Source organism: Osmia lignaria, unplaced genomic scaffold, assembly GCF_051020975.1.
Source record: "Osmia lignaria lignaria isolate PbOS001 unplaced genomic scaffold, iyOsmLign1 scaffold0013, whole genome shotgun sequence".
NCBI lineage: Eukaryota > Metazoa > Arthropoda > Insecta > Hymenoptera > Megachilidae > Osmia > Osmia lignaria.
Window position 1 is genome coordinate 1,777,273 of NW_027478167.1, and position 1,153,433 is coordinate 2,930,705.

Sequence of the window (1,153,433 nt, forward strand, 5' to 3'; positions counted from 1 at the left end):
AAAGGGGCCACGGTGTTTCTGTATCTCTATTATGTTGGTGCGGCTTCGGAACTTTTAAATATCTTGATATATCTCGAGAACTACGCATCTGATCAAAAAATATCATAGAACATAAAAAGCAGGAAACTTAATTCTCTACAAAAAAGGTCTCTTAACATTTTGCCATAGATCGCTTCGTTTCCGAGATATTTGCAGATTTATCTCAAGGGAAGGGGCCTGACGGACATATTTCGAGATATTTCTTCTTCTTGTTGTTCTTCTTCTGCACAGCTAAGCTGGAAGTGGCATTTGCGGCTCGCACTAGTGCAGAGTTATCTCAAAGAAAGGGGCCACGGTGTTTCTGTATCCCTATTATGTTGGTGCGGCTTCGGAACTTTTAAATATCTCGATATATATCGAAAACTACGCTTCTGATCAAAAAATATCATAGAACATAAATTGTAGGAAACATAATTCTCTACAAAAAACGTCTCTTAACATTTTGCCATAGCTCGCTTCGTTTCCGAGATATTTGCAGATTCAGCTCAAAGGAACTGGCCTGACGGACATATTTCGAGATATTTCTTCTTCTTGTTGTTCTTCCTCTGCACAGCTAAGCTGGAAGTGGCATTTGCAGCTCGCAATAGTGCAGAGTTATCTCAAAGAAAGGGGCCACGGTGTTTCTGTATCTCTATTATGTTGGTGCGGCTTCGGAACTTTTAAATATCTTGATATATCTCGAGAACTACGCATCTGATCAAAAAATATCATAGAACATAAAAAGTAGGAAACTTAATTCTCTACAAAAAAGGTCTCTTAACATTTTGCCATAGCTCGCTTCGTTTCCGAGATATTTGCAGATTTATCTCAAGGGAAGGGGCCTGACGGACATATTTCGAGATATTTCTTCTTCTTGTTGTTCTTCTTCTGCACAGCTAAACTGGAAGTGGCATTTCCAGCTCGCAATAGTGCAGAGTTATCTCAAAGAGAGGGGCCACGGTGTTTCTGTATCTCTATTATGTTGGTGCGGCTTCGGAACTTTTAAATATCTTGATATATCTCGAGAACTACGCATCTGATCAAAAAATATCATAGAACATAAAAAGTAGGAAACTTAATTCTCTACAAAAAAGGTCTCTTAACATTTTGCCATAGCTCGCTTCGTTTCCGAGATATTTGCAGATTTATCTCAAGGGAAGGGGCCTGACGGACATATTTCGAGATATTTCTTCTTCTTGTTGTTCTTCTTCTGCACAGCTAAACTGGAAGTGGCATTTCCAGCTCGCAATAGTGCAGAGTTATCTCAAAGAGAGGGGCCACGGTGTTTCTGTATCTCTATTATGTTGGTGCGGCTTCGGAACTTTTAAATATCTTGATGTATCTCGAGAACTACGCATCTGATCAAAAAATATCATAGAACATAAAAAGTAGGAAACTTAATTCTCTACAAAAAAGGTCTCTTAACATTTCGCCATAGCTCGCTTCGTTTCCGAGATATTTGCAGATTTATCTCAAGGGAAGGGGCCTGACGGACATATTTCGAGATATTTCTTCTTCTTGTTGTTCTTCTTCTGCACAGCTAAACTGGAAGTGGCATTTCCAGCTCGCAATAGTGCAGAGTTATCTCAAAGAGAGGGGCCACGGTGTTTCTGTATCTCTATTATGTTGGTGCGGCTTCGGAACTTTTAAATATCTTGATATATCTCGAGAACTACGCATCTGATCAAAAAATATCATAGAACATAAAAAGTAGGAAACTTAATTCTCTACAAAAAAGGTCTCTCAACATTTTGCCATAGCTCGCTTCGTTTCCGAGATATTTGCAGATTTATCTCAAGGGAAGGGTCCTGACGGACATATTTCGAGATATTTCTTCTTCTTGTTGTTCTTCTTCTGCACAGCTAAGCTGGAAGTGGCATTTGCGGCTCGCACTAGTGCAGAGTTATCTCAAAGAAAGGGGCCACGGTGTTTCTGTATCCCTATTATGTTGGTGCGGCTTCGGAACTTTTAAATATCTGGATATATCTCGAAAACTACGCTTCTGATCAAAAAATATCATAGAACATAAATTGTAGGAAACATAATTCTCTACAAAAAACGTCTCTTAACATTTTGCCATAGCTCGCTTCGTTTCCGAGATATTTGCAGATTCAGCTCAAAGGAACTGGCCTGACGGACATATTTCGAGATATTTCTTCTTCTTGTTGTTCTTCCTCTGCACAGCTAAGCTGGAAGTGGCATTTGCAGCTCGCAATAGTGCAGAGTTATCTCAAAGAAAGGGGCCACGGTGTTTCTGTATCTCTATTATGTTGGTGCGGCTTCGGAACTTTTAAATATCTTGATATATCTCGAGAACTACGCATCTGATCAAAAAATATCATAGAACATAAAAAGTAGGGAACTTAATTCTCTACAAAAAAGGTCTCTTAACATTTTGCCATAGCTCGCTTCGTTTCCGAGATATTTGCAGATTTATCTCAAGGGAAGGGGCCTGACGGACATATTTCGAGATATTTCTTCTTCTTGTTGTTCTTCTTCTGCACAGCTAAACTGGAAGTGGCATTTCCAGCTCGCAATGGTGCAGAGTTATCTCAAAGAGAGGGGCCACGGTGTTTCTGTATCCCTATTATGTTGGTGCGGCTTCGGAACTTTTAAATATCTCGATATATCTCGAAAACTACGCTTCTGATCAAAAAATATCATAGAACATAAATTGTAGGAAACATAATTCTCTACAAAAAACGTCTCTTAACATTTTGCCATAGCTCGCTTCGTTTCCGAGATATTTGCAGATTCAGCTCAAAGGAACTGGCCTGACGGACATATTTCGAGATATTTCTTCTTCTTGTTGTTCTTCCTCTGCACAGCTAAGCTGGAAGTGGCATTTGCAGCTCGCAATAGTGCAGAGTTATCTCAAAGAAAGGGGCCACGGTGTTTCTGTATCTCTATTATGTTGGTGCGGCTTCGGAACTTTTAAATATCTTGATATATCTCGAGAACTACGCATCTGATCAAAAAATATCATAGAACATAAAAAGTAGGGAACTTAATTCTCTACAAAAAAGGTCTCTTAACATTTTGCCATAGCTCGCTTCGTTTCCGAGATATTTGCAGATTTATCTCAAGGGAAGGGGCCTGACGGACATATTTCGAGATATTTCTTCTTCTTGTTGTTCTTCTTCTGCACAGCTAAACTGGAAGTGGCATTTCCAGCTCGCAATAGTGCAGAGTTATCTCAAAGAGAGGGGCCACGGTGTTTCTGTATCTCTATTATGTTGGTGCGGCTTTGGAACTTTTAAATATCTCGATATATCTCGAAAACTACGCTTCTGATCAAAAAATATCATAGAACATAAATTGTAGGAAACATAATTCTCTACAAAAAAGGTCTCTTAACATTTTGCCATAGCTCGCTTCGTTTCCGAGATATTTGCAGATTTATCTCAAGGGAAGGGGCCTGACGGACATATTTCGAGATATTTCTTCTTCTTGTTGTTCTTCTTCTGCACAGCTAAGCTGGAAGTGGCACTTGCGGCTCGCACTAGTGCAGAGTTATCTCAAAGAAAGGGGCCACGGTGTTTCTGTATCTCTATTATGTTGGTGCGGCTTTGGAACTTTTAAATATCTCGATATATCTCGAAAACTACGCTTCTGATCAAAAAATATCATAGAACATAAATTGTAGGAAACATAATTGTCTACAAAAAAGGTCTCTTAACATTTTGCCATGGCTCGCTTCGTTTCCGAGATATTTGCAGATATATCTCAAGGGAAGGGGCCTGACGGACATATTTCGAGATATGTCTTCTTCTTGTTGTTCTTCTTCTGCACAGCTAAGCTGGAAGTGGCATTTCCAGCTCGCAATAGTGCAGAGTTATCTCAAAGAGAGGGGCCACGGTGTTTCTGTATCTCTATTATGTTGGTGCGGCTTCGGAACTTTTAAATATCTTGATATATCTCGAGAACTACGCATCTGATCAAAAAATATCAGAGAACATAAAAAGTAGGAAACTTAATTCTCTACAAAAAAGGTCTCTTAACATTTTGCCATAGCTCGCTTCGTTTCCGAGATATTTGCAGATTTATCTCAAGGGAAGGGGCCTGACGGACATATTTCGAGATATTTCTTCTTCTTGTTGTACTTCTTCTGCACAGCTAAGCTGGAAGTGGCATTTGCGGCTCGCACTAGTGCAGAGTTATCTCAAAGAAAGGGGCCACGGTGTTTCTGTATCCATATTATGTTGGTGCGGCTTCGGAACTTTTAAATATCTCGATATATCTCGAAAACTACGCTTCTGATCAAAAAATATCATAGAACATAAATTGTAGGAAACATAATTCTCTACAAAAAACGTCTCTTAACATTTTGCCATAGATCGCTTCGTTTCCGAGATATTTGCAGATTCAGCTCAAAGGAACTGGCCTGACGGACATATTTCGAGATATTTCTTCTTCTTGTTGTTCTTCCTCTGCACAGCTAAGCTGGAAGTGGCATTTGCAGCTCGCAATAGTTCAGAGTTATCTCAAAGAGAGGGGCCACGGTGTTTCTGTATCTCTATTATGTTGGTGCGGCTTCGGAACTTTTAAATATCTTGATATATCTCGAGAACTACGCGTCTGATCAAAAAATATCATAGAACATAAAAAGTAGGAAACATAATTCCATACAAAAAAGGTCTCTTAACATTTTGCCATAGCTCTCTTCGTTTCCGAGATATTTGCAGATTTATCTCAAGGGAAGGGGCCTGACGGACACATTTCGAGATATTTCTTCTTCTTGTTGTTCTTCTTCTGCACGCTAAGCTGGAAGTGGCATTTGCGGCTCGCACTAGTGCAGAGTTATCTCAAAGAAAGGGGCCACGGTGTTTCTGTATCTCTATTATGTTGGTGCGGCGTCGGAACTTTTAAATATCTTGATATATCTCGAGAACTACGCATCTGATCCAAAAATATCATAGAACATAAATAGTAGGAAACTTAATTCTCTACAAAAAAGGTCTCTCAACATTTTGCCATAGCTCGCTTCGTTTCCGAGATATTTGCAGATTTATCTCAAGGGAAGGGGCTTAACGGACATATTTCCAGATATTTCTTCTTCTTGTTGTTCTTTTTCTGCACAGCTAAGCTGGAAGTGGCATTTGCGGCTCGCACTAGTGCAGAGTTATCTCAAAGAAAGGGGCCACGGTGTTTCTGTATCTCTATTATGTTGGTGCAGCTTCAGAACTTTTAAATATCTTGATATATCTCGAGAACTACGCATCTGATCAAAAAATATCATGGAACATAAAAAGTAGAAAACTTAATTCTCTACAGGAAAGGTCTCTTAACATTTTGCCATAGCTCGCTTCGTTTCCGAGATATTTGCAGATTTATCTCAAGGGAAGGGGCCTGACGGACATATTTCGAGATATTTCTTCTTCTTGTTGTTCTTCTTCTGCACAGCTAAGCTGGAAGTGGCATTTGCAGCTCGCAATAGTGCAGAGTTATCTCAAAGAAAGGGGCCACGGTGTTTCTGTATCTCTATTATGTTGGTGCGGCTTCGGAACTTTTAAATATCTTGATATATCTCGAGATCTACGCATCTGATCAAAAAATATCATAGAACATAAAAAGTAGGAAACTTAATTCTCTACAAAAAAGGTCTCTCAACATTTTGCCATAGCTCGCTTCGTTTCCGAGATACTTGCCGATTTATCTCAAGGGAAGGGGCCTGACGGACATATTTCGAGATATTTCTTCTTCTTGTTGTTCTTTTTCTGCACAGCTAAGCTGGAAGTGGCATTTGCAGCTCGCATTTGTGCAGAGTTATCTCAAAGAGAGGGGCCACGGTGTTTCTGTATCTCTATTATGTTGGTGCGGCTTCGGAACTTTTAAATATCTTGATATATCTCGAGAACTACGAATCTGATCAGAAAATATCATAGAAGGTAAAAAGTAGGAAACTTAATTCTCTACAAAAAAGGTCTCTTAACATTTTGCCATAGCTCGCTTCGTTTCCGAGATATTTGCAGATTTATCTCAAGGGAAGGGGCCTGACGGACATATTTCGAGATATTTCTTCTTCTTGTTGTTCTTCTTCTGCACAGCTAAGCTGGAAGTGGCATTTGCGGCTCGCACTAGTGCAGAGTTATCTCAAAGAAAGGGGCCACGGTGTTTCTGTATCTCTATTATGTTGGTGCGGCTTCGGAACTTTTAAATATCTTGATATATCTCGAGAACTACGCATCTGATCAAAAAATATCATAGAACATAAAAAGTAGGAAACTTAATTCGCTACAAAAAGGTCTGTTAACATTTTGCCATAGCTCGCTTCGTTTCCGAGATATTTGCAGATTTATCTCAAGGGAAGGGGCCTAACGGACATATTTCGTGATATTTCTTCTTCTTGTTGTTCTTCTTCTGCACAGCTAAGCTGGAAGTGGCATTCGCAGCTCGCATTAGTGCAGAGTTATCTCAAAGAAAGGGGCCACGGTGTTTCTGTATCTCTATCATGTTGGTGCGGCTTCTTAACTTTTAAATATCTTGATATATCTCGAGAACTACGCATCTGATCAAAAAATATCATAGAACATAGAAAGTAGGAAACTCAATCCTCTACAAAAAAGGTCTCTTAACATTTTGCAATAGCTCGCTTCGTTTCCGAGATATTTGCAGATTTATCTCAAGGGAAGGGGCCTGACGGACATATTTCGAGATATTTCTTCTTCTTGTTGTTCTTCTTCTGCACAGCTAAGCTGGAAGTGGCATTTGCAGCTCGCAATTGTGCAGAGTTATCTCAAAGAGAGGGGCCACGGTGTTTCTGTATCTCTATTATGTTGGTGCGGCTTCGGAACTTTTAAATATCTTGATATATCTCGAGAACTACGCATCTGATCAGAAAATATCATAGAACATAAAAAGTAGGAAACATAATTCTCTACAAAAAAGGTCTCTCAACATTTTGCCATAGCTCGCTTCGTTTCCGAGATATTTGCAGATTTATCTCAAGGGAAGGGGCCTGACGGACATATTTCGAGATATTTCTTCTTCTTGTTGTTCTTCTTCTGCACAGCTAAACTGGAAGTGGCATTTCCAGCTCGCAATAGTGCAGAGTTATCTCAAAGAGAGGGGCCACGGTGTTTCTGTATCCCTATTATGTTGGTGCGGCTTCGGAACTTTTAAATATCTCGATATATCTCGAAAACTACGCTTCTGATCAAAAAATATTATAGAACATAAATTGTAGGAAACATAATTCGCTACAAAAAAGGTCTCTTAACATTTTGCCATAGCTCGCTTCGTTTCCGAGATATTTGCAGATTTATCTCAAGGGAAGGGGCCTGACGGACATATTTCGAGATATTTCTTCTTCTTGTTGTTCTTCTTCTGCACAGCTAAGCTGGAAGTGGCATTTGCAGCTCGCAATAGTGCAGAGTTATCTCAAAGAAAGGGGCCACGGTGTTTCTGTATCTCTATTATGTTGGTGCGGCTTCGGAACTTTTAAATATCTTGATATATCTCGAGATCTACGCATCTGATCAAAAAATATCATAGAACATAAAAAGTAGGAAACTTAATTCTCTACAAAAAAGGTCTCTCAACATTTTGCCATAGCTCGCTTCGTTTCCGAGATACTTGCCGATTTATCTCAAGGGAAGGGGCCTGACGGACATATTTCGAGATATTTCTTCTTCTTGTTGTTCTTTTTCTGCACAGCTAAGCTGGAAGTGACATTTGCAGCTCGCATTTGTGCAGAGTTATCTCAAAGAGAGGGGCCACGGTGTTTCTGTATCTCTATTATGTTGGTGCGGCTTCGGAACTTTTAAATATCTTGATATATCTCGAGAACTACGAATCTGATCAGAAAATATCATAGAAGGTAAAAAGTAGGAAACTTAATTCTCTACAAAAAAGGTCTCTTAACATTTTGCCATAGCTCGCTTCGTTTCCGAGATATTTGCAGATTTATCTCAAGGGAAGGGGCCTGACGGACATATTTCGAGATATTTCTTCTTCTTGTTGTTCTTCTTCTGCACAGCTAAGCTGGAAGTGGCATTTGCGGCTCGCACTAGTGCAGAGTTATCTCAAAGAAAGGGGCCACGGTGTTTCTGTATCTCTATTATGTTGGTGCGGCTTCGGAACTTTTAAATATCTTGATATATCTCGAGAACTACGCATCTGATCAAAAAATATCATAGAACATAAAAAGTAGGAAACTTAATTCGCTACAAAAAGGTCTGTTAACATTTTGCCATAGCTCGCTTCGTTTCCGAGATATTTGCAGATTTATCTCAAGGGAAGGGGCCTAACGGACATATTTCGTGATATTTCTTCTTCTTGTTGTTCTTCTTCTGCACAGCTAAGCTGGAAGTGGCATTCGCAGCTCGCATTAGTGCAGAGTTATCTCAAAGAAAGGGGCCACGGTGTTTCTGTATCTCTATCATGTTGGTGCGGCTTCTTAACTTTTAAATATCTTGATATATCTCGAGAACTACGCATCTGATCAAAAAATATCATAGAACATAGAAAGTAGGAAACTCAATGCTCTACAAAAAAGGTCTCTTAACATTTTGCAATAGCTCGCTTCGTTTCCGAGATATTTGCAGATTTATCTCAAGGGAAGGGGCCTGACGGACATATTTCGAGATATTTCTTCTTCTTGTTGTTCTTCTTCTGCACAGCTAAGCTGGAAGTGGCATTTGCAGCTCGCAATTGTGCAGAGTTATCTCAAAGAGAGGGGCCACGGTGTTTCTGTATCTCTATTATGTTGGTGCGGCTTCGGAACTTTTAAATATCTTGATATATCTCGAGAACTACGCATCTGAGCAGAAAATATCATAGAACATAAAAAGTAGGAAACATAATTCTCTACAAAAAAGGTCTCTCAACATTTTGCCATAGCTCGCTTCGTTTCCGAGATATTTGCAGATGTATCTCAAGGGAAGGGGCCTGACGGACATATTTCGAGATATTTCTTCTTCTTGTTGTTCTTCTTCTGCACAGCTAAGCTGGAAGTGGCATTTGCGGCTCGCACTAGTGCAGAGTTATCTCAAAGAAAGGGGCCACGGTGTTTCTGTATCCCTATTATGTTGGTGCGGTTTCGGAACTTTTAAATATCTGGATATATCTCGAAAACTACGCTTCTGATCAAAAAATATCATAGAACATAAATTGTAGGAAACATAATTCTCTACGAAAAACGTCTCTTAACATTTTGCCATAGCTCGCTTCGTTTCCGAGATATTTGCAGATTCAGCTCAAAGGAACTGGCCTGACGGACATATTTCGAGATATTTCTTCTTCTTGTTGTTCTTCCTCTGCACAGCTAAGCTGGAAGTGGCATTTGCAGCTCGCAATAGTGCAGAGTTATCTCAAAGAAAGGGGCCACGGTGTTTCTGTATCTCTATTATGTTGGTGCGGCTTCGGAACTTTTAAATATCTTGATATATCTCGAGAACTACGCATCTGATCAAAAAATATCATAGAACATAAAAAGTAGGGAACTTAATTCTCTACAAAAAAGGTCTCTTAACATTTTGCCATAGCTCGCTTCGTTTCCGAGATATTTGCAGATTTATCTCAAGGGAAGGGGCCTGACGGACATATTTCGAGATATTTCTTCTTCTTGTTGTTCTTCTTCTGCACAGCTAAACTGGAAGTGGCATTTCCAGCTCGCAATAGTGCAGAGTTATCTCAAAGAGAGGGGCCACGGTGTTTCTGTATCCCTATTATGTTGGTGCGGCTTCGGAACTTTTAAATATCTCGATATATCTCGAAAACTACGCTTCTGATCAAAAAATATCATAGAACATAAATTGTAGGAAACATAATTCTCTACAAAAAAGGTCTCTTAACATTTTGCCATAGCTCGCTTCGTTTCCGAGATATTTGCAGATTTATCTCAAGGGAAGGGGCCTGACGGACATATTTCGAGATATTTCTTCTTCTTGTTGTTCTTCTTCTGCACAGCTAAGCTGGAAGTGGCACTTGCGGCTCGCACTAGTGCAGAGTTATCTCAAAGAAAGGGGCCACGGTGTTTCTGTGTCTCTATTATGTTGGTGCGGCTTTGGAACTTTTAAATATCTCGATATATCTCGAAAACTACGCTTCTGATCAAAAAATATCATAGAACATAAATTGTAGGAAACATAATTCTCTACAAAAAAGGTCTCTTAACATTTTGCCATAGCTCGCTTCGTTTCCGAGATATTTGCAGATATATCTCAAGGGAAGGGGCCTGACGGACATATTTCGAGATATGTCTTCTTCTTGTTGTTCTTCTTCTGCACAGCTAAGCGGGAAGTGGCATTTCCAGCTCGCAATAGTGCAGAGTTATCTCAAAGAGAGGGGCCACGGTGTTTCTGTATCTCTATTATGTTGGTGCGGCTTCGGAACTTTTAAATATCTTGATATATCTCGAGAACTACGCATCTGATCAAAAAATATCAGAGAACATAAAAAGTAGGAAACTTAATTCTCTACAAAAAAGGTCTCTTAACATTTTGCCATAGCTCGCTTCGTTTCCGAGATATTTGCAGATTTATCTCAAGGGAAGGGGCCTGACGGACATATTTCGAGATATTTCTTCTTCTTGTTGTACTCCTTCTGCACAGCTAAGCTGGAAGTGGCATTTGCGGCTCGCACTAGTGCAGAGTTATCTCAAAGAAAGGGGCCACGGTGTTTCTGTATCCCTATTATGTTGGTGCGGCTTCGGAACTTTTAAATATCTCGATATATCTCGAAAACTACGCTTCTGATCAAAAAATATCATAGAACATAAATTGTAGGAAACATAATTCTCTACAAAAAACGTCTCTTAACATTTTGCCATAGATCGCTTCGTTTCCGAGATATTTGCAGATTCAGCTCAAAGGAACTGGCCTGACGGACATATTTCGAGATATTTCTTCTTCTTGTTGTTCTTCCTCTGCACAGCTAAGCTGGAAGTGGCATTTGCAGCTCGCAATAGTGCAGAGTTATCTCAAAGAGAGGGGCCACGGTGTTTCTGTATCTCTATTATGTTGGTGCGGCTTCGGAACTTTTAAATATCTTGATATATCTCGAGAGCTACGCGTCTGATCAAAAAATATCATAGAACATAAAAAGTAGGAAACATAATTCTCTACAAAAAAGGTCTCTTAACATTTTGCCATAGCTCGCTTCGTTTCCGAGATATTTGCAGATTTATCTCAAGGGAAGGGGCCTAACGGACATATTTCGAGATATTTCTTCTTCTTGTTGTTCTTCTTCTGCAAAGCTAAACTGGAAGTGGCATTTCCAGCTCGCAATAGTGCAGAGTTATCTCAAAGAGAGGGGCCACGGTGTTTCTGTATCTCTATTATGTTGGTGCTGCTTCGGAACTTTTAAATATCTCGATATATCTCGAAAACTACGCTTCTGATCAAAAAATATCATAGAACATAAAAAGTAGGAAACTTAATTCGCTACAAAAAAGGTCTCTTAACATTTTGCCATAGCTCGCTTCGTTTCCGAGATATTTGCAGATTTATCTCAAGGGAAGGGGCCTAACGGACATATTTCGTGATATTTCTTCTTCTTGTTGTTCTTCTTCTGCACAGCTAAATTGGAAGTGGCATTTCCAGGTCGCAATAGTGCAGAGTTATCTAAAAGAAAGGAGCCACGGTGTTTCTGTATCTCTATTATGTTGGTGCGGCTTCGGAACTTTTAAATATCTTGATATATCTCGAGAGCTACGCATCCGATCAAAAAATATCATAGAACATAAAAAGTAGGAAACTTAATTCGCTACAAAAAAGGTCTCTTAACATTTTGCCATAGCTCGCTTCGTTTCCGAGATATTTGCAGATTTATCTCAAGGGAAGGGGCCTAACGGACATATTTCGTGATATTTCTTCTTCTTGTTGTTCTTCTTCTGCACAGCTAAATTGGAAGTGGCATTTCCAGGTCGCAATAGTGCAGAGTTATCTAAAAGAAAGGAGCCACGGTGTTTCTGTATCTCTATTATGTTGGTGCGGCTTCGGAACTTTTAAATATCTTGATATATCTCGAGAGCTACGCATCCGATCAAAAAATATCATAGAACATAAAAAGTAGGAAACTTAATTCTCTACAAAAAAGGTCTCTTAACATTTTGCCATAGCTCGCTTCGTTTCCGAGATATTTGCAGATTTATCTCGAGGGAAGGGGCCTGACGGACATATTTCGAGATATTTCTTCTTCTTGTTGTTCTTCTTCTGCACAGCTAAGCTGGACGTGGCATTTACAGCTCGCAATAGTGCAGAGTTATCTCAAAGAAAGGGGCCACGGTGTTTCTGTATCTCTATTATGTTGGTGCGGCTTCGGAACTTTTAAGTATCTTGATATATCTCGAGAACTACGCATCTGATCAAAAAATATCATAGAACATAAAAAGTAGGAAACTTAATTCTCTACAAATAAGGTCTCTTAACATTTTGCCATAGCTCGCTTCGTTTCCGAGATATTTGCAGATTTATCTCAAGGGAAGGGGCCTGACGGACATATTTCGAGATATTTCTTCTTCTTGTTGGTCTTCTTCTGCACAGCTAAGCTGGAAGTGGCATTTGCAGCTCGCAATAGTGCAGAGTTATCTCGAAGAAAGGGGCCACGGTGTTTCTGTATCTCTATTATGTTGGTGCGGCTTCGGAACTTTTAAATATCTTGATATATCTCGAGAACTACGCATCTGATCAAAAAATATCATAGAACATAAAAAGTAGGAAACTTAATTCTCTACAAAAAAGGTCTCTTAACATTTTGCCATAGCTCGCTTCGTTTCCAAGATACTTGCAGATTTATCTCAAGGGAAGGGGCCTGACGGACATATTTCGAGATATTTCTTCTTCTTGTTGTTCTTCTTCTGCACAGCTAAACTGGAAGTGGCATTTCCAGCTCGCAGTAGTGCCGAGTTATCTCAAAGAAAGGGGCCACGGTGTTTCTGTATCTCTATTATGTTGGTGCGGCTTCGGAACTTTTAAATATCTTGATATATCTCGAGAACTACGCATCTGATCAAAAAATATCATAGAACATAAAAAGTAGAAAACTTAATTCTCTACAGAAAAGGTCTCTCAACATTTTGCCATAGCTCGCTTCGTTTCCGAGATATATGCAGATTTATCTCAAGGGAAGGGGCCTGACGGACATATTTCGAGATATTTCTTCTTCTTGTTGTTCTTCTTCTGCACAGCTAAACTGGAAGTGGCATTTCCAGCTCGCAATAGTGCAGAGTTATCTGAAAGAAAGGGGCCACGGTGTTTCTGTATCTCTATTATGTTGGTGCGGCTTCGGATCTTTTAAATATCTTGATATATCTCGAGAACTACGCATCTGATCAAATAATATCATAGAACATAAAAAGTAGGAAACTTAATTCTCCACAAATAAGGTCTCTTAACATTTTGCCATAGCTCGCTTCGTTTCCGAGATATTTGCAGATTTATCTCAAGGGAAGGGGCCTGACGGACATATTTCGAGATATTTCTTCTTCTTGTTGGTCTTCTTCTGCACAGCTAAGCTGGACGTGGCATTTACAGCTCGCAATAGTGCAGAGTTATCTCAAAGAAAGGGGCCACGGTGTTTCTGTATCTCTATTATGTTGGTGCGGCTTCGGAACTTTTAAGTATCTTGATATATCTCGAGAACTACGCATCTGATCAAAAAATATCATAGAACATAAAAAGTAGGAAACTTAATTCTCTACAAATAAGGTCTCTTAACATTTTGCCATAGCTCGCTTCGTTTCCGAGATATTTGCAGATTTATCTCAAGGGAAGGGGCCTGACGGACATATTTCGAGATATTTCTTCTTCTTGTTGGTCTTCTTCTGCACAGCTAAGCTGGAAGTGGCATTTGCAGCTCGCAATAGTGCAGAGTTATCTCGAAGAAAGGGGCCACGGTGTTTCTGTATCTCTATTATGTTGGTGCGGCTTCGGAACTTTTAAATATCTTGATATATCTCGAGAACTACGCATCTGATCAAAAAATATCATAGAACATAAAAAGTAGGAAACTTAATTCTCTACAAAAAAGGTCTCTTAACATTTTGCCATAGCTCGCTTCGTTTCCAAGATACTTGCAGATTTATCTCAAGGGAAGGGGCCTGACGGACATATTTCGAGATATTTCTTCTTCTTGTTGTTCTTCTTCTGCACAGCTAAACTGGAAGTGGCATTTCCAGCTCGCAGTAGTGCCGAGTTATCTCAAAGAAAGGGGCCACGGTGTTTCTGTATCTCTATTATGTTGGTGCGGCTTCGGAACTTTTAAATATCTTGATATATCTCGAGAACTACGCATCTGATCAAAAAATATCATAGAACATAAAAAGTAGAAAACTTAATTCTCTACAGAAAAGGTCTCTCAACATTTTGCCATAGCTCGCTTCGTTTCCGAGATATATGCAGATTTATCTCAAGGGAAGGGGCCTGACGGACATATTTCGAGATATTTCTTCTTCCTGTTGTTCTTCTTCTGCACAGCTAAACTGGAAGTGGCATTTCCAGCTCGCAATAGTGCAGAGTTATCTGAAAGAAAGGGGCCACGGTGTTTCTGTATCTCTATTATGTTGGTGCGGCTTCGGAACTTTTAAATATCTTGATATATCTCGAAAACTACGCTTCTGATCAAAAAATATCATAGAACATAAATTGTAGGAAACATAATTCTCTACAAAAAAGGTCTCTCAACATTTTGCCATAGCTCGCTTCGCTTCCGAGATATATGCAGATTTATCTCAAGGGAAGGGGCCTGACGGACATATTTCGAGATATTTCTTCTTCTTGTTGGTCTTCTTCTGCACAGCTAAGCTGGAAGTGGCATTTGCAGCTCGCAATAGTGCAGAGTTATCTCAAAGAAAGGGGCCACGGTGTTTCTGTATCTCTATTATGTTGGTGCGGCTTCGGATCTTTTAAATATCTTGATATATCTCGAGAACTACGCATCTGATCAAAAAATATCATAGAACATAAAAAGTAGGAAACTTAATTCTCTACAAATAAGGTCTCTTAACATTTTGCCATAGCTCGCTTCGTTTCCGAGATATTTGCAGATTTATCTCAAGGGAAGGGGCCTGACGGACATATTTCGAGATATTTCTTCTTCTTGTTGGTCTTCTTCTGCACAGCTAAGCTGGAAGTGGCATTTGCAGCTCGCAATAGTGCAGAGTTATCTCGAAGAAAGGGGCCACGGTGTTTCTGTATCTCTATTATGTTGGTGCGGCTTCGGAACTTTTAAATATCTTGATATATCTCGAGAACTACGCATCTGATCAAAAAATATCATAGAACATAAAAAGTAGGAAACTTAATTCTCTACAAAAAAGGTCTCTTAACATTTTGCCATAGCTCGCTTCGTTTCCAAGATACTTGCAGATTTATCTCAAGGGAAGGGGCCTGACGGACATATTTCGAGATATTTCTTCTTCTTGTTGTTCTTCTTCTGCACAGCTAAACTGGAAGTGGCATTTCCAGCTCGCAGTAGTGCCGAGTTATCTCAAAGAAAGGGGCCACGGTGTTTCTGTATCTGTATTATGTTGGTGCGGCTTCGGAACTTTTAAATATCTTGATATATCTCGAGAACTACGCATCTGATCAAAAAATATCATAGAACATAAAAAGTAGAAAACTTAATTCTCTACAGAAAAGGTCTCTCAACATTTTGCCATAGCTCGCTTCGTTTCCGAGATATATGCAGATTTATCTCAAGGGAAGGGGCCTGACGGACATATTTCGAGATATTTCTTCTTCTTGTTGTTCTTCTTCTGCACAGCTAAACTGGAAGTGGCATTTCCAGCTCGCAATAGTGCAGAGTTATCTGAAAGAAAGGGGCCACGGTGTTTCTGTATCTCTATTATGTTGGTGCGGCTTCGGATCTTTTAAATATCTTGATATGTCTCGAGAACTACGCATCTGATCAAATAATATCATAGAACATAAAAAGTAGGAAACTTAATTCTCCACAAATAAGGTCTCTTAACATTTTGCCATAGCTCGCTTCGTTTCCGAGATATTTGCAGATTTATCTCAAGGGAAGGGGCCTGACGGACATATTTCGAGATATTTCTTCTTCTTGTTGGTCTTCTTCTGCACAGCTAAGCTGGAAGTGGCATTGGCAGCTCGCAATAGTGCAGAGTTATCTCAAAGAAAGGGGCCACGGTGTTTCTGTATCTCTATTATGTTGGTGCGGCTTCGGAACTTTTAAATATCTTGATATATCTCGAGAGCTACGCATCCGATCAAAAAATATCATAGAACATAAAAAGTAGGAAACTTAATTCTCTACAGAAAAGGTCTCTCAACATTTTGCCATAGCTCGCTTCGTTTCCGAGATATATGCAGATTTATCTCAAGGGAAGGGGCCTGACGGACATATTTCGAGATATTTCTTCTTCTTGTTGTTCTTCTTCTGCACAGCTAAACTGGAAGTGGCATTTCCAGCTCGCAATAGTGCAGAGTTATCTGAAAGAAAGGGGCCACGGTGTTTCTGTATCTCTATTATGTTGGTGCGGCTTCGGATCTTTTAAATATCTTGATATATCTCGAGAACTACGCATCTGATCAAATAATATCATAGAACATAAAAAGTAGGAAACTTAATTCTCCACAAATAAGGTCTCTTAACATTTTGCCATAGCTCGCTTCGTTTCCGAGATATTTGCAGATTTATCTCAAGGGAAGGGGCCTGACGGACATATTTCGAGATATTTCTTCTTCTTGTTGGTCTTCTTCTGCACAGCTAAGCTGGAAGTGGCATTGGCAGCTCGCAATAGTGCAGAGTTATCTCAAAGAAAGGGGCCACGGTGTTTCTGTATCTCTATTATGTTGGTGCGGCTTCGGAACTTTTAAATATCTTGATATATCTCGAGAACTACGCATCTGATCAAAAAATATCATAGAACATAAAAAGTAGGAAACTTAATTCTCTACAAATAAGGTCTCTTAACATTTTGCCATAGCTCGCTTCGTTTCCGAGATATTTGCAGATTTATCTCAAGGGAAGGGGCCTGACGGACATATTTCGAGATATTTCTTCTTCTTGTTGGTCTTCTTCTGCACAGCTAAGCTGGAAGTGGCATTTGCAGCTCGCAATAGTGCAGAGTTATCTCGAAGAAAGGGGCCACGGTGTTTCTGTATCTCTATTATGTTGGTGCGGCTTCGGAACTTTTAAATATCTTGATATATCTCGAGAACTACGCATCTGATCAAAAAATATCATACAACATAAAAAGTAGGAAACTTAATTCTCTACAAAAAAGGTCTCTTAACATTTTGCCATAGCTCGCTTCGTTTCCAAGATACTTGCAGATTTATCTCAAGGGAAGGGGCCTGACGGACATATTTCGAGATATTTCTTCTTCTTGTTGTTCTTCTTCTGCACAGCTAAACTGGAAGTGGCATTTCCAGCTCGCAGTAGTGCCGAGTTATCTCAAAGAAAGGGGCCACGGTGTTTCTGTATCTCTATTATGTTGGTGCGGCTTCGGAACTTTTAAATATCTTGATATATCTCGAGAACTACGCATCTGATCAAAAAATATCATAGAACATAAAAAGTAGAAAACTTAATTCTCTACAGAAAAGGTCTCTCAACATTTTGCCATAGCTCGCTTCGTTTCCGAGATATATGCAGATTTATCTCAAGGGAAGGGGCCTGACGGACATATTTCGAGATATTTCTTCTTCCTGTTGTTCTTCTTCTGCACAGCTAAACTGGAAGTGGCATTTCCAGCTCGCAATAGTGCAGAGTTATCTGAAAGAAAGGGGCCACGGTGTTTCTGTATCTCTATTATGTTGGTGCGGCTTCGGAACTTTTAAATATCTTGATATATCTCGAAAACTACGCTTCTGATCAAAAAATATCATAGAACATAAATTGTAGGAAACATAATTCTCTACAAAAAAGGTCTCTTAACATTTTGCCATAGCTCGCTTCGCTTCCGAGATATATGCAGATTTATCTCAAGGGAAGGGGCCTGACGGACATATTTCGAGATATTTCTTCTTCTTGTTGGTCTTCTTCTGCACAGCTAAGCTGGAAGTGGCATTTGCAGCTCGCAATAGTGCAGAGTTATCTCAAAGAAAGGGGCCACGGTGTTTCTGTATCTCTATTATGTTGGTGCGGCTTCGGATCTTTTAAATATCTCGATATATCTCGAAAACTACGCTTCTGATCAAAAAATATCATAGAACGTAAATTGTGGGAAACATAATTCTCTACAAAAAAGGTCTCTTAACATTTTGCCATAGCTCGCTTCGTTTCCGAGATATTTGCAGATTTATCTCAAGGGAAGGGGTCTGACGGACATATTTCGAGATATTTCTTCTTCTTGTTGTTCTTCTTCTTCACAGCTAAGCTGGAAGTGGCATTTGCAGCTCGCAATAGTGCAGAGTTATCTCAAAGAAAGGGGCCACGGTGTTTCTGTATCTCTATTATGTTGGTGCGGCTTCGGAACTTTTAAATATCTTGATATATCTCGAGAACTACGCATCCGATCAAAAAATATCATAGAACATAAAAAGTAGGAAACCTAATTCTCTACAAAAAAGGTCTCTTAACATTTTGCCATAGCTCGCTTCGTTTCCGAGATATTTGCAGATTTATCTCGAGGGAAGGGGCCTGACGGACATATTTCGAGATATTTCTTCTTCTTGTTGTTCTTCTTCTGCACAGCTAAGCTGGACGTGGTATTTACAGCTCGCAATAGTGCAGAGTTATCTCAAAGAAAGGGGCCACGGTGTTTCTGTATCTCTATTATGTTGGTGCGGCTTCGGAACTTTTAAATATCTTGATATATCTCGAGAACTACGCATCTGATCAAAAAATATCATGGAACATAAAAAGTAGGAAACTTAATTCTCAACAAAAAAGGTCTCTTAACATTTTGCCATAGCTCGCTTCGTTTCCGAGATATTTGCAGATTTATCTCAAGGGAAGGGGCCTGACGGACATATTTCGAGATATTTCTTCTTCTTGTTGTTCTTCTTCTGCACAGCTAAACTGGAAGTGGCATTTCCAGCTCGCAGTAGTGCAGAGTTATCTCAAAGAAAGGGGCCACGGTGTTTCTGTATCTCTATTATGTTGGTGCGGCTTCGGAACTTTAAAATATCTTGATATATTTCGAGAACTACGCATCTGATCAAAAAATATCATAGAACGTAAAAAGTAGGAAACTTAATTCTCTACAAATAAAGTCGCTTAACATTTTGCCATAGCTCGCTTCGTTTCCGAGATATTTGCAGATTTGTCTCAAGGGAAGGGGCCTGACGGACATATTTCGAGATATTTCTTCTTCTTGTTGTTCTTCTTCTGCACAGCTAAGCTGGAAGTGGCATTTGCAGCTCGCAATAGTGCAGAGTTATCTCAAAGAAAGGGGCGACGGTGTTTCTGTATCTCTATTATGTTGGTGCGGCTTCGGAACTTTTAAATATCTTGATATATCTCGAGAACTACGCATCTGATCAAAAAATATCATAGAACATAAAAAGTAGGAAACGTCATTCTCTACCAAAAAGGTCTCTTAACACTTTGCCATAGCTCGCTTCGTTTCCGAGATATATGCAGATTTATCTCAAGGGAAGGGGCCTGACGGACATATTTCGGGATATTTCTTCTTCTTGTTGTTCTTCTTCTGCACAGCTAAACAGGAAGTGGCATTTCCAGCTCGCAATAGTGCAGAGTTATCTGAAAGAAACGGGCCACGGTGTTTCTGTATCTCTATTATGTTGGTGCGGCTTCGGAACTTTTAAATATCTTGATATATCTCGAGAACTACGCATCTGATCAAATAATATCATAGAACATAAAAAGTAGGAAACTTAATTCTCTACAAATAAGGTCTCTTAACATTTTGCCATAGCTCGCTTCGTTTCCGAGATATTTGCAGATTTATCTCAAGGGAAGGGGCCTGACGGCCATATTTCGAGATATTTCTTCTTCTTGTTGGTCTTCTTCTGCACAGCTAAGCTGCAAGTGGCATTTGCGGCTCGCAATGGTGCAGAGTTATCTCAAAGAAAGGGGCCACGGTGTTTCTGTATCTCTATTATGTTGGTGCGGCTTCGGATCTTTTAAATATCTCGATATATCTCGAAAACTACGCTTCTGATCAAAAAATATCATAGAACCTAAATTGTGGGAAATATAATTCTCTACAAAAAAGGTCTCTTAACATTTTGCCATAGCTCGCTTCGTTTCCAAGATACTTGCAGATTTATCTCAAGGGAAGGGGCCTGACGGACATATTTCGAGATATTTCTTCTTCTTGTTGTTCTTCTTCTGCACAGCTAAACTGGAAGTGGCATTTCCAGCTCGCAGTAGTGCCGAGTTATCTCAAAGAAAGGGGCCACGGTGTTTCTGTATCTCTATTATGTTGGTGCGGCTTCGGAACTTTTAAATATCTTGATATATCTCGAGAACTACGCATCTGATCAAAAAATATCATAGAACATAAAAAGTAGAAAACTTAATTCTCTACAGAAAAGGTCTCTCAACATTTTGCCATAGCTCGCTTCGTTTCCGAGATATATGCAGATTTATCTCAAGGGAAGGGGCCTGACGGACATATTTCGAGATATTTCTTCTTCTTGTTGTTCTTCTTCTGCACAGCTAAACTGGAAGTGGCATTTCCAGCTCGCAATAGTGCAGAGTTATCTGAAAGAAAGGGGCCACGGTGTTTCTGTATCTCTATTATGTTGGTGCGGCTTCGGATCTTTTAAATATCTTGATATATCTCGAGAACTACGCATCTGATCAAATAATATCATAGAACATAAAAAGTAGGAAACTTAATTCTCCACAAATAAGGTCTCTAAACATTTTGCCATAGCTCGCTTCGTTTCCGAGATATTTGCAGATTTATCTCAAGGGAAGGGGCCTGACGGACATATTTCGAGATATTTCTTCTTCTTGTTGGTCTTCTTCTGCACAGCTAAGCTGGAAGTGGCATTGGCAGCTCGCAATAGTGCAGAGTTATCTCAAAGAAAGGGGCCACGGTGTTTCTGTATCTCTATTATGTTGGTGCGGCTTCGGAACTGTTAAATATCTTGATATATCTCGAGAGCTACGCATCCGATCAAAAAATATCATAGAACATAAAAAGTAGGAAACTTAATTCTCTACAAAAAAGGTCTCTTAACATTTTGCCATAGCTCGCTTCGTTTCCGAGATATTTGCAGATTTATCTCGAGGGAAGGGGCCTGACGGACATATTTCGAGATATTTCTTCTTCTTGTTGTTCTTCTTCTGCACAGCTAAGCTGGACGTGGCATTTACAGCTCGCAATAGTGCAGAGTTATCTCAAAGAAAGGGGCCACGGTGTTTCTGTATCTCTATTATGTTGGTGCGGCTTCGGAACTTTTAAATATCTTGATATATCTCGAGAACTACGCATCTGATCAAAAAATATCATAGAACATAAAAAGTAGAAAACTTAATTCTCTACAGAAAAGGTCTCTCAACATTTTGCCATAGCCCGCTTCGTTTCCGAGATATATGCAGATTTATCTCAAGGCAAGGGGCCTGACGGACATATTTCGAGATATTTCTTCTTCTTGTTGTTCTTCTTCTGCACAGCTAAACTGGAAGTGGCATTTCCAGCTCGCAATAGTGCAGAGTTATCTGAAAGAAAGGGGCCACGGTGTTTCTGTATCTCTATTATGTTGGTGCGGCTTCGGAACTTTTAAATATCTTGATATATCTCGAAAACTACGCTTCTGATCAAAAAATATCATAGAACATAAATTGTAGGAAACATAATTCTCTACAAAAAAGGTCTCTTAACATTTTGCCATAGCTCGCTTCGCTTCCGAGATATATGCAGATTTATCTCAAGGGAAGGGGCCTGACGGACATATTTCGAGATATTTCTTCTTCTTGTTGGTCTTCTTCTGCACAGCTAAGCTGGAAGTGGCATTTGCAGCTCGCAATAGTGCAGAGTTATCTCAAAGAAAGGGGCCACGGTGTTTCTGTATCTCTATTATGTTGGTGCGGCTTCGGATCTTTTAAATATCTCGATATATCTCGAAAACTACGCTTCTGATCAAAAAATATCATAGAACGTAAATTGTGGGAAACATAATTCTCTACAAAAAAGGTCTCTTAACATTTTGCCATAGCTCGCTTCGTTTCCGAGATATTTGCAGATTTATCTCAAGGGAAGGGGTCTGACGGACATATTTCGAGATATTTCTTCTTCTTGTTGTTCTTCTTCTTCACAGCTAAGCTGGAAGTGGCATTTGCAGCTCGCAATAGTGCAGAGTTATCTCAAAGAAAGGGGCCACGGTGTTTCTGTATCTCTATTATGTTGGTGCGGCTTCGGAACTTTTAAATATCTTGATATATCTCGAGAACTACGCATCCGATCAAAAAATATCATAGAACATAAAAAGTAGGAAACCTAATTCTCTACAAAAAAGGTCTCTTAACATTTTGCCATAGCTCGCTTCGTTTCCGAGATATTTGCAGATTTATCTCGAGGGAAGGGGCCTGACGGACATATTTCGAGATATTTCTTCTTCTTGTTGTTCTTCTTCTGCACAGCTAAGCTGGACGTGGCATTTACAGCTCGCAATAGTGCAGAGTTATCTCAAAGAAAGGGGCCACGGTGTTTCTGTATCTCTATTATGTTGGTGCGGCTTCGGAACTTTTAAATATCTTGATATATCTCGAGAACTACGCATCTGATCAAAAAATATCATGGAACATAAAAAGTAGGAAACTTAATTCTCAACAAAAAAGGTCTCTTAACATTTTGCCATAGCTCGCTTCGTTTCCGAGATATTTGCAGATTTATCTCAAGGGAAGGGGCCTGACGGACATATTTCGAGATATTTCTTCTTCTTGTTGTTCTTCTTCTGCACAGCTAAACTGGTAGTGGCATTTCCAGCTCGCAGTAGTGCAGAGTTATCTCAAAGAAAGGGGCCACGGTGTTTCTGTATCTCTATTATGTTGGTGCGGCTTTGGAACTTTAAAATATCTTGATATATTTCGAGAACTACGCATCTGATCAAAAAATATCATAGAACGTAAAAAGTAGGAAACTTAATTCTCTACAAATAAAGTCGCTTAACATTTTGCCATAGCTCGCTTCGTTTCCGAGATATTTGCAGATTTATCTCAAGGGAAGGGGCCTGACGGACATATTTCGAGATATTTCTTCTTCTTGTTGTTCTTCTTCTGCACAGCTAAGCTGGAAGTGGCATTTGCAGCTCGCAATAGTGCAGAGTTATCTCAAAGAAAGGGGCGACGGTGTTTCTGTATCTCTATTATGTTGGTGCGGCTTCGGAACTTTTAAATATCTTGATATATCTCGAGAACTACGCATCTGATCAAAAAATATCATAGAACATTAAAAGTAGGAAACTTCATTCTCTACCAAAAAGGCCTCTTAACACTTTGCCATAGCTCGCTTCGTTTCCGAGATATATGCAGATTTATCTCAAGGGAAGGGGCCTGACGGACATATTTCGGGATATTTCTTCTTCTTGTTGTTCTTCTTCTGCACAGCGAAACAGGAAGTGGCATTTCCAGCTCGCAATAGTGCAGAGTTATCTGAAAGAAAGGGGCCACGGTGTTTCTGTATCTCTATTATGTTGGTGCGGCTTCGGAACTTTTAAATATCTTGATATATCTCGAGAACTACGCATCTGATCAAATAATATCATAGAACATAAAAAGTAGGAAACTTAATTCTCTACAAATAAGGTCTCTTAACATTTTGCCATAGCTCGCTTCGTTTCCGAGATATTTGCAGATTTATCTCAAGGGAAGGGGCCTGACGGACATATTTCGAGATATTTCTTCTTCTTGTTGGTCTTCTTCTGCACAGCTAAGCTGCAAGTGGCATTTGCGGCTCGCAATAGCGCAGAGTTATCTCAAAGAAAGGGGCCACGGTGTTTCTGTATCTCTATTATGTTGGTGCGGCTTCGGAACTTTTAAATATCTCGATATATCTCGAAAACTACGCTTCTGATCAAAAAAAATCATAGAACATAAATTGTAGGAAACATAATTCTCTACAAAAAAGGTCTCTTAACATTTTGCCATAGCTCGCTTCGTTTCCGAGATATTTGCAGATTCAGCTCAAAGGAACTGGCCTGACGGACATATTTCGAGATATTTCTTCTTCTTGTTGTTCTTCCTCTGCACAGCTAAGCTGGAAGTGGCATTTGCAGCTCGCAACAGTGCAGAGTTATCTCAAAGAAAGGGGCCACGGTGTTTCTGTATCTCTATTATGTTGGTGCGGCTTCGGAACTTTTAAATATCTCGATATATCTCGAAAACTACGCTTCTGATCAAAAAATATCATAGAACCTAAATTGTAGGAAACATAATTCTCTACAAAAAAGGTCTCTTAACATTTTGCCATAGCTCGCTTCGTTTCCGAGATATTTGCAGATATATCTCAAGGGAAGGGGCCTGACGGACATATTTCGAGATATTTCTTCTTCTTGATGTTCTTCTTCTGCACAGCTAAGCGGGAAGTGGCATTTGCAGCTCGCAATAGTGCAGAGTTATCTCAAAGAAAGGGGCCACGGTGTTTCTGTATCTCTATTATGTTGGTGCGGCTTCGGAACTTTTAAATATCTTGATATATCTCGAGAACTACGCATCTGATCGAAAAATATCATAGAACATAAAAAGTAGGAAACTTAATTCTCTACAAAAAAGGTCTCTTAACATTTTGCCATAGCTCGCTTCGTTTCCGAGATATTTGCAGATTTATCTCAAGGGAAGGGGCCTGACGGACATATTTCGAGATATTTCTTCTTCTTGTTGTTCTTCTTCTGCACAGCTTAGCTGGAAGTGGCATTTGCAGCTCGCAATAGTGCAGAGTTATCTCAAAGAAAGGGGCCACGGTGTTTCTGTATCTCTATTATGTTGGTGCGGCTTCGGAACTTTTAAATATCTTGATATATCTCGAGAACTACGCGTCTGATCAAAAAATATCATAGAACATAAAAAGTAGGAAACTTAATTCTCTACAAAAACGGTCTCTTAACATTTTGCCATGGCTCGCTTCGTTTCCGAGATATTTGCAGATATATCTCAAGGGAAGGGGCCTGACGGACATATTTCGAGATATTTCTTCTTCTTGTTGCTCTTCTTCTGCACAGCTAAGCTGGAAGTGGCATTTGCGGCTCGCACTAGTGCACAGTTATCTCAAAGAAAGGGGCCACGGTGTTTCTGTATCTCTATTATGTTGGTGCGTCTTCGGAACTTTTAAATATCTTGATATATCTCGAGAACTACGCTTCTGATCGAAAAATATCATAGAACGTAAATTGTAGGAAACATTATTCTCTACAAAAAAGGTCTCTTAACATTTTGCCATAGCTCGCTTCGTTTCCGAGATATTTGCAGATTCAACTCAAAGGAACTGGCCTGACGGACATATTTCGAGATATTTCTTCTTCTTGTTGTTCTTCTTCTGCACAGCTAAGCTGGAAGTGGCATTTGCAGCTCGCAATAGTGCAGAGTTATCTCAAAGAAAGGGGCCACGGTGTTTCTGTATCTCTATTATGTTGGTGCGGCTTCGGAACTTTTAAATATCTTGATATATCTCGAGAACTACGCATCTGATCGAAAAATATCATAGAACATAAAAAGTAGGAAACTTAATTCTCTACAAAAAAGGTCTCTTAACATTTTGCCATAGCTCGCTTCGTTTCCGAGATATTTGCAGATTTATCTCAAGGGAAGGGGCCTGACGGACATATTTCGAGATATTTCTTCTTCTTCTTGTTCTTCTTCTGCACAGTTAAGCTGGAAGTGGCATTTGCAGCGCGCAATAGTGCAGAGTTATCTCAAAGAAAGGGGCCACGGTGTTTCTGTATCTCTATTATGTTGGTGCGACTTCGGAACTTTTAAATATCTTGATATATCTCGAGAACTACGCATCTGATCAAAAAATATCATAGAACATAAAAAGTAGGAAACTTAATTCTCTACAAAAGAGGTCTCTTAACATTTTGCCATAGCTCGCTTCGTTTCCGAGATATTTGCAGATTTATCTCACGGGAAGGGGCCTAACGGACATATTTCGAGATATTTCTTCTTCTTGTTGTTCTTCTTCTGCACAGCTAAACTGGAAGTGGCATTTCCAGCTCGCAATAGTGCAGAGTTATCTCAAAGAGAGGGGCCACGGTCTTTCTGTATCTCTATTATGTTGGTGCGGCTTCGGAACTTTTAAATATCTTGATATATCTCGAGAACTACGCATCTGATCAAAAAATATCATAGAACATAAAAAGTAGGAAACTTAATTCTCTACAAAAGAGGTCTCTTAACATTTTGCCATAGCTCGCTTCGTTTCCGAGATATTTGCAGATTTATCTCACGGGAAGGGGCCTAACGGACATATTTCGAGATATTTCTTCTTCTTGTTGTTCTTCTTCTGCACAGCTAAGCTGGAAGTGGCATTTGCGGCTCGCACTAGTGCACAGTTATCTCAAAGAAAGCGGCCACGGTGTTTCTGTATCTCTATTATGTTGGTGCGGCTTCGGAACTTTTAAATATCTCGATATATCTCGAAAACTACGCTTCTGATCAAAAAATATCATAGAACATAAATTGTAGGAAACATAAGTCTCTACAAAAAAGGTCTCTTAACATTTTGCCATAGCTCGCTTCGTTTCCGAGATATTTGCAGATTCATCTCAAGGGAAGGGGCCTGACGGACATATTTCGAGATATTTCTTCTTCTTGTTGTTCTTCTTCTGCACAGCTAAGCTGGAAGTGGCATTTGCGGCTCGCACTAGTGCAGAGTTATCTCAAAGAAAGGGTCCACGGTGTTTCTGTATCTCTATTATGTTGGTGCGGCTTCGGAACTTTTAAATATCTCGATATATCTCGAAAACTACGCTTCTGATCAAAAAATATCATAGAACATAAATTGTAGGAAACATAATTCTCTACAAAAAAGGTCTCTTAACATTTTGCCATAGCTCGCTTCGTTTCCGAGATATTTGCAGATTCAACTCAAAGGAACTGGCCTGACGGACATATTTCGAGATATTTCTTCTTCTTGTTGTTCTTCTTCTGCACAGCTAAGCTGGAAGTGGCATTTGCAGCTCGCAATAGTGCAGAGTTATCTCAAAGAAAGGGGCCACGGTGTTTCTGTATCTCTATTATGTTGGTGCGGCTTCGGAACTTTTAAATATCTTGATATATCTCGAGAACTACGCATCTGATCGAAAAATATCATAGAACATAAAAAGTAGGAAACTTAATTCTCTACAAAAAAGGTCTCTTAACATTTTGCCATAGCTCGCTTCGTTTCCGAGATATTTGCAGATTTATCTCAAGGGAAGGGGCCTGACGGACATATTTCGAGATATTTCTTCTTCTTCTTGTTCTTCTTCTGCACAGTTAAGCTGGAAGTGGCATTTGCAGCGCGCAATAGTGCAGAGTTATCTCAAAGAAAGGGGCCACGGTGTTTCTGTATCTCTATTATGTTGGTGCGACTTCGGAACTTTTAAATATCTTGATATATCTCGAGAACTACGCATCTGATCAAAAAATATCATAGAACATAAAAAGTAGGAAACTTAATTCTCTACAAAAGAGGTCTCTTAACATTTTGCCATAGCTCGCTTCGTTTCCGAGATATTTGCAGATTCAGCTCAAAGGAACTGGCCTAACGGACATATTTCGAGATATTTCTTCTTCTTGTTGTTCTTCTTCTGCACAGCTAAACTGGAAGTGGCATTTCCAGCTCGCAATAGTGCAGAGTTATCTCAAAGAAAGGGGCCACGGTGTTTCTGTATCTCTATTATGTTGGTGCGGCTTCGGAACTTTTAAATATCTTGATATATCTCGAGAACTACGCATCTGATCGAAAAATATCATAGAACATAAAAAGTAGGAAACTTAATTCTCTACAAAAAAGGTCTCTTAACATTTTGCCATAGCTCGCTTCGTTTCCGAGATATTTGCAGATTTATCTCAAGGGAAGGGGCCTGACGGACATATTTCGAGATATTTCTTCTTCTTCTTGTTCTTCTTCTGCACAGTTAAGCTGGAAGTGGCATTTGCAGCGCGCAATAGTGCAGAGTTATCTCAAAGAAAGGGGCCACGGTGTTTCTGTATCTCTATTATGTTGGTGCGACTTCGGAACTTTTAAATATCTTGATATATTTCGAAAACTACGCTTCTGATCAAAAAATATCATAGAACATAAATTGTAGGAAACATAATTCTCTATAAAAAACGTCTCTTAACATTTTGCCATAGCTCGCTTCGTTTCCGAGATATTTGCAGATTCAGCTCAAAGGAACTGGCCTAACGGACATATTTCGAGATATTTCTTCTTCTTGTTGTTCTTCTTCTGCACAGCTAAACTGGAAGTGGCATTTCCAGCTCGCAATAGTGCAGAGTTATCTCAAAGAGAGGGGCCACGGTCTTTCTGTATCTCTATTATGTTGGTGCGGCTTCGGAACTTTTAAATATCTTGATATATCTCGAGAACTACGCATCTGATCAAAAAATATCATAGAAGATAAAAAGTAGGAAACTTAATTCTCTACACAAAAGGTCTCTTCACATTTTGCCATAGCTCGCTTCGTTTCCGAGATATGTGCAGATTTATCTCAAGGGAAGGGGCCTGACGGACATATTTCGAGATATTTCTTCTTCTTGTTGTTCTTCTTCTGCACAGCTAAGCTGGAAGTGGCATTTGCGGCTCGCACTAGTGCACAGTTATCTCAAAGAAAGCGGCCACGGTGTTTCTGTATCTCTATTATGTTGGTGCGGCTTCGGAACTTTTAAATATCTCGATATATCTCGAAAACTACGCTTCTGATCAAAAAATATCATAGAACATAAATTGTAGGAAACATAAGTCTCTACAAAAAAGGTCTCTTAACATTTTGCCATAGCTCGCTTCGTTTCCGAGATATTTGCAGATTCAACTCAAAGGAACTGGCCTGACGGACATATTTCGAGATATTTCTTCTTCTTGTTGTTCTTCCTCTGCACAGCTAAGCTGGAAGTGGCATTTGCAGCTCGCAATAGTGCAGAGTTATCTCAAAGAAAGGGGCCACGGTGTTTCTGTATCTCTATTATGTTGGTGCGGCTTCGGAACTTTTAAATATCTTGATATATCTCGAGAACTACGCATCTGATCAAAAAATATCATAGAACATAAAAAGTAGGAAACTTAATTCTCTACAAAAAAGGTCTCTTAACATTTTGCCATAGCTCGCTTCGTTTCCGAGATATTTGCAGATTCATCTCAAGGGAAGGGGTCTGACGGACATATTTCGAGATATTTCTTCTTCTTGTTGTTCTTCTTCTGCACAGCTAAGCTCGAAGTGGCATTTGCAGCTCGCAATAGTGCAGAGTTATCTCAAAGAAAGAGGCCACGGTGTTTCTGTACCTCTATTATGTTGGTGCAGCTTCGGAACTTTTAAATATCTTGATATATCTCGAGAACTACGCATCTGATCAAAAAATATCATAGAAGATAAAAAGTAGGAAACTTAATTCTCTACACAAAAGGTGTCTTGACATTTTGCCATAGCTCGCTTCGTTTCCGAGATATGTGCAGATTTATCTCAAGGGAAGGGGCCTGACGGACATATTTCGAGATATTTCTTCTTCTTGTTGTTCTTCTTCTGCACAGCTAAGCTGGAAGTGGCATTTGCAGCTCGCAATAGTGCAGAGTTATCTCAAAGAAAGGGGCCACGGTGTTTCTGTATCTCTATTATGTTGGTGCGGCTTCGGAACTCTTAAATATCTTGATATATCTCGAGAACTACGCATCTGATCAAAAAATATCATAGAACATAAAAAGTAGGAAACTTAATTCTCTACAAAAGAGGTCTCTTAACATTTTGCCATAGCTCGCTTCGTTTCCGAGATATTTGCAGATTTATCTCACGGGAAGGGGCCTAACGGACATATTTCGAGATATTTCTTCTTCTTGTTGTTCTTCTTCTGCACAGCTAAACTGGAAGTGGCATTTCCAGCTCGCAATAGTGCAGAGTTATCTCAAAGAAAGGGGCCACGGTGTTTCTGTATCCCTATTATGTTGGTGCGGCTTCGGAACTTTTAAATATCTCGATATATCTCGAAAACTACGCTTCTGATCAAAAAATATCATAGAACATAAATTGTAGGAAACATAATTCTCTATAAAAAACGTCTCTTAACATTTTGCCATAGCTCGCTTCGTTTCCGAGATATTTGCAGATTCAGCTCAAAGGAACTGGCCTAACGGACATATTTCGAGATATTTCTTCTTCTTGTTGTTCTTCTTCTGCACAGCTAAACTGGAAGTGGCATTTCCAGCTCGCAATAGTGCAGAGTTATCTCAAAGAGAGGGGCCACGGTGTTTCTGTATCTCTATTATGTTGGTGCGGCTTCGGAACTTTTAAATATCTTGATATATCTCGAGAACTACGCATCTGATCAAAAAATATCATAGAAGATAAAAAGTAGGAAACTTAATTCTCTACACAAAAGGTCTCTTCACATTTTGCCATAGCTCGCTTCGTTTCCGAGATATGTGCAGATTTATCTCAAGGGAAGGGGCCTGACGGACATATTTCGAGATATTTCTTCTTCTTGTTGTTCTTCTTCTGCACAGCTAAGCTGGAAGTGGCATTTGCGGCTCGCACTAGTGCAGAGTTATCTCAAAGAAAGGGGCCACGGTGTTTCTGTATCTCTATTATGTTGGTGCGGCTTCGGAACTTTTAAATATCTCGATATATCTCGAAAACTACGCTTCTGATCAAAAAATATCATAGAACATAAATTGTAGGAAACATAATTCTCTACAAAAAAGGTCTCTTAACATTTTGCCATAGCTCGCTTCGTTTCCGAGATATTTGCAGATTTATCTCAAGGGAAGGGGCCTGACGGACATATTTCGAGATATTTCTTCTTCTCGTTGTTCTTCTTCTGCACAGCTAAGCTGTAAGTGGCATTTGCGGCTCGCACTAGTGCAGAGTTATCTCAAAGAAAGGGGCCACGGTGTTTCTGTATCTCTATTATGTTGGTGCGGCTTCGGAACCTTTAAATATCTCGATATATCTCGAAAACTACGCTTCTGATCAAAAAATATCATAAAACATAAATTGTAGGAAACATAATTCTCTACAAAAAAGGTCTCTTAACATTTTGCCATAGCTCTCTTCGTTTCCGAGATATTTGCAGATTTATCTCAAGGGAAGGGGCCTGACGGACATATTTCGAGATACTTCTTCTTCTTGTTGTTCTTCTTCTGCACAGCTGACCTGGAAGTGGCATTTGCAGGTCGCAATAGTGCAGAGTTATCTCAAAGAAAGGGGCCACGGTGTTTCTGTATCTCTATTATGTTGGTGCGGCTTCGGAACTTTTAAATATCTCGATATATCTCGAGAACGACGCATCTGATCAAAAAATATCATAGAACATAAAAAGTAGGAAACTTAATTCTCTACAAAAAAGGTCTCTTAACATTTTGCCATAGCTCGCTTCGTTTCCGAGATATTTGCAGATTCAGCTCAAAGGAACTGGCCTGACGGACATATTTCGAGATATTTCTTCTTCTTGTTGTTCTTCCTCTGCACAGCTAAGCTGGAAGTGGCATTTGCAGCTCGCAATAGTGCAGAGTTATCTCAAAGAAAGGGGCCACGGTGTTTCTGTATCTCTATTATGTTGGTGCGGCTTCGGAACTTTTAAATATCTTGATATATCTCGAGAACTACGCCTCTGATCAAAAAATATCATAGAACGTAAATCGTAGGAAACATTATTCTCTACAAAAAAGGTCTCTTAACATTTTGCCATAGCTCGCTTCGTTTCCGAGATATTTGCAGATTTATCACAAGGGAAGGGTCCTGATGGACATATTTCGAGATATTTCTTCTTCTTGTTGTTCTTCTTCTGCACAGCTAAACTGGAAGTGGCATTTCCAGCTCGCAATCGTGCAGAGTTATCTCAAAGAACGGGGCCACGGTGTTTCTGTATCTCTATTATGTTGGTGCGGCTTCGGAACTTTTAAATATCTTGATATATCTCGCGAACTACGCCTCTGATCGAAAAATATCATAGAACGTAAAAAGTAGGAAACTTAATTCTCTACAAAAAAGGTCTCTTAACATTTTGCCATAGCTCGCTTCGTTTCCGAGATATTTGCAGATTTATCTCAAGGGAAGGGGCCTGACGGACATATTTCGAGATATTTCTTCTTCTTGTTGTTCTTCTTCTGCACAGCTAAGCTGGAAGTGGCATTTGCAGCGCGCAATAGTGCAGAGTTATCTCAAAGAAAGGGGCCACGGTGTTTCTGTATCTCTATTATGTTGGTGCGGCTTCGGAACTTTTAAATATCTTGATACATCTCGAGAACTACGCATCTGATCAAAAAATATCATAGAAGATAAAAAGTAGGAAACTTAATTCTCTACAAAAAAGGTCTCTTAACATTTCGCCATAGCTCGCTTCGTTTCCGAGATATTTGCAGATTTATCTCAAGGGAAGGGGCCTGTCGGACATATTTCGAGATATTTCTTCTTCTTGTTGTTCTTCTTCTGCACAGCTAAGCTGGAAGTGGCATTTGCGGCTCGCACTAGTGCAGAGTTATCTCAAAGAAAGGGGCCACGGTGTTTCTGTATCTCTATTATGTTGGTGCGGCTTCGGAACTTTTAAATATCTCGATATATCTCGAAAACTACGCTTCTGATCAAAAAATATCATAGAACATAAATTGTAGGAAACATAATTCTCTACAAAAAAGGTATCTTAACATTTTGCCATAGCTCGCTTCGTTTCCGAGATATTTGCAGATATATCTCAAGGGAAGGGGCCTGCCGGATATATTTCGAGATATTTCTTCTTCTTGTTGTTCTTCTTCTGCACAGCTAAGCTGGAAGTGGCATTTACGGCTCGCAATAGTGCAGAGTTATCTCAAAGAAAGGGGCCACGGTGTTTCTGTATCTCTATTATGTTGGTGCTGCTTCGGAACTTTTAAATATCTTGATATATCTCGAGAACTACGCATTTGATCAAAAAATATCGTAGAACATGGAAAGTAGGAAACTTAATTCTCTACAAAAAAGGTCTCTTAACATTTTGCCATAGCTCTCTTCGTTTCCGAGATATTTGCAGATTTATCTCAAGGGAAGGGGCCTGACGGACATATTTCGAGATACTTCTTCTTCTTGTTGTTCTTCCTCTGCACAGCTAAGCTGGAAGTGGCATTTGCAGCTCGCAATAGTGCAGAGTTATCTCAAAGAAAGGGGCCACGGTGTTTCTGTATCTCTATTATGTTGGTGCGGCTTCGGAACTTTTAAATATCTTGATATATCTCGAGAATTACGCATCTGATCAAAAAATATCATAGAACATAAAAAGTAGGAAACTTAATTCTCTACAAAAAAGGTCTCTTAACATTTTGCCATTGCTCGCTTCGTTCCCGAGATATTTGCAGATTTATCTCAAGGGAAGAGGCCTGACGGACATATTTCGAGATATTTCTTCTTCTTGTTGTTCTTCTTCTGCACAGCTAAGCTGGAAGTGGCATTTGCGGCTCGCACTAGTGCAGAGTTATCTCAAAGAAAGGAGCCACGGTGTTTCTGTATCTCTATTATCTTGGTGCGGCTTCGGAACTTTTAAATATCTCGATATATCTCGAAAACTACGCTTCTGATCGAAAAATATCATAGAACATAAATTGTAGGAAACATAATTCTCTACAAAAAACGTCTCTTAACATTTTGCCATAGCTCGCTTCGTTTCCGAGATATTTGCAGATTCAGCTCAAAGGAACGGGCCTGACGGACATATTTCGAGATACTTCTTCTTCTTGTTGTTCTTCCTCTGCACAGCTAAGCTGGAAGTGGCATTTGCAGCTCGCAATAGTGCAGAGTTATCTCAAAGGAAGGGGCCACGGTGTTTCTGTATCTCTATTATGTTGGTGCGGCTTCGGAACTTTTAAATATCTTGATATATCTCGAGAACTACGCATCTGATCAAAAAATATCATAGAACATAAAAAGTAGGAAACTTAATTCTCTACAAAAAAGGTCTCTTAACATTTTGCCATAGCTCGCTTCGTTTCCGAGATATTTGCAGATTTATCTCAAGGGAAGGGGCCTGACGGACATATTTCGAGATATTTCTTCTTCTTGTTGTTCTTCTTCTGCACAGCTAAGCTGGAAGTGGCATTTGCAGCTCGCACTAGTGCAGAGTTATCTCAAAGAAAGGGGCCACGGTGTTTCTGTATCTCTATTATGTTGGTGCGGCTTCGGAACTTTTAAATATCTCGATATATCTCGAAAACTACGCTTCTGATCAAAAAATATCATAGAACATAAATTGTAGGAAACATAATTCTCTACAAAAAAGGTCTCTTAACATTTTGCCATAGCTCGCTTCGTTTCCGAGATATTTGCAGATATATCTCAAGGGAAGGGGCCTGCCGGACATATTTCGAGATATTTCTTCTTCTTGTTGTTCTTCTTCTGCACAGCTAAGCTGGAAGTGGCATTTACGGCTCGCAATAGTGTAGAGTTATCTCAAAGAAAGGGGCCACGGTGTTTCGGTATCTCTATTATGTTGGTGCTGCTTCGGAACTTTTAAATATCTTGATATATCTCGAGAACTACGCATCTGATCAAAAAATATCGTAGAACATGAAAAGTAGGAAACTTAATTCTCTACAAAAAAGGTCTCTTAACATTTTGCCATAGCTCTCTTCGTTTCCGAGATATTTGCAGATTTATCTCAACGGAAGGGGCCTGACGGACATATTTCGAGATACTTCTTCTTCTTGTTGTTCTTCCTCTGCACAGCTAAGCTGGAAGTGGCATTTGCAGCTCGCAATAGTGCAGAGTTATCTCAAAGAAAGGGGCCACGGTGTTTCTGTATCTCTATTATGTTGGTGCGGCTTCGGAACTTTTAAATATCTTGATATATCTCGAGAACTACGCATCTGATCAAAAAATATCATAGAACATAAAAAGTAGGAAACTTAATTCTCTACAAAAAAGGTCTCTTAACATTTTGCCATAGCTCGCTTCGTTTCCGAGATATTTGCAGATTTATCTCAAGGGAAGGGGCCTGACGGACATATTTCGAGATATTTCTTCTTCTTGTTGTTCTTCTTCTGCACAGCTGAGCTGGAAGTGGCATTTGCAGGTCGCAATAGTGCAGGGTTATCTCAAAGAAAGGGGCCACGGTGTTTCTGTATCTCTATTATGTTGATGCGGCTTCGGAACTTTTAAATATCTCGATATATCTCGAAAACTACGCTTCTGATCAAAGAATATCATAGAACATAAATTGTAGGAAACATAATTCTCTACAAAAAACGTCGCTTAACATTTTGCCATAGCTCGCTTCGTTTCCGAGATATTTGCAGATTCAGCTCAAAGGAACTGGCCTGACAGACATATTTCGACATATTTCTTCTTCTTGTTGTTCTTCCTCTGCACAGCTAAGCTGGAAGTGGCATTTGCAGCTCGCACTAGTGCAGCGTTATCTCAAAGAAAGGGGCCACGGTGTTTCTGTATCTCTATTATGTTGGTGCGGCTTCGGAACTTTTAAATATCTTGATATATCTCGAGAACTACGCATCTGATCAAAAAATATCATAGAACATAAAAAGTAGGAAACTTAATTCTCTACAAAAAGGGTCTCTTAACATTTTGCCATAGCTCGCTTCGTTTCCGAGATATTTGCAGATTTATCTCAAGGGTAGGGGCATGACGGACATATTTCGAGATATTTCTTCTTCTTGTTGTTCTTCTTCTGCACAGCTAAGCTGGAAGTGGCATTTGCGGCTCGCACTAGTGCAGAGTTATCTCAAAGAAAGGGGCCACGGTGTTTCTGTATCTCTATTATGTTGGTGCGGCTTCGGAACTTTTAAATATCTCGATATATCTCGAAAACTACGCTTCTGATCAAAAAATATCATAGAACATAAATTGTAGGAAACATAATTCTCTACAAAAAAGGTCTCTTAAGATTTTGCCATAGCTCGCTTCGTTTCCGAGATATTTGCAGATATATCTCAAGGGAAGGGGCCTGACGGACATATTTCGAGATATTTCTTCTTCTTGTTGTTCTTCTTCTGCACAGCTAAGCTGAAAGTGGTATTTACAGCTCGCAATAGTGCAAAGTTATCTCAAAGAAAGGGGCCACGGTGTTTCTGTATCTCTATTATGTTGGTGCGGCTTCGGAACTTTTAAATATCTCGATATATCTCGAAAACTACGCTTCTGATCAAAAAATATCATAGAACATAAATTGTAGGAGACTTAATTCTCTACAAAAAAGGTCTCTTAACATTTTGCCATAGCTCTCTTCGTTTCCGAGATATTTGCAGATTTATCTCAAGGGAAGGGGCCTGACGGACATATTTCGAGATATTTCTCCTTCTTGTTGTTCTTCTTCTGCACAGCTAAGCTGGAAGTGGCATTTGCAGCTCGCAATAGTGCAGAGTTATCTCAAAGAAAGGGGCCACGGTGTTTCTGTATCTCTATTATGTTGGTGCGGCTTCGGAACTTTTAAATATCTTGATATATCTCGAGAACTACGCATCTGATCAAAAAATATGATAGAACATAAAAAGTAGGAAACTTAATTCTCTACAAAAAAGGTCTCTTAACATTTTGCCATAGCTCGCTTCGTTTCCGAGATATTTGCAGATTTATCTCAAGGGAAGGGGCATGACGGACATATTTCGAGATATTTCTTCTTCTTGTTGTTCTTCTTCTGCACAGCTAAGCTGGAAGTGGCATTTGCGGCTCGCACTAGTGCAGAGTTATCTCAAAGAAAGGGGCCACGGTGTTTCTGTATCTCTATTATGTTGGTGCGGCTTCGGAACTTTTAAATATCTCGATATATCTCGAAAACTACGCTTCTGATCAAAAAATATCATAGAACATAAAAAGTAGGAAACTTAATTCTCTACAAAAAAGGTCTCTTAACATTTTGCCATAGCTCGCTTCGTTTCCGAGATATTTGCAGGTTTATCTCAAGGGAAGGGGCCTAACGGACATATTTCGAGATATTTCTTCTTCTTGTTGTTCTTCTTCTGCACAGCTAAGCTGGAAGTGGCATTTGCGGCTCGCACTAGTGCAGAGTTATCTCAAAGAAAGGGGCCACGGTGTTTCTGTATCTCTATTATGTTGGTGCGGCTTCGGAACTTTTAAATATCTTGATATATCTCGAGAACTACGCATCTGATCAAAAAATATCATAGAACATAAAAAGTAGGAAACTTAATTCTCTACTAAAAAGGTCTCTTAACATTTTGCCATAGCTCGCTTCGTTTCCGAGATATTTGCAGATTTATCTCAAGGGAAGGGGCCTGACGGACTTATTTCGAGATATTTCTTCTTCTTGTTGTTCTTCTTCTGCACAGCTAAGCTGGAAGTGGCATTTGCGGCTCGCACTAGTGCAGCGTTATCTCAAAGAAAGGGGCCACGGTGTTTCTGTATCTCTATTATGTTGGTGCGGCTTCGGAACTTTTAAATATCTTGATATATCTCGAAAACTACGCATCTGATCAAAAAATATGATAGAACATAAAAAGTAGGAAACTTAATTCTCTACAAAAAAGGTCTCTTAACATTTTGCCATAGCTCTCTTCGTTTCCGAGATATTTGCAGATTTATCTCAAGGGAAGGGGCATGACGGACATATTTCGAGATATTTCTTCTTCTTGTTGTTCTTCTTCTGCACAGCTAAGCTGGAAGTGGCATTTGCGGCTCGCACTAGTGCAGAGTTATCTCAAAGAAAGGGGCCACGGTGTTTCTGTATCTCTATTATGTTGGTGCGGCTTCGGAACTTTTAAATATCTCGATATATCTCGAAAACTACGCTTCTGATCAAAAAATATCATAGAACATAAATTGTAGGAGGCATAATTCTCTACAAAAAAGGTCTCTTAACATTTTGCCATAGCTCGCTTCGTGTCCGAGATATTTGCAGATTTATCTCAAGGGAAGGGGTCTAACGGACATATTTCGAGATATTTCTTCTTCTTGTTGTTCTTCTTCTGCACAGCTAAACTGGAAGTGGCATTTCCAGCTCGCAATAGTGCAGAGTTATCTCAAAGAAAGGGGCCACGGTGTTTCTGTATCTCTATTATGTTGGTGCGGCTTCGGAACTTTTAAATATCTTGATATATCTCGAGAACTACGCATCTGATCAAAAAATATCATAGAGCATAAAAAGTAGGAAACTTAATTCTCTACAAAAAAGGTCTCTTAACATTTTGCCATAGCTCGCTTCGTTTCCGAGATATTTGCAGATTTATCTCAAGGGAAGGGGCCTGACGGACATATTTCGAGATATTTCATCTTCTTGTTGTTCTTCTTCTGCACAGCTGAGCTGGAAGTGGCATTTGCAGGTCGCAATAGTGCAGAGTTATCTCAAAGAAAGGGGCCACGGTGTTTCTGTATCTCTATTATGTTGGTGCGGCTTCGGAACTTTTAAATATCTCGATATATCTCGAAAACTACGCTTCTGATCAAAAAATATCATAGAACGTAAATTGTAGGAAACATTATTCTCTACAAAAAAGGTCTCTTAACATTTTGCCATAGCTCGCTTCGTTTCCGAGATATTTGCAGATTCATCTCAAGGGAAGGGGTCTGACGGACATATTTCGAGATATTTCTTCTTCTTGTTGTTCTTCTTCTGCACAGCTAAGCTCGAAGCGGCATTTGCAGCTCGCAATAGTGCAGAGTTATCTCAAAGAAAGAGGCCGCGGTGTTTCTGTACCTCTATTATGTTGGTGCAGCTTCGGAACTTTTAAATATCTTGATATATCTCGAGAACTACGCATCTGATCAAAAAATATCATCGAACATAAAAAGTAGGAAACTTAATTCTCTACAAAAAAGGTCTCTTAACATTTTGCCATAGCTCGCTTCGTTTCCGAGATATTTGCAGATTTATCTCAAGGGAAGTGGCCTGACGGACATATTTCGAGATATTTCTTCTTCTTGTTGTTCTTCTTCTGCACAGCTAAGCTGGAAGTGGCATTTCCAGCTGGCAATAGTGCAGAGTTATCTCAATGAAAGGGGCCACGGTGTTTCTGTATCTCTATTATGTTGGTGCGGCTTCGGAACTTTTAAATATCTTGATATATCTCGAGAACTACGCATCTGATCAAAAAATATCATAGAACATAAAAAGTAGGAAACTTAATTCTCTACAAAAAAGGTCTCTTAACATTTTGCCATAGCTCGCTTCGTTTCCGAGATATTTGCATATTTATCTCAAGGGAAGGGGCCTGACGGACATATTTCGAGATATTTCTTCTTCTTGTTGTTCTTCTTCTGCACAGCTAAGCTGGAAGTGGCATTTGCGGCTCTCACTAGTGCAGATTTATCTCAAAGAAAGGGGCCACGGTGTTTCTGTATCTCTATTATGTTGGTGCGGCTTCGGAACTTTTAAATATCTCGATATATCTCGAGAACTACGCTTCTGATCAAAAAATATCATAGAACATAAATTGTAGGAACCACAATTCTCTACAAAAAAGGTCTCTTAACATTTTGCCATAGCTCGCTTCCTTTCCGAGATATTTGCAGATTTATCTCAAGGGAAGGGGCCTGACGGACATATTTCGAGATATTTCTTCTTCTTGTTGTTCTTCTTCTGCACAGCTAAGCTGGAAGTGGCATTTGCGGCTCGCACTAGTGCAGAGTTATCTCAAAGAAAGGGGCCACGGTGTTTCTGTATCTCTATTATGTTGGTGCGGCTTCGGAACTTTTAAATATCTCGATATATCTCGAAAACTACGCTTCTGATCAAAAAATATCATAGAGCATAAATTGTAGGACACATAATTCTCTACAAAAAACGTATCTTAATATTTTGCCATAGCTCGCTTCGTTTCCGAGATATTTGCAGATTCAGCTCAAAGGAACGGGCTTGACGGACATATTTCGAGATACTTCTTCTTCTTGTTGTTCTTCCTCTGCACAGCTAAGCTGGAAGTGGCATTTGCAGCTCGCAATAGTGCAGAGTTATCTCAAAGAAAGGGGCCACGGTGTTTCTGTATCTCTATTATGTTGGTGCGGCTTCGGAACTTTTAAATATCTTGATATATCTCGAGAACTACGCATCTGATCAAAAAATATCATAGAGCATAAAAAGTAGGAAACTTAATTCTCTACAAAAAAGGTCTCTTAACATTTTGCCATAGCTCGCTTCGTTTCCGAGATATTTGCAGATTTATCTCAAGGGAAGGGGCCTGACGGACATATTTCGAGATATTTCATCTTCTTGTTGTTCTTCTTCTGCACAGCTGAGCTGGAAGTGGCATTTGCAGGTCGCAATAGTGCAGAGTTATCTCAAAGAAAGGGGCCACGGTGTTTCTGTATCTCTATTATGTTGGTGCGGCTTCGGAACTTTTAAATATCTCGATATATCTCGAAAACTACGCTTCTGATCAAAAAATATCATAGAACGTAAATTGTAGGAAACATTATTCTCTACAAAAAAGGTCTCTTAACATTTTGCCATAGCTCGCTTCGTTTCCGAGATATTTGCAGATTCATCTCAAGGGAAGGGGTCTGACGGACATATTTCGAGATATTTCTTCTTCTTGTTGTTCTTCTTCTGCACAGCTAAGCTCGAAGCGGCATTTGCAGCTCGCAATAGTGCAGAGTTATCTCAAAGAAAGAGGCCGCGGTGTTTCTGTACCTCTATTATGTTGGTGCAGCTTCGGAACTTTTAAATATCTTGATATATCTCGAGAACTACGCATCTGATCAAAAAATATCATCGAACATAAAAAGTAGGAAACTTAATTCTCTACAAAAAAGGTCTCTTAACATTTTGCCATAGCTCGCTTCGTTTCCGAGATATTTGCAGATTTATCTCAAGGGAAGTGGCCTGACGGACATATTTCGAGATATTTCTTCTTCTTGTTGTTCTTCTTCTGCACAGCTAAGCTGGAAGTGGCATTTCCAGCTGGCAATAGTGCAGAGTTATCTCAATGAAAGGGGCCACGGTGTTTCTGTATCTCTATTATGTTGGTGCGGCTTCGGAACTTTTAAATATCTTGATATATCTCGAGAACTACGCATCTGATCAAAAAATATCATAGAACATAAAAAGTAGGAAACTTAATTCTCTACAAAAAAGGTCTCTTAACATTTTGCCATAGCTCGCTTCGTTTCCGAGATATTTGCATATTTATCTCAAGGGAAGGGGCCTGACGGACATATTTCGAGATATTTCTTCTTCTTGTTGTTCTTCTTCTGCACAGCTAAGCTGGAAGTGGCATTTGCGGCTCTCACTAGTGCAGATTTATCTCAAAGAAAGGGGCCACGGTGTTTCTGTATCTCTATTATGTTGGTGCGGCTTCGGAACTTTTAAATATCTCGATATATCTCGAGAACTACGCTTCTGATCAAAAAATATCATAGAACATAAATTGTAGGAACCACAATTCTCTACAAAAAAGGTCTCTTAACATTTTGCCATAGCTCGCTTCCTTTCCGAGATATTTGCAGATTTATCTCAAGGGAAGGGGCCTGACGGACATATTTCGAGATATTTCTTCTTCTTGTTGTTCTTCTTCTGCACAGCTAAGCTGGAAGTGGCATTTGCGGCTCGCACTAGTGCAGAGTTATCTCAAAGAAAGGGGCCACGGTGTTTCTGTATCTCTATTATGTTGGTGCGGCTTCGGAACTTTTAAATATCTCGATATATCTCGAAAACTACGCTTCTGATCAAAAAATATCATAGAGCATAAATTGTAGGACACATAATTCTCTACAAAAAACGTATCTTAATATTTTGCCATAGCTCGCTTCGTTTCCGAGATATTTGCAGATTCAGCTCAAAGGAACGGGCTTGACGGACATATTTCGAGATACTTCTTCTTCTTGTTGTTCTTCCTCTGCACAGCTAAGCTGGAAGTGGCATTTGCAGCTCGCAATAGTGCAGAGTTATCTCAAAGAAAGGGGCCACGGTGTTTCTGTATCTCTATTATGTTGGTGCGGCTTCGGAACTTTTAAATATCTTGATATATCTCGAGAACTACGCATCTGATCAAAAAATATCATAGAACATAAAAAGTAGAAAACTTAATTCTCTACAAAAAAGGTCTCTTAACATTTTGCCATAGCTCGCTTCGTTTCCGAGATATTTGCAGATTTATCTCAAGGGAAGGGGCCTGACGGACATATTTCGAGATATTTCTTCTTCTTGTTGTTCTTCTTCTGCACAGCTAAGCTGGAAGTGGCATTTGCAGCTCGCACTAGTGCAGAGTTATCTCAAAGAAAGGGGCTACGGTGTTTGTGTATCTCTATTATGTTGGTGCGGCTTCGGAACTTTTAAATATCTCGATATATCTCGAAAACTACGCTTCTGATCAAAAAATATCATAGAACATAAAAAGTAGGAAACTTAATTCTCTACAAAAAAGGGCTCTTAACATTTTGCCATAGCTCGCTTCGTTTCCGAGATATTTGCAGATTTATCTCAAGGGAAGGGCCCTGACGGACATATTTCGAGATATTTCTTCTTCTTGTTGTTCTTCTTCTGCACAGCTAAGCTGGAAGTGGCATTTACAGCTCGCAATAGTGCAGAGTTATCTCAAAGAAAGGGGCCACGGTGTTTCTGTATCCCTATTATGTTGGTGCGGCTTCGGAACTTTTAAATATCTCGATATATCTCGAAAACTACGCTTCTGATCAAAAAATATCATAGAACATAAATTGTAGGAAACATAATTCTCTACAAAAAACGTCTCTTAACATTTTGCCATAGATCGCTTCGTTTCCGAGATATTTGCAGATTCAGCTCAAAGGAACTGGCCTGACGGACATATTTCGAGATATTTCTTCTTCTTGTTGTTCTTCCTCTGCACAGCTAAGCTGGAAGTGGCATTTGCAGCTCGCAATAGTGCAGAGTTATCTCAAAGAAAGGGGCCACGGTGTTTCTGTATCTCTATTATGTTGGTGCGGCTTCGGAACTTTTAAATATCTTGATATGTCTCGAGAACTATGCATCTGATCAAAAAATATCATAGAACATAAAAAGTAGGAAACTTAATTCTCTACAAAAAAGGTCTCTTAACATTTTGCCATAGCTCGCTTCGTTTCCGAGATATTTGCAGATTTATCTCAAGGGAAGGGGCCTGACGGACATATTTCGAGATATTTCTCCTTCTGCACAGCTAAGCTCGAAGTGGCATTTGCAGCTCGCAATAGTGCAGAGTTATCTCAAAGAAAGAGGCCACGGTGTTTCTGTACCTCTATTATGTTGGTGCAGCTTCGGAACTTTTAAATATCTTGATATATCTCGAGAACTACGCATCTGATCAAAAAATATCATCGAACATAAAAAGTAGGAAACTTAATTCTCTACAAAAAAGGTCTCTTAACATTTTGCCATAGCTCGCTTCGTGTCCGAGATATTTGCAGATTTATCTCAAGGGAAGTGGCCTGACGGACATATTTCGAGATATTTCTTCTTCTTGTTGTTCTTCTTCTGCACAGCTAAGCTGGAAGTGGCATTTGCAGCTCGCAATAGTGCAGAGTTATCCCAAAGAAAGGGGCCACGGTGTTTCTGTATCTCTATTATGTTGGTGCGGCTTCGGAACTTTTAAATATCTCGATATATCTCGAAAATTACGCTTCTGATCAAAAAATATCATAGAACATAAATTGTAGGAAACATAATTCTCTACAAAAAAGGTCTCTTAACATTTTGCCATAGCTCGCTTTGTTAAATATCTTGATATATCTCGAGAACTACGCATCTGATCAAAAAATATCATCGAACATAAAAAGTAGGAAACTTGATTCTCTACAAAAAAGGTCTCTTAACATTTTGCCATAGTTCGCTTCGTTTCCGAGCTATTTGCAGATTCATCTCAAGGGAAGGGGTCTGACGGACATATTTCGAGATATTTCTTCTTCTTGTTGTTCTTCTTCTGCACAGCTAAGCTCGAAGTGGCATTTGCAGCTCGCAATAGTGCAGAGTTATCCCAAAGAAAGGGGCCACGATGTTTCTGTATCTCTATTATGTTGGTGCGGCTTCGGAACTTTTAAATATCTCGATATATCTCGAAAACTACGCTTCTGATCAAAAAATATCATAGAAGATAAATTGTAGGAAACATAATTCTCTACAAAAAAGGTCTCTTAACATCTTGCCATAGCTCGCTTCGTTTCCGAGATATTTGCAGATTTATCTCAAGGGAAGGGGCCTGACGGACATATTTCGAGATATTTCTTCTTCTTGTTGTTCTTCTTCTGCACAGCTAAGCTGGAAGTGGCATTTGCAGCGCGCAATAGTGCAGAGTTATCTCAAAGAAAGGGGCCACGGTGTTTCTGTATCTCTATTATGTTGGTGCGGCTTCGGAACTTTTAAATATCTTGATATATCTCGAGAACTACGCATCTGATCAAAAAATATCATACCACATAAAAAGTAGGAAACTTAATTCTCTACAAGAAAGGTCTCTAAACATTTTGCCATAGCTCGCTTCGTTTCCGAGATATTTGCAGATTTATCTCAAGGGAAGGGGCCTGACGGACATATTTCGAGATATTTCTTCTTCTTGTTGTTCTTCTTCTGCACAGCTAAGCTGGAAGTGGCATTTGCAGCTCGCAATAGTGCAGAGTTATGTCAAAGAGAGGGGCCACGGTGTTTCTGTATCTCTATTATGTTGGTGCGGCTTCGGAACTTTTAAGTATCTTGATCTATCTCGAGAACTACGCATCTGATCAAAAAATATCATAGAAGGTAAAAAGTAGGAAACTTAATTCTCTACAAAAAAGGTCTCTTAACATTTCGCCATAGCTCGCTTCGTTTCCGAGATATTTGCAGATTTATCTCAAGGGAAGGGGCCTGTCGGACATATTTCGAGATATTTCTTCTTCTTGTTGCTCTTCTTCTGCACAGCTAAGCTGGAAGTGGCATTTGCGGCTCGCACTAGTGCAGAGTTATCTCAAAGAAAGGGGCCACGGTGTTTCTGTATCTCTATTATGTTGGTGCGGCTTCGGAACTTTTAAATATCTCGATATATCTCGAAAACTACGCTTCTGATCAAAAAATATCATAGAACATAAATTGTAGGAAACATAATTCTCTACAAAAAACGTCTCTTAACATTTTGCCATAGCTCGCTTCGTTTCCGAGATATTTGCAGATTTATCTCAAGGGAAGTGGCCTGACGGACATATTTCGAGATATTTCTTCTTCTTGTTGTTCTTCTTCTGCACAGCTAAGCTGGAAGTGGCATTTGCGGCTCGCACTAGTGCAGAGTTATCTCAAAGAAAGGGGCCACGGTGTTTCTGTATCCCTATTATGTTGGTGCGGCTTCGGAACTTTTAAATATCTCGATATATCTCGAAAACTACGCTTCTGATCAAAAAATATCATACAACATAAATTGTAGGAAACATAATTCTCTACAAAAAACGTCTCTTAACATTTTGCCATAGCTCGCTTCGTTTCCGAGATATTTGCAGATATATGTCAAGGGAAGGGGCCTGACGGACATATTTCGAGATATTTCTTCTTCTTGTTGTTCTTCTTCTGCACAGCTAAGCTGGAAGTGGCATTTACAGCTCGCAATAGTGCAGAGTTATCTCAAAGAAAGGGGCCACGGTGTTTCTGTATCTCTATTATGTTGGTGCGGCTTCGGAACTTTTAAATATCTTGATATATCTCGAGAACTACGCATCTGATCAAAAAATATCATAGAACATGAAAAGTAGGAAACTTAATTCTCTACAAAAAAGGTCTCTTAACATTTTGCCATAGCTCTCTTCGTTTCCGAGATATTTGCAGATTTATCTCAAGGGAAGGGGCCTGACGGACATATTTCGAGATATTTCTTCTTCTTGTTGTTCTTCTTCTGCACAGCTAAGCTGGAAGTGGCATTTGCAGCTCGCAATAGTGCAGAGTTATCTCAAAGAAAGGGGCCACGGTGTTTCTGTATCTCTATTATGTTGGTGCGGCTTCGGAACTTTTAAATATCTTGATATATCTCGAGAACTACGCGTCTGATCAAAAAATATCATAGAACATAAAAAGTAGGAAACATAATTCTCTACAAAAACGGTCTCTTAACATTTTGCCATAGCTCGCTTCGTTTCCGAGATATTTGCAGATATATCTCAAGGGAAGGGGCCTGACGGACATATTTCGAGATATTTCTTCTTCTTGTTGTTCTTCTTCTGCACAGCTAAGCTGGAAGTGGCATTTGCGGCTCGCACTGGTGCACAGTTGTCTCAAAGAAAGGGGCCACGGTGTTTCTGTATCTCTATTATGTTGGTGCGGCTTCGGAACTTTTAAATATCTCGATATATCTCGAAAACTACGCTTCTGATCAAAAAATATCATAGAACGTAAATTGTAGGAAATATTATTCTCTACAAAAAAGGTCTCTTAACATTTTGCCATAGCTCGCTTCGTTTCCGAGATATTTGCAGATTCATCTCAAGGGAAGGGGTCTGACGGACATATTTCGAGATATTCCTTCTTCTTGTTGTTCTTCCTCTGCACAGCTAAGCTGGAAGTGGCATTTGCAGCTCGCAATAGTGCAGAGTTATCTCAAAGAAAGGGGCCACGGTGTTTCTGTATCTCTATTATGTTGGTGCGGCTTCGGAACTTTTAAATATCTTGGTATATCTCGAGAACTACGCATCTGATCAAAAAATATCATAGAACACAAATTGTAGGAAACTTAATTCTCTACAAAAAAGGTCTCTTAACATTTTGCCATAGCTCTCTTCGTTTCCGAGATATTTGCAGATTTATCTCAAGGGAAGGGGCCTGACGGACATATTTCGAGATATTTCTTCTTCTTGTTGTTCTTCTTCTGCACAGCTAAGCTGGAAGTGGCATTTGCAGCTCGCAATAGTGCAGAGTTATCTCAAAGAAAGGGGCCACGGTGTTTCTGTATCTCTATTATGTTGGTGCGGCTTCGGAACTTTTAAATATCTTGATATATCTCGAGAACTACGCGTCTGATCAAAAAATATCATAGAACATAAAAAGTAGGAAACATAATTCTCTACAAAAACAGTCTCTTAACATTTTGCCATAGCTCGCTTCGTTTCCGAGATATTTGCAGATATATCTCAAGGGAAGGGGCCTGACGGACATATTTCGAGATATTTCTTCTTCTTGTTGTTCTTCTTCTGCACAGCTAAGCTGGAAGTGGCATTTGCGGCTCGCACTGGTGCACAGTTATCTCAAAGAAAGGGGCCACGGTGTTTCTGTATCTCTATTATGTTGGTGCGGCTTCGGAACTTTTAAATATCTCGATATATCTCGAAAACTACGCTTCTGATCAAAAAATATCATAGAACATAAATTGTAGGAAACATAATTCTCTACAAAAAAGGTCTCTTAACATTTTGCCATAGCTCGCTTCGTTTCCGAGATATTTGCAGATTTATCTCAAGGGAAGGGGCCTGACGGACATATTTCGAGATATTTCTTCTTCTTGTTGTTCTTCTTCTGCACAGCTAAGCTGGAAGTGGCATTTGCAGCGCGCAATAGTGCAGAGTTATCTCAAAGAAAGGGGCCACGGTGTTTCTGTATCTCTATTATGTTGGTGCGGCTTCGGAACTTTTAAATATCTTGATATATCTCGAGAACTACGCATCTGATCAAGAAATATCATACTACATAAAAAGTAGGAAACTTAATTCTCTACAAGAAAGGTCTCTAAACATTTTGCCATAGCTCGCTTCGTTTCCGAGATATTTGCAGATTTATCTCAAGGGAAGGGGCCTGACGGACATATTTCGAGATATTTCTTCTTCTTGTTGTTCTTCTTCTGCACAGCTAAGCTGGAAGTGGCATTTGCAGCTCGCAATGGTGCAGAGTTATCTCAAAGAGAGGGGCCACGGTGTTTCTGTATCTCTATTATGTTGGTGCGGCTTCGGAACTTTTAAGTATCTTGATCTATCTCGAGAACTACGCATCTGATCAAAAAATATCATAGAAGATAAAAAGTAGGAAACTTAATTCTCTACAAAAAAGGTCTCCTAACATTTCGCCATAGCTCGCTTCGTTTCCGAGATATTTGCAGATTTATCTCAAGGGAAGGGGCCTGTCGGACATATTTCGAGATATTTCTTCTTCTTGTTGCTCTTCTTCTGCACAGCTAAGCTGGAAGTGGCATTTGCGGCTCGCACTAGTGCAGAGTTATCTCAAAGAAAGGGGCCACGGTGTTTCTGTATCTCTATTATGTTGGTGCGGCTTCGGAACTTTTAAATATCTCGATATATCTCGAAAACTACGCTTCTGATCAAAAAATATCATAGAACATAAATTGTAGGAAACATAATTCTCTACAAAAAACGTCTCTTAACATTTTGCCATAGCTCGCTTCGTTTCCGAGATATTTGCAGATTTATCTCAAGGGAAGTGGCCCGACGGACATATTTCGAGATATTTCTTCTTCTTGTTGTTCTTCTTCTGCACAGCTAAGCTGGAAGTGGCATTTGCGGCTCGCACTAGTGCAGAGTTATCTCAAAGAAAGGGGCCACGGTGTTTCTGTATCTCTATTATGTTGGTGCGGCTTCGGAACTTTTAAATATCTTGATATATCTCGAGAACTACGCATCTGATCAAAAAATATCATAGAACATAAAAAGTAGGAAACCTAATTCTCTACAAAAAAGGTCTCTTAACATTTTGCCTAGGCTCGCTTCGTTTCCGAGATATTTGCAGATTTATCTCAAGGGAAGGTGCCTGACGGACATATTTCGAGATATTTCTTCTTCTTGTTGTTCTTCTTCTGCGCAGCTAAGCTGGAAGTGGCATTTGCAGCTCGCAATAGTGCTGAGATATCTCAAAGAAAGGGGCCACGGTGTTTCGGTATCTCTATTATGTTGGTGCGGCTTCGGAACTTTTAAATATCTTGATATATCTCGAGAACTACGCGTCTGATCAAAAAATATCATAGAACATACAAAGTAGGAAACTTAATTCTCTACAAAAAAGATCTCTTAACATTTTGCCATAGCTCGCTTCGTTTCCGAGATATTTGCAGATTTATCTCAAGGGAAGGGGCCTGACGGACCTATTTCGAGATATTTCTTCTTCTTGTTGTTCTTCTTCTGCACAGCTAAGCTGGAAGTGGCATTTGCGGCTCGCACTAGTGCAGAGTTATCTCAATGAAAGGGGCCACGGTGTTTCTGTATCTCTATTATGTTGGTGCGGCTTCGGAGCTTTTAAATATCTCGATATATCTCGAGAACTACGCATCTGATCAGAAAATATCATAGAAGATAAAAAGTAGGAAACTTAATTCTCTACAAAAAAGGTCTCTTAACATTTTGCCATAGCTCGCTTCGTTTCCGAGATATTTGCAGATTTATCTCAAGGGAAGGGGCCTAACGGTCATATTTCGAGATATTTCTTCTTCTTGTTGTTCTTCTTCTGCACAGCTAAACTGGAAGTGGCATTTCCAGGTCGCAATAGTGCAGAGTTATCTCAAAGAATGGAGCCACGGTGTTTCTGTATCTCTATTATGTTGGTGCGGTTTCGGAACTTTTAAATATCTTGATATATCTCGAGAACTACGCGTCTGATCAAAAAATATCATAGAACATAAAAAGTAGGAAACATAATTCTCTACAAAAAAGGTCTCTTAACATTTTGCCATAGCTCGCTTCGTCTCCGAGATATTTGCAGATATATCTCAAGGGAAGGGGCCTGACGGACATATTTCGAGATATTTCTTCTTCTTGTTGTTCTTCTTCTGAACAGCTAAGCTGGAAGTGGCATTTACAGCTCGCAATAGTGCAGAGTTATCTCAAAGAAAGGGGCCACGGTGTTTCTGTATCTCTATTATGTTTGTGCGGCTTCGGAACTTTTAAATATCTTGATATATCTCGAGAACTACGCATCTGATCAAAAAATATCATAGAACATAAAAAGTAGGAAACCTAATTCTCTACAAAAAAGGTCTCTTAACATTTTGCCATAGCTCTCTTCGTTTCCGAGATATTTGCAGATTTATCTCAAGGGAAGGGGCCTGACGGACATATTTCGAGATATTTCTTCTTCTTGTTGTTCTTCTTCTGCACAGCTAAGCTGAAAGTGGAATTTGCAGCTCGCAATAGTGCAGAGTTATCTCAAAGAAAGGGGCCACGGTGTTTCTGTATCTCTATTATGTTGGTGCGGCTTCGGAACTTTTAAATATCGTGATATATCTCCAGAACTACGCTTCTGAACAAAAAATATCATAGAACATAAATTGTAGGAAACATAATTCTCTACAAAAAAGGTCTCTTAACATTTTGCCATAGCTCGCTTCGTTTCCGAGATATTTGCAGATATATCTCAAGGGAAGGGGCCTGACGGACATATTTCGAGATATTTCTTCTTCTTGTTGTTCTTCTTCTGCACAGCTAAGCTGGAAGTGGCATTTGCAGCTAGCAATAGTGCAGAGTTATCTCAAAGAGAGGGGCACGGTGTTTCTGTATCCCTATTATGTTGGTGCGGCTTCGGAACTTTTAAATATCTTGATATATCTCGAGAACTACGCATCTGATCAAAAAATATCATAGTACATAAAAAGTAGGAAACCTAATTCTCTACAAAAAAGGTCTCTTAACATTTTGCCATAGCTCTCTTCGTTTCCGAGATATTTGCAGATTTATCTCAAGGGAAGGGGCCTGACGGACATATTTCGAGATATTTCTTCTTCTTGTTGTTCTTCTTCTGCACAGCTAAGCTGAAAGTGGCATTTGCAGCTCGCAATAGTGCAGAGTTATCTCAAAGAAAGGGGCCACGGTGTTTCTGTATCTCTATTATGTTGGTGCGGCTTCGGAACTTTTAAATATCTTGATATATCTCGAGAACTACGCATCTGATCAAAAAATATCATAGAACATAAAAAGTAGGAAACTTAATTCTCTACAAAAAAGGTCGCTTAACATTTTGCCATAGCTCGCTTCGTTTCCGAGATATTTGCATATTTATCTCAAGGGAAGGGGCCTGACGGACATATTTCGAGATATTTCTTCTTCTTGTTGTTCTTCTTCTGCACAGCTAAGCTGGAAGTGGCATTTGCGGCTCGCACTAGTGCAGAGTTATCTCAAAGAACGGGGCCACGGTGTTTCTGTATCCCTATTATGTTGGTGCGGCTTCGGAACTTTTAAATATCTTGATATATCTCGAGAACTACGCTTCTGATCAAAAAATATCATAGAACATAAATTGTAGGAAACATAATTCTCTACAAAAAAGGTCTCTTAACATTTTGCCATAGCTCGCTTCGTTTCCGAGATATTTGCAGATATATCTCAAGGGAAGGGGCCTGACGGACATATTTCGAGATATTTCTTCTTCTTGTTGTTCTTCTTCTGCGCAGCTAAGCTGGAAGTGGCATTTGCAGCTCGCAATAGTGCAGAGATATCTCAAAGAATGGGGCCACGGTGTTTCTGTATCTCTATTATGTTGGTGCGGCTTCGGAACTTTTAAATATCTTGATATATCTCGAGAACTACTCATCTGATCAGAAAATATCATAGAAGATAAAAAGTAGGAAACTTAATTCTCTACAAAAAAGGTCTCTTAACATTTTGCCATAGCTCGCTTCGTTTCCGAGATATTTGCAGATTTATCTCAAGGTAAGGGGCCTGGCGGACATATTTCGAGATATTTCTTCTTCTTGTTGTTCTTCTTCTGCACAGCTAAGCTGGAAGTGGCATTTGCAGCTCGCAATAGTGCAGAGTTATCTCAAAGAGAGGGGCACGGTGTTTCTGTATCCCTATTATGTTGGTGCGGCTTCGGAACTTCTAAATATCTTGATATATCTCGAGAACTACGCATCTGATCAAAAAATATCATAGAACATAAAACGTAGGAAACTTAATTCTCTACAAAAAAGGTCTCTTAACATTTTGCCATAGCTCGCTTCGTTTCCGAGATATTTGCAGATTTATCTCAAGGGAAGGGGCCTAACGGTCATATTTCGAGATATTTCTTCTTCTTGTTGTTCTTCTTCTGCACAGCTAAACTGGAAGTGGCATTTCCAGCTCGCAATAGTGCAGAGTTATCTCAAAGAAAGGAGCCACGGTGTTTCTGTATCTCTATTATGTTGGTGCGGCTTCGGAACTTTTAAATATCTTGATATATCTCGAGAACTACGCGTCTGATCAAAAAATATCATAGAACATAAAACGTAGGAAACTTAATTCTCTACAAAAAAGGTCTCTTAACATTTTGCCATAGCTCGCTTCGTTTCCGAGATATTTGCAGATTTATCTCAAGGGAAGGGGCCTAACGGTCATATTTCGAGATATTTCTTCTTCTTGTTGTTCTTCTTCTGCACAGCTAAACTGGAAGTGGCATTTCCAGCTCGCAATAGTGCAGAGTTATCTCAAAGAAAGGAGCCACGGTGTTTCTGTATCTCTATTATGTTGGTGCGGCTTCGGAACTTTTAAATATCTTGATATATCTCGAGAACTACGCGTCTGATCAAAAAATATCATAGAACATAAAAAGTAGGAAACATAATTCTCTACAAAAAAGCTGTCTTAACATTTTGCCATAGTTCGCTTCGTCTCCGAGATATTTGCAGATATATCTCAAGGGAAGGGGCCTGACGGACATATTTCGAGATATTTCTTCTTCTTGTTGTTCTTCTTCTGCACAGCTAAGCTGGAAGTGGCATTTACAGCTCGCAATAGTGCAGAGTTATCTCAAAGAAAGGGGCCACGGTGTTTCTGTATCTCTATTATGTTGGTGCGGCTTCGGAACTTTTAAATATCTTGATATATCTCGAGAACTACGCGTCTGATCAAAAAATATCATAGAACATAAAAAGTAGGAAACATAATTCTCTACAAAAAAGGTCTCTTAACATTTTGCCATAGCTCGCTTCGTCTCCGAGATATTTGCAGATATATCTCAAGGGAAGGGGCCTGACGGACATATTTCGAGATATTTCTTCTTCTTGTTGTTCTTCTTCTGCACAGCTAAGCTGGAAGTGGCATTTGCAGCTCGCAATAGTGCAGAGTTATCTCAAAGAGAGGGGCACGGTGTTTCTGTATCCCTATTATGTTGGTGCGGCTTCGGAACTTTTAAATATCTTGATATATCTCGAGAACTACGCATCTGATCAAAAAATATGATAGAACATAAAACGTAGGAAACTTAATTCTCTACAAAAAAGGTCTCTTAACATTTTGCCGTAGCTCTCTTCGTTTCCGAGATATTTGCAGATTTATCTCAAGGGAAGGGGCCTGACGGACATATTTCGAGATATTTCTTCTTCTTGTTGTTCTTCTTCTGCACAGCTAAGCTGAAAGTGGCATTTGCAGCTCGCAATAGTGCAGAGTTATCTCAAAGAAAGGGGCCACGGTGTTTCTGTATCTCTATTATGTTGGTGCGGCTTCGGAGCTTTTAAATATCTTGATATATCTCGAGAACTACGCATCTGATCAGAAAATATCATAGAAGATAAAAAGTAGGAAACTTAATTCTCTACAAAAAAGGTCTCTTAACATTTTGCCATAGCTCGCTTCGTTTCCGAGATATTTGCAGATTTATCTCAAGGGAAGGGGCCTAACGGTCATATTTCGAGATATTTCTTCTTCTTGTTGTTCTTCTTCTGCACAGCTAAACTGGAAGTGGCATTTCCAGGTCGCAATAGTGCAGAGTTATCTCAAAGAGAGGAGCCACGGTGTTTCTGTATCTCTATTATGTTGGTGCGGCTTCGGAACTTTTAAATATCATGATATATCTCGAGAACTACGCGTCTGATCAAAAAATATCATAGAACATAAAAAGTAGGAAACATAATTCTCTACAAAAAAGGTCTCTTAACATTTTGCCATAGCTCGCTTCGTTTCCGAGATATTTGCAGATTTATCTCAAGGTAAGGGGCCTAACGGACATATTTCGTGATATTTCTTCTTCTTGTTGTTCTTCTTCTGCACAGCTAAGCTGGAAGTGGCATTTCCAGCTCGCAATAGTGCAGAGTTATCTCGAAGAGAGGGGCCACGGTGTTTCTGTATCTCTATTATGTTGGTGGGGCTTCGGAACTTTTAAATATCTTGATATATCTCGAGAACTACGCGTCTGATCAAAAAATATCATAGAACATAAATTGTAGGAAACATAATTGTCTACAAAAAAGGTCTCTTAACATTTTGCCATAGCTCGCTTCGTTTCCGAGATATTTGCAGATTTATCTCATGGTAAGGGGCCTGACGGACATATTTCGAGATATTTCTTCTTCTGGTTGTTCTTCTTCTGCACAGCTAAGCTGGAAGTGGCATTTGCAGCTCGCAATAGTGCATAGTTATCTGAAAGAAAGGGGCCACGGTGTTTCTGTATCTCTATTATGTTGGTGCGGCTTCGGAACTTTTAAATATCTCGATATATCTCGAAAACTACGCTTCTGATCAAAAAATATCATAGAACATAAATTGTAGGAAACATAATTCTCTACAAAAAAGGTCTCTTAACATTTTGCCATAGCTCGCTTCGTTTCCGAGATATTTGCAGATATATCTCAAGGGAAGGGGCCTGACGGACATATTTCGAGATATTTCTTCTTCTTGTTGTTCTTCTTCTGCACAGCTAAGCTGGAAGTGGCATTTACAGCTCGCAATAGTGCAGAGTTATCTCAAAGAAAGGGGCCACGGTGTTTCTGTATCTCTATTATGTTGGTGCGGCTTCGGAACTTTTAAATATCTTGATATATCTCGAGAACTACGCATCTGATCAGAAAATATCATAGAAGATAAAAAGTCGGAAACTTAATTCTCTACAAAAAAGGTCTCTTAACATTTTCCCATAGCTGGCATCGTTTCCGAGATATTTGCAGATTTATCTCAAGGGAAGGGGCCTGACGGACATATTCCGAGATATTTCTTCTTCTTGTTGTTCCTCTTCTGCACAGGTAAGCTGGAAGTGGCATTTGCAGCTCGCAATAGTGCAGAGTTATCTCAAAGAAAGAGGCCACGGTGTTTCTGCACCTCTATTATGTTGTTGCAGCTTCGGAACTTTTAAATATCTTGATATATCTCGAGAACTACGCACCTGATCAAAAAATATCATAGCACATAAAAAGTAGGAAACTTAATTCTCTACAAAAAAGGTCTCTTAACATTTTGCCATAGCTCGCTTCGTTTCCGACATATTTGCAGATTTATCTCAAGGGAAGGGGCCTAACGGACATATTTCGAGATATTTCTTCTTCTTGTTGTTCTTCTTCTGCACAGCTAAACTGGAAGTGGCATTTCCAGGTCGCAATTGTGCAGAGTTATCTCAAAGAGAGGGGCCACGGTGTTTCTGTATCTCTATTATGTTGGTGCGGCTTCGGAACTTTTAAATATCTTGATATATCTCGAGAACTACGCATCTGATCAGAAAATATCATAAAAGATAAAAAGTAGGAAACTTAATTCTCTACAAATAAGGTCTCTTAACATTTTGCCATAGCTCGCTTCGTTTCCGAGATATTTGCAGATTTATCTCAAGGTAAGGGGCCTGACGGACATATTTCGAGATATTTCTTCTTCTTGTTGTTCTTCTTCTGCACAGCTAAGCTGGAAGTGGCATTTGCAGCTCGCAATAGTGCATAGCTATCTGAAAGAAAGGGGCCACGGTGTTTCTGTATCTCTATTATGTTGGTGCGGCTTCGGAACTTTTAAATATCTTGATATATCTCGAGAACTACGCATCTGATCAAAAAATATCATAGAACATAAAAAGTAGGAAACTTAATTCGCTACAAAAAAGGTCTCTTAACATTTTGCCATAGCTCGCTTGGTTTCCGAGATATTTGCAGATTTATTTCAAGGGAAGGGGCCTAACGGACATATTTCGTGATATTTCTTCTTCTTGTTGTTCTTCTTCTGCACAGCTAAGCTGGAAGTGGCATTTGCAGCTCGCACTAGTGCAGAGTTATCTCAAAGAAAGGGGCCACGGTGTTTCTGTATCTCTATTATGTTGGTGCGGCTTCGGAACTTTTAAATATCTCGATATATCTCGAAAACTACGCTTCTGATCAAAAAATATCATAGAACATAAATTGTAGGAAACATAATTCTCTACAAAAAACGTCTCTTAACATTTTGCCATAGCTCGCTTCGTTTCCGAGATATTTGCAGATTCAGCTCAAAGGAACTGGCCTGACGGTCATATTTCGAGATATTTCTTCTTCTTGTTGTTCTTCCTCTGCACAGCTAAGCTGGAAGTGGCATTTGCAGCTCGCAATAGTGCAGAGTTATCTCAAAGAAAGGGGCCACGGTGTTTCTGTATCTCTATTATGTTGGTGCGGCTTCGGAACTTTTAAATATCTTGATATATCTCGAGAACTACGCGTCTGATCAAAAAATATCATAGAGGATAAAAAGTAGGAAACTTAATTCTCTACAAAAAAGGTCTCTTAACATTTTGCCATAGCTCTCTTCGTTTCCGAGATATTTGCAGATTTATCTCAAGGGAAGGGGCCTGACGGACATATTTCGAGATATTTCTTCTTCTTGTTGTTCTTCTTCTGCACAGCTAAGCTGGAAGTGGCATTTGCAGCTCGCAATAGTGCAGAGTTATCTCAAAGAAAGGGGCCACGGTGTTTCTGTATCTCTATTATGTTGGTGCGGCTTCGGAACTTTTAAATATCTTGATATATCTCGAGAACTACGCATCTGATCAAAAAATATCATAGAACATAAAACGTAGGAAACTTAATTCTCTACAAAAAAGGTCTCTTAACATTTTGCCATAGCTCGCTTCGTTTCCGAGATATTTGCAGATGTATCTCAAGGGAAGGGGCCTAACGGACATATTTCGAGATATTTCTTCTTCTTGTTGTTCTTCTTCTGCACAGCTAAACTGGAAGTGGCATTTCCAGGTCGCAATAGTGCAGAGTTATCTCAAAGAAAGGAGCCACGGTGTTTCTGTATCTCTATTATGTTGGTGCGGCTTCGGAACTTTTAAATATCTTGATATATCTCGAGAACTACGCGTCTGATCAAAAAATATCATAGAAGATAAAAAGTAGGAAACTTAATTCTCTACAAAAAAGGTCTCTTAACATTTTGCCATAGCTCGCTTCGTTTCCGAGATATTTGCAGATTTATCTCAAGGTAAGGGGCCTGACGGACATATTTCGAGATATTTCTTCTTCTTGTTGTTCTTCTTCTGCACAGCTAAGCTGGAAGTGGCATTTGCAGCTCGCAATAGTGCATAGCTATCTGAAAGAAAGGGGCCACGGTGTTTCTGTATCTCTATTATGTTGGTGCGGCTTCGGAACTTTTAAATATCTTGATATATCTCGAGAACTACGCGTCTGATCAAAAAATATCATAGAACATAAAAAGTAGGAAACTTAATTCTCTACAAAAAAGTCTATTAACATTTTGCCATAGCTCGCTTCGTTTCCGAGATATTTGCAGATTTATCTCAAGGGAATGGGCCGAACGGACATATTTCGAGATATTTCTTCTTCTTGTTGTTCTTCTTCTGCACAGCTCAACTGGAAGTGGCATTTCCAGCTCGCAATAGTGCAGAGTTATCTCAAAGAGAGGGGCCACGGTGTTTCTGTATCTCTATTATGTTGGTGCGGCTTCTTAACTTTTAAATATCCTGATATATCTCGAGAACTACGCATCTGATCAAAAAATATCATAGAACATAAAAAGTAGGAAACTCAATTCTCTACAAAAAAGGTCTCTTAACATTTTGCAATAGCTCGCTTCGTTTCCGAGATATTTGCAGATTTATCTCAAGGGAAGGGGCCTGACGGACATATTTCGAGATATTTCTTCTTCTTGTTGTTCTTCTTCTGCACAGCTAAGCTGGAAGTGGCATTTGCAGCTCGCAATAGTGCAGAGTTATCTCAAAGAAAGGGGCCACGGTGTTTCTGTATCTCTATTATGTTGGTGCGGCTTCGGAACTTTTAAATATCTTGATATCTCTCGAGAACTACGCGTCTGATCAAAAAATATCATAGAACATAAAAAGTAGGAAACTCAATTCTCTACAAAAAAGGTCTCCTAACATTTTGCAATAGCTCGCTTCGTTTCCGAGATATTTGCAGATTTATCTCAAGGGAAGGGGCCTGACGGACATATTTCGAGATATTTCTTCTTCTTGTTGTTCTTCTTCTGCACAGCTAAGCTGGAAGTGGCATTTGCGGCTCGCACTAGTGCAGAGTTATCTCAAAGAAAGGGGCCACGGTGTTTCTGTATCTCTATTATGTTGGTGCGGCTTCGGAACTTTTAAATATCTCGATATATCTCGAAAACTACGCTTCTGATCAAAAAATATCATAGAACATAAATTGTAGGAAACGTAATTCTCTACAAAAAACGTCTCTTAACATTTTGCCATAGCTCTCTTCGTTTCCGAGATATTTGCAGATTCAGCTCAAAGGAACTGGCCTGACGGACATATTTCGAGATATTTCTTCTTCTTGTTGTTCTTCCTCTGCACAGCTAAGCTGGAAGTGGCATTTGCAGCTCGCAATAGTGCAGAGTTATCTCAAAGAAAGGGGCCACGGTGTTTCTGTATCTCTATTATGTTGGTGCGGCTTCGGAACTTTTAAATATCTTGATATATCTCGAGAACTACGCGTCTGATCAAAAAATATTATAGAACATAAAAAGTAGGAAACTTAATTCTCTACAAAAAAGTCTGTTAACATTTTCCCATAGCTGGCACCGTTCCCGAGATATTTGCAGATATATCTCAAGGGAAGGGGCCTGACGGACATATTTCGAGATATTTCTTCTTCTTGTTGTTCTTCTTCTGCACAGCTAAGCTGGAAGTGGCATTTGCGGCTCGCACTAGTGCAGAGTTATCTCAAAGAAAGGGGCCACGGTGTTTCTGTATCTCTATTATGTTGGTGCGGCTTCGGAACTTTTAAATATCTCGATATATCTCGAAAACTACGCTTCTGATCAAAAAATATCATAGAACATAAATTGTAGGAAACATAATTCTCTACAAAAAACGTCTCTTAACATTTTGCCATAGCTCGCTTCGTTTCCGAGATATTTGCAGATTCAGCTCAAAGGAACTGGCCTGACGGACATATTTCGAGATATTTCTTCTTCTTGTTGTTCTTCCTCTGCACAGCTAAGCTGGAAGTGGCATTTGCAGCTCGCAATAGTGCAGAGTTATCTCAAAGAAAGGGGCCACGGTGTTTCTGTATCTCTATTATGTTGGTGCGGCTTCGGAACTTTTAAATATCTTGATATCTCTCGAGAACTACGCGTCTGATCAAAAAATATCATAGAACATAAAAAGTAGGAAACTCAATTCTCTACAAAAAAGGTCTCTTAACATTTTGCAATAGCTCGCTTCGTTTCCGAGATATTTGCAGATTTATCTCAAGGGAAGGGGCCTGACGGACATATTTCGAGATATTTCTTCTTCTTGTTGTTCTTCTTCTGCACAGCTAAGCTGGAAGTGGCATTTGCGGCTCGCACTAGTGCAGAGTTATCTCAAAGAAAGGGGCCACGGTGTTTCTGTATCTCTATTATGTTGGTGCGGCTTCGGAACTTTTAAATATCTCGATATATCTCGAAAACTACGCTTCTGATCAAAAAATATCATAGAACATAAATTGTAGGAAACGTAATTCTCTACAAAAAACGTCTCTTAACATTTTGCCATAGCTCGCTTCGTTTCCGAGATATTTGCAGATTCAGCTCAAAGGAACTGGCCTGACGGACATATTTCGAGATATTTCTTCTTCTTGTTGTTCTTCCTCTGCACAGCTAAGCTGGAAGTGGCATTTGCAGCTCGCAATAGTGCAGAGTTATCTCAAAGAAAGGGGCCACGGTGTTTCTGTATCTCTATTATGTTGGTGCGGCTTCGGAACTTTTAAATATCTTGATATATCTCGAGAACTACGCATCTGATCAAAAAATATCATAGAACATAAAAAGTAGGCAACTTATTTCTCTACAAAAAAGGCCTCTTATCATTTTGCCATAGCTCTCTTCGTTTCCGAGATATTTGCAGATTTATCTCAAGGGAAGGGGCCTGACGGACATATTTCGAGATATTTCTTCTTCTTGTTGTTCTTCTTCTGCACAGCTAAACTGGAAGTGGCATTTCCAGCTCGCAATAGTGCAGAGTTATCCCAAAGAAAGGGGCCACGGTGTTTCTGTATCTCTATTATGTTGGTGCGGCTTCGGAACTTTTAAATATCTCGATATATCTCGAAAACTACGCTTCTGATCAAAAAATATCATAGAACATAAATTGTAGGAAACATAATTCTCTACAAAAAAGGTCTCTTAACAGTTTGCCATAGCTCGCTTCGTTTCCGAGATATTTGCAGATATATCTCAAGGGAAGGGGCCTGACGGACATATTTCGAGATATTTCTTCTTCTTGTTGTTCTTCTTCTGCACAGCTAAGCTGGAAGTGGCATTTACAGCTCGCAATAGTGCATAGTTATCTGAAAGAAAGGGGCCACGGTGTTTCTGTATCTCTATTATGTTGATGCGGCTTCGGAACTTTTAAATATCTCGATATATCTCGAAAACTACGCTTCTGATCAAAAAATATCATACAACATAAATTGTAGGAAACATAATTCTCTACAAAAAAGGTCTCTTAACATTTTGCCATAGCTCGCTTCGTTTCCGAGATATTTGCAGATTTATCTCAAGGGAAGGGTCCTGATGGACATATTTCGAGATATTTCTTCTTCTTGTTGTTCTTCTTCTGCACAGCTAAACTGGAAGTGGCATTTCCAGCTCGCAATAGTGCAGAGTTATCTCAAAGAGAGGGGCCACGGTGTTTCTGTATCTCTATTATGTTGGTGCGGCTTCGGAACTTTTAAATATCTTGATATATCTCGAGAACTACGCATCTGATCAAAAAATATCATAGAACATAAATTGTAGGAAACATAATTCTCTACAAAAAAGGTCTGTTAACATTTTGCCATAGCTCGCTTCGTTTCCGAGATACTTGCCGATTTATCTCAAGGGAAGGGGCCTGACGGACATATTTCGAGATATTTCTTCTTCTTGTTGTTCTTCTTCTGCACAGCTAAGCTGGAAGTGGCATTTGCAGCTCGCAATTGTGCAGAGTTATCTCAAAGAGAGGGGCCACGGTGTTTCTGTATCTCTATTATGTTGGTGCGGCTTCGGAACATTTAAATATCTTGATATATCTCGAGAACTACGAATCTGGTCAGAAAATATCATAGAAGATAAAAAGTAGGAAACTTAATTCTCTACAAAAAAGGTCTCTTAACATTTTGCCATAGCTCGCTTCGTTTCCGAGATATTTGCAGATTTATCTCAAGGTAAGGGGCCTGACGGACATATTTCGAGATATTTCTTCTTCTTGTTGTTCTTCTTCTGCACAGCTAAGCTGGAAGTGGCATTTGCAGCTCGCAATAGTGCATAGTTATCTGAAAGAAAGGGGCCACGGTGTTTCTGCATCTCTATTATGTTGGTGCGGCTTCGGAACTTTTAAATATCTCGATATATCTCGAAAACTACGCTTCTGATCAAAAAATATCATAGAACATAAATTGTAGGAAACATAATTATCTACAAAAAAGGTCTCTTAACATTTTGCCATAGCTCGCTTTGTTTCCGAGATATTTGCAGATATATCTCAAGGGAAGGGGCCTGACGGACATATTTCGAGATATTTCTTCTTCTTGTTGTTCTTCTTCTGCACAGCTAAGCTGGAAGTGGCATTTACAGCTCGCAATAGTGCAGAGTTATCTCAAAGAAAGGGGCCACGGTGTTTCTGTATCTCTATTATGTTGGTGCGGCTTCGGAACTTTTAAATATCTTGATATATCTCGAGAACTACGCATCTGATCAAAAAATATCATACAAGATAAAAAGTAGGAAACTTAATTCTCTACAAAAAAGGTTTCTTAACATTTTCCCATAGCTGGCATCGTTTCCGAGATATTTGCAGATTTATCTCAAGGTAAGGGGCCTGACGGACATATTTCGAGATATTTCTTCTTCTTGTTGTTCTTCTTCTGCACAGCTAAGCTGGAAGTGGCATTTGCAGCTCGCAATAGTGCATAGTTATCTGAAAGAAAGGGGCCACGGTGTTTCTGTATCTCTATTATGTTGGTGCGGCTTCGGAACTTTTAAATATCTCGATATATCTCGAAAACTACGCTTCTGATCAAAAAATATCATAGAACATAAATTGTAGGAAACATAATTCTCTACAAAAAAGGTCTTTTAACATTTTGCCATAGCTCGCTTTGTTTCCGAGATATTTGCAGATATATCTCAAGGGAAGGGGCCTGACGGACATATTTCGAGATATTTCTTCTTCTTGTTGTTCTTCTTCTGCACAGCTAAGCTGGAAGTGGCATTTACAGCTCGCAATAGTGCAGAGTTATCTCAAAGAAAGGGGCCACGGTGTTTCTGTATCTCTATTATGTTGGTGCGGCTTCGGAAATTTTAAATATCTTGATATATCTCGAGAACTACGCATCTGATCAAAAAATATCATAGAACATAAATTGTAGGGAACATAATTCTCTACAAAAAAGGTCTCTTAGCATTTTGCGATAGCTCGCTTCGTTTCCGAGATATTTGCAGATTTATCTCAAGGGAAGGGTCCTGATGGACATATTTCGAGATATTTCTTCTTCTTGTTGTTCTTCTTCTGCACAGCTAAACTGGAAGTGGCATTTCCAGCTCGCAATCGTGCAGAGTTATCTCAAAGAAAGGGGCCACGGTGTTTCTGTATATCTATTATATTGGTGCGGCTTCGGAACTTTTAAATATCTTGATATATCTCGAGAACTACGCGTCTGATCGAAAAATATCATAGAACATAAAAAGTAGGAAACTTAATTCTCTACAAAAAAGGTCTCTTAACATTTTGCCATAGCTCGCTTGGTTTCCGAGGTATTTGCAGATTTATCTCAAGGGAAGGGGCCTGACGGACATATTTCGAGATATTTCTTCTTCTTGTTGTTCTTCTTCTGCACAGCTAAACTGGAAGTGGCATTTCCAACTCGCAATAGTGCAGAGTTATCCCAAAGAAAGGGGCCACGATGTTTCTGTATCTCTATTATGTTGGTGCGGCTTCGGAACTTTTAAATATCTCGATATGTCTCGAAAACTACGCATCTGATCAAAAAATATCATAGAACATAAAAAGTAGGAAACATAATTCTCTACAAAAAAGGTCTCTTAACATTTTCCCATAGCTGGCATCATTTCCGAGATATTTGCAGATTTAGCTCAAGGGAAGGGGCCTGACGACATATTCCGAGATATTTCTTCTTCTTGTTGTTCCTCTTCTGCACAGCTAAGCTGGAAGTGGCATTTGCAGGTCGCAATAGTGCAGAGTTATCTCAAAGGAAGGGGCCACGGTGTTTCTGTATCTCTATTATGTTGGTGCGGCTTCGGAACTTTTAAATATCTCGATATATCTCGAAAACTACGCTTCTGATCAAAAAATATCAGAGAACGTAAATTGTAGGAAACATAATTCTCTACAAAAAAGGTCTCTTAACATTTTGCCATAGCTCGCTTCGTTTCCGAGATATTTGCAGATTTATCTCAAGGGAAGGGGCCTGACGGACATATTTCGAGATATTTCTTCTTCTTGTTGTTCTTGTTCTGCACAGCTAAGCTGGAAGTGGCATTTGCAGCTCGCAATAGTGCAGAGTTACCTCAAAGAAAGGGGCCACGGTGTTTCTGTATCTCTATTATGTTGGTGCCGCTTCGGAACTTTTAAATATCTGGATATATCTCGAGAACTACGCATCTGATCAAAAAATATCATAGAACATAAAAAGTAGGAAACTTAATTCTCTACAAAAAAGGTCTCTTAACATTTTGCCATAGCTCGCTTCGTTTCCGAGATATTTGCAGATTTATCTCAAGGGAAGGGGCCTGACGGACATATTTCGAGATATTTCTTCTTCTTGTTGTTCTTCTTCTGCACAGCTAAACTGGAAGTGGCATTTCCAACTCGCAATAGTGCAGAGTTATCCCAAAGAAAGGGGTCACGATGTTTCTGTATCTCTATTATGTTGGTGCGGCTTCGGAACTTTTAAATATCTCGATATATCTCGAAAACTACGCATCTGATCAAAAAATATCATAGAACATAAAAAGTAGGAAACATAATTCTCTACAAAAAAGGTCTCTTAACATTTTCCCATAGCTGGCATCGTTTCCGAGATATTTGCAGATTTAGCTCAAGGGAAGGGGCCTGACGACATATTCCGAGATATTTCTTCTTCTTGTTGTTCCTCTTCTGCACAGCTAAGCTGGAAGTGGCATTTGCAGGTCGCAATAGTGCAGAGTTATCTCAAAGGAAGGGGCCACGGTGTTTCTGTATCTCTATTATGTTGGTGCGGCTTCGGAACTTTTAAATATCTCGATATATCTCGAAAACTACGCTTCTGATCAAAAAATATCAGAGAACGTAAATTGTATGAAACATAATTCTCTACAAAAAAGGTCTCTTAACATTTTGCCATAGCTCGCTTCGTTTCCGAGATATTTGCAGATTTATCTCAAGGGAAGGGGCCTGACGGACATATTTCGAGATATTTCTTCTTCTTGTTGTTCTTCTTCTGCACAGCTAAGCTGGAAGTGGCATTTGCAGCTCGCAATAGTGCAGAGTTACCTCAAAGAAAGGGGCCACGGTGTTTCTGTATCTCTATTATGTTGGTGCCGCTTCGGATCTTTTAAATATCTGGATATATCTCGAGAACTACGCATCTGATCAAAAAATATCATAGAACATAAAAAGTAGGAAACTTAATTCTCTACAAAAAAGGTCTCTTAACATTTTGCCATAGCTCGCTTCGTTTCCGAGATATTTGCAGATTTATCTCAAGGGAAGGGGCCTGACGGACATATTTCGAGATATTTCTTCTTCTTGTTGTTCTTCTTCTGCACAGCTAAGCTGGAAGTGGCATTTGCAGCTCGCAGTAGTGCAGAGTTATCTCAAAGAAAGGGGCCACGGTGTTTCTGTATCTCTATTATGTTGGTGCGGCTTCGGAACTTTTAAATATCTTGCTATATCTCGAGAACTACGCATCTGATCAAAAAATATCATAGAACATAAAAAGTAGGAAACTTAATTCTCTACAAAAAAGGTCTCTTAACATTTTGCCATAGCTCGCTTCGTTTCCGAGATATTTGCAGATTTATCTCAAGGGAAGGGGCCTGACGGACATATTTCGAGATATTTCTTCTTCTTGTTGTTCTTCTTCTGCACAGCTAAGCTGGAAGTGGCATTTGCAGCGCGCAATAGTGCAGAGTTATCTCAAAGAAAGGGGCCACGGTGTTTCTGTATCTCTATTATGTTGGTGCGGCTTCGGAACTTTTAAATATCTTGATATATCTCGAGAACTACGCATCTGATCAAAAAATATCGTAGAACATAAAAAGTAGGAAACTTAATTCTCTACAAATAAGGTCTCTTAACATTTTGCCATAGCTCGCTTGGTTTCCGAGATATTTGCAGATTTATCTCAAGGGAAGGGGCCTGACGGACATATTTCGAGATATTTCTTCTTCTTGTTGTTCTTCTTCTGCACAGCTAAGCTGGAAGTGGCATTTGCAGCGCGCAATAGTGCAGAGTTATCTCAAAGAAAGGGGCCACGGTGTTTCTGTATCTCTATTATGTTAGTGCGGCTTCGGAACTTTTAAATATCTTGATATATCTCGAGAACTACGCATCTGTTCAAAAAATATCATAGAACATAAAAAGTAGGAATCCTAATTTTCTACAAAAAAGGTCTCTTAACATTTTGCCGTAGCTCGCTTCGTTTCCGAGATATTTGCAGATTTATCTCAAGGGAAGGGGCCTGACGGATATATTTCCAGATATTTCTTCTTCTTGTTGTTCTTCTTCTGCACAGCTAAGCTGGAAGTGGCATTTGCAGCTCGCAATAGTGCAGAGTTATCTCAAAGAAAGGGGCCACGGTGTTTCTGTATCTCTATTATGTTGGTGCGGCTTCGGAACTTTTAAATATCTTGATATATCTCGAGAACTACGCCTCCGATCGAAAAATATCATAGAACATAAAAAGTAGGAAACTTAATTCTCTACAAAAAAGGTCTCTTAACATTTTGCCATAGCTCGCTTCGTTTCCGAGATATTTGCAGATTTATCTCAAGGGAAGGGGCCTGACGGACATATTTCGAGATATTTCTTCTTCTTGTTGTTCTTCTTCTGCACAGCTAAGCTGGAAGTGGCATTTGCAGCGCGCAATAGTGCAGAGTTATCTCAAAGAAAGGGGCCACGGTGTTTCTGTATCTCTATTATGTTGGTGCGGCTTCGGAACTTTTAAATATCTTGATATATCTCGAGAACTACGCCTCTGATCGAAAAATATCATAGAACATAAAAAGTAGGAAACTTAATTCTCTACAAAAAAGGTCTCTTAACATTTTGCCATAGCTCGCTTCCTTTCCGAGATATTTGCAGATTTATCTCAAGGGAAGGGGCCTGACGGACATATTTCGAGATATTTCTTCTTCTTGTTGTTCTTCTTCTGCACAGCTAAGCTGGAAGTGGCATTTGCAGCGCGCAATAGTGCAGAGTTATCTCAAAGAAAGGGGCCACGGTGTTTCTGTATCTCTATTATGTTGGTGCGGCTTCGGAACTTTTAAATATCTTGCTATATCTCGAGAACTACGCATCTGATCAAAAAATATCATAGAACATAAAAAGTAGGAAACTTAATTCTCTACAAAAAAGGTCTCTTAACATTTTGCCATAGCTCGCTTCGTTTCCGAGATATTTGCAGATTTATCTCAAGGGAAGGGGCCTGACGGACATATTTCGAGATATTTCTTCTTCTTGTTGTTCTTCTTCTGCACAGCTAAGCTGGAAGTGGCATTTGCAGCGCGCAATAGTGCAGAGTTATCTCAAAGAAAGGGGCCACGGTGTTTCTGTATCTCTATTATGTTGGTGCGGCTTCGGAACTTTTAAATATCTTGATATATCTCGAGAACTACGCATCTGATCAAAAAATATCGTAGAACATAAAAAGTAGGAAACTTAATTCTCTACAAATAAGGTCTCTTAACATTTTGCCATAGCTCGCTTGGTTTCCGAGATATTTGCAGATTTATCTCAAGGGAAGGGGCCTGACGGACATATTTCGAGATATTTCTTCTTCTTGTTGTTCTTCTTCTGCACAGCTAAGCTGGAAGTGGCATTTGCAGCGCGCAATAGTGCAGAGTTATCTCAAAGAAAGGGGCCACGGTGTTTCTGTATCTCTATTATGTTAGTGCGGCTTCGGAACTTTTAAATATCTTGATATATCTCGAGAACTACGAATCTGGTCAGAAAACATCATAGAAGATAAAAAGTAGGAAACTTAATTCTCTACAAAAAAGGTCTCTTAACATTTTGCCATAGCTCGCTTCGTTTCCGAGATATTTGCAGATTTATCTCAAGGTAAGGGGCCTGACGGACATATTTCGAGATATTTCTTCTTCTTGTTGTTCTTCTTCTGCACAGCTAAGCTGGAAGTGGCATTTGCAGCTCGCAATAGTGCATAGTTATCTGAAAGAAAGGGGCCACGGTGTTTCTGTATCTCTATTATGTTGGTGCGGCTTCGGAACTTTTAAATATCTCGATATATCTCGAAAACTACGCTTCTGATCAAAAAATATCATAGAACATAAATTGTAGGAAACATAATTCTCTACAAAAAAGGTCTCTTAACATTTTGCCATAGCTCGCTTCGTTTCCGAGATATTTGCAGATTTATCTCAAGGGAAGGGGCCTGACGGACATATTTCGAGATATTTCTTCTTCTTGTTGTTCTTCTTCTGCACAGCTAAACTGGAAGTGGCATTTCCAACTCGCAATAGTGCAGAGTTATCCCAAAGAAAGGGGCCACGATGTTTCTGTATCTCTATTATGTTGGTGCGGCTTCGGAACTTTTAAATATCTCGATATATCTCGAAAACTACGCATCTGATCAAAAAATATCATAGAACATAAAAAGTAGGAAACATAATTCTCTACAAAAAAGGTCTCTTAACATTTTCCCATAGCTGGCATCGTTTCCGAGATATTTGCAGATTTAGCTCAAGGGAAGGGGCCTGACGACATATTCCGAGATATTTCTTCTTCTTGTTGTTCCTCTTCTGCACAGCTAAGCTGGAAGTGGCATTTGCAGGTCGCAATAGTGCAGAGTTATCTCAAAGGAAGGGGCCACGGTGTTTCTGTATCTCTATTATGTTGGTGCGGCTTCGGAACTTTTAAATATCTCGATATATCTCGAAAACTACGCTTCTGATCAAAAAATATCAGAGAACGTAAATTGTAGGAAACATAATTCTCTACAAAAAAGGTCTCTTAACATTTTGCCATAGCTCGCTTCGTTTCCGAGATATTTGCAGATTTATCTCAAGGGAAGGGGCCTGACGGACATATTTCGAGATATTTCTTCTTCTTGTTGTTCTTCTTCTGCACAGCTAAGCTGGAAGTGGCATTTGCAGCTCGCAATAGTGCAGAGTTACCTCAAAGAAAGGGGCCACGGTGTTTCTGTATCTCTATTATGTTGGTGCCGCTTCGGAACTTTTAAATATCTGGATATATCTCGAGAACTACGCATCTGATCAAAAAATATCATAGAACATAAAAAGTAGGAAACTTAATTCTCTACAAAAAAGGTCTCTTAACATTTTGCCATAGCTCGCTTCGTTTCCGAGATATTTGCAGATTTATCTCAAGGGAAGGGGCCTGACGGACATATTTCGAGATATTTCTTCTTCTTGTTGTTCTTCTTCTGCACAGCTAAACTGGAAGTGGCATTTCCAACTCGCAATAGTGCAGAGTTATCCCAAAGAAAGGGGCCACGATGTTTCTGTATCTCTATTATGTTGGTGCGGCTTCGGAACTTTTAAATATCTCGATATATCTCGAAAACTACGCATCTGATCAAAAAATATCATAGAACATAAAAAGTAGGAAACATAATTCTCTACAAAAAAGGTCTCTTAACATTTTCCCATAGCTGGCATCGTTTCCGAGATATTTGCAGATTTAGCTCAAGGGAAGGGGCCTGACGACATATTCCGAAATATTTCTTCTTCTTGTTGTTCCTCTTCTGCACAGCTAAGCTGGAAGTGGCATTTGCAGGTCGCAATAGTGCAGAGTTATCTCAAAGGAAGGGGCCACGGTGTTTCTGTATCTCTATTATGTTGGTGCGGCTTCGGAACTTTTAAATATCTCGATATATCTCGAAAACTACGCTTCTGATCAAAAAATATCAGAGAACGTAAATTGTATGAAACATAATTCTCTACAAAAAAGGTCTCTTAACATTTTGCCATAGCTCGCTTCGTTTCCGAGATATTTGCAGATTTATCTCAAGGGAAGGGGCCTGACGGACATATTTCGAGATATTTCTTCTTCTTGTTGTTCTTCTTCTGCACAGCTAAGCTGGAAGTGGCATTTGCAGCTCGCAATAGTGCAGAGTTACCTCAAAGAAAGGGGCCACGGTGTTTCTGTATCTCTATTATGTTGGTGCCGCTTCGGATCTTTTAAATATCTGGATATATCTCGAGAACTACGCATCTGATCAAAAAATATCATAGAACATAAAAAGTAGGAAACTTAATTCTCTACAAAAAAGGTCTCTTAACATTTTGCCATAGCTCGCTTCGTTTCCGAGATATTTGCAGATTTATCTCAAGGTAAGGGGCCTGACGGACATATTTCGAGATATTTCTTCTTCTTGTTGTTCTTCTTCTGCACAGCTAAGCTGGAAGTGGCATTTGCAGCTCGCAATAGTGCATAGTTATCTGAAAGAAAGGGGCCACGGTGTTTCTGTATCTCTATTATGTTGGTGCGGCTTCGGAACTTTTAAATATCTCGATATATCTCGAAAACTACGCTTCTGATCAAAAAATATCATAGAACATAAATTGTAGGAAACATAATTCTCTACAAAAAAGGTCTCTTAACATTTTGCCATAGCTCGCTTCGTTTCCGAGATATTTGCAGATTTATCTCAAGGGAAGGGGCCTGACGGACATATTTCGAGATATTTCTTCTTCTTGTTGTTCTTCTTCTGCACAGCTAAACTGGAAGTGGCATTTCCAACTCGCAATAGTGCAGAGTTATCCCAAAGAAAGGGGCCACGATGTTTCTGTATCTCTATTATGTTGGTGCGGCTTCGGAACTTTTAAATATCTCGATATATCTCGAAAACTACGCATCTGATCAAAAAATATCATAGAACATAAAAAGTAGGAAACATAATTCTCTACAAAAAAGGTCTCTTAACATTTTCCCATAGCTGGCATCGTTTCCGAGATATTTGCAGATTTAGCTCAAGGGAAGGGGCCTGACGACATATTCCGAGATATTTCTTCTTCTTGTTGTTCCTCTTCTGCACAGCTAAGCTGGAAGTGGCATTTGCAGGTCGCAATAGTGCAGAGTTATCTCAAAGGAAGGGGCCACGGTGTTTCTGTATCTCTATTATGTTGGTGCGGCTTCGGAACTTTTAAATATCTCGATATATCTCGAAAACTACGCTTCTGATCAAAAAATATCAGAGAACGTAAATTGTAGGAAACATAATTCTCTACAAAAAAGGTCTCTTAACATTTTGCCATAGCTCGCTTCGTTTCCGAGATATTTGCAGATTTATCTCAAGGGAAGGGGCCTGACGGACATATTTCGAGATATTTCTTCTTCTTGTTGTTCTTCTTCTGCACAGCTAAGCTGGAAGTGGCATTTGCAGCTCGCAATAGTGCAGAGTTACCTCAAAGAAAGGGGCCACGGTGTTTCTGTATCTCTATTATGTTGGTGCCGCTTCGGAACTTTTAAATATCTGGATATATCTCGAGAACTACGCATCTGATCAAAAAATATCATAGAACATAAAAAGTAGGAAACTTAATTCTCTACAAAAAAGGTCTCTTAACATTTTGCCATAGCTCGCTTCGTTTCCGAGATATTTGCAGATTTATCTCAAGGGAAGGGGCCTGACGGACATATTTCGAGATATTTCTTCTTCTTGTTGTTCTTCTTCTGCACAGCTAAACTGGAAGTGGCATTTCCAACTCGCAATAGTGCAGAGTTATCCCAAAGAAAGGGGCCACGATGTTTCTGTATCTCTATTATGTTGGTGCGGCTTCGGAACTTTTAAATATCTCGATATATCTCGAAAACTACGCATCTGATCAAAAAATATCATAGAACATAAAAAGTAGGAAACATAATTCACTACAAAAAACGTCTCTTAACATTTTGCCATAGCTCGCTTCGTTTCCGAGATATTTGCAGATTCAGCTCAAAGGAACGGGCCTGACGGACATATTTCGAGATACTTCTTCTTCTTGTTGTTCTTCCTCTGCACAGCTAAGCTGGAAGTGGCATTTGCAGCGCGCAATAGTGCAGAGTTATCTCAAAGAAAGGGGCCACGGTGTTTCTGTATCTCTATTATGTTGGTGCGGCTTCGGAACTTTTAAATATCTTGATATATCTCGAGAACTACGCATCTGATCAAAAAATATCGTAGAACATAAAAAGTAGGAAACTTAATTCTCTACAAATAAGGTCTCTTAACATTTTGCCATAGCTCGCTTGGTTTCCGAGATATTTGCAGATTTATCTCAAGGGAAGGGGCCTGACGGACATATTTCGAGATATTTCTTCTTCTTGTTGTTCTTCTTCTGCACAGCTAAGCTGGAAGTGGCATTTGCAGCGCGCAATAGTGCAGAGTTATCTCAAAGAAAGGGGCCACGGTGTTTCTGTATCTCTATTATGTTAGTGCGGCTTCGGAACTTTTAAATATCTTGATATATCTCGAGAACTACGCATCTGTTCAAAAAATATCATAGAACATAAAAAGTAGGAATCCTAATTTTCTACAAAAAAGGTCTCTTAACATTTTGCCGTAGCTCGCTTCGTTTCCGAGATATTTGCAGATTTATCTCAAGGGAAGGGGCCTGACGGATATATTTCCAGATATTTCTTCTTCTTGTTGTTCTTCTTCTGCACAGCTAAGCTGGAAGTGGCATTTGCAGCTCGCAATAGTGCAGAGTTATCTCAAAGAAAGGGGCCACGGTGTTTCTGTATCTCTATTATGTTGGTGCGGCTTCGGAACTTTTAAATATCTTGATATATCTCGAGAACTACGCCTCTGATCGAAAAATATCATAGAACATAAAAAGTAGGAAACTTAATTCTCTACAAAAAAGGTCTCTTAACATTTTGCCATAGCTCGCTTCGTTTCCGAGATATTTGCAGATTTATCTCAAGGGAAGGGGCCTGACGGACATATTTCGAGATATTTCTTCTTCTTGTTGTACTTCTTCTGCACAGCTAAGCTGGAAGTGGCATTTGCAGCTCGCAGTAGTGCAGAGTTATCTCAAAGAAAGGGGCCACGGTGTTTCTGTATCTCTATTATGTTGGTGCGGCTTCGGAACTTTTAAATATCTTGATATATCTCGAGAACTACGCATCTGATCAAAAAATATCATAGAACATAAAAAGTAGGAAACCTAATTTTCTACAAAAAAGGTCGCTTAACATTTTGCCGTAGCTCGCTTCGTTTCCGAGATATTTGCAGATTTATCTCAAGGGAAGGGACCTGACGGACATATTTCGAAATATTTCTTATTCTTGTTGTTCTTCTTCTGCACAGCTAAGCTGGAAGTGGCATTTGCAGCTCGCAATCCTGCAGAGTTATCTCAAAGAAAGGGGCCACCGTGTTTCTGTATCTCTATTATGTTGGTGCGGCTTCGGAACTTTTAAATATCTTGATATATCTCGAGAACTACGCCTCTGATCGAAAAATATCATAGAACATAAAAAGTAGGAAACTTAATTCTCTACAAAAAAGGTCTCTTAACATTTTGCCATAGCTCGCTTCGTTTCCGAGATATTTGCAGATTTATCTCAAGGGAAGGGGCCTGACGGACATATTTCGAGATATTTCTTCTTCTTGTTGTTCTTCTTCTGCACAGCTAAGCTGGAAGTGGCATTTGCAGCGCGCAATAGTGCAGAGTTATCTCAAAGAAAGGTGCCACGGTGTTTCTGTATCTCTATTATGTTAGTGCGGCTTCGGAACTTTTAAATATCTTGATATATCTCGAGAACTACGCATCTGTTCAAAAAATATCATAGAACATAAAAAGTAGGAATCCTAATTTTCTACAAAAAAGGTCTCTTAACATTTTGCCGTAGCTCGCTTGGTTTCCGAGATATTTGCAGATTTATCTCAAGGGAAGGGGCCTGACGGACATATTTCCAGATATTTCTTCTTCTTGTTGTTCTTCTTCTGCACAGCTAAGCTGGAAGTGGCATTTGCAGCTCGCAATAGTGCAGGGTTATCTCAAAGAAAGGGGCCACGGTGTTTCTGTATCTCTATTATGTTGGTGCGGCTTCGGAACTTTTAAATATCTTGATATATCTCGAGAACTGCGCATCTGATCAAAAAATATCATAGAACATAAAAAGTAGGAAACATAATTGTGTACAAAAAAGGTCTCTTAACATTTTGCCATAGCTCGCTTCGTTTCCGAGATATTTGCAGATTTATCTCAAGGGAAGGGGCCTGACGGACATATTTCGAGATATTTCTTCTTCTTGTTGTTCTTCTCCTGCACAGCTAAGCTGGAAGTGGCATTTACAGCTCGCAATAGTGCAGAGTTATCTCAAAGAAAGGGGCCACGGTGTTTCTGTATCTCTATTATGTTGGTGCGGCTTCGGAACCTTTAAATATCTTGATATATCTCGAGAACTACGCATCTGATCAAAAAATATCATAGAACATAAAAAGTAGGAAACTTAATTCTCTACAAAAAAGGTCTCTTAACATTTTGCCATAGCTCGCTTCGTTTCCGAGATATTTGCAGATTTATCTCAAGGGAAGGGGCCTGACGGACATATTTCGAGATATTTCTTCTTCTTGTTGTTCTTCTTCTGCACAGCTAAGCTGGAAGTGGCATTTGCGGCTCGCACTAGTGCACAGTTATCTCAAAGAAAGGGGCCACGGTGTTTCTGTATCTCTATTATGTTGGTGCGGCTTCGGAACCTTTAAATATCTCGATATATCTCGAAAACTACGCTTCTGATCAAAAAATATCATAGAACATAAAAAGTGGGAAACTTAATTCTCTACAAAAAAAGTCTCTTAACATTTTGCCATAGCTCGCGTCGTTTCCGAGATATTTGCAGATTTATCTCAAGGGAAGGGGCCTAACGGACATATTTCGAGATATTTCTTCTTCTTGTTGTTCTTCTTCTGCACAGCTAAGCTGGAAGTGGCATTTGCGGCTCGCACTAGTGCAGAGTTATCTCAAAGAAAGGGGCCACGGTGTTTCTGTATCTCTATTATGTTGGTGCGGCTTCGGAACTTTTAGGTATCTCGATATATCTCGAAAACTACGCTTCTGATCAAAAAATATCATAGAACATAAATTGTAGGAAACATAATTCTCTACAAAAAACGTCTCTTAACATTTTGCCATAGCTCGCTTCGTTTCCGAGATATTTGCAGATTCAGCTCAAAGGAACTGGCCTGACGGACATATTTCGAGATATTTCTTCTTCTTGTTGTTCTTCCTCTGCACAGCTAAGCTGGAAGTGGCATTTGCAGCTCGCAATAGTGCAGAGTTATCTCAAAGAAAGGGGCCACGGTGTTTCTGTATCTCTATTATGTTGGTGGTGCTTCGGAACTTTTAAATATCTTGATATATCTCGAGAACTACGCATCTGATCAAAAAATACCATAGAACATAAAAAGTAGGAAACTTAATTCTCTACAAAAAAGGTCGCTTAACATTTTGCCATAGCTCGCTTCGTTTCCGAGATATTTGCATATTTATCTCAAGGGAAGGGGCCTGACGGACATATTTCGAGATATTTCTTCTTCTCGTTGTTCTTCTTCTGCACAGCTAAGCTGTAAGTGGCATTTGCGGCTCGCGCTAGTGCAGAGTTATCTCAAAGAAAGGGGCCACGGTGTTTCTGTATCTCTATTATGTTGGTGCGGCTTCGGAACTTTTAAATATCTTGATATATCTCGAGAACTACGCATCTGATCAAAAAATATCATAGAACATAAAAAGTAGGAAACTTAATTCTCTACAAAAAAGGTCTCTTAACATTTTGCCATAGCTCGCTTCGATTCCGAGATATTTGCAGATTTATCTCAAGGGAAGGGGCCTCACGGACATATTTCGAGATATTTCTTCTTCTTGTTGTTCTTCTTCTGCACAGCTAAGCTGGAAGTGGCATTTGCAGCTCGCAATAGTGCAGAGATATCTCAAAGAAAGGGGCCACGGTGTTTCTGTATCTCTATTATGTTGGTGCGGCTTCGGAACTTTTAAATATCTTGATATATCTCGAGAACTACGCGTCTGATCAAAAAATATCATAGAACATAAAAAGTAGGAAACATAATTCTGTACAAAAAAGGTCTCTTAACATTTTGCCATAGCTCGCTTCGTTTCCGAGATATTTGCAGATTTATCTCAAGGGAAGGGGCCTGACGGACATATTTCCAGATATTTCTTCTTCTTGTTGTTCTTCTTCTGCACAGCTAAGCTGGAAGTGGCATTTGCAGCTCGCAATAGTGCAGAGTTATCTCAAAGAAAGGGGCCACGGTGTTTCTGTATCTCTATTATGTTGGTGCGGCTTCGGAACTTTTAAATATCTTGATATATCTCGAGAACTGCGCATCTGATCAAAAAATATCATAGAACATAAAAAGTAGGAAACATAATTGTGTACAAAAAAGGTCTCTTAACATTTTGCCATAGCTCGCTTCGTTTCCGAGATATTTGCAGATTTATCTCAAGGGAAGGGGCCTGACGGACATATTTCGAGATATTTCTTCTTCTTGTTGTTCTTCTCCTGCACAGCTAAGCTGGAAGTGGCATTTACAGCTCGCAATAGTGCAGAGTTATCTCAAAGAAAGGGGCCACGGTGTTTCTGTATCTCTATTATGTTGGTGCGGCTTCGGAACCTTTAAATATCTTGATATATCTCGAGAACTACGCATCTGATCAAAAAATATCATAGAACATAAAAAGTAGGAAACTTAATTCTCTACAAAAAAGGTCTCTTAACATTTTGCCATAGCTCGCTTCGTTTCCGAGATATTTGCAGATTTATCTCAAGGGAAGGGGCCTGACGGACATATTTCGAGATATTTCTTCTTCTTGTTGTTCTTCTTCTGCACAGCTAAGCTGGAAGTGGCATTTGCGGCTCGCACTAGTGCACAGTTATCTCAAAGAAAGGGGCCACGGTGTTTCTGTATCTCTATTATGTTGGTGCGGCTTCAGAACCTTTAAATATCTCGATATATCTCGAAAACTACGCTTCTGATCAAAAAATATCATAGAACATAAAAAGTGGGAAACTTAATTCTCTACAAAAAAAGTCTCTTAACATTTTGCCATAGCTCGCTTCGTTTCCGAGATATTTGCAGATTTATCTCAAGGGAAGGGGCCTAACGGACATATTTCGAGATATTTCTTCTTCTTGTTGTTCTTCTTCTGCACAGCTAAGCTGGAAGTGGCATTTGCGGCTCGCACTAGTGCAGAGTTATCTCAAAGAAAGGGGCCACGGTGTTTCTGTATCTCTATTATGTTGGTGCGGCTTCGGAACTTTTAGGTATCTCGATATATCTCGAAAACTACGCTTCTGATCAAAAAATATCATAGAACATAAATTGTAGGAAACATAATTCTCTACAAAAAACGTCTCTTAACATTTTGCCATAGCTCGCTTCGTTTCCGAGATATTTGCAGATTCAGCTCAAAGGAACTGGCCTGACGGACATATTTCGAGATATTTCTTCTTCTTGTTGTTCTTCCTCTGCACAGCTAAGCTGGAAGTGGCATTTGCAGCTCGCAATAGTGCAGAGTTATCTCAAAGAAAGGGGCCACGGTGTTTCTGTATCTCTATTATGTTGGTGGGGCTTCGGAACTTTTAAATATCTTGATATATCTCGAGAACTACGCATCTGATCAAAAAATACCATAGAACATAAAAAGTAGGAAACTTAATTCTCTACAAAAAAGGTCGCTTAACATTTTGCCATAGCTCGCTTCGTTTCCGAGATATTTGCATATTTATCTCAAGGGAAGGGGCCTGACGGACATATTTCGAGATATTTCTTCTTCTCGTTGTTCTTCTTCTGCACAGCTAAGCTGTAAGTGGCATTTGCGGCTCGCGCTAGTGCAGAGTTATCTCAAAGAAAGGGGCCACGGTGTTTCTGTATCTCTATTATGTTGGTGCGGCTTCGGAACTTTTAAATATCTTGATATATCTCGAGAACTACGCATCTGATCAAAAAATATCATAGAACATAAAAAGTAGGAAACTTAATTCTCTACAAAAAAGGTCTCTTAACATTTTGCCATAGCTCGCTTCGATTCCGAGATATTTGCAGATTTATCTCAAGGGAAGGGGCCTCACGGACATATTTCGAGATATTTCTTCTTCTTGTTGTTCTTCTTCTGCACAGCTAAGCTGGAAGTGGCATTTGCAGCTCGCAATAGTGCAGAGATATCTCAAAGAAAGGGGCCACGGTGTTTCTGTATCTCTATTATGTTGGTGCGGCTTCGGAACTTTTAAATATCTTGATATATCTCGAGAACTACGCGTCTGATCAAAAAATATCATAGAACATAAAAAGTAGGAAACATAATTCTGTACAAAAAAGGTCTCTTAACATTTTGCCATAGCTCGCTTCGTTTCCGAGATATTTGCAGATTTATCTCAAGGGAAGTGGCCTGACGGACATATTTCGAGATATTTCTTCTTCTTGTTGTTCTTCTTCTGCACAGCTAAGCTGGAAGTGGCATTTGCGGCTCGCTCTAGTGCAGAGTTATCTCAAAGAAAGGGGCCACGGTGTTTCTGTATCTCTATTATGTTGGTGCGGCTTCGGAACTTTTAAATATCTTGATATATCTCGAGAACTACGCATCTGATCCAAAAATATCATGGAACATAAATAGTAGGAAACTTAATTCTCTACAAAAAAGGTCTCTCAACATTTTGCCATAGCTCGCTTCGTTTCCAGATATTTGCAGATTTATCTCAAGGGAAGGGGCCTGACGGACATATTTCGAGATATTTCTTCTTCTTGTTGTTCTTCTTCTGCACAGCTAAGCTGGAAGTGGCATTTGCGGCTCGCACTAGTGCACAGTTATCTCAAAGAAAGGGGCCACGGTGTTTCTGTATCTCTATTATGTTGGTGCGGCTTCGGAACCTTTAAATATCTCGATATATCTCGAAAACTACGCTTCTGATCAAAAAATATCATAGAACATAAAAAGTAGGAAACTTAATTCTCTACAAAAAAGGTCTCTTAACATTTTGCCATAGCTCGCTTCGTTTCCGAGATATTTGCAGATTTATCTCAAGGAAAGGGGCCTAACGGACATATTTCGAGATATTTCTTCTTCTTGTTGTTCTTCTTCTGCACAGCTAAGCTGGAAGTGGCATTTGCGGCTCGCACTAGTGCAGAGTTATCTCAAAGAAAGGGGCCACGGTGTTTCTGTATCTCTATTATGTTGGTGCGGCTTCGGAACTTTTAGGTATCTCGATATATCTCGAAAACTACGCTTCTGATCAAAAAATATCAGAGAACATAAATTGTAGGAAACATAATTCTCTACAAAAAACGTCTCTTAACATTTTGCCATAGCTCGCTTCGTTTCCGAGATATTTGCAGATTCAGCTCAAAGGAACTGGCCTCACGGACATATTTCGAGATATTTCTTATTCTTGTTGTTCTTCTTCTGCACAGCTAAGCTGGAAGTGGCATTTGCAGCTCGCAATAGTGCAGAGATATCTCAAAGAAAGGGGCCACGGTGTTTCTGTATCTCTATTATGTTGGTGCGGCTTCGGAACTTTTAAATATCTTGATATATCTCGAGAACTACGCGTCTGATCAAAAAATATCATAGAACATAAAAAGTAGGAAACATAATTCTGTACAAAAAAGGTTTCTTAACATTTTGCCATAGCTCGCTTCGTTTCCGAGATATTTGCAGATTTATCTCAAGGGAAGGGGCCTGACGGACATATTTCGAGATATTTCTTCTTCTTGTTGTTCTTCTTCTGCACAGCTAAGCTGGAAGTGGCATTTGCGGCTCGCACTAGTGCACAGTTATCTCAAAGAAAGGGGCCACGGTGTTTCTGTATCTCTATTATGTTGGTGCGGCTTCGGAACCTTTAAATATCTCGATATATCTCGAAAACTACGCTTCTGATCAAAAAATATCATAGAACATAAAAAGTAGGAAACTTAATTCTCTACAAAAAAGGTCTCTTAACATTTTGCCATAGCTCGCTTCGTTTCCGAGATATTTGCAGATTTATCTCAAGGGAAGGGGCCTAACGGACATATTTCGAGATATTTCTTCTTCTTGTTGTTCTTCTTCTGCACAGCTAAGCTGGAAGTGGCATTTGCGGCTCGCACTAGTGCAGAGTTATCTCAAAGAAAGGGGCCACGGTGTTTCTGTATCTCTATTATGTTGGTGCGGCTTCGGAACTTTTAGGTATCTCGATATATCTCGAAAACTACGCTTCTGATCAAAAAATATCATAGAACATAAATTGTAGGAAACATAATTCTCTACAAAAAACGTCTCTTAACATTTTGCCATAGCTCGCTTCGTTTCCGAGATATTTGCAGATTCAGCTCAAAGGAACTGGCCTGACGGACATATTTCGAGATATTTCTTCTTCTTGTTGTTCTTCCTCTGCACAGCTAAGCTGGAAGTGGCATTTGCAGCTCGCAATAGTGCAGAGTTATCTCAAAGAAAGGGGCCACGGTGTTTCTGTATCTCTATTATGTTGGTGGGGCTTCGGAACTTTTAAATATCTTGATATATCTCGAGAACTACGCATCTGATCAAAAAATACCATAGAACATAAAAAGTAGGAAACTTAATTCTCTACAAAAAAGGTCGCTTAACATTTTGCCATAGCTCGCTTCGTTTCCGAGATATTTGCATATTTATCTCAAGGGAAGGGGCCTGACGGACATATTTCGAGATATTTCTTCTTCTCGTTGTTCTTCTTCTGCACAGCTAAGCTGGAAGTGGCATTTGCAGCTCGCAATAGTGCAGAGATATCTCAAAGAAAGGGGCCACGGTGTTTCTGTATCTCTATTATGTTGGTGCGGCTTCGGAACTTTTAAATATCTTGATATATCTCGAGAACTACGCGTCTGATCAAAAAATATCATAGAACATAAAAAGTAGGAAACATAATTCTGTACAAAAAAGGTCTCTTAACATTTTCCCATAGCTCGCTTCGTTTCCGAGATATTTGCAGATTTATCTCAAGGGAAGTGGCCTGACGGACATATTTCGAGATATTTCTTCTTCTTGTTGTTCTTCTTCTGCACAGCTAAGCTGGAAGTGGCATTTGCGGCTCGCTCTAGTGCAGAGTTATCTCAAAGAAAGGGGCCACGGTGTTTCTGTATCTCTATTATGTTGGTGCGGCTTCGGAACTTTTAAATATCTTGATATATCTCGAGAACTACGCATCTGATCCAAAAATATCATGGAACATAAATAGTAGGAAACTTAATTCTCTACAAAAAAGGTCTCTCAACATTTTGCCATAGCTCGCTTCGTTTCCGAGATATTTGCAGATTTATCTCAAGGGAAGGGGCCTGACGGACATATTTCGAGATATTTCTTCTTCTTGTTGTTCTTCTTCTGCACAGCTAAGCTGGAAGTGGCATTTGCGGCTCGCACTAGTGCACAGTTATCTCAAAGAAAGGGGCCACGGTGTTTCTGTATCTCTATTATGTTGGTGCGGCTTCGGAACCTTTAAATATCTCGATATATCTCGAAAACTACGCTTCTCATCAAAAAATATCATAGAACATAAAAAGTAGGAAACTTAATTCTCTACAAAAAAGGTCTCTTAACATTTTGCCATAGCTCGCTTCGTTTCCGAGATATTTGCAGATTTATCTCAAGGGAAGGGGCCTAACGGACATATTTCGAGATATTTCTTTTTCTTGTTGTTCTTCTTCTGCACAGCTAAGCTGGAAGTGGCATTTGCGGCTCGCACTAGTGCAGAGTTATCTCAAAGAAAGGGGCCACGGTGTTTCTGTATCTCTATTATGTTGGTGCGGCTTCGGAACTTTTAGGTATCTCGATATATCTCGAAAACTACGCTTCTGATCAAAAAATATCATAGAACATAAATTGTAGGAAACAGAATTCTCTACAAAAAACGTCTCTTAACATTTCGCCATAGCTCGCTTCGTTTCCGAGATATTTGCAGATTCAGCTCAAAGGAACTGGCCTGACGGACATATTTCGAGATATTTCTTCTTCTTGTTGTTCTTCCTCTGCACAGCTAAGCTGGAAGTGGCATTTGCAGCTCGCAATAGTGCAGAGTTATCTCAAAGAAAGGGGCCACGGTGTTTCTGTATCTCTATTATGTTGGTGGGGCTTCGGAACTTTTAAATATCTTGATATATCTCGAGAACTACGCATCTGATCAAAAAATACCATAGAACATAAAAAGTAGGAAACTTAATTCTCTACAAAAAAGGTCGCTTAACATTTTGCCATAGCTCGCTTCGTTTCCGAGATATTTGCATATTTATCTCAAGGGAAGGGGCCTGACGGACATATTTCGAGATATTTCTTCTTCTCGTTGTTCTTCTTCTGCACAGCTAAGCTGTAAGTGGCATTTGCGGCTCGCGCTAGTGCAGAGTTATCTCAAAGAAAGGGGCCACGGTGTTTCTGTATCTCTATTATGTTGGTGCGGCTTCGGAACTTTTAAATATCTTGATATATCTCGAGAACTACGCATCTGATCAAAAAATATCATAGAACATAAAAAGTAGGAAACTTAATTCTCTACAAAAAAGGTCTCTTAACATTTTGCCATAGCTCGCTTCGATTCCGAGATATTTGCAGATTTATCTCAAGGGAAGGGGCCTCACGGACATATTTCGAGATATTTCTTCTTCTTGTTGTTCTTCTTCTGCACAGCTAAGCTGGAAGTGGCATTTGCAGCTCGCAATAGTGCAGAGATATCTCAAAGAAAGGGGCCACGGTGTTTCTGTATCTCTATTATGTTGGTGCGGCTTCGGAACTTTTAAATATCTTGATATATCTCGAGAACTACGCGTCTGATCAAAAAATATCATAGAACATAAAAAGTAGGAAACATAATTCTGTACAAAAAAGGTCTCTTAACATTTTGCCATAGCTCGCTTCGTTTCCGAGATATTTGCAGATTTATCTCAAGGGAAGTGGCCTGACGGACATATTTCGAGATATTTCTTCTTCTTGTTGTTCTTCTTCTGCACAGCTAAGCTGGAAGTGGCATTTGCGGCTCGCTCTTGTGCAGAGTTATCTCAAAGAAAGGGGCCACGGTGTTTCTGTATCTCTATTATGTTGGTGCGGCTTCGGAACTTTTAAATATCTTGATATATCTCGAGAACTACGCATCTGATCCAAAAATATCATGGAACATAAATAGTAGGAAACTTAATTCTCTACAAAAAAGGTCTCTCAACATTTTGCCATAGCTCGCTTCGTTTCCGAGATATTTGCAGATTTATCTCAAGGGAAGGGGCCTGACGGACATATTTCGAGATATTTCTTCTTCTTGTTGTTCTTCTTCTGCACAGCTAAGCTGGAAGTGGCATTTACAGCTCGCAATAGTGCAGCGTTATCTCAAAGAAAGGGGCCACGGTGTTTCTGTATCTCTATTATGTTGGTGCGGCTTCGGAACTTTTAAATATCTTGATATATCTCGAGAACTACGCATCTAATCAAAAAATATCATAGAACATAAAAAGTAGGAAACTTAATTCTCTACAAAAAAGGTCTCTTAACATTTTGCCATAGCTAGCTTCGTTTCCGAGATATTTGCATATTTATCTCAAGGGAAGGGGCCTGACGGACATATTTCGAGATATTTCTTCTTCTCGTTGTTCTTCTTCTGCACAGCTAAGCTGTAAGTGGCATTTGCGGCTCGCGCTAGTGCAGAGTTATCTCAAAGAAAGGGGCCACGGTGTTTCTGTATCTCTATTATGTTGGTGCGGCTTCGGAACTTTTAAATATCTTGATATATCTCGAGAACTACGCATCTGATCAAAAAATATCATAGAACATAAAAAGTAGGAAACTTAATTCTCTACAAAAAAGGTCTCTTAACATTTTGCCATAGCTCGCTTCGATTCCGAGATATTTGCAGATTTATCTCAAGGGAAGGGGCCTCACGGACATATTTCGAGATATTTCTTCTTCTTGTTGTTCTTCTTCTGCACAGCTAAGCTGGAAGTGGCATTTGCAGCTCGCAATAGTGCAGAGATATCTCAAAGAAAGGGGCCACGGTGTTTCTGTATCTCTATTATGTTGGTGCGGCTTCGGAACTTTTAAATATCTTGATATATCTCGAGAACTACGCGTCTGATCAAAAAATATCATAGAACATAAAAAGTAGGAAACATAATTCTGTACAAAAAAGGTCTCTTAACATTTTGCCATAGCTCGCTTCGTTTCCGAGATATTTGCAGATTTATCTCAAGGGAAGGGGCCTGACGGACATATTTCGAGATATTTCTTCTTCTTCTTGTTCTTCTTCTGCACAGCTAAGCTGGAAGTGGCATTTGCGGCTCGCACTAGTGCACAGTTATCTCAAAGAAAGGGGCCACGCTGTTTCTGTATCTCTATTATGTTGGTGCGGCTTCGGAACTTTTAAGTATCTCGATATATCTCGAGAACTACGCATCTGATCAAAAAATATCATAGAACATAAAATGTAGGAAACTTAATTCTCTACAAAAAAGGTCTCTTAACATTTTGCCATAGCTCGCTTCGTTTCCGAGATATTTGCAGATTTATCTCAAGGGAAGGGGCCTGACGGACATATTTGGAGATATTTCTTTTTCTTGTTGTTCTTCCTCTGCACAGCTAAGCTGGAAGTGGCATTTGCAGCTCGCAATAGTGCAGAGTTATCTCAAAGAAAGGGGCCACGGTGTTTCTGTATCTCTATTATGTTGGTGGGGCTTCGGAACTTTTAAATATCTTGATATATCTCGAGAACTACGCATCTGATCAAAAAATATCATAGAACATAAAAAGTAGGAAACTTAATTCTCTACAAAAAAGGTCGCTTAACATTTTGCCATAGCTCGCTTCGTTTCCGAGATATTTGCAGATTTATCTCAAGGGAAGGGGCCTGAGGGACATATTTCGAGATATTTCTTCTTCTTGTTGTTCTTCTTCTGCACAGCTAAGCTGGAAGTGGCATTTGCAGGTCGCAATAGTGCAGAGTTATCTCAAAGAAAGGGGCCACGGTGTTTCTGTATCTCTATTATGTTGGTGCGGCTTCGGAACTTTTAAATATCTCGATATATCTCGAAAACTACGCTTCTGATCAAAAAATATCGTAGAACATAAATTGTAGGAAACATAATTCTCTACAAAAAAGGTCTCTTAACATTTTGCCATAGCTCGCTTCGTTTCCGAGATATTTGCAGATATATCTCAAGGGCAGGGGCCTGACGGACATATTTCGAGATATTCCTTCTTCTTGTTGTTCTTCTTCTGCACAGCTAAACTGGAAGTGGCATTTCCAGCTCGCAATAGTGCAGAGTTATCTCAAAGAAAGGGGCCACGGTGTTTCTGTATCTCTATTATGTTGGTGCGGCTTCGGAACTTTTAAATATCTTGATATATCTCGAGAGCTACGCGTCTGATCAAAAAATATCATAGAACATAAAAAGTAGGAAACATAATTCTCTACAAAAAAGGTCTCTTAACATTTTGCCATAGCTCGCTTCGTTTCCGAGATATTTGCAGATTTATCTCAAGGGAAGTGGCCTGACGGACATATTTCGAGATATTTCTTCTTCTTGTTGTTCTTCTTCTGCACAGCTAAGCTGGAAGTGGCATTTGCGGCTCGCTCTAGTGCAGAGTTATCTCAAAGAAAGGGGGGGCCACGGTGTTTCTGTATCTCTATTATGTTGGTGCGGCTTCGGAACTTTTAAATATCTTGATATATCTCGAGAACTACGCATCTGATCCAAAAATATCATAGAACATAAATAGTAGGAAACTTAATTCTCTACAAAAAAGGTCTCTCAGCATTTTGCCATAGCTCGCTTCGTTTCCGAGATATTTGCAGATTTATCTCAAGGGAAGGGGCCTGACGGACATATTTCGAGATATTTCTTCTTCTTGTTGTTCTTCTTCTGCACAGCTAAGCTGGAAGTGGCATTTACAGCTCGCAATAGTGCAGCGTTATCTCAAAGGAAGGTGCCACGGTGTTTCTGTATCTCTATTATGTTGGTGCGGCTTCGGAACTTTTAAATATCTTGATATATCTCGAGAACTACGCATCAGATCAAAAAATATCATAGAACATAAAAAGTAGGAAACTTAATTCTCTACAAAAAAGGTCTCTTAACATTTTGCCATAGCTCTCTTCGTTTCCGAGATATTTGCAGATTTATCTCAAGGGAAGGGGCCTGACGGACATATTTGGAGATATTTCTTTTTCTTGTTGTTCTTCCTCTGCACAGCTAAGCTGGAAGTGGCATTTGCAGCTCGCAATAGTGCAGAGTTATCTCAAAGAAAGGGGCCACGGTGTTTCTGTATCTCTATTATGTTGGTGGGGCTTCGGAACTTTTAAATATCTTGATATATCTCGAGAACTACGCATCTGATCAAAAAATATCATAGAACATAAAAAGTAGGAAACTTAATTCTCTACAAAAAAGGTCGCTTAACATTTTGCCATAGCTCGCTTCGTTTCCGAGATATTTGCAGATTTATCTCAAGGGAAGGGGCCTGAGGGACATATTTCGAGATATTTCTTCTTCTTGTTGTTCTTCTTCTGCACAGCTAAGCTGGAAGTGGCATTTGCAGGTCGCAATAGTGCAGAGTTATCTCAAAGAAAGGGGCCACGGTGTTTCTGTATCTCTATTATGTTGGTGCGGCTTCGGAACTTTTAAATATCTCGATATATCTCGAAAACTACGCTTCTGATCAAAAAATATCGTAGAACATAAATTGTGGGAAACATAATTCTCTACAAAAAAGGTCTCTTAACATTTTGCCATAGCTCGCTTCGTTTCCGAGATATTTGCAGATTTATCTCAAGGGAAGGGGCCTGACGGACATATTTCGAGATATTTCTTCTTCTTCTTGTTCTTCTTCTGCACAGCTAAGCTGGAAGTGGCATTTGCGGCTCGCACTAGTGCACAGTTATCTCAAAGAAAGGGGCCACGCTGTTTCTGTATCTCTATTATGTTGGTGCGGCTTCGGAACTTTTAAGTATCTCGATATATCTCGAGAACTACGCATCTGATCAAAAAATATCATAGAACATAAAATGTAGGAAACTTAATTCTCTACAAAAAAGGTCTCTTAACATTTTGCCATAGCTCGCTTCGTTTCCGAGATATTTGCAGATTTATCTCAAGGGAAGGGGCCTGACGGACATATTTGGAGATATTTCTTTTTCTTGTTGTTCTTCCTCTGCACAGCTAAGCTGGAAGTGGCATTTGCAGCTCGCAATAGTGCAGAGTTATCTCAAAGAAAGGGGCCACGGTGTTTCTGTATCTCTATTATGTTGGTGGGGCTTCGGAACTTTTAAATATCTTGATATATCTCGAGAACTACGCATCTGATCAAAAAATATCATAGAACATAAAAAGTAGGAAACTTAATTCTCTACAAAAAAGGTCGCTTAACATTTTGCCATAGCTCGCTTCGTTTCCGAGATATTTGCAGATTTATCTCAAGGGAAGGGGCCTGAGGGACATATTTCGAGATATTTCTTCTTCTTGTTGTTCTTCTTCTGCACAGCTAAGCTGGAAGTGGCATTTGCAGGTCGCAATAGTGCAGAGTTATCTCAAAGAAAGGGGCCACGGTGTTTCTGTATCTCTATTATGTTGGTGCGGCTTCGGAACTTTTAAATATCTCGATATATCTCGAAAACTACGCTTCTGATCAAAAAATATCGTAGAACATAAATTGTAGGAAACATAATTCTCTACAAAAAAGGTCTCTTAACATTTTGCCATAGCTCGCTTCGTTTCCGAGATATTTGCAGATATATCTCAAGGGCAGGGGCCTGACGGACATATTTCGAGATATTCCTTCTTCTTGTTGTTCTTCTTCTGCACAGCTAAACTGGAAGTGGCATTTCCAGCTCGCAATAGTGCAGAGTTATCTCAAAGAAAGGGGCCACGGTGTTTCTGTATCTCTATTATGTTGGTGCGGCTTCGGAACTTTTAAATATCTTGATATATCTCGAGAGCTACGCGTCTGATCAAAAAATATCATAGAACATAAAAAGTAGGAAACATAATTCTCTACAAAAAAGGTCTCTTAACATTTTGCCATAGCTCGCTTCGTTTCCGAGATATTTGCAGATTTATCTCAAGGGAAGTGGCCTGACGGACATATTTCGAGATATTTCTTCTTCTTGTTGTTCTTCTTCTGCACAGCTAAGCTGGAAGTGGCATTTGCGGCTCGCTCTAGTGCAGAGTTATCTCAAAGAAAGGGGGGGCCACGGTGTTTCTGTATCTCTATTATGTTGGTGCGGCTTCGGAACTTTTAAATATCTTGATATATCTCGAGAACTACGCATCTGATCCAAAAATATCATAGAACATAAATAGTAGGAAACTTAATTCTCTACAAAAAAGGTCTCTCAGCATTTTGCCATAGCTCGCTTCGTTTCCGAGATATTTGCAGATTTATCTCAAGGGAAGGGGCCTGACGGACATATTTCGAGATATTTCTTCTTCTTGTTGTTCTTCTTCTGCACAGCTAAGCTGGAAGTGGCATTTACAGCTCGCAATAGTGCAGCGTTATCTCAAAGAAAGGTGCCACGGTGTTTCTGTATCTCTATTATGTTGGTGCGGCTTCGGAACTTTTAAATATCTTGATATATCTCGAGAACTACGCATCAGATCAAAAAATATCATAGAACATAAAAAGTAGGAAACTTAATTCTCTACAAAAAAGGTCTCTTAACATTTTGCCATAGCTCTCTTCGTTTCCGAGATATTTGCAGATTTATCTCAAGGGAAGGGGCCTGACGGACATATTTGGAGATATTTCTTTTTCTTGTTGTTCTTCCTCTGCACAGCTAAGCTGGAAGTGGCATTTGCAGCTCGCAATAGTGCAGAGTTATCTCAAAGAAAGGGGCCACGGTGTTTCTGTATCTCTATTATGTTGGTGGGGCTTCGGAACTTTTAAATATCTTGATATATCTCGAGAACTACGCATCTGATCAAAAAATATCATAGAACATAAAAAGTAGGAAACTTAATTCTCTACAAAAAAGGTCGCTTAACATTTTGCCATAGCTCGCTTCGTTTCCGAGATATTTGCAGATTTATCTCAAGGGAAGGGGCCTGAGGGACATATTTCGAGATATTTCTTCTTCTTGTTGTTCTTCTTCTGCACAGCTAAGCTGGAAGTGGCATTTGCGGCTCGCTCTAGTGCAGAGTTATCTCAAAGAAAGGGGGGGCCACGGTGTTTCTGTATCTCTATTATGTTGGTGCGGCTTCGGAACTTTTAAATATCTTGATATATCTCGAGAACTACGCATCTGATCCAAAAATATCATAGAACATAAATAGTAGGAAACTTAATTCTCTACAAAAAAGGTCTCTCAGCATTTTGCCATAGCTCGCTTCGTTTCCGAGATATTTGCAGATTTATCTCAAGGGAAGGGGCCTGACGGACATATTTGGAGATATTTCTTTTTCTTGTTGTTCTTCCTCTGCACAGCTAAGCTGGAAGTGGCATTTGCAGCTCGCAATAGTGCAGAGTTATCTCAAAGAAAGGGGCCACGGTGTTTCTGTATCTCTATTATGTTGGTGGGGCTTCGGAACTTTTAAATATCTTGATATATCTCGAGAACTACGCATCTGATCAAAAAATATCATAGAACATAAAAAGTAGGAAACTTAATTCTCTACAAAAAAGGTCGCTTAACATTTTGCCATAGCTCGCTTCGTTTCCGAGATATTTGCATATTTATCTCAAGGGAAGGGGCCTGACGGACATATTTCGAGATATTTCTTCTTCTCGTTGTTCTTCTTCTGCACAGCTAAGCTGTAAGTGGCATTTGCGGCTCGCGCTAGTGCAGAGTTATCTCAAAGAAAGGGGCCACGGTGTTTCTGTATCTCTATTATGTTGGTGCGGCTTCGGAACTTTTAAATATCTTGATATATCTCGAGAACTACGCATCTGATCAAAAAATATCATAGAACATAAAAAGTAGGAAACTTAATTCTCTACAAAAAAGGTCTCTTAACATTTTGCCATAGCTCGCTTCGATTCCGAGATATTTGCAGATTTATCTCAAGGGAAGGGGCCTCACGGACATATTTCGAGATATTTCTTCTTCTTGTTGTTCTTCTTCTGCACAGCTAAGCTGGAAGTGGCATTTGCAGCTCGCAATAGTGCAGAGATATCTCAAAGAAAGGGGCCACGGTGTTTCTGTATCTCTATTATGTTGGTGCGGCTTCGGAACTTTTAAATATCTTGATATATCTCGAGAACTACGCGTCTGATCAAAAAATATCATAGAAGATAAAAAGTAGGAAACATAATTCTGTACAAAAAAGGTCTCTTAACATTTTGCCATAGCTCGCTTCGTTTCCGAGATATTTGCAGATTTATCTCAAGGGAAGTGGCCTGACGGACATATTTCGAGATATTTCTTCTTCTTGTTGTTCTTCTTCTGCACAGCTAAGCTGGAAGTGGCATTTGCGGCTCGCTCTAGTGCAGAGTTATCTCAAAGAAAGGGGGGGCCACGGTGTTTCTGTATCTCTATTATGTTGGTGCGGCTTCGGAACTTTTAAATATCTTGATATATCTCGAGAACTACGCATCTGATCCAAAAATATCATAGAACATAAATAGTAGGAAACTTAATTCTCTACAAAAAAGGTCTCTCAGCATTTTGCCATAGCTCGCTTCGTTTCCGAGATATTTGCAGATTTATCTCAAGGGAAGGGGCCTGACGGACATATTTCGAGATATTTCTTCTTCTTGTTGTTCTTCTTCTGCACAGCTAAGCTGGAAGTGGCATTTACAGCTCGCAATAGTGCAGCGTTATCTCAAAGAAAGGTGCCACGGTGTTTCTGTATCTCTATTATGTTGGTGCGGCTTCGGAACTTTTAAATATCTTGATATATCTCGAGAACTACGCATCAGATCAAAAAATATCATAGAACATAAAAAGTAGGAAACTTAATTCTCTACAAAAAAGGTCTCTTAACATTTTGCCATAGCTCTCTTCGTTTCCGAGATATTTGCAGATTTATCTCAAGGGAAGGGGCCTGACGGACATATTTCGAAATATTGCTTCTTCTTGTTGTTCTTCTGCACAGCTAAGCTGGAAGTGGCATTTGCAGCTCGCAATAGTGCATAGTTATCTGAAAGAAAGGGGCCACGGTGTTTCTGTATCTCTATTATGTTGGTGCGGCTTCGGAACTTTTAAATATCTTGATATATCTCGAGAACTACGCATCTAATCAAAAAATATCATAGAACATAAAAAGTAGGAAACTTAATTCTCTACAAAAAAGGTCTCTTAACATTTTGCCATAGCTAGCTTCGTTTCCGAGATATTTGCAGATATATCTCAAGGGAAGGGGCCTGACGGACATATTTCGAGATATTTCTTCTTCTTGTTGTTCTTCTTCTGCACAGCTAAGCTGGAAGTGGCATTTGCGGCTCGCACTAGTGCAGAGTTATCTCAAAGAAAGGGGCCACGGTGTTTCTGTATCCCTATTATGTTGGTGCGGCTTCGGAACTTTTAAATATCTCGATATATCTCGAGAACTACGCATCTGATCAAAAAATATCATAGAACATAAAAAGTAGGAAACTTAATTCTCTACAAAAAAGGTCTCTTAACAATTGGCCATAGCTCGCTTCGTATCCGAGATATTTGCAGATTTATCTCAAGGGAAGGGGCCTGACGGACATATTTCGAGATATTTCTTCTTCTTGTTGTTCTTCTTCTGCACAGCTAAGCTGGAAGTGGCATTTGCGGCTCGCACTAGTGCAGAGTTATCTCAAAGAAAGGGGCCACGGTGTTTCTGTATCCCTATTATGTTGGTGCGGCTTCGGAACTTTTAAATATCTCGATATATCTCGAAAACTACGCTTCTGATCAAAAAATATCATAGAACATAAATTGTAGGAAACATAATTGTCTACAAAAAACGTCTCTTAACATTTTGCCATAGCTCGCTTCGTTTCCGAGATATTTGCAGATTTATCTCAAGGGAAGGGGCCTGACGGACATATTTCGAGATATTTCTTCTTCTTGTCGTTCTTCTTCTGCACAGCTAAGCTGGAAGTGGCATTTGCGGCTCGCACTAGTGCAGAGTTATCTCAACGAAAGGGGCCACGGTGTTTCTGTATCTCTATTATGTTGGTGCGGCTTCGGAACTTTTAAATATCTCGATATATCTCGAAAACTACGCTTCTGATCAAAAAATATCATAGAACATAAATTGTAGGAAACATAATTCTCTACAAAAAAGGTCTCTTAACATTTTGCCATAGCTCGCTTCGTTTCCGAGATATTTGCAGATATATCTCAAGGGAAGGGGCCTGACGGACATATTTCGAGATATTTCTTCTTCTTGTTGTTCTTCTTCTGCACAGCTAAGCTGGAAGTGGCATTTACAGCCCGCAATAGTGCAGAGTTATCTCAAAGAAAGGGGCCACGGTATTTCTGTATCTCTATTATGTTGGTGCGGCTTCGGAACTTTTAAATATCTTGATATATCTCGAGAACTACGCATCAGATCAAAAAATATCATAGAACATAAAAAGTAGGAAACTTAATTCTCTACAAAAAAGGTCTCTTAACATTTTGCCATAGCTCTCTTCGTTTCCAAGATATTTGCAGATTTATCTCAAGGGAAGGGGCCTGACGGACATATTTCGAGATATTTCTTCTTCTTGATGTTCTTCTTCTGCACAGCTAAGCTGGAAGTGGCATTTACAGCTCGCAATAGTGCAGAGTTATCTCAAAGAAAGGGGCCACGGTGTTTCTGTATCTCTATTATGTTGGTGCGGCTTCGGAACTTTTAAATATCTTGATATATCTCGAGAACTACGCATCTGATCAAAAAATATCATAGAACATAAAACGTAGGAAACTTAATTCTCTACAAAAAAGGTCTCTCAACATTTTGCCATAGCTCGCTTCGTTTCCGAGATATTTGCAGATATATCTCAAGGGAAGGGGCCTGACGGACATATTTCGAGATATTTCTTCTTCTTGTTGTTCTTCTTCTGCACAGCTAAGCTGGAAGTGGCATTTGCGGCTCGCACTAGTGCAGAGTTATCTCAAAGAAAGGGGCCACGGTGTTTCTGTATCTCTATTATGTTGGTGCGGCTTTGGAACTTTTAAATATCTCGATATATCTCGAAAACTACGCTTCTGACCAAAAAATATCATAGAACATAAATTGTACGAAACATAATTCTCTACAAAAAAGGTCTCTTAACATTTTGCCATAGCTCGCTTCGTTTCCGAGATATTTGCAGATTCAACTCAAAGGAACTGGCCTGACGGACATATTTCGAGATATTTCTTCTTCTTGATGTTCTTCTTCTGCACAGCTAAGCTGGAAGTGGCATTTACAGCTCGCAATAGTGCAGAGTTATCTCAAAGAAAGGGGCCACGGTGTTTCTGTATCTCTATTATGTTGGTGCGGCTTCGGAACTTTTAAATATCTTGATATATCTCGAGAACTACGCATCTGATCAAAAAATATCATAGAACATAAAAAGTAGGAAACTTAATTCTCTACAAAAAAGGTCTCTTAACAATTGGCCATAGCTCTCTTCGTTTCCGAGATATTTGCAGATTTATCTCAAGGGAAGGGGCCTGACGGACATATTTCGAGATATTTCTTCTTCTTGTTGTTCTTCTTCTGCACAGCTAAGCTGGAAGTGGCATTTGCGGCTCGCACTAGTGCAGAGTTATCTCAAAGAAAGGGGCCACGGTGTTTCTGTATCCCTATTATGTTGGTGCGGCTTCGGAACTTTTAAATATCTCGATATATCTCGAAAACTACGCTTCTGATCAAAAAATATCGTAGGACATAAATTGTAGGAAACATAATTCTCTACAAAAAACGTCTCTTAACATTTTGCCATAGCTCGCTTCGTTTCCGAGATATTTGCAGATTTATCTCAAGGGAAGGGGCCTGACGGACATATTTCGAGATATTTCTTCTTCTTGTTGTTCTTCTTCTGCACAGCTAAGCTGGAAGTGGCATTTACAGCTCGCAACAGTGCAGAGTTATCTCAAAGAAAGGGGCCACGGTGTTTCTGTATCCCTATTATGTTGGTGCGGCTTCGGAACTTTTAAATATCTCGATATATCTCGAAAACTACGCTTCTGATCAAAAAATATCATAGAACATAAATTGTAGGAAACATAATTCTCTACAAAAAAGGTCTCTTAACATTTTGCCATAGCTCGCTTCGTTTCCGAGATATTTGCAGATATATCTCAAGGGAAGGGGCCTGACGGACATATTTCGAGATACTTCTTCTTCTTGTTGTTCTTCTTCTGCACAGCTAAGCTGGAAGTGGCATTTGCGGCTCGCACTAGTGCAGAGTTATCTCAAAGAAAGGGGCCACGGTGTTTCTGTATCCCTATTATGTTGGTGCGGCTTCGGAACTTTTAAATATCTCGATATATCTCGAGAACTACGCATCTGCTCAAAAAATATCATAGAACATAAAAAGTAGGAAACTTAATTCTCTACAAAAAAGGTCTCTTAACATTTTGCCATAGCTCGCTTCGTTTCCGAGATATTTGCAGATTTATCTCAAGAGAAGGGGCCTGACGGACATATTTCGAGATATTTCTTCTTCTTGTTGTTCTTCTTCTGCACAGCTAAGCTGGAAGTGGCATTTGCGGCTCGCACTAGTGCAGAGTTATCTCAAAGAAAATGGCCACGGTGTTTCTGTATCTCTATTATGTTGGTGCGGCTTCGGAACTTTTAAATATCTCGATATATCTCGAAAACTACGCTTCTGATCAAAAAATATCATAGAACATAAATTGTAGGAAACATAATTCTCTACAAAAAAGGTCTCTTAACATTTTGCCATAGCTCGCTTCGTTTCCGAGATATTTGCAGATATATCTCAAGGGAAGGGGCCTGACGGACATATTTCGAGATATTTCTTCTTCTTGTTGTTCTTCTTCTGCACAGCTAAGCTGGAAGTGGCATTTACAGCCCGCAATAGTGCAGAGTTATCTCAAAGAAAGGGGCCACGGTATTTCTGTATCTCTATTATGTTGGTGCGGCTTCGGAACTTTTAAATATCTTGATATATCTCGAGAACTACGCATCAGATCAAAAAATATCATAGAACATAAAAAGTAGGAAACTTAATTCTCTACAAAAAAGGTCTCTTAACATTTTGCCATAGCTCTCTTCGTTTCCAAGATATTTGCAGATTTATCTCAAGGGAAGGGGCCTGACGGACATATTTCGAGATATTTCTTCTTCTTGATGTTCTTCTTCTGCACAGCTAAGCTGGAAGTGGCATTTACAGCTCGCAATAGTGCAGAGTTATCTCAAAGAAAGGGGCCACGGTGTTTCTGTATCTCTATTATGTTGGTGCGGCTTCGGAACTTTTAAATATCTTGATATATCTCGAGAACTACGCATCTGATCAAAAAATATCATAGAACATAAAACGTAGGAAACTTAATTCTCTACAAAAAAGGTCTCTCAACATTTTGCCATAGCTCGCTTCGTTTCCGAGATATTTGCAGATATATCTCAAGGGAAGGGGCCTGACGGACATATTTCGAGATATTTCTTCTTCTTGTTGTTCTTCTTCTGCACAGCTAAGCTGGAAGTGGCATTTGCGGCTCGCACTAGTGCAGAGTTATCTCAAAGAAAGGGGCCACGGTGTTTCTGTATCTCTATTATGTTGGTGCGGCTTTGGAACTTTTAAATATCTCGATATATCTCGAAAACTACGCTTCTGACCAAAAAATATCATAGAACATAAATTGTACGAAACATAATTCTCTACAAAAAAGGTCTCTTAACATTTTGCCATAGCTCGCTTCGTTTCCGAGATATTTGCAGATTCAACTCAAAGGAACTGGCCTGACGGACATATTTCGAGATATTTCTTCTTCTTGATGTTCTTCTTCTGCACAGCTAAGCTGGAAGTGGCATTTACAGCTCGCAATAGTGCAGAGTTATCTCAAAGAAAGGGGCCACGGTGTTTCTGTATCTCTATTATGTTGGTGCGGCTTCGGAACTTTTAAATATCTTGATATATCTCGAGAACTACGCATCTGATCAAAAAATATCATAGAACATAAAAAGTAGGAAACTTAATTCTCTACAAAAAAGGTCTCTTAACAATTGGCCATAGCTCTCTTCGTTTCCGAGATATTTGCAGATTTATCTCAAGGGAAGGGGCCTGACGGACATATTTCGAGATATTTCTTCTTCTTGTTGTTCTTCTTCTGCACAGCTAAGCTGGAAGTGGCATTTGCGGCTCGCACTAGTGCAGAGTTATCTCAAAGAAAGGGGCCACGGTGTTTCTGTATCCCTATTATGTTGGTGCGGCTTCGGAACTTTTAAATATCTCGATATATCTCGAAAACTACGCTTCTGATCAAAAAATATCGTAGAACATAAATTGTAGGAAACATAATTCTCTACAAAAAACGTCTCTTAACATTTTGCCATAGCTCGCTTCGTTTCCGAGATATTTGCAGATTTATCTCAAGGGAAGGGGCCTGACGGACATATTTCGAGATATTTCTTCTTCTTGTTGTTCTTCTTCTGCACAGCTAAGCTGGAAGTGGCATTTACAGCTCGCAACAGTGCAGAGTTATCTCAAAGAAAGGGGCCACGGTGTTTCTGTATCCCTATTATGTTGGTGCGGCTTCGGAACTTTTAAATATCTCGATATATCTCGAAAACTACGCTTCTGATCAAAAAATATCATAGAACATAAATTGTAGGAAACATAATTCTCTACAAAAAAGGTCTCTTAACATTTTGCCATAGCTCGCTTCGTTTCCGAGATATTTGCAGATATATCTCAAGGGAAGGGGCCTGACGGACATATTTCGAGATACTTCTTCTTCTTGTTGTTCTTCTTCTGCACAGCTAAGCTGGAAGTGGCATTTGCGGCTCGCACTAGTGCAGAGTTATCTCAAAGAAAGGGGCCACGGTGTTTCTGTATCCCTATTATGTTGGTGCGGCTTCGGAACTTTTAAATATCTCGATATATCTCGAGAACTACGCATCTGCTCAAAAAATATCATAGAACATAAAAAGTAGGAAACTTAATTCTCTACAAAAAAGGTCTCTTAACATTTTGCCATAGCTCGCTTCGTTTCCGAGATATTTGCAGATTTATCTCAAGAGAAGGGGCCTGACGGACATATTTCGAGATATTTCTTCTTCTTGTTGTTCTTCTTCTGCACAGCTAAGCTGGAAGTGGCATTTGCGGCTCGCACTAGTGCAGAGTTATCTCAAAGAAAATGGCCACGGTGTTCCTGTATCTCTATTATGTTGGTGCGGCTTCGGAACTTTTAAATATCTCGATATATCTCGAAAACTACGCTTCTGATCAAAAAATATCATAGAACATAAATTGTAGGAAACATAATTCGCTACAAAAAACGTCTCTCAACATTTTGCCATAGCTCGCTTCGTTTCCGAGATATTTACAGATTTATCTCAAGGGAAGGGGCCTAACGGACATATTTCGAGATATTTCTTCTTCTTGTTGTTCTTCTTCTGCAGAGCTAAACTGGAAGTGGCATTTCCAGCTCGCAATAGTACAGAGTTATCTCAAAGAAAGGGGCCACGGTGTTTCTGTATCTCTATTATGTTGGTGCGGCTTCGGAACTTTTAAATATCTTGATATATCTCGAGAACTACGCATCTGATCAAAAAATATCATAGAACATAAAAAGTAGGAAACTTAATTCTCTACAAAAAAGGTCTCTTAACATTTTGCCATAGCTCTCTTCGTTTCCGAGATATTTGCAGATTTATCTCAAGGGAAGGGGCCTGACGGACACATTTCGAGATATTTCTCCTTCTTGTTGTTCTTCTTCTGCACAGCTAAGCTGGAAGTGGCATTTGCAGCTCGCAATAGTGCAGAGTTATCTCAAAGAAAGGGGCCACGGTGTTTCTGTATCTCTATTATGTTGGTGCGGCTTCGGAACTTTTAAATATCTTGATATATCTCGAGAACTACGCATCTGATCAAAAAATATCATAGAACATAAAAAGTAGGAAACTTAATTCTCTACAAAATAGTCTGTTAAGATTTTGCCATAGCTCGCTTCGTTTCCGAGATATTTGCAGATTTATCTCAAGGGAAGGGGCCTAACGGACATATTGCGAGATATTTCTTCTTCTTGTTGTTCTTCTTCTGCACAGCTAAACTGGAAGTGGCATTTCCAGCTCGCAATAGTGCAGAGTTATCTCAAAGAGAGGGGCCACGGTGTTTCTGTATCTCTATTATGTTGGTGCGGCTTCGGAACTTTTAAATATCTTGATATATCTCGAGAACTACGCATCTGATCAAAAAATATCATACAACATAAAACGTAGGAAACTTAATTCTCTACAAAAAAGGTCTCTTAACATTTTGCCATAGCTCGCTTCGTTTCCGAGATATTTGCAGATTTATCTCAAGGGAAGGGGCCTAACGGACATATTTCGAGATATTTCTTCTTCTTGTTGTTCTTCTTCTGCACAGCTAAACTGGAAGTGGCATTTCCAGCTCGCAATAGTGCAGAGTTATCTCAAAGAAAGGGGCCACGGTGTTTCTGTATCTCTATTATGTTGGTGCGGCTTCTTAACTTTTAAATATCTTGATATATCTCGAGAACTACGCATCGGATCAAAAAATATCATAGAACATACAAAGTAGGAAACTCAATTCTCTACAAAAAAGGTCTCTTAACATTTTGCAATAGCTCGCTTCGTTTCCGAGATATTTGCAGATTTATCCCAAGGGAAGGGGCCTGACGGACATATTTCGAGATATTTCTTCTTCTTGTTGTTCTTCTTCTGCACAGCTAAACTGGAAGTGGCATTTCCAGCTCGCAATAGTGCAGAGTTATCTCAAAGAGAGGGGCCACGGTGTTTCTGTATCTCTATTATGTTGGTGCTGCTTCGGAACTTTTAAATATCTCGATATATCTCGAAAACTACGCTTCTGATCAAAAAATATCATAGAACATAAATTGTAGGAAACATAATTCTCTACAAAAAACGTCTCTTAACATTTTGCCATAGCTCGCTTCGTTTCCGAGATATTTGCAGATTTATCTCAAGGGAAGGGGCCTAACGGACATATTTCGAGATATTTCTTCTTCTTGTTGTTCTTGTTCTGCACAGCTAAACTGGAAGTGGCATTTCCAGCTCGCAATAGTACAGAGTTATCTCAAAGAAAGGGGCCACGGTGTTTCTGTATCTCTATTATGTTGGTGCGGCTTCGGAACTTTTAAATATCTTGATATATCTCGAGAACTACGCATCTGATCAAAAAATATCATAGAACATAAAAAGTAGGAAACTTAATTCTCTACAAAAAAGGTCTCTTAACAATTGGCCATAGCTCTCTTCGTTTCCGAGATATTTGCAGATTTATCTCAAGGGAAGGGGCCTGACGGACATATTTCGAGATATTTCTTCTTCTTGTTGTTCTTCTTCTGCACAGCTAAGCTGGAAGTGGCATTTGCGGCTCGCACTAGTGCAGAGTTATCTCAAAGAAAGGGGCCACGGTGTTTCTGTATCCCTATTATGTTGGTGCGGCTTCGGAACTTTTAAATATCTCGATATATCTCGAAAACTACGCTTCTGATCAAAAAATATCGTAGAACATAAATTGTAGGAAACATAATTCTCTACAAAAAACGTCTCTTAACATTTTGCCATAGCTCGCTTCGTTTCCGAGATATTTGCAGATTTATCTCAAGGGAAGGGGCCTGACGGACATATTTCGAGATATTTCTTCTTCTTGTTGTTCTTCTTCTGCACAGCTAAGCTGGAAGTGGCATTTACAGCTCGCAACAGTGCAGAGTTATCTCAAAGAAAGGGGCCACGGTGTTTCTGTATCCCTATTATGTTGGTGCGGCTTCGGAACTTTTAAATATCTCGATATATCTCGAAAACTACGCTTCTGATCAAAAAATATCATAGAACATAAATTGTAGGAAACATAATTCTCTACAAAAAAGGTCTCTTAACATTTTGCCATAGCTCGCTTCGTTTCCGAGATATTTGCAGATTTATCTCAAGGGAAGGGGCCTGACGGACATATTTCGAGATATTTCTTCTTCTTGTTGTTCTTCTTCTGCACAGCTAAACTGGAAGTGGCATTTCCAGCTCGCAATAGTGCAGAGTTATCTGAAAGAAAGGGGCCACGGTGTTTCTGTATCTCTATTATGTTGGTGCGGCTTCGGAACTTTTAAATATCTTGATATATCTCGAGAACTACGCATCTGATCAAAAAATATCATAGAACATAAAAAGTAGGAAACTTAATTCTCTACAAAAAAGGTCTCTCAACATTTTGCCATAGCTCGCTTCGTTTCCGAGATATTTGCAGATTTATCTCAAGGGAAGGGGCCTGACGGACATATTTCGAGATATTTCTTCTTCTTGTTGTTCTTCTTCTGCACAGCTAAGCTGGAAGTGGCATTTGCGGCTCGCACTAGTGCAGAGTTATCTCAAAGAAAGGGGCCACGGTGTTTCTGTATCTCTATTATGTTGGTGCTGCTTCGGAACTTTTAAATATCTCGATATATCTCGAAAACTACGCTTCTGATCAAAAAATATCATAGAACATAAATTGTAGGAAACATAATTCGCTACAAAAAACGTCTCTCAACATTTTGCCATAGCTCGCTTCGTTTCCGAGATATTTGCAGATTTATCTCAAGGGAAGGGGCCTGACGGACATATTTCGAGATATTTCTTCTTCTTGTTGTTCTTCTTCTGCACAGCTAAACTGGAAGTGGCATTTCCAGCTCGCAATAGTGCAGAGTTATCTCAAAGAGAGGGGCCACGGTGTTTCTGTATCTCTATTATGTTGGTGCTGCTTCGGAACTTTTAAATATCTTGATATATCTCGAGAACTACGCATCTGATCAAAAAATATCATACAACATAAAACGTAGGAAACTTAATTCTCTACAAAAAAGGTCTCTTAACATTTTGCCATAGCTCGCTTCGTTTCCGAGATATTTGCAGATTTATCTCAAGGGAAGGGGCCTAACGGACATATTTCGAGATATTTCTTCTTCTTGTTGTTCTTCTTCGGCACAGCTAAACTGGAAGTGGCATTTCCAGCTCGCAATAGTGCAGAGTTATCTCAAAGAAAGGGGCCACGGTGTTTCTGTATCTCTATTACGTTGGTGCGGCTTCTTAACTTTTAAATATCTTGATATATCTCGAGAACTACGCATCGGATCAAAAAATATCATAGAACATAAAAAGTAGGAAACTCAATTCTCTACAAAAAAGGTCTCTTAACATTTTGCAATAGCTCGCTTCGTTTCCGAGATATTTGCAGATTTATCTCAAGGGAAGGGGCCTGACGGACATATTTCGAGATATTTCTTCTTCTTGTTGTTCTTCTTCTGCACAGCTAAACTGGAAGTGGCATTTCCAGCTCGCAATAGTGCAGAGTTATCTCAAAGAGAGGGGCCACGGTGTTTCTGTATCTCTATTATGTTGGTGCTGCTTCGGAACTTTTAAATATCTCGATATATCTCGAAAACTACGCTTCTGATCAAAAAATATCATAGAACATAAATTGTAGGAAACATAATTCTCTACAAAAAACGTATCTTAACATTTTGCCATAGCTCGCTTCGTTTCCGAGATATTTGCAGATTTATCTCAAGGGAAGGGGCCTAACGGACATATTTCGAGATATTTCTTCTTCTTGTTGTTCTTCTTCTGCACAGCTAAACTGGAAGTGGCATTTCCAGCTCGCAATAGTACAGAGTTATCTCAAAGAAAGGGGCCACGGTGTTTCTGTATCTCTATTATGTTGGTGCGGCTTCGGAACTTTTAAATATCTTGATATATCTCGAGAACTACGCATCTGATCAAAAAATATCATAGAACATAAAAAGTAGGAAACTTAATTCTCTACAAAAAAGGTCTCTTAACATTTTGCCATAGCTCTCTTCGTTTCCGAGATATTTGCAGATTTATCTCAAGGGAAGGGGCCTGACGGACACATTTCGAGATATTTCTTCTTCTTGTTGTTCTTCTTCTGCACAGCTAAGCTGGAAGTGGCATTTGCAGCTCGCATTAGTGCAGAGTTATCTCAAAGAAAGGGGCCACGGTGTTTCTGTATCTCTATTATGTTGGTGCGGCTTCTTAACTTTTAAATATCTTGATATATCTCGAGAACTGCGCATCTGATCAAAAAATATCATAGAACATAAAAAGTAGGAAACTCAATTCTCTACAAAAAAGGTCTCTTAACATTTTGCAATAGCTCGCTTCGTTTCCGAGATATTTGCAGATTTATCTCAAGGGAAGGGGCCTGACGGACATATTTCGAGATATTTCTTCTTCTTGTTGTTCTTCTTCTGCACAGCTGAGCTGGAAGTGGCATTTGCAGCTCGCAGTTGTGCAGAGTTATCTCAAAGAGAGGGGCCACGGTGTTTCTGTATCTCTATTATGTTGGTGCGGCTTCGGAACTTTTAAATATCTTGATATATCTCGAGAACTACGCATCTGATCAAAAAATATCATAAAACATAAAAAGTAGGAAACTTAATTCGCTACAAAAAAGGTCTCTTACCATTTTGCCATAGCTCGCTTCGTTTCCGAGATATTTGCAGATTTATCTCAAGGGAAGGGGCCTAACGGACATATTTCGTGATATTTCTTCTTCTTGTTGTTCTTCTTCTGCACAGCTAAGCTGGAAGTGGCATTTGCGGCTCGCACTAGTACAGAGTTATCTCAAAGAAAGGGGCCACGGTGTTTCTGTATCTCTATTATGTTGGTGCGGCTTCGGAACTTTTAAATATCTTGATATATCTCGAGAACTACGCATCTGATCAAAAAATATCATACAACATAAAACGTAGGAAACTTAATTCTCTACAGAAAAGGTCTCTTAACATTTTGCCATAGCTCGCTTCGTTTCCGAGATATTTGCAGATTTATCTCAAGGGAAGGGGCCTGACGGACATATTTCGAGATATTTCTTCTTCTTGTTGTTCTTCTTCTGCACAGCTAAGCTGGAAGTGGCATTTACAGCTCGCAACAGTGCAGAGTTATCTCAAAGAAAGGGGCCACGGTGTTTCTGTATCCCTATTATGTTGGTGCGGCTTCGGAACTTTTAAATATCTCGATATATCTCGAAAACTACGCTTCTGATCAAAAAATATCATAGAACATAAATTGTAGGAAACATAATTCTCTACAAAAAAGGTCTCTTAACATTTTGCCATAGCTCGCTTCGTTTCCGAGATATTTGCAGATTTATCTCAAGGGAAGGGGCCTGACGGACATATTTCGAGATATTTCTTCTTCTTGTTGTTCTTCTTCTGCACAGCTAAACTGGAAGTGGCATTTCCAGCTCGCAATAGTGCAGAGTTATCTGAAAGAAAGGGGCCACGGTGTTTCTGTATCTCTATTATGTTGGTGCGGCTTCGGAACTTTTAAATATCTTGATATATCTCGAGAACTACGCATCTGATCAAAAAATATCATAGAACATAAAAAGTAGGAAACTTAATTCTCTACAAAAAAGGTCTCTCAACATTTTGCCATAGCTCGCTTCGTTTCCGAGATATTTGCAGATTTATCTCAAGGGAAGGGGCCTGACGGACATATTTCGAGATATTTCTTCTTCTTGTTGTTCTTCTTCTGCACAGCTAAGCTGGAAGTGGCATTTGCGGCTCGCACTAGTGCAGAGTTATCTCAAAGAAAGGGGCCACGGTGTTTCTGTATCTCTATTATGTTGGTGCTGCTTCGGAACTTTTAAATATCTCGATATATCTCGAAAACTACGCTTCTGATCAAAAAATATCATAGAACATAAATTGTAGGAAACATAATTCGCTACAAAAAACGTCTCTCAACATTTTGCCATAGCTCGCTTCGTTTCCGAGATATTTGCAGATTTATCTCAAGGGAAGGGGCCTGACGGACATATTTCGAGATATTTCTTCTTCTTGTTGTTCTTCTTCTGCACAGCTAAACTGGAAGTGGCATTTCCAGCTCGCAATAGTGCAGAGTTATCTCAAAGAGAGGGGCCACGGTGTTTCTGTATCTCTATTATGTTGGTGCTGCTTCGGAACTTTTAAATATCTTGATATATCTCGAGAACTACGCATCTGATCAAAAAATATCATACAACATAAAACGTAGGAAACTTAATTCTCTACAAAAAAGGTCTCTTAACATTTTGCCATAGCTCGCTTCGTTTCCGAGATATTTGCAGATTTATCTCAAGGGAAGGGGCCTAACGGACATATTTCGAGATATTTCTTCTTCTTGTTGTTCTTCTTCGGCACAGCTAAACTGGAAGTGGCATTTCCAGCTCGCAATAGTGCAGAGTTATCTCAAAGAAAGGGGCCACGGTGTTTCTGTATCTCTATTACGTTGGTGCGGCTTCTTAACTTTTAAATATCTTGATATATCTCGAGAACTACGCATCGGATCAAAAAATATCATAGAACATAAAAAGTAGGAAACTCAATTCTCTACAAAAAAGGTCTCTTAACATTTTGCAATAGCTCGCTTCGTTTCCGAGATATTTGCAGATTTATCTCAAGGGAAGGGGCCTGACGGACATATTTCGAGATATTTCTTCTTCTTGTTGTTCTTCTTCTGCACAGCTAAACTGGAAGTGGCATTTCCAGCTCGCAATAGTGCAGAGTTATCTCAAAGAGAGGGGCCACGGTGTTTCTGTATCTCTATTATGTTGGTGCTGCTTCGGAACTTTTAAATATCTCGATATATCTCGAAAACTACGCTTCTGATCAAAAAATATCATAGAACATAAATTGTAGGAAACATAATTCTCTACAAAAAACGTATCTTAACATTTTGCCATAGCTCGCTTCGTTTCCGAGATATTTGCAGATTTATCTCAAGGGAAGGGGCCTAACGGACATATTTCGAGATATTTCTTCTTCTTGTTGTTCTTCTTCTGCACAGCTAAACTGGAAGTGGCATTTCCAGCTCGCAATAGTACAGAGTTATCTCAAAGAAAGGGGCCACGGTGTTTCTGTATCTCTATTATGTTGGTGCGGCTTCGGAACTTTTAAATATCTTGATATATCTCGAGAACTACGCATCTGATCAAAAAATATCATAGAACATAAAAAGTAGGAAACTTAATTCTCTACAAAAAAGGTCTCTTAACATTTTGCCATAGCTCTCTTCGTTTCCGAGATATTTGCAGATTTATCTCAAGGGAAGGGGCCTGACGGACACATTTCGAGATATTTCTTCTTCTTGTTGTTCTTCTTCTGCACAGCTAAGCTGGAAGTGGCATTTGCAGCTCGCATTAGTGCAGAGTTATCTCAAAGAAAGGGGCCACGGTGTTTCTGTATCTCTATTATGTTGGTGCGGCTTCTTAACTTTTAAATATCTTGATATATCTCGAGAACTGCGCATCTGATCAAAAAATATCATAGAACATAAAAAGTAGGAAACTCAATTCTCTACAAAAAAGGTCTCTTAACATTTTGCAATAGCTCGCTTCGTTTCCGAGATATTTGCAGATTTATCTCAAGGGAAGGGGCCTGACGGACATATTTCGAGATATTTCTTCTTCTTGTTGTTCTTCTTCTGCACAGCTGAGCTGGAAGTGGCATTTGCAGCTCGCAGTTGTGCAGAGTTATCTCAAAGAGAGGGGCCACGGTGTTTCTGTATCTCTATTATGTTGGTGCGGCTTCGGAACTTTTAAATATCTTGATATATCTCGAGAACTACGCATCTGATCAAAAAATATCATAAAACATAAAAAGTAGGAAACTTAATTCGCTACAAAAAAGGTCTCTTACCATTTTGCCATAGCTCGCTTCGTTTCCGAGATATTTGCAGATTTATCTCAAGGGAAGGGGCCTAACGGACATATTTCGTGATATTTCTTCTTCTTGTTGTTCTTCTTCTGCACAGCTAAGCTGGAAGTGGCATTTGCGGCTCGCACTAGTACAGAGTTATCTCAAAGAAAGGGGCCACGGTGTTTCTGTATCTCTATTATGTTGGTGCGGCTTCGGAACTTTTAAATATCTTGATATATCTCGAGAACTACGCATCTGATCAAAAAATATCATACAACATAAAACGTAGGAAACTTAATTCTCTACAGAAAAGGTCTCTTAACATTTTGCCATAGCTCGCTTCGTTTCCGAGATATTTGCAGATTTATCTCAAGGGAAGGGGCCTAACGGACTTATTTCGAGATATTTCTTCTTCTTGTTGTTCTTCTTCCGCACAGCTAAACTGGAAGTGGCATTTCCAGGTCGCAATAGTGCAGAGTTATCTAAAAGAAAGGAGCCACGGTGTTTCTGTATCTCTATTATGTTGGTGCGGCTTCGGAACTTTTAAATATCTTGATATATCTCGAGAACTACGCGTCTGATCAAAAAATATCATAGAACATAAAAAGTAGGAAACATAATTCCATACAAAAAAGGTCTCTTAACATTTTGCCATAGCTCGCTTCGTTTCCGAGATATTTGCAGATTTATCTCAAGGGAAGGGGCCTGACGGACATATTTCGAGATATTTCTTCTTCTTGTTGTTCTTCTTCTGCACAGCTAAGCTGGAAGTGGCATTTGCAGCTCGCAATAGTGCAGAGTTATCTCAAAGAAAGGGGCCACGGTGTTTCTGTATCTCTATTATGTTGGTGCGGCTTCGGAACTTTTAAATATCTTGATATATCTCGAGATCTACGCATCTGATCAAAAAATATCATAGAACATAAAAAGTAGGAAACTTAATTCTCTACAAAAAAGGTCTCTCAACATTTTGCCATAGCTCGCTTCGTTTCCGAGATACTTGCCGATTTATCTCAAGGGAAGGGGCCTAACGGACATATTTCGAGATATTTCTTCTTCTTGTTGTTCTTCTTCTGCACAGCTAAACTGGAAGTGGCATTTGCAGCACGCAATAGTGCAGAGTTATCTCAAAGAGAGGGGCCACGGTGTTTCTGTATCTCTATTATGTTGGTGCGGCTTCGGAACTTTTAAATATCTTGATATATCTCGAGAACTACGCGTCTGATCAAAAAATATCATACAACATAAAAAGTAGGAAACATAATTCCATACAAAAAAGGTCTCTTAACATTTTGCCATAGCTCGCTTCGTTTCCGAGATATTTGCAGATTTATCTCAAGGGAAGGGGCCTGACGGACATATTTCGAGATATTTCTTCTTCTTGTTGTTCTTCTTCTGCACAGCTAAGCTGGAAGTGGCATTTGCAGCTCGCAATAGTGCAGAGTTATCTCAAAGAAAGGGGCCACGGTGTTTCTGTATCTCTATTATGTTGGTGCGGCTTCGGAACTTTTAAATATCTTGATATATCTCGAGATCTACGCATCTGATCAAAAAATATCATAGAACATAAAAAGTAGGAAACTTAATTCTCTACAAAAAAGGTCTCTCAACATTTTGCCATAGCTCGCTTCGTTTCCGAGATACTTGCCGACTTATCTCAAGGGAAGGGGCCTGACGGACATATTTCGAGATATTTCTTCTTCTTGTTGTTCTTCTTCTGCACAGCTAAGCTGGAAGTGGCATTTGCAGCTCGCAATAGTGCAGAGTTATCTCAAAGAAAGGGGCCACGGTGTTTCTGTATCTCTATTATGTTGGTGCGGCTTCGGAACTTTTAAATATCTTGATATATCTCGAGATCTACGCATCTGATCAAAAAATATCATAGAACATAAAAAGTAGGAAACTTAATTCTCTACAAAAAAGGTCTCTCAACATTTTGCCATAGCTCGCTTCGTTTCCGAGATACTTGCCGATTTATCTCAAGGGAAGGGGCCTAACGGACATATTTCGAGATATTTCTTCTTCTTGTTGTTCTTCTTCTGCACAGCTAAACTGGAAGTGGCATTTGCAGCTCGCAATAGTGCAGAGTTATCTCAAAGAGAGGGGCCACGGTGTTTCTGTATCTCTATTATGTTGGTGCGGCTTCGGAACTTTTAAATATCTTGATATATCTCGAGAACTACGCATCTGATCAAAAAATATCATACAACCTAAAACGTAGGAAACTTAATTCTCTACAAAAAAGGTCTCTTAACATTTTGCCATAGCTCGCTTCGTTTCCAAGATACTTGCAGATTTATCTCAAGGGAAGGGGCCTGACGGACATATTTCGAGATATTTCTTCTTCTTGTTGTTCTTCTTCTGCACAGCTAAACTGGAAGTGGCATTTCCAGCTCGCAATAGTGCAGAGTTATCTCAAAGAGAGGGGCCACGGTGTTTCTGTATCTCTATTATGTTGGTGCTGCTTCGGAACTTTTAAATATCTCGATATATCTCGAAAACTACGCTTCTGATCAAAAAATATCATAGAACATAAATTGTAGGAAACATAATTCTCTACAAAAAACGTATCTTAACATTTTGCCATAGCTCGCTTCGTTTCCGAGATATTTGCAGATTTATCTCAAGGGAAGGGGCCTAACGGACATATTTCGAGATATTTCTTCTTCTTGTTGTTCTTCTTCTGCACAGCTAAACTGGAAGTGGCATTTCCAGCTCGCAATAGTACAGAGTTATCTCAAAGAAAGGGGCCACGGTGTTTCTGTATCTCTATTATGTTGGTGCGGCTTCGGAACTTTTAAATATCTTGATATATCTCGAGAACTACGCATCTGATCAAAAAATATCATAGAACATAAAAAGTAGGAAACTTAATTCTCTACAAAAAAGGTCTCTTAACATTTTGCCATAGCTCTCTTCGTTTCCGAGATATTTGCAGATTTATCTCAAGGGAAGGGGCCTGACGGACACATTTCGAGATATTTCTTCTTCTTGTTGTTCTTCTTCTGCACAGCTAAGCTGGAAGTGGCATTTGCAGCTCGCATTAGTGCAGAGTTATCTCAAAGAAAGGGGCCACGGTGTTTCTGTATCTCTATTATGTTGGTGCGGCTTCTTAACTTTTAAATATCTTGATATATCTCGAGAACTGCGCATCTGATCAAAAAATATCATAGAACATAAAAAGTAGGAAACTCAATTCTCTACAAAAAAGGTCTCTTAACATTTTGCAATAGCTCGCTTCGTTTCCGAGATATTTGCAGATTTATCTCAAGGGAAGGGGCCTGACGGACATATTTCGAGATATTTCTTCTTCTTGTTGTTCTTCTTCTGCACAGCTGAGCTGGAAGTGGCATTTGCAGCTCGCAGTTGTGCAGAGTTATCTCAAAGAGAGGGGCCACGGTGTTTCTGTATCTCTATTATGTTGGTGCGGCTTCGGAACTTTTAAATATCTTGATATATCTCGAGAACTACGCATCTGATCAAAAAATATCATACAACCTAAAACGTAGGAAACTTAATTCTCTACAAAAAAGGTCTCTTAACATTTTGCCATAGCTCGCTTCGTTTCCAAGATACTTGCAGATTTATCTCAAGGGAAGGGGCCTGACGGACATATTTCGAGATATTTCTTCTTCTTGTTGTTCTTCTTCTGCACAGCTAAACTGGAAGTGGCATTTCCAGCTCGCAATAGTGCAGAGTTATCTCAAAGAGAGGGGCCACGGTGTTTCTGTATCTCTATTATGTTGGTGCTGCTTCGGAACTTTTAAATATCTCGATATATCTCGAAAACTACGCTTCTGATCAAAAAATATCATAGAACATAAATTGTAGGAAACATAATTCTCTACAAAAAACGTATCTTAACATTTTGCCATAGCTCGCTTCGTTTCCGAGATATTTGCAGATTTATCTCAAGGGAAGGGGCCTAACGGACATATTTCGAGATATTTCTTCTTCTTGTTGTTCTTCTTCTGCACAGCTAAACTGGAAGTGGCATTTCCAGCTCGCAATAGTACAGAGTTATCTCAAAGAAAGGGGCCACGGTGTTTCTGTATCTCTATTATGTTGGTGCGGCTTCGGAACTTTTAAATATCTTGATATATCTCGAGAACTACGCATCTGATCAAAAAATATCATAGAACATAAAAAGTAGGAAACTTAATTCTCTACAAAAAAGGTCTCTTAACATTTTGCCATAGCTCTCTTCGTTTCCGAGATATTTGCAGATTTATCTCAAGGGAAGGGGCCTGACGGACACATTTCGAGATATTTCTTCTTCTTGTTGTTCTTCTTCTGCACAGCTAAGCTGGAAGTGGCATTTGCAGCTCGCATTAGTGCAGAGTTATCTCAAAGAAAGGGGCCACGGTGTTTCTGTATCTCTATTATGTTGGTGCGGCTTCTTAACTTTTAAATATCTTGATATATCTCGAGAACTGCGCATCTGATCAAAAAATATCATAGAACATAAAAAGTAGGAAACTCAATTCTCTACAAAAAAGGTCTCTTAACATTTTGCAATAGCTCGCTTCGTTTCCGAGATATTTGCAGATTTATCTCAAGGGAAGGGGCCTGACGGACATATTTCGAGATATTTCTTCTTCTTGTTGTTCTTCTTCTGCACAGCTGAGCTGGAAGTGGCATTTGCAGCTCGCAGTTGTGCAGAGTTATCTCAAAGAGAGGGGCCACGGTGTTTCTGTATCTCTATTATGTTGGTGCGGCTTCGGAACTTTTAAATATCTTGATATATCTCGAGAACTACGCATCTGATCAAAAAATATCATAAAACATAAAAAGTAGGAAACTTAATTCGCTACAAAAAAGGTCTCTTACCATTTTGCCATAGCTCGCTTCGTTTCCGAGATATTTGCAGATTTATCTCAAGGGAAGGGGCCTAACGGACATATTTCGTGATATTTCTTCTTCTTGTTGTTCTTCTTCTGCACAGCTAAGCTGGAAGTGGCATTTGCGGCTCGCACTAGTACAGAGTTATCTCAAAGAAAGGGGCCACGGTGTTTCTGTATCTCTATTATGTTGGTGCGGCTTCGGAACTTTTAAATATCTTGATATATCTCGAGAACTACGCATCTGATCAAAAAATATCATACAACATAAAACGTAGGAAACTTAATTCTCTACAGAAAAGGTCTCTTAACATTTTGCCATAGCTCGCTTCGTTTCCGAGATATTTGCAGATTTATCTCAAGGGAAGGGGCCTAACGGACTTATTTCGAGATATTTCTTCTTCTTGTTGTTCTTCTTCCGCACAGCTAAACTGGAAGTGGCATTTCCAGGTCGCAATAGTGCAGAGTTATCTAAAAGAAAGGAGCCACGGTGTTTCTGTATCTCTATTATGTTGGTGCGGCTTCGGAACTTTTAAATATCTTGATATATCTCGAGAACTACGCGTCTGATCAAAAAATATCATAGAACATAAAAAGTAGGAAACATAATTCCATACAAAAAAGGTCTCTTAACATTTTGCCATAGCTCGCTTCGTTTCCGAGATATTTGCAGATTTATCTCAAGGGAAGGGGCCTGACGGACATATTTCGAGATATTTCTTCTTCTTGTTGTTCTTCTTCTGCACAGCTAAGCTGGAAGTGGCATTTGCAGCTCGCAATAGTGCAGAGTTATCTCAAAGAAAGGGGCCACGGTGTTTCTGTATCTCTATTATGTTGGTGCGGCTTCGGAACTTTTAAATATCTTGATATATCTCGAGATCTACGCATCTGATCAAAAAATATCATAGAACATAAAAAGTAGGAAACTTAATTCTCTACAAAAAAGGTCTCTCAACATTTTGCCATAGCTCGCTTCGTTTCCGAGATACTTGCCGATTTATCTCAAGGGAAGGGGCCTAACGGACATATTTCGAGATATTTCTTCTTCTTGTTGTTTTTCTTCTGCACAGCTAAACTGGAAGTGGCATTTGCAGCACGCAATAGTGCAGAGTTATCTCAAAGAGAGGGGCCACGGTGTTTCTGTATCTCTATTATGTTGGTGCGGCTTCGGAACTTTTAAATATCTTGATATATCTCGAGAACTACGCGTCTGATCAAAAAATATCATACAACATAAAAAGTAGGAAACATAATTCCATACAAAAAAGGTCTCTTAACATTTTGCCATAGCTCGCTTCGTTTCCGAGATATTTGCAGATTTATCTCAAGGGAAGGGGCCTGACGGACATATTTCGAGATATTTCTTCTTCTTGTTGTTCTTCTTCTGCACAGCTAAGCTGGAAGTGGCATTTGCAGCTCGCAATAGTGCAGAGTTATCTCAAAGAAAGGGGCCACGGTGTTTCTGTATCTCTATTATGTTGGTGCGGCTTCGGAACTTTTAAATATCTTGATATATCTCGAGATCTACGCATCTGATCAAAAAATATCATAGAACATAAAAAGTAGGAAACTTAATTCTCTACAAAAAAGGTCTCTCAACATTTTGCCATAGCTCGCTTCGTTTCCGAGATACTTGCCGATTTATCTCAAGGGAAGGGGCCTGACGGACATATTTCGAGATATTTCTTCTTCTTGTTGTTCTTCTTCTGCACAGCTAAGCTGGAAGTGGCATTTGCAGCTCGCAATAGTGCAGAGTTATCTCAAAGAAAGGGGCCACGGTGTTTCTGTATCTCTATTATGTTGGTGCGGCTTCGGAACTTTTAAATATCTTGATATATCTCGAGATCTACGCATCTGATCAAAAAATATCATAGAACATAAAAAGTAGGAAACTTAATTCTCTACAAAAAAGGTCTCTCAACATTTTGCCATAGCTCGCTTCGTTTCCGAGATACTTGCCGATTTATCTCAAGGGAAGGGGCCTAACGGACATATTTCGAGATATTTCTTCTTCTTGTTGTTCTTCTTCTGCACAGCTAAACTGGAAGTGGCATTTGCAGCTCGCAATAGTGCAGAGTTATCTCAAAGAGAGGGGCCACGGTGTTTCTGTATCTCTATTATGTTGGTGCGGCTTCGGAACTTTTAAATATCTTGATATATCTCGAGAACTACGCATCTGATCAAAAAATATCATACAACCTAAAACGTAGGAAACTTAATTCTCTACAAAAAAGGTCTCTTAACATTTTGCCATAGCTCGCTTCGTTTCCGAGATATTTGCAGATTTATCTCAAGGGAAGGGGCCTAACGGACTTATTTCGAGATATTTCTTCTTCTTGTTGTTCTTCTTCTGCACAGCTAAACTGGAAGTGGCATTTCCAGGTCGCAATAGGGCAGAGTTATCTAAAAGAAAGGAGCCACGGTGTTTCTGTATCTCTATTATGTTGGTGCGGCTTCGGAACTTTTAAATATCTTGATATATCTCGAGAACTACGCATCTGATCAAAAAATATCATAGAACATAAAAAGTAGGAAACTTAATTCTCTACAAATAAGGTCTCTTAACATTTTGCCATAGCTCGCTTCGTTTCCGAGATATTTGCAGATTTATCTCAAGGGAAGGGGCCTGACGGACATTTTTCGAGATATTTCTTCTTCTTGTTGTTCTTCTTCTGCACAGCTAAGCTGGAAGTGGCATTTGCAGCTCGCAATAGTGCAGAGTTATCTCGAAGAAAGGGGCCACGGTGTTTCTGTATCTCTATTATGTTGGTGCGGCTTCGGAACTTTTAAATATCTTGATATATCTCGAGAACTACGCATCTGATCAAAAAATATCATAGAACACAAAAAGTAGGAAACTTAATTCTCTACAAAAAAGGTCTCTTAACATTTTGCCATAGCTCGCTTCGTTTCCAAGATACTTGCAGATTTATCTCAAGGGAAGGGGCCTGACGGACATATTTCGAGATATTTCTTCTTCTTGTTGTTCTTCTTCTGCACAGCTAAACTGGAAGTGGCATTTCCAGCTCGCAATAGTGCAGAGTTGTCTGAAAGAAAGGGGCCACGGTGTTTCTGTATCTCTATTATGTTGGTGCGGCTTCGGAACTTTTAAATATCTTGATATATCTCGAAAACTACGCTTCTGATCAAAAAATATCATAGAACATAAATTGTAGGAAACATAATTCTCTACAAAAAAGGTTTCTTAACATTTTGCCATAGCTCGCTTCGCTTCCGAGATATATGCAGATTTATCTCAAGGGAAGGGGCCTGACGGACATATTTCGAGATATTTCTTCTTCTTGTTGTTCTTCTTCTGCACAGCTAAGCTGGAAGTGGCATTTGCAGCTCGCAATAGTGCAGAGTTATCTCAAAGAAAGGGGCCACGGTGTTTCTGTATCTCTATTATGTTGGTGCGGCTTCGGAACTTTTAAATATCTTGATATATCTCGAGAGCTACGCATCCGATCAAAAAATATCATAGAACATAAAAAGTAGGAAACTTAATTCTCTACAAAAAAGGTCTCTTAACATTTTGCCATAGCTCGCTTCGTTTCCGAGATATTTGCAGATTTATCTCGAGGGAAGGGGCCTGACGGACATATTTCGAGATATTTCTTCTTCTTGTTGTTCTTCAATCTGCACAGCTAAGCTGGACGTGGCATTTACAGCTCGCAATAGTGCAGAGTTATCTCAAAGAAAGGGGCCACGGTGTTTCTGTATCTCTATTATGTTGGTGCGGCTTCGGAACTTTTAAATATCTTGATATATCTCGAGAACTACGCATCTGATCAAAAAATATCATAGAACATAAAAAGTAGGAAACTTAATTCTCTACAAATAAGGTCTCTTAACATTTTGCCATAGCTCGCTCCGTTTCCGAGATATTTGCAGATTTATCTCAAGGGAAGGGGCCTGACGGACATATTTCGAGATATTTCTTCTTCTTGTTGGTCTTCTTCTGCACAGCTAAGCTGGAAGTGGCAGTTGCAGCTCGCAATAGTGCAGAGTTATCTCGAAGAAAGGGGCCACGGTGTTTCTGTATCTCTATTATGTTGGTGCGGCTTCGGATCATTTAAATATCTCGATATATCTCGAAAACTACGCTTCTGATCAAAAAATATCATAGAACGTAAATTGTGGGAAACATAATTCTCTACAAAAAAGGTCTCTCAACATTTTGCCATAGCTCGCTTCGTTTCCGAGATATTTGCAGATTTATCTCAAGGGAAGGGGTCTGACGGACATATTTCGAGATATTTCTTCTTCTTGTTGTTCTTCTTCTGCACAGCTAAGCTGGAAGTGGCATTTGCAGCTCGCAATAGTGCAGAGTTATCTCAAAGAATGGGGCCACGGTGTTTCTGTATCTCTATTATGTTGGTGCGGCTTCGGAACTTTTAAATATCTTGATATATCTCGAGAGCTACGCATCCGATCAAAAAATATCATAGAACATAAAAAGTAGGAAACTTAATTCTCTACAAAAAAGGTCTCTTAACATTTTGCCATAGCTCGCTTCGTTTCCGAGATATTTGCAGATTTATCTCGAGGGAAGGGGCCTGACGGACATATTTCGAGATATTTCTTCTTCTTGTTGTTCTTCAATCTGCACAGCTAAGCTGGACGTGGCATTTACAGCTCGCAATAGTGCAGAGTTATCTCAAAGAAAGGGGCCACGGTGTTTCTGTATCTCTATTATGTTGGTGCGGCTTCGGAACTTTTAAATATTTTGATATATCTCGAGAACTACGCATCTGATCAAAAAATATCATAGAACATAAAAAGTAGGAAACTTAATTCTCTACAAATAAGGTCTCTTAACATTTTGCCATAGCTCGCTTCGTTTCCGAGATATTTGCAGATTTATCTCAAGGGAAGGGGCCTGACGGACATATTTCGAGATATTTCTTCTTCTTGTTGGTCTTCTTCTGCACAGCTAAGCTGGAAGTGGCAGTTGCAGCTCGCAATAGTGCAGAGTTATCTCGAAGAAAGGGGCCACGGTGTTTCTGTATCTCTATTATGTTGGTGCGGCTTCGGAACTTTTAAATATCTTGATATATCTCGAGAACTACGCATCTGATCAAAAAATATCATAGAACATAAAAAGTAGGAAACGTAATTCTCTACAAATAAGGTCTCTTAACATTTTGCCATAGCTCGCTTCGTTTCCGAGATATTTGCAGATTTATCTCAAGGGAAGGGGCCTGACGGACATTTTTCGAGATATTTCTTCTTCTTGTTGTTCTTCTTCTGCACAGCTAAGCTGGAAGTGGCATTTGCAGCTCGCAATAGTGCAGAGTTATCTCGAAGAAAGGGGCCACGGTGTTTCTGTATCTCTATTATGTTGGTGCGGCTTCGGAACTTTTAAATATCTTGATATATCTCGAGAACTACGCATCTGATCAAAAAATATCATAGAACATAAAAAGTAGGAAACTTAATTCTCTACAAAAAAGGTCTCTTAACATTTTGCCATAGCTCGCTTCGTTTCCAAGATACTTGCAGATTTATCTCAAGGGAAGGGGCCTGACGGACATATTTCGAGATATTTCTTCTTCTTGTTGTTCTTCTTCTGCACAGCTAAACTGGAAGTGGCATTTCCAGCTCGCAGTAGTGCCGAGTTATCACAAAGAAAGGGGCCACGGTGTTTCTGTATCTCTATTATGTTGGTGCGGCTTCGGAACTTTTAAATATCTTGATATATCTCGAGAACTACGCATCTGATCAAAAAATATCATAGAACATAAATTGTAGGAAACATAATTCTCTACGAAAAAGGTCTCTTAACATTTTGCCATAGCTCGTTTCGTTTCCGAGATATTTGCAGATATATCTCAAGGGAAGGGGCCTGACGGACATATTTCGAGATATTTCCTCTTTTTGTTGTTCTTCTTCTGCACAGCTAAACTGGAAGTGGCATTTCCAGCTCGCAATAGCGCAGAGCTATCTCAAAGAAAGGGGCCACGGTGTTTCTGTATCTCTATTATGTTGGTGCGGCTTCGGAACTTTTAAATATCTTGATATATCTCGAGAACTACGCATCTGATCAAAAAATATCATAGAACGTAAAAAGTAGGAAACTTAATTCTCTACAAATAAGGTCTCTTAACATTTTGCCATAGCTCGCTTCGTTTCCGAGATATTTGCAGATTTATCTCAAGGGAAGGGGCCTGACGGACATTTTTCGAGATATTTCTTCTTCTTGTTGTTCTTCTTCTGCACAGCTAAGCTGGAAGTGGCATTTGCAGCTCGCAATAGTGCAGAGTTATCTCGAAGAAAGGGGCCACGGTGTTTCGGTATCTCTATTATGTTGGTGCGGCTTCGGAACTTTTAAATATCTTGATATATCTCGAGAACTACGCATCTGATCAAAAAATATCATAGAACATAAAAAGTAGGAAACTTAATTCTCTACAAAAAAGGTCTCTTAACATTTTGCCATAGCTCGCTTCGTTTCCAAGATACTTGCAGATTTATCTCAAGGGAAGGGGCCTGACGGACATATTTCGAGATATTTCTTCTTCTTGTTGTTCTTCTTCTGCACAGCTAAACTGGAAGTGGCATTTCCAGCTCGCAGTAGTGCCGAGTTATCACAAAGAAAGGGGCCACGGTGTTTCTGTATCTCTATTATGTTGGTGCGGCTTCGGAACTTTTAAATATCTTGATATATCTCGAAAACTACGCTTCTGATCAAAAAATATCATAGAACATAAATTGTAGGAAACATAATTCTCTATCAAAAAGGTCTCTTAACATTTTGCCATAGCTCGCTTCGCTTCCGAGATATATGCAGATTTATCTCAAGGGAAGGGGCCTGACGGACATATTTCGAGATATTTCTTCTTCTTGTTGTTCTTCTTCTGCACAGCTAAGCTGGAAGTGGCATTTGCAGCTCGCAATAGTGCAGAGTTATCTCAAAGAAAGGGGCCACGGTGTTTCTGTATCTCTATTATGTTGGTGCGGATTCGGAACTTTTAAATATCTTGATATATCTCGAGAGCTACGCATCCGATCAAAAAATATCATAGAACATAAAAAGTAGGAAACCTAATTCTCTACAAAAAAGGTCTCTTAACATTTTGCCATAGCTCCCTTCGTTTCCGAGATATTTGCAGATATATCTCAAGGGAAGGGGCCTGACGGACATATTTCGAGATATTTCTTCTTCTTGTTGTTCTTCTTCTGCACAGCTAAGCTGGAAGTGGCATTTGCAGCTCGCAATAGTGCAGAGTTATCTCAAAGAAAGGGGCCACGGTGTTTCTGTATCTCTATTATGTTGGTGCGGCTTCGGAACTTTTAAATATCTTGATATATCTCGAGAACTACGCATCTGATCAAATAATATCATAGAACATAAAAAGTAGGAAACTTAATTCTCCACAAATAAGGTCTCTTAACATTTTGCCATAGCTCGCTTCGTTTCCGAGATATTTGCAGATTTATCTCAAGGGAAGGGGCCTGACGGACATATTTCGAGATATTTCTTCTTCTTGTTGGTCTTCTTCTGCACAGCTAAGCTGGAAGTGGCAGTTGCAGCTCGCAATAGTGCAGAGTTATCTCGAAGAAAGGGGCCACGGTGTTTCTGTATCTCTATTATGTTGGTGCGGCTTCGGATCTTTTAAATATCTCGATATATCTCGAAAACTACGCTTCTGATCAAAAAATATCATAGAAAGTAAATTGTGGGAAACATAATTCTCTACAAAAAAGGTCTCTCAACATTTTGCCATAGCTCGCTTCGTTTCCGAGATATTTGCAGATTTATCTCAAGGGAAGGGGTCTGACGGACATATTTCGAGATATTTCTTCTTCTTGTTGTTCTTCTTCTGCACAGCTAAGCTGGAAGTGGCATTTGCAGCTCGCAATAGTGCAGAGTTATCTCAAAGAAAGGGGCCACGGTGTTTCTGTATCTCTATTATGTTGGTGCGGCTTCGGAACTTTTAAATATCTTGATATATCTCGAGAGCTACGCATCCGATCAAAAAATATCATAGAACATAAAAAGTAGGAAACTTAATTCTCTACAAAAAAGGTCTCTTAACATTTTGCCATAGCTCCCTTCGTTTCCGAGATATTTGCAGATTTATCTCGAGGGAAGGGGCCTGACGGACATATTTCGAGATATTTCTTCTTCTTGTTGTTCTTCAATCTGCACAGCTAAGCTGGACGTGGCATTTACAGCTCGCAATAGTGCAGAGTTATCTCAAAGAAAGGGGCCACGGTGTTTCTGTATCTCTATTATGTTGGTGCGGCTTCGGATTTTTTAAATATCTTGATATATCTCGAGAACTACGCATCCGATCAAAAAATATCATAGAACATAAAAAGTAGGAAACTTTATTCTCTACAAAAAAGGTCTCTTAACATTTTGCCATAGCTCCCTTCGTTTCCGAGATATTTGCAGATTTATCTCGAGGGAAGGGGCCTGACGGACATATTTCGAGATATTTCTTCTTCTTGTTGTTCTTCAATCTGCACAGCTAAGCTGGACGTGGCATTTACAGCTCGCAATAGTGCAGAGTTATCTCAAAGAAAGGGGCCACGGTGTTTCTGTATCTCTATTATGTTGGTGCCGCTTCGGATTTTTTAAATATCTTGATATATCTCGAGAACTACGCATCCGATCAAAAAATATCGTAGAGCATAAAAAGTAGGAAACTTAATTCTCTACAAAAAAGGTCTCTTAACATTTTGCCATAGCTCGCTTCGTTTCCGAGATATTTGCAGATTTATCTCGAGGGAAGGGGCCTGACGGACATATTTCGAGATATTTCTTCTTCTTGTTGTTCTTCTTCTGCACAGCTAAGCTGGAAGTGGCATTTGCAGCTCGCAATAGTGCAGAGTTATCTCAAAGAAAGGGGCCACGTGTTTCCGTATCTCTATTATGTTGGTGCGGCTTCGGAACTTTTAAATATCTCTATATATCTCGAAAACTACGCTTCTGATCAAAAAATACCATAGAACATAGCGTGTAGGAAACATAATTCTCTACAAAAAAGGTCTCTTAACATTTTGCCATAGCTCGCTTCGTTTCCGAGATAGTTGCAGATTTATCTCAAGGGAAGGGGCCTGACGGACATATTTCGAGATATTCCTTCTTCTTGTTGTTCTTCTTCTGCACAGCTAAGCTGGAAGTGGCATTTGCAGCTCGCAATAGTGCAGAGTTGTCTCAAAGAAAGGGGCCACGGTGTTTCTGTATCTCTATTATGTTGGTGCGGCTTCGGAACTTTTAAATATCTCGATATATCTCGAGAACAACGCACCTGATCAAAAAATATCATAGAACATAAAAAGTAGGAAACTTAATTCTCTACAAATAAGGTCTCTTAACATTTTGCCATAGCTCGCTTCGTTTCCGAGATATTTGCAGATTTATCTCAAGGGAAGGGGCCTGACGGACATATTTCGAGATATTTCTTCTTCTTGTTGTTCTTCTTCTGCACAGCTAAGCTGGAAGTGGCATTTGCAGCTCGCAATAGTGCAGAGTTATCTCAAAGAAAGGGGCCACGGTGTTTCTGTACCTCTATTATGTTGGTGCAGCTTCGGAGCTTTTAAATATCTTGATATATCTCGAGAACTACGCATCTGATCAAAAAATATCATAGAACATAAAAAGTAGGAAACTTAATTCTCTACAAATAAGGTCTCTTAACATTTTGCCATAGCTCGCTTCGTTTCCGAGATATTTGCAGATTTATCTCAAGGGAAGGGGCCTGACGGACATATTTCGAGATATTTCTTCTTCTTGTTGTTCTTCTTCTGCACAGCTAAGCTGGAAGTGGCAGTTGCAGCTCGCAATAGTGCAGAGTTATCTCGAAGAAAGGGGCCACGGTGTTTCTGTATCTCTATTATGTTGGTGCGGCTTCGGAACTTTTAAATATCTTGATATATCTCGAGAACTACGCCTCTGATCGAAAAATATCATAGAACATAAAAAGTAGGAAACGTAATTCTGTACAAGAAAAGGGCTCTTAACATTTTGCCATAGCTCGCTTCGCTTCCGAGATATTTGCAGATTTATCTCAAGGGAAGGGGCCTGACGGACATATTTCGAGATATTTCTTCTTCTTGTTGTTCTTCTTCTGCACAGCTAAGCTGGAAGTGGCATTTGCAGCTCGCAATAGTGCAGAGTTATCGCAAAGAAAGGGGCCACGGTGTTTCTGTATCTCTATTATGTTGGTGCGGCTTCGGAACTTTTAAATATCTTGATATATCTCGAGAACTACGCATCTGATCAAAAAATATCATAGAACATAAAAAGTAGGAAACTTAATTCTCTACAAATAAGGTCTCTTAACATTTTGCCATAGCTCGCTTCGTTTCCGAGATATTTGCAGATTTATCTCAAGGGAAGGGGCCTGACGGACATTTTTCGAGATATTTCTTCTTCTTGTTGTTCTTCTTCTGCACAGCTAAACTGGAAGTGGCATTTCCAGCTCGCAGTAGTGCCGAGTTATCACAAAGAAAGGGGCCACGGTGTTTCTGTATCTCTATTATGTTGGTGCGGCTTCGGAACTTTTAAATATCTTGATATATCTCGAGAACTACGCATCTGATCAAAAAATATCATAGAACATAAATTGTAGGAAACATAATTCTCTACGAAAAAGGTCTCTTAACATTTTGCCATAGCTCGTTTCGTTTCCGAGATATTTGCAGATATATCTCAAGGGAAGGGGCCTGACGGACATATTTCGAGATATTTCCTCTTTTTGTTGTTCTTCTTCTGCACAGCTAAACTGGAAGTGGCATTTCCAGCTCGCAATAGCGCAGAGCTATCTCAAAGAAAGGGGCCACGGTGTTTCTGTATCTCTATTATGTTGGGGCGGCTTCGGAACTTTTAAATATCTTGATATATCTCGAGAACTACGCATCTGATCAAAAAATATCATAGAACATAAAAAGTAGGAAACTTAATTCTCTACAAATAAGGTCTCTTAACATTTTGCCATAGCTCGCTTCGTTTCCGAGATATTTGCAGATTTATCTCAAGGGAAGGGGCCTGACGGACATTTTTCGAGATATTTCTTCTTCTTGTTGTTCTTCTTCTGCACAGCTAAGCTGGAAGTGGCATTTGCAGCTCGCAATAGCGCAGAGTTATCTCGAAGAAAGGGGCCACGGTGTTTCGGTATCTCTATTATGTTGGTGCGGCTTCGGAACTTTTAAATATCTTGATATATCTCGAGAACTACGCATCTGATCAAAAAATATCATAGAACATAAAAAGTAGGAAACATAATTTTCTACCAAAAAGGTCTCTTAACATTTTGCCATAGCTCGCTTCGCTTCCGAGATATATGCAGATTTATCTCAAGGGAAGGGGCCTGACGGACATATTTCGAGATATTTCTTCTTCTTGTTGTTCTTCTTCTGCACAGCTAAGCTGGAAGTGGAATTTGCAGCTCGCAATAGTGCAGAGTTATCTCAAAGAAAGGGGCCACGGTGTTTCTGTATCTCTATTATGTTGGTGCGGCTTCGGAACTTTTAAATATCTCGATATATCTCGAAAACTACGCTTCTGATCAAAAAATACCATAGAACATAGCGTGTAGGAAACATAATTCTCTACAAAAAAGGTCTCTTAACATTTTGCCATAGCTCGCTTCGTTTCCGAGATAGTTGCAGATTTATCTCAAGGGAAGGGGCCTGACGGACATATTTCGAGATATTCCTTCTTCTTGTTGTTCTTCTTCTGCACAGCTAAGCTGGAAGTGGCATTTGCAGCTCGCAATAGTGCAGAGTTGTCTCAAAGAAAGGGGCCACGGTGTTTCTGTATCTCTATTATGTTGGTGCGGCTTCGGAACTTTTAAATATCTCGATATATCTCGAGAACAACGCACCTGATCAAAAAATATCATAGAACATAAAAAGTAGGAAACTTAATTCTCTACAAATAAGGTCTCTTAACATTTTGCCATAGCTCGCTTCGTTTCCGAGATATTTGCAGATTTATCTCAAGGGAAGGGGCCTGACGGACATATTTCGAGATATTTCTTCTTCTTGTTGTTCTTCTTCTGCACAGCTAAGCTGGAAGTGGCATTTGCAGCTCGCAATAGTGCAGAGTTATCTCAAAGAAAGGGGCCACGGTGTTTCTGTACCTCTATTATGTTGGTGCAGCTTCGGAGCTTTTAAATATCTTGATATATCTCGAGAACTACGCATCTGATCAAAAAATATCATAGAACATAAAAAGTAGGAAACTTAATTCTCTACAAATAAGGTCTCTTAACATTTTGCCATAGCTCGCTTCGTTTCCGAGATATTTGCAGATTTATCTCAAGGGAAGGGGCCTGACGGACATTTTTCGAGATATTTCTTCTTCTTGTTGTTCTTCTTCTGCACAGCTAAGCTGGAAGTGGCATTTGCAGCTCGCAATAGTGCAGAGTTATCTCGAAGAAAGGGGCCACTGTGTTTCTGTATCTCTATTATGTTGGTGCGGCTTCGGAACTTTTAAATATCTTGATATATCTCGAGAACTACGCCTCTGATCGAAAAATATCATAGAACATAAAAAGTAGGAAACGTAATTCTCTACAAAAAAGGGCTCTTAACATTTTGCCATAGCTCGCTTCGCTTCCGAGATATTTGCAGATTTATCTCAAGGGAAGGGGCCTGACGGACATATTTCGAGATATTTCTTCTTCTTGTTGTTCTTCTTCTGCACAGCTAAGCTGGAAGTGGCATTTGCAGCTCGCAATAGTGCAGAGTTATCGCAAAGAAAGGGGCCACGGTGTTTCTGTATCTCTATTATGTTGGTGCGGCTTCGGAACTTTTAAATATTTTGATATATCTCGAGAACTACGCATCTGATCAAAAAATATCATAGAACATAAAAAGTAGGAAACTTAATTCTCTACAAATAAGGTCTCTTAACATTTTGCCATAGCTCGCTTCGTTTCCGAGATATTTGCAGATTTATCTCAAGGGAAGGGGCCTGACGGACATATTTCGAGATATTTCTTCTTCTTGTTGTTCTTCTTCTGCACAGCTAAGCTGGAAGTGGCAGTTGCAGCTCGCAATAGTGCAGAGTTATCTCGAAGAAAGGGGCCACGGTGTTTCTGTATCTCTATTATGTTGGTGCGGCTTCGGAACTTTTAAATATCTTGATATATCTCGAGAACTACGCCTCTGATCGAGAAATATCATAGAACATAAAAAGTAGGAAACGTAATTCTGTACAAGAAAAGGGCTCTTAACATTTTGCCATAGCTCGCTTCGCTTCCGAGATATTTGCAGATTTATCTCAAGGGAAGGGGCCTGACGGACATATTTCGAGATATTTCTTCTTCTTGTTGTTCTTCTTCTGCACAGCTAAGCTGGAAGTGGCATTTGCAGCTCGCAATAGTGCAGAGTTATCGCAAAGAAAGGGGCCACGGTGTTTCTGTATCTCTATTATGTTGGTGCGGCTTCGGAACTTTTAAATATCTTAATATATCTCGAGAACTACGCATCTGATCAAAAAATATCATAGAACATAAATTGTAGGAAACATAATTCTCTACGAAAAAGGTCTCTTAACATTTTGCCATAGCTCGTTTCGTTTCCGAGATATTTGCAGATATATCTCAAGGGAAGGGGCCTGACGGACATATTTCGAGATATTTCCTCTTTTTGTTGTTCTTCTTCTGCACAGCTAAACTGGAAGTGGCATTTCCAGCTCGCAATAGCGCAGAGCTATCTCAAAGAAAGGGGCCACGGTGTTTCTGTATCTCTATTATGTTGGGGCGGCTTCGGAACTTTTAAATATCTTGATATATCTCGAGAACTACGCATCTGATCAAAAAATATCATAGAACATAAAAAGTAGGAAACTTAATTCTCTACAAATAAGGTCTCTTAACATTTTGCCATAGCTCGCTTCGTTTCCGAGATATTTGCAGATTTATCTCAAGGGAAGGGGCCTGACGGACATTTTTCGAGATATTTCTTCTTCTTGTTGTTCTTCTTCTGCACAGCTAAGCTGGAAGTGGCATTTGCAGCTCGCAATAGCGCAGAGTTATCTCGAAGAAAGGGGCCACGGTGTTTCGGTATCTCTATTATGTTGGTGCGGCTTCGGAACTTTTAAATATCTTGATATATCTCGAGAACTACGCATCTGATCAAAAAATATCATAGAACATAAAAAGTAGGAAACATAATTCTCTACCAAAAAGGTCTCTTAACATTTTGCCATAGCTCGCTTCGCTTCCGAGATATATGCAGATTTATCTCAAGGGAAGGGGCCTGACGAACATATTTCGAGATATTTCTTCTTCTTGTTGTTCTTCTTCTGCACAGCTAAGCTGGAAGTGGAATTTGCAGCTCGCAATAGTGCAGAGTTATCTCAAAGAAAGGGGCCACGGTGTTTCTGTATCTCTATTATGTTGGTGCGGCTTCGGAACTTTTAAATATCTTGATATATCTCGAGAACTACGCATCTGATCAAATAATATCATAGAACATAAAAAGTAGGAAACTTAATTCTCCACAAATAAGGTCTCTTAACATTTTGCCATAGCTCGCTTCGTTTCCGAGATATTTGCAGATTTATCTCAAGGGAAGGGGCCTGACGGACATATTTCGAGATATTTCTTCTTCTTGTGGGTCTTCTTCTGCACAGCTAAGCTGGAAGTGGCAGTTGCAGCTCGCAATAGTGCAGAGTTATCTCGAAGAAAGGGGCCACGGTGTTTCTGTATCTCTATTATGTTGGTGCGGCTTCGGATCTTTTAAATATCTCGATATATCTCGAAAACTACGCTTCTGATCAAAAAATATCATAGAACGTAAATTGTGGGAAACATAATTCTCTACAAAAAAGGTCTCTCAACATTTTGCCATAGCTCGCTTCGTTTCCGAGATATTTGCAGATTCATCTCACGGGAAGGGGTCTGACGGACATATTTCGAGATATTTCTTCTTCTTGTTGTTCTTCTTCTGCACAGCTAAGCTGGAAGTGGCATTTGCAGCTCGCAATAGTGCAGAGTTATCTCAAAGAAAGGGGCCACGGTGTTTCTGTATCTCTATTATGTTGGTGCGGCTTCGGAACTTTTAAATATCTTGATATATCTCGAGAGCTACGCATCCGATCAAAAAATATCATAGAACATAAAAAGTAGGAAACTTAATTCTCTACAAAAAAGGTCTCTTAACATTTTGCCATAGCTCCCTTCGTTTCCGAGATATTTGCAGATTTATCTCGAGGGAAGGGGCCTGACGGACATATTTCGAGATATTTCTTCTTCTTGTTGTTCTTCAATCTGCACAGCTAAGCTGGACGTGGCATTTACAGCTCGCAATAGTGCAGAGTTATCTCAAAGAAAGGGGCCACGGTGTTTCTGTATCTCTATTATGTTGGTGCGGCTTCGGATTTTTTAAATATCTTGATATATCTCGAGAACTACGCATCCGATCAAAAAATATCATAGAACATAAAAAGTAGGAAACTTAATTCTCTACAAAAAAGGTCTCTTAACATTTTGCCATAGCTCCCTTCGTTTCCGAGATATTTGCAGATTTATCTCGAGGGAAGGGGCCTGACGGACATATTTCGAGATATTTCTTCTTCTTGTTGTTCTTCAATCTGCACAGCTAAGCTGGACGTGGCATTTACAGCTCGCAATTGTGCAGAGTTATCTCAAAGAAAGGGGCCACGGTGTTTCTGTATCTCTATTATGTTGGGGCGGCTTCGGAACTTTTAAATATCTTGATATATCTCGAGAACTACGCATCTGATCAAAAAATATCATAGAACATAAAAAGTAGGAAACTTAATTCTCTACAAATAAGGTCTCTTAACATTTTGCCATAGCTCGCTTCGTTTCCGAGATATTTGCAGATTTATCTCAAGGGAAGGGGCCTGACGGACATTTTTCGAGATATTTCTTCTTCTTGTTGTTCTTCTTCTGCACAGCTAAGCTGGAAGTGGCATTTGCAGCTCGCAATAGCGCAGAGTTATCTCGAAGAAAGGGGCCACGGTGTTTCGGTATCTCTATTATGTTGGTGCGGCTTCGGAACTTTTAAATATCTTGATATATCTCGAGAACTACGCATCTGATCAAAAAATATCATAGAACATAAAAAGTAGGAAACATAATTCTCTACCAAAAAGGTCTCTTAACATTTTGCCATAGCTCGCTTCGCTTCCGAGATATATGCAGATTTATCTCAAGGGAAGGGGCCTGACGGACATATTTCGAGATATTTCTTCTTCTTGTTGTTCTTCTTCTGCACAGCTAAGCTGGAAGTGGAATTTGCAGCTCGCAATAGTGCAGAGTTATCTCAAAGAAAGGGGCCACGGTGTTTCTGTATCTCTATTATGTTGGTGCGGCTTCGGAACTTTTAAATATCTTGATATATCTCGAGAACTACGCATCTGATCAAATAATATCATAGAACATAAAAAGTAGGAAACTTAATTCTCCACAAATAAGGTCTCTTAACATTTTGCCATAGCTCGCTTCGTTTCCGAGATATTTGCAGATTTATCTCAAGGGAAGGGGCCTGACGGACATATTTCGAGATATTTCTTCTTCTTGTGGGTCTTCTTCTGCACAGCTAAGCTGGAAGTGGCAGTTGCAGCTCGCAATAGTGCAGAGTTATCTCGAAGAAAGGGGCCACGGTGTTTCTGTATCTCTATTATGTTGGTGCGGCTTCGGATCTTTTAAATATCTCGATATATCTCGAAAACTACGCTTCTGATCAAAAAATATCATAGAACGTAAATTGTGGGAAACATAATTCTCTACAAAAAAGGTCTCTCAACATTTTGCCATAGCTCGCTTCGTTTCCGAGATATTTGCAGATTCATCTCACGGGAAGGGGTCTGACGGACATATTTCGAGATATTTCTTCTTCTTGTTGTTCTTCTTCTGCACAGCTAAGCTGGAAGTGGCATTTGCAGCTCGCAATAGTGCAGAGTTATCTCAAAGAAAGGGGCCACGGTGTTTCTGTATCTCTATTATGTTGGTGCGGCTTCGGAACTTTTAAATATCTTGATATATCTCGAGAGCTACGCATCCGATCAAAAAATATCATAGAACATAAAAAGTAGGAAACTTAATTCTCTACAAAAAAGGTCTCTTAACATTTTGCCATAGCTCCCTTCGTTTCCGAGATATTTGCAGATTTATCTCGAGGGAAGGGGCCTGACGGACATATTTCGAGATATTTCTTCTTCTTGTTGTTCTTCAATCTGCACAGCTAAGCTGGACGTGGCATTTACAGCTCGCAATAGTGCAGAGTTATCTCAAAGAAAGGGGCCACGGTGTTTCTGTATCTCTATTATGTTGGTGCGGCTTCGGATTTTTTAAATATCTTGATATATCTCGAGAACTACGCATCCGATCAAAAAATATCATAGAACATAAAAAGTAGGAAACTTAATTCTCTACAAAAAAGGTCTCTTAACATTTTGCCATAGCTCCCTTCGTTTCCGAGATATTTGCAGATTTATCTCGAGGGAAGGGGCCTGACGGACATATTTCGAGATATTTCTTCTTCTTGTTGTTCTTCAATCTGCACAGCTAAGCTGGACGTGGCATTTACAGCTCGCAATTGTGCAGAGTTATCTCAAAGAAAGGGGCCACGGTGTTTCTGTATCTCTATTATGTTGGTGCGGCTTCGGAACTTTTAAATATCTTGATATATCTCGAGAACTACGCATCTGATCAAAAAATATCATAGAACATAAAAAGTAGGAAACTTAATTCTCTACAAATAAGGTCTCTTAACATTTTGCCATAGCTCGCTTCGTTTCCGAGATATTTGCAGATTTATCTCAAGGGAAGGGGCCTGACGGACATTTTTCGAGATATTTCTTCTTCTTGTTGTTCTTCTTCTGCACAGCTAAGCTGGAAGTGGCATTTGCAGCTCGCAATAGTGCAGAGTTATCTCGAAGAAAGGGGCCACGGTGTTTCTGTATCTCTATTATGTTGGTGCGGCTTCGGAACTTTTAAATATCTTGATATATCTCGAGAACTACGCATCTGATCAAAAAATATCATAGAACATAAAAAGTAGGAAACTTCATTCTCTACAAAAAAGGTCTCTTAACATTTTGCCATAGCTCGCTTCGTTTCCAAGATACTTGCAGATTTATCTCAAGGGAAGGGGCCTGACGGACATATTTCGAGATATTTCTTCTTCTTGTTGTTCTTCTTCTGCACAGCTAAACTGGAAGTGGCATCTCCAGCTCGCAGTAGTGCCGAGTTATCACAAAGAAAGGGGCCACGGTGTTTCTGTATCTCTATTATGTTGGTGCGGCTTCGGAACTTTTAAATATCTTGATATATCTCGAGAACTACGCATCTGATCAAAAAATATCATAGAACATAAATTGTAGGAAACATAATTCTCTACGAAAAAGGTCTCTTAACATTTTGCCATAGCTCGTTTCGTTTCCGAGATATTTGCAGATATATCTCAAGGGAAGGGGCCTGACGGACATATTTCGAGATATTTCCTCTTTTTGTTGTTCTTCTTCTGCACAGCTAAACTGGAAGTGGCATTTCCAGCTCGCAATAGCGCAGAGCTATCTCAAAGAAAGGGGCCACGGTGTTTCTGTATCTCTATTATGTTGGTGCGGCTTCGGAACTTTTAAATATCTTGATATATCTCGAGAACTACGCATCTGATCAAAAAATATCATAGAACATAAAAAGTAGGAAACTTAATTCTCTACAAAAAAGGTCTCTTAACATTTTGCCATAGCTCCCTTCGTTTCCGAGATATTTGCAGATTTATCTCGAGGGAAGGGGCCTGACGGACATATTTCGAGATATTTCTTCTTCTTGTTGTTCTTCAATCTGCACAGCTAAGCTGGACGTGGCATTTACAGCTCGCAATAGTGCAGAGTTATCTCAAAGAAAGGGGCCACGGTGTTTCTGTATCTCTATTATGTTGGTGCGGCTTCGGATTTTTTAAATATCTTGATATATCTCGAGAACTACGCATCCGATCAAAAAATATCGTAGAGCATAAAAAGTAGGAAACTTAATTCTCTACAAAAAAGGTCTCTTAACATTTTCCCATAGCTCGCTTCGTTTCCGAGATATTTGCAGATTTATCTCGAGGGAAGGGGCCTGACGGACATATTTCGAGATATTTCTTCTTCTTGTTGTTCTTCTTCTGCACAGCTAAGCTGGAAGTGGCATTTGCAGCTCGCAATAGTGCAGAGTTATCTCAAAGAAAGGGGCCACGTGTTTCCGTATCTCTATTATGTTGGTGCGGCTTCGGAACTTTTAAATATCTCGATATATCTCGAAAACTACGCTTCTGATCAAAAAATACCATAGAACATAGCTTGTAGGAAACATAATTCTCTACAAAAAAGGTCTCTAAACATTTTGCCATAGCTCGCTTCGTTTCCGAGATAGTTGCAGATTTATCTCAAGGGAAGGGGCCTGACGGACATATTTCGAGATATTTCTTCTTCTTGTTGTTCTTCTTCTGCACAGCTAAGCTGGAAGTGGCATTTGCAGCTCGCAATAGTGCAGAGTTGTCTCAAAGAAAGGGGCCACGGTGTTTCTGTATCTCTATTATGTTGGTGCGGCTTCGGAACTTTTAAATATCTCGATATATCTCGAGAACTACGCACCTGATCAAAAAATATCATAGAACATAAAAAGTAGGAAACTTAATTCTCTACAAACAAGGTCTCTTAACATTTTGCCATAGCTCGCTTCGTTTCCGAGATATTTGCAGATTTATATCAAGGGAAGGGGCCTGACGGACATATTTCGAGATATTTCTTCTTCTTGTTGTTCTTCTTCTGCACAGCTAAGCTGGAAGTGGCATTTGCAGCTCGCAATAGTGCAGAGTTATCGCAAAGAAAGGGGCCACCGTGTTTCTGTATCTCTATTATGTTGGTGCGGCTTCGGAACTTTTAAATATCTTGATATATCTCGAGAACTACGCATCTGATCAAAAAATATCATAGAACATAAATAGTAGGAAACTTAATTTCCTACAAAAAAGATCTCTTACTATTTGGCCATAGCTCGCATTGTTTCCGAGATATTTGCAGATTTAGCTCAAGGGAAGGGGCCTGACGGACATATTTCGAGATATTTCTTCTTCTTGTTGTTCTTCTTCTGCACAGCTAAGCTGGAAGTGGCATTTGCAGCTCGCAATAGTGCAGAGTTATCTCAAAGAAAAGGGCCACGTGTTTCTGTATCTCTATTATGTTTGTGCGGCTTCGGAACTTTTAAATATCTTGATATATCTCGAGAACTGCGCATCTGATCAAAAAATATCATAGAACATAAAAAGTAGGAAACTTAATTCTCTACAAAAAAGGTCTCTTAACATTTTGCCATAGCTCGCTTCGTTTCCGAGATATTTGCAGATTTATCTCAAGGGAAGGGGCCTGACGGACATATTTCGAGATATTTCTTCTTCTTGTTGTTCTTCCTCTGCACAGCTAAGCTGGAAGTGGCATTTGCAGCTCGCAATAGTGCAGAGTTATCTCAAAGAAAGGGGCCACGGTGTTTCTGTATCTCTATTATGTTGGCGCGGCTTCGGAACTTTTAAATATCTTGATATATCTCGAGAACTACCCATCTGATCAAAAAATATCATAGAACATAAAAAGTAGGAAACTTAATTCTCTACAAAAAAGGTCTCTTAACATTTTGCCATAGCTCGCTTCGTTTCCGAGATATTTGCAGATTTATCTCAAGGGAAGGGTCCTGATGGACATATTTCGAGATATTTCTTCTTCTTGTTGTTCTTCTTCTGCACAGCTAAACTGGAAGTGGCATTTCCAGCTCGCAATCGTGCAGAGTTATCTCCAAAAAAGGGGCCACGGTGTTTCTGTATCTCTATTATGTTGGTGCGGCTTCGGAACTTTTAAATATCTTGATATATCTCGAGAACTGCGCATCTGATCAAAAAATATCATAGAACATAAAAAGTAGGAAACTTAATTCTCTACAAAAAAGGTCTCTTAACATTTTGCCATAGCTCTCTTCGTTTCCGAGATATTTGCAGATTTATCTCAAGGGAAGGGTCCTGACGGACATATTTCGAGATATTTCTTCTTCTTGTTGTTCTTCTTCTGCACAGCTAAACTGGAAGTGGCATTTCCAGCTCGCAATAGTGCAGAGTTATCCCAAAGAAAGGGGCCACGGTGTTTCTGTATCTCTAGTATGTTGGTGCGGCTTCGCAACTTTTAAATATCTCGATATATCTCGAAAACTACGCTTCTGATCAAAAAATATCATAGAACATAAAAAGTAGGAAACTTAATTCTCTACAAAAAAGGTCTCTTAACATTTTGCCATAGCTCGCTTCGTTTCCGAGATATTTGCAGATTTATCTCAAGGGATAGGTCCTGATGGACATATTTCGAGATATTTCTTCTTCTTGTTGTTCTTCTTCTGCACAGCTAAACCGGAAGTGGCATTTCCAGCTCGCAATCGTGCAGAGTTATCTCAAAGAAAGGGGCCACGGTGTTTCTGTATCTCTATTATGTTGGTGCGGCTTCGGAACTTTTAAATATCTTGATATATCTCGAGAACTACGCATCTGATCAAAAAATATCATAGACCATAAAAAGTAGGAAACTTAATTCTCTACAAAAAAGGTCTCTTAACATTTTGCCATAGCTCGCTTCGTTTCCGAGATATTTGCAGATTTATCTCAAGGGAAGGGGCCTTACGGACATATTTAGAGATATTTCTTCTTCTTGTTGTTCTTCTTCTGCACAGCTAAGCTGGAAGTGGCATTTGCAGTTCGCAATAGTGCAGAGTTATCTCAAAGAAAAGGGCCACGGTGTTTCTGTACCTCTATTATGTTGGTGCAGCTTCGAAGCTTTTAAATATCTTGATATATCTCGAGAACTACGCATCTGATCAAAAAATATCATAGAACATAAAAAGTAGGAAACTTAATTCTCTACAACTAAGGTCTCTTAACATTTTGCCATAGCTCGCTTCGTTTCCGAGATATTTGCAGATTTATCTCAAGGGAAGGGGCCTGACGGACATATTTCGAAATACTTCTTCTTCTTGTTGTTCTTCTTCTGCACAGCTAAGCTGGAAGTGGCATTTCCAGCTCGCAATAGTGCAGAGTTATCTCAAAGAAAGGGGCCACGGTGTTTCTGTACCTCTATTATGTTCGTGCAGCTTCGAAGCTTTTAAATATCTTGATATATTTCGAGAACTACGCATCTGATCAAAAAATATCATAGAACATAAATTGTAGGAAACATAATTCTCTACAAAAAAGGTCTTTCAACGTTTTGCCATAGCTCGCTTCGTTTCCGAGATATTTGCAGATTTATCTCAAGGGAAGGGTCCTGACGGACATATTTCGAGATATTTCTTCTTCTTGTTGTTCTTGTTCTGCACAGCTAAACTGGAAGTGGCATTTCCAGCTCGCAATAGTGCAGAGTTATCCCAAAGAAAGGGGCCACGGTGTTTCTGTATCTCTATTATGTTGGTGCGGCTTCGGAACTTTTAAATATCTTGATATATCTCGAAAACTACGCTTCTGATCAAAAAATATCATAGAACATAAATTGTAGGAAACATAATTCTCTACAAAAAAGGTCTCTTAACATTTTGCCATAGCTCGCTTCGTTTCCGAGATATTTGCAGATATATCTCAAGGGAAGGGGCCTGACGGACATATTTCGAGATATTTCTTCTTCTTGTTGTTCTTCTTCTGCACAGCTAAGCTGGAAGTGGCATTTGCAGCTCGCAATAGTGCAGAGTTATCTCAAAGAAAAGGGCCACGGTGTTTCTGTACCTCTATTATGTTGGTGCAGCTTCGAAGCTTTTAAATATCTTGATATATCTCGAGAACTACGCATCTGATCAAAAAATATCATAGAACATAAAAAGTAGGAAACTTAATTCTCTACAAATAAGGTCTCTTAACATTTTGCCATAGCTCGCTTCGTTTCCGAGATATTTGCAGATTTATCTCAAGGGAAGGGGCCTGACGGACATATTTCGAAATATTTCTTCTTCTTGTTGTTCTTCTTCTGCACAGCTAAGCTGGAAGTGGCATTTGCAGCTCGCAATAGTGCAGAGTTATCTCAAAGAAAGGGGCCACGGTGTTTCTGTACCTCTATTATGTTCGTGCAGCTTCGAAGCTTTTAAATATCTTGATATATTTCGAGAACTACGCATCTGATCAAAAAATATCATAGAACATAAATTGTAGGAAACGTAATTCTCTACAAAAAAGGTCTTTCAACGTTTTGCCATAGCTCGCTTCGTTTCCGAGATATTTGCAGATTTATCTCAAGGGAAGGGTCCTGACGGACATATTTCGAGATATTTCTTCTTCTTGTTGTTCTTGTTCTGCACAGCTAAACTGGAAGTGGCATTTCCAGCTCGCAATAGTGCAGAGTTATCCCAAAGAAAGGGGCCACGGTGTTTCTGTATCTCTATTATGTTGGTGCGGCTTCGGAACTTTTAAATATCTTGATATATCTCGAAAACTACGCTTCTGATCAAAAAATATCATAGAACATAAATTGTAGGAAACATTATTCTCTACAAAAAACGTCTCTTAACATTTTGCCATAGCTTGCTTCGTTTCCGAGATATTTGCAGATATATCTCAAGGGACGGGGCCTGACGGACATATTTCGAGATATTTCTTCTTCTTGTTGTTCTTCTTCTGCACAGCTAAACTGGAAGTGGCATTTCCAGCTCGCAATAGTGCAGAGTTATCCCAAAGAAAGGGGCCACGGTGTTTCTGTATCTCTATTATGTTGGTGCGGCTTCGCAACTTTTAAATATCTCGATATATCTCGAAAACTACGCTTCTGATCAAAAAATATCGTAGAACATAAATTGTAGGAAACATAATTCTCTACAAAAAAGGTCTCTTAACATTTTGCCATAGCTCGCTTCGTTTCCGAGATATTTGCAGATTTATCTCAAGGGAAGGGTCCTGATGGACATATTTCGAGATATTTCTTCTTCTTGTTGTTCTTCTTCTGCACAGCTAAACTGGAAGTGGCATTTCCAGCTCGCAATCGTGCAGAGTTATCTCAAAGAAAGGGGCGACGGTGTTTCTGTATCTCTATTATGTTGGTGCAGCTTCGAAGCTTTTAAATATCTTGATATATCTCGAGAACTAGGCATCTGATCAAAAAATATCATAGAACATAAAAAGTAGGAAACTTAATTCTCTACAAATAAGGTCTCCTAACATTTTGCCATAGCTCGCTTCGTTTCCGAGATATTTGCAGATTTATCTCAAGGGAAGGGGCCTGACGGACATATTTCGAAATATTTCTTCTTCTTGTTGTTCTTCTTCTGCACAGCTAAGCTGGAAGTGGCATTTGCAGCTCGCAATAGTGCAGAGTTATCTCAAAGAAAGGGGCCACGGTGTTTCTGTACCTCTATTATGTTGGTGAAGCTTCGAAGCTTTTAAATATCTTGATATGTCTCGAGAACTACGCATCTGATCAAAAAATATCATAGAACATAAATTGTAGGAAACATAATTCTCTACAAAAAAGGTCTCTCAACGTTTTGCCATAGCTCGCTTCGTTTCCGAGATATTTGCAGATTTATCCCAAGGGAAGGGTCCTGACGGACATATTTCGAGATATTTCTTCTTCTTGTTGTTCTTGTTCTGCACAGCTAAACTGGAAGTGGCATTTCCAGCTCGCAATAGTGCAGAGTTATCCCAAAGAAAGGGGCCACGGTGTTTCTGTATCTCTATTATGTTGGTGCGGCTTCGGAACTTTTAAATATCTTGATATATCTCGAAAACTACGCTTCTGATCAAAAAATATCATAGAACATAAATTGTAGGAAACATAATTCTCTACAAAAAAGGTCTCTTAACATTTTGCCATAGCTCGCTTCGTTTCCGAGATATTTGCAGATATATCTCAAGGGAAGGGGCCTGACGGACATATTTCGAAATATTTCTTCTTCTTGTTGTTCTTCTTCTGCACAGCTAAGCTGGAAGTGGCATTTGCAGCTCGCAATAGTGCAGAGTTATCTCAAAGAAAGTGGCCACGGTGTTTCTGTATCTCTATTATGTTGCTGCGGCTTCGGAACTTTTAAATATCTTGATATATTTCGAGAACTGCGCATCTGATCAAAAAATATCATAGAACATAATAAGTAGGAAACTTAATTCTCTACAAAAAAGGTCTCTTAACATTTTGCCATAGCTCGCTTCGTTTCCGAGATATTTGCAGATTTATCTCAAGGGAAGGGGCCTGACGGACATATTTCGAGATATTTCTTCTTCTTGTTGTTCTTCCTCTGCACAGCTAAGCTGGAAGTGGCATTTGCAGCTCGCAATAGTGCAGAGTTATCTCAAAGAAAGGGGCCACGGTGTTTCTGTATCTCTATTATGTTGGTGCGGCTTCGGAACTTTTAAATATCTTGATATATCTCGAGAACTGCGCATCTTATCAAAAAATATCATAGAACATAAAAAGTAGGAAACTTAATTCTCTACAAAAAAGGTCTCTTAACATTTTGCCGTAGCTCTCTTCGTTTCCGAGATATTTGCAGATTTATCTCAAGGGAAGGGGCCTGACGGACATATTTCGAGATATTTCTTCTTCTTGTTGTTCCTCTTTTGCACAGCTAAGCTGGAAGTGGCATTTGCAGCTCGCAATAGTGCAGAGTTATCTCAAAGAAAGGGGCCACGGTGTTTCTGTATCTCTATTATGTTGGTGCGGCTTCGGAACTTTTAAATATCTTGATATATCTAGAGAACTGCGCATCTGATCAAAAAATATCATAGAACATAAAAAGTAGGAAACTTAATTCTCTACAAAAAAGGTCTCTTAACATTTTGCCATAGCTCGCTTCGTTTCCGAGATATTTGCAGATATATCTCAAGGGAAGGGGCCTGACGGACATATTTCGAGATATTTCTTCTTCTTGTTGTTCTTCTTCTGCACAGCTAAGCTGGAAGTGGCATTTGCAGCTCGCAATAGTGCAGAGTTATCTCAAAGAAAAGGGCCACGGTGTTTCTGTACCTCTATTATGTTGGTGCAGCTTCGAAGCTTTTAAATATCTTGATATATCTCGAGAACTACGCATCTGATCAAAAAATATCATAGAACATAAAAAGTAGGAAACTTAATTCTCTACAAATAAGGTCTCTTAACATTTTGCCATAGCTCGCTTCGTTTCCGAGATATTTGCAGATTTATCTCAAGGGAAGGGGCCTGACGGACATATTTCGAAATATTTCTTCTTCCTGTTGTTCTTCTTCTGCACAGCTAAGCTGGAAGTGGCATTTGCAGCTCGCAATAGTGCAGAGTTATCTCAAAGAAAAGGGCCACGGTGTTTCTGTACCTCTATTATGTTGGTGCAGCTTCGAAGCTTTTAAATATCTTGATATATCTCGAGAACTACGCATCTGATCAAAAAATATCATAGAACATAAAAAGTAGGAAACTTAATTCTCTACAACTAAGGTCTCTTAACATTTTGCCATAGCTCGCTTCGTTTCCGAGATATTTGCAGATTTATCTCAAGGGAAGGGGCCTGACGGACATATTTCGAAATACTTCTTCTTCTTGTTGTTCTTCTTCTGCACAGCTAAGCTGGAAGTGGCATTTCCAGCTCGCAATCGTGCAGAGTTATCTCAAAGAAAGGGGCGACGGTGTTTCTGTATCTCTATTATGTTGGTGCAGCTTCGAAGCTTTTAAATATCTTGATATATCTCGAGAACTAGGCATCTGATCAAAAAATATCATAGAACATAAAAAGTAGGAAACTTAATTCTCTACAAATAAGGTCTCCTAACATTTTGCCATAGCTCGCTTCGTTTCCGAGATATTTGCAGATTTATCTCAAGGGAAGGGGCCTGACGGACATATTTCGAAATATTTCTTCTTCTTGTTGTTCTTCTTCTGCACAGCTAAGCTGGAAGTGGCATTTGCAGCTCGCAATAGTGCAGAGTTATCTCAAAGAAAGGGGCCACGGTGTTTCTGTACCTCTATTATGTTGGTGAAGCTTCGAAGCTTTTAAATATCTTGATATGTCTCGAGAACTACGCATCTGCTCAAAAAATATCATAGAACATAAATTGTAGGAAACATAATTCTCTACAAAAAAGGTCTCTCAACGTTTTGCCATAGCTCGCTTCGTTTCCGAGATATTTGCAGATTTATCCCAAGGGAAGGGTCCTGACGGACATATTTCGAGATATTTCTTCTTCTTGTTGTTCTTGTTCTGCACAGCTAAACTGGAAGTGGCATTTCCAGCTCGCAATAGTGCAGAGTTATCCCAAAGAAAGGGGCCACGGTGTTTCTGTATCTCTATTATGTTGGTGCGGCTTCGGAACTTTTAAATATCTTGATATATCTCGAAAACTACGCTTCTGATCAAAAAATATCATAGAACATAAATTGTAGGAAACATAATTCTCTACAAAAAAGGTCTCTTAACATTTTGCCATAGCTCGCTTCGTTTCCGAGATATTTGCAGATATATCTCAAGGGAAGGGGCCTAACGGACATATTTCGAAATATTTCTTCTTCTTGTTGTTCTTCTTCTGCACAGCTAAGCTGGAAGTGGCATTTGCAGCTCGCAATAGTGCAGAGTTATCTCAAAGAAAGTGGCCACGGTGTTTCTGTATCTCTATTATGTTGCTGCGGCTTCGGAACTTTTAAATATCTTGATATATTTCGAGAACTGCGCATCTGATCAAAAAATATCATAGAACATAATAAGTAGGAAACTTAATTCTCTACAAAAAAGGTCTCTTAACATTTTGCCATAGCTCGCTTCGTTTCCGAGATATTTGCAGATTTATCTCAAGGGAAGGGGCCTGACGGACATATTTCGAGATATTTCTTCTTCTTGTTGTTCTTCCTCTGCACAGCTAAGCTGGAAGTGGCATTTGCAGCTCGCAATAGTGCAGAGTTATCTCAAAGAAAGTGGCCACGGTGTTTCTGTATCTCTATTATGTTGCTGCGGCTTCGGAACTTTTAAATATCTTGATATATTTCGAGAACTGCGCATCTGATCAAAAAATATCATAGAACATAATAAGTAGGAAACTTAATTCTCTACAAAAAAGGTCTCTTAACATTTTGCCATAGCTCGCTTCGTTTCCGAGATATTTGCAGATTTATCTCAAGGGAAGGGGCCTGACGGACATATTTCGAGATATTTCTTCTTCTTGTTGTTCTTCCTCTGCACAGCTAAGCTGGAAGTGGCATTTGCAGCTCGCAATAGTGCAGAGTTAACTCAAAGAAAGGGGCCACGGTGTTTCTGTATCTCTATTATGTTGGTGCGGCTTCGGAACTTTTAAATATCTTGATATATCTCGAGAACTACGCATCTGATCAAAAAATATCATAGAACATAAATTGTAGGAAACATAATTCTCTACAAAAAAGGTCTCTGAACGTTTTGCCGTAGCTCGCTTCGTTTCCGAGATATTTGCAGATTTATCTCAAGGGAAGGGTCCTGACGGACATATTTCGACATATTTCTTCTTCTTGTTGTTCTTCTTCTGCACAGCTAAACTGGAAGTGGCATTTCCAGCTCGCAATAGTGCAGAGTTATCCCAAAGAAAGGGGCCACGGTGTTTCTGTATCTCTATTATGTTGGTGCGGCTTCGCAACTTTTAAATATCTCGATATATCTCGAAAACTACGCTTCTGATAAAAAAATATCATAGAACATAAATTGTAGGAAACATAATTCTCTACAAAAAAGGTCTCTTAACATTTTGCCATAGCTCGCTTCGTTTCCGAGATATTTGCAGATTTATCTCAAGGGAAGGGTCCTGATGGACATATTTCGAGATATTTCTTCTTCTTGTTGTTCTTGTTCTGCACAGCTAAACTGGAAGTGGCATTTCCAGCTCGCAATAGTGCAGAGTTATCCCAAAGAAAGGGGCCACGGTGTTTCTGTATCTCTATTATGTTGGTGCGGCTTCGGAACTTTTAAATATCTTGATATATCTCGAAAACTACGCTTCTGATCAAAAAATATCATAGAACATAAATTGTAGCAAACATAATTCTCTACAAAAAAGGTCTCTTAACATTTTGCCATAGCTCGCTTCGTTTCCGAGATATTTGCAGATATATCTCAAGGGAAGGGGCCTGACGGACATATTTCGAGATATTTCTTCTTCTTGTTGTTCTTGTTCTGCACAGCTAAACTGGAAGTGGCATTTCCAGCTCGCAATAGTGCAGAGTTATCCCAAAGAAAGGGGCCACGGTGTTTCTGTATCTCTATTATGTTGGTGGGGCTTCGGAACTTTTAAATATCTTGATATATCTCGAAAACTACGCTTCTGATCAAAAAATATCATAGAACATAAATTGTAGGAAACATTATTCTCTACAAAAAAGGTCTCTTAACATTTTGCCATAGCTTGCTTCGTTTCCGAGATATTTGCAGATATATCTCAAGGGACGGGGCCTGACGGACATATTTCGAGATATTTCTTCTTCTTGTTGTTCTTCTTCTGCACAGCTAAACTGGAAGTGGCATTTCCAGCTCGCAATCGTGCAGAGTTATCTCAAAGAAAGGGGCGACGGTGTTTCTGTATCTCTATTATGTTGGTGCAGCTTCGAAGCTTTTAAATATCTTGATATATCTCCAGAACTAGGCATCTGATCAAAAAATATCATAGAACATAAAAAGTAGGAAACTTAATTCTCTACAAATAAGGTCTCCTAACATTTTGCCATAGCTCGCTTCGTTTCCGAGATATTTGCAGATTTATCTCAAGGGAAGGGGCCTGACGGACATATTTCGAAATATTTCTTCTTCTTGTTGTTCTTCTTCTGCACAGCTAAGCTGGAAGTGGCATTTGCAGCTCGCAATAGTGCAGAGTTATCTCAAAGAAAGGGGCCACGGTGTTTCTGTACCTCTATTATGTTGGTGAAGCTTCGAAGCTTTTAAATATCTTGATATGTCTCGAGAACTACGCATCTGATCAAAAAATATCATAGAACATAAATTGTAGGAAACATAATTCTCTACAAAAAAGGTCTCTCAACGTTTTGCCATAGCTCGCTTCGTTTCCGAGATATTTGCAGATTTATCCCAAGGGAAGGGTCCTGACGGACATATTTCGAGATATTTCTTCTTCTTGTTGTTCTTGTTCTGCACAGCTAAACTGGAAGTGGCATTTCCAGCTCGCAATAGTGCAGAGTTATCCCAAAGAAAGGGGCCACGGTGTTTCTGTATCTCTATTATGTTGGTGCGGCTTCGGAACTTTTAAATATCTTGATATATCTCGAAAACTACGCTTCTGATCAAAAAATATCATAGAACATAAATTGTAGGAAACATAATTCTCTACAAAAAAGGTCTCTTAACATTTTGCCATAGCTCGCTTCGTTTCCGAGATATTTGCAGATATATCTCAAGGGAAGGGGCCTGACGGACATATTTCGAAATATTTCTTCTTCTTGTTGTTCTTCTTCTGCACAGCTAAGCTGGAAGTGGCATTTGCAGCTCGCAATAGTGCAGAGTTATCTCAAAGAAAGTGGCCACGGTGTTTCTGTATCTCTATTATGTTGCTGCGGCTTCGGAACTTTTAAATATCTTGATATATTTCGAGAACTGCGCATCTGATCAAAAAATATCATAGAACATAATAAGTAGGAAACTTAATTCTCTACAAAAAAGGTCTCTTAACATTTTGCCATAGCTCGCTTCGTTTCCGAGATATTTGCAGATTTATCTCAAGGGAAGGGGCCTGACGGACATATTTCGAGATATTTCTTCTTCTTGTTGTTCTTCCTCTGCACAGCTAAGCTGGAAGTGGCATTTGCAGCTCGCAATAGTGCAGAGTTATCTCAAAGAAAGGGGCCACGGTGTTTCTGTATCTCTATTATGTTGGTGCGGCTTCGGAACTTTTAAATATCTTGATATATCTCGAGAACTGCGCATCTTATCAAAAAATATCATAGAACATAAAAAGTAGGAAACTTAATTCTCTACAAAAAAGGTCTCTTAACATTTTGCCGTAGCTCTCTTCGTTTCCGAGATATTTGCAGATTTATCTCAAGGGAAGGGGCCTGACGGACATATTTCGAGATATTTCTTCTTCTTGTTGTTCCTCTTTTGCACAGCTAAGCTGGAAGTGGCATTTGCAGCTCGCAATAGTGCAGAGTTATCTCAAAGAAAGGGGCCACGGTGTTTCTGTATCTCTATTATGTTGGTGCGGCTTCGGAACTTTTAAATATCTTGATATATCTAGAGAACTGCGCATCTGATCAAAAAATATCATAGAACATAAAAAGTAGGAAACTTAATTCTCTACAAAAAAGGTCTCTTAACATTTTGCCATAGCTCGCTTCGTTTCCGAGATATTTGCAGATTTATCTCAAGGGAAGGGGCCTGACGGACATATTTCGAGATATTTCTTCTTCTTGTTGTTCTTCCTCTGCACAGCTAAGCTGGAAGAGGCATTTGCAGCTCGCAATAGTGCAGAGTTAACTCAAAGAAAGGGGCCACGGTGTTTCTGTATCTCTATTATGTTGGTGCGGCTTCGGAACTTTTAAATATCTTGATATATCTCGAGAACTACGCATCTGATCAAAAAATATCATAGAACATAAATTGTAGGAAACATAATTCTCTACAAAAAAGGTCTCTGAACGTTTTGCCGTAGCTCGCTTCGTTTCCGAGATATTTGCAGATTTATCTCAAGGGAAGGGTCCTGACGGACATATTTCGACATATTTCTTCTTCTTGTTGTTCTTCTTCTGCACAGCTAAACTGGAAGTGGCATTTCCAGCTCGCAATAGTGCAGAGTTATCCCAAAGAAAGGGGCCACGGTGTTTCTGTATCTCTATTATGTTGGTGCGGCTTCGCAACTTTTAAATATCTCGATATATCTCGAAAACTACGCTTCTGATAAAAAAATATCATAGAACATAAATTGTAGGAAACATAATTCTCTACAAAAAAGGTCTCTTAACATTTTGCCATAGCTCGCTTCGTTTCCGAGATATTTGCAGATTTATCTCAAGGGAAGGGTCCTGATGGACATATTTCGAGATATTTCTTCTTCTTGTTGTTCTTGTTCTGCACAGCTAAACTGGAAGTGGCATTTCCAGCTCGCAATAGTGCAGAGTTATCCCAAAGAAAGGGGCCACGGTGTTTCTGTATCTCTATTATGTTGGTGCGGCTTCGGAACTTTTAAATATCTTGATATATCTCGAAAACTACGCTTCTGATCAAAAAATATCATAGAACATAAATTGTAGGAAACATAATTCTCTACAAAAAAGGTCTCTTAACATTTTGCCATAGCTCGCTTCGTTTCCGAGATATTTGCAGATATATCTCAAGGGAAGGGGCCTGACGGACATATTTCGAGATATTTCTTCTTCTTGTTGTTCTTCTTCTGCACAGCTAAACTGGAAGTGGCATTTCCAGCTCGCAATCGTGCAGAGTTATCTCAAAGAAAGGGGCGACGGTGTTTCTGTATCTCTATTATGTTGGTGCAGCTTCGAAGCTTTTAAATATCTTGATATATCTCCAGAACTAGGCATCTGATCAAAAAATATCATAGAACATAAAAAGTAGGAAACTTAATTCTCTACAAATAAGGTCTCCTAACATTTTGCCATAGCTCGCTTCGTTTCCGAGATATTTGCAGATTTATCTCAAGGGAAGGGGCCTGACGGACATATTTCGAAATATTTCTTCTTCTTGTTGTTCTTCTTCTGCACAGCTAAGCTGGAAGTGGCATTTGCAGCTCGCAATAGTGCAGAGTTATCTCAAAGAAAGGGGCCACGGTGTTTCTGTACCTCTATTATGTTGGTGCAGCTTCGAAGCTTTTAAATATCTTGATATATCTCGAGAACTACGCATCTGATCAAAAAATATCATAGAACATAAAAAGTAGGAAACATAATTCTCTACAAAAAAGGTCTCTCAACGTTTTGCCATAGCTCGCTTCGTTTCCGAGATATTTGCAGATTTATCCCAAGGGAAGGGTCCTGACGGACATATTTCGAGATATTTCTTCTTCTTGTTGTTCTTCCTCTGCACAGCTAAGCTGGAAGTGGCATTTGCAGCTCGCAATAGTGCAGAGTTATCTCAAAGAAAGGGGCAAGGGTGTTTCTGTATCTCTATTATGTTGGTGCGGCTTCGGAACTTTTAAATATCTTGATATATCTCGAGAACTGCGCATCTGATCAAAAAATATCATAGAACATAAAAAGTAGGAATCTTAATTCTCTACAAAAAAGGTCTCTTAACATTTTGCCATAGCTCTCTTCGTTTCCGAGATATTTGCAGATTTACCTCAAGGGAAGGGTCCTGACGGACATATTTCGAGATATTTCTTCTTCTTGTTGTTCTTCTTCTGCACAGCTAAACTGGAAGTGGCATTTCCAGCTCGCAATAGTGCAGAGTTATCCCAAAGAAAGGGGCCACGGTGTTTCTGTATCTCTATTATGTTGGTGCGGCTTCGCAACTTTTAAATATCTCGATATATCTCGAAAACTACGCTTCTGATCAAAAAATATCATAGAACATAAATTGTAGGAAACATAATTCTCTACAAAAAAGGTCTCTTAACATTTTGCCATAGCTCGCTTGGTTTCCGAGATATTTGCAGATTTATCTCAAGGGAAGGGTCCTGATGGACATATTTCGAGATATTTCTTCTTCTTGTTGTTCTTCTTCTGCACAGCTAAACTGGAAGTGGCATTTCCAGCTCGCAATCGTGCAGAGTTATCTCAAAGAAAGGGGCCACGGTGTTTCTGTATCTCTATTATGTTGGTGCGGCTTCGGAACTTTTAAATATCTTGATATATCTCGAGAACTACGCATCTGATCAAAAAATATCATAGAACATAAAAAGTAGGAAACTTAATTCTCTACAAAAAAGGTCTCTTAACATTTTGCCATAGCTCGCTTCGTTTCCGAGATATTTGCAGATTTATCTCAAGGGAAGGGGCCTTACGGACATATTTAGAGATATTTCTTCTTCTTGTTGTTCTTCTTCTGCACAGCTAAGCTGGAAGTGGCATTTGCAGCTCGCAATAGTGCAGAGTTATCTCAAAGAAAGGGGCCACGGTGTTTCTGTACCTCTATTATGTTGGTGCAGCTTCGAAGCTTTTAAATATCTTGATATATCTCGAGAACTACGCATCTGATCAAAAAATATCATAGAACATAAATTGTAGGAAACATAATTCTCTACAAAAAAGGTCTCTCAACGTTTTGCCATAGCTCGCTTCGTTTCCGAGATATTTGCAGATTTATCCCAAGGGAAGGGTCCTGACGGACATATTTCGAGATATTTCTTCTTCTTGTTGTTCTTGTTCTGCACAGCTAAACTGGAAGTGGCATTTCCAGCTCGCAATAGTGCAGAGTTATCTCAAAGAAAGTGGCCACGGTGTTTCTGTATCTCTATTATGTTGCTGCGGCTTCGGAACTTTTAAATATCTTGATATATTTCGAGAACTGCGCATCTGATCAAAAAATATCATAGAACATAATAAGTAGGAAACTTAATTCTCTACAAAAAAGGTCTCTTAACATTTTGCCATAGCTCGCTTCGTTTCCGAGATATTTGCAGATTTATCTCAAGGGAAGGGGCCTGACGGACATATTTCGAGATATTTCTTCTTCCTGTTGTTCTTCCTCTGCACAGCTAAGCTGGAAGTGGCATTTGCAGCTCGCAATAGTGCAGAGTTATCTCAAAGAAAGGGGCCACGGTGTTTCTGTATCTCTATTATGTTGGTGCGGCTTCGGAACTTTTAAATATCTTGATATATCTCGAGAACTGCGCATCTTATCAAAAAATATCATAGAACATGAAAAGTAGGAAACTTAATTCTCTACAAAAAAGGTCTCTTAACATTTTGCCGTAGCTCGCTTCGTTTCCGAGATATTTGCAGATTTATCTCAAGGGAAGGGGCCTGACGGACATATTTCGAGATATTTCTTCTTCTTGTTGTTCTTCCTCTGCACAGCTAAGCTGGAAGTGGCATTTGCAGCTCGCAATAGTGCAGAGTTAACTCAAAGAAAGGGGCCACGGTGTTTCTGTATCTCTATTATGTTGGTGCGGCTTCGGAACTTTTAAATATCTTGATATATCTCGAGAACTACGCATCTGATCAAAAAATATCATAGAACATAAATTGTAGGAAACATAATTCTCTACAAAAAAGGTCTCTGAACGTTTTGCCGTAGCTCGCTTCGTTTCCGAGATATTTGCAGATTTATCTCAAGGGAAGGGTCCTGACGGACATATTTCGAGATATTTCTTCTTCTTGTTGTTCTTCTTCTGCACAGCTAAACTGGAAGTGGCATTTCCAGCTCGCAATAGTGCAGAGTTATCCCAAAGAAAGGGGCCACGGTGTTTCTGTATCTCTATTATGTTGGTGCGGCTTCGCAACTTTTAAATATCTCGATATATCTCGAAAACTACGCTTCTGATCAAAAAATATCATAGAACATAAATTGTAGGAAACATAATTCTCTACAAAAAAGGTCTCTTAACATTTTGCCATAGCTCGCTTCGTTTCCGAGATATTTGCAGATTTATCTCAAGGGAAGGGTCCTGACGGACATATTTCGAGATATTTCTTCTTCTTGTTGTTCTTCCTCTGCACAGCTAAGCTGGAAGTGGCATTTGCAGCTCGCAATAGTGCAGAGTTATCCCAAAGAAAGGGGCCACGGTGTTTCTGTATCTCTATTATGTTGGTGCGGCTTCGCAACTTTTAAATATCTCGATATATCTCGAAAACTACGCTTCTGATCAAAAAATATCATAGAACATAAATTGTAGGAAACATAATTCTCTACAAAAAAGGTCTCTTAACATTTTGCCATAGCTCGCTTCGTTTCCGAGATATTTGCAGATTTATCTCAAGGGAAGGGTCCTGATGGACATATTTCGAGATATTTCTTCTTCTTGTTGTTCTTCTTCTGCACAGCTAAACTGGAAGTGGCATTTCCAGCTCGCAATCGTGCAGAGTTATCTCAAAGAAAGTGGCCACGGTGTTTCTGTATCTCTATTATGTTGCTGCGGCTTCGGAACTTTTAAATATCTTGATATATTTCGAGAACTGCGCATCTGATCAAAAAATATCATAGAACATAATAAGTAGGAAACTTAATTCTCTACAAAAAAGGTCTCTTAACATTTTGCCATAGCTCGCTTCGTTTCCGAGATATTTGCAGATTTATCTCAAGGGAAGGGGCCTGACGGACATATTTCGAGATATTTCTTCTTCCTGTTGTTCTTCCTCTGCACAGCTAAGCTGGAAGTGGCATTTGCAGCTCGCAATAGTGCAGAGTTATCTCAAAGAAAGGGGCCACGGTGTTTCTGTATCTCTATTATGTTGGTGCGGCTTCGGAACTTTTAAATATCTTGATATATCTCGAGAACTGCGCATCTTATCAAAAAATATCATAGAACATAAAAAGTAGGAAACTTAATTCTCTACAAAAAAGGTCTCTTAACATTTTGCCATAGCTCGCTTCGTTTCCGAGATATTTGCAGATTTATCTCAAGGGAAGGGGCCTGACGGACATATTTCGAGATATTTCTTCTTCTTGTTGTTCTTCTTCTGCACAGCTAAACTGGAAGTGGCATTTCCAGCTCGCAATCGTGCAGAGTTATCTCAAAGAAAGGGGCCACGGTGTTTCTGTATCTCTATTATGTTGGTGCAGCTTCGAAGCTTTTAAATATCTTGATATATCTCGAGAACTACGCATCTCATCAAAAAATATCATAGAACATAAAAAGTAGGAAACTTAATTCTCTACAAATAAGGTCTCTTAACATTTTGACATAGCTCGCTTCGTTTCCGAGATATTTGCAGATTTATCTCAAGGGAAGGGGCCTGACGGACATATTTCGAAATATTTCTTCTTCTGCACAGCTAAGCTGGAAGTGGCATTTGCAGCTCGCAATAGTGCAGAGTTATCTCAAAGAAAGGGGCCACGGTGTTTCTGTACCTCTATTATGTTGGTGCAGCTTCGAAGCTTTTAAATATCATGATATATCTCGAGAACTACGCATCTGATCAAAAAATATCATAGAACATAAAAAGTAGGAAACATAATTCTCTACAAAAAAGGTCTCTTAACGTTTTGCCATAGCTCGCTTCGTTTCCGAGATATTTGCAGATTTATCCCAAGGGAAGGGTCCTGACGGACATATTTCGAGATATTTCTTCTTCTTGTTGTTCTTGTTCTGCACAGCTAAACTGGAAGTGGCATTTCCAGCTCGCAATAGTGCAGAGTTATCTCAAAGAAAGGGGCCACGGTGTTTCTGTATCTCTATTATGTTAGTGCGGCTTCGGAACTTTTAAATATCTTGATATATCTCGAGAACTACGCATCTGATCAAAAAATATCATAGAACATAAAAAGTAGGAAACTTAATTCTCTACAAAAAAGGTCTCTTAACGTTTTGCCATAGCTCGCTTCGTTTCCGAGATATTTGCAGATTTATCCCAAGGGAAGGGTCCTGACGGACATATTTCGAGATATTTCTTCTTCTTGTTGTTCTTGTTCTGCACAGCTAAACTGGAAGTGGCATTTCCAGCTCGCAATAGTGCAGAGTTATCCCAAAGAAAGGGGCCACGGTGTTTCTGTATCTCTATTATGTTGGTGCGGCTTCGGAACTTTTAAATATCTTGATATATCTCGAAAACTACGCTTCTGATCAAAAAATATCATAGAACATAAATTGTAGGAAACATAATTCTCTACAAAAAAGGTCTCTTAACATTTTGCCATAGCTCGCTTCGTTTCCGAGATATTTGCAGATTTATCTCAAGGGAAGGGTCCTGATGGACATATTTCGAGATATTTCTTCTTCTTGTTGTTCTTCTTCTGCACAGCTAAACTGGAAGTGGCATTTCCAGCTCGCAATCGTGCAGAGTTATCTCAAAGAAAGGGGCCACGGTGTTTCTGTATCTCTATTATGTTGGTGCGGCTTCGGAACTTTTAAATATCTTGATATATCTCGAGAACTACGCATCTGATCAAAAAATATCATAGAACATAAAAAGTAGGAAACTTAATTCTCTACAAAAAAGGTCTCTTAACGTTTTGCCATAGCTCGCTTCGTTTCCGAGATATTTGCAGATTTATCCCAAGGGAAGGGTCCTGACGGACATATTTCGAGATATTTCTTCTTCTTGTTGTTCTTGTTCTGCACAGCTAAACTGGAAGTGGCATTTCCAGCTCGCAATAGTGCAGAGTTATCCCAAAGAAAGGGGCCACGGTGTTTCTGTATCTCTATTATGTTGGTGCGGCTTCGGAACTTTTAAATATCTTGATATATCTCGAAAACTACGCTTCTGATCAAAAAATATCATAGAACATAAATTGTAGGAAACATAATTCTCTACAAAAAAGGTCTCTTAACATTTTGCCATAGCTCGCTTCGTTTCCGAGATATTTGCAGATATATCTCAAGGGAAGGGGCCTGACGGACATATTTCGAAATATTTCTTCTTCTTGTTGTTCTTCTTCTGCACAGCTAAGCTGGAAGTGGCATTTGCAGCTCGCAATAGTGCAGAGTTATCTCAAAGAAAGGGGCCACGGTGTTTCTGTATCTCTATTATGTTGGTGCGGCTTCGGAACTTTTAAATATCTTGATATATCTCGAGAACTGCGCATCTGATCAAAAAATATCATAGAACATAAAAAGTAGGAAACTTAATTCTCTACAAAAAAGGTCTCTTAACATTTTGCCATAGCTCGCTTCGTTTCCGAGATATTTGCAGATTTATCTCAAGGGAAGGGGCCTGACGGACATATTTCGAGATATTTCTTCTTCTTGTTGTTCTTCCTCTGCACAGCTAAGCTGGAAGTGGCATTTGCAGCTCGCAATAGTGCAGAGTTAACTCAAAGAAAGGGGCCACGGTGTTTCTGTATCTCTATTATGTTGGTGCGGCTTCGGAACTCTTAAATATCTTGATATATCTCGAGAACTACGCATCTGATCAAAAAATATCATAGAACATAAATTGTAGGAAACATAATTCTCTACAAAAAAGGTCTCTGAACGTTTTGCCGTAGCTCGCTTCGTTTCCGAGATATTTGCAGATTTATCTCAAGGGAAGGGTCCTGACGGACATATTTCGAGATATTTCTTCTTCTTGTTGTTCTTCCTCTGCACAGCTAAGCTGGAAGTGGCATTTGCAGCTCGCAATAGTGCAGAGTTATCTCAAAGAAAGGGGCCAGGGTGTTTCTGTATCTCTATTATGTTGGTGCGGCTTCGGAACTTTTAAATATCTTGATATATCTCGAGAACTGCGCATCTGATCAAAAAATATCATAGAACATAAAAAGTAGGAAACATAATTCTGTACAAAAAAGGTCTCTTAACATTTTGCCATAGCTCGCTTCGTTTCCGAGATATTTGCATATTTATCTCAAGGGAAGGGGCCTGACGGACATATTTCGAGATATTTCTTCTTCTTGTTGTTCTTCTTCTGTACAGCTAAGCTGGAAGTGGCATTTGCGGCTCGCACTAGTGCAGAGTTATCTCAAAGAAAGGGGCCACGGTGTTTCTGTATCTCTATTATGTTGGTGCGGCTTCGGAACTTTTAAATATCTTGATATATCTCGAGAACTACGCATCTGATCAAAAAATATCATAGAACATAAAAAGTAGGAAACCTAATTTTCTACAAAAAAGGTCTCTTAACATTTTGCCATTGCTCGCTTCGTTTCCGAGATATTTGCAGATTCATCTCAAGGGAAGGCGCCTGACGGACATATTGCGAGATATTTCTTCTTCTTGTTGTTCTTTTTCTGCACAGCTAAGCTGGAAGTGGCATTTGCGGCTCGCACTAGTGCAGAGTTATCTCAAAGAAAGGGGCCACGGTGTTTCTGTATCTCTATTATGTTGGTGCGGCTTCGGAACTTTTAAATATCTTGATATATCTCGAGAACTACGCATCTGATCAAAAAATATCATAGAACATAAAAAGTAGGAAACCTAATTTTCTACAAAAAAGGTCTCTTAACATTTTGCCATAGCTCGCTTCGTTTCCGAGATATTTGCAGATTTATCTCAAGGGAAGGGGCCTGACGGACATATTTCGAGATATTTCTTCTTCTTGTTGTTCATCTTCTGCACAGCTAAGCTGGAAGTGGCATTTGCAGCTCGCAATAGTGCAGAGTTATCTCAAAGAAAGGGGCCACGGTGTTTTTGTATCTCTATTATGTTGGTGCGGCTTCGGAACTTTTAAATATCTTGATATATCTCGAGAACTGCACATCTGATCAAAAAATATCATAGAACATAAAAAGTAGGAAACTTAATTCTCTACAAAAAAAGGTCTCTTAACATTTTGCCATAGCTCGCTTCGTTTCCGAGATATTTGCAGATTTATCTCAAGGGAAGGGGCCTGACGGACATATTTCGAGATATTTCTTCTTCTTGTTGTTCTTCCTCTGCACAGCTAAACTGGAAGTGGCATTTCCAGCTCGCAATAGTGCAGAGTTATCCCAAAGAAAGGGGCCATGGTGTTTCTGTATCTCTATTATGTTGGTGCGGCTTCGCAACTTTTAAATATCTCGATATATCTCGAAAACTACGCTTCTGATCAAAAAATATCATAGAACATAAATTGTAGGAAACATAATTCTCTACAAAAAAGGTCTCTTAACATTTTGCCATAGCTCGCTTCGTTTCCGAGATATTTGCAGATTTATCTCAAGGGAAGGGTCCTGATGGACATATTTCGAGATATTTCTTCTTCTTGTTGTTCTTCTTCTGCACAGCTAAACTGGAAGTGGCATTTCCAGCTCGCAATCGTGCAGAGTTATCTCAAAGAAAGGGGCCACGGTGTTTCTGTATCTCTATTATGTTGGTGCAGCTTCGAAGCTTTTAAATATCTTGATATATCTCGAGAACTACGCATCTGATCAAAAAATATCATAGAACATAAAAAGTAGGAAACTTAATTCTCTACAAATAAGGTCTCTTAACATTTTGACATAGCTCGCTTCGTTTCCGAGATATTTGCAGATTTATCCCAAGGGAAGGGTCCTGACGGACATATTTCGAGATATTTCTTCTTCTTGTTGTTCTTGTTCTGCACAGCTAAACTGGAAGTGGCATTTCCAGCTCGCAATAGTGCAGAGTTATCTCAAAGAAAGGGGCCACGGTGTTTCTGTATCTCTATTATGTTGGTGCGGCTTCGGAACTTTTAAATATCTTGATATATCTCGAGAACTACGCATCTGATCAAAAAATATCATAGAACATAAATTGTAGGAAACATAATTCTCTACAAAAACGGTCTCTGAACGTTTTGCCGTAGCTCGCTTCGTTTCCGAGATATTTGCACATTTATCTCAAGGGAAGGGTCCTGACGGACATATTTCGAGATATTTCTTCTTCTTGTTGTTCTTCTTCTGCACAGCTAAACTGGAAGTGGCATTTCCAGCTCGCAATAGTGCAGAGTTATCCCAAAGAAAGGGGCCACGGTGTTTCTGTATCTCTATTATGTTGGTGCGGCTTCGGAACTTTTAAATATCTTGATATATCTCGAGAACTACGCATCTGATCAAAAAATATCATAGAACATAAATTGTAGGAAACATAATTCTCTACAAAAACGGTCTCTTAACATTTTGCCGTAGCTCGCTTCGTTTCCGAGATATTTGCAGATTTATCTCAAGGGAAGGGTCCTGACGGACATATTTCGAGATATTTCTTCTTCTTGTTGTTCTTCTTCTGCACAGCTAAACTGGAAGTGGCATTTCCAGCTCGCAATAGTGCAGAGTTATCCCAAAGAAAGGGGCCACGGTGTTTCTGTATCTCTATTATGTTGGTGCGGCTTCGCAACTTTTAAATATCTCGATATATCTCGAAAACTACGCTTCTGATCAAAAAATATCATAGAACATAAATTGTAGGAAACATAATTCTCTACAAAAAAGGTCTCTTAACATTTTGCCATAGCTCGCTTCGTTTCCGAGATATTTGCAGATTTATCTCAAGGGAAGGGTCCTGATGGACATATTTCGAGATATTTCTTCTTCTTGTTGTTCTTCTTCTGCACAGCTAAACTGGAAGTGGCATTTCCAGCTCGCAATCGTGCAGAGTTATCTCAAAGAAAGGGGCCACGGTGTTTCTGTATCTCTATTATGTTGGTGCAGCTTCGAAGCTTTTAAATATCTTGATATATCTCGAGAACTACGCATCTGATCAAAAAATATCATAGAACATAAATTGTAGGAAACATAATTCTCTACAAAAACGGTCTCTGAACGTTTTGCCGTAGCTCGCTTCGTTTCCGAGATATTTGCAGATTTATCTCAAGGGAAGGGTCCTGACGGACATATTTCGAGATATTTCTTCTTCTTGTTGTTCTTCTTCTGCACAGCTAAACTGGAAGTGGCATTTCCAGCTCGCAATAGTGCAGAGTTATCCCAAAGAAAGGGGCCACGGTGTTTCTGTATCTCTATTATGTTGGTGCGGCTTCGCAACTTTTAAATATCTCGATATATCTCGAAAACTACGCTTCTGATCAAAAAATATCATAGAACATAAATTGTAGGAAACATAATTCTCTACAAAAAAGGTCTCTTAACATTTTGCCATAGCTCGCTTCGTTTCCGAGATATTTGCAGATTTATCTCAAGGGAAGGGTCCTGATGGACATATTTCGAGATATTTCTTCTTCTTGTTGTTCTTCTTCTGCACAGCTAAACTGGAAGTGGCATTTCCAGCTCGCAATCGTGCAGAGTTATCTCAAAGAAAGGGGCCACGGTGTTTCTGTATCTCTATTATGTTGGTGCAGCTTCGAAGCTTTTAAATATCTTGATATATCTCGAGAACTACGCATCTGATCAAAAAATATCATAGAACATAAAAAGTAGGAAACTTAATTCTCTACAAATAAGGTCTCTTAACATTTTGACATAGCTCGCTTCGTTTCCGAGATATTTGCAGATTTATCCCAAGGGAAGGGTCCTGACGGACATATTTCGAGATATTTCTTCTTCTTGTTGTTCTTGTTCTGCACAGCTAAACTGGAAGTGGCATTTCCAGCTCGCAATAGTGCAGAGTTATCTCAAAGAAAGGGGCCACGGTGTTTCTGTATCTCTATTATGTTGGTGCGGCTTCGGAACTTTTAAATATCTTGATATATCTCGAGAACTACGCATCTGATCAAAAAATATCATAGAACATAAAAAGTAGGAAACTTAATTCTCTACAAAAAAGGTCTCTTAACATTTTGCCATAGCTCGCTTCGTTTCCGAGATATTTGCAGATTTATCTCAAGGGAAGGGGCCTTACGGACATATTTAGAGATATTTCTTCTTCTTGTTGTTCTTCTTCTGCACAGCTAAGCTGGAGGTGGCATTTACAGCTCGCAATAGTGCAGAGTTATCTCAAAGAAAGGGGCCACGATGTTTCTGTATCTCTATTATGTTGGTGCGGCTTCGGAACTTTTAAATATCTTGATATATCTCGAGAACTACGCATCTGATCAAAAAATATCATAGAACATAAAAAGTAGGAAACCTAATTTTCTACAAAAAAGGTCTCTTAACATTTTGCCATAGCTCGCTTCGTTTCCGAGATATTTGCAGATTTATCTCAAGGGAAGGTGCCTGACGGACATATTTCGAGATATTTCTTCTTCTTGTGGTTCTTCTTCTGCACAGCTAAGCTGGAAGTGGCATTTGCGGCTCGCACTAGTGCAGAGTTATCTCAAAGAAAGGGGCCACGGTGTTTCTGTATCCCTATTATGTTGGTGCGGCTTCGGAACTTTTAAATATCTCGATATATCTCGAAAACTACGCTTCTGATCAAAAAATATCATAGAACATAAATTGTAGGAAACGTAATTCTCTACAAAAAACGTCTCTTAACATTTTGCTATAGCTCGCTTCGTTTCCGAGATATTTGCAGATTCAGCTCAAAGGAACTGGCCTGACGGACATATTTCGAGATATTTCTTCTTCTTGTTGTTCTTCTTCTGCACAGCTAAACTGGAAGTGGCATTTCCAGCTCGCAATCGTGCAGAGTTATCTCAAAGAAAGGGGCCACGGTGTTTCTGTATCTCTATTATGTTGGTGCGGCTTCGGAACTTTTAAATATCTTGATATATCTCGAGAACTACGCCTCTGATCGAAAAATATCATAGAACATAAAAAGTAGGAAACTTAATTCTCTACAAAAAACGTCTCTTAACATTTTGCCATAGCTCGCTTCGTTTCCGAGATATTTGCAGATTCAGCTCAAAGGAACGGGCCTGACGGACATATTTCGAGATACTTCTTCTTCTTGTTGTTCTTCCTCTGCACAGCTAAGCTGGAAGTGGCATTTGCAGCTCGCAATAGTGCAGAGTTATCTCAAAGAAAGGGGCCACGGTGTTTCTGTATCTCTATTATGTTGGTGCGGCTTCGGAACTTTTAAATATCTTGATATATCTCGAGAACTACGCATCTGATCAAAAAATATCATAGAACATAAAAAGTAGGAAACTTAATTCTCTACAAAAAAGGTCTCTTAACATTTTGCCATAGCTCGCTTCGTTTCCGAGATATTTGCAGATTTATCTCAAGGGAAGGGGCCTGACGGACATATTTCGAGATATTTCTCCTTCTTGTTGTTCTTCTTCTGCACAGCTAAGCTGGAAGTGGCATTTGCAGCTCGCAATAGTGCAGAGTTATCTCAAAGAAAGGGGCCACGGTGTTTCTGTATCTCTATTATGTTGGTGCGGCTTCGGAACTTTTAAATATCTTGATATATCTCGAGAACTACGCATCTGATCAAAAAATATCATAGAACATAAAAAGTAGGAAACTTAATTCTCTACAAAAAAGGTCTCTTAACATTTTGCCATAGCTCGCTTCGTTTCCGTGATATTTGCAGATTTATCTCAAGGGAAGGGGCCTGACGGACATATTTCGAGATATTTCTCCTTCTTGTTGTTCTTCTTCTGCACAGCTAAGCTGGAAGCGGCATTTGCGGCTCGCACTAGTGCAGAGTTATCTCAAAGAAAGGGGCCACGGTGTTTCTGTATCTCTGTTATGCTGGTGCGGTTTCGGAACTTTTAAATATCTTGATATATCTCGAGAACTACGCATCTGATCAAAAAATATCATAGAACATAAATTGTAGGAAACATAATTCTCTACAAAAAAGGTCTCTTAACATTTTGCCATAGCTCGCTTCGTTTCCGAGATATTTGCAGATATATCTCAAGGGCAGGGGCCTGACGGACATATTTCGAGATATTTCTTCTTCTTGTTGTTCTTCTTCTGCACAGCTAAGCTGGAGGTGGCATTTACAGCTCGCAATAGTGCAGAGTTATCTCAAAGAAAGGGGCCACGGTGTTTCTGTATCTCTATTATGTTGGTGCGGCTTCGGAACTTTTAAATATCTTAATATATCTCGAGAACTACGCATCTGATCAAAAAATATCATAGAACATAAAAAGTAGGAAACATAATTCTGTACAAAAAAGGTCTCTTAACATTTTGCCATAGCTCGCTTCGTTTCCGAGATATTTGCATATTTATCTCAAGGGAAGGGGCCTGACGGACATATTTCGAGATATTTCTTCTTCTTGTTGTTCTTCTTCTGTAAAGCTAAGCTGGAAGTGGCATTTGCGGCTCGCACTAGTGCAGAGTTATCTCAAAGAAAGGGGCCACGGTGTTTCTGTATCTCTATTATGTTGGTGCGGCTTCGGAACTTTTAAATATCTTGATATATCTCGAGAACTACGCTTCTGATCAAAAAATATCATAGAACATAAATTGTAGGAAACATAATTCTCTACAAAAAAGGTCTCTTAACATTTTGCCATAGCTCGCTTCGTTTCCGAGATATTTGCAGATATATCTCAGGGGAAGGGGCCTGACGGACATATTTCGAGATATTTCTTCTTCTTGTTGTTCTTCCTCTGCACAGCTAAGCTGGAAGTGGCATTTGCAGCTCGCAATAGTGCAGAGTTATCTCAAAGAAAGGGGCCACGGTGTTTCTGTATCTCTATTATGTTGGTGCGGCTTCGGAACTTTTAAATATCTTGATATATCTCGAGAACTACGCATCTGATCAAAAAATATCATAGAACATAAAAAGTAGGAAACCTAATTTTCTACAAAAAAGGTCTCCTAACATTTTGCCATAGCTCGCTTCGTTTCCGAGATATTTGCAGATTTATCTCAAGGGAAGGCGCCTGACGGACATATTTCGAGATATTTCTTCTTCTTGTTGTTCTTCTTCTGCACAGCTAAGCTGGAAGTGGCATTTGCGGCTCGCACTAGTGCAGAGTTATCTCAAAGAAAGGGGCCACGGTGTTTCTGTATCCCTATTATGTTGGTGCGGCTTCGGAACTTTTAAATATCTCGATATATCTCGAAAACTACGCTTCTGATCAAAAAATATCATAGAACATAAATTGTAGGAAACATAATTCTCTACAAAAAACGTCTCTTAACATTTTGCCATAGCTCGCTTCGTTTCCGAGATATTTGCAGATTCAGCTCAAAGGAACTGGCCTGACGGACATATTTCGAGATATTTCTTCTTCTTGTTGTTCTTCTTCTGCACAGCTAAACTGGAAGTGGCATTTCCAGCTCGCAATCGTGCAGAGTTATCTCAAAGAAAGGGGCCACGGTGTTTCTGTATCTCTATTATGTTGGTGCGGCTTCGGAACTTTTAAATATCTTGATATATCTCGAGAACTACGCCTCTGATCGAAAAATATCATAGAACATAAAAAGTAGGAAACTTAATTCTCTACAAAAAAGGTCTCTTAACATTTTGCCATAGCTCGCTTCGTTTCCGAGATATTTGCAGATTTATCTCAAGGGAAGGGGCCTGACGGACATATTTCGAGATATTTCTTCTTCTTGTTGTTCTTCTTCTGCACAGCTAAGCTGGAAGTGGCATTTGCGGCTCGCACTAGTGCAGACTTATCTCAAAGAAAGGAGCCACGGTGTTTCTGTATCTCTATTATGTTGGTGCGGCTTCGGAACTTTTAAATATCTTGATATATCTCGAGAACTACGCATCTGATCAAAAAATATCATAGAACATAAAAAGTAGGAAACTTAATTCTCTACAAAAACGGTCTCTTAACATTTTGCCATAGCTCGCTTCGTTTCCGAGATATTTGCAGATTTATCTCAAGGGAAGGGGCCTGACGGACATATTTCGAGATATTTCTTCTTCTTGTTGTTCTTCTTCTGCACAGCTAAGCTGGAAGTGGCATCTGCGGCTCGCACTAGTGCAGAGTTATCTCAAAGAAAGGGGCCACGGTGTTTCTGTATCTCTATTATGTTGGTGCGGCTACGGAACTTTTAAATATCTCGATATATCTCGAAAACTACGCTTCTGATCAAAAAATATCATAGAACATAAATTGTAGGAAACATAATTCTCTACAAAAAACGTCTCTTAACATTTTGCCATAGCTCGCTTCGTTTCCGAGATATTTGCAGATTCAGCTCAAAGGAACGGGTCTGAAGGACATATTTCGAGATACTTCTTCTTGTTGTTCTTCCTCTGCACAGCTAAGCTGGAAGTGGCATTTGCAGCTCGCAATAGTGCAGAGTTATCTCAAAGAAAGGGGCCACGGAGTTTCTGTATCTCTATTATGTTGGTGCGGCTTCGGAACTTTTAAATATCTTGATATATCTCGAGAACTACGCATCTGATCAAAAAATATCATAGAACATAAAAAGTAGGAAACTTAATTCTCTACAAAAACGGTCTCTTAACATTTTGCCATAGCTCGCTTCGTTTCCGAGATATTTGCAGATTCAGCTCAAAGGAACGGGTCTGAAGGACATATTTCGAGATACTTCTTCTTGTTGTTCTTCCTCTGCACAGCTAAGCTGGAAGTGGCATTTGCAGCTCGCAATAGTGCAGAGTTATCTCAAAGAAAGGGGCCACGGAGTTTCTGTATCTCTATTATGTTGGTGCGGCTTCGGAACTTTTAAATATCTTGATATATCTCGAGAACTACGCATCTGATCAAAAAATATCATAGAACATAAAAAGTAGGAAACTTAATTCTCTACAAAAAAGGTCTCTTAACATTTTGCCATAGCTCGCTTCGTTTCCGAGATATTTGCAGATTTATCTCAAGGGAAGGGGCCTGACGGACATATTTCGAGATATTTCTTCTTCTTGTTGTTCTTCTTCTGCACAGCTGAGGTGGAAGTGGCATTTGCAGGTCGCAATAGTGCAGAGTTATCTCAAAGAAAGGGGCCACGGTGTTTCTGTATCTCTATTATGTTGGTGCGGCTTCGGAACTTTTAAATATCTCGATATATCTCGAAAACTACGCTTCTGATCAAAAAATATCATAGAACATAAATTGTAGGAAACATAATTCTCTACAAAAAACGTCTCTTAACATTTTGCCATAGCTCGCTTCGTTTCCGAGATATTTGCAGATTCAGCTCAAAGGAACTGGCCTGACGGACATATTTCGAGATATTTCTTCTTCTTGTTGTTCTTCTTCTGCACAGCTAAACTGGAAGTGGCATTTCCAGCTCGCAATCGTGCAGAGTTATCTCAAAGAAAGGGGCCACGGTGTTTCTGTATCTCTATTATGTTGGTGCGGCTTCGGAACTTTTAAATATCTTGATATATCTCGAGAACTACGCCTCTGATCGAAAAATATCATAGAACATAAAAAGTAGGAAACCTAATTCTCTACAAAAAAGGTCTCTTAACATTTTGCCATAGCTCGCTTCGTTTCCGAGATATTTGCAGATTTATCTCAAGGGAAGGGTCCTGATGGACATATTTCGAGATATTTCTTCTTCTTGTTGTTCTTCTTCTGCACAGCTAAACTGGAAGTGGCATTTCCAGCTCGCAATCGTGCAGAGTTATCTCAAAGAAAGGGGCCACGGTGTTTCTGTATCTCTATTATGTTGGTGCGGCTTCGGAACTTTTAAATATCTTGATATATCTCGAGAACTACGCCTCTGATCGAAAAATATCATAGAACATAAAAAGTAGGAAACCTAATTCTCTACAAAAAAGGTCTCTTAACATTTTGCCATAGCTCGCTTCGTTTCCGAGATATTTGCAGATTTATCTCAAGGGAAGGGTCCTGATGGACATATTTCGAGATATTTCTTCTTCTTGTTGTTCTTCTTCTGCACAGCTAAACTGGAAGTGGCATTTCCAGCTCGCAATCGTGCAGAGTTATCTCAAAGAAAGGGGCCACGGTGTTTCTGTATCTCTATTATGTTGGTGCGGCTTCGGAACTTTTAAATATCTTGATATATCTCGAGAACTACGCCTCTGATCGAAAAATATCATAGAACATAAAAAGTAGGAAACCTAATTCTCTACAAAAAAGGTCTCTCAACATTTTGCCATAGCTCGCTTCGTTTCCGAGATATTTGCAGATTTATCTCAAGGGAAGGGTCCTGATGGACATATTTCGAGATATTTCTTCTTCTTGTTGTTCTTCTTCTGCACAGCTAAACTGGAAGTGGCATTTCCAGCTCGCAATCGTGCAGAGTTATCTCAAAGAAAGGGGCCACGGTGTTTCTGTATCTCTATTATGTTGGTGCGGCTTCGGTACTTTTAAATATCTTGATATATCTCGAGAACTACGCCTCTGATCGAAAAATATCATAGAACATAAAAAGTAGGAAACTTAATTCTCTACAAAAAAGGTCTCTTAACATTTTGCCATAGCTCGCTTCGTTTCCGAGATATTTGCAGATTTATCTCAAGGGAAGGGGCCTGACGGACATATTTCGAGATATTTCTTCTTCTTGTTGTTCTTCTTCTGCACAGCTAAGCTGGAAGTGGCATTTGCGGCTCGCACTAGTGCAGAGTTATCTCAAAGAAAGGAGCCACGGTGTTTCTGTATCTCTATTATGTTGGTGCGGCTTCGGAACTTTTAAATATCTCGATATATCTCGAAAACTACGCTTCTGATCAAAAAATATCATAGAACATAAATTGTAGGAAACATAATTCACTACCAAAAACGTCTCTTAACATTTTGCCATAGCTCGCTTCGTTTCCGAGATATTTGCAGATTCAGCTCAAAGGAACGGGCCTGACGGACATATTTCGAGATACTTCTTCTTCTTGTTGTTCTTCCTCTGCACAGCTAAGCTGGAAGTGGCATTTGCAGCTCGCAATAGTGCAGAGTTATCTCAAAGAAAGGGGCCACGGTGTTTCTGTATCTCTATTATGTTGGTGCGGCTTCGGAACCTTTAAATATCTCGATATATCTCGAAAACTACGCTTCTGATCAAAAAATATCATAGAACATAAATTGTAGGAAACATAATTCTCTACAAAAAAGGTCTCTTAACATTTTGCCATAGCTCGCTTCGTTTCCGAGATATTTGCAGATATATCTCAAGGGCAGGGGCCTGACGGACATATTTCGAGATATTTCTTCTTCTTGTTGTTCTTCTTCTGCACAGCTAAGCTGGAAGTGGCATTTACAGCTCGCAATAGTGCAGAGTTATCTCAAAGAAAGGGGCCACGGTGTTTCTGTATCTCTATTATGTTGGTGCGGCTTCGGAACTTTTAAATATCTTGATATATCTCGAGAACTACGCATCTGATCAAAAAATATCATAGAACATAAAAAGTAGGAAACTTAATTCTCTACAAAAAAGGTCTCTTAACATTTTGCCATAGCTCTCTTCGTTTCCGAGATATTTGCAGATTTATCTCAAGGGAGGGGGCCTGACGGACATATTTCGAGATACTTCTTCTTCTTGTTGTTCTTCTTCTGCACAGCTAAGCTGGAAGTGGCATTTGCAGCTCGCAATAGTGCAGAGTTATCTCAAAGAAAGGGGCCACGGTGTTTCTGTATCTCTATTATGTTGGTGCGGCTTCGGAACTTTTAAATATCTTAATATATCTCGAGAACTACGCATCTGATCAAAAAATATCATAGAACATAAAAAGTAGGAAACTTAATTCTCTACAAAAAAGGTCTCTTAACATTTTGCCATAGCTCGCTTCGTTTCCGAGATATTTGCAGATTTATCTCAAGGGAAGGGGCCTGACGGACATATTTCGAGATACTTCTTCTTCTTGTTGTTCTTCTTCTGCACAGCTAAGCTGGAAGTGGCATTTGCAGCTCGCAATAGTGCAGAGTTATCTCAAAGAAAGGGGCCACGGTGTTTCTGTATCTCTATTATGTTGGTGCGGCTTCGGAACTTTTAAATATCTTAATATATCTCGAGAACTACGCATCTGATCAAAAAATATCATAGAACATAAAATGTAGGAAACTTAATTCTCTACAAAAAAGGTCTCTTAACATTTTGCCATAGCTCGCTTCGTTTCCGAGATATTTGCAGATTTATCTCAAGGGAAGGCGCCTGACGGACATATTTCGAGATATTTCTTCTTCTTGTTGTTCTTCTTCTGCACAGCTAAGCTGGAAGTGGCATTTGCAGCTCGCAATAGTGCAGAGTTATCTCAAAGAAAGGGGCCACGGTGTTTCTGTATCTCTATTATGTTGGTGCGGCTTCGGAACTTTTAAATATCTTAATATATCTCGAGAACTACGCATCTGATCAAAAAAGATCATAGAACATAAAAAGTAGGAAACTTAATTCTCTACAAAAAAGGTCTCTTAACATTTTGCCATAGCTCGCTTCGTTTCCGAGATATTTGCAGATTTATCTCAAGGGAAGGGGCCTGACGGACATATTTCGAGATACTTCTTCTTCTTGTTGTTCTTCTTCTGCACAGCTAAGCTGGAAGTGGCATTTGCGGCTCGCACTAGTGCAGAGTTATCTCAAAGAAAGGGGCCACGGTGTTTCTGTATCTCTATTATGTTGGTGCGGCTTCGGAACTTTTAAATATCTTGATATATCTCGAGAACTACGCCTCTGATCGAAAAATATCATAGAACATAAAAAGTAGGAAACTTAATTCTCTACAAAAAACGTCTCTTAACATTTTGCCATAGCTCGCTTCGTTTCCGAGATATTTGCAGATTCAGCTCAAAGGAACGGGCCTGACGGACATATTTCGAGATACTTCTTCTTCTTGTTGTTCTTCCTCTGCACAGCTAAGCTGGAAGTGGCATTTGCAGCTCGCAATAGTGCAGAGTTATCTCAAAGAAAGGGGCCACGGTGTTTCTGTATCTCTATTATGTTGGTGCGGCTTCGGAACTTTTAAATATCTTGATATATCTCGAGAACTACGCATCTGATCAAAAAATATCATAGAACATAAAAAGTAGGAAACTTAATTCTCTACAAAAAAGGTCTCTTAACATTTTGCCATAGCTCGCTTCGTTTCCGAGATATTTGCAGATTTATCTCAAGGGAAGGGGCCTGACGGACATATTTCGAGATATTTCTCCTTCTTGTTGTTCTTCTTCTGCACAGCTAAGCTGGAAGCGGCATTTGCGGCTCGCACTAGTGCAGAGTTATCTCAAAGAAAGGGGCCACGGTGTTTCTGTATCTCTGTTATGCTGGTGCGGTTTCGGAACTTTTAAATATCTTGATATATCTCGAGAACTACGCATCTGATCAAAAAATATCATAGAACATAAATTGTAGGAAACATAATTCTCTACAAAAAAGGTCTCTTAACATTTTGCCATAGCTCGCTTCGTTTCCGAGATATTTGCAGATATATCTCAAGGGCAGGGGCCTGACGGACATATTTCGAGATATTTCTTCTTCTTGTTGTTCTTCTTCTGCACAGCTAAGCTGGAGGTGGCATTTACAGCTCGCAATAGTGCAGAGTTATCTCAAAGAAAGGGGCCACGGTGTTTCTGTATCTCTATTATGTTGGTGCGGCTTCGGAACTCTTAAATATCTTAATATATCTCGAGAACTACGCATCTGATCAAAAAATATCATAGAACATAAAAAGTAGGAAACATAATTCTGTACAAAAAAGGTCTCTTAACATTTTGCCATAGCTCGCTTCGTTTCCGAGATATTTGCATATTTATCTCAAGGGAAGGGGCCTGACGGACATATTTCGAGATATTTCTTCTTCTTGTTGTTCTTCTTCTGTACAGCTAAGCTGGAAGTGGCATTTGCGGCTCGCACTAGTGCAGAGTTATCTCAAAGAAAGGGGCCACGGTGTTTCTGTATCTCTATTATGTTGGTGCGGCTTCGGAACTTTTAAATATCTTGATATATCTCGAGAACTACGCTTCTGATCAAAAAATATCATAGAAAATAAATTGTAGGAAACATAATTCTCTACAAAAAAGGTCTCTTAACATTTTGCCATAGCTCGCTTCGTTTCCGAGATATTTGCAGATATATCTCAGGGGAAGGGGCCTGACGGACATATTTCGAGATATTTCTTCTTCTTGTTGTTCTTCCTCTGCACAGCTAAGCTGGAAGTGGCATTTGCAGCTCGCAATAGTGCAGAGTTATCTCAAAGAAAGGGGCCACGGTGTTTCTGTATCTCTATTATGTTGGTGCGGCTTCGGAACTTTTAAATATCTTGATATATCTCGAGAACTACGCATCTGATCAAAAAATATGATAGAACATAAAAAGTAGGAAACCTAATTTTCTACAAAAAAGGTCTCTTAACATTTTGCCATAGCTCGCTTCGTTTCCGAGATATTTGCAGATTTATCTCAAGGGAAGGCGCCTGACGGACATATTTCGAGATATTTCTTCTTCTTGTTGTTCTTCTTCTGCACAGCTAAGCTGGAAGTGGCATTTGCGGCTCGCACTAGTGCAGAGATATCTCAAAGAAAGGGGCCACGGTGTTTCTGTATCCCTATTATGTTGGTGCGGCTTCGGAACTTTTAAATATCTCGATATATCTCGAAAACTACGCTTCTGATCAAAAAATATCATAGAACATAAATTGTAGGAAACATAATTCTCTACAAAAAACGTCTCTTAACATTTTGCCATAGCTCGCTTCGTTTCCGAGATATTTGCAGATTCAGCTCAAAGGAACTGGCCTGACGGACATATTTCGAGATATTTCTTCTTCTTGTTGTTCTTCTTCTGCACAGCTAAGCTGGAGGTGGCATTTACAGCTCGCAATAGTGCAGAGTTATCTCAAAGAAAGGGGCCACGGTGTTTCTGTATCTCTATTATGTTGGTGCGGCTTCGGAACTTTTAAATATCTTAATATATCTCGAGAACTACGCATCTGATCAAAAAATATCATAGAACATAAAAAGTAGGAAACATAATTCTGTACAAAAAAGGTCTCTTAACATTTTGCCATAGCTCGCTTCGTTTCCGAGATATTTGCATATTTATCTCAAGGGAAGGGGCCTGACGGACATATTTCGAGATATTTCTTCTTCTTGTTGTTCTTCTTCTGTACAGCTAAGCTGGAAGTGGCATTTGCGGCTCGCACTAGTGCAGAGTTATCTCAAAGAAAGGGGCCACGGTGTTTCTGTATCTCTATTATGTTGGTGCGGCTTCGGAACTTTTAAATATCTTGATATATCTCGAGAACTACGCTTCTGATCAAAAAATATCATAGAACATAAATTGTAGGAAACATAATTCTCTACAAAAAAGGTCTCTTAACATTTTGCCATAGCTCGCTTCGTTTCCGAGATATTTGCAGATATATCTCAAGGGAAGGGGCCTGACGGACATATTTCGAGATATTTCTTCTTCTTGTTGTTCTTCCTCTGCACAGCTAAGCTGGAAGTGGCATTTGCAGCTCGCAATAGTGCAGAGTTATCTCAAAGAAAGGGGCCGCGGTGTTTCTGTATCTCTATTATGTTGGTGCGGCTTCGGAACTTTTAAATATCTTGATATATCTCGAGAACTACGCATCTGATCAAAAAATATCATAGAACATAAAAAGTAGGAAACCTAATTTTCTACAAAAAAGGTCTCTTAACATTTTGCCATAGCTCGCTTCGTTTCCGAGATATTTGCAGATTTATCTCAAGGGAAGGCGCCTGACGGACATATTTCGAGATATTTCTTCTTCTTGTTGTTCTTCTTCTGCACAGCTAAGCTGGAAGTGGCATTTGCGGCTCGCACTAGTGCAGAGTTATCTCAAAGAAAGGGGCCACGGTGTTTCTGTATCCCTATTATGTTGGTGCGGCTTCGGAACTTTTAAATATCTCGATATATCTCGAAAACTACGCTTCTGATCAAAAAATATCATAGAACATAAATTGTAGGAAACATAATTCTCTACAAAAAACGTCTCTTAACATTTTGCCATAGCTCGCTTCGTTTCCGAGATATTTGCAGATTCAGCTCAAAGGAACTGGCCTGACGGACATATTTCGAGATATTTCTTCTTATTGTTGTTCTTCTTCTGCACAGCTAAGCTGGAGGTGGCATTTACAGCTCGCAATAGTGCAGAGTTATCTCAAAGAAAGGGGCCACGGTGTTTCTGTATCTCTATTATGTTGGTGCGGCTTCGGAACTTTTAAATATCTTAATATATCTCGAGAACTACGCATCTGATCAAAAAATATCATAGAACATAAAAAGTAGGAAACATAATTCTGTACAAAAAAGGTCTCTTAACATTTTGCCATAGCTCGCTTCGTTTCCGAGATATTTGCATATTTATCTCAAGGGAAGGGGCCTGACGGACATATTTCGAGATATTTCTTCTTCTTGTTGTTCTTCTTCTGTACAGCTAAGCTGGAAGTGGCATTTGCGGCTCGCACTAGTGCAGAGTTATCTCAAAGGAAGGGGCCACGGTGTTTCTGTATCTCTATTATGTTGGTGCGGCTTCGGAACTTTTAAATATCTTGATATATCTCGAGAACTACGCCTCTGATCGAAAAATATCATAGAACATAAAAAGTAGGAAACCTAATTCTCTACAGAAAAGGTCTCTTAACATTTTGCCATAGCTCGCTTCGTTTCCGAGATATTTGCAGATTTATCTCAAGGGAAGGGTCCTGATGGACATATTTCGAGATATTTCTTCTTCTTGTTGTTCTTCTTCTGCACAGCTAAACTGGAAGTGGCATTTCCAGCTCGCAATCGTGCAGAGTTATCTCAAAGAAAGGGGCCACGGTGTTTCTGTATCTCTATTATGTTGGTGCGGCTTCGGAACTTTTAAATATCTTGATATATCTCGAGAACTACGCCTCTGATCGAAAAATATCATAGAACATAAAAAGTAGGAAACTTAATTCTCTACAAAAAAGGCCTCTTAACATTTTGCCATAGCTCGCTTCGTTTCCGAGATATTTGCAGATTTATCTCAAGGGAAGGGGCCTGACGGACATATTTCGAGATATTTCTTCTTCTTGTTGTTCTTCTTCTGCACAGCTAAGCTGGAAGTGGCATTTGCGGCTCGCACTAGTGCAGAGTTATCTCAAAGAAAGGAGCCACGGTGTTTCTGTATCTCTATTATGTTGGTGCGGCTTCGGAACTTTTAAATATCTCGATATATCTCGAAAACTACGCTTCTGATCAAAAAATATCATAGAACATAAATTGTAGGAAACATAATTCACTACAAAAAACGTCTCTTAACATTTTGCCATAGCTCGCTTCGTTTCCGAGATATTTGCAGATTCAGCTCAAAGCAACGGGCCTGACGGACATATTTCGAGATACTTCTTCTTCTTGTTGTTCTTCCTCTGCACAGCTAAGCTGGAAGTGGCATTTGCAGCTCGCAATAGTGCAGAGTTATCTCAAAGAAAGGGGCCACGGTGTTTCTGTATCTCTATTATGTTGGTGCGGCTTCGGAACCTTTAAATATCTCGATATATCTCGAAAACTACGCTTCTGATCAAAAAATATCATAGAACATAAATTGTAGGAAACATAATTCTCTACAAAAAAGGTCTCTTAACATTTTGCCATAGCTCGCTTCGTTTCCGAGATATTTGCAGATATATCTCAAGGGCAGGGGCCTGACGGACATATTTCGAGATATTTCTTCTTCTTGTTGTTCTTCTTCTGCACAGCTAAGCTGGAAGTGGCATTTACAGCTCGCAATAGTGCAGAGTTATCTCAAAGAAAGGGGCCACGGTGTTTCTGTATCTCTATTATGTTGGTGCGGCATCGGAACTTTTAAATATCTTGATATATCTCGAGAACTACGCATCTGATCAAAAAATATCATAGAACATAAAAAGTAGGAAACTTAATTCTCTACAAAAAAGGTCTCTTAACATTTTGCCATAGCTCTCTTCGTTTCCGAGATATTTGCAGATTTATCTCAAGGGAAGGGGCCTGACGGACATATTTCGAGATATTTCTTCTTCTTGTTGTTCTTCTTCTGCACAGCTAAGCTGGAAGTGGCATTTGCAGCTCGCAATAGTGCAGAGTTATCTCAAAGAAAGGGGCCACGGTGTTTCTGTATCTCTATTATGTTGGTGCGGCTTCGGAACTTTTAAATATCTTGATATATCTCGAGAACTACGCATCTGATCAAAAAATATCATAGAACATAAAAAGTAGGAAACTTAATTCTCTACAAAAAAGGTCTCTTAACATTTTGCCATAGCTCGCTTCGTTTCCGAGATATTTGCAGATTTATCTCAAGGGAAGGCGCCTGACGGACATATTTCGAGATATTTCTTCTTCTTGTTGTTCTTCCTCTGCACAGCTAAGCTGGAAGTGGCATTTGCAGCTCGCAATAGTGCAGAGTTATCTCAAAGAAAGGGGCCACGGTGTTTCTGTATCTCTATTATGTTGGTGCGGCTTCGGAACTTTTAAATATCTTGATATATCTCGAGAACTACGCATCTGATCAAAAAATATCATAGAACATGAAAAGTAGGAAACTTAATTCTCTACAAAAAAGGTCTCTTAACATTTTGCCATAGCTCTCTTCGTTTCCGAGATATTTGCAGATTTATCTCAAGGGAAGGGGCCTGACGGACATATTTCGAGATATTTCTTCTTCTTGTTGTTCTTCCTCTGCACAGCTAAGCTGGAAGTGGCATTTGCAGCTCGCAATAGTGCAGAGTTATCTCAAAGAAAGGGGCCACGGTGTTTCTGTATCTCTATTATGTTGGTGCGGCTTCGGAACTTTTAAATATCTTGATATATCTCGAGAACTACGCATCTGATCAAAAAATATCATAGAACATGAAAAGTAGGAAACTTAATTCTCTACAAAAAAGGTCTCTTAACATTTTGCCATAGCTCTCTTCGTTTCCGAGATATTTGCAGATTTATCTCAAGGGAAGGGGCCTGACGGACATATTTCGAGATATTTCTTCTTCTTGTTGTTCTTCTTCTGCACAGCTAAGCTGGAAGTGGCATTTGCAGCTCGCAATAGTGCAGAGTTATCTCAAAGAAAGGGGCCACGGTGTTTCTGTATCTCTATTATGTTGGTGCGGCTTCGGAACTTTTAAATATCTTGATATATCTCGAGAACTACGCATCTGATCAAAAAATATCATAGAACATAAAACGTAGAAAACTTAATTCTCTACAAAAAAGGTCTCTCAACATTTTGCCATAGCTCGCTTCGTTTCCGAGATATTTGCAGATTTATCTCAAGGGAAGGGGCCTGACGGACATATTTCGAGATATTTCTTCTTCTTGTTGTTCTTCTTCTGCACAGCTAAGCTGGAAGTGGCATTTGCGGCTCGCAATAGTGCAGAGTTATCTCAAAGAAAGGGGCCACGGTGTTTCTGTATCTCTATTATGTTGGTGCGGCTTTGGAACTTTTAAATATCTCGATATATCTCGAAAACTACGCTTCTGACCAAAAAATATCATAGAACATAAATTGTACGAAACATAATTCTCTACAAAAAAGGTCTCTTAACATTTTGCCATAGCTCGCTTCGTTTCCGAGATATTTGCAGATATATCTCAAGGGAAGGGGCCTGACGGACATATTTCGAGATATTTCTTCTTCTTGTTGTTCTTCTTCTGCACAGCTAAGCTGGAAGTGGCATTTACAGCTCGCAATAGTGCAGAGTTATCTCAAAGAAAGGGACCACGGTGTTTCTGTATCTCTATTATGTTGGTGCGGCTTCGGAACTTTTAAATATCTCGATATATCTCGAAAACTACGCCTCTGATCAAAAAATATCATAGAACATAAATTGTAGGAAACATAATTCTCTACAAAAAAGGTCTCTTAACATTTTGCCATAGCTCGCTTCGTTTCCGAGATATTTGCAGATATATCTCGAGGGAAGGGGCCTGACGGACATAATTCGAGATATGTCTTCTTCTTGTTGTTCTTCTTCTGCACAGCTAAGCTGGAAGTGGCATTTACAGCTCGCAATAGTGCAGAGTTATCTCAAAGAAAGGGGCCACGGTGTTTCTGTATCTCTATTATGTTGGTGCGGCTTCGGAACTTTTAAATATCTTGATATATCTCGAGAACTACGCATCAGATCAAAAAATATCATAGAACATAAAAAGTAGGAAACTTAATTCTCTACAAAAAAGGTCGCTTAACATTTTGCCATAGCTCTCTTCGTTTCCGAGATATTTGCAGATTTACCTCAAGGGAAGGGGCCTGACGGACATATTTCGAGATATTTCTTCTTCTTGATGTTCTTCTTCTGCACAGCTAAGCTGGAAGTGGCATTTGCAGCTCGCAATAGTGCAGAGTTATCTCAAAGAAAGGGGCCACGGTGTTTCTGTATCTCTATTATGTTGGTGCGGCTTCGGAACTTTTAAATATCTTGATATATCTCGAGAACTACGCATCTGATCAAAAAATATCATAGAACATAAAACGTAGGAAACTTAATTCTCTACAAAAAAGGTCTCTCAACATTTTGCCATAGCTCGCTTCGTTTCCGATATATTTGCAGATTTATCTCAAGGGAAGGGGCCTGACGGACATATTTCGAGATATTTCTTCTTCTTGTTGTTCTTCTTCTGCACAGCTAAGCTGGAAGTGGCATTTGCGGCTCGCAATAGTGCAGAGTTATCTCAAAGAAAGGGGCCACGGTGTTTCTGTATCTCTATTATGTTGGTGCGGCTTCGGAACTTTTACATATCTCGATATATCTCGAAAACTACGCTTCTGATCAAAAAATATCATAGAACATAAATTGTAGGAAACATAATTCTCTACAAAACGGGTCTCTTAACATTTTGCCATAGCTCGCTTCGTTTCCGAGATATTTGCAGATATATCTCAAGGGAAGGGGCCTGACGGACATATTTCGAGATATTTCTTCTTCTTGTTGTTCTTCTTCTGCACAGCTAAGCTGGAAGTGGCATTTACAGCTCGCAATAGTGCAGAGTTATCTCAAAGAAAGGGGCCACGGTGTTTCTGTATCCCTATTATGTTGGTGCGGCTTCGGAACTTTTAAATATCTCGATATATCTCGAAAACTACGCTTCTGATCAAAAAATATCATAGAACATAAATTGTAGGAAACATAATTCTCTACAAAAAACGTCTCTTAACATTTTGCCATAGCTCGCTTCGTTTCCGAGATATTTGCAGATTCAGCTCAAAGGAACTGGCCTGACGGACATATTTCGAGATATTTCTTCTTCTTGTTGTTCTTCCTCTGCACAGCTAAGCTGGAAGTGGCATTTGCAGCTCGCAATAGTGCAGAGTTATCTCAAAGAAAGGGGCCACGGTGTTTCTGTATCTCTATTATGTTGGTGCGGCTTTGGAACTTTTAAATATCTCGATATATCTCGAAAACTACGCTTCTGATCAAAAAATATCATAGAACATAAATTGTACGAAATATAATTCTCTACAAAAAAGGTCTCTTAACATTTTGCCATAGCTCGCTTCGTTTCCGAGATATTTGCAGATATATCTCAAGGGAAGGGGCCTGACGGACATATTTCGAGATATTTCTTCTTCTTGTTGTTCTTCTTCTGCACAGCTAAGCTGGAAGTGGCATTTACAGCTCGCAATAGTGCAGAGTTATCTCAAAGAAAGGGGCCACGGTGTTTCTGTATCTCTATTATGTTGGTGCGGCTTCGGAACTTTTAAATATCTTGATATATCTCGAGAACTACGCATCTGATCAAAAAATATCATAGAACATAAAACGTAGGAAACTTAATTCTCTACAAAAAAGGTCTCTCAACATTTTGCCATAGCTCGCTTCGTTTCCGATATATTTGCAGATTTATCTCAAGGGAAGGGGCCTGACGGACATATTTCGAGATATTTCTTCTTCTTGTTGTTCTTCTTCTGCACAGCTAAGCTGGAAGTGGCATTTGCGGCTCGCAATAGTGCAGAGTTATCTCAAAGAAAGGGGCCACGGTGTTTCTGTATCTCTATTATGTTGGTGCGGCTTCGGAACTTTTACATATCTCGATATATCTCGAAAACTACGCTTCTGATCAAAAAATATCATAGAACATAAATTGTAGGAAACATAATTCTCTACAAAAAGGGTCTCTTAACATTTTGCCATAGCTCGCTTCGTTTCCGAGATATTTGCAGATATATCTCAAGGGAAGGGGCCTGACGGACATATTTCGAGATATTTCTTCTTCTTGTTGTTCTTCTTCTGCACAGCTAAGCTGGAAGTGGCATTTACAGCTCGCAATAGTGCAGAGTTATCTCAAAGAAAGGGGCCACGGTGTTTCTGTATCCCTATTATGTTGGTGCGGCTTCGGAACTTTTAAATATCTCGATATATCTCGAAAACTACGCTTCTGATCAAAAAATATCATAGAACATAAATTGTAGGAAACATAATTCTCTACAAAAAACGTCTCTTAACATTTTGCCATAGCTCGCTTCGTTTCCGAGATATTTGCAGATTCAGCTCAAAGGAACTGGCCTGACGGACATATTTCGAGATATTTCTTCTTCTTGTTGTTCTTCCTCTGCACAGCTAAGCTGGAAGTGGCATTTGCAGCTCGCAATAGTGCAGAGTTATCTCAAAGAAAGGGGCCACGGTGTTTCTGTATCTCTATTATGTTGGTGCGGCTTCGGAACTTTTAAATATCTTGATATATCTCGAGAACTACGCATCTGATCAAAAAATATCATAGAACATAAAACGTAGGAAACTTAATTCTCTACAAAAAAGGTCTCTCAACATTTTGCCATAGCTCGCTTCGTTTCCGATATATTTGCAGATTTATCTCAAGGGAAGGGGCCTGACGGACATATTTCGAGATATTTCTTCTTCTTGTTGTTCTTCTTCTGCACAGCTAAGCTGGAAGTGGCATTTGCGGCTCGCAATAGTGCAGAGTTATCTCAAAGAAAGGGGCCACGGTGTTTCTGTATCTCTATTATGTTGGTGCGGCTTCGGAACTTTTACATATCTCGATATATCTCGAAAACTACGCTTCTGATCAAAAAATATCATAGAACATAAATTGTAGGAAACATAATTCTCTACAAAAAGCGTCTCTTAACATTTTGCCATAGCTCGCTTCGTTTCCGAGATATTTGCAGATATATCTCAAGGGAAGGGGCCTGACGGACATATTTCGAGATATTTCTTCTTCTTGTTGTTCTTCTTCTGCACAGCTAAGCTGGAAGTGGCATTTACAGCTCGCAATAGTGCAGAGTTATCTCAAAGAAAGGGGCCACGGTGTTTCTGTATCCCTATTATGTTGGTGCGGCTTCGGAACTTTTAAATATCTCGATATATCTCGAAAACTACGCTTCTGATCAAAAAATATCATAGAACATAAAAAGTAGGAAACTTAATTCTCTACACAAAAGGTCTCTCAACATTTTGCCATAGCTCGCTTCGTTTCCGAGATATTTGCAGATTTATCTCAAGGGAAGGGGCCTGACGGACATATTTCGAGATATTTCTTCTTCTTGTTGTTCTTCTTCTGCACAGCTAAGCTGGAAGTGGCATTTACAGCTCGCAATAGTGCAGAGTTATCTCAAAGAAAGGGGCCACGGTGTTTCTGTATCTCTATTATGTTGGTGCGGCTTCGGAACTTTTAAATATCTTGATATATCTGGAGAACTACGCATCTGATCAAAAAATATCATAGAACATAAATTGTACGAAACATAATTCTCTACAAAAAAGGTCTCTTAACATTTTGCCATAGCTCGCTTCGTTTCCGAGATATTTGCAGATATATCTCAAGGGAAGGGGCCTGACGGACATATTTCGAGATATTTCTTCTTCTTGTTGATCTTCTTCTGCACAGCTAAGCTGGAAGTGGCATTTACAGCTCGCAATAGTGCAGAGTTATCTCAAAGAAAGGGGCCACGGTGTTTCTGTATCTCTATTATGTTGGTGCGGCTTTGGAACTTTTAAATATCTCGATATATCTCGAAAACTACGCTTCTGACCAAAAAATATCATAGAACATAAATTGTACGAAACATAATTCTCTACAAAAAAGGTCTCTTAAGATTTTGCCATAGCTCGCTTCGTTTCCGAGATATTTGCAGATATATCTCAAGGGAAGGGGCCTGACGGACATATTTCGAGATATTTCTTCTTCTTGTTGTTCTTCTTCTGCACAGCTAAGCTGGAAGTGGCATTTACAGCTCGCAATAGTGCAGAGTTATCTCAAAGAAAGGGGCCACGGTGTTTCTGTATCTCTATTATGTTGGTGCGGCTTCGGAACTTTTAAATATCTTGATATATCTCGAGAACTACGCATCTGATCAAAAAATATCATAGAACATAAAAAGTAGGAAACTTAATTCTCTACAAAAAAGGTCTCTTAACATTTTGCCATAGCTCGCTTCGTTTCCGAGATATTTGCAGATATATCTCAAGGGAAGGGGCCTGACGGACATATTTCGAGATATTTCTTCTTCTTGTTGTTCTTCTTCTGCACAGCTAAGCTGGAAGTGGCATTTGCGGCTCGCACTAGTGCAGAGTTATCTCAACGAAAGGGGCCACGGTGTTTCTGTATCTCTATTATGTTGGTGCGGCTTCGGAACTTTTAAATATCTCGATATATCTCGAAAACTACGCTTCTGATCAAAAAATATCATAGAACATAAATTGTAGGAAACATAATTCTCTACGAAAAAGGTCTCTTAACATTTTGCCATAGCTCGCTTCGTTTCCGAGATATTTGCAGATATATCTCAAGGGAAGGGGCCTGACGGACATATTTCGAGATATTTCTTCTTCTTGTTGTTCTTCTTCTGCACAGCTAAGCTGGAAGTGGCATTTGCAGCTCGCAATAGTGCAGAGTTATCTCAAAGAAAGGGGCCACGGTGTTTCTGTATCTCTATTATGTTGGTGCGGCTTCGGAACTTTTAAATATCTTGATATATCTCGAGAACTACGCATCAGATCAAAAAATATCATAGAACATAAAAAGTAGGAAACTTAATTCTCTACACAAAAGGTCTCTTGACATTTTGCCATAGCTCTCTTCGTTTCCGAGATATTTGCAGATTTATCTCAAGGGAAGGGGCCTGACGGACATATTTCGAGATATTTCTTCTTCTTGTTGTTCTTCTTCTGCACAGCTAAGCTGGAAGTGGCATTTACAGCTCTTAATAGTGCAGAGTTATCTCAAAGAAAGGGGCCACGGTGTTTCTGTATCTCTATTATGTTGGTGCGGCTTCGGAACTTTTAAATATCTTGATATATCTCGAGAACTACGCATCTGATCAAAAAATATCATAGAACATAAAAAGTAGGAAACTTAATTCTCTACAAAACAGGTCTCTTAACAATTGGCCATAGCTCGCTTCGTTTCCGAGATATTTGCAGATTTATCTCAAGGGAAGGGGCCTGACGGACATATTTCGAGATATTTCTTCTTCTTGTTGTTCTTCTTCTGCACAGCTAAGCTGGAAGTGGCATTTGCGGCTCGCACTAGTGCAGAGTTATCTCAACGAAAGGGGCCACGGTGTTTCTGTATCTCTATTATGTTGGTGCGGCTTCGGAACTTTTAAATATCTCGATATATCTCGAAAACTACGCTTCTGATCAAAAAATATCATAGAACATAAATTGTAGGAAACATAATTCTCTACAAAAAAGGTCTCTTAACATTTTGCCATAGCTCGCTTCGTTTCCGAGATATTTGCAGATATATCTCAAGGGAAGGGGCCTGACGGACATATTTCGAGATATTTCTTCTTCTTGTTGTTCTTCTTCTGCACAGCTAAGCTGGAAGTCGCATTTACAGCTCGCAATAGTGCAGAGTTATCTCAAAGAAAGGGGCCACGGTGTTTCTGTATCTCTATTATGTTGGTGCGGCTTCGGAACTTTTAAATATCTTGATATATCTCGAGAACTACGCATCAGATCAAAAAATATCATAGAACATAAAAAGTAGGAAACTTAATTCTCTACACAAAAGGTCTCTTAACATTTTGCCATAGCTCTCTTCGTTTCCGAGATATTTGCAGATTTATCTCAAGGGAAGGGGCCTGACGGACATATTTCGAGATATTTCTTCTTCTTGTTGTTCTTCTTCTGCACAGCTAAGCTGGAAGTGGCATTTACAGCTCGCAATAGTGCAGAGTTATCTCAAAGAAAGGGGCCACGGTGTTTCTGTATCTCTATTATGTTGGTGCGGCTTCGGAACTTTTAAATATCTTGATATATCTGGAGAACTACGCATCTGATCAAAAAATATCATAGAACATAAAACGTAGGAAACTTAATTCTCTACAAAAAAGGTCTCTCAACATTTTGCCATAGCTCGCTTCGTTTCCGAGATATTTGCAGATTTATCTCAAGGGAAGGGGCCTGACGGACATATTTCGAGATATTTCTTCTTCTTGTTGTTCTTCTTCTGCACAGCTAAGCTGGAAGTGGCATTTGCGGCTCGCACTAGTGCAGAGTTATCTCAAAGAAAGGGGCCACGGTGTTTCTGTATCTCTATTATGTTGGTGCGGCTTTGGAACTTTTAAATATCTCGATATATCTCGAAAACTACGCTTCTGACCAAAAAATATCATAGAACATAAATTGTACGAAACATAATTCTCTACAAAAAAGGTCTCTTAACATTTTGCCATAGCTCGCTTCGTTTCCGAGATATTTGCAGATATATCTCAAGGGAAGGGGCCTGACGGACATATTTCGAGATATTTCTTCTTCTTGTTGATCTTCTTCTGCACAGCTAAGCTGGAAGTGGCATTTACAGCTCGCAATAGTGCAGAGTTATCTCAAAGAAAGGGGCCACGGTGTTTCTGTATCTCTATTATGTTGGTGCGGCTTTGGAACTTTTAAATATCTCGATATATCTCGAAAACTACGCTTCTGACCAAAAAATATCATAGAACATAAATTGTACGAAACATAATTCTCTACAAAAAAGGTCTCTTAAGATTTTGCCATAGCTCGCTTCGTTTCCGAGATATTTGCAGATATATCTCAAGGGAAGGGGCCTGACGGACATATTTCGAGATATTTCTTCTTCTTGTTGTTCTTCTTCTGCACAGCTAAGCTGGAAGTGGCATTTACAGCTCGCAATAGTGCAGAGTTATCTCAAAGAAAGGGGCCACGGTGTTTCTGTATCTCTATTATGTTGGTGCGGCTTCGGAACTTTTAAATATCTTGATATATCTCGAGAACTACGCATCTGATCAAAAAATATCATAGAACATAAAAAGTAGGAAACTTAATTCTCTACAAAAAAGGTCTCTTAACATTTTGCCATAGCTCGCTTCGTTTCCGAGATATTTGCAGATATATCTCAAGGGAAGGGGCCTGACGGACATATTTCGAGATATTTCTTCTTCTTGTTGTTCTTCTTCTGCACAGCTAAGCTGGAAGTGGCATTTGCGGCTCGCACTAGTGCAGAGTTATCTCAACGAAAGGGGCCACGGTGTTTCTGTATCTCTATTATGTTGGTGCGGCTTCGGAACTTTTAAATATCTCGATATATCTCGAAAACTACGCTTCTGATCAAAAAATATCATAGAACATAAATTGTAGGAAACATAATTCTCTACGAAAAAGGTCTCTTAACATTTTGCCATAGCTCGCTTCGTTTCCGAGATATTTGCAGATATATCTCAAGGGAAGGGGCCTGACGGACATATTTCGAGATATTTCTTCTTCTTGTTGTTCTTCTTCTGCACAGCTAAGCTGGAAGTGGCATTTGCAGCTCGCAATAGTGCAGAGTTATCTCAAAGAAAGGGGCCACGGTGTTTCTGTATCTCTATTATGTTGGTGCGGCTTCGGAACTTTTAAATATCTTGATATATCTCGAGAACTACGCATCAGATCAAAAAATATCATAGAACGTAAAAAGTAGGAAACTTAATTCTCTACACAAAAGGTCTCTTGACATTTTGCCATAGCTCTCTTCGTTTCCGAGATATTTGCAGATTTATCTCAAGGGAAGGGGCCTGACGGACATATTTCGAGATATTTCTTCTTCTTGTTGTTCTTCTTCTGCACAGCTAAGCTGGAAGTGGCATTTACAGCTCGCAATAGTGCAGAGTTATCTCAAAGAAAGGGGCCACGGTGTTTCTGTATCTCTATTATGTTGGTGCGGCTTCGGAACTATTAAATATCTTGATATATCTCGAGAACTACGCATCTGATCAAAAAATATCATAGAACATAAAAAGTAGGAAACTTAATTCTCTACAAAACAGGTCTCTTAACAATTGGCCATAGCTCGCTTCGTTTCCGAGATATTTGCAGATTTATCTCAAGGGAAGGGGCCTGACGGACATATTTCGAGATATTTCTTCTTCTTGTTGTTCTTCTTCTGCACAGCTAAGCTGGAAGTGGCATTTGCGGCTCGCACTAGTGCAGAGTTATCTCAAAGAAAGGGGCCACGGTGTTTCTGTATCCCTATTATGTTGGTGCGGCTTCGGAACTTTTAAATATCTCGATATATCTCGAAAACTACGCTTCTGATCAAAAAATATCATAGAACATAAATTGTAGGAAACATAATTCTCTACAAAAAACGTCTCCTAACATTTTGCCATAGCTCGCTTCGTTTCCGAGATATTTGCAGATTCAGCTCAAAGGAACTGGCCTGACGGACATATTTCGAGATATTTCTTCTTCTTGTTGTTCTTCCCCTGCACAGCTAAGCTGGAAGTGGCATTTGCAGCTCGCAATAGTGCAGAGTTATCTCAAAGAAAGGGGCCACGGTGTTTCTGTATCTCTATTATGTTGGTGCGGCTTCGGAACTTTTAAATATCTTGATATATCTCGAGAACTACGCATCTGATCAAAAAATATCATAGAACATAAAAAGTAGGAAACTTAATTCTCTACAAAAAAGGTCTCTTAACATTTTGCCATAGCTCGCTTCGTTTCCGAGATATTTGCAGATTTATCTCAATGGAAGGGGCCTGACGGACATATTTCGAGATATTTCTTCTTCTTGTTGTTCTTCTTCTGCACAGCTAAGCTGGAAGCGGCATTTGCGGCTCGCACTAGTGCAGAGTTATCTCAAAGAAAGGGGCCACGGTGTTTCTGTATCTCTATTATGTTGGTGCGGCTTCGGAACTTTTAAATATCTCGATATATCTCGAAAACTACGCTTCTGATCAAAAAATATCATAGAACATAAATTGTAGGAAACATAATTCTCTACAAAAAAGGTCTCTTAACATTTTGCCATAGCTCGCTTCGTTTCCGAGATATTTGCAGATTTATCTCAAGGGAAGGGGCCTGACGGACATATTTCGAGATATTTCTTCTTCTTGTTGTTCTTCTTCTGCACAGCTAAGCTGGAAGTGGCATTTGCAGCTCGCACTAGTGCAGAGTTATCTCAAAGAAAGGGGCCACGGTGTTTCTGTATCTCTATTATGTTGGTGCGGCTTCGGAACTTTTAAATATCTTGATATATCTCGAGAACTACGCATCTGATCAAAAAATATCATAGAACATAAAAAGTAGGAAACTTAATTCTCTACAAAAAAGGTCTCTTAACATTTTGCCATAGCTCTCTTCGTTTCCGAGATATTTGCAGATTTATCTCAAGGGAAGGGGCCTGACGGACATATTTCGAGATATTTCTTCTTCTTGTTGTTCTTCTTCTGCACAGCTAAGCTGGAAGTGGCATTTGCAGCTCGCAATAGTGCAGAGTTATCTCAAAGAAAGGGGCCACGGTGTTTCTGTATCTCTATTATGTTGGTGCGGCTTCGGAACTTTTAAATATCTTGATATATCTCGAGAACTACGCATCTGATCAAAAAATATCATAGAACATAAAAAGTAGGAAACTTAATTCTCTACAAAAAAGGTCTCTTAACATTTTGCCATAGCTCGCTTCGTTTCCGAGATATTTGCAGATTTATCTCAAGGGAAGGGGCCTGACGGACATATTTCGAGATATTTCTTCTTATTGTTGTTCTTCTTCTGCACAGCTAAGCTGGAAGTGGCATTTGCGGCTCGCACTAGTGCAGAGTTATCTCAAAGAAAGGGGCCACGGTGTTTCTGTATCCCTATTATGTTGGTGCGGCTTCGGAACTTTTAAATATCTCGATATATCTCGAAAACTACGCTTCTGATCAAAAAATATCATAGAACATAAATTGTAGGAAACATAATTCTCTACAAAAAACGTCTCTTAACATTTTGCCATAGCTCGCTTCGTTTCCGAGATATTTGCAGATTCAGCTCAAAGGAACTGGCCTGACGGACATATTTCGAGATATTTCTTCTTCTTGTTGTTCTTCCTCTGCACAGCTAAGCTGGAAGTGGCATTTGCAGCTCGCAATAGTGCAGAGTTATCTCAAAGAAAGGGGCCACGGTGTTTCTGTATCTCTATTATGTTGGTGCGGCTTCGGAACTTTTAAATATCTTGATATATCTCGAGAACTACGCATCTGATCAAAAAATATCATAGAACATAAAAAGTAGGAAACTTAATTCTCTACAAAAAAGGTCTCTTAACATTTTGCCATAGCTCGCTTCGTTTCCGAGATATTTGCAGATTTATCTCAAGGGAAGGGGCCTGACGGACATATTTCGAGATATTTCTTCTTCTTGTTGTTCTTCTTCTGCACAGCTAAGCTGGAAGCGGCATTTGCGGCTCGCACTAGTGCAGAGTTATCTCAAAGAAAGGGGCCACGGTGTTTCTGTATCTCTATTATGTTGGTGCGGCTTCGGAACTTTTAAATATCTCGATATATCTCGAAAACTACGCTTCTGATCAAAAAATATCATAGAACATAAATTGTAGGAAACATAATTCTCTACAAAAAAGGTCTCTTAACATTTTGCCATAGCTCGCTTCGTTTCCGAGATATTTGCAGATTTATCTCAAGGGAAGGGGCCTGACGGACATATTTCGAGATATTTCTTCTTCTTGTTGTTCTTCTTCTGCACAGCTAAGCTGGAAGTGGCATTTGCAGCTCGCACTAGTGCAGAGTTATCTCAAAGAAAGGGGCCACGGTGTTTCTGTATCTCTATTATGTTGGTGCGGCTTCGGAACTTTTAAATATCTTGATATATCTCGAGAACTACGCATCTGATCAAAAAATATCATAGAACATAAAAAGTAGGAAACTTAATTCTCTACAAAAAAGGTCTCTTAACATTTTGCCATAGCTCGCTTCGTTTCCGAGATATTTGCAGATTTATCTCAAGGGAAGGGGCCTGACGGACACATTTCGAGATATTTCTTCTTCTTGTTGTTCTTCTTCTGCACGCTAAGCTGGAAGTGGCATTTGCAGCTCGCAATAGTGCAGAGTTATCTCAAAGAAAGGGGCCACGGTGTTTCTGTATCTCTATTATGTTGGTGCGGCTTCTTAACTTTTAAATATCTTGATATATCTCGAGAACTACGCATCTGATCAAAAAATATCATAGAACATAAAAAGTAGGAAACTCAATTCTCTACAAAAAAGGTCTCTTAACATTTTGCAATAGCTCGCTTCGTTTCCGAGATATTTGCAGATTTATCTCAAGGGAAGTGGCCTGACGGACATATTTCGAGATATTTCTTCTTCTTGTTGTTCTTCTTCTGCACGGCTAAGCTGGAAGTGGCATTTGCGGCTCGCACTAGTGCAGAGTTATCTCAAAGAAAGGGGCCACGGTGTTTCTGTATCTCTATTATGTTGGTGCGGCTTCGGAACTTTTAAATATCTTGATATATCTCGAGAACTACGCATCTGATCCAAAAATATCATAGAACATAAATAGTAGGAAACTTAATTCTCTACAAAAAAGGTCTCTCAACATTTTGCCATAGCTCGCTTCGTTTCCGAGATATTTGCAGATTTATCTCAAGGGAAGGGGCCTAACGGACATATTTCCAGATATTTCTTCTTCTTGTTGTTCTTCTTCTGCACAGCTAAGCTGGAAGTGGCATTTGCGGCTCGCACTAGTGCAGAGTTATCTCAAAGAAAGGGGCCACGGTGTTTCTGTATCTCTATTATGTTGGTGCAGCATCAGAACTTTTAAATATCTTGATATATCTCGAGAACTACGCATCTGATCAAAAAATATCATGGAACATAAAAAGTAGGAAACTTAATTCTCTACAAAAAAGGTCTCTCAACATTTTGCCATAGCTCGCTTCGTTTCCGAGGTACTTGCCGATTTATCTCAAGGGAAGGGGCCTGACGGACATATTTCGAGATATTTCTTCTTCTTGTTGTTCTTCTTCTGCACAGCTAAACTGGAAGTGGCATTTCCAGCTCGCAATAGTGCAGAGTTATCTCAAAGAGAGGGGCCACGGTGTTTCTGTATCTCCATTATGTTGGTGCGGCTTCGGAACTTTTAAATATCTTGATATATCTCGAGAACTACGCATCTGATCAGAAAATATCATACAACATAAGACGTAGGAAACTTAATTCTCTACAAAAAAGGTCTCTTAACATTTTGCCATAGCTCGCTTCGTTTCCGAGATATTTGCAGATTTATCTCAAGGGAAGGGGCCTGACGGACATATTTCGAGATATTTCTTCTTCTTGTTGTTCTTCTTCTGCACAGCTAAGCTGGAAGTGGCATTTACAGCTCGCAATAGTGCATAGTTATCTGAAAGAAAGGGGCCACGGTGTTTCTGTATCTCTATTATGTTGGTGCGGCTTCGGAACTTTTAAATATCTTGATATATCTCGAGAACTACGCATCTGATCAAAAAATATCATAGAACATAGAAAGTAGGAAACTCAATTCTCTACAAAAAAGGTCTCTTAGCATTTTGCAATAGCTCGCTTCGTTTCCGAGATATTTGCAGATTTATCTCAAGGGAAGGGGCCTGACGGACGTATTTCGAGATATTTCTTCTTCTTGTTGTTCTTCTTCTGCGCAGCTAAGCTGGAAGTGGCATTTGCGGCTCGCACTAGTGCAGAGTTATCTCAAAGAAAGGGGCCACGGTGTTTCTGTATCTCTATTATGTTGGTGCTGCTTCGGAACTTTTAAATATCTCGATATATCTCGAGAACTACGAATCTGATCAGAAAATATCATAGAACATAAAAAGTAGGAAACTTAATTCTCTACAAAAAAGTCTGGTAAGATTTTGCCATAGCTCGCTTCGTTTCCGAGATATTTGCAGATTTATCTCAAGGGAAGGGGCCTAACGGACATATTTCGAGATATTTCTTCTTCTTGTTGTTCTTCTTCTGCACAGCTAAACTGGAAGTGGCATTTCCAGCTCGCAATAGTGCAGAGTTATCTCAAAGAGAGGGGCCACGGTGTTTCTGTATCTCTATTATGTTGGTGCGGCTTCGGAACTTTTAAATATCTTGATATATCTCGAGAACTACGCATCTGATCAGAAAATATCATACAACATAAGACGTAGGAAACTTAATTCTCTACAAAAAAGGTCTCTTAACATTTTGCCATAGCTCGCTTCGTTACCGAGATATTTGCAGATTTATCTCAAGGTAAGGGGCCTGACGGACATATTTCGAGATATTTCTTCTTCTTGTTGTTCTTCTTCTGCACAGCTAAGCTGGAAGTGGCATTTACAGCTCGCAATAGTGCATAGTTATCTGAAAGAAAGGGGCCACGGTGTTTCTGTATCTCTATTATGTTGGTGCGGCTTCGGAACTTTTAAATATCTTGATATATCTCGAGAACTACGCATCTGATCAAAAAATATCATAGAACATAAAAAGTAGGAAACTCAATTCTCTACAAAAAAGGTCTCTTAACATTTTGCAATAGCTCGCTTCGTTTCCGAGATATTTGCAGATTTATCTCAAGGGAAGGGGCCTGACGGACATATTTCGAGATATTTCTTCTTCTTGTTGTTCTTCTTCTGCACAGCTAAGCTGGAAGTGGCATTTGCGGCTCGCACTAGTGCAGAGTTATCTCAAAGAAAGGGGCCACGGTGTTTCTGTATCTCTATTATGTTGGTGCTGCTTCGGAACTTTTAAATATCTCGATATATCTCGAAAACTACGCTTCTGATCAAAAAATATCATAGAACATAAATTGTAGGAAACATAATTCTCTACAAAAAACGTCTCTTAACATTTTGCCATAGCTCGCTTCGTTTCCGAGATATTTGCAGATTTATCTCAAGGTAAGGGGCCTAACGCACATATTTCGAGATATTTCTTCTTCTTGTTGTTCTTCTTCTGCACAGCTAAACTGGAAGTGGCATTTCCAGCTCGCAATAGTACAGAGTTATCTCAAAGAAAGGGGCCACGGTGTTTCTGTATCACTATTATGTTGGTGCGGCTTCGGAACTTTTAAATATCTTGATATATCTCGAGAACTACGCATCTGATCAAAAAATATCATAGAACATAAAAAGTAGGAAACTTAATTCTCTACAAAAAAGGTGTCTTAACATTTTGCCATAGCTCTCTTCTTTTCCGAGATATTTGCAGATTTATCTCAAGGGAAGGGGCCTGACGGACATATTTCGAGATATTTCTTCTTCTTGTTGTTCTTCTTCTGCACAGCTAAGCTGGAAGTGGCATTTGCAGCTCGCATTAGTGCAGAGTTATCTCAAAGAAAGGGGCCACGGTGTTTCTGTATCTCTATTATGTTGGTGCGGCTTCTTAACTTTTAAATATCTTGATATATCTCGAGAACTACGCATCTGATCAAAAAATATCATAGAACATAAAAAGTAGGAAACTCAATTCTCTACAAAAAAGGTCTCTTAACATTTTGCAATAGCTCGCTTCGTTTCCGAGATATTTGCAGATTTATCTCAAGGGAAGGGGCCTGACGGACATATTTCGAGATATTTCTTCTTCTTGTTGTTCTTCTTCTGCACAGCTAAGCTGGAAGTGGCATTTGCAGCTCGCAATTGTGCAGAGTTATCTCAAAGAGAGGGGCCACGGTGTTTCTGTATCTCTATTATGTTGGTGCGGCTTCGGAACTTTTAAATATCTTGATATATCTCGAGAACTACGCATCTGATCAAAAAATATCATAGAACATAAAAAGTAGGAAACATAATTCCATACAAAAAAGGTCTCTTAACATTTTGCCATAGCTCTCTTCGTTTCCGAGATATTTGCAGATTTATCTCAAGGGAAGGGGCCTGACGGACACATTTCGAGATATTTCTTCTTCTTGTTGTTCTTCTTCTGCACGCTAAGCTGGAAGTGGCATTTGCAGCTCGCAATAGTGCAGAGTTATCTCAAAGAAAGGGGCCACGGTGTTTCTGTATCTCTATTATGTTGGTGCGGCTTCTTAACTTTTAAATATCTTGATATATCTCGAGAACTATGCATCTGATCAAAAAATATCATAGAACATAAAAAGTAGGAAACATAATTCCATACGAAAAAGGTCTCTTAACATTTTGCCATAGCTCTCTTCGTTTCCGAGATATTTGCAGATTTATCTCAAGGGAAGGGGCCTGACGGACACATTTCGAGATATTTCTTCTTGTTGTTGTTCTTCTTCTGCACGCTAAGCTGGAAGTGGCATTTGCAGCTCGCAATAGTGCAGAGTTATCTCAAAGAAAGGGGCCACGGTGTTTCTGTATCTCTATTATGTTGGTGCGGCTTCGGAACTTTTAAATATCTTGATATATCTCGAGAACTACGCATCTGATCAAAAAATATCATAGAACATAAAAAGTAGGAAACATAATTCCATACAAAAAAGGTCTCTTAACATTTTGCCATAGCTCGCTTCGTTTCCGAGATATTTGCAGATTTATCTCAAGGGAAGTGGCCTGACGGACATATTTCGAGATATTTCTTCTTCTTGTTGTTCTTCTTCTGCACACCTAAGCTGGAAGTGGCATTTGCAGCTCGCAATTGTGCAGAGTTATCTCAAAGAGAGGGGCCACGGTGTTTCTGTATCTCTATTATGTTGGTGCGGCTTCGGAACTTTTAAATATCTTGATATATCTCGAGAACTACGCATCTGATCAAAAAATATCATAGAACATAAAAAGTAGGAAACATAATTCCATACAAAAAAGGTCTCTTAACATTTTGCCGTAGCTCGCTTCGTTTCCGAGATATTTGCAGATTTATCTCAAGGGAAGGGGCCTGACGGACATATTTCGAAATATTTCTTATTCTTGTTGTTCTTCTTCTCCACAGCTAAGCTGGAAGTGGCATTTGCAGCTCGCAATAGTGCAGAGTTATCTCAAAGAAAGGGGCCACGGTGTTTCTGTACCTCTGTTATGTTGGTGCAGCTTCGGAGCTTTTAAATATCTTGATATATCTCGAGAACTACGCATCTGATCAAAAAATATCATAGAACATAAAAAGTAGGAAACTTAATTCTCTACAAAAAAGGTCTGTTAACGTTTTGCAATAGCTCGCTTCGTTTCCGAGATATTTGCAGATTTATCTCAAGGGAAGGGTCCTGATGGACATATTTCGAGATATATCTTCTTCTTGTTGTTCTTCTTCTGCACAGCTAAGCTGGAAGTGGCATTTGCAGCTCGCAATAGTGCAGAGTTATCTCGAAGAAAGGGGCCACGGTGTTTCTGTATCTCTATTATGTTGGTGCGGCTTCGGAACTTTAAAATATCTTTATATATCTCGAGAACTACGCATCTGATCAAAAAATACCATAGAACATAAAAAGTAGGAAGCTTAATTCTCTATAAAAAAGGTCTCTTAACATTTTGCCATAGCTCGCTTCGTTTCCAAGATACTTGCAGATTTATCTCAAGGGAAGGGGCCTAACGGACATATTTCGAGATATTTCTTCTTCTTGTTGTTCTTCTTCTGCACAGCTAAACTGGAAGTGGCATTTCCAGCTCGCAATAGTGCAGAGTTATCTCAAAGAAAGGGGCCACGGTGTTTCTGTATCTCTATTATGTTGGTGCGGCTTCGGAACTTTTAAATATCTTGATATATCTCGAGAACTACGCATCTGATCAAAAAATATCATAGAACGTAAAAAGTAGGAAACTTAATTCTCTACAAAAAAGGTCTCTCAACATTTTGCCATAGCTCGCTTCGTTTCCGAGATATTTGCAGATTTATCTCAAGGGAAGGGGCCTGACGGACATATTTCGAGATATTTCTTCTTCTTGTTGTTCTTCTTCTGCACAGCTAAGCTGGAAGTGGCATTTGCGGCTCGCACTAGTGCAGAGTTATCTCAAAGAAAGGGGCCACGGTGTTTCTGTATCCCTATTATGTTGGTGCGGCTTCGGAACTTTTAAATATCTCGATATATCTCGAGAACTACGCTTCTGATCAAAAAATATCATAGAACATAAATTGTAGGAAACATAATTCTCTACAAAAAACGTCTCTTAACATTTTGCCATAGCTCGCTTCGTTTCCGAGATATTTGCAGATTCAGCTCGAAGGAACTGGCCTGACGGACATATTTCGAGATATTTCTTCTTCTTTTTGTTCTTCCTCTGCACAGCTAAGCTGGAAGTGGCATTTGCAGCTCGCAATAGTGCAGAGTTATCTCAAAGAAAGGGGCCACGGTGTTTCTGTATCTCTATTATGTTGGTGCGGCTTCGGAACTTTTAAATATCTTGATATATCTCGAGAACTACGCATCTGATCAAAAAATATCACAGAACATAAAAAGTAGGAAACTTAATTCTCTACAAAAAAGGTCTCTTAACATTTTTCCATAGCTCGCTTCGTTTCCGAGATATTTGCAGATTCAGCTCAAAGGAACTGGCCTGACGGACATATTTCGAGATATTTCTTCTTCTTGTTGTTCTTCCTCTGCACAGCTAAGCTGGAAGTGGCATTTGCAGCTCGCAATAGTGCAGAGTTATCTCAAAGAAAGGGGCCACGGTGTTTCTGTATCTCTATTATGTTGGTGCGGCTTCGGAACTTTTAAATATCTTGATATATCTCGAGAACTACGCCTCTGATCGAAAAATATCACAGAACATAAAAAGTAGGAAACTTAATTCTCTACAAAAAAGGTCTCTTAACATTTTGCCATAGCTCGCTTCGTTTCCGAGCTATTTGCAGATTTATCTCAAGGGAAGGGGCCTGACGGACATATTTCGAGATATTTCTTCTTCTTGTTGTCCTTCTTCTGCACAGCTAAGGTGGAAGTGGCATTTGCGGCTCGCACTAGTGCACAGTTATCTCAAAGAAAGGGGCCACGGTGTTTCTGTATCTCTATTATGTTGGTGCGGCTTCGGAACTTTTAAATATCTCGATATATCTCGAAAACTACGCTTCTGATCAAAAAACATCATAGAACATAAATTGTAGGAAACATAATTCTCTACAAAAAACGTCTCTTAACATTTTGCCATAGCTCGCTTCGTTTCCGAGATATTTGCAGATTCAGCTCAAAGGAACTGGCCTGACGGACATATTTCGAGATATTTCTTCTTCTTGTTGTTCTTCCTCTGCACAGCTAAGCTGGAAGTGGCATTTGCAGCTCGCAATAGTGCAGAGTTATCTCAAAGAAAGGGGCCACGGTGTTTCTGTATCTCTATTATGTTGGTGCGGCTTCGGAACTTTTAAATATCTTGATATATCTCGAGAACTACGCATCTGATCAAAAAATATCATAGAACATAAAAAGTAGGAAACTTAATTCTCTACAAAAAAGGTCTCTTAACATTTTGCCATAGCTCGCTTCGTTTCCGAGATATTTGCAGATTTATCTCAAGGGAAGGGGCCTAACGGACATATTTCGAGATATTTCTTCTTCTTGTTGTTCTTCTTCTGCACAGCTAAACTGGAAGTGGCATTTCCAGCTCGCAATAGTGCAGAGTTATCTCAAAGAAAGGGGCCACGGTGTTTCTGTATCTCTATTATGTTGGTGCGGCTTCGGAACTTTTAAATATCTTGATATATCTCGAGAACTACGCATCTGATCAAAAAATATCATAGAACGTAAAAAGTAGGAAACTTAATTCTCTACAAAAAAGGTCTCTTAACATTTTGCCATAGCTCGCTTCGTTTCCGAGATATTTGCAGGTTTATCTCAAGGGAAGGGGCCTGACGGACATATTTCGAGATATTTCTTCTTCTTGTTGTTCTTCTTCTGCACAGCTGAGCTGGAAGTGGCATTTGCAGGTCGCAATAGTGCAGAGTTATCTCAAAGAAACGGGCCACGGTGTTTCTGTATCTCTATTATGTTGGTGCGGCTTCGGAACTTTTAAATATCTTGATATATCTCGAGAACTACGCATCTGATCAAAAAATATCATACTACATCAAAAGTAGGAAACTTAATTCTCTACAAGAAAGGTCTCTAAACATTTTGCCATAGCTCGCTTCGTTTCCGAGATATTTGCAGATTTATCTCAAGGGAAGGGGCCTGACGGACATATTTCGAGATATTTCTTCTTCTTGTTGTTCTTCTTCTGCACAGCTGAGCTGGAAGTGGCATTTGCAGGTCGCAATAGTGCAGAGTTATCTCAAAGAAAGGGGCCACGGTGTTTCTGTATCTCTATTATGTTGGTGCGGCTTCGGAACTTTTAAATATCTCGATATATCTCGAAAACTACGCTTCTGATCAAAAAATATCATAGAACGTAAATTGTAGGAAACATTATTCTCTACAAAAAAGGTCTCTTAACATTTTGCCATAGCTCGCTTCGTTTCCGAGATATTTGCAGATTTATCTCAAGGGAAGGGGCCTGACGGACATATTTCGAGATATTTCTTCTTCTTGTTGTTCTTCTTCTGCACAGCTAAGCTGGAAGTGGCATTTGCAGCTCGCAATAGTGCAGAGTTATCTCAAAGAGAGGGGCCACGGTGTTTCTGTATCTCTATTATGTTGGTGCGGCTTCGGAACTTTTAAATATCTTGATATATCTCGAGAACTACGCATCTGATCAAAAAATATCATAGAAGATAAAAAGTAGGAAACTTAATTCTCTACAAAAAAGGTCTCTTAACATTTCGCCATAGCTCGCTTCGTTTCCGAGATATTTGCAGATTTATCTCAAGGGAAGGGGCCTGTCGGACATATTTCGAGATATTTCTTCTTCTTGTTGTTCTTCTTCTGCACAGCTAAGCTGGAAGTGGCATTTGCAGCGCGCAATAGTGCAGAGTTATCTCAAAGAAAGGGGCCACGGTGTTTCTGTATCTCTATTATATTGGTGCGGCTTCGGAACTTTTAAATATCTTGATATATCTCGAGAACTACGCATCTGATCAAAAAATATCATACTGCATAAAAAGTAGGAAACGTAATTCTCTACAAGAAAGGTCTCTAAACATTTTGCCATAGCTCGCTTCGTTTCCGAGATATTTGCAGATTTATCTCAAGGGAAGGGGCCTGACGGACATATTTCGAGATATTTCTTCTTCTTGTTGTTCTTCTTCTGCACAGCTAAGCTGGAAGTGGCATTTGCAGCTCGCAATAGTGCAGAGTTATCTCAAAGAAAGGGGCCACGGTGTTTCTGTATCTCTATTATGTTGGTGCGGCTTCGGAACTTTTAAATATCTTGATATATCTCGAGAACTACGCATCTGATCAAAAAATATCATAGAACATAAATTGTAGGAAACATAATTCTCTATAAACAACGTCTCTTAACATTTTGCCATAGCTCGCTTCGTTTCCGAGATATTTGCAGATTCATCTCAAAGGAACTGGCCTGACGGACATATTTCGAGATATTTCTTCTTCTTGTTGTTCTTCCTCTGCACAGCTAAGCTGGAAGTGGCATTTGCAGCTCGCAATAGTGCAGAGTTATCTCAAAGAAAGGGGCCACGGTGTTTCTGTATCTCTATTATGTTGGTGCGGGTTCGGAACTTTTAAATATCTTGATATATCTCGAGAACTACGCATCTGATCAAAAAATATCATAGAACATAAAAAGTAGGAAACTTAATTCTCTACAAAAAAGGTCTCTTAACATTTTGCCATAGCTCGCTTCGTTTCCGAGATATTTGCAGATTTATCTCAAGGGAAGGGGCCTGACGGACATATTTCGAGATATTTCTTCTTCTTGTTGTTCTTCTTCTGCACAGCTAAGCTGGAAGTGGCATTTGCGGCTCGCAATCGTGCAGAGTTATCTCAAAGAAAGGCGCCACGGTGTTTCTGTATCTCTATTATGTTGGTGCGGCTTCGGAACTTTTAAATATCTCGATATATCTCGAAAACTACGCTTCTGATCAAAAAATATCATAGAACATAAATTGTAGGAAACATAATTCTCTACAAAAAAGGTCTCTTAACATTTTGCCATAGCTCTCTTCGTTTCCGAGATATTTGCAGATTTATCTCAAGGGAAGGGGCCTGACGGACATATTTCGAGATATTTCTTCTTCTTGTTGTTCTTCTTCTGCACAGCTAAGCTGGAAGTGGCATTTGCGGCTCGCACTAGTGCAGAGTTATCTCAAAGAAAGGGGCCACGGTGTTTCTGTATCCCTTTTATGTTGGTGCGGCTTCGGAACTTTTAAATATCTCGATATATCTCGAAAACTACGCTTCTGATCAAAAAATATCATAGAACATAAAAAGTAGGAAACTTAATTCTCTACAAAAAAGGTCTCTTAACATTTTGCCATAGCTCGCTTCGTTTCCGAGATATTAGCAGATTTATCTCAAGGGAAGGGGCCTGACGGACATATTTCGAGATATTTCTTCTTCTTGTTGTTCTTCTTCTGCACAGCTAAGCTGGAAGTGGCATTTGCGGCTCGCACTAGTGCAGAGTTATCTCAAAGAAAGGGGCCACGGTGTTTCTGTATCTCTATTATGTTGGTGCGGCTTCGGAACTTTTAAATATCTCGATACATCTCGAAAACTACGCTTCTGATCAAAAAATATCATAGAACCTAAATTGTAGGAAACATAATTCTCTACAAAAAAGGTCTCTTAACATTTTGCCATAGCTCGCTTCGTTTCCGAGATATTTGCAGATTTATCTCAAGGGAAGGGGCCTGACGGACATACTTCGAGATATTTCTTCTTCTTGTTGTTCTTCTTCTGCACAGCTAAGCTGGAAGTGGCATTTGCAGCTCGCAATAGTGCAGAGTTATCTCAAAGAAAGGGGCCACGGTGTTTCAGTATCTCTATTATGTTGGTGCGGCTTCGGAACTTTTAAATATCTTGATATATTTCGAGAACTACGCATCTGATCAAAAAATATCATAGAACATAAAAAGTAGGAAACTTAATTCTCTACAAAAAAGGTCTCTTAACATTTTGCCATAGCTCGCTTCGTTTCCGAGATATTTGCAGATTTATCTCAAGGGAAGGGGCCTGACGGACATATTTCGAGATATTTCTTCTTCTTGTTGTTCTTCTTCTGCACAGCTAAGCTGGAAGTGGCATTTGCGGCTCGCACTAGTGCAGAGTTATCTCAAAGAAAGGGGCCACGGTGTTTCTGTATCTCTATTATGTTGGTGCGGCTTCGGAACTTTTAAATATCTTGATATATCTCGAAAACTACGCTTCTGATCAAAAAATATCATAGAACATAAATTGTAGGAAACATAATTCTCTATAAAAAACGTCTCTTAACATTTTGCCATAGCTCGCTTCGTTTCCGAGATATTTGCAGATATATCTCAAGGGAAGGGGCCTGACGGACATATTTCGAGATATTTCTTCTTCTTGTTGTTCTTCTTCTGCACAGCTAAACTGGAAGTGGCATTCCCAGCTCGCAATCGTGCAGAGTTATCTCAAAGAAAGGGGCCACGGTGTTTCTGTATCTCTATTATGTTGGTGCGGCTTCGGAACTTTTAAATATCTCGATATATCTCGAAAACTACGCTTCTGATCAAAAAATATCATAGAACATAAAAAGTAGGAAACTTAATTCTCTACAAAAAAGGTCTCTTAATATTTTGCCATAGCTCGCTTCGTTTCCGAGATATTTGCAGATTTATCTCAAGGGAAGGGGCCTAACGGACATATTTCGAGATATTTCTTCTTCTTGTTGTTCTTCTTCTGCACAGCTAAACTGGAAGTGGCATTTCCAGCTCGCAATAGTGCAGAGTTATCTCAAAGAGAGGGGCCACGGTATTTCTGTATCTCTATTATGTTGGTGCGGCTTCGGAACTTTTAAATATCTTGATATATCTCGAGAACTACGCATCTGATCAAAAAATATCATAGAAGATAAAAAGTAGGAAACTTAATTCTCTACAAAAAAGGTCTCTTAACATTTTGCCATAGCTCGCTTCGTTTCCGAGATATTTGCAGATTTATCTCAAGGGAAGGGGCCTGACGGACATATTTCGAGATATTTCTTCTTCTTGTTGTTCTTCTTCTGCACAGCTAAGCTGGAAGTGGCATTTGCGGCTCGCACTAGTGCAGAGTTATCTCAAAGAAAGGGGCCACGGTGTTTCTGTATCTCTATTATGTTGTTGCGGCTTCGGAACTTTTAAATATCTTGATATATCTCGAAAACTACGCTTCTGATCAAAAAATATCATAGAACATAAATTGTAGGAAACATAATTCTCTATAAAAAACGTCTCTTAACATTTTGCCATAGCTCGCTTCGTTTCCGAGATATTTGCAGATTTATCTCAAGGGAAGGGGCCTGACGGACATATTTCGAGATATTTCTTCTTCTTGTTGTTCTTCTTCTGCACAGCTAAGCTGGAAGTGGCATTTGCAGCTCGCCGTAGTGCAGAGTTATCTGAAAGAAAGGGGCCACGGTGTTTCTGTATCTCTATTATGTTGGTGCGGCTTCGGAACTTTTAAATATCTTGATATATCTCGAGAACTACGCATCTGATCAAAAAATATCATAGAACATAAAAAGTAGGAAACTTAATTATCTACAAAAAAGGTCTCTTAACATTTTGCCATAGCTCGCTTCGTTTCCGAGATATTTGCAGATTTATCTCAAGGGAAGGGGCCTGACGGACATATTTCGAGATATTTCTTCTTCTTGTTGTTCTTCTTCTGCACAGCTAAGCTGGAAGTGGCATTTGCGGCTCGCACTAGTGCAGAGTTATCTCAAAGAAAGGGGCCACGGTGTTTCTGTATCCCTTTTATGTTGGTGCGGCTTCGGAACTTTTAAATATCTCGATATATCTCGAAAACTACGCTTCTGATCAAAAAATATCATAGAACATAAATTGTAGGAAACATAATTCTCTATAAACAACGTCTCTTAACATTTTGCCATAGCTCGCTTCGTTTCCGAGATATTCGCAGATTCAGCTCAAAGGAACTGGCCTGACGGACATATTTCGAGATATTTCTTCTTCTTGTTGTTCTTCCTCTGCACAGCTAAGCTGGAAGTGGCATTTGCAGCTCGCAATAGTGCAGAGTTATCTCAAAGAAAGGGGCCACGGTGTTTCTGTATCTCTATTATGTTGGTGCGGGTTCGGAACTTTTAAATATCTTGATATATCTCGAGAACTACGCATCTGATCAAAAAATATCATAGAACATAAAAAGTAGGAAACTTAATTCTCTACAAAAAAGGTCTCTTAACATTTTGCCATAGCTCGCTTCGTTTCCGAGATATTTGCAGATTTATCTCAAGGGAAGGGGCCTGACGGACATATTTCGAGATATTTCTTCTTCTTGTTGTTCTTCTTCTGCACAGCTAAGCTGGAAGTGGCATTTGCGGCTCGCAATCGTGCAGAGTTATCTCAAAGAAAGGGGCCACGGTGTTTCTGTATCTCTATTATGTTGGTGCGGCTTCGGAACTTTTAAATATCTTGATATATCTCGAGAACTACGCATCAGATCAAAAAATATCATAGAAGATAAAACGTAGGAAACTTAATTCTCTACAAAAAAGGTCTCTTAACATTTTGCCATAGCTCGCTTCGTTTCCGAGATATTTGCAGATTTATCTCAAGGGAAGGGGACTGACGGACATATTTCGAGATATTTCTTCTTCTTGTTGTTTTTCTTCTGCACAGCTAAGCTGGAAGTGGCATTTGCGGCTCGCACTAGTGCAGAGTTATCTCAAAGAAAGGGGCCACGGTGTTTCTGTATCCCTATTATGTTGGTGCGGCTTCGGAACTTTTAAATATCTCGATATAGCTCGAAAACTACGCTTCGGATCAAAAAATATCATAGAACATAAATTGTAGGAAACATAATTCTCTACAAAAAACGTCTCTTAACATTTTGCCATAGCTCGCTTCGTTTCCGCGATATTTGCAGATATATCTCAAGGGAAGGGGCCTGACGGACATATTTCGAGATATTTCTTCTTCTTGTTGTTCTTCTTCTGCACAGCTAAGCTGGAAGTGGCATTTGCGGCTCGCACTAGTGCAGAGTTATCTCAAAGAAAGGGGCCACGGTGTTTCTGTATCCCTATTATGTTGGTGCGGCTTCGGAACTTTTAAATATCTCGATATATCTCGAAAACTACGCTTCTGATCAAAAAATATCATAGAACATAAATTGTAGGAAACTTAATTCTCTACAAAAAAGGTCTCTTAACATTTTGCCATAGCTCGCTTCGTTTCCGAGATATTTGCAGATTTATCTCAAGGGAAGGGGCCTGACGGACATATTTCGAGATATTTCTTCTTCTTGTTGTTCTTCTTCTGCACAGCTAAGCTGGAAGTGGCATTTGCGGCTCGCACTAGTGCAGAGTTATCTCAAAGAAAGGGGCCACGGTGTTTCTGTATCTCTATTATGTTGGTGCGGCTTCGGAACTTTTAAATATCTCGATATATCTCGAAAACTACGCTTCTGATCAAAAAATATCATAGAACATAAATTGTAGGAAACATAATTCTCTACAAAAAAGGTCTCTTAACATTTTGCCATAGCTCGCTTCGTTTCCGAGATATTTGCAGATTTATCTCAAGGGAAGGGGCCTGACGGACATATTTCGAGATATTTCTTCTTCTTGTTGTTCTTCTTCTGCACAGCTGAGCTGGAAGTGGCATTTGCAGGTCGCAATAGTGCAGAGTTATCTCAAAGAAACGGGCCACGGTGTTTCTGTATCTCTATTATGTTGGTGCGGCTTCGGAACTTTTAAATATCTTGATATATCTCGAGAACTACGCATCTGATCAAAAAATATCATACTACATCAAAAGTAGGAAACTTAATTCTCTACAAGAAAGGTCTCTAAACATTTTGCCATAGCTCGCTTCGTTTCCGAGATATTTGCAGATTTATCTCAAGGGAAGGGGCCTGACGGACATATTTCGAGATATTTCTTCTTCTTGTTGTTCTTCTTCTGCACAGCTGAGCTGGAAGTGGCATTTGCAGGTCGCAATAGTGCAGAGTTATCTCAAAGAAAGGGGCCACGGTGTTTCTGTATCTCTATTATGTTGGTGCGGCTTCGGAACTTTTAAATATCTCGATATATCTCGAAAACTACGCTTCTGATCAAAAAATATCATAGAACGTAAATTGTAGGAAACATTATTCTCTACAAAAAAGGTCTCTTAACATTTTGCCATAGCTCGCTTCGTTTCCGAGATATTTGCAGATTTATCTCAAGGGAAGGGGCCTGACGGACATATTTCGAGATATTTCTTCTTCTTGTTGTTCTTCTTCTGCACAGCTAAGCTGGAAGTGGCATTTGCAGCTCGCAATAGTGCAGAGTTATCTCAAAGAGAGGGGCCACGGTGTTTCTGTATCTCTATTATGTTGGTGCGGCTTCGGAACTTTTAAATATCTTGATATATCTCGAGAACTACGCATCTGATCAAAAAATATCATAGAAGATAAAAAGTAGGAAACTTAATTCTCTACAAAAAAGGTCTCTTAACATTTCGCCATAGCTCGCTTCGTTTCCGAGATATTTGCAGATTTATCTCAAGGGAAGGGGCCTGTCGGACATATTTCGAGATATTTCTTCTTCTTGTTGTTCTTCTTCTGCACAGCTAAGCTGGAAGTGGCATTTGCAGCGCGCAATAGTGCAGAGTTATCTCAAAGAAAGGGGCCACGGTGTTTCTGTATCTCTATTATATTGGTGCGGCTTCGGAACTTTTAAATATCTTGATATATCTCGAGAACTACGCATCTGATCAAAAAATATCATACTGCATAAAAAGTAGGAAACGTAATTCTCTACAAGAAAGGTCTCTAAACATTTTGCCATAGCTCGCTTCGTTTCCGAGATATTTGCAGATTTATCTCAAGGGAAGGGGCCTGACGGACATATTTCGAGATATTTCTTCTTCTTGTTGTTCTTCTTCTGCACAGCTAAGCTGGAAGTGGCATTTGCAGCTCGCAATAGTGCAGAGTTATCTCAAAGAAAGGGGCCACGGTGTTTCTGTATCTCTATTATGTTGGTGCGGCTTCGGAACTTTTAAATATCTTGATATATCTCGAGAACTACGCATCTGATCAAAAAATATCATAGAACATAAATTGTAGGAAACATAATTCTCTATAAACAACGTCTCTTAACATTTTGCCATAGCTCGCTTCGTTTCCGAGATATTTGCAGATTCATCTCAAAGGAACTGGCCTGACGGACATATTTCGAGATATTTCTTCTTCTTGTTGTTCTTCCTCTGCACAGCTAAGCTGGAAGTGGCATTTGCAGCTCGCAATAGTGCAGAGTTATCTCAAAGAAAGGGGCCACGGTGTTTCTGTATCTCTATTATGTTGGTGCGGGTTCGGAACTTTTAAATATCTTGATATATCTCGAGAACTACGCATCTGATCAAAAAATATCATAGAACATAAAAAGTAGGAAACTTAATTCTCTACAAAAAAGGTCTCTTAACATTTTGCCATAGCTCGCTTCGTTTCCGAGATATTTGCAGATTTATCTCAAGGGAAGGGGCCTGACGGACATATTTCGAGATATTTCTTCTTCTTGTTGTTCTTCTTCTGCACAGCTAAGCTGGAAGTGGCATTTGCGGCTCGCAATCGTGCAGAGTTATCTCAAAGAAAGGCGCCACGGTGTTTCTGTATCTCTATTATGTTGGTGCGGCTTCGGAACTTTTAAATATCTCGATATATCTCGAAAACTACGCTTCTGATCAAAAAATATCATAGAACATAAATTGTAGGAAACATAATTCTCTACAAAAAAGGTCTCTTAACATTTTGCCATAGCTCTCTTCGTTTCCGAGATATTTGCAGATTTATCTCAAGGGAAGGGGCCTGACGGACATATTTCGAGATATTTCTTCTTCTTGTTGTTCTTCTTCTGCACAGCTAAGCTGGAAGTGGCATTTGCGGCTCGCACTAGTGCAGAGTTATCTCAAAGAAAGGGGCCACGGTGTTTCTGTATCCCTTTTATGTTGGTGCGGCTTCGGAACTTTTAAATATCTCGATATATCTCGAAAACTACGCTTCTGATCAAAAAATATCATAGAACATAAAAAGTAGGAAACTTAATTCTCTACAAAAAAGGTCTCTTAACATTTTGCCATAGCTCGCTTCGTTTCCGAGATATTAGCAGATTTATCTCAAGGGAAGGGGCCTGACGGACATATTTCGAGATATTTCTTCTTCTTGTTGTTCTTCTTCTGCACAGCTAAGCTGGAAGTGGCATTTGCGGCTCGCACTAGTGCAGAGTTATCTCAAAGAAAGGGGCCACGGTGTTTCTGTATCTCTATTATGTTGGTGCGGCTTCGGAACTTTTAAATATCTCGATACATCTCGAAAACTACGCTTCTGATCAAAAAATATCATAGAACCTAAATTGTAGGAAACATAATTCTCTACAAAAAAGGTCTCTTAACATTTTGCCATAGCTCGCTTCGTTTCCGAGATATTTGCAGATTTATCTCAAGGGAAGGGGCCTGACGGACATACTTCGAGATATTTCTTCTTCTTGTTGTTCTTCTTCTGCACAGCTAAGCTGGAAGTGGCATTTGCAGCTCGCAATAGTGCAGAGTTATCTCAAAGAAAGGGGCCACGGTGTTTCAGTATCTCTATTATGTTGGTGCGGCTTCGGAACTTTTAAATATCTTGATATATTTCGAGAACTACGCATCTGATCAAAAAATATCATAGAACATAAAAAGTAGGAAACTTAATTCTCTACAAAAAAGGTCTCTTAACATTTTGCCATAGCTCGCTTCGTTTCCGAGATATTTGCAGATTTATCTCAAGGGAAGGGGCCTGACGGACATATTTCGAGATATTTCTTCTTCTTGTTGTTCTTCTTCTGCACAGCTAAGCTGGAAGTGGCATTTGCGGCTCGCACTAGTGCAGAGTTATCTCAAAGAAAGGGGCCACGGTGTTTCTGTATCTCTATTATGTTGGTGCGGCTTCGGAACTTTTAAATATCTTGATATATCTCGAAAACTACGCTTCTGATCAAAAAATATCATAGAACATAAATTGTAGGAAACATAATTCTCTATAAAAAACGTCTCTTAACATTTTGCCATAGCTCGCTTCGTTTCCGAGATATTTGCAGATATATCTCAAGGGAAGGGGCCTGACGGACATATTTCGAGATATTTCTTCTTCTTGTTGTTCTTCTTCTGCACAGCTAAACTGGAAGTGGCATTCCCAGCTCGCAATCGTGCAGAGTTATCTCAAAGAAAGGGGCCACGGTGTTTCTGTATCTCTATTATGTTGGTGCGGCTTCGGAACTTTTAAATATCTCGATATATCTCGAAAACTACGCTTCTGATCAAAAAATATCATAGAACATAAAAAGTAGGAAACTTAATTCTCTACAAAAAAGGTCTCTTAATATTTTGCCATAGCTCGCTTCGTTTCCGAGATATTTGCAGATTTATCTCAAGGGAAGGGGCCTAACGGACATATTTCGAGATATTTCTTCTTCTTGTTGTTCTTCTTCTGCACAGCTAAACTGGAAGTGGCATTTCCAGCTCGCAATAGTGCAGAGTTATCTCAAAGAGAGGGGCCACGGTATTTCTGTATCTCTATTATGTTGGTGCGGCTTCGGAACTTTTAAATATCTTGATATATCTCGAGAACTACGCATCTGATCAAAAAATATCATAGAAGATAAAAAGTAGGAAACTTAATTCTCTACAAAAAAGGTCTCTTAACATTTTGCCATAGCTCGCTTCGTTTCCGAGATATTTGCAGATTTATCTCAAGGGAAGGGGCCTGACGGACATATTTCGAGATATTTCTTCTTCTTGTTGTTCTTCTTCTGCACAGCTAAGCTGGAAGTGGCATTTGCGGCTCGCACTAGTGCAGAGTTATCTCAAAGAAAGGGGCCACGGTGTTTCTGTATCTCTATTATGTTGTTGCGGCTTCGGAACTTTTAAATATCTTGATATATCTCGAAAACTACGCTTCTGATCAAAAAATATCATAGAACATAAATTGTAGGAAACATAATTCTCTATAAAAAACGTCTCTTAACATTTTGCCATAGCTCGCTTCGTTTCCGAGATATTTGCAGATTTATCTCAAGGGAAGGGGCCTGACGGACATATTTCGAGATATTTCTTCTTCTTGTTGTTCTTCTTCTGCACAGCTAAGCTGGAAGTGGCATTTGCAGCTCGCCGTAGTGCAGAGTTATCTGAAAGAAAGGGGCCACGGTGTTTCTGTATCTCTATTATGTTGGTGCGGCTTCGGAACTTTTAAATATCTTGATATATCTCGAGAACTACGCATCTGATCAAAAAATATCATAGAACATAAAAAGTAGGAAACTTAATTATCTACAAAAAAGGTCTCTTAACATTTTGCCATAGCTCGCTTCGTTTCCGAGATATTTGCAGATTTATCTCAAGGGAAGGGGCCTGACGGACATATTTCGAGATATTTCTTCTTCTTGTTGTTCTTCTTCTGCACAGCTAAGCTGGAAGTGGCATTTGCGGCTCGCACTAGTGCAGAGTTATCTCAAAGAAAGGGGCCACGGTGTTTCTGTATCCCTTTTATGTTGGTGCGGCTTCGGAACTTTTAAATATCTCGATATATCTCGAAAACTACGCTTCTGATCAAAAAATATCATAGAACATAAATTGTAGGAAACATAATTCTCTATAAACAACGTCTCTTAACATTTTGCCATAGCTCGCTTCGTTTCCGAGATATTCGCAGATTCAGCTCAAAGGAACTGGCCTGACGGACATATTTCGAGATATTTCTTCTTCTTGTTGTTCTTCCTCTGCACAGCTAAGCTGGAAGTGGCATTTGCAGCTCGCAATAGTGCAGAGTTATCTCAAAGAAAGGGGCCACGGTGTTTCTGTATCTCTATTATGTTGGTGCGGGTTCGGAACTTTTAAATATCTTGATATATCTCGAGAACTACGCATCTGATCAAAAAATATCATAGAACATAAAAAGTAGGAAACTTAATTCTCTACAAAAAAGGTCTCTTAACATTTTGCCATAGCTCGCTTCGTTTCCGAGATATTTGCAGATTTATCTCAAGGGAAGGGGCCTGACGGACATATTTCGAGATATTTCTTCTTCTTGTTGTTCTTCTTCTGCACAGCTAAGCTGGAAGTGGCATTTGCGGCTCGCAATCGTGCAGAGTTATCTCAAAGAAAGGGGCCACGGTGTTTCTGTATCTCTATTATGTTGGTGCGGCTTCGGAACTTTTAAATATCTTGATATATCTCGAGAACTACGCATCAGATCAAAAAATATCATAGAAGATAAAACGTAGGAAACTTAATTCTCTACAAAAAAGGTCTCTTAACATTTTGCCATAGCTCGCTTCGTTTCCGAGATATTTGCAGATTTATCTCAAGGGAAGGGGACTGACGGACATATTTCGAGATATTTCTTCTTCTTGTTGTTTTTCTTCTGCACAGCTAAGCTGGAAGTGGCATTTGCGGCTCGCACTAGTGCAGAGTTATCTCAAAGAAAGGGGCCACGGTGTTTCTGTATCCCTATTATGTTGGTGCGGCTTCGGAACTTTTAAATATCTCGATATAGCTCGAAAACTACGCTTCGGATCAAAAAATATCATAGAACATAAATTGTAGGAAACATAATTCTCTACAAAAAACGTCTCTTAACATTTTGCCATAGCTCGCTTCGTTTCCGCGATATTTGCAGATATATCTCAAGGGAAGGGGCCTGACGGACATATTTCGAGATATTTCTTCTTCTTGTTGTTCTTCTTCTGCACAGCTAAGCTGGAAGTGGCATTTGCGGCTCGCACTAGTGCAGAGTTATCTCAAAGAAAGGGGCCACGGTGTTTCTGTATCCCTATTATGTTGGTGCGGCTTCGGAACTTTTAAATATCTCGATATATCTCGAAAACTACGCTTCTGATCAAAAAATATCATAGAACATAAATTGTAGGAAACTTAATTCTCTACAAAAAAGGTCTCTTAACATTTTGCCATAGCTCGCTTCGTTTCCGAGATATTTGCAGATTTATCTCAAGGGAAGGGGCCTGACGGACATATTTCGAGATATTTCTTCTTCTTGTTGTTCTTCTTCTGCACAGCTAAGCTGGAAGTGGCATTTGCGGCTCGCACTAGTGCAGAGTTATCTCAAAGAAAGGGGCCACGGTGTTTCTGTATCTCTATTATGTTGGTGCGGCTTCGGAACTTTTAAATATCTCGATATATCTCGAAAACTACGCTTCTGATCAAAAAATATCATAGAACATAAATTGTAGGAAACATAATTCTCTACAAAAAAGGTCTCTTAACATTTTGCCATAGCTCGCTTCGTTTCCGAGATATTTGCAGATATATCTCAAGGGAAGGGGCCTGACGGACATATTTCGAGATATTTCTTCTTCTTGTTGTTCTTCTTCTGCACAGCTAAGCTGGAAGTGGCATTTGCGGCTCGCACTAGTGTAGAGTTATCTCAAAGAAAGGGGCCACGGTGTTTCTGTATCCTTATTATGTTGGTGCGGCTTCGGAACTTTTAAATATCTCGATATATCTCGAAAACTACGCTTCTGATCAAAAAATATCATAGAACATAAATTGTAGGAAACTTAATTCTCTACAAAAAAGGTCTCTTCACATTTTGCCATAGCTCTCTTCGTTTCCGAGATATTTGCAGATTTATCTCAAGGGAAGGGGCCTGACGGACATATTTCGAGATATTTCTTCTTCTTGTTGTTCTTCTTCTGCACAGCTAAGCTGGAAGTGGCATTTGCAGCTCGCCATAGTGCAGAGTTATCTCAAAGAAAGGGGCCACGGTGTTTCTGTATCTCTATTATGTTGGTGCGGCTTCGGAACTTTTAAATATCTTGATATATCTCGAGAACTACGCATCTGATCAAAAAATATCATAGGACATAAAAAGTAGGAAACTTAATTATCTACAAAAAAGGTCTCTTAACATTTTGCCATAGCTCGCTTCGTTTCCGAGATATTTGCAGATTTATCTCAAGGGAAGGGGCCTGACGGACATATTTCGAGATATTTCTTCTTCTTGTTGTTCTTCTTCTGCACAGCTAAGCTGGAAGCGGCATTTGCGGCTCGCACTAGTGCAGAGTTATCTCAAAGAAAGGGGCCACGGTGTTTCTGTATCTCTATTATGTTGGTGCGGCTTCGGAACTTTTAAATATCTCGATATATCTCGAGAACTACGCATCAGATCAAAAAATATCATAGAAGATAAAACGTAGGAAACTTAATTCTCTACAAAAAAGGTCTCTTAACATTTTGCCATAGCTCGCTTCGTTTCCGAGATATTTGCAGATTTATCTCAAGGGAAGGGGACTGACGGACATATTTCGAGATATTTCTTCTTCTTGTTGTTTTTCTTCTGCACAGCTAAGCTGGAAGTGGCATTTGCGGCTCGCACTAGTGCAGAGTTATCTCAAAGAAAGGGGCCACGGTGTTTCTGTATCCCTATTATGTTGGTGCGGCTTCGGAACTTTTAAATATCTCGATATAGCTCGAAAACTACGCTTCGGATCAAAAAATATCATAGAACATAAATTGTAGGAAACATAATTCTCTACAAAAAACGTCTCTTAACATTTTGCCATAGCTCGCTTCGTTTCCGCGATATTTGCAGATATATCTCAAGGGAAGGGGCCTGACGGACATATTTCGAGATATTTCTTCTTCTTGTTGTTCTTCTTCTGCACAGCTAAGCTGGAAGTGGCATTTGCGGCTCGCACTAGTGCAGAGTTATCTCAAAGAAAGGGGCCACGGTGTTTCTGTATCCCTATTATGTTGGTGCGGCTTCGGAACTTTTAAATATCTCGATATATCTCGAAAACTACGCTTCTGATCAAAAAATATCATAGAACATAAATTGTAGGAAACTTAATTCTCTACAAAAAAGGTCTCTTCACATTTTGCCATAGCTCTCTTCGTTTCCGAGATATTTGCAGATTTATCTCAAGGGAAGGGGCCTGACGGACATATTTCGAGATATTTCTTCTTCTTGTTGTTCTTCTTCTGCACAGCTAAGCTGGAAGTGGCATTTGCAGCTCGCCATAGTGCAGAGTTATCTCAAAGAAAGGGGCCACGGTGTTTCTGTATCTCTATTATGTTGGTGCGGCTTCGGAACTTTTAAATATCTTGATATATCTCGAGAACTACGCATCTGATCAAAAAATATCATAGGACATAAAAAGTAGGAAACTTAATTATCTACAAAAAAGGTCTCTTAACATTTTGCCATAGCTCGCTTCGTTTCCGAGATATTTGCAGATTTATCTCAAGGGAAGGGGCCTGACGGACATATTTCGAGATATTTCTTCTTCTTGTTGTTCTTCTTCTGCACAGCTAAGCTGGAAGCGGCATTTGCGGCTCGCACTAGTGCAGAGTTATCTCAAAGAAAGGGGCCACGGTGTTTCTGTATCTCTATTATGTTGGTGCGGCTTCGGAACTTTTAAATATCTCGATATATCTCGAAAACTACGCTTCTGATCAAAAAATATCATAGAACATAAATTGTAGGAAACATAATTCTCTACAAAAAAGGTCTCTTAACATTTTGCCATAGCTCGCTTCGTTTCCGAGATATTTGCAGATATATCTCAAGGGAAGGGGCCTGACGGACATATTTCGAGATATTTCTTCTTCTTGTTGTTCTTCTTCTGCACAGCTAAGCTGGAAGTGGCATTTGCGGCTCGCACTAGTGCAGAGTTATCTCGAAGAAAGGGGCCACGGTGTTTCTGTATCCCTATTATGTTGGTGCGGCTTCGGAACTTTTAAATATCTCGATATATCTCGAAAACTACGCTTCTGATCAAAAAATATCATAGAACATAAATTGTAGGAAACTTAATTCTCTACAAAAAAGGTCTCTTAACATTTTGCCATAGCTCTCTTCGTTTCCGAGATATTTGCAGATTTATCTCAAGGGAAGGGGCCTGACGGACATATTTCGAGATATTTCTTCTTCTTGTTGTTCTTCTTCTGCACAGCTAAGCTGGAAGTGGCATTTGCAGCTCGCAATAGTGCAGAGTTATCTCAAAGAAAGGGGCCACGGTGTTTCTGTATCTCTATTATGTTGGTGCGGCTTCGGAACTTTTAAATATCTTGATATATCTCGAGAACTACGCATCTGATCAAAAAATAACATAGAACATAAAAAGTAGGAAACTTAATTCTCTACAAAAAAGGTCTCTTAACATTTTGCCATAGCTCGCTTCGTTTCCGAGATATTTGCAGATTTATCTCAAGGGAAGGGGCCTGACGGACATATTTCGAGATATTTCTTCTTCTTGTTGTTCTTCTTCTGCACAGCTAAGCTGGAAGTGGCATTTGCGGCTCGCACTAGTGCAGAGTTATCTCAAAGAAAGGGGTCACGGTGTTTCTGTATCTCTATTATGTTGGTGCGGCTTCGGAACTTTTAAATATCTCGATATATCTCGAAAACTACGCTTCTGATCAAAAAATATCATAGAACATAAATTGTAGGAAACATAATTCTCTACAAAAAAGGTCTCTTAACATTTTGCCATAGCTCGCTTCGTTTCCGAGATATTTGCAGATATATCTCAAGGGAAGGGGCCTGACGGACATATTTCGAGATATTTCTTCTTCTTGTTGTTCTTCTTCTGCACAGCTAAGCTGGAAGTGGCATTTGCAGCTCGCAATAGTGCAGAGTTATCTCAAAGAAAGGGGCCACGGTGTTTCTGTATCTCTATTATGTTGGTGCGGCTTCGGAACTTTTAAATATCTTGATATATCTCGAGAACTACGCATCTGATCAAAAAATAACATAGAACATAAAAAGTAGGAAACTTAATTCTCTACAAAAAAGGTCTCTTAACATTTTGCCATAGCTCGCTTCGTTTCCGAGATATTTGCAGATTTATCTCAAGGGAAGGGGCCTGACGGACATATTTCGAGATATTTCTTCTTCTTGTTGTTCTTCTTCTGCACAGCTAAGCTGGAAGTGGCATTTGCGGCTCGCACTAGTGCAGAGTTATCTCAAAGAAAGGGGTCACTGTGTTTCTGTATCTCTATTATGTTGGTGCGGCTTCGGAACTTTTAAATATCTCGATATATCTCGAAAACTACGCTTCTGATCAAAAAATATCATAGAACATAAATTGTAGGAAACATAATTCTCTACAAAAAAGGTCTCTTAACATTTTGCCATAGCTCGCTTCGTTTCCGAGATATTTGCAGATATATCTCAAGGGAAGGGGCCTGACGGACATATTTCGAGATATTTCTTCTTCTTGTTGTTCTTCTTCTGCACAGCTAAGCTGGAAGTGGCATTTGCGGCTCGCACTAGTGCAGAGTTATCTCAAAGAAAGGGGCCACGGTGTTTCTGTATCCTTATTATGTTGGTGCGGCTTCGGAACTTTTAAATATCTCGATATATCTCGAAAACTACGCTTCTGATCAAAAAATATCATAGAACATAAATTGTAGGAAACTTAATTCTCTACAAAAAAGGTCTCTTAACATTTTGCCATAGCTCGCTTCGTTTCCGAGATATTTGCAGATTTATCTCAAGGGAAGGGGCCTGACGGACATATTTCGAGATATTTCTTCTTCTTGTTGTTCTTCTTCTGCACAGCTAAGCTGGAAGTGGCATTTGCGGCTCGCACTAGTGCAGAGTTATCTCAAAGAAAGGGGCCACGGTGTTTCTGTATCTCTATTATGTTGGTGCGGCTTCGGAACTTTTAAATATCTCGATATATCTCGAAAACTACGCTTCTGATCAAAAAATATCATAGAACATAAATTGTAGGAAACATAATTCTCTACAAAAAAGGTCTCTTAACATTTTGCCATAGCTCGCTTCGTTTCCGAGATATTTGCAGATTTATCTCAAGGGAAGGGGCCTGACGGACATATTTCGAGATATTTCTTCTTCTTGTTGTTCTTCTTCTGCACAGCTAAGCTGGAAGTGGCATTTGCGGCTCGCACTAGTGCAGAGTTATCTCAAAGAAAGGGGCCACGGTGTTTCTGTATCTCTATTATGTTGGTGCGGCTTCGGAACTTTTAAATATCTCGATATATCTCGAAAACTACGCTTCTGATCAAAAAATATCATAGAACATAAATTGTAGGAAACATAATTCTCTACAAAAAAGGTCTCTTAACATTTTGCCATAGCTCGCTTCGTTTCCGAGATATTTGCAGATATATCTCAAGGGAAGGGGCCTGACGGACATATTTCGAGATATTTCTTCTTCTTGTTGTTCTTCTTCTGCACAGCTAAGCTGGAAGTGGCATTTGCGGCTCGCACTAGTGCAGAGTTATCTCAAAGAAAGGGGCCACGGTGTTTCTGTATCTCTATTATGTTGCTGCGGCTTCGGAACTTTTAAATATCTCGATATATCTCGAAAACTACGCTTCTGATCAAAAAATATCATAGAACATAAATTGTAGGAAACATAATTCTCTACAAAAAAGGTCTCTTAACATTTTGCCATAGCTCGCTTCGTTTCCGAGATATTTGCAGATATATCTCAAGGGAAGGGGCCTGACGGACATATTTCGAGATATTTCTTCTTCTTGTTGTTCTTCTTCTGCACAGCTAAGCTGGAAGTGGCATTTGCGGCTCGCACTAGTGCAGAGTTATCTCAAAGAAAGGGGCCACGGTGTTTCTGTATCCTTATTATGTTGGTGCGGCTTCGGAACTTTTAAATATCTCGATATATCTGGAAAACTACGCTTCTGATCAAAAAATATCATAGAACATAAATTGTAGGAAACTTAATTCTCTACAAAAAAGGTCTCTTAACATTTTGCCATAGCTCGCTTCGTTTCCGAGATATTTGCAGATTTATCTCAAGGGAAGGGGCCTGACGGACATATTTCGAGATATTTCTTCTTCTTGTTGTTCTTCTTCTGCACAGCTAAGCTGGAAGTGGCATTTGCGGCTCGCACTAGTGCAGAGTTATCTCAAAGAAAGGGGCCACGGTGTTTCTGTATCTCTATTATGTTGGTGCGGCTTCGGAACTTTTAAATATCTCGATATATCTCGAAAACTACGCTTCTGATCAAAAAATATCATAGAACATAAATTGTAGGAAACATAATTCTCTACAAAAAAGGTCTCTTAACATTTTGCCATAGCTCGCTTCGTTTCCGAGATATTTGCAGATATATCTCAAGGGAAGGGGCCTGACGGACATATTTCGAGATATTTCTTCTTCTTGTTGTTCTTCTTCTGCACAGCTAAGCTGGAAGTGGCATTTGCGGCTCGCACTAGTGCAGAGTTATCTCAAAGAAAGGGGCCACGGTGTTTCTGTATCCCTATTATGTTGGTGCGGCTTCGGAACTTTTAAATATCTCGATATATCTCGAAAACTACGCTTCTGATCAAAAAATATCATAGAACATAAATTGTAGGAAACTTAATTCTCTACAAAAAAGGTCTCTTAGCATTTTGCCATAGCTCTCTTCGTTTCCGAGATATTTGCAGATTTATCTCAAGGGAAGGGGCCTGACGGACATATTTCGAGATATTTCTTCTTCTTGTTGTTCTTCTTCTGCACAGCTAAGCTGGAAGTGGCATTTGCGGCTCGCACTAGTGCAGAGTTATCTCAAAGAAAGGGGCCACGGTGTTTCTGTATCTCTATTATGTTGCTGCGGCTTCGGAACTTTTAAATATCTCGATATATCTCGAAAACTACGCTTCTGATCAAAAAATATCATAGAACATAAATTGTAGGAAACATAATTCTCTACAAAAAAGGTCTCTTAACATTTTGCCATAGCTCTCTTCGTTTCCGAGATATTTGCAGATTTATCTCAAGGGAAGGGGCCTGACGGACATATTTCGAGATATTTCTTCTTCTTGTTGTTCTTCTTCTGCACAGCTAAGCTGGAAGTGGCATTTGCAGCTCGCAATAGTGCAGAGTTATCTCAAAGAAAGGGGCCACGGTGTTTCTGTATCTCTATTATGTTGGTGCGGCTTCGGAACTTTTAAATATCTTGATATATCTCGAGAACTACGCATCTGATCAAAAAATATCATAGAACATAAATTGTAGGAAACTTAATTCTCTACAAAAAAGGTCTCTTAACATTTTGCCATAGCTCTCTTCGTTTCCGAGATATTTGCAGATTCAGCTCAAAGGAACTGGCCTGACGGACATATTTCGAGATATTTCTTCTTCTTGTTGTTCTTCCTCTGCACAGCTAAGCTGGAAGTGGCATTTGCAGCTCGCAATAGTGCAGAGTTATCCCAAAGAAAGGGGCCACGGTGTTTCTGTATCTCTATTATGTTGGTGCGGGTTCGGAACTTTTAAATATCTTGATATATCTCGAGAACTACGCATCTGATCAAAAAATATCATAGAACATAAAAAGTAGGAAACTTAATTCTCTACAAAAAAGGTCTCTTAACATTTTGCCATAGCTCGCTTCGTTTCCGAGATATTTGCAGATTTATCTCAAGGGAAGGGGCCTGACGGACATATTTCGAGATATTTCTTCTTCTTGTTGTTCTTCTTCTGCACAGCTAAACTGGAAGTGGCATTTCCAGCTCGCAATAGTGCAGAGTTATCTCAAAGAGAGGGGCCACGGTGTTTCTGTATCTCTATTATGTTGGTGCGGCTTCGGAACTTTTAAATATCTTGATATATCTCGAGAACTACGCATCTGATCAAAAAATATCATAGAAGATAAAAAGTAGGAAACTCAATTCTCTACAAAAAAGGTCTCTTAACATTTTGCCATAGCTCGCTTCGTTTCCGAGATATTTGCAGATTTATCTCAAGGGAAGGGGCCTGACGGACATATTTCGAGATATTTCTTCTTCTTGTTGTTCTTCTTCTGCACAGCTAAGCTGGAAGTGGCATTTGCGGCTCGCACTAGTGCAGAGTTATCTCAAAGAAAGGGGCCACGGTGTTTCTGTATCTCTATTATGTTGGTGCGGCTTCGGAACTTTTAAATATCTCGATACATCTCGAAAACTACGCTTCTGATCAAAAAATATCATAGAACCTAAATTGTAGGAAACATAATTCTCTACAAAAAAGGTCTCTTAACATTTTGCCATAGCTCGCTTCGTTTCCGAGATATTTGCAGATTTATCTCAAGGGAAGGGGCCTAACGGACATATTTCGAGATATTTCTTCTTCTTGTTGTTCTTCTTCTGCACAGCTGAGCTGGAAGTGGCATTTGCAGGTCGCAATAGTGCAGAGTTATCTCAAAGAAAGGGGTCACGGTGTTTCTGTATCTCTATTATGTTGGTGCGGCTTCGGAACTTTTAAATATCTTGATATATCTCGAGAACTACGCATCTGATCAAAAAATATCATAGAACATAAAAAGTAGGAAACTTAATTCTCTACAAAAAAGGTCTCTTAACATTTTGCCATAGCTCGCTTCGTTTCCGAGATATTTGCAGATTTATCTCAAGGGAAGGGGCCTGACGGACATATTTCGAGATATTTCTTCTTCTTGTTGTTCTTCTTCTGCACAGCTGAGCTGGAAGTGGCATTTGCAGGTCGCAATAGTGCAGAGTTATCTCAAAGGAAGGGGCCACGGTGTTTCTGTATCTCTATTATGTTGGTGCGGCTTCGGAACTTTTAAATATCTCGATATATCTCGAAAACTACGCTTCTGATCAAAAAATATCATAGAACATAAATTGTAGGAAACATAATTCTCTACAAAAAAGGTCTCTTAACATTTTGCCATAGCTCGCTTCGTTTCCGAGATATTTGCAGATATATCTCAAGGGAAGGGGCCTGACGGACATATTTCGAGATATTTCTTCTTCTTGTTGTTCTTCTTCTGCACAGCTAAGCTGGAAGTGGCATTAACAGCTCGCAATAGTGCAGAGTTATCTCAAAGAAAGGGGCCACGGTGTTTCTGTATCTCTATTATGTTGGTGCGGCTTCGGAACTTTTAAATATCTTGATATATCTCGAGAACTACGCATCTGATCAAAAAATATCATTGAACCTGAAAAGTAGGAAACTTAATTCTCTACAAAAAAGGTCTCTTAACATTTTGCCATAGCTCGCTTCATTTCCGAGATATTTGCAGATTTATCTGAAGGGAAGGGGCCTAACGGACATATTTCGAGATATTTCTTCTTCTTGTTGTTCTTCTTCTGCACAGCTAAACTGGAAGTGGCATTTCCAGCTCGCAATAGTGCAGAGTTATCTCAAAGGAAGGGGCCACGGTGTTTCTGTATCTCTATTATGTTGGTGCGGCTTCGGAACTTTTAAATATCTCGATACATCTCGAAAACTACGCTTCTGATCAAAAAATATCATAGAACCTAAATTGTAGGAAACATAATTCTCTACAAAAAAGGTCTCTTAACATTTTGCCATAGCTCGCTTCATTTCCGAGATATTTGCAGATTTATCTGAAGGAAAGGGGCCTAACGGACATATTTCGAGATATTTCTTCTTCTTGTTGTTCTTCTTCTGCACAGCTAAACTGGAAGTGGCATTTCCAGCTCGCAATAGTGCAGAGTTATCTCAAAGAAAGGGGCCACGGTGTTTCTGTATCTCTATTATGTTGGTGCGGCTTCGGAACTTTTAATTATCTTGATATATCTCGAGAACTACGCATCTGATTAAAAAATATCATAGAACATAAAAAGTAGGAAACTTAATTCTCTACAAAAAAGGTCTCTTAACATTTTGCCATAGCTCGCTTCGTTTCCGAGATATTTGCAGATTTATCTTAAGGGAAGGGGCCTGACGGACATATTTCGAGATATTTCTTCTTCTTGTTGTTCTTCTTCTGCACAGCTAAGCTGGAAGTGGCATTTGCGGCTCGCACTAGTGCAGAGTTATCTCAAAGAAAGGGGCCACGGTGTTTCTGTATCTCTATTATGTTGGTGCGGCTTCGGAACTTTTAAATATCTCGATACATCTCGAAAACTACGCTTCTGATCAAAAAATATCATAGAACCTAAATTGTAGGAAACATAATTCTCTACAAAAAAGGTCTCTTAACATTTTGCCATAGCTCGCTTCGTTTCCGAGATATTTGCAGATTTATCTCAAGGGAAGGGGCCTAACGGACATATTTCGAGATATTTCTTCTTCTTGTTGTTCTTCTTCTGCACAGCTAAACTGGAAGTGGCATTTCCAGCTCGCAATAGTGCAGAGTTATCTCAACGAAAGGGGCCACGGTGTTTCTGTATCTCTATAATGTTGGTGCGGCTTCGGAACTTTTAAATATCTTGATATATCTCGAGAACTACGCATCTGATCAAAAAATATCATAGAACATAAAAAGTAGGAAACTTAATTCACTACAAAAAAGGTCTCTTAACATTTTGCCATAGCTCGCTTCGTTTCCGAGATATTTGCAGATTTATCTCAAGGGAAGGGGCCTGACGGACATATTTCGAGATATTTCTTCTTCTTGTTGTTCTTCTTCTGCACAGCTGAGCTGGAAGTGGCATTTGCAGGTCGCAATAGTGCAGAGTTATCTCAAAGAAAGGTGTCACGGTGTTTCTGTATCTCTATTATGTTGGTGCGGCTTCGGAACTTTTAAATATCTTGATATATCTCGAGAACTACGCATCTGATCAAAAAATATCATAGAACATAAAAAGTAGGAAACTTAATTCTCTACAAAAAAGGTCTCTTAACATGTTGCCATAGCTCGCTTCGTTTCCGAGATATTTGCAGATTTATCTCAAGGGAAGGGGCCTGACGGACATATTTCGAGATATTTCTTCTTCTTGTTGTTCTTCTTCTGCACAGCTAAGCTGGAAGTGGCATTTGCAGGTCGCAATAGTGCAGAGTTATCTCAAAGAAAGGGGCCACGGTGTTTCTGTATCTCTATTATGTTGGTGCGGCTTCGGAACTTTTAAATATCTCGATATATCTCGAAAACTACGCTTCTGATCAAAAAATATCATAGAACATAAATTGTAGGAAACATAATTCTCTACAAAAAACGTCTCTTAACATTTTGCCATAGCTCGCTTCGTTTCCGAGATATTTGCAGATATATCTCAAGGGAAGGGGCCCGACGGACATATTTCGAGATATTTCTTCTTCTTGTTGTTCTTCTTCTGCACAGCTAAGCTGGAAGTGGCATTTACAGCTCGCAATAGTGCAGAGTTATCTCAAAGAAAGGGGCCACGGTGTTTCTGTATCTCTATTATGTTGGTGCGGCTTCGGAACTTTTAAATATCTTGATATATCTCGAGAACTACGCATCTGATCAAAAAATATCATAGAACCTGAAAAGTAGGAAACTTAATTCTCTACAAAAAAGGTCTCTTAACATTTTGCCATAGCTCGCTTCATTTCCGAGATATTTGCAGATTTATCTGAAGGGAAGGGGCCTAACGGACATATTTCGAGATATTTCTTCTTCTTGTTGTTCTTCTTCTGCACAGCTAAACTGGAAGTGGCATTTCCAGCTCGCAATAGTGCAGAGTTATCTCAAAGAAAGGGGCCACGGTGTTTCTGTATCTCTATTATGTTGGTGCGGCTTCGGAACTTTTAAATATCTTGATATATATCGAGAACTACGCATCTGATCAAAAAATATCATAGAACCTAAAAAGTAGGAAACTTAATTCTCTACAAAAAAGGTCTCTTAACATTTTGCCATAGCTCGCTTCGTTTCCGAGATATTTGCAGATTTATCTCAAGGGAAGGGGCCTGACGGACATATTTCGAGATATTTCTTCTTCTTGTTGTTCTTCTTCTGCACAGCTAAGCTGGAAGTGGCATTTGCGGCTCGCACTAGTGCAGAGTTATCTCAAAGAAAGGGGCCACGGTGTTTCTGTATCTCTATAATGTTGGTGCGGCTTCGGAACTTTTAAATATCTCGATACATCTCGAAAACTACGCTTCTGATCAAAAAATATCATAGAACCTAAATTGTAGGAAACATAATTCTCTACAAAAAAGGTCTCTTAACATTTTGCCATAGCTCGCTTCGTTTCCGAGATATTTGCAGATTTATCTCAAGGGAAGGGGCCCAACGGACATATTTCGAGATATTTCTTCTTCTTGTTGTTCTTCTTCTGCACAGCTAAACTGGAAGTGGCATTTCCAGCTCGCAATAGTGCAGAGTTATCTCAACGAAAGGGGCCACGGTGTTTCTGTATCTCTATAATGTTGGTGCGGCTTCGGAACTTTTAAATATCTTGATATATCTCGAGAACTACGCATCTGATCAAAAAATATCATAGAACATAAAAAGTAGGAAACTTAATTCACTACAAAAAAGGTCTCTTAACATTTTGCCATAGCTCGCTTCGTTTCCGAGATATTTGCAGATTTATCTCAAGGGAAGGGGCCTGACGGACATATTTCGAGATATTACTTCTTCTTGTTGTTCTTCTTCTGCACAGCTGAGCTGGAAGTGGCATTTGCAGGTCGCAATAGTGCAGAGTTATCTCAAAGAAAGGGGTCACGGTGTTTCTGTATCTCTATTATGTTGGTGCGGCTTCGGAACTTTTAAATATCTTGATATATCTCGAGAACTACGCATCTGATCAAAAAATATCATAGAACATAAAAAGTAGGAAACTTAATTCTCTACAAAAAAGGTCTCTTAACATGTTGCCATAGCTCGCTTCGTTTCCGAGATATTTGCAGATTTATCTCAAGGGAAGGGGCCTGACGGACATATTTCGAGATATTTCTTCTTCTTGTTGTTCTTCTTCTGCACAGCTGAGCTGGAAGTGGCATTTGCAGGTCGCAATAGTGCAGAGTTATCTCAAAGAAAGGGGCCACGGTGTTTCTGTATCTCTATTATGTTGGTGCGGCGTCGGAACTTTTAAATATCTCGATATATCTCGAAAACTACGCTTCTGATCAAAAAATATCATAGAACATAAATTGTAGGAAACATAATTCTCTACAAAAAAGGTCTCTTAACATTTTGCCATAGCTCGTTTCGTTTCCGAGATATTTGCAGATATATCTCAAGGGAAGGGGCCTGACGGACATATTTCGAGATATTTCTTCTTCTTGTTGTTCTTCTTCTGCACAGCTAAGCTAGAAGTGGCATTTACAGCTCGCAATAGTGCAGAGTTATCTCAAAGAAAGGGGCCACGGTGTTTCTGTATCTCTATTATGTTGGTGCGGCTTCGGAACTTTTAAATATCTTGATATATCTCGAGAACTACGCATCTGATCAAAAAATATCATACAACCTGAAAAGTAGGAAACTTAATTCTCTACAAAAAAGGTCTCTTAACATTTTGCCATAGCTCGCTTCATTTCCGAGATATTTGCAGATTTATCTGAAGGGAAGGGGCCTAACGGACATATTTCGAGATATTTCTTCTTCTTGTTGTTCTTCTTCTGCACAGCTAAACTGGAAGTGGCATTTCCAGCTCGCAATAGTGCAGAGTTATCTCAAAGAAAGGGGCCACGGTGTTTCTGTATCTCTATTATGTTGGTGCGGCTTCGGAACTTTTAAATATCTTGATATATCTCGAGAACTACGCATCTGATCAAAAAATATCATAGAACATAAAAAGTAGGAAACTTAATTCTCTACAAAAAAGGTCTCTTAACATTTTGCCATAGCTCGCTTCGTTTCCGAGATATTTGCAGATTTATCTCAAGGGAAGGGGCCTGACGGACATATTTCGAGATATTTCTTCTTCTTGTTGTTCTTCTTCTGCACAGCTGAGCTGGAAGTGGCATTTGCAGGTCGCAATAGTGCAGAGTTATCTCAAAGAAAGGGGCCACGGTGTTTCTGTATCTCTATTATGTTGGTGCGGCTTCGGAACTTTTAAACATCTCGATATATCTCGAAAACTACGCTTCTGATCAAAAAATATCATAGAACATAAATTGTAGGAAACATAATTCTCTACAAAAAAGGTCTCTTAACATTTTGCCATAGCTCGCTTCGTTTCCGAGATATTTGCAGATTCAGCTCAAAGGAACGGGCCTGACGGACATATTTCGAGATACTTCTTCTTCTTGTTGTTCTTCCTCTGCACAGCTAAGCTGGAAGTGGCATTTGCAGCTCGCAATAGTGCAGAGTTATCTCAAAGAAAGGGGCCACGGTGTTTCTGTATCTCTATTATGTTGGTGCGGCTTCGGAACTTTTAAATATCTCGATATATCTCGAAAACTACGCTTCTGATCAAAAAATATCATAGAACATAAATTGTAGGAAACATAATTCTCTACAAAAAACGTATCTTAACATTTTGCCATAGCTCGCTTCGTTTCCGAGATATTTGCAGATTCAGCTCAAAGGAACGGGCCTGACGGACATATTTCGAGATACTTCTTCTTCTTGTTGTTCTCCCTCTGCACAGCTAAGCTGGAAGTGGCATTTGCAGCTCGCAATAGTGCAGAGTTATCTCAAAGAAAGGGGCCACGGTGTTTCTGTATCTCTATTATGTTGGTGCGGCTTCGGAACTTTTAAATATCTTGATATATCTCGAGAACTAGGCATCTGATCAAAAAATATCATAGAACATAAAAAGTAGGAAACTTAATTCTCTACAAAAAAGGTCTCTTAACATTTTGCCATAGCTCGCTTCGTTTCCGAGATATTTGCAGATATATCTCAAGGGAAGGGGCCTGACGGACATATTTCGAGATATTTCTTCTTCTTGTTGTACTTCTTCTGCACAGCTAAGCTGGAAGTGGCATTTGCGGCTCGCACTAGTGCACAGTTATCTCAAAGAAAGGGGCCACGGTGTTTCTGTATCTCTATTATGTTGGTGCGTCTTCGGAACTATTAAATATCTCGATATATCTCGAAAACTCCGCTTCTGATCAAAAAATATCATAGAACATAAATTGTAGGAAACATAATTCTCTACAAAAAAGGTCTCTCAACATTTTGCGATAGCTCGCTTCGTTTCCGAGATATTTGCAGATTTATCTCAAGGGAAGGGGCCTGACGGACATATTTCGAGATATTTCTTCTTCTTGTTGTTCTTCTTCTGCACAGCTAAGCTGGAAGTGGCATTTGCGGCTCACACTAGTGCAGAGTTATCTCAAAGAAAGGGGCCACGGTGTTTCTGTATCCCTATTATGTTGGTGCGGCTTCGGAACTTTTAAATATCTTGATATATCTCGAGAACTACGCATCTGATCAAAAAATATCATAGAACATAAAAAGTAGGAAACTTAATTCTCTACAAAAAAGGTCTCTTAACATTTTGCCATAGCTCGCTTCGTTTCCGAGATATTTGCAGATTTATCTCAAGGGAAGGGGCCTGACGGACATATTTCGAGATATTTCTTCTTCTTGTTGTTCTTCTTCTGCACAGCTAAGCTGGAAGTGGCATTTGCGGCTCGCACTAGTGCAGAGTTATCTCAAAGAAAGGGGCCACGGTGTTTCTGTATCCCTATTATGTTGGTGCGGCTTCGGAACTTTTAAATATCTTGATATATCTCGAGAACTACGCTTCTGATCAAAAAATATCATAGAACATAAATTGTAGGAAACATAATTCTCTACAAAAAACGTCTCTTAACATTTTGCCATAGCTCGCTTCGTTTCCGAGATATTTGCAGATTCAGCTCAAAGGAACTGGCCTGACGGACATATTTCGAGATATTTCTTCTTCTTGTTGTTCTTCCACTGCACAGCTAAGCTGGAAGTGGCATTTGCAGCTCGCAATAGTGCAGAGTTATCTCAAAGAAAGGGGCCACGGTGTTTCTGTATCTCTATTATGTTGGTGCGGCTTCGGAACTTTTAAATATCTTGATATATCTCGAGAACTACGCATCTGATCAGAAAATATCATAGAAGATAAAAAGTAGGAAACTTAATTCTCTACAAAAAAGGTCTCTTAACATTTTGCCATAGCTCGCTTCGTTTCCGAGATATTTGCAGATTTATCTCAAGGTAAGGGGCCTGACGGACATATTTCGAGATATTTCTTCTTCTTGTTGTTCTTGTTCTGCACAGCTAAGCTGGAAGTGGCATTTGCGGCTCGCACTAGTGCAGAGTTATCTCAAAGAAAGGGGCCACGGTGTTTCTGTATCTCTATTATGTTGGTGCTGCTTCGGAACTTTTAAATATCTCGATATATCTCGAAAACTACGCTTCTGATCAAAAAATATCATAGAACATAAATTGTAGGAAACATAATTCTCTACAAAAAATGTCTCTTAACATTTTGCCATAGCTCGCTTCGTTTCCGAGATATTTGCAGATTCAGCTCAAAGGAACTGGCCTGACGGACATATTTCGAGATATTCCTTCTTCTTGTTGTTCTTCCTCTGCACAGCTAAGCTGGAAGTGGCATTTGCAGCTCGCAATAGTGCAGAGTTATCTCAAAGAAAGGGGCCACGGTGTTTCTGTATCTCTATTATGTTGGTGCGGCTTCGGAACTTTTGAATATCTTGATATATCTCGAGAACTACGCATCTGATCAAAAAATATCATAGAACATAAAAAGTAGGAAACTTAATTCTCTACAAAAAAGGTCTCTTAATATTTTGCCATAGCTCGCTTCGTTTCCGAGATATTTGCAGATTTATCTCAAGGGAAGGGGCCTGACGGACATATTTCGAGATATTTCTTCTTCTTGTTGTTCTTCTTCTGCACAGCTAAGCTGGAAGTGGCATTTGCGGCTCGCACTAGTGCAGCGTTATCTCAACGAAAGGGGCCACGGTGTTTCTGTATCTCTATTATGTTGGTGCGGCTTCGGAACTTTTAAATATCTCGATATATCTCGAAAACTACGCTTCTGATCAAAAAATATCATAGAACATAAATTGTAGGAAACATAATTCTCTACAAAAAAGGTCTCTTCACATTTTGCCATAGCTCGCTTCGTTTCCGAGATATTTGCAGATATATCTCAAGGGAAGGGGCCTGACGGACATATTTCGAGATATTTCTTCTTCTTGTTGTTCTTCTTCTGCACAGCTAAGCTGGAAGTGGCATTTACAGCTCGCAATAGTGCAGAGTTATCTCAAAGAAAGGGGCCACGGTGTTTCTGTATCTCTATTATGTTGGTGCGGCTTCGGAACTTTTAAATATCTTGATATATCTCGAGAACTACTCATCTGATCAAAAAATATCATAGAAGATAAAAAGTAGGGAACTTAATTCTCTACAAAAAAGGTCTCTTAACATTTTCCCATACCTGGCATCGTTTCCGAGATATTTGCAGATTTATCTCAAGGGAAGGGGCCTGACGGACATATTCCGAGATATTTCTTCTTCTTGTTGTTCCTCTTCTGCACAGCTAAGCTGGAAGTGGCATTTGCAGCTCGCAATAGTGCAGAGTTATCTCAAAGAGAGGGGCCACGGTGTTTCTGTATCTCTATTATGTTGGTGCGCCTTCGGAACTTTTGAATATCTTGATATATCTCGAGAACTACGCATCTGATCAAAAAATATCATAGAACATAAAAAGTAGGAAACTTAATTCTCTACAAAAAAGGTCTCTTAAGATTTTGCCATAGCTCGCTTCGTTTCCGAGATATTTGCAGATTTATCTCATGGTAAGGGGCCTGACGGACATATTTCGAGATATTTCTTCTTCTTGTTGTTCTTCTTCTGCACAGCTAAGCTGGAAGTGGCATTTGCGGCTCGCACTAGTGCAGAGTTATCTCAACGAAAGAGGCCAAGGTGTTTCTGTATCTCTATTATGTTGGTGCGGCTTCGGAACTTTTAAATATCTCGATATATCTCGAAAACTACGCTTCTGATCGAAAAATATCATAGAACATAAATTGTAGGAAACATAATTCTCTACAAAAAAGGTCTCTTAACATTTTGCCATAGCTCGCTTCGTTTCCGAGATATTTGCAGATTTATCTCAAGGGAAGGGGCCTGACGGACATATTTCGAGATATTTCTTCTTCTTGTTGTTCTTCTTCTGCACAGCTAAGCTGAAAGTGGCATTTGCAGCTCGCAATAGTGCAGAGTTATCTCAAAGAAAGGGGCCACGGTGTTTCTGTATCTCTATTATGTTGGTGCGGCTTCGGAACTTTTAAATATCTTGATATATCTCGAAAATTACGCTTCTGATCGAAAAATATCATAGAAGATAAAAAGTAGGAAACTTAATTCTCTACAAAAAAGGTCTCTTAACATTTTGCCATAGCTCGCTTCGTTTCCGAGATATTTGCAGATTTATCTCAAGGTAAGGGGCCTGACGGACATATTTCGAGATATTTCTTCTTCTTGTTGTTCTTCTTCTGCGCAGCTAAGCTGGAAGTGGCATTTGCAGCTCGCAATAGTGCAGAGATATCTCAAAGAAAGGGGCCACGGTGTTTCTGTATCTCTATTATGTTGGTGCGGCTTCGGAACTGTTAAATATCTTGATATATCTCGAGAACTACGCGTCTGATCATAAAATATCATAGAACATACAAAGTAGGAAACTTAATTCTCTACAAAAAAGGTCTCTTAACATTTTGCCATAGCTCGCTTCGTTTCCGAGATATTTGCAGATTTATCTCAAGGGAAGGGGCCTGACGGACATATTTCGAGATATTTCTTCCTCTTGTTGTTCTTCTTCTGCACAGCTTAACTGGAAGTGGCATTTACAGCTCGCAATAGTGCAGAGTTATCTCAAAGAAAGGGGCCGCGGTGTTTCTGTATCTCTATTATGTTGGTGCGGCTTCGGAACTTTTGAATATCTTGATATATCTCGAGAACTACGCATCTGATCAAAAAATATCATAGAACATAAAAAGTAGGAAACTTAATTCTCTACAAAAAAGGTCTCTTAACATTTTGCCATAGCTCGCTTCGTTTCCGAGATATTTGCAGATTTATCTCAAGGGAAGGGGCCTGACGGACATATTTCGAGATATTTCTTCTTCTTGTTGTTCTTCTTCTGCACAGCTAAGCTGGAAGTGGCATTTACAGCTCGCAATAGTGCAGAGTTATCTCAAAGAAAGGGGCCACGGTGTTTCTGTATCTCTATTATGTTGGTGCGGCTTCGGAACTTTTAAATATCTTGATATATCTCGAGAACTACGCATCTGATCAAAAAATATCATAGAAGACAAAAAGTAGGGAACTTAATTCTCTACAAAAAAGGTCTCTTAACATTTTCCCATACCTGGCATCGTTTCCGAGATATTTGCAGATTTATCTCAAGGGAAGGGGCCTGACGGACATATTCCGAGATATTTCTTCTTCTTGTTGTTCCTCTTCTGCACAGCTAAGCTGGAAGTGGCATTTGCAGCTCGCAATAGTGCAGAGTTATCTCAAAGAGAGGGGCCACGGTGTTTCTGTATCTCTATTATGTTGGTGCGGCTTCGGAACTTTTGAATATCTTGATATATCTCGAGAACTACGCATCTGATCAAAAAATATCATAGAACATAAAAAGTAGGAAACTTAATTCTCTACAAAAAAGGTCTCTTAACATTTTGCCATAGCTCGCTTCGTTTCCGAGATATTTGCAGATTTATCTCATGGTAAGGGGCCTGACGGACATATTTCGAGATATTTCTTCTTCTTGTTGTTCTTCTTCTGCACAGCTAAGCTGGAAGTGGCATTTGCGGCTCGCACTAGTGCAGAGTTATCTCAACGAAAGGGGCCACGGTGTTTCTGTATCTCTATTATGTTGGTGCGGCTTCGGAACTTTTAAATATCTTGATATATCTCGAAAACTACGCTTCTGATCGAAAAATATCATAGAAGATAAAAAGTAGGAAACTTAATTCTCTACAAAAAAGGTCTCTTAACATTTTGCCATAGCTCGCTTCGTTTCCGAGATATTTGCAGATTTATCTCAAGGTAAGGGGCCTGACGGACATATTTCGAGATATTTCTTCTTCTTGTTGTTCTTCTTCTGCGCAGCTAAGCTGGAAGTGGCATTTGCAGCTCGCAATAGTGCAGAGATATCTCAAAGAAAGGGGCCACGGTGTTTCTGTATCTCTATTATGTTGGTGCGGCTTCGGAACTGTTAAATATCTTGATATATCTCGAGAACTACGCGTCTGATCATAAAATATCATAGAACATACAAAGTAGGAAACTTAATTCTCTACAAAAAAGGTCTCTTAGCATTTTGCCATAGCTCGCTTCGTTTCCGAGATATTTGCAGATTTATCTCAAGGGAAGGGGCCTGACGGACATATTTCGAGATATTTCTTCTTCTTGTTGTTCTTCTTCTGCACAGCTTAACTGGAAGTGGCATTTACAGCTCGCAATAGTGCAGAGTTATCTCAAAGAAAGGGGCCACGGTGTTTCTGTATCTCTATTATGTTGGTGCGGCTTCGGAACTTTTAAATATCTTGATATATCTCGAGAACTACGCATCTGATCAAAAAATATCATAGAACATAAAAAGTAGGAAACCTAATTCTCTACAAAAAAGGTCTCTTAACATTTTGCCATAGCTCTCTTCGTTTCCGAGATATTTGCAGATTTATCTCAAGGGAAGGGGCCTGACGGACATATTTCGAGATATTTCTTCTTCTTGTTGTTCTTCTTCTGCACAGCTAAGCTGAAAGTGGCATTTGCAGCTCGCAATAGTGCAGAGTTATCTCAAAGAAAGGGGCCACGGTGTTTCTGTATCTCTATTCTGTTGGTGCGGCTTCGGAACTTTTAAATATCTTGATATATCTCGAGAACTACGCATCTGATCAAAAAATATCATAGAACATAAAAAGTAGGAAACTTAATTCTCTACAAAAAAGGTCGCTTAACATTTTGCCATAGCTCGCTTCGTTTCCGAGATATTTGCATATTTATCTCAAGGGAAGGGGCCTGACGGACATATTTCGAGATATTTCTTCTTCTTGTTGTTCTTCTTCTGCACAGCTAAGCTGGAAGTGGCATTTGCGGCTCGCACTAGTGCAGAGTTATCTCAAAGAACGGGGCCACGGTGTTTCTGTATCCCTATTATGTTGATGCGGCTTCGGAACTTTTAAATATCTTGATATATCTCGAGAACTACGCTTCTGATCAAAAAATGTCATAGAACATAAATTGTAGGAAATATAATTCTCTACAAAAAACGTCTCTTAACATTTTGCCATAGCTCTCTTCGTTTCCGCGATATTTGCAGATTCAGCTCAAAGGAACTGGCCTGACGGACATATTTCGAGATATTTCTTCTTCTTGTTGTTCTTCCTCTGCACAGCTAAGCTGGAAGTGGCATTTGCAGCTCGCAATAGTGCAGAGTTATCTCAAAGAAAGGGGCCACGGTGTTTCTGTATCTCTATTATGTTGGTGCGGCTTCGGAACTTTTGAATATCTTGATATATCTCGAGAACTACGCATCTGATCAAAAAATATCATAGAACATAAAAAGTAGGAAACTTAATTCTCTACAAAAAAGGTCTCTTAACATTTTGCCATAGCTCGCTTCGTTTCCGAGATATTTGCAGATTTATCTCAAGGGAAGGGGCCTGACGGACATATTTCGAGATATTTCTTCTTCTTGTTGTTCTTCTTCTGCACAGCTAAGCTGGAAGTGGCATTTGCGGCTCGCAATAGTGCAGAGTTATCTCAACGAAAGGGGCCACGGTGTTTCTGTATCTCTATTATGTTGGTGCGGCTTCGGAACTTTTAAATATCTCGATATATCTCGAAAACTATGCTTCTGATCAAAAAATATCATAGAACATAGATTGTAGGAAACATAATTCTCTACAAAAAAGGTCTCTTAACATTTTGCCATAGCTCGCTTCGTTTCCGAGATATATGCAGATATATCTCAAGGGAAGGGGCCTGACGGACATATTTCGAGATATTTCTTCTTCTTGTTGTTCTTCTTCTGCGCAGCTAAGCTGGAAGTGGCATTTGCAGCTCGCAATAGTGCAGAGATATCTCAAAGAAAGGGGCCACGGTGTTTCTGTATCTCTATTATGTTGGTGCGGCTTCGGAACTGTTAAATATCTTGATATATCTCGAGAACTACGCGTCTGATCATAAAATATCATAGAACATACAAAGTAGGAAACTTAATTCTCTACAAAAAAGGTCTCTTAGCATTTTGCCATAGCTCGCTTCGTTTCCGAGATATTTGCAGATTTATCTCAAGGGAAGGGGCCTGACGGACATATTTCGAGATATTTCTTCTTCTTGTTGTTCTTCTTCTGCACAGCTTAACTGGAAGTGGCATTTACAGCTCGCAATAGTGCAGAGTTATCTCAAAGAAAGGGGCCACGGTGTTTCTGTATCTCTATTATGTTGGTGCGGCTTCGGAACTTTTAAATATCTTGATATATCTCGAGAACTACGCATCTGATCAAAAAATATCATAGAACATAAAAAGTAGGAAACCTAATTCTCTACAAAAAAGGTCTCTTAACATTTTGCCATAGCTCTCTTCGTTTCCGAGATATTTGCAGATTTATCTCAAGGGAAGGGGCCTGACGGACATATTTCGAGATATTTCTTCTTCTTGTTGTTCTTCTTCTGCACAGCTAAGCTGAAAGTGGCATTTGCAGCTCGCAATAGTGCAGAGTTATCTCAAAGAAAGGGGCCACGGTGTTTCTGTATCTCTATTCTGTTGGTGCGGCTTCGGAACTTTTAAATATCTTGATATATCTCGAGAACTACGCATCTGATCAAAAAATATCATAGAACATAAAAAGTAGGAAACTTAATTCTCTACAAAAAAGGTCGCTTAACATTTTGCCATAGCTCGCTTCGTTTCCGAGATATTTGCATATTTATCTCAAGGGAAGGGGCCTGACGGACATATTTCGAGATATTTCTTCTTCTTGTTGTTCTTCTTCTGCACAGCTAAGCTGGAAGTGGCATTTGCGGCTCGCACTAGTGCAGAGTTATCTCAAAGAACGGGGCCACGGTGTTTCTGTATCCCTATTATGTTGATGCGGCTTCGGAACTTTTAAATATCTTGATATATCTCGAGAACTACGCTTCTGATCAAAAAATGTCATAGAACATAAATTGTAGGAAATATAATTCTCTACAAAAAACGTCTCTTAACATTTTGCCATAGCTCTCTTCGTTTCCGCGATATTTGCAGATTCAGCTCAAAGGAACTGGCCTGACGGACATATTTCGAGATATTTCTTCTTCTTGTTGTTCTTCCTCTGCACAGCTAAGCTGGAAGTGGCATTTGCAGCTCGCAATAGTGCAGAGTTATCTCAAAGAAAGGGGCCACGGTGTTTCTGTATCTCTATTATGTTGGTGCGGCTTCGGAACTTTTGAATATCTTGATATATCTCGAGAACTACGCATCTGATCAAAAAATATCATAGAACATAAAAAGTAGGAAACTTAATTCTCTACAAAAAAGGTCTCTTAACATTTTGCCATAGCTCGCTTCGTTTCCGAGATATTTGCAGATTTATCTCAAGGGAAGGGGCCTGACGGACATATTTCGAGATATTTCTTCTTCTTGTTGTTCTTCTTCTGCACAGCTAAGCTGGAAGTGGCATTTGCGGCTCGCAATAGTGCAGAGTTATCTCAACGAAAGGGGCCACGGTGTTTCTGTATCTCTATTATGTTGGTGCGGCTTCGGAACTTTTAAATATCTCGATATATCTCGAAAACTATGCTTCTGATCAAAAAATATCATAGAACATAGATTGTAGGAAACATAATTCTCTACAAAAAAGGTCTCTTAACATTTTGCCATAGCTCGCTTCGTTTCCGAGATATTTGCAGATTTATCTCAAGGGAAGGGGCCTGACGGACATATTTCGAGATATTTCTTCTTCTTGTTGTTTTTCTTCTGCACAGCTAAGCTGAAAGTGGCATTTGCAGCTCGCAATAGTGCAGAGTTATCTCAAAGAAAGGGGCCACGGTGTTTCTGTATCTCTATTATGTTGGTGCGGCTTCGGAACTTTTAAATATCTTGATATATCTCGAGAACTACGCATCTGATCAAAAAATATCATACAACATAAAAAGTAGGAAACTTAATTCGCTACCAAAAAGGTCTCTTAACATTTTGCCATAGCTCGCTTCGTTTCCGAGATATTTGCAGATTTATCTCAAGGTAAGGGGCCTGACGGACATATTTCGAGATATTTCTTCCTCTTGTTGTTCTTCTTCTGCACAGCTAAGCTGGAAGTGGCATTTGCAGCTCGCAATAGTGCATAGCTATCTGAAAGAAAGGGGCCACGGTGTTTCTGTATCTCTATTATGTTGGTGCGGCTTCGGAACTTTTAAATATCTTGATATATCTCGAGAACTACGCATCTGATCAAAAAATATCATAGAACATAAAAAGTAGGAAACTTAATTCTCTACAAAAAAGGTCTCTTAACATTTTGCCATAGCTCGCTTCGTTTCCGAGATATTTGCAGATTTATCTCAAGGGAAGGGGCCTGACGGACATATTTCGAGATATTTCTTCTTCTTGTTGTTCTTCTTCTGCACAGCTAAGCTGGAAGTGGCATTTGCGGCTCGCACTAGTGCAGAGTTATCTCAAAGAAAGGGGCCACGGTGTTTCTGTATCTCTATTATGTTGGTGCGGCTTCGGAACTTTTAAATATCTTGATATATCTCGAGAACTACGCATCTGATCAAAAAATATCATAGAACATAAAAAGTAGGAAACTTAATTCTCTACAAAAAAGGTCTCTTAACATTTTGCCATAGCTCGCTTCGTTTCCGAGATATTTGCAGATTCATTTCAAGGGAAGGGGTCTGACGGACATATTTCGAGATATTTCTTCTTCTTGTTGTTCTTCTTCTGCACAGCTAAGCTCGAAGTGGCATTTGCAGCTCGCAATAGTGCAGAGTTATCTCAAAGAAAGAGGCCACGGTGTTTCTGTACCTCTATTATGTTGATGCAGCTTCGGAACTTTTAAATATCTTGATATATCTCGAGAACTACGCATCTGATCAAAAAATATCATAGAACATAAAAAGTAGGAAACTTAATTCTCTACAAAAAAGGTCTCTTAACATTTTGCCACAGCTCGCTTCGTTTCCGAGATATTTGCAGATTCATCTCAAGGGAAGGGGTCTGACGGACATATTTCGAGATATTTCTTCTTCTTGTTGTTCTTCTTCTGCACAGCTAAGCTCGAAGTGGCATTTGCAGCTCGCAATAGTGCAGAGTTATCTCAAAGGAAGAGGCCACGGTGTTTCTGTACCTCTATTATGTTGGTGCAGCTTCGGAACTTTTAAATATCTTGATATATCTCGAGAACTACGCATCTGATCAAAAAATATCATCGAACATAAAAAGTAGGAAACTTAATTCTCTACAAAAAAGGTCTCTTAACATTTTGCCATAGCTCGCTTCGTTTCCGAGATATTTGCAGATTCATCTCAAGGGAAGGGGTCTGACGGACATATTTCGAGATATTTCTTCTTCTTGTTGTTCTTCTTCTGCACAGCTAAGCTCGAAGTGGCATTTGCAGCTCGCAATAGTGCAGAGTTATCTCAAAGAAAGAGGCCACGGTGTTTCTGTACCTCTATTATGTTGGTGCGGCTTCGGAACTTTTAAATATCTTGATATATCTCGAGAACTACGCATCTGATCAAAAAATATCATAGAACATAAAAAGTAGGAAAGTTAATTCTCTACAAAAAAGCTCTCTTAACATTTTGCCATAGCTCGCTTCGTTTCCGAGATATTTGCAGATTCATTTCAAGGGAAGGGGTCTGACGGACATATTTCGAGATATTTCTTCTTCTTGTTGTTCTTCTTCTGCACAGCTAAGCTCGAAGTGGCATTTGCAGCTCGCAATAGTGCAGAGTTATCTCAAAGAAAGAGGCCACGGTGTTTCTGTACCTCTATTATGTTGGTGCAGCTTCGGAACTTTTAAATATCTTGATATATCTCGAGAACTACGCATCTGATCAAAAAATATCATAGAACATAAAAAGTAGGAAACTTGATTCTCTACAAAAAAGGTCTCTTAAGATTTTGCCACAGCTCGCTTCGTTTCCGAGATATTTGCAGATTTATCTCAAGGGAAGGGGCCTGACGGACATATTTCGAGATATTTCTTCTTCTTGTTGTTCTTCTTCTGCACAGCTAAGCTGGAAGTTGCATTTGCGGCTCGCACTAGTGCAGAGTTATCTCAAAGAAAGGGGCCACGGTGTTTCTGTATCTCTATTATGTTGGTGCGGCTTCGGAACTTTTAAATATCTTGATATATCTCGAGAACTACGCATCTGATCAAAAAATATCATACAACATAAAAAGTAGGAAACTTAATTCTCTACAAAAAAGGTCTCTTAACATTTTGCCATAGCTCGCTTCGTTTCCGAGATATTTGCAGATTCATCTCAAGGGAAGGGGTCTGACGGACATATTTCGAGATATTTCTTCTTCTTGTTGTTCTTCTTCTGCACAGCTAAGCTCGAAGTGGCATTTGCAGCTCGCAATAGTGCAGAGTTATCTCAAAGAAAGAGGCCACGGTGTTTCTGTACCTCTATTATGTTGGTGCAGCTTCGGAACTTTTAAATATCTTGATATATCTCGAGAACTACGCATCTGATCAAAAAATATCATCGAACATAAAAAGTACGAAGCTTAATTCTCTACAAAAAAGGTCTCTTAACATTTTGCCATAGCTCGCTTCGTTTCCGAGATATTTGCAGATTCATCTCAAGGGAAGGGGTCTGACGGACATATTTCGAGATATTTCTTCTTCTTGTTGTTCTTCTTCTGCACAGCTAAGGTCGAAGTGGCATTTGCAGCTCGCAATAGTGCAGAGTTATCTCAAAGAAAGAGGCCACGGTGTTTCTGTACCTCTATTATGTTGGTGCAGCTTCGGAACTTTTAAATATCTTGATATATCTCGAGAACTACGCATCTGATCAAAAAATATCATCGAACATAAAAAGTAGGAAACTTAATTCTCTACAAAAAAGGTCTCTTAACATTTTGCCATAGCTCGCTTTGTTTCCGAGATATTTGCAGATTCATCTCAAGGGAAGGGGTCTGACGGACATATTTCGAGATATTTCTTCTTCTTGTTGTTCTTCTTCTGCACAGCTAAGCTCGAAGTGGCATTTGCAGCTCGCAATAGTGCAGAGTTATCTCAAAGAAAGAGGCCACGGTGTTTCTGTACCTCTATTATGTTGGTGCGGCTTCGGAACTTTTAAATATCTTGATATATCTCGAGAACTACGCATCTGATCAAAAAATATCATAGAACATAAATTGTAGGAAACATAATTCTCTACAAAAAAGGTCTCTTAACATTTTGCCATAGCTCGCTTCGTTTCCGAGATATTTGCAGATTTATCTCAAGGGAAGGGGCCTGACGGACATATTTCGAGATATTTCTTCTTCTTGTTGTTCTTCTTCTGCACAGCTAAGCTGGAAGTGGCATTTGCAGCGCGCAATAGTGCAGAGTTATCTCAAAGAAAGGGGCCACGGTGTTTCTGTATCTCTATTACGTTGGTGCGGCTTCGGAACTTTTAAATATCTTGATATATCTCGAGAACTACGCATCTGATCAAAAAATATCATACTACATAAAAAGTAGGAAACTTAATTCTCTACAAGAAAGGTCTCTAAACATTTTGCCATAGCTCGCTTCGTTTCCGAGATATTTGCAGATTTATCTCAAGGGAAGGGGCCTGACGGACATATTTCGAGATATTTCTTCTTCTTGTTGTTCTTCTTCTGCACAGCTAAGCTGGAAGTGGCATTTGCGGCTCGCACTAGTGCAGAGTTATCTCAAAGAAAGGGGCCACGGTGTTTCTGTATCCCTATTATGTTGGTGCGGCTTCGGAACTTTTAAATATCTTGATATATGTCGAACACTACGCATCTGATCAAAAAATATCATAGAACATAAAAAGTAGGAAACTTAATTCTCTACAAAAAAGGTCTCTTAACATTTTGCCATAGCTCGCTTCGTTTCCGAGATATTTGCAGATTCATTTCAAGGGAAGGGGTCTGACGGACATATTTCGAGATATTTCTTCTTCTTGTTGTTCTTCTTCTGCACAGCTAAGCTCGAAGTGGCATTTGCAGCTCGCAATAGTGCAGAGTTATCTCAAAGAAAGAGGCCACGGTGTTTCTGTACCTCTATTATGTTGGTGCAGCTTCGGAACTTTTAAATATCTTGATATATCTCGAGAACTACGCATCTGATCAAAAAATATCATAGAACATAAAAAGTAGGAAACTTGATTCTCTACAAAAAAGGTCTCTTAACATTTTGCCACAGCTCGCTTCGTTTCCGAGATATTTGCAGATTTATCTCAAGGGAAGGGGCCTGACGGACATATTTCGAGATATTTCTTCTTCTTGTTGTTCTTCTTCTGCACAGCTAAGCTGGAAGTGGCATTTGCGGCTCGCACTAGTGCAGAGTTATCTCAAAGAAAGGGGCCACGGTGTTTCTGTATCTCTATTATGTTGGTGCGGCTTCGGAACTTTTAAATATCTTGATATATCTCGAGAACTACGCATCTGATCAAAAAATATCATACAACATAAAAAGTAGGAAACTTAATTCTCTACAAAAAAGGTCTCTTAACATTTTGCCATAGCTCGCTTCGTTTCCGAGATATTTGCAGATTCATCTCAAGGGAAGGGGTCTGACGGACATATTTCGAGATATTTCTTCTTCTTGTTGTTCTTCTTCTGCACAGCTAAGCTCGAAGTGGCATTTGCAGCTCGCAATAGTGCAGAGTTATCTCAAAGAAAGAGGCCACGGTGTTTCTGTACCTCTATTATGTTGGTGCAGCTTCGGAACTTTTAAATATCTTGATATATCTCGAGAACTACGCATCTGATCAAAAAATATCATCGAACATAAAAAGTACGAAGCTTAATTCTCTACAAAAAAGGTCTCTTAACATTTTGCCATAGCTCGCTTCGTTTCCGAGATATTTGCAGATTCATCTCAAGGGAAGGGGTCTGACGGACATATTTCGAGATATTTCTTCTTCTTGTTGTTCTTCTTCTGCACAGCTAAGGTCGAAGTGGCATTTGCAGCTCACAATAGTGCAGAGTTATCTCAAAGAAAGAGGCCACGGTGTTTCTGTACCTCTATTATGTTGGTGCAGCTTCGGAACTTTTAAATATCTTGATATATCTCGAGAACTACGCATCTGATCAAAAAATATCATCGAACATAAAAAGTAGGAAACTTAATTCTCTACAAAAAAGGTCTCTTAACATTTTGCCATAGCTCGCTTCGTTTCCGAGATATTTGCAGATTCATCTCAAGGGAAGGGGTCTGACGGACATATTTCGAGATATTTCTTCTTCTTGTTGTTCTTCTTCTGCACAGCTAAGCTCGAAGTGGCATTTGCAGCTCGCAATAGTGCAGAGTTATCTCAAAGAAAGAGGCCACGGTGTTTCTGTACCTCTATTATGTTGGTGCGGCTTCGGAACTTTTAAATATCTTGATATATCTCGAGAACTACGCATCTGATCAAAAAATATCATAGAACATAAAAAGTAGGAAAGTTAATTCTCTACAAAAAAGGTCTCTTAACATTTTGCCATAGCTCGCTTCGTTTCCGAGATATTTGCAGATTCATCTCAAGGGAAGGGTCCTGACGGACATATTTCGAGATATTTCTTCTTCTTGTTGTTCTTCTTCTGCACAGCTAAACTGGAAGTGGCATTTCCAGCTCGCAATAGTGCAGAGTTATCCCAAAGAAAGGGGCCACGATGTTTCTGTATCTCTATTATGTTGGTGCGGCTTCGGAACTTTTAAATATCTCGATATATCTCGAAAACTACGCTTCTGATCAAAAAATATCATAGAACATAAATTGTAGGAAACATAATTCTCTACAAAAAAGGTCTCTTAACATTTTGCCATAGCTCGCTTCGTTTCCGAGATATTTGCAGATTTATCTCAAGGGAAGGGGCCTGACGGACATATTTCGAGATATTTCTTCTTCTTGTTGTTCTTCTTCTGCACAGCTAAGCTGGAAGTGGCATTTGCAGCGCGCAATAGTGCAGAGTTATCTCAAAGAAAGGGGCCACGGTGTTTCTGTATCTCTATTATGTTGGTGCGGCTTCGGAACTTTTAAATATCTTGATATATCTCGAGAACCACGCATCTGATCAAAAAATATCATACTACATAAAAAGTAGGAAACCTAATTCTCTACAAGAAAGGTCTCTAAACATTTTGCCATAGCTCGCTTCGTTTCCGAGATATTTGCAGATTCATCTCAAGGGAAGGGGTCTGACGGACATATTTCGAGATATTTCTTCTTCTTGTTGTTCTTCTTCTGCACAGCTAAGCTCGAAGTGGCATTTGCAGCTCGCAATAGTGCAGAGTTATCTCAAAGAAAGAGGCCACGGTGTTTCTGTACCTCTATTATGTTGGTGCGGCTTCGGAACTTTTAAATATCTTGATATATCTCGAGAACTACGCATCTGATCAAAAAATATCATAGAACATAAAAAGTAGGAAAGTTAATTCTCTACAAAAAAGGTCTCTTAACATTTTGCCATAGCTCGCTTCGTTTCCGAGATATTTGCAGATTCATCTCAAGGGAAGGGTCCTGACGGACATATTTCGAGATATTTCTTCTTCTTGTTGTTCTTCTTCTGCACAGCTAAACTGGAAGTGGCATTTCCAGCTCGCAATAGTGCAGAGTTATCCCAAAGAAAGGGGCCACGATGTTTCTGTATCTCTATTATGTTGGTGCGGCTTCGGAACTTTTAAATATCTCGATATATCTCGAAAACTACGCTTCTGATCAAAAAATATCATAGAACATAAATTGTAGGAAACATAATTCTCTACAAAAAAGGTCTCTTAACATTTTGCCATAGCTCGCTTCGTTTCCGAGATATTTGCAGATTTATCTCAAGGGAAGGGGCCTGACGGACATATTTCGAGATATTTCTTCTTCTTGTTGTTCTTCTTCTGCACAGCTAAGCTGGAAGTGGCATTTGCAGCGCGCAATAGTGCAGAGTTATCTCAAAGAAAGGGGCCACGGTGTTTCTGTATCTCTATTATGTTGGTGCGGCTTCGGAACTTTTAAATATCTTGATATATCTCGAGAACCACGCATCTGATCAAAAAATATCATACTACATAAAAAGTAGGAAACCTAATTCTCTACAAGAAAGGTCTCTAAACATTTTGCCATAGCTCGCTTCGTTTCCGAGATATTTGCAGATTTATCTCAAGGGAAGGGGCCTGACGGACATATTTCGAGATATTTCTTCTTCTTGTTGTTCTTCTTCTGCACAGCTAAGCTGGAAGTGGCATTTGCGGCTCGCACTAGTGCAGAGTTATCTCAAAGAAAGGGGCCACGGTGTTTCTGTATCCCTATTATGTTGGTGCGGCTTCGGAACTTTTAAATATCTTGATATATGTCGAAAACTACGCATCTGATCAAAAAATATCATAGAACATAAAAAGTAGGAAACCTAATTCTCTACAAAAAAGGTCTCTGAACATTTTGCCATAGCTCGCTTCGTTTCCGAGATATTTGCAGATTTATCTCAAGGGAAGGGGCCTGACGGACATATTTCGAGATATTTCTTCTTCTTGTTGTTCTTCTTCTGCACAGCTAAGCTGGAAGTGGCATTTGCGGCTCGCACTAGTGCAGAGTTATCTCAAAGAAAGGGGCCACGGTGTTTCTGTATCCCTATTATGTTGGTGCGGCTTCGGAACTTTTAAATATCTCGATATATCTCGAAAACTACGCTTCTGATCAAAAAATATCATAGAACATAAATTGTAGGAAACATAATTCTCTACAAAAAACGTCTCTTAACATTTTGCCATAGCTCGCTTCGTTTCCGAGATATTTGCAGATTCAGCTCAAAGGAACTGGCCTGACGGACATATTTCGAGATATTTCTTCTTCTTGTTGTTCTTCCTCTGCACAGCTAAGCTGGAAGTGGCATTTGCAGCTCGCAATAGTGCAGAGTTATCTCAAAGAAAGGGGCCACGGTGTTTCTGTATCTCTATTATGTTGGTGCGGCTTCGGAACTTTTAAATATCTTGATATATCTCGAGAACTACGCATCTGATCAAAAAATATCATAGAACATAAAAAGTAGGAAACTTAATTCTCTACAAAAAAGGTCTCTTAAGATTTTGCCATAGCTCGCTTCGTTTCCGAGATATTTGCAGATTTATCTCAAGGGAAGGGGCCTGACGGACATATTTCGAGATATTTCTTCTTCTTGTTGTTCTTCTTCTGCACAGCTAAGCTGGAAGTGGCATTTGCGGCTCGCACTAGTGCAGAGTTATCTCAAAGAAAGGGGCCACGGTGTTTCTGTATCCCTATTATGTTGGTGCGGTTTCGGAACTTTTAAATATCTCGATATATCTCGAAAACTACGCTTCTGATCAAAAAATATCATAGAACATAAATTGTAGGAAACATAATTCTCTACAAAAAACGTCTCTTTACATTTTGCCATAGCTCGCTTCGTTTCCGAGATATTTGCAGATTCAGCTCAAAGGAACTGGCCTGACGGACATATTTCGAGATATTTCTTCTTCTTGTTGTTCTTCCTCTGCACAGCTAAGCTGGAAGTGGCATTTGCAGCTCGCAATAGTGCAGAGTTATCTCAAAGAAAGGGGCCACGGTGTTTCTGTATCTCTATTATGTTGGTGCGGCTTCGGAACTTTTAAATATCTTGATATATCTCGAGAACTACGCATCTGATCAAAAAATATCATAGAACATAAAAAGTAGGAAACTTAATTCTCTACAAAAAAGGTCTCTCAACATTTTGCCATAGCTCGCTTCGTTTCGGAGATATTTGCAGATTTATCTCAAGGGAAGGGGCCTGACGGACATATTTCGAGATATTTCTTCTTCTTGTTGTTCTTCTTCTGCACAGCTAAGCTGGAAGTGGCATTTACAGCTCGCAATAGTGCAGAGTTATCTCAAAGAAAGGGGCCACGGTGTTTCTGTATCTCTATTATGTTGGTGCGGCTTCGGAACTTTTAAATATCTTGATATATCTCGAGAACTACGCCTCTGATCGAAAAATATCATACAACATAAAAAGTAGGAAACTTAATTCTCTACAAAAAAGGTCTCTAAACATTTTGCCATAGCTCGCTTCGTTTCCGAGATATTTGCAGATTTATCTCAAGGGAAGGGGCCTGACGGACATATTTCGAGATATTTCTTCTTCTTGTTGTTCTTCCTCTGCACAGCTAAGCTGGAAGTGGCATTTGCAGCTCGCAATAGTGCAGAGTTATCTCAAAGAAAGGGGCCACGGTGTTTCTGTATCTCTATTATGTTGGTGCGGCTTCGGAACTTTTAATTATCTTGATATATCTCGAGAACTACGCATCTGATCAAAAAATATCATAGAACACCAAAAGTAGGAAACTTAATTCTCTACAAAAAAGGTCTCTTAACATTTTGCCATAGCTCGCTTCGTTTCCGAGATATTTGCAGATATATCTCAAGGGAAGGGGCCTGACGGACATATTTCGAGATATTTCTTCTTCTTGTTGTTCTTCTTCTGCACAGCTAAGCTGGAAGTGGCATTTACAGCTCGCAATAGTGCAGAGTTATCTCAAAGAAAGGGGCCACGGTGTTTCTGTATCTCTATTATGTTGGTGCGGCTTCGGAACTTTTAAATATCTTGATATATCTCGAGAACTACGCATCTGATCAAAAAATATCATAGAACATAAAAAGTAGGAAACCTAATTCTCTACAAAAAAGGTCTCTTAACATTTTGCCATAGCTCTCTTCGTTTCCGAGATATTTGCAGATTTATCTCAAGGGAAGGGGCCTGACGGACATATTTCGAGATATTTCTTCTTCTTGTTGTTCTTCTTCTGTACAGCTAAGCTGAAAGTGGCATTTGCAGCTCGCAATAGTGCAGAGTTATCTCAAAGAAAGGGGCCACGGTGTTTCTGTATCCCTATTATGTTGGTGCGGCTTCGGAACTTTTAAATATCTTGATATATCTCGAGAACTACGCATCCGATCAAAAAATATCATAGAACATAAAAAGTAGGAAACTTAATTCTCTACAAAAAAGGTCGCTTAACATTTTGCCATAGCTCGCTTCGTTTCCGAGATATTTGCATATTTATCTCAAGGGAAGGGGCCTGACGGACATATTTCGAGATATTTCTTCTTCTTGTTGTTCTTCTTCTGCACAGCTAAGCTGGAAGTGGCATTTGCGGCTCGCACTAGTGCAGAGTTATCTCAAAGAACGGGGCCACGGTGTTTCTGTATCCCTATTATGTTGGTGCGGCTTCGGAACTTTTAAATATCTTGATATATCTCGAGAACTACGCTTCTGATCAAAAAATATCATAGAACATAAACTGTAGGAAACATAATTCTCTACAAAAAACGTCTCTTAACATTTTGCCATAGCTCGCTTCGTTTCCGAGATATTTGCAGATACAGCTCAAAGGAACTGGCCTGACGGACATATTTCGAGATATTTCTTCTTCTTGTTGTTCTTCCACTGCACAGCTAAGCTGGAAGTGGCATTTGTAGCTCGCAATAGTGCAGAGTTATCTCAAAGAACGGGGCCACGGTGTTTCTGTATCCCTATTATGTTGGTGCGGCTTCGGAACTTTTAAATATCTTGATATATCTCGAGAACTACGCTTCTGATCAAAAAATATCATAGAACATAAACTGTAGGAAACATAATTCTCTACAAAAAACGTCTCTTAACATTTTGCCATAGCTCGCTTCGTTTCCGAGATATTTGCAGATACAGCTCAAAGGAACTGGCCTGACGGACATATTTCGAGATATTTCTTCTTCTTGTTGTTCTTCCACTGCACAGCTAAGCTGGAAGTGGCATTTGTAGCTCGCAATAGTGCAGAGTTATCTCAAAGAAAGGGGCCACGGTGTTTCTGTATCTCTATTATGTTGGTGCGGCTTCGGAACTTTTGAATATCTTGATATATCTCGAGAACTACGCATCTGATCAAAAAATATCATAGAACATAAAAAGTAGGAAACTTAATTCTCTACAAAAAAGGTCTCTTAACATTTTGCCATAGCTCGCTTCGTTTCCGAGATATTTGCAGATTTATCTCAAGGTAAGGGGCCTGACGGACATATTTCGAGATATTTCTTCTTCTTGTTGTTCTTCTTCTGCACAGCTAAGCTGGAAGTGGCATTTGCAGCTCGCAATAGTGCATAGTTATCTGAAAGAAAGGGGCCACGGTGTTTCTGTATCTCTATTATGTTGGTGCGGCTTCGGAACTTTTAAATACCTTGATATATCTCGAGAACTACGCATCTGATCAAAAAATATCATAGAACATGAAAAGTAGGAAACTCAATTCTCTACAAAAAAGGTCTCTTAACATTTTGCACTAGCTCGCTTCGTTTCCGAGATATTTGCAGATTTATCTCAAGGGAAGGTGCCTGACGGACATATTTCGAGATATTTCTTCTTCTTGTTGTTCTTGTTCTGCACAGCTAAGCTGGAAGTGGCATTTGCGGCTCGCACTAGTGCAGAGTTATCTCAAAGAAAGGGGCCACGGTGTTTCTGTATCTCTATTATGTTGGTGCGGCTTCGGAACTTTTAAATATCTCGATATATCTCGAAAACTACGCTTCTGATCAAAAAATATCATAGAACATAAATTGTAGGAAACATAATTCTCTACAAAAAACGTCTCTTAACATTTTGCCATAGCTCGCTTCGTTTCCGAGATATTTGCAGATTCAGCTCAAAGGAACTGGCCTGACGGATATATTTCGAGATATTCCTTCTTCTTGTTGTTCTTCCTCTGCACAGCTAAGCTGGAAGTGGCATTTGCAGCTCGCAATAGTGCAGAGTTATCTCAAAGAAAGGGGCCACGGTGTTTCTGTATCTCTATTATGTTGGTGCGGCTTCGGAACTTTTGAATATCTTGATATATCTCGAGAACTACGCATCTGATCAAAAAATATCATAGCACATAAAAAGTAGGAAACTTAATTCTCTACAAAAAAGGTCTCTTAACATTTTGCCATAGCTCGCTTCGTTTCCGAGATATTTGCAGATTTATCTCAAGGGAAGGGGCCTGACGGACATATTTCGAGATATTTCTTCTTCTTGTTGTTCTTCTTCTGCGCAGCTAAGCTGGAAGTGGCATTTGCAGCTCGCAATAGTGCAGAGATATCTCAAAGAAAGGGGCCACGGTGTTTCTGTATCTCTATTATGTTGGTGCGGCTTCGGAACTTTTAAATATCTTGATATATCTCGAGAACTACGCATCTGATCAAAAAATATCATAGAACATAAAAAGTAGGAAACCTAATTCTCTACAAAAAAGGTCTCTTAACATTTTGCCATAGCTCTCTTCGTTTCCGAGATATTTGCAGATTTATCTCAAGGGAAGGGGCCTGACGGACATATTTCGAGATATTTCTTCTTCTTGTTGTTCTTCTTCTGCACAGCTAAGCTGAAAGTGGCATTTGCAGCTCGCAATAGTGCAGAGTTATCTCAAAGAAAGGGGCCACGGTGTTTCTGTATCTCTATTCTGTTGGTGCGGCTTCGGAACTTTTAAATATCTTGATATATCTCGAGAACTACGCATCTGATCAAAAAATATCATAGAACATAAAAAGTAGGAAACTTAATTCTCTACAAAAAAGGTCGCTTAACATTTTGCCATAGCTCGCTTCGTTTCCGAGATATTTGCATATTTATCTCAAGGGAAGGGGCCTGACGGACATATTTCGAGATATTTCTTCTTCTTGTTGTTCTTCTTCTGCACAGCTAAGCTGGAAGTGGCATTTGCGGCTCGCACTAGTGCAGAGTTATCTCAAAGAACGGGGCCACGGTGTTTCTGTATCCCTATTATGTTGGTGCGGCTTCGGAACTTTTAAATATCTTGATATATCTCGAGAACTACGCTTCTGATCAAAAAATATCATAGAACATAAATTGTAGGAAACATAATTCTCTACAAAAAACGTCTCTTAACATTTTGCCATAGCTCTCTTCGTTTCCGAGATATTTGCAGATTCAGCTCAAAGGAACTGGCCTGACGGACATATTTCGAGATATTTCTTCTTCTTGTTGTTCTTCCTCTGCACAGCTAAGCTGGAAGTGGCATTTGCAGCTCGCAATAGTGCAGAGTTATCTCAAAGAAAGGGGCCACGGTGTTTCTGTATCTCTATTATGTTGGTGCGGCTTCGGAACTTTTGAATATCTTGATATATCTCGAGAACTACGCATCTGATCAAAAAATATCATAGAACATAAAAAGTAGGAAACATAATGCTCTACAAAAAAGGTCTCTTAACATTTTCCCATACCTGGCATCGTTTCCGAGATATTTGCAGATTTATCTCAAGGGAAGGGGCCTGACGGACATATTCCGAGATATTTCTTCTTCTTGTTGTTCCTCTTCTGCACAGCTAAGCTGGAAGTGGCATTTGCAGCTCGCAATAGTGCAGAGTTATCTCAAAGAGAGGGGCCACGGTGTTTCTGTATCTCTATTATGTTGGTGCGGCTTCGGAACTTTTGAATATCTTGATATATCTCGAGAACTACGGATCTGATCAAAAAATATCATAGAACATAAAAAGTAGGAAACTTAATTCTCTACAAAAAAGGTCTCTTAACATTTTGCCATAGCTCGCTTCGTTTCCGAGATATTTGCAGATTTATCTCAAGGGAAGGTGCCTGACGGACATATTTCGAGATATTTCTTCTTCTTGTTGTTCTTGTTCTGCACAGCTAAGCTGGAAGTGGCATTTGCGGCTCGCACTAGTGCAGAGTTATCTCAAAGAAAGGGGCCACGGTGTTTCTGTATCTCTATTATGTTGGTGCGGCTTCGGAACTTTTAAATATCTCGATATATCTCGAAAACTACGCTTCTGATCAAAAAATATCATAGAACATAAATTGTAGGAAACATAATTCTCTACAAAAAATGTCTCTTAACATTTTGCCATAGCTCGCTTCGTTTCCGAGATATTTGCAGATTCAGCTCAAAGGAACTGGCCTGACGGACATATTTCGAGATATTCCTTCTTCTTGTTGTTCTTCCTCTGCACAGCTAAGCTGGAAGTGGCATTTGCGGCTCGCACTAGTGCAGAGATATCTCAAAGAAAGGGGCCACGGTGTTTCTGTATCTCTATTATGATGGTGCGGCTTCGGAACTGTTAAATATCTTGATATATCTCGAGAACTACGCGTCTGATCATAAAATATCATAGAACATACAAAGTAGGAAACTTAATTCTCTACAAAAAAGGTCTCTTAACATTTTGCCATAGCTCGCTTCGTTTCCGAGATATTTGCAGATTTATCTCAAGGGAAGGGGCCTGACGGACATATTTCGAGATATTTCTTCTTCTTGTTGTTCTTCTTCTGCGCAGCTAAGCTGGAAGTGGCATTTGCAGCTCGCAATAGTGCAGAGATATCTCAAAGAAAGGGGCCACGGTGTTTCTGTATCTCTATTATGATGGTGCGGCTTCGGAACTGTTAAATATCTTGATATATCTCGAGAACCACGCGTCTGATCATAAAATATCATAGAACATACAAAGTAGGAAACTTAATTCTCTACAAAAAAGGTCTCTTAACATTTTGCCATAGCTCGCTTCGTTTCCGAGATATTTGCAGATTTATCTCAAGGGAAGGGGCCTGACGGACATATTTCGAGATATTTCTTCTTCTTGTTGTTCTTCTTCTGCACAGCTTAACTGGAAGTGGCATTTACAGCTCGCAATAGTGCAGAGTTATCTCAAAGAAAGGGGCCACGGTGTTTCTGTATCTCTATTATGTTGGTGCGGCTTCGGAACTTTTAAATATCTTGATATATCTCGAGAACTACGCTTCTGATCAAAAAATATCATAGAACATAAATTGTAGGAAACATAATTCTCTACAAAAAACGTCTCTTAACATTTTGCCATAGCTCGCTTCGTTTCCGAGATATTTGCAGATTCAGCTCAAAGGAACTGGCCTGACGGACATATTTCGAGATATTCCTTCTTCTTGTTGTTCTTCCTCTGCACAGCTAAGCTGGAAGTGGCATTTGCAGCTCGCAATAGTGCAGAGTTATCTCAAAGAAAGGGGCCACGGTGTTTCTGTATCTCTATTATGTTGGTGCGGCTTCGGAACTTTTAAATATCTTGGTATATCTCGAGAACTACGCATCTGATCAAAAAATATCATAGAACATAGATTGTAGGAAACATAATTCTCTACAAAAAAGGTCTCTTAACATTTTGCCATAGCTCGCTTCGTTTCCGAGATATTTGCAGATATATCTCAAGGGAAGGGGCCTGACGGACATATTTCGAGATATTTCTTCTTCTTGTTGTTCTTCTTCTGCGCAGCTAAGCTGGAAGTGGCATTTGCAGCTCGCAATAGTGCAGAGATATCTCAAAGAAAGGGGCCACGGTGTTTCTGTATCTCTATTATGTTGGTGCGGCTTCGGAACTGTTAAATATCTTGATATATCTCGAGAACTACGCGTCTGATCATAAAATATCATAGAACATACAAAGTAGGAAACTTAATTCTCTACAAAAAAGGTCTCTTAACATTTTGCCATAGCTCGCTTCGTTTCCGAGATATTTGCAGATTTATCTCAAGGGAAGGGGCCTGACGGACATATTTCGAGATATTTCTTCTTCTTGTTGTTCTTCTTCTGCACAGCTTAACTGGAAGTGGCATTTACAGCTCGCAATAGTGCAGAGTTATCTCAAAGAAAGGGGCCACGGTGTTTCTGTATCTCTATTATGTTGGTGCGGCTTCGGAACTTTTAAATATCTTGATATATCTCGAGAACTACGCATCTGATCAAAAAATATCATAGAACATAAAAAGTAGGAAACCTAATTCTCTACAAAAAAGGTCTCTTAACATTTTGCCATAGCTCTCTTCGTTTCCGAGATATTTGCAGATTTATCTCAAGGGAAGGGGCCTGACGGACATATTTCGAGATATTTCTTCTTCTTGTTGTTCTTCTTCTGCACAGCTAAGCTGAAAGTGGCATTTGCAGCTCGCAATAGTGCAGAGTTATCTCAAAGAAAGGGGCCACGGTGTTTCTGTATCTCTATTCTGTTGGTGCGGCTTCGGAACTTTTAAATATCTTGATATATCTCGAGAACTACGCATCTGATCAAAAAATATCATACAACATAAAAAGTAGGAAACTTAATTCTCTACAAAAAAGGTCGCTTAACATTTTGCCATAGCTCGCTTCGTTTCCGAGATATTTGCATATTTATCTCAAGGGAAGGGGCCTGACGGACATATTTCGAGATATTTCTTCTTCTTGTTGTTCTTCTTCTGCACAGCTAAGCTGGAAGTGGCATTTGCGGCTCGCACTAGTGCAGAGTTATCTCAAAGAACGGGGCCACGGTGTTTCTGTATCTCTATTCTGTTGGTGCGGCTTCGGAACTTTTAAATATCTTGATATATCTCGAGAACTACGCATCTGATCAAAAAATATCATACAACATAAAAAGTAGGAAACTTAATTCTCTACAAAAAAGGTCGCTTAACATTTTGCCATAGCTCGCTTCGTTTCCGAGATATTTGCATATTTATCTCAAGGGAAGGGGCCTGACGGACATATTTCGAGATATTTCTTCTTCTTGTTGTTCTTCTTCTGCACAGCTAAGCTGGAAGTGGCATTTGCGGCTCGCACTAGTGCAGAGTTATCTCAAAGAACGGGGCCACGGTGTTTCTGTATCTCTATTCTGTTGGTGCGGCTTCGGAACTTTTAAATATCTTGATATATCTCGAGAACTACGCATCTGATCAAAAAATATCATACAACATAAAAAGTAGGAAACTTAATTCTCTACAAAAAAGGTCGCTTAACATTTTGCCATAGCTCGCTTCGTTTCCGAGATATTTGCAGATATATCTCAAGGGAAGGGGCCTGACGGACATATTTCGAGATATTTCTTCTTCTTGTTGTTCTTCTTCTGCGCAGCTAAGCTGGAAGTGGCATTTGCAGCTCGCAATAGTGCAGAGATATCTCAAAGAAAGGGGCCACGGTGTTTCTGTATCTCTATTATGTTGGTGCGGCTTCGGAACTGTTAAATATCTTGATATATCTCGAGAACTACGCGTCTGATCATAAAATATCATAGAACATACAAAGTAGGAAACTTAATTCTCTACAAAAAAGGTCTCTTAACATTTTGCCATAGCTCGCTTCGTTTCCGAGATATTTGCAGATTTATCTCAAGGGAAGGGGCCTGACGGACATATTTCGAGATATTTCTTCTTCTTGTTGTTCTTCTTCTGCACAGCTTAACTGGAAGTGGCATTTACAGCTCGCAATAGTGCAGAGTTATCTCAAAGAAAGGGGCCACGGTGTTTCTGTATCTCTATTATGTTGGTGCGGCTTCGGAACTTTTAAATATCTTGATATATCTCGAGAACTACGCATCTGACCAAAAAATATCATAGAACATAAAAAGTAGGAAACCTAATTCTCTACAAAAAAGGTCTCTTAACATTTTGCCATAGCTCTCTTCGTTTCCGAGATATTTGCAGATTTATCTCAAGGGAAGGGGCCTGACGGACATATTTCGAGATATTTCTTCTTCTTGTTGTTCTTCTTCTGCACAGCTAAGCTGAAAGTGGCATTTGCAGCTCGCAATAGTGCAGAGTTATCTCAAAGAAAGGGGCCACGGTGTTTCTGTATCTCTATTCTGTTGGTGCGGCTTCGGAACCTTTAAATATCTTGATATATCTCGAGAACTACGCATCTGATCAAAAAATATCATACAACATAAAAAGTAGGAAACTTAATTCTCTACAAAAAAGGTCGCTTAACATTTTGCCATAGCTCGCTTCGTTTCCGAGATATTTGCATATTTATCTCAAGGGAAGGGGCCTGACGGACATATTTCGAGATATTTCTTCTTCTTGTTGTTCTTCTTCTGCACAGCTAAGCTGGAAGTGGCATTTGCGGCTCGCACTAGTGCAGAGTTATCTCAAAGAACGGGGCCACTGTGTTTCTGTATCCCTATTATGTTGGTGCGGCTTCGGAACTTTTAAATATCTTGATATATCTCGAGAACTACGCTTCTGATCAAAAAATATCATAGAACATAAATTGTAGGAAACATAATTCTCTACAAAAAAGGTCTCTTAACATTTTGCCATAGCTCGCTTCGTTTCCGAGATATTTGCAGATATATCTCAAGGGAAGGGGCCTGACGGACATATTTCGAGATATTTCTTCTTCTTGTTGTTCTTCTTCTGCGCAGCTAAGCTGGAAGTGGCATTTGCAGCTCGCAATAGTGCAGAGATATCTCAAAGAAAGGGGCCACGGTGTTTCTGTATCTCTATTATGTTGGTGCGGCTTCGGAACTGTTAAATATCTTGATATATCTCGAGAACTACGCGTCTGATCAAAAAATATCATAGAACATAAAAAGTAGGAAACCTAATTCTCTACAAAAAAGGTCTCTTAACATTTTGCCATAGCTCTCTTCGTTTCCGAGATATTTGCAGATTTATCTCAAGGGAAGGGGCCTGACGGACATATTTCGAGATATTTCTTCTTCTTGTTGTTCTTCCTCTGCACAGCTAAGCTGGAAGTGGCATTTGCAGCTCGCAATAGTGCACAGTTATCTCAAAGAAAGGGGCCACGGTGTTTCTGTATCTCTATTATGTTGGTGCGGCTTCGGAACTTTTGAATATCTTGATATATCTCGAGAACTACGCATCTGATCAAAAAATATCATAGAACATAAAAAGTAGGAAACTTAATTCTCTACAAAAAAGGTCTCTTAACATTTTGCCATAGCTCGCTTCGTTTCCGAGATATTTGCAGATTTATCTCAAGGGAAGGGGCCTGACGGACATATTTCGAGATATTTCTTCTTCTTGTTGTTCTTCTTCTGCACAGCTAAGCTGGAAGTGGCATTTGCGGCTCGCAATAGTGCAGAGTTATCTCAACGAAAGGGGCCACGGTGTTTCTGTATCTCTATTATGTTGGTGCGGCTTCGGAACTTTTAAATATCTCGATATATCTCGAAAACTATGCTTCTGATCAAAAAATATCATAGAACATAAATTGTAGGAAACATAATTCTCTACAAAAAAGGTCTCTTAACATTTTGCCATAGCTCGCTTCGTTTCCGAGATATTTGCAGATTTATCTCAAGGTAAGGGGCCTGACGGACATATTTCGAGATATTTCTTCTTCTTGTTGTTCTTCTTCTGCACAGCTAAGCTGGAAGTGGCATTTGCAGCTCGCAATAGTGCATAGCTATCTGAAAGAAAGGGGCCACGGTGTTTCTGTATCTCTATTATGTTGGTGCGGCTTCGGAACTTTTAAATATCTTGATATATCTCGAGAAACTACGCATCTGATCAAAAAATATCATAGAACATAAAAAGTAGGAAACTTAATTCGCTACAAAAAAGGTCTCTTAACATTTTGCCATAGCTCGCTTCGTTTCCGAGATATTTGCAGATTTATCTCAAGGGAAGGGGCCTGACGGACATATTTCGAGATATTTCTTCTTCTTGTTGTTCTTCTTCTGCACAGCTAAGCTGGAAGTGGCATTTGCAGCTCGCAATAGTGCATAGTTATCTGAAAGAAAGGGGCCACGGTGTTTCTGTATCTCTATTATGTTGGTGCGGCTTCGGAACTTTTAAATATCTTGATATATCTCGAGAACTACGAATCTGATCAGAAAATATCATAGAAGATAAAAAGTAGGAAACTTAATTCTCTACAAAAAGGTCTCTTAACATTTTGCCATAGCTCGCTTCGTTTCCGAGATATTTGCAGATTTATCTCAAGGTAAGGGGCCTGACGGACATATTTCGAGATATTTCTTCTTCTTGTTGTTCTTCTTCTGCACAGCTAAGCTGGAAGTGGCATTTGCAGCTCGCAATAGTGCATAGCTATCTGAAAGAAAGGGGCCACGGTGTTTCTGTATCTCTATTATGTTGGTGCGGCTTCGGAACTTTTAAATATCTCGATATATCTCGAAAACTACGCTTCTGATCAAAAAATATCATAGAACATAGATTGTAGGAAACATAATTCTCTACAAAAAAGGTCTCTTAACATTTTGCCATAGCTCGCTTCGGTTCCGAGATATTTGCAGATTTATCTCAAGGGAAGGGGCCTGACGGACATATTTCGAGATATTTCTTCTTCTTGTTGTTTTTCTTCTGCACAGCTAAGCTGAAAGTGGCATTTGCAGCTCGCAATAGTGCAGAGTTATCTCAAAGAAAGGGGCCACGGTGTTTCTGTATCTCTATTATGTTGGTGCGGCTTCGGAACTTTTAAATATCTTGATATATCTCGAGAACTACGCGTCTGATCAAAAAATATCATAGAACATAAAAAGTAGGAAACTTAATTCTCTACAAAAAAGTCTGTTAACATTTTGCCATAGCTCGCTTCGTTTCCGAGATATTTGCAGATTTATCTCAAGGGAAGGGGCCTGACGGACATATTTCGAGATATTTCTTCTTCTTGTTGTTCTTCTTCTGCACAGCTAAGCTGGAAGTGGCATTTGCAGCTCGCAATAGTGCAGAGTTATCTCAAAGAAAGGGGCCACGGTGTTTCTGTATCTCTATTATGTTGGTGCGGCTTCGGAACTTTTAAATATCTTGATATGTCTCGAGAACTACGCGTCTGATCAAAAAATATCATAGAACATAAAAAGTAGGAAACATAATTCTCTACAAAAAAGGTCTCTTAACATTTTGCCATAGCTCGCTTCGTTTCCGAGATATTTGCAGATTTATCTCAAGGGAAGGGGCCTGACGGACATATTTCGAGATATTTCTTCTTCTTGTTGTTCTTCTTCTGCGCAGCTAAGCTGGAAGTGGCATTTGCAGCTCGCAATAGTGCATAGTTATCTGAAAGAAAGGGGCCACGGTGTTTCTGTATCTCTATTATGTTGGTGCGGCTTCGGAACTTTTAAATATCTCGATATATCTCGAAAACTACGCTTCTGATCAAAAAATATCATAGAACATAAATTGTAGGAAACATAATTCTCTACAAAAAAGGTCTCTTAACATTTTGCCATAGCTCGCTTCGTTTCCGAGATATTTGCAGATTTATCTCAAGGGAAGGGGCCTGACGGACATATTTCGAGATATTTCTTCTTCTTGTTGTTCTTCTTCTGCACAGCTAAGCTGAAAGTGGCATTTGCAGCTCGCAATAGTGCAGAGTTATCTCAAAGAAAGGGGCCACGGTGTTTCTGTATCTCTATTATGTTGGTGCGGCTTCGGAACTTTTAAATATCTTGATATATCTCGAGAAACTACGCATCTGATCAAAAAATATCATAGAACATAAAAAGTAGGAAACTTAATTCGCTACAAAAAAGGTCTCTTAACATTTTGCCATAGCTCGCTTCGTTTCCGAGATATTTGCAGATTTATCTCAAGGTAAGGGGCCTGACGGACATATTTCGAGATATTTCTTCTTCTTGTTGTTCTTCTTCTGCACAGCTAAGCTGGAAGTGGCATTTGCAGCTCGCAATAGTGCATAGCTATCTGAAAGAAAGGGGCCACGGTGTTTCTGTATCTCTATTATGTTGGTGCGGCTTCGGAACTTTTAAATATCTTGATATATCTCGAGAACTACGAATCTGATCAGAAAATATCATAGAAGGTAAAAAGTAGGAAACTTAATTCTCTACAAAAAAGGTCTCTTAACATTTTGCCATAGCTCGCTTCGTTTCCGAGATATTTGCAGATTTATCTCATGGTAAGGGGCCTGACGGACATATTTCGAGATATTTCTTCTTCTTGTTGTTCTTCTTCTGCACAGCTAAGCTGGAAGTGGCATTTGCAGCTCGCAATAGTGCATAGTTAACTGAAAGAAAGGGGCCACGGTGTTTCTGTATCTCTATTATGTTGGTGCGGCTTCGGAACTTTTAAATATCTCGATATATCTCGAAAACTACGCTTCTGATCAAAAAATATCATAGAACCTAAATTCTAGGAAACATAATTCTCTACAAAAAAGGTCTCTTAACATTTTGCCATAGCTCGCTTCGTTTCCGAGATATTTGCAGATTTATCTCAAGGGAAGGGGCCTGACGGACATATTTCGAGATATTTCTTCTTCTTGTTGTTCTTCTTCTGCACAGCTAAGCTGGAAGTGGCATTTGCGGCTCGCAATAGTGCAGAGTTATCTCAACGAAAGGGGCCACGGTGTTTCTGTATCTCTATTATGTTGGTGCGGCTTCGGAACTTTTAAATATCTCGATATATCTCGAAAACTATGCTTCTGATCAAAAAATATCATAGAACATAAATTGTAGGAAACATAATTCTCTACAAAAAAGGTCTCTTAACATTTTGCCATAGCTCGCTTGGTTTCCGAGATATTTGCAGATTTATCTCAAGGGAAGGGGCCTGACGGATATATTTCGAGATATTTCTTCTTCTTGTTGTTTTTCTTCTGCACAGCTAAGCTGAAAGTGGCATTTGCAGCTCGCAATAGTGCATAGCTATCTGAAAGAAAGGGGCCACGGTGTTTCTGTATCTCTATTATGTTGGTGCGGCTTCGGAACTTTTAAATATCTTGATATATCTCGAGAACTACGCATCTGATCAAAAAATATCATAGAACATAAAAAGTAGGAAACTTAATTCGCTACAAAAAAGGTCTCTTAACATTTTGCCATAGCTCGCTTCGTTTCCGAGATATTTGCAGATTTATCTCAAGGTAAGGGGCCTGACGGACATATTTCGAGATATTTCTTCTTCTTGTTGTTCTTCTTCTGCACAGCTAAGCTGGAAGTGGCATTTGCAGCTCGCAATAGTGCATAGCTATCTGAAAGAAAGGGGCCACGGTGTTTCTGTATCTCTATTATGTTGGTGCTGCTTCGGAACTTTTAAATATCTTGATATATCTCGAGAACTACGCATCTGATCAAAAAATATCATAGAACATAAAAAGTAGGAAACTTAATTCGCTACAAAAAAGGTCTCTCAACATTTTGCCATAGCTCGCTTCGTTTCCGAGATATTTGCAGATTTATCTCAAGGGAAGGGGCCTGATGGACATATTTCGAGATATTTCTTCTTCTTGTTGTTCTTCTTCTGCACAGCTAAGCTGGAAGTGGCATTTGCAGCTCGCAATAGTGCAGAGTTATCTCAAAGAAAGGGGCCACAGTGTTTCTGTATCTCTATTATGTTGGTGCGGCTTCGGAACTTTTAAATATCTTGATATATCTCGAGAACTACGAATCTGATCAGAAAATATCATAGAAGATAAAAAGTAGGAAACTTAATTCTCTACAAAAAAGGTCTCTTAACATTTTGCCATAGCTCGCTTCGTTTCCGAGATATTTGCAGATTTATCTCATGGTAAGGGGCCTGACGGACATATTTCGAGATATTTCTTCTTCTTGTTGTTCTTCTTCTGCACAGCTAAGCTGGAAGTGGCATTTGCGGCTCGCAATAGTGCATAGTTATCTGAAAGAAAGGGGCCACGGTGTTTCTGTATCTCTATTATGTTGGTGCGGCTTCGGAACTTTTAAATATCTCGATATATCTCCAAAACTACGGTTCTGATCAAAAAATATCATAGAACATAAATTGTAGGAAACATAATTCTCTACAAAAAAGGTCTCTTAACATTTTGCCATAGCTCGCTTCGTTTCCGAGATATTTGCAGATTTATCTCAAGGGAAGGGGCCTGACGGACATATTTCGAGATATTTCTTCTTCTTGTTGTTCTTCTTCTGCGCAGCTAAGCTGGAAGTGGCATTTGCAGCTCGCAATAGTGCAGAGATATCTCAAAGAAAGGGGCCACGGTGTTTCTGTATCTCTATTATGTTGGTGCGGCTTCGGAACTTTTAAATATCTTGATATATCTCGAGAACTACGCATCTGATCAAAAAATATCATGGAACATAAAAAGTAGCAAACTTAATTCTCTACAGAAAAGGTCTCTTAACATTTTGCCATAGCTCGCTTCGTTTCCGAGATATTTGCAGATTTATCTCAAGGGAAGGGGCCTGACGGACATATTTCGAGATATTTCTTCTTCTTGTTGTTCTTCTTCTGCACAGCTAAGCTGGAAGTGGCATTTGCAGCTCGCAATAGTGCATAGTTATCTGAAAGAAAGGGGCCACGGTGTTTCTGTATCTCTATTATGTTGGTGCGGCTTCGGAACTTTTAAATATCTCGATATATCTCGAAAACTACGCTTCTGATCAAAAAATATCATAGAAAATAAATTGTAGGAAACATAATTCTCTACAAGAAAGGTCTCTTAACATTTTGCCATAGCTCGCTTCGTTTCCGAGATATTTGCAGATTTATCTCAAGGGAAGGGGCCTGACGGACATATTTCGAGATATTTCTTCTTCTTGTTGTTCTTCTTCTGCACAGCTAAGCTGAAAGTGGCATTTGCAGCTCGCAATAGTGCAGAGTTATCTCAAAGAAAGGGGCCACGGTGTTTCTGTATCTCTATTATGTTGGTGCGGCTTCGGAACTTTTAAATATCTTGATATATCTCGAGAACTACGCATCTGATCAGAAAATATCATAGAAGATAAAAAGTAGGAAACTTAATTCTCTACAAAAAAGGTCTCTTAACATTTTGCCATAGCTCGCTTCGTTTCCGAGATATTTGCAGATTTATCTCAAGGGAAGGGGCCTGACGGACATATTTCGAGATATTTCTTCTTCTTGTTGTTCTTCTTCTGCGCAGCTAAGCTGGAAGTGGCATTTGCAGCTCGCAATAGTGCAGAGATATCTCAAAGAAAGGGGCCACGGTGTTTCTGTATCTCTATTATGTTGGTGCGGCTTCGGAACTTTTAAATATCTTGATATATCTCGAGAACTACGCATCTGATCCAAAAATATCATAGAACATAAATAGTAGGAAACTTAATTCTCTACAAAAAAGGTCTCTCAACATTTTGCCATAGCTCGCTTCGTTTCCGAGATATTTGCAGATTTATCTCAAGGGAAGGGGCCTAACGGACATATTTCCAGATATTTCTTCTTCTTGTTGTTCTTCTTCTGCACAGCTAAGCTGGAAGTGGCATTTGCGGCTCGCACTAGTGCAGAGTTATCTCAAAGAAAGGCGCCACGGTGTTTCTGTATCTCTATTATGTTGGTGCGGCTTCGGAACTTCTAAATATCTTGATATATCTCGAGAACTACGCATCTGATCAAAAAATATCATAGAACATAAAAAGTAGGAAACTTAATTCTCTACAAAAAAGGTCTCTTATCATTTTGCCATAGCTCTCTTCGTTTCCGAGATATTTGCAGATTTATCTCAAGGGAAGGGGCCTGACGGACATATTTCGAGATATTTCTTCTTCTTGTTGTTCTTCTTCTGCACAGCTAAGCTGAAAGTGGCATTTGCAGCTCGCAATAGTGCAGAGTTATCTCAAAGAAAGGGGCCACGGTGTTTCTGTATCTCTATTATGTTGGTGCGGCTTCGGAACTTTTAAATATCTTGATATATCTCGAGAACTACGAATCTGATCAGAAAATATCATAGAAGATAAAAAGTAGGAAACTTAATTCTCTACAAAAAAGGTCTCTTAACATTTTGCCATAGCTCGCTTCGTTTCCGAGATATTTGCAGATTTATCTCAAGGGAAGGGGCCTGACGGACATATTTCGAGATATTTCTTCTTCTTGTTGTTCTTCTTCTGCGCAGCTAAGCTGGAAGTGGCATTTGCAGCTCGCAATAGTGCAGAGATATCTCAAAGAAAGGGGCCACGGTGTTTCTGTATCTCTATTATGTTGGTGCGGCTTCGGAACTTTTAAATATCTTGATATATCTCGAGAACTACGCATCTGATCCAAAAATATCATAGAACATAAATAGTAGGAAACTTAATTCTCTACAAAAAAGGTCTCTCAACATTTTGCCATAGCTCGCTTCGTTTCCGAGATATTTGCAGATTCAGCTCAAAGGAACTGGCCTGACGGACATATTTCGAGATATTTCTTCTTCTTGTTGTTCTTCCTCTGCACAGCTAAGCTGGAAGTGGCATTTGCAGCTCGCAATAGTGCAGAGTTATCTCAAAGAAAGGGGCCACGGTGTTTCTGTATCTCTATTATGTTGGTGCGGCTTCGGAACTTTTAAATATCTTGATATATTTCGAGAACTACGCATCTGATCAAAAAATATCATAGAACATAAAAAGTAGGAAACTTAATTCTCTACAAAAAAGGTCTGTTATCATTTTGCCATAGCTCTCTTCGTTTCCGAGATATTTGCAGATTTATCTCAAGGGAAGGGGCCTGACGGACATATTTCGAGATATTTCTTCTTCTTGTTGTTCTTCTTCTGCACAGCTAAGCTGGAAGTGGCATTTGCAGCTCGCAATAGTGCAGAGATATCTCAAAGAAAGGGGCCACGGTGTTTCTGTATCTCTATTATGTTGGTGCGGCTTCGGAACTTTTAAATATCTTGATATATCTCGAGAACTACGCGTCTGATCAAAAAATATCATAGAACATAAAAAGTAGGAAACATAATTCTCTACAAAAAAGGTCTCTTAACATTTTGCCATAGCTCGCTCCGTTTCCGAGATATTTGCAGATTTATCTCAAGGGAAGGGGCCTGACGGGCATATTTCGAGATATTTCTTCTTCTTGTTGTTCTTCTTCTGCACAGCTAAGCTGGAAGTGGCATTTGCAGCTCGCAATAGTGCATAGCTATCTGAAAGGAAGGGGCCACGGTGTTTCTGTATCTCTATTATGTTGGTGCGGCTTCGGAACTTTTAAATATCTTGATATATCTCGAGAACTACGCATCTGATCAAAAAATATCATAGAACATAAAACGTAGGAAACTTAATTCGCTACAAAAAAGGTCTCTTAACATTTTGCCATAGCTCGCTTCGTTTCCGAGATATTTGCAGATTTATCTCAAGGGAAGGGGCCTAACGGACATATTTCGTGATATTTCTTCTTCTTGTTGTTCTTCTTCTGCACAGCTAAGCTGGAAGTGGCATTTGCAGCTCGCAATAGTGCAGAGTTATCTCAAAGAAAGGGGCCACGGTGTTTCTGTATCTCTATTATGTTGGTGCGGCTTCTTAACTTTTAAATATCTTGATATATCTCGAGAACTACGCATCTGATCAAAAAATATCATAGAACATAAAAAGTAGGAAACTCAATTCTCTACAAAAAAGGTCTCTTAACATTTTGCAATAGCTCGCTTCGTTTCCGAGATATTTGCAGATGTATCTCAAGGGAAGGGGCCTGACGGACATATTTCGAGATATTTCTTCTTCTTGTTGTTCTTCTTCTGCACAGCTAAGCTGGAAGTGGCATTTGCGGCTCGCACTAGTGCAGAGTTATCTCAAAGAAAGGGGCCACGGTGTTTCTGTATCTCTATTATGTTGGTGCGGCTTCGGAACTTTTAAATATCTCGATATATCTCGAAAACTACGCTTCTGATCAAAAAATATCATAGAACATAAATTGTACGAAACGTAATTCTCTACAAAAAACGTCTCTTAACATTTTGCCATAGCTCGCTTCGTTTCCGAGATATTTGCAGATTCAGCTCAAAGGAACTGGCCTGACGGACATATTTCGAGATATTTCTTCTTCTTGTTGTTCTTCCTCTGCACAGCTAAGCTGGAAGTGGCATTTGCAGCTCGCAATAGTGCAGAGTTATCTCAAAGAAAGGGGCCACGGTGTTTCTGTATCTCTATTATGTTGGTGCGGCTTCGGAACTTTTAAATATCTCGATATATCTCGAAAACTACGCTTCTGATCAAAAAATATCATAGAACATAAATTGTAGGAAACATAATTCTCTACAAAAAAGGTCTCTTAACATTTTGCCATAGCTCGCTTCGTTTCCGAGATATTTGCAGATTTATCTCAAGGGAAGGGGCCTGACGGACATATTTCGAGATATTTCTTCTTCTTGTTGTTCTTCTTCTGCACAGCTAAGCTGAAAGTGGCATTTGCAGCTCGCAATAGTGCAGAGTTATCTCAAAGAAAGGGGCCACGGTGTTTCTGTATCTCTATTATGTTGGTGCGGCTTCGGAACTTTTAAATATCTTGATATATCTCGAGAACTACGAATCTGATCAGAAAATATCATACAAGATAAAAAGTAGGAAACTTAATTCTCTACAAAAAAGGTCTCTTAACATTTTGCCATAGCTCGCTTCGTTTCCGAGATATTTGCAGATTTATCTCAAGGGAAGGGGCCTGACGGACATATTTCGAGATATTTCTTCTTCTTGTTGTTCTTCTTCTGCGCAGCTAAGCTGGAAGTGGCATTTGCAGCTCGCAATAGTGCAGAGATATCTCAAAGAAAGGGGCCACGGTGTTTCTGTATCTCTATTATGTTGGTGCGGCTTCGGAACTTTTAAATATCTTGATATATCTCGAGAACTACGCATCTGATCCAAAAATATCATAGAACATAAATAGTAGGAAACTTAATTCTCTACAAAAAAGGTCTCTCAACATTTTGCCATAGCTCGCTTCGTTTCCGAGATATTTGCAGATTCAGCTCAAAGGAACTGGCCTGACGGACATATTTCGAGATATTTCTTCTTCTTGTTGTTCTTCCTCTGCACAGCTAAGCTGGAAGTGGCATTTGCAGCTCGCAATAGTGCAGAGTTATCTCAAAGAAAGGGGCCACGGTGTTTCTGTATCTCTATTATGTTGGTGCGGCTTCGGAACTTTTAAATATCTTGATATATTTCGAGAACTACGCATCTGATCAAAAAATATCATAGAACATAAAAAGTAGGAAACTTAATTCTCTACAAAAAAGGTCTGTTATCATTTTGCCATAGCTCTCTTCGTTTCCGAGATATTTGCAGATTTATCTCAAGGGAAGGGGCCTGACGGACATATTTCGAGATATTTCTTCTTCTTGTTGTTCTTCTTCTGCACAGCTAAGCTGGAAGTGGCATTTGCAGCTCGCAATAGTGCAGAGTTATCTCAAAGAAAGGGGCCACGGTGTTTCTGTATCTCTATTATGTTGGTGCGGCTTCGGAACTTTTAAATATCTTGATATATCTCGAGAACTACGAATCTGATCAGAAAATATCATAGAAGATAAAAAGTAGGAAACTTAATTCTCTACAAAAAAGGTCTCTTAACATTTTGCCATAGCTCGCTTCGTTTCCGAGATATTTGCAGATTTATCTCAAGGGAAGGGGCCTGACGGACATATTTCGAGATATTTCTTCTTCTTGTTGTTCTTCTTCTGCGCAGCTAAGCTGGAAGTGGCATTTGCAGCTCGCAATAGTGCAGAGATATCTCAAAGAAAGGGGCCACGGTGTTTCTGTATCTCTATTATGTTGGTGCGGCTTCGGAACTTTTAAATATCTTGATATATTTCGAGAACTACGCATCTGATCAAAAAATATCATAGAACATAAAAAGTAGGAAACTTAATTCTCTACAAAAAAGGTCTGTTATCATTTTGCCATAGCTCTCTTCGTTTCCGAGATATTTGCAGATTTATCTCAAGGGAAGGGGCCTGACGGACATATTTCGAGATATTTCTTCTTCTTGTTGTTCTTCTTCTGCACAGCTAAGCTGGAAGTGGCACTTGCAGCTCGCAATAGTGCAGAGTTATCTCAAAGAAAGGGGCCACGGTGTTTCTGTATCTCTATTATGTTGGTGCGGCTTCGGAACTTTTAAATATCTTGATATATCTCGAGAACTACGCGTCTGATCAAAAAATATCATAGAACATAAAAAGTAGGAAACATAATTCTCTACAAAAAAGGTCTCTTAACATTTTGCCATAGCTCGCTCCGTTTCCGAGATATTTGCAGATTTATCTCAAGGGAAGGGGCCTGACGGGCATATTTCGACATATTTCTTCTTCTTGTTGTTCCTCTTCTGCACAGCTAAGCTGGAAGTGGCATTTGCAGCTCGCAATTGTGCAGAGTTATCTCAAAGAGAGGGGCCACGGTGTTTCTGTATCTCTATTATGTTGGTGCGGCTTCGGAACTTTTAAATATCTTGATATATCTCGAGAACTACGCATCTGATCAAAAAATATCATAGAAGGTAAAAAGTAGGAAACCTAATTCTCTACAAAAAAGGTCTCTTAACATTTTGCCATAGCTCGCTTCGTTTCCGAGATATTTGCAGATTTATCTCAAGGGAAGGGGCCTGACGGACATATTTCGAGATATTTCTTCTTCTTGTTGTTCTTCTTCTGCGCAGCTAAGCTGGAAGTGGCATTTGCAGCTCGCAATAGTGCAGAGATATCTCAAAGAAAGGGGCCACGGTGTTTCTGTATCTCTATTATGTTGGTGCGGCTTCGGAACTTTTAAATATCTTGATATATCTCGAGAACTACGCATCTGATCCAAAAATATCATAGAACATAAATAGTAGGAAACTTAATTCTCTACAAAAAAGGTCTCTCAACATTTTGCCATAGCTCGCTTCGTTTCCGAGATATTTGCAGATTCAGCTCAAAGGAACTGGCCTGACGGACATATTTCGAGATATTTCTTCTTCTTGTTGTTCTTCCTCTGCACAGCTAAGCTGGAAGTGGCATTTGCAGCTCGCAATAGTGCAGAGTTATCTCAAAGAAAGGGGCCACGGTGTTTCTGTATCTCTATTATGTTGGTGCGGCTTCGGAACTTTTAAATATCTTGATATATTTCGAGAACTACGCATCTGATCAAAAAATATCATAGAACATAAAAAGTAGGAAACTTAATTCTCTACAAAAAAGGTCTGTTATCATTTTGCCATAGCTCTCTTCGTTTCCGAGATATTTGCAGATTTATCTCAAGGGAAGGGGCCTGACGGACATATTTCGAGATATTTCTTCTTCTTGTTGTTCTTCTTCTGCACAGCTAAGCTGGAAGTGGCATTTGCAGCTCGCAATAGTGCAGAGTTATCTCAAAGAAAGGGGCCACGGTGTTTCTGTATCTCTATTATGTTGGTGCGGCTTCGGAACTTTTAAATATCTTGATATATCTCGAGAACTACGAATCTGATCAGAAAATATCATAGAAGATAAAAAGTAGGAAACTTAATTCTCTACAAAAAAGGTCTCTTAACATTTTGCCATAGCTCGCTTCGTTTCCGAGATATTTGCAGATTTATCTCAAGGGAAGGGGCCTGACGGACATATTTCGAGATATTTCTTCTTCTTGTTGTTCTTCTTCTGCGCAGCTAAGCTGGAAGTGGCATTTGCAGCTCGCAATAGTGCAGAGATATCTCAAAGAAAGGGGCCACGGTGTTTCTGTATCTCTATTATGTTGGTGCGGCTTCGGAACTTTTAAATATCTTGATATATTTCGAGAACTACGCATCTGATCAAAAAATATCATAGAACATAAAAAGTAGGAAACTTAATTCTCTACAAAAAAGGTCTGTTATCATTTTGCCATAGCTCTCTTCGTTTCCGAGATATTTGCAGATTTATCTCAAGGGAAGGGGCCTGACGGACATATTTCGAGATATTTCTTCTTCTTGTTGTTCTTCTTCTGCACAGCTAAGCTGGAAGTGGCACTTGCAGCTCGCAATAGTGCAGAGTTATCTCAAAGAAAGGGGCCACGGTGTTTCTGTATCTCTATTATGTTGGTGCGGCTTCGGAACTTTTAAATATCTTGATATATCTCGAGAACTACGCGTCTGATCAAAAAATATCATAGAACATAAAAAGTAGGAAACATAATTCTCTACAAAAAAGGTCTCTTAACATTTTGCCATAGCTCGCTTCGTTTCCGAGATATTTGCAGATTCAGCTCAAAGGAACTGGCCTGACGGACATATTTCGAGATATTTCTTCTTCTTGTTGTTCTTCCTCTGCACAGCTAAGCTGGAAGTGGCATTTGCAGCTCGCAATAGTGCAGAGTTATCTCAAAGAGAGGGGCCACGGTGTTTCTGTATCTCTATTATGTTGGTGCGGCTTCGGAACTTTTAAATATCTTGATATATTTCGAGAACTACGCATCTGATCAAAAAATATCATAGAACATAAAAAGTAGGAAACTTAATTCTCTACAAAAAAGGTCTGTTATCATTTTGCCATAGCTCTCTTCGTTTCCGAGATATTTGCAGATTTATCTCAAGGGAAGGGGCCTGACGGACATATTTCGAGATATTTCTTCTTCTTGTTGTTCTTCTTCTGCACAGCTAAGCTGGAAGTGGCATTTGCAGCTCGCAATAGTGCAGAGTTATCTCAAAGAAAGGGGCCACGGTGTTTCTGTATCTCTATTATGTTGGTGCGGCTTCGGAACTTTTAAATATCTTGATATATCTCGAGAACTACGCGTCTGATCAAAAAATATCATAGAACATAAAAAGTAGGAAACATAATTCTCTACAAAAAAGGTCTCTTAAGATTTTGCCATAGCTCGCTCCGTTTCCGAGATATTTGCAGATTTATCTCAAGGGAAGGGGCCTGACGGGCATATTTCGAGATATTTCTTCTTCTTGTTGTTCCTCTTCTGCACAGCTAAGCTGGAAGTGGCATTTGCAGCTCGCAATTGTGCAGAGTTATCTCAAAGAGAGGGGCCACGGTGTTTCTGTATCTCTATTATGTTGGTGCGGCTTCGGAACTTTTAAATATCTTGATATATCTCGAGAACTACGCATCTGATCAGAAAATATCATAGAAGATAAAAAGTAGGAAACTTAATTCTCTACAAAAAAGGTCTCTTAACATTTTGCCATAGCTCGCTTCGTTTCCGAGATATTTGCAGATTTATCTCAAGGTAAGGGGCCTGACGGACATATTTCGAGATATTTCTTCTTCTTGTTGTTCTTCTTCTGCACAGCTAAGCTGGAAGTGGCATTTGCAGCTCGCAATAGTGCATAGCTATCTGAAAGAAAGGGGCCACGGTGTTTCTGTATCTCTATTATGTTGGTGCGGCTTCGGAACTTTTAAATATCTTGATATATCTCGAGAACTACGCATCTGATCAAAAAATATCATAGAACATAAAACGTAGGAAACTTAATTCGCTACAAAAAAGGTCTCTTAACATTTTGCCATAGCTCGCTTCGTTTCCGAGATATTTGCAGATTTATCTCAAGGGAAGGGGCCTAACGGACATATTTCGTGATATTTCTTCTTCTTGTTGTTCTTCTTCTGCACAGCTAAGCTGGAAGTGGCATTTGCAGCTCGCAATAGTGCAGAGTTATCTCAAAGAAAGGGGCCACGGTGTTTCTGTATCTCTATTATGTTGGTGCGGCTTCTTAACTTTTAAATATCTTGATATATCTCGAGAACTACGCATCTGATCAAAAAATATCATAGAACATAAAAAGTAGGAAACTCAATTCTCTACAAAAAAGGTCTCTTAACATTTTGCAATAGCTCGCTTCGTTTCCGAGATATTTGCAGATTTATCTCAAGGGAAGGGGCCTGACGGACATATTTCGAGATATTTCTTCTTCTTGTTGTTCTTCTTCTGCACAGCTAAGCTGGAAGTGACATTTGCGGCTCGCACTAGTGCAGAGTTATCTCAAAGAAAGGGGCCACGGTGTTTCTGTATCTCTATTATGTTGGTGCGGCTTCGGAACTTTTAAATATCTCGATATATCTCGAAAACTACGCTTCTGATCAAAAAATATCATAGAACATAAATTGTACGAAACATAATTCTCTACAAAAAACGTCTCTTAACATTTTGCCATAGCTCGCTTCGTTTCCGAGATATTTGCAGATTCAGCTCAAAGGAACTGGCCTGACGGACATATTTCGAGATATTTCTTCTTCTTGTTGTTCTTCCTCTGCACAGCTAAGCTGGAAGTGGCATTTGCAGCTCGCAATAGTGCAGAGTTATCTCAAAGAAAGGGGCCACGGTGTTTCTGTATCTCTATTATGTTGGTGCGGCTTCGGAACTTCTAAATATCTTGATATATCTCGAGAACTACGCATCTGATCAAAAAATATTATAGAACATAAAAAGTAGGAAACTTAATTCTCTACAAAAAAGGTCTCTTATCATTTTGCCATAGCTCTCTTCGTTTCCGAGATATTTGCAGATTTATCTCAAGGGAAGGGGCCTGACGGACATATGTCGAGATATTTCTTCTTCTTGTTGTTCTTCTTCTGCACAGCTAAGCTGGAAGTGGCATTTGCAGCTCGCAATAGTGCAGAGTTATCTCAAAGAAAGGGGCCAAGGTGTTTCTGTATCTCTATTATGTTGGTGCGGCTTCGGAACTTTTAAATATCTTGATATATCTCGAGAACTACGCATCTGATCAAAAAATATCATAGAACATAAAACGTAGGAAACTTAATTCTCTACAAAAAAGGTCTCTTAACATTTTGCCATAGCTCGCTTCGTTTCCGAGATATTTGCAGATTTATCTCAAGGGAAGGGGCCTAACGGACATATTTCGAGATATTTCTTCTTCTTGTTGTTCTTCTTCTGCACAGCTAAACTGGAAGTGGCATTTCCAGGTCGCAATAGTGCAGAGTTATCTCAAAGAAAGGAGCCACGGTGTTTCTGTATCTCTATTATGTTGGTGCGGCTTCGGAACTTTTAAATATCTTGATATATCTCGAGAACTACGCGTCTGATCAAAAAATATCATAGAACATAAAAAGTAGGAAACATAATTCTCTACAAAAAAGGTCTCTTAACATTTTGCCATAGCTCGCTTCGTTTCCGAGATATTTGCAGATTTATCTCAAGGGAAGGGGCCTGACGGACATATTTCGAGATATTTCTTCTTCTTGTTGTTCTTCTTCTGCACAGCTAAACTGGACGTGGCATTTCCAGCTCGCAATAGTGCAGAGTTATCTCAAAGAGAGGGGCCACGGTGTTTCTGTATCTCTATTATGTTGGTGCGGCTTCGGAACTTTTAAATATCTTGATATATCTCGAGAACTACGCATCTGATCAAAAAATATCATAGAACATAAATTGTAGGAAACATAATTGTCTACAAAAAACGTCTCTTAACATTTTGCCATAGCTCGCTTCGTTTCCGAGATATTTGCAGATTCAGCTCAAAGGAACTGGCCTGACGGACATATTTCGAGATATTTCTTCTTCTTGTTGTTCTTCCTCTGCACAGCTAAGCTGGAAGTGGCATTTGCAGCTCGCAATAGTGCAGAGTTATCTCAAAGAAAGGGGCCACGGTGTTTCTGTATCTCTATTACGTTGGTGCGGCTTCGGAACTTTTAAATATCTTGATATATCTCGAGAACTACGCGTCTGATCAAAAAATATCATAGAACATAAAAAGTAGGAAACATAATTCTCTACAAAAAAGGTCTCTTAACATTTTGCCATAGCCCTCTTCGTTTCCGAGATATTTGCCGATTTATCTCAAGGGAAGGGGCGTGACGGACATATTTCGAGATATTTCTTCTTCTTGTTGTTCTTCTTCTGCACAGCTAAGCTGGAAGTGGCATTTACAGCTCGCAATAGTGCAGAGTTATCTCAAAGAAAGGGGCCACGGTGTTTCTGTATCTCTATTATGTTGGTGCGGCTTCGGAACTTTTAAATATCTTGATATATCTCGAGAACTACGCATCTGATCAAAAAATATCATAGAAGATAAAAAGTAGGAAACTCAATTCTCTACAAAAAACGTCTCTTAACATTTTGCCATAGCTCGCTTCGTTTCCGAGATATTTGCAGATTCAGCTCAAAGGAACTGGCCTGACGGACATATTTCGAGTTATTTCTTCTTCTTGTTGTTCTTCCTCTGCACAGCTAAGCTGGAAGTGGCATTTGCAGCTCGCAATAGTGCAGAGTTATCTCAAAGAAAGGGGCCACGGTGTTTCTGTATCTCTATTATGTTGGTGCGGCTTCGGAACTTTTAAATATCTTGATATATCTCGAGAACTACGCGTCTGATCAAAAAATATCATAGAACATAAAAAGTAGGAAACTTAATTCTCTACAAAAAAGGTCTCTTAACATTTTGCCATAGCTCGCTTCGTTTCCGAGATATTTGCAGATTTATCTCAAGGTAAGGGGCCTGACGGACATATTTCGAGATATTTCTTCTTCTTGTTGTTCTTCTTCTGCACAGCTAAGCTGGAAGTGGCATTTGCAGCTCGCAATAGTGCAGAGTTATCTCAAAGAAAGGGGCCACGGTGTTTCTGTATCTCTATTATGTTGGTGCGGCTTCTTAACTTTTAAATATCTTGATATATCTCGAGAACTACGCATCTGATCAAAAAATATCATAGAACATAAATTGTACGAAACATAATTCTCTACAAAAAACGTCTCTTAACATTTTGCCATAGCTCGCTTCGTTTCCGAGATATTTGCAGCTTCAGCTCAAAGGAACTGGCCTGACGGACATATTTCGAGATATTTCTTCTTCTTGTTGTTCTTCCTCTGCACAGCTAAGCTGGAAGTGGCATTTGCAGCTCGCAATAGTGCAGAGTTATCTCAAAGAAAGGGGCCACGGTGTTTCTGTATCTCTATTATGTTGGTGCGGCTTCGGAACTTCTAAATATCTTGATATATCTCGAGAACTACGCATCTGATCAAAAAATATCATAGAACATAAAAAGTAGGAAACTTAATTCTCTACAAAAAAGGTCTCTTATCATTTTGCCATAGCTCTCTTCGTTTCCGAGATATTTGCAGATTTATCTCAAGGGAAGGGGCCTAACGGACATATTTCGAGATATTTCTTCTTCTTGTTGTTCTTCTTCTGCACAGCTAAACTGGAAGTGGCATTTCCAGGTCGCAATAGTGCAGAGTTATCTCAAAGAAAGGAGCCACGGTGTTTCTGTATCTCTATTATGTTGGTGCGGCTTCGGAACTTTTAAATATCTTGATATATCTCGAGAACTACGCGTCTGATCAAAAAATATCATAGAACATAAAAAGTAGGAAACATAATTCTCTACAAAAAAGGTCTCTTAACATTTTGCCATAGCTCGCTTCGTTTCCGAGATATTTGCAGATATATCTCAAGGGAAGGGGCCTGACGGACATATTTCGAGATATTTCTTCTTCTTGTTGTTCTTCTTCTGCACAGCTAAACTGGACGTGGCATTTCCAGCTCGCAATAGTGCAGAGTTATCTCAAAGAGAGGGGCCACGGTGTTTCTGTATCTCTATTATGTTGGTGCGGCTTCGGAACTTTTAAATATCTTGATATATCTCGAGAACTACGCATCTGATCAAAAAATATCATAGAACATAAATTGTAGGAAACATAATTGTCTACAAAAAACGTCTCTTAACATTTTGCCATAGCTCGCTTCGTTTCCGAGATATTTGCAGATTCAGCTCAAAGGAACTGGCCTGACGGACATATTTCGAGATATTTCTTCTTCTTGTTGTTCTTCCTCTGCACAGCTAAGCTGGAAGTGGCATTTGCAGCTCGCAATAGTGCAGAGTTATCTCAAAGAAAGGGGCCACGGTGTTTCTGTATCTCTATTACGTTGGTGCGGCTTCGGAACTTTTAAATATCTTGATATATCTCGAGAACTACGCGTCTGATCAAAAAATATCATAGAACATAAAAAGTAGGAAACATAATTCTCTACAAAAAAGGTCTCTTAACATTTTGCCATAGCTCTCTTCGTTTCCGAGATATTTGCCGATTTATCTCAAGGGAAGGGGCGTGACGGACATATTTCGAGATATTTCTTCTTCTTGTTGTTCTTCTTCTGCACAGCTAAGCTGGAAGTGGCATTTGCAGCTCGCAATTGTGCAGAGTTATCTCAAAGAGAGGGGCCACGGTGTTTCTGTATCTCTATTATGTTGGTGCGGCTTCGGAACTTTTAAATATCTTGATATATCTCGAGAACTACGAATCTGGTCAGAAAATATCATAGAAGGTAAAAAGTAGGAAACTTAATTCTCTACAAAAAAGGTCTCTTAACATTTTGCCATAGCTCGCTTCGTTTCCGAGATATTTGCAGATTTATCTCAAGGTAAGGGGCCTGACGGACATATTTCGAGATATTTCTTCTTCTTGTTGTTCTTCTTCTGCACAGCTAAGCTGGAAGTGGCATTTGCAGCTCGCAATAGTGCATAGTTATCTGAAAGAAAGGGGCCACGGTGTTTCTGTATCTCTATTATGTTGGTGCGGCTTCGGAACTTTTAAATATCTCGATATATCTCGAAAACTACGCTTCTGATCAAAAAATATCATAGAACATAAATTGTAGGAAACATAATTCTCTACAAAAAAGGTCTCTTAACATTTTGCCATAGCTCGCTTTGTTTCCGAGATATTTGCAGATATATCTCAAGGGAAGGGGCCTGACGGACATATTTCGAGATATTTCTTCTTCTTGTTGTTCTTCTTCTGCACAGCTAAGCTGGAAGTGGCATTTACAGCTCGCAATAGTACAGAGTTATCTCAAAGAAAGGGGCCACGGTGTTTCTGTATCTCTATTATGTTGGTGCGGCTTCGGAACTTTTAAATATCTTGATATATCTCGAGAACTACGCATCTGATCAAAAAATATCATAGAAGATAAAAAGTAGGAAACTTAATTCTCTACAAAAAAGGTTTCTTAACATTTTCCCATAGCTGGCATCGTTTCCGAGATATTTGCAGATTTATCTCAAGGGAAGGGGCCTGACGGACATATTCCGAGATATTTCTTCTTCTTGTTGTTCCTCTTCTGCACAGCTAAGCTGGAAGTGGCATTTGCAGCTCGCAATAGTGCAGAGTTATCTCAAAGAAAGAGGCCACGGTGTTTCTGCACCTCTATTATGTTGGTGCAGCTTCGGAACTTTTAAATATCTTGATATATCTCGAGAACTACGCATCTGATCAAAAAATATCATAGAACATAAAAAGTAGGAAACTTAATTGTCTACAAATAAGGTCTCTTAACATTTTGGCATAGCTCGCTTCGTTTCCGAGATATTTGCAGATTTATCTCAAGGGAAGGGGCCTGACGGACATATTTCGAGATATTTCTTCTTCTTGTTGTTCTTCTTCTGCACAGCTAAGCTGGAAGTGGCATTTGCAGCTCGCAATAGTGCAGAGTTATCGCAAAGAAAGGGGCCACGGTGTTTCTGTATCTCTATTATGTTGGTGCGGCTTCGGAACTTTTAAATATCTTGATATATCTCGAGAACTACGCATCTGATCAAAAAATATCCTAGAACATAAAAAGTAGGAAACCTAATTTTCTACAAAAAAGGTCTCTTAACATTTTGCCGTAGCTCGCTTCGTTTCCGAGATATTTGCAGATTTATCTCAAGGGAAGGGGCCTGACGGACATATTTCGAAATATTTCTTATTCTTGTTGTTCTTCTTCTGCACAGCTAAGCTGGAAGTGGCATTTGCAGCTCGCAATAGTGCAGAGTTATCTCAAAGAAAGGGGCCACGGTGTTTCTGTACCTCTATTATGTTGGTGCAGCTTCGGAGCTTTTAAATATCTCGATATATCTCGAAAACTACGCTTCTGATCAAAAAATATCATAGAAGATAAATTGTAGGAAACATAATTCTCTACGAAAAAGGTCTCTTAACATTTTGCCATAGCTCGCTTCGTTTCCGAGATATTTGCAGATTTATCTCAAGGGAAGGGTCCTGATGGACATATTTCGAGATATTTCTTCTTCTTGTTGTTCTTCTTCTGCACAGCTAAACTGGAAGTGGCATTTCCAGCTCGCAATCGTGCAGAGTAATCTCAAAGAAAGGGGCCACGGTGTTTCTGTATCTCTATTATGTTGGTGCGGCTTCGGAACTTTTAAATATCTTGATATATCTCGAGAACTACGCCTCTGATCGAAAAATATCATAGAACATAAAAAGTAGGAAACTTAATTCTCTACAAAAAAGGTCTCTTAACATTTTGCCATAGCTCGCTTCGTTTCCGAGATATTTGCAGATTTATCTCAAGGGAAGGGGCCGACGGACATATTTCGAGATATTTCTTCTTCTTGTTGTTCTTCTTCTGCACAGCTAAGCTGGAAGTGGCATTTGCAGCTCGCAATAGTGCAGAGTTATCTCAAAGAAAGGGGCCACGGTGTTTCTGTACCTCTATTATGTTGGTGCAGCTTCGGAGCTTTTAAATATCTTGATATATCTCGAGAACTACGCATCTGATCAAAAAATATCATAGAACATAAAAAGTAGGAAACTTAATTCTCTACAAAAAAGGTCTCTTAACGTTTTGCAATAGCTCGCTTCGTTTCCGAGATATTTGCAGATTTATCTCAAGGGAAGGGTCCTGACGGACATATTTCGAGATATTTCTTCTTCTTGTTGTTCTTCTTCTGCACAGCTAAACTGGAAGTGGCATTTCCAGCTCGCAATAGTGCAGAGTTATCCCAAAGAAAGGGGCCACGGTGTTTCTGTATCTCTATTATGTTGGTGCGGCTTCGGAACTTTTAAATATTTCGATATATCTCGAAAACTACGCTTCTGATCAAAAAATGTCATAGAACATAAATTGTAGGAAACATAATTCTCTACAAAAAAGGTGTCTTAACATTTTGCCATAGCTCGCTTCGTTTCCGAGATATTTGCAGATTTATCTCAAGGGAAGGGTCCTGATGGACATATTTCGAGATGTTTCGTCTTCTTGTTGTTCTTCTTCTGCACAGCTAAACTGGAAGTGGCATTTCCAGCTCGCAGTAGTGCAGAGTTATCTCAAAGAAAGGGGCCACGGTGTTTCTGTATCTCTATTATGTTGGTGCGGCTTCGGAACTTTTAAATATCTCGATATATCTCGAAAACTACGCTTCTGATCAAAAAATATCAGAGAACGTAAATTGTAGGAAACATAATTCTCTACAAAAAAGGTCTCTTAAGATTTTGCCATAGCTCGCTTCGTTTCCGAGATAATTGCAGATTTATCTCAAGGGAAGGGGCCTGACGGACATATTTCGAGATATTTCTTCTTCTTGTTGTTCTTCTTCTGCACATCTAAGCTGGAAGTGGCATTTGCAGCTCGCAATAGTGCAGAGTTATCTCAAAGAAAGGGGCCACGGTGTTTCTGTATCTCTATTATGTTGGTGCGGCTTCGGAACTTTTAAATATCTCGATATATCTCGAGAACTACGCATCTGATCAAAAAATATCGTAGAACATAAAAAGTAGGAAACTTAATTCTCTACAAATAAGGTCTCTTAACATTTTGCCATAGCTCGCTTGATTTCCGAGATATTTGCAGATTTATCTCAAGGGAAGGGGCCTGAGGGACATATTTCGAGATATTTCTTCTTCTTGTTGTTCTTCTTCTGCACAGCTAAGCTGGAAGTGGCATTTGCAGGTCGCAATAGTGCAGAGTTATCTCAAAGAAAGGGGCCACGGTGTTTCTGTATCTCTATTATGTTGGTGCGGCTTCGGAACTTTTAAATATCTCGATATATCTCGAAAACTACGCTTCTGATCAAAAAATATCAGAGAACGTAAATTGTAGGAAACATAATTCTCTACAAAAAAGGTCTCTTAAGATTTTGCCATAGCTCGCTTCGTTTTCGAGATATTTGCAGATTTATCTCAAGGGAAGGGGCCTGACGGACATATTTCGAGATATTTCTTCTTTTTGTTGTTCTTCTTCTGCACAGCTAAGCTGGAAGTGGCATTTGCAGCTCGCAATAGTGCAGAGTTATCTCAAAGAAAGGGGCCACGGTGTTTCTGTATCTCTATTATGTTGGTGCGGCTTCGGAACTTTTAAATATCTTGATATATCTCGAGAACTACGCATCTGATCAAAAAATATCATAGAACATAAAAAGTAGGAAACTTAATTCTCTACAAAAAAGGTCTCTTAACGTTTTGCAATAGCTCGCTTCGTTTCCGAGATATTTGCAGATATATCTCAAGGGAAGGGTCCTGACGGACATATTTCGAGATATTTCTTCTTCTTGTTGTTCTTCTTCTGCACAGCTAAACTGGAAGTGGCATTTCCAGCTCGCAATAGTGCAGAGTTATCCCAAAGAAAGGGGCCACGATGTTTCTGTATCTCTATTATGTTGGTGCGGCTTCGGAACTTTTAAATATCTTGATATATCTCGAGAACTACGCATCTGTTCAAAAAATATCATAGAACATAAAAAGTAGGAATCCTAATTTTCTACAAAAAAGGTCTCTTAACATTTTGCCGTAGCTCGCTTCGTTTCCGAGATATTTGCAGATTTATCTCAAGGGAAGGGGCCTGACGGACATATTTCCAGATATTTCTTCTTCTTGTTGTTCTTCTTCTGCACAGCTAAGCTGGAAGTGGCATTTGCAGCTCGCAATAGTGCAGAGTTATCTCAAAGAAAGGGGCCACGGTGTTTCTGTATCTCTATTATGTTGGTGCGGCTTCGGAACTTTTAAATATCTCGATATATCTCGAAAACTACGCTTCTGATCAAAAAATATCAGAGAACGTAAATTGTAGGAAACATAATTCTCTACAAAAAAGGTCTCTTAAGATTTTGCCATAGCTCGCTTCGTTTCCGAGATATTTGCAGATTTATCTCAAGGGAAGGGGCCTGACGGACATATTCCGAGATATTTCTTCTTCTTGTTGTTCCTCTTCTGCACAGCTAAGCTGGAAGTGGCATTTGCAGGTCGCAATAGTGCAGAGTTATCTCAAAGAAAGGGGCCACGGTGTTTCTGTATCTCTATTATGTTGGTGCGGCTTCGGAACTTTTAAATATCTCGATATATCTCGAAAACTACGCTTCTGATCAAAAAATATCAGAGAACGTAAATTGTAGGGAACATAATTCTCTACAAAAAAGGTCTCTTAAGATTTTGCCATAGCTCGCTTCGTTTCCGAGATATTTGCAGATTTATCTCAAGGGAAGGGGCCTGACGGACATATTTCGAGATATTTCTTCTTCTTGTTGTTCTTCTTCTGCACAGCTAAGCTGGAAGTGGCATTTGCAGCTCGCAATAGTGCGGAGTTATCTCAAAGAAAGGGGCCACGGTGTTTCTGTATCTCTATTATGTTGGTGCGGCTTCGGAACTTTTAAATATCTTGATATATCTCGAGAACTACGCATCTGATCAAAAAATATCGTAGAACATAAAAAGTAGGAAACTTAATTCTCTACAAATAAGGTCTCTTAACATTTTGCCATAGCTCGCTTGGTTTCCGAGATATTTGCAGATTTATCTCAAGGGAAGGGGCCTGAGGGACATATTTCGAGATATTTCTTCTTCTTGTTGTTCTTCTTCTGCACAGCTAAGCTGGAAGTGGCATTTGCAGGTCGCAATAGTGCAGAGTTATCTCAAAGAAAGGGGCCACGGTGTTTCTGTATCTCTATTATGTTGGTGCGGCTTCGGAACTTTTAAATATCTCGATATATCTCGAAAACTACGCTTCTGATCAAAAAATATCAGAGAATGTAAATTGTAGGAAACATAATTCTCTACAAAAAAGGTCTCTTAACATTTTGCCATAGCTCGCTTCGTTTCCGAGATATTTGCAGATTTATCTCAAGGGAAGGGGCCTGACGGACATATTTCGAGATATTTCTTCTTCTTGTTGTTCTTCTTCTGCACAGCTAAGCTGGAAGTGGCATTTGCAGCTCGCAGTAGTGCAGAGTTATCTCAAAGAAAGGGGCCACGGTGTTTCTGTATCTCTATTATGTTGGTGCGGCTTCGGAACTTTTAAATATCTTGATATATCTCGAGAACTACGCATCTGATCAAAAAATATCATAGAACATAAAAAGTAGGAAAATTAATTCTCTACAAAAAAGGCCTCTAAACATTTTGCCATAGCTCGCTTCGTTTCCGAGATATTTGCAGATTTATCTCAAGGGAAGGGGCCTGACGGACATATTTCGAGATATTTCTTCTTCTTGTTGTTCTTCTTCTGCACAGCTAAGCTGGAAGTGGCATTTGCAGCTCGCAATAGTGCAGAGTTATCTCAAAGAAAGGGGCCACGGTGTTTCTGTATCTCTATTATGTTAGTGCGGCTTCGGAACTTTTAAATATCTTGATATATCTCGAGAACTACGCATCTGGTCAAAAAATATCATAGAACATAAAAAGTAGGAATCCTAATTTTCTGCAAAAAAGGTCTCTTAACATTTTGCCGTAGCTCGCTTCGTTTCCGAGATATTTGCAGATTTATCTCAAGGGAAGGGGCCTGACGGACACATTTCCAGATATTTCTTCTTCTTGTTGTTCTTGTTCTGCACAGCTAAGCTGGAAGTGGCATTTGCAGATCGCAATAGTGCAGAGTTATCTCAAAGAAAGGGGCCACGGTGTTTCTGTATCTCTATTATGTTGGTGCGGCTTCGGAACTTTTAAATATCTTGATATATCTCGAGAACTACGCATCTGATCAAAAAATATCATAGAACATAAAAAGTAGGAAACTTAATTCTCTACAAAAAAGGTTTCTTAACGTTTTGCAATAGCTCGCTTCGTTTCCGAGATATTTGCAGATTTATCTCAAGGGAAGGGTCCTGACGGACATATTTCGAGATATTTCTTATTCTTGTTGTTCTTCTTCTGCACAGCTAAACTGGAAGTGGCATTTCCAGCTCGCAATAGTGCAGAGTTATCCCAAAGAAAGGGGCCACGATGTTTCTGTATCTCTATTATGTTGTTGCGGCTTCGGAACTTTTAAATATCTCGATATATCTCGAAAACTACGCTTCTGATCAAAATATATCGTACAACATAAATTGTAGGAAACATAATTCTCTACAAAAAAGGTCTCTTAACATTTTGCCATAGCTCGCTTCGTTTCCGAGATATTTGCAGATTTATCTCAAGGGAAGGGGCCTGACGGACATATTTCGAGATATTTCTTCTTTTTGTTGTTCTTCTTCTGCACAGCTAAGCTGGAAGTGGCATTTGCAGCTCGCAATAGTGCAGAGTTATCTCAAAGAAAGGGGCCACGGTGTTTCTGTATCTCTATTATGTTGGTGCGGCTTCGGAACTTTTAAATATCTTGATATATCTCGAGAACTACGCATCTGATCAAAAAATACCATAGAACATGAAAAGTAGGAAACTTAATTCTCTACAAAAAAGGTCTCTTAACATTTTGCCATAGCTCTCTTCGTTTCCGAGATATTTGCAGATTTATCTCAAGGGAAGGGGCCTGACGGACATATTTCGAGATATTTCTTCTTCTTGTTGTTCTTCTTCTGCACAGCGAAACTGGAAGTGGCATTTCCAGCTCGCAATAGTGCATAGTCATCTCAAAGAAAGGGGCCACGGTGTTTCTGTATCTCTATTATGTTGGTGCGGCTTCGGAACTTTTAAATATCTCGATATATCTCGAAAACTACGCTTCTGATCAAAAAATATCCTAGAACATAAATTGTAGGAAACATAATTCTCGACAAAAAAGGTCTCTTAACATTTTGCCATAGCTCGCTTCGTTTCCGAGATATTTGCAGATTTATCTCAAGGGAAGGGGCCTGACGGACATATTTCGAGATATTTCTTCTTTTTGTTGTTCTTCTTCTGCACAGCTAAGCTGGAAGTGGCATTTGCAGCTCGCAATAGTGCAGAGTTATCTCAAAGAAAGGGGCCACGGTGTTTCTGTATCTCTATTATGTTGGTGCGGCTTCGGAACTTTTAAATATCTTGATATATCTCGAGAACTACGCATCCGATCAAAAAATATCATAGAACATAGAAAGTAGGAAACTTAATTCTCTACAAAAAAGGTCTCTTAACATTTTGCCATAGCTCGCTTCGTTTCCGAGATATTTGCAGATTTATCTCAAGGGAAGGGGCCTGACGGACATATTTCGAGATATTTCTTCTTCTTGTTGTTCTTCTTCTGCACAGCTAAGCTGGAAGCGGCATTTGCGGCTCGCACTAGTGCAGAGTTATATCAAAGAAAGGGGCCACGGTGTTTCTGTATCTCTATTATGTTGGTGCGGCTTCGGATCTTTTAAATATCTCGATATATATCGAAAACTACGCATCTGATCAAAAAATATCATAGAACATAAATTGTAGGAAACATAATTCTCTACAAAAAAGGTCTCTTAACATTTTGCCATAGCTCGCTTCGTTTCCGAGATATTTGCAGATTTATCTCAAGGGAAGGGGCCTGACGGACATATTTCGAGATATTTCTTCTTCTTGTTGTTCTTCTTCTGCACAGCTAAGCTGGAAGTGGCATTTGCAGCTCGCAATAGTGCAGAGTTATCTCAAAGAAAGGGGCCACGGTGTTTCAGTATCTCTATTATGTTGGTGCGGCTTCGGAACTTTTAAATATCTTGATATATCTCGAGAACTACGCATCTGTTCAAAAAATATCATAGAACATAAAAAGTAGGAATCCTAATTTTCTACAAAAAAGGTCTCTTAACATTTTGCGGTAGCTCGCTTCGTTTCCGAGATATTTGCAGATTTTTCTCAAGGGAAGGGGCCTCACGGACATATTTCGAGATATTTCTTCTTTTTGTTGTTCTTCTTCTGCACAGCTAAGCTGGAAGTGGCATTTGCAGCTCGCAATAGTGCAGAGTTATCTCAAAGAAAGGGGCCACGGTGTTTCTGTATCTCTATTATGTTGGTGCGGCTTCGGAACTTTTAAATATCTTGATATATCTCGAGAACTACGCATCTGATCAAAAAATATCATAGGAGATAAAAAGTAGGAAACTTAATTCTCTACAAAAAAGGTCTCTTAACATTTTGCCATAGCTCGCTTCGTTTCCGAGATATTTGCAGATTTATCTCAAGGGAAGGGGCCTGACGTACATATTTCGAGATATTTCTTCTTCTTGTTGTTCTTCTTCTGCACAGCTAAGCTGGAAGTGGCATTTGCAGCGCGCAATAGTGCAGAGTTATCTCAAAGAAAGGGGCCACGGTGTTTCTGTATCTCTATTATGTTGGTGCGGCTTCGGAACTTTTAAATATCTTGATATATCTCGAGAACTACGCATCTGATCAAAAAATATCATAGAACATAAAAAGTAGGAAACCTAATTTTCTACAAAAAAGGTCTCTTAACATTTTGCCGTAGCTCGCTTCGTTTCCGAGATATTTGCAGATTTATCTCAAGGGAAGGGGCCTGACGGACATATTTCGAAATATTTCTTATTCTTGTTGTTCTTCTTCTGCACAGCTAAGCTGGAAGTGGCATTTGCAGCTCGCAATAGTGCAGAGTTATCTCAAAGAAAGGGGCCACGGTGTTTCTGTACCTCTATTATGTTGGTGCAGCTTCGGAGCTTTTAAATATCTTGATATATCTCGAGAACTACGCATCTGATCAAAAAATATCATAGAAGATAAAAAGTAGGAAACTTAATTCTCTACAAAAAAGGTCTCTTAACATTTTGCCATAGCTCTCTTCGTTTCCGAGATATTTGCAGATTTATCTCGAGGGAAGGGGTCTGACGGACATATTTCGAGATATTTCTTCTTCTTGTTGTTCTTCTTCTGCACAGCGAAACTGGAAGTGGCATTTCCAGCTCGCAATAGTGCAGAGTCATCTCAAAGAAAGGGGCCACGGTGTTTCTGTATCTCTATTATGTTGGTGCGGCTTCGGAACTTTTAAATATCTCGATATATCTCGAAAACTACGCTTCTGATCAAAAAATATCCTAGAACATAAATTGTAGGAAACATAATTCTCGACAAAAAAGGTCTCTTAACATTTTGCCATAGCTCGCTTCGTTTCCGAGATATTTGCAGATTTATCTCAAGGGAAGGGGCCTGACGGACATATTTCGAGATATTTCTTCTTTTTGTTGTTCTTCTTCTGCACAGCTAAGCTGGAAGTGGCATTTGCAGCTCGCAATAGTGCAGAGTTATCTCAAAGAAAGGGGCCACGGTGTTTCTGTATCTCTATTATGTTGGTGCGGCTTCGGAACTTTTAAATATCTTGATATATCTCGAGAACTACGCATCCGATCAAAAAATATCATAGAACATAGAAAGTAGGAAACTTAATTCTCTACAAAAAAGGTCTCTTAACATTTTGCCATAGCTCGCTTCGTTTCCGAGATATTTGCAGATTTATCTCAAGGGAAGGGGCCTGACGGACATATTTCGAGATATTTCTTCTTCTTGTTGTTCTTCTTCTGCACAGCTAAGCTGGAAGCGGCATTTGCGGCTCGCACTAGTGCAGAGTTATATCAAAGAAAGGGGCCACGGTGTTTCTGTATCTCTATTATGTTGGTGCGGCTTCGGATCTTTTAAATATCTCGATATATCTCGAAAACTACGCATCTGATCAAAAAATATCATAGAACATAAATTGTAGGAAACATAATTCTCTACAAAAAAGGTCTCTTAACATTTTGCCATAGCTCGCTTCGTTTCCGAGATATTTGCAGATTTATCTCAAGGGAAGGGGCCTGACGGACATATTTCGAGATATTTCTTCTTCTTGTTGTTCTTCTTCTGCACAGCTAAGCTGGAAGTGGCATTTGCAGCTCGCAATAGTGCAGAGTTATCTCAAAGAAAGGGGCCACGGTGTTTCAGTATCTCTATTATGTTGGTGCGGCTTCGGAACTTTTAAATATCTTGATATATCTCGAGAACTACGCATCTGTTCAAAAAATATCATAGAACATAAAAAGTAGGAATCCTAATTTTCTACAAAAAAGGTCTCTTAACATTTTGCGGTAGCTCGCTTCGTTTCCGAGATATTTGCAGATTTATCTCAAGGGAAGGGGCCTCACGGACATATTTCGAGATATTTCTTCTTTTTGTTGTTCTTCTTCTGCACAGCTAAGCTGGAAGTGGCATTTGCAGCTCGCAATAGTGCAGAGTTATCTCAAAGAAAGGGGCCACGGTGTTTCTGTATCTCTATTATGTTGGTGCGGCTTCGGAACTTTTAAATATCTTGATATATCTCGAGAACTACGCATCCGATCAAAAAATATCATAGAACATAGAAAGTAGGAAACTTAATTCTCTACAAACAAGGTCTCTTAACATTTTGCCATAGCTCGCTTCGTTTCCGAGATATTTGCAGATTTATCTCGAGGGAAGGGGCCTGACGGACATATTTCGAGATATTTCTTCTTCTTGTTGTTCTTCTTCTGCACAGCTAAGGTGGAAGCGGCATTTGCGGCTCGCACTAGTGCAGAGTTATATCAAAGAAAGGGGCCACGGTGTTTCTGTATCTCTATTATGTTGGTGCGGCTTCGGATCTTTTAAATATCTCGATATATCTCGAAAACTACGCATCTGATCAAAAAATATCATAGAACATGAATTGTAGGAAACATAATTCTCTACAAAAAAGGTCTCTTAACATTTTGCCATAGCTCGCTTCGTTTCCGAGATATTTGCAGATATATCTCAAGGGAAGGGGCCTGACGGACATATTTCGAGATATTTCTTCTTCTTGTTGTTCTTCTTCTGCACAGCTAAGCTGGAAGTGGCATTTGCAGCTCGCAATAGTGCAGAGTTATCTCAAAGAAAGGGGCCACGGTGTTTCTGTATCTCTATTATGTTGGTGCGGCTTCGGAACTTCTAAATATCTTGATATATCTCGAGAACTACGCGTCTGATCAAAAAATATCATAAAACATAAAAAGTGGGAAACTTAATTCTCTACAAAAAAGGTCTCTTAACATTTTGCCATAGCTCTTTTCGTTTCCGAGATATTTGCAGATTTATCTCAAGGGAAGGGGCCTGACGGACATATTTCGAGATATTTCTTCTTCTTGTTGTTCTTCTTCTGCACAGCTAAGCTGGAAGTGGCATTTGCAGCTCGCAATAGTGCAGAGTTATCTCAAAGAAAGGGGCCACGGTGTTACTGTATCTCTATTATGTTGGTGCGGCTTCGGAACTTTTAAATATCTTGATATATCTCGAGAACTACGCATCTGATCAAAAAATATCATAGAACATGAAAAGTAGGAAACTTAATTCTCTACAAAAAAGGTCTCTTAACATTTTGCCATAGCTCTCTTCGTTTCCGAGATATTTGCAGATTTATCTCAAGGGAAGGGGCCTGACGGACATATTTCGAGATATTTCTTCTTCTTGTTGTTCTTCTTCTGCACAGCTAAGCTGGAAGTGGCATTTGCAGCTCGCAATAGTGCAGAGTTATCTCAAAGAAATGGGCAACGGTGTTTCTGTATCTCTATTATGTTGGTGCGGCTTCGGAACTTTTAAATATCTTGATATATCTCGAGAACTACGCATCTGATCAAAAAATATCATAGAACATAAAAAGTAGGAAACTTAATTCTCTACAAAAAAGGTCTCTTAACATTTTGCCATAGCTCGCTTGGTTTCCGAGATATTTGCAGATTTATCTCAAGGGAAGGGGCCTAACGGACATATTTCGAGATATTTCTTCTTGTTGTTCTTCTTCTGCACAGCTAAACTGGAAGTGGCATTTCCAGCTCGCAATAGTGCAGAGTCATCTCAAAGAAAGGGGCCACGGTGTTTCTGTATCTCTATTATGTTGGTGCGGCTTCGGAACTTTTAAATATCTCGATATATCTCGAAAACAACGCTTCTGATCAAAAAATATCATAGAACATAAATTGTAGGAAACATAATTCTCGACAAAAAAGGTCTCTTAACATTTTGCCATAGCTCGCTTCGTTTCCGAGATATTTGCAGATATATCTCAAGGGAAGGGGCCTGACGGACATATTTCGAGATATTTCTTCTTCTTGTTGTTCTTCTTCTGCACAGCTAAGCTGGAAGTGGCATTTGCAGCTTGCAATAGTGCAGAGTTATCTCAAAGAAAGGGGCCACGGTGTTTCTGTATCTCTATTATGTTGGTGCGGCTTCGGAACTTTTAAATATCTTGATATATCTCGAGAACTACGCATCTGATCAAAAAATATCATAGAACATGAAAAGTAGGAAACTTAATTCTCTACAAAAAAGGTCTCTTAACATTTTGCCATAGCTCTCTTCGTTTCCGAGATATTTGCAGATTTATCTCAAGGGAAGGGGCCTGACGGACATATTTCGAGATATTTCTTCTTCTTGTTGTTCTTCTTCTGCACAGCTAAGCTGGAAGTGGCATTTGCAGCTCGCAATAGTGCAGAGTTATCTCAAAGAAAGGGGCCACGGTGTTTCTGTATCTCTATTATGTTGGTGCGGCTTCGGAACTTTTAAATATCTTGATATATCTCGAGAACTACGCATCTGATCAAAAAATATCATAGAACATAAATTGTAGGAAACATAATTCTCGACAAAAAAGGTCTCTTAACATTTTGCCATAGCTCGCTTCGTTTCCGAGATATTTGCAGATATATCTCAAGGGAAGGGGCCTGACGGACATATTTCGAGATATTTCTTCTTCTTGTTGTTCTTCTTCTGCACAGCTAAGCTGGAAGTGGCATTTACAGCTCGCAATAGTGCAGAGTTATCTCAAAGAAAGGGGCCACGGTGTTTCTGTATCTCTATTATGTTGGTGCGGCTTCGGAACTTTTAAATATCTTGATATATCTCGAGAACTACGCATCTGATCAAAAAATGTCATAGAACGTAAAAAGTAGGAAACTTAATTCTCTACAAAAAAGGTCTCTTAACATTTTGCCATAGCTCTCTTCGTTTCCGAGATATTTGCAGATTTATCTCAAGGGAAGGGGCCTGACGGACATATTTCGAGATATTTCTTCTTCTTGTTGTTCTTCTTCTGCACAGCTAAGCTGGAAGTGGCATTTGCAGCTCGCAATAGTGCAGAGTTATCTCAAAGAAAGGGGCCACGGTGTTTCTGTATCTCTATTATGTTGGTGCGGCTTCGGAACTTTTAAATATCTTGATATATCTCGAGAACTACGCATCTGATCAAAAAATGTCATAGAACGTAAAAAGTAGGAAACTTAATTCTCTACAAAAAAGGTCTCTTAACATTTTGCCATAGCTCTCTTCGTTTCCGAGATATTTCCAGATTTATCTCAAGGGAAGGGGCCTGACGGACATATTTCGAGATATTTCTTCTTCTTGTTGTTCTTCTTCTGCACAGCTAAGCTGGAAGTGGCATTTGCAGCTCGCAATAGTGCAGAGTTATCTCAAAGAAAGGGGCCACGGTGTTTCTGTATCTCTATTATGTTGGTGCGGCTTCGGAACTTTTAAATATCTTGATATATCTCGAGAACGGCGCATCTGATCAAAAAATATCATAGAACATAAAAAGTAGGAAACTTAATTCTCTACAAAAAAGGTCTCTTAACATTTTGCCATAGCTCGCTTCGTTTCCGAGATATTAGCAGATTTATCTCAAGGGAAGGGGCCTGACGGACATATTTCGAGATATTTCTTCTTCTTGTTGTTCTTCTTCTGCACAGCTAAGCTGGAAGTGGCATTTGCGGCTCGCACTAGTGCAGAGTTAGCTCAAAGAAAGGGGCCACGGTGTTTCTGTATCTCTATTATGTTGGTGCGGCTTCGGAACTTTTAAATATCTTGATATATCTCGAGAACTGCGCATCTGATCAAAAAATATCATAGAACATAAAAAGTAGGAAACTTAATTCTCTACAAAAAAGGTCTCTTAACATTTTGCCATAGCTCGCTTCGTTTCCGAGATATTAGCAGATTTATCTCAAGGGAAGGGGCCTGACGGACATATTTCGAGATATTTCTTCTTCTTGTTGTTCTTCTTCTGCACAGCTAAGCTGGAAGTGGCATTTGCGGCTCGCACTAGTGCAGAGTTAGCTCAAAGAAAGGGGCCACGGTGTTTCTGTATCTCTATTATGTTGGTGCGGCTTCGGAACTTTTAAATATCTTGATATATCTCGAGAACTACGCATCTGATCAAAAAATGTCATAGAACGTAAAAAGTAGGAAACTTAATTCTCTACAAAAAAGGTCTCTTAACATTTTGCCATAGCTCTCTTCGTTTCCGAGATATTTCCAGATTTATCTCAAGGGAAGGGGCCTGACGGACATATTTCGAGATATTTCTTCTTCTTGTTGTTCTTCTTCTGCACAGCTAAGCTGGAAGTGGCATTTGCAGCTCGCAATAGTGCAGAGTTATCTCAAAGAAAGGGGCCACGGTGTTTCTGTATCTCTATTATGTTGGTGCGGCTTCGGAACTTTTAAATATCTTGATATATCTCGAGAACTACGCATCTGATCAAAAAATATCATAGAACATGAAAAGTAGGAAACATAATTCTCTACAAAAAAGGTCTCTTAACATTTTGCCATAGCTCTCTTCGTTTCCGAGATATTTGCAGATTTATCTCAAGGGAAGGGGCCTGACGGACATATTTCGAGATATTTCTTCTTCTTGTTGTTCTTCTTCTGCACAGCTAAGCTGGAAGTGGCATTTGCAGCTCGCAATAGTGCAGAGTTATCTCAAAGAAAGGGGCCACGGTGTTTCTGGATCTCTATTATGTTGGTGCGGCTTCGGAACTTTTAAATATCTCGATATATCTCGAAAACTACGCTTCTGATCAAAAAATATCATAGAAGGTAAATTGTAGGAAACATAATTCTCGACAAAAAAGGTCTCTTAACATTTTGCCATAGCTCGCTTCGTTTCCGAGATATTTGCAGATATATCTCAAGGGAAGGGGCCTGACGGACATATTTCAAGATATTTCTTCTTCTTGTTGTTCTTCTTCTGCACAGCTAAGCTGGAAGTGGCATTTACAGCTCGCAATAGTGCAGAGTTATCTCAAAGAAAGGGGCCACGGTGTTTCTGTATCTCTATTATGTTGGTGCGGCTTCGGAACTTTTAAATATCTTGATATATCTCGAGAACTACGCATCTGATCAAAAAATGTCATAGAACGTAAAAAGTAGGAAACTTAATTCTCTACAAAAAAGGTCTCTTAACATTTTGCCATAGCTCTCTTCGTTTCCGAGATATTTCCAGATTTATCTCAAGGGAAGGGGCCTGACGGACATATTTCGAGATATTTCTTCTTCTTGTTGTTCGTCTTCTGCACAGCTAAGCTGGAAGTGGCATTTGCAGCTCGCAATAGTGCAGAGTTATCTCAAAGAAAGGGGCCACGGTGTTTCTGTATCTCTATTATGTTGGTGCGGCTTCGGAACTTTTAAATATCTTGATATATCTCGAGAACTACGCATCTGATCAAAAAACATCATAGAACATAAAAAGTAGGAAACTTATTTCTCTACAAAAAAGGTCTCTTAACATTTTGCCATAGCTCGCTTCGTTTCCGAGATATTTGCAGATTTATCTCAAGGGAAGCGGCCTAACGGACATATTTCGAGATATTTCTTCTTGTTGTTCTTCTTCTGCACAGCTAAACTGGAAGGGGCATTTCCAGCTCGCAATAGTGCAGAGTCATCTCAAAGAAAGGGGCCACGGTGTTTCTGTATCTCTATTATGTTGGTGCGGCTTCGGAACTTTTAAATATCTCGATATATCTCGAAAACTACGCTTCTGATCAAAAAATATCATAGAACATAAATTGTAGGAAACACAATTCTCGACAAAAAAGGTCTCTTAACATTTTGCCATAGCTCGCTTCGTTTCCGAGATATTTGCAGATATATCTCAAGGGAAGGGGCCTGACGGACATATTTCGAGATATTTCTTCTTCTTGTTGTTCTTCTTCTGCACAGCTAAGCTGGAAGTGGCATTTGCAGGTCGCAATAGTGCAGAGTTATCTCAAAGAAAGGGGCCACGGTGTTTCTGTATCTCTATTATGTTGGTGCGGCTTCGGAACTTTTAAATATCTTGATATATCTCGAGAACTACGCATCTGATCAAAAAATATCGTAGAACATAAAAAGTAGGAAACTTAATTCTCTACAAATAAGGTCTCTTAACATTTTGCCATAGCTCGCTTGGTTTCCGAGATATTTGCAGATTTATCTCAAGGGAAGGGGCCTGAGGGACATATTTCGAGATATTTCTTCTTCTTGTTGTTCTTCTTCTGCACAGCTAAGCTGGAAGTGGCATTTGCAGGTCGCAATAGTGCAGAGTTATCTCAAAGAAAGGGGCCACGGTGTTTCTGTATCTCTATTATGTTGGTGCGGCTTCGGAACTTTTAAATATCTCGATATATCTCGAAAACTACGCTTCTGATCAAAAAATATCAGAGAATGTAAATTGTAGGAAACATAATTCTCTACAAAAAAGGTCTCTTAACATTTTGCCATAGCTCGCTTCGTTTCCGAGATATTTGCAGATTTATCTCAAGGGAAGGGGCCTGACGGACATATTTCGAGATATTTCTTCTTCTTGTTGTTCTTCTTCTGCACAGCTAAGCTGGAAGTGGCATTTGCAGCTCGCAGTAGTGCAGAGTTATCTCAAAGAAAGGGGCCACGGTGTTTCTGTATCTCTATTATGTTGGTGCGGCTTCGGAACTTTTAAATATCTTGATATATCTCGAGAACTACGCATCTGATCAAAAAATATCATAGAACATAAAAAGTAGGAAAATTAATTCTCTACAAAAAAGGCCTCTAAACATTTTGCCATAGCTCGCTTCGTTTCCGAGATATTTGCAGATTTATCTCAAGGGAAGGGGCCTGACGGACATATTCCGAGATATTTCTTCTTCTTGTTGTTCCTCTTCTGCACAGCTAAGCTGGAAGTGGCATTTGCAGGTCGCAATAGTGCAGAGTTATCTCAAAGAAAGGGGCCACGGTGTTTCTGTATCTCTATTATGTTGGTGCGGCTTCGGAACTTTTAAATATCTCGATATATCTCGACAACTACGCTTCTGATCAAAAAATATCACAGAACCTAAATTGTAGGAAACATAATTCTCTACAAAAAAGGTCTCTTAAGATTTTGCCATAGTTCGCTTCGTTTCCGAGATATTTGCAGATTTATCTCAAGGGAAGGGGCCTGACGGACATATTTCGAGATATTTCTTCTTCTTGTTGTTCTTCTTCTGCACAGCTAAGCTGGAAGTGGCATTTGCAGCTCGCAATAGTGCAGAGTTATCTCAAAGAAAGGGGCCACGGTGTTTCTGTATCTCTATTATGTTGGTGCGGCTTCGGAACTTTTAAATATCTTGATATATCTCGAGAACTACGCATCTGATCAAAAAATATCGTAGAACATAAAAAGTAGGAAACTTAATTCTCTACAAATAAGGTCTCTCAACATTTTGCCATAGCTCGCTTGGTTTCCGAGATATTTGCAGATTTATCTCAAGGGAAGGGGCCTGAGGGACATATTTCGAGATATTTCTTCTTCTTGTTGTTCTTCTTCTGCACAGCTAAGCTGGAAGTGGCATTTGCAGCTCGCAATAGTGCAGAGTTACCTCAAAGAAAGGGGCCACGGTGTTTCTGTATCTCTATTATGTTGGTGCCGCTTCGGAACTTTTAAATATCTGGATATATCTCGAGAACTACGCATCTGATCAAAAAATATCATAGAACATAAAAAGTAGGAAACTTAATTCTCTACAAAAAAGGTCGCTTAACATTTTGCCATAGCTCGCTTCGTTTCCGAGATATTTGCAGATTTATCTCAAGGGAAGGGGCCTGACGGACATATTTCGAGATATTTCTTCTTCTTGTTGTTCTTCTTCTGCACAGCTAAGCTGGAAGTGGCATTTGCAGCTCGCAGTAGTGCAGAGTTATCTCAAAGAAAGGGGCCACGGTGTTTCTGTATCTCTATTATGTTGGTGCGGCTTCGGAACTTTTAAATATCTTGATATATCTCGAGAACTACGCATCTGTTCAAAAAATATCATAGAACATAAAAAGTAGGAATCCTAATTTTCTACAAAAAAGGTCTCTTAACATTTTGCCGTAGCTCGCTTCGTTTCCGAGATATTTGCAGATTTATCTCAAGGGAAGGGGCCTGACGGACATATTTCCAGATATTTCTTCTTCTTGTTGTTCTTCTTCTGCACAGCTAAGCTGGAAGTGGCATCTGCAGCTCCCAATAGTGCAGAGTTATCTCAAAGAAAGGGGCCACGGTGTTTCTGTATCTCTATTATGTTGGTGCGGCTTCGGAACTTTTAAATATCTTGATATATCTCGAGAACTACGCATCTGATCAAAAAATATCATAGAATATAAAAAGTACGAAACTTAATTCTCTACAAAAAAGGTCTCTTAACGTTTTGCAATAGCTCGCTTCGTTTCCGAGATATTTGCAGATTTATCTCAAGGGAAGGGTCCTGACGGACATATTTCGAGATATTTCTTCTTCTTGTTGTTCTTCTTCTGCACAGCTAAACTGGAAGTGGCATTTCCAACTCGCAATAGTGCAGAGTTATCCCAAAGAAAGGGGCCACGATGTTTCTGTATCTCTATTATGTTGGTGCGGCTTCGGAACTTTTAAATATCTCGATATATCTCGAAAACTACGCATCTGATCAAAAAATATCATAGGAGATAAAAAGTAGGAAACTTAATTCTCTACAAAAAAGGTCTCTTAACATTTTGCCATAGCTCGCTTCGTTTCCGAGATATTTGCAGATTTATCTCAAGGGAAGGGGCCTGACGGACATATTTCGAGATATTTCTTCTTCTTGTTGTTCTTCTTCTGCACAGCTAAGCTGGAAGTGGCATTTGCAGCGCGCAATAGTGCAGAGTTATCTCAAAGAAAGGGGCCACGGTGTTTCTGTATCTCTATTATGTTGGTGCGGCTTCGGAACTTTTAAATATCTTGATATATCTCGAAAACTACGCTTCTGATCAAAAAATATCAGAGAACGTAAATTGTAGGAAACATAATTCTCTACAAAAAAGGTCTCTTAACATTTTGCCATAGCTCGCTTCGTTTCCGAGATATTTGCAGATTTATCTCAAGGGAAGGGGCCTGACGGACATATTTCGAGATATTTCTTCTTCTTGTTGTTCTTCTTCTGCACAGCTAAGCTGGAAGTGGCATTTGCAGCTCGCAATAGTGCAGAGTTATCTCAAAGAAAGGGGCCACGGTGTTTCTGTATCTCTATTATGTTGGTGCGGCTTCGGAACTTTTAAATATCTTGCTATATCTCGAGGACTACGCATCTGATCAAAAAATATCATAGAACATAAAAAGTAGGAAACTTAATTCTCTACAAAAAAGGTCTCTTAACATTTTGCCATAGCTCGCTTCGTTTCCGAGATATTTGCAGATTTATCTCAAGGGAAGGGGCCTGACGGACATATTTCGAGATATTTCTTCTTCTTGTTGTTCTTCTTCTGCACAGCTAAGCTGGAAGTGGCATTTGCAGCGCGCAATAGTGCAGAGTTATCTCAAAGAAAGGGGCCACGGTGTTTCTGTATCTCTATTATGTTGGTGCGGCTTCGGAACTTTTAAATATCTTGATATATCTCGAGAACTACGCATCTGATCAAAAAATATCATAGAACATAAAAAGTAGGAAACCTAATTTTCTACAAAAAAGGTCTCTTAACATTTTGCCGTAGCTCGCTTCGTTTCCGAGATATTTGCAGATTTATCTCAAGGGAAGGGGCCTGACGGACATATTTCGAAATATTTCTTATTCTTGTTGTTCTTCTTCTGCACAGCTAAGCTGGAAGTGGCATTTGCAGCTCGCAATAGTGCAGAGTTATCTCAAAGAAAGGGGCCACGGTGTTTCTGTACCTCTATTATGTTGGTGCAGCTTCGGAGCTTTTAAATATCTTGATATATCTCGAGAACTACGCATCTGATCAAAAAATATCATAGAAGATAAAAAGTAGGAAACTTAATTCTCTACAAAAAAGGTCTCTTAATATTTTGCCATAGCTCTCTTCGTTTCCGAGATATTTGCAGATTTATCTCGAGGGAAGGGGTCTGACGGACATATTTCGAGATATTTCTTCTTCTTGTTGTTCTTCTTCTGCACAGCTAAGCTGGAAGTGGCATTTGCAGCTCGCAATAGTGCAGAGTTATCTCAAAGAAAGGGGCCACGGTGTTTCTGTATCTCTATTATGTTGGTGCGGCTTCGGAACTTTTAAATATCTTGATATATCTCGAGAACTACGCATCTGATCAAAAAATACCATAGAACATGAAAAGTAGGAAACTTAATTCTCTACAAAAAAGGTCTCTTAACATTTTGCCATAGCTCTCTTCGTTTCCGAGATATTTGCAGATTTATCTCAAGGGAAGGGGCCTGACGGACATATTTCGAGATATTTCTTCTTCTTGTTGTTCTTCTTCTGCACAGCGAAACTGGAAGTGGCATTTCCAGCTCGCAATAGTGCAGAGTCATCTCAAAGAAAGGGGCCACGGTGTTTCTGTATCTCTATTATGTTGGTGCGGCTTCGGAACTTTTAAATATCTCGATATATCTCGAAAACTACGCTTCTGATCAAAAAATATCCTAGAACATAAATTGTAGGAAACATAATTCTCGACAAAAAAGGTCTCTTAACATTTTGCCATAGCTCGCTTCGTTTCCGAGATATTTGCAGATTTATCTCAAGGGAAGGGGCCTGACGGACATATTTCGAGATATTTCTTCTTTTTGTTGTTCTTCTTCTGCACAGCTAAGCTGGAAGTGGCATTTGCAGCTCGCAATAGTGCAGAGTTATCTCAAAGAAAGGGGCCACGGTGTTTCTGTATCTCTATTATGTTGGTGCGGCTTCGGAACTTTTAAATATCTTGATATATCTCGAGAACTACGCATCCGATCAAAAAATATCATAGAACATAGAAAGTAGGAAACTTAATTCTCTACAAAAAAGGTCTCTTAACATTTTGCCATAGCTCGCTTCGTTTCCGAGATATTTGCAGATTTATCTCAAGGGAAGGGGCCTGACGGACATATTTCGAGATATTTCTTCTTCTTGTTGTTCTTCTTCTGCACAGCTAAGCTGGAAGCGGCATTTGCGGCTCGCACTAGTGCAGAGTTATATCAAAGAAAGGGGCCACGGTGTTTCTGTATCTCTATTATGTTGGTGCGGCTTCGGATCTTTTAAATATCTCGATATATATCGAAAACTACGCATCTGATCAAAAAATATCATAGAACATAAATTGTAGGAAACATAATTCTCTACAAAAAAGGTCTCTTAACATTTTGCCATAGCTCGCTTCGTTTCCGAGATATTTGCAGATTTATCTCAAGGGAAGGGGCCTGACGGACATATTTCGAGATATTTCTTCTTCTTGTTGTTCTTCTTCTGCACAGCTAAGCTGGAAGTGGCATTTGCAGCTCGCAATAGTGCAGAGTTATCTCAAAGAAAGGGGCCACGGTGTTTCAGTATCTCTATTATGTTGGTGCGGCTTCGGAACTTTTAAATATCTTGATATATCTCGAGAACTACGCATCTGTTCAAAAAATATCATAGAACATAAAAAGTAGGAATCCTAATTTTCTACAAAAAAGGTCTCTTAACATTTTGCGGTAGCTCGCTTCGTTTCCGAGATATTTGCAGATTTATCTCAAGGGAAGGGGCCTCACGGACATATTTCGAGATATTTCTTCTTTTTGTTGTTCTTCTTCTGCACAGCTAAGCTGGAAGTGGCATTTGCAGCTCGCAATAGTGCAGAGTTATCTCAAAGAAAGGGGCCACGGTGTTTCTGTATCTCTATTATGTTGGTGCGGCTTCGGAACTTTTAAATATCTTGATATATCTCGAGAACTACGCATCTGATCAAAAAATATCATAGGAGATAAAAAGTAGGAAACTTAATTCTCTACAAAAAAGGTCTCTTAACATTTTGCCATAGCTCGCTTCGTTTCCGAGATATTTGCAGATTTATCTCAAGGGAAGGGGCCTGACGTACATATTTCGAGATATTTCTTCTTCTTGTTGTTCTTCTTCTGCACAGCTAAGCTGGAAGTGGCATTTGCAGCGCGCAATAGTGCAGAGTTATCTCAAAGAAAGGGGCCACGGTGTTTCTGTATCTCTATTATGTTGGTGCGGCTTCGGAACTTTTAAATATCTTGATATATCTCGAGAACTACGCATCTGATCAAAAAATATCATAGAACATAAAAAGTAGGAAACCTAATTTTCTACAAAAAAGGTCTCTTAACATTTTGCCGTAGCTCGCTTCGTTTCCGAGATATTTGCAGATTTATCTCAAGGGAAGGGGCCTGACGGACATATTTCGAAATATTTCTTATTCTTGTTGTTCTTCTTCTGCACAGCTAAGCTGGAAGTGGCATTTGCAGCTCGCAATAGTGCAGAGTTATCTCAAAGAAAGGGGCCACGGTGTTTCTGTACCTCTATTATGTTGGTGCAGCTTCGGAGCTTTTAAATATCTTGATATATCTCGAGAACTACGCATCTGATCAAAAAATATCATAGAAGATAAAAAGTAGGAAACTTAATTCTCTACAAAAAAGGTCTCTTAACATTTTGCCATAGCTCTCTTCGTTTCCGAGATATTTGCAGATTTATCTCGAGGGAAGGGGTCTGACGGACATATTTCGAGATATTTCTTCTTCTTGTTGTTCTTCTTCTGCACAGCGAAACTGGAAGTGGCATTTCCAGCTCGCAATAGTGCAGAGTCATCTCAAAGAAAGGGGCCACGGTGTTTCTGTATCTCTATTATGTTGGTGCGGCTTCGGAACTTTTAAATATCTCGATATATCTCGAAAACTACGCTTCTGATCAAAAAATATCCTAGAACATAAATTGTAGGAAACATAATTCTCGACAAAAAAGGTCTCTTAACATTTTGCCATAGCTCGCTTCGTTTCCGAGATATTTGCAGATTTATCTCAAGGGAAGGGGCCTGACGGACATATTTCGAGATATTTCTTCTTTTTGTTGTTCTTCTTCTGCACAGCTAAGCTGGAAGTGGCATTTGCAGCTCGCAATAGTGCAGAGTTATCTCAAAGAAAGGGGCCACGGTGTTTCTGTATCTCTATTATGTTGGTGCGGCTTCGGAACTTTTAAATATCTTGATATATCTCGAGAACTACGCATCCGATCAAAAAATATCATAGAACATAGAAAGTAGGAAACTTAATTCTCTACAAAAAAGGTCTCTTAACATTTTGCCATAGCTCTCTTCGTTTCCGAGATATTTGCAGATTTATCTCAAGGGAAGGGGCCTGACGGACATATTTCGAGATATTTCTTCTTCTTGTTGTTCTTCTTCTGCACAGCTAAGCTGGAAGTGGCATTTGCAGCTCGCAATAGTGCAGAGTTATCTCAAAGAAAGGGGCCACGGTGTTTCTGTATCTCTATTATGTTGGTGCGGCTTCGGAACTTTTAAATATCTTGATATATCTCGAGAACTACGCATCTGATCAAAAAATATCATAGAACATAAATTGTAGGAAACATAATTCTCGACAAAAAAGGTCTCTTAACATTTTGCCATAGCTCGCTTCGTTTCCGAGATATTTGCAGATATATCTCAAGGGAAGGGGCCTGACGGACATATTTCGAGATATTTCTTCTTCTTGTTGTTCTTCTTCTGCACAGCTAAGCTGGAAGTGGCATTTACAGCTCGCAATAGTGCAGAGTTATCTCAAAGAAAGGGGCCACGGTGTTTCTGTATCTCTATTATGTTGGTGCGGCTTCGGAACTTTTAAATATCTTGATATATCTCGAGAACTACGCATCTGATCAAAAAATGTCATAGAACGTAAAAAGTAGGAAACTTAATTCTCTACAAAAAAGGTCTCTTAACATTTTGCCATAGCTCTCTTCGTTTCCGAGATATTTGCAGATTTATCTCAAGGGAAGGGGCCTGACGGACATATTTCGAGATATTTCTTCTTCTTGTTGTTCTTCTTCTGCACAGCTAAGCTGGAAGTGGCATTTGCAGCTCGCAATAGTGCAGAGTTATCTCAAAGAAAGGGGCCACGGTGTTTCTGTATCTCTATTATGTTGGTGCGGCTTCGGAACTTTTAAATATCTTGATATATCTCGAGAACTACGCATCTGATCAAAAAATGTCATAGAACGTAAAAAGTAGGAAACTTAATTCTCTACAAAAAAGGTCTCTTAACATTTTGCCATAGCTCTCTTCGTTTCCGAGATATTTCCAGATTTATCTCAAGGGAAGGGGCCTGACGGACATATTTCGAGATATTTCTTCTTCTTGTTGTTCTTCTTCTGCACAGCTAAGCTGGAAGTGGCATTTGCAGCTCGCAATAGTGCAGAGTTATCTCAAAGAAAGGGGCCACGGTGTTTCTGTATCTCTATTATGTTGGTGCGGCTTCGGAACTTTTAAATATCTTGATATATCTCGAGAACGGCGCATCTGATCAAAAAATATCATAGAACATAAAAAGTAGGAAACTTAATTCTCTACAAAAAAGGTCTCTTAACATTTTGCCATAGCTCGCTTCGTTTCCGAGATATTAGCAGATTTATCTCAAGGGAAGGGGCCTGACGGACATATTTCGAGATATTTCTTCTTCTTGTTGTTCTTCTTCTGCACAGCTAAGCTGGAAGTGGCATTTGCGGCTCGCACTAGTGCAGAGTTAGCTCAAAGAAAGGGGCCACGGTGTTTCTGTATCTCTATTATGTTGGTGCGGCTTCGGAACTTTTAAATATCTTGATATATCTCGAGAACTGCGCATCTGATCAAAAAATATCATAGAACATAAAAAGTAGGAAACTTAATTCTCTACAAAAAAGGTCTCTTAACATTTTGCCATAGCTCGCTTCGTTTCCGAGATATTAGCAGATTTATCTCAAGGGAAGGGGCCTGACGGACATATTTCGAGATATTTCTTCTTCTTGTTGTTCTTCTTCTGCACAGCTAAGCTGGAAGTGGCATTTGCGGCTCGCACTAGTGCAGAGTTAGCTCAAAGAAAGGGGCCACGGTGTTTCTGTATCTCTATTATGTTGGTGCGGCTTCGGAACTTTTAAATATCTTGATATATCTCGAGAACTACGCATCTGATCAAAAAATGTCATAGAACGTAAAAAGTAGGAAACTTAATTCTCTACAAAAAAGGTCTCTTAACATTTTGCCATAGCTCTCTTCGTTTCCGAGATATTTCCAGATTTATCTCAAGGGAAGGGGCCTGACGGACATATTTCGAGATATTTCTTCTTCTTGTTGTTCTTCTTCTGCACAGCTAAGCTGGAAGTGGCATTTGCAGCTCGCAATAGTGCAGAGTTATCTCAAAGAAAGGGGCCACGGTGTTTCTGTATCTCTATTATGTTGGTGCGGCTTCGGAACTTTTAAATATCTTGATATATCTCGAGAACTACGCATCTGATCAAAAAATATCATAGAACATGAAAAGTAGGAAACATAATTCTCTACAAAAAAGGTCTCTTAACATTTTGCCATAGCTCTCTTCGTTTCCGAGATATTTGCAGATTTATCTCAAGGGAAGGGGCCTGACGGACATATTTCGAGATATTTCTTCTTCTTGTTGTTCTTCTTCTGCACAGCTAAGCTGGAAGTGGCATTTGCAGCTCGCAATAGTGCAGAGTTATCTCAAAGAAAGGGGCCACGGTGTTTCTGGATCTCTATTATGTTGGTGCGGCTTCGGAACTTTTAAATATCTCGATATATCTCGAAAACTACGCTTCTGATCAAAAAATATCATAGAAGGTAAATTGTAGGAAACATAATTCTCGACAAAAAAGGTCTCTTAACATTTTGCCATAGCTCGCTTCGTTTCCGAGATATTTGCAGATATATCTCAAGGGAAGGGGCCTGACGGACATATTTCAAGATATTTCTTCTTCTTGTTGTTCTTCTTCTGCACAGCTAAGCTGGAAGTGGCATTTACAGCTCGCAATAGTGCAGAGTTATCTCAAAGAAAGGGGCCACGGTGTTTCTGTATCTCTATTATGTTGGTGCGGCTTCGGAACTTTTAAATATCTTGATATATCTCGAGAACTACGCATCTGATCAAAAAATGTCATAGAACGTAAAAAGTAGGAAACTTAATTCTCTACAAAAAAGGTCTCTTAACATTTTGCCATAGCTCTCTTCGTTTCCGAGATATTTCCAGATTTATCTCAAGGGAAGGGGCCTGACGGACATATTTCGAGATATTTCTTCTTCTTGTTGTTCGTCTTCTGCACAGCTAAGCTGGAAGTGGCATTTGCAGCTCGCAATAGTGCAGAGTTATCTCAAAGAAAGGGGCCACGGTGTTTCTGTATCTCTATTATGTTGGTGCGGCTTCGGAACTTTTAAATATCTTGATATATCTCGAGAACTACGCATCTGATCAAAAAACATCATAGAACATAAAAAGTAGGAAACTTATTTCTCTACAAAAAAGGTCTCTTAACATTTTGCCATAGCTCGCTTCGTTTCCGAGATATTTGCAGATTTATCTCAAGGGAAGCGGCCTAACGGACATATTTCGAGATATTTCTTCTTGTTGTTCTTCTTCTGCACAGCTAAACTGGAAGGGGCATTTCCAGCTCGCAATAGTGCAGAGTCATCTCAAAGAAAGGGGCCACGGTGTTTCTGTATCTCTATTATGTTGGTGCGGCTTCGGAACTTTTAAATATCTCGATATATCTCGAAAACTACGCTTCTGATCAAAAAATATCATAGAACATAAATTGTAGGAAACACAATTCTCGACAAAAAAGGTCTCTTAACATTTTGCCATAGCTCGCTTCGTTTCCGAGATATTTGCAGATATATCTCAAGGGAAGGGGCCTGACGGACATATTTCGAGATATTTCTTCTTCTTGTTGTTCTTCTTCTGCACAGCTAAGCTGGAAGTGGCATTTACAGCTCGCAATAGTGCATAGTTATCTCAAAGAAAGGGGCCACGGTGTTTCTGTATCTCTATTATGTTGGTGCGTCTTCGGAACTTTTAAATATCTCGATATATCTCGAAAACTACGCTTCTGATCAAAAAATATCATAGAACGTAAATTGTAGGAAACATAATTCTCTACAAAAAACGTCTCTTAACATTTTGCCATAGCTCGCTTCGTTTCCGAGATATTTGCAGATTCAGCTCAAAGGAACTGGCCTGACGGACATATTTCGAGATATTTTTTCTTCTTGTTGTTCTTCCTCTGAACAGCTAAGCTGGAAGTGGCACCTGCAGCTCGCAATAGTGCAGAGTTATCTCAAAGAAAGGGGCCACGGTGTTTCTGTATCTCTATTATGTTGGGGCGGCTTCGGAACTTTTAAATATCTCGATATATTTCGAAAACTACGCTTCTGATCAAAAAATATCATAGAACATAAATTGTAGGAAACATAATTCTCTACAAAAAAGGTCTCTTAACATTTTGCCATAGCTCGCTTCGTTTCCGAGATATTTGCAGATTCAGCTCAAAGGAACGGGCCTGACGGACATATTTCGAGATACTTCTTCTTCTTGTTGTTCTTCTTCTGCACAGCTAAGCTGGAAGCGGCATTTGCGGCTCGCACTAGTGCAGGGTTATCTCAAAGAAAGGGGCCACGGTGTTTCTGTATCTCTATTATGTTGGTGCGGCTTCGGAACTTTTAAATATCTCGATATATCTCGAAAACTACGCTTCTGATCAAAAAATATCATAGAACATAAATTGTAGGAAACATAATTCTCTACAAAAAAGGTCTCTTAATATTTTGCCATAGCTCACTTCGTTTCCGAGATATTTGCAGATATATCTCAAGGGAAGGGGCCTGACGCACATATTTCGAGATATTTCTTCTTCTTGTTGTTCTACTTCTGCACAGCTAAGCTGGAAGTGGCATTTACAGCTCGCAATAGTGCAGAGTTATCTCAAAGAAAGGGGCCACGGTGTTTCCGTGTCTCTATTATGTTGGTGCGGCTTCGGAACTTTTAAATATCTTGATATATCTCGAGAACTACGCATCTGATCAAAAAATATCATAGAACGTGAAAAGTAGGAAACTTAATTCTCTACAAAAAAGGTCTCTTAACATTTTGCCATAGCTCTCTTCGTTTCCGAGATATTTGCAGATTTATCTCAAGGGAAGGGGCCTGACGGACATATTTCGAGATATTTCTTCTTCTTGTTGTTCTTCTTCTGCACAGCTAAACTGGAAGTGGCATTTCCAGCTCGCAATAGTGCAGAGTTATCTCAAAGAGAGGGGCCACGGTGTTTCTGTATCTCTATTATGTTGGTGCGGCTTCGGAACTTTTAAATATCTTGATATATCCCGAGAACTACGCATCTGATCAAAAAATATCATAGAAGATAAAAAGTAGGAAACTTAATTCTCTACACAAAAGGTCTCTTCACATTTTGCCATAGCTCGCTTCGTTTCCGAGATATGTGCAGATTTATCTCAAGGGAAGGGGCCTGACGGACATATTTCGAGATATTTCTTCTTCTCGTTGTTCTTCTTCTGCACAGCTAAGCTGGAAGTGGCATTTGCGGCTCGCACTAGTGCAGAGTTATCTCAAAGAAAGGGGTCACGGTGTTTCTGTATCTCTATTATGTTGGTGCGGCTTCGGAACTTTTAAATATCTCGATATATCTCGAAAACTACGCTTCTGATCAAAAAATATCATAGAACATAAATTGTAGGAAACATAATTCTCTACAAAAAAGGTCTCATAACATTTTGCCATAGCTCGCTTCGTTTCCGAGATATTTGCAGATTCAACTCAAAGGAACTGGCCTGACGGACATATTTCGAGATATTTCTTCTTCTTGTTGTTCTTCCTCTGCACAGCTAAGCTGGAAGTGGCATTTGCAGCTCGCAATAGTGCAGAGTTATCTCAAAGAAAGGGGCCACGGTGTTTCTGTATCTCTATTATGTTGGTGCGGCTTCGGAACTTTTAAATATCTTGATATATCTCGAGAACTACGCATCTGATCAAAAAATATCATAGAACATAAAAAGTAGGAAACTTAATTCTCTACAAAAAAGGTCTCTTAACATTTTGCCATAGCTCGCTTCGTTTCCGAGATATTTGCAGATTTATCTCAAGGGAAGGGGCCTGACGGACATTTTTCGAGATATTTCTTCTTCTTGTTGTTCTTCTTCTGCACAGCTAAGCTGGAAGTGGCATTTGCAGCTCGCAATAGTGCAGAGTTATCTCGAAGAAAGGGGCCACGGTGTTTCTGTATCTCTATTATGTTGGTGCGGCTTCGGAACTTTAAAATATCTTTATATATCTCGAGAACTACGCATCTGATTAAAAAATATCATAGAACGTAAAAAGTAGGAAACTTAATTCTCTACACAAAAGGTCTCTTCACATTTTGCCATAGCTCGCTTCGTTTCCGAGTTATGTGCAGATTTATCTCAAGGGAAGGGGCCTGACGGACATATTTCGGGATATTTCTTCTTCTTGTTGTTCTTCCTCTGCACAGCTAAGCTGGAAGTGGCATTTGCAGCTCGCAATAGTGCAGAGTTATCTCAAAGAAAGGGGCCACGGTGTTTCTGTATCTCTATTATGTTGGTGCGGCTTCGGAACTTTTAAATATCTCGATATATCTCGAAAACTACGCATCTGATCAAAAAATATCATAGAACCTAAAAAGTAGGAAACTTAATTCTCTACAAAAAAGGTCTCTTAACATTTTCCCATAGCTGGCATCGTTTCCGAGATATTTGCAGATTTAGCTCAAGGGAAGGGGCCTGATGACATATTCCGAGATATTTCTTCTTCTTGTTGTTCCTCTTCTGCACAGCTAAGCTGGAAGTGGCATTTGCAGGTCGCAATAGTGCAGAGTTATCTCAAAGAAAGGGGCCACGGTGTTTCTGTATCTCTATTATGTTGGTGCGGCTTCGGAACTTTTAAATATCTCGATATATCTCGAAAACTACGCTTCTGATCAAAAAATATCAGAGAACGTAAATTGTAGGAAACATAATTCTCTACAAAAAAGGTCTCTTAACATTTTGCCATAGCTCGCTTCGTTTCCGAGATATTTGCAGATTTATCTCAAGGGAAGGGGCCTGACGGACATATTTCGAGATATTTCTTCTTCTTGTTGTTCTTCTTCTGCACAGCTAAGCTGGAAGTGGCATTTGCAGCGCGCAATAGTGCAGAGTTGTCTCAAAGAAAGGGGCCACGGTGTTTCTGTATCTCTATTATGTTGGTGCGGCTTCGGAACTTTTAAATATCTTGATATATCTCGAGAACTACGCATCTGATCAAAAAATATCGTAGAACATAAAAAGTAGGAAACTTAATTCTCTACAAATAAGGTCTCTTAATATTTTGCCATAGCTCGCTTGGTTTCCGAGATATTTGCAGATTTATCTCAAGGGAAAGGGCCTGACGGACATATTTCCAGATATTTCTTCTTCTTGTTGTTCTTCTTCTGCACAGCTAAGCTGGAAGTGGCATTTGCAGCTCGCAATAGTGCAGAGTTATCTCAAAGAAAGGGGCCACGGTGTTTCTGTACCTCTATTATGTTGGTGCAGCTTCGGAGCTTTTAAATATCTTGATATATCTCGAGAACTACGCTTCTGATCAAAAAATATCATAGAACATAAAAAGTAGGAAACTTAATTCTCTACAAAAAAGGTCTCTTAACGTTTTGCAATAGCACGCTTCGTTTCCGAGATATTTGCAGATTTATCTCAAGGGAAGGGTCCTGACGGACATATTTCGAGATATTTCTTCTTCTTGTTGTTCTTCTTCTGCACAGCTAAACTGGAAGTGGCATTTCCAACTCGCAATAGTGCAGAGTTATCCCAAAGAAAGGGGCCACGATGTTTCTGTATCTCTATTATGTTGGTGCGGCTTCGGAACTTTTAAATATCTCGATATATCTCGAAAACTACGCATCTGATCAAAAAATATCATAGAACATAAAAAGTAGGAAACTTAATTCTCTACAAAAAAGGTCTCTTAACATTTTCCCATAGCTGGCATCGTTTCCGAGATATTTGCAGATTTAGCTCAAGGGAAGGGGCCTGACGACATATTCCGAGATATTTCTTCTTCTTGTTGTTCCTCTTCTGCACAGCTAAGCTGGAAGTGGCATTTGCAGGTCGCAATAGTGCAGAGTTATCTCAAAGAAAGGGGCCACGGTGTTTCTGTATCTCTATTATGTTGGTGCGGCTTCGGAACTTTTAAATATCTCGATATATCTCGAAAACTACGCTTCTGATCAAAAAATATCATAGAACATAAAAAGTAGGAAACTTAATTCTCTACAAAAAAGGTCTCTTAACATTTTGCCATAGCTCGCTTCGTTTCCGAGATATTTGCAGATTTATCTCAAGGGAAGGGGCCTAACGGACATATTTCGAGATATTTCTTCTTGTTGTTCTTCTTCTGCACAGCTAAACTGGAAGTGGCATTTCCAGCTCGCAATAGTGCAGAGTCATCTCAAAGAAAGGGGCCACGGTGTTTCTGTATCTCTATTATGTTGGTGCGGCTTCGGAACTTTTAAATATCTCGATATATCTCGAAAACTACGCTTCTGATCAAAAAATATCATAGAACATAAATTGTAGGAAACATAATTCTCGACAAAAAAGGTCTCTTAACATTTTGCCATAGCTCGCTTCGTTTCCGAGATATTTGCAGATATATCTCAAGGGAAGGGTCCTGACGGACATATTTCGAGATATTTCTTCTTCTTGTTGTTCTTCTTCTGCACAGCTAAACTGGAAGTGGCATTTCCAACTCGCAATAGTGCAGAGTTATCCCAAAGAAAGGGGCCACGATGTTTCTGTATCTCTATTATGTTGGTGCGGCTTCGGAACTTTTAAATATCTCGATATATCTCGAAAACTACGCATCTGATCAAAAAATATCATAGAACATAAAAAGTAGGAAACTTAATTCTCTACAAAAAAGGTCTCTTAACATTTTCCCATAGCTGGCATCGTTTCCGAGATATTTGCAGATTTAGCTCAAGGGAAGGGGCCTGACGACATATTCCGAGATATTTCTTCTTCTTGTTGTTCCTCTTCTGCACAGCTAAGCTGGAAGTGGCATTTGCAGGTCGCAATAGTGCAGAGTTATCTCAAAGAAAGGGGCCACGGTGTTTCTGTATCTCTATTATGTTGGTGCGGCTTCGGAACTTTTAAATATCTCGATATATCTCGAAAACTACGCTTCTGATCAAAAAATATCATAGAACATAAAAAGTAGGAAACTTAATTCTCTACAAAAAAGGTCTCTTAACATTTTGCCATAGCTCGCTTCGTTTCCGAGATATTTGCAGATATATCTCAAGGGAAGGGGCCTGACGGACATATTTCGAGATATTTCTTCTTCTTGTTGTTCTTCTTCTGCACAGCTAAGCTGGAAGTGGCATTTGCAGCTCGCAATAGTGCAGAGTTATCTCAAAGAAAGGGGCCACGGTGTTTCTGTATCTCTATTATGTTGGTGCGGCTTCGGAACTTTTAAATATCTTGATATATCTCGAGAACTACGCATCTGATCAAAAAATATCATAGAACATGAAAAGTAGGAAACTTAATTCTCTACAAAAAAGGTCTCTTAACATTTTGCCATAGCTCTCTTCGTTTCCGAGATATTTGCAGATTTATCTCACGGGAAGGGGCCTGACGGACATATTTCGAGATATTTCTTCTTCTTGTTGTTCTTCTTCTGCACAGCTAAGCTGGAAGTGGCATTTGCAGCTCGCAATAGTGCAGAGTTATCTCAAAGAAAGGGGCCACGGTGTTTCTGTATCTCTATTATGTTGGTGCGGCTTCGGAACTTTTAAATATCTTGATATATCTCGAGAACTACGCATCTGATCAAAAAATATCATAGAACATAAATTGTAGGAAACATAATTCTCGACAAAAAAGGTCTCTTAACATTTTGCCATAGCTCGCTTCGTTTCCGAGATATTTGCAGATATATCTCAAGGGAAGGGGCCTGACGGACATATTTCGAGATATTTCTTCTTCTTGTTGTTCTTCTTCTGCACAGCTAAGCTGGAAGTGGCATTTACAGCTCGCAATAGTGCAGAGTTATCTCAAAGAAAGGGGCCACGGTGTTTCTGTATCTCTATTATGTTGGTGCGGCTTCGGAACTTTTAAATATCTTGATATATCTCGAGAACTACGCATCTGATCAAAAAATGTCATAGAACGTAAAAAGTAGGAAACTTAATTCTCTACAAAAAAGGTCTCTTAACATTTTGCCATAGCTCTCTTCGTTTCCGAGATATTTGCAGATTTATCTCAAGGGAAGGGGCCTGACGGACATATTTCGAGATATTTCTTCTTCTTGTTGTTCTTCTTCTGCACAGCTAAGCTGGAAGTGGCATTTGCAGCTCGCAATAGTGCAGAGTTATCTCAAAGAAAGGGGCCACGGTGTTTCTGTATCTCTATTATGTTGGTGCGGCTTCGGAACTTTTAAATATCTTGATATATCTCGAGAACTGCGCATCTGATCAAAAAATATCATAGAACATAAAAAGTAGGAAACTTAATTCTCTACAAAAAAGGTCTCTTAACATTTTGCCATAGCTCGCTTCGTTTCCGAGATATTTGCAGATTTATCTCAAGGGAAGGGGCCTGACGGACATATTTCGAGATATTTCTTCTTCTTGTTGTTCTTCTTCTGCACAGCTAAGCTGGCAGTGTCATTTGCGGCTCGCACTAGTGCAGAGTTATCTCAAAGAAAGGGGCCACGGTGTTTCTGTATCTCTATTATGTTGGTGCGGCTTCGGAACCTTTAAATATCTCGATATATCTCGAAAACTACGCTTCTGATCAAAAAATATCATAGAACATAAATTGTAGGAAACATAATTCTCTACAAAAAAGGTCTCTTAACATTTTGCCATAGCTCGCTTCGTTTCCGAGATATTTGCAGATATATCTCAAGGGCAGGGGCCTGACGGACATATTTCGAGATATTTCTTCTTCTTGTTGTTCTTCTTCTGCACAGCTAAGCTGGAAGTGGCATTTACAGCTCGCAATAGTGCAGAGTTATCTCAAAGAAAGGGGCCACGGTGTTTCTGTATCTCTATTATGTTGGTGCGGCTTCGGAACTTTTAAATATCTTGATATATCTCGAGAACAACGCATCTGATCAAAAAATATCATAGAACATAAAAAGTAGGAAACTTAATTCTCTACAAAAAGGGTCCCTTAACATTTTGCCATAGCTCTCTTCGTTTCCGAGATATTTGCAGATTTATCTCAAGGGAAGGGGCGTGACGGACATATTTCGAGATACTTCTTCTTCTTGTTGTTCTTCTTCTGCACAGCTAAGCTGGAAGTGGCATTTGCAGCTCGCAATAGTGCAGAGTTATCTCAAAGAAAGGGGCCACGGTGTTTCTGTATCTCTATTATGTTGGTGCGGCTTCGGAACTTTTAAATATCTTGATATATCTCGAGAACTACGCATCTGATCAAAAAATATCATAGAACATGAAAAGTAGGAAACTTAATTCTCTACAAAAAAGGTCTCTTAACATTTTGCCATAGCTCTCTTCGTTTCCGAGATATTTGCAGATTTATCTCAAGGGAAGGGGCCTGACGGACATATTTCGAGATATTTCTTCTTCTTGTTGTTCTTCTTCTGCACAGCTAAGCTGGAAGTGGCATTTGCAGCTCGCAATAGTGCAGAGTTATCTCAAAGAAAGGGGCCACGGTGTTTCTGTATCTCTATTATGTTGGTGCGGCTTCGGAACTTTTAAATATCTTGATATATCTCGAGGACTACGCATCTGATCAAAAAATATCATAGAACATAAAAAGTAGGAAACTTAATTCTCTACAAAAAAGGTCTCTTAACATTTTGCCATAGCTCGCTTCGTTTCCGAGATATTTGCAGATTTATCTCAAGGGAAGGGGCCTAACGGACATATTTCGAGATATTTCTTCTTGTTGTTCTTCTTCTGCACAGCTAAACTGGAAGTGGCATTTCCAGCTCGCAATAGTGCAGAGTCATCTCAAAGAAAGGGGCCACGGTGTTTCTGTATCTCTATTATGTTGGTGCGGCTTCGGAACTTTTAAATATCTCGATATATCTCGAAAACTACGCTTCTGATCAAAAAATATCATAGAACATAAATTGTAGGAAACATAATTCTCGACAAAAAAGGTCTCTTAACATTTTGCCATAGCTCGCTTCGTTTCCGAGATATTTGCAGATATATCTCAAGGGAAGGGGCCTGACGGACATATTTCGAGATATTTCTTCTTCTTGTTGTTCTTCTTCTGCACAGCTAAGCTGGAAGTGGCATTTACAGCTCGCAATAGTGCAGAGTTATCTCAAAGAAAGGGGCCACGGTGTTTCTGTATCTCTATTATGTTGGTGCGGCTTCGGAACTTTTAAATATCTTGATATATCTCGAGAACTACGCATCTGATCAAAAAATGTCATAGAACGTAAAAAGTAGGAAACTTAATTCTCTACAAAAAAGGTCTCTTAACATTTTGCCATAGCTCTCTTCGTTTCCGAGATATTTCCAGATTTATCTCAAGGGAAGGGGCCTGACGGACATATTTCGAGATATTTCTTCTTCTTGTTGTTCTTCTTCTGCACAGCTAAGCTGGAAGTGGCATTTGCAGCTCGCAATAGTGCAGAGTTATCTCAAAGAAAGGGGCCACGGTGTTTCTGTATCTCTATTATGTTGGTGCGGCTTTGGAACTTTTAAATATCTTGATATATCTCGAGAACTACGCATCTGATCAAAAAATGTCATAGAACGTAAAAAGTAGGAAACTTAATTCTCTACAAAAAAGGTCTCTTAACATTTTGCCATAGCTCTCTTCGTTTCCGAGATATTTCCAGATTTATCTCAAGGGAAGGGGCCTGACGGACATATTTCGAGATATTTCTTCTTCTTGTTGTTCTTCTTCTGCACAGCTAAGCTGGAAGTGGCATTTGCAGCTCGCAATAGTGCAGAGTTATCTCAAAGAAAGGGGCCACGGTGTTTCTGTATCTCTATTATGTTGGTGCGGCTTCGGAACTTTTAAATATCTTGATATATCTCGAGAACGGCGCATCTGATCAAAAAATATCATAGAACATAAAAAGTAGGAAACTTAATTCTCTACAAAAAAGGTCTCTTAACATTTTGCCATAGCTCGCTTCGTTTCCGAGATATTAGCAGATTTATCTCAAGGGAAGGGGCCTGACGGACATATTTCGAGATATTTCTTCTTCTTGTTGTTCTTCTTCTGCACAGCTAAGCTGGAAGTGGCATTTGCGGCTCGCACTAGTGCAGAGTTAGCTCAAAGAAAGGGGCCACGGTGTTTCTGTATCTCTATTATGTTGGTGCGGCTTCGGAACTTTTAAATATCTTGATATATCTCGAGAACTGCGCATCTGATCAAAAAATATCATAGAACATAAAAAGTAGGAAACTTAATTCTCTACAAAAAAGGTCTCTTAACATTTTGCCATAGCTCGCTTCGTTTCCGAGATATTAGCAGATTTATCTCAAGGGAAGGGGCCTGACGGACATATTTCGAGATATTTCTTCTTCTTGTTGTTCTTCTTCTGCACAGCTAAGCTGGAAGTGGCATTTGCGGCTCGCACTAGTGCAGAGTTAGCTCAAAGAAAGGGGCCACGGTGTTTCTGTATCTCTATTATGTTGGTGCGGCTTCGGAACTTTTAAATATCTTGATATATCTCGAGAACTACGCATCTGATCAAAAAATATCATAGAACATAAAAAGTAGGAAACCTAATTCTCTACAAAAAAGGTCTCTTAACATTTTGCCATAGCTCGCTTCGTTTCCGAGATATTTGCAGATTTATCTCAAGGGAAGGGGCCTGACGGACATATTTCGAGATATTTCTTCTTCTTGTTGTTCTTCTTCTGCACAGCTAAGCTGGAAGTGTCATTTGCGGCTCGCACTAGTGCAGAGTTATCTCAAAGAAAGGGGCCACGGTGTTTCTGTATCTCTATTATGTTGGTGCGGCTTCGAAACCTTTAAATATCTCGATATATCTCGAAAACTACGCTTCTGATCAAAAAATATCATAGAACATAAATTGTAGGAAACATAATTCTCTACAAAAAAGGTCTCTTAACATTTTGCCATAGCTCGCTTCGTTTCCGAGATATTTGCCGATATATCTCAAGGGCAGGGGCCTGACGGACATATTTCGAGATATTTCTTCTTCTTGTTGTTCTTCTTCTGCACAGCTAAGCTGGAAGTGGCATTTGCAGCTCGCAATAGTGCAGAGTTATCTCAAAGAAAGGGGCCACGGTGTTTCTGTATCTCTATTATGTTGGTGCGGCTTCGGAACTTTTAAATATCTTGATATATCTCGAGAAGTACGCATCTGATCAAAAAATATCATAGAACATAAAAAGTAGGAAACTTAATTCTCTACAAAAAGGGTCTCTTAACATTTTGCCATAGCTCTCTTCGTTTCCGAGATATTTGCAGATTTATCTCAAGGGAAGGGGCGTGACGGACATATTTCGAGATACTTCTTCTTCTTGTTGTTCTTCTTCTGCACAGCTAAGCTGGAAGTGGCATTTGCAGCTCGCAATAGTGCAGGGTTATCTCAAAGAAAGGGGCCACGGTGTTTCTGTATCTCTATTATGTTGGTGCGGCTGCGGAACTTTTAAATATCTTGATATATCTCGAGAACTACGCATCTGATCAAAAAATATCATAGAACATAAAAAGTAGGAAACTTAATTCTCTACAAAAAAGGTCTCTTAACATTTTGCGATAGCTCGCTTCGTTTCCGAGATATTTGCAGATATATCTCAAGGGAAGGGGCCTGACGGACATATTTCAAGATATTTCTTCTTCTTGTTGTTCTTCTTCTGCACAGCTAAGCTGGAAGTGGCATTTGCAGCTCGCAATAGTGCAGAGTTATCTCAAAGAAAGGGGCCACGGTGTTTCTGTATCTCTATTATGTTGGTGCGGCTTCGGAACTTTTAAATATCTTGATATATCTCGAGAACGGCGCATCTGATCAAAAAATATCATAGAACATAAAAAGTAGGAAACTTAATTCTCTACAAAAAAGGTCTCTTAACATTTTGCCATAGCTCGCTTCGTTTCCGAGATATTAGCAGATTTATCTCAAGGGAAGGGGCCTGACGGACATATTTCGAGATATTTCTTCTTCTTGTTGTTCTTCTTCTGCACAGCTAAGCTGGAAGTGGCATTTGCGGCTCGCACTAGTGCAGAGTTAGCTCAAAGAAAGGGGCCACGGTGTTTCTGTATCTCTATTATGTTGGTGCGGCTTCGGAACTTTTAAATATCTTGATATATCTCGAGAACTGCGCATCTGATCAAAAAATATCATAGAACATAAAAAGTAGGAAACTTAATTCTCTACAAAAAAGGTCTCTTAACATTTTGCCATAGCTCGCTTCGTTTCCGAGATATTAGCAGATTTATCTCAAGGGAAGGGGCCTGACGGACATATTTCGAGATATTTCTTCTTCTTGTTGTTCTTCTTCTGCACAGCTAAGCTGGAAGTGGCATTTGCGGCTCGCACTAGTGCAGAGTTAGCTCAAAGAAAGGGGCCACGGTGTTTCTGTATCTCTATTATGTTGGTGCGGCTTCGGAACTTTTAAATATCTTGATATATCTCGAGAACTACGCATCTGATCAAAAAATATCATAGAACATAAAAAGTAGGAAACCTAATTCTCTACAAAAAAGGTCTCTTAACATTTTGCCATAGCTCGCTTCGTTTCCGAGATATTTGCAGATTTATCTCAAGGGAAGGGGCCTGACGGACATATTTCGAGATATTTCTTCTTCTTGTTGTTCTTCTTCTGCACAGCTAAGCTGGAAGTGTCATTTGCGGCTCGCACTAGTGCAGAGTTATCTCAAAGAAAGGGGCCACGGTGTTTCTGTATCTCTATTATGTTGGTGCGGCTTCGAAACCTTTAAATATCTCGATATATCTCGAAAACTACGCTTCTGATCAAAAAATATCATAGAACATAAATTGTGGGAAACATAATTCTCTACAAAAAAGGTCTCTTAACATTTTGCCATAGCTCGCTTCGTTTCCGAGATATTTGCCGATATATCTCAAGGGCAGGGGCCTGACGGACATATTTCGAGATATTTCTTCTTCTTGTTGTTCTTCTTCTGCACAGCTAAGCTGGAAGTGGCATTTGCAGCTCGCAATAGTGCAGAGTTATCTCAAAGAAAGGGGCCACGGTGTTTCTGTATCTCTATTATGTTGGTGCGGCTTCGGAACTTTTAAATATCTTGATATATCTCGAGAAGTACGCATCTGATCAAAAAATATCATAGAACATAAAAAGTAGGAAACTTAATTCTCTACAAAAAGGGTCTCTTAACATTTTGCCATAGCTCTCTTCGTTTCCGAGATATTTGCAGATTTATCTCAAGGGAAGGGGCGTGACGGACATATTTCGAGATACTTCTTCTTCTTGTTGTTCTTCTTCTGCACAGCTAAGCTGGAAGTGGCATTTGCAGCTCGCAATAGTGCAGGGTTATCTCAAAGAAAGGGGCCACGGTGTTTCTGTATCTCTATTATGTTGGTGCGGCTGCGGAACTTTTAAATATCTTGATATATCTCGAGAACTACGCATCTGATCAAAAAATATCATAGAACATAAAAAGTAGGAAACTTAATTCTCTACAAAAAAGGTCTCTTAACATTTTGCGATAGCTCGCTTCGTTTCCGAGATATTTGCAGATATATCTCAAGGGAAGGGGCCTGACGGACATATTTCAAGATATTTCTTCTTCTTGTTGTTCTTCTTCTGCACAGCTAAGCTGGAAGTGGCATTTACAGCTCGCAATAGTGCAGAGTTATCTCAAAGAAAGGGGCCACGGTGTTTCTGTATCTCTATTATGTTGGTGCGGCTTCGGAACTTTTAAATATCTTGATATATCTCGAGAACTACGCATCTGATCAAAAAATGTCATAGAACGTAAAAAGTAGGAAACTTCATTCTCTACAAAAAAGGTCTCTTAACATTTTGCCATAGCTCTCTTCGTTTCCGAGATATTTCCAGATTTATCTCAAGGGAAGGGGCCTGACGGACATATTTCGAGATATTTCTTCTTCTTGTTGTTCTTCTTCTGCACAGCTAAGCTGGAAGTGGCATTTGCAGCTCTCAATAGTGCAGAGTTATCTCAAACAAAGGGGCCACGGTGTTTCTGTATCTCTATTATGTTGGTGCGGCTTCGGAACTTTTAAATATCTTGATATATCTCGAGAACTGCGCATCTGATCAAAAAATATCATAGAACATAAAAAGTAGGAAACTTAATTCTCTACAAAAAAGGTCTCTTAACATTTTGCCATAGCTCGCTTCGTTTCCGAGATATTTGCAGATTTATCTCAAGGGAAGGGGCCTGACGGACATATTTCGAGATATTTCTTCTTCTTGTTGTTCTTCTTCTGCACAGCTAAGCTGGAAGTGGCATTTGCAGCTCGCAATAGTGCAGAGTTATCTCAAAGAAAGGGGCCACGGTGTTTCTGTATCTCTATTATGTTGGTGCGGCTTCGGATTTTTTAAATATCTTGATATATCTCGAGAACTACGCATCCGATCAAAAAATATCATAGAGCATAAAAAGTAGGAAACTTAATTCTCTACAAAAAAGGTCTCTTAACATTTTGCCATAGCTCGCTTCGTTTCCGAGATTTTGCAGATTTATCTCGAGGGAAGGGGCCTGACGGACATATTTCGAGATATTTCTTCTTCTTGTTGTTCTTCTTCTGCACAGCTAAGCTGGAAGCGGCATTTGCGGCTCGCACTAGTGCAGGGTTATCTCAAAGAAAGGGGCCACGGTGTTTCTGTATCTCTATTATGTTGGTGCGGCTTCGGATCTTTTAAATATCTCGATATATCTCGAAAACTACGCTTCTGATTAAAAAATATCATAGAACATAGATTGTAGGAAACATAATTCTCTACAAAAAAGGTCTCTTAACATTTTGCCATAGCTCGTTTCGTTTCCGAGATATTTGCAGATATATCTCGAGGGAAGGGGCCTGACGGACACATTTCGAGATATTTCCTCTTCTTGTTGTTCTTCTTCTGCACAGCTAAACTGGAAGTGGCATTTCCAGCTCGCAATAGCGCAGAGTTATCTCAAAGAAAGGGGCCACGGTGTTTCTGTATCTCTATTATGTTGGTGCGTCTTCGGAACTTTTAAATATCTCGATATATCTCGAAAACTACGCTTCTGATCAAAAAATATCATAGAACATAAATTGTAGGAAACATAATTCTCTACAAAAAACGTCTCTTAACATTTTGCCATAGCTCGCTTCGTTTCCGAGATATTTGCAGATTCAGCTCAAAGGAACTGGCCTGACGGACATATTTCGAGATATTTTTTCTTCTTGTTGTTCTTCCTCTGAACAGCTAAGCTGGAAGTGGCACCTGCAGCTCGCAATAGTGCAGAGTTATCTCAAAGAAAGGGGCCACGGTGTTTCTGTATCTCTATTATGTTGGGGCGGCTTCGGAACTTTTAAATATCTCGATATATTTCGAAAACTACGCTTCTGATCAAAAAATATCATAGAACATAAATTGTAGGAAACATAATTCTCTACAAAAAAGGTCTCTTAACATTTTGCCATAGCTCGCTTCGTTTCCGAGATATTTGCAGATTTATCTCGAGGGAAGGGGCCTGACGGACATATTTCGAGATATTTCTTCTTCTTGTTGTTCTTCTTCTGCACAGCTAAGCTGGAAGTGGCATTTGCAACTCGCAATAGTGTAGAGTTATCTCAAAGAAAGGGGCCACGGTGTTTCTGTATCTCTATTATGTTGGTGCGGCTTCGGAACTTTTAAATATCTTGATATATCTCGAGAACTACGCATCTGATCAAAAAATATCATAGAACATAAAAAGTAGGAAACTTAATTTTCTACAAAAAAGGTCTCTTAACATTTTGCCATAGCTCGCTTCGTTTCCGAGATATTTGCAGATTTATCTCAAGGGAAGGGGCCTGACGGACATATTTCGAGATATTTCTTCTTCTTGTTGTTCTTCTTCTGCACAGCTAAGCTGGAAGTGGCATTTGCGGCTCGCACTAGTGCAGAGTTATCTCAAAGAAAGGGGCCACGGTGTTTCTGTATCTCTATTATGTTGGTGCGGCTTCGGAACTTTTAAATATCTCGATGTATCTCGAAAACTACGCTTCTGATCAAAAAATATCATAGAACATAAATTGTAGGAAACATAATTCTCTACAAAAAAGGTCTCTTAACATTTTGCCATAGCTCGCTTCGTTTCCGAGATATTTGCAGATTCAGCTCAAAGGAACTGGCCTGACGGACGTATTTCGAGATATTTCTTCTTCTTCTTGTTCTTCCTCTGCACAGCTAAGCTGGAAGTGGCATTTGCAGCTCGCAATAGTGCAGAGTTATCTCAAAGAAAGGGGCCACGGTGTTTCTGTATCTCTATTATGTTGGTGCGGCTTCGGAACTTTTAAATATCTCGATGTATCTCGAAAACTACGCTTCTGATCAAAAAATATCATAGAACATAAATTGTAGGAAACATAATTCTCTACAAAAAAGGTCTCTTAACATTTTGCCATAGCTCGCTTCGTTTCCGAGATATTTGCAGATATATCTCAAGGGAAGGGGCCTGACGGACATATTTCGAGATATTTCTTCTTCTTGTTGTTCTTCTTCTGCACAGCTAAGCTGGAAGTGGCATTTACAGCTCGCAATAGTGCAGAGTTATCTCAAAGAAAGGGGCCACGGTGTTTCTGTATCTCTATTATGTTGGTGCGGCTTCGGAACTTTTAAATATCTTGATATACCTCGAGAACTATGCATCTGATCAAAAAATATCATAGAACATAAAAAGTAGGAAACTTAATTCTCTACAAAAAAGGTCTCTTAACATTTTGCCATAGCTCGCTTCGTTTCCGAGATATTTGCAGATTTATCTCAAGGGAAGGGGCCTGACGGACATATTTCGAGATATTTCTTCTTCTTGTTGTTCTTCTTCTGCACAGCTAAGCTGGAAGTGGCATTTGCGGCTCGCACTAGTGCAGAGTTATCTCAAAGAAAGGGGCCACGGTGTTTCTGTATCCCTATTATGTTGGTGCGGCTTCGGAACTTTTAAATATCTCGATATATCTCGAAAACTACGCTTCTGATCAAAAAATATCATAGAGCATAAATTGTAGGAAACATAATTCTCTATAAAAAACGTCTCTTAACATTTTGCCATAGCTCGCTTCGTTTCCGAGATATTTGCAGATTCAGCTCAAAGGAACTGGCCTGACGGACATATTTCGAGATATTTCTTCTTCTTGTTGTTCTTCTTCTGCACAGCTAAGCTGGAAGTGGCATTTGCAGCTCGCAATAGTGCAGAGTTATCTCAAAGAAAGGGGCCACGGTGTTTCTGTATCTCTATTATGTTGGTGCGGCTTCGGAACTTTTAAATATCTTGATATATCTCGAGAACTACGCATCTGATCAAAAAATATCATAGAACATAAAAAGTAGGAAACTTAATTCTCTACAAAAAAGGTCTCTTAACATTTTGCCATAGCTCGCTTCGTTTCCGAGATATTTGCAGATTTATCTCAAGGGAAGGGGCCTGACGGACATATTTCGAGATATTTCTTCTTCTTGTTGTTCTTCTTCTGCACAGCTAAGCTGGAAGTGGCATTTGCGGCTCGCACTAGTGCAGAGTTATCTCAAAGAAAGGGGCCACGGTGTTTCTGTATCTCTATTATGTTGGTGCGGCTTCGGAACTTTTAAATATCTCGATGTATCTCGAAAACTACGCTTCTGATCAAAAAATATCATAGAACATAAATTGTAGGAAACATAATTCTCTACAAAAAAGGTCTCTTAACATTTTGCCATAGCTCGCTTCGTTTCCGAGATATTTGCAGATATATTTCAAGGGAAGGGGCCTGACGGACATATTTCGAGATATTTCTTCTTCTTGTTGTTCTTCTTCTGCACAGCTAAGCTGGAAGTGGCATTTACAGCTCGCAATAGTGCAGAGTTATCTCAAAGAAAGGGGCCACGGTGTTTCTGTATCTCTATTATGTTGGTGCGGCTTCGGAACTTTTAAATATCTTGATATACCTCGAGAACTATGCATCTGATCAAAAAATATCATAGAACATAAAAAGTAGGAAACTTAATTCTCTACAAAAAAGGTCTCTTAACATTTTGCCATAGCTCGCGTCGTTTCCGAGATATTTGCAGATTTATCTCAAGGGAAGGGGCCTGACGGACATATTTCGAGATATTTCTTCTTCTTGTTGTTCTTCTTCTGCACAGCTAAGCTGGAAGTGGCATTTGCGGCTCGCACTAGTGCAGAGTTATCTCAAAGAAAGGGGCCACGGTGTTTCTGTATCCCTATTATGTTGGTGTGGCTTCGGAACTTTTAAATATCTCGATATATCTCGAAAACTACGCTTCTGATCAAAAAATATCATAGAACATAAATTGTAGGAAACATAATTCTCTATAAAAAACGTCTCTTAACATTTTGCCATAGCTCGCTTCGTTCCCGAGATATTTGCAGATTCAGCTCAAAGGAACTGGCCTGACGGACATATTTCGAGATATTTCTTCTTCTTGTTGTTCTTCTTCCGCACAGCTAAGCTGGAAGTGGCATTTGCAGCTCGCAATAGTGCAGAGTTATCTCAAAGAAAGGGGCCACGGTGTTTCTGTATCTCTATTATGTTGGTGCGGCTTCGGAACTTTTAAATATCTTGATATACCTCGAGAACTATGCATCTGATCAAAAAATATCATAGAACATAAAAAGTAGGAAACTTAATTCTCTACAAAAAAGGTCTCTTAACATTTTGCCATAGCTCGCTTCGTTTCCGAGATATTTGCAGATTTATCTCAAGGGAAGGGGCCTGACGGACATATTTCGAGATATTTCTTCTTCTTGTTGTTCTTCTTCTGCACAGCTAAGCTGGAAGTGGCATTTGCGGCTCGCACTAGTGCAGAGTTATCTCAAAGAAAGGGGCCACGGTGTTTCTGTATCCCTATTATGTTGGTGCGGCTTCGGAACTTTTAAATATCTCGATATATCTCGAAAACTACGCTTCTGATCAAAAAATATCATAGAACATAAATTGTAGGAAACATAATTCTCTATAAAAAACGTCTCTTAACATTTTGCCATAGCTCGCTTCGTTCCCGAGATATTTGCAGATTCAGCTCAAAGGAACTGGCCTGACGGACATATTTCGAGATATTTCTTCTTCTTGTTGTTCTTCCTCTGCACAGCTAAGCTGGAAGTGGCATTTGCAGCTCGCAATAGTGCAGAGTTATCTCAAAGAAAGGGGCCACGGTGTTTCTGTATCTCTATTATGTTGGTGCGGCTTCGGAACTTTTAAATATCTTGATATATCTCGAGAACTACGCATCTGATCAAAAAATATCATAGAACATAAAAAGTAGGAAACTTAATTCTCTACAAAAAAGGTCTCTTAACATTTTGCCATAGCTCGCTTCGTTTCCGAGATATTTGCAGATTTATCTCAAGGGAAGGGGCCTGACGGACATATTTCGAGATATTTCTTCTTCTTGTTGTTCTTCTTCTGCACAGCTAAGCTGGAAGTGGCATTTGCGGCTCGCACTAGTGCAGAGTTATCTCAAAGAAAGGGGCCACGGTGTTTCTGTATCTCTATTATGTTGGTGCGGCTTCGGAACTTTTAAATATCTCGATGTATCTCGAAAACTACGCTTCTGATCAAAAAATATCATAGAACATAAATTGTAGGAAACATAATTCTCTACAAAAAAGGTCTCTTAACATTTTGCCATAGCTCGCTTCGTTTCCGAGATATTTGCAGATATATTTCAAGGGAAGGGGCCTGACGGACATATTTCGAGATATTTCTTCTTCTTGTTGTTCTTCTTCTGCACAGCTAAGCTGGAAGTGGCATTTACAGCTCGCAATAGTGCAGAGTTATCTCAAAGAAAGGGGCCACGGTGTTTCTGTATCTCTATTATGTTGGTGCGGCTTCGGAACTTTTAAATATCTTGATATACCTCGAGAACTATGCATCTGATCAAAAAATATCATAGAACATAAAAAGTAGGAAACTTAATTCTCTACAAAAAAGGTCTCTTAACATTTTGCCATAGCTCGCTTCGTTTCCGAGATATTTGCAGATTTATCTCAAGGGAAGGGGCCTGACGGACATATTTCGAGATATTTCTTCTTCTTGTTGTTCTTCTTCTGCACAGCTAAGCTGGAAGTGGCATTTGCGGCTCGCACTAGTGCAGAGTTATCTCAAAGAAAGGGGCCACGGTGTTTCTGTATCCCTATTATGTTGGTGTGGCTTCGGAACTTTTAAATATCTCGATATATCTCGAAAACTACGCTTCTGATCAAAAAATATCATAGAACATAAATTGTAGGAAACATAATTCTCTATAAAAAACGTCTCTTAACATTTTGCCATAGCTCGCTTCGTTCCCGAGATATTTGCAGATTCAGCTCAAAGGAACTGGCCTGACGGACATATTTCGAGATATTTCTTCTTCTTGTTGTTCTTCTTCCGCACAGCTAAGCTGGAAGTGGCATTTGCAGCTCGCAATAGTGCAGAGTTATCTCAAAGAAAGGGGCCACGGTGTTTCTGTATCTCTATTATGTTGGTGCGGCTTCGGAACTTTTAAATATCTTGATATACCTCGAGAACTATGCATCTGATCAAAAAATATCATAGAACATAAAAAGTAGGAAACTTAATTCTCTACAAAAAAGGTCTCTTAACATTTTGCCATAGCTCGCTTCGTTTCCGAGATATTTGCAGATTTATCTCAAGGGAAGGGGCCTGACGGACATATTTCGAGATATTTCTTCTTCTTGTTGTTCTTCTTCTGCACAGCTAAGCTGGAAGTGGCATTTGCGGCTCGCACTAGTGCAGAGTTATCTCAAAGAAAGGGGCCACGGTGTTTCTGTATCCCTATTATGTTGGTGCGGCTTCGGAACTTTTAAATATCTCGATATATCTCGAAAACTACGCTTCTGATCAAAAAATATCATAGAACATAAATTGTAGGAAACATAATTCTCTATAAAAAACGTCTCTTAACATTTTGCCATAGCTCGCTTCGTTCCCGAGATATTTGCAGATTCAGCTCAAAGGAACTGGCCTGACGGACATATTTCGAGATATTTCTTCTTCTTGTTGTTCTTCCTCTGCACAGCTAAGCTGGAAGTGGCATTTGCAGCTCGCAATAGTGCAGAGTTATCTCAAAGAAAGGGGCCACGGTGTTTCTGTATCTCTATTATGTTGGTGCGGCTTCGGAACTTTTAAATATCTTTATATATCTCGAGAACTACGCATCTGATCAAAAAATATCATAGAACATAAAAAGTAGGAAACTTAATTCCCTACAAAAAAGGTCTCTTAACATTTTGCCATAGCTCGCTTCGTTTCCGAGATATTTGCAGATTTATCTCAAGGGAAGGGGCCTGACGGACATATTTCGAGATATTTCTTCTTCTTGTTGTTCTTCTTCTGCACAGCTAAGCTGGAAGTGGCATTTGCGGCTCGCACTAGTGCAGAGTTATCTCAAAGAAAGGGGCCACGGTGTTTCTGTATCTCTATTATGTTGGTGCGGCTTCGGAACTTTTAAATATCTCGATGTATCTCGAAAACTACGCTTCTGATCAAAAAATATCATAGAACATAAATTGTAGGAAACATAATTCTCTACAAAAAAGGTCTCTTAACATTTTGCCATAGCTCGCTTCGTTTCCGAGATATTAGCTGATATATCTCAAGGGAAGGGGCCTGACGGACATATTTCGAGATATTTCTTCTTCTTGTTGTTCTTCTTCTGCACAGCTAAGCTGGAAGTGGCATTTCCAGCTCGCAATAGTGCAGAGTTATCTCAAAGAAAGGGGCCACGGTGGTTCTGTATCTCTATTATGTTGGTGCGGCTTCGGAACTTTTAAATATCTTGATATATCTCGAGAACTACGCATCAGATCAAAAAATATCATAGAACATAAAAAGTAGGAAACTCAATTCTCTACAAAAAAAGTCTCTTAACATTTTGCCATAGCTCTCTTCGTTTCCGAGATATTTGCAGATTTATCTCAAGGGAAGGGGCCTGACGGACATATTTCGAGATATTTCTTCTTCTTGTTGTTCTTCTGCACAGCTAAGCTGGAAGTGGCATTTGCAGCTCGCAATAGTGCATAGTTACCTGAAGAAAGGGGCCACGGTGTTTCTGTATCTCTATTATGTTGGTGCGGCTTCGGAACTTTTAAATATCTTGATATATCTCGAGAACTACGCATCTGATCAAAAAATATCATAGAACATAAAAAGTAGGAAACTTAATTCTCTACAAAAAAGGTCTCTTAACATTTTGCCATAGCTCGCTTCGTTTCCGAGATATTTGCGGATTTATCTCAAGGGAAGGGGCCTGACGGACATATTTCGAGATATTTCTTCTTCTTGTTGTTCTTCTTCTGCACCGCTAAGCTGGAAGTGGCATTTACAGCTCGCAATAGTGCAGAGTTATCTCAAAGAAAGGGGCCACGGTGTTTCTGTATCTCTATTATGTTGGTGCGGCTTCGGAACTTTTAAATATCTTGATATATCTCGAGAACTACGCATCTGATCAAAAAATATCATAGAACGTAAAAGGTAGGAAACTTAATTCTCTACAAATAAGGTCTCTTAACATTTTGCCATAGCTCGCTTCGTTTCCGAGATATTTGCAGATTTATCTCAAGGGAAGGGGCCTAACGGACATATTTCGAGATATTTTTGCTTCTTGTTGTTCTTCTTCTGCACAGCTAAGCTGGAAGTGGCATTTGCGGCTCGCACTAGTGCACAGTTATCTCAAAGAAAGGGGCCACGGTGTTTCTGTATCTCTATTATGTTGGTGCGGCTTCGGAACTTCTAAATATCTTGATATATCTCGAGAACTACGAGTCTGATCAAAAAATATCATAGAACATAAAAAGTAGGAAACTTAATTCTCTACAAAAAAGGTCTCTTAACATTTTGCCATAGCTTGCTTCGTTTCCGAGATATTTGCATATTTATCTCAAGGGAAGGGGCCTGACGGACATATTTCGAGATATTTCTTCTTCTTGTTGTTCTTCTTCTGCACAGCTAAGCTGGAAGTGGCATTTGCGGCTCGCACTAGTGCAGAGTTATCTCAAAGAAAGGGGCCACGGTGTTTCTGTATCTCTATTATGTTGGTGCGGCTTCGGAACTTTTAAATATCTCGATATATCTCGAAAACTACGCTTCTGATCAAAAAATATCATAGAACATAAATTGTAGGAAACATAATTCTCTACAAAAAAGGTCTCTGAACATTTTGCCATAGCTCGCTTCGTTTCCGAGATATTTGCAGATATATCTCAAGGGAAGGGGCCTGACGGACATATTTCGAGATATTTCTTCTTCTTGTTGTTCTTCTTCTGCACCGCTAAGCTGGAAGTGGCATTTACAGCTCGCAATAGTGCAGAGTTATCTCAAACAAAGGGGCCACGGTGTTTCTGTATCTCTATTATGTTGGTGCGGCTTCGGAACTTTTAAATATCTTGATATATCTCGAGAACTACGCATCTGATCAAAAAATATCATAGAACGTAAAAAGTAGGAAACTTAATTCTCTACAAATAAGGTCTCTTAACATTTTGCCATAGCTCGCTTCGTTTCCGAGATATTTGCAGATTTATGTCAAGGGAAGGGGCCTGACGGATATATTTCGAGATATTTCTTCTTCTTGTTGTTCTTCTTCTGCACAGCTAAGCTGGAAGTGGCATTTGCAGCTCGCAATAGTGCAGAGATATCTCAAAGAAAGGGGCCACGGTGTTTCTGTATCTCTATTATGTTGGTGCGGCTTCGGAACTTTTAAATATCTCGATATATCTCGAAAACTACGCTTCTGATCAAAAAATATCATAGAACATAAATTGTAGGAAACATAATTCTCTACAAAAAACGTCTCTTAACATTTTGCCATAGCTCGCTTCGTTTCCGAGATATTTGCAGATTCAGCTCAAAGGAACTGGCCTGACGGACATATTTCGAGATATTTCTTCTTCTTGTTGTTCTTCCTCTGCACAGCTAAGCTGGAAGTGGCATTTGCAGCTCGCAATAGTGCAGAGTTATCTCAAAGAAAGGGGCCACGGTGTTTCTGTATCTCTATTATGTTGGTGCGGCTTCGGAACTTTTAAATATCTTGATATATCTCGAGAACTACGCATCTGATCAAAAAATATCATAGAACATAAAAAGTAGGAAACTTAATTCTCTACAAAAAAGGTCTCTTATCATTTTGCCATAGCTCGCTTCGTTTCCGAGATATTTGCAGATTTATCTCAAGGGAAGGGGCCTAACGGACATATTTCGAGATATTTCTTCTTCTTGTTGTTCTTCTTCTGCACAGCTAAGCTGGAAGTGGCATTTGCAGCTCGCAATAGTGCAGAGTTATCTCAAAGAAAGGGGCCACGGTGTTTCTGTATCTCTATTATGTTGGTGCGGCTTCGGAACTTTTAAATATCTTGATATATGTCGAGAACTACGCATCTGATCAAAAAATATCATAGAACGTAAAAGGTAGGAAACTTAATTCTCTACAAATAAGGTCTCTTAACATTTTGCCATAGCTCGCTTCGTTTCCGAGATATTTGCAGATTTATCTCAAGGGAAGGGGCCTAACGGACATATTTCGAGATATTTTTGCTTCTTGTTGTTCTTCTTCTGCACAGCTAAACTGGAAGTGGCATTTCCAGCTCGCAATAGTGCAGAGTTATCTCAAAGAGAGGGGCCACGGTGTTTCTGTATCTCTATTATGTTGGTGCGGCTTCGGAACTTTTAAATATCTTGATATATCTCGAGAACTACGCATCTGATCAAAAAATATCATAGAACATAAAAAGTAGGAAACTTAATTCTCTACAAAAAAGGTCTCTTAACATTTTGCCATAGCTCGCTTCGTTTCCGAGATATTTGCAGATTTATCTCAAGGGAAGGGGCCTGACGGACATATTTCGAGATATTTCTTCTTCTTGTTGTTCTTCTTCTGCACAGCTAAGCTGGAAGTGGCATTTGCAGCTCGCAATAGTGCAGAGTTATCTCAAAGAAAGGGGCCACGGTGTTTCTGTATCTCTATTATGTTGGTGCGGCTTCGGAACTTTTAAATATCTTGATATATCTCGAGAACTACGCATCTGATCAAAAAATATCATAGAACGTAAAAGGTAGGAAACTTAATTCTCTACAAATAAGGTCTCTTAACATTTTGCCATAGCTCGCTTCGTTTCCGAGATATTTGCAGATTTATCTCAAGGGAAGGGGCCTAACGGACATATTTCGAGATATTTTTGCTTCTTGTTGTTCTTCTTCTGCACAGCTAAACTGGAAGTGGCATTTCCAGCTCGCAATAGTGCAGAGTTATCTCAAAGAGAGGGGCCACGGTGTTTCTGTATCTCTATTATGTTGGTGCGGCTTCGGAACTTTTAAATATCTTGATATATCTCGAGAACTACGCATCTGATCAAAAAATATCATAGAACATAAAAAGTAGGAAACTTAATTCTCTACAAAAAAGGTCTCTTAACATTTTGCCATAGCTCGCTTCGTTTCCGAGATATTTGCAGATTTATCTCAAGGGAAGGGGCCTGACGGACATATTTCGAGATATTTCTTCTTCTTGTTGTTCTTCTTCTGCACAGCTAAGCTGGAAGTGGCATTTGCGGCTCGCACTAGTGCAGAGTTATCTCAAAGAAAGGGGCCACGGTGTTTCTGTATCTCTATTATGTTGGTGCGGCTTCGGAACTTTTAAATATCTTGATATATCTCGAGAACTACGCATCTGATCAAAAAATATCATAGAACATGAAAAGTAGGAAACTTAATTCTCTACAAAAAAGGTCTCTTAACATTTTGCCATAGCTCTCTTCGTTTCCGAGATATTTGCAGATTTATCTCAAGGGAAGGGGCCTGACGGACATATTTCGAGATATTTCTTCTTCTTGTTGTTCTTCTTCTGCACAGCTAAGCTGGAAGTGGCATTTGCAGCTCGCAATAGTGCAGAGTTATCTCAAAGAAAGGGGCCACGGTGTTTCTGTACCTCTATTATGTTGGTGCAGCTTCGGAGCTTTTAAATATCTTGATATATCTCGAGAACTACGCATCTGATCAAAAAATATCATACAACATAAAAAGTAGGAAACTTAATTCTCTACAAAAAAGGTCTCTTAACGTTTTGCAATAGCTCGCTTCGTTTCCGAGATATTTGCAGATTTATCTCAAGGGAAGGGGCCTGACGGACATATTTCGAGATATTTCTTCTTCTTGTTGTTCTTCTTCTGCACAGCTAAGCTGGAAGTGGCATTTGCGGCTCGCACTAGTGCACAGTTATCTCAAAGAAAGGGGCCACGGTGTTTCTGTATCTTTATTATGTTGGTGCGGCTTCGGAACTTTTAAATATCTCGATATATCTCGAAAACTACGCTTCTGATCAAAAAATATCATAGAACATAAATTGTAGGAAACATAATTCTCTACAAAAAACGTCTCTTAACATTTTGCCATAGCTCGCTTCGTTTCCGAGATATTTGCAGATTCAGCTCAAAGGAACTGGCCTGACGGACATATTTCGAGATATTTCTTCTTCTTGTTGTTCTTCCTCTGCACAGCTAAGCTGGAAGTGGCATTTGCAGCTCGCAATAGTGCAGAGTTATCTCAAAGAAAGGGGCCACGGTGTTTCTGTATCTCTATTATGTTGGTGCGGCTTCGGAACTTTTAAATATCTTGATATATCTCGAGAACTACGCATCTGATCAAAAAATATCATAGAACATAAAAAGTAGGAAACTTAATTCTCTACAAAAAAGGTCTCTTATCATTTTGCCATAGCTCGCTTCGTTTCCGAGATATTTGCAGATTTATCTCAAGGGAAGGGGCCTAACGGACATATTTCGAGATATTTCTTCTTCTTGTTGTTCTTCTTCTGCACAGCTAAGCTGGAAGTGGCATTTGCAGCTCGCAATAGTGCAGAGTTATCTCAAAGAAAGGGGCCACGGTGTTTCTGTATCTCTATTATGTTGGTGCGGCTTCGGAACTTTTAAATATCTTGATATATCTCGAGAACTACGCATCTGATCAAAAAATATCATAGAACGTAAAAGGTAGGAAACTTAATTCTCTACAAATAAGGTCTCTGAACATTTTGCCATAGCTCGCTTCGTTTCCGAGATATTTGCAGATTTATCTCAAGGGAAGGGGCCTAACGGACATATTTCGAGATATTTTTGCTTCTTGTTGTTCTTCTTCTGCACAGCTAAACTGGAAGTGGCATTTCCAGCTCGCAATAGTGCAGAGTTATCTCAAAGAGAGGGGCCACGGTGTTTCTGTATCTCTATTATGTTGGTGCGGCTTCGGAACTTTTAAATATCTTGATATATCTCGAGAACTACGCATCTGATCAAAAAATATCATACAACATAAAAAGTAGGAAACTTAATTCTCTACAAAAAAGGTCTCTTAACATTTTGCCATAGCTCGCTTCGTTTCCGAGATATTTGCAGATTTATCTCAAGGGAAGGGGCCTGACGGACATATTTCGAGATATTTCTTCTTCTTGTTGTTCTTCTTCTGCACAGCTAAGCTGGAAGTGGCATTTGCGGCTCGCACTAGTGCAGAGTTATCTCAAAGAAAGGGGCCACGGTGTTTCTGTATCTCTATTATGTTGGTGCGGCTTCGGAACTTTTAAATATCTTGATATATCTCGAGAACTACGCATCTGATCAAAAAATATCATAGAACATGAAAAGTAGGAAACTTAATTCTCTACAAAAAAGGTCTCTTAACATTTTGCCATAGCTCTCTTCGTTTCCGAGATATTTGCAGATTTATCTCAAGGGAAGGGGCCTGACGGACATATTTCGAGATATTTCTTCTTCTTGTTGTTCTTCTTCTGCACAGCTAAGCTCGAAGTGGCATTTGCAGCTCGCAATAGTGCAGAGTTATCTCAAAGAAAGGGGCCACGGTGTTTCTGTACCTCTATTATGTTGGTGCAGCTTCGGAGCTTTTAAATATCTTGATATATCTCGAGAACTACGCATCTGATCAAAAAATATCATACAACATAAAAAGTAGGAAACTTAATTCTCTACAAAAAAGGTCTCTTAACGTTTTGCAATAGCTCGCTTCGTTTCCGAGATATTTGCAGATTTATCTCAAGGGAATGGTCCTGACGGACATATTTCGAGATATTTCTTCTTCTTGTTGTTCTTCTTCTGCACAGCTAAACTGGAAGTGGCATTTCCAGCTCGCAATAGTGCAGAGTTATCCCAAAGAAAGGGGCCACGGTGTTTCTGTATCTCTATTATGTTGGTGCGGCTTCGGCACTTTTAAATATCTCGATATATCTCGAAAACTACGCTTCTGATCAAAAAATATCATAGAACATAAATTGTAGGAAACATAATTCCCTACAAAAAAGGTCTCTAAACGTTTTGCCATAGCTCGCTTCGTTTCCGAGATATTTGCAGATTTATCTCAAGGGAAGGGTCCTGACGGACATATTTCGAGATATTTCTTCTTCTTGTTGTTCTTCTTCTGCACAGCTAAGCTGGAAGTGGCATTTGCAGCTCGCAATAGTGCAGAGTTATCTCAAAGAAAGGGGCCACCGTGTTTCTGTATCTCTATTCTGTTGGTGCGGCTTCGGTACTTTTAAATATCTTGATATATCTCGAGAACTACGCATCTGATCGAAAAATATCATAGAACATAAAAAGTAGGAAACTTAATTCTCTACAAATAAGGTCTCTTAACATTTTGCCATAGCTCGGTTCGTTCCCGAGATATTTGCAGATTTATCTCAAGGGAAGGGGCCTGACGGACATATTTCGAGATATTTCTTCTTCTTGTTCTTCTTATTCTGCACAGCTAAGCTGGAAGTGGCATTTGCAGCTCGCAATAGTGCAGAGTTATCTCAAAGAAAGGGGCCACGGTGTTTCTGTATCTCTATTATGTTGGTGCGGCTTCGGAACTTTTAAATATCTTGATATATCTCGAGAACTACGCATCTGATCAAAAAATATCATAGAACATAAAAAGTAGGAAACTTAATTCTCTACAAAAAATGTCTCTTAACATTTTGCCATAGCTCGCTTCGTTTCCGAGATATTTGCAGATTTATCTCAAGGGAAGGGGCCTGACGGACATATTTCGAGATATTTCTTCTTCTTGTTGTTCTTCTTCAGCACAGCTAAGCTGGAAGTGGCATTTGCGGCTCGCACTAGTGCAGAGTTATCTCAAAGAAAGGGGCCACGGTGTTTCTGAATCTCTATTATGTTGGTGCGGCTTCGGAACTTTTAAATATCTCGATATATCTCGAAAACTACGCTTCTCATCAAAAAATATCATAGAACATAAATTGTAGGAAACTTAATTCTCTACAAATAAAGTCTCTTAACATTTTGCCATAGCTCGCTTCTTTTCCGAGATATTTGCAGATTTATCTCAAGGGAAGGGGCCTGACGGACATATTTCGAGATATTTCTTCTTCTTGTTGTTCTTCTTCTGCACAGCTAAGCTGGAAGTGGCATTTGCAGCACGCAATAGTGCAGAGTAATCTCAAAGAAAGGGGCCACGGTGTTTCTGTATCTCTATTATGTTGGTGCGGCTTCGGAACTTTTAAATATCTTGATATATCTCGAGAACTACGCATCTGATCAAAAAATATCATAGAACATAAAAAGTAGCAAACTTAATTCTCTACAAGAAAGGTCTCTAAACATTTTGCCATAGCTCGCTTCGTTTCCGAGATATTTGCAGATTTATCTCATGGGAAGGGGCCTGACGGACATATTTCGAGATACTTCTTCTTCTTGTTGTTCTTCTTCTGCACAGCTAAGCTGGAAGTGGCATTTGCAGCTCGCAATAGTGCAGAGTTATCTCAAAGAGAGGGGCCACGGTGTTTCTGTATCTCTATTATGTTGGTGTGGCTTCGGCACTTTTAAATATCTTGATATATCTCGAGAACTACGCATCTGATCAAAAAATATCATAGAACATAAAAAGTAGGAAACGTAATTCTCTACAAAAAAGGTCTCTTAACATTTTGCCATAGCTCGCTTCGTTTCCGAGATATTTGCAGATTTATCTCAAGGGAAGGGGCCTGACGGACATATTTCGAGATATTTCTTCTTCTTGGTGTTCTTCTTCTGCACAGCTAAACTGGAAGTGGCATTTCCAGCTCGCAATAGTGCAGAGTTATCTCAAAGAAAGGGGCCACGGTGTTTCTGTATCTCTATTATGTTGGTGCGGCTTTGGAACTTTTAAATATCTCGATATATCTCGAAAACTACGCTTCTGATCAAAAAATATCATAGAACATAAATTGTAGGAAACATAATTCCCTACAAAAAAGGTCTCTAAACGTTTTGCCATAGCTCGCTTCGTTTCCGAGATATTTGCAGATTTATCTCAAGGGAAGGGTCCTGACGGACATATTTCGAGATATTTCTTCTTCTTGTTGTTCTTCTTCTGCACAGCTAAGCTGGAAGTGGCATTTGCAGCTCGCAATAGTGCAGAGTTATCTCAAAGAAAGGGGCCACCGTGTTTCTGTATCTCTATTCTGTTGGTGCGGCTTCGGTACTTTTAAATATCTTGATATATCTCGAGAACTACGCATCTGATCGAAAAATATCATAGAACATAAAAAGTAGGAAACTTAATTCTCTACAAATAAGGTCTCTTAACATTTTGCCATAGCTCGGTTCGTTCCCGAGATATTTGCAGATTTATCTCAAGGGAAGGGGCCTGACGGACATATTTCGAGATATTTCTTCTTCTTGTTCTTCTTATTCTGCACAGCTAAGCTGGAAGTGGCATTTGCAGCTCGCAATAGTGCAGAGTTATCTCAAAGAAAGGGGCCACGGTGTTTCTGTATCTCTATTATGTTGGTGCGGCTTCGGAACTTTTAAATATCTTGATATATCTCGAGAACTACGCATCTGATCAAAAAATATCATAGAACATAAAAAGTAGGAAACTTAATTCTCTACAAAAAAGGTCTCTTAACATTTTGCCATAGCTCGCTTCGTTTCCGAGATATTTGCAGATTTATCTCAAGGGAAGGGGCCTGACGGACATATTTCGAGATATTTCTTCTTCTTGGTGTTCTTCTTCTGCACAGCTAAACTGGAAGTGGCATTTCCAGCTCGCAATAGTGCAGAGTTATCTCAAAGAAAGGGGCCACGGTGTTTCTGTATCTCTATTATGTTGGTGCGGCTTCGGAACTTTTAAATATCTTGATATATCTCGAGAACTACGCATCTGATCAAAAAATATCATAGAACATAAAAAGTAGGAAACTTAATTCTCTACAAAAAATGTCTCTTAACATTTTGCCATAGCTCGCTTCGTTTCCGAGATATTTGCAGATTTATCTCAAGGGAAGGGGCCTGACGGACATATTTCGAGATATTTCTTCTTCTTGTTGTTCTTCTTCAGCACAGCTAAGCTGGAAGTGGCATTTGCGGCTCGCAATAGTGCAGAGTTATCTCAAAGAGAGGGGCCACGGTGTTTCTGTATCTCTATTATGTTGGTGTGGCTTCGGCACTTTTAAATATCTTGATATATCTCGAGAACTACGCATCTGATCAAAAAATATCATAGAACATAAAAAGTAGGAAACGTAATTCTCTACAAAAAAGGTCTCTTAACATTTTGCCATAGCTCGCTTCGTTTCCGAAATATTTGCAGATTTATCTCAAGGGAAGGAGCCTGACGGACATATTTCGAGATATTTCTTCTTCGTGTTGTTCTTCTTCTGCACAGCTAAGCTGGAAGTGACGTTTACAGCTCGCAATAGTGCAGAGTTATCTCAAAGAAAGGGGCCACGGTGTTTCTGTATCTCTATTATGTTGGTGCGGCTTCGGAACTTTTAAATATCTTGATATATCTCGAGAACTACGCTTCTGATCAAAAAATATCATAGAACATAAAAAGTAGGAAACTTAATTCTCTACAAAAAAGGTCTCTTAACATTTTGCCATAGCTCGCTTCGTTTCCGAGATATTTGCAGATTTATCTCAAGGGAAGGGGCCTGACGGACATATTTCGAGATATTTCTTCTTCTTGGTGTTCTTCTTCTGCACAGCTAAACTGGAAGTGGCATTTCCAGCTCGCAATAGTGCAGAGTTATCTCAAAGAAAGGGGCCACGGTGTTTCTGTATCTCTATTATGTTGGTGCGGCTTTGGAACTTTTAAATATCTCGATATATCTCGAAAACTACGCTTCTGATCAAAAAATATCATAGAACATAAATTGTAGGAAACATAATTCCCTACAAAAAAGGTCTCTAAACGTTTTGCCATAGCTCGCTTCGTTTCCGAGATATTTGCAGATTTATCTCAAGGGAAGGGTCCTGACGGACATATTTCGAGATATTTCTTCTTCTTGTTGTTCTTCTTCTGCACAGCTAAGCTGGAAGTGGCATTTGCAGCTCGCAATAGTGCAGAGTTATCTCAAAGAAAGGGGCCACCGTGTTTCTGTATCTCTATTCTGTTGGTGCGGCTTCGGTACTTTTAAATATCTTGATATATCTCGAGAACTACGCATCTGATCGAAAAATATCATAGAACATAAAAAGTAGGAAACTTAATTCTCTACAAATAAGGTCTCTTAACATTTTGCCATAGCTTGGTTCGTTCCCGAGATATTTGCAGATTTATCTCAAGGGAAGGGGCCTGACGGACATATTTCGAGATATTTCTTCTTCTTGTTCTTCTTATTCTGCACAGCTAAGCTGGAAGTGGCATTTGCAGCTCGCAATAGTGCAGAGTTATCTCAAAGAAAGGGGCCACGGTGTTTCTGTATCTCTATTATGTTGGTGCGGCTTCGGAACTTTTAAATATCTTGATATATCTCGAGAACTACGCATCTGATCAAAAAATATCATAGAACATAAAAAGTAGGAAACTTAATTCTCTACAAAAAAGGTCTCTTAACATTTTGCCATAGCTCGCTTCGTTTCCGAGATATTTGCAGATTTATCTCAAGGGAAGGGGCCTGACGGACATATTTCGAGATATTTCTTCTTCTTGGTGTTCTTCTTCTGCACAGCTAAACTGGAAGTGGCATTTCCAGCTCGCAATAGTGCAGAGTTATCTCAAAGAAAGGGGCCACGGTGTTTCTGTATCTCTATTATGTTGGTGCGGCTTCGGAACTTTTAAATATCTTGATATATCTCGAGAACTACGCATCTGATCAAAAAATATCATAGAACATAAAAAGTAGGAAACTTAATTCTCTACAAAAAAGGTCTCTTAACATTTTGCCATAGCTCGCTTCGTTTCCGAGATATTTGCAGATTTATCTCAAGGGAAGGGGCCTGACGGACATATTTCGAGATATTTCTTCTTCTTGTTGTTCTTCTTCTGCACAGCTAAGCTGGAAGTGGCATTTGCGGCTCGCACGAGTGCAGAGTTATCTCAAAGAAAGGGGCCACGGTGTTTCTGAATCTCTATTATGTTGGTGCGGCTTCGGAACTTTTAAATATCTCGATATATCTCGAAAACTACGCTTCTGATCAAAAAATATCATAGAACGTAAATTATAGGAAACATAATTCTCTACAAAAAACGTCTCTTAACATTTTGCCATAGCTCGCTTCGTTTCCGAGATATATGCAGATTCAGCTCAATGGAACGGGCCTGACGGACATATTTCGAGATATTTCTTCTTCTTGTTGTTCTTCTTCTGCACAGCTAAGCTGGAAGTGGCATTTGCAGCTCGCAATAGTGCAGAGTTATCTCAAAGAAAGGGGCCACGGTGTTTCTGTATCGCTATTATGTTGGTGTGGCTTCGGAACTTTTAAATATCTTGATATATCTCGAGAACTACGCATCTGATCAAAAAATATCATAGAACATAAAAAGTAGGAAACTTAATTCTCTACAAAAAAGGTCTCTCAACATTTTGTCATAGCTCGCTTCGTTTCCGAGATATTTGCAGATTTATCTCAAGGGAAGGGCCCTGACGGACATATTTCGAGATATTTCTTCTTCTTGTTGTTCTTCTTCTGCACAGCTAAGCTGGAAGTGGCATTTGCAGCTCGCAATAGTGCAGAGTTATCTCAAAGAAAGGGGCCGCGGTGTTTCTGTATCTCTATTATGTTGGTGTGGCTTCGGAACTTTTAAATATCTCGATATATCTCGAAAACTACGCTTCTGATCAAAAAATATCATAGAACATAAATTGTAGGAAACATAATTCTCTACAAAAAAGGTCTCTTAACGTTTTGCCATAGCTCGCTTCGTTTCCGAGATATTTGCAGATTCAGCTCAAAGGAACGGGCCTGACGGACATATTTCGAGATATTTCTTCTTCTTGTTGTTCTTATTCTGCACAGCTAAGCTGGAAGTGGCATTTGCAGCTCGCAATAGTGCAGAGTTATCTCAAAGAAAGGGGCCACGGTGTTTCTGTATCTCTATTATGTTGGTGCGGCTTCGGAACTTTTAAATATCTTGATATATCTCGAGAACTACGCATCTGATCAAAAAATATCATAGAACATAAAAAGTAGGAAACTTAATTCTCTACAAAAAATGTCTCTGAACATTTTGCCATAGCTCGCTTCGTTTCCGAGATATTTGCAGATTTATCTCAAGGGAAGGGGCCTGACGGACATATTTCGAGATATTTCTTCTTCTTGTTGTTCTTCTTCAGCACAGCTAAGCTGGAAGTGGCATTTGCGGCTCGCACTAGTGCAGAGTTATCTCAAAGAAAGGGGCCACGGTGTTTCTGAATCTCTATTATGTTGGTGCGGCTTCGGAACTTTTAAATATCTCGATATATCTCGAAAACTACGCTTCTCATCAAAAAATATCATAGAACATAAATTGTAGGAAACTTAATTCTCTACAAATAAAGTCTCTTAACATTTTGCCATAGCTCGCTTCGTTTCCGAGATATTTGCAGATTTATCTCAAGGGAAGGGGCCTGACGGACATATTTCGAGATATTTCTTCTTCTTGTTGTTCTTCTTCTGCACAGCTAAGCTGGAAGTGGCATTTGCAGCTCGCAATAGTGCAGAGTTATCTCAAAGAAAGGGGCCACGGTGTTTCTGTATCTCTATTATGTTGGTGCGGCTTCGGAACTTTTAAATATCTTGATATATCTCGAGAACTACGCATCTGATCAAAAAATATCATAGAACATAAAAAGTAGGAAACTTAATTCTCTACAAAAAAGGTCTCTTAACATTTTGCCATAGCTCGCTTCGTTTCCGAGATATTTGCAGATTTATCTCAAGGGAAGGGGCCTGACGGACATATTTCGAGATATTTCTCCTTCTTGTTGTTCTTCTTCTGCACAGCTAAGCTGGAAGTGGCATTTGCAGCTCGCAATAGTGCAGAGTTATCTCAAAGAAAGGGGCCACGGTGTTTCTGTATCTCTATTATGTTGGTGTGGCTTCGGAACTTTTAAATATCTTGATATATCTCGAGAACTACGCATCTGATCAAAAAATATCATAGAACATAAAAAGTAGGAAACGTAATTCTCTACAAAAAACGTCTCTTAACATTTTGCCATAGCTCGCTTCGTTTCCGAGATATTTGCAGATTCAGCTCAATGGAACGGGCCTGACGGACATATTTCGAGATATTTCTTCTTCTTCTTGTTCTTCTTCTGCACAGCTAAGCTGGAAGTGGCATTTGCAGCTCGCAATAGTGCAGAGTTATCTCAAAGAAAGGGGCCACGGTGTTTCTGTATCTCTATTATGTTGGTGTGGCTTCGGAACTTTTAAATATCTTGATATATCTCGAGAACTACGCATCTGATCAAAAAATATCATAGAACATAAAAAGTAGGAAACTTAATTCTCTACAAAAAAGGTCTCTCAACATTTTGCCATAGCTCGCTTCGTTTCCGAGATATTTGCAGATTTATCTCAAGGGAAGGGGCCTGACGGACATATTTCGAGATATTTCTTCTTCTTGGTGTTCTTCTTCTGCACAGCTAAACTGGAAGTGGCATTTCCAGCTCGCAATAGTGCAGAGTTATCTCAAAGAAAGGGGCCACGGTGTTTCTGTATCTCTATTATGTTGGTGCGGCTTTGGAACTTTTAAATATCTCGATATATCTCGAAAACTACGCTTCTGATCAAAAAATATCATAGAACATAAATTGTAGGAAACATAATTCCCTACAAAAAAGGTCTCTAAACGTTTTGCCATAGCTCGCTTCGTTTCCGAGATATTTGCAGATTTATCTCAAGGGAAGGGTCCTGACGGACATATTTCGAGATATTTCTTCTTCTTGTTGTTCTTCTTCTGCACAGCTAAGCTGGAAGTGGCATTTGCAGCTCGCAATAGTGCAGAGTTATCTCAAAGAAAGGGGCCACCGTGTTTCTGTATCTCTATTCTGTTGGTGCGGCTTCGGTACTTTTAAATATCTTGATATATCTCGAGAACTACGCATCTGATCGAAAAATATCATAGAACATAAAAAGTAGGAAACTTAATTCTCTACAAATAAGGTCTCTTAACATTTTGCCATAGCTCGGTTCGTTCCCGAGATATTTGCAGATTTATCTCAAGGGAAGGGGCCTGACGGACATATTTCGAGATATTTCTTCTTCTTGTTCTTCTTATTCTGCACAGCTAAGCTGGAAGTGGCATTTGCAGCTCGCAATAGTGCAGAGTTATCTCAAAGAAAGGGGCCACGGTGTTTCTGTATCTCTATTATGTTGGTGCGGCTTCGGAACTTTTAAATATCTTGATATATCTCGAGAACTACGCATCTGATCAAAAAATATCATAGAACATAAAAAGTAGGAAACTTAATTCTCTACAAAAAAGGTCTCTTAACATTTTGCCATAGCTCGCTTCGTTTCCGAGATATTTGCAGATTTATCTCAAGGGAAGGGGCCTGACGGACATATTTCGAGATATTTCTCCTTCTTGTTGTTCTTCTTCTGCACAGCTAAGCTGGAAGTGGCATTTGCAGCTCGCAATAGTGCAGAGTTATCTCAAAGAAAGGGGCCACGGTGTTTCTGTATCTCTATTATGTTGGTGTGGCTTCGGAACTTTTAAATATCTTGATATATCTCGAGAACTACGCATCTGATCAAAAAATATCATAGAACATAAAAAGTAGGAAACTTAATTCTCTACAAAAAAGGTCTCTTAACATTTTGCCATAGCCCGCTTCGTTTCCGAGATATTTGCAGATTTATCTCAAGGGAAGGGGCCTGACGGACATATTTCGAGATATTTCTTCTTCTTGTTGTTCTTCTTCTGCACAGCTAAGCTGGAAGTGGCATTTGCGGCTCGCACGAGTGCAGAGTTATCTCAAAGAAAGGGGCCACGGTGTTTCTGAATCTCTATTATGTTGGTGCGGCTTCGGAACTTTTAAATATCTCGATATATCTCGAAAACTACGCTTCTGATCAAAAAATATCATAGAACGTAAATTATAGGAAACATAATTCTCTACAAAAAACGTCTCTTAACATTTTGCCATAGCTCGCTTCGTTTCCGAGATATATGCAGATTCAGCTCAATGGAACGGGCCTGACGGACATATTTCGAGATATTTCTTCTTCTTGTTGTTCTTCTTCTGCACAGCTAAGCTGGAAGTGGCATTTGCAGCTCGCAATAGTGCAGAGTTATCTCAAAGAAAGGGGCCACGGTGTTTCTGTATCGCTATTATGTTGGTGTGGCTTCGGAACTTTTAAATATCTTGATATATCTCGAGAACTACGCATCTGATCAAAAAATATCATAGAACATAAAAAGTAGGAAACTTAATTCTCTACAAAAAAGGTCTCTCAACATTTTGTCATAGCTCGCTTCGTTTCCGAGATATTTGCAGATTTATCTCAAGGGAAGGGCCCTGACGGACATATTTCGAGATATTTCTTCTTCTTGTTGTTCTTCTTCTGCACAGCTAAGCTGGAAGTGGCATTTGCAGCTCGCAATAGTGCAGAGTTATCTCAAAGAAAGGGGCCGCGGTGTTTCTGTATCTCTATTATGTTGGTGTGGCTTCGGAACTTTTAAATATCTCGATATATCTCGAAAACTACGCTTCTGATCAAAAAATATCATAGAACATAAATTGTAGGAAACATAATTCTCTACAAAAAAGGTCTCTTAACGTTTTGCCATAGCTCGCTTCGTTTCCGAGATATTTGCAGATTCAGCTCAAAGGAACGGGCCTGACGGACATATTTCGAGATATTTCTTCTTCTTGTTGTTCTTATTCTGCACAGCTAAGCTGGAAGTGGCATTTGCAGCTCGCAATAGTGCAGAGTTATCTCAAAGAAAGGGGCCACGGTGTTTCTGTATCTCTATTATGTTGGTGCGGCTTCGGAACTTTTAAATATCTTGATATATCTCGAGAACTACGCATCTGATCAAAAAATATCATAGAACATAAAAAGTAGGAAACTTAATTCTCTACAAAAAATGTCTCTGAACATTTTGCCATAGCTCGCTTCGTTTCCGAGATATTTGCAGATTTATCTCAAGGGAAGGGGCCTGACGGACATATTTCGAGATATTTCTTCTTCTTGTTGTTCTTCTTCAGCACAGCTAAGCTGGAAGTGGCATTTGCGGCTCGCACTAGTGCAGAGTTATCTCAAAGAAAGGGGCCACGGTGTTTCTGAATCTCTATTATGTTGGTGCGGCTTCGGAACTTTTAAATATCTCGATATATCTCGAAAACTACGCTTCTCATCAAAAAATATCATAGAACATAAATTGTAGGAAACTTAATTCTCTACAAATAAAGTCTCTTAACATTTTGCCATAGCTCGCTTCGTTTCCGAGATATTTGCAGATTTATCTCAAGGGAAGGGGCCTGACGGACATATTTCGAGATATCTCTTCTTCTTGTTGTTCTTCTTCTGCACAGCTAAGCTGGAAGTGGCATTTGCAGCTCGCAATAGTGCAGAGTTATCTCAAAGAAAGGGGCCACGGTGTTTCTGTATCTCTATTATGTTGGTGTGGCTTCGGAACTTTTAAATATCTTGATATATCTCGAGAACTACGCATCTGATCAAAAAATATCATAGAACATAAAAAGTAGGAAACATAATTCTCTACAAAAAACGTCTCTTAACATTTTGCCATAGCTCGCTTCGTTTCCGAGATATTTGCAGATTCAGCTCAATGGAACGGGCCTGACGGACATATTTCGAGATATTTCTTCTTCTTGTTGTTCTTCTTCTGCACAGCTAAGCTGGAAGTGGCATTTGCAGCTCGCAATAGTGCAGAGTTATCTCAAAGAAAGGGGCCACGGTGTTTCTGTATCTCTATTATGTTGGTGTGGCTTCGGAACTTTTAAATATCTTGATATATCTCGAGAACTACGCATCTGATCAAAAAATATCATAGAACATAAAAAGTAGGAAACTTAATTCTCTACAAAAAAGGTCTCTCAACATTTTGTCATAGCTCGCTTCGTTTCCGAGATATTTGCAGATTTATCTCAAGGGAAGGGGCCTGACGGACATATTTCGAGATATTTCTTCTTCTTGTTGTTCTTCTTCTGCACAGCTAAGCTGGAAGTGGCATTTGCAGCTCGCAATAGTGCAGAGTAATCTCAAAGAAAGGGGCCACGGTGTTTCTGTATCTCTATTATGTTGGTGCGGCTTCGGAACTTTTAAATATCTTGATATATCTCGAGAACTACGCATCTGATCAAAAAATATCATAGAACATAAAAAGTAGGAAACTTAATTCTCTACAAAAAAGGTCTCTTAACATTTTGCCATAGCTCGATTCGTTTCCGAGATATTTGCAGATTTATCTCAAGGGAAGGGGCCTGACGGACATATTTCGAGATATTTCTTCTTCTTGTTGTTCTTCTTCTGCACAGCTAAGCTGGACGTGGCATTTGCGGCTCGCACTAGTGCAGAGTTATCTCAAAGAAAGGGGCCACGGTGTTTCTGAATCTCTATTATGTTGGTGCGGCTTCGGAACTTTTAAATATCTCGATATATCTCGAAAACTACGCTTCTGATCAAATAATATCATAGAACATAAATTGTAGGAAACATAATTCTCTACAAAAAACGTCTCTTAACATTTTGCCATAGCTCGCTTCGTTTCCGAGATATTTGCAGATTCAGCTCAAAGGAACGGGCCTGACGGACATATTTCGAGATATTTCTTCTTCTTATTGTTCTTCTTCTGCACACCTAAGCTGGAAGTGGCATTTGCAGCTCGCAATAGTGCAGAGTTATCTCAAAGAAAGGGGCCACGGTGTTTCTGTATCTCTATTATGTTGGTGCGGCCACGGAACTTTTAAATATCTTGATATATCTCGAGAACTACGCATCTGATCAAAAAATATCATAGAACATAAAAAGTAGGAAACTTAATTCTCTACAAAAAATGTCTCTTAACATTTTGCCATAGCTCGCTTCGTTTCCGAGATATTTGCAGATTTATCTCAAGGGAAGGGGCCTGACGGACATATTTCGAGATATTTCTTCTTCTTGTTGTTCTTCTTCTGCACAGCTAAGCTCGAAGTGGCATTTGCAGCTCGCAATAGTGCAGAGTTATCTCAAAGAAAGGGGCCACGGTGTTTCTGTATCTCTATTATGTTGGTGCGGCTTCGGAACTTTTAGATATCTTGATATATCTCGAGAACTACGCATCTGATCAAAAAATGTCATAGAACATAAAAAGTAGGAAACTTAATTCTCTACAAAAAAGGTCTCTTAACATTTTGCCATAGCTCGCTTCGTTTCCGAGATATTTGCAGATTTGCATCAAGGGAAGGGGCCTGACGGACATATTTCGAGATATTTCTTCTTCTTGTTGTTCTTCTTCGGCACAGCTAAGCTGGAAGTGGCATTTGCAGGTCGCAATAGTGCAGAGTTATCTCAAAGAAAGGGGCCACGGTGTTTCTGTATCTCTATTATGTTGGTGCGGCTTCGGAACCTTTAAATATCTCGATATATCTCGAAAACTACGCTTCTGATCAAAAAATATCATAGAACATAAATTATAGGAAACATAATTCTCTACAAAAAAGGTCTCTTAACATTTTGCCATAGCTCGCTTCGTTTCCGAGATATTTGCAGATTTATCTCAAGGGAAGGGGCCTGACGGACATATTTCGAGATATTTCTTCTTCTTGTTGTCCTTCTTCTGCACAGCTAAGCTGGAAGCGGCATTTGCAGGTCGCAATAGTGCAGAGTTATCTCAAAGAAAGGGGCCACGGTGTTTCTGTATCTCTATTATGTTGGTGCGGCTTCGGAACTTTTAAATATCTCGATATATCTCGAAAACTACGCTTCTGATCAAAAAATATCATAGAAGGTAAATTGTAGGAAACATAATTCTCTACAAAAAAGGTCTCTGAACATTTTCCCATAGCTGGCATCGTTTCCGAGATATTTGCAGATTTAGCTCAAGGGAAGGGGCCTGACGGACATATTCCGAGATATTTCTTCTTCTTGTTGTTCCTCTTCTGCACAGCTAAGCTGGAAGTGGCATTTGCAGCTCGCAAAAGTGCAGAGTTATCTCAAAGAAAGAGGCCACGTTGTTTCTGTACCTCTATTATGTTGGTGCAGCTTCGGAACTTTTAAATATCTTGATATATCTCGAGAACTACGCATCTGATCAAAAAATATCATAGAACATAAAAAGTAGGAAACATAATTTTCTACAAAAAAGGTCTCGTAACATTTTGCCGTAGCTCGCTTCGTTTCCGAGATATTTGCAGATTTATCTCAAGGGAAGGGGCCTGACGGACATATTTCGAGATATTTCTTCTTCTTGTTGTTCTTCTTCTGCACAGCTAAGCTGGAAGTGGCATTTGCAGGTCGCAATAGTGCAGAGTTATCTCAAAGAAAGGGGCCACGGTGTTTCTGTATCTCTATTATGTTGGTGCGGCTTCGGAACTTTTAAATATCTTGATATATCTTGAGAACTACGCATCTGATCAAAAAATATCATAGAACATAAAAAGTAGGAAACTTAATTCTCTACAAAAAAGGTCTCTCAACATTTTGCCATAGCTCGCTTCGTTTCCGAGATATTTGCAGATTTATCTCCAGGGAAGGGGCCTGACGGACATATTTCGAGATATTTCTTCTTCTTGTTGTTCTTCTTCTGCACAGCTAAGCTGGAAGTGGCATTTACAGCTCGCAATAGTGCAGAGTTATCTCAAAGGAAGGGGCCACGGTGTTTCTGTATCTCTATTATGTTGGTGCGGCTTCGGAACTTTTAAATATCTTGATATATCTCGAGAACTACGCATCTGATCAAAAAATATCATAGAACATAAAAACTAGGAAACTTAATTCTCTACAAAAAAGGTCTCTTAACATTTTGCCATAGCTCGCTTCGTTTCCGAGATATTTGCAGATTTATCTCAAGGGAAGGGGCCTGACGGACATATTTCGAGATATTTCTTCTTCTTGTTGTACTTCTTCTGCACAGCTAAGCTGGAAGTGGCATTTGCAGCTCGCAATAGTGCAGAGTTATCTCAAAGAAAGGGGCCACGGTGTTTCTGTATCTCTATTATGTTGGTGCGGCTTCGGAACTTTTAAATATCTCGATATATCTCGAAAACTACGCTTCTGATCAAAAAATATCATAGAACATAAATTGTAGGAAACATAATTCTCTACAAAAAAGGTCTCTTAACATTTTGCCATAGCTCGCTTCGTTTCCGAGATATTTGCAGATTTATCTCAAGGGAAGGGGCCTGACGGACAAATTTCGAGATATTTCTTCTTCTTGTTGTTCTTCTTCTGCACAGCTAAGCTGGAAGTGGCATTTGCAGCTCGCAATAGTGCAGAGTTATCTCAAAGAAAGGGGCCACGGTGTTTCTGTATCTCTATTATGTTGGTGCGGCTTCGGAACTTTTAAATATCTCGATATATCTCGAAAACTACGCTTCTGATCAAAAAATATCATAGAACATAAATTGTAGGAAACATAATTCTCTACAAAAAAGGTCTCTTAACATTTTGCCATAGCTCGCTTCGTTTCCGAGATATTTGCAGATTTATCTCAAGGGAAGGGGCCTGACGGACAAATTTCGAGATATTTCTTCTTCTTGTTGTTCTTCTTCTGCACAGCTAAGCTGGAAGTGGCATTTGCAGCTCGCAATAGTGCAGAGTTATCTCAAAGAAAGGGGCCACGGTGTTTCTGTATCTCTATTATGTTGGTGCGGCTTCGGAACTTTTAAATATCTCGATATATCTCGAAAACTACGCTTCTGATCAAAAAATATCATAGAACATAAATTATAGGAAACATAATTCTCTACAAAAAAGGTCTCTTAACATTTTGCCATAGCTCGCTTCGTTTCCAAGATATTTGCAGATTTATCTCAAGGGAAGGGGCCTGACGGACATATTTCGAGATATTTCTTCTTCTTGTTGTTCTTCTTCTGCACAGCTAAGCTGGAAGTGGCATTTACAGCACGCAATAGTGCAGAGTTATCTCAAAGGAAGGGGCCACGGTGTTTCTGTATCTCTATTATGTTGGTGCGGCTTCGGAACCTTTAAATATCTTGATATATCTCGAGAACTACGCATCTGATCAAAAAATGTCATACGACGTAAAAAGTAGGAAACTTAATTCTCTACAAAAAAGGTCTCTTAACATTTTGCCATAGCTCGCTTCGTTTCCGAGATATTTGCAGATTTATCTCAAGGGAAGGGGCCTGACGGACATATTTCGAGATATTTCTTCTTCTTGTTGTTCTTCTTCTGCACAGCTAAGCTGGAAGTGGCATTTGCAGCTCGCAATAGTGCAGAGTTATCTCAAAGAAAGGGGCCACGGTGTTTCTGTATCTCTATTATGTTGGTGCGGCTTCGGAACTTTTAAATATCTCGATATATCTCGAAAACTACGCTTCTGATCAAAAAATATCATAGAACATAAATTATAGGAAACATAATTCTCTACAAAAAATGTCTCTTAACATTTTGCCATAGCTCGCTTCGTTTCCGAGATATTTGCAGATTTATCTCAAGGGAAGGGTCCTGACGGACATATTTCGGGATATTTCTTCTTCTTGTTGTTCTTGTTCTGCACAGCTAAACTGGAAGTGGCATTTCCAGCTCGCAATAGTGCAGAGTTATCTCAAAGAAAGGGGCTACGGTGTTTCTGTATCTCTATTATGTTGGTGCGGCTTCGGAACTTTTAAATATCTTGATATATCTCGAGAACTACGAATCTGATCGAAAAACATCTTACAACATAAAAAGTAGGAAACTTAATTCTCTACAAAAAAGGTCTCTTAACATTTTGCCATAGCTCGCTTCGTTTCCGAGATATTTGCAGATTTATCGCAAGGGAAGGGGACTGACGGACTAATTTCGAGATATTTCTTCTTCTTGTTGTTCTTCTTCTGCACAGCTAAGCTGGAAGTGGCATTTGCAGCTCGCAGTAGTGCAGAGTTATCTCAAAGAAAGGGGCCACGGTGTTTCTGTATCTCTATTATGTTGGTGCGGCTTCGGAACTTTTAAATATCTCGATATATCTCGAAAACTACGGTTCTGATCAAAAAATATCATAGAACATAAATTGTAGGAAACATAATTCTCTACAAAAAAGGTCACTTAACATTTTGCCATAGCTCGCTTCGTTTCCGAGATATTTGCAGATTTATCTCAAGGGAAGGGTCCTGACGGACATATTTCGGGATATTTCTTCTTCTTGTTATTCTTCTTCTGCACAGCTAAACTGGAAGTGGCATTTCCAGCTCGCAATAGCGCAGAGTTATCTCAAAGAAAGGGGCCACGGTGTTTCTGTATCTCTATTATGTTGGTGCGGCTTCGGAACTTTTAAATATCTTGATATGTCTCGAGAACTACGCATCTGATCAAAAAATATCATAGAACATAAAAAGTAGGAAACTTAATTCTCTACAAAAAAGGTCTCTTAACATTTTGCCATAGCTCGCTTCGTTTCCGAGATATTTGCAGATTTATTTCAAGGGAAGGGGCCTGACGGACATATTTCGAGATATTTCTTCTTCTTGTTGTTCTTCTTCTGCACAGCTAAGCTGGACGTGGCATTTACAGCTCGCAATAGTGCAGAGTTATCTCAAAGAAATGGGCCACGGTGTTTCTGTATCTCTATTATGTTGGTGCGGCTTCGGAACTTTTAAATATCTTCATATATCTCGAGAACTACGCATCTGATCAAAAAATATCATAGAACATAAAAAGTAGGAAACTTAATTCTCTACAAAAAAGGTCTCTTAACATTTTGCCATAGCTCGCTTCGTTTCCGAGATATTTGCAGATTTATCTCAAGGGAAGGGGCCTGACGGACATATTTCGAGATATTTCTTCTTCTTGTTGTTCTTCTTCTGCACAGCTAAGCTGGAAGTGGCATTTGCAGCTCGCAATAGTGCAGAGTTATCTCAAAGAAAGGGGCCACGGTGTTTCTGTATCTCTATTATGTTGGTGCGGCTTCGGAACTTTTAAATATCTTGATATATCTCGAGAACTACGCATCTGATCAAATAATATCATAGAACATAAAAAGTAGGAAACTTAATTCTCTACAAATAAGGTCTCTTAACATTTTGCCATAGCTCGCTTCGTTTCCGAGATATTTGCAGATTTATCTCAAGGGAAGGGGCCTGACGGACATATTTCGAGATATTTCTTCTTCTTGTTGTTCTTCTTCTGCACAGCTAAGCTGGAAGTGGCATTTGCAGCTCGCAATAGTGCAGAGTTATCTCAAAGAAAGGGGCCACGGTGTTTCTGTATCTCTATTATGTTGGTGCGGCTTCGGAACTTTTAAATATCCCGATATATCTCGAAAACTACGCGTCTGATCAAAAAATATCATAGAACATAAATTGTAGGAAACATAATTCTCTACAAAAATCGTCTCTTAACATTTTGCCATAGCTCGCTTCGTTTCCGAGATATTTGCAGATTCAGCTCAAAGGAACGGGCCTGACGGACATATTTCGAGATATTTCTTCTTCTTGTTATTCTTCTTCTGCACAGCTAAGCTGGAAGTGGCATTTGCGGCTCGCACTAGTGCAGAGTTATCTCAAAGAAAGGGGCCACGGTGTTTCTGTATCTCTATTATGTTGGTGCGGCTTCGGAACTTTTAAATATCTTGATATATCTCGAGAACTACGCATCTGATCAAAAAATATCATGGAACATAAAAAGTAGGAAACTTAATTCTCTACAAAAAAGGTCTCTTAACATTTTGCCATAGCTCGCTTCATTTCCGAGATATTTGCAGATTTATCTCAAGGGAAGGGGCCTGACGGACATATTTCCAGATATTTCTTCTTCTTGTTGTTCTTCTTCTGCACAGCTAAGCTGGAAGTGGCATTTGCAGCTCGCACTAGTGCAGAGTTATCTCAAAGAAAGGGGCCACGGTGTTTCTGTATCTCTATTATGTTGATGCGGCTTCGGAACTTTTAAATATCTTGATATATCTCGAGAACTACGCATCTGATCAAAAAATATCATAGAACATAAAAAGTAGGAAACTTAATTCTCTACAAAAAAGGTCTCTCAACATTTTGCCATAGCTCGCTTCGTTTCCGAGATATTTGCAGATTCATCTCAAGGGAAGGGGCCTGACGGACATATTTCGAGATATTTCTTCTTCTTGTTGTTCTTCTTCTGCACAGCTAAGCTGGAAGTGGCATTTGCAGCTCGCAATAGTGCAGAGTTATCTCAAAGAAAGGGGCCACGGTGTTTCTGTATCTCTATTATGTTGGTGCGGCTTCGGAACTTTTAAATATCTCGATATATCTCGAAAACTACGCTTCTGATCAAAAAATATCATAGAACATAAATTGTAGGAAACATAATTCTCTACAAAAAAGGTCTCTTAACGTTTTGCCATAGCTCGCTTCGTTTCCGAGATATTTGCAGATTTATCTCAAGGGAAGGGGCCTGACGGACATATTTCGAGATATTTCTTCTTCTTGTTGTTCTTCTCCTGCACAGCTAAGCTGGAAGTGGCATTTGCAGCTCGCACTAGTGCAGAGTTATCTCAAAGAAAGGGGCCACAGTGTTTCTGTATCTCTATTATGTTGGTGCGGCTTCGGAACTTTTAAATATCTTGATATATCTCGAGAACTACGCATCTGATCAAAAAATATCATAGAACATAAAAAGTAGGAAACTTAATTCTCTACAAAAAAGGTCTCTCAACATTTTGCCATAGCTCGCTTCGTTTCCGAGATATTTGCAGATTTATCTCAAGGGAAGGGGCCTGACGGACATATTTCGAGATATTTCTTCTTCTTGTTGTTCTTCTTCTGCACAGCTAAGCTGGAAGTGGCATTTGCAGCTCGCAATAGTGCAGAGTTATCTCAAAGAAAGGGGCCACGGTGTTTCTGTATCTCTATTATGTTGGTGCGGCTTCGGAACTTTTAAATATCTCGATATATCTCGAAAACTACGCTTCTGATCAAAAAATATCATAGAACATAAATTGTAGGAAACATAATTCTCTACAAAAAAGGTCTCTACACGTTTTGCCATAGCTCGCTTCGTTTCCGAGATATTTGCAGATTTATCTCAACGGAAGGGTCCTGACGGACATATTTCGAGATATTTCTTCTTCTTGTTGTTCTTCTTCTGCACAGCTAAACTGGAAGTGGCATTTCCAGCTCGCAATAGTGCAGAGTTATCCCAAAGAAAGGGGCCACGGTGTTTCTGTATCTCTATTATGTTGGTGCGGCTTCGGAACTTTTAAATATCTCGATATATCTCGAAAACTACGCGTCTGATCAAAAAATATCATAGAACATAAATTGTAGGAAACATAATTCTCTACAAAAAAGGTCTCTTAACATTTTGCCATAGCTCGCTTCGTTTCCGAAATATTTGCAGATTTATCTCAAGGGAAGGGTCCTGACGGACATATTTCGGGATATTTCTTCTTCTTGTTGTTCTTCTTCTGCACAGCTAAACTGGAAGTGGCATTTCCATCTCGCAATAGTGCAGAGTTATCTCAAAGAAAGGGGCCACGGTGTTTCTGTATCTCTATTATGTTGGTGCGGCTTCGGAACTTTTAAGTATCTGGATATATCTCGTGAACTACGCATCTGATCAAAAAATATCATAGAACATAAAAAGTAGGAAACTTAATTCTCTACAAAAAAGGTCTCTTAACATTTTGCCATAGCTCGCTTCGTTTCCGAGATATTTGCAGATTTATCTCAAGGGAAGGGGCCTGACGGACATATTTCGAGATATTTCTTCTTCTTGTTGTTCTTCTTCTGCACAGCTTAGCTGGAAAAGGCATTTGCTGCTCGCAATAGTGCAGAGTTATCTCAAAGAAAGGGGCCATAGTGTTTCTGTATCTCTATTATGTTGGTGCGGCTTCGGAACTTTTAAATATCTTGATATATCTCGAGAACTCCTCATCTGATCAAATAATATCATACAACATAAAAAGTAGGAAACTTAATTCTCTACAAATAAGGTCTCTTAACATTTTGCCATAGCTCGCCTCGTTTCCGAGATATTTGCAGATTTATCTCAAGGGAAGGGGCCTGACGGACATATTTCGAGATATTTCTTCTTCTTGTTGTTCTTCTTCTGCACAGCTAAGCTGGAAGTGGCATTTGCAGCTCGCAATAGTGCAGAGTTATCTCAAAGAAAGGGGCCACGGTGTTTCTGTATCTCTATTATGTTGGTGCGGCTTCGGAACTTTTAAATATCCCGATATATCTCGAAAACTACGCGTCTGATCAAAAAATATCATAGAACATAAATTGTAGGAAACATAATTCTCTACAAAACAGGTCTCTTAACATTTTGCCATAGCTCGCTTCGTTTCCGAAATATTTGCAGATTTATCTCAAGGGAAGGGTCCTGACGGACATATTTCGGGATATTTCTTCTTCTTGTTGTTCTTCTTCTGCACAGCAAAGCTGGAAGTGGCATTTGCGGCTCGCACTAGTGCAGAGTTATCTCAAAGAAAGGGGCCACGGTGTTTCTGTATCTCTATTATGTTGGTGCGGCTTGGGATCTTTTAAATATCTCGATATATCTCGAAAACTACGCTTCTGATCAAAAAATATCATAGAACATAAATTGTAGGAAACATAATTCTCTACAAAAATCGTCTCTTAACATTTTGCCATAGCTCGCTTCGTTTCCGAGATATTTGCAGATTTATCTCAAGGGAAGGGGCCTGACGGACATATTTCGAGATATTTCTTCTTCTTGTTGTTCTTCTTCTGCACAGCTTAGCTGGAAAAGGCATTTGCTGCTCGCAATAGTGCAGAGTTATCTCAAAGAAAGGGGCCATAGTGTTTCTGTATCTCTATTATGTTGGTGCGGCTTCGGAACTTTTAAATATCTTGATATATCTCGAGAACTCCTCATCTGATCAAATAATATCATACAACATAAAAAGTAGGAAACTTAATTCTCTACAAATAAGGTCTCTTAACATTTTGCCATAGCTCGCCTCGTTTCCGAGATATTTGCAGATTTATCTCAAGGGAAGGGGCCTGACGGACATATTTCGAGATATTTCTTCTTCTTGTTGTTCTTCTTCTGCACAGCTAAGCTGGAAGTGGCATTTGCAGCTCGCAATAGTGCAGAGTTATCTCAAAGAAAGGGGCCACGGTGTTTCTGTATCTCTATTATGTTGGTGCGGCTTCGGAACTTTTAAATATCTCGATATATCTCGAAAACTACGCTTCTGATCAAAAAATAACATAGAACATAAATTGTAGGAAACATAATTCTCTACAAAAAAGGTCTCTTAACGTTTTGCCATAGCTCGCTTCGTTTCCGAGATATTTGCAGATTTATCTCAACGGAAGGGTCCTGACGGACATATTTCGAGATATTTCTTCTTCTTGTTGTTCTTCTTCTGCACAGCTAAGCTGGAAGTGGCATTTACAGCTCGCAATAGTGCAGAGTTATCTCAAAGAAAGGGGCCACGGTGTTTCTGTATCTCTATTATGTTGGTGCGGCTTCGGAACTTTTAAATATCTCGATATATCTCGAAAACTACGCTTCTGATCAAAAAATATCATAGAACATAAATTATAGGAAACATAATTCTCTACAAAAAAGGTCTCTTAACATTTTGCCATAGCTCGCTTCATTTCCGAGATATTTGCAGATTTATCTCAAGGGAAGGGGCCTGACGGACATATTTCGAGATATTTCTTCTTCTTGTTGTTCTTCTTCTGCACAGCTAAGCTGGAAGTGGCATTTGCAGCTCGCAATAGTGCAGAGTTATCTCAAAGAAAGGGGCCACGGTGTTTCTGTATCTCTATTATGTTGGTGCGGCTTCGGAACTTTTAAATATCCCGATATATCTCGAAAACTACGCGTCTGATCAAAAAATATCATAGAACATAAATTGTAGGAAACATAATTCTCTACAAAAATCGTCTCTTAACATTTTGCCATAGCTCGCTTCGTTTCCGAGATATTTGCAGATTCAGCTCAAAGGAACGGGCCTGACGGACATATTTCGAGATATTTCTTCTTCTTGTTATTCTTCTTCTGCACAGCTAAGCTGGAAGTGGCATTTGCGGCTCGCACTAGTGCAGAGTTATCTCAAAGAAAGGGGCCACGGTGTTTCTGTATCTCTATTATGTTGGTGCGGCTTCGGAACTTTTAAATATCTTGATATATCTCGAGAACTACGCATCTGATCAAAAAATATCATGGAACATAAAAAGTAGGAAACTTAATTCTCTACAAAAAAGGTCTCTTAACATTTTGCCATAGCTCGCTTCATTTCCGAGATATTTGCAGATTTATCTCAAGGGAAGGGGCCTGACGGACATATTTCCAGATATTTCTTCTTCTTGTTGTTCTTCTTCTGCACAGCTAAGCTGGAAGTGGCATTTGCAGCTCGCACTAGTGCAGAGTTATCTCAAAGAAAGGGGCCACGGTGTTTCTGTATCTCTATTATGTTGATGCGGCTTCGGAACTTTTAAATATCTTGATATATCTCGAGAACTACGCATCTGATCAAAAAATATCATAGAACATAAAAAGTAGGAAACTTAATTCTCTACAAAAAAGGTCTCTCAACATTTTGCCATAGCTCGCTTCGTTTCCGAGATATTTGCAGATTCATCTCAAGGGAAGGGGCCTGACGGACATATTTCGAGATATTTCTTCTTCTTGTTGTTCTTCTTCTGCACAGCTAAGCTGGAAGTGGCATTTGCAGCTCGCAATAGTGCAGAGTTATCTCAAAGAAAGGGGCCACGGTGTTTCTGTATCTCTATTATGTTGGTGCGGCTTCGGAACTTTTAAATATCTCGATATATCTCGAAAACTACGCTTCTGATCAAAAAATATCATAGAACATAAATTGTAGGAAACATAATTCTCTACAAAAAAGGTCTCTTAACGTTTTGCCATAGCTCGCTTCGTTTCCGAGATATTTGCAGATTTATCTCAAGGGAAGGGGCCTGACGGACATATTTCGAGATATTTCTTCTTCTTGTTGTTCTTCTTCTGCACAGCTAAGCTGGAAGTGGCATTTGCAGCTCGCAATAGTGCAGAGTTATCTCAAAGAAAGGGGCCACGGTGTTTCTGTATCTCTATTATGTTGGTGCGGCTTCGGAACTTTTAAATATCTCGATATATCTCGAAAACTACGCTTCTGATCAAAAAATAACATAGAACATAAATTGTAGGAAACATAATTCTCTACAAAAAAGGTCTCTTAACGTTTTGCCATAGCTCGCTTCGTTTCCGAGATATTTGCAGATTTATCTCAAGGGAAGGGGCCTGACGGACATATTTCGAGATATTTCTTCTTCTTGTTGTTCTTCTTCTGCACAGCTAAGCTGGAAGTGGCATTTGCAGCTCGCAATAGTGCAGAGTTATCTCAAAGAAAGGGGCCACGGTGTTTCTGTATCTCTATTATGTTGGTGCGGCTTCGGAACTTTTAAATATCTCGATATATCTCGAAAACTACGCTTCTGATCAAAAAATATCATAGAACATAAATTGTAGGAAACATAATTCTCTACAAAAAAGGTCTCTTAACGTTTTGCCATAGCTCGCTTCGTTTCCGAGATATTTGCAGATTTATCTCAACGGAAGGGTCCTGACGGACATATTTCGAGATATTTCTTCTTCTTGTTGTTCTTCTTCTGCACAGCTAAACTGGAAGTGGCATTTCCAGCTCGCAATAGTGCAGAGTTATCCCAAAGAAAGGGGCCACGGTGTTTCTGTATCTCTATTATGTTGGTGCGGCTTCGGAACTTTTAAATATCTCGATATATCTCGAAAACTACGCGTCTGATCAAAAAATATCATAGAACATAAATTGTAGGAAACATAATTCTCTACAAAAAAGGTCTCTTAACATTTTGCCATAGCTCGCTTCGTTTCCGAAATATTTGCAGATTTATCTCAAGGGAAGGGTCCTGACGGACATATTTCGGGATATTTCTTCTTCTTGTTGTTCTTCTTCTGCACAGCTAAACTGGAAGTGGCATTTCCATCTCGCAATAGTGCAGAGTTATCTCAAAGAAAGGGGCCACGGTGTTTCTGTATCTCTATTATGTTGGTGCGGCTTCGGAACTTTTAAGTATCTGGATATATCTCGTGAACTACGCATCTGATCAAAAAATATCATAGAACATAAAAAGTAGGAAACTTAATTCTCTACAAAAAAGGTCTCTTAACATTTTGCCATAGCTCGCTTCGTTTCCGAGATATTTGCAGATTTATCTCAAGGGAAGGGGCCTGACGGACATATTTCGAGATATTTCTTCTTCTTGTTGTTCTTCTTCTGCACAGCTTAGCTGGAAAAGGCATTTGCTGCTCGCAATAGTGCAGAGTTATCTCAAAGAAAGGGGCCATAGTGTTTCTGTATCTCTATTATGTTGGTGCGGCTTCGGAACTTTTAAATATCTTGATATATCTCGAGAACTCCTCATCTGATCAAATAATATCATACAACATAAAAAGTAGGAAACTTAATTCTCTACAAATAAGGTCTCTTAACATTTTGCCATAGCTCGCCTCGTTTCCGAGATATTTGCAGATTTATCTCAAGGGAAGGGGCCTGACGGACATATTTCGAGATATTTCTTCTTCTTGTTGTTCTTCTTCTGCACAGCTAAGCTGGAAGTGGCATTTGCAGCTCGCAATAGTGCAGAGTTATCTCAAAGAAAGGGGCCACGGTGTTTCTGTATCTCTATTATGTTGGTGCGGCTTCGGAACTTTTAAATATCCCGATATATCTCGAAAACTACGCGTCTGATCAAAAAATATCATAGAACATAAATTGTAGGAAACATAATTCTCTACAAAACAGGTCTCTTAACATTTTGCCATAGCTCGCTTCGTTTCCGAAATATTTGCAGATTTATCTCAAGGGAAGGGTCCTGACGGACATATTTCGGGATATTTCTTCTTCTTGTTGTTCTTCTTCTGCACAGCAAAGCTGGAAGTGGCATTTGCGGCTCGCACTAGTGCAGAGTTATCTCAAAGAAAGGGGCCACGGTGTTTCTGTATCTCTATTATGTTGGTGCGGCTTGGGATCTTTTAAATATCTCGATATATCTCGAAAACTACGCTTCTGATCAAAAAATATCATAGAACATAAATTGTAGGAAACATAATTCTCTACAAAAATCGTCTCTTAACATTTTGCCATAGCTCGCTTCGTTTCCGAGATATTTGCAGATTTATCTCAAGGGAAGGGGCCTGACGGACATATTTCGAGATATTTCTTCTTCTTGTTGTTCTTCTTCTGCACAGCTTAGCTGGAAAAGGCATTTGCTGCTCGCAATAGTGCAGAGTTATCTCAAAGAAAGGGGCCATAGTGTTTCTGTATCTCTATTATGTTGGTGCGGCTTCGGAACTTTTAAATATCTTGATATATCTCGAGAACTCCTCATCTGATCAAATAATATCATACAACATAAAAAGTAGGAAACTTAATTCTCTACAAATAAGGTCTCTTAACATTTTGCCATAGCTCGCCTCGTTTCCGAGATATTTGCAGATTTATCTCAAGGGAAGGGGCCTGACGGACATATTTCGAGATATTTCTTCTTCTTGTTGTTCTTCTTCTGCACAGCTAAGCTGGAAGTGGCATTTGCAGCTCGCAATAGTGCAGAGTTATCTCAAAGAAAGGGGCCACGGTGTTTCTGTATCTCTATTATGTTGGTGCGGCTTCGGAACTTTTAAATATCTCGATATATCTCGAAAACTACGCTTCTGATCAAAAAATAACATAGAACATAAATTGTAGGAAACATAATTCTCTACAAAAAAGGTCTCTTAACGTTTTGCCATAGCTCGCTTCGTTTCCGAGATATTTGCAGATTTATCTCAACGGAAGGGTCCTGACGGACATATTTCGAGATATTTCTTCTTCTTGTTGTTCTTCTTCTGCACAGCTAAGCTGGAAGTGGCATTTACAGCTCGCAATAGTGCAGAGTTATCTCAAAGAAAGGGGCCACGGTGTTTCTGTATCTCTATTATGTTGGTGCGGCTTCGGAACTTTTAAATATCTCGATATATCTCGAAAACTACGCTTCTGATCAAAAAATATCATAGAACATAAATTATAGGAAACATAATTCTCTACAAAAAAGGTCTCTTAACATTTTGCCATAGCTCGCTTCATTTCCGAGATATTTGCAGATTTATCTCAAGGGAAGGGGCCTGACGGACATATTTCGAGATATTTCTTCTTCTTGTTGTTCTTCTTCTGCACAGCTAAGCTGGAAGTGGCATTTGCAGCTCGCAATAGTGCAGAGTTATCTCAAAGAAAGGGGCCACGGTGTTTCTGTATCTCTATTATGTTGGTGCGGCTTCGGAACTTTTAAATATCCCGATATATCTCGAAAACTACGCGTCTGATCAAAAAATATCATAGAACATAAATTGTAGGAAACATAATTCTCTACAAAACAGGTCTCTTAACATTTTGCCATAGCTCGCTTCGTTTCCGAAATATTTGCAGATTTATCTCAAGGGAAGGGTCCTGACGGACATATTTCGGGATATTTCTTCTTCTTGTTGTTCTTCTTCTGCACAGCAAAGCTGGAAGTGGCATTTGCGGCTCGCACTAGTGCAGAGTTATCTCAAAGAAAGGGGCCACGGTGTTTCTGTATCTCTATTATGTTGGTGCGGCTTGGGATCTTTTAAATATCTCGATATATCTCGAAAACTACGCTTCTGATCAAAAAATATCATAGAACATAAATTGTAGGAAACATAATTGTCTACAAAAATCGTCTCTTAACATTTTGCCATAGCTCGCTTCGTTTCCGAGATATTTGCAGATTCAGCTCAAAGGAACGGGCCTGACGGACATATTTCGAGATATTTCTTCTTCTTGTTGTTCTTCTTCTGCACAGCTAAGCTGGAAGTGGCATTTGCGGCTCGCACTAGTGCAGAGTTATCTCAAAGAAAGGGGCCACGGTGTTTCTGTATCTCTATTATGTTGGTGCGGCTTCGGAACTTTTAAATATCTTGATATATCTCGAGAACTACGCATCTGATCAAAAAATATCATGGAACATGAAAAGTAGGAAACTTAATTCTCTACAAAAAAGGTCTCTTAACATTTTGCCATAGCTCGCTTCATTTCCGAGATATTTGCAGATTTATCTCAAGGGAAGGGGCCTGACGGACATATTTCCAGATATTTCTTCTTCTTGTTGTTCTTCTTCTGCACAGCTAAGCTGGAAGTGGCATTTGCAGCTCGCACTAGTGCAGAGTTATCTCAAAGAAAGGGGCCACGGTGTTTCTGTATCTCTATTATGTTGGTGCGGCTTCGGAACTTTTAAATATCTTGATATATCTCGAGAACTACGCATCTGATCAAAAAATATCATAGAACATAAAAAGTAGGAAACTTAATTCTCTACAAAAAAGGTCTCTCAACATTTTGCCATAGCTCGCTTCGTTTCCGAGATATTTGCAGATTCATCTCAAGGGAAGGGGCCTGACGGACATATTTCGAGATATTTCTTCTTCTTGTTGTTCTTCTTCTGCACAGCTAAGCTGGAAGTGGCATTTGCGGCTCGCACTAGTGCAGAGTTATCTCAAAGAAAGGGGCCATGGTGTTTCTGTATCTCTATTATGTTGGTGCGGCTTCGGAACTTTTAAATATCTTGATATATCTCGAGAACTACGCATCTGATCAAAAAATATCATAGAACATAAAAAGTAGGAAACTTAATTCTCTACAAAAAAGGTCTCTTAACATTTTGCCATAGCTCGCTTCATTTCCGAGATATTTGCAGATTTATCTCAAGGGAAGGGGCCTGTCGGACATATTTCGAGATATTTCTTCTTCTTGTTGTTCTTCTTCTGCACAGCTAAGCTGGAAGTGGCATTTGCAGCTCGCACTAGTGCAGAGTTATCTCAAAGAAAGGGGCCACGGTGTTTCTGTATCTCTATTATGTTGGTGCGGCTTCGGAACTTTTAAATATCTCGATATATCTCGAAAACTACGCGTCTGATCAAAAAATATCATAGAACATAAACTGTAGGAAACATAATTCTCTACAAAAAAGGTCTCTTAACATTTTGCCATAGCTCGCTTCGTTTCCGAAATATTTGCAGATTTATCTCAAGGGAAGGGTCCTGACGGACATATTTCGGGATATTTCTTCTTCTTGTTGTTCTTCTTCTGCACAGCTAAACTGGAAGTGGCATTTCCATCTCGCAATAGTGCAGAGTTATCTCAAAGAAAGGGGCCACGGTGTTTCTGTATCTCTATTATGTTGGTGCGGCTTCGGAACTTTTAAATATCTTGATATATCTCGAGAACTACGCATCTGATCAAAAAATATCATACAACATAAAAAGTAGGAAACTTAATTCTCTACAAAAAAGGTCTCTCAACATGTTGCCATAGCTCGCTTCGTTTCCGAGATATTTGCAGATTTATCTCAAGGGAAGGGGCCTGACGGACATATTTCGAGATATTTCTTCTTCTTGTTGTTCTTCTTCTGCACAGCTAAGCTGGAAGTGGCATTTGCAGCTCGCAATAGTGCAGAGTTATCTCAAAGAAAGGGGCCACGGTGTTTCTGTATCTCTATTATGTTGGTGCGGCTTCGGAACTTTTAAATATCTCGATATATCTCGAAAACTACGCTTCTGATCAAAAAATATCATAGAACATAAATTGTAGGAAACATAATTCTCTACAAAAAAGGTCTCTTAACGTTTTGCCATAGCTCGCTTCGTTTCCGAGATATTTGCAGATTTATCTCAACGGAAGGGTCCTGACGGACATATTTCGAGATATTTCTTCTTCTTGTTGTTCTTCTTCTGCACAGCTAAACTGGAAGTGGCATTTCCAGCTCGCAATAGTGCAGAGTTATCCCAAAGAAAGGGGCCACGGTGTTTCTGTATCTCTATTATGTTGGTGCGGCTTCGGAACTTTTAAATATCTCGATATATCTCGAAAACTACGCGTCTGATCAAAAAATATCATAGAACATAAATTGTAGGAAACATAATTCTCTACAAAAAAGGTCTCTTAACATTTTGCCATAGCTCGCTTCGTTTCCGAAATATTTGCAGATTTATCTCAAGGGAAGGGTCCTGACGGACATATTTCGGGATATTTCTTCTTCTTGTTGTTCTTCTTCTGCACAGCTAAACTGGAAGTGGCATTTCCATCTCGCAATAGTGCAGAGTTATCTCAAAGAAAGGGGCCACGGTGTTTCTGTATCTCTATTATGTTGGTGCGGCTTCGGAACTTTTAAGTATCTGGATATATCTCGTGAACTACGCATCTGATCAAAAAATATCATAGAACATAAAAAGTAGGAAACTTAATTCTCTACAAAAAAGGTCTCTTAACATTTTGCCATAGCTCGCTTCGTTTCCGAAATATTTGCAGATTTATCTCAAGGGAAGGGTCCTGACGGACATATTTCGGGATATTTCTTCTTCTTGTTGTTCTTCTTCTGCACAGCTAAGCTGGAAGTGGCATTTGCAGCTCGCACTAGTGCAGAGTTATCTCAAAGAAAGGGGCCACGGTGTTTCTGTATCTCTATTATGTTGGTGCGGCTTCGGAACTTTTAAATATCTTGATATATCTCGAGAACTACGCATCTGATCAAAAAATATCATAGAACATAAAAAGTAGGAAACTTAATTCTCTACAAAAAAGGTCTCTCAACATTTTGCCATAGCTCGCTTCGTTTCCGAGATATTTGCAGATTCATCTCAAGGGAAGGGGCCTGACGGACATATTTCGAGATATTTCTTCTTCTTGTTGTTCTTCTTCTGCACAGCTAAGCTGGAAGTGGCATTTGCGGCTCGCACTAGTGCAGAGTTATCTCAAAGAAAGGGGCTACGGTGTTTCTGTATCTCTATTATGTTGGTGCGGCTTCGGAACTTTTAAATATCTTGATATATCTCGAGAACTACGCATCTGATCAAAAAATATCATAGAACATAAAAAGTAGGAAACTTAATTCTCTACAAAAAAGGTCTCTTAACGTTTTGCCATAGCTCGCTTCGTTTCCGAGATATTTGCAGATTTATCTCAACGGAAGGGTCCTGACGGACATATTTCGAGATATTTCTTCTTCTTGTTGTTCTTCTTCTGCACAGCTAAACTGGAAGTGGCATTTCCAGCTCGCAATAGTGCAGAGTTATCCCAAAGAAAGGGGCCACGGTGTTTCTGTATCTCTATTATGTTGGTGCGGCTTCGGAACTTTTAAATATCTCGATATATCTCGAAAACTACGCGTCTGATCAAAAAATATCATAGAACATAAATTGTAGGAAACATAATTCTCTACAAAAAAGGTCTCTTAACATTTTGCCATAGCTCGCTTCGTTTCCGAAATATTTGCAGATTTATCTCAAGGGAAGGGTCCTGACGGACATATTTCGGGATATTTCTTCTTCTTGTTGTTCTTCTTCTGCACAGCTAAACTGGAAGTGGCATTTCCATCTCGCAATAGTGCAGAGTTATCTCAAAGAAAGGGGCCACGGTGTTTCTGTATCTCTATTATGTTGGTGCGGCTTCGGAACTTTTAAATATCTTGATATATCTCGAGAACTACGCATCTGATCAAAAAATATCATACAACATAAAAAGTAGGAAACTTAATTCTCTACAAAAAAGGTCTCTCAACATGTTGCCATAGCTCGCTTCGTTTCCGAGATATTTGCAGATTTATCTCAAGGGAAGGGGCCTGACGGACATATTTCGAGATATTTCTTCTTCTTGTTGTTCTTCTTCTGCACAGCTAAGCTGGAAGTGGCATTTGCAGCTCGCAATAGTGCAGAGTTATCTCAAAGAAAGGGGCCACGGTGTTTCTGTATCTCTATTATGTTGGTGCGGCTTCGGAACTTTTAAATATCTCGATATATCTCGAAAACTACGCTTCTGATCAAAAAATATCATAGAACATAAATTGTAGGAAACATAATTCTCTACAAAAAAGGTCTCTTAACGTTTTGCCATAGCTCGCTTCGTTTCCGAGATATTTGCAGATTTATCTCAACGGAAGGGTCCTGACGGACATATTTCGAGATATTTCTTCTTCTTGTTGTTCTTCTTCTGCACAGCTAAACTGGAAGTGGCATTTCCAGCTCGCAATAGTGCAGAGTTATCCCAAAGAAAGGGGCCACGGTGTTTCTGTATCTCTATTATGTTGGTGCGGCTTCGGAACTTTTAAATATCTCGATATATCTCGAAAACTACGCGTCTGATCAAAAAATATCATAGAACATAAATTGTAGGAAACATAATTCTCTACAAAAAAGGTCTCTTAACATTTTGCCATAGCTCGCTTCGTTTCCGAAATATTTGCAGATTTATCTCAAGGGAAGGGTCCTGACGGACATATTTCGGGATATTTCTTCTTCTTGTTGTTCTTCTTCTGCACAGCTAAACTGGAAGTGGCATTTCCATCTCGCAATAGTGCAGAGTTATCTCAAAGAAAGGGGCCACGGTGTTTCTGTATCTCTATTATGTTGGTGCGGCTTCGGAACTTTTAAGTATCTGGATATATCTCGTGAACTACGCATCTGATCAAAAAATATCATAGAACATAAAAAGTAGGAAACTTAATTCTCTACAAAAAAGGTCTCTTAACATTTTGCCATAGCTCGCTTCGTTTCCGAAATATTTGCAGATTTATCTCAAGGGAAGGGTCCTGACGGACATATTTCGGGATATTTCTTCTTCTTGTTGTTCTTCTTCTGCACAGCTAAGCTGGAAGTGGCATTTGCAGCTCGCACTAGTGCAGAGTTATCTCAAAGAAAGGGGCCACGGTGTTTCTGTATCTCTATTATGTTGGTGCGGCTTCGGAACTTTTAAATATCTTGATATATCTCGAGAACTACGCATCTGATCAAAAAATATCATAGAACATAAAAAGTAGGAAACTTAATTCTCTACAAAAAAGGTCTCTCAACATTTTGCCATAGCTCGCTTCGTTTCCGAGATATTTGCAGATTCATCTCAAGGGAAGGGGCCTGACGGACATATTTCGAGATATTTCTTCTTCTTGTTGTTCTTCTTCTGCACAGCTAAGCTGGAAGTGGCATTTGCGGCTCGCACTAGTGCAGAGTTATCTCAAAGAAAGGGGCTACGGTGTTTCTGTATCTCTATTATGTTGGTGCGGCTTCGGAACTTTTAAATATCTTGATATATCTCGAGAACTACGCATCTGATCAAAAAATATCATAGAACATAAAAAGTAGGAAACTTAATTCTCTACAAAAAAGGTCTCTTAACATTTTGCCATAGCTCGCTTCATTTCCGAGATATTTGCAGATTTATCTCAAGGGAAGGGGCCTGTCGGACATATTTCGAGATATTTCTTCTTCTTGTTGTTCTTCTTCTGCACAGCTAAGCTGGAAGTGGCATTTGCAGCTCGCACTAGTGCAGAGTTATCTCAAAGAAAGGGGCCACGGTGTTTCTGTATCTCTATTATGTTGGTGCGGCTTCGGAACTTTTAAATATCTTGATATATCTCGAGAACTACGCATCTGATCAAAAAATATCATAGAACATAAAAAGTAGGAAACTTAATTCTCTACAAAAAAGGTCTCTCAACATTTTGCCATAGCTCGCTTCGTTTCCGAGATATTTGCAGATTTATCTCAAGGGAAGGGGCCTGACGGACATATTTCGAGATATTTCTTCTTCTTGTTGTTCTTCTTCTGCACAGCTAAGCTGGAAGTGGCATTTGCGGCTCGCACTAGTGCAGAGTTATCTCAAAGAAAGGGGCCACGGTGTTTCTGTATCTCTATTATGTTGGTGCGGCTTCGGAACTTTTAAATATCTTGATATATCTCGAGAAATACGCATCTGATCAAAAAATATCATAGAAGATAAAAAGTAGGAAACTTAATTCTCTACAAAAAAGGTCTCTTAACATTTTGCCATAGCTCTCTTCGTTTCCGAGATATTTGCAGATTTATCTCAAGAGAAGGGGCCTGACGGACATATTTCGAGATATTTCTTCTTCTTGTTGTTCTTCTTCTGCACAGCTAAGCTGGAAGTGGCATTTGGAGCTCGCAATAGTGCAGAGTTATCTCAAAGAAAGGGGCCACGGTGTTTCTGTATCTCTATTATGTTGGTGCGGCTTCGGAACTTTTAAATATCTCGATATATCTCGAAAACTACGCTTCTGATCAAAAAATATCATAGAACATAAATTGTAGGAAACATAATTCTCTACAAAAAAGGTCACTTAACATTTTGCCATAGCTCGCTTCGTTTCCGAGATATTTGCAGATTTATCTCAAGGGAAGGGTCCTGACGGACATATTTCGGGATATTTCTTCTTCTTGTTATTCTTCTTCTGCACAGCTAAACTGGAAGTGGCATTTCCAGCTCGCAATAGTGCAGAGTGATCTCAAAGAAAGGGGCCACGGTGTTTCTGTATCTCTATTATGTTGGTGCGGCTTCGGAACTTTTAAATATCTCGATATATCTCGAAAACTACGCTTCTGATCAAAAAATATCATAGAACATAAATTATAGGAAACATAATTCTCTACAAAAAAGGTCTCTTAACATTTTGCCATAGCTCGCTTCATTTCCGAGATATTTGCAGATTTATCTCAAGGGAAGGGGCCTGACGGACATATTTCCAGATATTTCTTCTTCTTGTTGTTCTTCTTCTGCACAGCTAAGCTGGAAGTGGCATTTGCAGCTCGCACTAGTGCAGAGTTATCTCAAAGAAAGGGGCCACGGTGTTTCTGTATCTCTATTATGTTGGTGCGGCTTCGGAACTTTTAAATATCTTGATATATCTCGAGAACTACGCATCTGATCAAAAAATATCATAGAACATAAAAAGTAGGAAACTTAATTCTCTACAAAAAAGGTCTCTCAACATTTTGCCATAGCTCGCTTCGTTTCCGAGATATTTGCAGATTCATCTCAAGGGAAGGGGCCTGACGGACATATTTCGAGATATTTCTTCTTCTTGTTGTTCTTCTTCTGCACAGCTAAGCTGGAAGTGGCATTTGCGGCTCGCACTAGTGCAGAGTTATCTCAAAGAAAGGGGCCACGGTGTTTCTGTATCTCTATTATGTTGGTGCGGCTTCGGAACTTTTAAATATCTTGATATATCTCGAGAACTACGCATCTGATCAAAAAATATCATAGAACATAAAAAGTAGGAAACTTAATTCTCTACAAAAAAGGTCTCTTAACATTTTGCCATAGCTCGCTTCATTTCCGAGATATTTGCAGATTTATCTCAAGGGAAGGGGCCTGTCGGACATATTTCGAGATATTTCTTCTTCTTGTTGTTCTTCTTCTGCACAGCTAAGCTGGAAGTGGCATTTGCAGCTCGCACTAGTGCAGAGTTATCTCAAAGAAAGGGGCCACGGTGTTTCTGTATCTCTATTATGTTGGTGCGGCTTCGGAACTTTTAAATATCTTGATATATCTCGAGAACTACGCATCTGATCAAAAAATATCATAGAACATAAAAAGTAGGAAACTTAATTCTCTACAAAAAAGGTCTCTTAACGTTTTGCCATAGCTCGCTTGGTTTCCGAGATATTTGCAGATTTATCTCAAGGGAAGGGGCCTGACGGACATATTTCGAGATATTTCTTCTTCTTGTTGTTCTTCTTCTGCACAGCTAAGCTGGAAGTGGCATTTACAGCTCGCAATAGTGCAGAGTTATCTCAAAGAAAGGGGCCACGGTGTTTCTGTATCTCTATTATGTTGGTGCGGCTTCGGAACTTTTAAATATCTCGATATATCTCGAAAACTACGCTTCTGATCAAAAAATATCATAGAACATAAATTGTAGGAAACATAATTCTCTACAAAAAAGGTCTCTTAACGTTTTGCCATAGCTCGCTTCGTTTCCGAGATATTTGCAGATTTATCTCAACGGAAGGGTCCTGACGGACATATTTCGAGATATTTCTTCTTCTTGTTGTTCTTCTTCTGCACAGCTAAACTGGAAGTGGCATTTCCAGCTCGCACTAGTGCAGAGTTATCTCAAAGAAAGGGGCCACGGTGTTTCTGTGTCTCTATTATGTTGGTGCGGCTTCGGAACTTTTAAATACCTTGATATATCTCGAGAACTCCTCATCTGATCAAATAATATCATAGAACATAAAAAGTAGGAAACATAATTCTCTACAAATAAGGTCTCTTAACATTTTGCCATAGCTCGCTTCGTTTCCGAGATATTTGCAGATTTATCTCAAGGGAAGGGGCCTGACGGACATATTTCGAGATATTTCTTCTTCTTGTTGTTCTTCTTCTGCACAGCTAAGCTGGAAGTGGCATTTGCAGCTCGCAATAGTGCAGAGTTATCTCAAAGAAAGGGGCCACGGTGTTTCTGTATCTCTATTATGTTGGTGCGGCTTCGGAACTTTTAAATATCCCGATATATCTCGAAAACTACGCGTCTGATCAAAAAATATCATAGAACATAAATTGTAGGAAACATAATTCTCTACAAAAAAGGTCTCTTAACATTTTGCCATAGCTCGCTTCGTTTCCGAAATATTTGCAGATTTATCTCAAGGGAAGGGTCCTGACGGACATATTTCGGGATATTTCTTCTTCTTGTTGTTCTTCTTCTGCACAGCAAAGCTGGAAGTGGCATTTGCGGCTCGCACTAGTGCAGAGTTATCTCAAAGAAAGGGGCCACGGTGTTTCTGTATCTCTATTATGTTGGTGCGGCTTCGGATCTTTTAAATATCTCGATATATCTCGAAAACTACGCTTCTGATCAAAAAATATCATAGAACATAAATTGTAGGAAACATAATTCTCTACAAAAATCGTCTCTTAACATTTTGCCATAGCTCGCTTCGTTTCCGAGATATTTGCAGATTCAGCTCAAAGGAACGGGCCTGACGGACATATTTCGAGATATTTCTTCTTCTTGTTGTTCTTCTTCTGCACAGCTAAGCTGGAAGTGGCATTTGCGGCTCGCACTAGTGCAGAGTTATCTCAAAGAAAGGGGCCACGGTGTTTCTGTATCTCTATTATGTTGGTGCGGCTTCGGAACTTTTAAATATCTTGATATATCTCGAGAACTACGCATCTGATCAAAAAATATCATGGAACATAAAAAGTAGGAAACTTAATTCTCTACAAAAAAGGTCTCTTAACATTTTGCCATAGCTCGCTTCATTTCCGAGATATTTGCAGATTTATCTCAAGGGAAGGGGCCTGACGGACATATTTCCAGATATTTCTTCTTCTTGTTGTTCTTCTTCTGCACAGCTAAGCTGGAATTGGCATTTGCAGCTCGCACTAGTGCAGAGTTATCTCAAAGAAAGGGGCCACGGTGTTTCTGTATCTCTATTATGTTGGTGCGGCTTCGGAACTTTTAAATATCTTGATATATCTCGAGAACTACGCATCTGATCAAAAAATATCATAGAACATAAAAAGTAGCAAACTTAATTCTCTACAAAAAAGGTCTCTCAACATTTTGCCATAGCTCGCTTCGTTTCCGAGATATTTGCAGATTCATCTCAAGGGAAGGGGCCTGACGGACATATTTCGAGATATTTCTTCTTCTTGTTGTTCTTCTTCTGCACAGCTAAGCTGGAAGTGGCATTTGCGGCTCGCACTAGTGCAGAGTTATCTCAAAGAAAGGGGCCACGGTGTTTCTGTATCTCTATTATGTTGGTGCGGCTTCGGAACTTTTAAATATCTTGATATATCTCGAGAACTACGCATCTGATCAAAAAATATCATAGAACATAAAAAGTAGGAAACTTAATTCTCTACAAAAAAGGTCTCTTAACATTTTGCCATAGCTCGCTTCATTTCCGAGATATTTGCAGATTTATCTCAAGGGAAGGGGCCTGTCGGACATATTTCGAGATATTTCTTCTTCTTGTTGTTCTTCTTCTGCACAGCTAAGCTGGAAGTGGCATTTGCAGCTCGCACTAGTGCAGAGTTATCTCAAAGAAAGGGGCCACGGTGTTTCTGTATCTCTATTATGTTGGTGCGGCTTCGGAACTTTTAAATATCTTGATATATCTCGAGAACTACGCATCTGATCAAAAAATATCATAGAACATAAAAAGTAGGAAACTTAATTCTCTACAAAAAAGGTCTCTTAACGTTTTGCCATAGCTCGCTTGGTTTCCGAGATATTTGCAGATTTATCTCAAGGGAAGGGGCCTGACGGACATATTTCGAGATATTTCTTCTTCTTGTTGTTCTTCTTCTGCACAGCTAAGCTGGAAGTGGCATTTACAGCTCGCAATAGTGCAGAGTTATCTCAAAGAAAGGGGCCACGGTGTTTCTGTATCTCTATTATGTTGGTGCGGCTTCGGAACTTTTAAATATCTCGATATATCTCGAAAACTACGCTTCTGATCAAAAAATATCATAGAACATAAATTGTAGGAAACATAATTCTCTACGAAAAAGGTCTCTTAACGTTTTGCCATAGCCCGCTTCGTTTCCGAGATATTTGCAGATTTATCTCAACGGAAGGGTCCTGACGGACATATTTCGAGATATTTCTTCTTCTTGTTGTTCCTCTTCTGCACAGCTAAACTGGAAGTGGCATTTCCAGCTCGCAATAGTGCAGAGTTATCCCAAAGAAAGGGGCCACGGTGTTTCTGTATCTCTATTATGTTGGTGCGGCTTCGGAACTTTTAAATATCTCGATATATCTCGAAAACTACGCGTCTGATCAAAAAATATCATAGAACATAAATTGTAGGAAACATAATTCTCTACAAAAAAGGTCTCTTAACATTTTGCCATAGCTCGCTTCGTTTCCGAAATATTTGCAGATTTATCTCAAGGGAAGGGTCCTGACGGACATATTTCGGGATATTTCTTCTTCTTGTTGTTCTTCTTCTGCACAGCTAAACTGGAAGTGGCATTTCCATCTCGCAATAGTGCAGAGTTATCTCAAAGAAAGGGGCCACGGTGTTTCTGTATCTCTATTATGTTGGTGCGGCTTCGGAACTTTTAAGTATCTGGATATATCTCGTGAACTACGCATCTGATCAAAAAATATCATAGAAGATAAAAAGTAGGAAACTTAATTCTCTACAAAAAAGGTCTCTTAACATTTTGCCATAGCTCGCTTCGTTTCCGAGATATTTGCAGATTTATCTCAAGGGAAGGGGCCTGACGGACATATTTCGAGATATTTCTTCTTCTTGTTGTTCTTCTTCTGCACAGCTAAGCTGGAAAAGGCATTTGCTGCTCGCAATAGTGCAGAGTTATCTCAAAGAAAGGGGCCATAGTGTTTCTGTATCTCTATTATGTTGGTGCGGCTTCGGAACTTTTAAATATCTTGATATATCTCGAGAGCTACGCATCCGATCAAAAAATATCATAGAACATAAAAAGTAGGAAACTTAATTCTCTACAGAAAAGGTCTCTCAACATTTTGCCATAGCTCGCTTCGTTTCCGAGATATATGCAGATTTATCTCAAGGGAAGGGGCCTGACGGACATATTTCGAGATATTTCTTCTTCTTGTTGTTCTTCTTCTGCACAGCTAAACTGGAAGTGGCATTTCCAGCTCGCAATAGTGCAGAGTTATCTGAAAGAAAGGGGCCACGGTGTTTCTGTATCTCTATTATGTTGGTGCGGCTTCGGATCTTTTAAATATCTTGATATATCTCGAGAACTACGCATCTGATCAAATAATATCATAGAACATAAAAAGTAGGAAACTTAATTCTCCACAAATAAGGTCTCTTAACATTTTGCCATAGCTCGCTTCGTTTCCGAGATATTTGCAGATTTATCTCAAGGGAAGGGGCCTGACGGACATATTTCGAGATATTTCTTCTTCTTGTTGGTCTTCTTCTGCACAGCTAAGCTGGAAGTGGCATTGGCAGCTCGCAATAGTGCAGAGTTATCTCAAAGAAAGGGGCCACGGTGTTTCTGTATCTCTATTATGTTGGTGCGGCTTCGGAACTTTTAAATATCTTGATATATCTCGAGAACTACGCATCTGATCAAAAAATATCATAGAACATAAAAAGTAGGAAACTTAATTCTCTACAAATAAGGTCTCTTAACATTTTGCCATAGCTCGCTTCGTTTCCGAGATATTTGCAGATTTATCTCAAGGGAAGGGGCCTGACGGACATATTTCGAGATATTTCTTCTTCTTGTTGGTCTTCTTCTGCACAGCTAAGCTGGAAGTGGCATTTGCAGCTCGCAATAGTGCAGAGTTATCTCGAAGAAAGGGGCCACGGTGTTTCTGTATCTCTATTATGTTGGTGCGGCTTCGGAACTTTTAAATATCTTGATATATCTCGAGAACTACGCATCTGATCAAAAAATATCATACAACATAAAAAGTAGGAAACTTAATTCTCTACAAAAAAGGTCTCTTAACATTTTGCCATAGCTCGCTTCGTTTCCAAGATACTTGCAGATTTATCTCAAGGGAAGGGGCCTGACGGACATATTTCGAGATATTTCTTCTTCTTGTTGTTCTTCTTCTGCACAGCTAAACTGGAAGTGGCATTTCCAGCTCGCAGTAGTGCCGAGTTATCTCAAAGAAAGGGGCCACGGTGTTTCTGTATCTCTATTATGTTGGTGCGGCTTCGGAACTTTTAAATATCTTGATATATCTCGAGAACTACGCATCTGATCAAAAAATATCATAGAACATAAAAAGTAGAAAACTTAATTCTCTACAGAAAAGGTCTCTCAACATTTTGCCATAGCTCGCTTCGTTTCCGAGATATATGCAGATTTATCTCAAGGGAAGGGGCCTGACGGACATATTTCGAGATATTTCTTCTTCCTGTTGTTCTTCTTCTGCACAGCTAAACTGGAAGTGGCATTTCCAGCTCGCAATAGTGCAGAGTTATCTGAAAGAAAGGGGCCACGGTGTTTCTGTATCTCTATTATGTTGGTGCGGCTTCGGAACTTTTAAATATCTTGATATATCTCGAAAACTACGCTTCTGATCAAAAAATATCATAGAACATAAATTGTAGGAAACATAATTCTCTACAAAAAAGGTCTCTTAACATTTTGCCATAGCTCGCTTCGCTTCCGAGATATATGCAGATTTATCTCAAGGGAAGGGGCCTGACGGACATATTTCGAGATATTTCTTCTTCTTGTTGGTCTTCTTCTGCACAGCTAAGCTGGAAGTGGCATTTGCAGCTCGCAATAGTGCAGAGTTATCTCAAAGAAAGGGGCCACGGTGTTTCTGTATCTCTATTATGTTGGTGCGGCTTCGGATCTTTTAAATATCTCGATATATCTCGAAAACTACGCTTCTGATCAAAAAATATCATAGAACGTAAATTGTGGGAAACATAATTCTCTACAAAAAAGGTCTCTTAACATTTTGCCATAGCTCGCTTCGTTTCCGAGATATTTGCAGATTTATCTCAAGGGAAGGGGTCTGACGGACATATTTCGAGATATTTCTTCTTCTTGTTGTTCTTCTTCTTCACAGCTAAGCTGGAAGTGGCATTTGCAGCTCGCAATAGTGCAGAGTTATCTCAAAGAAAGGGGCCACGGTGTTTCTGTATCTCTATTATGTTGGTGCGGCTTCGGAACTTTTAAATATCTTGATATATCTCGAGAACTACGCATCCGATCAAAAAATATCATAGAACATAAAAAGTAGGAAACCTAATTCTCTACAAAAAAGGTCTCTTAACATTTTGCCATAGCTCGCTTCGTTTCCGAGATATTTGCAGATTTATCTCGAGGGAAGGGGCCTGACGGACATATTTCGAGATATTTCTTCTTCTTGTTGTTCTTCTTCTGCACAGCTAAGCTGGACGTGGTATTTACAGCTCGCAATAGTGCAGAGTTATCTCAAAGAAAGGGGCCACGGTGTTTCTGTATCTCTATTATGTTGGTGCGGCTTCGGAACTTTTAAATATCTTGATATATCTCGAGAACTACGCATCTGATCAAAAAATATCATGGAACATAAAAAGTAGGAAACTTAATTCTCAACAAAAAAGGTCTCTTAACATTTTGCCATAGCTCGCTTCGTTTCCGAGATATTTGCAGATTTATCTCAAGGGAAGGGGCCTGACGGACATATTTCGAGATATTTCTTCTTCTTGTTGTTCTTCTTCTGCACAGCTAAACTGGAAGTGGCATTTCCAGCTCGCAGTAGTGCAGAGTTATCTCAAAGAAAGGGGCCACGGTGTTTCTGTATCTCTATTATGTTGGTGCGGCTTCGGAACTTTAAAATATCTTGATATATTTCGAGAACTACGCATCTGATCAAAAAATATCATAGAACGTAAAAAGTAGGAAACTTAATTCTCTACAAATAAAGTCGCTTAACATTTTGCCATAGCTCGCTTCGTTTCCGAGATATTTGCAGATTTGTCTCAAGGGAAGGGGCCTGACGGACATATTTCGAGATATTTCTTCTTCTTGTTGTTCTTCTTCTGCACAGCTAAGCTGGAAGTGGCATTTGCAGCTCGCAATAGTGCAGAGTTATCTCAAAGAAAGGGGCGACGGTGTTTCTGTATCTCTATTATGTTGGTGCGGCTTCGGAACTTTTAAATATCTTGATATATCTCGAGAACTACGCATCTGATCAAAAAATATCATAGAACATAAAAAGTAGGAAACGTCATTCTCTACCAAAAAGGTCTCTTAACACTTTGCCATAGCTCGCTTCGTTTCCGAGATATATGCAGATTTATCTCAAGGGAAGGGGCCTGACGGACATATTTCGGGATATTTCTTCTTCTTGTTGTTCTTCTTCTGCACAGCTAAACAGGAAGTGGCATTTCCAGCTCGCAATAGTGCAGAGTTATCTGAAAGAAACGGGCCACGGTGTTTCTGTATCTCTATTATGTTGGTGCGGCTTCGGAACTTTTAAATATCTTGATATATCTCGAGAACTACGCATCTGATCAAATAATATCATAGAACATAAAAAGTAGGAAACTTAATTCTCTACAAATAAGGTCTCTTAACATTTTGCCATAGCTCGCTTCGTTTCCGAGATATTTGCAGATTTATCTCAAGGGAAGGGGCCTGACGGCCATATTTCGAGATATTTCTTCTTCTTGTTGGTCTTCTTCTGCACAGCTAAGCTGCAAGTGGCATTTGCGGCTCGCAATGGTGCAGAGTTATCTCAAAGAAAGGGGCCACGGTGTTTCTGTATCTCTATTATGTTGGTGCGGCTTCGGATCTTTTAAATATCTCGATATATCTCGAAAACTACGCTTCTGATCAAAAAATATCATAGAACCTAAATTGTGGGAAATATAATTCTCTACAAAAAAGGTCTCTTAACATTTTGCCATAGCTCGCTTCGTTTCCAAGATACTTGCAGATTTATCTCAAGGGAAGGGGCCTGACGGACATATTTCGAGATATTTCTTCTTCTTGTTGTTCTTCTTCTGCACAGCTAAACTGGAAGTGGCATTTCCAGCTCGCAGTAGTGCCGAGTTATCTCAAAGAAAGGGGCCACGGTGTTTCTGTATCTCTATTATGTTGGTGCGGCTTCGGAACTTTTAAATATCTTGATATATCTCGAGAACTACGCATCTGATCAAAAAATATCATAGAACATAAAAAGTAGAAAACTTAATTCTCTACAGAAAAGGTCTCTCAACATTTTGCCATAGCTCGCTTCGTTTCCGAGATATATGCAGATTTATCTCAAGGGAAGGGGCCTGACGGACATATTTCGAGATATTTCTTCTTCTTGTTGTTCTTCTTCTGCACAGCTAAACTGGAAGTGGCATTTCCAGCTCGCAATAGTGCAGAGTTATCTGAAAGAAAGGGGCCACGGTGTTTCTGTATCTCTATTATGTTGGTGCGGCTTCGGATCTTTTAAATATCTTGATATATCTCGAGAACTACGCATCTGATCAAATAATATCATAGAACATAAAAAGTAGGAAACTTAATTCTCCACAAATAAGGTCTCTAAACATTTTGCCATAGCTCGCTTCGTTTCCGAGATATTTGCAGATTTATCTCAAGGGAAGGGGCCTGACGGACATATTTCGAGATATTTCTTCTTCTTGTTGGTCTTCTTCTGCACAGCTAAGCTGGAAGTGGCATTGGCAGCTCGCAATAGTGCAGAGTTATCTCAAAGAAAGGGGCCACGGTGTTTCTGTATCTCTATTATGTTGGTGCGGCTTCGGAACTGTTAAATATCTTGATATATCTCGAGAGCTACGCATCCGATCAAAAAATATCATAGAACATAAAAAGTAGGAAACTTAATTCTCTACAAAAAAGGTCTCTTAACATTTTGCCATAGCTCGCTTCGTTTCCGAGATATTTGCAGATTTATCTCGAGGGAAGGGGCCTGACGGACATATTTCGAGATATTTCTTCTTCTTGTTGTTCTTCTTCTGCACAGCTAAGCTGGACGTGGCATTTACAGCTCGCAATAGTGCAGAGTTATCTCAAAGAAAGGGGCCACGGTGTTTCTGTATCTCTATTATGTTGGTGCGGCTTCGGAACTTTTAAATATCTTGATATATCTCGAGAACTACGCATCTGATCAAAAAATATCATAGAACATAAAAAGTAGAAAACTTAATTCTCTACAGAAAAGGTCTCTCAACATTTTGCCATAGCCCGCTTCGTTTCCGAGATATATGCAGATTTATCTCAAGGCAAGGGGCCTGACGGACATATTTCGAGATATTTCTTCTTCTTGTTGTTCTTCTTCTGCACAGCTAAACTGGAAGTGGCATTTCCAGCTCGCAATAGTGCAGAGTTATCTGAAAGAAAGGGGCCACGGTGTTTCTGTATCTCTATTATGTTGGTGCGGCTTCGGAACTTTTAAATATCTTGATATATCTCGAAAACTACGCTTCTGATCAAAAAATATCATAGAACATAAATTGTAGGAAACATAATTCTCTACAAAAAAGGTCTCTTAACATTTTGCCATAGCTCGCTTCGCTTCCGAGATATATGCAGATTTATCTCAAGGGAAGGGGCCTGACGGACATATTTCGAGATATTTCTTCTTCTTGTTGGTCTTCTTCTGCACAGCTAAGCTGGAAGTGGCATTTGCAGCTCGCAATAGTGCAGAGTTATCTCAAAGAAAGGGGCCACGGTGTTTCTGTATCTCTATTATGTTGGTGCGGCTTCGGATCTTTTAAATATCTCGATATATCTCGAAAACTACGCTTCTGATCAAAAAATATCATAGAACGTAAATTGTGGGAAACATAATTCTCTACAAAAAAGGTCTCTTAACATTTTGCCATAGCTCGCTTCGTTTCCGAGATATTTGCAGATTTATCTCAAGGGAAGGGGTCTGACGGACATATTTCGAGATATTTCTTCTTCTTGTTGTTCTTCTTCTTCACAGCTAAGCTGGAAGTGGCATTTGCAGCTCGCAATAGTGCAGAGTTATCTCAAAGAAAGGGGCCACGGTGTTTCTGTATCTCTATTATGTTGGTGCGGCTTCGGAACTTTTAAATATCTTGATATATCTCGAGAACTACGCATCCGATCAAAAAATATCATAGAACATAAAAAGTAGGAAACCTAATTCTCTACAAAAAAGGTCTCTTAACATTTTGCCATAGCTCGCTTCGTTTCCGAGATATTTGCAGATTTATCTCGAGGGAAGGGGCCTGACGGACATATTTCGAGATATTTCTTCTTCTTGTTGTTCTTCTTCTGCACAGCTAAGCTGGACGTGGCATTTACAGCTCGCAATAGTGCAGAGTTATCTCAAAGAAAGGGGCCACGGTGTTTCTGTATCTCTATTATGTTGGTGCGGCTTCGGAACTTTTAAATATCTTGATATATCTCGAGAACTACGCATCTGATCAAAAAATATCATGGAACATAAAAAGTAGGAAACTTAATTCTCAACAAAAAAGGTCTCTTAACATTTTGCCATAGCTCGCTTCGTTTCCGAGATATTTGCAGATTTATCTCAAGGGAAGGGGCCTGACGGACATATTTCGAGATATTTCTTCTTCTTGTTGTTCTTCTTCTGCACAGCTAAACTGGAAGTGGCATTTCCAGCTCGCAGTAGTGCAGAGTTATCTCAAAGAAAGGGGCCACGGTGTTTCTGTATCTCTATTATGTTGGTGCGGCTTTGGAACTTTAAAATATCTTGATATATTTCGAGAACTACGCATCTGATCAAAAAATATCATAGAACGTAAAAAGTAGGAAACTTAATTCTCTACAAATAAAGTCGCTTAACATTTTGCCATAGCTCGCTTCGTTTCCGAGATATTTGCAGATTTATCTCAAGGGAAGGGGCCTGACGGACATATTTCGAGATATTTCTTCTTCTTGTTGTTCTTCTTCTGCACAGCTAAGCTGGAAGTGGCATTTGCAGCTCGCAATAGTGCAGAGTTATCTCAAAGAAAGGGGCGACGGTGTTTCTGTATCTCTATTATGTTGGTGCGGCTTCGGAACTTTTAAATATCTTGATATATCTCGAGAACTACGCATCTGATCAAAAAATATCATAGAACATTAAAAGTAGGAAACTTCATTCTCTACCAAAAAGGCCTCTTAACACTTTGCCATAGCTCGCTTCGTTTCCGAGATATATGCAGATTTATCTCAAGGGAAGGGGCCTGACGGACATATTTCGGGATATTTCTTCTTCTTGTTGTTCTTCTTCTGCACAGCTAAACAGGAAGTGGCATTTCCAGCTCGCAATAGTGCAGAGTTATCTGAAAGAAAGGGGCCACGGTGTTTCTGTATCTCTATTATGTTGGTGCGGCTTCGGAACTTTTAAATATCTTGATATATCTCGAGAACTACGCATCTGATCAAATAATATCATAGAACATAAAAAGTAGGAAACTTAATTCTCTACAAATAAGGTCTCTTAACATTTTGCCATAGCTCGCTTCGTTTCCGAGATATTTGCAGATTTATCTCAAGGGAAGGGGCCTGACGGACATATTTCGAGATATTTCTTCTTCTTGTTGGTCTTCTTCTGCACAGCTAAGCTGCAAGTGGCATTTGCGGCTCGCAATAGCGCAGAGTTATCTCAAAGAAAGGGGCCACGGTGTTTCTGTATCTCTATTATGTTGGTGCGGCTTCGGAACTTTTAAATATCTCGATATATCTCGAAAACTACGCTTCTGATCAAAAAAAATCATAGAACATAAATTGTAGGAAACATAATTCTCTACAAAAAAGGTCTCTTAACATTTTGCCATAGCTCGCTTCGTTTCCGAGATATTTGCAGATTCAGCTCAAAGGAACTGGCCTGACGGACATATTTCGAGATATTTCTTCTTCTTGTTGTTCTTCCTCTGCACAGCTAAGCTGGAAGTGGCATTTGCAGCTCGCAACAGTGCAGAGTTATCTCAAAGAAAGGGGCCACGGTGTTTCTGTATCTCTATTATGTTGGTGCGGCTTCGGAACTTTTAAATATCTCGATATATCTCGAAAACTACGCTTCTGATCAAAAAATATCATAGAACCTAAATTGTAGGAAACATAATTCTCTACAAAAAAGGTCTCTTAACATTTTGCCATAGCTCGCTTCGTTTCCGAGATATTTGCAGATATATCTCAAGGGAAGGGGCCTGACGGACATATTTCGAGATATTTCTTCTTCTTGATGTTCTTCTTCTGCACAGCTAAGCGGGAAGTGGCATTTGCAGCTCGCAATAGTGCAGAGTTATCTCAAAGAAAGGGGCCACGGTGTTTCTGTATCTCTATTATGTTGGTGCGGCTTCGGAACTTTTAAATATCTTGATATATCTCGAGAACTACGCATCTGATCGAAAAATATCATAGAACATAAAAAGTAGGAAACTTAATTCTCTACAAAAAAGGTCTCTTAACATTTTGCCATAGCTCGCTTCGTTTCCGAGATATTTGCAGATTTATCTCAAGGGAAGGGGCCTGACGGACATATTTCGAGATATTTCTTCTTCTTGTTGTTCTTCTTCTGCACAGCTTAGCTGGAAGTGGCATTTGCAGCTCGCAATAGTGCAGAGTTATCTCAAAGAAAGGGGCCACGGTGTTTCTGTATCTCTATTATGTTGGTGCGGCTTCGGAACTTTTAAATATCTTGATATATCTCGAGAAGTACGCGTCTGATCAAAAAATATCATAGAACATAAAAAGTAGGAAACTTAATTCTCTACAAAAACGGTCTCTTAACATTTTGCCATGGCTCGCTTCGTTTCCGAGATATTTGCAGATATATCTCAAGGGAAGGGGCCTGACGGACATATTTCGAGATATTTCTTCTTCTTGTTGCTCTTCTTCTGCACAGCTAAGCTGGAAGTGGCATTTGCGGCTCGCACTAGTGCACAGTTATCTCAAAGAAAGGGGCCACGGTGTTTCTGTATCTCTATTATGTTGGTGCGTCTTCGGAACTTTTAAATATCTTGATATATCTCGAGAACTACGCTTCTGATCGAAAAATATCATAGAACGTAAATTGTAGGAAACATTATTCTCTACAAAAAAGGTCTCTTAACATTTTGCCATAGCTCGCTTCGTTTCCGAGATATTTGCAGATTCAACTCAAAGGAACTGGCCTGACGGACATATTTCGAGATATTTCTTCTTCTTGTTGTTCTTCTTCTGCACAGCTAAGCTGGAAGTGGCATTTGCAGCTCGCAATAGTGCAGAGTTATCTCAAAGAAAGGGGCCACGGTGTTTCTGTATCTCTATTATGTTGGTGCGGCTTCGGAACTTTTAAATATCTTGATATATCTCGAGAACTACGCATCTGATCGAAAAATATCATAGAACATAAAAAGTAGGAAACTTAATTCTCTACAAAAAAGGTCTCTTAACATTTTGCCATAGCTCGCTTCGTTTCCGAGATATTTGCAGATTTATCTCAAGGGAAGGGGCCTGACGGACATATTTCGAGATATTTCTTCTTCTTCTTGTTCTTCTTCTGCACAGTTAAGCTGGAAGTGGCATTTGCAGCGCGCAATAGTGCAGAGTTATCTCAAAGAAAGGGGCCACGGTGTTTCTGTATCTCTATTATGTTGGTGCGACTTCGGAACTTTTAAATATCTTGATATATCTCGAGAACTACGCATCTGATCAAAAAATATCATAGAACATAAAAAGTAGGAAACTTAATTCTCTACAAAAGAGGTCTCTTAACATTTTGCCATAGCTCGCTTCGTTTCCGAGATATTTGCAGATTTATCTCACGGGAAGGGGCCTAACGGACATATTTCGAGATATTTCTTCTTCTTGTTGTTCTTCTTCTGCACAGCTAAACTGGAAGTGGCATTTCCAGCTCGCAATAGTGCAGAGTTATCTCAAAGAGAGGGGCCACGGTCTTTCTGTATCTCTATTATGTTGGTGCGGCTTCGGAACTTTTAAATATCTTGATATATCTCGAGAACTACGCATCTGATCAAAAAATATCATAGAACATAAAAAGTAGGAAACTTAATTCTCTACAAAAGAGGTCTCTTAACATTTTGCCATAGCTCGCTTCGTTTCCGAGATATTTGCAGATTTATCTCACGGGAAGGGGCCTAACGGACATATTTCGAGATATTTCTTCTTCTTGTTGTTCTTCTTCTGCACAGCTAAACTGGAAGTGGCATTTCCAGCTCGCAATAGTGCAGAGTTATCTCAAAGAGAGGGGCCACGGTCTTTCTGTATCTCTATTATGTTGGTGCGGCTTCGGAACTTTTAAATATCTTGATATATCTCGAGAACTACGCATCTGATCAAAAAATATCATAGAAGATAAAAAGTAGGAAACTTAATTCTCTACACAAAAGGTCTCTTCACATTTTGCCATAGCTCGCTTCGTTTCCGAGATATGTGCAGATTTATCTCAAGGGAAGGGGCCTGACGGACATATTTCGAGATATTTCTTCTTCTTGTTGTTCTTCTTCTGCACAGCTAAGCTGGAAGTGGCATTTGCGGCTCGCACTAGTGCACAGTTATCTCAAAGAAAGCGGCCACGGTGTTTCTGTATCTCTATTATGTTGGTGCGGCTTCGGAACTTTTAAATATCTCGATATATCTCGAAAACTACGCTTCTGATCAAAAAATATCATAGAACATAAATTGTAGGAAACATAAGTCTCTACAAAAAAGGTCTCTTAACATTTTGCCATAGCTCGCTTCGTTTCCGAGATATTTGCAGATTCATCTCAAGGGAAGGGGCCTGACGGACATATTTCGAGATATTTCTTCTTCTTGTTGTTCTTCTTCTGCACAGCTAAGCTGGAAGTGGCATTTGCGGCTCGCACTAGTGCAGAGTTATCTCAAAGAAAGGGGCCACGGTGTTTCTGTATCTCTATTATGTTGGTGCGGCTTCGGAACTTTTAAATATCTCGATATATCTCGAAAACTACGCTTCTGATCAAAAAATATCATAGAACATAAATTGTAGGAAACATAATTCTCTACAAAAAAGGTCTCTTAACATTTTGCCATAGCTCGCTTCGTTTCCGAGATATTTGCAGATTCAACTCAAAGGAACTGGCCTGACGGACATATTTCGAGATATTTCTTCTTCTTGTTGTTCTTCTTCTGCACAGCTAAGCTGGAAGTGGCATTTGCAGCTCGCAATAGTGCAGAGTTATCTCAAAGAAAGGGGCCACGGTGTTTCTGTATCTCTATTATGTTGGTGCGGCTTCGGAACTTTTAAATATCTTGATATATCTCGAGAACTACGCATCTGATCGAAAAATATCATAGAACATAAAAAGTAGGAAACTTAATTCTCTACAAAAAAGGTCTCTTAACATTTTGCCATAGCTCGCTTCGTTTCCGAGATATTTGCAGATTTATCTCAAGGGAAGGGGCCTGACGGACATATTTCGAGATATTTCTTCTTCTTCTTGTTCTTCTTCTGCACAGTTAAGCTGGAAGTGGCATTTGCAGCGCGCAATAGTGCAGAGTTATCTCAAAGAAAGGGGCCACGGTGTTTCTGTATCTCTATTATGTTGGTGCGACTTCGGAACTTTTAAATATCTTGATATATCTCGAGAACTACGCATCTGATCAAAAAATATCATAGAACATAAAAAGTAGGAAACTTAATTCTCTACAAAAGAGGTCTCTTAACATTTTGCCATAGCTCGCTTCGTTTCCGAGATATTTGCAGATTTATCTCACGGGAAGGGGCCTAACGGACATATTTCGAGATATTTCTTCTTCTTGTTGTTCTTCTTCTGCACAGCTAAACTGGAAGTGGCATTTCCAGCTCGCAATAGTGCAGAGTTATCTCAAAGAAAGGGGCCACGGTGTTTCTGTATCCCTATTATGTTGGTGCGGCTTCGGAACTTTTAAATATCTCGATATATTTCGAAAACTACGCTTCTGATCAAAAAATATCATAGAACATAAATTGTAGGAAACATAATTCTCTATAAAAAACGTCTCTTAACATTTTGCCATAGCTCGCTTCGTTTCCGAGATATTTGCAGATTCAGCTCAAAGGAACTGGCCTAACGGACATATTTCGAGATATTTCTTCTTCTTGTTGTTCTTCTTCTGCACAGCTAAACTGGAAGTGGCATTTCCAGCTCGCAATAGTGCAGAGTTATCTCAAAGAAAGGGGCCACGGTGTTTCTGTATCTCTATTATGTTGGTGCGGCTTCGGAACTTTTAAATATCTTGATATATCTCGAGAACTACGCATCTGATCGAAAAATATCATAGAACATAAAAAGTAGGAAACTTAATTCTCTACAAAAAAGGTCTCTTAACATTTTGCCATAGCTCGCTTCGTTTCCGAGATATTTGCAGATTTATCTCAAGGGAAGGGGCCTGACGGACATATTTCGAGATATTTCTTCTTCTTCTTGTTCTTCTTCTGCACAGTTAAGCTGGAAGTGGCATTTGCAGCGCGCAATGGTGCAGAGTTATCTCAAAGAAAGGGGCCACGGTGTTTCTGTATCTCTATTATGTTGGTGCGACTTCGGAACTTTTAAATATCTTGATATATTTCGAAAACTACGCTTCTGATCAAAAAATATCATAGAACATAAATTGTAGGAAACATAATTCTCTATAAAAAACGTCTCTTAACATTTTGCCATAGCTCGCTTCGTTTCCGAGATATTTGCAGATTCAGCTCAAAGGAACTGGCCTAACGGACATATTTCGAGATATTTCTTCTTCTTGTTGTTCTTCTTCTGCACAGCTAAACTGGAAGTGGCATTTCCAGCTCGCAATAGTGCAGAGTTATCTCAAAGAGAGGGGCCACGGTCTTTCTGTATCTCTATTATGTTGGTGCGGCTTCGGAACTTTTAAATATCTTGATATATCTCGAGAACTACGCATCTGATCAAAAAATATCATAGAAGATAAAAAGTAGGAAACTTAATTCTCTACACAAAAGGTCTCTTCACATTTTGCCATAGCTCGCTTCGTTTCCGAGATATGTGCAGATTTATCTCAAGGGAAGGGGCCTGACGGACATATTTCGAGATATTTCTTCTTCTTGTTGTTCTTCTTCTGCACAGCTAAGCTGGAAGTGGCATTTGCGGCTCGCACTAGTGCACAGTTATCTCAAAGAAAGCGGCCACGGTGTTTCTGTATCTCTATTATGTTGGTGCGGCTTCGGAACTTTTAAATATCTCGATATATCTCGAAAACTACGCTTCTGATCAAAAAATATCATAGAACATAAATTGTAGGAAACATAAGTCTCTACAAAAAAGGTCTCTTAACATTTTGCCATAGCTCGCTTCGTTTCCGAGATATTTGCAGATTCAACTCAAAGGAACTGGCCTGACGGACATATTTCGAGATATTTCTTCTTCTTGTTGTTCTTCCTCTGCACAGCTAAGCTGGAAGTGGCATTTGCAGCTCGCAATAGTGCAGAGTTATCTCAAAGAAAGGGGCCACGGTGTTTCTGTATCTCTATTATGTTGGTGCGGCTTCGGAACTTTTAAATATCTTGATATATCTCGAGAACTACGCATCTGATCAAAAAATATCATAGAACATAAAAAGTAGGAAACTTAATTCTCTACAAAAAAGGTCTCTTAACATTTTGCCATAGCTCGCTTCGTTTCCGAGATATTTGCAGATTCATCTCAAGGGAAGGGGTCTGACGGACATATTTCGAGATATTTCTTCTTCTTGTTGTTCTTCTTCTGCACAGCTAAGCTCGAAGTGGCATTTGCAGCTCGCAATAGTGCAGAGTTATCTCAAAGAAAGAGGCCACGGTGTTTCTGTACCTCTATTATGTTGGTGCAGCTTCGGAACTTTTAAATATCTTGATATATCTCGAGAACTACGCATCTGATCAAAAAATATCATAGAAGATAAAAAGTAGGAAACTTAATTCTCTACACAAAAGGTGTCTTGACATTTTGCCATAGCTCGCTTCGTTTCCGAGATATGTGCAGATTTATCTCAAGGGAAGGGGCCTGACGGACATATTTCGAGATATTTCTTCTTCTTGTTGTTCTTCTTCTGCACAGCTAAGCTGGAAGTGGCATTTGCAGCTCGCAATAGTGCAGAGTTATCTCAAAGAAAGGGGCCACGGTGTTTCTGTATCTCTATTATGTTGGTGCGGCTTCGGAACTCTTAAATATCTTGATATATCTCGAGAACTACGCATCTGATCAAAAAATATCATAGAACATAAAAAGTAGGAAACTTAATTCTCTACAAAAGAGGTCTCTTAACATTTTGCCATAGCTCGCTTCGTTTCCGAGATATTTGCAGATTTATCTCACGGGAAGGGGCCTAACGGACATATTTCGAGATATTTCTTCTTCTTGTTGTTCTTCTTCTGCACAGCTAAACTGGAAGTGGCATTTCCAGCTCGCAATAGTGCAGAGTTATCTCAAAGAAAGGGGCCACGGTGTTTCTGTATCCCTATTATGTTGGTGCGGCTTCGGAACTTTTAAATATCTCGATATATCTCGAAAACTACGCTTCTGATCAAAAAATATCATAGAACATAAATTGTAGGAAACATAATTCTCTATAAAAAACGTCTCTTAACATTTTGCCATAGCTCGCTTCGTTTCCGAGATATTTGCAGATTCAGCTCAAAGGAACTGGCCTAACGGACATATTTCGAGATATTTCTTCTTCTTGTTGTTCTTCTTCTGCACAGCTAAACTGGAAGTGGCATTTCCAGCTCGCAATAGTGCAGAGTTATCTCAAAGAGAGGGGCCACGGTGTTTCTGTATCTCTATTATGTTGGTGCGGCTTCGGAACTTTTAAATATCTTGATATATCTCGAGAACTACGCATCTGATCAAAAAATATCATAGAAGATAAAAAGTAGGAAACTTAATTCTCTACACAAAAGGTCTCTTCACATTTTGCCATAGCTCGCTTCGTTTCCGAGATATGTGCAGATTTATCTCAAGGGAAGGGGCCTGACGGACATATTTCGAGATATTTCTTCTTCTTGTTGTTCTTCTTCTGCACAGCTAAGCTGGAAGTGGCATTTGCGGCTCGCACTAGTGCAGAGTTATCTCAAAGAAAGGGGCCACGGTGTTTCTGTATCTCTATTATGTTGGTGCGGCTTCGGAACTTTTAAATATCTCGATATATCTCGAAAACTACGCTTCTGATCAAAAAATATCATAGAACATAAATTGTAGGAAACATAATTCTCTACAAAAAAGGTCTCTTAACATTTTGCCATAGCTCGCTTCGTTTCCGAGATATTTGCAGATTTATCTCAAGGGAAGGGGCCTGACGGACATATTTCGAGATATTTCTTCTTCTCGTTGTTCTTCTTCTGCACAGCTAAGCTGTAAGTGGCATTTGCGGCTCGCACTAGTGCAGAGTTATCTCAAAGAAAGGGGCCACGGTGTTTCTGTATCTCTATTATGTTGGTGCGGCTTCGGAACCTTTAAATATCTCGATATATCTCGAAAACTACGCTTCTGATCAAAAAATATCATAAAACATAAATTGTAGGAAACATAATTCTCTACAAAAAAGGTCTCTTAACATTTTGCCATAGCTCTCTTCGTTTCCGAGATATTTGCAGATTTATCTCAAGGGAAGGGGCCTGACGGACATATTTCGAGATACTTCTTCTTCTTGTTGTTCTTCTTCTGCACAGCTGACCTGGAAGTGGCATTTGCAGGTCGCAATAGTGCAGAGTTATCTCAAAGAAAGGGGCCACGGTGTTTCTGTATCTCTATTATGTTGGTGCGGCTTCGGAACTTTTAAATATCTCGATATATCTCGAGAACGACGCATCTGATCAAAAAATATCATAGAACATAAAAAGTAGGAAACTTAATTCTCTACAAAAAAGGTCTCTTAACATTTTGCCATAGCTCGCTTCGTTTCCGAGATATTTGCAGATTTATCTCAAGGGAAGGGGCCTGACGGACATATTTCGAGATATTTCTTCTTCTTGTTGTTCTTCTTCTGCACAGCTGAGCTGGAAGTGGCATTTGCAGGTCGCAATAGTGCAGAGTTATCTCAAAGAAAGGGGCCACGGTGTTTCTGTATCTCTATTATGTTGGTGCGGCTTCGGAACTTTTAAATATCTCGATATATCTCGAAAACTACGCTTCTGATCAAAAAATATCATAGAACATAAATTGTAGGAAACATAATTCTCTACAAAAAACGTCTCTTAACATTTTGCCATAGCTCGCTTCGTTTCCGAGATATTTGCAGATTCAGCTCAAAGGAACTGGCCTGACGGACATATTTCGAGATATTTCTTCTTCTTGTTGTTCTTCCTCTGCACAGCTAAGCTGGAAGTGGCATTTGCAGCTCGCAATAGTGCAGAGTTATCTCAAAGAAAGGGGCCACGGTGTTTCTGTATCTCTATTATGTTGGTGCGGCTTCGGAACTTTTAAATATCTTGATATATCTCGAGAACTACGCCTCTGATCAAAAAATATCATAGAACGTAAATCGTAGGAAACATTATTCTCTACAAAAAAGGTCTCTTAACATTTTGCCATAGCTCGCTTCGTTTCCGAGATATTTGCAGATTTATCACAAGGGAAGGGTCCTGATGGACATATTTCGAGATATTTCTTCTTCTTGTTGTTCTTCTTCTGCACAGCTAAACTGGAAGTGGCATTTCCAGCTCGCAATCGTGCAGAGTTATCTCAAAGAACGGGGCCACGGTGTTTCTGTATCTCTATTATGTTGGTGCGGCTTCGGAACTTTTAAATATCTTGATATATCTCGCGAACTACGCCTCTGATCGAAAAATATCATAGAACGTAAAAAGTAGGAAACTTAATTCTCTACAAAAAAGGTCTCTTAACATTTTGCCATAGCTCGCTTCGTTTCCGAGATATTTGCAGATTTATCTCAAGGGAAGGGGCCTGACGGACATATTTCGAGATATTTCTTCTTCTTGTTGTTCTTCTTCTGCACAGCTAAGCTGGAAGTGGCATTTGCAGCGCGCAATAGTGCAGAGTTATCTCAAAGAAAGGGGCCACGGTGTTTCTGTATCTCTATTATGTTGGTGCGGCTTCGGAACTTTTAAATATCTTGATACATCTCGAGAACTACGCATCTGATCAAAAAATATCATAGAAGATAAAAAGTAGGAAACTTAATTCTCTACAAAAAAGGTCTCTTAACATTTCGCCATAGCTCGCTTCGTTTCCGAGATATTTGCAGATTTATCTCAAGGGAAGGGGCCTGTCGGACATATTTCGAGATATTTCTTCTTCTTGTTGTTCTTCTTCTGCACAGCTAAGCTGGAAGTGGCATTTGCGGCTCGCACTAGTGCAGAGTTATCTCAAAGAAAGGGGCCACGGTGTTTCTGTATCTCTATTATGTTGGTGCGGCTTCGGAACTTTTAAATATCTCGATATATCTCGAAAACTACGCTTCTGATCAAAAAATATCATAGAACATAAATTGTAGGAAACATAATTCTCTACAAAAAAGGTATCTTAACATTTTGCCATAGCTCGCTTCGTTTCCGAGATATTTGCAGATATATCTCAAGGGAAGGGGCCTGCCGGATATATTTCGAGATATTTCTTCTTCTTGTTGTTCTTCTTCTGCACAGCTAAGCTGGAAGTGGCATTTACGGCTCGCAATAGTGCAGAGTTATCTCAAAGAAAGGGGCCACGGTGTTTCTGTATCTCTATTATGTTGGTGCTGCTTCGGAACTTTTAAATATCTTGATATATCTCGAGAACTACGCATTTGATCAAAAAATATCGTAGAACATGGAAAGTAGGAAACTTAATTCTCTACAAAAAAGGTCTCTTAACATTTTGCCATAGCTCTCTTCGTTTCCGAGATATTTGCAGATTTATCTCAAGGGAAGGGGCCTGACGGACATATTTCGAGATACTTCTTCTTCTTGTTGTTCTTCCTCTGCACAGCTAAGCTGGAAGTGGCATTTGCAGCTCGCAATAGTGCAGAGTTATCTCAAAGAAAGGGGCCACGGTGTTTCTGTATCTCTATTATGTTGGTGCGGCTTCGGAACTTTTAAATATCTTGATATATCTCGAGAATTACGCATCTGATCAAAAAATATCATAGAACATAAAAAGTAGGAAACTTAATTCTCTACAAAAAAGGTCTCTTAACATTTTGCCATTGCTCGCTTCGTTCCCGAGATATTTGCAGATTTATCTCAAGGGAAGAGGCCTGACGGACATATTTCGAGATATTTCTTCTTCTTGTTGTTCTTCTTCTGCACAGCTAAGCTGGAAGTGGCATTTGCGGCTCGCACTAGTGCAGAGTTATCTCAAAGAAAGGAGCCACGGTGTTTCTGTATCTCTATTATCTTGGTGCGGCTTCGGAACTTTTAAATATCTCGATATATCTCGAAAACTACGCTTCTGATCGAAAAATATCATAGAACATAAATTGTAGGAAACATAATTCTCTACAAAAAACGTCTCTTAACATTTTGCCATAGCTCGCTTCGTTTCCGAGATATTTGCAGATTCAGCTCAAAGGAACGGGCCTGACGGACATATTTCGAGATACTTCTTCTTCTTGTTGTTCTTCCTCTGCACAGCTAAGCTGGAAGTGGCATTTGCAGCTCGCAATAGTGCAGAGTTATCTCAAAGGAAGGGGCCACGGTGTTTCTGTATCTCTATTATGTTGGTGCGGCTTCGGAACTTTTAAATATCTTGATATATCTCGAGAACTACGCATCTGATCAAAAAATATCATAGAACATAAAAAGTAGGAAACTTAATTCTCTACAAAAAAGGTCTCTTAACATTTTGCCATAGCTCGCTTCGTTTCCGAGATATTTGCAGATCTATCTCAAGGGAAGGGGCCTGACGGACATATTTCGAGATATTTCTTCTTCTTGTTGTTCTTCTTCTGCACAGCTAAGCTGGAAGTGGCATTTGCAGCTCGCACTAGTGCAGAGTTATCTCAAAGAAAGGGGCCACGGTGTTTCTGTATCTCTATTATGTTGGTGCGGCTTCGGAACTTTTAAATATCTCGATATATCTCGAAAACTACGCTTCTGATCAAAAAATATCATAGAACATAAATTGTAGGAAACATAATTCTCTACAAAAAAGGTCTCTTAACATTTTGCCATAGCTCGCTTCGTTTCCGAGATATTTGCAGATATATCTCAAGGGAAGGGGCCTGCCGGACATATTTCGAGATATTTCTCCTTCTTGTTGTTCTTCTTCTGCACAGCTAAGCTGGAAGTGGCATTTGCAGCTCGCAATAGTGCAGAGTTATCTCAAAGAAAGGGGCCACGGTGTTTCTGTATCTCTATTATGTTGGTGCGGCTTCGGAACTTTTAAATATCTTGATATATCTCGAGAACTACGCATCTGATCAAAAAATATGATAGAACATAAAAAGTAGGAAACTTAATTCTCTACAAAAAAGGTCTCTTAACATTTTGCCATAGCTCGCTTCGTTTCCGAGATATTTGCAGATTTATCTCAAGGGAAGGGGCATGACGGACATATTTCGAGATATTTCTTCTTCTTGTTGTTCTTCTTCTGCACAGCTAAGCTGGAAGTGGCATTTGCGGCTCGCACTAGTGCAGAGTTATCTCAAAGAAAGGGGCCACGGTGTTTCTGTATCTCTATTATGTTGGTGCGGCTTCGGAACTTTTAAATATCTCGATATATCTCGAAAACTACGCTTCTGATCAAAAAATATCATAGAACATAAAAAGTAGGAAACTTAATTCTCTACAAAAAAGGTCTCTTAACATTTTGCCATAGCTCGCTTCGTTTCCGAGATATTTGCAGGTTTATCTCAAGGGAAGGGGCCTAACGGACATATTTCGAGATATTTCTTCTTCTTGTTGTTCTTCTTCTGCACAGCTAAGCTGGAAGTGGCATTTGCGGCTCGCACTAGTGCAGAGTTATCTCAAAGAAAGGGGCCACGGTGTTTCTGTATCTCTATTATGTTGGTGCGGCTTCGGAACTTTTAAATATCTTGATATATCTCGAGAACTACGCATCTGATCAAAAAATATCATAGAACATAAAAAGTAGGAAACTTAATTCTCTACTAAAAAGGTCTCTTAACATTTTGCCATAGCTCGCTTCGTTTCCGAGATATTTGCAGATTTATCTCAAGGGAAGGGGCCTGACGGACTTATTTCGAGATATTTCTTCTTCTTGTTGTTCTTCTTCTGCACAGCTAAGCTGGAAGTGGCATTTGCGGCTCGCACTAGTGCAGCGTTATCTCAAAGAAAGGGGCCACGGTGTTTCTGTATCTCTATTATGTTGGTGCGGCTTCGGAACTTTTAAATATCTTGATATATCTCGAAAACTACGCATCTGATCAAAAAATATGATAGAACATAAAAAGTAGGAAACTTAATTCTCTACAAAAAAGGTCTCTTAACATTTTGCCATAGCTCTCTTCGTTTCCGAGATATTTGCAGATTTATCTCAAGGGAAGGGGCATGACGGACATATTTCGAGATATTTCTTCTTCTTGTTGTTCTTCTTCTGCACAGCTAAGCTGGAAGTGGCATTTGCGGCTCGCACTAGTGCAGAGTTATCTCAAAGAAAGGGGCCACGGTGTTTCTGTATCTCTATTATGTTGGTGCGGCTTCGGAACTTTTAAATATCTCGATATATCTCGAAAACTACGCTTCTGATCAAAAAATATCATAGAACATAAATTGTAGGAGGCATAATTCTCTACAAAAAAGGTCTCTTAACATTTTGCCATAGCTCGCTTCGTTTCCGAGATATTTGCAGATATATCTCAAGGGAAGCGGCCTGACGGACATATTTCGAGATATTTCTTCTTCTTGTTGTTCTTCTTCTGCACAGCTAAGCTGGAAGTGGCATTTGCGGCTCGCACTAGTGCAGAGTTATCTCAAAGAAAGGGGCCACGGTGTTTCTGTATCTCTATTATGTTGGTGCGGCTTCGGAACTTTTAAATATCTCGATATATCTCGAAAACTACGCTTCTGATCAAAAAATATCATAGAACATAAATTGTAGGAAACATAATTCTCTACAAAAAAGGTCTCTTAACATTTTGCCATAGCTCGCTTCGTTTCCGAGATATTTGCAGATTTATCTCAAGGGAAGGGGCCTAACGGACATATTTCGAGATATTTCTTCTTCTTGTTGTTCTTCTTCTGCACAGCTAAACTGGAAGTGGCATTTCCAGCTCGCAATAGTGCAGAGTTATCTCAAAGAAAGAGGCCACGGTGTTTCTGTATCTCTATTATGTTGGTGCGGCTTCGGAACTTTTAAATATCTTGATATATCTCGAGAACTACGCATCTGATCAAAAAATATCATACTACATAAAAAGTAGGAAACTTAATTCTCTACAAGAAAGGTCTCTAAACATTTTGCCATAGCTCGCTTCGTTTCCGAGATATTTGCAGATTTATCTCAAGGGAAGGGGCCTGACGGACATATTTCGAGATATTTCTTCTTCTTGTTGTTCTTCCTCTGCACAGCTAAGCTGGAAGTGGCATTTGCAGCTCGCAATAGTGCAGAGTTATCTCAAAGAGAGGGGCCACGGTGTTTCTGTATCTCTATTATGTTGGTGCGGCTTCGGAACTTTTAAATATCTTGATATATCTCGAGAACTACGCATCTGATCAAAAAATATCATAGAAGATAAAAAGTAGGAAACTTAATTCTCTACAAAAAAGGTCTCTTAACATTTTGCCATAGCTGGCTTCGTTACCGAGATATTTGCATATTTATCTCAAGGGAAGGGGCCTGACGGACATATTTCGAGATATTTCTTCTTCTTGTTGTTCTTCTGCACAGCTAAGCTGGAAGTGGCATTTGCGGCTCGCACTGGTGCAGAGTTATCTCAAAGAAAGGGGCCACGGTGTTTCTGTATCTCTATTATGTTGGTGCGGCTTCGGAACTTTTAAATATCTCGATATATCTCGAAAACTACGCTTCTGATCAAAAAATATGATAGAACATAAAAAGTAGGAAACTTAATTCTCTACAAAAAAGGTCTCTTAACATTTTGCCATAGCTCGCTTCGTGTCCGAGATATTTGCAGATTTATCTCAAGGGAAGGGGTCTAACGGACATATTTCGAGATATTTCTTCTTCTTGTTGTTCTTCTTCTGCACAGCTAAACTGGAAGTGGCATTTCCAGCTCGCAATAGTGCAGAGTTATCTCAAAGAAAGGGGCCACGGTGTTTCTGTATCTCTATTATGTTGGTGCGGCTTCGGAACTTTTAAATATCTTGATATATCTCGAGAACTACGCATCTGATCAAAAAATATCATCGAACATAAAAAGTAGGAAACTTAATTCTCTACAAAAAAGGTCTCTTAACATTTTGCCATAGCTCGCTTCGTTTCCGAGATATTTGCAGATTTATCTCAAGGGAAGTGGCCTGACGGACATATTTCGAGATATTTCTTCTTCTTGTTGTTCTTCTTCTGCACAGCTAAGCTGGAAGTGGCATTTCCAGCTGGCAATAGTGCAGAGTTATCTCAATGAAAGGGGCCACGGTGTTTCTGTATCTCTATTATGTTGGTGCGGCTTCGGAACTTTTAAATATCTTGATATATCTCGAGAACTACGCATCTGATCAAAAAATATCATAGAACATAAAAAGTAGGAAACTTAATTCTCTACAAAAAAGGTCTCTTAACATTTTGCCATAGCTCGCTTCGTTTCCGAGATATTTGCATATTTATCTCAAGGGAAGGGGCCTGACGGACATATTTCGAGATATTTCTTCTTCTTGTTGTTCTTCTTCTGCACAGCTAAGCTGGAAGTGGCATTTGCGGCTCTCACTAGTGCAGATTTATCTCAAAGAAAGGGGCCACGGTGTTTCTGTATCTCTATTATGTTGGTGCGGCTTCGGAACTTTTAAATATCTCGATATATCTCGAAAACTACGCTTCTGATCAAAAAATATCATAGAACATAAATTGTAGGAAACATAATTCTCTACAAAAAACGTCTCTTAACATTTTGCCATAGCTCGCTTCGTTTCCGAGATATTTGCAGATTCAGCTCAAAGGAACTGGCCTGACGGACATATTTCGAGATATTTCTTCTTCTTGTTGTTCTTCCTCTGCACAGCTAAGCTGGAAGTGGCATTTGCAGCTCGCAATAGTGCAGAGTTATCTCAAAGAAAGGGGCCACGGTGTTTCTGTATCTCTATTATGTTGGTGCGGCTTCGGAACTTTTAAATATCTTGATATATCTCGAGAACTACGCCTCTGATCAAAAAATATCATAGAACGTAAATCGTAGGAAACATTATTCTCTACAAAAAAGGTCTCTTAACATTTTGCCATAGCTCGCTTCGTTTCCGAGATATTTGCAGATTTATCACAAGGGAAGGGTCCTGATGGACATATTTCGAGATATTTCTTCTTCTTGTTGTTCTTCTTCTGCACAGCTAAACTGGAAGTGGCATTTCCAGCTCGCAATCGTGCAGAGTTATCTCAAAGAACGGGGCCACGGTGTTTCTGTATCTCTATTATGTTGGTGCGGCTTCGGAACTTTTAAATATCTTGATATATCTCGCGAACTACGCCTCTGATCGAAAAATATCATAGAACGTAAAAAGTAGGAAACTTAATTCTCTACAAAAAAGGTCTCTTAACATTTTGCCATAGCTCGCTTCGTTTCCGAGATATTTGCAGATTTATCTCAAGGGAAGGGGCCTGACGGACATATTTCGAGATATTTCTTCTTCTTGTTGTTCTTCTTCTGCACAGCTAAGCTGGAAGTGGCATTTGCAGCGCGCAATAGTGCAGAGTTATCTCAAAGAAAGGGGCCACGGTGTTTCTGTATCTCTATTATGTTGGTGCGGCTTCGGAACTTTTAAATATCTTGATACATCTCGAGAACTACGCATCTGATCAAAAAATATCATAGAAGATAAAAAGTAGGAAACTTAATTCTCTACAAAAAAGGTCTCTTAACATTTCGCCATAGCTCGCTTCGTTTCCGAGATATTTGCAGATTTATCTCAAGGGAAGGGGCCTGTCGGACATATTTCGAGATATTTCTTCTTCTTGTTGTTCTTCTTCTGCACAGCTAAGCTGGAAGTGGCATTTGCGGCTCGCACTAGTGCAGAGTTATCTCAAAGAAAGGGGCCACGGTGTTTCTGTATCTCTATTATGTTGGTGCGGCTTCGGAACTTTTAAATATCTCGATATATCTCGAAAACTACGCTTCTGATCAAAAAATATCATAGAACATAAATTGTAGGAAACATAATTCTCTACAAAAAAGGTATCTTAACATTTTGCCATAGCTCGCTTCGTTTCCGAGATATTTGCAGATATATCTCAAGGGAAGGGGCCTGCCGGATATATTTCGAGATATTTCTTCTTCTTGTTGTTCTTCTTCTGCACAGCTAAGCTGGAAGTGGCATTTACGGCTCGCAATAGTGCAGAGTTATCTCAAAGAAAGGGGCCACGGTGTTTCTGTATCTCTATTATGTTGGTGCTGCTTCGGAACTTTTAAATATCTTGATATATCTCGAGAACTACGCATTTGATCAAAAAATATCGTAGAACATGGAAAGTAGGAAACTTAATTCTCTACAAAAAAGGTCTCTTAACATTTTGCCATAGCTCTCTTCGTTTCCGAGATATTTGCAGATTTATCTCAAGGGAAGGGGCCTGACGGACATATTTCGAGATACTTCTTCTTCTTGTTGTTCTTCCTCTGCACAGCTAAGCTGGAAGTGGCATTTGCAGCTCGCAATAGTGCAGAGTTATCTCAAAGAAAGGGGCCACGGTGTTTCTGTATCTCTATTATGTTGGTGCGGCTTCGGAACTTTTAAATATCTTGATATATCTCGAGAATTACGCATCTGATCAAAAAATATCATAGAACATAAAAAGTAGGAAACTTAATTCTCTACAAAAAAGGTCTCTTAACATTTTGCCATTGCTCGCTTCGTTCCCGAGATATTTGCAGATTTATCTCAAGGGAAGAGGCCTGACGGACATATTTCGAGATATTTCTTCTTCTTGTTGTTCTTCTTCTGCACAGCTAAGCTGGAAGTGGCATTTGCGGCTCGCACTAGTGCAGAGTTATCTCAAAGAAAGGAGCCACGGTGTTTCTGTATCTCTATTATCTTGGTGCGGCTTCGGAACTTTTAAATATCTCGATATATCTCGAAAACTACGCTTCTGATCGAAAAATATCATAGAACATAAATTGTAGGAAACATAATTCTCTACAAAAAACGTCTCTTAACATTTTGCCATAGCTCGCTTCGTTTCCGAGATATTTGCAGATTCAGCTCAAAGGAACGGGCCTGACGGACATATTTCGAGATACTTCTTCTTCTTGTTGTTCTTCCTCTGCACAGCTAAGCTGGAAGTGGCATTTGCAGCTCGCAATAGTGCAGAGTTATCTCAAAGGAAGGGGCCACGGTGTTTCTGTATCTCTATTATGTTGGTGCGGCTTCGGAACTTTTAAATATCTTGATATATCTCGAGAACTACGCATCTGATCAAAAAATATCATAGAACATAAAAAGTAGGAAACTTAATTCTCTACAAAAAAGGTCTCTTAACATTTTGCCATAGCTCGCTTCGTTTCCGAGATATTTGCAGATCTATCTCAAGGGAAGGGGCCTGACGGACATATTTCGAGATATTTCTTCTTCTTGTTGTTCTTCTTCTGCACAGCTAAGCTGGAAGTGGCATTTGCAGCTCGCACTAGTGCAGAGTTATCTCAAAGAAAGGGGCCACGGTGTTTCTGTATCTCTATTATGTTGGTGCGGCTTCGGAACTTTTAAATATCTCGATATATCTCGAAAACTACGCTTCTGATCAAAAAATATCATAGAACATAAATTGTAGGAAACATAATTCTCTACAAAAAAGGTCTCTTAACATTTTGCCATAGCTCGCTTCGTTTCCGAGATATTTGCAGATATATCTCAAGGGAAGGGGCCTGCCGGACATATTTCGAGATATTTCTCCTTCTTGTTGTTCTTCTTCTGCACAGCTAAGCTGGAAGTGGCATTTGCAGCTCGCAATAGTGCAGAGTTATCTCAAAGAAAGGGGCCACGGTGTTTCTGTATCTCTATTATGTTGGTGCGGCTTCGGAACTTTTAAATATCTTGATATATCTCGAGAACTACGCATCTGATCAAAAAATATGATAGAACATAAAAAGTAGGAAACTTAATTCTCTACAAAAAAGGTCTCTTAACATTTTGCCATAGCTCGCTTCGTTTCCGAGATATTTGCAGATTTATCTCAAGGGAAGGGGCATGACGGACATATTTCGAGATATTTCTTCTTCTTGTTGTTCTTCTTCTGCACAGCTAAGCTGGAAGTGGCATTTGCGGCTCGCACTAGTGCAGAGTTATCTCAAAGAAAGGGGCCACGGTGTTTCTGTATCTCTATTATGTTGGTGCGGCTTCGGAACTTTTAAATATCTCGATATATCTCGAAAACTACGCTTCTGATCAAAAAATATCATAGAACATAAAAAGTAGGAAACTTAATTCTCTACAAAAAAGGTCTCTTAACATTTTGCCATAGCTCGCTTCGTTTCCGAGATATTTGCAGGTTTATCTCAAGGGAAGGGGCCTAACGGACATATTTCGAGATATTTCTTCTTCTTGTTGTTCTTCTTCTGCACAGCTAAGCTGGAAGTGGCATTTGCGGCTCGCACTAGTGCAGAGTTATCTCAAAGAAAGGGGCCACGGTGTTTCTGTATCTCTATTATGTTGGTGCGGCTTCGGAACTTTTAAATATCTTGATATATCTCGAGAACTACGCATCTGATCAAAAAATATCATAGAACATAAAAAGTAGGAAACTTAATTCTCTACTAAAAAGGTCTCTTAACATTTTGCCATAGCTCGCTTCGTTTCCGAGATATTTGCAGATTTATCTCAAGGGAAGGGGCCTGACGGACTTATTTCGAGATATTTCTTCTTCTTGTTGTTCTTCTTCTGCACAGCTAAGCTGGAAGTGGCATTTGCGGCTCGCACTAGTGCAGCGTTATCTCAAAGAAAGGGGCCACGGTGTTTCTGTATCTCTATTATGTTGGTGCGGCTTCGGAACTTTTAAATATCTTGATATATCTCGAAAACTACGCATCTGATCAAAAAATATGATAGAACATAAAAAGTAGGAAACTTAATTCTCTACAAAAAAGGTCTCTTAACATTTTGCCATAGCTCTCTTCGTTTCCGAGATATTTGCAGATTTATCTCAAGGGAAGGGGCATGACGGACATATTTCGAGATATTTCTTCTTCTTGTTGTTCTTCTTCTGCACAGCTAAGCTGGAAGTGGCATTTGCGGCTCGCACTAGTGCAGAGTTATCTCAAAGAAAGGGGCCACGGTGTTTCTGTATCTCTATTATGTTGGTGCGGCTTCGGAACTTTTAAATATCTCGATATATCTCGAAAACTACGCTTCTGATCAAAAAATATCATAGAACATAAATTGTAGGAGGCATAATTCTCTACAAAAAAGGTCTCTTAACATTTTGCCATAGCTCGCTTCGTTTCCGAGATATTTGCAGATATATCTCAAGGGAAGCGGCCTGACGGACATATTTCGAGATATTTCTTCTTCTTGTTGTTCTTCTTCTGCACAGCTAAGCTGGAAGTGGCATTTGCGGCTCGCACTAGTGCAGAGTTATCTCAAAGAAAGGGGCCACGGTGTTTCTGTATCTCTATTATGTTGGTGCGGCTTCGGAACTTTTAAATATCTCGATATATCTCGAAAACTACGCTTCTGATCAAAAAATATCATAGAACATAAATTGTAGGAAACATAATTCTCTACAAAAAAGGTCTCTTAACATTTTGCCATAGCTCGCTTCGTTTCCGAGATATTTGCAGATTTATCTCAAGGGAAGGGGCCTAACGGACATATTTCGAGATATTTCTTCTTCTTGTTGTTCTTCTTCTGCACAGCTAAACTGGAAGTGGCATTTCCAGCTCGCAATAGTGCAGAGTTATCTCAAAGAAAGAGGCCACGGTGTTTCTGTATCTCTATTATGTTGGTGCGGCTTCGGAACTTTTAAATATCTTGATATATCTCGAGAACTACGCATCTGATCAAAAAATATCATACTACATAAAAAGTAGGAAACTTAATTCTCTACAAGAAAGGTCTCTAAACATTTTGCCATAGCTCGCTTCGTTTCCGAGATATTTGCAGATTTATCTCAAGGGAAGGGGCCTGACGGACATATTTCGAGATATTTCTTCTTCTTGTTGTTCTTCCTCTGCACAGCTAAGCTGGAAGTGGCATTTGCAGCTCGCAATAGTGCAGAGTTATCTCAAAGAGAGGGGCCACGGTGTTTCTGTATCTCTATTATGTTGGTGCGGCTTCGGAACTTTTAAATATCTTGATATATCTCGAGAACTACGCATCTGATCAAAAAATATCATAGAAGATAAAAAGTAGGAAACTTAATTCTCTACAAAAAAGGTCTCTTAACATTTTGCCATAGCTGGCTTCGTTACCGAGATATTTGCATATTTATCTCAAGGGAAGGGGCCTGACGGACATATTTCGAGATATTTCTTCTTCTTGTTGTTCTTCTGCACAGCTAAGCTGGAAGTGGCATTTGCGGCTCGCACTGGTGCAGAGTTATCTCAAAGAAAGGGGCCACGGTGTTTCTGTATCTCTATTATGTTGGTGCGGCTTCGGAACTTTTAAATATCTCGATATATCTCGAAAACTACGCTTCTGATCAAAAAATATGATAGAACATAAAAAGTAGGAAACTTAATTCTCTACAAAAAAGGTCTCTTAACATTTTGCCATAGCTCGCTTCGTGTCCGAGATATTTGCAGATTTATCTCAAGGGAAGGGGTCTAACGGACATATTTCGAGATATTTCTTCTTCTTGTTGTTCTTCTTCTGCACAGCTAAACTGGAAGTGGCATTTCCAGCTCGCAATAGTGCAGAGTTATCTCAAAGAAAGGGGCCACGGTGTTTCTGTATCTCTATTATGTTGGTGCGGCTTCGGAACTTTTAAATATCTTGATATATCTCGAGAACTACGCATCTGATCAAAAAATATCATCGAACATAAAAAGTAGGAAACTTAATTCTCTACAAAAAAGGTCTCTTAACATTTTGCCATAGCTCGCTTCGTTTCCGAGATATTTGCAGATTTATCTCAAGGGAAGTGGCCTGACGGACATATTTCGAGATATTTCTTCTTCTTGTTGTTCTTCTTCTGCACAGCTAAGCTGGAAGTGGCATTTCCAGCTGGCAATAGTGCAGAGTTATCTCAATGAAAGGGGCCACGGTGTTTCTGTATCTCTATTATGTTGGTGCGGCTTCGGAACTTTTAAATATCTTGATATATCTCGAGAACTACGCATCTGATCAAAAAATATCATAGAACATAAAAAGTAGGAAACTTAATTCTCTACAAAAAAGGTCTCTTAACATTTTGCCATAGCTCGCTTCGTTTCCGAGATATTTGCATATTTATCTCAAGGGAAGGGGCCTGACGGACATATTTCGAGATATTTCTTCTTCTTGTTGTTCTTCTTCTGCACAGCTAAGCTGGAAGTGGCATTTGCGGCTCTCACTAGTGCAGATTTATCTCAAAGAAAGGGGCCACGGTGTTTCTGTATCTCTATTATGTTGGTGCGGCTTCGGAACTTTTAAATATCTCGATATATCTCGAGAACTACGCTTCTGATCAAAAAATATCATAGAACATAAATTGTAGGAACCACAATTCTCTACAAAAAAGGTCTCTTAACATTTTGCCATAGCTCGCTTCCTTTCCGAGATATTTGCAGATTTATCTCAAGGGAAGGGGCCTGACGGACATATTTCGAGATATTTCTTCTTCTTGTTGTTCTTCTTCTGCACAGCTAAGCTGGAAGTGGCATTTGCGGCTCGCACTAGTGCAGAGTTATCTCAAAGAAAGGGGCCACGGTGTTTCTGTATCTCTATTATGTTGGTGCGGCTTCGGAACTTTTAAATATCTCGATATATCTCGAAAACTACGCTTCTGATCAAAAAATATCATAGAGCATAAATTGTAGGACACATAATTCTCTACAAAAAACGTATCTTAATATTTTGCCATAGCTCGCTTCGTTTCCGAGATATTTGCAGATTCAGCTCAAAGGAACGGGCTTGACGGACATATTTCGAGATACTTCTTCTTCTTGTTGTTCTTCCTCTGCACAGCTAAGCTGGAAGTGGCATTTGCAGCTCGCAATAGTGCAGAGTTATCTCAAAGAAAGGGGCCACGGTGTTTCTGTATCTCTATTATGTTGGTGCGGCTTCGGAACTTTTAAATATCTTGATATATCTCGAGAACTACGCATCTGATCAAAAAATATCATAGAACATAAAAAGTAGAAAACTTAATTCTCTACAAAAAAGGTCTCTTAACATTTTGCCATAGCTCGCTTCGTTTCCGAGATATTTGCAGATTTATCTCAAGGGAAGGGGCCTGACGGACATATTTCGAGATATTTCTTCTTCTTGTTGTTCTTCTTCTGCACAGCTAAGCTGGAAGTGGCATTTGCAGCTCGCACTAGTGCAGAGTTATCTCAAAGAAAGGGGCTACGGTGTTTGTGTATCTCTATTATGTTGGTGCGGCTTCGGAACTTTTAAATATCTCGATATATCTCGAAAACTACGCTTCTGATCAAAAAATATCATAGAACATAAAAAGTAGGAAACTTAATTCTCTACAAAAAAGGGCTCTTAACATTTTGCCATAGCTCGCTTCGTTTCCGAGATATTTGCAGATTTATCTCAAGGGAAGGGCCCTGACGGACATATTTCGAGATATTTCTTCTTCTTGTTGTTCTTCTTCTGCACAGCTAAGCTGGAAGTGGCATTTACAGCTCGCAATAGTGCAGAGTTATCTCAAAGAAAGGGGCCACGGTGTTTCTGTATCCCTATTATGTTGGTGCGGCTTCGGAACTTTTAAATATCTCGATATATCTCGAAAACTACGCTTCTGATCAAAAAATATCATAGAACATAAATTGTAGGAAACATAATTCTCTACAAAAAACGTCTCTTAACATTTTGCCATAGATCGCTTCGTTTCCGAGATATTTGCAGATTCAGCTCAAAGGAACTGGCCTGACGGACATATTTCGAGATATTTCTTCTTCTTGTTGTTCTTCCTCTGCACAGCTAAGCTGGAAGTGGCATTTGCAGCTCGCAATAGTGCAGAGTTATCTCAAAGAAAGGGGCCACGGTGTTTCTGTATCTCTATTATGTTGGTGCGGCTTCGGAACTTTTAAATATCTTGATATGTCTCGAGAACTATGCATCTGATCAAAAAATATCATAGAACATAAAAAGTAGGAAACTTAATTCTCTACAAAAAAGGTCTCTTAACATTTTGCCATAGCTCGCTTCGTTTCCGAGATATTTGCAGATTTATCTCAAGGGAAGGGGCCTGACGGACATATTTCGAGATATTTCTCCTTCTGCACAGCTAAGCTCGAAGTGGCATTTGCAGCTCGCAATAGTGCAGAGTTATCTCAAAGAAAGAGGCCACGGTGTTTCTGTACCTCTATTATGTTGGTGCAGCTTCGGAACTTTTAAATATCTTGATATATCTCGAGAACTACGCATCTGATCAAAAAATATCATCGAACATAAAAAGTAGGAAACTTAATTCTCTACAAAAAAGGTCTCTTAACATTTTGCCATAGCTCGCTTCGTTTCCGAGATATTTGCAGATTTATCTCAAGGGAAGTGGCCTGACGGACATATTTCGAGATATTTCTTCTTCTTGTTGTTCTTCTTCTGCACAGCTAAGCTGGAAGTGGCATTTGCAGCTCGCAATAGTGCAGAGTTATCCCAAAGAAAGGGGCCACGGTGTTTCTGTATCTCTATTATGTTGGTGCGGCTTCGGAACTTTTAAATATCTCGATATATCTCGAAAATTACGCTTCTGATCAAAAAATATCATAGAACATAAATTGTAGGAAACATAATTCTCTACAAAAAAGGTCTCTTAACATTTTGCCATAGCTCGCTTTGTTAAATATCTTGATATATCTCGAGAACTACGCATCTGATCAAAAAATATCATCGAACATAAAAAGTAGGAAACTTGATTCTCTACAAAAAAGGTCTCTTAACATTTTGCCATAGTTCGCTTCGTTTCCGAGCTATTTGCAGATTCATCTCAAGGGAAGGGGTCTGACGGACATATTTCGAGATATTTCTTCTTCTTGTTGTTCTTCTTCTGCACAGTTAAGCTCGAAGTGGCATTTGCAGCTCGCAATAGTGCAGAGTTATCCCAAAGAAAGGGGCCACGATGTTTCTGTATCTCTATTATGTTGGTGCGGCTTCGGAACTTTTAAATATCTCGATATATCTCGAAAACTACGCTTCTGATCAAAAAATATCATAGAAGATAAATTGTAGGAAACATAATTCTCTACAAAAAAGGTCTCTTAACATCTTGCCATAGCTCGCTTCGTTTCCGAGATATTTGCAGATTTATCTCAAGGGAAGGGGCCTGACGGACATATTTCGAGATATTTCTTCTTCTTGTTGTTCTTCTTCTGCACAGCTAAGCTGGAAGTGGCATTTGCAGCGCGCAATAGTGCAGAGTTATCTCAAAGAAAGGGGCCACGGTGTTTCTGTATCTCTATTATGTTGGTGCGGCGTCGGAACTTTTAAATATCTTGATATATCTCGAGAACTACGCATCTGATCAAAAAATATCATACCACATAAAAAGTAGGAAACTTAATTCTCTACAAGAAAGGTCTCTAAATATTTTGCCATAGCTCGCTTCGTTTCCGAGATATTTGCAGATTTATCTCAAGGGAAGGGGCCTGACGGACATATTTCGAGATATTTCTTCTTCTTGTTGTTCTTCTTCTGCACAGCTAAGCTGGAAGTGGCATTTGCAGCTCGCAATAGTGCAGAGTTATGTCAAAGAGAGGGGCCACGGTGTTTCTGTATCTCTATTATGTTGGTGCGGCTTCGGAACTTTTAAGTATCTTGATCTATCTCGAGAACTACGCATCTGATCAAAAAATATCATAGAAGATAAAAAGTAGGAAACTTAATTCTCTACAAAAAAGGTCTCTTAACATTTCGCCATAGCTCGCTTCGTTTCCGAGATATTTGCAGATTTATCTCAAGGGAAGGGGCCTGTCGGACATATTTCGAGATATTTCTTCTTCTTGTTGCTCTTCTTCTGCACAGCTAAGCTGGAAGTGGCATTTGCGGCTCGCACTAGTGCAGAGTTATCTCAAAGAAAGGGGCCACGGTGTTTCTGTATCTCTATTATGTTGGTGCGGCTTCGGAACTTTTAAATATCTCGATATATCTCGAAAACTACGCTTCTGATCAAAAAATATCATAGAACATAAATTGTAGGAAACATAATTCTCTACAAAAAACGTCTCTTAACATTTTGCCATAGCTCGCTTCGTTTCCGAGATATTTGCAGATTTATCTCAAGGGAAGTGGCCTGACGGACATATTTCGAGATATTTCTTCTTCTTGTTGTTCTTCTTCTGCACAGCTAAGCTGGAAGTGGCATTTGCGGCTCGCACTAGTGCAGAGTTATCTCAAAGAAAGGGGCCACGGTGTTTCTGTATCCCTATTATGTTGGTGCGGCTTCGGAACTTTTAAATATCTCGATATATCTCGAAAACTACGCTTCTGATCAAAAAATATCATACAACATAAATTGTAGGAAACATAATTCTCTACAAAAAACGTCTCTTAACATTTTGCCATAGCTCGCTTCGTTTCCGAGATATTTGCAGATATATGTCAAGGGAAGGGGCCTGACGGACATATTTCGAGATATTTCTTCTTCTTGTTGTTCTTCTTCTGCACAGCTAAGCTGGAAGTGGCATTTACAGCTCGCAATAGTGCAGAGTTATCTCAAAGAAAGGGGCCACGGTGTTTCTGTATCTCTATTATGTTGGTGCGGCTTCGGAACTTTTAAATATCTTGATATATCTCGAGAACTACGCATCTGATCAAAAAATATCATAGAACATGAAAAGTAGGAAACTTAATTCTCTACAAAAAAGGTCTCTTAACATTTTGCCATAGCTCTCTTCGTTTCCGAGATATTTGCAGATTTATCTCAAGGGAAGGGGCCTGACGGACATATTTCGAGATATTTCTTCTTCTTGTTGTTCTTCTTCTGCACAGCTAAGCTGGAAGTGGCATTTGCAGCTCGCAATAGTGCAGAGTTATCTCAAAGAAAGGGGCCACGGTGTTTCTGTATCTCTATTATGTTGGTGCGGCTTCGGAACTTTTAAATATCTTGATATATCTCGAGAACTACGCGTCTGATCAAAAAATATCATAGAACATAAAAAGTAGGAAACATAATTCTCTACAAAAACGGTCTCTTAACATTTTGCCATAGCTCGCTTCGTTTCCGAGATATTTGCAGATATATCTCAAGGGAAGGGGCCTGACGGACATATTTCGAGATATTTCTTCTTCTTGTTGTTCTTCTTCTGCACAGCTAAGCTGGAAGTGGCATTTGCGGCTCGCACTGGTGCACAGTTGTCTCAAAGAAAGGGGCCACGGTGTTTCTGTATCTCTATTATGTTGGTGCGGCTTCGGAACTTTTAAATATCTCGATATATCTCGAAAACTACGCTTCTGATCAAAAAATATCATAGAACGTAAATTGTAGGAAATATTATTCTCTACAAAAAAGGTCTCTTAACATTTTGCCATAGCTCGCTTCGTTTCCGAGATATTTGCAGATTCATCTCAAGGGAAGGGGTCTGACGGACATATTTCGAGATATTCCTTCTTCTTGTTGTTCTTCCTCTGCACAGCTAAGCTGGAAGTGGCATTTGCAGCTCGCAATAGTGCAGAGTTATCTCAAAGAAAGGGGCCACGGTGTTTCTGTATCTCTATTATGTTGGTGCGGCTTCGGAACTTTTAAATATCTTGGTATATCTCGAGAACTACGCATCTGATCAAAAAATATCATAGAACACAAATTGTAGGAAACTTAATTCTCTACAAAAAAGGTCTCTTAACATTTTGCCATAGCTCTCTTCGTTTCCGAGATATTTGCAGATTTATCTCAAGGGAAGGGGCCTGACGGACATATTTCGAGATATTTCTTCTTCTTGTTGTTCTTCTTCTGCACAGCTAAGCTGGAAGTGGCATTTGCAGCTCGCAATAGTGCAGAGTTATCTCAAAGAAAGGGGCCACGGTGTTTCTGTATCTCTATTATGTTGGTGCGGCTTCGGAACTTTTAAATATCTTGATATATCTCGAGAACTACGCGTCTGATCAAAAAATATCATAGAACATAAAAAGTAGGAAACATAATTCTCTACAAAAACAGTCTCTTAACATTTTGCCATAGCTCGCTTCGTTTCCGAGATATTTGCAGATATATCTCAAGGGAAGGGGCCTGACGGACATATTTCGAGATATTTCTTCTTCTTGTTGTTCTTCTTCTGCACAGCTAAGCTGGAAGTGGCATTTGCGGCTCGCACTGGTGCACAGTTATCTCAAAGAAAGGGGCCACGGTGTTTCTGTATCTCTATTATGTTGGTGCGGCTTCGGAACTTTTAAATATCTCGATATATCTCGAAAACTACGCTTCTGATCAAAAAATATCATAGAACATAAATTGTAGGAAACATAATTCTCTACAAAAAAGGTCTCTTAACATTTTGCCATAGCTCGCTTCGTTTCCGAGATATTTGCAGATTTATCTCAAGGGAAGGGGCCTGACGGACATATTTCGAGATATTTCTTCTTCTTGTTGTTCTTCTTCTGCACAGCTAAGCTGGAAGTGGCATTTGCAGCGCGCAATAGTGCAGAGTTATCTCAAAGAAAGGGGCCACGGTGTTTCTGTATCTCTATTATGTTGGTGCGGCTTCGGAACTTTTAAATATCTTGATATATCTCGAGAACTACGCATCTGATCAAGAAATATCATACTACATAAAAAGTAGGAAACTTAATTCTCTACAAGAAAGGTCTCTAAACATTTTGCCATAGCTCGCTTCGTTTCCGAGATATTTGCAGATTTATCTCAAGGGAAGGGGCCTGACGGACATATTTCGAGATATTTCTTCTTCTTGTTGTTCTTCTTCTGCACAGCTAAGCTGGAAGTGGCATTTGCAGCTCGCAATGGTGCAGAGTTATCTCAAAGAGAGGGGCCACGGTGTTTCTGTATCTCTATTATGTTGGTGCGGCTTCGGAACTTTTAAGTATCTTGATCTATCTCGAGAACTACGCATCTGATCAAAAAATATCATAGAAGATAAAAAGTAGGAAACTTAATTCTCTACAAAAAAGGTCTCCTAACATTTCGCCATAGCTCGCTTCGTTTCCGAGATATTTGCAGATTTATCTCAAGGGAAGGGGCCTGTCGGACATATTTCGAGATATTTCTTCTTCTTGTTGCTCTTCTTCTGCACAGCTAAGCTGGAAGTGGCATTTGCGGCTCGCACTAGTGCAGAGTTATCTCAAAGAAAGGGGCCACGGTGTTTCTGTATCTCTATTATGTTGGTGCGGCTTCGGAACTTTTAAATATCTCGATATATCTCGAAAACTACGCTTCTGATCAAAAAATATCATAGAACATAAATTGTAGGAAACATAATTCTCTACAAAAAACGTCTCTTAACATTTTGCCATAGCTCGCTTCGTTTCCGAGATATTTGCAGATTTATCTCAAGGGAAGTGGCCCGACGGACATATTTCGAGATATTTCTTCTTCTTGTTGTTCTTCTTCTGCACAGCTAAGCTGGAAGTGGCATTTGCGGCTCGCACTAGTGCAGAGTTATCTCAAAGAAAGGGGCCACGGTGTTTCTGTATCTCTATTATGTTGGTGCGGCTTCGGAACTTTTAAATATCTTGATATATCTCGAGAACTACGCATCTGATCAAAAAATATCATAGAACATAAAAAGTAGGAAACCTAATTCTCTACAAAAAAGGTCTCTTAACATTTTGCCTAGGCTCGCTTCGTTTCCGAGATATTTGCAGATTTATCTCAAGGGAAGGGGCCTGACGGACATATTTCGAGATATTTCTTCTTCTTGTTGTTCTTCTTCTGCGCAGCTAAGCTGGAAGTGGCATTTGCAGCTCGCAATAGTGCAGAGATATCTCAAAGAAAGGGGCCACGGTGTTTCGGTATCTCTATTATGTTGGTGCGGCTTCGGAACTTTTAAATATCTTGATATATCTCGAGAACTACGCGTCTGATCAAAAAATATCATAGAACATACAAAGTAGGAAACTTAATTCTCTACAAAAAAGATCTCTTAACATTTTGCCATAGCTCGCTTCGTTTCCGAGATATTTGCAGATTTATCTCAAGGGAAGGGGCCTGACGGACCTATTTCGAGATATTTCTTCTTCTTGTTGTTCTTCTTCTGCACAGCTAAGCTGGAAGTGGCATTTGCGGCTCGCACTAGTGCAGAGTTATCTCAATGAAAGGGGCCACGGTGTTTCTGTATCTCTATTATGTTGGTGCGGCTTCGGAGCTTTTAAATATCTCGATATATCTCGAGAACTACGCATCTGATCAGAAAATATCATAGAAGATAAAAAGTAGGAAACTTAATTCTCTACAAAAAAGGTCTCTTAACATTTTGCCATAGCTCGCTTCGTTTCCGAGATATTTGCAGATTTATCTCAAGGGAAGGGGCCTAACGGTCATATTTCGAGATATTTCTTCTTCTTGTTGTTCTTCTTCTGCACAGCTAAACTGGAAGTGGCATTTCCAGGTCGCAATAGTGCAGAGTTATCTCAAAGAATGGAGCCACGGTGTTTCTGTATCTCTATTATGTTGGTGCGGTTTCGGAACTTTTAAATATCTTGATATATCTCGAGAACTACGCGTCTGATCAAAAAATATCATAGAACATAAAAAGTAGGAAACATAATTCTCTACAAAAAAGGTCTCTTAACATTTTGCCATAGCTCGCTTCGTCTCCGAGATATTTGCAGATATATCTCAAGGGAAGGGGCCTGACGGACATATTTCGAGATATTTCTTCTTCTTGTTGTTCTTCTTCTGAACAGCTAAGCTGGAAGTGGCATTTACAGCTCGCAATAGTGCAGAGTTATCTCAAAGAAAGGGGCCACGGTGTTTCTGTATCTCTATTATGTTTGTGCGGCTTCGGAACTTTTAAATATCTTGATATATCTCGAGAACTACGCATCTGATCAAAAAATATCATAGAACATAAAAAGTAGGAAACCTAATTCTCTACAAAAAAGGTCTCTTAACATTTTGCCATAGCTCTCTTCGTTTCCGAGATATTTGCAGATTTATCTCAAGGGAAGGGGCCTGACGGACATATTTCGAGATATTTCTTCTTCTTGTTGTTCTTCTTCTGCACAGCTAAGCTGAAAGTGGAATTTGCAGCTCGCAATAGTGCAGAGTTATCTCAAAGAAAGGGGCCACGGTGTTTCTGTATCTCTATTATGTTGGTGCGGCTTCGGAACTTTTAAATATCGTGATATATCTCCAGAACTACGCTTCTGAACAAAAAATATCATAGAACATAAATTGTAGGAAACATAATTCTCTACAAAAAAGGTCTCTTAACATTTTGCCATAGCTCGCTTCGTTTCCGAGATATTTGCAGATATATCTCAAGGGAAGGGGCCTGACGGACATATTTCGAGATATTTCTTCTTCTTGTTGTTCTTCTTCTGCACAGCTAAGCTGGAAGTGGCATTTGCAGCTAGCAATAGTGCAGAGTTATCTCAAAGAGAGGGGCACGGTGTTTCTGTATCCCTATTATGTTGGTGCGGCTTCGGAACTTTTAAATATCTTGATATATCTCGAGAACTACGCATCTGATCAAAAAATATCATAGTACATAAAAAGTAGGAAACCTAATTCTCTACAAAAAAGGTCTCTTAACATTTTGCCATAGCTCTCTTCGTTTCCGAGATATTTGCAGATTTATCTCAAGGGAAGGGGCCTGACGGACATATTTCGAGATATTTCTTCTTCTTGTTGTTCTTCTTCTGCACAGCTAAGCTGGAAGTGGCATTTGCAGCTCGCAATAGTGCAGAGTTATCTCAAAGAAAGGGGCCACGGTGTTTCTGTATCTCTATTATGTTGGTGCGGCTTCGGAACTTTTAAATATCTTGATATATCTCGAGAACTACGCGTCTGATCAAAAAATATCATAGAACATAAAAAGTAGGAAACATAATTCTCTACAAAAACGGTCTCTTAACATTTTGCCATAGCTCGCTTCGTTTCCGAGATATTTGCAGATATATCTCAAGGGAAGGGGCCTGACGGACATATTTCGAGATATTTCTTCTTCTTGTTGTTCTTCTTCTGCACAGCTAAGCTGGAAGTGGCATTTGCGGCTCGCACTGGTGCACAGTTGTCTCAAAGAAAGGGGCCACGGTGTTTCTGTATCTCTATTATGTTGGTGCGGCTTCGGAACTTTTAAATATCTCGATATATCTCGAAAACTACGCTTCTGATCAAAAAATATCATAGAACGTAAATTGTAGGAAATATTATTCTCTACAAAAAAGGTCTCTTAACATTTTGCCATAGCTCGCTTCGTTTCCGAGATATTTGCAGATTCATCTCAAGGGAAGGGGTCTGACGGACATATTTCGAGATATTCCTTCTTCTTGTTGTTCTTCCTCTGCACAGCTAAGCTGGAAGTGGCATTTGCAGCTCGCAATAGTGCAGAGTTATCTCAAAGAAAGGGGCCACGGTGTTTCTGTATCTCTATTATGTTGGTGCGGCTTCGGAACTTTTAAATATCTTGGTATATCTCGAGAACTACGCATCTGATCAAAAAATATCATAGAACACAAATTGTAGGAAACTTAATTCTCTACAAAAAAGGTCTCTTAACATTTTGCCATAGCTCTCTTCGTTTCCGAGATATTTGCAGATTTATCTCAAGGGAAGGGGCCTGACGGACATATTTCGAGATATTTCTTCTTCTTGTTGTTCTTCTTCTGCACAGCTAAGCTGGAAGTGGCATTTGCAGCTCGCAATAGTGCAGAGTTATCTCAAAGAAAGGGGCCACGGTGTTTCTGTATCTCTATTATGTTGGTGCGGCTTCGGAACTTTTAAATATCTTGATATATCTCGAGAACTACGCGTCTGATCAAAAAATATCATAGAACATAAAAAGTAGGAAACATAATTCTCTACAAAAACAGTCTCTTAACATTTTGCCATAGCTCGCTTCGTTTCCGAGATATTTGCAGATATATCTCAAGGGAAGGGGCCTGACGGACATATTTCGAGATATTTCTTCTTCTTGTTGTTCTTCTTCTGCACAGCTAAGCTGGAAGTGGCATTTGCGGCTCGCACTGGTGCACAGTTATCTCAAAGAAAGGGGCCACGGTGTTTCTGTATCTCTATTATGTTGGTGCGGCTTCGGAACTTTTAAATATCTCGATATATCTCGAAAACTACGCTTCTGATCAAAAAATATCATAGAACATAAATTGTAGGAAACATAATTCTCTACAAAAAAGGTCTCTTAACATTTTGCCATAGCTCGCTTCGTTTCCGAGATATTTGCAGATTTATCTCAAGGGAAGGGGCCTGACGGACATATTTCGAGATATTTCTTCTTCTTGTTGTTCTTCTTCTGCACAGCTAAGCTGGAAGTGGCATTTGCAGCGCGCAATAGTGCAGAGTTATCTCAAAGAAAGGGGCCACGGTGTTTCTGTATCTCTATTATGTTGGTGCGGCTTCGGAACTTTTAAATATCTTGATATATCTCGAGAACTACGCATCTGATCAAGAAATATCATACTACATAAAAAGTAGGAAACTTAATTCTCTACAAGAAAGGTCTCTAAACATTTTGCCATAGCTCGCTTCGTTTCCGAGATATTTGCAGATTTATCTCAAGGGAAGGGGCCTGACGGACATATTTCGAGATATTTCTTCTTCTTGTTGTTCTTCTTCTGCACAGCTAAGCTGGAAGTGGCATTTGCAGCTCGCAATGGTGCAGAGTTATCTCAAAGAGAGGGGCCACGGTGTTTCTGTATCTCTATTATGTTGGTGCGGCTTCGGAACTTTTAAGTATCTTGATCTATCTCGAGAACTACGCATCTGATCAAAAAATATCATAGAAGATAAAAAGTAGGAAACTTAATTCTCTACAAAAAAGGTCTCCTAACATTTCGCCATAGCTCGCTTCGTTTCCGAGATATTTGCAGATTTATCTCAAGGGAAGGGGCCTGTCGGACATATTTCGAGATATTTCTTCTTCTTGTTGCTCTTCTTCTGCACAGCTAAGCTGGAAGTGGCATTTGCGGCTCGCACTAGTGCAGAGTTATCTCAAAGAAAGGGGCCACGGTGTTTCTGTATCTCTATTATGTTGGTGCGGCTTCGGAACTTTTAAATATCTCGATATATCTCGAAAACTACGCTTCTGATCAAAAAATATCATAGAACATAAATTGTAGGAAACATAATTCTCTACAAAAAACGTCTCTTAACATTTTGCCATAGCTCGCTTCGTTTCCGAGATATTTGCAGATTTATCTCAAGGGAAGTGGCCCGACGGACATATTTCGAGATATTTCTTCTTCTTGTTGTTCTTCTTCTGCACAGCTAAGCTGGAAGTGGCATTTGCGGCTCGCACTAGTGCAGAGTTATCTCAAAGAAAGGGGCCACGGTGTTTCTGTATCTCTATTATGTTGGTGCGGCTTCGGAACTTTTAAATATCTTGATATATCTCGAGAACTACGCATCTGATCAAAAAATATCATAGAACATAAAAAGTAGGAAACCTAATTCTCTACAAAAAAGGTCTCTTAACATTTTGCCTAGGCTCGCTTCGTTTCCGAGATATTTGCAGATTTATCTCAAGGGAAGGGGCCTGACGGACATATTTCGAGATATTTCTTCTTCTTGTTGTTCTTCTTCTGCGCAGCTAAGCTGGAAGTGGCATTTGCAGCTCGCAATAGTGCAGAGATATCTCAAAGAAAGGGGCCACGGTGTTTCGGTATCTCTATTATGTTGGTGCGGCTTCGGAACTTTTAAATATCTTGATATATCTCGAGAACTACGCGTCTGATCAAAAAATATCATAGAACATACAAAGTAGGAAACTTAATTCTCTACAAAAAAGATCTCTTAACATTTTGCCATAGCTCGCTTCGTTTCCGAGATATTTGCAGATTTATCTCAAGGGAAGGGGCCTGACGGACCTATTTCGAGATATTTCTTCTTCTTGTTGTTCTTCTTCTGCACAGCTAAGCTGGAAGTGGCATTTGCGGCTCGCACTAGTGCAGAGTTATCTCAATGAAAGGGGCCACGGTGTTTCTGTATCTCTATTATGTTGGTGCGGCTTCGGAGCTTTTAAATATCTCGATATATCTCGAGAACTACGCATCTGATCAGAAAATATCATAGAAGATAAAAAGTAGGAAACTTAATTCTCTACAAAAAAGGTCTCTTAACATTTTGCCATAGCTCGCTTCGTTTCCGAGATATTTGCAGATTTATCTCAAGGGAAGGGGCCTAACGGTCATATTTCGAGATATTTCTTCTTCTTGTTGTTCTTCTTCTGCACAGCTAAACTGGAAGTGGCATTTCCAGGTCGCAATAGTGCAGAGTTATCTCAAAGAATGGAGCCACGGTGTTTCTGTATCTCTATTATGTTGGTGCGGTTTCGGAACTTTTAAATATCTTGATATATCTCGAGAACTACGCGTCTGATCAAAAAATATCATAGAACATAAAAAGTAGGAAACATAATTCTCTACAAAAAAGGTCTCTTAACATTTTGCCATAGCTCGCTTCGTCTCCGAGATATTTGCAGATATATCTCAAGGGAAGGGGCCTGACGGACATATTTCGAGATATTTCTTCTTCTTGTTGTTCTTCTTCTGAACAGCTAAGCTGGAAGTGGCATTTACAGCTCGCAATAGTGCAGAGTTATCTCAAAGAAAGGGGCCACGGTGTTTCTGTATCTCTATTATGTTTGTGCGGCTTCGGAACTTTTAAATATCTTGATATATCTCGAGAACTACGCATCTGATCAAAAAATATCATAGAACATAAAAAGTAGGAAACCTAATTCTCTACAAAAAAGGTCTCTTAACATTTTGCCATAGCTCTCTTCGTTTCCGAGATATTTGCAGATTTATCTCAAGGGAAGGGGCCTGACGGACATATTTCGAGATATTTCTTCTTCTTGTTGTTCTTCTTCTGCACAGCTAAGCTGAAAGTGGAATTTGCAGCTCGCAATAGTGCAGAGTTATCTCAAAGAAAGGGGCCACGGTGTTTCTGTATCTCTATTATGTTGGTGCGGCTTCGGAACTTTTAAATATCGTGATATATCTCCAGAACTACGCTTCTGAACAAAAAATATCATAGAACATAAATTGTAGGAAACATAATTCTCTACAAAAAAGGTCTCTTAACATTTTGCCATAGCTCGCTTCGTTTCCGAGATATTTGCAGATATATCTCAAGGGAAGGGGCCTGACGGACATATTTCGAGATATTTCTTCTTCTTGTTGTTCTTCTTCTGCACAGCTAAGCTGGAAGTGGCATTTGCAGCTAGCAATAGTGCAGAGTTATCTCAAAGAGAGGGGCACGGTGTTTCTGTATCCCTATTATGTTGGTGCGGCTTCGGAACTTTTAAATATCTTGATATATCTCGAGAACTACGCATCTGATCAAAAAATATCATAGTACATAAAAAGTAGGAAACCTAATTCTCTACAAAAAAGGTCTCTTAACATTTTGCCATAGCTCTCTTCGTTTCCGAGATATTTGCAGATTTATCTCAAGGGAAGGGGCCTGACGGACATATTTCGAGATATTTCTTCTTCTTGTTGTTCTTCTTCTGCACAGCTAAGCTGAAAGTGGCATTTGCAGCTCGCAATAGTGCAGAGTTATCTCAAAGAAAGGGGCCACGGTGTTTCTGTATCTCTATTATGTTGGTGCGGCTTCGGAACTTTTAAATATCTTGATATATCTCGAGAACTACGCATCTGATCAAAAAATATCATAGAACATAAAAAGTAGGAAACTTAATTCTCTACAAAAAAGGTCTCTTAACATTTTGCCATAGCTCGCTTCGTTTCCGAGATATTTGCAGATTTATCTCAAGGTAAGGGGCCTGGCGGACATATTTCGAGATATTTCTTCTTCTTGTTGTTCTTCTTCTGCACAGCTAAGCTGGAAGTGGCATTTGCAGCTCGCAATAGTGCAGAGTTATCTCAAAGAGAGGGGCACGGTGTTTCTGTATCCCTATTATGTTGGTGCGGCTTCGGAACTTCTAAATATCTTGATATATCTCGAGAACTACGCATCTGATCAAAAAATATCATAGAACATAAAACGTAGGAAACTTAATTCTCTACAAAAAAGGTCTCTTAACATTTTGCCATAGCTCGCTTCGTTTCCGAGATATTTGCAGATTTATCTCAAGGGAAGGGGCCTAACGGTCATATTTCGAGATATTTCTTCTTCTTGTTGTTCTTCTTCTGCACAGCTAAACTGGAAGTGGCATTTCCAGCTCGCAATAGTGCAGAGTTATCTCAAAGAAAGGAGCCACGGTGTTTCTGTATCTCTATTATGTTGGTGCGGCTTCGGAACTTTTAAATATCTTGATATATCTCGAGAACTACGCGTCTGATCAAAAAATATCATAGAACATAAAACGTAGGAAACTTAATTCTCTACAAAAAAGGTCTCTTAACATTTTGCCATAGCTCGCTTCGTTTCCGAGATATTTGCAGATTTATCTCAAGGGAAGGGGCCTAACGGTCATATTTCGAGATATTTCTTCTTCTTGTTGTTCTTCTTCTGCACAGCTAAACTGGAAGTGGCATTTCCAGCTCGCAATAGTGCAGAGTTATCTCAAAGAAAGGAGCCACGGTGTTTCTGTATCTCTATTATGTTGGTGCGGCTTCGGAACTTTTAAATATCTTGATATATCTCGAGAACTACGCGTCTGATCAAAAAATATCATAGAACATAAAAAGTAGGAAACATAATTCTCTACAAAAAAGCTGTCTTAACATTTTGCCATAGTTCGCTTCGTCTCCGAGATATTTGCAGATATATCTCAAGGGAAGGGGCCTGACGGACATATTTCGAGATATTTCTTCTTCTTGTTGTTCTTCTTCTGCACAGCTAAGCTGGAAGTGGCATTTACAGCTCGCAATAGTGCAGAGTTATCTCAAAGAAAGGGGCCACGGTGTTTCTGTATCTCTATTATGTTGGTGCGGCTTCGGAACTTTTAAATATCTTGATATATCTCGAGAACTACGCGTCTGATCAAAAAATATCATAGAACATAAAAAGTAGGAAACATAATTCTCTACAAAAAAGGTCTCTTAACATTTTGCCATAGCTCGCTTCGTCTCCGAGATATTTGCAGATATATCTCAAGGGAAGGGGCCTGACGGACATATTTCGAGATATTTCTTCTTCTTGTTGTTCTTCTTCTGCACAGCTAAGCTGGAAGTGGCATTTGCAGCTCGCAATAGTGCAGAGTTATCTCAAAGAGAGGGGCACGGTGTTTCTGTATCCCTATTATGTTGGTGCGGCTTCGGAACTTTTAAATATCTTGATATATCTCGAGAACTACGCATCTGATCAAAAAATATGATAGAACATAAAACGTAGGAAACTTAATTCTCTACAAAAAAGGTCTCTTAACATTTTGCCGTAGCTCTCTTCGTTTCCGAGATATTTGCAGATTTATCTCAAGGGAAGGGGCCTGACGGACATATTTCGAGATATTTCTTCTTCTTGTTGTTCTTCTTCTGCACAGCTAAGCTGAAAGTGGCATTTGCAGCTCGCAATAGTGCAGAGTTATCTCAAAGAAAGGGGCCACGGTGTTTCTGTATCTCTATTATGTTGGTGCGGCTTCGGAGCTTTTAAATATCTTGATATATCTCGAGAACTACGCATCTGATCAGAAAATATCATAGAAGATAAAAAGTAGGAAACTTAATTCTCTACAAAAAAGGTCTCTTAACATTTTGCCATAGCTCGCTTCGTTTCCGAGATATTTGCAGATTTATCTCAAGGGAAGGGGCCTAACGGTCATATTTCGAGATATTTCTTCTTCTTGTTGTTCTTCTTCTGCACAGCTAAGCTGGAAGTGGCATTTCCAGCTCGCAATAGTGCAGAGTTATCTCGAAGAGAGGGGCCACGGTGTTTCTGTATCTCTATTATGTTGGTGGGGCTTCGGAACTTTTAAATATCTTGATATATCTCGAGAACTACGCGTCTGATCAAAAAATATCATAGAACATAAATTGTAGGAAACATAATTGTCTACAAAAAAGGTCTCTTAACATTTTGCCATAGCTCGCTTCGTTTCCGAGATATTTGCAGATTTATCTCATGGTAAGGGGCCTGACGGACATATTTCGAGATATTTCTTCTTCTGGTTGTTCTTCTTCTGCACAGCTAAGCTGGAAGTGGCATTTGCAGCTCGCAATAGTGCATAGTTATCTGAAAGAAAGGGGCCACGGTGTTTCTGTATCTCTATTATGTTGGTGCGGCTTCGGAACTTTTAAATATCTCGATATATCTCGAAAACTACGCTTCTGATCAAAAAATATCATAGAACATAAATTGTAGGAAACATAATTCTCTACAAAAAAGGTCTCTTAACATTTTGCCATAGCTCGCTTCGTTTCCGAGATATTTGCAGATATATCTCAAGGGAAGGGGCCTGACGGACATATTTCGAGATATTTCTTCTTCTTGTTGTTCTTCTTCTGCACAGCTAAGCTGGAAGTGGCATTTACAGCTCGCAATAGTGCAGAGTTATCTCAAAGAAAGGGGCCACGGTGTTTCTGTATCTCTATTATGTTGGTGCGGCTTCGGAACTTTTAAATATCTTGATATATCTCGAGAACTACGCATCTGATCAGAAAATATCATAGAAGATAAAAAGTCGGAAACTTAATTCTCTACAAAAAAGGTCTCTTAACATTTTCCCATAGCTGGCATCGTTTCCGAGATATTTGCAGATTTATCTCAAGGGAAGGGGCCTGACGGACATATTCCGAGATATTTCTTCTTCTTGTTGTTCCTCTTCTGCACAGGTAAGCTGGAAGTGGCATTTGCAGCTCGCAATAGTGCAGAGTTATCTCAAAGAAAGAGGCCACGGTGTTTCTGCACCTCTATTATGTTGTTGCAGCTTCGGAACTTTTAAATATCTTGATATATCTCGAGAACTACGCACCTGATCAAAAAATATCATAGCACATAAAAAGTAGGAAACTTAATTCTCTACAAAAAAGGTCTCTTAACATTTTGCCATAGCTCGCTTCGTTTCCGACATATTTGCAGATTTATCTCAAGGGAAGGGGCCTAACGGACATATTTCGAGATATTTCTTCTTCTTGTTGTTCTTCTTCTGCACAGCTAAACTGGAAGTGGCATTTCCAGGTCGCAATTGTGCAGAGTTATCTCAAAGAGAGGGGCCACGGTGTTTCTGTATCTCTATTATGTTGGTGCGGCTTCGGAACTTTTAAATATCTTGATATATCTCGAGAACTACGCATCTGATCAGAAAATATCATAAAAGATAAAAAGTAGGAAACTTAATTCTCTACAAATAAGGTCTCTTAACATTTTGCCATAGCTCGCTTCGTTTCCGAGATATTTGCAGATTTATCTCAAGGTAAGGGGCCTGACGGACATATTTCGAGATATTTCTTCTTCTTGTTGTTCTTCTTCTGCACAGCTAAGCTGGAAGTGGCATTTGCAGCTCGCAATAGTGCATAGCTATCTGAAAGAAAGGGGCCACGGTGTTTCTGTATCTCTATTATGTTGGTGCGGCTTCGGAACTTTTAAATATCTTGATATATCTCGAGAACTACGCATCTGATCAAAAAATATCATAGAACATAAAAAGTAGGAAACTTAATTCGCTACAAAAAAGGTCTCTTAACATTTTGCCATAGCTCGCTTGGTTTCCGAGATATTTGCAGATTTATTTCAAGGGAAGGGGCCTAACGGACATATTTCGTGATATTTCTTCTTCTTGTTGTTCTTCTTCTGCACAGCTAAGCTGGAAGTGGCATTTGCAGCTCGCACTAGTGCAGAGTTATCTCAAAGAAAGGGGCCACGGTGTTTCTGTATCTCTATTATGTTGGTGCGGCTTCGGAACTTTTAAATATCTCGATATATCTCGAAAACTACGCTTCTGATCAAAAAATATCATAGAACATAAATTGTAGGAAACATAATTCTCTACAAAAAACGTCTCTTAACATTTTGCCATAGCTCGCTTCGTTTCCGAGATATTTGCAGATTCAGCTCAAAGGAACTGGCCTGACGGTCATATTTCGAGATATTTCTTCTTCTTGTTGTTCTTCCTCTGCACAGCTAAGCTGGAAGTGGCATTTGCAGCTCGCAATAGTGCAGAGTTATCTCAAAGAAAGGGGCCACGGTGTTTCTGTATCTCTATTATGTTGGTGCGGCTTCGGAACTTTTAAATATCTTGATATATCTCGAGAACTACGCGTCTGATCAAAAAATATCATAGAGGATAAAAAGTAGGAAACTTAATTCTCTACAAAAAAGGTCTCTTAACATTTTGCCATAGCTCTCTTCGTTTCCGAGATATTTGCAGATTTATCTCAAGGGAAGGGGCCTGACGGACATATTTCGAGATATTTCTTCTTCTTGTTGTTCTTCTTCTGCACAGCTAAGCTGGAAGTGGCATTTGCAGCTCGCAATAGTGCAGAGTTATCTCAAAGAAAGGGGCCACGGTGTTTCTGTATCTCTATTATGTTGGTGCGGCTTCGGAACTTTTAAATATCTTGATATATCTCGAGAACTACGCATCTGATCAAAAAATATCATAGAACATAAAACGTAGGAAACTTAATTCTCTACAAAAAAGGTCTCTTAACATTTTGCCATAGCTCGCTTCGTTTCCGAGATATTTGCAGATGTATCTCAAGGGAAGGGGCCTAACGGACATATTTCGAGATATTTCTTCTTCTTGTTGTTCTTCTTCTGCACAGCTAAACTGGAAGTGGCATTTCCAGGTCGCAATAGTGCAGAGTTATCTCAAAGAAAGGAGCCACGGTGTTTCTGTATCTCTATTATGTTGGTGCGGCTTCGGAACTTTTAAATATCTTGATATATCTCGAGAACTACGCGTCTGATCAAAAAATATCATAGAAGATAAAAAGTAGGAAACTTAATTCTCTACAAAAAAGGTCTCTTAACATTTTGCCATAGCTCGCTTCGTTTCCGAGATATTTGCAGATTTATCTCAAGGTAAGGGGCCTGACGGACATATTTCGAGATATTTCTTCTTCTTGTTGTTCTTCTTCTGCACAGCTAAGCTGGAAGTGGCATTTGCAGCTCGCAATAGTGCATAGCTATCTGAAAGAAAGGGGCCACGGTGTTTCTGTATCTCTATTATGTTGGTGCGGCTTCGGAACTTTTAAATATCTTGATATATCTCGAGAACTACGCGTCTGATCAAAAAATATCATAGAACATAAAAAGTAGGAAACTTAATTCTCTACAAAAAAGTCTATTAACATTTTGCCATAGCTCGCTTCGTTTCCGAGATATTTGCAGATTTATCTCAAGGGAATGGGCCTAACGGACATATTTCGAGATATTTCTTCTTCTTGTTGTTCTTCTTCTGCACAGCTCAACTGGAAGTGGCATTTCCAGCTCGCAATAGTGCAGAGTTATCTCAAAGAGAGGGGCCACGGTGTTTCTGTATCTCTATTATGTTGGTGCGGCTTCTTAACTTTTAAATATCCTGATATATCTCGAGAACTACGCATCTGATCAAAAAATATCATAGAACATAAAAAGTAGGAAACTCAATTCTCTACAAAAAAGGTCTCTTAACATTTTGCAATAGCTCGCTTCGTTTCCGAGATATTTGCAGATTTATCTCAAGGGAAGGGGCCTGACGGACATATTTCGAGATATTTCTTCTTCTTGTTGTTCTTCTTCTGCACAGCTAAGCTGGAAGTGGCATTTGCAGCTCGCAATAGTGCAGAGTTATCTCAAAGAAAGGGGCCACGGTGTTTCTGTATCTCTATTATGTTGGTGCGGCTTCGGAACTTTTAAATATCTTGATATCTCTCGAGAACTACGCGTCTGATCAAAAAATATCATAGAACATAAAAAGTAGGAAACTCAATTCTCTACAAAAAAGGTCTCCTAACATTTTGCAATAGCTCGCTTCGTTTCCGAGATATTTGCAGATTTATCTCAAGGGAAGGGGCCTGACGGACATATTTCGAGATATTTCTTCTTCTTGTTGTTCTTCTTCTGCACAGCTAAGCTGGAAGTGGCATTTGCGGCTCGCACTAGTGCAGAGTTATCTCAAAGAAAGGGGCCACGGTGTTTCTGTATCTCTATTATGTTGGTGCGGCTTCGGAACTTTTAAATATCTCGATATATCTCGAAAACTACGCTTCTGATCAAAAAATATCATAGAACATAAATTGTAGGAAACGTAATTCTCTACAAAAAACGTCTCTTAACATTTTGCCATAGCTCTCTTCGTTTCCGAGATATTTGCAGATTCAGCTCAAAGGAACTGGCCTGACGGACATATTTCGAGATATTTCTTCTTCTTGTTGTTCTTCCTCTGCACAGCTAAGCTGGAAGTGGCATTTGCAGCTCGCAATAGTGCAGAGTTATCTCAAAGAAAGGGGCCACGGTGTTTCTGTATCTCTATTATGTTGGTGCGGCTTCGGAACTTTTAAATATCTTGATATATCTCGAGAACTACGCGTCTGATCAAAAAATATTATAGAACATAAAAAGTAGGAAACTTAATTCTCTACAAAAAAGTCTGTTAACATTTTCCCATAGCTGGCACCGTTCCCGAGATATTTGCAGATATATCTCAAGGGAAGGGGCCTGACGGACATATTTCGAGATATTTCTTCTTCTTGTTGTTCTTCTTCTGCACAGCTAAGCTGGAAGTGGCATTTGCGGCTCGCACTAGTGCAGAGTTATCTCAAAGAAAGGGGCCACGGTGTTTCTGTATCTCTATTATGTTGGTGCGGCTTCGGAACTTTTAAATATCTCGATATATCTCGAAAACTACGCTTCTGATCAAAAAATATCATAGAACATAAATTGTAGGAAACATAATTCTCTACAAAAAACGTCTCTTAACATTTTGCCATAGCTCGCTTCGTTTCCGAGATATTTGCAGATTCAGCTCAAAGGAACTGGCCTGACGGACATATTTCGAGATATTTCTTCTTCTTGTTGTTCTTCCTCTGCACAGCTAAGCTGGAAGTGGCATTTGCAGCTCGCAATAGTGCAGAGTTATCTCAAAGAAAGGGGCCACGGTGTTTCTGTATCTCTATTATGTTGGTGCGGCTTCGGAACTTTTAAATATCTTGATATCTCTCGAGAACTACGCGTCTGATCAAAAAATATCATAGAACATAAAAAGTAGGAAACTCAATTCTCTACAAAAAAGGTCTCTTAACATTTTGCAATAGCTCGCTTCGTTTCCGAGATATTTGCAGATTTATCTCAAGGGAAGGGGCCTGACGGACATATTTCGAGATATTTCTTCTTCTTGTTGTTCTTCTTCTGCACAGCTAAGCTGGAAGTGGCATTTGCGGCTCGCACTAGTGCAGAGTTATCTCAAAGAAAGGGGCCACGGTGTTTCTGTATCTCTATTATGTTGGTGCGGCTTCGGAACTTTTAAATATCTCGATATATCTCGAAAACTACGCTTCTGATCAAAAAATATCATAGAACATAAATTGTAGGAAACGTAATTCTCTACAAAAAACGTCTCTTAACATTTTGCCATAGCTCGCTTCGTTTCCGAGATATTTGCAGATTCAGCTCAAAGGAACTGGCCTGACGGACATATTTCGAGATATTTCTTCTTCTTGTTGTTCTTCCTCTGCACAGCTAAGCTGGAAGTGGCATTTGCAGCTCGCAATAGTGCAGAGTTATCTCAAAGAAAGGGGCCACGGTGTTTCTGTATCTCTATTATGTTGGTGCGGCTTCGGAACTTTTAAATATCTTGATATATCTCGAGAACTACGCATCTGATCAAAAAATATCATAGAACATAAAAAGTAGGCAACTTATTTCTCTACAAAAAAGGCCTCTTATCATTTTGCCATAGCTCTCTTCGTTTCCGAGATATTTGCAGATTTATCTCAAGGGAAGGGGCCTGACGGACATATTTCGAGATATTTCTTCTTCTTGTTGTTCTTCTTCTGCACAGCTAAACTGGAAGTGGCATTTCCAGCTCGCAATAGTGCAGAGTTATCCCAAAGAAAGGGGCCACGGTGTTTCTGTATCTCTATTATGTTGGTGCGGCTTCGGAACTTTTAAATATCTCGATATATCTCGAAAACTACGCTTCTGATCAAAAAATATCATAGAACATAAATTGTAGGAAACATAATTCTCTACAAAAAAGGTCTCTTAACAGTTTGCCATAGCTCGCTTCGTTTCCGAGATATTTGCAGATATATCTCAAGGGAAGGGGCCTGACGGACATATTTCGAGATATTTCTTCTTCTTGTTGTTCTTCTTCTGCACAGCTAAGCTGGAAGTGGCATTTACAGCTCGCAATAGTGCATAGTTATCTGAAAGAAAGGGGCCACGGTGTTTCTGTATCTCTATTATGTTGATGCGGCTTCGGAACTTTTAAATATCTCGATATATCTCGAAAACTACGCTTCTGATCAAAAAATATCATACAACATAAATTGTAGGAAACATAATTCTCTACAAAAAAGGTCTCTTAACATTTTGCCATAGCTCGTTTCGTTTCCGAGATATTTGCAGATTTATCTCAAGGGAAGGGTCCTGATGGACATATTTCGAGATATTTCTTCTTCTTGTTGTTCTTCTTCTGCACAGCTAAACTGGAAGTGGCATTTCCAGCTCGCAATAGTGCAGAGTTATCTCAAAGAGAGGGGCCACGGTGTTTCTGTATCTCTATTATGTTGGTGCGGCTTCGGAACTTTTAAATATCTTGATATATCTCGAGAACTACGCATCTGATCAAAAAATATCATAGAACATAAATTGTAGGAAACATAATTCTCTACAAAAAAGGTCTGTTAACATTTTGCCATAGCTCGCTTCGTTTCCGAGATACTTGCCGATTTATCTCAAGGGAAGGGGCCTGACGGACATATTTCGAGATATTTCTTCTTCTTGTTGTTCTTCTTCTGCACAGCTAAGCTGGAAGTGGCATTTGCAGCTCGCAATTGTGCAGAGTTATCTCAAAGAGAGGGGCCACGGTGTTTCTGTATCTCTATTATGTTGGTGCGGCTTCGGAACATTTAAATATCTTGATATATCTCGAGAACTACGAATCTGGTCAGAAAATATCATAGAAGATAAAAAGTAGGAAACTTAATTCTCTACAAAAAAGGTCTCTTAACATTTTGCCATAGCTCGCTTCGTTTCCGAGATATTTGCAGATTTATCTCAAGGTAAGGGGCCTGACGGACATATTTCGAGATATTTCTTCTTCTTGTTGTTCTTCTTCTGCACAGCTAAGCTGGAAGTGGCATTTGCAGCTCGCAATAGTGCATAGTTATCTGAAAGAAAGGGGCCACGGTGTTTCTGCATCTCTATTATGTTGGTGCGGCTTCGGAACTTTTAAATATCTCGATATATCTCGAAAACTACGCTTCTGATCAAAAAATATCATAGAACATAAATTGTAGGAAACATAATTATCTACAAAAAAGGTCTCTTAACATTTTGCCATAGCTCGCTTTGTTTCCGAGATATTTGCAGATATATCTCAAGGGAAGGGGCCTGACGGACATATTTCGAGATATTTCTTCTTCTTGTTGTTCTTCTTCTGCACAGCTAAGCTGGAAGTGGCATTTACAGCTCGCAATAGTGCAGAGTTATCTCAAAGAAAGGGGCCACGGTGTTTCTGTATCTCTATTATGTTGGTGCGGCTTCGGAACTTTTAAATATCTTGATATATCTCGAGAACTACGCATCTGATCAAAAAATATCATACAAGATAAAAAGTAGGAAACTTAATTCTCTACAAAAAAGGTTTCTTAACATTTTCCCATAGCTGGCATCGTTTCCGAGATATTTGCAGATTTATCTCAAGGTAAGGGGCCTGACGGACATATTTCGAGATATTTCTTCTTCTTGTTGTTCTTCTTCTGCACAGCTAAGCTGGAAGTGGCATTTGCAGCTCGCAATAGTGCATAGTTATCTGAAAGAAAGGGGCCACGGTGTTTCTGTATCTCTATTATGTTGGTGCGGCTTCGGAACTTTTAAATATCTCGATATATCTCGAAAACTACGCTTCTGATCAAAAAATATCATAGAACATAAATTGTAGGAAACATAATTCTCTACAAAAAAGGTCTTTTAACATTTTGCCATAGCTCGCTTTGTTTCCGAGATATTTGCAGATATATCTCAAGGGAAGGGGCCTGACGGACATATTTCGAGATATTTCTTCTTCTTGTTGTTCTTCTTCTGCACAGCTAAGCTGGAAGTGGCATTTACAGCTCGCAATAGTGCAGAGTTATCTCAAAGAAAGGGGCCACGGTGTTTCTGTATCTCTATTATGTTGGTGCGGCTTCGGAAATTTTAAATATCTTGATATATCTCGAGAACTACGCATCTGATCAAAAAATATCATAGAACATAAATTGTAGGGAACATAATTCTCTACAAAAAAGGTCTCTTAGCATTTTGCGATAGCTCGCTTCGTTTCCGAGATATTTGCAGATTTATCTCAAGGGAAGGGTCCTGATGGACATATTTCGAGATATTTCTTCTTCTTGTTGTTCTTCTTCTGCACAGCTAAACTGGAAGTGGCATTTCCAGCTCGCAATCGTGCAGAGTTATCTCAAAGAAAGGGGCCACGGTGTTTCTGTATCTCTATTATATTGGTGCGGCTTCGGAACTTTTAAATATCTTGATATATCTCGAGAACTACGCGTCTGATCGAAAAATATCATAGAACATAAAAAGTAGGAAACTTAATTCTCTACAAAAAAGGTCTCTTAACATTTTGCCATAGCTCGCTTGGTTTCCGAGGTATTTGCAGATTTATCTCAAGGGAAGGGGCCTGACGGACATATTTCGAGATATTTCTTCTTCTTGTTGTTCTTCTTCTGCACAGCTAAACTGGAAGTGGCATTTCCAACTCGCAATAGTGCAGAGTTATCCCAAAGAAAGGGGCCACGATGTTTCTGTATCTCTATTATGTTGGTGCGGCTTCGGAACTTTTAAATATCTCGATATGTCTCGAAAACTACGCATCTGATCAAAAAATATCATAGAACATAAAAAGTAGGAAACATAATTCTCTACAAAAAAGGTCTCTTAACATTTTCCCATAGCTGGCATCATTTCCGAGATATTTGCAGATTTAGCTCAAGGGAAGGGGCCTGACGACATATTCCGAGATATTTCTTCTTCTTGTTGTTCCTCTTCTGCACAGCTAAGCTGGAAGTGGCATTTGCAGGTCGCAATAGTGCAGAGTTATCTCAAAGGAAGGGGCCACGGTGTTTCTGTATCTCTATTATGTTGGTGCGGCTTCGGAACTTTTAAATATCTCGATATATCTCGAAAACTACGCTTCTGATCAAAAAATATCAGAGAACGTAAATTGTAGGAAACATAATTCTCTACAAAAAAGGTCTCTTAACATTTTGCCATAGCTCGCTTCGTTTCCGAGATATTTGCAGATTTATCTCAAGGGAAGGGGCCTGACGGACATATTTCGAGATATTTCTTCTTCTTGTTGTTCTTCTTCTGCACAGCTAAGCTGGAAGTGGCATTTGCAGCTCGCAAAAGTGCAGAGTTACCTCAAAGAAAGGGGCCACGGTGTTTCTGTATCTCTATTATGTTGGTGCCGCTTCGGAACTTTTAAATATCTGGATATATCTCGAGAACTACGCATCTGATCAAAAAATATCATAGAACATAAAAAGTAGGAAACTTAATTCTCTACAAAAAAGGTCTCTTAACATTTTGCCATAGCTCGCTTCGTTTCCGAGATATTTGCAGATTTATCTCAAGGGAAGGGGCCTGACGGACATATTTCGAGATATTTCTTCTTCTTGTTGTTCTTCTTCTGCACAGCTAAACTGGAAGTGGCATTTCCAACTCGCAATAGTGCAGAGTTATCCCAAAGAAAGGGGCCACGATGTTTCTGTATCTCTATTATGTTGGTGCGGCTTCGGAACTTTTAAATATCTCGATATATCTCGAAAACTACGCATCTGATCAAAAAATATCATAGAACATAAAAAGTAGGAAACATAATTCTCTACAAAAAAGGTCTCTTAACATTTTCCCATAGCTGGCATCGTTTCCGAGATATTTGCAGATTTAGCTCAAGGGAAGGGGCCTGACGACATATTCCGAGATATTTCTTCTTCTTGTTGTTCCTCTTCTGCACAGCTAAGCTGGAAGTGGCATTTGCAGGTCGCAATAGTGCAGAGTTATCTCAAAGAAAGGGGCCACGGTGTTTCTGTATCTCTATTATGTTGGTGCGGCTTCGGAACTTTTAAATATCTTGATATATCTCGAGAACTACGCATCTGATCAAAAAATATCATACAAGATAAAAAGTAGGAAACTTAATTCTCTACAAAAAAGGTTTCTTAACATTTTCCCATAGCTGGCATCGTTTCCGAGATATTTGCAGATTTATCTCAAGGTAAGGGGCCTGACGGACATATTTCGAGATATTTCTTCTTCTTGTTGTTCTTCTTCTGCACAGCTAAGCTGGAAGTGGCATTTGCAGCTCGCAATAGTGCATAGTTATCTGAAAGAAAGGGGCCACGGTGTTTCTGTATCTCTATTATGTTGGTGCGGCTTCGGAACTTTTAAATATCTCGATATATCTCGAAAACTACGCATCTGATCAAAAAATATCATAGAACATAAAAAGTAGGAAACATAATTCTCTACAAAAAAGGTCTCTTAACATTTTCCCATAGCTGGCATCGTTTCCGAGATATTTGCAGATTTAGCTCAAGGGAAGGGGCCTGACGACATATTCCGAGATATTTCTTCTTCTTGTTGTTCTTCTTCTGCACAGCTAAGCTGGAAGTGGCATTTGCAGCTCGCAAAAGTGCAGAGTTACCTCAAAGAAAGGGGCCACGGTGTTTCTGTATCTCTATTATGTTGGTGCCGCTTCGGAACTTTTAAATATCTGGATATATCTCGAGAACTACGCATCTGATCAAAAAATATCATAGAACATAAAAAGTAGGAAACTTAATTCTCTACAAAAAAGGTCTCTTAACATTTTGCCATAGCTCGCTTCGTTTCCGAGATATTTGCAGATTTATCTCAAGGTAAGGGGCCTGACGGACATATTTCGAGATATTTCTTCTTCTTGTTGTTCTTCTTCTGCACAGCTAAGCTGGAAGTGGCATTTGCAGCTCGCAATAGTGCATAGTTATCTGAAAGAAAGGGGCCACGGTGTTTCTGCATCTCTATTATGTTGGTGCGGCTTCGGAACTTTTAAATATCTCGATATATCTCGAAAACTACGCTTCTGATCAAAAAATATCATAGAACATAAATTGTAGGAAACATAATTATCTACAAAAAAGGTCTCTTAACATTTTGCCATAGCTCGCTTTGTTTCCGAGATATTTGCAGATATATCTCAAGGGAAGGGGCCTGACGGACATATTTCGAGATATTTCTTCTTCTTGTTGTTCTTCTTCTGCACAGCTAAGCTGGAAGTGGCATTTACAGCTCGCAATAGTGCAGAGTTATCTCAAAGAAAGGGGCCACGGTGTTTCTGTATCTCTATTATGTTGGTGCGGCTTCGGAACTTTTAAATATCTTGATATATCTCGAGAACTACGCATCTGATCAAAAAATATCATACAAGATAAAAAGTAGGAAACTTAATTCTCTACAAAAAAGGTTTCTTAACATTTTCCCATAGCTGGCATCGTTTCCGAGATATTTGCAGATTTATCTCAAGGTAAGGGGCCTGACGGACATATTTCGAGATATTTCTTCTTCTTGTTGTTCTTCTTCTGCACAGCTAAGCTGGAAGTGGCATTTGCAGCTCGCAATAGTGCATAGTTATCTGAAAGAAAGGGGCCACGGTGTTTCTGTATCTCTATTATGTTGGTGCGGCTTCGGAACTTTTAAATATCTCGATATATCTCGAAAACTACGCTTCTGATCAAAAAATATCATAGAACATAAATTGTAGGAAACATAATTCTCTACAAAAAAGGTCTTTTAACATTTTGCCATAGCTCGCTTTGTTTCCGAGATATTTGCAGATATATCTCAAGGGAAGGGGCCTGACGGACATATTTCGAGATATTTCTTCTTCTTGTTGTTCTTCTTCTGCACAGCTAAGCTGGAAGTGGCATTTACAGCTCGCAATAGTGCAGAGTTATCTCAAAGAAAGGGGCCACGGTGTTTCTGTATCTCTATTATGTTGGTGCGGCTTCGGAAATTTTAAATATCTTGATATATCTCGAGAACTACGCATCTGATCAAAAAATATCATAGAACATAAATTGTAGGGAACATAATTCTCTACAAAAAAGGTCTCTTAGCATTTTGCGATAGCTCGCTTCGTTTCCGAGATATTTGCAGATTTATCTCAAGGGAAGGGTCCTGATGGACATATTTCGAGATATTTCTTCTTCTTGTTGTTCTTCTTCTGCACAGCTAAACTGGAAGTGGCATTTCCAGCTCGCAATCGTGCAGAGTTATCTCAAAGAAAGGGGCCACGGTGTTTCTGTATCTCTATTATATTGGTGCGGCTTCGGAACTTTTAAATATCTTGATATATCTCGAGAACTACGCGTCTGATCGAAAAATATCATAGAACATAAAAAGTAGGAAACTTAATTCTCTACAAAAAAGGTCTCTTAACATTTTGCCATAGCTCGCTTGGTTTCCGAGGTATTTGCAGATTTATCTCAAGGGAAGGGGCCTGACGGACATATTTCGAGATATTTCTTCTTCTTGTTGTTCTTCTTCTGCACAGCTAAACTGGAAGTGGCATTTCCAACTCGCAATAGTGCAGAGTTATCCCAAAGAAAGGGGCCACGATGTTTCTGTATCTCTATTATGTTGGTGCGGCTTCGGAACTTTTAAATATCTCGATATGTCTCGAAAACTACGCATCTGATCAAAAAATATCATAGAACATAAAAAGTAGGAAACATAATTCTCTACAAAAAAGGTCTCTTAACATTTTCCCATAGCTGGCATCATTTCCGAGATATTTGCAGATTTAGCTCAAGGGAAGGGGCCTGACGACATATTCCGAGATATTTCTTCTTCTTGTTGTTCCTCTTCTGCACAGCTAAGCTGGAAGTGGCATTTGCAGGTCGCAATAGTGCAGAGTTATCTCAAAGGAAGGGGCCACGGTGTTTCTGTATCTCTATTATGTTGGTGCGGCTTCGGAACTTTTAAATATCTCGATATATCTCGAAAACTACGCTTCTGATCAAAAAATATCAGAGAACGTAAATTGTAGGAAACATAATTCTCTACAAAAAAGGTCTCTTAACATTTTGCCATAGCTCGCTTCGTTTCCGAGATATTTGCAGATTTATCTCAAGGGAAGGGGCCTGACGGACATATTTCGAGATATTTCTTCTTCTTGTTGTTCTTCTTCTGCACAGCTAAGCTGGAAGTGGCATTTGCAGCTCGCAAAAGTGCAGAGTTACCTCAAAGAAAGGGGCCACGGTGTTTCTGTATCTCTATTATGTTGGTGCCGCTTCGGAACTTTTAAATATCTGGATATATCTCGAGAACTACGCATCTGATCAAAAAATATCATAGAACATAAAAAGTAGGAAACTTAATTCTCTACAAAAAAGGTCTCTTAACATTTTGCCATAGCTCGCTTCGTTTCCGAGATATTTGCAGATTTATCTCAAGGGAAGGGGCCTGACGGACATATTTCGAGATATTTCTTCTTCTTGTTGTTCTTCTTCTGCACAGCTAAACTGGAAGTGGCATTTCCAACTCGCAATAGTGCAGAGTTATCCCAAAGAAAGGGGCCACGATGTTTCTGTATCTCTATTATGTTGGTGCGGCTTCGGAACTTTTAAATATCTCGATATATCTCGAAAACTACGCATCTGATCAAAAAATATCATAGAACATAAAAAGTAGGAAACATAATTCTCTACAAAAAAGGTCTCTTAACATTTTCCCATAGCTGGCATCGTTTCCGAGATATTTGCAGATTTAGCTCAAGGGAAGGGGCCTGACGACATATTCCGAGATATTTCTTCTTCTTGTTGTTCCTCTTCTGCACAGCTAAGCTGGAAGTGGCATTTGCAGGTCGCAATAGTGCAGAGTTATCTCAAAGGAAGGGGCCACGGTGTTTCTGTATCTCTATTATGTTGGTGCGGCTTCGGAACTTTTAAATATCTCGATATATCTCGAAAACTACGCTTCTGATCAAAAAATATCAGAGAACGTAAATTGTAGGAAACATAATTCTCTACAAAAAAGGTCTCTTAACATTTTGCCATAGCTCGCTTCGTTTCCGAGATATTTGCAGATTTATCTCAAGGGAAGGGGCCTGACGGACATATTTCGAGATATTTCTTCTTCTTGTTGTTCTTCTTCTGCACAGCTAAGCTGGAAGTGGCATTTGCAGCTCGCAGTAGTGCAGAGTTATCTCAAAGAAAGGGGCCACGGTGTTTCTGTATCTCTATTATGTTGGTGCGGCTTCGGAACTTTTAAATATCTTGCTATATCTCGAGAACTACGCATCTGATCAAAAAATATCATAGAACATAAAAAGTAGGAAACTTAATTCTCTACAAAAAAGGTCTCTTAACATTTTGCCATAGCTCGCTTCGTTTCCGAGATATTTGCAGATTTATCTCAAGGGAAGGGGCCTGACGGACATATTTCGAGATATTTCTTCTTCTTGTTGTTCTTCTTCTGCACAGCTAAGCTGGAAGTGGCATTTGCAGCGCGCAATAGTGCAGAGTTATCTCAAAGAAAGGGGCCACGGTGTTTCTGTATCTCTATTATGTTGGTGCGGCTTCGGAACTTTTAAATATCTTGATATATCTCGAGAACTACGCATCTGATCAAAAAATATCGTAGAACATAAAAAGTAGGAAACTTAATTCTCTACAAATAAGGTCTCTTAACATTTTGCCATAGCTCGCTTGGTTTCCGAGATATTTGCAGATTTATCTCAAGGGAAGGGGCCTGACGGACATATTTCGAGATATTTCTTCTTCTTGTTGTTCTTCTTCTGCACAGCTAAGCTGGAAGTGGCATTTGCAGCGCGCAATAGTGCAGAGTTATCTCAAAGAAAGGGGCCACGCTGTTTCTGTATCTCTATTATGTTAGTGCGGCTTCGGAACTTTTAAATATCTTGATATATCTCGAGAACTACGCATCGGTTCAAAAAATATCATAGAACATAAAAAGTAGGAATCCTAATTTTCTACAAAAAAGGTCTCTTAACATTTTGCCGTAGCTCGCTTCGTTTCCGAGATATTTGCAGATTTATCTCAAGGGAAGGGGCCTGACGGATATATTTCCAGATATTTCTTCTTCTTTTGTTCTTCTTCTGCACAGCTAAGCTGGAAGTGGCATTTGCAGCTCGCAATAGTGCAGAGTTATCGCAAAGAAAGGGGCCACGGTGTTTCTGTATCTCTATTATGTTGGTGCGGCTTCGGAAATTTTAAATATCTTGATATATCTCGAGAACTACGCATCTGATCAAAAAATATCATAGAACATAAATTGTAGGGAACATAATTGTCTACAAAAAAGGTCTCTTAGCATTTTGCCATAGCTCGCTTCGTTTCCGAGATATTTGCAGATTTATCTCAAGGGAAGGGTCCTGATGGACATATTTCGAGATATTTCTTCTTCTTGTTGTTCTTCTTCTGCACAGCTAAACTGGAAGTGGCATTTCCAGCTCGCAATCGTGCAGAGTTATCTCAAAGAAAGGGGCCACGGTGTTTCTGTATCTCTATTATATTGGTGCGGCTTCGGAACTTTTAAATATCTTGATATATCTCGAGAACTACGCGTCTGATCGAAAAATATCATAGAACATAAAAAGTAGGAAACTTAATTCTCTACAAAAAAGGTCTCTTAACATTTTGCCATAGCTCGCTTGGTTTCCGAGGTATTTGCAGATTTATCTCAAGGGAAGGGGCCTGACGGACATATTTCGAGATATTTCTTCTTCTTGTTGTTCTTCTTCTGCACAGCTAAACTGGAAGTGGCATTTCCAACTCGCAATAGTGCAGAGTTATCCCAAAGAAAGGGGCCACGATGTTTCTGTATCTCTATTATGTTGGTGCGGCTTCGGAACTTTTAAATATCTCGATATGTCTCGAAAACTACGCATCTGATCAAAAAATATCATAGAACATAAAAAGTAGGAAACATAATTCTCTACAAAAAAGGTCTCTTAACATTTTGCCATAGCTCGCTTGGTTTCCGAGGTATTTGCAGATTTATCTCAAGGGAAGGGGCCTGACGGACATATTTCGAGATATTTCTTCTTCTTGTTGTTCTTCTTCTGCACAGCTAAACTGGAAGTGACATTTCCAACTCGCAATAGTGCAGAGTTATCCCAAAGAAAGGGGCCACGATATTTCTGTATCTCTATTATGTTGGTGCGGCTTCGGAACTTTTAAATATCTCGATATATCTCGAAAACTACGCATCTGATCAAAAAATATCATAGAACATAAAAAGTAGGAAACATAATTCTCTACAAAAAAGGTCTCTTAACATTTTCCCATAGCTGGCATCATTTCCGAGATATTTGCAGATTTAGCTCAAGGGAAGGGGCCTGACGACATATTCCGAGATATTTCTTCTTCTTGTTGTTCCTCTTCTGCACAGCTAAGCTGGAAGTGGCATTTGCAGGTCGCAATAGTGCAGAGTTATCTCAAAGGAAGGGGCCACGGTGTTTCTGTATCTCTATTATGTTGGTGCGGCTTCGGAACTTTTAAATATCTCGATATATCTCGAAAACTACGCTTCTGATCAAAAAATATCAGAGAACGTAAATTGTAGGAAACATAATTCTCTACAAAAAAGGTCTCTTAACATTTTGCCATAGCTCGCTTCGTTTCCGAGATATTTGCAGATTTATCTCAAGGGAAGGGGCCTGACGGACATATTTCGAGATATTTCTTCTTCTTGTTGTTCTTGTTCTGCACAGCTAAGCTGGAAGTGGCATTTGCAGCTCGCAATAGTGCAGAGTTACCTCAAAGAAAGGGGCCACGGTGTTTCTGTATCTCTATTATGTTGGTGCCGCTTCGGAACTTTTAAATATCTGGATATATCTCGAGAACTACGCATCTGATCAAAAAATATCATAGAACATAAAAAGTAGGAAACTTAATTCTCTACAAAAAAGGTCTCTTAACATTTTGCCATAGCTCGCTTCGTTTCCGAGATATTTGCAGATTTATCTCAAGGGAAGGGGCCTGACGGACATATTTCGAGATATTTCTTCTTCTTGTTGTTCTTCTTCTGCACAGCTAAACTGGAAGTGGCATTTCCAACTCGCAATAGTGCAGAGTTATCCCAAAGAAAGGGGTCACGATGTTTCTGTATCTCTATTATGTTGGTGCGGCTTCGGAACTTTTAAATATCTCGATATATCTCGAAAACTACGCATCTGATCAAAAAATATCATAGAACATAAAAAGTAGGAAACATAATTCTCTACAAAAAAGGTCTCTTAACATTTTCCCATAGCTGGCATCGTTTCCGAGATATTTGCAGATTTAGCTCAAGGGAAGGGGCCTGACGACATATTCCGAGATATTTCTTCTTCTTGTTGTTCCTCTTCTGCACAGCTAAGCTGGAAGTGGCATTTGCAGGTCGCAATAGTGCAGAGTTATCTCAAAGGAAGGGGCCACGGTGTTTCTGTATCTCTATTATGTTGGTGCGGCTTCGGAACTTTTAAATATCTCGATATATCTCGAAAACTACGCTTCTGATCAAAAAATATCAGAGAACGTAAATTGTATGAAACATAATTCTCTACAAAAAAGGTCTCTTAACATTTTGCCATAGCTCGCTTCGTTTCCGAGATATTTGCAGATTTATCTCAAGGGAAGGGGCCTGACGGACATATTTCGAGATATTTCTTCTTCTTGTTGTTCTTCTTCTGCACAGCTAAGCTGGAAGTGGCATTTGCAGCTCGCAATAGTGCAGAGTTACCTCAAAGAAAGGGGCCACGGTGTTTCTGTATCTCTATTATGTTGGTGCCGCTTCGGATCTTTTAAATATCTGGATATATCTCGAGAACTACGCATCTGATCAAAAAATATCATAGAACATAAAAAGTAGGAAACTTAATTCTCTACAAAAAAGGTCTCTTAACATTTTGCCATAGCTCGCTTCGTTTCCGAGATATTTGCAGATTTATCTCAAGGGAAGGGGCCTGACGGACATATTTCGAGATATTTCTTCTTCTTGTTGTTCTTCTTCTGCACAGCTAAGCTGGAAGTGGCATTTGCAGCTCGCAGTAGTGCAGAGTTATCTCAAAGAAAGGGGCCACGGTGTTTCTGTATCTCTATTATGTTGGTGCGGCTTCGGAACTTTTAAATATCTTGCTATATCTCGAGAACTACGCATCTGATCAAAAAATATCATAGAACATAAAAAGTAGGAAACTTAATTCTCTACAAAAAAGGTCTCTTAACATTTTGCCATAGCTCGCTTCGTTTCCGAGATATTTGCAGATTTATCTCAAGGGAAGGGGCCTGACGGACATATTTCGAGATATTTCTTCTTCTTGTTGTTCTTCTTCTGCACAGCTAAGCTGGAAGTGGCATTTGCAGCGCGCAATAGTGCAGAGTTATCTCAAAGAAAGGGGCCACGGTGTTTCTGTATCTCTATTATGTTGGTGCGGCTTCGGAACTTTTAAATATCTTGATATATCTCGAGAACTACGCATCTGATCAAAAAATATCGTAGAACATAAAAAGTAGGAAACTTAATTCTCTACAAATAAGGTCTCTTAACATTTTGCCATAGCTCGCTTGGTTTCCGAGATATTTGCAGATTTATCTCAAGGGAAGGGGCCTGACGGACATATTTCGAGATATTTCTTCTTCTTGTTGTTCTTCTTCTGCACAGCTAAGCTGGAAGTGGCATTTGCAGCGCGCAATAGTGCAGAGTTATCTCAAAGAAAGGGGCCACGGTGTTTCTGTATCTCTATTATGTTAGTGCGGCTTCGGAACTTTTAAATATCTTGATATATCTCGAGAACTACGCATCTGTTCAAAAAATATCATAGAACATAAAAAGTAGGAATCCTAATTTTCTACAAAAAAGGTCTCTTAACATTTTGCCGTAGCTCGCTTCGTTTCCGAGATATTTGCAGATTTATCTCAAGGGAAGGGGCCTGACGGATATATTTCCAGATATTTCTTCTTCTTGTTGTTCTTCTTCTGCACAGCTAAGCTGGAAGTGGCATTTGCAGCTCGCAATAGTGCAGAGTTATCTCAAAGAAAGGGGCCACGGTGTTTCTGTATCTCTATTATGTTGGTGCGGCTTCGGAACTTTTAAATATCTTGATATATCTCGAGAACTACGCCTCCGATCGAAAAATATCATAGAACATAAAAAGTAGGAAACTTAATTCTCTACAAAAAAGGTCTCTTAACATTTTGCCATAGCTCGCTTCGTTTCCGAGATATTTGCAGATTTATCTCAAGGGAAGGGGCCTGACGGACATATTTCGAGATATTTCTTCTTCTTGTTGTTCTTCTTCTGCACAGCTAAGCTGGAAGTGGCATTTGCAGCGCGCAATAGTGCAGAGTTATCTCAAAGAAAGGGGCCACGGTGTTTCTGTATCTCTATTATGTTGGTGCGGCTTCGGAACTTTTAAATATCTTGATATATCTCGAGAACTACGCCTCTGATCGAAAAATATCATAGAACATAAAAAGTAGGAAACTTAATTCTCTACAAAAAAGGTCTCTTAACATTTTGCCATAGCTCGCTTCCTTTCCGAGATATTTGCAGATTTATCTCAAGGGAAGGGGCCTGACGGACATATTTCGAGATATTTCTTCTTCTTGTTGTTCTTCTTCTGCACAGCTAAGCTGGAAGTGGCATTTGCAGCGCGCAATAGTGCAGAGTTATCTCAAAGAAAGGGGCCACGGTGTTTCTGTATCTCTATTATGTTGGTGCGGCTTCGGAACTTTTAAATATCTTGCTATATCTCGAGAACTACGCATCTGATCAAAAAATATCATAGAACATAAAAAGTAGGAAACTTAATTCTCTACAAAAAAGGTCTCTTAACATTTTGCCATAGCTCGCTTCGTTTCCGAGATATTTGCAGATTTATCTCAAGGGAAGGGGCCTGACGGACATATTTCGAGATATTTCTTCTTCTTGTTGTTCTTCTTCTGCACAGCTAAGCTGGAAGTGGCATTTGCAGCTCGCAGTAGTGCAGAGTTATCTCAAAGAAAGGGGCCACGGTGTTTCTGTATCTCTATTATGTTGGTGCGGCTTCGGAACTTTTAAATATCTTGCTATATCTCGAGAACTACGCATCTGATCAAAAAATATCATAGAACATAAAAAGTAGGAAACTTAATTCTCTACAAAAAAGGTCTCTTAACATTTTGCCATAGCTCGCTTCGTTTCCGAGATATTTGCAGATTTATCTCAAGGGAAGGGGCCTGACGGACATATTTCGAGATATTTCTTCTTCTTGTTGTTCTTCTTCTGCACAGCTAAGCTGGAAGTGGCATTTGCAGCGCGCAATAGTGCAGAGTTATCTCAAAGAAAGGGGCCACGGTGTTTCTGTATCTCTATTATGTTGGTGCGGCTTCGGAACTTTTAAATATCTTGATATATCTCGAGAACTACGCCTCCGATCGAAAAATATCATAGAACATAAAAAGTAGGAAACTTAATTCTCTACAAAAAAGGTCTCTTAACATTTTGCCATAGCTCGCTTCGTTTCCGAGATATTTGCAGATTTATCTCAAGGGAAGGGGCCTGACGGACATATTTCGAGATATTTCTTCTTCTTGTTGTTCTTCTTCTGCACAGCTAAGCTGGAAGTGGCATTTGCAGCGCGCAATAGTGCAGAGTTATCTCAAAGAAAGGGGCCACGGTGTTTCTGTATCTCTATTATGTTGGTGCGGCTTCGGAACTTTTAAATATCTTGATATATCTCGAGAACTACGCCTCTGATCGAAAAATATCATAGAACATAAAAAGTAGGAAACTTAATTCTCTACAAAAAAGGTCTCTTAACATTTTGCCATAGCTCGCTTCCTTTCCGAGATATTTGCAGATTTATCTCAAGGGAAGGGGCCTGACGGACATATTTCGAGATATTTCTTCTTCTTGTTGTTCTTCTTCTGCACAGCTAAGCTGGAAGTGGCATTTGCAGCGCGCAATAGTGCAGAGTTATCTCAAAGAAAGGGGCCACGGTGTTTCTGTATCTCTATTATGTTGGTGCGGCTTCGGAACTTTTAAATATCTTGCTATATCTCGAGAACTACGCATCTGATCAAAAAATATCATAGAACATAAAAAGTAGGAAACTTAATTCTCTACAAAAAAGGTCTCTTAACATTTTGCCATAGCTCGCTTCGTTTCCGAGATATTTGCAGATTTATCTCAAGGGAAGGGGCCTGACGGACATATTTCGAGATATTTCTTCTTCTTGTTGTTCTTCTTCTGCACAGCTAAGCTGGAAGTGGCATTTGCAGCTCGCAGTAGTGCAGAGTTATCTCAAAGAAAGGGGCCACGGTGTTTCTGTATCTCTATTATGTTGGTGCGGCTTCGGAACTTTTAAATATCTTGCTATATCTCGAGAACTACGCATCTGATCAAAAAATATCATAGAACATAAAAAGTAGGAAACTTAATTCTCTACAAAAAAGGTCTCTTAACATTTTGCCATAGCTCGCTTCGTTTCCGAGATATTTGCAGATTTATCTCAAGGGAAGGGGCCTGACGGACATATTTCGAGATATTTCTTCTTCTTGTTGTTCTTCTTCTGCACAGCTAAGCTGGAAGTGGCATTTGCAGCGCGCAATAGTGCAGAGTTATCTCAAAGAAAGGGGCCACGGTGTTTCTGTATCTCTATTATGTTGGTGCGGCTTCGGAACTTTTAAATATCTTGATATATCTCGAGAACTACGCATCTGATCAAAAAATATCGTAGAACATAAAAAGTAGGAAACTTAATTCTCTACAAATAAGGTCTCTTAACATTTTGCCATAGCTCGCTTGGTTTCCGAGATATTTGCAGATTTATCTCAAGGGAAGGGGCCTGACGGACATATTTCGAGATATTTCTTCTTCTTGTTGTTCTTCTTCTGCACAGCTAAGCTGGAAGTGGCATTTGCAGCGCGCAATAGTGCAGAGTTATCTCAAAGAAAGGGGCCACGGTGTTTCTGTATCTCTATTATGTTAGTGCGGCTTCGGAACTTTTAAATATCTTGATATATCTCGAGAACTACGCATCTGTTCAAAAAATATCATAGAACATAAAAAGTAGGAATCCTAATTTTCTACAAAAAAGGTCTCTTAACATTTTGCCGTAGCTCGCTTCGTTTCCGAGATATTTGCAGATTTATCTCAAGGGAAGGGGCCTGACGGATATATTTCCAGATATTTCTTCTTCTTGTTGTTCTTCTTCTGCACAGCTAAGCTGGAAGTGGCATTTGCAGCTCGCAATAGTGCAGAGTTATCTCAAAGAAAGGGGCCACGGTGTTTCTGTATCTCTATTATGTTGGTGCGGCTTCGGAACTTTTAAATATCTTGATATATCTCGAGAACTACGCCTCCGATCGAAAAATATCATAGAACATAAAAAGTAGGAAACTTAATTCTCTACAAAAAAGGTCTCTTAACATTTTGCCATAGCTCGCTTCGTTTCCGAGATATTTGCAGATTTATCTCAAGGGAAGGGGCCTGACGGACATATTTCGAGATATTTCTTCTTCTTGTTGTTCTTCTTCTGCACAGCTAAGCTGGAAGTGGCATTTGCAGCGCGCAATAGTGCAGAGTTATCTCAAAGAAAGGGGCCACGGTGTTTCTGTATCTCTATTATGTTGGTGCGGCTTCGGAACTTTTAAATATCTTGATATATCTCGAGAACTACGCCTCTGATCGAAAAATATCATAGAACATAAAAAGTAGGAAACTTAATTCTCTACAAAAAAGGTCTCTTAACATTTTGCCATAGCTCGCTTCCTTTCCGAGATATTTGCAGATTTATCTCAAGGGAAGGGGCCTGACGGACATATTTCGAGATATTTCTTCTTCTTGTTGTTCTTCTTCTGCACAGCTAAGCTGGAAGTGGCATTTGCAGCGCGCAATAGTGCAGAGTTATCTCAAAGAAAGGGGCCACGGTGTTTCTGTATCTCTATTATGTTGGTGCGGCTTCGGAACTTTTAAATATCTTGCTATATCTCGAGAACTACGCATCTGATCAAAAAATATCATAGAACATAAAAAGTAGGAAACTTAATTCTCTACAAAAAAGGTCTCTTAACATTTTGCCATAGCTCGCTTCGTTTCCGAGATATTTGCAGATTTATCTCAAGGGAAGGGGCCTGACGGACATATTTCGAGATATTTCTTCTTCTTGTTGTTCTTCTTCTGCACAGCTAAGCTGGAAGTGGCATTTGCAGCGCGCAATAGTGCAGAGTTATCTCAAAGAAAGGGGCCACGGTGTTTCTGTATCTCTATTATGTTGGTGCGGCTTCGGAACTTTTAAATATCTTGATATATCTCGAGAACTACGCATCTGATCAAAAAATATCGTAGAACATAAAAAGTAGGAAACTTAATTCTCTACAAATAAGGTCTCTTAACATTTTGCCATAGCTCGCTTGGTTTCCGAGATATTTGCAGATTTATCTCAAGGGAAGGGGCCTGACGGACATATTTCGAGATATTTCTTCTTCTTGTTGTTCTTCTTCTGCACAGCTAAGCTGGAAGTGGCATTTGCAGCGCGCAATAGTGCAGAGTTATCTCAAAGAAAGGGGCCACGGTGTTTCTGTATCTCTATTATGTTAGTGCGGCTTCGGAACTTTTAAATATCTTGATATATCTCGAGAACTACGAATCTGGTCAGAAAACATCATAGAAGATAAAAAGTAGGAAACTTAATTCTCTACAAAAAAGGTCTCTTAACATTTTGCCATAGCTCGCTTCGTTTCCGAGATATTTGCAGATTTATCTCAAGGTAAGGGGCCTGACGGACATATTTCGAGATATTTCTTCTTCTTGTTGTTCTTCTTCTGCACAGCTAAGCTGGAAGTGGCATTTGCAGCTCGCAATAGTGCATAGTTATCTGAAAGAAAGGGGCCACGGTGTTTCTGTATCTCTATTATGTTGGTGCGGCTTCGGAACTTTTAAATATCTCGATATATCTCGAAAACTACGCTTCTGATCAAAAAATATCATAGAACATAAATTGTAGGAAACATAATTCTCTACAAAAAAGGTCTCTTAACATTTTGCCATAGCTCGCTTCGTTTCCGAGATATTTGCAGATTTATCTCAAGGGAAGGGGCCTGACGGACATATTTCGAGATATTTCTTCTTCTTGTTGTTCTTCTTCTGCACAGCTAAACTGGAAGTGGCATTTCCAACTCGCAATAGTGCAGAGTTATCCCAAAGAAAGGGGCCACGATGTTTCTGTATCTCTATTATGTTGGTGCGGCTTCGGAACTTTTAAATATCTCGATATATCTCGAAAACTACGCATCTGATCAAAAAATATCATAGAACATAAAAAGTAGGAAACATAATTCTCTACAAAAAAGGTCTCTTAACATTTTCCCATAGCTGGCATCGTTTCCGAGATATTTGCAGATTTAGCTCAAGGGAAGGGGCCTGACGACATATTCCGAGATATTTCTTCTTCTTGTTGTTCCTCTTCTGCACAGCTAAGCTGGAAGTGGCATTTGCAGGTCGCAATAGTGCAGAGTTATCTCAAAGGAAGGGGCCACGGTGTTTCTGTATCTCTATTATGTTGGTGCGGCTTCGGAACTTTTAAATATCTCGATATATCTCGAAAACTACGCTTCTGATCAAAAAATATCAGAGAACGTAAATTGTAGGAAACATAATTCTCTACAAGAAAGGTCTCTTAACATTTTGCCATAGCTCGCTTCGTTTCCGAGATATTTGCAGATTTATCTCAAGGGAAGGGGCCTGACGGACATATTTCGAGATATTTCTTCTTCTTGTTGTTCTTCTTCTGCACAGCTAAGCTGGAAGTGGCATTTGCAGCTCGCAATAGTGCAGAGTTACCTCAAAGAAAGGGGCCACGGTGTTTCTGTATCTCTATTATGTTGGTGCCGCTTCGGAACTTTTAAATATCTGGATATATCTCGAGAACTACGCATCTGATCAAAAAATATCATAGAACATAAAAAGTAGGAAACTTAATTCTCTACAAAAAAGGTCTCTTAACATTTTGCCATAGCTCGCTTCGTTTCCGAGATATTTGCAGATTTATCTCAAGGGAAGGGGCCTGACGGACATATTTCGAGATATTTCTTCTTCTTGTTGTTCTTCTTCTGCACAGCTAAACTGGAAGTGGCATTTCCAACTCGCAATAGTGCAGAGTTATCCCAAAGAAAGGGGCCACGATGTTTCTGTATCTCTATTATGTTGGTGCGGCTTCGGAACTTTTAAATATCTCGATATATCTCGAAAACTACGCATCTGATCAAAAAATATCATAGAACATAAAAAGTAGGAAACATAATTCTCTACAAAAAAGGTCTCTTAACATTTTCCCATAGCTGGCATCGTTTCCGAGATATTTGCAGATTTAGCTCAAGGGAAGGGGCCTGACGACATATTCCGAAATATTTCTTCTTCTTGTTGTTCCTCTTCTGCACAGCTAAGCTGGAAGTGGCATTTGCAGGTCGCAATAGTGCAGAGTTATCTCAAAGGAAGGGGCCACGGTGTTTCTGTATCTCTATTATGTTGGTGCGGCTTCGGAACTTTTAAATATCTCGATATATCTCGAAAACTACGCTTCTGATCAAAAAATATCAGAGAACGTAAATTGTATGAAACATAATTCTCTACAAAAAAGGTCTCTTAACATTTTGCCATAGCTCGCTTCGTTTCCGAGATATTTGCAGATTTATCTCAAGGGAAGGGGCCTGACGGACATATTTCGAGATATTTCTTCTTCTTGTTGTTCTTCTTCTGCACAGCTAAGCTGGAAGTGGCATTTGCAGCTCGCAATAGTGCAGAGTTACCTCAAAGAAAGGGGCCACGGTGTTTCTGTATCTCTATTATGTTGGTGCCGCTTCGGATCTTTTAAATATCTGGATATATCTCGAGAACTACGCATCTGATCAAAAAATATCATAGAACATAAAAAGTAGGAAACTTAATTCTCTACAAAAAAGGTCTCTTAACATTTTGCCATAGCTCGCTTCGTTTCCGAGATATTTGCAGATTTATCTCAAGGTAAGGGGCCTGACGGACATATTTCGAGATATTTCTTCTTCTTGTTGTTCTTCTTCTGCACAGCTAAGCTGGAAGTGGCATTTGCAGCTCGCAATAGTGCATAGTTATCTGAAAGAAAGGGGCCACGGTGTTTCTGTATCTCTATTATGTTGGTGCGGTTTCGGAACTTTTAAATATCTCGATATATCTCGAAAACTACGCTTCTGATCAAAAAATATCATAGAACATAAATTGTAGGAAACATAATTCTCTACAAAAAAGGTCTCTTAACATTTTGCCATAGCTCGCTTCGTTTCCGAGATATTTGCAGATTTATCTCAAGGGAAGGGGCCTGACGGACATATTTCGAGATATTTCTTCTTCTTGTTGTTCTTCTTCTGCACAGCTAAACTGGAAGTGGCATTTCCAACTCGCAATAGTGCAGAGTTATCCCAAAGAAAGGGGCCACGGTGTTTCTGTATCTCTATTATGTTGGTGCGGCTTCGGAACTTTTAAATATCTCGATATATCTCGAAAACTACGCTTCTGATCAAAAAATATCATAGAACATAAATTGTAGGAAACATAATTCTCTACAAAAAAGGTCTCTTAACATTTTCCCATAGCTGGCATCGTTTCCGAGATATTTGCAGATTTAGCTCAAGGGAAGGGGCCTGACGACATATTCCGAGATATTTCTTCTTCTTGTTGTTCCTCTTCTGCACAGCTAAGCTGGAAGTGGCATTTGCAGGTCGCAATAGTGCAGAGTTATCTCAAAGGAAGGGGCCACGGTGTTTCTGTATCTCTATTATGTTGGTGCGGCTTCGGAACTTTTAAATATCTCGATATATCTCGAAAACTACGCTTCTGATCAAAAAATATCAGAGAACGTAAATTGTAGGAAACATAATTCTCTACAAAAAAGGTCTCTTAACATTTTGCCATAGCTCGCTTCGTTTCCGAGATATTTGCAGATTTATCTCAAGGGAAGGGGCCTGACGGACATATTTCGAGATATTTCTTCTTCTTGTTGTTCTTCTTCTGCACAGCTAAGCTGGAAGTGGCATTTGCAGCTCGCAATAGTGCAGAGTTACCTCAAAGAAAGGGGCCACGGTGTTTCTGTATCTCTATTATGTTGGTGCCGCTTCGGAACTTTTAAATATCTGGATATATCTCGAGAACTACGCATCTGATCAAAAAATATCATAGAACATAAAAAGTAGGAAACTTAATTCTCTACAAAAAAGGTCTCTTAACATTTTGCCATAGCTCGCTTCGTTTCCGAGATATTTGCAGATTTATCTCAAGGGAAGGGGCCTGACGGACATATTTCGAGATATTTCTTCTTCTTGTTGTTCTTCTTCTGCACAGCTAAACTGGAAGTGGCATTTCCAACTCGCAATAGTGCAGAGTTATCCCAAAGAAAGGGGCCACGATGTTTCTGTATCTCTATTATGTTGGTGCGGCTTCGGAACTTTTAAATATCTCGATATATCTCGAAAACTACGCATCTGATCAAAAAATATCATAGAACATAAAAAGTAGGAAACATAATTCTCTACAAAAAAGGTCTCTTAACATTTTCCCATAGCTGGCATCGTTTCCGAGATATTTGCAGATTTAGCTCAAGGGAAGGGGCCTGACGACATATTCCGAGATATTTCTTCTTCTTGTTGTTCCTCTTCTGCACAGCTAAGCTGGAAGTGGCATTTGCAGGTCGCAATAGTGCAGAGTTATCTCAAAGGAAGGGGCCACGGTGTTTCTGTATCTCTATTATGTTGGTGCGGCTTCGGAACTTTTAAATATCTCGATATATCTCGAAAACTACGCTTCTGATCAAAAAATATCAGAGAACGTAAATTGTATGAAACATAATTCTCTACAAAAAAGGTCTCTTAACATTTTGCCATAGCTCGCTTCGTTTCCGAGATATTTGCAGATTTATCTCAAGGGAAGGGGCCTGACGGACATATTTCGAGATATTTCTTCTTCTTGTTGTTCTTCTTCTGCACAGCTAAGCTGGAAGTGGCATTTGCAGCTCGCAATAGTGCAGAGTTACCTCAAAGAAAGGGGCCACGGTGTTTCTGTATCTCTATTATGTTGGTGCCGCTTCGGATCTTTTAAATATCTGGATATATCTCGAGAACTACGCATCTGATCAAAAAATATCATAGAACATAAAAAGTAGGAAACTTAATTCTCTACAAAAAAGGTCTCTTAACATTTTGCCATAGCTCGCTTCGTTTCCGAGATATTTGCAGATTTATCTCAAGGGAAGGGGCCTGACGGACATATTTCGAGATATTTCTTCTTCTTGTTGTTCTTCTTCTGCACAGCTAAGCTGGAAGTGGCATTTGCAGCTCGCAGTAGTGCAGAGTTATCTCAAAGAAAGGGGCCACGGTGTTTCTGTATCTCTATTATGTTGGTGCGGCTTCGGAACTTTTAAATATCTTGCTATATCTCGAGAACTACGCATCTGATCAAAAAATATCATAGAACATAAAAAGTAGGAAACTTAATTCTCTACAAAAAAGGTCTCTTAACATTTTGCCATAGCTCGCTTCGTTTCCGAGATATTTGCAGATTTATCTCAAGGGAAGGGGCCTGACGGACATATTTCGAGATATTTCTTCTTCTTGTTGTTCTTCTTCTGCACAGCTAAGCTGGAAGTGGCATTTGCAGCGCGCAATAGTGCAGAGTTATCTCAAAGAAAGGGGCCACGGTGTTTCTGTATCTCTATTATGTTGGTGCGGCTTCGGAACTTTTAAATATCTTGATATATCTCGAGAACTACGCATCTGATCAAAAAATATCGTAGAACATAAAAAGTAGGAAACTTAATTCTCTACAAATAAGGTCTCTTAACATTTTGCCATAGCTCGCTTGGTTTCCGAGATATTTGCAGATTTATCTCAAGGGAAGGGGCCTGACGGACATATTTCGAGATATTTCTTCTTCTTGTTGTTCTTCTTCTGCACAGCTAAGCTGGAAGTGGCATTTGCAGCGCGCAATAGTGCAGAGTTATCTCAAAGAAAGGGGCCACGGTGTTTCTGTATCTCTATTATGTTAGTGCGGCTTCGGAACTTTTAAATATCTTGATATATCTCGAGAACTACGCATCTGTTCAAAAAATATCATAGAACATAAAAAGTAGGAATCCTAATTTTCTACAAAAAAGGTCTCTTAACATTTTGCCGTAGCTCGCTTCGTTTCCGAGATATTTGCAGATTTATCTCAAGGGAAGGGGCCTGACGGATATATTTCCAGATATTTCTTCTTCTTGTTGTTCTTCTTCTGCACAGCTAAGCTGGAAGTGGCATTTGCAGCTCGCAATAGTGCAGAGTTATCTCAAAGAAAGGGGCCACGGTGTTTCTGTATCTCTATTATGTTGGTGCGGCTTCGGAACTTTTAAATATCTTGATATATCTCGAGAACTACGCCTCCGATCGAAAAATATCATAGAACATAAAAAGTAGGAAACTTAATTCTCTACAAAAAAGGTCTCTTAACATTTTGCCATAGCTCGCTTCGTTTCCGAGATATTTGCAGATTTATCTCAAGGGAAGGGGCCTGACGGACATATTTCGAGATATTTCTTCTTCTTGTTGTTCTTCTTCTGCACAGCTAAGCTGGAAGTGGCATTTGCAGCGCGCAATAGTGCAGAGTTATCTCAAAGAAAGGGGCCACGGTGTTTCTGTATCTCTATTATGTTGGTGCGGCTTCGGAACTTTTAAATATCTTGATATATCTCGAGAACTACGCCTCTGATCGAAAAATATCATAGAACATAAAAAGTAGGAAACTTAATTCTCTACAAAAAAGGTCTCTTAACATTTTGCCATAGCTCGCTTCGTTTCCGAGATATTTGCAGATTTATCTCAAGGGAAGGGGCCTGACGGACATATTTCGAGATATTTCTTCTTCTTGTTGTTCTTCTTCTGCACAGCTAAGCTGGAAGTGGCATTTGCAGCGCGCAATAGTGCAGAGTTATCTCAAAGAAAGGGGCCACGGTGTTTCTGTATCTCTATTATGTTGGTGCGGCTTCGGAACTTTTAAATACCTTGATATATCTCGAGAACTACGCATCTGATCAAAAAATATCGTAGAACATAAAAAGTAGGAAACTTAATTCTCTACAAATAAGGTCTCTTAACATTTTGCCATAGCTCGCTTGGTTTCCGAGATATTTGCAGATTTATCTCAAGGGAAGGGGCCTGACGGACATATTTCGAGATATTTCTTCTTCTTGTTGTTCTTCTTCTGCACAGCTAAGCTGGAAGTGGCATTTGCAGCGCGCAATAGTGCAGAGTTATCTCAAAGAAAGGGGCCACGGTGTTTCTGTATCTCTATTATGTTAGTGCGGCTTCGGAACTTTTAAATATCTTGATATATCTCGAGAACTACGAATCTGGTCAGAAAACATCATAGAAGATAAAAAGTAGGAAACTTAATTCTCTACAAAAAAGGTCTCTTAACATTTTGCCATAGCTCGCTTCGTTTCCGAGATATTTGCAGATTTATCTCAAGGTAAGGGGCCTGACGGACATATTTCGAGATATTTCTTCTTCTTGTTGTTCTTCTTCTGCACAACTAAGCTGGAAGTGGCATTTGCAGCTCGCAATAGTGCATAGTTATCTGAAAGAAAGGGGCCACGGTGTTTCTGTATCTCTATTATGTTGGTGCGGCTTCGGAACTTTTAAATATCTCGATATATCTCGAAAACTACGCTTCTGATCAAAAAATATCATAGAACATAAATTGTAGGAAACATAATTCTCTACAAAAAAGGTCTCTTAACATTTTGCCATAGCTCGCTTCGTTTCCGAGATATTTGCAGATTTATCTCAAGGGAAGGGGCCTGACGGACATATTTCGAGATATTTCTTCTTCTTGTTGTTCTTCTTCTGCACAGCTAAGCTGGAAGTGGCATTTGCGGCTCGCACTAGTGCAGAGTTATCTCAAAGAAAGGAGCCACGGTGTTTCTGTATCTCTATTATGTTGGTGCGGCTTCGGAACTTTTAAATATCTCGATATATCTCGAAAACTACGCTTCTGATCAAAAAATATCATAGAACATAAATTGTAGGAAACATAATTCACTACAAAAAACGTCTCTTAACATTTTGCCATAGCTCGCTTCGTTTCCGAGATATTTGCAGATTCAGCTCAAAGGAACGGGCCTGACGGACATATTTCGAGATACTTCTTCTTCTTGTTGTTCTTCCTCTGCACAGCTAAGCTGGAAGTGGCATTTGCAGCGCGCAATAGTGCAGAGTTATCTCAAAGAAAGGGGCCACGGTGTTTCTGTATCTCTATTATGTTGGTGCGGCTTCGGAACTTTTAAATATCTTGATATATCTCGAGAACTACGCATCTGATCAAAAAATATCGTAGAACATAAAAAGTAGGAAACTTAATTCTCTACAAATAAGGTCTCTTAACATTTTGCCATAGCTCGCTTGGTTTCCGAGATATTTGCAGATTTATCTCAAGGGAAGGGGCCTGACGGACATATTTCGAGATATTTCTTCTTCTTGTTGTTCTTCTTCTGCACAGCTAAGCTGGAAGTGGCATTTGCAGCGCGCAATAGTGCAGAGTTATCTCAAAGAAAGGGGCCACGGTGTTTCTGTATCTCTATTATGTTAGTGCGGCTTCGGAACTTTTAAATATCTTGATATATCTCGAGAACTACGCATCTGTTCAAAAAATATCATAGAACATAAAAAGTAGGAATCCTAATTTTCTACAAAAAAGGTCTCTTAACATTTTGCCGTAGCTCGCTTCGTTTCCGAGATATTTGCAGATTTATCTCAAGGGAAGGGGCCTGACGGATATATTTCCAGATATTTCTTCTTCTTGTTGTTCTTCTTCTGCACAGCTAAGCTGGAAGTGGCATTTGCAGCTCGCAATAGTGCAGAGTTATCTCAAAGAAAGGGGCCACGGTGTTTCTGTATCTCTATTATGTTGGTGCGGCTTCGGAACTTTTAAATATCTTGATATATCTCGAGAACTACGCCTCTGATCGAAAAATATCATAGAACATAAAAAGTAGGAAACTTAATTCTCTACAAAAAAGGTCTCTTAACATTTTGCCATAGCTCGCTTCGTTTCCGAGATATTTGCAGATTTATCTCAAGGGAAGGAGCCTGACGGACATATTTCGAGATATTTCTTCTTCTTGTTGTTCTTCTTCTGCACAGCTAAGCTGGAAGTGGCATTTGCAGCGCGCAATAGTGCAGAGTTATCTCAAAGAAAGGGGCCACGGTGTTTCTGTATCTCTATTATGTTGGTGCGGCTTCGGAACTTTTAAATATCTTGATATATCTCGAGAACTACGCATCTGATCAAAAAATATCATAGAATATAAAAAGTAGGAAACCTAATTTTCTACAAAAAAGGTCGCTTAACATTTTGCCGTAGCTCGCTTCGTTTCCGAGATATTTGCAGATTTATCTCAAGGGAAGGGACCTGACGGACATATTTCGAAATATTTCTTATTCTTGTTGTTCTTCTTCTGCACAGCTAAGCTGGAAGTGGCATTTGCAGCTCGCAATCCTGCAGAGTTATCTCAAAGAAAGGGGCCACCGTGTTTCTGTATCTCTATTATGTTGGTGCGGCTTCGGAACTTTTAAATATCTTGATATATCTCGAGAACTACGCCTCTGATCGAAAAATATCATAGAACATAAAAAGTAGGAAACTTAATTCTCTACAAAAAAGGTCTCTTAACATTTTGCCATAGCTCGCTTCGTTTCCGAGATATTTGCAGATTTATCTCAAGGGAAGGGGCCTGACGGACATATTTCGAGATATTTCTTCTTCTTGTTGTTCTTCTTCTGCACAGCTAAGCTGGAAGTGGCATTTGCAGCGCGCAATAGTGCAGAGTTATCTCAAAGAAAGGTGCCACGGTGTTTCTGTATCTCTATTATGTTAGTGCGGCTTCGGAACTTTTAAATATCTTGATATATCTCGAGAACTACGCATCTGTTCAAAAAATATCATAGAACATAAAAAGTAGGAATCCTAATTTTCTACAAAAAAGGTCTCTTAACATTTTGCCGTAGCTCGCTTGGTTTCCGAGATATTTGCAGATTTATCTCAAGGGAAGGGGCCTGACGGACATATTTCCAGATATTTCTTCTTCTTGTTGTTCTTCTTCTGCACAGCTAAGCTGGAAGTGGCATTTGCAGCTCGCAATAGTGCAGAGTTATCTCAAAGAAAGGGGCCACGGTGTTTCTGTATCTCTATTATGTTGGTGCGGCTTCGGAACTTTTAAATATCTTGATATATCTCGAGAACTGCGCATCTGATCAAAAAATATCATAGAACATAAAAAGTAGGAAACATAATTGTGTACAAAAAAGGTCTCTTAACATTTTGCCATAGCTCGCTTCGTTTCCGAGATATTTGCAGATTTATCTCAAGGGAAGGGGCCTGACGGACATATTTCGAGATATTTCTTCTTCTTGTTGTTCTTCTCCTGCACAGCTAAGCTGGAAGTGGCATTTACAGCTCGCAATAGTGCAGAGTTATCTCAAAGAAAGGGGCCACGGTGTTTCTGTATCTCTATTATGTTGGTGCGGCTTCGGAACCTTTAAATATCTTGATATATCTCGAGAACTACGCATCTGATCAAAAAATATCATAGAACATAAAAAGTAGGAAACTTAATTCTCTACAAAAAAGGTCTCTTAACATTTTGCCATAGCTCGCTTCGTTTCCGAGATATTTGCAGATTTATCTCAAGGGAAGGGGCCTGACGGACATATTTCGAGATATTTCTTCTTCTTGTTGTTCTTCTTCTGCACAGCTAAGCTGGAAGTGGCATTTGCGGCTCGCACTAGTGCACAGTTATCTCAAAGAAAGGGGCCACGGTGTTTCTGTATCTCTATTATGTTGGTGCGGCTTCGGAACCTTTAAATATCTCGATATATCTCGAAAACTACGCTTCTGATCAAAAAATATCATAGAACATAAAAAGTGGGAAACTTAATTCTCTACAAAAAAAGTCTCTTAACATTTTGCCATAGCTCGCGTCGTTTCCGAGATATTTGCAGATTTATCTCAAGGGAAGGGGCCTAACGGACATATTTCGAGATATTTCTTCTTCTTGTTGTTCTTCTTCTGCACAGCTAAGCTGGAAGTGGCATTTGCGGCTCGCAATAGTGCAGAGTTATCTCAAAGAAAGGGGCCACGGTGTTTCTGTATCTCTATTATGTTGGTGCGGCTTCGGAACTTTTAAATATCTTGATATATCTCGAGAACTACGCGTCTGATCAAAAAATATCATAGAACATAAAAAGTAGGAAACATAATTCTGTACAAAAAAGGTCTCTTAACATTTTGCCATAGCTCGCTTCGTTTCCGAGATATTTGCAGATTTATCTCAAGGGAAGGGGCCTGACGGACATATTTCCAGATATTTCTTCTTCTTGTTGTTCTTCTTCTGCACAGCTAAGCTGGAAGTGGCATTTGCAGCTCGCAATAGTGCAGAGTTATCTCAAAGAAAGGGGCCACGGTGTTTCTGTATCTCTATTATGTTGGTGCGGCTTCGGAACTTTTAAATATCTTGATATATCTCGAGAACTGCGCATCTGATCAAAAAATATCATAGAACATAAAAAGTAGGAAACATAATTGTGTACAAAAAAGGTCTCTTAACATTTTGCCATAGCTCGCTTCGTTTCCGAGATATTTGCAGATTTATCTCATGGGAAGGGGCCTGACGGACATATTTCGAGATATTTCTTCTTCTTGTTGTTCTTCTCCTGCACAGCTAAGCTGGAAGTGGCATTTACAGCTCGCAATAGTGCAGAGTTATCTCAAAGAAAGGGGCCACGGTGTTTCTGTATCTCTATTATGTTGGTGCGGCTTCGGAACCTTTAAATATCTTGATATATCTCGAGAACTACGCATCTGATCAAAAAATATCATAGAACATAAAAAGTAGGAAACTTAATTCTCTACAAAAAAGGTCTCTTAACATTTTGCCATAGCTCGCTTCGTTTCCGAGATATTTGCAGATTTATCTCAAGGGAAGGGGCCTGACGGACATATTTCGAGATATTTCTTCTTCTTGTTGTTCTTCTTCTGCACAGCTAAGCTGGAAGTGGCATTTGCGGCTCGCACTAGTGCACAGTTATCTCAAAGAAAGGGGCCACGGTGTTTCTGTATCTCTATTATGTTGGTGCGGCTTCGGAACCTTTAAATATCTCGATATATCTCGAAAACTACGCTTCTGATCAAAAAATATCATAGAACATAAAAAGTGGGAAACTTAATTCTCTACAAAAAAAGTCTCTTAACATTTTGCCATAGCTCGCTTCGTTTCCGAGATATTTGCAGATTTATCTCAAGGGAAGGGGCCTAACGGACATATTTCGAGATATTTCTTCTTCTTGTTGTTCTTCTTCTGCACAGCTAAGCTGGAAGTGGCATTTGCGGCTCGCACTAGTGCAGAGTTATCTCAAAGAAAGGGGCCACGGTGTTTCTGTATCTCTATTATGTTGGTGCGGCTTCGGAACTTTTAGGTATCTCGATATATCTCGAAAACTACGCTTCTGATCAAAAAATATCATAGAACATAAATTGTAGGAAACATAATTCTCTACAAAAAACGTCTCTTAACATTTTGCCATAGCTCGCTTCGTTTCCGAGATATTTGCAGATTCAGCTCAAAGGAACTGGCCTGACGGACATATTTCGAGATATTTCTTCTTCTTGTTGTTCTTCCTCTGCACAGCTAAGCTGGAAGTGGCATTTGCAGCTCGCAATAGTGCAGAGTTATCTCAAAGAAAGGGGCCACGGTGTTTCTGTATCTCTATTATGTTGGTGGGGCTTCGGAACTTTTAAATATCTTGATATATCTCGAGAACTACGCATCTGATCAAAAAATACCATAGAACATAAAAAGTAGGAAACTTAATTCTCTACAAAAAAGGTCGCTTAACATTTTGCCATAGCTCGCTTCGTTTCCGAGATATTTGCATATTTATCTCAAGGGAAGGGGCCTGACGGACATATTTCGAGATATTTCTTCTTCTCGTTGTTCTTCTTCTGCACAGCTAAGCTGTAAGTGGCATTTGCGGCTCGCGCTAGTGCAGAGTTATCTCAAAGAAAGGGGCCACGGTGTTTCTGTATCTCTATTATGTTGGTGCGGCTTCGGAACTTTTAAATATCTTGATATATCTCGAGAACTACGCATCTGATCAAAAAATATCATAGAACATAAAAAGTAGGAAACTTAATTCTCTACAAAAAAGGTCTCTTAACATTTTGCCATAGCTCGCTTCGATTCCGAGATATTTGCAGATTTATCTCAAGGGAAGGGGCCTCACGGACATATTTCGAGATATTTCTTCTTCTTGTTGTTCTTCTTCTGCACAGCTAAGCTGGAAGTGGCATTTGCAGCTCGCAATAGTGCAGAGATATCTCAAAGAAAGGGGCCACGGTGTTTCTGTATCTCTATTATGTTGGTGCGGCTTCGGAACTTTTAAATATCTTGATATATCTCGAGAACTACGCGTCTGATCAAAAAATATCATAGAACATAAAAAGTAGGAAACATAATTCTGTACAAAAAAGGTCTCTTAACATTTTGCCATAGCTCGCTTCGTTTCCGAGATATTTGCAGATTTATCTCAAGGGAAGTGGCCTGACGGACATATTTCGAGATATTTCTTCTTCTTGTTGTTCTTCTTCTGCACAGCTAAGCTGGAAGTGGCATTTGCGGCTCGCTCTAGTGCAGAGTTATCTCAAAGAAAGGGGCCACGGTGTTTCTGTATCTCTATTATGTTGGTGCGGCTTCGGAACTTTTAAATATCTTGATATATCTCGAGAACTACGCATCTGATCCAAAAATATCATGGAACATAAATAGTAGGAAACTTAATTCTCTACAAAAAAGGTCTCTCAACATTTTGCCATAGCTCGCTTCGTTTCCAGATATTTGCAGATTTATCTCAAGGGAAGGGGCCTGACGGACATATTTCGAGATATTTCTTCTTCTTGTTGTTCTTCTTCTGCACAGCTAAGCTGGAAGTGGCATTTGCGGCTCGCACTAGTGCACAGTTATCTCAAAGAAAGGGGCCACGGTGTTTCTGTATCTCTATTATGTTGGTGCGGCTTCGGAACCTTTAAATATCTCGATATATCTCGAAAACTACGCTTCTGATCAAAAAATATCATAGAACATAAAAAGTAGGAAACTTAATTCTCTACAAAAAAGGTCTCTTAACATTTTGCCATAGCTCGCTTCGTTTCCGAGATATTTGCAGATTTATCTCAAGGAAAGGGGCCTAACGGACATATTTCGAGATATTTCTTCTTCTTGTTGTTCTTCTTCTGCACAGCTAAGCTGGAAGTGGCATTTGCGGCTCGCACTAGTGCAGAGTTATCTCAAAGAAAGGGGCCACGGTGTTTCTGTATCTCTATTATGTTGGTGCGGCTTCGGAACTTTTAGGTATCTCGATATATCTCGAAAACTACGCTTCTGATCAAAAAATATCAGAGAACATAAATTGTAGGAAACATAATTCTCTACAAAAAACGTCTCTTAACATTTTGCCATAGCTCGCTTCGTTTCCGAGATATTTGCAGATTCAGCTCAAAGGAACTGGCCTCACGGACATATTTCGAGATATTTCTTATTCTTGTTGTTCTTCTTCTGCACAGCTAAGCTGGAAGTGGCATTTGCAGCTCGCAATAGTGCAGAGATATCTCAAAGAAAGGGGCCACGGTGTTTCTGTATCTCTATTATGTTGGTGCGGCTTCGGAACTTTTAAATATCTTGATATATCTCGAGAACTACGCGTCTGATCAAAAAATATCATAGAACATGAAAAGTAGGAAACATAATTCTGTACAAAAAAGGTTTCTTAACATTTTGCCATAGCTCGCTTCGTTTCCGAGATATTTGCAGATTTATCTCAAGGGAAGGGGCCTGACGGACATATTTCGAGATATTTCTTCTTCTTGTTGTTCTTCTTCTGCACAGCTAAGCTGGAAGTGGCATTTGCGGCTCGCACTAGTGCACAGTTATCTCAAAGAAAGGGGCCACGGTGTTTCTGTATCTCTATTATGTTGGTGCGGCTTCGGAACCTTTAAATATCTCGATATATCTCGAAAACTACGCTTCTGATCAAAAAATATCATAGAACATAAAAAGTAGGAAACTTAATTCTCTACAAAAAAGGTCTCTTAACATTTTGCCATAGCTCGCTTCGTTTCCGAGATATTTGCAGATTTATCTCAAGGGAAGGGGCCTAACGGACATATTTCGAGATATTTCTTCTTCTTGTTGTTCTTCTTCTGCACAGCTAAGCTGGAAGTGGCATTTGCGGCTCGCACTAGTGCAGAGTTATCTCAAAGAAAGGGGCCACGGTGTTTCTGTATCTCTATTATGTTGGTGCGGCTTCGGAACTTTTAGGTATCTCGATATATCTCGAAAACTACGCTTCTGATCAAAAAATATCATAGAACATAAATTGTAGGAAACATAATTCTCTACAAAAAACGTCTCTTAACATTTTGCCATAGCTCGCTTCGTTTCCGAGATATTTGCAGATTCAGCTCAAAGGAACTGGCCTGACGGACATATTTCGAGATATTTCTTCTTCTTGTTGTTCTTCCTCTGCACAGCTAAGCTGGAAGTGGCATTTGCAGCTCGCAATAGTGCAGAGTTATCTCAAAGAAAGGGGCCACGGTGTTTCTGTATCTCTATTATGTTGGTGGGGCTTCGGAACTTTTAAATATCTTGATATATCTCGAGAACTACGCATCTGATCAAAAAATACCATAGAACATAAAAAGTAGGAAACTTAATTCTCTACAAAAAAGGTCGCTTAACATTTTGCCATAGCTCGCTTCGTTTCCGAGATATTTGCATATTTATCTCAAGGGAAGGGGCCTGACGGACATATTTCGAGATATTTCTTCTTCTCGTTGTTCTTCTTCTGCACAGCTAAGCTGGAAGTGGCATTTGCAGCTCGCAATAGTGCAGAGATATCTCAAAGAAAGGGGCCACGGTGTTTCTGTATCTCTATTATGTTGGTGCGGCTTCGGAACTTTTAAATATCTTGATATATCTCGAGAACTACGCGTCTGATCAAAAAATATCATAGAACATAAAAAGTAGGAAACATAATTCTGTACAAAAAAGGTCTCTTAACATTTTGCCATAGCTCGCTTCGTTTCCGAGATATTTGCAGATTTATCTCAAGGGAAGTGGCCTGACGGACATATTTCGAGATATTTCTTCTTCTTGTTGTTCTTCTTCTGCACAGCTAAGCTGGAAGTGGCATTTGCGGCTCGCTCTAGTGCAGAGTTATCTCAAAGAAAGGGGCCACGGTGTTTCTGTATCTCTATTATGTTGGTGCGGCTTCGGAACTTTTAAATATCTTGATATATCTCGAGAACTACGCATCTGATCCAAAAATATCATGGAACATAAATAGTAGGAAACTTAATTCTCTACAAAAAAGGTCTCTCAACATTTTGCCATAGCTCGCTTCGTTTCCGAGATATTTGCAGATTTATCTCAAGGGAAGGGGCCTGACGGACATATTTCGAGATATTTCTTCTTCTTGTTGTTCTTCTTCTGCACAGCTAAGCTGGAAGTGGCATTTGCGGCTCGCACTAGTGCACAGTTATCTCAAAGAAAGGGGCCACGGTGTTTCTGTATCTCTATTATGTTGGTGCGGCTTCGGAACCTTTAAATATCTCGATATATCTCGAAAACTACGCTTCTCATCAAAAAATATCATAGAACATAAAAAGTAGGAAACTTAATTCTCTACAAAAAAGGTCTCTTAACATTTTGCCATAGCTCGCTTCGTTTCCGAGATATTTGCAGATTTATCTCAAGGGAAGGGGCCTAACGGACATATTTCGAGATATTTCTTCTTCTTGTTGTTCTTCTTCTGCACAGCTAAGCTGGAAGTGGCATTTGCGGCTCGCACTAGTGCAGAGTTATCTCAAAGAAAGGGGCCACGGTGTTTCTGTATCTCTATTATGTTGGTGCGGCTTCGGAACTTTTAGGTATCTCGATATATCTCGAAAACTACGCTTCTGATCAAAAAATATCATAGAACATAAATTGTAGGAAACAGAATTCTCTACAAAAAACGTCTCTTAACATTTCGCCATAGCTCGCTTCGTTTCCGAGATATTTGCAGATTCAGCTCAAAGGAACTGGCCTGACGGACATATTTCGAGATATTTCTTCTTCTTGTTGTTCTTCCTCTGCACAGCTAAGCTGGAAGTGGCATTTGCAGCTCGCAATAGTGCAGAGTTATCTCAAAGAAAGGGGCCACGGTGTTTCTGTATCTCTATTATGTTGGTGGGGCTTCGGAACTTTTAAATATCTTGATATATCTCGAGAACTACGCATCTGATCAAAAAATACCATAGAACATAAAAAGTAGGAAACTTAATTCTCTACAAAAAAGGTCGCTTAACATTTTGCCATAGCTCGCTTCGTTTCCGAGATATTTGCATATTTATCTCAAGGGAAGGGGCCTGACGGACATATTTCGAGATATTTCTTCTTCTCGTTGTTCTTCTTCTGCACAGCTAAGCTGTAAGTGGCATTTGCGGCTCGCGCTAGTGCAGAGTTATCTCAAAGAAAGGGGCCACGGTGTTTCTGTATCTCTATTATGTTGGTGCGGCTTCGGAACTTTTAAATATCTTGATATATCTCGAGAACTACGCATCTGATCAAAAAATATCATAGAACATAAAAAGTAGGAAACTTAATTCTCTACAAAAAAGGTCTCTTAACATTTTGCCATAGCTCGCTTCGATTCCGAGATATTTGCAGATTTATCTCAAGGGAAGGGGCCTCACGGACATATTTCGAGATATTTCTTCTTCTTGTTGTTCTTCTTCTGCACAGCTAAGCTGGAAGTGGCATTTGCAGCTCGCAATAGTGCAGAGATATCTCAAAGAAAGGGGCCACGGTGTTTCTGTATCTCTATTATGTTGGTGCGGCTTCGGAACTTTTAAATATCTTGATATATCTCGAGAACTACGCGTCTGATCAAAAAATATCATAGAACATAAAAAGTAGGAAACATAATTCTGTACAAAAAAGGTCTCTTAACATTTTGCCATAGCTCGCTTCGTTTCCGAGATATTTGCAGATTTATCTCAAGGGAAGTGGCCTGACGGACATATTTCGAGATATTTCTTCTTCTTGTTGTTCTTCTTCTGCACAGCTAAGCTGGAAGTGGCATTTGCGGCTCGCTCTTGTGCAGAGTTATCTCAAAGAAAGGGGCCACGGTGTTTCTGTATCTCTATTATGTTGGTGCGGCTTCGGAACTTTTAAATATCTTGATATATCTCGAGAACTACGCATCTGATCCAAAAATATCATGGAACATAAATAGTAGGAAACTTAATTCTCTACAAAAAAGGTCTCTCAACATTTTGCCATAGCTCGCTTCGTTTCCGAGATATTTGCAGATTTATCTCAAGGGAAGGGGCCTGACGGACATATTTCGAGATATTTCTTCTTCTTGTTGTTCTTCTTCTGCACAGCTAAGCTGGAAGTGGCATTTACAGCTCGCAATAGTGCAGCGTTATCTCAAAGAAAGGGGCCACGGTGTTTCTGTATCTCTATTATGTTGGTGCGGCTTCGGAACTTTTAAATATCTTGATATATCTCGAGAACTACGCATCTGATCCAAAAATATCATAGAACATAAATAGTAGGAAACTTAATTCTCTACAAAAAAGGTCTCTCAGCATTTTGCCATAGCTCGCTTCGTTTCCGAGATATTTGCAGATTTATCTCAAGGGAAGGGGCCTGACGGACATATTTCGAGATATTTCTTCTTCTTGTTGTTCTTCTTCTGCACAGCTAAGCTGGAAGTGGCATTTACAGCTCGCAATAGTGCAGCGTTATCTCAAAGAAAGGTGCCACGGTGTTTCTGTATCTCTATTATGTTGGTGCGGCTTCGGAACTTTTAAATATCTTGATATATCTCGAGAACTACGCATCAGATCAAAAAATATCATAGAACATAAAAAGTAGGAAACTTAATTCTCTACAAAAAAGGTCTCTTAACATTTTGCCATAGCTCTCTTCGTTTCCGAGATATTTGCAGATTTATCTCAAGGGAAGGGGCCTGACGGACATATTTGGAGATATTTCTTTTTCTTGTTGTTCTTCCTCTGCACAGCTAAGCTGGAAGTGGCATTTGCAGCTCGCAATAGTGCAGAGTTATCTCAAAGAAAGGGGCCACGGTGTTTCTGTATCTCTATTATGTTGGTGGGGCTTCGGAACTTTTAAATATCTTGATATATCTCGAGAACTACGCATCTGATCAAAAAATATCATAGAACATAAAAAGTAGGAAACTTAATTCTCTACAAAAAAGGTCGCTTAACATTTTGCCATAGCTCGCTTCGTTTCCGAGATATTTGCAGATTTATCTCAAGGGAAGGGGCCTGAGGGACATATTTCGAGATATTTCTTCTTCTTGTTGTTCTTCTTCTGCACAGCTAAGCTGGAAGTGGCATTTGCAGGTCGCAATAGTGCAGAGTTATCTCAAAGAAAGGGGCCACGGTGTTTCTGTATCTCTATTATGTTGGTGCGGCTTCGGAACTTTTAAATATCTCGATATATCTCGAAAACTACGCTTCTGATCAAAAAATATCGTAGAACATAAATTGTGGGAAACATAATTCTCTACAAAAAAGGTCTCTTAACATTTTGCCATAGCTCGCTTCGTTTCCGAGATATTTGCAGATATATCTCAAGGGCAGGGGCCTGACGGACATATTTCGAGATATTCCTTCTTCTTGTTGTTCTTCTTCTGCACAGCTAAACTGGAAGTGGCATTTCCAGCTCGCAATAGTGCAGAGTTATCTCAAAGAAAGGGGCCACGGTGTTTCTGTATCTCTATTATGTTGGTGCGGCTTCGGAACTTTTAAATATCTTGATATATCTCGAGAGCTACGCGTCTGATCAAAAAATATCATAGAACATAAAAAGTAGGAAACATAATTCTCTACAAAAAAGGTCTCTTAACATTTTGCCATAGCTCGCTTCGTTTCCGAGATATTTGCAGATTTATCTCAAGGGAAGTGGCCTGACGGACATATTTCGAGATATTTCTTCTTCTTGTTGTTCTTCTTCTGCACAGCTAAGCTGGAAGTGGCATTTGCGGCTCGCTCTAGTGCAGAGTTATCTCAAAGAAAGGGGGGGCCACGGTGTTTCTGTATCTCTATTATGTTGGTGCGGCTTCGGAACTTTTAAATATCTTGATATATCTCGAGAACTACGCATCTGATCCAAAAATATCATAGAACATAAATAGTAGGAAACTTAATTCTCTACAAAAAAGGTCTCTCAGCATTTTGCCATAGCTCGCTTCGTTTCCGAGATATTTGCAGATTTATCTCAAGGGAAGGGGCCTGACGGACATATTTCGAGATATTTCTTCTTCTTGTTGTTCTTCTTCTGCACAGCTAAGCTGGAAGTGGCATTTACAGCTCGCAATAGTGCAGCGTTATCTCAAAGAAAGGTGCCACGGTGTTTCTGTATCTCTATTATGTTGGTGCGGCTTCGGAACTTTTAAATATCTTGATATATCTCGAGAACTACGCATCAGATCAAAAAATATCATAGAACATAAAAAGTAGGAAACTTAATTCTCTACAAAAAAGGTCTCTTAACATTTTGCCATAGCTCTCTTCGTTTCCGAGATATTTGCAGATTTATCTCAAGGGAAGGGGCCTGACGGACATATTTGGAGATATTTCTTTTTCTTGTTGTTCTTCCTCTGCACAGCTAAGCTGGAAGTGGCATTTGCAGCTCGCAATAGTGCAGAGTTATCTCAAAGAAAGGGGCCACGGTGTTTCTGTATCTCTATTATGTTGGTGGGGCTTCGGAACTTTTAAATATCTTGATATATCTCGAGAACTACGCATCTGATCAAAAAATATCATAGAACATAAAAAGTAGGAAACTTAATTCTCTACAAAAAAGGTCGCTTAACATTTTGCCATAGCTCGCTTCGTTTCCGAGATATTTGCATATTTATCTCAAGGGAAGGGGCCTGACGGACATATTTCGAGATATTTCTTCTTCTCGTTGTTCTTCTTCTGCACAGCTAAGCTGTAAGTGGCATTTGCGGCTCGCGCTAGTGCAGAGTTATCTCAAAGAAAGGGGCCACGGTGTTTCTGTATCTCTATTATGTTGGTGCGGCTTCGGAACTTTTAAATATCTTGATATATCTCGAGAACTACGCATCTGATCAAAAAATATCATAGAACATAAAAAGTAGGAAACTTAATTCTCTACAAAAAAGGTCTCTTAACATTTTGCCATAGCTCGCTTCGATTCCGAGATATTTGCAGATTTATCTCAAGGGAAGGGGCCTCACGGACATATTTCGAGATATTTCTTCTTCTTGTTGTTCTTCTTCTGCACAGCTAAGCTGGAAGTGGCATTTGCAGCTCGCAATAGTGCAGAGATATCTCAAAGAAAGGGGCCACGGTGTTTCTGTATCTCTATTATGTTGGTGCGGCTTCGGAACTTTTAAATATCTTGATATATCTCGAGAACTACGCGTCTGATCAAAAAATATCGTAGAACATAAAAAGTAGGAAACATAATTCTGTACAAAAAAGGTCTCTTAACATTTTGCCATAGCTCGCTTCGTTTCCGAGATATTTGCAGATTTATCTCAAGGGAAGGGGCCTGACGGACATATTTCGAGATATTTCTTCTTCTTCTTGTTCTTCTTCTGCACAGCTAAGCTGGAAGTGGCATTTGCGGCTCGCACTAGTGCACAGTTATCTCAAAGAAAGGGGCCACGCTGTTTCTGTATCTCTATTATGTTGGTGCGGCTTCGGAACTTTTAAGTATCTCGATATATCTCGAGAACTACGCATCTGATCAAAAAATATCATAGAACATAAAATGTAGGAAACTTAATTCTCTACAAAAAAGGTCCCTTAACATTTTGCCATAGCTCGCTTCGTTTCCGAGATATTTGCAGATTTATCTCAAGGGAAGGGGCCTGACGGACATATTTGGAGATATTTCTTTTTCTTGTTGTTCTTCCTCTGCACAGCTAAGCTGGAAGTGGCATTTGCAGCTCGCAATAGTGCAGAGTTATCTCAAAGAAAGGGGCCACGGTGTTTCTGTATCTCTATTATGTTGGTGGGGCTTCGGAACTTTTAAATATCTTGATATATCTCGAGAACTACGCATCTGATCAAAAAATATCATAGAACATAAAAAGTAGGAAACTTAATTCTCTACAAAAAAGGTCGCTTAACATTTTGCCATAGCTCGCTTCGTTTCCGAGATATTTGCAGATTTATCTCAAGGGAAGGGGCCTGAGGGACATATTTCGAGATATTTCTTCTTCTTGTTGTTCTTCTTTTGCACAGCTAAGCTGGAAGTGGCATTTGCAGGTCGCAATAGTGCAGAGTTATCTCAAAGAAAGGGGCCACGGTGTTTCTGTATCTCTATTATGTTGGTGCGGCTTCGGAACTTTTAAATATCTCGATATATCTCGAAAACTACGCTTCTGATCAAAAAATATCGTAGAACATAAATTGTAGGAAACATAATTCTCTACAAAAAAGGTCTCTTAACATTTTGCCATAGCTCGCTTCGTTTCCGAGATATTTGCAGATTTATCTCAAGGGAAGTGGCCTGACGGACATATTTCGAGATATTTCTTCTTCTTGTTGTTCTTCTTCTGCACAGCTAAGCTGGAAGTGGCATTTGCGGCTCGCTCTAGTGCAGAGTTATCTCAAAGAAAGGGGGGGCCACGGTGTTTCTGTATCTCTATTATGTTGGTGCGGCTTCGGAACTTTTAAATATCTTGATATATCTCGAGAACTACGCATCTGATCCAAAAATATCATAGAACATAAATAGTAGGAAACTTAATTCTCTACAAAAAAGGTCTCTCAGCATTTTGCCATAGCTCGCTTCGTTTCCGAGATATTTGCAGATTTATCTCAAGGGAAGGGGCCTGACGGACATATTTCGAGATATTTCTTCTTCTTGTTGTTCTTCTTCTGCACAGCTAAGCTGGAAGTGGCATTTACAGCTCGCAATAGTGCAGCGTTATCTCAAAGAAAGGTGCCACGGTGTTTCTGTATCTCTATTATGTTGGTGCGGCTTCGGAACTTTTAAATATCTTGATATATCTCGAGAACTACGCATCAGATCAAAAAATATCATAGAACATAAAAAGTAGGAAACTTAATTCTCTACAAAAAAGGTCTCTTAACATTTTGCCATAGCTCTCTTCGTTTCCGAGATATTTGCAGATTTATCTCAAGGGAAGGGGCCTGACGGACATATTTCGAAATATTGCTTCTTCTTGTTGTTCTTCTGCACAGCTAAGCTGGAAGTGGCATTTGCAGCTCGCAATAGTGCATAGTTATCTGAAAGAAAGGGGCCACGGTGTTTCTGTATCTCTATTATGTTGGTGCGGCTTCGGAACTTTTAAATATCTTGATATATCTCGAGAACTACGCATCTAATCAAAAAATATCATAGAACATAAAAAGTAGGAAACTTAATTCTCTACAAAAAAGGTCTCTTAACATTTTGCCATAGCTAGCTTCGTTTCCGAGATATTTGCAGATATATCTCAAGGGAAGGGGCCTGACGGACATATTTCGAGATATTTCTTCTTCTTGTTGTTCTTCTTCTGCACAGCTAAGCTGGAAGTGGCATTTGCGGCTCGCACTAGTGCAGAGTTATCTCAAAGAAAGGGGCCACGGTGTTTCTGTATCTCTATTATGTTGGTGCGGCTTCGGAACTTTTAAATATCTCGATATATCTCGAGAACTACGCATCTGATCAAAAAATATCATAGAACATAAAAAGTAGGAAACTTAATTCTCTACAAAAAAGGTCTCTCAACATTTTGCCATAGCTCGCTTCGTTTCCGAGATATTTGCAGATATATCTCAAGGGAAGGGGCCTGACGGACATATTTCGAGATATTTCTTCTTCTTGTTGTTCTTGTTCTGCACAGCTAAGCTGGAAGTGGCATTTGCGGCTCGCACTAGTGCAGAGTTATCTCAAAGAAAGGGGCCACGGTGTTTCTGTATCTCTATTATGTTGGTGCGGCTTTGGAACTTTTAAATATCTCGATATATCACGAAAACCACGCTTCTGACCAAAAAATATCATAGAACATAAATTGTACGAAACATAATTCTCTACAAAAAAGGTCTCTTAACATTTTGCCATAGCTCGCTTCGTTTCCGAGATATTTGCAGATTCAGCTCAAAGGAACTGGCCTGACGGACATATTTCGAGATATTTCTTCTTCTTGTTGTTCTTCTTCTGCACAGCTAAGCTGGAAGTGGCATTTACAGCTCGCAATAGTGCAGAGTTATCTCAAAGAAAGGGGCCACGGTGTTTCTGTATCTCTATTATGCTGGTGCGGCTTCGGAACTTTTAAATATCTTGATATATCTCGAGAACTACGCATCTGATCAAAAAATATCATAGAACATAAAAAGTGGGAAACTTAATTCTCTACAAAAAAGGTCTCTTAACATTTTGCCATACCTCGCTTCGTTTCCGAGATATTTGCAGATATATCTCAAGGGAAGGGGCCTGACGGACATATTTCGAGATATTTCTTCTTCTTGTTGTTCTTCTTCTGCACAGCTAAGCTGGAAGTGGCATTTGCGGCTCGCACTAGTGCAGAGTTATCTCAAAGAAAGGGGCCACGGTGTTTCTGTATCCCTATTATGTTGGTGCGGCTTCGGAACTTTTAAATATCTCGATATATCTCGAGAACTACGCATCTGATCAAAAAATATCATAGAACATAAAAAGTAGGAAACTTAATTCTCTACAAAAAAGGTCTCTTAACAATTGGCCATAGCTCGCTTCGTATCCGAGATATTTGCAGATTTATCTCAAGGGAAGGGGCCTGACGGACATATTTCGAGATATTTCTTCTTCTTGTTGTTCTTCTTCTGCACAGCTAAGCTGGAAGTGGCATTTGCGGCTCGCACTAGTGCAGAGTTATCTCAAAGAAAGGGGCCACGGTGTTTCTGTATCCCTATTATGTTGGTGCGGCTTCGGAACTTTTAAATATCTCGATATATCTCGAAAACTACGCTTCTGATCAAAAAATATCATAGAACATAAATTGTAGGAAACATAATTGTCTACAAAAAACGTCTCTTAACATTTTGCCATAGCTCGCTTCGTTTCCGAGATATTTGCAGATTTATCTCAAGGGAAGGGGCCTGACGGACATATTTCGAGATATTTCTTCTTCTTGTCGTTCTTCTTCTGCACAGCTAAGCTGGAAGTGGCATTTGCGGCTCGCACTAGTGCAGAGTTATCTCAACGAAAGGGGCCACGGTGTTTCTGTATCTCTATTATGTTGGTGCGGCTTCGGAACTTTTAAATATCTCGATATATCTCGAAAACTACGCTTCTGATCAAAAAATATCATAGAACATAAATTGTAGGAAACATAATTCTCTACAAAAAAGGTCTCTTAACATTTTGCCATAGCTCGCTTCGTTTCCGAGATATTTGCAGATATATCTCAAGGGAAGGGGCCTGACGGACATATTTCGAGATATTTCTTCTTCTTGTTGTTCTTCTTCTGCACAGCTAAGCTGGAAGTGGCATTTACAGCCCGCAATAGTGCAGAGTTATCTCAAAGAAAGGGGCCACGGTATTTCTGTATCTCTATTATGTTGGTGCGGCTTCGGAACTTTTAAATATCTTGATATATCTCGAGAACTACGCATCAGATCAAAAAATATCATAGAACATAAAAAGTAGGAAACTTAATTCTCTACAAAAAAGGTCTCTTAACATTTTGCCATAGCTCTCTTCGTTTCCAAGATATTTGCAGATTTATCTCAAGGGAAGGGGCCTGACGGACATATTTCGAGATATTTCTTCTTCTTGATGTTCTTCTTCTGCACAGCTAAGCTGGAAGTGGCATTTACAGCTCGCAATAGTGCAGAGTTATCTCAAAGAAAGGGGCCACGGTGTTTCTGTATCTCTATTATGTTGGTGCGGCTTCGGAACTTTTAAATATCTTGATATATCTCGAGAACTACGCATCTGATCAAAAAATATCATAGAACATAAAACGTAGGAAACTTAATTCTCTACAAAAAAGGTCTCTCAACATTTTGCCATAGCTCGCTTCGTTTCCGAGATATTTGCAGATATATCTCAAGGGAAGGGGCCTGACGGACATATTTCGAGATATTTCTTCTTCTTGTTGTTCTTCTTCTGCACAGCTAAGCTGGAAGTGGCATTTGCGGCTCGCACTAGTGCAGAGTTATCTCAAAGAAAGGGGCCACGGTGTTTCTGTATCTCTATTATGTTGGTGCGGCTTTGGAACTTTTAAATATCTCGATATATCTCGAAAACTACGCTTCTGACCAAAAAATATCATAGAACATAAATTGTACGAAACATAATTCTCTACAAAAAAGGTCTCTTAACATTTTGCCATAGCTCGCTTCGTTTCCGAGATATTTGCAGATTCAACTCAAAGGAACTGGCCTGACGGACATATTTCGAGATATTTCTTCTTCTTGATGTTCTTCTTCTGCACAGCTAAGCTGGAAGTGGCATTTACAGCTCGCAATAGTGCAGAGTTATCTCAAAGAAAGGGGCCACGGTGTTTCTGTATCTCTATTATGTTGGTGCGGCTTCGGAACTTTTAAATATCTTGATATATCTCGAGAACTACGCATCTGATCAAAAAATATCATAGAACATAAAAAGTAGGAAACTTAATTCTCTACAAAAAAGGTCTCTTAACAATTGGCCATAGCTCTCTTCGTTTCCGAGATATTTGCAGATTTATCTCAAGGGAAGGGGCCTGACGGACATATTTCGAGATATTTCTTCTTCTTGTTGTTCTTCTTCTGCACAGCTAAGCTGGAAGTGGCATTTGCGGCTCGCACTAGTGCAGAGTTATCTCAAAGAAAGGGGCCACGGTGTTTCTGTATCCCTATTATGTTGGTGCGGCTTCGGAACTTTTAAATATCTCGATATATCTCGAAAACTACGCTTCTGATCAAAAAATATCGTAGAACATAAATTGTAGGAAACATAATTCTCTACAAAAAACGTCTCTTAACATTTTGCCATAGCTCGCTTCGTTTCCGAGATATTTGCAGATTTATCTCAAGGGAAGGGGCCTGACGGACATATTTCGAGATATTTCTTCTTCTTGTTGTTCTTCTTCTGCACAGCTAAGCTGGAAGTGGCATTTACAGCTCGCAACAGTGCAGAGTTATCTCAAAGAAAGGGGCCACGGTGTTTCTGTATCCCTATTATGTTGGTGCGGCTTCGGAACTTTTAAATATCTCGATATATCTCGAAAACTACGCTTCTGATCAAAAAATATCATAGAACATAAATTGTAGGAAACATAATTCTCTACAAAAAAGGTCTCTTAACATTTTGCCATAGCTCGCTTCGTTTCCGAGATATTTGCAGATATATCTCAAGGGAAGGGGCCTGACGGACATATTTCGAGATACTTCTTCTTCTTGTTGTTCTTCTTCTGCACAGCTAAGCTGGAAGTGGCATTTGCGGCTCGCACTAGTGCAGAGTTATCTCAAAGAAAGGGGCCACGGTGTTTCTGTATCCCTATTATGTTGGTGCGGCTTCGGAACTTTTAAATATCTCGATATATCTCGAGAACTACGCATCTGCTCAAAAAATATCATAGAACATAAAAAGTAGGAAACTTAATTCTCTACAAAAAAGGTCTCTTAACATTTTGCCATAGCTCGCTTCGTTTCCGAGATATTTGCAGATTTATCTCAAGAGAAGGGGCCTGACGGACATATTTCGAGATATTTCTTCTTCTTGTTGTTCTTCTTCTGCACAGCTAAGCTGGAAGTGGCATTTGCGGCTCGCACTAGTGCAGAGTTATCTCAAAGAAAATGGCCACGGTGTTTCTGTATCTCTATTATGTTGGTGCGGCTTCGGAACTTTTAAATATCTCGATATATCTCGAAAACTACGCTTCTGATCAAAAAATATCATAGAACATAAATTGTAGGAAACATAATTCTCTACAAAAAAGGTCTCTTAACATTTTGCCATAGCTCGCTTCGTTTCCGAGATATTTGCAGATATATCTCAAGGGAAGGGGCCTGACGGACATATTTCGAGATATTTCTTCTTCTTGTTGTTCTTCTTCTGCACAGCTAAGCTGGAAGTGGCATTTACAGCCCGCAATAGTGCAGAGTTATCTCAAAGAAAGGGGCCACGGTATTTCTGTATCTCTATTATGTTGGTGCGGCTTCGGAACTTTTAAATATCTTGATATATCTCGAGAACTACGCATCAGATCAAAAAATATCATAGAACATAAAAAGTAGGAAACTTAATTCTCTACAAAAAAGGTCTCTTAACATTTTGCCATAGCTCTCTTCGTTTCCAAGATATTTGCAGATTTATCTCAAGGGAAGGGGCCTGACGGACATATTTCGAGATATTTCTTCTTCTTGATGTTCTTCTTCTGCACAGCTAAGCTGGAAGTGGCATTTACAGCTCGCAATAGTGCAGAGTTATCTCAAAGAAAGGGGCCACGGTGTTTCTGTATCTCTATTATGTTGGTGCGGCTTCGGAACTTTTAAATATCTTGATATATCTCGAGAACTACGCATCTGATCAAAAAATATCATAGAACATAAAACGTAGGAAACTTAATTCTCTACAAAAAAGGTCTCTCAACATTTTGCCATAGCTCGCTTCGTTTCCGAGATATTTGCAGATATATCTCAAGGGAAGGGGCCTGACGGACATATTTCGAGATATTTCTTCTTCTTGTTGTTCTTCTTCTGCACAGCTAAGCTGGAAGTGGCATTTGCGGCTCGCACTAGTGCAGAGTTATCTCAAAGAAAGGGGCCACGGTGTTTCTGTATCTCTATTATGTTGGTGCGGCTTTGGAACTTTTAAATATCTCGATATATCTCGAAAACTACGCTTCTGACCAAAAAATATCATAGAACATAAATTGTACGAAACATAATTCTCTACAAAAAAGGTCTCTTAACATTTTGCCATAGCTCGCTTCGTTTCCGAGATATTTGCAGATTCAACTCAAAGGAACTGGCCTGACGGACATATTTCGAGATATTTCTTCTTCTTGATGTTCTTCTTCTGCACAGCTAAGCTGGAAGTGGCATTTACAGCTCGCAATAGTGCAGAGTTATCTCAAAGAAAGGGGCCACGGTGTTTCTGTATCTCTATTATGTTGGTGCGGCTTCGGAACTTTTAAATATCTTGATATATCTCGAGAACTACGCATCTGATCAAAAAATATCATAGAACATAAAAAGTAGGAAACTTAATTCTCTACAAAAAAGGTCTCTTAACAATTGGCCATAGCTCTCTTCGTTTCCGAGATATTTGCAGATTTATCTCAAGGGAAGGGGCCTGACGGACATATTTCGAGATATTTCTTCTTCTTGTTGTTCTTCTTCTGCACAGCTAAGCTGGAAGTGGCATTTGCGGCTCGCACTAGTGCAGAGTTATCTCAAAGAAAGGGGCCACGGTGTTTCTGTATCCCTATTATGTTGGTGCGGCTTCGGAACTTTTAAATATCTCGATATATCTCGAAAACTACGCTTCTGATCAAAAAATATCGTAGAACATAAATTGTAGGAAACATAATTCTCTACAAAAAACGTCTCTTAACATTTTGCCATAGCTCGCTTCGTTTCCGAGATATTTGCAGATTTATCTCAAGGGAAGGGGCCTGACGGACATATTTCGAGATATTTCTTCTTCTTGTTGTTCTTCTTCTGCACAGCTAAGCTGGAAGTGGCATTTACAGCTCGCAACAGTGCAGAGTTATCTCAAAGAAAGGGGCCACGGTGTTTCTGTATCCCTATTATGTTGGTGCGGCTTCGGAACTTTTAAATATCTCGATATATCTCGAAAACTACGCTTCTGATCAAAAAATATCATAGAACATAAATTGTAGGAAACATAATTCTCTACAAAAAAGGTCTCTTAACATTTTGCCATAGCTCGCTTCGTTTCCGAGATATTTGCAGATATATCTGAAGGGAACGGGCCTGACGGACATATTTCGAGATACTTCTTCTTCTTGTTGTTCTTCTTCTGCACAGCTAAGCTGGAAGTGGCATTTGCGGCTCGCACTAGTGCAGAGTTATCTCAAAGAAAGGGGCCACGGTGTTTCTGTATCCCTATTATGTTGGTGCGGCTTCGGAACTTTTAAATATCTCGATATATCTCGAGAACTACGCATCTGCTCAAAAAATATCATAGAACATAAAAAGTAGGAAACTTAATTCTCTACAAAAAAGGTCTCTTAACATTTTGCCATAGCTCGCTTCGTTTCCGAGATATTTGCAGATTTATCTCAAGAGAAGGGGCCTGACGGACATATTTCGAGATATTTCTTCTTCTTGTTGTTCTTCTTCTGCACAGCTAAGCTGGAAGTGGCATTTGCGGCTCGCACTAGTGCAGAGTTATCTCAAAGAAAATGGCCACGGTGTTCCTGTATCTCTATTATGTTGGTGCGGCTTCGGAACTTTTAAATATCTCGATATATCTCGAAAACTACGCTTCTGATCAAAAAATATCATAGAACATAAATTGTAGGAAACATAATTCGCTACAAAAAACGTCTCTCAACATTTTGCCATAGCTCGCTTCGTTTCCGAGATATTTGCAGATTTATCTCAAGGGAAGGGGCCTAACGGACATATTTCGAGATATTTCTTCTTCTTGTTGTTCTTCTTCTGCAGAGCTAAACTGGAAGTGGCATTTCCAGCTCGCAATAGTACAGAGTTATCTCAAAGAAAGGGGCCACGGTGTTTCTGTATCTCTATTATGTTGGTGCGGCTTCGGAACTTTTAAATATCTTGATATATCTCGAGAACTACGCATCTGATCAAAAAATATCATAGAACATAAAAAGTAGGAAACTTAATTCTCTACAAAAAAGGTCTCTTAACATTTTGCCATAGCTCTCTTCGTTTCCGAGATATTTGCAGATTTATCTCAAGGGAAGGGGCCTGACGGACACATTTCGAGATATTTCTCCTTCTTGTTGTTCTTCTTCTGCACAGCTAAGCTGGAAGTGGCATTTGCAGCTCGCAATAGTGCAGAGTTATCTCAAAGAAAGGGGCCACGGTGTTTCTGTATCTCTATTATGTTGGTGCGGCTTCGGAACTTTTAAATATCTTGATATATCTCGAGAACTACGCATCTGATCAAAAAATATCATAGAACATAAAAAGTAGGAAACTTAATTCTCTACAAAATAGTCTGTTAAGATTTTGCCATAGCTCGCTTCGTTTCCGAGATATTTGCAGATTTATCTCAAGGGAAGGGGCCTAACGGACATATTGCGAGATATTTCTTCTTCTTGTTGTTCTTCTTCTGCACAGCTAAACTGGAAGTGGCATTTCCAGCTCGCAATAGTGCAGAGTTATCTCAAAGAGAGGGGCCACGGTGTTTCTGTATCTCTATTATGTTGGTGCGGCTTCGGAACTTTTAAATATCTTGATATATCTCGAGAACTACGCATCTGATCAAAAAATATCATACAACATAAAACGTAGGAAACTTAATTCTCTACAAAAAAGGTCTCTTAACATTTTGCCATAGCTCGCTTCGTTTCCGAGATATTTGCAGATTTATCTCAAGGGAAGGGGCCTAACGGACATATTTCGAGATATTTCTTCTTCTTGTTGTTCTTCTTCTGCACAGCTAAACTGGAAGTGGCATTTCCAGCTCGCAATAGTGCAGAGTTATCTCAAAGAAAGGGGCCACGGTGTTTCTGTATCTCTATTATGTTGGTGCGGCTTCTTAACTTTTAAATATCTTGATATATCTCGAGAACTACGCATCGGATCAAAAAATATCATAGAACATACAAAGTAGGAAACTCAATTCTCTACAAAAAAGGTCTCTTAACATTTTGCAATAGCTCGCTTCGTTTCCGAGATATTTGCAGATTTATCCCAAGGGAAGGGGCCTGACGGACATATTTCGAGATATTTCTTCTTCTTGTTGTTCTTCTTCTGCACAGCTAAACTGGAAGTGGCATTTCCAGCTCGCAATAGTGCAGAGTTATCTCAAAGAGAGGGGCCACGGTGTTTCTGTATCTCTATTATGTTGGTGCTGCTTCGGAACTTTTAAATATCTCGATATATCTCGAAAACTACGCTTCTGATCAAAAAATATCATAGAACATAAATTGTAGGAAACATAATTCTCTACAAAAAACGTCTCTTAACATTTTGCCATAGCTCGCTTCGTTTCCGAGATATTTGCAGATTTATCTCAAGGGAAGGGGCCTAACGGACATATTTCGAGATATTTCTTCTTCTTGTTGTTCTTCTTCTGCACAGCTAAACTGGAAGTGGCATTTCCAGCTCGCAATAGTACAGAGTTATCTCAAAGAAAGGGGCCACGGTGTTTCTGTATCTCTATTATGTTGGTGCGGCTTCGGAACTTTTAAATATCTTGATATATCTCGAGAACTACGCATCTGATCAAAAAATATCATAGAACATAAAAAGTAGGAAACTTAATTCTCTACAAAAAAGGTCTCTTAACAATTGGCCATAGCTCTCTTCGTTTCCGAGATATTTGCAGATTTATCTCAAGGGAAGGGGCCTGACGGACATATTTCGAGATATTTCTTCTTCTTGTTGTTCTTCTTCTGCACAGCTAAGCTGGAAGTGGCATTTGCGGCTCGCACTAGTGCAGAGTTATCTCAAAGAAAGGGGCCACGGTGTTTCTGTATCCCTATTATGTTGGTGCGGCTTCGGAACTTTTAAATATCTCGATATATCTCGAAAACTACGCTTCTGATCAAAAAATATCGTAGAACATAAATTGTAGGAAACATAATTCTCTACAAAAAACGTCTCTTAACATTTTGCCATAGCTCGCTTCGTTTCCGAGATATTTGCAGATTTATCTCAAGGGAAGGGGCCTGACGGACATATTTCGAGATATTTCTTCTTCTTGTTGTTCTTCTTCTGCACAGCTAAGCTGGAAGTGGCATTTACAGCTCGCAACAGTGCAGAGTTATCTCAAAGAAAGGGGCCACGGTGTTTCTGTATCCCTATTATGTTGGTGCGGCTTCGGAACTTTTAAATATCTCGATATATCTCGAAAACTACGCTTCTGATCAAAAAATATCATAGAACATAAATTGTAGGAAACATAATTCTCTACAAAAAAGGTCTCTTAACATTTTGCCATAGCTCGCTTCGTTTCCGAGATATTTGCAGATTTATCTCAAGGGAAGGGGCCTGACGGACATATTTCGAGATATTTCTTCTTCTTGTTGTTCTTCTTCTGCACAGCTAAACTGGAAGTGGCATTTCCAGCTCGCAATAGTGCAGAGTTATCTGAAAGAAAGGGGCCACGGTGTTTCTGTATCTCTATTATGTTGGTGCGGCTTCGGAACTTTTAAATATCTTGATATATCTCGAGAACTACGCATCTGATCAAAAAATATCATAGAACATAAAAAGTAGGAAACTTAATTCTCTACAAAAAAGGTCTCTCAACATTTTGCCATAGCTCGCTTCGTTTCCGAGATATTTGCAGATTTATCTCAAGGGAAGGGGCCTGACGGACATATTTCGAGATATTTCTTCTTCTTGTTGTTCTTCTTCTGCACAGCTAAGCTGGAAGTGGCATTTGCGGCTCGCACTAGTGCAGAGTTATCTCAAAGAAAGGGGCCACGGTGTTTCTGTATCTCTATTATGTTGGTGCTGCTTCGGAACTTTTAAATATCTCGATATATCTCGAAAACTACGCTTCTGATCAAAAAATATCATAGAACATAAATTGTAGGAAACATAATTCGCTACAAAAAACGTCTCTCAACATTTTGCCATAGCTCGCTTCGTTTCCGAGATATTTGCAGATTTATCTCAAGGGAAGGGGCCTGACGGACATATTTCGAGATATTTCTTCTTCTTGTTGTTCTTCTTCTGCACAGCTAAACTGGAAGTGGCATTTCCAGCTCGCAATAGTGCAGAGTTATCTCAAAGAGAGGGGCCACGGTGTTTCTGTATCTCTATTATGTTGGTGCTGCTTCGGAACTTTTAAATATCTTGATATATCTCGAGAACTACGCATCTGATCAAAAAATATCATACAACATAAAACGTAGGAAACTTAATTCTCTACAAAAAAGGTCTCTTAACATTTTGCCATAGCTCGCTTCGTTTCCGAGATATTTGCAGATTTATCTCAAGGGAAGGGGCCTAACGGACATATTTCGAGATATTTCTTCTTCTTGTTGTTCTTCTTCGGCACAGCTAAACTGGAAGTGGCATTTCCAGCTCGCAATAGTGCAGAGTTATCTCAAAGAAAGGGGCCACGGTGTTTCTGTATCTCTATTACGTTGGTGCGGCTTCTTAACTTTTAAATATCTTGATATATCTCGAGAACTACGCATCGGATCAAAAAATATCATAGAACATAAAAAGTAGGAAACTCAATTCTCTACAAAAAAGGTCTCTTAACATTTTGCAATAGCTCGCTTCGTTTCCGAGATATTTGCAGATTTATCTCAAGGGAAGGGGCCTGACGGACATATTTCGAGATATTTCTTCTTCTTGTTGTTCTTCTTCTGCACAGCTAAACTGGAAGTGGCATTTCCAGCTCGCAATAGTGCAGAGTTATCTCAAAGAGAGGGGCCACGGTGTTTCTGTATCTCTATTATGTTGGTGCTGCTTCGGAACTTTTAAATATCTCGATATATCTCGAAAACTACGCTTCTGATCAAAAAATATCATAGAACATAAATTGTAGGAAACATAATTCTCTACAAAAAACGTATCTTAACATTTTGCCATAGCTCGCTTCGTTTCCGAGATATTTGCAGATTTATCTCAAGGGAAGGGGCCTAACGGACATATTTCGAGATATTTCTTCTTCTTGTTGTTCTTCTTCTGCACAGCTAAACTGGAAGTGGCATTTCCAGCTCGCAATAGTACAGAGTTATCTCAAAGAAAGGGGCCACGGTGTTTCTGTATCTCTATTATGTTGGTGCGGCTTCGGAACTTTTAAATATCTTGATATATCTCGAGAACTACGCATCTGATCAAAAAATATCATAGAACATAAAAAGTAGGAAACTTAATTCTCTACAAAAAAGGTCTCTTAACATTTTGCCATAGCTCTCTTCGTTTCCGAGATATTTGCAGATTTATCTCAAGGGAAGGGGCCTGACGGACACATTTCGAGATATTTCTTCTTCTTGTTGTTCTTCTTCTGCACAGCTAAGCTGGAAGTGGCATTTGCAGCTCGCATTAGTGCAGAGTTATCTCAAAGAAAGGGGCCACGGTGTTTCTGTATCTCTATTATGTTGGTGCGGCTTCTTAACTTTTAAATATCTTGATATATCTCGAGAACTGCGCATCTGATCAAAAAATATCATAGAACATAAAAAGTAGGAAACTCAATTCTCTACAAAAAAGGTCTCTTAACATTTTGCAATAGCTCGCTTCGTTTCCGAGATATTTGCAGATTTATCTCAAGGGAAGGGGCCTGACGGACATATTTCGAGATATTTCTTCTTCTTGTTGTTCTTCTTCTGCACAGCTGAGCTGGAAGTGGCATTTGCAGCTCGCAGTTGTGCAGAGTTATCTCAAAGAGAGGGGCCACGGTGTTTCTGTATCTCTATTATGTTGGTGCGGCTTCGGAACTTTTAAATATCTTGATATATCTCGAGAACTACGCATCTGATCAAAAAATATCATAAAACATAAAAAGTAGGAAACTTAATTCGCTACAAAAAAGGTCTCTTACCATTTTGCCATAGCTCGCTTCGTTTCCGAGATATTTGCAGATTTATCTCAAGGGAAGGGGCCTAACGGACATATTTCGTGATATTTCTTCTTCTTGTTGTTCTTCTTCTGCACAGCTAAGCTGGAAGTGGCATTTGCGGCTCGCACTAGTACAGAGTTATCTCAAAGAAAGGGGCCACGGTGTTTCTGTATCTCTATTATGTTGGTGCGGCTTCGGAACTTTTAAATATCTTGATATATCTCGAGAACTACGCATCTGATCAAAAAATATCATACAACATAAAACGTAGGAAACTTAATTCTCTACAGAAAAGGTCTCTTAACATTTTGCCATAGCTCGCTTCGTTTCCGAGATATTTGCAGATTTATCTCAAGGGAAGGGGCCTAACGGACTTATTTCGAGATATTTCTTCTTCTTGTTGTTCTTCTTCCGCACAGCTAAACTGGAAGTGGCATTTCCAGGTCGCAATAGTGCAGAGTTATCTAAAAGAAAGGAGCCACGGTGTTTCTGTATCTCTATTATGTTGGTGCGGCTTCGGAACTTTTAAATATCTTGATATATCTCGAGAACTACGCGTCTGATCAAAAAATATCATAGAACATAAAAAGTAGGAAACATAATTCCATACAAAAAAGGTCTCTTAACATTTTGCCATAGCTCGCTTCGTTTCCGAGATATTTGCAGATTTATCTCAAGGGAAGGGGCCTGACGGACATATTTCGAGATATTTCTTCTTCTTGTTGTTCTTCTTCTGCACAGCTAAGCTGGAAGTGGCATTTGCAGCTCGCAATAGTGCAGAGTTATCTCAAAGAAAGGGGCCACGGTGTTTCTGTATCTCTATTATGTTGGTGCGGCTTCGGAACTTTTAAATATCTTGATATATCTCGAGATCTACGCATCTGATCAAAAAATATCATAGAACATAAAAAGTAGGAAACTTAATTCTCTACAAAAAAGGTCTCTCAACATTTTGCCATAGCTCGCTTCGTTTCCGAGATACTTGCCGATTTATCTCAAGGGAAGGGGCCTAACGGACATATTTCGAGATATTTCTTCTTCTTGTTGTTCTTCTTCTGCACAGCTAAACTGGAAGTGGCATTTGCAGCACGCAATAGTGCAGAGTTATCTCAAAGAGAGGGGCCACGGTGTTTCTGTATCTCTATTATGTTGGTGCGGCTTCGGAACTTTTAAATATCTTGATATATCTCGAGAACTACGCGTCTGATCAAAAAATATCATACAACATAAAAAGTAGGAAACATAATTCCATACAAAAAAGGTCTCTTAACATTTTGCCATAGCTCGCTTCGTTTCCGAGATATTTGCAGATTTATCTCAAGGGAAGGGGCCTGACGGACATATTTCGAGATATTTCTTCTTCTTGTTGTTCTTCTTCTGCACAGCTAAGCTGGAAGTGGCATTTGCAGCTCGCAATAGTGCAGAGTTATCTCAAAGAAAGGGGCCACGGTGTTTCTGTATCTCTATTATGTTGGTGCGGCTTCGGAACTTTTAAATATCTTGATATATCTCGAGATCTACGCATCTGATCAAAAAATATCATAGAACATAAAAAGTAGGAAACTTAATTCTCTACAAAAAAGGTCTCTCAACATTTTGCCATAGCTCGCTTCGTTTCCGAGATACTTGCCGACTTATCTCAAGGGAAGGGGCCTGACGGACATATTTCGAGATATTTCTTCTTCTTGTTGTTCTTCTTCTGCACAGCTAAGCTGGAAGTGGCATTTGCAGCTCGCAATAGTGCAGAGTTATCTCAAAGAAAGGGGCCACGGTGTTTCTGTATCTCTATTATGTTGGTGCGGCTTCGGAACTTTTAAATATCTTGATATATCTCGAGATCTACGCATCTGATCAAAAAATATCATAGAACATAAAAAGTAGGAAACTTAATTCTCTACAAAAAAGGTCTCTCAACATTTTGCCATAGCTCGCTTCGTTTCCGAGATACTTGCCGATTTATCTCAAGGGAAGGGGCCTAACGGACATATTTCGAGATATTTCTTCTTCTTGTTGTTCTTCTTCTGCACAGCTAAACTGGAAGTGGCATTTGCAGCTCGCAATAGTGCAGAGTTATCTCAAAGAGAGGGGCCACGGTGTTTCTGTATCTCTATTATGTTGGTGCGGCTTCGGAACTTTTAAATATCTTGATATATCTCGAGAACTACGCATCTGATCAAAAAATATCATACAACCTAAAACGTAGGAAACTTAATTCTCTACAAAAAAGGTCTCTTAACATTTTGCCATAGCTCGCTTCGTTTCCAAGATACTTGCAGATTTATCTCAAGGGAAGGGGCCTGACGGACATATTTCGAGATATTTCTTCTTCTTGTTGTTCTTCTTCTGCACAGCTAAACTGGAAGTGGCATTTCCAGCTCGCAATAGTGCAGAGTTATCTCAAAGAGAGGGGCCACGGTGTTTCTGTATCTCTATTATGTTGGTGCTGCTTCGGAACTTTTAAATATCTCGATATATCTCGAAAACTACGCTTCTGATCAAAAAATATCATAGAACATAAATTGTAGGAAACATAATTCTCTACAAAAAACGTATCTTAACATTTTGCCATAGCTCGCTTCGTTTCCGAGATATTTGCAGATTTATCTCAAGGGAAGGGGCCTAACGGACATATTTCGAGATATTTCTTCTTCTTGTTGTTCTTCTTCTGCACAGCTAAACTGGAAGTGGCATTTCCAGCTCGCAATAGTACAGAGTTATCTCAAAGAAAGGGGCCACGGTGTTTCTGTATCTCTATTATGTTGGTGCGGCTTCGGAACTTTTAAATATCTTGATATATCTCGAGAACTACGCATCTGATCAAAAAATATCATAGAACATAAAAAGTAGGAAACTTAATTCTCTACAAAAAAGGTCTCTTAACATTTTGCCATAGCTCTCTTCGTTTCCGAGATATTTGCAGATTTATCTCAAGGGAAGGGGCCTGACGGACACATTTCGAGATATTTCTTCTTCTTGTTGTTCTTCTTCTGCACAGCTAAGCTGGAAGTGGCATTTGCAGCTCGCATTAGTGCAGAGTTATCTCAAAGAAAGGGGCCACGGTGTTTCTGTATCTCTATTATGTTGGTGCGGCTTCTTAACTTTTAAATATCTTGATATATCTCGAGAACTGCGCATCTGATCAAAAAATATCATAGAACATAAAAAGTAGGAAACTCAATTCTCTACAAAAAAGGTCTCTTAACATTTTGCAATAGCTCGCTTCGTTTCCGAGATATTTGCAGATTTATCTCAAGGGAAGGGGCCTGACGGACATATTTCGAGATATTTCTTCTTCTTGTTGTTCTTCTTCTGCACAGCTGAGCTGGAAGTGGCATTTGCAGCTCGCAGTTGTGCAGAGTTATCTCAAAGAGAGGGGCCACGGTGTTTCTGTATCTCTATTATGTTGGTGCGGCTTCGGAACTTTTAAATATCTTGATATATCTCGAGAACTACGCATCTGATCAAAAAATATCATAAAACATAAAAAGTAGGAAACTTAATTCGCTACAAAAAAGGTCTCTTACCATTTTGCCATAGCTCGCTTCGTTTCCGAGATATTTGCAGATTTATCTCAAGGGAAGGGGCCTAACGGACATATTTCGTGATATTTCTTCTTCTTGTTGTTCTTCTTCTGCACAGCTAAGCTGGAAGTGGCATTTGCGGCTCGCACTAGTACAGAGTTATCTCAAAGAAAGGGGCCACGGTGTTTCTGTATCTCTATTATGTTGGTGCGGCTTCGGAACTTTTAAATATCTTGATATATCTCGAGAACTACGCATCTGATCAAAAAATATCATACAACATAAAACGTAGGAAACTTAATTCTCTACAGAAAAGGTCTCTTAACATTTTGCCATAGCTCGCTTCGTTTCCGAGATATTTGCAGATTTATCTCAAGGGAAGGGGCCTAACGGACTTATTTCGAGATATTTCTTCTTCTTGTTGTTCTTCTTCCGCACAGCTAAACTGGAAGTGGCATTTCCAGGTCGCAATAGTGCAGAGTTATCTAAAAGAAAGGAGCCACGGTGTTTCTGTATCTCTATTATGTTGGTGCGGCTTCGGAACTTTTAAATATCTTGATATATCTCGAGAACTACGCGTCTGATCAAAAAATATCATAGAACATAAAAAGTAGGAAACATAATTCCATACAAAAAAGGTCTCTTAACATTTTGCCATAGCTCGCTTCGTTTCCGAGATATTTGCAGATTTATCTCAAGGGAAGGGGCCTGACGGACATATTTCGAGATATTTCTTCTTCTTGTTGTTCTTCTTCTGCACAGCTAAGCTGGAAGTGGCATTTGCAGCTCGCAATAGTGCAGAGTTATCTCAAAGAAAGGGGCCACGGTGTTTCTGTATCTCTATTATGTTGGTGCGGCTTCGGAACTTTTAAATATCTTGATATATCTCGAGATCTACGCATCTGATCAAAAAATATCATAGAACATAAAAAGTAGGAAACTTAATTCTCTACAAAAAAGGTCTCTCAACATTTTGCCATAGCTCGCTTCGTTTCCGAGATACTTGCCGATTTATCTCAAGGGAAGGGGCCTGACGACATATTTCGAGATATTTCTTCTTCTTGTTGTTCTTCTTCTGCACAGCTAAGCTGGAAGTGGCATTTGCGGCTCGCACTAGTGCAGAGTTATCTCAAAGAAAGGGGCCACGGTGTTTCTGTATCCCTATTATGTTGGTGCGGCTTCGGAACTTTTAAATATCTCGATATATCTCGAAAACTACGCTTCTGATCAAAAAATATCGTAGAACATAAATTGTAGGAAACATAATTCTCTACAAAAAACGTCTCTTAACATTTTGCCATAGCTCGCTTCGTTTCCGAGATATTTGCAGATTTATCTCAAGGGAAGGGGCCTGACGGACATATTTCGAGATATTTCTTCTTCTTGTTGTTCTTCTTCTGCACAGCTAAGCTGGAAGTGGCATTTACAGCTCGCAACAGTGCAGAGTTATCTCAAAGAAAGGGGCCACGGTGTTTCTGTATCCCTATTATGTTGGTGCGGCTTCGGAACTTTTAAATATCTCGATATATCTCGAAAACTACGCTTCTGATCAAAAAATATCATAGAACATAAATTGTAGGAAACATAATTCTCTACAAAAAAGGTCTCTTAACATTTTGCCATAGCTCGCTTCGTTTCCGAGATATTTGCAGATTTATCTCAAGGGAAGGGGCCTGACGGACATATTTCGAGATATTTCTTCTTCTTGTTGTTCTTCTTCTGCACAGCTAAACTGGAAGTGGCATTTCCAGCTCGCAATAGTGCAGAGTTATCTGAAAGAAAGGGGCCACGGTGTTTCTGTATCTCTATTATGTTGGTGCGGCTTCGGAACTTTTAAATATCTTGATATATCTCGAGAACTACGCATCTGATCAAAAAATATCATAGAACATAAAAAGTAGGAAACTTAATTCTCTACAAAAAAGGTCTCTCAACATTTTGCCATAGCTCGCTTCGTTTCCGAGATATTTGCAGATTTATCTCAAGGGAAGGGGCCTGACGGACATATTTCGAGATATTTCTTCTTCTTGTTGTTCTTCTTCTGCACAGCTAAGCTGGAAGTGGCATTTGCGGCTCGCACTAGTGCAGAGTTATCTCAAAGAAAGGGGCCACGGTGTTTCTGTATCTCTATTATGTTGGTGCTGCTTCGGAACTTTTAAATATCTCGATATATCTCGAAAACTACGCTTCTGATCAAAAAATATCATAGAACATAAATTGTAGGAAACATAATTCGCTACAAAAAACGTCTCTCAACATTTTGCCATAGCTCGCTTCGTTTCCGAGATATTTGCAGATTTATCTCAAGGGAAGGGGCCTGACGGACATATTTCGAGATATTTCTTCTTCTTGTTGTTCTTCTTCTGCACAGCTAAACTGGAAGTGGCATTTCCAGCTCGCAATAGTGCAGAGTTATCTCAAAGAGAGGGGCCACGGTGTTTCTGTATCTCTATTATGTTGGTGCTGCTTCGGAACTTTTAAATATCTTGATATATCTCGAGAACTACGCATCTGATCAAAAAATATCATACAACCTAAAACGTAGGAAACTTAATTCTCTACAAAAAAGGTCTCTTAACATTTTGCCATAGCTCGCTTCGTTTCCAAGATACTTGCAGATTTATCTCAAGGGAAGGGGCCTGACGGACATATTTCGAGATATTTCTTCTTCTTGTTGTTCTTCTTCTGCACAGCTAAACTGGAAGTGGCATTTCCAGCTCGCAATAGTGCAGAGTTATCTCAAAGAGAGGGGCCACGGTGTTTCTGTATCTCTATTATGTTGGTGCTGCTTCGGAACTTTTAAATATCTCGATATATCTCGAAAACTACGCTTCTGATCAAAAAATATCATAGAACATAAATTGTAGGAAACATAATTCTCTACAAAAAACGTATCTTAACATTTTGCCATAGCTCGCTTCGTTTCCGAGATATTTGCAGATTTATCTCAAGGGAAGGGGCCTAACGGACATATTTCGAGATATTTCTTCTTCTTGTTGTTCTTCTTCTGCACAGCTAAACTGGAAGTGGCATTTCCAGCTCGCAATAGTACAGAGTTATCTCAAAGAAAGGGGCCACGGTGTTTCTGTATCTCTATTATGTTGGTGCGGCTTCGGAACTTTTAAATATCTTGATATATCTCGAGAACTACGCATCTGATCAAAAAATATCATAGAACATAAAAAGTAGGAAACTCAATTCTCTACAAAAAAGGTCTCTTAACATTTTGCAATAGCTCGCTTCGTTTCCGAGATATTTGCAGATTTATCTCAAGGGAAGGGGCCTGACGGACACATTTCGAGATATTTCTTCTTCTTGTTGTTCTTCTTCTGCACAGCTAAGCTGGAAGTGGCATTTGCAGCTCGCATTAGTGCAGAGTTATCTCAAAGAAAGGGGCCACGGTGTTTCTGTATCTCTATTATGTTGGTGCGGCTTCTTAACTTTTAAATATCTTGATATATCTCGAGAACTGCGCATCTGATCAAAAAATATCATAGAACATAAAAAGTAGGAAACTCAATTCTCTACAAAAAAGGTCTCTTAACATTTTGCAATAGCTCGCTTCGTTTCCGAGATATTTGCAGATTTATCTCAAGGGAAGGGGCCTGACGGACATATTTCGAGATATTTCTTCTTCTTGTTGTTCTTCTTCTGCACAGCTGAGCTGGAAGTGGCATTTGCAGCTCGCAGTTGTGCAGAGTTATCTCAAAGAGAGGGGCCACGGTGTTTCTGTATCTCTATTATGTTGGTGCGGCTTCGGAACTTTTAAATATCTTGATATATCTCGAGAACTACGCATCTGATCAAAAAATATCATAAAACATAAAAAGTAGGAAACTTAATTCGCTACAAAAAAGGTCTCTTACCATTTTGCCATAGCTCGCTTCGTTTCCGAGATATTTGCAGATTTATCTCAAGGGAAGGGGCCTAACGGACATATTTCGTGATATTTCTTCTTCTTGTTGTTCTTCTTCTGCACAGCTAAGCTGGAAGTGGCATTTGCGGCTCGCACTAGTACAGAGTTATCTCAAAGAAAGGGGCCACGGTGTTTCTGTATCTCTATTATGTTGGTGCGGCTTCGGAACTTTTAAATATCTTGATATATCTCGAGAACTACGCATCTGATCAAAAAATATCATACAACATAAAACGTAGGAAACTTAATTCTCTACAGAAAAGGTCTCTTAACATTTTGCCATAGCTCGCTTCGTTTCCGAGATATTTGCAGATTTATCTCAAGGGAAGGGGCCTAACGGACTTATTTCGAGATATTTCTTCTTCTTGTTGTTCTTCTTCCGCACAGCTAAACTGGAAGTGGCATTTCCAGGTCGCAATAGTGCAGAGTTATCTAAAAGAAAGGAGCCACGGTGTTTCTGTATCTCTATTATGTTGGTGCGGCTTCGGAACTTTTAAATATCTTGATATATCTCGAGAACTACGCGTCTGATCAAAAAATATCATAGAACATAAAAAGTAGGAAACATAATTCCATACAAAAAAGGTCTCTTAACATTTTGCCATAGCTCGCTTCGTTTCCGAGATATTTGCAGATTTATCTCAAGGGAAGGGGCCTGACGGACATATTTCGAGATATTTCTTCTTCTTGTTGTTCTTCTTCTGCACAGCTAAGCTGGAAGTGGCATTTGCAGCTCGCAATAGTGCAGAGTTATCTCAAAGAAAGGGGCCACGGTGTTTCTGTATCTCTATTATGTTGGTGCGGCTTCGGAACTTTTAAATATCTTGATATATCTCGAGATCTACGCATCTGATCAAAAAATATCATAGAACATAAAAAGTAGGAAACTTAATTCTCTACAAAAAAGGTCTCTCAACATTTTGCCATAGCTCGCTTCGTTTCCGAGATACTTGCCGATTTATCTCAAGGGAAGGGGCCTAACGGACATATTTCGAGATATTTCTTCTTCTTGTTGTTCTTCTTCTGCACAGCTAAACTGGAAGTGGCATTTGCAGCACGCAATAGTGCAGAGTTATCTCAAAGAGAGGGGCCACGGTGTTTCTGTATCTCTATTATGTTGGTGCGGCTTCGGAACTTTTAAATATCTTGATATATCTCGAGAACTACGCGTCTGATCAAAAAATATCATACAACATAAAAAGTAGGAAACATAATTCCATACAAAAAAGGTCTCTTAACATTTTGCCATAGCTCGCTTCGTTTCCGAGATATTTGCAGATTTATCTCAAGGGAAGGGGCCTGACGGACATATTTCGAGATATTTCTTCTTCTTGTTGTTCTTCTTCTGCACAGCTAAGCTGGAAGTGGCATTTGCAGCTCGCAATAGTGCAGAGTTATCTCAAAGAAAGGGGCCACGGTGTTTCTGTATCTCTATTATGTTGGTGCGGCTTCGGAACTTTTAAATATCTTGATATATCTCGAGATCTACGCATCTGATCAAAAAATATCATAGAACATAAAAAGTAGGAAACTTAATTCTCTACAAAAAAGGTCTCTCAACATTTTGCCATAGCTCGCTTCGTTTCCGAGATACTTGCCGACTTATCTCAAGGGAAGGGGCCTGACGGACATATTTCGAGATATTTCTTCTTCTTGTTGTTCTTCTTCTGCACAGCTAAGCTGGAAGTGGCATTTGCAGCTCGCAATAGTGCAGAGTTATCTCAAAGAAAGGGGCCACGGTGTTTCTGTATCTCTATTATGTTGGTGCGGCTTCGGAACTTTTAAATATCTTGATATATCTCGAGATCTACGCATCTGATCAAAAAATATCATAGAACATAAAAAGTAGGAAACTTAATTCTCTACAAAAAAGGTCTCTCAACATTTTGCCATAGCTCGCTTCGTTTCCGAGATACTTGCCGATTTATCTCAAGGGAAGGGGCCTAACGGACATATTTCGAGATATTTCTTCTTCTTGTTGTTCTTCTTCTGCACAGCTAAACTGGAAGTGGCATTTGCAGCTCGCAATAGTGCAGAGTTATCTCAAAGAGAGGGGCCACGGTGTTTCTGTATCTCTATTATGTTGGTGCGGCTTCGGAACTTTTAAATATCTTGATATATCTCGAGAACTACGCATCTGATCAAAAAATATCATACAACCTAAAACGTAGGAAACTTAATTCTCTACAAAAAAGGTCTCTTAACATTTTGCCATAGCTCGCTTCGTTTCCAAGATACTTGCAGATTTATCTCAAGGGAAGGGGCCTGACGGACATATTTCGAGATATTTCTTCTTCTTGTTGTTCTTCTTCTGCACAGCTAAACTGGAAGTGGCATTTCCAGCTCGCAATAGTGCAGAGTTATCTCAAAGAGAGGGGCCACGGTGTTTCTGTATCTCTATTATGTTGGTGCTGCTTCGGAACTTTTAAATATCTCGATATATCTCGAAAACTACGCTTCTGATCAAAAAATATCATAGAACATAAATTGTAGGAAACATAATTCTCTACAAAAAACGTATCTTAACATTTTGCCATAGCTCGCTTCGTTTCCGAGATATTTGCAGATTTATCTCAAGGGAAGGGGCCTAACGGACATATTTCGAGATATTTCTTCTTCTTGTTGTTCTTCTTCTGCACAGCTAAACTGGAAGTGGCATTTCCAGCTCGCAATAGTACAGAGTTATCTCAAAGAAAGGGGCCACGGTGTTTCTGTATCTCTATTATGTTGGTGCGGCTTCGGAACTTTTAAATATCTTGATATATCTCGAGAACTACGCATCTGATCAAAAAATATCATAGAACATAAAAAGTAGGAAACTTAATTCTCTACAAAAAAGGTCTCTTAACATTTTGCCATAGCTCTCTTCGTTTCCGAGATATTTGCAGATTTATCTCAAGGGAAGGGGCCTGACGGACACATTTCGAGATATTTCTTCTTCTTGTTGTTCTTCTTCTGCACAGCTAAGCTGGAAGTGGCATTTGCAGCTCGCATTAGTGCAGAGTTATCTCAAAGAAAGGGGCCACGGTGTTTCTGTATCTCTATTATGTTGGTGCGGCTTCTTAACTTTTAAATATCTTGATATATCTCGAGAACTGCGCATCTGATCAAAAAATATCATAGAACATAAAAAGTAGGAAACTCAATTCTCTACAAAAAAGGTCTCTTAACATTTTGCAATAGCTCGCTTCGTTTCCGAGATATTTGCAGATTTATCTCAAGGGAAGGGGCCTGACGGACATATTTCGAGATATTTCTTCTTCTTGTTGTTCTTCTTCTGCACAGCTGAGCTGGAAGTGGCATTTGCAGCTCGCAGTTGTGCAGAGTTATCTCAAAGAGAGGGGCCACGGTGTTTCTGTATCTCTATTATGTTGGTGCGGCTTCGGAACTTTTAAATATCTTGATATATCTCGAGAACTACGCATCTGATCAAAAAATATCATAAAACATAAAAAGTAGGAAACTTAATTCGCTACAAAAAAGGTCTCTTACCATTTTGCCATAGCTCGCTTCGTTTCCGAGATATTTGCAGATTTATCTCAAGGGAAGGGGCCTAACGGACATATTTCGTGATATTTCTTCTTCTTGTTGTTCTTCTTCTGCACAGCTAAGCTGGAAGTGGCATTTGCGGCTCGCACTAGTACAGAGTTATCTCAAAGAAAGGGGCCACGGTGTTTCTGTATCTCTATTATGTTGGTGCGGCTTCGGAACTTTTAAATATCTTGATATATCTCGAGAACTACGCATCTGATCAAAAAATATCATACAACATAAAACGTAGGAAACTTAATTCTCTACAGAAAAGGTCTCTTAACATTTTGCCATAGCTCGCTTCGTTTCCGAGATATTTGCAGATTTATCTCAAGGGAAGGGGCCTAACGGACTTATTTCGAGATATTTCTTCTTCTTGTTGTTCTTCTTCCGCACAGCTAAACTGGAAGTGGCATTTCCAGGTCGCAATAGTGCAGAGTTATCTAAAAGAAAGGAGCCACGGTGTTTCTGTATCTCTATTATGTTGGTGCGGCTTCGGAACTTTTAAATATCTTGATATATCTCGAGAACTACGCGTCTGATCAAAAAATATCATAGAACATAAAAAGTAGGAAACATAATTCCATACAAAAAAGGTCTCTTAACATTTTGCCATAGCTCGCTTCGTTTCCGAGATATTTGCAGATTTATCTCAAGGGAAGGGGCCTGACGGACATATTTCGAGATATTTCTTCTTCTTGTTGTTCTTCTTCTGCACAGCTAAGCTGGAAGTGGCATTTGCAGCTCGCAATAGTGCAGAGTTATCTCAAAGAAAGGGGCCACGGTGTTTCTGTATCTCTATTATGTTGGTGCGGCTTCGGAACTTTTAAATATCTTGATATATCTCGAGATCTACGCATCTGATCAAAAAATATCATAGAACATAAAAAGTAGGAAACTTAATTCTCTACAAAAAAGGTCTCTCAACATTTTGCCATAGCTCGCTTCGTTTCCGAGATACTTGCCGATTTATCTCAAGGGAAGGGGCCTGACGGACATATTTCGAGATATTTCTTCTTCTTGTTGTTCTTCTTCTGCACAGCTAAGCTGGAAGTGGCATTTGCAGCTCGCAATAGTGCAGAGTTATCTCAAAGAAAGGGGCCACGGTGTTTCTGTATCTCTATTATGTTGGTGCGGCTTCGGAACTTTTAAATATCTTGATATATCTCGAGATCTACGCATCTGATCAAAAAATATCATAGAACATAAAAAGTAGGAAACTTAATTCTCTACAAAAAAGGTCTCTCAACATTTTGCCATAGCTCGCTTCGTTTCCGAGATACTTGCCGATTTATCTCAAGGGAAGGGGCCTAACGGACATATTTCGAGATATTTCTTCTTCTTGTTGTTCTTCTTCTGCACAGCTAAACTGGAAGTGGCATTTGCAGCTCGCAATAGTGCAGAGTTATCTCAAAGAGAGGGGCCACGGTGTTTCTGTATCTCTATTATGTTGGTGCGGCTTCGGAACTTTTAAATATCTTGATATATCTCGAGAACTACGCATCTGATCAAAAAATATCATACAACCTAAAACGTAGGAAACTTAATTCTCTACAAAAAAGGTCTCTTAACATTTTGCCATAGCTCGCTTCGTTTCCGAGATATTTGCAGATTTATCTCAAGGGAAGGGGCCTAACGGACTTATTTCGAGATATTTCTTCTTCTTGTTGTTCTTCTTCTGCACAGCTAAACTGGAAGTGGCATTTCCAGGTCGCAATAGGGCAGAGTTATCTAAAAGAAAGGAGCCACGGTGTTTCTGTATCTCTATTATGTTGGTGCGGCTTCGGAACTTTTAAATATCTTGATATATCTCGAGAACTACGCATCTGATCAAAAAATATCATAGAACATAAAAAGTAGGAAACTTAATTCTCTACAAATAAGGTCTCTTAACATTTTGCCATAGCTCGCTTCGTTTCCGAGATATTTGCAGATTTATCTCAAGGGAAGGGGCCTGACGGACATTTTTCGAGATATTTCTTCTTCTTGTTGTTCTTCTTCTGCACAGCTAAGCTGGAAGTGGCATTTGCAGCTCGCAATAGTGCAGAGTTATCTCGAAGAAAGGGGCCACGGTGTTTCTGTATCTCTATTATGTTGGTGCGGCTTCGGAACTTTTAAATATCTTGATATATCTCGAGAACTACGCATCTGATCAAAAAATATCATAGAACACAAAAAGTAGGAAACTTAATTCTCTACAAAAAAGGTCTCTTAACATTTTGCCATAGCTCGCTTCGTTTCCAAGATACTTGCAGATTTATCTCAAGGGAAGGGGCCTGACGGACATATTTCGAGATATTTCTTCTTCTTGTTGTTCTTCTTCTGCACAGCTAAACTGGAAGTGGCATTTCCAGCTCGCAATAGTGCAGAGTTGTCTGAAAGAAAGGGGCCACGGTGTTTCTGTATCTCTATTATGTTGGTGCGGCTTCGGAACTTTTAAATATCTTGATATATCTCGAAAACTACGCTTCTGATCAAAAAATATCATAGAACATAAATTGTAGGAAACATAATTCTCTACAAAAAAGGTTTCTTAACATTTTGCCATAGCTCGCTTCGCTTCCGAGATATATGCAGATTTATCTCAAGGGAAGGGGCCTGACGGACATATTTCGAGATATTTCTTCTTCTTGTTGTTCTTCTTCTGCACAGCTAAGCTGGAAGTGGCATTTGCAGCTCGCAATAGTGCAGAGTTATCTCAAAGAAAGGGGCCACGGTGTTTCTGTATCTCTATTATGTTGGTGCGGCTTCGGAACTTTTAAATATCTTGATATATCTCGAGAGCTACGCATCCGATCAAAAAATATCATAGAACATAAAAAGTAGGAAACTTAATTCTCTACAAAAAAGGTCTCTTAACATTTTGCCATAGCTCGCTTCGTTTCCGAGATATTTGCAGATTTATCTCGAGGGAAGGGGCCTGACGGACATATTTCGAGATATTTCTTCTTCTTGTTGTTCTTCAATCTGCACAGCTAAGCTGGACGTGGCATTTACAGCTCGCAATAGTGCAGAGTTATCTCAAAGAAAGGGGCCACGGTGTTTCTGTATCTCTATTATGTTGGTGCGGCTTCGGAACTTTTAAATATCTTGATATATCTCGAGAACTACGCATCTGATCAAAAAATATCATAGAACATAAAAAGTAGGAAACTTAATTCTCTACAAATAAGGTCTCTTAACATTTTGCCATAGCTCGCTCCGTTTCCGAGATATTTGCAGATTTATCTCAAGGGAAGGGGCCTGACGGACATATTTCGAGATATTTCTTCTTCTTGTTGGTCTTCTTCTGCACAGCTAAGCTGGAAGTGGCAGTTGCAGCTCGCAATAGTGCAGAGTTATCTCGAAGAAAGGGGCCACGGTGTTTCTGTATCTCTATTATGTTGGTGCGGCTTCGGATCATTTAAATATCTCGATATATCTCGAAAACTACGCTTCTGATCAAAAAATATCATAGAACGTAAATTGTGGGAAACATAATTCTCTACAAAAAAGGTCTCTCAACATTTTGCCATAGCTCGCTTCGTTTCCGAGATATTTGCAGATTTATCTCAAGGGAAGGGGTCTGACGGACATATTTCGAGATATTTCTTCTTCTTGTTGTTCTTCTTCTGCACAGCTAAGCTGGAAGTGGCATTTGCAGCTCGCAATAGTGCAGAGTTATCTCAAAGAATGGGGCCACGGTGTTTCTGTATCTCTATTATGTTGGTGCGGCTTCGGAACTTTTAAATATCTTGATATATCTCGAGAGCTACGCATCCGATCAAAAAATATCATAGAACATAAAAAGTAGGAAACTTAATTCTCTACAAAAAAGGTCTCTTAACATTTTGCCATAGCTCGCTTCGTTTCCGAGATATTTGCAGATTTATCTCGAGGGAAGGGGCCTGACGGACATATTTCGAGATATTTCTTCTTCTTGTTGTTCTTCAATCTGCACAGCTAAGCTGGACGTGGCATTTACAGCTCGCAATAGTGCAGAGTTATCTCAAAGAAAGGGGCCACGGTGTTTCTGTATCTCTATTATGTTGGTGCGGCTTCGGAACTTTTAAATATTTTGATATATCTCGAGAACTACGCATCTGATCAAAAAATATCATAGAACATAAAAAGTAGGAAACTTAATTCTCTACAAATAAGGTCTCTTAACATTTTGCCATAGCTCGCTTCGTTTCCGAGATATTTGCAGATTTATCTCAAGGGAAGGGGCCTGACGGACATATTTCGAGATATTTCTTCTTCTTGTTGGTCTTCTTCTGCACAGCTAAGCTGGAAGTGGCAGTTGCAGCTCGCAATAGTGCAGAGTTATCTCGAAGAAAGGGGCCACGGTGTTTCTGTATCTCTATTATGTTGGTGCGGCTTCGGAACTTTTAAATATCTTGATATATCTCGAGAACTACGCATCTGATCAAAAAATATCATAGAACATAAAAAGTAGGAAACGTAATTCTCTACAAATAAGGTCTCTTAACATTTTGCCATAGCTCGCTTCGTTTCCGAGATATTTGCAGATTTATCTCAAGGGAAGGGGCCTGACGGACATTTTTCGAGATATTTCTTCTTCTTGTTGTTCTTCTTCTGCACAGCTAAGCTGGAAGTGGCATTTGCAGCTCGCAATAGTGCAGAGTTATCTCGAAGAAAGGGGCCACGGTGTTTCTGTATCTCTATTATGTTGGTGCGGCTTCGGAACTTTTAAATATCTTGATATATCTCGAGAACTACGCATCTGATCAAAAAATATCATAGAACATAAAAAGTAGGAAACTTAATTCTCTACAAAAAAGGTCTCTTAACATTTTGCCATAGCTCGCTTCGTTTCCAAGATACTTGCAGATTTATCTCAAGGGAAGGGGCCTGACGGACATATTTCGAGATATTTCTTCTTCTTGTTGTTCTTCTTCTGCACAGCTAAACTGGAAGTGGCATTTCCAGCTCGCAGTAGTGCCGAGTTATCACAAAGAAAGGGGCCACGGTGTTTCTGTATCTCTATTATGTTGGTGCGGCTTCGGAACTTTTAAATATCTTGATATATCTCGAGAACTACGCATCTGATCAAAAAATATCATAGAACATAAATTGTAGGAAACATAATTCTCTACGAAAAAGGTCTCTTAACATTTTGCCATAGCTCGTTTCGTTTCCGAGATATTTGCAGATATATCTCAAGGGAAGGGGCCTGACGGACATATTTCGAGATATTTCCTCTTTTTGTTGTTCTTCTTCTGCACAGCTAAACTGGAAGTGGCATTTCCAGCTCGCAATAGCGCAGAGCTATCTCAAAGAAAGGGGCCACGGTGTTTCTGTATCTCTATTATGTTGGTGCGGCTTCGGAACTTTTAAATATCTTGATATATCTCGAGAACTACGCATCTGATCAAAAAATATCATAGAACGTAAAAAGTAGGAAACTTAATTCTCTACAAATAAGGTCTCTTAACATTTTGCCATAGCTCGCTTCGTTTCCGAGATATTTGCAGATTTATCTCAAGGGAAGGGGCCTGACGGACATTTTTCGAGATATTTCTTCTTCTTGTTGTTCTTCTTCTGCACAGCTAAGCTGGAAGTGGCATTTGCAGCTCGCAATAGTGCAGAGTTATCTCGAAGAAAGGGGCCACGGTGTTTCGGTATCTCTATTATGTTGGTGCGGCTTCGGAACTTTTAAATATCTTGATATATCTCGAGAACTACGCATCTGATCAAAAAATATCATAGAACATAAAAAGTAGGAAACTTAATTCTCTACAAAAAAGGTCTCTTAACATTTTGCCATAGCTCGCTTCGTTTCCAAGATACTTGCAGATTTATCTCAAGGGAAGGGGCCTGACGGACATATTTCGAGATATTTCTTCTTCTTGTTGTTCTTCTTCTGCACAGCTAAACTGGAAGTGGCATTTCCAGCTCGCAGTAGTGCCGAGTTATCACAAAGAAAGGGGCCACGGTGTTTCTGTATCTCTATTATGTTGGTGCGGCTTCGGAACTTTTAAATATCTTGATATATCTCGAAAACTACGCTTCTGATCAAAAAATATCATAGAACATAAATTGTAGGAAACATAATTCTCTATCAAAAAGGTCTCTTAACATTTTGCCATAGCTCGCTTCGCTTCCGAGATATATGCAGATTTATCTCAAGGGAAGGGGCCTGACGGACATATTTCGAGATATTTCTTCTTCTTGTTGTTCTTCTTCTGCACAGCTAAGCTGGAAGTGGCATTTGCAGCTCGCAATAGTGCAGAGTTATCTCAAAGAAAGGGGCCACGGTGTTTCTGTATCTCTATTATGTTGGTGCGGATTCGGAACTTTTAAATATCTTGATATATCTCGAGAGCTACGCATCCGATCAAAAAATATCATAGAACATAAAAAGTAGGAAACCTAATTCTCTACAAAAAAGGTCTCTTAACATTTTGCCATAGCTCCCTTCGTTTCCGAGATATTTGCAGATATATCTCAAGGGAAGGGGCCTGACGGACATATTTCGAGATATTTCTTCTTCTTGTTGTTCTTCTTCTGCACAGCTAAGCTGGAAGTGGCATTTGCAGCTCGCAATAGTGCAGAGTTATCTCAAAGAAAGGGGCCACGGTGTTTCTGTATCTCTATTATGTTGGTGCGGCTTCGGAACTTTTAAATATCTTGATATATCTCGAGAACTACGCATCTGATCAAATAATATCATAGAACATAAAAAGTAGGAAACTTAATTCTCCACAAATAAGGTCTCTTAACATTTTGCCATAGCTCGCTTCGTTTCCGAGATATTTGCAGATTTATCTCAAGGGAAGGGGCCTGACGGACATATTTCGAGATATTTCTTCTTCTTGTTGGTCTTCTTCTGCACAGCTAAGCTGGAAGTGGCAGTTGCAGCTCGCAATAGTGCAGAGTTATCTCGAAGAAAGGGGCCACGGTGTTTCTGTATCTCTATTATGTTGGTGCGGCTTCGGATCTTTTAAATATCTCGATATATCTCGAAAACTACGCTTCTGATCAAAAAATATCATAGAAAGTAAATTGTGGGAAACATAATTCTCTACAAAAAAGGTCTCTCAACATTTTGCCATAGCTCGCTTCGTTTCCGAGATATTTGCAGATTTATCTCAAGGGAAGGGGTCTGACGGACATATTTCGAGATATTTCTTCTTCTTGTTGTTCTTCTTCTGCACAGCTAAGCTGGAAGTGGCATTTGCAGCTCGCAATAGTGCAGAGTTATCTCAAAGAAAGGGGCCACGGTGTTTCTGTATCTCTATTATGTTGGTGCGGCTTCGGAACTTTTAAATATCTTGATATATCTCGAGAGCTACGCATCCGATCAAAAAATATCATAGAACATAAAAAGTAGGAAACTTAATTCTCTACAAAAAAGGTCTCTTAACATTTTGCCATAGCTCCCTTCGTTTCCGAGATATTTGCAGATTTATCTCGAGGGAAGGGGCCTGACGGACATATTTCGAGATATTTCTTCTTCTTGTTGTTCTTCAATCTGCACAGCTAAGCTGGACGTGGCATTTACAGCTCGCAATAGTGCAGAGTTATCTCAAAGAAAGGGGCCACGGTGTTTCTGTATCTCTATTATGTTGGTGCGGCTTCGGATTTTTTAAATATCTTGATATATCTCGAGAACTACGCATCCGATCAAAAAATATCATAGAACATAAAAAGTAGGAAACTTTATTCTCTACAAAAAAGGTCTCTTAACATTTTGCCATAGGTCCCTTCGTTTCCGAGATATTTGCAGATTTATCTCGAGGGAAGGGGCCTGACGGACATATTTCGAGATATTTCTTCTTCTTGTTGTTCTTCAATCTGCACAGCTAAGCTGGACGTGGCATTTACAGCTCGCAATAGTGCAGAGTTATCTCAAAGAAAGGGGCCACGGTGTTTCTGTATCTCTATTATGTTGGTGCCGCTTCGGATTTTTTAAATATCTTGATATATCTCGAGAACTACGCATCCGATCAAAAAATATCGTAGAGCATAAAAAGTAGGAAACTTAATTCTCTACAAAAAAGGTCTCTTAACATTTTGCCATAGCTCGCTTCGTTTCCGAGATATTTGCAGATTTATCTCGAGGGAAGGGGCCTGACGGACATATTTCGAGATATTTCTTCTTCTTGTTGTTCTTCTTCTGCACAGCTAAGCTGGAAGTGGCATTTGCAGCTCGCAATAGTGCAGAGTTATCTCAAAGAAAGGGGCCACGTGTTTCCGTATCTCTATTATGTTGGTGCGGCTTCGGAACTTTTAAATATCTCTATATATCTCGAAAACTACGCTTCTGATCAAAAAATACCATAGAACATAGCGTGTAGGAAACATAATTCTCTACAAAAAAGGTCTCTTAACATTTTGCCATAGCTCGCTTCGTTTCCGAGATAGTTGCAGATTTATCTCAAGGGAAGGGGCCTGACGGACATATTTCGAGATATTCCTTCTTCTTGTTGTTCTTCTTCTGCACAGCTAAGCTGGAAGTGGCATTTGCAGCTCGCAATAGTGCAGAGTTGTCTCAAAGAAAGGGGCCACGGTGTTTCTGTATCTCTATTATGTTGGTGCGGCTTCGGAACTTTTAAATATCTCGATATATCTCGAGAACAACGCACCTGATCAAAAAATATCATAGAACATAAAAAGTAGGAAACTTAATTCTCTACAAATAAGGTCTCTTAACATTTTGCCATAGCTCGCTTCGTTTCCGAGATATTTGCAGATTTATCTCAAGGGAAGGGGCCTGACGGACATATTTCGAGATATTTCTTCTTCTTGTTGTTCTTCTTCTGCACAGCTAAGCTGGAAGTGGCATTTGCAGCTCGCAATAGTGCAGAGTTATCTCAAAGAAAGGGGCCACGGTGTTTCTGTACCTCTATTATGTTGGCGCAGCTTCGGAGCTTTTAAATATCTTGATATATCTCGAGAACTACGCATCTGATCAAAAAATATCATAGAACATAAAAAGTAGGAAACTTAATTCTCTACAAATAAGGTCTCTTAACATTTTGCCATAGCTCGCTTCGTTTCCGAGATATTTGCAGATTTATCTCAAGGGAAGGGGCCTGACGGACATATTTCGAGATATTTCTTCTTCTTGTTGTTCTTCTTCTGCACAGCTAAGCTGGAAGTGGCAGTTGCAGCTCGCAATAGTGCAGAGTTATCTCGAAGAAAGGGGCCACGGTGTTTCTGTATCTCTATTATGTTGGTGCGGCTTCGGAACTTTTAAATATCTTGATATATCTCGAGAACTACGCCTCTGATCGAAAAATATCATAGAACATAAAAAGTAGGAAACGTAATTCTGTACAAGAAAAGGGCTCTTAACATTTTGCCATAGCTCGCTTCGCTTCCGAGATATTTGCAGATTTATCTCAAGGGAAGGGGCCTGACGGACATATTTCGAGATATTTCTTCTTCTTGTTGTTCTTCTTCTGCACAGCTAAGCTGGAAGTGGCATTTGCAGCTCGCAATAGTGCAGAGTTATCGCAAAGAAAGGGGCCACGGTGTTTCTGTATCTCTATTATGTTGGTGCGGCTTCGGAACTTTTAAATATCTTGATATATCTCGAGAACTACGCATCTGATCAAAAAATATCATAGAACATAAAAAGTAGGAAACTTAATTCTCTACAAATAAGGTCTCTTAACATTTTGCCATAGCTCGCTTCGTTTCCGAGATATTTGCAGATTTATCTCAAGGGAAGGGGCCTGACGGACATTTTTCGAGATATTTCTTCTTCTTGTTGTTCTTCTTCTGCACAGCTAAACTGGAAGTGGCATTTCCAGCTCGCAGTAGTGCCGAGTTATCACAAAGAAAGGGGCCACGGTGTTTCTGTATCTCTATTATGTTGGTGCGGCTTCGGAACTTTTAAATATCTTGATATATCTCGAGAACTACGCATCTGATCAAAAAATATCATAGAACATAAATTGTAGGAAACATAATTCTCTACGAAAAAGGTCTCTTAACATTTTGCCATAGCTCGTTTCGTTTCCGAGATATTTGCAGATATATCTCAAGGGAAGGGGCCTGACGGACATATTTCGAGATATTTCCTCTTTTTGTTGTTCTTCTTCTGCACAGCTAAACTGGAAGTGGCATTTCCAGCTCGCAATAGCGCAGAGCTATCTCAAAGAAAGGGGCCACGGTGTTTCTGTATCTCTATTATGTTGGGGCGGCTTCGGAACTTTTAAATATCTTGATATATCTCGAGAACTACGCATCTGATCAAAAAATATCATAGAACATAAAAAGTAGGAAACTTAATTCTCTACAAATAAGGTCTCTTAACATTTTGCCATAGCTCGCTTCGTTTCCGAGATATTTGCAGATTTATCTCAAGGGAAGGGGCCTGACGGACATTTTTCGAGATATTTCTTCTTCTTGTTGTTCTTCTTCTGCACAGCTAAGCTGGAAGTGGCATTTGCAGCTCGCAATAGCGCAGAGTTATCTCGAAGAAAGGGGCCACGGTGTTTCGGTATCTCTATTATGTTGGTGCGGCTTCGGAACTTTTAAATATCTTGATATATCTCGAGAACTACGCATCTGATCAAAAAATATCATAGAACATAAAAAGTAGGAAACATAATTTTCTACCAAAAAGGTCTCTTAACATTTTGCCATAGCTCGCTTCGCTTCCGAGATATATGCAGATTTATCTCAAGGGAAGGGGCCTGACGGACATATTTCGAGATATTTCTTCTTCTTGTTGTTCTTCTTCTGCACAGCTAAGCTGGAAGTGGAATTTGCAGCTCGCAATAGTGCAGAGTTATCTCAAAGAAAGGGGCCACGGTGTTTCTGTATCTCTATTATGTTGGTGCGGCTTCGGAACTTTTAAATATCTTGATATATCTCGAGAACTACGCATCTGATCAAAAAATATCATAGAACATAAAAAGTAGGAAACTTAATTCTCTACAAATAAGGTCTCTTAACATTTTGCCATAGCTCGCTTCGTTTCCGAGATATTTGCAGATTTATCTCAAGGGAAGGGGCCTGACGGACATTTTTCGAGATATTTCTTCTTCTTGTTGTTCTTCTTCTGCACAGCTAAACTGGAAGTGGCATTTCCAGCTCGCAGTAGTGCCGAGTTATAACAAAGAAAGGGGCCACGGTGTTTCTGTATCTCTATTATGTTGGTGCGGCTTCGGAACTTTTAAATATCTTGATATATCTCGAGAACTACGCATCTGATCAAAAAATATCATAGAACATAAATTGTAGGAAACATAATTCTCTACGAAAAAGGTCTCTTAACATTTTGCCATAGCTCGTTTCGTTTCCGAGATATTTGCAGATATATCTCAAGGGAAGGGGCCTGACGGACATATTTCGAGATATTTCCTCTTTTTGTTGTTCTTCTTCTGCACAGCTAAACTGGAAGTGGCATTTCCAGCTCGCAATAGCGCAGAGCTATCTCAAAGAAAGGGGCCACGGTGTTTCTGTATCTCTATTATGTTGGGGCGGCTTCGGAACTTTTAAATATCTTGATATATCTCGAGAACTACGCATCTGATCAAAAAATATCATAGAACATAAAAAGTAGGAAACTTAATTCTCTACAAATAAGGTCTCTTAACATTTTGCCATAGCTCGCTTCGTTTCCGAGATATTTGCAGATTTATCTCAAGGGAAGGGGCCTGACGGACATTTTTCGAGATATTTCTTCTTCTTGTTGTTCTTCTTCTGCACAGCTAAGCTGGAAGTGGCATTTGCAGCTCGCAATAGCGCAGAGTTATCTCGAAGAAAGGGGCCACGGTGTTTCGGTATCTCTATTATGTTGGTGCGGCTTCGGAACTTTTAAATATCTTGATATATCTCGAGAACTACGCATCTGATCAAAAAATATCATAGAACATAAAAAGTAGGAAACATAATTCTCTACCAAAAAGGTCTCTTAACATTTTGCCATAGCTCGCTTCGCTTCCGAGATATATGCAGATTTATCTCAAGGGAAGGGGCCTGACGGACATATTTCGAGATATTTCTTCTTCTTGTTGTTCTTCTTCTGCACAGCTAAGCTGGAAGTGGAATTTGCAGCTCGCAATAGTGCAGAGTTATCTCAAAGAAAGGGGCCACGGTGTTTCTGTATCTCTATTATGTTGGTGCGGCTTCGGAACTTTTAAATATCTTGATATATCTCGAGAACTACGCATCTGATCAAATAATATCATAGAACATAAAAAGTAGGAAACTTAATTCTCCACAAATAAGGTCTCTTAACATTTTGCCATAGCTCGCTTCGTTTCCGAGATATTTGCAGATTTATCTCAAGGGAAGGGGCCTGACGGACATATTTCGAGATATTTCTTCTTCTTGTGGGTCTTCTTCTGCACAGCTAAGCTGGAAGTGGCAGTTGCAGCTCGCAATAGTGCAGAGTTATCTCGAAGAAAGGGGCCACGGTGTTTCTGTATCTCTATTATGTTGGTGCGGCTTCGGATCTTTTAAATATCTCGATATATCTCGAAAACTACGCTTCTGATCAAAAAATATCATAGAACGTAAATTGTGGGAAACATAATTCTCTACAAAAAAGGTCTCTCAACATTTTGCCATAGCTCGCTTCGTTTCCGAGATATTTGCAGATTCATCTCACGGGAAGGGGTCTGACGGACATATTTCGAGATATTTCTTCTTCTTGTTGTTCTTCTTCTGCACAGCTAAGCTGGAAGTGGCATTTGCAGCTCGCAATAGTGCAGAGTTATCTCAAAGAAAGGGGCCACGGTGTTTCTGTATCTCTATTATGTTGGTGCGGCTTCGGAACTTTTAAATATCTTGATATATCTCGAGAGCTACGCATCCGATCAAAAAATATCATAGAACATAAAAAGTAGGAAACTTAATTCTCTACAAAAAAGGTCTCTTAACATTTTGCCATAGCTCCCTTCGTTTCCGAGATATTTGCAGATTTATCTCGAGGGAAGGGGCCTGACGGACATATTTCGAGATATTTCTTCTTCTTGTTGTTCTTCAATCTGCACAGCTAAGCTGGACGTGGCATTTACAGCTCGCAATAGTGCAGAGTTATCTCAAAGAAAGGGGCCACGGTGTTTCTGTATCTCTATTATGTTGGTGCGGCTTCGGATTTTTTAAATATCTTGATATATCTCGAGAACTACGCATCCGATCAAAAAATATCATAGAACATAAAAAGTAGGAAACTTAATTCTCTACAAAAAAGGTCTCTTAACATTTTGCCATAGCTCCCTTCGTTTCCGAGATATTTGCAGATTTATCTCGAGGGAAGGGGCCTGACGGACATATTTCGAGATATTTCTTCTTCTTGTTGTTCTTCAATCTGCACAGCTAAGCTGGACGTGGCATTTACAGCTCGCAATTGTGCAGAGTTATCTCAAAGAAAGGGGCCACGGTGTTTCTGTATCTCTATTATGTTGGGGCGGCTTCGGAACTTTTAAATATCTTGATATATCTCGAGAACTACGCATCTGATCAAAAAATATCATAGAACATAAAAAGTAGGAAACTTAATTCTCTACAAATAAGGTCTCTTAACATTTTGCCATAGCTCGCTTCGTTTCCGAGATATTTGCAGATTTATCTCAAGGGAAGGGGCCTGACGGACATTTTTCGAGATATTTCTTCTTCTTGTTGTTCTTCTTCTGCACAGCTAAGCTGGAAGTGGCATTTGCAGCTCGCAATAGCGCAGAGTTATCTCGAAGAAATTGGCCACGGTGTTTCGGTATCTCTATTATGTTGGTGCGGCTTCGGAACTTTTAAATATCTTGATATATCTCGAGAACTACGCATCTGATCAAAAAATATCATAGAACATAAAAAGTAGGAAACATAATTCTCTACCAAAAAGGTCTCTTAACATTTTGCCATAGCTCGCTTCGCTTCCGAGATATATGCAGATTTATCTCAAGGGAAGGGGCCTGACGGACATATTTCGAGATATTTCTTCTTCTTGTTGTTCTTCTTCTGCACAGCTAAGCTGGAAGTGGAATTTGCAGCTCGCAATAGTGCAGAGTTATCTCAAAGAAAGGGGCCACGGTGTTTCTGTATCTCTATTATGTTGGTGCGGCTTCGGAACTTTTAAATATCTTGATATATCTCGAGAACTACGCATCTGATCAAATAATATCATAGAACATAAAAAGTAGGAAACTTAATTCTCCACAAATAAGGTCTCTTAACATTTTGCCATAGCTCGCTTCGTTTCCGAGATATTTGCAGATTTATCTCAAGGGAAGGGGCCTGACGGACATATTTCGAGATATTTCTTCTTCTTGTGGGTCTTCTTCTGCACAGCTAAGCTGGAAGTGGCAGTTGCAGCTCGCAATAGTGCAGAGTTATCTCGAAGAAAGGGGCCACGGTGTTTCTGTATCTCTATTATGTTGGTGCGGCTTCGGATCTTTTAAATATCTCGATATATCTCGAAAACTACGCTTCTGATCAAAAAATATCATAGAACGTAAATTGTGGGAAACATAATTCTCTACAAAAAAGGTCTCTCAACATTTTGCCATAGCTCGCTTCGTTTCCGAGATATTTGCAGATTCATCTCACGGGAAGGGGTCTGACGGACATATTTCGAGATATTTCTTCTTCTTGTTGTTCTTCTTCTGCACAGCTAAGCTGGAAGTGGCATTTGCAGCTCGCAATAGTGCAGAGTTATCTCAAAGAAAAGGGCCACGTGTTTCTGTATCTCTATTATGTTGGTGCGGCTTCGGAACTTTTAAATATCTCGATATATCTCGAAAACTACGCTTCTGATCAAAAAATACCATAGAACATAGCTTGTAGGAAACATAATTCTCTACAAAAAAGATCTCTTAACATTTTGCCATAGCTCGCTTCGTTTCCGAGATAGTTGCAGATTTATCTCAAGGGAAGGGGCCTGACGGACATATTTCCAGATATTTCTTCTTCTTGTTGTTCTTCTTCTGCACAGCTAAGCTGGAAGTGGCATTTGCAGCTCGCAATAGTGCAGAGCTATTTCAAAGAAAGGGGCCACGGTGTTTCTGTATCTCTATTATGTTGGTGCGGCTTCGGAACTTTTAAATATCTCGATATATCTCGAGAACTACGCATCTGATCAAAAAATATCATAGAACATAAAAAGTAGGAAACTTAATTCTCTACAAACAAGGTCTCTTAACATTTTGCCATAGCTCGCTTCGTTTCCGAGATATTTGCAGATTTATATCAAGGGAAGGGGCCTGACGGACATATTTCGAGATATTTCTTCTTCTTGTTGTTCTTCTTCTGCACAGCTAAGCTGGAAGTGGCATTTGCAGCTCGCAATAGTGCAGAGTTATCGCAAAGAAAGGGGCCACCGTGTTTCTGTATCTCTATTATGTTGGTGCGGCTTCGGAACTTTTAAATATCTTGATATATCTCGAGAACTACGCATCTGATCAAAAAATATCATAGAACATAAATAGTAGGAAACTTAATTTCCTACAAAAAAGATCTCTTACTATTTGGCCATAGCTCGCATTGTTTCCGAGATATTTGCAGATTTAGCTCAAGGGAAGGGGCCTGACGGACATATTTCGAGATATTTCTTCTTCTTGTTGTTCTTCTTCTGCACAGCTAAGCTGGAAGTGGCATTTGCAGCTCGCAATAGTGCAGAGTTATCTCAAAGAAAAGGGCCACGTGTTTCTGTATCTCTATTATGTTTGTGCGGCTTCGGAACTTTTAAATATCTTGATATATCTCGAGAACTGCGCATCTGATCAAAAAATATCATAGAACATAAAAAGTAGGAAACTTAATTCTCTACAAAAAAGGTCTCTTAACATTTTGCCATAGCTCGCTTCGTTTCCGAGATATTTGCAGATTTATCTCAAGGGAAGGGGCCTGACGGACATATTTCGAGATATTTCTTCTTCTTGTTGTTCTTCCTCTGCACAGCTAAGCTGGAAGTGGCATTTGCAGCTCGCAATAGTGCAGAGTTATCTCAAAGAAAGGGGCCACGGTGTTTCTGTATCTCTATTATGTTGGCGCGGCTTCGGAACTTTTAAATATCTTGATATATCTCGAGAACTACCCATCTGATCAAAAAATATCATAGAACATAAAAAGTAGGAAACTTAATTCTCTACAAAAAAGGTCTCTTAACATTTTGCCATAGCTCGCTTCGTTTCCGAGATATTTGCAGATTTATCTCAAGGGAAGGGTCCTGATGGACATATTTCGAGATATTTCTTCTTCTTGTTGTTCTTCTTCTGCACAGCTAAACTGGAAGTGGCATTTCCAGCTCGCAATCGTGCAGAGTTATCTCCAAAAAAGGGGCCACGGTGTTTCTGTATCTCTATTATGTTGGTGCGGCTTCGGAACTTTTAAATATCTTGATATATCTCGAGAACTGCGCATCTGATCAAAAAATATCATAGAACATAAAAAGTAGGAAACTTAATTCTCTACAAAAAAGGTCTCTTAACATTTTGCCATAGCTCTCTTCGTTTCCGAGATATTTGCAGATTTATCTCAAGGGAAGGGTCCTGACGGACATATTTCGAGATATTTCTTCTTCTTGTTGTTCTTCTTCTGCACAGCTAAACTGGAAGTGGCATTTCCAGCTCGCAATAGTGCAGAGTTATCCCAAAGAAAGGGGCCACGGTGTTTCTGTATCTCTAGTATGTTGGTGCGGCTTCGCAACTTTTAAATATCTCGATATATCTCGAAAACTACGCTTCTGATCAAAAAATATCATAGAACATAAAAAGTAGGAAACTTAATTCTCTACAAAAAAGGTCTCTTAACATTTTGCCATAGCTCGCTTCGTTTCCGAGATATTTGCAGATTTATCTCAAGGGATAGGTCCTGATGGACATATTTCGAGATATTTCTTCTTCTTGTTGTTCTTCTTCTGCACAGCTAAACCGGAAGTGGCATTTCCAGCTCGCAATCGTGCAGAGTTATCTCAAAGAAAGGGGCCACGGTGTTTCTGTATCTCTATTATGTTGGTGCGGCTTCGGAACTTTTAAATATCTTGATATATCTCGAGAACTACGCATCTGATCAAAAAATATCATAGACCATAAAAAGTAGGAAACTTAATTCTCTACAAAAAAGGTCTCTTAACATTTTGCCATAGCTCGCTTCGTTTCCGAGATATTTGCAGATTTATCTCAAGGGAAGGGGCCTTACGGACATATTTAGAGATATTTCTTCTTCTTGTTGTTCTTCTTCTGCACAGCTAAGCTGGAAGTGGCATTTGCAGTTCGCAATAGTGCAGAGTTATCTCAAAGAAAAGGGCCACGGTGTTTCTGTACCTCTATTATGTTGGTGCAGCTTCGAAGCTTTTAAATATCTTGATATATCTCGAGAACTACGCATCTGATCAAAAAATATCATAGAACATAAAAAGTAGGAAACTTAATTCTCTACAACTAAGGTCTCTTAACATTTTGCCATAGCTCGCTTCGTTTCCGAGATATTTGCAGATTTATCTCAAGGGAAGGGGCCTGACGGACATATTTCGAAATACTTCTTCTTCTTGTTGTTCTTCTTCTGCACAGCTAAGCTGGAAGTGGCATTTCCAGCTCGCAATAGTGCAGAGTTATCTCAAAGAAAGGGGCCACGGTGTTTCTGTACCTCTATTATGTTCGTGCAGCTTCGAAGCTTTTAAATATCTTGATATATTTCGAGAACTACGCATCTGATCAAAAAATATCATAGAACATAAATTGTAGGAAACATAATTCTCTACAAAAAAGGTCTTTCAACGTTTTGCCATAGCTCGCTTCGTTTCCGAGATATTTGCAGATTTATCTCAAGGGAAGGGTCCTGACGGACATATTTCGAGATATTTCTTCTTCTTGTTGTTCTTGTTCTGCACAGCTAAACTGGAAGTGGCATTTCCAGCTCGCAATAGTGCAGAGTTATCCCAAAGAAAGGGGCCACGGTGTTTCTGTATCTCTATTATGTTGGTGCGGCTTCGGAACTTTTAAATATCTTGATATATCTCGAAAACTACGCTTCTGATCAAAAAATATCATAGAACATAAATTGTAGGAAACATAATTCTCTACAAAAAAGGTCTCTTAACATTTTGCCATAGCTCGCTTCGTTTCCGAGATATTTGCAGATATATCTCAAGGGAAGGGGCCTGACGGACATATTTCGAGATATTTCTTCTTCTTGTTGTTCTTCTTCTGCACAGCTAAGCTGGAAGTGGCATTTGCAGCTCGCAATAGTGCAGAGTTATCTCAAAGAAAAGGGCCACGGTGTTTCTGTACCTCTATTATGTTGGTGCAGCTTCGAAGCTTTTAAATATCTTGATATATCTCGAGAACTACGCATCTGATCAAAAAATATCATAGAACATAAAAAGTAGGAAAGTTAATTCTCTACAAATAAGGTCTCTTAACATTTTGCCATAGCTCGCTTCGTTTCCGAGATATTTGCAGATTTATCTCAAGGGAAGGGGCCTGACGGACATATTTCGAAATATTTCTTCTTCTTGTTGTTCTTCTTCTCCACAGCTAAGCTGGAAGTGGCATTTGCAGCTCGCAATAGTGCAGAGTTATCTCAAAGAAAAGGGCCACGGTGTTTCTGTACCTCTATTATGTTGGTGCAGCTTCGAAGCTTTTAAATATCTTGATATATCTCGAGAACTACGCATCTGATCAAAAAATATCATAGAACATAAAAAGTAGGAAACTTAATTCTCTACAAATAAGGTCTCTTAACATTTTGCCATAGCTCGCTTCGTTTCCGAGATATTTGCAGATTTATCTCAAGGGAAGGGGCCTGACGGACATATTTCGAAATATTTCTTCTTCTTGTTGTTCTTCTTCTGCACAGCTAAGCTGGAAGTGGCATTTGCAGCTCGCAATAGTGCAGAGTTATCTCAAAGAAAGGGGCCACGGTGTTTCTGTACCTCTATTATGTTCGTGCAGCTTCGAAGCTTTTAAATATCTTGATATATTTCGAGAACTACGCATCTGATCAAAAAATATCATAGAACATAAATTGTAGGAAACGTAATTCTCTACAAAAAAGGTCTTTCAACGTTTTGCCATAGCTCGCTTCGTTTCCGAGATATTTGCAGATTTATCTCAAGGGAAGGGTCCTGACGGACATATTTCGAGATATTTCTTCTTCTTGTTGTTCTTGTTCTGCACAGCTAAACTGGAAGTGGCATTTCCAGCTCGCAATAGTGCAGAGTTATCCCAAAGAAAGGGGCCACGGTGTTTCTGTATCTCTATTATGTTGGTGCGGCTTCGGAACTTTTAAATATCTTGATATATCTCGAAAACTACGCTTCTGATCAAAAAATATCATAGAACATAAATTGTAGGAAACATTATTCTCTACAAAAAACGTCTCTTAACATTTTGCCATAGCTTGCTTCGTTTCCGAGATATTTGCAGATATATCTCAAGGGACGGGGCCTGACGGACATATTTCGAGATATTTCTTCTTCTTGTTGTTCTTCTTCTGCACAGCTAAACTGGAAGTGGCATTTCCAGCTCGCAATAGTGCAGAGTTATCCCAAAGAAAGGGGCCACGGTGTTTCTGTATCTCTATTATGTTGGTGCGGCTTCGCAACTTTTAAATATCTCGATATATCTCGAAAACTACGCTTCTGATCAAAAAATATCGTAGAACATAAATTGTAGGAAACATAATTCTCTACAAAAAAGGTCTCTTAACATTTTGCCATAGCTCGCTTCGTTTCCGAGATATTTGCAGATTTATCTCAAGGGAAGGGTCCTGATGGACATATTTCGAGATATTTCTTCTTCTTGTTGTTCTTCTTCTGCACAGCTAAACTGGAAGTGGCATTTCCAGCTCGCAATCGTGCAGAGTTATCTCAAAGAAAGGGGCGACGGTGTTTCTGTATCTCTATTATGTTGGTGCAGCTTCGAAGCTTTTAAATATCTTGATATATCTCGAGAACTAGGCATCTGATCAAAAAATATCATAGAACATAAAAAGTAGGAAACTTAATTCTCTACAAATAAGGTCTCCTAACATTTTGCCATAGCTCGCTTCGTTTCCGAGATATTTGCAGATTTATCTCAAGGGAAGGGGCCTGACGGACATATTTCGAAATATTTCTTCTTCTTGTTGTTCTTCTTCTGCACAGCTAAGCTGGAAGTGGCATTTGCAGCTCGCAATAGTGCAGAGTTATCTCAAAGAAAGGGGCCACGGTGTTTCTGTACCTCTATTATGTTGGTGAAGCTTCGAAGCTTTTAAATATCTTGATATGTCTCGAGAACTACGCATCTGATCAAAAAATATCATAGAACATAAATTGTAGGAAACATAATTCTCTACAAAAAAGGTCTCTCAACGTTTTGCCATAGCTCGCTTCGTTTCCGAGATATTTGCAGATTTATCCCAAGGGAAGGGTCCTGACGGACATATTTCGAGATATTTCTTCTTCTTGTTGTTCTTGTTCTGCACAGCTAAACTGGAAGTGGCATTTCCAGCTCGCAATAGTGCAGAGTTATCCCAAAGAAAGGGGCCACGGTGTTTCTGTATCTCTATTATGTTGGTGCGGCTTCGGAACTTTTAAATATCTTGATATATCTCGAAAACTACGCTTCTGATCAAAAAATATCATAGAACATAAATTGTAGGAAACATAATTCTCTACAAAAAAGGTCTCTTAACATTTTGCCATAGCTCGCTTCGTTTCCGAGATATTTGCAGATATATCTCAAGGGAAGGGGCCTGACGGACATATTTCGAAATATTTCTTCTTCTTGTTGTTCTTCTTCTGCACAGCTAAGCTGGAAGTGGCATTTGCAGCTCGCAATAGTGCAGAGTTATCTCAAAGAAAGTGGCCACGGTGTTTCTGTATCTCTATTATGTTGCTGCGGCTTCGGAACTTTTAAATATCTTGATATATTTCGAGAACTGCGCATCTGATCAAAAAATATCATAGAACATAATAAGTAGGAAACTTAATTCTCTACAAAAAAGGTCTCTTAACATTTTGCCATAGCTCGCTTCGTTTCCGAGATATTTGCAGATTTATCTCAAGGGAAGGGGCCTGACGGACATATTTCGAGATATTTCTTCTTCTTGTTGTTCTTCCTCTGCACAGCTAAGCTGGAAGTGGCATTTGCAGCTCGCAATAGTGCAGAGTTATCTCAAAGAAAGGGGCCACGGTGTTTCTGTATCTCTATTATGTTGGTGCGGCTTCGGAACTTTTAAATATCTTGATATATCTCGAGAACTGCGCATCTTATCAAAAAATATCATAGAACATAAAAAGTAGGAAACTTAATTCTCTACAAAAAAGGTCTCTTAACATTTTGCCGTAGCTCTCTTCGTTTCCGAGATATTTGCAGATTTATCTCAAGGGAAGGGGCCTGACGGACATATTTCGAGATATTTCTTCTTCTTGTTGTTCCTCTTTTGCACAGCTAAGCTGGAAGTGGCATTTGCAGCTCGCAATAGTGCAGAGTTATCTCAAAGAAAGGGGCCACGGTGTTTCTGTATCTCTATTATGTTGGTGCGGCTTCGGAACTTTTAAATATCTTGATATATCTAGAGAACTGCGCATCTGATCAAAAAATATCATAGAACATAAAAAGTAGGAAACTTAATTCTCTACAAAAAAGGTCTCTTAACATTTTGCCATAGCTCGCTTCGTTTCCGAGATATTTGCAGATATATCTCAAGGGAAGGGGCCTGACGGACATATTTCGAGATATTTCTTCTTCTTGTTGTTCTTCTTCTGCACAGCTAAGCTGGAAGTGGCATTTGCAGCTCGCAATAGTGCAGAGTTATCTCAAAGAAAAGGGCCACGGTGTTTCTGTACCTCTATTATGTTGGTGCAGCTTCGAAGCTTTTAAATATCTTGATATATCTCGAGAACTACGCATCTGATCAAAAAATATCATAGAACATAAAAAGTAGGAAACTTAATTCTCTACAAATAAGGTCTCTTAACATTTTGCCATAGCTCGCTTCGTTTCCGAGATATTTGCAGATTTATCTCAAGGGAAGGGGCCTGACGGACATATTTCGAAATATTTCTTCTTCCTGTTGTTCTTCTTCTGCACAGCTAAGCTGGAAGTGGCATTTGCAGCTCGCAATAGTGCAGAGTTATCTCAAAGAAAAGGGCCACGGTGTTTCTGTACCTCTATTATGTTGGTGCAGCTTCGAAGCTTTTAAATATCTTGATATATCTCGAGAACTACGCATCTGATCAAAAAATATCATAGAACATAAAAAGTAGGAAACTTAATTCTCTACAACTAAGGTCTCTTAACATTTTGCCATAGCTCGCTTCGTTTCCGAGATATTTGCAGATTTATCTCAAGGGAAGGGGCCTGACGGACATATTTCGAAATACTTCTTCTTCTTGTTGTTCTTCTTCTGCACAGCTAAGCTGGAAGTGGCATTTCCAGCTCGCAATCGTGCAGAGTTATCTCAAAGAAAGGGGCGACGGTGTTTCTGTATCTCTATTATGTTGGTGCAGCTTCGAAGCTTTTAAATATCTTGATATATCTCGAGAACTAGGCATCTGATCAAAAAATATCATAGAACATAAAAAGTAGGAAACTTAATTCTCTACAAATAAGGTCTCCTAACATTTTGCCATAGCTCGCTTCGTTTCCGAGATATTTGCAGATTTATCTCAAGGGAAGGGGCCTGACGGACATATTTCGAAATATTTCTTCTTCTTGTTGTTCTTCTTCTGCACAGCTAAGCTGGAAGTGGCATTTGCAGCTCGCAATAGTGCAGAGTTATCTCAAAGAAAGGGGCCACGGTGTTTCTGCACCTCTATTATGTTGGTGAAGCTTCGAAGCTTTTAAATATCTTGATATGTCTCGAGAACTACGCATCTGCTCAAAAAATATCATAGAACATAAATTGTAGGAAACATAATTCTCTACAAAAAAGGTCTCTCAACGTTTTGCCATAGCTCGCTTCGTTTCCGAGATATTTGCAGATTTATCCCAAGGGAAGGGTCCTGACGGACATATTTCGAGATATTTCTTCTTCTTGTTGTTCTTGTTCTGCACAGCTAAACTGGAAGTGGCATTTCCAGCTCGCAATAGTGCAGAGTTATCCCAAAGAAAGGGGCCACGGTGTTTCTGTATCTCTATTATGTTGGTGCGGCTTCGGAACTTTTAAATATCTTGATATATCTCGAAAACTACGCTTCTGATCAAAAAATATCATAGAACATAAATTGTAGGAAACATAATTCTCTACAAAAAAGGTCTCTTAACATTTTGCCATAGCTCGCTTCGTTTCCGAGATATTTGCAGATATATCTCAAGGGAAGGGGCCTAACGGACATATTTCGAAATATTTCTTCTTCTTGTTGTTCTTCTTCTGCACAGCTAAGCTGGAAGTGGCATTTGCAGCTCGCAATAGTGCAGAGTTATCTCAAAGAAAGTGGCCACGGTGTTTCTGTATCTCTATTATGTTGCTGCGGCTTCGGAACTTTTAAATATCTTGATATATTTCGAGAACTGCGCATCTGATCAAAAAATATCATAGAACATAATAAGTAGGAAACTTAATTCTCTACAAAAAAGGTCTCTTAACATTTTGCCATAGCTCGCTTCGTTTCCGAGATATTTGCAGATTTATCTCAAGGGAAGGGGCCTGACGGACATATTTCGAGATATTTCTTCTTCTTGTTGTTCTTCCTCTGCACAGCTAAGCTGGAAGTGGCATTTGCAGCTCGCAATAGTGCAGAGTTATCTCAAAGAAAGTGGCCACGGTGTTTCTGTATCTCTATTATGTTGCTGCGGCTTCGGAACTTTTAAATATCTTGATATATTTCGAGAACTGCGCATCTGATCAAAAAATATCATAGAACATAATAAGTAGGAAACTTAATTCTCTACAAAAAAGGTCTCTTAACATTTTGCCATAGCTCGCTTCGTTTCCGAGATATTTGCAGATTTATCTCAAGGGAAGGGGCCTGACGGACATATTTCGAGATATTTCTTCTTCTTGTTGTTCTTCCTCTGCACAGCTAAGCTGGAAGTGGCATTTGCAGCTCGCAATAGTGCAGAGTTAACTCAAAGAAAGGGGCCACGGTGTTTCTGTATCTCTATTATGTTGGTGCGGCTTCGGAACTTTTAAATATCTTGATATATCTCGAGAACTACGCATCTGATCAAAAAATATCATAGAACATAAATTGTAGGAAACATAATTCTCTACAAAAAAGGTCTCTGAACGTTTTGCCGTAGCTCGCTTCGTTTCCGAGATATTTGCAGATATATCTCAAGGGAAGGGTCCTGACGGACATATTTCGACATATTTCTTCTTCTTGTTGTTCTTCTTCTGCACAGCTAAACTGGAAGTGGCATTTCCAGCTCGCAATAGTGCAGAGTTATCCCAAAGAAAGGGGCCACGGTGTTTCTGTATCTCTATTATGTTGGTGCGGCTTCGCAACTTTTAAATATCTCGATATATCTCGAAAACTACGCTTCTGATAAAAAAATATCATAGAACATAAATTGTAGGAAACATAATTCTCTACAAAAAAGGTCTCTTAACATTTTGCCATAGCTCGCTTCGTTTCCGAGATATTTGCAGATTTATCTCAAGGGAAGGGTCCTGATGGACATATTTCGAGATATTTCTTCTTCTTGTTGTTCTTGTTCTGCACAGCTAAACTGGAAGTGGCATTTCCAGCTCGCAATAGTGCAGAGTTATCCCAAAGAAAGGGGCCACGGTGTTTCTGTATCTCTATTATGTTGGTGCGGCTTCGGAACTTTTAAATATCTTGATATATCTCGAAAACTACGCTTCTGATCAAAAAATATCATAGAACATAAATTGTAGCAAACATAATTCTCTACAAAAAAGGTCTCTTAACATTTTGCCATAGCTCGCTTCGTTTCCGAGATATTTGCAGATATATCTCAAGGGAAGGGGCCTGACGGACATATTTCGAGATATTTCTTCTTCTTGTTGTTCTTGTTCTGCACAGCTAAACTGGAAGTGGCATTTCCAGCTCGCAATAGTGCAGAGTTATCCCAAAGAAAGGGGCCACGGTGTTTCTGTATCTCTATTATGTTGGTGGGGCTTCGGAACTTTTAAATATCTTGATATATCTCGAAAACTACGCTTCTGATCAAAAAATATCATAGAACATAAATTGTAGGAAACATTATTCTCTACAAAAAAGGTCTCTTAACATTTTGCCATAGCTTGCTTCGTTTCCGAGATATTTGCAGATATATCTCAAGGGACGGGGCCTGACGGACATATTTCGAGATATTTCTTCTTCTTGTTGTTCTTCTTCTGCACAGCTAAACTGGAAGTGGCATTTCCAGCTCGCAATCGTGCAGAGTTATCTCAAAGAAAGGGGCGACGGTGTTTCTGTATCTCTATTATGTTGGTGCAGCTTCGAAGCTTTTAAATATCTTGATATATCTCCAGAACTAGGCATCTGATCAAAAAATATCATAGAACATAAAAAGTAGGAAACTTAATTCTCTACAAATAAGGTCTCCTAACATTTTGCCATAGCTCGCTTCGTTTCCGAGATATTTGCAGATTTATCTCAAGGGAAGGGGCCTGACGGACATATTTCGAAATATTTCTTCTTCTTGTTGTTCTTCTTCTGCACAGCTAAGCTGGAAGTGGCATTTGCAGCTCGCAATAGTGCAGAGTTATCTCAAAGAAAGGGGCCACGGTGTTTCTGTACCTCTATTATGTTGGTGAAGCTTCGAAGCTTTTAAATATCTTGATATGTCTCGAGAACTACGCATCTGATCAAAAAATATCATAGAACATAAATTGTAGGAAACATAATTCTCTACAAAAAAGGTCTCTCAACGTTTTGCCATAGCTCGCTTCGTTTCCGAGATATTTGCAGATTTATCCCAAGGGAAGGGTCCTGACGGACATATTTCGAGATATTTCTTCTTCTTGTTGTTCTTGTTCTGCACAGCTAAACTGGAAGTGGCATTTCCAGCTCGCAATAGTGCAGAGTTATCCCAAAGAAAGGGGCCACGGTGTTTCTGTATCTCTATTATGTTGGTGCGGCTTCGGAACTTTTAAATATCTTGATATATCTCGAAAACTACGCTTCTGATCAAAAAATATCATAGAACATAAATTGTAGGAAACATAATTCTCTACAAAAAAGGTCTCTTAACATTTTGCCATAGCTCGCTTCGTTTCCGAGATATTTGCAGATATATCTCAAGGGAAGGGGCCTAACGGACATATTTCGAAATATTTCTTCTTCTTGTTGTTCTTCTTCTGCACAGCTAAGCTGGAAGTGGCATTTGCAGCTCGCAATAGTGCAGAGTTATCTCAAAGAAAGTGGCCACGGTGTTTCTGTATCTCTATTATGTTGCTGCGGCTTCGGAACTTTTAAATATCTTGATATATTTCGAGAACTGCGCATCTGATCAAAAAATATCATAGAACATAATAAGTAGGAAACTTAATTCTCTACAAAAAAGGTCTCTTAACATTTTGCCATAGCTCGCTTCGTTTCCGAGATATTTGCAGATTTATCTCAAGGGAAGGGGCCTGACGGACATATTTCGAGATATTTCTTCTTCTTGTTGTTCTTCCTCTGCACAGCTAAGCTGGAAGTGGCATTTGCAGCTCGCAATAGTGCAGAGTTATCTCAAAGAAAGTGGCCACGGTGTTTCTGTATCTCTATTATGTTGCTGCGGCTTCGGAACTTTTAAATATCTTGATATATTTCGAGAACTGCGCATCTGATCAAAAAATATCATAGAACATAATAAGTAGGAAACTTAATTCTCTACAAAAAAGGTCTCTTAACATTTTGCCATAGCTCGCTTCGTTTCCGAGATATTTGCAGATTTATCTCAAGGGAAGGGGCCTGACGGACATATTTCGAGATATTTCTTCTTCTTGTTGTTCTTCCTCTGCACAGCTAAGCTGGAAGTGGCATTTGCAGCTCGCAATAGTGCAGAGTTAACTCAAAGAAAGGGGCCACGGTGTTTCTGTATCTCTATTATGTTGGTGCGGCTTCGGAACTTTTAAATATCTTGATATATCTCGAGAACTACGCATCTGATCAAAAAATATCATAGAACATAAATTGTAGGAAACATAATTCTCTACAAAAAAGGTCTCTGAACGTTTTGCCGTAGCTCGCTTCGTTTCCGAGATATTTGCAGATTTATCTCAAGGGAAGGGTCCTGACGGACATATTTCGACATATTTCTTCTTCTTGTTGTTCTTCTTCTGCACAGCTAAACTGGAAGTGGCATTTCCAGCTCGCAATAGTGCAGAGTTATCCCAAAGAAAGGGGCCACGGTGTTTCTGTATCTCTATTATGTTGGTGCGGCTTCGCAACTTTTAAATATCTCGATATATCTCGAAAACTACGCTTCTGATAAAAAAATATCATAGAACATAAATTGTAGGAAACATAATTCTCTACAAAAAAGGTCTCTTAACATTTTGCCATAGCTCGCTTCGTTTCCGAGATATTTGCAGATTTATCTCAAGGGAAGGGTCCTGATGGACATATTTCGAGATATTTCTTCTTCTTGTTGTTCTTGTTCTGCACAGCTAAACTGGAAGTGGCATTTCCAGCTCGCAATAGTGCAGAGTTATCCCAAAGAAAGGGGCCACGGTGTTTCTGTATCTCTATTATGTTGGTGCGGCTTCGGAACTTTTAAATATCTTGATATATCTCGAAAACTACGCTTCTGATCAAAAAATATCATAGAACATAAATTGTAGCAAACATAATTCTCTACAAAAAAGGTCTCTTAACATTTTGCCATAGCTCGCTTCGTTTCCGAGATATTTGCAGATATATCTCAAGGGAAGGGGCCTGACGGACATATTTCGAGATATTTCTTCTTCTTGTTGTTCTTGTTCTGCACAGCTAAACTGGAAGTGGCATTTCCAGCTCGCAATAGTGCAGAGTTATCCCAAAGAAAGGGGCCACGGTGTTTCTGTATCTCTATTATGTTGGTGGGGCTTCGGAACTTTTAAATATCTTGATATATCTCGAAAACTACGCTTCTGATCAAAAAATATCATAGAACATAAATTGTAGGAAACATTATTCTCTACAAAAAAGGTCTCTTAACATTTTGCCATAGCTTGCTTCGTTTCCGAGATATTTGCAGATATATCTCAAGGGACGGGGCCTGACGGACATATTTCGAGATATTTCTTCTTCTTGTTGTTCTTCTTCTGCACAGCTAAACTGGAAGTGGCATTTCCAGCTCGCAATCGTGCAGAGTTATCTCAAAGAAAGGGGCGACGGTGTTTCTGTATCTCTATTATGTTGGTGCAGCTTCGAAGCTTTTAAATATCTTGATATATCTCCAGAACTAGGCATCTGATCAAAAAATATCATAGAACATAAAAAGTAGGAAACTTAATTCTCTACAAATAAGGTCTCCTAACATTTTGCCATAGCTCGCTTCGTTTCCGAGATATTTGCAGATTTATCTCAAGGGAAGGGGCCTGACGGACATATTTCGAAATATTTCTTCTTCTTGTTGTTCTTCTTCTGCACAGCTAAGCTGGAAGTGGCATTTGCAGCTCGCAATAGTGCAGAGTTATCTCAAAGAAAGGGGCCACGGTGTTTCTGTACCTCTATTATGTTGGTGAAGCTTCGAAGCTTTTAAATATCTTGATATGTCTCGAGAACTACGCATCTGATCAAAAAATATCATAGAACATAAATTGTAGGAAACATAATTCTCTACAAAAAAGGTCTCTCAACGTTTTGCCATAGCTCGCTTCGTTTCCGAGATATTTGCAGATTTATCCCAAGGGAAGGGTCCTGACGGACATATTTCGAGATATTTCTTCTTCTTGTTGTTCTTGTTCTGCACAGCTAAACTGGAAGTGGCATTTCCAGCTCGCAATAGTGCAGAGTTATCCCAAAGAAAGGGGCCACGGTGTTTCTGTATCTCTATTATGTTGGTGCGGCTTCGGAACTTTTAAATATCTTGATATATCTCGAAAACTACGCTTCTGATCAAAAAATATCATAGAACATAAATTGTAGGAAACATAATTCTCTACAAAAAAGGTCTCTTAACATTTTGCCATAGCTCGCTTCGTTTCCGAGATATTTGCAGATATATCTCAAGGGAAGGGGCCTGACGGACATATTTCGAAATATTTCTTCTTCTTGTTGTTCTTCTTCTGCACAGCTAAGCTGGAAGTGGCATTTGCAGCTCGCAATAGTGCAGAGTTATCTCAAAGAAAGTGGCCACGGTGTTTCTGTATCTCTATTATGTTGCTGCGGCTTCGGAACTTTTAAATATCTTGATATATTTCGAGAACTGCGCATCTGATCAAAAAATATCATAGAACATAATAAGTAGGAAACTTAATTCTCTACAAAAAAGGTCTCTTAACATTTTGCCATAGCTCGCTTCGTTTCCGAGATATTTGCAGATTTATCTCAAGGGAAGGGGCCTGACGGACATATTTCGAGATATTTCTTCTTCTTGTTGTTCTTCCTCTGCACAGCTAAGCTGGAAGTGGCATTTGCAGCTCGCAATAGTGCAGAGTTATCTCAAAGAAAGGGGCCACGGTGTTTCTGTATCTCTATTATGTTGGTGCGGCTTCGGAACTTTTAAATATCTTGATATATCTCGAGAACTGCGCATCTTATCAAAAAATATCATAGAACATAAAAAGTAGGAAACTTAATTCTCTACAAAAAAGGTCTCTTAACATTTTGCCGTAGCTCTCTTCGTTTCCGAGATATTTGCAGATTTATCTCAAGGGAAGGGGCCTGACGGACATATTTCGAGATATTTCTTCTTCTTGTTGTTCCTCTTTTGCACAGCTAAGCTGGAAGTGGCATTTGCAGCTCGCAATAGTGCAGAGTTATCTCAAAGAAAGGGGCCACGGTGTTTCTGTATCTCTATTATGTTGGTGCGGCTTCGGAACTTTTAAATATCTTGATATATCTAGAGAACTGCGCATCTGATCAAAAAATATCATAGAACATAAAAAGTAGGAAACTTAATTCTCTACAAAAAAGGTCTCTTAACATTTTGCCATAGCTCGCTTCGTTTCCGAGATATTTGCAGATTTATCTCAAGGGAAGGGGCCTGACGGACATATTTCGAGATATTTCTTCTTCTTGTTGTTCTTCCTCTGCACAGCTAAGCTGGAAGAGGCATTTGCAGCTCGCAATAGTGCAGAGTTAACTCAAAGAAAGGGGCCACGGTGTTTCTGTATCTCTATTATGTTGGTGCGGCTTCGGAACTTTTAAATATCTTGATATATCTCGAGAACTACGCATCTGATCAAAAAATATCATAGAACATAAATTGTAGGAAACATAATTCTCTACAAAAAAGGTCTCTGAACGTTTTGCCGTAGCTCGCTTCGTTTCCGAGATATTTGCAGATTTATCTCAAGGGAAGGGTCCTGACGGACATATTTCGACATATTTCTTCTTCTTGTTGTTCTTCTTCTGCACAGCTAAACTGGAAGTGGCATTTCCAGCTCGCAATAGTGCAGAGTTATCCCAAAGAAAGGGGCCACGGTGTTTCTGTATCTCTATTATGTTGGTGCGGCTTCGCAACTTTTAAATATCTCGATATATCTCGAAAACTACGCTTCTGATAAAAAAATATCATAGAACATAAATTGTAGGAAACATAATTCTCTACAAAAAAGGTCTCTTAACATTTTGCCATAGCTCGCTTCGTTTCCGAGATATTTGCAGATTTATCTCAAGGGAAGGGTCCTGATGGACATATTTCGAGATATTTCTTCTTCTTGTTGTTCTTGTTCTGCACAGCTAAACTGGAAGTGGCATTTCCAGCTCGCAATAGTGCAGAGTTATCCCAAAGAAAGGGGCCACGGTGTTTCTGTATCTCTATTATGTTGGTGCGGCTTCGGAACTTTTAAATATCTTGATATATCTCGAAAACTACGCTTCTGATCAAAAAATATCATAGAACATAAATTGTAGGAAACATAATTCTCTACAAAAAAGGTCTCTTAACATTTTGCCATAGCTCGCTTCGTTTCCGAGATATTTGCAGATATATCTCAAGGGAAGGGGCCTGACGGACATATTTCGAGATATTTCTTCTTCTTGTTGTTCTTGTTCTGCACAGCTAAACTGGAAGTGGCATTTCCAGCTCGCAATAGTGCAGAGTTATCCCAAAGAAAGGGGCCACGGTGTTTCTGTATCTCTATTATGTTGGTGCGGCTTCGGAACTTTTAAATATCTTGATATATCTCGAAAACTACGCTTCTGATCAAAAAATATCATAGAACATAAATTGTAGGAAACATTATTCTCTACAAAAAAGGTCTCTTAACATTTTGCCATAGCTTGCTTCGTTTCCGAGATATTTGCAGATATATCTCAAGGGACGGGGCCTGACGGACATATTTCGAGATATTTCTTCTTCTTGTTGTTCTTCTTCTGCACAGCTAAACTGGAAGTGGCATTTCCAGCTCGCAATCGTGCAGAGTTATCTCAAAGAAAGGGGCGACGGTGTTTCTGTATCTCTATTATGTTGGTGCAGCTTCGAAGCTTTTAAATATCTTGATATATCTCCAGAACTAGGCATCTGATCAAAAAATATCATAGAACATAAAAAGTAGGAAACTTAATTCTCTACAAATAAGGTCTCCTAACATTTTGCCATAGCTCGCTTCGTTTCCGAGATATTTGCAGATTTATCTCAAGGGAAGGGGCCTGACGGACATATTTCGAAATATTTCTTCTTCTTGTTGTTCTTCTTCTGCACAGCTAAGCTGGAAGTGGCATTTGCAGCTCGCAATAGTGCAGAGTTATCTCAAAGAAAGGGGCCACGGTGTTTCTGTACCTCTATTATGTTGGTGCAGCTTCGAAGCTTTTAAATATCTTGATATATCTCGAGAACTACGCATCTGATCAAAAAATATCATAGAACATAAAAAGTAGGAAACATAATTCTCTACAAAAAAGGTCTCTCAACGTTTTGCCATAGCTCGCTTCGTTTCCGAGATATTTGCAGATTTATCCCAAGGGAAGGGTCCTGACGGACATATTTCGAGATATTTCTTCTTCTTGTTGTTCTTCCTCTGCACAGCTAAGCTGGAAGTGGCATTTGCAGCTCGCAATAGTGCAGAGTTATCTCAAAGAAAGGGGCAAGGGTGTTTCTGTATCTCTATTATGTTGGTGCGGCTTCGGAACTTTTAAATATCTTGATATATCTCGAGAACTGCGCATCTGATCAAAAAATATCATAGAACATAAAAAGTAGGAATCTTAATTCTCTACAAAAAAGGTCTCTTAACATTTTGCCATAGCTCTCTTCGTTTCCGAGATATTTGCAGATTTACCTCAAGGGAAGGGTCCTGACGGACATATTTCGAGATATTTCTTCTTCTTGTTGTTCTTCTTCTGCACAGCTAAACTGGAAGTGGCATTTCCAGCTCGCAATAGTGCAGAGTTATCCCAAAGAAAGGGGCCACGGTGTTTCTGTATCTCTATTATGTTGGTGCGGCTTCGCAACTTTTAAATATCTCGATATATCTCGAAAACTACGCTTCTGATCAAAAAATATCATAGAACATAAATTGTAGGAAACATAATTCTCTACAAAAAAGGTCTCTTAACATTTTGCCATAGCTCGCTTGGTTTCCGAGATATTTGCAGATTTATCTCAAGGGAAGGGTCCTGATGGACATATTTCGAGATATTTCTTCTTCTTGTTGTTCTTCTTCTGCACAGCTAAACTGGAAGTGGCATTTCCAGCTCGCAATCGTGCAGAGTTATCTCAAAGAAAGGGGCCACGGTGTTTCTGTATCTCTATTATGTTGGTGCGGCTTCGGAACTTTTAAATATCTTGATATATCTCGAGAACTACGCATCTGATCAAAAAATATCATAGAACATAAAAAGTAGGAAACTTAATTCTCTACAAAAAAGGTCTCTTAACATTTTGCCATAGCTCGCTTCGTTTCCGAGATATTTGCAGATTTATCTCAAGGGAAGGGGCCTTACGGACATATTTAGAGATATTTCTTCTTCTTGTTGTTCTTCTTCTGCACAGCTAAGCTGGAAGTGGCATTTGCAGCTCGCAATAGTGCAGAGTTATCTCAAAGAAAGGGGCCACGGTGTTTCTGTACCTCTATTATGTTGGTGCAGCTTCGAAGCTTTTAAATATCTTGATATATCTCGAGAACTACGCATCTGATCAAAAAATATCATAGAACATAAATTGTAGGAAACATAATTCTCTACAAAAAAGGTCTCTCAACGTTTTGCCATAGCTCGCTTCGTTTCCGAGATATTTGCAGATATATCTCAGGGGAAGGGGCCTGACGGACATATTTCGAGATATTTCTTCTTCTTGTTGTTCTTCCTCTGCACAGCTAAGCTGGAAGTGGCATTTGCAGCTCGCAATAGTGCAGAGTTATCTCAAAGAAAGGGGCCACGGTGTTTCTGTATCCCTATTATGTTGGTGCGGCTTCGGAACTTTTAAATATCTCGATATATCTCGAAAACTACGCTTCTGATCAAAAAATATCATAGAACATAAATTGTAGGAAACATAATTCTCTACAAAAAACGTCTCTTAACATTTTGCCATAGCTCGCTTCGTTTCCGAGATATTTGCAGATTCAGCTCAAAGGAACGGGCCTGACGGACATATTTCGAGATACTTCTTCTTCTTGTTGTTCTTCCTCTGCACAGCTAAGCTGGAAGTGGCATTTGCAGCTCGCAATAGTGCAGAGTTATCTCAAAGAAAGGGGCCACGGTGTTTCTGTATCTCTATTATGTTGGTGCGGCTTCGGAACCTTTAAATATCTCGATATATCTCGAAAACTACGCTTCTGATCAAAAAATATCATAGAACATAAATTGTAGGAAACATGATTCTCTACAAAAAAGGTCTCTTAACATTTTGCCATAGCTCGCTTCGTTTCCGAGATATTTGCAGATATATCTCAAGGGCAGGGGCCTGACGGACATATTTCGAGATATTTCTTCTTCTTGTTGTTCTTCTTCTGCACAGCTAAGCTGGAAGTGGCATTTACAGCTCGCAATAGTGCAGAGTTATCTCAAAGAAAGGGGCCACGGTGTTTCTGTATCTCTATTATGTTGGTGCGGCTTCGGAACTTTTAAATATCTTGATATATCTCGAGAACTACGCATCTGATCAAAAAATATCATAGAACATAAAAAGTAGGAAACTTAATTCTCTACAAAAAAGGTCTCTTAACATTTTGCCATAGCTCGCTTCGTTTCCGAGATATTTGCAGATTTATCTCAAGGGAAGGGGCCTGACGGACATATTTCGAGATATTTCTCCTTCTTGTTGTTCTTCTTCTGCACAGCTAAGCTGGAAGCGGCATTTGCGGCTCGCACTAGTGCAGAGTTATCTCAAAGAAAGGGGCCACGGTGTTTCTGTATCTCTGTTATGCTGGTGCGGTTTCGGAACTTTTAAATATCTTGATATATCTCGAGAACTACGCATCTGATCAAAAAATATCATAGAACATAAATTGTAGGAAACATAATTCTCTACAAAAAAGGTCTCTTAACATTTTGCCATAGCTCGCTTCGTTTCCGAGATATTTGCAGATATATCTCAAGGGCAGGGGCCTGACGGACATATTTCGAGATATTTCTTCTTCTTGTTGTTCTTCTTCTGCACAGCTAAGCTGGAGGTGGCATTTACAGCTCGCAATAGTGCAGAGTTATCTCAAAGAAAGGGGCCACGGTGTTTCTGTATCTCTATTATGTTGGTGCGGCTTCGGAACTCTTAAATATCTTAATATATCTCGAGAACTACGCATCTGATCAAAAAATATCATAGAACATAAAAAGTAGGAAACATAATTCTGTACAAAAAAGGTCTCTTAACATTTTGCCATAGCTCGCTTCGTTTCCGAGATATTTGCATATTTATCTCAAGGGAAGGGGCCTGACGGACATATTTCGAGATATTTCTTCTTCTTGTTGTTCTTCTTCTGTACAGCTAAGCTGGAAGTGGCATTTGCGGCTCGCACTAGTGCAGAGTTATCTCAAAGAAAGGGGCCACGGTGTTTCTGTATCTCTATTATGTTGGTGCGGCTTCGGAACTTTTAAATATCTTGATATATCTCGAGAACTACGCTTCTGATCAAAAAATATCATAGAAAATAAATTGTAGGAAACATAATTCTCTACAAAAAAGGTCTCTTAACATTTTGCCATAGCTCGCTTCGTTTCCGAGATATTTGCAGATATATCTCAGGGGAAGGGGCCTGACGGACATATTTCGAGATATTTCTTCTTCTTGTTGTTCTTCCTCTGCACAGCTAAGCTGGAAGTGGCATTTGCAGCTCGCAATAGTGCAGAGTTATCTCAAAGAAAGGGGCCACGGTGTTTCTGTATCTCTATTATGTTGGTGCGGCTTCGGAACTTTTAAATATCTTGATATATCTCGAGAACTACGCATCTGATCAAAAAATATGATAGAACATAAAAAGTAGGAAACCTAATTTTCTACAAAAAAGGTCTCTTAACATTTTGCCATAGCTCGCTTCGTTTCCGAGATATTTGCAGATTTATCTCAAGGGAAGGCGCCTGACGGACATATTTCGAGATATTTCTTCTTCTTGTTGTTCTTCTTCTGCACAGCTAAGCTGGAAGTGGCATTTGCGGCTCGCACTAGTGCAGAGATATCTCAAAGAAAGGGGCCACGGTGTTTCTGTATCCCTATTATGTTGGTGCGGCTTCGGAACTTTTAAATATCTCGATATATCTCGAAAACTACGCTTCTGATCAAAAAATATCATAGAACATAAATTGTAGGAAACATAATTCTCTACAAAAAACGTCTCTTAATATTTTGCCATAGCTCGCTTCGTTTCCGAGATATTTGCAGATTCAGCTCAAAGGAACTGGCCTGACGGACATATTTCGAGATATTTCTTCTTCTTGTTGTTCTTCTTCTGCACAGCTAAGCTGGAGGTGGCATTTACAGCTCGCAATAGTGCAGAGTTATCTCAAAGAAAGGGGCCACGGTGTTTCTGTATCTCTATTATGTTGGTGCGGCTTCGGAACTTTTAAATATCTTAATATATCTCGAGAACTACGCATCTGATCAAAAAATATCATAGAACATAAAAAGTAGGAAACATAATTCTGTACAAAAAAGGTCTCTTAACATTTTGCCATAGCTCGCTTCGTTTCCGAGATATTTGCATATTTATCTCAAGGGAAGGGGCCTGACGGACATATTTCGAGATATTTCTTCTTCTTGTTGTTCTTCTTCTGTACAGCTAAGCTGGAAGTGGCATTTGCGGCTCGCACTAGTGCAGAGTTATCTCAAAGAAAGGGGCCACGGTGTTTCTGTATCTCTATTATGTTGGTGCGGCTTCGGAACTTTTAAATATCTTGATATATCTCGAGAACTACGCTTCTGATCAAAAAATATCATAGAACATAAATTGTAGGAAACATAATTCTCTACAAAAAAGGTCTCTTAACATTTTGCCATAGCTCGCTTCGTTTCCGAGATATTTGCAGATATATCTCAAGGGAAGGGGCCTGACGGACATATTTCGAGATATTTCTTCTTCTTGTTGTTCTTCCTCTGCACAGCTAAGCTGGAAGTGGCATTTGCAGCTCGCAATAGTGCAGAGTTATCTCAAAGAAAGGGGCCGCGGTGTTTCTGTATCTCTATTATGTTGGTGCGGCTTCGGAACTTTTAAATATCTTGATATATCTCGAGAACTACGCATCTGATCAAAAAATATCATAGAACATAAAAAGTAGGAAACCTAATTTTCTACAAAAAAGGTCTCTTAACATTTTGCCATAGCTCGCTTCGTTTCCGAGATATTTGCAGATTTATCTCAAGGGAAGGCGCCTGACGGACATATTTCGAGATATTTCTTCTTCTTGTTGTTCTTCTTCTGCACAGCTAAGCTGGAAGTGGCATTTGCGGCTCGCACTAGTGCAGAGTTATCTCAAAGAAAGGGGCCACGGTGTTTCTGTATCCCTATTATGTTGGTGCGGCTTCGGAACTTTTAAATATCTCGATATATCTCGAAAACTACGCTTCTGATCAAAAAATATCATAGAACATAAATTGTAGGAAACATAATTCTCTACAAAAAACGTCTCTTAACATTTTGCCATAGCTCGCTTCGTTTCCGAGATATTTGCAGATTCAGCTCAAAGGAACTGGCCTGACGGACATATTTCGAGATATTTCTTCTTCTTGTTGTTCTTCTTCTGCACAGCTAAGCTGGAGGTGGCATTTACAGCTCGCAATAGTGCAGAGTTATCTCAAAGAAAGGGGCCACGGTGTTTCTGTATCTCTATTATGTTGGTGCGGCTTCGGAACTTTTAAATATCTTAATATATCTCGAGAACTACGCATCTGATCAAAAAATATCATAGAACATAAAAAGTAGGAAACATAATTCTGTACAAAAAAGGTCTCTTAACATTTTGCCATAGCTCGCTTCGTTTCCGAGATATTTGCATATTTATCTCAAGGGAAGGGGCCTGACGGACATATTTCGAGATATTTCTTCTTCTTGTTGTTCTTCTTCTGTACAGCTAAGCTGGAAGTGGCATTTGCGGCTCGCACTAGTGCAGAGTTATCTCAAAGGAAGGGGCCACGGTGTTTCTGTATCTCTATTATGTTGGTGCGGCTTCGGAACTTTTAAATATCTTGATATATCTCGAGAACTACGCCTCTGATCGAAAAATATCATAGAACATAAAAAGTAGGAAACCTAATTCTCTACAGAAAAGGTCTCTTAACATTTTGCCATAGCTCGCTTCGTTTCCGAGATATTTGCAGATTTATCTCAAGGGAAGGGTCCTGATGGACATATTTCGAGATATTTCTTCTTCTTGTTGTTCTTCTTCTGCACAGCTAAACTGGAAGTGGCATTTCCAGCTCGCAATCGTGCAGAGTTATCTCAAAGAAAGGGGCCACGGTGTTTCTGTATCTCTATTATGTTGGTGCGGCTTCGGAACTTTTAAATATCTTGATATATCTCGAGAACTACGCCTCTGATCGAAAAATATCATAGAACATAAAAAGTAGGAAACTTAATTCTCTACAAAAAAGGCCTCTTAACATTTTGCCATAGCTCGCTTCGTTTCCGAGATATTTGCAGATTTATCTCAAGGGAAGGGGCCTGACGGACATATTTCGAGATATTTCTTCTTCTTGTTGTTCTTCTTCTGCACAGCTAAGCTGGAAGTGGCATTTGCGGCTCGCACTAGTGCAGAGTTATCTCAAAGAAAGGAGCCACAGTGTTTCTGTATCTCTATTATGTTGGTGCGGCTTCGGAACTTTTAAATATCTCGATATATCTCGAAAACTACGCTTCTGATCAAAAAATATCATAGAACATAAATTGTAGGAAACATAATTCACTACAAAAAACGTCTCTTAACATTTTGCCATAGCTCGCTTCGTTTCCGAGATATTTGCAGATTCAGCTCAAAGCAACGGGCCTGACGGACATATTTCGAGATACTTCTTCTTCTTGTTGTTCTTCCTCTGCACAGCTAAGCTGGAAGTGGCATTTGCAGCTCGCAATAGTGCAGAGTTATCTCAAAGAAAGGGGCCACGGTGTTTCTGTATCTCTATTATGTTGGTGCGGCTTCGGAACCTTTAAATATCTCGATATATCTCGAAAACTACGCTTCTGATCAAAAAATATCATAGAACATAAATTGTAGGAAACATAATTCTCTACAAAAAAGGTCTCTTAACATTTTGCCATAGCTCGCTTCGTTTCCGAGATATTTGCAGATATATCTCAAGGGCAGGGGCCTGACGGACATATTTCGAGATATTTCTTCTTCTTGTTGTTCTTCTTCTGCACAGCTAAGCTGGAAGTGGCATTTACAGCTCGCAATAGTGCAGAGTTATCTCAAAGAAAGGGGCCACGGTGTTTCTGTATCTCTATTATGTTGGTGCGGCATCGGAACTTTTAAATATCTTGATATATCTCGAGAACTACGCATCTGATCAAAAAATATCATAGAACATAAAAAGTAGGAAACTTAATTCTCTACAAAAAAGGTCTCTTAACATTTTGCCATAGCTCTCTTCGTTTCCGAGATATTTGCAGATTTATCTCAAGGGAAGGGGCCTGACGGACATATTTCGAGATATTTCTTCTTCTTGTTGTTCTTCTTCTGCACAGCTAAGCTGGAAGTGGCATTTGCAGCTCGCAATAGTGCAGAGTTATCTCAAAGAAAGGGGCCACGGTGTTTCTGTATCTCTATTATGTTGGTGCGGCTTCGGAACTTTTAAATATCTTGATATATCTCGAGAACTACGCATCTGATCAAAAAATATCATAGAACATAAAAAGTAGGAAACTTAATTCTCTACAAAAAAGGTCTCTTAACATTTTGCCATAGCTCGCTTCGTTTCCGAGATATTTGCAGATTTATCTCAAGGGAAGGCGCCTGACGGACATATTTCGAGATATTTCTTCTTCTTGTTGTTCTTCCTCTGCACAGCTAAGCTGGAAGTGGCATTTGCAGCTCGCAATAGTGCAGAGTTATCTCAAAGAAAGGGGCCACGGTGTTTCTGTATCTCTATTATGTTGGTGCGGCTTCGGAACTTTTAAATATCTTGATATATCTCGAGAACTACGCATCTGATCAAAAAATATCATAGAACATGAAAAGTAGGAAACTTAATTCTCTACAAAAAAGGTCTCTTAACATTTTGCCATAGCTCTCTTCGTTTCCGAGATATTTGCAGATTTATCTCAAGGGAAGGGGCCTGACGGACATATTTCGAGATATTTCTTCTTCTTGTTGTTCTTCCTCTGCACAGCTAAGCTGGAAGTGGCATTTGCAGCTCGCAATAGTGCAGAGTTATCTCAAAGAAAGGGGCCACGGTGTTTCTGTATCTCTATTATGTTGGTGCGGCTTCGGAACTTTTAAATATCTTGATATATCTCGAGAACTACGCATCTGATCAAAAAATATCATAGAACATGAAAAGTAGGAAACTTAATTCTCTACAAAAAAGGTCTCTTAACATTTTGCCATAGCTCTCTTCGTTTCCGAGATATTTGCAGATTTATCTCAAGGGAAGGGGCCTGACGGACATATTTCGAGATATTTCTTCTTCTTGTTGTTCTTCTTCTGCACAGCTAAGCTGGAAGTGGCATTTGCAGCTCGCAATAGTGCAGAGTTATCTCAAAGAAAGGGGCCACGGTGTTTCTGTATCTCTATTATGTTGGTGCGGCTTCGGAACTTTTAAATATCTTGATATATCTCGAGAACTACGCATCTGATCAAAAAATATCATAGAACATAAAACGTAGAAAACTTAATTCTCTACAAAAAAGGTCTCTCAACATTTTGCCATAGCTCGCTTCGTTTCCGAGATATTTGCAGATTTATCTCAAGGGAAGGGGCCTGACGGACATATTTCGAGATATTTCTTCTTCTTGTTGTTCTTCTTCTGCACAGCTAAGCTGGAAGTGGCATTTGCGGCTCGCAATAGTGCAGAGTTATCTCAAAGAAAGGGGCCACGGTGTTTCTGTATCTCTATTATGTTGGTGCGGCTTTGGAACTTTTAAATATCTCGATATATCTCGAAAACTACGCTTCTGACCAAAAAATATCATAGAACATAAATTGTACGAAACATAATTCTCTACAAAAAAGGTCTCTTAACATTTTGCCATAGCTCGCTTCGTTTCCGAGATATTTGCAGATATATCTCAAGGGAAGGGGCCTGACGGACATATTTCGAGATATTTCTTCTTCTTGTTGTTCTTCTTCTGCACAGCTAAGCTGGAAGTGGCATTTACAGCTCGCAATAGTGCAGAGTTATCTCAAAGAAAGGGGCCACGGTGTTTCTGTATCTCTATTATGTTGGTGCGGCTTCGGAACTTTTAAATATCTCGATATATCTCGAAAACTACGCCTCTGATCAAAAAATATCATAGAACATAAATTGTAGGAAACATAATTCTCTACAAAAAAGGTCTCTTAACATTTTGCCATAGCTCGCTTCGTTTCCGAGATATTTGCAGATATATCTCGAGGGAAGGGGCCTGACGGACATAATTCGAGATATGTCTTCTTCTTGTTGTTCTTCTTCTGCACAGCTAAGCTGGAAGTGGCATTTACAGCTCGCAATAGTGCAGAGTTATCTCAAAGAAAGGGGCCACGGTGTTTCTGTATCTCTATTATGTTGGTGCGGCTTCGGAACTTTTAAATATCTTGATATATCTCGAGAACTACGCATCAGATCAAAAAATATCATAGAACATAAAAAGTAGGAAACTTAATTCTCTACAAAAAAGGTCGCTTAACATTTTGCCATAGCTCTCTTCGTTTCCGAGATATTTGCAGATTTACCTCAAGGGAAGGGGCCTGACGGACATATTTCGAGATATTTCTTCTTCTTGATGTTCTTCTTCTGCACAGCTAAGCTGGAAGTGGCATTTGCAGCTCGCAATAGTGCAGAGTTATCTCAAAGAAAGGGGCCACGGTGTTTCTGTATCTCTATTATGTTGGTGCGGCTTCGGAACTTTTAAATATCTTGATATATCTCGAGAACTACGCATCTGATCAAAAAATATCATAGAACATAAAACGTAGGAAACTTAATTCTCTACAAAAAAGGTCTCTCAACATTTTGCCATAGCTCGCTTCGTTTCCGATATATTTGCAGATTTATCTCAAGGGAAGGGGCCTGACGGACATATTTCGAGATATTTCTTCTTCTTGTTGTTCTTCTTCTGCACAGCTAAGCTGGAAGTGGCATTTGCGGCTCGCAATAGTGCAGAGTTATCTCAAAGAAAGGGGCCACGGTGTTTCTGTATCTCTATTATGTTGGTGCGGCTTCGGAACTTTTACATATCTCGATATATCTCGAAAACTACGCTTCTGATCAAAAAATATCATAGAACATAAATTGTAGGAAACATAATTCTCTACAAAAAGGGTCTCTTAACATTTTGCCATAGCTCGCTTCGTTTCCGAGATATTTGCAGATATATCTCAAGGGAAGGGGCCTGACGGACATATTTCGAGATATTTCTTCTTCTTGTTGTTCTTCTTCTGCACAGCTAAGCTGGAAGTGGCATTTACAGCTCGCAATAGTGCAGAGTTATCTCAAAGAAAGGGGCCACGGTGTTTCTGTATCCCTATTATGTTGGTGCGGCTTCGGAACTTTTAAATATCTCGATATATCTCGAAAACTACGCTTCTGATCAAAAAATATCATAGAACATAAATTGTAGGAAACATAATTCTCTACAAAAAACGTCTCTTAACATTTTGCCATAGCTCGCTTCGTTTCCGAGATATTTGCAGATTCAGCTCAAAGGAACTGGCCTGACGGACATATTTCGAGATATTTCTTCTTCTTGTTGTTCTTCCTCTGCACAGCTAAGCTGGAAGTGGCATTTGCAGCTCGCAATAGTGCAGAGTTATCTCAAAGAAAGGGGCCACGGTGTTTCTGTATCTCTATTATGTTGGTGCGGCTTTGGAACTTTTAAATATCTCGATATATCTCGAAAACTACGCTTCTGATCAAAAAATATCATAGAACATAAATTGTACGAAATATAATTCTCTACAAAAAAGGTCTCTTAACATTTTGCCATAGCTCGCTTCGTTTCCGAGATATTTGCAGATATATCTCAAGGGAAGGGGCCTGACGGACATATTTCGAGATATTTCTTCTTCTTGTTGTTCTTCTTCTGCACAGCTAAGCTGGAAGTGGCATTTACAGCTCGCAATAGTGCAGAGTTATCTCAAAGAAAGGGGCCACGGTGTTTCTGTATCTCTATTATGTTGGTGCGGCTTCGGAACTTTTAAATATCTTGATATATCTCGAGAACTACGCATCAGATCAAAAAATATCATAGAACATAAAAAGTAGGAAACTTAATTCTCTACACAAAAGGTCTCTCAACATTTTGCCATAGCTCGCTTCGTTTCCGAGATATTTGCAGATTTATCTCAAGGGAAGGGGCCTGACGGACATATTTCGAGATATTTCTTCTTCTTGTTGTTCTTCTTCTGCACAGCTAAGCTGGAAGTGGCATTTACAGCTCGCAATAGTGCAGAGTTATCTCAAAGAAAGGGGCCACGGTGTTTCTGTATCTCTATTATGTTGGTGCGGCTTCGGAACTTTTAAATATCTTGATATATCTGGAGAACTACGCATCTGATCAAAAAATATCATAGAACATAAATTGTACGAAACATAATTCTCTACAAAAAAGGTCTCTTAACATTTTGCCATAGCTCGCTTCGTTTCCGAGATATTTGCAGATATATCTCAAGGGAAGGGGCCTGACGGACATATTTCGAGATATTTCTTCTTCTTGTTGATCTTCTTCTGCACAGCTAAGCTGGAAGTGGCATTTACAGCTCGCAATAGTGCAGAGTTATCTCAAAGAAAGGGGCCACGGTGTTTCTGTATCTCTATTATGTTGGTGCGGCTTTGGAACTTTTAAATATCTCGATATATCTCGAAAACTACGCTTCTGACCAAAAAATATCATAGAACATAAATTGTACGAAACATAATTCTCTACAAAAAAGGTCTCTTAAGATTTTGCCATAGCTCGCTTCGTTTCCGAGATATTTGCAGATATATCTCAAGGGAAGGGGCCTGACGGACATATTTCGAGATATTTCTTCTTCTTGTTGTTCTTCTTCTGCACAGCTAAGCTGGAAGTGGCATTTACAGCTCGCAATAGTGCAGAGTTATCTCAAAGAAAGGGGCCACGGTGTTTCTGTATCTCTATTATGTTGGTGCGGCTTCGGAACTTTTAAATATCTTGATATATCTCGAGAACTACGCATCTGATCAAAAAATATCATAGAACATAAAAAGTAGGAAACTTAATTCTCTACAAAAAAGGTCTCTTAACATTTTGCCATAGCTCGCTTCGTTTCCGAGATATTTGCAGATATATCTCAAGGGAAGGGGCCTGACGGACATATTTCGAGATATTTCTTCTTCTTGTTGTTCTTCTTCTGCACAGCTAAGCTGGAAGTGGCATTTGCGGCTCGCACTAGTGCAGAGTTATCTCAACGAAAGGGGCCACGGTGTTTCTGTATCTCTATTATGTTGGTGCGGCTTCGGAACTTTTAAATATCTCGATATATCTCGAAAACTACGCTTCTGATCAAAAAATATCATAGAACATAAATTGTAGGAAACATAATTCTCTACGAAAAAGGTCTCTTAACATTTTGCCATAGCTCGCTTCGTTTCCGAGATATTTGCAGATATATCTCAAGGGAAGGGGCCTGACGGACATATTTCGAGATATTTCTTCTTCTTGTTGTTCTTCTTCTGCACAGCTAAGCTGGAAGTGGCATTTGCAGCTCGCAATAGTGCAGAGTTATCTCAAAGAAAGGGGCCACGGTGTTTCTGTATCTCTATTATGTTGGTGCGGCTTCGGAACTTTTAAATATCTTGATATATCTCGAGAACTACGCATCAGATCAAAAAATATCATAGAACATAAAAAGTAGGAAACTTAATTCTCTACACAAAAGGTCTCTTGACATTTTGCCATAGCTCTCTTCGTTTCCGAGATATTTGCAGATTTATCTCAAGGGAAGGGGCCTGACGGACATATTTCGAGATATTTCTTCTTCTTGTTGTTCTTCTTCTGCACAGCTAAGCTGGAAGTGGCATTTACAGCTCTTAATAGTGCAGAGTTATCTCAAAGAAAGGGGCCACGGTGTTTCTGTATCTCTATTATGTTGGTGCGGCTTCGGAACTTTTAAATATCTTGATATATCTCGAGAACTACGCATCTGATCAAAAAATATCATAGAACATAAAAAGTAGGAAACTTAATTCTCTACAAAACAGGTCTCTTAACAATTGGCCATAGCTCGCTTCGTTTCCGAGATATTTGCAGATTTATCTCAAGGGAAGGGGCCTGACGGACATATTTCGAGATATTTCTTCTTCTTGTTGTTCTTCTTCTGCACAGCTAAGCTGGAAGTGGCATTTGCGGCTCGCACTAGTGCAGAGTTATCTCAAAGAAAGGGGCCACGGTGTTTCTGTATCTCTATTATGTTGGTGCGGCTTTGGAACTTTTAAATATCTCGATATATCTCGAAAACTACGCTTCTGACCAAAAAATATCATAGAACATAAATTGTACGAAACATAATTCTCTACAAAAAAGGTCTCTTAACATTTTGCCATAGCTCGCTTCGTTTCCGAGATATTTGCAGATATATCTCAAGGGAAGGGGCCTGACGGACATATTTCGAGATATTTCTTCTTCTTGTTGATCTTCTTCTGCACAGCTAAGCTGGAAGTGGCATTTACAGCTCGCAATAGTGCAGAGTTATCTCAAAGAAAGGGGCCACGGTGTTTCTGTATCTCTATTATGTTGGTGCGGCTTTGGAACTTTTAAATATCTCGATATATCTCGAAAACTACGCTTCTGACCAAAAAATATCATAGAACATAAATTGTACGAAACATAATTCTCTACAAAAAAGGTCTCTTAAGATTTTGCCATAGCTCGCTTCGTTTCCGAGATATTTGCAGATATATCTCAAGGGAAGGGGCCTGACGGACATATTTCGAGATATTTCTTCTTCTTGTTGTTCTTCTTCTGCACAGCTAAGCTGGAAGTGGCATTTACAGCTCGCAATAGTGCAGAGTTATCTCAAAGAAAGGGGCCACGGTGTTTCTGTATCTCTATTATGTTGGTGCGGCTTCGGAACTTTTAAATATCTTGATATATCTCGAGAACTACGCATCTGATCAAAAAATATCATAGAACATAAAAAGTAGGAAACTTAATTCTCTACAAAAAAGGTCTCTTAACATTTTGCCATAGCTCGCTTCGTTTCCGAGATATTTGCAGATATATCTCAAGGGAAGGGGCCTGACGGACATATTTCGAGATATTTCTTCTTCTTGTTGTTCTTCTTCTGCACAGCTAAGCTGGAAGTGGCATTTGCGGCTCGCACTAGTGCAGAGTTATCTCAACGAAAGGGGCCACGGTGTTTCTGTATCTCTATTATGTTGGTGCGGCTTCGGAACTTTTAAATATCTCGATATATCTCGAAAACTACGCTTCTGATCAAAAAATATCATAGAACATAAATTGTAGGAAACATAATTCTCTACGAAAAAGGTCTCTTAACATTTTGCCATAGCTCGCTTCGTTTCCGAGATATTTGCAGATATATCTCAAGGGAAGGGGCCTGACGGACATATTTCGAGATATTTCTTCTTCTTGTTGTTCTTCTTCTGCACAGCTAAGCTGGAAGTGGCATTTGCAGCTCGCAATAGTGCAGAGTTATCTCAAAGAAAGGGGCCACGGTGTTTCTGTATCTCTATTATGTTGGTGCGGCTTCGGAACTTTTAAATATCTTGATATATCTCGAGAACTACGCATCAGATCAAAAAATATCATAGAACGTAAAAAGTAGGAAACTTAATTCTCTACACAAAAGGTCTCTTGACATTTTGCCATAGCTCTCTTCGTTTCCGAGATATTTGCAGATTTATCTCAAGGGAAGGGGCCTGACGGACATATTTCGAGATATTTCTTCTTCTTGTTGTTCTTCTTCTGCACAGCTAAGCTGGAAGTGGCATTTACAGCTCGCAATAGTGCAGAGTTATCTCAAAGAAAGGGGCCACGGTGTTTCTGTATCTCTATTATGTTGGTGCGGCTTCGGAACTTTTAAATATCTTGATATATCTCGAGAACTACGCATCTGATCAAAAAATATCATAGAACATAAAAAGTAGGAAACTTAATTCTCTACAAAACAGGTCTCTTAACAATTGGCCATAGCTCGCTTCGTTTCCGAGATATTTGCAGATTTATCTCAAGGGAAGGGGCCTGACGGACATATTTCGAGATATTTCTTCTTCTTGTTGTTCTTCTTCTGCACAGCTAAGCTGGAAGTGGCATTTGCGGCTCGCACTAGTGCAGAGTTATCTCAACGAAAGGGGCCACGGTGTTTCTGTATCTCTATTATGTTGGTGCGGCTTCGGAACTTTTAAATATCTCGATATATCTCGAAAACTACGCTTCTGATCAAAAAATATCATAGAACATAAATTGTAGGAAACATAATTCTCTACAAAAAAGGTCTCTTAACATTTTGCCATAGCTCGCTTCGTTTCCGAGATATTTGCAGATATATCTCAAGGGAAGGGGCCTGACGGACATATTTCGAGATATTTCTTCTTCTTGTTGTTCTTCTTCTGCACAGCTAAGCTGGAAGTGGCATTTACAGCTCGCAATAGTGCAGAGTTATCTCAAAGAAAGGGGCCACGGTGTTTCTGTATCTCTATTATGTTGGTGCGGCTTCGGAACTTTTAAATATCTTGATATATCTCGAGAACTACGCATCAGATCAAAAAATATCATAGAACATAAAAAGTAGGAAACTTAATTCTCTACAAAAAAGGTCTCTTAACATTTTGCCATAGCTCTCTTCGTTTCCGAGATATTTGCAGATTTATCTCAAGGGAAGGGGCCTGACGGACATATTTCGAGATATTTCTTCTTCTTGTTGTTCTTCTTCTGCACAGCTAAGCTGGAAGTGGCATTTGCGGCTCGCACTAGTGCAGAGTTATCTCAAAGAAAGGGGCCACGGTGTTTCTGTATCCCTATTATGTTGGTGCGGCTTCGGAACTTTTAAATATCTCGATATATCTCGAAAACTACGCTTCTGATCAAAAAATATCATAGAACATAAATTGTAGGAAACATAATTCTCTACAAAAAACGTCTCCTAACATTTTGCCATAGCTCGCTTCGTTTCCGAGATATTTGCAGATTCAGCTCAAAGGAACTGGCCTGACGGACATATTTCGAGATATTTCTTCTTCTTGTTGTTCTTCCCCTGCACAGCTAAGCTGGAAGTGGCATTTGCAGCTCGCAATAGTGCAGAGTTATCTCAAAGAAAGGGGCCACGGTGTTTCTGTATCTCTATTATGTTGGTGCGGCTTCGGAACTTTTAAATATCTTGATATATCTCGAGAACTACGCATCTGATCAAAAAATATCATAGAACATAAAAAGTAGGAAACTTAATTCTCTACAAAAAAGGTCTCTTAACATTTTGCCATAGCTCGCTTCGTTTCCGAGATATTTGCAGATTTATCTCAATGGAAGGGGCCTGACGGACATATTTCGAGATATTTCTTCTTCTTGTTGTTCTTCTTCTGCACAGCTAAGCTGGAAGCGGCATTTGCGGCTCGCACTAGTGCAGAGTTATCTCAAAGAAAGGGGCCACGGTGTTTCTGTATCTCTATTATGTTGGTGCGGCTTCGGAACTTTTAAATATCTCGATATATCTCGAAAACTACGCTTCTGATCAAAAAATATCATAGAACATAAATTGTAGGAAACATAATTCTCTACAAAAAAGGTCTCTTAACATTTTGCCATAGCTCGCTTCGTTTCCGAGATATTTGCAGATTTATCTCAAGGGAAGGGGCCTGACGGACATATTTCGAGATATTTCTTCTTCTTGTTGTTCTTCTTCTGCACAGCTAAGCTGGAAGTGGCATTTGCAGCTCGCACTAGTGCAGAGTTATCTCAAAGAAAGGGGCCACGGTGTTTCTGTATCTCTATTATGTTGGTGCGGCTTCGGAACTTTTAAATATCTTGATATATCTCGAGAACTACGCATCTGATCAAAAAATATCATAGAACATAAAAAGTAGGAAACTTAATTCTCTACAAAAAAGGTCTCTTAACATTTTGCCATAGCTCTCTTCGTTTCCGAGATATTTGCAGATTTATCTCAAGGGAAGGGGCCTGACGGACATATTTCGAGATATTTCTTCTTCTTGTTGTTCTTCTTCTGCACAGCTAAGCTGGAAGTGGCATTTGCAGCTCGCAATAGTGCAGAGTTATCTCAAAGAAAGGGGCCACGGTGTTTCTGTATCTCTATTATGTTGGTGCGGCTTCGGAACTTTTAAATATCTTGATATATCTCGAGAACTACGCATCTGATCAAAAAATATCATAGAACATAAAAAGTAGGAAACTTAATTCTCTACAAAAAAGGTCTCTTAACATTTTGCCATAGCTCGCTTCGTTTCCGAGATATTTGCAGATTTATCTCAAGGGAAGGGGCCTGACGGACATATTTCGAGATATTTCTTCTTATTGTTGTTCTTCTTCTGCACAGCTAAGCTGGAAGTGGCATTTGCGGCTCGCACTAGTGCAGAGTTATCTCAAAGAAAGGGGCCACGGTGTTTCTGTATCCCTATTATGTTGGTGCGGCTTCGGAACTTTTAAATATCTCGATATATCTCGAAAACTACGCTTCTGATCAAAAAATATCATAGAACATAAATTGTAGGAAACATAATTCTCTACAAAAAACGTCTCTTAACATTTTGCCATAGCTCGCTTCGTTTCCGAGATATTTGCAGATTCAGCTCAAAGGAACTGGCCTGACGGACATATTTCGAGATATTTCTTCTTCTTGTTGTTCTTCCTCTGCACAGCTAAGCTGGAAGTGGCATTTGCAGCTCGCAATAGTGCAGAGTTATCTCAAAGAAAGGGGCCACGGTGTTTCTGTATCTCTATTATGTTGGTGCGGCTTCGGAACTTTTAAATATCTTGATATATCTCGAGAACTACGCATCTGATCAAAAAATATCATAGAACATAAAAAGTAGGAAACTTAATTCTCTACAAAAAAGGTCTCTTAACATTTTGCCATAGCTCGCTTCGTTTCCGAGATATTTGCAGATTTATCTCAAGGGAAGGGGCCTGACGGACATATTTCGAGATATTTCTTCTTCTTGTTGTTCTTCTTCTGCACAGCTAAGCTGGAAGCGGCATTTGCGGCTCGCACTAGTGCAGAGTTATCTCAAAGAAAGGGGCCACGGTGTTTCTGTATCTCTATTATGTTGGTGCGGCTTCGGAACTTTTAAATATCTCGATATATCTCGAAAACTACGCTTCTGATCAAAAAATATCATAGAACATAAATTGTAGGAAACATAATTCTCTACAAAAAAGGTCTCTTAACATTTTGCCATAGCTCGCTTCGTTTCCGAGATATTTGCAGATTTATCTCAAGGGAAGGGGCCTGACGGACATATTTCGAGATATTTCTTCTTCTTGTTGTTCTTCTTCTGCACAGCTAAACTGGAAGTGGCATTTCCAGCTCGCAATAGTGCAGAGTTATCTCAAAGAAAGGGGCCACGGTGTTTCTGTATCTCTATTATGTTGGTGCGGCTTCGGAACTTTTAAATATCTTGATATATCTCGAGAACTACGCATCTGATCAAAAAATATCATAGAACATAAAAAGTAGGTAACTTAATTCTCTACAAAAAAGGTCTCTTAACATTTTGCCATAGCTCGCTTCGTTTCCGAGATATGTGCAGATTTATCTCAAGGGAAGGGGCCTGACGGACATATTTCGAGATATTTCTTCTTCTTGTTGTTCTTCTTCTGCACAGCTAAGCTGGAAGTGGCATTTGCAGCTCGCAATAGTGCAGAGTTATCTCAAAGAATGGGGCCACGGTGTTTCTGTATCTCTATTACATTGGTGCGGCTTCGGAACTTTTAAATATCTTGATATATCTCGAGAACTACGCTTCTGATCAAAAAATATCATAGAACATAAATTGTAGGAAACATAATTCTCTACAAAAAACGTCTCTTAACATTTTGCCGTAGCTCGCTTCGTTTCCGAGATATTTGCAGATTCAGCTCAAAGGAACTGGCCTGACGGACATATTTCGAGATATTTCTTCTTCTTGTTGTTCTTCCTCTGCACAGCAAAGCTGGAATGGGCATTTACAGCTCGCAATAGTGCAGAGTTATCTCAAAGAAAGGGGCCACGGTGTTTCTGTATCTCTATGATGTTGGTGCGGCTTCGGAACTTTTAAATATCTCGATATATCTCGAAAACTACGGTTCTGATCAAAAAATATCATAGAACATAAATTGTAGGAAACATAATTCTCTACAAAAAACGTCTCTTAACATTTTGCCATAGCTCGCTTCGTTTCCGAGATATTTGCAGATTTATCTCAAGGGAAGGGGCCTGACGGACATATTTCGAGATATTTCTTCTTCTTGTTGTTCTTCTTCTGCACAGCTATGCTGGAAGTGGCATTTGCAGCTCGCAATAGTGCAGAGTTATCTCAAAGAAAGGGGCCACGGTGTTTCTGTATCTCTATTATGTTGGTGCGGCTTCGGAACTTTTAAATATCTTGATATATCTCGAGAACTACGCATGTGATTAAAAAATATCATAGAACATAAATAGTAGGAAACTTAATTCTCTACAAAAAAGGTCTCTCAACATTTTGCCATACCTCGCTTCGTTTCCGAGATATTTGCACATTTATCTCAAGGGAAGGGGCCTAACGGACATATTTCGAGATATTTCTTCTTCTTGTTGTTCTTCTTCTGCACAGCGAAGCTGGAAGTGGCATTTGCAGCTCGCAATAGTGCAGAGTTATCTCAAAGGAAGGGGCCACGGTGTTTCTGTATCTCTATTATGTTGGTGCGGCTTCGGAACTTTTAAATATCTTGATATATCTCGAGAACTACGCATCTGATCAAAAAATATCATAGAAGATAAATAGTAGGAAACTTAATTCTCTACAAAAAAGGTCTCCCAACATTTTGCCATAGCTCGCTTCGTTTCCGAGATATTTGCACATTTATCTCAAGGGAAGGGGCCCGACGGACATATTTCGAGATATTTCTTCTTCTTGTTGTTCTTCTTCTGCACAGCTAAGCTGGAAGTGGCATTTGCAGCTCGCAATAGTGCAGAGTTATCTCAAAGAGAGGGGCCACGGTGTTTCTGTATCTCTATTATGTTGGTGCAGCTTCGGAACTTTTAAATATCTTGATATATCTCGAGAACTACGCATCTGATCAAAAAATATCATGGAACATAAAAAGTAGAAAACTTAATTCTCTACAAAAAAGGTCTCTTAACATTTTGCCATAGCTCGCTTCGTTTCCGAGATATTTGCAGATTTATCTCAAGGGAAGGGGCCTGACGGACATATTTCGAGATATTTCTTCTTCTTGTTGTTCTTCTTCTGCACAGCGAAGCTAGAAGTGGCATTTGCAGCTCGCAAGAGTGCAGAGTTATTTCAAAGAAAGGGGCCACGGTGTTTCTGTATCTCTATTATGTTGGTGCGGCTTCGGAACTTTTAAATATCTTGATATATCTCGAGAACTACGCATCTGATCAAAAGATATCATAGAACATAAATAGTAGGAAACTTAATTCTTTACAAAAAAGGTCTCTCAACATTTTGCCGTAGCTCGCTTCGTTTCCGAGATATTTGCACATTTATCTCAACGGAAGGGGCCTAACGGACATATTTCGAGATATTTCTTCTTCTTGTTGTTCTTCTTCTGCACAGCTAAGCTGGAAGTGGCATTTGCAGCTCGCAATAGTGCAGAGTTATCTCAAAGAAAGGGGCCACGGTGTTTCTGTATCTCTATTATGTTGGCGCGGCTTCGGAACTTTTAAATGTCTTGATATATCTCGAGAACTACGCATCTGATCAAAAAATATCATAGAACATAAAAAGTAGGAAACTTAATTCTCTACAAAAAAGGTCTCTTAACATTTTGCCATAGCTCGCTTCGTTTCCGAGATATTTGCAGATTTATCTCAAGGGAAGGGGCCTGACGGACATATTTCGAGATATTTCTTCTTCTTGTTGTTCTTCTTCTGCACAGCGAAGCTGGAAGTGGCATTTGCAGCTCGCAAGAGTGCAGAGTTATTTCAAAGAAAGGGGCCACGGTGTTTCTGTATCTCTATTATGTTGGTGCGGCTTCGGAACTTTTAAATATCTTGATATATCTCGAGAACTACGCATCTGATCAAAAGATATCATAGAACATAAATAGTAGGAAACATAATTCTTTACAAAAAAGGTCTCTCAACATTTTGCCATAGCTCGCTTCGTTTCCGAGATATTTGCAGATTTATCTCAAGGGAAGGGGCCTAACGGACATATTTCGAGATATTTCTTCTTCTTGTTGTTCTTCTTCTGCACAGCTAAACTGGAAGTGGCATTTCCAGCTCGCAATAGTGCAGAGTTATCTCAAAGAAAGGGGCCACGGTGTTTCTGTATCTGTATTATGTTGGTGCGGCTTCGGAACTTTTAAATATCTTGATATATCTCGAGAACTACGCGTCTGATCAAAAAATATCATAGAACATAAAAAGTAGGAAACTTAATTCTCTACAAAAAAGTCTGTTAACATTTTGCCATAGCTCGCTTCGTTTCCGAGATATTTGCAGATTTATCTCAAGGGAAGGGGCCTAACGGACATATTTCGAGATATTTCTTCTTCTTGTTGTTCTTCTTCTGCACAGCTAAACTGGACGTGGCATTTCCAGCTCGCAATAGTGCAGAGTTATCTCAAAGAGAGGGGCCACGGTGTTTCTGTATCTCTATTATGTTGGTGCGGCTGCGGAACTTTTAAATATCTTGATATATCTCGAGAACTACGCATCTGATCAAAAAATATCATAGAACATAAATTGTAGGAAACATAATTGTCTACAAAAAAGGTCTTTTAACATTTTGCCATAGCTCGCTTCGTGTCCGAGATACTTGCCGATTTATCTCAAGGGAAGGGGCCTGACGGACATATTTCGAGATATTTCTTCTTCTTGTTGTTCTTCTTCTGCACAGCTAAGCTGGAAGTGGCATTTACAGCTCGCAATAGTGCAGAGTTATCTCAAAGAAAGGGGCCACGGTGTTTCTGTATCTCTATTATGTTGGTGCGGCTTCGGAACTTTTAAATATCTTGATATATCTCGAGAACTACGCATCTGATCAAAAAATAGCATAGAAGGTAAAAAGTAGGAAACTTAATTCTCTACAAAAAAGGTCTCTTAACATTTTCCCATAGCTGGCATCGTTTCCGAGATATTTGCAGATATATCTCAAGGGAAGGGGCCTGACGGACATATTCCGAGATATTTCTTCTTCTTGTTGTTCCTCTTCTGCACAGCTAAGCTTGAAGTGGCATTTGCAGCTCGCAGTAGTGCAGAGTTATCTCAAAGAAAGAGGCCACGGTGTTTCTGCACCTCTATTATGTTGGTGCAGCTTCGGAACTTTTAAATATCTTGATATATCTCGAGAACTACGCATCTGATCAAAAAATATCATAGAACATAAAAAGTAGGAAACTTAATTCTCTACAAAAAAGGTCTCTTAACGTTTTGCAATAGCTCGCTTTGTTTCCGAGATATTTGCAGATTTATCTCAAGGGAAGGGTCCTGACGGACATATTTCGAGATATTTCTCCTTCTTGTTGTTCTTCTTCTGCACAGCTAAACTGGAAGTGGCATTTCCAGCTCGCAATAGTGCAGAGTTATCCCAAAGAAAGGGGCCACGGTGTTTCTGTATCTCTATTATGTTGGTGCGGCTTCGGAACTTTTAAATATCTCGATATATCTCGAAAACTACGCTTCTGATCAAAAAATATCATAGAACATAAATTGTAGGAAACATAATTCTCTACAAAAAAGGTCTCTTAACAGTTTGCCATAGCTCTCTTCGTTTCCGAGATATTTGCAGATTTATCTCAAGGGAAGGGGCCTGACGGACATATTTCGAGATATTTCTTCTTCTTGTTGTTCTTCTTCTGCACAGCTAAGCTGGAAGTGGCATTTGCAGCTCGCAATAGTGCAGAGTTATCTCAAAGAAAGGGGCCACGGTGTTTCTGTGTCTCTATTATGTTGGTGCGGCTTCGGAACTTTTAAATATCTTGATATATCTCGAGAACTACGCGTCTGATCAAAAAATATCATAGAAGATAAAAAGTAGGAAACTTAATTCTCTACAAAAAAGGTCTCTTAACATTTTGCCATAGCTCGCTTCCTTTCCGAGATATTTGCAGATTTATCTCAAGGTAAGGGGCCTGACGGACATATTTCGAGATATTTCTTCTTCTTGTTGTTCTTCTTCTGCACAGCTAAGCTGGAAGTGGCATTTGCAGCTCGCAATAGTGCATAACTATCTGAAAGAAAGGGGCCACGGTGTTTCTGTATCTCTATTATGTTGGTGCGGCTTCGGAACTTTTAAATATCTTGATATATCTCGAGAACTACGCATCTGATCAAAAAATATCATAGAACATAAAAAGTAGGAAACTTAATTCGCTACAAAAAAGGTCTCTTAACATTTTGCCATAGCTCGCTTCGTTTCCGAGATATTTGCAGATTTATCTCAAGGGAAGGGGCCCGACGGACATATTTCGAGATATTTCTTCTTCTTGTTGTTCTTCTTCTGCACAGCTAAGCTGGAAGTGGCATTTGCAGCTCGCAATAGTGCAGAGTTATCTCAAAGAGAGGGGCCACGGTGTTTCTGTATCTCTATTATGTTGGTGCAGCTTCGGAACTTTTAAATATCTTGATATATCTCGAGAACTACGCATCTGATCAAAAAATATCATGCAACATAAAAAGTAGAAAACTTAATTCTCTACAAAAAAGGTCTCTTAACATTTTGCCATAGCTCGCTTCGTTTCCGAGATATTTGCAGATTTATCTCAAGGGAAGGGGCCTGACGGACATATTTCGAGATATTTCTTCTTCTTGTTGTTCTTCTTCTGCACAGCGAAGCTGGAAGTGGCATTTGCAGCTCGCAAGAGTGCAGAGTTATTTCAAAGAAAGGGGCCACGGTGTTTCTGTATCTCTATTATGTTGGTGCGGCTTCGGAACTTTTAAATATCTTGATATATCTCGAGAACTACGCATCTGATCAAAAGATATCATAGAACATAAATAGTAGGAAACTTAATTCTTTACAAAAAAGGTCTCTCAACATTTTGCCATAGCTCGCTTCGTTTCCGAGATATTTGCAGATTTATCTCAAGGGAAGGGGCCTAACGGACATATTTCGAGATATTTCTTCTTCTTGTTGTTCTTCTTCTGCACAGCTAAACTGGAAGTGGCATTTCCAGCTCGCAATAGTGCAGAGTTATCTCAAAGAAAGGGGCCACGGTGTTTCTGTATCTGTATTATGTTGGTGCGGCTTCGGAACTTTTAAATATCTTGATATATCTCGAGAACTACGCGTCTGATCAAAAAATATCATAGAACATAAAAAGTAGGAAACCTAATTCTCTACAAAAAAGTCTGTTAACATTTTGCCATAGCTCGCTTCGTTTCCGAGATATTTGCAGATTTATCTCAAGGGAAGGGGCCTAACGGACATATTTCGAGATATTTCTTCTTCTTGTTGTTCTTCTTCTGCACAGCTAAGCTGGAAGTGGCATTTACAGCTCGCAATAGTGCAGAGTTATTTCAAAGAAAGGGGCCACGGTGTTTCTGTATCTCTATTATGTTGGTGCGGCTTCGGAACTTTTAAATATCTTGATATATCTCGAGAACTACGCATCTGATCAAAAGATATCATAGAACATAAATAGTAGGAAACTTAATTCTTTACAAAAAAGGTCTCTCAACATTTTGCCATAGCTCGCTTCGTTTCCGAGATATTTGCAGATTTATCTCAAGGGAAGGGGCCTAACGGACATATTTCGAGATATTTCTTCTTCTTGTTGTTCTTCTTCTGCACAGCTAAACTGGAAGTGGCATTTCCAGCTCGCAATAGTGCAGAGTTATCTCAAAGAAAGGGGCCACGGTGTTTCTGTATCTGTATTATGTTGGTGCGGCTTCGGAACTTTTAAATATCTTGATATATCTCGAGAACTACGCGTCTGATCAAAAAATATCATAGAACATAAAAAGTAGGAAACTTAATTCTCTACAAAAAAGTCTGTTAACATTTTGCCATAGCTCGCTTCGTTTCCGAGATATTTGCAGATTTATCTCAAGGGAAGGGGCCTAACGGACATATTTCGAGATATTTCTTCTTCTTGTTGTTCTTCTTCTGCACAGCTAAGCTGGAAGTGGCATTTACAGCTCGCAATAGTGCAGAGTTATCTCAAAGAAATAGGCCACGGTGTTTCTGTATCTCTATTATGTTGGTGCGGCTTCGGAACTTTTAAATATCTTGATATATCTCGAGAACTACGCATCTGATCAAAAAATAGCATAGAAGGTAAAAAGTAGGAAACTTAATTCTCTACAAAAAAGGTCTCTTAACATTTTCCCATAGCTGGCATCGTTTCCGAGATATTTGCAGATATATCTCAAGGGAAGGGGCCTGACGGACATATTCCGAGATATTTCTTCTTCTTGTTGTTCCTCTTCTGCACAGCTAAGCTTGAAGTGGCATTTGCAGCTCGCAATAGTGCAGAGTTATCTCAAAGAAAGAGGCCACGGTGTTTCTGCACCTCTATTATGTTGGTGCAGCTTCGGAACTTTTAAATATCTTGATATATCTCGAGAACTACGCATCTGATCAAAAAATATCATAGAACATAAAAAGTAGGAAACTTAATTCTCTACAAAAAAGGTCTCTTAACGTTTTGCAATAGCTCGCTTTGTTTCCGAGATATTTGCAGATTTATCTCAAGGGAAGGGTCCTGACGGACATATTTCGAGATATTTCTTCTTCTTGTTGTTCTTCTTCTGCACAGCTAAACTGGAAGTGGCATTTCCAGCTCGCAATAGTGCAGAGTTATCCCAAAGAAAGGGGCCACGGTGTTTCTGTATCTCTATTATGTTGGTGCGGCTTCGGAACTTTTAAATATCTCGATATATCTCGAAAACTACGCTTCTGATCAAAAAATATCATAGAACATAAATTGTAGGAAACATAATTCTCTACAAAAAAGGTCTCTTAACAGTTTGCCATAGCTCTCTTCGTTTCCGAGATATTTGCAGATTTATCTCAAGGGAAGGGGCCTGACGGACATATTTCGAGATATTTCTTCTTCTTGTTGTTCTTCTTCTGCACAGCTAAGCTGGAAGTGGCATTTGCAGCTCGCAATAGTGCAGAGTTATCTCAAAGAAAGGGGCCACGGTGTTTCTGTGTCTCTATTATGTTGGTGCGGCTTCGGAACTTTTAAATATCTTGATATATCTCGAGAACTACGCATCTGATCAAAAAATATCATAGAACATAAAACGTAGGAAACTTAATTCTCTACAAAAAAGGTCTCTTAACATTTTGCCATAGCTCGCTTCGTTTCCGAGATATTTGCAGATGTATCTCAAGGGAAGGGGCCTAACGGACATATTTCGAGATATTTCTTCTTCTTGTTGTTCTTCTTCTGCACAGCTAAACTGGAAGTGGCATTTCCAGGTCGCAATAGTGCAGAGTTATCTCAAAGAAAGGAGCCACGGTGTTTCTGTATCTCTATTATGTTGGTGCGGCTTCGGAACTTTTAAATATCTTGATATATCTCGAGAACTACGCGTCTGATCAAAAAATATCATAGAAGATAAAAAGTAGGAAACTTAATTCTCTACAAAAAAGGTCTCTTAACATTTTGCCATAGCTCGCTTCCTTTCCGAGATATTTGCAGATTTATCTCAAGGTAAGGGGCCTGACGGACATATTTCGAGATATTTCTTCTTCTTGTTGTTCTTCTTCTGCACAGCTAAGCTGGAAGTGGCATTTGCAGCTCGCAATAGTGCATAACTATCTGAAAGAAAGGGGCCACGGTGTTTCTGTATCTCTATTATGTTGGTGCGGCTTCGGAACTTTTAAATATCTTGATATATCTCGAGAACTACGCATCTGATCAAAAAATATCATAGAACATAAAAAGTAGGAAACTTAATTCGCTACAAAAAAGGTCTCTTAACATTTTGCCATAGCTCGCTTCGTTTCCGAGATATTTGCAGATTTATCTCAAGGGAAGGGGCCTAACGGACATATTTCGTGATATTTCTTCTTCTTGTTGTTCTTCTTCTGCACAGCTAAGCTGGAAGTGGCATTTGCAGCTCGCAATAGTGCAGAGTTATCTCAAAGAAAGGGGCCACGGTGTTTCTGTATCTCTATTATGTTGGTGCGGCTTCTTAACTTTTAAATATCCTGATATATCTCGAGAACTACGCATCTGATCAAAAAATATCATAGAACATAAAAAGGAGGAAACTCAATTCTCTACAAAAAAGGTCTCTTAACATTTTGCAATAGCTCGCTTCGTTTCCGAGATATTTGCAGATTTATCTCAAGGGAAGGGGCCTGACGGACATATTTCGAGATATTTCTTCTTCTTGTTGTTCTTCTTCTGCACAGCTAAGCTGGAAGTGGCATTTGCGGCTCGCACTAGTGCAGAGTTATCTCAAAGAGAGGGGCCACGGTGTTTCTGTATCTCTATTATGTTGGTGCGGCTTCGGAACTTTTAAATATCTTGATATATCTCGAGAACTACGCATCTGATCAAAAAATATCATAGAACATAAAAAGTAGGCAACTTATTTCTCTACAAAAAAGGTCTCTTATCATTTTGCCATAGCTCTCTTTGTTTCCGAGATATTTGCAGATTTATCTCAAGGGAAGGGGCCTGACGGACATATTTCGAGATATTTCTTCTTCTTGTTGTTCTTCTTCTGCACAGCTAAGCTGGAAGTGGCATTTGCAGCTCGCAATAGTGCAGAGTTATCTCAAAGAAAGGGGCCACGGTGTTTCTGTATCTCTATTATGTTGGTGCGGCTTCGGAACTTTTAAATATCTTGATATATCTCGAGAACTACGCGTCTGATCAAAAAATATCATAGAACATAAAAAGTAGGAAACATAATTCTCTACAAAAAAGGTCTCTTAACATTTTGCCATAGCTCGCTTCGTTTCCGAGATATTTGCAGATTTATCTCAAGGGAAGGGGCCTTACGGACATATTTCGAGATATTTCTTCTTCTTGTTGTTCTTCTTCTGCACAGCTAAACTGGACGTGGCATTTCCAGCTCGCAATAGTGCAGAGTTATCTCAAAGAGAGGGGCCACGGTGTTTCTGTATCTCTATTATGTTGGTGCGGCTGCGGAACTTTTAAATATCTTGATATATCTCGAGAACTACGCATCTGATCAAAAAATATCATAGAACATAAATTGTAGGAAACATAATTGTCTACAAAAAAGGTCTTTTAACATTTTGCCATAGCTGGCATCGTTTCCGAGATATTTGCAGATATATCTCAAGGGAAGGGGCCTGACGGACATATTCCGAGATATTTCTTCTTCTTGTTGTTCCTCTTCTGCACAGCTAAGCTTGAAGTGGCATTTGCAGCTCGCAATAGTGCAGAGTTATCTCAAAGAAAGAGGCCACGGTGTTTCTGCACCTTTATTATGTTGGTGCAGCTTCGGAACTTTTAAATATCTTGATATATCTCGAGAACTACGCATCTGATCAAAAAATATCATAGAACATAAAAAGTAGGAAACTTAATTCTCTACAAAAAAGGTCTCTTAACGTTTTGCAATAGCTCGCTTTGTTTCCGAGATATTTGCAGATTTATCTCAAGGGAAGGGTCCTGACGGACATATTTCGAGATATTTCTTCTTCTTGTTGTTCTTCTTCTGCACAGCTAAACTGGAAGTGGCATTTCCAGCTCGCAATAGTGCAGAGTTATCCCAAAGAAAGGGGCCACGGTGTTTCTGTATCTCTATTATGTTGGTGCGGCTTCGGAACTTTTAAATATCTCGATATATCTCGAAAACTACGCTTCTGATCAAAAAATATCATAGAACATAAATTGTAGGAAACATAATTCTCTACAAAAAAGGTCTCTTAACAGTTTGCCATAGCTCTCTTCGTTTCCGAGATATTTGCAGATTTATCTCAAGGGAAGGGGCCTGACGGACATATTTCGAGATATTTCTTCTTCTTGTTGTTCTTCTTCTGCACAGCTAAGCTGGAAGTGGCATTTGCAGCTCGCAATAGTGCAGAGTTATCTCAAAGAAAGGGGCCACGGTGTTTCTGTATCTCTATTATGTTGGTGCGGCTTCGGAACTTTTAAATATCTTGATATATCTCGAGAACTACGCATCTGATCAAAAAATATCATAGAACATAAAACGTAGGAAACTTAATTCTCTACAAAAAAGGTCTCTTAACATTTTGCCATAGCTCGCTTCGTTTCCGAGATATTTGCAGATGTATCTCAAGGGAAGGGGCCTAACGGACATATTTCGAAATATTTCTTCTTCTTGTTGTTCTTCTTCTGCACAGCTAAACTGGAAGTGGCATTTCCAGGTCGCAATAGTGCAGAGTTATCTCAAAGAAAGGGGCCACGGTGTTTCTGTATCTCTATTATGTTGGTGCGGCTTCGGAACTTTTAAATATCTCGATATATCTCGAAAACTACGCTTCTGATCAAAAAATATCATAGAACATAAATTGTAGGAAACATAATTCTCTACAAAAAACGTCTCTTAACATTTTGCCATAGCTCGCTTCGTTTCCGAGATATTTGCAGATTCAGCTCAAAGGAACTGGCCTGACGGACATATTTCGAGATATTTCTTCTTCTTGTTGTTCTTCCTCTGCACAGCTAAGCTGGAAGTGGCATTTGCAGCGCGCAATAGTGCAGAGTTATCTCAAAGAAAGGGGCCACGGTGTTTCTGTATCTCTATTATGTTGGTGCGGCTTCGGAACTTTTAAATATCTTGATATATCTCGAGAACTACGCATCTGATCAAAAAATATCATAGAACATAAAAAGTAGGCAACTTAATTCTCTACAAAAAAGGTCTCTTATCATTTTGCCATAGCTCTCTTCGTTTCCGAGATATTTGCAGATTTATCTCAAGGGAAGGGGCCTGACGGACATATTTCGAGATATTTCTTCTTCTTGTTGTTCTTCTTCTGCACAGCTAAGCTGGAAGTGGCATTTGCAGCTCGCAATAGTGCAGAGTTATCTCAAAGAAAGGGGCCACGGTGTTTCTGTATCTCTATTATGTTGGTGCGGCTTCTTAACTTTTAAATATCCTGATATATCTCGAGAACTACGCATCTGATCAAAAAATATCATAGAACATAAAAAGTAGGAAACTCAATTCTCTACAAAAAAGGTCTCAACATTTTGCAATAGCTCGCTTCGTTTCCGAGATATTTGCAGATTTATCTCAAGGGAAGGGGCCTGACGGACATATTTCGAGATATTTCTTCTTCTTGTTGTTCTTCTTCTGCACAGCTAAGCTGGAAGTGGCATTTGCAGCTCGCAATAGTGCAGAGTTACCTCAAAGAAAGGGGCCACGGTGTTTCTGTATCTCTATTATGTTAGTGCGGCTTCGGAACTTTTAAATATCTCGATATATCTCGAAAACTACGCTTCTGATCAAAAAATATCATAGAACATAAATTGTAGGAAACATAATTCGTTACAAAAAAGGTCTCTTAACATTTTGCCATAGCTCGCTTTGTTTCCGAGATATTTGCAGATATATCTCAAGGGAAGGGGCCTGACGGACATATTTCGAGATATTTCTTCTTCTTGTTGTTCTTCTTCTGCACAGCTAAGCTGGAAGTGGCATTTACAGCTCGCAATAGTGCAGAGTTATCTCAAAGAAAGGGGCCACGGTGTTTCTGTATCTCTATTATGTTGGTGCGGCTTCGGAACTTTTATATATCTTGATATATCTCGAGAACTACGCATCTGATCAAAAAATATCATAGAACATAAAAAGTAGGCAACTTAATTCTCTACAAAAAAGGTCTCTTATCATTTTGCCATAGCTCTCTTCGTTTCCGAGATATTTGCAGATTTATCTCAAGGGAAGGGGCCTGACGGACATATTTCGAGATATTTCTTCTTCTTGTTGTTCTTCTTCTGCACAGCTAAGCTGGAAGTGGCAGTTGCAGCTCGGAATAGTGCAGAGTTATCTCAAAGAAAGGGGCCACGGTGTTTCTGTATCTCTATTATGTTGGTGCGGCTTCGGAACTTTTAAATATCTCGATATATCTCGAAAACTACGCGTCTGATCAAAAAATATCATAGAACATAAAAAGTAGGAAACTTAATTCTCTACAAAAAAGTCTGTTAACATTTTGCCATAGCTCGCTTCGTTTCCGAGATATTTGCAGATTTATCTCAAGGGAATGGGCCTAACGGACATATTTCGAGATATTTCTTCTTCTTGTTGTTCTTCTTCTGCACAGCTAAACTGGAAGTGGCATTTCCAGCTCGCAATAGTGCAGAGTTATCTCAAAGAGAGGGGCCACGGTGTTTCTGTATCTCTATTATGTTGGTGCGGCTTCTTAACTTTTAAATATCCTGATATATCTCGAGAACTACGCATCTGATCAAAAAATATCATAGAACATAAAAAGTAGGAAACTCAATTCTCTACAAAAAAGGTCTCAACATTTTGCAATAGCTCGCTTCGTTTCCGAGATATTTGCAGATTTATCTCAAGGGAAGGGGCCTGACGGACATATTTCGAGATATTTCTTCTTCTTGTTGTTCTTCTTCTGCACAGCTAAGCTGGAAGTGGCATTTGCGGCTCGCACTAGTGCAGAGTTATCTCAAAGAAAGGGGCCACGGTGTTTCTGTATCTCTATTATGTTGGTGCGGCTTCGGAACTTTTAAATATCTCGATATATCTCGAAAACTACGCTTCTGATCAAAAAATATCATAGAACATAAATTGTAGGAAACATAATCCTCTACAAAAAACGTCTCTTAACATTTTGCCATAGCTCGCTTCGTTTCCGAGATATTTGCAGATTCAGCTCAAAGGAACTGGCCTGACGGACATATTTCGAGATATTTCTTCTTCTTGTTGTTCTTCTTCTGCACAGCTAAGCTGGAAGTGGCATTTGCAGCTCGCAATAGTGCAGAGTTACCTCAAAGAAAGGGGCCACGGTGTTTCTGTATCTCTATTATGTTAGTGCGGCTTCGGAACTTTTAAATATCTTGATATATCTCGAGAACTACGCGTCTGATCAAAAAATATCATGGAACATAAAAAGTAGGAAACATAATTCTCTACAAAAAAGGTCTCTTAACATTTTGCCATAGCTCGCTTCGTTTCCGAGATATTTGCAGATTTATCTCAAGGGAAGGGGCCTGACGGACATATTTCGAGATATTTCTTCTTCTTGTTGTTCTTCTTCTGCACAGCTAAACTGGACGTGGCATTTCCAGCTCGCAATAGTGCAGAGTTATCTCAAAGAGAGGGGCCACGGTGTTTCTGTATCTCTATTATGTTGGTGCGGCTTCGGAACTTTTAAATATCTTGATATATCTCGAGAACTACGCATCTGATCAAAAAATATCATAGAACATAAATTGTAGGAAACATAATTGTCTACAAAAAAGGTCTTTTAACATTTTGCCATAGCTCGCTTCGTTTCCGAGATACTTGCCGATTTATCTCAAGGGAAGGGGCCTGACGGACATATTTCGAGATATTTCTTCTGCTTGTTGTTCTTCTTCTGCACAGCTAAGCTGGAAATGGCATTTACAGCTCGCAATAGTGCAGAGTTATCTCAAAGAAAGGGGCCACGGTGTTTCTGTATCTCTATTATGTTGGTGCGGCTTCGGAACTTTTAAATATCTTGATATATCTCGAGAACTACGCATCTGATCAAAAAATAGCATAGAAGATAAAAAGTAGGAAACTTAATTCTCTACAAAAAAGGTCTCTTAACATTTTCCCATAGCTGGCATCGTTTCCGAGATATTTGCAGATATATCTCAAGGGAAGGGGCCTGACGGACATATTCCGTGATATTTCTTTTTCTTGTTGTTCCTCTTCTGCACAGCTAAGCTTGAAGTGGCATTTGCAGCTCGCAATAGTGCAGAGTTATCTCAAAGAAAGAGGCCACGGTGTTTCTGCACCTCTATTATGTTGGTGCAGCTTCGGAACTTTTAAATATCTTGATATATCTCGAGAACTACGCATCTGATCAAAAAATATCATAGAACATAAAAAGTAGGAAACTTAATTCTCTACAAAAAAGGTCTCTTAACGTTTTGCAATAGCTCGCTTTGTTTCCGAGATATTTGCAGATTTATCTCAAGGGAAGGGTACAGACGGACATATTTCGAGATATTTCTTCTTCTTGTTGTTCTTCTTCTGCACAGCTAAACTGGAAGTGGCATTTCCAGCTCGCAATAGTGCAGAGTTATCCCAAACAAAAGGGTCCACGGTGTTTCTGTATCTCTATTATGTTGGTGCGGCTTCGGAACTTTTAAATATCTCGATATATCTCGAAAACTGCGCTTCTGATCAAAAAATATCATAGAACATAAATTGTAGGAAACATAATTCTCTACAAAAAAGGTCTCTTAACAGTTTGCCATAGCTCGCTTCGTTTCCGAGATATTTGCAGATATATCTCAAGGGAAGGGGCCTGACGGACATATTTCGAGATATTTCTTCTTCTTGTTGTTCTTCTTCTGCACAGCTAAGCTGGAAGTGGCATTTACAGCTCGCAATAGTGCATAGTTATCTGAAAGAAAGGGGCCACGGTGTTTCTGTATCTCTATTATGTTGATGCGGCTTCGGAACTTTTAAATATCTTGATATATCTCGAGAACTACGCATCTGATCAAAAAATATCATACAAGATAAAAAGTAGGAAACTTAATTCTCTACAAAAAAGGTTTCTTAACATTTTCCCATAGCTGGCATCGTTTCCGAGATATTTGCAGATTTATCTCAAGGGAAGGGGCCTGACGGACATATTCCGAGATATTTCTTCTTCTTGTTGTTCCTCTTCTGCACAGCTAAGCTGGAAGTGGCATTTGCAGCTCGCAATAGTGCAGAGTTATCTCAAAGAAAGAGGCCACGGTGTTTCTGCACCTCTATTATGTTGGTGCAGCTTCGGAACTTTTAAATATCTTGATATATCTCGAGAACTACGCATCTGATCAAAGAATATCATAGAACATAAAAAGTAGGAAACTTAATTGTCTACAAATAAGGTCTCTTAACATTTTGGCATAGCTCGCTTCTTTCCGAGATACTTGCAGATTTATCTCAAGGGAAGGGGCCTGACGGACATATTTCGAGATATTTCTTCTTCTTGTTGTTCTTCTTCTGCACAGCTAAGCTGGAAGTGGCATTTGCAGCGCGCAATAGTGCAGAGTTATCTCAAAGAAAGGGGCCACGGTGTTTCTGTATCTCTATTATGTTAGTGCGGCTTCGGAACTTTTAAATATCTTGATATATCTCGAGAACTACGCATCTGATCAAAAAATATCATAGAACATAAAAAGTAGGAAACTTAATTGTCTACAAAAAAGGTCTCTTAACATTTTGCCATAGCTCGCTTCGTTTCCGAGATATTTGCAGATTTATCTCAAGCGAAGGGGCCTGACGGACATATTTCGAGATATTTCTTCTTCTTGTTGTTCTTCTTCTGCACAGCTAAGCTGGAAGTGGCATTTGCAGCGCGCAATAGTGCAGAGTTATCTCAAAGAAAGGGGCCACGGTGTTTCTGTATCTCTATTATGTTAGTGCGGCTTCGGAACTTTTAAATATCTTGATATATCTCGAGAACTACGCATCTGTTCAAAAAATATCATAGAAAATAAAAAGTAGGAATCCTAATTTTCTACAAAAAAGGTCTCTTAACATTTTGCCGTAGCTCGCATCGTTTCCGAGATATTTGCAGATTTATCTCAAGGGAAGGGGCCTGACGGACATATTTCCAGATATTTCTTCTTCTTGTTGTTCTTCTTCTGCACAGCTAAGCTGGAAGTGGCATTTGCAGCCTGCAATAGTGCAGAGTTATCTCAAAGAAAGGGGCCACGGTGTTTCTGTATCTCTATTATGTTGGTGCGGCTTCGGAACTTTTAAATATCTTGATATATCTCGAGAACTACGCATCTGATCAAAAAATCTCATAGAACATAAATTGTAGGAAACATAATTCTCTACAAAAAAGGTCTCTTAACAGTTTGCCATAGCTCGCTTCGTTTCCGAGATATTTGCAGATATATCTCAAGGGAAGGGGCCTGACGGACATATTTCGAGATATTTCTTCTTCTTGTTGTTCTTCTTCTGCACAGCTAAGCTGGAAGTGGCATTTACAGCTCGCAATAGTGCATAGTTATCTGAAAGAAAGGGGCCACGGTGTTTCTGTATCTCTATTATGTTGATGCGGCTTCGGAACTTTTAAATATCTTGATATATCTCGAGAACTACGCATCTGATCAAAAAATATCATACAAGATAAAAAGTAGGAAACTTAATTCTCTACAAAAAAGGTTTCTTAACATTTTCCCATAGCTGGCATCGTTTCCGAGATATTTGCAGATTTATCTCAAGGGAAGGGGCCTGACGGACATATTCCGAGATATTTCTTCTTCTTGTTGTTCCTCTTCTGCACAGCTAAGCTGGAAGTGGCATTTGCAGCTCGCAATAGTGCAGAGTTATCTCAAAGAAAGAGGCCACGGTGTTTCTGCACCTCTATTATGTTGGTGCAGCTTCGGAACTTTTAAATATCTTGATATATCTCGAGAACTACGCATCTGATCAAAAAATATCATAGAACATAAAAAGTAGGAAACTTAATTGTCTACAAATAAGGTCTCTTAACATTTTGGCATAGCTCGCTTCTTTCCGAGATACTTGCAGATTTATCTCAAGGGAAGGGGCCTGACGGACATATTTCGAGATATTTCTTCTTCTTGTTGTTCTTCTTCTGCACAGCTAAGCTGGAAGTGGCATTTGCAGCTCGCAGTAGTGCAGAGTTATCTCAAAGAAAGGGGCCACGGTGTTTCTGTATCTCTATTATGTTGGTGCGGCTTCGGAACTTTTAAATATCTTGATATATCTCGAGAACTACGCATCTGATCAAAAAATATCATAGAACATAAAAAGTAGGAAACTTAATTCTCTACAAAAAAGGTCTCTTAACATTTTGCCATAGCTCGCTTCGTTTCCGAGATATTTGCAGATTTATCTCAAGGGAAGGGGCCTGACGGACATATTTCGAGATATTTCTTCTTCTTGTTGTTCTTCTTCTGCACAGCTAAGCTGGAAGTGGCATTTGCAGCGCGCAATAGTGCAGAGTTATCTCAAAGAAAGGGGCCACGGTGTTTCTGTATCTCTATTATGTTAGTGCGGCTTCGGAACTTTTAAATATCTTGATATATCTCGAGAACTACGCATCTGATCAAAAAATATCATAGAACATAAAAAGTAGGAAACTTAATTCTCTACAAAAAAGGTCTCTTAACATTTTGCCATAGCTCGCTTCGTTTCCGAGATATTTGCAGATTTATCTCAAGGGAAGGGGCCTGACGGACATATTTCGAGATATTTCTTCTTCTTGTTGTTCTTCTTCTGCACAGCTAAACTGGAAGTGGCATTTCCAACTCGCAATAGTGCAGAGTTATCCCAAAGAAAGGGGCCACGATGTTTCTGTATCTCTATTATGTTGGTGCGGCTTCGGAACTTTTAAATATCTCGATATATCTCGAAAACTACGCATCTGATCAAAAAATATCATAGAACATAAAAAGTAGGAAACTTAATTCTCTACAAAAAAGGTCTCTTAACATTTTGCCATAGCTCGCTTCGTTTCCGAGATATTTGCAGATTTATCTCAAGGGAAGGGTCCTGACGGACATATTTCGAGATATTTCTTCTTCTTGTTGTTCTTCTTCTGCACAGCTAAACTGGAAGTGGCATTTCCAACTCGCAATAGTGCAGAGTTATCCCAAAGAAAGGGGCCACGATGTTTCTGTATCTCTATTATGTTGGTACGGCTTCGGAACTTTTAAATATCTCGATATATCTCGAAAACTACGCATCTGATCAAAAAATATCATAGAACATAAAAAGTAGGAAACTTAATTCTCTACAAAAAAGGTCTCTTAACATTTTGCCATAGCTCGCTTCGTTTCCGAGATATTTGCAGATTTATCTCAAGGGAAGGGGCCTGACGGACATATTTCGAGATATTTCTTCTTCTTGTTGTTCTTCTTCTGCACAGCTAAGCTGGAAGTGGCATTTGCAGCTCGCAGTAGTGCAGAGTTATCTCAAAGAAAGGGGCCACGGTGTTTCTGTATCTCTATTATGTTGGTGCGGCTTCGGAACTTTTAAATATCTTGATATATCTCGAGAACTACGCATCTGATCAAAAAATATCGTAGAACATAAAAAGTAGGAAACTTAATTCTCTACAAATAAGGTCTCTTAACATTTTGCCATAGCTCGCTTGGTTTCCGAGATATTTGCAGATTTATCTCAAGGGAAGGGGCCTGACGGACATATTTCCAGATATTTCTTCTTCTTGTTGTTCTTCTTCTGCACAGCTAAGCTGGAAGTGGCATTTGCAGCTCGCAATAGTGCAGACTTACCTCAAAGAAAGGGGCCACGGTGTTTCTGTATCTCTATTATGTTGGTGCCGCTTCGGAACTCTTAAATATCTGGATATATCTCGAGAACTACGCATCTGATCAAAAAATATCATAGAACATAAAAAGTAGGAAACTTAATTGTCTACAAAAAAGGTCTCTTAACATTTTGCCATAGCTCGCTTCGTTTCCGAGATATTTGCAGATTTATCTCAAGGGAAGGGGCCTGACGGACATATTTCGAGATATTTCTTCTTCTTGTTGTTCTTCTTCTGCACAGCTAAGCTGGAAGTGGCATTTGCAGCTCGCAGTAGTGCAGAGTTATCTCAAAGAAAGGGGCCACGGTGTTTCTGTATCTCTATTATGTTGGTGCGGCTTCGGAACTTTTAAATATCTTGCTATATCTCGAGAACTACGCATCTGATCAAAAAATATCATAGAACATAAAAAGTAGGAAACTTAATTCTCTACAAAAAAGGTTTCTTAACATTTTGCAATAGCTCGCTTCGTTTCCGAGATATTTGCAGATTTATCTCAAGGGAAGGGGCCTGAGGGACATATTTCGAGATATTTCTTCTTCTTGTTGTTCTTCTTCTGCACAGCTAAGCTGGAAGTGGCATTTGCAGCTCGCAATAGTGCAGAGTTACCTCAAAGAAAGGGGCCACGGTGTTTCTGTATCTCTATTATGTTGGTGCCGCTTCGGAACTTTTAAATATCTGGATGTATCTCGAGAACTACGCATCTGATCAAAAAATATCATAGAACATAAAAAGTAGGAAACTTAATTCTCTACAAAAAAGGTCTCTTAACATTTTGCCATAGCTCGCTTCGTTTCCGAGATATTTGCAGATTTATCTCAAGGGAAGGGGCCTGACGGACATATTTCGAGATATTTCTTCTTCTTGTTGTTCTTCTTCTGCACAGCTAAGCTGGACGTGGCATTTGCAGCTCGCAGTAGTGCAGAGTTATCTCAAAGAAAGGGGCCACGGTGTTTCTGTATCTCTATTATGTTGGTTGCGGCTTCGGAACTTTTAAATATCTTGATATATCTCGAGAACTACGCATCTGATCAAAAAATATCGTAGAACATAAAAAGTAGGAAACTTAATTCTCTACAAATAAGGTCTCTTAACATTTTGCCATAGCTCGCTTGGTTTCCGAGATATTTGCAGATTTATCTCAAGGGAAGGGGCCTGACGGACATATTTCCAGATATTTCTTCTTCTTGTTGTTCTTCTTCTGCACAGCAAAGCTGGAAGTGGCATTTGCAGCTCGCAATAGTGCAGAGTTATCTCAAAGAAAGGGGCCACGGTGTTTCTGGATCTCTATTATGTTGGTGCGGCTTCGGAACTTTTAAATATCTTGATATATCTCGAGAACTACGCATCTGATCAAAAAATATCATAGAACATAAAAAGTAGGAAACCTAATTTTCTACAAAAAAGGTCGCTTAACATTCTGCCGTAGCTCGCTTCGTTTCCGAGATATATGCAGATTTATCTCAAGGGAAGGGGCCTGACGGACATATTTCGAGATATTTCTTCTTCTTGTTGTTCTTCTTCTGCACAGCTAAGCTGGAAGTGGCATTTGCAGCTCGCAGTAGTGCAGAGTTATCTCAAAGAAAGGGGCCACGGTGTTTCTGTATCTCTATTATGTTGGTTGCTGCTTCGGAACTTTTAAATATCTTGATATATCTCGAGAACTACGCATCTGATCAAAAAATATCGTAGAACATAAAAAGTAGGAAACTTAATTCTCTACAAATAAGGTCTCTTAACATTTTGCCATAGCTCGCTTGGTTTCCGAGATATTTGCAGATTTATCTCAAGGGAAGGGGCCTGACGGACATATTTCCAGATATTTCTTCTTCTTGTTGTTCTTCTTCTGCACAGCAAAGCTGGAAGTGGCATTTGCAGCTCGCAATAGTGCAGAGTTATCTCAAAGAAAGGGGCCACGGTGTTTCTGGATCTCTATTATGTTGGTGCGGCTTCGGAACTTTTAAATATCTTGATATATCTCGAGAACTACGCATCTGATCAAAAAATATCATAGAACATAAAAAGTAGGAAACCTAATTTTCTACAAAAAAGGTCGCTTAACATTCTGCCGTAGCTCGCTTCGTTTCCGAGATATATGCAGATTTATCTCAAGGGAAGGGGCCTGACGGACATATTTCGAAATATTTCTTATTCTTGTTGTTCTTCTTCTGCACAGCTAAGCTGGAAGTGGCATTTGCAGCTCGCAATAGTGCAGAGATATCTCAAAGAAAGGGGCCACGGTGTTTCTGTACCTCTATTATGTTGGTGCAGCTTCGGAGCTTTTAAATATCTTGATATATCTCGAGAACTACGCATCTGATCAAAAAATATCATAGAACATAAAAAGTAGGAAACTTAATTCTCTACAAAAAAGGTCTCTTAACATTTTGCCATAGCTCGCTTCGTTTCCGAGATATTTGCAGATTTATCTCAAGGGAAGGGTCCTGACGGACATATTTCGAGATATTTCTTCTTCTTGTTGTTCTTCTTCTGCACAGCTAAACTGGAAGTGGCATTTCCAACTCGCAATAGTGCAGAGTTATCCCAAAGAAAGGGGCCACGATGTTTCTGTATCTCTATTATGTTGGTGCGGCTTCGGAACTTTTAAATATCTCGATATATCTCGAAAACTACGCATCTGATCAAAAAATATCATAGAACATAAAAAGTAGGAAACTTAATTCTCTACAAAAAAGGTCTCTTAACATTTTGCCATAGCTCGCTTCGTTTCCGAGATATTTGCAGATTTATCTCAAGGGAAGGGTCCTGACGGACATATTTCGAGATATTTCTTCTTCTTGTTGTTCTTCTTCTGCACAGCTAAACTGGAAGTGGCATTTCCAACTCGCAATAGTGCAGAGTTATCCCAAAGAAAGGGGCCACGATGTTTCTGTATCTCTATTATGTTGGTGCGGCTTCGGAACTTTTAAATATCTCGATATATCTCGAAAACTACGCATCTGATCAAAAAATATCATAGAACATAAAAAGTAGGAAACTTAATTCTCTACAAAAAAGGTCTCTTAACATTTTGCCATAGCTCGCTTCGTTTCCGAGATATTTGCAGATTTATCTCAAGGGAAGGGGCCTGACGGACATATTTCGAGATATTTCTTCTTCTTGTTGTTCTTCTTCTGCACAGCTAAGCTGGAAGTGGCATTTGCAGCTCGCAGTAGTGCAGAGTTATCTCAAAGAAAGGGGCCACGGTGTTTCTGTATCTCTATTATGTTGGTGCGGCTTCGGAACTTTTAAATATCTTGATATATCTCGAGAACTACGCATCTGATCAAAAAATATCGTAGAACATAAAAAGTAGGAAACTTAATTCTCTACAAATAAGGTCTCTTAACATTTTGCCATAGCTCGCTTGGTTTCCGAGATATTTGCAGATTTATCTCAAGGGAAGGGGCCTGACGGACATATTTCCAGATATTTCTTCTTCTTGTTGTTCTTCTTCTGCACAGCTAAGCTGGAAGTGGCATTTGCAGCTCGCAATAGTGCAGAGTTACCTCAAAGAAAGGGGCCACGGTGTTTCTGTATCTCTATTATGTTGGTGCCGCTTCGGAACTCTTAAATATCTGGATATATCTCGAGAACTACGCATCTGATCAAAAAATATCATAGAACATAAAAAGTAGGAAACTTAATTGTCTACAAAAAAGGTCTCTTAACATTTTGCCATAGCTCGCTTCGTTTCCGAGATATTTGCAGATTTATCTCAAGGGAAGGGGCCTGACGGACATATTTCGAGATATTTCTTCTTCTTGTTGTTCTTCTTCTGCACAGCTAAGCTGGAAGTGGCATTTGCAGCTCGCAGTAGTGCAGAGTTATCTCAAAGAAAGGGGCCACGGTGTTTCTGTATCTCTATTATGTTGGTGCGGCTTCGGAACTTTTAAATATCTTGCTATATCTCGAGAACTACGCATCTGATCAAAAAATATCATAGAACATAAAAAGTAGGAAACTTAATTCTCTACAAAAAAGGTTTCTTAACATTTTGCAATAGCTCGCTTCGTTTCCGAGATATTTGCAGATTTATCTCAAGGGAAGGGGCCTGAGGGACATATTTCGAGATATTTCTTCTTCTTGTTGTTCTTCTTCTGCACAGCTAAGCTGGAAGTGGCATTTGCAGCTCGCAATAGTGCAGAGTTACCTCAAAGAAAGGGGCCACGGTGTTTCTGTATCTCTATTATGTTGGTTGCGGCTTCGGAACTTTTAAATATCTTGATATATCTCGAGAACTACGCATCTGATCAAAAAATATCGTAGAACATAAAAAGTAGGAAACTTAATTCTCTACAAATAAGGTCTCTTAACATTTTGCCATAGCTCGCTTGGTTTCCGAGATATTTGCAGATTTATCTCAAGGGAAGGGGCCTGACGGACATATTTCCAGATATTTCTTCTTCTTGTTGTTCTTCTTCTGCACAGCAAAGCTGGAAGTGGCATTTGCAGCTCGCAATAGTGCAGAGTTATCTCAAAGAAAGGGGCCACGGTGTTTCTGGATCTCTATTATGTTGGTGCGGCTTCGGAACTTTTAAATATCTTGATATATCTCGAGAACTACGCATCTGATCAAAAAATATCATAGAACATAAAAAGTAGGAAACCTAATTTTCTACAAAAAAGGTCGCTTAACATTCTGCCGTAGCTCGCTTCGTTTCCGAGATATATGCAGATTTATCTCAAGGGAAGGGGCCTGACGGACATATTTCGAAATATTTCTTATTCTTGTTGTTCTTCTTCTGCACAGCTAAGCTGGAAGTGGCATTTGCAGCTCGCAATAGTGCAGAGATATCTCAAAGAAAGGGGCCACGGTGTTTCTGTACCTCTATTATGTTGGTGCAGCTTCGGAGCTTTTAAATATCTTGATATATCTCGAGAACTACGCATCTGATCAAAAAATATCATAGAACATAAAAAGTAGGAAACTTAATTCTCTACAAAAAAGGTCTCTTAACATTTTGCCATAGCTCGCTTCGTTTCCGAGATATTTGCAGATTTATCTCAAGGGAAGGGTCCTGATGGACATATTTCGAGATATTTCTTCTTCTTGTTGTTCTTCTTCTGCACAGCTAAACTGGAAGTGGCATTTCCAGCTCGCAATCCTGCAGAGTTATCTCAAAGAAAGGGGCCACGGTGTTTCTGTATCTCTATTATGTTGGTGCGGCTTCGGAACTTTTAAATATCTTGCTATATCTCGAGAACTACGCATCTGATCAAAAAATATCATAGAACATAAAAAGTAGGAAACTTAATTCTCTACAAAAAAGGTTTCTTAACATTTTGCAATAGCTCGCTTCGTTTCCGAGATATTTGCAGATTTATCTCAAGGGAAGGGGCCTGAGGGACATATTTCGAGATATTTCTTCTTCTTGTTGTTCTTCTTCTGCACAGCTAAGCTGGAAGTGGCATTTGCAGCTCGCAATAGTGCAGAGTTACCTCAAAGAAAGGGGCCACGGTGTTTCTGTATCTCTATTATGTTGGTTGCGGCTTCGGAACTTTTAAATATCTTGATATATCTCGAGAACTACGCATCTGATCAAAAAATATCGTAGAACATAAAAAGTAGGAAACTTAATTCTCTACAAATAAGGTCTCTTAACATTTTGCCATAGCTCGCTTGGTTTCCGAGATATTTGCAGATTTATCTCAAGGGAAGGGGCCTGACGGACATATTTCCAGATATTTCTTCTTCTTGTTGTTCTTCTTCTGCACAGCAAAGCTGGAAGTGGCATTTGCAGCTCGCAATAGTGCAGAGTTATCTCAAAGAAAGGGGCCACGGTGTTTCTGGATCTCTATTATGTTGGTGTGGCTTCGGAACTTTTAAATATCTTGATATATCTCGAGAACTACGCATCTGATCAAAAAATATCATAGAACATAAAAAGTAGGAAACCTAATTTTCTACAAAAAAGGTCGCTTAACATTCTGCCGTAGCTCGCTTCGTTTCCGAGATATATGCAGATTTATCTCAAGGGAAGGGGCCTGACGGACATATTTCGAAATATTTCTTATTCTTGTTGTTCTTCTTCTGCACAGCTAAGCTGGAAGTGGCATTTGCAGCTCGCAATAGTGCAGAGATATCTCAAAGAAAGGGGCCACGGTGTTTCTGTACCTCTATTATGTTGGTGCAGCTTCGGAGCTTTTAAATATCTTGATATATCTCGAGAACTACGCATCTGATCAAAAAATATCATAGAACATAAAAAGTAGGAAACTTAATTCTCTACAAAAAAGGTCTCTTAACATTTTGCCATAGCTCGCTTCGTTTCCGAGATATTTGCAGATTTATCTCAAGGGAAGGGTCCTGATGGACATATTTCGAGATATTTCTTCTTCTTGTTGTTCTTCTTCTGCACAGCTAAACTGGAAGTGGCATTTCCAGCTCGCAATCCTGCAGAGTTATCTCAAAGAAAGGGGCCACGGTGTTTCTGTATCTCTATTATGTTGGTGCGGCTTCGGAACTTTTAAATATCTTGATATATCTCGAGAACTACGCCTCTGATCGAAAAATATCATAGAACATAAAAAGTAGGAAACTTAATTCTCTACAAAAAAGGTCTCTTAACATTTTGCCATAGCTCGCTTGGTTTCCGAGGTATTTGCAGATTTATCTCAAGGGAAGGGGCCTGACGGACATATTTCGAGATATTTCTTCTTCTTGTTGTTCTTCTTCTGCACAGCTAAGCTGGAAGTGGCATTTGCGGCTCGCACTAGTGCAGAGTTATCTCAAAGAAAGGAGCCACGGTGTTTCTGTATCTCTATTATGTTGGTGCGGCTTCGGAACTTTTAAATATCTCGATATATCTCGAAAACTACGCTTCTGATCAAAAAATATCATAGAACATAAATTGTAGGAAACATAGTTCACTACAAAAAACGTCTCTTAACATTTTGCCATAGCTCGCTTCGTTTCCGAGATATTTGCAGATTCAGCTCAAAGGAACGGGCCTGACGGACATATTTCGAGATACTTCTTCTTCTTGTTGTTCTTCCTCTGCACAGCTAAGCTGGAAGTGGCATTTGCAGCTCGCAATAGTGCAGAGTTATCTCAAAGAAAGGGGCCACGGTGTTTCTGTATCTCTATTATGTTGGTGCAGCTTCGGAACTTTTAAATATCTTGATATATCTCGAGAACTACGCATCTGATCAAAAAATATCATAGAACATAAAAAGTAGGAAACCTAATTTTCTACAAAAAAGGTCTCTTAATATTTTGCCGTAGCTCGCTTCGTTTCCGAGATATTTGCAGATTTATCTCAAGGGAAGGGGCCTGACGGACATATTTCGAAATATTTCTTATTCTTGTTGTTCTTCTTCTGCACAGCTAAGCTGGAAGTGGCATTTGCAGCTCGCAATATTGCAGAGTTATCTCAAAGAAAGGGGCCACGGTGTTTCTGTACCTCTATTATGTTGGTGCAGCTTCGGAGCTTTTAAATATCTTGATATATCTCGAGAACTACGCATCTGATCAAAAAATATCATAGAACATAAAAAGTAGGAAACTTAATTCTCTACAAAAAAGGTCTCTTAACGTTTTGCAATAGCTCGCTTCGTTTCCGAGATATTTGCAGATTTATCTCAAGGGAAGGGTACTGACGGACATATTTCGAGATATTTCTTCTTCTTGTTGTTCTTCTTCTGCACAGCTAAACTGGAAGTGGCATTTCCAGCTCGCAATAGTGCAGAGTTATCTCAAAGAAAGGGGCCAGGGTGTTTCTGTATCTCTATTATGTTGGTGCGGCTTCGGAACTTTTAAATATCTCGATATATCTCGAAAACTACGCTTCTGATCAAAAAATATCAGAGAACGTAAATTGTAGGAAACATAATTCTCTACAAAAAAGGTCTCTCAACATTTTGCCATAGCTCGCTTCGTTTCCGAGATATTTGCAGATTTATCTCAAGGGAAGGGGCCTGACCGACATATTTCGAGATATTTCTTCTTCTTGTTGTTCTTCCACTGCACAGCTAAGCTGGAAGTGGCATTTGCAGCTCGCAATAGTGCAGAGTTATCTCAAAGAAAGGGGCCACGGTGTTTCTGTATCTCTATTATGTTGGTGCGGCTTCGGTACTTTTAAATATCTCGATATATCTCGAAAACTACGCTTCTGATCAAAAAATATCAGAGAACGTAAATTGTAGGAAACATAATTCTCTACAAAAAAGGTCTCTTAACATTTTGCCATAGCTCGCTTCGTTTCCGAGATATTTGCAGATTTATCTCAAGGGAAGGGGCCTGACGGACATATTTCGAGATATTTCTTCTTCTTGTTGTTCTTCTTCTGCACAGCTAAGCTGGAAGTGGCATTTGCAGCTCGCACTAGTGCAGAGTTATCTCAAAGAAAGGGGCCACGGTGTTTCTGTATCTCTATTATGTTGGTGCGGCTTCGGAACTTTTAAATATCTTGATATATCTCGAGAACTACGCATCTGATCAAAAAATATCATAGAACATAAAAAGTAGGAAACCTAATTCTCTACAAAAAAGGTCTCTTAACATTTTGCCATAGCTCGCTTCGTTTCCGAGATATTTGCAGATTTATCTCAAGGGAAGGGGCCTGACGGACATATTTCGAGATATTTCTTCTTCTTGTTGTTCTTCTTCTGCACAGCTAAGCTGGAAGTGGCATTTGCGGCTCGCACTAGTGCAGAGTTATCTCAAAGTAAGGGGCCACGGTGTTTCTGTATCTCTATTATGTTGGTGCGGCTTCGGAACCTTTAAATATCTCGATATATCTCGAAAACTACGCTTCTGATCAAAATTTATCATAGAAGATAAATTGTAGGAAACATAATTCTCTACAAAAAAGGTCTCTTAACATTTTGCCATAGCTCGCTTTGTTTCCGAGATATTTGCAGATATATCTCAAGGGCAGGGGCCTGACGGACATATTTCGAGATATTTCTTCTTCTTGTTGTTCTTCTTCTGCACAGCTAAGCTCGAAGTGGCATTTGCAGCTCGCAATAGTGCAGACTTATCTCAAAGAAAGAGGCCACGGTGTTTCTGTACCTCTATTATGTTGGTGCAGCTTCGGAACTTTTAAATATCTTGATATATCTCGAGAACTACGCATCTGATCAAAAAATATCATCGAACATAAAAAGTAGGAAACTTAATTCTCTACAAAAAAGGTCTCTTAACATTTTGCCATAGCTCGCTTCGTTTCCGAGATATTTGCAGATTTATCTCAAGGGAAGTGGCCTGACGGACATATTTCGAGATATTTCTTCTTCTTGTTGTTCTTCCTCTGCACAGCTAAGCTGGAAGTGGCATTTGCAGCTCGCAAGAGTGCAGAGTTATCCCAAAGAAAGGGGCCACGGTGTTTCTGTATCTCTATTATGTTGGTGCGGCTTCGGAACTTTTACATATCTCGATATATCTCGAAAACTACGCTTCTGATCAAAAAATATCATAGAACATAAATTGTAGGAAGCATAATTCTCTACAAAAAAGATCTCTTAACATTTTGCCATAGCTCGCTTCGTTTCCGAGATATTTGCAGATATATCTCAAGGGAAGGGGCCTGACGGACATATTTCGAGATATTTCTTCTTCTTGTTGTTCTTCTTCTGCACAGCTGAGCTGGAAGTGGCATTTGCAGGTCGCAATAGTGCAGAGTTATCTCAAAGAAAGGGGCCACGGTGTTTCTGTATCTCTATTATGTTGGTGCGGCTTCGGAACTTTTAAATATCTCGATATATCCCGAAAACTACGCTTCTGATCAAAAAATATCATAGAACATAAATTGTAGGAAACATAATTCTCTACAAAAAACGTCTCTTAACATTTTGCCATAGCTCGCTTCGTTTCCGAGATATTTGCAGATATATCTCAAGGGAAGGGGCCTGACGGACATATTTCGAGATATTTCTTCTTCTTGTTGTTCTTCTTCTGCACAGCTAAGCTGGAAGTGGCATTTACAGCTCGCAATAGTGCAGAGTTATCTCAAAGAAAGGGGCCACGGTGTTTCTGTATCTCTATTATGTTGGTGCGGCTTCGGAACTTTTAAATATCTTGATATATCTCGAGAACTACGCATCTGATCAAAAAGATCATACAACATAAAAAGTAGGAAACTTAATTCTCTACAAAAAAGGTCTCTTAACATTTTGCCATAGCTCGCTTCGTTTCCGAGATATTTGCAGATTTATCTCAAGGGAAGGGGCCTGACGGACATATTTCGAGATATTTCTTCTTCTTGTTGTTCTTCTTCTGCACAGCTAAGCTGGAAGTGGCATTTGCGGCTCGCACTAGTGCAGAGTTATCTCAAAGAAAGGGGCCACGGTGTTTCTGTATCTGTATTATGTTGGTGCGGCTTCGGAACTTTTAAATATCTTGATATATCTCGAGAACTACGCATCTGATCAAAAAATATCATAGAACATAAAAAGTAGGAAACTTAATTCTCTACAAAAAACGTCTCTTAACATTTTGCCATAGCTCGCTTCGTTTCCGAGATATTTGCCGATTCAGCTCAAAGGAACTGGCCTGACGGACATATTTCGAGATATTTCTTCTTCTTGTTGTTCTTCCTCTGCACAGCTAAGCTGGAAGTGGCATTTGCAGCTCGCAATAGTGCAGAGTTATCTCAAAGAAAGGGGCCACGGTGTTTCTGTATCTCTATTATGTTGGTGCGGCTTCGGAACTTTTAAATATCTTGATATATCTCGAGAACTACGCATCTGATCAAAAAATATCATAGACGATAAAAAGTAGGAAACTTAATTCTCTACAAAAAAGGTCTCTTAACATTTTGCCATAGCTCGCTTCGTTTCCGAGATATTTGCAGATTTATCTCAAGGGAAGGGGCCTGACGGACATATTTCGAGATATTTCTTCTTCTTGTTGTTCTTCTTCTGCACAGCTAAGCTGGAAGTGGCATTTGCGGCTCGCACTAGTGCAGAGTTATCTCAAAGAAAGGGGCCACGGTGTTTCTGTATCCCTATTATGTTGGTACGGCTTCGGAACTTTTAAATATCTCGATATATCTCGAAAACTACGCTTCTGATCAAAAAATATCATAGAACATAAATTGTAGGAAACATAATTCTCTACAAAAAAGGTCTCTTCACATTTTGTCATAGCTCGCTTCGTTTCCGAGATATTTGCAGATATATCTCAAGGGAAGGGGCCTGACGGACATATTTCGAGATATTTCTTCTTCTTGTTGTTCTTCTTCTGCACAGCTAAACTGGAAGTGGCATTTCCAGCTCGCAATAGTGCAGAGTTATCTCAAAGAGAGGGGCCACGGTGTTTCTGTATCTCTATTATGTTGGTGCGGCTTCGGAACTTTTAAATATCTTGATATATCTCGAGAACTACGCATCTGATCAAAAAATATCATAGAAGGTAAAAAGTAGGAAACTTAATTCTCTACAAAAAAGGTCTCTTAACATTTTGCCATAGCTCGCTTCGTTTCCGAGATATTTGCAGATTTATCTCAAGGGAAGGGGCCTGACGGACATATTTCGAGATATTTCTTCTTCTTGTTGTTCTTCTTCTGCACAGCTAAGCTGGAAGTGGCATTTGCGGCTCGCACTAGTGCAGAGTTATCTCAAAGAAAGGGGCCACGGTGTTTCTGTATCCCTATTATTTTGGTGCGGCTTCTGAACTTTTAAATATCTCGATATATCTCGAAAACTACGCTTCTGACCAAAAAATATCATAGAACATAAATTGTAGGAAACATAATTCTCTACAAAAAACGTCTCTTAACATTTTGCCATAGCTCGCTTCGTTTCCGAGATATTTGCAGATTCAGCTCAAAGGAACTGGCCTGACGGACATATTTCGAGATATTTCTTCTTCTTGTTGTTCTTCCTCTGCACAGCTAAGCTGGAAGTGGCATTTGCGGCTCGCACTAGTGCAGAGTTATCTCAAAGAAAGGGGCCACGGTGTTTCTGTATCTCTATTATGTTGGTGCGGCTTCGGAGCTTTTAAATATCTTGATATATCTCGAGAACTACGCATCTGATCAAAAAATATCATAGAACATAAAAAGTAGGAAACTTAATTCTCTACAAAAGAGGTCTCTTAACATTTTGCCATAGCTCGCTTAGTTTCCGAGATATTTGCAGATTTATCTCAAGGGAAGGGGCCTGACGGACATATTTCGAGATATTTCTTCTTCTTGTTGTTCTGCTTCTGCACAGCTAAGCTGGAAGTGGCATTTACAGCTCGCAAAAGTGCAGAGTTATCTCAAAGAAAGGGGCCACGGTGTTTCTGTATCTCTATTATGTTGGTGCGGCTTCGGAGCTTTTAAATATCTTGATATATCTCGAGAACTACGCATCTGATCAAAAAATATCATAGAGCATAAAAAGTAGGAAACTTAATTCTCTACAAAAGAGGTCTCTTAACATTTTGCCATAGCTCGCTTAGTTTCCGAGATATTTGCAGATTTATCTCAAGGGAAGGGGCCTAACGGACATATTTCGAGATATTTCTTCTTCTTGTTGTTCTTCTTCTGCACAGCTAAACTGGAAGTGGCATTTCCAGCTCGCAATAGTGCAGAGTTATCTCAAAGAGAGGGGCCACGGTGTTTCTGTATCTCTATTATGTTGGTGCGGCTTCGGAACTTTTAAATATCTTGATATATCTCGAGAACTACGCATCTGATCAAAAAATATTATAGAAGATAAAAAGTAGGAAACTTAATTCTCTACAAAAAAGGTCTCTTAACATTTTGCCATAGCTCGCTTCGTTTCCGAGATATTTGCAGATTTATCTCAAGGGAAGGGGCCTGACGGACATATTTCGAGATATTTCTTCTTCTTGTTGTTCTTCTTCTGCACAGCTAAGCTGGAAGTGGCATTTGCGGCTCGCACTAGTGCAGAGTTATCTCAAAGAAAGGGGCCACGGTATTTCTGTATCCCTATTATGTTGGTGCGGCTTCGGAACTTTTAAATATCTCGATATATCTCGAAAACTACGCTTCTGATCAAAAAATATCATAGAACATAAATTGTAGGAAACATAATTCTCTACAAAAAAGGTCTCTTAACATTTTGCCATACCTCGCTTGGTTTCCGAGATATTTGCAGATATATCTCAAGGGAAGGGGCCTGACGGACATATTTCGAGATATTTCTTCTTCTTGTTGTTCTTCTTCTGCGCAGCTAAGCTGGAAGTGGCATTTGCGGCTCGCACTAGTGCAGAGTTATCTCAAAGAAAGGGGCCACGGTGTTTCTGTATCTCTATTATGTTGGTGCGGCTTTGGAACTTTTAAATATCTCGATATATCTCGAAAACTACGCTTCTGATCAAAAAATATCATAGAACATAAATTGTAGGAAACATAATTCTCTACAAAAAAGGTCTCTTAACATTTTGCCATAGCTCGCTTCGTTTCCGAGATATTTGCAGATATATCTCAAGGGAAGGGGCCTGACGGACATATTTCGAGATATTTCTTCTTCTTGTTGTTCTTCTTCTGCGCAGCTAAGCTGGAAGTGGCATTTACAGCTCGCAATAGTGCAGAGATATCTCAAAGAAAGGGGCCACGCTGTTTCTGTATCTCTATTATGTTGGTGCGGCTTCGGAACTTTTAAATATCTTGATATATATCGAGAGCTACGCGTCTGATCAAAAAATATCATAGAACATAAAAAGTAGGAAACATAATTCTCTACAAAAAAGGTCTGTTAACATTTTGCCATAGCTCGCTTCGTTTCCGAGATATTTGCAGATTTATCTCAAGGGAAGGGGCCTGACGGACATATTTCGAGATATTTCTTCTTCTTGTTGTTCTTCTTCTGCACAGCTAAGCTGGAAGTGGCATTTGCGGCTCGCACTAGTGCAGAGTTATCTCAAAGAAAGGGGCCACGGTGTTTCTGTATCTCTATTATGTTGGTGCGGCTTCGGAACTTTTAAATATCTTGATATATCTCGAGAACTACGCATCTCATCAAAAAATATCATAGAACATAAAAAGTAGGAAACTTAATTCTCTACAAAAAAGGTCTCTTAACATTTTGCCATAGCTCGCTTCGTTTCCGAGATATTTGCAGATTTATCTCAAGGGAAGGGGCCTGACGGACATATTTCGAGATATTTCTTCTTCTTGTTGTTCTTCTTCTGCACAGCTAAGCTGGAAGTGGCATTTGCGGCTCGCACTAGCGCAGAGTTATCTCAAAGAAAGGGGCCACGGTGTTTCTGTATCTCTATTATGTTGGTGCGGCTTCGGAACTTTTAAATATCTCGATATATCTCGAAAACTACGCTTCTGATCAAAAAATATCATAGAACATAAATTGTAGGAAACGTAATTCTCTACAAAAAAGGTCTCTTAACATTTTGCCATAGCTAGCTTCGTTTCCGAGATATTTGCAGATATATCTCAAGGGAAGGGGCCTGACGGACATATTTCGAGATATTTCTTCTTCTTGTTGTTCTTCTTCTGCACAGCTAAGCTGGAAGTGGCATTTACAGCTCGCAATAGTGCAGAGTTATCTCAAAGAAAGGGGCCACGGTGTTTCTGTATCTCTATTATGTTGGTGCGGCTTCGGAACTTTTAAATATCTTGATATATCTCGAGAACTACGCATCAGATAAAAAAATATCATAGAACATAAAAAGTAGGAAACATAATTCTCTACAAAAAAGGTCTCTTCACATTTTGTCATAGCTCGCTTCGTTTCCGAGATATTTGCAGATATATCTCAAGGGAAGGGGCCTGACGGACATATTTCGAGATATTTCTTCTTCTTGTTGTTCTTCTTCTGCACAGCTAAACTGGAAGTGGCATTTCCAGCTCGCAATAGTGCAGAGTTATCTCAAAGAGAGGGGCCACGGTGTTTCTGTATCCCTATTATGTTGGTGCGGCTTCGGAACTTTTAAATATCTCGATATATCTCGAAAACTACGCTTCTGACCAAAAAATATCATAGAACATAAATTGTAGGAAACATAATTCTCTACAAAAAACGTCTCTTAACATTTTGCCATAGCTCGCTTCGTTTCCGAGATATTTGCAGATTCAGCTCAAAGGAACTGGCCTGACGGACATATTTCGAGATATTTCTTCTTCTTGTTGTTCTTCCTCTGCACAGCTAAGCTGGAAGTGGCATTTGCGGCTCGCACTAGTGCAGAGTTATCTCAAAGAAAGGGGCCACGGTGTTTCTGTATCCCTATTATGTTGGTGCGGCTTCGGAACTTTTAAATATCTCGATATATCTCGAAAAGTACGCTTCTGATCAAAAAATATCATAGAACATAAATTGTAGGAAACATAATTCTCTACAAAAAACGTCTCTTAACATTTTGCCATAGCTCGCTTCGTTTCCGAGATATTTGCAGATATATCTCAAGGGAAGGGGCCTGAAGGACATATTTCGAGATATTTCTTCTTCTTGTTGTTCTTCTTCTGCACAGCTAAGCTGGAAGTGGCATTTGCGGCTCGCACTAGTGCAGAGTTATCTCAAAGAAAGGGGCCACGGTGTTTCTGTATCTCTATTATGTTGGTGCGGCTTCGGAACTTTTAAATATCTTGATATATCTCGAGAACTACGCATCTGATCAAAAAATATCATACAACATAAAAAGTAGGAAACTTAATTCTCTACAAAAAAGGTCTCTCAACATTTTGCCATAGCTCGCTTCGTTTCCGAGATATTTGCAGATTTATCTCAAGGGAAGGGGCCTGACGGACATATTTCGAGATATTTCTTCTTCTTGTTGTTCTTCTTCTGCACAGCTAAGCTGGAAGTCGCATTTGCGGCTCGCACTAGTGCAGAGTTATCTCAAAGAAAGGGGCCACGGTGTTTCTGTATCTCTATTATGTTGGTGCGGCTTTGGAACTTTTAAATATCTCGATATATCTCGAAAACTACGCTTCTATATCAAAAAATATCATAGAACATAAATTGTAGGAAACATAATTCTCTACAAAAAAGGTCTCTTAACATTTTGCCATAGCTCGCTTCGTTTCCGAGATATTTGCAGATATATCTCAAGGGAAGGGGCCTGACGGACATATTTCGAGATATTTCTTCTTCTTGTTGTTCTTCTTCTGCACAGCTAAGCTGGAAGTGGCATTTACAGCTCGCAATAGTGCAGAGTTATCTCAAAGAAAGGGGCCACGGTGTTTCTGTATCTCTATTATGTTGGTGCGGTTTCGGAACTTTTAAATATCTCGATATATCTCGAAAACTACGCTTCTGATCAAAAAATATCATAGAACATAAATTGTAGGATACATAATTCTCTACAAAAAAGGTCTCTTAACATTTTGCCATACCTCGCTTCGTTTCCGAGATATTTGCAGATTTATCTCAAGGGGAGGGGCCTGACGGACATATTTCGAGATATTTCTTCTTCTTGTTGTTCTTCTTCTGCACAGCTAAGCTGGAAGTGGCATTTGCGGCTCGCACTAGTGCAGAGTTATCTCAAAGAAAGGGGCCACGGTGTTTCTGTATCTGTATTATGTTGGTGCGGCTTCGGAACTTTTAAATATCTTGATATATCTCGAGAACTACGCATCTGATCAAAAAATATCATAGAACATAAAAAGTAGGAAACTTAATTCTCTACAAAAAACGTCTCTTAACATTTTGCCATAGCTCGCTTCGTTTCCGAGATATTTGCAGATTCAGCTCAAAGGAACTGGCCTGACGGACATATTTCGAGATATTTCTTCTTCTTGTTGTTCTTCCTCTGCACAGCTAAGCTGGAAGTGGCATTTGCAGCTCGCAATAGTGCAGAGTTATCTCAAAGAAAGGGGCCACGGTGTTTCTGTATCTCTATTATGTTGGTGCGGCTTCGGAACTTTTAAATATCTTGATATATCTCGAGAACTACGCATCTGATCAAAAAATATCATAGAAGATAAAAAGTAGGAAACTTAATTCTCTACAAAAAAGGTCTCTTAACATTTTGCCATAGCTCGCTTCGTTTCCGAGATATTTGCAGATTTATCTCAAGGGAAGGGGCCTGACGGACATATTTCGAGATATTTCTTCTTCTTGTTGTTCTTCTTCTGCACAGCTAAGCTGGTAGTGGCATTTGCGGCTCGCACTAGTGCAGAGTTATCTTAAAGAAAGGGGCCACGGTGTTTCTGTATCCCTATTATGTTGGTGCGGCTTCGGAACTTTTAAATATCTCGATATATCTCGAAAACTACGCTTCTGATCAAAAAATATCATAGAACATAAATTGTAGGAAACATAATTCGCTAGAAAAAAGGTCTCCCAACATTTTGCCATAGCTCGCTTCGTTTCCGAGATATTTGCAGATATATCTCAAGGGCAGGGGCCTGACGGACATATTTCGAGATATTTCTTCTTCTTGTTGTTCTTCTTCTGCACAGCTAAGCTGGAAGTGGCATTTACAGCTCGCAATAGTGCAGAGTTATCTCAAAGAAAGGGGCCACGGTGTTTCTGTATCTCTATTATGTTGGTGCGGCTTCGGAACTTTTAAATATCTTGATATATCTCGAGAACTACGCATCTGATCAAAAAATATCATAGAACATAAAAAGTAGGAAACTTAATTCTCTACAAAAAAGGTCTCTCAACATTTTGCCATAGCTCGCTTCGTTTCCGAGATATTTGCAGATTTATCTCAAGGGAAGGGGCCTAACGGACATATTTCGAGATATTTCTTCTTCTTGTTGTTCTTCTTCTGCACAGCTAAGCTGGAAGTGGCATTTGCGGCTCGCACTATTGCAGAGTTATCTCAAAGAAAGGGGCCACGGTGTTTCTGTATCTCTATTATGTTGGTGCGGCTTCGGAACTTTTAAATATCTTGATATATCTCGAGAACTACGCGTCTGATCAAAAAATATCATAGAACATAAAAAGTAAGAAACATAATTCTCTACAAAAAGGGTCTCTTAACATTTTGCCATAGCTCGTTTCGTTTCCGAGATATTTGCAGATTTATCTCAAGGGAAGGGGCCTGACGGACATATTTCGAGATATTTCTTCTTCTTGTTGTTCTTCTTCTGCACAGCTAAGCTGGAAGTGGCACTTGCGGCTCGCACTAGTGCACAGTTATCTCAAAGAAAGGGGCCACGGTGTTTCTGTATCTCTATTATGTTGGTGCGGCTTCGGAACTTTTAAATATCTTGATATATCTCGAGGACTGCGCATCTGATCAAAAAATATCATAGAACATAAAAAGTAGGAAACTTAATTCTCTACAAAAAAGGTCTCTTAACATTTTGCCATAGCTCGCTTCGTTTCCGAGATATTTGCAGATTTATCTCAAGGGAAGGGGCCTAACGGACATATTTCGAGATATTTCTTCTCCTTGTTGTTCTTCTTCTGCACAGCTAAACTGGAAGTGGCATTTCCAGCTCGCAATAGTGCAGAGTTATCTCAAAGAAAGGGGCCACGGTGTTTCTGTATCTCTATTATGTTGGTGCGGCTTCGGAACTTTTAAATATCTTGATATATCTCGAGAACTACGCATCTGATCAAAAAATATCATAGAACATAAAAAGTAGGAAACTTAATTCCCTACAAAAAAGGTCTCTTAACATTTTGCCATAGCTCGCGTCGTTTCCGAGATATTTGCAGATTTATCTCAAGGGAAGGGGCCTAACGGACATATTTCGAGATATTTCTTCTTCTTGTTGTTCTTCTTCTGCACAGCTAAACTGGAAGTGGCATTTCCAGCTCGCAATAGTGCAGAGTTATCTCAAAGAAAGGAGCCACGGTGTTTCTGTATCTCTATTATGTTGGTGCGGCTTCGGAACTTTTAAATATCTTGATATATCTCGAGAACTACGCATCTGATCAAAAAATATCATAGAACATAAAAAGTAGGAAACTTAATTCTCTACAAAAAAGGTCTCTTAACATTTTGCCATACCTCGCTTCGTTTCCGAGATATTTGCAGATTTATCTCCAGGGAAGGGGCCTGACGGACATATTTCGAGATATTTCTTCTTCTTGTTGTTCTTCTTCTGCACAGCTAAGCTGGAAGTGGCATTTGCGGCTCGCACTATTGCAGAGTTACCTCAAAGAAAGGGGCCACGGTGTTTCTGTATCTCTATTATGTTGGTGCGGCTTCGGAACTTTTAAATATCTCGATATATCTCGAAAACTACGCTTCTGATCAAAAAATATCATAGAACATAAATTGTAGGAAACATAATTCGCTAGAAAAAAGGTCTCTCAACATTTTGCCATAGCTCGCTTCGTTTCCGAGATATTTGCAGATATATCTCAAGGGCAGGGGCCTGACGGACATATTTCGAGATATTTCTTCTTCTTGTTGTTCTTCTTCTGCACAGCTAAGCTGGAAGTGCCATTTACAGCTCGCAATAGTGCAGAGTTATCTCAAAGAAAGGGGCCACGGTGTTTCTGTATCTCTATTATGTTGGTGCGGCTTCGGAACTTTTAAATATCTTGATATATCTCGAGAACTACGCATCTGATCAAAAAATATCATAGAACATAAAAAGTAGGAAACTTAATTCTCTACAAAAAAGGTCTCTCAACATTTTGCCATAGCTCGCTTTGTTTCCGAGATATTTGCAGATTTATCTCAAGGGAAGGGGCCTAACGGACATATTTCGAGATATTTCTTCTTCTTGTTGTTCTTCTTCTGCACAGCTAAGCTGGAAGTGGCATTTGCGGCTCGCACTATTGCAGAGTTATCTCAAAGAAAGGGGCCACGGTGTTTCTGTATCTCTATTATGTTGGTGCGGCTTCGGAACTTTTAAATATCTTGATATATCTCGAGAACTACGCGTCTGATCAAAAAATATCATAGAACATAAAAAGTAGGAAACATAATTCTCTACAAAAAAGGTCTCTTAACATTTTGCCATAGTTCGTTTCGTTTCCGAGATATTTGCAGATTTATCTCAAGGGAAGGGGCCTGACGGACATATTTCGAGATATTTCTTCTTCTTGTTGTTCTTCTTCTGCACAGCTAAGCTGGAAGTGGCACTTGCGGCTCGCACTAGTGCACAGTTATCTCAAAGAAAGGGGCCACGGTGTTTCTGTATCTCTATTATGTTGGTGCGGCTTCGGAACTTTTAAATATCTTGATATATCTCGAGGACTGCGCATCTGATCAAAAAATATCATAGAACATAAAAAGTAGGAAACTTAATTCTCTACAAAAAAGGTCTCTTAACATTTTGCCATAGCTCGCTTCGTTTCCGAGATATTTGCAGATTTATCTCAAGGGAAGGGGCCTGACGGACATATTTCGAGATATTTCTTCTTCTTGTTGTTCTTCTTCTGCACAGCTAAGCTGGAAGTGGCACTTGCGGCTCGCACTAGTGCACAGTTATCTCAAAGAAAGGGGCCACGGTGTTTCTGTATCTCTATTATGTTGGTGCGGCTTCGGAACTTTTAAATATCTTGATATATCTCGAGGACTGCGCATCTGATCAAAAAATATCATAGAACATAAAAAGTAGGAAACTTAATTCTCTACAAAAAAGGTCTCTTAACATTTTGCCATAGCTCGCTTCGTGTCCGAGATATTTGCAGATTTATCTCAAGGGAAGGGGCCTAACGGACATATTTCGAGATATTTCTTCTTCTTGTTGTTCTTCTTCTGCACAGCTAAACTGGAAGTGGCATTTCCAGCTCGCAATAGTGCAGAGTTATCTCAAAGAAAGGGGCCACGGTGTTTCTGTATCTCTATTATGTTGGTGCGGCTTCGGAACTTTTAAATATCTTGATATATCTCGAGAACTACGCATCTGATCAAAAAATATCATAGAACATAAAAAGTAGGAAACTTAATTCTCTACAAAAAAGGTCTCTTAACATTTTGCCATAGCTCGCTTCGTTTCCGAGATATTTGCAGATTTATCTCAAGGGAAGGGGCCTGACGGACATATTTCGAGATATTTCTTCTTCTTGTTGTTCTTCTTCTGCACAGCTAAGCTGGAAGTGGCATTTGCGGCTCGCACTAGTGCACAGTTATCTCAAAGAAAGGGGCCACGGTGTTTCTGTATCTCTAATATGTTGGTGCGGCTTCGGAACTTTTAAGTATCTCGATATATCTCGAAAACTACGCTTCTGATCAAAAAATATCATAGAACATAAATTGTAGGAAACATAATTCTCTACAAAAAACGTCTCTTAACATTTTGCCATAGCTCGCTTCGTTTCCGAGATATTTGCAGATTCAGCTCAAAGGAACTGGCCTGACGGACATATTTCGAGATATTTCTTCTTCTTGTTGTTCTTCCTCTGCACAGCTAAGCTGGAAGTGGCATTTGCAGCTCGCAATAGTGCAGAGTTATCTCAAAGAAAGGGGCCACGGTGTTTGTGTATCTATTATGTTGGTGCGGCTTCGGAACTTTTAAATATCTTGATATATCTCGAGAACTACGCATCTGATCAAAAAATATCATACAACATAAATTGTAGGAAACATAATTCTCTACAAAAAAGGTCTCTCAACATTTTGCCATAGCTCGCTTCGTTTCCGAGATATTTGCAGATATATCTCAAGGGCAGGGGCCTGACGGACATATTTCGAGATATTTCTTCTTCTTGTTGTTCTTCTTCTGCACAGCTAAGCTGGAAGTGGCATTTACAGCTCGCAATAGTGCAGAGTTATCTCAAAGAAAGGGGCCACGGTGTTTCTGTATCTCTATTATGTTGGTGCGGCTTCGGAACTTTTAAATATCTTGATATATCTCGAGAACTGCGCATCTGATCAAAAAATATCATAGAACATAAAAAGTAGGAAACTTAATTCTCTACAAAAAAGGTCTCTCAACATTTTGCCATAGCTCGCTTCGTTTCCGAGATATTTGCAGATTTATCTCAAGGGAAGGGGCCTGACGGACATATTTCGAGATATTTCTTCTTCTTGTTGTTCTTCTTCTGCACAGCTAAGCTGGAAGTGGCATTTGCGGCTCGCACTAGTGCACAGTTATCTCAAAGAAAGGGCCACGGTGTTTCTGTATCTCTATTATGTTGGTGCGGCTTCGGAACTTTTAAATATCTCGATATATCTCGAAAACTACGCTTCTGATCAAAAAATATCATAGAACATAAAAAGTAGGAAACTTAATTCTCTACAAAAAAGGTCTCTTAACATTTTGCCATAGCTCGCTTCGTTTCCGAGATATTTGGAGATTTATCTCAAGGGAAGGGGCCTAACGGACATATTTCGAGATATTTCTTCTTCTTGTTGTTCTTCTTCTGCACAGCTAAACTGGAAGTGGCATTTCCAGCTCGCAATAGTGCAGAGTTATCTCAAAGAAAGGGGCCACGGTGTTTCTGTATCTCTATTATGTTGGTGCGGCTTCGGAACTTTTAAATATCTCGATATATCTCGAAAACTACGCTTCTGATCAAAAAATATCATAGAACATAAAAAGTAGGAAACTTAATTCTCTACAAAAAAGGTCTCTTAACATTTTGCCATAGCTCGCTTCGTTTCCGAGATATTTGCAGATTTATCTCAAGGGAAGGGGCCTGACGGACATATTTCGAGATATTTCTTCTTCTTGTTGTTCTTCTTCTGCACAGCTAAGCTGGAAGTGGCATTTGCGGCTCGCACTAGTGCACAGTTATCTCAAAGAAAGGGCCACGGTGTTTCTGTATCTCTATTATGTTGGTGCGGCTTCGGAACTTTTAAATATCTCGATATATCTCGAAAACTACGCTTCTGATCAAAAAATATCATAGAACATAAAAAGTAGGAAACGTAATTCTCTACAAAAAAGGTCTCTTAACATTTTGCCATAGCTCGCTTCGTTTCCGAGATATTTGGAGATTTATCTCAAGGGAAGGGGCCTAACGGACATATTTCGAGATATTTCTTCTTCTTGTTGTTCTTCTTCTGCACAGCTAAACTGGAAGTGGCATTTCCAGCTCGCAATAGTGCAGAGTTATCTCAAAGAAAGGGGCCACGGTGTTTCTGTATCTCTATTATGTTGGTGCGGCTTCGGAACTTTTAAATATCTTGATATATCTCGAGAACTACGCATCTGATCAAAAAATATCATAGAACATAAAAAGTAGGAAACTTAATTCTCTACAAAAAAGGTCTCTTAACATTTTGCCATAGCTCGCTTCGTTTCCGAGATATTTGCAGATTTATCTCAAGGGAAGGGGCCTGACGGACATATTTCGAGATATTTCTTCTTCTTGTTGTTCTTCTTCTGCACAGCTAAGCTGGAAGTGGCATTTGCGGCTCGCACTATTGCAGAGTTATCTCAAAGAAAGGGGCCACGGTGTTTCTGTATCTCTATTATGTTGGTGCGGCTTCGGAACTTTTAAATATCTTGATATATCTCGAGAACTACGCATCTGATCAAAAAATATTATAGAACATAAAAAGTAGGAAACTGAATTCTCTACAAAAAAGGTCTGTTAACATTTTGCCATAGCTCGCTTCGTTTCCGAGATATTTGCAGATTTATCTCAAGGGAAGGGGCCTGACGGACATATTTCGAGATATTTCTTCTTCTTGTTGTTCTTCTTCTGCACAGCTAAGCTGGAAGTGGCATTTGCGGCTCGCACTATTGCAGAGTTATCTCAAAGAAAGGGGCCACGGTGTTTCTGTATCTCTATTATGTTGGTGCGGCTTCGGAACTTTTAAATATCTCGATATATCTCGAAAACTACGCTTCTGATCAAAAAATATCATAGAACCTAAATTGTAGGAAACATAATTCTCTACAAAAAAGGTCTCTCAACATTTTGCCATAGCTCGCTTCGTTTCCGAGATATTTGCAGATATATCTCAAGGGCAGGGGCCTGACGGACATATTTCGAGATATTTCTTCTTCTTGTTGTTCTTCTTCTGCACAGCTAAGCTGGAAGTGGCATTTACAGCTCGCAATAGTGCAGAGTTATCTCAAAGAAAGGGGCCACGGTGTTTCTGTATCTCTATTATGTTGGTGCGGCTTCGGAACTTTTAAATATCTTGATATATCTCGAGAACTACGCATCTGATCAAAAAATATCATAGAACATAAAAAGTAGGAAACTTAATTCTCTACAAAAAAGGTCTCTTAACATTTTGCCATAGCTCGCTTCGTTTCCGAGATATTTGCAGATTTATCTCAAGGGAAGGGGCCCGACGGACATATTTCGAGAAGTTTCTTCTTCTTGTTGTTCTTCTTCTGCACAGCTAAGCTGGAAGTGGCATTTGCGGCTCGCCCTAGTGCACAGTTATCTCAAAGAAAGGGGCCACGTGTTTCTGTATCTCTAATATGTTGGTGCGGCTTCGGAACTTTTAAGTATCTCGATATATCTCGAAAACTACGCTTCTGATCAAAAAATATCATAGAACATAAATTGTAGGAAACATAATTCTCTACAAAAAACGTCTCTTAACATTTTGCCATAGCTCGCTTCGTTTCCGAGATATTTGCAGATTCAGCTCAAAGGAACTGGCCTGACGGACATATTTCGAGATATTTCTTCTTCTTGTTGTTCTTCCTCTGCACAGCTAAGCTGGAAGTGGCATTTGCAGCTCGCAATAGTGCAGAGTTATCTCAAAGAAAGGGGCCACGGTGTTTCTGTATCTATTATGTTGGTGCGGCTTCGGAACTTTTAAATATCTCGATATATCTCGAAAACTACGCTTCTGATCAAAAAATATCATAGAACATAAATTGTAGGAAACATAATTCTCTACAAAAAAGGTCTCTTAACATTTTGCCATACCTCGCTTCGTTTCCGAGATATTTGCAGATTTATCTCAAGGGGAGGGGCCTGACGGACATATTTCGAGATATTTCTTCTTCTTGTTGTTCTTCTTCTGCACAGCTAAGCTGGAAGTGGCATTTGCGGCTCGCACTAGTGCAGAGTTATCTCAAAGAAAGGGGCCACGGTGTTTCTGTATCTGTATTATGTTGGTGCGGCTTCGGAACTTTTAAATATCTTGATATATCTCGAGAACTACGCATCTGATCAAAAAATATCATAGAACATAAAAAGTAGGAAACTTAATTCTCTACAAAAAACGTCTCTTAACATTTTGCCATAGCTCGCTTCGTTTCCGAGATATTTGCAGATTCAGCTCAAAGGAACTGGCCTGACGGACATATTTCGAGATATTTCTTCTTCTTGTTGTTCTTCCTCTGCACAGCTAAGCTGGAAGTGGCATTTGCAGCTCGCAATAGTGCAGAGTTATCTCAAAGAAAGGGGCCACGGTGTTTCTGTATCTCTATTATGTTGGTGCGGCTTCGGAACTTTTAAATATCTTGATATATCTCGAGAACTACGCATCTGATCAAAAAATATCGTAGAACATAAATTGTAGGAAACATAATTCTCTACAAAAAAGGTATCTTAACATTTTGCCATAGCTCGCTTCGTTTCCGAGATATTTGCAGATTTATCTCAAGGGAAGGGGCCTGACGGACATATTTCGAGATATTTCTTCTTCTTGTTGTTCTTCTTCTGCACAGCTAAGCTGGAAGTGGCATTTGCGGCTCGCACTATTGCAGAGTTATCTCAAAGAAAGGGGCCACGGTGTTTCTGTATCTCTATTATGTTGGTGCGGCTTCGGAACTTTTAAATATCTCGATATATCTCGAAAACTACGCTTCTGATCAAAAAATATCATAGAACCTAAATTGTAGGAAACATAATTCTCTACAAAAAAGGTCTCTCAACATTTTGCCATAGCTCGCTTCGTTTCCGAGATATTTGCAGATATATCTCAAGGGCAGGGGCCTGACGGACATATTTCGAGATATTTCTTCTTCTTGTTGTTCTTCTTCTGCACAGCTAAGCTGGAAGTGGCATTTACAGCTCGCAATAGTGCAGAGTTATCTCAAAGAAAGGGGCCACGGTGTTTCTGTATCTCTATTATGTTGGTGCGGCTTCGGAACTTTTAAATATCTTGATATATCTCGAGAACTACGCATCTGATCAAAAAATATCATAGAACATAAAAAGTAGGAAACTTAATTCTCTACAAAAAAGGTCTCTTAACATTTTGCCATAGCTCGCTTCGTTTCCGAGATATTTGCAGATTTATCTCAAGGGAAGGGGCCCGACGGACATATTTCGAGAAGTTTCTTCTTCTTGTTGTTCTTCTTCTGCACAGCTAAGCTGGAAGTGGCATTTGCGGCTCGCCCTAGTGCACAGTTATCTCAAAGAAAGGGGCCACGTGTTTCTGTATCTCTAATATGTTGGTGCGGCTTCGGAACTTTTAAGTATCTCGATATATCTCGAAAACTACGCTTCTGATCAAAAAATATCATAGAACATAAATTGTAGGAAACATAATTCTCTACAAAAAACGTCTCTTAACATTTTGCCATAGCTCGCTTCGTTTCCGAGATATTTGCAGATTCAGCTCAAAGGAACTGGCCTGACGGACATATTTCGAGATATTTCTTCTTCTTGTTGTTCTTCCTCTGCACAGCTAAGCTGGAAGTGGCATTTGCAGCTCGCAATAGTGCAGAGTTATCTCAAAGAAAGGGGCCACGGTGTTTCTGTATCTATTATGTTGGTGCGGCTTCGGAACTTTTAAATATCTCGATATATCTCGAAAACTACGCTTCTGATCAAAAAATATCATAGAACATAAATTGTAGGAAACATAATTCTCTACAAAAAAGGTCTCTTAACATTTTGCCATACCTCGCTTCGTTTCCGAGATATTTGCAGATTTATCTCAAGGGGAGGGGCCTGACGGACATATTTCGAGATATTTCTTCTTCTTGTTGTTCTTCTTCTGCACAGCTAAGCTGGAAGTGGCATTTGCGGCTCGCACTAGTGCAGAGTTATCTCAAAGAAAGGGGCCACGGTGTTTCTGTATCTGTATTATGTTGGTGCGGCTTCGGAACTTTTAAATATCTTGATATATCTCGAGAACTACGCATCTGATCAAAAAATATCATAGAACATAAAAAGTAGGAAACTTAATTCTCTACAAAAAACGTCTCTTAACATTTTGCCATAGCTCGCTTCGTTTCCGAGATATTTGCAGATTCAGCTCAAAGGAACTGGCCTGACGGACATATTTCGAGATATTTCTTCTTCTTGTTGTTCTTCCTCTGCACAGCTAAGCTGGAAGTGGCATTTGCAGCTCGCAATAGTGCAGAGTTATCTCAAAGAAAGGGGCCACGGTGTTTCTGTATCTCTATTATGTTGGTGCGGCTTCGGAACTTTTAAATATCTTGATATATCTCGAGAACTACGCATCTGATCAAAAAATATCATAGAAGATAAAAAGTAGGAAACTTAATTCTCTACAAAAAAGGTCTCTTAACATTTTGCCATAGCTCGCTTCGTTTCCGAGATATTTGCAGATTTATCTCAAGGGAAGGGGCCTGACGGACATATTTCGAGATATTTCTTCTTCTTGTTGTTCTTCTTCTGCACAGCTAAGCTGGAAGTGGCATTTGCGGCTCGCACTAGTGCAGAGTTATCTTAAAGAAAGGGGCCACGGTGTTTCTGTATCCCTATTATGTTGGTGCGGCTTCGGAACTTTTAAATATCTCGATATATCTCGAAAACTACGCTTCTGATCAAAAAATATCATAGAACATAAATTGTAGGAAACATAATTCGCTAGAAAAAAGGTCTCCCAACATTTTGCCATAGCTCGCTTCGTTTCCGAGATATTTGCAGATATATCTCAAGGGCAGGGGCCTGACGGACATATTTCGAGATATTTCTTCTTCTTGTTGTTCTTCTTCTGCACAGCTAAGCTGGAAGTGGCATTTACAGCTCGCAATAGTGCAGAGTTATCTCAAAGAAAGGGGCCACGGTGTTTCTGTATCTCTATTATGTTGGTGCGGCTTCGGAACTTTTAAATATCTTGATATATCTCGAGAACTACGCATCTGATCAAAAAATATCATAGAACATAAAAAGTAGGAAACTTAATTCTCTACAAAAAAGGTCTCTCAACATTTTGCCATAGCTCGCTTCGTTTCCGAGATATTTGCAGATTTATCTCAAGGGAAGGGGCCTAACGGACATATTTCGAGATATTTCTTCTTCTTGTTGTTCTTCTTCTGCACAGCTAAGCTGGAAGTGGCATTTGCGGCTCGCACTATTGCAGAGTTATCTCAAAGAAAGGGGCCACGGTGTTTCTGTATCTCTATTATGTTGGTGCGGCTTCGGAACTTTTAAATATCTTGATATATCTCGAGAACTACGCGTCTGATCAAAAAATATCATAGAACATAAAAAGTAAGAAACATAATTCTCTACAAAAAGGGTCTCTTAACATTTTGCCATAGCTCGTTTCGTTTCCGAGATATTTGCAGATTTATCTCAAGGGAAGGGGCCTGACGGACATATTTCGAGATATTTCTTCTTCTTGTTGTTCTTCTTCTGCACAGCTAAGCTGGAAGTGGCACTTGCGGCTCGCACTAGTGCACAGTTATCTCAAAGAAAGGGGCCACGGTGTTTCTGTATCTCTATTATGTTGGTGCGGCTTCGGAACTTTTAAATATCTTGATATATCTCGAGGACTGCGCATCTGATCAAAAAATATCATAGAACATAAAAAGTAGGAAACTTAATTCTCTACAAAAAAGGTCTCTTAACATTTTGCCATAGCTCGCTTCGTTTCCGAGATATTTGCAGATTTATCTCAAGGGAAGGGGCCTAACGGACATATTTCGAGATATTTCTTCTCCTTGTTGTTCTTCTTCTGCACAGCTAAACTGGAAGTGGCATTTCCAGCTCGCAATAGTGCAGAGTTATCTCAAAGAAAGGGGCCACGGTGTTTCTGTATCTCTATTATGTTGGTGCGGCTTCGGAACTTTTAAATATCTTGATATATCTCGAGAACTACGCATCTGATCAAAAAATATCATAGAACATAAAAAGTAGGAAACTTAATTCCCTACAAAAAAGGTCTCTTAACATTTTGCCATAGCTCGCGTCGTTTCCGAGATATTTGCAGATTTATCTCAAGGGAAGGGGCCTAACGGACATATTTCGAGATATTTCTTCTTCTTGTTGTTCTTCTTCTGCACAGCTAAACTGGAAGTGGCATTTCCAGCTCGCAATAGTGCAGAGTTATCTCAAAGAAAGGAGCCACGGTGTTTCTGTATCTCTATTATGTTGGTGCGGCTTCGGAACTTTTAAATATCTTGATATATCTCGAGAACTACGCATCTGATCAAAAAATATCATAGAACATAAAAAGTAGGAAACTTAATTCTCTACAAAAAAGGTCTCTTAACATTTTGCCATACCTCGCTTCGTTTCCGAGATATTTGCAGATTTATCTCCAGGGAAGGGGCCTGACGGACATATTTCGAGATATTTCTTCTTCTTGTTGTTCTTCTTCTGCACAGCTAAGCTGGAAGTGGCATTTGCGGCTCGCACTATTGCAGAGTTACCTCAAAGAAAGGGGCCACGGTGTTTCTGTATCTCTATTATGTTGGTGCGGCTTCGGAACTTTTAAATATCTCGATATATCTCGAAAACTACGCTTCTGATCAAAAAATATCATAGAACATAAATTGTAGGAAACATAATTCGCTAGAAAAAAGGTCTCTCAACATTTTGCCATAGCTCGCTTCGTTTCCGAGATATTTGCAGATATATCTCAAGGGCAGGGGCCTGACGGACATATTTCGAGATATTTCTTCTTCTTGTTGTTCTTCTTCTGCACAGCTAAGCTGGAAGTGCCATTTACAGCTCGCAATAGTGCAGAGTTATCTCAAAGAAAGGGGCCACGGTGTTTCTGTATCTCTATTATGTTGGTGCGGCTTCGGAACTTTTAAATATCTTGATATATCTCGAGAACTACGCATCTGATCAAAAAATATCATAGAACATAAAAAGTAGGAAACTTAATTCTCTACAAAAAAGGTCTCTTAACATTTTGCCATAGCTCGCTTCGTTTCCGAGATATTTGCAGATTTATCTCAAGGGAAGGGGCCTGACGGACATATTTCGAGATATTTCTTCTTCTTGTTGTTCTTCTTCTGCACAGCTAAGCTGGAAGTGGCATTTGCGGCTCGCACTAGTGCACAGTTATCTCAAAGAAAGGGGCCACGGTGTTTCTGTATCTCTAATATGTTGGTGCGGCTTCGGAACTTTTAAGTATCTCGATATATCTCGAAAACTACGCTTCTGATCAAAAAATATCATAGAACATAAATTGTAGGAAACATAATTCTCTACAAAAAACGTCTCTTAACATTTTGCCATAGCTCGCTTCGTTTCCGAGATATTTGCAGATTCAGCTCAAAGGAACTGGCCTGACGGACATATTTCGAGATATTTCTTCTTCTTGTTGTTCTTCCTCTGCACAGCTAAGCTGGAAGTGGCATTTGCAGCTCGCAATAGTGCAGAGTTATCTCAAAGAAAGGGGCCACGGTGTTTCTGTATCTATTATGTTGGTGCGGCTTCGGAACTTTTAAATATCTTGATATATCTCGAGAACTACGCATCTGATCAAAAAATATCATACAACATAAATTGTAGGAAACATAATTCTCTACAAAAAAGGTCTCTCAACATTTTGCCATAGCTCGCTTCGTTTCCGAGATATTTGCAGATATATCTCAAGGGCAGGGGCCTGACGGACATATTTCGAGATATTTCTTCTTCTTGTTGTTCTTCTTCTGCACAGCTAAGCTGGAAGTGGCATTTACAGCTCGCAATAGTGCAGAGTTATCTCAAAGAAAGGGGCCACGGTGTTTCTGTATCTCTATTATGTTGGTGCGGCTTCGGAACTTTTAAATATCTTGATATATCTCGAGAACTGCGCATCTGATCAAAAAATATCATAGAACATAAAAAGTAGGAAACTTAATTCTCTACAAAAAAGGTCTCTCAACATTTTGCCATAGCTCGCTTCGTTTCCGAGATATTTGCAGATTTATCTCAAGGGAAGGGGCCTGACGGACATATTTCGAGATATTTCTTCTTCTTGTTGTTCTTCTTCTGCACAGCTAAGCTGGAAGTGGCATTTGCGGCTCGCACTAGTGCACAGTTATCTCAAAGAAAGGGCCACGGTGTTTCTGTATCTCTATTATGTTGGTGCGGCTTCGGAACTTTTAAATATCTCGACATATCTCGAAAACTACGCTTCTGATCAAAAAATATCATAGAACATAAAAAGTAGGAAACTTAATTCTCTACAAAAAAGGTCTCTTAACATTTTGCCATAGCTCGCTTCGTTTCCGAGATATTTGGAGATTTATCTCAAGGGAAGGGGCCTAACGGACATATTTCGAGATATTTCTTCTTCTTGTTGTTCTTCTTCTGCACAGCTAAACTGGAAGTGGCATTTCCAGCTCGCAATAGTGCAGAGTTATCTCAAAGAAAGGGGCCACGGTGTTTCTGTATCTCTATTATGTTGGTGCGGCTTCGGAACTTTTAAATATCTCGATATATCTCGAAAACTACGCTTCTGATCAAAAAATATCATAGAACATAAAAAGTAGGAAACTTAATTCTCTACAAAAAAGGTCTCTTAACATTTTGCCATAGCTCGCTTCGTTTCCGAGATATTTGCAGATTTATCTCAAGGGAAGGGGCCTGACGGACATATTTCGAGATATTTCTTCTTCTTGTTGTTCTTCTTCTGCACAGCTAAGCTGGAAGTGGCATTTGCGGCTCGCACTAGTGCACAGTTATCTCAAAGAAAGGGCCACGGTGTTTCTGTATCTCTATTATGTTGGTGCGGCTTCGGAACTTTTAAATATCTCGATATATCTCGAAAACTACGCTTCTGATCAAAAAATATCATAGAACATAAAAAGTAGGAAACGTAATTCTCTACAAAAAAGGTCTCTTAACATTTTGCCATAGCTCGCTTCGTTTCCGAGATATTTGGAGATTTATCTCAAGGGAAGGGGCCTAACGGACATATTTCGAGATATTTCTTCTTCTTGTTGTTCTTCTTCTGCACAGCTAAACTGGAAGTGGCATTTCCAGCTCGCAATAGTGCAGAGTTATCTCAAAGAAAGGGGCCACGGTGTTTCTGTATCTCTATTATGTTGGTGCGGCTTCGGAACTTTTAAATATCTTGATATATCTCGAGAACTACGCATCTGATCAAAAAATATTATAGAACATAAAAAGTAGGAAACTGAATTCTCTACAAAAAAGGTCTGTTAACATTTTGCCATAGCTCGCTTCGTTTCCGAGATATTTGCAGATTTATCTCAAGGGAAGGGGCCTGACGGACATATTTCGAGATATTTCTTCTTCTTGTTGTTCTTCTTCTGCACAGCTAAGCTGGAAGTGGCATTTGCGGCTCGCACTATTGCAGAGTTATCTCAAAGAAAGGGGCCACGGTGTTTCTGTATCTCTATTATGTTGGTGCGGCTTCGGAACTTTTAAATATCTCGATATATCTCGAAAACTACGCTTCTGATCAAAAAATATCATAGAACCTAAATTGTAGGAAACATAATTCTCTACAAAAAAGGTCTCTCAACATTTTGCCATAGCTCGCTTCGTTTCCGAGATATTTGCAGATATATCTCAAGGGCAGGGGCCTGACGGACATATTTCGAGATATTTCTTCTTCTTGTTGTTCTTCTTCTGCACAGCTAAGCTGGAAGTGGCATTTACAGCTCGCAATAGTGCAGAGTTATCTCAAAGAAAGGGGCCACGGTGTTTCTGTATCTCTATTATGTTGGTGCGGCTTCGGAACTTTTAAATATCTTGATATATCTCGAGAACTACGCATCTGATCAAAAAATATCATAGAACATAAAAAGTAGGAAACTTAATTCTCTACAAAAAAGGTCTCTTAACATTTTGCCATAGCTCGCTTCGTTTCCGAGATATTTGCAGATTTATCTCAAGGGAAGGGGCCCGACGGACATATTTCGAGAAGTTTCTTCTTCTTGTTGTTCTTCTTCTGCACAGCTAAGCTGGAAGTGGCATTTGCGGCTCGCCCTAGTGCACAGTTATCTCAAAGAAAGGGGCCACGTGTTTCTGTATCTCTAATATGTTGGTGCGGCTTCGGAACTTTTAAGTATCTCGATATATCTCGAAAACTACGCTTCTGATCAAAAAATATCATAGAACATAAATTGTAGGAAACATAATTCTCTACAAAAAACGTCTCTTAACATTTTGCCATAGCTCGCTTCGTTTCCGAGATATTTGCAGATTCAGCTCAAAGGAACTGGCCTGACGGACATATTTCGAGATATTTCTTCTTCTTGTTGTTCTTCCTCTGCACAGCTAAGCTGGAAGTGGCATTTGCAGCTCGCAATAGTGCAGAGTTATCTCAAAGAAAGGGGCCACGGTGTTTCTGTATCTATTATGTTGGTGCGGCTTCGGAACTTTTAAATATCTCGATATATCTCGAAAACTACGCTTCTGATCAAAAAATATCATAGAACATAAATTGTACGAAACATAATTCTCTACAAAAAACGTCTCTTAACATTTTGCCATAGCTCGCTTCGTTTCCGAGATATTTGCAGATTCATCTCAAAGGAACGGGCCTGACGGACATATTTCGAGATACTTCTTTTTCTTGTTGTTCTTCCTCTGCACAGCTAAGCTGGAAGTGGCATTTGCAGCTCGCAATAGTGCAGAGTTATCTCAAAGAAAGGGGCCACGGTGTTTCTGTATCTCTATTATGTTGGTGCGGCTTCGGAACTTTTAAATATCTTGATATATCTCGAGAACTACGCATCTGATCAAAAAATATCATAGAACATAAAAAGTAGGAAACTTAATTCTCTACAAAAAAGGTCTCTTAACATTTTGCCATAGCTCGCTTCGTTTCCGAGATATTTGCAGATTTATCTCAAGGGAAGGGGCCTAACGGACATATTTCGAGAAGTTTCTTCTTCTTGTTGTTCTTCTTCTGCACAGCTAAGTTGGAAGTGGCATTTGCGGCTCGCACTAGTGCACAGTTATCTCAAAGAAAGGGGCCACGGTGTTTCTGTATCTCTAATATGTTGGTGCGGCTTCGGAACTTTTAAGTATCTCGATATATCTCGAAAACTACGCTTCTGATCGAAAAATATCATAGAACATAAATTGTAGGAAACATAATTCTCTACAAAAAACGTCTCTTAACATTTTGCCATAGCTCTCTTCGTTTCCGAGATATTTGCAGATTCAGCTCAAAGGAACTGGCCTGACGGACATATTTCGAGATATTTCTTCTTCTTGTTGTTCTTCCTCTGCACAGCTAAGCTGGAAGTGGCATTTGCAGCTCGCAATAGTGCAGAGTTATCTCAAAGAAAGGGGCCACGGTGTTTCTGTATCTATTATGTTGGCGCGGCTTCGGAACTTTTAAATATCTTGATATATCTCGAGAACTACGCATCTGATCAAAAAATATCATAGAACATAAAAAGTAGGAAACTTAATTCTCTACAAAAAAGGTGTCTTAACATTTTGCCATAGCTCGCTTCGTTTCCGAGATATTTGCAGATTTATCTCAAGGGAAGGGGCCTGACGGACATATTTCGAGATATTTCTTCTTCTTGTTGTTCTTCTTCTGCACAGCTAAGCTGGAAGTGGCATTTGCAGCTCGCAATAGTGCAGAGTTATCTTAAAGGAAGGGGCCACGGTGTTTCTGTATCTCTATTATGTAGGTGCGGCTTCGGAACTTTTAAATATCTTGATATATCTGGAGAACTACGCATCTGATCAAAAAATGTCATAGAACAGAAAAAGTAGGAAACTTAATTCTCTACAAAAAAGGTCTCTTAACATTTTGCCATAGCTCGCTTTGTTTCCGAGATATTTGCATATTTATCTCAAGGGAAGGGGCCTGACGGACATATTTCGAGATATTTCTTCTTCTTGTTGTTCTTCTTCTGCACAGCTAAGCTGGAAGTGGCATTTGCGGCTCGCACTAGTGCAGAGTTATCTCAAAGAAAGGGGCCACCGTGTTTCTGTATCTCTATTATGTTGGTGCGGCTTCGGAACTTTTAAATATCTCGATATATCTCGAAAACTACGCTTCTGATCAAAAAATATCATAGAACATAAATTGTAGGAAACATAATTCTCTACAAAAAAGGTCTCTTAACATTTTGCCATAGCTCGCTTCGTTTCCGAGATATTTGCAGATTCAGCTCAAAGGAACTGGCCTGACGGACATATTTCGAGATATTTCTTCTTCTTGTTGTTCTTCCTCTGCACAGCTAAGCTGGAAGTGGCATTTACAGCTCGCAATAGTGCAGAGTTATCTCAAAGAAAGGGGCCACGGTGTTTCTGTATCTCTATTATGTTGGTGCGGCTTCGGAACTTTTAAATATCTTGATATATCTCGAGAACTACGCATCTGATCAAAAAATATCATAGAACATAAAAAGTAGGAAACTTAATTCTCTACAAAAAAGGTCTCTTAACATTTTGCCATAGCTCGCTTCGTTTCCGAGATATTTGCAGATTTATCTCAAGGGAAGGGGCCCGACGGACATATTTCGAGAAGTTTCTTCTTCTTGTTGTTCTTCTTCTGCACAGCTAAGCTGGAAGTGGCATTTGCGGCTCGCCCTAGTGCACAGTTATCTCAAAGAAAGGGGCCACGTGTTTCTGTATCTCTAATATGTTGGTGCGGCTTCGGAACTTTTAAGTATCTCGATATATCTCGAAAACTACGCTTCTGATCAAAAAATATCATAGAACATAAATTGTAGGAAACATAATTCTCTACAAAAAACGTCTCTTAACATTTTGCCATAGCTCGCTTCGTTTCCGAGATATTTGCAGATTCAGCTCAAAGGAACTGGCCTGACGGACATATTTCGAGATATTTCTTCTTCTTGTTGTTCTTCCTCTGCACAGCTAAGCTGGAAGTGGCATTTGCAGCTCGCAATAGTGCAGAGTTATCTCAAAGAAAGGGGCCACGGTGTTTCTGTATCTATTATGTTGGTGCGGCTTCGGAACTTTTAAATATCTCGATATATCTCGAAAACTACGCTTCTGATCAAAAAATATCATAGAACATAAATTGTAGGAAACATAATTCTCTACAAAAAACGTCTCTTAACATTTTGCCATAGCTCGCTTCGTTTCCGAGATATTTGCAGATTCATCTCAAAGGAACGGGCCTGACGGACATATTTCGAGATACTTCTTTTTCTTGTTGTTCTTCCTCTGCACAGCTAAGCTGGAAGTGGCATTTGCAGCTCGCAATAGTGCAGAGTTATCTCAAAGAAAGGGGCCACGGTGTTTCTGTATCTCTATTATGTTGGTGCGGCTTCGGAACTTTTAAATATCTTGATATATCTCGAGAACTACGCATCTGATCAAAAAATATCATAGAACATAAAAAGTAGGAAACTTAATTCTCTACAAAAAAGGTCTCTTAACATTTTGCCATAGCTCGCTTCGTTTCCGAGATATTTGCAGATTTATCTCAAGGGAAGGGGCCTAACGGACATATTTCGAGAAGTGTCTTCTTCTTGTTGTTCTTCTTCTGCACAGCTAAGTTGGAAGTGGCATTTGCGGCTCGCACTAGTGCACAGTTATCTCAAAGAAAGGGGCCACGGTGTTTCTGTATCTCTAATATGTTGGTGCGGCTTCGGAACTTTTAAGTATCTCGATATATCTCGAAAACTACGCTTCTGATCGAAAAATATCATAGAACATAAATTGTAGGAAACATAATTCTCTACAAAAAACGTCTCTTAACATTTTGCCATAGCTCTCTTCGTTTCCGAGATATTTGCAGATTCAGCTCAAAGGAACTGGCCTGACGGACATATTTCGAGATATTTCTTCTTCTTGTTGTTCTTCCTCTGCACAGCTAAGCTGGAAGTGGCATTTGCAGCTCGCAATAGTGCAGAGTTATCTCAAAGAAAGGGGCCACGGTGTTTCTGTATCTATTATGTTGGTGCGGCTTCGGAACTTTTAAATATCTTGATATATCTCGAGAACTACGCATCTGATCAAAAAATATCATAGAACATAAAAAGTAGGAAACTTAATTCTCTACAAAAAAGGTGTCTTAACATTTTGCCATAGCTCGCTTCGTTTCCGAGATATTTGCAGATTTATCTCAAGGGAAGGGGCCTGACGGACATATTTCGAGATATTTCTTCTTCTTGTTGTTCTTCTTCTGCACAGCTAAGCTGGAAGTGACATTTGCAGCTCGCAATAGTGCAGAGTTATCTTAAAGGAAGGGGCCACGGTGTTTCTGTATCTCTATTATGTAGGTGCGGCTTCGGAACTTTTAAATATCTTGATATATCTGGAGAACTACGCATCTGATCAAAAAATGTCATAGAACAGAAAAAGTAGGAAACTTAATTCTCTACAAAAAAGGTCTCTTAACATTTTGCCATAGCTCGCTTTGTTTCCGAGATATTTGCATATTTATCTCAAGGGAAGGGGCCTGACGGACATATTTCGAGATATTTCTTCTTCTTGTTGTTCTTCTTCTGCACAGCTAAGCTGGAAGTGGCATTTGCGGCTCGCACTAGTGCAGAGTTATCTCAAAGAAAGGGGCCACCGTGTTTCTGTATCTCTATTATGTTGGTGCGGCTTCGGAACTTTTAAATATCTCGATATATCTCGAAAACTACGCTTCTGATCAAAAAATATCATAGAACATAAATTGTAGGAAACATAATTCTCTACAAAAAAGGTCTCTTAACATTTTGCCATAGCTCGCTTCGTTTCCGAGATATTTGCAGATTCAGCTCAAAGGAACTGGCCTGACGGACATATTTCGAGATATTTCTTCTTCTTGTTGTTCTTCCTCTGCACAGCTAAGCTGGAAGTGGCATTTGCAGCTCGCAATAGTGCAGAGTTATCTCAAAGAAAGGGGCCACGGTGTTTCTGTATCTCTATTATGTTGGTGCGGCGTCGGAACTTTTAAATATCTTGATATATCTCGAGAACTACGCATCTGATCAAAAAATATCATAGAACATAAAAAGTAGGAAACTTAATTCTCTACAAAAAAGGTCTCTTAACATTTTGCCATAGCTCGCTTGGTTTCCGAGATATTTGCAGATTTATCTCAAGGAAAGGGGCCTGACGGACATATTTCGAGATATTTCTTCTTCTTGTTGTTCTTCTTCTGCACAGCTAAGCTGGAAGTGGCATTTGCGGCTCGCACTAGTGCAGAGTTATCTCAAAGAAAGGGGCCACGGTGTTTCTGTATCTGTATTATGTTGGTGCGGCTTCGGAACTTTTAAATATCTTGATATATCTCGAGAACTACGCATCTGATCAAAAAATATCATAGAACATAAAAAGTAGGAAACTTAATTCTCTACAAAAAAGGTCTCTCAACATTTTGCCATAGCTCGCTTCGTTTCCGAGATATTTGCAGATTTATCTCAAGGGAAGGGGCCTGACGGACATATTTCGAAATATTTCTTCTTCTTGTTGTTCTTCTTCTGCACAGCTAAGCTGGAAGTGGCATTTGCGGCTCGCACTATTGCAGAGTTATCTCAAAGAAAGGGGCCACGGTGTTTCTGTATCTCTATTATGTTGGTGCGGCTTCGTAACTTTTAAATATCTCGATATATCTCGAAAACTACGCTTCTGATCAAAAAATATCATAGAACATAAATTGTAGGAAACATAATTCTCTACAAAAAAGGTCTCTTAACATTTTGCCATAGCTCGCTTCGTTTCCGAGATATTTGCAGATATATCTCAAGGGAAGGGGCCTGACGGACATATTTCGAGATATTTCTTCTTCTTGTTGTTCTTCTTCTGCACAGCTAAGCTGGAAGTGGCATTTGCAGCTCGCAATAGTGCAGAGTTATCTCAAAGAAAGAGGCCACGGTGTTTCTGTATCTCTATTATGTTGGTGCGGCTTCGGAACTTTTAAATATCTTGATATATCTCGAGAACTACGCGTCTGATCAAAAAATATCATAGAACATAAAAAGTAGGAAACATAATTCTCTACAAAAACGGTCTCTTAACATTTTGCCATAGCTCGCTTCGGTTCCGAGATATTTGCAGATATATCTCAAGGGAAGGGGCCTGACGGACATATTTCGAGATATTTCTTCTTCTTGTTGTTCTTCTTCTGCACAGCTAAGCTGGAAGTTGCATTTGCGGCTCGCACTAGTGCACAGTTATCTCAAAGAAAGGGGCCACGGTGTTTCTGTATCTCTATTATGTTGGTGCGTCTTCGGAACTTTTAAATATCTCGATATATCTCGAAAACTACGCTTCTGATCAAAAAATATCATAGAACATAAATTGTAGGAAACATAATTCTGTACAAAAAACGTCTCTTAACATTTTGCCATAGCTCGCTTCGTTTCCGAGATATTTGCAGATTCAGCTCAAAGGAACTGGCCTGACGGACATATTTCGAGATATTTCTTCTTCTTGTTGTTCTTCCTCTGCACAGCTAAGCTGGAAGTGGCATTTGCAGCTCGCAATAGTGCAGAGTTATCTCAAAGAAAGGGGCCACGGTGTTTCTGTATCTCTATTATGTTGGTGCGGCTTCGGAACTTTTAAATATCTTGATATATCTCGAGAGCTACGCATCTGATCAAAAAATATCATAGAACATGAAAAGTAGGAAACTTAATTCTCTACAAAAAAGGTCTCTTAACATTTTGCTATAGCTCGCTTCGTTTCCGAGATATTTGCAGATTCAGCTCAAAGGAACTGGCCTGACGGACATATTTCGAGATATTTCTTCTTCTTGTTGTTCTTCCTCTGCACAGCTAAGCTGGAAGTGGCATTTGCAGCTCGCAATAGTGCAGAGTTATCTTAAAGAAAGGGGCCACGGTGTTTCTGTATCTCTATTATGTTGGTGCGGCTTCGGAACTTTTAAATATCTTGATATATCTCGAGAACTACGCATCTGATCAAAAAATGTCATAGAACATAAAAAGTAGGAAACTTAATTCTCTACAAAAAAGGTCTCTTAACATTCTGCCATAGCTCGCTTCGTTTCCGAGATATTTGCATATTTATCTCAAGGGAAGGGGCCTGACGGATATATTTCGAGATATTTCTTCTTCTTGTTGTTCTTCTTCTCCACAGCTAAACTGGAAGTGGCATTTCCAGCTCGCAATAGTGCAGAGTTATCCCAAAGAAAGGGGCCACGATGTTTCTGTATCTCTATTATGTTGGTGCGGCTTCGGAACTTTTAAATATCTCGATATATCTCGAAAACTACGCTTCTGATCAAAAAATATCATAGAACATAAAAAGTAGGAAACTTAATTCTCTACAAAAAAGGTCTCTTAACATTTTGCCATAGCTCGCTTCGTTTCCGAGATATTTGCAGATTTATCTCAAGGGAAGGGGCCTAACGGACATATTTCGAGATATTTCATCTTCTTGTTGTTCTTCTTCTGCACAGCTAAACTGGAAGTGGCATTTCCAGCTCGCAATAGTGCAGAGTTATCTCAAAGAAAGGGGCCACGGTGTTTCTGTATCTCTATTATGTTGGTGCGGTTTCGGAACTTTTAAATATCTTGATATATCTCGAGAACTACGCATCTGATCAAAAAATATCATAGAACATAAAAAGTAGGAAACTTAATTCTCTACAAAAAAGGTCTCTTAACATTTTGCCATAGCTCGCTTCGTTTCCGAGATATTTGCAGATCTATCTCAAGGGAAGGGGCCTGACGGACATATTTCGAGATATTTCTTCTTCTTGTTGTTCTTCTTCTGCACAGCTGAGCTGGAAGTGGCATTTGCAGGTAGCAATAGTGCAGAGTTATCTCAAAGAAAGGGGCCACGGTGTTTCTGTATCTCTATTATGTTGGTGCGGCTTCGGAACTTTTAAATATCTCGATATATCTCGAAAACTACGCTTCTGATCAAAAAATATCATAGAACGTAAATTGTAGGAAACATTATTCTCTACAAAAAAGGTCTCTTAACATTTTGCCATAGCTCGCTTCGTTTCCGAGATATTTGCAGATTTATCTCAAGGGAATGGGCCTGACGGACATATTTCGAGATATTTCTTCTTCTTGTTGTTCTTCTTCTGCACAGCTAAGCTGGAAGTGGCATTTGCAGCTCGCACTAGTGCAGAGTTATCTCAAAGAAAGGGGCCACGGTGTTTCTGTATCTCTATTATGTTGGTGCGGCTTCGGAACTTTTAAATATCTCGATATATCTCGAAAACTACGCTTCTGATCAAAAAATATCATAGAACGTAAATTGTAGGAAACATTATTCTCTACAAAAAAGGTCTCTTAACATTTTGCCATAGCTCGCTTCGTTTCCGAGATATTTGCAGATTCATCTCAAGGGAAGGGGCCTGACGGACATATTTCGAGATATTTCTTCTTCTTGTTGTTCTTCTTCTGCACAGCTAAGCTGGAAGTGGCATTTGCAGCTCGCACTAGTGCAGAGTTATCTCAAAGAAAGGGGCCACGGTGTTTCTGTATCTCTATTATGTTGGTGCGGCTTCGGAACTTTTAAATATCTCGATATATCTCGAAAACTACGCTTCTGATCAAAAAATATCATAGAACATAAAAAGTAGGAAACATAATTCTCTACAAAAACGGTCTCTTAACATTTTGCCATAGCTCGCTTCGTTTCCGAGATATTTGCAGATATATCTCAAGGGAAGGGCCCTGACGGACATATTTCGAGATATTTCTTCTTCTTGTTGTTCTTCTTCTGCACAGCTAAGCTGGAAGTGGCATTTGCGGCTCGCACTGGTGCACAGTTATCTCAAAGAAAGGGGCCACGGTGTTTCTGTATCTCTATTATGTTGGTGCGTCTTCGGAACTTTTAAATATCTCGATATATCTCGAAAACTACGATTCTGATCAAAAAATATCATAGAACATAAATTGTAGGAAACATAATTCTCTACAAAAAAGGTCTCTTAACATTTTGCCATAGCTCGCTTCGTTTCCGAGATATTTGCAGATTTATCTCAAGGGAAGGGGCCTGACGGACATATTTCGAGATATTTCTTCTTCTTGTTGTTCTTCTTCTGCACAGCTAAGCTGGAAGTGGCATTTGCAGCTCGCAATAGTGCAGAGTTATCTCAAAGAGAGGGGCCACGGTGTTTCTGTATCTCTATTATGTTGGTGCGGCTTCGGAACTTTTAAGTATCTTGATCTATCTCGAGAACTACGCATCTGATCAAAAAATATGATAGAACATAAAAAGTAGGAAACTTAATTCGCTACAAAAAAGGTCTCTTAACATTTTGCCATAGCTCGCTTCGTTTCCGAGATATTTGCATATTTATCTCAAGGGAAGGGGCCTGACGGACATATTTCGAGATATTTCTTCTTCTTGTTGTTCTTCTTCTGCACAGCTAAGCTGGAAGTGGCATTTGCGGCTCTCACTAGTGCAGAGTTATCTCAAAGAAAGGGGCCACGGTGTTTCTGTATCTCTATTATGTTGGTGCGGCTTCAGAACTTTTAAATATCTCGATATATCTCGCAAACTACGCTTCTGATCAAAAAATATCATAGAACATAAATTGTAGGAAACATAATTCTCTACAAAAAAGGTCTCTTAACATTTTGCCATAGCTCGCTTCGTTTCCGAGATATTTGCAGATATATCTCAAGGGAAGGGGCCTGACGGACATATTTCGAGATATTTCTTCTTCTTGTTGTTCTTCTTCTGCACAGCTAAGCTGGAAGTGGCAGTTGCAGCTCGCACTATTGCAGAGTTATCTCAAAGAAAGGGGCCACGGTGTTTCTGTATCTCTATTATGTTGGTGCGGCTTCGGAACTTTTAAATATCTTGATATATCTCGAGAACTACGCATCTGATCAAAAAATATCATAGAACATAAAACGTAGGAAACTTAATTCTCTACAAAAAAGGTCTCTTAACATTTTGCCATAGCTCGCTTCGTTTCCGAGATATTTGCAGATTTATCTCAAGGGAAGGGGCCTGACGGACATATTTCGAGATATTTCTTCTTCTTGTTGTTCTTCTTCTGCACAGCTAAGCTGGAAGTGGCATTTGCAGCTCGCACTAGTGCAGAGTTATCTCAAAGAAAGGGGCCACGGTGTTTCTGTATCTCTATTATGTTGGTGCGGCTTCGGAACTTTTAAATATCTTGATATATCTCGAGAACTACGCATCTGATCAAAAAATATCATAGAACATAAAAAGTAGGAAACTTAATTCTCTACAAAAAAGGTCTCTTAACATTTTGCCATAGCTCGCTTCGTTTCCGAGATATTTGCAGATTTATCTCAAGGGAAGGGGCCTGACGGACATATTTCGAGATATTTCTTCTTCTTGTTGTTCTTCTTCTGCACAGCTAAGCTGGAAGTGGCATTTGCGGCTCGCACTAGTGCAGAGTTATCTCAAAGAAAGGGGCCACGGTGTTTCTGTATCTCTATTATGTTGGTGCGGCTTCGGAACTTTTAAATATCTCGATATATCTCGAAAACTACGCTTCTGATCAAAAAATATCATAGAACATAAATTGTAGGAAACATAATCCTCTACAAAAAACGTCTCTTAACATTTTGCCATAGCTCGCTTCGTTTCCGAGATATTTGCAGATTCAGCTCAAAGGAACTGGCCTGACGGACATATTTCGAGATATTTCTTCTTCTTGTTGTTCTTCCTCTGCACAGCTAAGCTGGAAGTGGCATTTGCAGCTCGCAATAGTGCAGAGTTATCTCAAAGAAAGGGGCCACGGTGTTTCTGTATCTCTATTATGTTGGTGCGGCTTCGGAACTTTTAAATATCTTGATATATCTCGAGAACTACGCATCTGATCAAAAAATATCATACAACATAAAAAGTAGGCAACTTAATTCTCTACAAAAAAGGTCTCTTATCATTTTGCCATAGCTCTCTTCGTTTCCGAGATATTTGCAGATTTATCTCAAGGGAAGGGGCCTGACGGACATATTTCGAGATATTTCTTCTTCTTGTTGTTCTTCTTCTGCACAGCTAAGCTGGAAGTGGCATTTGCAGCTCGCAATAGTGCAGAGTTATCTCAAAGAAAGGGGCCACGGTGTTTCTGTATCTCTATTATGTTGGTGCGGCTTCTTAACTTTTAAATATCCTGATATATCTCGAGAACTACGCATCTGATCAAAAAATATCATAGAACATAAAAAGTAGGAAACTCAATTCTCTACAAAAAAGGTCTCAACATTTTGCAATAGCTCGCTTCGTTTCCGAGATATTTGCAGATTTATCTCAAGGGAAGGGGCCTGACGGACATATTTCGAGATATTTCTTCTTCTTGTTGTTCTTCTTCTGCACAGCTAAGCTGGAAGTGGCATTTGCAGCTCGCAATAGTGCAGAGTTACCTCAAAGAAAGGGGCCACGGTGTTTCTGTATCTCTATTATGTTAGTGCGGCTTCGGAACTTTTAAATATCTCGATATATCTCGAAAACTACGCTTCTGATCAAAAAATATCATAGAACATAAATTGTAGGAAACATAATTCGTTACAAAAAAGGTCTCTTAACATTTTGCCATAGCTCGCTTTGTTTCCGAGATATTTGCAGATATATCTCAAGGGAAGGGGCCTGACGGACATATTTCGAGATATTTCTTCTTCTTGTTGTTCTTCTTCTGCACAGCTAAGCTGGAAGTGGCATTTACAGCTCGCAATAGTGCAGAGTTATCTCAAAGAAAGGGGCCACGGTGTTTCTGTATCTCTATTATGTTGGTGCGGCTTCGGAACTTTTAAATATCTTGATATATCTCGAGAACTACGCATCTGATCAAAAAATATCATAGAACATAAAAAGTAGGCAACTTAATTCTCTACAAAAAAGGTCTCTTATCATTTTGCCATAGCTCTCTTCGTTTCCGAGATATTTGCAGATTTATCTCAAGGGAAGGGGCCTGACGGACATATTTCGAGATATTTCTTCTTCTTGTTGTTCTTCTTCTGCACAGCTAAGCTGGAAGTGGCAGTTGCAGCTCGGAATAGTGCAGAGTTATCTCAAAGAAAGGGGCCACGGTGTTTCTGTATCTCTATTATGTTGGTGCGGCTTCGGAACTTTTAAATATCTCGATATATCTCGAAAACTACGCGTCTGATCAAAAAATATCATAGAACATAAAAAGTAGGAAACTTAATTCTCTACAAAAAAGTCTGTTAACATTTTGCCATAGCTCGCTTCGTTTCCGAGATATTTGCAGATTTATCTCAAGGGAATGGGCCTAACGGACATATTTCGAGATATTTCTTCTTCTTGTTGTTCTTCTTCTGCACAGCTAAACTGGAAGTGGCATTTCCAGCTCGCAATAGTGCAGAGTTATCTCAAAGAGAGGGGCCACGGTGTTTCTGTATCTCTATTATGTTGGTGCGGCTTCTTAACTTTTAAATATCCTGATATATCTCGAGAACTACGCATCTGATCAAAAAATATCATAGAACATAAAAAGTAGGAAACTCAATTCTCTACAAAAAAGGTCTCAACATTTTGCAATAGCTCGCTTCGTTTCCGAGATATTTGCAGATTTATCTCAAGGGAAGGGGCCTGACGGACATATTTCGAGATATTTCTTCTTCTTGTTGTTCTTCTTCTGCACAGCTAAGCTGGAAGTGGCATTTGCGGCTCGCACTAGTGCAGAGTTATCTCAAAGAAAGGGGCCACGGTGTTTCTGTATCTCTATTATGTTGGTGCGGCTTCGGAACTTTTAAATATCTCGATATATCTCGAAAACTACGCTTCTGATCAAAAAATATCATAGAACATAAATTGTAGGAAACATAATCCTCTACAAAAAACGTCTCTTAACATTTTGCCATAGCTCGCTTCGTTTCCGAGATATTTGCAGATTCAGCTCAAAGGAACTGGCCTGACGGACATATTTCGAGATATTTCTTCTTCTTGTTGTTCTTCCTCTGCACAGCTAAGCTGGAAGTGGCATTTGCAGCTCGCAATAGTGCGGAGTTATCTCAAAGAAAGGGGCCACGGTGTTTCTGTATCTCTATTATGTTGGTGCGGCTTCGGAACTTTTAAATATCTTGATATATCTCGAGAACTACGCATCTGATCAAAAAATATCATACAACATAAAAAGTAGGCAACTTAATTCTCTACAAAAAAGGTCTCTTATCATTTTGCCATAGCTCTCTTCGTTTCCGAGATATTTGCAGATTTATCTCAAGGGAAGGGGCCTGACGGACATATTTCGAGATATTTCTTCTTCTTGTTGTTCTTCTTCTGCACAGCTAAGCTGGAAGTGGCATTTGCAGCTCGCAATAGTGCAGAGTTATCTCAAAGAAAGGGGCCACGGTGTTTCTGTATCTCTATTATGTTGGTGCGGCTTCTTAACTTTTAAATATCCTGATATATCTCGAGAACTACGCATCTGATCAAAAAATATCATAGAACATAAAAAGTAGGAAACTCAATTCTCTACAAAAAAGGTCTCAACATTTTGCAATAGCTCGCTTCGTTTCCGAGATATTTGCAGATTTATCTCAAGGGAAGGGGCCTGACGGACATATTTCGAGATATTTCTTCTTCTTGTTGTTCTTCTTCTGCACAGCTAAGCTGGAAGTGGCATTTGCAGCTCGCAATAGTGCAGAGTTACCTCAAAGAAAGGGGCCACGGTGTTTCTGTATCTCTATTATGTTAGTGCGGCTTCGGAACTTTTAAATATCTTGATATATCTCGAGAACTACGCGTCTGATCAAAAAATATCATGGAACATAAAAAGTAGGAAACATAATTCTCTACAAAAAAGGTCTCTTAACATTTTGCCATAGCTCGCTTCGTTTCCGAGATATTTGCAGATTTATCTCAAGGGAAGGGGCCTGACGGACATATTTCGAGATATTTCTTCTTCTTGTTGTTCTTCTTCTGCACAGCTAAACTGGACGTGGCATTTCCAGCTCGCAATAGTGCAGAGTTATCTCAAAGAGAGGGGCCACGGTGTTTCTGTATCTCTATTATGTTGGTGCGGCTTCGGAACTTTTAAATATCTTGATATATCTCGAGAACTACGCATCTGATCAAAAAATATCATAGAACATAAATTGTAGGAAACATAATTGTCTACAAAAAAGGTCTTTTAACATTTTGCCATAGCTCGCTTCGTTTCCGAGATACTTGCCGATTTATCTCAAGGGAAGGGGCCTGACGGACATATTTCGAGATATTTCTTCTGCTTGTTGTTCTTCTTCTGCACAGCTAAACTGGAAGTGGCATTTCCAACTCGCAATAGTGCAGAGTTATCCCAAAGAAAGGGGCCACGATGTTTCTGTATCTCTATTATGTTGGTGCGGCTACGGAACTTTTAAATATCTCGATATATCTCGAAAACTACGCATCTGATCAAAAAATATCATAGAACATAAAAAGTAGGAAACTTAATTCTCTACAAAAAAGGTCTCTTAACATTTTGCCATAGCTCGCTTCGTTTCCGAGATATTTGCAGATTTATCTCAAGGGAAGGGGCCTGACGGACATATTTCGAGATATTTCTTCTTCTTGTTGTTCTTCTTCTGCACAGCTAAGCTGGAAGTGGCATTTGCAGCTCGCAGTAGTGCAGAGTTATCTCAAAGAAAGGGGCCACGGTGTTTCTGTATCTCTATTATGTTGGTGCGGCTTCGGAACTTTTAAATATCTTGATATATCTCGAGAACTACGCATCTGATCAAAAAATATCGTAGAACATAAAAAGTAGGAAACTTAATTCTCTACAAATAAGGTCTCTTAACATTTTGCCATAGCTCGCTTGGTTTCCGAGATATTTGCAGATTTATCTCAAGGGAAGGGGCCTGACGGACATATTTCCAGATATTTCTTCTTCTTGTTGTTCTTCTTCTGCACAGCTAAGCTGGAAGTGGCATTTGCAGCTCGCAATAGTGCAGAGTTACCTCAAAGAAAGGGGCCACGGTGTTTCTGTATCTCTATTATGTTGGTGCCGCTTCGGAACTCTTAAATATCTGGATATATCTCGAGAACTACGCATCTGATCAAAAAATATCATAGAACATAAAAAGTAGGAAACTTAATTGTCTACAAAAAAGGTCTCTTAACATTTTGCCATAGCTCGCTTCGTTTCCGAGATATTTGCAGATTTATCTCAAGGGAAGGGGCCTGACGGACATATTTCGAGATATTTCTTCTTCTTGTTGTTCTTCTTCTGCACAGCTAAGCTGGAAGTGGCATTTGCAGCTCGCAGTAGTGCAGAGTTATCTCAAAGAAAGGGGCCACGGTGTTTCTGTATCTCTATTATGTTGGTGCGGCTTCGGAACTTTTAAATATCTTGCTATATCTCGAGAACTACGCATCTGATCAAAAAATATCATAGAACATAAAAAGTAGGAAACTTAATTCTCTACAAAAAAGGTTTCTTAACATTTTGCAATAGCTCGCTTCGTTTCCGAGATATTTGCAGATTTATCTCAAGGGAAGGGGCCTGAGGGACATATTTCGAGATATTTCTTCTTCTTGTTGTTCTTCTTCTGCACAGCTAAGCTGGAAGTGGCATTTGCAGCTCGCAATAGTGCAGAGTTACCTCAAAGAAAGGGGCCACGGTGTTTCTGTATCTCTATTATGTTGGTGCCGCTTCGGAACTTTTAAATATCTGGATGTATCTCGAGAACTACGCATCTGATCAAAAAATATCATAGAACATAAAAAGTAGGAAACTTAATTCTCTACAAAAAAGGTCTCTTAACATTTTGCCATAGCTCGCTTCGTTTCCGAGATATTTGCAGATTTATCTCAAGGGAAGGGGCCTGACGGACATATTTCGAGATATTTCTTCTTCTTGTTGTTCTTCTTCTGCACAGCTAAGCTGGACGTGGCATTTGCAGCTCGCAGTAGTGCAGAGTTATCTCAAAGAAAGGGGCCACGGTGTTTCTGTATCTCTATTATGTTGGTTGCGGCTTCGGAACTTTTAAATATCTTGATATATCTCGAGAACTACGCATCTGATCAAAAAATATCGTAGAACATAAAAAGTAGGAAACTTAATTCTCTACAAATAAGGTCTCTTAACATTTTGCCATAGCTCGCTTGGTTTCCGAGATATTTGCAGATTTATCTCAAGGGAAGGGGCCTGACGGACATATTTCCAGATATTTCTTCTTCTTGTTGTTCTTCTTCTGCACAGCAAAGCTGGAAGTGGCATTTGCAGCTCGCAATAGTGCAGAGTTATCTCAAAGAAAGGGGCCACGGTGTTTCTGGATCTCTATTATGTTGGTGCGGCTTCGGAACTTTTAAATATCTTGATATATCTCGAGAACTACGCATCTGATCAAAAAATATCATAGAACATAAAAAGTAGGAAACCTAATTTTCTACAAAAAAGGTCGCTTAACATTCTGCCGTAGCTCGCTTCGTTTCCGAGATATATGCAGATTTATCTCAAGGGAAGGGGCCTGACGGACATATTTCGAGATATTTCTTCTTCTTGTTGTTCTTCTTCTGCACAGCTAAGCTGGAAGTGGCATTTGCAGCTCGCAGTAGTGCAGAGTTATCTCAAAGAAAGGGGCCACGGTGTTTCTGTATCTCTATTATGTTGGTTGCGGCTTCGGAACTTTTAAATATCTTGATATATCTCGAGAACTACGCATCTGATCAAAAAATATCGTAGAACATAAAAAGTAGGAAACTTAATTCTCTACAAATAAGGTCTCTTAACATTTTGCCATAGCTCGCTTGGTTTCCGAGATATTTGCAGATTTATCTCAAGGGAAGGGGCCTGACGGACATATTTCCAGATATTTCTTCTTCTTGTTGTTCTTCTTCTGCACAGCAAAGCTGGAAGTGGCACTTGCAGCTCGCAATAGTGCAGAGTTATCTCAAAGAAAGGGGCCACGGTGTTTCTGGATCTCTATTATGTTGGTGCGGCTTCGGAACTTTTAAATATCTTGATATATCTCGAGAACTACGCATCTGATCAAAAAATATCATAGAACATAAAAAGTAGGAAACCTAATTTTCTACAAAAAAGGTCGCTTAACATTCTGCCGTAGCTCGCTTCGTTTCCGAGATATATGCAGATTTATCTCAAGGGAAGGGGCCTGACGGACATATTTCGAAATATTTCTTATTCTTGTTGTTCTTCTTCTGCACAGCTAAGCTGGAAGTGGCATTTGCAGCTCGCAATAGTGCAGAGATATCTCAAAGAAAGGGGCCACGGTGTTTCTGTACCTCTATTATGTTGGTGCAGCTTCGGAGCTTTTAAATATCTTGATATATCTCGAGAACTACGCATCTGATCAAAAAATATCATAGAACATAAAAAGTAGGAAACTTAATTCTCTACAAAAAAGGTCTCTTAACATTTTGCCATAGCTCGCTTCGTTTCCGAGATATTTGCAGATTTATCTCAAGGGAAGGGTCCTGACGGACATATTTCGAGATATTTCTTCTTCTTGTTGTTCTTCTTCTGCACAGCTAAACTGGAAGTGGCATTTCCAACTCGCAATAGTGCAGAGTTATCCCAAAGAAAGGGGCCACGATGTTTCTGTATCTCTATTATGTTGGTGCGGCTTCGGAACTTTTAAATATCTCGATATATCTCGAAAACTACGCATCTGATCAAAAAATATCATAGAACATAAAAAGTAGGAAACTTAATTCTCTACAAAAAAGGTCTCTTAACATTTTGCCATAGCTCGCTTCGTTTCCGAGATATTTGCAGATTTATCTCAAGGGAAGGGTCCTGACGGACATATTTCGAGATATTTCTTCTTCTTGTTGTTCTTCTTCTGCACAGCTAAACTGGAAGTGGCATTTCCAACTCGCAATAGTGCAGAGTTATCCCAAAGAAAGGGGCCACGATGTTTCTGTATCTCTATTATGTTGGTGCGGCTTCGGAACTTTTAAATATCTCGATATATCTCGAAAACTACGCATCTGATCAAAAAATATCATAGAACATAAAAAGTAGGAAACTTAATTCTCTACAAAAAAGGTCTCTTAACATTTTGCCATAGCTCGCTTCGTTTCCGAGATATTTGCAGATTTATCTCAAGGGAAGGGGCCTGACGGACATATTTCGAGATATTTCTTCTTCTTGTTGTTCTTCTTCTGCACAGCTAAGCTGGAAGTGGCATTTGCAGCTCGCAGTAGTGCAGAGTTATCTCAAAGAAAGGGGCCACGGTGTTTCTGTATCTCTATTATGTTGGTGCGGCTTCGGAACTTTTAAATATCTTGATATATCTCGAGAACTACGCATCTGATCAAAAAATATCGTAGAACATAAAAAGTAGGAAACTTAATTCTCTACAAATAAGGTCTCTTAACATTTTGCCATAGCTCGCTTGGTTTCCGAGATATTTGCAGATTTATCTCAAGGGAAGGGGCCTGACGGACATATTTCCAGATATTTCTTCTTCTTGTTGTTCTTCTTCTGCACAGCTAAGCTGGAAGTGGCATTTGCAGCTCGCAATAGTGCAGAGTTACCTCAAAGAAAGGGGCCACGGTGTTTCTGTATCTCTATTATGTTGGTGCCGCTTCGGAACTCTTAAATATCTGGATATATCGCGAGAACTACGCATCTGATCAAAAAATATCATAGAACATAAAAAGTAGGAAACTTAATTGTCTACAAAAAAGGTCTCTTAACATTTTGCCATAGCTCGCTTCGTTTCCGAGATATTTGCAGATTTATCTCAAGGGAAGGGGCCTGACGGACATATTTCGAGATATTTCTTCTTCTTGTTGTTCTTCTTCTGCACAGCTAAGCTGGAAGTGGCATTTGCAGCTCGCAGTAGTGCAGAGTTATCTCAAAGAAAGGGGCCACGGTGTTTCTGTATCTCTATTATGTTGGTGCGGCTTCGGAACTTTTAAATATCTTGCTATATCTCGAGAACTACGCATCTGATCAAAAAATATCATAGAACATAAAAAGTAGGAAACTTAATTCTCTACAAAAAAGGTTTCTTAACATTTTGCAATAGCTCGCTTCGTTTCCGAGATATTTGCAGATTTATCTCAAGGGAAGGGGCCTGAGGGACATATTTCGAGATATTTCTTCTTCTTGTTGTTCTTCTTCTGCACAGCTAAGCTGGAAGTGGCATTTGCAGCTCGCAATAGTGCAGAGTTACCTCAAAGAAAGGGGCCACGGTGTTTCTGTATCTCTATTATGTTGGTTGCGGCTTCGGAACTTTTAAATATCTTGATATATCTCGAGAACTACGCATCTGATCAAAAAATATCATAGAACATAAAAAGTAGGAAACCTAATTTTCTACAAAAAAGGTCGCTTAACATTCTGCCGTAGCTCGCTTCGTTTCCGAGATATATGCAGATTTATCTCAAGGGAAGGGGCCTGACGGACATATTTCGAGATATTTCTTCTTCTTGTTGTTCTTCTTCTGCACAGCTAAGCTGGAAGTGGCATTTGCAGCTCGCAGTAGTGCAGAGTTATCTCAAAGAAAGGGGCCACGGTGTTTCTGTATCTCTATTATGTTGGTTGCGGCTTCGGAACTTTTAAATATCTTGATATATCTCGAGAACTACGCATCTGATCAAAAAATATCGTAGAACATAAAAAGTAGGAAACTTAATTCTCTACAAATAAGGTCTCTTAACATTTTGCCATAGCTCGCTTGGTTTCCGAGATATTTGCAGATTTATCTCAAGGGAAGGGGCCTGACGGACATATTTCCAGATATTTCTTCTTCTTGTTGTTCTTCTTCTGCACAGCAAAGCTGGAAGTGGCACTTGCAGCTCGCAATAGTGCAGAGTTATCTCAAAGAAAGGGGCCACGGTGTTTCTGGATCTCTATTATGTTGGTGCGGCTTCGGAACTTTTAAATATCTTGATATATCTCGAGAACTACGCATCTGATCAAAAAATATCATAGAACATAAAAAGTAGGAAACCTAATTTTCTACAAAAAAGGTCGCTTAACATTCTGCCGTAGCTCGCTTCGTTTCCGAGATATATGCAGATTTATCTCAAGGGAAGGGGCCTGACGGACATATTTCGAAATATTTCTTATTCTTGTTGTTCTTCTTCTGCACAGCTAAGCTGGAAGTGGCATTTGCAGCTCGCAATAGTGCAGAGATATCTCAAAGAAAGGGGCCACGGTGTTTCTGTACCTCTATTATGTTGGTGCAGCTTCGGAGCTTTTAAATATCTTGATATATCTCGAGAACTACGCATCTGATCAAAAAATATCATAGAACATAAAAAGTAGGAAACTTAATTCTCTACAAAAAAGGTCTCTTAACATTTTGCCATAGCTCGCTTCGTTTCCGAGATATTTGCAGATTTATCTCAAGGGAAGGGGCCTGACGGACATATTTCGAGATATTTCTTCTTCTTGTTGTTCTTCTTCTGCACAGCTAAGCTGGAAGTGGCATTTGCAGCTCGCAGTAGTGCAGAGTTATCTCAAAGAAAGGGGCCACGGTGTTTCTGTATCTCTATTATGTTGGTGCGGCTTCGGAACTTTTAAATATCTTGATATATCTCGAGAACTACGCATCTGATCAAAAAATATCGTAGAACATAAAAAGTAGGAAACTTAATTCTCTACAAATAAGGTCTCTTAACATTTTGCCATAGCTCGCTTGGTTTCCGAGATATTTGCAGATTTATCTCAAGGGAAGGGGCCTGACGGACATATTTCCAGATATTTCTTCTTCTTGTTGTTCTTCTTCTGCACAGCTAAGCTGGAAGTGGCATTTGCAGCTCGCAATAGTGCAGAGTTACCTCAAAGAAAGGGGCCACGGTGTTTCTGTATCTCTATTATGTTGGTGCCGCTTCGGAACTCTTAAATATCTGGATATATCGCGAGAACTACGCATCTGATCAAAAAATATCATAGAACATAAAAAGTAGGAAACTTAATTGTCTACAAAAAAGGTCTCTTAACATTTTGCCATAGCTCGCTTCGTTTCCGAGATATTTGCAGATTTATCTCAAGGGAAGGGGCCTGACGGACATATTTCGAGATATTTCTTCTTCTTGTTGTTCTTCTTCTGCACAGCTAAGCTGGAAGTGGCATTTGCAGCTCGCAGTAGTGCAGAGTTATCTCAAAGAAAGGGGCCACGGTGTTTCTGTATCTCTATTATGTTGGTGCGGCTTCGGAACTTTTAAATATCTTGCTATATCTCGAGAACTACGCATCTGATCAAAAAATATCATAGAACATAAAAAGTAGGAAACTTAATTCTCTACAAAAAAGGTTTCTTAACATTTTGCAATAGCTCGCTTCGTTTCCGAGATATTTGCAGATTTATCTCAAGGGAAGGGGCCTGAGGGACATATTTCGAGATATTTCTTCTTCTTGTTGTTCTTCTTCTGCACAGCTAAGCTGGAAGTGGCATTTGCAGCTCGCAATAGTGCAGAGTTACCTCAAAGAAAGGGGCCACGGTGTTTCTGTATCTCTATTATGTTGGTTGCGGCTTCGGAACTTTTAAATATCTTGATATATCTCGAGAACTACGCATCTGATCAAAAAATATCGTAGAACATAAAAAGTAGGAAACTTAATTCTCTACAAATAAGGTCTCTTAACATTTTGCCATAGCTCGCTTGGTTTCCGAGATATTTGCAGATTTATCTCAAGGGAAGGGGCCTGACGGACATATTTCCAGATATTTCTTCTTCTTGTTGTTCTTCTTCTGCACAGCAAAGCTGGAAGTGGCATTTGCAGCTCGCAATAGTGCAGAGTTATCTCAAAGAAAGGGGCCACGGTGTTTCTGGATCTCTATTATGTTGGTGCGGCTTCGGAACTTTTAAATATCTTGATATATCTCGAGAACTACGCATCTGATCAAAAAATATCATAGAACATAAAAAGTAGGAAACCTAATTTTCTACAAAAAAGGTCGCTTAACATTCTGCCGTAGCTCGCTTCGTTTCCGAGATATATGCAGATTTATCTCAAGGGAAGGGGCCTGACGGACATATTTCGAAATATTTCTTATTCTTGTTGTTCTTCTTCTGCACAGCTAAGCTGGAAGTGGCATTTGCAGCTCGCAATAGTGCAGAGATATCTCAAAGAAAGGGGCCACGGTGTTTCTGTACCTCTATTATGTTGGTGCAGCTTCGGAGCTTTTAAATATCTTGATATATCTCGAGAACTACGCATCTGATCAAAAAATATCATAGAACATAAAAAGTAGGAAACTTAATTCTCTACAAAAAAGGTCTCTTAACATTTTGCCATAGCTCGCTTCGTTTCCGAGATATTTGCAGATTTATCTCAAGGGAAGGGTCCTGATGGACATATTTCGAGATATTTCTTCTTCTTGTTGTTCTTCTTCTGCACAGCTAAACTGGAAGTGGCATTTCCAGCTCGCAATCCTGCAGAGTTATCTCAAAGAAAGGGGCCACGGTGTTTCTGTATCTCTATTATGTTGGTGCGGCTTCGGAACTTTTAAATATCTTGATATATCTCGAGAACTACGCCTCTGATCGAAAAATATCATAGAACATAAAAAGTAGGAAACTTAATTCTCTACAAAAAAGGTCTCTTAACATTTTGCCATAGCTCGCTTGGTTTCCGAGGTATTTGCAGATTTATCTCAAGGGAAGGGGCCTGACGGACATATTTCGAGATATTTCTTCTTCTTGTTGTTCTTCTTCTGCACAGCTAAGCTGGAAGTGGCATTTGCGGCTCGCACTAGTGCAGAGTTATCTCAAAGAAAGGAGCCACGGTGTTTCTGTATCTCTATTATGTTGGTGCGGCTTCGGAACTTTTAAATATCTCGATATATCTCGAAAACTACGCTTCTGATCAAAAAATATCATAGAACATAAATTGTAGGAAACATAGTTCACTACAAAAAACGTCTCTTAACATTTTGCCATAGCTCGCTTCGTTTCCGAGATATTTGCAGATTCAGCTCAAAGGAACGGGCCTGACGGACATATTTCGAGATACTTCTTCTTCTTGTTGTTCTTCCTCTGCACAGCTAAGCTGGAAGTGGCATTTGCAGCTCGCAATAGTGCAGAGTTATCTCAAAGAAAGGGGCCACGGTGTTTCTGTATCTCTATTATGTTGGTGCAGCTTCGGAACTTTTAAATATCTTGATATATCTCGAGAACTACGCATCTGATCAAAAAATATCATAGAACATAAAAAGTAGGAAACCTAATTTTCTACAAAAAAGGTCTCTTAATATTTTGCCGTAGCTCGCTTCGTTTCCGAGATATTTGCAGATTTATCTCAAGGGAAGGGGCCTGACGGATATATTTCGAAATATTTCTTATTCTTGTTGTTCTTCTTCTGCACAGCTAAGCTGGAAGTGGCATTTGCAGCTCGCAATATTGCAGAGTTATCTCAAAGAAAGGGGCCACGGTGTTTCTGTACCTCTATTATGTTGGTGCAGCTTCGGAGCTTTTAAATATCTTGATATATCTCGAGAACTACGCATCTGATCAAAAAATATCATAGAACATAAAAAGTAGGAAACTTAATTCTCTACAAAAAAGGTCTCTTAACGTTTTGCAATAGCTCGCTTCGTTTCCGAGATATTTGCAGATTTATCTCAAGGGAAGGGTACTGACGGACATATTTCGAGATATTTCTTCTTCTTGTTGTTCTTCTTCTGCACAGCTAAACTGGAAGTGGCATTTCCAGCTCGCAATCGTGCAGAGTTATCTCAAAGAGAGGGGCCACGGTGTTTCTGTATCTCTATTATGTTGGTGCGGCTTCGGAACTTTTAAATATCTTGATATATCTCGAGAACTACGCCTCTGATCGAAAAATATCATAGAACATAAAATGTAGGAAACTTAATTCTCTACAAAAAAGGTCTCTTAACATTTTGCCATAGCTCGCTTCGTTTCCGAGATATTTACAGATTTATCTCAAGGGAAGGGGCCTGACGGACATATTTCGAGATATTTCTTCTTCTTGTTGTTCTTCTTCTGCACAGCTAAGCTGGAAGTGGCATTTGCAGCTCGCAATAGTGCAGAGTTATCTCAAAGAAAGGGGCCAGGGTGTTTCTGTATCTCTATTATGTTGGTGCGGCTTCGGAACTTTTAAATATCTCGATATATCTCGAAAACTACGCTTCTGATCAAAAAATATCAGAGAACGTAAATTGTAGGAAACATAATTCTCTACAAAAAAGGTCTCTCAACATTTTGCCATAGCTCGCTTCGTTTCCGAGATATTTGCAGATTTATCTCAAGGGAAGGGGCCTGACCGACATATTTCGAGATATTTCTTCTTCTTGTTGTTCTTCCACTGCACAGCTAAGCTGGAAGTGGCATTTGCAGCTCGCAATAGTGCAGAGTTATCTCAAAGAAAGGGGCCACGGTGTTTCTGTATCTCTATTATGTTGGTGCGGCTTCGGTACTTTTAAATATCTCGATATATCTCGAAAACTACGCTTCTGATCAAAAAATATCAGAGAACGTAAATTGTAGGAAACATAATTCTCTACAAAAAAGGTCTCTTAACATTTTGCCATAGCTCGCTTCGTTTCCGAGATATTTGCAGATTTATCTCAAGGGAAGGGGCCTGACGGACATATTTCGAGATATTTCTTCTTCTTGTTGTTCTTCTTCTGCACAGCTAAGCTGGAAGTGGCATTTGCAGCTCGCACTAGTGCAGAGTTATCTCAAAGAAAGGGGCCACGGTGTTTCTGTATCTCTATTATGTTGCTGCGGCTTCGGAACTTTTAAATATCTTGATATATCTCGAGAACTACGCATCTGATCAAAAAATATCATAGAACATAAAAAGTAGGAAACCTAATTCTCTACAAAAAAGGTCTCTTAACATTTTGCCATAGCTCGCTTCGTTTCCGAGATATTTGCAGATTTATCTCAAGGGAAGGGGCCTGACGGACATATTTCGAGATATTTCTTCTTCTTGTTGTTCTTCTTCTGCACAGCTAAGCTGGAAGTGGCATTTGCGGCTCGCACTAGTGCAGAGTTATCTCAAAGTAAGGGGCCACGGTGTTTCTGTATCTCTATTATGTTGGTGCGGCTTCGGAACCTTTAAATATCTCGATATATCTCGAAAACTACGCTTCTGATCAAAATTTATCATAGAAGATAAATTGTAGGAAACATAATTCTCTACAAAAAAGGTCTCTTAACATTTTGCCATAGCTCGCTTTGTTTCCGAGATATTTGCAGATATATCTCAAGGGCAGGGGCCTGACGGACATATTTCGAGATATTTCTTCTTCTTGTTGTTCTTCTTCTGCACAGCTAAGCTCGAAGTGGCATTTGCAGCTCGCAATAGTGCAGACTTATCTCAAAGAAAGAGGCCACGGTGTTTCTGTACCTCTATTATGTTGGTGCAGCTTCGGAACTTTTAAATATCTTGATATATCTCGAGAACTACGCATCTGATCAAAAAATATCATCGAACATAAAAAGTAGGAAACTTAATTCTCTACAAAAAAGGTCTCTTAACATTTTGCCATAGCTCGCTTCGTTTCCGAGATATTTGCAGATTTATCTCAAGGGAAGTGGCCTGACGGACATATTTCGAGATATTTCTTCTTCTTGTTGTTCTTCTTCTGCACAGCTAAGCTGGAAGTGGCATTTGCAGCTCGCAAGAGTGCAGAGTTATCCCAAAGAAAGGGGCCACGGTGTTTCTGTATCTCTATTATGTTGGTGCGGCTTCGGAACTTTTACATATCTCGATATATCTCGAAAACTACGCTTCTGATCAAAAAATATCATAGAACATAAATTGTAGGAAGCATAATTCTCTACAAAAAAGATCTCTTAACATTTTGCCATAGCTCGCTTCGTTTCCGAGATATTTGCAGATATATCTCAAGGGAAGGGGCCTGACGGACATATTTCGAGATATTTCTTCTTCTTGTTGTTCTTCTTCTGCACAGCTGAGCTGGAAGTGGCATTTACAGCTCGCAATAGTGCAGAGTTATCTCAAAGAAAGGGGCCACGGTGTTTCTGTATCTCTATTATGTTGGTGCGGCTTCGGAACTTTTAAATATCTTGATATATCTCGAGAACTACGCATCTGATCAAAAAGATCATACAACATAAAAAGTAGGAAACTTAATTCTCTACAAAAAAGGTCTCTTAACATTTTGCCATAGCTCGCTTCGTTTCCGAGATATTTGCAGATTTATCTCAAGGGAAGGGGCCTGACGGACATATTTCGAGATATTTCTTCTTCTTGTTGTTCTTCTTCTGCACAGCTAAGCTGGAAGTGGCATTTGCGGCTCGCACTAGTGCAGAGTTATCTCAAAGAAAGGGGCCACGGTGTTTCTGTATCTGTATTATGTTGGTGCGGCTTCGGAACTTTTAAATATCTTGATATATCTCGAGAACTACGCATCTGATCAAAAAATATCATAGAACATAAAAAGTAGGAAACTTAATTCTCTACAAAAAACGTCTCTTAACATTTTGCCATAGCTCGCTTCCTTTCCGAGATATTTGCCGATTCAGCTCAAAGGAACTGGCCTGACGGACATATTTCGAGATATTTCTTCTTCTTGTTGTTCTTCCTCTGCACAGCTAAGCTGGAAGTGGCATTTGCAGCTCGCAATAGTGCAGAGTTATCTCAAAGAAAGGGGCCACGGTGTTTCTGTATCTCTATTATGTTGGTGCGGCTTCGGAACTTTTAAATATCTTGATATATCTCGAGAACTACGCATCTGATCAAAAAATATCATAGAAGATAAAAAGTAGGAAACTTAATTCTCTACAAAAAAGGTCTCTTAACATTTTGCCATAGCTCGCTTCGTTTCCGAGATATTTGCAGATTTATCTCAAGGGAAGGGGCCTGACGGACATATTTCGAGATATTTCTTCTTCTTGTTGTTCTTCTTCTGCACAGCTAAGCTGGAAGTGGCATTTGCGGCTCGCACTAGTGCAGAGTTATCTCAAAGAAAGGGGCCACGGTGTTTCTGTATCCCTATTATGTTGGTGCGGCTTCGGAACTTTTAAATATCTCGATATATCTCGAAAACTACGCTTCTGATCAAAAAATATCATAGAACATAAATTGTAGGAAACATAATTCTCTACAAAAAAGGTCTCTTCACATTTTGTCATAGCTCGCTTCGTTTCCGAGATATTTGCAGATATATCTCAAGGGAAGGGGCCTGACGGACATATTTCGAGATATTTCTTCTTCTTGTTGTTCTTCTTCTGCACAGCTAAACTGGAAGTGGCATTTCCAGCTCGCAATAGTGCAGAGTTATCTCAAAGAGAGGGGCCACGGTGTTTCTGTATCTCTATTATGTTGGTGCGGCTTCGGAACTTTTAAATATCTTGATATATCTCGAGAACTACGCATCTGATCAAAAAATATCATAGAAGGTAAAAAGTAGGAAACTTAATTCTCTACAAAAAAGGTCTCTTAACATTTTGCCATAGCTCGCTTCGTTTCCGAGATATTTGCAGATTTATCTCAAGGGAAGGGGCCTGACGGACATATTTCGAGATATTTCTTCTTCTTGTTGTTCTTCTTCTGCACAGCTAAGCTGGAAGTGGCATTTGCGGCTCGCACTAGTGCAGAGTTATCTCAAAGAAAGGGGCCACGGTGTTTCTGTATCCCTATTATTTTGGTGCGGCTTCTGAACTTTTAAATATCTCGATATATCTCGAAAACTACGCTTCTGACCAAAAAATATCATAGAACATAAATTGTAGGAAACATAATTCTCTACAAAAAACGTCTCTTAACATTTTGCCATAGCTCGCTTCGTTTCCGAGATATTTGCAGATTCAGCTCAAAGGAACTGGCCTGACGGACATATTTCGAGATATTTCTTCTTCTTGTTGTTCTTCCTCTGCACAGCTAAGCTGGAAGTGGCATTTGCGGCTCGCACTAGTGCAGAGTTATCTCAAAGAAAGGGGCCACGGTGTTTCTGTATCTCTATTATGTTGGTGCGGCTTCGGAGCTTTTAAATATCTTGATATATCTCGAGAACTACGCATCTGATCAAAAAATATCATAGAACATAAAAAGTAGGAAACTTAATTCTCTACAAAAGAGGTCTCTTAACATTTTGCCATAGCTCGCTTAGTTTCCGAGATATTTGCAGATTTATCTCAAGGGAAGGGGCCTGACGGACATATTTCGAGATATTTCTTCTTCTTGTTGTTCTGCTTCTGCACAGCTAAGCTGGAAGTGGCATTTACAGCTCGCAAAAGTGCAGAGTTATCTCAAAGAAAGGGGCCACGGTGTTTCTGTATCTCTATTATGTTGGTGCGGCTTCGGAGCTTTTAAATATCTTGATATATCTCGAGAACTACGCATCTGATCAAAAAATATCATAGAACATAAAAAGTAGGAAACTTAATTCTCTACAAAAGAGGTCTCTTAACATTTTGCCATAGCTCGCTTAGTTTCCGAGATATTTGCAGATTTATCTCAAGGGAAGGGGCCTAACGGACATATTTCGAGATATTTCTTCTTCTTGTTGTTCTTCTTCTGCACAGCTAAACTGGAAGTGGCATTTCCAGCTCGCAATAGTGCAGAGTTATCTCAAAGAGAGGGGCCACGGTGTTTCTGTATCTCTATTATGTTGGTGCGGCTTCGGAACTTTTAAATATCTTGATATATCTCGAGAACTACGCATCTGATCAAAAAATATTATAGAAGATAAAAAGTAGGAAACTTAATTCTCTACAAAAAAGGTCTCTTAACATTTTGCCATAGCTCGCTTCGTTTCCGAGATATTTGCAGATTTATCTCAAGGGAAGGGGCCTGACGGACATATTTCGAGATATTTCTTCTTCTTGTTGTTCTTCTTCTGCACAGCTAAGCTGGAAGTGGCATTTGCGGCTCGCACTAGTGCAGAGTTATCTCAAAGAAAGGGGCCACGGTATTTCTGTATCCCTATTATGTTGGTGCGGCTTCGGAACTTTTAAATATCTCGATATATCTCGAAAACTACGCTTCTGATCAAAAAATATCATAGAACATAAATTGTAGGAAACATAATTCTCTACAAAAAAGGTCTCTTAACATTTTGCCATACCTCGCTTGGTTTCCGAGATATTTGCAGATATATCTCAAGGGAAGGGGCCTGACGGACATATTTCGAGATATTTCTTCTTCTGCGCAGCTAAGCTGGAAGTGGCATTTGCGGCTCGCACTAGTGCAGAGTTATCTCAAAGAAAGGGGCCACGGTGTTTCTGTATCTCTATTATGTTGGTGCGGCTTTGGAACTTTTAAATATCTCGATATATCTCGAAAACTACGCTTCTGATCAAAAAATATCATAGAACATAAATTGTAGGAAACATAATTCTCTACAAAAAAGGTCTCTTAACATTTTGCCATAGCTCGCTTCGTTTCCGAGATATTTGCAGATATATCTCAAGGGAAGGGGCCTGACGGACATATTTCGAGATATTTCTTCTTCTTGTTGTTCTTCTTCTGCACAGCTAAGCTGGAAGTGGCATTTACAGCTCGCAATAGTGCAGAGTTATCTCAAAGAAAGGGGCCACGGTGTTTCTGTATCTCTATTATGTTGGTGCGGTTTCGGAACTTTTAAATATCTTGATATATCTCGAGAACTACGCATCAGATCAAGAAATATCATACAGCATAAAAAGTAGGAAACTTAATTCTCTACAAATAAGGTCTCTTAACATTTTGCCATAGCTCGCTTCGTTTCCGAGATATTTGCAGATTTATCTCAAGGGAAGGTGCCTGACGGACATATTTCGAGATATTTCTTCTTCTTGTTGTTCTTCTTCTGCGCAGCTAAGCTGGAAGTGGCATTTGCAGCTCGCAATAGTGCAGAGATATCTCAAAGAAAGGGGCCACGCTGTTTCTGTATCTCTATTATGTTGGTGCGGCTTCGGAACTTTTAAATATCTTGATATATATCGAGAGCTACGCGTCTGATCAAAAAATATCATAGAACATAAAAAGTAGGAAACATAATTCTCTACAAAAAAGGTCTGTTAACATTTTGCCATAGCTCGCTTCGTTTCCGAGATATTTGCAGATTTATCTCAAGGGAAGGGGCCTGACGGACATATTTCGAGATATTTCTTCTTCTTGTTGTTCTTCTTCTGCACAGCTAAGCTGGAAGTGGCATTTGCGGCTCGCACTAGTGCAGAGTTATCTCAAAGAAAGGGGCCACGGTGTTTCTGTATCTCTATTATGTTGGTGCGGCTTCGGAACTTTTAAATATCTTGATATATCTCGAGAACTACGCTTCTGATCAAAAAATATCATAGAACATAAATTGTAGGAAACGTAATTCTCTACAAAAAAGGTCTCTTAACATTTTGCCATAGCTAGCTTCGTTTCCGAGATATTTGCAGATATATCTCAAGGGAAGGGGCCTGACGGACATATTTCGAGATATTTCTTCTTCTTGTTGTTCTTCTTCTGCACAGCTAAGCTGGAAGTGGCATTTACAGCTCGCAATAGTGCAGAGTTATCTCAAAGAAAGGGGCCACGGTGTTTCTGTATCTCTATTATGTTGGTGCGGCTTCGGAACTTTTAAATATCTTGATATATCTCGAGAACTACGCATCAGATAAAAAAATATCATAGAACATAAAAAGTAGGAAACATAATTCTCTACAAAAAAGGTCTCTTCACATTTTGTCATAGCTCGCTTCGTTTCCGAGATATTTGCAGATATATCTCAAGGGAAGGGGCCTGACGGACATATTTCGAGATATTTCTTCTTCTTGTTGTTCTTCTTCTGCACAGCTAAACTGGAAGTGGCATTTCCAGCTCGCAATAGTGCAGAGTTATCTCAAAGAGAGGGGCCACGGTGTTTCTGTATCTCTATTATGTTGGTGCGGCTTCGGAACTTTTAAATATCTTGATATATCTCGAGAACTACGCATCTGATCAAAAAATATCATAGAAGATAAAAAGTAGGAAACTTAATTCTCTACAAAAAAGGTCTCTTAACATTTTGCCATAGCTCGCTTCGTTTCCGAGATATTTGCAGATTTATCTCAAGGGAAGGGGCCTGACGGACATATTTCGAGATATTTCTTCTTCTTGTTGTTCTTCTTCTGCACAGCTAAGCTGGAAGTGGCATTTGCGGCTCGCACTAGTTCAGAGTTTTCTCAAAGAAAGGGGCCACGGTGTTTCTGTATCCCTATTATGTTGGTGCGGCTTCTGAACTTTTAAATATCTCGATATATCTCGAAAACTACGCTTCTGACCAAAAAATATCATAGAACATAAATTGTAGGAAACATAATTCTCTACAAAAAACGTCTCTTAACATTTTGCCATAGCTCGCTTCGTTTCCGAGATATTTGCAGATTCAGCTCAAAGGAACTGGCCTGACGGACATATTTCGAGATATTTCTTCTTCTTGTTGTTCTTCCTCCGCACAGCTAAGCTGGAAGTGGCATTTGCGGCTCGCACTAGTGCAGAGTTATCTCAAAGAAAGGGGCCACGGTGTTTCTGTATCCCTATTATGTTGGTGCGGCTTCGGAACTTTTAAATATCTCGATATATCTCGAAAAGTACGCTTCTGATCAAAAAATATCATAGAACATAAATTGTAGGAAACATAATTCTCTACAAAAAACGTCTCTTAACATTTTGCCATAGCTCGCTTCGTTTCCGAGATATTTGCAGATATATCTCAAGGGAAGGGGCCTGAAGGACATATTTCGAGATATTTCTTCTTCTTGTTGTTCTTCTTCTGCACAGCTAAGCTGGAAGTGGCATTTGCGGCTCGCACTAGTGCAGAGTTATCTCAAAGAAAGGGGCCACGGTGTTTCTGTATCTCTATTATGTTGGTGCGGCTTCGGAACTTTTAAATATCTTGATATATCTCGAGAACTACGCATCTGATCAAAAAATATCATACAACATAAAAAGTAGGAAACTTAATTCTCTACAAAAAAGGTCTCTCAACATTTTGCCATAGCTCGCTTCGTTTCCGAGATATTTGCAGATTTATCTCAAGGGAAGGGGCCTGACGGACATATTTCGAGATATTTCTTCTTCTTGTTGTTCTTCTTCTGCACAGCTAAGCTGGAAGTCGCATTTGCGGCTCGCACTAGTGCAGAGTTATCTCAAAGAAAGGGGCCACGGTGTTTCTGTATCTCTATTATGTTGGTGCGGCTTTGGAACTTTTAAATATCTCGATATATCTCGAAAACTACGCTTCTATATCAAAAAATATCATAGAACATAAATTGTAGGAAACATAATTCTCTACAAAAAAGGTCTCTTAACATTTTGCCATAGCTCGCTTCGTTTCCGAGATATTTGCAGATATATCTCAAGGGAAGGGGCCTGACGGACATATTTCGAGATATTTCTTCTTCTTGTTGTTCTTCTTCTGCACAGCTAAGCTGGAAGTGGCATTTACAGCTCGCAATAGTGCAGAGTTATCTCAAAGAAAGGGGCCACGGTGTTTCTGTATCTCTATTATGTTGGTGCGGTTTCGGAACTTTTAAATATCTCGATATATCTCGAAAACTACGCTTCTGATCAAAAAATATCATAGAACATAAATTGTAGGAAACATAATTCTCTACAAAAAAGGTCTCTTAACATTTTGCCATACCTCGCTTCGTTTCCGAGATATTTGCAGATTTATCTCAAGGGGAGGGGCCTGACGGACATATTTCGAGATATTTCTTCTTCTTGTTGTTCTTCTTCTGCACAGCTAAGCTGGAAGTGGCATTTGCGGCTCGCACTAGTGCAGAGTTATCTCAAAGAAAGGGGCCACGGTGTTTCTGTATCTGTATTATGTTGGTGCGGCTTCGGAACTTTTAAATATCTTGATATATCTCGAGAACTACGCATCTGATCAAAAAATATCATAGAACATAAAAAGTAGGAAACTTAATTCTCTACAAAAAACGTCTCTTAACATTTTGCCATAGCTCGCTTCGTTTCCGAGATATTTGCAGATTCAGCTCAAAGGAACTGGCCTGACGGACATATTTCGAGATATTTCTTCTTCTTGTTGTTCTTCCTCTGCACAGCTAAGCTGGAAGTGGCATTTGCAGCTCGCAATAGTGCAGAGTTATCTCAAAGAAAGGGGCCATGGTGTTTCTGTATCTCTATTATGTTGGTGCGGCTTCGGAACTTTTAAATATCTTGATATATCTCGAGAACTACGCATCTGATCAAAAAATATCATAGAAGATAAAAAGTAGGAAACTTAATTCTCTACAAAAAAGGTCTCTTAACATTTTGCCATAGCTCGCTTCGTTTCCGAGATATTTGCAGATTTATCTCAAGGGAAGGGGCCTGACGGACATATTTCGAGATATTTCTTCTTCTTGTTGTTCTTCTTCTGCACAGCTAAGCTGGAAGTGGCATTTGCGGCTCGCACTAGTGCAGAGTTATCTCAAAGAAAGGGGCCACGGTGTTTCTGTATCTGTATTATGTTGGTGCGGCTTCGGAACTTTTAAATATCTTGATATATCTCGAGAACTACGCATCTGATCAAAAAATATCATAGAACATAAAAAGTAGGAAACTTAATTCTCTACAAAAAACGTCTCTTAACATTTTGCCATAGCTCGCTTCGTTTCCGAGATATTTGCAGATTCAGCTCAAAGGAACTGGCCTGACGGACATATTTCGAGATATTTCTTCTTCTTGTTGTTCTTCCTCTGCACAGCTAAGCTGGAAGTGGCATTTGCAGCTCGCAATAGTGCAGAGTTATCTCAAAGAAAGGGGCCACGGTGTTTCTGTATCTCTATTATGTTGGTGCGGCTTCGGAACTTTTAAATATCTTGATATATCTCGAGAACTACGCATCTGATCAAAAAATATCATAGAAGATAAAAAGTAGGAAACTTAATTCTCTACAAAAAAGGTCTCTTAACATTTTGCCATAGCTCGCTTCGTTTCCGAGATATTTGCAGATTTATCTCAAGGGAAGGGGCCTGACGGACATATTTCGAGATATTTCTTCTTCTTGTTGTTCTTCTTCTGCACAGCTAAGCTGGAAGTGGCATTTGCGGCTCGCACTAGTGCAGAGTTATCTTAAAGAAAGGGGCCACGGTGTTTCTGTATCCCTATTATGTTGGTGCGGCTTCGGAACTTTTAAATATCTCGATATATCTCGAAAACTACGCTTCTGATCAAAAAATATCATAGAACATAAATTGTAGGAAACATAATTCGCTAGAAAAAAGGTCTCCCAACATTTTGCCATAGCTCGCTTCGTTTCCGAGATATTTGCAGATATATCTCAAGGGCAGGGGCCTGACGGACATATTTCGAGATATTTCTTCTTCTTGTTGTTCTTCTTCTGCACAGCTAAGCTGGAAGTGGCATTTACAGCTCGCAATAGTGCAGAGTTATCTCAAAGAAAGGGGCCACGGTGTTTCTGTATCTCTATTATGTTGGTGCGGCTTCGGAACTTTTAAATATCTTGATATATCTCGAGAACTACGCATCTGATCAAAAAATATCATAGAACATAAAAAGTAGGAAACTTAATTCTCTACAAAAAAGGTCTCTCAACATTTTGCCATAGCTCGCTTCGTTTCCGAGATATTTGCAGATTTATCTCAAGGGAAGGGGCCTAACGGACATATTTCGAGATATTTCTTCTTCTTGTTGTTCTTCTTCTGCACAGCTAAGCTGGAAGTGGCATTTGCGGCTCGCACTATTGCAGAGTTATCTCAAAGAAAGGGGCCACGGTGTTTCTGTATCTCTATTATGTTGGTGCGGCTTCGGAACTTTTAAATATCTTGATATATCTCGAGAACTACGCGTCTGATCAAAAAATATCATAGAACATAAAAAGTAAGAAACATAATTCTCTACAAAAAGGGTCTCTTAACATTTTGCCATAGCTCGTTTCGTTTCCGAGATATTTGCAGATTTATCTCAAGGGAAGGGGCCTGACGGACATATTTCGAGATATTTCTTCTTCTTGTTGTTCTTCTTCTGCACAGCTAAGCTGGAAGTGGCACTTGCGGCTCGCACTAGTGCACAGTTATCTCAAAGAAAGGGGCCACGGTGTTTCTGTATCTCTATTATGTTGGTGCGGCTTCGGAACTTTTAAATATCTTGATATATCTCGAGGACTGCGCATCTGATCAAAAAATATCATAGAACATAAAAAGTAGGAAACTTAATTCTCTACAAAAAAGGTCTCTTAACATTTTGCCATAGCTCGCTTCGTTTCCGAGATATTTGCAGATTTATCTCAAGGGAAGGGGCCTAACGGACATATTTCGAGATATTTCTTCTCCTTGTTGTTCTTCTTCTGCACAGCTAAACTGGAAGTGGCATTTCCAGCTCGCAATAGTGCAGAGTTATCTCAAAGAAAGGGGCCACGGTGTTTCTGTATCTCTATTATGTTGGTGCGGCTTCGGAACTTTTAAATATCTTGATATATCTCGAGAACTACGCATCTGATCAAAAAATATCATAGAACATAAAAAGTAGGAAACTTAATTCCCTACAAAAAAGGTCTCTTAACATTTTGCCATAGCTCGCGTCGTTTCCGAGATATTTGCAGATTTATCTCAAGGGAAGGGGCCTAACGGACATATTTCGAGATATTTCTTCTTCTTGTTGTTCTTCTTCTGCACAGCTAAACTGGAAGTGGCATTTCCAGCTCGCAATAGTGCAGAGTTATCTCAAAGAAAGGAGCCACGGTGTTTCTGTATCTCTATTATGTTGGTGCGGCTTCGGAACTTTTAAATATCTTGATATATCTCGAGAACTACGCGTCTGATCAAAAAATATCACAGAACATAAAAAGTAGGAAACATAATTCTCTACAAAAAAGGTCTCTTAACATTTTGCCATAGCTCGCTTCGTTTCCGAGATATTTGCAGATTTATCTCAAGGGAAGGGGCCTGACGGACATATTTCGAGATATTTCTTCTTCTTGTTGTTCTTCTTCTGCACAGCTAAGCTGGAAGTGGCACTTGCGGCTCGCACTAGTGCACAGTTATCTCAAAGAAAGGGGCCACGGTGTTTCTGTATCTCTATTATGTTGGTGCGGCTTCGGAACTTTTAAATATCTTGATATATCTCGAGAACTACGCATCTGATCAAAAAATATCATAGAACATAAAAAGTAGGAAACTTAATTCTCTACAAAAAAGGTCTCTTAACATTTTGCCATAGCTCGCTTCGTTTCCGAGATATTTGCAGATTTATCTCAAGGGAAGGGGCCTGACGGACATATTTCGAGATATTTCTTCTTCTTGTTGTTCTTCTTCTGCACAGCTAAGCTGGAAGTGGCATTTGCAGCTCGCAATAGTGCAGAGTTATCTCAAAGAGAGGGGCCACGGTTTTTCTGTATCTCTATTATGTTGGTGCGGCTTCGGAACTTTTAAATATCTTGATATATCTCGAGAACTACGCATCTGATCAAAAAATATCATAGAACATAAAAAGTAGGAAACTTAATTCTCTACAAAAAAGGTCTCTCAACATTTTGCCATAGCTCGCTTCGTTTCCGAGATATTTGCAGATTTATCTCAAGGGAAGGGGCCTAACGGACATATTTCGAGATATTTCTTCTTCTTGTTGTTCTTCTTCTGCACAGCTAAGCTGGAAGTGGCATTTGCGGCTCGCACTATTGCAGAGTTATCTCAAAGAAAGGGGCCACGGTGTTTCTGTATCTCTATTATGTTGGTGCGGCTTCGGAACTTTTAAATATCTTGATATATCTCGAGAACTACGCGTCTGATCAAAAAATATCATAGAACATAAAAAGTAGGAAACATAATTCTCTACAAAAAAGGTCTCTTAACATTTTGCCATAGTTCGTTTCGTTTCCGAGATATTTGCAGATTTATCTCAAGGGAAGGGGCCTGACGGACATATTTCGAGATATTTCTTCTTCTTGTTGTTCTTCTTCTGCACAGCTAAGCTGGAAGTGGCACTTGCGGCTCGCACTAGTGCACAGTTATCTCAAAGAAAGGGGCCACGGTGTTTCTGTATCTCTATTATGTTGGTGCGGCTTCGGAACTTTTAAATATCTTGATATATCTCGAGGACTGCGCATCTGATCAAAAAATATCATAGAACATAAAAAGTAGGAAACTTAATTCTCTACAAAAAAGGTCTCTTAACATTTTGCCATAGCTCGCTTCGTTTCCGAGATATTTGCAGATTTATCTCAAGGGAAGGGGCCTGACGGACATATTTCGAGATATTTCTTCTTCTTGTTGTTCTTCTTCTGCACAGCTAAGCTGGAAGTGGCACTTGCGGCTCGCACTAGTGCACAGTTATCTCAAAGAAAGGGGCCACGGTGTTTCTGTATCTCTATTATGTTGGTGCGGCTTCGGAACTTTTAAATATCTTGATATATCTCGAGGACTGCGCATCTGATCAAAAAATATCATAGAACATAAAAAGTAGGAAACTTAATTCTCTACAAAAAAGGTCTCTTAACATTTTGCCATAGCTCGCTTCGTGTCCGAGATATTTGCAGATTTATCTCAAGGGAAGGGGCCTAACGGACATATTTCGAGATATTTCTTCTTCTTGTTGTTCTTCTTCTGCACAGCTAAACTGGAAGTGGCATTTCCAGCTCGCAATAGTGCAGAGTTATCTCAAAGAAAGGGGCCACGGTGTTTCTGTATCTCTATTATGTTGGTGCGGCTTCGGAACTTTTAAATATCTTGATATATCTCGAGAACTACGCATCTGATCAAAAAATATCATAGAACATAAAAAGTAGGAAAATTAATTCTCTACAAAAAAGGTCTCTTAACATTTTGCCATAGCTCGCTTCGTTTCCGAGATATTTGCAGATTTATCTCAAGGGAAGGGGCCTGACGGACATATTTCGAGATATTTCTTCTTCTTGTTGTTCTTCTTCTGCACAGCTAAGCTGGAAGTGGCATTTGCGGCTCGCACTAGTGCACAGTTATCTCAAAGAAAGGGGCCACGGTGTTTCTGTATCTCTAATATGTTGGTGCGGCTTCGGAACTTTTAAGTATCTCGATATATCTCGAAAACTACGCTTCTGATCAAAAAATATCATAGAACATAAATTGTAGGAAACATAATTCTCTACAAAAAACGTCTCTTAACATTTTGCCATAGCTCGCTTCGTTTCCGAGATATTTGCAGATTCAGCTCAAAGGAACTGGCCTGACGGACATATTTCGAGATATTTCTTCTTCTTGTTGTTCTTCCTCTGCACAGCTAAGCTGGAAGTGGCATTTGCAGCTCGCAATAGTGCAGAGTTATCTCAAAGAAAGGGGCCACGGTGTTTCTGTATCTATTATGTTGGTGCGGCTTCGGAACTTTTAAATATCTTGATATATCTCGAGAACTACGCATCTGATCAAAAAATATCATACAACATAAATTGTAGGAAACATAATTCTCTACAAAAAAGGTCTCTCAACATTTTGCCATAGCTCGCTTCGTTTCCGAGATATTTGCAGATATATCTCAAGGGCAGGGGCCTGACGGACATAATTCGAGATATTTCTTCTTCTTGTTGTTCTTCTTCTGCACAGCTAAGCTGGAAGTGGCATTTACAGCTCGCAATAGTGCAGAGTTATCTCAAAGAAAGGGGCCACGGTGTTTCTGTATCTCTATTATGTTGGTGCGGCTTCGGAACTTTTAAATATCTTGATATATCTCGAGAACTGCGCATCTGATCAAAAAATATCATAGAACATAAAAAGTAGGAAACTTAATTCTCTACAAAAAAGGTCTCTCAACATTTTGCCATAGCTCGCTTCGTTTCCGAGATATTTGCAGATTTATCTCAAGGGAAGGGGCCTGACGGACATATTTCGAGATATTTCTTCTTCTTGTTGTTCTTCTTCTGCACAGCTAAGCTGGAAGTGGCATTTGCGGCTCGCACTAGTGCACAGTTATCTCAAAGAAAGGGCCACGGTGTTTCTGTATCTCTATTATGTTGGTGCGGCTTCGGAACTTTTAAATATCTCGATATATCTCGAAAACTACGCTTCTGATCAAAACATATCATAGAACATAAAAAGTAGGAAACTTAATTCTCTACAAAAAAGGTCTCTTAACATTTTGCCATAGCTCGCTTCGTTTCCGAGATATTTGGAGATTTATCTCAAGGGAAGGGGCCTAACGGACATATTTCGAGATATTTCTTCTTCTTGTTGTTCTTCTTCTGCACAGCTAAACTGGAAGTGGCATTTCCAGCTCGCAATAGTGCAGAGTTATCTCAAAGAAAGGGGCCACGGTGTTTCTGTATCTCTATTATGTTGGTGCGGCTTCGGAACTTTTAAATATCTCGATATATCTCGAAAACTACGCTTCTGATCAAAAAATATCATAGAACATAAAAAGTAGGAAACTTAATTCTCTACAAAAAAGGTCTCTTAACATTTTGCCATAGCTCGCTTCGTTTCCGAGATATTTGCAGATTTATCTCAAGGGAAGGGGCCTGACGGACATATTTCGAGATATTTCTTCTTCTTGTTGTTCTTCTTCTGCACAGCTAAGCTGGAAGTGGCATTTGCGGCTCGCACTAGTGCACAGTTATCTCAAAGAAAGGGCCACGGTGTTTCTGTATCTCTATTATGTTGGTGCGGCTTCGGAACTTTTAAATATCTCGATATATCTCGAAAACTACGCTTCTGATCAAAAAATATCATAGAACATAAAAAGTAGGAAACTTAATTCTCTACAAAAAAGGTCTCTTAACATTTTGCCATAGCTCGCTTCGTTTCCGAGATATTTGGAGATTTATCTCAAGGGAAGGGGCCTAACGGACATATTTCGAGATATTTCTTCTTCTTGTTGTTCTTCTTCTGCACAGCTAAACTGGAAGTGGCATTTCCAGCTCGCAATAGTGCAGAGTTATCTCAAAGAAAGGGGCCACGGTGTTTCTGTATCTCTATTATGTTGGTGCGGCTTCGGAACTTTTAAATATCTTGATATATCTCGAGAACTACGCATCTGATCAAAAAATATCATAGAACATAAAAAGTAGGAAACTTAATTCTCTACAAAAAAGGTCTCTTAACATTTTGCCATAGCTCGCTTCGTTTCCGAGATATTTGCAGATTTATCTCAAGGGAAGGGGCCTGACGGACATATTTCGAGATATTTCTTCTTCTTGTTGTTCTTCTTCTGCACAGCTAAGCTGGAAGTGGCATTTGCGGCTCGCACTATTGCAGAGTTATCTCAAAGAAAGGGGCCACGGTGTTTCTGTATCTCTATTATGTTGGTGCGGCTTCGGAACTTTTAAATATCTTGATATATCTCGAGAACTACGCATCTGATCAAAAAATATTATAGAACATAAAAAGTAGGAAACTGAATTCTCTACAAAAAAGGTCTGTTAACATTTTGCCATAGCTCGCTTCGTTTCCGAGATATTTGCAGATTTATCTCAATGGAAGGGGCCTGACGGACATATTTCGAGATATTTCTTCTTCTTGTTGTTCTTCTTCTGCACAGCTAAGCTGGAAGTGGCATTTGCGGCTCGCACTATTGCAGAGTTATCTCAAAGAAAGGGGCCACGGTGTTTCTGTATCTCTATTATGTTGGTGCGGCTTCGGAACTTTTAAATATCTCGATATATCTCGAAAACTACGCTTCTGATCAAAAAATATCATAGAACCTAAATTGTAGGAAACATAATTCTCTACAAAAAAGGTCTCTCAACATTTTGCCATAGCTCGCTTCGTTTCCGAGATATTTGCAGATATATCTCAAGGGCAGGGGCCTGACGGACATATTTCGAGATATTTCTTCTTCTTGTTGTTCTTCTTCTGCACAGCTAAGCTGGAAGTGGCATTTACAGCTCGCAATAGTGCAGAGTTATCTCAAAGAAAGGGGCCACGGTGTTTCTGTATCTCTATTATGTTGGTGCGGCTTCGGAACTTTTAAATATCTTGATATATCTCGAGAACTACGCATCTGATCAAAAAATATCATAGAACATAAAAAGTAGGAAACTTAATTCTCTACAAAAAAGGTGTCTTAACATTTTGCCATAGCTCGCTTCGTTTCCGAGATATTTGCAGATTTATCTCAAGGGAAGGGGCCTGACGGACATATTTCGAGATATTTCTTCTTCTTGTTGTTCTTCTTCTGCACAGCTAAGCTGGAAGTGGCATTTGCAGCTCGCAATAGTGCAGAGTTATCTTAAAGGAAGGGGCCACGGTGTTTCTGTATCTCTATTATGTAGGTGCGGCTTCGGAACTTTTAAATATCTTGATATATCTGGAGAACTACGCATCTGATCAAAAAATGTCATAGAACAGAAAAAGTAGGAAACTTAATTCTCTACAAAAAAGGTCTCTTAACATTTTGCCATAGCTCGCTTTGTTTCCGAGATATTTGCATATTTATCTCAAGGGAAGGGGCCTGACGGACATATTTCGAGATATTTCTTCTTCTTGTTGTTCTTCTTCTGCACAGCTAAGCTGGAAGTGGCATTTGCGGCTCGCACTAGTGCAGAGTTATCTCAAAGAAAGGGGCCACCGTGTTTCTGTATCTCTATTATGTTGGTGCGGCTTCGGAACTTTTAAATATCTCGATATATCTCGAAAACTACGCTTCTGATCAAAAAATATCATAGAACATAAATTGTAGGAAACATAATTCTCTACAAAAAAGGTCTCTTAACATTTTGCCATAGCTCGCTTCGTTTCCGAGATATTTGCAGATTCAGCTCAAAGGAACTGGCCTGACGGACATATTTCGAGATATTTCTTCTTCTTGTTGTTCTTCTTCTGCACAGCTAAGCTGGAAGTTGCATTTGCGGCTCGCACTAGTGCACAGTTATCTCAAAGAAAGGGGCCACGGTGTTTCTGTATCTCTATTATGTTGGTGCGTCTTCGGAACTTTTAAATATCTCGATATATCTCGAAAACTACGCTTCTGATCAAAAAATATCATAGAACATAAATTGTAGGAAACATAATTCTGTACAAAAAACGTCTCTTAACATTTTGCCATAGCTCGCTTCGTTTCCGAGATATTTGCAGATTCAGCTCAAAGGAACTGGCCTGACGGACATATTTCGAGATATTTCTTCTTCTTGTTGTTCTTCCTCTGCACAGCTAAGCTGGAAGTGGCATTTGCAGCTCGCAATAGTGCAGAGTTATCTCAAAGAAAGGGGCCACGGTGTTTCTGTATCTCTATTATGTTGGTGCGGCTTCGGAACTTTTAAATATCTTGATATATCTCGAGAGCTACGCATCTGATCAAAAAATATCATAGAACATGAAAAGTAGGAAACTTAATTCTCTACAAAAAAGGTCTCTTAACATTTTGCTATAGCTCGCTTCGTTTCCGAGATATTTGCAGATTCAGCTCAAAGGAACTGGCCTGACGGACATATTTCGAGATATTTCTTCTTCTTGTTGTTCTTCCTCTGCACAGCTAAGCTGGAAGTGGCATTTGCAGCTCGCAATAGTGCAGAGTTATCTTAAAGAAAGGGGCCACGGTGTTTCTGTATCTCTATTATGTTGGTGCGGCTTCGGAACTTTTAAATATCTTGATATATCTCGAGAACTACGCATCTGATCAAAAAATGTCATAGAACATAAAAAGTAGGAAACTTAATTCTCTACAAAAAAGGTCTCTTAACATTCTGCCATAGCTCGCTTCGTTTCCGAGATATTTGCATATTTATCTCAAGGGAAGGGGCCTGACGGATATATTTCGAGATATTTCTTCTTCTTGTTGTTCTTCTTCTCCACAGCTAAACTGGAAGTGGCATTTCCAGCTCGCAATAGTGCAGAGTTATCCCAAAGAAAGGGGCCACGATGTTTCTGTATCTCTATTATGTTGGTGCGGCTTCGGAACTTTTAAATATCTCGATATATCTCGAAAACTACGCTTCTGATCAAAAAATATCATAGAACATAAAAAGTAGGAAACTTAATTCTCTACAAAAAAGGTCTCTTAACATTTTGCCATAGCTCGCTTCGTTTCCGAGATATTTGCAGATTTATCTCAAGGGAAGGGGCCTAACGGACATATTTCGAGATATTTCATCTTCTTGTTGTTCTTCTTCTGCACAGCTAAACTGGAAGTGGCATTTCCAGCTCGCAATAGTGCAGAGTTATCTCAAAGAAAGGGGCCACGGTGTTTCTGTATCTCTATTATGTTGGTGCGGTTTCGGAACTTTTAAATATCTTGATATATCTCGAGAACTACGCATCTGATCAAAAAATATCATAGAACATAAAAAGTAGGAAACTTAATTCTCTACAAAAAAGGTCTCTTAACATTTTGCCATAGCTCGCTTCGTTTCCGAGATATTTGCAGATCTATCTCAAGGGAAGGGGCCTGACGGACATATTTCGAGATATTTCTTCTTCTTGTTGTTCTTCTTCTGCACAGCTGAGCTGGAAGTGGCATTTGCAGGTAGCAATAGTGCAGAGTTATCTCAAAGAAAGGGGCCACGGTGTTTCTGTATCTCTATTATGTTGGTGCGGCTTCGGAACTTTTAAATATCTCGATATATCTCGAAAACTACGCTTCTGATCAAAAAATATCATAGAACCTAAATTGTAGGAAACATTATTCTCTACAAAAAAGGTCTCTTAACATTTTGCCATAGCTCGCTTCGTTTCCGAGATATTTGCAGATTTATCTCAAGGGAATGGGCCTGACGGACATATTTCGAGATATTTCTTCTTCTTGTTGTTCTTCTTCTGCACAGCTAAGCTGGAAGTGGCATTTGCAGCTCGCACTAGTGCAGAGTTATCTCAAAGAAAGGGGCCACGGTGTTTCTGTATCTCTATTATGTTGGTGCGGCTTCGGAACTTTTAAATATCTCGATATATCTCGAAAACTACGCTTCTGATCAAAAAATATCATAGAACGTAAATTGTAGGAAACATTATTCTCTACAAAAAAGGTCTCTTAACATTTTGCCATAGCTCGCTTCGTTTCCGAGATATTTGCAGATTCATCTCAAGGGAAGGGGCCTGACGGACATATTTCGAGATATTTCTTCTTCTTGTTGTTCTTCTTCTGCACAGCTAAGCTGGAAGTGGCATTTGCAGCTCGCACTAGTGCAGAGTTATCTCAAAGAAAGGGGCCACGGTGTTTCTGTATCTCTATTATGTTGGTGCGGCTTCGGAACTTTTAAATATCTCGATATATCTCGAAAACTACGCTTCTGATCAAAAAATATCATAGAACATAAAAAGTAGGAAACATAATTCTCTACAAAAACGGTCTCTTAACATTTTGCCATAGCTCGCTTCGTTTCCGAGATATTTGCAGATATATCTCAAGGGAAGGGCCCTGACGGACATATTTCGAGATATTTCTTCTTCTTGTTGTTCTTCTTCTGCACAGCTAAGCTGGAAGTGGCATTTGCGGCTCGCACTGGTGCACAGTTATCTCAAAGAAAGGGGCCACGGTGTTTCTGTATCTCTATTATGTTGGTGCGTCTTCGGAACTTTTAAATATCTCGATATATCTCGAAAACTACGATTCTGATCAAAAAATATCATAGAACATAAATTGTAGGAAACATAATTCTCTACAAAAAAGGTCTCTTAACATTTTGCCATAGCTCGCTTCGTTTCCGAGATATTTGCAGATTTATCTCAAGGGAAGGGGCCTGACGGACATATTTCGAGATATTTCTTCTTCTTGTTGTTCTTCTTCTGCACAGCTAAGCTGGAAGTGGCATTTGCAGCTCGCAATAGTGCAGAGTTATCTCAAAGAGAGGGGCCACGGTGTTTCTGTATCTCTATTATGTTGGTGCGGCTTCGGAACTTTTAAGTATCTTGATCTATCTCGAGAACTACGCATCTGATCAAAAAATATCATAGAACATAAAAAGTAGGAAACTTAATTCGCTACAAAAAAGGTCTCTTAACATTTTGCCATAGCTCGCTTCGTTTCCGAGATATTTGCATATTTATCTCAAGGGAAGGGGCCTGACGGACATATTTCGAGATATTTCTTCTTCTTGTTGTTCTTCTTCTGCACAGCTAAGCTGGAAGTGGCATTTGCGGCTCTCACTAGTGCAGAGTTATCTCAAAGAAAGGGGCCACGGTGTTTCTGTATCTCTATTATGTTGGTGCGGCTTCAGAACTTTTAAATATCTCGATATATCTCGCAAACTACGCTTCTGATCAAAAAATATCATAGAACATAAATTGTAGGAAACATAATTCTCTACAAAAAAGGTCTCTTAACATTTTGCCATAGCTCGCTTCGTTTCCGAGATATTTGCAGATATATCTCAAGGGAAGGGGCCTGACGGACATATTTCGAGATATTTCTTCTTCTTGTTGTTCTTCTTCTGCACAGCTAAGCTGGAAGTGGCATTTACAGCTCGCAATAGTGCAGAGTTATCTCAAAGAAAGGGGCCACGGTGTTTCTGTATCTCTATTATGTTGGTGCGGCTTCGGAACTTTTAAATATCTTGATATATCTCGAGAACTACGCATCTGATCAAAAAATATCATAGAACATAAAAAGTAGGAAACTTAATTCTCTACAAAAAAGGTCTCTTAACATTTTGCCATAGCTCGCTTCGTTTCCGAGATATTTGCAGATTTATCTCAAGGGAAGGGGCCTGACGGACATATTTCGAGATATTTCTTCTTCTTGTTGTTCTTCTTCTGCACAGCTAAGCTGGAAGTGGCATTTGCAGCTCGCACTAGTGCAGAGTTATCTCAAAGAAAGGGGCCACGGTGTTTCTGTATCTCTATTATGTTGGTGCGGCTTCGGAACTTTTAAATATCTCGATATATCTCGAAAACTACGCTTCTGATCAAAAAATATCATAGAACATAAAAAGTAGGAAACTTAATTCTCTACAAAAAAGGTCTCTTAACATTTTGCCATAGCTCGTTTCGTTTCCGAGATATTTGCAGATTTATCTCAAGGGAAGGGGCCTGACGGACATATTTCGAGATATTTCTTCTTCTTGTTGTTCTTCTTCTGCACAGCGAAGCTGGAAGTGGCATTTACAGCTCGCAATAGTGCAGAGTTATCTCAAAGAGAGGGGCCACGGTGTTTCTGTATCTCTATTATGTTGATGTGGCTTCGGAACTTTTAAATATCTTGATATATCTCGAGAGCTACGCATCTGATCAAAAAATATCATAGAACATGAAAAGTAGGAAACTTAATTCTCTACAAAAAAGGTCTCTTAACATTTTGCTATAGCTCGCTTCGTTTCCGAGATATTTGCAGATTCAGCTCAAAGGAACTGGCCTGACGGACATATTTCGAGATATTTCTTCTTCTTGTTGTTCTTCCTCTGCACAGCTAAGCTGGAAGTGGCATTTGCAGCTCGCAATAGTGCAGAGTTATCTTAAAGAAAGGGGCCACGGTGTTTCTGTATCTCTATTATGTTGGTGCGGCTTCGGAACTTTTAAATATCTTGATATATCTCGAGAACTACGCATCTGATCAAAAAATGTCATAGAACATAAAAAGTAGGAAACTTAATTCTCTACAAAAAAGGTCTCTTAACATTCTGCCATAGCTCGCTTCGTTTCCGAGATATTTGCATATTTATCTCAAGGGAAGGGGCCTGACGGATATATTTCGAGATATTTCTTCTTCTTGTTGTTCTTCTTCTCCACAGCTAAACTGGAAGTGGCATTTCCAGCTCGCAATAGTGCAGAGTTATCCCAAAGAAAGGGGCCACGATGTTTCTGTATCTCTATTATGTTGGTGCGGCTTCGGAACTTTTAAATATCTCGATATATCTCGAAAACTACGCTTCTGATCAAAAAATATCATAGAACATAAAAAGTAGGAAACTTAATTCTCTACAAAAAAGGTCTCTTAACATTTTGCCATAGCTCGCTTCGTTTCCGAGATATTTGCAGATTTATCTCAAGGGAAGGGGCCTAACGGACATATTTCGAGATATTTCATCTTCTTGTTGTTCTTCTTCTGCACAGCTAAACTGGAAGTGGCATTTCCAGCTCGCAATAGTGCAGAGTTATCTCAAAGAAAGGGGCCACGGTGTTTCTGTATCTCTATTATGTTGGTGCGGTTTCGGAACTTTTAAATATCTTGATATATCTCGAGAACTACGCATCTGATCAAAAAATATCATAGAACATAAAAAGTAGGAAACTTAATTCTCTACAAAAAAGGTCTCTTAACATTTTGCCATAGCTCGCTTCGTTTCCGAGATATTTGCAGATTTATCTCAAGGGAAGGGGCCTGACGGACATATTTCGAGATATTTCTTCTTCTTGTTGTTCTTCTTCTGCACAGCTGAGCTGGAAGTGGCATTTGCAGGTCGCAATAGTGCAGAGTTATCTCAAAGAAAGGGGCCACGGTGTTTCTGTATCTCTATTATGTTGGTGCGGCTTCGGAACTTTTAAATATCTCGATATATCTCGAAAACTACGCTTCTGATCAAAAAATATCATAGAACGTAAATTGTAGGAAACATTATTCTCTACAAAAAAGGTCTCTTAACATTTTGCCATAGCTCGCTTCGTTTCCGAGATATTTGCAGATTCATCTCAAGGGAAGGGGCCTGACGGACATATTTCGAGATATTTCTTCTTCTTGTTGTTCTTCTTCTGCACAGCTAAGCTGGAAGTGGCATTTGCAGCTCGCACTAGTGCAGAGTTATCTCACCGAAATGGGCCACGGTGTTTCTGTATCTCTATTATGTTGGTGCGGCTTCGGAACTTTTAAATATCTCGATATATCTCGAAAACTACGCTTCTGATCAAAAAATATCATAGAACATAAATTGTAGGAAACATAATTCTCTACAAAAAAGGTCTCTTAACATTTTGCCATAGCTCGCTTCGTTTCCGAGATATTTGCAGATTTATCTCAAGGGAAGGGGCCTGACGGACATATTTCGAGATATTTCTTCTTCTTGTTGTTCTTCTTCTGCACAGCTAAGCTGGAAGTGGCATTTGCAGCTCGCACTAGTGCAGAGTTATCTCAAAGAAAGGGGCCACGGTGTTTCTGTATCTCTATTATGTTGGTGCGGCTTCGGAACTTTTAAATATCTCGATATATCTCGAAAACTACGCTTCTGATCAAAAAATATCATAGAACGTAAATTGTAGGAAACATTATTCTCTACAAAAAAGGTCTCTTAACATTTTGCCATAGCTCGCTTCGTTTCCGAGATATTTGCAGATTCATCTCAAGGGAAGGGGCCTGACGGACATATTTGGAGATATTTCTTCTTCTTGTTGTTCTTCTTCTGCACAGCTAAGCTGGAAGTGGCATTTGCAGCTCGCACTAGTGCAGAGTTATCTCACCGAAATGGGCCACGGTGTTTCTGTATCTCTATTATGTTGGTGCGGCTTCGGAACTTTTAAATATCTCGATATATCTCGAAAACTACGCTTCTGATCAAAAAATATCATAGAACATAAATTGTAGGAAACATAATTCTCTACAAAAAAGGTCTCTTAACATTTTGCCATAGCTCGCTTCGTTTCCGAGATATTTGCAGATTTATCTCAAGGGAAGGGGCCTGACGGACATATTTCGAGATATTTCTTCTTCTTGTTGTTCTTCTTCTGCACAGCTAAACTGGAAGTGGCATTTCCAGCTCGCAATAGTGCAGAGTTATCTCAAAGAAAGGGGCCACGGTGTTTCTGTATCTCTATTATGTTGGTGCGGTTTCGGAACTTTTAAATATCTTGATATATCTCGAGAACTACGCATCTGATCAAAAAATATCATAGAACATAAAAAGTAGGAAACTTAATTCTCTACAAAAAAGGTCTCTTAACATTTTGCCATAGCTCGCTTCGTTTCCGAGATATTTGCAGATTTATCTCAAGGGAAGGGGCCTGACGGACATATTTCGAGATATTTCTTCTTCTTGTTGTTCTTCTTCTGCACAGCTGAGCTGGAAGTGGCATTTGCAGGTCGCAATAGTGCAGAGTTATCTCAAAGAAAGGGGCCACGGTGTTTCTGTATCTCTATTATGTTGGTGCGGCTTCGGAACTTTTAAATATCTCGATATATCTCGAAAACTACGCTTCTGATCAAAAAATATCATAGAACGTAAATTGTAGGAAACATTATTCTCTACAAAAAAGGTCTCTTAACATTTTGCCATAGCTCGCTTCGTTTCCGAGATATTTGCAGATTCATCTCAAGGGAAGGGGCCTGACGGACATATTTCGAGATATTTCTTCTTCTTGTTGTTCTTCTTCTGCACAGCTAAGCTGGAAGTGGCATTTGCAGCTCGCACTAGTGCAGAGTTATCTCACCGAAATGGGCCACGGTGTTTCTGTATCTCTATTATGTTGGTGCGGCTTCGGAACTTTTAAATATCTCGATATATCTCGAAAACTACGCTTCTGATCAAAAAATATCATAGAACATAAATTGTAGGAAACATAATTCTCTACAAAAAAGGTCTCTTAACATTTTGCCATAGCTCGCTTCGTTTCCGAGATATTTGCAGATTTATCTCAAGGGAAGGGGCCTGACGGACATATTTCGAGATATTTCTTCTTCTTGTTGTTCTTCTTCTGCACAGCTAAGCTGGAAGTGGCATTTGCAGCTCGCACTAGTGCAGAGTTATCTCAAAGAAAGGGGCCACGGTGTTTCTGTATCTCTATTATGTTGGTGCGGCTTCGGAACTTTTAAATATCTCGATATATCTCGAAAACTACGCTTCTGATCAAAAAATATCATAGAACGTAAATTGTAGGAAACATTATTCTCTACAAAAAAGGTCTCTTAACATTTTGCCATAGCTCGCTTCGTTTCCGAGATATTTGCAGATTCATCTCAAGGGAAGGGGCCTGACGGACATATTTGGAGATATTTCTTCTTCTTGTTGTTCTTCTTCTGCACAGCTAAGCTGGAAGTGGCATTTGCAGCTCGCACTAGTGCAGAGTTATCTCACCGAAATGGGCCACGGTGTTTCTGTATCTCTATTATGTTGGTGCGGCTTCGGAACTTTTAAATATCTCGATATATCTCGAAAACTACGCTTCTGATCAAAAAATATCATAGAACGTAAATTGTAGGAAACATTATTCTCTACAAAAAAGGTCTCTTAACATTTTGCCATAGCTCGCTTCGTTTCCGAGATATTTGCAGAATCATCTCAAGGGAAGGGGCCTGACGGACATATTTGGAGATATTTCTTCTTCTTGTTGTTCTTCTTCTGCACAGCTAAGCTGGAAGTGGCATTTGCAGCTCGCACTAGTGCAGAGTTATCTCACCGAAATGGGCCACGGTGTTTCTGTATCTCTATTATGTTGGTGCGGCTTCGGAACTTTTAAATATCTCGATATATCCCGAAAACTACGCTTCTGATCAAAAAATATCATAGAACATAGAAAGTAGGAAACTTAATTCTCTACAAAAAAGGTCTCTTAACATTTTGCCATAGCTCGCTTCGTTTCCGAGATATTTGCAGATTTATCTCAAGGGAAGGGGCCTAACGGACATATTTCGAGATATTTCATCTTCTTGTTGCTCTTCTTCTGCACAGCTAAACTGGAAGTGGCATTTCCAGCTCGCAATAGTGCAGAGTTATCTCAAAGAAAGGGGCCACGGTGTTTCTGTATCTCTATTATGTTGGTGCGGTTTCGGAACTTTTAAATATCTTGATATATCTCGAGAACTACGCATCTGATCAAAAAATATCATAGAACATAAAAAGTAGGAAACTTAATTCTCTACAAAAAAGGTCTCTTAACATTTTGCCATAGCTCGCTTCGTTTCCGAGATATTTGCAGATTTATCTCAAGGGAAGGGGCCTGACGGACATATTTCGAGATATTTCTTCTTCTTGTTGTTCTTCTTCTGCACAGCTGAGCTGGAAGTGGCATTTGCAGGTCGCAATAGTGCAGAGTTATCTCAAAGAAAGGGGCCACGGTGTTTCTGTATCTCTATTATGTTGGTGCGGCTTCGGAACTTTTAAATATCTCGATATATCTCGAAAACTACGCTTCTGATCAAAAAATATCATAGAACGTAAATTGTAGGAAACATTATTCTCTACAAAAAAGGTCTCTTAACATTTTGCCATAACTCGCTTCGTTTCCGAGATATTTGCAGATTCATCTCAAGGGAAGGGGCCTGACGGACATATTTCGAGATATTTCTTCTTCTTGTTGTTCTTCTTCTGCACAGCTAAGCTGGAAGTGGCATTTGCAGCTCGCACTAGTGCAGAGTTATCTCACCGAAATGGGCCACGGTGTTTCTGTATCTCTATTATGTTGGTGCGGCTTCGGAACTTTTAAATATCTCGATATATCTCGAAAACTACGCTTCTGATCAAAAAATATCATAGAACATAAATTGTAGGAAACATAATTCTCTACAAAAAAGGTCTCTTAACATTTTGCCATAGCTCGCTTCGTTTCCGAGATATTTGCAGATTTATCTCAAGGGAAGGGGCCTGACGGACATATTTCGAGATATTTCTTCTTCTTGTTGTTCTTCTTCTGCACAGCTAAGCTGGAAGTGGCATTTGCAGCTCGCACTAGTGCAGAGTTATCTCAAAGAAAGGGGCCACGGTGTTTCTGTATCTCTATTATGTTGGTGCGGCTTCGGAACTTTTAAATATCTCGATATATCTCGAAAACTACGCTTCTGATCAAAAAATATCATAGAACATAAATTGTAGGAAACATAATTCTCTACAAAAAAGGTCTCTTAACATTTTGCGATAGCTCGCTTCGTTTCCGAGATATTTGCAGATTTATCTCAAGGGAAGGGGCCTGACGGACATATTTCGAGATATTTCTTCTTCTTGTTGTTCTTCTTCTGCACAGCTAAGCTGGAAGTGGCATTTGCGGCTCGCACTAGTGCAGAGTTATCTCAAAGAAAGGGGCCACGGTGTTTCGGTATCCCTATTATGTTGGTGCGGCTTCGGAACTTTTAAATATCTTGATATATCTCGAGAACTACGCATCTGATCAAAAAATATCATAGAACATAAAAAGTAGGAAACTTAATTCTCTACAAAAAAGGTCTCTTAACATTTTGCCATAGCTCGCTTCGTTTCCGAGATATTTGCAGATTTATCTCAAGGGAAGGGGCCTGACGGACATATTTCGAGATATTTCTTCTTCTTGTTGTTCTTCTTCTGCACAGCTAAGCTGGAAGTGGCATTTGCGGCTCGCACTAGTGCAGAGTTATCTCAAAGAAAGGGGCCACGGTGTTTCTGTATCTCTATTATGTTGGTGCGGCTTCGGAACTTTTAAATATCTCGATATATCTCGAAAACTACGCTTCTGATCAAAAAATATCATAGAACGTAAATTGTAGGAAACATAATTCGCTACAAAAAAGGTCTCTTAACATTTTGCCATAGCACGCTTCGTTTCCGAGATATTTGCAGATATATCTCAAGGGAAGGGGCCTGACGGACATATTTCGAGATATTTCTTCTTCTTGTTGTTCTTCCTCTGCACAGCTAAGCTGGAAGTCGCATTTACAGCTCGCAATAGTGCAGAGTTATCTCAAAGAAAGGGGCCACGGTGTTTCTGTATCTCTATTATGTTGGTGCGGCTTCGGAACTTTTAAATATCTTGATATATCTCGAGAACTACGCGTCTGATCAAAAAATATCATAGAACATAAAAAGTAGGAAACATAATTCTCTACAAAAACGGTCTCTTAACATTTTGCCATAGCTCGCTTCGTTTCCGAGATATTTGCAGATATATCTCAAGGGAAGGGCCCTGACGGACATATTTCGAGATATTTCTTCTTCTTGTTGTTCTTCTTCTGCACAGCTAAGCTGGAAGTGGCATTTGCGGCTCGCACTGGTGCACAGTTATCTCAAAGAAAGGGGCCACGGTGTTTCTGTATCTCTATTATGTTGGTGCGTCTTCGGAACTTTTAAATATCTCGATATATCTCGAAAACTACGCTTCTGATCAAAAAATATCATAGAACATAAATTGTAGGAAACATAATTCTCTACAAAAAAGGTCTCTTAACATTTTGCCATAGCTCGCTTCGTTTCCGAGATATTTGCAGATTTATCTCAAGGGAAGGGGCCTGACGGACATATTTCGAGATATTTCTTCTTCTTGTTGTTCTTCTTCTGCACAGCTAAGCTGGAAGTGGCATTTGCAGCTCGCAATAGTGCAGAGTTATCTCAAAGAGAGGGGCCACGGTGTTTCTGTATCTCTATTATGTTGGTGCGGCTTCGGAACTTTTAAGTATCTTGATCTATCTCGAGAACTACGCATCTGATCAAAAAATATCATAGAACATAAAAAGTAGGAAACTTAATTCGCTACAAAAAAGGTCTCTTAACATTTTGCCATAGCTCGCTTCGTTTCCGAGATATTTGCATATTTATCTCAAGGGAAGGGGCCTGACGGACATATTTCGAGATATTTCTTCTTCTTGTTGTTCTTCTTCTGCACAGCTAAGCTGGAAGTGGCATTTGCGGCTCTCACTAGTGCAGAGTTATCTCAAAGAAAGGGGCCACGGTGTTTCTGTATCTCTATTATGTTGGTGCGGCTTCAGAACTTTTAAATATCTCGATATATCTCGCAAACTACGCTTCTGATCAAAAAATATCATAGAACATAAATTGTAGGAAACATAATTCTCTACAAAAAAGGTCTCTTAACATTTTGCCATAGCTCGCTTCGTTTCCGAGATATTTGCAGATATATCTCAAGGGAAGGGGCCTGACGGACATATTTCGAGATATTTCTTCTTCTTGTTGTTCTTCTTCTGCACAGCTAAGCTGGAAGTGGCATTTACAGCTCGCAATAGTGCAGAGTTATCTCAAAGAAAGGGGCCACGGTGTTTCTGTATCTCTATTATGTTGGTGCGGCTTCGGAACTTTTAAATATCTTGATATATCTCGAGAACTACGCATCTGATCAAAAAATATCATAGAACATAAAAAGTAGGAAACTTAATTCTCTACAAAAAAGGTCTCTTAACATTTTGCCATAGCTCGCTTCGTTTCCGAGATATTTGCAGATTTATCTCAAGGGAAGGGGCCTGACGGACATATTTCGAGATATTTCTTCTTCTTGTTGATCTTCTTCTGCACCGCTAAGCTGGAAGTGGCATTTGCGGCTCGCACTAGTGCAGAGTTATCTCAAAGAAAGGGGCCACGGTGTTTCTGTATCCCTATTATGTTGGTGCGGCTTCGGAACTTTTAAATATCTTGATATATCTCGAGAACTACGCATCTGATCAAAAAATATCATAGAACATAAAAAGTAGGAAACTTAATTCTCTACAAAAAAGGTCTCTTAACATTTTGCCATAGCTCTCTTCGTTTCCGAGATATTTGCAGATTTATCTCAAGGGAAGGGGCCTGACGGACATATTTCGCGATATTTCTTCTTCTTGTTGTTCTTCTTCTGCACAGCTAAGCTGGAAGTGGCATTTGCAGCTCGCAATAGTGCAGAGTTATCTCAAAGAAAGGGGCCACGGTGTTTCTGTATCTCTATTATGTTGGTGCGGCTTCGGAACTTTTAAATATCTTGATATATCTCGAGAACTACGCATCTGATCAAAAAATATCATAGAAGATAAAAAGTAGGAAACCTAATTCTCTACAAAAAAGGTCTCTTAACATTTTGCCATAGCTCGCTTCGTTTCCGAGATATTTGCAGATTTATCTCAAGGGAAGGGGCATAACGGACATATTTCGAGATATTTCTTCTTCTTGTTGTTCTTCTTCTGCACAGCTAAGCTGGAAGTGGCATTTGCGGCTCGCACTAGTGCAGAGTTATCTCAAAGAAAGGGGCCACGGTGTTTCTGTATCTCTATTATGTTGGTGCGGCTTCGGAACTTTTAAATATCTCGATATATCTCGAAAACTACGCTTCTGATCAAAAAATATCACAGAACATAAAAAGTAGGAAACTTAATTCTCTACAAAAAAGGTCTCTTAACATTTTGCCATAGCTCGCTTCGTTTCCGAGATATTTGCAGATTTATCTCAAGGGAAGGGGCCTAACGGACATATTTCGAGATATTTCTTCTTCTTGTTGTTCTTCCTCTGCACAGCTAAGCTGGAAGTGGCATTTGCAGCTCGCAATAGTGCAGAGATATCTCAAAGAAAGGGGCCACGGTGTTTCTGTATCTCTATTATGTTGGTGCGGCTTCGGAACTTTTAAATATCTTGATATATCTCGAGAACTACGCGTCTGATCAAAAAATATCATAGAACATAAAAAGTAGGAAACATATTTCTCTACAAAAAAGGTCTCTTAACATTTTGCCATAGCTCGCTTCGTTTCCGAGATATTTGCAGATTTATCTCAAGGGAAGGGGCCTGACGGACATATTTCGAGATATTTCTTCTTCTTGTTGTTCTCCTTCTGCACAGCTAAGCTGGAAGTGGCATTTGCGGCTCGCACTAGTGCACAGTTATCTCAAAGAAAGGGGCCACGGTGTTTCTGCATCTCTATTATGTTGGTGCGGCTTCGGAACTTTTAAGTATCTCGATATATCTCGAAAACTACGCTTCTGATCAAAAAATATCATAGAACATAAATTGTAGGAAACATAATTCTCTACAAAAAACGTCTCTTAACATTTTGCCATAGCTCGCTTCGTTTCCGAGATATTTGCAGATATATCTCAAGGGAAGTGGCCTGACGGACATATTTCGAGATATTTCTTCTTCTTGTTGTTCTTCTTCTGCACAGCTAAGCTGGAAGTGGCATTTGCAGCTCGCAATAGTGCAGAGTTATCCCAAAGAAAGGGGCCACGGTGTTTCTGTATCTCTATTATGTTGGTGCGGCTTCGGAACTTTTAAATATCTCGATATATCTCGAAAACTACGCTTCTGATCAAAAAATATCATAGAACATAAATTGTAGGAAACATAATTCTCTACAAAAAAGGTCTCTTAACATTTTGCCATAGCTCGCTTCGTTTCCGAGATATTTGCAGATTTATCTCAAGGGAAGGGGCCTGACGGACATATTTCGAGATATTTCTTCTTCTTGTTGTTCTTCTTCTGCACAGCTAAGCTGGAAGTGGCATTTGCAGCCCGCAATAGTGCAGAGTTATCTCAAAGAAAGGGGCCACGGTGTTTCTGTATCTCTATTATGTTGGTGCGGCTTCGGAACTTTTAAATATCTTGATATATCTCGAGAACTACGCATCTGATCAAAAAATATCATAGAACATGAAAAGTAGGAAACTTAATTCTCTACAAAAAAGGTCTCTTAACATTTTGCCATAGCTCTCTTCGTTTCCGAGATATTTGCAGATTTATCTCAAGGGAAGGGGCCTGACGGACATATTTCGCGATATTTCTTCTTCTTGTTGTTCTTCTTCTGCACAGCTAAGCTGGAAGTGGCATTTGCAGCTCGCAATAGTGCAGAGTTATCTCAAAGAAAGGGGCCACGGTGTTTCTGTATCTCTATTATGTTGGTGCGGCTTCGGAACTTTTAAATATCTTGATATATCTCGAGAACTACGCATCTGATCAAAAAATATCATAGAAGATAAAAAGTAGGAAACCTAATTCTCTACAAAAAAGGTCTCTTAACATTTTGCCATAGCTCGCTTCGTTTCCGAGATATTTGCAGATTTATCTCAAGGGAAGGGGCCTAACGGACATATTTCGAGATATTTCTTCTTCTTGTTGTTCTTCTTCTGCACAGCTAAGCTGGAAGTGGCATTTGCGGCTCGCACTAGTGCAGAGTTATCTCAAAGAAAGGGGCCACGGTGTTTCTGTATCTCTATTATGTTGGTGCGGCTTCGGAACTTTTAAATATCTCGATATATCTCGAAAACTACGCTTCTCATCAAAAAATATCACAGAACATAAAAAGTAGGAAACTTAATTCTCTACAAAAAAGGTCTCTTAACATTTTGCCATAGCTCGCTTCGTTTCCGAGATATTTGCAGATTTATCTCAAGGGAAGGGGCCTAACGGACATATTTCGAGATATTTCTTCTTCTTGTTGTTCTTCCTCTGCACAGCTAAGCTGGAAGTGGCATTTGCAGCTCGCAATAGTGCAGAGATATCTCAAAGAAAGGGGCCACGGTGTTTCTGTATCTCTATTATGTTGGTGCGGCTTCGGAACTTTTAAATATCTTGATATATCTCGAGAACTACGCGTCTGATCAAAAAATATCATAGAACATAAAAAGTAGGAAACATATTTCTCTACAAAAAAGGTCTCTTAACATTTTGCCATAGCTCGCTTCGTTTCCGAGATATTTGCAGATTTATCTCAAGGGAAGGGGCCTGACGGACATATTTCGAGATATTTCTTCTTCTTGTTGTTCTTCTTCTGCACAGCTAAGCTGGAAGTGGCATTTGCGGCTCGCACTAGTGCACAGTTATCTCAAAGAAAGGGGCCACGGTGTTTCTGCATCTCTATTATGTTGGTGCGGCTTCGGAACTTTTAAGTATCTCGATATATCTCGAAAACTACGCTTCTGATCAAAAAATATCATAGAACATAAATTGTAGGAAACATAATTCTCTACAAAAAACGTCTCTTAACATTTTGCCATAGCTCGCTTCGTTTCCGAGATATTTGCAGATTTATCTCAAGGGAAGTGGCCTGACGGACATATTTCGAGATATTTCTTCTTCTTGTTGTTCTTCTTCTGCACAGCTAAGCTGGAAGTGGCATTTGCAGCTCGCAATAGTGCAGAGTTATCCCAAAGAAAGGGGCCACGGTGTTTCTGTATCTCTATTATGTTGGTGCGGCTTCGGAACTTTTAAATATCTCGATATATCTTGAAAACTACGCTTCTGATCAAAAAATATCATAGAACATAAATTGTAGGAAACATAATTCTCTACAAAAAAGGTCTCTTAACATTTTGCCATAGCTCGCTTCGTTTCCGAGATATTTGCAGATTTATCTCAAGGGAAGGGGCCTGACGGACATATTTCGAGATATTTCTTCTTCTTGTTGTTCTTCTTCTGCACAGCTAAGCTGGAAGTGGCATTTGCAGCGCGCAATAGTGCAGAGTTATCTCAAAGAAAGGGGCCACGGTGTTTCTGTATCTCTATTATGTTGGTGCGGCTTCGGAACTTTTAAATATCTCGATATATCTCGAAAACTACGCTTCTGATCAAAAAATATCATAGAACGTAAATTGTAGGAAATATTATTCTCTACAAAAAAGGTCTCTTAACATTTTGCCATAGCTCTCTTCGTTTCCGAGATATTTGCAGATTTATCTCAAGGGAAGGGGCCTGACGGACATATTTCGAGATATTTCTTCTTCTTGTTGTTCTTCTTCTGCACAGCTAAGCTGGAAGTGGCATTTGCTGCTCGCAATAGTGCAGAGTTATCTCAAAGAAAGGGGCCACGGTGTTTCTGTATCTCTATTATGTTGGTGCGGCTTCGGAACTTTTAAATATCTTGATATATCTCGAGAACTACGCGTCTGATCAAAAAATATCATAGAACATAAAAAGTAGGAAACTTAATTCTCTACAAAAACGGTCTCTTAACATTTTGCCATAGCTCGCTTCGTTTCCGAGATATTTGCAGATATATCTCAAGGGAAGGGGCCTGACGGACATATTTCGAGATATTTCTTCTTCTTGTTGTTCTTCTTCTGCACAGCTGAGCTGGAAGTGGCATTTGCAGGTCGCAATAGTGCAGAGTTATCTCAAAGAAAGGGGCCACGGTGTTTCTGTATCTCTATTATGTTGGTGCGGCTTCGGAACTTTTAAATATCTCGATATATCTCGAAAACTACGCTTCTGATCAAAAAATATCATAGAACATAAAAAGTAGGAAACTTAATTCTCTACAAAAAAGGTCTCTTAACATTTTGCCATAGCTCGCTTCGTTTCCGAGATATTTGCAGATTCAGCTCAAAGGAACTGGCCTGACGGACATATTTCGAGATATTTCTTCTTCTTGTTGTTCTTCCTCTGCACAGCTAAGCTGGAAGTGGCATTTGCAGCTCGCAATAGTGCAGAGTTATCTCAAAGAAAGGGGCCACGGTGTTTCTGTATCTCTATTATGTTGGTGCGGCTTCGGAACTTTTAAATATCTTGATATATCTCGAGAACTACGCATCTGATCAAAAAATATCATAGTACATAAAAAGTAGGAAACTTAATTCTCTACAAAAAAGGTCTCTTAACATTTTGCCATAGCTCGCTTCGTTTCCGAGATATTTGCAGATTTATCTCAAGGGAAGGGGCCTGACGGACATATTTCGAGATATTTCTTCTTCTTGTTGTTCTTCTTCTGCACAGCTAAGCTGGAAGTGGCATTTGCGGCTCGCACTAGTGCAGAGTTATCTCAACGAAAGGGGCCACGGTGTTTCTGTATCTCTATTATGTTGGTGCGGCTTCGGAACTTTTAAATATCTCGATATATCTCGAAAACTACGCTTCTGATCAAAAAATATTATAGAACATAAAAAGTAGGAAACTTAATTCTCTACAAAAAAGGTCTCTTAACATTTTGCCATAGCTCGCTTCGTTTCCGAGATATTTGCAGATTTATCTCAAGGGAAGGGGCCTAACGGACATATTTCGAGATATTTCTTCTTCTTGTTGTTCTTCTTCTGCACAGCTGAACTGGAAGTGGCATTTCCAGCTCGCAATAGTGCAGAGTTATCTCAAAGAAAGGGGCCACGGTGTTTCTGTATCTCTATTATGTTGGTGCGGCTTCGGAACTTTTAAGTATCTTGATATATCTCGAGAACTACGCATCTGATCAAAAAATATCATGGAACATAAAAAGTAGGCAACTTAATTCTCTACAAAAAAGGTCTCTTAACATTTTGCCATAGCTCGCTTCGTTTCCGAGATATTTGCAGATTTATCTCAAGGGAAGTGGCCTGACGGACATATTTCGAGATATTTCTTCTTCTTGTTGTTCTTCTTCTGCACAGCTAAGCTGGAAGTGGCATTTGCAGCTCGCAATAGTGCAGAGTTATCCCAAAGAAAGGGGCCACGGTGTTTCTGTATCTCTATTATGTTGGTGCGGCTTCGGAACTTTTAAATATCTCGATATATCTCGAAAACTACGCTTCTGATCAAAAAATATCATAGAGCATAAATTGTAGGAAACATAATTCTCTACAAAAAAGGTCTCTTAACATTTTGCCATAGCTCGCTTCGTTTCCGAGATATTTGCAGATTTATCTCAAGGGAAGTGGCCTGACGGACATATTTCGAGATATTTCTTCTTCTTGTTGTTCTTCTTCTGCACAGCTAAGCTGGAAGTGGCATTTGCAGCTCGCAATAGTGCAGAGTTATCCCAAAGAAAGGGGCCACGGTGTTTCTGTATCTCTATTATGTTGGTGCGGCTTCGGAACTTTTAAATATCTCGATATATCTCGAAAACTACGCTTCTGATCAAAAAATATCATAGAACATAAATTGTAGGAAACATAATTCTCTACAAAAAAGGTCTCTTAACATTTTGCCATAGCTCGCTTCGTTTCCGAGATATTTGCAGATTTATCTCAAGGGAAGGGGCCTGACGGACATATTTCGAGATATTTCTTCTTCTTGTTGTTCTTCTTCTGCACAGCTAAGCTGGAAGTGGCATTTGCAGCGCGCAATAGTGCAGAGTTATCTCAAAGAAAGGGGCCACGGTGTTTCTGTATCTCTATTATGTTGGTGCGGCTTCGGAACTTTTAAATATCTTGATATATCTCGAGAACTACGCATCTGATCAAAAAATATCATAGAACATGAAAAGTAGGAAACTTAATTCTCTACAAAAAAGGTCTCTTAACATTTTGCCATAGCTCTCTTCGTTTCCGAGATATTTGCAGATTTATCTCAAGGGAAGGGGCCTGACGGACATATTTCGCGATATTTCTTCTTCTTGTTGTTCTTCTTCTGCACAGCTAAGCTGGAAGTGGCATTTGCAGCTCGCAATAGTGCAGAGTTATCTCAAAGAAAGGGGCCACGGTGTTTCTGTATCTCTATTATGTTGGTGCGGCTTCGGAACTTTTAAATATCTTGATATATCTCGAGAACTACGCATCTGATCAAAAAATATCATAGAAGATAAAAAGTAGGAAACCTAATTCTCTACAAAAAAGGTCTCTTAACATTTTGCCATAGCTCGCTTCGTTTCCGAGATATTTGCAGATTTATCTCAAGGGAAGGGGCCTAACGGACATATTTCGAGATATTTCTTCTTCTTGTTGTTCTTCTTCTGCACAGCTAAGCTGGAAGTGGCATTTGCGGCTCGCACTAGTGCAGAGTTATCTCAAAGAAAGGGGCCACGGTGTTTCTGTATCTCTATTATGTTGGTGCGGCTTCGGAACTTTTAAATATCTCGATATATCTCGAAAACTACGCTTCTCATCAAAAAATATCACAGAACATAAAAAGTAGGAAACTTAATTCTCTACAAAAAAGGTCTCTTAACATTTTGCCATAGCTCGCTTCGTTTCCGAGATATTTGCAGATTTATCTCAAGGGAAGGGGCCTAACGGACATATTTCGAGATATTTCTTCTTCTTGTTGTTCTTCCTCTGCACAGCTAAGCTGGAAGTGGCATTTCCAGCTCGCAATAGTGCAGAGTTATCTCAAAGAAAGGGGCCACGGTGTTTCTGTATCTCTATTATGTTGGTGCGGCTTCGGAACTTTTAAGTATCTTGATATATCTCGAGAACTACGCATCTGATCAAAAAATATCATGGAACATAAAAAGTAGGCAACTTAATTCTCTACAAAAAAGGTCTCTTAACATTTTGCCATAGCTCGCTTCGTTTCCGAGATATTTGCAGATTTATCTCAAGGGAAGTGGCCTGACGGACATATTTCGAGATATTTCTTCTTCTTGTTGTTCTTCTTCTGCACAGCTAAGCTGGAAGTGGCATTTGCAGCTCGCAATAGTGCAGAGTTATCCCAAAGAAAGGGGCCACGGTGTTTCTGTATCTCTATTATGTTGGTGCGGCTTCGGAACTTTTAAATATCTCGATATATCTCGAAAACTACGCTTCTGATCAAAAAATATCATAGAGCATAAATTGTAGGAAACATAATTCTCTACAAAAAAGGTCTCTTAACATTTTGCCATAGCTCGCTTCGTTTCCGAGATATTTGCAGATTTATCTCAAGGGAAGTGGCCTGACGGACATATTTCGAGATATTTCTTCTTCTTGTTGTTCTTCTTCTGCACAGCTAAGCTGGAAGTGGCATTTGCAGCTCGCAATAGTGCAGAGTTATCCCAAAGAAAGGGGCCACGGTGTTTCTGTATCTCTATTATGTTGGTGCGGCTTCGGAACTTTTAAATATCTCGATATATCTCGAAAACTACGCTTCTGATCAAAAAATATCATAGAACATAAATTGTAGGAAACATAATTCTCTACAAAAAAGGTCTCTTAACATTTTGCCATAGCTCGCTTCGTTTCCGAGATATTTGCAGATTTATCTCAAGGGAAGGGGCCTGACGGACATATTTCGAGATATTTCTTCTTCTTGTTGTTCTTCTTCTGCACAGCTAAGCTGGAAGTGGCATTTGCAGCGCGCAATAGTGCAGAGTTATCTCAAAGAAAGGGGCCACGGTGTTTCTGTATCTCTATTATGTTGGTGCGGCTTCGGAACTTTTAAATATCTTGATATATCTCGAGAACTACGCATCTGATCAAAAAATATCATAGAACATGAAAAGTAGGAAACTTAATTCTCTACAAAAAAGGTCTCTTAACATTTTGCCATAGCTCTCTTCGTTTCCGAGATATTTGCAGATTTATCTCAAGGGAAGGGGCCTGACGGACATATTTCGCGATATTTCTTCTTCTTGTTGTTCTTCTTCTGCACAGCTAAGCTGGAAGTGGCATTTGCAGCTCGCAATAGTGCAGAGTTATCTCAAAGAAAGGGGCCACGGTGTTTCTGTATCTCTATTATGTTGGTGCGGCTTCGGAACTTTTAAATATCTTGATATATCTCGAGAACTACGCATCTGATCAAAAAATATCATAGAAGATAAAAAGTAGGAAACCTAATTCTCTACAAAAAAGGTCTCTTAACATTTTGCCATAGCTCGCTTCGTTTCCGAGATATTTGCAGATTTATCTCAAGGGAAGGGGCCTAACGGACATATTTCGAGATATTTCTTCTTCTTGTTGTTCTTCTTCTGCACAGCTAAGCTGGAAGTGGCATTTGCGGCTCGCACTAGTGCAGAGTTATCTCAAAGAAAGGGGCCACGGTGTTTCTGTATCTCTATTATGTTGGTGCGGCTTCGGAACTTTTAAATATCTCGATATATCTCGAAAACTACGCTTCTCATCAAAAAATATCACAGAACATAAAAAGTAGGAAACTTAATTCTCTACAAAAAAGGTCTCTTAACATTTTGCCATAGCTCGCTTCGTTTCCGAGATATTTGCAGATTTATCTCAAGGGAAGGGGCCTAACGGACATATTTCGAGATATTTCTTCTTCTTGTTGTTCTTCCTCTGCACAGCTAAGCTGGAAGTGGCATTTGCAGCTCGCAATAGTGCAGAGATATCTCAAAGAAAGGGGCCACGGTGTTTCTGTATCTCTATTATGTTGGTGCCGCTTCGGAACTTTTAAATATCTTGATATATCTCGAGAACTACGCGTCTGATCAAAAAATATCATAGAACATAAAAAGTAGGAAACATATTTCTCTACAAAAAAGGTCTCTTAACATTTTGCCATAGCTCGCTTTGTTTCCGAGATATTTGCAGATTTATCTCAAGGGAAGGGGCCTGACGGACATATTTCGAGATATTTCTTCTTCTTGTTGTTCTTCTTCTGCACAGCTAAGCTGGAAGTGGCATTTGCGGCTCGCACTAGTGCACAGTTATCTCAAAGAAAGGGGCCACGGTGTTTCTGCATCTCTATTATGTTGGTGCGGCTTCTGAACTTTTAAGTATCTCGATATATCTCGAAAACTACGCTTCTGATCAAAAAATATCATAGAACATAAATTGTAGGAAACATAATTCTCTACAAAAAACGTCTCTTAACATTTTGCCATAGCTCGCTTCGTTTCCGAGATATTTGCAGATTTATCTCAAGGGAAGTGGCCTGACGGACACATTTCGAGATATTTCTTCTTCTTGTTGTTCTTCTTCTGCACAGCTAAGCTGGAAGTGGCATTTGCAGCTCGCAATAGTGCAGAGTTATCCCAAAGAAAGGGGCCACGGTGTTTCTGTATCTCTATTATGTTGGTGCGGCTTCGGAACTTTTAAATATCTCGATATATCTTGAAAACTACGCTTCTGATCAAAAAATATCATAGAACATAAATTGTAGGAAACATAATTCTCTACAAAAAAGGTCTCTTAACATTTTGCCATAGCTCGCTTCGTTTCCGAGATATTTGCAGATTTATCTCAAGGGAAGGGGCCTGACGGACATATTTCGAGATATTTCTTCTTCTTGTTGTTCTTCTTCTGCACAGCTAAGCTGGAAGTGGCATTTGCAGCGCGCAATAGTGCAGAGTTATCTCAAAGAAAGGGGCCACGGTGTTTCTGTATCTCTATTATGTTGGTGCGGCTTCGGAACTTTTAAATATCTCGATATATCTCGAAAACTACGCTTCTGATCAAAAAATATCATAGAACGTAAATTGTAGGAAATATTATTCTCTACAAAAAAGGTCTCTTAACATTTTGCCATAGCTCTCTTCGTTTCCGAGATATTTGCAGATTTATCTCAAGGGAAGGGGCCTGACGGACATATTTCGAGATATTTCTTCTTCTTGTTGTTCTTCTTCTGCACAGCTAAGCTGGAAGTGGCATTTGCAGCTCGCAATAGTGCAGAGTTATCTCAAAGAAAGGGGCCACGGTGTTTCTGTATCTCTATTATGTTGGTGCGGCTTCGGAACTTTTAAATATCTTGATATATCTCGAGAACTACGCGTCTGATCAAAAAATATCATAGAACATAAAAAGTAGGAAACTTAATTCTCTACAAAAACGGTCTCTTAACATTTTGCCATAGCTCGCTTCGTTTCCGAGATATTTGCAGATATATCTCAAGGGAAGGGGCCTGACGGACATATTTCGAGATATTTCTTCTTCTTGTTGTTCTTCTTCTGCACAGCTGAGCTGGAAGTGGCATTTGCAGGTCGCAATAGTGCAGAGTTATCTCAAAGAAAGGGGCCACGGTGTTTCTGTATCTCTATTATGTTGGTGCGGCTTCGGAACTTTTAAATATCTCGATATATCTCGAAAACTACGCTTCTGATCAAAAAATATCATAGAACATAAAAAGTAGGAAACTTAATTCTCTACAAAAAAGGTCTCTTAACATTTTGCCATAGCTCGCTTCGTTTCCGAGATATTTGCAGATTCAGCTCAAAGGAACTGGCCTGACGGACATATTTCGAGATATTTCTTCTTCTTGTTGTTCTTCCTCTGCACAGCTAAGCTGGAAGTGGCATTTGCAGCTCGCAATAGTGCAGAGTTATCTCAAAGAAAGGGGCCACGGTGTTTCTGTATCTCTATTATGTTGGTGCGGCTTCGGAACTTTTAAATATCTTGATATATCTCGAGAACTACGCATCTGATCAAAAAATATCATAGAACATAAAAAGTAGGAAACTTAATTCTCTACAAAAAAGGTCTCTTAACATTTTGCCATAGCTCGCTTCGTTTCCGAGATATTTGCAGATTTATCTCAAGGGAAGGGGCCTGACGGACATATTTCGAGATATTTCTTCTTCTTGTTGTTCTTCTTCTGCACAGCTAAGCTGGAAGTGGCATTTGCGGCTCGCACTAGTGCAGAGTTATCTCAACGAAAGGGGCCACGGTGTTTCTGTATCTCTATTATGTTGGTGCGGCTTCGGAACTTTTAAATATCTCGATATATCTCGAAAACTACGCTTCTGATCAAAAAATATTATAGAACATAAAAAGTAGGAAACTTAATTCTCTACAAAAAAGGTCTCTTAACATTTTGCCATAGCTCGCTTCGTTTCCGAGATATTTGCAGATTTATCTCAAGGGAAGGGGCCTAACGGACATATTTCGAGATATTTCTTCTTCTTGTTGTTCTTCTTCTGCACAGCAAAACTGGAAGTGGCATTTCCAGCTCGCAATAGTGCAGAGTTATCTCAAAGAAAGAGGCCACGGTGTTTCTGTACCTCTATTATGTTGGTGCAGCTTCGGAACTTTTAAGTATCTTGATATATCTCGAGAACTACGCATCTGATCAAAAAATATCATCGAACATAAAAAGTAGGCAACTTAATTCTCTACAAAAAAGGTCTCTTAACATTTTGCCATAGCTCGCTTCGTTTCCGAGATATTTGCAGATTTATCTCAAGGGAAGTGGCCTGACGGACATATTTCGAGATATTTCTTCTTCTTGTTGTTCTTCTTCTGCACAGCTAAGCTGGAAGTGGCATTTGCAGCTCGCAATAGTGCAGAGTTATCCCAAAGAAAGGGGCCACGGTGTTTCTGTACCTCTATTATGTTGGTGCAGCTTCGGAACTTTTAAGTATCTTGATATATCTCGAGAACTACGCATCTGATCAAAAAATATCATCGAACATAAAAAGTAGGCAACTTAATTCTCTACAAAAAAGGTCTCTTAACATTTTGCCATAGCTCGCTTCGTTTCCGAGATATTTGCAGATTTATCTCAAGGGAAGTGGCCTGACGGACATATTTCGAGATATTTCTTCTTCTTGTTGTTCTTCTTCTGCACAGCTAAGCTGGAAGTGGCATTTGCAGCTCGCAATAGTGCAGAGTTATCCCAAAGAAAGGGGCCACGGTGTTTCTGTATCTCTATTATGTTGTTGCGGCTTCGGAACTTTTAAATATCTCGATATATCTCGAAAACTACGCTTCTGATCAAAAAATATCATAGAGCATAAATTGTAGGAAACATAATTCTCTACAAAAAAGGTCTCTTAACATTTTGCCATAGCTCGCTTCGTTTCCGAGATATTTGCAGATTTATCTCAAGGGAAGTGGCCTGACGGACATATTTCGAGATATTTCTTCTTCTTGTTGTTCTTCTTCTGCACAGCTAAGCTGGAAGTGGCATTTGCAGCTCGCAATAGTGCAGAGTTATCCCAAAGAAAGGGGCCACGGTGTTTCTGTATCTCTATTATGTTGGTGCGGCTTCGGAACTTTTAAATATCTCGATATATCTCGAAAACTACGCTTCTGATCAAAAAATATCATAGAGCATAAATTGTAGGAAACATAATTCTCTACAAAAAAGGTCTCTCAACATTTTGCCATAGCTCGCTTCGTTTCCGAGATATTTGCAGATTTATCTCAAGGGAAGGGTCCTGATGGACATATTTCGAGATATTTCTTCTTCTTGTTGTTCTTCTTCTGCACAGCAAAACTGGAAGTGGCATTTCCAGCTCGCAATAGTGCAGAGTTATCTCAAAGAAAGAGGCCACGGTGTTTCTGTACCTCTATTATGTTGGTGCAGCTTCGGAACTTTTAAGTATCTTGATATATCTCGAGAACTACGCATCTGATCAAAAAATATCATCGAACATAAAAAGTAGGCAACTTAATTCTCTACAAAAAAGGTCTCTTAACATTTTGCCATAGCTCGCTTCGTTTCCGAGATATTTGCAGATTTATCTCAAGGGAAGTGGCCTGACGGACATATTTCGAGATATTTCTTCTTCTTGTTGTTCTTCTTCTGCACAGCTAAGCTGGAAGTGGCATTTGCAGCTCGCAATAGTGCAGAGTTATCCCAAAGAAAGGGGCCACGGTGTTTCTGTACCTCTATTATGTTGGTGCAGCTTCGGAACTTTTAAGTATCTTGATATATCTCGAGAACTACGCATCTGATCAAAAAATATCATCGAACATAAAAAGTAGGCAACTTAATTCTCTACAAAAAAGGTCTCTTAACATTTTGCCATAGCTCGCTTCGTTTCCGAGATATTTGCAGATTTATCTCAAGGGAAGTGGCCTGACGGACATATTTCGAGATATTTCTTCTTCTTGTTGTTCTTCTTCTGCACAGCTAAGCTGGAAGTGGCATTTGCAGCTCGCAATAGTGCAGAGTTATCCCAAAGAAAGGGGCCACGGTGTTTCTGTATCTCTATTATGTTGGTGCGGCTTCGGAACTTTTAAATATCTCGATATATCTCGAAAACTACGCTTCTGATCAAAAAATATCATAGAGCATAAATTGTAGGAAACATAATTCTCTACAAAAAAGGTCTCTTAACATTTTGCCATAGCTCGCTTCGTTTCCGAGATATTTGCAGATTTATCTCAAGGGAAGTGGCCTGACGGACATATTTCGAGATATTTCTTCTTCTTGTTGTTCTTCTTCTGCACAGCTAAGCTGGAAGTGGCATTTGCAGCTCGCAATAGTGCAGAGTTATCCCAAAGAAAGGGGCCACGGTGTTTCTGTATCTCTATTATGTTGTTGCGGCTTCGGAACTTTTAAATATCTCGATATATCTCGAAAACTACGCTTCTGATCAAAAAATATCATAGAACATAAATTGTAGGAAACATAATTCTCTACAAAAAACGTCTCTTAACATTTTGCCATAGCTCGCTTCGTTTCCGAGATATTTGCAGATTCAGCTCAAAGGAACTGGCCTGACGGACATATTTCGAGATATTTCTTCTTCTTGTTGTTCTTCTTCTGCACAGCTAAGCTGGAAGTGGCATTTACAGCTCGCAATAGTGCAGAGTTATCTCAAAGAAAGGGGCCACGGTGTTTCTGTATCTCTATTATGTTGGTGCGGCTTCGGAACTTTTAAATATCTTGATATATCTCGAGAACTACGCATCTGATCAAAAAATATCATAGAACATGAAAAGTAGGAAACTTAATTCTCTACAAAAAAGGTCTCTTAACATTTTGCCATAGCTCGCTTCGTTTCCGAGATATTTGCAGATTCAGCTCAAAGGAACTGGCCTGACGGACATATTTCGAGATATTTCTTCTTCTTGTTGTTCTTCTTCTGCACAGCTAAGCTGGAAGTGGCATTTACAGCTCGCAATAGTGCAGAGTTATCTCAAAGAAAGGGGCCACGGTGTTTCTGTATCTCTATTATGTTGGTGCGGCTTCGGAACTTTTAAATATCTTGATATATCTCGAGAACTACGCATCTGATCAAAAAATATCATAGAACATAAAAAGTAGGAAACTTAATTCTCTACAAAAAAGGTCTCTTAACATTTTGCCATAGCTCGCTTCGTTTCCGAGATATTTGCAGATTCAGCTCAAAGGAACTGGCCTGACGGACATATTTCGAGATATTTCTTCTTCTTGTTGTTCTTCCTCTGCACAGCTAAGCTGGAAGTGGCATTTGCAGCTCGCAATAGTGCAGAGTTATCTCAAAGAAAGGGGCCACGGTGTATCTGTATCTCTATTATGTTGGTGCGGCTTCGGAACTTTTAAATATCTTGGTATATCTCGAGAACTACGGATCTGATCAAAAAATATCATAGAACATAAAAAGTAGGAAACTTAATTCTCTACAAAAAAGGTCTCTTAACATTTTGCCATAGCTCGCTTCGTTTCCGAGATATTTGCAGATTTATCTCAAGGGAAGGGGCCTAACGGACATATTTCGTGATATTTCTTCTTCTTGTTGTTCTTCTTCTGCACAGCTAAGCTGGAAGTGGCATTTGCAGCTCGCAATAGTGCAGAGTTATCTCAAAGAAAGGGGCCGCGGTGTTTCTGTATCTCTATTATGTTGGTGCGTCTTCGGAACTTTTAAATATCTCGATATATCTCGAAAACTACGCTTCTGATCAAAAAATATCATAGAAAATAAATTGTAGGAAACATAATTCTCTACAAAAAAGGTCTCTTAACATTTTGCCATAGCTCGCTTCGTTTCCGAGATATTTGCAGATATATCTCAAGGGAAGGGGCCTGACGGACATATTTCGAGATATTTCTTCTTCTTGTTGTTCTTCTTCTGCACAGCTAAACTGGAAGTGGCATTTCCAGCTCGCAATAGTGCAGAGTTATCTCAAAGAGAGGGGCCACGGTGCTTCTGTATCTCTATTATGTTGGTGCGGCTTCGGAACTTTTAAATATCTTGATATATCTCGAGAACTACGAATCTCATCAGAAAATATCATAGAAGATAAAAAGTAGGAAACTTCATTCTCTACAAAAAAGGTCTCTTAACATTTTGCCATAGCTCGCTTCGTTTCCGAGATATTTGCAGATTTATCTCAAGGTAAGGGGCCTGACGGACATATTTCGAGATATTTCTTCTTCTTGTTGTTCTTCTTCTGCACAGCTAAGCTGGAAGTGGCATTTGCAGGTCGCAATAGTGCAGAGTTATCTCAAAGAAAGGGGCCACGGTGTTTCTGTATCTCTATTATGTTGGTGCGGCTTCGGAACTTTTAAATATCTCGATATATCTCGAAAACTACGCTTCTGATCAAAAAATATCATAGAACATAAATTGTAGGAAACATAATTCTCTACAAAAAACGTCTCTTAACATTTTGCCATAGATCGCTTCGTTTCCGAGATGTTTGCAGATTCAGCTCAAAGGAACTGGCCTGACGGACATATTTCGAGATATTTCTTCTTCTTGTTGTTCTTCCTCTGCACAGCTAAGCTGGAAGTGGCATTTGCAGCTCGCAATAGTGCAGAGTTATCTCAAAGAAAGGGACCACGGTGATTCTGTATCTCTATTATGTTGGTGCGGCTTCGGAACTTTTAAATATCTTGATATATCTCGAGAACTACGCATCTGATCAAAAAATATCATAGAACATAAAAAGTAGGAAACTTAATTCTCTACAAAAAAGGTCTCTTAACATTTTGCCATAGCTCGCTTCGTTTCCGAGATATTTGCAGATTTATCTCAAGGGAAGGGGCCTGACGGACATATTTCAAGATATTTCTTCTTCTTGTTGTTCTTCTTCTGCACAGCTAAGCTGGAAGTGGCATTTGCGGCTCGCACTAGTGCAGAGTTATCTCAACGAAAGGGGCCACGGTGTTTCTGTATCTCTATTATGTTGGTGCGGCTTCGGAACTTTTAAATATCTCGATATATCTCGAAAACTACGCTTCTGATCAAAAAATATCATAGAACATAAATTGTAGGAAACATAATTCTTTACAAAAAAGGTCTCTTAACATTTTGCCATAGCTCGCTTCGTTTCCGAGATATTTGCAGATTTATCTCAAGGGAAGGGGCCTGACGGACATATTTCGAGATATTTCTTCTTCTTGTTGTTCTTCTTCTGCACAGCTAAGCTGGAAGTGGCATTTGCGGCTCGCACTAGTGCAGAGTTATCTCAAAGAAAGGGGCCACGGTGTTTCTGTATCTCTATTATGTTGGTGCGGCTTCGGAACTTTTAAATATCTCGATATATCTCGAAAACTACGCTTCTGATCAAAAAATATCATAGAACATAAATTGTAGGAAACATAATTCTCTACAAAAAACGTATCTTATCATTTTGCCATAGCTCGCTTCGTTTCCGAGATATTTGCAGTTTCAGCTCAAAGGAACGGGCCTGACGGACATATTTCGAGATACTTCTTCTTCTTGTTGTTCTTCCTCTGCACAGCTAAGCTGGAAGTGGCATTTGCGGCTCGCAATAGTGCAGAGTTATCTCAAAGAAAGGGGCCACGGTGTTTCTGTATCTCTATTATGTTGGTGCGGCTTCGGAACTTTTAAATATCTCGATATATCTCGAAAACTACGCTTCTGATCAAAAAATATCATAGAACATAAATTGTAGGAAACATAATTCTTTACAAAAAAGGTCTCTTAACATTTTGCCATAGCTCGCTTCGTTTCCGAGATATTTGCAGATTTATCTCAAGGGAAGGGGCCTGACGGACATATTTCGAGATATTTCTTCTTCTTGTTGTTCTTCTTCTGCACAGCTAAGCTGGAAGTTGCATTTGCGGCTCGCACTAGTGCACAGTTATCTCAAAGAAAGGGGCCACGGTGTTTCTGTATCTCTATTATGTTGGTGCGTCTTCGGAACTTTTAAATATCTCGATATATCTCGAAAACTACGCTTCTGATCAAAAAATATCATAGAACATAAATTGTAGGAAACATAATTCTGTACAAAAAACGTCTCTTAACATTTTGCCATAGCTCGCTTCGTTTCCGAGATATTTGCAGATTCAGCTCAAAGGAACTGGCCTGACGGACATATTTCGAGATATTTCTTCTTCTTGTTGTTCTTCCTCTGCACAGCTAAGCTGGAAGTGGCATTTGCAGCTCGCAATAGTGCAGAGTTATCTCAAAGAAAGGGGCCACGGTGTTTCTGTATCTCTATTATGTTGGTGCGGCTTCGGAACTTTTAAATATCTTGATATATCTCGAGAACTACGCATCTGATCAAAAAATCTCATAGAACATAAAAAGTAGGAAACTTAATTCTCTACAAAAAAGGTCTCTTAACATTTTGCCATAGCTCGCTTCGTTTCCGAGATATTTGCAGATTTATCTCAAGGGAAGGGGCCTGACGGACATATTTCAAGATATTTCTTCTTCTTGTTGTTCTTCTTCTGCACAGCTAAGCTGGAAGTGGCATTTGCGGCTCGCACTAGTGCAGAGTTATCTCAACGAAAGGGGCCACGGTGTTTCTGTATCTCTATTATGTTGGTGCGGCTTCGGAACTTTTAAATATCTTGATATATCTCGAGAACTACGCATCTGATCAAAAAATATCATAGAACATAAAAAGTAGGAAACTTAATTCTCTACAAAAAAGGTCTCTTAACATTTTGCCATAGCTCGCTTCGTTTCCGAGATATTTGCAGATTCAGCTCAAAGGAACTGGCCTGACGGACATATTTCGAGATATTTCTTCTTCTTGTTGTTCTTCCTCTGCACAGCTAAGCTGGAAGTGGCATTTGCAGCTCGCAATAGTGCAGAGTTATCTCAAAGAAAGGGGCCACGGTGTATCTGTATCTCTATTATGTTGGTGCGGCTTCGGAACTTTTAAATATCTTGGTATATCTCGAGAACTACGGATCTGATCAAAAAATATCATAGAACATAAAAAGTAGGAAACTTAATTCTCTACAAAAAAGGTCTCTTAACATTTTGCCATAGCTCGCTTCGTTTCCGAGATATTTGCAGATTTATCTCAAGGGAAGGGGCCTAACGGACATATTTCGTGATATTTCTTCTTCTTGTTGTTCTTCTTCTGCACAGCTAAGCTGGAAGTGGCATTTGCAGCTCGCAATAGTGCAGAGTTATCTCAAAGAAAGGGGCCGCGGTGTTTCTGTATCTCTATTATGTTGGTGCGTCTTCGGAACTTTTAAATATCTCGATATATCTCGAAAACTACGCTTCTGATCAAAAAATATCATAGAAAATAAATTGTAGGAAACATAATTCTCTACAAAAAAGGTCTCTTAACATTTTGCCATAGCTCGCTTCGTTTCCGAGATATTTGCAGATATATCTCAAGGGAAGGGGCCTGACGGACATATTTCGAGATATTTCTTCTTCTTGTTGTTCTTCTTCTGCACAGCTAAACTGGAAGTGGCATTTCCAGCTCGCAATAGTGCAGAGTTATCTCAAAGAGAGGGGCCACGGTGCTTCTGTATCTCTATTATGTTGGTGCGGCTTCGGAACTTTTAAATATCTTGATATATCTCGAGAACTACGAATCTCATCAGAAAATATCATAGAAGATAAAAAGTAGGAAACTTCATTCTCTACAAAAAAGGTCTCTTAACATTTTGCCATAGCTCGCTTCGTTTCCGAGATATTTGCAGATTTATCTCAAGGTAAGGGGCCTGACGGACATATTTCGAGATATTTCTTCTTCTTGTTGTTCTTCTTCTGCACAGCTAAGCTGGAAGTGGCATTTGCAGGTCGCAATAGTGCAGAGTTATCTCAAAGAAAGGGGCCACGGTGTTTCTGTATCTCTATTATGTTGGTGCGGCTTCGGAACTTTTAAATATCTCGATATATCTCGAAAACTACGCTTCTGATCAAAAAATATCATAGAACATAAATTGTAGGAAACATAATTCTCTACAAAAAACGTCTCTTAACATTTTGCCATAGATCGCTTCGTTTCCGAGATGTTTGCAGATTCAGCTCAAAGGAACTGGCCTGACGGACATATTTCGAGATATTTCTTCTTCTTGTTGTTCTTCCTCTGCACAGCTAAGCTGGAAGTGGCATTTGCAGCTCGCAATAGTGCAGAGTTATCTCAAAGAAAGGGACCACGGTGATTCTGTATCTCTATTATGTTGGTGCGGCTTCGGAACTTTTAAATATCTTGATATATCTCGAGAACTACGCATCTGATCAAAAAATATCATAGAACATAAAAAGTAGGAAACTTAATTCTCTACAAAAAAGGTCTCTTAACATTTTGCCATAGCTCGCTTCGTTTCCGAGATATTTGCAGATTTATCTCAAGGGAAGGGGCCTGACGGACATATTTCAAGATATTTCTTCTTCTTGTTGTTCTTCTTCTGCACAGCTAAGCTGGAAGTGGCATTTGCGGCTCGCACTAGTGCAGAGTTATCTCAACGAAAGGGGCCACGGTGTTTCTGTATCTCTATTATGTTGGTGCGGCTTCGGAACTTTTAAATATCTCGATATATCTCGAAAACTACGCTTCTGATCAAAAAATATCATAGAACATAAATTGTAGGAAACATAATTCTTTACAAAAAAGGTCTCTTAACATTTTGCCATAGCTCGCTTCGTTTCCGAGATATTTGCAGATTTATCTCAAGGGAAGGGGCCTGACGGACATATTTCGAGATATTTCTTCTTCTTGTTGTTCTTCTTCTGCACAGCTAAGCTGGAAGTGGCATTTGCGGCTCGCACTAGTGCAGAGTTATCTCAAAGAAAGGGGCCACGGTGTTTCTGTATCTCTATTATGTTGGTGCGGCTTCGGAACTTTTAAATATCTCGATATATCTCGAAAACTACGCTTCTGATCAAAAAATATCATAGAACATAAATTGTAGGAAACATAATTCTCTACAAAAAACGTATCTTATCATTTTGCCATAGCTCGCTTCGTTTCCGAGATATTTGCAGTTTCAGCTCAAAGGAACGGGCCTGACGGACATATTTCGAGATACTTCTTCTTCTTGTTGTTCTTCCTCTGCACAGCTAAGCTGGAAGTGGCATTTGCGGCTCGCAATAGTGCAGAGTTATCTCAAAGAAAGGGGCCACGGTGTTTCTGTATCTCTATTATGTTGGTGCGGCTTCGGAACTTTTAAATATCTCGATATATCTCGAAAACTACGCTTCTGATCAAAAAATATCATAGAACATAAATTGTAGGAAACATAATTCTTTACAAAAAAGGTCTCTTAACATTTTGCCATAGCTCGCTTCGTTTCCGAGATATTTGCAGATTTATCTCAAGGGAAGGGGCCTGACGGACATATTTCGAGATATTTCTTCTTCTTGTTGTTCTTCTTCTGCACAGCTAAGCTGGAAGTTGCATTTGCGGCTCGCACTAGTGCACAGTTATCTCAAAGAAAGGGGCCACGGTGTTTCTGTATCTCTATTATGTTGGTGCGTCTTCGGAACTTTTAAATATCTCGATATATCTCGAAAACTACGCTTCTGATCAAAAAATATCATAGAACATAAATTGTAGGAAACATAATTCTGTACAAAAAACGTCTCTTAACATTTTGCCATAGCTCGCTTCGTTTCCGAGATATTTGCAGATTCAGCTCAAAGGAACTGGCCTGACGGACATATTTCGAGATATTTCTTCTTCTTGTTGTTCTTCCTCTGCACAGCTAAGCTGGAAGTGGCATTTGCAGCTCGCAATAGTGCAGAGTTATCTCAAAGAAAGGGGCCACGGTGTTTCTGTATCTCTATTATGTTGGTGCGGCTTCGGAACTTTTAAATATCTTGATATATCTCGAGAACTACGCATCTGATCAAAAAATCTCATAGAACATAAAAAGTAGGAAACTTAATTCTCTACAAAAAAGGTCTCTTAACATTTTGCCATAGCTCGCTTCGTTTCCGAGATATTTGCAGATTTATCTCAAGGGAAGGGGCCTGACGGACATATTTCAAGATATTTCTTCTTCTTGTTGTTCTTCTTCTGCACAGCTAAGCTGGAAGTGGCATTTGCGGCTCGCACTAGTGCAGAGTTATCTCAACGAAAGGGGCCACGGTGTTTCTGTATCTCTATTATGTTGGTGCGGCTTCGGAACTTTTAAATATCTCGATATATCTCGAAAACTACGCTTCTGATCAAAAAATATCATAGAACATAAATTGTAGGAAACATAATTCTTTACAAAAAAGGTCTCTTAACATTTTGCCATAGCTCGCTTCGTTTCCGAGATATTTGCAGATTTATCTCAAGGGAAGGGGCCTGACGGACATATTTCGAGATATTTCTTCTTCTTGTTGTTCTTCTTCTGCACAGCTAAGCTGGAAGTGGCATTTGCGGCTCGCACTAGTGCAGAGTTATCTCAAAGAAAGGGGCCACGGTGTTTCTGTATCTCTATTATGTTGGTGCGGCTTCGGAACTTTTAAATATCTCGATATATCTCGAAAACTACGCTTCTGATCAAAAAATATCATAGAACATAAATTGTAGGAAACATAATTCTCTACAAAAAACGTATCTTATCATTTTGCCATAGCTCGCTTCGTTTCCGAGATATTTGCAGTTTCAGCTCAAAGGAACGGGCCTGACGGACATATTTCGAGATACTTCTTCTTCTTGTTGTTCTTCCTCTGCACAGCTAAGCTGGAAGTGGCATTTGCGGCTCGCAATAGTGCAGAGTTATCTCAAAGAAAGGGGCCACGGTGTTTCTGTATCTCTATTATGTTGGTGCGGCTTCGGAACTTTTAAATATCTTGATATATCTCGAGAACTACGCATCTGATCAAAAAATATCATAGAACATGAAAAGTAGGAAACTTAATTCTCTACAAAAAAGGTCTCTTAACATTTTGCTATAGCTCGCTTCGTTTCCGAGATATTTGCAGATTCAGCTCAAAGGAACTGGCCTGACGGACATATTTCGAGATATTTCTTCTTCTTGTTGTTCTTCCTCTGCACAGCTAAGCTGGAAGTGGCATTTGCAGCTCGCAATAGTGCAGAGTTATCTTAAAGAAAGGGGCCACGGTGTTTCTGTATCTCTATTATGTTGGTGCGGCTTCGGAACTTTTAAATATCTTGATATATCTCGAGAACTACGCATCTGATCAAAAAATATCATAGAACATAAAAAGTAGGAAACTTAATTCTCTACAAAAAAGGTCTCTTAACATTTTGCCATAGCTCGCTTCGTTTCCGAGATATTTGCAGATTTATCTCAAGGGAAGGGGCCTGACGGACATATTTCGAGATATTTCTTCTTCTTGTTGTTCTTCTTCTGCACAGCTAAGCTGGAAGTGGCATTTGCAGCTCGCACTAGTGCAGAGTTATCTCAAAGAAAGGGGCCACGGTGTTTCTGTATCCCTATTATGTTGGTGCGGCTTCGGAACTTGTAAATATCTCGATATATCTCGAAAACTACGCTTCTGATCAAAAAATATCATAGAACATAAATTGTAGGAAACATAGTTCTCTACAAAAAACGTCTCTTAACATTTTGCCATAGATCGCTTCGTTTCCGAGATGTTTGCAGATTCAGCTCAAAGGAACTGGCCTGACGGACATATTTCGAGATATTTCTTCTTCTTGTTGTTCTTCCTCTGCACAGCTAAGCTGGAAGTGGCATTTGCAGCTCGCAATAGTGCAGAGTTATCTCAAAGAAAGGGACCACGGTGATTCTGTATCTCTATTATGTTGGTGCGGCTTCGGAACTTTTAAATATCTTGATATATCTCGAGAACTACGCATCTGATCAAAAAATATCATAGAACATAAAAAGTAGGAAACTTAATTCTCTACAAAAAAGGTCTCTTAACATTTTGCCATAGCTCGCTTCGTTTCCGAGATATTTGCAGATTTATCTCAAGGGAAGGGGCCTGACGGACATATTTCAAGATATTTCTTCTTCTTGTTGTTCTTCTTCTGCACAGCTAAGCTGGAAGTGGCATTTGCGGCTCGCACTAGTGCAGAGTTATCTCAACGAAAGGGGCCACGGTGTTTCTGTATCTCTATTATGTTGGTGCGGCTTCGGAACTTTTAAATATCTCGATATATCTCGAAAACTACGCTTCTGATCAAAAAATATCATAGAACATAAATTGTAGGAAGCATAATTCTCTACAAAAAAGGTCTCTTAACATTTTGCCATAGCTCGCTTCGTTTCCGAGATATTTGCAGATATATCTCAAGGGAAGCGGCCTGACGGACATATTTCGAGATATTTCTTCTTCTTGTCGTTCTTCTTCTGCACAGCTAAGCTGGAAGTGGCATTTGCGGCTCGCACTAGTGCAGAGTTATCTCAAAGAAAGGGGCCACGGTGTTTCTGCATCTCTATTATGTTGGTGCGGCTTCGGAACTTTTAAATATCTCGATATATCTCGAAAACTACGCTTCTGATCAAAAAATATCATAGAACCTAAATTGTAGGAAACATAATTCTCTACAAAAAAGGTCTCTTAACATTTTGCCATAGCTCGCTTCGTTTCCGAGATATTTGCAGATATATCTCAAGGGAAGGGGCCTGACGGACATATTTCGAGATATTTCTTCTTCTTGTTGTTCTTCTTCTGCACAGCTAAGCTGGAAGTTGCATTTGCGGCTCGCACTAGTGCACAGTTATCTCAAAGAAAGGGGCCACGGTGTTTCTGTATCTCTATTATGTTGGTGCGTCTTCGGAACTTTTAAATATCTCGATATATCTCGAAAACTACGCTTCTGATCAAAAAATATCATAGAACATAAATTGTAGGAAACATAATTCTCTACAAAAAACGTCTCTTAACATTTTGCCATAGCTCGCTTCGTTTCCGAGATATTTGCAGATTCAGCTCAAAGGAACTGGCCTGACGGACATATTTCGAGATATTTCTTCTTCTTGTTGTTCTTCCTCTGCACAGCTAAGCTGGAAGTGGCATTTGCAGCTCGCAATAGTGCAGAGTTATCTCAAAGAAAGGGGCCACGGTGTTTCTGTATCTCTATTATGTTGGCGCGGCTTCGGGACTTTTAAATATCTTGATATATCTCGAGAGCTACGCATCTGATCAAAAAATATCATAGAACCTGAAAAGTAGGAAACTTAATTCTCTACAAAAAAGGTCTCTTAACATTTTGCTATAGCTCGCTTCGTTTCCGAGATATTTGCAGATTCAGCTCAAAGGAACTGGCCTGACGGACATATTTCGAGATATTTCTTCTTCTTGTTGTTCTTCCTCTGCACAGCTAAGCTGGAAGTGGCATTTGCGGCTCGCACTAGTGCAGAGTTATCTCAAAGAAAGGGGCCACGGTGTTTCTGCATCTCTATTATGTTGGTGCGGCTTCGGAACTTTTAAATATCTCGATATATCTCGAAAACTACGCTTCTGATCAAAAAATATCATAGAACCTAAATTGTAGGAAACATAATTCTCTACAAAAAAGGTCTCTTAACATTTTGCCATAGCTCGCTTCGTTTCCGAGATATTTGCAGATATATCTCAAGGGAAGGGGCCTGACGGACATATTTCGAGATATTTCTTCTTCTTGTTGTTCTTCTTCTGCACAGCTAAGCTGGAAGTTGCATTTGCGGCTCGCACTAGTGCACAGTTATCTCAAAGAAAGGGGCCACGGTGTTTCTGTATCTCTATTATGTTGGTGCGTCTTCGGAACTTTTAAATATCTCGATATATCTCGAAAACTACGCTTCTGATCAAAAAATATCATAGAACATAAATTGTAGGAAACATAATTCTCTACAAAAAACGTCTCTTAACATTTTGCCATAGCTCGCTTCGTTTCCGAGATATTTGCAGATTCAGCTCAAAGGAACTGGCCTGACGGACATATTTCGAGATATTTCTTCTTCTTGTTGTTCTTCCTCTGCACAGCTAAGCTGGAAGTGGCATTTGCAGCTCGCAATAGTGCAGAGTTATCTCAAAGAAAGGGGCCACGGTGTTTCTGTATCTCTATTATGTTGGCGCGGCTTCGGGACTTTTAAATATCTTGATATATCTCGAGAGCTACGCATCTGATCAAAAAATATCATAGAACCTGAAAAGTAGGAAACTTAATTCTCTACAAAAAAGGTCTCTTAACATTTTGCTATAGCTCGCTTCGTTTCCGAGATATTTGCAGATTCAGCTCAAAGGAACTGGCCTGACGGACATATTTCGAGATATTTCTTCTTCTTGTTGTTCTTCCTCTGCACAGCTAAGCTGGAAGTGGCATTTGCAGCTCGCAATAGTGCAGAGTTATCTTAAAGAAAGGGGCCACGGTGTTTCTGTATCTCTATTATGTTGGTGCGGCTTCGGAACTTTTAAATATCTTGATATATCTCGAGAACTACGCATCTGATCAAAAAATGTCATAGAACATAAAAAGTAGGAAACTTAATTCTCTACAAAAAAGGTCTCTTAACATTCTGCCATAGCTCGCTTCGTTTCCGAGATATTTGCATATTTATCTCAAGGGAAGGGGCCTGACGGATATATTTCGAGATATTTCTTCTTCTTGTTGTTCTTCTTCTGCACAGCTAAACTGGAAGTGGCATTTCCAGCTCGCAATAGTGCAGAGTTATGCCAAAGAAAGGGGCCACGATGTTTCTGTATCTCTATTATGTTGGTGCGGCTTCGGAACTTTTAAATATCTCGATATATCTCGAAAACTACGCTTCTGATCAAAAAATATCATAGAACATAAAAAGTAGGAAACGTAATTCTCTACAAAAAAGGTCTCTTAACATTTTACCATAGCTCGCTTCGTTTCCGAGATATTTGCAGATTTATCTCAAGGGAAGGGGCCTAACGGACATATTTCGAGATATTTCTTCTTCTTGTTGTTCTTCTTCTGCACAGCTAAACTGGAAGTGGCATTTCCAGCTCGCAATAGTGCAGAGTTATGCCAAAGAAAGGGGCCACGATGTTTCTGTATCTCTATTATGTTGGTGCGGCTTCGGAACTTTTAAATATCTCGATATATCTCGAAAACTACGCTTCTGATCAAAAAATATCATAGAACATAAAAAGTAGGAAACGTAATTCTCTACAAAAAAGGTCTCTTAACATTTTACCATAGCTCGCTTCGTTTCCGAGATATTTGCAGATTTATCTCAAGGGAAGGGGCCTAACGGACATATTTCGAGATATTTCTTCTTCTTGTTGTTCTTCTTCTGCACAGCTAAACTGGAAATGGCATTTCCAGCTCGCAATAGTGCAGAGTTATCTCAAAGAAAGGGGCCACGGTGTTTCTGTATCTCTATTATGTTGGTGCGGTTTCGAAACTTTTAAATATCTTGATATATCTCGAGAACTACGCATCTGATCAAAAAATATCATAGAACCTAAAAAGTAGGAAACATAATTCTCTACAAAAACGGTCTCTTAACATTTTGCCATAGCTCGCTTCGGTTCCGAGATATTTGCAGATATATCTCAAGGGAAGGGGCCTGACGGACATATTTCGAGATATTTCTTCTTCTTGTTGTTCTTCTTCTGCACAGCTAAGCTGGAAGTGGCATTTGCAGCTCGCAATAGTGCAGAGTTATCTCAAAGAAAGAGGCCACGGTGTTTCTGTATCTCTATTATGTTGGTGCGGCTTCGGAACTTTTAAATATCTTGATATATCTCGAGAACTACGCGTCTGATCAAAAAATATCATAGAACATAAAAAGTAGGAAACATAATTCTCTACAAAAACGGTCTCTTAACATTTTGCCATAGCTCGCTTCGGTTCCGAGATATTTGCAGATATATCTCAAGGGAAGGGGCCTGACGGACATATTTCGAGATATTTCTTCTTCTTGTTGTTCTTCTTCTGCACAGCTAAGCTGGAAGTTGCATTTGCGGCTCGCACTAGTGCACAGTTATCTCAAAGAAAGGGGCCACGATGTTTCTGTATCTCTATTATGTTGGTGCGTCTTCGGAACTTTTAAATATCTCGATATATCTCGAAAACTACGCTTCTGATCAAAAAATATCATAGAACATAAATTGTAGGAAACATAATTCTGTACAAAAAACGTCTCTTAACATTTTGCCATAGCTCGCTTCGTTTCCGAGATATTTGCAGATTCAGCTCAAAGGAACTGGCCTGACGGACATATTTCGAGATATTTCTTCTTCTTGTTGTTCTTCCTCTGCACAGCTAAGCTGGAAGTGGCATTTGCAGCTCGCAATAGTGCAGAGTTATCTCAAAGAAAGGGGCCACGGTGTTTCTGTATCTCTATTATGTTGGTGCGGCTTCGGAACTTTTAAATATCTTGATATATCTCGAGAGCTACGCATCTGATCAAAAAATATCATAGAACATGAAAAGTAGGAAACTTAATTCTCTACAAAAAAGGTCTCTTAACATTTTGCTATAGCTCGCTTCGTTTCCGAGATATTTGCAGATTCAGCTCAAAGGAACTGGCCTGACGGACATATTTCGAGATATTTCTTCTTCTTGTTGTTCTTCCTCTGCACAGCTAAGCTGGAAGTGGCATTTGCAGCTCGCAATAGTGCAGAGTTATCTTAAAGAAAGGGGCCACGGTGTTTCTGTATCTCTATTATGTTGGTGCGGCTTCGGAACTTTTAAATATCTTGATATATCTCGAGAACTACGCATCTGATCAAAAAATGTCATAGAACATAAAAAGTAGGAAACTTAATTCTCTACAAAAAAGGTCTCTTAACATTTTGCCATAGCTCGCTTCGTTTCCGAGATATTTGCAGATTCAGCTCAAAGGAACTGGCCTGACGGACATATTTCGAGATATTTCTTCTTCTTGTTGTTCTTCCTCTGCACAGCTAAGCTGGAAGTGGCATTTGCAGCTCGCAATAGTGCAGAGTTATCTTAAAGAAAGGGGCCACGGTGTTTCTGTATCTCTATTATGTTGGTGCGGCTTCGGAACTTTTAAATATCTTGATATATCTCGAGAACTACGCATCTGATCAAAAAATGTCATAGAACATAAAAAGTAGGAAACTTAATTCTCTACAAAAAAGGTCTCTTAACATTCTGCCATAGCTCGCTTCGTTTCCGAGATATTTGCAGATTTATCTCAAGGGAAGGGGCCTGACGGACATATTTCAAGATATTTCTTCTTCTTGTTGTTCTTCTTCTGCACAGCTAAGCTGGAAGTGGCATTTGCGGCTCGCACTAGTGCAGAGTTATCTCAACGAAAGGGGCCACGGTGTTTCTGTATCTCTATTATGTTGGTGCGGCTTCGGAACTTTTAAATATCTCGATATATCTCGAAAACTACGCTTCTGATCAAAAAATATCATAGAACATAAATTGTAGGAAACATAATTCTTTACAAAAAAGGTCTCTTAACATTTTGCCATAGCTCGCTTCGTTTCCGAGATATTTGCAGATTTATCTCAAGGGAAGGGGCCTGACGGACATATTTCGAGATATTTCTTCTTCTTGTTGTTCTTCTTCTGCACAGCTAAGCTGGAAGTGGCATTTGCGGCTCGCACTAGTGCAGAGTTATCTCAAAGAAAGGGGCCACGGTGTTTCTGTATCTCTATTATGTTGGTGCGGCTTCGGAACTTTTAAATATCTCGATATATCTCGAAAACTACGCTTCTGATCAAAAAATATCATAGAACATAAATTGTAGGAAACATAATTCTCTACAAAAAACGTATCTTATCATTTTGCCATAGCTCGCTTCGTTTCCGAGATATTTGCAGTTTCAGCTCAAAGGAACGGGCCTGACGGACATATTTCGAGATACTTCTTCTTCTTGTTGTTCTTCCTCTGCACAGCTAAGCTGGAAGTGGCATTTGCGGCTCGCAATAGTGCAGAGTTATCTCAAAGAAAGGGGCCACGGTGTTTCTGTATCTCTATTATGTTGGTGCGGCTTCGGAACTTTTAAATATCTTGATATATCTCGAGAACTACGCATCTGATCAAAAAATATCATAGAACATGAAAAGTAGGAAACTTAATTCTCTACAAAAAAGGTCTCTTAACATTTTGCTATAGCTCGCTTCGTTTCCGAGATATTTGCAGATTCAGCTCAAAGGAACTGGCCTGACGGACATATTTCGAGATATTTCTTCTTCTTGTTGTTCTTCCTCTGCACAGCTAAGCTGGAAGTGGCATTTGCAGCTCGCAATAGTGCAGAGTTATCTTAAAGAAAGGGGCCACGGTGTTTCTGTATCTCTATTATGTTGGTGCGGCTTCGGAACTTTTAAATATCTTGATATATCTCGAGAACTACGCATCTGATCAAAAAATATCATAGAACATAAAAAGTAGGAAACTTAATTCTCTACAAAAAAGGTCTCTTAACATTTTGCCATAGCTCGCTTCGTTTCCGAGATATTTGCAGATTTATCTCAAGGGAAGGGGCCTGACGGACATATTTCGAGATATTTCTTCTTCTTGTTGTTCTTCTTCTGCACAGCTAAGCTGGAAGTGGCATTTGCAGCTCGCACTAGTGCAGAGTTATCTCAAAGAAAGGGGCCACGGTGTTTCTGTATCCCTATTATGTTGGTGCGGCTTCGGAACTTGTAAATATCTCGATATATCTCGAAAACTACGCTTCTGATCAAAAAATATCATAGAACATAAATTGTAGGAAACATAGTTCTCTACAAAAAACGTCTCTTAACATTTTGCCATAGATCGCTTCGTTTCCGAGATGTTTGCAGATTCAGCTCAAAGGAACTGGCCTGACGGACATATTTCGAGATATTTCTTCTTCTTGTTGTTCTTCCTCTGCACAGCTAAGCTGGAAGTGGCATTTGCAGCTCGCAATAGTGCAGAGTTATCTCAAAGAAAGGGACCACGGTGATTCTGTATCTCTATTATGTTGGTGCGGCTTCGGAACTTTTAAATATCTTGATATATCTCGAGAACTACGCATCTGATCAAAAAATATCATAGAACATAAAAAGTAGGAAACTTAATTCTCTACAAAAAAGGTCTCTTAACATTTTGCCATAGCTCGCTTCGTTTCCGAGATATTTGCAGATTTATCTCAAGGGAAGGGGCCTGACGGACATATTTCAAGATATTTCTTCTTCTTGTTGTTCTTCTTCTGCACAGCTAAGCTGGAAGTGGCATTTGCGGCTCGCACTAGTGCAGAGTTATCTCAACGAAAGGGGCCACGGTGTTTCTGTATCTCTATTATGTTGGTGCGGCTTCGGAACTTTTAAATATCTCGATATATCTCGAAAACTACGCTTCTGATCAAAAAATATCATAGAACATAAATTGTAGGAAGCATAATTCTCTACAAAAAAGGTCTCTTAACATTTTGCCATAGCTCGCTTCGTTTCCGAGATATTTGCAGATATATCTCAAGGGAAGCGGCCTGACGGACATATTTCGAGATATTTCTTCTTCTTGTCGTTCTTCTTCTGCACAGCTAAGCTGGAAGTGGCATTTGCGGCTCGCACTAGTGCAGAGTTATCTCAAAGAAAGGGGCCACGGTGTTTCTGCATCTCTATTATGTTGGTGCGGCTTCGGAACTTTTAAATATCTCGATATATCTCGAAAACTACGCTTCTGATCAAAAAATATCATAGAACCTAAATTGTAGGAAACATAATTCTCTACAAAAAAGGTCTCTTAACATTTTGCCATAGCTCGCTTCGTTTCCGAGATATTTGCAGATATATCTCAAGGGAAGGGGCCTGACGGACATATTTCGAGATATTTCTTCTTCTTGTTGTTCTTCTTCTGCACAGCTAAGCTGGAAGTTGCATTTGCGGCTCGCACTAGTGCACAGTTATCTCAAAGAAAGGGGCCACGGTGTTTCTGTATCTCTATTATGTTGGTGCGTCTTCGGAACTTTTAAATATCTCGATATATCTCGAAAACTACGCTTCTGATCAAAAAATATCATAGAACATAAATTGTAGGAAACATAATTCTCTACAAAAAACGTCTCTTAACATTTTGCCATAGCTCGCTTCGTTTCCGAGATATTTGCAGATTCAGCTCAAAGGAACTGGCCTGACGGACATATTTCGAGATATTTCTTCTTCTTGTTGTTCTTCCTCTGCACAGCTAAGCTGGAAGTGGCATTTGCAGCTCGCAATAGTGCAGAGTTATCTCAAAGAAAGGGGCCACGGTGTTTCTGTATCTCTATTATGTTGGCGCGGCTTCGGGACTTTTAAATATCTTGATATATCTCGAGAGCTACGCATCTGATCAAAAAATATCATAGAACCTGAAAAGTAGGAAACTTAATTCTCTACAAAAAAGGTCTCTTAACATTTTGCTATAGCTCGCTTCGTTTCCGAGATATTTGCAGATTCAGCTCAAAGGAACTGGCCTGACGGACATATTTCGAGATATTTCTTCTTCTTGTTGTTCTTCCTCTGCACAGCTAAGCTGGAAGTGGCATTTGCGGCTCGCACTAGTGCAGAGTTATCTCAAAGAAAGGGGCCACGGTGTTTCTGCATCTCTATTATGTTGGTGCGGCTTCGGAACTTTTAAATATCTCGATATATCTCGAAAACTACGCTTCTGATCAAAAAATATCATAGAACCTAAATTGTAGGAAACATAATTCTCTACAAAAAAGGTCTCTTAACATTTTGCCATAGCTCGCTTCGTTTCCGAGATATTTGCAGATATATCTCAAGGGAAGGGGCCTGACGGACATATTTCGAGATATTTCTTCTTCTTGTTGTTCTTCTTCTGCACAGCTAAGCTGGAAGTTGCATTTGCGGCTCGCACTAGTGCACAGTTATCTCAAAGAAAGGGGCCACGGTGTTTCTGTATCTCTATTATGTTGGTGCGTCTTCGGAACTTTTAAATATCTCGATATATCTCGAAAACTACGCTTCTGATCAAAAAATATCATAGAACATAAATTGTAGGAAACATAATTCTCTACAAAAAACGTCTCTTAACATTTTGCCATAGCTCGCTTCGTTTCCGAGATATTTGCAGATTCAGCTCAAAGGAACTGGCCTGACGGACATATTTCGAGATATTTCTTCTTCTTGTTGTTCTTCCTCTGCACAGCTAAGCTGGAAGTGGCATTTGCAGCTCGCAATAGTGCAGAGTTATCTCAAAGAAAGGGGCCACGGTGTTTCTGTATCTCTATTATGTTGGCGCGGCTTCGGGACTTTTAAATATCTTGATATATCTCGAGAGCTACGCATCTGATCAAAAAATATCATAGAACCTGAAAAGTAGGAAACTTAATTCTCTACAAAAAAGGTCTCTTAACATTTTGCTATAGCTCGCTTCGTTTCCGAGATATTTGCAGATTCAGCTCAAAGGAACTGGCCTGACGGACATATTTCGAGATATTTCTTCTTCTTGTTGTTCTTCCTCTGCACAGCTAAGCTGGAAGTGGCATTTGCAGCTCGCAATAGTGCAGAGTTATCTTAAAGAAAGGGGCCACGGTGTTTCTGTATCTCTATTATGTTGGTGCGGCTTCGGAACTTTTAAATATCTTGATATATCTCGAGAACTACGCATCTGATCAAAAAATGTCATAGAACATAAAAAGTAGGAAACTTAATTCTCTACAAAAAAGGTCTCTTAACATTCTGCCATAGCTCGCTTCGTTTCCGAGATATTTGCATATTTATCTCAAGGGAAGGGGCCTGACGGATATATTTCGAGATATTTCTTCTTCTTGTTGTTCTTCTTCTGCACAGCTAAACTGGAAGTGGCATTTCCAGCTCGCAATAGTGCAGAGTTATGCCAAAGAAAGGGGCCACGATGTTTCTGTATCTCTATTATGTTGGTGCGGCTTCGGAACTTTTAAATATCTCGATATATCTCGAAAACTACGCTTCTGATCAAAAAATATCATAGAACATAAAAAGTAGGAAACGTAATTCTCTACAAAAAAGGTCTCTTAACATTTTACCATAGCTCGCTTCGTTTCCGAGATATTTGCAGATTTATCTCAAGGGAAGGGGCCTAACGGACATATTTCGAGATATTTCTTCTTCTTGTTGTTCTTCTTCTGCACAGCTAAACTGGAAGTGGCATTTCCAGCTCGCAATAGTGCAGAGTTATGCCAAAGAAAGGGGCCACGATGTTTCTGTATCTCTATTATGTTGGTGCGGCTTCGGAACTTTTAAATATCTCGATATATCTCGAAAACTACGCTTCTGATCAAAAAATATCATAGAACATAAAAAGTAGGAAACGTAATTCTCTACAAAAAAGGTCTCTTAACATTTTACCATAGCTCGCTTCGTTTCCGAGATATTTGCAGATTTATCTCAAGGGAAGGGGCCTAACGGACATATTTCGAGATATTTCTTCTTCTTGTTGTTCTTCTTCTGCACAGCTAAACTGGAAATGGCATTTCCAGCTCGCAATAGTGCAGAGTTATCTCAAAGAAAGGGGCCACGGTGTTTCTGTATCTCTATTATGTTGGTGCGGTTTCGAAACTTTTAAATATCTTGATATATCTCGAGAACTACGCATCTGATCAAAAAATATCATAGAACCTAAAAAGTAGGAAACATAATTCTCTACAAAAACGGTCTCTTAACATTTTGCCATAGCTCGCTTCGGTTCCGAGATATTTGCAGATATATCTCAAGGGAAGGGGCCTGACGGACATATTTCGAGATATTTCTTCTTCTTGTTGTTCTTCTTCTGCACAGCTAAGCTGGAAGTGGCATTTGCAGCTCGCAATAGTGCAGAGTTATCTCAAAGAAAGAGGCCACGGTGTTTCTGTATCTCTATTATGTTGGTGCGGCTTCGGAACTTTTAAATATCTTGATATATCTCGAGAACTACGCGTCTGATCAAAAAATATCATAGAACATAAAAAGTAGGAAACATAATTCTCTACAAAAACGGTCTCTTAACATTTTGCCATAGCTCGCTTCGGTTCCGAGATATTTGCAGATATATCTCAAGGGAAGGGGCCTGACGGACATATTTCGAGATATTTCTTCTTCTTGTTGTTCTTCTTCTGCACAGCTAAGCTGGAAGTTGCATTTGCGGCTCGCACTAGTGCACAGTTATCTCAAAGAAAGGGGCCACGATGTTTCTGTATCTCTATTATGTTGGTGCGTCTTCGGAACTTTTAAATATCTCGATATATCTCGAAAACTACGCTTCTGATCAAAAAATATCATAGAACATAAATTGTAGGAAACATAATTCTGTACAAAAAACGTCTCTTAACATTTTGCCATAGCTCGCTTCGTTTCCGAGATATTTGCAGATTCAGCTCAAAGGAACTGGCCTGACGGACATATTTCGAGATATTTCTTCTTCTTGTTGTTCTTCCTCTGCACAGCTAAGCTGGAAGTGGCATTTGCAGCTCGCAATAGTGCAGAGTTATCTCAAAGAAAGGGGCCACGGTGTTTCTGTATCTCTATTATGTTGGTGCGGCTTCGGAACTTTTAAATATCTTGATATATCTCGAGAGCTACGCATCTGATCAAAAAATATCATAGAACATGAAAAGTAGGAAACTTAATTCTCTACAAAAAAGGTCTCTTAACATTTTGCTATAGCTCGCTTCGTTTCCGAGATATTTGCAGATTCAGCTCAAAGGAACTGGCCTGACGGACATATTTCGAGATATTTCTTCTTCTTGTTGTTCTTCCTCTGCACAGCTAAGCTGGAAGTGGCATTTGCAGCTCGCAATAGTGCAGAGTTATCTTAAAGAAAGGGGCCACGGTGTTTCTGTATCTCTATTATGTTGGTGCGGCTTCGGAACTTTTAAATATCTTGATATATCTCGAGAACTACGCATCTGATCAAAAAATGTCATAGAACATAAAAAGTAGGAAACTTAATTCTCTACAAAAAAGGTCTCTTAACATTTTGCCATAGCTCGCTTCGTTTCCGAGATATTTGCAGATTCAGCTCAAAGGAACTGGCCTGACGGACATATTTCGAGATATTTCTTCTTCTTGTTGTTCTTCCTCTGCACAGCTAAGCTGGAAGTGGCATTTGCAGCTCGCAATAGTGCAGAGTTATCTTAAAGAAAGGGGCCACGGTGTTTCTGTATCTCTATTATGTTGGTGCGGCTTCGGAACTTTTAAATATCTTGATATATCTCGAGAACTACGCATCTGATCAAAAAATGTCATAGAACATAAAAAGTAGGAAACTTAATTCTCTACAAAAAAGGTCTCTTAACATTCTGCCATAGCTCGCTTCGTTTCCGAGATATTTGCATATTTATCTCAAGGGAAGGGGCCTGACGGATATATTTCGAGATATTTCTTCTTCTTGTTGTTCTTCTTCTGCACAGCTAAACTGGAAGTGGCATTTCCAGCTCGCAATAGTGCAGAGTTATGCCAAAGAAAGGGGCCACGATGTTTCTGTATCTCTATTATGTTGGTGCGGCTTCGGAACTTTTAAATATCTCGATATATCTCGAAAACTACGCTTCTGATCAAAAAATATCATAGAACATAAAAAGTAGGAAACGTAATTCTCTACAAAAAAGGTCTCTTAACATTTTACCATAGCTCGCTTCGTTTCCGAGATATTTGCAGATTTATCTCAAGGGAAGGGGCCTAACGGACATATTTCGAGATATTTCTTCTTCTTGTTGTTCTTCTTCTGCACAGCTAAACTGGAAGTGGCATTTCCAGCTCGCAATAGTGCAGAGTTATCTCAAAGAAAGGGGCCACGGTGTTTCTGTATCTCTATTATGTTGGTGCGGTTTCGAAACTTTTAAATATCTTGATATATCTCGAGAACTACGCATCTGATCAAAAAATATCATAGAACCTAAATTGTAGGAAACATAATTCTCTACAAAAAAGGTCTCTTAACATTTTGCCATAGCTCGCTTCGTTTCCGAGATATTTGCAGATATATCTCAAGGGAAGGGGCCTGACGGACATATTTCGAGATATTTCTTCTTCTTGTTGTTCTTCTTCTGCACAGCTAAGCTGGAAGTGGCATTTGCAGCTCGCAATAGTGCAGAGTTATCTCAAAGAAAGAGGCCACGGTGTTTCTGTATCTCTATTATGTTGGTGCGGCTTCGGAACTTTTAAATATCTTGATATATCTCGAGAACTACGCGTCTGATCAAAAAATATCATAGAACATAAAAAGTAGGAAACATAATTCTCTACAAAAACGGTCTCTTAACATTTTGCCATAGCTCGCTTCGGTTCCGAGATATTTGCAGATATATCTCAAGGGAAGGGGCCTGACGGACATATTTCGAGATATTTCTTCTTCTTGTTGTTCTTCTTCTGCACAGCTAAGCTGGAAGTTGCATTTGCGGCTCGCACTAGTGCACAGTTATCTCAAAGAAAGGGGCCACGATGTTTCTGTATCTCTATTATGTTGGTGCGTCTTCGGAACTTTTAAATATCTCGATATATCTCGAAAACTACGCTTCTGATCAAAAAATATCATAGAACATAAATTGTAGGAAACATAATTCTGTACAAAAAACGTCTCTTAACATTTTGCCATAGCTCGCTTCGTTTCCGAGATATTTGCAGATTCAGCTCAAAGGAACTGGCCTGACGGACATATTTCGAGATATTTCTTCTTCTTGTTGTTCTTCCTCTGCACAGCTAAGCTGGAAGTGGCATTTGCAGCTCGCAATAGTGCAGAGTTATCTCAAAGAAAGGGGCCACGGTGTTTCTGTATCTCTATTATGTTGGTGCGGCTTCGGAACTTTTAAATATCTTGATATATCTCGAGAGCTACGCATCTGATCAAAAAATATCATAGAACATGAAAAGTAGGAAACTTAATTCTCTACAAAAAAGGTCTCTTAACATTTTGCTATAGCTCGCTTCGTTTCCGAGATATTTGCAGATTCAGCTCAAAGGAACTGGCCTGACGGACATATTTCGAGATATTTCTTCTTCTTGTTGTTCTTCCTCTGCACAGCTAAGCTGGAAGTGGCATTTGCAGCTCGCAATAGTGCAGAGTTATCTTAAAGAAAGGGGCCACGGTGTTTCTGTATCTCTATTATGTTGGTGCGGCTTCGGAACTTTTAAATATCTTGATATATCTCGAGAACTACGCATCTGATCAAAAAATGTCATAGAACATAAAAAGTAGGAAACTTAATTCTCTACAAAAAAGGTCTCTTAACATTTTGCCATAGCTCGCTTCGTTTCCGAGATATTTGCAGATTCATCTCAAGGGAAGGGGCCTGACGGACATATTTCGAGATATTTCTTCTTCTTGTTGTTCTTCTTCTGCACAGCTAAGCTGGAAGTGGCATTTGCAGCTCGCACTAGTGCAGAGTTATCTCACCGAAATGGGCCACGGTGTTTCTGTATCTCTATTATGTTGGTGCGGCTTCGGAACTTTTAAATATCTCGATATATCTCGAAAACTACGCTTCTGATCAAAAAATATCATAGAACATAAATTGTAGGAAACATAATTCTCTACAAAAAAGGTCTCTTAACATTTTGCCATAGCTCGCTTCGTTTCCGAGATATTTGCAGATTTATCTCAAGGGAAGGGGCCTGACGGACATATTTCGAGATATTTCTTCTTGTTGTTGTTCTTCTTCTGCACAGCTAAGCTGGAAGTGGCATTTGCAGCTCGCACTAGTGCAGAGTTATCTCAAAGAAAGGGGCCACGGTGTTTCTGTATCTCTATTATGTTGGTGCGGCTTCGGAACTTTTAAATATCTCGATATATCTCGAAAACTACGCTTCTGATCAAAAAATATCATAGAACATAAATTGTAGGAAACATAATTCTCTACAAAAAAGGTCTCTTAACATTTTGCGATAGCTCGCTTCGTTTCCGAGATATTTGCAGATTTATCTCAAGGGAAGGGGCCTGACGGACATATTTCGAGATATTTCTTCTTCTTGTTGTTCTTCTTCTGCACAGCTAAGCTGGAAGTGGCATTTGCGGCTCGCACTAGTGCAGAGTTATCTCAAAGAAAGGGGCCACGGTGTTTCGGTATCCCTATTATGTTGGTGCGGCTTCGGAACTTTTAAATATCTCGATATATCTCGAAAACTACGCTTCTGATCAAAAAATATCATAGAACGTAAATTGTAGGAAACATTATTCTCTACAAAAAAGGTCTCTTAACATTTTGCCATAGCTCGCTTCGTTTCCGAGATATTTGCAGATTCATCTCAAGGGAAGGGGCCTGACGGACATATTTCGAGATATTTCTTCTTCTTGTTGTTCTTCTTCTGCACAGCTAAGCTGGAAGTGGCATTTGCAGCTCGCACTAGTGCAGAGTTATCTCACCGAAATGGGCCACGGTGTTTCTGTATCTCTATTATGTTGGTGCGGCTTCGGAACTTTTAAATATCTCGATATATCTCGAAAACTACGCTTCTGATCAAAAAATATCATAGAACATAAATTGTAGGAAACATAATTCTCTACAAAAAAGGTCTCTTAACATTTTGCGATAGCTCGCTTCGTTTCCGAGATATTTGCAGATTTATCTCAAGGGAAGGGGCCTGACGGACATATTTCGAGATATTTCTTCTTCTTGTTGTTCTTCTTCTGCACAGCTAAGCTGGAAGTGGCATTTGCGGCTCGCACTAGTGCAGAGTTATCTCAAAGAAAGGGGCCACGGTGTTTCGGTATCCCTATTATGTTGGTGCGGCTTCGGAACTTTTAAATATCTCGATATATCTCGAAAACTACGCTTCTGATCAAAAAATATCATAGAACGTAAATTGTAGGAAACATTATTCTCTACAAAAAAGGTCTCTTAACATTTTGCCATAGCTCGCTTCGTTTCCGAGATATTTGCAGATTCATCTCAAGGGAAGGGGCCTGACGGACATATTTCGAGATATTTCTTCTTCTTGTTGTTCTTCTTCTGCACAGCTAAGCTGGAAGTGGCATTTGCAGCTCGCACTAGTGCAGAGTTATCTCACCGAAATGGGCCACGGTGTTTCTGTATCTCTATTATGTTGGTGCGGCTTCGGAACTTTTAAATATCTCTATATATCTCGAAAACTACGCTTCTGATCAAAAAATATCATAGAACATAAATTGTAGGAAACATAATTCTCTACAAAAAAGGTCTCTTAACATTTTGCCATAGCTCGCTTCGTTTCCGAGATATTTGCAGATTTATCTCAAGGGAAGGGGCCTGACGGACATATTTCGAGATATTTCTTCTTCTTGTTGTTCTTCTTCTGCACAGCTAAGCTGGAAGTGGCATTTGCGGCTCGCACTGGTGCACAGTTATCTCAAAGAAAGGGGCCACGGTGTTTCTGTATCTCTATTATGTTGGTGCGTCTTCGGAACTTTTAAATATCTCGATATATCTCGAAAACTACGATTCTGATCAAAAAATATCATAGAACATAAATTGTAGGAAACATAATTCTCTACAAAAAAGGTCTCTTAACATTTTGCGATAGCTCGCTTCGTTTCCGAGATATTTGCAGATTTATCTCAAGGGAAGGGGCCTGACGGACATATTTCGAGATATTTCTTCTTCTTGTTGTTCTTCTTCTGCACAGCTAAGCTGGAAGTGGCATTTGCAGCTCGCACTAGTGCAGAGTTATCTCAAAGAAAGGGGCCACGGTGTTTCTGTATCTCTATTATGTTGGTGCGGCTTCGGAACTTTTAAATATCTCGATATATCTCGAAAACTACGCTTCTGATCAAAAAATATCATAGAACGTAAATTGTAGGAAACATTATTCTCTACAAAAAAGGTCTCTTAACATTTTGCCATAGCTCGCTTCGTTTCCGAGATATTTGCAGATTCATCTCAAGGGAAGGGGCCTGACGGACATATTTCGAGATATTTCTTCTTCTTGTTGTTCTTCTTCTGCACAGCTAAGCTGGAAGTGGCATTTGCAGCTCGCACTAGTGCAGAGTTATCTCACCGAAATGGGCCACGGTGTTTCTGTATCTCTATTATGTTGGTGCGGCTTCGGAACTTTTAAATATCTCGATATATCTCGAAAACTACGCTTCTGATCAAAAAATATCATAGAACATAAATTGTAGGAAACATAATTCTCTACAAAAAAGGTCTCTTAACATTTTGCCATAGCTCGCTTCGTTTCCGAGATATTTGCAGATTTATCTCAAGGGAAGGGGCCTGACGGACATATTTCGAGATATTTCTTCTTCTTGTTGTTCTTCTTCTGCACAGCTAAGCTGGAAGTCGCATTTACAGCTCGCAATAGTGCAGAGTTATCTCAAAGAAAGGGGCCACGGTGTTTCTGTATCTCTATTATGTTGGTGCGGCTTCGGAACTTTTAAATATCTTGATATATCTCGAGAACTACGCGTCTGATCAAAAAATATCATAGAACATAAAAAGTAGGAAACATAATTCTCTACAAAAACGGTCTCTTAACATTTTGCCATAGCTCGCTTCGTTTCCGAGATATTTGCAGATATATCTCAAGGGAAGGGCCCTGACGGACATATTTCGAGATATTTCTTCTTCTTGTTGTTCTTCTTCTGCACAGCTAAGCTGGAAGTGGCATTTGCGGCTCGCACTGGTGCACAGTTATCTCAAAGAAAGGGGCCACGGTGTTTCTGTATCTCTATTATGTTGGTGCGTCTTCGGAACTTTTAAATATCTCGATATATCTCGAAAACTACGATTCTGATCAAAAAATATCATAGAACATAAATTGTAGGAAACATAATTCTCTACAAAAAAGGTCTCTTAACATTTTGCCATAGCTCGCTTCGTTTCCGAGATATTTGCAGATATATCTCAAGGGAAGGGCCCTGACGGACATATTTCGAGATATTTCTTCTTCTTGTTGTTCTTCTTCTGCACAGCTAAGCTGGAAGTGGCATTTGCGGCTCGCACTGGTGCACAGTTATCTCAAAGAAAGGGGCCACGGTGTTTCTGTATCTCTATTATGTTGGTGCGTCTTCGGAACTTTTAAATATCTCGATATATCTCGAAAACTACGATTCTGATCAAAAAATATCATAGAACATAAATTGTAGGAAACATAATTCTCTACAAAAAAGGTCTCTTAACATTTTGCCATAGCTCGCTTCGTTTCCGAGATATTTGCAGATTTATCTCAAGGGAAGGGCCCTGACGGACATATTTCGAGATATTTCTTCTTCTTGTTGTTCTTCTTCTGCACAGCTAAGCTGGAAGTGGCATTTGCAGCTCGCACTAGTGCAGAGTTATCTCAAAGAAAGGGGCCACGGTGTTTCTGTATCTCTATTATGTTGGTGCGGCTTCGGAACTTTTAAATATCTCGATATATCTCGAAAACTACGCTTCTGATCAAAAAATATCATAGAACGTAAATTGTAGGAAACATTATTCTCTACAAAAAAGGTCTCTTAACATTTTGCCATAGCTCGCTTCGTTTCCGAGATATTTGCAGATTCATCTCAAGGGAAGGGGCCTGACGGACATATTTCGAGATATTTCTTCTTCTTGTTGTTCTTCTTCTGCACAGCTAAGCTGGAAGTGGCATTTGCAGCTCGCACTAGTGCAGAGTTATCTCACCGAAATGGGCCACGGTGTTTCTGTATCTCTATTATGTTGGTGCGGCTTCGGAACTTTTAAATATCTCGATATATCTCGAAAACTACGCTTCTGATCAAAAAATATCATAGAACATAAATTGTAGGAAACATAATTCTCTACAAAAAAGGTCTCTTAACATTTTGCCATAGCTCGCTTCGTTTCCGAGATATTTGCAGATTTATCTCAAGGGAAGGGGCCTGACGGACATATTTCGAGATATTTCTTCTTCTTGTTGTTCTTCTTCTGCACAGCTAAGCTGGAAGTGGCATTTTCAGCTCGCAATAGTGCAGAGTTATCTCAAAGAAAGGGGCCACGGTGTTTCTGTATCTCTATTATGTTGGTGCGGCTTCGGAACTTTTAAATATCTCGATATATCTCGAAAACTACGCTTCTGACCAAAAAATATCATAGAACATAAATTGTAGGAAACATAATTCTCTACAAAAAAGGTCTCTTAACATTTTGCGATAGCTCGCTTCGTTTCCGAGATATTTGCAGATTTATCTCAAGGGAAGGGGCCTGACGGACATATTTCGAGATATTTCTTCTTCTTGTTGTTCTTCTTCTGCACAGCTAAGCTGGAAGTGGCATTTGCAGCTCGCAATAGTGCAGAGTTATCCCAAAGAAAGGGGCCACGGTGTTTCTGTATCTCTATTATGTTGGTGCGGCTTCGGAACTTTTAAATATCTCGATATATCTCGAAAACTACGCTTCTGATCAAAAAATATCATAGAACATAAATTGTAGGAAACATAATTCTCTACAAAAAAGGTCTCTTAACATTTTGCCATAGCTCGCTTCCTTTCCGAGATATTTGCAGATTTATCTCAAGGGAAGGGGCCTGACGGACATATTTCGAGATATTTCTTCTTCTTGTTGTTCTTCTTCTGCACAGCTAAGCTGGAAGTGGCATTTGCAGCGCGCAATAGTGCAGAGTTATCTCAAAGAAAGGGGCCACGGTGTTTCTGTATCTCTATTATGTTGGTGCGGCTTCGGAACTTTTAAATATCTTGATATATCTCGAGAACTACGCATCTGATCAAAAAATATCATACTACATAAAAAGTAGGAAACTTAATTCTCTACAAGAAAGGTCTCTAAACATTTTGCCATAGCTCGCTTGGTTTCCGAGATATTTGCAGATTTATCTCAAGGGAAGGGGCCTGACGGACATATTTCGAGATATTTCTTCTTCTTGTTGTTCTTCTTCTGCACAGCTAAGCTGGAAGTGGCATTTGCAGCTCGCAATAGTGCAGAGTTATCCCAAAGAAAGGGGCCACGGTGTTTCTGTATCTCTATTATGTTGGTGCGGCTTCGGAACTTTTAAATATCTCGATATATCTCGAAAACTACGCTTCTGATCAAAAAATATCATAGAACATAAATTGTAGGAAACATAATTCTCTACAAAAAAGGTCTCTTAACATTTTGCCATAGCTCGCTTCCTTTCCGAGATATTTGCAGATTTATCTCAAGGGAAGGGGCCTGACGGACATATTTCGAGATATTTCTTCTTCTTGTTGTTCTTCTTCTGCACAGCTAAGCTGGAAGTGGCATTTGCAGCGCGCAATAGTGCAGAGTTATCTCAAAGAAAGGGGCCACGGTGTTTCTGTATCTCTATTATGTTGGTGCGGCTTCGGAACTTTTAAATATCTTGATATATCTCGAGAACTACGCATCTGATCAAAAAATATCATACTACATAAAAAGTAGGAAACTTAATTCTCTACAAGAAAGGTCTCTAAACATTTTGCCATAGCTCGCTTGGTTTCCGAGATATTTGCAGATTTATCTCAAGGGAAGGGGCCTGACGGACATATTTCGAGATATTTCTTCTTCTTGTTGTTCTTCTTCTGCACAGCTAAGCTGGAAGTGGCATTTGCAGCTCGCAATAGTGCAGAGTTATCTCAAAGAGAGGGGCCACGGTGTTTCTGTATCTCTATTATGTTGGTGCGGCTTCGGAACTTTTAAGTATCTTGATCTATCTCGAGAACTACGCATCTGACCAAAAAATATCATACAAGATAAAAAGTAGGAAACTTAATTCTCTACAAAAAAGGTCTCTTAACATTTCGCCATAGCTCGCTTCGTTTCCGAGATATTTGCAGATTTATCTCAAGGGAAGGGGCCTGTCGGACATATTTCGAGATATTTCTTCTTCTTGTTGTTCTTCTTCTGCACAGCTAAGCTGGAAGTGGCATTTGCGGCTCGCACTAGTGCAGAGTTATCTCAAAGAAAGGGGCCACGGTGTTTCTGTATCCCTATTATGTTGGTGCGGATTCGGAACTTTCAAATATCTCGATATATCTCGAAAACTACGCTTCTGCTCAAAAAATATCATAGAACATAAACTGTAGGAAACATAATTCTCTACAAAAAATGTCTCTTAACATTTTGCCATAGCTCGCTTCGTTTCCGAGATATTTGCAGATTCAGCTCAAAGGAACTGGCCTGACGGACATATTTCGAGATATTTCTTCTTCTTGTTGTTCTTCTTCTGCACAGCTAAGCTGGAAGTGGCATTTACAGCTCGCAATAGTGCAGAGCTATCTCAAAGAAAGGGGCCACGGTGTTTCTGTATCTCTATTATGTTGGTGCGGCTTCGGAACTTTTAAATATCTTGATATATCTCGAGAACTACGCATCTGATCAAAAAATATCGTAGAACATAAAAAGTAGGAAACCTAATTCTCTACAAAAAAGGTCTCTTAACATTTTGCCATAGCTCGCTTCGTTTCCGAGATATTTGCAGATTTATCTCAAGGGAAGGGGCCTGACGGACATATTTCGAGATATTTCTTCTTCTTGTTGTTCTTCTTCTGCACAGCTAAGCTGGAAGTGGCATTTACAGCTCGCAATAGTGCAGAGCTATCTCAAAGAAAGGGGCCACGGTGTTTCTGTATCTCTATTATGTTGGTGCGGCTTCGGAACTTTTAAATATCTTGATATATCTCGAGAACTACGCATCTGATCAAAAAATATCGTAGAACATAAAAAGTAGGAAACCTAATTCTCTACAAAAAAGGTCTCTTAACATTTTGCCATAGCTCGCTTCGTTTCCGAGATATTTGCAGATTTATCTCAAGGGAAGGGGCCTGACGGACATATTTCGAGATATTTCTTCTTCTTGTTGTTCTTCTTCTGCACAGCTAAGCTGGAAGTGGCATTTACAGCTCGCAATAGTGCAGAGTTATCTCAAAGAAAGGGGCCACGGTGTTTCTGTATCTCTATTATGTTGGTGCGGCTTCGGAACTTTTAAATATCTCGATATATCTCCAAAACTACGCTTCTGATCAAAAAATATCATAGAACATAAATTGTAGGAAACATAATTCTCTACAAAAAAGGTCTCTTAACATTTTGCCATAGCTCGCTTCGTTTCCGAGATATTTGCAGATATATCTCAAGGGAAGGGGCCTGACGGACATATTTCGAGATATTTCTTCTTCTTGTTGTTCTTCTTCTGCACAGCTGAGCTGGAAGTGGCATTTGCGGCTCGCAATAGTGCAGAGTTATCTCAAAGAAAGGGGCCACGGTGTTTCTGTATCTCTATTATGTTGGTGCGGCTTCGGAACTTTTAAATATCTCGATATATCTCGAAAACTACGCTTCTCATCAAAAAATATCATAGAACATAAATCGTAGGAAACATAATTCTCTACAAAAAAGGTCTCTTAACATTTTGCCATAGCTCGCTTCGTTTCCGAGATATTTGCAGATTTATCTCAAGGGAAGGGGCCTGACGGACATATTTCGAGATATTTCTTCTTCTTGTTGTTCTTCTTCTGCACAGCTAAGCTGGAAGTGGCATTTGCAGCGCGCAATAGTGCAGAGTTATCTCAAAGAAAGGGGCCACGGTGTTTCTGTATCTCTATTATGCTGGTGCGGCTTCGGAACTTTTAAATATCTTGATATATCTCGAGAACTACGCATCTGATCAAAAAATATCATACTATATAAAAAGTAGGAAACTTAATTCTCTACAAGAAAGGTCTCTAAACATTTTGCCATAGCTCGCTTCGTTTCCGAGATATTTGCAGATTTATCTCAAGGGAAGGGGCCTGACGGACATATTTCGAGATATTTCTTCTTCTTGTTGTTCTTCTTCTGCACAGCTAAGCTGGAAGTGGCATTTGCAGCTCGCAATAGTGCAGAGTTATCTCAAAGAGAGGGGCCACGGTGTTTCTGTATCTCTATTATGTTGGTGCGGCTTCGGAACTTTTAAGTATCTTGATCTATCTCGAGAACTACGCATCTGACCAAAAAATATCATAGAAGATAAAAAGTAGGAAACTTAATTCTCTACAAAAAAGGTCTCTTAACATTTCGCCATAGCTCGCTTCGTTTCCGAGATATTTGCAGATTTATCTCAAGGGAAGGGGCCTGTCGGACATATTTCGAGATATTTCTTCTTCTTGTTGCTCTTCTTCTGCACAGCTAAGCTGGAAGTGGCATTTGCGGCTCGCACTAGTGCAGAGTTATCTCAAAGAAAGGGGCCACGGTGTTTCTGTATCTCTATTATGTTGGTGCGGCTTCGGAACTTTTAAATATCTCGTTATATCTCGAAAACTACGCTTCTGATGAAAAAATATCATAGAACATAAATTGTAGGAAACATAATTCTCTACAAAAAAGGTCTCTTAACATTTTGCCATAGCTCGCTTCGTTTCCGAGATATTTGCAGATTTATCTCAAGGGAAGGGGCCTGACGGACATATTTCGAGATATTTCTTCTTCTTGTTGTTGTTCTTCTGCACAGCTAAGCTGGAAGTGGCATTTGCGGCTCGCACTAGTGCAGAGTTATCTCAACGAAAGGGGCCACAGTGTTTCTGTATCTCTATTATGTTGGTGCGGCTTCGGAACTTTTAAATATCTCGATATATCTCGAAAACTACGCTTCTGATGAAAAAATATCATAGAACATAAATTGTAGGAAACATAATTCTCTACAAAAAAGGTCTCTTAACATTTTGCCATAGCTCGCTTCGTTTCCGAGATATTTGCAGATTCAGCTCAAAGGAACTGGCCTGACGGACATATTTCGAGATATTTCTTCTTCTTGTTGTTCTTCCTCTGCACAGCTAAGCTGGAAGTGGCATTTGCAGCTCGCAATAGTGCAGAGATATCTCAAAGAAAGGGGCCACGGTGTTTCTGTATCTCTATTATGTTGGTGCGGCTTCGGAACTTTTAAATATCTCGATATATCTCGAAAACTACGCTTCTGATCAAAAAATATCATAGAACATAAATTGTAGGAAACATAATTCTCTACAAAAAAGGTCTCTTAACATTTTGCCATAGCTCGCTTCGTTTCCGAGATATTTGCAGATATATCTCAAGGGAAGGGGCCTGACGGACATATTTCGAGATATTTCTTCTTCTTGTTGTTCTTCTTCTGCACAGCTAAGCTGGAAGTGGCATTTACAGCTCGCAATAGTGCAGAGTTATCTCAAAGAAAGGGGCCACGGTGTTTCTGTATCTCTATTATGTTGGTGCGGCTTCGGAACTTTTAAATATCTTGATATATCTCGAGAACTACGCATCTGATCAAAAAATATCATAGAACATAAAAAGTAGGAAACTTAATTCTCTACAAAAAAGGTCTCTTAACATTTTGCCATAGCTCTCTTCGTTTCCGAGATATTTCCAGATTTATCTCAAGGGAAGGGGCCTGACGGACATATTTCGAGATATTTCTTCTTCTTGTTGTTCTTCTTCTGCACAGCTAAGCTGGAAGTGGCATTTACAGCTCGCAATAGTGCAGAGTTATATCAAAGAAAGGGGCCACGGTGTTTCTGTATCTCTATTATGTTGGTGCGGCTTCGGAACTTTTAAATATCTTGATATATCTCGAGAACTACGCATCTGATCAAAAAATATCATAGAACATGAAAAGTAGGAAACTTAATTCTCTACAAAAAAGGTCTCTTAACATTTTGCCATAGCTCTCTTCGTTTCCGAGATATTTGCAGATTTATCTCAAGGGAAGGGGCCTGACGGACATATTTCGCGATATTTCTTCTTCTTGTTGTTCTTCTTCTGCACAGCTAAGCTGGAAGTGGCATTTGCAGCTCGCAATAGTGCAGAGTTATCTCAAAGAAAGGGGCCACGGTGTTTCTGTATCTCTATTATGTTGGTGCGGCTTCGGAACTTTTAAATATCTTGATATATCTCGAGAACTACGCATCTGATCAAAAAATATCATAGAAGATAAAAAGTAGGAAACCTAATTCTCTACAAAAAAGGTCTCTTAACATTTTGCCATAGCTCGCTTCGTTTCCGAGATATTTGCAGATTTATCTCAAGGGAAGGGGCCTAACGGACATATTTCGAGATATTTCTTCTTCTTGTTGTTCTTCCTCTGCACAGCTAAGCTGGAAGTGGCATTTGCAGCTCGCAATAGTGCAGAGATATCTCAAAGAAAGGGGCCACGGTGTTTCTGTATCTCTATTATGTTGGTGCGGCTTCGGAACTTTTAAATATCTTGATATATCTCGAGAACTACGCGTCTGATCAAAAAATATCATAGAACATAAAAAGTAGGAAACATATTTCTCTACAAAAAAGGTCTCTTAACATTTTGCCATAGCTCGCTTCGTTTCCGAGATATTTGCAGATTTATCTCAAGGGAAGGGGCCTGACGGACATATTTCGAGATATTTCTTCTTCTTGTTGTTCTTCTTCTGCACAGCTAAGCTGGAAGTGGCATTTGCGGCTCGCACTAGTGCACAGTTATCTCAAAGAAAGGGGCCACGGTGTTTCTGCATCTCTATTATGTTGGTGCGGCTTCGGAACTTTTAAGTATCTCGATATATCTCGAAAACTACGCTTCTGATCAAAAAATATCATAGAACATAAATTGTAGGAAACATAATTCTCTACAAAAAACGTCTCTCAACATTTTGCCATAGCTCGCTTCGTTTCCGAGATATTTGCAGATTTATCTCAAGGGAAGTGGCCTGACGGACATATTTCGAGATATTTCTTCTTCTTGTTGTTCTTCTTCTGCACAGCTAAGCTGGAAGTGGCATTTGCAGCTCGCAATAGTGCAGAGTTATCTCAAAGAAAGGGGCCACGGTGTTTCTGTATCTCTATTATGTTGGTGCGGCTTCGGAACTTTTAAATATCTTGATATATCTCGAGAACTACGCATCTGATCAAAAAATATCATAGAACATAAAAAGTAGGAAACTTAATTCTCTACAAAAAAGGTCTCTTAACATTTTGCCATAGCTCTCTTCGTTTCCGAGATATTTCCAGATTTATCTCAAGGGAAGGGGCCTGACGGACATATTTCGAGATATTTCTTCTTCTTGTTGTTCTTCTTCTGCACAGCTAAGCTGGAAGTGGCATTTACAGCTCGCAATAGTGCAGAGTTATATCAAAGAAAGGGGCCACGGTGTTTCTGTATCTCTATTATGTTGGTGCGGCTTCGGAACTTTTAAATATCTTGATATATCTCGAGAACTACGCATCTGATCAAAAAATATCATAGAACATGAAAAGTAGGAAACTTAATTCTCTACAAAAAAGGTCTCTTAACATTTTGCCATAGCTCTCTTCGTTTCCGAGATATTTGCAGATTTATCTCAAGGGAAGGGGCCTGACGGACATATTTCGCGATATTTCTTCTTCTTGTTGTTCTTCTTCTGCACAGCTAAGCTGGAAGTGGCATTTGCAGCTCGCAATAGTGCAGAGTTATCTCAAAGAAAGGGGCCACGGTGTTTCTGTATCTCTATTATGTTGGTGCGGCTTCGGAACTTTTAAATATCTTGATATATCTCGAGAACTACGCATCTGATCAAAAAATATCATAGAAGATAAAAAGTAGGAAACCTAATTCTCTACAAAAAAGGTCTCTTAACATTTTGCCATAGCTCGCTTCGTTTCCGAGATATTTGCAGATTTATCTCAAGGGAAGGGGCCTAACGGACATATTTCGAGATATTTCTTCTTCTTGTTGTTCTTCCTCTGCACAGCTAAGCTGGAAGTGGCATTTGCAGCTCGCAATAGTGCAGAGATATCTCAAAGAAAGGGGCCACGGTGTTTCTGTATCTCTATTATGTTGGTGCGGCTTCGGAACTTTTAAATATCTTGATATATCTCGAGAACTACGCGTCTGATCAAAAAATATCATAGAACATAAAAAGTAGGAAACATATTTCTCTACAAAAAAGGTCTCTTAACATTTTGCCATAGCTCGCTTCGTTTCCGAGATATTTGCAGATTTATCTCAAGGGAAGGGGCCTGACGGACATATTTCGAGATATTTCTTCTTCTTGTTGTTCTTCTTCTGCACAGCTAAGCTGGAAGTGGCATTTGCGGCTCGCACTAGTGCACAGTTATCTCAAAGAAAGGGGCCACGGTGTTTCTGCATCTCTATTATGTTGGTGCGGCTTCGGAACTTTTAAGTATCTCGATATATCTCGAAAACTACGCTTCTGATCAAAAAATATCATAGAACATAAATTGTAGGAAACATAATTCTCTACAAAAAACGTCTCTCAACATTTTGCCATAGCTCGCTTCGTTTCCGAGATATTTGCAGATTTATCTCAAGGGAAGTGGCCTGACGGACATATTTCGAGATATTTCTTCTTCTTGTTGTTCTTCTTCTGCACAGCTAAGCTGGAAGTGGCATTTGCAGCTCGCAATAGTGCAGAGTTATCCCAAAGAAAGGGGCCACGGTGTTTCTGTATCTCTATTATGTTGGTGCGGCTTCGGAACTTTTAAATATCTCGATATATCTCGAAAACTACGCTTCTGATCAAAAAATATCATAGAACATAAATTGTAGGAAACATAATTCTCTACAAAAAAGGTCTCTTAACATTTTGCCATAGCTCGCTTCGTTTCCGAGATATTTGCAGATTTATCTCAAGGGAAGGGGCCTGACGGACATATTTCGAGATATTTCTTCTTCTTGTTGTTCTTCTTCTGCACAGCTAAGCTGGAAGTGGCATTTGCAGCGCGCAATAGTGCAGAGTTATCTCAAAGGAAGGGGCCACGGTGTTTCTGTATCTCTATTATGTTGGTGCGGCTTCGGAACTTTTAAATATCTTGATATATCTCGAGAACTACGCATCTGATCAAAAAATATCATAGAACATGAAAAGTAGGAAACTTAATTCTCTACAAAAAAGGTCTCTTAACATTTTGCCATAGCTCTCTTCGTTTCCGAGATATTTGCAGATTTATCTCAAGGGAAGGGGCCTGACGGACATATTTCGCGATATTTCTTCTTCTTGTTGTTCTTCTTCTGCACAGCTAAGCTGGAAGTGGCATTTGCAGCTCGCAATAGTGCAGAGTTATCTCAAAGAAAGGGGCCACGGTGTTTCTGTATCTCTATTATGTTGGTGCGGCTTCGGAACTTTTAAATATCTTGATATATCTCGAGAACTACGCATCTGATCAAAAAATATCATAGAAGATAAAAAGTAGGAAACCTAATTCTCTACAAAAAATGTCTCTTAACATTTTGCCATAGCTCGCTTCGTTTCCGAGATATTTGCAGATTTATCTCAAGGGAAGGGGCCTAACGGACATATTTCGAGATATTTCTTCTTCTTGTTGTTCTTCTTCTGCACAGCTAAGCTGGAAGTGGCATTTGCGGCTCGCACTAGTGCAGAGTTATCTCAAAGAAAGGGGCCACGGTGTTTCTGTATCTCTATTATGTTGGTGCGGCTTCGGAACTTTTAAATATCTCGATATATCTCGAAAACTACGCTTCTGATCAAAAAATATCACAGAACATAAAAAGTAGGAAACTTAATTCTCTACAAAAAAGGTCTCTTAACATTTTGCCATAGCTCGCTTCGTTTCCGAGATATTTGCAGATTTATCTCAAGGGAAGGGGCCTAACGGACATATTTCGAGATATTTCTTCTTCTTGTTGTTCTTCCTCTGCACAGCTAAGCTGGAAGTGGCATTTGCAGCTCGCAATAGTGCAGAGATATCTCAAAGAAAGGGGCCACGGTGTTTCTGTATCTCTATTATGTTGGTGCGGCTTCGGAACTTTTAAATATCTTGATATATCTCGAGAACTACGCGTCTGATCAAAAAATATCATAGAACATAAAAAGTAGGAAACATATTTCTCTACAAAAAAGGTCTCTTAACATTTTGCCATAGCTCGCTTCGTTTCCGAGATATTTGCAGATTTATCTCAAGGGAAGGGGCCTGACGGACATATTTCGAGATATTTCTTCTTCTTGTTGTTCTTCTTCTGCACAGCTAAACTGGAAGTGGCATTTCCAGCTCGCAATAGTGCAGAGTTATCTCAAAGAAAGGGGCCACGGTGTTTCTGTATCTCTATTATGTTGGTGCGGCTTCGGAACTTTTAAATATCTTGATATATCTCGAGAACTACGCATCTGATCAAAAAATATCATAGAACATAAAATGTAGGAAACTTAATTCTCTAGAAAAAAGGTCTCTTAACATTTTGCCATAGCTCGCTTCGTTTCCGAGATATTTGCAGATTTATCTCAAGGGAAGGGGCCTGACGGACATATTTCGAGATATTTCTTCTTCTTGTTGTTCTTCTTCTGCACAGCTGAGCTGGAAGTGGCATTTGCAGGTCGCAATAGTGCAGAGTTATCTCAAAGAAAGGGGCCACGGTGTTTCTGTATCTCTATTATGTTGGTGCGGCTTCGGAACTTTTAAATATCTTGATATATCTCGAGAACTACGCATCTGATCAAAAAATATCATAGAACATGAAAAGTAGGAACCTTAATTCTCTACAAAAAAGGTCTCTTAACATTTTGCCATAGCTCTCTTCGTTTCCGAGATATTTGCAGATTTATCTCAAGGGAAGGGGCCTGACGGACATATTTCGAGATATTTCTTCTTCTTGTTGTTCTTCTTCTGCACAGCTAAGCTGGAAGTGGCATTTGCAGCTCGCAATAGTGCAGAGTTATCTCAAAGAAAGGGGCCACGGTGTTTCTGTATCTCTATTATGTTGGTGCGGCTTCGGAACTTTTAAATATATTGATATATCTCGAGAACTACGCGTCTGATCAAAAAATATCATAGAACATAAAAAGTAGGAAACATAATTCTCTACAAAAAAGGTCTCTTAACATTTTGCCATAGCTCGCTTCGTTTCCGAGATATTTGCAGATTTATCTCAAGGGAAGGGGCCTGACGGACATATTTCGAGATATTTCTTCTTCTTGTTGTTCTTCTTCTGCACAGCTAAACTGGAAGTGGCATTTCCAGCTCGCAATAGTGCAGAGTTATCTCAAAGAAAGGGGCCACGGTGTTTCTGTATCTCTATTATGTTGGTGCGGCTTCGGAACTTTTAAATATCTTGATATATCTCGAGAACTACGCATCTGATCAAAAAATATCATAGAACATAAAATGTAGGAAACTTAATTCTCTAGAAAAAAGGTCTCTTAACATTTTGCCATAGCTCGCTTCGTTTCCGAGATATTTGCAGATTTATCTCAAGGGAAGGGGCCTGACGGACATATTTCGAGATATTTCTTCTTCTTGTTGTTCTTCTTCTGCACAGCTGAGCTGGAAGTGGCATTTGCAGGTCGCAATAGTGCAGAGTTATCTCAAAGAAAGGGGCCACGGTGTTTCTGTATCTCTATTATGTTGGTGCGGCTTCGGAACTTTTAAATATCTTGATATATCTCGAGAACTACGCATCTGATCAAAAAATATCATAGAACATGAAAAGTAGGAACCTTAATTCTCTACAAAAAAGGTCTCTTAACATTTTGCCATAGCTCTCTTCGTTTCCGAGATATTTGCAGATTTATCTCAAGGGAAGGGGCCTGACGGACATATTTCGAGATATTTCTTCTTCTTGTTGTTCTTCTTCTGCACAGCTAAGCTGGAAGTGGCATTTGCAGCTCGCAATAGTGCAGAGTTATCTCAAAGAAAGGGGCCACGGTGTTTCTGTATCTCTATTATGTTGGTGCGGCTTCGGAACTTTTAAATATATTGATATATCTCGAGAACTACGCGTCTGATCAAAAAATATCATAGAACATAAAAAGTAGGAAACATAATTCTCTACAAAAACGGTCTCTTAACATTTTGCCATAGCTCGCTTCGTTTCCGAGATATTTGCAGATATATCTCAAGGGAAGGGGCCTGACGGACATATTTCGAGATATTTCTTCTTCTTGTTGTTCTTCTTCTGCACAGCTAAGCTGGAAGTGGCATTTGCGGCTCGCACTGGTGCACAGTTATCTCAAAGAAAGGGGCCACGGTGTTTCTGTATCTCTATTATGTTGGTGCGTCTTCGGAACTTTTAAATATCTCGATATATCTCGAAAACTACGCTTCTGATCAAAAAATATCATAGAACATAAATTGTAGGAAACATAATTCTCTACAAAAAACGTCTCTTAACATTTTGCCATAGCTCGCTTCGTTTCCGAGATATTTGCAGATATATCTCAAGGGAAGGGGCCTGACGGACATATTTCGAGATATTTCTTCTTCTTGTTGTTCTTCTTCTGCACAGCTAAGCTGGAAGTGGCATTTGCAGCTCGCAATAGTGCAGAGTTATCTCAAAGAAAGGGGCCACGGTGTTTCTGTATCTCTATTATGTTGGTGCGGCTTCGGAACTTTTAAATATCTTGATATATCTCGAGAACTACGCATCTGATCAAAAAATATCATAGAACATAAAAAGTAGGAAACTTAATTCTCTACAAAAAAGGTCTCTTAACATTTTGCCATAGCTCGCTTCGTTTCCGAGATATTTGCAGATTTATCTCAAGGGAAGGGGCCTGACGGACATATTTCGAGATCTTTCTTCTTCTTGTTGTTCTTCTTCTGCACAGCTAAGCTGGAAGTGGCATTTGCGGCTCGCACTAGTGCAGAGTTATCTCAAAGAAAGGGGCCACGGTGTTTCTGTATCTCTATTATGTTGGTGCGGCTTCGGAACTTTTAAATATCTCGATATATCTCGAAAACTACGCTTCTGATCAAAAAATGTCATAGAACATAAATTGTAGGAAACATAATTCTCTACAAAAAAGGTCTCTTAACATTTTGTCATAGCTCGCTTCGTTTCCGAGATATTTGCAGATATATCTCAAGGGAAGGGGCCTGACGGACATATTTCGAGATATTTCTTCTTCTTGTTGTTCTTCTTCTGCACAGCTAAGCTGGAAGTGGCATTTGCGGCTCGCACTAGTGCAGAGTTATCTCAAAGAAAGGGGCCACGGTGTTTCTGTATCCCTATTATGTTGGTGCGGCTTCGGAACTTTTAAATATCTCGATATATCTCGAAAACTACGCTTCTGATCAAAAAATATCATAGAACTTAAATTGTAGGAAACATAATTCTCTACAAAAAAGGTCTCTTAACATTTTGCCATAGCTCGCTTCGTTTCCGAGATATTTGCAGATTTATCTCAAGGGAAGGGGCCTGACGGACATATTTCGAGATATTTCTTCTTCTTGTTGTTCTTCTTCTGCACAGCTAAGCTGGAAGTGGCATTTGCGGCTCGCACTAGTGCAGAGTTATCTCAAAGAAAGGGGCCACGGTGTTTCTGTATCCCTATTATGTTGGTGCGGCTTCGGAACTTTTAAATATCTCGATATATCTCGAAAACTACGCTTCTGATCAAAAAATATCATAGAACTTAAATTGTAGGAAACATAATTCTCTACAAAAAAGGTCTCTTAACATTTTGCCATAGCTCGCTTCGTTTCCGAGATATTTGCAGATTTATCTCAAGGGAAGGGGCCTGACGGACATATTTCGAGATATTTCTTCTTCTTGTTGTTCTTCTTCTGCACAGCTAAGCTGGAAGTGGCATTTGCGGCTCGCACTAGCGCAGAGTTATTTCAAAGAAAGGGGCCACGGTGTTTCTGTATCTCTATTATGTTGGTGCGGCTTCGGAACTTTTAAATATCTCGATATATCTCGAAAACTACGCATCTGATCAAAAAATATCATAGAACATAAAAAGTAGGAAACTTAATTCTCTACAAAAAAGGTCTCTTAACATTTTGCCATAGCTCGCTTCGTTTCCGAGATATTTGCAGATTTATCTCAAGGGAAGGGGCCTAACGGACATATTTCGAGATATTTCTTCTTCTTGTTGTTCTTCTTCTGCACAGCTAAACTGGAAGTGGCATTTCCAGCTCGCAATAGTGCAGAGTTATCTCAAAGAGAGGGGCCACGGTGTTTCTGTATCTCTATTATGTTGGTGCGGCTTCGGAACTTTTAAATATCTTGATATATCTCGAGAACTACGCATCTGATCAAAAAATATCATAGAAGATAAAAAGTAGGAAACTTAATTCTCTACAAAAAAGGTCTCTTAACATTTTGCCATAGCTCGCTTCGTTTCCGAGATATTTGCAGATTTATCTCAAGGGAAGGGGCCTGACGGACATATTTCGAGATATTTCTTCTTCTTGTTGTTCTTCTTCTGCACAGCTAAGCTGGAAGTGGCATTTGCGGCTCGCACTAGTGCAGAGTTATCTCAAAGAAAGGGGCCACGGTGTTTCTGTATCTCTATTATGTTGGTGCGGTTTCGGAACTTTTAAATATCTTGATATATCTCGAGAACTACGCATCTGATCAAAAAATATCATAGAACATAAAAAGTAGGAAACTTAATTCTCTACAAATAAGGTCTCTTAACATTTTGCCATAGCTCGCTTCGTTTCCGAGATATTTGCAGATTTATCTCAAGGGAAGGGGCCTGACGGACATATTTCGAGATATTTCTTCTTCTTGTTGTTCTTCTTCTGCGCAGCTAAGCTGGAAGTGGCATTTGCAGCTCGCAATAGTGCAGATATATCTCAAAGAAAGGGGCCACGCTGTTTCTGTATCTCTATTATGTTGGTGCGGCTTCGGAACTTTTAAATATCTTGATATATCTCGAGAGCTACGCGTCTGATCAAAAAATATCATAGAACATAAAAAGCAGGAAACATAATTCTCTACAAAAAAGGTCTCTTAACATTTTGCCATAGCTCGCTTCGATTCCGAGATATTTGCAGATTTATCTCAAGGGAAGGGGCCTGACGGACATATTTCGAGATATTTCTTCTTCTTGTTGTTCTTCTTCTGCACAGCTAAGCTGGAAGTGGCATTTGCGGCTCGCACTAGTGCAGAGTTATCTCAAAGAAAGGGGCCACGGTGTTTCTGTATCCCTATTATGTTGGTACGGCTTCGGAACTTTTAAATATCTTGATATATCTCGAGAACTGCGCATCTGATCAAAAAATATCATAGAACATAAAAAGTAGGAAACTTAATTCTCTACAAAAAAGGTCTCTTAACATTTTGCCATAGCTCGCTTCGTTTCCGAGATATTTGCAGATTTATCTCAAGGGAAGGGGCCTAACGGACATATTCCGAGATATTTCTTCTTCTTGTTGTTCTTCTTCTGCACAGCTAAGCTGGAAGTGGCATTTGCAGCTCGCACTATTGCAGAGTTATCTCAAAGAAAGGGGCCACGGTGTTTCTGTATCTCTATTATGTTGGTGAGGCTTCGGAACTTTTAAATATCTTGATATATCTCGAGAACTACGCGTCTGATCAAAAAATATCATAGAACATAAAAAGTAGGAAACATAATTCTCTACAAAAAAGGTCTCTTAACATTTTGCCATAGCTCGCTTCGTTTCCGAGATATTTGCAGATTTATCTCAAGGGAAGGGGCCTGACGGACATATTTCGAGATATTTCTTCTTCCTGTTGTTCTTCTTCTGCACAGCTAAGCTGGAAGTGGCATTTGCGGCTCGCACTAGTGCACAGTTATCTCAAAGAAAGGGGCCACGGTGTTTCTGTATCTCTATTATGTTGGTGCGGCTTCGGAACTTTTAAATATCTTGATATATCTCGAGAACTGCGCATCTGATCAAAAAATATCATAGAACATAAAAAGTAGGAAACTTAATTCTCTACACAAAAGGTCTCTTAACATTTTGCCATAGCTCGCTTCGTTTCCGAGATATTTGCAGATTTATCTCAAGGGAAGGGGCCTGACGGACAGATTTCGAGATATTTCTTCTTCCTGTTGTTCTTCTTCTGCACAGCTAAGCTGGAAGTGGCATTTGCGGCTCGCACTAGTGCACAGTTATCTCAAAGAAAGGGGCCACGGTGTTTCTGTATCTCTATTATGTTGGTGCGGCTTCGGAACTTTTAAATATCTTGATATATCTCGAGAACTGCGCATCTGATCAAAAAATATCATAGAACATAAAAAGTAGGAAACTTAATTCTCTACAAAAAAGGTCTCTTAACATTTTGCCATAGCTCGCTTCGTTTCCGAGATATTTGGAGATTTATCTCAAGGGAAGGGGCCTAACGGACATATTTCGAGATATTTCTTCTTCTTGTTGTTCTTCTTCTGCACAGCTAAACTGGAAGTGGCATTTCCAGCTCGCAATAGTGCAGAGTTATCTCAAAGAAAGGGGCCACGGTGTTTCTGTATCTCTATTATGTTGGTGCGGCTTCGGAACTTTTAAATATCTTGATATATCTCGAGAACTACGCATCTGATCAAAAAATATCATAGAACATAAAAAGTAGGAAACTTAATTCTCTACAAAAAAGGTCTCTTAACATTTTGCCATACCTCGCTTCGTTTCCGAGATATTTGCAGATTTATCTCAAGGGAAGGGGCCTGACGGACATATTTCGAGATATTTCTTCTTCTTGTTGTTCTTCTTCTGCACAGCTAAGCTGGAAGTGGCATTTGCGGCTCGCACTAGTGCAGAGGTATCTCAAAGAAAGGGGCCACGGTGTTTCTGTATCTGTATTATGTTGGTGCGGCTTCGGAACTTTTAAATATCTTGATATATCTCGAGAACTACGCATCTGATCAAAAAATATCATAGAACATAAAAACTAGGAAACTTAATTCTCTACACAAAAGGTCTCTTAACATTTTGCCATAGCTCGCTTCGTTTCCGAGATATTTGCAGATTTATCTCAAGGGAAGGGGCCTGACGGACATATTTCGAGATATTTCTTCTTCTTGTTGTTCTTCTTCTGCACAGCTAAGCTGGAAGTGGCATTTGCGGCTCGCACTAGTGCAGAGTTATCTCAAAGAAAGGGGCCACGGTGTTTCTGTATCTGTATTATGTTGGTGCGGCTTCGGCACTTTTAAATATCTTGATATATCTCGAGAACTACGCATCTGATCAAAAAATATCATAGAAGATAAAAAGTAGGAAACTTAATTCTCTACAAAAAAGGTCTCTTAACATTTCGCCATAGCTCGCTTCGTTTCCGAGATATTTGCAGATTTATCTCAAGGGAAGGGGCCTGTCGGACATATTTCGAGATATTTCTTCTTCTTGTTGTTCTTCTTCTGCACAGCTAAGCTGGAAGTGGCATTTGCGGCTCGCACTAGTGCAGAGTTATCTCAAAGAAAGGGGCCACGGTGTTTCTGTATCTCTATTATGTTGGTGCGGCTTCGGAACTTTTAAATATCTTGATATATCTCGAGAACTACGCATCTGATCAAAAAATATCATAGAAGATAAAAAGTAGGAAACTTAATTCTCTACAAAAAAGGTCTCTTAACATTTCGCCATAGCTCGCTTCGTTTCCGAGATATTTGCAGATTTATCTCAAGGGAAGGGGCCTGACGGACATATTTCGAGATACTTCTTCTTCTTGTTGTTCTTCTTCTGCACAGCTAAGCTGGAAGTGGCATTTGCGGCTCGCACTAGTGCAGAGTTATCTCAAAGAAAGGGGCCACGGTGTTTCTGTATCTCTATTATGTTGGTGCGGCTTCGGAACTTTTAAATATCTTGATATATCTCGAGAACTACGCATCTGATCAAAAAATATCATAGAAGATAAAAAGTAGGAAACTTAATTCTCTACAAAAAAGGTCTCTTAATATTTCGCCATAGCTCGCTTCGTTTCCGAGATATTTGCAGATTTATCTCAAGGGAAGGGGCCTGACTGACATATTTCGAGATACTTCTTTTTCTTGTTGTTCTTCCTCTGCACAGCTAAGCTGGAAGTGGCATTTGCAGCTCGCAATAGTGCAGAGTTATCTCAAAGAAAGGGGCCACGGTGTTTCTGTATCTCTATTATGTTGGTGCGGCTTCGGAACTTTTAAATATCTTGATATATCTCGAGAACTACGCATCTGATCAAAAAATATCATAGAACATAAAAAGTAGGAAACTTAATTCTCTACAAAAAAGGTCTCTTAACATTTTGCCATAGCTCGCTTCGTTTCCGAGATATTTGCAGATTTATCTCAAGGGAAGGGGCCTAACGGACATATTTCGAGATATTTCTTCTTCTTGTTGTTCTTCTTCTGCACAGCTAAACTGGAAGTGGCATTTCCAGCTCGCAATAGTGCAGAGTTATCTCAAAGAAAGGAGCCACGGTGTTTCTGTATCTCTATTATGTTGGTGCGGCTTCGGAACTTTTAAATATCTTGATATATCTCGAGAACTACGCATCTGATCAAAAAATATCATAGAACATAAAAAGTAGGAAACTTAATTCTCTACAAAAAAGGTCTCTTAACATTTTGCCATAGCTCGCTTCGTTTCCGAGATATTTGCAGATTTATCTCAAGGGAAGGGGCCTGACGGACATATTTCGAGATATTTCTTCTTCTTGTTGTTCTTCTTCTGCACAGCTAAGCTGAAAGTGGCATTTGCGGCTCGCACTAGTGCAGAGTTATCTCAAAGAAAGGGGCCACGGTGTTTCTGTATCTCTATTATGTTGGTGCGGCTTCGGAACTTTTAAATATCTTGATATATCTCGAGAACTACGCATCTGATCAAAAAATATCATAGAACATAAAAAGTAGGATACTTAATTCTCTACAAAAAAGGTCTCTTAACATTTTGCCATAGCTCGCTTCGTTTCCGAGATATTTGCAGATTTATCTCAAGGGAAGGGGCCTGACGGACATATTTCGAGATATTTCTTCTTCTTGTTGTTCTTCTTCTGCACAGCTAAGCTGGAAGTGGCATTTGCGGCTCGCACTATTGCAGAGTTATCTCAAAGAAAGGGGCCACGGTGTTTCTGTATCTCTATTATGTTGGTGCGGCTTCGGAACTTTTAAATATCTTGATATATCTCGAGAACTACGCATCTGATCAAAAAATATCATAGAACATAAAAAGTAGGAAACTTAATTCTCTACAAAAAAGGTCTCTTAACATTTTGCCATAGCTCGCTTCGTTTCCGAGATATTTGCAGATTTATCTCAAGGGAAGGGGCCTGACGGACATATTTCGAGATATTTCTTCTTCTTGTTGTTCTTCTTCTGCACAGCTAAGCTGGAAGTGGCATTTGCGGCTCGCACTATTGCAGAGTTATCTCAAAGAAAGGGGCCACGATGTTTCTGTATCTCTATTATGTTGGTGCGGCTTCGGAACTTTTAAATATCTCGATATATCTCGAAAACTACGCTTCTGATCAAAAAATATCATAGAACATAAATTGTAGGAAACATAATTCTCTACAAAAAACGTCTCTTAACATTTTGCCATAGCTCGCTTCGTTTCCGAGATATTTGCAGATTCAGCTCAAAGGAACGGGCCTGACGGACATATTTCGAGATACTTCTTTTTCTTGTTATTCTTCCTCTGCACAGCTAAGCTGGAAGTGGCATTTGCAGCTCGCAATAGTGCAGAGTTATCTCAAAGAAAGGGGCCACGGTGTTTCTGTATCTCTATTATGTTGGTGCGGCTTCGGAACTTTTAAATATCTTGATATATCTCGAGAACTACGCATCTGATCAAAAAATATCATACTACATAAAAAGTAGGAAACTTAATTCTCTACAAGAAAGGTCTCTAAACATTTTGCCATAGCTCGCTTCGTTTCCGAGATATTTGCAGATTTATCTCAAGGGAAGGGGCCTGACGGACATATTTCGAGATATTTCTTCTTCTTGTTGCTCTTCTTCTGCACAGCTAAGCTGGAAGTGGCATTTGCGGCTCGCACTAGTGCAGAGTTATCTCAAAGAAAGAGGCCACGGTGTTTCTGTATCTCTATTATGTTGGTGCGGCTTCGGAACTTTTAAATATCTTGATATATCTCGAGAACTACGCATCTGATCAAAAAATATCATCGAACATCAAAAGTAGGAAACCTAATTCTCTACAAAAAAGGTGTCTTAACATTTTGCCATAGCTCGCTTCGTTTCCGAGATATTTGCAGATTCAGCTCAAAGGAACTGGCCTGACGGACATATTTCGAGATATTTCTTCTTCTTGTTGTTCTTCCTCTGCACAGCTAAGCTGGAAGTGGCATTTGCAGCTCGCAATAGTGCAGAGTTATCTTAAAGAAAGGGGCCACGGTGTTTCTGTATCTCTATTATGTTGGTGCGGCTTCGTAACTTTTAAATATATCGATATATCTCGAAAACTACGCTTCTGACCAAAAAATATCATAGAACATAAATTGTAGGAAACAAAGTTCTCTACAAAAAAGGTCTCTTAACATTTTGCCATAGCTCGCTTGGTTTCCGAGATATTAGCAGATATATCTCAAGGGCAGGGGCCTGACGGACATATTTCGAGATATTTCTTCTTCTTGTTGTTCTTCTTCTGCACAGCTAAGCTGGAAGTGGCATTTACAGCTCGCAATAGTGCAGAGTTATCTCAAAGAAAGGGGCCACGGTGTTTCTGTATCTCTATTATGTTGGTGCGGTTTCGGAACTTTTAAATATCTTGATATATCTCGAGAACTACGCATCTGATCAAAAAATATCATAGAACAGAAAAAGTAGGAAACTTAATTCTCTACAAATAAGGTCTCTTAACATTTTGCCATAGCTCGCTTCGTTTCCGAGATATTTGCAGATTTATCTCAAGGGAAGGGGCCTGACGGACATATTTCGAGAAGTTTCTTCTTCTTGTTGTTCTTCTTCTGCACAGCTAAGCTGGAAGTGGCATTTGCGGCTCGCACTAGTGCACAGTTATCTCAAAGAAAGGGGCCACGGTGTTTCTGTATCTCTAATATGTTGGTGCGGCTTCGGAACTTTTAAGTATCTCGATATATCTCGAAAACTACGCTTCTGATCAAAAAATATCATAGAACATAAATTGTAGGAAACATAATTCTCTACAAAAAACGTCTCTTAACATTTTGCCATAGCTCGCTTCGTTTCCGAGATATTTGCAGATTTATCTCAAGGGAAGGGGCCTGACGGACATATTTCGAGAAGTTTCTTCTTCTTGTTGTTCTTCTTCTGCACAGCTAAGCTGGAAGTGGCATTTGCGGCTCGCACTAGTGCACAGTTATCTCAAAGAGAGGGGCCACGGTGTTTCTGTATCTCTATTATGTTGGTGCGGCTTCGGAACTTTTAAATATCTTGATATATCTCGAGAACTACGCATCTGATCAAAAAATATCATAGAAGATAAAAAGTAGAAAACTTAATTCTCTACAAAAAAGGTCTCTTAACATTTTGCCATAGCTCGCTTCGTTTCCGAGATATTTGCATATTTATCTCAAGGGAAGGGGCCTGACGGACATATTTCGAGATATTTCTTCTTCTTGTTGTTCTTCTTCTGCACAGCTAAGCTGGAAGTGGCATTTGCGGCTCGCACTAGTGCAGAGTTATCTCAAAGAAAGGGGCCACGGTGTTTGTGTATCTCTATTATGTTGGTGCGGCTTCGGAACTTTTAAATATCTTGATATATCTCGAGAACTACGCATCTGATCAAAAAATATCATAGAACATGAAAAGTAGGAAACTTAATTCTCTACAAAAAAGGTCTCTTAACATTTTGCCATAGCTCTCTTCGTTTCCGAGATATTTGCATATTTATCTCAAGGGAAGGGGCCTGACGGACATATTTCGAGATATTTCTTCTTCTTGTTGTTCTTCTTCTGCACAGCTAAACTGGAAGTGGCATTTGCAGCTCGCAATAGTGCAGAGTTATCTTAAAGAAAGGGGCCACGGTGTTTCTGTATCTCTATTATGTTGGTGCGGCTTCGTAACTTTTAAATATATCGATATATCTCGAAAACTACGCTTCTGACCAAAAAATATCATAGAACATAAATTGTAGGAAACAAAGTTCTCTACAAAAAAGGTCTCTTAACATTTTGCCATAGCTCGCTTGGTTTCCGAGATATTAGCAGATATATCTCAAGGGCAGGGGCCTGACGGACATATTTCGAGATATTTCTTCTTCTTGTTGTTCTTCTTCTGCACAGCTAAGCTGGAAGTGGCATTTACAGCTCGCAATAGTGCAGAGTTATCTCAAAGAAAGGGGCCACGGTGTTTCTGTATCTCTATTATGTTGGTGCGGTTTCGGAACTTTTAAATATCTTGATATATCTCGAGAACTACGCATCTGATCAAAAAATATCATAGAACAGAAAAAGTAGGAAACTTAATTCTCTACAAATAAGGTCTCTTAACATTTTGCCATAGCTCGCTTCGTTTCCGAGATATTTGCAGATTTATCTCAAGGGAAGGGGCCTGACGGACATATTTCGAGAAGTTTCTTCTTCTTGTTGTTCTTCTTCTGCACAGCTAAGCTGGAAGTGGCATTTGCGGCTCGCACTAGTGCACAGTTATCTCAAAGAAAGGGGCCACGGTGTTTCTGTATCTCTAATATGTTGGTGCGGCTTCGGAACTTTTAAGTATCTCGATATATCTCGAAAACTACGCTTCTGATCAAAAAATATCATAGAACATAAATTGTAGGAAACATAATTCTCTACAAAAAACGTCTCTTAACATTTTGCCATAGCTCGCTTCGTTTCCGAGATATTTGCAGATTTATCTCAAGGGAAGGGGCCTGACGGACATATTTCGAGAAGTTTCTTCTTCTTGTTGTTCTTCTTCTGCACAGCTAAGCTGGAAGTGGCATTTGCGGCTCGCACTAGTGCACAGTTATCTCAAAGAGAGGGGCCACGGTGTTTCTGTATCTCTATTATGTTGGTGCGGCTTCGGAACTTTTAAATATCTTGATATATCTCGAGAACTACGCATCTGATCAAAAAATATCATAGAAGATAAAAAGTAGAAAACTTAATTCTCTACAAAAAAGGTCTCTTAACATTTTGCCATAGCTCGCTTCGTTTCCGAGATATTTGCATATTTATCTCAAGGGAAGGGGCCTGACGGACATATTTCGAGATATTTCTTCTTCTTGTTGTTCTTCTTCTGCACAGCTAAGCTGGAAGTGGCATTTGCGGCTCGCACTAGTGCAGAGTTATCTCAAAGAAAGGGGCCACGGTGTTTGTGTATCTCTATTATGTTGGTGCGGCTTCGGAACTTTTAAATATCTTGATATATCTCGAGAACTACGCATCTGATCAAAAAATATCATAGAACATGAAAAGTAGGAAACTTAATTCTCTACAAAAAAGGTCTCTTAACATTTTGCCATAGCTCTCTTCGTTTCCGAGATATTTGCATATTTATCTCAAGGGAAGGGGCCTGACGGACATATTTCGAGATATTTCTTCTTCTTGTTGTTCTTCTTCTGCACAGCTAAACTGGAAGTGGCATTTCCAGGTCGCAATAGTGCAGAGTTATCTCAAAGAAAGGAGCCACGGTGTTTCTGTATCTCTATTATGTTGGTGCGGCTTCGGAACTTTTAAATATCTTGATATATCTCGAGAACTACGCATCTGATCAAAAAATATCATAGAACATAAAAAGTAGGAAACTTAATTCTCTACAAAAAAGGTCTCTTAACATTTTGCCATTCCTCGCTTCGTTTCCGAGATATTTGCAGATTTATCTCAAGGGAAGGGGCCTGACGGACATATTTCGAGATATTTCTTCTTCTTGTTGTTCTTCTTCTGCACAGCTAAGCTGGAAGTGGCATTTGCGGCTCGCACTAGTGCAGAGTTATCTCAAAGAAAGGGGCCACGGTGTTTCTGTATCTGTATTATGTTGGTGCGGCTTCGGAACTTTTAAATATCTTGATATATCTCGAGAACTACGCATCTGATCAAAAAATATCATAGAACATAAAAAGTAGGAAACTTAATTCTCTACAAAAAAGGTCTCTTAACATTTTGCCATAGCTCGCTTCGTTTCCGAGATATTTGCAGATTTATCTCAAGGGAAGGGGCCTGACGGACATATTTCGAGATATTTCTTCTTCTTGTTGTTCTTCTTCTGCACAGCTAAGCTGAAAGTGGCATTTGCGGCTCGCACTAGTGCAGAGTTATCTCAAAGAAAGGGGCCACGGTGTTTCTGTATCTCTATTATGTTGGTGCGGCTTCGGAACTTTTAAATATCTTGATATATCTCGAGAACTACGCATCTGATCAAAAAATATCATAGAACATAAAAAGTAGGATACTTAATTCTCTACAAAAAAGGTCTCTTAACATTTTGCCATAGCTCGCTTCGTTTCCGAGATATTTGCAGATTTATCTCAAGGGAAGGGGCCTGACGGACATATTTCGAGATATTTCTTCTTCTTGTTGTTCTTCTTCTGCACAGCTAAGCTGGAAGTGGCATTTGCGGCTCGCACTATTGCAGAGTTATCTCAAAGAAAGGGGCCACGGTGTTTCTGTATCTCTATTATGTTGGTGCGGCTTCGGAACTTTTAAATATCTTGATATATCTCGAGAACTACGCATCTGATCAAAAAATATCATAGAACATAAAAAGTAGGAAACATAATTCTCTACAAAAAACGTCTCTTAACATTTTGCCATAGCTCGCTTCGTTTCCGAGATATTTGCAGATTCAGCTCAAAGGAACGGGCCTGACGGACATATTTCGAGATACTTCTTTTTCTTGTTATTCTTCCTCTGCACAGCTAAGCTGGAAGTGGCATTTGCAGCTCGCAATAGTGCAGAGTTATCTCAAAGAAAGGGGCCACGGTGTTTCTGTATCTCTATTATGTTGGTGCGGCTTCGGAACTTTTAAATATCTTGATATATCTCGAGAACTACGCATCTGATCAAAAAATATCATACTACATAAAAAGTAGGAAACTTAATTCTCTACAAGAAAGGTCTCTAAACATTTTGCCATAGCTCGCTTCGTTTCCGAGATATTTGCAGATTTATCTCAAGGGAAGGGGCCTGACGGACATATTTCGAGATATTTCTTCTTCTTGTTGCTCTTCTTCTGCACAGCTAAGCTGGAAGTGGCATTTGCGGCTCGCACTAGTGCAGAGTTATCTCAAAGAAAGAGGCCACGGTGTTTCTGTATCTCTATTATGTTGGTGCGGCTTCGGAACTTTTAAATATCTTGATATATCTCGAGAACTACGCATCTGATCAAAAAATATCATCGAACATCAAAAGTAGGAAACCTAATTCTCTACAAAAAAGGTGTCTTAACATTTTGCCATAGCTCGCTTCGTTTCCGAGATATTTGCAGATTCAGCTCAAAGGAACTGGCCTGACGGACATATTTCGAGATATTTCTTCTTCTTGTTGTTCTTCCTCTGCACAGCTAAGCTGGAAGTGGCATTTGCAGCTCGCAATAGTGCAGAGTTATCTTAAAGAAAGGGGCCACGGTGTTTCTGTATCTCTATTATGTTGGTGCGGCTTCGTAACTTTTAAATATATCGATATATCTCGAAAACTACGCTTCTGACCAAAAAATATCATAGAACATAAATTGTAGGAAACAAAGTTCTCTACAAAAAAGGTCTCTTAACATTTTGCCATAGCTCGCTTGGTTTCCGAGATATTAGCAGATATATCTCAAGGGCAGGGGCCTGACGGACATATTTCGAGATATTTCTTCTTCTTGTTGTTCTTCTTCTGCACAGCTAAGCTGGAAGTGGCATTTACAGCTCGCAATAGTGCAGAGTTATCTCAAAGAAAGGGGCCACGGTGTTTCTGTATCTCTATTATGTTGGTGCGGTTTCGGAACTTTTAAATATCTTGATATATCTCGAGAACTACGCATCTGATCAAAAAATATCATAGAACAGAAAAAGTAGGAAACTTAATTCTCTACAAATAAGGTCTCTTAACATTTTGCCATAGCTCGCTTCGTTTCCGAGATATTTGCAGATTTATCTCAAGGGAAGGGGCCTGACGGACATATTTCGAGAAGTTTCTTCTTCTTGTTGTTCTTCTTCTGCACAGCTAAGCTGGAAGTGGCATTTGCGGCTCGCACTAGTGCACAGTTATCTCAAAGAAAGGGGCCACGGTGTTTCTGTATCTCTAATATGTTGGTGCGGCTTCGGAACTTTTAAGTATCTCGATATATCTCGAAAACTACGCTTCTGATCAAAAAATATCATAGAACATAAATTGTAGGAAACATAATTCTCTACAAAAAACGTCTCTTAACATTTTGCCATAGCTCGCTTCGTTTCCGAGATATTTGCAGATTTATCTCAAGGGAAGGGGCCTGACGGACATATTTCGAGAAGCTTCTTCTTCTTGTTGTTCTTCTTCTGCACAGCTAAGCTGGAAGTGGCATTTGCGGCTCGCACTAGTGCACAGTTATCTCAAAGAGAGGGGCCACGGTGTTTCTGTATCTCTATTATGTTGGTGCGGCTTCGGAACTTTTAAATATCTTGATATATCTCGAGAACTACGCATCTGATCAAAAAATATCATAGAAGATAAAAAGTAGAAAACTTAATTCTCTACAAAAAAGGTCTCTTAACATTTTGCCATAGCTCGCTTCGTTTCCGAGATATTTGCATATTTATCTCAAGGGAAGGGGCCTGACGGACATATTTCGAGATATTTCTTCTTCTTGTTGTTCTTCTTCTGCACAGCTAAGCTGGAAGTGGCATTTGCGGCTCGCACTAGTGCAGAGTTATCTCAAAGAAAGGGGCCACGGTGTTTGTGTATCTCTATTATGTTGGTGCGGCTTCGGAACTTTTAAATATCTTGATATATCTCGAGAACTACGCATCTGATCAAAAAATATCATAGAACATGAAAAGTAGGAAACTTAATTCTCTACAAAAAAGGTCTCTTAACATTTTGCCATAGCTCTCTTCGTTTCCGAGATATTTGCATATTTATCTCAAGGGAAGGGGCCTGACGGACATATTTCGAGATATTTCTTCTTCTTGTTGTTCTTCTTCTGCACAGCTAAACTGGAAGTGGCATTTGCAGCTCGCAATAGTGCAGAGTTATCTTAAAGAAAGGGGCCACGGTGTTTCTGTATCTCTATTATGTTGGTGCGGCTTCGTAACTTTTAAATATATCGATATATCTCGAAAACTACGCTTCTGACCAAAAAATATCATAGAACATAAATTGTAGGAAACAAAGTTCTCTACAAAAAAGGTCTCTTAACATTTTGCCATAGCTCGCTTGGTTTCCGAGATATTAGCAGATATATCTCAAGGGCAGGGGCCTGACGGACATATTTCGAGATATTTCTTCTTCTTGTTGTTCTTCTTCTGCACAGCTAAGCTGGAAGTGGCATTTACAGCTCGCAATAGTGCAGAGTTATCTCAAAGAAAGGGGCCACGGTGTTTCTGTATCTCTATTATGTTGGTGCGGTTTCGGAACTTTTAAATATCTTGATATATCTCGAGAACTACGCATCTGATCAAAAAATATCATAGAACAGAAAAAGTAGGAAACTTAATTCTCTACAAATAAGGTCTCTTAACATTTTGCCATAGCTCGCTTCGTTTCCGAGATATTTGCAGATTTATCTCAAGGGAAGGGGCCTGACGGACATATTTCGAGAAGTTTCTTCTTCTTGTTGTTCTTCTTCTGCACAGCTAAGCTGGAAGTGGCATTTGCGGCTCGCACTAGTGCACAGTTATCTCAAAGAAAGGGGCCACGGTGTTTCTGTATCTCTAATATGTTGGTGCGGCTTCGGAACTTTTAAGTATCTCGATATATCTCGAAAACTACGCTTCTGATCAAAAAATATCATAGAACATAAATTGTAGGAAACATAATTCTCTACAAAAAACGTCTCTTAACATTTTGCCATAGCTCGCTTCGTTTCCGAGATATTTGCAGATTTATCTCAAGGGAAGGGGCCTGACGGACATATTTCGAGAAGTTTCTTCTTCTTGTTGTTCTTCTTCTGCACAGCTAAGCTGGAAGTGGCATTTGCGGCTCGCACTAGTGCACAGTTATCTCAAAGAGAGGGGCCACGGTGTTTCTGTATCTCTATTATGTTGGTGCGGCTTCGGAACTTTTAAATATCTTGATATATCTCGAGAACTACGCATCTGATCAAAAAATATCATAGAAGATAAAAAGTAGAAAACTTAATTCTCTACAAAAAAGGTCTCTTAACATTTTGCCATAGCTCGCTTCGTTTCCGAGATATTTGCATATTTATCTCAAGGGAAGGGGCCTGACGGACATATTTCGAGATATTTCTTCTTCTTGTTGTTCTTCTTCTGCACAGCTAAGCTGGAAGTGGCATTTGCGGCTCGCACTAGTGCAGAGTTATCTCAAAGAAAGGGGCCACGGTGTTTGTGTATCTCTATTATGTTGGTGCGGCTTCGGAACTTTTAAATATCTTGATATATCTCGAGAACTACGCATCTGATCAAAAAATATCATAGAACATGAAAAGTAGGAAACTTAATTCTCTACAAAAAAGGTCTCTTAACATTTTGCCATAGCTCTCTTCGTTTCCGAGATATTTGCATATTTATCTCAAGGGAAGGGGCCTGACGGACATATTTCGAGATATTTCTTCTTCTTGTTGTTCTTCTTCTGCACAGCTAAACTGGAAGTGGCATTTCCAGGTCGCAATAGTGCAGAGTTATCTCAAAGAAAGGAGCCACGGTGTTTCTGTATCTCTATTATGTTGGTGCGGCTTCGGAACTTTTAAATATCTTGATATATCTCGAGAACTACGCATCTGATCAAAAAATATCATAGAACATAAAAAGTAGGAAACTTAATTCTCTACAAAAAAGGTCTCTTAACATTTTGCCATTCCTCGCTTCGTTTCCGAGATATTTGCAGATTTATCTCAAGGGAAGGGGCCTGACGGACATATTTCGAGATATTTCTTCTTCTTGTTGTTCTTCTTCTGCACAGCTAAGCTGGAAGTGGCATTTGCGGCTCGCACTAGTGCAGAGTTATCTCAAAGAAAGGGGCCACGGTGTTTCTGTATCTGTATTATGTTGGTGCGGCTTCGGAACTTTTAAATATCTTGATATATCTCGAGAACTACGCATCTGATCAAAAAATATCATAGAACATAAAAAGTAGGAAACTTAATTCTCTACAAAAAAGGTCTCTTAACATTTTGCCATAGCTCGCTTCGTATCCGAGATATTTGCAGATTTATCTCAAGGGAAGGGGCCTGACGGACATATTTCGAGATATTTCTTCTTCTTGTTGTTCTTCTTCTGCACAGCTAAGCTCGAAGTGGCATTTGCAGCTCGCAATAGTGCAGAGTTATCTCAAAGAAAGAGGCCACGGTGTTTCTGTACCTCTATTATGTTGGTGCAGCTTCGGAACTTTTAAATATCTTGATATATCTCGAGAACTACGCATCTGATCAAAAAATATCATCGAACATAAAAGTAGGAAACTTAATTCTCTACAAAAAAGGTCTCTTAACACTTTGCCATAGCTCGCTTCGTTTCCGAGATATTTGCAGATTTATCTCAAGGGAAGGGGCCTGACGGACATATTTCGAGATATTTCTTCTTCTTGTTGTTCTCCTTCTGCACAGCTAAGCTGGAAGTGGCATTTGCGGCTCGCACTAGTGCAGAGTTATCTCAAAGAAAGGGGCCACGGTGTTTCTGTATCTGTATTATGTTGGTGCGGCTTCGGAACTTTTAAATATCTTGATATATCTCGAGAACTACGCTTCTGATCAAAAAATATCATAGAACATAAATTGTAGGAAACATAATTCTCTACAAAAAACGTCTCTTAACATTTTGCCATAGCTCGCTTCGTTTCCGAGATATTTGCAGATATATCTCAAGGGCAGGGGCCTGACGGACATATTTCGAGATATTTCTTCTTCTTGTTGTTCTTCTTCTGCACAGCTAAGCTGGAAGTGGCATTTGCGGCTCGCACTAGTGCAGAGTTATCTCAAAGAAAGGGGCCACGGTGTTTCTGTATCTGTATTATGTTGGTGCGGCTTCGGAACTTTTAAATATCTTGATATATCTCGAGAACTACGCATCTGATCAAAAAATATCATCGAACATAAAAAGTAGGAAACTTAATTCTCTACAAAAGAGGTCTCTTAACATTTTGCCATAGCTCGCTTCGTTTCCGAGATATTTGCAGATTTATCTCAAGGGAAGGGGCCTGACGGACATATTTGGAGATATTTCTTCTTCTTGTTGTTCTTCTTCTGCACAGCTAAGCTGGAAGTGGCATTTGCGGCTCGCACTATTGCAGAGTTATCTCAAAGAAAGGGGCCACGGTGTTTCTGTATCTCTATTATGTTGGTGCGGCTTCGTAACTTTTAAATATCTAGATATATCTCGAAAACTACGCTTCTGATCAAAAAATATCATAGAGCGTAAATTGTAGGAAACATTATTCTCTACAAAAAAGGTCTCTTAACATTTTGCCATAGCTCGCTTCGTTTCCGAGATATTTGCAGATTCATCTCAAGGGAAGTTGCCTGTCGGACATATTTCGAGAAGCTTCTTCTTCTTGTTGTTCTTCTTCTGCACAGCTAAGCTGGAAGTGGCATTTGCGGCTCGCACTAGTGCACAGTGATCTCAAAGAAAGGGGCCACGGTGTTTCTGTATCTCTAATATGTTGGTGCGGCATCGGAACTTTTAAGTATCTCGATATATCTCGAAAACTACGCTTCTGATCAAAAAATATCATAGAACATAAATTGTAGGAAACATAATTCTCTACAAAAAACGTGTCTTAACATTTTGCCATAGCTCGCTTCGTTTCCGAGATATTTGCAGATTCAGCTCAAAGGAACTGGCCTGACGGACATATTTCGAGATATTTCTTCTTCTTGTTGTTCTTCCTCTGCACAGCTAAGCTGGAAGTGGCATTTGCGGCTCGCACTAGTGCAGAGTGATCTCAAAGAAAGGGGCCACGGTGTTTCTGTATCTCTATTATGTTGGTGCGGCTTCGGAACTTTTAAATATCTCGATATATCTCGAAAACTACGCTTCTGATCAAAAAATATCATAGAGCGTAAATTGTAGGAAACATTATTCTCTACAAAAAAGGTCTCTTAACATTTTGCCATAGCTCGCTTCGTTTCCGAGATATTTGCAGATTCATCTCAAGGGAAGTGGCCTGACGGACATATTTCGAGATATTTCTTCTTCTTGTTGTTCTTCTTCTGCACAGCTAAGCTGGAAGTGGCATTTGCAGCTCGCAATAGTGCAGAGTTATCCCAAAGAAAGGGGCCACGGTGTTTCTGTATCTCTATTATGTTGGTGCGGCTTCGGAACTTTTAAATATCTTGATATATCTCGAGAACTACGCATCTGATCAAAAAATATCATCGAACATAAAAAGTAGGAAACTTAATTCTCTACAAAAAAGTCTCTTAACATTTTGCCATAGCTCGCTTCGTTTCCGAGATATTTGCAGATTCATCTCAAGGGAAGTGGCCTGACGGACATATTTCGAGAAGTTTCTTCTTCTTGTTGTTCTTCTTCTGCACAGCTAAGCTGGAAGTGGCATTTGCGGCTCGCACTAGTGCACAGTTATCTCAAAGAAAGGGGCCACGGTGTTTCTGTATCTCTAATATGTTGGTGCGGCATCGGAACTTTTAAGTATCTCGATATATCTCGAAAACTACGCTTCTGATCAAAAAATATCATAGAACATAAATTGTAGGAAACATAATTCTCTACAAAAAACGTGTCTTAACATTTTGCCATAGCTCGCTTCGTTTCCGAGATATTTGCAGATTCAGCTCAAAGGAACTGGCCTGACGGACATATTTCGAGATATTTCTTCTTCTTGTTGTTCTTCCTCTGCACAGCTAAGCTGGAAGTGGCATTTGCGGCTCGCACTAGTGCAGAGTGATCTCAAAGAAAGGGGCCACGTTGTTTCTGTATCTCTATTATGTTGGTGCGGCTTCGGAACTTTTAAATATCTCGATATATCTCGAAAACTACGCTTCTGATCAAAAAATATCATAGAGCGTAAATTGTAGGAAACATTATTCTCTACAAAAAAGGTCTCTTAACATTTTGCCATAGCTCGCTTCGTTTCCGAGATATTTGCAGATTCATCTCAAGGGAAGTGGCCTGACGGACATATTTCGAGATATTTCTTCTTCTTGTTGTTCTTCTTCTGCACAGCTAAGCTGGAAGTGGCATTTGCAGCTCGCAATAGTGCAGAGTTATCCCAAAGAAAGGGGCCACGGTGTTTCTGTATCTCTATTATGTTGGTGCGGCTTCGGAACTTTTAAATATCTTGATATATCTCGAGAACTACGCATCTGATCAAAAAATATAATAGAACATAAAAAGTAGCAAACTTAATTCTCTACAAAAAAGGTCTCTTAACATTTTGCCATAGCTCGCTTCGTTTCCGAGATATTTGCATATTTATCTCAAGGGAAGGGGCCTGACGGACATATTTCGAGATATTTCTTCTTCTTGTTGTTCTTCTTCTGCACAGCTAAGCTGGAAGTGGCATTTGCGGCTCGCACTAGTGCAGAGTTATCTCAAAGAAAGGGGCCACCGTGTTTCTGTATCTCTATTATGTTGGTGCGGCTTCGGAACTTTTAAATATCTCGATATATCTCGACAACTACGCTTCTGATCAAAAAATATCATAGAACATAAAAAGTAGGAAACTTAATTCTCTACAAAAAAGGTCTCTTAACATTTTGCCATAGCTCGCTTCGTTTCCGAGATATTTGCAGATTTATCTCAAGGGAAGGGGCCTAACGGACATATTTCGAGATATTTCTTCTTCTTGTTGCTCTTCTTCTGCACAGCTAAGCTCGAAGCGGCATTTGCAGCTCGCAATAGTGCAGAGTTATCTCAAAGAAAGGGGCCACGGTGTTTCTGTACCTCTATTATGTTGGTGCAGCTTCGGAACTTTTAAATATCTTGATATATCTCGAGAACTACGCATCTGATCAAAAAATATCATCGAACATAAAAAGTAGGAAACTTAATTCTCTACAAAAAAGGTCTCTTAACATTTTGCCATAGCTCGCTTCGTTTCCGAGATATTTGCAGATTTATCTCAAGGGAAGTGGCCTGACGGACATATTTCGAGATATTTCTTCTTCTTGTTGTTCTTCTTCTGCACAGCTAAGCTGGAAGTGGCATTTGCGGCTCGCACTATTGCAGAGTTATCTCAAAGAAAGGGGCCACGGTGTTTCTGTATCTCTATTATGTTGGTGCGGCTTCGTAACTTTTAAATATCTCGATATATCTCGAAAACTACGCTTCTGATCAAAAAATATCATAGAAGATAAATTGTAGGAAACAAAGTTATCTACAAAAAAGGTCTCTTAACATTTTGCCATAGCTCGCTTGGTTTCCGAGATATTAGCAGATATATCTCAAGGGCAGGGGCCTGACGGACATATTTCGAGATATTTCTTCTTCTTGTTGTTCTTCTTCTGCACAGCTAAGCTGGAAGTGGCATTTGCGGCTCGCACTAGTGCAGAGTTATCTCAAAGAAAGGGGCCACGGTGTTTGTGTATCTCTATTATGTTGGTGCGGCTTCGGAACTTTTAAATATCTTGATATATCTCGAGAACTACGCATCTGATCAAAAAATATCATCGAACATGAAAAGTAGGAAACTTAATTCTCTACAAAAAAGGTCTCTTAACATTTTGCCATAGCTCGCTTCGTTTCCGAGATATTTGCAGATTCAGCTCAAAGGAACTGGCCTGACGGACATATTTCGAGATATTTCTTCTTCTTGTTGTTCTTCCTCTGCACAGCTAACCTGGAAGTGGCATTTGCGGCTCGCACTATTGCAGAGTTATCTCAAAGAAAGGGGCCACGGTGTTTCTGTATCTCTATTATGTTGGTGCGGCTTCGTAACTTTTAAATATCTCGATATATCTCGAAAACTACGCTTCTGATCAAAAAATATCATAGAACATAAATTGTAGGAAACAAAGTTCTCTACAAAAAAGGTCTCTTAACATTTTGCCATAGCTCGCTTGGTTTCCGAGATATTAGCAGATATATCTCAAGGGCAGGGGCCTGACGGACATATTTCGAGATATTTCTTCTTCTTGTTGTTCTTCTTCTGCACAGCTAAGCTGGAAGTGGCATTTGCGGCTCGCACTAGTGCAGAGTTATCTCAAAGAAAGGGGCCACGGTGTTTGTGTATCTCTATTATGTTGGTGCGGCTTCGGAACTTTTAAATATCTTGATATATCTCGAGAACTACGCATCTGATCAAAAAATATCATCGAACATGAAAAGTAGGAAACTTAATTCTCTACAAAAAAGGTCTCTTAACATTTTGCCATAGCTCGCTTCGTTTCCGAGATATTTGCAGATTCAGCTCAAAGGAACTGGCCTGACGGACATATTTCGAGATATTTCTTCTTCTTGTTGTTCTTCCTCTGCACAGCTAAGCTGGAAGTGGCATTTGCGGCTCGCACTAGTGCAGAGTTATCTCAAAGAAAGGGGCCACGGTGTTTGTGTATCTCTATTATGTTGGTGCGGCTTCGGAACTTTTAAATATCTTGATATATCTCGAGAACTACGCATCTGATCAAAAAATGTCATAGAACATAAAAAGTGGGAAACTTAATTCTCTACAAAAAAGGTCTCTTAACATTTTGCCATAGCTCGCTTCGTTTCCGAGATATTTGCATATTTATCTCAAGGGAAGGGGCCTGACGGACATATTTCGAGATATTTCTTCTTCTTGTTGTTCTTCTTCTGCACAGCTAAGCTGGAAGTGGCATTTGCGGCTCGCACTAGTGCAGAGTTATCTCAAAGAAAGGGGCCACCGTGTTTCTGTATCTCTATTATGTTGGTGCGGCTTCGGAACTTTTAAATATCTCGATATATCTCGACAACTACGCTTCTGATCAAAAAATATCATAGAAGATAAAAAGTAGGAAACTTAATTCTCTACAAAAAAGGTCTCTTAACATTTTGCCATAGCTCGCTTCGTTTCCGAGATATTTGCAGATTTATCTCAAGGGAAGGGGCCTAACGGACATATTTCGAGATATTTCTTCTTCTTGTTGCTCTTCTTCTGCACAGCTAAGCTCGAAGCGGCATTTGCAGCTCGCAATAGTGCAGAGTTATCTCAAAGAAAGGGGCCACGGTGTTTCTGTACCTCTATTATGTTGGTGCAGCTTCGGAACTTTTAAATATCTTGATATATCTCGAGAACTACGCATCTGATCAAAAAATATCATCGAACATAAAAAGTAGGAAACTTAATTCTCTACAAAAAAGGTCTCTTAACATTTTGCCATAGCTCGCTTCGTTTCCGAGATATTTGCAGATTTATCTCAAGGGAAGTGGCCTGACGGACATATTTCGAGATATTTCTTCTTCTTGTTGTTCTTCTTCTGCACAGCTAAGCTGGAAGTGGCATTTGCGGCTCGCACTATTGCAGAGTTATCTCAAAGAAAGGGGCCACGGTGTTTCTGTATCTCTATTATGTTGGTGCGGCTTCGTAACTTTTAAATATCTCGATATATCTCGAAAACTACGCTTCTGATCAAAAAATATCATAGAACATAAATTGTAGGAAACAAAGTTCTCTACAAAAAAGGTCTCTTAACATTTTGCCATAGCTCGCTTGGTTTCCGAGATATTAGCAGATATATCTCAAGGGCAGGGGCCTGACGGACATATTTCGAGATATTTCTTCTTCTTGTTGTTCTTCTTCTGCACAGCTAAGCTGGAAGTGGCATTTGCGGCTCGCACTAGTGCAGAGTTATCTCAAAGAAAGGGGCCACGGTGTTTGTGTATCTCTATTATGTTGGTGCGGCTTCGGAACTTTTAAATATCTTGATATATCTCGAGAACTACGCATCTGATCAAAAAATATCATCGAACATGAAAAGTAGGAAACTTAATTCTCTACAAAAAAGGTCTCTTAACATTTTGCCATAGCTCGCTTCGTTTCCGAGATATTTGCAGATTCAGCTCAAAGGAACTGGCCTGACGGACATATTTCGAGATATTTCTTCTTCTTGTTGTTCTTCCTCTGCACAGCTAACCTGGAAGTGGCATTTGCAGCTCGCAATAGTGCAGAGTTATCTTAAAGAAAGGGGCCACGGTGTTTCTGTATCTCTATTATGTTGGTGCGGCTTCGGAACTTTTAAATATCTTGATATATCTCGAGAACTACGCATCTGATCAAAAAATGTCATAGAACATAAAAAGTAGGAAACTTAATCCTCTACAAAAAAGGTCTCTTAACATTTTGCCATAGCTCGCTTCGTTTCCGAGATATTTGCATATTTATCTCAAGGGAAGGGGCCTGACGGACATATTTCGAGATATTTCTTCTTCTTGTTGTTCTTCTTCTGCACAGCTAAGCTGGAAGTGGCATTTGCGGCTCGCACTAGTGCAGAGTTATCTCAAAGAAAGGGGCCACCGTGTTTCTGTATCTCTATTATGTTGCTGCGGCTTCGGAACTTTTAAATATCTCGATATATCTCGACAACTACGCTTCTGATCAAAAAATATCATAGAACATAAAAAGTAGGAAACTTAATTCTCTACAAAAAAGGTCTCTTAACATTTTGCCATAGCTCGCTTCGTTTCCGAGATATTTGCAGATTTATCTCAAGGGAAGGTGCCTAACGGACATATTTCGAGATATTTCTTCTTCTTGTTGCTCTTCTTCTGCACAGCTAAGCTCGAAGCGGCATTCGCAGCTCGCAATAGTGCAGAGTTATCTCAAAGAAAGGGGCCACGGTGTTTCTGTACCTCTATTATGTTGGTGCAGCTTCGGAACTTTTAAATATCTTGATATATCTCGAGAACTACGCATCTGATCAAAAAATATCATCGAACATAAAAAGTAGGAAACTTAATTCTCTACAAAAAAGGTCTCTTAACATTTTGCCATAGCTCGCTTCGTTTCCGAGATATTTGCAGATTTATCTCAAGGGAAGTGGCCTGACGGACATATTTCGAGATATTTCTTCTTCTCGTTGTTCTTCTTCTGCACAGCTAAGCTGGAAGTGGCATTTGCGCCTCGCACTATTGCAGAGTTATCTCAAAGAAAGGGGCCACGGTGTTTCTGTATCTCTATTATGTTGGTGCGGCTTCGTAACTTTTAAATATCTCGATATATCTCGAAAACTACGCTTCTGATCAAAAAATATCATAGAACATAAATTGTAGGAAACAAAGTTCTCTACAAAAAAGGTCTCTTAACATTTTGCCATAGCTCGCTTGGTTTCCGAGATATTAGCAGATATATCTCAAGGGCAGGGGCCTGACGGACATATTTCGAGATATTTCTTCTTCTTGTTGTTCTTCTTCTGCACAGCTAAGCTGGAAGTGGCATTTACAGCTCGCAATAGTGCAGAGTTATCTCAAAGAAAGGGGCCACGGTGTTTCTGTATCTCTATTATGTTGGTGCGGTTTCGGAACTTTTAAATATCTTGATATATCTCGAAAACTACGCTTCTGATCAAAAAATATCATAGATCATAAATTGTAGGAAACATAATTCTCTACAAAAAAGGTCTCTTAACATTTTGCCATAGCTCGCTTCGTTTCCAAGATATTTGCAGATTCATCTCAAGGGAAGGGGTCTGACGAACATATTTCGAGATATTTCTTCTTCTTGTTGTTCTTCTTCTGCACAGCTAAGCTGGAAGTGGCATTTGCAGCTCGCAATAGTGCAGAGTTATCTCAAAGAGAGGGGCCACGGTGTTTCTGTATCTCTATTATGTTGGTGCGGCTTCGGAACTTTTAAATATCTTGATATATCTCGAGAACTACGCATCTGATCAAAAAATATCATAGAAGATAAAAAGTAGGAAACTTAATTCTCTACAAAAAAGGTCTCTTAACATTTTGCCATAGCTCGCTTCGTTTCCGAGATATTTGCATATTTATCTCAAGGGAAGGGGCCTGACGGACATATTTCGAGATATTTCTTCTTCTTGTTGTTCTTCTTCTGCACAGCTAAGCTGGAAGTGGCATTTACGGCTCGCACTAGTGCAGAGTTATCTCAAAGAAAGGGGCCACGGTGTTTCTGTATCTCTATTATGTTGGTGCGGCTTCGGAACTTTTAAATATCTTGATATATCTCGAGAACTACGCATCTGATCAAAAAATATCATCGAACATAAAAAGTAGGAAACTTAATTCTCTACAAAAAAGGTCTCTTAACATTTTGCCATAGCTCTCTTCGTTTCCGAAATATTTGCAGATTCAGCTCAAAGGAACTGGCCTGACGGACATATTTCGAGATATTTCTTCTTCTTGTTGTTCTTCCTCTGCACAGCTAAGCTGGAAGTGGCATTTGCAGCTCGCAATAGTGCAGAGTTATCTTAAAGAAAGGGGCCACGGTGTTTCTGTATCTCTATTATGTAGGTGCGGCTTCGGAACTTTTAAATATCTTGATATATCTCGAGAACTACGCATCTGATCAAAAAATCTCATAGAACATAAAAAGTAGGAAACTTAATTGTCTACAAAAAAGGTCTCTTAACATTTTGCCATAGCTCGCTTCGTTTCCGAGATATTTGCATATTTATCTCAAGGGAAGGGGCCTGACGGACATATTTCGAGATATTTCTTCTTCTTGTTGTTCTTCTTCTGCACAGCTAAGCTGGAAGTGGCATTTGCGGCTCGCACTAGTGCAGAGTTATCTCAAAGAAAGGGGCCACCGTGTTTCTGTATCTCTATTATGTTGGTGCGGCTTCGGAACTTTTAAATATCTCGATATATCTCGAAAACTACGCTTCTGATCAAAAAATATCATAGAACATAAATTGTAGGAAACATAATTCTCTACAAAAAAGGTCTCTTAACATTTTGCCAGAGCTCGCTTCGTTTCCGAGATATTTGCAGATTTATCTCAAGGGAAGGGGCCTAACGGACATATTTCGAGATATTTCTTCTTCTTGTTGTTCTTCTCCTGCACAGCTAAACTGGAAGTGGCATTTCCAGCTCGCAATAGTGCAGAGTTATCTCAAAGAAAGGGGCCACGGTGTTTCTGTATCTCTATTATGTTGGTGCGGCTTCGGAACTTTTAAATAGCTTGATATATCTCGAGAACTACGCATCTGATCAAAAAATATCATAGAACATAAATTGTAGGAAACTTAATTCTCTACAAAAAAGGTCTCTTAACATTTTGCCATAGCTCGCTTCGTTTCCGAGATATTTGCAGATTTTTCTCAAGGGAAGGGGCCTGACGGACATATTTCGAGATATTTCTTCTTCTTGTTGTTCTTCTTCTGCACAGCTGAGCTGGAAGTGGCATTTGCAGGTCGCAATAGTGCAGAGTTATCTCAAAGAAAGGGGCCACGGTGTTTCTGTATCTCGATTATGTTGGTGCGGCTTCGGCACTTTTAAATATCTCGATATATCTCGAAAACTACGCTTCTGATCAAAAAATATCATAGAGCGTAAATTGTAGGAAACATTATTCTCTACAAAAAAGGTCTCTTAACATTTTGCCATAGCTCGCTTCGTTTCCGAGATATTTGCAGATTCATCTCAAGGGAAGGGGTCTGACGGACATATTTCGAGATATTTCTTCTTCTTGTTGTTCTTCTTCTGCACAGCTAAGCTCGAAGCGGCATTTGCAGCTCGCAATAGTGCAGAGTTATCTCAAAGAAAGGGGCCACGGTGTTTCTGTATTTCTATTATGTTGGTGCGGCTTCGGAAGTTTTAAATATCTTGATATATCTCGAGAACTACGCATCTGATCAAAAAATATCATAGAACATGAAAAGTAGGAAACTTAATTCTCTACAAAAAAGGTCTCTTAACATTTTGCCATAGCTCTCTTCGTTTCCGAGATATTTGCAGATTTATCTCAAGGGAAGGGGCCTGACGGACATATTTCGAGATATTTCTTCTTCTTGTTGTTCTTCTTCTGCACAGCTAAGCTCGAAGTGGCATTTGCAGCTCGCAATAGTGCAGAGTTATCTCAAAGAAAGAGGCCACGGTGTTTCTGTACCTCTATTATGTTGGTGCAGCTTCGGAACTTTTAAATATCTTGATATATCTCGAGAACTACGCATCTGATCAAAAAATATCATTGAACATAAAAAGTAGGAAACTTAATTCTCTACAAAAAAGGTCTCTTAACATTTTGCCATAGCTCTCTTCGTTTCCGAGATATTTGCAGATTCAGCTCAAAGGAACTGGCCTGACGGACATATTTCGAGATATTTCTTCTTCTTGTTGTTCTTCCTCTGCACAGCTAAGCTGGAAGTGGCATTTGCAGCTCGCAATAGTGCAGAGTTATCTTAAAGAAAGGGGCCACGGTGTTTCTGTATCTCTATTATGTAGGTGCGGCTTCGGAACTTTTAAATATCTTGATATATCTCGAGAACTACGCATCTGATCAAAAAATATCATACTACATAAAAAGTAGGAAACTTAATTCTCTACAAGAAAGGTCTCTAAACATTTTGCCATAGCTCGCTTCGTTTCCGAGATATTTGCAGATTTATCTCAAGGGAAGGGGCCTGACGAACATATTTCGAGATATTTCTTCTTCTTGTTGTTCTTCTTCTGCACAGCTAAGCTGGAAGTGGCATTTGCAGCTCGCAATAGTGCAGAGTTATCTCAAAGAAAGGGGCCACGGTGTTTCTGTATCTCTATTATGTTGGTGCGGCTTCGGAACTTTTAAATATCTCGATATATCTCGAAAACTACGCTTCTGATCAAAAAATATCATAGAACATAAAAAGTAGAAGACTTAATTCTCTAAAAAAAAGGTCTCTTAACATTTTGCCATAGCTCGCTTCGTTTCCGAGATATTTGCAGATTTATCTCAAGGGAAGGGGCCTGACGGACATATTTCGAGATATTTCTTCTTCTTGTTGTTCTTCTTCTGCACAGCTAAGCTGGAAGTGGCATTTGCGGCTCTCACTAGTGCAGAGTTATCTCAAAGAAAGGGGCCACGGTGTTTCTGTATCTCTATTATGTTGGTGCGGCTTCGGAACTTTTAAATATCTTGATATATCTCGAGAACTACGCATCTGACCAAAAAATGTAATAGAACATAAAAAGTAGGAAACTTAATTCTCTACAAAAAAGGTCTCTTAACATTTTGCCATAGCTCGCTTCGTTTCCGAGATATTTGCATATATATCTCAAGGGAAGGGGCCTGACGGACATATTTCGAGATATTTCTTCTTCTTGTTGTTCTTCTTCTGCACAGCTAAGCTGGAAGTGGCATTTGCGGCTCGCACTAGTGCAGAGTTATCTCAAAGAAAGGGGCCACGGTGTTTCTGTATCTCTATTATGCTGGTGCGGCTTCGGAACTTTTAAATATCTCGATATATCTCGAAAACTACGCTTCTGATCAAAAAATATCATAAAACATAAAAAGTAGGAAACTTAATTCTCTACAAAAAAGGTCTCTTAACATTTTGCCATAGCTCGCTTCGTTTCCGAGATATTTGCAGATTTATCTCAAGGGAAGGGGCCTAACGGACATATTTCGAGATATTTCTTCTTCTTGTTGTTCTTCTTCTGCACAGCTAAACTGGAAGTGGCATTTCCAGCTCGCAATAGTGCAGAGTTATCTCAAAGAAAGGGGCCACGGTGTTTCTGTATCTCTATTATGTTGGTGCGGTTTCGGAACTTTTAAATATCTTGATATATCTCGAGAACTACGCATCTGATCAAAAAATATCATAGAACATAAAAAGTAGGAAACTTAATTCTCTACAAAAAAGGTCTCTTAACATTTTGCCATAGCTCGCTTCGTTTCCGAGATATTTGCATATTTATCTCAAGGGAAGGGGCCTGACGGACATATTTCGAGATATTTCTTCTTCTTGTTGTTCTTCTTCGGCACAGCTAAGCTGGAAGTGGCATTTGCGGCTCTCACTAGTGCAGAGTTATCTCAAAGAAAGGGGCCACGGTGTTTCTGTATCTCTATTATGTTGGTGCGGCTTCGGAACTTTCAAATATCTCGATATATCTCGAAAACTACGCTTCTGATCAAAAAATATCATAGAACATAAATTGTAGGAAACATAATTCTCTACAAAAAAGGTCTCTTAACATTTTGCCATAGCTCGCTTCGTTTCCGAGATATTTGCAGATATATCTCAAGGGAAGGGGCCTGACGGACATATTTCGAGATATTTCTTCTTCTTGTTGTTCTTCTTCTGCACAGCTAAGCTGGAAGTGGCATTTACAGCTCGCAATAGTGCAGAATTATCTCAAAGAAAGGGGCCACGGTGTTTCTGTATCTCTATTATGTTGGTGCGGCCTCGGAACTTTTAAATATCTTGATATATCTCGAGAACTACGCATCTGATCAAAAAATATCATAGAACATAAAAAGTAGGAAACTTAATTGTCTACAAAAAAGGTCTCTTAACATTTTGCCATAGCTCGCTTCGTTTCCGAGATATTTGCATATTTATCTCAAGGGAAGGGGCCTGACGGACATATTTCGAGATATTTCTTCTTCTTGTTGTTCTTCTTCTGCACAGCTAAGCTGGAAGTGGCATTTGCGGCTCGCACTAGTGCAGAGTTATCTCAAAGAAAGGGGCCACGGTGTTTCTGTATCTCTATTATGTTGGTGCGGCTTCGGAACTTTTAAATATCTCGATATATCTCGAAAACTACGCTTCTGATCAAAAAATATCATACAACATAAATTGTAGGAAACATAATTCTCTACAAAAAAGGTCTCTTAACATTTTGCCATAGCTCGCTTCGTTTCCGAGATATTTGCAGATTCAGCTCAAAGGAACTGGCCTGACGGACATATTTCGAGATATTTCTTCTTCTTGTTGTTCCTCCTCTGCACAGCTAAGCTGGAAGTGGCATTTGCAGCTCGCAATAGTGCAGAGTTATCTTAAAGAAAGGGGCCACGGTGTTTCTGTATCTCTATTATGTTGGTGCGGTTTCGGAACTTTTAAATATCTTGATATATCTCGAGAACTACGCATCTGATCAAAAAATGTCATAGAACATAAAAAGTAGGAAACTTAATTCTCTACAAAAAAGGTCTCTTAACATTTTGCCATAGCTCGCTTCGTTTCCGAGATATTTGCATATTTATCTCAAGGGAAGGGGCCTGACGGACATATTTCGAGATATTTCTTCTTCTTGTTGTTCTTTTTCTGCACAGCTAAGCTGGAAGTGGCATTTGCGGCTCGCACTAGTGCAGAGTTATCTCAAAGAAAGGGGCCACGGTGTTTCTGTATCTCTATTATGTTGTTGCGGCTTCGGAACTTTTAAATATCTCGATATATCTCGAAAGCTACGCTTCTGATCAAAAAATATCATAGAACATAAATAGTAGGAAACTTAATTCTCTACAAAAAAGGTCTCTTAACATTTTGCCATAGCTCGCTTCGTTTCCGAGATATTTGCAGATTTATCTCAAGGGAAGGGGCCTAACGGACATATTTCGAGATATTTCTTCTTCTTGTTGTTCTTCTTCTGCACAGCTAAACTGGAAGTGGCATTTCCAGCTCGCAATAGTGCAGAGTTATCTCAAAGAAAGGGGCCACGGTGTTTCTGTATCTCTATTATGTTGGTGCGGTTTCGGAACTTTTAAATATCTTGATATATCTCGAGAACTACGCATCTGATCAAAAAATATCATAGAACATAAATTGTAGGAAACATAATTCTCTACAAAAAAGGTCTCTTAAACATTTTGCCATAGCTCGCTTCGTTTCCGAGATATTTGCAGATTTATCTCAAGGGAAGGGGCCTGACGGACATATTTCGAGATATTTCTTCTTCTTGTTGTTCTTCTTCTGCACAGCTAAGCTGGAAGTGGCATTTGCAGCGCGCAATAGTGCAGAGTTATCTCAAAGAAAGGGGCCACGGTGTTTCTGTATCTCTATTATGTTGGTGCGGCTTCGGAACTTTTAAATATCTTGATATATCTCGAGAACTACGCATCTGATCAAAAAATATCATACTACATAAAAAGTAGGAAACTTAATTCTCTACAAGAAAGGTCTCTAAACATTTTGCCATAGCTCGCTTCGTTTCCGAGATATTTGCAGATTTATCTCAAGGGAAGGGGCCTGACGGACATATTTCGAGATATTTCTTCTTCTTGTTGTTCTTCTTCTGCACAGCTAAGCTGGAAGTGGCATTTGCAGCGCGCAATAGTGCAGAGTTATCTCAAAGAAAGGGGCCACGGTGTTTCTGTATCTCTATTATGTTGGTGCGGCTTCGGAACTTTCAAATATCTCGATATATCTCGAAAACTACGCTTCTGATCAAAAAATATCATAGAACATAAATTGTAGGAAACATAATTCTCTACAAAAAAGGTCTCTTAACATTTTGCCATAGCTCGCTTCCTTTCCGAGATATTTGCAGATATATCTCAAGGGAAGGGGCCTGACGGACATATTTCGAGATATTTCTTCTTCTTGTTGTTCTTCTTCTGCACAGCTAAGCTGGAAGTGGCATTTACAGCTCGCAATAGTGCAGAATTATCTCAAAGAAAGGGGCCACGGTGTTTCTGTATCTCTATTATGTTGGTGCGGCTTCGGAACTTTTAAATATCTTGATATATCTCGAGAACTACGCATCTGATCAAAAAATATCATAGAACATAAAAAGTAGGAAACTTAATTGTCTACAAAAAAGGTCTCTTAACATTTTGCCATAGCTCGCTTCGTTTCCGAGATATTTGCATATTTATCTCAAGGGAAGGGGCCTGACGGACATATTTCGAGATATTTCTTCTTCTTGTTGTTCTTCTTCTGCACAGCTAAGCTGGAAGTGGCATTTGCGGCTCGCACTAGTGCAGAGTTATCTCAAAGAAAGGGGCCACGGTGTTTCTGTATCTCTATTATGTTGGTGCGGCTTCGGAACTTTTAAATATCTCGATATATCTCGAAAACTACGCTTCTGATCAAAAAATATCATAGAACATAAAAAGTAGGAAACCTAATTCTCTACAAAAAAGGTCTCTTAACATTTTGCCATAGCTCGTTTCGTTTCCGAGATATTTGCAGATTTATCTCAAGGGAAGGGGCCTGACGGACATATTTCGAGATATTTCTTCTTCTTGTTGTTCTTCTTCTGCACAGCTAAGCTGGAAGTGGCATTTACAGCTCGCAATAGTGCAGAGTTATCTCAAAGAAAGGGGCCACGGTGTTTCTGTATCTCTATTATGTTGGTGTGGCTTCGGAACTTTTAAATATCTCGATATATCTCGAGAACTACGCATCTGATCAAAAAATATCATAGAACATAAATTGTAGGAAACATAATTCTCTACAAAAAAGGTCTCTTAACATTTTGCCATAGCTCGCTTCGTTTCCGAGATATTTGCAGATGTATCTCAAGGGAAGGGGCCTGACGGACATATTTCGAGATATTTCTTCTTCTTGTTGTTCTTCTTCTGCACAGCTAAGCTGGAAGTGGCATTTGCGGCTCGCACTAGTGCAGAGTTATCTCAAAGAAAGGGGCCACGGTGTTTCTGTATCCCTATTATGTTGGTGCGGCTTCGGAACTTTTAAATATCTCGATATATCTCGAAAACTACGCTTCTGATCAAAAAATATCATAGAACATAAATTGTAGGAAACATAATTCTCTACAAAAAACGTCTCTCAACATTTTGCCATAGATCGCTTCGTTTCCGAGATATTTGCAGATTCAGCTCAAAGGAACTGGCCTGACGGACATATTTCGAGATATTTCTTCCTCTTGTTGTTCTTCCTCTGCACAGCTAAGCTGGAAGTGGCATTTGCAGCTCGCAATAGTGCAGAGTTATCTCAAAGAAAGGGGCCACGGTGTTTCTGTATCTCTATTATGTTGGTGCGGCTTCGGAACTTTTAAATATCTTGATATATCTCGAGAACTACGCATCTGATCAAAAAATATCATAGAACATAAAAAGTAGGAAACTTAATTCTCTACAAAAAAGGTCTCTTAACATTTTGCCATAGCTCGCTTCGTTTCCGAGACATTTGCAGATTTATCTCAAGGGAAGGGGCCTGACGGACATATTTCGAGATATTTCTTCTTCTTGTTGTTCTTCTTCTGCACAGCTAAGCTGGAAGTTGCATTTGCGGCTCGCACTAGTGCACAGTTATCTCAAAGAAAGGGGCCACGGTGTTTCTGTATCTCTATTATGTTGGTGCGTCTTCGGAACTTTTAAATATCTCGATATATCTCGAAAACTACGCTTCTGATCAAAAAATATCATAGAACATAAATTGTAGGAAACATAATTCTCTACAAAAAACGTCTCTTAACATTTTGCCATAGCTCGCTTCGTTTCCGAGATATTTGCAGATTCAGCTCAAAGGAACTGGCCTGACGGACATATTTGGAGATATTTCTTCTTCTTGTTGTTCTTCCTCTGCACAGCTAAGCTGGAAGTGGCATTTGCAGCTCGCAATAGTGCAGAGTTATCTCAAAGAAAGGGGCCACGGTGTTTCTGTATCTCTATTATGTTGGTGCGGCTTCGGAACTTTTAAATATCTTGATATATCTCGAGAACTACGCATCTGATCAAAAAATATCATAGAACATAAAAAGTAGGAAACTTAATTCTCTACAAAAAAGGTCTCTTAACATTTTGCCATAGCTCGCTTCGTTTCCGAGATATTTGCATATTTATCTCAAGGGAAGGGGCTTGACGGACATATTTCGAGATATTTCCTCTTCTTGTTGTTCTTCTTCTGCACAGCTAAGCTGGAAGTGGCATTTGCGGCTCGCACTAGTGCAGAGTTATCTCAAAGAAAGGGGCCACGGTGTTTCTGTATCTCTATTATGTTGGTGCGGCTTCGGAACTTTTAAATATCTCGATATATCTCGAAAACTACGCTTCTGATCAAAAAATATCATACAACATAAATTGTAGGAAACATAATTCTCTACAAAAAAGGTCTCTTAACATTTTGCCATAGCTCGCTTCGTTTCCGAGATATTTGCAGATTCAGCTCAAAGGAACTGGCCTGACGGACATATTTCGAGATATTTCTTCTTCTTGTTGTTCCTCCTCTGCACAGCTAAGCTGGAAGTGGCATTTGCAGCTCGCAATAGTGCAGAGTTATCTTAAAGAAAGGGGCCACGGTGTTTCTGTATCTCTATTATGTTGGTGCGGCTTCGGAACTTTTAAATATCTTGATATATCTCGAGAACTACGCATCTGATCAAAAAATATCATAGAACATAAAAAGTAGGAAACTTAATTCTCTACAAAAAAGGTCTCTTAACATTTTGCCATAGCTCGCTTCGTTTCCGAGATATTTGCAGATTTATCTCAAGGGAAGGGGCCTGACGGACATATTTCGAGATATTTCTTCTTCTTGTTGTTCTTCTTCTGCACAGCTAAGCTGGAAGTGGCATTTGCGGCTCGCACTAGTGCAGAGTTATCTCAAAGAAAGGGGCCACGGTGTTTCTGTATCTCTATTATGTTGGTGCGGCTTCGGAACTTTTAAATATCTCGATATATCTCGAAAACTACGCTTCTGATCAAAAAATATCATAGAACATAAATTGTAGGAAACATAATTCTCTACAAAAAAGGTCTCTTAATATTTTGCCATAGCTCGCTTCGTTTCCGAGATATTTGCAGATATATCTCAAGGGAAGGGGCCTGACGGACATATTTCGAGATATTTCTTCTTCTTGTTGTTCTTCTTCTGCACAGCTAAGCTGGAAGTGGCATTTGCGGCTCGCACTAGTGCAGAGTTATCTCAAAGAAAGGGGCCACGGTGTTTCTGTATCTCTATTATGTTGGTGCGGCTTCGGAACTTTTAAATATCTTGATATATCTCGAGAACTACGCATCTGATCAAAAAATATCATAGAACTTGAAAAGTAGGAAACTTAATTCTCTACAAAAAAGGTCTCTTAACATTTTGCCATAGCTCGCTTCGTTTCCGAGATATTTGCAGATTTATCTCAAGGGAAGGGGCCTGACGGACATATTTCGAGATATTTCTTCTTCTTGTTGTTCTTCTTCTGCACAGCTAAGCTGGAAGTGGCATTTGCAGCTCGCACTAGTGCAGAGTTATCTCAAAGAAAGGGGCCACGGTGTTTCTGTATCTCTATTATGTTGGTGCGGCTTCGGAACTTTTAAATATCTCGATATATCTCGAAAACTACGCTTCTGATCAAAAAATATCGTAGAACATAAAAAGTAGGAAACTTAATTCTCTACAAAAAAGGTCTCTTAACGTTTTGCAATAGCTCGCTTCGTTTCCGAGATATTTGCAGATTTATCTCAAGGGAAGGGTCCTGACGGATATATTTCGAGATATTTCTTCTTCTTGTTGTTCTTCTTCTGCACAGCTAAACTGGAAGTGGCATTTCCAGCTCGCAATAGTGCAGAGTTATCCCAAAGAAAGGGGCCACGATGTTTCTGTATCTCTATTATGTTGGTGCGGCTTCGGAACTTTTAAATATCTCGATATATCTCGAAAACTACGCTTCTGATCAAAAAATATCATAGAACATAAATTGTAGGAAACATAATTCTCTACAAAAAAGGTCTCTTAACATTTTGCCATAGCTCGCTTCGTTTCCGAGATATTTGCAGATTTATCTCAAGGGAAGGGGCCTGACGGACATATTTCGAGATATTTCTTCTTCTTGTTGTTCTTCTTCTGCACAGCTAAGCTGGAAGTGGCATTTGCAGCGCGCAATAGTGCAGAGTTATCTCAAAGAAAGGGGCCACGGTGTTTCTGTATCTCTATTATGTTGGTGCGGCTTCGGAACTTTTAAATATCTTGATATATCTCGAGAACTACGCATCTGATCAAAAAATATCATAGAACATGAAAAGTAGGAAACTTAATTCTCTACAAAAAAGGTCTCTTAACATTTTGCCATAGCTCGCTTCGTTTCCGAGATATTTGCAGATTTATCTCAAGGGAAGGGGCCTGACGGACATATTTCGAGATATTTCTTCTTCTTGTTGTTCTTCTTCTGCACAGCTAAGCTGGAAGTGGCATTTGCAGCTCGCACTAGTGCAGAGTTATCTCAAAGAAAGGGGCCACGGTGTTTCTGTATCTCTATTATGTTGGTGCGGCTTCGGAACTTTTAAATATCTCGATATATCTCGAAAACTACGCTTCTGATCAAAAAATATCGTAGAACATAAATTGTAGGAAACATAATTCTCTACAAAAAAGGTCTCTCAACATTTTGCGATAGCTCGCTTCGTTTCCGAGATATTTGCAGATTTATCTCAAGGGAAGGGGCCTGACGGACATATTTCGAGATATTTCTTCTTCTTGTTGTTCTTCTTCTGCACAGCTAAGCTGGAAGTGGCATTTGCGGCTCGCACTAGTGCAGAGTTATCTCAATGAAAGGGGCCACGGTGTTTCTGTATCCCTATTATGTTGGTGCGGCTTCGGAACTTTTAAATATCTTGATATATCTCGAGAACTACGCATCTGATCAAAAAATATCATAGAACATGAAAAGTAGGAAACTTAATTCTCTACAAAAAAGGTCTCTTAACATTTTGCCATAGCTCGCTTCGTTTCCGAGATATTTGCAGATTTATCTCAAGGGAAGGGGCCTGACGGACATATTTCGAGATATTTCTTCTTCTTGTTGTTCTTCTTCTGCACAGCTAAGCTGGAAGTGGCATTTGCAGCTCGCACTAGTGCAGAGTTATCTCAAAGAAAGGGGCCACGGTGTTTCTGTATCTCTATTATGTTGGTGCGGCTTCGGAACTTTTAAATATCTCGATATATCTCGAAAACTACGCTTCTGATCAAAAAATATCGTAGAACATAAATTGTAGGAAACATAATTCTCTACAAAAAAGGTCTCTTAACATTTTGCGATAGCTCGCTTCGTTTCCGAGATATTTGCAGATTTATCTCAAGGGAAGGGGCCTGACGGACATATTTCGAGATATTTCTTCTTCTTGTTGTTCTTCTTCTGCACAGCTAAGCTGGAAGTGGCATTTGCGCCCCGCACTAGTGCAGAGTTATCTCAAAGAAAGGGGCCACGGTGTTTCTGTATCTCTATTATGTTGGTGCGGCTTCGGAACTTTTAAATATCTTGATATATCTCGAGAACTACGCATCTGATCAAAAAATATCAGAGAACATGAAAAGTAGGAAACTTAATTCTCTACAAAAAAGGTCTCTTAACGTTTTGCCATAGCTCGCTTCGTTTCCGAGATATTTGCAGATTTATCTCAAGGGAAGGGGCCTGACGGACATATTTCGAGATATTTCTTCTTCTTGTTGTTCTTCTTCTGCACAGCTAAGCTGGAAGTGGCATTTGCAGCTCGCACTAGTGCAGAGTTATCTCAAAGAAAGGGGCCACGGTGTTTCTGTATCTCTATTATGTTGGTGCGGCTTCGGAACTTTTAAATATCTCGATATATCTCGAAAACTACGCTTCTGATCAAAAAATATCGTAGAACATAAATTGTAGGAAACATAATTCTCTACAAAAAAGGTCTCTTAACATTTTGCGATAGCTCGCTTCGTTTCCGAGATATTTGCAGATTTATCTCAAGGGAAGGGGCCTGACGGACATATTTCGAGATATTTCTTCTTCTTGTTGTTCTTCTTCTGCACAGCTAAGCTGGAAGTGGCATTTGCGGCTCGCACTAGTGCAGAGTTATCTCAAAGAAAGGGGCCACGGTGTTTCTGTATCTCTATTTTGTTGGTTCGGCTTCGGAACTTTTAAATATCTTGATATATCTCGAGAACTACGCATCTGATCAAAAAATATCATAGAACATGAAAAGTAGGAAACTTAATTCTCTACAAAAAAGGTCTCTTTACATTTTGCCATAGCTCGCTTCGTTTCCGAGATATTTGCAGATTTATCTCAAGGGAAGGGGCCTGACGGACATATTTCGAGATATTTCTTCTTCTTGTTGTTCTTCTTCTGCACAGCTAAGCTGGAAGTGGCATTTGCAGCTCGCACTAGTGCAGAGTTATCTCAAAGAAAGGGGCCACGGTGTTTCTGTATCTCTATTATGTTGGTGCGGCTTCGGAACTTTTAAATATCTCGATATATCTCGAAAACTACGCTTCTGATCAAAAAATATCGTAGAACATAAATTGTAGGAAACATAATTCTCTACAAAAAAGGTCTCTTAACATTTTGCGATAGCTCGCTTGGTTTCCGAGATATTTGCAGATTTATCTCAAGGGAAGGGGCCTGACGGACATATTTCGAGATATTTCTTCTTCTTGTTGTTCTTCTTCTGCACAGCTAAGCTGGAAGTGGCATTTGCGGCTCGCACTAGTGCAGAGTTATCTCAAAGAAAGGGGCCACGGTGTTTCTGTATCCCTATTATGTTGGTGCGGCTTCGGAACTTTTAAATATCTTGATATATCTCGAGAACTACGCATCTGATCAAAAAATATCATAGAACATAAAAAGTAGGAAACTTAATTCTCTACAAAAAAGGTCTCTTAACATTTTGCCATAGCTCGCTTCGTTTCCGAGATATTTGCAGATTTATCTCAAGGGAAGGAGCCTGACGGACATATTTCGAGATATTTCTTCTTCTTGTTGTTCTTCTTCTGCACAGCTAAGCTGGAAGTGGCATTTGCGGCTCGCACTAGTGCAGAGTTATCTCAAAGAAAGGGGCCACGGTGTTTCTGTATCTCTATTATGTTGGTGCGGCTTCGGAACTTTTAAATATCTCGATATATCTCGAAAACTACGCTTCTGATCAAAAAATATCATAGAACATAAATTGTAGGAAACATAATTCTCTACAAAAAAGGTCTCTTAACATTTTGCCATAGCTCGCTTCGTTTCCGAGATATTTGCAGATATATCTCAAGGGAAGGGGCCTGACGGACATATTTCGAGATATTTCTTCTTCTTGTTGTTCTTCTTCTGCATAGCTAAGCTGGAAGTGGCATTTACAGCTCGCAATAGTGCAGAGTTATCTCAAAGAAAGGGGCCACGGTGTTTCTGTATCTCTATTATGTTGGTGCGGCTTCGGAACTTTTAAATATCTTGATATATCTCGAGAACTACGCATCTGATCAAAAAATATCATAGAACATAAAAAGTAGGAAACTTAATTCTCTACAAAAAAGGTCTCTTAACATTTTGCCATAGCTCGCTTCGTTTCCGAGATATTTGCAGATTTATCTCAAGGGAAGGGGCCTGACGGACATATTTCGAGATATTTCTTCTTCTTGTTGTTCTTCTTCTGCACAGCTAAGCTGGAAGTGGCATTTGCAGCTCGCACTAGTGCAGAGTTATTTCAAAGAAAGGGGCCACGGTGTTTCTGTATCTCTATTATGTTGGTGCGGCTTCGGAACTTTTAAATATCTCGATATATCTCGAAAACTACGCTTCTGATCAAAAAATATCGTAGAACATAAATTGTAGGAAACATAATTCTCTACAAAAAAGGTCTCTTAACATTTTGCGATAGCTCGCTTCGTTTCCGAGATATTTGCAGATTTATCTCAAGGGAAGGGGCCTGACGGACATATTTCGAGATATTTCTTCTTCTTGTTGTTCTTCTTCTGCACAGCTAAGCTGGAAGTGGCATTTGCGGCTCGCACTAGTGCAGAGTTATCTCAAAGAAAGGGGCCACGGTGTTTCTGTATCCCTATTATGTTGGTGCGGCTTCGGAACTTTTAAATATCTTGATATATCTCGAGAACTACGCATCTGATCAAAAAATATCGTAGAACATAAAAAGTAGGAAACCTAATTCTCTACAAAAAAGGTCTCTTAACATTTTGCCATAGCTCTCTTCGTTTCCGAGATATTTGCAGATTTATCTCAAGGGAAGGGGCCTGACGGACATATTTCGAGATATTTCTTCTTCTTGTTGTTCTTCTTCTGTACAGCTAAGCTGAAAGTGGCATTTGCAGCTCGCAATAGTGCAGAGTTATCTCAAAGAAAGGGGCCACGGTGTTTCTGTATCACTATTATGTTGGTGCGGCTTCGGAACTTTTAAATATCTTGATATATCTCGAGAACTACGCATCTGATCAAAAAATATCATAGAACATAAAAAGTAGGAAACTTAATTCTCTACAAAAAAGGTCGCTTAACATTTTGCCATAGCTCGCTTCGTTTCCGAGATATTTGCATATTTATCTCAAGGGAAGGGGCCTGACGGACATATTTCGAGATATTTCTTCTTCTTGTTGTTCTTCTTCTGCACAGCTAAGCTGGAAGTGGCATTTGCAGCTCGCAATAGTGCAGAGTTATCTCAAAGAAAGGGGCCACGGTGTTTCTGTATCTCTATTATGTTGGTGCGGCTTCGGAACTTTTGAATATCTTGATATATCTCGAGAACTACGCATCTGATCAAAAAATATCATAGAACATAAAAAGTAGGAAACCTAATTCTCTACAAAAAAGGTCTCTTAACATTTTGCCATAGCTCTCTTCGTTTCCGAGATATTTGCAGATTTATCTCAAGGGAAGGGGCCTGACGGACATATTTCGAGATATTTCTTCTTCTTGTTGTTCTTCTTCTGTACAGCTAAGCTGAAAGTGGCATTTGCAGCTCGCAATAGTGCAGAGTTATCTCAAAGAAAGGGGCCACGGTGTTTCTGTATCTCTATTATGTTGGTGCGGCTTCGGAACTTTTATATATCTTGATATATCTCGAGAACTACGCATCTGATCAAAAAATATCACAGAACATAAAAAGTAGGAAACTTAATTCTCTACAAAAAACGTCTCTTAACATTTTGCCATAGCTCGCTTCGTTTCCGAGATATTTGCAGATTCAGCTCAAAGGAACTGGCCTGACGGACATATTTCGAGATATTTCTTCTTCTTGTTGTTCTTCTTCTGCACAGCTAAGCTGGAAGTGGCATTTGCAGCTCGCAATAGTGCAGAGTTATCTCAAAGAAAGGGGCCACGGTGTTTCTGTATCTCTATTATGTTGGTGCGGCTTCGGAACTTTTGAATATCTTGATATATCTCGAGAACTACGCATCTGATCAAAAAATATCATAGAACATAAAAAGTAGGAAACCTAATTCTCTACAAAAAAGGTCTCTTAACATTTTGCCATAGCTCTCTTCGTTTCCGAGATATTTGCAGATTTATCTCAAGGGAAGGGGCCTGACGGACATATTTCGAGATATTTCTTCTTCTTGTTGTTCTTCTTCTGTACAGCTAAGCTGAAAGTGGCATTTGCAGCTCGCAATAGTGCAGAGTTATCTCAAAGAAAGGGGCCACGGTGTTTCTGTATCTCTATTATGTTGGTGCGGCTTCGGAACTTTTAAATATCTTGATATATCTCGAGAACTACGCATCTGATCAAAAAATATCATAGAACATAAAAAGTAGGAAACTTAATTCTCTACAAAAAAGGTCGCTTAACATTTTGCCATAGCTCGCTTCGTTTCCGAGATATTTGCATATTTATCTCAAGGGAAGGGGCCTGACGGACATATTTCGAGATATTTCTTCTTCTTGTTGTTCTTCTTCTGCACAGCTACGCTGGAAGTGGCATTTGCGGCTCGCACTAGTGCAGAGTTATCTCAAAGAACGGGGCCACGGTGTTTCTGTATCCCTATTATGTTGGTGCGGCTTCGGAACTTTTAAATATCTTGATATATCTCGAGAACTACGCTTCTGATCAAAAAATATCATAGAACATAAATTGTAGGAAACATAATTCTCTACAAAAAACGTCTCTTCAAATTTTGCCATAGCTCGCTTCGTTTCCGAGATATTTGCAGATTCAGCTCAAAGGAACTGGCCTGACGGACATATTTCGAGATATTTCTTCTTCATGTTGTTCTTCCACTGCACAGCTAAGCTGGAAGTGGCATTTGCAGCTCGCACAAGTGCAGAGTTATCTCAACGAAAGGGGCCACGGTGTTTCTGTATCTCTATTATGTTGGTGCGGCTTCGGAACTTTTAAATATCTCGATATATCTCGAAAACTACGCTTCTGATCAAAAAATATCATACAACATAAATTGTAGGAAACATAATTCTCTACAAAAAACGTCTCTTAACATTTTGCCATAGCTCGCTTCGTTTCCGAGATATTTGCAGATTCAGCTCAAAGGAACTGGCCTGACGGACATATTTCGAGATATTTCTTTTTCTTGTTGTTCTTCTTCTGCACAGCTAAGCTGGAAGTGGCATTTGCAGCTCGCAATAGTGCAGAGTTATCTCAAAGAAAGGGGCCACGGTGTTTCTGTATCTCTATTATGTTGGTGCGGCTTCGGAACTTTTGAATATCTTGATATATCTCGAGAACTACGCATCTGATCAAAAAATATCATAGAACATAAAAAGTAGGAAACCTAATTCTCTACAAAAAAGGTCTCTTAACATTTTGCCATAGCTCTCTTCGTTTCCGAGATATTTGCAGATTTATCTCAAGGGAAGGGGCCTGACGGACATATTTCGAGATATTTCTTCTTCTTGTTGTTCTTCTTCTGTACAGCTAAGCTGAAAGTGGCATTTGCAGCTCGCAATAGTGCAGAGTTATCTCAAAGAAAGGGGCCACGGTGTTTCTGTATCTCTATTATGTTGGTGCGGCTTCGGAACTTTTAAATATCTTGATATATCTCGAGAACTACGCATCTGATCAAAAAATATCATAGAACATAAAAAGTAGGAAACTTAATTCTCTACAAAAAAGGTCGCTTAACATTTTGCCATAGCTCGCTTCGTTTCCGAGATATTTGCATATGTATCTCAAGGGAAGGGGCCTGACGGACATATTTCGAGATATTTCTTCTTCTTGTTGTTCTTCTTCTGCACAGCTAAGCTGGAAGTGGCATTTGCGGCTCGCACTAGTGCAGAGTTATCTCAAAGAAAGGGGCCACGGTGTTTCTGTATCCCTATTATGTTGGTGCGGCTTCGGAACTTTTAAATATCTCGATATATCTCGACAACTACGCTTCTGATCAAAAAATGTCATAGAACATAAATTGTAGGAAACATAATTCTCTAGAAAAAACGTCTCTTAACATTTTGCCATAGCTCGCTTCGTTTCCGAGATATTTGCAGATTCAGCTCAAAGGAACTGGCCTGACGGACATATTTCGAGATATTTCTTCTTCTTGTTGTTCTTCTTCTGCACAGCTAAGCTGGAAGTGGCATTTGCAGCTCGCAATAGTGCAGAGTTATCTCAAAGAAAGGGGCCACGGTGTTTCTGTATCTCTATTATGTTGGTGCGGCTTCGGAACTTTTAAATATCTTGATATATCTCGAGAACTACGCATCTGATCAAAAAATATCATAGAACATAAAAACTAGGAAACTTAATTCTCTAGAAAAAAGGTCTCTTAACATTTTGCCATAGCTCGCGTCGTTTCCGAGATATTTGCAGATTTATCTCAAGGGAAGGGGCCTGACGGACATATTTCGAGATATTTCTTCTTCTTGTTGTTCTTCTTCTGCACAGCTAAGCTGGAAGTGGCATTTACAGCTCGCAATAGTGCAGAGTTATCTCAAAGAAAGGGGCCACGGTGTTTCTGTATCTCTATTATGTTGGTGCGGCTTCGGAACTTTTAAATATCTTGATATATCTCGAGAACTACGCCTCTGATCGAAAAATATCATAGAACATAAAAAGTAGGAAACTTAATTCTCTACAAAGAAGGTCTCTTAACATTTTGCCATAGCTCGCTTCGTTTCCGAGATATTTGCAGATTTATCTCAAGGGAAGGGGCCTGACGGACATATTTCGAGATATTTCTTCTTCTTGTTGTTCTTCTTCTGTACAGCTAAGCTGAAAGTGGCATTTGCAGCTCGCAATAGTGCAGAGTTATCTCAAAGAAAGGGGCCACGGTGTTTCTGTATCTCTATTATGTTGGTGCGGCTTCGGAACTTTTAAATATCTTGATATATCTCGAGAACTACGCATCTGATCAAAAAATATCGTAGAACATAAAAAGTAGGAAACTTAATTCTCTACAAAAAAGGTCTCTTAACATTTTGCCATAGCTCGCATCGTTTCCGAGATATTTGCAGATTCAGCTCAAAGGAACTGGCCTGACGGACATATTTCGAGATATTTCTTCTTCTTGTTGTTCTTCCACTGCACAGCTAAGCTGGAAGTGGCATTTGCAGCTCGCAATAGTGCAGAGTTATCTCAAAGAAAGGGGCCACGGTGTTTCTGTATCTCTATTATGTTGGTGCGGCTTCGGAACTTTTAAATATCTTGATATATCTCGAGAACTACGCATCTGATCAGAAAATATCATAGAAGATAAAAAGTAGGAAACTTAATTCTCTACAAAAAAGGTCTCTTAACATTTTGCCATAGCTCGCTTCGTTTCCGAGATATTTGCAGATTTATCTCAAGGGAAGGGGCCTGACGGACATATTTCGAGATATTTCTTCTTCTTGTTGTTCTTCTTCTGCACAGCTAAGCTGGAAGTGGCATTTGCAGCGCGCAATAGTGCAGAGTTATCTCAAAGAAAGGGGCCACGGTGTTTCTGTATCTCTATTATGTTGGTGCGGCTTCGGAACTTTTAAATATCTTGATATATCTCGAGAACTACGCATCTGATCAAAAAATATCATACTACATAAAAAGTAGGAAACTTAATTCTCTACAAGAAAGGTCTCTAAACATTTTGCCATAGCTCGCTTCGTTTCCGAGATATTTGCAGATTTATCTCAAGGGAAGGGGCCTGACGGACATATTTCGAGATATTTCTTGTTCTTGTTGTTCTTCTTCTGCACAGCTAAGCTGGAAGTGGCATTTGTAGCTCGCAATAGTGCAGAGTTATCTCAAAGAGAGGGGCCACAGTGTTTCTGTATCTCTATTATGTTGGTGCGGCTTCGGAACTTTTAAGTATCTTGATCTATCTCGAGAACTACGCATCTGATCAAAAAATATCATAGAAGATAAAAAGTAGGAAACTTAATTCTCTACAGAAAAGGTCTCTTAACATTTCGCCATAGCTCGCTTCGTTTCCGAGATATTTGCAGATTCAGCTCAAAGGAACTGGCCTGACGGACATATTTCGAGATATTTCTTCTTCTTGTTGTTCTTCCACTGCACAGCTAAGCTGGAAGTGGCATTTGCAGCTCGCAATAGTGCAGAGTTATCTCAAAGAAAGGGGCCACGGTGTTTCTGTATCTCTATTATGTTGGTGCGGCTTCGGAACTTTTAAATATCTTGATATATCTCGAGAACTACGCATCTGATCAGAAAATATCATAGAAGATAAAAAGTAGGAAACTTAATTCTCTACAAAAAAGGTCTCTTAACATTTTGCCATAGCTCGCTTCGTTTCCGAGATATTTGCAGATTTATCTCAAGGGAAGGGGCCTGACGGACATATTTCGAGATATTTCTTCTTCTTGTTGTTCTTCTTCTGCACAGCTAAGCTGGAAGTGGCATTTGCAGCGCGCAATAGTGCAGAGTTATCTCAAAGAAAGGGGCCACGGTGTTTCTGTATCTCTATTATGTTGGTGCGGCTTCGGAACTTTTAAATATCTTGATATATCTCGAGAACTACGCATCTGATCAAAAAATATCATACTACATAAAAAGTAGGAAACTTAATTCTCTACAAGAAAGGTCTCTAAACATTTTGCCATAGCTCGCTTCGTTTCCGAGATATTTGCAGATTTATCTCAAGGGAAGGGGCCTGACGGACATATTTCGAGATATTTCTTGTTCTTGTTGTTCTTCTTCTGCACAGCTAAGCTGGAAGTGGCATTTGTAGCTCGCAATAGTGCAGAGTTATCTCAAAGAGAGGGGCCACGGTGTTTCTGTATCTCTATTATGTTGGTGCGGCTTCGGAACTTTTAAGTATCTTGATCTATCTCGAGAACTACGCATCTGATCAAAAAATATCATAGAAGATAAAAAGTAGGAAACTTAATTCTCTACAGAAAAGGTCTCTTAACATTTCGCCATAGCTCGCTTCGTTTCCGAGATATTTGCAGATTTATCTCAAGGGAAGGGGCCTGTCGGACATATTTCGAGATATTTCTTCTTCTTGTTGCTCTTCTTCTGCACAGCTAAGCTGGAAGTGGCATTTGCGGCTCGCACTAGTGCAGAGTTATCTCAAAGAAAGGGGCCACGGTGTTTCTGTATGTCTATTATGTTGGTGCGGCTTCGGAACTTTTAAATATCTCGATATATCTCGAAAACTACGTTTCTGATCAAAAAATATCATAGAACATAAATTGTAGGAAACATAATTCTCTACAAAAAACGTCTCTTAACATTTTGCCATAGCTCGCTTCGTTTCCGAGATATTTGCAGATTTATCTCAAGGGAAGTGGCCTGACGGACATATTTCGAGATATTTCTTCTTCTTGTTGTTCTTCTTCTGCACAGCTAAGCTGGAAGTGGCATTTGCGGCTCGCACTAGTGCAGAGTTATCTCAAAGAAAGGGGCCACGGTGTTTCTGTATCCCTATTATGTTGGTGCGGCTTCGGAACTTTTAAATATCTCGATATATCTCGAAAACTACGCTTCTGATCAAAAAATGTCATAGAACATAAATTGTAGGAAACATAATTCTCTACAAAACACGTCTCTTAACATTTTGCCATAGCTCGCTTCGTTTCCGAGATATTTGCAGATTCAGCTCAAAGGAACTGGCCTGACGGACATATTTCGAGATATTTCTTCTTCTTGTTGTTCTTCTTCTGCACAGCTAAGCTGGAAGTGGCATTTGCAGCTCGCAATAGTGGAGAGTTATCTCAAAGAAAGGGGCCACGGTGTTTCTGTATCTCTATTATGTTGGTGCGGCTTCGGAACTTTTAAATATCTTGATATATCTCGAGAACTACGCATCTGATCAAAAAATATCATAAAACATAAAAAGTAGGAAACTTAATTCTCTACAAAAAAGGTCTCTTAACATTTTGCCATAGCTCGCGTCGTTTCCGAGATATTTGCAGATTTATCTCAAGGGAAGGGGCCTGACGGACATATTTCGAGATATTTCTTCTTCTTGTTGTTCTTCTTCTGCACAGCTAAGCTGGAAGTGGCATTTACAGCTCGCAATAGTGCAGAGTTATCTCAAAGAAAGGGGCCACGGTGTTTCTGTATCTCTATTATGTTGGTGCGGCTTCGGAACTTTTAAATATCTTGATATATCTCGAGAACTACGCCTCTGATCGAAAAATATCATAGAACATAAAAAGTAGGAAACTTAATTCTCTACAAAAAAGGTCTCTTAACATTTTGCCATAGCTCGCTTCGTTTCCGAGATATTTGCAGATTTATCTCAAGGGAAGGGGCCTGACGGACATATTTCGAGATATTTCTTCTTCTTGTTGTTCTTCTTCTGTACAGCTAAGCTTAAAGTGGCATTTGCAGCTCGCAATAGTGCAGAGTTATCTCAAAGAAAGGGGCCACGGTGTTTCTGTATCTCTATTATGTTGGTGCGGCTTCGGAACTTTTAAATATCTTGATATATCTCGAGAACTACGCATCTGATCAAAAAATATCATAGAACATAAAAAGTAGGAAACTTAATTCTCTACAAAAAACGTCTCTTAACATTTTGCCATAGCTCGCTTCGTTTCCGAGATATTTGCAGATTCAGCTCAAGGGAACTGGCCTGACGGACATATTTCGAGATATTTCTTCTTCTTGTTGTTCTTCCACTGCACAGCTAAGCTGGAAGTGGCATTTGCAGCTCGCAATAGTGCAGAGTTATCTCAAAGAAAGGGGCCACGGTGTTTCTGTATCTCTATTATGTTGGTGCGGCTTCGGAACTTTTGAATATCTTGATATATCTCGAGAACTACGCATCTGATCAAAAAATATCATAGAACATAAAAAGTAGGAAACCTAATTCTCTACAAAAAAGGTCTCTTAACATTTTGCCATAGCTCTCTTCGTTTCCGAGATATTTGCAGATTTATCTCAAGGGAAGGGGCCTGACGGACATATTTCGAGATATTTCTTCTTTTTGTTGTTCTTCTTCTGTACAGCTAAGCTGAAAGTGGCATTTGCAGCTCGCAATAGTGCAGAGTTATCTCAAAGAAAGGGGCCACGGTGTTTCTGTATCTCTATTATGTTGGTGCGGCTTCGGAACTTTTAAATATCTTGATATATCTCGAGAACTACGCATCTGATCAAAAAATATCATAGAACATAAAAAGTAGGAAACTTAATTCTCTACAAAAAAGGTCGCTTAACATTTTGCCATAGCTCGCTTCGTTTCCGAGATATTTGCATATTTATCTCAAGGGAAGGGGCCTGACGGACATATTTCGAGATATTTCTTCTTCTTGTCGTTCTTCTTCTGCACAGCTAAGCTGGAAGTGGCATTTGCGGCTCGCACTAGTGCAGAGTTATCTCAAAGAACGGGGCCACGTTGTTTCTGTATCCCTATTATGTTGGTGCGGCTTCGGAACTTTTAAATATCTTGATATATCTCGAGAACTACGCTTCTGATCAAAAAATATCATAGAACATAAATTGTAGGAAACATAATTCTCTACAAAAAACGTCTCTTAACATTTTGCCATAGCTCGCTTCGTTTCCGAGATATTTGCAGATTCAGCTCAAAGGAACTGGCCTGACGGACATATTTCGAGATATTTCTTCTTCTTGTTGTTCTTCCACTGCACAGCTAAGCTGGAAGTGGCATTTGCAGCTCGCACTAGTGCAGAGTTATCTCAACGAAAGGGGCCACGGTGTTTCTGTATCTCTATTATGTTGGTGCGGCTTCGGAACTTTTAAATATCTCGATATATCTCGAAAACTACGCTTCGGATCAAAAAATATCATAGAACATAAATTGTAGGAAACATAATTCTCTACAAAAAACGTCTCTTAACATTTTGCCATAGCTCGCTTCGTTTCCGAGATATTTGCAGATTTATCTCAAGGGAAGTGGCCTGACGGACATATTTCGAGATATTTCTTCTTCTTGTTGTTCTTCTTCTGCACAGCTAAGCTGGAAGTGGCATTTGCGGCTCGCACTAGTGCACAGTTATCTCAAAGAAAGGGGCCACGGTGTTTCTGTATCCCTATTATGTTCTTGCGGCTTCGGAACTTTTAAATATCTCGATATATCTCGAAAACTACGCTTCTGATCAAAAAATGTCATAGAACATAAATTGTAGGAAACATAATTCTCTACAAAAAACGTCTCTTAACATTTTGCCATAGCTCGCTTCGTTTCCGAGATATTTGCAGATTCAGCTCAAAGGAACTGGCCTGACGGACATATTTCGAGATATTTCTTCTTCTTGTTGTTCTTCTTCTGCACAGCTAAGCTGGAAGTGGCATTTGCAGCTCGCAATAGTGCATAGTTATCTGAAAGAAAGGGGCCACGGTGTTTCTGTATCTCTATTATGTTGGTGCGGCTTCGGAACTTTTAAATATCTTGATATATCTCGAGAACTACGCATCTGATCAAAAAATATCATAGAACATAAAAAGTAGGAAACTCAATTCTCTACAAAAAAGGTCTCTTAACATTTTGCAATAGCTCGCTTCGTTTCCGAGATATTTGCAGATTTATCTCAAGGGAAGGTGCCTGACGGACATATTTCGAGATATTTCTTCTTCTTGTTGTTCTTGTTCTGCACAGCTAAGCTGGAAGTGGCATTTGCGGCTCGCACTAGTGCAGAGTTATCTCAAAGAAAGGGGCCACGGTGTTTCTGTATCTCTATTATGTTGGTGCGGCTTCGGAACTTTTAAATATCTCGATATATCTCGAAAACTACGCTTCTGATCAAAAAATATCATAGAACATAAATTGTAGGAAACATAATTCTCTACAAAAAACGTCTCTTAACATTTTGCCATAGCTCGCTTCGTTTCCGAGATATTTGCAGATTCGGCTCAAAGGAACTGGCCTGACAGACATATTTCGAGATATTCCTTCTTCTTGTTGTTCTTCCTCTGCACAGCTAAGCTGGAAGTGGCATTTGCAGCTCGCAATAGTGCAGAGTTATCTCAAAGAAAGTGGCCACGGTGTTTCTGTATCTCTATTATGTTGGTGCGGCTTCGGAACTTTTAAATATCTTGGTATATCTCGAGAACTACGCATCTGATCAAAAAATATCATAGAACATAAATTGTAGGAAACATAATTCTCTACAAAAAACGTCTCTTAACATTTTGCCATAGCTCGCTTCGTTTCCGAGATATTTGCAGATTCAGCTCAAAGGAACTGGCCTGACGGACATATTTCGAGATATTTCTTCTTCTTGTTGTTCTTCCTCTGCACAGCTAAGCTGGAAGTGGCATTTGCAGCTCGCAATAGTGCAGAGTTATCTCAAAGAAAGGGGCCACGGTGTTTCTGTATCTCTATTATGTTGGTGCGGCTTCGGAACTTTTAAATATCTTGATATATCTCGAGAACTACGCATCTGATCAGAAAATATCATAGAAGATAAAAAGTAGGAAACTTAATTCTCTACAAAAAAGGTCTCTTAACATTTTGCCATAGCTCGCTTCGTTTCCGAGATATTTGCAGATTTATCTCAAGGTAAGGGGCCTGACGGACATATTTCGAGATATTTCTTCTTCTTGTTGTTCTTCTTCTGCACAGCTAAGCTGGAAGTGGCATTTGCAGCTCGCAATAGTGCATAGCTATCTGAAAGAAACGGGCCACGGTGTTTCTGTATCTCTATTATGTTGGTGCGGCTTCGGAACTTTTAAATATCTTGATATATCTCGAGAACTACGCATCTGATCAAAAAATATCATAGAACATAAAAAGTAGGAAACTTAATTCGCTACAAAAAAGGTCTCTTAACATTTTGCCATAGCTCGCTTCGTTTCCGAGATATTTGCAGATTTATCTCAAGGGAAGGGGCCTAACGGACATATTTCGTGATATTTCTTCTTCTTGTTGTTCTTCTTCTGCACAGCTAAGCTGGAAGTGGCATTTGCAGCTCGCAATAGTGCAGAGTTATCTCAAAGAAAGGGGCCACGGTGTTTCTGTATCTCTATTATGTTGGTGCGGCTTCTTAACTTTTAAATATCTTGATATATCTCGAGAACTACGCATCTGATCAAAAAATTTCATAGAACATAAAAAGTAGGAAACTCAATTCTCTACAAAAAAGGTCTCTTAACATTTTGCAATAGCTCGCTTCGTTTCCGAGATATTTGCAGATTTATCTCAAGGGAAGGGGCCTGACGGACATATTTCGAGATATTTCTTCTTCTTGTTGTTCTTCTTCTGCACAGCTAAGCTGGAAGTGGCATTTGCGGCTCGCACTAGTGCAGAGTTATCTCAAAGAAAGGGGCCACGGTGTTTCTGTATCTCTATTATGTTGGTGCGGCTTCGGAACTTTTAAATATCTCGATATATCTCGAAAACTACGCTTCTGATCAAAAAATATCATAGAACATAAATTGTAGGAAACATAATTCTCTACAAAAAACGTCTCTTAACATTTTGCCATAGCTCGCTTCGTTTCCGAGATATTTGCAGATTCAGCTCAAAGGAACTGGCCTGACGGACATATTTCGAGATATTTCTTCTTCTTGTTGTTCTTCCTCTGCACAGCTAAGCTGGAAGTGGCATTTGCAGCTCGCAATAGTGCAGAGTTATCTCAAAGAAAGGGGCCACGGTGTTTCTGTATCTCTATTATGTTGGTGCGGCTTCGGAACTTTTAAATATCTTGATATATCTCGAGAACTACGCATCTGATCAAAAAATATCTTAGAACATAAAAAGTAGGCAACTTAATTCTCTACAAATGAGGTCTCTCATCATTTTGCCATAGCTCTCTTCGTTTCCGAGATATTTGCAGATTTATCTCAAGGGAAGGGGCCTGACGGACATATTTCGAGATATTTCTTCTTCTTGTTGTTCTTCTTCTGCACAGCTAAGCTGGAAGTGGCATTTGCAGCTCGCAATAGTGCAGACTTATCTCAAAGAAAGGGGCCACGGTGTTTCTGTATCTCTATTATGTTGGTGCGGCTTCGGAACTTTTAAATATCTTGATATATCTCGAGAACTACGCGTCTGATCAAAAAATATCATAGAACATAAAAAGTAGGAAACTTAATTCTCTACAAAAAAGTCTGTTAACATTTTGCCATAGCTCGCTTCGTTTCCGAGATATTTGCAGATTTATCTCAAGGGAACGGGCCTAACGGACATATTTCGAGATATTTCTTCTTCTTGTTGTTCTTCTTCTGCACAGCTAAACTGGAAGTGGCATTTCCAGCTCGCAATAGTGCAGAGTTATCTCAAAGAGAGGGGCCACGGTGTTTCTGTATCTCTATTATGTTGGTGCGGCTTCTTAACTTTTAAATATCTTGATATATCTCGAGAACTACGCATCTGATCAAAAAATTTCATAGAAGATAAAAAGTAGGAAACTCAATTCTCTACAAAAAAGGTCTCTTAACATTTTGCAATAGCTCGCTTCGTTTCCGAGATATTTGCAGATTTATCTCAAGGGAAGGGGCCTGACGGACATATTTCGAGATATTTCTTCTTCTTGTTGTTCTTCTTCTGCACAGCTTAACTGGAAGTGGCATTTACAGCTCGCAATAGTGCAGAGTTATCTCAAAGAAAGGGGCCACGGTGTTTCTGTATCTCTATTATGTTGGTGCGGCTTCGGAACTTTTAAATATCTTGATATATCTCGAGAACTACGCATCTGATCAAAAAATATCATAGAATATAAAAAGTAGGAAACTTAATTCTCTACAAAAAACGTCTCTTAACATTTTGCCATAGCTCGCTTCGTTTCCGAGATATTTGCAGATTCAGCTCAAAGGAACTGGCCTGACGGACATATTTCGAGATATTTCTTCTTCTTGTTGTTCTTCGACTGCACAGCTAAGCTGGAAGTGGCATTTGCAGCTCGCAATAGTGCAGAGTTATCTCAAAGAAAGGGGCCACGGTGTTTCTGTATCTCTATTATGTTGGTGCGGCTTCGGAACTTTTGAATATCTTGATATATCTCGAGAACTACGCATCTGATCAAAAAATATCATAGAACATAAAAAGTAGGAAACCCAATTCTCTACAAAAAAGGTCTCTTAACATTTTGCCATAGCTCTCTTCGTTTCCGAGATATTTGCAGATTTATCTCAAGGGAAGGGGCCTGACGGACATATTTCGAGATATGTCTTCTTCTTGTTGTTCTTCTTCTGTACAGCTAAGCTGAAAGTGGCATTTGCAGCTCGCAATAGTGCAGAGTTATCTCAAAGAAAGGGGCCACGGTGTTTCTGTATCTCTATTATGTTGGTGCGGCTTCGGAACTTTTAAATATCTTGATATATCTCGAGAACTACGCATCTGATCAAAAAATATCATAGAACATAAAAAGTAGGAAACTTAATTCTCTACAAAAAAGGTCGCTTAACATTTTGCCATAGCTCGCTTCGTTTCCGAGATATTTGCATATTTATCTCAAGGGAAGGGGCCTGACGGACATATTTCGAGATATTTCTTCTTCTTGTCGTTCTTCTTCTGCACAGCTAAGCTGGAAGTGGCATTTGCGGCTCGCACTAGTGCAGAGTTATCTCAAAGAACGGGGCCACGGTGTTTCTGTATCCCTATTATGTTGGTGCGGCTTCGGAACTTTTAAATATCTTGATATATCTCGAGAACTACGCTTCTGATCAAAAAATATCATAGAACATAAATTGTAGGAAACATAATTCTCTACAAAAAACGTCTCTTAACATTTTGCCATAGCTCGCTTCGTTTCCGAGATATTTGCAGATTCAGCTCAAAGGAACTGGCCTGACGGACATATTTCGAGATATTTCTTCTTCTTGTTGTTCTTCCACTGCACAGCTAAGCTGGAAGTGGCATTTGCAGCTCGCACTAGTGCAGAGTTATCTCAACGAAAGGGGCCACGGTGTTTCTGTATCTCTATTATGTTGGTGCGGCTTCGGAACTTTTAAATATCTCGATATATCTCGAAAACTACGCTTCTCATCAAAAAATGTCATAGAACATAAATTGTAGGAAACATAATTCTCTACAAAAAACGTCTCTTAACATTTTGCCATAGCTCGCTTCGTTTCCGAGATATTTGCAGATTCAGCTCAAAGGAACTGGCCTGACGGACATATTTCGAGATATTTCTTCTTCTTGTTGTTCTTCTTCTGCACAGCTAAGCTGGAAGTGGCATTTGCAGCTCGCAATAGTGCATAGTTATCTGAAAGAAAGGGGCCACGGTGTTTCTGTATCTCTATTATGTTGGTGCGGCTTCGGAACTTTTAAATATCTTGATATATCTCGAGAACTACGCATCTGATCAAAAAATATCATAGAACATAAAAAGTAGGAAACTCAATTCTCTACAAAAAAGGTCTCTTAACATTTTGCAATAGCTCGCTTCGTTTCCGAGATATTTGCAGATTTATCTCAAGGGAAGGTGCCTGACGGACATATTTCGAGATATTTCTTCTTCTTGTTGTTCTTGTTCTGCACAGCTAAGCTGGAAGTGGCATTTGCGGCTCGCACTAGTGCAGAGTTATCTCAAAGAAAGGGGCCACGGTGTTTCTGTATCTCTATTATGTTGGTGCGGCTTCGGAACTTTTAAATATCTCGATATATCTCGAAAACTACGCTTCTGATCAAAAAATATCATAGAACATAAATTGTAGGAAACATAATTCTCTACAAAAAACGTCTCTCAACATTTTGCCATAGCTCGCTTCGTTTCCGAGATATTTGCAGATTCAGCTCAAAGGAACTGGCCTGACGGACATATTTCGAGATATTCCTTCTTCTTGTTGTTCTTCCTCTGCACAGCTAAGCTGGAAGTGGCATTTGCAGCTCGCAATAGTGCAGAGTTATCTCAAAGAAAGTGGCCACGGTGTTTCTGTATCTCTATTATGTTGGTGCGGCTTCGGAACTTTTAAATATCTTGGTATATCTCGAGAACTACGCATCTGATCAAAAAATATCATAGAACATAAATTGTAGGAAACAGAATTCTCTACAAAAAAGGTCTCTCAACATTTTGCCATAGCTCGCTTCGTTTCCGAGATATTTGCAGATATATCTCAAGGGAAGGGGCCTGACGGACATATTTCGAGATATTTCTTCTTCTTGTTGTTCTTCTTCTGCACAGCTAAGCTGGAAGTGGCATTTGCGGCTCGCACTAGTGCAGAGTTATCTCAACGAAAGGGGCCACGGTGTTTCTGTATCTCTATTATGTTGGTGCGGCTTCGGAACTTTTAAATATCTCGATATATCTCGAAAACTACGCTTCTGAACAAAAAATATCATAGAACATAAATTGTAGGAAACATAATTCTCTACAAAAAAGGTCTCTTAACATTTTGCCATAGCTCGCTTCGTTTCCGAGATATTTGCAGATTTATCTCAAGGGAAGGGGCCTGACGGACATATTTCGAGATATTTCTTCTTCTTGTTGTTCTTCTTCTGCACAGCTAAGCTGGAAGTGGCATTTGCAGCTCGCAATAGTGCAGAGTTATCTCAAAGAAAGGGGCCACGGTGTTTCTGTATCTCTATTATGTTGGTGCGGCTTCTTAACTTTTAAATATCTTGATATATCTCGAGAACTACGCATCTGATCAAAAAATTTCATAGAACATAAAAAGTAGGAAACTCAATTCTCTACAAAAAAGGTCTCTTAACATTTTGCAATAGCTCGCTTCGTTTCCGAGATATTTGCAGATTTATCTCAAGGGAAGGGGCCTGACGGACATATTTCGAGATATTTCTTCTTCTTGTTGTTCTTCTTCTGCACAGCTAAGCTGGAAGTGGCATTTGCGGCTCGCACTAGTGCAGAGTTATCTGAAAGAAAGGGGCCACGGTGTTTCTGTATCTCTATTATGTTGGTGCGGCTTCGGAACTTTTAAATATCTCGATATATCTCGAAAACTACGCTTCTGATCAAAAAATATCGTAGAACATAAATTGTAGGAAACATAATTCTCTACAAAAAACGTCTCTTAACATTTTGCCATAGCTCGCTTCGTTTCCGAGATATTTGCAGATTTATCTCAAGGGAAGGGGCCTAACGGACATATTTCGTGATATTTCTTCTTCTTGTTGTTCTTCTTCTGCACAGCTAAGCTGGAAGTGGCATTTGCAGCTCGCAATAGTGCAGAGTTATCTCAAAGAAAGGGGCCACGGTGTTTCTGTATCTCTATTATGTTGGTGCGGCTTCTTAACTTTTAAATATCTTGATATATCTCGAGAACTACGCATCTGATCAAAAAATTTCATAGAACATAAAAAGTAGGAAACTCAATTCTCTACAAAAAAGGTCTCTTAACATTTTGCAATAGCTCGCTTCGTTTCCGAGATATTTGCAGATTTATCTCAATGGAAGGGGCCTGACGGACATATTCCGAGATATTTCTTCTTCTTGTTGTTCTTCTTCTGCACAGCTAAGCTGGAAGTGGCATTTGCGGCTCGCACTAGTGCAGAGTTATCTCAAAGAAAGGGGCCACGGTGTTTCTGTATCTCTATTATGTTGGTGCGGCTTCGGAACTTTTAAATATCTCGATATATCTCGAAAACTACGCTTCTGATCAAAAAATATCATACAACATAAATTGTAGGAAACATAATTCTCTACAAAAAACGTCTCTTAACATTTTGCCATAGCTCGCTTCGTTTCCGAGATATTTGCAGATTCAGCTCAAAGGAACTGGCCTGACGGACATATTTCGAGATATTTCTTCTTCTTGTTGTTCTTCCTCTGCACAGCTAAGCTGGAAGTGGCATTTGCAGCTCGCAATAGTGCAGAGTTATCTCAAAGAAAGGGGCCACGGTGTTTCTGTATCTCTATTATGTTGGTGCGGCTTCGGAACTTTTAAATATCTTGATATATCTCGAGAACTACGCATCTGATCAAAAAATATCATAGAACATAAAAAGTAGGCAACTTAATTCTCTACAAAAAAGGTCTCTTATCATTTTGCCATAGCTCTCTTCGTTTCCGAGATATTTGCAGATTTATCTCAAGGGAAGGGGCCTGACGGACATATTTCGAGATATTTCTTCTTCTTGTTGTTCTTCTTCTGCACAGCTAAGCTGGAAGTGGCATTTGCAGCTCGCAATAGTGCAGACTTATCTCAAAGAAAGGGGCCACGGTGTTTCTGTATCTCTATTATGTTGGTGCGGCTTCGGAACTTTTAAATATCTTGATATATCTCGAGAACTACGCGTCTGATCAAAAAATATCATAGAACATAAAAAGTAGGAAACTTAATTCTCTACAAAAAAGTCTGTTAACATTTTGCCATAGCTCGCTTCGTTTCCGAGATATTTGCAGATTTATCTCAAGGGAACGGGCCTAACGGACATATTTCGAGATATTTCTTCTTCTTGTTGTTCTTCTTCTGCACAGCTAAACTGGAAGTGGCATTTCCAGCTCGCAATAGAGCAGAGTTATCTCAAAGAGAGGGGCCACGGTGTTTCTGTATCTCTATTATGTTGGTGCGGCTTCGGAACTTTTAAATATCTTGATATATCTCGAGAACTACGCGTCTGATCAAAAAATATCACAGAACATAAAAAGTAGGAAACATAATTCTCTACAAAAAAGGTCTCTTAACATTTTGCCATAGCTCGCTTCGTTTCCGAGATATTTGCAGATTTATCTCAAGGGAAGGGGCCTGACGGACATATTTCGAGATATTTCTTCTTCTTGTTGTTCTTCTTCTGCACAGCTAAGCTGGAAGTGGCATTTGCAGTTCGCAATAGTGCATAGCTATCTGAAAGAAAGGGGCCACGGTGTTTCTGTATCTCTATTATGTTGGTGCGGCTTCGGAACTTTTAAATATCTTGATATATCTCGAGAACTACGCATCTGATCAAAAAATATCATAGAACATAAAAAGTAGGAAACTTAATTCGCTACAAAAAAGGTCTCTTAACATTTTGCCATAGCTCGCTTCGTTTCCGAGATATTTGCAGATTTATCTCAAGGGAAGGGGCCTAACGGACATATTTCGTGATATTTCTTCTTCTTGTTGTTCTTCTTCTGCACAGCTAAGCTGGAAGTGGCATTTGCGGCTCGCACTAGTGCAGAGTTATCTCAAAGAAAGGGGCCACGGTGTTTCTGTATCTCTATTATGTTGGTGAGGCTTCGGAACTTTTAAATATCTCGATATATCTCGAAAACTACGCTTCTGATCAAAAAATATCATAGAACATAAATTGTAGGAAACATAATTCTCTACAAAAAACGTCTCTTAACATTTTGCCATAGCTCGCTTCGTTTCCGAGATATTTGCAGATTCAGCTCAAAGGAACTGGCCTGACGGACATATTTCGAGATATTTCTTCTTCTTGTTGTTCTTCCTCTGCACAGCTAAGCTGGAAGTGGCATTTGCAGCTCGCAATAGTGCAGAGTTATCTTAAAGAAAGGGGCCACGGTGTTTCTGTATCTCTATTATGTTGGTGCGGCTTCGGAACTTTTAAATATCTTGATATATCTCGAGAACTACGCGTCTGATCAAAAAATATCATAGAACATAAAAAGTAGGAAACTTAATTCTCTACAAAAAAGTCTGTTAACATTTTGCCATAGCTCGCTTCGTTTCCGAGATATTTGCAGATTTATCTCAAGGGAAGGGGCCTAACGGACATATTTCGAGATATTTCTTCTTCTTGTTGTTCTTCTTCTGCACAGCTAAACTGGAAGTGGCATTTCCAGCTCGCAATAGTGCAGAGTTATCTCAAAGAGAGAGGCCACGGTGTTTCTGTATCTCTATTATGTTGGTGCGGCTTCGGAACTTTTAAATATCTTGATATATCTCGAGAACTACGCATCTGATCAAAAAATATCACAGAACATAAAAAGTAGGAAACTTAATTCTCTACAAAAAAGGTCGCTTAACATTTTGCCATAGCTCGCTTCGTTTCCGAGATATTTGCATATTTATCTCAAGGGAAGGGGCCTGACGGACATATTTCGAGATATTTCTTCTTCTTGTTGTTCTTCTTCTGCACAGCTAAGCTGGAAGTGGCATTTGCGGCTCGCACTAGTGCAGAGTTATCTCAAAGAAAGGGGCCACGGTGTTTCTGTATCCCTATTATGTTGGTGCGGCTTCGGAACTTTTAAATATCTCGATATATCTCGAAAACTACGCTTCTGATCAAAAAATGTCATAGAACATAAATTGTAGGAAACATAATTCTCTACAAAAAACGTCTCTTAACATTTTGCCATAGCTCGCTTCGTTTCCGAGATATTTGCAGATTCAGCTCAAAGGAACTGGCCTGACGGACATATTTCGAGATATTTCTTCTTCTTGTTGTTCTTCTTCTGCACAGCTAAGCTGGAAGTGGCATTTGCAGCTCGCAATAGTGCAGAGTTATCTCAAAGAAAGGGGCCACGGTGTTTCTGTATCTCTATTATGTTGGTGCGGCTTCGGAACTTTTGAATATCTTGATATATCTCGAGAACTACGCATCTGATCAAAAAATATCATAGAACATAAAAAGTAGGAAACCTAATTCTCTACAAAAAAGGTCTCTTAACATTTTGCCATAGCTCTCTTCGTTTCCGAGATATTTGCAGATTTATCTCAAGGGAAGGGGCCTGACGGACATATTTCGAGATATTTCTTCTTCTTGTTGTTCTTCTTCTGTACAGCTAAGCTGGAAGTGGCATTTGCAGCTCGCAATAGTGCAGAGTTATCTCAAAGAAAGGGGCCACGGTGTTTCTGTATCTCTATTATGTTGGTGCGGCTTCGGAACTTTTAAATATCTTGATATATCTCGAGAACTACGCCTCTGATCGAAAAATATCATAGAACATAAAAAGTAGGAAACTTAAGTCTCTACAAAAAAGGTCTCTTAACATTTTGCCATAGCTCGCTTCGTTTCCGAGATATTTGCAGATTTATCTCAAGGGAAGGGGCCTGACGGACATATTTCGAGATATTTCTTCTTCTTGTTGTTCTTCCTCTGCACAGCTAAGCTGGAAGTGGCATTTGCAGCTCGCAATAGTGCAGAGTTATCTCAAAGAAAGGGGCCACGGTGTTTCTGTATCTCTATTATGTTGGTGCGGCTTCGGAACTTTTAAATATCTTGATATATCTCGAGAACTACGCATCTGATCAAAAAATATCATAGAACATAAAAAGTAGGAAACCTAATTCTCTACAAAAAAGGTCTCTTAACATTTTGCCATAGCTCTCTTCGTTTCCGAGATATTTGCAGATTTATCTCAGGGGAAGGGGCCTGACGGACATATTTCGAGATATTTCTTCTTCTTGTTGTTCTTCTTCTGCACAGCTAAGCTGGAAGTGGCATTTGCGGCTCGCACTAGTGCAGAGTTATCTCAAAGAAAGGGGCCACGGTGTTTCTGTATCCCTATTATGTTGGTGCGGCTTCGGAACTTTTAAATATCTCGATATATCTCGAAAACTACGCTTCTGATCAAAAAATGTCATAGAACATAAATTGTAGGAAACATAATTATCTACAAAAAACGTCTCTTAACATTTTGCCATAGCTCGCTTCGTTTCCGAGATATTTGCAGATTCAGCTCAAAGGAACTGGCCTGACGGACATATTTCGAGATATTTCTTCTTCTTGTTGTTCTTCTTCTGCACAGCTAAGCTGGAAGTGGCATTTGTAGCTCGCAATAGTGCAGAGTTATCTCAAAGAAAGGGGCCACGGTGTTTCTGTATCTCTATTATGTTGGTGCGGCTTCGGAACTTTTAAATATCTTGATATATCTCGAGAACTACGCATCTGATCAGAAAATATCATAGAAGATAAAAAGTAGGAAACTTAATTCTCTACAAAAAAGGTCTCTTAACATTTTGCCATAGCTCGCTTCGTTTCCGAGATATTTGCATATTTATCTCAAGGGAAGGGGCCTGACGGACATATTTCGAGATATTTCTTCTTCTTGTTGTTCTTCTTCTGCACAGCTAAGCTGGAAGTGGCATTTGCAGCTCGCAATAGTGCAGAGTTATCTCAAAGAAAGGGGCCACGGTGTTTCTGTATCTCTATTATGTTGGTGCGGCTTCGGAACTTTTCAATATCTTGATATATCTCGAGAACTACGCATCTGATCAAAAAATATCATAGAACATAAAAAGTAGGAAACCTAATTCTCTACAAAAAAGGTCTCTTAACATTTTGCCATAGCTCTCTTCGTTTCCGAGATATTTGCAGATTTATCTCAAGGGAAGGGGCCTGACGGACATATTTCGAGATATTTCTTCTTCTTGTTGTTCTTCTTCTGTACAGCTAAGCTGAAAGTGGCATTTGCAGCTCGCAATAGTAGAGAGTTATCTCAAAGAAAGGGGCCACGGTGTTTCTGTATCTCTATTATGTTGGTGCGGCTTCGGAACTTTTAAATATCTTGATATATCTCGAGAACTACGCATCTGATCAAAAAATATCACCGAACATAAAAAGTAGGAAACTTAATTCTCTACAAAAAAGGTCGCTTAACATTTTGCCATAGCTCGCTTCGTTTCCGAGATATTTGCAGATTCAGCTCAAAGGAACTGGCCTGACGGACATATTTCGAGATATTTCTTCCTCTTGTTGTTCTTCTTCTGCACAGCTAAGCTGGAAGTGGCATTTGCAGCTCGCAATAGTGCAGAGTTATCGCAAAGAAAGGGGCCACGGTGTTTCTGTATCTCTATTATGTTGGTGCGGCTTCGGAACTTTTGAATATCTTGATATATCTCGAGAACTACGCATCTGATCAAAAAATATCATAGAACATAAAAAGTAGGAAACTTATATTCTCTACAAAAAAGGTCTCTTAACATTTTGCCATAGCTCTCTTCGTTTCCGAGATATTTGCAGATTTATCTCGAGGGAAGGGGTCTGACGGACATATTTCGAGATATTTCTTCTTCTTGTTGTTCTTCTTCTGCACAGCTAAGCTGGAAGTGGCATTTGCAGCTCGCAATAGTGCAGAGTTATCTCAAAGAAAGGGGCCACGGTGTTTCTGTATCTCTATTATGTTGGTGCGGCTTCGGAACTTTTAAATATCTTGATATATCTCGAGAACTACGCGTCTGATCAAAAAATATCATAGAACATAAAAAGTAGGAAACTTAATTCTCTACAAAAAAGGTCTCTTAACATTTTCCCATAGCTGGCATCGTTTCCGAGATATTTGCAGATTTATCTCAAGGGAAGGGGCCTGACGGACATATTCCGAGATATTTCTTCTTCTTGTTGTTCCTCTTCTGCACAGCTAAGCTGGAAGTGGCATTTGCAGCTCGCAATAGTGCAGAGTTATCTCAAAGAAAGGGGCCACGGTGTTTCTGTATCTCTATTATGTTGGTGCGGCTTCGGAACTTTTAAATATCTTGATATATCTCGAGAACTACGCATCTGATCGAAAAATATCATAGAACATAAAAAGCAGGAAACTTAATTCTCTACAAAAAAGGTCTCTTAACATTTTGCCATAACTCGCTTCGTTTCCGAGATATTTGCAGATTTATCTCAAGGGAAGGGGCCTGACGGACATATTTCGAGATATTTCTTCTTCTTGTTGTTCTTCTTCTGCACAGCTAAGCTGGAAGTGGCATTTGCAGCGCGCAATAGTGCAGAGTCATCTCAAAGAAAGGGGCCACGGTGTTTCTGTATCTCTATTATGTTGGTGCGGCTTCGGAACTTTTAAATATCTTGATATATCTCGAGAACTACGCATCTGATCAAAAAATATCATAGTACATGAAAAGTAGGAAACTTAATTTTCTACAAAAAAGGTCTCTTAACATTTTGCCATAGCTCTCTTCGTTTCCGAGATATTTGCAGATTTATCTCGAGGGAAGGGGTCTGACGGACATATTTCGAGATATTTCTTCTTCTTGTTGTTCTTCTTCTGCACAGCTAAGCTGGAAGTGGCATTTGCAGCTCGCAATAGTGCAGAGTTATCTCAAAGAAAGGGGCCACGGTGTTTCTGTATCTCTATTATGTTGGTGCGGCTTCGGAACTTTTAAATATCTTGATATATCTCGAGAACTACGCATCCGATCAAAAAATATCATAGAACATAAAAAGTAGGAAACTGAATTCTCTACAAAAAAGGTCTCTTAACATTTTGCCATAGCTCGCTTCGTTTCCGAGATATTTGCAGATTTATCTCGAGGGAAGGGGCCTGACGGACATATTTCGAGATATTTCTTCTTCTTGTTGTTCTTCTTCTGCACAGCTAAGCTGGAAGCGGCATTTGCGGCTCGCACTAGTGCAGAGTTATATCAAAGAAAGGGGCCACGGTGTTTCTGTATCTCTATTATGTTGGTGCGGCTTCGCATCTTTTAAATATCTCGATATATCTCGAAAACTACGCATCTGATCAAAAAATATCATAGAACATAAATTGTAGGAAACATAATTGTCTACAAAAAAGGTCTCTTAACATTTTGCCATAGCTCGCTTCGTTTCCGAGATATTTGCAGATTTATCTCGAGGGAAGGGGCCTGACGGACATATTTCGAGATATTTCTTCTTCTTGTTGTTCTTCTTCTGCACAGCTAAGCTGGAAGCGGCATTTGCGGCTCGCACTAGTGCAGAGTTATATCAAAGAAAGGGGCCACGGTGTTTCTGTATCTCTATTATGTTGGTGCGGCTTCGGATCTTTTAAATATCTCGATATATCTCGAAAACTACGCATCTGATCAAAAAATATCATAGAACATAAATTGTAGGAAACATAATTGTCTACAAAAAAGGTCTCTTAACATTTTGCCATAGCTCGCTTCGTTTCCGAGATATTTGCAGATATATCTCAAGGGAAGGGGCCTGACGGACATATTTCGAGATATTTCTTCTTCTTGTTGTTCTTCTTCTGCACAGCTAAGCTGGAAGTGGCATTTGCAGCTCGCAATAGTGCAGAGTTATCTCAAAGAAAGGGGCCACGGTGTTTCTGTATCTCTATTATGTTGGTGCGGCTTCGGAACTTTTAAATATCTTGATATATCTCGAGAACTACGCGTCTGATCAAAAAATATCATAGAACATAAAAAGTGGGAAACTTAATTCTCTACAAAAAGGGTCTCTTAACATTTTGCCATAGCTCGCTTCGTTTCCGAGATATTTGCAGATTTATCTCAAGGGAAGGGGCCTGACGGACATATTTCGAGATATTTCTTCTTCTTGTTGTTCTTCTTCTGCACAGCTAAACTGGAAGTGGCATTTCCAGCTCGCAATAGTGCAGAGTCATCTCAAAGAAAGGGGCCACGGTGTTTCTGTATCTCTATTATGTTGGTGCGGCTTCGGAACTTTTAAATATCTTGATATATCTCGAGAACTACGCATCTGATCAAAAATATGATACAACATAAAAAGTAGGAAACTTAATTCTCTACAAAAAAGGTCTCTTAACATTTTGCCATAGCTCGCTTCGTTTCCGAGATATTTGCAGATTTATCTCAAGGGAAGGGGCCTAACGGACATATTTCGAGATATTTCTTCTTCTTGTTGTTCTTCTTCTGCACAGCTAAACTGGAAGTGGCATTTCCAGCTCGCAATAGTGCAGAGTCATCTCAAAGAAAGGGGCCACGGTGTTTCTGTATCTCTATTATGTTGGTGCGGCTTCGGAACTTTTAAATATCTCGATATATCTCGAAAACTACGCTTCTGATCAAAAAATATCATAGAACATAAATTGTAGGAAACATAATTCTCGACAAAAAAGGTCTCTTAACATTTTGCCATAGTTCGCTTCGTTTCCGAGATATTTGCAGATATATCTCAAGGGAAGGGGCCTGACGGACATATTTCGAGATATTTCTTCTTCTTGTTGTTCTTCTTCTGCACAGCTAAGCTGGAAGTGGCATTTACAGCTCGCAATAGTGCAGAGTTATCTCAAAGAAAGGGGCCACGGTGTTTCTGTATCTCTATTATGTTGGTGCGGCTTCGGAACTTTTAAATATCTTGATATATCTCGAGAACTACGCATCTGATCAAAAAATATCATAGAACATGAAAAGTAGGAAACTTAATTCTCTACAAAAAAGGTCTCTTAACATTTTGCCATAGCTCTCTTCGTTTCCGAGATATTTGCAGATTTATCTCAAGGGAAGGGGCCTGACGGACATATTTCGAGATATTTCTTCTTCTTGTTGTTCTTCTTCTGCACAGCTAAGCTGGAAGTGGCATTTGCAGCTCGCAATAGTGCAGAGTTATCTCAAAGAAAGGGGCCACGGTGTTTCTGTATCTCTATTATGTTGCTGCGGCTTCGGAACTTTTAAATATCTTGATATATCTCGAGAACTACGCATCTGATCAAAAAATATCATAGAACATGAAAAGTAGGAAACTTAATTCTCTACAAAAAAGGTCTCTTAACATTTTGCCATAGCTCTCTTCGTTTCCGAGATATTTGCAGATTTATCTCAAGGGAAGGGGCCTGACGGACATATTTCGAGATATTTCTTCTTCTTGTTGTTCTTCTTCTGCACAGCTAAGCTGGAAGTGGCATTTGCAGCTCGCAATAGTGCAGAGTTATCTCAAAGAAAGGGGCCACGGTGTTTCTGTATCTCTATTATGTTGGTGCGGCTTCGGAACTTTTAAATATCTTGATATATCTCGAGAACTACGCATCTGATCAAAAAATATCATAGAACATAAAAAGTAGGAAACTTAATTCTCTACAAAAAAGGTCTCTTAACATTTTGCCATAGCTCGCTTCGTTTCCGAGATATTTGCAGATTTATCTCAAGGGAAGGGGCCTAACGGACATATTTCGAGATATTTCTTCTTCTTGTTGTTCTTCTTCTGCACAACTAAACTGGAAGTGGCATTTCCAGCTCGCAATAGTGCAGAGTCATCTCAAAGAAAGGGGCCACGGTGTTTCTGTATCTCTATTATGTTGGTGCGGCTTCGGAACTTTTAAATATCTTGATATATCTCGAGAACTACGCATCTGATCAAAAAATGTCATAGAACGTAAAAAGTAGGAAACTTAATTCTCTACAAAAAAGGTCTCTTAACATTTTGCCATAGCTCTCTTCGTTTCCGAGATATTTCCAGATTTATCTCAAGGGAAGGGGCCTGACGGACATATTTCGAGATATTTCTTCTTCTTGTTGTTCTTCTTCTGCACAGCTAAGCTGGAAGTGGCATTTGCAGCTCGCAATAGTGCAGAGTTATCTCAAAGAAAGGGGCCACGGTGTTTCTGTATCTCTATTATGTTGGTGCGGCTTCGGAACTTTTAAATATCTTGATATATCTCGAGAACTGCGCATCTGATCAAAAAATATCATAGAACATAAAAAGTAGGAAACTTAATTCTCTACAAAAAAGGTCTCTTAACATTTTGCCATAGCTCGCTTCGTTTCCGAGATATTTGCAGATTTATCTCAAGGGAAGGGGCCTGACGGACATATTTCGAGATATTTCTTCTTCTTGTTGTTCTTCTTCTGCACAGCTAAGCTGGAAGTGGCATTTGCGGCTCGCACTAGTGCAGAGTTAGCTCAAAGAAAGGGGCCACGGTGTTTCTGTATCTCTATTATGTTGGTGCGGCTTCGGAACTTTTAAATATCTTGATATATCTCGAGAACTACGCATCTGATCAAAAAATATCATAGAACATAAAAAGTAGGAAACCTAATTCTCTACAAAAAAGGTCGCTTAACATTTTGCCATAGCTCGCTTCGTTTCCGAGATATTTGCAGATTTATCTCAAGGGAAGGGGCCTGACGGACATATTTCGAGATATTTCTTCTTCTTGTTGTTCTTCTTCTGCACAGCTAAGCTGGAAGTGGCATTTGCAGCGCGCAATAGTGCAGAGTTATCTCAAAGAAAGGGGCCACGGTGTTTCTGTATCTCTATTATGTTGGTGCGGCTTCGGAACTTTTAAATATCTTGATATATCTCGAGAACTACGCATCTGATCAAAAAATATCATAGAACATGAAAAGTAGGAAACTTAATTCTCTACAAAAAAGGTCTCTTAACATTTTGCCATAGCTCTCTTCGTTTCCGAGATATTTGCAGATTTATCTCAAGGGAAGGGGCCTGACGGACATTTTTCGAGATATTTCTTCTTCTTGTTGTTCTTCTTCTGCACAGCTAAGCTGGAAGTGGCATTTGCAGCTCGCAATAGTGCAGAGTTATCTCAAAGAAAGGGGCCACGGTGTTTCTGTATCTCTATTATGTTGGTGCGGATTCGGAACTTTTAAATATCTTGATATATCTCGAGAACTACGCATCTGATCAAAAAATACCATAGAACATAAAAAGTAGGAAACTTAATTCTCTACAAAAAAGGTCTCTTAACATTTTGCCATAGCTCGCTTCGTTTCCGAGATATTTGCAGATTTATCTCAAGGGAAGGGGCCTAACGGACATATTTCGAGATATTTCTTCTTCTTGTTGTTCTTCTTCTGCACAGCTAAACTGGAAGTGGCATTTCCAGCTCGCAATAGTGCAGAGTCATCTCAAAGAAAGGGGCCACGGTGTTTCTGTATCTCTATTATGTTGGTGCGGCTTCGGAACTTTTAAATATCTTGATATATCTCGAGAACTACGCATCTGATCAAAAATATCATACAACATAAAAAGTAGGAAACTTAATTCTCTACAAAAAAGGTCTCTTAACATTTTGCCATAGCTCGCTTCGTTTCCGAGATATTTGCAGATTTATCTCAAGGGAAGGGGCCTAACGGACATATTTCGAGATATTTCTTCTTCTTGTTGTTCTTCTTCTGCACAGCTAAACTGGAAGTGGCATTTCCAGCTCGCAATAGTGCAGAGTCATCTCAAAGAAAGGGGCCACGGTGTTTCTGTATCTCTATTATGTTGGTGCGGCTTCGGAACTTTTAAATATCTTGATATATCTCGAGAACTGCGCATCTGATCAAAAAATATCATAGAACATAAAAAGTAGGAAACTTAATTCTCTACAAAAAAGGTCTCTTAACATTTTGCCATAGCTCGCTTCGTTTCCGAGATATTTGCAGATTTATCTCAAGGGAAGGGGCCTGACGGACATATTTCGAGATATTTCTTCTTCTTGTTGTTCTTCTTCTGCACAGCTAAGCTGGAAGTGGCATTTGCGGCTCGCACTAGTGCAGAGTTAGCTCAAAGAAAGGGGCCACGGTGTTTCTGTATCTCTATTATGTTGGTGCGGCTTCGGAACTTTTAAATATCTTGATATATCTCGAGAACTACGCGTCTGATCAAAAAATATCATAGAACATAAAAAGTAGGAAACCTAATTCTCTACAAAAAAGGTCGCTTAACATTTTGCCATAGCTCGCTTCGTTTCCGAGATATTTGCAGATTTATCTCAAGGGAAGGGGCCTGACGGACATATTTCGAGATATTTCTTCTTCTTGTTGTTCTTCTTCTGCACAGCTAAGCTGGAAGTGGCATTTGCGGCTCGCACTAGTGCAGAGTTATCTCAAAGAAAGGGGCCACGGTGTTTCTGTATCTCTATTATGTTGGTGCGGCTTCGGAACTTTTAAATATCTTGATATATCTCGAGAACTACGCATCTGATCAAAAAATATCATAGAACATAAAAAGTAGGAAACTGAATTCTCTACAAAAAAGGTCTCTTAACATTTTGCCATAGCTCGCTTCGTTTCCGAGATATTTGCAGATTTATCTCAAGGGAAGGGGCCTAACGGACATATTTCGAGATATTTCTTCTTCTTGTTGTTCTTCTTCTGCACAGCTAAACTGGAAGTGGCATTTCCAGCTCGCAATAGTGCAGAGTCATCTCAAAGAAAGGGGCCACGGTGTTTCTGTATCTCTATTATGTTGGTGCGGCTTCGGAACTTTTAAATATCTTGATATATCTCGAGAACTACGCATCTGATCAAAAAATGTCATAGAACGTAAAAAGTAGGAAACTTAATTCTCTACAAAAAAGGTCTCTTAACATTTTGCCATAGCTCTCTTCGTTTCCGAGATATTTCCAGATTTATCTCAAGGGAAGGGGCCTGACGGACATATTTCGAGATATTTCTTCTTCTTGTTGTTCTTCTTCTGCACAGCTAAGCTGGAAGTGGCATTTGCAGCTCGCAATAGTGCAGAGTTATCTCAAAGAAAGGGGCCACGGTGTTTCTGTATCTCTATTATGTTGGTGCGGCTTCGGAACTTTTAAATATCTTGATATATCTCGAGAACTGCGCATCTGATCAAAAAATATCATAGAACATAAAAAGTAGGAAACTTAATTCTCTACAAAAAAGGTCTCTTAACATTTTGCCATAGCTCGCTTCGTTTCCGAGATATTTGCAGATTTATCTCAAGGGAAGGGGCCTGACGGACATATTTCGAGATATTTCTTCTTCTTGTTGTTCTTCTTCTGCACAGCTAAGCTGGAAGTGGCATTTGCAGCTCGCAATAGTGCAGAGTTATCTCAAAGAAAGGGGCCACGGTGTTTCTGTATCTCTATTATGTTGGTGCGGCTTCGGAACTTTTAAATATCTTGATATATCTCGAGAACTACGCATCTGATCAAAAAATATCATAGAACATAAAAAGTAGGAAACTTAATTCTCTACAAAAAAGGTCTCTTAACATTTTGCCATAGCTCGCTTCGTTTCCGAGATATTTGCAGATTTATCTCAAGGGAAGGGGCCTAACGGACATATTTCGAGATATTTCTTCTTCTTGTTGTTCTTCTTCTGCACAGCTAAACTGGAAGTGGCATTTCCAGCTCGCAATAGTGCAGAGTCATCTCAAAGAAAGGGGCCACGGTGTTTCTGTATCTCTATTATGTTGGTGCGGCTTCGGAACTTTTAAATATCTTGATATATCTCGAGAACTACGCATCTGATCAAAAAATGTCATAGAACGTAAAAAGTAGGAAACTTAATTCTCTACAAAAAAGGTCTCTTAACATTTTGCCATAGCTCTCTTCGTTTCCGAGATATTTCCAGATTTATCTCAAGGGAAGGGGCCTGACGGACATATTTCGAGATATTTCTTCTTCTTGTTGTTCTTCTTCTGCACAGCTAAGCTGGAAGTGGCATTTGCAGCTCGCAATAGTGCAGAGTTATCTCAAAGAAAGGGGCCACGGTGTTTCTGTATCTCTATTATGTTGGTGCGGCTTCGGAACTTTTAAATATCTTGATATATCTCGAGAACTGCGCATCTGATCAAAAAATATCATAGAACATAAAAAGTAGGAAACTTAATTCTCTACAAAAAAGGTCTCTTAACATTTTGCCATAGCTCGCTTCGTTTCCGAGATATTTGCAGATTTATCTCAAGGGAAGGGGCCTGACGGACATATTTCGAGATATTTCTTCTTCTTGTTGTTCTTCTTCTGCACAGCTAAGCTGGAAGTGGCATTTGCGGCTCGCACTAGTGCAGAGTTAGCTCAAAGAAAGGGGCCACGGTGTTTCTGTATCTCTATTATGTTGGTGCGGCTTCGGAACTTTTAAATATCTTGATATATCTCGAGAACTACGCATCTGATCAAAAAATATCATAGAACATAAAAAGTAGGAAACCTAATTCTCTACAAAAAAGGTCGCTTAACATTTTGCCATAGCTCGCTTCGTTTCCGAGATATTTGCAGATTTATCTCAAGGGAAGGGGCCTGACGGACATATTTCGAGATATTTCTTCTTCTTGTTGTTCTTCTTCTGCACAGCTAAGCTGGAAGTGGCATTTGCGGCTCGCACTAGTGCAGAGTTATCTCAAAGAAAGGGGCCACGGTGTTTCTGTATCTCTATTATGTTGGTGCGGCTTCGGAACTTTTAAATATCTTGATATATCTCGAGAACTACGCATCTGATCAAAAAATATCATAGAACATAAAAAGTAGGAAACTTAATTCTCTACAAAAAAGGTCTCTTAACATTTTGCCATAGCTCGCTTCGTTTCCGAGATATTTGCAGATTTATCTCAAGGGAAGGGGCCTAACGGACATATTTCGAGATATTTCTTCTTCTTGTTGTTCTTCTTCTGCACAGCTAAACTGGAAGTGGCATTTCCAGCTCGCAATAGTGCAGAGTCATCTCAAAGAAAGGGGCCACGGTGTTTCTGTATCTCTATTATGTTGGTGCGGCTTCGGAACTTTTAAATATCTTGATATATCTCGAGAACTACGCATCTGATCAAAAAATGTCATAGAACGTAAAAAGTAGGAAACTTAATTCTCTACAAAAAAGGTGTCTTAACATTTTGCCATAGCTCGCTTCGTTTCCGAGATATTTGCAGATTTATCTCAAGGGAAGGGGCCTGACGGACATATTTCGAGATATTTCTTCTTCTTGTTGTTCTTCTTCTGCACAGCTAAGCTGGAAGTGGCATTTGCGGCTCGCACTAGTGCAGAGTTATCTCAAAGAAAGGGGCCACGGTGTTTCTGTATCTCTATTACGATGGTGCGGCTTCGGAACCTTTAAATATCTCGATATATCTCGAAAACTACGCTTCTGATCAAAAAATATCATAGACCATAAATTGTAGGAAACATAATTCTCTACAAAAAAGGTCTCTTAACATTTTGCCATAGCTCGCTTCGTTTCCGAGATATTTGCAGATATATCTCAAGGGCAGGGGCCTGACGGACATATTTCGAGATATTTCTTCTTCTTGTTGTTCTTCTTCTGCACAGCTAAGCTGGAAGTGGCATTTACAGCTCGCAATAGTGCAGAGTTATCTCAAAGAAAGGGGCCACGGTGTTTCTGTATCTCTATTATGTTGGTGCGGCTTCGGAACTTTTAAATATCTTGATATATCTCGAGAACTACGCATCTGATCAAAAAATATCATAGAACATAAAAAGTAGGAAACTTAATTCTCTACAAAAAAGGTCTCTTAACATTTTGCCATAGCTCTCTTCGTTTCCGAGATATTTGCAGATTTATCTCAAGGGAAGGGGCCTGACGGACATATTTCGAGATACTTCTTCTTCTTGTTGTTCTTCTTCTGCACAGCTAAGCTGGAAGTGGCATTTGCAGCTCGCAATAGTGCAGAGTTATCTCAAAGAAAGGGGCCACGGTGTTTCTGTATCTCTATTATGTTGGTGCGGCTGCGGAACTTTTAAATATCTTAATATATCTCGAGAACTACGCATCTGATCAAAAAATATCATAGAACATAAAAAGTAGGAAACTTAATTCTCTACAAAAAAGGTCTCTTAACATTTTGCCATAGCTCGCTTCGTTTCCGAGATATTTGCAGATTTATCTCAAGGGAAGGGGCCTGACGGACATATTTCGAGATATTTCTTCTTCTTGTTGTTCTTCTTCTGCACAGCTAAGCTGGAAGTGGCATTTGCGGCTCGCACTAGTGCAGAGTTAGCTCAAAGAAAGGGGCCACGGTGTTTCTGTATCTCTATTATGTTGGTGCGGCTTCGGAACTTTTAAATATCTTGATATATCTCGAGAACTACGCATCTGATCAAAAAATATCATAGAACATAAAAAGTAGGAAACCTAATTCTCTACAAAAAAGGTCGCTTAACATTTTGCCATAGCTCGCTTCGTTTCCGAGATATTTGCAGATTTATCTCAAGGGAAGGGGCCTGACGGACATATTTCGAGATATTTCTTCTTTTTGTTGTTCTTCTTCTGCACAGCTAAGCTGGAAGTGGCATTTGCGGCTCGCACTAGTGCAGAGTTATCTCAAAGAAAGGGGCCACGGTGTTTCTGTATCTCTATTACGTTGGTGCGGCTTCGGAACCTTTAAATATCTCGATATATCTCGAAAACTACGCTTCTGATCAAAAAATATCATAGAACATAAATTGTAGGAAACATAATTCTCTACAAAAAAGGTCTCTTAACATTTTGCCATAGCTCGCTTCGTTTCCGAGATATTTGCAGATATATCTCAAGGGCAGGGGCCTGACGGACATATTTCGAGATATTTCTTCTTCTTGTTGTTCTTCTTCTGCACAGCTAAGCTGGAAGTGGCATTTGCGGCTCGCACTAGTGCAGAGTTATCTCAAAGAAAGGGGCCACGGTGTTTCTGTATCTCTATTACGATGGTGCGGCTTCGGAACCTTTAAATATCTCGATATATCTCGAAAACTACGCTTCTGATCAAAAAATATCATAGAACATAAATTGTAGGAAACATAATTCTCTACAAAAAAGGTCTCTTAACATTTTGCCATAGCTCGCTTCGTTTCCGAGATATTTGCAGATATATCTCAAGGGCAGGGGCCTGACGGACATATTTCGAGATATTTCTTCTTCTTGTTGTTCTTCTTCTGCACAGCTAAGCTGGAAGTGGCATTTACAGCTCGCAATAGTGCAGAGTTATCTCAAAGAAAGGGGCCACGGTGTTTCTGTATCTCTATTATGTTGGTGCGGCTTCGGAACTTTTAAATATCTTGATATATCTCGAGAACTACGCATCTGATCAAAAAATATCATAGAACATAAAAAGTAGGAAACTTAATTCTCTACAAAAAAGGTCTCTTAACATTTTGCCATAGCTCTCTTCGTTTCCGAGATATTTGCAGATTTATCTCAAGGGAAGGGGCCTGACGGACATATTTCGAGATACTTCTTCTTCTTGTTGTTCTTCTTCTGCACAGCTAAGCTGGAAGTGGCATTTGCAGCTCGCAATAGTGCAGAGTTATCTCAAAGAAAGGGGCCACGGTGTTTCTGTATCTCTATTATGTTGGTGCGGCTGCGGAACTTTTAAATATCTTAATATATCTCGAGAACTACGCATCTGATCAAAAAATATCATAGAACATAAAAAGTAGGAAACTTAATTCTCTACAAAAAAGGTCTCTTAACATTTTGCCATAGCTCGCTTCGTTTCCGAGATATTTGCAGATTTATCTCAAGGGAAGGGGCCTGACGGACATATTTCGAGATATTTCTTCTTCTTGTTGTTCTTCTTCTGCACAGCTAAGCTGGAAGTGGCATTTGCGGCTCGCACTAGTGCAGAGTTAGCTCAAAGAAAGGGGCCACGGTGTTTCTGTATCTCTATTATGTTGGTGCGGCTTCGGAACTTTTAAATATCTTGATATATCTCGAGAACTACGCATCTGATCAAAAAATATCATAGAACATAAAAAGTAGGAAACCTAATTCTCTACAAAAAAGGTCGCTTAACATTTTGCCATAGCTCGCTTCGTTTCCGAGATATTTGCAGATTTATCTCAAGGGAAGGGGCCTGACGGACATATTTCGAGATATTTCTTCTTTTTGTTGTTCTTCTTCTGCACAGCTAAGCTGGAAGTGGCATTTGCGGCTCGCACTAGTGCAGAGTTATCTCAAAGAAAGGGGCCACGGTGTTTCTGTATCTCTATTACGTTGGTGCGGCTTCGGAACCTTTAAATATCTCGATATATCTCGAAAACTACGCTTCTGATCAAAAAATATCATAGAACATAAATTGTAGGAAACATAATTCTCTACAAAAAAGGTCTCTTAACATTTTGCCATAGCTCGCTTCGTTTCCGAGATATTTGCAGATATATCTCAAGGGCAGGGGCCTGACGGACATATTTCGAGATATTTCTTCTTCTTGTTGTTCTTCTTCTGCACAGCTAAGCTGGAAGTGGCATTTACAGCTCGCAATAGTGCAGAGTTATCTCAAAGAAAGGGGCCACGGTGTTTCTGTATCTCTATTATGTTGGTGCGGCTTCGGAACTTTTAAATATCTTGATATATCTCGAGAACTACGCATCTGATCAAAAAATATCATAGAACATAAAAAGTAGGAAACTTAATTCTCTACAAAAAAGGTCTCTTAACATTTTGCCATAGCTCTCTTCGTTTCCGAGATATTTGCAGATTTATCTCAAGGGAAGGGGCCTGACGGACATATTTCGAGATACTTCCTCTTCTTGTTGTTCTTCTTCTGCACAGCTAAGCTGGAAGTGGCATTTGCAGCTCGCAATAGTGCAGAGTTATCTCAAAGAAAGGGGCCACGGTGTTTCTGTATCTCTATTATGTTGGTGCGGCTGCGGAACTTTTAAATATCTTGATATATCTCGAGAACTGCGCATCTGATCAAAAAATATCATAGAACATAAAAAGTAGGAAACTTAATTCTCTACAAAAAAGGTCTCTTAACATTTTGCCATAGCTCGCTTCGTTTCCGAGATATTTGCAGATTTATCTCAAGGGAAGGGGCCTGACGGACATATTTCGAGATATTTCTTCTTCTTGTTGTTCTTCTTCTGCACAGCTAAGCTGGAAGTGGCATTTGCGGCTCGCACTAGTGCAGAGTTAGCTCAAAGAAAGGGGCCACGGTGTTTCTGTATCTCTATTATGTTGGTGCGGCTTCGGAACTTTTAAATATCTTGATATATCTCGAGAACTACGCATCTGATCAAAAAATATCATAGAACATAAAAAGTAGGAAACCTAATTCTCTACAAAAAAGGTCGCTTAACATTTTGCCATAGCTCGCTTCGTTTCCGAGATATTTGCAGATTTATCTCAAGGGAAGGGGCCTGACGGACATATTTCGAGATATTTCTTCTTCTTGTTGTTCTTCTTCTGCACAGCTAAGCTGGAAGTGGCATTTGCGGCTCGCACTAGTGCAGAGTTATCTCAAAGAAAGGGGCCACGGTGTTTCTGTATCTCTATTATGTTGGTGCGGCTTCGGAACTTTTAAATATCTTGATATATCTCGAGAACTACGCATCTGATCAAAAAATATCATAGAACATAAAAAGTAGGAAACTTAATTCTCTACAAAAAAGGTCTCTTAACATTTTGCCATAGCTCGCTTCGTTTCCGAGATATTTGCAGATTTATCTCAAGGGAAGGGGCCTAACGGACATATTTCGAGATATTTCTTCTTCTTGTTGTTCTTCTTCTGCACAGCTAAACTGGAAGTGGCATTTCCAGCTCGCAATAGTGCAGAGTCATCTCAAAGAAAGGGGCCACGGTGTTTCTGTATCTCTATTATGTTGGTGCGGCTTCGGAACTTTTAAATATCTTGATATATCTCGAGAACTACGCATCTGATCAAAAAATGTCATAGAACGTAAAAAGTAGGAAACTTAATTCTCTACAAAAAAGGTGTCTTAACATTTTTCCGAGATATTTGCAGATTTATCTCAAGGGAAGGGGCCTGACGGACATATTTCGAGATATTTCTTCTTCTTGTTGTTCTTCTTCTGCACAGCTAAGCTGGAAGTGGCATTTGCGGCTCGCACTAGTGCAGAGTTATCTCAAAGAAAGGGGCCACGGTGTTTCTGTATCTCTATTACGATGGTGCGGCTTCGGAACCTTTAAATATCTCGATATATCTCGAAAACTACGCTTCTGATCAAAAAATATCATAGAACATAAATTGTAGGAAACATAATTCTCTACAAAAAAGGTCTCTTAACATTTTGCCATAGCTCGCTTCGTTTCCGAGATATTTGCAGATATATCTCAAGGGCAGGGGCCTGACGGACATATTTCGAGATATTTCTTCTTCTTGTTGTTCTTCTTCTGCACAGCTAAGCTGGAAGTGGCATTTACAGCTCGCAATAGTGCAGAGTTATCTCAAAGAAAGGGGCCACGGTGTTTCTGTATCTCTATTATGTTGGTGCGGCTTCGGAACTTTTAAATATCTTGATATATCTCGAGAACTACGCATCTGATCAAAAAATATCATAGAACATAAAAAGTAGGAAACTTAATTCTCTACAAAAAAGGTCTCTTAACATTTTGCCATAGCTCTCTTCGTTTCCGAGATATTTGCAGATTTATCTCAAGGGAAGGGGCCTGACGGACATATTTCGAGATACTTCTTCTTCTTGTTGTTCTTCTTCTGCACAGCTAAGCTGGAAGTGGCATTTGCAGCTCGCAATAGTGCAGAGTTATCTCAAAGAAAGGGGCCACGGTGTTTCTGTATCTCTATTATGTTGGTGCGGCTGCGGAACTTTTAAATATCTTAATATATCTCGAGAACTACGCATCTGATCAAAAAATATCATAGAACATAAAAAGTAGGAAACTTAATTCTCTACAAAAAAGGTCTCTTAACATTTTGCCATAGCTCGCTTCGTTTCCGAGATATTTGCAGATTTATCTCAAGGGAAGGGGCCTGACGGACATATTTCGAGATATTTCTTCTTCTTGTTGTTCTTCTTCTGCACAGCTAAGCTGGAAGTGGCATTTGCGGCTCGCACTAGTGCAGAGTTAGCTCAAAGAAAGGGGCCACGGTGTTTCTGTATCTCTATTATGTTGGTGCGGCTTCGGAACTTTTAAATATCTTGATATATCTCGAGAACTACGCATCTGATCAAAAAATATCATAGAACATAAAAAGTAGGAAACCTAATTCTCTACAAAAAAGGTCGCTTAACATTTTGCCATAGCTCGCTTCGTTTCCGAGATATTTGCAGATTTATCTCAAGGGAAGGGGCCTGACGGACATATTTCGAGATATTTCTTCTTTTTGTTGTTCTTCTTCTGCACAGCTAAGCTGGAAGTGGCATTTGCGGCTCGCACTAGTGCAGAGTTATCTCAAAGAAAGGGGCCACGGTGTTTCTGTATCTCTATTACGTTGGTGCGGCTTCGGAACCTTTAAATATCTCGATATATCTCGAAAACTACGCTTCTGATCAAAAAATATCATAGAACATAAATTGTAGGAAACATAATTCTCTACAAAAAAGGTCTCTTAACATTTTGCCATAGCTCGCTTCGTTTCCGAGATATTTGCAGATATATCTCAAGGGCAGGGGCCTGACGGACATATTTCGAGATATTTCTTCTTCTTGTTGTTCTTCTTCTGCACAGCTAAGCTGGAAGTGGCATTTACAGCTCGCAATAGTGCAGAGTTATCTCAAAGAAAGGGGCCACGGTGTTTCTGTATCTCTATTATGTTGGTGCGGCTTCGGAACTTTTAAATATCTTGATATATCTCGAGAACTACGCATCTGATCAAAAAATATCATAGAACATAAAAAGTAGGAAACTTAATTCTCTACAAAAAAGGTCTCTTAACATTTTGCCATAGCTCTCTTCGTTTCCGAGATATTTGCAGATTTATCTCAAGGGAAGGGGCCTGACGGACATATTTCGAGATACTTCCTCTTCTTGTTGTTCTTCTTCTGCACAGCTAAGCTGGAAGTGGCATTTGCAGCTCGCAATAGTGCAGAGTTATCTCAAAGAAAGGGGCCACGGTGTTTCTGTATCTCTATTATGTTGGTGCGGCTGCGGAACTTTTAAATATCTTGATATATCTCGAGAACTACGCATCTGATCAAAAAATATCATAGAACATAAAAAGTAGGAAACTTAATTCTCTACAAAAAAGATCTCTCAACATTTTGCCATAGCTCGCTTCGTTTCCGAGATATTTGCAGATTTATCTCAAGGGAAGGGGCCTGACGGACATATTTCGAGATATTTCTTCTTCTCGTTGTTCTTCTTCTGCACAGCTAAGCTGTAAGTGGCATTTGCGGCTCGCGCTAGTGCAGAGTTATCTCAAAGAAAGGGGCCACGGTGTTTCTGTATCTCTATTATGTTGGTGCGGCTTCGGAACTTTTAAATATCTTGATATATCTCGAGAACTACGCATCTGATCAAAAAATATCATAGAACATAAAAAGTAGGAAACCTAATTCTCTACAAAAAAGATCTCTTAAAATTTTGCCATAGCTCGCTTCGTTTCCGAGATATTTGCAGATTTATCTCAAGGGAAGGGGCCTGACGGAGATATTTCGAGATACTTCTTCTTCTTGTTGTTCTTCTTCTGCACAGCTAAGCTGGAAGTGGCATTTGCAGCTCGCAATAGTGCAGAGTCATCTCAAAGAAAGGGGCCACGGTGTTTCTGTATCTCTATTATGTTGGTGCGGCTTCGGAACTTTTAAATATCTTGATATATCTCGAGAACTACGCATCTGATCAAAAATATCATACAACATAAAAAGTAGGAAACTTAATTCTCTACAAAAAAGGTCTCTTAACATTTTGCCATAGCTCGCTTCGTTTCCGAGATATTTGCAGATTTATCTCAAGGGAAGGGGCCTAACGGACATATTTCGAGATATTTCTTCTTCTTGTTGTTCTTCTTCTGCACAGCTAAACTGGAAGTGGCATTTCCAGCTCGCAATAGTGCAGAGTCATCTCAAAGAAAGGGGCCACGGTGTTTCTGTATCTCTATTATGTTGGTGCGGCTTCGGAACTTTTAAATATCTTGATATATCTCGAGAACTACGCATCTGATCAAAAAATATCATAGAACATGAAAAGTAGGAAACTTAATTCTCTACAAAAAAGGTCTCTTAACATTTTGCCATAGCTCTCTTCGTTTCCGAGATATTTGCAGATTTATCTCAAGGGAAGGGGCCTGACGGACATATTTCGAGATATTTCTTCTTCTTGTTGTTCTTCTTCTGCACAGCTAAGCTGGAAGTGGCATTTGCAGCTCGCAATAGTGCAGAGTTATCTCAAAGAAAGGGGCCACGGTGTTTCTGTATCTCTATTATGTTGGTGCGGCTTCGGAACTTTTAAATATCTTGATATATCTCGAGAACTGCGCATCTGATCAAAAAATATCATAGAACATAAAAAGTAGGAAACTTAATTCTCTACAAAAAAGGTCTCTTAACATTTTGCCATAGCTCGCTTCGTTTCCGAGATATTTGCAGATTTATCTCAAGGGAAGGGGCCTAACGGACATATTTCGAGATATTTCTTCTTCTTGTTGTTCTTCTTCTGCACAGCTAAACTGGAAGTGGCATTTCCAGCTCGCAATAGTGCAGAGTCATCTCAAAGAAAGGGGCCACGGTGTTTCTGTATCTCTATTATGTTGGTGCGGCTTCGGAACTTTTAAATATCTTGATATATCTCGAGAACTACGCATCTGATCAAAAAATGTCATAGAACGTAAAAAGTAGGAAACTTAATTCTCTACAAAAAAGGTCTCTTAACATTTTGCCATAGCTCTCTTCGTTTCCGAGATATTTCCAGATTTATCTCAAGGGAAGGGGCCTGACGGACATATTTCGAGATATTTCTTCTTCTTGTTGTTCTTCTTCTGCACAGCTAAGCTGGAAGTGGCATTTGCAGCTCGCAATAGTGCAGAGTTATCTCAAAGAAAGGGGCCACGGTGTTTCTGTATCTCTATTATGTTGGTGCGGCTTCGGAACTTTTAAATATCTTGATATATCTCGAGAACTGCGCATCTGATCAAAAAATATCATAGAACATAAAAAGTAGGAAACTTAATTCTCTACAAAACAGGTCTCTTAACATTTTGCCATAGCTCGCTTCGTTTCCGAGATATTTGCAGATTTATCTCAAGGGAAGGGGCCTGACGGACATATTTCGAGATATTTCTTCTTCTTGTTGTTCTTCTTCTGCACAGCTAAGCTGGAAGTGGCATTTGCGGCTCGCACTAGTGCAGAGTTAGCTCAAAGAAAGGGGCCACGGTGTTTCTGTATCTCTATTATGTTGGTGCGGCTTCGGAACTTTTAAATATCTTGATATATCTCGAGAACTACGCATCTGATCAAAAAATATCATAGAACATAAAAAGTAGGAAACCTAATTCTCTACAAAAAAGGTCGCTTAACATTTTGCCATAGCTCGCTTCGTTTCCGAGATATTTGCAGATTTATCTCAAGGGAAGGGGCCTGACGGACATATTTCGAGATATTTCTTCTTCTTGTTGTTCTTCTTCTGCACAGCTAAGCTGGAAGTGGCATTTGCGGCTCGCACTAGTGCAGAGTTATCTCAAAGAAAGGGGCCACGGTGTTTCTGTATCTCTATTACGTTGGTGCGGCTTCGGAACCTTTAAATATCTCGATATATCTCGAAAACTACGCTTCTGATCAAAAAATATCATAGAACATAAATTGTAGGAAACATAATTCTCTACAAAAAAGGTCTCTTAACATTTTGCCATAGCTCGCTTCGTTTCCGAGATATTTGCAGATATATCTCAAGGGCAGGGGCCTGACGGACATATTTCGAGATATTTCTTCTTCTTGTTGTTCTTCTTCTGCACAGCTAAGCTGGAAGTGGCATTTACAGCTCGCAATAGTGCAGAGTTATCTCAAAGAAAGGGGCCACGGTGTTTCTGTATCTCTATTATGTTGGTGCGGCTTCGGAACTTTTAAATATCTTGATATATCTCGAGAACTACGCATCTGATCAAAAAATATCATAGAACATAAAAAGTAGGAAACTTAATTCTCTACAAAAAAGGTCTCTTAACATTTTGCCATAGCTCTCTTCGTTTCCGAGATATTTGCAGATTTATCTCAAGGGAAGGGGCCTGACGGACATATTTCGAGATACTTCTTCTTCTTGTTGTTCTTCTTCTGCACAGCTAAGCTGGAAGTGGCATTTGCAGCTCGCAATAGTGCAGAGTTATCTCAAAGAAAGGGGCCACGGTGTTTCTGTATCTCTATTATGTTGGTGCGGCTGCGGAACTTTTAAATATCTTAATATATCTCGAGAACTACGCATCTGATCAAAAAATATCATAGAACATAAAAAGAAGGAAACTTAATTCTCTACAAAAAAGGTCTCTTAACATTTTGCCATAGCTCGCTTCGTTTCCGAGATATTTGCAGATTTATCTCAAGGGAAGGGGCCTGACGGACATATTTCGAGATATTTCTTCTTCTTGTTGTTCTTCTTCTGCACAGCTAAGCTGGAAGTGGCATTTGCGGCTCGCACTAGTGCAGAGTTATCTCAAAGAAAGGAGCCACGGTGTTTCTGTATCTCTATTATGTTGGTGCGGCTTCGGAACTTTTAAATATCTCGATATATCTCGAAAACTACGCTTCTGATCAAAAAATATCATAGAACATAAATTGTAGGAAACATAATTCACTACAAAAAAGGTCTCTTAACATTTTGCCATAGCTCTCTTCGTTTCCGAGATATTTGCAGATTTATCTCAAGGGAAGGGGCCTGACGGACATATTTCGAGATACTTCCTCTTCTTGTTGTTCTTCTTCTGCACAGCTAAGCTGGAAGTGGCATTTGCAGCTCGCAATAGTGCAGAGTTATCTCAAAGAAAGGGGCCACGGTGTTTCTGTATCTCTATTATGTTGGTGCGGCTGCGGAACTTTTAAATATCTTGATATATCTCGAGAACTACGCATCTGATCAAAAAATATCATAGAACATAAAAAGTAGGAAACTTAATTCTCTACAAAAAAGATCTCTCAACATTTTGCCATAGCTCGCTTCGTTTCCGAGATATTTGCAGATTTATCTCAAGGGAAGGGGCCTGACGGACATATTTCGAGATATTTCTTCTTCTCGTTGTTCTTCTTCTGCACAGCTAAGCTGTAAGTGGCATTTGCGGCTCGCGCTAGTGCAGAGTTATCTCAAAGAAAGGGGCCACGGTGTTTCTGTATCTCTATTATGTTGGTGCGGCTTCGGAACTTTTAAATATCTTGATATATCTCGAGAACTACGCATCTGATCAAAAAATATCATAGAACATAAAAAGTAGGAAACCTAATTCTCTACAAAAAAGATCTCTTAAAATTTTGCCATAGCTCGCTTCGTTTCCGAGATATTTGCAGATTTATCTCAAGGGAAGGGGCCTGACGGAGATATTTCGAGATACTTCTTCTTCTTGTTGTTCTTCTTCTGCACAGCTAAGCTGGAAGTGGCATTTGCAGCTCGCAATAGTGCAGAGTCATCTCAAAGAAAGGGGCCACGGTGTTTCTGTATCTCTATTATGTTGGTGCGGCTTCGGAACTTTTAAATATCTTGATATATCTCGAGAACTACGCATCTGATCAAAAATATCATACAACATAAAAAGTAGGAAACTTAATTCTCTACAAAAAAGGTCTCTTAACATTTTGCCATAGCTCGCTTCGTTTCCGAGATATTTGCAGATTTATCTCAAGGGAAGGGGCCTAACGGACATATTTCGAGATATTTCTTCTTCTTGTTGTTCTTCTTCTGCACAGCTAAACTGGAAGTGGCATTTCCAGCTCGCAATAGTGCAGAGTCATCTCAAAGAAAGGGGCCACGGTGTTTCTGTATCTCTATTATGTTGGTGCGGCTTCGGAACTTTTAAATATCTCGATATATCTCGAAAACTACGCTTCTGATCAAAAAATATCATAGAACATAAATTGTAGGAAACATAATTCTCGACAAAAAAGGTGTCTTAACATTTTGCCATAGTTCGCTTCGTTTCCGAGATATTTGCAGATATATCTCAAGGGAAGGGGCCTGACGGACATATTTCGAGATATTTCTTCTTCTTGTTGTTCTTCTTCTGCACAGCTAAGCTGGAAGTGGCATTTACAGCTCGCAATAGTGCAGAGTTATCTCAAAGAAAGGGGCCACGGTGTTTCTGTATCTCTATTATGTTGGTGCGGCTTCGGAACGTTTAAATATCTTGATATATCTCGAGAACTACGCATCTGATCAAAAAATATCATAGAACATGAAAAGTAGGAAACTTAATTCTCTACAAAAAAGGTCTCTTAACATTTTGCCATAGCTCTCTTCGTTTGCGAGATATTTGCAGATTTATCTCAAGGGAAGGGGCCTGACGGACATATTTCGAGATATTTCTTCTTCTTGTTGTTCTTCTTCTGCACAGCTAAGCTGGAAGTGGCATTTGCAGCTCGCAATAGTGCAGAGTTATCTCAAAGAAAGGGGCCACGGTGTTTCTGTATCTCTATTATGTTGGTGCGGCTTCGGAACTTTTAAATATCTTGATATATCTCGAGAACTACGCATCTGATCAAAAAATATCATAGAACATGAAAAGTAGGAAACTTAATTCTCTACAAAAAAGGTCTCTTAACATTTTGCCATAGCTCTCTTCGTTTCCGAGATATTTGCAGATTTATCTCAAGGGAAGGGGCCTGACGGACATATTTCGAGATATTTCTTCTTCTTGTTGTTCTTCTTCTGCACAGCTAAGCTGGAAGTGGCATTTGCAGCTCGCAATAGTGCAGAGTCATCTCAAAGAAAGGGGCCACGGTGTTTCTGTATCTCTATTATGTTGGTGCGGCTTCGGAACTTTTAAATATCTTGATATATCTCGAGAACTACGCATCTGATCAAAAATATCATACAACATAAAAAGTAGGAAACTTAATTCTCTACAAAAAAGGTCTCTTAACATTTTGCCATAGCTCGCTTCGTTTCCGAGATATTTGCAGATTTATCTCAAGGGAAGGGGCCTAACGGACATATTTCGAGATATTTCTTCTTCTTGTTGTTCTTCTTCTGCACAGCTAAACTGGAAGTGGCATTTCCAGCTCGCAATAGTGCAGAGTCATCTCAAAGAAAGGGGCCACGGTGTTTCTGTATCTCTATTATGTTGGTGCGGCTTCGGAACTTTTAAATATCTCGATATATCTCGAAAACTACGCTTCTGATCAAAAAATATCATAGAACATAAATTGTAGGAAACATAATTCTCGACAAAAAAGGTGTCTTAACATTTTGCCATAGTTCGCTTCGTTTCCGAGATATTTGCAGATATATCTCAAGGGAAGGGGCCTGACGGACATATTTCGAGATATTTCTTCTTCTTGTTGTTCTTCTTCTGCACAGCTAAGCTGGAAGTGGCATTTACAGCTCGCAATAGTGCAGAGTTATCTCAAAGAAAGGGGCCACGGTGTTTCTGTATCTCTATTATGTTGGTGCGGCTTCGGAACGTTTAAATATCTTGATATATCTCGAGAACTACGCATCTGATCAAAAAATATCATAGAACATGAAAAGTAGGAAACTTAATTCTCTACAAAAAAGGTCTCTTAACATTTTGCCATAGCTCTCTTCGTTTGCGAGATATTTGCAGATTTATCTCAAGGGAAGGGGCCTGACGGACATATTTCGAGATATTTCTTCTTCTTGTTGTTCTTCTTCTGCACAGCTAAGCTGGAAGTGGCATTTGCAGCTCGCAATAGTGCAGAGTTATCTCAAAGAAAGGGGCCACGGTGTTTCTGTATCTCTATTATGTTGGTGCGGCTTCGGAACTTTTAAATATCTTGATATATCTCGAGAACTACGCATCTGATCAAAAAATATCATAGAACATGAAAAGTAGGAAACTTAATTCTCTACAAAAAAGGTCTCTTAACATTTTGCCATAGCTCTCTTCGTTTCCGAGATATTTGCAGATTTATCTCAAGGGAAGGGGCCTGACGGACATATTTCGAGATATTTCTTCTTCTTGTTGTTCTTCTTCTGCACAGCTAAGCTGGAAGTGGCATTTGCAGCTCGCAATAGTGCAGAGTTATCTCAAAGAAAGGGGCCACGGTGTTTCTGTATCTCTATTATGTTGGTGCGGCTTCGGAACTTTTAAATATCTTGATATATCTCGAGAACTGCGCATCTGATCAAAAAATATCATAGAACATAAAAAGTAGGAAACTTAATTCTCTACAAAAAAGGTCTCTTAACATTTTGCCATAGCTCGCTTCGTTTCCGAGATATTTGCAGATTTATCTCAAGGGAAGGGGCCTAACGGACATATTTCGAGATATTTCTTCTTCTTGTTGTTCTTCTTCTGCACAGCTAAACTGGAAGTGGCATTTCCAGCTCGCAATAGTGCAGAGTCATCTCAAAGAAAGGGGCCACGGTGTTTCTGTATCTCTATTATGTTGGTGCGGCTTCGGAACTTTTAAATATCTTGATATATCTCGAGAACTACGCATCTGATCAAAAAATGTCATAGAACGTAAAAAGTAGGAAACTTAATTCTCTACAAAAAAGGTCTCTTAACATTTTGCCATAGCTCTCTTCGTTTCCGAGATATTTCCAGATTTATCTCAAGGGAAGGGGCCTGACGGACATATTTCGAGATATTTCTTCTTCTTGTTGTTCTTCTTCTGCACAGCTAAGCTGGAAGTGGCATTTGCAGCTCGCAATAGTGCAGAGTTATCTCAAAGAAAGGGGCCACGGTGTTTCTGTATCTCTATTATGTTGGTGCGGCTTCGGAACTTTTAAATATCTTGATATATCTCGAGAACTGCGCATCTGATCAAAAAATATCATAGAACATAAAAAGTAGGAAACTTAATTCTCTACAAAACAGGTCTCTTAACATTTTGCCATAGCTCGCTTCGTTTCCGAGATATTTGCAGATTTATCTCAAGGGAAGGGGCCTGACGGCCATATTTCGAGATATTTCTTCTTCTTGTTGTTCTTCTTCTGCACAGCTAAGCTGGAAGTGGCATTTGCGGCTCGCACTAGTGCAGAGTTAGCTCAAAGAAAGGGGCCACGGTGTTTCTGTATCTCTATTATGTTGGTGCGGCTTCGGAACTTTTAAATATCTTGATATATCTCGAGAACTACGCATCTGATCAAAAAATATCATAGAACATAAAAAGTAGGAAACCTAATTCTCTACAAAAAAGGTCGCTTAACATTTTGCCATAGCTCGCTTCGTTTCCGAGATATTTGCAGATTTATCTCAAGGGAAGGGGCCTGACGGACATATTTCGAGATATTTCTTCTTCTTGTTGTTCTTCTTCTGCACAGCTAAGCTGGAAGTGGCATTTGCGGCTCGCACTAGTGCAGAGTTATCTCAAAGAAAGGGGCCACGGTGTTTCTGTATCTCTATTACGTTGGTGCGGCTTCGGAACCTTTAAATATCTCGATATATCTCGAAAACTACGCTTCTGATCAAAAAATATCATAGAACATAAATTGTAGGAAACATAATTCTCTACAAAAAAGGTCTCTTAACATTTTGCCATAGCTCGCTTCGTTTCCGAGATATTTGCAGATATATCTCAAGGGCAGGGGCCTGACGGACATATTTCGAGATATTTCTTCTTCTTGTTGTTCTTCTTCTGCACAGCTAAGCTGGAAGTGGCATTTACAGCTCGCAATAGTGCAGAGTTATCTCAAAGAAAGGGGCCACGGTGTTTCTGTATCTCTATTATGTTAGTGCGGCTTCGGAACTTTTAAATATCTTGATATATCTCGAGAACTACGCATCTGATCAAAAAATATCATAGAACATAAAAAGTAGGAAACTTAATTCTCTACAAAAAAGGTCTCTTAACATTTTGCCATAGCTCTCTTCGTTTCCGAGATATTTGCAGATTTATCTCAAGGGAAGGGGCCTGACGGACATATTTCGAGATACTTCTTCTTCTTGTTGTTCTTCTTCTGCACAGCTAAGCTGGAAGTGGCATTTGCAGCTCGCAATAGTGCAGAGTTATCTCAAAGAAAGGGGCCACGGTGTTTCTGTATCTCTATTATGTTGGTGCGGCTGCGGAACTTTTAAATATCTTAATATATCTCGAGAACTACGCATCTGATCAAAAAATATCATAGAACATAAAAAGAAGGAAACTTAATTCTCTACAAAAAAGGTCTCTTAACATTTTGCCATAGCTCGCTTCGTTTCCGAGATATTTGCAGATTTATCTCAAGGGAAGGGGCCTGACGGACATATTTCAAGATATTTCTTCTTCTTGTTGTTCTTCTTCTGCACAGCTAAGCTGGAAGTGGCATTTGCGACTCGCACTAGTGCAGAGTTATCTCAAAGAAAGGAGCCACGGTGTTTCTGTATCTCTATTATGTTGGTGCGGCTTCGGAACTTTTAAATATCTCGATATATCTCGAAAACTACGCTTCTGATCAAAAAATATCATAGAACATAAATTGTAGGAAACATAATTCACTACAAAAAACGTCTCTCAACATTTTGCCATAGCTCGCTTCGTTTCCGAGATATTTGCAGATTCAGCTCAAAGGAACGGGCCTGACGGACATATTTCGAGATACTTCTTCTTCTTGTTGTTCTTCCTCTGCACAGCTAAGCTGGAAGTGGCATTTGCAGCTCGCAATAGTGCAGAGTTATCTCAAAGAAAGGGGCCACGGTGTTTCTGTATCTCTATTATGTTGGTGCGGCTTCGGAACTTTTAAATATCTTGATATATCTCGAGAACTACGCATCTGATCAAAAAATATCATAGAACATAAAAAGTAGGAAACTTAATTCTCTACAAAAAAGGTCTCTTAACATTTTGCCATAGCTCGCTTCGTTCCCGAGATATTTGCAGATTTATCTCAAGGGAAGGGGCCTGACGGACATATTTCGAGATATTTCTTCTTCTTGTTGTTCTTCTTCTGCACAGCTAAGCTGGAAGTGGCATTTGCGGCTCGCACTAGTGCAGAGTTATCTCAAAGAAAGGAGCCACGGTGTTTCTGTATCTCTATTATGTTGGTGCGGCTTCGGAACTTTTAAATATCTCGATATATCTCGAAAACTACGCTTCTGATCAAAAAATATCATAGAACATAAATTGTAGGAAACATAATTCTCTACAAAAAAGGTCTCTTAACATTTTGCCATAGCTCGCTTCGTTTCCGAGATATTTGCAGATTTATCTCAAGGGAAGGGTCCTGATCGACATATTTCGAGATATTTCTTCTTCTTGTTGTTCTTCTTCTGCACAGCTAAACTCGAAGTGGCATTTCCAGCTCGCAATCGTGCAGAGTTATCTCAAAGAAAGGGGCCACGGTGTTTCTGTATCTCTATTATGTTGGTGCGGCTTCGGAACTTTTAAATATCTTGATATATCTCGAGAACTACGCATCTGATCGAAAAATATCATAGAACATAAAAAGTAGGAAACTTAATTCTCTACAAAAAAGGTCTCTTAACATTTTGCCATAGCTCGCTTCGTTTCCGAGATATTTGCAGATTTATCTCAAGGGAAGGGGCCTGACGGACATATTTCGAGATATTTCTTCTTTTTGTTGTTCTTCTTCTGCACAGCTAAGCTGGAAGTGGCATTTGCGGCTCGCACTAGTGCAGAGTTATCTCAAAGAAAGGAGCCACGGTGTTTCTGTATCTCTATTATGTTGGTGCGGCTTCGGAACTTTTAAATATCTCGATATATCTCGAAAACTACGCTTCTGATCAAAAAATATCATAGATCATAAATTGTAGGAAACATAATTCACTACAAAAAACGTGTCTTAACATTTTGCCATAGCTCGCTTCGTTCCCGAGATATTTGCAGATTTATCTCAAGGGAAGGGGCCTGACGGACATATTTCGAGATATTTCTTCTTCTTGTTGTTCTTCTTCTGCACAGCTAAGCTGGAAGTGGCATTTGCAGCTCGCAATAGTGCAGAGTTATCTCAAAGAAAGGGGCCACGGTGTTTCTGTATCTCTATTATGTTGGTGCGGCTTCGGAACTTTTAAATATCTTGATATATCTCGAGAACTACGCATCTGATCAAAAAATATCATAGAACATAAAAAGTAGGAAACTTAATTCTCTACAAAAAAGGTCTCTTAACATTTTGCCATAGCTCTCTTCGTTTCCGAGATATTTCCAGATTTATCTCAAGGGAAGGGGCCTGACGGACATATTTCGAGATATTTCTTCTTCTTGTTGTTCTTCTTCTGCACAGCTAAGCTGGAAGTGGCATTTGCAGCTCGCAATAGTGCAGAGTTATCTCAAAGAAAGGGGCCACGGTGTTTCTGTATCTCTATTATGTTGGTGCGGCTTCGGAACTTTTAAATATCTTGATATATCTCGAGAACTGCGCATCTGATCAAAAAATATCATAGAACATAAAAAGTAGAAAACTTAATTCTCTACAAAAAAGGTCTCTTAACATTTTGCCATAGCTCGCTTCGTTTCCGAGATATTTGCAGATTTATCTCAAGGGAAGGGGCCTGACGGACATATTTCGAGATATTTCTTCTTCTTGTTGTTCTTCTTCTGCACAGCTAAGCTGGAAGTGGCATTTGCGGATCGCACTAGTGCAGAGTTAGCTCAAAGAAAGGGGCCACGGTGTTTCTGTATCTCTATTATGTTGGTGCGGCTTCGGAACTTTTAAATATCTTGATATATCTCGAGAACTACGCATCTGATCAAAAAATATCATAGAACATAAAAAGTAGGAAACCTAATTCTCTACAAAAAAGGACGCTTAACATTTTGCCATAGCTCGCTTCGTTTCCGAGATATTTGCAGATTTATCTCAAGGGAAGGGGCCTGACGGACATATTTCGAGATATTTCTTCTTCTTGTTGTTCTTCTTCTGCACAGCTAAGCTGGAAGTGGCATTTGCGGCTCGCACTAGTGCAGAGTTATCTCAAAGAAAGGGGCCACGGTGTTTCTGTATCTCTATTACGTTGGTGCGGCTTCGGAACCTTTAAATATCTCGATATATCTCGAAAACTACGCTTCTGATCAAAAAATATCATAGAACATAAATTGTAGGAAACATAATTCTCTACAAAAAAGGTCTCTTAACATTTTGCCATAGCTCGCTTCGTTTCCGAGATATTTGCAGATATATCTCAAGGGCAGGGGCCTGACGGACATATTTCGAGATATTTCTTCTTCTTGTTGTTCTTCTTCTGCACAGCTAAGCTGGAAGTGGCATTTACAGCTCGCAATAGTGCAGAGTTATCTCAAAGAAAGGGGCCACGGTGTTTCTGTATCTCTATTATGTTGGTGCGGCTTCGGAACTTTTAAATATCTTGATATATCTCGAGAACTACGCATCTGATCAAAAAATATCATAGAACATAAAAAGTAGGAAACTTAATTCTCTACAAAAAAGGTCTCTTAACATTTTGCCATAGCTCTCTTCGTTTCCGAGATATTTGCAGATTTATCTCAAGGGAAGGGGCCTGACGGACATATTTCGAGATACTTCTTCTTCTTGTTGTTCTTCTTCTGCACAGCTAAGCTGGAAGTGGCATTTGCAGCTCGCAATAGTGCAGAGTTATCTCAAAGAAAGGGGCCACGGTGTTTCTGTATCTCTATTATGTTGGTGCGGCTGCGGAACTTTTAAATATCTTAATATATCTCGAGAACTACGCATCTGATCAAAAAATATCATAGAACATAAAAAGTAGGAAACTTAATTCTCTACAAAAAAGGTCTCTTAACATTTTGCCATAGCTCGCTTCGTTTCCGAGATATTTGCAGATTTATCTCAAGGGAAGGGGCCTGACGGACATATTTCGAGATATTTCTTCTTCTTGTTGTTCTTCTTCTGCACAGCTAAGCTGGAAGTGGCATTTGCGGCTCGCACTAGTGCAGAGTTATCTCAAAGAAAGGAGCCACGGTGTTTCTGTATCTCTATTATGTTGGTGCGGCTTCGGAACTTTTAAATATCTCGATATATCTCGAAAACTACGCTTCTGATCAAAAAATATCATAGAACATAAATTGTAGGAAACATAATTCACTACAAAAAACGTCTCTCAACATTTTGCCATAGCTCGCTTCGTTTCCGAGATATTTGCAGATTCAGCTCAAAGGAACGGGCCTGACGGACATATTTCGAGATACTTCTTCTTCTTGTTGTTCTTCCTCTGCACAGCTAAGCTGGAAGTGGCATTTGCAGCTCGCAATAGTGCAGAGTTATCTCAAAGAAAGGGGCCACGGTGTTTCTGTATCTCTATTATGTTGGTGCGGCTTCGGAACTTTTAAATATCTTGATATATCTCGAGAACTACGCATCTGATCAAAAAATATCATAGAACATAAAAAGTAGGAAACTTAATTCTCTACAAAAAAGGTCTCTTAACATTTTGCCATAGCTCGCTTCGTTCCCGAGATATTTGCAGATTTATCTCAAGGGAAGGGGCCTGACCGACATATTTCGAGATATTTCTTCTTCTTGTTGTTCTTCTTCTGCACAGCTAAGCTGGAAGTGGCATTTGCAGCTCGCAATAGTGCAGAGTTATCTCAGAGAAAGGGGCCACGGTGTTTCTGTATCTCTATTATGTTGGTGCGGCTTCGGAACTTTTAAATATCTTGATATATCTCGAGAACTACGCATCTGATCAAAAAATATCATACAACATAAAAAGTAGGAAACTTAATTCTCTACAAAAAAGGTCTCTTAACATTTTGCCATAGCTCGCTTCGTTTCCGAGATATTTGCAGATTTATCTCAAGGGAAGGGTCCTGATGGACATATTTCGAGATATTTCTTCTTCTTGTTGTTCTTCTTCTGCACAGCTAAACTGGAAGTGGCATTTCCAGCTCGCAATCGTGCAGAGTTATCTCAAAGAAAGGGGCCACGGTGTTTCTGTATCTCTATTATGTTGGTGCGGCTTCGGAACTTTTAAATATCTGGATATATCTCGAGAACTACGCCTCTGATCGAAAAATATCATAGAACATAAAAAGTAGGGAAATTAATTCTCTACAAAAAAGGTCTCTTAACATTTTGCCATAGCTCGCTTCGTTTCCGAGATATTTGCAGATTTATCTCAAGGGAAGGGGCCTGACGGACATATTTCGAGATATTTCTTCTTCTTGTTGTTCTTCTTCTGCACAGCTAAGCTGGAAGTGGCATTTGCGGCTCGCACTAGTGCAGAGTTATCTCAAAGAAAGGAGCCACGGTGTTTCTGTATCTCTATTATGTTGGTGCGGCTTCGGAACTTTTAAATATCTCGATATATCTCGAAAACTACGCTTCTGATCAAAAAATATCATAGAACATAAATTGTAGGAAACATAATTCTCTACAAAAAAGGTCTCTTAACATTTTGCCATAGCTCGCTTCGTTTCCGAGATATTTGCAGATTTATCTCAAGGGAAGGGTCCTGATCGACATATTTCGAGATATTTCTTCTTCTTGTTGTTCTTCTTCTGCACAGCTAAACTCGAAGTGGCATTTCCAGCTCGCAATCGTGCAGAGTTATCTCAAAGAAAGGGGCCACGGTGTTTCTGTATCTCTATTATGTTGGTGCGGCTTCGGAACTTTTAAATATCTTGATATATCTCGAGAACTACGCCTCTGATCGAAAAATATCATAGAACATAAAAAGTAGGAAACTTAATTCTCTACAAAAAAGGTCTCTTAACATTTTGCCATAGCTCGCTTCGTTCCCGAGATATTTGCAGATTTATCTCAAGGGAAGGGGCCTGACGGACATATTTCGAGATATTTCTTCTTCTTGTTGTTCTTCTTCTGCACAGCTAAGCTGGAAGTGGCATTTGCAGCTCGCAATAGTGCAGAGTTATCTCAAAGAAAGGGGCCACGGTGTTTCTGTATCTCTATTATGTTGGTGCGGCTTCGGAACTTTTAAATATCTTGATATATCTCGAGAACTACGCATCTGATCAAAAAATATCATAGAACATAAAAAGTAGGAAACTTAATTCTCTACAAAAAAGGTCTCTTAACATTTTGCCATAGCTCGCTTCGTTTCCGAGATATTTGCAGATTTATCTCAAGGGAAGGGTCCTGATCGACATATTTCGAGATATTTCTTCTTCTTGTTGTTCTTCTTCTGCACAGCTAAACTCGAAGTGGCATTTCCAGCTCGCAATCGTGCAGAGTTATCTCAAAGAAAGGGGCCACGGTGTTTCTGTATCTCTATTATGTTGGTGCGGCTTCGGAACTTTTAAATATCTTGATATATCTCGAGAACTACGCCTCTGATCGAAAAATATCATAGAACATAAAAAGTAGGAAACTTAATTCTCTACAAAAAAGGTCTCTTAACATTTTGCCATAGCTCGCTTCGTTTCCGAGATATTTGCAGATTTATCTCAAGGGAAGGGGCCTGACGGACATATTTCGAGATATTTCTTCTTTTTGTTGTTCTTCTTCTGCACAGCTAAGCTGGAAGTGGCATTTGCGGCTCGCACTAGTGCAGAGTTATCTCAAAGAAAGGAGCCACGGTGTTTCTGTATCTCTATTATGTTGGTGCGGCTTCGGAACTTTTAAATATCTCGATATATCTCGAAAACTACGCTTCTGATCAAAAAATATCATAGATCATAAATTGTAGGAAACATAATTCACTACAAAAAACGTGTCTTAACATTTTGCCATAGCTCGCTTCGTTCCCGAGATATTTGCAGATTTATCTCAAGGGAAGGGGCCTGACGGACATATTTCGAGATATTTCTTCTTCTTGTTGTTCTTCTTCTGCACAGCTAAGCTGGAAGTGGCATTTGCAGCTCGCAATAGTGCAGAGTTATCTCAAAGAAAGGGGCCACGGTGTTTCTGTATCTCTATTATGTTGGTGCGGCTTCGGAACTTTTAAATATCTTGATATATCTCGAGAACTACGCATCTGATCAAAAAATATCATAGAACATAAAAAGTAGGAAACTTAATTCTCTACAAAAAAGGTCTCTTAACATTTTGCCATAGCTCGCTTCGTTTCCGAGATATTTGCAGATTTATCTCAAGGGAAGGGTCCTGATCGACATATTTCGAGATATTTCTTCTTCTTGTTGTTCTTCTTCTGCACAGCTAAACTCGAAGTGGCATTTCCAGCTCGCAATCGTGCAGAGTTATCTCAAAGAAAGGGGCCACGGTGTTTCTGTATCTCTATTATGTTGGTGCGGCTTCGGAACTTTTAAATATCTTGATATATCTCGAGAACTACGCCTCTGATCGAAAAATATCATAGAACATAAAAAGTAGGAAACTTAATTCTCTACAAAAAAGGTCTCTTAACATTTTGCCATAGCTCGCTTCGTTTCCGAGATATTTGCAGATTTATCTCAAGGGAAGGGGCCTGACGGACATATTTCGAGATATTTCTTCTTTTTGTTGTTCTTCTTCTGCACAGCTAAGCTGGAAGTGGCATTTGCGGCTCGCACTAGTGCAGAGTTATCTCAAAGAAAGGAGCCACGGTGTTTCTGTATCTCTATTATGTTGGTGCGGCTTCGGAACTTTTAAATATCTCGATATATCTCGAAAACTACGCTTCTGATCAAAAAATATCATAGAACATAAATTGTAGGAAACATAATTCACTACAAAAAACGTGTCTTAACATTTTGCCATAGCTCGCTTCGTTCCCGAGATATTTGCAGATTTATCTCAAGGGAAGGGGCCTGACGGACATATTTCGAGATATTTCTTCTTCTTGTTGTTCTTCTTCTGCACAGCTAAGCTGGAAGTGGCATTTGCAGCTCGCAATAGTGCAGAGTTATCTCAAAGAAAGGGGCCACGGTGTTTCTGTATCTCTATTATGTTGGTGCGGCTTCGGAACTTTTAAATATCTTGATATATCTCGAGAACTACGCATCTGATCAAAAAATATCATAGAACATAAAAAGTAGGAAACTTAATTCTCTACAAAAAAGGTCTCTTAACATTTTGCCATAGCTCGCTTCGTTTCCGAGATATTTGCAGATTTATCTCAAGGGAAGGGGCCTAACGGACATATTTCGAGATATTTCTTCTTCTTGTTGTTCTTCTTCTGCACAGCTAAACTGGAAGTGGTATTTCCAGCTCGGAATAGTGCAGAGTTATCTCAAAGAAAGGGGCCACGGTGTTTCTGTATCTCTATTATGTTGGTGCGGCTTCGGAACTTTAAAATATTTCGATATATCTCGAAAACTACGCTTCTGATCAAAAAATATCATAGAACGTAAATTGTAGGAAACATTATTCTCTACAAAAAAGGTCTCTTAACATTTTGCCATAGCTCGCTTCGTTTCCGAGATATTTGCAGATTTATCTCAAGGGAAGGGTCCTGATGGACATATTTCGAGATATTTCTTCTTCTTGTTGTTCTTCTTCTGCACAGCTAAACTGGAAGTGGCATTTCCAGCTCGCAATCGTGCAGAGTTATCTCAAAGAAAGGGGCCACGGTGTTTCTGTATCTCTATTATGTTGGTGCGGCTTCGGAACTTTTAAATATCTTGATATATCTCGAGAACTACGCCTCTGATCGAAAAATATCATAGAACATAAAAAGTAGGAAACTTAATTCTCTACAAAAAAGGTCTCTTAACATTTCGCCATAGCTCGCTTCGTTTCCGAGATATTTGCAGATTTATCTCAAGGGAAGGGGCCTGTCGGACATATTTCGAGATATTTCTTCTTCTTGTTGTTCTTCTTCTGCACAGCTGAGCTGGAAGTGGCATTTGCAGGTCGCAATAGTGCAGAGTTAACTCAAAGAAAGGGGCCACGGTGTTTCTGTATCTCTATTATGTTGGTGCGGCTTCGGAACTTTTAAATATCTCGATATATCTCGAAAACTACGCTTCTGATCAAAAAATGTCATAGAACGTAAATTGTAGGAAACATTATTCTCTACAAAAAAGGTCTCTTAACATTTTGCCATAGCTCGCTTCGTTTCCGAGATATTTGCAGATTTATCTCAAGGGAAGGGGCCTGACGGACATATTTCGAGATATTTCTTCTTCTTGTTGTTCTTCTTCTGCACAGCTAAGCTGGAAGTGGCATTTGCGGCTCGCTCTAGTGCAGAGTTATCTCAAAGAAAGGAGCCACGGTGTTTCTGTATCTCTATTATGTTGGTGCGGCTTCGGAACTTTTAAATATCTCGATATATCTCGAAAACTGCGCTTCTGATCAAAAAATATCATAGAACATAAATTGTAGGAAACATAATTCACTACAAAAAACGTCTCTTAACATTTTGCCATAGCTCGCTTCGTTTCCGAGATATTTGCAGATTCAGCTCAAAGGAACGGGCCTGACGGACATATTTCGAGATACTTCTTCTTCTTGTTGTTCTTCCTCTGCACAGCTAAGCTGGAAGTGGCATTTTCGGCTCGCACTAGTGCACAGTTATCTCAAAGAAAGGGGCCACGGTGTTTCTGTATCTCTATTATGTTGGTGCGGCTTCGGAACTTTTAAGTATCTCGATATATCTCGAAAACTACGCTTCTGATCAAAAAATATCATAGAACATAAATTGTAGGAAACATACTTCTCTACAAAAAAGGTCTCTTAACATTTTGCCATAGCTCGCTTCGTTTCCGAGATATTTGCAGATATATCTCAAGGGAAGGGGCCTGACGGACATATTTCGAGATATTTCTTCTTCTTGTTGTTCTTCTTCTGCACAGCTGAGCTGGAAGTGGCATTTGCAGCTCGCAATAGTGCAGAGTTAACTCAAAGAAAGGGGCCACGGTGTTTCTGTATCTCTATTATGTTGGTGCGGCTTCGGAACTTTTAAATATCTCGATATATCTCGAAAACTACGCTTCTGATCAAAAAATGTCATAGAACGTAAATTGTAGGAAACATTATTCTCTACAAAAAAGGTCTCTTAACATTTTGCCATAGCTCGCTTCGTTTCCGAGATATTTGCAGATTTATCTCAAGGGAAGGGGCCTGACGGACATATTTCGAGATATTTCTTCTTCTTGTTGTTCTTCTTCTGCACAGCTAAGCTGGAAGTGGCATTTGCGGCTCGCACTAGTGCAGGGTTATCTCAAAGAAAGGAGCCACGGTGTTTCTGTATCTCTATTATGTTGGTGCGGCTTCGGAACTTTTAAATATCTCGATATATCTCGAAAACTACGCTTCTGATCAAAAAATATCATAGATCATAAATTGTAGGAAACATAATTCACTACAAAAAACGTGTCTTAACATTTTGCCATAGCTCGCTTCGTTCCCGAGATATTTGCAGATTTATCTCAAGGGAAGGGGCCTGACGGACATATTTCGAGATATTTCTTCTTCTTGTTGTTCTTCTTCTGCACAGCTAAGCTGGAAGTGGCATTTGCAGCTCGCAATAGTGCAGAGTTATCTCAAAGAAAGGGGCCACGGTGTTTCTGTATCTCTATTATGTTGGTGCGGCTTCGGAACTTTTAAATATCTTGATATATCTCGAGAACTACGCATCTGATCAAAAAATATCATAGAACATAAAAAGTAGGAAACTTAATTCTCTACAAAAAAGGTCTCTTAACATTTTGCCATAGCTCGCTTCGTTTCCGAGATATTTGCAGATTTATCTCAAGGGAAGGGTCCTGATCGACATATTTCGAGATATTTCTTCTTCTTGTTGTTCTTCTTCTGCACAGCTAAACTCGAAGTGGCACTTCCAGCTCGCAATCGTGCAGAGTTATCTCAAAGAAAGGGGCCACGGTGTTTCTGTATCTCTATTATGTTGGTGCGGCTTCGGAACTTTTAAATATCTTGATATATCTCGAGAACTACGCCTCTGATCGAAAAATATCATAGAACATAAAAAGTAGGAAACTTAATTCTCTACAAAAAAGGTCTCTTAACATTTTGCCATAGCTCGCTTCGTTTCCGAGATATTTGCAGATTTATCTCAAGGGAAGGGGCCTGACGGACATATTTCGAGATATTTCTTCTTTTTGTTGTTCTTCTTCTGCACAGCTAAGCTGGAAGTGGCATTTGCGGCTCGCACTAGTGCAGAGTTATCTCAAAGAAAGGAGCCACGGTGTTTCTGTATCTCTATTATGTTGGTGCGGCTTCGGAACTTTTAAATATCTCGATATATCTCGAAAACTACGCTTCTGATCAAAAAATATCATAGATCATAAATTGTAGGAAACATAATTCACTACAAAAAACGTGTCTTAACATTTTGCCATAGCTCGCTTCGTTCCCGAGATATTTGCAGATTTATCTCAAGGGAAGGGGCCTGACGGACATATTTCGAGATATTTCTTCTTCTTGTTGTTCTTCTTCTGCACAGCTAAGCTGGAAGTGGCATTTGCAGCTCGCAATAGTGCAGAGTTATCTCAAAGAAAGGGGCCACGGTGTTTCTGTATCTCTATTATGTTGGTGCGGCTTCGGAACTTTTAAATATCTTGATATATCTCGAGAACTACGCATCTGATCAAAAAATATCATAGAACATAAAAAGTAGGAAACTTAATTCTCTACAAAAAAGGTCTCTTAACATTTTGCCATAGCTCGCTTCGTTTCCGAGATATTTGCAGATTTATCTCAAGGGAAGGGTCCTGATCGACATATTTCGAGATATTTCTTCTTCTTGTTGTTCTTCTTCTGCACAGCTAAACTCGAAGTGGCATTTCCAGCTCGCAATCGTGCAGAGTTATCTCAAAGAAAGGGGCCACGGTGTTTCTGTATCTCTATTATGTTGGTGCGGCTTCGGAACTTTTAAATATCTTGATATATCTCGAGAACTACGCCTCTGATCGAAAAATATCATAGAACATAAAAAGTAGGAAACTTAATTCTCTACAAAAAAGGTCTCTTAACATTTTGCCATAGCTCGCTTCGTTTCCGAGATATTTGCAGATTTATCTCAAGGGAAGGGGCCTGACGGACATATTTCGAGATATTTCTTCTTTTTGTTGTTCTTCTTCTGCACAGCTAAGCTGGAAGTGGCATTTGCGGCTCGCACTAGTGCAGAGTTATCTCAAAGAAAGGAGCCACGGTGTTTCTGTATCTCTATTATGTTGGTGCGGCTTCGGAACTTTTAAATATCTCGATATATCTCGAAAACTACGCTTCTGATCAAAAAATATCATAGAACATAAATTGTAGGAAACATAATTCACTACAAAAAACGTGTCTTAACATTTTGCCATAGCTCGCTTCGTTCCCGAGATATTTGCAGATTTATCTCAAGGGAAGGGGCCTGACGGACATATTTCGAGATATTTCTTCTTCTTGTTGTTCTTCTTCTGCACAGCTAAGCTGGAAGTGGCATTTGCAGCTCGCAATAGTGCAGAGTTATCTCAAAGAAAGGGGCCACGGTGTTTCTGTATCTCTATTATGTTGGTGCGGCTTCGGAACTTTTAAATATCTTGATATATCTCGAGAACTACGCATCTGATCAAAAAATATCATAGAACATAAAAAGTAGGAAACTTAATTCTCTACAAAAAAGGTCTCTTAACATTTTGCCATAGCTCGCTTCGTTTCCGAGATATTTGCAGATTTATCTCAAGGGAAGGGGCCTAACGGACATATTTCGAGATATTTCTTCTTCTTGTTGTTCTTCTTCTGCACAGCTAAACTGGAAGTGGTATTTCCAGCTCGGAATAGTGCAGAGTTATCTCAAAGAAAGGGGCCACGGTGTTTCTGTATCTCTATTATGTTGGTGCGGCTTCGGAACTTTAAAATATTTCGATATATCTCGAAAACTACGCTTCTGATCAAAAAATATCATAGAACGTAAATTGTAGGAAACATTATTCTCTACAAAAAAGGTCTCTTAACATTTTGCCATAGCTCGCTTCGTTTCCGAGATATTTGCAGATTTATCTCAAGGGAAGGGTCCTGATGGACATATTTCGAGATATTTCTTCTTCTTGTTGTTCTTCTTCTGCACAGCTAAACTGGAAGTGGCATTTCCAGCTCGCAATCGTGCAGAGTTATCTCAAAGAAAGGGGCCACGGTGTTTCTGTATCTCTATTATGTTGGTGCGGCTTCGGAACTTTTAAATATCTTGATATATCTCGAGAACTACGCCTCTGATCGAAAAATATCATAGAACATAAAAAGTAGGAAACTTAATTCTCTACAAAAAAGGTCTCTTAACATTTCGCCATAGCTCGCTTCGTTTCCGAGATATTTGCAGATTTATCTCAAGGGAAGGGGCCTGTCGGACATATTTCGAGATATTTCTTCTTCTTGTTGTTCTTCTTCTGCACAGCTGAGCTGGAAGTGGCATTTGCAGGTCGCAATAGTGCAGAGTTAACTCAAAGAAAGGGGCCACGGTGTTTCTGTATCTCTATTATGTTGGTGCGGCTTCGGAACTTTTAAATATCTCGATATATCTCGAAAACCACGCTTCTGATCAAAAAATGTCATAGAACGTAAATTGTAGGAAACATTATTCTCTACAAAAAAGGTCTCCTAACATTTTGCCATAGCTCGCTTCGTTTCCGAGATATTTGCAGATTTATCTCAAGGGAAGGGGCCTGACGGACATATTTCGAGATATTTCTTCTTCTTGTTGTTCTTCTTCTGCACAGCTAAGCTGGAAGTGGCATTTGCGGCTCGCTCTAGTGCAGAGTTATCTCAAAGAAAGGAGCCACGGTGTTTCTGTATCTCTATTATGTTGGTGCGGCTTCGGAACTTTTAAATATCTCGATATATCTCGAAAACTGCGCTTCTGATCAAAAAATATCATAGAACATAAATTGTAGGAAACATAATTCACTACAAAAAACGTCTCTTAACATTTTGCCATAGCTCGCTTCGTTTCCGAGATATTTGCAGATTCAGCTCAAAGGAACGGGCCTGACGGACATATTTCGAGATACTTCTTCTTCTTGTTGTTCTTCCTCTGCACAGCTAAGCTGGAAGTGGCATTTTCGGCTCGCACTAGTGCACAGTTATCTCAAAGAAAGGGGCCACGGTGTTTCTGTATCTCTATTATGTTGGTGCGGCTTCGGAACTTTTAAGTATCTCGATATATCTCGAAAACTACGCTTCTGATCAAAAAATATCATAGAACATAAATTGTAGGAAACATACTTCTCTACAAAAAAGGTCTCTTAACATTTTGCCATAGCTCGCTTCGTTTCCGAGATATTTGCAGATATATCTCAAGGGAAGGGGCCTGACGGACATATTTCGAGATATTTCTTCTTCTTGTTGTTCTTCTTCTGCACAGCTGAGCTGGAAGTGGCATTTGCAGCTCGCAATAGTGCAGAGTTAACTCAAAGAAAGGGGCCACGGTGTTTCTGTATCTCTATTATGTTGGTGCGGCTTCGGAACTTTTAAATATCTCGATATATCTCGAAAACTACGCTTCTGATCAAAAAATGTCATAGAACGTAAATTGTAGGAAACATTATTCTCTACAAAAAAGGTCTCTTAACATTTTGCCATAGCTCGCTTCGTTTCCGAGATATTTGCAGATTTATCTCAAGGGAAGGGGCCTGACGGACATATTTCGAGATATTTCTTCTTCTTGTTGTTCTTCTTCTGCACAGCTAAGCTGGAAGTGGCATTTGCGGCTCGCACTAGTGCAGAGTTATCTCAAAGAAAGGAGCCACGGTGTTTCTGTATCTCTATTATGTTGGTGCGGCTTCGGAACTTTTAAATATCTCGATATATCTCGAAAACTACGCTTCTGACCAAAAAATATCATAGAACCTAAATTGTAGGAAACATACTTCTCTACAAAAAAGGTCTCTTAACATTTTGCCATAGCTCGCTTGGTTTCCGAGATATTTGCAGATATATCTCAAGGGAAGGGGCCTGACGGACATATTTCGAGATATTTCTTCTTCTTGTTGTTCTTCTTCTGCACAGCTAAGCTGGAAGTGGCGTTTGCAGCTCGCAATAGTGCAGAGTTATCTCAAAGAAAGGGGCCACAGTGTTTCTGTATCTCTATTATGTTGGTGCGGCTTCGGAACTTTTAAATATCTTGATATATCTCGAGAACTACGCATCTGATCAAAAAATATCATAGAACATAAAAAGTAGGAAACTTAATTCTCTACAAAAAAGGTCTCTTAACATTTTGCCATAGCTCGCTTCGTTTCCGAGATATTTGCAGATATATCTCAAGGGAAGGGGCCTGACGGACATATTTCGAGATATTTCTTCTTCTTGTTGTTCTTCTTCTGCACAGCTAAGCTGGAAGTGGCATTTCCAGCTCGGAATAGTGCAGAGTTATCTCAAAGAAAGGGGCCACGGTGTTTCTGTATCTCTATTATGTTGGTGCGGCTTCGGAACTTTTAAATATTTCGATATATCTCGAAAACTACGCTTCTGATCAAAAAATATCATAGAACGTAAATTGTAGGAAACATTATTCTCTACAAAAAAGGTCTCTTAACATTTTGCCATAGCTCGCTTCGTTTCCGAGATATTTGCAGATTTATCTCAAGGGAAGGGTCCTGATGGACATATTTCGAGATATTTCTTCTTCTTGTTGTTCTTCTTCTGCACAGCTAAACTGGAAGTGGCATTTCCAGCTCGCACTAGTGCAGAGTTATCTCAAAGAAAGGAGCCACGGTGTTTCTGTATCTCTATTATGTTGGTGCGGCTTCGGAACTTTTAAATATCTCGATATATCTCGAAAACTGCGCTTCTGATCAAAAAATATCATAGAACATAAATTGTAGGAAACATAATTCGCTACAAAAAACGTCTCTTAACATTTTGCCATAGCTCGCTTCGTTTCCGAGATATTTGCAGATTCAGCTCAAAGGAACGGGCCTGACGGACATATTTCGAGATACTTCTTCGTCTTGTTGTTCTTCCTCTGCACAGCTAAGCTGGAAGTGGCATTTGCGGCTCGCACTAGTGCACAGTTATCTCAAAGAAAGGGGCCACGGTGTTTCTGTATCTCTATTATGTTGGTGCGGCTTCGGAACTTTTAGATATCTTGATATATCTCGAGAACTACGCATCTGATCAAAAAATATCATAGAACATAAAAAGTAGGAAACTTAATTCTCTACAAAAAAGGTCTCTTAACATTTCGCCATAGCTCGCTTCGTTTCCGAGATATTTGCAGATTTATCTCAAGGGAAGGGGCCTGACGGACATATTTCGAGATATTTCTTCTTCTTGTTGTTCTTCTTCTGCACAGCTAAACTGGAAGTGGCATTTCCAGCTCGCAATCGTGCAGAGTTATCTCAAAGAAAGGGGCCACGGTGTTTCTGTATCTCTATTATGTTGGTGCGGCTTCGGAACTTTTAAATATCTTGATATATCTCGAGAACTACGCCTCTGATCGAAAAATATCATAGAACATAAAAAGTAGGAAACTTAATTCTCTACAAAAAAGGTCTCTTAACATTTCGCCATAGCTCGCTTCGTTTCCGAGATATTTGCAGATTTATCTCAAGGGAAGGGGCCTGTCGGACATATTTCGAGATATTTCTTCTTCTTGTTGTTCTTCTTCTGCACAGCTAAGCTGGAAGTGGCATTTGCGGCTCGCACTAGTGCAGAGTTATCTCAAAGAAAGGGGCCACGGTGTTTCTGTATCTCTATTATGTTGGTGCGGCTTCGGAACTTTTAAATATCTCGATATATCTCGAAAACTACGCTTCTGATCAAAAAATATCATAGAACATAAATTGTAGGAAACATAATTCTCTACAAAAAACGTCTCTTAACATTTTGCCATAGCTCGCTTCGTTTCCGAGATATTTGCAGATTCAGCTCAAAGGAACGGGCCTGACGGACATATTTCGAGATACTTCTTCTTCTTGTTGTTCTTCCTCTGCACAGCTAAGCTGGAAGTGGCATTTGCAGCTCGCAATAGTGCAGAGTTATCTCAAAGAAAGGGGCCACGGTGTTTCTGTATCTCTATTATGTTGGTGCGGCTTCGGAACTTTTAAATATCTTGATATATCTCGAGAACTACGCATCTGATCAAAAAATATCATAGAACATAAAAAGTAGGAAACTTAATTCTCTACAAAAAAGGTCTCTTAACATTTTGCCATAGCTCGCTTCATTTCCGAGATATTTGCAGATCTATCTCAAGGGAAGGGGCCTGACGGACATATTTCGAGATATTTCTTCTTCTTGTTGTTCTTCTTCTGCACAGCTGAGCTGGAAGTGGCATTTGCAGGTCGCAATAGTGCAGAGTTAACTCAAAGAAAGGGGCCACGGTGTTTCTGTATCTCTATTATGTTGGTGCGGCTTCGGAACTTTTAAATATCTCGATATATCTCGAAAACTACGCTTCTGATCAAAAAATGTCATAGAACGTAAATTGTAGGAAACATTATTCTCTACAAAAAAGGTCTCTTAACATTTTGCCATAGCTCGCTTCGTTTCCGAGATATTTGCAGATTTATCTCAAGGGAAGGGGCCTGACGGACATATTTCGAGATATTTCTTCTTCTTGTTGTTCTTCTTCTGCACAGCTAAGCTGGAAGTGGCATTTGCGGCTCGCTCTAGTGCAGAGTTATCTCAAAGAAAGGAGCCACGGTGTTTCTGTATCTCTATTATGTTGGTGCGGCTTCGGAACTTTTAAATATCTCGATATATCTCGAAAACTGCGCTTCTGATCAAAAAATATCATAGAACATAAATTGTAGGAAACATAATTCACTACAAAAAACGTCTCTTAACATTTTGCCATAGCTCGCTTCGTTTCCGAGATATTTGCAGATTCAGCTCAAAGGAACGGGCCTGACGGACATATTTCGAGATACTTCTTCTTCTTGTTGTTCTTCCTCTGCACAGCTAAGCTGGAAGTGGCATTTTCGGCTCGCACTAGTGCACAGTTATCTCAAAGAAAGGGGCCACGGTGTTTCTGTATCTCTATTATGTTGGTGCGGCTTCGGAACTTTTAAGTATCTCGATATATCTCGAAAACTACGCTTCTGATCAAAAAATATCATAGAACATAAATTGTAGGAAACATACTTCTCTACAAAAAAGGTCTCTTAACATTTTGCCATAGCTCGCTTCGTTTCCGAGATATTTGCAGATATATCTCAAGGGAAGGGGCCTGACGGACATATTTCGAGATATTTCTTCTTCTTGTTGTTCTTCTTCTGCACAGCTGAGCTGGAAGTGGCATTTGCAGCTCGCAATAGTGCAGAGTTAACTCAAAGAAAGGGGCCACGGTGTTTCTGTATCTCTATTATGTTGGTGCGGCTTCGGAACTTTTAAATATCTCGATATATCTCGAAAACTACGCTTCTGATCAAAAAATGTCATAGAACGTAAATTGTAGGAAACATTATTCTCTACAAAAAAGGTCTCTTAACATTTTGCCATAGCTCGCTTCGTTTCCGAGATATTTGCAGATTTATCTCAAGGGAAGGGGCCTGACGGACATATTTCGAGATATTTCTTCTTCTTGTTGTTCTTCTTCTGCACAGCTAAGCTGGAAGTGGCATTTGCGGCTCGCACTAGTGCAGAGTTATCTCAAAGAAAGGAGCCACGGTGTTTCTGTATCTCTATTATGTTGGTGCGGCTTCGGAACTTTTAAATATCTCGATATATCTCGAAAACTACGCTTCTGACCAAAAAATATCATAGAACATAAATTGTAGGAAACATACTTCTCTACAAAAAAGGTCTCTTAACATTTTGCCATAGCTCGCTTCGTTTCCGAGATATTTGCAGATATATCTCAAGGGAAGGGGCCTGACGGACATATTTCGAGATATTTCTTCTTCTTGTTGTTCTTCTTCTGCACAGCTGAGCTGGAAGTGGCATTTGCAGCTCGCAATAGTGCAGAGTTAACTCAAAGAAAGGGGCCACGGTGTTTCTGTATCTCTATTATGTTGGTGCGGCTTCGGAACTTTTAAATATCTCGATATATCTCGAAAACTACGCTTCTGATCAAAAAATGTCATAGAACGTAAATTGTAGGAAACATTATTCTCTACAAAAAAGGTCTCTTAACATTTTGCCATAACTCGCTTCGTTTCCGAGATATTTGCAGATTTATCTCAAGGGAAGGGGCCTGACGGACATATTTCGAGATATTTCTTCTTCTTGTTGTTCTTCTTCTGCACAGCTAAGCTGGAAGTGGCATTTGCGGCTCGCACTAGTGCAGAGTTATCTCAAAGAAAGGAGCCACGGTGTTTCTGTATCTCTATTATGTTGGTGCGGCTTCGGAACTTTTAAATATCTCGATATATCTCGAAAACTACGCTTCTGACCAAAAAATATCATAGAACCTAAATTGTAGGAAACATACTTCTCTACAAAAAAGCTCTCTTAACATTTTGCCATAGCTCGCTTCGTTTCCGAGATATTTGCAGATATATCTCAAGGGAAGGGGCCTGACGGACATATTTCGAGATATTTCTTCTTCTTGTTGTTCTTCTTCTGCACAGCTAAGCTGGAAGTGGCGTTTGCAGCTCGCAATAGTGCAGAGTTATCTCAAAGAAAGGGGCCACGGTGTTTCTGTATCTCTATTATGTTGGTGCGGCTTCGGAACTTTTAAATATCTTGATATATCTCGAGAACTACGCATCTGATCAAAAAATATCATAGAACATAAAAAGTAGGAAACTTAATTCTCTACAAAAAAGGTCTCTTAACATTTTGCCATAGCTCGCTTCGTTTCCGAGATATTTGCAGATATATCTCAAGGGAAGGGGCCTGACGGACATATTTCGAGATATTTCTTCTTCTTGTTGTTCTTCTTCTGCACAGCTAAGCTGGAAGTGGCATTTCCAGCTCGGAATAGTGCAGAGTTATCTCAAAGAAAGGGGCCACGGTGTTTCTGTATCTCTATTATGTTGGTGCGGCTTCGGAACTTTTAAATATTTCGATATATCTCGAAAACTACGCTTCTGATCAAAAAATATCATAGAACGTAAATTGTAGGAAACATTATTCTCTACAAAAAAGGTCTCTTAACATTTTGCCATAGCTCGCTTCGTTTCCGAGATATTTGCAGATTTATCTCAAGGGAAGGGTCCTGATGGACATATTTCGAGATATTTCTTCTTCTTGTTGTTCTTCTTCTGCACAGCTAAACTGGAAGTGGCATTTCCAGCTCGCACTAGTGCAGAGTTATCTCAAAGAAAGGAGCCACGGTGTTTCTGTATCTCTATTATGTTGGTGCGGCTTCGGAACTTTTAAATATCTCGATATATCTCGAAAACTGCGCTTCTGATCAAAAAATATCATAGAACATAAATTGTAGGAAACATAATTCGCTACAAAAAACGTCTCTTAACATTTTGCCATAGCTCGCTTCGTTTCCGAGATATTTGCAGATTCAGCTCAAAGGAACGGGCCTGACGGACATATTTCGAGATACTTCTTCGTCTTGTTGTTCTTCCTCTGCACAGCTAAGCTGGAAGTGGCATTTGCGGCTCGCACTAGTGCACAGTTATCTCAAAGAAAGGGGCCACGGTGTTTCTGTATCTCTATTATGTTGGTGCGGCTTCGGAACTTTTAGATATCTTGATATATCTCGAGAACTACGCATCTGATCAAAAAATATCATAGAACATAAATTGTAGGAAACTTAATTCTCTACAAAAAAGGTCTCTTAACATTTTGCCATAGCTCTCTTCGTTTCCGAGATATTTGCAGATTTATCTCAAGGGAAGGGGCCTGACGGACATATTTCGAGATATTTCTTCTTCTTGTTGTTCTTCTGCACAGCTAAGCTGGAAGTGGCATTTGCAGCTCGCAATAGTGCAGAGTTATCTCAAAGAAAGGGGCCACGGTGTTTCTGTATCTCTATTATGTTGGTGCGGCTTCGGAACTTTTAAATATCTCGATATATCTCGAAAACTACGCTTCTGATCAAAAAATATCATAGAACATAAATTGTAGGAAACATAATTCTCTACAAAAAAGGTCTCTTAACATTTTGTCATAGCTCTCTTCGTTTCCGAGATATTTGCAGATTTATCTCAAGGGAAGGGGCCTGACGGACATATTTCGAGATATTTCTTCTTCTTGTTGTTCTTCTGCACAGCTAAGCTGGAAGTGGCATTTGCAGCTCGGAATAGTGCATAGTTATCTGAAAGAAAGGGGCCACGGTGTTTCTGTATCTCTATTATGTTGGTGCGGCTTCGGAACTTTTAAATATCTTGATATATCTCGAGAACTACGCATCTAATCAAAAAATATCATAGAACATAAAAAGTAGGAAACTTAATTCTCTACAAAAAAGGTCTCTTAACATTTTGCCATAGCTCTCTTCGTTTCCGAGATATTTGCAGATTTATCTCAAGGGAAGGGGCCTGACGGACATATTTCGAGATATTTCTTCTTCTTGTTGTTCTTCTTCTGCACAGCTAAGCTGGAAGTGGCATTTGCAGCTCGCAATAGTGCAGAGTTATCTCAAAGAAAGGGGCCACGGTGTTTCTGTATCTCTATTATGTTGGTGCGGCTTCGGAACTTTTAAATATCTTGATATATCTCGAGAACTACGCATCTGATCAAAAAATATCATAGAACATAAAAAGTAGGAAACTTAATTCTCTACAAAAAAGGTCTCTTAACATTTTGCCATAGCTCGCTTCGTTTCCGAGATATTTGCAGATTTATCTCAAGGGAAGGGGCCTGACGGACATATTTCGAGATATTTCTTCTTCTTGTTGTTCTTCTTCTGCACAGCTAAGCTGGAAGTGGCATTTGCGGCTCGCACTAGTGCAGAGTTATCTCAAAGAAAGGGGCCACGGTGTTTCTGTATCTCTATTATGTTGGTGCGGCTTCGGAACTTTTAAATATCTCGATATATCTCGAAAACTACGCTTCTGATCAAAAAATATCATAGAACATAAAAAGTAGGAAACTTAATTCTCTACAAAAAAGATCTCTTAACATTTTGCCATAGCTCGCTTCGTTTCCGAGATATTTGCAGATTTATCTCAAGGGAAGGGGCCTGACGGACATATTTCGAGATATTTCTTCTTCTCGTTGTTCTTCTTCTGCACAGCTAAGCTGGAAGTGGCATTTGCGGCTCGCACTAGTGCACAGTTATCTCAAAGAAAGGGGCCACGGTGTTTCTGTATCTCTATTATGTTGGTGCGGCTTCGGAACTTTTAAGTATCTCGATATATCTCGAAAACTACGCTTCTGATCAAAAAATATCATAGAACATAAATTGTAGGAAACATAATTCTCTACAAAAAACGTCTCTTAACATTTTGCCATAGCTCGCTTCGTTTCCGAGATATTTGCAGATTCAGCTCAAAGGAACTGGCCTGACGGACATATTTCGAGATATTTCTTCTTCTTGTTGTTCTTCCTCTGCACAGCTAAGCTGGAAGTGGCATTTGCAGCTCGCAATAGTGCAGAGTTATCTCAAAGAAAGGGGCCACGGTGTTTCTGTATCTCTATTATGTTGGTGCGGCTTCGGAACTTTTAGATATCTTGATATATCTCGAGAACTACGCATCTGATCAGAAAATATCATAGAACATAAAAAGTAGGAAACTTAATTCTCTACAAAAAAGGTCTCTTAACATTTTGCCATAGCTCGCTTCGTTTCCGAGATATTTGCAGATTTATCTCAAGGGAAGGGGCCTGACGGACATATTTCGAGATATTTCTTCTTCTTGTTGTTCTTCTTCTGCACAGCTAAGCTGGAAGTGGCATTTGCGGCTCGCACTAGTGCAGAGTTATCTCAACGAAAGGGGCCACGGTGTTTCTGTATCTCTATTATGTTGGTGCGGCTTCGGAACTTTTAAATATCTCGATATATATCGAAAACTACGCTTCTGATCAAAAAATATCATAGAACATAAATTGTAGGAAACTTAATTCTCTACAAAAAAGGTCTCTTAACATTTTGCCATAGCTCTCTTCGTTTCCGAGATATTTGCAGATTTATCTCAAGGGAAGGGGCCTGACGGACATATTTCGAGATATTTCTTCTTCTTGTTGTTCTTCTGCACAGCTAAGCTGGAAGTGGCATTTGCAGCTCGCAATAGTGCATAGTTATCTGAAAGAAAGGGGCCACGGTGTTTCTGTATCTCTATTATGTTGGTGCGGCTTCGGAACTTTTAGATATCTTGATATATCTCGAGAACTACGCATCTGATCAAAAAATATCATAGAACATAAATTGTAGGAAACTTAATTCTCTACAAAAAAGGTCTCTTAACATTTTGCCGTAGCTCTCTTCGTTTCCGAGATATTTGCAGATTTATCTCAAGGGAAGGGGCCTGACGGACATATTTCGAGATATTTCTTCTTCTTGTTGTTCTTCTTCTGCACAGCTAAGCTGGAAGTGGCATTTGCGGCTCGCACTAGTGCAGAGTTATCTCAACGAAAGGGGCCACGGTGTTTCTGTATCTCTATTATGTTGGTGCGGCTTCGGAACTTTTAAATATCTCGATATATATCGAAAACTACGCTTCTGATCAAAAAATATCATAGAACATAAATTGTAGGAAACTTAATTCTCTACAAAAAAGGTCTCTTAACATTTTGCCATAGCTCTCTTCGTTTCCGAGATATTTGCAGATTTATCTCAAGGGAAGGGGCCTGACGGACATATTTCGAGATATTTCTTCTTCTTGTTGTTCTTCTGCACAGCTAAGCTGGAAGTGGCATTTGCAGCTCGCAATAGTGCATAGTTATCTGAAAGAAAGGGGCCACGGTGTTTCTGTATCTCTATTATGTTGGTGCGGCTTCGGAACTTTTAAATATCTTGATATATCTCGAGAACTACGCATCTGATCAAAAAATATCATAGAACATAAAAAGTAGGAAACTTAATTCTCTACAAAAAAGGTCTCTTAACATTTTGCCATAGCTCGCTTCGTTTCCGAGATATTTGCAGATTTATCTCAAGGGAAGGGGCCTGACGGACATATTTCGAGATATTTCTTCTTCTTGTTGTTCTTCTTCTGCACAGCTAAGCTGGAAGTGGCATTTGCAGCTCGCAATAGTGCAGAGTTATCTCAAAGAAAGGGGCCACGGTGTTTCTGTATCTCTATTATGTTGGTGCGGCTTCGGAACTTTTAGATATCTTGATATATCTCGAGAACTACGCATCTGATCAAAAAATATCATAGAACATAAATTGTAGGAAACTTAATTCTCTACAAAAAAGGTCTCTTAACATTTTGCCGTAGCTCTCTTCGTTTCCGAGATATTTGCAGATTTATCTCAAGGGAAGGGGCCTGACGGACATATTTCGAGATATTTCTTCTTCTTGTTGTTCTTCTGCACAGCTAAGCTGGAAGTGGCATTTGCAGCTCGCAATAGTGCATAGTTATCTGAACGAAAGGGGCCACGGTGTTTCTGTATCTCTATTATGTTGGTGCGGCTTCGGAACTTTTAAATATCTTGATATATCTCGAGAACTACGCATCTAATCAAAAAATATCATAGAACATAAAAAGTAGGAAACTTAATTCTCTACAAAAAAGGTCTCTTAACATTTTGCCATAGCTCTCTTCGTTTCCGAGATATTTGCAGATTTATCTCAAGGGAAGGGGCCTGACGGACATATTTCGAGATATTTCTTCTTCTTGTTGTTCTTCTGCACAGCTAAGCTGGAAGTGGCATTTGCAGCTCGCAATAGTGCATAGTTATCTGAAAGAAAGGGGCCACGGTGTTTCTGTATCTCTATTATGTTGGTGCGGCTTCGGAACTTTTAAATATCTTGATATATCTCGAGAACTACGCATCTAATCAAAAAATATCATAGAACATAAAAAGTAGGAAACTTAATTCTCTACAAAAAAGGTCTCTTAAGATTTTGCCATAGCTCTCTTCGTTTCCGAGATATTTGCAGATTTATCTCAAGGGAAGGGGCCTGACGGACATATTTCGAGATATTTCTTCTTCTTGTTGTTCTTCTTCTGCACAGCTAAGCTGGAAGTGGCATTTGCAGCTCGCAATAGTGCAGAGTTATCTCAAAGAAAGGGGCCACGGTGTTTCTGTATCTCTATTATGTTGGTGCGGCTTCGGAACTTTTAAATATCTCGATATATCTCGAAAACTACGCTTCTGATCAAAAAATATCATAGAACATAAAAAGTAGGAAACTTAATTCTCTACAAAAAAGATCTCTAAACATTTTGCCATAGCTCGCTTCGTTTCCGAGATATTTGCAGATTTATCTCAAGGGAAGGGGCCTGACGGACATATTTCGAGATATTTCTTCTTCTCGTTGTTCTTCTTCTGCACAGCTAAGCTGGAAGTGGCATTTGCGGCTCGCACTAGTGCACAGTTATCTCAAAGAAAGGGGCCACGGTGTTTCTGTATCTCTATTATGTTGGTGCGGCTTCGGAACTTTTAAGTATCTCGATATATCTCGAAAACTACGCTTCTGATCAAAAAATATCATAGAACATAAATTGTAGGAAACATAATTCTCTACAAAAAACGTCTCTTAACATTTTGCCATAGCTCGCTTCGTTTCCGAGATATTTGCAGATTCAGCTCAAAGGAACTGGCCTGACGGACATATTTCGAGATATTTCTTCTTCTTGTTGTTCTTCCTCTGTACAGCTAAGCTGGAAGTGGCATTTGCAGCTCGCAATAGTGCAGAGTTATCTCAAAGAAAGGGGCCACGGTGTTTCTGTATCTCTATTATGTTGGTGCGGCTTCGGAACTTTTAGATATCTTGATATATCTCGAGAACTACGCATCTGATCAGAAAATATCATAGAACATAAAAAGTAGGAAACTTAATTCTCTACAAAAAAGGTCTCTTAACATTTTGCCATAGCTCGCTTCGTTTCCGAGATATTTGCAGATTTATCTCAAGGGAAGGGGCCTGACGGACATATTTCGAGATATTTCTTCTTCTTGTTGTTCTTCTTCTGCACAGCTAAGCTGGAAGTGGCATTTGCGGCTCGCACTAGTGCAGAGTTATCTCAACGAAAGGGGCCACGGTGTTTCTGTATCTCTATTATGTTGGTGCGGCTTCGGAACTTTTAAATATCTCGATATATATCGAAAACTACGCTTCTGATCAAAAAATATCATAGAACATAAATTGTAGGAAACTTAATTCTCTACAAAAAAGGTCTCTTAACATTTTGCCATAGCTCTCTTCGTTTCCGAGATATTTGCAGATTTATCTCAAGGGAAGGGGCCTGACGGACATATTTCGAGATATTTCTTCTTCTTGTTGTTCTTCTGCACAGCTAAGCTGGAAGTGGCATTTGCAGCTCGCAATAGTGCATAGTTATCTGAAAGAAAGGGGCCACGGTGTTTCTGTATCTCTATTATGTTGGTGCGGCTTCGGAACTTTTAAATATCTTGATATATCTCGAGAACTACGCATCTGATCAAAAAATATCATAGAACATAAAAAGTAGGAAACTTAATTCTCTACAAAAAAGGTCTCTTAACATTTTGCCATAGCTTGCTTCGTTTCCGAGATATTTGCAGATTTATCTCAAGGGAAGGGGCCTGACGGACATATTTCGAGATATTTCTTCTTCTTGTTGTTCTTCTTCTGCACAGCTAAACTGGAAGTGGTATTTGCAGCTCGCAATAGTGCATAGTTATCTGAAAGAAAGGGGCCACGGTGTTTCTGTATCTCTATTATGTTGGTGCGGCTTCGGAACTTTTAAATATCTTGATATATCTCGAGAACTACGCATCTAATCAAAAAATATCATAGAACATAAAAAGTAGGAAACTTAATTCTCTACAAAAAAGGTCTCTTAAGATTTTGCCATAGCTCTCTTCGTTTCCGAGATATTTGCAGATTTATCTCAAGGGAAGGGGCCTGACGGACATATTTCGAGATATTTCTTCTTCTTGTTGTTCTTCTTCTGCACAGCTAAGCTGGAAGTGGCATTTGCAGCTCGCAATAGTGCAGAGTTATCTCAAAGAAAGGGGCCACGGTGTTTCTGTATCTCTATTATGTTGGTGCGGCTTCGGAACTTTTAAATATCTCGATATATCTCGAAAACTACGCTTCTGATCAAAAAATATCATAGAACATAAAAAGTAGGAAACTTAATTCTCTACAAAAAAGATCTCTAAACATTTTGCCATAGCTCGCTTCGTTTCCGAGATATTTGCAGATTTATCTCAAGGGAAGGGGCCTGACGGACATATTTCGAGATATTTCTTCTTCTCGTTGTTCTTCTTCTGCACAGCTAAGCTGGAAGTGGCATTTGCGGCTCGCACTAGTGCACAGTTATCTCAAAGAAAGGGGCCACGGTGTTTCTGTATCTCTATTATGTTGGTGCGGCTTCGGAACTTTTAAGTATCTCGATATATCTCGAAAACTACGCTTCTGATCAAAAAATATCATAGAACATAAATTGTAGGAAACATAATTCTCTACAAAAAACGTCTCTTAACATTTTGCCATAGCTCGCTTCGTTTCCGAGATATTTGCAGATTCAGCTCAAAGGAACTGGCCTGACGGACATATTTCGAGATATTTCTTCTTCTTGTTGTTCTTCCTCTGTACAGCTAAGCTGGAAGTGGCATTTGCAGCTCGCAATAGTGCAGAGTTATCTCAAAGAAAGGGGCCACGGTGTTTCTGTATCTCTATTATGTTGGTGCGGCTTCGGAACTTTTAGATATCTTGATATATCTCGAGAACTACGCATCTGATCAGAAAATATCATAGAACATAAAAAGTAGGAAACTTAATTCTCTACAAAAAAGGTCTCTTAACATTTTGCCATAGCTCGCTTCGTTTCCGAGATATTTGCAGATTTATCTCAAGGGAAGGGGCCTGACGGACATATTTCGAGATATTTCTTCTTCTTGTTGTTCTTCTTCTGCACAGCTAAGCTGGAAGTGGCATTTGCGGCTCGCACTAGTGCAGAGTTATCTCAACGAAAGGGGCCACGGTGTTTCTGTATCTCTATTATGTTGGTGCGGCTTCGGAACTTTTAAATATCTCGATATATATCGAAAACTACGCTTCTGATCAAAAAATATCATAGAACATAAATTGTAGGAAACTTAATTCTCTACAAAAAAGGTCTCTTAACATTTTGCCATAGCTCTCTTCGTTTCCGAGATATTTGCAGATTTATCTCAAGGGAAGGGGCCTGACGGACATATTTCGAGATATTTCTTCTTCTTGTTGTTCTTCTGCACAGCTAAGCTGGAAGTGGCATTTGCAGCTCGCAATAGTGCATAGTTATCTGAAAGAAAGGGGCCACGGTGTTTCTGTATCTCTATTATGTTGGTGCGGCTTCGGAACTTTTAAATATCTTGATATATCTCGAGAACTACGCATCTGATCAAAAAATATCATAGAACATAAAAAGTAGGAAACTTAATTCTCTACAAAAAAGGTCTCTTAACATTTTGCCATAGCTTGCTTCGTTTCCGAGATATTTGCAGATTTATCTCAAGGGAAGGGGCCTGACGGACATATTTCGAGATATTTCTTCTTCTTGTTGTTCTTCTTCTGCACAGCTAAGCTGGAAGTGGCATTTGCAGCTCGCAATAGTGCAGAGTTATCTCAAAGAAAGGGGCCACGGTGTTTCTGTATCTCTATTATGTTGGTGCGGCTTCGGAACTTTTAGATATCTTGATATATCTCGAGAACTACGCATCTGATCAAAAAATATCATAGAACATAAAAAGTAGGAAACTTAATTCTCTACAAAAAAGGTCTCTTAACATTTTGCCATAGCTCGCTTCGTTTCCGAGATATTTGCAGATTTATCTCAAGGGAAGGGGCCTGACGGACATATTTCGAGATATTTCTTCTGCTTGTTGTTCTTCTTCTGCACAGCTAAGCTGGAAGTGGCATTTGCGGCTCGCACTAGTGCAGAGTTATCTCAACGAAAGGGGCCACGGTGTTTCTGTATCTCTATTATGTTGGTGCGGCTTCGGAACTTTTAAATATCTCGATATATATCGAAAACTACGCTTCTGATCAAAAAATATCATAGAACATAAATTGTAGGAAACTTAATTCTCTACAAAAAAGGTCTCTTAACATTTTGCCATAGCTCTCTTCGTTTCCGAGATATTTGCAGATTTATCTCAAGGGAAGGGGCCTGACGGACATATTTCGAGATATTTCTTCTTCTTGTTGTTCTTCTGCACAGCTAAGCTGGAAGTGGCATTTGCAGCTCGCAATAGTGCATAGTTATCTGAAAGAAAGGGGCCACGGTGTTTCTGTATCTCTATTATGTTGGTGCGGCTTCGGAACTTTTAAATATCTTGATATATCTCGAGAACTACGCATCTGATCAAAAAATATCATAGAACATAAAAAGTAGGAAACTTAATTCTCTACAAAAAAGGTCTCTTAACATTTTGCCATAGCTCGCTTCGTTTCCGAGATATTTGCAGATTTATCTCAAGGGAAGGGGCCTGACGGACATATTTCGAGATATTTCTTCTTCTTGTTGTTCTTCTTCTGCACAGCTAAGCTGGAAGTGGCATTTGCAGCTCGCAATAGTGCAGAGTTATCTCAAAGAAAGGGGCCACGGTGTTTCTGTATCTCTATTATGTTGGTGCGGCTTCGGAACTTTTAGTTATCTTGATATATCTCGAGAACTACGCATCTGATCAAAAAATATCATAGAACATAAATTGTAGGAAACTTAATTCTCTACAAAAAAGGTCTCTTAACATTTTGCCGTAGCTCTCTTCGTTTCCGAGATATTTGCAGATTTATCTCAAGGGAAGGGGCCTGACGGACATATTTCGAGATATTTCTTCTTCTTGTTGTTCTTCTGCACAGCTAAGCTGGAAGTGGCATTTGCAGCTCGCAATAGTGCATAGTTATCTGAAAGAAAGGGGCCACGGTGTTTCTGTATCTCTATTATGTTGGTGCGGCTTCGGAACTTTTAAATATCTTGATATATCTCGAGAACTACGCATCTGATCAAAAAATATCATAGAACATAAATTGTAGGAAACATAATTCTCTACAAAAAAGGTCTCTTAACATTTTGCCATAGCTCGCTTCGTTTCCGAGATATTTGCAGATTTACCTCAAGGGAAGTGGCCTGACGGACATATTTCGAGATATTTCTTCTTCTTGTTGTTCTTCTTCTGCACAGCTAAGCTGGAAGTGGCATTTGCGGCTCGCTCTAGTGCAGAGTTATCTCAAAGAAAGGGGCCACGGTGTTTCTGTATCTCTATTATGTTGGTGCGGCTTCGGAACTTTTAAATATCTTGATATATCTCGAGAACTACGCATCTGATCCAAAAATATCATACAACATAAATAGTAGGAAACTTAATTCTCTACAAAAAAGGTCTCTCAACATTTTGCCATAGCTCGCTTCGTTTCCGAGATATTTGCAGATTTATCTCAAGGGAAGGGGCCTGACGGACATATTTCCAGATATTTCTTCTTCTTGTTGTTCTTCTTCTGCACAGCTAAGCTGGAAGTGGCATTTGCAGCTCGCAATAGTGCAGAGTTATCTCAAAGAAAGGGGCCACGGTGTTTCTGTATCTCTATTATGTTGGTGCGGCTTCGGAACTTTCAAATATCTTGATATATCTCGAGAACTACGCATCTGATCAAAAAATATCATAAAACATAAAAAGTAGGAAACTTAATTCTCTACAAAAAAGGTCTCTTAACATTTTGCCATAGCTCGCTTCGTTTCCGAGATATTTGCAGATTTATCTCAAGGGAAGGGGCCTGACGGACATATTTCGAGATATTTCTTCTTCTTGTTGTTCTTCTTCTGCACAGCTAAGCTGGAAGTGGCATTTGCGGCTCGCACTAGTGCAGAGTTATCTCAACGAAAGGGGCCACGGTGTTTCTGTATCTCTATTATGTTGGTGCGGCTTCGGAACTTTTAAATATCTCGATATATATCGAAAACTACGCTTCTGATCAAAAAATATCATAGAACATAAATTGTAGGAAACTTAATTCTCTACAAAAAAGGTCTCTTAACATTTTGCCATAGCTCTCTTCGTTTCCGAGATATTTGCAGATTTATCTCAAGGGAAGGGGCCTGACGGACATATTTCGAGATATTTCTTCTTCTTGTTGTTCTTCTGCACAGCTAAGCTGGAAGTGGCATTTGCAGCTCGCAATAGTGCATAGTTATCTGAAAGAAAGGGGCCACGGTGTTTCTGTATCTCTATTATGTTGGTGCGGCTTCGGAACTTTTAAATATCTTGATATATCTCGAGAACTACGCATCTGATCAAAAAATATCATAGAACATAAAAAGTAGGAAACTTAATTCTCTACAAAAAAGGTCTCTTAACATTTTGCCATAGCTTGCTTCGTTTCCGAGATATTTGCAGATTTATCTCAAGGGAAGGGGCCTGACGGACATATTTCGAGATATTTCTTCTTCTTGTTGTTCTTCTTCTGCACAGCTAAGCTGGAAGTGGCATTTGCAGCTCGCAATAGTGCAGAGTTATCTCAAAGAAAGGGGCCACGGTGTTTCTGTATCTCTATTATGTTGGTGCGGCTTCGGAACTTTTAGATATCTTGATATATCTCGAGAACTACGCATCTGATCAAAAAATATCATAGAACATAAAAAGTAGGAAACTTAATTCTCTACAAAAAAGGTCTCTTAACATTTTGCCATAGCTCGCTTCGTTTCCGAGATATTTGCAGATTTATCTCAAGGGAAGGGGCCTGACGGACATATTTCGAGATATTTCTTCTGCTTGTTGTTCTTCTTCTGCACAGCTAAGCTGGAAGTGGCATTTGCGGCTCGCACTAGTGCAGAGTTATCTCAACGAAAGGGGCCACGGTGTTTCTGTATCTCTATTATGTTGGTGCGGCTTCGGAACTTTTAAATATCTCGATATATATCGAAAACTACGCTTCTGATCAAAAAATATCATAGAACATAAATTGTAGGAAACTTAATTCTCTACAAAAAAGGTCTCTTAACATTTTGCCATAGCTCTCTTCGTTTCCGAGATATTTGCAGATTTATCTCAAGGGAAGGGGCCTGACGGACATATTTCGAGATATTTCTTCTTCTTGTTGTTCTTCTGCACAGCTAAGCTGGAAGTGGCATTTGCAGCTCGCAATAGTGCATAGTTATCTGAAAGAAAGGGGCCACGGTGTTTCTGTATCTCTATTATGTTGGTGCGGCTTCGGAACTTTTAAATATCTTGATATATCTCGAGAACTACGCATCTGATCAAAAAATATCATAGAACATAAAAAGTAGGAAACTTAATTCTCTACAAAAAAGGTCTCTTAACATTTTGCCATAGCTCGCTTCGTTTCCGAGATATTTGCAGATTTATCTCAAGGGAAGGGGCCTGACGGACATATTTCGAGATATTTCTTCTTCTTGTTGTTCTTCTGCACAGCTAAGCTGGAAGTGGCATTTGCAGCTCGCAATAGTGCATAGTTATCTGAAAGAAAGGGGCCACGGTGTTTCTGTATCTCTATTATGTTGGTGCGGCTTCGGAACTTTTAAATATCTTGATATATCTCGAGAACTACGCATCTAATCAAAAAATATCATAGAACATAAAAAGTAGGAAACTTAATTCTCTACAAAAAAGGTCTCTTAACATTTTGCCATAGCTCTCTTCGTTTCCGAGATATTTGCAGATTTATCTCAAGGGAAGGGGCCTGACGGACATATTTCGAGATATTTCTTCTTCTTGTTGTTCTTCTTCTGCACAGCTAAGCTGGAAGTGGCATTTGCAGCTCGCAATAGTGCAGAGTTATCTCAAAGAAAGGGGCCACGGTGTTTCTGTATCTCTATTATGTTGGTGCGGCTTCGGAACTTTTAAATATCTTGATATATCTCGAGAACTACGCATCTGATCAAAAAATATCATAGAACATAAAAAGTAGGACACTTAATTCTCTACAAAAAAGGTCTCTTAACATTTTGCCATAGCTCGCTTCGTTTCCGAGATATTTGCAGATTTATCTCAAGGGAAGGGGCCTGACGGACATATTTCGAGATATTTCTTCTTCTTGTTGTTCTTCTTCTGCACAGCTAAGCTGGAAGTGGCAGTTGCAGCTCGCAATAGTGCAGAGTTATCTCAAAGAAAGGGGCCACGGTGTTTCTGTAGCTCTATTATGTTGGTGCGGCTTCGGAACTTTTAGATATCTTGATATATCTCGAGAACTACGCATCTGATCAAAAAATATCATAGAACATAAATTGTAGGAAACATAATTCTCTACAAAAAAGGTCTCTTAACATTTTGCCATAGCTCGCTTCGTTTCCGAGATATTTGCAGATTTATCTCAAGGGAAGGGGCCTGACGGACATATTTCCAGATATTTCTTCTTCTTGTTGTTCTTCTTCTGCACAGCTAAGCTGGAAGTGGCATTTGCAGCTCGCAATAGTGCAGAGTTATCTCAAAGAAAGGGGCCACGGTGTTTCTGTATCTCTATTATGTTGGTGCGGCTTCGGAACTTTCAAATATCTTGATATATCTCGAGAACTACGCATCTGATCAAAAAATATCATAAAACATAAAAAGTAGGAAACTTAATTCTCTACAAAAAAGGTCTCTTAACATTTTGCCATAGCTCGCTTCGTTTCCGAGATATTTGCAGATTTATCTCAAGGGAAGGGGCCTGACGGACATATTTCGAGATATTTCTTCTTCTTGTTGTTCTTCTTCTGCACAGCTAAGCTGGAAGTGGCATTTGCGGCTCGCACTAGTGCAGAGTTATCTCAACGAAAGGGGCCACGGTGTTTCTGTATCTCTATTATGTTGGTGCGGCTTCGGAACTTTTAAATATCTCGATATATCTCGAAAACTGCGCTTCTGATCAAAAAATATCATAGAACATAAATTGTAGGAAACATAATTCTCTACAAAAAAGGTCTCTTAACATTTCGCCATAGCTCGCTTCGTTTCCGAGATATTTGCAGATATATCTCAAGGGAAGGGGCCTGACGGACATATTTCGAGATATTTCTTCTTCTTGTTGTTCTTCTTCTGCACAGCTAAGCTGGAAGTGGCATTTACAGCTCGCAATAGTGCAGAGTTATCTCAAAGAAAGGGGCCACGGTGTTTCTGTATCTCTATTATGTTGGTGCGGCTTCGGAACTTTTAAATATCTTGATATATCTCGAGAACTACGCATCTGATCAAAAAATATCATAGAACATAAAAAGTAGGAAACTTAATTCTCTACAAAAAAGGTCTCTTAACATTTTGCCATAGCTCGCTTCGTTTCCGAGATATTTGCAGATTTATCTCAAGGGAAGGGGCCTGACGGACATATTTCGAGATATTTCTTCTTCTTGTTGTTCTTCTTCTGCACAGCTAAGCTGGAAGTGGCAGTTGCAGCTCGCAATAGTGCAGAGTTATCTCAAAGAAAGGGGCCACGGTGTTTCTGTATCTCTATTATGTTGTTGCGGCTTCGGAACTTTTAGATATCTTGATATATCTCGAGGACTACGCATCTGATCAAAAAATATCATAGAACATAAAAAGTAGGAAACATAATTCTCTACAAAAAAGGTCTCTTAACATTTTGCCATAGCTCGCTCCGTTTCCCAGATATTTGCAGATTTACCTCAAGGGAAGTGGCCTGACGGACATATTTCGAGATATTTCTTCTTCTTGTTGTTCTTCTTCTGCACAGCTAAGCTGGAAGTGGCATTTGCGGCTCGCTCTAGTGCAGAGTTATCTCAAAGAAAGGGGCCACGGTGTTTCTGTATCTCTATTATGTTGGTGCGGCTTCGGAACTTTTAAATATCTTGATATATCTCGAGAACTACGCATCTGATCCAAAAATATCATACAACATAAATAGTAGGAAACTTAATTCTCTACAAAAAAGGTCTCTCAACATTTTGCCATAGCTCGCTTCGTTTCCGAGATATTTGCAGATTTATCTCAAGGGAAGGGGCCTGACGGACATATTTCCAGATATTTCTTCTTCTTGTTGTTCTTCTTCTGCACAGCTAAGCTGGAAGTGGCATTTGCAGCTCGCAATAGTGAAGAGTTATCTCAAAGAAAGGGGCCACGGTGTTTCTGTATCTCTATTATGTTGGTGCGGCTTCGGAACTTTTAAATATCTTGATATATCTCGAGAACTACGCATCTGATCAAAAAATATCATAGAACATAAAAAGTAGGAAACTTAATTCTCTACAAAAAAGGTCTCTTAACATTTTGCCATAGCTCGCTTCGTTTCCGAGATATTTGGAGATTTATCTCAAGGGAAGGGGCCTGACGGACATATTTCGAGATATTTCTTTTTCTTGATGTTCTTCTTCTGCACAGCTAAGCTGGAAGTGGCATTTGCGGCTCGCACTAGTGCAGAGTTATCTCAACGAAAGGGGCCACGGTGTTTCTGTATCTCTATTATGTTGGTGCGGCTTCGGAACTTTTAAATATCTCGATATATCTCGAAAACTACGCTTCTGATCAAAAAATATCATAGAACATAAATTGTAGGAAACATAATTCTCTACAAAAAAGGTCTCTTAACATTTCGCCATAGCTCGCTTCGTTTCCGAGATATTTGCAGATATATCTCAAGGGAAGGGGCCTGACGGACATATTTCGAGATATTTCTTCTTCTTGTTGTTCTTCTTCTGCACAGCTAAGCTGGAAGTGGCATTTACAGCTCGCAATAGTGCAGAGTTATCTCAAAGAAAGGGGCCACGGTGTTTCTGTATCTCTATTATGTTGGTGCGGCTTCGGAACTTTTAAATATCTTGATATATCTCGAGAACTACGCATCAGATCAAAAAATATCATAGAACATAAAAAGTAGGAAACTTAATTCTCTACAAAAAAGGTCTCTTAACATTTTGCCATAACTCTCTTCGTTTCCGAGATATTTGCAGATTTATCTCAAGGGAAGGGGCCTGACGGACATATTTCGAGATATTTCTTCTTCTTGATGTTCTTCTTCTGCACAGCTAAGCTGGAAGTGGCATTTGCAGCTCGCAATAGTGCAGAGTTATCTCAAAGAAAGGGGCCACGGTGTTTCTGTATCTCTATTATGTTGGTGCGGCTTTGGAACTTTTAAATATCTCGATATATCTCGAAAACTACGCTTCTGACCAAAAAATATCATAGAACATAAATTGTAGGAAACATAATTCTCTACAAAAAAGGTCTCTTAACATTTTGCCATAGCTCGCTTCGTTTCCGAGATATTTGCAGATATATCTCAAGGGAAGGGGCCTGACGGACATATTTCGAGATATTTCTTCTTCTTGTTGTTCTTCTTCTGCACAGCTAAGCTGGAAGTGGCATTTACAGCTCGCAATAGTGCAGAGTTATCTCAAAGAAAGGGGCCACGGTGTTTCTGTATCTCTATTATGTTGGTGCGGCTTCGGAACTTTTAAATATCTTGATATATCTCGAGAACTACGCATCAGATCAAAAAATATCATACAACATAAAAAGTAGGAAACTTAATTCTCTACACAAAAGGTCTCTTGACATTTTGCCATAGCTCTCTTCGTTTCCGAGATATTTGCAGATTTATCTCAAGGGAAGGGGCCTGACGGACATATTTCGAGATATTTCTTCTTCTTGTTGTTCTTCTTCTGCACAGCTAAGCTGGACGTGGCATTTACAGCTCGCAATACTGCAGAGTTATCTCAAAGAAAGGGGCCACGGTGTTTCTGTATCCCTATTATGTTGGTGCGGCTTCGGAACTTTTAAATATCTCGATATATCTCGAAAACTACGCTTCTGATCAAAAAATATCATAGAACATAAATTGTAGGAAACATAATTCTCTACAAAAAACGTCTCTTAACATTTTGCCATAGCTCGCTTCGTTTCCGAGATATTTGCAGATTCAGCTCAAAGGTACTGGCCTGACGGACATATTTCGAGATATTTCTTCTTCTTGTTGTTCTTCCTCTGCACAGCTAAGCTGGAAGTGGCATTTGCAGCTCGCAATAGTGCAGAGTTATCTCAAAGAAAGGGGCCACGGTGTTTCTGTATCTCTATTATGTTGGTGCGGCTTTGGAACTTTTAAATATCTCGATATATCTCGAAAACTACGCTTCTGATCAAAAAATATCATAGAACATAAATTGTAGGAAACTTAATTCTCTACAAAAAAGGTCTCTTAACATTTTGCCATAGCTCGCTTCGTTTCCGAGATATTTGCAGATATATCTCAAGGGAAGGGGCCTGACGGACATATTTCGAGATATTTCTTCTTCTTGTTGTTCTTCTTCTGCACAGCTAAGCTGGAAGTGGCATTTACAGCTCGCAATAGTGCAGAGTTATCTCAAAGAAAGGGGCCACGGTGTTTCTGTATCTCTATTATGTTGGTGCGTCTTCGGAACTTTTAAATATCTTGATATATCTCGAGAACTACGCATCAGATCAAAAAATATCATAGAACATAAAAAGTAGGAAACTTAATTCTCTACACAAAAGGTCTCTTGACATTTTGCCATAGCTCTCTTCGTTTCCGAGATATTTGCAGATTTATCTCAAGGGAAGGGGCCTGACGGACATATTTCGAGATATTTCTTCTTCTTGTTGTTCTTCTTCTGCACAGCTAAGCTGGACGTGGCATTTACAGCTCGCAATACTGCAGAGTTATCTCAAAGAAAGGGGCCACGGTGTTTCTGTATCCCTATTATGTTGGTGCGGCTTCGGAACTTTTAAATATCTCGATATATCTCGAAAACTACGCTTCTGATCAAAAAATATCATAGAACATACATTGTAGGAAACATAATTCTCTACAAAAAACGTCTCTTAACATTTTGCCATAGCTCGCTTCGTTTCCGAGATATTTGCAGATTCAGCTCAAAGGAACTGGCCTGACGGACATATTTCGAGATATTTCTTCTTCTTGTTGTTCTTCCTCTGCACAGCTAAGCTGGAAGTGGCATTTGCAGCTCGCAATAGTGCAGAGTTATCTCAAAGAAAGGGGCCACGGTGTTTCTGTATCTCTATTATGTTGGTACGGCTTTGGAACTTTTAAATATCTCGATATATCTCGAAAACTACGCTTCTGATCAAAAAATATCATAGAACATAAATTGTAGGAAACATAATTCTCTACAAAAACGGTCTCGTAACATTTTGCCATAGCTCGCTTCGTTTCCGAGATATTTGCAGATATATCTCAAGGGAAGGGGCCTGACGGACATATTTCGAGATATGTCTTCTTCTTGTTGTTCTTCTTCTGCACAGCTAAGCTGGAAGTGGCATTTACAGCTCGCAATAGTGCAGAGTTATCTCAAAGAAAGGGGCCACGGTGTTTCTGTATCTCTATTATGTTGGTGCGGCTTCGGAACTTTTAAATATCTTGATATATCTCGAGAACTACGCATCAGATCAAAAAATATCATAGAACATGAAAAGTAGGAAACTTAATTCTCTACAAAAAAGGTCTCTTAACCTTTTTGCCATAGCTCTCTTCGTTTCCGAGATATTTGCAGATTTATCTCAAGGGAAGGGGCCTGACGGACATATTTCGAGATATTTCTTCTTCTTGATGTTCTTCTTCTGCACAGCTAAGCTGGAAGTGGCATTTGCAGCTCGCAATAGTGCAGAGTTATCTCAAAGAAAGGGGCCACGGTGTTTCTGTATCTCTATTATGTTGGTGCGGCTTCGGAACTTTTAAATATCTTGATATATCTCGAGAACTACGCATCTGATCAAAAAATATCATAGAACATAAAACGTAGGAAACTTAATTCTCTACAAAAAAGGTCTCGCAACATTTTGCCATAGCTCGCTTCGTTTCCGAGATATTTGCAGATTTATCTCAAGGGAAGGGGCCTGACGGACATATTTCCAGATATTTCTTCTTCTTGTTGTTCTTCTTCTGCACAGCTAAGCTGGAAGTGGCATTTGCAGCTCGCAATAGTGCAGAGTTATCTCAAAGAAAGGGGCCACGGTGTTTCTGTATCTCTATTATGTTGGTGCGGCTTCGGAACTTTTAAATATCTTGATATATCTCGAGAACTACGCATCTGATCAAAAAATATCATAGAACCCAAATTGTGGGAAATATAATTCTCTACAAAAAAGGTCTCTTAACATTTTGCCGTAGCTCGCTTCGTTTCCGAGATATTTGCAGATTTATCTCAAGGGAAGGGGCCTGACGGACATATTTCCAGATATTTCTTCTTCTTGTTGTTCTTCTTCTGCACAGCTAAGCTGGAAGTGGCATTTGCAGCTCGCAATAGTGCAGAGTTATCTCAAAGAAAGGGGCCACGGTGTTTCTGTATCTCTATTATGTTGGTGCGGCTTCGGAACTTTGAAATATCTTGATATATCTCGAGAACTACGCATCTGATCAAAAAATATCATAGAACATAAAAAGTAGGAAACTTAATTCTCTACAAATAAGGTCTCTTAACATTTTGCCATAGCTCGCTTCGTTTCCGAGATATTTGCAGATTTATCTCAAGGGAAGGGGCCTGACGGACATTTTTCGAGATATTTCTTCTTCTTGTTGTTCTTCTTCTGCACAGCTAAGCTGGAAGTGGCATTTGCAGCTCGCAATAGTGCAGAGTTATCGCAAAGAAAGGGGCCACGGTGTTTCTGTATCTCTATTATGTTGGTGCGGCTTCGGAACTTTTAAATATCTTGATATATCTCGAGAACTACGCATCTGATCAAAAAATATCATAGAACATAAAAAGTAGGAAACCTAATTTTCTACAAAAAAGGTCTCTTAACATTTTGCCGTAGCTCGCTTCGTTTCCGAGATATTTGCAGATTTATCTCAAGGGAAGGGGCCTGACGGACATATTTCGAGATATTTCTTCTTCTTGTTGTTCTTCTTCTGCACAGCTAAGCTGGAAGTGGCATTTGCAGCGCGCAATAGTGCAGAGTTATCTCAAAGAAACGGGCCACGGTGTTTCTGTATCTCTATTATGTTGGTGCGGCTTCGGAACTTTTAAATATCTTGATATATCTCGAGAACTACGCATCTGATCAGAAAATATCATAGAACATAAAAAGTAGGAAACTTAATTCTCTACAAAAAAGGGCTCTTAACATTTTCCCATAACTGGCATCGTTTCCGAGATATTTGCAGATTTATCTCAAGAGAAGGGGCCTGACGGACATATTTCGAGATATTTCTTCTTCTTGTTGTTCTTCTTCTGCACAGCTAAGCTGGAAGTGGCATTTGCAGCTCGCAATAGTGCAGAGTTATCGCAAAGAAAGGGGCCACGGTGTTTCTGTATCTCTATTATGTTGGTGCGGCTTCGGAACCTTTAAATATCTTGATATATCCCGAGAACTACGCATCTGATCAAAAAATATCATAGAACATAAAAAGTAGGAAACCTAATTTTCTACAAAAAAGGTCTCTTAACATTTTGCCGTAGCTCGCTTCGTTTCCGAGATATTTGCAGATTTATCTCAAGGGAAGGGGCCTGACGGACATATTTCGAGATATTTCTTCTTCTTGTTGTTCTTCTTCTGCACAGCTAAACTGGAAGTGGCATTTCCAGCTCGCAATCGTGCAGAGTTATCTCAAAGAGAGGGGCCACGGTGTTTCTGTATCTCTATTATGTTGGTGCGGCTTCGGAACTTTTAAATATCTTGATATATCTCGAGAACTACGCATCTGATCAAAAAATATCATAGAACATAAAAAGTAGGAAACTTAGTTCTCTACAAAAAAGGTCTCTTAACATTTTCCCATAACTGGCATGGTTTCCGAGATATTTGCAGATTTATCTCAAGGGAAGGGGCCTGACGGACATATTTCCAGATATTTCTTCTTCTTGTTGTTCTTCTTCTGCACAGCTAAGCTGGAAGTGGCATTTGCAGCTCGCAATAGTGCAGAGTTATCGCAAAGAAAGGGGCCACGGTGTTTCTGTATCTCTATTATGTTGGTGCGGCTTCGGAACTTTTAAATATCTTGATATATCTCGAGAACTACGCATCTGATCAAAAAATATCATAGAACATAAAAAGTAGGAAACCTAATTTTCTACAAAAAAGGTCTCTTAACATTTTGCCGTAGCTCGCTTCGTTTCCGAGATATTTGCAGATTTATCTCAAGGGAAGGGGCCTGACGGACATATTTCGAGATATTTCTTCTTCTTGTTGTTCTTCTTCTGCACAGCTAAGCTGGACGTGGCATTTACAGCTCGCAATACTGCAGAGTTATCTCAAAGAAAGGGGCCACGGTGTTTCTGTATCCCTATTATGTTGGTGCGGCTTCGGAACTTTTAAATATCTCGATATATCTCGAAAACTACGCTTCTGATCAAAAAATATCATAGAACATACATTGTAGGAAACATAATTCTCTACAAAAAACGTCTCTTAACATTTTGCCATAGCTCGCTTCGTTTCCGAGATATTTGCAGATTCAGCTCAAAGGAACTGGCCTGACGGACATATTTCGAGATATTTCTTCTTCTTGTTGTTCTTCCTCTGCACAGCTAAGCTGGAAGTGGCATTTGCAGCTCGCAATAGTGCAGAGTTATCTCAAAGAAAGGGGCCACGGTGTTTCTGTATCTCTATTATGTTGGTACGGCTTTGGAACTTTTAAATATCTCGATATATCTCGAAAACTACGCTTCTGATCAAAAAATATCATAGAACATAAATTGTAGGAAACATAATTCTCTACAAAAACGGTCTCGTAACATTTTGCCATAGCTCGCTTCGTTTCCGAGATATTTGCAGATATATCTCAAGGGAAGGGGCCTGACGGACATATTTCGAGATATGTCTTCTTCTTGTTGTTCTTCTTCTGCACAGCTAAGCTGGAAGTGGCATTTACAGCTCGCAATAGTGCAGAGTTATCTCAAAGAAAGGGGCCACGGTGTTTCTGTATCTCTATTATGTTGGTGCGGCTTCGGAACTTTTAAATATCTCGATATATCTCGAAAACTACGCTTCTGATCAAAAAATATCATAGAACATACATTATAGGAAACATAATTCTCTACAAAAAACGTCTCTTAACATTTTGCCATAGCTCGCTTCGTTTCCGAGATATTTGCAGATTCAGCTCAAAGGAACTGGCCTGACGGACATATTTCGAGATATTTCTTCTTCTTGTTGTTCTTCCTCTGCACAGCTAAGCTGGAAGTGGCATTTGCAGCTCGCAATAGTGCAGAGTTATCTCAAAGAAAGGGGCCACGGTGTTTCTGTATCTCTATTATGTTGGTACGGCTTTGGAACTTTTAAATATCTCGATATATCTCGAAAACTACGCTTCTGATCAAAAAATATCATAGAACATAAATTGTAGGAAACATAATTCTCTACAAAAACGGTCTCGTAACATTTTGCCATAGCTCGCTTCGTTTCCGAGATATTTGCAGATATATCTCAAGGGAAGGGGCCTGACGGACATATTTCGAGATATGTCTTCTTCTTGTTGTTCTTCTTCTGCACAGCTAAGCTGGAAGTGGCATTTACAGCTCGCAATAGTGCAGAGTTATCTCAAAGAAAGGGGCCACGGTGTTTCTGTATCTCTATTATGTTGGTGCGGCTTCGGAACTTTTAAATATCTTGATATATCTCGAGAACTACGCATCAGATCAAAAAATATCATAGAACATAAAAAGTAGGAAACTTAATTCTCTACAAAAAAGGTCTCTTAACCTTTTTGCCATAGCTCTCTTCGTTTCCGAGATATTTGCAGATTTATCTCAAGGGAAGGGGCCTGACGGACATATTTCGAGATATTTCTTCTTCTTGATGTTCTTCTTCTGCACAGCTAAGCTGGAAGTGGCATTTGCAGCTCGCAATAGTGCAGAGTTATCTCAAAGAAAGGGGCCACGGTGTTTCTGTATCTCTATTATGTTGGTGCGGCTTCGGAACTTTTAAATATCTTGATATATCTCGAGAACTACGCATCTGATCAAAAAATATCATAGAACATAAAACGTAGGAAACTTAATTCTCTACAAAAAAGGTCTCGCAACATTTTGCCATAGCTCGCTTCGTTTCCGAGATATTTGCAGATTTATCTCAAGGGAAGGGGCCTGACGGACATATTTCCAGATATTTCTTCTTCTTGTTGTTCTTCTTCTGCACAGCTAAGCTGGAAGTGGCATTTGCAGCTCGCAATAGTGCAGAGTTATCTCCAAGAAAGGGGCCACGGTGTTTCTGTATCTCTATTATGTTGGTGCGGCTTCGGAACTTTTAAATATCTTGATATATCTCGAGAACTACGCATCTGATCAAAAAATATCATAGAACATAAAAAGTAGGAAACTTAATTCTCTACAAAAAAGGTCTCTTAACATTTTGCCATAGCTCGCTTCGTTTCCGAGATATTTGCAGATTTATCTCAAGGGAAGGGGCCTGACGGACATATTTCCAGATATTTCTTCTTCTTGTTGTTCTTCTTCTGCACAGCTAAGCTGGAAGTGGCATTTGCAGCTCGCAATAGTGCAGAGTTATCTCAAAGAAAGGGGCCACGGTGTTTCTGTATCTCTATTATGTTGGTGCGGCTTCGGAACTTTTAAATATCTTGATATATCTCGAGAACTACGCATCTGATCAAAAAATATCATAGAACCCAAATTGTGGGAAATATAATTCTCTACAAAAAAGGTCTCTTAACATTTTGCCGTAGCTCGCTTCGTTTCCGAGATATTTGCAGATTTATCTCAAGGGAAGGGGCCTGACGGACATATTTCCAGATATTTCTTCTTCTTGTTGTTCTTCTTCTGCACAGCTAAGCTGGAAGTGGCATTTGCAGCTCGCAATAGTGCAGAGTTATCTCAAAGAAAGGGGCCACGGTGTTTCTGTATCTCTATTATGTTGGTGCGGCTTCGGAACTTTGAAATATCTTGATATATCTCGAGAACTACGCATCTGATCAAAAAATATCATAGAACATAAAAAGTAGGAAACTTAATTCTCTACAAATAAGGTCTCTTAACATTTTGCCATAGCTCGCTTCGTTTCCGAGATATTTGCAGATTTATCTCAAGGGAAGGGGCCTGACGGACATTTTTCGAGATATTTCTTCTTCTTGTTGTTCTTCTTCTGCACAGCTAAGCTGGAAGTGGCATTTGCAGCTCGCAATAGTGCAGAGTTATCGCAAAGAAAGGGGCCACGGTGTTTCTGTATCTCTATTATGTTGGTGCGGCTTCGGAACTTTTAAATATCTTGATATATCTCGAGAACTACGCATCTGATCAAAAAATATCATAGAACATAAAAAGTAGGAAACCTAATTTTCTACAAAAAAGGTCTCTTAACATTTTGCCGTAGCTCGCTTCGTTTCCGAGATATTTGCAGATTTATCTCAAGGGAAGGGGCCTGACGGACATATTTCGAGATATTTCTTCTTCTTGTTGTTCTTCTTCTGCACAGCTAAGCTGGAAGTGGCATTTGCAGCGCGCAATAGTGCAGAGTTATCTCAAAGAAACGGGCCACGGTGTTTCTGTATCTCTATTATGTTGGTGCGGCTTCGGAACTTTTAAATATCTTGATATATCTCGAGAACTACGCATCTGATCAGAAAATATCATAGAACATAAAAAGTAGGAAACTTAATTCTCTACAAAAAAGGTCTCTTAACATTTTCCCATAACTGGCATCGTTTCCGAGATATTTGCAGATTTATCTCAAGAGAAGGGGCCTGACGGACATATTTCGAGATATTTCTTCTTCTTGTTGTTCTTCTTCTGCACAGCTAAGCTGGAAGTGGCATTTGCAGCTCGCAATAGTGCAGAGTTATCGCAAAGAAAGGGGCCACGGTGTTTCTGTATCTCTATTATGTTGGTGCGGCTTCGGAACCTTTAAATATCTTGATATATCCCGAGAACTACGCATCTGATCAAAAAATATCATAGAACATAAAAAGTAGGAAACCTAATTTTCTACAAAAAAGGTCTCTTAACATTTTGCCGTAGCTCGCTTCGTTTCCGAGATATTTGCAGATTTATCTCAAGGGAAGGGGCCTGACGGACATATTTCGAGATATTCCTTCTTCTTGTTGTTCTTCTTCTGCACAGCTAAGCTGGAAGTGGCATTTGCAGCTCGCAATAGTGCAGAGTTACCTCAAAGAAAGGGGCCACGGTGTTTCTGTATCTCAATTATGTTGGTGCCGCTTCGGAACTTTTAAATATCAGGATATATCTCGAGAACTACGCATCTGATCAAAAAATATCATAGAACATAAAAAGTAGGAAACTTAATTCTCTACAAATAAGGTCTCTTAACATTTTGCCATAGCTCGCTTCGTTTCCGAGATATTTGCAGATTTATCTCAAGGGAAGGGGCCTGACGGACATTTTTCGAGATATTTCTTCTTCTTGTTGTTCTTCTTCTGCACAGCTAAGCTGGAAGTGGCATTTGCAGCTCGCAATAGTGCAGAGTTATCGCAAAGAAAGGGGCCACGGTGTTTCTGTATCTCTATTATGTTGGTGCGGCTTCGGAACTTTTAAATATCTTGATATATCTCGAGAACTACGCATCTGATCAAAAAATATCATAGAACATAAAAAGTAGGAAACCTAATTCTCTACAAAAAAGGTCTCTTAACATTTTGCCGTAGCTCGCTTCGTTTCCGAGATATTTGCAGATTTATCTCAAGGGAAGGGGCCTGACGGACATATTTCGAGATATTTCTTCTTCTTGTTGTTCTTCTTCTGCACAGCTAAGCTGGAAGTGGCATTTGCAGCGCGCAATAGTGCAGAGTTATCTCAAAGAAACGGGCCACGGTGTTTCTGTATCTCTATTATGTTGGTGCGGCTTCGGAACTTTTAAATATCTTGATATATCTCGAGAACTACGCATCTGATCAGAAAATATCATAGAACATAAAAAGTAGGAAACTTAATTCTCTACAAAAAAGGTCTCTTAACATTTTCCCATAGCTCGCTTCGTTTCCGAGATATTTGCAGATTTATCTCAAGGGAAGGGGCCTGACGGACATATTTCGAGATATTTCTTCTTCTTGTTGTTCTTCTTCTGCACAGCTAAGCTGGAGGTGGCATTTGCAGCTCGCAATAGTGCAGAGTTATCGCAAAGAAAGGGGCCACGGTGTTTCTGTATCTCTATTATGTTGGTGCGGCTTCGGAACTTTTAAATATCTTGATATATCTCGAGAACTACGCATCTGATCAAAAAATATCATAGAACATAAAAAGTAGGAAACCTAATTTTCTACAAAAAAGGTCTCTTAACATTTTGCCGTAGCTCGCGTCGTTTCCGAGATATTTGCAGATTTATCTCAAGGGAAGGGGCCTGACGGACATATTTCGAGATATTCCTTCTTCTTGTTGTTCTTCTTCTGCACAGCTAAGCTGGAAGTGGCATTTGCAGCTCGCAATAGTGCAGAGTTACCTCAAAGAAAGGGGCCACGGTGTTTCTGTATCTCAATTATGTTGGTGCCGCTTCGGAACTTTTAAATATCAGGATATATCTCGAGAACTACGCATCTGATCAAAAAATATCATAGAACATAAAAAGTAGGAAACTTAATTCTCTACAAAAATGGTCTCTTAACATTTTGCCATAGCTCGCTTCGTTTCCGAGATATTTGCAGATTTATCTCAAGGGAAGGGGCCTGACGGACATATTTCGAGATATTTCTTCTTCTTGTTGTTCTTCTTCTGCACAGCTAAGCTGGAAGTGGCATTTGCAGCTCGCAGTAGTGCAGAGTTATCTCAAAGAAACGGGCCACGGTGTTTCTGTATCTCTATTATGTTGGTGCGGCTTCGGAACTTTTAAATATCTTGATATATCTCGAGAACTACGCATCTGATCAGAAAATATCATAGAACATAAAAAGTAGGAAACTTAATTCTCTACAAAAATGGTCTCTTAACATTTTGCCATAGCTCGCTTCGTTTCCGAGATATTTGCAGATTTATCTCAAGGGAAGGGGCCTGACGGACATATTTCGAGATATTTCTTCTTCTTGTTGTTCTTCTTCTGCACAGCTAAGCTGGAAGTGGCATTTGCAGCTCGCAGTAGTGCAGAGTTATCTCAAAGAAACGGGCCACGGTGTTTCTGTATCTCTATTATGTTGGTGCGGCTTCGGAACTTTTAAATATCTTGATATATCTCGAGAACTACGCATCTGATCAGAAAATATCATAGAACATAAAAAGTAGGAAACTTAGTTCTCTACAAAAAAGGTCTCTTAACATTTTGCCATAGCTCGCTTCGTTTCCGAGATATTTGCAGATTTATCTCAAGGGAAGGGGCCTGACGGACATTTTTCGAGATATTTCTTCTTCTTGTTGTTCTTCTTCTGCACAGCTAAGCTGGAAGTGGCATTTGCAGCTCGCAATAGTGCAGAGTTATCGCAAAGAAAGGGGCCACGGTGTTTCTGTATCTCTATTATGTTGGTGCGGCTTCGGAACTTTTAAATATCTTGATATATCTCGAGAACTACGCATCTGATCAAAAAATATCATAGAACATAAAAAGTAGGAAACCTAATTTTCTACAAAAAAGGTCTCTTAACATTTTGCCGTAGCTCGCTTCGTTTCCGAGATATTTGCAGATTTATCTCAAGGGAAGGGGCCTGACGGACATATTTCGAGATATTTCTTCTTCTTGTTGTTCTTCTTCTGCACAGCTAAGCTGGAAGTGGCATTTGCAGCGCGCAATAGTGCAGAGTTATCTCAAAGAAACGGGCCACGGTGTTTCTGTATCTCTATTATGTTGGTGCGGCTTCGGAACTTTTAAATATCTTGATATATCTCGAGAACTACGCATCTGATCAGAAAATATCATAGAACATAAAAAGTAGGAAACTTAATTCTCTACAAAAAAGGTCTCTTAACATTTTCCCATAGCTCGCTTCGTTTCCGAGATATTTGCAGATTTATCTCAAGGGAAGGGGCCTGACGGACATATTTCGAGATATTTCTTCTTCTTGTTGTTCTTCTTCTGCACAGCTAAGCTGGAGGTGGCATTTGCAGCTCGCAATAGTGCAGAGTTATCGCAAAGAAAGGGGCCACGGTGTTTCTGTATCTCTATTATGTTGGTGCGGCTTCGGAACTTTTAAATATCTTGATATATCTCGAGAACTACGCATCTGATCAAAAAATATCATAGAACATAAAAAGTAGGAAACCTAATTTTCTACAAAAAAGGTCTCTTAACATTTTGCCGTAGCTCGCGTCGTTTCCGAGATATTTGCAGATTTATCTCAAGGGAAGGGGCCTGACGGACATATTTCGAGATATTCCTTCTTCTTGTTGTTCTTCTTCTGCACAGCTAAGCTGGAAGTGGCATTTGCAGCTCGCAATAGTGCAGAGTTACCTCAAAGAAAGGGGCCACGGTGTTTCTGTATCTCAATTATGTTGGTGCCGCTTCGGAACTTTTAAATATCAGGATATATCTCGAGAACTACGCATCTGATCAAAAAATATCATAGAACATAAAAAGTAGGAAACTTAATTCTCTACAAAAATGGTCTCTTAACATTTTGCCATAGCTCGCTTCGTTTCCGAGATATTTGCAGATTTATCTCAAGGGAAGGGGCCTGACGGACATATTTCGAGATATTTCTTCTTCTTGTTGTTCTTCTTCTGCACAGCTAAGCTGGAAGTGGCATTTGCAGCTCGCAGTAGTGCAGAGTTATCTCAAAGAAACGGGCCACGGTGTTTCTGTATCTCTATTATGTTGGTGCGGCTTCGGAACTTTTAAATATCTTGATATATCTCGAGAACTACGCATCTGATCAGAAAATATCATAGAACATAAAAAGTAGGAAACTTAATTCTCTACAAAAATGGTCTCTTAACATTTTGCCATAGCTCGCTTCGTTTCCGAGATATTTGCAGATTTATCTCAAGGGAAGGGGCCTGACGGACATATTTCGAGATATTTCTTCTTCTTGTTGTTCTTCTTCTGCACAGCTAAGCTGGAAGTGGCATTTGCAGCTCGCAGTAGTGCAGAGTTATCTCAAAGAAACGGGCCACGGTGTTTCTGTATCTCTATTATGTTGGTGCGGCTTCGGAACTTTTAAATATCTTGATATATCTCGAGAACTACGCATCTGATCAGAAAATATCATAGAACATAAAAAGTAGGAAACTTAGTTCTCTACAAAAAAGGTCTCTTAACATTTTGCCATAGCTCGCTTCGTTTCCGAGATATTTGCAGATTTATCTCAAGGGAAGGGGCCTGACGGACATATTTCGAGATATTTCTTCTTCTTGTTGTTCTTCTTCTGCACAGCTAAGCTGGAAGTGGCATTTGCAGCGCGCAATAGTGCAGAGTTATCTCAAAGAAAGGGGCCACGGTGTTTCTGTATCTCTATTATGTCGGTGCGGCTTCGGAACTTTTAGATATCTTGATATATCTCGAGAACTACGCATCTGATCAAAAAATATCATAGAACATAAAAAGTAGGAAACTTAATTCTCTACAAAAAAGGTCTCTTAACATTTTGCCATAGCTCGCTTCGTTTCCGAGATATTTGCAGATTTATCTCAAGGGAAGGGGCCTGACGGACATATTTCGAGATATTTCTTCTTCTTGTTGTTCTTCTTCTGCACAGCTAAGCTGGAAGTGGCATTTGCAGCTCGCAATAGTGCAGAGTTATCTCAAAGAAAGGGGCCACGGTGTTTCTGTATCTCTATTATGTTGGTGCGGCTTCGGAACTTTTAAATATCTCGATATATCTCGAGAACTACGCATCTGATCGAAAAATATCATAGAACATAAAAAGTAGGAAACTTAATTCTCTACAAAAGAGGTCTCTTAACATTTTGCCATAGCTCGCTTCGTTTCCGATATATTTGCAGATTTATCTCAAGGGAAGGGGCCTGACAGACATATTTCGAGATATTTCTTCTTCTTGTTGTTCTTCTTCTGCACAGCTAAACTGGAAGTGGCATTTCCAGCTCGCAATCGTGCAGAGTTATCTCAAAGAGAGGGGCCACGGTGTTTCTGTATCTCTATTATGTTGGTGCGGCTTCGGAACTTTTAAATATCTTGATATATCTCGAGAACTACGCCTCTGATCGAAAAATATCATAGAACATAAAAAGTAGGAAACTTAATTCTCTACAAAAAAGGTCTCTTAACATTTTGCCATAGCTCGCTTCGTTTCCGAGATATTTGCAGATTTATCTCAAGGGAAGGGGCCTGACGGACATATTTCGAGATATTTCGTCTTCTTGTTGTTCTTCTTCTGCACAGCTAAGCTGGAGGTGGCATTTGCAGCTCGCAATAGTGCAGAGTTATCGCAAAGAAAGGGGCCACGGTGTTTCTGTATCTCTATTATGTTGGTGCGGCTTCGGAACTTTTAAATATCTTGATATATCTCGAGAACTACGCATCTGATCAAAAAATATCATAGAACATAAAAAGTAGGAAACCTAATTTTCTACAAAAAAGGTCTCTTAACATTTTGCCGTAGCTCGCTTCGTTTCCGAGATATTTGCAGATTTATCTCAAGGGAAGGGGCCTGACGGAAATATTTCGAGATATTCCTTCTTCTTGTTGTTCTTCTTCTGCACAGCTAAGCTGGAAGTGGCATTTGCAGCTCGCAATAGTGCAGAGTTACCTCAAAGAAAGGGGCCACGGTGTTTCTGTATCTCTATTATGTTGGTGCCGCTTCGGAACTTTTAAATATCAGGATATATCTCGAGAACTACGCATCTGATCAAAAAATATCATAGAACATAAAAAGTAGGAAACTTAATTCTCTACAAAAATGGTCTCTTAACATTTTGCCATAGCTCGCTTCGTTTCCGAGATATTTGCAGATTTATCTCAAGGGAAGGGGCCTGACGGACATATTTCGAGATATTTCTTCTTCTTGTTGTTCTTCTTCTGCACAGCTAAGCTGGAAGTGGCATTTGCAGCGCGCAATAGTGCAGAGTTATCTCAAAGAAAGGGGCCACGGTGTTTCTGTATCTCTATTATGTTGGTGCGGCTTCGGAACTTTTAAATATCTTGATATATCTCGAGAACTACGCATCTGATCAGAAAATATCATAGAACATAAAAAGTAGGAAACTTAGTTCTCTACAAAAAAGGTCTCTTAACATTTTGCCGTAGCTCGCTTCGTTTCCGAGATATTTGCAGATTTATCTCAAGGGAAGGGGCCTGACGGACATATTTCGAGATATTTCTTCTTTTTGTTGTTCTTCTTCTGCACAGCTAAGCTGGAAGTGGCATTTGCAGCTCGCAATAGTGCAGAGTTATCGCAAAGAAAGGGGCCACGGTGTTTCTGTATCTCTATTATGTTGGTGCGGCTTCGGAACTTTTAAATATCTTGATATATCTCGAGAACTACGCATCTGATCAAAAAATATCATAGAACATAAAAAGTAGGAAACCTAATTTTCTACAAAAAAGGTCTCTTAACATTTTGCCGTAGCTCGCTTCGTTTCCGAGATATTTGCAGATTTATCTCAAGGGAAGGGGCCTGACGGACATATTTCGAGATATTTCTTCTTCTTGTTGTTCTTCTTCTGCACAGCTAAGCTGGAAGTGGCATTTGCAGCGCGCAATAGTGCAGAGTTATCTCAAAGAAACGGGCCACGGTGTTTCTGTATCTCTATTATGTTGGTGCGGCTTCGGAACTTTTAAATATCTTGATATATCTCGAGAACTACGCATCTGATCAGAAAATATCATAGAACATAAAAAGTAGGAAACTTAATTCTCTACAAAAAAGGTCTCTTAACATTTTCCCATAACTGGCATCGTTTCCGAGATATTTGCAGATTTATCTCAAGAGAAGGGGCCTGACGGACATATTTCGAGATATTTCTTCTTCTTGTTGTTCTTCTTCTGCACAGCTAAGCTGGAAGTGGCATTTGCAGCTCGCAATAGTGCAGAGTTATCGCAAAGAAAGGGGCCACGGTGTTTCTGTATCTCTATTATGTTGGTGCGGCTTCGGAACCTTTAAATATCTTGATATATCCCGAGAACTACGCATCTGATCAAAAAATATCATAGAACATAAAAAGTAGGAAACCTAATTTTCTACAAAAAAGGTCTCTTAACATTTTGCCGTAGCTCGCTTCGTTTCCGAGATATTTGCAGATTTATCTCAAGGGAAGGGGCCTGACGGACATATTTCGAGATATTTCTTCTTCTTGTTGTTCTTCTTCTGCACAGCTAAGCTGGAAGTGGCATTTGCAGCTCGCAGTAGTGCAGAGTTATCTCAAAGAAACGGGCCACGGTGTTTCTGTATCTCTATTATGTTGGTGCGGCTTCGGAACTTTTAAATATCTTGATATATCTCGAGAACTACGCATCTGATCAGAAAATATCATAGAACATAAAAAGTAGGAAACTTAGTTCTCTACAAAAAAGGTCTCTTAACATTTTGCCATAGCTCGCTTCGTTTCCGAGATATTTGCAGATTTATCTCAAGGGAAGGGGCCTGACGGACATATTTCGAGATATTTCTTCTTCTTGTTGTTCTTCTTCTGCACAGCTAAGCTGGAAGTGGCATTTGCAGCGCGCAATAGTGCAGAGTTATCTCAAAGAAAGGGGCCACGGTGTTTCTGTATCTCTATTATGTTGGTGCGGCTTCGGAACTTTTAAATATCTTGATATATCTCGAGAACTACGCATCTGTTCAAAAAATATCATAGAACATAAAAAGTAGGAATCCTAATTTTCTACAAAAAAGGTCTCTTAACATTTTGCCGTAGCTCGCTTCGTTTCCGAGATATTTGCAGATTTATCTCAAGGGAAGGGGCCTGACGGACATTTTTCGAGATATTTCTTCTTCTTGTTGTTCTTCTTCTGCACAGCTAAGCTGGAAGTGGCACTTGCAGCTCGCAATAGTGCAGAGTTATCTCGAAGAAAGGGGCCACGGTGTTTCTGTATCTCTATTATGTCGGTGCGGCTTCGGAACTTTTAGATATCTTGATATATCTCGAGAACTACGCATCTGATCAAAAAATATCATAGAACATAAAAAGTAGGAAACTTAATTCTCTACAAAAGAGGTCTCTTAACATTTTGCCATAGCTCGCTTCGTTTCCGAGATATTTGCAGATTTATCTCAAGGGAAGGGGCCTGACGGACATATTTCGAGATATTTCTTCTTTTTGTTGTTCTTCTTCTGCACAGCTAAGCTGGAAGTGGCATTTGCAGCTCGCAATAGTGCAGAGTTATCGCAAAGAAAGGGGCCACGGTGTTTCTGTATCTCTATTATGTTGGTGCGGCTTCGGAACTTTTAAATATCTTGATATATCTCGAGAACTACGCATCTGATCAAAAAATATCATAGAAAATAAAAAGTAGGAAACCTAATTTTCTACAAAAAAGGTCTCTTAACATTTTGCCGTAGCTCGCTTCGTTTCCGAGATATTTGCAGATTTATCTCAAGGGAAGGGGCCTGACGGACATATTTCGAGATATTTCTTCTTCTTGTTGTTCTTCTTCTGCACAGCTAAGCTGGAAGTGGCATTTGCAGCGCGCAATAGTGCAGAGTTATCTCAAAGAAACGGGCCACGGTGTTTCTGTATCTCTATTATGTTGGTGCGGCTTCGGAACTTTTAAATATCTTGATATATCTCGAGAACTACGCATCTGATCAGAAAATATCATAGAACATAAAAAGTAGGAAACTTAATTCTCTACAAAAAAGGTCTCTTAACATTTTCCCATAACTGGCATCGTTTCCGAGATATTTGCAGATTTATCTCAAGAGAAGGGGCCTGACGGACATATTTCGAGATATTTCTTCTTCTTGTTGTTCTTCTTCTGCACAGCTAAGCTGGAAGTGGCATTTGCAGCTCGCAATAGTGCAGAGTTATCGCAAAGAAAGGGGCCACGGTGTTTCTGTATCTCTATTATGTTGGTGCGGCTTCGGAACCTTTAAATATCTTGATATATCCCGAGAACTACGCATCTGATCAAAAAATATCATAGAACATAAAAAGTAGGAAACCTAATTTTCTACAAAAAAGGTCTCTTAACATTTTGCCGTAGCTCGCTTCGTTTCCGAGATATTTGCAGATTTATCTCAAGGGAAGGGGCCTGACGGACATATTTCGAGATATTTCTTCTTATTGTTGTTCTTCTTCTGCACAGCTAAGCTGGAAGTGGCATTTGCAGCGCGCAATAGTGCAGAGTTATCTCAAAGAAAGGGGCCACGGTGTTTCTGTATCTCTATTATGTTGGTGCGGCTTCGGAACTTTTAAATATCTTGATATATCTCGAGAACTACGCATCTGTTCAAAAAATATCATAGAACATAAAAAGTAGGAATCCTAATTTTCTACAAAAAAGGTCTCTTAACATTTTGCCGTAGCTCGCTTCGTTTCCGAGATATTTGCAGATTTATCTCAAGGGAAGGGGCCTGACGGACATTTTTCGAGATATTTCTTCTTCTTGTTGTTCTTCTTCTGCACAGCTAAGCTGGAGGTGGCATTTGCAGCTCGCAATAGTGCAGAGTTATCGCAAAGAAAGGGGCCACGGTGTTTCTGTATCTCTATTACGTTGGTGCGGCTTCGGAACTTTTAAATATCTTGATATATCTCGAGAACTACGCATCTCATCAAAAAATATCATAGAACATAAAAAGTAGGAAACCTAATTTTCTACAAAAAAGGTCTCTTAACATTTTGCCGTAGCTCGCTTCGTTTCCGAGATATTTGCAGATTTATCTCAAGGGAAGGGGCCTGACGGACATATTTCGAGATATTCCTTCTTCTTGTTGTTCTTCTTCTGCACAGCTAAGCTGGAAGTGGCATTTGCAGCTCGCAATAGTGCAGAGTTACCTCAAAGAAAGGGGCCACGGTGTTTCTGTATCTCTATTATGTTGGTGCCGCTTCGGAACTTTTAAATATCAGGATATATCTCGAGAACTACGCATCTGATCAAAAAATATCATAGAACATAAAAAGTAGGAAACTTAATTCTCTACAAAAATGGTCTCTTAACATTTTGCCATAGCTCGCTTCGTTTCCGAGATATTTGCAGATTTATCTCAAGGGAAGGGGCCTGACGGACATATTTCGAGATATTTCTTCTTCTTGTTGTTCTTCTTCTGCACAGCTAAGCTGGAAGTGGCATTTGCAGCGCGCAATAGTGCAGAGTTATCTCAAAGAAAGGGGCCACGGTGTTTCTGTATCTCTATTATGTTGGTGCGGCTTCGGAACTTTTAAATATCTTGATATATCTCGAGAACTACGCATCTGTTCAAAAAATATCATAGAACATAAAAAGTAGGAATCCTAATTTTCTACAAAAAAGGTCTCTTAACATTTTGCCGTAGCTCGCTTCGTTTCCGAGATATTTGCAGATTTATCTCAAGGGAAGGGGCCTGACGGACATTTTTCGAGATATTTCTTCTTCTTGTTGTTCTTCTTCTGCACAGCTAAGCTGGAAGTGGCACTTGCAGCTCGCAATAGTGCAGAGTTATCTCGAAGAAAGGGGCCACGGTGTTTCTGTATCTCTATTATGTCGGTGCGGCTTCGGAACTTTTAGATATCTTGATATATCTCGAGAACTACGCATCTGATCAAAAAATATCATAGAACATAAAAAGTAGGAAACTTAATTCTCTACAAAAAAGGTCTCTTAACATTTTGCCATAGCTCGCTTCGTTTCCGAGATATTTGCAGATTTATCTCAAGGGAAGGGGCCTGACGGACATATTTCGAGATATTTCTTCTTCTTGTTGTTCTTCTTCTGCACAGCTAAGCTGGAAGTGGCATTTGCAGCTCGCAATAGTGCAGAGTTATCTCAAAGAAAGGGGCCACGGTGTTTCTGTATCTCTATTATGTTGGTGCGGCTTCGGAACTTTTAAATATCTCGATATATCTCGAGAACTACGCATCTGATCGAAAAATATCATAGAACATAAAAAGTAGGAAACTTAATTCTCTACAAAAGAGGTCTCTTAACATTTTGCCATAGCTCGCTTCGTTTCCGAGATATTTGCAGATTTATCTCAAGGGAAGGGGCCTGACGGACATATTTCGAGATATTTCTTCTTTTTGTTGTTCTTCTTCTGCACAGCTAAGCTGGAAGTGGCATTTGCAGCTCGCAATAGTGCAGAGTTATCTCAAAGAAAGGGGCCACGGTGTTTCTGTATCTCTATTATGTTGGTGCGGCTTCGGAACTTTTAAATATCTTGATATATCTCGAGAACTACGCATCTGATCAGAAAATATCATAGAACATAAAAAGTAGGAAACTTAATTCTCTACAAAAAAGGTCTCTTAACATTTTCCCATAACTGGCATCGTTTCCGAGATATTTGCAGATTTATCTCAAGAGAAGGGGCCTGACGGACATATTTCGAGATATTTCTTCTTCTTGTTGTTCTTCTTCTGCACAGCTAAGCTGGAAGTGGCATTTGCAGCGCGCAATAGTGCAGAGTTATCTCAAAGAAACGGGCCACGGTGTTTCTGTATCTCTATTATGTTGGTGCGGCTTCGGAACTTTTAAATATCTTGATATATCTCGAGAACTACGCATCTGATCAGAAAATATCATAGAACATAAAAAGTAGGAAACTTAATTCTCTACAAAAAAGGTCTCTTAACATTTTCCCATAACTGGCATCGTTTCCGAGATATTTGCAGATTTATCTCAAGAGAAGGGGCCTGACGGACATATTTCGAGATATTTCTTCTTCTTGTTGTTCTTCTTCTGCACAGCTAAGCTGGAAGTGGCATTTGCAGCTCGCAATAGTGCAGAGTTATCGCAAAGAAAGGGGCCACGGTGTTTCTGTATCTCTATTATGTTGGTGCGGCTTCGGAACTTTTAAATATCTTGATATATCTCGAGAACTACGCATCTGATCAAAAAATATCGTAGAACATAAAAAGTAGGAAACTTAATTCTCTACAAATAAGGTCTCTTAACATTTTGCCATAGCCCGCTTCGTTTCCGAGATATTTGCAGATTTATCTCAAGGGAAGGGGCCTGACGGACATATTTCGAGATATTTCTTCTTCTTGTTGTTCTTCTTCTGCACAGCTAAGCTGGAAGTGGCATTTGCAGCTCGCAATAGTGCGGAGTTATCTCAAAGAAAGGGGCCACGGTGTTTCTGTATCTCTATTATGTTGGTGCGGCTTCGGAACTTTTAAATATCTTGATATATCTCGAGAACTACGCATCTGATCAAAAAATATCGTAGAACATAAAAAGTAGGAAACTTAATTCTCTACAAATAAGGTCTCTTAACATTTTGCGATAGCTCGCTTGCTTTCCGAGATATTTGCAGATTTATCTCAAGGGAAGGGGCCTGACGGACATATTTCGAGATATTTCTTCTTCTTGTTGTTCTTCTTCTGCACAGCTAAGCTGGAAGTGGCATTTGCAGCTCGCAGTAGTGCAGAGTTATCTCAAAGAAACGGGCCACGGTGTTTCTGTATCTCTATTATGTTGGTGCGGCTTCGGAACTTTTAAATATCTTGATATATCTCGAGAACTACGCATCTGATCAGAAAATATCATAGAACATAAAAAGTAGGAAACTTAGTTCTCTACAAAAAAGGTCTCTTAACATTTTGCCATAGCTCGCTTCGTTTCCGAGATATTTGCAGATTTATCTCAAGGGAAGGGGCCTGACGGACATATTTCGAGATATTTCTTCTTCTTGTTGTTCTTCTTCTGCACAGCTAAGCTGGAAGTGGCATTTGCAGCGCGCAATAGTGCAGAGTTATCTCAAAGAAAGGGGCCACGGTGTTTCTGTATCTCTATTATGTTGGTGCGGCTTCGGAACTTTTAAATATCTTGATATATCTCGAGAACTACGCATCTGTTCAAAAAATATCATAGAACATAAAAAGTAGGAATCCTAATTTTCTACAAAAAAGGTCTCTTAACATTTTGCCGTAGCTCGCTTCGTTTCCGAGATATTTGCAGATTTATCTCAAGGGAAGGGGCCTGACGGACATTTTTCGAGATATTTCTTCTTCTTGTTGTTCTTCTTCTGCACAGCTAAGCTGGAAGTGGCACTTGCAGCTCGCAATAGTGCAGAGTTATCTCGAAGAAAGGGGCCACGGTGTTTCTGTATCTCTATTATGTTGGTGCGGCTTCGGAACTTTTAAATATCTTGATATATCTCGAGAACTACGCATCTGATCAGAAAATATCATAGAACATAAAAAGTAGGAAACTTAGTTCTCTACAAAAAAGGTCTCTTAACATTTTGCCATAGCTCGCTTCGTTTCCGAGATATTTGCAGATTTATCTCAAGGGAAGGGGCCTGACGGACATATTTCGAGATATTTCTTCTTCTTGTTGTTCTTCTTCTGCACAGCTAAGCTGGAAGTGGCATTTGCAGCGCGCAATAGTGCAGAGATATCTCAAAGAAAGGGGCCACGGTGTTTCTGTATCTCTATTATGTTGGTGCGGCTTCGGAACTTTTAAATATCTTGATATATCTCGAGAACTACGCATCTGTTCAAAAAATATCATAGAACATAAAAAGTAGGAATCCTAATTTTCTACAAAAAAGGTCTCTTAACATTTTGCCGTAGCTCGCTTCGTTTCCGAGATATTTGCAGATTTATCTCAAGGCAAGGGGCCTGACGGACATATTTCCAGATATTTCTTCTTCTTGTTGTTCTTCTTCTGCACAGCTAAGTTGGAAGTGGCATTTGCAGCTCGCAATAGTGCGGAGTTATCTCAAAGAAAGGGGCCACGGTGTTTCTGTATCTCTATTATGTTGGTGCGGCTTCGGAACTTTTAAATATCTTGATATATCTCGAGAACTACGCATCTGATCAAAAAATATCGTAGAACATAAAAAGTAGGAAACTTAATTCTCTACAAATAAGGTCTCTTAACATTTTGCGATAGCTCGCTTGCTTTCCGAGATATTTGCAGATTTATCTCAAGGGAAGGGGCCTGACGGACATATTTCGAGATATTTCTTCTTCTTGTTGTTCTTCTTCTGCACAGCTAAGCTGGAAGTGGCATTTGCAGCTCGCAATAGTGCAGAGTTACCTCAAAGAAAGGGGCCACGGTGTTTCTGTATCTCTATTATGTTGGTGCGGCTTCGGAACTTTTAAATATCTTGATATATCTCGAGAACTACGCATCTGATCAAAAAATATCATAGAACATAAAAAGTAGGAAACTTAATTCTCTACAAAAAAGGTCTCTTAACATTTTGCCATAGCTCGCTTCGTTTCCGAGATATTTGCAGATTTATCTCAAGGGAAGGGGCCTGACGGACATATTTCGAGATATTTCTTCTTCTTGTTGTTCTTCTTCTGCACAGCTAAGCTGGTAGTGGCATTTGCAGCGCGCAATCGTGCAGAGTTATCTCAAAGAAAGGGGCCACGGTGTTTCTGTATCTCTATTATGTTGGTGCGGCTTCGGAACTTTTAAATATCTTGATATATCTCGAGAACTACACATCTGTTCAAAAAATATCATAGAACATAAAAAGTAGGAATCCTAATTTTCTACAAAAAAGGTCTCTTAACATTTTGCCGTAGCTCGCTTCGTTTCCGAGATACTTGCAGATTTATCTCAAGGGAAGGGGCCTGACGGACGTATTTCCAGATATTTCTTCTTCTTGTTGTTCTTCTTCTGCACAGCTAAGCTGGAAGTGGCATTTGCAGCTCGCAATAGTGCAGAGTTATCGCAAAGAAAGGGGCCACGGTGTTTCTGTATCTCTATTATGTTGGTGCGGCTTCGGAACTTTTAAATATCTTGATATATCTCGAGAACTACGCATCTGATCAAAAAATATCATAGAACATAAAAAGTAGGAAACCTAATTTTCTACAAAAAAGGTCTCTTAACATTTTGCCGTAGCTCGCTTCGTTTCCGAGATATTTGCAGATTTATCTCAAGGGAAGGGGCCTGACGGACATATTTCGAGATATTTCTTCTTCTTGTTGTTCTTCTTCTGCACAGCTAAGCTGGAAGTGGCATTTGCAGCGCGCAATAGTGCAGAGTTATCTCAAAGAAACGGGCCACGGTGTTTCTGTATCTCTATTATGTTGGTGCGGCTTCGGAACTTTTAAATATCTTGATATATCTCGAGAACTACGCATCTGATCAAAAAATATCATAGAACATAAAAAGTAGGAAACTTAATTCTCTACAAAAAAGGTCTCTTAACATTTTCCCATAACTGGCATCGTTTCCGAGATATTTGCAGATTTATCTCAAGGGAAGGGGCCTGACGGACATATTTCCAGATATTTCTTCTTCTTGTTGTTCTTCTTCTGCACAGCTAAGCTGGAAGTGGCATTTGCAGCTCGCAATAGTGCAGAGTTATCGCAAAGAAAGGGGCCACGGTGTTTCTGTATCTCTATTATGTTGGTGCGGCTTCGGAACTTTTAAATATCTTGATATATCTCGAGAACTACGCATCTGATCAAAAAATATCATAGAACATAAAAAGTAGGAAACCTAATTTTCTACAAAAAAGGTCTCTTAACATTTTGCCGTAGCTCGCTTCGTTTCCGAGATATTTGCAGATTTATCTCAAGGGAAGGGGCCTGACGGACATATTTCGAGATATTTCTTCTTCTTGTTGTTCTTCTTCTGCACAGCTAAGCTAGAAGTGGCATTTGCAGCGCGCAATAGTGCAGAGTTATCTCAAAGAAACGGGCCACGGTGTTTCTGTATCTCTATTATGTTGGTGCGGCTTCGGAACTTTTAAATATCTTGATATATCTCGAGAACTACGCCTCTGATCGAAAAATATCATAGAACATAAAAAGTAGGAAACTTAATTCTCTACAAAAAAGGTCTCTTAACATTTTGCCATAGCTCGCTTCGTTTCCGAGATATTTGCAGATTTATCTCAAGGGAAGGGGCCTGACGGACATATTTCGAGATATTTCTTCTTCTTGTTGTTCTTCTTCTGCACAGCTAAGCTGGAGGTGGCATTTGCAGCTCGCAATAGTGCAGAGTTATCGCAAAGAAAGGGGCCACGGTGTTTCTGTATCTCTATTATGTTGGTGCGGCTTCGGAACTTTTAAATATCTTGATATATCTCGAGAACTACGCATCTGATCAAAAAATATCATAGAACATAAAAAGTAGGAAACCTAATTTTCTACAAAAAAGGTCTCTTAACATTTTGCGGTAGCTCGCTTCGTTTCCGAGATATTTGCAGATTTATCTCAAGGGAAGGGGCCTGACGGACATATTTCCAGATATTTCTTCTTCTTGTTGTTCTTCTTCTGCACAGCTAAGCTGGAGGTGGCATTTGCAGCTCGCAATAGTGCAGAGTTATCGCAAAGAAAGGGGCCACGGTGTTTCTGTATCTCTATTATGTTGGTGCGGCTTCGGAACTTTTAAATATCTTGATATATCTCGAGAACTACGCATCTGATCAGAAAATATCATAGAACATAAAAAGTAGGAAACTTAATTCTCTACAAAAAAGGTCTCTTAACATTTTCCCATAACTGGCATCGTTTCCGAGATATTTGCAGATTTATCTCAAGAGAAGGGGCCTGACGGACATATTTCGAGATATTTCTTCTTCTTGTTGTTCTTCTTCTGCACAGCTAAGCTGGAAGTGGCATTTGCAGCTCGCAATAGTGCAGAGTTATCGCAAAGAAAGGGGCCACGGTGTTTCTGTATCTCTATTATGTTGGTGCGGCTTCGGAACCTTTAAATATCTTGATATATCCCGAGAACTACGCATCTGATCAAAAAATATCATAGAACATAAAAAGTAGGAAACCTAATTTTCTACAAAAAAGGTCTCTTAACATTTTGCCGTAGCTCGCTTCGTTTCCGAGATATTTGCAGATTTATCTCAAGGGAAGGGGCCTGACGGACATATTTCGAGATATTTCTTCTTCTTGTTGTTCTTCTTCTGCACAGCTAAACTGGAAGTGGCATTTCCAGCTCGCAATCGTGCAGAGTTATCTCAAAGAGAGGGGCCACGGTGTTTCTGTATCTCTATTATGTTGGTGCGGCTTCGGAACTTTTAAATATCTTGATATATCTCGAGAACTACGCCTCTGATCGAAAAATATCATAGAACATAAAAAGTAGGAAACTTAATTCTCTACAAAAAAGGTCTCTTAACATTTTGCCATAGCTCGCTTCGTTTCCGAGATATTTGCAGATTTATCTCAAGGGAAGGGGCCTGACGGACATATTTCGAGATATTTCTTCTTCTTGTTGTTCTTCTTCTGCACAGCTAAGCTGGAGGTGGCATTTGCAGCTCGCAATAGTGCAGAGTTATCGCAAAGAAAGGGGCCACGGTGTTTCTGTATCTCTATTATGTTGGTGCGGCTTCGGAACTTTTAAATATCTTGATATATCTCGAGAACTACGCATCTGATCAAAAAATATCATAGAACATAAAAAGTAGGAAACCTAATTTTCTACAAAAAAGGTCTCTTAACATTTTGCCGTAGCTCGCTTCGTTTCCGAGATATTTGCAGATTTATCTCAAGGAAAGGGGCCTGACGGACATATTTCGAGATATTCCTTCTTCTTGTTGTTCTTCTTCTGCACAGCTAAGCTGGAAGTGGCATTTGCAGCTCGCAATAGTGCAGAGTTACCTCAAAGAAAGGGGCCACGGTGTTTCTGTATCTCTATTATGTTGGTGCCGCTTCGGAACTTTTAAATATCAGGATATATCTCGAGAACTACGCATCTGATCAAAAAATATCATAGAACATAAAAAGTAGGAAACTTAATTCTCTACAAAAAAGGTCTCTTAACATTTTGCCATAGCTCGCTTCGTTTCCGAGATATTTGCAGATTTATGTCAAGGGAAGGGGCCTGACGGACGTATTTCCAGATATTTCTTCTTCTTGTTGTTCTTCTTCTGCACAGCTAAGCTGGAAGTGGCATTTGCAGCTCGCAATAGTGCAGAGTTATCGCAAAGAAAGGGGCCACGGTGTTTCTGTATCTCTATTATGTTGGTGCGGCTTCGGAACTTTTAAATATCTTGATATATCTCGAGAACTACGCATCTGATCAAAAAATATCATAGAACATAAAAAGTAGGAAACCTAATTTTCTACAAAAAAGGTCTCTTAACATTTTGCCGTAGCTCGCTTCGTTTCCGAGATATTTGCAGATTTATCTCAAGGGAAGGGGCCTGACGGACATATTTCGAGATATTTCTTCTTCTTGTTGTTCTTCTTCTGCACAGCTAAGCTGGAAGTGGCATTTGCAGCGCGCAATAGTGCAGAGTTATCTCAAAGAAACGGGCCACGGTGTTTCTGTATCTCTATTATGTTGGTGCGGCTTCGGAACTTTTAAATATCTTGATATATCTCGAGAACTACGCATCTGATCAAAAAATATCATAGAACATAAAAAGTAGGAAACTTAATTCTCTACAAAAAAGGTCTCTTAACATTTTCCCATAACTGGCATCGTTTCCGAGATATTTGCAGATTTATCTCAAGGGAAGGGGCCTGACGGACATATTTCCAGATATTTCTTCTTCTTGTTGTTCTTCTTCTGCACAGCTAAGCTGGAAGTGGCATTTGCAGCTCGCAATAGTGCAGAGTTATCGCAAAGAAAGGGGCCACGGTGTTTCTGTATCTCTATTATGTTGGTGCGGCTTCGGAACTTTTAAATATCTTGATATATCTCGAGAACTACGCATCTGATCAAAAAATATCATAGAACATAAAAAGTAGGAAACCTAATTTTCTACAAAAAAGGTCTCTTAACATTTTGCCGTAGCTCGCTTCGTTTCCGAGATATTTGCAGATTTATCTCAAGGGAAGGGGCCTGACGGACATATTTCGAGATATTTCTTCTTCTTGTTGTTCTTCTTCTGCACAGCTAAGCTAGAAGTGGCATTTGCAGCGCGCAATAGTGCAGAGTTATCTCAAAGAAAGGGGCCACGGTGTTTCTGTATCTCTATTATGTTGGTGCGGCTTCGGAACTTTTAAATATCTTGATATATCTCGAGAACTACGCATCTGTTCAAAAAATATCATAGAACATAAACAGTAGGAATCCTAATTTTCTACAAAAAAGGTCTCTTAACATTTTGCCGTAGCTCGCTTCGTTTCCGAGATACTTGCAGATTTATCTCAAGGGAAGGGGCCTGACGGACATATTTCGAGATATTTCTTCTTCTTGTTGTTCTTCTTCTGCACAGCTAAGCTGGAAGTGGCATTTGCAGCGCGCAATAGTGCAGAGTTATCTCAAAGAAACGGGCCACGGTGTTTCTGTATCTCTATTATGTTGGTGCGGCTTCGGAACTTTTAAATATCTTGATATATCTCGAGAACTACGCATCTGATCAAAAAATATCATAGAACATAAAAAGTAGGAAACTTAATTCTCTACAAAAAAGGTCTCTTAACATTTTCCCATAACTGGCATCGTTTCCGAGATATTTGCAGATTTATCTCAAGGGAAGGGGCCTGACGGACATATTTCCAGATATTTCTTCTTCTTGTTGTTCTTCTTCTGCACAGCTAAGCTGGAAGTGGCATTTGCAGCTCGCAATAGTGCAGAGTTATCGCAAAGAAAGGGGCCACGGTGTTTCTGTATCTCTATTATGTTGGTGCGGCTTCGGAACTTTTAAATATCTTGATATATCTCGAGAACTACGCATCTGATCAAAAAATATCATAGAACATAAAAAGTAGGAAACCTAATTTTCTACAAAAAAGGTCTCTTAACATTTTGCCGTAGCTCGCTTCGTTTCCGAGATATTTGCAGATTTATCTCAAGGGAAGGGGCCTGACGGACATATTTCGAGATATTTCTTCTTCTTGTTGTTCTTCTTCTGCACAGCTAAGCTAGAAGTGGCATTTGCAGCGCGCAATAGTGCAGAGTTATCTCAAAGAAACGGGCCACGGTGTTTCTGTATCTCTATTATGTTGGTGCGGCTTCGGAACTTTTAAATATCTTGATATATCTCGAGAACTACGCCTCTGATCGAAAAATATCATAGAACATAAAAAGTAGGAAACTTAATTCTCTACAAAAAAGGTCTCTTAACATTTTGCCATAGCTCGCTTCGTTTCCGAGATATTTGCAGATTTATCTCAAGGGAAGGGGCCTGACGGACATATTTCGAGATATTTCTTCTTCTTGTTGTTCTTCTTCTGCACAGCTAAGCTGGAGGTGGCATTTGCAGCTCGCAATAGTGCAGAGTTATCGCAAAGAAAGGGGCCACGGTGTTTCTGTATCTCTATTATGTTGGTGCGGCTTCGGAACTTTTAAATATCTTGATATATCTCGAGAACTACGCATCTGATCAAAAAATATCATAGAACATAAAAAGTAGGAAACCTAATTTTCTACAAAAAAGGTCTCTTAACATTTTGCCGTAGCTCGCTTCGTTTCCGAGATATTTGCAGATTTATCTCAAGGGAAGGGGCCTGACGGACATATTTCCAGATATTTCTTCTTCTTGTTGTTCTTCTTCTGCACAGCTAAGTTGGAAGTGGCATTTGCAGCTCGCAATAGTGCGGAGTTATCTGAAAGAAAGGGGCCACGGTGTTTCTGTATCTCTATTATGTTGGTGCGGCTTCGGAACTTTTAAATATCTTGATATATCTCGAGAACTACGCATCTGATCAAAAAATATTGTAGAACATAAAAAGTAGGAAACTTAATTCTCTACAAATAAGGTCTCTTAACATTTTGCGATAGCTCGCTTGGTTTCCGAGATATTTGCAGATTTATCTCAAGGGAAGGGGCCTGACGGACATATTTCGAGATATTTCTTCTTCTTGTTGTTCTTCTTCTGCACAGCTAAGCTGGAAGTGGCATTTGCAGCTCGCAATAGTGCAGAGTTACCTCAAAGAAAGGGGCCACGGTGTTTCTGTATCTCTATTATGTTGGTGCGGCTTCGGAACTTTTAAATATCTTGATATATCTCGAGAACTACGCATCTGATCAGAAAATATCATAGAACATAAAAAGTAGGAAACTTAATTCTCTACAAAAAAGGTCTCTTAACATTTTCCCATAACTGGCATCGTTTCCGAGATATTTGCAGATTTATCTCAAGAGAAGGGGCCTGACGGACATATTTCGAGATATTTCTTCTTCTTGTTGTTCTTCTTCTGCACAGCTAAGCTAGAAGTGGCATTTGCAGCTCGCAATAGTGCAGAGTTATCGCAAAGAAAGGGGCCACGGTGTTTCTGTATCTCTATTATGTTGGTGCGGCTTCGGAACCTTTAAATATCTTGATATATCCCGAGAACTACGCATCTGATCAAAAAATATCATAGAACATAAAAAGTAGGAAACCTAATTTTCTACAAAAAAGGTCTCTTAACATTTTGCCGTAGCTCGCTTCGTTTCCGAGATATTTGCAGATTTATCTCAAGGGAAGGGGCCTGACGGACATATTTCGAGATATTTCTTCTTCTTGTTGTTCTTCTTCTGCACAGCTAAACTGGAAGTGGCATTTCCAGCTCGCAATCGTGCAGAGTTATCTCAAAGAGAGGGGCCACGGTGTTTCTGTATCTCTATTATGTTGGTGCGGCTTCGGAACTTTTAAATATCTTGATATATCTCGAGAACTACGCCTCTGATCGAAAAATATCATAGAACATAAAAAGTAGGAAACTTAATTCTCTACAAAAAAGGTCTCTTAACATTTTGCCATAGCTCGCTTCGTTTCCGAGATATTTGCAGATTTATCTCAAGGGAAGGGGCCTGACGGACATATTTCGAGATATTTCTTCTTCTTGTTGTTCTTCTTCTGCACAGCTAAGCTGGAGGTGGCATTTGCAGCTCGCAATAGTGCAGAGTTATCGCAAAGAAAGGGGCCACGGTGTTTCTGTATCTCTATTATGTTGGTGCGGCTTCGGAACTTTTAAATATCTTGATATATCTCGAGAACTACGCATCTGATCAAAAAATATCATAGAACATAAAAAGTAGGAAACCTAATTTTCTACAAAAAAGGTCTCTTAACATTTTGCCGTAGCTCGCTTCGTTTCCGAGATATTTGCAGATTTATCTCAAGGGAAGGGGCCTGACGGACATATTTCGAGATATTCCTTCTTCTTGTTGTTCTTCTTCTGCACAGCTAAGCTGGAAGTGGCATTTGCAGCTCGCAATAGTGCAGATTTACCTCAAAGAAAGGGGCCACGGTGTTTCTGTATCTCTATTCTGTTGGTGCCGCTTCGGAACTTTTAAATATCAGGATATATCTCGAGAAGTACGCATCTGATCAAAAAATATCATAGAACATAAAAAGTAGGAAACTTAATTCTCTACAAAAATGGTCTCTTAACATTTTGCCATAGCTCGCTTCGTTTCCGAGATATTTGCAGATTTATCTCAAGGGAAGGGGCCTGACGGACATATTTCGAGATATTTCTTCTTCTTGTTGTTCTTCTTCTGCACAGCTAAGCTGGAAGTGGCATTTGCAGCTCGCAGTAGTGCAGAGTTATCTCAAAGAAACGGGCCACGGTGTTTCTGTATCTCTATTATGTTGGTGCGGCTTCGGAACTTTTAAATATCTTGATATATCTCGAGAACTACGCATCTGATCAGAAAATATCATAGAACATAAAAAGTAGGAAACTTAGTTCTCTACAGAAAAGGTCTCTTAACATTTTGCCATAGCTCGCTTCGTTTCCGAGATATTTGCAGATTTATCTCAAGGGAAGGGGCCTGACGGACATATTTCGAGATATTTCTTCTTCTTGTTGTTCTTCTTCTGCACAGCTAAGCTGGAAATGGCATTTGCAGCGCGCAATAGTGCAGAGTTATCTCAAAGAAAGGGGCCACGGTGTTTCTGTATCTCTATTATGTTGGTGCGGCTTCGGAACTTTTAAATATCTTGATATATCTCGAGAACTACGCATCTGTTCAAAAAATATCATAGAACATAAAAAGTAGGAATCCTAATTTTCTACAAAAAAGGTCTCTTAACATTTTGCCGTAGCTCGCTTCGTTTCCGAGATATTTGCAGATTTATCTCAAGGGAAGGGGCCTGACGGACATATTTCCAGATATTTCTTCTTCTTGTTGTTCTTCTTCTGCACAGCTAAGTTGGAAGTGGCATTTGCAGCTCGCAATAGTGCGGAGTTATCTCAAAGAAAGGGGCCACGGTGTTTCTGTATCTCTATTATGTTGGTGCGGCTTCGGAACTTTTAAATATCTTGATATATCTCGAGAACTACGCATCTGATCAAAAAATATCGTAGAACATAAAAAGTAGGAAACTTAATTCTCTACAAATAAGGTCTCTTAACATTTTGCGATAGCTCGCTTGCTTTCCGAGATATTTGCAGATTTATCTCAAGGGAAGGGGCCTGACGGACATATTTCGAGATATTTCTTCTTCTTGTTGTTCTTCTTCTGCACAGCTAAGCTGGAAGTGGCATTTGCAGCTCGCAATAGTGCAGAGTTACCTCAAAGAAAGGGGCCACGGTGTTTCTGTATCTCTATTATGTTGGTGCGGCTTCGGAACTTTTAAATATCTTGATATATCTCGAGAACTACGCATCTGATCAAAAAATATCATAGAACATAAACAGTAGGAAACTTAATTCTCTACAAAAAAGGTCTCTTAACATTTTGCCATAGCTCGCTTCGTTTCCGAGATATTTGCAGATTTATCTCAAGGGAAGGGGCCTGACGGACATATTTCCAGATATTTCTTCTTCTTGTTGTTCTTCTTCTGCACAGCTAAGCTGGAAGTGGCATTTGCAGCTCGCAATAGTGCAGAGTTATCGCAAAGAAAGGGGCCACGGTGTTTCTGTATCTCTATTATGTTGGTGCGGCTTCGGAACTTTTAAATATCTTGATATATCTCGAGAACTACGCATCTGATCAAAAAATATCATAGAACATAAAAAGTAGGAAACCTAATTTTCTACAAAAAAGGTCTCTTAACATTTTGCCGTAGGTCGCTTCGTTTCCGAGATATTTGCAGATTTATCTCAAGGGAAGGGGCCTGACGGACATATTTCGAGATATTTCTTCTTCTTGTTGTTCTTCTTCTGCACAGCTAAGCTGGAAGTGGCATTTGCAGCGCGCAATAGTGCAGAGTTATCTCAAAGAAACGGGCCACGGTGTTTCTGTATCTCTATTATGTTGGTGCGGCTTCGGAACTTTTAAATATCTTGATATATCTCGAGAACTACGCATCTGATCAAAAAATATCATAGAACATAAAAAGTAGGAAACTTAATTCTCTACAAAAAAAATCTCTTAACATTTTCCCATAACTGGCATCGTTTCCGAGATATTTGCAGATTTATCTCAAGGGAAGGGGCCTGACGGACATATTTCGAGATATTTCTTCTTCTTGTTGTTCTTCTTCTGCACAGCTAAGCTGGAAGTGGCATTTGCAGCTCGCAATAGTGCAGAGTTATCTCAAAGAAAGGGGCCACGGTGTTTCTGTATCTCTATTATGTTGGTGCGGCTTCGGAACCTTTAAATATCTTGATATATCTCGAGAACTACGAATCTGATCAAAAAATATCATAGAACATAAAAAGTAGGAAACCTAATTTTCTACAAAAAAGGTCTCTTAACATTTTGCCGTAGCTCGCTTCGTTTCCGAGATATTTGCAGATTTATCTCAAGGGAAGGGTCCTGACGGACATATTTCGAGATATTTCTTCTTCTTGTTGTTCTTCTTCTGCACAGCTAAGCTGGAAGTGGCATTTGCAGCTCGCAATAGTGCAGAGTTATCTCAAAGAAAGGGGCCACGGTGTTTCTGTATCTCTATTATGTTGGTGCGGCTTCGGAACGTTTAAATATCTTGATATATCTCGAGAACTACGCATCTGATCAAAAAATATCATAGAACATAAAAAGTAGGAAACCTAATTTTCTACAAAAAAGGTCTCTTAACATTTTGCCGTAGCTCGCTTCGTTTCCGAGATATTTGCAGATTTATCTCAAGGGAAGGGGCCTGACGGACATATTTCGAGATATTTCTTCTTCTTGTTGTTCTTCTTCTGCACAGCTAAACTGGAAGTGGCATTTCCAGCTCGCAATCGTGCAGAGTTATCTCAAAGAGAGGGGCCACGGTGTTTCTGTATCTCTATTATGTTGGTGCGGCTTCGGAACTTTTAAATATCTTGATATATCTCGAGAACTACGCCTCTGATCGAAAAATATCATAGAACATAAAAAGTAGGAAACTTAATTCTCTACAAAAAAGGTCTCTTAACATTTTGCCATAGCTCGCTTCGTTTCCGAGATATTTGCAGATTTATCTCAAGGGAAGGGGCCTGACGGACATATTTCGAGATATTTCTTCTTCTTGTTGTTCTTCTTCTGCACAGCTAAGCTGGAGGTGGCATTTGCAGCTCGCAATAGTGCAGAGTTATCGCAAAGAAAGGGGCCACGGTGTTTCTGTATCTCTATTATGTTGGTGCGGCTTCGGAACTTTTAAATATCTTGATATATCTCGAGAACTACGCATCTGATCAAAAAATATCATAGAACATAAAAAGTAGGAAACCTAATTTTCTACAAAAAAGCTCTCTTAACATTTTGCCGTAGCTCGCTTCGTTTCCGAGATATTTGCAGATTTATCTCAAGGGAAGGGGCCTGACGGACATATTTCGAGATATTTCTTCTTCTTGATGTTCTTCTTCTGCACAGCTAAGCTGGAAGTGGCATTTGCAGCTCGCAATAGTGCAGAGTTATCTCAAAGAAAGGGGCCACGGTGTTTCTGTATCTCTATTATGTTGGTGCGGCTTTGGAACTTTTAAATATCTCGATATATCTCGAAAACTACGCTTCTGACCAAAAAATATCATAGAACATAAATTGTAGGAAACATAATTCTCTACAAAAAAGGTCTCTTAACATTTTGCCATAGCTCGCTTCGTTTCCGAGATATTTGCAGATATATCTCAAGGGAAGGGGCCTGACGGACATATTTCGAGATATTTCTTCTTCTTGTTGTTCTTCTTCTGCACAGCTAAGCTGGAAGTGGCATTTACAGCTCGCAATAGTGCAGAGTTATCTCAAAGAAAGGGGCCACGGTGTTTCTGTATCTCTATTATGTTGGTGCGGCTTCGGAACTTTTAAATATCTTGATATATCTCGAGAACTACGCATCAGATCAAAAAATATCATAGAACATAAAAAGTAGGAAACTTAATTCTCTACACAAAAGGTCTCTTGACATTTTGCCATAGCTCTCTTCGTTTCCGAGATATTTGCAGATTTATCTCAAGGGAAGGGGCCTGACGGACATATTTCGAGATATTTCTTCTTCTTGTTGTTCTTCTTCTGCACAGCTAAGCTGGACGTGGCATTTACAGCTCGCAATACTGCAGAGTTATCTCAAAGAAAGGGGCCACGGTGTTTCTGTATCCCTATTATGTTGGTGCGGCTTCGGAACTTTTAAATATCTCGATATATCTCGAAAACTACGCTTCTGATCAAAAAATATCATAGAACATAAATTGTAGGAAACATAATTCTCTACAAAAAACGTCTCTTAACATTTTGCCATAGCTCGCTTCGTTTCCGAGATATTTGCAGATTCAGCTCAAAGGTACTGGCCTGACGGACATATTTCGAGATATTTCTTCTTCTTGTTGTTCTTCCTCTGCACAGCTAAGCTGGAAGTGGCATTTGCAGCTCGCAATAGTGCAGAGTTATCTCAAAGAAAGGGGCCACGGTGTTTCTGTATCTCTATTATGTTGGTGCGGCTTTGGAACTTTTAAATATCTCGATATATCTCGAAAACTACGCTTCTGATCAAAAAATATCATAGAACATAAATTGTAGGAAACTTAATTCTCTACAAAAAAGGTCTCTTAACATTTTGCCATAGCTCGCTTCGTTTCCGAGATATTTGCAGATATATCTCAAGGGAAGGGGCCTGACGGACATATTTCGAGATATTTCTTCTTCTTGTTGTTCTTCTTCTGCACAGCTAAGCTGGAAGTGGCATTTACAGCTCGCAATAGTGCAGAGTTATCTCAAAGAAAGGGGCCACGGTGTTTCTGTATCTCTATTATGTTGGTGCGTCTTCGGAACTTTTAAATATCTTGATATATCTCGAGAACTACGCATCAGATCAAAAAATATCATAGAACATAAAAAGTAGGAAACTTAATTCTCTACACAAAAGGTCTCTTGACATTTTGCCATAGCTCTCTTCGTTTCCGAGATATTTGCAGATTTATCTCAAGGGAAGGGGCCTGACGGACATATTTCGAGATATTTCTTCTTCTTGTTGTTCTTCTTCTGCACAGCTAAGCTGGACGTGGCATTTACAGCTCGCAATACTGCAGAGTTATCTCAAAGAAAGGGGCCACGGTGTTTCTGTATCCCTATTATGTTGGTGCGGCTTCGGAACTTTTAAATATCTCGATATATCTCGAAAACTACGCTTCTGATCAAAAAATATCATAGAACATACATTGTAGGAAACATAATTCTCTACAAAAAACGTCTCTTAACATTTTGCCATAGCTCGCTTCGTTTCCGAGATATTTGCAGATTCAGCTCAAAGGAACTGGCCTGACGGACATATTTCGAGATATTTCTTCTTCTTGTTGTTCTTCCTCTGCACAGCTAAGCTGGAAGTGGCATTTGCAGCTCGCAATAGTGCAGAGTTATCTCAAAGAAAGGGGCCACGGTGTTTCTGTATCTCTATTATGTTGGTACGGCTTTGGAACTTTTAAATATCTCGATATATCTCGAAAACTACGCTTCTGATCAAAAAATATCATAGAACATAAATTGTAGGAAACATAATTCTCTACAAAAACCGTCTCGTAACATTTTGCCATAGCTCGCTTCGTTTCCGAGATATTTGCAGATATATCTCAAGGGAAGGGGCCTGACGGACATATTTCGAGATATGTCTTCTTCTTGTTGTTCTTCTTCTGCACAGCTAAGCTGGAAGTGGCATTTACAGCTCGCAATAGTGCAGAGTTATCTCAAAGAAACGGGCCACGGTGTTTCTGTATCTCTATTATGTTGGTGCGGCTTCGGAACTTTTAAATATCTTGATATATCTCGAGAACTACGCATCAGATCAAAAAATATCATAGAACATAAAAAGTAGGAAACTTAATTCTCTACAAAAAAGGTCTCTTAACCTTTTTGCCATAGCTCTCTTCGTTTCCGAGATATTTGCAGATTTATCTCAAGGGAAGGGGCCTGACGGACATATTTCGAGATATTTCTTCTTCTTGATGTTCTTCTTCTGCACAGCTAAGCTGGAAGTGGCATTTGCAGCTCGCAATAGTGCAGAGTTATCTCAAAGAAAGGGGCCACGGTGTTTCTGTATCTCTATTATGTTGGTGCGGCTTCGGAACTTTTAAATATCTTGATATATCTCGAGAACTACGCATCTGATCAAAAAATATCATAGAACATAAAACGTAGGAAACTTAATTCTCTACAAAAAAGGTCTCGCAACATTTTGCCATAGCTCGCTTCGTTTCCGAGATATTTGCAGATTTATCTCAAGGGAAGGGGCCTGACGGACATATTTCCAGATATTTCTTCTTCTTGTTGTTCTTCTTCTGCACAGCTAAGCTGGAAGTGGCATTTGCAGCTCGCAATAGTGCAGAGTTATCTCAAAGAAAGGGGCCACGGTGTTTCTGTATCTCTATTATGTTGGTGCGGCTTCGGAACTTTTAAATATCTTGATATATCTCGAGAACTACGCATCCGATCAAAAAATATCATAGAACATAAAAAGTAGGAAACTTAATTCTCTACAAAAAAGGTCTCTTAACATTTTGCCATAGCTCGCTTCGTTTCCGAGATATTTGCAGATTTATCTCAAGGGAAGGGGCCTGACGGACATATTTCCAGATATTTCTTCTTCTTGTTGTTCTTCTTCTGCACAGCTAAGCTGGAAGTGGCATTTGCAGCTCGCAATAGTGCAGAGTTATCTCAAAGAAAGGGGCCACGGTGTTTCTGTATCTCTATTATGTTGGTGCGGCTTCGGAACTGTTAAATATCTTGATATATCTCGAGAACTACGCATCTGATCAAAAAATATCATAGAACATAAAAAGTAGGAACCTTAATTCTCTACAAATAAGGTCTCTTAAGATTTTGCCATAGCTCGCTTCGTTTCCGAGATATTTGCAGATTTATCTCAAGGGAAGGGGCCTGACGGACATATTTCGAGATATTTCTTCTTCTTGATGTTCTGCTTCTGCACAGCTAAGCTGGAAGTGGCATTTGCAGCTCGCAATAGTGCAGAGTTATCGCAAAGAAAGGGGCCACGGTGTTTCTGTATCTCTATTATGTTGGTGCGGCTTCGGAACTTTTAAATATCTTGATATATCTCGAGAACTACGCATCTGATCAAAAAATATCATAGAACATAAAAAGTAGGAAACCTAATTTTCTACAAAAAAGGTCTCTTAACATTTTGCCGTAGCTCGCGTCGTTTCCGAGATATTTGCAGATTTATCTCAAGGGAAGGGGCCTGACGGACATATTTCGAGATATTCCTTCTTCTTGTTGTTCTTCTTCTGCACAGCTAAGCTGGAAGTGGCATTTGCAGCTCGCAATAGTGCAGAGTTACCTCAAAGAAAGGGGCCACGGTGTTTCTGTATCTCTATTATGTTGGTGCCGCTTCGGAACTTTTAAATATCAGGATATATCTCGAGAACTACGCATCTGATCAAAAAATATCATAGAACATAAAAAGTAGGAAACTTAATTCTCTACAAAAATGGTCTCTTAACATTTTGCCATAGCTCGCTTCGTTTCCGAGATATTTGCAGATTTATCTCAAGGGAAGGGGCCTGACGGACATATTTCGAGATATTTCTTCTTCTTGTTGTTCTTCTTCTGCACAGCTAAGCTGGAAGTGGCATTTGCAGCTCGCAGTAGTGCAGAGTTATCTCAAAGAAACGGGCCACGGTGTTTCTGTATCTCTATTATGTTGGTGCGGCTTCGGAACTTTTAAATATCTTGATATATCTCGAGAACTACGCATCTGATCAGAAAATATCATAGAACATAAAAAGTAGGAAACTTAGTTCTCTACAAAAAAGGTCTCTTAACATTTTGCCATAGCTCGCTTCGTTTCCGAGATATTTGCAGATTTATCTCAAGGGAAGGGGCCTGACGGACATATTTCGAGATATTTCTTCTTCTTGTTGTTCTTCTTCTGCACAGCTAAGCTGGAAGTGGCATTTGCAGCGCGCAATAGTGCAGAGTTATCTCAAAGAAAGGGGCCACGGTGTTTCTGTATCTCTATTATGTTGGTGCGGCTTCGGAACTTTTAAATATCTTGATATATCTCGAGAACTACGCATCTGTTCAAAAAATATCATAGAACATAAAAAGTAGGAATCCTAATTTTCTACAAAAAAGGTCTCTTAACATTTTGCCGTAGCTCGCTTCGTTTCCGACATATTTGCAGATTTATCTCAAGGGAAGGGGCCTGACGGACATTTTTCGAGATATTTCTTCTTCTTGTTGTTCTTCTTCTGCACAGCTAAGCTGGAAGTGGCATTTGCAGCTCGCAATAGTGCAGAGTTATCTCGAAGAAAGGGGCCACGGTGTTTCTGTATCTCTATTATGTCGGTGCGGCTTCGGAACTTTTAGATATCTTGATATATCTCGAGAACTGCGCATCTGATCAAAAAATATCATAGAACATAAAAAGTAGGAAACTTAGTTCTCTACAAAAAAGGTCTCTTAACATTTTGCCATAGCTCGCTTCGTTTCCGAGATATTTGCAGATTTATCTCAAGGGAAGGGGCCTGACGGACATATTTCGAGATATTTCTTCTTCTTGTTGTTCTTCTTCTGCACAGCTAAGCTGGAAGTGGCATTTGCAGCGCGCAATAGTGCAGAGTTATCTCAAAGAAAGGGGCCACGGTGTTTCTGTATCTCTATTATGTCGGTGCGGCTTCGGAACTTTTAAATATCTCGATATATCTCGAAAACTACGCTTCTGATCAAAAAATATCATAGAACATAAATTGTAGGAAACATAATTCTCTACAAAAAAGGTCTCTTAACATTTTGCCATAGCTCGCTTCGTTTCCGAGATATTTGCAGATTTATCTCAAGGGAAGGGGCCTGACGGACATATTTCCAGATATTTCTTCTTCTTGTTGTTCTTCTTCTGCACAGCTAAGCTGGAAGTGGCATTTGCAGCTCGCAATAGTGCAGAGTTATCTCAAAGAAAGGGGCCACGGTGTTTCTGTATCTCTATTATGTTGGTGCGGCTTCGGAACTTTTAAATATCTTGATATATCTCGAGAACTACGCATCTGATCAAAAAATATCATAGAACATAAAAAGTAGGAAACTTAATTCTCTACCTAAAAGGTCTCTTAACATTTTGCCATAGCTCGCTTCGTTTCCGAGATACTTGCAGATTTATCTCAAGGGAAGGGGCCTGACGGACATATTTCGAGATATTTCTTCTTCTTGGTGTTCTTCTTCTGCACAGCTAAGCTGGAAGTGGCATTTGCAGCTCGCAATAGTGCAGAGTTATCTCAAAGAAAGGGGCCACGGTGTTTCTGTATCTCTATTATGTTGGTGCGGCTTCGGATCTTTTAAATATCTCGATATATCTCGAAAACTACGCTTCTGATCAAAAAATATCATAGAACCCAAATTGTGGGAAATATAATTCTCTACAAAAAAGGTCTCTTAACATTTTGCCGTAGCTCGCTTCGTTTCCGAGATATTTGCAGATTTATCTCAAGGGAAGGGGCCTGACGGACATATTTCCAGATATTTCTTCTTCTTGTTGTTCTTCTTCTGCACAGCTAAGCTGGAAGTGGCATTTGCAGCTCGCAATAGTGCAGAGTTATCTCAAAGAAAGGGGCCACGGTGTTTCTGTATCTCTATTATGTTGGTGCGGCTTCGGAACTTTTAAATATCTTGATATATCTCGAGAACTACGCATCTGATCAAAAAATATCATAGAACATAAAAAGTAGGAAACTTAATTCTCTACAAATAAGGTCTCTTAACATTTTGCCATAGCTCGCTTCGTTTCCGAGATATTTGCAGATTTATCTCAAGGGAAGGGGCCTGACGGACATTTTTCGAGATATTTCTTCTTCTTGTTGTTCTTCTTCTGCACAGCTAAGCTGGAAGTGGCATTTGCAGCTCGCAATAGTGCAGAGTTATCGCAAAGAAAGGGGCCACGGTGTTTCTGTATCTCTATTATGTTGGTGCGGCTTCGGAACCTTTAAATATCTTGATATATCCCGAGAACTACGCATCTGATCAAAAAATATCATAGAACATAAAAAGTAGGAAACCTAATTTTCTACAAAAAAGGTCTCTTAACATTTTGCCGTAGCTCGCTTCGTTTCCGAGATATTTGCAGATTTATCTCAAGGGAAGGGGCCTGACGGACATATTTCGAGATATTTCTTCTTCTTGTTGTTCTTCTTCTGCACAGCTAAACTGGAAGTGGCATTTCCAGCTCGCAATCGTGCAGAGTTATCTCAAAGAGAGGGGCCACGGTGTTTCTGTATCTCTATTATGTTGGTGCGGCTTCGGAACTTTTAAATATCTTGATATATCTCGAGAACTACGCCTCTGATCGAAAAATATCATAGAACATAAAAAGTAGGAAACTTAATTCTCTACAAAAAAGGTCTCTTAACATTTTGCCATAGCTCGCTTCGTTTCCGAGATATTTGCAGATTTATCTCAAGGGAAGGGGCCTGACGGACATATTTCGAGATATTTCTTCTTCTTGTTGTTCTTCTTCTGCACAGCTAAGCTGGAGGTGGCATTTGCAGCTCGCAATAGTGCAGAGTTATCGCAAAGAAAGGGGCCACGGTGTTTCTGTATCTCTATTATGTTGGTGCGGCTTCGGAACTTTTAAATATCTTGATATATCTCGAGAACTACGCATCTGTTCAAAAAATATCATAGAACATAAAAAGTAGCAATCCTAATTTTCTACAAAAAAGGTCTCTTAACATTTTGCCGTAGCTCGCTTCGTTTCCGAGATATTTGCAGATTTATCTCAAGGGAAGGGGCCTGACGGACATTTTTCGAGATATTTCTTCTTCTTGTTGTTCTTCTTCTGCACAGCTAAGCTGGAAGTGGCATTTGCAGCTCGCAATAGTGCAGAGTTATCTCGAAGAAAGGGGCCACGGTGTTTCTGTATCTCTATTATGTCGGTGCGGCTTCGGAACTTTTAGATATCTTGATATATCTCGAGAACTACGCATCTGATCAAAAAATATCATAGAAGATAAAAAGTAGGAAACTTAATTCTCTACAAAAAAGGTCTCTTAACATTTTGCCATAGCTCGCTTCGTTTCCGAGATATTTGCAGATTTATCTCAAGGGAAGGGGCCTGACGGACATATTTCGAGATATTTCTTCTTCTTGTTGTTCTTCTTCTGCACAGCTAAGCTGGAAGTGGCATTTGCAGCTCGCAATAGTGCAGAGTTATCTCAAAGAAAGGGGCCACGGTGTTTCTGTATCTCTATTATGTTGGTGCGGCTTCGGAACTTTTAAATATCTCGATATATCTCGAGAACTACGCATCTGATCGAAAAATATCATAGAACATAAAAAGTAGGAAACTTAATTCTCTACAAAAGAGGTCTCTTAACATTTTGCCATAGCTCGCTTCGTTTCCGAGATATTTGCAGATTTATCTCAAGGGAAGGGGCCTGACGGACATATTTCGAGATATTTCTTCTTTTTGTTGTTCTTCTTCTGCACAGCTAAGCTGGAAGTGGCATTTGCAGCTCGCAACAGTGCAGAGTTATCGCAAAGAAAGGGGCCACGGTGTTTCTGTATCTCTATTATGTTGGTGCGGCTTCGGAACTTTTAAATATCTTGATATATCTCGAGAACTACGCATCTGATCAAAAAATATCATAGAACATAAAAAGTAGGAAACCTAATTTTCTACAAAAAAGGTCTCTTAACATTTTGCCGTAGCTCGCTTCGTTTCCGAGATATTTGCAGATTTATCTCAAGGGAAGGGGCCTGACGGACATATTTCGAGATATTTCTTCTTCTTGTTGTTCTTCTTCTGCACAGCTAAGCTGGAAGTGGCATTTGCAGCGCGCAATAGTGCAGAGTTATCTCAAAGAAACGGGCCACGGTGTTTCTGTATCTCTATTATGTTGGTGCGGCTTCGGAACTTTTAAATATCTTGATATATCTCGAGAACTACGCATCTGATCAGAAAATATCATAGAACATAAAAAGTAGGAAACTTAATTCTCTACAAAAAAGGTCTCTTAACATTTTCCCATAACTGGCATCGTTTCCGAGATATTTGCAGATTTATCTCAAGAGAAGGGGCCTGACGGACATATTTCGAGATATTTCTTCTTCTTGTTGTTGTTCTTCTGCACAGCTAAGCTGGAAGTGGCATTTGCAGCTCGCAATAGTGCAGAGTTATCGCAAAGAAAGGGGCCACGGTGTTTCTGTATCTCTATTATGTTGGTGCGGCTTCGGAACCTTTAAATATCTTGATATATCCCGAGAACTACGCATCTGATCAAAAAATATCATAGAACATAAAAAGTAGGAAACCTAATTTTCTACAAAAAAGGTCTCTTAACATTTTGCCGTAGCTCGCTTCGTTTCCGAGATATTTGCAGATTTATCTCAAGGGAAGGGGCCTGACGGACATATTTCGAGATATTTCTTCTTCTTGTTGTTCTTCTTCTGCACAGCTAAGCTGGAAGTGGCATTTGCAGCTCGCAGTAGTGCAGAGTTATCTCAAAGAAACGGGCCACGGTGTTTCTGTATCTCTATTATGTTGGTGCGGCTTCGGAACTTTTAAATATCTTGATATATCTCGAGAACTACGCATCTGATCAGAAAATATCATAGAACATAAAAAGTAGGAAACTTAGTTCTCTACAAAAAAGGTCTCTTAACATTTTGCCATAGCTCGCTTCGTTTCCGAGATATTTGCAGATTTATCTCAAGGGAAGGGTCCTGACGGACATATTTCGAGATATTTCTTCTTCTTGTTGTTCTTCTTCTGCACAGCTAAGCTGGAAGTGGCATTTGCAGCTCGCAATAGTGCAGAGTTATCTCAAAGAAAGGGGCCACGGTGTTTCTGTATCTCTATTATGTTGGTGCGGCTTCGGAACCTTTAAATATCTTGATATATCCCGAGAACTACGCATCTGATCAAAAAATATCATAGAACATAAAAAGTAGGAAACCTAATTTTCTACAAAAAAGGTCTCTTAACATTTTGCCGTAGCTCGCTTCGTTTCCGAGATATTTGCAGATTTATCTCAAGGGAAGGGGCCTGACGGACATATTTCGAGATATTTCTTCTTCTTGTTGTTCTTCTTCTGCACAGCTAAACTGGAAGTGGCATTTCCAGCTCGCAATCGTGCAGAGTTATCTCAAAGAGAGGGGCCACGGTGTTTCTGTATCTCTATTATGTTGGTGCGGCTTCGGAACTTTTAAATATCTTGATATATCTCGAGAACTACGCCTCTGATCGAAAAATATCATAGAACATAAAAAGTAGGAAACTTAATTCTCTACAAAAAAGGTCTCTTAACATTTTGCCATAGCTCGCTTCGTTTCCGAGATATTTGCAGATTTATCTCAAGGGAAGGGGCCTGACGGACATATTTCGAGATATTTCTTCTTCTTGTTGTTCTTCTTCTGCACAGCTAAGCTGGAGGTGGCATTTGCAGCTCGCAATAGTGCAGAGTTATCGCAAAGAAAGGGGCCACGGTGTTTCTGTATCTCTATTATGTTGGTGCGGCTTCGGAACTTTTAAATATCTTGATATATCTCGAGAACTACGCATCTGATCAAAAAATATCATAGAACATAAAAAGGAGGAAACCTAATTTTCTACAAAAAAGGTCTCTTAACATTTTGCCGTAGCTCGCTTCGTTTCCGAGATATTTGCAGATTTATCTCAAGGGAAGGGGCCTGACGGACATATTTCCAGATATTTCTTCTTCTTGTTGTTCTTCTTCTGCACAGCTAAGTTGGAAGTGGCATTTGCAGCTCGCAATAGTGCGGAGTTATCTCAAAGAAAGGGGCCACGGTGTTTCTGTATCTCTATTATGTTGGTGCGGCTTCGGAACTTTTAAATATCAGGATATATCTCGAGAACTACGCATCTGATCAAAAAATATCGTAGAACATAAAAAGTAGGAAACTTAATTCTCTACAAATAAGGTCTCTTAACATTTTGCGATAGCTCGCTTGGTTTCCGAGATATTTGCAGATTTATCTCAAGGGAAGGGGCCTGACGGACATATTTCGAGATATTTCTTCTTCTTGTTGTTCTTCTTCTGCACAGCTAAGCTGGAAGTGGCATTTGCAGCTCGCAATAGTGCAGAGTTACCTCAAAGAAAGGGGCCACGGTGTTTCTGTATCTCTATTATGTTGGTGCGGCTTCGGAACTTTTAAATATCTTGATATATCTCGAGAACTACGCATCTGATCAAAAAATATCATAGAACATAAAAAGTAGGAAACTTAATTCTCTACAAAAAAGGTCTCTTAACATTTTGCCATAGCTCGCTTCCTTTCCGAGATATTTGCAGATTTATCTCAAGGGAAGGGGCCTGACGGACATATTTCGAGATATTTCTTCTTCTTGTTGTTCTTCTTCTGCACAGCTAAGCTGGAAGTGGCATTTTCAGCGCGCAATAGTGCAGAGTTATCTCAAAGAAAGGGGCCACGGTGTTTCTGTATCTCTATTATGTTGGTGCGGCTTCGGAACTTTTAAATATCTTGATATATCTCGAGAACTACGCATCTGTTCAAAAAATATCATAGAACATAAAAAGTAGGAATCCTAATTTTCTACAAAAAAGGTCTCTTAACATTTTGCCGTAGCTCGCTTCGTTTCCGAGATACTTGCAGATTTATCTCAAGGGAAGGGGCCTGACGGACATATTTCCAGATATTTCTTCTTCTTGTTGTTCTTCTTCTGCACAGCTAAGCTGGAAGTGGCATTTGCAGCTCGCAATAGTGCAGAGTTATCGCAAAGAAAGGGGCCACGGTGTTTCTGTATCTCTATTATGTTGGTGCGGCTTCGGAACTTTTAAATATCTTGATATATCTCGAGAACTACGCATCTGATCAAAAAATATCATAGAACATAAAAAGTAGGAAACCTAATTTTCTACAAAAAAGGTCTCTTAACATTTTGCCGTAGCTCGCTTCGTTTCCGAGATATTTGCAGATTTATCTCAAGGGAAGGGGCCTGACGGACATATTTCGAGATATTTCTTCTTCTTGTTGTTCTTCTTCTGCACAGCTAAGCTGGAAGTGGCATTTGCAGCGCGCAATAGTGCAGAGTTATCTCAAAGAAACGGGCCACGGTGTTTCTGTATCTCTATTATGTTGGTGCGGCTTCGGAACTTTTAAATATCTTGATATATCTCGAGAACTACGCATCTGATCAAAAAATATCATAGAACATAAAAAGTAGGAAACTTAGTTCTCTACAAAAAAGGTCTCTTAACATTTTCCCATAACTGGCATGGTTTCCGAGATATTTGCAGATTTATCTCAAGGGAAGGGGCCTGACGGACATATTTCCAGATATTTCTTCTTCTTGTTGTTCTTCTTCTGCACAGCTAAGCTGGAAGTGGCATTTGCAGCTCGCAATAGTGCAGAGTTATCGCAAAGAAAGGGGCCACGGTGTTTCTGTATCTCTATTATGTTGGTGCGGCTTCGGAACTTTTAAATATCTTGATATATCTCGAGAACTACGCATCTGATCAAAAAATATCATAGAACATAAAAAGTAGGAAACCTAATTTTCTACAAAAAAGGTCTCTTAACATTTTGCCGTAGCTCGCTTCGTTTCCGAGATATTTGCAGATTTATCTCAAGGGAAGGGGCCTGACGGACATATTTCGAGATATTTCTTCTTCTTGTTGTTCTTCTTCTGCACAGCTAAGCTGGAAGTGGCATTTGCAGCGCGCAATAGTGCAGAGTTATCTCAAAGAAACGGGCCACGGTGTTTCTGTATCTCTATTTTGTTGGTGCGGCTTCGGAACTTTTAAATATCTTGATATATCTCGAGAACTACGCATCTGATCAAAAAATATCATAGAACATAAAAAGTAGGAAACCTAATTTTCTACAAAAAAGGTCTCTTAACATTTTGCCGTAGCTCGCTTCGTTTCCGAGATATTTGCAGATTTATCTCAAGGGAAGGGGCCTGACGGACATATTTCGAGATATTTCTTCTTCTTGTTGTTCTTCTTCTGCACAGCTAAGCTGGAAGTGGCATTTGCAGCGCGCAATAGTGCAGAGTTATCTCAAAGAAACGGGCCACGGTGTTTCTGTATCTCTATTATGTTGGTGCGGCTTCGGAACTTTTAAATATCTTGATATATCTCGAGAACTACGCATCTGATCAAAAAATATCATAGAACATAGAAAGTAGGAAACTTAATTCTCTACAAAAAAGGTCTCTTAACATTTTGCCGTAGCTCGCTTCGTTTCCGAGATATTTGCAGATTTATCTCAAGGGAAGGGGCCTGACGGACATATTTCGAGATATTTCTTCTTCTTGTTGTTCTTCTTCTGCACAGCTAAACTGGAAGTGGCATTTCCAGCTCGCAATCGTGCAGAGTTATCTCAAAGAGAGGGGCCACGGTGTTTCTGTATCTCTATTATGTTGGTGCGGCTTCGGAACTTTTAAATATCTTGATATATCTCGAGAACTACGCCTCTGATCGAAAAATATCATAGAACATAAAAAGTAGGAAACTTAATTCTCTACAAAAAAGGTCTCTTAACATTTTGCCATAGCTCGCTTCGTTTCCGAGATATTTGCAGATTTATCTCAAGGGAAGGGGCCTGACGGACATATTTCGAGATATTTCTTCTTCTTGTTGTTCTTCTTCTGCACAGCTAAGCTGGAGGTGGCATTTGCAGCTCGCAATAGTGCAGAGTTATCGCAAAGAAAGGGGCCACGGTGTTTCTGTATCTCTATTATGTTGGTGCGGCTTCGGAACTTTTAAATATCTTGATATATCTCGAGAACTACGCATCTGATCAAAAAATATCATAGAACATAAAAAGTAGGAAACCTAATTTTCTACAAAAAAGGTCTCTTAACATTTTGCCGTAGCTCGCTTCGTTTCCGAGATATTTGCAGATTTATCTCAAGGGAAGGGGCCTGACGGACATATTTCCAGATATTTCTTCTTCTTGTTGTTCTTCTTCTGCACAGCTAAGTTGGAAGTGGCATTTGCAGCTCGCAATAGTGCGGAGTTATCTCAAAGAAAGGGGCCACGGTGTTTCTGTATCTCTATTATGTTGGTGCGGCTTCGGAACTTTTAAATATCAGGATATATCTCGAGAACTACGCATCTGATCAAAAAATATCGTAGAACATAAAAAGTAGGAAACTTAATTCTCTACAAATAAGGTCTCTTAACATTTTGCGATAGCTCGCTTGGTTTCCGAGATATTTGCAGATTTATCTCAAGGGAAGGGGCCTGACGGACATATTTCGAGATATTTCTTCTTCTTGTTGTTCTTCTTCTGCACAGCTAAGCTGGAAGTGGCATTTGCAGCTCGCAATAGTGCAGAGTTACCTCAAAGAAAGGGGCCACGGTGTTTCTGTATCTCTATTATGTTGGTGCGGCTTCGGAACTTTTAAATATCTTGATATATCTCGAGAACTACGCATCTGATCAAAAAATATCATAGAACATAAAAAGTAGGAAACTTAATTCTCTACAAAAAAGGTCTCTTAACATTTTGCCATAGCTCGCTTCCTTTCCGAGATATTTGCAGATTTATCTCAAGGGAAGGGGCCTGACGGACATATTTCGAGATATTTCTTCTTCTTGTTGTTCTTCTTCTGCACAGCTAAGCTGGAAGTGGCATTTTCAGCGCGCAATAGTGCAGAGTTATCTCAAAGAAAGGGGCCACGGTGTTTCTGTATCTCTATTATGTTGGTGCGGCTTCGGAACTTTTAAATATCTTGATATATCTCGAGAACTACGCATCTGTTCAAAAAATATCATAGAACATAAAAAGTAGGAATCCTAATTTTCTACAAAAAAGGTCTCTTAACATTTTGCCGTAGCTCGCTTCGTTTCCGAGATACTTGCAGATTTATCTCAAGGGAAGGGGCCTGACGGACATATTTCCAGATATTTCTTCTTCTTGTTGTTCTTCTTCTGCACAGCTAAGCTGGAAGTGGCATTTGCAGCTCGCAATAGTGCAGAGTTATCGCAAAGAAAGGGGCCACGGTGTTTCTGTATCTCTATTATGTTGGTGCGGCTTCGGAACTTTTAAATATCTTGATATATCTCGAGAACTACGCATCTGATCAAAAAATATCATAGAACATAAAAAGTAGGAAACCTAATTTTCTACAAAAAAGGTCTCTTAACATTTTGCCGTAGCTCGCTTCGTTTCCGAGATATTTGCAGATTTATCTCAAGGGAAGGGGCCTGACGGACATATTTCGAGATATTTCTTCTTCTTGTTGTTCTTCTTCTGCACAGCTAAGCTGGAAGTGGCATTTGCAGCGCGCAATAGTGCAGAGTTATCTCAAAGAAACGGGCCACGGTGTTTCTGTATCTCTATTATGTTGGTGCGGCTTCGGAACTTTTAAATATCTTGATATATCTCGAGAACTACGCATCTGATCAAAAAATATCATAGAACATAAAAAGTAGGAAACTTAGTTCTCTACAAAAAAGGTCTCTTAACATTTTCCCATAACTGGCATGGTTTCCGAGATATTTGCAGATTTATCTCAAGGGAAGGGGCCTGACGGACATATTTCCAGATATTTCTTCTTCTTGTTGTTCTTCTTCTGCACAGCTAAGCTGGAAGTGGCATTTGCAGCTCGCAATAGTGCAGAGTTATCGCAAAGAAAGGGGCCACGGTGTTTCTGTATCTCTATTATGTTGGTGCGGCTTCGGAACTTTTAAATATCTTGATATATCTCGAGAACTACGCATCTGATCAAAAAATATCATAGAACATAAAAAGTAGGAAACCTAATTTTCTACAAAAAAGGTCTCTTAACATTTTGCCGTAGCTCGCTTCGTTTCCGAGATATTTGCAGATTTATCTCAAGGGAAGGGGCCTGACGGACATATTTCGAGATATTTCTTCTTCTTGTTGTTCTTCTTCTGCACAGCTAAGCTGGAAGTGGCATTTGCAGCGCGCAATAGTGCAGAGTTACCTCAGAGAAAGGGGCCACGGTGTTTCTGTATCTCCATTATGTTGGTGCCGCTTCGGAACTTTTAAATATCAGGATATATCTCGAGAACTACGCATCTGATCAAAAAATATCATAGAACATAAAAAGTAGGAAACTTAATTCTCTACAAAAATGGTCTCTTAACATTTTGCCATAGCTCGCTTCGTTTCCGAGATATTTGCAGATTTATCTCAAGGGAAGGGGCCTGACGGACATATTTCGAAATATTTCTTATTCTTGTTGTTCTTCTTCTGCACAGCTAAGCTGGAAGTGGCATTTGCAGCTCGCAATAGTGCAGAGTTATCTCAAAGAAAGGGGCCACGGTGTTTCTGTACCTCTATTATGTTGGTGCAGCTTCGGAGCTTTTAAATATCCTGATATATCTCGAGAACTACGCATCTGATCAAAAAATATCGTAGAACATAAAAAGTAGGAAACTTAATTCTCTAGAAAAAAGGTCTCTTAACATTTTCCCATAGCTGGCATCGTTTCCGAGATATTTGCAGATTTAGCTCAAGGGAAGGGGCCTGACGGACATATTCCGAGATATTTCTTCTTCTTGTTGTTCCTCTTCTGCACAGCTAAGCTGGAAGTGGCATTTGCAGGTCGCAATAGTGCAGAGTTATCTGAAAGAAAGGGGCCACGGTGTTTCTGTATCTCTATTATGTTGGTGCGGCTTCGGAACTTTTAAATATCTTGATATATCTCGAGAACTACGCATCTGATCAAAAAATATCGTAGAACACAAAAAGTAGGAAACTTAATTCTCTACAAATACGGTCTCTAAACATTTTGCCATAGCTCGCTTGGTTTCCGAGATATTTGCAGATTTATCTCAAGGGAAGGGGCCTGACGGACATATTTCGAGATATTCCTTCTTCTTGTTGTTCTTCTTCTGCACAGCTAAGCTGGAAGTGGCATTTGCAGCTCGCAATAGTGCAGAGTTACCTCAGAGAAAGGGGCCACGGTGTTTCTGTATCTCCATTATGTTGGTGCCGCTTCGGAACTTTTAAATATCAGGATATATCTCGAGAACTACGCATCTGATCAAAAAATATCATAGAACATAAAAAGTAGGAAACTTAATTCTCTACAAAAATGGTCTCTTAACATTTTGCCATAGCTCGCTTCGTTTCCGAGATATTTGCAGATTTATCTCAAGGGAAGGGGCCTGACGGACATATTTCGAAATATTTCTTATTCTTGTTGTTCTACTTCTGCACAGCTAAGCTGGAAGTGGCATTTGCAGCTCGCAATAGTGCAGAGTTATCTCAAAGAAAGGGGCCACGGTGTTTCTGTACCTCTATTATGTTGGTGCAGCTTCGGAGCTTTTAAATATCCTGATATATCTCGAGAACTACGCATCTGATCAAAAAATATCGTAGAGCATAAAAAGTAGGAAACTTAATTCTCTAGAAAAAAGGTCTCTTAACATTTTCCCATAGCTGGCATCGTTTCCGAGATATTTGCAGATTTAGCTCAAGGGAAGGGGCCTGACGGACATATTCCGAGATATTTCTTCTTCTTGTTGTTCCTCTTCTGCACAGCTAAGCTGGAAGTGGCATTTGCAGGTCGCAATAGTGCAGAGTTACCTCAAAGAAAGGGGCCACGGTGTTTCTGTATCTCTATTATGTTGGTGCGGCTTCGGAACTTTTAAATATCTTGATATATCTCGAGAACTACGCATCTGATCAAAAAATATCATAGAACATAAAAAGTAGGAAACTTAATTCTCTACAAAAAAGGTCTCTTAACATTTTGCCATAGCTCGCTTCCTTTCCGAGATATTTGCAGATTTATCTCAAGGGAAGGGGCCTGACGGACATATTTCGAGATATTTCTTCTTCTTGTTGTTCTTCTTCTGCACAGCTAAGCTGGAAGTGGCATTTGCAGCGCGCAATAGTGCAGAGTTATCTCAAAGAAAGGGGCCACGGTGTTTCTGTATCTCTATTATGTTGGTGCGGCTTCGGAACTTTTAAATATCTTGATATATCTCGAGAACTACGCATCTGTTCAAAAAATATCATAGAACATAAAAAGTAGGAATCCTAATTTTCTACAAGAAAGGTCTCTTAACATTTTGCCGTAGCTCGCTTCGTTTCCGAGATACTTGCAGATTTATCTCAAGGGAAGGGGCCTGACGGACATATTTCCAGATATTTCTTCTTCTTGTTGTTCTTCTTCTGCACAGCTAAGCTGGAAGTGGCATTTGCAGCTCGCAATAGTGCAGAGTTATCGCAAAGAAAGGGGCCACGGTGTTTCTGTATCTCTATTATGTTGGTGCGGCTTCGGAACTTTTAAATATCTTGATATATCTCGAGAACTACGCATCTGATCAAAAAATATCATAGAACATAAAAAGTAGGAAACCTAATTTTCTACAAAAAAGGTCTCTTAACATTTTGCCGTAGCTCGCTTCGTTTCCGAGATATTTGCAGATTTATCTCAAGGGAAGGGGCCTGACGGACATATTTCGAAATATTTCTTCTTCTTGTTGTTCTTCTTCTGCACAGCTAAGCTGGAAGTGGCATTTGCAGCGCGCAATAGTGCAGAGTTATCTCAAAGAAACGGGCCACGGTGTTTCTGTATCTCTATTATGTTGGTGCGGCTTCGGAACTTTTAAATATCTTGATATATCTCGAGAACTACGCATCTGATCAAAAAATATCATAGAACATAAAAAGTAGGAAACTTAATTCTCTACAAAAAAGGTCTCTTAACATTTTCCCATAACTGGCATCGTTTCCGAGATATTTGCAGATTTATCTCAAGGGAAGGGGCCTGACGGACATATTTCCAGATATTTCTTCTTCTTGTTGTTCTTCTTCTGCACAGCTAAGCTGGAAGTGGCATTTGCAGCTCGCAATAGTGCAGAGTTATCGCAAAGAAAGGGGCCACGGTGTTTCTGTATCTCTATTATGTTGGTGCGGCTTCGGAACTTTTAAATATCTTGATATATCTCGAGAACTACGCATCTGATCAAAAAATATCATAGAACATAAAAAGTAGGAAACCTAATTTTCTACAAAAAAGGTCTCTTAACATTTTGCCATAGCTGGCATCGTTTCCGAGATATTTGCAGATTTAGCTCAAGGGAAGGGGCCTGACGGACATATTCCGAGATATTTCTTCTTCTTGTTGTTCCTCTTCTGCACAGCTAAGCTGGAACTGGCATTTGCAGGTCGCAATAGTGCAGAGTTATCTGAAAGAAAGGGGCCACGGTGTTTCTGTATATCTATTATGTTGGTGCGGCTTCGGAACTTTTAAATATCTCGATATATCTCGAAAACTACGCTTCTGATCAAAAAATATCAGAGAACGTAAATTGTAGGAAACATAATTCTCTACAAAAAAGGTCTCTTAACATTTTGCCATAGCTCGCTTCGTTTCCGAGATATTTGCAGATTTATCTCAAGGGAAGGGGCCTGACGGACACATTTCGAGATATTTCTTCTTCTTGTTGTTCTTCTTCTGCACAGCTAAGCTGGAAGTGGCATTTGCGGCTCGCACTAGTGCAGAGTTATCTCAAAGAAAGGGGCCACGGTGTTTCTGTATCTCTATTATGTTGGTGCGGCTTCGGAACTTTTAAATATCTTGATATATCTCGAGAACTGCGCATCTGATCAAAAAATATCATAGAACATAAAAAGTAGGAAACTTAATTCTCTACAAAAAAGGTCTCTTAACATTTTGCCATAGCTCGCTTCGTTTCCGAGATATTTGCAGATTTATCTCAAGGGAAGGGGCCTAACGGACATATTTCGAGATATTTTTGCTTCTTGTTGTTCTTCTTCTGCACAGCTAAACTGGAAGTGGCATTTCCAGCTCGCAATAGTGCAGAGTTATCTCAAAGAAAGGGGCCACGGTGTTTCTGTATCTCTATTATGGTGGTGCGGCTTCGGAACTTTTAAATATCTTGATATATCTCGAGAACTGCGCACCTGATCGAAAAATATCATAGAACATAAAGAGTAGGAAACTTAATTCTCTACAAAAAAGGTCTCTTAACATTTTGCCATAGCTCGCTTCGTTTCCGAGATATTTGCAGATTTATCTCAAGGGAAGGGGCCTGACGGACATATTTCGAGATATTTCTTCTTCTTGTTGTTCTTCTTCTGCACAGCTAAGCTGGAAGTGGCATTTGCAGCTCGCAATAGTGCAGAGTTATCTCAAAGAAAGGGCCCACGGTGTTTCCGTATCTCTATTATGTTGGTGCGGCTTCGGAATTTTTAAATATCTCGATATATCTCGAAAACTACGCTTCTGATCAAAAAATATCATAGAACATAAATTGTAGGAAACATAATTCTCTACAAAAAAGGTCTCTTAACATTTTGCCATAGCTCGCTTCGTTTCCGAGATATTTGCAGATTTATCTCAAGGGCAGGGGCCTGACGGACATATTTCGAGATATTTCTTCTTCTTGTTGTTCTTCTTCTGCACAGCTAAACTGGAAGTGGCATTTCCAGCTCGCAATAGTGCAGAGTTATCTCAAAGAAAGGGGCCACGGTGTTTCTGTATCTCTATTATGTTGGTGCGGCTTCGGAACTTTTAAATATCTTGATATATCTCGAGAACTACGCATCTGATCAAAAAATATCATAGAACATAAAAAGTAGAAAACTTAATTCCCTACAAAAAAGGTCTCTTAACATTTTGCCATAGCTCGCTTCGTTTCCGATATATTTGCAGATTTATCTCAAGGGAAGGGGCCTGACGGACATATTTCGAGATATTTCTTCTTCTTGTTGTTCTTCTTCTGCACAGCTAAGCTGGAAGTGGCATTTGCAGCTCGCAATAGTGCAGAGTTATCTCAAAGAAAGGGGCCACGGTGTTTCTGTATCTCTATTATGTTGGTGCGGCTTCGGAACTGTTAAATATCTTGATATATCTCGAGAACTACGCACCTGATCGAAAAATATCATAGAACATAAAGAGTAGGAAACTTAATTCTCTACAAAAAAGGTCTCTTAACATTTTGCCATAGCTCGCTTCGTTTCCGAGATATTTGCAGATTTATCTCAAGGGAAGGGGCCTGACGGACATATTTCGAGATATTTCTTCTTCTTGTTGTTCTTCTTCTGCACAGCTAAGCTGGAAGTGGCATTTGCAGCTCGCAATAGTGCAGAGTTATCTCAAAGAAAGGGCCCACGGTGTTTCCGTATCTCTATTATGTTGGTGCGGCTTCGGAATTTTTAAATATCTTGATATATCTCGAGAACTACGCATCTGATCAAAAAATATCATAGAACATAAAAAGTAGGAAACTTAGTTCTCTACAAAAAAGGTCTCTTAACATTTTGCCATAGCTCTCTTCGTTTCCGAGATATTTGCAGATTTATCTCAAGGGAAGGGGCCTGACGGACATATTTCGAGATATTTCTTCTTCTTGTTGTTCTTCTTCTGCACAGCTAAGCTGGAAGTGGCATTTGCAGCTCGCAATAGTGCAGAGTTATCTCAAAGAAAGGGGCCACGGTGTTTCTGTATCTCTATTATGTTGGTGCGGCTTCGGAACTTTTAAATATCTTGATACATCTCGAGAACTGCGCATCTGATCAAAAAATATCATAGAACATAAAAAGTAGGAAACTTAATTCTCTACAAAAAAGGTCTCTTAACATTTTGCCATAGCTCGCTTCGTTTCCGAGATATTTGCAGATTTATCTCAAGGGAAGGGGCCTAACGGACATATTTCGAGATATTTTTGCTTCTTGTTGTTCTTCTTCTGCACAGCTAAACTGGAAGTGGCATTTCCAGCTCGCAATAGTGCAGAGTTATCTCAAAGAAAGGGGCCACGGTGTTTCTGTATCTCTATTATGGTGGTGCGGCTTCGGAACTTTTAAATATCTTGATATATCTCGAGAACTGCGCACCTGATCGAAAAATATCATAGAACATAAAGAGTAGGAAACTTAATTCTCTACAAAAAAGGTCTCTTAACATTTTGCCATAGCTCGCTTCGTTTCCGAGATATTTGCAGATTTATCTCAAGGGAAGGGGCCTGACGGACATATTTCGAGATATTTCTTCTTCTTGTTGTTCTTCTTCTGCACAGCTAAGCTGGAAGTGGCATTTGCAGCTCGCAATAGTGCAGAGTTATCTCAAAGAAAGGGCCCACGGTGTTTCCGTATCTCTATTATGTTGGTGCGGCTTCGGAATTTTTAAATATCTCGATATATCTCGAAAACTACGCTTCTGATCAAAAAATATCATAGAACATAAATTGTAGGAAACATAATTCTCTACAAAAAAGGTCTCTTAACATTTTGCCATAGCTCGCTTCGTTTCCGAGATATTTGCAGATTTATCTCAAGGGCAGGGGCCTGACGGACATATTTCGAGATATTTCTTCTTCTTGTTGTTCTTCTTCTGCACAGCTAAACTGGAAGTGGCATTTCCAGCTCGCAATAGTGCAGAGTTATCTCAAAGAAAGGGGCCACGGTGTTTCTGTATCTCTATTATGTTGGTGCGGCTTCGGAACTTTTAAATATCTTGATATATCTCGAGAACTACGCATCTGATCAAAAAATATCATAGAACATAAAAAGTAGAAAACTTAATTCCCTACAAAAAAGGTCTCTTAACATTTTGCCATAGCTCGCTTCGTTTCCGATATATTTGCAGATTTATCTCAAGGGAAGGGGCCTGACGGACATATTTCGAGATATTTCTTCTTCTTGTTGTTCTTCTTCTGCACAGCTAAGCTGGAAGTGGCATTTGCAGCTCGCAATAGTGCAGAGTTATCTCAAAGAAAGGGGCCACGGTGTTTCTGTATCTCTATTATGTTGGTGCGGCTTCGGAACTGTTAAATATCTTGATATATCTCGAGAACTACGCACCTGATCGAAAAATATCATAGAACATAAAGAGTAGGAAACTTAATTCTCTACAAAAAAGGTCTCTTAACATTTTGCCATAGCTCGCTTCGTTTCCGAGATATTTGCAGATTTATCTCAAGGGAAGGGGCCTGACGGACATATTTCGAGATATTTCTTCTTCTTGTTGTTCTTCTTCTGCACAGCTAAGCTGGAAGTGGCATTTGCAGCTCGCAATAGTGCAGAGTTATCTCAAAGAAAGGGCCCACGGTGTTTCCGTATCTCTATTATGTTGGTGCGGCTTCGGAATTTTTAAATATCTTGATATATCTCGAGAACTACGCATCTGATCAAAAAATATCATAGAACATAAAAAGTAGGAAACTTAGTTCTCTACAAAAAAGGTCTCTTAACATTTTGCCATAGCTCTCTTCGTTTCCGAGATATTTGCAGATTTATCTCAAGGGAAGGGGCCTGACGGACATATTTCGAGATATTTCTTCTTCTTGTTGTTCTTCTTCTGCACAGCTAAGCTGGAAGTGGCATTTGCAGCTCGCAATAGTGCAGAGTTATCTCAAAGAAAGGGGCCACGGTGTTTCTGTATCTCTATTATGTTGGTGCGGCTTCGGAACTTTTAAATATCTTGATACATCTCGAGAACTGCGCATCTGATCAAAAAATATCATAGAACATAAAAAGTAGGAAACTTAATTCTCTACAAAAAAGGTCTCTTAACATTTTGCCATAGCTCGCTTCGTTTCCGAGATATTTGCAGATTTATCTCAAGGGAAGGGGCCTGACGGACATATTTCGAGATATTTCTTCTTCTTGTTGTTCTTCTTCTGCACAGCTAAGCAGGAAGTGGCATTTACAGCTCGCAATAGTGCAGAGTTATCTCAAAGAAAGGGGCCACGGTGTTTCTGTATCTCTATTATGTTGGTGCGGCTTCGGAACTTTTAAATATCTTGATATATCTCGAGAACTACGCATCTGATCAAAAAATATCATAGAACATAAAAAGTAGGAAACTTAATTCTCTACAAAAAAGGTCTGTTAACATTTTGCCATAGCTCGCTTCGTTTCGGATATATTTGCAGATATATCTCAAGGGAAGGGGCCTGACGGACATATTTCGAGATACTTCTTCTTCTTGTTGTTCTTCTTCTGCACAGCTAAGCTGGAAGTGGCATTTGCAGCTCGCAATAGTGCAGAGTTATCTCAAAGAAAGGGGCCACGGTGTTTCTGTATCTCTATTATGTTGGTGCGGCTTCGGAACTGTTAAATGTCTTGATATATCTCGAGAACTACGCACCTGATCGAAAAATATCATAGAACATAAAGAGTAGGAAACTTAATTCTCTACAAAAAAGGTCTCTTAAGATTTTGCCATAGCTCGCTTCGTTTCCGAGATATTTGCAGATTTATCTCAAGGGAAGGGGCCTGACGGACATATTTCGAGATATTTCTTCTTCTTGTTGTTCCTCTTCTGCACAGCTAAGCTGGAAGTGGCATTTGCAGCTCGCAATAGTGCAGAGTTATCTCAAAGAAAGGGCCCACGGTGTTTCCGTATCTCTACTATGTTGGTGCGGCTTCGGAATTTTTAAATATCTCGATATATCTCGAAAACTACGCTTCTGATCAAAAAATATCATAGAAGATAAATTGTAGGAAACATAATTCTCTACAAAAAAGGTGTCTTAACATTTTGCCATAGCTCGCTTCGTTTCCGAGATATTTGCAGATTTATCTCAAGGGAAGGGGCCTGACGGACATATTTCGAGATATTTCTTCTTCTTGTTGTTCTTCTTCTGCGCAGCTAAACTGGAAGTGGCATTTCCAGCTCGCAATAGTGCAGAGTTATCTCAAAGAAAGGGGCCACGGTGTTTCTGTATCTCTATTATGTTGGTGCGGCTTCGGAACTTTTAAATATCTTGATATATCTCGAGAACTACGCATCTGATCAAAAAATATCATAGAACGTAGAAAGTAGGAAACTTAATTCTCTACAAAAAAGGTCTCTTAACATTTTGCCATAGCTCGCTTCGTTTCCGAGATATTTACGCAGATTTATCTCAAGGGAAGGGGCCTGACGGACATATTTCGAGATATTTCTTCTTCTTGTTGTTCTTCTTCTGCACAGCTAAACTGGAAGTGGCATTTCCAGCTCGCAATAGTGCAGAGTTATCTCAAAGAAAGGGGCCACGGTGTTTCTGTATCTCTATTATGTTGGTGCGGCTTCGGAACTTTTAAATATCTTGATATATCTCGAGAACTACGCATCTGATCAAAAAATATCATACAACATAAAAAGTAGGAAACTTAGTTCTCTACAAAAAAGGTCTCTTAACATTTTGCCATAGCTCGCTTCGTTTCCGAGATATTTGCAGATTTATCTCAAGGGAAGGGGCCTGACGGACATATTTCGAGATATTTCTTCTTCTTGTTGTTCTTCTTCTGCACAGCTAAGCTGGAAGTGGCATTTGCAGCTCGCAATAGTGCAGAGTTATCTCAAAGAAAGGGGCCACGGTGTTTCTGTATCTCTACTATGGTGGTGCGGCTTCGGAACTTTTAAATATCTTGATATATCTCGAGAACTACGCATCTGATCCAAAAATATCATAGAACATAAAAAGTAGGAAACTTAATTCTCTACAAAAAAGGTCTCTTAACATTTTGCCATAGCTCGCTTCGTTTCCGATATATTTGCAGATATATCTCAAGGGAAGGGGCCTGACGGACATATTTCGAGATATTTCTTCTTCTTGTTGTTCTTCTTCGGCACAGCTAAGCTGGAAGTGGCATTTGCAGCTCGCAATAGTGCAGAGTTATCTCAAAGAAAGGGGCCACGGTGTTTCTGTATCTCTATTATGTTGGTGCGGCTTCGGAACTGTTAAATATCTTGATATATCTCGAGAACTACGCACCTGATCGAAAAATATCATAGAACATAAAGAGTAGGAAACTTAATTCTCTACAAAAAAGGTCTCTTAACATTTTGCCATAGCTCGCTTCGTTTCCGAGATATTTGCAGATTTATCTCAAGGGAAGGGGCCTGACGGACATATTTCGAGATATTTCTTCTTCTTGTTGTTCCTCTTCTGCACAGCTAAGCTGGAAGTGGCATTTGCAGCTCGCAATAGTGCAGAGTTATCTCAAAGAAAGGGCCCACGGTGTTTCCGTATCTCTACTATGTTGGTGCGGCTTCGGAATTTTTAAATATCTCGATATATCTCGAAAACTACGCTTCTGATCAAAAAATATCATAGAAGATAAATTGTAGGAAACATAATTCTCTACAAAAAAGGTGTCTTAACATTTTGCCATAGCTCGCTTCGTTTCCGAGATATTTGCAGATTTATCTCAAGGGAAGGGGCCTGACGGACATATTTCGAGATATTTCTTCTTCTTGTTGTTCTTCTTCTGCACAGCTAAACTGGAAGTGGCATTTCCAGCTCGCAATAGTGCAGAGTTATCTCAAAGAAAGGGGCCACGGTGTTTCTGTATCTCTATTATGTTGGTGCGGCTTCGGAACTTTTAAATATCTTGATATATCTCGAGAACTACGCATCTGATCAAAGAATATCATAGAACATAAAAAGTAGGAAACTTAATTCTCTACAAAAAAGGTCTCTTAACATTTTGCCATAGCTCGCTTCGTTTCCGAGATATTTGCAGATTTATCTCAAGGGAAGGGGCCTGACGGACATATTTCGAGATATTTCTTCTTCTTGTTGTTCTTCTTCTGCACAGCTAAGCTGGAAGTGGCATTTGCAGCTCGGAATAGTGCAGAGTTATCTCAAAGAAAGGGGCCACGGTGTTTCTGTATCTCTATTATGGTGGTGCGGCTTCGGAACTTTTAAATATCTTGATATATCTCGAGAACTACGCATCTGATCAAAGAATATCATAGAACATAAAAAGTAGGAAACTTAATTCTCTACAAAAAAGGTCTCTTAACATTTTGCCATAGCTCGCTTCGTTTCCGAGATATTTGCAGATTTATCTCAAGGGAAGGGGCCTGACGGACATATTTCGAGATATTTCTTCTTCTTGTTGTTCTTCTTCTGCACAGCTAAGCTGGAAGTGGCATTTGCAGCTCGGAATAGTGCAGAGTTATCTCAAAGAAAGGGGCCACGGTGTTTCTGTATCTCTATTATGGTGGTGCGGCTTCGGAACTTTTAAATATCTTGATATATCTCGAGAACTACGCATCTGATCAAAAAATATCATAGAACATAAAAAGTAGAAAACTTAATTCTCTACAAAAAAGGTCTCTTAACATTTTGCCATAGCTCGCTTCGTTTCCGATATATTTGCAGATTTATCTCAAGGGAAGGGGCCTGACGGACATATTTCGAGATATTTCTTCTTCTTGTTGTTCTTCTTCTGCGCAGCTAAGCTGGAAGTGGCATTTGCAGCTCGCAATAGTGCAGAGTTATCTCAAAGAAAGGGGCCACGGTGTTTCTGTATCTCTATTATTTTGGTGCGGCTTCGGAACTGTTAAATATCTTGATATATCTCGAGAACTACGCACCTGATCGAAAAATATCATAGAACATAAAGAGTAGGAAACTTAATTCTCTACAAAAAAGGTCTCTTAACATTTTGCCATAGCTCGCTTCGTTTCCGAGATATTTGCAGATTTATCTCAAGGGAAGGGGCCTGACGGACATATTTCGAGATATTTCTTCTTCTTGTTGTTCTTCTTCTGCACAGCTAAGCTGGAAGTGGCATTTGCAGCTCGCAATAGTGCAGAGTTATCTCAAAGAAAGGGCCCACGGTGTTTCCGTATCTCTATTATGTTGGTGCGGCTTCGGAATTTTTAAATATCTCGATATATCTCGAAAACTACGCTTCTGATCAAAAAATATCATAGAACATAAATTGTAGGAAACATAATTCTCTACAAAAAAGGTCTCTTAACATTTTGCCATACCTCGCTTCGTTTCCGAGATATTTGCAGATTTATCTCAAGGGAAGGGGCCTGACGGACATATTTCGAGATATTTCTTCTTCTTGTTGTTCTTCTTCTGCGCAGCTAAACTGGAAGTGGCATTGCCAGCTCGCAATAGTGCAGAGTTATCTCAAAGAAAGGGGCCACGGTGTTTCTGTATCTCTATTATGTTGGTGCGGCTTCGGAACTTTTAAATATCTTGATATATCTCGAGAACTACGCATCTGATCAAAAAATATCATAGAACGTAGAAAGTAGGAAACTTAATTCTCTACAAAAAAGGTCTCTTAACATTTTGCCATAGCTCGCTTCGTTTCCGAGATATTTACGCAGATTTATCTCAAGGGAAGGGGCCTGACGGACATATTTCGAGATATTTCTTCTTCTTGTTGTTCTTCTTCTGCACAGCTAAGCTGGAAGTGGCATTTGCAGCTCGCAATAGTGCAGAGTTATCTCAAAGAAAGGGCCCACGGTGTTTCCGTATCTCTATTATGTTGGTGCGGCTTCGGAATTTTTAAATATCTCGATATATCTCGAAAACTACGCTTCTGATCAAAAAATATCATAGAACATAAATTGTAGGAAACATAATTCTCTACAAAAAAGGTCTCTGAACATTTTGCCATAGCTCGCTTCGTTTCCGAGATATTTACGCAGATTTATCTCAAGGGAAGGGGCCTGACGGACATATTTCGAGATATTTCTTCTTCTTGTTGTTCTTCTTCTGCACAGCTAAACTGGAAGTGGCATTTCCAGCTCGCAATAGTGCAGAGTTATCTCAAAGAAAGGGGCCACGGTGTTTCTGTATCTCTATTATGTTGGTGCGGCTTCGGAACTTTTAAATATCTTGATATATCTCGAGAACTACGCATCTGATCAAAAAATATCATAGAACATAAAAAGTAGGAAACTTAGTTCTCTACAAAAAAGGTCTCTTAACATTTTGCCATAGCTCGCTTCGTTTCCGAGATATTTGCAGATTTATCTCAAGGGAAGGGGCCTGACGGACATATTTCGAGATATTTCTTCTTCTTGTTGTTCTTCTTCTGCACAGCTAAGCTGGAAGTGGCATTTGCAGCTCGCAATAGTGCAGAGTTATCTCAAAGAAAGGGGCCACGGTGTTTCTGTATCTCTACTATGGTGGTGCGGCTTCGGAACTTTTAAATATCTTGATATATCTCGAGAACTACGCATCTGATCAAAAAATATCATAGAACGTAGAAAGTAGGAAACTTAATTCTCTACAAAAAAGGTCTCTTAACATTTTGCCATAGCTCGCTTCGTTTCCGAGATATTTACGCAGATTTATCTCAAGGGAAGGGGCCTGACGGACATATTTCGAGATATTTCTTCTTCTTGTTGTTCTTCTTCTGCACAGCTAAACTGGAAGTGGCATTTCCAGCTCGCAATAGTGCAGAGTTATCTCAAAGAAAGGGGCCACGGTGTTTCTGTATCTCTATTATGTTGGTGCGGCTTCGGAACTTTTAAATATCTTGATATATCTCGAGAACTACGCATCTGATCAAAAAATATCATAGAACATAAAAAGTAGGAAACTTAATTCTCTACAAAAAAGGTCTCTTAACATTTTGCCATAGCTCGCTTGGTTTCCGAGATATTTGCAGATTTATCTCAAGGGAAGGGGCCTGACGGACATATTTCGAGATATTTCTTCTTCTTGTTGTTCTTCTTCTGCACAGCTAAGCTGGAAGTGGCATTTGCAGCTCGCAATAGTGCAGAGTTATCTCAAAGAAAGGGCCCACGGTGTTTCCGTATCTCTATTATGTTGGTGCGGCTTCGGAATTTTTAAATATCTCGATATATCTCGAAAACTACGCTTCTGATCAAAAAATATCATAGAACATAAATTGTAGGAAACATAATTCTCTACAAAAAAGGTCTCTGAACATTTTGCCATAGCTCGCTTCGTTTCCGAGATATTTACGCAGATTTATCTCAAGGGAAGGGGCCTGACGGACATATTTCGAGATATTTCTTCTTCTTGTTGTTCTTCTTCTGCACAGCTAAACTGGAAGTGGCATTTCCAGCTCGCAATAGTGCAGAGTTATCTCAAAGAAAGGGGCCACGGTGTTTCTGTATCTCTATTATGTTGGTGCGGCTTCGGAACTTTTAAATATCTTGATATATCTCGAGAACTACGCATCTGATCAAAAAATATCTTAGAACATAAAAAGTAGGAAACTTAGTTCTCTACAAAAAAGGTCTCTTAACATTTTGCCATAGCTCGCTTCGTTTCCGAGATATTTGCAGATTTATCTCAAGGGAAGGGGCCTGACGGACATATTTCGAGATATTTCTTCTTCTTGTTGTTCTTCTTCTGCACAGCTAAGCTGGAAGTGGCATTTGCAGCTCGCAATAGTGCAGAGTTATCTCAAAGAAAGGGGCCACGGTGTTTCTGTATCTCTACTATGGTGGTGCGGCTTCGGAACTTTTAAATATCTTGATATATCTCGAGAACTACGCATCTGATCCAAAAATATCATAGAACATAAAAAGTAGGACACTTAATTCTCTACAAAAAAGGTCTCTTAACATTTTGCCATAGCTCGCTTCGTTTCCGAGATATTTGCAGATTTATCTCAAGGGAAGGGGCCTGACGGACATATTTCGAGATATTTCTTCTTCTTGTTGTTCTTCTTCTGCACAGCTAAGCAGGAAGTGGCATTTACAGCTCGCAATAGTGCAGAGTTGTCTCAAAGAAAGGGGCCACGGTGTTTCTGTATCTCTATTATGTTGGTGCGGCTTCGGAACTTTTAAATATCTTGATATATCTCGAGAACTACGCATCTGATCAAAAAATATCATAGAACATAAAAAGTAGGAAACTTAATTCTCTACAAAAAAGGTCTCTTAACATTTTGCCATAGCTCGCTTCGTTTCCGATATATTTGCAGATATATCTCAAGGGAAGGGGCCTGACGGACATATTTCGAGATATTTCTTCTTCTTGTTGTTCTTCTTCGGCACAGCTAAGCTGGAAGTGGCATTTGCAGCTCGCAGTAGTGCAGAGTTATCTCAAAGAAAGGGGCCACGGTGTTTCTGTATCTCTATTATGTTGGTGCGGCTTCGGAACTGTTAAATATCTTGATATATCTCGAGAACTACGCACCTGATCGAAAAATATCATAGAACATAAAGAGTAGGAAACTTAATTCTCTACAAAAAAGGTCTCTTAACATTTTGCCATAGCTCGCTTCGTTTCCGAGATATTTGCAGATTTATCTCAAGGGAAGGGGCCTGACGGACATATTTCGAGATATTTCTTCTTCTTGTTGTTCCTCTTCTGCACAGCTAAGCTGGAAGTGGCATTTGCAGCTCGCAATAGTGCAGAGTTATCTCAAAGAAAGGGCCCACGGTGTTTCCGTATCTCTACTATGTTGGTGCGGCTTCGGAATTTTTAAATATCTCGATATATCTCGAAAACTACGCTTCTGATCAAAAAATATCATAGAACATAAATTGTAGGAAACATAATTCTCTACAAAAAAGGTGTCTTAACATTTTGCCATAGCTCGCTTCGTTTCCGAGATATTTGCAGATTTATCTCAAGGGAAGGGGCCTGACGGACATATTTCGAGATATTTCTTCTTCTTGTTATTCTTCTTCTGCACAGCTAAACTGGAAGTGGCATTTCCAGCTCGCAATAGTGCAGAGTTATCTCAAAGAAAGGGGCCACGGTGTTTCTGTATCTCTATTATGTTGGTGCGGCTTCGGAACTTTTAAATATCTTGATATATCTCGAGAACTACGCATCTGATCAAAAAATATCATAGAACATAAAAAGTAGGAAACTTAGTTCTCTACAAAAATGGTCTCTTAACATTTTGCCATAGCTCGCTTCGTTTCCGAGATATTTGCAGATTTATCTCAAGGGAAGGGGCCTGACGGACATATTTCGAGATATTTCTTCTTCTTGTTGTTCTTCTTCCGCACAGCTAAGCTGGAAGTGGCATTTGCAGCTCGCAATAGTGCAGAGTTATCTCAAAGAAAGGGGCCACGGTGTTTCTGTATCTCTACTATGGTGGTGCGGCTTCGGAACTTTTAAATATCTTGATATATCTCGAGAACTACGCATCTGATCCAAAAATATCATAGAACATCAAAAGTAGGAAACTTAATTCTCTCCAAAAAGGTCTCTTAACATTTTGCCATAGCTCGCTTCGTTTCCGAGATATTTGCAGATTTATCTCAAGGGAAGGGGCCTGACGGACATATTTCGAGATATTTCTTCTTCTTGTTGTTCTTCTTCTGCACAGCTAAGCAGGAAGTGGCATTTACAGCTCGCAATAGTGCAGAGTTATCTCAAAGAAAGGGGCCACGGTGTTTCTGTATCTCTATTATGTTGGTGCGGCTTCGGAACTTTTAAATATCTTGATATATCTCGAGAACTACGCATCTGATCAAAAAATATCATAGAACATAAAAAGTAGGAAACTTAATTCTCTACAAAAAAGGTCTCTTAACATTTTGCCATAGCTCGCTTCGTTTCCGATATATTTGCAGATATATCTCAAGGGAAGGGGCCTGACGGACATATTTCGAGATATTTCTTCTTCTTGTTGTTCTTCTTCTGCACAGCTAAGCTGGAAGTGGCATTTGCAGCTCGGAATAGTACAGAGTTATCTCAAAGAAAGGGGCCACGGTGTTTCTGTATCTCTATTATGTTGGTGCGGCTTCGGAACTTTTAAATATCTTGATATATCTCGAGAACTACGCATCTGCTCAAAAAATATCATAGAACATAAAAAGTAGGAAACTTAATTCTCTACAAAAAAGGTCTCTTAACATTTTGCGATAGCTCACTTCGTTTCCGAGATATTTGCAGATTTATCTCAAGGGAAGGGGCCTGACGGACATATTTCGAGATATTTCTTCTTCTTGTTGTTCTTCTTCTGCACAGCGAAGCTGGAAGTGGCATTTCCAGCTCGCAATAGTGCAGAGTTATCTCAAAGAAAGGGGCCACGGTGTTTCTGTATCTCTATTATGTTGGTGCGGCTTCGGAACTTTTAAATATCTTGATATATCTCGAGAACTACGCATCTGATCAAAGAATATCATAGAACATAAAAAGTAGGAAACTTAATTCTCTACAAAAAAGGTCTCTTAACATTTTGCCATAGCTCGCTTCGTTTCCGAGCTATTTGCAGATTAGCTCAAGGGAAGGGGCCTGACGGACATATTTCGAGATATTTCTTCTTCTTGTTGTTCTTCTTCTGCACAGCTAAGCTGGAAGTGGCATTTGCAGCTCGCAATAGTGCAGAGTTATCTCAAAGAAAGGGGCCACGGTGTTTCTGTATCTCTATTATGTTGGTGCGGCTTCGGAACTTTTAAATATCTCGATATATCTCGAAAACTACGCTTCCGATCAAAAAATATCATAGAATATAAATTGTAGGAAACATAATTCTCTACAAAAAAGGTCTCTTAACATTTTGCCATAGCTCGCTTCGTTTCCGAGATATTTGCAGATTTATCTCAAGGGAAGGGGCCTAACGGACATATTTCGAGATATTTCTTCTTCTTGTTGTTCTTCTTCTGCACAGCTAAGCTGGAAGTGGCATTTGCAGCTCGCAATAGTGCAGAGTTATCTCAAAGAAAGGGGCCACGGTGTTTCTGTATCTCTATTATGTTGGTGCGGCTTCGGAACTTTTAAATATCTCGATATATCTCGAGAACTACGCATCTGATCAAAAAATATCATAGAACATAAAAAGTAGGAAACTTAATTCTCTACAAATAAGGTCTCTTAACATTTTGCCATAGCTCGCTTCGTTTCCGAGATATTTGCAGATTTATCTCAAGGGAAGGGGCCTGACGGACATATTTCGAGATATTTCTTCTTCTTGTTGTTCTTCTTCTGCACAGCTAAGCTGGAAGTGGCATTTGCAGCTCGCAATAGTGCAGAGTTATCTCAAAGAAAGGGGCCACGGTGTTTCTGTATCTCTATTATGTTGGTGCGGCTTCGGAACTTTTAAATATCTTGATATATCTCGAAAACTACGCATCTGATCAAAAAATATCATACAACATAAAAAGTAGGAAACTTAATCCTCTACAAAAAAGGTCTCTTAACATTTTGCCATAGCTCGCTTCGTTTCCGAGATATTTGCAGATTTATCTCAAGGGAAGGGGCCTGACGGACATATTTCGAGATATTTCTTCTTCTTGTTGTTCTTCCTCTGCACAGCTAAGCTGGAAGTCGCATTTGCAGCTCGCAATAGTGCAGAGTTATCTCAAAGAAGGGGGCCACGGTGTTTCTGTATCTCTATTATGTTGGTGCAGCTTCGAAGCTTTTAAATATCTTGATATATCTCGAGAACTACGCATCTGATCAAAAAATATCATAGAACATAAAAAGTAGGAAGCTTAATTCTCTACAAAAAAGGTCTCTTAACATTTTGCCATAGCTCGCTTCGTTTCCGAGATATTTGCAGATTTATCTCAAGGGAAGGGGCCTGACGGACATATTTCGAGATATTTCTTCTTCTTGTTGTTCTTCTTCTGCACAGCTAAGCTGGAAGTGGCATTTGCAGCTCGCAATAGTGCAGAGTTATCTCAAAGAAAGGGGCCACGGTGTTTCTGTATCTCTATTATGTTGGTGCGGCTTCGCAACTTTTAAATATCTCGATATATCTCGAAAACTACGCTTCTGATCAAAAAATATCATAGAACATAAATTGTAGGAAACATAATTCTCTACAAAAAAGGTCTCTTAACATTTTGCCATAGCTCGCTTCGTTTCCGAGATATTTGCAGATTTATCTCAAGGGAAGGGTCCTGATGGACATATTTCGAGATATTTCTTCTTCTTGTTGTTCTTCTTCTGCACAGCTAAACTGGAAGTGGCATTTCCAGCTCGCAATCGTGCAGAGTTATCTCAAAGAAGGGGGCCACGGTGTTTCTGTATCTCTATTATGTTGGTGCAGCTTCGAAGCTTTTAAATATCTTGATATATCTCGAGAACTACGCATCTGATCAAAAAATATCCTAGAACATAAAAAGTAGGAAACTTAATTCTCTACAAAAAAGGTCTCTTAACATTTTGCCATAGCTCGCTTCGTTTCCGAGATATTTGCAGATTTATCTCAAGGGAAGGGGCCTTACGGACATATTTAGAGATATTTCTTCTTCTTGTTGTTCTTCTTCTGCACAGCTAAACTGGAAGTGGCATTTCCAGCTCGCAATAGTGCAGAGTTATCTCAAAGAAAGGGGCCACGGTGTTTCTGTATCTCTATTATGTTGGTGCGGCTTCGGAACTTTTAAATATCTTGATATATCTCGAAAACTACGCATCTGATCAAAAAATATCATACAACATAAAAAGTAGGAAACTTAATTCTCTACAAAAAAGGTCTCTTAACATTTTGGCATAGCTCGCTTCGTTTCCGATATATTTGCAGATTTATCTCAAGGGAAGGGGCCTGACGGACATATTTCGAGATATTTCTTCTTCTTGTTGTTCTTCTTCTGCACAGCTAAGCTGGAAGTGGCATTTGCAGCTCGCAATAGTGCAGAGTTATCTCAAAGAAAGGGGCCACGGTGTTTCTGTATCTCTATTATGTTGGTGCGGCTTCGGAACTGTTGAATATCTTGATATATCTCGAGAACTACGCACCTGATCGAAAAATATCATAGAACATAAAGAGTAGGAAACTTAATTCTCTACAAAAAAGGTCACTTAACATTTTGCCATAGCTCGCTTCGTTTCCGAGATATTTGCAGATTTATCTCAAGGGAAGGGGCCTAACGGACATATTTCGAGATATTTCTTCTTCTTGTTGTTCTTCTTCTGCACAGCTAAGCTGGAAGTGGCATTTGCAGCTCGCAATAGTGCAGAGTTATCTCAAAGAAAGGGGCCACGGTGTTTCTGTATCTCTATTATGTTGGTGCGGCTTCGGAACTTTTAAATATCTCGATATATCTCGAGAACTACGCATCTGATCACAAAATATCATAGAACATAAAAAGTAGGAAACTTAATTCTCTACAAATAAGGTCTCTTAACATTTTGCCATAGCTCGCTTCGTTTCCGAGATATTTGCAGATTTATCTCAAGGGAAGGGGCCTGACGGACATATTTCGAGATATTTCTTCTTCTTGTTGTTCTTCTTCTGCACAGCTAAGCTGGAAGTGGCATTTGCAGCTCGCAATAGTGCAGAGTTATCTCAAAGAAAGGGGCCACGGTGTTTCTGTATCTCTATTATGTTGGTGCGGCTTCGGAACTTTTAAATATCTCGATATATCTCGAGAACTACGCATCTGATCAAAAAATAACATAGAACATAAAAAGTAGGAAACTTAATTCTCTACAAATAAGGTCTCTTAACATTTTGCCATAGCTCGCTTCGTTTCCGAGATATTTGCAGATTTATCTCAAGGGAAGGGGCCTGACGGACATATTTCGAGATATTTCTTCTTCTTGTTGTTCTTCTTCTGCACAGCTAAGCTGGAAGTGGCATTTGCAGCTCGCAATAGTGCAGAGTTATCTCAAAGAAAGGGGCCACGGTGTTTCTGTATCTCTATTATGTTGGTGCGGCTTCGGAACTTTTAAATATCTCGATATATCTCGAAAACTACGCTTCTGATCAAAAAATATCATAGAACATAAATTGTAGGAAACATAATTCTCTACAAAAAAGGTCTCTTAACATTTTGCCATAGCTCGCTTCGTTTCCGAGATATTTGCAGATTTATCTCAAGGGAAGGGTCCTGATGGACATATTTCGAGATATTTCTTCTTCTTGTTGTTCTTCTTCTGCACAGCTAAACTGGAAGTGGCATTTCCAGCTCGCAATCGTGCAGAGTTATCTCAAAGAAGGGGGCCACGGTGTTTCTGTATCTCTATTATGTTGGTGCAGCTTCGAAGCTTTTAAATATCTTGATATATCTCGAGAACTACGCATCTGATCAAAAAATATCCTAGAACATAAAAAGTAGGAAACTTAATTCTCTACAAAAAAGGTCTCTTAACATTTTGCCATAGCTCGCTTCGTTTCCGAGATATTTGCAGATTTATCTCAAGGGAAAGGGCCTTACGGACATATTTCGAGATATTTCTTCTTCTTGTTGTTCTTCCTCTGCACAGCTAAGCTGGAAGTGGCATTTGCAGCTCGCAATAGTGCAGAGTTATCTCAAAGAAAGGGGCCACGGTGTATCTGTATCTCTATTATGTTGGTGCGGCTTCGGAACTTTTAAATATCTTGATATATCTCGAGAACTACGCATCTGATCAAAAAATATCATAGAACATAAAAAGTAGGAAACTTAATTCTCTACAAAAAAGGTCTCTTAACATTTTGCCATAGCTCGCTTCGTTTCCGAGATATTTGCAGATATATCTCAAGGGACGGGGCCTGACGGACATATTTCGAGATATTTCTTCTTCTTGTTGTTCTTCTTCTGCACAGCTAAGCTGGAAGTGGCATTTGCAGCTCGCAATAGTGCAGAGTTATCTCAAAGAAAGGGGCCACGGTGTTTCTCTATCTCTATTATGTTGGTGCGGCTTCGGAACTTTTAAATATCTTGATATATCTCGAGAACTACGCATCTGATCAAAAAATATCATAGAACATAAAAAGTAGGAAACTTAATTCTCTACAAAAAAGGTCTCTTAACATTTTGCCATAGCTCGCTTCGTTTCCGAGATATTTACGCAGATTTATCTCAAGGGAAGGGGCCTGACGGACATATTTCGAGATATTTCTTCTTCTTGTTGTTCTTCTTCTGCACAGCTAAACTGGAAGTGGCATTTCCAGCTCGCAATAGTGCAGAGTTATCCCAAAGAAAGGGGCCACGGTGTTTCTGTATCTCTATTATGTTGGTGCGGCTTCGCAACTTTTAAATATCTCGATATATCTCGAAAACTACGCTTCTGATCAAAAAATATCATAGAACATAAATTGTAGGAAACATAATTCTCTACAAAAAAGGTCTCTTAGCATTTTGCCGTAGCTCGCTTCGTTTCCGAGATATTTGCAGATTTATCTCAAGGGAAGGGTCCTGATGGACATATTTCGAGATATTTCTTCTTCTTGTTGTTCTTCTTCTGCACAGCTAAACTGGAAGTGGCATTTCCAGCTCGCAATCGTGCAGAGTTATCTCAAAGAAAGGGGCCACGGTGCTTCTGTATCTCTATTATGTTGGTGCGGCTTCGGAACTTTTAAATATCTTGATATATCTCGAGAACTACGCATCTGATCAAAAAATATCATAGAACATAAAAAGTAGGAAACTTAATTCTGTACAAAAAAGGTCTCTTAACATTTTGCCATAGCTCGCTTCGTTTCCGAGATATTTGCAGATTTATCGCAAGGGAAGGGGCCTGACGGACATATTTCGAGATATTTCTTCTTCTTCTTGTTCTTCCTCTGCACAGCTAAGCTGGAAGTGGCATTTGCAGCTCGCAATAGTGCAGAGTTATCTCAAAGAAAGGGGCCACGGTGTTTCTGTATCTCTATTATGTTGGTGCGGCTTCGGAACTTTTAAATATCTTGATATATCTCGAGAACTACGCATCTGATCAAAAAATATCATAGAACATAAAAAGTAGGAAACTTAATTCTCTACAAAAAAGGTCTCTTAACATTTTGCCATAGCTCTCTTCGTTTCCGAGATATTTGCAGATATATCTCAAGGGAAGGGGCCTGACGGACATATTTCGAGATATTTCTTCTTCTTGTTGTTCTTCTTCTGCACAGCTAAGCTGGAAGTGGCATTTGCAGCTCGCAATAGTGCAGAGTTATCTCAAAGAAAGGGGCCACGGTGTTTCTGCATCTCTATTATGTTGGTGCGGCTTCGGAACTTTTAAATATCTTGATATATCTCGAGAACTGCGCATCTGATCAAAAAATATTATAGAACATAAAAAGTAGGAAACTTAATTCTCTACAAAAAAGGTCTCTCAACATTTTGCCATAGCTCGCTTCGTTTCCGAGATATTTGCAGATTTATCTCAAGGGAAGGGGCCTGACGGACATATTTCGAGATATTTCTTCTTCTTGTTGTTCTTCTTCTGCACAGCTAAACTGGAAGTGGCATTTCCAGCTCGCAATAGTGCAGAGTTATCTCAAAGAAAGGGGCCACGGTGTTTCTGTATCTCTATTATGTTGGTGCGGCTTCGGAACTTTTAAATATCTTGATATATCTCGAGAACTACGCATCTGCTCAAAAAATATCATAGAACATAAAAAGTAGCAAACTTAATTCTCTACAAAAAAGGTCTCTTAACATTTTGCCATAGCTCGCTTCGTTTCCGAGATATTTGCAGATTTATCTCAAGTGAAGGGGCCTGACGGACATATTTCGAGATATTTCTTCTTCTTCTTGTTCTTCCTCTGCACAGCTAAGCTGGAAGTGGCATTTGCAGCTCGCAATAGTGCAGAGTTATCTCAAAGAAAGGGGCCACGGTGTTTCTGTATCTCTATTATCTTGGTGCGGCTTCGGAACTTTTAAATATCTTGATATATCTCGAGAACTACGCATCTGATCAAAAAATATCATAGAACTTAAAAAGTAGGAAACTTAATTCTCTACAAAAAAGGTCTCTTAACATTTTGCCATAGCTCTCTTCGTTTCCGAGATATTTGCAGATATATCTCAAGGGAAGGGGCCTGACGGACATATTTCGAGATATTTCTTCTTCTTGTTGTTCTTCTTCTGCACAGCTAAGCTGGAAGTGGCATTTGCAGCTCGCAATAGTGCAGAGTTATCTCAAAGAAAGGGGCCACGGTGTTTCTGTATCTCTATTATGTTGGTGCGGCTTCGGAACTTTTAAATATCTTGATATATCTCGAGAACTGCGCATCTGATCAAAAAATATCATAGAACGTAAAAAGTAGGAAACTTAATTCTCTACAAAAAAGGTCTCTCAACATTTTGCCATAGCTCGCTTCGTTTCCGAGATATTTGCAGATTTATCTCAAGGGAAGGGGCCTGACGGACATATTTCGAGATATTTCTTCTTCTTGTTGTTCTTCTTCTGCACAGCTAAACTGGAAGTGGCATTTCCAGCTCGCAATAGTGCAGAGTTATCTCAAAGAAAGGGGCCACGGTGTTTCTGTATCTCTATTATGTTGGTGCGGCTTCAGAACTTTTAAATATCTTGATATATCTCGAGAACTACGCATCTGATCAAAAAATATCATAGAACATAAAAAGTAGCAAACTTAATTCTCTACAAAAAAGGTCTCTTAACATTTTGCCATAGCTCGCTTCGTTTCCGAGATATTTGCAGATTTATCTCAAGTGAAGGGGCCTGACGGACATATTTCGAGATATTTCTTCTTCTTGTTGTTCTTCTTCTGCACAGCTAAGCTGGAAGTGGCATTTGCAGCTCGCAATAGTGCAGAGTTATCTCAAAGAAAGGGGCCACGGTGTTTCTGTACCTCTATTATGTTGGTGCAGCTTCGAAGCTTTTTAATATCTTGATATATCTCGAGAACTACGCATCTGGTCAAAAAATATCATAGAACATAAATTGTAGGAAACATAATTCTCTACAAAAAAGGTCTCTTAACGTTTTGCCATAGCTCGCTTCGTTTCCGAGATATTTGCAGATTTATCTCAAGGGAAGGGGCCTGACGGACATATTTCGAGATATTTCTTCTTCTTGTTGTTCTTCTTCTGCACAGCTAAACTGGAAGTGGCATTTCCAGCTCGCAATAGTGCAGAGTTATCTCAAAGAAAGGGGCCACGGTGTTTCTGTATCTCTATTATGTTGGTGCGGCTTCGGAACTTTTAAATATCTTGATATATCTCGAGAACTACGCATCTGATCAAAAAATATCATAGAACATAAAAAGTAGCAAACTTAATTCTCTACAAAAAAGGTCTCTTAACATTTTGCCATAGCTCGCTTCGTTTCCGAGATATTTGCAGATTTATCTCAAGTGAAGGGGCCTGACGGACATATTTCGAGATATTTCTTCTTCTTGTTGTTCTTCCTCTGCACAGCTAAGCTGGAAGTGGCATTTGCAGCTCGCAATAGTGCAGAGTTATCTCAAAGAAAGGGGCCACGGTGTTTCTGTATCTCTATTATGTTGGTGCGGCTTCGGAACTTTTAAATATCTTGATATATCTCGAGAACTGCGCATCTGATCAAAAAATATCATAGAACGTAAAAAGTAGGAAACTTAATTCTCTACAAAAAAGGTCTCTCAACATTTTGCCATAGCTCGCTTCGTTTCCGAGATATTTGCAGATTTATCTCAAGGGAAGGGGCCTGACGGACATATTTCGAGATATTTCTTCTTCTTGTTGTTCTTCTTCTGCACAGCTAAACTGGAAGTGGCATTTCCAGCTCGCAATAGTGCAGAGTTATCTCAAAGAAAGGGGCCACGGTGTTTCTGTATCTCTATTATGTTGGTGCGGCTTCGGAACTTTTAAATATCTTGATATATCTCGAGAACTACGCATCTGATCAAAAAATATCATAGAACATAAAAAGTAGCAAACTTAATTCTCTACAAAAAAGGTCTCTTAACATTTTGCCATAGCTCGCTTCGTTTCCGAGATATTTGCAGATTTATCTCAAGTGAAGGGGCCTGACGGACATATTTCGAGATATTTCTTCTTCTTGTTGTTCTTCTTCTGCACAGCTAAGCTGGAAGTGGCATTTGCAGCTCGCAATAGTGCAGAGTTATCTCAAAGAAAGGGGCCACGGTGTTTCTGTACCTCTATTATGTTGGTGCAGCTTCGAAGCTTTTTAATATCTTGATATATCTCGAGAACTACGCATCTGGTCAAAAAATATCATAGAACATAAATTGTAGGAAACATAATTCTCTACAAAAAAGGTCGCTTAACGTTTTGCCATAGCTCGCTTCGTTTCCGAGATATTTGCAGATTTATCTCAAGGGAAGGGTCCTGACGGACATATTTCGAGATATTTCTTCTTCTTGTTGTTCTTGTTCTGCACAGCTAAACTGGAAGTGGCATTTCCAGCTCGCAATAGTGCAGAGTTATCCCAAAGAAAGGGGCCACGGTGTTTCTGTATCTCTATTATGTTGGTGCGGCTTCGGAACTTTTAAATATCTTGATATATCTCGAAAACTACGCTTCTGATCAAAAAATATCATAGAACATAAATTGTAGGAAACATAATTCTCTACAAAAATGGTCTCTCAACATTTTGTCATAGCTCGCTTCGTTTCCGAGATATTTGCAGATATATCTCAAGGGAAGGGGCCTGACGGACATATTTCGAGATATTTCTTCTTCTTGTTGTTCTTCTTCTGCACAGCTGAGCTGGAAGTGGCATTTGCAGCTCGCAATAGTCCAGAGTTATCTCAAAGAAAGGGGCCACGGTGTTTCTGTATCTCTATTATGTTGCTGCGGCTTCGGAACTTTTAAATATCTTGATATATCTCGAGAACTGCGCATCTGATCAAAAAATATCATAGAACATAAAAAGTAGGAAACTTAATTCTCTACAAAAAAGGTCTCTTAACATTTTGCCATAGCTCGCTTCGTTTCCGAGATATTTGCAGATTTATCTCAAGGGAAGGGGCCTGACGGACATATTTCGAGATATTTCTTCTTCTTGTTGTTCTTCCTCTGCACAGCTAAGCTGGAAGTGGCATTTGCGGCTCGCACTAGTGCAGAGTTATCTCAAAGAAAGGGGCCACGGTGTTTCTGTATCTCTATTATGTTGGTGCGGCTTCGGAACTTTTAAATATCTCGATATATCTCGAGAACTACGCATCTGATAAAAAAATATCATACAACATAAAAAGTAGGAAACTTAATTCTCTACAAAAAAGGTCTCTTAACATTTTGCCATAGCTCGCTTCGTTTCCGAGATATTTGCAGATTTATCTCAAGTGAAGGGGCCTGACGGACATATTTCGAGATATTTCTTCTTCTTGTTGTTCTTCTTCTGCACAGCTAAGCTGGAAGTGGCATTTGCAGCTCGCAATAGTGCAGAGTTATCTCAAAGAAAGGGGCCACGGTGTTTCTGTATCTCTATTATGTTGGTGCGGCTTCGGAACTTTTAAATATCTTGATATATCTCGAGAACTGCGCATCTGATCAAAAAATATCATAGAACATAAAAAGTAGGAAACTTAATTCTCTACAAAAAAGGTCTCTTAACATTTTGCCATAGCTCTCTTCGTTTCCGAGATATTTGCAGATTTATCTCAAGGGAAGGGGCCTGACGGACATATTTCGAGATATTTCTTCTTCTTGTTGTTCTTCTTCTGCACAGCTGAGCTGGAAGTGGCATTTGCAGCTCGCAATAGTCCAGAGTTATCTCAAAGAAAGGGGCCACGGTGTTTCTGTATCTGTATTATGTTGCTGCGGCTTCGGAACTTTTAAATATCTTGATATATCTCGAGAACTGCGCATCTGATCAAAAAATATCATAGAACATAAAAAGTAGGAAACTTAATTCTCTACAAAAAAGGTCTCTTAACATTTTGCCATAGCTCGCTTCGTTTCCGAGATATTTGCAGATTTATCTCAAGGGAAGGGGCCTGACGGACATATTTCGAGATATTTCTTCTTCTTGTTGTTCTTCCTCTGCACAGCTAAGCTGGAAGTGGCATTTGCAGCTCGCAATAGTGCAGAGTTATCTCAAAGAAAGGGGCCACGGTGTTTCTGTATCTCTATTATGTTGGTGCGGCTTCGGAACTTTTAAATATCTTGATATATCTCGAGAACTGCGCATCTGATCAAAAAATATCATAGAACATAAAAAGTAGGAAACTTAATTCTCTACAAAAAAGGTCTCTCAACATTTTGCCATAGCTCGCTTCGTTTCCGAGATATTTGCAGATTTATCTCAAGGGAAGGGGCCTGACGGACATATTTCGAGATATTTCTTCTTCTTGTTGTTCTTCTTCTGCACAGCTAAACTGGAAGTGGCATTTCCAGCTCGCAATAGTGGAGAGTTATCTCAAAGAAAGGGGCCACGATGTTTCTGTATCTCTATTATGTTGGTGCGGCTTCGGAACTTTTAAATATCTTGATATATCTCGAGAACTACGCATCTGATCAAAAAATATTATGGAACATAAAAAGTAGGAAACTTAATTCTCTACAAAAAAGGTCTCTTAACATTTTGCCATAGCTCGCTTCGTTTCCGAGATATTTGCAGATTTATCTCAAGGGAAGGGGCCTGACGGACATATTTCGAGATATTTCTTCTTCTTGTTGTTCTTCTTCTGCACAGCTAAACTGGAAGTGGCATTTCCAGCTCGCAATAGTGCAGAGTTATCTCAAAGAAAGGAGCCACGGTGTTTCTGTATCTCTATTATGTTGGTGCGGCTTCGGAACTTTTAAATATCTTGATATATCTCGAGAACTACGTATCTGATCAAAAAATATCGTAGAACATAAAAAGTAGGAAACTTAATTCTCTACAAATAAAGTCTCTTAACATTTTGCCATAGCTCGCTTCGTTTCCGAGATATTTGCAGATTTATCTCAAGGGAAGGGGCCTGACGGACATATTTCGAGATATTTCTTCTTCTTGTTGTTCTTCTTCTGCACATCTAAGCTGGAAGTGGCATTTGCGGCTCGCACTAGTGCAGCGTTATCTCAAAGAAAGGGGCCACGGTGTTTCTGTATCTCTATTATGTTGGTGCGGCTTCGGAACTTTTAAATATCTTGATATATCTCGAGAACTACGCATCTGATCAAAAAATATCATAGAACATAAAAAGTAGGAAACTTAATTCTCTACAAAAAGGGTCTCTTAACATTTTGCCATAGCTCGCTTCGTTTCCGAGATATTTGCAGATTTATCTCAAGGGAAGGGGCCTGACGGACATATTTCGAGATATTTCTTCTTCTTGTTGTTCTTCTTCTGCACAGCTAAACTGGAAGTGGCATTTCCAGCTCGCAATAGTGCAGAGTTATCCCAAAGAAAGGGGCCACGGTGTTTCTGTATCTCTATTATGTTGGTGCGGCTTCGCAACTTTTAAATATCTTGATATATCTCGAAAACTACGCTTCTGATCAAAAAATATGATAGAACATAAATTGTAGGAAACATAATTCTCTACAAAAAAGGTCTCTTAACATTTTGCCATAGCTTGCTTCGTTTCCGAGATATTTGCAGATATATCTCAAGGGAAGGGGCCTGACGGACATATTTCGAGATATTTCTTCTTCTTGTTGTTCTTCTTCTGCACAGCTAAGCTGGAAGTGGCATTTACAGCTCGCAATAGTGGAAAGTTATCTCAAAGAAAGGGGCCACGGTGTTTCTGTATCTCTATTATGTTGGTGCGGCTTCGGAACTTTTAAATATCTTGATATATCTCGAGAACTACGCATCTGATCAAAAAATATCATAGAACATAAAAAGTAGGAAACTTAATTCTCTACAAAAAAGGTCTCTTAACATTTTGCCATAGCTCGCTTCGTTTCCGAGATATTTGCAGATATATCTCAAGGGAAGGGGCCTGACGGACATGTTTCGAGATATTTCTTCTTCTTGTTGTTCTTCTTCTGCACAGCTAAGCTGGAAGTGACATTTACAGCTCGCAATAGTGCAAAGTTATCTCAAAGAAAGGGGCCACGGTGTTTCTGTATCTCTATTATGTTGGTGCGGCTTCGGAACTTTTAAATATCTTGATATATCTCGAGAACTGCGCATCTGATCAAAAAATATCATAGAACATAAAAAGTAGGAAACTTAATTCTCAACAAAAAAGGTCTCTTAACATTTTGCCATAGCTCTCTTCGTTTCCGAGATATTTGCAGATTTATCTCAAGGGAAGGGGCCTGACGGACATATTTCGAGATATTTCTTCTTCTTGTTGTTCTTCTTCTGCACAGCTAAGCTGGAAGTGGCATTTGCAGCTCGCAATAGTGCAGAGTTATCTCAAAGAAAGGGGCCACGGTGTTTCTGTATCTCTATTATGTTGATGCGGCTTCCGAACTTTTAAATATCTTGATATATCTGGAGAACTACGCATCTGATCAAAAAATATCATACAACATAAAAAGTAGGAAACTTAATTCTCAACAAAAAAGGTCTCTTAAAATTTTGCCATAGCTCTCTTCGTTTCCGAGATATTTGCAGATTTATCTCAAGGGAAGGGGCCTGACGGACATATTTCGAGATATTTCTTCTTCTTGTTGTTCTTCTTCTGCACAGCTAAGCTGGAAGTGGCATTTGCAGCTCGCAATAGTGCAGAGTTATCTCAAAGAAAGGGGCCACGGTGTTTCTGTATCTCTATTATGTTGGTGCGGCTTCCGAACTTTTAAATATCTTGATATATCTGGAGAACTACGCATCTGATCAAAAAATATCATACAACATAAAAAGTAGGAAACTTAATTCTCTACAAAAAAGGTCTCTTAACATTTTGCCATAGCTCTCTTCGTTTCCGAGATATTTGCAGATTTATCTCAAGGGAAGGGGCCTGACGGACATATTTCGAGATATTTCTTCTTCTTGTTGTTCTTCTTCTGCACAGCTAAACTGGAAGTGGCATTTCCAGCTCGCAATAGTGGAGAGTTATCTCAAAGAAAGGGGCCACGATGTTTCTGTATCTCTATTATGTTGGTGCGGCTTCGGAACTTTTAAATATCTTGATATATCTCGAGAACTACGCATCTGATCAAAAAATATTATAGAACATAAAAAGTAGGAAACTTAATTCTCTACAAAAAAGGTCTCTTAACATTTTGCCATAGCTCGCTTCGTTTCCGAGATATTTGCAGATTTATCTCAAGGGAAGGGGCCTGACGGACATATTTCGAGATATTTCTTCTTCTTGTTGTTCTTCTTCTGCACAGCTAAACTGGAAGTGGCATTTCCAGCTCGCAATCGTGCAGAGTTATCTCAAAGAAGGGGGCCACGGTGTTTCTGTATCTCTATTATGCTGGTGCAGCTTCGAAGCTTTTAAATATCTTGATATATCTCGAGAACTACGCATCTGATCAAAAAATATCATAGAACATAAAAAGTAGGAAACTTAATTCTCTACAAAAAAGGTCTCTTAACATTTTGCCATAGCTTGTTTCGTTTCCGAGATATTTGCAGATATATCTCAAGGGAAGGGGCCTGACGGACATATTTCGAGATATTTCTTCTTCTTGTTGTTCTTCTTCTGCACAGCTAAACTGGAAGTGGCATTTCCAGCTCGCAATAGTGCAGAGTTATCTCAAAGAAAGGGGCCACGGTGTTTCTGTATCTCTATTATGTTGGTGCGGCTTCGGAACTTTTAAATATCTTGATATATCTCGAGAACTACGCATCTGATCAAAAAACATTATAGAACATAAAAAGTAGGAAACTTAATTCTCTACAAAAAAGGTCTCTTAACATTTTGCCATAGCTCGCTTCGTTTCCGAGATATTTGCAGATTTATCTCAAGGGAAGGGGCCTGACGGACATATTTCGAGATATTTCTTCTTCTTGTTGTTCTTCTTCTGCACAGCTAAACTGGAAGTGGCATTTCCAGCTCGCAATAGTGCAGAGTTAACTGAAAGAAAGGAGCCACGGTGTTTCTGTATCTCTATTATGTTGGTGCGGCTTCGGAACTTTTAAATATCTTGATATATCTCGAGAACTACGCATCTGATCAAAAAATATCGTAGAACATAAAAAGTAGGAAACTTAATTCTCTACAAAAATGGTCTCTTAACATTTTGCCATAGCTCGCTTCGTTTCCGAGAAATTTGCAGATTTATCTCAAGGGAAGGGGCCTGACGGACATATTTCGAGATATTTCTTCTTCTTGTTGTTCTTCTTCTGCACAGCTAAACTGGAAGTGGCATTTCCAGCTCGCAATCGTGCAGAGTTATCTCAAAGAAGGGGGCCACGGTGTTTCTGTATCTCTATTATGTTGGTGCAGCTTCGAAGCTTTTAAATATCTTGATATATCTCGAGAACTACGCATCTGATCAAAAAATATCATAGAACATAAATTGTAGGAAACATAATTCTCTACAAAAAGGGTCTCTTAACATTTTGCCATAGCTCGCTTCGTTTCCGAGATATTTGCAGATTTATCTCAAGGGAAGGGTCCTGATGGACATATTTCGAGATATTTCTTCTTCTTGTTGTTCTTCTTCTGCACAGCTAAGCTGGAAGTGGCATTTGCAGCTCGCAATAGTGCAGAGTTATCTCAAAGAAAGGGGCCACGGTGTTTCTGTATCTCTATTATGTTGGTGCGGCTTCGGAACTTTTAAATATCTTGATATATCTCGAGAACTGCGCATCTGATCAAAAAATATCATAGAACATAAAAAGTAGGAAACTTAATTCTCTACAAAAAAGGTCTCTTAACATTTTGCCATAGCTCGCTTCGTTTCCGAGATATTTGCAGATTTATCTCAAGGGAAGGGGCCTGACGGACATATTTCGAGATATTTCTTCTTCTTGTTGTTCTTCTTCTGCACAGCTAAACTGGAAGTGGCATTTCCAGCTCGCAATAGTGCAGAGTTATCTCAAAGAAAGGAGCCACGGTGTTTCTGTATCTCTATTATGTTGGTGCGGCTTCGGAACTTTTAAATATCTTGATATATCTCGAGAACTACGCATCTGATCAAAAAATATCGTAGAACATAAAAAGTAGGAAACTTAATTCTCTACAAATAAAGTCTCCTAACATTTTGCCATAGCTCGCTTCGTTTCCGAGATATTTGCAGATTTATCTGAAGGGAAGGGGCCTGACGGACATATTTCGAGATATTTCTTCTTCTTGTTGTTCTTCTTCTGCACAGCTAAACTGGAAGTGGCATTTCCAGCTCGCAATAGTGCAGAGTTATCTCAAAGAAAGGAGCCACGGTGTTTCTGTATCTCTATTCTGTTGGTGCGGCTTCGGAACTTTTAAATATCTTGATATATCTCGAGAACTACGCATCTGATCAAAAAATATCATAGAACATAAGAAGTAGGAAACTTAGTACTCTACAAAAAAGGTCTCTTAACATTTTGCCATAGCTCGCTTCGTTTCCGAGATATTTGCAGATTTATCTCAAGGGAAGGGGCCTGACGGACATATTTCGAGATATTTCTTCTTCTTGTTGTTCTTCTTCTGCACAGCTAAGCTGGAAGTGGCATTTGCGGCTCGCACTAGTGCAGAGTTATCTCAAAGAAAGGGGCCACGGTGTTTCTGTATCTCTATTATGTTGGTGCGGCTTCGGAACTATTAAATATCTCGATATATCTCGAAAACTACGCTTCTGATCAAAAAATATCATAGAACATAAATTGTAGGAAACATAATTCTCTACAAAAAAGGTGTCTTAGCATTTTGCCATAGCTCGCTTCGTTTCCGAGATATTTGCAGATTTATCTCAAGGGAAGGGGCCTGACGGACATATTTCGACATATTTCTTCTTCTTGTTGTTCTTCTTCTGCACAGCTAAACTGGAAGTGGCATTTCCAGCTCGCAATAGTGCAGAGTTATCTCAAAGAAAGGAGCCACGGTGTTTCTGTATCTCTATTATGTTGGTGCGGCTTCGGAACTTTTAAATATCTTGATATATCTCGAGAACTGCGCATCTGATCAAAAAATATCATAGAACATGAAAAGTAGGAAACTTAATTCTCTACAAAAAAGGTCTCTTAGCATTTTGCCATAGCTCGCTTCGTTTCCGAGATATTTGCAGATTTATCTCAAGGGAAGGGGCCTGACGGACATATTTCGAGATATTTCTTCTTCTTGTTGTTCTTCTTCTGCACAGCTAAGCTGGAAGTGGCATTTGCAGCTCGCAATAGTGCAGAGTTATCTCAAAGAAAGGAGCCACGGTGTTTCTGTATCTCTATTATGTTGGTGCGGCTTCGGAACTTTTAAATATCTTGATATATCTCGAGAACTGCGCATCTGATCAAAAAATATCATAGAACATGAAAAGTAGGAAACTTAATTCTCTACAAAAACGGTCTCTTAGCATTTTGCCATAGCTCGCTTCGTTTCCGAGATATTTGCAGATTTATCTCAAGGGAAGGGGCCTGACGGACATATTTCGAGATATTTCTTCTTCTTGTTGTTCTTCTTCTGCACAGCTAAGCTGGAAGTGGCATTTGCAGCTCGCAATAGTGCAGAGTTATCTCAAAGAAAGGGGCCACGGTGTTTCTGTATCTCTATTATGTTGGTGCGGCTTCGGAACTTTTAAATATCTTGATATATCTCGAAAACTACGCTTCTGATCAAAAAATATCATAGAACATAAATTGTAGGAAACATAATTCTCTACAAAAAAGGTCTCTTAAAATTTTGTCATAGCTCGCTTCGTTTCCGAGATATTTGCAGATATATCTCAAGGGAAGGGGCCTGACGGACATATTTCGAGATATTTCTTCTTCTTGTTGTTCTTCTTCTGCACAGCTAAACTGGAAGTGGCATTTCCAGCTCGCAATAGTGCAGAGTTATCTCAAAGAAAGGGGCCACGGTGTTTCTGTATCTCTATTATGTTGGTGCGGCTTCGGAACTTTTAAATATCTTGATATATCTCGAGAACTACGCATCTGATCAAAAAACATTATAGAAGATAAAAAGTAGGAAACTTAATTCTCTACAAAAAAGGTCTCTCAACATTTTGCAATAGCTCGCTTCGTTTCCGAGATATTTGCAGATTTATCTCAAGGGAAGGGGCCTGACGGACATATTTCGAGATATTTCTTCTTCTTGTTGTTCTTCTTCTGCACAGCTAAGCTGGAAGTGGCATTTGCAGCTCGCAATAGTGCAGAGTTATCTCAAAGAAAGGGGCCACGGTGTTTCTGTATCTCTATTATGTTGGTGCGGCTTCGGAACTTTTAAATATCTTGATATATCTCGAGAACTGCGCATCTGATCAAAAAATATCATAGAACATAAAAAGTAGGAAACTTAATTCTCTACAAAAAAGGTCTCTTAACATTTTGCCATAGCTCGCTTCGTTTCCGAGATATTTGCAGATTTATCTCAAGGGAAGGGGCCTGACGGACATATTTCGAGATATTTCTTCCTCTTGTTGTTCTTCTTCTGCACAGCTAAACTGGAAGTGGCATTTCCAGCTCGCAATAGTGCAGAGTTATCTCAAAGAAAGGAGCCACGGTGTTTCTGTATCTCTATTCTGTTGGTGCGGCTTCGGAACTTTTAAATATCTTGATATATCTCGAGAACTACGCATCTGATCAAAAAATATCATAGAACATAAGAAGTAGGAAACTTAGTACTCTACAAAAAAGGTCTCTTAACATTTTGCCATAGCTCGCTTCGTTTCCGAGATATTTGCAGATTTATCTCAAGGGAAGGGGCCTGACGGACATATTTCGAGATATTTCTTCTTCTTGTTGTTCTTCTTCTGCACAGCTAAGCTGGAAGTGGCATTTGCGGCTCGCACTAGTGCAGAGTTATCTCAAAGAAAGGGGCCACGGTGTTTCTGTATCTCTATTATGTTGGTGCGGCTTCGGAACTATTAAATATCTCGATATATCTCGAAAACTACGCTTCTGATCAAAAAATATCATAGAACATAAATTGTAGGAAACATAATTCTCTACAAAAAAGGTGTCTTAGCATTTTGCCATAGCTCGCTTCGTTTCCGAGATATTTGCAGATTTATCTCAAGGGAAGGGGCCTGACGGACATATTTCGAGATATTTCTTCTTCTTGTTGTTCTTCTTCTGCACAGCTAAACTGGAAGTGGCATTTCCAGCTCGCAATAGTGCAGAGTTATCTCAAAGAAAGGAGCCACGGTGTTTCTGTATCTCTATTATGTTGGTGCGGCTTCGGAACTTTTAAATATCTTGATATATCTCGAGAACTGCGCATCTGATCGAAAAATATAATAGAACATGAAAAGTAGGAAACTTAATTCTCTACAAAAAAGGTCTCTTAGCATTTTGCCATAGCTCGCTTCGTTTCCGAGATATTTGCAGATTTATCTCAAGGGAAGGGGCCTGACGGACATATTTCGAGATATTTCTTCTTCTTGTTGTTCTTCTTCTGCACAGCTAAGCTGGAAGTGGCATTTGCAGCTCGCAATAGTGCAGAGTTATCTCAAAGAAAGGGGCCACGGTGTTTCTGTATCTCTATTATGTTGGTGCGGCTTCGGAACTTTTAAATATCTTGATATATCTCGAAAACTACGCTTCTGATCAAAAAATATCATAGAACATAAATTGTAGGAAACATAATTCTCTACAAAAAAGGTCTCTTAAAATTTTGTCATAGCTCGCTTCGTTTCCGAGATATTTGCAGATATATCTCAAGGGAAGGGGCCTGACGGACATATTTCGAGATATTTCTTCTTCTTGTTGTTCTTCTTCTGCACAGCTAAACTGGAAGTGGCATTTCCAGCTCGCAATAGTGCAGAGTTATCTCAAAGAAAGGGGCCACGGTGTTTCTGTATCTCTATTATGTTGGTGCGGCTTCGGAACTTTTAAATATCTTGATATATCTCGAGAACTACGCATCTGATCAAAAAACATTATAGAAGATAAAAAGTAGGAAACTTAATTCCCTACAAAAAAGGTCTCTTAACATTTTGCAATAGCTCGCTTGGTTTCCGAGATATTTGCAGATTTATCTCAAGGGAAGGGGCCTGACGGACATATTTCGAGATATTTCTTCTTCTTGTTGTTCTTCTTCTGCACAGCTAAGCTGGAAGTGGCATTTGCAGCTCGCAATAGTGCAGAGTTATCTCAAAGAAAGGGGCCACGGTGTTTCTGTATCTCTATTATGTTGGTGCGGCTTCGGAACTTTTAAATATCTTGATATATCTCGAGAACTACGCATCTGATCAAAAAATATCATAGAACATAAAAAGTAGGAAACTTAATTCTCTACAAAAAAGGTCTCTCAACATTTTGCCATAGCTCGCTTCGTTTCCGAGATATTTGCAGGTTTATCTCAAGGGAAGGGGCCTGACGGACATATTTCGAGATATTTCTTCTTCTTGTTGTTCTTCTTCTGCACCGCTAAACTGGAAGTGGCATTTCCAGCTCGCAATAGTGCAGAGTTATCTCAAAGAAAGGGGCCACGGTGTTTCTGTATCTCTATTATGTTGGTGCGGCTTCGGAACTTTTAAATATCTTGATATATCTCGAGAACTACGCATCTGATCAAAAAACATTATAGAACATAAAAAGTAGGAAACTTAATTCTCTACAAAAAAGGTCTCTTAACATTTTGCCATAGCTCGCTTCGTTTCCGAGATATTTGCAGATTTATCTCAAGGGAAGGGGCCTGACGGACATATTTCGAGATATTTCTTCTTCTTGTTGTTCTTCTTCTGCACAGCTAAGCTGGAAGTGGCATTTACAGCTCGCAATAGTGCAGAGTTATCTCAAAGAAACGGGCCACGGTGTTTCTGTATCTCTATTATGTTGGTGCGGCTTCGGAACTTTTAAATATCTTGATATATCTCGAGAACTACGCATCTGATCAAAAAATATCATAGAACATAAAAAGTAGGAAACTTATTTCTCTACAAAAAAGGTCTCTTAACATTTTGCCATAGCTCGCTTCGTTTCCGAGATATTTGCAGGTTTATCTCAAGGGAAGGGGCCTAACGGACATATTTCGAGATATTTCTTCTTCCTGTTGTTCTTCTTCTGCACAGCTAAGCTGGAAGTGGCATTTGCAGCTCGCAATAGTGCAGAGTTATCTCAAAGAAAGGAGCCACGGTGTTTCTGTATCTCTATTCTGTTGGTGCGGCTTCGGAACTTTTAAATATCTTGATATATCTCGAGAACTACGCATCTGATCAAAAAATATCATAGAAGATAAAAAGTAGGAAACTTAATTCTCTACAAAAAAGGTCTCTTAACATTTTGCCATAGCTCGCTTCGTTTCCGAGATATTTGCAGATTTATCTCAAGGGAAGGGGCCTGACGGACATATTTCGAGATATTTCTTCTTCTTGTTGTTCTTCTTCTGCACAGCTAAACTGGAAGTGGCATTTCCAGCTCGCAATAGTGCAGAGTTATCTCAAAGAAAGGGGCCACGGTGTTTCTGTATCTCTATTATGTTGGTGCGGCTTCGGAACTTTTAAATATCTTGATATATCTCGAGAACTGCGCATCTGATCAAAAAATATCATAGAACATGAAAAGTAGGAAACTTAATTCTCTACAAAAAAGGTCTCTTAACATTTTGCCATAGCTCGCTTCGTTTCCGAGATATTTGCAGATTTATCTCAAGGGAAGGGGCCTGACGGACATATTTCGAGATATTTCTTCTTCTTGTTGTTCTTCTTCTGCACAGCTAAACTGGAAGTGGCATTTCCAGCTCGCAATAGTGCAGAGTTATCTCAAAGAAAGGAGCCACGGTGTTTCTGTATCTCTATTATGTTGGTGCGGCTTCGGAACTTTTAAATATCTTGATATATCTCGAGAACTACGCATCTGATCAAAAAATATCGTAGAACATAAAAAGCAGGAAACTTAATTCTCTACAAATAAAGTCTCCTAACATTTTGCCATAGCTCGCTTCGTTTCCGAGATATTTGCAGATTTATCTCAAGGGAAGGGGCCTGACGGACATATTTCGAAATATTTCTTCTTCTTGTTGTTCTTCTTCTGCACAGCTAAGCTGGAAGTGGCATTTGCAGCTCGCAATAGTGCAGAGTTATCTCAAAGAAAGGGGCCACGGTGTTTCTGTATCTCTATTATGTTGGTGCGGCTTCGGAACTTTTAAATATCTTGATATATCTCGAGAACTACGCATCTGATCAAAAAATATCATAGAACATAAAAAGTAGGAAACTTAATTCTCTACAAAAAAGGTCTCTTAACATTTTGCCATAGCTCGCTTCGTTTCCGAGATATTTGCAGATTTATCTCAAGGGAAGGGGCCTGACGGACATATTTCGAGATATTTCTTCTTCTTGTTGTTCTTCTTCTGCACAGCTAAGCTGGAAGTGGCATTTGCGGCTCGCACTAGTGCAGAGTTATCTCAAAGAAAGGGGCCACGGTGTTTCTGTATCTCTATTATGTTGGTGCGGCTTCGGAACTATTAAATATCTCGATATATCTCGAAAACTACGCTTCTGATCAAAAAATATCATAGAACATAAATTGTAGGAAACATAATTCTCTACAAAAAAGGTGTCTTAGCATTTTGCCATAGCTCGCTTCGTTTCCGAGATATTTGCAGATTTATCTCAAGGGAAGGGGCCTGACGGACATATTTCGAGATATTTCTTCTTCTTGTTGTTCTTCTTCTGCACAGCTAAGCTGGAAGTGGCATTTGCAGCTCGCAATAGTGCAGAGTTATCTCAAAGAAAGGGGCCACGGTGTTTCTGTATCTCTATTATGTTGGTGCGGCTTCGGAACTTTTAAATATCTTGATATATCTCGAAAACTACGCTTCTGATCAAAAAATATCATAGAACATAAATTGTAGGAAACATAATTCTCTACAAAAAAGGTCTCTTAAAATTTTGTCATAGCTCGCTTCGTTTCCGAGATATTTGCAGATATATCTCAAGGGAAGGGGCCTGACGGACATATTTCGAGATATTTCTTCTTCTTGTTGTTCTTCTTCTGCACAGCTAAACTGGAAGTGGCATTTCCAGCTCGCAATAGTGCAGAGTTATCTCAAAGAAAGGGGCCACGGTGTTTCTGTATCTCTATTATGTTGGTGCGGCTTCGGAACTTTTAAATATCTTGATATATCTCGAGAACTACGCATCTGATCAAAAAACATTATAGAAGATAAAAAGTAGGAAACTTAATTCTCTACAAAAAAGGTCTCTCAACATTTTGCAATAGCTCGCTTCGTTTCCGAGATATTTGCAGATTTATCTCAAGGGAAGGGGCCTGACGGACATATTTCGAGATATTTCTTCTTCTTGTTGTTCTTCTTCTGCACAGCTAAGCTGGAAGTGGCATTTGCAGCTCGCAATAGTGCAGAGTTATCTCAAAGAAAGGGGCCACGGTGTTTCTGTATCTCTATTATGTTGGTGCGGCTTCGGAACTTTTAAATATCTTGATATATCTCGAGAACTGCGCATCTGATCAAAAAATATCATAGAACATAAAAAGTAGGAAACTTAATTCTCTACAAAAAAGGTCTCTTAACATTTTGCCATAGCTCGCTTCGTTTCCGAGATATTTGCAGATTTATCTCAAGGGAAGGGGCCTGACGGACATATTTCGAGATATTTCTTCCTCTTGTTGTTCTTCTTCTGCACAGCTAAACTGGAAGTGGCATTTCCAGCTCGCAATAGTGCAGAGTTATCTCAAAGAAAGGAGCCACGGTGTTTCTGTATCTCTATTCTGTTGGTGCGGCTTCGGAACTTTTAAATATCTTGATATATCTCGAGAACTACGCATCTGATCAAAAAATATCATAGAACATAAGAAGTAGGAAACTTAGTACTCTACAAAAAAGGTCTCTTAACATTTTGCCATAGCTCGCTTCGTTTCCGAGATATTTGCAGATTTATCTCAAGGGAAGGGGCCTGACGGACATATTTCGAGATATTTCTTCTTCTTGTTGTTCTTCTTCTGCACAGCTAAGCTGGAAGTGGCATTTGCGGCTCGCACTAGTGCAGAGTTATCTCAAAGAAAGGGGCCACGGTGTTTCTGTATCTCTATTATGTTGGTGCGGCTTCGGAACTATTAAATATCTCGATATATCTCGAAAACTACGCTTCTGATCAAAAAATATCATAGAACATAAATTGTAGGAAACATAATTCTCTACAAAAAAGGTGTCTTAGCATTTTGCCATAGCTCGCTTCGTTTCCGAGATATTTGCAGATTTATCTCAAGGGAAGGGGCCTGACGGACATATTTCGAGATATTTCTTCTTCTTGTTGTTCTTCTTCTGCACAGCTAAACTGGAAGTGGCATTTCCAGCTCGCAATAGTGCAGAGTTATCTCAAAGAAAGGAGCCACGGTGTTTCTGTATCTCTATTATGTTGGTGCGGCTTCGGAACTTTTAAATATCTTGATATATCTCGAGAACTGCGCATCTGATCAAAAAATATAATAGAACATGAAAAGTAGGAAACTTAATTCTCTACAAAAAAGGTCTCTTAGCATTTTGCCATAGCTCGCTTCGTTTCCGAGATATTTGCAGATTTATCTCAAGGGAAGGGGCCTGACGGACATATTTCGAGATATTTCTTCTTCTTGTTGTTCTTCTTCTGCACAGCTAAGCTGGAAGTGGCATTTGCAGCTCGCAATAGTGCAGAGTTATCTCAAAGAAAGGGGCCACGGTGTTTCTGTATCTCTATTATGTTGGTGCGGCTTCGGAACTTTTAAATATCTTGATATATCTCGAAAACTACGCTTCTGATCAAAAAATATCATAGAACATAAATTGTAGGAAACATAATTCTCTACAAAAAAGGTCTCTTAAAATTTTGTCATAGCTCGCTTCGTTTCCGAGATATTTGCAGATATATCTCAAGGGAAGGGGCCTGACGGACATATTTCGAGATATTTCTTCTTCTTGTTGTTCTTCTTCTGCACAGCTAAACTGGAAGTGGCATTTCCAGCTCGCAATAGTGCAGAGTTATCTCAAAGAAAGGGGCCACGGTGTTTCTGTATCTCTATTATGTTGGTGCGGCTTCGGAACTTTTAAATATCTTGATATATCTCGAGAACTACGCATCTGATCAAAAAACATTATAGAAGATAAAAAGTAGGAAACTTAATTCCCTACAAAAAAGGTCTCTTAACATTTTGCAATAGCTCGCTTGGTTTCCGAGATATTTGCAGATTTATCTCAAGGGAAGGGGCCTGACGGACATATTTCGAGATATTTCTTCTTCTTGTTGTTCTTCTTCTGCACAGCTAAGCTGGAAGTGGCATTTGCAGCTCGCAATAGTGCAGAGTTATCTCAAAGAAAGGGGCCACGGTGTTTCTGTATCTCTATTATGTTGGTGCGGCTTCGGAACTTTTAAATATCTTGATATATCTCGAGAACTACGCATCTGATCAAAAAATATCATAGAACATAAAAAGTAGGAAACTTAATTCTCTACAAAAAAGGTCTCTCAACATTTTGCCATAGCTCGCTTCGTTTCCGAGATATTTGCAGGTTTATCTCAAGGGAAGGGGCCTGACGGACATATTTCGAGATATTTCTTCTTCTTGTTGTTCTTCTTCTGCACCGCTAAACTGGAAGTGGCATTTCCAGCTCGCAATAGTGCAGAGTTATCTCAAAGAAAGGGGCCACGGTGTTTCTGTATCTCTATTATGTTGGTGCGGCTTCGGAACTTTTAAATATCTTGATATATCTCGAGAACTACGCATCTGATCAAAAAACATTATAGAACATAAAAAGTAGGAAACTTAATTCTCTACAAAAAAGGTCTCTTAACATTTTGCCATAGCTCGCTTCGTTTCCGAGATATTTGCAGATTTATCTCAAGGGAAGGGGCCTGACGGACATATTTCGAGATATTTCTTCTTCTTGTTGTTCTTCTTCTGCACAGCTAAACTGGAAGTGGCATTTCCAGCTCGCAATAGTGCAGAGTTATCTCAAAGAAAGGAGCCACGGTGTTTCTGTATCTCTATTATGTTGGTGCGGCTTCGGAACTTTTAAATATCTTGATATATCTCGAGAACTACGCATCTGATCAAAAAATATCGTAGAACATAAAAAGCAGGAAACTTAATTCTCTACAAATAAAGTCTCCTAACATTTTGCCATAGCTCGCTTCGTTTCCGAGATATTTGCAGATTTATCTCAAGGGAAGGGGCCTGACGGACATATTTCGAAATATTTCTTCTTCTTGTTGTTCTTCTTCTGCACAGCTAAGCTGGAAGTGGCATTTGCAGCTCGCAATAGTGCAGAGTTATCTCAAAGAAAGGGGCCACGGTGTTTCTGTATCTCTATTATGTTGGTGCGGCTTCGGAACTTTTAAATATCTTGATATATCTCGAGAACTACGCATCTGATCAAAAAATATCATAGAACATAAAAAGTAGGAAACTTAATTCTCTACAAAAAAGGTCTCTTAACATTTTGCCATAGCTCGCTTCGTTTCCGAGATATTTGCAGATTTATCTCAAGGGAAGGGGCCTGACGGACATATTTCGAGATATTTCTTCTTGTTGTTCTTCTTCTGCACAGCTAAGCTGGAAGTGGCATTTGCGGCTCGCACTAGTGCAGAGTTATCTCAAAGAAAGGGGCCACGGTGTTTCTGTATCTCTATTATGTTGGTGCGGCTTCGGAACTATTAAATATCTCGATATATCTCGAAAACTACGCTTCTGATCAAAAAATATCATAGAACATAAAAAGTAGGAAACTTAATTCTCTACAAAAAAGGTCTCTTAACATTTTGCCATAGCTCGCTTCGTTTCCGAGATATTTGCAGATTTATCTCAAGGGAAGGGGCCTGACGGACATATTTCGAGATATTTCTTCTTCTTGTTGTTCTTCTTCTGCACAGCTAAGCTGGAAGTGGCATTTGCAGCTCGCAATAGAGCAGAGTTATCTCAAAGAGAGGGGCCACGGTGTTTCTGTATCTCTATTATGTTGGTGCGGCTTCGGAACTTTTAAATATCTTGATATATCTCGAGAACTACGCATCTGATCAAAAAATATCATAGAACGTAAATTGTAGGAAACACTATTCTCTACAAAAAAGGTCTCTCAACATTTTGCCATAGCTCGCTTCGTTTCCGAGATATTTGCAGATTTATCTCAAGGGAAGGGTCCTGATGGACATATTTCGAGATATTTCTTCTTCTTGTTGTTCGTCTTCTGCACAGCTAAACTGGAAGTGGCATTTCCAGCTCGCAATCGTGCAGTGTTATCTCAAAGAAAGGGGCCACGGTGTTTCTGTATCTCTATTACGTTGGTGCGGCTTCGGAACTTTTAAATATCTTGATATATCTCGAGAACTACGCCTCTGATCGAAAAATATCATACAACATAGAAAGTAGGAAACTTAATTCTCTACAAAAAAGGTCTCTTAACATTTTGCCATAGCTCGCTTCGTTTCCGAGATATTTGCAGATTTATCTCAAGGGAAGGGGCCTGACGGACATATTTCGAGATATTTCTTCTTCTTGTTGTTCTTCTTCTGCACAGCTAAGCTGGAAGTGGCATTTGCGGCTCGCACTAGTGCAGCGTTATCTCAAAGAAAGGGGCCACGGTGTTTCTGTATCTCTATTATGTTGGTGCGGCTTCGGAACTTTTAAATATCTCGATATATCTCGAAAACTACGCTTCTGATCAAAAAATATCATAGAACATAAATTGTAGGAAACATAATTCTCTACAAAAAAGGTCTCTTAACATTTTGCCATAGCTCGCTTCGTTTCCGAGATATTTGCAGATTTATCTCAAGGAAAGGGGCCTGACGGACATATTTCGAGATATTTCTTCTTCTTGTTGTTCTTCTTCTGCACAGCTAAACTGGAAGTGGCATTTGCAGGTCGCAATAGTGCAGAGTTATCTCAAAGAAAGGGGCCACGGTGTTTCTGTATCTCTATTATGTTGGTGCGGCTTCGGAACTTTTAAATATCTTGATATATCTCGAGAACTACGCATCTGATCAAAAAATATCATACTACATAAAAAGTAGGAAACTTAATTCTCTACAAGAAAGGTCTCTAAACATTTTGCCATAGCTCGCTTCGTTTCCGAGATATTTGCAGATTTATCTCAAGGGAAGGGGCCTGACGGACATATTTCGAGATATTTCTTCTTCTTGTTGTTCTTCTTCTGCACAGCTAAGCTGGAAGTGGCATTTGCAGCTCGCAATAGTGCAGAGTTATCTCAAAGAGAGGGGCCACGGTGTTTCTGTATCTCTATTATGTTGGTGCGGCTTCGGAACTTTTAAATATCTTGATATATCTCGAGAACTACGCATCTGATCAAAAAATATCATAGAAGATAAAAAGTAGGAAACTTAATTCTCTACAAAAAAGGTCTCTTAACATTTCGCCATAGCTCGCTTCGTTTCCGAGATATTTGCAGATTTATCTCAAGGGAAGGGGCCTGTCGGACATTTTTCGAGGTATTTCTTCTTCTTGTTGTTCTTCTTCTGCACAGCTAAGCTGGAAGTGGCATTTGCGGCTCGCACTAGTGCAGAGTTATCTCAAAGAAAGGGGCCACGGTGTTTCTGTATCTCTATTATGTTGGTGCGGCTTCGGAACTTTTAAATATCGCGATATATCTCGAAAACTACGCTTCTGATCAAAAAATTTCATAGAACATAAATTGTAGCAAACAGAATTCTCTACAAAAAAGGTCTCTTAACATTTTGCCATAGCTCGCTTCGTTTCCGAGATATTTGCAGATATATCTCAAGGGAAGGGGCCTGACGGACATATTTCGAGATATTTCTTCTTCTTGTTGTTCTTCTTCTGCACAGCTAAGCTGAAATTGGCATTTGCAGCGCGCAATAGTGCAGAGTTATCTCAAAGAAACGGGCCACGGTGTTTCTGTATCTCTATTAGGTTGGTGCGGCTTCGGAACTTTTAAATATCTTGATATATCTCGAGAACTACGCATCTGATCAAAAAATATCATACTACATAAAAAGTAGGAAACTTAATTCTCTACAAGAAAGGTCTCTAAACATTTTGCCATAGCTCGCTTCGTTTCCGAGATATTTGCAGATTTATCTCAAGGGAAGGGGCCTGACGGACATATTTCGAGATATTTCTTCTTCTTGTTGTTCTTCTTCTGCACAGCTAAGCTGGAAGTGGCATTAACAGCTCGCAATAGTGCAGAGTTATCTCAAAGAAAGGGGCCACGGTGTTTCTGTATCTCTATTATGTTGGTGCGGCTTCGGAACTTTTAAATATCTTGATATATCTCGAGAACTACGCATCTGATCAAAAAATGTCATAGAACATAAAAAGTAGGAAACTTAATTCTCTACAAAAAAGGTCTCTTAACATTTTGCCATAGCTCTCTTCGTTTCCGAGATATTTCCAGATTTATCTCAAGGGAAGGGGCCTGACGGACATATTTCGAGATATTTCTTCTTCTTGTTGTTCTTCTTCTGCACAGCTAAGCTGGAAGTGGCATTTGCAGCTCGCTATAGTGCAGAGTTATCTCAAAGAAAGGGGCCACGGTGTTTCTGTATCTCTATTATGTTGGTGCGGCTACGGAACTTTTAAATATCTTGATATATCTCGAGAACTGCGCATCTGATCAAAAAATATCATAGAACATAAAAAGTAGGAAACTTAATTCTCTACAAAAAAGGTCTCCTAACATTTTGCCATAGCTCGCTTCGTTTCCGAGATATTTGCAGATTTATCTCAAGGGAAGGGGCCTAACGGACATATTTCGAGATATTTCTTCTTCTTGTTGTTCTTCTTCTGCACAGCTAAACTGGAAGTGGCATTTCCAGCTCGCAATAGTGCAGAGTTATCTCAAAGAAAGGGGCCACGGTGTTTCTGTATCTCTATTATGTTGGTGAGGCTTCGGAACTTTTAAATATCTCGATATATCTCGAAAACTACGCTTCTGATCAAAAAATATCATAGAGCATAAATTGTAGGAAACATAATTCTCTACAAAAAACGTCTCTTAACATTTTGCCATAGCTCGCTTCGGTTCCGAGATATTTGCAGATTTATCTCATGGGAAGGGGCCTGACGGACATATTTCGAGATATTTCTTCTTCTTGTTGTTCTTCTTCTGCACAGCTAAGCTGGAAGTGGCATTTGCGGCTCGCACTAGTGCAGAGTTATCTCAAAGAAAGGGGCCACGGTGTTTCTGTATCTCTATTATGTTGGTGCGGCTTCGGAACTTTTAAATATCTTGATATATCTCGAGAACTACGCATCTGATCAGAAAATATCATACTACATAAAAAGTAGGAAACTTAATTCTCTACAAGAAAGGTCTCTAAACATTTTGCCATAGCTCGCTTCGTTTCCGAGATATTTGCAGATTTATCTCAAGGGAAGGGGCCTGACGGACATATTTCGAGATAGTTCTTCTTCTTGTTGTTCTTCTTCTGCACAGCTAAGCTGGAAGTGGCATTTGCAGCTCGCAATAGTGCAGAGTTATCTCAAAGAAAGGGGCCACGGTGTTTCTGTATCTCTATTATCTTGGTGCGGCTTCGGAACTTTTAAATATCTTGATATATCTCGAGAACTACGCATCTGATCAAAAAATATCATAGAACATAAAAAGTAGGAAACTTAATTCTCTACAAAAAAGGTCTCTTAACATTTTGCCATAGCTCGCTTCGTTTCCGAGATATTTGCAGATTTATCTCAAGGGAAGGGGCCTGACGGACATATTTCGAGATATTTCTTCTTCTTGTTGTTCTTCTTCTGCACAGCTGAGCTGGAAGTGGCATTTGCAGGTCGCAATAGTGCAGAATTATCTCAAAGAAAGGGGCCACGGTGTTTCTGTATCTCTATTATGTTGGTGCGGCTTCGGAACTTTTAAATATCTCGATATATCTCGAAAACTACGCTTCTGATCAAAAAATATCATAGAACGTAAATTGTAGGAAACATTATTCTCTACAAAAAAGGTCCCTTAACATTTTGCCATAGCTCGCTTCGTTTCCGAGATATTTGCACATATATCTCAAGGGAAGGGTCCTGATGGACATATTTCGAGATATTTCTTCTTCTTGTTGTTCTTCTTCTGCACAGCTAAGCTGGAAGTGGCATTTGCAGCGCGCAATAGTGCAGAGTTATCTCAAAGAAAGGGGCCACGGTGTTTCTGTATCTCTATTATGTTGGTGCGGCTTCGGAACTTTTAAATATCTTGATATATCTCGAGAACTACGCATCTGATCAAAAAATATCATTCTACATAAAAAGTAGGAAACTTAATTCTCTACAAGAAAGGTCTCTAAACATTTTGCCATAGCTCGCTTCGTTTCCGAGATATTTGCAGATTTATCTCAAGGGAAGGGGCCTGACGGACATATTTTGAGATATTTCTTCTTCTTGTTGTTCTTCTTCTGCACAGCTAAGCTGGAAGTGGCATTTGCAGCTCGCAATAGTGCAGAGTTATCTCAAAGAAAGGGGCCACGGTGTTTCTGTATCTCTATTATGTTGGTGCGGCTTCGGAACTTTTAAATATCTTGATATATCTCGAGAACTACGCGTCTGATCAAAAAATATCATAGAAGATAAAAAGTAGGAAACTTAATTCTCTACAAAAACGGTCTCTTAACATTTTGCCATAGCTCGCTTCGTTTCCGAGATATTTGCAGATATATCTCAAGGGAAGGGGCCTGACGGACATATTTCGAGATATTTCTTCTTCTTGTTGTTCTTCTTCTGCACAGCTAAGCTGGAAGTGGCATTTGCGGCTCGCACTAGTCCACAGTTATCTCAAAGAAAGGGGCCACGGTGTTTCTGTATCTCTATTATGTTGGTGCGGCTTCGGAACTTTTAAATATCTTGATATATCTCGAGAACTACGCATCTGATCATAAAATATCATAGAACATAAAAAGTAGGAAACTTAATTCTCTACAAAAAAGGTCTCTTAACATTTTGCCATAGCTCGCTTCGTTTCCGAGATATTTGCATATTTATCTCAAGGGAAGGGGCCTGACGGACATATTTCGAGATATTTCTTCTTCTTGTTGGTCTTCTTCTGCACAGCTAAGCTGGAAGTGGCATTTGCAGCGCGCAATAGTGCAGAGTTATCTCAAAGAAAGCGGCCACGGTGTTTCTGTATCTCTATTATGTTGGTGCGGCTTCGGAACTTTTAAATATCTTGATATATCTCGAGAACTACGCATCTGATCAGAAAATATCATACTACATAAAAAGTAGGAAACTTAATTCTCTACAAGAAAGGTCTCTAAACATTTTGCCATAGCTCGCTTCGTTTCCGAGATATTTGCAGATATATCTCAAGGGAAGGGGCCTGACGGACATATTTCGAGATAGTTCTTCTTCTTGTTGTTCTTCTTCTGCACAGCTAAGCTGGAAGTGGCATTTGCAGCTCGCAATAGTGCAGAGTTATCTCAAAGAAAGGGGCCACGGTGTTTCTGTATCTCTATTATCTTGGTGCGGCTTCGGAACTTTTAAATATCTTGATATATCTCGAGAACTACGCATCTGAACAAAAAATATCATAGAACATAAAAAGTAGGAAACTTAAGTCTCTACAAAAAAGGTCTCTTAACATTTTGCCATAGCTCGCTTCGTTTCCGAGATATTTGCAGATTTATCTGAAGGAAAGGGGCCTGACGGACATATTTCGAGATATTTCTTCTTCTTGTTGTTCTTCTTCTGCACAGCTAAACTGGAAGTGGCATTTCCAGCTCGCAATAGTGCAGAGTTATCTCAAAGAAAGGAGCCACGGTGTTTCTGTATCTCTATTCTGTTGGTGCGGCTTCGGAACTTTTAAATATCTTGATATATCTCGAGAACTACGCATCTGATCAAAAAATATCATAGAACATAAGAAGTAGGAAACTTAGTACTCTACAAAAAAGGTCTCTTAACATTTTGCCATAGCTCGCTTCGTTTCCGAGATATTTGCATATTTATCTCAAGGGAAGGGGCCTGACGGACATATTTCGAGATATTTCTTCTTCTTGTTGGTCTTCTTCTGCACAGCTAAGCTGGAAGTGGCATTTGCAGCGCGCAATAGTGCAGAGTTATCTCAAAGAAAGGGGCCACGGTGTTTCTGTATCTCTATTATGTTGGTGCGGCTTCGGAACTTTTAAATATCTTGATATATCTCGAGAACTACGCATCTGATCAGAAAATATCATACTACATAAAAAGTAGGAAACTTAATTCTCTACAAAAAAGGTCTCTTAACATTTTGCCATAGCTCGCTTCGTTTCCGAGATATTTGCAGATTTATCTCAAGGAAAGGGGCCTGACGGACATATTTCGAGATATTTCTTCTTCTTGTTGTTCTTCTTCTGCACAGCTGAGCTGGAAGTGGCATTTGCAGGTCGCAATAGTGCAGAGTTATCTCAAAGAAAGGGGCCACGGTGTTTCTGTATCTCTATTATGTTGGTGCGGCTTCGGAACTTTTAAATATCTCGATATATCTTGAAAACTACGCTTCTGATCAAAAAATATCATAGAACGTAAATTGTAGGAAACATTATTCTCTACAAAAAAGGTCTCTTAACATTTTGCCATAGCTCGCTTCGTTTCCGAGATATTTGCAGATTTATCTCAAGGGAAGGGGCCTGACGGACATATTACGAGATATTTCTTCTTGTTGTTGTTCTTCTTCTGCACAGCTAAGCTGGAAGTGGCATTTGCAGCGCGCAATAGTGCAGAGTTATCTCAAAGAATGGGGCCACGGTGTTTCTGTATCTCTATTATATTGGTGCGGCTTCGGAACTTTTAAATATCTTGATATATCTCGAGAACTACGCATCTGATCAAAAAATATCATACTACATAAAAAGTAGGAAACTTAATTCTCTACAAGAAAGGTCTCTAAATATTTTGCCATAGCTCGCTTCGTTTCCGAGATATTTGCAGATTTATCTCAAGGGAAGGGGCCTGACAGACATATTTCGAGATATTTCTTCTTCTTGTTGTTCTTCTTCTGCACAGCTGAGCTGGAAGTGGCATTTGCAGGTCGCAATAGTGCAGAGTTATCTCAAAGAAAGGGGCCACGGTGTTTCTGTATCCCTATTATGTTGGTGCGGCTTCGGAACTTTTAAATATCTCGATATATCTCGAAAACTACGCTTCTGATCAAAAAATATCATAGAACATAAATTGTAGGAAACATAATTCTCTATAAAAAACGTCTCTTAACATTTTGCCATAGCTCGCTTCGTTTCCGCGATATTTGCAGATTCAGCTCAAAGGAACTGGCCTGACGGACATATTTCGAGATATTTCTTCTTCTTGTTGTTCTTCCTCTGCACAGCTAAGCTGGAAGTGGCATTTGCAGCTCGCAATAGTGCAGAGTTATCTCAAAGAATGGGGCCACGGTGTTTCTGTATCTCTATTATGTTGGTGCGGGTTCGGAACTTTTAAATATCTTGATATATCTCGAGAACTACGCATCTGATCAAAAAATATCATAGAACATAAAAAGTAGGAAACTTAATTCTCTACAAAAAAGGTCTCTTAACATTTTGCCATAACTCGCTTCGTTTCCGAGATATTTGCAGATTTATCTCAAGGGAAGGGGCCTGACGGACATATTTCGAGATATTTCTTCTTCTTGTTGTTCTTCTTCTGCACAGCTAAGCTGGAAGTGGCATTTGCGGCTCGCACTAGTGCAGAGTTATCTCAAAGAAAGGGGCCACGGTGTTTCTGTATCTCTATTATGTTGGTGCGGCTTCGGAACTTTTAAATATCTCGATACATCTCGAAAACTACGCTTCTGATCAAAAAATATCATAGAACGTAAATTGTAGGAAACATAATTCTCTACAAAAAAGGTCTCTTAACATTTTGCCATAGCTCGCTTCGTTTCCGAGATATTTGCAGATATATCTCAAGGGAAGGGGCCTGACGGACATATTTCGAGATATTTCTTCTTCTTGTTGTTCTTCTTCTGCACAGCTAAGCTGGAAGTGGCATTTGCAGCGCGCAATAGTGCAGAGTTATCTCAAAGAAAGGGGCCACGGTGTTTCTGTATCTCTATTATGTTGGTGCGGCTTCGGAACTTTTAAATATCTTGATATATCTCGAGAACTACGCATCTGATCAAAAAATATCATACTACATAAAAAGTAGGAAACTTAATTCTCTACAAGAAAGGTCTCTAAAGATTTTGCCATAGCTCGCTTAGTTTCCGAGATATTTGCAGATTTATCTCAAGGGAAGGGGCCTGACGGACATATTTCGAGATATTTCTTCTTCTTGTTGTTCTTCTTCTGCACAGCTAAGCTGGAAGTGGCATTTGCAGCTCGCAATAGTGCAGAGTTATCTCAAAGAAAGGGGCCACGGTGTTTCTGTATCTCTATTATGTTGGTGCGGCTTCGGAACTTTTAAATATCTTGATATATTTCGAGAACTACGCATCTGATCAAAAAATATCATAGAACATAAAAAGTAGGAAACTCAATTCTCTACAAAAAAGGTCTCTTAACATTTTGCCATAGCTCGCTTCGTTTCCGAGATATTTGCAGATTTATCTCAAGGGAAGGGGCCTGACGGACATATTTCGAGATATTTCTTCTTCTTGTTGTTCTTCTTCTGCACAGCTAAGCTGGAAGTGGCATTTGCGGCTCGCACTAGTGCAGAGTTATCTCAAAGAAAGGGGCCACGGTGTTCCTGTATCTCTATTATGTTGGTGCGGCTTCGGAACTTTTAAATATCTCGATATATCTCGAAAACTACGCTTCTGATCAAAAAATATCATAGAACATAAATTGTAGGAAACATAATTCTCTATAAAAAACGTCTCTTAACATTTTGCCATAGCTCGCTTCGTTTCCGAGATATTTGCATATATATCTCAAGGGAAGGGGCCTGACGGACATATTTCGAGATATTTCTTCTTCTTGTTGTTCTTCTTCTGCACAGCTAAACTGGAAGTGGCATTTCCAGCTCGCAATCGTGCAGAGTTATCTCAAAGAAAGGGGCCACGGTGTTTCTGTATCTCTATTATGTTGGTGCGGCCTCGGAACTTTTAAATATCTCGATATATCTCGAAAACTACGCTTCTGATCAAAAAATATCATAGAACATAAATTGTAGGAAACATAATTCTCTACAAAAAAGGTCTCTTAACGTTTTGCCATAGCTCGCTTGGTTTCCGAGATATTTGCAGATATATCTCAAGGGAAGGGGCCTGACGGACATATTTCGAGATATTTCTTCTTCTTGTTGTTCTTCTTCTGCACAGCTAAGCTGGAAGTGGCATTTACAGCTCGCAACAGTGCAGAGTTATCTCAAAGAAAGGGGCCACGGTGTTTCTGTATCTCTATTATGTTGGTGCGGCTTCGGAACTTTTAAATATCTTGATATATCTCGAGAACTACGCATCTGATCAAAAAATATCATAGAAGATAAAAAGTAGGAAACTTAATTCTCTACAAAAAAGGTCTCTTAACATTTTGCCATAGCTCACTTCGTTTCCGAGATATTTGCAGATTTATCTCAAGGGAAGGGGCCTGACGGACATATTTCGAGATATTTCTTCTTCTTGTTGTTCTTCTTCTGCACAGCTAAGCTGGAAGTGGCATTTGCGGCTCGCACTAGTGCAGAGTTATCTCAAAGAAAGGGGCCACGGTGTTTCTGTATCCCTATCATGTTGGTGCGGCTTCGGAACTTTTAAATATCTCGATATATCTCGAAAACTACGCTTCGGATCAAAAAATATCATAGAACATAAATTGTAGGAAACATAATTCTCAACAAAAAACGTCTCTTAACATTTTGCCATAGCTCGCTTCGTTTCCGAGATATTTGCAGATTCAGCTCAAAGGAACTGGCCTGACGGACATATTTCGAGATATTTCTTCTTCTTGTTGTTCTTCCTCTGCACAGCTAAGCTGGAAGTGGCATTTGCAGCTCGCAATAGTGCAGAGTTATCTCAAAGAAAGGGGCCACGGTGTTTCTGTATCTCTATTATGTTGGTGCGGCTTCGGAACTTTTAAATATCTTGATATATCTCGAGAACTACGCATCTGATCAAAAAATATCATACTACATAAAAAGTAGGAAACTTAATTCTCTACAAAAAAGGTCTCTTAAGATTTTGCCATAGCTCGCTTCGTTTCCGAGATATTTGCAGATTTATCTCAAGGGAAGGGGCCTGACGGACATATTTCGAGATATTTCTTCTTCTTGTTGTTCTTCTTCTGCACAGCTAAGCTGGAAGTGGCATTTGCGGCTCGCACTAGTGCAGAGTTATCTCAAAGAAAGGGGCCACGGTGTTCCTGTATCTCTATTATGTTGGTGCGGCTTCGGAACTTTTAAATATCTCGATATATCTCGAAAACTACGCTTCTGATCAAAAAATATCATAGAACATAAATTGTAGGAAACATAATTCTCTATAAAAAACGTCTCTTAACATTTTGCCATAGCTCGCTTCGTTTCCGAGATATTTGCAGATATATCTCAAGGGAAGGGGCCTGACGGACATATTTCGAGATATTTCTTCTTCTTGTTGTTCTTCTTCTGCACAGCTGAACTGGAAGTGGCATTTCCAGCTCGCAATCGTGCAGAGTTATCTCAAAGAAAGGGGCCACGGTGTTTCTGTATCTCTATTATGTTGGTGCGGCCTCGGAACTTTTAAATATCTCGATATATCTCGAAAACTACGCTTCTGATCAAAAAATATCATAGAACATAAATTGTAGGAAACATAATTCTCTACAAAAAAGGTCTCTTAACGTTTTGCCATAGCTCGCTTGGTTTCCGAGATATTTGCAGATATATCTCAAGGGAAGGGGCCTGACGGACATATTTCGAGATATTTCTTCTTCTTGTTGTTCTTCTTCTGCACAGCTAAGCTGGAAGTGGCATTTACAGCTCGCAACAGTGCAGAGTTATCTCAAAGAAAGGGGCCACGGTGTTTCTGTATCTCTATTATGTTGGTGCGGCTTCGGAACTTTTAAATATCTTGATATATCTCGAGAACTACGCATCTGATCAAAAAATATCATAGAAGATAAAAAGTAGGAAACTTAATTCTCTACAAAAAAGGTCTCTTAACATTTTGCCATAGCTCACTTCGTTTCCGAGATATTTGCAGATTTATCTCAAGGGAAGGGGCCTGACGGACATATTTCGAGATATTTCTTCTTCTTGTTGTTCTTCTTCTGCACAGCTAAGCTGGAAGTGGCATTTGCGGCTCGCACTAGTGCAGAGTTATCTCAAAGAAAGGGGCCACGGTGTTTCTGTATCCCTATTATGTTGGTGCGGCTTCGGAACTTTTAAATATCTCGATATATCTCGAAAACTACGCTTCGGATCAAAAAATATCATAGAACATAAATTGTAGGAAACATAATTCTCAACAAAAAACGTCTCTTAACATTTTGCCATAGCTCGCTTCGTTTCCGAGATATTTGCAGATTCAGCTCAAAGGAACTGGCCTGACGGACATATTTCGAGATATTTCTTCTTCTTGTTGTTCTTCCTCTGCACAGCTAAGCTGGAAGTGGCATTTGCAGCTCGCAATAGTGCAGAGTTATCTCAAAGAAAGGGGCCACGGTGTTTCTGTATCTCTATTATGTTGGTGCGGCTTCGGAACTTTTAAATATCTTGATATATCTCGAGAACTACGCATCTGATCAAAAAATATCATACTACATAAAAAGTAGGAAACTTAATTCTCTACAAAAAAGGTCTCTTAAGATTTTGCCATAGCTCGCTTCGTTTCCGAGATATTTGCAGATTTATCTCAAGGGAAGGGGCCTGACGGACATATTTCGAGATATTTCTTCTTCTTGTTGTTCTTCTTCTGCACAGCTAAGCTGGAAGTGGCATTTGCAGCTCGCAATAGTGCAGAGTTATCTCAAAGAGAGGGGCCACGGTGTTTCTGTATCTCTATTATGTTGGTGCGGCTTCGGAACTTTTAACTATCTTGATATATCTCGAGAACTACGCATCTGATCAAAAAATATCATAGAAGATAAAAAGTAGGAAACTTAATTCTCTACAAAAAAGGTCTCTTAACATTTCGCCATAGCTCGCTTCGTTTCCGAGATATTTGCAGATTTATCTCAAGGGAAGGGGCCTGTCGGACATATTTCGAGATATTTCTTCTTCTTGTTGTTCTTCTTCTGCACAGCTAAGCTGGAAGTGGCATTTGCGGCTCGCACTAGTGCAGAGTTATCTCAAAGAAAGGGGCCACGGTGTTTCTGTATCTCTATTATGTTGGTGCGGCTTCGGAACTTTTAAATATCTCGATACATCTCGAAAACTACGCTTCTGATCAAAAAATATCATAGAACGTAAATTGTAGGAAACATAATTCTCTACAAAAAAGGTCTCTTAACATTTTGCCATAGCTCGCTTCGTTTCCGAGATATTTGCAGATATATCTCAAGGGAAGGGGCCTGACGGACATATTTCGAGATATTTCTTCTTCTTGTTGTTCTTCTTCTGCACAGCTAAGCTGGAAGTGGCATTTGCAGCGCGCAATAGTGCAGAGTTATCTCAAAGAAAGGGGCCACGGTGTTTCTGTATCTCTATTATGTTGGTGCGGCTTCGGAACTTTTAAATATCTTGATATATCTCGAGAACTACGCATCTGATCAAAAAATATCATACTACATAAAAAGTAGGAAACTTAATTCTCTACAAGAAAGGTCTCTAAAGATTTTGCCATAGCTCGCTCCGTTTCCGAGATATTTGCAGATTTATCTCAAGGGAAGGGGCCTGACGGACATATTTCGAGATATTTCTTCTTCTTGTTGTTCTTCTTCTGCACAGCTAAGCTGGAAGTGGCATTTGCAGCTCGCAATAGTGCGGAGTTATCTCAAAGAAAGGGGCCACGGTGTTTCTGTATCTCTATTATGTTGGTGCGGCTTCGGAACTTTTAAATATCTTGATATATTTCGAGAACTACGCATCTGATCAAAAAATATCATAGAACATAAAAAGTAGGAAACTCAATTCTCTACAAAAAAGGTCTCTTAACATTTTGCCATGGCTCGCTTCGTTTCCGAGATATTTGCAGATATATCTCAAGGGAAGGGGCCTGACGGACATATTTCGAGATATTTCTTCTTCTTGTTGTTCTTCTTCTGCACAGCTAAACTGGAAGTGGCATTTCCAGCTCGCAATCGTGCAGAGTTATCTCAAAGAAAGGGGCCACGGTGTTTCTGTATCTCTATTATGTTGGTGCGGCCTCGGAACTTTTAAATATCTCGATATATCTCGAAAACTACGCTTCTGATCAAAAAATATCATAGAACATAAATTGTAGGAAACATAATTCTCTACAAAAAAGGTCTCTTAACGTTTTGCCATAGCTCGCTTGGTTTCCGAGATATTTGCAGATATATCTCAAGGGAAGGGGCCTGACGGACATATTTCGAGATATTTCTTCTTCTTGTTGTTCTTCTTCTGCACAGCTAAGCTGGAAGTGGCATTTACAGCTCGCAACAGTGCAGAGTTATCTCAAAGAAAGGGGCCACGGTGTTTCTGTATCTCTATTATGTTGGTGCGGCATCGGAACTTTTAAATATCTTGATATATCTCGAGAACTACGCATCTGATCAAAAAATATCATAGAAGATAAAAAGTAGGAAACTTAATTCTCTACAAAAAAGGTCTCTTAACATTTTGCCATAGCTCACTTCGTTTCCGAGATATTTGCAGATTTATCTCAAGGGAAGGGGCCTGACGGACATATTTCGAGATATTTCTTCTTCTTGTTGTTCTTCTTCTGCACAGCTAAGCTGGAAGTGGCATTTGCGGCTCGCACTAGTGCAGAGTTATCTCAAAGAAAGGGGCCACGGTGTTTCTGTATCCCTATTATGTTGGTGCGGCTTCGGAACTTTTAAATATCTCGATATATCTCGAAAACTACGCTTCGGATTAAAAAATATCATAGAACATAAATTGTAGGAAACATAATTCTCAACAAAAAACGTCTCTTAACATTTTGCCATAGCTCGCTTCGTTTCCGAGATATTTGCAGATTCAGCTCAAAGGAACTGGCCTGACGGACATATTTCGAGATATTTCTACTTCTTGTTGTTCTTCCTCTGCACAGCTAAGCTGGAAGTGGCATTTGCAGCTCGCAATAGTGCAGAGTTATCTCAAAGAAAGGGGCCACGGTGTTTCTGTATCTCTATTATGTTGGTGCGGCTTCGGAACTTTTAAATATCTTGATATATCTCGAGAACTACGCATCTGATCAAAAAATATCATAGAACATAAAAAGTAGGAAACTTAATTCTCTACAAAAAAGGTCTCTTAAGATTTTGCCATAGCTCGCTTCGTTTCCGAGATATTTGCAGATTTATCTCAAGGGAAGGGGCCTGACGGACATATTTCGAGATATTTCTTCTTCTTGTTCTTCTTCTGCACAGCTAAGCTGGAAGTGGCATTTGCGGCTCGCACTAGTGCAGAGTTATCTCAAAGAAAGGGGCCACGGTGTTTCTGTATCTCTATTATGTTGGTGCGGCTTCGGAACTTTTAAATATCTCGATATATCTCGAAAACTACGCTTCTGATCAAAAAATATCATAGAACATAAATTGTAGGAAACATAATTCTCTACAAAAAAGGTCTCTTAACATTTTGCCATAGCTCGCTTCGTTTCCGAGATATTTGCAGATATATCTCAAGGGAAGGGGCCTGACGGACATATTTCGAGATATTTCTTCTTCTTGTTGTTCTTCTTCTGCACAGCTAAGCTGGAAGTGGCATTTGCGGCTCGCACTAGTGCAGAGTTATCTCAAAGAAAGGGGCCACGGTGTTTCTGTATCCCTATTATGTTGGTGCGGCTTCGGAACTTTTAAATATCTCGATATATCTCGAAAACTACGCTTCTGATCAAAAACTATCATAGAACATAGATTGTAGGAAACTTAATTCTCTACAAAAAAGGTCTCTTAACATTTTGCCATAGCTCTCTTCGTTTCCGAGATATTTGCAGATTTATCTCAAGGGAAGGGGCCTGACGGACATATTTCGAGATATTTCTTCTTCTTGTTGTTCTTCTTCTGCACAGCTAAGCTGGAAGTGGCATTTGCGGCTCGCACTAGTGCAGAGTTATCTCAAAGAAAGGGGCCACGGTGTTTCTGTATCCCTATTATGTTGCTGCGGCTTCGGAACTTTTAAATATCTCGATATATCTCGAAAACTACGCTGCTCATCAAAGAATATCATAGAACATAAATTGTAGGAAACTTAATTCTCTACAAAAAAGGTCTCTTAACATTTTGCCATAGCTCTCTTCGTTTCCGAGATATTTGCAGATTTATCTCAAGGGAAGGGGCCTGACGGACATATTTCGAGATATTTCTTCTTCTTGTTGTTCTTCTTCTGCACAGCTAAGCTGGAAGTGGCATTTGCAGCTCGCAATAGTGCAGAGTTATCTCAAAGAAAGGGGCCACGGTGTTTCTGTATCTCTATTATGTTGGTGCGGCTTCGGAACTTTTAAATATCTCGATATATCTCGAAAACTACGCTTCTGATCAAAAACTATCATAGAACATAGATTGTAGGAAACTTAATTCTCTACAAAAAAGGTCTCTTAACATTTTGCCATAGCTCTCTTCGTTTCCGAGATATTTGCAGATTTATCTCAAGGGAAGGGGCCTGACGGACATATTTCGAGATATTTCTTCTTCTTGTTGTTCTTCTTCTGCACAGCTAAGCTGGAAGTGGCATTTGCAGCTCGCAATAGTGCAGAGTTATCTCAAAGAAAGGGGCCACGGTGTTTCTGTATCTCTATTATGTTGGTGCGGCTTCGGAACTTTTAAATATCTTGATATATCTCGAGAACTACGCATCTGATCAAAAAATATCATAGAACCTAAAAAGTAGGAAACTTAATTCTCTACAAAAAAGGTCTCTTAACATTTTGCCATATCTCGCTTCCTTTCCGAGATATTTGCAGATTTATCTCAAGGGAAGGGGCCTGACGGACATATTTCGAGATATTTCTTCTTCTTGTTGTTCTTCCTCTGCCCAGCTAAGCTGGAACTGGCATTTGCGGCTCGCACTAGTGCAGAGTTATCTCAAAGAAAGGGGCCACGGTGTTTCTGTATCCCTATTATGTTGCTGCGGCTTCGGAACTTTTAAACATCTCGATATATCTCGAAAACTACGCTTCTCATCAAAAAATATCATAGAACATAAATTGTAGGAAACTTAATTCTCTACAAAAAAGGTCTCTTAACATTTTGCCATAGCTCTCTTCGTTTCCGAGATATTTGCAGATTTATCTCAAGGGAAGGGGCCTGACGGACATATTTCGAGATATTTCTTCTTCTTGTTGTTCTTCTTCTGCACAGCTAAGCTGGAAGTGGCATTTGCAGCTCGCAATAGTGCAGAGTTATCTCAAAGAAAGGGGCCACGGTGTTTCTGTATCTCTATTATGTTGGTGCGGCTTCGGAACTTTTAAATATCTCGATATATCTCGAAAACTACGCTTCTGATCAAAAAATATCATAGAACATAAATTGTAGGAAACATAATTCTCTACAAAAAAGGTCTCTTAACATTTTGCCATAGCTCGCTTCGTTTCCGAGATATTTGCAGATATATCTCAAGGGAAGGGGCCTGACGGACATATTTCGAGATATTTCTTCTTCTTGTTATTCTTCTTCTGCACAGCTAAGCTGGAAGTGGCATTTACAGCTCGCAATAGTGCAGAGTTATCTCAAAGAAAGGGGCCACGGTGTTTCTGTATCTCTATTATGTTGGTGCGGCTTCGGAACTTTTAAATATCTTGATATATCTCGAGAACTACGCATCTGATCAAAAAATATCATAGAACATAAAAAGTAGGAAACTTAATTCTCTACAAAAAAGGTCTCTTAACATTTTGCCATAGCTCGCTTTGTTTCCGAGATATTTGCAGATTTATCTCAAGGGAAGGGGCCTGACGGACATATTTCGAGATATTTCTTCTTCTTGTTGTTCTTCTTCTGCACAGCTAAGCTGGAAGTGGCATTTGCGGCTCGCACTAGTGCAGAGTTATCTCAAAGAAAGGGACCACGGTGTTTCTGTATCCCTATTATGTTGGTGCGGCTTCGGAACTTTTAAATATCTCGATATATCTCGAAAACTACGCTTCTGATCAAAAAATATCATACAACATAAATTGTAGGAAACATAATTCTCTATAAAAAACGTCTCTTAACATTTTGCCATAGCTCGCTTCGGTTCCGAGATATTTGCAGATTCAGCTCAAAGGAACTGGCCTGACGGACATATTTCGAGATATTTCTTCTTCTTGTTGTTCTTCCTCTGCACAGCTAAGCTGGAAGTGGCATTTGCAGCTCGCAATAGTGCAGAGTTATCTCAAAGAAAGGGGCCACGGTGTTTCTGTATCTCTATTATGTTGGTGCGGGTTCGGAACTTTTAAATATCTTGATATATCTCGAGAACTACGCATCTGATCAAAAAATATCATAGAACATAAAAAGTAGGAAACTTAATTCTCTACAAAAAAGGTCTCTTAACATTTTGCCATAGCTCGCTTCGTTTCCGAGATATTTGCAGATTTATCTCAAGGGAAGGGGCCTGACGGACATATTTCGAGATATTTCTTCTTCTTGTTGTTCTTCTTCTGCACAGCTAAGCTGGAAGTGGCATTTGCGGCTCGCACTAGTGCAGAGTTATCTCAAAGAAAGGGGCCACGGTGTTTCTGTATCTCTATTATGTTGGTGCGGCTTCGGAACTTTTAAATATCTCGATATATCTCGAAAACTACGCATCTGATCAAAAAATATCATAGAACATAAAAAGTAGGAAACTTAATTCTCTACAAAAAAGGTCTCTTAACATTTTGCCATAGCTGGCTTCGTTTCCGAGATATTTGCAGATTTATCTCAAGGGAAGGGGCCTGACGGACATATTTCGAGATATTTCTTCTTCTTGTTGTTCTTCTTCTGCACAGCTAAGCTGGAAGTGGCATTTGCGGCTCGCACTAGTGCAGAGTTATCTCAAAGAAAGGGGCCACGGTGTTTCTGTATCCCTATTATGTTGGTGCGGCTTCGGAACTTTTAAATATCTCGATATATCTCGAAAACTACGCTTCTGATCAAAAAATATCATAGAACACAAATTGTAGGAAACATAATTCTCTATAAAAAACGTCTCTTAACATTTTGCCATAGCTCGCTTCGTTTCCGAGATATTTGCAGATTCAGCTCAAAGGAACTGGCCTGACGGACATATTTCGAGATATTTCTTCTTCTTGTTGTTCTTCCTCTGCACAGCTAAGCTGGAAGTGGCATTTTCAGCTCGCAATAGTGCAGAGTTATCTCAAAGAAAGGGGCCACGGTGTTTCTGTATCTCTATTATGTTGGTGCGGGTTCGGAACTTTTAAATATCTTGATATATCTCGAGAACTACGCATCTGATCAAAAAATATCATAGAACATAAAAAGTAGGAAACCTAATTCTCTACAAAAAAGGTCTCTTAACATTTTGCCATAGCTCTCTTCGTTTCCGAGATATTTGCAGATTTATCTCAAGGGAAGGGGCCTGACGGACATATTTCGAGATATTTCTTCTTCTTGTTGTTCTTCTTCTGCACAGCTAAGCTGGAAGTGGCATTTGCAGCTCGCAATAGTGCAGAGTTATCTCAAAGAAAGGGGCCACGGTGTTTCTGTATCTCTATTATGTTGGTGCGGCTTCGGAACTTTTAAATATCTTGATATATCTCGAGAACTACGCATCTGATCAAAAAATATCATAGAACCTAAAAAGTAGGAAACTTAATTCTCTACAAAAAAGGTCTCTTAACATTTTGCCATATCTCGCTTCCTTTCCGAGATATTTGCAGATTTATCTCAAGGGAAGGGGCCTGACGGACATATTTCGAGATATTTCTTCTTCTTGTTGTTCTTCCTCTGCCCAGCTAAGCTGGAACTGGCATTTGCGGCTCGCACTAGTGCAGAGTTATCTCAAAGAAAGGGGCCACGGTGTTTCTGTATCCCTATTATGTTGCTGCGGCTTCGGAACTTTTAAACATCTCGATATATCTCGAAAACTACGCTTCTCATCAAAAAATATCATAGAACATAAATTGTAGGAAACTTAATTCTCTACAAAAAAGGTCTCTTAACATTTTGCCATAGCTCTCTTCGTTTCCGAGATATTTGCAGATTTATCTCAAGGGAAGGGGCCTGACGGACATATTTCGAGATATTTCTTCTTCTTGTTGTTCTTCTTCTGCACAGCTAAGCTGGAAGTGGCATTTGCAGCTCGCAATAGTGCAGAGTTATCTCAAAGAAAGGGGCCACGGTGTTTCTGTATCTCTATTATGTTGGTGCGGGTTCGGAACTTTTAAATATCTTGATATATCTCGAGAACTACGCATCTGATCAAAAAATATCATAGAACATAAAAAGTAGGAAACTTAATTCTCTACAAAAAAGGTCTCTTAACATTTTGCCATAGCTCGCTTCGTTTCCGAGATATTTGCAGATTTATCTCAAGGGAAGGGGCCTGACGGACATATTTCGAGATATTTCTTCTTCTTGTTGTTCTTCTTCTGCACAGCTAAGCTGGAAGTGGCATTTGCGGCTCGCAATAGTGCAGAGTTATCTCAAAGAAAGGGGCCACGGTGTTTCTGTATCTCTATTATGTTGGTGCGGCTTCGGAACTTTTAAATATCTCGATATATCTCGAAAACTACGCATCTGATCAAAAAATATCATAGAACATAAAAAGTAGGAAACTTAATTCTCTACAAAAAAGGTCTCTTAACATTTTGCCATAGCTGGCTTCGTTTCCGAGATATTTGCAGATTTATCTCAAGGGAAGGGGCCTGACGGACATATTTCGAGATATTTCTTCTTCTTGTTGTTCTTCTTCTGCACAGCTAAGCTGGAAGTGGCATTTGCGGCTCGCACTAGTGCAGAGTTATCTCAAAGAAAGGGGCCACGGTGTTTCTGTATCCCTATTATGTTGGTGCGGCTTCGGAACTTTTAAATATCTCGATATATCTCGAAAACTACGCTTCTGATCAAAAAATATCATAGAACACAAATTGTAGGAAACATAATTCTCTATAAAAAACGTCTCTTAACATTTTGCCATAGCTCGCTTCGTTTCCGAGATATTTGCAGATTCAGCTCAAAGGAACTGGCCTGACGGACATATTTCGAGATATTTCTTCTTCTTGTTGTTCTTCCTCTGCACAGCTAAGCTGGAAGTGGCATTTTCAGCTCGCAATAGTGCAGAGTTATCTCAAAGAAAGGGGCCACGGTGTTTCTGTATCTCTATTATGTTGGTGCGGGTTCGGAACTTTTAAATATCTTGATATATCTCGAGAACTACGCATCTGATCAAAAAATATCATAGAACATAAAAAGTAGGAAACCTAATTCTCTACAAAAAAGGTCTCTTAACATTTTGCCATAGCTCGCTTCGTTTCCGAGATATTTGCAGATTTATCTCAAGGGAAGGGGCCTGACGGACATATTTCGAGATATTTCTTCTTCTTGTTGTTCTTCTTCTGCACAGCTAAGCTGGAAGTGGCATTTGCGGCTCGCACTAGTGCAGAGTTATCTCAAAGAAAGGGGCCACGGTGTTTCTGTATCTCTATTATGTTGGTGCGACTTCGGAACTTTTAAATATCTCGATATATCTCGAAAACTACGCTTCTGATGAAAAAATATCATAGAACATAAATTGTAGGAAACATAATTCTCTACAAAAAAGGTCTCTTAACATTTTGCCATAGCTCGCTTCGTTTCCGAGATATTTGCAGATATATCTCAAGGGAAGGGGCCTGACGGACATATTTCGAGATATTTCTTCTTCTTGTTGTTCTTCTTCTGCACAGCTAAGCTGGAAGTGGCATTTGCGGCTCGCACTAGTGCAGAGTTATCTCAAAGAAAGGGGCCACGGTGTTTCTGTATCTCTATTATGTTGGTGCGGCTTCGGAACTTTTAAATATCTCGATACATCTCGAAAACTACGCTTCTGATCAAAAAATATCATACAACCTAAATTGTAGGAAACATAATTCTCTACAAAAAAGATCTCTTAATATTTTGCCATAGCTCGCTTCGTTTCCGAGATATTTGCAGATATATCTCAAGGGAAGGGGCCTGACGGACATATTTCGAGATATTTCTTCTTCTTGTTATTCTTCTTCTGCACAGCTAAGCTGGAAGTGGCATTTGCAGCTCGCAATAGTGCAGAGTTATCTCAAAGAAAGGGGCCACGGTGTTTCTGTATCTCTATTATGTTGGTGCGGCTTCGGAACTTTTAAATATCTTGATATATCTCGAGAACTACGCATCTGATCAAAAAATATCATAGAACATAAAAAGTAGGAAACTTAATTCTCTACAAAAAAGGTCTCTTAACATTTTGCCATAGCTCGCTTCGTTTCCGAGATATGTGCAGATTTATCTCAAGGGAAGGGGCCTGACGGACATATTTCGAGATATTTCTTCTTCTTGTTGTTCTTCTTCTGCACAGCTAAGCTGGAAGTGGCATTTGCGGCTCGCACTAGTGCAGAGTTATCTCAAAGAAAGGGGCCACGGTGTTTCTGTATCCCTATTATGTTGGTGCGGCTTCGGAACTTTTAAATATCTCGATATATCTCGAAAACTGCGCTTCTGATCAAAAAATATCATAGAACATAAATTGTAGGAAACATAATTCTCTATAAAAAACGTCTCTTAACATTTTGCCATAGCTCGCTTCGTTTCCGAGATATTTGCAGATTCAGCTCAAAGGAACTGGCCTGACGGACATATTTCGAGATATTTCTTCTTGTTGTTGTTCTTCCTCTTCACAGCTAAGCTGGAAGTGGCATTTGCAGCTCGCAATAGTGCAGAGCTATCTCAAAGAAAGGGGCCACGGTGTTTCTGTATCTCTATTATGTTGGTGCGGGTTCGGAACTTTTAAATATCTTGATCCATCTCGAGAACTACGCATCTGATCCAAAAATATCATAGAACATAAAAAGTAGGAAACTTAATTCTCTACAAAAAAGGTCTCTTAACATTTTGCCATAGCTCGCTTCGTTTCCGAGATATTTGCAGATTTATCTCAAGGGAAGGGGCCTGACGGACATATTTCGAGATATTTCTTCTTCTTGTTGTTCTTCTTCTGCACAGCTAAGCTGGAAGTGGCATTTGCGGCTCGCACTAGTGCAGAGTTATCTCAAAGAAAGGGGCCACGGTGTTTCTGTATCTCTATTATGTTGGTGCGGCTTCGGAACTTTTAAATATCTCGATATATATCGAAAACTACGCTTCTGATCAAAAAATATCATAGAACATAAATTGTAGGAAACATAATTCTCTACAAAAAAGGTCTCTTAACATTTTGCCATAGCTCGCTTCGTTTCCGAGATATTTGCAGATATATCTCAAGGGAAGGGGCCTGACGGACATATTTCGAGATATTTCTTCTTCTTGTTGTTCTTCTTCTGCACAGCTAAGCTGGAAGTGGCATTTGCGGCTCGCACTAGTGCAGAGTTATCTCAAAGAAAGGGGCCACGGTGTTTCTGTATCCCTATTATGTTGGTGCGGCTTCGGAACTTTTAAATATCTCGATATATCTCGAAAACTACGCTTCTGATCAAAAAATATCATAGAACATAAATTGTAGGAAACATAATTCTCTATAAAAAACGTCTCTTAACATTTTGCAATAGCTCGCTTCGTTTCCGAGATATTTGCAGATTCAGCTCAAAGGAACTGGCCTGACGGACATATTTCGAGATATTTCTTCTTCTTGTTGTTCTTCCTCTGCACAGCTAAGCTGGAAGTGGCATTTGCAGCTCGCAATAGTGCAGAGTTATCTCAAAGAAAGGGGCCACGGTGTTTCTGTATCTCTATTATGTTGGTGCGGGTTCGGAACTTTTAAATGTCTTGATATATCTCGAGAACTACGCATCTGATCAAAAAATATCATAGAACATAAAAAGTAGGAAACTTAATTCTCTACAAAAAAGGTCTCTTAACATTTTGCCATAGCTCGCTTCGTTTCCGAGATATTTGCAGATTTATCTCAAGGGAAGGGGCCTGACGGACATATTTCGAGATATTTCTTCTTCTTGTTGTTCTTCTTCTGCACAGCTAAGCTGGAAGTGGCATTTGCGGCTCGCACTAGTGCAGAGTTATCTCAAAGAAAGGGGCCACGGTGTTTCTGTATCTCTATTATGTTGGTGCGGCTTCGGAACTTTTAAATATCTCGATATATCTCGAAAACTACGCTTCTGATCAAAAAATATCATAGAACATAAATTGTAGGAAACATAATTCTCTACAAAAAAGGTCTCTTAACATTTTGCCATAGCTCGCTTCGTTTGCGAGATATTTGCAGATATATCTCAAGGGAAGGGGCCTGACGGACATATTTCGAGATATTTCTTCTTCTTGTTGTTCTTCTTCTGCACAGCTAAGCTGGAAGTGGCATTTGCGGCTCGCACTAGTGCAGAGTTATCTCAAAGAAAGGGGCCACGGTGTTTCTGTATCTCTATTATGTTGGTGCGGCTTCGGAACTTTTAAATATCTTGATATATCTCGAGAACTACGCATCTGATCAAAAAATATCATAGAACATAAAAAGTAGGAAACTTAATTCTCTACAAAAAAGGTCTCTTAACATTTTGCCATAGCTCGCTTCGTTTCCGAGATATTTGCAGATATATCTCAAGGGAAGGGGCCTGACGGACATATTTCGAGATATTTCTTCTTCTTGTTGTTCTTCTTCTGCACAGCTAAGCTGGAAGTGGCATTTGCGGCTCGCACTAGTGCAGAGTTATCTCAAAGAAAGGGACCACGGTGTTTCTGTATCCCTATTATGTTGGTGCGGCTTCGGAACTTTTAAATATCTCGATATATCTCGAAAACTACGCTTCTGATCAAAAAATATCATAGAACATAAATTGTAGGAAACATAATTCTCTATAAAAAACGTCTCTTAACATTTTGCCATAGCTCGCTTCGTTTCCGAGATATTTGCAGATTCAGCTCAAAGGAACTGGCCTGACGGACATATTTCGAGATATTTCTTCTTCTTGTTGTTCTTCCTCTGCACAGCTAAGCTGGAAGTGGCATTTGCAGCTCGCAATAGTGCAGAGTTATCTCAAAGAAAGGGGCCACGGTGTTTCTGTATCTCTATTATGTTGGTGCGGGTTCGGAACTTTTAAATATCTTGATATATCTCGAGAACTACGCATCTGATCAAAAAATATCATAGAACATAAAAAGTAGGAAACTTAATTCTCTACAAAAAAGGTCTCTTAACATTTTGCCATAGCTCGCTTCGTTTCCGAGATATTTGCAGATTTATCTCAAGGGAAGGGGCCTGACGGACATATTTCGAGATATTTCTTCTTCTTGTTGTTCTTCTTCTGCACAGCTAAGCTGGAAGTGGCATTTGCGGCTCGCACTAGTGCAGAGTTATCTCAAAGAAAGGGGCCACGGTGTTGCTGTATCTCTATTATGTTGGTGCGGCTTCGGAACTTTTAAATATCTCGATATATCTCGAAAACTACGCTTCTGATCATAAAATATCATAGAACATAAATTGTAGGAAACATAATTCTCTACAAAAAAGGTCTCTTAACATTTTGCCATAGCTCGCTTCGTTTCCGAGATATTTGCAGATATATCTCAAGGGAAGGGGCCTGACGGACATATTTCGAGATATTTCTTCTTCTTGTTGTTCTTCTTCTGCACAGCTAAGCTGGAAGTGGCATTTGCGGCTCGCACTAGTGCAGAGTTATCTCAAAGAAAGGGGCCACGGTGTTTCTGTATCTCTATTATGTTGGTGCGGCTTCGGAACTTTTAAATATCTCGATACATCTCGAAAACTACTCTTCTGATAAAAAATATCATAGAACCTAAATTGTAGGAAACATAATTCTCTACAAAAAAGGTCTCTTAACATTTTGCCATAGCTCGCTTCGTTTCCGAGATATTTGCAGATATATCTCAAGGGAAGGGGCCTGACGGACATATTTCGAGATATTTCTTCTTCTTGTTATTCTTCTTCTGCACAGCTAAGCTGGAAGTGGCATTTACAGCTCGCAATAGTGCAGAGTTATATCAAAGAAAGGGGCCACGGTGTTTCTGTATCCCTATTATGTTGGTGCGGCTTCGGAACTTTTAAATATCTCGATATATCTCGAGAACTACGCTTCTGATCAAAAAATATCATAGAACATAAATTGTAGGAAACATAATTCTCTACAAAAAACGTCTCTTAACATTTTGCCATAGCTCGCTTCGTTTCCGAGATATTTGCAGATTCAGCTCAAAGGAACTGGCCTGACGGACATATTTCGAGATATTTCTTCTTCTTGTTGTTCTTCTTCTGCACAGCTAAGCTGGAAGTGGCATTTGCGGCTCGCACTAGTGCAGAGTTATCTCAAAGAAAGGGGCCACGGTGTTTCTGTATCTCTATTATGTTGGTGCGGCTTCGGAACTTTTAAATATCTCGATATATCTCGAAAACTACGCTTCTGATCAAAAAATATCATAGAACATAAATTGTAGGAAACAGAATTCTCTACAAAAAAGGTCTCTTAACATTTTGCCATAGCTCGCTTCGTTTCCGAGATATTTGCAGATATATCTCAAGGGAAGGGGCCTGACGGACATATTTCGAGATATTTCTTCTTCTTGTTGTTCTTCTTCTGCACAGCTAAGCTGGAAGTGGCATTTGCGGCTCGCACTAGTGCAGAGTTATCTCAAAGAAAGGGGCCACGCTGTTTCTGTATCTCTATTATGTTGGTGCGGCTTCGGAACTTTTAAATATCTCGATACATCTCGAAAACTACGCTTCTGATCAAAAAATATCATAGAACCTAAATTGTAGGAAACATAATTCTCTACAAAAAAGGTCTCTTAACATTTTGCCATAGCTCGCTTCGTTTCCGAGATATTTGCAGATATATCTCAAGGGAAGGGGCCTGACGGACATATTTCGAGATATTTCTTCTTCTTGTTATTCTTCTTCTGCACAGCTAAGCTGGAAGTGGCATTTACAGCTCGCAATAGTGCAGAGTTATCTCAAAGAAAGGGGCCACGGTGTTTCTGTATCTCTATTATGTTGGTGCGGCTTCGGAACTTTTAAATATCTTGATATATCTCGAGAACTACGCATCTGATCAAAAAATATCATAGAACATAAATTGTAGGAAACATAATTCTCTACAAAAAAGGTCTCTTAACATTTTGCCATAGCTCGCTTCGTTTCCGAGATATTTGCAGATATATCTCAAGGGAAGGGGCCTGACGGACATATTTCGAGATATTTCTTCTTCTTGTTGTTCTTCTTCTGCACAGCTAAGCTGGAAGTGGCATTTGCGGCTCGCACTAGTGCAGCGTTATCTCAAAGAAAGGGGCCACGGTGTTTCTGTATCTCTATTATGTTGGTGCGGCTTCGGAACTTTTAAATATCTCGATATATCTCGAAAACTACGCTTCTGATCAAAAAATATCATAGAACATAAATCGTAGGAAACATAATTCTCTATAAAAAACGTCTCTTAACATTTTGCCATAGCTCGCTTCGTTTCCGAGATATTTGCAGATTCAGCTCAAAGGAACTGGCCTGACGGACATATTTCGAGATATTTCTTCTTCTTGTTGTTCTTCCTCTGCACAGCTAAGCTGGAAGTGGCATTTGCAGCTCGCAATAGTGCAGAGTTATCTCAAAGAAAGGGGCCACGGTGTTTCTGTATCTCTATTGTGTTGGTGCGGGTTCGGAACTTTTAAATATCTTGATATATCTCGAGAACTACGCATCTGATCAAAAAATATCATAGAACATAAAAAGTAGGAAACTTAATTCTCTACAAAAAAGGTCTCTTAATATTTTGTCATAGCTCGCTTCGTTTCCGAGATATTTGCAGGTTTATCTCAAGGGAAGGGGCCTGACGGACATATTTCGAGATATTTCTTCTTCTTGTTGTTCTTCTTCTGCACAGCTAAGCTGGAAGTGGCATTTGCGGCTCGCACTAGTGCAGAGTTATCTCAAAGAAAGGGGCCACGGTGTTTCTGTATCTCTATTATGTTGGTGCGGCTTCGGAACTTTTAAATATCTCGATATATCTCGAAAACTACGCTTCTGATCAAAAAATATCATAGAACATAGATTGTAGGAAACATAATTCTCTACAAAAAAGGTCTCTTAACATTTTGCCATAGCTCGCTTCGTTTCCGAGATATTTGCAGATATATCTCAAGGGAAGGGGCCTGACGGACATATTTCGAGATATTTCTTCTTCTTCTTGTTCTTCTTCTGCACAGCTAAGCTGGAGGTGGCATTTGCGGCTCGCACTAGTGCAGAGTTATCTCAAAGAAAGGGGCCACGGTGTTTCTGTATCCCTATTATGTTGGTGCGGCTTCGGAACTTTTAAATATCTCGATATATCTCGAGAACTACGCTTCTGATCAAAAAATATCATAGAACATAAATTGTAGGAAACATAATTCTCTACAAAAAACGTCTCTTAACATTTTGCCATAGCTCGCTTCGTTTCCGAGATATTTGCAGATTCAGCTCAAAGGAACTGGCCTGACGGACATATTTCGAGATATTTCTTCTTCTTGTTGTTCTTCCTCTGCACAGCTAAGCTGGAAGTGGCATTTGCGGCTCGCACTAGTGCAGAGTTATCTCAAAGAAAGGGGCCACGGTGTTTCTGTATCCCTATTATGTTGGTGCGGCTTCGGAACTTTTAAATATCTCGATATATCTCGAAAACTACGCTTCTGATCAAAAAATATCATAGAACATAAATTGTAGGAAACATAATTCTCTACAAAAAACGTCTCTTAACATTTTGCCATAGCTAGCTTCGTTTCCGAGATATTTGCAGATTTATCTCAAGGGAAGTGGCCTGACGGACATATTTCGAGATATTTCTTCTTCTTGTTGTTCTACTTCTGCACAGCTAAGCTGGAAGTGGCATTTGCGGCTCGCACTAGTGCAGAGTTATCTCAAAGAAAGGCGCCACGGTGTTTCTGTATCTCTATTATGTTGGTGCGGCTTCGGAACTTTTAAATACCTTGATATATCTCGAGAACTACGCATCTGATCAGAAAATATCATACAAGATAAAAAGTAGGAAACTTAATTCTCTACAAAAAACCTTTCTTAACATTTTGCCATAGCTCGCTTCGTTTCCGAGATATTTGCAGATTTATCTCAAGGTAAGGGGCCTGACGGACATATTTCGAGATATTTCTTCTTCTTGTTGTTCTTCTTCTGCACAGCTAAGCTGGAAGTGGCATTTACAGCTCGCAATAGTGCATAGTTATCTGAAAGAAAGGGGCCACGGTGTTTCTGTATCTCTATTATGTTGGTGCGGCTTCGGAACTTTTAAATATCTTGATATATCTCGAGAACTACGCATCTGATCAAAAAATATCATAGAACATAAAAAGTAGGAAACTTAATTCTCTACAAAAAAGGTCTCTTAACATTTTGCCATAGCTCGCTTCGTTTCCGAGATATTTGATGATTTATCTCAAGGGAAGGGGCCTGACGGACATATTTCGAGATATTTCTTCTTCTTGTTGTTCTTCTTCTGCACAGCTAAGCTGGAAGTGGCATTTGCGGCTCGCACTAGTGCAGAGTTATCTCAAAGAAAGGGGCCACGGTGTTTCTGTATCTCTATTATGTTGGTGCGGCTTTGGAACTTTTAAATATCTCGATATATCTCGAAAACTACGCTTCTGATCAAAAAATATCATAGAACATAAATTGTAGGAAACATAATTCTCTACAAAAAAGGTCTCTAAACATTTTGCCATAGCTCGCTTCGTTTCCGAGATATTTGCAGATATATCTCAAGGGAAGGGGCCTGACGGACATATTTCGAGATATGTCTTCTTCTTGTTGTTCTTCTTCTGCACAGCTAAGCTGGAAGTGGCATTTGCGGCTCGCACTAGTGCAGAGTTATCTCAAAGAAAGGGGCCACGGTGTTTCTGTATCTCTATTATGTTGGTGCGGCTTCGGAACTTTTAAATATCTCGATATATCTCGAAAACTACGCTTCTGATCAAAAAATATCATAGAACATAAATCGTAGGAAACATAATTCTCTATAAAAAACGTCTCTTAACATTTTGCCATAGCTCGCTTCGTTTCCGAGATATTTGCAGATTCAGCTCAAAGGAACTGGCCTGACGGACATATTTCGAGATATTTCTTCTTCTTGTTGTTCTTCCTCTGCACAGCTAAGCTGGAAGTGGCATTTGCAGCTCGCAATAGTGCAGAGTTATCTCAAAGAAAGGGGCCACGGTGTTTCTGTATCTCTATTGTGTTGGTGCGGGTTCGGAACTTTTAAATATCTTGATATATCTCGAGAACTACGCATCTGATCAAAAAATATCATAGAACATAAAAAGTAGGAAACTTAATTCTCTACAAAAAAGGTCTCTTAATATTTTGTCATAGCTCGCTTCGTTTCCGAGATATTTGCAGGTTTATCTCAAGGGAAGGGGCCTGACGGACATATTTCGAGATATTTCTTCTTCTTGTTGTTCTTCTTCTGCACAGCTAAGCTGGAAGTGGCATTTGCGGCTCGCACTAGTGCAGAGTTATCTCAAAGAAAGGGGCCACGGTGTTTCTGTATCTCTATTATGTTGGTGCGGCTTCGGAACTTTTAAATATCTCGATATATCTCGAAAACTACGCTTCTGATCAAAAAATATCATAGAACATAGATTGTAGGAAACATAATTCTCTACAAAAAAGGTCTCTTAACATTTTGCCATAGCTCGCTTCGTTTCCGAGATATTTGCAGATATATCTCAAGGGAAGGGGCCTGACGGACATATTTCGAGATATTTCTTCTTCTTCTTGTTCTTCTTCTGCACAGCTAAGCTGGAGGTGGCATTTGCGGCTCGCACTAGTGCAGAGTTATCTCAAAGAAAGGGGCCACGGTGTTTCTGTATCCCTATTATGTTGGTGCGGCTTCGGAACTTTTAAATATCTCGATATATCTCGAGAACTACGCTTCTGATCAAAAAATATCATAGAACATAAATTGTAGGAAACATAATTCTCTACAAAAAACGTCTCTTAACATTTTGCCATAGCTCGCTTCGTTTCCGAGATATTTGCAGATTCAGCTCAAAGGAACTGGCCTGACGGACATATTTCGAGATATTTCTTCTTCTTGTTGTTCTTCCTCTGCACAGCTAAGCTGGAAGTGGCATTTGCGGCTCGCACTAGTGCAGAGTTATCTCAAAGAAAGGGGCCACGGTGTTTCTGTATCCCTATTATGTTGGTGCGGCTTCGGAACTTTTAAATATCTCGATATATCTCGAAAACTACGCTTCTGATCAAAAAATATCATAGAACATAAATTGTAGGAAACATAATTCTCTACAAAAAACGTCTCTTAACATTTTGCCATAGCTAGCTTCGTTTCCGAGATATTTGCAGATTTATCTCAAGGGAAGTGGCCTGACGGACATATTTCGAGATATTTCTTCTTCTTGTTGTTCTACTTCTGCACAGCTAAGCTGGAAGTGGCATTTGCGGCTCGCACTAGTGCAGAGTTATCTCAAAGAAAGGCGCCACGGTGTTTCTGTATCTCTATTATGTTGGTGCGGCTTCGGAACTTTTAAATACCTTGATATATCTCGAGAACTACGCATCTGATCAGAAAATATCATACAAGATAAAAAGTAGGAAACTTAATTCTCTACAAAAAACCTTTCTTAACATTTTGCCATAGCTCGCTTCGTTTCCGAGATATTTGCAGATTTATCTCAAGGTAAGGGGCCTGACGGACATATTTCGAGATATTTCTTCTTCTTGTTGTTCTTCTTCTGCACAGCTAAGCTGGAAGTGGCATTTACAGCTCGCAATAGTGCATAGTTATCTGAAAGAAAGGGGCCACGGTGTTTCTGTATCTCTATTATGTTGGTGCGGCTTCGGAACTTTTAAATATCTTGATATATCTCGAGAACTACGCATCTGATCAAAAAATATCATAGAACATAAAAAGTAGGAAACTTAATTCTCTACAAAAAAGGTCTCTTAACATTTTGCCATAGCTCGCTTCGTTTCCGAGATATTTGATGATTTATCTCAAGGGAAGGGGCCTGACGGACATATTTCGAGATATTTCTTCTTCTTGTTGTTCTTCTTCTGCACAGCTAAGCTGGAAGTGGCATTTGCGGCTCGCACTAGTGCAGAGTTATCTCAAAGAAAGGGGCCACGGTGTTTCTGTATCTCTATTATGTTGGTGCGGCTTTGGAACTTTTAAATATCTCGATATATCTCGAAAACTACGCTTCTGATCAAAAAATATCATAGAACATAAATTGTAGGAAACATAATTCTCTACAAAAAAGGTCTCTAAACATTTTGCCATAGCTCGCTTCGTTTCCGAGATATTTGCAGATATATCTCAAGGGAAGGGGCCTGACGGACATATTTCGAGATATGTCTTCTTCTTGTTGTTCTTCTTCTGCACAGCTAAGCTGGAAGTGGCATTTACAGCTCGCAATAGTGCAGAGTTATCTCAAAGAAAGGGGCCACGGTGTTTCTGTATCTCTATTATGTTGGTGCGGCTTCGTAACTTTTAAATATCTTGATATATCTCGAGAACTACGCATCTGATCAAAAAATATCATAGAACATAAAAAGTAGGAAACTTAATTCTCTACAAAATAGGTCTCTTAACATTTTGCCATAGCTCGCTTCGTTTCCGAGATATTTGCAGATTTATCTCAAGGGAAGGGGCCCAACGGACATATTTCGAGATATTTCTTCTTCGTGTTGTTCTTCTTCTGCACAGCTAAACTGGAAGTGGCATTTCCAGCTCGCAATAGTGCAGAGTTATCTCAAAGAGAGGGGCCACGGTGTTTCTGTATCTCTATTATGTTGGTGCGGCTTCGGAACTTTTAAATATCTTGATATATCTCGAGAACTACGCATCTGATCAAAAAATATCATAGAACATAAAAAGTAGGAAACTTAATTCTCTACAAAAAAGGTCTCTTAACATTTTGCCATAACTCGCTTCGTTTCCGAGATATTTGCAGATTTATCTCAAGGGAAGGGGCCTGACGGACATATTTCGAGATATTTCTTCTTCTTGTTGTACTTCTTCTGCACAGCTAAGCTGGAAGTGGCATTTGCGGCTCGCACTAGTGCAGAGTTATCTCAAAGAAAGGGGCCACGGTGTTTCTGTATCCCTATTATGTTGGTGCGGCTTCGGAACTTTTAAATATCTCGATATATCTCGAAAACTACGCTTCTGATCAAAAAATATCATAGAACATAAATTGTAGGAAACATAATTCTCTACAAAAAACGTCTCTTAACATTTTGCCATAGCTAGCTTCGTTTCCGAGATATTTGCAGATTTATCTCAAGGGAAGTGGCCTGACGGACATATTTCGAGATATTTCTTCTTCTTGTTGTTCTACTTCTGCACAGCTAAGCTGGAAGTGGCATTTGCGGCTCGCACTAGTGCAGAGTTATCTCAAAGAAAGGCGCCACGGTGTTTCTGTATCTCTATTATGTTGGTGCGGCTTCGGAACTTTTAAATATCTTGATATATCTCGAGAACTACGCATCTGATCAGAAAATATCATACAAGATAAAAAGTAGGAAACTTAATTCTCTACAAAAAACCTCTCTTAACATTTTGCCATAGCTCGCTTCGTTTCCGAGATATTTGCAGATTTATCTCAAGGTAAGGGGCCTGACGGACATATTTCGAGATATTTCTTCTTCTTGTTGTTCTTCTTCTGCACAGCTAAGCTGGAAGTGGCATTTACAGCTCGCAATAGTGCATAGTTATCTGAAAGAAAGGGGCCACGGTGTTTCTGTATCTCTATTATGTTGGTGCGGCTTCGGAACTTTTAAATATCTTGATATATCTCGAGAACTACGCATCTGATCAAAAAATATCATAGAACATAAAAAGTAGGAAACTCAATTCTCTACAAAAAAGGTCTCTTAACATTTTGCAATAGCTCGCTTCGTTTCCGAGATATTTGCAGATTTATCTCAAGGGAAGGGGCCTGACGGACATATTTCGAGATATTTCTTCTTCTTGTTGTTCTTCTTCTGCACAGCTTAGCTGGAAGTGGCATTTGCAGCTCGCAATAGTGCAGAGTTATCTCAAAGAAAGGGGCCACGGTGTTTCTGTATCTCTATTATGTTGGTGCGGCTTCGGAACTTTTAAATATCTTGATATATCTCGAGAACTACGCATCTGATCAAATAATATCATAGAACATAAAAAGTAGGAAACTTAAGTCTCTACAAATAAGGTCTCTTAACATTTTGCCATAGCTCGCTTCGTTTCCGAGATATTTGCAGATTTATCTCAAGGGAAGGGGCCTGACGGACATATTTCGAGATATTTCTTCTTCTTGTTGGTCTTCTTCTGCACAGCTAAGCTGGAAGTGGCATTTGCAGCTCGCAATGGTGCAGAGTTATCTCAAAGAAAGGGGCCACGGTGTTTCTGTATCTCTATTATGTTGGTGCGGCTTCGGATCTTTTAAATATCTCGATATATCTCGAAAACTACGCTTCTGATCAAAAAATATCATAGAACATAAAAAGTAGGAAACTTAATTCTCTACAAAAAAGGTCTCTTAACATTTTGCCATAGCTCGCTTCGTTTCCGAGATATTTGCAGATATATCTCGAGGGAAGGGGCCTGACGGACATATTTCGAGATATTTCTTCTTCTTGTTGTTCTTCATCTGCACAGCTAAGCTGGAAGCGGCATTTGCGGCTCGCACTAGTGCAGAGTTATCTCAAAGAAAGGGGCCACGGTGTTTCTGTATCTCTATTATGTTGGTGCAGCTTCGGATCTTTTAAATATCTCGATATATCTCGAAAACTACGCTTCTGATCAAAAAATATCATAGAACATAAATTGTAGGAAACATAATTCTCTACAAAAAAGGTCTCTTAACATTTTGCCACAGCTCGTTTCGTTTCCGAGATATTTGCAGATATATCTCAAGGGAAGGGGCCTGACGGACATATTTCGAGATATTTCCTCTTCTTGTTGTTCTTCTTCTGCACAGCTAAACTGGAAGTGGTATTTCCAGCTCGCAATAGCGCAGAGTTATCTCAAAGAAAGGGGCCACGGTGTTTCTGTATCTCTATTATGTTGGTGCGGCATCGGAACTTTTAAATATCTGGATATATCTCGAGAACTACGCATCTGATCAAAAAATATCATAGAACATAAAAAGTAGGAAACTTAATTCTCTACAAATAAGGTCTCTTAACATTTTGCCATACCTCGCTTCGTTTCCGAGATATTTGCAGATTTATCTCAAGGGAAGGGGCCTGACGGACATATTTCGAGATATTTCTTCTTCTTGTTGTTCTTCTTCTGCACAGCTAAGCTGGAAGTGGCATTTGCGGCTCGCACTAGTGCAGAGTTATCTCAAAGAAAGGGGCCACGGTGTTTCTGTATCCCTATTATGTTGGTGCGGCTTCGGAACTTTTAAATATCTCGATATATCTCGAAAACTACGCTTCTGATCAAAAAATATCATAGAACATAAATTGTAGGAAACATAATTCTCTACAAAAAAGGTCTCTAAACATTTTGCCATAGCTCGCTTCGTTTCCGAGATATTTGCAGATATATCTCAAGGGAAGGGGCCTGACGGACATATTTCGAGATATGTCTTCTTCTTGTTGTTCTTCTTCTGCACAGCTAAGCTGGAAGTGGCATTTACAGCTCGCAATAGTGCAGAGTTATCTCAAAGAAAGGGGCCACGGTGTTTCTGTATCTCTATTATGTTGGTGCGGCTTCGTAACTTTTAAATATCTTGATATATCTCGAGAACTACGCATCTGATCAAAAAATATCATAGAACATAAAAAGTAGGAAACTTAATTCTCTACAAAATAGGTCTCTTAACATTTTGCCATAGCTCGCTTCGTTTCCGAGATATTTGCAGATTTATCTCAAGGGAAGGGGCCCAACGGACATATTTCGAGATATTTCTTCTTCGTGTTGTTCTTCTTCTGCACAGCTAAACTGGAAGTGGCATTTCCAGCTCGCAATAGTGCAGAGTTATCTCAAAGAGAGGGGCCACGGTGTTTCTGTATCTCTATTATGTTGGTGCGGCTTCGGAACTTTTAAATATCTTGATATATCTCGAGAACTACGCATCTGATCAAAAAATATCATAGAACATAAAAAGTAGGAAACTTAATTCTCTACAAAAAAGGTCTCTTAACATTTTGCCATAACTCGCTTCGTTTCCGAGATATTTGCAGATTTATCTCAAGGGAAGGGGCCTGACGGACATATTTCGAGATATTTCTTCTTCTTGTTGTACTTCTTCTGCACAGCTAAGCTGGAAGTGGCATTTGCGGCTCGCACTAGTGCAGAGTTATCTCAAAGAAAGGGGCCACGGTGTTTCTGTATCCCTATTATGTTGGTGCGGCTTCGGAACTTTTAAATATCTCGATATATCTCGAAAACTACGCTTCTGATCAAAAAATATCATAGAACATAAATTGTAGGAAACATAATTCTCTACAAAAAACGTCTCTTAACATTTTGCCATAGCTAGCTTCGTTTCCGAGATATTTGCAGATTTATCTCAAGGGAAGTGGCCTGACGGACATATTTCGAGATATTTCTTCTTCTTGTTGTTCTACTTCTGCACAGCTAAGCTGGAAGTGGCATTTGCGGCTCGCACTAGTGCAGAGTTATCTCAAAGAAAGGCGCCACGGTGTTTCTGTATCTCTATTATGTTGGTGCGGCTTCGGAACTTTTAAATATCTTGATATATCTCGAGAACTACGCATCTGATCAGAAAATATCATACAAGATAAAAAGTAGGAAACTTAATTCTCTACAAAAAACCTCTCTTAACATTTTGCCATAGCTCGCTTCGTTTCCGAGATATTTGCAGATTTATCTCAAGGTAAGGGGCCTGACGGACATATTTCGAGATATTTCTTCTTCTTGTTGTTCTTCTTCTGCACAGCTAAGCTGGAAGTGGCATTTACAGCTCGCAATAGTGCATAGTTATCTGAAAGAAAGGGGCCACGGTGTTTCTGTATCTCTATTATGTTGGTGCGGCTTCGGAACTTTTAAATATCTTGATATATCTCGAGAACTACGCATCTGATCAAAAAATATCATAGAACATAAAAAGTAGGAAACTCAATTCTCTACAAAAAAGGTCTCTTAACATTTTGCAATAGCTCGCTTCGTTTCCGAGATATTTGCAGATTTATCTCAAGGGAAGGGGCCTGACGGACATATTTCGAGATATTTCTTCTTCTTGTTGTTCTTCTTCTGCACAGCTTAGCTGGAAGTGGCATTTGCAGCTCGCAATAGTGCAGAGTTATCTCAAAGAAAGGGGCCACGGTGTTTCTGTATCTCTATTATGTTGGTGCGGCTTCGGAACTTTTAAATATCTTGATATATCTCGAGAACTACGCATCTGATCAAATAATATCATAGAACATAAAAAGTAGGAAACTTAAGTCTCTACAAATAAGGTCTCTTAACATTTTGCCATAGCTCGCTTCGTTTCCGAGATATTTGCAGATTTATCTCAAGGGAAGGGGCCTGACGGACATATTTCGAGATATTTCTTCTTCTTGTTGGTCTTCTTCTGCACAGCTAAGCTGGAAGTGGCATTTGCAGCTCGCAATGGTGCAGAGTTATCTCAAAGAAAGGGGCCACGGTGTTTCTGTATCTCTATTATGTTGGTGCGGCTTCGGATCTTTTAAATATCTCGATATATCTCGAAAACTACGCTTCTGATCAAAAAATATCATAGAACATAAAAAGTAGGAAACTTAATTCTCTACAAAAAAGGTCTCTTAACATTTTGCCATAGCTCGCTTCGTTTCCGAGATATTTGCAGATATATCTCGAGGGAAGGGGCCTGACGGACATATTTCGAGATATTTCTTCTTCTTGTTGTTCTTCATCTGCACAGCTAAGCTGGAAGCGGCATTTGCGGCTCGCACTAGTGCAGAGTTATCTCAAAGAAAGGGGCCACGGTGTTTCTGTATCTCTATTATGTTGGTGCAGCTTCGGATCTTTTAAATATCTCGATATATCTCGAAAACTACGCTTCTGATCAAAAAATATCATAGAACATAAATTGTAGGAAACATAATTCTCTACAAAAAAGGTCTCTTAACATTTTGCCACAGCTCGTTTCGTTTCCGAGATATTTGCAGATATATCTCAAGGGAAGGGGCCTGACGGACATATTTCGAGATATTTCCTCTTCTTGTTGTTCTTCTTCTGCACAGCTAAACTGGAAGTGGTATTTCCAGCTCGCAATAGCGCAGAGTTATCTCAAAGAAAGGGGCCACGGTGTTTCTGTATCTCTATTATGTTGGTGCGGCATCGGAACTTTTAAATATCTGGATATATCTCGAGAACTACGCATCTGATCAAAAAATATCATAGAACATAAAAAGTAGGAAACTTAATTCTCTACAAATAAGGTCTCTTAACATTTTGCCATAGCTCGCTTCGTTTCCGAGATATGTGCAGATTTATCTCAAGGGAAGGGGCCTGACGGACATTTTTCGAGATATTTCTTCTTCTTGTTGTTCTTCTTCTGCACAGCTAAGCTGGAAGTGGCATTTGCAGCTCGCAATAGTGCAGAGTTATCTCAAAGAAAGGGGCCACGGTGTTTCTGTATCCCTATTATGTTGGTGCGGCTTCGGAACTTTTAAATATCTCGATATATCTCGAAAACTACGCTTCTGATCAAAAAATATCATAGAACATAAATTGTAGGAAGCATAATTCTCTACAAAAAACGTCTCTTAACATTTTGCAATAGCTCGCTTCGTTTCCGAGATATTTGCAGATTTATCTCAAGGGAAGGGGCCTGACGGACATATTTCGAGATATTTCTTCTTCTTGTTGTTCTTCTTCTGCACAGCTAAGCTGGAAGTGGCATTTGCCGCTCGCACTAGTGCAGAGTTATCTCAACGAAAGGGGCCACGGTGTTTCTGTATCTCTATTATGTTGATGCGGCTTCGGAACTTTTAAATATCGCGATATATCTCGAAAACTACGCTTCTGATCAAAAAATATCATAGAACATAAATTGTAGGAAACATAATTCTCTACAAAAAAGGTCTCTTAACATTTTGCCATAGCTCGCTTCGTTTCCGAGATATTTGCAGATATATCTCAAGGGAAGGGGCCTGACGGACATATTTCGAGATATTTCTTCTTCTTGTTGTTCTTCTTCTGCACAGCTAAGCTGGAAGTGGGATTTGCGGCTCGCACTAGTGCAGAGTTATCTCAAAGAAAGGGGCCACGGTGTTTCTGTATCTCTATTATGTTGGTGCGGCTTCGGAACTTTTAAATATCTCGATGTATCTCGAAAACTACGCTTCTGATCAAAAAATATCATAGAACATAAATTGTAGGAAACATAATTCTCTACAAAAAAGGTCTCTTAACATTTTGCCATAGCTCGCTTCGTTTCCGAGATATTTGCTGATATATCTCAAGGGAAGGGGCCTGACGGACATATTTCGAGATATTTCTTCTTCTTGTTGTTCTTCTGCACAGCTAAGCTGGAAGTGGCATTTGCAGCTCGCAATAGTGCATAGTTATCTGAAAGAAAGGGGCCACGGTGTTTCTGTATCTCTATTATGTTGGTGCGGCTTCGGAACTTTTAAATATCTTGATATATCTCGAGAACTACGCATCTGATCAAAAAATATCATAGAGCATAAAAAGTAGGAAACTTAATTCTCTACAAAAAAGGTCTCTTAACATTTTGCCATAGCTCTCTTCGTTTCCGAGATATTTGCAGATTTATCTCAAGGGAAGGGGCCTGACGGACATATTTCGAGATATTTCTTCTTCTTGTTGTTCTTCTTCTGCACAGCTAAACTGGAAGTGGCATTTCCAGCTCGCAATAGTGCAGAGTTACCTCAAAGAAAGGGGCCACGGTGTTTCTGTATCCCTATTATGTTGGTGCGGCTTCGGAACTTTTAAATATCTCGATATATCTCGAAAACTACGCTTCTGATCAAAAAATATCATAGAACATAAATTGTAGGAAACATAATTCTCTATAAAAAACGCCTCTTAACATTTTGCCATAGCTCGCTTCGTTTCCGAGATATTTGCAGATTCAGCTCAAAGGAACTGGCCTGACGGACATATTTCGAGATATTTCTTCTTCTTGTTGTTCTTCCTCCGCACAGCTAAGCTGGAAGTGGCATTTGCAGCTCGCAATAGTGCAGAGTTATCTCAAAGAAAGGGGCCACGGTGTTTCTGTATCTCTATTATGTTGGTGCGGCTTCGGAACTTTTAAATATCTTGATATATCTCGAGAACTACGCATCTGATCAAAAAATATCATAGAACATAAAAAGTAGGAAACTTAATTCTCTACAAAAAAGGTCTCTTAACATTTTGCCATAGCTCGCTTCGTTTCCGAGATATTTGCAGATTTATCTCAAGGGAAGGGGCCTGACGGACATATTTCGAGATATTTCTTCTTCTTGTTGTTCTTCTTCTGCACAGCTAAGCTGGAAGTGGCATTTGCGGCTCGCACTAGTGCAGAGTTATCTCAAAGAAAGGGGCCACGGTGTTTCTGTATCTCTATTATGTTGGTGCGGCTTCGGAACTTTTAAATATCTCGATGTATCTCGAAAACTACGCTTCTGATCAAAAAATATCATAGAACATAAATTGTAGGAAACATAATTCTCTACAAAAAAGGTCTCTTAACATTTTGCCATAGCTCGCTTCGTTTCCGAGGTATTTGCAGATATATCTCAAGGGAAGGGGCCTGACGGACATATTTCGAGATATTTCTTCTTCTTGTTGTTCTTCTTCTGCACAGCTAAGCTGGAAGTGGCATTTGCGGCTCGCACTAGTGCAGAGTTATCTCAAAGAAAGGGGCCACGGTGTTTCTGTATCCCTATTATGTTGGTGCGGCTTCGGAACTTTTAAATATCTCGATATATCTCGAAAACCACGCTTCTGATCAAAAAATATCTTAGAACATAAATTGTAGGAAACATAATTCTCTATAAAAAACGTCTCTTAACATTTTGTCATAGCTCGCTTCGTTTCCGAGATATTTGCAGATTCAGCTCAAAGGAACTGGCCTGACGGACATATTTCGAGATATTTCTTCTTCTTGTTGTTCTTCCTCTGCACAGCTAAGCTGGAAGTGGCATTTGCAGCTCGCAATAGTGCAGAGTTATCTCAAAGAAAGGGGCCACGGTGTTTCTGTATCTCTATTATGTTGGTGCGGCTTCGGAAATTTTAAATATCTTGATATATCTCGAGAACTACGCATCTGATCAAAAAATATTATAGAACATAAAAAGTAGGAAACTTAATTCTCTACAAAAAAGGTCTTTTAACATTTTGCCATAGCTCGCTTCGTTTCCGAGATATTTGCAGATATATCTCAAGGGAAGGGGATAGACGGACATATTTCGAGATATTTCTTCTTCTTGTTGTTCTTCTTCTGCACAGCTAAGCTGGAAGTGGCATTTGCGGCTCGCACTAGTGCAGAGTTATCTCAAAGAAAGGGGCCACGGTGTTTCTGTATCTCTATTATGTTGGTGCGGCTTCGGAACTTTTAAATATCTCGATGTATCTCGAAAACTACGCTTCTGATCAAAAAATATCATAGAACATAAATTGTAGGAAACATAATTCTCTACAAAAAAGGTCTCTTAACATTTTGCCATAGCTCGCTTCGTTTCCGAGATATTTGCTGATATATCTCAAGGGAAGGGGCCTGACGGACATATTTCGAGATATTTCTTCTTCTTGTTGTTCTTCTGCACAGCTAAGCTGGAAGTGGCATTTGCAGCTCGCAATAGTGCATAGTTATCTGAAAGAAAGGGGCCACGGTGTTTCTGTATCTCTATTATGTTGGTGCGGCTTCGGAACTTTTAAATATCTTGATATATCTCGAGAACTACGCATCTGATCAAAAAATATCATAGAGCATAAAAAGTAGGAAACTTAATTCTCTACAAAAAAGGTCTCTTAACATTTTGCCATAGCTCTCTTCGTTTCCGAGATATTTGCAGATTTATCTCAAGGGAAGGGGCCTGACGGACATATTTCGAGATATTTCTTCTTCTTGTTGTTCTTCTTCTGCACAGCTAAACTGGAAGTGGCATTTGCAGCTCGCAATAGTGCAGAGTTATCTCAAAGAAAGGGGCCACGGTGTTTCTGTATCTCTATTATGTTGGTGCGGCTTCGGAACTTTTAAATATCTTGATATATCTCGAGAACTACGCATCTGATAAAAAAATATCATAGAACATAAATTGTAGGAAACATAATTCTCTATAAAAAACGCCTCTTAACATTTTGCCATAGCTCGCTTCGTTTCCGAGATATTTGCAGATTCAGCTCAAAGGAACTGGCCTGACGGACATATTTCGAGATATTTCTTCTTCTTGTTGTTCTTCCTCCGCACAGCTAAGCTGGAAGTGGCATTTGCAGCTCGCAATAGTGCAGAGTTATCTCAAAGAAAGGGGCCACGGTGTTTCTGTATTTCTATTATGTTGGTGCGGCTTCGGAACTTTTAAATATCTTGATATATCTCGAGAACTACGCATCTGATCAAAAAATATCATAGAACATAAAAAGTAGGAAACTTAATTCTCTACAAAAAAGGTCTCTTAACATTTTGCCATAGCTCGCTTCGTTTCCGAGATATTTGCAGATTTATCTCAAGGGAAGGGGCCTGACGGACATATTTCGAGATATTTCTTCTTCTTGTTGTTCTTCTTCTGCACAGCTAAGCTGGAAGTGGCATTTGCGGCTCGCACTAGTGCAGAGTTATCTCAAAGAAAGGGGCCACGGTGTTTCTGTATCTCTATTATGTTGGTGCGGCTTCGGAACTTTTAAATATCTCGATGTATCTCGAAAACTACGCTTCTGATCAAAAAATATCATAGAACATAAATTGTAGGAAACATAATTCTCTACAAAAAAGGTCTCTTAACATTTTGCCATAGCTCGCTTCGTTTCCGAGGTATTTGCAGATATATCTCAAGGGAAGGGGCCTGACGGACATATTTCGAGATATTTCTTCTTCTTGTTGTTCTTCTTCTGCACAGCTAAGCTGGAAGTGGCATTTGCGGCTCGCACTAGTGCAGAGTTATCTCAAAGAAAGGGGCCACGGTGTTTCTGTATCCCTATTATGTTGGTGCGGCTTCGGAACTTTTAAATATCTCGATATATCTCGAAAACCACGCTTCTGATCAAAAAATATCATAGAACATAAATTGTAGGAAACATAATTCTCTATAAAAAACGTCTCTTAACATTTTGTCATAGCTCGCTTCGTTTCCGAGATATTTGCAGATTCAGCTCAAAGGAACTGGCCTGACGGACATATTTCGAGATATTTCTTCTTCTTGTTGTTCTTCCTCTGCACAGCTAAGCTGGAAGTGGCATTTGCAGCTCGCAATAGTGCAGAGTTATCTCAAAGAAAGGGGCCACGGTGTTTCTGTATCTCTATTATGTTGGTGCGGCTTCGGAAATTTTAAATATCTTGATATATCTCGAGAACTACGCATCTGATCAAAAAATATTATAGAACATAAAAAGTAGGAAACTTAATTCTCTACAAAAAAGGTCTCTTAACATTTTGCCATAGCTCGCTTCGTTTCCGAGATATTTGCAGATATATCTCAAGGAAAGGGGATAGACGGACATATTTCGAGATATTTCTTCTTCTTGTTGTTCTTCTTCTGCACAGCTAAGCTGGAAGTGGCATTTGCGGCTCGCACTAGTGCAGAGTTATCTCAAAGAAAGGGGCCACGGTGTTTCTGTATCTCTATTATGTTGCTGCGGCTTCGGAACTTTTAAATATCTCGATGTATCTCGAAAACTACGCTTCTGATCAAAAAATATCATAGAACATAAATTGTAGGAAACATAATTCTCTACAAAAAAGGTCTCTTAACATTTTGCCATAGCTCGCTTCGTTTCCGAGATATTTGCTGATATATCTCAAGGGAAGGGGCCTGACGGACATATTTCGAGATATTTCTTCTTCTTGTTGTTCTTCTGCACAGCTAAGCTGGAAGTGGCATTTGCAGCTCGCAATAGTGCATAGTTATCTGAAAGAAAGGGGCCACGGTGTTTCTGTATCTCTATTATGTTGGTGCGGCTTCGGAACTTTTAAATATCTTGATATATCTCGAGAACTACGCATCTGATCAAAAAATATCATAGAGCATAAAAAGTAGGAAACTTAATTCTCTACAAAAAAGGTCTCTTAACATTTTGCCATAGCTCTCTTCGTTTCCGAGATATTTGCAGATTTATCTCAAGGGAAGGGGCCTGACGGACATATTTCGAGATATTTCTTCTTCTTGTTGTTCTTCTTCTGCACAGCTAAACTGGAAGTGGCATTTCCAGCTCGCAATAGTGCAGAGTTACCTCAAAGAAAGGGGCCACGGTGTTTCTGTATCCCTATTATGTTGGTGCGGCTTCGGAACTTTTAAATATCTCGATATATCTCGAAAACTACGCTTCTGATCAAAAAATATCATAGAACATAAATTGTAGGAAACATAATTCTCTATAAAAAACGCCTCTTAACATTTTGCCATAGCTCGCTTCGTTTCCGAGATATTTGCAGATTCAGCTCAAAGGAACTGGCCTGACGGACATATTTCGAGATATTTCTTCTCCTTGTTGTTCTTCCTCCGCACAGCTAAGCTGGAAGTGGCATTTGCAGCTCGCAATAGTGCAGAGTTATCTCAAAGAAAGGGGCCACGGTGTTTCTGTATCTCTATTATGTTGGTGCGGCTTCGGAACTTTTAAATATCTTGATATATCTCGAGAACTACGCATCTGATCAAAAAATATCATAGAACATAAAAAGTAGGAAACTTAATTCTCTACAAAAAAGGTCTCTTAACATTTTGCCATAGCTCGCTTCGTTTCCGAGATATTTGCAGATTTATCTCAAGGGAAGGGGCCTGACGGACATATTTCGAGATATTTCTTCTTCTTGTTGTTCTTCTTCTGCACAGCTAAGCTGGAAGTGGCATTTGCGGCTCGCACTAGTGCAGAGTTATCTCAAAGAAAGGGGCCACGGTGTTTCTGTATCTCTATTATGTTGGTGCGGCTTCGGAACTTTTAAATATCTCGATGTATCTCGAAAACTACGCTTCTGATCAAAAAATATCATAGAACATAAATTGTAGGAAACATAATTCTCTACAAAAAAGGTCTCTTAACATTTTGCCATAGCTCGCTTCGTTTCCGAGATATTTGCAGATTTATCTCAAGGGAAGGGGCCTGACGGACATATTTCGAGATATTTCTTCTTCTTGTTGTTCTTCTTCTGCACAGCTAGGCTGGAAGTGGCATTTGCGGCTCGCACTAGTGCAGAGTTATCTCAAAGAAAGGGGCCACGGTGTTTCTGTATCTCTATTATGTTGGTGCGGCTTCGGAACTTTTAAATATATCGATATATCTCGAAAACTACGCTTCTGATCAAAAAATATCATAGAACGTAAATTGTAGGAAACTTAATTCCCTACAAAAGAGGTCTCTTAACATTTTGCCATAGCTCGCTTCGTTTCCGAGATATTTGCAGATTTATCTCAAGGGAAGGGGCCTGACGGACATATTTCGAGATATTTCTTCTTCTTGTTGTTCTTCTTCTGCACAGCTAAGCTGGAAGTGGCATTTGCGGCTCGCACTAGTGCAGAGTTATCTCAAAGAAAGGGGCCACGGTGTTTCTGTATCTCTATTATGTTGGTGCGGCTTCGGAACTTTTAAATATCTCGATGTATCTCGAAAACTACGCTTCTGATCAAAAAATATCATAGAACATAAATTGTAGGAAACATAATTCTCTATAAAAAACGTCTCTTAACATTTTGTCATAGCTCGCTTCGTTTCCGAGATATTTGCAGATTCAGCTCAAAGGAACTGGCCTGACGGACATATTTCGAGATATTTCTTCTTCTTGTTGTTCTTCCTCTGCACAGCTAAGCTGGAAGTGGCATTTGCAGCTCGCAATAGTGCAGAGTTATCTCAAAGAAAGGGGCCACGGTGTTTCTGTATCTCTATTATGTTGGTGCGGCTTCGGAACTTTTAAATATCTTGATATATCTCGAGAACTACGCATCTGATCAAAAAATATTATAGAACATAAAAAGTAGGAAACTTAATTCTCTACAAAAAAGGTCTCTTAACATTTTGCCATAGCTCGCTTCGTTTCCGAGATATTTGCAGATTTATCTCAAGGGAAGGGGCCTGACGGACATATTTCGAGATATTTCTTCTTCTTGTTGTTCTTCTTCTGCACAGCTAAGCTGGAAGTGGCATTTGCGGCTCGCACTAGTGCAGAGTTATCTCAAAGAAAGGGGCCACGGTGTTTCTGTATCCCTATTATGTTGGTGCGGCTTCGGAACTTTTAAATATCTCGATATATCTCGAAAACTACGCTTCTGATCAAAAAATATCATAGAACGTAAATTGTAGGAAACATAATTCTCTATAAAAAACGTCTCTTAACATTTTGCCATAGCTCGCTTCGTTTCCGAGATATTTGCAGATTCAGCTCAAAGGAACTGGCCTGACGGACATATTTCGAGATATTTCTTCTTCTTGTTGTTCTTCCTCTGCACAGCTAAGCTGGAAGTGGCATTTGCAGCTCGCAATAGTGCAGAGTTATCTCAAAGAAAGGGGCCACGGTGTTTCTGTATCTCTATTATGTTGGTGCGGCTTCGGAACTTTTAAATATCTTGATATATCTCGAGAACTACGCATCTGATCAAAAAATATCATACAACATAAAAAGTAGGAAACTTAATTCCCTACAAAAAAGGTCTCTTAACATTTTGCCATAGCTCGCTTCGTTTCCGAGATATTTGCAGATTTATCTCAAGGGAAGGGGCCTGACGGACATATTTCGAGATATTTCTTCTTCTTGTTGTTCTTCTTCTGCACAGCTAAGCTGGAAGTGGCATTTGCGGGTCGCACTAGTGCAGAGTTATCTCAAAGAAAGCGGCCACGGTGTTTCTGTATCTCTATTATGTTGGTGCGGCTTCGGAACTTTTAAATATCTCGATATATCTCGAAAACTACGCTTCTGATCAAAAAATATCATAGAACATAAAAAGTAGGAAACTTAATTCTCTACAAAAAAGGTCTCTTAACATTTTGCCATAGCTCGCTTCGTTTCCGAGATATTTGCAGATTTATCTCAAGGGAAGGGGCCTGACGGACATATTTCGAGATATTTCTTCTTCTTGTTGTTCTTCTTCTGCACAGCTAAGCTGGAAGTGGCATTTGCGGCTCGCACTAGTGCAGAGTTATCTCAAAGAAAGCGGCCACGGTGTTTCTGTATCTCTATTATGTTGGTGCGGCTTCGGAACTTTTAAATATCTCGATATATCTCGAAAACTACGCTTCTGATCAAAAAATATCATAGAACATAAAAAGTAGGAAACTTAATTCTCTACAAAAAAGGTCTCTTAACATTTTGCCATAGCTCGCTTCGTTTCCGAGATATTTGCAGATTTATCTCAAGGGAAGGGGCCTGACGGACATATTTCGAGATATTTCTTCTTCTTGTTGTTCTTCTTCTGCACAGCTAAGCTGGAAGTGGCATTTGCGGCTCGCACTAGTGCAGAGTTATCTCAAAGAAAGGGGCCACGGTGTTTCTGTATCTCTATTATGTTGGTGCGGCTTCGGAACTTTTAAATATCTCGATGTATCTCGAAAACTACGCTTCTGATCAAAAAATATCATAGAACATAAATTGTAGGAAACATAATTCTCTATAAAAAACGTCTCTTAACATTTTGTCATAGCTCGCTTCGTTTCCGAGATATTTGCAGATTCAGCTCAAAGGAACTGGCCTGACGGACATATTTCGAGATATTTCTTCTTCTTGTTGTTCTTCCTCTGCACAGCTAAGCTGGAAGTGGCATTTGCAGCTCGCAATAGCGCAGAGTTATCTCAAAGAAAGGGGCCACGGTGTTTCTGTATCTCTATTATGTTGGTGCGGCTTCGGAACTTTTAAATATCTTGATATATCTCGAGAACTACGCATCTGATCAAAAAATATCATACAACATAAAAAGTAGGAAACTTAATTCCCTACAAAAAAGGTCTCTTAACATTTTGCCATAGCTCGCTTCGTTTCCGAGATATTTGCAGATTTATCTCAAGGGAAGGGGCCTGACGGACATATTTCGAGATATTTCTTCTTCTTGTTGTTCTTCTTCTGCACAGCTAAGCTGGAAGTGGCATTTGCGGCTCGCACTAGTGCAGAGTTATCTCAAAGAAAGCGGCCACGGTGTTTCTGTATCTCTATTATGTTGGTGCGGCTTCGGAACTTTTAAATATCTCGATATATCTCGAAAACTACGCTTCTGATCAAAAAATATCATAGAACATAAAAAGTAGGAAACTTAATTCTCTACAAAAAAGGTCTCTTAACATTTTGCCATAGCTCGCTTCGTTTCCGAGATATTTGCAGATTTATCTCAAGGGAAGGGGCCTGACGGACATATTTCGAGATATTTCTTCTTCTTGTTGTTCTTCTTCTGCACAGCTAAGCTGGAAGTGGCATTTGCAGCGCGCAATAGTGCAGAGTTATCTCAAAGAAAGGGGCCACGGTGTTTCTGTATCTCTATTATGTTGGTGCGACTTCGGAACTTTTAAATATCTTGATATATCTCGAGAACTACGCATCTGATCTAAAAATATCATACTACATAAAAAGTAGGAAACTTAATTCTCTACAAGAAAGGTCTCTAAACATTTTGCCATAGCTCGCTTCGTTTCCGAGATATTTGCAGATTTATCTCAAGGGAAGGGGCCTGACGGACGTATTTCGAGATATTTCTTCTTCTTGTTGTTCTTCCTCTGCACAGCTAAGCTGGAAGTGGCATTTGCAGCTCGCAATAGTGCAGAGTTATCTCAAAGAGAGGGGCCACGGTGTTTCTGTATCTCTATTATGTTGGTGCGGCTTCGGAACTTTTAAATATCTTGATATATCTCGAGAACTACGCATCTGATCAAAAAATATCATAGAAGATAAAAAGTAGGAAACTTAATTCTCTACAAAAAAGGTCTCTTAACATTTTGCCATAGCTCTCTTCGTTTCCGAGATATTTGCAGATTTATCTCAAGGGAAGGGGCCTGACGGACATATTTCGAGATATTTCTTCTTCTTGATGTTCTTCTTCTGCACAGCTAAGCTGGAAGTGGCATTTGCAGCTCGCAATAGTGCAGAGTTATCTCAAAGAAAGGGGCCACGGTGTTTCTGTATCTCTATTATGTTGGTGCGGCTTCGGAACTTTTAAATATCTTGATATATCTCGAGAACTACGCATCTGATCAAAAAATATCATAGAACATAAAAAGTAGGAAACTTAATTCTCTACAAAAAAGGTCTCCTAACATTTTGCCATAGCTCTCTTCGTTTCCGAGATATTTGCAGATTTATCTCAAGGGAAGGGGCCTAACGGACATATTTCGAAATATTTCTTCATCTTGTTGTTCTTCTTCTGCACAGCTAAGCTGGAAGTGGCATTTGCAGCTCGCAATAGTGCAGAGTTATCTCAAAGAAAGGGGCCACGGTGTTTCTGTATCTCTATTATGTTGGTGCGGCTTTGGAACTTTTAAATATCTCTATATATCTCGAAAACTACGCTTCTGACCAAAAAATATCATAGAACATAAATTGTAGGAAACATAATTCTCTACAAAAAAGGTCTCTTAACATTTTGCCATAGCTCGCTTCGTTTCCGAGATATTTGCAGATATATCTCAAGGGAAGGGGCCTGACGGACATATTTCGAGATATTTCTTCTTCTTGTTGTTCTTCTTCTGCACAGCTAAGCTGGAAGTGGCATTTACAGCTCGCAATAGTGCAGAGTTATCTCAAAGAAAGGGGCCACGGTGTTTCTGTATCTCTATTATGTTGGTGCGGCTTCGGAACTTTTAAATATCTTGATATATCTCGAGAACTACGCATCTGATCAAAAAATATCATAGAACATAAAAAGTAGGAAACTTAATTCTCTACAAAAAAGGTCTCTTAACATTTTGCCATAGCTCGCTTCGTTTCCGAGATATTTGCAGATTTATCTCAAGGGAAGGGGCCTGACGGACATATTTCGAGATATTTCTTCTTCTTGTTGTTCTTCTTCTGCACAGCTAAGCTGGAAGTGGCATTTGCGGCTCGCACTAGTGCAGAGTTATCTCAAAGAAAGGGGCCACGGTGTTTCTGTATCTCTATTATGTTGGTGCGGCTTCGGAACTTTTAAATATCTCGATATATCTCGAAAACTACGCTTCTGATCAAAAAATATCATAGAACATAAATTGTAGGAAACATAATTCTCTACAAAAAAGGTCTCTTAACATTTTGCCATAGCTCGCTTCGTTTCCGAGATATTTGCAGATATATCTCAAGGGAAGGGGCCTGACGGACATATTTCGAGATATTTCTTCTTCTTGTTGTTCTTCTTCTGCACAGCTAAGCTGGAAGTGGCATTTACAGCTCGCAATAGTGCAGAGTTATCTCAAAGAAAGGGGCCACGGTGTTTCTGTATCTCTATTATGTTGGTGCGGCTTCGGAACTTTTAAATATCTTGATATATCTCGAGAACTACGCATCAGATCAATAAATATCATAGAACATAAAAAGTAGCAAACTTAATTCTCTACAAAAAAGGTCTCTTAACATTTTGCCATAGCTCTCTTCGTTTCCGAGATATTTGCAGATTTATCTCAAGGGAAGGGGCCTGACGGACATATTTCGAGATATTTCTTCTTCTTGATGTTCTTCTTCTGCACAGCTAAGCTGGAAGTGGCATTTGCAGCTCGCAATAGTGCAGAGTTATCTCAAAGAAAGGGGCCACGGTGTTTCTGTATCTCTATTATGTTGGTGCGGCTTCGGAACTTTTAAATATCTTGATATATCTCGAGAACTACGCATGTGATCAAAAAATATCATAGAACATAAAAAGTAGGAAACTTAATTCTCTACAAAAAAGGTCTCTCAACATTTTGCCATAGCTCGCTTCGTTTCCGAGATATTTGCAGATTTATCTCAAGGGAAGGGGCCTGACGGACATATTTCGAGATATTTCTTCTTCTTGTTGTTCTTCTTCTGCACAGCTAAGCTGGAAGTGGCATTTCCGGCTCGCACTAGTGCAGAGTTATCTCAAAGAAAGGGGCCACGGTGTTTCTGTATCTCTATTATGTTGGTGCGGCTTCGGAACTTTTAAATATCTTGATATATCTCGAGAACTACGCATCTGATCAAAAAATATCATAGAACATGAAAAGTAGGAAACTTAATTCTCTACAAAAAAGGTCTCTTAACATTTTGCCATAGCTCGCTTCGTTTCCGAGATATTTGCAGATTTATCTCAAGGGAAGGGGCCTGACGGACATATTTCGAGATATTTCTTCTTCTTGTTGTTCTTCTTCTGCACAGCTAAGCTGGAAGTGGCATTTGCGGCTCGCACTAGTGCAGAGTTATCTCAAAGAAAGGGGCCACGGTGTTTCTGTATCTCTATTATGTTGGTGCGGCTTCGGAACTTTTAAATATCTCGATATATCTCGAAAACTACGCTTCTGATCAAAAAATATCATAGAACATAAATCGTAGGAAACATAATGCTCTACAAAAAATGTCTCTTAACATTTTGCCATAGCTCGCTTCGTTTCCGAGATATTTGCAGATATATCTCAAGGGAAGGGGCCTGACGGACATATTTCGAGATATTTCTTCTTCTTGTTGTTCTTCTTCTGCACAGCTAAGCTGGAAGTGGCATTTGCAGCTCGCAATTGTGCAGAGTTATCTCAAAGAAAGGGGCCACGGTGTTTCTGTATCCCTATTATGTTGGTGCGGCTTCGGAACTTTTAAATATCTCGATATATCTCGAAAACTACGCTTCTGATCAAAAAATATCATAGAACATAAATTGTAGGAAACATAATTCTCAATAAAAAACGTCTCTTAACATTTTGCCATAGCTCGCTTCGTTTCCGAGATATTTGCAGATTCAGCTCAAAGGAACTGGCCTGACGGACATATTTCGAGATATTTCTTCTTCTTGTTGTTCTTCTTCTGCACAGCTAAGCTGGAAGTGGCATTTGCAGCTCGCAATAGTGCAGAGTTATCTCAAAGAAAGGGGCCACGGTGTTTCTGTATCTCTATTATGTTGGTGCGGCTTCGGAACTTTTAAATATCTTGATATATCTCGAGAACTACGCCTCTGATCGAAAAATATGATAGAACATAAAAAGTAGGAAACTTAATTCTCTACAAAAAAGGTCTCTTAACATTTTGCCATAGCTCGCTTCGTTTCCGAGATATTTGCAGATTTATCCCGAGGGAAGGGGCCTGACGGACATATTTCGAGATATTTCTTCTTCTTGTTGTTCTTCTTCTGCACAGCTAAGCTGGAAGTGGCATTTGCAGCTCGCAATTGTGCAGAGTTATCTCAAAGAAAGGGGCCACGGTGTTTCTGTATCTCTATTATGTTGGTGCGGCTTCGGAACTTTTAAATATCTTGATATATCTCGAGAACTACGCATCTGATCAAAAAATATCATAGAACATAAAAAGTAGGAAACTTAATTCTCTACAAAAAAGGTCTCTTAAGATTTTGCCATAGCTCGCTTCGTTTCGGAGATATTTGCAGATTTATCTCAAGGGAAGGGGCCTAACGGACATATTTCGAGATATTTCTTCTTCTTGTTGTTCTTCTTCTGCACAGCTAAACTGGAAGTGGCATTTCCAGCTCGCAATAGTGCAGAGTTATCTCAAAGAAAGGGGCCACGGTGTTTCTGTATCTCTATTATGTTGGTGCGGCTTCGGAACTTTTAAATATCTTGATATATCTCGAGAACTACGCATCTGATCGAAAAATATCATAGAACATAAAAAGTAGGAAACTTAATTCTCTACAAAAAAGGTCTCTTAACATTTTGCCATAGCTCGCTTCGTTTCCGAGATATTTGCAGATTTATCTCAAGGGAAGGGGCCTGACGGACATATTTCGAGATATTTCTTCTTCTTGTTGTTCTTCTTCTGCACAGCTAAGCTGGAAGTGGCATTTCCGGCTCGCACTAGTGCAGAGTTATCTCAAAGAAAGGGGCCACGGTGTTTCTGTATCTCTATTATGTTGGTGCGGCTTTGGAACTTTTAAATATCTCTATATATCTCGAAAACTACGCTTCTGACCAAAAAATATCATAGAACATAAATTGTAGGAAACATAATTCTCTACAAAAAAGGTCTCTTAACATTTTGCCATAGCTTGCTTCGTTTCCGAGATATTCGCAGATATATCTCAAGGGAAGGGGCCTGACGGACATATTTCGAGATATTTCTTCTTCTTGTTGTTCTTCTTCTGCACAGCTAAGCTGGAAGTGGCATTTACAGCTCGCAATAGTGCAGAGTTATCTCAAAGAAAGGGGCCACGGTGTTTCTGTATCTCTATTATGTTGGTGCGGCTTCGGAACTTTTAAATATCTTGATATATCTCGAGAACTACGCATCTGATCAAAAAATATCATAGAACATAAAAAGTAGGAAACTTAATTCTCTACAAAAAAGGTCTCTTAACATTTTACCATAGCTCGCTTCGTTTCCGAGATATTTGCAGATTTATCTCAAGGGAAGGGGCCTGACGGACATATTTCGAGATATTTCTTCTTCTTGTTGTTCTTCTTCTGCACAGCTAAGCTGGAAGTGGCATTTGCGGCTCGCACTAGTGCAGAGTTATCTCAAAGAAAGGGGCCACGGTGTTTCTGTATCTCTATTATGTTGGTGCGGCTTCGGAACTTTTAAATATCTCGATATATCTCGAAAACTACGCTTCTGATCAAAAAATATTATAGAACATGAATTGTAGGAAACATAATTCTCTACAAAAAAGGTCTCTTAACATTTTGCCATAGCTCGCTTCGATTCCGAGATATTTGCAGATTTATCTCAAGGGAAGGGGCCTAACGGACATATTTCGAGATATTTCTTCTTCTTGTTGTTCTTCTTCTGCACAGCTAAGCTGGAAGTGGCATTTGCGGCTCGCACTAGTGCAGAGTTATCTCAAAGAAAGGGGCCACGGTGTTTCTGTATCTCTATTATGTTGGTGCGGCTTCGGAACTTTTAAATATCTTGATATATCTCGAGAACTACGGGTTTGATCAAAAAATATCATAGAACATAAAAAGTAGGAAACATAATTCTCTACAAAAAAGGTCTCTTAACATTTTGCCATAGCTCGCTTCGTTTCCGAGATATTTGCAGATTTATCTCAAGGGAAGGGGCCTGACGGACATATTTCGAGATATTTCTTCTTCTTGTTGTTCTTCTTCTGCACAGCTAAGCTGGAAGTGGCATTTGCGGCTCGCACTAGTGCACAGTTATCTCAAAGAAAGGGGCCACGGTGTTTCTGGATCTTTATTATGTTGGTGCGGCTTCGGAACTTTTAAATATCTCGATATATCTCGAAAACTACGCTTCTGATCAAAAAATATCATAGAACATAAATTGTAGGAAACATAATTCTCTACAATAAACGTCTCTTATCATTTTGCCATAGCTCGCTTCGTTTCCGAGATATTTGCAGATTCAGCTCAAAGGAACTGGCCTGACGGACATATTTCGAGATATTTCTTCTTCTTGTTGTTCTTCCTCTGCACAGCTAAGCTGGAAGTGGCATTTGCAGCTCGCAATAGTGCAGAGTTATCTCAAAGAAAGGGGCCACGGTGTTTCTGTATCTCTATTATGTTGGTGCGGCTTCGGAACTTTTAAATATCTTGATATATCTCGAGAACTACGCATCTGATCAAAAAATATCATAGAACATAAAAAGTAGGAAACTTAATTCTCTACAAAAAAGGTCTCTTAACATTTTGCCATAGCTCGCTTCGTTTCCGAGATATTTGCAGATTTATCTCAAGGGAAGGGGCCTAACGGACATATTTCGAGATATTTCTTCTTCTTGTTGTTCTTCTTCTGCACAGCTAAGCTGGAAGTGGCATTTGCAGCTCGCAATAGTGCAGAGTTATCTCAAAGAAAGGGGCCACGGTGTTTCTGTATCTCTATTATGTTGGTGCGGCTTCGGAACTTTTAAATATCTTGATATATCTCGAGAACTACGCATCTGATCAAAAAATATCATAGAACATAAAAAGTAGGAAACTTAATTCTCTACAAAAAAGGTCTCTTAAGATTTTGCCATAGCTCGCTTCGTTTCGGAGATATTTGCAGATTTATCTCAAGGGAAGGGGCCTAACGGACATATTTCGAGATATTTCTTCTTCTTGTTGTTCTTCTTCTGCACAGCTAAACTGGAAGTGGCATTTCCAGCTCGCAATAGTGCAGAGTTATCTCAAAGAAAGGGGCCACGGTGTTTCTGTATCTCTATTATGTTGGTGCGGCTTCGGAACTTTTAAATATCTTGATATATCTCGAGAACTACGCATCTGATCGAAAAATATCATAGAACATAAAAAGTAGGAAACTTAATTCTCTACAAAAAAGGTCTCTTAACATTTTGCCATAGCTCGCTTCGTTTCCGAGATATTTGCAGATTTATCTCAAGGGAAGGGGCCTGACGGACATATTTCGAGATATTTCTTCTTCTTGTTGTTCTTCTTCTGCACAGCTAAGCTGGAAGTGGCATTTCCGGCTCGCACTAGTGCAGAGTTATCTCAAAGAAAGGGGCCACGGTGTTTCTGTATCTCTATTATGTTGGTGCGGCTTTGGAACTTTTAAATATCTCTATATATCTCGAAAACTACGCTTCTGACCAAAAAATATCATAGAACATAAATTGTAGGAAACATAATTCTCTACAAAAAAGGTCTCTTAACATTTTGCCATAGCTTGCTTCGTTTCCGAGATATTCGCAGATATATCTCAAGGGAAGGGGCCTGACGGACATATTTCGAGATATTTCTTCTTCTTGTTGTTCTTCTTCTGCACAGCTAAGCTGGAAGTGGCATTTACAGCTCGCAATAGTGCAGAGTTATCTCAAAGAAAGGGGCCACGGTGTTTCTGTATCTCTATTATGTTGGTGCGGCTTCGGAACTTTTAAATATCTTGATATATCTCGAGAACTACGCATCTGATCAAAAAATATCATAGAACATAAAAAGTAGGAAACTTAATTCTCTACAAAAAAGGTCTCTTAACATTTTACCATAGCTCGCTTCGTTTCCGAGATATTTGCAGATTTATCTCAAGGGAAGGGGCCTGACGGACATATTTCGAGATATTTCTTCTTCTTGTTGTTCTTCTTCTGCACAGCTAAGCTGGAAGTGGCATTTGCGGCTCGCACTAGTGCAGAGTTATCTCAAAGAAAGGGGCCACGGTGTTTCTGTATCTCTATTATGTTGGTGCGGCTTCGGAACTTTTAAATATCTCGATATATCTCGAAAACTACGCTTCTGATCAAAAAATATCATAGAACATGAATTGTAGGAAACATAATTCTCTACAAAAAAGGTCTCTTAACATTTTGCCATAGCTCGCTTCGATTCCGAGATATTTGCAGATTTATCTCAAGGGAAGGGGCCTAACGGACATATTTCGAGATATTTCTTCTTCTTGTTGTTCTTCTTCTGCACAGCTAAGCTGGAAGTGGCATTTGCGGCTCGCACTAGTGCAGAGTTATCTCAAAGAAAGGGGCCACGGTGTTTCTGTATCTCTATTATGTTGGTGCGGCTTCGGAACTTTTAAATATCTTGATATATCTCGAGAACTACGGGTTTGATCAAAAAATATCATAGAACATAAAAAGTAGGAAACATAATTCTCTACAAAAAAGGTCTCTTAACATTTTGCCATAGCTCGCTTCGTTTCCGAGATATTTGCAGATTTATCTCAAGGGAAGGGGCCTGACGGACATATTTCGAGATATTTCTTCTTCTTGTTGTTCTTCTTCTGCACAGCTAAGCTGGAAGTGGCATTTGCGGCTCGCACTAGTGCACAGTTATCTCAAAGAAAGGGGCCACGGTGTTTCTGGATCTTTATTATGTTGGTGCGGCTTCGGAACTTTTAAATATCTCGATATATCTCGAAAACTACGCTTCTGATCAAAAAATATCATAGAACATAAATTGTAGGAAACATAATTCTCTACAATAAACGTCTCTTAACATTTTGCCATAGCTCGCTTCGTTTCCGAGATATTTGCAGATTCAGCTCAAAGGAACTGGCCTGACGGACATATTTCGAGATATTTCTTCTTCTTGTTGTTCTTCCTCTGCACAGCTAAGCTGGAAGTGGCATTTGCAGCTCGCAATAGTGCAGAGTTATCTCAAAGAAAGGGGCCACGGTGTTTCTGTATCTCTATTATGTTGGTGCGGCTTCGGAACTTTTAAATATCTTGATATATCTCGAGAACTACGCATCTGATCAAAAAATATCATAGAACATAAAAAGTAGGAAACTTAATTCTCTACAAAAAAGGTCTCTTAACATTTTGCCATAGCTCGCTTCGTTTCCGAGATATTTGCAGATTTATCTCAAGGGAAGGGGCCTAACGGACATATTTCGAGATATTTCTTCTTCTTGTTGTTCTTCTTCTGCACAGCTAAGCTGGAAGTGGCATTTGCAGCTCGCAATAGTGCAGAGTTATCTCAAAGAAAGGGGCCACGGTGTTTCTGTATCTCTGTTATGTTGGTGCGGCTTCGGAACTTTTAAATATCTTGATATATCTCGAGAACTACGCATCTGATCAAAAAATATCATAGAACGTAAAAGGTAGGAAACTTAATTCTCTACAAATAAGGTCTCTTAACATTTTGCCATAGCTCGCTTCGATTCCGAGATATTTGCAGATTTATCTCAAGGGAAGGGGCCTAACGGACATATTTCGAGATATTTTTGCTTCTTGTTGTTCTTCTTCTGCACAGCTAAACTGGAAGTGGCATTTCCAGCTCGCAATAGTGCAGAGTTATCTCAAAGAGAGGGGCCACGGTGTTTCTGTATCTCTATTATGTTGGTGCGGCTTCGGAACTTTTAAATATCTTGATATATCTCGAGAACTACGCATCTGATCAAAAAATATCATAGAACATAAAAAGTAGGAAACTTAATTCTCTACAAAAAAGGTCTCTTAACATTTTGCCATAGCTCGCTTCGTTTCCGAGATATTTGCAGATTTATCTCAAGGGAAGGGGCCTGACGGACATATTTCGAGATATTTCTTCTTCTTGTTGTTCTTCTTCTGCACAGCTAAGCTGGAAGTGGCATTTGCGGCTCGCACTAGTGCAGAGTTATCTCAAAGAAAGGGGCCACGGTGTTTCTGTATCTCTATTATGTTGGTGCGGCTTCGGAACTTTTAAATATCTTGATATATCTCGAGAACTACGGGTTTGATCAAAAAATATCATAGAACATAAAAAGTAGGAAACATAATTCTCTACAAAAAAGGTCTCTTAACATTTTGCCATAGCTCGCTTCGTTTCCGAGATATTTGCAGATTTATCTCAAGGGAAGGGGCTTGACGGACATATTTCGAGATATTTCTTCTTCTTGTTGTTCTTCTTCTGCACAGCTAAGCTGGAAGTGGCATTTGCGGCTCGCACTAGTGCAGAGTTATCTCAAAGAAAGGGGCCACGGTGTTTCTGTATCTCTATTATGTTGGTGCGGCTTCGGAACTTTTAAATATCTTGATATATCTCGAGAACTACGCGTCTCATCAAAAAATATCATAGAACATAAAAAGTAGGAAACTTAATTCTCTACAAAAACGGTCTCTTAACATTTTGCCATAGCTCGCTTCGTTTCCGAGATATTTGCAGATTTATCTCAAGGGAAGGGGCCTGACGGACATATTTCGAGATATTTCTTCTTCTTGTTGTTCTTCTTCTGCACAGCTAAGCTGGAAGTGGCATTTGCGGCTCGCACTAGTGCACAGTTATCTCAAAGAAAGGGGCCACGGTGTTTCTGTATCTTTATTATGTTGGTGCGGCTTCGGAACTTTTAAATATCTCGATATATCTCGAAAACTACGCTTCTGATCAAAAAATATCATAGAACATAAATTGTAGGAAACATAATTCTCTACAAAAAACGTCTCTTAACATTTTGCCATAGCTCTCTTCGTTTCCGAGATATTTGCAGATTTATCTCAAGGGAAGGGGCCTAACGGACATATTTCGAAATATTTCTTCATCTTGTTGTTCTTCTTCTGCACAGCTAAGCTGGAAGTGGCATTTGCAGCTCGCAATAGTGCAGAGTTATCTCAAAGAAAGGGGCCACGGTGTTTCTGTATCTCTATTATGTTGGTGCGGCTTCGGAACTTTTAAATATCTTGATATATCTCGAGAACTACGCATCTGATCAAAAAATGTCATAGAACATAAAAAGTAGGAAACTTAATTCTCTACAAAAAAGGTCTCTTAACATTTTGCCATAGCTCGCTTCGTTTCCGAGATATTTGCAGATTTATCTCAAGGGAAGGGGCCTAACGGACATATTTCGAGATATTTCTTCTTCTTGTTGTTCTTCTTCTGCACAGCTAAGCTGGAAGTGGCATTTCCAGCTCGCAATAGTGCAGAGTTATCTCAAAGAGAGGGGCCACGGTGTTTCTGTATCTCTATTATGTTGGTGCGGCTTCGGAACTTTTAAATATCTTGATATATCTCGAGAACTACGCATCTGATCAAAAAATATCATAGAACATAAAAAGTAGGAAACTTAATTCTCTACAAAAAAGGTCTCTTAACATTTTGCCATAGCTCGCTTCGTTTCCGAGATATTTGCAGATTTATCTCAAGGGAAGGGGCCTGACGGACATATTTCGAGATATTTCTTCTTCTTGTTGTTCTTCTTCTGCACAGCTAAGCTGGAAGTGGCATTTGCGGCTCGCACTAGTGCAGAGTTATCTCAAAGAAAGGGGCCACGGTGTTTCTGTATCTCTATTATGTTGGTGCGGCTTCGGAACTTTTAAATATCTTGATATATCTCGAGAACTACGGGTTTGATCAAAAAATATCATAGAACATAAAAAGTAGGAAACATAATTCTCTACAAAAAAGGTCTCTTAACATTTTGCCATAGCTCGCTTCGTTTCCGAGATATTTGCAGATTTATCTCAAGGGAAGGGGCTTGACGGACATATTTCGAGATATTTCTTCTTCTTGTTGTTCTTCTTCTGCACAGCTAAGCTGGAAGTGGCATTTGCGGCTCGCACTAGTGCAGAGTTATCTCAAAGAAAGGGGCCACGGTGTTTCTGTATCTCTATTATGTTGGTGCGGCTTCGGAACTTTTAAATATCTTGATATATCTCGAGAACTACGCGTCTCATCAAAAAATATCATAGAACATAAAAAGTAGGAAACTTAATTCTCTACAAAAACGGTCTCTTAACATTTTGCCATAGCTCGCTTCGTTTCCGAGATATTTGCAGATTTATCTCAAGGGAAGGGGCCTGACGGACATATTTCGAGATATTTCTTCTTCTTGTTGTTCTTCTTCTGCACAGCTAAGCTGGAAGTGGCATTTGCGGCTCGCACTAGTGCACAGTTATCTCAAAGAAAGGGGCCACGGTGTTTCTGTATCTTTATTATGTTGGTGCGGCTTCGGAACTTTTAAATATCTCGATATATCTCGAAAACTACGCTTCTGATCAAAAAATATCATAGAACATAAATTGTAGGAAACATAATTCTCTACAAAAAACGTCTCTTAACATTTTGCCATAGCTCTCTTCGTTTCCGAGATATTTGCAGATTTATCTCAAGGGAAGGGGCCTAACGGACATATTTCGAAATATTTCTTCATCTTGTTGTTCTTCTTCTGCACAGCTAAGCTGGAAGTGGCATTTGCAGCTCGCAATAGTGCAGAGTTATCTCAAAGAAAGGGGCCACGGTGTTTCTGTATCTCTATTATGTTGGTGCGGCTTCGGAACTTTTAAATATCTTGATATATCTCGAGAACTACGCATCTGATCAAAAAATGTCATAGAACATAAAAAGTAGGAAACTTAATTCTCTACAAAAAAGGTCTCTTAACATTTTGCCATAGCTCGCTTCGTTTCCGAGATATTTGCAGATTTATCTCAAGGGAAGGGGCCTAACGGACATATTTCGAGATATTTCTTCTTCTTGTTGTTCTTCTTCTGCACAGCTAAGCTGGAAGTGGCATTTGCAGCTCGCAATAGTGCAGAGTTATCTCAAAGAAAGGGGCCACGGTGTTTCTGTATCTCTATTATGTTGGTGCGGCTTCGGAACTTTTAAATATCTTGATATATCTCGAGAACTACGCATCTGATCAAAAAATATCATAGAACGTAAAAGGTAGGAAACTTAATTCTCTACAAATAAGGTCTCTTAACATTTTGCCATAGCTCGCTTCGTTTCCGAGATATTTGCAGATTTATCTCAAGGGAAGGGGCCTAACGGACATATTTCGAGATATTTTTGCTTCTTGTTGTTCTTCTTCTGCACAGCTAAACTGGAAGTGGCAATTCCAGCTCGCAATAGTGCAGAGTTATCTCAAAGAGAGGGGCCACGGTGTTTCTGTATTTCTATTATGTTGGTGCGGCTTCGGAACTTTTAAATATCTTGATATATCTCGAGAACTACGCATCTGATCAAAAAATATCATAGAACATAAAAAGTAGGAAACTTCATTCTCTACAAAAAAGGTCTCTTAACATTTTGCCATAGCTCGCTTCGTTTCCGAGATATTTGCAGATTTATCTCAAGGGAAGGGGCCTTACGGACATATTTCGAGATATTTCTTCTTCTTGTTGTTCTTCTTCTGCACAGCTAAGCTGGAAGTGGCATTTGCGGCTCGCACTAGTGCAGAGTTATCTCAAAGAAAGGGGCCACGGTGTTTCTGTATCTCTATTATGTTGGTGCGGCTTCGGAACTTTTAAATATCTTGATATATCTCGAGAACTACGCGTCTCATCAAAAAATATCATAGAACATAAAAAGTAGGAAACTTAATTCTCTACAAAAACGGTCTCTTAACATTTTGCCATAGCTAGCTTCGTTTCCGAGATATTTGCAGATTTATCTCAAGGGAAGGGGCCTGACGGACATATTTCGGGATATTTCTTCTTCTTGTTGTTCTTCTTCTGCACAGCTAAGCTGGAAGTGGCATTTGCGGTTCGCACTAGTGCACAGTTATCTCAAAGAAAGGGGCCACGGTGTTTCTGTATCTTTATTATGTTGGTGCGGCTTCGGAACTTTTAAATATCTCGATATATCTCGAAAACTACGCTTCTGATCAAAAAATATCATAGAACATAAATTGTAGGAAACATAATTCTCTACAAAAAACGTCTCTTAACATTTTGCCATAGCTCTCTTCGTTTCCGAGATATTTGCAGATTTATCTCAAGGGAAGGGGCCTAACGGACATATTTCGAAATATTTCTTCATCTTGTTGTTCTTCTTCTGCACAGCTAAGCTGGAAGTGGCATTTGCAGCTCGCAATAGTGCAGAGTTATCTCAAAGAAAGGGGCCACGGTGTTTCTGTATCTCTATTATGTTGGTGCGGCTTCGGAACTTTTAAATATCTCGATATATCTCGAGAACTACGCATCTGATCAAAAAATATCATAGAACATAAAAAGTAGGAAACTTAATTCTCTACAAAAAAGGTCTCTTAACATTTTGCCATAGCTCGCTTCGTTTCCGAGATATTTGCAGATTTATCTCAAGGGAAGGGGCCTAACGGACATATTTCGAGATATTTTTGCTTCTTGTTGTTCTTCTTCTGCACAGCTAAACTGGAAGTGGCAATTCCAGCTCGCAATAGTGCAGAGTTATCTCAAAGAGAGGGGCCACGGTGTTTCTGTAATTCTATTATGTTGGTGCGGCTTCGGAACTTTTAAATATCTCGATATATCTCGAGAACTACGCTTCTGATCAAAAAATATCATAGAACATAAAAAGTAGGAAACTTAATTCTCTACAAAAAAGGTCTCTTAACATTTTGCCATAGCTCGCTTCGTTTCCGAGATATTTGCAGATTTATCTCAAAGGAAGGGGCCTAACGGACATATTTCGAGATATTTCTTCTTCTTGTTGTTCTTCCTCTGCACAGCTAAACTGGAAGTGGCATTTCCAGCTCGCAATAGTGCAGAGTTATCTCAAAGAAAGGGGCCACGGTGTTTCTGTATCTCTATTATGTTGGTGCGGCTTCGGAACTTTTAAATATCTTGATATATCTCGAGAACTACGCATCTGATCAAAAAATATCATAGAACATAAAAAGTAGGAAACTTAATTCTCTACAAAAAAGGTCTCTTAACATTTTGCCATAGCTCGCTTCGTTTCCGAGATATTTGCAGATTTATCTCAAGGGAAGGGGCCTGACGGACATATTTCGAGATATTTCTTCTTCTTGTTGTTCTTCTTCTGCACAGCTAAGCTGGAAGTGGCATTTGCGGCTCGCACTAGTGCAGCGTTATCTCAAAGAAAGGGGCCACGGTGTTTCTGTATCTCTATTATGTTGGTGCGGCTTCGGAACTTTTAAATATCTTGATATATCTCGAGAACTACGCATCTGATCAAAAAATATCATGGAACATAAAAAGTAGGAAACTTAATTCTCTACAAAAAAGGTCTCTTAACATTTTGCCATAGCTCTTTTCGTTAACGAGATATTTGCAGATTTATCTCAAGGGAAGGGGCCTGACGGACATATTTCGAGATATTTCTTCTTCTTGTTGTTCTTCTTCTGCACAGCTAAACTGGAAGTGGCATTTCCAGCTCGCAATAGTGCAGAGTTATCTCAAAGAAAGGGGCCACGGTGTTTCTGTATCTCTATTATGTTGGTGCGGCTTCGGAACTTTTAAATATCTTGATATATCTCGAGAACTACGCATCTGATCAAAAAACATTATAGAACATAAAAAGTAGGAAACTTAATTCTCTACAAAAAAGGTCTCTTAACATTTTGCCATAGCTCGCTTCGTTTCCGAGATATTTGCAGATTTATCTCAAGGGAAGGGGCCTGACGGACATATTTCGAGATATTTCTTCTTCTTGTTGTTCTTCTTCTGCACAGCTAAGCTGGAAGTGGCATTTGCAGCTCGCAATAGTGCAGAGTTATCTCAAAGAAAGGGGCCACGGTGTTTCTGTATCTCTATTCTGTTGGTGCGGCTTCGGAACTTTTAAATATCTTGATATATCTCGAGAACTACGCATCTGATCAAAAAATATCATAGAAGATAAAAAGTAGGAAACTTAATTCTCTACAAAAAAGGTCTCTTAACATTTTGCCATAGCTCGCTTCGTTTCCGAGATATTTGCAGATTTATCTCAAGGGAAGGGGCCTGACGGACATATTTCGAGATATTTCTTCTTCTTGTTGTTCTTCTTCTGCACAGCTAAACTGGAAGTGGCATTTCCAGCTCGCAATAGTGCAGAGTTATCTCAAAGAAAGGAGCCACGGTGTTTCTGTATCTCTATTATGTTGGTGCGGCTTCGGAACTTTTAAATATCTTGATATATCTCGAGAACTGCGCATCTGATCAAAAAATATCATAGAACATGAAAAGTAGGAAACTTAATTCTCTACAAAAAAGGTCTCTTAACATTTTGCCATAGCTCGCTTCGTTTCCGAGATATTTGCAGATTTATCTCAAGGGAAGGGGCCTGACGGACATATTTCGAGATATTTCTTCTTCTTGTTGTTCTTCTTCTGCACAGCTAAACTGGAAGTGGCATTTCCAGCTCGCAATAGTGCAGAGTTATCTCAAAGAAAGGAGCCACGGTGTTTCTGTATCTCTATTATGTTGGTGCGGCTTCGGAACTTTTAAATATCTTGATATATCTCGAGAACTACGCATCTGATCAAAAAATATCGTAGAACATAAAAAGCAGGAAACTTAATTCTCTACAAATAAAGTCTCCTAACATTTTGCCATAGCTCGCTTCGTTTCCGAGATATTTGCAGATTTATCTCAAGGGAAGGGGCCTGACGGACATATTTCGAGATATTTCTTCTTCTTGTTGTTCTTCTTCTGCACAGCTAAGCTGGAAGTGGCATTTGCAGCTCGCAATAGTGCAGAGTTATCTCAAAGAAAGGGGCCACGGTGTTTCTGTATCTCTATTATGTTGGTGCGGCTTCGGAACTTTTAAATATCTTGATATATCTCGAGAACTACGCATCTGATCAAAAAATATCATAGAACATAAAAAGTAGGAAACTTAATTCTCTACAAAAAAGGTCTCTTAACATTTTGCCATAGCTCTCTTCGTTTCCGAGATATTTGCAGATTTATCTCAAGGGAAGGGGCCTGACGGACATATTTCGAGATATTTCTTCTTCTTGTTGTTCTTCTTCTACACAGCTAAGCTGGAAGTGGCATTTGCAGCTCGCAATAGTGCAGAGTTATCTCAAAGAAAGGGGCCACGGTGTTTCTGTATCTCTATTATGTTGGTGCGGCTTCGGAACTTTTAAATATCTTGATATATCTCGAGAACTGCGCATCTGATCAAAAAATATCATAGAACATAAAAAGTAGGAAACTTAATTCTCTACAAAAAAGGTCTCTTAACATTTTGCCATAGCTCGCTTCGTTTCCGAGATATTTGCAGATTTATCTCAAGGGAAGGGGCCTGACGGACATATTTCGAGATATTTCTTCTTCTTGTTGTTCTTCTTCTGCACAGCTAAGCTGGAAGTGGCATTTGCGGCTCGCACTAGTGCAGCGTTATCTCAAAGAAAGGGGCCACGGTGTTTCTGTATCTCTATTATGTTGGTGCGGCTTCGGAACTTTTAAATATCTTGATATATCTCGAGAACTACACATCTGATCAAAAAATATCATGGAACATAAAAAGTAGGAAACTTAATTCTCTACAAAAAAGGTCTCTTAACATTTTGCCATAGCTCTTTTCGTTAACGAGATATTTGCAGATTTATCTCAAGGGAAGGGGCCTGACGGACATATTTCGAGATATTTCTTCTTCTTGTTGTTCTTCTTCTGCACAGCTAAACTGGAAGTGGCATTTCCAGCTCGCAATAGTGCAGAGTTATCTCAAAGAAAGGGGCCACGGTGTTTCTGTATCTCTATTATGTTGGTGCGGCTTCGGAACTTTTAAATATCTTGATATATCTCGAGAACTACGCATCTGATCAAAAAACATTATAGAACATAAAAAGTAGGAAACTTAATTCTCTACAAAAAAGGTCTCTTAACATTTTGCCATAGCTCGCTTCGTTTCCGAGATATTTGCAGATTTATCTCAAGGGAAGGGGCCTGACGGACATATTTCGAGATATTTCTTCTTCTTGTTGTTCTTCTTCTGCACAGCTAAGCTGGAAGTGGCATTTGCAGCTCGCAATAGTGCAGAGTTATCTCAAAGAAAGGGGCCACGGTGTTTCTGTATCTCTATTATGTTGGTGCGGCTTCGGAACTTTTAAATATCTTGATATATCTCGAGAACTACGCATCTGATCAAAAAATATCATAGAACATAAAAAGTAGGAAACTTAATTCTCTACAAAAAAGGTCTCTTAACATTTTGCCATAGCTCGCTTCGTTTCCGAGATATTTGCAGGTTTATCTCAAGGGAAGGGGCCTGACGGACATATTTCGAGATATTTCTTCTTCTTGTTGTTCTTCTTCTGCACCGCTAAACTGGAAGTGGCATTTCCAGCTCGCAATAGTGCAGAGTTATCTCAAAGAAAGGGGCCACGGTGTTTCTGTATCTCTATTATGTTGGTGCGGCTTCGGAACTTTTAAATATCTTGATATATCTCGAGAACTACGCATCTGATCAAAAAATATCATAGAACATAAAAAGTAGGAAACTTAATTCTCTACAAAAAAGGTCTCTTAACATTTTGCCATAGCTCGCTTCGTTTCCGAGATATTTGCAGATTTATCTCAAGGGAAGGGGCCTAACGGACATATTTCGAGATATTTCTTCTTCTTGTTGTTCTTCTTCTGCACAGCTAAGCTGGAAGTGGCATTTGCAGCTCGCAATAGTGCAGAGTTATCTCAAAGAAAGGGGCCACGGTGTTTCTGTATCTCTATTATGTTGGTGCGGCTTCGGAACTTTTAAATATCTTGATATATCTCGAGAACTACGCATCTGATCAAAAAATATCATAGAACGTAAAAGGTAGGAAACTTAATTCTCTACAAATAAGGTCTCTTAACATTTTGCCATAGCTCGCTTCGTTTCCGAGATATTTGCAGATTTATCTCAAGGGAAGGGGCCTAACGGACATATTTCGAGATATTTTTGCTTCTTGTTGTTCTTCTTCTGCACAGCTAAACTGGAAGTGGCAATTCCAGCTCGCAATAGTGCAGAGTTATCTCAAAGAGAGGGGCCACGGTGTTTCTGTATTTCTATTATGTTGGTGCGGCTTCGGAACTTTTAAATATCTTGATATATCTCGAGAACTACGCATCTGATCAAAAAATATCATAGAACATAAAAAGTAGGAAACTTCATTCTCTACAAAAAAGGTCTCTTAACATTTTGCCATAGCTCGCTTCGTTTCCGAGATATTTGCAGATTTATCTCAAGGGAAGGGGCCTTACGGACATATTTCGAGATATTTCTTCTTCTTGTTGTTCTTCTTCTGCACAGCTAAGCTGGAAGTGGCATTTGCGGCTCGCACTAGTGCAGAGTTATCTCAAAGAAAGGGGCCACGGTGTTTCTGTATCTCTATTATGTTGGTGCGGCTTCGGAACTTTTAAATATCTTGATATATCTCGAGAACTACGCGTCTCATCAAAAAATATCATAGAACATAAAAAGTAGGAAACTTAATTCTCTACAAAAACGGTCTCTTAACATTTTGCCATAGCTAGCTTCGTTTCCGAGATATTTGCAGATTTATCTCAAGGGAAGGGGCCTGACGGACATATTTCGGGATATTTCTTCTTCTTGTTGTTCTTCTTCTGCACAGCTAAGCTGGAAGTGGCATTTGCGGTTCGCACTAGTGCACAGTTATCTCAAAGAAAGGGGCCACGGTGTTTCTGTATCTTTATTATGTTGGTGCGGCTTCGGAACTTTTAAATATCTCGATATATCTCGAAAACTACGCTTCTGATCAAAAAATATCATAGAACATAAATTGTAGGAAACATAATTCTCTACAAAAAACGTCTCTTAACATTTTGCCATAGCTCTCTTCGTTTCCGAGATATTTGCAGATTTATCTCAAGGGAAGGGGCCTAACGGACATATTTCGAAATATTTCTTCATCTTGTTGTTCTTCTTCTGCACAGCTAAGCTGGAAGTGGCATTTGCAGCTCGCAATAGTGCAGAGTTATCTCAAAGAAAGGGGCCACGGTGTTTCTGTATCTCTATTATGTTGGTGCGGCTTCGGAACTTTTAAATATCTCGATATATCTCGAGAACTACGCATCTGATCAAAAAATATCATAGAACATAAAAAGTAGGAAACTTAATTCTCTACAAAAAAGGTCTCTTAACATTTTGCCATAGCTCGCTTCGTTTCCGAGATATTTGCAGATTTATCTCAAGGGAAGGGGCCTAACGGACATATTTCGAGATATTTTTGCTTCTTGTTGTTCTTCTTCTGCACAGCTAAACTGGAAGTGGCAATTCCAGCTCGCAATAGTGCAGAGTTATCTCAAAGAGAGGGGCCACGGTGTTTCTGTAATTCTATTATGTTGGTGCGGCTTCGGAACTTTTAAATATCTCGATATATCTCGAGAACTACGCTTCTGATCAAAAAATATCATAGAACATAAAAAGTAGGAAACTTAATTCTCTACAAAAAAGGTCTCTTAACATTTTGCCATAGCTCGCTTCGTTTCCGAGATATTTGCAGATTTATCTCAAAGGAAGGGGCCTAACGGACATATTTCGAGATATTTCTTCTTCTTGTTGTTCTTCCTCTGCACAGCTAAACTGGAAGTGGCATTTCCAGCTCGCAATAGTGCAGAGTTATCTCAAAGAAAGGGGCCACGGTGTTTCTGTATCTCTATTATGTTGGTGCGGCTTCGGAACTTTTAAATATCTTGATATATCTCGAGAACTACGCATCTGATCAAAAAATATCATAGAACATAAAAAGTAGGAAACTTAATTCTCTACAAAAAAGGTCTCTTAACATTTTGCCATAGCTCGCTTCGTTTCCGAGATATTTGCAGATTTATCTCAAGGGAAGGGGCCTAACGGACATATTTCGAGATATTTCTTCTTCTTGTTGTTCTTCTTCTGCACAGCTAAGCTGGAAGTGGCATTTGCAGCTCGCAATAGTGCAGAGTTATCTCAAAGAAAGGGGCCACGGTGTTTCTGTATCTCTATTATGTTGGTGCGGCTTCGGAACTTTTAAATATCTTGATATATCTCGAGAACTACGCATCTGATCAAAAAATATCATAGAACGTAAAAGGTAGGAAACTTAATTCTCTACAAATAAGGTCTCTTAACATTTTGCCATAGCTCGCTTCGTTTCCGAGATATTTGCAGATTTATCTCAAGGGAAGGGGCCTAACGGACATATTTCGAGATATTTTTGCTTCTTGTTGTTCTTCTTCTGCACAGCTAAACTGGAAGTGGCAATTCCAGCTCGCAATAGTGCAGAGTTATCTCAAAGAGAGGGGCCACGGTGTTTCTGTATTTCTATTATGTTGGTGCGGCTTCGGAACTTTTAAATATCTTGATATATCTCGAGAACTACGCATCTGATCAAAAAATATCATAGAACATAAAAAGTAGGAAACTTAATTCTCTACAAAAAAGGTCTCTTAACATTTTGCCATAGCTCGCTTCGTTTCCGAGATATTTGCAGGTTTATCTCAAGGGAAGGGGCCTGACGGACATATTTCGAGATATTTCTTCTTCTTGTTGTTCTTCTTCTGCACCGCTAAACTGGAAGTGGCATTTCCAGCTCGCAATAGTGCAGAGTTATCTCAAAGAAAGGGGCCACGGTGTTTCTGTATCTCTATTATGTTGGTGCGGCTTCGGAACTTTTAAATATCTTGATATATCTCGAGAACTACGCATCTGATCAAAAAATATCATAGAACATAAAAAGTAGGAAACTTAATTCTCTACAAAAAAGGTCTCTTAACATTTTGCCATAGCTCGCTTCGTTTCCGAGATATTTGCAGATTTATCTCAAGGGAAGGGGCCTAACGGACATATTTCGAGATATTTCTTCTTCTTGTTGTTCTTCTTCTGCACAGCTAAGCTGGAAGTGGCATTTGCAGCTCGCAATAGTGCAGAGTTATCTCAAAGAAAGGGGCCACGGTGTTTCTGTATCTCTATTATGTTGGTGCGGCTTCGGAACTTTTAAATATCTTGATATATCTCGAGAACTACGCATCTGATCAAAAAATATCATAGAACGTAAAAGGTAGGAAACTTAATTCTCTACAAATAAGGTCTCTTAACATTTTGCCATAGCTCGCTTCGTTTCCGAGATATTTGCAGATTTATCTCAAGGGAAGGGGCCTAACGGACATATTTCGAGATATTTTTGCTTCTTGTTGTTCTTCTTCTGCACAGCTAAACTGGAAGTGGCAATTCCAGCTCGCAATAGTGCAGAGTTATCTCAAAGAGAGGGGCCACGGTGTTTCTGTATTTCTATTATGTTGGTGCGGCTTCGGAACTTTTAAATATCTTGATATATCTCGAGAACTACGCATCTGATCAAAAAATATCATAGAACATAAAAAGTAGGAAACTTCATTCTCTACAAAAAAGGTCTCTTAACATTTTGCCATAGCTCGCTTCGTTTCCGAGATATTTGCAGATTTATCTCAAGGGAAGGGGCCTTACGGACATATTTCGAGATATTTCTTCTTCTTGTTGTTCTTCTTCTGCACAGCTAAGCTGGAAGTGGCATTTGCGGCTCGCACTAGTGCAGAGTTATCTCAAAGAAAGGGGCCACGGTGTTTCTGTATCTCTATTATGTTGGTGCGGCTTCGGAACTTTTAAATATCTTGATATATCTCGAGAACTACGCGTCTCATCAAAAAATATCATAGAACATAAAAAGTAGGAAACTTAATTCTCTACAAAAACGGTCTCTTAACATTTTGCCATAGCTAGCTTCGTTTCCGAGATATTTGCAGATTTATCTCAAGGGAAGGGGCCTGACGGACATATTTCGGGATATTTCTTCTTCTTGTTGTTCTTCTTCTGCACAGCTAAGCTGGAAGTGGCATTTGCGGTTCGCACTAGTGCACAGTTATCTCAAAGAAAGGGGCCACGGTGTTTCTGTATCTTTATTATGTTGGTGCGGCTTCGGAACTTTTAAATATCTCGATATATCTCGAAAACTACGCTTCTGATCAAAAAATATCATAGAACATAAATTGTAGGAAACATAATTCTCTACAAAAAACGTCTCTTAACATTTTGCCATAGCTCTCTTCGTTTCCGAGATATTTGCAGATTTATCTCAAGGGAAGGGGCCTAACGGACATATTTCGAAATATTTCTTCATCTTGTTGTTCTTCTTCTGCACAGCTAAGCTGGAAGTGGCATTTGCAGCTCGCAATAGTGCAGAGTTATCTCAAAGAAAGGGGCCACGGTGTTTCTGTATCTCTATTATGTTGGTGCGGCTTCGGAACTTTTAAATATCTCGATATATCTCGAGAACTACGCATCTGATCAAAAAATATCATAGAACATAAAAAGTAGGAAACTTAATTCTCTACAAAAAAGGTCTCTTAACATTTTGCCATAGCTCGCTTCGTTTCCGAGATATTTGCAGATTTATCTCAAGGGAAGGGGCCTAACGGACATATTTCGAGACATTTTTGCTTCTTGTTGTTCTTCTTCTGCACAGCTAAACTGGAAGTGGCAATTCCAGCTCGCAATAGTGCAGAGTTATCTCAAAGAGAGGGGCCACGGTGTTTCTGTAATTCTATTATGTTGGTGCGGCTTCGGAACTTTTAAATATCTCGATATATCTCGAGAACTACGCTCCTGATCAAAAAATATCATAGAACATAAAAAGTAGGAAACTTAATTCTCTACAAAAAAGGTCTCTTAACATTTTGCCATAGCTCGCTTCGTTTCCGAGATATTTGCAGATTTATCTCAAAGGAAGGGGCCTAACGGACATATTTCGAGATATTTCTTCTTCTTGTTGTTCTTCCTCTGCACAGCTAAACTGGAAGTGGCATTTCCAGCTCGCAATAGTGCAGAGTTATCTCAAAGAAAGGGGCCACGGTGTTTCTGTATCTCTATTATGTTGGTGCGGCTTCGGAACTTTTAAATATCTTGATATATCTCGAGAACTACGCATCTGATCAAAAAATATCATAGAACATAAAAAGTAGGAAACTTAATTCTCTACAAAAAAGGTCTCTTAACATTTTGCCATAGCTCGCTTCGTTTCCGAGATATTTGCAGATTTATCTCAAGGGAAGGGGCCTGACGGACATATTTCGAGATATTTCTTCTTCTTGTTGTTCTTCTTCTGCACAGCTAAGCTGGAAGTGGCATTTGCGGCTCGCACTAGTGCAGCGTTATCTCAAAGAAAGGGGCCACGGTGTTTCTGTATCTCTATTATGTTGGTGCGGCTTCGGAACTTTTAAATATCTTGATATATCTCGAGAACTACGCATCTGATCAAAAAATATCATGGAACATAAAAAGTAGGAAACTTAATTCTCTACAAAAAAGGTCTCTTAACATTTTGCCATAGCTCTTTTCGTTAACGAGATATTTGCAGATTTATCTCAAGGGAAGGGGCCTGACGGACATATTTCGAGATATTTCTTCTTCTTGTTGTTCTTCTTCTGCACAGCTAAACTGGAAGTGGCATTTCCAGCTCGCAATAGTGCAGAGTTATCTCAAAGAAAGGGGCCACGGTGTTTCTGTATCTCTATTATGTTGGTGCGGCTTCGGAACTTTTAAATATCTTGATATATCTCGAGAACTACGCATCTGATCAAAAAACATTATAGAACATAAAAAGTAGGAAACTTAATTCTCTACAAAAAAGGTCTCTTAACATTTTGCCATAGCTCGCTTCGTTTCCGAGATATTTGCAGATTTATCTCAAGGGAAGGGGCCTGACGGACATATTTCGAGATATTTCTTCTTCTTGTTGTTCTTCTTCTGCACAGCTAAGCTGGAAGTGGCATTTGCAGCTCGCAATAGTGCAGAGTTATCTCAAAGAAAGGGGCCACGGTGTTTCTGTATCTCTATTCTGTTGGTGCGGCTTCGGAACTTTTAAATATCTTGATATATCTCGAGAACTACGCATCTGATCAAAAAATATCATAGAAGATAAAAAGTAGGAAACTTAATTCTCTACAAAAAAGGTCTCTTAACATTTTGCCATAGCTCGCTTCGTTTCCGAGATATTTGCAGATTTATCTCAAGGGAAGGGGCCTGACGGACATATTTCGAGATATTTCTTCTTCTTGTTGTTCTTCTTCTGCACAGCTAAACTGGAAGTGGCATTTCCAGCTCGCAATAGTGCAGAGTTATCTCAAAGAAAGGAGCCACGGTGTTTCTGTATCTCTATTATGTTGGTGCGGCTTCGGAACTTTTAAATATCTTGATATATCTCGAGAACTGCGCATCTGATCAAAAAATATCATAGAACATAAAAAGTAGGAAACTTAATTCTCTACAAAAAAGGTCTCTTAACATTTTGCCATAGCTCGCTTCGTTTCCGAGATATTTGCAGATTTATCTCAAGGGAAGGGGCCTGACGGACATATTTCGAGATATTTCTTCTTCTTGTTGTTCTTCTTCTGCACAGCTAAGCTGGAAGTGGCATTTGCGGCTCGCACTAGTGCAGCGTTATCTCAAAGAAAGGGGCCACGGTGTTTCTGTATCTCTATTATGTTGGTGCGGCTTCGGAACTTTTAAATATCTTGATATATCTCGAGAACTACACATCTGATCAAAAAATATCATGGAACATAAAAAGTAGGAAACTTAATTCTCTACAAAAAAGGTCTCTTAACATTTTGCCATAGCTCTTTTCGTTAACGAGATATTTGCAGATTTATCTCAAGGGAAGGGGCCTGACGGACATATTTCGAGATATTTCTTCTTCTTGTTGTTCTTCTTCTGCACAGCTAAACTGGAAGTGGCATTTCCAGCTCGCAATAGTGCAGAGTTATCTCAAAGAAAGGGGCCACGGTGTTTCTGTATCTCTATTATGTTGGTGCGGCTTCGGAACTTTTAAATATCTTGATATATCTCGAGAACTACGCATCTGATCAAAAAACATTATAGAACATAAAAAGTAGGAAACTTAATTCTCTACAAAAAAGGTCTCTTAACATTTTGCCATAGCTCGCTTCGTTTCCGAGATATTTGCAGATTTATCTCAAGGGAAGGGGCCTGACGGACATATTTCGAGATATTTCTTCTTCTTGTTGTTCTTCTTCTGCACAGCTAAGCTGGAAGTGGCATTTGCAGCTCGCAATAGTGCAGAGTTATCTCAAAGAAAGGGGCCACGGTGTTTCTGTATCTCTATTATGTTGGTGCGGCTTCGGAACTTTTAAATATCTTGATATATCTCGAGAACTACGCATCTGATCAAAAAATATCATAGAACATAAAAAGTAGGAAACTTAATTCTCTACAAAAAAGGTCTCTTAACATTTTGCCATAGCTCGCTTCGTTTCCGAGATATTTGCAGATTTATCTCAAGGGAAGGGGCCTGACGGACATATTTCGAGATATTTCTTCTTCTTGTTGTTCTTCTTCTGCACAGCTAAGCTGGAAGTGGCATTTACAGCTCGCAATAGTGCAGAGTTATCTCAAAGAAAGGGGCCACGGTGTTTCTGTATCTCTATTATGTTGGTGCGGCTTCGGAACTTTTAAATATCTTGATATATCTCGAGAACTACGCATCTGATCAAAAAACATTATAGAACATTAAAAGTAGGAAACTTAATTCTCTACAAAAAAGGTCTCTTAACATTTTGCCATAGCTCGCTTCGTTTCCGAGATATTTGCAGATTTATCTCAAGGGAAGGGGCCTGACGGACATATTTCGAGATATTTCTTCTTCTTGTTGTTCTTCTTCTGCACAGCTAAGCTGGAAGTGGCATTTACAGCTCGCAATAGTGCAGAGTTATCTCAAAGAAAGGGGCCACGGTGTTTCTGTATCTCTATTATGTTGGTGCGGCTTCGGAACTTTTAAATATCTTGATATATCTCGAGAACTACGCATCTGATCAAAAAATATCATAGAACATAAAAAGTAGGAAACTTAATTCTCTACAAAAAAGGTCTCTTAACATTTTGCCATAGCTCGCTTCGTTTCCGAGATATTTGCAGATTTATCTCAAGGGAAGGGGCCTGACGGACATATTTCGAGATATTTCTTCTTCTTGTTGTCCTTCTTCTGCACAGCTAAGCTGGAAGTGGCATTTGCGGCTCGCACTAGCGCAGCGTTATCTCAAAGAAAGGGGCCACGGTGTTTCTGTATCTCTATTATGTTGGTGCGGCTTCGGAACTTTTAAATATCTTGATATATCTCGAGAACTACGCATCTGATCAAAAAATATCATGGAACATAAAAAGTAGGAAACTTAATTCTCTACAAAAAAGGTCTCTTAACATTTTGCCATAGCTCTTTTCGTTAACGAGATATTTGCAGATTTATCTCAAGGGAAGGGGCCTGACGGACATATTTCGAGATATTTCTTCTTCTTGTTGTTCTTCTTCTGCACAGCTAAGCTGGAAGTGGCATTTGCAGCTCGCAATAGTGCAGAGTTATCTCAAAGAAAGGGGCCACGGTGTTTCTGTATCTCTATTATGTCGGTGCGGCTTCGGAACTTTTAAATATCTTGATATATCTCGAGAACTACGCATCTGATCAAAAAACATTATAGAACATTAAAAGTAGGAAACTTAATTCTCTACAAAAAAGGTCTCTTAACATTTTGCCATAGCTCGCTTCGTTTCCGAGATATTTGCAGATTTATCTCAAGGGAAGGGGCCTGACGGACATATTTCGAGATATTTCTTCTTCTTGTTGTTCTTCTTCTGCACAGCTAAGCTGGAAGTGGCATTTACAGCTCGCAATAGTGCAGAGTTATCTCAAAGAAAGGGGCCACGGTGTTTCTGTATCTCTATTATGTTGGTGCGGCTTCGGAACTTTTAAATATCTTGATATATCTCGAGAACTACGCATCTGATCAAAAAACATTATAGAACATTAAAAGTAGGAAACTTAATTCTCTACAAAAAAGGTCTCTTAGCATTTTGCCATAGCTCGCTTCGTTTCCGAGATATTTGCAGATTTATCTCAAGGGAAGGGGCCTGACGGACATATTTCGAGATATTTCTTCTTCTTGTTGTTCTTCTTCTGCACAGCTAAGCTGGAAGTGGCATTTGCAGCTCGCAATAGTGCAGAGTGATCTCAAAGAAAGGGGCCACGGTGTTTCTGTATCTCTATTATGTTGGTGCGGCTTCGGAACTTTTAAATATCTTGATATATCTCGAGAACTACGCATCTGATCAAAAAATATCATAGAACATAAAAAGTAGGAAACTTAATTCTCTACAAAAAAGGTCTCTTAACATTTTGCCATAGCTCGCTTCGTTTCCGAGATATTTGCAGATTTATCTCAAGGGATGGGGCATGACGGACATATTTCGAGATACTTCTTCTTCTTGTTGTTCTTCTTCTGCACAGCTAAGCTGGAAGTGGCATTTGCAGCTCGCAATAGTGCAGAGTTATCTCAAAGAAAGGGGCCACTGTGTTTCTGTATCTCTATTATGTTGGTGCGGCTTCGGAACTTTTAAATATCTTGATATATCTCGAGAACTACGCATCTGATCAAAAAATATCATAGAAGATAAAAAGTAGGAAACTTAATTCTCTACAAAAAAGGTCTCTTAACATTTTGCCATAGCTCGCTTCGTTTCCGAGATATTTGCAGATTTATCTCAAGGGAAGGGGCCTGACGGACATATTTCGAGATATTTCTTCTTCTTGTTGTTCTTCTTCTGCACAGCTAAACTGGAAGTGGCATTTCCAGCTCGCAATAGTGCAGAGTTATCTCAAAGAAAGGGGCCACGGTGTTTCTGTATCTCTATTATGTTGGTGCGGCTTCGGAACTTTTAAAGATCTTGATATATCTCGAGAACTACGCATCTGATCAAAAAACATTATAGAACATAAAAAGTAGGAAACTTAATTCTCTACAAAAAAGGTCTCTTAACATTTTGCCATAGCTCGCTTCGTTTCCGCGATATTTGCAGATTTATCTCAAGGGAAGGGGCCTGACGGACATATTTCGAGATATTTCTTCTTCTTGTTGTTCTTCTTCTGCACAGCTAAACTGGAAGTGGCATTTCCAGCTCGCAATAGTGCAGAGTTATCTCAAAGAAAGGAGCCACGGTGTTTCTGTATCTCTATTATGTTGGTGCGGCTTCGGAACTTTTAAATATCTTGATATATCTCGAGAACTACGCATCTGATCAAAAAATATCATAGAACATAAAAAGTAGGAAACTTAATTCTCTACAAAAAAGGTCTCTTAACATTTTGCCATAGCTCGCTTCGTTTCCGAGATATTTGCAGGTTTATCTCAAGGGAAGGGGCCTGACGGACATATTTCGAGATATTTCTTCTTCTTGTTGTTCTTCTTCTGCACCGCTAAACTGGAAGTGGCATTTCCAGCTCGCAATAGTGCAGAGTTATCTCAAAGAAAGGGGCCACGGTGTTTCTGTATCTCTATTATGTTGGTGCGGCTTCGGAATTTTTAAATATCTTGATATATCTCGAGAACTACGCATCTGATCAAAAAACATTATAGAACATAAAAAGTAGGAAACTTAATTCTCTACAAAAAAGGTCTCTTAACATTTTGCCATAGCTCGCTTCGTTTCCGAGATATTTGCAGATTTATCTCAAGGGAAGGGGCCTGACGGACATATTTCGAGATATTTCTTCTTCTTGTTGTTCTTCTTCTGCACAGCTAAGCTGGAAGTGGCATTTACAGCTCGCAATAGTGCAGAGTTATCTCAAAGAAAGGGGCCACGGTGTTTCTGTATCTCTATTATGTTGGTGCGGCTTCGGAACTTTTAAATATCTTGATATATCTCGAGAACTACGCATCTGATCAAAAAATATCATAGAACATAAAAAGTAGGAAACTTAATTCTCTACAAAAGAGGTCTCTTAACATTTTGCCATAGCTCGCTTCGTTTCCGAGATATTTGCAGGTTTATCTCAAGGGAAGGGGCCTAACGGACATATTTCGAGATATTTCTTCTTCTTGTTGTTCTTCTTCTGCACAGCTAAGCTGGAAGTGGCATTTGCAGCTCGCAATAGTGCAGAGTGATCTCAAAGAAAGGGGCCACGGTGTTTCTGTATCTCTATTATGTTGGTGCGGCTTCGGAACTTTTAAATATCTTGATATATCTCGAGAACTACGCATCTGATCAAAAAATATCATAGAACATAAAAAGTAGGAAACTCAATTCTATACAAAAAAGGTCTCTTAACATTTTGCCATAGCTCGCTTCGTTTCCGAGATATTTGCAGATTTATCTCAAGGGATGGGGCATGACGGACATATTTCGAGATATTTCTTCTTCTTGTTGTTCTTCTTCTGCACAGCTAAGCTGGAAGTGGCATTTGCAGCTCGCAATAGTGCAGAGTTATCTCAAAGAAAGGGGCCACGGTGTTTCTGTATCTCTATTATGTTGGTGCGGCTTCGGAACTTTCAAATATCTTGATATATCTCGAGAACTGCGCATCTGATCAAAAAATATCATAGAACATAAAAAGTAGGAAACTTAATTCTCTACAAAAAAGGTCTCTTAACATTTTGCCATAGCTCGCTTCGTTTCCGAGATATTTGCAGATATATCTCAAGGGAAGGGGCCTGACGGACATATTTCGAGATATTTCTTCTTCTTGTTGTTCTTCTTCTGCACAGCTAAGCTGGAAGTGGCATTTACAGCTCGCAATAGTGCAAAGTTATCTCAAAGAAAGGGGCCACGGTGTTTCTGTATCTCTATTATGTTGGTGCGGCTTCGGAACTTTTAAATATCTTGATATATCTCGACAACTACGCATCTGATCAAAAAATATCGTAGAACATAAAAAGTAGGAAACTTAATTCTCTACAAATAAAGTCTCTTAACATTTTGCCATAGCTCGCTTCGTTTCCGAGATATTTGCAGATTTATCTCAAGGGAAGGGGCCTGACGGACATATTTCGAGATATTTCTTCTTCTTGTTGTTCTTCTTCTGCACAGCTAAGCTGGAAGTCGCATTTGCAGCTCGCAATAGTGCAGAGTTATCTCAAAGAAAGGGGCCACGGTGTTTCTGTATCTCTATTATGTTGGTGCGGCGTCGGAACTTTTAAATATCTTGATATATCTCGAGAACTGCGCATCTGATCAAAAAATATCATAGAACATAAAAAGTAGGAAACTTAATTCTCTACAAAAAAGGTCTCTTAACATTTTGGCATAGCTCGCTTCGTTTCCGAGATATTTGCAGATTTATCTCAAGGGAAGGGGCCTAACGGACATATTTCGAGATATTTCTTCTTCTTGTTGTTCTTCTTCTGCACAGCTAAACTGGAAGTGGCATTTCCAGCTCGCAATAGTGCAGAGTTATCTCAAAGAAAGGGGCCACGGTGTTTCTGTATCCCTATTATGTTGGTGCGGCTTCGGAACTTTTAAATATCTTGATATATCTCGAGAACTGCGCATCTGATCAAAAAATATCATAGAACATAAAAAGTAGGAAACTTAATTCTCTACAAAAAAGGTCTCTTAACATTTTGCCATAGCTCGCTTCGTTTCCGAGATATTTGCAGATTTATCTCAAGGGAAGGGGCCTGACGGACATATTTCGAGATATTTCTTCTTCTTGTTGTTCTTCTTCTGCACAGCTAAGCTGGAAGTGGCATTTGCGGCTCGCACTAGTGCAGCGTTATCTCAGAGAAAGGGGCCACGGTGTTTCTGTATCTCTATTATGTTGGTGCGGCTTCGGAACTTTTAAATATCTTGATATATCTCGAGAACTACGCATCTGATCAAAAAATATCATAGAACATAAAAAGTAGGAAACTCAATTCTATACAAAAAAGGTCTCTTAACATTTTGCCATAGCTCGCTTCGTTTCCGAGATATTTGCAGATTTATCTCAAGGGATGGGGCATGACGGACATATTTCGAGATATTTCTTCTTCTTGTTGTTCTTCTTCTGCACAGCTAAGCTGGAAGTGGCATTTGCAGCTCGCAATAGTGCAGAGTTATCTCAAAGAAAGGGGCCACGGTGTTTCTGTATCTCTATTATGTTGGTGCGGCTTCGGAACTTTCAAATATCTTGATATATCTCGAGAACTGCGCATCTGATCAAAAAATATCATAGAACATAAAAAGTAGGAAACTTAATTCTCTACAAAAAAGGTCTCTTAACATTTTGCCATAGCTCGCTTCGTTTCCGAGATATTTGCAGATATATCTCAAGGGAAGGGGCCTGACGGACATATTTCGAGATATTTCTTCTTCTTGTTGTTCTTCTTCTGCACAGCTAAGCTGGAAGTGGCATTTACAGCTCGCAATAGTGCAAAGTTATCTCAAAGAAAGGGGCCACGGTGTTTCTGTATCTCTATTATGTTGGTGCGGCTTCGGAACTTTTAAATATCTTGATATATCTCGACAACTACGCATCTGATCAAAAAATATCGTAGAACATAAAAAGTAGGAAACTTAATTCTCTACAAATAAAGTCTCTTAACATTTTGCCATAGCTCGCTTCGTTTCCGAGATATTTGCAGATTTATCTCAAGCGAAGGGGCCTGACGGACATATTTCGAGATATTTCTTCTTCTTGTTGTTCTTCTTCTGCACAGCTAAGCTGGAAGTCGCATTTGCAGCTCGCAATAGTGCAGAGTTATCTCAAAGAAAGGGGCCACGGTGTTTCTGTATCTCTATTATGTTGGTGCGGCGTCGGAACTTTTAAATATCTTGATATATCTCGAGAACTGCGCATCTGATCAAAAAATATCATAGAACATAAAAAGTAGGAAACTTAATTCTCTACAAAAAAGGTCTCTTAACATTTTGGCATAGCTCGCTTCGTTTCCGAGATATTTGCAGATTTATCTCAAGGGAAGGGGCCTAACGGACATATTTCGAGATATTTCTTCTTCTTGTTGTTCTTCTTCTGCACAGCTAAACTGGAAGTGGCATTTCCAGCTCGCAATAGTGCAGAGTTATCTCAAAGAAAGGGGCCACGGTGTTTCTGTATCCCTATTATGTTGGTGCGGCTTCGGAACTTTTAAATATCTTGATATATCTCGAGAACTGCGCATCTGATCAAAAAATATCATAGAACATAAAAAGTAGGAAACTTAATTCTCTACAAAAAAGGTCTCTTAACATTTTGCCATAGCTCGCTTCGTTTCCGAGATATTTGCAGATTTATCTCAAGGGAAGGGGCCTGACGGACATATTTCGAGATATTTCTTCTTCTTGTTGTTCTTCTTCTGCACAGCTAAGCTGGAAGTGGCATTTGCGGCTCGCACTAGTGCAGCGTTATCTCAGAGAAAGGGGCCACGGTGTTTCTGTATCTCTATTATGTTGGTGCGGCTTCGGAACTTTTAAATATCTTGATATATCTCGAGAACTACGTATCTGATCAAAAAATATCATAGAACATAAAAAGTAGGAAACTTAATTCTCTACAAAAAAGGTCTCTTAACATTTTGCCATAGCTCGCTTCGTTTCCGAGATATTTGCAGATATATCTCAAGGGAAGGGGCCTGACGGACATATTTCGAGATATTTCTTCTTCTTGTTGTTCTTCTTCTGCACAGCTAAGCTGGAAGTGGCATTTGCAGCTCGCAATAGTGCAGAGTTATCTCAAAGAAAGGGGCCACGGTGTTTCTGTATCTCTATTATGTTGGTGCGGCTTCGGAACTTTTAAATATCTTGATATATCTCAAGAACTACGCATCTGATCAAAAAATATCATAGAACATAAAAAGTAGGAAACTTAATTCTCTACAAAAAAGGTCTCTTAACATTTTGCCATAGCTCTCTTCGTTTCCGAGATATTTGCAGATTTATCTCAAGGGAAGGGGCCTGACGGACATATTTCGAGATATTTCTTCTTCTTGTTGTTCTTCTTCTGCACAGCTAAGCTGGAAGTGGCATTTGCAGCTCGCAATAGTGCAGAGTTATCTCAAAGAAAGGGGCCACGGTGTTTCTGTATCTCTATTATGTTGGTGCGGCTTCGGAACTTTCAAATATCTTGATATATCTCGAGAACTGCGCATCTGATCAAAAAATATCGTAGAACATAAAAAGTAGGAAACTTAATTCTCTACAAAAAAGGTCTCTTAACATTTTGCCATAGCTCGCTTCGTTTCCGAGATATTTGCAGATATATCTCAAGGGAAGGGGCCTGACGGACATATTTCGAGATATTTCTTCTTCTTGTTGTTCTTCTTCTGCACAGCTAAGCTGGAAGTGGCATTTACAGCTCGCAATAGTGCAAAGTTATCTCAAAGAAAGGGGCCACGGTGTTTCTGTATCTCTATTATGTTGGTGCGGCTTCGGAACTTTTAAATATCTTGATATATCTCGAGAACTACGCATCTGATCAAAAAATATCGTAGAACATAAAAAGTAGGAAACTTAATTCTCTACAAATAAAGTCTGTTAACATTTTGCCATAGCTCGCTTCGTTTCCGAGATATTTGCAGATTTATCTCAAGGGAAGGGGCCTGACGGACATATTTCGAGATATTTCTTCTTCTTGTTGTTCTTCTTCTGCACAGCTAAGCTGGAAGTGGCATTTGCAGCTCGCAATAGTGCAGAGTTATCTCAAAGAAAGGGGCCACGGTGTTTCTGTATCTCTATTATGTTGGTGCGGCTTCGGAACTTTTAAATATCTTGATATATCTCGAGAACTGCGCATCTGATCAAAAAATATCATAGAACATAAAAAGTAGGAAACTTAATTCTCTACAAAAAAGGTCTCTTAACATTTTGCCATAGCTCGCTTCGTTTCCGAGATATTTGCAGATTTATCTCAAGGGAAGGGGCCTAACGGACATATTTCGAGGTATTTCTTCTTCTTGTTGTTCTTCTTCTGCACAGCTAAACTGGAAGTGGCATTTCCAGCTCGCAATAGTGCAGAGTTACCTCAAAGAAAGGGGCCACGGTGTTTCTGTATCCCTATTATGTTGGTGCGGCTTCGGAACTTTTAAATATCTTGATATATCTCGAGAACTACGCATCTGATCAAAAAATATCATAGAACATAAAAAGTAGGAAACTTAATTCTCTACAAAAACGGTCTCTTAACATTTTGCCATAGCTCGCTTCGTTTCCGAGATATTTGCAGATTTATCTCAAGGGAAGGGGCCTGACGGACATATTTCGAGATATTTCTTCTTCTTGTTGTTCTTCTTCTGCACAGCTAAGCTGGAAGTGGCATTTGCGGCTCGCACTAGTGCACAGTTATCTCAAAGAAAGGGGTCACGGTGTTTCTGTATCTCTATTATGTTGGTGCGGCTTCGGAACTTTTAAATATCTCGATATATCTCGAAAACTACGCTTCTGATCAAAAAATATCATAGAACATAAATTGTAGGAAACATAATTCTCTACAAAAAAGGTCTGTTAACATTTTGCCATAGCTCGCTTCGTTTCCGAGATATTTGCAGATTTATCTCAAGGGAAGGGTCCTGATGGACATATTTCGAGATATTTCTTCTTCTTGTTGTTCTTCTTCTGCACAGCTAAACTGGAAGTGGCATTTCCAGCTCGCAATCGTGCAGAGTTATCTCAAAGAAAGGGGCCACGGTGTTTCTGTATCTCTATTACGTTGGTGCGGCTTCGGAACGTTTAAATATCTTGATATATCTCGAGAACTGCGCATCTGATCAAAAAATATCATAGAACATAAAAAGTAGGAAACTTAATTCTCTACAAAAAAGGTTTCTTAACATTTTGCCATAGCTCGCTTCGTTTCCGAGATATTTGCAGATTTATCTCAAGGGAAGGGGCCTAACGGACATATTTCGAGGTATTTCTTCTTCTTGTTGTTCTTCTTCTGCACAGCTAAACTGGAAGTGGCATTTCCAGCTCGCAATAGTGCAGAGTTACCTCAAAGAAAGGGGCCACGGTGTTTCTGTATCCCTATTATGTTGGTGCGGCTTCGGAACTTTTAAATATCTTGATATATCTCGAGAACTGCGCATCTGATCAAAAAATATCATAGAACATAAAAAGTAGGAAACTTAATTCTCTACAAAAAAGGTCTCTTAACATTTTGCCATAGCTCGCTTCGTTTCCGAGATATTTGCAGATTTATCTCAAGGGAAGGGGCCTGACGGACATATTTCGAGATATTTCTTCTTCTTGTTGTTCTTCTTCTGCACAGCTAAGCTGGAAGTGGCATTTGCAGCTCGCAATAGTGCAGAGTTATCTCAAAGAAAGGGGCCACGGTGTTTCTGTATCTCTATTATGTTGGTGCGGCTTCCGGACTTTTAAATATCTTGATATATCTCGAGAACTACGCATCTGATCAAAAAATATCATAGAACATAAAAAGTAGGAAACTTAATTCTCTACAAAAAAGGTCTCTTAAGATTTTGCCATAGCTCGCTTCGTTTCCGAGATATTTGCAGGTTTATCTCAAGGGAAGGGGCCTAACGGACATATTTCGAGATATTTCTTCTTCTTATTGTTCTTCTTCTGCACAGCTAAGCTGGAAGTGGCATTTGCAGCTCGCAATAGTGCAGAGTTATCTCAAAGAAAGGGGCCACGGTGTTTCTGTATCTCTATTATGTTGGTGCGGCTTCGGAACTTTTAAATATCTTGATATATCTCGAGAACTACGCATCTGATCAAAAAATATCATAGAACATAAAAAGTAGGAAACTTAATTCTCTACAAAAAAGGTCTCTTATGATTTTGCCATAGCTCGCTTCGTTTCCGAGATATTTGCAGGTTTATCTCAAGGGAAGGGGCCTAACGGACATATTTCGAGATATTTCTTCTTCTTGTTGTTCTTCTTCTGCACAGCTAAGCTGGAAGTGGCATTTGCAGCTCGCAATAGTGCAGAGTTATCTCAAAGAAAGGGGCCACGGTGTTTCTGTATCTCTATTATGTTGGTGCGGCTTCGGAACTTTTAAATATCTTGATATATCTCGAGAACTACGCATCTGATCAAAAAATATCATAGAACATAAAAAGTAGGAAACTTAATTTTCTACAAAAACGGTCTCTTAACATTTTGCCATAGCTCGCTTCGTTTCCGAGATATTTGCAGATTTATCTCAAGGGAAGGGGCCTGACGGACATATTTCGAGATATTTCTTCTTCTTGTTGTTCTTCTTCTGCACAGCTAAGCTGGAAGTGGCATTTGCGGCTCGCACTAGTGCACAGTTATCTCAAAGAAAGGGGTCACGGTGTTTCTGTATCTCTATTATGTTGGTGCGGCTTCGGAACTTTTAAATATCTCGATATATCTCGAAAACTACGCTTCTGATCAAAAAATACCATAGAACATAAATTGTAGGAAACATAATTCTCTACAAAAAAGGTCTGTTAACATTTTGCCATAGCTCGCTTCGTTTCCGAGATATTTGCAGATTTATCTCAAGGGAAGGGTCCTGATGGACATATTTCGAGATATTTCTTCTTCTTGTTGTTCTTCTTCTGCACAGCTAAACTGGAAGTGGCATTTCCAGCTCGCAATCGTGCAGAGTTATCTCAAAGAAAGGGGCCACGGTGTTTCTGTATCTCTATTACGTTGGTGCGGCTTCGGAACGTTTAAATATCTTGATATATCTCGAGAACTGCGCATCTGATCAAAAAATATCATAGAACATAAAAAGTAGGAAACTTAATTCTCAACAAAAAAGGTCTCTTAACATTTTGCCATAGCTCGCTTCGTTTCCGAGATATTTGCAGATTTATCTCAAGGGAAGGGGCCTGACGGACATATTTCGAGATATTTCTTCTTCTTGTTGTTCTTCTTCTGCACAGCTAAACTGGAAGTGGCATTTCCAGCTCGCAGTAGTGCAGAGTTATCTCAAAGAAAGGGGCCACGGTGTTTCTGTATCTCTATTACGTTGGTGCGGCTTCGGAACGTTTAAATATCTTGATATATCTCGAGAACTACGCCTCTGATCGAAAAATATCATAGAACATAAAAAGTACGAAACTTAATTCTCTACAAAAAAGGTCTCTTAACATTCTGCCATAGCTCGCTTCGTTTCCGAGATATTTGCAGATTTATCTCAAGGGAAAGGGGCCTGACGGACATATTTCGAGATATTTCTTGTTCTTGTTGTTCTTCTTCTGCACAGCTAAGCTGGAAGTGGCATTTGCAGCTCGCAATCGTGCAGAGTTATCTCAAAGAAAGGGGCCACGGTGTTTCTGTATCTCTATTACGTTGGTGCGGCTTCGGAACGTTTAAATATCTTGATATATCTCGAGAACTGCGCATCTGATCAAAAAATATCATAGAACATAAAAAGTAGGAAACTTAATTCTCTACAAAAAAGGTTTCTTAACATTTTGCCATAGCTCGCTTCGTTTCCGAGATATTTGCAGATTTATCTCAAGGGAAGGGGCCTAACGGACATATTTCGAGGTATTTCTTCTTCTTGTTGTTCTTCTTCTGCACAGCTAAACTGGAAGTGGCATTTCCAGCTCGCAATAGTGCAGAGTTACCTCAAAGAAAGGGGCCACGGTGTTTCTGTATCCCTATTATGTTGGTGCGGCTTCGGAACTTTTAAATATCTTGATATATCTCGAGAACTGCGCATCTGATCAAAAAATATCATAGAACATAAAAAGTAGGAAACTTAATTCTCTACAAAAAAGGTCTCTTAACATTTTGCCATAGCTCGCTTCGTTTCCGAGATATTTGCAGATTTATCTCAAGGGAAGGGGCCTGACGGACATATTTCGAGATATTTCTTCTTCTTGTTGTTCTTCTTCTGCACAGCTAAGCTGGAAGTGGCATTTGCAGCTCGCAATAGTGCAGAGTTATCTCAAAGAAAGGGGCCACGGTGTTTCTGTATCTCTATTATGTTGGTGCGGCTTCCGGACTTTTAAATATCTTGATATATCTCGAGAACTACGCATCTGATCAAAAAATATCATAGAACATAAAAAGTAGGAAACTTAATTCTCTACAAAAAAGGTCTCTTAAGATTTTGCCATAGCTCGCTTCGTTTCCGAGATATTTGCAGGTTTATCTCAAGGGAAGGGGCCTAATGGACATATTTCGAGATATTTCTTCTTCTTGTTGTTCTTCTTCTGCACAGCTAAGCTGGAAGTGGCATTTGCAGCTCGCAATAGTGCAGAGTTATCTCAAAGAAAGGGGCCACGGTGTTTCTGTATCTCTATTATGTTGGTGCGGCTTCGGAACTTTTAAATATCTTGATATATCTCGAGAACTACGCATCTGATCAAAAAATATCATAGAACATAAAAAGTAGGAAACTTAATTTTCTACAAAAACGGTCTCTTAACATTTTGCCATAGCTCGCTTCGTTTCCGAGATATTTGCAGATTTATCTCAAGGGAAGGGGCCTGACGGACATATTTCGAGATATTTCTTCTTCTTGTTGTTCTTCTTCTGCACAGCTAAGCTGGAAGTGGCATTTGCGGCTCGCACTAGTGCACAGTTATCTCAAAGAAAGGGGTCACGGTGTTTCTGTATCTCTATTATGTTGGTGCGGCTTCGGAACTTTTAAATATCTCGATATATCTCGAAAACTACGCTTCTGATCAAAAAATATCATAGAACATAAATTGTAGGAAACATAATTCTCTACAAAAAAGGTCTATTAACATTTTGCCATAGCTCGCTTCGTTTCCGAGATATTTGCAGATTTATCTCAAGGGAAGGGTCCTGATGGACATATTTCGAGATATTTCTTCTTCTTGTTGTTCTTCTTCTGCACAGCTAAACTGGAAGTGGCATTTCCAGCTCGCAATCGTGCAGAGTTATCTCAAAGAAAGGGGCCACGGTGTTTCTGTATCTCTATTACGTTGGTGCGGCTTCGGAACGTTTAAATATCTTGATATATCTCGAGAACTACGCCTCTGATCGAAAAATATCATAGAACATAAAAAGTAGGAAACTTAATTCTCTACAAAAAAGGTCTCTTAACATTTTGCCATAGCTCGCTTCGTTTCCGAGATATTTGCAGATTTATCTCAAGGGAAGGGGCCTGACGGACATATTTCGAGATATTTCTTGTTCTTGTTGTTCTTCTTCTGCACAGCTAAGCTGGAAGTGGCATTTGCAGCTCGCAATAGAGCAGAGTTATCTCAAAGAGAGGGGCCACGGTGTTTCTGTATCTCTATTATGTTGGTGCGGCTTCGGAACTTTTAAATATCTTGATATATCTCGAGAACTACGCATCTGATCAAAAAATATCATACTACATAAAAAGTAGGAAACTTAATTCTCTACAAGAGAGGTCTCTAAACATTTTGCCATAGCTCGCTTCGTTTCCGAGATATTTGCAGATTTATCTCAAGGGAAGGGGCCTGTCGGACATATTTCGAGATATTTCTTCTTCGTGTTGTTCTTCTTCTGCACAGCTAAGCTGGAAGTGGCATTTGCGGCTCGCACTAGTGCAGAGTTATCTCAAAGAAAGGGGCCACGGTGTTTCTGTATCTCTATTATGTTGGTGCGGCTTCGGAACTTTTAAATATCTCGATATATCTCGAAAACTACGCTTCTGATCAAAAAATATCATAGAACGTAAATTGTAGGAAACATTATTCTCTACAAAAAAGGTCTCTTAACATTTTGCCATAGCTCGCTTCGTTTCCGAGATATTTGCAGATTTATCTCAAGGGAAGGGTCCTGATGGACATATTTCGAGATATTTTTTCTTCTTGTTGTTCGTCTTCTGCACAGCTAAACTGGAAGTGGCATTTCCAGCTCGCAATCGTGCAGTGTTATCTCAAAGAAAGGGGCCACGGTGTTTCTGTATCTCTATTACGTTGGTGCGGCTTCGGAACTTTTAAATATCGTGATATATCTCGAGAACTACGCCTCTGATCGAAAAATATCATAGAACATAAAAAGTAGGAAACTTAATTCTCTACAAAAAAGGTCTCTTAACATTTTGCCATAGCTCGCTTCGTTTCCGAGATATTTGCAGATTTATCTCAAGGGAAGGGGCCTGACGGACATATTTCGAGATATTTCTTCTTCTTGTTGTTCTTCTTCTGCACAGCTAAGCTGGAAGTGGCATTTGCGGCTCGCACTAGTGCAGCGTTATCTCAAAGAAAGGGGCCACGGTGTTTCTGTATCTCTATTATGTTGGTGCGGCTTCGGATCTTTTAAATATCTTGATATATCTCGAGAACTACGCATCTGATCAAAAAATATTATAGAACATAAAAAGTAGGAAACTTAATTCTCTACAAAGAAGGTCTCTTAACATTTTGCCATAGCTCGCTTCGTTTCCGAGATATTTGCAGATTTATCTCAAGGGATGGGGCCTGTCGGACATATTTCGAGATATTTCTTCTTCTTGTTGTTCTTCTTCTGCACAGCTAAGCTGGAAGTGGCATTTGCGGCTCGCAATAGTGCAGAGTTATCTCAAAGAAAGGGGCCACGGTGTTTCTGTATCTCTATTATGTTGGTGCGGCTTCGGAACTTTTAAATATCTTGATATATCTCGAGAACTACGCATCTGATCAAAAAATATCATAGAACATAAAAAGTAGGAAACTTAATTCTCTACAAAAAAGGTCTCTTAAGATTTTGCCATAGCTCGCTTCGTTTCCGAGATATTTGCAGGTTTATCTCAAGGGAAGGGGCCTAACGGACATATTTCGAGATATTTCTTCTTCTTATTGTTCTTCTTCTGCACAGCTAAGCTGGAAGTGGCATTTGCAGCTCGCAATAGTGCAGAGTTATCTCAAAGAAAGGGGCCACGGTGTTTCTGTATCTCTATTATGTTGGTGCGGCTTCGGAACTTTTAAATATCTTGATATATCTCGAGAACTACGCATCTGATCAAAAAATATCATAGAACATAAAAAGTAGGAAACTTAATTCTCTACAAAAAAGGTCTCTTAAGATTTTGCCATAGCTCGCTTCGTTTCCGAGATATTTGCAGGTTTATCTCAAGGGAAGGGGCCTAACGGACATATTTCGAGATATTTCTTCTTCTTGTTGTTCTTCTTCTGCACAGCTAAGCTGGAAGTGGCATTTGCAGCTCGCAATAGTGCAGAGTTATCTCAAAGAAAGGGGCCACGGTGTTTCTGTATCTCTATTATGTTGGTGCGGCTTCGGAACTTTTAAATATCTCGATATATCTCGAAAACTACGCTTCTGATCAAAAAATATCATAGAACATAAATTGTAGGAAACATAATTCTCTACAAAAAAGGTCTCTTAACATTTTGCCATAGCTCGCTTCGTTTCCGAGATATTTGCAGATATATCTCAAGGGAAGGGGCCTGACGGACATATTTCGAGATATTTCTTCTTCTTGTTGTTCTTCTTCTGCACAGCTAAACTGGAAGTGGCATTTACAGCTCGCAATAGTGCAGAGTTATCTCAAAGAAAGGGGCCACGGTGTTTCTGTATCTCTATTATGTTGGTGCGGCTTCGGAACTTTTAAATATCTTGATATATCTCCAGAACTACGCATCTGATCAAAAAATATCATACTACATAAAAAGTAGGAAACTTAATTCTCTACACAGAGAGGTCTCTAAACATTTTGCCATAGCTCGCTTCGTTTCCGAGATATTTGCAGATTTATCTCAAGGGAAGGGGCCTGACGGACATATTTCGAGATATTTCTTCTTCTTGTTGTTCTTCTTCTGCACAGCTAAGCTGGAAGTGGCATTTGCAGCTCGCAATAGTGCAGAGTTATCTCAAAGAGAGGGGCCACAGTGTTTCTGTATCTCTATTATGTTGGTGCGGCTTCGGAACTTTTAAATATCTTGATATATCTCGAGAACTGCGCATCTGATCAAAAAATATTATAGAACATAAAAAGTAGGAAACTTAATTCTCTACAAAAAAGGTCTCTTAACATTTTGCCATAGCTCGCTTCGTTTCCGAGATATTTGCAGATTTATCTCAAGGGAAGGGGCCTGACGGACATATTTCGAGATATTTCTTCTTCTTGTTGTTCTTCTTCTGCACAGCTAAGCTGGAAGTGGCATTTGCAGCTCGCAATAGTGCAGAGTTATCTCAAAGAAAGGGGCCACGGTGTTTCTGTATCTCTATTATGTTGGTGCGGCTTCCGGACTTTTAAATATCTTGATATATCTCGAGAACTACGCATCTGATCAAAAAATATCATAGAACATAAAAAGTAGGAAACTTAATTCTCTACAAAAAAGGTCTCTTAAGATTTTGCCATAGCTCGCTTCGTTTCCGAGATATTTGCAGGTTTATCTCAAGGGAAGGGGCCTAACGGACATATTTCGAGATATTTCTTCTTCTTATTGTTCTTCTTCTGCACAGCTAAGCTGGAAGTGGCATTTGCAGCTCGCAATAGTGCAGAGTTATCTCAAAGAAAGGGGCCACGGTGTTTCTGTATCTCTATTATGTTGGTGCGGCTTCGGAACTTTTAAATATCTTGATATATCTCGAGAACTACGCATCTGATCAAAAAATATCATAGAACATAAAAAGTAGGAAACTTAATTCTCTACAAAAAAGGTCTCTTAAGATTTTGCCATAGCTCGCTTCGTTTCCGAGATATTTGCAGGTTTATCTCAGGGGAAGGGGCCTAACGGACATATTTCGAGATATTTCTTCTTCTTGTTGTTCTTCTTCTGCACAGCTAAGCTGGAAGTGGCATTTGCAGCTCGCAATAGTGCAGAGTTATCTCAAAGAAAGGGGCCACGGTGTTTCTGTATCTCTATTATGTTGGTGCGGCTTCGGAACTTTTAAATATCTTGATATATCTCGAGAACTACGCATCTGATCAAAAAATATCATAGAACATAAAAAGTAGGAAACTTAATTTTCTACAAAAACGGTCTCTTAACATTTTGCCATAGCTCGCTTCGTTTCCGAGATATTTGCAGATTTATCTCAAGGGAAGGGGCCTGACGGACATATTTCGAGATATTTCTTCTTCTTGTTGTTCTTCTTCTGCACAGCTAAGCTGGAAGTGGCATTTGCGGCTCGCACTAGTGCACAGTTATCTCAAAGAAAGGGGTCACGGTGTTTCTGTATCTCTATTATGTTGGTGCGGCTTCGGAACTTTTAAATATCTCGATATATCTCGAAAACTACGCTTCTGATCAAAAAATATCATAGAACATAAATTGTAGGAAACATAATTCTCTACAAAAAAGGTCTGTTAACATTTTGCCATAGCTCGCTTCGTTTCCGAGATATTTGCAGATTTATCTCAAGGGAAGGGTCCTGATGGACATATTTCGAGATATTTCTTCTTCTTGTTGTTCTTCTTCTGCACAGCTAAACTGGAAGTGGCATTTCCAGCTCGCAATCGTGCAGAGTTATCTCAAAGAAAGGGGCCACGGTGTTTCTGTATCTCTATTACGTTGGTGCGGCTTCGGAACGTTTAAATATCTTGATATATCTCGAGAACTACGCCTCTGATCGAAAAATATCATAGAACATAAAAAGTAGGAAACTTAATTCTCTACAAAAAAGGTCTCTTAACATTTTGCCATAGCTCGCTTCGTTTCCGAGATATTTGCAGATTTATCTCAAGGGAAGGGGCCTGACGGACATATTTCGAGATATTTCTTGTTCTTGTTGTTCTTCTTCTGCACAGCTAAGCTGGAAGTGGCATTTGCAGCTCGCAATAGAGCAGAGTTATCTCAAAGAGAGGGGCCACGGTGTTTCTGTATCTCTATTATGTTGGTGCGGCTTCGGAACTTTTAAATATCTTGATTTATCTCGAGAACTACGCATCTGATCAAAAAATATCATACTACATAAAAAGTAGGAAACTTAATTCTCTACAAGAGAGGTCTCTAAACATTTTGCCATAGCTCGCTTCGTTTCCGAGATATTTGCAGATTTATCTCAAGGGAAGGGGCCTGTCGGACATATTTCGAGATATTTCTTCTTCGTGTTGTTCTTCTTCTGCACAGCTAAGCTGGAAGTGGCATTTGCGGCTCGCACTAGTGCAGAGTTATCTCAAAGAAAGGGGCCACGGTGTTTCTGTATCTCTATTATGTTGGTGCGGCTTCGGAACTTTTAAATATCTCGATATATCTCGAAAACTACGCTTCTGATCAAAAAATATCATAGAACGTAAATTGTAGGAAACATTATTCTCTACAAAAAAGGTCTCTTAACATTTTGCCATAGCTCGCTTCGTTTCCGAGATATTTGCAGATTTATCTCAAGGGAAGGGTCCTGATGGACATATTTCGAGATATTTCTTCTTCTTGTTGTTCGTCTTCTGCACAGCTAAACTGGAAGTGGCATTTCCAGCTCGCAATCGTGCAGTGTTATCTCAAAGAAAGGGGCCACGGTGTTTCTGTATCTCTATTACGTTGGTGCGGCTTCGGAACTTTTAAATATCTTGATATATCTCGAGAACTACGCCTCTGATCGAAAAATATCATAGAACATAAAAAGTAGGAAACTTAATTCTCTACAAAAAAGGTGTCTTAACATTTTGCCATAGCTCGCTTCGTTTCCGAGATATTTGCAGATTTATCTCAAGGGAAGGGGCCTGACGGACATATTTCGAGATATTTCTTCTTCTTGTTGTTCTTCTTCTGCACAGCTAAGCTGGAAGTGGCATTTGCGGCTCGCACTAGTGCAGCGTTATCTCAAAGAAAGGGGCCACGGTGTTTCTGTATCTCTATTATGTTGGTGCGGCTTCGGATCTTTTAAATATCTTGATATATCTCGAGAACTACGCATCTGATCAAAAAATATTATAGAACATAAAAAGTAGGAAACTTAATTCTCTACAAAGAAGGTCTCTTAACATTTTGCCATAGCTCGCTTCGTTTCCGAGATATTTGCAGATTTATCTCAAGGGATGGGGCCTGTCGGACATATTTCGAGATATTTCTTCTTCTTGTTGTTCTTCTTCTGCACAGCTAAGCTGGAAGTGGCATTTGCGGCTCGCAATAGTGCAGAGTTATCTCAAAGAAAGGGGCCACGGTGTTTCTGTATCTCTATTATGTTGGTGCGGCTTCGGAACTTTTAAATATCTTGATATATCTCGAGAACTACGCCTCTGATCGAAAAATATCATAGAACATAAAAAGTAGGAAACTTAATTCTCTACAAAAAAGGTCTCTTAACATTTTGCCATAGCTCGCTTCGTTTCCGAGATATTTGCAGATTTATCTCAAGGGAAGGGGCCTGACGGACATATTTCGAGATATTTCTTGTTCTTGTTGTTCTTCTTCTGCACAGCTAAGCTGGAAGTGGCATTTGCAGCTCGCAATAGAGCAGAGTTATCTCAAAGAGAGGGGCCACGGTGTTTCTGTATCTCTATTATGTTGGTGCGGCTTCGGAACTTTTAAATATCTTGATATATCTCGAGAACTACGCATCTGATCAAAAAATATCATACTACATAAAAAGTAGGAAACTTAATTCTCTACAAGAGAGGTCTCTAAACATTTTGCCATAGCTCGCTTCGTTTCCGAGATATTTGCAGATTTATCTCAAGGGAAGGGGCCTGTCGGACATATTTCGAGATATTTCTTCTTCGTGTTGTTCTTCTTCTGCACAGCTAAGCTGGAAGTGGCATTTGCGGCTCGCACTAGTGCAGAGTTATCTCAAAGAAAGGGGCCACGGTGTTTCTGTATCTCTATTATGTTGGTGCGGCTTCGGAACTTTTAAATATCTCGATATATCTCGAAAACTACGCTTCTGATCAAAAAATATCATAGAACGTAAATTGTAGGAAACATTATTCTCTACAAAAAAGGTCTCTTAACATTTTGCCATAGCTCGCTTCGTTTCCGAGATATTTGCAGATTTATCTCAAGGGAAGGGTCCTGATGGACATATTTCGAGATATTTCTTCTTCTTGTTGTTCGTCTTCTGCACAGCTAAACTGGAAGTGGCATTTCCAGCTCGCAATCGTGCAGTGTTATCTCAAAGAAAGGGGCCACGGTGTTTCTGTATCTCTATTACGTTGGTGCGGCTTCGGAACTTTTAAATATCTTGATATATCTCGAGAACTACGCCTCTGATCGAAAAATATCATAGAACATAAAAAGTAGGAAACTTAATTCTCTACAAAAAAGGTCTCTTAACATTTTGCCATAGCTCGCTTCGTTTCCGAGATATTTGCAGATTTATCTCAAGGGAAGGGGCCTGACGGACATATTTCGAGATATTTCTTCTTCTTGTTGTTCTTCTTCTGCACAGCTAAGCTGGAAGTGGCATTTGCGGCTCGCACTAGTGCAGCGTTATCTCAAAGAAAGGGGCCACGGTGTTTCTGTATCTCTATTATGTTGGTGCGGCTTCGGATCTTTTAAATATCTTGATATATCTCGAGAACTACGCATCTGATCAAAAAATATTATAGAACATAAAAAGTAGGAAACTTAATTCTCTACAAAGAAGGTCTCTTAACATTTTGCCATAGCTCGCTTCGTTTCCGAGATATTTGCAGATTTATCTCAAGGGATGGGGCCTGTCGGACATATTTCGAGATATTTCTTCTTCTTGTTGTTCTTCTTCTGCACAGCTAAGCTGGAAGTGGCATTTGCGGCTCGCAATAGTGCAGAGTTATCTCAAAGAAAGGGGCCACGGTGTTTCTGTATCTCTATTATGTTGGTGCGGCTTCGGAACTTTTAAATATCTTGATATATCTCGAGAACTACGCATCTGATCAAAAAATATCATAGAACATAAAAAGTAGGAAACTTAATTCTCTACAAAAAAGGTCTCTTAAGATTTTGCCATAGCTCGCTTCGTTTCCGAGATATTTGCAGGTTTATCTCAAGGGAAGGGGCCTAACGGACATATTTCGAGATATTTCTTCTTCTTGTTGTTCTTCTTCTGCACAGCTAAGCTGGAAGTGGCATTTGCAGCTCGCAATAGTGCAGAGTTATCTCAAAGAAAGGGGCCACGGTGTTTCTGTATCTCTATTATGTTGGTGCGGCTTCGGAACTTTTAAATATCTCGATATATCTCGAAAACTACGCTTCTGATCAAAAAATATCATAGAACATAAATTGTAGGAAACATAATTCTCTACAAAAAAGGTCTCTTAACATTTTGCCATAGCTCGCTTCGTTTCCGAGATATTTGCAGATATATCTCAAGGGAAGGGGCCTGACGGACATATTTCGAGATATTTCTTCTTCTTGTTGTTCTTCTTCTGCACAGCTAAACTGGAAGTGGCATTTACAGCTCGCAATAGTGCAGAGTTATCTCAAAGAAAGGGGCCACGGTGTTTCTGTATCTCTATTATGTTGGTGCGGCTTCGGAACTTTTAAATATCTTGATATATCTCCAGAACTACGCATCTGATCAAAAAATATCATACTACATAAAAAGTAGGAAACTTAATTCTCTACACAGAGAGGTCTCTAAACATTTTGCCATAGCTCGCTTCGTTTCCGAGATATTTGCAGATTTATCTCAAGGGAAGGGGCCTGACGGACATATTTCGAGATATTTCTTCTTCTTGTTGTTCTTCTTCTTCACAGCTAAGCTGGAAGTGGCATTTGCAGCTCGCAATAGTGCAGAGTTATCTCAAAGAGAGGGGCCACAGTGTTTCTGTATCTCTATTATGTTGGTGCGGCTTCGGAACTTTTAAATATCTTGATATATCTCGAGAACTGCGCATCTGATCAAAAAATATTATAGAACATAAAAAGTAGGAAACTTAATTCTCTACAAAAAAGGTCTCTTAACATTTTGCCATAGCTCGCTTCGTTTCCGAGATATTTGCAGATTTATCTCAAGGGATGGGGCCTGACGGACATATTTCGAGATATTTCTTCTTCTTGTTGTTCTTCTTCTGCACAGCTAAACTGGAAGTGGCATTTCCAGCTCGCAATAGTGCAGAGTTATCTCAAAGAAAGGAGCCACGGTGTTTCTGTATCTCTGTTATGTTGGTGCGGCTTCGGAACTTTTAAATATCTTGATATATCTCGAGAACTACGCATCTGATCAAAAAATATCGTAGAACATAAAAAGTAGGAAACTTAATTCTCTACAAATAAAGTCTCTTAACATTTTGCCATAGCTCGCTTCGTTTCCGAGATATTTGCAGATTTATCTCAAGGGAAGGGGCCTGACGGACATATTTCGAGATATTTCTTCTTCTTGTTGTTCTTCTTCTGCACAGCTAAACTGGAAGTGGCATTTACAGCTCGCAATAGTGCAGAGTTATCTCAAAGAAAGGGGCCACGGTGTTTCTGTATCTCTATTATGTTGGTGCGGCTTCGGAACTTTTAAATATCTTGATATATCTCGAGAACTACGCATCTGATCAAAAAATATCATAGAACATAAAAAGTGGGAAACTTAATTCTCTACCAAAGAGGTCTCTTAACATTTTGCCATAGCTCGCTTCGTTTCCGAGATATTTGCAGATTTATCTCAAGGGAAGGGGCCTAACGGACATATTTCGAGATATTTCTTCTTCTTGTTGTTCTTCTTCTGCACAGCTAAACTGGAAGTGGCATTTCCAGCTCGCAATAGTGCAGAGTTATCTCAAAGAGAGGGGCCACGGTGTTTCTGTATCTCTATTATGTTGGTGCGGCTTCGGAACTTTTAAATATCTTGATATATCTCGAGAACTACGCATCTGATCAAAAAATATCATAGAAGATAAAAAGTAGGAAACTTAATTCTCTACAAAAAAGGTCTCTTAACATTTTGCCATAGCTCGCTTCGTTTCCGAGATATTTGCAGATTTATCTCAAGGGAAGGGGACTGACGGACATATTTCGAGATATTTCTTCTTCTTGTTGTTCTTCTTCTGCACAGCTAAGCTGGAAGTGGCATTTGCGGCTCGCACTAGTGCAGAGTTATCTCAAAGAAAGGGGCCACGGTGCTTCTGTATCTCTATTATGTTGGTGCGGCTTCGGAACTTTTAAATATCTCGATATATCTCGAAAACTACGCTTCTGATCAAAAAATATCATAGAACATAAATTGTAGGAAACATAATTCTCTACAAAAAAGGTCTCTTAGCATTTTGCCATAGGTCACTTCGTGTCCGAGATATTTGCAGATATATCTCAAGGGAAGGGTCCTGATGGACATATTTCGAGATATTTCTTCTTCTTGTTGTTCTTCTTCTGCACAGCTAAACTGGAAGTGGCATTTCCAGCTCGCAATCGTGCAGAGTTATCTCAAAGAATGGGGCCACGGTGTTTCTGTATCTCTATTATGTTGGTGCGGCTTCGGAACTTTTAAATATCTTGATATATCTCGAGAACTGCGTATCTGATCAAAAAATATCATAGAACATAAAAAGTAGGAAACTTAATTCTCTACAAAAAAGGTCTCTTAACATTTTGCCATAGCTCGCTTCGTTTCCGAGATATTTGCAGATTTATCTCAAGGGAAGGGTCCTGATGGACATATTTCGAGATATTTCTTCTTCTTGTTGTTCGTCTTCTGCACAGCTAAACTGGAAGTGGCATTTCCAGCTCGCAATCGTGCAGTGTTATCTCAAAGAAAGGGGCCACGGTGTTTCTGTATCTCTATTACGTTGGTGCGGCTTCGGAACTTTTAAATATCTTGATATATCTCGAGAACTACGCCTCTGATCGAAAAATATCATAGAACATAAAAAGTAGGAAACTTAATTCTCTACAAAAAAGGTCTCTTAACATTTTGCCATAGCTCGCTTCGTTTCCGAGATATTTGCAGATTTATCTCAAGGGAAGGGGCCTGACGGACATATTTCGAGATATTTCTTCTTCTTGTTGTTCTTCTTCTGCACAGCTAAGCTGGAAGTGGCATTTGCGGCTCGCACTAGTGCAGCGTTATCTCAAAGAAAGGGGCCACGGTGTTTCTGTATCTCTATTATGTTGGTGCGGCTTCGGATCTTTTAAATATCTTGATATATCTCGAGAACTACGCATCTGCTCAAAAAATATTATAGAACATAAAAAGTAGGAAACTTAATTCTCTACAAAAAAGGTCTCTTAACATTTTGCCATAGCTCGCTTCGTTTCCGAGATATTTGCAGATTTATCTCAAGGGATGGGGCCTGTCGGACATATTTCGAGATATTTCTTCTTCTTGTTGTTCTTCTTCTGCACAGCTAAGCTGGAAGTGGCATTTGCGGCTCGCACTAGTGCAGAGTTATCTCAAAGAAAGGGGCCACGGTGTTTCTGTATCTCTATTATGTTGGTGCGGCTTCGGAACTTTTAAATATCTCGATATATCTCGAAAACTACGCTTCTGATCAAAAAATATCATAGAACATAAATTGTAGGAAACATAATTCTCTACAAAAAAGGTCTCTTAACATTTTGCCATAGCTCGCTTCGTTTCCGAGATATTTGCAGATATATCTCAAGGGAAGGGGCCTGACGGACATATTTCGAGATATTTCTTCTTCTTGTTGTTCTTCTTCTGCACAGCTAAACTGGAAGTGGCATTTACAGCTCGCAATAGTGCAGAGTTATCTCAAAGAAAGGGGCCACGGTGTTTCTGTATCTCTATTATGTTGGTGCGGCTTCGGAACTTTTAAATATCTTGATATATCTCCAGAACTACGCATCTGATCAAAAAATATCATACTACATAAAAAGTAGGAAACTTAATTCTCTACACAGAGAGGTCTCTAAACATTTTGCCATAGCTCGCTTCGTTTCCGAGATATTTGCAGATTTATCTCAAGGGAAGGGGCCTGACGGACATATTTCGAGATATTTCTTCTTCTTGTTGTTCTTCTTCTGCACAGCTAAGCTGGAAGTGGCATTTGCAGCTCGCAATAGTGCAGAGTTATCTCAAAGAGAGGGGCCACAGTGTTTCTGTATCTCTATTATGTTGGTGCGGCTTCGGAACTTTTAAATATCTTGATATATCTCGAGAACTACGCATCTGATCAAAAAATATCATAGAAGATAAAAAGTAGGAAACTTAATTCTCTACAAAAAAGGTCTCTTAACATTTCGCCATAGCTCGCTTCGTTTCCGAGATATTTGCAGATTTATCTCAAGGGAAGGGGCCTGTCGGACATATTTCGAGATATTTCTTCTTCTTGTTGTTCTTCTTCTACACAGCTAAGCTGGAAGTGGCATTTGCGGCTCGCACTAGTGCAGAGTTATCTCAAAGAAAGGGGCCACGGTGTTTCTGTATCTCTATTATGTTGGTGCGGCTTCGGAACTTTTAAATATCTCGATATATCTCGAAAACTACGCTTCTGATCAAAAAATATCATAGAACATAAATTGTAGGAAACATAATTCTCTACAAAAAAGGTCTCTTAACATTTTGCCATAGCTCGCTTCGTTTCCGAGATATTTTCAGATATATCTCAAGGGAAGGGGCCTGACGGACATATTTCGAGATATTTCTTCTTCTTGTTGTTCTTCTTCTGCACAGCTAAACTGGAAGTGGCATTTACAGCTCGCAATAGTGCAGAGTTATCTCAAAGAAAGGGGCCACGGTGTTTCTGTATCTCTATTATGTTGGTGCGGCTTCGGAACTTTTAGATATCTTGATATATCTCGAGAACTACGCATCTGATCAAAAAATATCATAGAGCATAAAAAGTGGGAAACTTAATTCTCTACAAAAAAGGTCTCTTAACATTTTGCCATAGCTCGCTTCGTTTCCGAGATATTTGCAGATTTATCTCAAGGGAAGGGGCCTGACGGACATATTTCGAGATATTTCTTCTTCTTGTTGTTCTTCTTCTGCACAGCTAAACTGGAAGTGGCATTTACAGCTCGCAATAGTGCAGAGTTATCTCAAAGAAAGGGGCCACGGTGTTTCTGTATCTCTATTATGTTGGTGCGGCTTCGGAACTTTTAAATGTCTTGATATATCTCGAGAACTACGCATCTGATCAAAAAATATCATAGAACATAAAAAGTGGGAAACTTAATTCTCTACCAAAGAGGTCTCTTAACATTTTGCCATAGCTCGCTTCGTTTCCGAGATATTTGCAGATTTATCTCAAGGGAAGGGGCCTAACGGACATATTTCGAGATATTTCTTCTTCTTGTTGTTCTTCTTCTGCACAGCTAAACTGGAAGTGGCATTGCCAGCTCGCAATAGTGCAGAGTTATCTCAAAGAGAGGGGCCACGGTGTTTCTGTATCTCTATTATGTTGGTGCGGCTTCGGAACTTTTAAATATCTTGATATATCTCGAGAACTACGCATCTGATCAAAAAATATCATAGAAGATAAAAAGTAGGAAACTTAATTCTCTACAAAAAAGGTCTCTTAACATTTTGCCATAGCTCGCTTCGTTTCCGAGATATTTGCAGATTTATCTCAAGGGAAGGGGACTGACGGACATATTTCGAGATATTTCTTCTTCTTGTTGTTCTTCTTCTGCACAGCTAAGCTGGAAGTGGCATTTGCGGCTCGCACTAGTGCAGAGTTATCTCAAAGAAAGGGGCCACGGTGCTTCTGTATCTCTATTATGTTGGTGCGGCTTCGGAACTTTTAAATATCTCGATATATCTCGAAAACTACGCTTCTGATCAAAAAATATCATAGAGCATAAATTGTAGGAAACATAATTCTCTACAAAAAAGGTCTCTTAGCATTTTGCCATAGGTCACTTCGTGTCCGAGATATTTGCAGATATATCTCAAGGGAAGGGTCCTGATGGACATATTTCGAGATATTTCTTCTTCTTGTTGTTCTTCTTCTGCACAGCTAAACTGGAAGTGGCATTTCCAGCTCGCAATCGTGCAGAGTTATCTCAAAGAATGGGGCCACGGTGTTTCTGTATCTCTATTATGTTGGTGCGGCTTCGGAACTTTTAAATATCTCGATATATCTCGAAAACTACGCTTCTGATCAAAAAATATCATAGAACATAAATTGTAGGAAACATAATTCTCTACAAAAAAGGTCTCTTAACATTTTGCCATAGCTCGCTTCGTTTCCGAGATATTTGCAGATATATCTCAAGGGAAGGGGCCTGACGGACATATTTCGAGATATTTCTTCTTCTTGTTGTTCTTCTTCTGCACAGCTAAACTGGAAGTGGCATTTCCAGCTCGCAATCGTGCAGAGTTATCTCAAAGAATGGGGCCACGGTGTTTCTGTATCTCTATTATGTTGGTGCGGCTTCGGAACTTTTAAATATCTTGATATATCTCGAGAACTGCGCATCTGATCAAAAAATATCATAGAACATAAAAAGTAGGAAACTTAATTCTCTACAAAAAAGGTCTCTTAACATTTTGCCATAGCTCGCTTCCGTTCCGAGATATTTGCAGATTTATCTCAAGGGAAGGGGCCTGACGGACATATTTCGAGATATTTCTTCTTCTTGTTGTTCTTCTTCTGCACAGCTAAGCTGGAAGTGGCATTTGCAGCTCGCAATAGTGCAGAGTTATCTCAAAGAGAGGGGCCACAGTGTTTCTGTATCTCTATTATGTTGGTGCGGCTTCGGAACTTTTAAATATCTTGATATATCTCGAGAACTACGCTTATGATCAAAAAATATCATAGAACATAAATTGTAGGAGCCATAATTCTCTACAAAAAAGGTCTCTTAACATTTTGCCATAGTTCGTTTCGTTTCCGAGATATTTGCGGATATATCTCAAGGGAAGGGGCCTGACGGACATATTTCGAGATATTTCTTCTTCTTGTTGTTCTTCTTCTGCACAGCTAAACTGGAAGTGGCATTTCCAGCTCGCAATAGCGCAGAGTTATCTCAAAGAAAGGGGCCACGGTGTTTCTGTATCTCTATTATGTTGGTGCGGCTTCGGAACTTCTAAATATCTTGATATATCTCCATAACTACGCATCTGATCAAATAATATCGTAGAACATAAAAAGTAGGAAACTTAATTCTCTACAAATAAGGTCTCTTAACATTTTGCCATAGCTCGCTTCGTTTCCGAGATATTTGCAGATTTATCTCAAGGGAAGGGGCCTGACGGACATATTTCGAGATATTTCTTCTTCTTGTTGTTCTTCCTCTGCACAGCTAAGCTGGAAGTGGCATTTGCAGCTCGCAATAGTGCAGAGTTATCTCAAAGAAAGGGGCCACGGTGTTTCTGTATCTCTATTATGTTGGTGCGGCTTCGGAACTTTTAAATATCTCGATATATCTCGAAAACTACGCTTCTGATCAAAAAATATCATAGAACATAAATAGTAGGAAACTTAATTTCCTACAAAAAAGATCTCTTAATATTTTGCCATAGCTCGCATTGTTTCCGAGATATTTGCAGATTTAGCTCAAGGGAAGGGGCCTGACGGACTTAATCCGAGATATTTCTTGTTCTTGTTGTGCTTCTTCTGCACAGCTAAGCTCGAACTGACATTTGCAGCTCGCAATAGTGCAGAGTTATCTCACAGAAAGGGTCCACGGTGTTTCCGTATCTCTATTATGTTGGTGCGTCTTCGGAACTTTTAAAGATCTTGATATATCTCGAAAACTACGCATCTGACCAAAAAATATCATAGAACCTAAATTGTAGGAAACGTAATTCTCTACAAAAACGGTCTCTTATCATTTTGCCATAGCTCGCATCGTTTCCGAGATATTTGCAGATCTAATTCAAGGGAAGGGGCCTGACGGACATATTTCGAGATATTTCTTCTTCCTGTTGTTCTTCTTCTGCACAGCTAAAGTGGAAGTTACATTTGCAGCTCGGAATAGTGCAGAGTTATCTCAAAGAAAGAGGCCACGGTGTTTATGTATCTTTATTATGTTGGTGCGGCTTCGGAACCTTTAAATATCTCGATATATCTCGAAAACTACGCATCTGATCAAAAAATATCATAGAACATAAATAGTAGGAAACTTAATTTCCTACAAAAAGGGTCTCTCAACGTTTTGCCATAGCTCGCATCGTTTCCGAGATATTTGCAGATCTAATTCAAGGGAAGGGGCCTGACGGACATATTTCGAGATATTTCTTCTTCTTGTTGTTCTTCTTCTGCACAGCTAAACTGGAAGTGGCATTTCCAGCTCGCAATAGCGCAGAGTTATCTCAAAGAAAGGGGCCACGGTGTTTCTGTATCTCTACAATGTTGGTGCGGCTTCGGATCTTTTAAATATCTCGATATATCTCGAGAACTACGCTTCTGATCAAAAAATATCATAGAACATAAATTGTAGGACACATAATTCTCTACAAAAAAGGTCTCTTAACATTTTGCCATAGTTCGTTTCGTTTCCGAGATATTTGCAGATATATCTCAAGGGAAGGGGCCTGACGGACATATTTCGAGATATTTCTTCTTCTTGTTGTTCTTCTTCTGCACAGCTAAACTGGAAGTGGCATTTGCAGCTCGCAATAGCGCAGAGTTATCTCAAAGAAAGGGGCCACGGTGCTTCTGTATCTCTATTATGTTGGTGCGGCTTCGGAACTTTTAAATATCTCGATATATCTCGAAAACTACGCTTCTGATCAAAAAATATCATAGAACATAAATTGTAGGAAACATAATTCTCTACAAAAAAGGTCTCTTAGCATTTTGCCATAGGTCACTTCGTGTCCGAGATATTTGCAGATATATCTCAAGGGAAGGGTCCTGATGGACATATTTCGAGATATTTCTTCTTCTTGTTGTTCTTCTTCTGCACAGCTAAACTGGAAGTGGCATTTCCAGCTCGCAATCGTGCAGAGTTATCTCAAAGAATGGGGCCACGGTGTTTCTGTATCTCTATTATGTTGGTGCGGCTTCGGAACTTTTAAATATCTTGATATATCTCGAGAACTGCGCATCTGATCAAAAAATATCATAGAACATAAAAAGTAGGAAACTTAATTCTCTACAAAAAAGGTCTCTTAACATTTTGCCATAGCTCGCTTCGTTTCCGAGATATTTGCAGATTTATCTCAAGGGAAGGGGCCTGACGGACATATTTCGAGATATTTCTTCTTCTTGTTGTTCTTCTTCTGCACAGCTAAACTGGAAGTGGCATTTACAGCTCGCAATAGTGCAGAGTTATCTCAAAGAAAGGGGCCACGGTGTTTCTGTATCTCTATTATGTTGGTGCGGCTTCGGAACTTTTAAATATCTTGATATATCTCGAGAACTACGCATCTGATCAAAAAATATCATAGAACATAAAAAGTGGGAAACTTGATTCTCTACAAAAAAGGTCTCTTAACATTTTGCCATAGCTCGCTTCGTTTCCGAGATATTTGCAGATTTATCTCAAGGGAAGGGGCCTAACGGACATATTTCGAGATATTTCTTCTTCTTGTTGTTCTTCTTCTGCACAGCTAAACTGGAAGTGGCATTTCCAGCTCGCAATAGTGCAGAGTTATCTCAAAGAGAGGGGCCACGGTGTTTCTGTATCTCTATTATGATGGTGCGGCTTCGGAACTTTTAAATATCTTGATATATCTCGAGAACTACGCATCTGATCAAAAAATATCATAGAAGATAAAAAGTAGGAAACTTAATTCTCTACAAAAAAGGTCTCTTAACATTTTGCCATAGCTCGCTTCGTTTCCGAGATATTTGCAGATTCAGCTCAAAGGAACTGGCCTGACGGACATATTTCGAGATATTTCTTCTTTTTGTTGTTCTTCTTCTGCACAGCTAAGCTGGAAGTGGCATTTACAGCTCGCAATAGTGCAGAGTTATCTCAAAGAAAGGGGCAACGGTGTTTCTGTATCTCTATTATGTTGGTGCGGCTTCGGAACTTTTAAATATCTTGATATATCTCGAGAACTACGCATCTGATCAAAAAATATCATAGAACATAAAAAGTAGGAAACTTAATTCTCTACAAAAAAGCTCTCTTAACATTTTGCCATAGCTCGCTTCGTTTCCGAGATATTTGCAGATTTATCTCAAGGGAAGGGGCCTGACGGACATATTTCGAGATATTTCTTCTTCTTGTTGTTCTTCTTCTGCACAGCTAAGCTGGAAGTGGCATTTGCAGCTCGCAATAGTGCAGAGTTATCTCAAAGAGAGGGGCCACAGTGTTTCTGTATCTCTATTATGTTGGTGCGGCTTCGGAACTTTTAAATATCTTGATATATCTCGAGAACTACGCATCTGATCAAAAAATATCATAGAAGATAAAAAGTAGGAAACTTAATTCTCTACAAAAAAGGTCTCTTAACATTTCGCCATAGCTCGCTTCGTTTCCGAGATATTTGCAGATTTATCTCAAGGGAAGGGGCCTGTCGGACATATTTCGAGATATTTCTTCTTCTTGTTGTTCTTCTTCTACACAGCTAAGCTGGAAGTGGCATTTGCGGCTCGCACTAGCGCAGAGTTATCTCAAAGAAAGGGGCCACGGTGTTTCTGTATCTCTATTATGTTGGTGCGGCTTCGGAACTTTTAAATATCTCGATATATCTCGAAAACTACGCTTCTGATCAAAAAATATCATAGAACATAAATTGTAGGAAACATAATTCTCTACAAAAAAGGTCTCTTAACATTTTGCCATAGCTCGCTTCGTTTCCGAGATATTTGCAGATATATCTCAAGGGAAGGGGCCTGACGGACATATTTCGAGATATTTCTTCTTCTTGTTGTTCTTCTTCTGCACAGCTAAACTGGAAGTGGCATTTCCAGCTCGCAATCGTGCAGAGTTATCTCAAAGAATGGGGCCACGGTGTTTCTGTATCTCTATTATGTTGGTGCGGCTTCGGAACTTTTAAATATCTTGATATATCTCGAGAACTGCGCATCTGATCAAAAAATATCATAGAACATAAAAAGTAGGAAACTTAATTCTCTACAAAAAAGGTCTCTTAACATTTTGCCATAGCTCGCTTCCGTTCCGAGATATTTGCAGATTTATCTCAAGGGAAGGGGCCTGACGGACATATTTCGAGATATTTCTTCTTCTTGTTGTTCTTCTTCTGCACAGCTAAGCTGGAAGTGGCATTTGCAGCTCGCAATAGTGCAGAGTTATCTCAAAGAGAGGGGCCACAGTGTTTCTGTATCTCTATTATGTTGGTGCGGCTTCGGAACTTTTAAATATCTTGATATATCTCGAGAACTACGCTTATGATCAAAAAATATCATAGAACATAAATTGTAGGAGCCATAATTCTCTACAAAAAAGGTCTCTTAACATTTTGCCATAGTTCGTTTCGTTTCCGAGATATTTGCAGATATATCTCAAGGGAAGGGGCCTGACGGACATATTTCGAGATATTTCTTCTTCTTGTTGTTCTTCTTCTGCACAGCTAAACTGGAAGTGGCATTTCCAGCTCGCAATAGCGCAGAGTTATCTCAAAGAAAGGGGCCACGGTGTTTCTGTATCTCTATTATGTTGGTGCGGCTTCGGAACTTCTAAATATCTTGATATATCTCCATAACTACGCATCTGATCAAATAATATCGTAGAACATAAAAAGTAGGAAACTTAATTCTCTACAAATAAGGTCTCTTAACATTTTGCCATAGCTCGCTTCGTTTCCGAGATATTTGCAGATTTATCTCAAGGGAAGGGGCCTGACGGACATATTTCGAGATATTTCTTCTTCCTGTTGTTCTTCTTCTGCACAGCTAAAGTGGAAGTTACATTTGCAGCTCGGAATAGTGCAGAGTTATCTCAAAGAAAGAGGCCACGGTGTTTATGTATCTTTATTATGTTGGTGCGGCTTCGGAACCTTTAAATATCTCGATATATCTCGAAAACTACGCATCTGATCAAAAAATATCATAGAACATAAATAGTAGGAAACTTAATTTCCTACAAAAAGGGTCTCTCAACGTTTTGCCATAGCTCGCATCGTTTCCGAGATATTTGCAGATCTAATTCAAGGGAAGGGGCCTGACGGACATATTTCGAGATATTTCTTCTTCTTGTTGTTCTTCTTCTGCACAGCTAAACTGGAAGTGGCATTTCCAGCTCGCAATAGCGCAGAGTTATCTCAAAGAAAGGGGCCACGGTGTTTCTGTATCTCTACAATGTTGGTGCGGCTTCGGATCTTTTAAATATCTCGATATATCTCGAGAACTACGCTTCTGATCAAAAAATATCATAGAACATAAATTGTAGGACACATAATTCTCTACAAAAAAGGTCTCTTAACATTTTGCCATAGTTCGTTTCGTTTCCGAGATATTTGCAGATATATCTCAAGGGAAGGGGCCTGACGGACATATTTCGAGATATTTCTTCTTCTTGTTGTTCTTCTTCTGCACAGCTAAACTGGAAGTGGCATTTGCAGCTCGCAATAGCGCAGAGTTATCTCAAAGAAAGGGGCCACGGTGCTTCTGTATCTCTATTATGTTGGTGCGGCTTCGGAACTTTTAAATATCTCGATATATCTCGAAAACTACGCTTCTGATCAAAAAATATCATAGAACATAAATTGTAGGAAACATAATTCTCTACAAAAAAGGTCTCTTAGCATTTTGCCATAGGTCACTTCGTGTCCGAGATATTTGCAGATATATCTCAAGGGAAGGGTCCTGATGGACATATTTCGAGATATTTCTTCTTCTTGTTGTTCTTCTTCTGCACAGCTAAACTGGAAGTGGCATTTCCAGCTCGCAATCGTGCAGAGTTATCTCAAAGAATGGGGCCACGGTGTTTCTGTATCTCTATTATGTTGGTGCGGCTTCGGAACTTTTAAATATCTTGATATATCTCGAGAACTGCGCATCTGATCAAAAAATATCATAGAACATAAAAAGTAGGAAACTTAATTCTCTACAAAAAAGGTCTCTTAACATTTTGCCATAGCTCGCTTCGTTTCCGAGATATTTGCAGATTTATCTCAAGGGAAGGGGCCTGACGGACATATTTCGAGATATTTCTTCTTCTTGTTGTTCTTCTTCTGCACAGCTAAACTGGAAGTGGCATTTACAGCTCGCAATAGTGCAGAGTTATCTCAAAGAAAGGGGCCACGGTGTTTCTGTATCTCTATTATGTTGGTGCGGCTTCGGAACTTTTAAATATCTTGATATATCTCGAGAACTACGCATCTGATCAAAAAATATCATAGAACATAAAAAGTGGGAAACTTGATTCTCTACAAAAAAGGTCTCTTAACATTTTGCCATAGCTCGCTTCGTTTCCGAGATATTTGCAGATTTATCTCAAGGGAAGGGGCCTAACGGACATATTTCGAGATATTTCTTCTTCTTGTTGTTCTTCTTCTGCACAGCTAAACTGGAAGTGGCATTTCCAGCTCGCAATAGTGCAGAGTTATCTCAAAGAGAGGGGCCACGGTGTTTCTGTATCTCTATTATGATGGTGCGGCTTCGGAACTTTTAAATATCTTGATATATCTCGAGAACTACGCATCTGATCAAAAAATATCATAGAAGATAAAAAGTAGGAAACTTAATTCTCTACAAAAAAGGTCTCTTAACATTTTGCCATAGCTCGCTTCGTTTCCGAGATATTTGCAGATTCAGCTCAAAGGAACTGGCCTGACGGACATATTTCGAGATATTTCTTCTTTTTGTTGTTCTTCTTCTGCACAGCTAAGCTGGAAGTGGCATTTACAGCTCGCAATAGTGCAGAGTTATCTCAAAGAAAGGGGCAACGGTGTTTCTGTATCTCTATTATGTTGGTGCGGCTTCGGAACTTTTAAATATCTTGATATATCTCGAGAACTACGCATCTGATCAAAAAATATCATAGAACATAAAAAGTAGGAAACTTAATTCTCTACAAAAAAGCTCTCTTAACATTTTGCCATAGCTCGCTTCGTTTCCGAGATATTTGCAGATTTATCTCAAGGGAAGGGGCCTGACGGACATATTTCGAGATATTTCTTCTTCTTGTTGTTCTTCTTCTGCACAGCTAAGCTGGAAGTGGCATTTGCAGCTCGCAATAGTGCAGAGTTATCTCAAAGAGAGGGGCCACAGTGTTTCTGTATCTCTATTATGTTGGTGCGGCTTCGGAACTTTTAAATATCTTGATATATCTCGAGAACTACGCATCTGATCAAAAAATATCATAGAAGATAAAAAGTAGGAAACTTAATTCTCTACAAAAAAGGTCTCTTAACATTTCGCCATAGCTCGCTTCGTTTCCGAGATATTTGCAGATTTATCTCAAGGGAAGGGGCCTGTCGGACATATTTCGAGATATTTCTTCTTCTTGTTGTTCTTCTTCTACACAGCTAAGCTGGAAGTGGCATTTGCGGCTCGCACTAGCGCAGAGTTATCTCAAAGAAAGGGGCCACGGTGTTTCTGTATCTCTATTATGTTGGTGCGGCTTCGGAACTTTTAAATATCTCGATATATCTCGAAAACTACGCTTCTGATCAAAAAATATCATAGAACATAAATTGTAGGAAACATAATTCTCTACAAAAAAGGTCTCTTAACATTTTGCCATAGCTCGCTTCGTTTCCGAGATATTTGCAGATATATCTCAAGGGAAGGGGCCTGACGGACATATTTCGAGATATTTCTTCTTCTTGTTGTTCTTCTTCTGCACAGCTAAACTGGAAGTGGCATTTCCAGCTCGCAATCGTGCAGAGTTATCTCAAAGAATGGGGCCACGGTGTTTCTGTATCTCTATTATGTTGGTGCGGCTTCGGAACTTTTAAATATCTTGATATATCTCGAGAACTGCGCATCTGATCAAAAAATATCATAGAACATAAAAAGTAGGAAACTTAATTCTCTACAAAAAAGGTCTCTTAACATTTTGCCATAGCTCGCTTCCGTTCCGAGATATTTGCAGATTTATCTCAAGGGAAGGGGCCTGACGGACATATTTCGAGATATTTCTTCTTCTTGTTGTTCTTCTTCTGCACAGCTAAGCTGGAAGTGGCATTTGCAGCTCGCAATAGTGCAGAGTTATCTCAAAGAGAGGGGCCACAGTGTTTCTGTATCTCTATTATGTTGGTGCGGCTTCGGAACTTTTAAATATCTTGATATATCTCGAGAACTACGCTTATGATCAAAAAATATCATAGAACATAAATTGTAGGAGCCATAATTCTCTACAAAAAAGGTCTCTTAACATTTTGCCATAGTTCGTTTCGTTTCCGAGATATTTGCAGATATATCTCAAGGGAAGGGGCCTGACGGACATATTTCGAGATATTTCTTCTTCTTGTTGTTCTTCTTCTGCACAGCTAAACTGGAAGTGGCATTTCCAGCTCGCAATAGCGCAGAGTTATCTCAAAGAAAGGGGCCACGGTGTTTCTGTATCTCTATTATGTTGGTGCGGCTTCGGAACTTCTAAATATCTTGATATATCTCCATAACTACGCATCTGATCAAATAATATCGTAGAACATAAAAAGTAGGAAACTTAATTCTCTACAAATAAGGTCTCTTAACATTTTGCCATAGCTCGCTTCGTTTCCGAGATATTTGCAGATTTATCTCAAGGGAAGGGGCCTGACGGACATATTTCGAGATATTTCTTCTTCTTGTTGTTCTTCCTCTGCACAGCTAAGCTGGAAGTGGCATTTGCAGCTCGCAATAGTGCAGAGTTATCTCAAAGAAAGGGGCCACGGTGTTTCTGTATCTCTATTATGTTGGTGCGGCTTCGGAACTTTTAAATATCTCGATATATCTCGAAAACTACGCTTCTGATCAAAAAATATCATAGAACATAAATAGTAGGAAACTTAATTTCCTACAAAAAAGATCTCTTAATATTTTGCCATAGCTCGCATTGTTTCCGAGATATTTGCAGATTTAGCTCAAGGGAAGGGGCCTGACGGACTTAATCCGAGATATTTCTTGTTCTTGTTGTGCTTCTTCTGCACAGCTAAGCTCGAACTGACATTTGCAGCTCGCAATAGTGCAGAGTTATCTCACAGAAAGGGTCCACGGTGTTTCCGTATCTCTATTATGTTGGTGCGTCTTCGGAACTTTTAAAGATCTTGATATATCTCGAAAACTACGCATCTGATCAAAAAATATCATAGAACCTAAATTGTAGGAAACGTAATTCTCTACAAAAAAGGTCTCTTATCATTTTGCCATAGCTCGCATCGTTTCCGAGATATTTGCAGATCTAATTCAAGGGAAGGGGCCTGACAGACATATTTCGAGATATTTCTTCTTCCTGTTGTTCTTCTTCTGCACAGCTAAAGTGGAAGTTACATTTGCAGCTCGGAATAGTGCAGAGTTATCTCAAAGAAAGAGGCCACGGTGTTTATGTATCTTTATTATGTTGGTGCGGCTTCGGAACCTTTAAATATCTCGATATATCTCGAAAACTACGCTTCTGATCAAAAAATATCATAGAACATAAATTGTAGGAAACATAATTCTCTACAAAAAACGTCTCTTAAGATTTTGCCATAGCTCGCTTCGTTTCCGAGATATTTGCAGATTCAGCTCAAAGGAACTGCCCTGACGGACATATTTCGAGATATTTCTTCTTCTTGTTGTTCTTCCTCTGCACAGCTAAGCTGGAAGTGGCATTTGCAGCTCGCAATAGTGCAGAGTTATCTCAATGAAAGGGGCCACGGTGTTTCTGTATCTCTATTATGTTGGTGCGGCTTCGGAACTTTTAAATATCTTGATATATCTCGAGAACTACGCATCTGATCAAAAAATATCATAGAACATAAAAAGTAGGAAACTTAATTCTCTACAAAAAAGGTCTCTTAACATTTTGCCATAGCTCGCTTCGTTTCCGAGATATATGCAGATTTATCTCAAGGGAAGGGGCCTGACGGACATATTTCGAGATATTTCTTCTTCTTGTTGTTCTTCTTCTGCACAGCTAAGCTGGAAGTGGCATTTGCAGCTCGCAATAGTGCAGAGTTATCTCAAAGAAAGGGGCCACGGTGTTTCTGTATCTCTATTATGTTGGTGCGGCTTCGGAACTTTTAAATATCTTGATATATCTCGAGAACTACGCATCTCATCAAAAAATATCATAGACCATAAAAAGTAGGAAACTTAATTCTCTACAAAAAAGGTCTCTTAACATTTTGCCATAGCTCGCTTCGTTTCCGAGATATATGCAGATTTATCTCAAAGGAACTGCCCTGACGGACATATTTCGAGATATTTCTTCTTCTTGTTGTTCTTCCTCTGCACAGCTAAGCTGGAAGTGGCATTTGCAGCTCGCAATAGTGCAGAGTTATCTCAAAGAAAGGGGCCACGGTGTTTCTGTATCTCTATTATGTTGGTGCGGCTTCGGAACATTTAAATATCTCGATATATCTCGAAAACCACGCTTCTGATCAAAAAATATCATAGAACATAACTTGTAGGAAACATAATTCTCTACAAAAAAGGTCTCTTAACATTTTGCCATAGCTCGCTTCGTTTCCGAGATATGTGCAGATTTATCTCAAGGGAAGGGGCCTGACGGACATATTTCGAGATATTTCTTCTTCTTGTTGTTCTTCTTCTGCACAGCTAAGCTGGAAGTGGCATTTGCGGCTCGCACTAGTGCAGAGTTATCTCAAAGAAAGGGGCCATGGTGTTTCTGTATCTCTATTATGTTGGTGCGGCTTCGGAACTTTTAAATATCTCGATATATCTCGAGAACTACGCATCTGATCAAAAAATATCATAGAACATAAAAAGTAGGAAACTTCATTCTCTACAAAAAAGATCTCTTAACATTTTGCCATAGCTCGCTTCGTTTCCGAGATATTTGCAGATTTATCTCAAGGGAAGGGGCCTGACGGACATATTTCGAGATATTTCTTCTTCTTGTTGTTCTTCTTCTGCACAGCTAAGCTGGAAGTGGCATTTGCAGCTCGCAATAGTGCAGAGTTATCTCACAGAAAGGGACCACGGTGTTTCTGTATCTCTATTATGTTGGTGCGGCTTCGGAACTTTTAAATATCTTGATATATCCCGAGAACTACGCATCTGATCAAAAAATATCATAGAACATAAAAAGTAGGAAACTTAATTCTCTACAAAAAAGGTCTCTTAACATTTTGCCATAGCTCGCTTCGTTTCCGAGATATTTGCAGATATATCTCAAGGGAAGGGGCCTGACGGACATATTTCGAGATATTTCTTCTTCTTGTTGTTCTTCTTCTGCACAGCTAAGCTGGAAGTGGCATTTCCGGCCCGCACTAGTGCAGCGTTATCTCAAAGAAAGGGGCCACGGTGTTTCTGTATCTCTATTATGTTGGTGCGGCTTCGGAACATTTAAATATCTCGATATATCTCGAAAACCACGCTTCTGATCAAAAAATATCATAGAACATAACTTGTAGGAAACATAATTCTCTACAAAAAAGGTCTCTTAACATTTTGCCATAGCTCGCTTCGTTTCCGAGATATGTGCAGATTTATCTCAAGGGAAGGGGCCTGACGGACATATTTCGAGATATTTCTTCTTCTTGTTGTTCTTCTTCTGCACAGCTAAGCTGGAAGTGGCATTTGCGGCTCGCACTAGTGCAGAGTTATCTCAAAGAAAGGGGCCATGGTGTTTCTGTATCTCTATTATGTTGGTGTGGCTTCGGAACTTTTAAATATCTTGATATATCTCGAGAACTACGCATCTGATCAAAAAATATCATAGAACATAAAAAGTAGGAAACTTCATTCTCTACAAAAAGGATCTCTTAACATTTTGCCATAGCTCGCTTCGTTTCCGAGATATTTGCAGATTTATCTCAAGGGAAGGGGCCTGACGGACATATTTCGAGATATTTCTTCTTCTTATTGTTCTTCTTCTGCACAGCTAAGCTGGAAGTGGCATTTGCAGCTCGCAATAGTGCAGAGTTATCTCACAGAAAGCGACCACGGTGTTTCTGTATCTCTATTATGTTGGTGCGGCTTCGGAACTTTTAAATATCTTGATATATCCCGAGAACTACGCATCTGCTCAAAAAATATGATAGAACATAAAAAGTAGGAAACTTAATTCTCTACAAAAAAGGTCTCTTAACATGTTGCCATAGCTCGCTTCGTTTCCGAGATATTTGCAGATATATCTCTAGGGAAGGGGCCTGACGGACATATTTCGAGATATTTCTTCTTCTTGTCCTTCTTCTGCACAGCTAAGCTGGAAGTGGCATTTCCGGCCCGCACTAGTGCAGAGTTATCTCAAAGAAAGGGGCCACGGTGTTTCTGTATCTCTATTATGTTGGTGCGGCTTCGGAACTTTTAAATATCTCGATATATCTCGAAAACTACGCTTCTGATCAAACAATATCGTAGAACATAAATTGTAGGAAACATAATTCTCTACAAAAAACGTCTCTTAACGTTTTGCCATAGCTCGCTTCGTTTCCGAGATATTTGCAGATTTATCTCAAGGGAAGGGGCCTGACGGACATATTTCGAGATATTTCTTCTTCTTGTTGTTCTTCTTCTGCACAGCTAAGCTGGAAGCGGCATTTGCGGCTCGCACTAGTGCAGAGTTATCTCAAAGAAAGGGGCCACGGTGTTTCTGTATCTCTATTATGTTGGTGCGGCTTCGGAACTTTTAAATATCTCGATATATCTCGAAAACTACGCTTCTGATCAAAAAATATCATAGAACATAAATTGTAGGAAACATAATTCTCTACAAAAAAGGTCTCTCAACATTTTGCCATAGCTCGCTTCGTTTCCGAGATATATGCAGATTTATCTCAAAGGAACTGCCCTGACGGACATATTTCGAGATATTTCTTCTTCTTGTTGTTCTTCCTCTGCACAGCTAAGCTGGAAGTGGCATTTGCAGCTCGCAATAGTGCAGAGTTATCTCAAAGAAAGGGGCCACGGTGTTTCTGTATCTCTATTATGTTGGTGCGGCTTCGGAACATTTAAATATCTCGATATATCTCGAAAACCACGCTTCTGATCAAAAAATATCATAGAACATAACTTGTAGGAAACATAATTCTCTACAAAAAAGGTCTCTTAACATTTTGCCATAGCTCGCTTCGTTTCCGAGATATGTGCAGATTTATCTCAAGGGAAGGGGCCTGACGGACATATTTCGAGATATTTCTTCTTCTTGTTGTTCTTCTTCTGCACAGCTAAGCTGGAAGTGGCATTTGCGGCTCGCACTAGTGCAGAGTTATCTCAAAGAAAGGGGCCACGGTGTTTCTGTATCTCTATTATGTTGGTGCGGCTTCGGAACTTTTAAATATCTCGATATATCTCGAAAACTACGCTTCTGATCAAACAATATCGTAGAACATAAATTGTAGGAAACATAATTCTCTACAAAAGACGTCTCTTAACGTTTTGCCATAGCTCGCTTCGTTTCCGAGATATTTGCAGATTTATCTCAAGGGAAGGGGCCTGACGGACATATTTCGAGATATTTCTTCTTCTTGTTGTTCTTCTTCTGCACAGCTAAGCTGGAAGCGGCATTTGCGGCTCGCACTAGTGCAGAGTTATCTCAAAGAAAGGGGCCACGGTGTTTCTGTATCTCTATTATGTTGGTGCGGCTTCGGAACTTTTAAATATCTCGATATATCTCGAAAACTACGCTTCTGATCAAAAAATATCATAGAACATAAAAAGTAGGAAACTTCATTCTCTACAAAAAAGATCTCTTAACATTTTGCCATAGCTCGCTTCGTTTCCGAGATATTTGCAGATTTATCTCAAGGGAAGGGGCCTGACGGACATATTTCGAGATATTTCTTCTTCTTGTTGTTCTTCTTCTGCACAGCTAAGCTGGAAGTGGCATTTGCAGCTCGCAATAGTGCAGAGTTATCTCACAGAAAGGGACCACGGTGTTTCTGTATCTCTATTATGTTGGTGCGGCTTCGGAACTTTTAAATATCTTGATATATGCCGAGAACTACGCATCTGATCAAAAAATATCATAGAACATAAAAAGTAGGAAACTTAATTCTCTACAAAAAAGGTCTCTTAACATTTTGCCATAGCTCGCTTCGTTTCCGAGATATTTGCAGATATATCTCAAGGGAAGGGGCCTGACGGACATATTTCGAGATATTTCTTCTTCTTGTTGTTCTTCTTCTGCACAGCTAAGCTGGAAGTGGCATTTCCGGCCCGCACTAGTGCAGAGTTATCTCAAAGAAAGGGGCCACGGTGTTTCTGTATCTCTATTATGTTGGTGCGGCTTCGGAACATTTAAATATCTCGATATATCTCGAAAACCACGCTTCTGATCAAAAAATATCATAGAACATAACTTGTAGGAAACATAATTCTCTACAAAAAAGGTCTCTTAACATTTTGCCATAGCTCGCTTCGTTTCCGAGATATGTGCAGATTTATCTCAAGGGAAGGGGCCTGACGGACATATTTCGAGATATTTCTTCTTCTTGTTGTTCTTCTTCTGCACAGCTAAGCTGGAAGTGGCATTTGCGGCTCGCACTAGTGCAGAGTTATCTCAAAGAAAGGGGCCATGGTGTTTCTGTATCTCTATTATGTTGGTGTGGCTTCGGAACTTTTAAATATCTTGATATATCTCGAGAACTACGCATCTGATCAAAAAATATCATAGAACATAAAAAGTAGGAAACTTCATTCTCTACAAAAAGGATCTCTTAACATTTTGCCATAGCTCGCTTCGTTTCCGAGATATTTGCAGATTTATCTCAAGGGAAGGGGCCTGACGGACATATTTCGAGATATTTCTTCTTCTTGTTGTTCTTCTTCTGCACAGCTAAGCTGGAAGTGGCATTTGCAGCTCGCAATAGTGCAGAGTTATCTCACAGAAAGGGACCACGGTGTTTCTGTATCTCTATTATGTTGGTGCGGCTTCGGAACTTTTAAATATCTTGATATATCCCGAGAACTACGCATCTGATCAAAAAATATCATAGAACATAAAAAGTAGGAAACTTAATTCTCTACAAAAAAGGTCTCTTAACATGTTGCCATAGCTCGCTTCGTTTCCGAGATATTTGCAGATATATCTCAAGGGAAGGGGCCTGACGGACATATTTCGAGATATTTCTTCTTCTTGTCCTTCTTCTGCACAGCTAAGCTGGAAGTGGCATTTCCGGCCCGCACTAGTGCAGAGTTATCTCAAAGAAAGGGGCCACGGTGTTTCTGTATCACTATTATGTTGGTGCGGCTTCGGAACTTTTAAATATCTCGATATATCTCGAAAACTACGCTTCTGATCAAACAATATCGTAGAACATAAATTATAGGAAACATAATTCTCTACAAAAAACGTCTCTTAACGTTTTGCCATAGCTCGCTTCGTTTCCGAGATATTTGCAGATTTATCTCAAGGGAAGGGGCCTGACGGACATATTTCGAGATATTTCTTCTTCTTGTTGTTCTTCTTCTGCACAGCTAAGCTGGAAGCGGCATTTGCGGCTCGCACTAGTGCAGAGTTATCTCAAAGAAAGGGGCCACGGTGTTTCTGTATCTCTATTATGTTGGTGCGGCTTCGGAACTTTTAAATATCTCGATATATCTCGAAAACTACGCTTCTGATCAAAAAATATCATAGAACATAAATTGTAGGAAACATAATTCTCTACAAAAAAGGTCTCTCAACATTTTGCCATAGCTCGCTTCGTTTCCGAGATATTTGCACATTTATCTCAAGGGAAGGGGCCTAACGGACATATTTCGAGATATTTCTTCTTCTTGTTGTTCTTCTTCTGCACAGCTAAGCTGGAAGTGGCATTTGCGGCTCGCAATAGTGCAGAGTTATCTCAAAGAAAGGGGCCACGGTGTTTCTGTATCTCTATTATGTTGGTGCGGCTTCGGAACTTTTAAATATCTTGATATATCTCGAGAACTACGCATCTGATCAAAAAATATCATAGAACATAAATAGTAGGAAACTTAATTCTCTACAAAAAAGGTCTCTCAACATTTTGCCATAGCTCGCTTCGTTTCCGAGATATTTGCACATTTATCTCAAGGGAAGGGGCCTAACGGACATATTTCGAGATATTTCTTCTTCTTGTTGTTCTTCTTCTGCACAGCTAAGCTGGAAGTGGCATTTGCGGCTCGCACTAGTGCAGAGTTACCTCAAAGAAAGGGGCCACGGTGTTTCTGTATCTCTATTATGTTGGTGCAGCTTCGGAACTTTTAAATATCTTGATATATCTCGAGATCTACGCATCTGATCAAAAAATATCATAGAACGTAAAAAGTAGGAAACTTAATTCTCTACAAAGAAGGTCTCTTAACATTTTGCCATAGCTCGCTTCGTTTCCGAGATATTTGCAGATTTATCTCAAGGGAAGGGGCCTGACGGACATATTTCGACATATTTCTTCTTCTTGTTGTTCTTCTTCTGCACAGCTAAGCTGGAAGTGGCATTTGCAGCTCGCAATAGTGCAGAGTTATCTCAAAGAAAGGGGCCACGGTGTTTCTGTATTTCTATTATGTTGGTGCGGCTTCGGAACTTTTAAATATCTTGATATATCTCGAGAACGACGAATCTGATCAAAAAATATCATAGAACATAAAAAGTAGGAAACTTAATTCTCTACAAAAAAGGTCTCTTAACATTTTGCCATAGCCCGCTTCGTTTCCGAGATATTTGCAGATTTATCTCAAGGGAAGGGGCCTGACGGACATATTTCGAGATATTTCTTCTTCTTGTTGTTCTTCTTCTGCACAGCTAAACTGGAAGTGGCATTTCCAGCTCGCAATAGTGCAGAGTTATCTCAAAGAAAGGGGCCACGGTGTTTCTGTATCTCTATTATGTTGGTGCGGCTTCGGAACTTTTAAATATCTCGATATATCTCGAAAACTACGCTTCTGATCAAAAAATATCATAGAACATAAATTGTAGCAAACATAATTCTCTACAAAAAACGACTCTTAACATTTTGCCATAGCTCGCTTCGTTTCCGAGATATTTGCAGATTCAGCTCAAAGGAACGGGCCTGACGGACATATTTCGAGATATTTCTTCTTCTTGTTGTTCTTCTTCTGCACAGCTGAGCTGGAAGTGGCATTTACAGCTCGCAATAGTGCAGAGTTATCTCCAAGAAAGGGGCCACGGTGCTTCTGTATCTCTATTATGTTGGTGCGGCTTCGGAACTTTTAAATATCTTGATATATCTCGAGAACTACGCATCTGATCAAAAAATATCATAGAACATAAAAAGTAGGAAACTTAATTCTCTACAAAAAAGGTCTCTTAACATTTCGCCATAGCTCGCTTCGTTTCCGAGATATTTGCAGATTTATCTCAAGGGAAGGGGCCTGACGGACATATTTCGAGATATTTCTTCTTCTTGTTGTTCTTCTTCTGCACAGCTAAGCTGAAAGTGGCATTTCCAGCTCGCAATAGTGCAGAGTTATCTCAAAGAAAGCGGCCACGGTGTTTCTGTATCTCTATTATTTTGGTGCGGCTTCGGAACTTTTAAATATCTCGTTATATCTCGAAAACTACGCTTCTGATCAAAAAATATCATAGAACATAAATTGTAGGAAACATAATTCTCTACAAAAAACGTCTCTTAACATTTTGCCATAGCTCGCTTCGTTTCCGAGATATTTGCAGATTCAGCTCAAAGGAACTGGCCTGACGGACATATTTCGAGATATTTCTTCTTCTTGTTGTTCTTCCTCTGCACAGCTAAGCTGGAAGTGACATTTGCAGCTCGCAATAGTGCAGAGTTATCTCAAAGAAAGGGGCCACGGTGTTTCTGTATCTCTATTATGTTGGTGCGGCTTCGGAACTTTTAAATATCTTGATATATCTCGAGAACTACGCATCTGATCAAAAAATATCATAGAACATAAAAAGTAGGAAACTTAATTCTCTACGAAAACGGTCTCTTAACATTTTGCCATAGCTCGCTTCGTTTCCGAGATATTTGCAGATTTATCTCAAGGGAAGGGGCCTGACGGACATATTTCGAGATATTTCTTCTTCTTGTTGTTCTTCTTCTGCACAGCTGAGCTGGAAGTGGCATTTGCAGGTCGCAATAGTGCAGAGTTATCTCAAAGAAAGGGGCCACGGTGTTTCTGTATCTCTATTATGTTGGTGCGGCTTCGGAACTTTTAAATATCTCGATATATCTCGAAAACTACGCTTCTGATCAAAAAATATCGTAGAACGTAAATTGTAGGAAACATTATTCTCTACAAAAAAGGTCTCTTAAGATTTTGCCATAGCTCGCTTCGTTTCCGAGATACTTGCAGATTTATCTCAAGGGAAGGGTCGTGATGGACATATTTCGAGATATTTCTTCTTCTTGTTGTTCTTCTTCTGCACAGCTAAGCTGGAAGTGGCATTTGCAGCTCGCAATCGTGCAGAGTTATCTCAAAGAAAGGGGCCACGGTGTTTCTGTATCTCTATTATGTTGGTGCGGCTTCGGAACTTTTAAATATCTCGATATATCTCGAAAACTACGCTTCTGATCAAAAAATATCATAGAACATAAATTGTAGGAAACATAATTCTCTACAAAAAACGTCTCTTAACATTTTGCCATAGCTCGCTTCGTTTCCGAGATATTTGCAGATATATCTCAAGGGAAGGGGCCTGACGGACATATTTCGAGATATTTCTTCTTCTTGTTGTTCTTCTTCTGCACAGCTAAGCTGGAAGTGGCATTTACAGCTCGCAATAGTGCAGAGTTATCTCAAAGAAAGGGGCCACGGTGTTTCTGTATCTCTATTATGTTGGTGCGGCTTCGGAACTTTTAAATATCTTGATATATCTCGAGAACCACGCATCTGATCAAAAAATATCATAGAACATAAAAAGTAGGAAACTTAATTCTCTACAAAAAAGGTCTCTTAACATTTTGCCATAGCTCGCTTCGTTTCCGAGTATTTGCAGATTTATCTCAAGGGAAGGGGCCTGACGGACATATTTCGAGATATTTCTTCTTCTTGTTGTTCTTCTTCTGCACAGCTAAGCTGGAACTGGCATTTGCGGCTCGCACTAGTGCAGAGTTATCTCAAAGAAAGGGGCCACGGTGTTTCTGTATCTCTATTATGTTGGTGCGGCTTCGGAACTTTTAAATATCTCGATGTATCTCGAAAACTACGCTTCTGATCAAAAAATATCATAGAACATAAATTGTAGGAAGCATAATTCTCTACAAAAAAGGTCTCTTAACATTTCGCCATAGCTCGCTTCGTTTCCGAGATATTTGCAGATTTATCTCAAGGGAAGGGGCCTGACGGACATATTTCGAGATATTTCTTCTTCTTGTTGTCCTTCTTCTGCACAGCTAAGCTGGAAGTGGCATTTACAGCTCGCAATCGTGCAGAGTTATCTCAAAGAAAGGGGCCACGGTGTTTCTGTATCTCTATTATGTTGGTGCGGCTTCGGAACTTTTAAATATCTTGATATATCTCGAGAACTACGCATCTGATCAAAAAATATCATAGAACATGAAAAGTAGGAAACTTAATTCTCTACAAAAAAGGTCTCTTAACATTTCGCCATAGCTCGCTTCGTTTCCGAGATATTTGCAGATTTATCTCAAGGGAAGGGGCCTGACGGACATATTTCGAGATATTTCTTCTTCTTGTTGTTCTTCTTCTGCACAGCTAAGCTGGAAGTGGCATTTGCGGCTCGCACTAGTGCAGAGTTATCTCAAAGAAAGGGGCCACGGTGTTTCTGTATCCCTATTATGTTGGTGCGGCTTCGGAACTTTTAAATACCTCGATATATCTCGAAAACTACGCTTCTGATCAAAAAATATCATAGAACATAAATTGTAGGAAACATAATTCTCTACAAAAAACGTCTCTTAACATTTTGCCATAGCTCGCTTCGTTTCCGAGATATTTGCAGATTCAGCTCAAAGGAACTGGCCTGACGGACATATTTCGAGATATTTCTTCTTCTTGTTGTTCTTCCTCTGCACAGCTAAGCTGGAAGTGGCATTTGCAGCTCGCAATAGTGCAGAGTTATCTCAAAGAAAGGGGCCACGGTGTTTCTGTATCTCTATTATGTTGGTGCGGCTTCGGAACTTTTAAATATCTTGATATATCTCGAGAACTACGCATCTGATCAAAAAATATCATACAACATAAAAAGTAGGAAACCTAATTCTCTACAAAAAAGGTCTCTTAACATTTTGCCATAGCTCGCTTCGTTTCCGAGATATTTGCAGATTTATCTCAAGGGAAGGGGCCTGACGGACATATTTCGAGATATTTCTTCTTCTTGTTGTTCTTCTTCTGCACAGCTAAGCTGGAACTGGCATTTGCGGCTCGCACTAGTGCAGAGTTATCTCAAAGAAAGGGGCCACGGTGTTTCTGTATCTCTATTATGTTGGTGCGGCTTCGGAACTTTTAAATATCTCGATGTATCTCGAAAACTACGCTTCTGATCAAAAAATATCATAGAACATAAATTGTAGGAAGCATAATTCTCTACAAAAAAGGTCTCTTAACATTTTGCCATAGCTCGCTTCGTTTCCGAGATATTTGCAGATATATCTCAAGGGAAGGGGCCTGACCGACATATTTCGAGATATTTCTTCTTCTTGTTGTTCTTCTTCTGCACAGCTAAGCTGGAAGTGGCATTTGCGGCTCGCACTAGTGCAGAGTTATCTCAAAGAAAGGGGCCACGGTGTTTCTGTATCCCTATTATGTTGGTGCGGCTTCGGAACTTTTAAATATCTCGATATATCTCGAAAACTACGCTTCTGATCAAAAAATATCATAGAACATAAATTGTAGGAAACATAATTCTCTATAAAAAACGTCTCTTAACATTTTGCCATAGCTCGCTTCGTTTCCGAGATATTTGCAGATTCAGCTCAAAGGAACTGGCCTGACGGACATATTTCGAGATATTTCTTCTTCTTGTTGTTCTTCCTCTGCACAGCTAAGCTGGAAGTGGCATTTGCAGCTCGCAATGGTGCAGAGTTATCTCAAAGAAAGGGGCCACGGTGTTTCTGTATCCCTATTATGTTGGTGCGGCTTCGGAACTTTTAAAAATCTCGATATATCTCGAAAACTACGCTTCTGATCAAAAAATATCATGAACATAAATTGTAGGAAACATAATTCTCTATAAAAAACGTCTCTTAACATTTTGCCATAGCTCGCTTCGTTTCCGAGATATTTGCAGATTCAGCTCAAAGGAACTGGCCTGACGGACATATTTCGAGATATTTCTTCTTCTTGTTGTTCTTCTTCTGCACAGCTAAGCTGGAACTGGCATTTGCGGCTCGCACTAGTGCAGAGTTATCTCAAAGAAAGGGGCCACGGTGTTTCTGTATCTCTATTATGTTGGTGCGGCTTCGGAACTTTTAAATATCTCGATGTATCTCGAAAACTACGCTTCTGATCAAAAAATATCATACAACATAAATTGTAGGTAGCATAATTCTCTACAAAAAAGGTCTCTTAACATTTTGCCATAGCTCGCTTCGTTTCCGAGATATTTGCAGATATATCTCAAGGGAAGGGGCCTGACCGACATATTTCGAGATATTTCTTCTTCTTGTTGTTCTTCTTCTGCACAGCTAAGCTGGAAGTGGCATTTGCGGCTCGCACTAGTGCAGAGTTATCTCAAAGAAAGGGGCCACGGTGTTTCTGTATCCCTATTATGTTGGTGCGGCTTCGGAACTTTTAAATATCTCGATATATCCCGAAAACTACGCTTCTGATCAAAAAATATCATAGAACATAAATTGTAGGAAACATAATTCTCTATAAAAAACGTCTCTTAACATTTTGCCATAGCTCGCTTCGTTTCCGAGATATTTGTAGATTCAGCTCAAAGGAACTGGCCTGACGGACATATTTCGAGATATTTCTTCTTCTTGTTGTTCTTCCTCTGCACAGCTATGCTGGAAGTGGCATTTGCAGCTCGCAATAGTGCAGAGTTATCTCAAAGAAAGGGGCCACGGTGTTTCTGTATCTCTATTATGTTGGTGCGGCTTCGGAACTTTTAAATATCTCGATGTATCTCGAGAACTACGCATCTGATCAAAAAATATCATACAACATAAAAAGTAGGAAACTTAATTCTCTACAAAAAAGGTCTCTTAACATTTCGCCATAGCTCGCTTCGTTTCCGAGATATTTGCAGATTTATCTCAAGGGAAGGGGCCTGACGGACATATTTCGAGATATTTCTTCTTCTTGTTGTCCTTCTTCTGCACAGCTAAGCTGGAAGTGGCATTTACAGCTCGCAATCGTGCAGAGTTATCTCAAAGAAAGGGGCCACGGTGTTTCTGTATCTCTATTATGTTGGTGCGGCTTCGGAACTTTTGAATATCTTGATATATCTCGAGAACTACGCATCTGATCAAAAAATATCATAGAACATGAAAAGTAGGAAACTTAATTCTCTACAAAAAAGGTCTCTTAACATTTCGCCATAGCTCGCTTCGTTTCCGAGATATTTGCAGATTTATCTCAAGGGAAGGGGCCTGACGGACATATTTCGAGATATTTCTTCTTCTTGTTGTTCTTCTTCTGCACAGCTAAGCTGGAAGTGGCATTTGCGGCTCGCACTAGTGCAGAGTTATCTCAAAGAAAGGGGCCACGGTGTTTCTGTATCTCTATTATGTTGGTGCGGCTTCGGAACTTTTAAATATCTCGATGTATCTCGAAAACTACGCTTCTGATCAAAAAATATCATAGAACATAAATTGTAGGAAGCATAATTCTCTACAAAAAAGGTCTCTTAACATTTTGCCATACATCGCTTCGTTTCCGAGATATTTGCAGATATATCTCAAGGGAAGGGGCCTGACCGACATATTTCGAGATATTTCTTCTTCTTGTTGTTCTTCTTCTGCACAGCTAAGCTGGAAGTGGCATTTGCGGCTCGCACTAGTGCAGAGTTATCTCAAAGAAAGGGGCCACGGTGTTTCTGTATCCCTATTATGTTGGTGCGGCTTCGGAACTTTTAAATATCTCGATATATCTCGAAAACTACGCTTCTGATCAAAAAATATCATAGAACATAAATTGTAGGAAACATAATTCTCTATAAAAAACGTCTCTTAACATTTTGCCATAGCTCGCTTCGTTTCCGAGATATTTGCAGATTCAGCTCAATGGAACTGGCCTGACGGACATATTTCGAGATATTTCTTCTTCTTGTTGTTCTTCCTCTGCACAGCTAAGCTGGAAGTGGCATTTGCAGCTCGCAATAGTGCAGAGTTATCTCAAAGAAAGGGGCCACGGTGTTTCTGTATCTCTATTATGTTGGTGCGGCTTCGGAGCTTTTAAATATCTTGATATATCTCGAGAACTACGCATCTGATCAAAAAATATCATACAACATAAAAAGTAGGAAACTTAATTCTCTACAAAAAAGGTCTCTTAACATTTTGCCATAGCTCGCTTCGTTTCCGAGATATTTGCAGATTTATCTCAAGGGAACGGGCCTGACGGACATATTTCGAGATATTTCTTCTTCTTGTTGTTCTTCTTCTGCACAGCTAAGCTGGAACTGGCATTTGCGGCTCGCACTAGTGCAGAGTTATCTCAAAGAAAGGGGCCACGGTGTTTCTGTATCTCTATTATGTTGGTGCGGCTTCGGAACTTTTAAATATCTCGATGTATCTCGAAAACTACGCTTCTGATCAAAAAATATCATACAACATAAATTGTAGGAAGCATAATTCTCTACAAAAAAGGTCTCTTAACATTTTGCCATAGCTCGCTTCGTTTCCGAGATATTTGCAGATATATCTCAAGGGAAGGGGCCTGACGGACATATTTCGAGATATTTCTTCTTCTTGTTGTTCTTCTTCTGCACAGCTAAGCTGGAAGTGGCATTTGCGGCTCGCACTAGTGCAGAGTTATCTCAAAGAAAGGGGCCACGGTGTTTCTGTATCCCTATTATGTTGGTGCGGCTTCGGAACTTTTAAATATCTCGATATATCTCGAAAACTACGCTTCTGATCAAAAAATATCATAGAACATAAATTGTAGGAAACATAATTCTCTATAAAAAACGTCTCTTAACATTTTGCCATAGCTCGCTTCGTTTCCGAGATATTTGCAGATTCAGCTCAAAGGAACTGGCCTGACGGACATATTTCGAGATATTTCTTCTTCTTGTTGTTCTTCCTCTGCACAGCTATGCTGAAAGTGGCATTTGCAGCTCGCAATAGTGCAGAGTTATCTCAAAGAAAGGGGCCACGGTGTTTCTGTATCTCTATTATGTTGGTGCGGCTTCGGAACTTTTAAATATCTTGATATATCTCGAGAACTACGCATCTGATCAAAAAATATCATAGAACATAAAAAGTAGGAAACTTAATTCTCTACAAAAAAGGTCTCTTAACATTTCGCCATAGCTCGCTTCGTTTCCGAGATATTTGCAGATTTATCTCAAGGGAAGGGGCCTGACGGACATATTTCGAGATATTTCTTCTTCTTGTTGTCCTTCTTCTGCACAGCTAAGCTGGAAGTGGCATTTACAGCTCGCAATCGTGCAGAGTTATCTCAAAGAAAGGGGCCACGGTGTTTCTGTATCTCTATTATGTTGGTGCGGCTTCGGAACTCTTAAATATCTTGATATATCTCGAGAACTACGCATCTGATCAAAAAATATCATAGAACATGAAAAGTAGGAAACTTAATTCTCTACAAAAAAGGTCTCTTAACATTTCGCCATAGCTCGCTTCGTTTCCGAGATATTTGCAGATTTATCTCAAGGGAAGGGGCCTGACGGACATATTTCGAGATATTTCTTCTTCTTGTTGTTCTTCTTCTGCACAGCTAAGCTGGAAGTGGCATTTGCGGCTCGCACTAGTGCAGAGTTATCTCAAAGAAAGGGGCCACGGTGTTTCTGTATCCCTATTATGTTGGTGCGGCTTCGGAACGTTTAAATACCTCGATATATCTCGAAAACTACGCTTCTGATCAAAAAATATCATAGAACATAAATTGTAGGAAACATAATTCTCTATAAAAAACGTCTCTTAACATTTTGCCATAGCTCGCTTCGTTTCCGAGATATTTGCAGATTCAGCTCAAAGGAACTGGCCTGACGGACATATTTCGAGATATGTCTTCTTCTTGTTGTTCTTCCTCTGCACAGCTAAGCTGGAAGTGGCATTTGCAGCTCGCAATAGTGCAGAGTTATCTCAAAGAAAGGGGCCACGGTGTTTCTGTATCTCTATTATGTTGGTGCGGCTTCGGAGCTTTTAAATATCTTGATATATCTCGAGAACTACGCATCTGATCAAAAAATATCATAGAACATAAAAAGTAGGAAACTTAATTCTCTACAAAAAAGGTCTCTTAACATTTCGCCATAGCTCGCTTCGTTTCCGAGATATTTGCAGATTTATCTCAAGGGAAGGGGCCTGACGGACATATTTCGAGATATTTCTTCTTCTTGTTGTCCTTCTTCTGCACAGCTAAGCTGGAAGTGGCATTTACAGCTCGCAATCGTGCAGAGTTATCTCAAAGAAAGGGGCCACGGTGTTTCTGTATCTCTATTATGTTGGTGCGGCTTCGGAACTTTTAAATATCTTGATATATCTCGAGAACTACGCATCTGATCAAAAAATATCATAGAACATAAAAAGTAGGAAACTTCATTCTCTACAAAAAAGGTCTCTTAACATTTCGCCATAGCTCGCTTCGATTCCGAGATATTTGCAGATTTATCTCAAGGGAAGGGGCCTGACGGACATATTTCGAGATATTTCTTCTTCTTGTTGTTCTTCTTCTGCACAGCTAAGCTGGAAGTGGCATTTGCGGCTCGCACTAGTGCAGAGTTATCTCACAGAATGGGGCCACGGTGTTTCTGTATCCCTATTATGTTGGTGCGGCTTCGGAACTTTTAAATACCTCGATATATCTCGAAAACTACGCTTCTGATCAAAAAATATCATAGAACATAAATTGTAGGAAACATAATTCTCTACAAAAAACGTCTCTTAACATTTTGCCATAGCTCGCTTCGTTTCCGAGATATTTGCAGATTCAGCTCAAAGGAACTGGCCTGACGGACATATTTCGAGATATTTCTTCTTCTTGTTGTTCTTCCTCTGCACAGCTAAGCTGGAAGTGGCATTTGCAGCTCGCAATAGTGCAGAGTTATCTCAAAGAATGGGGCCACGGTGTTTCTGTATCTCTATTATGTTGGTGCGGCTTCGGAACTTTTAAATATCTTGATATATCTCGAGAACTACGCATCTGATCAAAAAATATCATACAACATAAAAAGTAGGAAACTTAATTCTCTACAAAAAAGGTCTCTTAACATTTTGCCATAGCTCGCTTCGTTTCCGAGATATTTGCAGATTTATCTCAAGGGAAGGGGCCTGACGGACATATTTCGAGATATTTCTTCTTCTTGTTGTTCTTCTTCTGCACAACTAAGCTGGAACTGGCATTTGCGGCTCGCACTAGTGCAGAGTTATCTCAAAGAAAGGGGCCACGGTGTTTCTGTATCTCTATTATGTTGGTGCGGCTTCGGAACTTTTAAATATCTCCATGTATCTCGAAAACTACGCTTCTGATCAAAAAATATCATAGAACATAAATTGTAGGAAGCATAATTCTCTACAAAAAAGGTCTCTCAACATTTTGCCATAGCTCGCTTCGTTTCCGAGATATTTGCAGATATATCTCAAGGGAAGGGGCCTGACCGACATATTTCGAGATATTTCTTCTTCTTGTTGTTCTTCTTCTGCACAGCTAAGCTGGAAGTGGCATTTGCGGCTCGCACTAGTGCAGTGTTATCTCAACGAAAGGGGCCACGGTGTTTCTGTATCCCTATTATGTTGGTGCGGCTTCGGAACTTTTAAATATCTCGATATATCTCGAAAACTACGCTTCTGATCAAAAAATATCATAGAACATAAAAAGTAGGAAACATAATTCTCTACAAAAAAGGTCTCTTAACATTTTGCCATACCTCGCTTCGTTTCCGAGATATTTGCAGATTTATCTCAAGGGAAGGGGCCTGACGGACATATTTCGAGATATTTCTTCTTCTTGTTGTTCTTCTTCTGCACAGCTAAGCTGGAAGTGGCATTTGCAGCTCGCAATAGTGCAGAGTTATCTCAAAGAAAGGGGCCACGGTGTTTCTGTATCTCTATTATGTTGGTGCGGCTTCGGAACTTTTAGATGTCTTGATATATCTCGAGAACTACGCATCTGATCAAAAAATATCATAGAACATAAAAAGTAGGAAACTTAATTCTCTACAAAAAAGGTCTCTTAACATTTTGCCATAGCTCGCTTCGTTTCCGAGATATTTGCAGATTTATCTCAAGGGAAGGGGCCTGACGGACATATTTCGAGATATTTCTTCTTCTTGTTGTTCTTCTTCTGCACAGCTAAGCTGGAAGTGGCATTTGCAGCTCGCAATAGTGCAGAGTCATCTCAAAGAAAGGGGCCGCGGTGTTTCTGTATCTCTATTATGTTGGTGCGGCTTCGGAACTTTTAAATATCTCGATATATCTCGAAAACTACGCTTCTGATCAAAAAATATCATAGAACATAAATTGTAGGAAACATAATTCTCGACAAAAAAGGTCTCTTAACATTTTGCCATAGCTCGCTTCGTTTCCGACATATTTGCAGATATATCTCAAGGGAAGGGGCCTGACGGACATATTTCAAGATATTTCTTCTTCTTGTTGTTCTTCTTCTGCACAGCTAAGCTGGAAGTGGCATTTACAGCTCGCAATAGTGCAGAGTTATCTCAAAGAAAGGGGCCACGGTGTTTCTGTATCTTTATTATGTTGGTGCGGCTTCGGAACTTTTAAATATCTTGATATATCCCGAGAACTACGCATCTGATCAAAAAATGTCATCGAACGTAAAAAGTAGGAAACTTAATTCTCTACAAAAAAGGTCTCTTAACATTTTGCCATAGCTCTCTTCGTTTCCGAGATATTTCCAGATTTATCTCAAGGGAAGGGGCCTGACGGACATATTTCGAGATATTTCTTCTTCTTGTTGTTCTTCTTCTGCACAGCTATGCTGGAAGTGGCATTTGCAGCTCGCAATAGTGCAGAGTTATCTGAAAGAAAGGGGCCACGGTGTTTCTGTATCTCTATTATGTTGGTGCGGCTTCCGAACTTTTAAATATCTTGATATATCTCGAGAACTACGCATCACATCAAAAAATATTATAGAACATAAAAAGTAGGAAACTTAATTCTCTACAAAAAAGGTCTCTTAACATTTTGCCATAGCTCTCTTCGTTTCCGAGATATTTGCAGATTTATCTCAAGGGAAGGGGCCTGACGGACATATTTCGAGATATTTCTTCTTCTTGATGTTCTTCTTCTGCACAGCTAAGCTGGAACTGGCATTTGCAGCTCGCAATAGTGCAGAGTTATCTCAAAGAAAGGGGCCACGGTGTTTCTGTATCTCTATTATGTTGGTGCGGCTTCGGAACTTTTAAATATCTTGATATATCTCGAGAACTACGCATCTGATCAAAAAATATCATAGAACATAAAACGTAGGAAACTTAATTCTCTACAAAAAAGGTCTCTCAACATTTTGCCATAGCTCTCTTCGTTTCCGAGATATTTGCAGATTTATCTCAAGGGAAGGGGCCTGACGGACATATTTCGAGATATTTCTTCTTCTTGTTGTTCGTCTTCTGCACAGCTAAACTGGAAGTGGCATTTCCAGCTCGCAGTAGTGCAGAGTTATCTCAAAGAGAGGGGCCACGGTGTTTCTGTATCTCTATTATGTTGGTGCGGCTTCGGAACTTTTAAATATCTCGATATATCTCGAAAACTACGCTTCTGATCAAAAAATATCATAGAACATAAATTGTAGGAAACATAATTTTCTACAAAAAAGGTCTCTTAACATTTTGCCATAGCTCGCTTCGTTTCCGAGATATTTGCAGATATATCTCAAGGGAAGGGGCCTGACGGACATATTTCGAGATATTTCTTCTTCTTGTTGTTCTTCTTCTGCACAGCTAAGCTGGAAGTGGCATTTACAGCTCGCAATAGTGCAGAGTTATCTCAAAGAACGGGGCCACGGTGTTTCTGTATCTCTATTATGTTGGTGCGGCTTCGGAACTTTTAAATATCTTGATATATCTCGAGAACTACGCATCAGATCAAAAAATATTATAGAACATAAAAAGTAGGAAACTTAATTCTCTACAAAAAAGGTCTCTTAACATTTTGCCATAGCTCTCTTCGTTTCCGAGATATTTGCAGATTTATCTCAAGGGAAGGGGCCTGACGGACATATTTCGAGATATTTCTTCTTCTTGATGTTCTTCTTCTGCACAGCTAAGCTGGAAGTGGCATTTGCAGCTCGCAATAGTGCAGAGTTATCTCAAAGAAAGGGGCCACGGTGTTTCTGTATCTCTATTATGTTGGTGCGGCTTCGGAACTTTTAAATATCTTGATATATCTCGAGAACTACGCATCTGATCAAAAAATATCATAGAACATAAAACGTAGGAAACTTAATTCTCTACAAAAAAGGTCTCTCAACATTTTGCCATAGCTCGCTTCGTTTCCGAGATATTTGCAGATTTATCTCAAGGGAAGGGGCCTGACGGACATATTTCGAGATATTTCTTCTTCTTGTTGTTCTTCTTCTGCACAGCTAAGCTGGAAGTGGCATTTGCGGCTCGCACTAGTGCAGAGTTATCTCAACGAAAGGGGCCACGGTGTTTCTGTATCTCTATTATGTTGGTGCGGCTTCGGAACTTTTAAATATCTCGATATATCTCGAAAACTACGCTTCTGATCAAAAAATATCATAGAACCTAAATTGTAGGAAACTTAATTCTCTACAAAAAAGGTCTCTCAACATTTTGCCATAGCTCGCTTCGTTTCCGAGATATTTGCAGATTTATCTCAAGGGAAGGGGCCTGACGGACATATTTCGAGATATTTCTTCTTCTTGTTGTTCTTCTTCTGCACAGCTAAGCTGGAAGTGGCATTTGCGGCTCGCACTAGTGCAGAGTTATCTCAAAGAAAGGGGCCACGGTGTTTCTGTATCTCTATTATGTTGGTGCGGCTTCGGAACTTTTAGATATCTTGATATATCTCGAGAACTACGCATCTGATCAAAAAATATCATAGAACATAAAAAGTAGGAAACTTAATTCTCTACAAAAAAGGTCTCTTAACATTTTGCCATAGCTCGCTTGGTTTCCGAGATATTTGCAGATATATCTCAAGGGAAGGGGCCTGACGGACATATTTCGAGATATTTCTTCTTCTTGTTGTTCTTCTTCTGCACAGCTAAGCTGGAAGTGGCATTTGCAGCTCGCAATAGTGCAGAGTTATCTCGAAGAAAGGGGCCACGGTGTTTCTGTATCTCTATTATGTTGGTGCGGCTTCGGAACTTTTAGATATCTTGATATATCTCGAGAACTACGCATCTGATCAAAAAATATCATAGAACATAAAAAGTAGGAAACTTAATTCTCTACAAAAAAGGTCTCTTAACATTTTGCCATAGCTCGCTTCGTTTCCGAGATATTTGCAGATTTATCTCAAGGGAAGGGGCCTGACGGACATATTTCGAGATATTTCTTCTTCTTGTTGTTCTTCTTCTGCACAGCTAAGCTGGAAGTGGCATTTACAGCGCGCAATAGTGCAGAGTTATCTCAAAGAAAGGGGCCACGGTGTTTCTGTATCTCTATTATGTTGGTGCGGCTTCGGAACTTTTAAATATCTTGATATATCTCGAGAACTACGCATCTGATCAAAAAATATCATAGAACATAAAACGTAGGAAACTGAATTCTCTACAAAAAAGGTCTCTCAACATTTTGCCATAGCTCGCTTCGTTTCCGAGATATTTGCAGATTTATCTCAAGGGAAGGGGCCTGACGGACATATTTCGAGATATTTCTTCTTCTTGTTGTTCTTCTTCTGCACAGCTAAGCTGGAAGTGGCATTTGCGGCTCGCACTAGTGCAGAGTTATCTCAACGAAAGGGGCCACGGTGTTTCTGTATCTCTATTATGTTGGTGCGGCTTCGGAACTTTTAAATATCTCGATATATCTCGAAAACTACGCTTCTGATCAAAAAATATCATAGAACCTAAATTGTAGGAAACTTAATTCTCTACAAAAAAGGTCTCTCAACATTTTGCCATAGCTCGCTTCGTTTCCGAGATATTTGCAGATTTATCTCAAGGGAAGGGGCCTGACGGACATATTTCGAGATATTTCTTCTTCTTGTTGTTCTTCTTCTGCACAGCTAAGCTGGAAGTGGCATTTGCGGCTCGCACTAGTGCAGAGTTATCTCAAAGAAAGGGGCCACGGTGTTTCTGTATCTCTATTATGTTGGTGCGGCTTCGGAACTTTTAGATATCTTGATATATCTCGAGAACTACGCATCTGATCAAAAAATATCATAGAACATAAAAAGTAGGAAACTTAATTCTCTACAAAAAAGGTCTCTTAACATTTTGCCATAGCTCGCTTGGTTTCCGAGATATTTGCAGATATATCTCAAGGGAAGGGGCCTGACGGACATATTTCGAGATATTTCTTCTTCTTGTTGTTCTTCTTCTGCACAGCTAAGCTGGAAGTGGCATTTGCAGCTCGCAATAGTGCAGAGTTATCTCGAAGAAAGGGGCCACGGTGTTTCTGTATCTCTATTATGTTGGTGCGGCTTCGGAACTTTTAGATATCTTGATATATCTCGAGAACTACGCATCTGATCAAAAAATATCATAGAACATAAAAAGTAGGAAACTTAATTCTCTACAAAAAAGGTCTCTTAACATTTTGCCATAGCTCGCTTCGTTTCCGAGATATTTGCAGATTTATCTCAAGGGAAGGGGCCTGACGGACATATTTCGAGATATTTCTTCTTCTTGTTGTTCTTCTTCTGCACAGCTAAGCTGGAAGTGGCATTTACAGCGCGCAATAGTGCAGAGTTATCTCAAAGAAAGGGGCCACGGTGTTTCTGTATCTCTATTATGTTGGTGCGGCTTCGGAACTTTTAAATATCTTGATATATCTCGAGAACTACGCATCTGATCAAAAAATATCATAGAACATAAAACGTAGGAAACTGAATTCTCTACAAAAAAGGTCTCTCAACATTTTGCCATAGCTCGCTTCGTTTCCGAGATATTTGCAGATTTATCTCAAGGGAAGGGGCCTGACGGACATATTTCGAGATATTTCTTCTTCTTGTTGTTCTTCTTCTGCACAGCTAAGCTGGAAGTGGCATTTGCGGCTCGCACTAGTGCAGAGTTATCTCAAAGAAAGGGGCCACGGTGTTTCTGTATCTCTATTATGTTGGTGCGGCTTCGGAACTTTTAAATATCTCGATATATCTCGAAAACTACGCTTCTGATCAAAAAATATCATAGAACATAAATTGTAGCAAACATAATTCTCTACAAAAAAGGTCTCTTAACATTTTGCCATAGCTCGCTTCGTTTCCGAGATATTTGCAGATATATCTCAAGGGAAGGGGCCTGACGGACATATTTCGAGATATTTCTTCTTCTTGTTGTTCTTCTTCTGCACAGCTAAGCTGGAAGTGGCATTTACAGCTCGCAATAGTGCAGAGTTATCTCAAAGAAAGGGGCCACGGTGTTTCTGTATCTCTATTATGTTGGTGCGGCTTCGGAACTTTTAAATATCTTGATATATCTCGAGAACTACGCATCAGATCAAAAAATATGATACAACATAAAAAGTAGAAAACTTAATTCTCTACAAAAAAGGTCTCTTAACATTTTGCCATAGCTCTCTTCGTTTCCGAGATATTTGCAGATTTATCTCAAGGGAAGGGGCCTGACGGACATATTTCGAGATATTTCTTCTTCTTGTTGTTCTTCTTCTGCACAGCTAAGCTGGAAGTGGCATTTACAGCTCGCAATACTGCAGAGTTATCTCAAAGAAAGGGGCCACGGTGTTTCTGTATCCCTATTATGTTGGTGCGGCTTCGGAACTTTTAAATATCTCGATATATCTCGAAAACTACGCTTCTGATCAAAAAATATCATAGAACATAAATTGTAGGAAACATAATTCTCTACAAAAAACGTCTCTTAACATTTTGCCATAGCTCGCTTAGTTTCCGAGATATTTGCAGATTCACCTCAAAGGAACTGGCCTGACGGACATATTTCGAGATATTTCTTCTTCTTGTTGTTCTTCCTCCGCACAGCTAAGCTGGAAGTGGCATTTGCAGCTCGCAATAGTGCAGAGTTATCTCAAAGAAAGGGGCCACGGTGTTTCTGTATCTCTATTATGTTGGTGCGGCTTTGGAACTTTTAAATATCTCGATATATCTCGAAAACTACGCTTCTGATCAAAAAATATCATAGAACATAAATTGTAGGAAACATAATTCTCTACAAAAAAGGTCTCTTAACATTTTGCCATAGCTCGCTTCGTTTCCGAGATATTTGCAGATATATCTCAAGGGAAGGGGCCTGACGGACATATTTCGAGATATTTCTTCTTCTTGTTGTTCTTCTTCTGCACAGCTAAGCTGGAAGTGGCATTTGCGGCTCGCACTAGTGCAGAGTTATCTCAACGAAAGGGGCCACGGTGTTTCTGTATCTCTATTATGTTGGTGCGGCTTCGGAACTTTTAAATATCTCGATATATCTCGAAAACTACGCTTCTGATCAAAAAATATCATAGAACATAAATTGTAGCAAACATAATTCTCTACAAAAAAGGTCTCTTAACATTTTGCCATAGCTCGCTTCGTTTCCGAGATATTTGCAGATATATCTCAAGGGAAGGGGCCTGACGGACATATTTCGAGATATTTCTTCTTCTTGTTGTTCTTCTTCTGCACAGCTAAGCTGGAAGTGGCATTTACAGCTCGCAATACTGCAGAGTTATCTCAAAGAAAGGGGCCACGGTGTTTCTGTATCCCTATTATGTTGGTGCGGCTTCGGAACTTTTAAATATCTCGATATATCTCGAAAACTACGCTTCTGATCAAAAAATATCATAGAACATAAATTGTAGGAAACATAATTCTCTACAAAAAACGTCTCTTAACATTTTGCCATAGCTCGCTTCGTTTCCGAGATATTTGCAGATTCAGCTCAAAGGAACTGGCCTGACGGACATATTTCGAGATATTTCTTCTTCTTGTTGTTCTTCCTCTGCACAGCTAAGCTGGAAGTGGCATTTGCAGCTCGCAATAGTGCAGAGTTATCTCAAAGAAAGGGGCCACGGTGTTTCTGTATCTCTATTATGTTGGTGCGGCTTTGGAACTTTTAAATATCTCGATATATCTCGAAAACTACGCTTCTGATCAAAAAATATCATAGAACATAAATTGTAGGAAACATAATTCTCTACAAAAAAGGTCTCTTAACATTTTGCCATAGCTCGCTTCGTTTCCGAGATATTTGCAGATATATCTCAAGGGAAGGGCCCTGACGGACATATTTCGAGATATGTCTTCTTCTTGTTGTTCTTCTTCTGCACAGCTAAGCTGGAAGTGGCATTTACAGCTCGCAATAGTGCAGAGTTATCTCAAAGAGAGGGGCCACGGTGTTTCTGTATCTCTATTATGTTGGTGCGGCTTCGGAACTTTTAAATATCTTGATATATCTCGAGAACTACGCATCTGATCAAAAAATATCATAGAACATAAAAAGTAGGAAACTTAATTCTCTACAAAAAATGTCTCCTAACATTTTGCCATAGCTCGCTTCGTTTCCGAGATATTTGCAGATTTATCTCAAGGGAAGGGGCCTGACGGACATATTTCGAGATATTTCTTCTTCTTGTTGTTCTTCTTCTGCACAGCTAAACTGGAAGTGGCATTTCCAGCTCGCAATAGTGCAGAGTTATCTCAAAGAGAGGGGCCACGGTGTTTCTGTATCTCTATTATGTTGGTGCGGCTTCGGAACTTTTAAATATCTCGATATATCTCGAAAACTACCCTTCTCACCAAAAAATATCATAGAACATAAATTGTACGAAACATAATTCTCTACAAAAAAGGTCTCTTAACATTTTGCCATAGCTCGCTTCGTTTCCGAGATATTTGCAGATATATCTCAAGGGAAGGGGCCTGACGGACATATTTCGAGATATGTCTTCTTCTTGTTGTTCTTCTTCTGCACAGCTAAGCTGGAAGTGGCATTTACAGCTCGCAATAGTGCAGAGTTATCTCAAAGAGAGGGGCCACGGTGTTTCTGTATCTCTATTATGTTGGTGCGGCTTCGGAACTTTTAAATATCTTGATATATCTCGAGAACTACGCATCTGATCAAAAAATATCATAGAACATAAAACGTAGGAAACTTAATTCTCTACAAAAAAGGTCTCTCAACATTTTGCCATAGCTCGCTTCGTTTCCGAGATATTTGCAGATTTATCTCAAGGGAAGGGGCCTGACGGACATATTTCGAGATATTTCTTCTTCTTGTTGTTCTTCATCTGCACAGCTAAGCTGGAAGTGGCATTTGCGGCTCGCAATAGTGCAGAGTTATCTCAAAGAAAGGGGCCACGGTGTTTCTGTATCTCTATTATGTTGGTGCGGCTTCGGAACTTTTAAATATCTTGATATATCTCGAGAACTACGCATCTGATCAAAAAATATCATAGAACATAAAACGTAGGAAACTTAATTCTCTACAAAAAAGGTCTCTCAACATTTTGCCATAGCTCGCTTCGTTTCCGAGATATTTGCAGATTTATCTCAAGGGAAGGGGCCTGACGGACATATTTCGAGATATTTCTTCTTCTTGTTGTTCTTCTTCTGCACAGCTAAGCTGGAAGTGGCATTTGCGGCTCGCACTAGTGCAGAGTTATCTCAAAGAAAGGGGCCACGGTGTTTCTGTATCTCTATTATGTTGGTGCGGCTTTGGAACTTTTAAATATCTCGATATATCTCGAAAACTACGCTTCTCACCAAAAAATATCATAGAACATAAATTGTACGAAACATAATTCTCTACAAAAAAGGTCTCTTATCATCTTGCCATAGCTCGCTTCGTTTCCGAGATATTTGCAGATATATCTCAAGGGAAGGGGCCTGACGGACATATTTCGAGATATTTCTTCTTCTTGTTGTTCTTCTTCTGCACAGCTAAGCTGGAAGTGGCATTTACAGCTCGCAATAGTGCAGAGTTATCTCAAAGAAAGGGGCCACGGTGTTTCTGTATCTCTATTATGTTGGTGCGGCTTCGGAACTTTTAAATATCTTGATATATCTCGAGAACTACGCATCTGATCAAAAAATATCATAGAACATAAAAAGTAGGAAACGTAATTCTCTACAAAAAAGGTCTCTTAACATTTTGCCATAGCTCGCTTCGTTTCCGAGATATTTGCAGATATATCTCAAGGGAAGGGGCCTGACGGACATATTTCGAGATATTTCTTCTTCTTGTTGTTCTTCTTCTGCACAGCTAAGCTGGAAGTGGCATTTGCGGCTCGCACTAGTGCAGAGTTATCTCAAAGAAAGGGGCCACGGTGTTTCTGTATCCCTATTATGTTGGTGCGGCTTCGGAACTTTTAAATATCTCGATATATCTCGAAAACTACGCTTCTGATCAAAAAATATCATAGAACATAAATTGTAGCAAATATAATTCGCTACAAAAAAGGTCTCTTAACATTTTGCCATAGCTCGCTTCGTTTCCGAGATATTTGCAGATATATCTCAAGGGAAGGGGCCTGACGGACATATTTCGAGATATTTCTTCTTCTTGTTGTTCTTCTTCTGCACAGCTAAGCTGGAAGTGGCATTTACAGCTCGCAATAGTGCAGAGTTATCTCAAAGAAAGGGGCCACGATGTTCCTGTATCTCTATTATGTTGGTGCGGCTTCGGAACTTTTAAATATCTTGATATATCTCGAGAACTACGCATCAGATCAAAAAATATGATAGAACATAAAAAGTAGAAAACTTAATTCTCTACAAAAAAGGTCTCTTAACATTTTGCCATAGCTCTCTTCGTTTCCGAGATATTTGCAGATTTATCTCAAGGGAAGGGGCCTGACGGACATATTTCGAGATATTTCTTCTTCTTGTTGTTCTTCTTCTGCACAGCTAAGCTGGAAGTGGCATTTACAGCTCGCAATACTGCAGAGTTATCTCAAAGAAAGGGGCCATGGTGTTTCTGTATCCCTATTATGTTGGTGCGGCTTCGGAACTTTTAAATATCTCGATATATCTCGAAAACTACGCTTCTGATCAAAAAATATCATAGAACATAAATTGTAGGAAACATAATTCTCTACAAAAAACGTCTCTTAACATTTTGCCATAGCTCGCTTCGTTTCCGAGATATTTGCAGATTCAGCTCAAAGGAACTGGCCTGACGGACATATTTCGAGATATTTCTTCTTCTTGTTGTTCTTCCTCTGCACAGCTAAGCTGGAAGTGGCATTTGCAGCTCGCAATAGTGCAGAGTTATCTCAAAGAAAGGGGCCACGGTGTTTCTGTATCTCTATTATGTTGGTGCGGCTTTGGAACTTTTAAATATCTCGATATATCTCGAAAACTACGCTTCTGATCAAAAAATATCATAGAACATAAATTGTAGGAAACATAATTCTCTACAAAAAAGGTCTCTTAACATTTTGCCATAGCTCGCTTCGTTTCCGAGATATTTGCAGATATATCTCAAGGGAAGGGGCCTGACGGACATATTTCGAGATATGCCTTCTTCTTGTTGTTCTTCTTCTGCACAGCTAAGCTGGAAGTGGCATTTACAGCTCGCAATAGTGCAGGGTTATCTCAAAGAGAGGGGCCACGGTGTTTCTGTATCTCTATTATGTTGGTGCGGCTTCCGAACTTTTAAATATCTTGATATATCTCGAGAACTACGCATCTGATCAAAAAATATCATAGAACATAAAAAGTAGGAAACTTAATTCTCTACAAAAAACGTCTCTTAACATTTTGCCATAGCTCGCTTCGTTTCCGAGATATTTGCAGATTTATCTCAAGGGAAGGGGCCTGACGGACATATTTCGAGATATTTCTTCTTCTTGTTGTTCTTCTTCTGCACAGCTAAGCTGGAAGTGGCATTTGCGGCTCGCACTAGTGCAGAGTTATCTCAACGAAAGGGGCCACGGTGTTTCTGTATCTCTATTATGTTGGTGCGGCTTCGGAACTTTTAAATATCTCGATATATCTCGAAAACTACGCTTCTGATCAAAAAATATCATAGAACATAAATTGTAGCAAATATAATTCGCTACAAAAAAGGTCTCTTAACATTTTGCCATAGCTCGCTTCGTTTCCGAGATATTTGCAGATATATCTCAAGGGAAGGGGCCTGACGGACATATTTCGAGATATTTCTTCTTCTTGTTGTTCTTCTTCTGCACAGCTAAGCTGGAAGTGGCATTTACAGCTCGCAATAGTGCAGAGTTATCTCAAAGAAAGGGGCCACGATGTTCCTGTATCTCTATTATGTTGGTGCGGCTTCGGAACTTTTAAATATCTTGATATATCTCGAGAACTACGCATCAGATCAAAAAATATGATAGAACACAAAAAGTAGAAAACTTAATTCTCTACAAAAAAGGTCTCTTAACATTTTGCCATAGCTCTCTTCGTTTCCGAGATATTTGCAGATTTATCTCAAGGGAAGGGGCCTGACGGACATATTTCGAGATATTTCTTCTTCTTGTTGTTCTTCTTCTGCACAGCTAAGCTGGAAGTGGCATTTACAGCTCGCAATACTGCAGAGTTATCTCAAAGAAAGGGGCCACGGTGTTTCTGTATCCCTATTATGTTGGTGCGGCTTCGGAACTTTTAAATATCTCGATATATCTCGAAAACTACGCTTCTGATCAAAAAATATCATAGAACATAAATTGTAGGAAACATAATTCTCTACAAAAAACGTCTCTTAACATTTTGCCATAGCTCGCTTCGTTTCCGAGATATTTGCAGATTCAGCTCAAAGGAACTGGCCTGACGGACATATTTCGAGATATTTCTTCTTCTTGTTGTTCTTCCTCTGCACAGCTAAGCTGGAAGTGGCATTTGCAGCTCGCAATAGTGCAGAGTTATCTCAAAGAAAGGGGCCACGGTGTTTCTGTATCTCTATTATGTTGGTGCGGCTTTGGAACTTTTAAATATCTCGATATATCTCGAAAACTACGCTTCTGATCAAAAAATATCATAGAACATAAATTGTAGGAAACATAATTCTCTACAAAAAAGGTCTCTTAACATTTTGCCATAGCTCGCTTCGTTTCCGAGATATTTGCAGATATATCTCAAGGGAAGGGGCCTGACGGACATATTTCGAGATATGCCTTCTTCTTGTTGTTCTTCTTCTGCACAGCTAAGCTGGAAGTGGCATTTACAGCTCGCAATAGTGCAGGGTTATCTCAAAGAGAGGGGCCACGGTGTTTCTGTATCTCTATTATGTTGGTGCGGCTTCCGAACTTTTAAATATCTTGATATATCTCGAGAACTACGCATCTGATCAAAAAATATCATAGAACATAAAAAGTAGGAAACTTAATTCTCTACAAAAAAGGTCTCCTAACATTTTGCCATAGCTCGCTTCGTTTCCGAGATATTTGCAGATTTATCTCAAGGGAAGGGGCCTGACGGACATATTTCGAGATATTTCTTCTTCTTGTTGTTCTTCTTCTGCACAGCTAAGCTGGAAGTGGCATTTGCGGCTCGCAATAGTGCAGATATATCTCAAATAAAGGGGCCACGGTGTTTCTGTATCTCTATTATGTTGGTGCGGCTTCGGAACTTTTAAATATCTCGATATATCTCGAAAACTACGCTTCAGATCAAAAAATATCATATAACATAAATTGTAGGAAACATAATTCTCTACAAAAAAGGTCTCTTAACATTTTGCCATAGCTCGCTTCGTTTCCGAGATATTTGCAGATATATCTCAAGGGAAGGGGCCTGACGGACATATTTCGAGATATGTCTTCTTCTTGTTGTTCTTCTTCTGCACAGCTAAGCTGGAAGTGGCATTTACAGCTCGCAATAGTGCAGAGTTATCTCAAAGAAAGGGGCCACGGTGTTTCTGTATCTCTATTATGTTGGTGCGGCTTCGGAACTTTTAAATATCTTGATGTATCTCGAGAACTACGCATCAGATCAAAAAATATGATAGAACATAAAAAGTAGGAAACTTAATTCTCTACAAAAAAGGTCTCTTAACATTTTGCCATAGCTCTCTTCGTTTCCGAGATATTTGCAGATTTATCTCAAGGGAAGGGGCCTGACGGACATATTTCGAGATATTTCTTCTTCTTGATGTTCTTCTTCTGCACAGCTAAGCTGGAAGTGGCATTTGCTGCTCGCAATAGTGCAGAGTTATCTCAAAGAAAGGGGCCACGGTGTTTCTGTATCTCTATTATGTTGGTGCGTCTTCGGAACTTTTAAATATCTTGATATATCTCGAGAACTACGCATCTGATCAAAAAATATCATACAACATAAAACGTAGGAAACTTAATTCTCTACAAAAAAGGTCTCTCAACATTTTGCCATAGCTCGCTTCGTTTCCGAGATATTTGCAGATTTATCTCAAGGGAAGGGGCCTGACGGACATATTTCGAGATATTTCTTCTTCTTGTTGTTCTTCTTCTGCACAGCTAAGCTGGAAGTGGCATTTGCGGCTCGCAATAGTGCAGAGTTATCTCAAAGAAAGGGGCCACGGTGTTTCTGTATCTCTATTATGTTGGTGCGGCTTCGGAACTTTTAAATATCTTGATATATCTCGAGAACTACGCATCAGATCAAAAAGTATCATAGAACATAAAAAGTAGGAAACTTAATTCTCCACAAAAAAGGTCTCTTAACATTTTGCCATAGCTCTCTTCGTTTCCGAGATATTTGCAGATTTATCTCAAGGGATGGGGCCTGACGGACATATTTCGAGATATTTCTTCCTCTTGATGTTCTTCTTCTGCACAGCTAAGCTGGAAGTGGCATTTGCAGCTCGCAATAGTGCAGAGTTATCTCAAAGAAAGGGGCCACGGTGTTTCTGTATCTCTATTATGTTGGTGCGGCTTCGGAACTTTTAAATATCTCGATATATCTCGAAAACTACGCTTCTGATCAAAAAATATCATAGAACATAAATTGTAGGAAACATAATTCTCTACAAAAAAGGTCTCTTAACATTTTGCCATAGCTCGCTTCGTTTCCGAGATATTTGCAGATTTATCTCAAGGGAAGGGGCCTGACGGACATATTTCGAGATATTTCTTCTTCTTGTTGTTCTTCTTCTGCACAGCTAAGCTGGAAGTGGCATTCGCGGCTCGCAATAGTGCAGATATATCTCAAATAAAGGGGCCACGGTGTTTCTGTATCTCTATTATGTTGGTGCGGCTTCGGAACTTTTAAATATCTCGATATATCTCGAAAACTACGCTTCAGATCAAAAAATATCATATAACATAAATTGTAGGAAACATAATTCTCTACAAAAAAGGTCTCTTAACATTTTGCCATAGCTCGCTTCGTTTCCGAGATATTTGCAGATATATCTCAAGGGAAGGGGCCTGACGGACATATTTCGAGATATGTCTTCTTCTTGTTGTTCTTCTTCTGCACAGCTAAGCTGGAAGTGGCATTTACAGCTCGCAATAGTGCAGAGTTATCTCAAAGAAAGGGGCCACGGTGTTTCTGTATCTCTATTATGTTGGTGCGGCTTCGGAACTTTTAAATATCTTGATGTATCTCGAGAACTACGCATCAGATCAAAAAATATGATAGAACATAAAAAGTAGGAAACTTAATTCTCTACAAAAAAGGTCTCTTAACATTTTGCCATAGCTCTCTTCGTTTCCGAGATATTTGCAGATTTATCTCAAGGGAAGGGGCCTGACGGACATATTTCGAGATATTTCTTCTTCTTGATGTTCTTCTTCTGCACAGCTAAGCTGGAAGTGGCATTTGCTGCTCGCAATAGTGCAGAGTTATCTCAAAGAAAGGGGCCACGGTGTTTCTGTATCTCTATTATGTTGGTGCGTCTTCGGAACTTTTAAATATCTTGATATATCTCGAGAACTACGCATCTGATCAAAAAATATCATACAACATAAAACGTAGGAAACTTAATTCTCTACAAAAAAGGTCTCTCAACATTTTGCCATAGCTCGCTTCGTTTCCGAGATATTTGCAGATTTATCTCAAGGGAAGGGGCCTGACGGACATATTTCGAGATATTTCTTCTTCTTGTTGTTCTTCTTCTGCACAGCTAAGCTGGAAGTGGCATTTGCGGCTCGCAATAGTGCAGAGTTATCTCAAAGAAAGGGGCCACGGTGTTTCTGTATCTCTATTATGTTGGTGCGGCTTCGGAACTTTTAAATATCTTGATATATCTCGAGAACTACGCATCAGATCAAAAAGTATCATAGAACATAAAAAGTAGGAAACTTAATTCTCCACAAAAAAGGTCTCTTAACATTTTGCCATAGCTCTCTTCGTTTCCGAGATATTTGCAGATTTATCTCAAGGGATGGGGCCTGACGGACATATTTCGAGATATTTCTTCCTCTTGATGTTCTTCTTCTGCACAGCTAAGCTGGAAGTGGCATTTGCAGCTCGCAATAGTGCAGAGTTATCTCAAAGAAAGGGGCCACGGTGTTTCTGTATCTCTATTATGTTGGTGCGGCTTTGGAACTTTTAAATATCTCGATATATCTCGAAAACTACGCTTCTCACCAAAAAATATCATAGAACATAAATTGTACGAAACATAATTCTCTACAAAAAAGGTCTCTTAACATTTTGCCATAGCTCGCTTCGTTTCCGAGATATTTGCAGATTCAGCTCAAAGGAACTGGCCTGACGGACATATTTCGAGATATTTCTTCTTCTTGTTGTTCTTCCTCTGCACAGCTAAGCTGGAAGTGGCATTTGCAGCTCGCAATAGTGCAGAGTTATCTCAAAGAAAGGGGCCACGGTGTTTCTGTATCTCTATTATGTTGGTGCGGCTTTGGAACTTTTAAATATCTCGATATATCTCGAAAACTACGCTTCTGATCAAAAAATATCAGAGAACATAAATTGTTGGAAACATAATTCTCTACAAAAAAGGTCTCTTAACATTTTGCCATAGCTCGCTTCGTTTCCGAGATATTTACAGATATATCTCAAGGGAAGGGGCCTGACGGACATATTTCGAGATATGTCTTCTTCTTGTTGTTCTTCTTCTGCACAGCTAAGCTGGAAGTGGCATTTACAGCTCGCAATAGTGCAGAGTTATCTCAAAGAAAGGGGCCACGGTGTTTCTGTATCCCTATTATGTTGGTGCGGCTTCGGAACTTTTAAATATCTCGATATATCTCGAAAACTACGCTTCTGATCAAAAAATATCATAGAACATAAATTGTAGGAAACATAATTCTCTACAAAAAAGGTCTCTTAACATTTTGCCATAGCTCGCTTCGTTTCCGAGATATTTGCAGATTTATCTCAAGGGAAGGGGCCTGACGGACATATTTCGAGATATTTCTTCTTCTTGTTGTTCTTCTTCTGCACAGCTAAGCTGGAAGTGGCATTTGCGGCTCGCAATAGTGCAGATATATCTCAAATAAAGGGGCCACGGTGTTTCTGTATCTCTATTATGTTGGTGCGGCTTCGGAACTTTTAAATATCTCGATATATCTCGAAAACTACGCTTCAGATCAAAAAATATCATATAACATAAATTGTAGGAAACATAATTCTCTACAAAAAAGGTCTCTCAACATTTTGCCATAGCTCGCTTCGTTTCCGAGATATTTGCAGATATATCTCAAGGGAAGGGGCCTGACGGACATATTTCGAGATATGTCTTCTTCTTGTTGTTCTTCTTCTGCACAGCTAAGCTGGAAGTGGCATTTACAGCTCGCAATAGTGCAGAGTTATCTCAAAGAAAGGGGCCACGGTGTTTCTGTATCTCTATTATGTTGGTGCGGCTTCGGAACTTTTAAATATCTTGATGTATCTCGAGAACTACGCATCAGATCAAAAAATATGATAGAACATAAAAAGTAGGAAACTTAATTCTCTACAAAAAAGGTCTCTTAACATTTTGCCATAGCTCTCTTCGTTTCCGAGATATTTGCAGATTTATCTCAAGGGAAGGGGCCTGACGGACATATTTCGAGATATTTCTTCTTCTTGATGTTCTTCTTCTGCACAGCTAAGCTGGAAGTGGCATTTGCTGCTCGCAATAGTGCAGAGTTATCTCAAAGAAAGGGGCCACGGTGTTTCTGTATCTCTATTATTTTGGTGCGTCTTCGGAACTTTTAAATATCTTGATATATCTCGAGAACTACGCATCTGATCAAAAAATATCATAGAACATAAAACGTAGGAAACTTAATTCTCTACAAAAAAGGTCTCTCAACATTTTGCCATAGCTCGCTTCGTTTCCGAGATATTTGCAGATTTATCTCAAGGGAAGGGGCCTGACGGACATATTTCGAGATATTTCTTCTTCTTGTTGTTCTTCTTCTGCACAGCTAAGCTGGAAGTGGCATTTGCGGCTCGCAATAGTGCAGAGTTATCTCAAAGAAAGGGGCCACGGTGTTTCTGTATCTCTATTATGTTGGTGCGGCTTCGGAACTTTTAAATATCTTGATATATCTCGAGAACTACGCATCTGATCAAAAAATATCATAGAACATAAAAAGTAGGAAACGTAATTCTCTACAAAAAAGGTCTCTTAACAATTGGCCATAGCTCGCTTCGTTTCCGAGATATTTGCAGATTTATCTCAAGGGAAGGGGCCTGGCGGACATATTTCGAGATATTTCTTCTTCTTGTTGTTCTTCTTCTGCACAGCTAAGCTGGAAGTGGCATTTGCGGCTCGCACTAGTGCAGAGTTATCTCAAAGAAAGGGGCCACGGTGTTTCTGTATCCCTATTATGTTGGTGCGGCTTCGGAACTTTTAAATATCTCAATATATCTCGAAAACTACGCTTCTGATCAAAAAATATCATAGAACATAAATTATAGGAAACATAATTCTCTACAAAAAACGTCTCTTAACATTTTGCCATAGCTCGCTTCGTTTCCGAGATATTTGCAGATTTATCTCAAGGGAAGGGGCCTGACGGACATATTTCGAGATATTTCTTCTTCTTGTTGTTCTTCTTCTGCACAGCTAAGCTGGAAGTGGCATTTGCGGCTCGCACTAGTGCAGAGTTATCTCAACGAAAGGGGCCACGGTGTTTCTGTATCTCTATTATGTTGGTGCGGCTTCGGAACTTTTAAATATCTCGATATATCTCGAAAACTACGCTTCTGATCAAAAAATATCATAGAACATAAATTGTAGGAAACATAATTCTCTACAAAAAAGGTCTCTTAACATTTTGCCGTAGCTCGCTTCGTTTCCGAGATATTTGCAGATATATCTCAAGGGAAGGGGCCTGACGGACATATTTCGAGATATTTCTTCTTCTTGTTGTTCTTCTTCTGCACAGCTAAGCTGGAAGTGGCATTTACAGCTCGCAATAGTGCAGAGTTATCTCAAAGAAAGGGGCCACGGTGTTTCTGTATCTCTATTATGTTGGTGCGGCTTCGGAACTTTTAAATATCTTGATATATCTCGAGAACTACGCATCAGATCAAAAAATATGATAGAACATAAAAAGTAGGAAACTTAATTCTCTACAAAAAAGGTCTCTTATCATTTTGCCATAGCTCTCTTCGTTTCCGAGATATTTGCAGATTTATCTCAAGGGAAGGGGCCTGACGGACATATTTCGAGATATTTCTTCTTCTTGTTGTTCTTCTTCTGCACAGCTAAGCTGGAAGTGGCATTTACAGCTCGGAATACTGCAGAGTTATCTCAAAGAAAGGGGCCACGGTGTTTCTGTATCCCTATTATGTTGGTGCGGCTTCGGAACTTTTAAATATCTCGATATATCTCGAAAACTACGCTTCTGATCAAAAAATATCATAGAACATAAATTGTAGGAAACATAATTCTCTACAAAAAACGTCTCTTAACATTTTGCCATAGCTCGCTTCGTTTCCGAGATATTTGCAGATTCAGCTCAAAGGAACTGGCCTGACGGACATATTTCGAGATATTTCTTCTTCTTGTTGTTCTTCCTCTGCACAGCTAAGCTGGAAGTGGCATTTGCAGCTCGCAATAGTGCAGAGTTATCTCAAAGAAAGGGGCCACGGTGTTTCTGTATCTCTATTATGTTGGTGCGGCTTTGAAACTTTTAAATATCTCGATATATCTCGAAAACTACGCTTCTGATCAAAAAATATCAGAGAACATAAATTGTTGGAAACATAATTCTCTACAAAAAAGGTCTCTTAACATTTTGCCATAGCTCGCTTCGTTTCCGAGATATTTGCAGATATATCTCAAGGGAAGGGGCCTGACGGACATATTTCGAGATATGTCTTCTTCTTGTTGTTCTTCTTCTGCACAGCTAAGCTGGAAGTGGCATTTACAGCTCGCAATAGTGCAGAGTTATCTCAAAGAAAGGGGCCACGGTGTTTCTGTATCCCTATTATGTTGGTGCGGCTTCGGAACTTTTAAATATCTCGATATATCTCGAAAACTACGCTTCTGATCAAAAAATATCATAGAACATAAATTGTAGGAAACATAATTCTCTACAAAAAACGTCTCTTAACATTTTGCCATAGCTCGCTTCGTTTCCGAGATATTTGCAGATTTATCTCAAGGGAAGGGGCCTGACGGACATATTTCGAGATATTTCTTCTTCTTGTTGTTCTTCTTCTGCACAGCTAAGCTGGAAGTGGCATTTGCGGCTCGCAATAGTGCAGAGTTATCTCAAAGAAATGGGCCACGGTGTTTCTGTATCTCTATTATGTTGGTGCGGCTTCGGAACTTTTAAATATCTCGATATATCTCGAAAACTACGCTTCTGATCAAAAAATATCATAGAACATAAATTGTAGGAAACATAATTCTCTACAAAAAAGGTCTCTTAACATTTTGCCATAGCTCGCTTCGTTTCCGAGATATTTGCAGATATATCTCAAGGGAAGGGGCCTGACGGACATATTTCGAGATATTTCTTCTTCTTGATGTTCTTCTTCTGCACAGCTAAGCTGGAAGTGGCATTTGCAGCTCGCAATAGTGCAGAGTTATCTCAAAGGAACGGGCCACGGTGTTTCTGTATCTCTATTATGTTGGTGCGGCTTCGGAACTTTTAAATATCTCGATATATCTCGAAAACTACGCTTCTGATCAAAAAATATCATAGAACATAAATTGTAGGAAACATAATTCTCTACAAAAAAGGTCTCTTAACATTTTGCCATAGCTCGCTTCGTTTCCGAGATATTTGCAGATTTATCTCAAGGGAAGGGGCCTGACGGACATATTTCGAGATATTTCTTCTTCTTGTTGTTCTTCTTCTGCACAGCTAAGCTGGAAGTGGCATTTGCGGCTCGCAATAGTGCAGATATATCTCAAATAAAGGGGCCACGGTGTTTCTGTATCTCTATTATGTTGGTGCGGCTTCGGAACTTTTAAATATCTCGATATATCTCGAAAACTACGCTTCAGATCAAAAAATATCATATAACATAAATTGTAGGAAACATAATTCTCTACAAAAAAGGTCTCTTAACATTTTGCCATAGCTCGCTTCGTTTCCGAGATATTTGCAGATATATCTCAAGGGAAGGGGCCTGACGGACATATTTCGTGATATGTCTTCTTCTTGTTGTTCTTCTTCTGCACAGCTAAGCTGGAAGTGGCATTTACAGCTCGCAATAGTGCAGAGTTATCTCAAAGAAAGGGGCCACGGTGTTTCTGTATCTCTATTATGTTGGTGCGGCTTCGGAACTTTTAAATATCTTGATGTATCTCGAGAACTACGCATCAGATCAAAAAATATGATAGAACATAAAAAGTAGGAAACTTAATTCTCTACAAAAAAGGTCGCTTAACATTTTGCCATAGCTCTCTTCGTTTCCGAGATATTTGCAGATTTATCTCAAGGGAAGGGGCCTGACGGACATATTTCGAGATATTTCTTCTTCTTGATGTTCTTCTTCTGCACAGCTAAGCTGGAAGTGGCATTTGCTGCTCGCAATAGTGCAGAGTTATCTCAAAGAAAGGGGCCACGGTGTTTCTGTATCTCTATTATGTTGGTGCGTCTTCGGAACTTTTAAATATCTTGATATATCTCGAGAACTACGCATCTGATCAAAAAATATCATAGAACATAAAACGTAGGAAACTTAATTCTCTACAAAAAAGGTCTCTCAACATTTTGCCATAGCTCGCTTCGTTTCCGAGATATTTGCAGATTTATCTCAAGGGAAGGGGCCTGACGGACATATTTCGAGATATTTCTTCTTCTTGTTGTTCTTCTTCTGCACAGCTAAGCTGGAAGTGGCATTTGCGGCTCGCAATAGTGCAGAGTTATCTCAAAGAAAGGGGCCACGGTGTTTCTGTATCTCTATTATGTTGGTGCGGCTTCGGAACTTTTAAATATCTTGATATATCTCGAGAACTACGCATCAGATCAAAAAGTATCATAGAACATAAAAAGTAGGAAACTTAATTCTCCACAAAAAAGGTCTCTTAACATTTTGCCATAGCTCTCTTCGTTTCCGAGATATTTGCAGATTTATCTCAAGGGATGGGGCCTGACGGACATATTTCGAGATATTTCTTCTTCTTGATGTTCTTCTTCTGCACAGCTAAGCTGGAAGTGGCATTTGCAGCTCGCAATAGTGCAGAGTTATCTCAAAGAAAGGGGCCACGGTGTTTCTGTATCTCTATTATGTTGGTGCGGCTTTGGAACTTTTAAATATCTCGATATATCTCGAAAACTACGCTTCTCACCAAAAAATATCATAGAACATAAATTGTACGAAACATAATTCTCTACAAAAAAGGTCTCTTAACATTTTGCCATAGCTCGCTTCGTTTCCGAGATATTTGCAGATATATCTCAAGGGAAGGGGCCTGACGGACATATTTCGAGATATTTCTTCTTCTTGTTGTTCTTCTTCTGCACAGCTAAGCTGGAAGTGGCATTTACAGCTCGCAATAGTGCAGAGTTATCTCAAAGAAAGGGGCCACGGTGTTTCTGTATCTCTATTATGTTGGTGCGGCTTCGGAACTTTTAAATATCTTGATATATCTCGAGAACTACGCATCTGATCAAAAAATATTATAGAACATAAAAAGTAGGAAACGTAATTCTCTACAAAAAAGGTCTCTTAACAATTGGCCATAGCTCGCTTCGTTTCCGAGATATTTGCAGATTTATCTCAAGGGAAGGGGCCTGGCGGACATATTTCGAGATATTTCTTCTTCTTGTTGTTCTTCTTCTGCACAGCTAAGCTGGAAGTGGCATTTGCGGCTCGCACTAGTGCAGAGTTATCTCAAAGAAAGGGGCCACGGTGTTTCTGTATCCCTATTATGTTGGTGCGGCTTCGGAACTTTTAAATATCTCAATATATCTCGAAAACTACGCTTCTGATCAAAGAATATCATAGAACATAAATTGTAGGAAACATAATTCTCTACAAAAAACGTCTCTTAACATTTTGCCATAGCTCGCTTCGTTTCCGAGATATTTGCAGATTTATCTCAAGGGAAGGGGCCTGACGGACATATTTCGAGATATTTCTTCTTCTTGTTGTTCTTCTTCTGCACAGCTAAGCTGGAAGTGGCATTTGCGGCTCGCACTAGTGCAGAGTTATCTCAACGAAAGGGGCCACGGTGTTTCTGTATCTCTATTATGTTGGTGCGGCTTCGGAACTTTTAAATATCTCGATATATCTCGAAAACTACGCTTCTGATCAAAAAATATCATAGAACATAAATTGTAGGAAACATAATTCTCTACAAAAAAGGTCTCTTAACATTTTGCCGTAGCTCGCTTCGTTTCCGAGATATTTGCAGATATATCTGAAGGGAAGGGGCCTGACGGACATATTTCGAGATATTTCTTCTTCTTGTTGTTCTTCTTCTGCACAGCTAAGCTGGAAGTGGCATTTACAGCTCGCAATAGTGCAGAGTTATCTCAAAGAAAGGGGCCACGGTGTTTCTGTATCTCTATTATGTTGGTGCGGCTTCGGAACTTTTAAATATCTTCATATATCTCGAGAACTACGCATCAGATCAAAAAATATGATAGAACATAAAAAGTAGGAAACTTAATTCTCTACAAAAAAGGTCTCTTATCATTTTGCCATAGCTCTCTTCGTTTCCGAGATATTTGCAGATTTATCTCAAGGGAAGGGGCCTGACGGACATATTTCGAGATATTTCTTCTTCTTGTTGTTCTTCTTCTGCACAGCTAAGCTGGAAGTGGCATTTACAGCTCGGAATACTGCAGAGTTATCTCAAAGAAAGGGGCCACGGTGTTTCTGTATCCCTATTATGTTGGTGCGGCTTCGGAACTTTTAAATATCTCGATATATCTCGAAAACTACGCTTCTGATCAAAAAATATCATAGAACATAAATTGTAGGAAACATAATTCTCTACAAAAAACGTCTCTTAACATTTTGCCATAGCTCGCTTCGTTTCCGAGATATTTGCAGATTCAGCTCAAAGGAACTGGCCTGACGGACATATTTCGAGATATTTCTTCTTCTTGTTGTTCTTCCTCTGCACAGCTAAGCTGGAAGTGGCATTTGCAGCTCGCAATAGTGCAGAGTTATCTCAAAGAAAGGGGCCACGGTGTTTCTGTATCTCTATTATGTTGGTGCGGCTTTGGAACTTTTAAATATCTCGATATATCTCGAAAACTACGCTTCTGATCAAAAAATATCAGAGAACATAAATTGTTGGAAACATAATTCTCTACAAAAAAGGTCTCTTAACATTTTGCCATAGCTCGCTTCGTTTCCGAGATATTTGCAGATTTATCTCAAGGGAAGGGGCCTGACGGACATATTTCGAGATATGTCTTCTTCTTGTTGTTCTTCTTCTGCACAGCTAAGCTGGAAGTGGCATTTACAGCTCGCAATAGTGCAGAGTTATCTCAAAGAAAGGGGCCACGGTGTTTCTGTATCCCTATTATGTTGGTGCGGCTTCGGAACTTTTAAATATCTCGATATATCTCGAAAACTACGCTTCTGATCAAAAAATATCATAGAACATAAATTGTAGGAAACATGATTCTCTACAAAAAACGTCTCTTAACATTTTGCCATAGCTCGCTTCGTTTCCGAGATATTTGCAGATTTATCTCAAGGGAAGGGGCCTGACGGACATATTTCTAGATATTTCTTCTTCTTGTTGTTCTTCTTCTGCACAGCTAAGCTGGAAGTGGCATTTGCGGCTCGCACTAGTGCAGAGTTATCTCAACGAAAGGGGCCACGGTGTTTCTGTATCTCTATTATGTTGGTGCGGCTTCGGAACTTTTAAATATCTCGATATATCTCGAAAACTACGCTTCTGATCAAAAAATATCATAGAACATAAATTGTTGGAAACATAATTCTCTACAAAAAAGGTCTCTTAACATTTTGCCATAGCTCGCTTCGTTTCCGAGATATTTGCAGATTTATCTCAAGGGAAGGGGCCTGACGGACATATTTCGAGATATTTCTTCTTCTTGTTGTTCTTCTTCTGCACAGCTAAGCTGGAAGTGGCATTTGCGGCTCGCAATAGTGCAGAGTTATCTCAAAGAAATGGGCCACGGTGTTTCTGTATCTCTATTATGTTGGTGCGGCTTCGGAACTTTTAAATATCTCGATATATCTCGAAAACTACGCTTCTGATCAAAAAATATCATAGAACATAAATTGTAGGAAACATAATTCTCTACAAAAAAGGTCTCTTAACATTTTGCCATAGCTCGCTTCGTTTCCGAGATATTTGCAGATATATCTCAAGGGAAGGGGCCTGACGGACATATTTCGAGATATGTCTTCTTCTTGTTGTTCTTCTTCTGCACAGCTAAGCTGGAAGTGGCATTTACAGCTCGCAGTAGTGCAAAGTTATCTCAAAGAAAGGGGCCACGGTGTTTCTGTATCTCTATTATGTTGGTGCGGCTTCGGCACTTTTAAATATCTTGATATATCTCGAGAACTACGCATCAGATCAAAAAATATCATAGAACATAAAAAGTAGGAAACCTAATTCTCTACAAAAAAGGTCTCTTAACATTTTGCCATAGCTCTCTTCGTTTCCGAGATATTTGCAGATTTATCTCAAGGGAAGGGGCCTGACGGACATATTTCGAGATATTTCTTCTTCTTGATGTTCTTCTTCTGCACAGCTAAGCTGGAAGTGGCATTTGCAGCTCGCAATAGTGCAGAGTTATCTCAAAGAAAGGGGCCACGGTGTTTCTGTATCTCTATTATGTTGGTGCGGCTTCGGAACTTTTAAATATCTTGATATATCTCGAGAACTACGCATCTGATCAAAAAATATCATAGAACATAAAAAGTAGGAAACTTAATTCTCTACAAAAAAGGTCTCTTAACATTTTGCCATAGCTCGCTTCTTTCCCGAGATATTTGCAGATATATCTCAAGGGAAGGGGCCTGACGGACATATTTCGAGATATTTCTTCTTCTTGTTGTTCTTCTTCTGCACAGCTAAGCTGGAAGTGGCATTTGCGGCTCGCACTAGTGCAGAGTTATCTCAAAGAAAGGGGCCACGGTGTTTCTGTATCCCTATTATGTTGGTGCGGCTTCGGAACTTTTAAATATCTTGATATATCTCGAGAACTACGCATCTGATCAAAAAATATCATAGAACATAAAAAGTAGGAAACTTAATTCTCTACAAAAAAGGTCTCTTAACAATTGGCCATAGCTCGCTTCGTTTCCGAGATATTTGCAGATTTATCTCAAGGGAAGGGGCCTGGCGGACATATTTCGAGATATTTCTTCTTCTTGTTGTTCTTCTTCTGCACAGCTAAGCTGGAAGTGGCATTTGCGGCTCGCACTAGTGCAGAGTTATCTCAAAGAAAGGGGCCACGGTGTTTCTGTATCCCTATTATGTTGGTGCGGCTTCGGAACTTTTAAATATCTCGATATATCTCGAAAACTACGCTTCTGATCAAAAAATATCATAGAACATAAATTGTAGGAAACATAATTCTCTACAAAAAACGTCTCTTAACATTTTGCCATAGCTCGCTTCGTTTCCGAGATATTTGCAGATTTATCTCAAGGGAAGGGGCCTGACGGACATATTTCGAGATATTTCTTCTTCTTGTTGTTCTTCTTCTGCACAGCTAAGCTGGAAGTGGCATTTGCGGCTCGCACTAGTGCAGAGTTATCTCAACGAAAGGGGCCACGGTGTTTCTGTATCTCTATTATGTTGGTGCGGCTTCGGAACTTTTAAATATCTCGATATATCTCGAAAACTACGCTTCTGATCAAAAAATATGATAGAACATAAATTGTAGGAAACATAATTCTCTACAAAAAAGGTCTCTTAACATTTTGCCATAGCTCGCTTCGTTTCCGAGATATTTGCAGATATATCTCAAGGGAAGGGGCCTGACGGACATATTTCGAGATATTTCTTCTTCTTGTTGTTCTTCTTCTGCACAGCTAAGCTGGAAGTGGCATTTACAGCTCGCAATAGTGCAGAGTTATCTCAAAGAAAGGGGCCACGGTGTTTCTGTATCTCTATTATGTTGGTGCGGCTTCGGAACTTTTAAATATCTTGATATATCTCGAGAACTACGCATCAGATCAAAAAATATGATAGAACATAAAAAGTAGGAAACTTAATTCTCTACAAAAAAGGTCTCTTAACATTTTGCCATAGCTCTCTTCGTTTCCGAGATATTTGCAGATTTATCTCAAGGGAAGGGGCCTGACGGACATATTTCGAGATATTTCTTCTTCTTGTTGTTCTTCTTCTGCACAGCTAAGCTGGAAGTGGCATTTACAGCTCGCAATACTGCAGAGTTATCTCAAAGAAAGGGGCCACGGTGTTTCTGTATCCCTATTATGTTGGTGCGGCTTCGGAACTTTTAAATATCTCGATATATCTCGAAAACTACGCTTCTGATCAAAAAATATCATAGAACATAAATTGTAGGAAACATAATTCTCTACAAAAAACGTCTCTTAACATTTTGCCATAGCTCGCTTCGTTTCCGAGATATTTGCAGATTCAGCTCAAAGGAACTGGCCTGATGGACATATTTCGAGATATTTCTTCTTCTTGTTGTTCTTCCTCTGCACAGCTAAGCTGGAAGTGGCATTTGCGGCTCGCACTAGTGCAGAGTTATCTCAAAGAAAGGGGCCACGGTGTTTCTGTATCCCTATTATGTTGGTGCGGCTTCGGAACTTTTAAATATCTTGATATATCTCGAGAACTACGCATCTGATCAAAAAATATCATAGAACATAAAAAGTAGGAAACTTAATTCTCTACAAAAAAGGTCTCTTAACAATTGGCCATAGCTCGCTTCGTTTCCGAGATATTCGCAGATTTATCTCAAGGGAAGGGGCCTGGCGGACATATTTCGAGATATTTCTTCTTCTTGTTGTTCTTCTTCTGCACAGCTAAGCTGGAAGTGGCATTTGCGGCTCGCACTAGTGCAGAGTTATCTCAAAGAAAGGGGCCACGGTGTTTCTGTATCCCTATTATGTTGGTGCGGCTTCGGAACTTTTAAATATCTTGATATATATCGAGAACTACGCATCTGATCAAAAAATATCATAGAACATAAAAAGTAGGAAACTTCATTCTCTACCAAAAAGGTCTCTTAACATTTTGCCATAGCTCGCTTCGTTTCCGAGATATATGCAGATTTATCTCAAGGGAAGGGGCCTGACGGACATATTTCGGGATATTTCTTCTTCTTGTTGTTCTTCTTCTGCACAGCTAAACAGGAAGTGGCATTTCCAGCTCGCAATAGTGCAGAGTTATCTGAAAGAAAGGGGCCACGGTGTTTCTGTATCTCTATTATGTTGGTGCGGCTTCGGAACTTTTAAATATCTGGATATATCTCGAGAACTACGCATCTGATCAAAAAATATCATAGAACATAAAAAGTAGGAAACTTAATTCTCTACAAAAAAGGTCTCTTAACATTTTGCCATAGCTCGCTTCGTTTCCGAGATATTTGCAGATTTATCTCGAGGGAAGGGGCCTGACGGACATATTTCGAGATACTTCTTCTTCTTGTTGTTCTTCTTCTGCACAGCTAAGCTGGAAGCGGCATTTGCGGCTCGCACTAGTGCAGAGTTATCTCAAAGAAAGGGGCCACGGTGTTTCTGTATCTGTATTATGTTGGTGCAGCTTCGGATCTTTTAAATATCTCGATATATCTCGAAAACTACGCTTCTGATCAAAAAATATCATAGAACCTAAATTGTGGGAAATATAGTTCTCTACAAAAAAGGTCTCTTAACATTTTGCCGTAGCTCGCTTCGTTTCCGAGATAGTTGCAGATTTATCTCAAGGGAAGGGGCCTGACGGATATATTTCCAGATACTTCTTCTTCTTGTTGTTCTTCTTCTGCACAGCTAAGCTGGAAGTGGCATTTGCAGCTCGCAATAGTGCAGAGTTATCTCAAAGAAAGGGGCCACGGTGTTTCTGTATCTCTATTATGTTGGTGCGTCTTCGGAACTTTTAAATATCTCGATATATCTCGAAAACTACGCTTCTGATCAAAAAATATCATAGAACATAAATTGTAGGAAACATAATTCTCTACAAAAAACGTCTCTTAACATTTTGCCATAGTTCGCTTCGTTTCCGAGATATTTGCAGATTCAGCTCAAAGGAACTGGCCTGACGGACATATTTCGAGATATTTTTTCTTCTTGTTGTTCTTCCTCTGCACAGCTAAGCTGGAAGTGGCATCTGCAGCTCGCAATAGTGCAGAGTTATCTCAAAGAAAGGGGCCACGGTGTTTCTGTATCTCTATTATGTTGGGGCGGCTTCGGAACTTTTAAATATCTCGATATATCTCGAAAACTACGCTTCTGATCAAAAAATATCATAGAACATAAATTGTAGGAAACTTAATTCTCTACAAAAAACGTCTCTTAACATTTTGCCATAGCTCTCTTCGTTTCCGAGATATTTGCAGATTTATCTCAAGGGAAGGGGCCTGACGGACATATTTCGAGATATTTCTTCTTCTTGTTGTTCTTCTTCTGCACAGCTTAGCTGGAAGTGGCATTTGCAGCTCGCAATAGTGCAGAGTTATCTCAAAGAAAGGGGCCACGGTGTTTCTGTATCTCTATTATGTTGGTGCGGCTTCGGAACTTTTAAATATCTTGATATATCTCGAGAACTACGCGTCTGATCAAAAAATATCATAGAACATAAAAAGTAGGAAACTTAATTCTCTACAAAAACGGTCTCTTAACATTTTGCCATGGCTCGCTTCGTTTCCGAGATATTTGCAGATATATCTCAAGGGAAGGGGCCTGACGGACATATTTCGAGATATTTCTTCTTCTTGTTGTTCTTCTTCTGCACAGCTAAGCTGGAAGTGGCATTTGCGGCTCGCACTAGTGCACAGTTATCTCAAAGAAAGGGGCCACGGTGTTTCTGTATCTCTATTATGTTGGTGCGTCTTCGGAACTTTTAAATATCTTGATATATCTCGAGAACTACGCTTCTGATCAAAAAATATCATAGAACGGAAATTGTAGGAAACATTATTCTCTACAAAAAAGGTCTCTTAACATTTTGCCATAGCTCGCTTCGTTTCCGAGATATTTGCAGATTCATCTCAGGGGAAGGGGTCTGACGGACATATTTCGAGATATTTCTTCTTCTTGTTGTTCTTCTTCTGCACAGCTAAGCTCGAAGTGGCATTTGCAGCTCGCAATAGTGCAGAGTTATCTCAAAGAAAGAGGCCACGGTGTTTCTGTACCTCTATTATGTTGGTGCAGCTTCGGAACTTTTAAATATCTTGATATATCTCGAGAACTACGCATCTGATCAAAAAATATCATCGAACATAAAAAGTAGGAAACTTAATTCTCTACAAAAAAGGTCTCTTAACATTTTGCCATAGCTCGCTTGGTTTCCGAGATATTTGCAGATTTATCTCAAGGGAAGGGTCCTGATGGACATATTTCGAGATATTTCTTCTTCTTGTTGTTCTTCTTCTGCACAGCTAAACTGGAAGTGGCATTTCCAGCTCGCAATCGTGCAGAGTTATCTCAAAGAAAGGGGCCACGGTGTTTCTGTATCTCTATTATGTTGGTGCGGCTTCGGAACTTTTAAATATCTCGATATATCTCGAAAACTACGCTTCTGATCAAAAAATATCATTGAACATAAATTGTAGGAAACATAATTCTCTACAAAAAACGTTTCTCAACATTTTGCCATAGCTCGCTTCGTTTCCGAGATATTTGCAGATTCAGCTCAAAGGAACGGGCCTGACGGACATATTTCGAGATACTTCTTCTTCTTGTTGTTCTTCTTCTGCACAGCTAAGCTGGAAGTGGCATTTGCGGCTCGCACTAGTGCAGAGTTATCTCAAAGAAAGGGGCCACGGTGTTTCTGTATCTCTATTATGTTGGTGCGGCTTCGGAACTTTTAAATATCTCGATATATCTCGAAAACTACGCTTCTGATCAAAAAATATCATAGAACATAAATTGTAGGAAACATAATTCTCTACAAAAGACGTCTCTTAACATTTTGCCATAGCTCGCTTCGTTTCCGAGATATTTGCAGATTCAGCTCAAAGGAACGGGCCTGACGGACATATTTCGAGATACTTCTTCTTCTTGTTGTTCTTCTTCTGCACAGCTAAGCTGGAAGTGGCATTTGCGGCTCGCACTAGTGCAGAGTTATCTCAAAGAAAGGGGCCACGGTGTTTCTGTATCTCTATTATGTTGGTGCGGCTTCGGAACTTTTAAATATCTCGATATATCTCGAAAACTACGCTTCTGATCAAAAAATATCATAGAACATAAATTGTAGGAAACATAATTCGCTACAAAAAAGGTCTCTCAACATTTTGCCATAGCTCGCTTCGTTTCCGAGATATTTGCAGATATATCTCAAGGGCAGGGGCCTGACGGACATATTTCGAGATATTTCTTCTTCTTGTTGTTCTTCTTCTGCACAGCTAAGCTGGAAGTGGCATTTACAGCTCGCAATAGTGCAGAGTTATCTCAAAGAAAGGGGCCACGGTGTTTCTGTATCTCTATTATGTTGGTGCGGCTTCGGAACTTTTAAATATCTTGATATATCTCGAGAACTACGCATCTGATCAAAAAATATCATAGAACATAAAAAGTAGGAAACTTCATTCTCTACAAAAAAGGTCTCTTAACATTTTGCCATAGCTCGCTTCGTTTCCGAGATATTTGCAGATTTATCACAAGGGAAGGGGCCTGACGGACATATTTCGAGATATTTCTTCTTCTTGTTGTTCTTCTTCTGCACAGTTAAGCTGGAAGTGGCATTTGCGGCTCGCACTATTGCAGAGTTATCTCAAAGAAAGGGGCCACGGTGTTTCTGTATCTCTATTATGTTGGTGCGGCTTCGGAACTTTTAAATATCTCGATATATCTCGAAAACTACGCTTCTGATCAAAAAATATCATAGAACATAAATTGTAGGAAACATAATTCGCTACAAAAAAGGTCTCTCAACATTTTGCCATAGCTCGCTTCGTTTCCGAGATATTTGCAGATATATCTCAAGGGCAGGGGCCTGACGGACATATTTCGAGATATTTCTTCTTCTTGTTGTTCTTCTTCTGCACAGCTAAGCTGGAAGTGGCATTTACAGCTCGCAATAGTGCAGAGTTATCTCAAAGAAAGGGGCCACGGTGTTTCTGTATCTCTATTATGTTGGTGCGGCTTCGGAACTTTTAAATATCTTGATATAACTCGAGAACTGCGCATCTGATCAAAAAATATCATAGAACATAAGAAGTAGGAAACTTAATTCTCTACAAAAAAGGTCTCTTAACATTTTGCCATAGCTCGCTTCGTTTCCGAGATATTTGCAGATTTATCTCAAGGGAAGGGGCCTAACGGACATATTTCGAGTTATTTCTTCTTCTTGTTGTTCTTCCTCTGCACAGCTAAACTGGAAGTGGCATTTCCAGCTCGCAATAGTGCAGAGTTATCTCAAAGAAAGGGGCCACGGTGTTTCTGTATCTCTATTATGTTGGTGCGGCTTCGGAACATTTAAATATCTTGATATATCTCGAGAACTACGCATCTGATCAAAAAATATCATAGAACATAAAAAGTAGGAAACATAATTCTCTACAAAAAACGTCTCTTAACATTTTGCCATAGCTCGCTTCGTTTCCGAGATATTTGCAGATTCAGCTCAAAGGAACGGGCCTGACGGACATATTTCGAGATACTTCTTCTTCTTGTTGTTCTTCCTCTGCACAGCTAAGCTGGAAGTGGCATTTGCAGCTCGCAATAGTGCAGAGTTATCTCAAAGAAAGGGGCCACGGTGTTTCTGTATCTCTATTATGTTGGTGCGGCTTCGGAACTTTTAAATATCTCGATATATCTCGAAAACTACGCTTCTGATCAAAAAATATCATAGAACATAAATTGTAGGAAACATAATTCGCTACAAAAAAGGTCTCTCAACATTTTGCCATAGCTCGCTTCGTTTCCGAGATATTTGCAGATATATCTCAAGGGCAGGGGCCTCACGGACATATTTCGAGATATTTCTTCTTCTTGTTGTTCTTCTTCTGCACAGCTAAGCTGGAAGTGGCATTTACATCTCGCAATAGTGCAGAGTTATCTCAAAGAAAGGGGCCACGGTGTTTCTGTATCTCTATTATGTTGGTGCGGCTTCGGAACTTTTAAATATCTTGATATATCTCGAGAACTGCGCATCTGATCAAAAAATATCATAGAACATAAAAAGTAGGAAACTTAATTCTCTACAAAAAAGGTCTCTTAACATTTTGCCATAGCTCGCTTTGTTTCCGAGATATTTGCAGATTTATCTCAAGGGAAGGGGCCTAACGGACATATTTCGAGTTATTTCTTCTTCTTGTTGTTCTTCCTCTGCACAGCTAAACTGGAAGTGGCATTTCCAGCTCGCAATAGTGCAGAGTTATCTCAAAGAAAGGGGCCACGGTGTTTCTGTATCTCTATTATGTTGATGCGGCTTCGGAACTTTTAAATATCTTGATATATCTCGAGAACTACGCATCTGATCAAAAAATATCATAGAACATAAAAAGTAGGAAACTTAATTCTCTACAAAAAAGGTCTCTAAACATTTTGCCATAGCTCGCTTCGTTTCCGAGATATTTGCAGATTTATCTCAAGGGAAGGGGCCTGACGGACATATTTCGAGATATTTCTTCTTCTTGTTGTTCTTCTTCTGCACAGCTAAGTTGGAAGTGGCATTTGCAGCTCGCAATAGTGCAGAGTTATCTCAAAGAAAGGGGCCACGGTGTTTCTGTATCTCTATTATGTTGGTGCGGCTTCGGAACTTTTAAATATCTTGATATATCTCGAGAACTGCGCATCTGATCAAAAAATATCATAGAACATAAAAAGTAGGAAACTTAATTCTCTACAAAAAAGGTCTCTTAACATTTTGCCATAGCTCGCGTCGTTTCCGAGATATTTGCAGATTTATCTCAAGGGAAGGGGCCTAACGGACATATTTCGAGATATTTCTTCTTCTTGTTGTTCTTCTTCTGCACAGCTATACTGGAAGTGGCATTTCCAGCTCGCAATAGTGCAGAGTTATCTCAAAGAAAGGAGCCACGGTGTTTCTGTATCTCTATTATGTTGGTGCGGCTTCGGAACTTTTAAATATCTTGATATATCTCTAGAACTACGCATCTGATCAAAAAATATCATAGAACATAAAAAGTAGGAAACTTAATTCTCTACAAAAAAGATCTCTTAACATTTTGCCATAGCTCGCTTCGTTTCCGAGATATTTGCAGATTTATCTCAAGGGAAGGGGCCTGACGGACATATTTCGAGATATTTCTTCTTCTTGTTGTTCTTCTTCTGCACAGCTAAGCTGGAAGTGGCATTTCCAGCTCGCAATAGTGCAGAGTTATCTCAAAGAAAGGAGACACGGTGTTTCTGTATCTCTATTATGTTGGTGCGGCTTCGGAACTTTTAAATATCTTGATATATCTCGAGAACTACGCATCTGATCAAAAAATATCATAGAACATAAAAAGTAGGAAACTTAATTCTCTACAAAAAAGGTCTCTTAACATTTTGCCATAGCTCGCTTCTTTCCCGAGATATTTGCAGATATATCTCAAGGGAAGGGGCCTGACGGACATATTTCGAGATATTTCTTCTTCTTGTTGTTCTTCTTCTGCACAGCTAAGCTGGAAGTGGCATTTGCGGCTCGCACTAGTGCAGAGTTATCTCAAAGAAAGGGGCCACGGTGTTTCTGTATCCCTATTATGTTGGTGCGGCTTCGGAACTTTTAAATATCTTGATATATCTCGAGAACTACGCATCTGATCAAAAAATATCATAGAACATAAAAAGTAGGAAACTTAATTCTCTACAAAAAAGGTCTCTTAACAATTGGCCATAGCTCGCTTCGTTTCCGAGATATTTGCAGATTTATCTCAAGGGAAGGGGCCTGGCGGACATATTTCGAGATATTTCTTCTTCTTGTTGTTCTTCTTCTGCACAGCTAAGCTGGAAGTGGCATTTGCGGCTCGCACTAGTGCAGAGTTATCTCAAAGAAAGGGGCCACGGTGTTTCTGTATCCCTATTATGTTGGTGCGGCTTCGGAACTTTTAAATATCTCGATATATCTCGAAAACTACGCTTCTGATCAAAAAATATGATAGAACATAAATTGTAGGAAACATAATTCTCTACAAAAAAGGTCTCTTAACATTTTGCCATAGCTCGCTTCGTTTCCGAGATATTTGCAGATATATCTCAAGGGAAGGGGCCTGACGGACATATTTCGAGATATTTCTTCTTCTTGTTGTTCTTCTTCTGCACAGCTAAGCTGGAAGTGGCATTTACAGCTCGCAATAGTGCAGAGTTATCTCAAAGAAAGGGGCCACGGTGTTTCTGTATCTCTATTATGTTGGTGCGGCTTCGGAACTTTTAAATATCTTGATATATCTCGAGAACTACGCATCAGATCAAAAAATATGATAGAACATAAAAAGTAGGAAACTTAATTCTCTACAAAAAAGGTCTCTTAACATTTTGCCATAGCTCTCTTCGTTTCCGAGATATTTGCAGATTTATCTCAAGGGAAGGGGCCTGACGGACATATTTCGAGATATTTCTTCTTCTTGTTGTTCTTCTTCTGCACAGCTAAGCTGGAAGTGGCATTTACAGCTCGCAATACTGCAGAGTTATCTCAAAGAAAGGGGCCACGGTGTTTCTGTATCCCTATTATGTTGGTGCGGCTTCGGAACTTTTAAATATCTCGATATATCTCGAAAACTACGCTTCTGATCAAAAAATATCATAGAACATAAATTGTAGGAAACATAATTCTCTACAAAAAACGTCTCTTAACATTTTGCCATAGCTCGCTTCGTTTCCGAGATATTTGCAGATTCAGCTCAAAGGAACTGGCCTGATGGACATATTTCGAGATATTTCTTCTTCTTGTTGTTCTTCCTCTGCACAGCTAAGCTGGAAGTGGCATTTGCGGCTCGCACTAGTGCAGAGTTATCTCAAAGAAAGGGGCCACGGTGTTTCTGTATCCCTATTATGTTGGTGCGGCTTCGGAACTTTTAAATATCTTGATATATCTCGAGAACTACGCATCTGATCAAAAAATATCATAGAACATAAAAAGTAGGAAACTTAATTCTCTACAAAAAAGGTCTCTTAACAATTGGCCATAGCTCGCTTCGTTTCCGAGATATTCGCAGATTTATCTCAAGGGAAGGGGCCTGGCGGACATATTTCGAGATATTTCTTCTTCTTGTTGTTCTTCTTCTGCACAGCTAAGCTGGAAGTGGCATTTGCGGCTCGCACTAGTGCAGAGTTATCTCAAAGAAAGGGGCCACGGTGTTTCTGTATCCCTATTATGTTGGTGCGGCTTCGGAACTTTTAAATATCTTGATATATATCGAGAACTACGCATCTGATCAAAAAATATCATAGAATATAAAAAGTAGGAAACTTCATTCTCTACCAAAAAGGTCTCTTAACATTTTGCCATAGCTCGCTTCGTTTCCGAGATATATGCAGATTTATCTCAAGGGAAGGGGCCTGACGGACATATTTCGGGATATTTCTTCTTCTTGTTGTTCTTCTTCTGCACAGCTAAACAGGAAGTGGCATTTCCAGCTCGCAATAGTGCAGAGTTATCTGAAAGAAAGGGGCCACGGTGTTTCTGTATCTCTATTATGTTGGTGCGGCTTCGGAACTTTTAAATATCTGGATATATCTCGAGAACTACGCATCTGATCAAAAAATATCATAGAACATAAAAAGTAGGAAACTTAATTCTCTACAAAAAAGGTCTCTTAACATTTTGCCATAGCTCGCTTCGTTTCCGAGATATTTGCAGATTTATCTCGAGGGAAGGGGCCTGACGGACATATTTCGAGATACTTCTTCTTCTTGTTGTTCTTCTTCTGCACAGCTAAGCTGGAAGCGGCATTTGCGGCTCGCACTAGTGCAGAGTTATCTCAAAGAAAGGGGCCACGGTGTTTCTGTATCTGTATTATGTTGGTGCAGCTTCGGATCTTTTAAATATCTCGATATATCTCGAAAACTACGCTTCTGATCAAAAAATATCATAGAACCTAAATTGTGGGAAATATAATTCTCTACAAAAAAGGTCTCTTAACATTTTGCCGTAGCTCGCTTCGTTTCCGAGATAGTTGCAGATTTATCTCAAGGGAAGGGGCCTGACGGATATATTTCCAGATACTTCTTCTTCTTGTTGTTCTTCTTCTGCACAGCTAAGCTGGAAGTGGCATTTGCAGCTCGCAATAGTGCAGAGTTATCTCAAAGAAAGGGGCCACGGTGTTTCTGTATCTCTATTATGTTGGTGCGTCTTCGGAACTTTTAAATATCTCGATATATCTCGAAAACTACGCTTCTGATCAAAAAATATCATAGAACATAAATTGTAGGAAACATAATTCTCTACAAAAAACGTCTCTTAACATTTTCCCATAGTTCGCTTCGTTTCCGAGATATTTGCAGATTCAGCTCAAAGGAACTGGCCTGACGGACATATTTCGAGATATTTTTTCTTCTTGTTGTTCTTCCTCTGCACAGCTAAGCTGGAAGTGGCATCTGCAGCTCGCAATAGTGCAGAGTTATCTCAAAGAAAGGGGCCACGGTGTTTCTGTATCTCTATTATGTTGGGGCGGCTTCGGAACTTTTAAATATCTCGATATATCTCGAAAACTACGCTTCTGATCAAAAAATATCATAGAACATAAATTGTAGGAAACTTAATTCTCTACAAAAAAGGTCTCTTAACATTTTGCCATAGCTCTCTTCGTTTCCGAGATATTTGCAGATTTATCTCAAGGGAAGGGGCCTGACGGACATATTTCGAGATATTTCTTCTTCTTGTTGTTCTTCTTCTGCACAGCTTAGCTGGAAGTGGCATTTGCAGCTCGCAATAGTGCAGAGTTATCTCAAAGAAAGGGGCCACGGTGTTTCTGTATCTCTATTATGTTGGTGCGGCTTCGGAACTTTTAAATATCTTGATATATCTCGAGAACTACGCGTCTGATCAAAAAATATCATAGAACATAAAAAGTAGGAAACTTAATTCTCTACAAAAACGGTCTCTTAACATTTTGCCATGGCTCGCTTCGTTTCCGAGATATTTGCAGATATATCTCAAGGGAAGGGGCCTGACGGACATATTTCGAGATATTTCTTCTTCTTGTTGTTCTTCTTCTGCACAGCTAAGCTGGAAGTGGCATTTGCGGCTCGCACTAGTGCACAGTTATCTCAAAGAAAGGGGCCACGGTGTTTCTGTATCTCTATTATGTTGGTGCGTCTTCGGAACTTTAAAATATCTTGATATATCTCGAGAACTACGCTTCTGATCAAAAAATATCATAGAACGGAAATTGTAGGAAACATTATTCTCTACAAAAAAGGTCTCTTAACATTTTGCCATAGCTCGCTTCGTTTCCGAGATATTTGCAGATTCATCTCAGGGGAAGGGGTCTGACGGACATATTTCGAGATATTTCTTCTTCTTGTTGTTCTTCTTCTGCACAGCTAAGCTCGAAGTGGCATTTGCAGCTCGCAATAGTGCAGAGTTATCTCAAAGAAAGAGGCCACGGTGTTTCTGTACCTCTATTATGTTGGTGCAGCTTCGGAACTTTTAAATATCTTGATATATCTCGAGAACTACGCATCTGATCAAAAAATATCATCAAACATAAAAAGTAGGAAACTTAATTCTCTACAAAAAAGGTCTCTTAACATTTTGCCATAGCTCGCTTGGTTTCCGAGATATTTGCAGATTTATCTCAAGGGAAGGGTCCTGATGGACATATTTCGAGATATTTCTTCTTCTTGTTGTTCTTCTTCTGCACAGCTAAACTGGAAGTGGCATTTCCAGCTCGCAATCGTGCAGAGTTATCTCAAAGAAAGGGGCCACGGTGTTTCTGTATCTCTATTATGTTGGTGCGGCTTCGGAACTTTTAAATATCTCGATATATCTCGAAAACTACGCTTCTGATCAAAAAATATCATTGAACATAAATTGTAGGAAACATAATTCTCTACAAAAAACGTTTCTCAACATTTTGCCATAGCTCGCTTCGTTTCCGAGATATTTGCAGATTCAGCTCAAAGGAACGGGCCTGACGGACATATTTCGAGATACTTCTTCTTCTTGTTGTTCTTCTTCTGCACAGCTAAGCTGGAAGTGGCATTTGCGGCTCGCACTAGTGCAGAGTTATCTCAAAGAAAGGGGCCACGGTGTTTCTGTATCTCTATTATGTTGGTGCGGCTTCGGAACTTTTAAATATCTCGATATATCTCGAAAACTACGCTTCTGATCAAAAAATATCATAGAACATAAATTGTAGGAAACATAATTCGCTACAAAAAAGGTCTCTCAACATTTTGCCATAGCTCGCTTCGTTTCCGAGATATTTGCAGATATATCTCAAGGGCAGGGGCCTGACGGACATATTTCGAGATATTTCTTCTTCTTGTTGTTCTTCTTCTGCACAGCTAAGCTGGAAGTGGCATTTACAGCTCGCAATAGTGCAGAGTTATCTCAAAGAAAGGGGCCACGGTGTTTCTGTATCTCTATTATGTTGGTGCGGCTTCGGAACTTTTAAATATCTTGATATATCTCGAGAACTACGCATCTGATCAAAAAATATCATAGAACATAAAAAGTAGGAAACTTCATTCTCTACAAAAAAGGTCTCTTAACATTTTGCCATAGCTCGCTTCCTTTCCGAGATATTTGCAGATTTATCACAAGGGAAGGGGCCTGACGGACATATTTCGAGATATTTCTTCTTCTTGTTGTTCTTCTTCTGCACAGTTAAGCTGGAAGTGGCATTTGCGGCTCGCACTATTGCAGAGTTATCTCAAAGAAAGGGGCCACGGTGTTTCTGTATCTCTATTATGTTGGTGCGGCTTCGGAACTTTTAAATATCTCGATATATCTCGAAAACTACGCTTCTGATCAAAAAATATCATAGAACATAAATTGTAGGAAACATAATTCGCTACAAAAAAGGTCTCTCAACATTTTGCCATAGCTCGCTTCGTTTCCGAGATATTTGCAGATATATCTCAAGGGCAGGGGCCTGACGGACATATTTCGAGATATTTCTTCTTCTTGTTGTTCTTCTTCTGCACAGCTAAGCTGGAAGTGGCATTTACAGCTCGCAATAGTGCAGAGTTATCTCAAAGAAAGGGGCCACGGTGTTTCTGTATCTCTATTATGTTGGTGCGGCTTCGGAACTTTTAAATATCTTGATATAACTCGAGAACTGCGCATCTGATCAAAAAATATCATAGAACATAAGAAGTAGGAAACTTAATTCTCTACAAAAAAGGTCTCTTAATATTTTGCCATAGCTCGCTTCGTTTCCGAGATATTTGCAGATTTATCTCAAGGGAAGGGGCCTAACGGACATATTTCGAGTTATTTCTTCTTCTTGTTGTTCTTCCTCTGCACAGCTAAACTGGAAGTGGCATTTCCAGCTCGCAATAGTGCAGAGTTATCTCAAAGAAAGGGGCCACGGTGTTTCTGTATCTCTATTATGTTGGTGCGGCTTCGGAACTTTTAAATATCTTGATATATCTCGAGAACTACGCATCTGATCAAAAAATATCATAGAACATAAAAAGTAGGAAACATAATTCTCTACAAAAAACGTCTCTTAACATTTTGCCATAGCTCGCTTCGTTTCCGAGATATTTGCAGATTCAGCTCAAAGGAACGGGCCTGACGGACATATTTCGAGATACTTCTTCTTCTTGTTGTTCTTCCTCTGCACAGCTAAGCTGGAAGTGGCATTTGCAGCTCGCAATAGTGCAGAGTTATCTCAAAGAAAGGGGCCACGGTGTTTCTGTATCTCTATTATGTTGGTGCGGCTTCGGAACTTTTAAATATCTCGATATATCTCGAAAACTACGCTTCTGATCAAAAAATATCATAGAACATAAATTGTAGGAAACATAATTCGCTACAAAAAAGGTCTCTCAACATTTTGCCATAGCTCGCTTCGTTTCCGAGATATTTGCAGATATATCTCAAGGGCAGGGGCCTCACGGACATATTTCGAGATATTTCTTCTTCTTGTTGTTCTTCTTCTGCACAGCTAAGCTGGAAGTGGCATTTACATCTCGCAATAGTGCAGAGTTATCTCAAAGAAAGGGGCCACGGTGTTTCTGTATCTCTATTATGTTGGTGCGGCTTCGGAACTTTTAAATATCTTGATATATCTCGAGAACTGCGCATCTGATCAAAAAATATCATAGAACATAAAAAGTAGGAAACTTAATTCTCTACAAAAAAGGTCTCTTAACATTTTGCCATAGCTCGCTTTGTTTCCGAGATATTTGCAGATTTATCTCAAGGGAAGGGGCCTAACGGACATATTTCGAGTTATTTCTTCTTCTTGTTGTTCTTCCTCTGCACAGCTAAACTGGAAGTGGCATTTCCAGCTCGCAATAGTGCAGAGTTATCTCAAAGAAAGGGGCCACGGTGTTTCTGTATCTCTATTATGTTGATGCGGCTTCGGAACTTTTAAATATCTTGATATATCTCGAGAACTACGCATCTGATCAAAAAATATCATAGAACATAAAAAGTAGGAAACTTAATTCTCTACAAAAAAGGTCTCTAAACATTTTGCCATAGCTCGCTTCGTTTCCGAGATATTTGCAGATTTATCTCAAGGGAAGGGGCCTGACGGACATATTTCGAGATATTTCTTCTTCTTGTTGTTCTTCTTCTGCACAGCTAAGTTGGAAGTGGCATTTGCAGCTCGCAATAGTGCAGAGTTATCTCAAAGAAAGGGGCCACGGTGTTTCTGTATCTCTATTATGTTGGTGCGGCTTCGGAACTTTTAAATATCTTGATATATCTCGAGAACTGCGCATCTGATCAAAAAATATCATAGAACATAAAAAGTAGGAAACTTAATTCTCTACAAAAAAGGTCTCTTAACATTTTGCCATAGCTCGCGTCGTTTCCGAGATATTTGCAGATTTATCTCAAGGGAAGGGGCCTAACGGACATATTTCGAGATATTTCTTCTTCTTGTTGTTCTTCTTCTGCACAGCTATACTGGAAGTGGCATTTCCAGCTCGCAATAGTGCAGAGTTATCTCAAAGAAAGGAGCCACGGTGTTTCTGTATCTCTATTATGTTGGTGCGGCTTCGGAACTTTTAAATATCTTGATATATCTCTAGAACTACGCATCTGATCAAAAAATATCATAGAACATAAAAAGTAGGAAACTTAATTCTCTACAAAAAAGATCTCTTAACATTTTGCCATAGCTCGCTTCGTTTCCGAGATATTTGCAGATTCAGCTCAAAGGAACTGGCCTGACGGACATATTTCGAGATATTTCTTCTTCTTGTTGTTCTTCCTCTGCACAGCTAAGCTGGAAGTGGCATTTGCAGCTCGCAATAGTGCAGAGTTATCTTAAAGAAAGGGGCCACGGTGTTTCTGTATCTCTATTATGTTGGTGCGGCTTCGGAACTTTTAAATATCTTGATATATCTCGAGAACTACGCATCTGATCAAAAAATGTCATAGAACATAAAAAGTAGGAAACTTAATTCTCTACAAAAAAGGTCTCTTAACATTTTGCCATAGCTCGCTTCGTTTCCGAGATATTTGCATATTTATCTCAAGGGAAGGGGCCTAACGGACATATTTCGAGATATTTCTTCTTCTTGTTGTTCTTCTTCTGCACAGCTAAGCTCGAAGCGGCATTTGCAGCTCGCAATAGTGCAGAGTTATCCCAAAGAAAGGGGCCACGGTGTTTCTGTATCTCTATTATGTTGGTGCGGCTTCGGAACTTTTAAATATCTTGATATATCTCGAGAACTACGCATCTGATCAAAAAATATCATACTACATAAAAAGTAGGAAACTTAATTCTCTACAAGAAAGGTCTCTAAACATTTTGCCATTGCTCGCTTCGTTTCCGAGATATTTGCAGATTTATCTCAAGGGAAGGGGCCTGACGGACATATTTCGAGATATTTCTTCTTCTTGTTGTTCTTCTTCTGCACAGCTAAGCTGGAAGTGGCATTTGCAGCTCGCAATAGTGCAGAGTTATCTCAAAGAAAGGGGCCACGGTGTTTCTGTATCTCTATCATGTTGGTGCGGCTTCGGGACTTTTAAATATCTTGATATATCTCGAGAACTACGCATCTGATCAAAAAATATCATAGAACATAAAAAGTAGGAAACTTAATTCTCTACAAAAAAGGTCTCTTAACATTTTGCCATACCTCGCTTCGTTTCCGAGATATTTGCAGATTTATCTCAAGGGAAGGGGCCTGACGGACATATTTCGAGATATTTCTTCTTCTTGTTGTTCTTCTTCTGCACAGCTAAGCTGGAAGTGGCATTTGCGGCTCGCACTAGTGCAGAGTTATCTCAAAGAAAGGGGCCACGGTGTTTCTGTATCTCTATTATGTTGGTGCGGCTTCGTAACTTTTAAATATCTCGATATATCTCGAAAACTACGCTTCTGATCAAAAAATATCATAGAACATAAATTGTAGGAAACATAATTCTCTACAAAAAAGGTCTCTTAACATTTCGCCATAGCTCGCTTGGTTTCCGAGATATTTGCAGATATATCTCAAGGGCAGGGGCCTGACGGACATATTTCGAGATATTTCTTCTTCTTGTTGTTCTTCTTCTGCACAGCTAAGCTGGAAGTGGCATTTACAGCTCGCAATAGTGCAGAGTTATCTCAAAGAAAGGGGCCACGGTGTTTCTGTATCCCTATTATGTTGGTGCGGCTTCGGCACTTTTAAATATCTTGATATATCTCGAGAACTACGCATCTGATCAAAAAATATCATAGAAGATAAAAAGTAGGAAACTTAATTCTCTACAAAAAAGGTCTCTTAACATTTCGCCATAGCTCGCTTCGTTTCCGAGATATTTGCAGATTTATCTCAAGGGAAGGGGCCTATCGGACATATTTCGAGATATTTCTTCTTCTTGTTGTTCTTCTTCTGCACAGCTAAGCTGGAAGTGGCATTTACAGCTCGCAATAGTGCAGAGTTATCCCAAAGAAAGGGGCCACGGTGTTTCTGTATCTCTATTATGTTGGTGCGGCTTCGGAACTTTTAAATATCTTGATATATCTCGAGAACTACGCATCTGATCAAAAAATATCATACTACATAAAAAGTAGGAAACTTAATTCTCTACAAGAAAGGTCTCTAAACATTTTGCCATAGCTCGCTTCGTTTCCGAGATATTTGCAGATTTATCTCAAGGGAAGGGGCCTGACGGACATATTTCGAGATATTTCTTCTTCTTGTTGTTCTTCTTCTGCACAGCTAAGCTGGAAGTGGCATTTGCAGCTCGCAATAGTGCAGAGTTATCTCAAAGAAAGGGGCCACGGTGTTTCTGTATCTCTATCATGTTGGTGCGGCTTCGGGACTTTTAAATATCTCGATATATCTCGAAAACTACGCTTCTGATCAAAAAATATCATAGAACATAAAAAGTAGGAAACTTAATTCTCTACAAAAAAGGTCTCTTAACATTTTGCCATAGCTCGCTTCGTTTCCGAGATATTTGCAGATTCAGCTCAAAGGAACTGGCCTGACGGACATATTTCGAGATATTTCTTCTTCTTGTTGTTCTTCTTCTGCACAGCTAAGCTGGAAGTGGCATTTACAGCTCGCAATAGTGCAGAGTTATCCCAAAGAAAGGGGCCACGGTGTTTCTGTATCTCTATTATGTTGGTGCGGCTTCGGAACTTTTAAATATCTTGATATATCTCGAGAACTACGCATCTGATCAAAAAATATCATACTACATAAAAAGTAGGAAACTTAATTCTCTACAAGAAAGGTCTCTAAACATTTTGCCATAGCTCGCTTCGTTTCCGAGATATTTGCAGATTTATCTCAAGGGAAGGGGCCTGACGGACATATTTCGAGATATTTCTTCTTCTTGTTGTTCTTCTTCTGCACAGCTAAGCTGGAAGTGGCATTTGCAGCTCGCAATAGTGCAGAGTTATCTCAAAGAAAGGGGCCACGGTGTTTCTGTATCTCTATCATGTTGGTGCGGCTTCGGGACTTTTAAATATCTCGATATATCTCGAAAACTACGCTTCTGATCAAAAAATATCATAGAACATAAAAAGTAGGAAACTTAATTCTCTACAAAAAAGGTCTCTTAACGTTTTGCCATAGCTCGCTTCGTTTCCGAGATATTTGCAGATTTATCTCAAGGGAACGGGCCTAACGGACATATTTCGAGATATTTCTTCTTCTTGTTGTTCTTCTTCTGCACAGCTAAGCTCGAAGCGGCATTTGCAGCTCGCAATAGTGCAGAGTTATCCCAAAGAAAGGGGCCACGGTGTTTCTGTATCTCTATTATGTTGGTGCGGCTTCGGAACTTTTAAATATCTTGATATATCTCGAGAACTACGCATCTGATCAAAAAATATCATACTACATAAAAAGTAGGAAACTTAATTCTCTACAAGAAAGGTCTCTAAACATTTTGCCATAGCTCGCTTCGTTCCCGAGATATTTGCAGATTTATCTCAAGGGAAGGGGCCTGACGGACATATTTCGAGATATTTCTTCTTCTTGTTGTTCTTCTTCTGCACAGCTAAGCTGGAAGTGGCATTTGCAGCTCGCAATAGTGCAGAGTTATCTCAAAGAAAGGGGCCACGGTGTTTCTGTGTCTCTATCATGTTCGTGCGGCTTCGGGACTTTTAAATATCTCGATATATCTCGAAAACTACGCTTCTGATCAAAAAATATCATAGAACATAAAAAGTAGGAAACTTAATTCTCTACAAAAAAGGTCTCTTAACATTTTGCCATAGCTCGCTTCGTTTCCGAGATATTTGCAGATTTATCTCAAGGGAAGGGGCCTAACGGACATATTTCGAGATATTTCTTCTTCTTGTTGTTCTTGTTCTGCACAGCTAAACTGGAAGTGGCATTTCCAGCTCGCAATAGTGCAGAGTTATCTCAATGAAAGGGGCCACGGTGTTTCTGCATCTCTATTATGTTGGTGCGGCTTCGGAACTTTTAAATATCTTGATATATCTCGAGAACTACGCATCTGATCAAAAAATATCATAGAACATAAAAAGTAGGAAACTTATTCTCTACAAAAAAGGTCTCTTAACATTTTGCCATAGCTCGCGTCGTTTCCGAGATATTTGCAGATTTATCTCAAGGGAAGGGGCCTAACGGACATATTTCGAGATATTTCTTCTTCTTGTTGTTCTTCTTCTGCACAGCTAAACTGGAAGTGGCATTTCCAGCTCGCAATAGTGCAGAGTTATCTCAAAGAAAGGAGCCACGGTGTTTCTGTATCTCTATTATGTTGGTGCGGCTTCGGAACTTTTAAATATCTTGATATATCTCGAGAACTACGCATCTGATCAAAAAATATCATAGAACATAAAAAGTAGGAAACTTAATTCTCTACAAAAAAGGTCTCTTAACATTTTGCCATACCTCGCTTCGTTTCCGAGATATTTGCAGATTTATCTCAAGGGAAGGGGCCTGACGGACATATTTCGAGATATTTCTTCTTCTTGTTGTTCTTCTTCTGCACAGCTAAGCTGGAAGTGGCATTTGCGGCTCGCACTAGTGCAGAGTTATCTCAAAGAAAGGGGCCACGGTGTTTCTGTATCTGTATTATGTTGGTGCGGCTTCGGAACTTTTAAATATCTTGATATATCTCGAGAACTACGCATCTGATCAAAAAACATCATAGAACATAAAAAGTAGGAAACTTAATTCTCTACAAAAAAGGTCTCTTAACATTTTGCCATAGCTCGCTTCGTTTCCGAGATATTTGCAAATTTATCTCAAGGGAAGGGGCCTGACGGACATATTTCGAGATATTTCTTCTTCTTGTTGTTCTTCTTCTGCACAGCTAAGCTGGAAGTGGCATTTGCGGCTCGCACTAGTGCAGAGTTATCTCAAAGAAAGGGGCCACGGTGTTTCTGTATCTCTATTATGTTGGTGCGGCTTCGTAACTTTTAAATATCTCGATATATCTCGAAAACTACGCTTCTGATCAAAAAATATCATAGAACATAAATTGTAGGAAACATAATTCTCCACAAAAAAGGTCTCTTAACATTTTGCCATAGCTCGCTTGGTTTCCGAGATATTTGCAGATATATCTCAAGGGCAGGGGCCTGACGGACATATTTCGAGATATTTCTTCTTCTTGTTGTTCTTCTTCTGCACAGCTAAGCTGGAAGTGGCATTTACAGCTCGCAATAGTGCAGAGTTATCTCAAAGAAAGGGGCCACGGTGTTTATGTATCTGTATTATGTTGGTGCGGCTTCGGCACTTTTAAATATCTTGATATATCTCGAGAACTACGCAACTGATCAAAAAATATCATAGAAGATAAAAAGTAGGAAACTTAATTCTCTACAAAAAAGGTCTCTTAACATTTCGCCATAGCTCGCTTCGTTTCCGAGATATTTGCAGATTTATCTCAAGGGAAGGGGCCTATCGGACATATTTCGAGATATTTCTTCTTCTTGTTGTTCTTCTTCTGCACAGCTAAGCTGCAAGTGGCATTTGCGGCTCGCAATAGTGCAGAGTTATCTCAAAGAAAGGGGCCACGGTGTTTCTGTATCTCTATTATGTTGGTGCGGCTTCGGAACTTTTAAATATCTTGATATATCTCGAGAACTACGCATCTGATCAAAAAATATCATAGAACATAAAAAGTAGGAAACTTAATTCTCTACAAAAAAGGTCTCTTAACATTTTGCCATAGCTCGCTTCGTTTCCGAGATATTTGCAGATTTATCTCAAGGAAAGGGGCCTGACGGACATATTTCGAGATATTTCTTCTTCTTGTTGTTCTTCTCCTGCACAGCTAAGCTGGAAGTGGCATTTGCGGCTCGCACTATTGCAGAGTTATCTCAAAGAAAGGGGCCACGGTGTTTCTGTATCTCTATTATGTTGGTGCGGCTTCGTAACTTTTAAATATCTCGATATATCTCGAAAACTACGCTTCTGATCAAAAAATATCATAGAACATAAATTGTAGGAAACATAATTCTCTACAAAAAAGGTCTCTTAACATTTTGCCATAGCTCGCTTGGTTTCCGAGATATTTGCAGACATATCTCAAGGGCAGGGGCCTGACGGACATATTTCGAGATATTTCTTCTTCTTGTTGTTCTTCTTCTGCACAGCTAAGCTGGAAGTGGCATTTACAACTCGCAATAGTGCAGAGTTATCTCAAAGAAAGGGGCCACGGTGTTTCTGTATCTCTATTATGTTGGTGCGGTTTCGGAACTTTTAAATATCTTGATATATCTCGAGAACTACGCATCTGATCAAAAAATATCATAGAACATAAAAAGTAGGAAACTTAATTCTCTACAAAAAAGGTCGCTTAACATTTTGCCATAGCTCGCTTCGTTTCCGAGATATTTGCAGATTCAGCTCAAAGGAACTGGCCTGACGGACATATTTCGAGATATTTCTTCTTCTTGTTGTTCTTCTTCTGCACAGCTAAGCTGGAAGTGGCATTTACAGCTCGCAATAGTGCAGAGTTATCTCAAAGAAAGGGGCCACGGTGTTTCTGTATCTCTATTATGTTGGTGCGGTTTCGGAACTTTTAAATATCTTGATATATCTCGAGAACTACGCATCTGATCAAAAAATATCATAGAATATAAAAAGTAGGAAACTTAATTCTCTACAAAAAAGGTCTCTTAACATTTTGCCATAGCTCGCTTCGTTTCCGAGATATTTGCAGATTCAGCTCAAAGGAACTGGCCTGACGGACATATTTCGAGATATTTCTTCTTCTTGTTGTTCTTCCTCTGCACAGCTAAGCTGGAAGTGGCATTTGCGGCTCGCACTAGTGCAGAGTTATCTCAAAGAAAGGGGCCACGGTGTTTCTGTATCTCTATTATGTTGGTGCGGCTTCGGAACTTTTAAATATCTCGATATATCTCGAAAACTACGCTTCTGATCAAAAAATATCATAGAGCATAAATTGTAGGAAACATTATTCTCTACAAAAAAGGTCTCTTAACATTTTGCCATAGCTCGCTTTGTTTCCGAGATATTTGCAGATTCATCTCAAGGGAAGGGGTCTGACGGACATATTTCGAGATATTTCTTCTTCTTGTTGTTCTTCTTCTGCACAGCTAAGCTCGAAGCGGCATTTGCAGCTCGCAATAGTGCAGAGTTATCTCAAAGAAAGAGGCCACGGTGTTTCTGTACCTCTATTATGTTGGTGCAGCTTCGGAACTTTTAAATATCTTGATATATCTCGAGAACTACGCATCTGATCAAAAAATATCATCGAACATAAAAAGTAGGAAACTTAATTCTCTACAAAAAAGGTCTCTTAACATTTTGCCATAGCTCGCTTCGTTTCCGAGATATTTGCAGATTTATCTCAAGGGAAGTGGCCTGACGGACATATTTCGAGATATTTCTTCTTCTTATTGTTCTTCTTCTGCACAGCTAAGCTGGAAGTGGCATTTGCAGTTCGCAATAGTGCAGAGTTATCCCAAAGAAAGGGGCCACGGTGTTTCTGTATCTCTATTATGTTGGTGCGGCTTCGGAACTTTTAAATATCTTGATATATCTCGAGAACTACGCATCTGATCAAAAAATATCATACTACATAAAAAGTAGGAAACTTAATTTTCTACAAGAAAGGTATCTAAACATTTTGCCATAGCTCGCTTCGTTTCCGAGATATTTGCAGATTTATCTCAAGGGAAGGGGCCTGACGGACATATTTCGAGATATTTCTTCTTCTTGTTGTTCTTCTTCTGCACAGCTAAGCTGGAAGTGGCATTTGCAGCTCGCAATAGTGCAGAGTTATCTCAAAGAAAGGGGCCACGGTGTTTCTGTATCTCTATTATGTTGGTGCGGCTTCGGGACTTTTAAATATCTCGATATATCTCGAAAACTACGCTTCAGATCAAAAAATATCATAGAACGCAGATTGTAGGAAACATTATTCTCTACAAAAAAGGTCTCTTAACATTTTGCCATAGCTCGCTTCGTTTCCGAGATATTTGCAGATTCATCTCAAGGGAAGGGGTCTGACGGACATATTTCGAGATATTTCTTCTTCTTGTTGTTCTTCTTCTGCACAGCTAAGCTCGAAGCGGCATTTGCAGCTCGCAATAGTGCAGAGTTATCTCAAAGAAAGAGGCCACGGTGTTTCTGTACCTCTATTATGTTGGTGCAGCTTCGGAACTTTTAAATATCTTGATATATCTCGAGAACTACGCATCTGATCAAAAAATATCATCGAACATAAAAAGTAGGAAACTTAATTCGCTACAAAAAAGGTCTCTTAACATTTTGCCATAGCTCGCTTCGTTTCCGAGATATTTGCAGATTTATCTCAAGGGAAGTGGCCTGACGGACATATTTCGAGATATTTCTTCTTCTTGTTGTTCTTCTTCTGCACAGCTAAGCTGGAAGTGGCATTTCCAGCTCGCAATAGTGCAGAGTTATCTCAATGAAAGGGGCCACGGTGTTTCTGTATCTCTATTATGTTGGTGCGGCTTCGGAACTTTTAAATATCTTGATATATCTCGAGAACTACGCATCTGATCAAAAAATATCATAGAACCTGAAAAGTAGGAAACTTAATTCTCTACAAAAAAGGTCTCTTAACATTTTGCCATAGCTCGCTTCGTTTCCGAGATATTTGCAGATTTATCTCAAGGGAAGGGGCCTGACGGACATATTTCGAGATATTTCTTCTTCTTGTTGTTCTTCTTCTGCACAGCTAAGCTGGAAGTGGCATTTGCGACTCTCACTAGTGCAGAGTTATCTCAAAGAAAGGGGCCACGGTGTTTCTGTATCTCTATTATGTTGGTGCGGCTTCGGAACTTTTAAATATCTCGATATATCTCGAAAACTACGCTTCTGATCAAAAAATATCATAGAACATAAATTGTAGGAAACATAATTCTCTACAAAAAAGGTCTCTTAACATTTTGCCATAGCTCGCTTCGTTTCCGAGATATTTGCAGATATATCTCAAGGGAAGGGGCCTGACGGACATATTTCGGGATATTTCTTCTTCTTGTTGTTCTTCTTCTGCACAGCTAAGCTGGAAGTGGCATTTACAGCTCGCAATAGTGCAGAGTTATCTCAAAGAAAGGGGCCACGGTGTTTCTGTATCTCTATTATGTTGGTGCGGCTTCGGAACTTTTAAATATCTTGATATATCTCGAGAACTACGCATCTGATCAAAAAATATCATAGAACATGAAAAGTAGGAAACTTAATTCTCTACAAAAAAGGTCTCTTAACATTTTGCCATAGCTCGCTTCGTTTCCGAGATATTTGCAGATTTATCTCAAGGGAAGGGGCCAAACGGACATATTTCGAGATATTTCTTCTTCTTGTTGTTCTTCTTCTGCACAGCTAAGCTGGAAGTGGCATTTACAGCTCGCAATAGTGCAGAGTTATCTCAAAGAAAGGGGCCACGGTGTTTCTGTATCTCTATTATGTTGGTGCGGCTTCGGAACTTTTAAATATCTCGATATATCTCGAAAACTACGCTTCTGATCAAAAAATATCACAGAACATAAATTGTAGGAAACATAATTCTCTACAAAAAACGTATCTCAACATTTTGCCATAGCTCGCTTCGTTTCCGAGATATTTGCAGATTCAGCTCAAAGGAACGGGCCTGACGGACATATTTCGAGATACTTCTTCTTCTTGTTGTTCTTCCTCTGCACAGCTAAGCTGGAAGTGGCATTTGCGGCTCGCAATAGTGCAGAGTTATCTCAAAGAAAGGGGCCACGGTGTTTCTGTATCTCTATTATGTTGGTGCGGCTTCGGAACTTTTAAATATCTCGATATATCTCGAAAACTACGCTTCTGATCAAAAAATATCATAGAACATAAATTGTAGGAAACATAATTCTTTACAAAAAAGGTCTCTTAACATTTTGCCATAGCTCGCTTCGTTTCCGAGATATTTGCAGATTTATCTCAAGGGAAGGGGCCTGACGGACATATTTCGAGATATTTCTTCTTCTTGTTGTTCTTCTTCTGCACAGCTAAGCTGGAAGTGGCATTTGCGGCTCGCACTAGTGCAGAGTTATCTCAAAGAAAGGGGCCACGGTGTTTCTGTATCTCTATTATGTTGGTGCGGCTTCGGAACTTTTAAATATCTCGATATATCTCGAAAACTACGCTTCTGATCAAAAAATATCATACAACATAAATTGTAGGAAACATAATTCTCTACAAAAAACGTATCTCAACATTTTGCCATAGCTCGCTTCGTTTCCGAGATATTTGCAGATTCAGCTCAAAGGAACGGGCCTGACGGACATATTTCGAGATACTTCTTCTTCTTGTTGTTCTTCCTCTGCACAGCTAAGCTGGAAGTGGCATTTGCGGCTCGCAATAGTGCAGAGTTTTCTCAAAGAAAGGGGCCACGGTGTTTCTGTATCTCTATTATGTTGGTGCGGCTTCGGAACTTTTAAATATCTTGATATATCTCGAGAACTACGCGTCTGATCAAAAAATATCATAGAACATAAAAAGTAGGAAACATAATTCTCTACAAAAACGGTCTCTTAACATTTTGCCATAGCTCGCTTCGTTTCCGAGATATTTGCAGATATATCTCAATGGAAGGGGCCTGACGGACATATTTCGAGATATTTCTTCTTCTTGTTGTTCTTCTTCTGCACAGCTAAGCTGGAAGTGGCATTTGCAGCTCGCAATAGTGCAGAGTTATCTCAAAGAAAGGGGCCACGGTGTTTCTGTATCTCTATTATGTTGGTGCGGCTTCGGAACTTTTAAATATCTTGATATATCTCGAGAACTACGCATCTGATCCAAAAATATCATACAACGTAAAAAGTAGGAAACTTAATTCTCTACAAAAAAGGCCTCTTAACATTTTGCCATAGCTAGCTTCGTTTCCGAGATATTTGCAGATTTATCTCAAGGGAAGGGGCCTGACGGACATATTTCGAGATATTTCTTCTTCTTGTTGTTCTTCTTCTGCACAGCTAAGCTGGAAGTGGCATTTGCAGCTCGCAATAGTGCAGAGTTATCTCAAAGAAAGGGGCCACGGTGTTTCTGTATCTCTATTATGTTGGTGCGGCTTCGGAACTTTTAAATATCTTGATATATCTCGAGAACTACGCATCTGATCCAAAAATATCATAGAACGTAAAAAGTAGGAAACTTAATTCTCTACAAAAAAGGTCTCTTAACATTTTGCCATAGCTAGCTTCGTTTCCGAGATATTTGCAGATTTATCTCAAGGGAAGGGGCCTGACGGACATATTTCGAGATATTTCTTCTTCTTGTTGTTCTTCTTCTGCACAGCTAAGCTGGAAGTGGCATTTACAGCGCGCAATAGTGCAGAGTTATCTCAAAGAAAGGGGCCACGGTGTTTCTGTATCTCTATTATGTTGGTGCGGCTTCGGAACTTTTAAATATCTTGATATATCTCGAGAACTACGCATCTGATCAAAAAATATTATAGAACATAAAAAGTAGGAAACTTAATTCTCTACAAAAAAGGTCTCTTAACATTTTGCCATAGCTCGCTTCGTTTCCGAGATATTTGCAGATTTATCTCAAGGGAAGGGGCCTGACGGACATATTTCGAGATATTTCTTCTTCTTGTTGTTCTTCTTCTGCACAGCTAAGCTGGAAGTGGCATTTGCGGCTCGCACTAGTGCAGAGTTATCTCAAAGAAAGGGGCCACGGTGTTTCTGTATCTCTATTATGTTGGTGCGGCTTCGGAACTTTTAAATATCTCGATGTATCTCGAAAACTACGCTTCTGATCAAAAAATATCATACAACATAAATTGTAGGAAACATAATTCTCTACAAAAAAGGTCTCTTAACATTTTGCCATAGCTCGCTTCGTTTCCGAGATATTTGCAGATATATCTCAAGGGAAGGGGCCTGACGGACATATTTCGAGATATTTCTTCTTCTTGTTGTTCTTCTTCTGCACAGCTAAGCTGGAAGTGGCATTTACAGCTCGCAATAGTGCAGAGTTATCTCAAAGAAAGGGGCCACGGTGTTTCTGTATCTCTATTATGTTGGTGCGGCTTCGGAACTTTTAAATATCTTGATATATCTCGAGAACTACGCATCTGATCAAAAAATATCGTAGAACATAAAAAGTAGGAAACTTAATTCTCTACAAAAAAGGTCTCTTAACATTTTGCCATAGCTCTCTTCGTTTCCGAGATATTTGCAGATTTATCTCAAGGGAAGGGGCCTGACGGACATATTTCGAGATATTTCTTCTTCTTGTTGTTCTTCTTCTGCACAGCTAAGCTGGAAGTGGCATTTACAGCTCGCAATAGTGCAGAGTTATCTCAAAGAAAGGGGCCACGGTGTTTCTGTATCTCTATTATGTTGGTGCGGCTTCGGAACTTTTAAATATCTCGATGTATCTCGAAAACTACGCTTCTGATCAAAAAATATCATAGAACATAAATTGTAGGAAACATAATTCTCTACAAAAAACGTCTCTTAAGATTTTGCCATAGCTCGCTTCGTTTCCGAGATATTTGCAGATTCAGCTCAAAGGAACGGGCCTGACGGACATATTTCGAGATACTTCTTCTTCTTGTTGTTCTTCTTCTGCACAGCTAAGCTGGAAGTGGCATTTGCAGCTCGCAATAGTGCAGAGTTATCTCAAAGAAAGGGGCCACGGTGTTTCAGTATCTCTATTATGTTGGTGCGGCTTCGGAACTTTTAAATATCTTGATATATCTCGAGAACTACGCATCTGATCAAAAAATATCATAGAACATAAAAAGTAGGAAACTTATTTCTCTACAAAAAAGGTCTCTTAACATTTTGCCATAGCTCGCTTCGTTTCCGAGATATTTGCAGATTTATCTCAAGGGAAGGGGCCTGACGGACATATTTCGAGGTATTTCTTCTTCTTGTTGTTCTTCTTCTGCACAGCTAAGCTGGAAGTGGCATTTGCGGCTCGCACTAGTGCAGAGTTATCTCAAAGAAAGGGGCCACGGTGTTTCTGTATCTCTATTATGTTGGTGCGGCTTCGGAACTTTTAAATATCTCGATGTATCTCGAAAACTACGCTTCTGATCAAAAAATATCATAGAACATAAATTGTAGGAAACATAATTCTCTATAAAAAACGTCTCTCAACATTTTGCCATAGCTCGCTTCGTTTCCGAGATATTTGCAGATTCAGCTCAAAGGAACTGGCCTGACGGACATATTTCGAGATATTTCTTCTTCTTGTTGTTCTTCCTCTGCACAGCTAAGCTGGAAGTGGCATTTGCAGCTCGCAATAGTGCAGAGTTATCTCAAAGAAAGGGGCCACGGTGTTTCAGTATCTCTATTATGTTGGTGCGGCTTCGGAACTTTTAAATATCTTGATATATCTCGAGAACTACGCATCTGATCAAAAAATATCATAGAACATAAAAAGTAGGAAACTTATTTCTCTACAAAAAAGGTCTCTTAACATTTTGCCATAGCTCGCTTCGTTTCCGAGATATTTGCAGATTTATCTCAAGGGAAGGGGCCTGACGGACATATTTCGAGATATTTCTTCTTCTTGTTGTTCTTCTTCTGCACAGCTAAGCTGGAAGTGGCATTTGCGGCTCGCACTAGTGCAGAGTTATCTCAAAGAAAGGGGCCACGGTGTTTCTGTATCTCTATTATGTTGGTGCGGCTTCGGAACTTTTAAATATCTCGATATATCTCGAAAACTACGCTTCTGATCAAAAAATATGATAGAACATAAATTGTAGGAAACAGAATTCTCTACAAAAAAGTCTCTTAACATTTTGCCATAGCTCGCTTCGTTTCCGAGATATTTGCAGATATATCTCAAGGGAAGGGGCCTGCCGGACATATTTCGAGATATTTCTTCTTCTTGTTGTTCTTCTTCTGCACAGCTAAACTGGAAGTGGCATTTCCAGCTCGCAATAGTGCAGAGTTATCTCAAAGAGAGGGGCCACTGTGTTTCTGTATCTCTATTATGTTGGTGCGGCTTCGGAACTTTTAAATATCTTGATATATCTCGAGAACTACGCATCTGATCAAAAAATATCATAGAAGATAAAAAGTAGGAAACTTAATTCTCTACAAAAAAGGTCTCTTAACATTTTGCCATAGCTCGCTTCGTTTCCGAGATATTTGCAGATTTATCTCAAGGGAAGGGGCCTGACGGACATATTTCGAGATATTTCTTCTTCTTGTTGTTCTTCTTCTGCACAGCTAAGCTGGAAGTGGCATTTGCGGCTCGCACTAGTGCAGAGTTATCTCAAAGAAAGGGGCCACGGTGTTTCTGTATCCCTATTATGTTGGTGCGGCTTCGGAACTTTTAAATATCTCGATATATCTCGAAAACTACGCTTCTGATCAAAAAATATCATAGAACATAAATTGTAGGAAACATAATTCTCTATAAAAAACGTCTCCTAACATTTTGCCATAGCTCGCTTCGTTTCCGAGATATTTGCAGATATATCTCAAGGGAAGGGGCCTGACGGACATATTTCCAGATATTTCTTCTTCTTGTTGTTCTTCTTCTGCACAGCTAAGCTGGAAGTGGCATTTGCGGCTCGCACTAGTGCAGAGTTATCTCAAAGAAAGGGGCCACGGTGTTTCTGTATCTCTATTATGTTGGTGCGGCTTCGGAACTTTTAAATATCTCGATGTATCTCGAGAACTACGCATCTGATCAAAAAATATCATACAACATAAATTGTAGGAAACATAATTCTCTACAAAAAAGGTCTGTTAACATTTTGCCATAGCTCGCTTCGTTTCCGAGATATTTGCAGATTTATCTCAAGGGAAGGGGCCTGACGGACATATTTCGAGATATTTCTGCTTCTTGTTGTTCTTCTTCTGCACAGCTAAGCTGGAAGTGGCATTTACAGCTCGCAATAGTGCGGAGTTATCTCAAAGAAAGGGGCCACGGTGTTTCTGTATCTCTATTATGTTGGTACGGCTTCGGAACTTTTAAATATCTTGATATATCTCGAGAACTACGCATCTGATCAAAAAATATCATAGAACATAAAAAGTGGGAAACTTAATTCTCTACAAAAGAGGTCTCTTAACATTTTGCCATAGCTCGCTTCGTTTCCGAGATATTTGCAGATTTATCTCAAGGGAAGGGGCCTAACGGACATATTTCGAGATATTTCTTCTTCTTGTTGTTCTTCTTCTGCACAGCTAAACTGGAAGTGGCATTTCCAGCTCGCAATAGAGCAGAGTTATCTCAAAGAGAGGGGCCACGGTGTTTCTGTATCTCTATTATGTTGGTGCGGCTTCGGAACTTTTAAATATCTTGATATATCTCGAGAACTACGCATCTGATCAAAAAATATCATAGAAGATAAAAAGTAGGAAGCTTAATTCTCTACAAAAAAGGTCTCTTAACATTTTGCCATAGCTCGCTTCGTTTCCGAGATATTTGCAGATTCAGCTCAAAGGAACTGGCCTGACGGACATATTTCGAGATATTTCTTCTTCTTGTTGTTCTTCTTCTGCACAGCTAAACTGGAAGTGGCATTTCCAGCTCGCAATAGTGCAGAGTTATCTCAAAGAGAGGGGCCACGGTGTTTCTGTATCTCTATTATGTTGGTGCGGCTTCGGAACTTTTAAATATCTTGATATATCTCGAGAACTACGCATCTGATCAAAAAATATCATAGAAGATAAAAAGTAGGAAGCTTAATTCTCTACAAAAAAGGTCTCTTAACATTTTGCCATAGCTCGCTTCGTTTCCGAGATATTTGCAGATTTATCTCACGGGAAGGGGCCTGACGGACATATTTCGAGATATTTCTTCTTCTTGTTGTTCTTCTTCTGCACAGCTAAGCTGGAAGTGGCATTTGCGGCTCGCACTAGTGCAGAGTTATCTCAAAGAAAGGGGCCACGGTGTTTCTGTATCCCTATTATGTTGGTGTGGCTTCGGAACTTTTAAATATCTCGATGTATCTCGAAAACTACGCTTCTGATCAAAAAATATCATAGAACGTAAATTGTAGGAAACATAATTCTCTACAAAAAAGGTCTCTTAACATTTTGCCATAGCTCGCTTCGTTTCCGAGATATTTGCAGATATATCTCAAGGGAAGGGGCCTGACGGACATATTTCGAGATATTTCTTCTTCTTGTTGTTCTTCTTCTGCACAGCTAAGCTGGAAGTGGCATTTGCGGCTCGCACTAGTGCAGAGTTATCTCAAAGAAAGGGGCCACGGTGTTTCTGTATCTCTATTATGTTGGTGCGGCTTCGGAACTTTTAAATATCTTGATATATCTCGAGAACTACGCATCTGATCAAAAAATATCATAGAACATAAAAAGTAGGAAACTTAATTCTCTACAAAAAAGGTCTCTTAACATTTTGCCATAGCTCGCTTCGTTTCCGAGATATTTGCAGATTTATCTCAAGGGAAGGGGCCTGACGGACATATTTCGAGATATTTCTTCTTCTTGTTGTTCTTCTTCTGCACAGCTAAGCTGGAAGTGGCATTTGCGGCTCGCACTAGTGCAGAGTTATCTCAAAGAAAGGGGCCACGGTGTTTCTGTATCTCTATTATGTTGGTGCGGCTTCGGAACTTTTAAATATCTTGATATATCTCGAAAACTACGCTTCTGATCAAAAAATATCGCAGAACATAAATTGTAGGAAACATAATTCTCTACAAAAAATGTCTCTTAACATTTTGCCATAGCTCGCTTCGTTTCCGAGATATTTGCAGATTCAGCTCAAAGGAACTGGCCTGACGGACATATTTCGAGATATTTCTTCTTCTTGTTGTTCTTCCTCTGCACAGCTAAGCTGGAAGTGGCATTTGCGGCTCGCACTAGTGCAGAGTTATCTCAAAGAAAGGGGCCACGGTGTTTCTGTATCTCTATTATGTTGGTGCGGCTTCGGAACTTTTAAATATCTCGATATATCTCGAAAACTACGCTTCTGATCAAAAAATATCATAGAACATAAATTGTAGGAAACATAATTCTCTACAAAAAACGTCTCTTAACATTTTGCCATAGCTCGCTTGGTTTCCGAGATATTTGCCGATTCAGCTCAAAGGAACTGGCCTGACGGACATATTTCGAGATATTTCTTCTTCTTGTTGTTCTTCTTCTGCACAGCTAAACTGGAAGTGGCATTTCCAGCTCGCAATAGTGCAGAGTTATCTCAAAGAAAGGGGCCACGGTGTTTCTGTATCTCTATAATGTTGGTGCGGCTTCGGAACTTTTAAATATCTTGATATATCTCGAGAACTACGCATCTGATCAAAAAATATCATAGAACATAAAAAGTAGGAAACTTAATTCTCTCCAAAAAGGTTTCTTAAGGTTTTGCCATAGCTCGCTTCGTTTCCGAGATATTTGCAGATTTATCTCAAGGGAAGGGGCCTGTCGGACAGATTTCGAGATATTTCTTCTTCTTGTTGTTCTTCTTCTGCACAGCTAAGCTGGAAGTGGCATTTACAGCTCACAATAGTGCAGAGTTATCTCAAAGAAAGGGGCCACGGTGTTTCTGTATCTCTATTATGTTGGTGCGGCTTCGGAACTTTTAAATATCTTGATATATCTCGAGAACTACGCATCTGATCAAAAAATATTATAGAACATAAAAAGTAGGAAACTTAATTCTCTACAAAAAAGGTCTCTTAACATTTTGCCATAGCTCGCTTCGTTTCCGAGATATTTGCAGATTTATCTCAAGGGAAGGGGCCTGACGGACATATTTCGAGATATTTCTTCTTCTTGTTGTTCTTCTTCTGCACAGCTAAGCTGGAAGTGGCATTTACAGCACGCAATAGTGCAGAGTTATCTCAAAGAAAGGGGCCACGGTGTTTCTGTATCTCTATTATGTTGGTGCGGCTTCGGAACTTTTAAATATCTCGATATATCTCGAAAACTACGCTTCTGATCAAAAAATATCATAGAACATAAATTGTAGGAAACATAATTCTCTACAAAAAAGGTCTCTTAACATTTTGCCATAGCTCGCTTCGTTTCCGAGATATTTGCAGATACATCTCAAGGGAAGGGGCCTGACGGACATATTTCGAGATATTTCTTCTTCTTGTTGTTCTTCTTCTGCACAGCTAAGCTGGAAGTGGCATTTGCGGCTCGCACTAGTGCAGAGTTATCTCAAAGAAAGGGGCCACGGTGTTTCTGTATCTCTATTATGTTGGTGCGGCTTCGGAACTTTTAAATATCTTGATATATCTCGAGAACTACGCATCTGATCAAAAAATATCATAGAACATAAAAAGTAGGAAACTTAATTCTCTACAAAAAAGGTTTCTTAACGTTTTGCCATAGCTCGCTTCGTTTCCGAGATATTTGCAGATTTATCTCAAGGGAAGGGGCCTGTCGGACAGATTTCGAGATATTTCTTCTTCTTGTTGTCCTTCTTCTGCACAGCTAAGCTGGAAGTGGCATTTACAGCTCACAATAGTGCAGAGTTATCTCAAAGAAAGGGGCCACGGTGTTTCTGTATCTCTATTATGTTGGTGCGGCTTCGGAACTTTTAAATATCTTGATATATCTCGAGAACTACGCATCTGATCAAAAAATATTATAGAACATAAAAAGTAGGAAACTTAATTCTCTACAAAAAAGGTCTCTTAACATTTTGCCATAGCTCGCTTCGTTTCCGAGATATTTGCAGATTTATCTCAAGGGAAGGGGCCTGACGGACATATTTCGAGATATTTCTTCTTCTTGTTGTTCTTCTTCTGCACAGCTAAACTGGAAGTGGCATTTACAGCTCACAATAGTGCAGAGTTATCTCAAAGAAAGGGGCCACGGTGTTTCTGTATCTCTATTATGTTGGTGCGGCTTCGGAACTTTTAAATATCTTGATATATCTCGAGAACTACGCATCTGATCAAAAAATATTATAGAACATAAAAAGTAGGAAACTTAATTCTCTACAAAAAAGGTCTCTTAACATTTTGCCATAGCTCGCTTCGTTTCCGAGATATTTGCAGATTTATCTCAAGGGAAGGGGCCTGACGGACATATTTCGAGATATTTCTTCTTCTTGTTGTTCTTCTTCTGCACAGCTAAGCTGGAAGTGGCATTTGCGGCTCGCACTAAACGCAGAGTTATCTCAAAGAAAGGGGCCACGGTGTTTCTGTATCTCTATTATGTTGGTGCGGCTTCGGAACTTTTAAATATCTCGATATATCTCGAAAACTACGCTTCTGATCAAAAAATATCATAGAACATAAATTGTAGGAAACATAATTCTCTACAAAAAAGGTCTCTTAAGATTTTGCCATAGCTCGCTTGGTTTCCGAGATATTTGCAGATACATCTCAAGGGAAGGGGCCTGACGGACATATTTCGAGATATTTCTTCTTCTTGTTGTTCTTCTTCTGCACAGCTAAGCTGGAAGTGGCATTTGCGGCTCGCACTAGTGCAGAGTTATCTCAAAGAAAGGGGCCACGGTGTTTCTGTATCTCTATTATGTTGGTGCGGCTTCGGAACTTTTAAATATCTTGATATATCTCGAGAACTACGCATCTGATCAAAAAATATCATAGAACATAAAAAGTAGGAAACTTAATTCTCTCCAAAAAGGCTTGTTAAGGTTTTGCCATAGCTCGCTTCGTTTCCGAGATATTTGCAGATTTATCTCAAGGGAAGGGGCCTGTCGGACAGATTTCGAGATATTTCTTCTTCTTGTTGTTCTTCTTCTGCACAGCTAAGCTGGAAGTGGCATTTGCGGCTCGCACTAAACGCAGAGTTATCTCAAAGAAAGGGGCCACGGTGTTTCTGTATCTCTATTATGTTGGTGCGGCTTCGGAACTTTTAAATATCTTGATATATCTCGAGAACTACGCATCTGATCAAAAAATATTATAGAACATAAAAAGTAGGAAACTTAATTCTCTACAAAGAAGGTCTCTTAACATTTTGCCATAGCTCGCTTCGTTTCCGAGATATTTGCAGATATATCTCAAGGGAAGGGGCCTGACGGACATATTTCGAGATATTTCTTCTTCTTGTTGTTCTTCTTCTGCACAGCTAAGCTGGAAGTGGCATTTGCGGCTCGCAATAGTGCAGAGTTATCTCAAAGAAAGGGGCCACGGTGTTTCTGTATCTCTATTATGTTGGTGCGGCTTCGGAACTTTTAAATATCTCGATATATCTCGAAAACTACGCTTCTGATCAAAAAATATCATAGAACATAAATTGTAGGAAACATAATTCTCTACAAAAAAGGTCTCTTAACATTTTGCCATAGCTAGCTTCGTTTCCGAGATATTTGCAGATATATCTCAAGGGAAGGGGCCTGACGGACATATTTCGAGATATTTCTTCTTCTTGTTGTTCTTCTTCTGCACAGCTAAGCTGGAAGTGGCATTTACAGCACGCAATAGTGCAGAGTTATCTCAAAGAAAGGGGCCACGGTGTTTCTGTATCTCTATTATGTTGGTGCGGCTTCGGAACTTTTAAATATCTTGATATATCTCGAGAACTACGCATCTGATCAAAAAATATCATAGAACATAAAAAGTAGGGAACTTAATTCTCTACAAAAAAGGTCTCTTAACAATTGGCCATAGCTCGCTTCGTTTCCGAGATATTTGCAGATATATCCCAAGGGAAGGGGCCTGACGGACATATTTCGAGATATTTCTTCTTCTTGTTGTTCTTCTTCTGCACAGCTAAGCTGGAAGTGGCATTTACAGCTCGCAATAGTGCAGAGTTATCTCAAAGAAAGGGGCCACGGTGTTTCTGTATCTCTATTATGTTGGTGCGGCTTCGGAACTTTTAAATATCTTGATATATCTCGAGAACTACGCATCTGATCAAAAAATGTCATAGAACGTGAAAAGTGGGAAACTTAATTCTCTACAAAAAAGGTCTCTTAACATTTTGCCATAGCTCTCTTCGTTTCCGAGATATTTCCAGATTTATCTCAAGGGAAGGGGCCTGACGGACATATTTCGAGATATTTCTTCTTCTTGTTGTTCTTCTTCTGCACTGCTATGCTGGAAGTGGCATTTGCAGCTCGCAATAGTGCAGAGTTATCTCAAAGAAAGGGGCCACGGTGTTTCTGTATCTCTATTATGTTGGTGCGGCTTCGGAACTTTTAAATATCTTGATATATCTCGAGAACTACGCATCTGATCAAAAAATATCATAGAACATAAAAAGTAGGAAACTTAATTCTCTACAAAAAAGGTCTCTTAACATTTTGCCATAGCTCGCTTCGTTTCCGAGATATTTGCAGATTTATCTCAAGGGAAGGGGCCTGACGGACATATTTCGAGATATTTCTTCTTCTTGTTGTTCTTCTTCTGCACAGCTAAGCTGGAAGTGGCATTTGCGGCTCGCACTAGTGCAGAGTTATCTCAAAGAAAGGGGCCACGGTGTTTCTGTATCTCTATTATGTTGGTGCGGCTTCGGAACTTTTAAATATCTCGATATATCTCGAAAACTACGCTTCTGATCAAAAAATATGATAGAACATAAATTGTAGGAAACAGAATTCTCTACAAAAAAGTCTCTTAACATTTTGCCATAGCTCGCTTCGTTTCCGAGATATTTGCAGATATATCTCAAGGGAAGGGGCCTGCCGGACATATTTCGAGATATTTCTTCTTCTTGTTGTTCTTCTTCTGCACAGCTAAACTGGAAGTGGCATTTCCAGCTCGCAATAGTGCAGAGTTATCTCAAAGAGAGGGGCCACTGTGTTTCTGTATCTCTATTATGTTGGTGCGGCTTCGGAACTTTTAAATATCTTGATATATCTCGAGAACTACGCATCTGATCAAAAAATATCATAGAAGATAAAAAGTAGGAAACTTAATTCTCTACAAAAAAGGTCTCTTAACATTTTGCCATAGCTCGCTTCGTTTCCGAGATATTTGCAGATTTATCTCAAGGGAAGGGGCCTGACGGACATATTTCGAGATATTTCTTCTTCTTGTTGTTCTTCTTCTGCACAGCTAAGCTGGAAGTGGCATTTGCGGCTCGCACTAGTGCAGAGTTATCTCAAAGAAAGGGGCCACGGTGTTTCTGTATCCCTATTATGTTGGTGCGGCTTCGGAACTTTTAAATATCTCGATATATCTCGAAAACTACGCTTCTGATCAAAAAATATCATAGAACATAAATTGTAGGAAACATAATTCTCTATAAAAAACGTCTCCTAACATTTTGCCATAGCTCGCTTCGTTTCCGAGATATTTGCAGATTTATCTCAAGGGAAGGGGCCTGACGGACATATTTCGAGATATTTCTGCTTCTTGTTGTTCTTCTTCTGCACAGCTAAGCTGGAAGTGGCATTTACAGCTCGCAATAGTGCGGAGTTATCTCAAAGAAAGGGGCCACGGTGTTTCTGTATCTCTATTATGTTGGTACGGCTTCGGAACTTTTAAATATCTTGATATATCTCGAGAACTACGCATCTGATCAAAAAATATCATAGAACATAAAAAGTGGGAAACTTAATTCTCTACAAAAGAGGTCTCTTAACATTTTGCCATAGCTCGCTTCGTTTCCGAGATATTTGCAGATTTATCTCAAGGGAAGGGGCCTAACGGACATATTTCGAGATATTTCTTCTTCTTGTTGTTCTTCTTCTGCACAGCTAAACTGGAAGTGGCATTTCCAGCTCGCAATAGAGCAGAGTTATCTCAAAGAGAGGGGCCACGGTGTTTCTGTATCTCTATTATGTTGGTGCGGCTTCGGAACTTTTAAATATCTTGATATATCTCGAGAACTACGCATCTGATCAAAAAATATCATAGAAGATAAAAAGTAGGAAGCTTAATTCTCTACAAAAAAGGTCTCTTAACATTTTGCCATAGCTCGCTTCGTTTCCGAGATATTTGCAGATTCAGCTCAAAGGAACTGGCCTGACGGACATATTTCGAGATATTTCTTCTTCTTGTTGTTCTTCTTCTGCACAGCTAAACTGGAAGTGGCATTTCCAGCTCGCAATAGTGCAGAGTTATCTCAAAGAGAGGGGCCACGGTGTTTCTGTATCTCTATTATGTTGGTGCGGCTTCGGAACTTTTAAATATCTTGATATATCTCGAGAACTACGCATCTGATCAAAAAATATCATAGAAGATAAAAAGTAGGAAGCTTAATTCTCTACAAAAAAGGTCTCTTAACATTTTGCCATAGCTCGCTTCGTTTCCGAGATATTTGCAGATTTATCTCACGGGAAGGGGCCTGACGGACATATTTCGAGATATTTCTTCTTCTTGTTGTTCTTCTTCTGCACAGCTAAGCTGGAAGTGGCATTTGCGGCTCGCACTAGTGCAGAGTTATCTCAAAGAAAGGGGCCACGGTGTTTCTGTATCCCTATTATGTTGGTGTGGCTTCGGAACTTTTAAATATCTCGATGTATCTCGAAAACTACGCTTCTGATCAAAAAATATCATAGAACGTAAATTGTAGGAAACATAATTCTCTACAAAAAAGGTCTCTTAACATTTTGCCATAGCTCGCTTCGTTTCCGAGATATTTGCAGATATATCTCAAGGGAAGGGGCCTGACGGACATATTTCGAGATATTTCTTCTTCTTGTTGTTCTTCTTCTGCACAGCTAAGCTGGAAGTGGCATTTGCGGCTCGCACTAGTGCAGAGTTATCTCAAAGAAAGGGGCCACGGTGTTTCTGTATCTCTATTATGTTGGTGCGGCTTCGGAACTTTTAAATATCTTGATATATCTCGAGAACTACGCATCTGATCAAAAAATATCATAGAACATAAAAAGTAGGAAACTTAATTCTCTACAAAAAAGGTCTCTTAACATTTTGCCATAGCTCGCTTCGTTTCCGAGATATTTGCAGATTTATCTCAAGGGAAGGGGCCTGACGGACATATTTCGAGATATTTCTTCTTCTTGTTGTTCTTCTTCTGCACAGCTAAGCTGGAAGTGGCATTTGCGGCTCGCACTAGTGCAGAGTTATCTCAAAGAAAGGGGCCACGGTGTTTCTGTATCTCTATTATGTTGGTGCGGCTTCGGAACTTTTAAATATCTTGATATATCTCGAAAACTACGCTTCTGATCAAAAAATATCGCAGAACATAAATTGTAGGAAACATAATTCTCTACAAAAAATGTCTCTTAACATTTTGCCATAGCTCGCTTCGTTTCCGAGATATTTGCAGATTCAGCTCAAAGGAACTGGCCTGACGGACATACTTCGAGATATTTCTTCTTCTTGTTGTTCTTCCTCTGCACAGCTAAGCTGGAAGTGGCATTTGCGGCTCGCACTAGTGCAGAGTTATCTCAAAGAAAGGGGCCACGGTGTTTCTGTATCTCTATTATGTTGGTGCGGCTTCGGAACTTTTAAATATCTCGATATATCTCGAAAACTACGCTTCTGATCAAAAAATATCATAGAACATAAATTGTAGGAAACATAATTCTCTACAAAAAACGTCTCTTAACATTTTGCCATAGCTCGCTTCGTTTCCGAGATATTTGCCGATTCAGCTCAAAGGAACTGGCCTGACGGACATATTTCGAGATATTTCTTCTTCTTGTTGTTCTTCTTCTGCACAGCTAAACTGGAAGTGGCATTTCCAGCTCGCAATAGTGCAGAGTTATCTCAAAGAAAGGGGCCACGGTGTTTCTGTATCTCTATAATGTTGGTGCGGCTTCGGAACTTTTAAATATCTTGATATATCTCGAGAACTACGCATCTGATCAAAAAATATCATAGAACATAAAAAGTAGGAAACTTAATTCTCTCCAAAAAGGTTTCTTAAGGTTTTGCCATAGCTCGCTTCGTTTCCGAGATATTTGCAGATTTATCTCAAGGGAAGGGGCCTGTCGGACAGATTTCGAGATATTTCTTCTTCTTGTTGTTCTTCTTCTGCACAGCTAAGCTGGAAGTGGCATTTACAGCTCACAATAGTGCAGAGTTATCTCAAAGAAAGGGGCCACGGTGTTTCTGTATCTCTATTATGTTGGTGCGGCTTCGGAACTTTTAAATATCTTGATATATCTCGAGAACTACGCATCTGATCAAAAAATATTATAGAACATAAAAAGTAGGAAACTTAATTCTCTACAAAAAAGGTCTCTTAACATTTTGCCATAGCTCGCTTCGTTTCCGAGATATTTGCAGATTTATCTCAAGGGAAGGGGCCTGACGGACATATTTCGAGATATTTCTTCTTCTTGTTGTTCTTCTTCTGCACAGCTAAGCTGGAAGTGGCATTTACAGCACGCAATAGTGCAGAGTTATCTCAAAGAAAGGGGCCACGGTGTTTCTGTATCTCTATTATGTTGGTGCGGCTTCGGAACTTTTAAATATCTCGATATATCTCGAAAACTACGCTTCTGATCAAAAAATATCATAGAACATAAATTGTAGGAAACATAATTCTCTACAAAAAAGGTCTCTTAACATTTTGCCATAGCTCGCTTCGTTTCCGAGATATTTGCAGATACATCTCAAGGGAAGGGGCCTGACGGACATATTTCGAGATATTTCTTCTTCTTGTTGTTCTTCTTCTGCACAGCTAAGCTGGAAGTGGCATTTGCGGCTCGCACTAGTGCAGAGTTATCTCAAAGAAAGGGGCCACGGTGTTTCTGTATCTCTATTATGTTGGTGCGGCTTCGGAACTTTTAAATATCTTGATATATCTCGAGAACTACGCATCTGATCAAAAAATATCATAGAACATAAAAAGTAGGAAACTTAATTCTCTACAAAAAAGGTTTCTTAACGTTTTGCCATAGCTCGCTTCGTTTCCGAGATATTTGCAGATTTATCTCAAGGGAAGGGGCCTGTCGGACAGATTTCGAGATATTTCTTCTTCTTGTTGTCCTTCTTCTGCACAGCTAAGCTGGAAGTGGCATTTACAGCTCACAATAGTGCAGAGTTATCTCAAAGAAAGGGGCCACGGTGTTTCTGTATCTCTATTATGTTGGTGCGGCTTCGGAACTTTTAAATATCTTGATATATCTCGAGAACTACGCATCTGATCAAAAAATATTATAGAACATAAAAAGTAGGAAACTTAATTCTCTACAAAAAAGGTCTCTTAACATTTTGCCATAGCTCGCTTCGTTTCCGAGATATTTGCAGATTTATCTCAAGGGAAGGGGCCTGACGGACATATTTCGAGATATTTCTTCTTCTTGTTGTTCTTCTTCTGCACAGCTAAACTGGAAGTGGCATTTACAGCTCACAATAGTGCAGAGTTATCTCAAAGAAAGGGGCCACGGTGTTTCTGTATCTCTATTATGTTGGTGCGGCTTCGGAACTTTTAAATATCTTGATATATCTCGAGAACTACGCATCTGATCAAAAAATATTATAGAACATAAAAAGTAGGAAACTTAATTCTCTACAAAAAAGGTCTCTTAACATTTTGCCATAGCTCGCTTCGTTTCCGAGATATTTGCAGATTTATCTCAAGGGAAGGGGCCTGACGGACATATTTCGAGATATTTCTTCTTCTTGTTGTTCTTCTTCTGCACAGCTAAGCTGGAAGTGGCATTTGCGGCTCGCACTAAACGCAGAGTTATCTCAAAGAAAGGGGCCACGGTGTTTCTGTATCTCTATTATGTTGGTGCGGCTTCGGAACTTTTAAATATCTCGATATATCTCGAAAACTACGCTTCTGATCAAAAAATATCATAGAACATAAATTGTAGGAAACATAATTCTCTACAAAAAAGGTCTCTTAAGATTTTGCCATAGCTCGCTTGGTTTCCGAGATATTTGCAGATACATCTCAAGGGAAGGGGCCTGACGGACATATTTCGAGATATTTCTTCTTCTTGTTGTTCTTCTTCTGCACAGCTAAGCTGGAAGTGGCATTTGCGGCTCGCACTAGTGCAGAGTTATCTCAAAGAAAGGGGCCACGGTGTTTCTGTATCTCTATTATGTTGGTGCGGCTTCGGAACTTTTAAATATCTTGATATATCTCGAGAACTACGCATCTGATCAAAAAATATCATAGAACATAAAAAGTAGGAAACTTAATTCTCTCCAAAAAGGCTTGTTAAGGTTTTGCCATAGCTCGCTTCGTTTCCGAGATATTTGCAGATTTATCTCAAGGGAAGGGGCCTGTCGGACAGATTTCGAGATATTTCTTCTTCTTGTTGTTCTTCTTCTGCACAGCTAAGCTGGAAGTGGCATTTGCGGCTCGCACTAAACGCAGAGTTATCTCAAAGAAAGGGGCCACGGTGTTTCTGTATCTCTATTATGTTGGTGCGGCTTCGGAACTTTTAAATATCTTGATATATCTCGAGAACTACGCATCTGATCAAAAAATATTATAGAACATAAAAAGTAGGAAACTTAATTCTCTACAAAGAAGGTCTCTTAACATTTTGCCATAGCTCGCTTCGTTTCCGAGATATTTGCAGATATATCTCAAGGGAAGGGGCCTGACGGACATATTTCGAGATATTTCTTCTTCTTGTTGTTCTTCTTCTGCACAGCTAAGCTGGAAGTGGCATTTGCGGCTCGCAATAGTGCAGAGTTATCTCAAAGAAAGGGGCCACGGTGTTTCTGTATCTCTATTATGTTGGTGCGGCTTCGGAACTTTTAAATATCTCGATATATCTCGAAAACTACGCTTCTGATCAAAAAATATCATAGAACATAAATTGTAGGAAACATAATTCTCTACAAAAAAGGTCTCTTAACATTTTGCCATAGCTAGCTTCGTTTCCGAGATATTTGCAGATATATCTCAAGGGAAGGGGCCTGACGGACATATTTCGAGATATTTCTTCTTCTTGTTGTTCTTCTTCTGCACAGCTAAGCTGGAAGTGGCATTTACAGCACGCAATAGTGCAGAGTTATCTCAAAGAAAGGGGCCACGGTGTTTCTGTATCTCTATTATGTTGGTGCGGCTTCGGAACTTTTAAATATCTTGATATATCTCGAGAACTACGCATCTGATCAAAAAATATCATAGAACATAAAAAGTAGGGAACTTAATTCTCTACAAAAAAGGTCTCTTAACAATTGGCCATAGCTCGCTTCGTTTCCGAGATATTTGCAGATATATCCCAAGGGAAGGGGCCTGACGGACATATTTCGAGATATTTCTTCTTCTTGTTGTTCTTCTTCTGCACAGCTAAGCTGGAAGTGGCATTTACAGCTCGCAATAGTGCAGAGTTATCTCAAAGAAAGGGGCCACGGTGTTTCTGTATCTCTATTATGTTGGTGCGGCTTCGGAACTTTTAAATATCTTGATATATCTCGAGAACTACGCATCTGATCAAAAAATGTCATAGAACGTGAAAAGTGGGAAACTTAATTCTCTACAAAAAAGGTCTCTTAACATTTTGCCATAGCTCTCTTCGTTTCCGAGATATTTCCAGATTTATCTCAAGGGAAGGGGCCTGACGGACATATTTCGAGATATTTCTTCTTCTTGTTGTTCTTCTTCTGCACTGCTATGCTGGAAGTGGCATTTGCAGCTCGCAATAGTGCAGAGTTATCTCAAAGAAAGGGGCCACGGTGTTTCTGTATCTCTATTATGTTGGTGCGGCTTCGGAACTTTTAAATATCTTGATATATCTCGAGAACTACGCATCTGATCAAAAAATATCATAGAACATAAAAAGTAGGAAACTTAATTCTCTACAAAAAAGGTCTCTTAACATTTTGCCATAGCTCGCTTCGTTTCCGAGATATTTGCAGATTTATCTCAAGGGAAGGGGCCTAACGGACATATTTCGAGATATTTCTTCTTCTTGTTGTTCTTCTTCTGCACAGCTAAACTGGAAGTGGCATTTCCAGCTCGCAATAGTGCAGAGTCATCTCAAAGAAAGGGGCCGCGGTGTTTCTGTATCTCTATTATGTTGGTGCGGCTTCGGAACTTTTAAATATCTCGATATATCTCGAAAACTACGCTTCTGATCAAAAAATATCATAGAACATAAATTGTAGGAAACATAATTCTCTACAAAAGAGGTCTCTTAACATTTTGCCATAGCTCTCTTCGTTTCCGAGATATTTCCAGATTTATCTCAAGGGAAGGGGCCTGACGGACATATTTCGAGATATTTCTTCTTCTTGTTGTTCTTCTTCTGCACAGCTATGCTGGAAGTGGCATTTGCAGCTCGCAATAGTGCAGAGTTATCTCAAAGAAAGGGGCCACGGTGTTTCTGTCTCTCTATTATGTTGGTGCGGCTTCGGAACTTTTAAATATCTTGATATATCTCGAGAACGACGCATCTGATCAAAAAATATCATAGAACATAAAAAGTAGGAAACTTAATTCTCTACAACAAAGGTCTCTTAACATTTTGCCATAGCTCGCTTCGTTTCCGAGATATTTGCAGATTTATCTCAAGGGAAGGGGCCTAACGGACATATTTCGAGATATTTCTTCTTCTTGTTGTTCTTCTTCTGCACAGCTAAACTGGAAGTGGCATTTCCAGCTCGCAATAGTGCAGAGTCATCACAAAGAAAGGGGCCGCGGTGTTTCTGTATCTCTATTATGTTGGTGCGGCTTCGGAACTTTTAAATATCTCGATATATCTCGAAAACTACGCTTCTGATCAAAAAATATCATAGAACATAAATTGTAGGAAACATAATTCTCGACAAAAAAGGTCTCTTAACATCTTGCCATAGCTCGCTTCGTTTCCGAGATATTTGCAGATATATCTCAAGGGAAGGGGCCTGACGGACATATTTCAAGATATTTCTTCTTCTTGTTGTTCTTCTTCTGCACAGCTAAGCTGGAAGTGGCATTTACAGCTCGCAATAGTGCAGAGTTATCTCAAAGAAAGGGGCCACGGTGTTTCTGTATCTTTATTATGTTGGTGCGGCTTCGGAACTTTTAAATATCTTGATATATCTCGAGAACTACGCATCTGATCAAAAAATGTCATCGAACGTAAAAAGTAGGAAACGTAATTCTCTACAAAAAAGGTCTCTTAACATTTTGCCATAGCTCTCTTCGTTTCCGAGATATTTCCAGATTTATCTCAAGGGAAGGGGCCTGACGGACATATTTCGAGATATTTCTTCTTCTTGTTGTTCTTCTTCTGCACAGCTAAGCTGGAAGTGGCATTTGCAGCTCGCAATAGTGCAGAGTTATCTCAAAGAAAGGGGCCACGTTGTTTCTGTATCTCTATTATGTTGGTGCGGCTTCGGAACTTTTAAATATCTTGATATATCTCGAGAACTACGCATCTGATCAAAAAATATCATAGAACATGAAAAGTAGGAAACTTAATTCTCTACAAAAAAGGTCTCTTAACATTTTGCCATAGCTCTCTTCGTTTCCGAGATATTTCCAGATTTATCTCAAGGGAAGGGGCCTGACGGACATATTTCGAGATATTTCTTCTTCTTGTTGTTCTTCTTCTGCACAGCTATGCTGGAAGTGGCATTTGCAGCTCGCAATAGTGCAGAGTTATCTCAAAGAAAGGGGCCACGGTGTTTCTGTATCTCTATTATGTTGGTGCGGCTTCGGAACTTTTAAATATCTTGATATATCTCGAGAACTGCGCATCTGATCAAAAAATATCATAGAACATAAAAAGTAGGAAACTTAATTCTCTACAAAAAAGGTCTCTTAACATTTTGCCATAGCTCGCTTCGTTTCCGAGATATTTGCAGATTTATCTCAAGGGAAGGGGCCTAACGGACATATTTCGAGATATTTCTTCTTCTTGTTGTTCTTCTTCTGCACAGCTAAACTGGAAGTGGCATTTCCAGCTCGCAATAGTGCAGAGTCATCTCAAAGAAAGGGGCCGCGGTGTTTCTGTATCTCTATTATGTTGGTGCGGCTTCGGAACTTTTAAATATCTCGATATATCTCGAAAACTACGCTTCTGATCAAAAAATATCATAGAACATAAATTGTAGGAAACATAATTCTCGACAAAAAAGGTCTCTTAACATTTTGCCATAGCTCGCTTCGTTTCCGAGATATTTGCAGATATATCTCAAGGGAAGGGGCCTGACGGACATATTTCAAGATATTTCTTCTTCTTGTTGTTCTTCTTCTGCACAGCTAAGCTGGAAGTGGCATTTACAGCTCGCAATAGTGCAGAGTTATCTCAAAGAAAGGGGCCACGGTGTTTCTGTATCTTTATTATGTTGGTGCGGCTTCGGAACTTTTATATATCTTGATATATCTCGAGAACTACGCATCTGATCAAAAAATGTCATCGAACGTAAAAAGTAGGAAACGTAATTCTCTACAAAAAAGGTCTCTTAACATTTTGCCATAGCTCTCTTCGTTTCCGAGATATTTCCAGATTTATCTCAAGGGAAGGGGCCTGACGGACATATTTCGAGATATTTCTTCTTCTTGTTGTTCTTCTTCTGCACAGCTAAGCTGGAAGTGGCATTTGCAGCTCGCAATAGTGCAGAGTTATCTCAAAGAAAGGGGCCACGTTGTTTCTGTATCTCTATTATGTTGGTGCGGCTTCGGAACTTTTAAATATCTTGATATATCTCGAGAACTACGCATCTGATCAAAAAATATCATAGAACATGAAAAGTAGGAAACTTAATTCTCTACAAAAAAGGTCTCTTAACATTTTGCCATAGCTCTCTTCGTTTCCGAGATATTTCCAGATTTATCTCAAGGGAAGGGGCCTGACGGACATATTTCGAGATATTCCTTCTTCTTGTTGTTCTTCTTCTGCACAGCTATGCTGGAAGTGGCATTTGCAGCTCGCAATAGTGCAGAGTTATCTCAAAGAAAGGGGCCACGGTGTTTCTGTATCTCTATTATGTTGGTGCGGCTTCGGAACTTTTAAATATCTTGATATATCTCGAGAACTGCGCATCTGATCAAAAAATATCATAGAACATAAAAAGTAGGAAACTTAATTCTCTACAAAAAAGGTCTCTTAACATTTTGCCATAGCTCGCTTCGTTTCCGAGATATTTGCAGATTTATCTCAAGGGAAGGGGCCTAACGGACATATTTCGAGATATTTCTTCTTCTTGTTGTTCTTCTTCTGCACAGCTAAACTGGAAGTGGCATTTGCAGCTCGCAATAGTGCAGAGTCATCTCAAAGAAAGGGGCCGCGGTGTTTCTGTATCTCTATTATGTTGGTGCGGCTTCGGAACTTTTAAATATCTCGATATATCTCGAAAACTACGCTTCTGATCAAAAAATATCATAGAACATAAATTGTAGGAAACATAATTCTCGACAAAAAAGGTCTCTTAACATTTTGCCATAGCTCGCTTCGTTTCCGACATATTTGCAGATATATCTCAAGGGAAGGGGCCTGACGGACATATTTCAAGATATTTCTTCTTCTTGTTGTTCTTCTTCTGCACAGCTAAGCTGGAAGTGGCATTTACAGCTCGCAATAGTGCAGAGTTATCTCAAAGAAAGGGGCCACGGTGTTTCTGTATCTTTATTATGTTGGTGCGGCTTCGGAACTTTTAAATATCTTGATATATCCCGAGAGCTACGCATCTGATCAAAAAATGTCATCGAACGTAAAAAGTAGGAAACTTAATTCTCTACAAAAAAGGTCTCTTAACATTTTGCCATAGCTCTCTTCGTTTCCGAGATATTTCCAGATTTATCTCAAGGGAAGGGGCCTGACGGACATATTTCGAGATATTTCTTCTTCTTGTTGTTCTTCTTCTGCACAGCTATGCTGGAAGTGGCATTTGCAGCTCGCAATAGTGCAGAGTTATCTCAAAGAAAGGGGCCACGGTGTTTCTGTATCTCTATTATGTTGGTGCGGCTTCGGAACTTTTAAATATCTTGATATATCTCGAGAACTACGCATCTGATCAAAAAATATCATAGAACATAAAAAGTAGGAAACTTAATTCTCTACAAAAAAGGTCTCTTAACATTTTGCCATAGCTCTCTTCGTTTCCGAGATATTTCCAGATTTATCTCAAGGGAAGGGGCCTGACGGACATATTTCGAGATATTTCTTCTTCTTGTTGTTCTTCTTCTGCACAGCTAAGCTGGAAGTGGCATTTGCAGCTCGCAATAGTGCAGAGTTATCTCAAAGAAAGGGGCCACGTTGTTTCTGTATCTCTATTATGTTGGTGCGGCTTCGGAACTTTTAAATATCTTGATATATCTCGAGAACTACGCATCTGATCAAAAAATATCATAGAACATGAAAAGTAGGAAACTTAATTCTCTACAAAAAAGGTCTCTTAACATTTTGCCATAGCTCTCTTCGTTTCCGAGATATTTCCAGATTTATCTCAAGGGAAGGGGCCTGACGGACATATTTCGAGATATTTCTTCTTCTTGTTGTTCTTCTTCTGCACAGCTATGCTGGAAGTGGCATTTGCAGCTCGCAATAGTGCAGAGTTATCTCAAAGAAAGGGGCCACGGTGTTTCTGTATCTCTATTATGTTGGTGCGGCTTCGGAACTTTTAAATATCTTGATATATCTCGAGAACTGCGCATCTGATCAAAAAATATCATAGAACATAAAAAGTAGGAAACTTAATTCTCTACAAAAAAGGTCTCTTAACATTTTGCCATAGCTCGCTTCGTTTCCGAGATATTTGCAGATTTATCTCAAGGGAAGGGGCCTGACGGACATATTTCGAGATATTTCTTCTTCTTGTTGTTCTTCTTCTGCACAGCTAAGCTGGAAGTGGCATTTGCGGCTCGCACTAGTGCAGAGTTAGCTCAAAGAAAGGGGCCACGGTGTTTCTGTATCTCTATTATGTTGGTGCGGCTTCGGAACTTTTAAATATCTTGATATATCTCGAGAACTACGCATCTGATCAAAAAATATCATAGAACATAAAAAGTAGGAAACCTAATTCTCTACAAAAAAGGTCTCTTAACATTTTGCCATAGCTCGCTTCGTTTCCGAGATATTTGCAGATTTATGTCAAGGGAAGGGGCCTGAAGGACATATTTCGAGATATTTCTTCTTCTTGTTGTTCTTCTTCTGCACAGCTAAGCTGGAAGTGGCATTTGCGGCTCGCACTAGTGCAGAGTTATCTCAAAGAAAGGGGCCACGGTGTTTCTGTATCTCTATTATGTTGGTGCGGCTTCGGAACTTTTAAATATCTCGATATATCTCGAAAACTACGCTTCTGATCAAAAAATATCATAGAACATAAATTGTAGGAAACATAATTCTCGACAAAAAAGGTCTCTTAACATTTTGCCATAGCTCGCTTCGTTTCCGAGATATTTGCAGATATATCTCAAGGGAAGGGGCCTGACGGACATATTTCAAGATATTTCTTCTTCTTGTTGTTCTTCTTCTGCACAGCTAAGCTGGAAGTGGCATTTACAGCTCGCAATAGTGGAGAGTTATCTCAAAGAAAGGGGCCACGGTGTTTCTGTATCTTTATTATGTTGGTGCGGCTTCGGAACTTTTAAATATCTTGATATATCTCGAGAACTACGCATCTGATCAAAAAATGTCATAGAACGTAAAAAGTAGGAAACTTAATTCTCTACAAAAAAGGTCTCTTAACATTTTGCCATAGCTCTCTTCGTTTCCGAGATATTTCCAGATTTATCTCAAGGGAAGGGGCCTGACGGACATATTTCGAGATATTTCTTCTTCTTGTTGTTCTTCTTCTGCACAGCTAAGCTGGAAGTGGCATTTGCAGCTCGCAATAGTGCAGAGTTATCTCAAAGAAAGGGGCCACGTTGTTTCTGTATCTCTATTATGTTGGTGCGGCTTCGGAACTTTTAAATATCTTGATATATCTCGAGAACTACGCATCTGATCAAAAAATATCATAGAACATGAAAAGTAGGAAACTTAATTCTCTACAAAAAAGGTCTCTTAACATTTTGCCATAGCTCTCTTCGTTTCCGAGATATTTCCAGATTTATCTCAAGGGAAGGGGCCTGACGGACATATTTCAAGATATTTCTTCTTCTTGTTGTTCTTCTTCTGCACAGCTAAGCTGGAAGTGGCATTTACAGCTCGCAATAGTGCAGAGTTATCTCAAAGAAAGGGGCCACGGTGTTTCTGTATCTCTATTATGTTGGTGCGGCTTCGGAACTTTTAAATATCTTGATACATCCCGAGAACTACGCATCTGATCAAAAAATGTCATCGAACGTAAAAAGTAGGAAACTTAATTCTCTACAAAAAAGGTCTCTTAACATTTTGCCATAGCTCTCTTCGTTTCCGAGATATTTCCAGATTTATCTCAAGGGAAGGGGCCTGACGGACATATTTCGAGATATTTCTTCTTCTTGTTGTTCTTCTTCTGCACAGCTATGCTGGAAGTGGCATTTGCAGCTCGCAATAGTGCAGAGTTATCTCAAAGAAAGGGGCCACGGTGTTTCTGTATCTCTATTATGTTGGTGCGGCTTCGGAACTTTTAAATATCTTGATATATCTCGAGAACTACGCATCTGATCAAAAAATATCATAGAACATAAAAAGTAGGAAACTTAATTCTCTACAAAAAAGGTCTCTTAACATTTTGCCATAGCTCGCTTCGTTTCCGAGATATTTGCAGATTTATCTCAAGGGAAGGGGCCTAACGGACATATTTCGAGATATTTCTTCTTCTTGTTGTTCTTCTTCTGCACAGCTAAACTGGAAGTGGCATTTCCAGCTCGCAATAGTGCAGAGTCATCTCAAAGAAAGGGGCCGCGGTGTTTCTGTATCTCTATTATGTTGGTGCGGCTTCGGAACTTTTAAATATCTCGATATATCTCGAAAACTACGCTTCTGATCAAAAAATATCATAGAACATAAATTGTAGGAAACATAATTCTCGACAAAAAAGGTCTCTTAACATTTTGCCATAGCTCGCTTCGTTTCCGACATATTTGCAGATATATCTCAAGGGAAGGGGCCTGACGGACATATTTCAAGATATTTCTTCTTCTTGTTGTTCTTCTTCTGCACAGCTAAGCTGGAAGTGGCATTTACAGCTCGCAATAGTGCAGAGTTATCTCAAAGAAAGGGGCCACGGTGTTTCTGTATCTTTATTATGTTGGTGCGGCTTCGGAACTTTTAAATATCTTGATACATCCCGAGAACTACGCATCTGATCAAAAAATGTCATCGAACGTAAAAAGTAGGAAACTTAATTCTCTACAAAAAAGGTCTCTTAACATTTTGCCATAGCTCTCTTCGTTTCCGAGATATTTCCAGATTTATCTCAAGGGAAGGGGCCTGACGGACATATTTCGAGATATTTCTTCTTCTTGTTGTTCTTCTTCTGCACAGCTATGCTGGAAGTGGCATTTGCAGCTCGCAATAGTGCAGAGTTATCTCAAAGAAAGGGGCCACGGTGTTTCTGTATCTCTATTATGTTGGTGCGGCTTCGGAACTTTTAAATATCTTGATATATCTCGAGAACTACGCATCTGATCAAAAAATATCATAGAACATAAAAAGTAGGAAACTTAATTCTCTACAAAAAAGGTCTCTTAACATTTTGCCATAGCTCGCTTCGTTTCCGAGATATTTGCAGATTTATCTCAAGGGAAGGGGCCTAACGGACATATTTCGAGATATTTCTTCTTCTTGTTGTTCTTCTTCTGCACAGCTAAACTGGAAGTGGCATTTCCAGCTCGCAATAGTGCAGAGTCATCTCAAAGAAAGGGGCCGCGGTGTTTCTGTATCTCTATTATGTTGGTGCGGCTTCGGAACTTTTAAATATCTCGATATATCTCGAAAACTACGCTTCTGATCAAAAAATATCATAGAACATAAATTGTAGGAAACATAATTCTCGACAAAAAAGGTCTCTTAACATTTTGCCATAGCTCGCTTCGTTTCCGAGATATTTGCAGATATATCTCAAGGGAAGGGGCCTGACGGACATATTTCAAGATATTTCTTCTTCTTGTTGTTCTTCTTCTGCACAGCTAAGCTGGAAGTGGCATTTACAGCTCGCAATAGTGCAGAGTTATCTCAAAGAAAGGGGCCACGGTGTTTCTGTATCTTTATTATGTTGGTGCGGCTTCGGAACTTTTAAATATCTTGATATATCTCGAGAACTACGCATCTGATCAAAAAATGTCATCGAACGTAAAAAGTAGGAAACGCAATTCTCTACAAAAAAGGTCTCTTAACATTTTGCCATAGCTCTCTTCGTTTCCGAGATATTTCCAGATTTATCTCAAGGGAAGGGGCCTGACGGACATATTTCGAGATATTTCTTCTTCTTGTTGTTCTTCTTCTGCACAGCTAAGCTGGAAGTGGCATTTGCAGCTCGCAATAGTGCAGAGTTATCTCAAAGAAAGGGGCCACGTTGTTTCTGTATCTCTATTATGTTGGTGCGGCTTCGGAACTTTTAAATATCTTGATATATCTCGAGAACTACGCATCTGATCAAAAAATATCATAGAACATGAAAAGTAGGAAACTTAATTCTCTACAAAAAAGGTCTCTTAACATTTTGCCATAGCTCTCTTCGTTTCCGAGATATTTCCAGATGTATCTCAAGGGAAGGGGCCTGACGGACATATTTCGAGATATTTCTTCTTCTTGTTGTTCTTCTTCTGCACAGCTATGCTGGAAGTGGCATTTGCAGCTCGCAATAGTGCAGAGTTATCTCAAAGAAAGGGGCCACGGTGTTTCTGTATCTCTATTATGTTGGTGCGGCTTCGGAACTTTTAAATATCTTGATATATCTCGAGAACTGCGCATCTGATCAAAAAATATCATAGAACATAAAAAGTAGGAAACTTAATTCTCTACAAAAAAGGTCTCTTAACATTTTGCCATAGCTCGCTTCGTTTCCGAGATATTTGCAGATTTATCTCAAGGGAAGGGGCCTGACGGACATATTTCGAGATATTTCTTCTTCTTGTTGTTCTTCTTCTGCACAGCTAAGCTGGAAGTGGCATTTGCGGCTCGCACTAGTGCAGAGTTAGCTCAAAGAAAGGGGCCACGGTGTTTCTGTATCTCTATTATGTTGGTGCGGCTTCGGAACTTTTAAATATCTTGATATATCTCGAGAACTACGCATCTGATCAAAAAATATCATAGAACCTAAAAAGTAGGAAACCTAATTCTCTACAAAAAAGGTCTCTTAACATTTTGCCATAGCTCGCTTCGTTTCCGAGATATTTGCAGATTTATCTCAAGGGAAGGGGCCTGACGGACATATTTCGAGATATTTCTTCTTCTTGTTGTTCTTCTTCTGCATAGCTAAGCTGGAAGTGGCATTTGCGGCTCGCACTAGTGCAGAGTTATCTCAAAGAAAGGGGCCACGGTGTTTCTGTATCTCTATTATGTTGGTGCGGCTTCGGAACTTTTAAATATCTCGATATATCTCGAAAACTACGCTTCTGATCAAAAAATATCATAGAACATAAATTGTAGGAAACATAATTCTCGACAAAAAAGGTCTCTTAACATTTTGCCATAGCTCGCTTCGTTTCCGAGATATTTGCAGATATATCTCAAGGGAAGGGGCCTGACGGACATATTTCAAGATATTTCTTCTTCTTGTTGTTCTTCTTCTGCACAGCTAAGCTGGAAGTGGCATTTACAGCTCGCAATAGTGCAGAGTTATCTCAAAGAAAGGGGCCACGGTGTTTCTGTATCTCTATTATGTTGGTGCGGCTTCGGAACTTTTAAATATCTTGATATATCTCGAGAACTACGCATCTGATCAAAAAATGTCATAGAACGTGAAAAGTGGGAAACTTAATTCTCTACAAAAAAGGTCTCTTAACATTTTGCCATAGCTCGCTTCGTTTCCGAGATATTTGCAGATTTATCTCAAGGGAAGGGGCCTAACGGACATATTTCGAGATATTTCTTCTTCTTGTTGTTCTTCTTCTGCACAGCTAAACTGGAAGTGGCATTTCCAGCTCGCAATAGTGCAGAGTCATCTCAAAGAAAGGGGCCGCGGTGTTTCTGTATCTCTATTATGTTGGTGCGGCTTCGGAACTTTTAAATATGTCGATATATCTCGAAAACTACGCTTCTGATCAAAAAATATCATAGAACATAAATTGTAGGAAACATAATTCTCGACAAAAAAGGTCTCTTAACATTTTGCCATAGCTCGCTTCGTTTCCGAGATATTTGCAGATATATCTCAAGGGAAGGGGCCTGACGGACATATTTCAAGATATTTCTTCTTCTTGTTGTTCTTCTTCTGCACAGCTAAGCTGGAAGTGGCATTTACAGCTCGCAATAGTGGAGAGTTATCGCCAAAAAAAGGGGCCACGGTGTTTCTGTATCTTTATTATGTTGGTGCGGCTTCGGAACTTTTAAATATCTTGATATATCTCGAGAACTACGCATCTGATCAAAAAATGTCATAGAACGTAAAAAGTAGGAAACTTAATTCTCTACAAAAAAGGTCTCTTAACATTTTGCCATAGCTCTCTTCGTTTCCGAGATATTTCCAGATTTATCTCAAGGGAAGGGGCCTGACGGACATATTTCGAGATATTTCTTCTTCTTGTTGTTCTTCTTCTGCACAGCTAAGCTGGAAGTGGCATTTGCAGCTCGCAATAGTGCAGAGTTATCTCAAAGAAAGGGGCCACGTTGTTTCTGTATCTCTATTATGTTGGTGCGGCTTCGGAACTTTTAAATATCTTGATATATCTCGAGAACTACGCATCTGATCAAAAAATATCATAGAACATGAAAAGTAGGAAACTTAATTCTCTACAAAAAGGTCTGTTAACATTTTGCCATAGCTCTCTTCGTTTCCGAGATATTTCCAGATTTATCTCAAGGGAAGGGGCCTGACGGACATATTTCGAGATATTTCTTCTTCTTGTTGTTCTTCTTCTGCACAGCTATGCTGGAAGTGGCATTTGCAGCTCGCAATAGTGCAGAGTTATCTCAAAGAAAGGGGCCACGGTGTTTCTGTATCTCTATTATGTTGGTGCGGCTTCGGAACTTTTAAATATCTCGATATATCTCGAAAACTACGCTTCTGATCAAAAAATATCATAGAACATAAATTGTAGGAAACATAATTATCTACAAAAAACGTCTCTTAACATTTTGCCATAGCTCGCTTCGTTTCCGAGATATTTGCAGATTCAGCTCAAAGGAACTGGCCTGACGGACATATTTCGAGATATTTCTTCTTCTTGTTGTTCTTCCTCTGCACAGCTAAGCTGGAAGTGACACTTGCAGCTCGCAATAGTGCAGAGTTATCTCAAAGAAAGGGGCCACGGTGTTTCTGTATCTCTATTATGTTGGTGCGGCTTCGGAACTTTTAAATATCTTGATATATCTCGAGAACTACGCATCTGATCCAAAAATATCATAGAACATAAATAGTAGGAAACTTAATTCTCTACAAAAAAGGTCTCTGAACATTTTGCCATAGCTCGCTTCGTTTCCGAGATATTTGCAGATTTAGCTCAAGGGAAGGGGCCTGACGGACATATTCCGAGATATTTCTTCTTCTTGTTGTTCCTCTTCTGCACAGCTAAGCTGGAAGTGGCATTTGCAGGTCGCAATAGTGCAGAGTTATCTCAAAGAAAGGGGCCACGGTGTTTCTGTATCTCTATTATGTTGGTGCGGCTTCGGAACTTTTAAATATCTCGATATATCTCGAAAACTACGCTTCTGATCAAAAAATATCAGAGAACGTAAATTGTAGGAAACATAATTCTCTACAAAAAAGGTCTCTTAACATTTTGCCATACCTCGCTTCGCTTCCGAGATATTTGCAGATTTATCTCAAGGGAAGGGGCCTGACGGACATATTTCGAGATATTTCTTCTTCTTGTTGTTCTTCTTCTGCACAGCTAAGCTGGAAGTGGCATTTGCGGCTCGCACTAGTGCAGAGTTAGCTCAAAGAAAGGGGCCACGGTGTTTCTGTATCTCTATTATGTTGGTGCGGCTTCGGAACTTTTAAATATCTTGATATATCTCGAGAACTACGCATCTGATCAAAAAATATCATAGAACATAAAAAGTAGGAAACCTAATTCTCTACAAAAAAGGTCTCTTAACATTTTGCCATAGCTCGCTTCGTTTCCGAGATATTTGCAGATTTATCTCAAGGGAAGGGGCCTGACGGACATATTTCGAGATATTTCTTCTTCTTGTTGTTCTTCTTCTGCACAGCTAAGCTGGAAGTGGCATTTGCGGCTCGCACTAGTGCAGAGTTATCTCAAAGAAAGGGGCCACGGTGTTTCTGTATCTCTATTATGTTGGTGCGGCTTCGGAACTTTTAAATATCTCGATATATCTCGAAAACTACGCTTCTGATCAAAAAATATCATAGAACATAAATTGTAGGAAACATAATTCTCGACAAAAAAGGTCTCTTAACATTTTGCCATAGCTCGCTTCGTTTCCGAGATATTTGCAGATATATCTCAAGGGAAGGGGCCTGACGGACATATTTCAAGATATTTCTTCTTCTTGTTGTTCTTCTTCTGCACAGCTAAGCTGGAAGTGGCATTTACAGCTCGCAATAGTGCAGAGTTATCTCAAAGAAAGGGGCCACGGTGTTTCTGTATCTCTATTATGTTGGTGCGGCTTCGGAACTTTTAAATATCTTGATATATCTCGAGAACTACGCATCTGATCAAAAAATGTCATAGAACGTGAAAAGTGGGAAACTTAATTCTCTACAAAAAAGGTCTCTTAACATTTTGCCATAGCTCGCTTCGTTTCCGAGATATTTGCAGATTTATCTCAAGGGAAGGGGCCTAACGGACATATTTCGAGATATTTCTTCTTCTTGTTGTTCTTCTTCTGCACAGCTAAACTGGAAGTGGCATTTCCAGCTCGCAATAGTGCAGAGTCATCTCAAAGAAAGGGGCCGCGGTGTTTCTGTATCTCTATTATGTTGGTGCGGCTTCGGAACTTTTAAATATCTCGATATATCTCGAAAACTACGCTTCTGATCAAAAAATATCATAGAACATAAATTGTAGGAAACATAATTCTCGACAAAAAAGGTCTCTTAACATTTTGCCATAGCTCGCTTCGTTTCCGAGATATTTGCAGATATATCTCAAGGGAAGGGGCCTGACGGACATATTTCAAGATATTTCTTCTTCTTGTTGTTCTTCTTCTGCACAGCTAAGCTGGAAGTGGCATTTACAGCTCGCAATAGTGGAGAGTTATCTCAAAGAAAGGGGCCACGGTGTTTCTGTATCTTTATTATGTTGGTGCGGCTTCGGAACTTTTAAATATCTTGATATATCTCGAGAACTACGCATCTGATCAAAAAATGTCATAGAACGTAAAAAGTAGGAAACTTAATTCTCTACAAAAAAGGTCTCTTAACATTTTGCCATAGCTCTCTTCGTTTCCGAGATATTTCCAGATTTATCTCAAGGGAAGGGGCCTGACGGACATATTTCGAGATATTTCTTCTTCTTGTTGTTCTTCTTCTGCACAGCTAAGCTGGAAGTGGCATTTGCAGCTCGCAATAGTGCAGAGTTATCTCAAAGAAAGGGGCCACGTTGTTTCTGTATCTCTATTATGTTGGTGCGGCTTCGGAACTTTTAAATATCTTGATATATCTCGAGAACTACGCATCTGATCAAAAAATATCATAGAACATGAAAAGTAGGAAACTTAATTCTCTACAAAAAAGGTCTCTTAACATTTTGCCATAGCTCTCTTCGTTTCCGAGATATTTCCAGATTTATCTCAAGGGAAGGGGCCTGACGGACATATTTCGAGATATTTCTTCTTCTTGTTGTTCTTCTTCTGCACAGCTATGCTGGAAGTGGCATTTGCAGCTCGCAATAGTGCAGAGTTATCTCAAAGAAAGGGGCCACGGTGTTTCTGTATCTCTATTATGTTGGTGCGGCTTCGGAACTTTTAAATATCTCGATATATCTCGAAAACTACGCTTCTGATCAAAAAATATCATAGAACATAAATTGTAGGAAACATAATTCTCTACAAAAAACGTCTCTTAACATTTTGCCATAGCTCGCTTCGTTTCCGAGATATTTGCAGATTCAGCTCAAAGGAACTGGCCTGACGGACATATTTCGAGATATTTCTTCTTCTTGTTGTTCTTCCTCTGCACAGCTAAGCTGGAAGTGACACTTGCAGCTCGCAATAGTGCAGAGTTATCTCAAAGAAAGGGGCCACGGTGTTTCTGTATCTCTATTATGTTGGTGCGGCTTCGGAACTTTTAAATATCTTGATATATCTCGAGAACTACGCATCTGATCCAAAAATATCATAGAACATAAATAGTAGGAAACTTAATTCTCTACAAAAAAGGTCTCTGAACATTTTGCCATAGCTCGCTTCGTTTCCGAGATATTTGCAGATTTAGCTCAAGGGAAGGGGCCTGACGGACATATTCCGAGATATTTCTTCTTCTTGTTGTTCCTCTTCTGCACAGCTAAGCTGGAAGTGGCATTTGCAGGTCGCAATAGTGCAGAGTTATCTCAAAGAAAGGGGCCACGGTGTTTCTGTATCTCTATTATGTTGGTGCGGCTTCGGAACTTTTAAATATCTCGATATATCTCGAAAACTACGCTTCTGATCAAAAAATATCAGAGAACGTAAATTGTAGGAAACATAATTCTCTACAAAAAAGGTCTCTTAACATTTTGCCATACCTCGCTTCGCTTCCGAGATATTTGCAGATTTATCTCAAGGGAAGGGGCCTGACGGACATATTTCGAGATATTTCTTCTTCTTGTTGTTCTTCTTCTGCACAGCTAAGCTGGAAGTGGCATTTGCAGCTCGCAATAGTGCAGAGTTATCTCAAAGAAAGGGGCCACGGTGTTTCTGTATCTCTATTATGTTGGTGCGGCTTCGGAACTTTTAAATATCTCGATATATCTCGAAAACTACGCTTCTGATCAAAAAATATCAGAGAACGTAAATTGTAGGAAACATAATTCTCTACAAAAAAGGTCTCTTAACATTTTGCCATAGCTCGCATCGTTTCCGAGATATTTGCAGATTTATCTCAAGGGAAGGGGCCTGACGGACATATTTCGAGATATTTCTTCTTCTTGTTGTTCTTCTTCTGCACAGCTAAGCTGGAAGTGGCATTTGCAGCTCGCAATAGTGCAGAGTTATCTCAAAGAAAGGGGCCACGGTGTTTCTGTATCTCTATTATGTTGGTGCGGCTTCGGAACTTTTAAATATCTTGATATATCTCGAGAACTACGCGTCTGATCAAAAAATATCATAGAACATAAAAAGTGGGAAACTTAATTCTCTACAAAAAGGGTCTCTTAACATTTTGCCATACCTCGCTTCGCTTCCGAGATATTTGCAGATTTATCTCAAGGGAAGGGGCCTGACGGACATATTTCGAGATATTTCTTCTTCTTGTTGTTCCTCTTCTGCACAGCTAAGCTGGAAGTGGCATTTGCAGCTCGCAATAGTGCAGAGTTATCTCAAAGAAAGGGGCCACGGTGTTTCTGTATCTCTATTATGTTGGTGCGGCTTCGGAACTTTTAAATATCTCGATATATCTCGAAAACTACGCTTCTGATCAAAAAATATCAGAGAACGTAAATTGTAGGAAACATAATTCTCTACAAAAAAGGTCTCTTAACATTTTGCCATAGCTCGCATCGTTTCCGAGATATTTGCAGATTTATCTCAAGGGAAGGGGCCTGACGGACATATTTCGAGATATTTCTTCTTCTTGTTGTTCTTCTTCTGCACAGCTAAGCTGGAAGTGGCATTTGCAGCTCGCAATAGTGCAGAGTTATCTCAAAGAAAGGGGCCACGGTGTTTCTGTATCTCTATTATGTTGGTGCGGCTTCGGAACTTTTAAATATCTTGATATATCTCGAGAACTACGCGTCTGATCAAAAAATATCATAGAACATAAAAAGTGGGAAACTTAATTCTCTACAAAAAGGGTCTCTTAACATTTTGCCATAGCTCGCTTCGTTTCCGAGATATTTGCAGATTTATCTCAAGGGAAGGGGCCTGACGGACATATTTCGAGATATTTCTTCTTCTTGTTGTTCTTCTTCTGCACAGCTAAGCTGGAAGTGGCATTTGCGGCTCGCACTAGTGCACAGTTATCTCAAAGAAAGGGGCCACGGTGTTTCTGTATCTCTATTATGTTGGTGCGGCTGCGGAACTTTTAAATATCTTGATATATCTCGAGAACTACGCATCTGATCAAAAAATATCATAGAACATAAAAAGTAGGAAACTTAATTCTCTACAAAAAAGGTCTCTTAACATTTTGCCATAGCTCGCTTCGTTTCCGAGATATTTGCAGATTTATCTCAAGGGAAGGGGCCTGACGGACATATTTCGAGATATTTCTTCTTCTTGTTGTTCTTCTTCTGCACAGCTAAGCTGGAAGTGGCATTTGCAGCTTGCAATAGTGCAGAGTCATCTCAAAGAAAGGGGCCACGGTGTTTCTGTATCTCTATTATGTTGGTGCGGCTTCGGAACTTTTAAATATCTCGATATATCTCGAAAACTACGCTTCTGATCAAAAAATATCATAGAACATAAATTGTAGGAAACATAATTCTCGACAAAAAAGGTCTCTTAACATTTTGCCATAGCTCGCTTCGTTTCCGAGATATTTGCAGATATATCTCAAGGGAAGGGGCCTGACGGACATATTTCGAGATATTTCTTCTTCTTGTTGTTCTTCTTCTGCACAGCTAAGCTGGAAGTGGCATTTGCAGCTCGCAATAGTGCAGAGTTATCTCAAAGAAAGGGGCCACGGTGTTTCTGTATCTCTATTATGTTGGTGCGGCTTCGGAACTTTTAAATATCTTGATATATCTCGAGAACTGCGCATCTGATCAAAAAATATCATAGAACATAAAAAGTAGGAAACTTAATTCTCTACAAAAAAGGTCTCTTAAGATTTTGCCATAGCTCGCTTCGTTTCCGAGATATTTGCAGATTTATCTCAAGGGAAGGGGCCTGACGGACATATTTCGAGATATTTCTTCTTCTTGTTGTTCTTCTTCTGCACAGCTAAGCTGGAAGTGGCATTTGCGGCTCGCACTAGTGCAGAGTTAGCTCAAAGAAAGGGGCCACGGTGTTTCTGTATCTCTATTATGTTGGTGCGGCTTCGGAACTTTTAAATATCTTGATATATCTCGAGAACTACGCATCTGATCAAAAAATATCATAGAACATAAAAAGTAGGAAACCTAATTCTCTACAAAAAAGGTCTCTTAACATTTTGCCATAGCTCGCTTCGTTTCCGAGATATTTGCAGATTTATCTCAAGGGAAGGGGCCTGACGGACATATTTCGAGATATTTCTTCTTCTTGTTGTTCTTCTTCTGCACAGCTAAGCTGGAAGTGGCATTTGCGGCTCGCAATAGTGCAGAGTTATCTCAAAGAAAGGGGCCACGGTGTTTCTGTATCTCTATTATGTTGGTGCGGCTTCGGAACTTTTAAATATCTCGATATATCTCGAAAACTACGCTTCTGATCAAAAAATATCATAGAACATAAATTGTAGGAAACATAATTCTCGACAAAAAAGGTCTCTTAACATTTTGCCATAGCTCGCTTCGTTTCCGAGATATTTGCAGATATATCTCAAGGGAAGGGGCCTGACGGACATATTTCAAGATATTTCTTCTTCTTGTTGTTCTTCTTCTGCACAGCTAAGCTGGAAGTGGCATTTACAGCTCGCAATAGTGCAGAGTTATCTCAAAGAAAGGGGCCACGGTGTTTCTGTATCTCTATTATGTTGGTGCGGCTTCGGAACTTTTAAATATCTTGATATATCTCGAGAACTACGCATCAGATCAAAAAATATCATAGAACATAAAAAGTAGGAAACTTAATTCTCTACAAAAAAGGTCTCTTAACATTTTGCCATAGCTCTCTTCGTTTCCGAGATATTTGCAGATATATCTCAAGGGAAGGGGCCTGACGGACATATTTCGAGATATTTCTTCTTCTTGTTGTTCTTCTTCTGCACAGCTAAGCTGGAAGTGGCATTTACAGCTCGCAATAGTGCAGAGTTATCTCAAAGAAAGGGGCCACGGTGTTTCTGTATCTCTATTATGTTGGTGCGGCTTCGGAACTTTTAAATATCTTGATATATCTCGAGAACTACGCATCAGATCAAAAAATATTATAGAACATAAAAAGTAGGAAACTTAATTCTCTACAAAAAAGGTCTCTTAACATTTTGCCATAGCTCTCTTCGTTTCCGAGATATTTGCAGATTTATCTCAAGGGAAGGGGCCTGACGGACATATTTCGAGATATTTCTTCTTCTTGATGTTCTTCTTCTGCACAGCTAAGCTGGAAGTGGCATTTGCAGCTCGCAATAGTGCAGAGTTATCTCAAAGAAAGGGGCCACGGTGTTTCTGTATCTCTATTATGTTGGTGCGGCTTCGGAACTTTTAAATATCTTGATATATCTCGAGAACTACGCATCTGATCAAAAAATATCATAGAACATAAAACGTAGGAAACTTAATTCTCTACAAAAAAGGTCTCTCAACATTTTGCCATAGCTCGCTTCGTTTCCGAGATATTTGCAGATTTATCTCAAGGGAAGGGGCCTGACGGACATATTTCGAGATATTTCTTCTTCTTGTTGTTCTTCTTCTGCACAGCCAAGCTGGAAGTGGCATTTGCGGCTCGCACTAGTGCAGAGTTATCTCAAAGAAAGGGGCCACGGGGTTTCTGTATCTCTATTATGTTGGTGCGGCTTTGGAACTTTTAAATATCTCGATATATCTCGAGAACTACGCATCAGATCAAAAAATATCATAGAACATAAAAAGTAGGAAACTTAATTCTCTACAAAAAAGGTCTCTTAACATTTTGCCATAGCTCTCTTCGTTTCCGAGATATTTGCAGATGTATCTCAAGGGAAGGGGCCTGACGGACATATTTCGAGATATTTCTTCTTCTTGATGTTCTTCTTCTGCACAGCTAAGCTGGAAGTGGCATTTGCAGCTCGCAATAGTGCAGAGTTATCTCAAAGAAAGGGGCCACGGTGTTTCTGTATCTCTATTATGTTGGTGCGGCTTCGGAACTTTTAAATATCTTGATATATCTCGAGAACTACGCATCTGATCAAAAAATATCATAGAACATAAAACGTAGGAAACTTAATTCTCTACAAAAAAGGTCTCTCAACATTTTGCCATAGCTCGCTTCGTTTCCGAGATATTTGCAGATTTATCTCAAGGGAAGGGGCCTGACGGACATATTTCGAGATATTTCTTCTTCTTGTTGTTCTTCTTCTGCACAGCTAAGCTGGAAGTGGCATTTGCGGCTCGCAATAGTGCAGAGTTATCTCAAAGAAAGGGGCCACGGTGTTTCTGTATCTCTATTATGTTGGTGCGGCTTCGGAACTTTTAAATATCTTGATATATCTCGAGAACTACGCATCAGATCAAAAAATATCATAGAACATAAAAAGTAGGAAACTTAATTCTCTACAAAAAAGGTCTCTTGACATTTTGCCATAGCTCTCTTCGTCTCCGAGATATTTGCAGATTTATCTCAAGGGAAGGGGCCTGACGGACATATTTCGAGATATTTCTTCTTCTTGATGTTCTTCTTCTGCACAGCTAAGCTGGAAGTGGCATTTGCAGCTCGCAATAGTGCAGAGTTATCTCAAAGAAAGGGGCCACGGTGTTTCTGTATCTCTATTATGTTGGTGCGGCTTCGGAACTTTTAAATATCTTGATATATCTCGAGAACTACGCATCTGATCAAAAAATATCATAGAACATAAAACGTAGGAAACTTAATTCTCTACAAAAAAGGTCTCTCAACATTTTGCCATAGCTCGCTTCGTTTCCGAGATATTTGCAGATTTATCTCAAGGGAAGGGGCCTGACGGACATATTTCGAGATATTTCTTCTTCTTGTTGTTCTTCTTCTGCACAGCTAAGCTGGAAGTGGCATTTGCGGCTCGCACTAGTGCAGAGTTATCTCAAAGAAAGGGGCCACGGTGTTTCTGTATCCCTATTATGTTGGTGCGGCTTCGGAACTTGTAAATATCTCGATATATCTCGAAAACTACGCTTCTGATCAAAAAATATCATAGAACATAAATTGTAGGAAACATAATTCTCTACAAAAAAGGTCTCTTAACATTTTGCCATAGCTCGCTTCGTTTCCGAGATATTTGCAGATATATCTCAAGGGAAGGGGCCTGACGGACATATTTCGAGATATGTCTTCTTCTTGTTGTTCTTCTTCTGCACAGCTAAGCTGGAAGTGGCATTTACAGCTCGCAATAGTGCAGAGTTATCTCAAAGAAAGGGGCCACGGTGTTTCTGTATCTCTATTATGTTGGTGCGGCTTCGGAACTTTTAAATATTTTGATATATCTCGAGAACTACGCATCAGATCAAAAAATACCATAGAACATAAAAAGTAGGAAACTTAATTCTCTACAAAAAAGGTCTCTCAACATTTTGCCATAGCTCGCTTCGTTTCCGAGATATTTGCAGATTTATCTCAAGGGAAGGGGCCTGACGGACATATTTCGAGATATTTCTTCTTCTTGTTGTTCTTCTTCTGCACAGCTAAGCTGGAAGTGGCATTTGCGGCTCGCAATAGTGCAGAGTTATCTCAAAGAAAGGGGCCACGGTGTTTCTGTATCTCTATTATGTTGGTGCGGCTTCGGAACTTTTAAATATCTCGATATATCTCGAAAACTACGCTTCTGATCAAAAAATATCATAGAACATAAATTGTAGGAAACATAATTCTCTACAAAAAAGGTCTCTTAACATTTTGCCATAGCTCGCTTCGTTTCCGAGATATTTGCAGATATATCTCAAGGGAAGGGGCCTGACGGACATATTTCGAGATATGTCTTCTTCTTGTTGTTCTTCTTCTGCACAGCTAAGCTGGAAGTGGCATTTGCAGCTCGCAATAGTGCAGAGTTATCTCAAAGAAAGGGGCCACGTTGTTTCTGTATCTCTATTATGTTGGTGCGGCTTCGGAACTTTTAAATATCTTGATATATCTCGAGAACTACGCATCTGATCAAAAAATATCATAGAACATGAAAAGTAGGAAACTTAATTCTCTACAAAAAAGGTCTCTTAACATTTTGCCATAGCTCTCTTCGTTTCCGAGATATTTCCAGATGTATCTCAAGGGAAGGGGCCTGACGGACATATTTCGAGATATTTCTTCTTCTTGTTGTTCTTCTTCTGCACAGCTAAGCTGGAAGTGGCATTTGCGGCTCGCAATAGTGCAGAGTTATCTCAAAGAAAGGGGCCACGGTGTTTCTGTATCTCTATTATGTTGGTGCGGCTTCGGAACTTTTAAATATCTTGATATATCTCGAGAACTACGCATCAGATCAAAAAATATCATAGAACATAAAAAGTAGGAAACTTAATTCTCTACAAAAAAGGTCTCTTGACATTTTGCCATAGCTCTCTTCGTCTCCGAGATATTTGCAGATTTATCTCAAGGGAAGGGGCCTGACGGACATATTTCGAGATATTTCTTCTTCTTGATGTTCTTCTTCTGCACAGCTAAGCTGGAAGTGGCATTTGCAGCTCGCAATAGTGCAGAGTTATCTCAAAGAAAGGGGCCACGGTGTTTCTGTATCTCTATTATGTTGGTGCGGCTTCGGAACTTTTAAATATCTTGATATATCTCGAGAACTACGCATCTGATCAAAAAATATCATAGAACATAAAACGTAGGAAACTTAATTCTCTACAAAAAAGGTCTCTCAACATTTTGCCATAGCTCGCTTCGTTTCCGAGATATTTGCAGATTTATCTCAAGGGAAGGGGCCTGACGGACATATTTCGAGATATTTCTTCTTCTTGTTGTTCTTCTTCTGCACAGCTAAGCTGGAAGTGGCATTTGCGGCTCGCACTAGTGCAGAGTTATCTCAAAGAAAGGGGCCACGGTGTTTCTGTATCCCTATTATGTTGGTGCGGCTTCGGAACTTGTAAATATCTCGATATATCTCGAAAACTACGCTTCTGATCAAAAAATATCATAGAACATAAATTGTAGGAAACATAATTCTCTACAAAAAAGGTCTCTTAACATTTTGCCATAGCTCGCTTCGTTTCCGAGATATTTGCAGATATATCTCAAGGGAAGGGGCCTGACGGACATATTTCGAGATATGTCTTCTTCTTGTTGTTCTTCTTCTGCACAGCTAAGCTGGAAGTGGCATTTACAGCTCGCAATAGTGCAGAGTTATCTCAAAGAAAGGGGCCACGGTGTTTCTGTATCTCTATTATGTTGGTGCGGCTTCGGAACTTTTAAATATTTTGATATATCTCGAGAACTACGCATCAGATCAAAAAATACCATAGAACATAAAAAGTAGGAAACTTAATTCTCTACAAAAAAGGTCTCTCAACATTTTGCCATAGCTCGCTTCGTTTCCGAGATATTTGCAGATTTATCTCAAGGGAAGGGGCCTGACGGACATATTTCGAGATATTTCTTCTTCTTGTTGTTCTTCTTCTGCACAGCTAAGCTGGAAGTGGCATTTGCGGCTCGCAATAGTGCAGAGTTATCTCAAAGAAAGGGGCCACGGTGTTTCTGTATCTCTATTATGTTGGTGCGGCTTCGGAACTTTTAAATATCTCGATATATCTCGAAAACTACGCTTCTGATCAAAAAATATCATAGAACATAAATTGTAGGAAACATAATTCTCTACAAAAAAGGTCTCTTAACATTTTGCCATAGCTCGCTTCGTTTCCGAGATATTTGCAGATATATCTCAAGGGAAGGGGCCTGACGGACATATTTCGAGATATGTCTTCTTCTTGTTGTTCTTCTTCTGCACAGCTAAGCTGGAAGTGGCATTTGCAGCTCGCAATAGTGCAGAGTTATCTCAAAGAAAGGGGCCACGTTGTTTCTGTATCTCTATTATGTTGGTGCGGCTTCGGAACTTTTAAATATCTTGATATATCTCGAGAACTACGCATCTGATCAAAAAATATCATAGAACATGAAAAGTAGGAAACTTAATTCTCTACAAAAAAGGTCTCTTAACATTTTGCCATAGCTCTCTTCGTTTCCGAGATATTTCCAGATGTATCTCAAGGGAAGGGGCCTGACGGACATATTTCGAGATATTTCTTCTTCTTGTTGTTCTTCTTCTGCACAGCTATGCTGGAAGTGGCATTTGCAGCTCGCAATAGTGCAGAGTTATCTCAAAGAAAGGGGCCACGGTGTTTCTGTATCTCTATTATGTTGGTGCGGCTTCGGAACTTTTAAATATCTTGATATATCTCGAGAACTGCGCATCTGATCAAAAAATATCATAGAACATAAAAAGTAGGAAACTTAATTCTCTACAAAAAAGGTCTCTTAACATTTTGCCATAGCTCGCTTCGTTTCCGAGATATTTGCAGATTTATCTCAAGGGAAGGGGCCTGACGGACATATTTCGAGATATTTCTTCTTCTTGTTGTTCTTCTTCTGCACAGCTAAGCTGGAAGTGGCATTTGCGGCTCGCACTAGTGCAGAGTTAGCTCAAAGAAAGGGGCCACGGTGTTTCTGTATCTCTATTATGTTGGTGCGGCTTCGGAACTTTTAAATATCTTGATATATCTCGAGAACTACGCATCTGATCAAAAAATATCATAGAACCTAAAAAGTAGGAAACCTAATTCTCTACAAAAAAGGTCTCTTAACATTTTGCCATAGCTCGCTTCGTTTCCGAGATATTTGCAGATTTATCTCAAGGGAAGGGGCCTGACGGACATATTTCGAGATATTTCTTCTTCTTGTTGTTCTTCTTCTGCATAGCTAAGCTGGAAGTGGCATTTGCGGCTCGCACTAGTGCAGAGTTATCTCAAAGAAAGGGGCCACGGTGTTTCTGTATCTCTATTATGTTGGTGCGGCTTCGGAACTTTTAAATATCTCGATATATCTCGAAAACTACGCTTCTGATCAAAAAATATCATAGAACATAAATTGTAGGAAACATAATTCTCGACAAAAAAGGTCTCTTAACATTTTGCCATAGCTCGCTTCGTTTCCGAGATATTTGCAGATATATCTCAAGGGAAGGGGCCTGACGGACATATTTCAAGATATTTCTTCTTCTTGTTGTTCTTCTTCTGCACAGCTAAGCTGGAAGTGGCATTTACAGCTCGCAATAGTGCAGAGTTATCTCAAAGAAAGGGGCCACGGTGTTTCTGTATCTCTATTATGTTGGTGCGGCTTCGGAACTTTTAAATATCTTGATATATCTCGAGAACTACGCATCTGATCAAAAAATGTCATAGAACGTGAAAAGTGGGAAACTTAATTCTCTACAAAAAAGGTCTCTTAACATTTTGCCATAGCTCGCTTCGTTTCCGAGATATTTGCAGATTTATCTCAAGGGAAGGGGCCTAACGGACATATTTCGAGATATTTCTTCTTCTTGTTGTTCTTCTTCTGCACAGCTAAACTGGAAGTGGCATTTCCAGCTCGCAATAGTGCAGAGTCATCTCAAAGAAAGGGGCCGCGGTGTTTCTGTATCTCTATTATGTTGGTGCGGCTTCGGAACTTTTAAATATGTCGATATATCTCGAAAACTACGCTTCTGATCAAAAAATATCATAGAACATAAATTGTAGGAAACATAATTCTCGACAAAAAAGGTCTCTTAACATTTTGCCATAGCTCGCTTCGTTTCCGAGATATTTGCAGATATATCTCAAGGGAAGGGGCCTGACGGACATATTTCAAGATATTTCTTCTTCTTGTTGTTCTTCTTCTGCACAGCTAAGCTGGAAGTGGCATTTACAGCTCGCAATAGTGGAGAGTTATCGCCAAAAAAAGGGGCCACGGTGTTTCTGTATCTTTATTATGTTGGTGCGGCTTCGGAACTTTTAAATATCTTGATATATCTCGAGAACTACGCATCTGATCAAAAAATGTCATAGAACGTAAAAAGTAGGAAACTTAATTCTCTACAAAAAAGGTCTCTTAACATTTTGCCATAGCTCTCTTCGTTTCCGAGATATTTCCAGATTTATCTCAAGGGAAGGGGCCTGACGGACATATTTCGAGATATTTCTTCTTCTTGTTGTTCTTCTTCTGCACAGCTAAGCTGGAAGTGGCATTTGCAGCTCGCAATAGTGCAGAGTTATCTCAAAGAAAGGGGCCACGTTGTTTCTGTATCTCTATTATGTTGGTGCGGCTTCGGAACTTTTAAATATCTTGATATATCTCGAGAACTACGCATCTGATCAAAAAATATCATAGAACATGAAAAGTAGGAAACTTAATTCTCTACAAAAAGGTCTCTTAACATTTTGCCATAGCTCTCTTCGTTTCCGAGATATTTCCAGATTTATCTCAAGGGAAGGGGCCTGACGGACATATTTCGAGATATTTCTTCTTCTTGTTGTTCTTCTTCTGCACAGCTATGCTGGAAGTGGCATTTGCAGCTCGCAATAGTGCAGAGTTATCTCAAAGAAAGGGGCCACGGTGTTTCTGTATCTCTATTATGTTGGTGCGGCTTCGGAACTTTTAAATATCTCGATATATCTCGAAAACTACGCTTCTGATCAAAAAATATCATAGAACATAAATTGTAGGAAACATAATTATCTACAAAAAACGTCTCTTAACATTTTGCCATAGCTCGCTTCGTTTCCGAGATATTTGCAGATTCAGCTCAAAGGAACTGGCCTGACGGACATATTTCGAGATATTTCTTCTTCTTGTTGTTCTTCCTCTGCACAGCTAAGCTGGAAGTGACACTTGCAGCTCGCAATAGTGCAGAGTTATCTCAAAGAAAGGGGCCACGGTGTTTCTGTATCTCTATTATGTTGGTGCGGCTTCGGAACTTTTAAATATCTTGATATATCTCGAGAACTACGCATCTGATCCAAAAATATCATAGAACATAAATAGTAGGAAACTTAATTCTCTACAAAAAAGGTCTCTGAACATTTTGCCATAGCTCGCTTCGTTTCCGAGATATTTGCAGATTTAGCTCAAGGGAAGGGGCCTGACGGACATATTCCGAGATATTTCTTCTTCTTGTTGTTCCTCTTCTGCACAGCTAAGCTGGAAGTGGCATTTGCAGGTCGCAATAGTGCAGAGTTATCTCAAAGAAAGGGGCCACGGTGTTTCTGTATCTCTATTATGTTGGTGCGGCTTCGGAACTTTTAAATATCTCGATATATCTCGAAAACTACGCTTCTGATCAAAAAATATCAGAGAACGTAAATTGTAGGAAACATAATTCTCTACAAAAAAGGTCTCTTAACATTTTGCCATACCTCGCTTCGCTTCCGAGATATTTGCAGATTTATCTCAAGGGAAGGGGCCTGACGGACATATTTCGAGATATTTCTTCTTCTTGTTGTTCTTCTTCTGCACAGCTAAGCTGGAAGTGGCATTTGCGGCTCGCACTAGTGCAGAGTTAGCTCAAAGAAAGGGGCCACGGTGTTTCTGTATCTCTATTATGTTGGTGCGGCTTCGGAACTTTTAAATATCTTGATATATCTCGAGAACTACGCATCTGATCAAAAAATATCATAGAACATAAAAAGTAGGAAACCTAATTCTCTACAAAAAAGGTCTCTTAACATTTTGCCATAGCTCGCTTCGTTTCCGAGATATTTGCAGATTTATCTCAAGGGAAGGGGCCTGACGGACATATTTCGAGATATTTCTTCTTCTTGTTGTTCTTCTTCTGCACAGCTAAGCTGGAAGTGGCATTTGCGGCTCGCACTAGTGCAGAGTTATCTCAAAGAAAGGGGCCACGGTGTTTCTGTATCTCTATTATGTTGGTGCGGCTTCGGAACTTTTAAATATCTCGATATATCTCGAAAACTACGCTTCTGATCAAAAAATATCATAGAACATAAATTGTAGGAAACATAATTCTCGACAAAAAAGGTCTCTTAACATTTTGCCATAGCTCGCTTCGTTTCCGAGATATTTGCAGATATATCTCAAGGGAAGGGGCCTGACGGACATATTTCAAGATATTTCTTCTTCTTGTTGTTCTTCTTCTGCACAGCTAAGCTGGAAGTGGCATTTACAGCTCGCAATAGTGCAGAGTTATCTCAAAGAAAGGGGCCACGGTGTTTCTGTATCTCTATTATGTTGGTGCGGCTTCGGAACTTTTAAATATCTTGATATATCTCGAGAACTACGCATCTGATCAAAAAATGTCATAGAACGTGAAAAGTGGGAAACTTAATTCTCTACAAAAAAGGTCTCTTAACATTTTGCCATAGCTCGCTTCGTTTCCGAGATATTTGCAGATTTATCTCAAGGGAAGGGGCCTAACGGACATATTTCGAGATATTTCTTCTTCTTGTTGTTCTTCTTCTGCACAGCTAAACTGGAAGTGGCATTTCCAGCTCGCAATAGTGCAGAGTCATCTCAAAGAAAGGGGCCGCGGTGTTTCTGTATCTCTATTATGTTGGTGCGGCTTCGGAACTTTTAAATATCTCGATATATCTCGAAAACTACGCTTCTGATCAAAAAATATCATAGAACATAAATTGTAGGAAACATAATTCTCGACAAAAAAGGTCTCTTAACATTTTGCCATAGCTCGCTTCGTTTCCGAGATATTTGCAGATATATCTCAAGGGAAGGGGCCTGACGGACATATTTCAAGATATTTCTTCTTCTTGTTGTTCTTCTTCTGCACAGCTAAGCTGGAAGTGGCATTTACAGCTCGCAATAGTGGAGAGTTATCTCAAAGAAAGGGGCCACGGTGTTTCTGTATCTTTATTATGTTGGTGCGGCTTCGGAACTTTTAAATATCTTGATATATCTCGAGAACTACGCATCTGATCAAAAAATGTCATAGAACGTAAAAAGTAGGAAACTTAATTCTCTACAAAAAAGGTCTCTTAACATTTTGCCATAGCTCTCTTCGTTTCCGAGATATTTCCAGATTTATCTCAAGGGAAGGGGCCTGACGGACATATTTCGAGATATTTCTTCTTCTTGTTGTTCTTCTTCTGCACAGCTAAGCTGGAAGTGGCATTTGCAGCTCGCAATAGTGCAGAGTTATCTCAAAGAAAGGGGCCACGTTGTTTCTGTATCTCTATTATGTTGGTGCGGCTTCGGAACTTTTAAATATCTTGATATATCTCGAGAACTACGCATCTGATCAAAAAATATCATAGAACATGAAAAGTAGGAAACTTAATTCTCTACAAAAAAGGTCTCTTAACATTTTGCCATAGCTCTCTTCGTTTCCGAGATATTTCCAGATTTATCTCAAGGGAAGGGGCCTGACGGACATATTTCGAGATATTTCTTCTTCTTGTTGTTCTTCTTCTGCACAGCTATGCTGGAAGTGGCATTTGCAGCTCGCAATAGTGCAGAGTTATCTCAAAGAAAGGGGCCACGGTGTTTCTGTATCTCTATTATGTTGGTGCGGCTTCGGAACTTTTAAATATCTCGATATATCTCGAAAACTACGCTTCTGATCAAAAAATATCATAGAACATAAATTGTAGGAAACATAATTCTCTACAAAAAACGTCTCTTAACATTTTGCCATAGCTCGCTTCGTTTCCGAGATATTTGCAGATTCAGCTCAAAGGAACTGGCCTGACGGACATATTTCGAGATATTTCTTCTTCTTGTTGTTCTTCCTCTGCACAGCTAAGCTGGAAGTGACACTTGCAGCTCGCAATAGTGCAGAGTTATCTCAAAGAAAGGGGCCACGGTGTTTCTGTATCTCTATTATGTTGGTGCGGCTTCGGAACTTTTAAATATCTTGATATATCTCGAGAACTACGCATCTGATCCAAAAATATCATAGAACATAAATAGTAGGAAACTTAATTCTCTACAAAAAAGGTCTCTGAACATTTTGCCATAGCTCGCTTCGTTTCCGAGATATTTGCAGATTTAGCTCAAGGGAAGGGGCCTGACGGACATATTCCGAGATATTTCTTCTTCTTGTTGTTCCTCTTCTGCACAGCTAAGCTGGAAGTGGCATTTGCAGGTCGCAATAGTGCAGAGTTATCTCAAAGAAAGGGGCCACGGTGTTTCTGTATCTCTATTATGTTGGTGCGGCTTCGGAACTTTTAAATATCTCGATATATCTCGAAAACTACGCTTCTGATCAAAAAATATCAGAGAACGTAAATTGTAGGAAACATAATTCTCTACAAAAAAGGTCTCTTAACATTTTGCCATACCTCGCTTCGCTTCCGAGATATTTGCAGATTTATCTCAAGGGAAGGGGCCTGACGGACATATTTCGAGATATTTCTTCTTCTTGTTGTTCTTCTTCTGCACAGCTAAGCTGGAAGTGGCATTTGCAGCTCGCAATAGTGCAGAGTTATCTCAAAGAAAGGGGCCACGGTGTTTCTGTATCTCTATTATGTTGGTGCGGCTTCGGAACTTTTAAATATCTCGATATATCTCGAAAACTACGCTTCTGATCAAAAAATATCAGAGAACGTAAATTGTAGGAAACATAATTCTCTACAAAAAAGGTCTCTTAACATTTTGCCATAGCTCGCATCGTTTCCGAGATATTTGCAGATTTATCTCAAGGGAAGGGGCCTGACGGACATATTTCGAGATATTTCTTCTTCTTGTTGTTCTTCTTCTGCACAGCTAAGCTGGAAGTGGCATTTGCAGCTCGCAATAGTGCAGAGTTATCTCAAAGAAAGGGGCCACGGTGTTTCTGTATCTCTATTATGTTGGTGCGGCTTCGGAACTTTTAAATATCTTGATATATCTCGAGAACTACGCGTCTGATCAAAAAATATCATAGAACATAAAAAGTGGGAAACTTAATTCTCTACAAAAAGGGTCTCTTAACATTTTGCCATACCTCGCTTCGCTTCCGAGATATTTGCAGATTTATCTCAAGGGAAGGGGCCTGACGGACATATTTCGAGATATTTCTTCTTCTTGTTGTTCCTCTTCTGCACAGCTAAGCTGGAAGTGGCATTTGCAGCTCGCAATAGTGCAGAGTTATCTCAAAGAAAGGGGCCACGGTGTTTCTGTATCTCTATTATGTTGGTGCGGCTTCGGAACTTTTAAATATCTCGATATATCTCGAAAACTACGCTTCTGATCAAAAAATATCAGAGAACGTAAATTGTAGGAAACATAATTCTCTACAAAAAAGGTCTCTTAACATTTTGCCATAGCTCGCATCGTTTCCGAGATATTTGCAGATTTATCTCAAGGGAAGGGGCCTGACGGACATATTTCGAGATATTTCTTCTTCTTGTTGTTCTTCTTCTGCACAGCTAAGCTGGAAGTGGCATTTGCAGCTCGCAATAGTGCAGAGTTATCTCAAAGAAAGGGGCCACGGTGTTTCTGTATCTCTATTATGTTGGTGCGGCTTCGGAACTTTTAAATATCTTGATATATCTCGAGAACTACGCGTCTGATCAAAAAATATCATAGAACATAAAAAGTGGGAAACTTAATTCTCTACAAAAAGGGTCTCTTAACATTTTGCCATAGCTCGCTTCGTTTCCGAGATATTTGCAGATTTATCTCAAGGGAAGGGGCCTGACGGACATATTTCGAGATATTTCTTCTTCTTGTTGTTCTTCTTCTGCACAGCTAAGCTGGAAGTGGCATTTGCGGCTCGCACTAGTGCACAGTTATCTCAAAGAAAGGGGCCACGGTGTTTCTGTATCTCTATTATGTTGGTGCGGCTTCGGAACTTTTAAATATCTCGATATATCTCGAAAACTACGCTTCTGATCAAAAAATATCAGAGAACGTAAATTGTAGGAAACATAATTCTCTACAAAAAAGGTCTCTTAACATTTTGCCATAGCTCGCATCGTTTCCGAGATATTTGCAGATTTATCTCAAGGGAAGGGGCCTGACGGACATATTTCGAGATATTTCTTCTTCTTGTTGTTCTTCTTCTGCACAGCTAAGCTGGAAGTGGCATTTGCAGCTCGCAATAGTGCAGAGTTATCTCAAAGAAAGGGGCCACGGTGTTTCTGTATCTCTATTATGTTGGTGCGGCTTCGGAACTTTTAAATATCTTGATATATCTCGAGAACTACGCGTCTGATCAAAAAATATCATAGAACATAAAAAGTGGGAAACTTAATTCTCTACAAAAAGGGTCTCTTAACATTTTGCCATACCTCGCTTCGCTTCCGAGATATTTGCAGATTTATCTCAAGGGAAGGGGCCTGACGGACATATTTCGAGATATTTCTTCTTCTTGTTGTTCCTCTTCTGCACAGCTAAGCTGGAAGTGGCATTTGCAGCTCGCAATAGTGCAGAGTTATCTCAAAGAAAGGGGCCACGGTGTTTCTGTATCTCTATTATGTTGGTGCGGCTTCGGAACTTTTAAATATCTCGATATATCTCGAAAACTACGCTTCTGATCAAAAAATATCAGAGAACGTAAATTGTAGGAAACATAATTCTCTACAAAAAAGGTCTCTTAACATTTTGCCATAGCTCGCATCGTTTCCGAGATATTTGCAGATTTATCTCAAGGGAAGGGGCCTGACGGACATATTTCGAGATATTTCTTCTTCTTGTTGTTCTTCTTCTGCACAGCTAAGCTGGAAGTGGCATTTGCAGCTCGCAATAGTGCAGAGTTATCTCAAAGAAAGGGGCCACGGTGTTTCTGTATCTCTATTATGTTGGTGCGGCTTCGGAACTTTTAAATATCTTGATATATCTCGAGAACTACGCGTCTGATCAAAAAATATCATAGAACATAAAAAGTGGGAAACTTAATTCTCTACAAAAAGGGTCTCTTAACATTTTGCCATAGCTCGCTTCGTTTCCGAGATATTTGCAGATTTATCTCAAGGGAAGGGGCCTGACGGACATATTTCGAGATATTTCTTCTTCTTGTTGTTCTTCTTCTGCACAGCTAAGCTGGAAGTGGCATTTGCGGCTCGCACTAGTGCACAGTTATCTCAAAGAAAGGGGCCACGGTGTTTCTGTATCTCTATTATGTTGGTGCGGCTGCGGAACTTTTAAATATCTTGATATATCTCGAGAACTACGCATCTGATCAAAAAATATCATAGAACATAAAAAGTAGGAAACTTAATTCTCTACAAAAAAGGTCTCTTAACATTTTGCCATAGCTCGCTTCGTTTCCGAGATATTTGCAGATTTATCTCAAGGGAAGGGGCCTGACGGACATATTTCGAGATATTTCTTCTTCTTGTTGTTCTTCTTCTGCACAGCTAAGCTGGAAGTGGCATTTGCAGCTTGCAATAGTGCAGAGTCATCTCAAAGAAAGGGGCCACGGTGTTTCTGTATCTCTATTATGTTGGTGCGGCTTCGGAACTTTTAAATATCTCGATATATCTCGAAAACTACGCTTCTGATCAAAAAATATCATAGAACATAAATTGTAGGAAACATAATTCTCGACAAAAAAGGTCTCTTAACATTTTGCCATAGCTCGCTTCGTTTCCGAGATATTTGCAGATATATCTCAAGGGAAGGGGCCTGACGGACATATTTCGAGATATTTCTTCTTCTTGTTGTTCTTCTTCTGCACAGCTAAGCTGGAAGTGGCATTTGCAGCTCGCAATAGTGCAGAGTTATCTCAAAGAAAGGGGCCACGGTGTTTCTGTATCTCTATTATGTTGGTGCGGCTGCGGAACTTTTAAATATCTTGATATATCTCGAGAACTACGCATCTGATCAAAAAATATCATAGAACATAAAAAGTAGGAAACTTAATTCTCTACAAAAAAGGTCTCTTAACATTTTGCCATAGCTCGCTTCGTTTCCGAGATATTTGCAGATTTATCTCAAGGGAAGGGGCCTGACGGACATATTTCGAGATATTTCTTCTTCTTGTTGTTCTTCTTCTGCACAGCTAAGCTGGAAGTGGCATTTGCAGCTTGCAATAGTGCAGAGTCATCTCAAAGAAAGGGGCCACGGTGTTTCTGTATCTCTATTATGTTGGTGCGGCTTCGGAACTTTTAAATATCTCGATATATCTCGAAAACTACGCTTCTGATCAAAAAATATCATAGAACATAAATTGTAGGAAACATAATTCTCGACAAAAAAGGTCTCTTAACATTTTGCCATAGCTCGCTTCGTTTCCGAGATATTTGCAGATATATCTCAAGGGAAGGGGCCTGACGGACATATTTCGAGATATTTCTTCTTCTTGTTGTTCTTCTTCTGCACAGCTAAGCTGGAAGTGGCATTTGCAGCTCGCAATAGTGCAGAGTTATCTCAAAGAAAGGGGCCACGGTGTTTCTGTATCTCTATTATGTTGGTGCGGCTTCGGAACTTTTAAATATCTTGATATATCTCGAGAACTGCGCATCTGATCAAAAAATATCATAGAACATAAAAAGTAGGAAACTTAATTCTCTACAAAAAAGGTCTCTTAAGATTTTGCCATAGCTCGCTTCGTTTCCGAGATATTTGCAGATTTATCTCAAGGGAAGGGGCCTGACGGACATATTTCGAGATATTTCTTCTTCTTGTTGTTCTTCTTCTGCACAGCTAAGCTGGAAGTGGCATTTGCGGCTCGCACTAGTGCAGAGTTAGCTCAAAGAAAGGGGCCACGGTGTTTCTGTATCTCTATTATGTTGGTGCGGCTTCGGAACTTTTAAATATCTTGATATATCTCGAGAACTACGCATCTGATCAAAAAATATCATAGAACATAAAAAGTAGGAAACCTAATTCTCTACAAAAAAGGTCTCTTAACATTTTGCCATAGCTCGCTTCGTTTCCGAGATATTTGCAGATTTATCTCAAGGGAAGGGGCCTGACGGACATATTTCGAGATATTTCTTCTTCTTGTTGTTCTTCTTCTGCACAGCTAAGCTGGAAGTGGCATTTGCGGCTCGCAATAGTGCAGAGTTATCTCAAAGAAAGGGGCCACGGTGTTTCTGTATCTCTATTATGTTGGTGCGGCTTCGGAACTTTTAAATATCTCGATATATCTCGAAAACTACGCTTCTGATCAAAAAATATCATAGAACATAAATTGTAGGAAACATAATTCTCGACAAAAAAGGTCTCTTAACATTTTGCCATAGCTCGCTTCGTTTCCGAGATATTTGCAGATATATCTCAAGGGAAGGGGCCTGACGGACATATTTCAAGATATTTCTTCTTCTTGTTGTTCTTCTTCTGCACAGCTAAGCTGGAAGTGGCATTTACAGCTCGCAATAGTGCAGAGTTATCTCAAAGAAAGGGGCCACGGTGTTTCTGTATCTCTATTATGTTGGTGCGGCTTCGGAACTTTTAAATATCTTGATATATCTCGAGAACTACGCATCTGATCAAAAAATGTCATGGAACGTGAAAAGTGGGAAACTTAATTCTCTACAAAAAAGGTCTCTTAACATTTTGCCATAGCTCTCTTCGTTTCCGAGATATTTCCAGATTTATCTCAAGGGAAGGGGCCTGACGGACATATTTCGAGATATTTCTTCTTCTTGTTGTTCTTCTTCTGCACAGCTATGCTGGAAGTGGCATTTGCAGCTCGCAATAGTGCAGAGTTATCTCAAAGAAAGGGGCCACGGTGTTTCTGTATCTCTATTATGTTGGTGCGGCTTCGGAACTTTTAAATATCTTGATATATCTCGAGAACTACGCATCTGATCAAAAAATATCATAGAACATAAAAAGTAGGAAACTTAATTCTCTACAAAAAAGGTCTCTTAACATTTTGCCATAGCTCGCTTCGTTTCCGAGATATTTGCAGATTTATCTCAAGGGAAGGGGCCTAACGGACATATTTCGAGATATTTCTTCTTCTTGTTGTTCTTCCTCTGCACAGCTAAACTGGAAGTGGCATTTCCAGCTCGCAATAGTGCTGAGTCATCTCAAAGAAAGGGGCCGCGGTGTTTCTGTATCTCTATTATGTTGGTGCGGCTTCGGAACTTTTAAATATCTCGATATATCTCGAAAACTACGCTTCTGATCAAAAAATATCATAGAACATAAATTGTAGGAAACATAATTCTCTACAAAAAACGTCTCTTAACATTTTGCCATAGCTCGCTTCGTTTCCGAGATATTTGCAGATTCAGCTCAAAGGAACTGGCCTGACGGACATATTTCGAGATATTTCTTCTTCTTGTTGTTCTTCCTCTGCACAGCTAAGCTGGAAGTGACACTTGCAGCTCGCAATAGTGCAGAGTTATCTCAAAGAAAGGGGCCACGGTGTTTCTGTATCTCTATTATGTTGGTGCGGCTTCGGAACTTTTAAATATCTTGATATATCTCGAGAACTACGCATCTGATCAAAAAATATCATAGAACATAAAAAGTAGGAAACTTAATTCTCTGCAAATAAGGTCTCTTTACATTTTGCCATAGCTCGCTTCGTTTCCGAGATATTTGCAGATTTATCTCAAGGGAAGGGGCCTGACGGACATATTTCGAGATATTTCTTCTTCTTGTTGTTCTTCTTCTGCGCAGCTAAGCTGGAAGTGGCATTTGCAGCTCGCAATAGTGCAGAGATATCTCAAAGAAAGGGGCCACGCTGTTTCTGTATCTCTATTATGTTGGTGCGGCTTCGGAACTTTTAAATATCTTGATATATCTCGAGAGCTACGCGTCTGATCAAAAAATATCATAGAACATAAAAAGTAGGAAACATAATGCTGTACAAAAAAGGTCTCTTAACATTTTGCCATAGCTCGCTTCGTTTCCGAGATATTTGCAGATTTATCTCAAGGGAAGTGGCCTGACGGAGATATTTCGAGATATTTCTTCTTCTTGTTGTTCTTCTTCTGCACAGCTAAGCTGGAAGTGGCATTTGCGGCTCGCTCTAGTGCAGAGTTATCTCAAAGAAAGGGGCCACGGTGTTTCTGTATCTCTATTATGTTGGTGCGGCTTCGGAACTTTTAAATATCTTGATATATCTCGAGAACTACGCATCTGATCCAAAAATATCATAGAACATAAATAGTAGGAAACTTAATTCTCTACAAAAAAGGTCTCTGAACATTTTGCCATAGCTCGCTTCGTTTCCGAGATATTTGCAGATTTATCTCAAGGGAAGGGGCCTGACGGACATATTTCCAGATATTTCTTCTTCTTGTTGTTCGTCTGCACAGCTAAGCTGGAAGTGGCATTTGCAGCTCGCAATAGTGCATAGTTATCTGAAAGAAAGGGGCCACGGTGTTTCTGTATCTCTATTATGTTGGTGCGGCTTCGGAACTTTTAAATATCTTGATATATCTCGAGAACTACGCATCAGATCAAAAAATATCATAGAACATAAAAAGTAGGAAACTTAATTCTCTACAAAAAAGGTCTCTTAACATTTTGCCATAGCTCTCTTCGTTTCCGAGATATTTGCAGATATATCTCAAGGGAAGGGGCCTGACGGACATATTTCGAGATATTTCTTCTTCTTGTTGTTCTTCTTCTGCACAGCTAAGCTGGAAGTGGCATTTACAGCTCGCAATAGTGCAGAGTTATCTCAAAGAAAGGGGCCACGGTGTTTCTGTATCTCTATTATGTTGGTGCGGCTTCGGAACTTTTAAATATCTTGATATATCTCGAGAACTACGCATCAGATCAAAAAATATTATAGAACATAAAAAGTAGGAAACTTAATTCTCTACAAAAAAGGTCTCTTAACATTTTGCCATAGCTCTCTTCGTTTCCGAGATATTTGCAGATTTATCTCAAGGGAAGGGGCCTGACGGACATATTTCGAGATATTTCTTCTTCTTGATGTTCTTCTTCTGCACAGCTAAGCTGGAAGTGGCATTTGCAGCTCGCAATAGTGCAGAGTTATCTCAAAGAAAGGGGCCACGGTGTTTCTGTATCTCTATTATGTTGGTGCGGCTTCGGAACTTTTAAATATCTTGATATATCTCGAGAACTACGCATCTGATCAAAAAATATCATAGAACATAAAACGTAGGAAACTTAATTCTCTACAAAAAAGGTCTCTCAACATTTTGCCATAGCTCGCTTCGTTTCCGAGATATTTGCAGATTTATCTCAAGGGAAGGGGCCTGACGGACATATTTCGAGATATTTCTTCTTCTTGTTGTTCTTCTTCTGCACAGCCAAGCTGGAAGTGGCATTTGCGGCTCGCACTAGTGCAGAGTTATCTCAAAGAAAGGGGCCACGGGGTTTCTGTATCTCTATTATGTTGGTGCGGCTTTGGAACTTTTAAATATCTCGATATATCTCGAGAACTACGCATCAGATCAAAAAATATCATAGAACATAAAAAGTAGGAAACTTAATTCTCTACAAAAAAGGTCTCTTAACATTTTGCCATAGCTCTCTTCGTTTCCGAGATATTTGCAGATGTATCTCAAGGGAAGGGGCCTGACGGACATATTTCGAGATATTTCTTCTTCTTGATGTTCTTCTTCTGCACAGCTAAGCTGGAAGTGGCATTTGCAGCTCGCAATAGTGCAGAGTTATCTCAAAGAAAGGGGCCACGGTGTTTCTGTATCTCTATTATGTTGGTGCGGCTTCGGAACTTTTAAATATCTTGATATATCTCGAGAACTACGCATCTGATCAAAAAATATCATAGAACATAAAACGTAGGAAACTTAATTCTCTACAAAAAAGGTCTCTCAACATTTTGCCATAGCTCGCTTCGTTTCCGAGATATTTGCAGATTTATCTCAAGGGAAGGGGCCTGACGGACATATTTCGAGATATTTCTTCTTCTTGATGTTCTTCTTCTGCACAGCTAAGCTGGAAGTGGCATTTGCAGCTCGCAATAGTGCAGAGTTATCTCAAAGAAAGGGGCCACGGTGTTTCTGTATCTCTATTATGTTGGTGCGGCTTCGGAACTTTTAAATATCTTGATATATCTCGAGAACTACGCATCTGATCAAAAAATATCATAGAACATAAAACGTAGGAAACTTAATTCTCTACAAAAAAGGTCTCTCAACATTTTGCCATAGCTCGCTTCGTTTCCGAGATATTTGCAGATTTATCTCAAGGGAAGGGGCCTGACGGACATATTTCGAGATATTTCTTCTTCTTGTTGTTCTTCTTCTGCACAGCTAAGCTGGAAGTGGCATTTGCGGCTCGCACTAGTGCAGAGTTATCTCAAAGAAAGGGGCCACGGTGTTTCTGTATCCCTATTATGTTGGTGCGGCTTCGGAACTTGTAAATATCTCGATATATCTCGAAAACTACGCTTCTGATCAAAAAATATCATAGAACATAAATTGTAGGAAACATAATTCTCTACAAAAAAGGTCTCTTAACATTTTGCCATAGCTCGCTTCGTTTCCGAGATATTTGCAGATATATCTCAAGGGAAGGGGCCTGACGGACATATTTCGAGATATGTCTTCTTCTTGTTGTTCTTCTTCTGCACAGCTAAGCTGGAAGTGGCATTTACAGCTCGCAATAGTGCAGAGTTATCTCAAAGAAAGGGGCCACGGTGTTTCTGTATCTCTATTATGTTGGTGCGGCTTCGGAACTTTTAAATATTTTGATATATCTCGAGAACTACGCATCAGATCAAAAAATACCATAGAACATAAAAAGTAGGAAACTTAATTCTCTACAAAAAAGGTCTCTCAACATTTTGCCATAGCTCGCTTCGTTTCCGAGATATTTGCAGATTTATCTCAAGGGAAGGGGCCTGACGGACATATTTCGAGATATTTCTTCTTCTTGTTGTTCTTCTTCTGCACAGCTAAGCTGGAAGTGGCATTTGCGGCTCGCAATAGTGCAGAGTTATCTCAAAGAAAGGGGCCACGGTGTTTCTGTATCTCTATTATGTTGGTGCGGCTTCGGAACTTTTAAATATCTCGATATATCTCGAAAACTACGCTTCTGATCAAAAAATATCATAGAACATAAATTGTAGGAAACATAATTCTCTACAAAAAAGGTCTCTTAACATTTTGCCATAGCTCGCTTCGTTTCCGAGATATTTGCAGATATATCTCAAGGGAAGGGGCCTGACGGACATATTTCGAGATATGTCTTCTTCTTGTTGTTCTTCTTCTGCACAGCTAAGCTGGAAGTGGCATTTACAGCTCGCAATAGTGCAGAGTTATCTCAAAGAAAGGGGCCACGGTGTTTCTGTATCTCTATTATGTTGGTGCGGCTTCGGAACTTTTAAATATCTTGATATATCTCGAGAACTACGCATCAGATCAAAAAATATCATAGAACATAAAAAGTAGGAAACTTAATTCTCTACAAAAAAGGTCTCTTAACATTTTGCCATAGCTCTCTTCGTTTCCGAGATATTTGCAGATGTATCTCAAGGGAAGGGGCCTGACGGACATATTTCGAGATATTTCTTCTTCTTGATGTTCTTCTTCTGCACAGCTAAGCTGGAAGTGGCATTTGCAGCTCGCAATAGTGCAGAGTTATCTCAAAGAAAGGGGCCACGGTGTTTCTGTATCTCTATTATGTTGGTGCGGCTTCGGAACTTTTAAATATCTTGATATATCTCGAGAACTACGCATCTGATCAAAAAATATCATAGAACATAAAACGTAGGAAACTTAATTCTCTACAAAAAAGGTCTCTCAACATTTTGCCATAGCTCGCTTCGTTTCCGAGATATTTGCAGATTTATCTCAAGGGAAGGGGCCTGACGGACATATTTCGAGATATTTCTTCATCTTGTTGTTCTTCTTCTGCACAGCTAAGCTGGAAGTGGCATTTGCGGCTCGCAATAGTGCAGAGTTATCTCAAAGAAAGGGGCCACGGTGTTTCTGTATCTCTATTATGTTGGTGCGGCTTCGGAACTTTTAAATATCTTGATATATCTCGAGAACTACGCATCAGATCAAAAAATTTCATAGAACATAAAAAGTAGGAAACTTAATTCTCTACAAAAAAGGTCTCTTGACATTTTGCCATAGCTCTCTTCGTTTCCGAGATATTTGCAGATATATCTCAAGGGAAGGGGCCTGACGGACATATTTCGAGATATTTCTTCTTCTTGATGTTCTTCTTCTGCACAGCTAAGCTGGAAGTGGCATTTGCAGCTCGCAATAGTGCAGAGTTATCTCAAAGAAAGGGGCCACGGTGTTTCTGTATCTCTATTATGTTGGTGCGGCTTCGGAACTTTTAAATATCTTGATATATCTCGAGAACTACGCATCTGATCAAAAAATATCATAGAACATAAAACGTAGGAAACTTAATTCTCTACAAAAAAGGTCTCCCAACATTTTGCCATAGCTCGCTTCGTTTCCGAGATATTTGCAGATGTATCTCAAGGGAAGGGGCCTGACGGACATATTTCGAGATATTTCTTCTTCTTGATGTTCTTCTTCTGCACAGCTAAGCTGGAAGTGGCATTTGCAGCTCGCAATAGTGCAGAGTTATCTCAAAGAAAGGGGCCACGGTGTTTCTGTATCTCTATTATGTTGGTGCGGCTTCGGAACTTTTAAATATCTTGATATATCTCGAGAACTACGCATCAGATCAAAAAATATCATAGAACATGAAAAGTAGGAAACTTAATTCTCTACAAAAAAGGTCTCTCAACATTTTGCCATAGCTCGCTTCGTTTCCGAGATATTTGCAGATATATCTCAAGGGAAGGGGCCTGACGGACATATTTCGAGATATTTCTTCTTCTTGTTGTTCTTCTTCTGCACAGCTAAGCTGGAAGTGGCATTTGCGGCTCGCAATAGTGCAGAGTTATCTCAAAGAAAGGGGCCACGGTGTTTCTGTATCTCTATTATGTTGGTGCGGCTTCGGAACTTTTAAATATCTTGATATATCTCGAGAACTACGCATCAGATCAAAAAATATCATAAAACATAAAAAGTAGGAAACTTAATTCTCTACAAAAAAGGTCTCTTGACATTTTGCCATAGCTCTCTTCGTTTCCGAGATATTTGCAGATTTATCTCAAGGGAAGGGGCCTGACGGACATATTTCGAGATATTTCTTCTTCTTGATGTTCTTCTTCTGCACAGCTAAGCTGGAAGTGGCATTTGCAGCTCGCAATAGTGCAGAGTTATCTCAAAGAAAGGGGCCACGGTGTTTCTGTATCTCTATTATGTTGGTGCGGCTTCGGAACTTTTAAATATCTTGATATATCTCGAGAACTACGCATCTGATCAAAAAATATCATAGAACATAAAACGTAGGAAACTTAATTCTCTACAAAAAAGGTCTCTCAACATTTTGCCATAGCTCGCTTCGTTTCCGAGATATTTGCAGATTTATCTCAAGGGAAGGGGCCTGACGGACATATTTCGAGATATTTCTTCTTCTTGTTGTTCTTCTTCTGCACAGCTAAGCTGGAAGTGGCATTTGCGGCTCGCACTAGTGCAGAGTTATCTCAAAGAAAGGGGCCACGGTGTTTCTGTATCTCTATTATGTTGGTGCGGCTTTGGAACTTTTAAATATCTCGATATATCTCGAAAACTACGCTTCTCACCAAAAAATATCATAGAACATAAATTGTACGAAACATAATTCTCTACAAAAAAGGTCTCTTAACATTTTGCCATAGCTCGCTTCGTTTCCGAGATATTTGCAGATATATCTCAAGGGAAGGGGCCTGACGGACATATTTCGAGATATTTCTTCTTCTTGTTGTTCTTCTTCTGCACAGCTAAGCTGGAAGTGGCATTTACAGCTCGCAATAGTGCAGAGTTATCTCAAAGAAAGGGGCCACGGTGTTTCTGTATCTCTATTATGTTGGTGCGGCTTCGGAACTTTTAAATATCTTGATATATCTCGAGAACTACGCATCTGATCAAAAAATATCATAGAACATAAAAAGTAGGAAACTTAATTCTCTACAAAAAAGGTCTCTTAACATTTTGCCATAGCTCGCTTCGTTTCCGAGATATTTGCAGATATATCTCAAGGGAAGGGGCCTGACGGACATATTTCGAGATATTTCTTCATCTTGTTGTTCTTCTTCTGCACAGCTAAGCTGGAAGTGGCATTTGCGGCTCGCACTAGTGCAGAGTTATCTCAAAGAAAGGGGCCACGGTGTTTCTGTATCCCTATTATGTTGGTGCGGCTTCGGAACTTTTAAATATCTCGATATATCTCGAAAACTACGCTTCTGATCAAAAAATATCATAGAACATAAATTGTAGGAAACATAATTCTCTACAAAAAAGGTCTCTTAACATTTTGCCATAGCTCGCTTCGTTTACGAGATATTTGCAGATATATCTCAAGGGAAGGGGCCTGACGGACATATTTCGAGATATTTCTTCTTCTTGTTGTTCTTCTTCTGCACAGCTAAGCTGGAAGTGGCATTTACAGCTCGCAATAGTGCAGAGTTATCTCAAAGAAAGGGGCCACGGTGTTTCTGTATCTCTATTATGTTGGTGCGGCTTCGGAACTTTTAAATATCTTGATATATCTCGAGAACTACGCATCAGATCAAAAAATATCATAGAACATAAAAAGTAGGAAACTTAATTCTCTACAAAAAAGGTCTCTTAACATTTTGCCATAGCTCGCTTCGTTTCCGAGATATTTGCAGATATATCTCAAGGGAAGGGGCCTGACGGACATATTTCGAGATATTTCTTCTTCTTGTTGTTCTTCTTCTGCACAGCTAAGCTGGAAGTGGCATTTGCGGCTCGCACTAGTGCAGAGTTATCTCAAAGAAAGGGGCCACGGTGTTTCTGTATCCCTATTATGTTGGTGCGGCTTCGGAACTTTTAAATATCTCGATATATCTCGAAAACTACGCTTCTGATCAAAAAATATCATAGAACATAAATTGTAGGAAACATAATTCTCTACAAAAAAGGTCTCTTAACATTTTGCCATAGCTCGCTTCGTTTACGAGATATTTGCAGATATATCTCAAGGGAAGGGGCCTGACGGACATATTTCGAGATATTTCTTCTTCTTGTTGTTCTTCTTCTGCACAGCTAAGCTGGAAGTGGCATTTACAGCTCGCAATAGTGCAGAGTTATCTCAAAGAAAGGGGCCACGGTGTTTCTGTATCTCTATTATGTTGGTGCGGCTTCGGAACTTTTAAATATCTTGATATATCTCGAGAACTACGCATCAGATCAAAAAATATCATAGAACATAAAAAGTAGGAAACTTAATTCTCTACAAAAAAGGTCTCTTAACATTTTGCCATAGCTCGCTTCGTTTCCGAGATATTTGCAGATATATCTCAAGGGAAGGGGCCTGACGGACATATTTCGAGATATTTCTTCTTCTTGTTGTTCTTCTTCTGCACAGCTAAGCTGGAAGTGGCATTTGCGGCTCGCACTAGTGCAGAGTTATCTCAAAGAAAGGGGCCACGGTGTTTCTGTATCCCTATTATGTTGGTGCGGCTTCGGAACTTTTAAATATCTCGATATATCTCGAAAACTACGCTTCTGATCAAAAAATATCATAGAACATAAATTGTAGGAAACATAATTCTCTACAAAAAAGGTCTCTTAACATTTTGCCATAGCTCGCTTCGTTTCCGAGATATTTGCAGATATATCTCAAGGGAAGGGGCCTGACGGACATATTTCGAGATATTTCTTCTTCTTGTTGTTCTTCTTCTGCACAGCTAAGCTGGAAGTGGCATTTACAGCTCGCAATAGTGCAGAGTTATCTCAAAGAAAGGGGCCACGGTGTTTCTGTATCTCTATTATGTTGGTGCGGCTTCGGAGCTTTTAAATATCTTGATATATCTCGAGAACTACGCATCAGATCAAAAAATATCATAGAACATAAAAAGTAGGAAACTTAATTCTCTACAAAAAAGGTCTCTTAACATTTTGCCATAGCTCTCTTCGTTTCCGAGATATTTGCAGATTTATCTCAAGGGAAGGGGCCTGACGGACATATTTCGAGATATTTCTTCTTCTTGTTGTTCTTCTTCTGCACAGCTAAGCTGGAAGTGGCATTTACAGCTCGCAATACTGCAGAGTTATCTCAAAGAAAGGGGCCACGGTGTTTCTGTATCCCTATTATGTTGGTGCGGCTTCGGAACTTTTAAAAATCTCGATATATCTCGAAAACTACGCTTCTGATCAAAAAATATCATAGAACATAAATTGTAGGAAACATAATTCTCTACAAAAAACGTCTCTTAACATTTTGCCATAGCTCGCTTCGTTTCCGAGATATTTGCAGATTCAGCTCAAAGGAACTGGCCTGACGGACATATTTCGAGATATTCCTTCTTCTTGTTGTTCTTCCTCTGCACAGCTAAGCTGGAAGTGGCATTTGCAGCTCGCAATAGTGCAGAGTTATCTCAAAGAAAGGGGCCACGGTGTTTCTGTATCTCTATTATGTTGGTGCGGCTTCGGAACTTTTAAATATCTTGATATATCTCGAGAACTACGCATCTGATCAAAAAATATCATAGAACATAAAAAGTAGGAAACTTAATTCTCTACAAAAAAGGTCTCTTAACATTTTGCCATAGCTCGCTTCGTTTCCGAGATATTTGATGATTTATCTCAAGGGAAGGGGCCTGACGGACATATTTCGAGATATTTCTTCTTCTTGTTGTTCTTCTTCTGCACAGCTAAGCTGGACGTGGCATTTGCGGGTCGCACTAGTGCAGAGTTATCTCAAAGAAAGGGGCCACGGTGTTTCTGTATCTCTATTATGTTGGTGCGGATTTGGAACTTTTAAATATCTCGATATATCTCGAAAACTACGCTTCTGATCAAAAAATATCATAGAACATAAATTGTAGGAAACATAATTCTCTACAAAAAAGGTCTCTTAACATTTTGCCATAGCTCGCTTCGTTTCCGAGATATTTGCAGATATATCTCAAGCGAAGGGGCCTGACGGACATATTTCGAGATATGTCTTCTTCTTGTTGTTCTTCTTCTGCACAGCTAAGCTGGAAGTGGCATTTACAGCTCGCAATAGTGCAGAGTTACCTCAAAGAAAGGGGCCACGGTGTTTCTGTATCTCTATTATGTTGGTGCGGCTTCGGAACTTTTAAATATCTTGATATATCTCGAGAACTACGCATCAGATCAAAAAATATCATAGAACATAAAAAGTAGGAAACTCAATTCTCTACAAAAAAGGTCTCTTAACATTTTGCCATAGCTCTCTTCGTTTCCGAGATATTTGCAGATTTATCTCAAGGGAAGGGGCCTGACGGACATATTTCGAGATATTTCTTCTTCTTGATGTTCTTCTTCTGCACACCTAAGCTGGAAGTGGCATTTGCAGCTCGGAATAGTGCAGAGTTATCTCAAAGAAAGGGGCCACGGTGTTTCTGTATCTCTATTATGTTGGTGCGGCTTCGGAACTTTTAAATATCTTGATATATCTCGAGAACTACGCATCTGATCAAAAAATATCATAAAACATAAAACGTAGGAAACTTAATTCTCTACAAAAAAGGTCTCTCAACATTTTGCCATAGCTCGCTTCGTTTCCGAGATATTTGCAGATTTATCTCAAGGGAAGGGGCCTGACGGACATATTTCGAGATATTTCTTCTTCTTGTTGTTCTTCTTCTGCACAGCTAAGCTGGAAGTGGCATTTGCGGCTCGCAATAGTGCAGAGTTATCTCAAAGAAAGGGGCCACGGTGTTTCTGTATCTCTATTATGTTGGTGCGGCTTCGGAACTTTTAAATATCTTGATATATCTCGAGAACTACGCATCAGATCAAAAAATATCATAGAACATAAAAAGTAGGAAACTTAATTCTCTACAAAAAAGGTCTCTTAACATTTTGCCATAGCTCGCTTCGTTTCCGAGATATTTGCAGATATATCTCAAGGGAAGGGGCCTGACGGACATATTTCGAGATATTTCTTCTTCTTGTTGTTCTTCTTCTGCACAGCTAAGCTGGAAGTGGCATTTGCGGCTCGCACTAGTGCAGAGTTATCTCAAAGAAAGGGGCCACGGTGTTTCTGTATCCCTATTATGTTGGTGCGGCTTCGGAACTTTTAAATATCTCGATATATCTCGAAAACTACGCTTCTGATCAAAAAATATCATAGAACATAAATTGTAGGAAACATAATTCTCTACAAAAAAGGTCTCTTAACATTTTGCCATAGCTCGCTTCGTTTCCGAGATATTTGCAGATATATCTCAAGGGAAGGGGCCTGACGGACATATTTCGAGATATTTCTTCTTCTTGTTGTTCTTCTTCTGCACAGCTAAGCTGGAAGTGGCATTTACAGCTCGCAATAGTGCAGAGTTATCTCAAAGAAAGGGGCCACGGTGTTTCTGTATCTCTATTATGTTGGTGCGGCTTCGGAGCTTTTAAATATCTTGATATATCTCGAGAACTACGCATCAGATCAAAAAATATCATAGAACATAAAAAGTAGGAAACTTAATTCTCTACAAAAAAGGTCTCTTAACATTTTGCCATAGCTCTCTTCGTTTCCGAGATATTTGCAGATTTATCTCAAGGGAAGGGGCCTGACGGACATATTTCGAGATATTTCTTCTTCTTGTTGTTCTTCTTCTGCACAGCTAAGCTGGAAGTGGCATTTACAGCTCGCAATACTGCAGAGTTATCTCAAAGAAAGGGGCCACGGTGTTTCTGTATCCCTATTATGTTGGTGCGGCTTCGGAACTTTTAAATATCTCGATATATCTCGAAAACTACGCTTCTGATCAAAAAATATCATAGAACATAAATTGTAGGAAACATAATTCTCTACAAAAAAGGTCTCCTAACATTTTGCCATAGCTCGCTTCGTTTCCGAGATATTTGCAGATTTATCTCAAGGGAAGGGGCCTGACGGACATATTTCGAGATATTTCTTCTTCTTGTTGTTCTTCTTCTGCACAGCTAAACTGGAAGTGGCATTTCCAGCTCGCAATAGTGCAGAGTTATCTCAAAGAGAGGGGCCACGGTGTTTCTGTATCTCTATTATGTTGGTGCGGCTTCGGAACTTTTAAATATCTCGATATATCTCGAAAACTACGCTTCTGATCAAAAAATATCATAGAACATAAATTGTGGGAAACATAATTCTCTACAAAAAAGGTCTCCTAACATTTTGCCATAGCTCGCTTCGTTTCCGAGATATTTGCAGATTTATCTCAAGGGAAGGGGCCTGACGGACATATTTCGAGATATTTCTTCTTCTTGTTGTTCTTCTTCTGCACAGCTAAACTGGAAGTGGCATTTCCAGCTCGCAATAGTGCAGAGTTATCTCAAAGAGAGGGGCCACGGTGTTTCTGTCTCTCTATTATGTTGGTGCGGCTTCGGAACTTTTAAATATCTTGATATATCTCGAGAACTACGCATCTGATCAAAAAATATCATAGAACATAAAAAGTAGGAAACTTAATTCTCTACAAAAAAGGTCTCTCAACATTTTGCCATAGCTCGCTTGGTTTCCGAGATATTTGCAGATTTATCTCAAGGGAAGGGGCCTGACGGACATATTTCGAGGTATTCCTTCTTCTTGTTGTTCTTCTTCTGCACAGCTAAGCTGGAAGTGGCATTTGCGGCTCGCACTAGTGCAGAGTTATCTCAAAGAAAGGGGCCACGGTGTTTCTGTATCTCTATTATGTTGGTGCGGCTTCGGAACTTTTAAATATCTTGATATATCTCGAGAACTACGCATCTGATCAAAAAATATCATAGAACATAAAAAGTAGGAAACTTAATTCTCTACAAAAAAGGTCTCTTAACATTTTGCCATAGCTCGCTTCGTTTCCGAGATATTTGCAGATATATCTCAAGGGAAGGGGCCTGACGGACATATTTCGAGATATTTCTTCTTCTTGTTGTTCTTCTTCTGCACAGCTAAGCTGGAAGTGGCATTTGCGGCTCGCACTAGTGCAGAGTTATCTCAACGAAAGGGGCCACGGTGTTTCTGTATCTCTATTATGTTGATGCGGCTTCGGAACTTTTAAATATCGCGATATATCTCGAAAACTACGCTTCTGATCAAAAAATATCATAGAACATAAATTGTAGGAAACATAATTCTCTACAAAAAAGGTCTCTTAACATTTTGCCATAGCTCGCTTCGTTTCCGAGATATTTGCAGATATATCTCAAGGGAAGGGGCCTGACGGACATTTTTCGAGATATTTCTTCTTCTTGTTGTTCTTCTTCTGCACAGCTAAGCTGGAAGTGGCATTTGCAGCTCGCAATAGTGCAGAGTTATCTCGAAGAAAGGGGCCACGGTGTTTCTGTATCTCTATTATGTTGGTGCGGCTTCGGAACTTTTAGATATCTTGATATATCTCGAGAACTACGCATCTGATCAAAAAATATCATAGAACATAAAAAGTAGGAAACTTAATTCTCTACAAAAAAGGTCTCTTAACATTTTGCCATAGCTCGCTTCGTTTCCGAGATATTTGCAGATTTATCTCAAGGGAAGGGGCCTGACGGACATATTTCGAGATATTTCTTCTTCTTGTTGTTCTTCTTCTGCACAGCTAAGCTGGAAGTGGCATTTGCAGCTCGCAATAGTGCAGAGTTATCTCAAAGAAAGGGGCCACGGTGTTTCTGTATCTCTATTATGTTGGTGCGGCTTCGGATCTTTTAAATATCTCGATATATCTCGAAAACTACGCTTCTGATCAAAAAATATCATAGAACCTAAATTGAGGGAAATATAATTCTCTACAAAAAAGGTCTCTTAACATTTTGCCGTAGCTCGCTTCGTTTCCGAGATATTTGCAGATTTATCTCGGGGGAAGGGGCCTGACGGACATATTTCGAGATATTTCCTCTTCTTGTTGTTCTTCTTCTGCACAGCTAAGCTGGAAGTGGCATTTGCAGCTCGCAATAGTGCAGAGTTATCTCAAAGAAAGGGGCCACGGTGTTTCTGTATCTCTATTATGTTGGTGCGGCTTCGGAACTTTTAGATATCTTGATATATCTCGAGAACTACGCATCTGATCAAAAAATATCATAGAACATAAAAAGTAGGAAACTTAATTCTCTATAAAAAAGGTCTCTTAACATTTTGCCATAGCTCGCTTCGTTTCCGAGATATTTGCAGATTTATCTCAAGGGAAGGGGCCTGACGGACATATTTCGAGATATTTCTTCTTCTTGTTGTTCTTCTTCTGCACAGCTAAGCTGGAAGTGGCATTTGCAGCTCGCAATAGTGCAGAGTTATCTCAAAGAAAGGGGCCACGGTGTTTCTGTATCTCTATTATGTTGGTGCGGCTTCGGATCTTTTAAATATCTCGATATATCTCGAAAACTACGCTTCTGATCAAAAAATATCATAGAACCTAAATTGAGGGAAATATAATTCTCTACAAAAAAGATCTCTTAACATTTTGCCGTAGCTCGCTTCGTTTCCGAGATATTTGCAGATTTATCTCGGGGGAAGGGGCCTGACGGACATATTTCGAGATATTTCCTCTTCTTGTTGTTCTTCTTCTGCACAGCTAAGCTGGAAGTGGCATTTGCAGCTCGCAATAGTGCAGAGTTATCTCAAAGAAAGGGGCCACGGTGTTTCTGTATCTCTATTATGTTGATGCGGCTTCGGAACTTTTAAATATCGCGATATATCTCGAAAACTACGCTTCTGATCAAAAAATATCATAGAACATAAATTGTAGGAAACATAATTCTCTACAAAAAAGGTCTCTTAACATTTTGCCATAGCTCGCTTCGTTTCCGAGATATTTGCAGATATATCTCAAGGGAAGGGGCCTGACGGACATTTTTCGAGATATTTCTTCTTCTTGTTGTTCTTCTTCTGCACAGCTAAGCTGGAAGTGGCATTTGCAGCTCGCAATAGTGCAGAGTTATCTCGAAGAAAGGGGCCACGGTGTTTCTGTATCTCTATTATGTTGGTGCGGCTTCGGAACTTTTAGATATCTTGATATATCTCGAGAACTACGCATCTGATCAAAAAATATCATAGAACATAAAAAGTAGGAAACTTAATTCTCTACAAAAAAGGTCTCTTAACATTTTGCCATAGCTCGCTTCGTTTCCGAGATATTTGCAGATTTATCTCAAGGGAAGGGGCCTGACGGACATATTTCGAGATATTTCTTCTTCTTGTTGTTCTTCTTCTGCACAGCTAAGCTGGAAGTGGCATTTGCAGCTCGCAATAGTGCAGAGTTATCTCAAAGAAAGGGGCCACGGTGTTTCTGTATCTCTATTATGTTGGTGCGGCTTCGGATCTTTTAAATATCTCGATATATCTCGAAAACTACGCTTCTGATCAAAAAATATCATAGAACCTAAATTGAGGGAAATATAATTCTCTACAAAAAAGGTCTCTTAACATTTTGCCGTAGCTCGCTTCGTTTCCGAGATATTTGCAGATTTATCTCGGGGGAAGGGGCCTGACGGACATATTTCGAGATATTTCCTCTTCTTGTTGTTCTTCTTCTGCACAGCTAAGCTGGAAGTGGCATTTGCAGCTCGCAATAGTGCAGAGTTATCTCAAAGAAAGGGGCCACGGTGTTTCTGTATCTCTATTATGTTGGTGCGGCTTCGGAACTTTTAGATATCTTGATATATCTCGAGAACTACGCATCTGATCAAAAAATATCATAGAACATAAAAAGTAGGAAACTTAATTCTCTATAAAAAAGGTCTCTTAACATTTTGCCATAGCTCGCTTCGTTTCCGAGATATTTGCAGATTTATCTCAAGGGAAGGGGCCTGACGGACATATTTCGAGATATTTCTTCTTCTTGTTGTTCTTCTTCTGCACAGCTAAGCTGGAAGTGGCATTTGCAGCTCGCAATAGTGCAGAGTTATCTCAAAGAAAGGGGCCACGGTGTTTCTGTATCTCTATTATGTTGGTGCGGCTTCGGATCTTTTAAATATCTCGATATATCTCGAAAACTACGCTTCTGATCAAAAAATATCATAGAACCTAAATTGAGGGAAATATAATTCTCTACAAAAAAGATCTCTTAACATTTTGCCGTAGCTCGCTTCGTTTCCGAGATATTTGCAGATTTATCTCGGGGGAAGGGGCCTGACGGACATATTTCGAGATATTTCCTCTTCTTGTTGTTCTTCTTCTGCACAGCTAAGCTGGAAGTGGCATTTGCAGCTCGCAATAGTGCAGAGTTATCTCAAAGAAAGGGGCCACGGTGTTTCTGTATCTCTATTATGTTGGTGCGGCTTCGGAACTTTTAAATATCTTGATATATCTCGAGAACTACGCATCTGATCAAAAAATATCATAGAACATAAAAAGTAGGAAACTTAATTCTCTACAAAAAAGGTCTCTTAACATTTTGCCATAGCTCGCTTCGTTTCCGAGATATTTGCAGATATATCTCAAGGGAAGGGGCCTGACGGACATATTTCGAGATATTTCTTCTTCTTGTTGTTCTTCTTCTGCACAGCTAAGCTGGAAGTGGCATTTGCGGCTCGCACTAGTGCAGAGTTATCTCAAAGAAAGGGGCCACGGTGTTTCTGTATCCCTATTATGTTGGTGCGGCTTCGGAACTTTTAAACATCTCGATATATCTCGAAAACTACGCTTCTGATCAAAAAATATCATAGAACATAAATTGTAGGAAACATAATTCTCTACAAAAAACGTCTCTTAACATTTTGCCATAGCTCGCTTCGTTTCCGAGATATTTGCAGATTTATCTCAAGGGAAGGGGCCTGACGGACATATTTCGAGATATTTCTTCTTCTTGTTGTTCTTCTTCTGCACAGCTAAGCTGGAAGTGGCATTTGCCGCTCGCACTAGTGCAGAGTTATCTCAACGAAAGGGGCCACGGTGTTTCAGTATCTCTATTATGTTGATGCGGCTTCGGAACTTTTAAATATCGCGATATATCTCGAAAACTACGCTTCTGATCAAAAAATATCATAGAACATAAATTGTAGGAAACATAATTCTCTACAAAAAAGGTCTCTTAACATTTTGCCATAGCTCGCTTCGTTTCCGAGATATTTGCAGATATATCTCAAGGGAAGGGGCCTGACGGACATTTTTCGAGATATTTCTTCTTCTTGTTGTTCTTCTTCTGCACAGCTAAGCTGGAAGTGGCATTTGCAGCTCGCAATAGTGCAGAGTTATCTCGAAGAAAGGGGCCACGGTGTTTCTGTATCTCTATTATGTTGGTGCGGCTTCGGAACTTTTAGATATCTTGATATATCTCGAGAACTACGCTTCTGATCAAAAAATATCATAGAACCTAAATTGAGGGAAATATAATTCTCTACAAAAAAGGTCTCTTAACATTTTGCCGTAGCTCGCTTCGTTTCCGAGATATTTGCAGATTTATCTCGGGGGAAGGGGCCTGACGGACATATTTCGAGATATTTCCTCTTCTTGTTGTTCTTCTTCTGCACAGCTAAGCTGGAAGTGGCATTTGCAGCTCGCAATAGTGCAGAGTTATCTCAAAGAAAGGGGCCACGGTGTTTCTGTATCTCTATTATGTTGGTGCGGCTTCGGAACTTTTAAATATCTTGATATATCTCGAGAACTACGCATCTGATCAAAAAATATCATAGAACATAAAAAGTAGGAAACTTAATTCTCTACAAAAAAGGTCTCTTAACATTTTGCCATAGCTTGCTTCGTTTCCGAGATATTTGCAGATATATCTCAAGGGAAGGGGCCTGACGGACATATTTCGAGATATTTCTTCTTCTTGTTGTTCTTCTTCTGCACAGCTAAGCTGGAAGTGGCATTTGCGGCTCGCACTAGTGCAGAGTTATCTCAAAGAAAGGGGCCACGGTGTTTCTGTATCCCTATTATGTTGGTGCGGCTTCGGAACTTTTAAACATCTCGATATAGCTCGAAAACTACGCTTCTGATCAAAAAATATCATAGAGCATAAATTGTAGGAAACATAATTCTCTACAAAAAACGTCTCTTAACATTTTGCCCTAGCTCGCTTCGTTTCCGAGATATTTGCAGATTTATCTCAAGGGAAGGGGCCTGACGGACATATTTCGAGATATTTCCTCTTCTTGTTGTTCTTCTTCTGCACAGCTAAGCTGGAAGTGGCATTTGCAGCTCGCAATAGTGCAGAGTTATCTCAAAGAAAGGGGCCACGGTGTTTCTGTATCTCTATTATGTTGGTGCGGCTTCGGATCTTTTAAATATCTCGATATATCTCGAAAACTACGCTTCTGATCAAAAAATATCATAGAACCTAAATTGAGGGAAATATAATTCTCTACAAAAAAGGTCTCTTAACATTTTGCCGTAGCTCGCTTCGTTTCCGAGATATTTGCAGATTTATCTAGGGGGAAGGGGCCTGACGGACATATTTCGAGATATTTCCTCTTCTTGTTGTTCTTCTTCTGCACAGCTAAGCTGGAAGTGGCATTTGCAGCTCGCAATAGTGCAGAGTTATCTCAAAGAAAGGGGCCACGGTGTTTCTGTATCTCTATTATGTTGGTGCGGCTTCGGAACTTTTAGATATCTTGATATATCTCGAGAACTACGCATCTGATCAAAAAATATCATAGAACATGAAAAGTAGGAAACTTAATTCTCTACAAAAAAGGTCTCTTAACATTTTGCCATAGCTCGCTTCGTTTCCGAGATATTTGCAGATTTATCTCAAGGGAAGGGGCCTGACGGACATATTTCGAGATATTTCTTCTTCTTGTTGTTCTTCTTCTGCACAGCTAAGCTGGAAGTGGCATTTGCAGCTCGCAATAGTGCAGAGTTATCTCAAAGAAAGGGGCCACGGTGTTTCTGTATCTCTATTATGTTGGTGCGGCTTCGGATCTTTTAAATATCTCGATATATCTCGAAAACTACGCTTCTGATCAAAAAATATCATAGAACCTAAATTGAGGGAAATATAATTCTCTACAAAAAAGGTCTCTTAACATTTTGCCGTAGCTCGCTTCGTTTCCGAGATATTTGCAGATTTATCTCGGGGGAAGGGGCCTGACGGACATATTTCGAGATATTTCCTCTTCTTGTTGTTCTTCTTCTGCACAGCTAACCTGGAAGTGGCATTTGCAGCTCGCAATAGTGCAGAGTTATCTCAAAGAAAGGGGCCACGGTGTTTCTGTATCTCTATTATGTTGGTGCGGCTTCGGAACTTTTAAATATCTTGATATATCTCGAGAACTACGCATCTGATCAAAAAATGTCATAGAACATAAAAAGTAGGAAACTTAATTCTCTACAAAAAAGGTCTCTTAACATTTTGCCATAGCTCGCTTCGTTTCCGAGATATTTGCAGATATATCTCAAGGGAAGGGGCCTGACGGACATATTTCGAGATATTTCTTCTTCTTGTTGTTCTTCTTCTGCACAGCTAAGCTGGAAGTGGCATTTGCGGCTCGCACTAGTGCAGAGTTATCTCAAAGAAAGGGGCCACGGTGTTTCTGTATCCCTATTATGTTGGTGCGGCTTCGGAACTTTTAAACATCTCGATATATCTCGAAAACTACGCTTCTGATCAAAAAATATCATAGAACATAAATTGTAGGAAACATAATTCTCTACAAAAAACGTCTCTTAACATTTTGCCATAGCTCGCTTCGTTTCCGAGATATTTGCAGATTTATCTCAAGGGAAGGGGCCTGACGGACATATTTCGAGATATTTCTTCTTCTTGTTGTTCTTCTTCTGCACAGCTAAGCTGGAAGTGGCATTTGCCGCTCGCACTAGTGCAGAGTTATCTCAACGAAAGGGGCCACGGTGTTTCTGTATCTCTATTATGTTGATGCGGCTTCGGAACTTTTAAATATCGCGATATATCTCGAAAACTACGCTTCTGATCAAAAAATATCGTAGAACATAAATTGTAGGAAACATAATTCTCTACAAAAAAGGTCTCTTAACATTTTGCCATAGCTCGCTTCGTTTCCGAGATATTTGCAGATATATCTCAAGGGAAGGGGCCTGACGGACATATTTCGAGATATTTCTTCTTCTTGTTGTTCTTCTTCTGCACAGCTAAGCTGGAAGTGGCATTTGCTGCTCGCAATAGTGCAGAGTTATCTCAAAGAAAGGGGCCACGGTGTTTCTGTATCTCTATTATGTTGGTGCGGCTTCGGAACTTTTAAATATCTCGATATATCTCGAAAACTACGCTTCTGATCAAAAAATATCATAGAACCTAAATTGTAGGAAACATAATTCTCTACAAAAAAGGTCTCTTAACATTTTGCCATAGCTCGCTTCGTTTCCGAGATATTTGCAGATTTATCTCAAGGGAAGGGGCCTGACGGACATATTTCGAGATATTTCTTCTTCTTGTTGTTCTTCTCCTGCACAGCTAAGCTGGAAGTGGCATTTACAGCTCGCAATACTGCAGAGTTATCTCAAAGAAAGGGGCCACGGTGTTTCTGTATCTCTATTATGTTGGTGCGGCTTCGGAACTTTTAAATATCTCGATATATCTCGAAAACTACGCTTCTGATCAAAAAATATCATAGAACCTAAATTGTAGGAAACATAATTCTCTACAAAAAAGGTCTCTTAACATTTTGCCATAGCTCGCTTCGTTTCCGAGATATTTGCAGATTTATCTCAAGGGAAGGGGCCTGACGGACATATTTCGAGATATTTCTTCTTCTTGTTGTTCTTCTCCTGCACAGCTAAGCTGGAAGTGGCATTTACAGCTCGCAATACTGCAGAGTTATCTCAAAGAAAGGGGCCACGGTGTTTCTGTATCTCTATTATGTTGGTGCGGCTTCGGAACTTTTAAATATCTCGATATATCTCGAAAACTACGCTTCTGATCAAAAAATATCATAGAACCTAAATTGTAGGAAACATAATTCTCTACAAAAAAGGTCTCTTAACATTTTGCCATAGCTCGCTTCGTTTCCGAGATATTTGCAGATTTATCTCAAGGGAAGGGGCCTGACGGACATATTTCGAGATATTTCTTCTTCTTGTTGTTCTTCTCCTGCACAGCTAAGCTGGAAGTGGCATTTACAGCTCGCAATAGTGCAGAGTTATCTCAAAGAAAGGGGCCACGGTGTTTCTGTATCTCTATTATGTTGGTGCGGCTTCGGAACTTTTAAATATCTTGATATATCTCGAGAACTGCGCATCTGATCAAAAAATATCATAGAACATAAAAAGTAGGAAACTTAATTCTCTACAAAAAAGGTCTCTTAACATTTTGCCATAGCTCGCTTCGTTTCCGAGATATTTGCAGATTTATCTCAAGGGAAGGGGCCTGACGGACATATTTCGAGATATTTCTTCTTCTTGTTGTTCTTCTTCTGCACAGCTAAGCTGGAAGTGGCATTTGCGGCTCGCACTAGTGCAGAGTTAGCTCAAAGAAAGGGGCCACGGTGTTTCTGTATCTCTATTATGTTGGTGCGGCTTCGGAACTTTTAAATATCTTGATATATCTCGAGAACTACGCATCTGATCAAAAAATATCATAGAACATAAAAAGTAGGAAACCTAATTCTCTACAAAAAAGGTCTCTTAACATTTTGCCATAGCTCGCTTCGTTTCCGAGATATTTGCAGATTTATCTCAAGGGAAGGGGCCTGACGGACATATTTCGAGATATTTCTTCTTCTTGTTGTTCTTCTTCTGCACAGCTAAGCTGGAAGTGGCATTTGCGGCTCGCACTAGTGCAGAGTTATCTCAAAGAAAGGGG